At 42.7% G+C, this 1,153,433-nt stretch overlaps 2 protein-coding genes across 7 annotated transcripts in view; one reads left to right on the top strand and one right to left on the bottom strand.

Annotated features, from left to right (window-relative positions):
* Window positions 1-302,801: 302,801 nt before the first annotated feature.
* On the bottom strand, window positions 302,802-761,936 carry TDRD3 (tudor domain containing 3). Of its 2 annotated transcripts, none has more exons than XM_030200566.1 (14): window positions 761,738-761,936; window positions 625,059-625,143; window positions 614,593-614,658; window positions 542,498-542,658; window positions 533,848-533,989; window positions 492,114-492,185; window positions 472,724-472,873; window positions 464,620-464,757; window positions 434,579-434,735; window positions 422,227-422,352; window positions 374,137-374,987; window positions 357,220-357,345; window positions 324,263-324,397; window positions 302,802-303,031 (listed from the first exon to the last, which is right to left on the bottom strand). In XM_030200566.1, the coding sequence occupies exons 1-13, from the start codon at window positions 761,776-761,778 to the stop codon at window positions 324,281-324,283; spliced, it is 2,232 nt and encodes a 743-aa protein (XP_030056426.1). In that variant the 5' UTR covers window positions 761,779-761,936; the 3' UTR covers window positions 302,802-303,031; window positions 324,263-324,280. The 2 variants fall into 2 exon arrangements, with proteins under 2 accessions (XP_030056426.1, XP_030056425.1); XM_030200565.1 differs by lacking the exon at window positions 761,738-761,936 and adding an exon at window positions 750,688-750,782.
* Window positions 761,937-968,421: 206,485 nt separating this feature from the next.
* Window positions 968,422-1,153,433, top strand: part of DIAPH3 (diaphanous related formin 3) — a 494,215-nt gene continuing 309,203 nt past the window's right edge. For 4 of the 5 annotated variants that reach the window (XM_030200564.1, XM_030200562.1, XM_030200559.1 and 1 more), the window contains exons 1-17: window positions 968,422-968,655; window positions 976,954-976,986; window positions 1,013,095-1,013,274; window positions 1,023,136-1,023,240; window positions 1,034,517-1,034,647; window positions 1,056,042-1,056,116; window positions 1,056,208-1,056,277; window positions 1,063,243-1,063,379; window positions 1,063,945-1,064,050; window positions 1,076,474-1,076,584; window positions 1,096,522-1,096,640; window positions 1,096,888-1,097,004; window positions 1,099,589-1,099,707; window positions 1,099,832-1,099,896; window positions 1,107,959-1,108,063; window positions 1,110,162-1,110,440; window positions 1,116,785-1,116,899. In XM_030200564.1, coding sequence (XP_030056424.1) covers window positions 968,509-968,655; window positions 976,954-976,986; window positions 1,013,095-1,013,274; window positions 1,023,136-1,023,240; window positions 1,034,517-1,034,647; window positions 1,056,042-1,056,116; window positions 1,056,208-1,056,277; window positions 1,063,243-1,063,379; window positions 1,063,945-1,064,050; window positions 1,076,474-1,076,584; window positions 1,096,522-1,096,640; window positions 1,096,888-1,097,004; window positions 1,099,589-1,099,707; window positions 1,099,832-1,099,896; window positions 1,107,959-1,108,063; window positions 1,110,162-1,110,440; window positions 1,116,785-1,116,899 — 2,014 coding nt within the window. In that variant the 5' untranslated portion in view covers window positions 968,422-968,508. The remainder of the gene's footprint in view (window positions 968,656-976,953; window positions 976,987-1,013,094; window positions 1,013,275-1,023,135; window positions 1,023,241-1,034,516; window positions 1,034,648-1,056,041; window positions 1,056,117-1,056,207; window positions 1,056,278-1,063,242; window positions 1,063,380-1,063,944; window positions 1,064,051-1,076,473; window positions 1,076,585-1,096,521; window positions 1,096,641-1,096,887; window positions 1,097,005-1,099,588; window positions 1,099,708-1,099,831; window positions 1,099,897-1,107,958; window positions 1,108,064-1,110,161; window positions 1,110,441-1,116,784; window positions 1,116,900-1,153,433) is intronic. The other variant, XM_030200561.1, reaches the window with a different exon arrangement.

Genomic DNA, 1,153,433 nt, shown 5'->3' with positions numbered 1-1,153,433 from the left:
GTATATTTTATGCTTTTATTTTGGGTTTGCTGTTTAGAGTGATTCATTTGCTGATGCAAATTTTCTGTGGTAAAAATTTTCCTCTTGTTTTCTTAATTTGGAAAAATTGACTATGAATTGCAAGATGACTTATTGGAAGTAGATGCACAGTAAACAAGGGAAAAGATTTTTCCTACAGGACAATGTTTTAAACAAAATCAAACTATTTTCGTATACTGAGGTTGAATGACTAAAGATGCCACATTAAAACAGCTGATTATTGCTTTTTGTAGGAACTTCATTAAATTTCTTTTTATTGGGACCTTTTTTCAATTTAATAATGCAGCATACTTATTCTTCCACATTTTTCAACTGAATAGAAATCACTTCTTGTCTTTCTTCTCTTTGGCGCCCATTATGCCTAAGAAATTATTGATTTGGACTTTGATTGGCAGAACTGATGAAATGTTCCTAGGGTCATTACATTATGAATAGAATGCAAACTGTGTTTCATTCCCTTGGTTAGCATAATGTAGATTTTTTATATTGTTCTTCGATAGAGAATTTACTTACAATGTGACTTGTCACCAAATATCAGTAATTATCATTAATGTTTATTGTTTAGTGATTGACAAAGTGTTTTATGTTTTGTTCATCAATTAAGCTTTCATTATTTAGCAGATTTAGTAACTACTGAGTGATCTCTCCATTCAAGTAGAAACAATGCACAATAAAGAAATAAGGGTTCATTTTACTATTGTTATCTAAAAATGTCTTTCAGTTTCCCCAGCTATAAATGAAGTGGTCACCACTTTTTTTTTCCTTGTAGAAGGGAAAGTTTCATTTATAAGCCATCTGTGCTTCCTGCAAAAATGAATGAAAGGAGATCCTATCATCTAACTAATTTAGAAGATTATGAGTCAGTCATTACTAGGCCTTGGGGACCTCTAATCTCCATGCATACCAATTTGGATACCCTTAATGAATATGCATGAGAGAGATTTGCATACAGTTGAAGCTGTTTGCAAGCAAATCTCTCTCATGCATATTCATTAGGGATATCCAAATAATATAAGCGGATTTGTAGCCATAAGGCCAGAGGCTGCTTAGCCTAAGCCATAGTTGCTCACTACAAAAAGACCTTATCATAGAAGAGACCTTGATTTTCTCCCATGTTATATCTGTGTAGAAAAACCCAGTATGAACTGTAGAGTAGGAGTTCTCAGCCCAGTCCTCAGGACACACCAAGCCAGTCGGGTTTTCACATTGAGTACGTCACCGGTTTTCTGGGGAGTTGTTGTTGCATTGCAGAGTTGTTCTTCACTTGTAAAGAAATGGCATTCTACACTACCAAGGATTTTCACATCTCATTTAAGAAAAGCCTTTTTTTTCACCTCAGTGTAACAGGCTTGTTTGACCCCTGAGGCAGGCTTTTGTGCACATTTTGATATCCTCCTTGGATTTGCCTCACTCTTTTTTTCTGCAGGTTTTCAGGTTACTCACAATGAATATGCATGAGATAAATTTGCATGTGCTGCCTCCATTGTATGCAAATCTATCTTATGCATATATTCACTGTGGATATCTCGAAAATCGAATTGTCATGGTGTGTCCCGAGGACTTGCTGTAGAGAAAGGCCTCACTAATTGCCCACTCCTATTCTGATTGACATCCTAAATAAAGATGATATTTCAAATTAAATAATTAGGGGGAAAAAACGGTGCATTGATACTGCAGCAAAAGTTACTGTAGATGCTATAATTTAAATTAATTGAAAGCAAGCATCTGGCTAGCAATTTTTTGTGTGATCATGTAATATTGAGGCAAGTAGATTTGTGCAGGAAAAAAATGTTCTATTTCCCCATTTCACTCTTGTTTTGTTTCCAATTTTTGATGTTTTGTTTTAAAATGTTTCCCTTATGGGTTTAACTATCATCAATAGTGTACAGTAGTTTTCATTAACGTATACTATTTCTCATAGCATGCACTAAGCTTCAATAGGTGTGTGTCAATATTTGATTACTTGACTTTTAGAGGTAGTACCCACAGGACTACCACTAGGAGTTGAAGGTGCCATTTTGAACTCAGCCACTTATCTGGCTAGAAGCAACTGGGGAACATTACTAACCACCTGCTGAACACTAGAGAAAGCCCTATAGAAGCCTGGGGAGGGGATTGTGGGATCGAGGAGAGGGAGGAACTGTATTAATGGCCTATTATGAGTTGGAGAGGTCAGATTGAAGCAGGTTCAAGGGAAGAGATTTCCAGGAACTGTGGATGGCAGGGACTGTATGGCTCGCCTGTTGCATTAGCAGATTGTAGCAGGTTTTTCCTCATACCCTTCATGAGGGTCTCCAGGAGCGCAGGCCATGCATTAATGGCCTGATGCTCCAAGGGAGGAAAGATAATGTCTGCTCAAAGCTAGCATTCTCTTTCTATAGATAACACAGTGTGGTAAGTTAAATATAAGCTGCATTATTCAATTTGGATAATAACTGCTATTTTGTTTGTGTTGCACTGCCAAATTCGCATTAACCTCCTAATTCTATAAAAATTGTGCACGCAATTTAATTAGATAGCTAATTAGTGCCAACAATTGGCTTTTTAACAAGCAATTATTGGCACCAATTAGATTTCATTGGCATTTACATGCACAAATTTAGGCACAGGATCCACATCTAAAATGTACATATGATCTGAAAAAGGGGGCATGGAAATAGGAGAGGCATGGATGGAATGGGGCATTTCTAAAATGAATGTGGGCTGTTATAGAATAATACGGTTATGTGCCAGTGGCCTTTTGGTTAGAGCACACATCTTGACATCCAGAGGTGGCTGGTTCAAATCCCACTGCTGTTACTTGTGATCTTGGGCAAGTCACTTAACCCTCCATTGTCTCAGCTACAAACCTACATTGTGAGCTCTCCAACGACAGAGAAATACCCAGTGTACCTGAATGTAACTCACCTTGAGCTACTACAGAAAAGGTGTGAGCAAAATCCAAATAAATAAAAATAATTTAGACACATACAGTTGCCCTACATTTCAGTTGGTGCAAATGGCTGAGCCTAAATTAGGCATGATTCCCAGGTGTAAGCGCTATTCTAGAAACCATGCTTAACTTAAAGCATGGCTTAGAGAACAGTGCTTTTTTGGTGCCAATTTTTTTGGCATCATATAAAGAATGTAGCCCTTAGAGCATGCTTTTGCTAATTAATGTGCGATATTTGAGAAAAAAAAACATGCATTATCCCCTTAACATAAGTTTATTTTCCTTATGGGGTATTAATCAGGCTGCATTAGTTTCTTCCACTTATATGCACATGCAAATTTCTCATTCAGTTCTTAAACATTTGGTATGTAGTCAATTATAACTTTCATACCAGTTCAGAAAATATTCAGAAAGTAGGCTGCCATTCTCTTAAAAACCAGAGGCTTCACCAAGTTTGCCCAGTGATTAAATACTAAACAATGGCAGGAGCTTTCAGGTGGATTTCTTTTCTTCTTTCCAAACCCCTCACAGTTTAGAGCTCTTATTCACCGAAAATGTAAAAGATCGTTACTGATTTTCATTTGGATTAATTTTTAAATTTAGCCTTTCAGTGCATATTCCCATTCATACCTTGACCAAAACATTTATTGTGGTTTGCTCAGTAATTAAAATTATTCACACCTTCTTAGTCAATCTTACTGTTAGCTCATTTTCCCACCTGGGACCAAATTTTCCGTTCAGCATCAACAACGGCTTCTGATGCTGGTTAGCGTGAATCCTGCTTATTTCTTTAAGGTCTTGAAGTTGTTTATTTGTTTATTTTTGTTTTATTTTATTTTAGTTGGATATATATATATATATATATATATATATATATATATATATATATATATATATATATATATAACCCACTTACATTTTAACACAGCTGTAACCCATTTAATTCTCCAACTGGGGCAAGCTATCCCTTTAAGCTGCCCTTGTATGAGATTCTCCTGCTGCTCTGGCCTATGGAGCAGGGGATTTTTTTTTTGGGGGGGGGGGGAGACACTGGGAAAGCCTTTTCCCCCATACTCTTTTTATATTAAGCACTTGTCCCAGCTGCTACACTCAGCCCCTTTCCAGAGTCCCTTGTCTGCACTGCTCCTGACTCTGCTGTTTCATTTGTAGCCTAATCTCTGACAGCCACCCAATGTTCCCAAACACTCCAAACATGCAGGTACTGTGCCTTATCTTCTGTGACTGGACATAATAATCATTCTACAACCCAAATGCTCCCAGGTTCACAATTGCTAGCCCTATCCCATGTCTGTTCTTTCCCTAAAAATGTGGCTCTCTCTTAAACCACAAGCAACATTCCACACTATGGTCACACAGCAAAGAAAGCATCTCCCCAAGCTTCTCTTCAGGGACTCTTTTTCTGGTAAGAAAAAGCCTCAATTTTTATTTGTTTGACCTTTACGTTAATTAATTTCTGTAGTTCTTTCATGTTGAAATTGTAATGTATATAGCGTAGGCATGTGAAACAAACACCTACTTTAATGCATTTTAAATTGTATTTTTTAGACAGCAGAATGTGAAAAAAATGCAAAGGTGTGAAGACTGTTACAAGACACCATATACAGTGCAAGAAATCAGCCTACAGGCTGCTGCTGATTATCTAAAATATCTGAGATTTCGTAAGTTGAAAATTAAGAGAGTGGAGTTGAAACTAAGAACCATCAACACTGCAATAAAATATAAGCGGCTATTATTATCTAAAATTAGAAACAGTCATCCTGAAGTCCAGGGGATCTAGATTAGAAAAAGAGACTCATTATTTTCTAAGCTCTCCCTCCCTTGAGTATCACAACAGCAATCACACTTTGAAAGTACTTTCAGGTCTCCGGGAAAAAAAAAAACCTGTCTATGACTGTCAACCTAACAAATCACATTAAATAACAGTAAATGTGGATATTCAATTCAACTTCATAGCATGGAACAACAGTGTATCTTCTAACTTATAAAAACTAACCATCATTTTTGATACTAGGATCTCTAGGAGTTGATATTGAAAACTGCACCCCGCTGCATAAAATTAAGTGGCTAATTTCTGCTGGATGTTCAGCAATGCTAAACCAAAACAGGTAAGTTATCCATTTAAAGGAGGGCTATGAGTTTGCAGTTACTATGTGTTAACATGGTAACTGCAAAACCTCTGTGTTAACAGTTAGATGAATTCTCTCCATTTGTAGAAGGGCTAGCATGTAGTTAATGCAAACAAGCTGCTACTGAGTATTAATTGCATTGTATGATGCAGTTAGCTACATCTCTTGAGCGGGCCAGCGTTAAAGGGTGACAAACAGGGCAACTGCCCAGAGCCCCCAAACCTTCCTCAAGCTAAAAGAGACATAAGTTGAAGGTCCAAGAAAACAAAAAGGCAGACGATTCTCAAAATCCAGCCTATTTTAAATAATGTGATGAGTAAATTATTTTTCTCAGCATTGCCACTGGAGATTCGCATCTTTTTTCTATTCCGACATAAGTTGAAGGCCAAGGTTTAGGCCCCTTCCTTGGTTTCTGCCCTGGGCCCCTGAAAGTCTAACACCAGCCCTGCCTCTTGCAGTGGCATTAACTGCTCTATTCCTCCCTGTTTACAAAGCTGCATTAGCAGCTGCCACGTGGCAATGCCGACACTGCCCATTCAAAGTGAAAGGGCTGTGTTGGCAGTACTGCACTGCCAGCCGCTAGCATGGCTTTATAAACAGGGTCCTATATTAGCTGCTGCACTAACCGTTAATGCCTGGTAACAACCTGTGAGTTAACTATAAGGCATGTCCCTCATCCACTCCTCAAACCAAAAATGGTATTTTTCTCATTAGCTGTTGAATGCATGAATTAGAGCCCTGTTTACTAAGCCGTGCTGTAAGCACGCAAACGTTTTAGCATGCGCTAAAAATTTGCACATGCTAACACTAGAGACACCCACGGTGCCTCTATCATTAGCAAATCTAAGAAAACAGGAGGAACCTCCACGGAGAATCAAAGCAAAACAGCAAAAGTAGAAGCTGACAAATGTGCAAACCAATAGGGAGATAAGATCAAGAAACAGTTTATTCAGAATATTCATATCAAGGACCCGACACGGTCCGTGTTTCGGCGCCAAAGCACCTGCCTCAGGGGTCACAAACAACTTTCTCTGAGAAGAAGCTGATTGGCTTGAATAAATCCTTTATGTATACACGTGGTTATAAAAACAAGTTAATCCACAGAGACAACATAGAAACAGCCAACCGATCAGCAAGCAACACCTGTTGCTTGCTGATTGGTTGGCTGTTTCTTTGTTCTCTCTGTGAATTAACTTGTTTTTATAACCACGTGTATACATAAAGGATTTATTCAAGCCAATCAGCCTCTATCATTAGTGCATGCTAACTTTTAGTGCTCTCTAAAAAGTTAGCGTGACTACAGCGCAGCTTAGTAAACAAGGTCCTTAGTTTGCTCTAGAAATTAATGCTAATGCATATTAGTAAATAGGCCCCATTATACATTATATTGTGCATACCGTAAGTCTATGAACGTTTCCACAAAATTTAAATTTAGGTACTTTTTAACTTGCACTAGATGAATTTCAGATATGTTCGTATGTGCTTCTGTATGTGATTTCGATTCAGCTCTATGAGAGTATTTTTTTCCCCCACAAAGAAATAGATGTAAGAGCAAATGTTCACTTTGCCTTAGAAAAGTTTAGCCAAAGCATAAATAGATAAATAAATCCCAACCTACTGTATATGTGTTGTAAAACCAATATATACAAATATTCAATCGAAGGAATATCTGTACATGTATGTGAAGCATATTTTCCTATTCCCAATACAATGTAACACATAAGCAAGCATGTAAAAATTTCAATATCTTCATAACTAACTGCTTAATTTATTTGACTCTTTGGGTCCTGTTTACTAAGGTTCGCTAGCATTTTTAACACGCACTAAACACTAGGGACACCTATATATTTCTATGGGTGTCTCTAGCATTAGCGCATGCTAAAAATGCTAACATGCCTATAGCATGGCTTAGTAAACAGGGTCCTTTGTTTAAAAATACTCAGGGGCCCTTTTCCTAAGGCATGCCCAAAAATGGCGCGTGCTATGGAAGTGCGCAGGTCCATTTTTCAGTGCGCCTGGAAAAATGGTCTTTTTTTGTGGCCAAAAATGGACATGCGGCAAATTAAACCCAGCACACATCCATTTTCAGCCTGAGACCTTACCGTCACCCATTGAGTTAGCGGTAAGGTCTCAAGTGCTAACTGGGTGGTAATCATCAGCGCGCGTAAACTGCCAGTTACCGCTGGGTAAGTACTATGCAGTAGAAAACAGAAAATATTTTCCATCGTGTGTTTTGGACACGCATCAAAAATTGAATTACCGCCCAGGGCATGCGGTAGCTGGGCGGCAGTTCCAATTTGATGCTCGTTGGATGCACATAGGCGCCTATGCACCTTAGTAAAAGGGCCCCTCAGTGTGCTATGAAATGACAAATAATTATACTGGGACTTATACTACTACTACTTATCATTTCTATAGCGCTACAAGGCATACGCAGCACTGTACACCATACACAAAAGACAGTCCCTGCTCAAAGAGCTTACAATCTAGATAAGACAGGTAAACAGATAGAACAATTAAGGATAAGGAATAAAGAGGTGAGGATAAAGGACAGGGCAAGTGAGTTAGGAGTCAAATGCAGTGGTAAAGAGGTGGGTTTTGAGTTTGGACTTGAAAACAGCCAAAGACGGGGCTAGACGTACAGACTTGGGAAGTCTATTCCAGGCGTGAGGTACAGGAAGATAAAAGGAACGGAGTCTGGAATTAGCAGTAGAGGAGAAAGGGACAGATAAGAGAGATTTATCTACAGAACGGAGTACTCGAGGGGGGACGTAGGGGGAGACAAGAGTGGAGAGGTACTGGGGAGCAGCAGAGTGAATGCACTTATAGGTCAATAGGAGAAGTTTGAATTGAATACGGAAACGGATAGGGAGCCAGTGAAGTGACTTAAGGAGAGGGCTAATGTGGGCATAGTGACTTTATCTTGGATATCCTATTGTCAATGATCTAATCATTGCAACACTGAAAAAGTATTTTAATATATTTACAAACCATAAATAGCACTTATCTTGTGCACCATAGCAATCCACTCCAAACAGAAAGGACCTCCATCATTATTTAAAAGAACTATATACATGAAAACGTTTAGAAATGACATACATCTAAAGCAAAGCAGCTTAACAGAAATCCACAAAGCAGACTTTCACAGCTAAATGAGATACCATAAAACAAAAATAAACGATAGTCACAGCTCCCTGGTCATGAAACAGTAGATCATATTTTAAAAGTAACAGCAAAACTCTGAAAGAAAAACTGATCCTAAAAAACTTAGGGGCTCTTTTACAGGGCAGCGGTAAGCCCAGAAATGGATTTACCACATGCTAATCTGGAATGATGCCTATGGGCCTTTATAAAATAAATTCCCAGATTAAGCTCCAATAGCACAGAAATGCTAATTAGAGAATGACGCGGGGACAAAGTTTGTCCCCAATCCCGTCCCCGCTACCTCTGTCCCCGTCCCGTCCCCGTGAACTCTGTCCCCGCCCACAGAAGCCTCAGTTGATTTTATATTTAAATCTTTTTATTACAGTATAAAAATGAACAAATAACATTCTGTAGTCATTTATAAAGCAAAAATAGAAGATATACCCCCCATCTTCCCTCCCTCCCTCCTCCCCTTTCACAAACATCCCCTCCCCTACATCATATGTTCCAAAATCATAGCCATTATGTATCAAGCAGGCATCCATATTCCATATACACACACTTCAAAACTTAGCAAGCAAACAAACCAACTTCTACAGAGACAGTCTCAGACTCAAAGTATATCCAAAACTTTTTTTTCACATTTCCATCTTCCAAAATTCTTGACAGCAAATATACAGATCAGTGAGAGAGAGGGACCCAAAGCAGTCCAAAACAAGTACAATCAGAAACAACACAGTTTATTCCTAACTGTTTAACCACACTTAGGATTTACCTTTGGGTTTAAAAAGCAAAACCATGTGCAAGTAAGGACTGAATAAACAAATTAAAACAAAATTTAAAGCAAATGCCCTTAATATGTAATACTGGACTGGTAGGCACAATAATGAAACAGTGATGGAATATTCATTCACATGAGCACTAATTTTTCTAATCATTCATCTACAACTGCAAATACATTTAATTCTTTTCACTTCCATCCAGTAATTAGGATGGTGTTATGAATGCACTGCAACTGATGGAAGCGGTAGAATCTTTGACCTTGGAGATCTATAAAATCAAATCATATGACCATCTTAGGTACAGTGAATCCTGCTTGGAAGTTAGTCATACAATATTTATAAATTCACAGCTACATGTATGTCCTACTATAGGAAATCATGTAATGGTCCTTGTTTTCCTATTGGGCTTCTCATAGTGATGGAAGACATCGGCGCTCAGAGAGGGATTTGGGATGGAGATGCCAAAGTTGTTCAACAATGCTTGGCGGACATTTTTACCAGTGTGTACATGACCTATAATAGCTTTATATGCTTGTGAAACGTATACTTTTAGTTTACTGCTAATGCTGATTCTCTTCATACAAATTTAGGAAAATTAATATTTTGTCATGTTTCTTCTGACACCAAGAGGGGCATAATCGAAGGGGACACCCAAGTTTTGCTGAGGACGTCCTCGCAAAACGTCCCGGTGAAGGGGTGGGGAAACCTGTATTATTGAAACAAGATGGCCTCTGTTTTAATTTAGGGTTCAGAGACCCCTAGGTTCTGTCTGGTATGGAGCTCAGCTGTCCAGTGGCAGAGAGAAGGCTGGATTGACCTCAAATCTAACTCCATCTCTAAATAGAATAATTCACTAGTACGGGGGTAATCAAGAGGTTGTGAAGTTCTAAAAGGAATTGCCACTGAGAGAAACATCAGGTCTAAGGGACCCGCACTGGCAAGGAAAAGATACCAGCCTTATGACAAACTGGATTTAGGCTACAGGTTATACAATGCAGCAAAAGAGAGCCTGATAGAGCAGAAGCACTTATACTTACAGCATTTGATCATTAAGTGAAGCCCACAGAACATCATTTGAGATGAGGAGTTTATTTGCCAAGATACAAGTCAAATCAGTGATTGACAACAGGCATGTACAATCAATTAGTTATAGGAATATAATAATCCAGCTGCAAACAGGTGTTAATTAGTTCCTAATCTTTTATAATTTCTTTTACCAATTAAAGGTTTTACAAGGGAAAGCAATTAGGTAATTTGTCAATTCTGCTGGTCACATTAGTTTCCCTTGGAGAGAGAGAGTGCCAACCCTTCTCTCTAGCTTAAACCAGGAAATACCCTGATTTTTATAGGTGCCCTCAGGATATGGATAATATGACAGTAGATATACCTGATTGGATCTATGCTAATGTCATGGTTACCACCGATTGGCTCATGCTAATGAGTAGCTTTTATCTTGCTAACATGGTTTTGTCTTTAGCTCGCTTGACCACAAATCTTAAGCAAGACCCTGCATCTAGCTATACCTTTCTTTTCTCACAACGTTGCTGACCACAATGTCACTCTGTCCTTTAGACCCCCCAACCTTGTGTTTCCTGTTGTTCTCTGCAGTGCTCCAACACTGGGAGTTCAAGCAAGAGCCACACAGGCCTGTAAGCTTTTCCCTCATTTTAGAGCCTGAACCAAAGTCTAGGCAGGGGACCAAGGCTCATAGCTGTAGCATTTTTATACACCTCCCATCTTTCGTTTTGATAATACAGTTGAGGACGCTCAAATCTTGAAACTTAGGTCGTCCTTAGAGATGGTCGTCCCTAAATTTTGTCATTTCTGATTTTCGGCGATAATGAAAACCAAGGATGCCCATCTCAGAAACAACCAAATGCAAGCCCTTTGGTTGTGGGAGGAGCCAGCATTCATAGTGCACTGGTAACCTTGACATGCCAGGTCACCAACCGGGCACCCTAGGGGGCACTGCAGTGGACTTGATAAATTGCTCCCAGGTACATAGCTCCCTTACCTTGGTTGCTCTGCCCCCCCAACCCCCCCCCCAAAAAAAAACCCACTACCCACAACTGTACACCACTACCATAGCCCTTATGGGTGAAGGGGGGCACCTACATGTGGATACAGTGGGTTTCTGATGGGTTTCCTGTTTCCTCCACAAATGTAACAGGTAGGGGGGGATGGGCCTGGATCTGCCTGCCTGAAGTGCATTGCATCCACTAAAACTGCTCCAGGGACCTGCATACTGCTGTGATGGACCTGAGTATGACATTTGAGGCTGGCATACAGGCTGGCACAAAATATTTTGAAAGATATTTTTTGAGGGTGGGGGGGGTTAGTGACCACTAGGGGAGTAAGGGGAGGTCATCCCCAATTCTCTCTGGTGGTCATCTGGTCAGTTTGGGCACCTTTTTGTGCCTTGGTCATAAGAAAAACAGGACCAGGTAAAGTCGTCCAAATGCTCGTCAGGGACTCCCTTTTTTTTCCATTATGGGTCGAGGACGCCCATGTGTTAGGCATGCCCAATTCCCGCCTTTGCTATGCCTCCGACACCCCCCCGGGAACTTTGGTCATCCCCACGACGGAAAGCAGTTGGGGTCGCCCAAAATCGGCTTTCGATTATACTGATTTGGACGACCCTGTGAGAAGGACGCCCATCTTCTGAATTGTGTCGGAAGATGGGCGTCCTTCTCTTTTGAAAATAAGCCTGCTAGTCATTTGAAATCTTTGTTTTAACAAGATTAGCCACATTCAATGAAAGACACCTTTTTCCACTAAATAAATGTACTCTTAGAAAGTTCCTAATTATGTTTAGTCAATAAACTGTAACATCTAACAATTAAGTAACAGACTTTTTGTAATTCACTACTGCCCAACTAATTTAAAAATTCAGATTAAGTATGTCTTGTAAATATTCAATTTTAGTTCTACAGGGATTCTGATTAACACAAACTGCATGCTTACGGTGTACAGAAGACCCAAATTTATTTTGGCAGATTTAACAATTAATAGAATATTGGTGTACTTCTTTCCCTGGGGGAACCCCGATAATTGCACAGTGAGATTTATTTTGTTTGTGTATATATATATATTTTTTTTGGCAGGTGGATACCTCAGCTACAAATGGTTCCTTTGAGTTTAAGTGGAAGAAATATTAGAAAATGAAGAAAATAGTTTGCATGAAACTTGACACTGTGTGTGATTTTATTTTTCTTTAATGCAGGCCAGCTGCACCAAAATGCAGTACATCAAGGGAGGGCTTAAAACACAGAGCAGACATTGCAATAAGCAGCTTACCGGTCTTCACAAAGGCCACCCGTGAGTGTGAGAATACTGAAACTTTGTCCGATCTCTAGCTCCAGGGCTCACGCATGCTAGCTGTAGCCTCCGAGCCGAAGCTCCGAATCACTCGACTCCGACTCCTTGCAGTTGCTGGGCCACCGGCTGAGTAACTCCTTTGCCAATGGGAATGAAAGAGGAAGACTCAAGAGAGGTCAATCGGGAGTCCTCTCTTAGTGGTGACATCGTGTGTGGTGGGTGGGGAGGAGACTACGTTGAGGAAGGACGGCATGCGTCACGTGTGACTGCATGCTTGCACGCTATAGTACATTGCTGCAGCCTGGGAGGAGCGAGCAGCCGACTAGCAACAAGTAGAGCAGAATGGACATTAAAAAATAGGCGTCCATTTTACCATGGGTCCAGGGGTTGTTACTGCTCCTGCGGGATTGGAAAATAACCTCTGTTTGCATCTACAGTAAAACTTGACTTTTTTTTCCATTCCCGTAGTTTTGCCTCAAATTACCACGGTTTACCCACTCCCGTGTCATTCTCTAATGCTAGTGAACAAATTTACACCTGCTCCAAAAAAGCTGTAAATGTGTGTATCTACTTTATGTATGTATGTGTGTATTTTATAACTCTGCCTTTGCCCCACCCAAACTACACCCCTGGGAATGGCTACTAGTAGAGCACATAAAGGTAACCTCACACTTTCCATGTGGGTATTTTTTACAAGCATATGCTGTTACACAATTTTGTAAAACTTCTAGAGATATTTCCATGAGCATAGTGTAATTCTTGAGTTCAGCACAAGAACATGCTGAACGTACTGAAATGCACCTGAGAGTACAGGAAGACTCAATAATAACATAGTCAGAGAGCTGTAATTTAGAAAGGAAAGTGAAATTCCTCACTGAATGCCAGGAGGATTCAGAAAATGTTAACCAATGCAACAATTTATAAGCACTTAGATTGCATATGCATAAATTTAAGCCTGTTCCTGAGATAATGAAAATGTCTGCTTCAGTCTAGCTGTGATTTCTGTCACTTATCCCTAGTATCTTATGTAACTCCCCTGAAAATGTCCCTGCCTCAGGGCAATGGGAGAAAGGATTTTCAGGGTGGTCACTAAACTAAGGAGGGCTGGGCTTGCCAGCCTGGTGTGTGGTTTTGCAAAGGGCCAGCTCATTTGGGCAGGGCCAGGAAGTGATAAAAGGGACTGGGTCTGTGGAATCAAGGTCTTTGGTATCTCACTCCCACTGAGACACTAGTACTTAAGGGGAACTCCTGGGAACAAGAGGGAGGACTTATGGATCATTCAGTAGATCAAGCCCCTGCTACAGAGCAGAGGGTGTCTGCAGGGAGTTCCTGACTTGGGAACAAGATGGAATGCCTGGGGAAAAAGACACCCTGGGTAAGAGAAGTGAGAGCAACAGTGCCTCACTTCTGGCAGGACATTCATGGGTTTCAGAGGGGAATCCTGAACCAGGATGGTACAGAAGTAAAAGAGATACCATGTTGCTGATGTACAATGACTGTTCGTATTAATTTTGGCAATGAAAGGAGACTCTGTCTGAATCTGATCTGGAACAGTTTTATGCCCTGACTATACATATCAATTTGCGTTCTGAACTGTTTTCAAGTTGCTGTTCAGTAAAACCCAGTTTGAAGTTTGATCCAATGACTTCTGGTTGTTCTTTTGAATGAGAGTGGACTTGAGAGTACCCAGAAAAAGATTACCCTTCAGCCTACTGGGATTTAGCCTGGCCCCAGCCTGTGTCCAGCTCACTTAAAATCCCCCATCTCTTTTATGGCCCCTGGTCCCAGGTACCTGGCCCAGGGAGCTTAGCTGGCAGCCCTGACTGAGGGATGAGCCAGGGGTTATACTTATAACGATTTATTTATTTATTTATTTGTAGCATTTGTATCCCATATTTTCCCACCTATTTGCAGGCTCAATGTGGCTTACATAGTTCCGTAATGGCGTTCGCCAGTTCCAGTATGAGCAAATACAAGGTGTTATTATGGTAGAATAGGGTTATGAATGGTAGGTATATAGGGGATTTAAGGAGGAAGCGGGAGTTGAGATATGTCCATAACGATCTTTGGTTTTGTTGTGTTGCGGGTAGTCAGTCTTTTATGTTGGGTCCGTGGGGTATGCCTTCTTGAATAGGTTTGTTTTAAGTTCTTTCCGAAAATGTAGGTGGTCGTAAGTTGTTTTTACTATTTTTGGCAATGCGTTCCATAGTTGTGCGCTTAAGTATGAGAAACTGGATGCATACGTTGATTTGTACTTGAGACCTTTACTGCTTGGGTAGTGAAGATTTACGTATGTTCGTGCTGATCTCGTTGCGTTTCTGGTTGGCAGGTCTATGAGGTCTGTCATGTATCCCGGGGCTTTGCCGTAGATGATTTTGTGAACCAGGGTGCATATTTTGAAAGCAATACGTTCTTTGATTGTGAGTCAGTGCAGTTTTTCTCTGAGGGGTTTAGCGCTTTCATAAAGTGTTTTTCCAAATATAAGCCTGGCTGCTGTGTTCTGAGCAGTCTGGAGTTTCTTTATAATTTGTTCTTTGCAACCCACATAGATTCCATTGCAGTAGTCAGCATGGCTTAGTACCATTGATTGGATCAAGTTGGGGAATGTTTCCCTCAGAAAGAATGGTTTCACACGTTTTAGTTTCCACATTGAATGAAACATTTTCTTTATGGTAGACTTTGCTTGATTCTCTAGTAAGAGGTTCCGGTCGATTGTTACTCCAAACATTTTCAGACTGTCTGCAATGGGAAGGGTTTGGCCTGGAGAGTTTATGTTTCTGGGTTTATATGTGTTGTATTGGGATGAGATGATGAGGCAGTGTGTTTTTTCTGTGTTAAGCCCCCTCCCTGCCCATCTTCAAGTCTCTGCTTAAAGCCCACCTCTTCAATGCTGCCTTCGGCACCTAACTCTTACCTTCAGGATATCCAGACTGCCCCAATTTGACTGCCCCTATCGAATTGACTACTCACTTGTCCTTTAGATTGTAAGCTCTTTGAGCAGGGCCTGTCCTTTTATGTTAAATTGTACAGCGCTGCGTAACCCTAGCAGTGCTTTAGAAATGTTAAGTAGTAGTAGTAGTAGTAGTGTTAAGTTTTAATTAGAATGCGTTTGCCCATGAGTCCATGATGTTAAAACCGAGCTTGATTTCATTGGTGATTTCTGCTAGGTCATGTTTGAAGGGGATATTTATTGAGTGGATAAGGACTTGGCTAGTGGGGTCATCATGAGGTTGAAAACGATTGGTGATAATGGTGATCCTTGCGGTACTCCGCAGTCTGGTTTCCAAGGTGGTGATATGTTTGTGTTAGCTTTCACTTGATATGTTCTTGTGGTTAAGAAACCCTTGATCCATTTGAGTATAGTTCCACTAAATCCGAAGTAATCTAGGAGTCTTAGTAATATATTGTGATTGACCATGTCGAATGCACTGGACATGTCAAATTGTAGGAGAAGTATACATTTCCCTTTTGCTATTTCATGCTTGAATTTAGTTAGGAGAGTAAGTAACACTGTTTCGGTGCTGGGTAGGGGGCGGAATCCTGATTGTGATTCATGTAGTATTGTGAATTTATCTATGTAATCATTAAGTTGTTTAGTTACCAAGCCTTCCATTAATTTGACTGCCAGTGGGATAGATGCTACTGGATGGTAGTTGGTAATGTCGTTTTTTTCTTGGTGTCCTTTGGTATTGGGGTAAGTAGAATGTTGCCTTTTTCTTTTGGGAAGGTACCTTGTTGAAGCATGAAGTTTAGGTGGGATGTGAGGTCTGTTATGAAGCGGTGGGGAGCAGATTTTATTAGGTAGCTGGGGCAGGTGTCCAATTGACAGTGACTATTGGAGTATCTCTTAAGTGCCTGGTGACTGTATTGGCGGTGAGGGGAGCAAAATTTGTCCAAGTTTGGTCTGCTGGGTGTTCCCCCGGGGATGGGTCCAGTTCCTTGATGAAGTTATCGATGTCCGTGTTGTCCTGTGGTGCGTTTTACATAGGTTTGAAATTTTTTCGTTGAAGTATTTAGCAAGGTTGTCTGCAGATGGGATGTTAGTATTGGTTGTGGTGATCGGCATTGTGTTTAGTAATTTGTTCATGAGCTGGTATAATTTCTTTGTGTCTTTGTAATCTGGACCTATTTTAGTTTTGTAGTATGATCTTTTGGTCCATCTTATTGCAGATTTATAATTCCTTTGTGATTGTTTCCATGCATTGAGTGTAAATTCATCTTTTATTTTTTTCCATGCGCGTTCTAATTTTCTGGATTGTGTTTTTAAATTTTTTAATTCTTCTTTGAACCATGGTATCGAGTTGTGTCTGTGTGAGGTTCTTGTTCGTAGGGGTGCTATTTCTTCTAATATGTATTTGCATCATTTGTCCCATTCTGAGAGGTAGTGTATGGAGTCTGTTTGTGTTGTCCAATCATTATTATATGTCATGATTGTGGTCGTGACCCCTCTCAGACTCACCTTATTTCTGGCGGTCAGCTTCCAAGCTGGCTTCTGTCTGTTGTTCCTGAGTTAGCTCTGTCTCTGTGTGCTGGCTGCTTCCAGCATGGCTGTAATTGCTCCACTATACTGCACCTGTGTGTGTTTAGCCTCTCTGTGCTTCAGTATGCTTTCTGCATGCGTCCTGTAGTTGTGACATCATCAGTCAGGGCCTTGATAAGGAAGTGGTGTTCTTCCATTCAGGGCTTTGCATTGCCAAGGGTCATCAGGTTAGTCGGTGTGCTGTTGCACGGTTTACCTAGCCTTGTTCTGTGGGCTCTTGCGCTTCTGCTTTGTCTTGCTCTTGTCTGTGGGCTTCCAGTTCTTCTGTTTGCCTTGTTCACTGTTGGTGGTCCCTGTTTGTGGCAGCTTGTCAGCCTTCAGTCTTGGTTCTGTTCTGTTGCCTGTGTGTGGAGCAGTGGCGTAGCCAAGGGTGGGCCCGGATGGGCCCAGGCCCACCCACTTTGGGCTCAGGCCCAACCTGTAGCAGCACACCTATGATGTGGCTGGTAGGGATTCCCAAGCCCCAACAGCTGAAAACTCCCAACATCTGTCCCTTCTGCGCACATTTTCATATGCAGCAAGCAGCGACTGATACATACTGCTCACTCCGGCCCCACAGCCTTATTCCCGCCTATGCGGAAACAGGAAGTTGCATCAGTGGGAAGGCTGTGGGGCCATAAGATCAGCCCGCAAATTTCTTAATCTGCACTTCCCCAGCTGTAAAGGACTAAAATACAAGCTGATACATGCCACTACCTTCTCTTGCATGAGTATGCAGTTGTGGAATGCATTACCTACAGCCTTGAAAACTATCAACGAAATCACTAACTTTCGCAAATCTCTGAAGACACATCTCTTCAACAAGGCCTACAAAGAGAATCCATAGCCTTACAAAACTACATCACCAACCCACCCAGTTATGAAAGTCCACCTTCTATACTAACCTGCCTAACACATTCCTTCTCTCTTCCCTTACTTAATCTTGATACACTACTAATTGTATCTGATATCCTGTATTGACTATGTCATAACAAACTCTGTAAGCCACATTGAGCCTGCAAATAGGTGGGAAAATGTGGGATACAAATGCAAATAAATAAAATAGATAAAAACTTGAGCAGTGTGTATTAGTTGCTGCTCGCTGCCCACCCAAAAAGGTATGTGGGAAAGGGGAGATGTTTGAGAGAATATATGGTATGCAGGCGAGAGAAGGAGAGACCAAATCACCTGTGGGACATTGTGTGGTTCTTCTGCCCACCCATCTTGGGCCCAGGTCCACCCAAAATTGGGTGTCTGGCTATGCCCCTGGTGTGGAGCTCTGGTCTGTCATTCTGAGTGTCTGCAGTAACCAGCATTGTCCCTAATTAGCTCTCTGCTGTGCAGGTGGTCTGCTCCTGTTCTACCCTGTCTGCGTTCAGCTTTCTTCCCTCTGTTTGGGACCCCTGCATCTTCCAAGCTCGTATGTATATCCTAACCCCTGCTTCTGCCAAGCTTGTATGTATCTCTTGAACCCCTGCTTCTGCCAAGCTTGTGTAAATATCCTAAACCCCTGCTTCTGCCTAGCTTGTGCGTATATCCTGAACCCTGCTTCTGCCAAGCTTGCGTGTATATCCTGAACCTTGCTTCTGCCTAGCGTGTGTGTATATCCTGGACCCTGCTTCGGCCCAGCTTGTGTGTATATCTTGAACCCTGCTTCTGCCAAGCTTGTATGTACGCCCTGTCTGCCTAGTCTGTCTGTGAATCCTGATCCCATCCAGCTCCATCCTGTAAGTCCTGCAGTTTGCCCGCACCCAGGGGTTCAACCTCTTGGGAACGGCGGTCAGCGCAGGTGAAACCCGGAGCTGCTCCAGTCCTGTTTGCCTCCTGTTATCCCAGTCCTGTGGTTCCAGCATTTGTCTGCCTATAGCCGCAGTTCCAGTCCTATCATTCTGGCCAAGTCCATTCCAGATTCCAGCTCCAGCCTCGCTTGTTTGCCCAGTCCTAGCTAGGGGTCTTGCCTGCCGCTCCTCGGCAGTGGTCCAAGGGCTCACGTTCTAGTGACTGTTTGTTTTGAACCTGAGATTGTAACAATATATATCTGTTTCCAGAATGTTTCCACGTCTATTTGGCCTCTTGTGGTGTAAGATGTGTGTTCTTGTATGTGGAGAGAACCTCTTTTCCGCTATTTTAGGGATAGGTTGAGTTTGTAATGGTCATCCAAGGTGTTTCTGACCATTCAGTTTCTGTTATTGTTAGGTTCTGGTCTGTGGATAATGTATATGAGATGAGGTTGAGTGTGTGCCCTTTCGCGTGGGTTGGTTGCATATGTGGCCATTTAAGATCACATAAATGAAGAAAGTCCTTGCATTCTCATGCATTGATGGAGTTTGTGTCTTCAAGGTGAAGATTGATGTCCCCTAGTACTAGTGCATTGGAATTGGGTATGCAGGTGTTTGAAATGAAGTCCATGAAGTTTGACTGGCTTACATTCCACTTACATGGTGGTCTGTAAAACAGAACACAATTTAGGTGGTTGAGCAGGGTTTTGTGTTGGATTCTGATCGAAGCAATTTCGAGTTGGGTTGTTATGGATTCGCCTGTGGTTTCGATGATGAAATGGGATCGGTATATAAGTGCTATGCCTCCACCTCTCTTTTCTTTTCTGGTCCAGTGAGTGATTTTATAATCTGGAGGACATAGGTTTAGGATGATTGGGTCCTCTTGATTATGGATCCAGGTTTCAGTGATGAAGAGTAGGTCAAGTTTTGCTCACATGATCCAATCTGTTATTGTTGTTGTTTTGTTTACTACGTATCTGGCATTAATGTAGCCTACTTGGATAGTTTGGTGTGGGTCTTCCTTGTTCGGGGTAATGTAATTACTCCTATCATGGCCATTAGGTAGAGTCCTGTGAACAAATCTATATAAAAGTTCACAGACACCAGCAGATCTTACAAATTTCTATTCCTAGTGCAGGAAAAAAAACCTGTCTTCTCCTGAAATGCCACATATGTCATCAGATTCAGCGAGTGCATCAGGATACTTTCCTAATACAGGTGGCCAATGGAATGTATTTACTTATTTTAATTTTGCTCATAACTTTTTTAGTAATAGCTCAAGATGAGTTATATTCAGGTACACTGAGCATTTCTCTGTTGCTGAAGGGGTCACAACCTAACTTTGTACCTGAGAGAATTGAGCGTCTTGCCCATGATCACAAGGAGCAGCAGCAGTGGGATTTGAACCAGCCACCTATGAATATCAAGGCCAGTGTTCTAACCATTAGGCTACTTCTCCAGTTATTATAGGAGTATGTGTCTCTTCTGTTCTCTTTACTCAAGGCTTCTTAAAGAAACTCCTAGTATATACTATAAGGCTGTCATTTTGCTTTTTATCTAATTTCTCTCCAGGGATATTTTTTGTAAACCTAGATCTTTCAATCATGTCTTTATCTGGGATTTTATAATCCTCCTTAATGCTACAAAGATGACAAAACCTCAGGAGCTAATCAATGAGTAAAATATTAAAATTGCTAGTATGAAACTTATCATAAGAAAGCAAAGAGTACCTATCCAATTCCTAAAGTTACTAGTCAAAGGTCTATCATCTTGAACAAAAAGTTACATGAGAAAGCGTCTTCTAAATCTGATGTAACTGTACTTTTTCCTTAACTAGTGAAGCCATTATATAAAATCTGTAAATGTGATTAAACTCTTTTTCCACAACAAAATGTACACCATTAAGCCACTGCACAAAATAGTTACATTTAACTTTGTAATGCTCACTTGCAGTTACTGTCCCTAATTTCCAACTATTATTTTTTGTACAGGAATTTTCTACAATCCTGGTAAGGAACTGTAAGTAGGACAAGCACACAGCCCGCACACTGTTAAGTAAATGCAATTCTTTGATGGTCAGGAGTTGACTCATTATTCGCTGTTAATTCTTTAGCAAGATTCACTTCAAATTCTTGTTTAACCTACCTTATTAAAGGTTTCAATTTAGCTTGTGCAACTTTCTATTTTCATCATTTAGGCCTGACTTCTTCTTTTAAAGTGATTTCTTCTTTGTCTCTAATAGCCTTCTTTACTCTGCTATTAAACCGTAATGGCTTATTTTGTGGTCGCTTTGTGTCTTTCTTTGATTAATGATATACATTTGGTTTAAGTCTCCAGCATGAGATTTTAAAGAGATTCCCTGCTGCCTGAGAATATTTTACCCTTGTGGATGTACCTTTTTATTTCTTTCTAGCTATTTTTTGTGAAGTTCACCTTTTAAAAGTTAGATATTTTTTGTAGAACTTTTTTGTTTTGAATAATGTTTTACATAAGTTTCAAAAGAAGCACAACTCACTCAACAGGGAAGAACAGTCTGTCAAAAGCAAGAAAAAAGGCAAAAATCTAAATAAAAAGAAACAAGTTGAAAGGCACACTAACAGTGTAACACAATGGCATAGTTCCCTTTCCTCTATTCACAAATTCAGGCTTGTATGTGGGAAGAGACAGAATAAAGAGTGTCTCCACAGGAGTTTTAAGGACTGTGGGGTTAGGCATTGGGAACTGCATAGGGTGCATATATGTAAGCACTGTGGTGTATATCTGTCTATATGGAGATCATTTCTGTGGTGGTGTTGGTATGTGATGTAAGAGGCAATTAGGGGTATGTGTGTTTCTCCCTCCTACATTCACTTCTCACCCTTCCTTTGTCCCTTTCACAACCAATCATCTTTTCTTCTCCTTCTCCCTTCCTCTTCCCCTTCACTTGCTATCTTCTTCCCTTCTCCTTGAAGCCAATCCCTCTTTCCTCCCATCTCTTCCTTGCCCTCATAACCACTCACCCTTTGTTCCACTTTTTCTAAAACTGCTCTTTGAAGCTCCTTATTGCACAGACCAGTGGTTTATCCCCCAACTAGCGAAACAATGAGTATTCTACTTTCAAGAAAGTATGACAGTGACAAGTATGAAACCAATGCTACAATCCTAAGCACCTTACTGGGCAGACTAAATGGGCCATTTCCATCTTTATGTGTCATGACGGCTATATTAGGAAATTCAAATACATGATAAAATATTACCTTCACTGTCAATAATACTGTCCTGGTTTCAGGAAAGGAAATAAATATTTGTATCCAACCCAGAATAATAAGCAGCATAAACTGAAAAAAATTTAAGACAGACTCAGGTATACCACTTTTGCAACTATTGAAAAGATCCAGATCTCAAAAAATGGAGAGAACAGAGTAACATCCTTTGTAGAAATATGCTAAGGTGAGAGAATGCAAACCTTGTTTTAGTAGATCCAGTGTATTACTTCTTTCACATCTATGCTTCTATGTAATCTCATCTTCAAGCAAACTGAAAGTTATATAAATCCAAAACTTCTCTTTCTTCTGTCTTATTGGACAAAGAAGCAAACTGAAACAATGTTTCAAAAATAACCAACTACAGCAGCCCTACTAGTAGCAGTGCATCTAAGAGACTGAAATTATCTCCAAACATATCATATCATATCAATGAGCTTCATTCCTATCATGGTATATATTAGGGGTGCACCCATCAGGCCCACCGAGAGGGGGACAAGATTCCCCAGGCCCAAGCTCCAAGAAGGATCCAGCACCAAAAGGTTCTACACCCTTGGTCTGTCTCTCTTCTCCTCCTGTGTGTCGGGACCTGAGTGATTCCGTTAATGCAATAACCTGGGTCCTAGCATACAGAAGCAGGGCAGAGACAGACTGAGGGAGGAGCAGACACAAGAAGGTAAGGGGGCAGCAGTAGCCTAAGTGGGGGGATTGGCAGTGGCAGCTCGAGTGGGAGGGTAGCAGCTGCGGCAGCCCTGCACTGGGCCCAGCTCGGTCTCCCAGTGGCCCTGGCGCCCGTCCAAAAAACTGTTTGGTTCATGCTTATCTAAAATAATTTTTTTTCTGCGTTGTTCAGTTCGTACTTAATATTCGGTAGTATGGAAGTTTAGCACCATCTCAATTTCATTTCTGCACATTTAGACTCCTGAAGCAGGCATCTTGTATGCCAAAACACAGTGCTGTGTCGAGTCTTAATATTTATGTTTATGGAATAAATCTCACTTGTTGAACCAGTGGTTTGTCCAACCCTACTTAAAAAGCTTCCGCTACAAGGTCTATGATCTCTGAAGACACAAATCTAAAAAGCAAATTTTCCTTTAAAAAAAATAACAATCCTCCAACCTCTTTTTCAATTCCTACACACCTATCCTGATAGACAACATTGCCTCAGCACCACTACATCATACTTCAACAATCAAGATTCAGTCACACATAACACATCAAACCTTTCCACACAAAACAGATCATAAACCACCGGCACATTATACCTAATAGACCTTGCTTTTATCATCCCTACTGTCCTCAACCCATCCTACTGCTGAACCCTTCCACACTTCAACCTGCCTCAATGCCCCAGTCACCCCAGGCACCAAATGCCGACAACTTGGAAACGCAAACAAATCCCCGTACCGCCCCCTCCTCATCACAACCTTCATCTAAGTCATTCACCATACACTCCCAAAATTCCTTACACACCCCCAACACCCACCCCCAAGTCCACCCAATGGTGCATCCTATGGGGCGCCTTAGTTGTGCTTCTTTGTCAATGCAGCAAAGGAGGCACTTGCTTCTCTAGAGCTGGTCTTCTCCTTTTCACCCTGTGACTAAGATTGACATCACCCAAAGGGCATGGCTAGCAGGAATCCCAGAACATACACGGCAGAAGATCTTGTGCTCCACAGAGGGGGTCCCCACAAGCTGACACAAGAGTGGCCAGTCACAGCAGCACAGCACTCCTCACTCTGTTGCTGGTCTGCTCCTCTTCATCCTGCAGGTAAGAGTGATGTCACCCAAAGGGTAGAGTTAGCAGGAGCCCAGAAAAGACAAAGCAGAAAATCTTATACTCCACAGTGGGGGCCCCCACCAGCTGACCTGAGGGCTTTGTCTAGCACATGTCAGAAAGTCACAGCAGCACAGATTTCTCACTATGGCACCAGTCTGCTCCTCCTCACCTAGTGCCTAAGAGTGACATCACCCAAAGAGTGAGGCTAGCAGGAGTCCCGGAAGAGACATGCTAGAAAATCTTACACTGCATGAAGGTGGTGCCAAAGGCTGACCTGGGGGTCTTGTCCAGCACACAGGTTGGGCAGACACAGCAGCACAAGCTGGCTGTTACTTCACAATGTACCTGCTGATAGAAGGGGGTCTACATCACTGTTAACTGAAAAATAATTAGAAAAATTGTTGAGTAGTAAAGGGAGAAAGTTTAGCTTATCCCAGAAATTAACTTCTCAAAATGTGGTATGTATTTTTAGGGTTTTTATGTAATATATCATCAAAAATAATACACATATACATATTCATCAGATGCTATGGCATGATTTCATCTCTCTCTATTATTTATATGTGGCCACATGCTAATTTCCCAATTAGCATGTAGTCATAACATCAACATTCACATCACGCCATGCTCCAAATAGCAGTCACACAAATAAATTAATAAAACACCTGTTTGGCATAAAATGGGTTGCAGCTTTATTAACAACTTTGCATAATTAACAAATATATTAATTTAAACTCATAAGTTACCAGAAAACCCAAATCCTAGAGAAGCCTTTCTATTCTTTTCAAAAATGAAGCCAGTCGGTGCTGAACTGGCTTCAGAAAGCACTTAGCCTTACTCCCATCCAATCCCAAAAGTCTGTGGTAACGTAGGACTTGGCAAAATAATTGTGGCGGTGATACACACAATGTAGCAAGTCCATTATTTTTGTTCATTTTCCCACTTTACAAAATGCCTCCCCAACAGTTTCACCAACCCCTAAAACTTCGCCACAAGCAGCAACAACCTAGCTTGTCACTGCTCCCACTTCCCACAAACTGAGGCCCAATTGGCCATCCAATGTGGCCTCCAAAATATCCTAAATACTGCTAATGAAAATATTCTGCCCAATTTCAGACAAGTGGACTCCATCTGACAGATACAGGCCAGGATACTCAGCAGAAATCAGTTTGTGGGTAAGAACTAAACCAACAACAAAATGTGTTTTCTCAGAATTCACACATTTTCAAAGGTGTACAATTGCTTCCATAAGTGGCAGGTGCAGGCAGACCTGAGCTGTGTTGGGGACAGATCCTATAATTGGCTGCGGGGTAACCTCAGGTGGGTAGCTAGGTGTTTCGTGACAGACATTGTCCTTTCTTTTTGGTGGCAGCGCGGTGGGATTGTTGGGCTCAGTGTGTGGAATGAGGGTCACCATCCACTGAGTGGTTCAGAGTCTTTTTTATCTGTAACCTCCAGACACAGAGCACAGTGAACAAGTGCAGCAATAATAGGGTCCCTTTCCTATTAAGTTATTTTTGATAGTGTTAGAAGATTAGCAGTGTGCTGATGGTGACTGGCAGTTGCCAACAGACACTGGAGTTCCTGACCTAACATAAGAGCAAACGGAGGGCCTCAGCGAGGAGGAGATGCAGGTCCGGCTTGCGCAGAGCTCTTCTGAGGGGAAACCAGACTCCTTGTTTGCCAACGACCTGTATGTTTGCAGGGCAGGGTGCCACACCAGCTGAAATCCAGCAAATCTATATGATAGAACAACAGCGGCTAGACCAGCTGTGGCGTGAGGAATGGGAAGAGCGATGGCAGCGGGAGCAGCGAGATTGTGAATTCCAGTTGCAGAAAATTAAGTTGGAGATGGAAATGGCTCACATCCAAAGCTCCAGCCCAACCTCTACGCCAAGGCTTGAGGCAGGATCCACAACCCAGATCAGGCCCAACTTGTTTTCGCAGTTTGATGATACCACAGGTGACATAGATGGATATCTAACTGCCTTTGAAAAAATTTGCCACCTCAATAAGATTCCTCAGGCTGGGTACGTTATCTGGGAGGAAAGTTCACGGATAGAGCACTCAAAGCGTTCCAAGGACTGTCCATTGAGATGTGCTTCCAGTTTGAGGAGGTGCACAAAGCTTTGTTGAACCATTATGCCACTACCCCCAAGACCTACAGACTAAAATTCCAGACTTTGCAAAATGGGGCAGATGATACAGCGAGTTTGTGATTCAGCTATGATACCAGCATCAGTGGTGGCTCAGTGGAGCTGAAGTTAAAACCCTGAAGAACTGCCAAAACCTGATGCTCCTGGAGCAGTTTCTTCAGCATTGTTGTCCGGAGGTGAGGGAACATGTTCAAGATCTCCAGCCCTGTACTCCAGAGAAAGCAGTGGTTAACCGTCCCTGGGCTCAGCAGTGCTCTACTTGGTACAAAAACTCACAAGTCTGACACCGACCTTATTCTGTTACTTGTGTGCAGAAATTTGCATGCTATTTGGAAATTAGGGCATACAACTTTCTAGAACTAAGGTGTCTGTAATACATATTAAAAATGTTAGTGCATGCAAAATCAATTTAACGTATGTTTCTATACAAATTAATTGTATTAGTTTAATTATATGAAAATTCTAATCCACCTACAACTAGGTGGAATACAAGAAAAAACATATATAATCAAAAAATCACAAACAAAAGTCAATGATCATGCCTAGTCCATCACAGAGGTATCAACACATGCCTTCATATTCTGTTCTAAACTGTTGCACAGTCTCAGATAGCCAGGTAGTGTGTTCCAAATATGTGGTTCAGCAATTGAAAAAGAAGCTGCACACATTACAGCATACCTCACCATGCTCAGTTTATCATTTGCAAGTAACATAGATTTTTCTGAGTGCAAGGCCCTCTGAGGGTGATATACAGTGGTGACCTGCTTAAAATACCATGGAATAGACATTGAGTACAGCACATGATGAATAAATCATGCCATCTTATACTGCACTCGTAAGGCAATTGGTAGCTAGTAAAGTACTGGCAACTCATGCTCAAACTGTGGCACACCTGCCAATAACCTGGCTGCTGCATTCTGGATAGTCTACAATGCCTGCATCCTGGATTTACTTATTCCCAAGTACATTACAAAAATCTATCCAAGAGATCACTAGACTTTGGACCTCTGACCTAAAATCAGTTCTCAATAGCACTGGTCTAAGCCTAGTGAATAGACGTAATTGAAAAAACGCAGACTTAACCGCATCCAAAATTTGATCTTGTACTGATAGCTGTGAACACCTGTACGATTTATTTCTGTATGTTAAAAAGTTCAAAAAGTACATTCTTCTAAAAAAAAAAACACAACTACAATTAAAATGTATGAAATGAACTGAAACAATGCTTGAAAATAGAGGGAAAAAAGCCACACATCAAAAATGATGCAAAATGTTTTGGTCTGTATGTATCCCTAGTCAGCACAGCAAAAAGAAATAGATAGCCAGCCTCAGCCCCACACAGAGGAAACAGATATTCTTCCAAAACATTGTGCTCAATAAAAAGGAAGTTGACCTGATACTGCCCTGTTTCTACCCTGGAGCCTGATACATAAAAGTGGAGTGGATACTGGAAGCAGAGAGGAATAAAATAGGATGTCGATATGTAGGGGAGGAAGGGAAAAACTACGGGTTTACAACTGTAATGTGTGTGTGGTGGGGTCTATAGGTATGTTGTGAGAAGCCATACTATAGCTGCTATTATATATTTCAAATTGTATCGACAATTTGCCACAACAGAATGTGAAAAAACACTGGAAAGATGCACATGTTGCGTGTAATCAATGCATTGCAGAACTAAAAACAAGGGTGAAATACTGTCTGGGTCATATCCTTATACACTGTTTATTGAACCAGTCTTCATTTTCTTTCACTCGTATTTTCTTGTTCTGTTGCTTTGCACTTGTTAAGGATTGTTTGATTTCATTGTACTGCTGTGCTGTCCTTATCGGTGATCATGGTACCTGGCGCTTTTTCCTGCTCTGCTTCCAAGATATCAGGAAATTAAATGTAGAGAGGAGAGAAACAAAAAAATAACAAAAACAAAAGGAGATAGACTGGACTGATTATGTGACAGAGCATCCAATCATGCTGTCACATTCCTCCCATCCAGCAGAACTTGAGAAGTAAGGTCATGGGATATATAAGCCTGTTTCAGTCTCATTAAATCAATAAATAAAAAGAATCCGTTATACAGCTGTCAGTACTTGCAGTATAGTTTTGCATTGGTAACTTGGATTTCTGATGACAATAATAAGCCAATATAATTGTATCAGAAGTCTTCAGTACAATTAGACTCACATGGTACTTTGCAGCAACCAATAATCTGCCTACAATCACTTGCCGCTTCCCACTGTCATACAAGCCCCTGAGCTAGACAAAGGTTTGATCTGACCCAGTTTGGGCTTTTTGTTCTTGTTAATGGGTACTATAATCAAAGCACTTCACTAGAATGCCTGATTGAAGGGCAGTTAGTTGGGTGCTATTTCATAAAGATGCATAGGTACCCATGTTCAATATGAAATGCTCCAACAATGAACATTTACTGCTTGTATATACTGCAGTTTTATGAAGGTTTACTTAACACAAATTAGTTGGAAAGGACCTCAGTATAGTTATTAGGCGGCCAAGTGATTCAATACCGCATATGACATTCCCAATGTCATCACCGGCCCTTGAATAGTTTATGCTTTATCTCTAAATATTTAAGCACAAGTATTTCATCAGTGGGAATTTCAAACTTATTGAATTTTTATAATAATGTGTTACTTAGCTTATAATAAGCAAGGTCGGCTTTGGAGGGTTCTTCAATCTGACATGTCACATATTTCGTCGTAAAGCGGCTTTTTCAGGGACAACCCACCTAAACAAGATAGATATTATGTCAGACTTCAGCAATTAATAGAAATCCAAAAATCAAGAGTAAAATTTATCGTAACTCACCAATTTTAAATGCCAGCATAAGCAGCAGAATTTGCCCTACCTTGCATGCAAAGACATTTATATCTGTTCTCAAGGTGTAAATGTCTGTGCCCAGATTATTTAAGATTGTATATAAATTGACATATTTTATAATCTGCACAAATGCTTATAAACGCCAGCTAAGTTCTGTCCAAACTCTGCCCCTATAGGTACCTACTGGCAAAGTATGCTCCATCATGTCATTGTGTGTACTTTTATGCTATTAGGTATGTTATGAGGCCACATACCTGTAGTGAAAAGTGCTTAGGAAATAACAGACAACTGCAGAACCTAGTAATACTCTGCCAGAGACAGAAATTCACCCAGCATAGCAATTCTCTGGATTTGTGCGTCTAAGGAATGGTATGACAGAACACCAAACAGGTTTCATTTCACACTGGGAGTACCCAATGAAGAAATATGCCAAAGTGGAAACATATTCTTGTTTTTATTTATTGTTATTATTATTATTATTATTAATATTAATAAAAACCCACACAAAATAAATACTGCTAGGATTACACCAAAGATCTGAATAAGAATTACACAATTACACAAAAATAAATATCTGCATATAGATAGATAGATAGATAGATAGATAGATAGATAGATAGATAGATAGATAGATAGATAGATAGATATTCTGTTACAGTACTAAGAATTATAGCTGAGAAAAGAATACTATAAGCCAAATATATTTGACTAATATTCCATGCCCATGAGAACTAACATATCCTTTGGCAGACTAGAAATAGTAACTGTCTCCAAACTACAGGAGTGAACCTTGATTTTTCACCATCACAAGCCACCTGCTCAGCAGGGTCTCTGGGTCTTTAGATGAAAGATAAAATTCTTCCCTTTGGCTCAAGCTGTGTCCACAGCAAACCATCCAGTACATATTAAAAGAGAGGTTTTTCTACTAAAGATTAGCTCAAGTTATCTGCAGCAGGGCCCATAGGAATAAAGTGTAACCAGCTGCAGATAACTCGAGCTAACCCTTTAGTAAAAGACCCCCCTAGTTAGCATAGAGATAAGTTACAAATCCAGCCAGCACAGGTAGCAGGTCTCTCGCACAAGGTTAGAAGCCGTAATTCTCAGCTTATACTTCTCTGCAATGTTGTTGTACAGAAAGGCTCAGTACTTAGAAGGCACAGAGAGAGACAGTCTCTCTCTCTTCAGAGCTATCAGCTGTGTGTCTGCTCTGGTGCTATGCCAAAATTCTTCTCCTTTGTTCTTCACCAAGTCTAATACCAGACATCTGTCCACTGTCCTCAGGTGACTGTTTTGGCCCAATCAGATCGCACATTCTTCCTGTTCAGAGTGTGCTTTGTGCCTGCTTTGATGTAGGCACAAAATATGGTGGGATTTTCAAAGGGAAACTCATTTGAAAACAAGTTTGCCAGGGCCAGATTAACAGTATATTGGGCCCTAGGCAAACATATATGTGGGCCCTCTATCATGGAACCCTCCCCACATTTACTTTTTTTTCTCACCACCACCAACATCCTCCCACCCTCCTCCAACCACTTCTATATTTCATCTCTCCAGAAGTAGTAGGGAAATGTGTAGAGCCTAGCTGTGCATATGATGTGAGTAATAGTTTGTGAGTGCTTTGAATGGAGTGACTTAATGGTTAGAGCTAGATAGGTGCCAAGATACCAAGTACCTGGAAGGAAATTCTGTCCCAATCCTGGATTTCTGACAATCCTATCCTGGTACATGATTTCTATTTGACAGCATCAGGGACTACAAATAACCAGGGGTTAATTTCTAAAGTAGGGGAAGGCAACCGCATTCCTTGAGGGCCACAGCCCAGTCAGGATTTCAAAATTTCCACAATGACTATGCATGAGATTGATTTGCATATACTGTTTCCATTATTTGCAAATAGATGTATGCATATTCATTGTGAAAATCTTTAAAATTTGATGGTTTGTGGTCTGTGAGGGAGTATACAGGAAACTACCGCTCCCCTTTAATGGCACTCCCTCACAGTTTTAGAGCCATCTTATTATTAATGAATTTATTATTGAAAATAAAATAATGAATATACATTACAGTATCACTACAAAAGAAATGGACCATTAACAATCTACAACTAGATTAATTGTTATCTCTCTCCATAGTCCCCTTCACCTCAACAAATAAACTAAAGCAATATTTAAGATATAACAATATCATGTCCTGAGGTCTTGACTCTGATGACCCATGACCAACAAGATCCAACTCTTAACTCCCAACTAACCTACCCACCCCCCTGTACCCAGAAGGATTAAAGGGGTACTCTAGAAGTACCCTGACATTTGTTCAAAACTTGACTGTATGCTTTTAGAGAAATTGATTGTAGGTATGGTTCCCAAATCAATAAAAAACGTTATTACCTCTTTGGATGGCACCTGGCCCCACAGGAGTCCCACAACATCAGGATATGGAATTTATTTCTTCAGTACCAAAAGGTTAGAGACTGGTCTTGCATCCAATACATTTCTTTCCCACAATGTAAGCTTTCCCCAGTAAAGATCTTTCCCCGTTATCCCTTGCTCCATTTAGTGTAGACCTATTAAATATAATCCCCTCAGCTGCCAAGTGCAAAGAATGCCCCCATAGGATGCTGCAAAAAGGTGAGAAGAGCAACCCAAAGGGGCTGCATCCACTTACACTACCACAAACTATAGAAGAGGGTGTTGTCATTTTTACACTTTATGCAATGAGGGGTGTCAGTACATCCAGCGTGAAAAACCTGCTTCTGTAAAAAATAGACCCTATGGACCACCTGAAATTGACACCCCTGCAGTTCTGCATTTTGAACTAACTCAGGTATTGATTTAAGCATATCCTGACAGAGTCATTCTCAATGGCCTACCCATATCTTTATTCCATGTGTCCAACAGCATAGTATACAGTTTTGAAGGCTGATGTTTACATAATGCCTTCTGAAACCAAGAGATAAATATTTGACCCACTGCATCACCTTCAAAAAATCCCCATAGCCAGCTGCCAAAATGTAAAGTTAAACTTTGTGAATTTATGTTTAAATCTATTTTATTAACAGTAGCCGTAGATAACAGACAACTTTGTGAATTTAAAAAAGCCAAGTAATGGGATATTTGTATGTATGGATATCTATCTACAGAACCAAATGAAACCCATTGTTGTAATTCAGCAAAAGATAAGATAGAACCATCTTCCCACATCAAATGCTCTAATAACACAATACCTTGAGCGGTCCAGTGCCAAAACACCACATTATCCAGGCCAGGCTGAAATTCAGCACTCCCCACTATAGGTAATAATGCACTGCTATTCGGGTCTTGATTCCAAAATCTAAGCAATTCTCTATACCACAAGGGTCACAACAATGAACTGTGTTTAAATTTGGAGGGGATCTGAGAATTTGAGCATGTAATAAATAAACAAGATGCCAAGGCTTAAAATAGTGAGGTGGTGTAGTAAGCAAGCTTGATTATAAAGCTTTTGTACACCTAACCAATCTTAAAACTTTCTGCAATGCCTTAATATCCTTTCCAAGAAGATGTAGGGGGAGAGATTGATGTACATGTAGCCAACAGGGGAAAATAACCTTACGAAATAACTGTAGCCTTCCTATCAATGAAAGAGGCAAGTGAGCCCATTGTTCTAATTGTAATTTTGCATACTGAAGGAGTTTGCCTACATTCAGACTGTATACATGAGAAGGATCCATAGATAACTGCACTCCCAGGTATCAAAAATAACCTTGTGCCCATTAACCCCCAGATTCTATATAGCATGCAGAAATCCAGGTGTATTCCATATAATGAGCACAACCTAATTGATTAACAAGCCAATCAGTGCCACTAATTGGAAGTTAGCAAGCAATTAGCAATATTAATTGGCATTACCTGGAAGTTATATGCAGTACCCACTAAGCGTATTCTATAATGCAGTCCATGTAAATGGGACTGCGCACATTCTGAACAATATGAACTGGGAGTGACGTTGCCATTCCTGCATTCTACGTGCATGGTTATAGAATTTGCTGCTCCATGTGGAAATTTGGACGCAGGGATTTACACCAAGTTCTCCTTAGAATAAATGGCCGCAACTATAGGAACGGTGTGCATCCTAATCATAGCACCTTGGAATTAGACCTTTTTTTGGAATAGAATACCTTGCTTATGGACTAATCTGTTTCAGTAGCTTGGACTCCTACCATATGAAACTTTGGGCCCAACCTGCTTTTTACTGCTTCAGAACTAGCCTACACACACATTTGTCTCAATGGGAAGAGCTGGCTGTTCCACTTAATTATTATTTATTTATTATTTATTGCATTTGTATCCCACATTTTCCCACCTTTTTGTGGGCTCAGTGTGGCTTACAATATGATATAAATGATGGAAATACAGTTTGTTATAACTTGGTTATGGGTTACACTGTGCAGAGTTATGCGAGACAATCAAAGTAACGTTAAGGAATATAACAATGGAACACAAACATTGAAACATTGGAAGGAGACAATGGGAAGCTTAAACGGCCATATTAAGGCATGAATGGAACACAAACATTGAAATATTGGAAGGAGACAATTTGGGAGGGAGGGGCCCAGTTACAGCTGGCCATACAATCCCTACTGTAATGAGAGCTGTCTCCTCACTAACACGCTGTCTCCTCATTAACACTGCCCTCTGATGTTGCAGACTGGGGTCCAAGTCCCACTGTAGTAGCTGAGCAGCAGACACATGTTAACCAAGTCAGCTGGCTCATGTCATGTAGATAGTTTGCTTGGGAGAACAGACCCCACAGGGGTTGACCTACAGTGAGCTGGACCCACACACCCCAAAACCATACAAACACAAGACTTCAGTATGGCACGCCAAACCACAGATGGCTCTCTTAGTGACCTCTCACAGGATGGCTCCCACATCCAGGAGACACAGAAACCAGTCTGGGATTTCAAAACCACACTACTCTATGGGAACATATACCATTGAGACACTAGGGTAGCACCTGAGGCTTCACTGCACTGCAGTAGGCGGACCCACTTTCCCCCAGCTTCTATCGAGTAACTTCCTGTTTTGGTAGGTGGTGAAGGATGGGAAAAGAAGAAGAGTTGCTGTTGGTGGCATGTGACAGATGCCTAACAGATTTGATTAGAATATAAAAAACTAAGACTAAAAAAGAATTATTTTTCCAGCCCATTAGATATTGGCAGTCTATCCTTCTGACCTGAACATGCTGATTTCCCAAACCATCCTCAGATGACAGAAAGAGTAGGTTACATAGTAGATGAGGTTTGTCATGCTAAAAAAAAAAAAGAGTAGTGATGCTCCTGGGCCATTTCCTTGCATACCCTGTATCACGTGGTTCTGTAACAGTACTCCTGGGAGACTCTGAGCCCATTGCTACACACCCTCTCGCAGGATCTGCAAATGTACCCATTCCCAGGAGGTGGGTCAGTTTGTGCCTGAGCTACAAATGTATGAAATAGAGACATTGGTTACAAATCAGGTTCTCCATCACCTGCACAGCTGAGGTGGCCATTGAAGTTTATGAGTTGAGCATGGAGGTTTTGAACCAACCTTTGCCTATTGATTAGACATTTGCACCTAGTGACTGCACACCAAAATAAGCAAGAAGTAGAGAGGGTCATTGAATGCTACAGTGTAACTTACCTGCCTCAACACATAGCTCAGCACACACCCCCTGGAGGAGCTCTTGGTTGTGCTGTCACAGGTAGCAGCCCCTCTTCTAAAGGTCATCCATCTGGATGGAGACAAGAGTTGGGGTAGAACAAGAGAGGGAAAGGGAGGTTGAGTGGCATGTACCTGGCAGATTTTGTTTAACATGACACGCCTGTTCCTGTCTCCACCTCCATCTCACAGTGTAGTATGCTTTGTCAGTATCTGTATGTATGTGTCATTACTTGCATAGAGAGACTGTCTTTGTATAGTATATAACACTAATTTGTGATTCTGTGGAATGGCGTACAGGAGTACATTTATTTAGCAGCTTTTCTCACTGTGAGAGGGTTTGCTGCTCAAAGAAGGAGGTGGTGGCATGGTTAGAATACTTACCTTGTCCTTCCTGGGGTGGCGAGATCAAATCCCATCATTGGTGTCTAAATACCAACACCCTCCAATCTGCATTTAATTAGCTCATCCCTCCTCATGAATATGCATAAATTGGATGGGTGCCCAATTTAACGCACACAACTCGCTGCGCCTTATATAGAATCTGTGGGATAGTTCTTATGTTTACTTTGAGCTCACTTTTCCCTTGTCCCTTCTCCTGATAAGAGGCTTCTGGCCAGTTAAATCACTTGTACAGGGCTATCCACTGATATTCAGTGGCATTTAACTGGTAAGTGCCACTGAATATCAGCACTAATCACTAATGTTGTAGCTAGATATTTTGTGAATTTTCTGGAAGCGGAGCCAGCACTCATGCAGGTAAATGCTGATATTCAGCACTTAACCACCTTGGTTAAGCAGACAAATCAGACAACATAAAATTCAGTCCTATCTTTATCACTTAGGTAGTTAAATGTTGAATACCACACTTATATGGATAAGGGAAAGCTGACTACACAACAAAATGGCCTGGTATTGAATATCTCTGCATAACATCAGTGATGGCTACAAAAAATGCTGATCGCCTCTGGCTTAATATTTACCCCAATATTGCTCTATGTCCATTCATCATTTGCTTCCATACATTAATTTCTGTTTCTCATACCTTTCTCCTGTCCCACCATGCCCATGGACTTGCTATCATAACCTTTTCTATGGCTTCTTTCTACTAGCTAAACGTTTACCTCAAATGCCCCTAATTACTTGATTGATTAAAACATGAAGACCAAATTACTGTGGCTGAAGAGAACCTACACAATTTTCTTATCCTTACACTTCTGCTCACATTAATCAATGTTTATGCTAATTTTGTTCTGGTTTCATTAATTGCTTCATTAGGTAACATCCTTACTACTAATTTGATAAGAAATTTTTTCCAATTTAGGGAAAATGTTTAGAAAAATAGAATACATAATTCTATATATTAAAAAGTGCTAAATAGTATCTGAAAAAAGCAGTGTGCAAAAGGTTTAGATGCATTAAAAAGTGATGCTAAATAGAATAGCAGTGGTCCTGATCACAGTTGCCACACTGGACATGGATCACACGCAGGAACCAATATGTGTGATAACCAACAGTGGCACCTCCAAACAGAGTCCACCATGGAACCACCACCAACTGGACACTGGACATTAAAGAACTAGAGAAGCCACATTGCCACTCTGTTGAGCCTGTCTCACGCAACAAACTACATCAAGGTAATAAGCCATCCTTCCCCACTGAACCAGGGGCCCTCCCCCATCAGCTCAACTACAAGAGGCTCACCAGCGTATAAACCACCTGACATAAGAACTAATAGCTTCCCTGGGAGCGCAATTCAAGAAGACTAAGCCCAGCACTGGATTGACGGCATTCATCACCCCAGAATGCTCTAACCAGGGTGAGGCAATCAACCCCTATCATCAACCACTGCTGCTTCCAACACACAACATCATTCCCTCAAAGAACTCCCTGCTGCATCCGATAGTGACACCGAGTGGAGGAGCATACCCGAATTCACCGACTGATACTATCAGACTTGTGAGTTCTTGTACCAAGTAGAGTGCTGCTGAACCTGGTACTCGGGCCAGGTTCTGCTTGGCGGCTGGACAACCCCAGGTTTCACCTGCGCTGACCACCGTTCCCCAGAAATTGAGGCCCTAGGTGCGGGCGGCCTGCAGGACTTACGGGCCGGAGCTGGAAGCTGGGTGATGAATGTATCGGCCAGGCAGGCAGAAGGTCAAGAGAGTAATCCAGGTTCAGGCGAAAGTCAGTAGGCAGGCGGCAGGCAAGAGAGTCATCCAGGTACAGGCGAAAGTCAGTAGGCAGGCGGCAGGCAAGAGAGTAATACAGATGCAGGCGAAAGTCAGTAGGCAGGTGGCAGGCAAGAGAATAATCCAGATGCAGGCGAAAGTCAGTAACGAGGGACCAGTAGATAAGAAGCAAACTACAGAGTTAGAAACACCTACCAAAGTAGAAGCCGAAGCATGGAGTCCAGAAAGAGCTCAGCTGATAACGTGCTGGCGTCTGACATCAGCAGGGAGAAGGAGCACAGCCATAGGAGAAGAGTAGGGGAAGGAGGAACTAGAAGACCAATAGAAGAGAAGCAAGGAAAGCCAGGCAGAGAAAGAGCAGACCCAGATGGGTGGAAGTAAACAATAAAGGAGCCTGGAAGCCAGGCAGGGAGAGAGCAGAAACAGGTGCATAGAAACAAAGCAATTAAGGAGCCTGCAACCACCACTCTTTGAACAAACCCAGAGATGACTACACACACATGACTCAGGCAGTACCATTCAAGTGTGCGTGTCAATGGGACCCCGTGCAGCCCAAGGGCGTCACTTGCGTTGAGGTAGGGGACATGACAGATACCACGGCAGAGAACCAGCACCAATCTTCAAAATCATAACAGTGGCTGTAACCTTGCAGAGCAGAAACCAAAATGCCACAGACTAGGAAGTGCCACCCAACCAAGACCAATGATCTCACTAGCAGGAAGACACCAGCCACTCCAGCACACCTGAGGAAAGAAGGAGCACCCACCAAAGTCAACCTCAAAAAACTGTGTGCCCACCTCCAAGCCCAACACCTACACAACCACACACAGACTCAAAAGAAGTCCTATTTAAAACTCACACACACAGAAAAGCTGAAAAGAAGGTGCACCCAAATCTCACACACACACACACACTGCAAAACAACAACAACAACCTGAGAGCACAGAAACTTCCCCTGCACTTCAGCAGATAAGATGTACATCACAAGAACACTAACAGGGCGAGCTAGCAACCCTTATGCTAATAATCTCCTCAGATGCCATAACTGAAATTAACAACTACAATATACAGGAAGAGCCTCCCTCCTCCCAGGCAGAACCCAAACATTAGGACAGGGCATACCAAAAAATTGAAACTACCCAATTAAAATCCAATCACAATGTAGGGTCAAAAAAGAAAACAACAAAAGCAGAAAGCCAAATAAACATCAACTAACAAAATCTACCACCATAACACTAACGGAGGATGACTACCTACCAATAACCAGTGAAATATGTCAATGCCAGATCAGTAATTAACAAAACAAAAACAATAAAGGACTAGATAACCGATGAGGACCTCGATCTGGTCTTTATCAATGAAACGTGGCTCCACGGCAAAGAAGACCCTACTATCCTGGACCTATGTCCTCTGGGATATAAAATCATCCACTGGACCAGAAATGGGAACAGAAGAGAAGGAATTGCATTGATATACAGTATAGTCGAAGCCTTGACAGAATCAATATCACAACTGGAAATCACCTCATTCAAAATCAAGGATCAAACTCTACAGCCAACTGAGCTATATTCTATTTTATAGAACCCCTGGAAACTGGAAATCATCTCAAACTTCATGGACTTCATCTCAGACCCCAATACCTTGTTAATAAGATATATTAACCTATACCTAGATGACCAGAATTCAAATAGCACCAAATAACGTGATGAAGTCCTTCAACCATGGGACTTTAAGCAACCACCAGCAACTACTATCCATGTCAAAGACCACACCATAGACCTACTAGCATTCAGATTCTCACAGGACAACAACTTCAGAATACATGGCCTGAGATGGACATAAATTCCTTGGTCTGATCACTTCAAATTAAACATGACCCTCTACTGGATACCATATAAATCACTGGGAAAGACTGATGCATTCAAATTCTGGATGGCCATATACGAAAATCACTGGTCACCAATGACTAACATGGAAGAATTCCTGAGTGGGAAGAAAAAAGCACCAACATACTGGATAAAATAGCCCCTCTGAAGATAAAAATCAGGCAAAGACACAAAGCAATACCATGGTGTGATGAAGAACTAAAAGAGGCCAAAACTCACTGCAGAAGACTTGAACGAGCATAGATGAAAAACAAAAATGATACAAACAAAAATGTGTGGAGGGCAACACAAAACACATGCAAAATCAAAATTAGACAGACTAAAATGAAATACTATAAAGAGCATACAGGCACAAACTACACAGACACAAAGAAACTATATAAACTCATAAATAACCTAACAAATACGAAACCAGTGACAACAGCAAATGAAGATCCCCCATCAGCAAATTAACTCACTAAATCCTTTGAAGATAAAATCATTAACATCAGGAAAAACCTTACACAAACAGACACAAACTTCAAATCCCTCATAGATGAACTTGACCACCCCCTGAAGAAGCGGACAGGATGTGGATCACCTTCACACAACCCACTAAAGAGACAATAACACAAGCACTAAGAAAATTCTCCTCCACCCATTATATACTAGAAGCCTGTCCCAATCACCTACTAAAAGCAGCCCCGGACTGATTCATAGATCAACTTACCTCACATCTGAACTTCATGTTTCAGGAAGGCCACTTCCTACAGGATAAAGACAATACACTACTCATTCCTATCCCAAAGGACACAAAAAAAAACATCAATGACACATCGAACTACAGATCAGTAGCATCCTTACCTTTAATGACAAAAAATACTGGAAGGGATAGCGGCCAACCAACTAATGGAATACATCAATAAATTCTCCATATTTTTATTATTTTGACTTATGAAAGCCACTTGTCCCTAAAACATGCTCAAAATAGAATAATCCATTTGTACAAAAGAGATGAGATGAAGATGTGATTCCTTGTGCCCCAATGAAAGGAGAGTTTAATTCCAATCTTTATAACACCAGGCTTCCCAAGGTAGATTACAACAACAATTAAAATGAACCCATCAGTAAACAGGATATCCTCACTGAAATTTGGCAATGTATTACTGTATTGTGTATATATAGAGTAGAAAAATGAGCAAAAACTACAGCCTTTATTAGTGCTGTTTCACCAGCTACAATAATTTTTGAAGCTGTTTTAGTGGTATTCTGTTTTGATTTCATGATATTTATATCTATATATGGAATGTTTTCAAATAAATTAAAATTCTGTCAAATAAGATTAAAAAATCTTTTGTCCTCCACTTTGAATGCATGACGTTAAACATATACATATTAACGTCATGGGGGCCTTTTAGGCCCCCATGCACATAATGTAGAAAAACACACTTAAATAACTTTCACAAGTTTATTTCAAAATTGCTCAATAAAATATGAATAGTGGACAACATTTTAATTATAATTTTTCACAGAAAACACCAAAAAATCTTTTTTTTCCCAAATTTCACGCAAAGACATGAAAACACACAAAAATGCATAGAAATCTATAGCAAACTAGCTGCAGCTACATTTTTATTCTAACTTTCTTTTCTATTATATTAGTCTTCCAAACAATTCTGACATGTTATTTTTTCAGAAGAGTGTTCTTTGCAAACAGTTTCCTTACAAGTGGAACAATATCGCTCAGTTTTCCTCTCTATGTTTCTTGGACACATGAAACAACGCTTTCGTTTTCTTTCTCCTGGCTCTGGAGTAATCTGAAACTGTACGCCACACCGTTTCATTGCTTCTTTAGTTTTCTTTGGCAAGCATTTCAAGTCGCTTCACTCTATCATGTGAGGTATTACAAGTTCATGACAAAGGTCCTTCAAGAATAAGCATCTCCTGTCCTTCCTCTGTGCATGAAATTCAGGATGAGTTTCTGTATAAATAATGAATGAATTTAGGGCTGCTACATCAAGCATATTTGAAAATAGTACTACAGGCCATCGTTTTGTTTGCCTCTTACACGAATATTCTCCCACCATCTCATCCATTTTATCTACACCTCCTTTTGTTGCATTGTAATGCAGGATGATTTCTGGTTTCAATTTTTGGTTATTGCTGTCAACACTGCAATCGTGATGCATGGTACTGAGTAAAATTACAGATTTCTCCTTCTTTGCCTTGTAAGATACCAAAGTCGCTTTGTTATTGAATCCAAAGACACTCTCATAAAGTGCTCGCTGACGATTGTGTTTGAGTGCTGCTGGAATTTCTCGTCTGTTTTGCTTTATAGTACCAACAAGTGTAATAGCTTTTGCAAGCAGAAAATTGCCTAGTTCAACATTGGTGAAATAATTGTCCATGGTGATGTTTCTACCTGAACTGAATATTGGAACAGCAACAGTTTTGACTATTTCAGACCCCAGATCCTTCTGTACTGGTGCACCAACCTCTCTGCCACAGTAGATTACGCCATTTATGCCATAATAATTTGCAGAATCACACATCCAGAAGATTTTTATACCGTACTTGGCTGGCTTGCTGGGCATGTATTGTATGAATTTGCAGCGTCCTCTGAACGGTACAAGTTGCTCATCTACAGTAACATTAGTACTAGGATTGTAAAGTTTTGTGCAATTTTTGATAAATATGTTCCAGATATAACTGATAGGGGCTAATTTGTCTGTTTCAAACCTCGCTGCACGAGTTCGCTTATCATCAAAGCGAATGATCCTTCTAATTTCCTCATATCTGCCCACTGACATTGTCGCCTTATAGTGTGGATCAGAAAGTGGGTCCAGAAATAATTCTCGTATTGGGACATCATACGATTTTTGACTCCCTGCCAGCAGGAAAAGTCCAATATATGCATAAAGTTCCTCTTTTGAGATATTTTTCCAGGACTTATTTTTTGCTGAAGCGATACGTCTTCCTTCTAGGTTTGAACATAATAGGACCTCTTCTGCAATATTGTCAGAAAAATAAGTACAGAATACATCTTTAGGGGTAAAGTAACTGGGACTTCCCACAGCTCCTTGAGCCTGTCTCACAATATTGTGTATTGGAGTACGTCCGACTAATGTAGGATTACTGTCCCAAAAAACATTCGTTTTGGATGTTCTACTTATCACTTCTTGAGGATCCACTAGATTCACTTCTTCATCATCAGAAGAATCACTGGATGAGGATGTTTGATTAGCTGGTGGCAGATATTCTTCATCAGACAAAGATAGTTCACTTTCATCATCGCTTTGAAACATAATCGCTTCAATCTCTTGGTCAGTCAGACACTTGGAGGAAGACTGTGCCATTGCTGACTAGATGTTAGAAAATGAAACAGATTTCCTCTCAACAGCTTATCTTATCACAGGTCCTTCAGCAATTAGCTCACAGTGTATACTGTCCTCAGTGTTCAGAGGACCTGAGGTGATGTCATGGCCTTATCACTCCCTCCAAAAATCACATGACATCCTCACATGTTATTATCCACACCCTGGCCCCTCCACCAGCATTACTGAGTACAAATAAAGTAACTTGAGACACAAACACTTCTGAGAACATGATAAAAACAGCGGGGGCCTAAAAGGCCCCCAATTCGTACAGATGTAGTTTTCACCAAACAAGCATTGTTACACCATAATGCCTATGAAAAAAAATTATATGAACAACTGGATATTATCAACAATGACATACTTGAGTAATACCTTGAGTTTCAAAATTCTAACTAAAGTAATTTTGCAGATAATAGCAAAAATGTAAGCATGCGTTCTAGGGTTAAGGCACTGCCTACCCAACTGGAACCACTTTTGACTTTTCACAAATGGACCACGCATAGGCAATCCATTATTTCTAATAATCTTTTACTATTGCTTTCAATAGCATTTGCTGTTGTTTTGGGTTGTCTTGTGACTCCACCTAATGAGTGAAGCTCATAGCCTAGAACTGAATATGTGGCTGTATTGATGGTGCCAACATGAGCGCTTTGGTTTCCTAGACCATGGGATGGTTTTCCTAGAGCTACTGAGCAGAGATGGTGTCCATCTATCAAAGAAGGGATGAAGTGTCTTCCGTAACAGAGTGGCTAATGTACTAAAGAGGGCTCTAAACTAAATTTGTTGGGGATGGGTGAAATGCAGGGTGCTTGGGGAAAGGAAGAAGAGATATGGGTCTTCTTGGAAAAAGAAGATGGAACCTCTCTGCACATGGGGGTGCCATCTACACACCTCCAACACAAGCAGAGAAGCTGGACAAAGAACTGGCCATAGATATCCAAAGCATGGGAATGAAAGGAGAGGTAATGTTGCTGGGAGATCTCATCTTGTCAAGTGTGGATTGGCATGTCCCTTCTGCTGAATCAGAAAAAAGTAGAGAGATTGTGTATGCCTTTCAAAGTGTGAATGCTAATTGGCTCGTTATTCAATTAAGTTGTGCACACAAATTTGGAGCGCAACTCAAAGCATCATATAGTGTTAATGAAATAGAGAAGGACACAAAAAGAACACAGAAAAAGAATACCAGCTAAAACTCAAAGGGTGAAATACGGCTGGCAAAAGCAGATGAAAAGAGGTGACAAGACCTTTTTCTTATATTATTGAAAAGAGGAAGGTTAGAAATGGAATTGTAAGACAGAAAGATGCTAAAAACAGTTATGTGAAGAGTGATGAGGATAAAACGGACATGCTAAACAAAATACTTCTGTTCTGTTTTCACGGAAGAAATGCTGTAGAAGGTCCTTGGTCAGCTGACAAAGGTATATATGGAAATGAAGTGGACATTGCACTATTCATGGAAGAAAATGTTTGAACAACTAAAAGTAGACAAAGCCATTGGACTGGATGAGATCCATCCCAGGGAGCACAGAGGGGTTCTGGCAGGTCCTCTTAGAGATTTCTATAATAATTCCTTGGAGAAAGGAGAGCTTCCATGGGATTGGAAAAGAGCAGATGTGGCCCCTCTTCACAAAAATGGTGACAGAGAAGAAGTGAGAAACTACAGGCCAGTAAACCTGTAGTTTAATGGAGGCACTGCTAAAAGAAGGGACATTGAACTTCCTGGAATCCAATGGATTGCAAGATCCTAGGCAACATGGTTTAAAATCATACCAGACAAATCTGATTGATGTGTTTTACTGTGTGACCAGAGAATTGTATTGAGGACTCATGCTAGATGTGGAGGGGCATTTTCAATATGAAATCTAAGTCGGAATTTGGACATTTTGTATTAAACATGTCAAATCCAAATAGTAAATGTAACCATTTTCAAAAAAGCAAAACATCTATCTTTTTTTTAATACCATTTGTAACAAGGTTTTGTGCTCTTGTGTGCTTATCTTTTGAGGCCATTTTAAAAAAATGCATGGGTAAAAAACAGAGAAAATCAAGCCATTGGGATGTAGGAAGGGCCAGAATTTTTAGCAGACTGTTCCCCCAGACATCCCAGGAGTGCAATGAGGCACCCAAGGGGGCACTTCTGTGGACTTCATATAAATGTTCCAAGGTACACATCTCACCATAGCTCCCCTATCTTGTCTGCTGAACCCTCTAAAACCCACACAAAACTCACTACCCCCCAACTGTAAACTACTACTACGTTAGCTCTTATGGGTGAAGGGGGCACCTATATGTGGGTACAGTGGGTTTCTGGTGCCACCTCAAGTGTGGCATGTAGAGGGAGGTTTGGGCCTGAGTCCACCTGTCTACAGTGCCGTTCACTCACCACTACATTACTTCAGGGACCTGCATGTTGCTCTAATGGACCTGATAACAACATCTGAGACTGTCATAGAGGTTGGTCAGTACTATTTTCATTCACATTTTTTAGGGGTGAGAGGGGGTTAGTGACCACTTGGGAAGTAAGGAGGGGGTCATCCATGAATCCCTTCAGTGGTCACCTGGAGGGGCATAATCGAACATCGCCGGCCAAATAGATCGCCGGCGATCTATGTTGGCGGCGGCGCTACAGCTGGCCGGAACTGTATTATTGAAAAAGATGGCCGGCCATCTTTTTTTTCGATAATACGGTTTAGCCCAGCCAAATGCCTTGGAATTCGCCGGGTTTGAGATGGCCAGTTTGTTTTTCAGCGATAATGGAAAAAAATGCCGGCCATCTCCAACCCAGCGAAATCCAAGGCATTTGGTCATGGGAGGAGCCAACATTTGTAGCGCACTGGTCCCCCTGACATGCCATGACACCAGCTGGGCACCCTAGGGGTCAGTGCAGTGGACTTCAGAAAAACCTCCCACATGCATAGCTCCCTTACTTTGGGTGCTGAGCCCCCCAACCCCCCCCCCCCCAAAACCCACTACACACAAATGTACAACACTACCAAAGCTCTTAGGGGTGAAGGGGGCAACTACATGTGGGTACAGTGGGTTTTGGAGGGCTTCCATTACCAGCACAAGTGTTACAGGTAAGGGGGGATGGGCCTGGGTCCGTCTGCCTTAAGTGCACTGCGGTACTTACTAAAAGTGCTCCAGGGACCTGCATACACGCAGGCCTCTAGGACTTGTTGCTGCTGTATAACCTTGGCACACCAGTTGACACCTGAAGACTAATCCCCTTAACGATACCTGGACCTTGTTTTAACTTAACTCCTCACAATGTAACCATAATTGTGTTGTAACAAATTGTACTTCCATCATTACAATGTATTGTAAGCCACACTGAGCCCGCAAATAGGTGGGAAAATGTGGGATACAAATGCAATAAAATAAAATAAAATAAATAATCTCTTTGAAAAAGTCCTATATTGGAATAAGCATGTTTACTCACAGTTAACTGCAGATCAGAGGTTGTGCCCCACTGGCAAAGAGTCTCCCTGGTACTGAGATTAGCAGTAGGTCAGAGCTGGCAGAATGGTGTACAATGCCCTCTTTCAGCACCATTCAAGGTAATAACGTTCTCTAACGTGGGTGACACATGAAAGGGATCTAAAACTGGCTTACAAAAATGGCCACTACTTCATGGACTACCGGAAACAAAACAGGGCACACTCTGACCCAGTTAGCAGGGTGGGAAAGCACCATGGGAGTAGAGCCCAGTACCCTACACCCACCACAATGCATTGCTGATGTGGCTCTGCAGGGCACCTAACAAAAACGGTGTCACACTCACCCGAGAGCCACATCGCAACCACGGAAAGGCTGTCGGAGGATACAACACATTCTGCTGTCATGGAGGTGGGTACGGCATTTGAGGCTCGCATACAGGCTGGCAAAAAAGGTTTTTAGTTTTATTTTTTTAGTATGGGAGAGGGTTGGTGACCACTGGGGGAGTATGGGGAGGTCATCCCCCATTCCCTCCAGTGGTCATCTGGTCATTTGAGGCACCTTTTTGAGGCTTGGTCGTGAACATAAAAGGACCAAGTAAACCCGGCGATATACTGCTTATCGCCGTTTTTTTTTTCCATTATCGCCGAAAGCCAGCCATCTGGTAGCCACGCCCATGCCTGCCCATGTCCCGCCTTCGCTTCACAGCTGACACGCCCCTTTGAATTTTGGCCGGCGATGTGACGGGAAAGCGGCGATGTCGCCAAAAAAGTGGCTTTCGATTATACCGATTTGGCCGCTTTTCCGAGATCACCGGCCATCTCCCGATTTATGTCAGAAAATGGCCGGCGATCACTTTTGAAAATGAGCTGGCTGGTCATTTAGGGCACCTTTTTTTGTCTTATTCATTACATAAACAGGTCTAGACCAAAATGTTGAAGTTCTCACCATAGACGTTTTGGGTTTCTTCCATTATGGCTGTAAAATGTCCAAGTGTTAAGTATGCCCTAAGACCACCCTAACACCACCTTCAAAATGTGCCTGACATGTCCCCTTTATGAGCCCAATAGTATACTTGGATTTCATCAAAGCCTTTGACGTAGTGCCTCATAGATGGCTCATAAATAAACTGAGCAGGCTGAAGTTAGGACTTAAAGTGGTGAACTGGATTAGAAACTGGTTGACTGACAGAGGACAGAGAGTGTAAGTAAATGGGATTCACTTGCAGGAAAGAAAGGTGAGAAGTGGAGTTCCTCAAGATTCAATGCCGGGGCTGATTTTATTCAGTATATTTGTGAGTGACACTGCCAAAGGATTAGAAAAAAAGTTTGTGTTTTTGCAGATGACAAAGATTTGCAACAGAATGGACACCCCAGAGGGAGTGGACAATATGAGAAATGATCTACAAAAATTAGAAGAATGGTCTAATGGTTGACAGTTAAATTTTAAGCCAAAGAATTAAATTTTAATGCAAAGAATCTGGCCCTAACATGTGGGAAAGTCCCATATTAAAATGAGCTAAGGCCACATTCTAGCATGGTTTAGTAAAAGGGCCCTATTGTATAACCCAAAGTAGAGAATGACATGGTTACCATTACTGCAAAAATACCGTGGTAAACCATGGTACCAGAAATACTCTAAAAACAAATTACCACAGATGTGGGAACAAAACCTTTTTTTTCCCCCAGGGGAATGGTAAAAAGCCTTTTTCCAGTGGTAAAAAAAATTTCCTCTACTCCCCACGTGTGCCAGTCAGGATTGGAGTCACTTAAACTTTCCTGCAGTCAGCCAGCAGCATCAGCAATTCACACAGGCCAGCTCCATGGCCTTCCTCCTCTCAAGTACTGCCCTCTCTACTGCAACTTCCTGCTTAGTGTCAAACAGGAAGTTGCAGTAGAGAGGGTGGTACTTGGCAGCAGGAAGACCACTGAGCCAGCATTGGTGAATCGCTGCTGGTTGGCCACAGGAAAGCATGAGTGACATTGGGGGGGGGGGGGGCGCGAGAGAAGTGCTGACTGGAGCAGTAAAGAGGACAGCACTTGGCAGGAATCACTGCCGACTGGCTGCAGGAAAGTGTGAGGGACACCGGAAGGGGAGGGCATGGCATGATTAGGGGTGAGAGAAGTGCTGGCTGGAGCAGTAGAGAGGGTGGCATTTGGAAGGAGGAAAGCCACAGAGCCAGCCTTGGTGAATCACTGCCAACTGGCTGCAGGAAAGTGTGTGTGACACTGGGTGGGGGGGCACAGAAGGAACAGGAGCGGGAGAAAAGTGCTGGCTGGAGCCACATGCAGATGTCAGCTGTTGAGTTCAGAATGTTTGTTTTCAATTAAGAAAATTGCAAATATAGGAAGAGCTGATGTGTTTGGTTGATGCTGCCAAGAGGGGAATCTATCAAAACATAGCACTAAATCTTCAATTTGCTCAAAACCCACACCATTCCCATTTGATGTAATCTCTATACCATTAAAATTGGTATCAATACTTGACCAGGGAAGGAGAAAGTAATGATAACATCTCTTTGGGCCCATAGAGAAGGATAGTTGGATGGCTTGATGCACATCGAAGCATTTTCCAATTATGATCCAAGTATATGCTAAGATGCATAGATACATTTTCTTAATGAGAAAAAAAATTGCATTACACATTTCAGGGTAATATGGGGACAGAGGTAAAATATCCAGGGGTCTCATTGAATCATTTGACTAAACTGGGAACACATTTCATTTGCAATGATGCTGCAAAGTTCATGTGCACTTTGTTCTTGTAGAGATGGTAGCTCATTTTCAGAAGAAAACTACTCATGTTCTCCATGGTTTGCCTCTCCAGTTTTTGTGGAGCCCTTTGACTAAGCCGCGTAAGTGTCTATGCATGCCAAAATTGAGTTACTGCCCAGCTACCCCGTGGCTTATGCAGTAATTTCATTTTTAGCACGCGTCTGATAAGCGCAACTGAAAAATAATTTTTATTTTCGGATGCACACATCAGATGTGCACCAAGTGGCATTTGACACGCGTAGGTCATTACCGCCCGGTTACCGCGTGAGACTTTACTGCTAGGTCAATGGCTGATGGTAAGGTCACAGACCCAAAATGGACGTGCACCAATTTTGATTTGCCACATATCCATTTTCAGCAAAAATGTTAAAAAAGGCCTTTTTTACAGGCGCACTGAAAAATAGATCGGCGAACACCCAAAACCCATGCCTACACTACCGCAAGCCATTTTTCAGCTCACCTTTGTAAAAGGACCCCACAAAGACCAGACAACAAAAGGTAGAGAAAATAATTGTATTTTCTGTGATTAGAGTATGTCAAATTTGAAATGTACATCTTGCCAGAGCTACTGTTGACATGGCCGGGGCCTAGGGCAGAAATTTGGGAGGGGACCCCAAAGCCCACTACCAAGCTATATTTTCTTCATCTTTCATCAGGTTTGGGACTATGTCTGGTCAGGGGCCAATGGCAGTTACCCTAATTGCATTCCCCTAACACCATCACTGACATCTTTATAGTTTGCACAGTACAGGACTAAATGCATCTCTTTCTATATCTCTGGCATTATACTAAATAACTGTTTGAGGCTTGTGCAGATGGAGGTCAGAGCTCACGGGATGGGGTAGACACAGAGCTTGCGGGTATGGGGTGGGGACAAATTTTGTCCCTGTGTCATTCTCTAACCCATAGTCCACTGGCTCATGTTGTGGTCCAAGAGGATACATAAAGAATTTGTAAATTCAATAAAAGGTGCTCTAATGGGCAGGGGAAGGCACATGTCCTGACTATCTGATCATAGAAAAAAAACTCCACATGGCTCAACAATTTACAGTCCAGGTCAAGGGATTTCTTTTTAAAAGCATCTTTATTAGATGTAGCCCCCAAAATAAGGTATTTAAAATACAGCAGTGAAAAATAAAAGAATGATCAGCAAAATAATTGGTACTGTTCAAACAAGGCAGCTGAAAACAGAATGGCACATTTAGTAGCAAGTTTCTTTGCAAATCAATCTGCTAGTACAGTAACTCTTCCTCTGTAGTGTAGGTCTCATATTAAGTCCCTTCTTCTGGGAAGTGGATGGAATTATTAAAATTGTATTTTATAGTTTTATTGTACCAGGTCTTGAACATCTTGGTAAGGCATGTAATCAAATTAAGTAAATGAAATGAAATGATGCTCAGTCAGCATCACTCTTTTCTTAGTCCCTCGGTAGGCACCCATTCTTCACTCTGAAAAATACACTTCAAATGGAATATATGTTTTTCAAAATATGACAAAACCTCCAAGTTAAGTATCCAATGTACTGGACTCTGTAGACAAATTTAAAAATGATTCTCACAACGAGTATCTTTGGGGAAGGTACAAAACAGGACAAAGACGAAAATCCATTCAAAAGTTCATGGCATTTCTTTCTGTGGGCTGATGCAGAAAGCATCCGTGGGTTGTAGTGTGTGGTTCATAATTGGTAAACACATGTTAGCCACTAAACAACACATCAACAGATAATGCATGGTAGCATTCAGAGCAATTTATGTGAAACTAAATATTAAGCAGGCTATTAGTTATTCCATTCTGATGCAAAAAAACTTTTTAAGCAAGCACAATTTGAGAAAATTACTGCCACTTTGAGGCTATGTAGAGGGGTCAGTTCACTCTCTGCATTGGGACAGAAAAGCTAATAAACTTCTCCCTGGGCCTCAGACCCCTGATCCCCTCACCCCAGATGACCTGCGATGCTCCTGCATTGGCCTCTAAGGCAGTAGCACCCTCAAGCTCAAGAGTGAAGGAAGAATGCTTTAAGATAATAGGAGAGGAGATCCAAGTCTAGGTGAGAGGGAAGGAGAAGAATTCCCTCTCTTGTACCCCTCCCCCACCTTGTTCCAATCTCCTCACATACACATTCATGCTATGAGAACCACAGGACACAATACTGGCAAACATTTGAAATGGGAAATCGGACCTGGAACAGCAGAAAAGGAAGATAGGAGGATACAGCCAAGGCATCATCCTTCTCTTCCTTCTCTTCTTCCCCCTCTTCCCTTGCCAACCAGTGAATTGGAGCAGGGGACAAAGTGCATACCTAGCTGTGCCCATACCCAGGTGGCTGTCCGACTGCTCTCATATAGATCTTTACTGGTCTCCCTTCTGAGAGAAAGGATGGATTTTGTGACCTTTGTTGGAGGGAGTTCTGGAATTCTGAACTCCTGCTCTGAATTTCCCAGCAATGTAATCTTTGCTCTAAAAGCCATAGGCGTAGTATAAAATGAGTCCTCCTTTTCTGATGTTCTTAATATGCTAGATTTTATTGTACATTCTTTCTCCCTTTGTAATTACTGTCTAGCAATTTTTTTTTCTCTTTCCTTCCAGGAACAGCTAAACTGCAGCAAATTACTCCGTTGTGGCAAAGGGAACTGCCAGCTTACTCTCAGCTTTTATAATCAGGGTCATCAGATTTGAAGACCTGCCTGCAGCTGGCACTAACATTCTGGTCTTAATATAAAAGTGATGTGACATTCAATCCCTATTCACTGCCTAATGAATACCACCTGAATATGTAACCTGGACTTATTGAACTATTAGCATAAGATTCAAATACTGCACACTAAAACATCTCATTACCCTGAAAATTGAGAAAATCTTACTTTGCAAAGTTACTGTAATATCAACGATTTTTACTACAATAGAGTAATTGCTACGTTTTGGTGTTTTAGCACATTATTTTGGATGATAAGTCTTTATTAAATGTGGTGATAGTTTTATTGCATGAACAGACCACACAGGTTAATGGTATTCACCCCCAGTCATTTGCAGGACACAGACGTATTTAAGGAATACACATGAGATACAGTTGCATACAATGAACGTAATAAGTGTGCAACTCTGTCATGTGTGTATTCAGTAGGGGCATCCTGTAAACACAATGGACTGAATTCAGTAAATAAACGCTCACCTAAATATGGGCAATGAAAAAATAGATACAGAGTGCAATTCTATAAAGAGATCTCTGAATTGAGTGTTGTATATAGAACAACGCTTAGGGACTTATTCTATAAAGTTTATGCTCCTAAACTTATACTTCTAAATTGCAAGCATAATCTATGTTCCTACACATATTTAGGAGCATAAAGTATGTTCCTAAATTTATTAGCATAAATTTAGGAGGATACATTATGCTCATAAATTTAGGAGTGTACATTTTAGGAGCGTAAATTTAGGACCTTATTCTATAAAGGTTATGCTTCTAAAATTTATGCTCTTTAATTTATGCTCCCAATTTAGGAGCATAATCTATTTTGTAACAGAGTATGCTCCTAATTTAGGAGAATAAATTTAGGAGCATAACCTTTATAGAATAAGGCCCTTAGCACCCATTCCTGCACCCAAATTTGGGCACCAATCTGGACATATTAATGTGGCAAGCAATCCAATGACCTCCTCGGGTTTTGCCTTCTTATAACATCATTGGCTAGATTCTATATATCAGGCCAAAAAAATGATGCTGAAAAAAGCGCTATTCTGTAAGCTGCACTTAAAGTTAAGTGTGGTTTATAGAATAGCACGTATGCCTGGGAATCTTGCCTAACTTTAGGTATGCAAAAAATAAACAGGAAATGGCTACGCTCTGTCTTATAAATCTTTGTAAAAATATACAACGTATGAAAGGCAAAGCAATTTACTACAACAGAGATACATTTATTATTGAAGACGTCTCATACTGTCACAAAGACATATTTATGTCATACTTCTTTCAAGCTTGTACGATTGTGACTTTGTATAATCATAGACCACCTCCAGCCAGCCAGTAGTCCACACTATCTGCCAATAGTGAAAACATCGGTGTCCATATAACCGAGTGCTTACTGTGATATATATATTTTTTTTAATTTTATGTGCACTACTGTTCAAAAATTAAAGCACTGTTGGAATAAATTTAATTATGATGCAAAAAATCAACTTATCTTAATGTCTCTGGAAGTTGCAAGCCATATTCTAATCTTCTTAGGCCTCATGCATTTCAAGAGTTCAGCTTATCAGACATTAATTAAGTCTCCGATATCGTTGTCAGCCTGACAGGACCCTGTTTCGCGGTCAACTGCTTTCTCAAGGGCATATATTTCAACAGCATCAGATACCGATACAAAGCCAACTGAAACATTATACAAATATACCTGTCTACATTAAGTGTGTATCCTCGTTATTCTATAGCAAAGCATGTTAATTTTATTAACAACCCCGTTTTGCCCATGAACCACTCATTTCTGCATTCCCGTTTTCAGATTGTATGTAACTTTTAAGTGTGGATCCCACCCTTAAATGCCAATTAAATCTAATTAGTACTAATTGTTTGTTAAAAAGCCAATTATTGGTGCTAATTAGCTTGTTATTCAATTGACTTGCATGCACAAATTTGTGCACATAATTTTTGGCAGTTTTTATAGAATTAGGGGGCATACGGCTATTAGATATATAAACCTAGCTGCCCTAGTTGATGAAACTCTACAAAATATTTTATTTATTTATTAGGCTTTATTTACCACCTTACTGATTTATTCTTACTGTACTCTCAAGGCAGTATACAGCAAGAATAAATCAAACATGAGCAATAGACAGTTACAGCAGTTAAAATATTCAAATAACAATACAAAGTATGGCATAGAGGGGCATAATCGAACGGAAATGCCCATCTCCATGGGCGTCCATCTCCGAGAACGGGTACGTGAAGGGGTGGGACAGACCGTATTTTCGAAAAAAATGGGCGCCCATTGTACCCGGCAAATGCATCGGATTTGTGCGTTTTTCAGCGATAATGGAAACCGAAGGCACTCAGCTCAAAAACGAACAAATCCAAGGCATTGGGTCGTGGGTGGGGCCAGAATTCGTAGTGCACTGGTCCCCCTCACATGCCAGGACACCAACCGGGCATCCTAGGGGGCACTTGTAACAATTTTAAAAAAATTAAATAGCTCCCAAGTCCATAGCTCCCATCCCTTGGGTGCTGAGCCCCTCAAATCCCCCCAAAACCCACTGCTCACAACTCTACACCATTACCATAGCACTTAGGGATGAAGGGGGGCACCTACATGTGGGTACAGTGGGTTTTGGGGGCAGTTTGGAGGGCTCCCATTTACCACCACAAGTGTAACAGGTAGGGGGGATGGGCCTGGGTCCACCTGGGTGAAGTCCACTGCACCCACTAACAACTGCTCCAGGGACCTGCATACTGCTGTGATGGAGCTGGTTATGACATTTGAGGCTGGCATACAGGCTGGAAAAAAACATTGTTAAAGTTGTTTTATTTATGCTGGGAGGGGGTTAGTGACCACTGGGGGAGTCAGGGGTGATCATCCCCAATTCCCTCCGGTGGTCATGTGGTCATTTAGGGCACTTTTTTGGGACTTGTTCGTGAAAAAAAAGGGTCCAATAAAAGTGACCCAAATTTGCGCTAAAAACGCCTTTCTTTTTTCGATTATTGGCCGAAGGCGCCCATCTCTCCTCGGCCAATAAACACGCCCCAGTCCCGCCTTCACCACGCCTCCGACACGCCCCCGTCAACTTTGTCCATTTCCGCGACAGATTGCTGTTGAAGACGCCCAAAATCGGCTTTCAATTATACTGATTTGGGCGCCTTTGCGAGATGGGCACCTATCTCCCGATTTGGGTCGAAATCTGGGCGCCCATCACTTTCGAAAATAAGGTTGATAGTAACATAGTAGATGACAGCAGAAAAAGACCTGCATGGTCCATCCAGTCTGCCCAACAAGATAAACTCATATGTGCTACTTTTTGTGTATACCCTACCTTGATTTGTAGCTGTCATTTTCAGGGCACAGACTGTAGAAGTCTGCCCAGCACTAGCCCCGCCTCCCAACCACCGGCTCCACCACCCATTATTATTGTGTTCTCTAGTTTGTTTGCGTCCCTAATTTCCTTTAGCATTTCTGCATCCGTCTGTTTATCCTGGCCAGGTGGACGGTAGTACACTCCTATCACTATCCTTTTCCCCTTTACACATGGAATTTCAATCCACAGTGATTCCAAGAAGTGTTTTGTTTCCTGCAGAATTTTCAATCTATTTGATTCAAGGCTCTCGTTAATATACAATGCTACCCCTCCACCAATTTGATCCACCCTATCACTATGATATACTTTGTACCCAGGTATGAAAGTATCCCATTGGTTAGCCTCCTTCCACCAGGTCTCAGAGATGCCTATTATATCTAATTTTTCATTTAGTGCAATATATTCTAACTCTCCCATCTTATTTATTAGGCTCCTGGCATTCATGGCATTCACATATAGACATTTCAAAGCATGTTTATTGTTCCTATTTACATCATGCTTAGTACTTGACAGTATTAATTTGCAATCTTTTGTCTGATTTTTATTTTTATTTAAGTACACCTGATCTACTTCAGTCACTTTTGCAACCTCACTATCAGGATACCATATCTTCCCTGTTTTGGTGATATCTTTGAAAGATACCTTATCTCGAACCATGTGCTTTTGAGCGACTGTCGGCCTTCCCCCATTTCTAGTTTAAAAGCTGCTCTATCTCCTTTTTAAATGCCGATGCCAGTAGCCTGGTCCCACCCTGGTTAAGGTGGAGCCCATCCTTTCGGAATAGGCTCCCCCTTCCTCAGAATGTTGCCCAGTTCCTAACAAATCTAAAACTCTCCTCCCTGCACCATTGTCTCATCCATTGCCTGAGACTCCAGAGCTCTGCCTGTCTCTTGGGCCCTGTGCGTGGAATGGGTAGCATTTCAGAAAGTGCAACCCTAGAGGATCTGGATTTGAGCTTTCTACCTAAGAGCCTAAATTTGGCTTCCAGAACCTCTCTCCCACATTTTCTTATGTCATTGGTATCCACATGTACCAAGACAGCCGGCTCCTCCCAAGCACTATCAAAAATCCTATCTAGGTCATGAGGTCCGCCACCTTCGTACCAGGCAGGCAAGTCACCAGGCAATCCTCACATCCACCAGCCACCCAGCTATCTATGTGCCTAATGATCGAATCACCAACTACAACAGCTGTCCTAACCTTTCCCTCCCAGTCAGCACTTGGAGACATATCCTCGGTGCGAGAGGATAGTACATCCCCTGGTGGGCAGGTCCTGGATACCGGAGTACTTCCTACTTCACCAAGGTAATGCTCTCCTTCTAGGAGACCTCCCTCCTCCAAGGTAGCACAGGGGCTACCAAACTGGAGGTGGGACTTCTCTACAACATCCCTGTAGGTCTCCTCTATGTACCTCTCTGTCTCTCTCAGCTCCACCAAGTCTGCTACTCTAGCCTCAAGAGAACGAACACGTTCTCTGAGAGCTAGGAGCTCTTTGCATCGGGCACACACATATGACATCTCACCAACTGGGAGATAATCATACATGTGACATTCAATGCAAAAGACTGGATAGCACCCTTCTCGCTGCTGAACTGCTGACTCCATCTTAGCATTTTTGAGTTTTTCAATAATTTAAAACTTGCAACAGTATTAAGGATATTACCATAATATAAAAATGTCTTTTAGTTTATATAGTATATTGTAAGATTTATTTAGTGTTTCCTTCTTAGATGGTAATGAAATGTATTTAAAACTGTAAGAACACTCCTTGCTTGTTACCCTAATTACAATAACTGACTATAAATGAAGAGTTGTCCTAGGGGTGGGTAGACTAAACTAGATCCTGCAGTGCCTGCTAGATTCTATCTGTTAATGCTGTGGTACAAAGTTTTTAAAACTAAGTGGAAAAGACTATGGAGATTAGCTGATAAAATTCCTTTTTATATTTTTATTTTACCTAACACTAGCCTACAATTCCTCCTTTAAACCCCAATCTTTAAGTTCCCAAAGCACAAAGCAAAATAGCGTTCACTTACCAGAGAAATGTCCTCTTCTCTCGGAACTTCTCAGTAAGTAAAGCACTTGCTGTGCGGCCATTTTGGGGGAGAGCCCTTACTGCCACCCACTGAGGTGGCGGTAAGGGCTCCTGTGCTAACCCAGCAGTACCCAGGCAGTACACGGCACAGCCCGATCACCGACAGGTACACTCTGCCACTATAGAGGAGTGCCGGGCTACTGCAACAGCCCAGCGGTACTTCCCGTATAGCAAGTGTTAAGCCCCCATTGGACTTACTGCCACTTAGTAAAGGAGCCCATAGATAGGAAACAGAGTAAGAGGAGTTAGAAAATAAGGTGACTATTTTAAAGTCTACCTCTGGATAATATTCCTTTTTTTTTATAGTCAGTGCTGAAACTTTTCATGGACTACATCCATAAAATATAGCATTCTCTATAATTTGAAGTTAGCATTCTCTCAGGACTCTGAGCAGCTATAAATACCCATGAGGCAAACATTCTAATTTATTTCACAATTGGGACCAAACTTGTTATGAGATTTCTGAGATTGAAATAGGTCCTTAAACAAAGAAAAGAAGGAAATTACAAAGCCCCTTCAGAAAGAATGAAAATGAACTTTTAAAATGCATATAACTGTACTGGTTTGAATGAAACACTAGTTATTTCACATTTTAGGACAGCCTTTGACAAATTTGAATATAATAAAGCATGAGAGTATGAATAAAATTAATATAGAACTTTGATCACAGAAGACAAGAAATCTGTTTCCGTCTATATTTATTAAATTCTGTTAGCATTTGTATTGTGAATTTTTACCACAAGATGATTTTTGCAAAATATTAGAAGTGTGAGTTGACATATTGACTTTTTGGGAATAGGAATATAGCTTATGATTTTTCAGTGGTAATTCAAACTTGAGTTGCATTTAGGCACAAAAGATATTTCACTGTCCCTGGAACTCTTATAATCTAAGTTTGCAGCTGAGATGAAAGTTGAAGCGTCTTGCCCTAGGTTACCAGGACAGTGAGTGAAAGAAGCAGGATTTAAATCCTGACTTCCATGGCTATTGGCCTGCTCCTCTATTAGGCTACTTCCTCCACAGAAAATATATGTATTTTTCCTGAAACAATGGTAAGCTACTGTTAAGTCAAATTAGTATTATGAAAACTTAAATATGTAAAAAAAAAAGTATGAGTAAACATTTTCTATAACACAAGTATGCTCATACTATTACATAGTAACATAATAACATAGTAGATGACGGCAGAAAAAGACCTGCACGGTCCATCCAGTCTGCCCAAGATAAACTCATGTGTATACCTTACCTTGATTTGTACCTGTCTTTCTCAGGGCACAGACCGTTTTTCCTGCCTCCCAACCACCTGTCCCGCCTTCCATCACCGGCTCTGGCACAGACCGTATAAGTCTGCCCTCCCCTATCGTCGCCTCCCAACCACCAACCCATCTTCCCCCCACCTGCTCTGCCACCCAATTGTAGCTAAGCTTCTGATAAACACACAAGAATAAGATAAATTAAAATGAAACTAATATCATATAAATAACATAATATTTGTGTATGAGCTCTTTTACTAAGCCATGCTAATAAATGGGCTTAGCACTCCCTTACAAAGATCTTTTATGCGCATTAAGAGGGACATATGGTGCCTAAAAAAAAAATCAGAACGTAAATCAGTGCCAACTAAGCACATTATATAAGCGGTGCCTAGATTTAGGCACAGTATATAGAATATGTTTAGTAGATATCTCAGCGCCTAAAACTACACGCCTCCATTTATACCAATGACAATGTGGCATAAATCCCAGCTCGTAGATCTAGGCGCACTGGGCCATAATCTATAACTATGCATGTATATTTTGGAACACCCACAATATACCCATAACCATGCCCCATTTTGCCTGCATGCATTAGAATTTAGGTATACCGCATTATAGAATGTGCTTAGCGAGTTGTGTGCATAAATTCTAATTATTGCCAATTAGTGCTCATTATTGCATAAGAGCTATTATCAATCTGATTAACTTGTTAAGCCAATTAAGTTATGCTTGCTGTTATAGAATATGCTTGGATTTCAGCCTGGATCTCTAGGTGGGCTACATAGAATGCGAGGGTACGTTCATTTCATGTGTGGCAGTGAAAAAACCTTTACTGCATTTGTTTCATTTATGGCTGTGTGCTGCATTTTGATTAAAATTTTAATCAAAATTAAATTGCACGATTAAAGGTATGTTGTTTTTTTTTCTTCTCCACTGCAGCTCCTTGTGACTCTGGACAAGTCACTTAACCCTCCATTGCCCAGAGGAGAAAATAAATAAATAACATACCTTTAGTAAAGCAATTACACATTTAAATCAAAATGCAACCCTAAATAAATGAAAGAATAAAAAGTAATGAAAAGATAAGAGATACAAAATGCAAATTGACAAATTAAAAAATCAAAACAGCATTCAGAATAGCTATAAACAGCCTTTATACATACATATATATATACAGTGGGGGAAATAAGTATTTGATCCCTTGCTGATTTTGTAAGTTTGCCCACTGACAAAGACATGAGCAGCCCATAATTGAAGGGTAGGTTATTGGTAACAGTGAGAGATAGCACATCACAAATTAAATCCGGAAAATCACATTGTGGAAAGTATATGAATTTATTTGCATTCTGCAGAGGGAAATAAGTATTTAATCCCTCTGGCAAACAAGACCTAATACTTGGTGGCAAAACCCTTGTTGGCAAGCACAGCGGTCAGACGTCTTCTGTAGTTGATGATGAGGTTTGCACACATGTGAGGAGGAATTTTGGTCCACTCCTCTTTGCAGATCATCTCTAAATCATTAAGAGTTCTGGGCTGTCGCTTGGCAACTCGCAGCTTCAGCTCCCTCCATAAGTTTTCAATGGGATTAAGGTCTGGTGACTGGCTAGGCCACTCCATGACCCTAATGTGCTTCTTCCTGAGCCACTCCTTTGTTGCCTTGGCTGTATGTTTTGGGTCATTATCGTGCTGGAAGACCCAGCCACGACCCATTTTTAAGGCCCTGGCGGAGGGAAGGAGGTTGTCACTCAGAATTGTACGGTACATGGCCCCATCCATTCTCCCATTGATGCGGTGAAGTAGTCCTGTGCCCTTAGCAGAGAAACACCCCCAAAACATAACATTTCCACCTCCATGCTTGACAGTGGGGACGGTGTTCTTTGGGTCATAGGCAGCATTTCTCTTCCTCCAAACACGGCGAGTTGAGTTCATGCCAAAGAGCTCAATTTTTGTCTCATCTGACCACAGCACCTTCTCCCAATCACTCTCGGCATCATCCAGGTGTTCACTGGCAAACTTCAGACGGGCCGTCACATGTGCCTTCCGGAGCAGGGGGACCTTGCGGGCACTGCAGGATTGCAATCCGTTATGTCGTAATGTGTTACCAATGGTTTTCGTGGTGACAGTGGTCCCAGCTGCCTTGAGATCATTGACAAGTTCCCCCCTTGTAGTTGTAGGCTGATTTCTAACCTTCCTCATGATCAAGGATACCCCACGAGGTGAGATTTTGCGTGGAGCCCCAGATCTTTGTCGATTGACAGTCATTTTGTACTTCTTCCATTTTCTTACTATGGCACCAACAGTTGTCTCCTTCTCGCCCAGCGTCTTACTGATGGTTTTGTAGCCCATTCCAGCCTTGTGCAGGTGTATGATCTTGTCCCTGACATCCTTAGACAGCTCCTTGCTCTTGGCCATTTTGTAGAGGTTAGAGTCTGACTGATTCACTGAGTCTGTGGACAGGTGTCTTTCATACAGGTGACCATTGCCGACAGCTGTCTGTCATGCAGGTAACGAGTTGATTTGGAGCATCTACCTGGTCTGTAGGGGCCAGATCTCTTACTGGTTGGTGGGGGATCAAATACTTATTTCCCTCTGCAGAATGCAAATAAATTCATATACTTTCCACAATGTGATTTTACGGATTTAATTTGTGATGTGCTATCTCTCACTGTTACCAATAACCTACCCTTCAATTATGGGCTGCTCATGTCTTTGTCAGTGGGCAAACTTACAAAATCAGCAAGGGATCAAATACTTATTTCCCCCACTGTATATATATATATATTGTTTTTTTTGAAATATTAAAAATCAATGCAAAACAACACAAAATAGAATAAATGATCATTCTAATAATAAATCAATCAATCAAGAAAATACAATTGTAAACAGCCATGTCCTGCATGCTTAGGTACTTAAGTCTGGAAGAGAGATAGGTTCCTCAGGGACCCTTTTTGCTAAGCCTACTGCGCACCAAAGGCACTGCCATGGGATGCTCTGAGGCATCCCTTGGTAGTGTGCCGATCTGTGCATGCTAATTCCATGCTAAAAAATGTGGGATGCAAGTCTATATGCAGCGAGTTTCACAAGCACATTGGCACGTGCTGCCTGATTAGCGAAGGGTTTGTGCGGGAGCCCTTACCTAGTAAATAGGTGGTGGTAAGGGCTTCCGCACTAATGGCAATGCGAATATTAGGAAATTAGCGGGTGGTCATTACAGAAAATGGGTGTCTCTAGCATTAGCATGTGCTAAAAATGCTAGCTCACTTTAGTAAGTAGGGCCATCCCTCTATGTTTAATCCTGATTTATTAGTATTTTTACCTGTAGTTAAATATATTATTGGATATCAAATATAGAAAGTTTAGTTAATAGTTTATTTGGAAAGTTCATTTTTATAATATTGGTTGTTATTTAAGTGGGTATATTATTAGATAAATCAGTGCTTTTGAACTTACAGGTTTTAAACATGAGAACTTAGGGCATTCTTTACTAGTCTCATATGTGGGGTAGTAATCAGTTGTAGCATGTGGTGCTATTTATCTTTTGATCTTAGGGATGCTGGATCATGTCCTGATCTTTATTTTGTTTTTATTTTATTATTATATCTTTTTAAATAGCTTTGGAGTAGGCAAATTACCGCCAGGCGCATGCACTACCCTGGCAGTAGTGCGATTTGACACACACTACCCACGCATGACTTAAAGGGCCCCTAAATAAGGCTTTCTGACATGCCTCCCCACCCTAATCCTCCGATACTTATTGAAGTATTACTGGTAGAAATTGAGGTGATCTGCAATAGATCTTGTCCCCATAGCTCCTTTTTCACAAATAGTGCTGAATAGTATTCATGCTGTAGTACTGCTAGGGGTCTAGCTTCCAAATAGAAGAATGGAGTTGGAGAAGAGGTAGAGGTGGGACTTCTATATTGGCAGAGGTCTCACAGGAACACCCACATTTGTTTTAAGTGATCAGAGTGGGTGAGCTATATTTTGTACTTGGCTTGGCCCATCTGACAGCATCCCTGGGAACATCTGCTCATACATTAGTAGGCCAAAGTTCAGCTTGAAAAATTTAGTGCAAGCCATGACAAGTGTATCTGTGCAAACCAGAACCATGACAACATGTGGTAAGTTATAATGCAATAACTGCAATGCACAGTACATGCCTATTCCATGCCTCTAATCTGCCCATTTCCTACCAGATGACAAGGTATGTAGTTAGCACGTGAATCACATGCAGTCATACAGGTGCTATCATAATCCATGCACTAACAGCTAGCATATGCTAATTGATGTACTAACTGCTTAGCGCGCATTAGTAAAAGGGCCTCGTCACCAATTGTTGCATTTCAGTTTTGTTATTTGAGTATACACTGTATTCCTGAATATAATATTTTTCCACTGAAAGGTTATTGAAAAATCTTGTTTAAATGCCTGCAAGAGTGATAAAACAAAATATGCAAAACTTCAAGAGGGATATACTTTCTATAGCCACTATAGAGGTACCTGTCAAAAACCAACTTAATTTCATTTCCAATTGAGTAAACAAACATATTTGAGGACAACATACCTTGGCTTAATATCCTGAAACAAGGAAAATGGTAAGAAACTCTTAAATCTTGAAAACGTAAATGCTAGACCTTAATATCCTCAATTAAAGATGTAGAGGTCAGCTACCACACCTGAATAGATATATTTCCAACTGTATACAGGGCAAAAATATCATAGATTATGCCACAAATAGATCTATACAGAGAAGTAAGTAAGTCTCTGATTATCAGACCCATGGCCAAATAGTCCTATATTATTAATTTAGATTTTGTACACACCTTTTTCAGTAGTAGCTCAAGGTAAGTTACATTCAGGTACACTGGGTATTTCTCTATGCCTGGAAGGCTCGCAATCTAAGTTTGGACCTGAGGCAATGGAGGTTTATGTGACTTGCCCAAGATCACAAGGGGCAGCAGTGGGATTTGAACTGGCCACTTCTGAATGTTAAGACTGGTGCTCTAACCACTTGTCCACTCAATCAATAGATCAAAGCAAATTCCATTACTGTATTCACAAACTTTTCTCAAGTACATTTGGATTCAACAAAGTACATTAAAAATAGCAAAAAGCTTAGAAAACCCAGCTATACAGCACCACATCAATATGTTTCTGATGAGAAGCCACAGTCAGTACCCACAGGACACTGACCAAGTAGTAATAGATATAAATGTAATTTTTCACAGAGCTGTAGCGGAATTGCTAAGCACAAAATAGGTTTTAAATAATCTGATCAAAGAAAACACATCTACAGCATACCTGTTTGATAAGGGAAGTAAACATTTAAGATAAAGATGAGAAAATTCTCTAACCTGAAGCAGAGGGGGTTCCTCAGAGATGACCAAAATAGCACTTACTTTCATAATTTTACAGCAAACAGCTATGAAATGGAAAAAGAAAGCTGAATATATGAATAAAACATTTCTAAAATTGAGAAAGTCAGAAATAATAATTCATTTTGGGATGTATAGAAGGAGCCTTAACCCCCAACATAGGAGCTAGATTTACTAAGGGGGGGGGGATTCATCAAGCAGCAATAGGGCTATAACGTATGTTAATGAGCCCTAACACCGCTTGACTTAAAATACCCACCACCCACATCACAATGCACCCCCTATTGACTGTATCTAAGGCAGCGTGTCCCCACCACCCTACCCTTGGTATGCCACAGGGTTCACCACAAATGTTTTGCAGGTTTCTGCTCTTTAAATATGGAGAGGGGTTACTTTCCCACTTCAACAAGAAGTGAAATAACGGGCAGCTGTCCTTGGAAGGCGATTTTATAACAGGATTGCATGGGTAAACGCCTATATAGGCACTATTTTATAAAGACAGGTAGATATATACAGTACTTGCCCTTGAAAAATATTAGCGTATTTGGCATAAAATATGCCTGGAATGTAAGAGTGATCAATTAATCGGCTCCAGAGCTGGTGTACATGAAAATACATACTTTATGAATATATGTACACAGATTAAGGGAAGGACAAAAGATCTGTTGCCTCAGACCAAAAGTCCATCCAGCCCACTAAGTCCCATATCCTGTTTCCAACAGTGGCCACAAAGTAGCAAGATTCCATGCTACTACTACTACTATTTAGCATTTCTATAGTGCTACAAGGCGTACGCAGTGCTGCACAAACATAGAAGAAAGACAGTCCCTGCTCAAAGAGCTTACAATCTAATAGACAAAAAATAAAGTAACCAAATCAAATCAATTAATGTGTACAGGAAGGAGGAGAGGAGGGTAGGTGGAGGCGAGTGGTTACAAGTGGTTACGAGTCAAAAGCAATATGGGCTACATATATGCATAAATGACCTCTTATAAAGGCATACAAATACATGCCATGACATGATGGTCCAATTTAATCAGTATCGTTTCAACCATGCTACTTGTCCCCATGGATAAGGTAGTGGATTTCCCCAGGACTAGCTTAATAATGTTTTATTGACTTTTCTTCCAAGAGTTAAACCTTTTTGTTATTATTTTTTATCAAGTTCACAAAAACACAGACAAGTAACTGCTTGTACAGAAAAGCCAAGCAAACAGTTGGTAAGAAAAATAAAAAGTAAAAGTAAAATAATATCCTGAAGAAGAAAAACAATGTAATTCTATACAAACCTAAGCACACTAATTGCTTTTACCATGCCCTCCAGTATTTCATCATTTATGAGTGTATTTGTGAATTGTTCCAGTACTCTGCTGAAGCTCTGCCTCTATACATGCCCACTGGCAAAGTATGTGCTACCATCATGTCATTATCAATACCCAACTCCAATCAATCCTACCAATGTCTTTTATATAACACATTAAGGGTTCTGAGTATTGGATCCATCAGATAATCATGTTTCCACCATTCAGGCTATATACTTAAGCCAGGTATTTCTTTAGAGTGGGCATGTACATGTATTCGTCATTGATCCATGTTTTTCAACATTTTAACTTTCAACTTTCAACTGCAATCTTCAATATTCAATCTTATAACATCTTATGTACTTAGCTTAAAAGAGCTTTCACTGTTCTTTTTTCTTTGTCTATTTTCTTTTATGAATCCTTAATTAAAGATGTCTCCGAGATGAATGATTACTTGTGAAAACAAGAATTCATAAAAGAAAATAGAAAAAAGAAAAAAGAACACTGAAAGCTCTTTTAAGCTAAGTACGTAAGATGTTATAAGATTGAATATTGAAGATTGCAGTTGAAAGTTAAAATGTTGAAAAACATGGATCAATGACGAATACATGCCCACTATAAAGAAATACCTGGCTTAAGTATATAGCCTGAATGGTGGAGACATGATTATCTGATGGATCCAATACTCAGAACCCTTAATGTGTTATATAAAGGACTTTGGTAGGATTGATTGGAGTTGGGTATTGATAAGGATTAGTTAATGATAACCCCCTCCATTAAGGTTGAAACGATACTGATTAAATTGGACCATCATGTCATGGCATGTATTTTTATGCCTTTATAAGAGGTCATTTATGCATATATGTAGCCCATATATACAGGAACAACTTTATAAGATTGTCTGCTTGAAGTTTATAGAGGCCCCCAAAGGCCAACTGTGCAGTCCCAATTCATGGACTTTTTCATGACCACCAACTTTGTACGTAGCAATCTCCCCTTTAAAGCTTATCTCCAAGAAAATGGATATGAAATATAATGTCCACCTGGCTTCAATAAAGTAAGATCATCCTGAGGGTTGTGCGGGCAATGCAGCTATACAGGGTACAAGGGAGAAGCATTGTCACATTGAGAGCACTAGGAAGCATGTCTCACAGGATGTGATTACATATCAGAATGATCTTGTCCAGCTTTCTCATTCTTCTATCATCATCGAGGCAGCCATAAAGACAGCTAAGAAGTGCAAGAGGTCTTCAATACACCTCCTGGTAAAGATTTATGCCTTTTGGACTATTTAGGCAGCAAGGTGTTCCAGAGGGTGGTGCTACCTGCCTGCTTTGCAGCTCATCAATGTTACATGGTGCAGTATATGTATAGAAAATATATGCATACAAAAAAAGTCTCCCAGTTTGAGCTTAGGAATAGGTCAAGGTCTGGAATAGAGATCCGGGGATTGGGGCAGTTTAAGTGAGGGCATCGCACAGTTATTTACGAGTTCATGGAACCAATGTCCTTGCCCCTTCCCTCCTCCCCCGTCATACACCACACCGCACTCCAAAGAATCTGTTTAATCTAAATTCAACTTTACTGAAAATTTCTGCAAGGGCAGGCAAAAGCAGTATTAGATTTCATCTGCACAGTAGCTTCTTTTCAGTATTTACACATTTACAAATACTCCTGTCCATTTACTCATCCCAGTGGCTGGTAATAATCCAAGGCTGTTAATGTACTCCTCTGATTTCTGCTTCTCTTAGGCACAGACCCTTCAGGCTGTCCTACTTCCAGCAATACACTTCTATAGCTCTACCCTGGCCTTGAACAGGCTACCCCTGTCCATATTCCTGCTTCAGGCTGGGTTCGCCTTATCCACCCTCAGCTCTGATACCTTCCCAGTTGCCACTTGACGGGGCAGCAACCACTCCTTAGCCTGAGTTTATCTAGCCACTTTGGGATTCTCCTCTATTCAAGGGTACCTACGGGGGTACAGGCAACCATTTTTACCCCTGATGAAGCCTATTGGAGAAATGTGGCCACATCAGGATTTGTTTGAATAAAGACTCTTTTGGACTTCACTGCGTCTGCTTTGGTGTTGCTCTCATCAGCATTGAATATTCAGGTTTGTGTGGCTGGCTCTCTCTTATGTGGTAAAGTGTGATATGCAGCATTTACCCCCAGATTCTATATAGTGCGACTTAAGCTGCACAGACAAATCCAGTCATATTCTGGATTTCAATGTGCAACTTAATTAGCTTAACAAGTCAATCAGTGCTGATAAATTGCAATTAACAAGCAATTATTGACACAAATTGGTATTAATTAGAATTTAAATGCATAACTGTCTAAGAGTATTCTATAAAGTGATGCAAGTATATTCTAAGATGCGGATCTGAAAGGGGGTGTAGCCATGGGAGGGGTATGGGTGAGTCATGGGCATTCCTTGAATTTACACAGTGTTATAGAATATGCATGCTCCGAGTGGAGGAGTGGCCTAGTGGTTAGGGTGGTGGACTTTGGTCCTGAGGAACTGAGTTTGATTCTCACTTCAGGCACAGGCAGCTCCTTGTGACTCTGGGCAAGTCACTTAACCCTCGATTGCCCCAGGTACAAATAAGTACCTGTATACAATATGTAAGCTGTATTGAGCCTGTCATGAGTGGGAAAGCGCAGGGTACAAATGTAACAAAAATAAATAGATTAGGCATCGGCATTTACACCAGGTTTTCATTGGTATAAAAAGTTATGATTATATATAGTCACACAAAACAGGGCACTAGGCATATTCTATTAACTATGCCTAGATTTAGAAATATTCTATAAACCACACCTAGCAGTAGGTATAGTTTATAGAATATGGCTAGGTGTCTTTTTTCGGTGTTGATTTTTTTTCAGCATGATATATAAAATCTAGCCCTTAATGCCTAAGTAAAACTGGATAAAAACATTACTGAGTATAATGTAGACCAATTTGTCTGCTTAACTTAGGTGATTAAGAACTGAATGTAGGCACTTAACTGCTTAAGTGATGACTCCGCCCCCAGACTGTCCACAAAATTTCTGTTTTTCAATTCAGTGGTTAGTGCTAATATATAGCAGAATTAACCAGTTAAGTGCCACTGAATACCAGCAGATAGCCCCACACATGCGAATTAAGCAGCCAGGACCTTGCCTGCTTAAATCACTTTGAATATCCACCTGAATATGTATAAACTCCTTTGTTGGGATTTTCTGTTGTATTGTGCTATACTATGTTATATTTAACCTTCACTAAAAAGACCTCATACTATCATGTGGAGAAGTGGCCTAGTCGTTAGAGCACAGGTCTTGGCATATAGAGGTATCCCGTTCAATTCCCACTGCTGCTCCTTGTGATCTTGGGCAAGTCACATAAACCTCCATTGCCTCAGATACAAACTAAGGGGGTCTTTTACAAAGACATGTTAGCGTTTTTAGCATGAGCTAATGATAAGCATGTTATAAACACTAGAGACACCCATATGAATATATGGGTGTCTCTAGCATTTACAGCATGCTTATTTTTAGCACCTTTGTAAAAGACCCCCTTCGATTGTGTGCCCTCCAAGGACAGGGAAACACCTAGTGTACCTGAATGTAACTCACCTTGAGCTACTACCGAAAAAAGTGTGAGTAAAATCCAAATAAAAATCCACACTGAGCCTGCAAATAGGTGGGAAAACGTGGGATACAAATGCAGCAAATAATAAAAAATAAATAATAATAAATACATTTTAAAAAATAATGATCTATCCAAAGAACTGGCTGAGCAACATTCCTTCCTAGCAGTAACCCACCTCTAAGAAATTCCTGAATCAAAACCAGATCTAGCATATGCTTCTTATTATGGGTCAGCCCTGGCACCAAATTGACTAAATTTAAAAAGAATGCAAAACTCAAAAAAAAAAAAAACATAAACCAAACCCCTCCACATTCTCCCAATAATTGAAATCCCCAACATGTTTCTATCAGGATTTTCCATAAATATTCAAAACAACATGTCTCTCAAAAGTCCTTTTTAAACTGAGATTGTTGTCTATTGTAGAGTTAGTTTCAAATTCTTAAGCTTTATTTATAAAATGAGGCAAGGCTTGGGACCAGCATACATGGTGAAATGGTGAAAATGTTAGAATTTATAGAGTCAAAGAGATCCTTACCTTCACTGCAGAATCATGGAATGGCTTAACCTAGTGCTTGAAAACTTACAAACATAACAGCCCCATAGATAAGCTATTTAGATTCCAAGTAGCTTTGTTCTGAAATGATCTTCGGTATGAGAGACAGCATATGAATTTCAGATACTTTTTCAAAATGTTCTTACTTCAGAAATGTGTATGTCTGTCTCTGCTTTCAGCATGTTTGGTTTGCTATTCTGCTGAAGTTCTTCTGGGGCTCTTGAAGATTATGTATATTATGCTATTCCTGTAGGTTAGCTGATTTTTGTACTGATTGATTATTGTATTTAAGTCATTTACTAATGTTATCTTTAAGCTGGCTGTACTATTTAGCTAATTATTGTAATCCGCTCTGAACCCGTGTTGGTACTGGCAGACTAGAAATGTTTAATTAATTTAAATTATACTGTGGAATCCCTCAAGGAGCAATTCATATTGTCAGTCTTATTCAGTATTTTCTAGGCCCCTTTATCAATATTCAGTTGTGGGGTTTTAGTGCACACAGTACATATATGCAGACAATATTCAGCTGCTGGGAGCAGTTGACCCTTTAGATAGGAAATCTATCTTTGTTAAATGATTGCCTGCAAGATGTTCTGGTGTGGTTGGCTAGTCATAAACTGAAATTGAATCCAGACAAGTATGTAGCTGACTGGCTCAGCCATAAATATTCAGTACCATCAATGAGCCCAGTGATATGTGGTCAGCCTTTACCTTTAAAGAACCAGGTAACATTACTGGAAATTAATTTTGATTCCCAGCTAAGGTTTAAATATCATATAGCTTATCTGGTTAAAAAAGTCTTCTTTTGTTTTTGTTTTCCTGTCTACGATTTGCTGTCTCAGACCCTTCTTAGAGTTAAAAGATGTGTTTATGATGCCATTACTGAAAACTCATCACTGGTTACTAGTTCTCTGGCATCTCTTACTTATATTTATCTACATTCCATTGAACAAACAGCTTTTTGTTACACTCCCCCACCCCCACCCCCACCCATGATGCTTAAGTTAGAAACAGATAATAACTGATTTAAGGTCCGAGCTAACACCTGTTTATTTTTTCCACAGGCATTTGGCTAGCTGTTTGGCAGTGTGAGAGAGGGTTGAGAGTAAGCCTCCAAATAACACAGCCGGACAAGGTTGTGGAATTAATGTAAATGCTTTATTCTCAAATCTGATACTTGTTACTTCACAGGGTCAGGAACAAAAAGGTAAAGTCTCTTTAATTCAGAGGGAAAAGTCTTGACATGGGCTTGTGGCTGACAAGGCCCAAACACTGCCACTCCCCAAACACAGTCTGTAAGGTTTCTCTCTCACCCTCTGTCTCTGTGCCAGCCAGGCCTCAGAACCGGGTCTACAAGTATCCAAATGAAAAGGCTGGCTTACCTCAGTCAGATCATAGTAGCTAAACATACATAGTGAAGGTTTATGCTGGAGATTCACTTCTTCCTCCCTGGGCCTGGCTGTGCCCTGAGCTTTATGCTTCCTAGTTCTTCTCTTCCAGGCTCCACCTCTCCCATGTCACTTCCTCCTTGGGAGGGACTATGGATATTAAGGCACCCTTTGCACTGTGAGGGAGTATCCAACAAGGGCAGTGGTAGCACCTTATAGACTCCCTCATAGGCAGATAAATTGAGGATTGAGCAGTCAAGGGTCTCCTTTTACAAAGCAGCGCTACGGATTAGCAGTGTGCTGAATGTGATGAAGCCCATTCAATTCCCTTGGGCTTCTTCACATTCAGCACACTCTAATTGGTAGTGCCACTTTGTAAAAGGAGCCAAGGCAGATGACGTTTAATGTGAGCAAGTGCAAGGTGATGCATGTGGGAAAAAAGAACCCGAATTATAGCTACGTCATGCAAGGTTCCACGTTAGGAGTTACGGACCAAGAAAGGGATCTGGGTGTCGTCGTCAATAATACACTGAAACCTTCTGCTCAGTGTGCTGCTGCGGCTAGGAAAGCGAATAGAATGTTGGGTATTATTAGGAAAGGTATGGAAAACAGGTGTGAGGATGTTATAATGCAGTTGTATCACTCCATGGTGCGACCGCACCTTGAGTATTGTGTTCAATTCTGGTCGCCGCATCTCAAGAAAGATATAGTAGAATTGGAAAAGGTGCAGAGGAGGGCGACTAAAATGATAGCGGGGATGGGACGACTTCCCTATGAAGAAAGATTAAGGAAGCTAGGGCTATTCAGCTTGGAGAAGAGACGGCTGAGGGGAGACAAGATAGAGGTATATAAAATAATGAGTGGAGTGGAACAGGTGGATGTGAAGCGTCTGTTCACGCTTTCCAAAAATACTAGGACTAGGGGGCATGCGATGAAACTACAGTGTAGTAAATTTAAAACAAATTGGAGAAACTTTTTCTTCACCCAACGTATAATTAAACTCTGGAATTCGTTGCCGGAGAAAGTGGTGAAGGCGGTTAGCTTAGCAGAGTTTAAAAAGGGGTTGGACGGTTTCCTAAAGGACAAGTCCATAAACCGCTACTAAATGGACTTGGGAAAAATCCACAATTCCAGGAATAACATGTATAGAGTGTTTGTATGTTTGGGAAGCTTGCCAGGTGCCCTTGGCCTGGATTGGCCGCTGTCGTGGACAGGATGCTGGGCTCGATGGACCCTTGGTCTTTTCCCAGTATGGCATTACTTATGTACTTATGATATCTATTAATACTTTCTAAATTGTTCCTTGAGTTTTGATTATAAATTGATTTCATTGATTTTTATGTTTGTATTAGCATCGTACATCACTTTGGCACTGAGCTGAAGGGCAATACAAGATGTTTAATAACCTAAAGTAAACTAAATCACAAGTTTCAGTGGAACCAGCATGCCCAGCCTTTTTCCACTATTCATCCTTCAGTTGAGCTCTGAACTATGATATAGCGATGGGCAAATGTAACCAATCTGACAGTAGGTGTCCCCTTTGCTCCACTGAAAATTAATGAAAATTACTCTGTCCTTACAGTAGATGCTTCCAGCACTGGGCAGGGAGCTCACTTCCACTCCCACTTTACCCAAAGAATATGATCAAAGTCAAAAAGGCTTTCTCATATCAATCACCTGGTAATTCAAACTATATTTTCTACCTTTCCAGTTTTTGTCCATCTTTTACAGTACAGTTCAGTTTTCATTCAAATAGACAATCAAGTGTTATGTTCTATATCAACAAATAGGGAAAGACAGGATCCCTCTGCCTCTGCCAGGAAGCAGCAAAGGTTTGGAATTTTGTCATTGCCAATCATAATCAAATACAAATTGATTATCTCCCCAGAGTTCAAAGATAGCGAACAGACTCAGCAGAGTTCATCAACTACACAGATGGTCCCTAGATTGAAGAACCCTATATAGCATCATTTAGGCTAGGACAGTCCCTCAAACTGACCTCTTTGCCAGCAATGAAAATGCAAAGCTGCCACTCTATTGTTCCATACTCCCATCCTCTGGTCAATTGGGATTCCCTACTATTTTCCTGGACTTGACCTTTATTTTACACTTATTCCTCCATCCCACTCATAGTAAAGACCCTGCACAAATTCCAAGAGAGATCAGTGCCCTCATCAGAACTAGCTCCCTTTTCTTAAAAAAAAAAAAAAAGTTTATAGTTTTATTGCAGTGCAGGGTTCAAATGTTTCCATCATTCATCGCTAAGCACCAGGACTGCTTGCTTTAACCGAATCTCAAATCGCTAGCCTCACAGCATAGAAATTAAGCAGCATTTAGTACTCACTGTAGGACAACCAATGTATATTTAATTAATCCTACTTAGTAGCAGTTCTCAATGTATTTGTTGTGACACACATGTGTCTCAAAGCACAGGGAGGTGTGTCATTGGCCCACCATGATACCTAGCTTAGTCTGCCATCTCCACTATTCCATGCTGATAAAACAAGATACTGAATTTCTTCCTCCTGTGTTTCCCATTTGGAAAACAGATAACAGCCTGGGTGGAATGTGGAAAAACTCAGCCTCCACTCCCCCCTCCCCAAAACCTGGAAGTGACCTTGCAACATGGGGACAACATGGCCACTGCTTGCTCTGGGATTGGTAGCATGGAATGTTGCTATTAATTGGGTTTCTGCTAGGTACTTGTAGTCTGGATTGGCCACTGTTAGAAGCAGGATACTGGGCTAGATGGACCATTGTTCTTACCCAGTATGGCTATTCTTATGTATTGATAGGCTGGGCAAAAAGAAAGAACTCAGCTTCCAACCCCTTAAGCCTGGAAGTGACCTTGTCACATGTACATCCCCTGTGGATCCTCTCTTCTCCCACCAGGAACTCACACGGGGAATACCAATTTTCGATCATCCCCCACACATGAAGAGAAAGGTTTGGTTAGAAATGCTTGGCTCACCATCCCTGAGGAAAGCGACCAGAGTGAACAGAGATTCTTAAGCTACCAGTAATCTAGTACTGCAGATTTTTCCCAGCTCTGGTTTCCTTCATGTTATCCCTACCCCACCACCAAGGAAGAAGAGGACAGCTGGAGACATATTTCTATTCAGATCCCTAGAAACCACCCCTAAAGAGCTAGAGTAAGTGGCATGGGTCCATTCCACCCCTAAGGAAAATCAGCCATGCAGATCCAGTTGCTTGAGAAGGCAGACAACAGCAGGAACAGCAAACAGGAACAAATCATTCACTCCTACCCTTGAGGAGGCAGTCAGTAACCAATAGTATGGGTCCTTTGTCCCCTCTAAAGCTCAGAGCAGTCAGTGGCATGGCCCTCCATCCCTAGGGAAGGAGAAGACCGCTGAAGATATGAGTCCATTCAGACCTCCACCCCTAAGGAGGCAGGGCAAAAGAGGTGCAGGAGAGTGGCCTAATTCTTGTTCTAAGGAGATATCCCTGCTGCTATTTACACTGTGTGCTACTGGCCATGACAGAGGGTATGTAAAGCTGGATTCTTCCTTTTGTGTGTGTGTCTGTATGTGTCATGACAAATGGTATGTAAAGCTGGATTCTTCTTTGTGTGTGTGTGTGTGCATGTGCATGTGTTTGCCTATATGTATAACCTTTCAGTGAAATGTGTGTGTGAGATAGAAGGTGCATGAAAATGGCTGGCTTTGGTTTTTATTAAATGTTTCAAAAAGGGCAGAGTAAGAGAAGAGAATGTGAAGGGGAGTGAAAGGAAAAATTCCAGTACTTAGGGGGTCTTTTACAAAGGCGCGCTAGCATTTTTAGTGTGTACTAAACGCTTGAAAAACCCATATATTGAGCTGGAGGTCCTCAGGGGGATGGGAGGGGGGATAAGAGATGCTCCAGTCCACAACTGACAGCTATGTTGGCCACCACAAGCTCTAGCAGTAGTCATGTGGTACGTACCACAAGACGACCACTAGAGGTCACAGCAGCCATTTTCAAGGAGGTACCATAAGGGGCAGGAATGAGTGGGGTTCAGTCCTGCCCTAAGGACCAATAGACCACCAGGGACAGTACGTAGGCATGAAGGGGTCATCTGGAGCTCAGGGGGAAGGTCAGGATATGGGATTGGAGAGGGGGGATAAGAGATTCTCCAGCCTACAACTGACAGCTATGTTGGTGCTGGCTAATATTCAGTACTGGCAATTGCATGCCTAAGTGACCACAATTAGGACTGATTTCATGCACTGGCTTTTTATTCAGTGGCACTGAATATTGCCTGTACCGACACAGCTGCCAGTTACTCCCTGACTTTGCCCTCAGAACGCCCCTCTCTGACCTACTTTAAAAAATGGCTGGTCAGAGCCAATATTCAACAGCACTGCCCAGTTAAGTGCCACTGAATATCGGCAACCAGCCCACACATCACAATTTAAGCGGGCAGGAGTCTCTCCTGCCCACTTAAATCATTTTGAATATTGACTGAAGTATCTCCATGCACCATACCCCATTCCTCTACCCCTCCATACATACATTCCTGTCCCAGACACCTACCCCTACACACACACTGTGAGCCAGATACCCCGCAATTCCTCATATAATGTGATCGTTGACCAGAGCTCCTAAAAGAGATCTCACCTACTCCCTGATTGTTCCTTGGGGGGAGGCACCATCTCATCCCTCTCCTCTATACAATGATCTTAAGAGTCTTTATTCAGTATAGGTGTCATGAGATTTCACAATGATTTGTCAAATCTATTAAGCTACACTACAGATATGAAAATATACTATGTAAATAACAAGTTAAAATATCTCTTTTAAGCACTGGCACAGCAAATTTAAAATAAATCTAAATCTCATTCTTCAGGATGTTGTAGGGATTGCACTGTGTATATTTAACTAGTGAAAAAGATATGACTAATAAATCAAATTGTGCAAAGCAATTTATTTGTTATATGACCCTGTCTTTCTGCTAGATCACATTTGCTTTCTTATCACCTAGTAGAACAAGGAGGCCTATGTTAACACAAAAGATAGACTGTACTATATGTTGCCAACTGGCTGGTTTATGGCCAGCTGACCACTTTTGCAAAAAGGAGGCTGGCAGGACAGAGAGCCAGATAATGAATGTGACAGTTCTCTGCTGACTACCAGCCATTCCCACGATTCACTATCACCCTGCCTGGACATGGCAGAATGGAAGGGTGAGTAGGAACCTACACTATGGTGGAAGATAATGGGAGGGCTGAATAAAAAAACAGAGAAGGTAGGTGCTGGAAATGGGGTGAGGGTAGGTATAAGGACACAGAGAACAGATGTTGAACATGGAAGAATAAGGACACAGAAGGGAGATGGACACAGGGAAAGATGAGACAGGGGTACAAAGAGGAGATGCTGGGCAAGGGAGGATAGTGATGAAGGGGAGATGCTAGGCATGGGAGGATACAGGCACAGAGGGAACATGGTGAACACGAAAGGATAAGGAGGTACAGGATGGAGTACAGAGAGGGAGGGAGACACTGGATAGGGTTGAGCACTAGATGGGACAGAGGGAAAAAGATGCTGGACATGGGGGAGAGAGGAGTTGAATTATTAAAAGACTAGGAAATAAAAGCCTAAGGAGGGAGTGGGAGGGGTGGGGTGAGGGAAAGAATAGAAATAGAAAGTTGTAGGTAGATGCAAAAAAGGGAAACTAAGGAGTGGTTGCTAATAAGAGATGTGAGCTCTGAATGGAGAAGCATACAAATAAAAGGAAAAAAAAACCTGAAAGGCAGAGATCGATGTAAGTGAGGAAGTGAAGACATGAGGAGAGTGAACAAATGGCAAATGGATAGTAGACTCGAGAAAGAAAGTTAAGAAAAGGCAGAGGAAAGCAGAAATATACCTTTTGTAAGATGGTGATAAAACTTGATTTAGAGAAGATATCAGAATCCTGGCTGCTAAAATACCTTATGGTCTGAAAAAAAGGAGGGACCGTACAGTATTTTTGCAGCCAGGATTCTGATATCTTCTCTAAGTCAAGTTTCGTCACCATCTTACAAAACGTATATTCTATGTAGAATATATGTGTACTGACTACAACATTTAAGTACTTTCATCCATACTTACACTTAATGAGTTTTTAAAAAATAATAAATCAGGTTAATAAGTAACAGGAGAACTCATTATGTATATTTTTATTTAGGTTTTATAAAATACATGTTTTCGATTAGAGAAGCATTCTACATTTGAGTTATTAAATTGTATTTCTAATATATACCATATATAGTAAGGACCCAATATTCAAAAAGGTTTCTGGGCAGGAGAGGTTAAACCATGCTGAACAAGCTGGGAGGAGATGGCTTGGAGGCCTGGGCCCCCCCAAAGTTTGTTGGTTTGGCTGGTGGGGGTGTCCCCAAGCCCCACAAGCAGAAGCTTTACTCCAGCACTCTTCGCCACTGCTCTGCCTGCCCTGCTTCCTCCCCCCATGTGCCTGATTCAGTGATACTTAACCATACAGTACTTTTAAATATCTCCTTCCACTGTTGCTGCACCATCCAATTAGTGCCGGTGTAATCCGTGCGTGGTGATATTTAGTTTGCTAAGTAAGTGGATAAAGTTAGGACAGCAAAAAGATTTATCTAGGTTAACAAATACCTTGTGCTGTCTCTGTCCTCAGTTCTTCTCCTCCTCTCCCAGACAGGATTCTATTGATTCTATTTATTTTAAAATGTATACCTCGCCTACAAACTAAGTGGCTTACAAAATAACTCATAGTAATATTATAGCTCTCATCCAGTGCCCCCATTTATAGTTAGTCTTCCCTCTCTCCTTGTTCCATTGCCAGCACCTCTCTTTCCTTCTTTGATCCACTCATAGGCCCACTGCTCCACCTCTTCCTTCCCCTTCTCATCTATCTATCTATCTATATGTCATTGTCTCAATCTCTTTTCTAGTGCTTCTATCAGCACTACTCTCATCTCACTCCTCCAAGTGGCTAAAGAAACATTCCTTTGTACACAAGCCCTGGTACCACAATGGCCTCTGTCTTCTTAAATGGCAATCCCACCATACAGAAAGAGTCTGGCGGAAACATAGAATGCTACAAACATAAACCAACTACATGACTAGTTACACTCTGTATTGCTGAAGCATCAACCTAGCCAAATGTACTTATTATACCTCGGCAATCAGATCAGCCATTAATAAACCAAAAAAAGCTTTTTTTCTATCGTCTCTGACCTGACATCCTCATGTATTAATTCTTCAGCACTCAGTGACCCTTTGGTTGAAAACCTTGCACATTTTTTTGTCTATAAAGCCACCTCCCGACACCTATCCTTCACATCCCTTCCCCCATTTCAAATGCCAGCCCCTACCACTGAAAGCTGATCCAGCAGATCCATCTTTGACATTGACATATTCATGGGATACTTTTGCTATTCCTACACTCTCCATCTTTACCAAATCATCAATTCAGCCCGATCAACTACATGTGCCTAAGGACCAATAGACCACCAGGGACAGTACGTAGGCATGAAGGGGTCATCTGGAGCTCAGGGGGAAGGTCAGGATATGGGATTGGAGAGGGGGGATAAGAGATTCTCCAGCCTACAACTGACAGCTATGTTGGTGCTGGCTAATATTCAGTACTGGCAATTGCATGCCTAAGTGACCACAATTAGGACTGCTTTTCATGCACTGGCTTTTTATTCAGTGGCACTGAATATTGCCTGTACCGACACAGCTGCCAGTTACTCCCTGACTTTGCCCTCAGAACGCCCCTCTCTGACCTACTTTAAAAAATGGCTGGTCAGAGCCAATATTCAACAGCACTGCCCAGTTAAGTGCCACTGAATATCGGCAACCAGCCCACACATCACAATTTAAGCGGGCAGGAGTCTCTCCTGCCCACTTAAATCATTTTGAATATTGACTGAAGTATCTCCATGCACCATACCCCATTCCTCTACCCCTCCATACATACATTCCTGTCCCAGACACCTACCCCTACACACACACTGTGAGCCAGATACCCCGCAATTCCTCATATAATGTGATCGTTGACCAGAGCTCCTAAAAGAGATCTCACCTACTCCCTGATTGTTCCTTGGGGGGAGGCACCATCTCATCCCTCTCCTCTATACAATGATCTTAAGAGTCTTTATTCAGTATAGGTGTCATGAGATTTCACAATGATTTGTCAAATCTATTAAGCTACACTACAGATATGAAAATATACTATGTAAATAACAAGTTAAAATATCTCTTTTAAGCACTGGCACAGCAAATTTAAAATAAATCTAAATCTCATTCTTCAGGATGTTGTAGGGATTGCACTGTGTATATTTAACTAGTGAAAAAGATATGACTAATAAATCAAATTGTGCAAAGCAATTTATTTGTTATATGACCCTGTCTTTCTGCTAGATCACATTTGCTTTCTTATCACCTAGTAGAACAAGGAGGCCTATGTTAACACAAAAGATAGACTGTACTATATGTTGCCAACTGGCTGGTTTATGGCCAGCTGACCACTTTTGCAAAAAGGAGGCTGGCAGGACAGAGAGCCAGATAATGAATGTGACAGTTCTCTGCTGACTACCAGCCATTCCCACGATTCACTATCACCCTGCCTGGACATGGCAGAATGGAAGGGTGAGTAGGAACCTACACTATGGTGGAAGATAATGGGAGGGCTGAATAAAAAAACAGAGAAGGTAGGTGCTGGAAATGGGGTGAGGGTAGGTATAAGGACACAGAGAACAGATGTTGAACATGGAAGAATAAGGACACAGAAGGGAGATGGACACAGGGAAAGATGAGACAGGGGTACAAAGAGGAGATGCTGGGCAAGGGAGGATAGTGATGAAGGGGAGATGCTAGGCATGGGAGGATACAGGCACAGAGGGAACATGGTGAACACGAAAGGATAAGGAGGTACAGGATGGAGTACAGAGAGGGAGGGAGACACTGGATAGGGTTGAGCACTAGATGGGACAGAGGGAAAAAGATGCTGGACATGGGGGGAGAGAGGAGTTGAATTATTAAAAGACTAGGAAATAAAAGCCTAAGGAGGGAGTGGGAGGGGTGGGGTGAGGGAAAGAATAGAAATAGAAAGTTGTAGGTAGATGCAAAAAAGGGAAACTAAGGAGTGGTTGCTAATAAAGAGATGTGAGCTCTGAATGGAGAAGCATACAAATAAAAGGAAAAAAAAACCTGAAAGGCAGAGATCGATGTAAGTGAGGAAGTGAAGACATGAGGAGAGTGAACAAATGGCAAATGGATAGTAGACTCGAGAAAGAAAGTTAAGAAAAGGCAGAGGAAAGCAGAAATATACCTTTTGTAAGATGGTGATAAAACTTGATTTAGAGAAGATATCAGAATCCTGGCTGCTAAAATACCTTATGGTCTGAAAAAAAGGAGGGACCGTACAGTATTTTTGCAGCCAGGATTCTGATATCTTCTCTAAGTCAAGTTTCGTCACCATCTTACAAAACGTATATTCTATGTAGAATATATGTGTACTGACTACAACATTTAAGTACTTTCATCCATACTTACACTTAATGAGTTTTTAAAAAATAATAAATCAGGTTAATAAGTAACAGGAGAACTCATTATGTATATTTTTATTTAGGTTTTATAAAATACATGTTTTCGATTAGAGAAGCATTCTACATTTGAGTTATTAAATTGTATTTCTAATATATACCATATATAGTAAGGACCCAATATTCAAAAAGGTTTCTGGGCAGGAGAGGTTAAACCATGCTGAACAAGCTGGGAGGAGATGGCTTGGAGGCCTGGGCCCCCCCAAAGTTTGTTGGTTTGGCTGGTGGGGGTGTCCCCAAGCCCCACAAGCAGAAGCTTTACTCCAGCACTCTTCGCCACTGCTCTGCCTGCCCTGCTTCCTCCCCCCATGTGCCTGATTCAGTGATACTTAACCATACAGTACTTTTAAATATCTCCTTCCACTGTTGCTGCACCATCCAATTAGTGCCGGTGTAATCCGTGCGTGGTGATATTTAGTTTGCTAAGTAAGTGGATAAAGTTAGGACAGCAAAAAGATTTATCTAGGTTAACAAATACCTTGTGCTGTCTCTGTCCTCAGTTCTTCTCCTCCTCTCCCAGACAGGATTCTATTGATTCTATTTATTTTAAAATGTATACCTCGCCTACAAACTAAGTGGCTTACAAAATAACTCATAGTAATATTATAGCTCTCATCCAGTGCCCCCATTTATAGTTAGTCTTCCCTCTCTCCTTGTTCCATTGCCAGCACCTCTCTTTCCTTCTTTGATCCACTCATAGGCCCACTGCTCCACCTCTTCCTTCCCCTTCTCATCTATCTATCTATCTATATGTCATTGTCTCAATCTCTTTTCTAGTGCTTCTATCAGCACTACTCTCATCTCACTCCTCCAAGTGGCTAAAGAAACATTCCTTTGTACACAAGCCCTGGTACCACAATGGCCTCTGTCTTCTTAAATGGCAATCCCACCATACAGAAAGAGTCTGGCGGAAACATAGAATGCTACAAACATAAACCAACTACATGACTAGTTACACTCTGTATTGCTGAAGCATCAACCTAGCCAAATGTACTTATTATACCTCGGCAATCAGATCAGCCATTAATAAACCAAAAAAAAGCTTTTTTTCTATCGTCTCTGACCTGACATCCTCATGTATTAATTCTTCAGCACTCAGTGACCCTTTGGTTGAAAACCTTGCACATTTTTTTGTCTATAAAGCCACCTCCCGACACCTATCCTTCACATCCCTTCCCCCATTTCAAATGCCAGCCCCTACCACTGAAAGCTGATCCAGCAGATCCATCTTTGACATTGACATATTCATGGGATACTTTTGCTATTCCTACACTCTCCATCTTTACCAAATCATCAATTCAGCCCGATCAACTACATGTGCCCTAAATATGATCACTAGCAATACATCATCTGCATAATAAAAGGCTTGGATGCCTAAGTCTTGAATAAAGGTTGTCCGTGGGCTGATGAAAATATTGAACAAGAGAATTGCCAAGACTGAATCTTATGGGACACCACAGTTCAAAAAGTGAGCAGTGGATTGAGATGTTGAGATGAATATGGTAAATTTTCTGTTTTGCACAAAAGAGAGGAATCAAAAAAGGACTGTACCACAGGATGCCAGATGATGCAGTAGGAGGGAGTGATCGACCAAGTTGAAGGGTGCTGACAGATCAAGGGAAACAAGCAAAATCTTTCCATTGTCAAGAGTGCACTAAAGGTCACTTACGACAGCGGTTATGGATGGAACCCTGTTTCTAGGGTGAAGGACATTAGTGTGGGCTACATGATCAAGTAACTGCTGAAGCATAATTTTCTCAGTTAATTTAGAAATAAAGCTGAGATTAGAGACAGGTCTATAATTTGATGCAGTTAAAGGATCAAGAGTTTATTTTTTCAAAATATGGAGACAAGTGCCTCTTTCCATTCATGGGGGAAAATCCCAGAGGCGAGGCTGTTTTTGATCATTGAGTAAGCTAAAGACAAAAGCCCATAGTGTGTGTGAGAGCCAAGAGGTAGTGATCATATTTAGGGCACATGTAGTTGGTTGAGCTGAATTGATGATTTGGTAAAGATGGAGAGTGTAGGAATAGCAAAAGTACCCCATGAATATGTCAATGTCAAAGATGGATCTGCTGGATCAGCTTTCAGTGGTAGGGGCTGGCATTTGAAATGGGAGAAGGGATGGGAAGGATAGGTGTTGGGAGGTGGCTTTATAGACAAAAAATTGTGCAAGGTTTTCAACCAAAGGGTCACTGAGTGCTGAAAAATTAACACATGAGGATGTCAGGTCAGAAACGATAGAAAAAAAGCTTTTTTGGTTTATTAATGGCTGATCTGATTGCCGAGGTATAATAAGTACATTTGGCTAGGTTGATGCTTCAGCAATACAGAGTGTAACTAGTCATGAAGTTGGTTTATGTTTGTAGCATTCTATGTTTCCGCCAGGCTCTTTCTGTATGGTGGGATTGTCAATTAAGAAGACAGAGGCCATTGTGGTACCAGGGCTTGTGTACAAAGGAATGTTTCTTTAGCCACTTGGAGGAGTGAGATGAGAGTAGTGCTGATAGAAGCACTAGAAAAGAGATTGAGACAATGACATATAGATAGATAGATAGATGAGAAGGGGAAGGAAGAGGTGGAGCAGTGGGCCTATGAGTGGATCAAAGAAGGAAAGAGAGGTGCTGGCAATGGAACAAGGAGAGAGGGAAGACTAACTATAAATGGGGGCACTGGATGAGAGCTATAATATTACTATGAGGTTATTTTGTAAGCCACTTAGTTTTTAGGTGAGGTATACATTTTAATATAAATAGAATCAATAGAATCCTGTCTGGGTGAGGAGGAGAAGAACTGAGGACAGAGACAGCACAAGGTATTTGTTAACCTAGATGAATCTTTTGCTGTCCTAACTTTATCCACTTACTTAGCAAACTAAATATCACCGCGCACGGATTACACCGGCACTAATTGGATGGTGCAGCAACAGTGGAAGGAGATATTTAAAAGTACTGTATGGTTAAGTATCACTGAATCAGGCACATGGGGGGAGGAAGCAGGGCAGGCAGAGCAGTGGCGAAGAGTGCTGGAGTAAAGCTTCTGCTTGTGGGGCTTGGGGACACCCCCACCAGCCAAACCAACAAACTTTGGGGGGGGCCCAGGCCTCCAAGCCATCTCCTCCCAGCTTGTTCAGCATGGTTTAACCTCTCCTTGGGTGTCTTTGTTTCTCCTCACCCCTTTTGTGTATCAGCTCCCTTCCAGCTCTGGTCTTTACTTTCCCAGCTACCACAGGATAATCTTTAGCAGCATCCCTTACTACAGCTGTTGTTTCTGTGGGGTTGCACCTTTTCCAGTCACTGCATATGTGACATAAGAAAGCAAAACTGGTCCTTGACCACTGTTCAAATTGCTACTTGCATCTGACTAGCTGGTATATCATGTGTTTCAGTTGCTGATGTATTGGTCTAAGGCTCCCACCCCTCTATTTATTGGCTGAATCAAACTTGTCAGTCACTCAACCACTATCATTCAACCCCATAGGCCCAAAATAGCAGACTGTCGTTTTCCAAAATGTCTTTCTGAGATTTACCTACTAATCATGAAAAAATAATATACAGTTTGTTGTACCCTTGGCATACAGTATACAATGGTATACAATGACAGAGCAGAAAGGGAAATAACTGGAAACCAGCAAGCTAGGGAAGGAATCCAATTACGCTCATCAAACTTTGAAATGTATCTTGTTTTATAGCAGCCTTCATTCACAATGGTCATGGTAGTAAGGAAGATGAAGGGTCACTCTTTATGATCTCTAATAAAGTAAAATACTATAAACAAATAAATTCCAGGGATGTGGAAATGTTTATTGGCCTGCAGAGACTGCAACAGTGTAGTTAAGTTATTGGAGTAATTTGGGTGTCACAAAGGATGACTGAAAAGATCAATGTACGCTGTTAAAGCATTAATTATATTGATGTCTAGAACACTATGTAAATGTATCAGAATTCTTTCCTAAAACCAAGAAAATATCAGTACATAGAAACTTTAAATTGGGAGATTTAAAAAAATGCTCAAGTTTATCAGACACCATGGTGAAAATGATACAAGATTGCTTAGCAAGTGGGAAAATGCAGCAGGAATTGAGCTGAATAAAAGATTATGTCCTTTCTACTCAAAACCTCTTGCGCAGGGCGCAAGTCTGAGAGATAATAAAATGGCAAACTACACGTTTATACCTGGGTTTGAAAAAAATCAAGGGTTGATTGAAAATATTGACAATCAGCATGTGGATACTTCTGAAATTGCCAGCAGCTGCGCACATTTAAAGGCATATGGGGGGGGGGGGGGGGGGAATTCTATTAATGGCACCTAAAAGATCGGTGCTGAAAATAAAAGTGTGTAGCGTTAGTCTATAAACCATGCCTAAAGTTAGGAGCGGTTTAAAGATTAGTGCTTAAGCCCAGGGATCATGCCTATATTTAGGCACAGAGGCCCCTTATTCTATAATTACATGCATAAATAAAAGTTATGCCCCTGATCCACCCCTATTCACCCATGGCCCTCCCATTTCTGCACCCCCTTTTCTGACTCGTGCATTTGTTAATTGATTCTAATTAGTGCAATAATTGCTTATTAAAAAGTCAATTATTGGTGGAAATTAGCTCATTCAATTAAAATATGTGCACAATTTGAGGGCATGCACATTTTTTAGTGCTTTTTATAGAATTAGGGGTTATGCATTCTATTTTACAATCGGCTTATAAAAATCAAGTTTATATGCCATATTTATTGTAAAATAAGCATTATTTTTAGACTTTTTGAGCCATGGCATTCATTTCTGAGCCAATAGGTACACACCATCAATTTAGCAACAGTTAATCATATTCTGCACATATGTGGACTGTTGAACACCATGCTGGCTGTTAGCATGAATCTACTTAGGAAGGCACACAAGTCCAGTATTTGTTCAGAGATGTGGCTTCACTAGTTATTGGAAGAGGCCTCAAGGGGTATATATGCATATTTTCTAAGAATGGTCTTTATGTTTGTCTTCTCTGTGTTCTTCAAATCCCAACAACAGCAGAGAATCTATGAAAATACATCTAATAACAGTGCTTGAAAATTGGCCTGTGTCTGCATCCTGTTTGTCTAGTTTATGGAGAAAAGGGGCATTGGAAGGGTTGGAGGTAAAGCTAATTATTTTGGAGTCTGTCTCCCCCCCCCCCCCCCCCCCCCCCCGTCCCCCGTCCCCGTCCCCAATATTCAAAACTATTTAACTGTCCAGGAATAGCTCCTGGCTTATTAAATGTATACTCATTGTTTCTTAGAAAATGTAGGTGCAACCATTTACACCAGCTCTATGGCTGCAATAAGTGATCAAGCTCAAATTATATGTAAATATATTTACAGCTATGCTAGCATTCTAAAAAAATAAATAGCACTTCTTTATAGAATTGTCCTCATGAAGGGTAATTCTATAATCTAGATGCTAACATTTAGGTGCCTTGCTCACAGCATCCTGCCCACAGGTTAGGTGACCATCTTAGTAGTCAATTTTTGTGTAATGTATGGGGTGTATATAGTGTGCAATAGAAAAGCTATAGGCACAGAATCATGCTGCATGCAATGAAGACCAGGATAGATATTGTGATAGTTACCATCACAGGGCTGAGGTTTGCACAATTACCAGAGCACTATAGTGGGGCCACAAAGCTATCACCAGAGGTCAAGCAGGTACCATGTGCATTGCCTCCAAGGATCCCCAGTTAGTGGTACAACAAGTGACTTGTCATATGCAGGGTCTCATAGCTATCCAATTATCTGGCCAGCAATGGAGTTGCACCATCATCCAGACCCTTATCCTTTACTCTTTATGGTTAGGGGTGCAGCATGCAAAGGCTCTGGACATATGTGGCTCAGGCCTAAGGGCCTTTAATGCTACTGCTAACACACTTGTCTATACTGAGTCCTTCCCTCCAGGCCAGTTAACATATCATAAGATGATTGTAAATGACAATATATGAGACTCTCAGAACCATGGTAGTGGAAAAAGAATACCTATGCAGAGATATATGGAAAGAACTCTATAGCTGCCCATGTAGCACAAAAATCATTTCACCATTTATGGCACAAGGTGGAAGGCCTAGTCCTAGTCATTGATATATGAGACCAATCATCTGCATATGATCTAGTTATGTAGGATGAACCCAAGAAAGAGGCAAGTGGGCAGGTAGAATAGGGATTGGAGAAGAGAAGAATGTAAGAATTATTTTCTGTTGGCCTCTGTTTTCTGAAATGTGTCCAGGTAGCTCACACCTTGCAGGGCCTACTACTACTACTATTTATCATTTCTATAGCACTATAAGACATACACAGCGCTGTACACCATACACAAAAAAGACAGTCCCTGCTCAAAGAGCTTACAATCTAGATAAGACAGGTAAACAGACAGAACAATTAAGGGTAAGGGGATAAATAGGTGAGGATAAAGGACAGGGCAAGTGAGTAGCGGTTAGGAGTCAAAAGCAGTGGTAAAGAGGCCTCCTCATCAATGGTCTGTAGGACCTGTCTCTCATATTACATAAGTGGGATACAGGTTGGAATCTGCCACTTGTCTTCCTCTTAGCATTACTTTTAATGCTAAGTAATGCTAAGCAAAGTATTGATCTATAGGCAAAACTAGCTACAGTATATTGATTTTGTATGCACTATACAAGTGGAAAGGGTACCTTGTGTCATGGTAGCTGATATCAGGGTTTTCTAAAACTCTGTCCCACAAAGTATACAAATCCAAGTTTTATTGCTTTAGATCTGACAAGCAAGGAAACAGAACAATTATTATAAAAATAAAGGCTATTTATTTACAAGGTAACTCAGGAAAGTAAAAATAATGCAGAGTAAATGCACACAACCTAGGATCAGGCCCTAAAACAGGCCTCCTGTTATTACCCTTTAGCAATAATAGAGCTGGCATAGAACCTGGATGTAGTTGAGTGTAGCCAATGATGTCACCACAGGACACCAGACAAGTAATTAGGTTCAGGAGAGCCCCCAGCAGATCCCAGCAGTGCCCCACCTGAAATGATGATTATTCAAATCATATGGTAACAGCAGCCAACACTCCTTGGTTTCCAGGGCTTCTTTACACAGAGGAATTGTACTTGAAGATAAGCAAGCTCATCCCTATGTTCTAGACCTTCTGAGCCTATAAACAAGGATATCCAGGGCTTTTTTTGAGGGGGTACTTGGGGGTACTGAGTACTGGCACCTTTTCCATTGTCTGCTAAAGTTGGCCCATGGTCCCCAAGTTTTAATGAAAGAGCTCATGCTCTACACACAAATTTTGCCTTGTTTTAGATTCTGTGACTGGTTGCAGGGGGCCTGGCTATTATGGGGTGGGTCCCTCAGTGATCACCCCACCCCTGAAGGGTGGCCTGGCATTTGAGTACCGGCACCTTTTTTGCTAGAAAACATGCACTGAGGATATCCATCATTAAGGATAAAATTCCAAGAACCAAGACTCCAAACAGTCTAGTGACATTGGTGCTTTGACCTTGCTCTGTCTAGACTCTGAAGGGCTGGGTTGGCCTGGCCCAAGTTCTCGGTATAGTACAAGAGGGTCAGGTTGCAATCTTAGAAAAAGCAGCTCTCTTTGGAACAGTAGACTGTTTGTTTAGTTTTTGTTTTGTTTTGTTTTTTCACTTTATTATATAAAAAGCAAACATATTACTATCAATCTAGCCAACGTCATGGGAATATAGGAGATATTATTGAAGTTAACAAAAAAAAAAAGAAAAAATGGCATGATTGGTACAGGCATAATAAAAATAATTAGAATCATTTATCTATCTTCAAAAGCTAAAAATAAAGAAGAAATCAATTACAGTCCAATACCTCCCTGACAGGAAAGTCTCTAACTGAAAGGATCCAGGAACCCATAATGATTACTTTCATAATCAACTAGGCATTTGTAAGGAAATTTAAGAAAGTAGCACCAACTGCCAGAACCTTAGACCTAAATTGCAAAAAGGCTTTTCTATGAAACTGTGTAGATCAGGAAACATCAGGAATAAGGAAAAGAAATTGTCAACTTTTGTTCTTCAGATTGTAAAGTAACAAGCAAAGTTGCTCCCTTATTGATAACATCTTGTGGAAATTCCAGAAATTGAGATAAACCCAAACTATCAGGGGAATTAATCACATCATTACCTCCCTCTTCTTTAATCTTTTTAACACCCCTAGGGATATAATACAAATTAGTCACAACAAAAGAATCATAATTGCGGAGCTGAATAGTATCTCTTAAGTGTGATTTAAACAACTCTCTCGAGGACAAGCAATGTGCAACAGGAAAATTCAGTAAACACAAATTACATACCCTAGCAGAGCTCTCGATAGCTTCCATCTGCATATGTATTAATAAATTGTCTTTAGTAACTGCTGTCATAGCAGCCTGTACTGATTATAGCTGAGAATCTGTCTTAGACACATGTTGTTCCACTGATTTTACCTTGTTATCTTGTTCAGAGAGCTTCTGAGAGGTTTCCTCAGAGAATTTGGATAACTTACTTCTCATGCAAATCCTTTTCTATCCTAAAAACTGCAACTCCAATATTCTTTAAGGAAACATCTTCTAACTTATCAGATGTAGAAGAAGCAGACAAGAATCTGGAAAATTTATAGGCACTGGTAATGTGTCCTTAGACCCATATCACAAGAAAAGTTGCCTCCAGGGAAGCTTGACTTCCAACAAAGAAAGGTAGATGCAACTCTTGAATAGTTACAGGTTGAGGACATGGAGTTCAACCACCCAACGATAAGGAGACTGGGAAGGATAATATACCCATTGTCCCAATGATAGAGGCACCTATTGTAATCTGGAGATGTTGATCCATCAAGCCTTTCACCTTCACAGGTGTGGATTTCACTGATTTAAGGCCCTTACATTTCTACATAGATACAGTAACAATTCAACAAATCTCCCACTCCTTGCTCCTCAGTAAGCTCTGAAGGGACTCCAAAGGGGTGTGGCCAACCACTTCAGGCACACACCCACAACCACATTCCATAGTACAGCATGGATCTTATGCAGCTCCCGTAGGGCCTCTGCTGATGTCACAGGAAAGAGCTCTGTCCACAGATATGCCTGACCACCACTGCGCAGAAAGTCCAACAACTCTCAGATATTCCAGGGTATCCGTGATAGAGCCTGGATCTTATGCAGCTCCCATGGGGCCTCTGGTAACATCACAGGAAAGAGCTCTAGCCACAGCTGTGCCTGATCACTACTGCACAGAGCCTCTAACAAGTTTCAGGTATTGCCAGAATAGTACACCTTAACAAAATTGGGACACATTTCATGCTGAGACTGAAGCACTGTCCATAGTAATAATGTTATACCAAGTTCTCACCATAGTTATATAAACAGGGGCTTGATTGCCTTTTTAGAGCCTCAGTGTCTTTGTTGTTATGGAAGATAGAGTTGACCCGGTAGAAGAACTTAACATGCATCTTGTGCTTGGTGTAAGCACTTATGCGCTAATCTAGGTCAAATAAAGTCCTCAGGTGCTTGAGCACTTTTCACACTAGAGGGCAATAGAAACTGGGGGTTTTGGTTTTGACTGAAACTGAATCTATAGCAAAATCTGCCACTCGGTTTCATCTAAAACCAAAACTGAAAATGTCATGCCTCACCCTCACTGGGTTCTCCCAGGCTGCCCCCTCCCCAGTACAGAGCAGGCTGCCCCCCCCTATGGTACCCTATTCCCCATCAAAGACCTGGCCACCCCCTGGCTGTCAGCCCTCTGACCACCCATAAGCCCTCCTCAGGCCTACTTTAAGAAGCCCTGGTGGTCTAGTGACATCTTCAAGGCTGGAGCAATTCCCTATTGCTTCTGCCTGTGCTTAATATGCAGTCAAAATGGCTGCTGCAACTTTCTATAGCAACCTCATAAGACTGCCACTGGAGGTTGTGGCAGCCATTTTGAGATTGGAACTGGCAATTTGGAGTACCCTTCATTGGTCCCATCTCTGTATAGTGCACCAGTTTCAGTAGCTGATTCCGTTCAATATCTAAGAGTAATTATAGACTATTATCTTTTACTACTCGTTTCTCTTCAGTAATCAAAAAGAAATTTTTCATTATGCGACAGCTTTACTCTGTTAGGGGCCCTTTTACTAAAGCTTAGTGTGCAATAATGGACATTAGCACACATGCACTAAATGCTGCATATCCTGTTTTATACCTATGGGCCACATAGCACTTAGTGCACGCTAATGTCTGTTAGTGCACGCTAAGCTTTAGTAAAAGGGACCCTTAGATATTATTTTGACAGCACTTCCTTCCATATGTTGATTCAGTATTGACTTATCTCAAGACTTGGCTACTGCAGGAATAGTGATATATCCAAAACAGAATTCACTTTAAGATTCTGGTGCTTGCTCATAAGGCACTTCACACAAAACTAACCCATTTGGAGAAACAGCCCCCGACATGAATTCCTTGGCATAATGCAAATTCTATGGTGAGCATTAGCAGTAAATATGAGAGACCTAGATCATATTCCATATACCCTGGCCTAGGGGTAAGGCTCATTCCTGTCACAGTATGCACAAAGCTAACTCATTTGGAGAAATTACCTCAAAACTCCTCTGTATTTATCTTCTATGATTACTTAGTCTATTCAAACCAACTAGGCTACTTTGTTCTTCATATGAACTCTGTCTTATCCTTCTATTGCCATCAGTGGCTAGAAATGCTATTACTAGGTCCTGTGCTGCCTTCTTTCTCGCTCCTTCACTGTGGAATGTTTTTCCTGAATCCCTTCGAGCTGATCCTTAGCACAAAAAATTTAGGGCATCCCTGAAAACCTACTTTTATATGCTGGCTTTCGGTTTACAGAGTACCTAAGCTACAGGATTTGAGACTGCTGCACAAAGATGGAATGTATGACTGTATTTTATTTTGGTATCTATCATTATGAGATGTATGTTTATCTGATTGGTCTGTGTGTCATCACTGTGATGAGTATATGAGTTGATTGTTTATTTAACTAAGCTGGATGCTATACTGAGATGATTGTTTTAAATCTTTACCTATTTTAAAAACTTGTATTTGCAAACCGCTCTGACACATTTATTGAGAGCTATATATCAAACCTGAATAAACCATAAAACCTAAATATTGCATTTTCACATGTAGGTTGCAACCAGGCTGGGGATATATGTATATCTGGATTTTGCCACTGCTTACATGCCTTTTCCTCCTCCGTGTTTCACAGGCTTTTTACATATGGAAATCTCCTTATTTTGGAACATTTCCACAGGTATTTTTTTTCATGTATTCCTAGAGGCAGGGATTTCTCAACTTTGTATTGCACCTACCCCTAGATACCTCCTCTTCAAAAATGATGGCCCCTATCTACACATGAGCATTTCTACATTTATTTTCCTATATACATGAACTATAATGGACTTGAATAGCTATTAAGCTATATTCTTGATATTATTCTTAAAAAAAAATTTTAAAACAAGCTTTAAAAGCCTTTTTTTCAATAAAATAGATAAATAAGTATCATAAAGTCCACCATAAACATAAAATCCTTTGAGAAGAGTAAGGGGCCCTTTTCTAAAGTGTGTTAGGTTTTGCAGTTACCACACGTTTAATGTAATAATTACCACTTACTGCAGCATACCACATCATACTGCAGGGCACTGCATTACATGCAGGTGCTATGAAAGCAATCACTGTACCTTCCCCTGCATGCAATGTGGTACAGGGCCGGCTGGATATAAAGTGTTCTGGCACGGCTGCTGCTCTCTCTTTCAGCATCCTCCCCAAATTCGCCCATCACTGTCCAAGGCCATAATAGCACCAGATTCCCCCATTGCACCTTCGATCTCCTTCAGCATGTTCCCTTTCCCTCCAGTTGTCTTCAGCAGGTGCCCCCAGCAGCCCAGCTCGCTGACACACAAACTTCTTCTTCGACTATAAACCCCCCACCCCCACCCTCCGTCAATCCTCTTCTACTCCCCACACAGTGACTTAACCTGGGGGTCCTCATTGGTGGTCAGTGGTCCCCCAGGTAGCAGTGATCCCTAGGGATTACCCTTCCATACGAAGGAGATTCTCCCTTATATGGAAGGGTGGCCCCTAGCAGTAGTACTGCAGGATCACCATTAGGGGTCATCAGCACCAGTTTGGATTCCAGCATTTAATGGCCATACACTAATGTTGAACACTCACAATTTCCCTATAGAGCTACAAGAGCTACAAAATAGAAACTTCACTTAACAAGCTCCCGTTCAAACTGTATAAACTCTGGACTTCAGAATTGCAGATAAGTTCCTAACGAACTTGAGATTATATATTTAAAGAAGTGGAGATTCACGAGTTTAAGGTGCCTTCATTAACGGCTAAACCCTTTAGCAAACTCCTCATCATAGGCCCCTCTACCCTAACCGAAACCAACCACAGTGTATAAAAAACTCCCAAGATGGGAGAAATATACTGTAGCAAAAAAAAAACGGAGGGTGTAGAGATCCCAAAATTTACATCAAATATTGCAAAAATGTTGCCATTAACACACAGCCATTAACAAAAATTAGTGCATGAGCCCTTACCATAACCCATTTTATAAGCTGTAAAGGCTCACGTGCTAGTCTCACGCTAATCACCACACAGTAATAGGGCTGCACTGATTCGTGCTGTCATGCCCACTCTCCACCACCCCCCTCCATTCCCAGACATGCTGCTTCTAAGAAAAAATCAGGAATATTTTTTAGTGTGTGGTTTACATGCACACATTGGGATTATACCGCAGGATACCTCAGTGCGATCTGCGGTAAGCCCTTTTACGCTGTAGTAAGCACATGCTAGCGCTTACTGCAGCTTAGTAAAAGGACCCCAAAGTGGGCCACATTTAATAGTCATAAAAAGTAAATTAGCATATATGCAAGCATTATCAGTTTAAGAAATTATTAAAAACATAACATTTTGTGGCGAATAGTAGAACAGCAACAGCCTAAGCTGTTAAGTTTGTACTCTTATGTAATTCTCTGTAAGCCACATTGCGCCTGCATGTGTGGGAAAATGTGGGATATAAGTAACAAATAAATAAATAAATAATTGGCCTGTGTTGTAATGATAATTTTGTAGATGTTTTTTTTTTTTTGCTTTTATTTTGTTTGTTTTTTGTAACCCCCTTAGGGCTTCTTTCCTTTTGCTTTGTGAGTCCTCGCTTCTGGAATGCTATACCATCTACATTAAAGGAGACTACCGATCACAGACTGTTCAAGAAATCCCTTAAGACTTATCTATGTGCAAAATCATACTCTTCTGTTATTTAACTTCCTGCTGGCCCTTGTTTGCACCTCCTGTTGTTTGCGCCCTTCCCTAGCTGTCCCTTAATCTCTGACCCGACCTTGAATCTGTATGATGTTCTTTTCATAAATGTTGTTAGCCACATAGAGCCCGCCATGGTGGGAATCTTTGGGATATAAATGTTCTAAATATATAATGAGTAAAAGGCTTTTTTTTCTTTTAAGAGAAACGTCCCTGCAGTAAGTGAAGAACTACTTGCATGTGGGGATCACTTACGCCACTTATTTAGTAGGCGGTATTGGCTCCCGCGCAAACTCGGTGGTAACCAGGCAACACACGGGGATGCCCAATTACCGCTGGGTAAGCATCTGGTGCACAAAATAAAAATGCATTTTCTATCACTGGAGTTGGCACGCGGTAGAGGCTGGGACTACCGCCGGGATCCTGAGGTAGCCCAGTGGAAGGCCTGATTTTCTGCATGCCAACTCGGCAATAGCCCTACTGCTCTTTAGTAAAAGACTGTAAGCAGGCTATACATTTTTAAAATAGATAAATTGGTAACTATATCATGAAACCACATGAAACCACCATATTATGATGCAATGAACTGTTCCTTTGAATATTAAAAAGTGGTTTTATTGATTCTAAGAAATGGAGAGGGTAAAAATGTGACACTTCATGCAATAGCAATCTCCAGAACACCTTTGAAAACCACTTACTAAAATATGAAGTAAGATCTTTCCCCAGCTTGTGTAGGCAACCAGGACCTAGGTAATGAGATATGGCCTCGGATCATAATTCTGTGTCCTGATTGAGCTGAATTGATGATGTCTGACACTGTGCGTGCAGACAGAAATCTTATGTTATCCCCTCTCTCCTTGGCATAAAAGATATTAAGAAGAATTTGGATTTATGAGGCCTTTGTGAGATAAGAGAGTGACCTTGGCCCAAAAAGTGTATGGCTCCTTAATTAACGATATGTTTATTTGATATGCTGAATTATTTTTTAGGTAATGAGGAGGTGTGGTTTTAATAGATTAATATCCAGTTGCAAGAATGTTCAAATATTATAATAGCAAACTGACACTCAAACTTTAAAACCACAAAACATTAGTTTCATTATAACTTTATTACTTAAATAACTGTGGCCCTTTTATTACATAGTTGATGGTAAGGACTAAATTCCATAAATGGCACCTAAAAAATCAGCGCTTGGCACTATCCTATAAGCGACGCTTAAAGTTAGGCATATGTCAGTTAGGAACCTACCATGGCGGGCTCTATGTGGCTAACATTTATGCAAAATACTACATCAGAAATGCACAAAATGAAATGCATTTCTGTATCTATTTCTCTTCATGCAGAGTTAGTTCCTGGGGGTTTTGGTCCAATTTTTGTCTGACTATTTTTATTTTTAATTTGTCGTGCCTTGTTCTGTATTTACCTCCTTGTGTACTAAGCCACGTGGCAATGCCGACACAAAGTGAATGGGCTTTGTTAACATTAGCGCACCGCAGCTACTAACGTGGCTTAGTAAACAGGGGGAGGGTTAGTGATGGGATGTCTATATTTTGCTTATCTGACTGTAGTGTGACATTCTGCTAGAGTTACTTGCATTGAAAAGTCTGATTTCTTGGGTTTTCCAATTCAGATTTCATCACACATCTCAATTTGAAAACTTTTGGTGTCACTTATTTTGTGTGTAGTGAAGCTGTATCCATGTTCTGTGTATATGTGACTGAGGTGAGGTATTCCAAAGTATCACGAGCTGCCACAAGAGGTTGCAGCAGACATTTTTCAAGTGCAGACACAAGGGGCAGGAGCAAAGGGGCTTCACTCCTGCCCCCAATGATTCCACTAGGACCACTAGGGAGACAGATGGCCTGAGGGAGCCTACTTAGACCTTGGAAAGGTTAGAGGATGGGGGTCTAGTTCAGGAGAAGGTGTGGTGGTCTGATGCTTCTTCGGGAGGAGGGGTGGAGGGAGACAATTTCAGAAGCTGGGAGGGGGATCAGAAGGGCTTTTAAGGGCAAAAATAGTTATGCGGGTCCTGGCCAATATCCAGTGCTGGGGGCCTACATGGCTAAGTGGGTGAAGTTAGGTCAACTTTTGAGCTGTCCTAAATTCACCTGCTTAGCTATGTGGGTGTCATTACTGAATACTGCCAGCACCCACATAACCCCTAGCTCCTACCCCATTACAATTATAGAGCCCCCTCAGGAACTACCACCCCACCACTCCAAAATGGCAACATATCATTACTGAAATGCTCCTTCCTTCACCAACAGGAGGGACAGCAAATCATTTTGTAACAGCCCGGCCAACTGAAGCACTTTACTGTGTATCAAGCATAGCACAACTTGATATGTACAGAAGCAATACTAGGCAACATCACTGGCAAACTGGCAGCTGAACTAGGAGGAGGGTTATATAGTCTGTGCTGAAAATTGATCTGATTGTTTTCAAAAAGTGCCACATTGAAATGAGTGCATGGCCCAAAGTGGAATGGTCTGACTGCCATTTCATAGCACATGTTCACACTGTGCAACACATATAGGCCAAATGCTTGTCAGCAAGTCAAGCAATATGGGGGTTATTTTACAATGGTGTGGTAGCACTTTTAGTGCACGCTAAACACTAAAGACACCCATAGGAATACAAGCGCATCTCTATCATTTAGTGCACGCTTATTTTTAGAGCACACTAAAAATGCTAGAGTGCCTTTGTAAAAGGACCCCTTGGTTAGCTTAATATCCCATGATGCTTTGTAATACATTCTTGAGTTGTCAGCAAGTCAAGCAATATAGGGGGTAATTTATAAAGGCGCGGTAGTGTTTTTAGTGCACGCTAATGACTAGCATATGCTAAACGCTAAAGACATGCATAGGAATATATGAGCATCTGTATCATTTAGCGCACACTTATTTTTTGTGCACACTAAAAATGCAAGCGTCTCTTTGTAAAATGACCCCTTGGTTAGCTTAATATCCCATGATGCTTTGTTATCCTCTCTGTTGGACAATATGGGGCTGAGTTGGAAAATAATAATGAGTAATGGATAAGTGAGCTGAGGCCATTTTTTCCCCAATAGGGACTTTTTTTTCTTCTTGATGATGTACTTGCAAATAGATAATACAATGTCAATATGAAAGGCTTATCTTTCATTTCTTTCTTCACTCCAAAGTGTATTCACATTAAAATCAGAGCATTTGTCAACAAACAAAGCATACTGTGTCAACTGATAAAGTCATCATTTTTGGCAAGACATACAAGCATATCTGAAGAAAAATATTTGTGTAATACTGAATGTGTAATGTGTTACAATGATTGTCACTAACATATGTCTCCTTGAATAAAGAATGATAGTGAATGTCCCATTTAAAAAAAACTTCAAATAAATTCCCTCACACTAAATGAGAGATTTGTTGCAAATCTTAGCTATTTTTAAAACAACACTTTTTAAACATCATGCATGCTATAAACCGTTGCATATCATTATATTCACTAATGCTTTGGTAGGCTAATGAGCACTCTATTAACATTTCCAAGGTGTTAGGATCTCCCTTAGTACGGATGTGATTAATCCCCCATTTCGTAGCTTCATTCCGTGCCTCCTAGTCCCAGTATTTTTAGAAAAAGTAAACAAGTCTACCCGTTTCACTCATTATTTTATAGATCTCTATCATATCTCTCTTCAGCAGTCTTTTCTCCAAGCTTAAGAGCCCTAACCACTTTAGCCTTTCCTCATAGAGAAGTTGTCCCATCCCCTTTATCATTTTTCTCACTCTTCTCTGTACCTTATTTGAGATGCGGTGACCAGAATTGCACACACTATTAGAGGTGCGGTTGTACCATGGAGCGATACAAAGGCATTATAACGTTTTTCATTCTTTTCCTAATAATACCTAACATTCTATTTGCTAGCTGCCACCACACACTGAGCGGAGGGTTTCAACGTATCATCGAAGATGACATCTAGATACCTTTCCTGGCCGGTGACTCCTAATGTGGAACCTTGCATCACATAATTATAGATTGGGTTCCTCTTTCCCACATGCATCACTTTGCACTTCCTCACATTAAATGTTATCTGCCATTTGGATGCCCAGTCTTCCAGTCTCATAAGGTCCTCTTATAATTGTTCACAATCCTCTTGCGATTTAATAACTTTGTGTCATCAGCAAATATAATTACCTCACTAGTTACTCCCATCTCTAGAACATTTATAAATATGTTAAAAAGCAGCGGTCCCAGCACAGACCCCTAGGGAACCCCACTATCCACCCTTCTACATAGAGAGTAGGGTTAAATGGTCAGTATTCTCAGTTTTCTATCTTTTAACCAGTTTTTAATCCACAATAGGATACTACTTCCTATCCCATGACTCTCCAATTTCTTCTGGAGTCTTTCAAGTGGTACTTTGTCAAATGCCTTTTGAAAATCCAGATACACAATTATCGACTGTCTCACCTTTATCCACATGTGTCGCGTCTCTCGCGCTTGCCGCGCTCTCGGGGACCTTGGCATACTTTCAGGCTTCTTCCCCGGGAGCACGGGGTTGTGAGTCCATAGGCCACTACCGTGGAGCGGCAGTGGCAGGCAAGATCACCTTCCAGGTAGAGATGAAACAAGACTGGACCGGAACCCCGGACTGGAGTTCTACACCGGAACACTCGGAACTGGAACGCACCGGACGGGTGCGCAATGGAGTGGGGCCCGCTGGACTGGACACACTGGAGTGGCCCCACTGGACTGGAACACACTGGAGCGGAACCCGCGGAACTGGAACACCCTGGACCTAGGCTTCACCTACACTTGACTGCCTTTCCCCGAGGGTTGAGCCCTCAGGTTCTGGCAGCCGGTAGGACTTACAGGAACAGCAGGAATGAAGATCCAGGAGTGCCCCCTGGCACCTAGGCGAAGGCAAGGCAGACAAGCAGGGACTGTCCGGGTTCTGGCAGTCAGCAGGATTCAACACAATGACTAGTAAACTGTACCCAGGCTAATAGGAACGCTATACCCAGGCAAACCAGTCATACACAGGAACATACACAGAGCAAACTCAGGAGACTTGGAAGGCTATACACCAGCTAACAACTAAGCTGTGCCCAAGCTAACAAGTCATGCACTGGAAACAAACGCAGAACACTAGCAAAGCTTTACACAGGCTACAAGCCACACGGTGCCTAAGCTGGCTAGTCAAGTAATAGGAACAAACCCAGAGAACTAGCAAAGCTATACACAGGCTACAAGCCAGACGTTGCCTAAGCTGGCTAGTCTATCACTAGGAACCAACCCAGAGAACTAGCAGAGCTATGCACAGGCTACAAGCCAGACGGTGCCTAAGCTGGCTAGTCTACACCAGGAACAAACACAGAGAACTAGCAGAGCTATGCACAGGCTACAAGCCAGACGGTGCCTAAGCTGGCTAGTCTGCACTAGGAACAAACACAGAGAACTAGCAGAGCTATGCACAGGCTACAAGCCAGACGGTGCCTAAGCTGGCTAGTCTACACTAGGAACAATCACAGTCTTGGGATAGTGGCTAGCAAGGGCGGCTAGTCTAACACTAGGAACAAATACAGACTCGGGATAGTGGCTAGCAAGGGCGGCTAGTCTAATACTAGGAACAAACACAGAGAACTAGCAGAGCTATGCACAGGCTACAAGCCAGACTGAGCCTAAGCTGGCTAGTCTACACTAGGAACAATCACAGTCTTGGGATAGTGGCTAGCAAGGGCGGCTAGTCTAACATTAGGAACAAACACAGTCTTGGGATAGTGGCTAGCAAGGGCAGCTAGTCTAACACTAGGAACAATCACAATCTTGGGATAGTGGCTAGCAAGGGCGGCTAGTCTAACACTAGGAACAAATACAGACTCGGGATAGTGGCTAGCAAGGGCGGCTAGTCTAATACTAGGAACAAACACAGAGAACTAGCAGAGCTATGCACAGGCTACAAGCCAGACGGTGCCTAAGCTGGCTAGTCTACACTAGGAACAATCACAGTCTTGGGATAGTGGCTAGCAAGGGCGGCTAGTCTAACACTAGGAACAAACACAGTCTTGGGATAGTGGCTAGCAAGGGCGGCTAGTCTAACACTAGGAACAAACACAGTCTTGGGATAGTGGCTAGCAAGGGCGGCTAGTCTAACACTAGGAACAAACACAGTCTTGGGATAGTGGCTAGCAAGGGCGGCTAGTCTAACACTAGGAACAAACACAGTCTTGGGATAGTGGCTAGCAAGGGCGGCTAGTCTAACACTAGGAACAAACACAGAGAACTAGCAGAGCTATGCACAGGCTACAAGCCAGACGGTGCCGAAGCTAACTAGTCATGCACTGGAAACAAACACAGAGAACTAGCAGAGCTATGCACAGGCTACAAGCCACATGGTGCCTAAGCTAGCTAGTCTAAACAAACATAGAACACTAGCAAAGCTATACACAGGCTACAAGCCAGACGGTGCCTAAGCTAGCTAGTCCAAACAAACATAGAACACTAGCAAAGCTATACACAGGCTACAAGCCAGACGGTGCCTAAGCTAACTAGTCATGCACTGGAAACAACATAGAGAACTAGCAGAGCTATGCACAGGCAACAAGCCAGACGGTGCCTAAGCTAGCTAGTCAAACATAGAAACTCACACAGAGCAAACACTGAAACTGTGTACAGAGCACTCTATACACCAGGACCTTTAGATGAGATGCAAAGGCCAGGACTGTAGTCTCTAAGTGATTAATAAAGCCCCTTCAACACCAGAGCCACAGCTGCAGCAATCACCTTGCAACCAAACAGAGGCTTGACACACAGAGCAGTCAGCCCATAGGAAGGAACAGCGGGGGCCATCTTGGATACTGGCAAAGAGGAGGAGGTGGCAGCCATCTTGGAAGAGGCAAAGCCCACACAGGTGAGGTTCAGTAGGGCAATCAGCACACAGAGCCAGAGAGAACCTAAGACAGACACAGACACAGAGACAAGCAGAAGCCAGCACCAACACTGACTCCCAGAAACAGGGTAAGTCTGAGGGTTGTCACGACCACGGACGGGGCAGTATCCCCTCCTCAAGACCCCCCTCTCGGTCTCCCGGAGGCGGTCCGGTATCCAGGGGTAACTATGGTGAAACTTCCTGATAGGTCACAAAAGCCAGACATAAATCACTGGGCTGGAAGTCACAAAGAAGTTCAAAACTGGCAGACAAAAGTAGAACTTGTGACCAGGAAGCTCCTTCGAGTCACCACGGGGCAACCTCAGGAACATGGATGCATCAAGAGGAACACAATTCAAAAGTAACCCTCCCCTGAGGGAACCCACAATGTCCTGAACCTCTTGGCAAATCCATGAAATGACAGGAACAGGGCTGGAGTCACTACCCCAGCTGACATCAGAAGCTGGGCTGAGGCTCGAAGTGGCATTCCCATCTTGACAGGAGCTAGAAGTCTGAACAGAAATGGATCTGGAACTAGCCCCCGGGTTGGCATCCAACACGGAGCCGGGATAGGAACCCGGACTGGCCTCAACCCCTTGACTGGAACTGGATTCAGGAGCCTGACTGGCACGGGCGCTCAGCAGAAGGTCAGCCTCCTGACGAACACTGGAACTTAGGACGACCTCAACATCTTGGTCGGACCTGGAACTGGGAAGAGATTCAGCTGCAAGGCTGGACGCACCCCTCTGACCAGACTAGGACATCTCTCTAGCCTTAGCTTCAGGAGTATTCCCCAGGGCAGGATCAGAACAAAGTTTATCACGGTGCCCTTGGAACGTCATCTCATCCTCAAAAGCAGACTCAATATCTCGGCTGGCCTCTGCACTCGGTGCAGACTCAGCATCTTGCCTGGAACTACAACTCGATCCAGACTCAGCATCTTGACTGGAACTACAACTCGGTCCAGACTCAGCATCTTGACTGGACTTGCAACTCGATCCAGACTCAGCATCTTGACTGGACTTGCAACTCGATCCAGACTCAGCATCTTGACTGGAACTGCAACTCGGTCCAGACTCAGCATCTTGACTGGACTTGCAACTCGATCCAGACTCAGCATTTTGACTGGAACTGCAACTCGATCCAGACTCAGCATCTTGACTGGACTTGCAACTCGATCCAGACTCAGCATCTTGACTGGAACTACAACTCGATCCAGACTCAGCCTCTTGACTGGACTTGCAACTCGATCCAGACTCAGCATCTTGACTGGAACTGCAACTCGATCCAGACTCAGCATCTTGACTGGAATCGCAACTCGGGATGCCCTCTGCCTCCTGGCAGGGACGGAACTTTAACTGAGGCTTGGCAGAACACACCCTTTGGACAGGGATCGGAGGCTCGAGCGGAAGCGCCACTCGAACTGGCCTTCGTAGCTTGATTGGAGGTACCCTCCAGACTGGAAGCGGAGGTGCCACCTGAACCACCCTGTGGACTGGCACCGGAGGCTTGGTTAGAAGCCCCCCTCGAACTGGACTCAGTGGCTTGACTGGACGGGTCACTTGAACAAGAACCGGAGACTTGACCCGAAGCGCCACTTGCACAGGAATCTGAGGCTCCATCGAAGGCTTCCCTCGGACTGGACTCGGAGACTTCAAAGGGCGTGCCATTTGAACGAGGACCGGAGGCTCGACCTGGAGCGCCACTTGCATAGGAATCCGAGGCTCCATCGAACGCCTTCCTCGGACTGGCCTCGGAGACTTAAGCTTCCTCGTTACTTGGACTGGAATTGGAGGTTCAGTATGAAGCATCCCCTGGACTGGACTCAGTGGCTTAGGAGGCAGCGCTACTTGAACTGGGGTCAGAGGCTTGATCCGACGCCTCACTAGGCCCGTCTTCACAGACATGGTCAGGACCGTCCCTCGGCCCGAACTCAGCGGCTTAGCTGGAGGTTCCACTGGACTCCCTCCTCGAACTGGACTCGACACAGGTGGACTGGGGTCGTAAAGAAGAGCTAACCCACCATAGGACGACCGACTGCTCAGCTGAGGTGGCTCGAGCGGAGGAAGTCCCCGGCGTCTTCTTTCGATTTCAGCCTCCGGAGTATCCCGCAGAGCTGGGTTTTCCAGAAGTCTGAGGTGGTACTCGCAGAGCGTGATAGCCGAATCCATGTCAGAAACTGGGTTATAGTGGACCAGACTCCAGTAGACACGCTTTCTTTCCGCTGCTGCTTCAGGAGTAGCCTTAAAGGCTGGATTCGACAGAAGTTCCTCTCGGTACTCCCACAGCCTTAAATAGGGATCCAAAAAAGAAACTAGGCTGTCCTTGGAATAAAAAAAAAAATCAGAAGTTCCCCTCGGATTGTCCATAGGGCACGAACTTATGGGCATGAAGCCCACCTGGACCGATGATCTCGCCGAACTCATGGCCTTTGCATCCTGTCTCGTCTCTCGCGCTTGCCGCGCTCTCGGGGACCTTGGCATACTTTCAGGCTTCTTCCCCGGGAGCACGGGGTTGTGAGTCCATAGGCCACTACCGTGGAGCGGCAGTGGCAGGCAAGATCACCTTCCAGGTAGAGATGAAACAAGACTGGACCGGAACCCCGGACTGGAGTTCTACACCGGAACACTCGGAACTGGAACGCACCGGACGGGTGCGCACTGGAGTGGGGCCCGCTGGACTGGACACACTGGAGTGGCCCCACTGGACTGGAACATACAGGAGTGAAACCCGCTGGGCTGGAACACACTGGAGCGGAACCCGCGGAACTGGAACACCCTGGACCTAGGCTTCACCTACACTTGACTGCCTTTCCCCGAGGGTTGAGCCCTCAGGTTCTGGCAGCCGGTAGGACTTACAGGAACAGCAGGAATGAAGATCCAGGAGTGCCCCCTGGCACCTAGGCGAAGGCAAGGCAGACAAGCAGGGACTGTCCGGGTTCTGGCAGTCAGCAGGATTCAACACAATGACTAGTAAACTGTACCCAGGCTAATAGGAACGCTATACCCAGGCAAACCAGTCATACACAGGAACATACACAGAGCAAACTCAGGAGACTTGGAAGGCTATACACCAGCTAACAACTAAGCTGTGCCCAAGCTAACAAGTCATGCACTGGAAACAAACGCAGAACACTAGCAAAGCTTTACACAGGCTACAAGCCACACGGTGCCTAAGCTGGCTAGTCAAGTAATAGGAACAAACCCAGAGAACTAGCAAAGCTATACACAGGCTACAAGCCAGACGGTGCCTAAGCTGGCTAGTCTATCACTAGGAACCAACACAGAGAACTAGCAGAGCTATGCACAGGCTACAAGCCAGACGGTGCCTAAGCTGGCTAGTCTACACTAGGAACAATCACAGTCTTGGGATAGTGGCTAGCAAGGGCGGCTAGTCTAACACTAGGAACAAATACAGACTCGGGATAGTGGCTAGCAAGGGCGGCTAGTCTAATACTAGGAACAAACACAGAGAACTAGCAGAGCTATGCACAGGCTACAAGCCAGACGGTGCCTAAGCTGGCTAGTCTACACTAGGAACAATCACAGTCTTGGGATAGTGGCTAGCAAGGGCGGCTAGTCTAACACTAGGAATAAACACAGTCTTGGGATAGTGGCTAGCAAGGGCGGCTAGTCTAACACTAGGAACAAACACAGTCTTGGGATAGTGGCTAGCAAGGGCGGCTAGTCTAACACTAGGAACAAACACAGAGAACTAGCAGAGCTATGCACAGGCTACAAGCCACATGGTGCCTAAGCTAGCTAGTCTAAACAAACATAGAACACTAGCAAAGCTATACACAGGCTACAAGCCAGACGGTGCCTAAGCTAGCTAGTCCAAACAAACATAGAACACTAGCAAAGCTATACACAGGCTACAAGCCAGACGGTGCCTAAGCTAACTAGTCATGCACTGGAAACAAACGCACAACACTAGCAAAGCTTTACACAGGCTACAAGCCACACGGTGCCTAAGCTGGCTAGTCAAGTAATAGGAACAAACCCAGAGAACTAGCAGAGCTATGCACAGGCTACAAGCCAGACGGTGCCTAAGCTGGCTAGTCTACACCAGGAACAAACACAGAGAACTAGCAGAGCTATGCACAGGCTACAAGCCAGACGGTGCCTAAGCTGGCTAGTCTGCACTAGGAACAAACACAGAGAACTAGCAGAGCTATGCACAGGCTACAAGCCAGACGGTGCCTAAGCTGGCTAGTGTACACTAGGAACAATCACAGTCTTGGGATAGTGGCTAGCAAGGGCGGCTAGTCTAACACTAGGAACAAATACAGACTCGGGATAGTGGCTAGCAAGGGCGGCTAGTCTAACACTAGGAACAAATACAGACTCGGGATAGTGGCTAGCAAGGGCGGCTAGTCTAATACTAGGAACAAACACAGAGAACTAGCAGAGCTATGCACAGGCTACAAGCCAGACGGTGCCTAAGCTGGCTAGTCTACACTAGGAACAATCACAGTCTTGGGATAGTGGCTAGCAAGGGCGGCTAGTCTAACACTAGGAACAAACACAGTCTTGGGATAGTGGCTAGCAAGGGCGGCTAGTCTAACACTAGGAACAAATACAGACTCGGGATAGTGGCTAGCAAGGGCGGCTAGTCTAATACTAGGAACAAACACAGAGAACTAGCAGAGCTATGCACAGGCTACAAGCCAGACGGTGCCTAAGCTGGCTAGTCTACACTAGGAACAATCACAGTCATGGGATAGTGGCTAGCAAGGGCGGCTAGTCTAACACTAGGAACAAACACAGTCTTGGGATAGTGGCTAGCAAGGGCGGCTAGTCTCACACTAGGAACAAACACAGTCTTGGGATAGTGGCTAGCAAGGGCGGCTAGTCTAACACTAGGAACAAACACAGAGAACTAGCAGAGCTATGCACAGGCTACAAGCCAGACGGTGCCTAAGCTAACTAGTCATGCACTGGAAACAAACACAGAGAACTAGCAGAGCTATGCACAGGCTGCAAGCCACACGGTGCCTAAGCTAGCTAGTCTAAACAAACATAGAACACTAGCAAAGCTATACACAGGCTACAAGCCAGACGGTGCCTAAGCTAGCTAGTCCAAACAAACATAGAACACTAGCAAAGCTATACACAGGCTACAAGCCAGACGGTGCCTAAGCTAACTAGTCATGCACTGGAAACAACACAGAGAACTAGCAGAGCTATGCACAGGCAACAAGCCAGACGGTGCCTAAGCTAGCTAGTCAAACATAGAAACTCACACAGAGCAAACACTGAAACTGTGTACAGAGCACTCTATACACCAGGACCTTTAGATGAGATGCAAAGGCCAGGACTGTAGTCTCTAAGTGATTAATAAAGCCCCTTCAACACCAGAGCCACAGCTGCAGCAATCACCCTGCAAGCAAACAGAGGCTTGACACACAGAGCAGTCAGCCCATAGGAAGGAACAGCGGGGGCCATCTTGGATACTGGCAAAGAGGAGGAGGCGGCAGCCATCTTGGAAGAGGCAAAGCCCACACAGGTGAGGTTCAGTAGGGCAATCAGCACACAGAGCCAGAGAGAACCTAAGACAGACACAGACACAGAGACAAGCAGAAGCCAGCACCAACACTGACTCCCAGAAACAGGGTAAGTCTGAGGGTTGTCACGACCACGGATGGGGCAACATGTTTGTTCACCCCTTCAAAGAAATGTAGTAGATTGGTGAGGCAAGATTTCCTTTCACTAAATCCATGTTGGCTTTGTCTCATTAATCCATGCTTTTGAATATGCTCTGTAATTTTTTCTCATAATAGTCGCTACCATTTTGCCCAGCACCGACATTAGACTCACCAGTCTATAATTTCCTGGATCACCTCTGGAACCTCTTTTAAAAATCGGCGTTACATTGTCCACCCTACAATCTTCCGGTACCATGCTTGATTTTAAAGATTTATTACATATTACTAACAATAGTTCTGCAAGTTCATTTTTCAATTCTATCAGTACTCTCAGATGAATACCATCTGGTCCAGGCAATTTGCTACTCAAATTGTCAAATTGCGCCATTACATCCTCCATGTTTATAGACAATTCAGTCAGTTTCTCTGACTCGTCAACTTTCAATACCATTTCTAGCCGGTATCTCTCCCAAATATTCCTCAGTGAAGATCGAAACAAAAAATTCATTTAATCTCTCTGCTATGGCTTTGTCTTCCCTGAGTGCCTCATTTACCCCTCGGTCATCTAGCGGTCTAACTGATTCTTTTGCCAGATTCTTGCTTTTAATATACCTCAAAAAGTGTTTACTATTGGGCTCATTTTCGAAAAAGAAGGATGCCCATCTTTCAACACAAATCGGAAGATGGACGTCCTTCTCCGAGGGTCATCCAAATCGGTATAATCGAAAGCCGATTTTGGACATCCCCAACCGCCTTCTGTCGCAGGGACAGACAAAGTTCAAGGGGGTGTATTGGAGGCGTAGTGAAGGCAGAACTTGGGTATGCCTTACACTAGGACGTCCTCAACCCATAATCAAAAGAAATAAGGATGTCCCTGATGAACACTTGGACGACTTTACCTGGTCATGTTTTTCTTATGACCAAGGCACAAAAAGGTGCCTGAAATGACCAGATGACCACCAAAGAGAATCGGGGATGACCTCTCCTTACTCCCACAGTGCTCACTAACCCCTCCCACCCTCAAAAAACATCTTTCAAAATATTGATTGCCAGCCTCAGATGTCATACACAGTTCCATCACAGCAGTATGCAGGTCCCTGGAGCAGTTTTAGTGGGTGCAGTGCACTTCAGGCAGGCGGACCAAGACCCAACCTCCCCAACCTGTTACACTTGTGGTGGTAAATGTGAGCCCTTCAAAACCCACCACAAACCCACTGTACCCACATCTAGGTGCCCCCCTTCACCCCTTAGGGCTATGGTAGTAGTGTACAGTTGTGGGTAGTGGGTTTTGGGGGGGTTGGGAGGCTCAGCACACAAGGTACCTGGGAGCAATTTATGAAGTCCACTGCAGTGCCCCCTAGGGTGCCCGGTTGGTGTCCTGGCATGTCAGGGGGACCAGTACACTACAAATGCTAGCTCCTCCCTTGACCAAAGGGCTTTCATTTGGTCATTTCTGAGATGGACGTCCTTGGTTTCCATTATCGCCAAAAATCAGAAACGACCAAGTCTGGGGATGACCATCTCTAAGGATGACCAAATTTCAGGATTTGGGCGTCCCTGACCGTATTATCGAAATGAAAGATGGACGTCCATCTTGTTTCAAAAATACAGGTTTCCCCAACCCTGGATGGGGACATTTTGCGAGAGAGTCCTCATCAAAACTTGGACATCCCTTTCGAAAATGCCCCTCCACGTGTTTTTGCCTCTGCACCAGATCATATGCTCTGCTAAGAACTAGGTCTAGAATATTTCCTCCTCTTGTTGGCTCCTGTACCAGCTGCTCCGTAATGCAGTCCTTGATTTCGTCAAGGAATTTTACCTCCCTAGCATGCCCTGTTGTTACATTTACCCAATCAATATTGGGGCAATTGAAACCACCCATTATTAATGTGTTCCCCAGTTTGTTAGCCTCCTTAATTTCTTTTAACAATTCTACATCTCTCTGCTCATCCTGGCCAGGTGGAAGGTAGTACACTCCTATCACTATCCTTTTCCCCTTTACATATGGAATTTCAATCCATAAGGATTCCAAGATGCTCTTTACGTCCTGCAGAATTTTTAATCTATTTGATTCAAGGCCCTCCTTAACATACAATGCTACCCCTCCATCAATTTGATCCACCCTATCACTATGATATAATTTGTACCCTATTATGACAGTATATCACTGGTTATCCTCCTTCTATCAGTTCTCAGAGATGCCTATTATATCTAATGTTTCATTTAGTGCAATATATTCTAACTCTCCCATCTTATTTCTTAGGCTTCTGGCATTTGCATATAGACATTTCAAACTATGGTTGTTGTTCCTATTTACATCTTGCTCAGCAGTTGACAGTGATAATTTGCAATCTTTTGTCTGCTTTGTATTTAAATACACCCAGGAGCTCATTTTCAAAGCACTTAGATTTACAAAGCTCCACAGATTACTATATATGTAACTTCGTAAGTCTAAGTGCTTTGAAAATACACCTACTGGACTACTATGGTCTCTATTTCAACCTCGCTATCAGGATACCCTATCTTCCCTGTCCATGCCTATCCCAGAGAATATTGTCCCAAAGGCTGTGCTTCTCAGTTTTATAGGACAAGACACTCCTGTTTGACCTCTCTCCAAGTTGACCTTTGTTTTGGCTCACCCTGGTCTTGGGATGGGCACACCCTGGCTCCGATCCATGCTCCCAAGCTGGGTCTCTCCACTGCCCACCCTTAGCTCTCCTCTGTCATGGCTGTGGTTTTGCTGAACAATTTACTTATACAGGGGATCTAATCATTGATAACAGAGTACTAAACTAAACACAATACTCTAACAAATGTACTCCACTCTTTGTTCAAAAAATATTTTTGTGTGACCAATATAAAACAGTTGGCAAGGGCAAAATATGCAGTACAGCACGCCTTCACTCTTACAGTTAGTAATTGATCGTAACTGTAAGAGTGAAGGTGTGGTGTAAGCAGCCACTATATGTATTACAATATGGAATTTTTTGAAGGATACAATTGATATGTGTATAGATGCTGGTTGTAGCTGTGAAAGAACTGCTATGTACTTCTTCTTACAGGATTTGAGAAATAGTTCCTCCTGAAGAAGGAAATCCCGAAATGCAGTCACGCATTGAGGAACGGTATTATTTCAACTGACCAGATTGGTTTGGCGGTTTTGTCGAGATCCTGTTCCCGTAAAGATCACCAGTTGCACATGCGACTGAAACATGGACAATTAATAACAGTCGCGGTTGGCTTATTACATCCGGTAACGGCAAGAGACTTTTGAAGTTTGACTTATTTTTATTTACCAGTGCAAGTCAACGTTGCCTTACATTGAAGGAAAGCGGGATTTACCCGTTTTGATTATGATCTATCTAAGGACATGAAAGACAATTGACATGATCTTAAGACAAGCACTTGGTGAAGAATGTATGAATGTTAAGCTGCTGAAATGTTATGTGATTTGGGGAAAATGTGGTGTTAACAAAACCTGATGTGGGTTTAAGTATGTAGCATGAAGATGGTTTGATAATTAAATAGATTAAATCGATAAAAATATATTTTTTGAACAAAGAGTGGAGTACCTTTGTTAGAGTATTGTGGTTTTGCTGAGCCATAACTCCTCTTTACAGTCAAAGGTTTATATCTCTTAAATGGGATACCCTTTACTTCTCCAGGTCAGTGGCAGGCAACCAAAGACCCCTCTAAAGGCAATCACTTAACTTTATCTACTTCTAAACTCTTCACCCCTTGTGCACGTTCTTTCTACATTTTATTTCAAGCTACTCCCCTTGGACTGGGCTTTCCCCACCCGGGGATCTCCCAGTCACTCCCTACAGGAACCCACTCTGCTTGTAATCCCCAATATAACAGGGGATTACACAGACATAACCAGTATATTATTGAACCAGTTGACACAAGAGATTTAAAAAAATGCCTACCTTCATCTTCTATACCCTCACCCCCTGTATATAAAAACCCCTCCCTTCTCTGAAACAACTCCATAATATGGCAATATAACCTTGCATAACATGTGAAACCCCATTTTACATAGAATGTAGAAATTGGAAGTGAGGTGTCTACAGTAGGTCAGGATACACTCAGTTCTGGTAGTATTTTACAAAAGAATCTGCTGATGCAGAGTCTTTTCTGCAATACAGTAATGCACATGTATCTGTTGACATGTCCATTGAGAACAGCCATTTTACAAAGATACACACTGGAAAAAATGAACAGGGACAGAGAAAAGGGGTTGTGTACAGGCTGATACACCACATGGGGAGCAGAGGAGGTGATTGGAATGTGAGAACTGCCAGACAGAGCACCATTATGACATCATCAAGGGCTGCCGGCTACTTAAGAGAGCAGGGACAAAGCCCAAATGGGCATGACCAAAATATGCCAGGTATCTTTATAGCCCCTTCAGAGCATCTTTGGAGGAATGGGTCTGAAACTATGATTTGGCTGGTGAGTTTGTGACATGAGGAAGAGGAAAAGCAGAAGTAAATATCCAACAGCCTCTACTCCTGTTTTGAGGGCTCTAATGGATAAGCATTTAACATTGTTGCAGCCACAAGTAGAATCTCTCGTCTGTCAAATCTCCCCATTTACTTAGGGAGTTTCCCTTAGTTTGGACAGCAGTTCTCCTCGTCCACCATTGCCAATATTTTCTGATTTTCCTGGCTTCAGGACCACTCTACCTTTATTGGAAGATAGTGAACTAGTGCCAAAGCTGTTTCCAGTAGTGCCCAAAAATACTAAATTGCCTGCAATTGTGAATTTTCCTGTTTTGTCTGAGTCATTGCAAATGGAGGGTGCCTCAGTTTCTGAAATGTATTTAATTGTATTTTGCTCAAACCTTTTTTAGTAGTAGGTCAAGGTGAGCTACATTCAGGTACGCTGGGAATTTCTCTGTCCCTGGAGGGGCTCACAATCTAATTTTGTACCTGATGCAATGGAGGGTTAAGTGACTTGCCCAAGATCACAAGCAGTAGCAACAGGATTTAAACCAGCCACCTCTGGATATCAAGACTGGTGCTCTAACCACTAGGCCACTCCTCCAGTTGCTAGGTGCATTAATGGATTGGGTTGTTAAGTTGTTAAGGGGAATAAAAACGGCAAGAACAAATCAAGATCATATTTGCATATATAGTATTGCATCATACCTTATGCTATGAGTTGATAGGAACTGAACGACCAGATATAAACAAGTTATTTATATTGTTAGAGAACTTAACTAACAGACATGGGTTAGATTATATCTCTTCTAATTTCCACATGGAAATCAAAGTGTATTCTATAAAGTATGCTTTAATTTAGGCGTACATTATAGAATACACCAAGTGCTGCTCCATGTGACTAAATTTAGTCGCAATTACGCCAACTAAACCCTGATGTAAATCACAACGTTTAAATTAGGCGCAAAGCAGGTGTATTCTATAACCTTCATAGATTTTAGAAACACCTATGACCTGTCCTTTCCACTCCCATAACCACGCCCACTTCTAAACTATGCAACTTAGAATTTACACAATACGCTTAGCGAGTTGTGCATGTAACTCTTAATTAATGCCAATTGATGCTAATTGCTTGCTAACATCCAATTAACAGAGCTGATTAGCTAGTTAAGCAATTTAATTACATAACACGCATTGTTATATAATACATTTCAATTTCTGTGTGGAAATTAAGGCGCCATATATAGATTCCCAGGGATGATGTAGTAAATATTAACAATGGTGAAGATTCATCAGCAGTGTCTGTGTTGGCTTCCTATTTTGAAGACAAAAATGTGTGATAAGGAATCAACTTCTTACAGGACCAGCCTAGTAACCAGTTGAGAGTATTCTGAACTTTATTTATTCCTGCAGACAGAGTGTTTATTTGTTTTGAGGCAATTGATTCTACTAAGACAAGTGTTGGAGTATATACATAATCTATATAGTGGGGTGAGTTACCTAGGTTGGTCAGTTGAGAGTCAAAAATTAGTTAGGTACTCAAAGGAATAATTACTTCAAGCAAGTATTCTTATCTTAAAGAGGAAAAAGGCCTCGAGAAACCTCTTGACAGCTACACAAGTCAAACTGGGGTTGGACTGCCTCATCATCGGTCCCGAAAAAACCTCTATGCACAGACTTTATTGGCTAAAGAATATTAGAACAGAACTTAGCTCAAGAACGGGTCAGTCTCTGGGTACATATACGGAAGGCTCTTCCCCCAGTCAAGGAGAAAGGCATCTGAGGCTAGTCTGCTGTGTGATCCCAGTCTGGAACAGCACTAAGGGACTTTGTGGTTTAGGTAAGTAACAAAGAGGTCCACTGAGAGAGTGCCCCACTCAAGGATCACCCAGGCTGCGCCTATATTCAATGGCCACTTGTGTGGTTACATCACCCGACTCAGTCTGTCTGCCAGACACTGCAGTCACCAGTTAGGTAAGTGCACTTCTTAAAACCACTGGGAGGATATGTTAGGATAAATAGCTGAGGCAAAATCAAACTCTATTTTGGGAAAAGGTTTCTCGACCAGGACTCCTAAGGCCATGGAAAAAATAAAGAATACTTACAAAGTGCTGAAAACCTGACACTACAGGGGAAGCAGGCACTGGCATTGCATGAACTTATATGAAATGAAATTTTAAAAAATGAAATTTGAAGGTGAAGGCAGCCAAGGAATGAGATGTAAGCTGTGGGGAGATCCTAATAAATTCAACCTCACTGATCTGTGGAAAAAAAACTGGCTTGCTTCTGTGCGATGGCAGTGAGCAGGAAAGCATACACATGTATAGTGCACCACCCTCAAAGGCTTTGAGAAACTGCTGGATCAGCAGTTCCCACGCAGGACTCCATCGGATGAGGTCATGCATCAGAGTAGATTTTTCATCCTGCTCGTCTTCAGAGAAAATAGAATAATGATGCCACACTAACTGCCTACGCTAGCTTTTGTATTGATCCTAGAGAAAGAGAGAGAGTAATAGAGGGAAGGGAAGGTAAATGGGACTTGATATACCGCTTTCTGAGGTTTTTGCAACTACATTCAAAGCAGTTTACATATATTCAGGTACTTATTTTGTACCAGGAGCAATGGAGGGTTAAGTGACTTACCCAGAGTCACAAGGAGCTGCAGTGGGAATCGAACTCAGTTCCCCAGGATCAAAGTCCACTGCACTAACCACTAGAAGAAGAGAGCAAAGAAAGGCAAAAGAAAGCAAAAGAGGTGTCACTGCCATCAACTCATGTTCTCCCACCTGGGCACCTCTCCAATTAGGAGGCATTTATTCCTTAGACTTAGGGCTGGGACTAGAAGGAGCAAAGAGGAGATGATGTGAGCTAATAGGAAAGATAGTAGTTAGCCAAGTTGTGGAGGATTAGCTGTTTTACTTTAATGTTTTGCTGGCATTGGTAATCCTAGAAAGAGTTATTTAACAGCCATGTTGTGTCTGAAACTCACATCAATTTGACTACGAAAAATAAAATATTCACACATAGAAGATTTAATATTGAGTTTTTCATACGACACTGGGCATTTTTGAGACATAGCTTACTTTAAGGATACTCATTCTACTTTCTCTCATTCACGATTTCTTTTTTTTTTTAATCCATGTTAATGCTGCCAGGTTTACTGATGATCTGAGGTGCTTATATGCTAAAACCAGGCTATTTGTATCCTGTCATATCAATTTGTGTGAGGTTAAGCACTTCATGATTTTTTTTTCTTTGTGCAGTTCAGATTTATGTGCTGCAAAACAGAAATGTCACCTCAGGCTTAAGTCCATGTTATTTGTCCACTCCTAGCTGTTTAAATCACGACTTTCTCATTATCAGCAGTGTCTTTATGCTAGTGTTATGAAATATTACTGCAGAATGCTTGCCAGTCATGAAAACAGCCCTGCAAAGACTACATTCTGTGGTCAGCAGAGAAATTGATCACCAAGCTGAGGCCAACTGTCACTTTGCCACAAGCTTCACACTACCAAAATGTCAGCACTCTTGCAGTTCTTCAATAAGTGGTTATATAACGTTGCTTGAAATTCAGAAAGAGTAGAAGTCTTACTTTCTAACGTCTATCCACTGCAGTCTTCTCTTCCCTAACATTGGTGCTGTTGCTGCCACCTTGCTTTACGCTGCCTCAAATCTCAATATTGTTGCCCCAGCACCCCCTAAAGTACAAGTCCTTCCCCATACTGAAGCTGCTGCTACTGGGCTTTGTTTATTGTGAATTCCCCCACCCCTATGCCAAATGTAACTGTTTACTTGTAATGAACTGTATGAACACAGTTACTGACAGCCCTGCAGTGATCACAGCTTAATGAGCCATGCAGCAGAGGCAGTGACAATGGCAATGGCAGGACATTATTTATTTGTGTAGGGCAGCTGAAAATCTTGTAGTATAGGTGCCTGCATAGATTCACAGACACATGCCAGGGAATTATGGATACACACAAACACAGCGAAGAGGCCTCAAAAGGATGGATATACAACAGGCTCATCCTGTGAGGTTTGACAACGCAAAGAAATAAGTTCTATCTGAGTTCACATCAGATGCTGTTCTAGTGTCTCGATAGAATAAACAGCCCAAAACTCATGGGCAGAAACTTCGTCTGATACGTTCAACATAGCTCAATGCTGAATTCACATGTTAGCGAAAACTAGCCTTGTCTTCTGGCTGTTCATACTATTTGAGCTGACTAGTCTAGAACAGCATCTGATGCGAGCTCAGAAAGAAAAAAAAAAAAGACCTCAAGTCAAAAAAAAAAAGCATGACCTTCAAAACATGAAATAGCCAGTTCTATATTCATTCATCGGTCAAAAAAATTCCACTCAAATATTTCCTTCATATCAAAATATCCCAAACAGTGACTACAATAGTTTCATATTATAATAAATAGAGCTGGCTATTTCATGTTTTGAAGGCCATGCTTTTTTTGACTGAGGTCTTGTTTCTCCATTTTTTTTAAAGTATAGGCAGTTGTTTTGGCTTTTATTGCTCAACAGTGTCTATCAAACCATAACATTTGTATCATCAAACACATGTTCAGAATACAGCTCTTTAGTAGTAAACCACCAGCTTTATTATACTGTGAATCCTTAACACAGTCTTAACTTCAGCAAACCCAGTTAACTCAGCAGTACTCCTGCCCCGGATTTTCTAAGCTCTATCCAGGCTTCTTTTCTGGTATCCTCATAAACAGCACTCTGTCTCACAGCTCTGCACAGCACTCCATGCACTGCCTTCACATCATGCAAATCTCTCACATGAATGCTCATTGTGGGTATCCTGAAAACCTGACTGGCCGGGGGTGCCTCCAGGATCAAGTTTGGGAACCACTGGACTAGCGTATGGCTCAAAAAACTGGTTGACTCTATAAGGTCACTGCCTCTGTCATTTTCCTTACAATCTAAGGGGCCCTTTTACTAAGGCGCAGTGGGCCTAACACAGGCCTACCATGCACTAAAAAGGGACTACTGCAGTTCATGCTGAGGCATCCCACGCTAGTTTCCCGCTCAGTGCACTCTAATCCCGTGCTGAAAAATATTTTTTATTTTTCAGTGTGAGAGGCATGCCCATGGGCAGAGAGTAGGCGTGCCTGTGCTAATTGGGTAGTGCAAGCACTTTACTGCACACTACCCAATTACCGCGGGACTGCCTCCTAAATTGGTGATGGTAAGGAATGCTGCGGTAATGGCCATGTACTAATGGGGAAATTAGCACATGGCCACTTCAGTAAAATATAACATGGTGGCCATTTTAGTATGGCTTGGTAAAAGGACCCCTAAGTAGATAACAGACAATGGGAGCTAAAGTGACTAGCCCAAGTTACAAAGTGTGCAAATGACAGAAGGAATTGAATGCTGGCTTCAGTGGCGTTCCTAGGGTGGCTGATACCCGGGGCGGATCGCCAATGCGCCCCCCCGGGGTGCAGCGCGACCCCCCCAGGTGCATTTTTACCTGCTGGGGGGGGGGGGTGCCACGCGCCTGTCGGCTTCGCTCGTTCCCTGCTCCCTCTGCCCCGGAACAGGAAGTAACCCATTTCGGGGCAGAGGGAGCAGGAAACGAGCGTTGCCGACAGATGTGCGGCACCCCCCCAGCGGCGTGCACCCGGGGGGGACCGCACCCACCACCCCCCCCCCCTTGGTACGCCACTGGCTGGCTTCCCTGGTTAGCAGCCCATTGCATTACCCACTAAGCCACTTCTTTTCCTGTAATTTGGCTACTCTAAAATGAAAAGCTGTTTGCAGGGCTCGAGGGCATGAGTTCAGAAACCCTGGGTTGGATAGCTAGAGAAATGTGTGTACTGGTTATCATAGAAAGATTTAAAGTATATGCTGGGGGGGGGGGGGGGTTGTATATTTTCAGGCTGCTTTTTCTGTGCTATCTAGTAATAAATGTCCTTTTGTAGGGCTTTTTTGTGATTCTCTATCCCCAGAAGATCTAGTTTTCATAGTATCTACAATGAATATGTATCAGAGAAACTGGTATGTAGAGAGTCTAAGAAGCAAATATATTACATGCTCACAATATCCAAAATGAATGCACATCAGACTGATTGGGAGGGGGTGTCAAAGTTGGCAAGGACGTGGTTGTGAATCACTGCTTTATCCCTTTGTTTATTACAATTATAATTAAAAATCATCATTCACAGACTCATATTTTGCAGTTCTGCACCCTTCCAGCTGGCCTTTGCCTAATTAACCTTGTTTGACGTTTTTATTATGCATGTTTTTATTTTTGATCCATTGTGGACAGCCACTATTCGAACAGCAGACTATGAATGTTTTGAAATTAATAAATAAAAATGTTTAAAATGACTATTCTTGGACTTTTCTCCTGCCCTGTAACTGCCCCAGGACTGTTTTTCAAAGGCCAGGATTTGGTTGATATACGTTCTCATTTTAATTTTTTTATTTCTCTTGTTCCTGTCCCTTATTGCCATTAGACTGCAAAGTTCCCCTCTCATTCCCTGTATCATTTCCTATTACATGATTCCACAGACAGATGTTAAATTACCTTGAATAGCTTTAGATATCATTGCTATGCAGATGACACGCAGATTTATTGTCCTCACCATAACTGGTTGACAAATCCTATTTCAATTCGGCAATAGGTGCATGCAAATGAGCCGGCCTCGGTGTTTTGAAAACAAAGTTATTACAGGGTAGCACTTAGCACTCCATTTACCTTGAAAATGTCATGGTACCCCATTTGTTTTGTTTTTGTTTTTCTCTTTTTGTGCTATTCAGCAGAACGTATAAAATTAAGGACTCCAATTACTCATGCCTTTGGATCAACATATTAAGCGAATGTGACTAGCGTCTTTATTGAATTTACAGACCTCCTTTGAAATGTTCAATTTTTCTAGATAAGCTCTGCACTGGTTCTAGTAATAAGTCTCTTCCCTTACTTATTAATGAGATTTAAATGGCATATGGCTGTTCACCTTAACTCTGTTTAATAGTTTATAGAAGCACAAAACACTCTGATACTCAGACAAGTTCTAAACTTCTAACATTTTTTCAGTCTCTTTCACACAAGTCCCTAGTAGATCACAAAGATTTATTTTAACATGGATTTAACTTAGGAGTCGATGGAGATCTGAGACAAAATTCAAGGCTCTTAAGCTACAAGGATAAGAACATATCACTGAAGTATATCGAATTTTGGATGTCAAGCCAGTATATAAGATCCTCATCCCAATATCATGGATCACTCCCAGGAGGTGTATAATTGTCTACATCTATAAGCTATATTTCTTCTATGTTCTGGTCGACTTATCACATTACAATTTACTCTGCAATGTTTTCGGCATGACCTTTAAAAAGCCCTCCATTGCAATGAGATAATTTGCTTAACCCATGATGATACTGTATAATTTTCAAACTATGTTAGATATTCTGGGACTTGTATTACCTGTTCTAATATCATTCCTATCTTAAAGTCACAGCTATCCATAGTCTCTATTTCCAGTTTTATCCTATAAAATTTAGAGGTATGCCATTTGCATTATTAGTACCATTGCTCACAAATAGGTACACTGTAACATTTGAAAAGAAGACCATTCTATGCTACATATTGATAGAGCTACCTATGTACATTGTGCACTGAATTCCCATCAGTGTCTGTTGGTCTAATGAGAAAATGCAACACAGAAGAGCCAGTTTGAGTAGGATAGCAGAACAGGAGCAACAGAACTACATTTTAGCTGTAGAGGCCAACAAATCAATCTTTGGCTCAGCTCCCAAGTTCTTAAGTTACTAATGCTATGTTGGGCAAAAATTGGTGGGACCATGACCCCAGTGCCTCACCCCATTCTGTTGTGTATGCAGGAGAACCAGTGAATGAAGACTATTGATGAGAGGAAAAACCTATACCTGGCGAGTCACTCCTGCATTTCTAATCTCTTCTCGGTCCCCTCCCCCTCATCCTCTGATCCTTACTCTCCTGATATCCAGGTCTCAATCTAATCCTTTCTACCATGATCCTTGGGCTTTGCTACCTTGCCCTAACTGGTGGGAGAATGGAGATGCCTCATGACCCTGGTTTCCACTATTGTAAGTAAGTAAGAAGGGTGTGTCCTACGTACAAGGTGATCCCCCAGAAAACACACATCATACATATTCTTATCAAAGGGAGCAGATTCTCTCCAGAAGGTTGGGGGAAAGGATTTTCCTTCAAGCAATAAGTCAGACAGATATGGGATGTTCCAACTCCCTTTACTGTAAATATGTGCAAAACAATAATCCCTCTCATTCTATAACTGGGCACCAAAAATGCACACATATGTTATAGAATAATAGCAATTTACATGGTCAGAGGTGCCAATAATTGGCAGTTTTTGGCACCGCTGACCCATTCTATGAAAAGCCCAAGTAGTAGGGAAGAGATGTAGGCCAAACAATAAAAGACAAAAAAATCCAGAGATTGATTGCAGTAGATTTATTAAATATCAAAATATAAGTAGACTCAACACAGAATCGTGTTTCAGCAATTTAATTATAAAATATTTATACATATATAAAATGTCTGTATAACACAAAAAATGAGTGGAGGAGTGGCCTAGTGGTTAGAGCACCGGTCTTGCAATCCAGAGGTGGTCGGTTCAAATCCCACTGCTGCTCCTTGTGATCTTGGGCAAGTCACTTAACCCTCCATTGCCTCAAGTACAAACTTAGATTATGAGCTCTCCTGGGACAGAGAAATATCCAGACTACCTGAATGTAACTCACCTTGAGCTACTACTGAAAAAGGCATGAGCAAAATCTAAATAAATAAATTGTGATAAGTTAGAAAAGCCAAAGGGCACATTAGATGTGAAGCAACAATCCACAACAGTGTAGGCACTTCCTGTGATTTGAAATGCATACACTGTTGTGGATTGTTCTGGCTACTTAAGTCCCCACTCCAACTAATAGGCATCCCTTGTGTCACCCACCCTACATCACCTAACAGGGCTCTTTAAGTTGCCCACAAAGAGGGAATAGAGCAGGGAAGAGTCCAGACTTATTGCAGTCAGTGTTTGATAGTTTCACATGCTTGTCTATCAATTTGTCTAGAAGGCTGAGAATTTCATGGTAGTATAGGAAGAGAGGGAGGTACGCTTGGTTACAGTACCTGACTGATTTTTCTGCTTGCTTCCTTTGCTTCAAGTAACATAAGTCACAAGTGTACTAGATTGCTGCTTGAACCTGTGGTGTGTGATGGATGACAGATTGGCACACCTCCTGCTGCTGCTGTCACCTTCTGTAGTTCACTTCTGTGTTCTACTCCATTGGAAGTGCATTTCCCCATTATCAAATATTGAGTAAAGTGGTTGCTAAACATGTCCTTGGGAACCCCAGTTAGTCAGAATTTCAGGAGTGGAGGAGTGGCCTAGTGGTTAGGGTGGTGGACATTGGTCCTGGGGAACTTAGGAACTGAGTTTGATTCCCGGCACAGGCGGCTCCTTGTGACTCTGGGCAAGTCACTTAACCCTCCATTGCCTGCCGCATTGAGCCTGCCATGAGTGGGAAACCGCAGGGTACAAATGTAAAAAAAAAATATTGAAGTTATTATTTAGATTTGTTTGCAAATGCAACTCGTGGCTATTCATATTGGACATCCTGCCAACCCAACTGGCTGAGTATCTCCTAGAAATTACTCTATATACACACAGAGCTAGAAAGGATCACAGTACTTGTTCAAACCAAATCAACAATATCAAATCCTTTAGTTTTTTCTCAGCGTGATGGTGCAACAAAAATGGAGGAAAAGCCTCAAAAGGTATTGGGATCACTCCATTGTCAACAGCTTCCAAGCTTAGGGAGCCCCCTCACTCATCATTGTCATAAAAACCTCCAGCTATTCTTCTGATTACTTTTAACAGAACTAGCCAGACTTTTATTATTTTTCAATAAATCTGAACTTCTCTCTGCAGTTGCACAGTCTTGTTTAATTATCTCCTAGGACAGGTCTAAGAACCATTGGGTAAGTAGAATATCAATTTTAATTTTCAGGTAGGACAAATAGTTGTACATTTGTTTACTTGTGTAAATTTCAAGGATCAGGCCAGGGGGGGAGATGGAGATCTCTGCTGGCTGAGAAACATAACTGCTAGTAAACATCTCTGATGGGTTTTAAAGAGTTGTCAGAACTCCCTGCCTCACTTGTCAGCACTGTACTTTACTGGCAGAATGCTAGAGTTTAAGGAATGTAGTGGTGCTCCCTTGAACCTTTATTCTGTATATATGAAAATGCTCATAAGAGACCAGTCTAATAAAAGTAGATATAGGTTCGCCTTATGCAGAGAAGTCCTTTTTTCAGTTCAATCATAATCACTGTGTACCTTCCACTTCGCTAGGGAGTAATTCCCTATGGGGGAAAACAGTAGCACTATTCTAGCCCTCCAATGTTCAAAAAGTGAACATAAGAGTAGCCATACTGGGTCAGACCAATGGTTCATCTAGCCCACTATCCTGTTTCCAACAGTGGCCAACCCAGGTCACAAGTATATGGCAGAAACCCAAATCGTGGCAACATTCCATGCTACAAAACCCAGGGCAAGCAGTTGCTTCCCCATGTCTGTCTCAATAACAGACTATGAACGTTTCCTCCAGGAACTTGCCCAAACATTTTTTAAACTCAGGTATGCTAACCGCAGTTACCACATCCTCCAGCAAAGAGTTCCAGAGCTTAACTATTCATTGAGTGAAAAAATATCTCCTCCTATTTGTTTCCTTAAGTGACCCCTAGTCTTTGTACTTTTGGAACAAGTAAAAATTTTATTTATTTCTACTAGTTCTACACCACTCAGGATTTTGTAGACCTCAAATCATATCTTTCTTCATCCATCTGTTTTCCAAACTGAAGAGCCCTAACCTCTTTAGCCTTTCCTCATATGAGAGGAGTTCCAGTTCCTTTATCATTTTGATTGCTCTTCTTTGAACTTTTTCTAAATCCACTATATCTTTTTTAAGATACAGTGACCAGAACTGAATGCAATACTCAAGATACGGTCACACCATGGAACGAACAGTACAGAGGCCAGTTAAAGTTTTGAATATCAGGGGAAAGATGTTCAAGTGGATTAAAGAAGGATATCTCATTAGGAAGTCAAAATCAATATGCTGAAGTAGGGATGTGTATTTATTAGTGTTCTAAACCCCCCAGGGTCTCTCACATGTGCTAAGGCACTCTAGTGCCTCTTGTTTTGTCCTCACTAGCACTTGGCTTCTTGAGTAGGATTCAGACAGTTCTCATTTACAGCATCCTGTAATCCCAGCCTCAATATTTAGACTCCCCTTTCAACTCAGGGTGACTGGTCCTTCATTCCCCTCAATCTGGAAATTCTTTCTCACTGCATCCCCTGGTAACTGGTCACCCTTTTGGTACTCCAGCTGAGTCCCTGGGACACCCTCCTTAAGAATATAACCAGGGTTTCCTCTGCTTCCAGAAATATGCAAATTAGTCAAGTAAATGGAAATACAATTTATTAGTACTTGGTGCCAGTCTTGTGGGTGAACAACTTCTTTCCAGCTTATTATTCAATTGGTTTCTTCTCTACTGACCCCACTCTCTTGGGGAACCTGGGTCTCAGTGTAAAACAGCCACCGCCCCTGGATAGGACTTTCTTTACTCTCTGTAACTCTACAGTCCTATCCTCCACCCCACGGCTGTTAGTCTATTTCAAATAATCCCCAATGCCATTAACAACAAGTCCACAGTCAGGTAAGTACCTTCTGGGTTTTTGAGGGAACCTTCCCTCAGCTTCCATGGGTTCTCCTCCAGCCAGTCTCTCCCTTCACCTTCTCCTTCTTACTTCAGGCTCCATTCATTCCAGGTCTCCTCCTCCAACTGGCTTCAGGTCCCCCCCCCCCCCCCCATCTCCTGTCCTCCAGCTCCTCAGGAGGTACTGTTTATATAGAGCTGCTAATAGCCCACCACACCCCTTCAGGGCCCCTCCTCCTAGTCCTAGAGTCCAGAGCCTTCTGTGTGCCCTCTTCTGTTAACAGGGAACCCCTGCAACAGATACTCCCTGGTCCTCATGTTCAGGCCTTAGCTGGAGCTCCCTTTACTGGCCACTTCAGGTCATTACTTTGATGTCCCATTTGGAGCTCCCTCTAGGGACCATATCATGGCATTTCCCATGCTTTCTGTAGGAAAGCGCCCTCTGGCAGCCTCCTCAGGGTAGGGCAGTCCAGTGTTTATCACAGTGTGTATTCAGTTTGTTAGCATGCTTTAATTTAAAAAAAATTACTGCACACAAAATCAACTTTATGTACATAAAATCAAATAACATCCATGAAAAGAATTCTAATTTACATTAATTTTATTATATCCAGAATCTTCAGGGGAAAATCCAAAAATGACCCCAAAATGGAAATTATTTTCCCTTACACATCAAACAAAACTGAAGGGTTTTTTTTAATGAATTTTGTTAAAGTTTGAACCAAATGTCAGAGAGACTAGAAACAGGTAGAAGGGTACTGGAGAGGAAAGAACACACAAGGAGGGAAGATTGGGTGACAGACGGAGGAAAGAAAGCCATAAAACAATGTGCAGGTGCAAGGGAGAAGGAAAAGGAGGAATGGGAAAAAGGATAGGTTAAGGAGAGAGGATAAAGGCAGAAGAGTCAACAAGAAGAAAAGAGATGAAAAATTCACTGCTGAAAGTCTCATAAGCACTGTTCCCTCTAAGCTCAGCGGGATTCCTCCACCTAGAGCCTTGCCAGTGGGTGGTGCTATATCACTATCACATTTTTAATACGAGGGACAGACAAGCTCTGCAGGACATCAGGGAACTTGCCTGCCCCTTGTAAATGGAAAGGCTCACCCCTAAAGGGGAGCCGATTACAACCGGGCTGAAGGCTCAGGAAGAATCTGGGGGGGGGGGGGAGAGGGAGGGAGGAGTGGGAGTGGATAGGAAGGATAAGAGATTGAAGGGTGATGGGTAAAGGGGCGGGTAGGGAGGAGGGGTGAAGAAGGGCTGTGAAGGGAAACACAGCGCCATTTGGATTTCAGCAAGCAGAGGGAGCAGTGTTGACCCGCCCTCCCGCCCATGAGGTACGGGGGAAGGGTCGTTGTCGCAGCAAGGCATAAGCTATGGAACTTAGGTAACATTAGCGATGAGTACACAGCACCTCAGCGGATAATATGGCAAAGTGAGTTACTATGTATATGTTAATGACCTGTTGAAAGTTACAATACTGAGCGAAATGTTATGCCTGCATGCGGGCAGGATTACAGAACAAGATGGACACGGCTAGTCTCCTGGCTTGGACGGCCAGGGGGCCAATAGCTTTGGTTAAAGTGGTAAATGCATCCTTGTACGGGATGCATTTGATTGGACAGCGTGCTATAGCAGACAGCACTGAGGAGGAACAGGGTGCTTGGACGGCACAGCCTGTAGTAATATAAGCAAGAAGGGCTGTGTACTCGGAGGGAGATGTTTATCAATGATGTTTATCAATGATGTTTACCAATGATTGTTTATGTGAAGGTTTACGGTAAATAAAATTTTGGGACCTGGCTGCGGCCTAAATAAATCCACATTCGTTAAAGAAATTGGCTTCTGGTGGTGTTTTAACAGAAAGGGGTGACTGAGTGAATGCCGAATGCCCGTGTTGTTGAAAACATAATATTGAAGCACCAACCCCCATGAGCAGCAATGGAAGACTCTTGCTCAGAGGGAACAGGCATGAAAAATCTAAATAAAATAAATATGAGAGAGAGAGAGAGAGAGAGGGGAAAGAGATACAACAGCAGAGCAGAAGATAAATCCAGAGGTTGGAAGATAAAACCAGAGATTGGAAAATTATTTTTATCATCAATATTAACTAATTAAAATCAAATATCCTGAGAACTAATCAAAGTGCTGTACCTCTGTGCATGTCCAAGATAGAGATAACATACAAGCTATAAAAGGCTGAATTTGATTGGTTGGTGTGTTATTTCCTTCCTTCTTTCTTTCTTTCTTTTTTTTTTTCTTATTGCATTTCTTTTCTGTACAGAGCAGATTATTAATCATTTGAATACAGCACCGATATACTATGGCTTAAAAAAAGAAAGAAAAGAAAACCGCAAAGTATATTCTTTTTAGACATAAGGTAATAATATCTTTTGGGATTTTTTTTTAAGCCTGATGCTCAAAACTGCTGAGCTTCTGAATTTGTTCTCCTATGTTATGCTCCTAAATTTGTGTCCTGTTTTCAACCATTTTTGTAAGCGATGTTAATGAAGGGCTATCTGGTAAGGTTTGCCTCTTTGCAGATGATACCAAAATCTGCAATAAGGCAGACACCACTGATGGTATGGATAACATGAGGAAGAACTTAGTGAAACTAGAGGAATGGTCTGGAATTTGGCAGCTTAGGTTTAATGCTTAAAAAATGCATTTGGGCTGCAAACATCTAAGGGAATGCCAGCTGAATATTACTACTTCTACTACTATTTAGCATTTCTATAGCGCTACAAGGCATACGCAGCACTGCACAAACATAGAAGAAAGACAGTCCCTGCTCAAAGAGCTTACAATCTAATAGACAAAAAATAAATAAAGTAAGCAAATCAAATCAATTAATGTGAACGGGAAGGAAGAGAGGAAGGTAGGTGGAGGCCAGTGGTTACAAGTGGTTACGAGTCAAAAGCAATGTTAAAGAGGTGGGCTTTCAGTCTAGATTTAAAGGTGGCCAAGGATGGGCAAGACGTATGGGCTCAGGAAGTTTATTCCAGGCGTAGGGTGCAGCGAGACAGAAGGCGCGAAGTCTGGAGTTGGCAGTAGTGGAGAAGGGAACAGATAAGAAGGATTTATCCATGGAGCGGAGTGCACGGGAAGGGGTGTAGGGAAGGACGAGTGTGGGGAGCAGCAGAGTGAGTACATTTATAGGTTAGTAGAAGAAGTTTGAACAGGATGCGAAAACAGATAGGGAGCCAGTGAAGGGTCTTGAGGAGAGGGGTAGTATATATCAGGCCCCGTAAGTATAAAGTTATGCACTCAGCCCTAATAAATTTTTTAAAAGGCCAATTTATAAGCATAACTCTCAATGGTACTATTTAATTAATCAATGTTAAGCACCTAACATGGAGTTTATCGTGTGAAAGAAAATAGTGCAGACCTGCACTATTGTCTCCCACATTAAAAAGGCAGTCACTGCAGTAAAATCCCCATGTAAGCTGCTTAATGGAGGAGAGGATGGGATCTGGGCATGACATGGGGGGTATAGATATGTCTGATTGTGACATTACTGTGCGCTAGCTGTCAGGAAAGCCAATAGCACAATTGAACTTACCACCACCTCAACAGGAAATGGTAAGGTCAGCTGTGCTACTGGCATTTCAGTTCTTAACCTAAGGTCTGTGGCAGCACTGCAACCTACACCACCTATCCTTTTCCTCAGTCCCCAACACCCCAAACAGCAACCGATCCCTCTCTCCAACAGTTCACAACTGCCCAAACAGCAACTGATACCCTCCGACTCATTCCGTTTGAAGATTACACTCCTGCATTTAACCCCCCCCCCCCCCCCCCCCCAGATTGCAGCCTCATATTCTAAGGCCTTTCTCCTGGGTCATACCTGTTGATGTCGTTGGTGGTACAGTGTTCCCAGGCAGCAACGCTCCCTCTCTGCTGCCACCCAGGTCAGTGTTGTCTTCCAAAATGGTGCCTTTGACACCTAGTGGTAGTCTTTTGAGACTACCACTAGAAGGCATCCTTCCATATAAGGAGTTTTGTGCCTTATATGGAAGGATGCCCCCCTAGCGGTAGACTTCCAAGACAACCAATAGGGAGCAGAGGTGCCATATAGAAGGATGACGCTGATCAGGGTGGCAGTAGAGGGGGAACATTTCTGCCTGGCAACACTGTACCACCAAGGATTTCAACAGATATGACTCAGGAGGGGATGGGATGGGACTATGGGAGGGTTGCTATCTGGGGTGGGGCTCAGTTATAGCTAAGGGGGTTTAAATGCAAGAGGAAGAGCTTCAAGGGAAGGAAGTGGGAAAGACTGTGGTAGTACTTAGTTGTCAGGATGTATGTGAATGGGGCTTCTGGGCATTTGGATTGACAGTATGTCTGTAGAATATGCTCAAGTGTCATTTGGGTAACCAGGATGTATGTGGAAAGGGCTCCAGTGCTGAAGAGCTGGGGGTGTGGGAGGGGCTCCGGTGACATTTGGGGAGTCCGGGGTGTGGGTGTATGTGCTACCATGGCAGCTCTGACACTTCTTTATTTACGCTGGGTCTACTGCATGTTACCTGTAGTGGCAGATAGTGGGGGAGAAATAGCACTCTGCCACTGCAGGTAATGCAGTGCCATACACGTGGTTACTCTTTGCCGTGTTTGGTAAATCCAGGGTAGGCCCTCCGCATTTACCACAAAGGCTTTGCACTTATTCTACATTAATTTGGGTATTAACAGTGCAAAATTTACTACACTTTTGTAAAAGGGCCCCACAGTTAGAAGCATACATCCTTTGAATATCAGGCCCTTTATTTCTGAGAGAGGGGTATGGGGGAAAGAAGACAAGATGCTGCTTTTCTAAACACCATGAAAACATATACCAGCCAGCAATAGCCCTACAGTAAAATCAGCATCATAACAACAGTTTCTATCAATTGCATTGCAACAGTTTCCAATCACAGAGTTATTGTGGACCAATACTGCTACAACAGTGACCAGTCACTGTGCTACAATGCCCCCATCACCACTTCAATAGCTTGCAAACACATTTATATACACCAATACACCTGCAGTAGTGACTATTGATCCCATGTAACGGTGCTATATTGATCCCATTACCATTGCAGGAAAGGGAGAAAAAGAGGAGTGCACCCTCTGCAATAATGTAGAGCAACAAACAGGTGCAGAGGTGGTCCAAGGAAGGAGAATCAGCCAGAGTAGCCCCACACCCAAATTTATTGAAAAGAGACTTGACTTGGCCGAGTTTCGGCTACAGCCTGCATCAGGGGTCATCGGGTCCTCAAAAGCCAATAAATGAATAGCTATGCAGCAATAATCACTCCTAAAAGGACTTTCCATACAGACAGCAACTTTCTTTTGTCCAGCTGACTGGTCCCATTACCACTGCAACGGTTTCCAATCACAGTGTTTCCATGCACCAGCATGGAAACACTGCTGAAACAGTGACCAGTTGCTGTTCCACATTATCACTGCACCAGCTTCCTACCACAGCATATCTAATCAATATGCTACAGTAGTACAGTGTCACCATTATAAGTGCAACAGATTCCAATCACAGCACTATTGCAAAGCAACGTTGCTACAGCCATGACCAATCACCTTGCTACACTGACCCCATTACCATCGCAACATCTTCCAACCATAACATTTCTATACATCAACACTGCTGTAACCATGACCAATAACTCTTGTACAGTACCCCCATTATTATTGCAACAGTTTCCAACCATAGTGTTTCCATACACATATACTGCTACAAAAGTGGCCAGTGTGCTACAGTGCCTTCATTATCATCCCAACAATTTTAACTACTGTGTGTTTCCATATATCATTGCTCCATTTCCTTCAGATTGTTAAGTGTTGGTATACAAAGCTATTATTAACCCTTAAATAGAGCACTATATTATGTTGATGCCAGCACATCTAAAAGTGCACTTCATGCATAGTATACAGATCTGTTTGTGTATAACAGGATTTACACCACATAATACAATGCAGATGCCTTAAAATTTTACTTACCTTTTAGTGAGTAATTAAATTGGTGCATCTACGATGAAACTATTCTACATATATGTGCTAACAGTTGTTTGTTCAATTTAAGGAATGGGGTGAAATTGAAAACTAGCTTTATATATGATAAGCTGATTAAATTAGCATTTAAGCCCTCATAGAAATTCTAGCAAAATATGTTTAAAACTTTTTTCTTTTTTGTTCAGGTGACAAATTATATCTGAGTAGATTCCCCCTGACCTTCCATTTTATAAATGGACCCTTTGAGGTAAATTTGCCATTAACTGAGAGAATGAAGCCATTTGGGTTTAGGTAAAACCTTTTCAACCGTAGGAAATAAGCCTTCATACTATTTTCTGCCCTCACGCACCAGTTCACCAAAAATGTCTTGTTCCTCAGCAACAAAACATCTTGTTCTTCAGTCCCATTCCCTAAGGCAAAGACAAGAAAAGCTAGTTATTGAGACTATGGGATTGGGTGTCATTGTACCAGAAGAGCTGATGAAATGCTGCTTTATAAAGAGAGAGATTTCAGGCTACATGAAACATTTCTTCTATTACCAAAGCTTATCAGGTTCCACAGGCTTTAAGAATGCCACTTGGGAAAGTCCTTTTAGACAGAAGGGGCATTAATCAAATATTCTTTAAAAAAAATAAATAATAAAGCTTGCATGAATTGGAACATCCAACCAAATAAAGTGCAACATAAAACAATGCAGGAAATCAATTACCCCATTTCTGAAGGACAGACCTCCACAACATGGGTTACACAACACCAGTATACAGTACATCAGCTGAATGTTGGTAAATTAAAGGACTTAATTAACAAAAGATGCAGAATTGTGGGGAGGGGGAAGGGAAAGTGTGATGGGGCAAGACCAGGGTAAAAAGTGAATTCACTTCATTTCCTTTTGAACATAATCTTCATCCTTCACTCCAACTCTGCTGGACCTTCCAGGCATAATTATCCTTCCCTCTGTGTCCACTTCACTCCACATCCCGGGACAACCATTTTCCTGCTCTCACCTCTAGTTAAGAGATAAAACCTACCCTTTCCCTTACCTCTTTCTCCCAGTACAAACAACAGCAACTGCATAAGCTTAGAGTCCACCCCCATTTTTCCGTCTGGGATCTACTGAACAGGCAGGGGGGAAAGAGCAGCAGAACACTCAGGAAAGAGTAAGAGGGTGAAAAAAAAAAGTGGTCAGGCTGAACATAAGGCGCAGAAAGCATACAGGGGCAGAGCAGGCAGCATATTCTTACCCAAATGACTGTAATTAAATTCTCAAACTAGCTGTCTGATCCTGAACCTGCTGACTGTTATCCCTTTAGACCATTTCTCCCAATCTCCTTATGTATCTCCCTATATTTCCCTACCATTCCTCCTATTCCTCACCTTCATTATCATTCTTCCTACTCCATACCATTTCCCTCTACCTTTCCTTACCATCCTTCCTACTCCTTAGCCTTCCCTATCTCCTGTCCGATTATTATACCATCTTTGCTTGCATTTATATCAAACCCTACAACTACTCGTTTACTACAATTAGTAATAATCTTTTCATGACTTTGTAATTGTATTTACTATGTAAGCCGCATTGAGCCTGCAACATGTGGGAAAGTGCGGGGTACAAATGTAATAAATAAATAAATATGGTATGTCAGAAAGATTTTGGGCAACTATGTGTGTGTACATGGTAAATGGGGGTTTGGAATGCAGCACAGAGATGCCAGAAAGCATTCCACATGTGCTGGAAGACATGCGCTGAAACACCTGCAGCAGTGTTTTTAATATACTATTTTATAGATGAGTGTGTATGAGAGAGTGTTAATGTGTGCAACAGGGAAACTGTTTTAACTTTTGAGCATTGCATTTAGAGGTGGAATAAATTATACTTCAGGGCTGCATTGTTTGAATGGAGCACGAGACTACTCATGTATGCTTCGTGGCTGCTTGCACAAAAAGGCTGTGATGTCTTATTTCAACCTAAAACCTGCTAGAAATAGTGAAATTAAGCTAATATTTGATTGAGAAGAGTGTGAAAAGTGTTTTGGAGCACTTTTTCATGATTTTTCCTGAAACAGGCTGAGAGTGAATGCATCTGGAGAGAAAGTCTGACTGAGCAGAACTATTTAAAAATAGAGGTGTTGATTTCCCCTGTAGAAGCCAAGTAAGTTATTTTTGGACAGCTTCTATGCTGTTCTTGGATTTTGGAAGAGCATTTTAGGTGTTTTAAAATGGACAGAGTTCTATATGAGTGATAGGAACAGAGCTTTCAATTACATGAGACTGGTTTTAAATATCTCAAAGCAGAATTTAATTGGAAATTAAGACACATTTTGGGGCTGGTTTGGAAGGCAGCACTGAATAGACACCAGAAGCCTATGAATAGAAGCACTTCTACCGAGAGTCGGTCTGAGCTTTGTGTGTAATCAAGGTATTTGTTAAAAATAAGCATTTATATTTGTATAAAATCTCCTAAGAGACTGTAATAGAAGCTGCATGGTGCAACCAGGAGTACCCTGGAACTTGGTTATATTGCTTGTACACTGCTTTGGCCAGTTCATAGAACTAGGGAAATGGTGTATGAAGGTTTTAAATAAATAAGATGACTTCCACAAGTAAATATGATGTGCCTATGTATGCTGACACCATGACTAGGGCAATAGAACTATGTACAGCAATATGGTCAAAATAGGTTAATATGATTAACAGCTTAATATTTAGGGTTGTTTAGGTCTGAGCACACTGGAGATTGTGTGTTCAAGCCCAAGAAGAAAGGCCTTCCTCCAGCCTTTAAACTCCTAAAGACCTTGTAGAGGTCTAGTAACAGGGCCGGTCTTAGGCCGAGGCGGCCGCATAGGGCCTCGCGCTTAAGGGTGCCCCGCGCGGCCGCCTCGACTCCGCCTCCTCCATCCTGCTAGATGAGGCTGCTCTCTCTTTGCCTCCTGGCTCCTGCCTCCGGCGCTCCCAGTGCCACGAGTCCCATGACACACTGTCACCCCGTGCCGTCCTGACTACTGATGCGGCGCATGGCCCGCCTACCCCCGTGACGCGTGGCCCATCCACCCCTGCGATGCGCAGCCCGCCACAACACAACTTCCTTCCTCAAGGGCAGGCTGCATTGTAATGCAGGGCACTTTAGGAACACCACTCTCCTTCCATTGCATGCATGATGCATCACAGATTCACAGGCATCTGTTTCCAATGGTCAGTACTTGGGCACACCCACAGCCTGGTTCTGCTGGTCTAGTGGACTAAAGGGAAAATAGCAGCAGCAGCTGGTAAGTCCTAATTTCTCTGTGAGAAGGAAGAGAGAGAGATAGGGGAAACAGAGGGAAGAAAACAAGAGAGACCTGCTGGAGCAAAGGGGAGGTGGAAGATGTGGAGAAATGCTGGTCTGGGTGGATTGGTGGAGAGACGACACAGACTGGATCAGGAGGAGAGATGCTGGACTATGAGTGAGGGAGGGAGAGAGGCTGGACCAAAGGTGGGGGTACAGAGGGTAGAGAAGAGAGAAAAGCTGGACATGGAAAGGAACAGGAACATAGACAGGAAATGCAGACCATGGAAGGGAGCATAGGGCAAGCGGAGAGATGCTGACTATAGAGGGAGGGTAAAGACTGAGACACTGGTGGACAGGGTGAATAAAGAAAGAGAGAGACAGGGGAGAGACCGAAGGATAAAGAGAGAGAGAAAATGCTGAATGGAAGGGGGAGGGAGTGGGAGATGTTGGATGGAGGGAAGAAAGAGAGAAACACTGGATGAAAGATCATGTGATAGAGGGGAGAGAGGCCGAGGGACATGCTGGTTGAAAGGGGGAGACAAAGAGGACATGCTGGATGGAAGAGGGAGAGAGGGGGCATGCTGGATGGAAGATGGGAGAGGTGGGAAAAGCTGGATGTAAGTAGAGATAGAGAAGGGGGAAAAGCTGAATGGAGGAGAGAGAGGGGACATGCTGGATGGAAGGGGAGGAGTGGGGACATGCTAGATAGAAGGGGGAGACAGAGAAAGGTAGACACGGAAGGGAGAGAGAGAGGAGACACATTGGTTGGAATGGGAGAGTGGGGGGGGCACTGGATGAATGGGGAGGGGGGATACGCTAGATGGAAGGGGGAAAGAAGAAGTGCCTTATTTCCATTTTTTTTTTTGCTTTATTTTTATTTGTTAATTTTTAATGTGATTGGAATATGTCATATTTTAAAATTTACATCTGCTATCTTTACATTTTGGCATATTCTTAAAATCATATTAGTGTATTTTTTAAGAATATGGGTTCAAGAAAATTTAAAAACTTTACATATGACTGTATCTGAGGTATGCCTAGTTATATTGCTGTAAATTAATCCAGAAGCATTTTTGTCTACATATTTCTATTTTTAGTTCATGGTTACTTATTCTATACCTGGTAAGGGTCTATCCGTGTTCTGTATGTGTGAAAGACCAGGTATTCTGTTAACACTGAATGTCTATGTAGGGCTGATCTGTTCTAATCTGGCTTGTTTAGTTTTCCAATATTAATATTGCATTGTTTACGCTGCTGCCCTTGCTGTGTGATTCCTGGAAGTTAGTGCTATTATGGTATTGTAGAATTGTTCTTTAGGTCCTAAGGACATTTTTTGTGTTTTATATCACTTTATATTATGTGTGGTACTAGTCTTTGGGATGTGATGTTAGATCACGCCTTTCTCAGCAGTAGCTCAAGGCGAGTTACATTCAGATACAAAAGTCAATTCTTCCTTCATGGAAGCTTCGCGGCAGCAGGGGGAGCTGATTTCAAAGCAGCACACCCAGGAGCAGGAGGACTAGATTTAGGACAGTCAGTCTATCTCCAATATAGCTGATTTATGGAAAAATTTGCTACTATAAATGTGTTGTGGTTTTGGCTTTAATGGAAACCTATGCACTTACATCTTTTTTGGCTACTTGGGGATCTCAGTGTTGCCTCTCTGGTTTGATGGGTTACAGAGTAATAGGGGGAATTTGAAAGTACTGGATCTTTTCTTAATTAATATTTTTCCTTTATTCTCCTTTGTTATAAGAATTGGAACTACTAATTGTAGTGGACTTGAACTGAATAATTTCGGGGGGGGGGGGGGGTCATGATAGCATTGTGCTTATTTCAATCAGTTTTTCTGTACAAGTTTAGCTTCATTTGTCTTTATTTGAAATTTCATAAATAAAAACGTTTCTAAAAATTGAATAATCTTATCAATGGGGTGGGGCTAGGGCAGGGGCGGGGCTAGGATGAGGCCCCACCAAATTGGTCTGCATAGGGCCCCGCACTTGCTAAGACCAGCCCTGTCTAGTAAAATATCTGGAGAAGAGGATTGCAGAAACCTCTAGAAAGAAAAAAGTTGAGCATGGTCAGTATATTTCATAGTCAAAATAAGTAGCTTGGGCATAACAGGGTTATGTGCAGATAACACTCCACTTATAAGTACAAGCATTACCATACTGGGACAGACTGAATGTCCATCAAGCCCAGTATCCTGTTTCCAACAGTGGCCAATCCTGGGATCTTGGCAGGTACTTGTGACCTGAACAGTAAAATAGATTTTATGCTGCATATCCTAGAATATGCAGTGGATTTTCCCAAGTCCATTTTATTAATGGCTTATGGACTTTTCTTTTAGGAAATTATCCAAACCTTTTTTAAACTCTGCTAAGCTAACTGCTTTTACCACATTATTTGGCAATAAATTCCAGAGTTTAATTACTTGTTGAGAGAAGAAATATTTTCTATGATTTGTTTTAAATTTACTACTTAGCTTCTTTGTGTGTCCCCTAGACCTATTATTTTTGGAAATAGTAAACAAGTGATTCACATCTAGTCCACTCAGTAATGACTTTGCTTTAGCTAAATGTGGTGAGTGAAGTGTGTTGGTGGAGCACAGGTTAGGTTGCGGCATATATAGGAGTGTGGGAGCACAGAGGATTCTAGGAAAAGGTAGGTAGGAATTGTGTGCTCAAGTGTATTTTTGAGGTGCGGATGCATAACTTAGTGAGTAGGGGGAGTGTGAGCATGAGAAGGACTGAGTGATTGTGGGGGTAGTACATTATTAAGTTCAATATATATGTGAATGGGAGTGGGTGGGGAGTATGCATATGTGTGCATGTGAATGTGTAGGGGCTGTGTGGAATGTCTCTGTTGTTAAATTAGTGAATAAATGAGTAGATGGTATATGAGTATCTTGGAATCTAGCGACTAAGTGGGTGAGTGGAGTGGAGTGTGGTGCATGTATATGTGTGTGTATGACTTACTGACCCACTGTCTCTCACCATGGTACTATAAGCTGCCAGAGAACGGTTAAATCTGTCCCCTCCAGCCCCACCTTAGCAGCACCATATGGGAGATATGAGTGGAGAGGAAGGAAATAATTTCCTGAGTCCCAGGGCTCTGTAGTATGTTGCATTATGGTAAAGCTTCCTGTACATTTTTTATATCCATTGAGTCTCCATGCCTCTCCCCTTCCCAGGCTTAACTTATGCTGCCTCTTTCACCATGAGTCAAACAGCTGATTGTCAAATTCCCTGCCCAAGGGATTCCCAGATTTGGACAAGGTGCTGCTGCTGCTCCTCTGTTTGGGCCTCCTTCTCTCTCTCTCTCTCTCTCTCTCTCTCTCTCTCTTTGTCTCTCTTACTAGTTTGAAGGCACGTATTGGGGGGGGGGGTAGTCATTGAGGAGGAGGAGCACAGGGAGACCAACAAGAAATCACTGCTGCCACCTAAACTGGGGAGGAAGTGAAGCAAGTTTCTGCAGTTACTGCTTCCCCTACCTCCTAAACCTCTTGGTGCCCTTACTACAATTCCTATGGCACCTTCTCTTTGCTGGAATTGCTGGTCTCTATTTTTCAGCTGGAAGGGAGCAGGCATCCCACTGGTACTTCACTTCCACTGGCATGGGTCCAGTCCCTCTTTTTCAGATGTCAGAGATACTAAACACCACCAGCATTTCATATCCTCGTGTTCATGCTTTTTTGTGAAACCTACCTAAAAGAGGAAAAAGACAAAGAAGCTGCCTGTGTATTTACAGGTTCAGGTTTCAGGTTTATTGCATTTGATTAACCGCACAAAGAAAAAAATAATTCCACATCAACAGCGAGGAACGTCAACAACAAAATAAGAAAGAAAAGAAAAAATGCTGTTGAAGTGACTTTTGATATGATGACACATTTGCCTGTACAACATTGTGTGTTGTTTGGCTTGAACCATATTTGTTTGTTTTCGTTAGGCTATGAAATAGTGTTTACACAGATTCTCTGACTTCTGAAGCAGACATACTTTTGCCAAAGCACTGGACTGAGTCGAGTCCATTGTATCTAGGTTTTCAATAAATATTTTTGACTACAATCTATCTCGGGAGTTTTGCGTGTTTTTGTTGTCCTATGTCCTTTCCCTACTACTTTGGACATTTTTACTTACATAACATAACATAAAGGCTTTTATCCTGCTAATACCTTACAGTTCTAAGTGGATAATAAAGCATGTCTCCAGACACCAGCTCACATCCCACATTAGCCAACCCTATTGAACAAGCGAACAGTATTGGTTATCTTAGAGTTTTGCATTAAAAACTTCATGAAAAAAGTATTCTTTAAGTGATTTCTTGAAAGAAATCAAAGAATGTTCCAAACACAAGAGGCTGGTTCCAGAGAGTAGAATCCATCACATTGAAGAAGGATTTGAGCTCTGGTTTCCCTGATTCAGGGCCTGCTGCTCAAACTTCTAGGCTACTCCTCTACTCTTTTGCAATGGCTTGTCCTGCAAAACAGGCTGAATAATTTTTTTTCAGACCATTACAATTTTTTGGTCAAATATGTTGGAACACCTGTGCATATGACAGATGTTTAGTACTTTTACACTTCTGGCCTTACCAAGGTCAAAATGAATGAAAACTCAGCCCTAAGAATGTGTTTCTAATATACCTTGTTGTGCTATATAAATGCTTAACAAGAGTAATAGTTTGATGCATGTAATTGATATTTTGAGTGGCTTACCTTTCACAAGCCTCTACTAAAAAATGTATTATGGCTTAATGTATTTCTGGGAAGGTATTCAGTGAGAGAAGACCATGTGAATAGGGGTTGGTAGGAGCCTTTCATAAGTTTTCCAAATTAATCTATTAAGCCACTCTGTACTTTAATGATATTAAAAAAAACCATTAGCCATTCACTCCTGCCCCACCCCACCCTACCCTACCTCACTCATAGTCCAGTATGTCTTCTTCCATATCTCCACTCTGATGTCCAGCTTCTCTTTCCCTCCACCTCAATTATCCAACATATCTCACCTCCCTCCTCCAAGGTATCCAGTATTTCTCTCTTTTCCTCCTTGCCTCCATGTGCTTAGTATCTTTCTGCATTCTCTCCCTCACCCCCTCCAGTGTCCACCACCTTCTTCTCATCCTGCCACCACTGTTACTGCAGCTACCAGAGCCAGGTGGGAAACCTACCCTGCAGCCACAGACCTTTCAGCATCCACGTTCACAAGCATTAGGGCTGGCTGCATCCACGCCATCTGATGTCACGCCACTGATAGCAGCTTTAAATGGATGCCATTGCCAGCTATGCAAGTGCTACATTGCCACCCAAACGTCTGCTGCCCTAGGTGGATACCTAATCTGCCTGGTGGTGGGTCAGCCCTGGAAGGGGGCAGTGAGCATTTAGTACAGCAATTGCATCAAATCACAAGTAAAAATACCTGCAGTGGCTACCATGTTAATCTTACAGTATATTATTGCTAATACATTTCTTCATGTTTGCAGCTGTCCATATAATGTTGTTCATTGTACATAGTAGCCAACAAGCAGCATCAGCAAAGAACTTACAAAAGCTGCTTGTGAAAAGAAGAACTCCTTTTCACAAGCAGCTTTTGTATGCTTGCATGTATGCACACAGCATGTGGCAAGGCTATACATGAAAGATTTTTTTGCAGCCTCTGAAATACCTTTGCTAGATTAAATTGTTGAATTTGTTTCATGAAGCAAAATGAACTCTTGTTTCTAAAGCTTTGACCAATCGACAAAGGAAAAATAAAAGCAGATGGATATAAGAGAGAGCTAGATTCTGTATAACTTGTTCTCATTTGTTTCATTTATCTGTATTCTCTGAGCAGATGATACCCTGCAGTCTGGACTGCTGTGTACATTAAAAAGGAAGCAAATTGACAAGTGGGCTAAAACTTCTTTTACAATATATCATACTTTTTAGTGTGTCTAGTAAAATGTCTACTTCCTCCGTTTTGTGTACTTTGAAAATAATCCTCCATATTATACACTAGGTTAATTCATAATCATGAGACATTAATTGTCAGTAGACATTTCACTAGACACTTCAATTTTCAATTTACCTGGTGGAATGTCTTTGAAAATAGCCCAAAATTAGCAAAAGAGAGTAGGGGTGCACCAATGGTTTCTGGCACCCAAACAAAAAAAAGGAGGATAGTAGAAGAGAAAAATACAAAAGTATTAGCAGCCAGTTTATGTCTATTTTTATATACTAACAACAAATGTCCACACAATAATTCAACAAAAGGCTCGTAAATACAGCTGTATTAAAAGATTCAGAAAGAGGTGTACTTATCTCCACAGATGGACTCAAAGCGTGCTTATATGCACAAGGTAATTATGGACTGTCTTGAAATCATCCTTCTCCACTTGATGAGACATAAATGTGGTGGGATTCAGTAGCATAAACACTTCTGTGCTCAAAAAAGGAAATTCCTATGAGAATGTGACAAGTCAGGAGAGTAAGAATGTGTGCGTGTGTGTGTATATATATATATTAGATTCTATAGGTACATTTTGATTTTCCCCTTGCTCAGCCACCCATAGGAATATGAGTGTCTCTATCATTAGTGCACGCTGAAAAGCGTGTGTGCCTACTGTGCAGCTTAGTAAACAAGGGTATAAGTAATCCTATGAAAGAATACAGGAAGTTCATTCCCAGTAGGGATGAGATGCTACCCCATCCGCACCCAGTCTGGCATCTCCCCTCTTCCTTTTCAACCCTCTTCCCCACGTTTAACTTACTTTTCCAAAAGCGGCAGTGGCAGTGATTTCCCATAGGCTGCCCTGCCGCTTTGCTACTGGCACCAACCTCTTCATTCTACTGCATCCCACCTCTGAGGAAATGGGAAGTTTATGACAAGAGGTGGTCCGCAGTAGGGAGAAGAGGCAGGTGCTGGCGGCAGGGTAGCCTATGAGAATTACTACCACTGCTGCTGCCAATGTTACCTTTTGGAAATTAAAAAAAAATAAGATAAACATGGGGAAGAGGGTTGAAGAGGGAAGGTGAGAGTGCCACCCAAGGCCCCCGTCTCAGTTGGCTCAATGATAGTGCCTCCACTGGGACCCATTACTCTAAACATAGATCTCCTATTGGCCTCCAGTTTGATACGATGGAAAGAAAGAACTTCCAATAAAGCCTGACTACAAGTCATGAGGATTGTGGTATTGCCCCTAAAAAAGTATGCTTGGCTCATTGAAATGTTTAGCCAAATTGGAGGTGGATACGCTAATCTGACGGATTCTATCATTACTTGCTGATTCTGCTGACCTGTAGAATATAAGATAGAAGCGTGAAGAAGCTGAGCATATTAAGTATTACTGATAGTTCCCTTCAATTCTTATAATTGTGTATAGTGCCTATTTGCTGTTGTCATAGAAATATATATGGACATCTCTAACATTTAGAGCATGCTTATTTTTAGTGTGTGTTAAAAACTCTAGCGCTTTTTTCTAAAAGGATCCCTCAGTGTCTAAAATGACTCCTAAATTGTGCATCTTGTGTACTCTCAATTTTCATATCATCAACCAGAAAATAAGAAGGAATATCTGTTCCAACATGATTGGACTATAGTAAGACCTGAGTTTTTAGCATATTAAGCTTCAGATGACTACCTCTTAACCACTGATTTTTATCATGTTCAGATATAAATGCATGTACTCAAATGTCATACTAACAGGATTCTCTAATCTCAATAGAAACTGAATGTCATTGGCAAATTCTGAAAGAAACATCTAAGCTTCTCAACAACTTGCACAATAGTAACAAAAAAACATTCATTGCAGACAGTGTGGAACCCTGAGGTACTCCAATATTACATTCAAAATACTCAGATCGATATTGACCTACATTCACATAAAACTTTCTGTCTGTTAAAAATGACCAAAACCATTTTAAGGCTGCTCCAGTAACAAAATTGTATGACTAACAGTGTTGAATGCAGCTGAGATGTCTAAACTCACAAGAAAAAAAATGGTCACCATGATCAAACCCATCTGTCATGAAGTGTACAAAAACCAAACTGGTTTATGTCCAAAATATCTTCAGTTTTTAAAAAGTCTACTAACTTGTCATAGCAAAAAAAAAAGAAAGTTAGAGAAGCAGCTGTTTTTAAAGATTTGTGAACAGAACCTTCAAAGATTTATTGACTACATTAACAACATTAACAAATTTCACAACAACATCTTCACTGCTTTCAAAACTAAAGGAGAACAGTGATCAAATATGAATTACTCAACTAGGAGAGAACAAAGAACATTTACTGAGTAGAAACAGATTGAAAACTACTCAACTGGGACTCTATAGTTAAAGCAGAGGTAGCTTTCCTAGTGTACTCTGATCAAATTGCGTGACAATCCAGCTCATTTTCGAAAGTGATCGCTGGCGATCTTCCGACACAAATTGGGAGATCGCCGGCGATCTCCTGATCCCGGCCAAATCGGTATTATCGAAAGCCGATTTTGGCCGGCCTCAACTGCTTTTTTGTCGTAGTGCTGGCCAACCTTCAAGGGGGCATGTTGGTAGGGTAGTGAAAGCGGGGCAGGGGCATGGGTACGAGATGGCCAGTTTCGCCTTATAATGGAAAAAAGTGGCCGGTTCGAACAAGCATTTCGCCAGCTGGACTTGGTCCATTTATTTTTAGGACCAAGTCTCAAAAAAGTGCCCCAATTGACCAGATGACCACCGGAGGGAAGCAGGGATCACCTCCCCTTACTCCCCCAGTGGTCACCAACCCCCTCCCACCCCAAAAAAAAAACATTTTTTTGCCAGCCTGCATGCCAGCCTGAAATGTCATACCCAGCTCCTTGACAGCAGTATGCAGGTCCTTGGAGCAGTATTTAGTGGGTGCAGTGCACTTCAGGCAGGTGGACCCAGGCCCATCCCCCCCCCCCCCCCCCATCTGTTACAGCCATCTCATGTAAACCCGGCAATCCTTCTCTAAACCCGGCGATCGATTTAGCCGGCTCCAACCATATTTTGAAAATATGGTTTGCTCCGCCCCTTTGCGGAGCCGGCCCCGAAGATGGCCAGCCATCAATTTCACCGGCACCGTTCGATTATGCCCCTTTATACGAGCTACTTTTTTCTGAAAAACCTAAAGCAAAGTCTTGACTACTTAAAGAAGAGTCATACAGGGGCCTTTTTACAAAGGTGCATAAGGGCCTACATGTATCCAGTGTGTGCCAAATCGGCATTACTGCCCGGCTACCGCATGCCCTGGGCGATTAATTCTGAATTTGGCATGTGCCAAAAACACGTGGTAGAAAATATTTTCTATTTTCTACCATGTGGCACTTACCTGGCTGTAAACAGCAGTGGGCGTGGGCTGCATGCCTACCGCTCGGGTAGCATGTGAGACCTTACCGCTAAGTCAATGGGTGGTGGTAAGGACTCAGGCTGAAAATGGATGCATGCTGGTTTTTATTTTGCTGCACATCCATTTTCCAGCCCCTTAAAAAAAGGCCCTTTTTTCAGGACGTGGTAAAAACTGGCCCGGTGCACTCCTAAAAGACGCACTCGCGCTGCTGCAGGCCACCTTTTACTGCAGCTTAGTGCATTAAGGGTCCTTTTACAAAGTGCCAGTAAGTCCAACGCAGGCTTACCACTCACTGAAAAAGAAGTACGTATGGGCTACCGCAGCAGCCTGGCAGTAGTTCCCACCCTCAGCATGCTACCTTATCCGGCGCTACAAACAGCGGTAATCGGGCAGAGCCACACTGCCTGGTTACCACAGGGTTAGCGCAGGAGCCCTTACCATCACCTTAATAGGTGGTGGTAAGGGCTCCCTCCCAAAATGGCTGCGCGGCAAATGTTTCACGTGCCCCACAGCCATTTCCTCAAAAAAAAAGAAAGACCTACCTCTTACCCTCTGCAGTAAAAGGAGGCCTTGCTGCGTGTCAAAAACACACACCAGCACAGGTTCCATTTTGCTATAGGAGCAACAATTTCAAGAGAAATATAAAGAGCAGAATTCTACAAATCAACAGTTTGAGATACATTGCAATGATCAAAGAATTACAGCTGAGAGTTTTAAAGTTGAAGCTTTCATAATGCTTTCTACATGTAGATGCAACTCTACAAGAAGGAATTTTCATCAACCAAACAATTCCTTATGGAAAAATATGCTACATAATGATCAGACCAAGGTATATCTACTATATGATTAGGTATTCATCGATCGAAAATCATCTACCTTAAGCAAATCAAACTGAAAACACTATATACAATATCAAGTAGATATTGTATAGCTGCCTTAGGTTTTCATTTTGTTTCACTTTGTAAACAAAATAATGTACATTCAGTTTGTTTCTTTAACACAACATAATTTAGTCAACTTGGCATCAAATTTTAATGGATTTGATTCTTTGTTATAGTCAATTGATCAAACAACATTAATACAGTGCTCTATTATCACTCACAGTTATGACTGCTGTCTATTCTTATACTGACAAACAACAAAACGTTTGATTTTTATACCAAAAATTATATAAATAGGAATATTTTAAAGTGACACATACTTTTCATGTGGGAATGCAATATGAAATAACCACCAAATTCTAAACTTCCAGGTGAGGTTTATTAAAAAGATGGCTGAAACTAAATATTTAGCCCAAAACAAATAAAAGGGCCCTGTTACTAAACTATTCTAAAAAGTGGCCTGGGTTTCCCGCCTTTTTAACCTGCGGTAAGCATGGGCTACTGCTTATCTCAGCTTAGTAAAAGGACCCCAAAGACTATAGCTCAAAGTAGCCCAAAATAATATTATTAATCAAGAACCCAGTATGGCAAGTTGAAAACTGCTTGGTCACAAACTCTTGTCCATGACTGCACATGCCAGATATGCGCTTATATGCTATTCTGGAAATATACAAATATAGGGGATACTATAGGTTGGCATACATAATGGGCAAACTCTAGACAGAATGTGAGTATGGTGTGCATTTATGCACATGTGGTAAATTGTATAAAGGGTGCCTAAAAAATCGGTGCCAAAAAAACCCCGCTCAAGCGGTTTTCCATAAGCCATGCCTCAAGACAGTTTATAGAATACATGCTGAAGTGGAAAGTCACACATAAATTTAGGCACAGCCATTTCTACCAACAAAAATGTGGTGAAAAAGCCTGTGCCTACATTTTCACGCAGAACATCTTTATTGTAATTGCATGTGTAATTTGAAGCCACCCATTCCACCACAAAATGCCCATGGCCCTCCCATTTCCACACTCTTTTATTTAGTGTGCATAAAGTTTAGACATAGATCCTGCACTTAACTTTACATGCGTTGGACCCAAATAAAACTAATTAGTGCCAATAATAGCTTGTTAAAATGTGAAATATTGGCACTAATTAGCTTGGTGTTCAATTAAATTGCATGCACAAATAGAGAACGTACCTACATTTGTGCACACAATTTTTGCACTTATGTTTACTAAGCGGTGCTATGGGCGCATTAGCATTTTTAATGCACGTAAATGGTTTACACGTGTTAAACACTAATGAATAGAAATGTATAGGTGTATTAGCGTTTAACGTACCTTAAATTTACAGGCGTGTTAAAAATGCTAATGCACCTTCGTAAACATACCCCTTGGTGACCTTTACAGAATCAGGGGGATAATTTATAGATTAGTTTTAGATATACATGTAACTTTTATAGTATAGCACTCTGAGTTACTGTTAAGACATGTTGTGTACCGTTAACTCCAGTTACTAATAACTAGATCTCATTACATAAAATAGCACATCTTAACAGTAACCTACATTAATAAATATGCCCTAAATTACACATGTATCATTAGTACTTAGGTGCACATACATAAGCCAGCTCTATGACTGGCACAAATATCCGATTATGCTAGTATTCTATAAAGAAAAGTAGGCAGCTATTTTCTTTTCTTTTTTTTTTTTTTTGTTACATTTGTACCCCGCACTTTTCCCAGTCATGGCAGGCTCAATGCGGCAGGCAATGGAGGGTTAAGTGACTTGCCCAGAGTCACAAGGAGCTGCCTGTGCCGGGAATCGAACTCATGGAATATACACTTGTATATAGGTGCAGAGTTATAGAATTATCCCCATAGTCTTAGCTTAAGGGCAAAAAAAATGTAGTTTAAGATGAGCCAAAATCTTAAATAGGAAGGAAACAAATTAGGGATCTAAAGTAATGTAATTCTGATTTTTATGGCACAGTAATAATTGCAAATGGAGGAGAGAAGATACATCGTTTCAGCTTCTTTGGGAACTTCAATGGGTTATCAATAGTGGTTTAAATTTATCTGGCAGCAGATCGATGCATTTTATGAAAGATGGATTGTTCATCACTTCTCACAAAGTATCTTTACATAAATATTAAAAATGCAAGAAGAGTGAGGACTAGAGGTACCTCTTATGCTTTCATGCAGTTGAGATGAGGTTATCCTATGGTTTAACTTCATCTGTGGTCAGCTTATTATTTAAAAATCACTGCATCTATTTATTATAAAAATAGATTTTAGGAAATCTTTATCCTTTTATGAATTGTACAGCATGTGACCACCCCTGGAAGAACACTTACACAGTTTTACTTTGCACACAAAATATAACCATATAAAACACAGAATATGAGAACAATTAAGGGTTATAAGACCCATCAGGTCTGTCCAATATCAGCAAATATGATGTAGTTGTGAGGTCACATGTGCCTTTTGCAGGGCATTTCTTCTTTTCTCTGTGTTTGATACCATTATGCCTTTGGTGTGGAAGACTAGCCTAATGATTAGTGCACTTGCCTGAGATAGCTCCTTGTGACCCTGGCCAAATCATTTAACCCAACTCCAAAATAAAAAAAAATAAATAAATAAAACACATAGTGGCCCACTAAGGACAGAAAAGGTACCTATATATTATATGTAAACTGCTTTGTCTGATAACAGAAAGGTGGTATATCAGACCCCCTCCCTATATCAGCTGAGATTTTAAATCATTTAGGGCCCTGTTTACTAAGCCACACTAGAGGCATGCTAGCATTTTTAGTATGCGCTAAGCATTAGCACGTGCTAAGCAATAGCACACGCTAGCCATGTAGATGCCAATAATATGGGCGTCTACACGGTTAGCGCATGCTAATTTTTAGCATGCGCTAAAAACACTAGTGACCCTTAGTAAACAGGGCCCTTATTTTGGCAGTACGTATTTTGGGGGGGGGATTTGGGCTTCACTATTGATGTGGGCTTGTTTCTATTGTTCATGTCCCTTGTCTGTGGTCAGTTGCATGTGTGATAAAAAAAAAAAAACAATTCTGACAAATTCATCATTGTAATTGTCATCACCCTCTCCTTCAGAGCCCAGGTGCAGGCCTAGTGAACCTACAGTTCTATGAGACTTGATGTAGATGCACTTACTGCCTTTGGGAAGGAGGCTCTATCATTGAATCTGTGCTGCAGCCTGTGCCATGCCCTCTTCAGTCCAAGTAGCTGCGATGGTACCCCTCCACCCTGAACAATTTGGTGACCTGGGGGATTGTGAGTTCAGCCAGGATAAGGGTGTCCTTTGCTGAGAAATTTGGCTGCCTGCTCATAGTTGCCATTTTTCACAGTGTCCCTGCACGCATGATATCTTCACGCACAATGCGCTCATGTCAGTGCCAGTGAGACAGAATTCCTAGATGTAATAAACGACTGTTTCTTCGAGCAACAGGTCCAGGAACTTACAAGAGGGGGAGCCATATTAGATCTAGCCCTTGGTGGAGTATATGGCATGGAGCGAGAGGTAACGGTGTTGGGTCTGCTGGGAATCAATGTTCATAACATAATCAAGTTTCACCTACTATCTGGAATAAAAGCCACAAAGGAAATCTACTGTAGCAGCATTTAATTTTCAAAAGGGTGACTATGATAAAATGAGGAAAATGGTTAAAAGGATTGGCTGCAAAGGTTAGGGCTTTAAATCAGGTATGGACCTTGTTTAAAAATACCATCTTGGAAGGCTGAAAGTATGAGCGCAGATGTATCAGCGTGGGAAATGGGTGACAAGCCTTACTTAGGTGCAGATTATTATGCATGAATTCTATAAAGTAAGTATATTTCACTAGAAACACTGTGTTCACTCTTACATACTCCAAAAAGTTATATATGAAAAATAGGAATGAAAAGCCTCAGACTTCTGACGGGCACATTTATCATTTTCTACCCGTTCATTTATCCATCACAGGCACTCAAATTTTATTTTTTATGTTAATATTTCTTTATTAATTTCAATTTTAAACAAAGATAAACCTCTTTGAATAGATACATCCAATTCAAACAACGGAAATAAAAGGAAATAATCTATACATCAATCTTATATTGAAAATGGATTTTATATATAGTCCACTAGAATGGTATAAGGAGATCAAGGTGGATTGAAAAACCAAAGGAAGTTGGCTTAACCAAAGTAATTAAAGGAAGACAAGCATTAGTTTCTAAATTTTAAGTTTTTTCAGGACTCATGGTTTGGAGTGGAATCTGGTTCCTCTTCATATCAAGGAAGGACCGCAATTGGTCAGGTTCGAAGAATATATATTTTTTCTCCTTGAATATCAGCATACATTTGCATGGGAATCGTAGCTGGAAGACCGCCCCTATATTAAGGGACTCTTGTCTCATATCCAAAAATCTTTTTTTCTTCTCTGTTGTGTCCATCGTGCAATGTCTGGAAATATAGAGACTTTACTTCCTTTAAAGTCTGGATGAATATCTTTAAAATAAAGTCTCATTAAAGATTCTTTATCTTGCAAAAAGACGAAAGTAACAATTAAGGTTGCTCTAGTCTCTGTATTATCCATCGACTGCTCTAGAAAGTTTAAGTCCAAAATTTCAGATGGATTAATCTGTTTAAGAGTGTCTTGTTTTGGGGAGGTCTTCATTTCCAGGTAATATATTTTTTGAATTGGGGGTAATGATTGATCAGTGTATTTATATACCTCTTTTAAGAACTTCACAAACATATCCTTAGGAGTGACAAATTTGGATCTTGGAAAATTTAATAATCTTAAATTCAGGTTTCTTGACAAATTTTCAAGGTTCTCAAGCTTCCTATGAGTTAGAATTCGATCCCCTGAAATTAATGCTTGTTGTTGAGACATTTTCCCCATTTGTCCTTCCAAGTCAGTTTGTTTTTTCAATAACCCCTCAGTCTGGGATTTTAATGAGTTTATCTGTGCGGAATTATTCAAGGAGACAGTAATAAATGAGGTACAGACCTTGTGAAGTGATTCCAGGGCCGTCCAAATCGTCTCCAGCGATACCTCCTGGGGTTTAATCAGAGGCTGCATTGCCAGAACACAAGAAGTTACTTCTTCTTGTGTAGTTGTTATCGGCGAGTCCTCTAGGATTTCCCCCGGGGATATTCCGGTCGTACGCTGGTCTCCTTTTGCCAGCCCCAAGTTTACATCGGGCATCGCTGCTGCAGCCGGAGTGCGCCACTCCTTCGAATCTGCGCTTCTATCCGCAATCGGCACAGCTCTTCCGGGTGCATGCGGTGGCGTCAGGGTCAACGGTCCCAGCGGGCTGAGCGAGAAATCGCTCTCCAGAGCGGGGCTCTTCCCAGCCCCGCTAATGGAAACGTCCGCGTTCGGAGTAGAAACCCAAGATGCAGGCAAAGACTGCTGTCCAGGCAAGGAAGTGCCCTGCTTCGGGAGGAGTGATCCCTTCGGCTTGCCCTTCCTTTTCGGCATTTTTCATCGAAGAAAAGGTAAATTGTAAAGGGTTATCAGGAGCGTCTTAATCATGCATCTTGCTTGGTCGCCATCTTGATCTCTCAAAACTCTCAAATTTTATTTTTAATTAGCATGTTCAAAAAACTTTCAGTTAAATTGTACTTAGCTTCTCAGTTTAGTCCACACCCTTTATAGAATGTTTGTTTGTATAGATATCGGCATTCACACCTGGGTGCTCTCCACCTGTTCAAGCACTATTTACTGTATCTGGCCCTATATGGCCAATAATCTTAGTATGGCACAGGAATCAATTCTCAAGACCTTCCTTTTGGGCTAAAAAAAAAACATAAGACGTAAGAAGTCAGTAGCTGTGGCAGCACAGATAAATAAGTACATAAATGTTGCCATACTGGGACAGACCGGAGGTCCATCAAGTCCACTATCCTGTTTCCAACAGTGGCCAATCCAGGTCACAAGGACCTGGCAAGATCAAAAAACATTACAATACATTGTATGCTGCTTATCCCAGAAATAAGCAGTGGATGTTCCCAAGTCCAATTTAATAATGGCTTATGGACTTTTCTTTTAGGAAGCTATCCAAACCTTTTTTTTAACCCCCGCTAAGCTAACTGCTTTTACCATGTTCTCTGGCAACAAATTACAAATTTAATTACACGTTGAGTGAAGAAATATTTTTTCCAATTTGTTTTAAATGTACTACTTTGTAGCTTCATAGCATATACCCTAGTCCTAGTATTTTTGGAAAGAGTAAACAAGCAATTTCCGTCTACCAATTCCACTCCACTCATTATTTTATATACCTCTATCATATCTCCCTTCAGCTGTCTTTTCTCCAAGCTGAAGAGCCCAAGCCATTTCAGCCTTCCCTCATAGGTAAGTCGGCCCATCGCCTTTATTATTTTCGTCTCTCTTCTCTGTACCTTTTCTAATTCCACTATATTTTATTTGAGATGTGGGGACCAGAATTGCACACAGTATTCAAGGGTTTCAAAGTATCATCAACGATAACTCCTAGATCCTTTTCCTGGTCAGTGACTCCTACCGTGTTCTAGACTAGAGAAAGACATTTGTCCCTGCTCTGTCCCCACAGGCCCTGTCTCCGTCCCATCCCCAGAGGTTCTGTCCCCATCTCCACCCCATCCCCATGGGCTCTGTCCTCATCTGCAGAAGCCTCGAACAATTATGATTTTATATTTAAATCTTTTTATTAAAGTATAAAAAGGAACAACATGCTGTGCAACTATTGTGTATAAATTACAAATAGAAAACGATAATAACAGTGAGCAGCTATAATAACCCTCACCACCAACCCTCTACCCCTCGAACCCCAACAATAGCTGATTTCTACTACCCCAAGGAATCCTAATCCACCCTGTTAAAATATCCAGGGGTACAAAATACAAACTGTTCTGTATGTCCTAGAGGGGGAGAAATATACCCTATGTAGCACTGTTATCATTTTTTTAAATCTGTGGATGAATAAGAAGTCATCAACAATCTCAGGATTCAGTCTAGCTCTCTTCTTCAACAGTCCTTCCTGCAATAGAAGATGTCTTCTTAGAAAATATTTTGGTAGCAGAATGTACAGGATCCCCCCCATGCCAGTTTTGCTAGTTGTGGCTAGCATATTTGCTTGTTTTTCCAAAAACTCAAAAATATTGTTGTCTGCATCACTCAAACATAAATAACAATCCAGTTCATTAATAGGCTTCAAAGTAGAAAATGACACGGTCAAAATTTGTCCCCGTCCCCGTGGGTTTTGTCCCCGCCCCATCCCAGTGGGATCTGTCCCCGTCCCCATCCCCGCGGTTACTGCAGGTCCCCATCCCCGTGTCATTCTCTAGTCTAGATTTGCTGCTTACTTCAGAGAGAAGGCAATAGTAAACAGAAGATTCTATGGCAGGGAAAATCCTTCCCAACATATCCTACTAATATGGTGTTAGTCAATAATAACTTTACTGGAGGGATCTGTGATGGTGTATAGCTTGTCAAATACTCTGCTGTCTCCTCTGGGAGTCCCTTGACTGTCACTATATGAGGAGCTCCACAGAACAAGGATAGAATTGAGGATTTTCACTTTTAATTCTCTCTGCTCCAAAACAAATAGTACACTACTGCTTCACAAAGAAAACAGAACAGCTTAACATAAACGTCTCTTTCTTGCCATATATGTTGCTTCACAAATGAATATAATAGATTTAACCCCCTGTGGCACAATTCCTGTCAGGGTAACAGAACTTTGGCTACACTATAGAGAAGCCACAGGAGGCAGAGAAATGAGAAACCAGCAGACCTTACCCTCTGGTTGCTAAGAATGTAAATTAGCCATGAGTAGGCTCCATTTGTTCAGCAAGGGATGTGCACTTGTTGATCAAAAAATACAAGGAGAACAGCAGAAACTAATCATAGACAGCACTTTGGAATCCTAGGATATATCCTCTGGAACTCTGCAAATCTGGCTTTGCTTTTGCATTGCTTCTGCCTCCCAAACAATTGCCTCTTTTCTCCTCATGTTTCTAAGCCTCCTGTTTCTTGTCTCTTGGATTCCTTCCTGGTTCCAGCTTCCCAGATTCATACCTACCTCCTGCCTCTTATGCTGTAGTCCAGCTTTAGCCTTCTGGATGCCTAACCAGCCTACTGCTTCCTGACTTCCATTCAGAGATGTCACAATTAAGCCAGGACTAGATTTAAAAGCTGGGCACCTATAAGTACCAGAAGGGCCACCCCAACATCACCAAAATGTATCAAATGATTGGGAGGGTTTAGTTCCTGTAAAAATCATTGACAAACATGTGATCATGAAAAGGAAGTCTCCTCTCCTCCCACCAGATCTCAATGGCATTGGGTAGCTACTGACTCCAATACCCATCTTTAGATCTTCCCCTTTTCTCTTGACTCCAGGTCTACTAGTATCTCCACAGTCGTCTTAAACTGCTGGCTGTCCTACCCCTCCTCCTTATCGGTTTCTTTTTACCACAGAAATTTGTGCAAGGGCAGGGCTTCTGCAGGGATTGAAACCATGTACTGCCTCTGAGGTTCCATGCTGTGCTCTCTAAGTTGTTGCTGCAACTGCTGCTGCTGCTCTTCCTGCAATTGGACAACAATGAAGACCATGCTGGTACCAGCAAGCCTATATAAAGGCATAGTGGTGGCAACGTACAGTGGTGGAAATAAGTATTTGATCCCTTGCTGATTTTGTAAGTTTGCCCACTGACAAAGACATGAGCAGCCCATAATTGAAGGGTAGGTTATTGGTAACAGTGAGAGATAGCACATCACAAATTAAATCCGGAAAATCACATTGTGGAAAGTATATGAATTTATTTGCATTCTGCAGAGGGAAATAAGTATTTAATCCCTCTGGCAAACAAGACCTAATACTTGGTGGCAAAACCCTTGTTGGCAAGCACAGCGGTCAGACGTCTTCTGTAGTTGATGATGAGGTTTGCACACATGTCAGGAGGAATTTTGGTCCACTCCTCTTTGCAGATCATCTCTAAATCATTAAGAGTTCTGGGCTGTCGCTTGGCAACTCGCAGCTTCAGCTCCCTCCATAAGTTTTCAATGGGATTAAGGTCTGGTGACTGGCTAGGCCACTCCATGACCCTAATGTGCTTCTTCCTGAGCCACTCCTTTGTTGCCTTGGCTGTATGTTTTGGGTCATTGTCGTGCTGGAAGACCCAGCCACGACCCATTTTTAAGGCCCTGGCGGAGGGAAGGAGGTTGTCACTCAGAATTGTACGGTACATGGCCCCATCCATTCTCCCATTGATGCGGTGAAGTAGTCCTGTGCCCTTAGCAGAGAAACACCCCCAAAACATAACATTTCCACCTCCATGCTTGACAGTGGGGACGGTGTTCTTTGGGTCATAGGCAGCATTTCTCTTCCTCCAAACACGGCGAGTTGAGTTCATGCCAAAGAGCTCAATTTTTGTCTCATCTGACCACAGCACCTTCTCCCAATCACTCTCGGCATCATCCAGGTGTTCACTAGCAAACTTCAGACGGGCCGTCACATGTGCCTTCCGGAGCAGGGGGACCTTGCGGGCACTGCAGGATTGCAATCCGTTATGTCGTAATGTGTTACCAATGGTTTTCGTGGTGACAGTGGTCCCAGCTGCCTTGAGATCATTGACAAGTTCCCCCCTTGTAGTTGTAGGCTGATTTCTAACCTTCCTCATGATCAAGGATACCCCACGAGGTGAGATTTTGCGTGGAGCCCCAGATCTTTGTCGATTGACAGTCATTTTGTACTTCTTCCATTTTCTTACTATGGCACCAACAGTTGTCTCCTTCTCGCCCAGCGTCTTACTGATGGTTTTGTAGCCCATTCCAGCCTTGTGCAGGTGTATGATCTTGTCCCTGACATCCTTAGACAGCTCCTTGCTCTTGGCCATTTTGTAGAGGTTAGAGTCTGACTGATTCACTGAGTCTGTGGACAGGTGTCTTTCATACAGGTGACCATTGCTGACAGCTGTCTGTCATGCAGGTAACGAGTTGATTTGGAGCATCTACCTGGTCTGTAGGGGCCAGATCTCTTACTGGTTGGTGGGGGATCAAATACTTATTTCCCTCTGCAGAATGCAAATAAATTCATATACTTTCCACAATGTGATTTTCCGGATTTAATTTGTGATGTGCTATCTCTCACTGTTACCAATAACCTACCCTTCAATTATGGGCTGCTTATGTCTTTGTCAGTGGGCAAACTTACAAAATCAGCAAGGGATCAAATACTTATTTCCACCACTGTAGTAACACCTATTAGATTTTGGCACAGGAAGCCATTGTCACATTAACTATACCTAAAAATGGTCCTGAATTTAGGCAGATATGGTAACACTTTACCACTTGCCAGTTCCCATATACCCAACTATTCCCTGATGGTTTTTTTCCATGGTGCACTGTCATGCTGCTAAAATCCCAAGCAGTTGAATTTCCACCCCTCTTACAGAGATATTTCTTACCAGCACGATAGCTCTAGGGTTCTTCTGACTCAGTTTGAGTGTGCATCACCTCTCTGGCTGTTTCAGGGACTCAGCTCCTGAGAGCTAGTGAAAAATGAATTGAAGGAAGCAGACACTTCCTTCCTCAGGTCAGAACAGAATGAGCAGATAGGACACTGCCTAATGGTTAGAGCAGTGGGCTAAAAATCTGGGGAACTGGGTTCATTTTCCACTATGGTTCCTTGTGACTCTGCGCAAGTCACTTAACTCTCCATTGCCCCAAGTACAAAAAATTAGATTGTGAGCCAAGTAGGTACAGAGAAAGTACCTTCATATAATAAATATAAACCACAGGGGGTACTCGGAGGGTACTGAGTACTGGCATCTTTTCTATTGCCTGCTAAAACTGGCCCATGTTCACCAAGATTAATCAAAAAGGCCAGGCTCTGCATACTTGTTCTGCCTTTTCATGGGTTCTATAGCTGATTGCAGAGGTCTGGCTATTGTGAGGCAAGTCCCTCGGTGATCACCCACCCCTGAAGGATGGCCTGGCAATTGAGTACCAGCACCTTTTTTGCTAGGAAAAATGCACTGCACAGAGGTCACACTAACTGGCCTATAGTTCCCAGCTTCATTCAACTGTTGAAAGGAAGAACCACTCCTGACTCTAAATAAACATTGAAAAGTTCAAACAGTGGGCCTGAATTTCCCTAAATTCCTTCAGTATTCTTGGATTATCCCACATGGCCCTACTACTTTCTTGCAGATTGAAGATATAAAGATCCAATTTTATTCACCACATAAAAGCATAAAACACATAGGACTTCCTTTGCAAAGCCAGGCTAGTGATTCCCATGTGGCAAATAAGAGGAAGCCCATAGGAATTGAATGGGCTATTTCTCATTTACCATGCAGGAATTGCTAGTGAAGCTTTGTAAAAGAAGCCTATATTTACATAAAAGCCCAACAAAACTGTGTTTCACTCTCTCAAGGATAGAAGCATAAAACACATACCCCCCCTATTTACAAAGCCACTCAGCAATACCAACACAGCCCTTTCAAATTGAATGGGCTGTGTTGTCATTACCACACCGGCAGCCACTAGCATGGCTTTGTAAACAGGGGGAATAGGTACATAAAAGACCAACACAGCTGCATCAGGGCTAATAAAAACTGTTTAAAATACATTTAAAAACATGTTAGTATAAATAATAAATAAAATCCAATTAAATAAATAATGCCCAAATTATAAAACCATAGACTTTCAGCCAAAAAAATAAACTTGTTATCAAAATCAAAATATCAAATAGAAAAACATATTAAAAACATTCATAAAGGAGGTGAAATAAAACACTCGTGTACCCAAAAGGTGTAATCCAATTGTGTCCCTATTTGTTAAAGGCTAAATACAATTAAAAATTATTATTAAGAGCTTAATAATCTCTTGTAAAACAGTCCTCCATAAAAAGCAATAGGATTGTTTTACAAGAGATTATAAAACTCCTAATAATAATTTTTCTTTTTCTTTTTTAGTCTTTAACCTATAAGTTTTGTATCTGATATTGTGATTTTGATAACAAGCTTATTAATGTGTTTGACTGAAAGTCTGTGGTTTTACAATTTGGTTATTTATTTAATTGGATTGTATTTAATAACGTTTTTTATTAGCCCCTGATGCAGCCCTTGAGAGGGCAAACCATGGTCTTGTCAGGCTTGTAAGTATCTATGGGCTCCTTTTACAAAGCCACACTAGCAATTCTCATGCGGCAAATGTGATGAAGTCCATTCAGTTCCTGTGGGTTTCATCACATTTGCAGCGCCAGAATTGCTAGCTTGGCTATGTAAAAGGAGCTCTACATGTTTTAAGTATGTGGTGAATAAAATAGGATCTTGTTATCTTACGCAACAGATGTTGGAGCTTGCAGATCACCTGCCCGTTTGCTTTCTTAGCCCACTGTTTTCTCTATTTTTAGATTAGCTAGCTACTCCTGACACAGTCATCTGAAAATTGTTCAAGGTCTACCTCTCTTCCATGCTTATTTGTGTTCGACTTCTATAGTCCAACTCCTGGGCCACCCTCAGTGAAAAGCAATTAGAAATATTTATTAATCAATTCTGCTTTTCTCTCATTTGCCTCTACATATTCTTCCCCTTAACCTTTGAGCCTCACAGTGCCACTTCTGCACTTCCTCTTACCACTAACATAGCTTTTAAAAGTCTTCTTCACCCATTTTACTTTATTAGCTATGTTCTCTTCCATTTGGCACCTTTGTTTTCCTACTTTCCTAGCATATTTTTGACTGCTTTTCTATTTCTGCAGACTTTTGCAGCTTATGAACATTATTTATTTAAAAATTTATATTCTGCACTATCACCAATGTTCCAGGCGGATTGCATACACAATAACCCAAATGTATTACATAGACATAACAAAACTTATTCTAACATATAAATCATTTATACCACACCTTCCTACCTTACCTTAGATCTCCTTCCATTAAAACTGTTTATATGCCTGCATAAATAGAAATGTTTTAAAAGCTTTTTTAAAATCGTCTAAGTCCAGGATCTCTCTCAGTTTTAAAGGCAACTTATTCCAGGCTTGTGGACCAGCAGTATAAAAAATGGAGCTTTGAAACTCCTCCATTTTCACAATATGGCATATTGGTATTTCCAGTAAAGATTTATTCATGGACCTCAAAGATCATGTAGGTTGATAAAATACTAAGTTTAGTAGCTAAACCATTTCTCTCTTACCTTTTTGGCCACCACTTTTGAAAAACCATAACAGCCTATTTTTTTCTGTTACTTTTATTTCCTTTTTAATCTGGGGTCCTTTTACAAAGGCACGTTAGTGTTTTAGCACGTGCTAATGATTAGTGCACGTTAAATGCTAGAGACTCCCATAGGAATATATGGGCATCTCATTTAGCGTGTGCTTATTTTTAGTGCGTGCTAAAAATGCTAGTGCACCTTTGTAAAAGGACCCCATAACACAATGCAACAATAATTTTGCTACTGAGAGAAAAACATGTGATTTATACTAAATTGAACCTGCCGATTCCAATTATGAACTCCGAATTTGCCTGACATGTCTAGATTTTAAGTTATACATGCTAAGCCTATTCACTTATAATATTAATGCTTGGGATGCATTTGTGCTAGTAGTGCAGAACTTCCTTGGGAACAGACGAGCTGAAAACTATGCTGAACTAGTAGACAACATGCTTAAAACATATGAACAACTTGGCTGCCAAATGTCATTGAAAATGCATTTCTTACATTCCCATCTTGATCTTTTCCCACCCAATTTGGGACACGTAAGTGACGAACATGGAGAGAAGTTCCATAAGGACATTTCTACAATGGAGAACAGATATCAAGGCCGCTGGAATCCCAACATAATGGGGAACTACTACTGGTTTTTCAATGGGAAAATATGACTGGTCACAAACGCAAAAGTAGATGCCTGAAGCACTTTTAACAATACTGGGCCTTGCTGAAGTAAGACTTTTAAACTGGAATACGAGACTTTTTTGAAATTTTGTTATTCCATTACATTTTCATATACTGTTTACTATGAAAACTTTGATGTAGATCAGGTAATTGTTGGGGTAAAACTCGTTCTGTAAAAAATTATTCAATGCTTTCCAAGTGCTTAATTCATTTGGGCAAACGTACGCATAACAAAATTTCCTGACGTGTTACAACAATTCTGACTTCGGATTTGGAATACGCACACTGAATTTAGTATAGGACAAATGGTTTTTGCCCAGTAGAACACAAAAAAATTTTTTTTGTTGTGCTGTGTAATGAATAGGTTTGTTGCATTAACATTATCTCCTTTCAGTTTCCTAACGCTTTTTCACTCCCCCTAAATGCTCCCATCTAACTAACCATGTCTTGAGGCATTCTCCCATCTTGATGATATTAGTTTTCCTGAAGTCTAGGACCCTCACTTTTGAATGAACCATCACCTGCTGCACCCTAATACTGAATCATACCATTTGGTGATAACTGGATCTTAGATGATCACTCAATATGACATCACAAACATTCTCTTCATTTATAAACACCCCTCTCAGATGCTGGAACAGTTCTCTCTGTAAAGAATCCCTGATCTTCTTACTTATAGATGATACTGCTGCCAGGATGTCCTAATCAACATCCAGAAAATCAAAATCCCCTGTAAATAGTACTTCCCTGTTCATAGCAATTTTCTGAAGGGTCCTTTTACTAAGCTGCTTGGGCGCGTACATGCATCTACAAATTTAAGCACCTCACTTGTTCCAATTTCCAAATCATTTATAAATAAATTAAATAGCAGTGGTCTCAGTACAGATTCCTGCGGCACTCCACTAATCACCCTCCTCCATTGAGAAAAATGGTCATTTAACACTACCCTTTGTTTGCACGCGTCAGTTTTGAACTACCGCCCAGCTACCATATGGCCCTGGTGATAATCTCATTTTCTATGCACCCTGGAAAATTTCTGGTGCGCAGTGCAAACTGGACAGTAATCAGCATTGTACACATGCTGACGATTACTCGTGTGAGACTTTACCACTAGGTCAATGGGTGGCGGTAACGTCTCAGGCCCAAAATGGACACACGCCAATTTTCATTTTGCCGCACATCTATTTTGGCTTAAAAAAAAGACTTTTTTGCAGGTGCGCTGAAAAATGGACCTACGTGTGTCCGATACATATGTCTACACCAGCGCATGCCACTTTTCAGCCACCTTAGTAAAAGGACCCCTGAATCTATATAAATATCTATCTAGTTCTGTTGAATTAATATTAACTTTTATAAAATGCCACTTCTCCCTTTCTTCCTGCCATGTCCTTCCTGAATAAATTATAATCCAGACTAACTACATCTAAGTCATGGTTCTCCATGTACACTGACCCTAAATCCAAGTCAACCTCCTCAAATATAGCCTCTAAATCTGGAGCTTTATTTCCTATACAATGGACATTAGTATATACAGCTTTATAGATGTTGCCTTTTTTTCTTTTATATTGTAGTATTTGATGTTTTACTTATCTGGGAGCTGCTTTACTTACTTGTGAACTTTGTTTAGTCATCCTCAATGATGCTAGTTTAAAACCTTCTTCAGTAGGCTACCCTCTTCTTTAATAGATGGATACTGTCTCTGCTCAGTAGCCATAGAAAATCATCCTATAGGCCACCTACCTCCTCCTCTCACCTACCAACACCCATCCTGTTAGAATATCAATGAAATGCTTTGATGTCCCCATGCATACCCCCACCCTAATACTGAATCATACCATTTGCCTTTCTATTTCTACAGACTTTTGCAGCTTATGACTGTCAAAGTAATGCTTTGATGTTTCTCTTATATATACTATCTGCTACCACATTTGCTCATTTCCGATCTGATGAAGAAGGGCAACCTTCGAAAGCTAATCAAGAAATGTATTAAGTTATGTCCAATAAAAAAGGTATCATCTTATTTTCTTTTCCATGTTTTATTTTGTTTGATTTCTATTGATAATCCTATAGGCCAAGAAATTTTCAGAGGGAAAATGTAGCAATAGCTTTCTATATCACTTGTGATAGACAAGCATGTTAATTGCAGAAAGTATAATAATGGCCCAGAACAAAGAAACCAAGGAGTCATCTTGCAGTTTCCTTGGCAAAGACCTCTGGTGACTCCTGCATGGTATATAATCAACTTTGCAGAATCTAATATTGTATATCTAAGAGCTTCCTGGAGGGTAAGAGCTAAGTTCTCAGTATTATTTGTGGAACAGTCTGTAAAACCTTGCCTCCAATTTGCATATAATCTCTGAATTTTCCTAGCAAATCCTTCTCAGTTTCAGACCTTATTTGCATGTTCATATTTTTTTCCATTTTAAGGTTGTTTTCCAATTTCTTTTGAGATATGTGCTGCATAAATCTTCTCTGAAGGGTTCATTGTGTTTCAAGTTAGAGAACTTTTCCCTTTCATTTTAAATATTTACATCCTTATCAAGTCTGGCTATTTTAGATGTATCTCAAAGTCTGATTTGATAGTTAATGATTCCCTTGCTACTCTGTGGAAAATTCCATTTATATCTATTACTGCTTGGTCAGTACCATGAGGGGAATCAATGTAGTTCTTATTCAGAAAGGTAAAAATCCCTTAGACAGTACTGAGACCTCATGCTGGGATAATTGGTAGTTGATAGGTTTATTATCTCACAGGGGAAAATATATAATCCCTTACAGAGTCAATTTCCCCTCTGCTCTGGTGAATAGATGCAGATAGAAACTGTGTGAAAAAAAGTTCTGTAAATATTTTGGACAAATAACTATTCAGTATTTTTCAAAAGAAATTGAAGCAAGTATGAGGAAGAGCCACCAAAAACCACAGAATTTAAACTCTTCATTCCAGTCCTAAACTGGTCAGCCACAAACTAATATGGCATTTATTTACCTCCCAACCCACCCCCATCCTGAATATATTGACTCCTGTCTAGACTATGAGTTAGTGCAAATTTCATCCTTTTTTTTCCACTTAGCAGATTGTGGATTAAGGGTGAGAAAAGGTATGGGAAACAGAAGTAAGATGTGTGGGATGCATGAAAAGGGATTGAGAAAAAATGTTTAAGAGGATGTGAGAAAGTGGATTGGCTTGGAGGGAGGATGAAAGAAAAAAATCACCTAGATGATGAGAGAAGAGCTAGAAGGAGTGAGGTAGGGCTGTAGAGGGGATTCTAACTTATTACACCTCCTGTGTATTATCTGACCTCTTTCTTTGCCATCAGAGTAGAATGTGACACAGGTACCATTATAACCACATATGGTTATACTTACTTGGGTTTACTCTATTTTTACCTGCATGACAGGTAACTGAGGGGCCCTTTTACAAAGGAGCACCAAAAAGAGGCCTGTGGTAATGTGGGCACACAGGACCATTTCACCAGCACATCTGGAAAAACATTTGGGGGGGGATGGGGAAATGGACGTACAGTAAAATGAAAACCAGTGTGCGTCTATTTATGGCATGAGCCCTTAACGTCACCCATTGACTTAGTGGTTAGCACTCACACATTACCCACATGGTAACCATCTAGTGCGTGCTAATTGCCGATTACCAGCAAGAATGCCCCCATGGTAGAAAATAGAAAATTATTTTCTACCATGTGTTTTCAGTGCACACCAAACTCAGAATTACCGCCAGGAACATGCGCTAGCCGGGTGGTAATGCTGATTTGATGTACACTGCACATGCATTGGCCCTTACGTACCTTTGTAAAAGGACCCCTAAGGTAGGGCTGTAGGCTTGAGAAATGGAATCTACTGGAGGGTAGGATAAAGAGGACAGTTGAGGATATGTTAAAGAAGAGCTGAAGGGTGTGATGTGTATCTAGTAGATGGAGGTCAAGAATGAGGGGACTAAGATCGAGGGGAGGTGAAAAAAAGAACCAGCACTACATGGTCAGACAACAAATGTTAGGTTTCCAGACCCAAAAGGGATCAAATATAGATCAATTTGGGTGTAGATGATGAGATATCAAGGAGCAAAAATTTGGAATTCCCTTCCAGAAAATAAGTGCTATTGGATTATTAAAAAAGAAATAGAAAATAACATATGTTTCAGTTATCTTCTGGCTAAGTGTTATGATTTTTTAAATGATTTGTAAACCAGATATACCTGGGAATTTAGCTTATTGTTATAAAAAGAAATTGAAGCTGAATGTTTAAAACACCACTATCTCACTCAAAATACATTCAAATAAAGGATACACTAATAGGAGGCAGGACAAAAATCATATCTCACCTCAACGGCTCGACCATCTCTTTCCTAATCTCTTTAGCCTATCCTCATATTAGAGGACTTCAATCTGCTTTATCATTTTGGCCACTCTTCTTTGAACCTTTTCTAATTCTACTATATATTTTTTGAGATATGGCAACCAGAATTGAATGCAATACTCAAGGTGAGGACACACTATGGAGCGATACACAGGCATTACAGTATTCTTGATCTTATATACCATCCCTTTCCTAATAATTCCTAGCGTCCTGTCTGCTTTTTTGGCCGCTGCTGCACATTGGGCAGAAGATTTCATATTGTTTACAGAGGTGTGGTAGCCATGTTAGTCCACTTTTAAAGGTAATCAATAGAAATAAAACAAAATAAAACATTTTCTTTTCCATGTTTTATTTTGTTTTATTTATATTGTTTACAAAAACACCTAGATCTTTTTCTTGGGTGCTGACTCCCAAGGTGGACCCTAACATCAAGTAACTATGATTTGGATTATCCTTCCCAATGTGCATCATTTTGCATTTGTATTTGTCCACATTTTGCATTTGTCCACATTAAATTTTATCTGCCATTTGGATGCCCAGTCTTCCAGTTTCCTAAGGTCTTCCTGCAATTTTTCACAGTCTGTATGTGTTTTAACAACTTTGAAGAGTTTCGTGTCATCTACAAATTTAAGCAGCTCACTTGTTCCAATTTCCAAATCATTTATAAATAAATAGCACTAGTCTCAGTACAGATCCCTGCGGCACTCCACTAATCACCCTCCTCCATTGAGAAAAATGGTCATTTAACACTACCCTTTGTTTTGTGTCCAATAACCAATTCCTAATCCACAGGACATTGCTTCCTATCCCATGACTTTTCTCAGGAGTCTCTTATGAGGAACTTTGTAAAATGTTTGTGAAAATCCAGATACACTACATCACCTGGCTCACTTTTATCCACATATTTAAGTCTTCAAAGAAATGAAGCAAATTGGTGAGGCAAGACTTCCCTTGGCTGAACCCGTGCTGACCTTGTCCCATTAAACCATGTTTGTCTATGAGTTCCTTAATTTTATTCTTTATAATAGTTTCAATGCTTTACATGTAGAAAAGGCTTTATAAAATTATCCCTTAGTGTTCCTGATGCAATAGGAATCGAAGGGGCCCTTTTGCTAATCCATGCTAGAATCCATCCTTAGCCCATATTAAAGCAGTACTTTTCTGCACACTAAGGCCAGATTCAGTGCAGCATAATTGCATGCTTTTTAAACATATTTTTCCAGTCATGAGCCATTAGTGCACGGTACTAATAAATACTTAACTCAGAAGACCTTACTGCTTCCTATAATGCTTTTCCACCCATAACATGCCCATCCAAAAAAAAAAAAAAAAAAAGAACATGTGATTAGCGCATGCTGACAAGCAATTTACAGCAAAATGTAAGCCTTTTTTCTGTGTTAAGCATATGTTAGCGCTTAATGCAGTTTAGTAAAAAGGCTAAGGTGATAATACATATTGGTGAATAAAGTCATTATTGTTAATATTTTTACTGTAAATTCCTTAGTCTGATTGATTTTGCTTAGGTGCTATAGAAGGAATTCTAAATAAATTTGAACCTCAGTTTTCCTAGTTCTCAGACCCATGTTCTAACTGCATTTAACTGCATACACTTTTTGGCGTTGGGGTTGGAGTGAAAGCTTTAACTTAGTTTACATATTTTTTGAGTGGTTGGTCTTTAAAGTAGTGAATGGGAATCAGCAATCTAGTATTTATTTTTTGAACAATGTAGCACCACAGGAATCCCCTTTGCTCCTGATTCTTATTTCAGTCCTTTGGCAAATCAAATGTGGTTACTTGGATATAAACTCTGTTTTTATGTCAATGCTGAAACAGATGCTGGAGGAATGTTTAATACACCTGGAACCATGACTGAGATTAAATATGTTAAATGTGGAAAAAACAGGAATTCTTTGGGTAACTTCTAGGCCAGTGGAAATGCAATGGTGCTGGGGACTCCTATTCTTATTCTGAATGAGGTAAAAAGTCTATGAATTTTGTTGGATTCCTGATTAACTTTGGAGGCCCAGACTGGAGATGAGGTCAAAATAGTCATGATTTAAACCACGGAGGGTATGGCAATTGTACTATTTTTTTTTAAGAGCTCAGGATTCTCACCAGTGATCCAGGTGATGGCTTTAATGTTTCTTGGATCACCAAAACAAAAATTACCAAAATATGGCAGCAAAGATGATCAGAAGTGATAGCATGATCCCTTTCTTGCAAGTGTTGCACTAGCTCCAGATAGAGTCAAGGATCAGGTTCAAGATTATTTGCTTGGTTTTTGAGTAGCTCATAATATTTGACCAGAATATTTAAAAGAAAAGTGTATGTTATGTAGTTCATTATTATCAATCAAGAGTACCAAAAGTTATGCATTTAGGAGGCAGTGAGCTGAGCATTTTAAAGAGAGGAATAGGATTACTGAATATTCAAAAAAGAGATGAGCAGATACATTTATTTGTTTGTTTGTTTGTGACATTTATATCCCACATTATCCCAAACAAGTTTTAGTTCAATGTGGTTTACTATAAACAGTGTAGGATACATAACAAAGAATATTCGCCTCTGCCCTGCCCTCCCATCTGTGTCCCACGATTCTCCCCTCGCCTCCCATCCCCTCCATGTCCAGCGATTCTCCTCTGCCCTGCCCTCCCATCTGTGTCCCGCGATTCTCCCCTCGCCTCCCATCCCCTCCATGTCCAGCGATTCTCCTCTGCCGTGCTCTTCCATCCGTGTTCCATGATTCTCTCCTCTCCTCCCATCCCATCCATGTCCATTGATTCTCCTCTGCCCTGCCCTCCCCTCCCCGCGATGTCCCGCGATTCTGTCCTCCCCTTCATATCCTGCAATTGTCCTGTGCCCTGCCCTGCCCTCCCATCCATGTCACGCGATTCTGCCCTCCCCAGCAATTCTCTTCTGTCCTGCCCTCCCATCCAGCATTCCCTGCAGGCAGGTTGGGCTCGCGTCCCCTCCCCTCCAGTGTTTGTAACATCCTGATGTCAGCTCACCTCCAGCGTTCCCTTCCCTCTCACTGTTCCGCACTCCTCTGATGTCATTTCATCTTTACATGAGGGCAGGACAGTGAGAGGGAAGGGAATGCTGGAGGCTTGCTGACATCAGGATGTTATGAACCCAGACAGACAGACAGCCATAGAACGTTGACGGTACAAATTATTATATTAGATAGGAAGCACTGAAAACAGAGACTTTTTGAGATAAATGTCTCCACCAATAAAAAATACAAAACGCAAAATGTACAATTGGTGGTACTGGGCTCCGCATCGAGAAAATGTCTGCGTTAATGGCGACATGCTCCCTTCACATGGCAAATGTGCACATACAGTGGTGGAAATAAGTATTTGATCCCTTGCTGATTTTGTAAGTTTGCCCACTGACAAAGACATGAGCAGCCCATAATTGAAGGGTAGGTTATTGGTAACAGTGAGAGATAGCACATCACAAATTAAATCCGGAAAATCACATTGTGGAAAGTATATGAATTTATTTGCATTCTGCAGAGGGAAATAAGTATTTGATCCCCCACCAACCAGTAAGAGATCTGGCCCCTACAGACCAGGTAGATGCTCCAAATCAACTCGTTACCTGCATGACAGACAGCTGTCGGCAATGGTCACCTGTATGAAAGACACCTGTCCACAGACTCAGTGAATCAGTCAGACTCTAACCTCTACAAAATGGCCAAGAGCAAGGAGCTGTCTAAGGATGTCAGGGACAAGATCATACACCTGCACAAGGCTGGAATGGGCTACAAAACCATCAGTAAGACGCTGGGCGAGAAGGAGACAACTGTTGGTGCCATAGTAAGAAAATGGAAGAAGTACAAAATGACTGTCAATCGACAAAGATCTGGGGCTCCACGCAAAATCTCACCTCGTGGGGTATCCTTGATCATGAGGAAGGTTAGAAATCAGCCTACAACTACAAGGGGGGAACTTGTCAATGATCTCAAGGCAGCTGGGACCACTGTCACCACGAAAACCATTGGTAACACATTACGACATAACGGATTGCAATCCTGCAGTGCCCGCAAGGTCCCCCTGCTCCGGAAGGCACATGTGACGGCCCGTCTGAAGTTTGCCAGTGAACACCTGGATGATGCCGAGAGTGATTGGGAGAAGGTGCTGTGGTCAGATGAGACAAAAATTAAGCTCTTTGGCATGAACTCAACTCGCCGTGTTTGGAGGAAGAGAAATGCTGCCTATGACCCAAAGAACACCGTCCCCACTGTCAAGCATGGAGGTGGAAATGTTATGTTTTGGGGGTGTTTCTCTGCTAAGGGCACAGGACTACTTCACCGCATCAATGGGAGAATGGATGGGGCCATGTACCGTACAATTCTGAGTGACAACCTCCTTCCCTCCGCCAGGGCCTTAAAAATGGGTCGTGGCTGGGTCTTCCAGCACGACAATGACCCAAAACATACAGCCAAGGCAACAAAGAAGTGGCTCAGGAAGAAGCACATTAGGGTCATGGAGTGGCCTAGCCAGTCACCAGACCTTAATCCCATTGAAAACTTATGGAGGGAGCTGAAGCTGCGAGTTGCCAAGCGACAGCCCAGAACTCTTAATGATTTAGAGATGATCTGCAAAGAGGAGTGGACCAAAATTCCTCCTGACATGTGTGCAAACCTCATCATCAACTACAGAAGACGTCTGACCGCTGTGCTTGCCAACAAGGGTTTTGCCACCAAGTATTAGGTCTTGTTTGCCAGAGGGATTAAATACTTATTTCCCTCTGCAGAATGCAAATAAATTCATATACTTTCCACAATGTGATTTTCCGGATTTAATTTGTGATGTGCTATCTCTCACTGTTACCAATAACCTACCCTTCAATTATGGGCTGCTCATGTCTTTGTCAGTGGGCAAACTTACAAAATCAGCAAGGGATCAAATACTTATTTCCACCACTGTATACCCCCTGCATGTGGAGGAATGTTTCTCAGTATGCCTGGTCATGTCTCTGCGCAGGAAACCTAATTTGTCGGTGCCAAAAACAGGACTCCTGGTCCTCCTGGTCCTCAGGCACAGGAGAGAAATTTTCAAGTGCTACCACCACCTACCACCCCACAATGTCTTCCTGAGGCCATGGAGATCCATTAGAGACAGCCTGGAAAGATGAGTGTGAAGCAGTGCCTTCCCAGGATCACAGCACCACTCACTCATGTGCAAGCACTATACAAGGCAGGGTCCAACAGTGAGGTCCTTTTGTTGTTGCAATGCATGTTATTGAAAGTTTCATAAGAATGAATAAAACAGCATACATCATATGAGAAAAACTCCAAAAATAGCCAGCTAAAACATACACTCATTAACCAATAGCAGACTTAAAGCCCCACAGCTGCATTCTGTACTAACTGTAATAGACTAAGGGTAGATCTGGGTGGCATTTCAATAATCAGTTTTTGATAAAAAAAAAATAAGCTTTGTAATATCGTTCTAAAATCATCAATTGGTATCATCATCTTTAATCTGGTTAATAAACATAGGGCTCCTTTTACTAAATGGTGGTAAGCCCAATGTGGGTATTTCCACCCCTAAAGTGCCATCATTTCCGGTGTACAAATTTATATTTGTAGCATCGGAGTGTACCCAGGGGTAATCGGGCAGTGCTGCATGCTGCCTAGTTACTATCGAGTTAATGTGTGAGCCCTTACCACCCCCAGACAAATGACTGCACGGCAAGTGCTTTACTTGCCGCATAGCCATTTCCTGCAGGAAGTCGAGACTTCCCTTTTACCTGCTGCGGTAAAAGGGGGTCTCGGCACACATGCAAAACATGCGCCGATACCAGCACCGGCCCCCTTTTGCCTCAGCTTGGTAAAAGGGGCCCATAGTCTTACAAACAGTCCCTCAACATGGTTTAATGTGTATCTTCATAGACAACCCTGATTCAATTATAGCTCCAAGACTAGGCTTTGTTATAGAAAGTTTTGGAAATTGACCTAGGGGTCCTTTTACTAAGCTGCAGTAGCGGTGGGGGTCATTTTTCCCACCAGTAAGGTAGCTCTTACCGCATGGCCATGCGGCGGGGAGCACTTACCACCACCCATTGAGGCGATGCCCAATTTACCGCTGGGTTAGTAGCATGCCCTTAAGCTGTAACTACCGCCAGTGGTCACATTGGGCCGGAGGTAGTTCCGGGATAGCGTGCGGTAAACCTGCACTGGGATTACCGCCACTTTGTAAAAAAGGCCCCTTAATTTGGGTGTTCTATGATGAAGGGTGTGAATTTATGAAATCAAGACTTTTTAGTTTCTTGTTCTCACTTTCTGAATATTTCTAGAATTGTTCTTCACATTGAAAATGTAGTGTATATTATGTAGATCAATAAAACAAACTCCTGCTTTAATGCATTTTGAATTTTATTTTTTTAGACTTCTAAATGTGAAAAATGTACAAGGCACTAAATATGTTTTAGCATGCAGCACCATTAGTATCATTATTATCTTGAAAGCATTATTTCTAACTCCATCAGTATCAACTATGAGATTATACAATGCATTGCCACTCTTCCTTATCAGATTCTATCATCATTTGTAGGATGAGAGAGGAGTGAGATTGACCACTAAGATTAAAGTTTACCAAGCGATAAGTACTGTCCATACTGATGGGCAGTTGTGACTCGGGTAGTTTTCTGTAGACACCTCAAACAAGTAATTCCTCCAGCACTCCCTGAGATTCATCTACACTATAAAATGGCAAGACAGGATCAATAGCAGAGAAGTCCTGGAAAGCTGCCAAATTTCTAGTGTGACAGGAATGATGGTAACAGCTTAGTTTCAGTGAGCAGATCCTATCGTAGAATTCCCCAATTTATGCCCTATGGACAACTGAAAAATGGGCACAGATCAGAAGGGAGATCATGCCTCAAGCACAACCTTAAAATCTGCAAGGTACACCTCAACAGTTGAGAGGACATGGCCTTGAATAGGGTCAGAGGGAGATAACTTTATCACATGGAGGGGCATAATCGAACGGGGCGCCCATGTTTTCCTGAGGGCGTCCTCGCAGGACGTCCTCGTGAAGGGCCGGGGAAACCCATATTATTGAAACAAGATGGGTGGCCATCTTTAGTTTCAATAATACGGTCGGGACGCCCAAAACTCAAGATTTAGGTCGACCTTAGAGATGCTCGTCCTTAGAGATGGCCGTCCCCGGTTTTCAGCGATAATGGAAACCAAGGACGCCCATCTCAGAAATGACCAAATCCAAGCCATTTGTTTGTGAGAGGAGCCCCCCTCACATGCCAGGACACCAACCATGCACCCTAGGGGGCACTGCAGTGGACTTCACAAATTGCTCCCAGGTGCATAGCTCCCTTACCTTAGGTGCTGAGCCCCCCAACCCCTTCCCAAAACCCACTACCCACAACTGTACAACACTACCATAGCCCTAAGGGGTGAAGGGGGGCACCTACATGTGGGTACAGTGGGTTTGTGGTGGGTTTTGAAGGGCTCATACTTACCACCACAAGTGTAACAGGTGGGGGGGATAGGACTGGGTCCGCCTGCCTGAAGTGCACTGCACCCACTAAAACTGCTCCAGGGATCTACATACTGCTGTCAGGGAGCTGGGTATGACATTTGAGGCTGGCATAGAGGCTGGCAAAAAATATTTTAAACATTTTTTAAAGGTGGGAGGGGGTTAGTGACCACTGGGGGAGTAAGAGGAGGTGATTCCCGATCCCCTCTGGTGATCATCTGGTCAGTTCGGGCACCTTTTGAGGCTTGGTCGCAAGAAAAAATGGACCAAGTAAAGTCGGCCAAGGGCTTGTCAGGGACGTCCTTCTTTTTTCCATTAACAGCCGAGGACTCCCATGTGTTAAGCACGCCACAGTCCCACCTTTGCTATGCTTCTGATACGCCCCCGTGAAATTTGGTCGTTCCCACGACGGAAAGCAGTTGAGGACGCCCAAAATCGGCTTTCGATTATGCCAATTTGGGCGTCCCTAGGAGAAGGATGCCCATCTCCCGATTTGTGTCGAAAGATGGGCGCCCTTCTCTTTCGAAAATAAGCCTGATAGCTGGCCAAGTACAAAAGGAAAAGAATGAGAGAAGAAAAGTCAACTGCAAGTTTTTTTTTCACCTGCATGACTTACTTGAAGTGACATGAGACCAATCTTAGACCCACAATAGATTAAAAAAAGCTTAAAGCGGAATTGATGAAACTCGCACTTCATCATTATTCTAGACTATCATGTATGCCCTATGTTTTACTGAGAACCAATATAGAGCTTATAAATGTAAAGTTATGTGCTTAAAGTATCAATAGCTGGTGATCATTATTATCATCGTGCAGGACGTCAGACTCAGAGAACAGCTTTGTTCTCTGAGTCTGACGTCCTGCACGATGATGATAAAGACGTCAGACTCAGAGAACGGAACAGCTTTGTTCTGTTCTCTGAGTCTGACGTCCTGCATGTACAACGTGCAGGACGTCAGCATGCAACAGAACAAAGACTTTTTTGACTGCAGGACGAAGAGGACGTTGGCTGGCGGGGATTGGGGTCCCCCGCCAGCAAAACCGAAGGTAAGCGACGGCGGGGGAGGGTTCGCGGGGGGGGGGGGTCGGGAGGGGGGTCCAGGAGGAAATCTATGGGGGCCCAGGCCCCCTCTCAGGCCCCATGTAGCTAGGCCACTGGCTGACACAGCCCATTCAAAGTGAACGAGCTGTATTGGCATTAGTGCAAGGCAGCTACTAGTTCGGCTTAGTAAATAGGGGGATAAGTGACCAAAATGTACCCTAAATGACTAAATCATTACTGGAGGGATTAAGGCATAACCCCCTTGCTCCCCCCTGTGGTCAATGACCCCCATCCGAGCCCCCTATGATGTGACAGTGACAATACATACCAGGCTCTATGACCGCTTCAAATATGATAGCCAGTTCGATTGGAGCAGTAAGCAGGTCTCAGCACTAGCCTAATGGTCAGTCCAGTGGACTGTAGAGAATGGGACCTAGGCTAATATCCAACTCTAACTGATACACTTGTGGTGGAAAATGTGAGCCCTCCAAAAAACACTAAATACCTATGGTACCTATATAGGTGACACTTGCAGATATAAGGGCTGTTGTAGTGGTGTACAGTAGATTTTTGGTGGGTTTGGAGGGCTCACATAAAATATAAAGAGGTAATAGTGAAATGTGTACCTGGGACCTTTAATGTGAAGTCCACTACAGTGCCCCCTAGGGTACTCCACTGCTCTGCTAGGATGTCTGTGTAGCCAGTCTACTAAGAATGCTGGCCCTATACATCCCAATGGCTTGTTTTTGTGTGTTTTTCCTTTGGGCTTTTATTTTTTATGGTCCAAAAAGATAGACACACAGCACAAAAATGTCTAGCAAATTACCATTTCAAAACAAAAAAGTTGGACATTTTTCTGGTTCGAAAATGGCCATGTTTGTGACTGCATTTTTGGACATTTTTCATAAAATGTCCAAAATCAGACTTTAGATGTCATATCGAAAATGCCCCTCTGAAATAAATGATAGTGATGGTGGTCACTGTTGTACACATTTATAAGCGCTACTGCTTCTACAGATGGCAGAGATGCATATACAGCAACAAAGAAGTGAGGCAAAAAAGCAAGGACTTGCAAAGTTAAAAGTATCTAGGACCTTTAATGTAGTCACAGATTCAACCCATCTAGTTCCCGACATTGCTGTGTTATGGCATGTGAGCCTGCCTCAGGATCAGCAAATCTTATAAAAACAAAAATAGATATCCATAAATAAAAGTAAATATATAGCACCCAAAAAGTACAAGAATATATATTTCAATGGAACAATGCTTGTAAAAATATATAAATGCACTAGGTAATGATAAAAGATTGAAATGTATATAAAATACAAAGTGGCGTGACAAACAGGAAATTGTTATAAAACAATATTCAAGATGAGAAACCAAAGAATAAAAATATTGTTACAAAAGAAATTCAAACATTCCAAAACAGTATGGATGAAAATATAAATGCAAATATAGTGCAGAAATAGGATGTAAAAATGGTAATGAGAGTAGAATTATTGGAAAACAATTAATAATGATTATGTAGTTAAGTACCTGCAAGCATATGTCGATGGGAATACTGATAGTATCAAAGTTCAATAAAAGTCTGAATTTCACTGCAGCTTAATAACTTCCCTCCTCAGTCTGGCAATGACTTAAATAGTATGGTGTTTAAAATTTTAAGACTGGTGGTGTGTTCATCTTAATATTGAATGATATTATAAAGCAGATTAAGGTGCTCATTTTCAAGGCACATAGACTTACAAATGGATCCTCCACATCCATTTACATATTCTCCTATAACCTTTTAATCTTTTTTTTAAATTAGCTTCTCTTTGGTGAATCTCTTCATAAAGGAAGAAAAAAGAAAGAACGAAAAAGATTCCTTACTATTCATTAAACCTTGTGAGATATTCAAAGAGGAAATGCTTTCTTAAAGATTTTTTAGAGTTTCTATTTTTTACAATTACGTTTTTGTTTGAGATTTTGTGAAAGGCATTTATTTCAGTAACAAAGTCTGGTGATAACTGTATTACTTAAGATGTAGAACTTGGGTGTTCTGACCCATTATTTAGTAACATGTACAACATTTTGAACCATCCCAACACCCCCTGCCATGGCTGCACCTTCTTTTGAGATATGCACTATATGATGTAGGCACCAATGTTATAGAATGGCATGCAGCCAGATCTTAATCAGTGGCAATTAACATCAATACTTGGTTGTTAACCAGTGGTGTAGCAAGGGGGGGCGGGAGGGGCGGTCCGCCCCGGGTGTCAGCTCGGGGGGGGGGTGCTCCCTGCCAGCTCCCCCCCTCGGCGAATCGACAACCCCCCCCCGACCAGCTCCCGCACCCTACCTTTAAAAAGAATATCGGGAGGCGAGGCGCAGCGCCTCACGCCTGCCCTGCACGTAAAAGAAATGTGGACCGTCGGGTCTTCCCTCGCTCTGTCTGTCCCGCCCTTGCGGAAATAGGAAGTTGCATCAGCGGAGGGCGGGACAGATAGAGCAAGGGAAGACCCGATGGTCCACATTTCTTTTACGTGCAGGGCAGGCGCGAGGCGCTGCGCCTCGCCTCCCGATATTCTTTTTAAAGGTAGGGTGCAGGAGCTGGTCAGGGGGGAGGGGGTGTCATCGTGCTGCACCTGGGGGGGGTGCAACGGCAAACCGCTCCGCCCCGGGTGGCAGCCCCCCCCTGCTACGCCACTGTTGTTAACTAATTACTGATGGTTAAAAGCTTGGAAGCCAAGTAAGTTGCATATGCATCTCAGAAGCGCGCCCAAATTTGGATGCCCAAATCGATTCTATATATGGTGCCTGAAAAATCCATGTGGAAACATTTCTGCCTAAGCATATTCTATAAACAGTACCTAGATTTAGATGCGGTATTTAGAATATGGTGTAAATACTGGTGCATAGATTTAGCCACAGGGAGCCATATGCTATAAGAATGCATGTACATTTTGGAATGCTCACAATATGGTATTGGCACACTCACGAAGGAAATATCTGGATTTATAGAGGGGATTCTGAAACCTTTCATACACAAGACAAACAGCTTCATACAAGACACCACAGACTTTCTGAATAAATTAAAAAATATCAAGCAGTTGCCACCAGGTACCCTTCTGGTCACAGTGGATGTAGAATCACTATACAGCAACATTCCCCATGCAGATGGCATAGCTGCATGTGAGACACTCCTTATAACATCCACTCTGGACCATCAATACTTACCGGAAACTACTACAAAATTAATAAAATGTATTCTAACTCACAACTATTTCCATTTTAACAATGATATCTATCTACAAATCATGGGCAAGAGGACAGCACCCCAATATGCTAACCTCTTTATGGCTGAACTGGAAGAGACATTTTTGAATACAAATCAGACTAAACCCCTAAAATACTACCGGTATATTGATGACATTTTTGTGATTTGGGCTGAGGGGGAAGAAACTCTAAAACAATTTTACAGTTTTTTCAATACATACCATCCTACAATCAAATTCAAAATTGACTACTCCCCAGAAAAAGTCAATTTCTTGGACACCACAGTTTCAATCAGCAATTGCTATATATAAACATCTATATACAAGAAACCTACAGACAAATGCAGTTACCTCCACAACTCCAACTTCCACCCTTCACATACAAAAAATCCATTATTCATAGCCAAGCCACAAGATATCACAGGGGACAGAGATAAACACCTCAAAATTCTGACTGAATCCTTCAAACAAAAAGGCTACAACCCCAAAATAATCGCTAAGTATGTTGCCTCCGCCCTTAAAACATCCAGGGAGAATCTGCTACAGTACAAGGAAAAGAAAGTCACAGACAGAATTCCCCTTGTAGTGACATACAACCCAGAACTAAAAAAAAATGAGAAAAATCATAAAAGATCTACAGCCACTACTCCAGGAGGATGAACTACTGAAAGAGATATTCCCTCCCCCACCAGTTCTGGCCTTCTGACAGTGACCCAACTTAAAATACAAACTAAAGAGAAGCAAGCTCCCAATAGAAATGCAAAAAGAAGAGAGTAGCATACATCTTGCAATATATCCAGCTGCAAACTATGCCAAAACATTTCACAGGATCTCACAGTCATTCACAGAGGAAAAATATTCAACATGAATCCTTCACATACTTATCTTCCAATGTAGTATATGTCATTCAATGTAAAAAGTGTGATGAGAAACAAGCCAGATGCTGAAGAAGAGATTTAGTTTACGTGGAGGGGCATAATCTATCTCCATGGGCGTTTATCTCCAAGAACGGGTCCGTGAAGGGGCGGACCGAACCGTATTTTCGTAAAAAATAGACGTCCATGTTTTATTCGACAATTTGTGAGCTGGGCGTTTTTGTTTTTCAGCAATAATGGAAAATGAAAGCGCCCAGCTCAAAAACGAATAAACCCAAGGCATTTGTTCGTGGGAGGGGCCAGGATTCATAGTGCACTGGTCCCCCTCACATGCCAGGACACCAACCGGGCGCCCTAGGGGGCACTTTTACAAAAAAAAAAAAAAAAAGTAAAAGAGCTCCCAGGTGCATAGCACCCTTCCCTTGTGTGTTGAGCCCCTCAAATCCCCCTCAAAACCCACTGCCCACAAGTCTACACCATTATTATAGCCCTAAGGGGTGAAGGGGGGCACCTACATGTGGGTACAGTGGATTGGGGGGGTTGGACGACTAATAAGCATTAAGCAACACAATTGTAACAGGTAGGGGGGGATGGGCCTGGGTCTACCTGCCTGAAGTCCACTGCACCCCCTAAAAACTGCTCCAGGGACCTGCATACTGCTGCCAGGGAGGTGGGTATGACATTCGATGGTGAAAATAAAAAGTTGTGAAACATCATTTTTTTGTGATGGGAGGGGGTTAGTGACCACTGGGGGAGTCAGGGGAGGTCATCCCCGATTCCCTCCGATGGTCATCTGGTCATTTAGAGCACTTTTTTGGGACCTGTTCATGTGAAAAAAGGGTCCAACAAAAGTGTCCTAAATGTTCGCTAAAAACGCCTTTATTTTTTCGATTATCGCCCTAACGCGTACATCTCTCCTAGGCCGATAACCACGCCCCAGTTCCACCTTTGCCACACCTCTGACACGCCCCCATCAACTTTGTCCGCATCCACGACGGACTGCAGTTGAAAACGTCCAAAATCGGCTTTTGATTATACCGATTTATTCGTTTTTGTGAGATAAACGTCTATCTCCCGATTTGGGTCGAAATCTAGGCGTTTTTCTCTTTCGATTATAAGGTGGATAGACATCATATCAAAAATGCTTTTACAAAACCAGAACACTGTATCAATGATTTTATGATGAAAATACTAAAAGGAAACTTTAAGACAATCCAGGAACGTAAGACCTTTGAAGTCAGAATGATCAAATATTTTGACACCCACCAGACAGGACTTAACAAAGATAAATTTTTAAAAGGCATGTTACACTCCAAGTATTTGACACAATACATGCATTAACCCCCAGATTCTTTTTAGAGTGCCTAAAGTTTGGTGCCAAAATCGGCGCGGATTCTGTAACAATGCATGTAATTTAACAAGCTAATGAGCGCTGATAACAGCACTTAACAAGCAATAATGAACATTAATTGGCACTATTAGAATTGAGATGCAAACTCACTAAGCGTATTTTGTAACGATGTGTGCCAAACTTCTAATGTGTGCAGACAAAAAGGGGAATGGGAAATGGGCATTTCGCAGGCATTCAAATTTTATGTGCCTAGTTATAGAATAAAGCCCAGTGCACCTAAATCTACATGCTGGGATTTATACTACATTTTTGTTGGTGTAAATGGATATGCATAGATTTAGGCACTGAAATATCAACTAAGCGCATTCTATAATCAGCGCCTAAATCTAAGCACCGATTATAGAATGCACTTAGGGCCCTGTTTACTAAGCAGCGTTATAGGTGCATTAACATTTTTAAGCATGGTTAACCATATGCATGCCTACAATATCCCTATAGGCGCCTACATAGTTAGCATGCGCACTAAGTGTAGGCGAACTAAAAACACTAACGCACCTTAGTAAACAGGGCCCTTAGTCGGAACTGATTTTTTAAGTGCCATATATAGAATCTCCCCCTAAATGTCTCATAAAATTGCTCTCTAAATGAAACCTCAAAGTACAGAGGGTGAACCAAGTAGATATTTCTAACTGTAAAGTTTGTTTTTTTTCTTCTCTATAAATATGTCCCATCTGTTTAACTTCTAAACAACTTGTGGGAGTCCTTCAAAAGTCTCTGATTTAATTTCCACAACTTGTTTTGTTTGCTTATCCTGCATGGTCTTGTGTAGTTAGTAATGAATTTTTCTCTGGATGAACTTTTACATTCAGCCTCTACAATTTGATCTGACAAAAGCTTAAGAGCTTCCTAAACCTGTATCTGGAAAGGATTATCATAAAGAGCACACAGACCTTAAAATTTCTACAAATGGTATGCAAATTTGGGAGCGTGGGCAATTTGATAATGAACCAATTATGAAAAATTGGGTGCTAATAATTACCAGCACTAATTGGCATCAACTGAAATTTACATGTGCATTTTTAGTCACAGGGATCCACATATAAATTTTACGTACAGCTCCAAAAAGGGGATGCAGCGATGTGAGGGTCATGGTTAAATCAGGGAGGATCAGGGGTGTTCCTACAATTTATGTGTGCTGTCATAAATAAGGGGGATCTGTGCCTAATTTAGATACAAGGATTTACACCTAGGTTTACTTGGTGTAAATCCTGACATCTAAAGTTTGGCACCAATCCCAGTGGTAAATGTATTCTATAAACGGTGCCTAACTTTCAGTGTCATTTATAGAATAGCGCTTAGCACAGTGGTTCCCAAACCTGGTCCTGAAGGCACCCCAACCAGTCAGATTTTCAAGATGTCCATAATGAATATTCATGAGAGAGATTTGCATGCACTGCCTCTACTGCATGCAAATCTCTCTCATGGATATTCATTGTAGACATCCTGAAATCCTAACTGGCTGCGGTGCCTCCAGGACCAGGTTTGGGAACCACTGTCTTAGCACGTTATTTTTTTCAGTGCTATTTATAGAATTTGGTCGAGACCATCTGAAGCATTCTGCTCGAAAGTGTTTTTACACTTGTGCTAGAGAATAAAGATGAAATGACAGCACCTTGCAGAATAAACCAGAGAGATGACACACTAATCATGTTTTTTTTTAATTTTCTATTTGTGTTTGTATGGTCTCTTTGTTTTCTCCAAATTACTTTTCTACTAATTTACATATATATGTTTATAAATGCCCTGTCGACCAAAAAATGGCCTGCACTGGTATAGGCATGTGTACTGAACGCAAGCAGGTCCATTTTTCTGGATATCTGCAAAAAAGACATTTTTTTTGGCCGGAAATGGATGTGCGAAAAAATGAAAACCATCACACATCCATTTAGGGCCTGAGACCTTACCGCCACCCATTCACTTAGCGGTAAGGTCTTACGCATTAACCGGGTGGTAATCATCAGTGCGCATACACTGCCGATTACCACCCGGTTAGTGCCACACGATAGAGAATAGAAATTATTTTGTGCCGCGCATTTTGGATGTGCGTCAAAATTAGAATTACCACTTGAGCTGGGTGGTAGTTATAATTTGACATGCATTGTACACGCGTAGGCGCCTATGCACCTTAGTAAAAATGGCCCCTAAGTGCCCACAGTTAGGCACATCTTATGTGTGTATTTGCTGGAAAAATTTGCACGTACATATGTATCGTTCTATAAGGGCATTCAAAACTGCTGTAGCGCACAACTGCAAGGGGGCATAAACGTGATCAATTTGTGTATCACAGTGCCACACCGGCGACAGATGTCTTTTGAAATATTGAGCCATTTTCCCCATTGTTTTTTGTTATATAAGTACATAAGTACATAAGTAATGCCATACTGGGAAAAGACCAAGGGTCCATCGAGCCCAGCATCCTGTCCACGACAGCGGCCAATCCAGGCCAAGGGCACCTGCCAAGCTTATACAAAAGTGGCAAAAATTCCAGCCAATGTTCATATATTGGTGCAATATTTAATGGGTAAAAAGGAGAAAAAGCCCTCAGAAACCTTTGGTGAAATACCAGCGGTTTAGTGCGAGGTTATACAAAGTTATTTATGATATAACTCACGCAACAGTTCTATCATAGGGCAAAAAACTCCAATTCCCAGACCTTTACTTGAGTCTCAAAAATTTACAATATTCTTCCCAGACTGTTATACGAGTCTCAGGGTTCTAACACACAATGCAAGCAACTTTAAAGCGGTCTTTTTTGTGCGCTGTGCGCTAAACAACACTCAAAATGAAATTGCACTTAGCTTGTGGTTTCTGAGGGCTTTTTCTCCTTTTTACCCATTAAATATTGCACCAATATATGAACATTGGCTGGAATTTTTGCCACTTTTGTATTAGGTTACTTTTTTCACTCCAGCCACGCTGCATTTGTTATATGTGATTCACCTGCCAAGCTTCCCAAACGTACAAACATTCTATACATGTTATTCCTGGAATTTTGGAGTTTTCCAAGTCCGTTTAGTAGCGGTTTATGGACTTGTCCTTTAGGAAATCGTCCAACCCCTTTTTAAACTCTGCTAAGCTAACCGCCTTCACCACTTTCTCCGGCAACGAATTCCAGAGTTTAATTACACGTTGGGTGAAGAAAAATTTTCTCCGATTTGTTTTAAATTTACTACACTGTAGTTTCATCGCATGCCCCCTAGTCCTAGTATTTTTGGAAAGCGTGAACAGCCGCTTCACATCCACCTGTTCCACTCCACATATTCACAAGTAGACAACATACTGTCTGTGGACTCCTGACAAAGGCACTTAATGCTGAAACACAGCCTTGTCAAGTCCATTGCTATTTGTTTGTCAAGACTTGTGTGGCTTCAACCATCTGCTTCTTGTGTATTGTTCTACAATAATGTATAATCAGTGCTGGATCACCCAGTTCATCCTTTCTGTTTATGTGAGCAGAGCTAGGGGTAATGGATGCAGTTCCCAGTTACAAACATTGTAACTTTCACACCCTTTAGCGCATTTACACGCTAGCAGTTACATCAGGTCTATGGAAAGATTGCAACCTCACACAGGGTCTAAGTAATCCATCTAACAGCATTGTTTTCAGCAGTTATGCAGTATGTTAACAATTATGACATATATACTGGTATTCTAATCATTCACAGTGGCGTACCAAGGGGGGGGCGGTCCGCCCCAAGTGCATGCTGATGGGGGGGTGCAGCGCCTGTTGGCTCCGAGTCCGCTCATTCCCTCCCTGCTGTTCCCTCTGCGCGGAGCAGGTTACTTCCTGTTCCGGGGCAGAGGGAGCAGCAGGGAGGGAACGAGCGGACTCGGAGCTAACAGGCACGCAGCACCCCCCCCCCCCCCAGCAGGTAAAAATGCACCCGGGGGTAGTTTCACCGGGGGGGGGGCGCATCGGCGATCTGCCCCAGGTGTCAGCCAGGCTAGGAATGCCACTGATCATTCATGAACATATTTGGTAAATAAATATTAGCACCCCCCCTCAGGCCTACCATGCAGTCATTGTGGTCTAGTGGCAAGCTGGGCAGGATCGATCTCCACACACTCATGCCCATGCCATCTGTGTAGCAAAAATGGCTGCCGTAACTTCCAGGACTGAAGAAAATGTCCTTGCATAGAATTAATACAGAATTGCATTGCAAGGAATTAGGGCTATACCTGAAGTATAAGTAGTCTGCCTTATTCTGTGTGGCCTTTTTGTTGCTCAACTGCGTTTATTTGTGTTGATTTTGTAGAAATTAAATAGAACAGACATGATCCCTTTGATTATATTGCTAATACAGTGCAAGAGTCTATTTTTTATTAAGAGATTTAATCCTCCTTCTTTGATGATAGTCAATACAACATCAGTCCCTAGTGAGGTTAAATGACAGAACATTAACCTCTCCTCCCTTACTTGGTAGATTTTCAATCTCAACTAAAAGATCAAGGAGGGACTTAGGTCTCAGATTGTATCCTTGACAACATTATGATCTTACAGACAACCAAACAGCAACAGCGATCCAAGGAACAACAAACACAGCAGGAGTTTATACAAAGGTTAGCTTTAATGGAAACAGAACCCAACCTGGCCAAGTTTCGGAAAAAAACTTTGTCAGGGGTCACGTGGGCTTCCACAATACATTCACAGATTCAAAGCAATACCTGTGTTTAAAATAAAAAAGAGGTCCAATGTCAAAAGTAAAAGAATGCAGCCAACAACATCTACATAAAGAAAGCTCTGATCCAATTCCAAACGTCAGTAACCACCAAGTTTCCAGCCCAAATTCAAAAAAGACAGACAGAACAACATTGGACATTTTAACATTATACCTCATTTTTCTTTTAAACTCGGGTATTGCAGGACATACTTTGAATCTGAGAATATATTGTGGAAACCTATCCAGCTCATTTTCGAAAGTGATCGCCGGCCATCTTCCGACACAATCGGGAGATGGCCGGCACCGTTCGATTATGCCCCTCCATGTGAACCCTGATGAAGGTTTGGGTCCTGTTTCCATTAAAGTTGACATTTGAATAAACTCTTGCTGTGTTTGTCCTTCCTTGGATCGCTGCTGCAGTTTGGTTTCTATGTTCTGCTTGTGCAGTAGACTGTCTCCTGTTTGTTTCTGCAACACTATAATCTTAACCAAAAGGCTGCTTTTCCTGTAAATCCAAGGATGCCTCATCGTTCTTGCATATCTGAACTAGGGAAACTAGTACATAATCTATTGGTTTAACCATTAGGCCATCCCTCTTTCTATGGTGGACTTCACACCAGGAAAATTGAGAAACAGTAATAGTAGCTAAATTTTTAGGACAGAAATAAATGTTTCAATAATATGAGATTGGGTGCCAGTGGCAAAACTGTAGTCTGGTTAATTCCATCAATAACAAAACATGTCACTTTTAACATTTCAGTACTAGTAGCATAAAAGCCTCATCTGCATGGGCTCAGATAAATCAAAGCAAATTGCAGGTTGACAATTACTCGCTATATTTAATTAGAAACATTCTGTGATGCAAAGTTCACCTAATCTGCTGGATCTTTAATGATTGCCTACTCCAGTATGCAGCAACAATAGGGAATCAGCTCTTATACAATGTGTATTAATGAGGAGACTAATATGTTATTCAATTGCACCGCTATTGGCAAACAAAGAATATGCTGGCTTAATTGTACCGATCATTACAAACTCTATGGGATGGTCTCCCTCTTCTATGAATTCTCAGCAGCACGGTGTAATATACCAGTGCACTAATCTCTTAAGGTAACCATTTATGCAACTTTAATCAGTTTGCATTGACAGAAAGTCAAAGGCTTTTACTTTGACTGTATTACTGGCTCATTTACTGACTTGATTTTTATTTTCAATCGCTTTCTGTCTTTCTTTAGCCTGAACAAAGCTGAGTGTACACTAAGCTCTAGCTACACAATAGGAATTAAAGACACTGCTTGGAAGAACAAGGTATCTCTTTGAGTCATCAGGAAACAGAAGCCTATCCAGACACATTCAACATCCCGTGATGAAATGACAGACTAACAAAAGGGCTGCCTCCTTTGAACAAACCCCAACATATTTTGAGAGCTTTAGCCTTTAATATAGTGTATGTCAGTCACATAGTATTCAATAAGAACTGACTTGCAGAACAAATTATATCAGCATTTTGAAAGATTTCTTTAATTTCGCAGAGCTCCATATACTTTCTATTGTACCTCAATGAGCTTTGCAAACTTTACCCTGCCAAGTTAGGCTCTGTCAGTGCCAAACCTGTATATACTATTTTGATATGATGTTATGTTTCTGCATGAGCTACGTTTCTCTGCTTTTGACTTTATTTTACATCAGCGCTGGTGTAAATGCATTAGCCATGCTGGGCAATGCTTCAATCTTGCACCCCCCCCCCCCCCCCCCCCCCCCCCCCCCACACACACACACACACATTGATTTACAGGCTCCTGGGCACCTCATAACATTCTTATTTATTAAACTCAACAATCTTGATTCCCCAATATTATCCCTCCTACAATAATTCAGTTAAAACACATATTTGGGCATCATACTTTTAATATTAAACAGGTAATAGGATGATGGTTCCCTGAAGATACGTATGTCAGTCAGGATCTATTTTGCTTTGACTGCAGCTGCTCACTTGAGGTCCTCCCCAGTCTCAATAGTCATGACCTCCAATTACAGTGGAGGTCAGAGAGCTAATTGGACTGAATGTCACATTCAGATTGCTTGCTACCATTATGCATATTGTCAACTGTTCCCCGTGTAACCAAAAGCAATACCTTGCCGTGAACAATTCTGACCCCACCTCCTGTGACATCAGCAGAGAATGGCTTATAAAGTCAGGCTCAGTGCTGGAGAAAGGCTGCCTACTTCCTACCATCAAGGATGCTGTTATCTGTTCCCCTACTGACCCAGTATTTCCTTACTGTAAGCCCTGGAACATCTCTGGCTCCACCTCCTGTGACATCATCAGAGGACAGCTGAAAAAGTCAGTTCAATTCCAGAGGGAAGCTACCTGCCTGCTACCATCAGGGACACTATCAACTGCTTCCCTTCCAACCCAACATTATCTTGCTGCAAGCCCCAAAACATCTCTGGCCCCATCTTCTGTGATATCAGCAGATAACAGCTGAAACTTGGGTTCAGAGGCACAGCAGACCAGTGCAGCATTATGCCGACAAAGAAGCATGACTAAAGAGCTCCTTAGCATGCTCCTTTAGAAGGACACTCTGTTGCTCACTGTTTTGAGGTATGGCTAATTGTCTTCAATTTGTTGATTATGGATATTAGAACTTTTTAGTAGTTTTTGGTGAATGATGTTATGAGGATCTTACATCAAAAACTTGGAGGCATAAAACCTCTAACAGATCTGCATCTATGAGAGTGGAGATTCAACAAGTTGTAGATGCCACCTTCATTTTTTCTCATGTTTCACTGATATTGAACAATGTTAGTTTTAAATTATTCAGACATGCTATATATCACTGAGTCTTTGGCAGATGAAATTGATAGGATGGTGGTTAACCTTTTTGATGCTGCTTTTAACTCCTAACCCTTATTCACTTGTTCAGAACCCTTATTTTATCATCCTCACTTTAATATTCCCTTATCTCTTGTTTGTCCTGTTTGTCTGTCCTAATTAGATTGTAAGCTCTGTCGAGCAGGGACTGTCTCTTCATGTTCAAGTGTACAGCGCTGCGTACATCTAGTAGCGCTTTAGAAATGATAAGTAGTAGTAGTTAATCAGTGTTTTCCAGCAGGTTATGTTTGGGAGATGCAGGCACAGGAGGGTAGGGAGTGGGGTTTGTTACTATAAGGAGTAGCTTGAAGATACATTAAAAAAACAATCTTGGACATGTTTAATTTTGAAGTTCTATTTGTATGTACCTCAACATTAACAATCTGCTTAGTTTACTGCTCTCCAAGGTGCTTATTTAATAGTTGGTCTTCAGTTTTTGAATGCTTGTCATCTCTCGATGTGGATTCTTCAAGCACAATAGTGTTGGGGGACTTTAACCTCCATGTTAATTCTGAGTGTTTGACTTAAGTAGAAAATCTTTTTCCCCCTAGCTATAATGTTTGCAAGTGGTTACACAAAATTGTTCAAAGTTCAGCCCACTCATGTAGATAGATCCATTTTAGATCTTATATATCTTGGTGAGTCCATCATGAAAGACCATCATATGGTTTAAATAACCCCTTTCCATTATTGTTTACATCTGGAATGTTCTTTAAAGGGTGAATGAACCCTTATCCAGGAGTTGGCCCAGCTAAGATGGGATTCAGCAGGGGTTTAATTGACTGAAAAAACTACAGTATATTTGGGTACCAAAGAACAGGACTTTGGACATTTCTAACTTGAGCATTTGAATAAGTGGAATGAGACCTTAATTGATGTCATGAATAGGAAGAAATGCAACAGATCTACTAATTTACTTTGGTTTAATCAGGACAGGAACTACAAGGGAGTAGAGAAGAGAGCACTATTGCACAGAAAGGAAGTGGAAAAAAGTTACAAGTGAGGATAATTTGTGGAGTATAATTTGGTTCTAGCAAATTATAACATGATGATGGAAGAAGAAAGGACTCAGTGCTATAAGACAAAGATTTCATCAGCTTTTTCTCTGCTTTGTCAATTATTTACAACATTAAATCCTTAGTCCGTAATAGAGTGGAATTTGAGGAACCTTTTCCGTTTGATGAGTTTGCTAATACATTTTACAGAAAAACACAGGTAATAAATTCTCAGTTTTTGCAGTTTCCTAATCTGGATGTTGGTTCAAATGATCTAGTCAGACCTTTTAAACCAAATTTTCATTGGCTATGGAAGATTACATCATGCAAACCCTTGATAAAATTAGTACAAAACTAGCCCCCTGAAGCATTGCCCTCTATCAGCCTGAAGATATTAAAAAGCTTGATTTGTTTGTTTCTTGCCCAATTGACCAATATTTGTCTGACCCATTCCCAAAACAGTTTAAGATGGTCTCAGTTCATCCTTTATAAAAGAAAGAATCATTGGACCCATCTAATATTTTTAAATGTTGTGTGGTTTCTTCATTGTCCTTTTTAGCACAGTTGTTGGAGAAAGTGGTTTTAAATTAACTTTTAAATTTTATTGATTTTCATAACTGTCTTGATCCTTATCAATATGGCTTTCAAATAGCAAACAATATTAAGACGTCTGCATTCAAGTATGGACCAGACAAGACCAGACCGGGGTTTGATCATGGGCAGAGTTTTACTTTGGTTTTACCTGACATTTCTGCTGATTTTGATACAATAAATCATGACATTTTATTGACACAATTATCAACTACAGATGTTGTAATTAATGTTTTTAACTTGCTTTCTTCTTGCTTGAAGAGAAGGAGCCAAACGTCGGGGGGGGGGGGGGTTGGGGGGGTGAAATTTTCTAATAGTTGTACACTTCTATTTCGGCTCCCGTATGGCTTGGCACATTCTGGCATGTATTCTAATATCTATTTGGCTCGTCTCTCTAGGTTGTTCTTTTTTATTCTATATTTATCATTTTAACAATATAGGTTTCAGGACCATCTTGAATCAGAAAAGATAATATTGTTATAGAATTTAAACAAATAGGAAATTATCACAATATCAACATTCCAAAAAGGAGAAAAGGGGCTCAAAAAAATCTGTGAGCTGGAGATCTCACAGAGAGTAATGCAATCTCACATAAAAGAAGGAGAAAAATGGGAACATCTTAACATGGAAGTTATACCATCAAAATGAAGCACATTCAAGGGTCCCTTTACCAAGCTGCAGGAAAAAGGATCCTGCACTAGTGGCGGGGGCATTTTTCCTGCATACCAGGGCCCTTTATACCACAGTAGGTAAAAAGCCCCCAGACAAACATGGTCATGTGGTAAGAGAACTCCCATTAAGGTGGCAATAAGGGTTCCCACAGTTACCCAGAAGTAACCAGGCAGTGCGCAGCAATGCCTAATTACCTCCGGGTTACCAATGTGCAAGCCATTTCCTGGGACTTTCTTTTTCCTCCAGACATGGTGCACATTCAGAGTAGAACTACTGTCAGCAGCCACGTTGGGCCTGTTGTAGTCCCAATTTAGCATGCGGTAAGCCCGCATTGGGCTTACCAGCCCTTTGTAAAAGACCCCCCTTAGTTAACTAATTGGAGTAACAGCAACCACAAAGCCTGAGGAAGTCATCCTGCCTTCTATGAAACTCCTTAACTGTTTAAGGTCAAAGAACACATAATTGTTACCTTCAAACGTAATACAACGTTTCAAGGAAACTGCAAGAAAAAAGTAGCCCCCACAGCCAACACCTGTGGGCACAATATTCATTGTCACATAAAGCATCGTGAAAATGGAAACAAAGTCTCAATACCAATTGCAATCAAGCTCAGGATGAACATAGCTATCAAAGTTGCAAGGTAGAGGGCCTCCAGTTGGGAATTTTCTGGAAAGTTGGTCAACTCCAAACAACCTGCTGACACTTCTGCTGCCTGATTCCCAGATTTTATATAATAAACTCTTGAAAGTGGAAGCATTGCTTGCTGAGAAATTTACAAAAATTCTCATAGGTGTTACAAGAAATTCTACCCACTTCTCCAGCAATTAATATGTTGGAAGAAATGAGTTATTTTGGGGAAAATAGCTCGAGAGCAACTCGCTGTATTTATAAGTTTTAGGATATTAATTTCTCCACCAATCACCAAAGGTGATAATTGCAATAAATTAAATAGATTAAGTATATATAGCTTCAATATACTCAGAACACAAAGAGACCGTATTTTTAGATTCAAAAAAAAAGATTGATTTAATATACAATTTCACACGAGAGGTAGGTTTTTAAGAGGAATCTTTACAGGTAATCTGTGCATAAAATAGAACAAAGTAGCAGCTAGATCAACTTACAAGTCCTTGTTACAAGCATGCTGTGGTCCAGCTGATTGATGAGCACATGTTGAGGACAGGAGGCATCAGCAGACCCCAAAGAGAGCAGCAGTTTCCAAGAGAGGCAGGTTTCCAGAGGAGGCAGGTCCCAAGAGGAGCAGGTTCCAAGAGAGCGAGCTGGGCTGTTTCCAGGCCTTTTATAATGTTAGCAGAGAAGCATGGTGTGTGCATGTCTTGGATATTTTGCAAGGCATTATGGTTAATGTAGTCTCATGTCTGCACACGACCCCTGAGTCCTGGTCCCATGTCTTATGACATCACGAGACTTACAGTCTGGAGTTTGCTGGCAAATGTCTTTTGATGTCCTGTTCAGTCTCTGGGGCAGATACACATTACAAGTCCTTCCTTTCTGCACATGTCTGGAAGCTGATGGGAGGGGCAGGTATACCTTTGACAAGCAAATGTCCTGTTTATGGTTCCTCTGAGTATTCAGGTGTCCACCTTAGTCCATCTTTTGTTAGGTGGGAGGGCAGAGGAAGCTCTTTTGTGTTTGTTAAGTGTTTGTAGTTAACTTATTCCTGCTCTCAGAAGCTCCCAGAAAAAGGAATGGAGAGAGAGAGGCTTGAAATAAAACTATTCTCTCTGCTGCTGTGTCAAATATATATTTTTAAAAGATACACAAATATATTGCTGTATATATATCCAGCAAATATGCTACATATTTCAGTAATAAACTGATACCGTTACATTCCCTCTCTTGGCTCCGAGTGAAAATAAATTTTTAATATATTGGAATGAGGAGCCATAAAATGAACTATAAAAGCTAAAATAAAAAAACAACAACTCTAATCTAGTACAGTAGCATAATAGCAAAGGTACTGAACTGTTTACATGGGCATGTGTACTGGAAGAGGTGAATCTTTTAATAATGGACATTGAACAGACTGGGCCGTGCAGGTATTTTCCTGCCGTCATCTACTATGTCACATCACTATGAATCTTGGAATATGTCCTTAGCTGGAATATGACTGTTATAAGCAAAAGACTCATCATTATTACTTTTGTTTACTCATGACTTACATTTAGGTAGCTAGGGTTAAGTTTTCTGTGGTCAGTTTCATTAGGCTTCCGTTCAGTCAGGTGGCAGAGTATGGCTTTGCTCTGGTTTAAAATAGGATTGCAAGTACACCTTATATGACTTCAGCCACACAAGCGTCATTTTGCTCTATTTCCAGAGACCACCTCTGTTTGTGTCACCTGCTCAGGGGCATAGGCTGCTCCCAAGTTTATGCCACAGGATATCTTACCCAGTATGCTAGCCAAAATCAATAGCATGAGAGTGCGCAATTGACCAATTTACCACCGCAATGGGGTGGAACAATCTATTCAGTCATATTTTCAGCGTTTGACATTCCAAGGAAAAATATTCTATGAATGTTTCCTAACACTGTGAATGTTTCCCTATATTCTCTATTTCAGAGGCTAACTGAGGTATTCACAGCAGTGATCTAATACATAAGCAAGAGTGTAAATGTGGAGCTATTATACTACTGTTTCATTAGAAACAAGAAAGACATATGTATGCAATTATAATAATTTACACACAAAACAATTATTCCTATCAATCCTATGCAATAATATTTACTTAATCATTGACCAAATTAAAAAAAAAAACAGAGTCATGGTATAGTGCCATGAACTACCTTTCAGAGAGAAACCTTTTATTTTTCAGAGAGAAACCTTTTATGGGTAATGAGTGTGGTAAAAGGTTACCATATTTATCTGCTTTAGCAGTGTTTAATGTTGCACTTTAATAGACAATACTCATGTGTTTAATGTTGTAAAGAATTTAGAAAAGATATGTTAATTTTGCTTTGCACACAGCCAATATTTCATTCCAGAGAGAGCATTTTGTGCGTACTGGCTGTAATGCAGAATAAACTAAAAAGGTCAGAAACATTCCCTGTACTGATTGTACCTAATAGATCATGTAAAGAGAAACCTCCGCTCATATTTTCAAATATATACATGTGAATATATAACCTTAGATAGCAATTAGTAGAACTTATTATACGTGAGCCATAGCTTGAATGATTCTTTTCTATAGCTTGCCTGCCAGTGAAAATGGTCTCTCTTTTTTTTTTTTTTTTTTTTTTTTTCTTGGGCAAGGACATGGTACAATGTGAACTAATGGAAGGACTGTTAGTAGGGAGGGTCTATGAATGTCTGTTTATAGTTCTCTGTGTACCCCATAACATAAAACAAACATATAAACATGGAGACCACATGACAAACAAACAAAGAGCTCTATTAGGCCTTTAGGTCTCTGATCGTCCATTCCAGATCCAGGGTTGAGCTTAACCTGTAAGTAGAAAACAAGAAGACAGAAGCAACGTACGCGGCATCCATCTTGGATTGCCAAAGCAGTTTCATTCTTTTAGAATCATTTCTTATGCATACAATAAGCAAAAATTAGCAAATATTAATAGTAATTAGAAAGGCGCACTATCTCATAAGTAGAACAGGCATCGAGATAGCCATGTATGCATTAATTCCTAGCACCATAAAATCTTAGATTTAATCTTAGATTTACACTCGAACTCTGAAAAAGACAGAAAAACACATTATACATTAATTTAGCAGGTCACATGGCTCTCCGGTTCTGGTGGGGGGGGATCCCTCTCTTGTTCACAGTTCCTTCCCATAATCTTATATCATTGTATGCGAGCAGCAGCGTGCAGTGCAGACAGGCTTTACTTTCTTAAGCTTTAGTTTCTTTTCTATAAAAATAAGCATATCTTGTTAATTCACATTAAAGCACAATATTAAGTTTCAGCTCCAGCGGGAGTTACCTATTATAAGGAGGCATTTTTAAAACTTCTTACCCAGTATTTTAGTTTCAACTCCAGTGGGAGTCACTCATCAGAAAAAAGACATTTCTAAATCCTTAAACAATATTATATCAAAAACAAATTACAACAGAAGCTATCACAGAGAGACATTTTAAATCTGACTTATTGCAAAGAGACATTACTAAATCTTAAATGTTCAAAAGAACAATAGAAGCTACATTTTTAATTAAAAGAACAATAGAAGCTACATTTTTAAATTCTTATCAGTGTTACAAAGGGCCATTGCAAAAACTTTTTCTATTTTCCGGTCCAACATATTTTTTTTTTTTTTTAAATTAGCACCTGGATTTCCCTGCCATCTGCAGAGTGGGTCATGCTGTGGAGAAGTCCAGTCCAGGCTGGATGCGTCTCCTCATGTTTCTAGGAATTAAATTGCAGGAAGGGCTGACAGAATGTCAGTTTCTGGTCCAGCAGGACTTGCAGTTATAAGTTTCTGTTTATCTGGTGGCAAATTTCTCTTGTTATTGTTAGCTATCTGCAATATCTGCAAGGCTACATGAGAGTTTAAAATGTCACATGCTTGCTGGCGGTTTTCAGTAGCTACATACTGAGGAGCTGATTTCTTTATTAGAGGTTCCCTTCTATGGGAGCTTAGATCAGAATGCAGCCCAGTGTGCTGAGGAGCTGAATCATGAGCAGTTAAATTAAACTGCAGAACAGGTTGTGCATATATGTGCTGAAGTTTTGGATGCTGTGAGGGGGTCTGAGAACTAATGGTTCTAGTTAAACCTCCTGCTACAGGTGTGGACTGTGATACTGTTACCACAGCTGAAACATGCATGGCTGTAGCTGTATTTGGGTCTGGAGGAGCACATGGGAGACCCGTAAAGGCTGACCCCTGCAAATGTGAATCCTGTACATGATCAATGTTCTCATCTATATGTGGCGTCTGCAGTGTTAATTCCCTGATTAAATGCTTCAAGTCTGGAACCTTGCTGGCTTGTATTTCTAAGGCTGAAATTTGGGTCTGCATCTGATTTTCTTGGGCTACCTGCTGTTGGACTTGCTGTTTAAGAGAATCTACTTGATAACTTAAGCAACTAGTCATTGTGATTAAAAAATCCTTTTCTGTGTTTACCTGCATGCATTCTCTCTCTTTGGCCAGTAACTTCTCATTCAATTCTGCATGTTCTTTTAAGGCTTTCTTACACATGGTCCACATTAACCAAGTGCATGCAGAAACTCTCTTGCTCCCTTCTTTAATTGAATATAAATCAATATCAGAGGGGGTGGAAATATCATCAGTTACATTACGGGTCCAAGGATTAGGGCCAGAGGATTCTATGCATTGCTTAGGCAAAGTGGGGTTATCTATGTCCTTCTCAAAAGAAACTGCAAAGTTGGTTTTTATTTTATGCCAGAGCATGCCTAAAGATTTGATTATGAGATACATAAAGTACATGAGTGCATAAGTACCTAAATAAGACCAAACATCCATCCAGCACAGCATTCTGAATACCTGAAAACCTTATCAATTTATCAATCGGAAATTTAATTAATGAAACATGATACTCAGTTCTCTATAAAGCAGCAAAATACAAAAATATAATTTAAGAACACTGCTATTTCATTCTATAAGCACAGAATACCTGCCCCCGTTCTGCACCAATTAATATGTTACAAGAAATTCTACCCACTTCTCCAGCAATTAATATGTTGGAAGAAATGAGTTATTTTGGGGAAAATAGCTCGAGAGCAACTCGCTGTATTTATAAGTTTTAGGATATTAATTTCTCCACCAATCACCAAAGGTGATAATTGCAATAAATTAAATAGATTAAGTATATATAGCTTCAATATACTCAGAACACAAAGAGACCGTATTTTTAGATTAAAAAAAAAAGATTGATTTAATATACAATTTCACACGAGAGGTAGGTTTTTAAGAGGAATCTTTACAGGTAATCTGTGCATAAAATAGAACAAAGTAGCAGCTAGATCAACTTACAAGTCCTTGTTACAAGCATGCTGTGGTCCAGCTGATTGATGAGCACATGTTGAGGACAGGAGGCATCAGCAGACCCCAAAGAGAGCAGCAGTTTCCAAGAGAGGCAGGTTTCCAGAGGAGGCAGGTCCCAAGAGGAGCAGGTTCCAAGAGAGCGAGCTGGGCTGTTTCCAGGCCTTTTATAATGTTAGCAGAGAAGCATGGTGTGTGCATGTCTTGGATATTTTGCAAGGCATTATGGTTAATGTAGTCTCATGTCTGCACACGACCCCTGAGTCCTGGTCCCATGTCTTATGACATCACGAGACTTACAGTCTGGAGTTTGCTGGCAAATGTCTTTTGATGTCCTGTTCAGTCTCTGGGGCAGATACACATTACAAGTCCTTCCTTTCTGCACATGTCTGGAAGCTGATGGGAGGGGCAGGTATACCTTTGACAAGCAAATGTCCTGTTTATGGTTCCTCTGAGTATTCAGGTGTCCACCTTAGTCCATCTTTTGTTAGGTGGGAGGGCAGAGGAAGCTCTTTTGTGTTTGTTAAGTGTTTGTAGTTAACTTATTCCTGCTCTCAGAAGCTCCCAGAAAAAGGAATGGAGAGAGAGAGGCTTGAAATAAAACTATTCTCTCTGCTGCTGTGTCAAATATATATTTTTAAAAGATACACAAATATATTGCTGTATATATATCCAGCAAATATGCTACATATTTCAGTAATAAACTGATACCGTTACATAGGTATTTCTTGACCATTTTGATGAAAGAGATCAAAAGCGAATTGAGACAACCCAGGACTCTCAGATTCAAAAGTCTCAGTTGATTTTCTATTGCCTACAACTTATTTATGTACAAGTGCTTTATTCTTAATAAAAGCTTTCTGATGCAATTGGAGTTCACTACCCTGCTGTTCAGTTTTCACCAAATGTGTATCCACCCTGCCCAATCCCTCCATTGGAATGTATGGGATAACTGCATTCATAGTAGACTGGCCTAGAGTCCTAGATACATGTCTCTCTGTTATCCAACTATACACTACTACAATAGCCATTTTGACTGCATATGTCACTTATATGTGCATACAGTAGGTTTTTGGTGGGTTTGGAGGGCTCACACTTTCCACTACAAGTGTAACAGAGTGGGATATGGGCCTGGGTTCCCTTCTCTACAGTGCACTGCACTGACCACTAGGCTACTCCAGGGACCTGCTTGCTGCTCTAATAGACCTGGCCATAACATCTGAAGCTGTTATAAATGCTGGTATATACTGTTTCTCTCACATCTTTAGGAGTGGGGTGGGGGTGGGAGGGAGTTAGTGACCACTGGGGGAGTAAGGGGAGTCACCACGTAATCCCTCCAGCAGTCATTTAGGGCACATTTTTGTGACTTAGTCGTGATTGAAACAGGTCTAGTCCAAAATGTATAACTTTTAGCCCTAGACATTTTTGCTATTTCCATTATGGCAGAAAAATGTCCAAGTTCGGGAATGCCCAAATCCCACCCGACACCCCCCCCCCCCCCCCCCTGGATGTGCTGCATACAAACTGCATAGAAAAATATCATAAAATGGGTTTCAAGAATGGCTATTTGGATGTTTTGGCCAAGAAAACATTCATCTGCTGCTTTCTGCTGCTTTTTGGGCAATTTTCTGTTCGAAAATGAGCCCCTGAAGGTGCTAACAATGATTCCACCTATGCAAAACTAGGAATCGGGTATGCTGGCCCTTCTGACCGAATAGATGGCCTTTGGCACTTACAAAAAATATATTGTGTTTCAGGAAACAGCTGAAAAAATTTGAAGGGGGGCAGCTTTTGGCGGTGCTATTTAGAAATTGGCTGTGGAAGAATTGGTAACTTTTGGGGAGAATGGAAGACATAGACGCTCTGAAGGCAGCCATTGTTTGTATAATGAATATTCTTGTGTTATCTTATGTATGTTTTTATGATATCTTGGTTTTATTTGTTTAAAGTGTTATTAAATAGGTATGCTTTGTGATTGGAATTGAGGATAGGTGGGTTATAAGTATTTTAAGTAAAATAAATACATATAAAATTGGTTACTTGCTACTCACTCAATCCACCTCTTGTCACCCTAGTGAGACAGACTTCACAATAAGCCTTCCCTCACACAAATAAATCTAGATGTGCTAACAGAGGAGCAGAGACACACTGTTGTATTATAGCACAAGGGCACACTTTCTAACAGGATTTTTTTTTTCCTGTTCAGAATCACATTAACTTAAAACATTCCTTGTAGCTCCTCATAATTTTTGATTGTTTTTATTGTAAATTAAATGTGTTCTCATGCTAACTATAAATTAGGGGCTGCTATTTATTATAAGGTCAGGATTTGTTAAATTCATCTGCAAATGGAAGAAATAAATAATTGTGATGACAGAATCTGCTTGCACCAAAGCACTGTATTGTCAAAGGCTTTATCTCATCAAGACCTCAATGGCATTCTCCAGGGTATCTTAAATAGTGTGTGTTTTCCATTATAACAATAAGAAAGAAATTAATGCAAGAGTAAAGCAATTGTATCATAATTTTTAGGGTCTATAGGGGTCTGTTGGAATAGCCTGAAATCAGATAATATCTGAGGTCGTGACAGAAAAATTTAAAAAGAACAATCAGAAAGCATAATTAAATCAGTTGCATCATTAAAATGTATGTTTTTTTCTTGGTATTGAAGGTGCTATTTTCCAGAGTTTCTCTTTATAGGTTTTTAAACATAAATATTTATCAATTGCAGAAATATAAAATCAGTGGATTTTTAGTACCTGTCTACCCTGTAACTCAACTACACAAGTGGTTTCCCTTCGAACATTCACGTCAGGTTCAAAGTACCCTGGATTTTGCACCTACTTTTTCTGCTGGCAAAAATTTGCTGTAAAACAAAATGCATAGATTTGAAAGTCAAGTCTACATGCATTTATTCCTTATCTTGCCCTTTCCTTGCCTACAGGAACATCTTTCAATTTGCCCAGTGCCTACTTTCAACCAAGCAAAGGAGGGCAATTTTCAGACAGGCCAATTTCCCTATGTCAGTGGCTTTACAAATTGCTCTCCGCCTGGCATTGTTCACTGTAGTTAATAGATGCTTCCCTGCCTCATTCCCTGTTCATAAAATATCATAACTGGTAGCTAGACTTGTCTTAACATGAACTTTCTAGGAATAAATCATTGGGAAAAAAATGAACACTGCAGATCTATCTTCAATCATTTTTAGAATGTCAAACCTCGTATAAACACAAACTATCATTATAGCATCTGGCATATAGTAACAGTAATGTCCTTACCCATATACTAATCAAAATTCTACCTGTACAAACTTAGGGGATCTTTTACCGAGGTGCACTAGCATTTTTTAACTCATGCTACAAATCAGTGGGCGCTAATTGCTGAGACGCCACTTGGTGTCTCAGCATTTAACACCAGCTGATTTGTAGCACGAGCTAAAAATGCTAGCACACCTTGGTAAATGACCCCTTTATTGCTTAAAGACTAGGACCCTGTTTACTAATGTGCTCTAGCATTTTTAGCGCATGCTAACCATGTAGACGCCCATAAGAATATTATGGACATGTACACGGTTAGTGTGCGCTAATGATTAGCACGCAGTAAAGACGCTAATGTGCCTCTAGTGTGGCTTAGTAAACAGAGCAGTAAGAGGGGTAGTTACTTTGCTGGGGCAAAATATTGCATTTTACCACAGCTTAATTTACTGCTGGAGTCACTAACCTGAAGTAACTTAAGTGGTAAATCAACCACATCATGCTGTGTAATTCCTGGAGAAATAATGCCAGTTTTGACCTAGTGTTATTTTTCTTCCCCAGAAGTATCAGAGTGTTAGTGCATAGCCCGATGCTCTGAGGCAGCTAACTAAAGTGACAGGAGCACAAAAATCCTCTCTCTCATTCCCCAAAAGCCTCCACCTGGCATATCCTCTTATATTCCAATCACCACCAACACACACACACCAGCACAATCCCCAGTTGCTCCTGCCTCTTAGACTGTTATCTCACAATACTACCACTGCCAATTAAGAAGGGCATGCCGGTGGTAATCAAGCAGTGCCGCACGCTGCCCAGTTACCACCGGGTTAGTGCGGGAGCCCTTACTGCCACCTCAATGGGTGACAGTAAGGGCTCCTCCTCAAATAGCCATGCAACAAGTGCTTCACTTGCTGCACAGCCATTTCTTTAAAAAAGAAAGACCTACCTTTTACCTGCTGCAGTAAAAGGGGGCCTCGGCGTGCATCAAAGACATGTGCCAACACCAATGCAGGCCCCCTTTTGCCAAGCTTGATAAAAGGGGCCCCTTGACACTTGACAAATGAGATGTGCTGCAGTAACATAGCAAGTGATGGCAGATAAAGACCTGCAACCTTGGCAATAAATACTTTTGACAACCAGCATATACCATATTGCAATAACAGAGATGTGCCAAAAGTAAGAACTGCAGAATTATCTGGAATACTTCAGGTAAAATTAGAGCATATTTTCCCCGAGTCTTTTACTTGAGCTTCAAAAGTAAGATGATCATCAAACATAATACCAAATATTCTAAGTTCCTTCTTCAAGAGATAAGTTGTACCATTTACAGTAAAATCTTTAAGTGGTAAATGATTATGAGGCTCATTTTCAAAACAGGAACGTGCCAAATGGACATTTTTCTTTGCAAGGGGGTATGTTGGGTGTGTGTTGGGATGGAATTTAGGTGTTCCTACAACTTGAAAGTTTTTCTGCCATAACAGAACAGAGCAAAAATATCCAGGGCTAAAAGATGGATGCTTTGGTCTGGGCCTGTTTCAATCACGACTAAGTTATAAAAAGGTGCCCTAAATGACCAGATGACCCCACCTTACTTCTCTAGTGGTCACCGATACCCTCCCACCCACCCCCAGGGTGTGAAAGAAACAGTATTTACCAGCATATCTGACAGCTTCGGATGTTATGGCCAGTCCTATTAGAGCAGCAAACAGGTCTCTGGAGTAGCCTTACGGTCAATGTAGTGTACTGTAGAGAAAGGGACCCAGGCCCTATAGCACTCTAACTGGTTCACTTGTGGTGAAAAATGTGAGCTGTCTAAAACCCACCAAAAACCTACTGTACCCACATATAGGTGACACCTGCAGCCATAAGGACTATTGTAGTTTTATAGAGTTGGGTACAGTAGGTTTCTGCATTTTTGCCTTAGAGTTTTTTTTTATTGGTCACAAAAGAAAGACACCGAGCACAAACCCCCAGATTCCATATAGTGTGCCTAGAGATCCACACCGAAATCCAAGTGGATTCTATAACAATGCACGTAACTTAACAAGCTTAACAAGCTAATGAGCACTGATAACAGCACTTAACAAGCAATAATGTGCACTAATTGGCACCGATTAGAATTTACACACACAACTCGCTAAGCATATTCTGTAATGAAGTGTGCCAAACTTCTAACAAGCGCAGGTAAAAAGGGGTATGGTTATGGGTAGGGAAATGTGTGTTTTGTTGGTGTTTTGAATTATATGCACGTAGTTATAGAATATGGCCCAGTGCGCATAAATCTATGCACCGGGATTTACACCACATTTTCATTGGTAAATAGATCCACATAGTTTTTGTGATATCAACTAAGTGTATTCTATAATCGGTACCTAAATCTAGGTTTCAATTATAGAAAACACTTAGTCGACACTGATTTCAGTGCTGTTTTTTAGGTGCCATTTATAGAATCTCATCCAAAGCGCCTGAAAATATCTAAGAAATGGCCATTTTCGAAACCAAAAGATAAGATGTTTTTCAGGTTCAAAAATGGCCATGTTCGCTATTTAATTTTTGGATGTTTTCAGCAAAATATCGAAAATGTCCCTTTAGAACTACTACACAATACTAAAAATTTAGTTTGTCTCCCTGTTGAGTTTCTGTTTAAACAATGAAGCCCAATATTCCATGTCCAAACCACACTTAATATCTGACAAACTATCTTCAATATCCCTTGTAAGAGGTATGTACATTGAAATATCGTCTACAAAATCAAAAGGACAAAAGCCCAATTTAGTCAATATAAAACCTAAGGGAGCCAGTAAATTATTAAACAGAATTGGCAAGAGACTAGGAATTGAAATTCATCTGATTCATTCTAACCCTAAATGACCTGTTCATCAACCTTGAAACCAATGCAACACTGCATCTGCATCTCCAATCCCAAAATAACAAAGTAGGTATATTAGAATATTATAATCAACCAAATCAGATCATTATTTTTTGAATTGGCCAGTTGAATATTCTGTATTCCCTTGTCCTCTTTCTACCTATGCTCATTCCTACCCACATTATCTTACTTTGTTTGGGGAATCATCATGCATGTGTGTTTGTTATATGTTTCTTACATATTGTGTGCATACACAGCGTATGTCATATACATACACAATCAGCGGCATAATCGAAAGAGAAGGATGCCTATCTTCTGACGCAAATTGGGAGATGGGCATCCTTCTCTCAGGGCCACCCAAATCGGCATGATCGAAAGCCGATTTTGGGCACCCTCAACTGCTTTCCATCGCGGTGACGACCAAAGTTCATGGGGCATATCAGCAGTGTACTGAAGGCGGGATGGGGGCATGGTTAAGAGATGGGCATCCTTGTCCGATAATGGAAAAAAGAAGGGCGTCCCTGACGAGCATTTGGCCGACTTTACTTTGTCCAATTTGTTTCACGACCAAGCTTCGAAAAGGTGCCCAAACTGACCAGATGACCGCCGGAGGGAATCGGGGATGACCTCCCCTTACTCCTCCAATGGTCACCAACCCCCTCCCACCCTAAAAAAAAATGTTTTAACATTTTTTGCCAGCCTCTATGCCAGCCTCAAATGTCATACCCAGCTCCATCACAGCAGCATGCAGGTCCCTGGAGCAGTTTTTAGTGGGTGCAGTGCACTTCAGGCAGGCGGACCCAGGCCCATCCCCCCTACCTGTTACACTTGTGGTGGTAAATGTGAGCCCTCCAAAACCCATCCGAAACCCACTGTACCCACATGTAGGTGCCCCCCTTCACCCCTTAGGGCTAAGGTAGTGGTGTACAGTTGTGGGGAGTGGGTTTTGGGGGGGGTTGGGGGGGGGGCTCAGCACCAAAGGTAAGGGAGATATGCACCTGGGAGCAATTTGTGAAGTCCACTGCAGTGCTCCATAGGGTGCCCGGTTGGTGTTCTGGCATGTCAGGGGACTAGTGCACTACGAATGCTGGCTCCTCCCATGACCAAAGGGCTTGCATTTGGTCATTTTTGAGATGGGCGTCCTCAGTTTCCATTATCAGCGAAAACCAGGGTCGTCCATCTCTAAGGTCGACCATCTCAACATTTAGGTCGACCATCTCTAAGGGCGACCTAAATGTTGAGATTTGAGCGTCCCCGACCGTATTATCGAAACAAAAGATGGATGCCCATCTTGTTTCGATAATATGGGATGCCCTGCCCTTTTGCGGGGACATCCTCAGAGATGGGCGTCCCCATTTGAAAATGCCCCTTCATGTTTCCTCTTTTCTTACACACACAGCATTCCATACACACACACACACACATAAAACATCCATCTATTCATACAGACCCAGGCTAACCAATTAGTTTAACACTACCAAAACCATCCAACAAAAATGTGGGAAGTTTAATTACAACAGCATATTTTGAATGATAGCTCAAAAGCTGCTTCTTTGCTCAAGAAAGAGCGACTCAAGCTCTATAGCATGTTTGTACGTTCTTATATTTCATTAAAGATGAATTTCCTCAGATTGAAAGTCTTTTCTTCTGTGTTATGAACAATTTCACGAGATTAAGAAACTAGAAGCTTCAGCAGTTGCTGAGAAACTTAAGTAGATTTGTGAAGGAAACACCCAGCTTAAAATAGGAAGGTTTAACGTTTTTCCTATTTAACTACAGGCCTCTGTTCTAAACAATTGTGCTTGTTCAAACTGGCATGGTCCTGGGTGGAGTACAGGAAATACCTTTATCATGCCTTTCATTGTTAGTATAATGCAGTCTTAGGAAAAGTTGCGTCTGTAATAGCACACTTTGTACAGGACCTACTCCTCTTCAGTAATGATAGTTCATTACTACATATCAACTGTCTAATCATTCATTTTCATTGTGGTTTTTTTTTGTCATGCTTTTATGCAATAGTTCACATATCAAGTACTTTTAAAGGAGCAGCACCATTTATGCTCTTCAGAACACCAGCTTGCAGGTTTCTTGGATCTGGTGCTGCTACTTTTTCTCTCATGTTTATAGTTATGGTTATGTTTGTTCATGAATTTGATATATTGCTCAGCAGAATCTGATCAGAGCAGTTTACAATAATAAAAAACAATTTGTTAAAAGCAATGGAAAAAAACATCATTTCATTACAGAAAAGAATTTACACACATACCCTAAGGGAAAAAGAAGAGAAAGGGACAGGCAAAACTAGATAAGGCCATTTCCTATCTCACAGGCTCAATAATGCAAGGATACCGAAAAGCCATAGTCATATTGTAATTAGATCATAAGCTGATTAAAAAAATATATGTTTTAAGATGAGACATATTTTGGGAAAGACAGTTCAGCTCTGATACATTTTGGCAGATCATTCTACCATTCAGGAGCTAAAAATAGGAAAGCTGAGAACCTAGTACTGTCATAAAGTGCTAATCTAGGAGATGGAAGAACAAAACGATGCCCGTCTGATGAACAAAGTGCTCAAGATGGAGTATAAGGAATAATCATATTAGACAGATAAGAAGGAACTCCAATATCATAGGCCTTGAAAGCTAAGCACAATATTTTAAACTGAACACAAAATTTGACTGGTAATCAATGTACTGAGCATAGTAAAGGTGTAGCATGATCATATCATTTCACATGATGCAAGAACCAAACAGTTGTATTTTATATTGTCTGCAATCAATGCAATTGGTGACTAGTTATCCCTGCATAAACTGAATTGTAATAGTCTAAGTGTGATATTATAAATGCATTGCAGAAAATCCTAAAAAGGTCCCAAAATAACAAAGATGGTGTAATGTCAAAAAATCCAACTGCAGGACACAGAAAATTTGTAATGCAAAAGTAAGAAATGAGTTAAATATTACCCCCAAGTATCTGAAAGACTGAACAGGCTTAATATCCATGCCAAACAGATGAGGAACCAGAGTTGGAAGAGAAAAGTACGCTGGGAGCCAACAAGTAGTTTTTTTCTGGATTAAGTACTAATTTATGAGATTGCAACCACTGAGTTAATGCTGAGATCTCCTTTCTTGGTTTTTTTTTCATATTCCATACATTATTACATTTTACATAATACTAAGATAAGAAGTCTGTACCTTCAGTTCTATTTTTTAAACTAAACAAAACAAAAACAAGAGACATCGATCTGCCCACTCAAATAAAAGTATAGAAAAACACAAAGCAGATCTAGTGAATTAAAAAGAGAAGTGGTTTATTAAAAACAGTTACCCAACGTGGCCACGTTTCACCCTCAGGCTGCATCAGGGGTAAAAACTATAAAATAAAAACATACATAATGAATCTCCATATTAAGAAAAATAAAATCAAATAAAAACATAAATCAAAAGAACATAATATATATAGACTAAAAACATAAAGTAATAACATGATATATGTAAATAAAAACATTTTACTCACATACAGAAGGCAGGTATATTCACGTGTGATAATGTGTATGTGGAGGAAAGGAAGATAAAGCAGTTCATTTAAAAATATAACTGCCATAGAGATGTAATGTGATTCTGGTGCATAGTATAAAAAGAGATAAGTTGTAACAATATATTATAAAGCAAAACAAAAAAGTACCAGGGGCCTTCAAAAAGAGGGGAAAAATAAAACCTTTGGTCACGTAATCAGTCACCAAAGGTAGTTCGCTCACGAGAGTATCTCTTGGCTTGATCTTATGCGAAGGGACAGCAAGATAGTGAAGTATATTGCTTCCAGCACATGCTCTGTATTATAAAATACAGCTGTACTTACTCTGCTAGACTTCTTGACCCCTGACGCAGGCGCTGGGCACTGAAACACGGACCATGTCGGGCCCATTCAAAGATTGTCTTATCTAAACACATGATTAAAGGTTTTATTTTTCCCCTCTTCTTGAAGGCCCCTGGTACTTTTTTGTTTTGCTTTTTGGACTTTTGTTTGTACTTTGCTTCCTCTCTTTGCTACAATATATTATAAATACATACCTAAAAGGGGTCAAAATATCACATACCTAAAAGTCCTGCATATCACAAAAAATGTTCCAAAAGCAACAAAACTGCTTGGAACATTTACATACTCAATGCATTTCTCTCACCAGCTTGCTCGGCTGCTGCCTGCGACCGACAGTGTTTCAGCATACTTTTTGATTGGTTGCTTTTTTAAAACACCCCTTTAGGTTCAAAGTTTATCTGATAGCTAAAACTTTACTAGTGGACAATTAAACACAAAAAACACAAACATTTTAAGCAGCACAATAATAAATGAAAAACAATCTATAGTCTAAAAAAATATATATCCTAAAAATATATATATATAAAGATCTTTCAAAAAAATCTTTTTAAAAAAATGTTACAAAAAGGACACTCAAACAAATAAACCAAATTCTCATTAATTTATGAAATCCACAAAGCATGTTAAATTTCAAGCTGGAATCGCTACAATTTGATGTGTATTATATCATAAAATCTTTCATACATGCTACATACAAACATGCTATAGAGCTTGAGTCTCTCTTTCTTGAGCAAAGAATCAGCTTTTGAGCTATCATTCAAAATATACTGTTGTAATTAAAGAAATCTAGTTTTAATGCATTCCAGTTGCCATACTTTGAAGCGTTCTAATAGCATCATTCCAACGCGTGGCTCTTTAAATAAATAGGTATGATGCAGCAGGGTTAAAGGTGGACTACCTAATAAAACAAACATAAAGATCCAAATGAAAACTAACATCTTAATACCTATGCAAATAAAAACTTAATAGTCTCAAAATCAATAATACAAAATGTCCAAATGAAAAGTGCCCGCAAGAGAGACGCTAAAAGAGCAACAACAAAACAAAACCTAATCAGATTCATAAAATATTACAAATGGTGAACTGGAATTGCTAAAGCAAAATACATCAAATGCAAAAAATCTCTTATAGAATCACAATCCAGCTTATTTTTGAAAGAGAAAGACACCCATATTTCGACCCAAATCGGGAGATGAGCGCCTTTCTCCCGTGGGCGCCCAAATCGGTATAATCGAAAGCCGATTTTGGGCGTCTCTAACTGCAATCTGTCGCGGGAATGGACAAAGTTGTCGGGGGCATGTCGGAGGCATGGTGAAGGCGGGACTGGGGCGTGTTTATCGGCCGAGGAGAGATGGGCGTGCTCGGCTGATAATGGAAAAAAGAAGGGCGGCAGAAGCGGGAATTTGGCTCACTTTTTCTGGACCCTTTTTTTTTCACAAACAAGTCCCCCCAAAAGTGCCCCAACTGCCCAGAAGACCACCAGAGGAAATCGGGGATGACCTCCCCTGACTCCCCCAGTGGTCACTAACCCCCTCCCACCCAAAAAAAAGAACTTTAAAACCTTTTTTTCCAGCCTGTATGCCAGCCTCAAATGTCATACCCAGCTCCATCACAGCAGTATGCAGGTCCCTGGAGCAGTTGTTAGTGGGTGCAGTGGACTTCAGCCAGGTGGACCCAGGCCCATCCCCCCTACCTGTTACACTTGTGCTGGTAAATGGAAGCGCTCCAAACCGCCCCCAAAACCCACTGTACCCACATCTAGGTGCCCCCCTTCAGCCATAAGTGCTATGGTAATGGTGTAGATTTGTGGGCAGTGGGTTTTGGGGGGGGGATTTGGGGGCTCAGCACCCAAGGGAAGGGAGCTATGGACTTGGAAGGTATTTAAATTTTTTTTTATTTGTTACAAGTGCCCCCTAGGGTGCCCGGTTGGTGTCCTGGCATGTGAGGGGGACCAGTGCACTATGAATCCTGGCGCCTCCCACGACCAAATGCCTTGAATTTGTTTGTTTTTGAGCTGGGCGCCTTCGGTTTCCATTATCGCTGAAAAACAATACCGCCCAGCTCAAATCCACACAAATCCGATGCATTTGCCCGGCACAAACCGTATTTATCGAAAAAAAGATGGCCACCCGTCTTTTTCGAAAATACGGTCTGTCCCGCCCCTTCACGTACCCGTTCTCAGAGATAGATGCCCATGGAGATGGGCGTTCACGTTCGATTATGCCCCTCAATGTCTACTTAAATAATATAAGATAATATGAATTCAATGCACTCCTGTCGCTATACTCTAATGTACTCCAAACAGCATCCTACTGCTAAGTGGCTCGGTGCATAATGGAAAAAAAATATGCCAACTAGGTGGCAAGTGAACTACATATATAACCTAAATACAAAGGGCTAGTTAAAACCAAGCATAGCAGAAAAATGCATCATTGAAACATATCTGTACAAATACTGTATATATCATTAAAAAACAGAATAATCACTTTCTTGGTTAAGACCATAAGGTTTTACTGTCTTGAACTTAAAATAAATCTTTGTTCAGCCTGCAATATTAATCTATTAACATCTCCTCCTCTCCAATGTGAATCAATTTTTAATAGCACTATAAATCTTAATTGCTCAAATTTATGTTGCAGTTCATACATATGTTCCGCTAATGGTTTATCTAATGCTTTTCTTTTAATAGCACGTTTCTGCTCTATAACACATCTACTGAATGCTCTTATGGTTTTACCAATATATATGAGCCCTCATGGACACAATACTGCTTATATTACTTGTGAAGTTTTACAATTAGAATTGTTTTAACTGATACCTTTCTCCTCCTACATCCCAATGGCGTTTGTGCATTTTGCACTTGGACATTTTTTGTTTGAAAATGGACCAAAAAACAAAATGTCCAAATCACAAAACCTTGTACTTTCGAAAACAAAAGATAGACGTTTATCTTTTTTGAAAATGACTTTCTTTCCTATTCAGATTTTGGATGGTTTTTGCAAAACGTCCAAAGTTGGACTTAGACATCATATCGAAAATGCCCCTCTATGGCAATTATCATAATGCAAAAGTTTAATCCTATCCATTGGTTTGTGATATAATGTAGTGACAAACTTTCCAAACATATATTGGATCCTGATATCCAAAAAAGATAATTCTTTCTTATTAAAATTCATCTGAAATTTCAGATTCACATTTCTTGTGTTTAACCATTTATAAAAGTCCATCAGCTAGGTCTCACTACCTACCCATATCATCAATATGTCATCAATAAATCTACGTCATTATACTATGTTTTTCTTAAAGAGATTACTTTTTTAAAACATGCCAAAAATAAGTCAGCCAAAGATGGTGCTAAAGTTGCACCCATGGCTGTACCTTTCACTTGTTTTTAATAAGTACCTTCAAAAACAAAGAAGTTCTCTTTCAACATTATAGTGATGTCGTGCCGGGCAAAATAGTGGAAACTATAATAAAGAATAAAATTACAGAGCACATACAAACATGTTTTAATGGGACAGATTCAGCATGAGTTCAGCCAAGGGAAGTCTTGCATCACCAATTAGAAGGCGTGAATAAACATGTGGATAAAGGTGAGCTGGTTGATGTGGAGGAGCATAATCGAAAGGGGTGCCCAAGTTTTCCTGAAGACGTCCTCGCAGGACATCCCGGCGAAGGGGCGGGGAAACCCGTATTATCGAAACAAGATGGGCGTCCATCTTTCACTTCGATAATATGGTTGGAGATGCCCAAATCGTGAAATTTAGGTTGACCTTAGAGATTTTTGCCGATAATGGAAACCGAGAACGACCATCTCAGAAAACACCAAATGCAAGCCATTTGGTCATGGGAGGAGCCAGCATTCAAAGTTCACTGGTCCCCCTGACATGCCAGGACACCAACCGGGCACCCTAGGGTGCACTGCAGTAAACTTTAGAAATTGCTCTCAGGAGCATAGCTCCCTTACCTTGTGTTCTGAGCTCCCCCCCAAATCCCCCCAAAACCCACTCCCCACAACTGTACATCACTACCATAGCCCTTATGGGTGAAGGGGGGCACCTACAAGTGGGTACAGTGGGTTTCTAGTGGGTTTTGAAGGGCTCACATTTACCACCACAAGTGTAACAGGTAGGGGGAGATAGACCTGGGTTCGCCTGCCTGAAGTGCACTGCACCCACTAAAACTGCTCCAGGGACCTGCATACTGCTGTCATGGAACTGGGTATGATATTTGAGGCTGGCATAGAGGCTGGAAAAAATATTTTTAAAATTTTGTTTGAGGGTGGGAGGGAGTTAGTGACCACTGTGGGAGTAAGGGGAGGTCATCCCCAATTCCATCTGGTGGTCATCTGGTCATTTAGGGTACATTTTTGTGGCTTGGTTGTAAGAAAAAAAGGACCAGGTAAAGTCGTCCAAGTGTTCGTCAGGGACGCCCTTCTTTTTTCCATTATCGGTCGAGGACGCCCATGTGTTAGGCATGCCCCAGTCCCGCCTTCGCTACGCCTCCGACACGCCCCCATGAACTTTGGTTGTCCCGCGACAGAAAGCAGTTGAGGACGCCCAAAATCAGCTTTCCGTTGTGCCGATTTGGGCGACCCTGTGAGAAGGATGCCCATCTTCCAATTTGTGTCAAAAGATGGGCGCCCTTCTCTTTCGAAAATAAGCCTGATAGTGCATTTAGATTTTCAGAAAGCTTTTGATAAAGTTCCTCATGAGAGACTCCTGAGAAAATTAAAGAGTAATGGGATAGGAGGCAAGGTTCTGGTGTGGATTAGGAATTGGTTATTGGACAGAAAATAGAGGGTAGGGTTAAATGGTCATTTCTCTCAATGGAGCGGGGTGCACAGTGGAGTGTCACACGAATCTATATTAGGACCAGTGCTATTTAACGTTTTTATAAATGATATGGAAATCAGAACAATAAGTGAGGTGATTAAATTTGCAGATGATACAAAACTATTCAAGGTTGTTAAAATATGTGCGGACTGTGAAATATTGCAGGAAGACCTTAGGGAAGACTGGATATCCAATGGCAGATGAAATTTAATTTAGACAAATGCAAGTTGATGCACATTGGAAAGAATAATCCAAATCATAGTTACCTGATGCTAGGGTCCACCTTGGGGAGGGGGAGTCAACACTCAAGAAAAATATCTAGGTGTTGTTGTAGTAATATGCTGAAATCTTCTGCTCAGTATGCGGCAGTGGCCAAAAAATCAAACAGGATGCTAGGAATTATTAGGAAAGGGGATGGTGAATAAGACCGGAAACACTATAATGCCTTGGTATTGCTCCATGCACCTTGAGTATTGCATTCAGTTCTGGTTGCTGTATCTCAAAAAAGATATAGCAGAACTAGAAAAGGTTCAAAGAAGAGCGACCAAAATGATAAAAGGGATGGAACTCCTCTCGTATGAGGAAAGGTTAAAGAGGTTAGGCCTCTTTAGCTTGGAAAAGATACAAATGAGGGGAGATATGATTGAGGTCTACAAAATCCTGAGTGGTGAAGAATGAGTAGAAGTAAATCAATTTTTTACTCATTACAAAAGTACAAAGACTAGGGGACATTCGAAGAGTTACATGAAAATACTTTTAAAACCAATAGGAGGAAATATTTTTTTACTCAACAAATAGTTAAGCTCTGGAACTCATTGCCGGAGCATGTAGTAACAGCAGTTAGCATATCTGGGTTTTAAAAAAGTTTGGAATAATTCCTGGAGGAAAAGTCCATAGTCTGCTATTGAGACAGACATTGGAAGCTACTGGTTGCCTCGGGATTGGTAGCATGGAATGTTGCTGCTAATTGGGTTTCTGCCAGGTACTTGTGACCTGGCTTGGTCACTGTTTAGAAAACAGGATACTGGGCTAGATGAACTATTGGTCTATCCCAGTATGGCTACTCTTATGCTGTAATGAATTTAGTAGGTATCCTTCTAAATACAGTCCTACTAGCTAATGCTTCTCTGACCACAAGTAATGCTTCATCTTGGGTAATATTTGTATAGAGGGACTCCACATCAAATGTACCCAGAATGCTATTATCATTATCTACAATCTGTAGCTGGTATAATATATTAATAACACGAGTGGAGTCCCTAATACAGGAAGGAATAGAAAGAATTAAAGGTCTGAAAACTGCATCTGCAAACTTAGACAGTGATTCTAAAAGCGAACCAATGCCATATATAATTGCTCTTCCTGAGGGTTTACTCAAGGACTTATGAATTTTAGGAAGTACATAAATAATTGGTGTATGAGGATGTTCTACCTTTAAAAAATCACCTTTTTAGATGTCAGATAACCAGCTTGCAAACTAATCGATACAAGGGTATCTATTCTAGTTTTCAAGGTGTGTGTAGGATCCTTCAATAGTGGTTTATAAAAACTTTTATCATCTGTCTCCTAATTTCTTTTTACATACCGATCTTTGTCCCTCACAACCACCGCTCCCCCTCTATTAGCTTGCGTAATTACAATATTAGTATCCTTCCTCAATGTTTCAATTGCTTTCTTCTCTTCTTTTATGATGATATAGAATGGATTTACAAAAGTACATAAGTAATGCCACACTGGGAAAAGACCAAGGGTCCATCAAGCCCTGCATCCTATCCACGACAACGGCCAATCCAGGCCAAGGGCACCTGGTGAGCTTCCCAAACGTACAGACATTCTATACATGTTATTCCTGGAATTGTGGATTTTTCCCAAGTCCATTTAGTAGTGGTTTATGGACTGTTCTTACTTTCCAAGATTTCTACATCCTTCAAAACCATTTTTTTTGAAAGTTTGTATCATTGGGTTTACTTGGGTGGGTGGCATCCAAACACTATCCTTTCTAACAACAGAATCACTCCTTATGGGCATATGTACATTTGAAAAGAAATCCAAATTATGTCACAGTATATTGCGCTTAATACACAAATCATTCCAAGTATTAAGTAATTACACTGTGGCATTGGGACAAAGGACATACTCTTGTTTAAAAAAGAAAGTTCATATTGATTTAATTCCCTTTTAGAGAGATTAACAATATTATTTTGTAAACAAAATGTATCCCTTTTGCATTCTACTTCCAATAATCTTCTATTGGTTTTGTTTGTCAATTCATAGTTTGTCTGTTTATAGAGCTCCCCCTTCATCTCCTTCCTCTCCCCTGTCCAGTGTAATAGGATAACTGCCCCCTCTGTTCTCGCTGAGGTTTTGGTAAATCCATAATTTTACCTTTTTTTCCCCAGATCTTTCCTAGCTGAAAAACCTGTTCAGACAAATTAGGTCTCAGGAGTATAGTATATAGGGGTGCTGATGTTTCAAATACTTTCTCATTATCACTCCTCATCTTCTTAGATCTCCACTGAGTAGTAGGACTTTTTTGTTCTATATTAGCTCTTTCTTCAGATCTATCATTTTTCTCATTCCTATCTCTGAATTCATATCTTGGTCTATTATTCTTCTTCTGGTGCCATGAATATACATTACCATATTTATAATCTAATTCATCCCTTTTATACTTACCATTATTTTATATCTTTCTTAAATCTCTCTAACTTTAAATTAAAATCCTCAGAGATCTTTAAAACACATATCATTCTCTTTGAGAAAAAACAGCTCTTTATCAAGATTTTCTCTTAATTTTTCTGTCTTCTTAGCAGCTGTTTGAATTATCAGGATCACAGGACCATCAAATTCAAGGAGCACTTGTTCAGAATCGCCTCCCATTTGAGTAGAAATTCCACATCTTCATTATACATCTTTCATTCTTTGTTAACTCTCAATCCTCTTAGGATCAATTTATTGTGGCAATACTCTAATAGTACTGATGAGTGAAGTTTAGAATGGACCAATCTTTTATTCGTTTAATAGCCTCCTCCCAATGGTCCATTTGATTGATTTTGTTTGAATTTTTATCAAAAAACGGCTCCTTTGGTAAAAGTTCTTTGTAACTATGCATCAGTAAAACTAAGAAGATTACACCAAGAAGAATAAGAGATCTTGCCTCACAGATAGTCAAACAAAACAAAATACAAACAAGAGGCACCAATCTGCCCACTCAAATAAAAGTATAGAAAAACACAAGGCAGATCTAGTGAATTAAAAAGAGAAGTCGTTTATTAAAACAGTTACCCAATGTGGCCACATTTCTCCCTCAGGCTGCATCAGGGGTAAAAACTACAAAATAAAAACATACACAATGAATCTCCTTCTTAAGAAAAATATAATCAAATAAAAACATGAATCAAAAGAACATAATATATATAGATTAAAAAACATAAAGTAAAAACATGATATATATAAATAAGAACACTTTGCTGAGTACTCACATACAGAAGGCAGGTATATTCAGTGTGATAGCTTGTATGGCTGTTATATTATTTAATGAACTGCATGAAGCACTGATATTTGCATTAATTTGTAAGCTTTATCTTCCTTTTCTCCACATACACATTATGACAAAGGGGGCAATGCAGAAAGCCTCGCAGTAGAGCCAACTCAACATGCTGACTCTACCAAGGAATTAGCAATCTGAAAATACTACCACATACAATCAACAATGAGCATGCAAATTACTGCCACATTAGAACAGCAGCAGTAACCCATAACTCATTGCTAAATGTTACCTTTCCTGTAAGTGTCCGAGAGGTAATTGGCTCTGGCATTGAGAAGAAGGGTGACGTTTAAAAAATGAAAAACCCACAGAACTGTAGGCAAAAATAGAATGCCAGATTTGCCTCTAGCCATTTCCCTGACAAACTATCCCTGACCCTACATGCCTTCCAACCCCCTAAAAAGTATACCTGATGTCCAACAGCACCCAACCCCCTCCAATATGACTGACCCATTTCTTGTCCCACCCTGGCCCCTGAAAAATATCCTTAGCATCTAGTGACACCCCTCTCTCCCACCCCCACCCTCTACCTGGCCTGACTAAACAAAAAGCAATTGTTTTGAATTGGGGACACTCCCAATTCCCTGACCTCTCACCCTGACCTACTCACCTAGACCTTTACATGATGCAGGAGTAATGCTCACTCACTCCTGGCTCCTTTCACCATCATCTTCAAAATGGCTATGTCAGGCCCCGCACCGTGTATCATGGGATGCACCGGATGGGGTCAGTCTGCTTTATAAGGGACAAATTCCCTTATGCAGTATAAGAATGTTGTTGTCCATTACCCCCCTCTGTTCTTTGGCAAATATCAGTACAATGTTGCATGAATGTGTGTCTAGAACCATATGTTTTGTTTTGTTTTTTGTGTCAGTAAAAATCTTTAAATTGCAGTGAGATAGAATGTAGTTTGTGAGAGAAGGCAGCATGGAATGGGTAATCCAGGAAGGAACCAACATACCCTGTCCCAGAAGACCACTGTCATCTTGTCATTCCCACCCATCTGTGACAACCCTGTACTGTAGAATGTACAATGATTGAACCACAAACCACACAATCTTTTAGAGAATAATTATATAAGCCATTTCTGCAGGTATGACATTGTTTTATGACCAAAATTAGGAGTTAAATTGCCAAGGTATGTACATTATATAAATATATATTTTAAAAATGTTGTGATGTGCTCAGCACTCATATGTGACTTAAATAATGTGAAAAACACATCTGCTTGTCACTGTCATCTATCATCGCATATCATAGGTCCTGTTTGAAATGTCCAAAAAGATGTACACATAGAACAAACTTCACAAAATATCAGCAAATTAAGCAATAGGAGGACTTATCTTTTAAATAGCTCTTCCATCAAATCAATGACGACAAATTCAGGACACCACTTGCCAAAAAAGCAAAGCACTTGTTCCCAACTCAGATCCAAGTTTCACCACAACAAAGTAGCTTCTTCAGGGGTTAACTATACAAAAAAATAAAAATATCCACAACTTAATATCTTATATCTAGGCTTCAAAAGGAGGCTCAGGTCTTCCCTTCCCCTGGGCGCTATCTTGAAATGATAGGCACAAAAGCCTATAAGTCATATGAATGAATTTAAAAGAAATCATGTTGGATAAGATATTAAAGATGGAAAGCCCATATGTAGGTGGCAGGCAAAGAGGGGGAGAGCAAAAACAGTAGTGTGAGAGAAGGGAAGAATAAGGAGTAAAATCTAGTTGTGAGGACTAAACACAATAACTGGGCCTCGCTAGAGAGCTGGTAAAGAGAGGGAAGTACAAATATGACAAATAATGGTAACTTAGCACTCTGGGATTAGATCACAAACTTCCCACTCTTGCAATCCAAATTCAGAACAGTCCAAATTATAAACACTGAGAGGAAGGTCACAAGGTTTAGGTATTAGAAAATTAGAAAAACTGTTTTATTAAAGATAAATGTAAATGTAATCAGAGACTCTACACTAATGCAGAAATATCCCAAATAATGGTAAAGTCAGGGGTGTAGCCAGATTTTGGGTGGGCCTAGGCAAGAAGTGGGTGGGCACCAAATGTTCTCTCCCCCACCCCCACGCCAAAAAAATATCTCAGATGGTGGGAAAATGCTTCTCTCCAGTCTCCACCTTGGTACTCTGCAGCAGGCATGCGCTAAAAACTGAGCATGCGAAGGTGCCAGTATTGTGGAGAGCAGCATTTTCATTACCATGTGCTACTGTTGGATGGGCCTGAACCCTAAGTGGGTGTGCCCTGGCCCACCCAGGCCCACCTGTGGCTACGCCACTGGGTAAAGTATTGAGTTTTAAGTACCTGCCAAGGTGAAATAAAGAGAATGCATCCCGCGGGAGGTGGTGGAGATGAAAACGGTAACGGAATTCAAACATGCGTGGGATATGCATAAAGGAATCCTGTGCAGTAGGAATGGATCCTCAGAAGCTTAGCCAAAATTGGGTGGCGGAGCAGGTGGGGGAAGAGAGGTTGGTGGTTGGGAGGCGAGGATAGTGGAGGGCAGACTTATACGGTCTGTGCCAGTGCCAGTGATGGAAGGCGGGACTGGTGGTTGGGAGGCGGGAAATACTGCTGGGCAGACTTGTACGGTCTGTGCCCTGAAAAAGGCAGGTACAAATCAAGGTAAGGTATACACATATGAGTTTATCTTGTTGGGCAGACTGGATGGACCATGCAGGTCTTTTTCTGCCGTCATCTACTATGTTACTATGTTACTATGTTACCCTAGTTCTAAAGTTATAGGACAACTGACACCCCAAGCACTAAGAAGAAACCAGTTCAACCTGATAGATGACAACACTCTCACCCAATTATGAACACTAGATCCAGGAGTAGTCAGGGAGCAGTTGTAGACAGAGGCAACACAGCTGAGTTGCTGAGTGTGTTTCTTCTTTCAGGAAGGCAGTGGCAGGAAACCCAGGCAGGTCATCAGATCATACAGATGGTAGCTCTACCCAAGCAGGTGAGCTTGCAGACAGGGATGCCAGTATCTTTTAACAAGCCTTCATCATGTGGTCAGCTTGGGCTAGCTGATAGAATCTCTCACATGAACTGCCCATGATAGCAGCCAACTAGCTATTAACTTATAGAAGGGGGACTTATACCCTTTCCTCTGGTTTTGGTTTTGGTGCTATACTGACTAGAATAACAAAGTCTGAGATTTTCCAGTGTTGTGGCTTTGGCCAAGGACCCAGTTCTTGACACCTTAGATGTTTTCTTCTTGTCCATGAAGGTCCCCAGCACAGTTGTTTTGCCTCTGATAGCCTTGATGTGTCAACAGTGTACTTGAGGCCTATTACAGGAATAAGCCTCTGCATGAAAACTGACATGGCCAAAGTCTGTAGAAAATCAGGTTCACAATACAAAATAATGCTTGATTGCAGTGCTACATGCTTTGTCCCTACAGACTAGAGACGCAGAGAAGAGGGAAATGAAGGAAAAAGATGAAAGGGAACAATGAAATATCAGATAGATACAGAGAGGAAACAAATATAGGAGAAGAAAGAAGATGTGAAAATGAGACCTTGGAAAAGACTTAGATGAAGATCAACACAGTGAAAGAGGAAAGGAGAGGCAATAAAATGCTCAAACAAAGAAGGTAGAATATGTTCTTTTCACTTGAGTGACTGGAATATGTCAGCCTTTGAAATGTGCAAACCTGATAACTTCATTTTCTTTCACAGGATAGAAGAAGATACATTTTTTTCTTCAATTTTGTACTGCTTGCAGAGCTTGACTTCTCAGGATTCCTATTTGAAGTATTCTGCTAGTGTCTTGTTTCTAGGTATGGATCTGCAGCAGTCTGACATGTTCTGTATTTCCCTAAAGGTGCTGCCTTTTACAGGTAGGGTTATTGCTATGCGAGTGCTGGAGGTTGTGCTATTTTATAGGTTTTTATACATATCCTGCCTTTACTCAAGGCAGGGCACAATAAAAACATGCATAATTAAAAATGCATGCCATATGCAAAATAAAACACATATGTACAGCCAGAAGCCCCAACAAAAATGGTCCAAATAGAGCCAATGACAGGTTTTCTATAGGTCTGGAATGATTCTTTTTTTTTTCAGGGTTTGTGTTACTTACAAAGTATTTGCTAATGAAACGCTTGTGTTACTGTTACTGTGGTAACTCTACTACTACTTATCATTTCTATAGCGCTACAAGGCATATGCAGCGCTGTACACCATACACAAAAAGACAGTCCCTGCTCAAAGAGCTTACAATCTAGATAACTCCAGCATTTGTACACTATGGACTAGATTCAGTGAATGGTGCCCAAATTTAGGCGCTGAAAAAAATCCGTGCAGACTCTAAGTTGCATGCCATTTATAGAATAGTGCTTACTACCAGGAACTGCACACAACTTTGGGCGTGAGGATTTCCATCAGCTAAAACCTGGTGTAAATCCTGGCATGTAAGTTAGGTATGGCTTCCACGAATTCTATAATACTGCACGCATCTTTATTGAATGACCCTACCCGCCCTTGTCCCTCCCATGGCCTTGCCCCCTTTTCAGTTGCACACTAAGGGGCCCTTTTATTAAGCCGCTTAAGCACCTACGTGTACCCAATGTGCACCAATTCTGCGTTACCACCCATCTACCACATGGTTCTTGCGGTAATTTCATTTTTGGCACGTGTCCGCTATGTACGTCTGAACAATATTTTTTATTTTCTGGCGCACGTCAGCTACACGCACCAAGTGGCATTACCACCTGATTACCATGTGAGACTTTACCACTAGGTCAATGGCTGGTGGTAAGATCTCAGACCCAAAATGGACGCGTGGCAATTTTCATTTTGCCGCATGTCCATTTTTGGCAAAAATTTTAAAAAGGCCTTTTTTACAGCTGCTTCTTTAAAGCTATGTAATTTTTCCAAAATTCGATATTTGAAAAATAACAAAATGAAAGAGTGAAAATAGATAAGTAAATAAAGTATATAAAGATAATAATTATAATTAAAAGGATGGCGGCAGGTTTTTTTGACTTATGATGAATCAACCAACAGCTATTAGTAGCATTGTCAAAACTGAAGTCTTTCCTCCACCTTTTAATCAACTGAGTCATCATACATTGGTACATGTAGAAAGCAAACTTATTTTGCTTTTCTGGAGTTATATCTTATTGGTTTGCAAGCCTCTTAATATAAAGCTATCTGGATAGCAATGATTTGCTGCCATTTTCCAGTGAGATATTTGATCAATATTCAGCCAGCGGCAGTCATTGTTTGATGTATACTAGGTGGTTATGGTAATGAAATAAGGCTTTTGGATCCAAGATGGCCGATTGAACAGGTCGCAAGTCTTACCGCTCTCTCTGTGAATCCGCGATGCCAAAACGCAGAGGGAAATCGGCGGCCATTGCTCCCCCAGACCGACGAACCTCAGCGATATGTGGCCCAATAGATTCCTTTTTGCGGGGACTTCAGGTGTCCGAGAGTGGATCGGTGAGCGGCGGAATGGTGGTGTCCAGGGGGAACGGAGGACCTGTGACGCTGCCCTCGCTGGATGTAACACTCAGCCCCGATCAGCGAGCTCCTCCCCCGCAACCCCAGAGCGTTTGTTCTCTAGTGTTGGCGTCATCCCCGAGGCAGCTGGAAAATAGTACCACGGGAGAGACGATGGGAGCTGGAAATCTTGGCCTGGAGAGCAGAGGAGCTGAGAGTGGGGTTTCCCCTCAGCCTACCCTGGTGATTTCAACTCAGATTGCGGGAGGCACGATGGCTGATGTAAGATCAGAAAGGGAAATTGTTTCTACCGAATACACACCAAGCCAAGGTACTTTTAAATTTCTTGAGGAGAAACCTGCAGAGATTACCTTATAATAGCTAATTTGGGCAAAGCTTTATGTCCACAAATTAAGGATATTGAGACTCGAGTTATAAAACTGGAAGAAACTGTTACAGCAGTTGAAGCTGATAAGAAAGAAATATTGATTAAGACTAAATCTCTAACTGAACAAGTAGAGAAAGTACAAGAAGTACAAATAAACACGATAAAAGATCTCACTAGTATGAGAAGAAAAATTGAAAATTTAGAGAATGCTCAAAGGTCTAATAATTTGAGATTTTTGAATTTCCCGAGGACGGTGACAACTATTCCAAGGGAAATGCTACATAGATACCTCAAAGAAATACTGGGATTTACAGATAATAACATTCCTCCTATAGAGCAAGTTTATTACTTACCTATAAAAATTTCTGAAACCTCAGTACAACAAACTGATCAACCTTTGGACGTCTCAGCTATATTAGAAGCTTCAACAACAGACTTAACAACATCAGCAACTCTGTTAGTAACATTGGCATTATCGTTAGATAAAGCCTTGATTATGAAAAAGTTTTTTAGAAATAGAGAGAAAACTTTCTTGGGTTTCAATGTCCGTATATTTCCTGATGTGTCTAGAGACACTCAAAAAAAACGATGACAATTTCTCTTGTTAAAGCCAGGTGTTCTCCAGTTAGGAGCTACATTTCTTTTACGTTATCCTTGCAAGTGTATAATTTGTTATCAGTCGGTTAAGTATGTTTTTTTTTTAATCTAAACAGCTTTCTGAATTTATCTCAGCTAGAAGGTCTTAGAGGTTAAGCATTGAATTTGTAAATGGATACCAAAGCGACCTGTCTTAATTTCTTATTGTAATAATTGGTAAAATCTCCGCATTGTTAATCTTGGATCTATATGGTGGACTAGAGTGTACTTTGTTAAATATTTTGCTTTCTTTATTTAAAAATGTTTTATTTCAAACAAATGTACCTTTACTGTTTCAAGTGTAATACTTGTTTAAAAGTTGAAACTAATAAATATAAAATAAAATAAAAAAAAAAGAAAATAAGGCTTTTGGAACCTAACTGACTTTGCTGAAGTGCTGTCTTTTTAAGCCATATATTTGCTGCATATATCTGCCTTAGAGAAGGCCTCCCAACTGGTACAGAAAAATACATGTTTGTCATCTTCTTATCAGTCCATGAAAAACACTACATCTCTACTTTCCCATCCTAGCTAGATGTCTGTTCTAACCACATTTTTTGTAATATGTTTCTGTGTTTTCTGATTGCTTAGCAACCACTACTTCTTAGGTACAGAAAATATAATTCTTACTGTATAGTTTCACTGTTTAGGACTTTTGTTTAGAACATCCTTGGGGACATTTTGCTGATACATTCTGTTGGAACTTTGCTCTGGAAATTTCTTTAGGACATCTTGTGTGTTGACGCTGGTGCCAAGACCTGTGCAGGGCCTTGTGACTTCAGAGCTGATGTTTGTGGCCTTCCTGTGCCCTAATAGTCCACAGGGCTGGGTAGAAAAAGTCCCTACTGTTCTATACTAGATATGCTTGCTGTAATTATCTTCTAAATTGTGCTGATTGACCTCTGAAGAATAACAGTTGTGCCAGATCTCAGTGATTCCTGATTTATCACCTCTGGATAATAAAGAGCTAAGTATATAATTAGATCTATAACAGGCTGTCTGAGGAAAATTTATTTGCTTCTTGTAAAGATGAGTGGGCAAAGCATTCCATAAACTGGGGGTCAAGTATGACCAGGCTTTACAATGTGTAATTTCAAAATGAATCTTGGTAGGTGGAGGCACATGGAGGAAATGGCTTGCAACATAGGCAAAGGATAATAGAAAATGAGCAAGTCATAAAGATAATTAGACAGACCAGTATAAAGGGCCTTATCAGCAAAGACAAATAATTTAAACTTAATTTTGATGGCTATTGGAAACCAATTAAACTAATTAGTAATGGGAGACATGATCGTGTCTATGGACTTGAAAAAACATTCTGAGTGCTACATTTTCAATTAACTGAGTTGCTTTAAAAAAGAAATGTGTAAGCCATTAGAAAGAGCACAATAGTAGTCCAGTCTGTTTAGTCAAAAGAGCATAGGACACCAGCTTCAGATCTTGCACATTTAATAATCCGATGGACCGTACAGGTCTTTATCTGCCGTCATTTACTATGTTACCATGTTTATTTTATTTATTTTATTTATTACATTTGTACCCCGCGCTTTCCCACACATGGCAGGCTCAATGCGGCTTACATAGTAACAATATAAAGAATTACAAAGTCGCGAGAAGAATATACAGTTTGTAGTAAATGCAATATTAATGGGGTTAACGGATAAGTAAATTAAACATAGGACGCATTGGGTGCAGAAGGAAATGAGTGTTGGGAGGTAGGCGTAGGAAGATGGAGAGGAATGGATATGGGGTAGCAATAAGGATAATGGAGTGGCGGAGTGGCCTAGTGGCTAGGGTGGCGGACCCCGGTCCCGGGGAACCGAGGAACCGAGCCCAACCCCCACCCCAGGCACAGGTAAGTCACGTTAGTGATTTAAAAGGGAGTTGATTATCAAATAGGCTCAGTTCTGGCACAAATCCTTTTTAATCTTTTCCTTGCACCTCTCTTGACATTCCTAGAGACTTTGCACTTCACTCCTTATGCCTATGCCGATGATATCCAGATGTTCACGAAATTGACAGAGTGAAAAGCTGCCCAAAAAAGACTACCGAGACTCCAAAGCGAATGAAGAAAAAATTCCTTCTTGGAAGCTAGAAAGTAAAATTTTACTCTGCAAAATAGAGCAAGGTAATGGCCGAAGGCCCAAGAACATCCAGAGAAAACAGAAAGTGGGACGCTTGTAGAGAAGACAAAAACAGTCTGCGCCAACTTGACTAAACAAAGAGAGAAAAAATAGAAACATGCTATGAAATCTAATGAGATCACACGAGAGCTCAAAAGAGAGCTCAAATGAGAGACCTGGCTACATGCACCCCATAACCTAGGGTGTGCCCGAAATGCACCACCCATTGCTTGACCTGACAACTCTGCCAATAAGACTGTCTGTAATGAACCAGACATCTATGGAAAGGATGAAATGACGAGACGTAGTTTCATGAGCGCCGCTGCTACTACGACCATAACTTAAGAAAAAAGTGCGCGGAGCCGACGCGAGACCGAAGAGCAGGGCAAGAAAACTGGTAATGAGGACCTTATCATCCTCGTATCACGGACATTACTCCTCCTATACTGAGATGTACTAAGATGTACTGACCCACATCCATAAGAAATGAATGTGGTACTTGCAACCTGGATTGACCACAACTGAGAACAGGATGCTGGGCTTAATGGACTCTTAGACTTTCCCCGTATGACCATACTCATATACTAATAGCAAAAATGCACAGGAAGTGAAAGAATCCCCTTCCAATTGAAAGGAAGGTCTGGAATGAGGACATATAGAATGAAAATGAAAGGATCACCATATGTTGAGCTTGGACTGAGACACACTGGCCTTTAATTTTACCGGATCTCCCCAAACCTCGTATCATGTCACTGAGATGTACAGAGATGAACAGATGCACACTCACAAGATATGAATGTGGTATTTGCAATCAACATCCAGATCTTCGGGGTATTAGGGTTAGGGTTGGGGGGATGGAACATTGTATTGCACTGTTTGCAGATGATGTTCTACTTAATGTGGTGGATCCAGAGCAGACGCTACCTACGGAGTTAGAGATCCTTAGAGAATTTGAAAGATATGCTGGTTTAAAGGTTAATATGGATAAAAGTGAGCTATTGGGGATTTCTCTAACCCACATGGAAGATAGTAGATTGAGAGCACTGTTTGCTTTCAAATGGGCCAAGAATCATATTCGATATTTGGGGATTCAGATTCCCAGGGATCTGAGAAGGGTGTATAGTTTAAATTATGGGAGGATCGTGGACCAAATTCGGGTGGAGTTATCCCGATGGAAGAGGTTGTGGCTTTCCTGGTGGGGGCGCGTGGCAGTGGTGAAGATGAATGTGCTACCTAGATTGTTATTTCTGTTTCAGTCACTGCCAGTGGCGGTTCCGAGGCGGACACTTAAACAACTGCAGGGTTTTCTGTCACAGTTTATTTGGGAGGGCAGACATCCCCATTTGGCAGGACGTGTATTGTAGGGGGCTACTGAGAGGGAAGGGGGGGGGTAGAGCGGTGCCCAATATTGAGTGGTATTATTTTGCTACCCAACTGTGGATGATTATAGACTGGAAGAGGGGAAAAACAAAGCCAGCTAGTCAGGTGGAGCAATCGTATAGCCTTCATAGGCCAATGAGTTCCTACTTGTGGACTACTGAAGGAGTGGGAGTGATTTTGGCTGGGATACAAAATCCGTTTGTGAGGCATCTGGTGGAACTGTGGGGAGAAGTGTGGAGAAAATGGGGCCAGACTGATAGGGTATCTACATTCGCGTTTTTGGGATGGGAGCCAAAATTTGGGGCTGGGAGAGAAAATGCCATATTTGTGTGGTGGGAACAAATGGGTAAATTGAATTTCTGAGCTGTGTTGCAGGGGGGTAGGATGAAGAGTTTTGATACGCTGTGCTCCATGTATGGCCTGCCCGGGGGAGATATTATTTTCCTATTTACATATTCAACACTTTGTGGGGACACTGGGTTGGAGAGGGGAGAACCCTTAAGAGATGGAAAGTCTGGAAAACCTGTGGCTTTTATTGAGGAGGGTACCCAGACCTATATCAGTGATACATAAATTTTTTCGGGGATGGGATCCCAGACCATTTAGCTTTCAAGGGGCTTGGGAAGCAGATTTAAATTGCAGTTTTTCCGATCAGGAGTGGGAAGCTACTTGTGGGGAGGTTCAGAAAGCTTCATTGTGTGTTTTGGTGCAGGAAAATGCATATAACATTCTCACTAGATGGTATTACACACCGGCAAGGCTGCAGCGGATGTAACTGGGTACTTCAAGTCTATGCTGGAGGTGTAACTCTCAATTGGGATCATTTTTACATATATGGTGGACATGCCCCAGGGTGGTGCCCTTTTGGCAGGCTGTTATGAAGACGTTGGTAAATTTGATTGGATCATCTTTGGTGTGCAGTCCTTTGGTGTGCCTTTTGGGCTTACATAATGAGAGGGATTTTTGGGAGGAGCGTAAATGGCTGTGAGGGGGTTGGCAGCAGCTAAGTGCCTCATAGCACAGCATTGGAAGAGGGCGGACTCCCCAACATTGGGTGATTGGAAGTGCAAATTGGGTTAGTTAATACAAATGGAGCGCCTAACAGCATACCGCTGGGAGAGGGTACTGCGACACAAAGGCAGATGGGCTCGATTACAACAGAGATTGGCATGCATTTAGGATGGTGGAATATTATAGGAGGTGGGTGGGTTTGGGGGGAGTGGGAAGTGAAATGGCCACACAGATATCCCTGCAGATCAGAGGGGCAGCCTAGTGGTCAGTGCAGTGGGCTTTAAACAATGGCACCCAGATATAATTCCCACCATAACTCCCTTATTTTCTATTGTGAGTCCTCTAGGAACAGAATAAAACCTAACTTTACGCTATTACAATAGCTTTCCAACCTGCAGATATCTCCTATATTTAGGTACAGTAGGTAATTTGGTAGGTTTGGAGTACCCATAATTTCCACCACAAATGTACTAAGTAGAGTGGGATTTGGACCTGGATCCACTGCAATAACCATTAGGCTATTCCTGGGAGCTGCTTGCTGCTCTGTTGGGTATACCCTTAATACCTGATGCTGTCAAAGTGCCTGATATTTCCTTTTAGTTTCAATTCTTATGGGGGTGAGAGGGGGACAGCAACCACTAGGGTATTAAGGAGGGTTCAAGTCTTAATCCATCCAGTGGTCAGCTGATCAATCAGAGCAACCTTTTGTTACTTGGACGTGATTGAAATAGCTGTAGATACAAACATCCTTCTTTTCTTAATTGAACGTGTCTTCCTATTCCATTATCTATTTTAAAAAAACACCCTAATTTTGGGACCACCCAATCCCACCCAAAACATGCCTCCAACATCTCCCTTTCTCTTTGGATGAACTCAGTGGAAAATGTCTGCCTTTTCGAAAATTGTGATTTAGATGTTTTCTGCATATGGACCTTTTTTGGCCATTTGGAGACATCTATCTGCTTCGAAAACAAGCTGCTATGTATTGTGAAGTAGTATTTAGTAAGTATATTTTCTTTGATTGCTTTTTTTAATAGCAAGCAATTTTCAGACATTACCTTAGTAGAATCCTCAAAATTTAAGAACATAACAGAAGAACATAAGAATAGCAATTCTGGGTCATCCTGCTTCCAACAGTGGCCAATCCACTGAAATAAATTGTTAGCCTGAGATGAGGTCACACACTTAATTCTTCTGGTTCTTTGTCATTTGACTTAATCTAAGTTTTTTTTTAATGTTTGATATGGATCCCTTCATAAATACTGTATAGTAGAGTTGAATGGGGGTTATATGTGATTTTCTTTAAAGATTTATATTTTTCTTTTACTCTGTTTATTAAGATTTTAAAATGTATAAGGTCAGCACAAAATACAATAAAAGAATTCCAATTATCCATAGATCAAGGCTAACAATGAAAAAGGAATTTACATCCAAAAGTCCACATTTTGAAGAAAGAGGGAATAACATAAAATGAAATCTGATAAACAAAGGAAAAAGGAAAAACAATCCACATTCCTGAGGCAATTTCTATAATTGCCCCATCATTCCTCATTATTTCTTCTGACACTCTAAGAATTGTCTAATCGCAATGGGTCAAAGAACACAAATCTCCTACCTTGAGAGGACAGCAAACACCTGCAGGGGAGCTGCAAAAAAAAAAAGGAAATGGTTTCCCACGTTCTGCATAGAATATGAAAAACCCAGAAAAATGTGTATCCATTGACCACAAAACAACACTTCTTTAAATCTGAAATAAGCTTCAAAGAGAAGGTTTTTATCTTTGTCTGAGAAGGAAGTAGCATGAAATAAAGGTGAGCTGGCTGATATGGAGGAACATTTTTGAAAGGGTAGCCAAGCCAGAATAGTGATGTCCAAGTCAGAATGTCCCAAATGCATGAGATGACTGGCCATATGATGGAAATGTCCAGCATGAACATCCAGTTTACAAACGTCCAAATTATGAACAGGAAAAGCAAACCAAGGGAGATGGACATCTGTATAGCAGTATTCTTTGAAAATGGCCACACAGATGTCCTTGTAGAGCAGAGGGGCAACCTAATGGTTTTTGAAAATCCAAACACACTATGGTGATTATTTTCAAAAGGCCAAAATGGATGTCCATGTGAATGAAATGTCCAAGTACTAATTTAGCAAAGGCAGAAAAGGAATGTCCAAATGGCAAGGGGAATGTTGTGGACATGTTTTAGATGGGACTAGGGAGGGCCTGAAATCTGGATATCTAAAGCTAATTACTGAAAATAAGACGTCCTTATTTAGACCTGCTTCAGGCATGTCCAGGTTACAAAAAGGTGCCCTGATTAAGCGGCTGTCCACTGGAGAGATTAAGGCTGTCCCCCCCCTCCCTCACCCCTGAAAGTGAAACCCCAGGGGAAACTGGGCTCTATAACAGCTTCAGGAAGTATAGGCATTCTTAACAAAGCAAAAGCAAGCATGAGGAGTAGTCCAGTGGTAAATGCAGTGGACCGTTCACTAGGGGACACAGGCTCAAATCCCATTTTACCTCTTTTATTTTGTAATTGTGAGCCCTCCAGGAACAGCAACATACCTACTCTACTTGAATGTACTCCGTATCCTTTAGGCTTGCTGATGGCTTATATATTTAGGTACAGTAGATATATTTCTATTTCTGGAGGGCTCACAATTACAAAAAAAAGTGAGATAGGATTTGAACATGGGTCCCTTGGTTTATAGTTCACTGCATTAACCATTAGACTACTCCACAGATTTGCTTCCTGTTTTGTTAAAAATACCTATAATACCTGAAGCTATCATAGAGCCTGGAATCCCTTTGGATTTCACTTTCAGAGGTGAGGGAGAGCGAACAGCAGCCACTGGGGGATTAAGGAGGTGTCATGCCTTAATCCCACTAGTGGACAGCTGTTCAATCAAGGCACATTTTTGTACCCTGGATGTGTATCAAATGGCCTAAATAAGGACATATTTCTTTTTCGACATGAGCATTTCTTTCCCTTTGGTAATCATTTTTGGATGTCCAGAATTCATGCCCTCCCTAATTCAGCTAAAAAACACGCCCACAACATGCCCCCTTTGCTATTTGGACATGGCTTTTCTGCCTTTGCTAAACTGGTACTTGGACATTTCAATCACATGGGCATCCATTGTGGCCATTTGAAAATAAGCGCCATAATGTATCTGGATTTTCAAAATGCATTTGATAACATACCTTATGAATGACTCCTGAAGTAAAATAAAATCATGGAATAGGAGGCAATAACCTATTGTGAATTCAGAACTTGTTAAAACAGAGAAAACAGACAGTATTCTCAATGGAGAATGGTGAATAGTGGGGATCCCCAGGAATCTATAATGGTACCACTGCTTTTTAACATATGTGTATATGAACTGTAAACAGGTATGAGTGAGGTGATCAAATTTGCTGATGACACAAAGAGGGGCATAATCGAAAGGGATGTCCAAGTTTTTCTGAGGACATCCTCGCAAGATGTCCGGCGAAGGGGCGGGGAAACCCGTATTATTTTGATAATATGGTCGGGGACGCCCAAATCTTGACATTTAGGTCGTCCCTAGAGATGATCATCCTTAGACTTGGTCATTTCTGATTTTCGGCGATAATGGAAATTAAGGATGCCTATCTCAGAAATGACCAAATGCAAGCCCTTTGGTCGTGGGAGAAGCCAGCATTCATAATGCACTGGTCCCTCTGACATGCCAGGACACCAACCGGGCACCCTAGGGGGCACTGCAATAGACTTCATAAAAAGCTCCCAGGTACATAGTTCCCTTATCTTGTGTGCTGAGCCCCCCAAAAACCCACTACCCACAACTGTACACCACTACCATAGCCCTTACGGGTGAAGGGGGACACCTAGATGAGGGTACAGTGGGTTTCGGATGGGTTTTGGAGGGCTCACATTTACCACCACAAACTTAACAGGTAGGGGGAGATGGGCCTGGGTCTGCCTGCCTGAAGTGCACTGCACCCACTAAAACTGCTCCAGGAACCTGCATATTGCTGCGATGGACCTGAGTATGACATTTGAGGCTGGCATAGAGGCTGGCACAAAATATTTTTAAAGTTCTTTTTTGAGGGTGGGAGGGGGTTAGTGACCACTGGGGGAGTAAGGGGAGGCCATCCTCGATTCCCTCTGGTGATCATCTGGTCAGTTCGGGCACCTTTTTGTGCCTTGGCCATAAGAAAAACTGGACCAGGTAAAGTTGTCCAAATGCTCGTCAGGGATGCCCTTTTTTTCATTATGGGTTGAGGACGCCCAAGTCCCGCCTTCATTACACCTCTGACACGCCCCCTGGGAACTATGGTCGTCCCCGCGATGAAAAGCAGTTGGGGACACCCAAAATCAGTTTTCGATTATACCGATTTGTAAGACCCTGTGAGAAGGACGCCCATCTTCCGATTTGTGTCAAAAGATGGGCGTCCTTCTCTTTCGCAAATAATCCTGAAAGTCATTCAAAGTTGTTACATCACAAGAGGATTATGAGAACTTGCAAGAAGACCTTACAAAACTGCAAGACCGGGCATTCAAATGGCAGACAAAATTTAATGTGAGCAAGTGCAATGTGATGCACATAGGGAAAAGCAACCCAAATAAAGTTCCACATTAAGAGCTACCACCCAGGTAAAGGATCTAGGTATCATCCTTGATGATATGTTGAATTTTCTCTTCAGTATTTAGTGTCAGCCAAGAAAACAAATAGAATATGAGGAATTATTAAGGAATGGATAATAAAACAGAATATCCTAAAGCCTTTATGTCACTCCAGGGTGTGACCACACCTTGAATAGTATGTATAATTCTGGCCACTGCATCTCAAAGAAAATATAGCTGAATTAGAAAAGGAGCAAAGAAGGGCAACCAAAATGATAAATGAGATTGAATGACTTCCTGAAGGGGAAAGAATAAAGATGTTAGGGCTCTTCAGCTTACAGAGGAGATAGATGAGGGGGGACATGATAAAGATCTATAAAATAATGACGAGTGGAATAGGTATACATTACTTGCTTCTTTACTCTTTCCAAAAATACAAGGACTAGGGCGCAGACAAAGTTACTAAGTAGTACATTTAGGACAAATTTGAGAAAATATTTCTTCACTCAATACATAATTAGCTTTGGAATTCATTGCCAGAAAATATGGTAAAAGCCAATAGCATAGCAGGGTTTTTAAAAAATCTTTGGACACATTCCTGGAAAAAATGCCCATAAACCATTAAGATGAACTTAGGAGCATCCACTGTTTATTTCTAGGATAAAAGGCATGGGATCTATGACTCTTTTGTGATTCCGTTAGACAATTATGACCTGGATTGGTCACTGTTAGAAACAGAATACTGGGCTTGATGGACCTTCGGTTTGTCCTCACTGCAATGCTTTTGTATTTATGTACTTAAATAATATCTTGGAAATATTCTGAGAAAGTGGTCAGATCAGATCAGTGCTATCTTCAGTATCAATCTGTCCTCTACTATCCAGATTACTCTTCCCAGCAGAAAACACAATCATATAAAACATTTTTAAAAAGAAATGGAATCTGGGTCAGATATCTGTAATACCTCCTTAAAGTGCTTCTTCAATAGTACATCTGGTGAAATCAAGTAAATCTGAGCAAAATTAAGAAACCTAAGATTATTTGTATAAAATAAATTATCAAACATTTCCAATTCATGGGATACTAAGACAGCCGCAATGTTAAGGGTAGCTACTTTCTGGTCTTCCCTGGCCCCAGCAGTCCTCTCAGGGCTCAACAGATATTTTGACTCCCTCACTGATTTATTTTTTTTATTTATTGAGGTTTTACTATGCTACCATTAACAAACAAAATCAGATAATGGAAAGAACTATAATTCAGGATAGAAAAGGAACCACTCATTCAAAGGAAATAGACAAGAGTTTTAGAACGCTTAGGAGTGGGTGGGGTAGAAATTTAGGAAAGGCAGTGAGAAAACCAAAACCTAGGTAAGATCTAACCTGCAGTACACGTTGGTCTTGTAGAGGGAGGGTGCAGAGCAAACACTGATATCACTTTGGATCAGCCACCGATCCCCAATGTTAAGGGTGGCTCTTTTTTTGACTTCTCTGACTCCAGCAATCCTCACAGGGTTCAACAGATATTTTGACTCCCTCTTCTTTTACTCTATGAATTCCACAGTACATTGGTGTACAAGTGTTTGTACTTGATATTTTATTTGGACACTATAAATATAAATTACAAAAGAAACATTGGAACTAAGGTTCATACACAAAAAAAAACCCAATAAATTACACAAAACACTACTTCGCATGACACAGTCACAGCAGTCAATCTACATTCCTGAGAAACTGACCAGAACAAAGAGGATTTGTTGAATGAAGAATGTACTTTGTACTTTCATGCAATCAGTACCTGATATCTCCAATGACTTGTTTTAGGGAGCCAGATAATAGTATTAGCAATTTGATGTAAGGCTTAGATTCCAAGTTTTACCCTATTTCATTATTGAAGTTTTTGCCAAGATACAAAGTAGCATTGATCCGCTCCAGATGCAGACTGCTTTTCACATGGGGAATGCTATTCCATTATAAGTAGATATATACAAAATAGAAGTTGCATGTGTTCTGACTTTACCTTTTATATTACCCAACAATGTTTCCCAGTTGAAACATGTAATATTGGAAAATTGGTACAATAAGCTTTTTTTGTGTGTCATCACACCTGATATCTAATACCCGATATAGGGATGTGTCAAAAATAAAATGATATCCATTGGTTATGCCCTGTTAAACCCTTTTAAAAGGCATTACTGAAACTATTTTGTGATCTGTAAGCTAGGAATGTAAACGAGAAAAGTAAAGCTACCATGACTAAGTATGATCATTTTTCTGTGACAAAGGTTACTGTTGTAAATAATGTTTGGTTTGAATAAAATTATTGTTTTCATGAACAAACATGATATCTCCAACAGAGCTCTTTCGCACAGTAATGTGTGCTTACTTACTGTCCCAAAGAACTCCATTGTCAGTGTAGGTAGAGTATTACTATTTATTTTGAATCAGATCCTTTTCCTATAAAGACTGAGATGTTAGAAATATTCCATGAATGTGAGATCAACTTCAACCAAGCACTGAGTTACCTATTGGCCTGCAAAGCTCTCTCATAGTTGAATTGTCTGTTGACCAAGAGAATACAACATTACAAACATCAGTTGAAGGAAATTTCAATTCTATAAAAATACTTGAAAATAGATTTCTATCAAATCTTCTCCAACATTAGATATAAAGAGAGATATATTCAAAAAAAGGAGGAAAAAAGACCTTAAATGTCCCAACTTTGGTATGTTATATTCAATCTTTATGCTGCCGTAAAATGGACTCCATTTTTTCTCATTGGTCTTAAAAACTCCTCTTTATTTTACATCACCATTGTGCACTTTTTTCAAACTCCAAAATGCATCAAAAGCATAAATATATTCATAAAAAAGCACTTAGCACTGATTCCACTCCTGGGACCTCTGTTTCACTTGTTTACAAGCTTCATCAGTGGAATAAGTCTCAGTGCTACAGTCTTACTTCAACAATAGTAGTGCTGAGCTTCAAAATATGGCATTCTATGCGTATAAGATGCTGAAATTATTCCTTACAGTGGCATAAAAATTGAATATAAAATGCCAAAGTTGGGACATTTGAGGTCTTTTTTCCTCCTTTTTTGAATATATCTCTCTCTATATAATGTTGGAGAAGATTTGATAGAAACCTATTTTAAAGTATGTTTATCGAACTGAAAATTCCTTCAGCTGATGTTTCGAATTTTATCATTTGTTCTTTTGCTGAAGTTCATCCAATATAATATTTTTAACAAGAGTATATGCAAATTGTGATCTATTATTTTGATTCTCATGGTGATGACATTTTGCAGATTGATTATGTTTTCACCCATGTCATTTCTTTCTGTTCTCTCAATGAAAACAGGTCAGAAATGTTTTCTACCACAGTAAGCAGATTTAGATTCTGTTTTCATATCCTCCCAAAACATCTTCCCCAATTACTATGCATTTGCAAGATTTTGTGGAGTTCCAAGTAATGTTATCAAGTTCTGATCAATTGAACCACATTGTAAATATTCAAGTAAACTGTGCCTTGTTTGACTAAGCAATGTTAGGATATTACTTGTACAACATTTAAGTGTTACATTTAATTATAACGTGAGCTGCAATATGTAATTTGCTTTATTTTCTTCTTGATCTACCAATAAGAACTGTGACGAAAACAGCAAGAACCTACCTAATCCTTCACTACCCTGATTGCAAAGGTATAAAATTCAAATCTTCTCATGCAGCCAGTCTCTCGTTTATAGGCACACAACTTTGGAACTCACTACCCAAAGACCTGAAACTCACAGAAAACAACCTACAATTCAGAAAAAAAACCTGAAAACACATCTTTTCAAGAAGTCTTTCCCCTATGGAACTGCCTAATCCCACACCACCATACATCACGAAAAGTTCACAAATAAAAAACAATAATATTAACCTCTCTCACAATATGCTAATATATCAACCTAAGCATTTATTGTACTTCTGTATTATGTACTAGACCTCTACAAATCTAAATGTTGTAACCACCTTTTTAGTAATATGTAAGCCACATTGAACCTGCCATACAGTGGGAAAATGTGGGATGCAAATGCAATAAATAAATAAATAAATAAATAGATAGATAGATATATTTTTCGTGTAGTTTTCTTGATTTATTTCATGTGTAAGCATTGAAAATTACATTAGAAAGGGGTTTCCTGTGGCATTTGCACTAACACATATTACATTTTAAGGGCAATTCTTTAACTATGTAACTGCATTTGTGTACCTATTACATAAATGCAAGTAAAATAACACCTACGTGTATAATTGCCCTAAGCGCTATTTTATATGAGTGCATGTAAGTGCTGTAGCTTATAAACAAGGGGACATATATGTAGGAGGACCATGGGCTGGACATGGACATGTCTACCACTTACACACATAACTTAAAGAATACTGTAACATATATAAATGAAGTTTTGAATTGCATTTGCACTTTGAAAATACAGGAATGTTTTTGCTGATTATTGAGTACTTGAAGAGCACAGTGTAATATTGAAAACTAATGGAACCATGCCCACTTCCTCAACAATGAAATGGGCCCTAGGAAGGCTGTCATGTAAGGTTTTTTTTCCCTCTACCCTGCCCTCCCCTCCATGTCCAGCGATTCTTCCCTCCCCTCACCTCCATGTCCAGCGATTCTCCTCTTCCCTACCCTCCCATCCATGTCCTGCGATTATCTCCTCTACTGTCCTCCCATCCATGTCCATCAATTCTCCTCTGCTCTGCCCTCCCCTCGATGTCCCGCGATTCTCTCCTCCCATCGATTTGTACCTGAACGTTCTCTGGCTGGCGCTGGATTCCGTTCGTAACATCCCTCCTGATGTCAGCTCGCCTCCAGCGTTCCCTTCCCTCTCACTGTTCTGCCTTCTGACATCATTACGTCTTGACGCGAGGGCAGGACAGTGAGGGGGAATAGAACGCTGGAGGCTGGCTGATGTCAGGAGATGTTATGAACCCAGGCAGCCAGACATGGAACTTTGGAGGTGCAAATTATTATATAGGATGATTCTAAGGCTTTTTCTTCCAAACAAGAATATATATAGAAGAACTCTTTATAATTATTGTTCTTCTGACACCATATTTAATGGACTTCATTTTGATTGTTATTTATAACAATGCTCCATTCCTCAATAGTATCAGATTGTAGTCTTTCTATTTAATCTTTACTGTTATGTTATTTAGATTAAAGTGGTGTTCCCTTGCAACTCATCCTATCATAAAAGGGGGGGAAAGTAGGAAAATAAATCCTAGTCTATCTTTTATTGAACTGTATAAACCAAAAACCATGGAGTATGAAACAAACATTTCTGGCCTTCTTATGACTGCTCACTTTTCGAAAAGTATATGTCTGAAGTTCACAAACATAGTCCCACCTATATAAAGGAAATTATCTCTAGGATAATCAGCAAAATAACATATATATCAAAAAACAAAGGAAAAAGCCTCACAGAGCTCCAGGACAAGGCTGACTTATAGAACTATAATAATCATAACTGATCTGCTCATCATTAATGGCAAAAAACCTTCCATAAGTCAAAAAAACAAACTTCAAATGTCCAGCCACAAAAATACTGAACTTAAATACTGTCCAAAATCACCAATATAAATTTCAAATTTGAAGATAAACAAACACACATCTTTGGGGTCGTTTTACGAAGCTACAGCAAAATGGGGCCTAAGCTGGCATTGATGCATGTTTTTCATGCGCGCCAAGGTCCCCTTATACCGCAGCAGGTAAAAGGCAGGAATTTTCAAAAAAGGGATGTGTGGCACGTGAAGCATGTTGGGCTTACCACTGCTTTGTAAAAGGGCCCCTTAATATGTGCTTGACATGTGATCAATAAGCCAGATTCTCATCGTCCTCAGGACCAGCAATGGCCAGTATTTCACATGGTAACTTTTCCACAATGTTGCTTCAGGGTCCATAAATCTGGGGCTTATTAAAGTTATTTATTCCTCCTCCCAAGTTATTTACCCCGTGCAGGAGAACCTGAGCAGCTGGATCCTAGAAGCCAGAAAGGAGCACATGGACTGGGAGCTCACAGTTTGTTGGATCCTCAGCAGCAGTTGGTGTTGATACATTTTTACTCTCCATGTTTGATACTTTAATAAAGGCCTTGGAGGTTAGAGTTATAGGATTTTTTATTATCTTTCTAGAAGCTGCTGTAGCATTCAGTTCTGTAAATCATACCATCCGCCTTCATAGACTACAGTTAGCGGGTGTCATTAATGTGGTGCTCCAATGGTTTATCTCTTATTTGACAAACACTAAGCATAGAGTGTAAGTGGATAGAAAAAGCTCTACGTGACACCCATTGGTTAGAGGTGCAGGGATCAGCACTGTCAGCCTTATTGTTTAATCTTTATAGATGTCCACTGTGTGAGGCAATTCAGGCTCATGATATCTACTTTCATGTTTATGTAGATGATGTGGAGCAGTGTTTCCCCAAGTCAGTCCTGGAATACCCTCTTGCCAGTCAGGTTTTCAGGATATCCAAAATGAATATGCATGAAAGAAATTAGTATACAATAGAGATAGTGTATACAAATAAATCTCCATTATATACAAATTTCTTTCATGCATATTCATTGTAGATGTCCTGAAAACCTGACTGGTAAGGGGGTACTCCCGGAACAACCTGAGAAATGCTGATGTAAAGTAACCTATGTAACATTGTAAGTCTATGTGCATTGAAAATGAGGGGGATCTGGTGCAGATAAGTGTTGTTTTCTTGTTTAAATATTTTATTGATTTTACAAAAGAGAGAATAACAACATGTGACAACAAGAAACAACGTTAAACAATTAGATACTATAGCAACATGCAAACAGTCAGGTACAGAACTGCTCTGAGTGATAAGTGTTGTTTTTGCCTACAATATATTTATTGCACTATTGAGCTAATGTTTATTATGTGGAGGTTTTTCCTGACCAAAGATTACATTCTACTCATAGACACAGTTTGATTGAGTCCTCACAAGCATATTGGAGATTTGAAACACTGCTTGGGTGTCTGAGGTCTTTGCCTCCACAGTGAATTATTGTTGACAGTTTTCCACAATTTTGTTGGATTTCTTTGAAAATGAGCACCATAATGTTATATACCCTATCTATTTTGAAACAAGGGGTCCAGAACTCAAGGGTGCTCTTATGTCTTCATAAGTTGATGAGTTGTTTAGGAACCCAATGGTTTCTTTTTAAATTCTAATAAAACTAGAGCATTGTCTGTTACAAATTACAAAGTCTTTATTTTTTTTTAAAGAATTTGTTTACAACATTTATTACCAACAGTAATACACATTGACAATAAGGTGATATCAATTCAAAAGGAAATTGTTTATCTAGGTTTATTAGATCGTCATTTAAATATGCCCCCTATATCAATAAGACAATGCATGCTGCATTCTATAAACCATGTGTGTTGCGCTGGTTGCATCTTGTTTTAAGGGAAGGAGACTTTCGTACTGTATTTCAAGTGGTACTAATGCTGTATGGATTACTGTAAAATAATCTTATATGGTCTGCCTGAATCTACCTTGAAATCATTTCTTTGTACCTGCTTCATGCAATCTCACAAATTATCTATTCCACACTGTTATTATTGGGAGGCCAGAATCAGCCCACTCAGGTGAGGGCTTTTTCTTGTTTTGGGCCTACCCTGTGAAATGCTTTACCCAATAGCATTAGAGAGATTCAGGACCTCCTATCAACCTAAGACCTATTTAAGTTGGAATTCAGTAAGCCATGATACTAGCAATTAGAGTATAATGGCCTAGATTCTATATATAGCACATGTTGTGTTGCTACTATTTTGGAAGTGGGCACTCCTGTACTTGATGCACCAGAGACTAGAGCATTACTTTCAGATGCTGTAGAACACTGAGAAGTTAATATTTGCACTTTACAGGGACTCCTGAAGCAGGCCTATGTGGTCGAAACACGACTTGTGTCGAGTCCATTGCATACTTTGAATAAAACTTCTGATGTGAACTCTTTGAATCCGTTGGACATTTTGTTTTAATTTTTCTTTGGTGTCAACTTCGCTGTATTTGCCTGCTTGTAAAGTTAGGCACCAACAGTTTGCCAGGTCAGTGGCATTTGTAACTGATGGCACCTAAGTATGCCCTGAAGGGCACATAACTTATAGTATTCTATACGTTAGGCATATATCTCAAAGATATACACCCATGACCCGCCCATACTCTGCCATGTTTATACCCCCTCACATTTACAAACTAAAGGCCTGATTCTATAATAGCACCCATAAATGATAGACATACCCCCTCATCACACTCGTTTTTCAAATGTGCAACTTACAAATTTTGTGCAGAATGTTTTGAAATATACATAGAAGGATGTGTGCCTAAATTCTAATTAGTGCAAATAATTGCTTGTTTGTGGTCAATTATCAGATTAACCAATTAATCTGTGCGCATAAACTGGCAGTATGCACAGATTTGCATGCGCATCTTTGGACGCCATATATAGAATTTGGTGGTAAGCAATTTTGGCATATAGGTTATAGAGTAGGTGATGATCTTTAAATGTGGAACACGCAGACATTCATTATGGCATGCAGCTCATTAGATAGTGCAGTCTATAAGGAAGGTGCATAGACTGAAAATGCTCCGCTTTGAGTTGATTAGTTTCTATCTGTGCTTAAAGAAGGAATGACATGGGTATTTAGCAAGCGTCTCATTGGTCGATCAGACATATGAACCTGTAAAAGTGTAGACATGTAGTCGAAGGAGAAATTATGTGAAATTTTATATTTACTCAGCCTCTATAGGAAGTCAGTGAAATTGCATTAACATAGGGGATACAAGGACATATCTTGTGTGCCTTAAAAATAATCTCTCTGCTGTGTTCTGCACCATTTGTAATACAATCCCCAACAGATCTCTTACTGATCTCTGCCTTAGAATAGTTTCATCCAATGAACTTCCATGTTTTTCCTTTCTGTCTGAAGCCATCATCTCCATCTGTAATCCTTTCGCAACCTGGTGTTATTTGTGCTGCCTTCAACAGGGGAGTTTATAAATCTCATGATTAAAGCCAATACAATTCTTTGGTATTCTCTAAGCCATCTGCTGACTCCTCTTTTCTGCCTGAATTCCAGCAAAAGTGAGCTGGTATTTCAATATTAGCTAAAGCTGCCATCAATTAGAGTTAATTATCTGTTCTCAAACCTCATCATGATTAGTAGGTCACAAAACAACAGGCTGTGAAATTTAAATTTCATCCTCTCCACTTCAGCAGCACATACAAATTGAAGGCAGAGCTCATCTCCAGGAAGCCCATCGCAGGTCTGGAATTTTTAAAATGTAGTCTGAGGCTCCAACTGAAAAGTGCAAAGAGGTATTGATATAAAGTCATATTAAAAGGGAGGGGGAAATGGAGCTTTCCAATTACACTGTCACCTTTCACTGCGGCTCTCTAGCACTCTAGTGCTAGCCTACTATATTAATTTTACTAGTAAAACAGGCCCGTTTCTGACCCAAATGAAACGGGCGCTAGCAAGGTTTTCCTCAGAGTGTGTATGTTTGAGAGAGTATGTGTGAGATTGACTGTGTGTGAGAGAGAGTGAATGTGCAAGTGTGTGTGTGTGACAGAGAGAGAGTGAGACTGCTGGGTGCGAGTGTGTCTCCTCTATCACCCCTCCAGCCACCCAGCAATTCTCCTCTCTCCCCTGCCCCCCCCAACCACCCAGCGATTCTCCTGTGTCCCCTGCCTCCCTCCAGCAACCCAGCGATTCTCCTCTGCCCCCCCAGCCACACAGCGATTGTCCTATCTCCCCTGCCCCCCCTCCAGCCTCTCCTCCAATTTAATCAGCATATATTAAATTCCCCCCATGTGCTACAGAAAAGCACTGAGCACATCCTATATAATAAAACGCACCTCCAACGTTCTGAAGCCGTAGTTCCGGAACGTTGCAGGAATGCTTCAAGGCTTGAAGGCTTCACTTTCTCAGCTTGAGAACGTTGGAGGTGCATTTTATTATATAGGATAGTGTTAACATTCAATAAGAAAATAAAAAATTAAGGGCCCTGTTTAGTAAGCCGCGCTGTAGACGCACTAACATTTTTAGCGTGTGCTAAAAATCAGCACGCACTAACACTAGACACACCTATAGGAATATATGGGTGTCTCTAGTGTTAGCATGCGCTAATTTTAAATGTGCTAAAAAAGCTAGCACACCATAGTAAACAGGGCCCTAAGTCCCTCTTGTCCTAGAAGAAACTAATACTGGACCCATTTTACCAATAATACGTTTCCATTTTGTAGTGATGCTCTGTCCTTTTAAATGGATCCACAACATAAGCTGTTTCATTTTGTATCATTTACATCTAAAACAAAATTTGTTGATTTTGTTTCCATTCCTACTGAAAGCATGAAGGGGTGTTGATGAGGAGAAGACAGGATCTTTAGGCAGGAACCTTCAAGCTGCCAATCCTCTTGCAACGAGGTTCTCTTGTAATCTGAAATTCAAATAGGGGTGTGCAGCCCAAAAATAGTCCTTTCATTTAGTTTTCCATGTCATCAACAGGAATTTTCATTTTGTTTAGGTTTTTTATTTCATTTTGTTGTTTTGTTTCAAGGTAATATAATATTGGAAGCAGCATGCACTCTTCAGGAAAGAAAGTGCATTCTTTACAAGTAGTGCACCCTCTTTCTAAAGAGTGCACACTCTTTTGAAATAGTAAGCACTCTTTGAAAAAATCAGACATTTTTTTCTTCTTTAAAACAGTATGAAACTACTTATTCATCCCATATCAATTCATTTTGCATAAGTTTGTTCACAAGGTAGATTCCCCTCTCTACTTGACTAGCCTATCATTCTCTCCTGATGCCATCTCATGATGGTAGTAATTAATAGGTCAAAAGATTGTTGATTAATACCGGAAATGGTTTTCAAGTGTGATAATGCGGAGGGACTTAAAGAAATCTCGTTGAACCATGAAGATGTACTGAGCCAAATTGACAGAGGGGCATAATCAGCCCAAGTTGTCATTAGGGCGTCCTCACAGGACGACCCCGTAAAGGGGCAGGGCAACCCGTATTATCGAAACAAGATTGGCATCCAACTTTCGTTTCGATAATATGGTCGGGGATGCCCAAATCATGAAATTTAGGTCGACCTTAGAGATGGTCATCCTTAGGTCGTTTTTGATATGGTCGTCCCCGATTTTCAGCAATAATGGAAACCGAGGATGCCCATCTCAAAAACGACCACATCCAAGCTATTTGGTCATGGGAGGAGCCAGCATTCGTAGTGCACTGGTCCCCCTGACATGCCAGGACACCAACCGGGCACCCTAGGGGTCACTGCAGCAGACTTCACAAATTGCTCCCAGGTGCATAGCTCCCTTACCTTCGGTGCTGAGCCCCCCAAACCTCCTCCAAAACCCACTCCCCACAACTGTACATCACTACCATAGCCCTAAGGGGTGAAGAGGGGCACCTACATGTGAGTACAGTGGATTTTGGGGGGGTTTGGAGGGCTCAACATTTACCACAAGTGTAACAGGTAGGGGGGATGGGCCTGGATCCGCCTGCCTGAAGTGCACTGCACCCACTAAAAATTGCTCCAGGGACCTGCATACTGCTGTGATGAAGCTGGGTATGACATTTAAGGCTGGCATAGAGGCTGGAAAAAAATGGGAGGAGGTTGGTGACCACTGGGAGAGTAAGGGGAGGTCATCCCCGATTCCCTCTGGTGGTCATCTGGTCAGTTCGGGCACCTTTTGAGGCTTGGTCATGAAAAAAATGGCCCAAGTAAAGTCGGCCAAATGCTCATCAGGTATGCCCTTCTTTTTTCCATTATCAGCCGAGGACACCCATCTCTAAAGCACACCCCAGTCCCGCCTTCGGTATGGTGCCAACACACCCCCATGAATTTTGGTCATCCCCGCGATGGAAAGCAGTTGAGGATGCCCAAAATCGGCTTTCCATTATGCCAATTTGTGCGACCCTGAGAGAAGGACACCCATCTCCCAATTTGTGTCGGAAGATGGGCGTCCTTCTCTTTTGAATATTCACCTGAAAGAGTAATAAATCACCCGGACTGGATGGCATTCATCCAAAGGTACTCAAAGAACTTAAGCATGAAATTGCTGATCTGCTATTAGTAATATGTAACCTGTCATTAAAATCGTCCATAGTACCTGAAGATTGGAGGGTGGCCAATGTAACGCTGATTTTTAAAAAGGGTTTTAGGGGTGATCCAGGAAATTACAGACCAGTAAGCCTGACATCAGTGCCGGGCAAAATAGTGGAAACTATTATAAAGAATGAAATTACAGAATACATAGACAAACATGGTTTAATAGGAAAGAGTCAGCAAGGGTTCAGCCAAGGGAAGTCTTGCCTCACCAATTTGCTCCATTTCTTTGAAGGCGTGAATGAACATGCCGATAATTTATTTTATTAATATATTTATACCCTACATTATCCCCACAAACATGCAGGCTCAATGTGGCTTACATAAACCAGAGTGAGAGAGAGGACTCCGGGTGATATCAGATACAAATGAGAATAGTAGAGTAGAAGGGCAAGAAAGAAAGAATACTTTACATATAACAGTACATAAGAATAGGGTTAATTAGGATCCAAGTCTGCAAGTGGCAGAGGCTATAGTTCTACATTGTTCCCGGAGAAAATGCTTTGGTAAACAGGTGCATTTTTAATGCCTGATAATGATGAGCCGGTTGATGTAGTGTATCTAGATTTTCAGAAAGCTTTTGATAAAGTTCCTGAGAGTCTACTGAGAAAATTAAAGAGTCATGGGACAGGAGACAAGATTCTGTTGTGGATTAGTAATTGGTTATTGGACAGAAAACAGAGGGTAGGGTTAAATGGTCATTTCTATCAATGGAGGAGGGTGAACAGTGGAGTGTTACAGGGATCTGTACTGGGACCGGTGCTATTTAACATATTTATAAATGATATGGAAATCAGAATGACAAGTGAGGTGATTAAACTTGCAGATGATACAAAAATATTCAAGGTTGTTAAAACTAGTGCAGACTGTGAAATATTGCAGGAAAACCTTAGGAAATTGGAAGACTGGGCATCCAAATGGGAGATGAAATTTAATGTGGACAAGTGCAAGGTGATGCACATTGGAAAGAATAATCCGAATCATAGTTACCTGATGCTAGGGTCCACTCAAGAAAAAGATCTGGGTGTCATTGTAGATAATACACTGAAATCTTCTGTTCAGTGTTTGGCAGTGGCCAAAAAAACAAACAGGATGCTAGGAATTATAAGGAAAGGGATGGTGAATAAGACCAAAAATATTATAATGCCTTTGTGTTGCTCCATGCACCTTGAGTATTGCATTCAGTTCTTGTCACCGTATCTCAAAAAGGATATAGCGGAATTAGAAAAGGTTCAAAGAAGAGAGACCAAAACATCCAAAGTCAGAAGTAGATGTCATATCGAAAATGCCCATCCACATAATTTTGTAAGTCTAAGTGGTTTGAAAATAAGCCTCCAAGTCTCCCAATATAATATGAATACATTTTTAAATCTTCTCATCCTGTCATAAACAGATTAAGCATTCCTCACCCCCTCACCCACTGTGATGATCACCTTCATCACCCCCTGACTTACTCCTTCCAGCCAGCATGAAGTCATCACTCTACAGCACTTCTCATCTGCTGCTGCCACCTTTGTCAGCTTTCCTCTGCATTTGGAACTGTGTGTGTGATGATGCCAGATCTCACAAAACTGTGGACTCCATGTGATGTTGACAGGACAGAAAAGCCAACAGAGGAGGCAAGAATCACTGCTTATTGGCTCCTCCAACTGGCTGAAGAAGAATGTGCAGGGAGTGGGAATGACAGACCAAAAGATTTCTGCAGGTGACAGCAATTCTGTCCACCCTTCTCTTCTTTCTTCTGGATAGCAGTTGACTTACTAAAGTACAAATCATGCGTACCTGAACATAAAGGTTGGGAACCAATGAATTAGCACTTCTGACAGTGCTCTCCTAAACATTTAGTTTAGCATGTACTTAGTTTGCCTATGTCTTGATTCACTCTGAGAAGAATGAGACTGGATATCTTAAGGGAAATGTGACAGTGTTATGGCACTATTCATATTCACATCATCAGTTCAACCCCAGCTCAAATCAGTAGTACTTAAATAGATGTCCTCCATGAAATGAGTTTGCATTCTCAAGTTCTGTTCTCGGTGGACAGCTGTGCACATCATTAAAAATATTATCACAAGTTGACACTAATTGATATTTTAATTGGCAATAACAGTAGAAAGACCAACGATTATGCAGACATGATAGCTGAATTATCCTCTCAGTCACAGAGGTGCTTCCTCCTGAACAGGGCTCAGCCTTGGCAGGGCAACAAGGGGAAGCCTACAGCCTATGGTATTGCTGCCCATGCTATACCTGTTTTGAGGATAAACAAAGAATTTAGGTTTGCAGTGCTGTCAATCTTGTACCTTTCAAGAATTAACTGCTACTGCATAGATGCTAACTGTTTCCACAGTGGTCTAGCAGAGAATGGGTGGAGGATATGGATAGCATACTGCAGTTCGTGTAGGTTCAATTAGTACCTCCTCAATAGGAGGCGCTATGTGCGTCTGTGCTAATTATGACCAGAGTTAAGGTGTGCTAATGAACATTTCTGTGTGGGAACTGCAGGGGACATGCTGAGTACGTCCCCAACAGATGTCATGCTGCCTTTGCTCTTACAGCGCATTCTTCTATTAAGACACAGTGAGAGCAAAACTTACTGCATTTTAGTCAAAGTTCCTCTAACTTCACTAAAATAATTTCTCATAAACAAACAAAAAAAAATCAGATTATACCTGCATAAAACACTTCTTCACAGCCATCCTTGAACTCACCCGGTGTCAAACTTGCCATTTAATGCTGTGGTAGTAATGTTCGGAAGTCTATAGTCTTTCTGTCATACTAAATGCAAAATTGGATGACTGCTGATAACTAAAGAGTCTTTTGTTCTCCAAATGATTGTTTATTAACACCAATAAAGTACAACTTAACATACAAACAAATTTATTAATGAAACAGCTGATAATAATTTGCTGAGATTCCAGTATTATACAATGGTGTGAATTTTCAAAATAGCCTATGTAAACATCAAGTCACACTGAAACTGAAAAAGTGATTGTGGGTTGTTACTTCTCTATAGTCATCCATACAGTCTACAAAATCTGTTCATACTTCTCTTCCCTCCCCCCACCATTCTTAATAACTTTAACCCGAACAAAAAAGCAACACTGGGCCTTCAAGACTGAGACAACAGGAGTATTTTATTGACAAGTGACCTGACATGGGCCGTGTTTCGGCGTAAAACAACGCCTGCCTCAAGGGTCAGGGTATAGTTGTAATTAGTATAAAAAGTATATTTCCAATATCTCCAATAGTAGATGGAGAAAATCTTTGCAACAAGCTCTTCTGTCGAAATGGACAGACACGATGTAGAGCATCTGTCCATTTCGACAGACGAGCTTGTTGCAAAGATTTTCTCCGTCTACTATTGGAGATATTGGAAATATACTTTTTATACTAATTACATCTATACCCTGACCCCTGAGGCAGGCGTTGTTTTACGCCGAAACACGGCCCGTGTCGGGTCACTTGTCAATAAAATACTCCTGTTGTCTCAGCCTTGAAGGCCCAGTGTTGCTTTTTTGTTTGTGTACTTCTTATGTATGCTGTTTACCCTCTCTGTTCGGTTAATAATTTTATCCCCCCACAATCCTAATAACCCACAATCCCAGGGTGTTCTAATGTTCAAACTACAAAGGCTATTACACATTTAACAAGGCACTACGGGGCCCTTTTACAAAGGCACATAAGGACCTATGCGCATACAGTTTGTGCAAAATTGGCATTATTGCCCAGCTAACGCCTGCCGTGGGCAGTAATTCCAAATTTGGCACATGCTGAAAACACGTGGTAGAAAATATTTTCTACCACAGAGTGCCTATCCAGCAGCAAACAGCTGTTGTGTGCGCTGCATGCTTACCGCCCAGGTAGCGCATGAGATCTTACCGTTAGATCAGTGGGTGGCAGTAATGTCTCAGGTCGAAAATGGACGCGCACTGGTATCAATTTTAGTGCACGTCATTTTTTTGGCCCCTTAAAAAAAGGCCCTTTTTCCTAGATGTGGTAAAAAATGGCCCTGCATGTGCCCAAAAGACGCGCTTACACTACCGCAGGCCACTTTTTATCATGGCTTAGTAAAAGGGCCGCTACATGCCCTATGAGAGAGTGCTTCCTAAACAGCGGACCAGGCAATTTGAAACAATTTCCATAGTTTTAGAGTTGCTTGCTTATTTATTTATTCATGATATTTATACCCCGCATTAGCCCGAAATAGACGCAACGTGGCTTACAAACAAATAATACAGTGAATAAAACATAACAATGCACAGAATATAACAGAAATTAAAATAAGTTCAAGAAGTAAATTAATACATGTGCAGTAAGTAACCACGGATTTAGACTATTGGGCGTATTATGGGCGGGATCTGGGTGTTCCTAACACTTGAACATTTTTCAGGCATAATGGAACAAAACAAAACTGTCCAGGACTAAAGCTAAGATGTTTTGAGCTAGACGTGTTGTTATAACAAACAAGGCACAAAAAGGTGCCCTAAATGACCAGATGATCACTGGATAGAATCAGGGGTGACCCCCAATACCCCCCCCAGTGGTCACCGACCCCTTCCCACCCCCACAAATGTGAATACAAATATAATTTAGCAGCTTCTATGACAGCCTTAGATGTTAGAGCCAGGTCTATTAGAGCAGCATGCAGGTCCCTGGAGCAGTGTAGTGGTCAGCGCAGTGCACTGCACCACGGCGTGGGGGACTCTGGTCCCTATCTCCCTTCTTCCTGTCATATTTGTGGGGGATACTGTGAGCTCTCCAAAACTCATCAGAAACCCACTATACCCACAAATAGGTGCCCCCTTTACCTATAAGGGCTATTGCAGTGATGCACAGTTGTGGGGAGTGGGTTTTGGGGGGGCTCAGCAGACATGATAAGGGAGCAACGGTGAGATGTGTACCTGGGAGCATGCTTTTGAAGTCCACTAGGGTGCCCCATTTATCTCCTGGGATGTCTGGAAGACCAGTCTACTAAAAATGCTGGCCCCTCCTACATCCCAATGGCTTGATTTTCTACGTTTTTCACTTGGATGTTTTTTTTTTGTTGTTTTTAATGAACCAAAAAACAAAATGTCCAAAGCACAAAACCTTGTTAGAAACAGTATTTTTGAAAACAAAAAGGTAGACGTTTTTCTTTTTTGAAAATGAACGTCTTTCCTATTCAAATTTTGGATGTTTTTTTGCAAACCAGCTAAAGTCAGACTTAGACGTCATATCGAAAATGCCCCTCCACATTTCCTATTCGGATTTGGGATGTTTAGCGTAAAACGTCCAAAGTCCAACTTAGACATCATATTGAAAATGACCCTCAATATGGAATATCCAGGTAAAGAGCCTCCTAATTTAAGTCAAACCTTTTCCCTGCTACTTTCAGTCGGGCAGAAACCATGTCATGGCTGCTATTCACTTTTAATAAGAACAGCTCTTGAAATAGGAAAGCTGTTTATTAATGATTTTGCCAAAAAGAGTTCTTTTCTTGATGCCTGAAATTAAAAGTACATCAACAAGCTCAAAACAGCTTTGGAAAATGTAAATATTGCAGGAAAATATGTAAATAAATTAACAGATTGTGACTGGTGTTATATTTATCTTATATTCCACATCCTTCTTTCTCCTCCACACCACCCCCTTCTGTCAAAAGCAAATTAGTTTTTGAAATGTTTACATTTTTATAGTTAAGATGTGTTAATATTTAAGCAAAATAAGGTGCAATAAAATGCAATAATCAAGTGTTCCCATAAATCATTCTAATTAGATTTAAATTACCACAGTTTTCAAAACATCCGGCCTGATTTTAAAAGTAAGTTATGCATTCAACAGCAAATGATGAACTCATAAAATACTTATCTGGATATTTTTTTTTAATTGTCCAGATACAATCTGACCATTTAAATCACTGAATGGCCAACTTATATCCAGATAATAAGGAGCCAGGTTTGAGGAGGATGTATGCATGTGGAGATTTTATATATGTCACTATAACATATAAGAGTACCCAAAAAATTATGACACACAGATATGGCCTGTATTTTATAAATCAATCCACTAAAACCTCCACCAAATAATTACTTGATATTGATTGGTTCCTGAGACAGTGAAACAAATGTTCACACTTAACATTAGCATAACATCAGATTCAGAAACAAGACATTCTTTAGATATGTGAGTGATAGGAGAAAGTGCAAAGAGGCATTGCGAGACTCAAAGGTGAAGGGGAGCAATACATAGAAGCTGATAAGAATAAAGCGGAATTGCTCAAAAAATATTTCTGTTCTGTGTTCACAGATGAAGGTCAAGTAGAAGAACTTCAGAAGACAAATGCAAATAAGAATGGATGAGTGGTAGATCCTGACCAAATTCCAGAAGACTGTTCATGAGGAGCTAGCTAAACTAAAGGCAGACAAAGTGATGGGAGCAGATGGGACACATTTTGAAGAATAGTGCTTTTTCAGCACCATATATAGAATTTACCCTTAAATGTGCCTGTTACGGTGAAACATACAGTCTAGTTCAAAATTTACATTGCAGGCAGCAGTCTTCTTCAACCTTTCTGTGCTCCTGGCAGCGGTAGCGATGTATACACGCTGCCTTCGGTCTGCCCCGGAAGCCTTCTCTTCAAGTTCCTGTTCCCACCTATGCGGGAACAGGAACTTGAAGAGAAGGTTTCGGGGCAGAGCCGAAGGCAGCGTGTACGTCGCTACCGCTGCCAGGAACACAGAAAAGCTAAAGAAGAGTGCTGCCTGCGCCGGAGGGAGGGAGGAAGAGAGGGGGTAGAGTAGACAGACACGCGCTCGTCTCCGTCCGCTTCGCTTCCCCGCCCTCTCTGCGTCCCGCCTTCCTCTGATGTCATTTCCTTTCGGGCGGGACACAGACAGAGAGGGCAGGGAAGCGAAGTGGACAGAGAGACGAGCATGCCTGCTTGTTTTTTTTTTTTACTACTGGTGCCAGTCATCACGTCGTCGTTGTTTGGAGGGGCATTGCCCCCCCTCGCCCCCCAGTCTACGCCCATGATGGTGAGCCCTTCAAAACCCACCAAAAAACCTACTGTACCCACTACAATAGCCCTTATGGATGCCGGTGTCACCTATATGTGGGTATAGTAGATTTTTGGTGAGTTTTGGAGGGCTCACACTTTCCACCACAAGCAGATATGGGCCTGAGTCCACTTCTCTACAGTGCACTGCACTGACCACTAGGCTACTCCAGGGATCTGTTAGCTGCTCTAATAGGACTGGCCATAACATCTGAAACTGTCATTGAGGTTGATATGTACTGTTTCTTTTACATCTCTGGGGGCTAGGAGGGGGGTCAGTGACCACTGGGGGAGTAAGGGGGGACATGTCTTAATCCCTCCAGTGGTCATCTGGTCACTTAGAGCATTTTTTTGTGACTTAGCCATGATTGAACCAAGTCCAGACCAAATCATCTAACGTTTAGCCCTGGACGTTTTTGCTTTGTTCCATTATGGCAGAAAAAAAGTTCATGTTCTGGGAATGCCCAAATCCTGCACCCAACACATCCCCTTCTGATTTGGATACAGTGCAGATGAATAGAAAAACATCTTTAAAATGGGGTTTGAAAATAGCGATTTGGTTGTTTTGGCAGAAAAAAAAGTTCATCTGCCATTTTGGGGACTTTATTCTGTTTCAAACATGAGCCCCTTAACCATGAAACTTGCCAGCAGGGTGCCTAAGCACTAGTCTGTAAGGTTGCACGTAAGTGGCATAGAGGAGCATTTTTGAAAAAGAAAAAAAAACATCCAAGACAGAATTGGGATGTTTTGCTCATTATGTAAAAATAAATAAATAAATACATTTTAAAAATCCATCTTAGAGCCACTTTTGAATAGGAAAAACGCCTGGATTTCCCTTTTGAAAAGGGCTCAAAGATAGACATTTTTCCACAGAAAACATCTAAAACAAAGAGCCATTTTCCAAAGTGACATGTTCAACTTATGAATGCCAAAAAAAAACCAGGCACTAGAACATATGTCTAGCATCATTTTGATAGAAATAGCCATACAAACATCCCTGTAGATCAGAGGGGCAACCTAGTGGGCAGTGCAGTACATTTTAGCATTGGCACCCAGATACAATTCCCAACATAGTTCCTTTATTTTGTATTGTGAGCCCTCCAGGAACAGAATAAAACCTACTATATCTAACTTTACACCAATACAATAGTCTTCCACCCTGCTAGTGTCTCCTATATTTAGTTACAGTAGGTACTTTGGTGGGTTTGGAGGGCTCACAATTTCCACCACAAGTACTAGGTCGAGTGAGATTTGGGCCTGGATCCCCTTGTTCACAGTCTACTGCACTGATCACTAGGCTACTCCTGGGAGTTGCTTGCTGCACTGTTGGGAATGCCCATATAATCCCCCATTATAATGGGGATTACTGAACTATTCACACATCTCTCCTTAGATTCACTGTGGAGGAGGGAAGTGAGTTGGAAAAGGAGAGTGAGAGGCCCAGCCTCAAATGGGAGTGTTCATGGGAAAGTGCTGAGGGAAATGTTTCTGGTTAGTGAATGACATAATGGGAGGAGTTTGGAGTTAATAAATATTGTTGTTGGAGATAGCATGAGGTCTTTGGTTGCCTCTACCCCCTTGTAGAGAAGGAGGTGTCCTGGATGAGTTCAAGAAACTAAGGCTGAATTAAGTGGATGTTTCTGCCAATATAAGCATTGACTATGAAGTGGAGGAGTACTCCAGGTGGGAAACAAGGGAACCTAGCCTGGGAGCAAGAACAGGAAAGAGCCTGTTCGGAGCCCAAGGTAGTAGCACTGAGATGTACACCTTAGGGGAGAGAGTGGACATTCAAGGAGGTCTGATCCACAGTGGAGATCGCTTGTTGCACCAGTCCTGCAGATACAGCCTTAGGGTGTTCACCCAAAAAGGATGGGTAATGGACAGGAGGAACTGTAAATATATACATATTATAGGATTTACAAAAATGGACTAGAAAATTTGCACCATATCCCTGAGCTTGGCTTCTGATTTATTTATACAAGACACCTTGTTGGATTTAATTGATTTGTTTAACTCTAAAAGGATTGTTTGCCTCCAGAATATAACATCAGTCTGGATGAACTGCCTGCTGCAGAAAGTTTGAGTGAAGTCCCTGTTTGTATTCATTAAAAACCTGGACTGGAGTCTTTTCTTTGATTGCGAGTGAAAGTTATTTACTCCGGACTAACAAAGAAAAGGTAAAGAATAAAGAAAGCCCAGCTTAACACCCTACTGCCTAGCAGAGTAAGTCCAGCCCTGGCCTACGCACAGTTCAGTGAGTAAATAAACTAAGAACTTTATTTTATGTCCCTGGTCTCAGGTGCTGACCCAAGAGGAGCTAGCTGGCACACAGACTGTTTGTGGTGAGACCAGGGTTACACAAATGGCACCCATAACATGGGGTGATGGGTTTTAAGCTGGAGAGACCATTTTGACCAAAGACTGTGACTTTGCAAAAAAATGTTCCCAGTACCGGAGGAGTGCAAATCTGGTGCAAACATCTGCCAGGACAGTACCACAAAGACACTATCTGAACTGTGAGTACCTGGGAAAGTGGCAGGAAGGATCTACTGTATTTATTGATTTAACTTTTTTATTTGAAATATTTTTTCTGTTCCTTTATTACACATATCATATATAAATGTACTTTTTATAGACTCCTGATGCAGGCCTGACGGCCGAAACACGACGTGTCGAGTCTTCTAACCTTTAATAAAGCCTTTTTTAAGAACATCTTCCAGTTTCTGGTCTCCTTGGTCGTACTCCCACTTTTTTATACAGGAAGGATCTACAAGACATATGTAAACCCCATGGTGGTAAAGCAAGGTATTACACTTTAAGAAAACGATGTTAAAATAAGTCACAGTGGTTTCCCCAAATAATCTCACCCCAAACCAGAGAATTTAATATTAAATATGTTTATTTAATAAATTTAATAGAGACATAGTTAAGCAAAAGAATTACCAGTTTACACAATAATAATGATCAATATCCACACTCACAAGTAGTTTTGTCTCCGTATTATTTGTAGGGAACAGAGGAAAAGACTTCAGATACCCGGAAACCACTTTTTGTATTTTCAATAGTGGGCCGAGCTGCTTAGCACTTACTCGTGAAATAGATTTTTTTCTTTTGTAAGAAAGAGAAGAAACAATCTATTTCACAAGTAAGTGCTAAGCAGCGCGGTCCACTATTGAAAATACAAAAAGTGGTTACCGGGTATCTGAAGTCTTTTCCTCTGTTCCCTACAAATAATACGGAGACAAAACTACTTGTGAGTGTGGATATTGATTTATATTCATTAAGCGAGTACCAGGTTGTGTCTGAATTAGAACAATAATAATGATAAAATGTTACAATTAGAACATTTCCCTCTTTCAGAAAAACTGCATTGCTTCTGCCAATTTGGATTCAGTTTAAAAGGCAAATACTCAGATAAGTATTAACACAAAGCATTTTCACCTTTTAATTTAAATATTCAAGTAAACTAACTCAGTTAAATGCTAGACACTTTTCTTTTTCTTCCCTTTCAGGTTTTACACCACAGATATCCCTAAGGATTCCGCATCAGATAAGTTTCTCTTCACTGTTTATCTTATCTGTACATCTACCTCTCCCTCCTTTATCTCTGTGTTTCTTTAAGTTTTTCTTTTCGAGTACATACTTTTGTATAATAGTTCAGTCACTTAGCTTTTTTTTCTCTTCCCAGGACTTTCTTGTATCGTTGGGCGCCTGCACTCTTCTCAAACCACGAGATCTTCTGGCAGCAGACCTATTAACCTAACTGTACAAAATCAAATAAAGGAAAACCCTAGCTCCTTAATCTTTTTAGTCAAGGTCCCAGTCTGGGAATTTTCTGAAGAAACTATAGTGTGCTTGCTAACTAAATTAAATTAAATTTTAATTAAGTTCCCTGTCTACAATCTGCCTTAGCTTTTAAACTTTTCCTTAAGCTAATGAAGAGCATAAGATTTATTCCTGACAGTGCAGTCATCTCATCAGTGCAGCCTTTCCAATTCTGACACTCAGAATTACCTTAGAGCTTCCATTCACTCATTCAGCCAGCTTCCTTTTCATTTGCTTATCCGTTTAAATTACTCTGCAGTCACTCAACATGCAGCTTTCAGCTTAACTCATACAAACTCTCAGTCCAGAAACATTTCTCCACAGCCATTTAGTTATAGAGATCACACTCAGACACCTTTATGATCTCTACCCAAAGCATTTTGTTACCCCACTCTGTTTCAGAGTGTGTCCAGCTCTACAGTACCTGATATTAGTAGTCATGCCTAATTCCTCGAGCAGCATCTCTAAAAAGTGGGGCATCCACGTCCTCCTAATTCAAAGTTAGGAAGAAGACAAGGAAACTAAATTCAGGATTTTCCCAGAAAATAAGGCCCAGAACCAATTAATTGTATATAAAGGTTTACTGCAAACTTAGACGTGGTTTGTATTCAGAAACATTTTTCCTAAGAAAAACTAAACAACATTTTAACCCAAGATAGTCTTTAGCTATGTGTGAGTTCATCTAAATTTGTTTTACAACTTTTCTTTTCCAACTTTATAATTCTACTAACTTTGAGAAGTACAAGAACCTTGCAGCAAGTACAATGTGGATTATCAGATAAGTATTAAGCTTCTGTTTTTCTCTACTTTAAGCATAAACTCCTTGTAAAATTTCAAACTTCTCATTTAACATAAGAATTGATTCTTTGTGTTGTTTTTTTTCCCTCTCTTTCAGGAACTGTGTCTCACCCAAAACCCAACTCAGGAAAATATGTTTTCCCCTGATAACATCCCTTTAGTGCAGGTGTAGTCCTGATGCCATTTCACTTTGCTGTAGAACTCTCTTGTTATCTGAACACTTTGGCCTTTCTTGTGTGGGGGTCCATGGACAGCAGTGATGATCTCTGATGATCTTCTTCTGTAAGCCAGGGGCGTAGCCACGGGTGGGCCTGGGTGGGCCCAGGCCCACCCACTTAACCCCAAGGCCCACCCAGGAATGGTGCACCCCGAGTCGAGCCGGACTTAGGGCGGTGCAGGTGACAGGGCCCCGCGTGGTGCTCCTCCTTCCCTCCCTCGGCCCGACCGGCAGCCCTCCTCCGCTCCTCCTCCATTCCGTTCCCCCCCTCCACGCAAGAGCGTTGAACCTGTCCTTTTTTCTTTTCAGTAGCAGCGAGCGACGTGAAGACACTACTTCAAGTTCTCGGCGGCCTTTCCTCTTCACACAGTGTCCATCCCGCCTTTATGATGACGTATTTCCTGTTTCCGCGAAGGCGGGTCGGACACTGTGTGAAGACAGGAAAGGGAGAACTTGAAGCTGGCGAACTTGCAGTGCCTTCACGTCGCTCGCTGCTACTGAAAGAAAAAGGACAGGTTCAACACACTCGTGTGCACGCAGGGGGGGGTGAATGGAGAGGACTCGGGCTGTTGGGGAGGTGAGGGAGGGCAGGGAGAATCGCTGACCATGGATGGGAGGGGAGGGGGGAATGGAGAGGACTCGGAGGGCTGTTGGGGAGCTGAGGGAGGGCAGGGAGAATCGCTGACCATGGATGGGAGGGGAGGGGGGAACAGAGAGGACTCGGAGGGCTGTTGGGGAGGTGAGGGAGGGCAGGTAGAATCACTGACCATGGAGGGGAGGGGGGAATGGAGAGGACTTGGAGGGCTGTTGGGGAGCTGAGGGAGGGCAGGGAGAATCGCTGACCATGGATGGGAGGGGAGGGGGGAACGGAGAGGACTCGGAGGGCTGTTGGGGAGCTGAGGGAGGGCAGGGAGAATCGCTGACCATGGATGGGAGGGGAGGGGGGAACGGAGAGGACTCGGAGGGCTGTTGGGGAGCTGAGGGAGGGCAGGGAGAATCACTGGCCATGGAGGGGAGGGGGAACGGAGAGGACTCGAAGGGCTGTTGGGGAGCTGAGGGAGGGCAGGGAGAATCACTGGCCATGGAGGGGAGGGGGAACGGAGAGGACTCGAAGGGCTGTTGGGGAGCTGAGGGAGGGCAGGGAGAATCACTGGCCATGGATGGGAGGGGAGGGGGAACGGAGAGGACTCGGAGGGCTGTTGGGGAGCTGAGGGAGGGCAGGGAGAATCGCTGGCCATCACGGCAGGGGGAGGGAGAGGGAGAGAACAGATCGCTGGACATGAAGAAGAGGGCGGGGTGGGGAGAGAACAGATCGCTGGAGGGGAGGGGAGACAGGAAATTGCTGGACATCAGGACATGGATGGATGGATGGAGGGGAAAGAGGAAATTGCTGGACATGGATGAGGAGAGGGGAGGGCAGGGGGAGAGAACATAAGGACACAGGAGGATGGTGGACATGGTGAGTGAAAAAATATCAAATAGAAAGAAGACACTGCATAAAACAGAAGACACTGGGACCAAAGCGAATAGAAAAACTAAATGATCAGACAACAAAGGTAGAAAACATTTTTTAATTCAGAATTTATTAATTGGAATATGTCAGCTTTTGGAAATGTGCATCTGTGATATTTTGTATGTAAGTTTCAATTTTTCTAGTATTGCTGCATGCTGAGTCTGACTTCTTGAGGTAACTTTCCAGTTCAGAAATTTGACTTCATATTACTACTACTACTACTATTTAACATTTCTAGAGCGCTACACTGTTGTGTCATGTGTTTTTCATGTGTGATCAAGGTGCAGTATTCTGCTAGCGTGTAGTATTTGCAGCCTTTTTTGTTTTGTTTTGTTTTTTGTTTCACTAGGTTGTGTACTGGTGTTTTAGAGCCCAGTGTAATTGTAGTGCTGCCTTTCCACGCATAAGGTTGTAGCTCATCCTGTCCTTGGAATTAGTGCTGTTATGGTTTGGTAAGGTTATGAGTGTGTTTTTGCACAAGTTTGTGTATAGTGTTTTGCAGTGGAGAGATTGTGTGTTGGCCTTACTGAGGTGGCACCAAAACATCAGAAATGGTGTAGAGCCTAAATCATGACACACTACCTCTTGAAGGATCTATATATGGTCGTTAATAAAAGGAGCTCATTGTGAACACTATCCACCCTAAAAAGGTGTTTAGTGGCTCTACATGAGAATTGTGATATGATCCCTTGTTTCATATTGTTGATGGTCTGCATTTTCCATATCGGTATATTGGTGAATTAGGGTCTGCCCAGTGTAATATTTATGATACAGTAAGGTTCTGAGTGTGTTTTTGCACAAATTTGTGCATAGTGTTTTGCAGTTGAGCGATTGTGGTTAGTATATGCTTTCAGCAACCACTTTATTCTTTGACATATGACACATATCTAATATCTAAAATTCTTTGACATTTGATACATATCTAATATCTAAATTTAATTAAAGGTATTAATTGTCAATGGGGTGGAGCTAGGGAGAGGTGCCAGACCGGGGACTGGAGGCGGGGAAGAGAGAAAAGTGGTGGACCGATTGGTATTAATTGCCTTCGGAGAAAGTCTTCAGCTAACAGAGCTTGAGGATCCTCATTAGCTAAAGTATTTATATTTTCAGGTTGAGGTATGGTGGGGCAGAGATAATTTTGTGCCCACCCACTTTAGGCTCAGGCCCACCCAAAATTGGCTGTCTGGCTACGCCACTGCTGTAAGCTATTAAACTAGCTTTACTCAAAATAAAAAGAGGCAAAACCCTCTCTTCTTACCCTATTCCAAAAGCTTTAATCTGGGGTTTATTGTTTTATACTGTGGACTTGCTAACTAGAGTAAATAAAAGAAATAATTGTATGCTCTATCATCCAAAGCCCTATACTGTACTTAAAATTGAATCCCTACAGAAATGAAGAGCTTAGTTGTTCTTAATGTCACACACACTGGCAGCTGCTCTCATGCTCACGTTTAAAAAAACACAGTGGCCTTGGCTAACTCACTCATACACTTCTGTGCTCACTCAGTTCCCAACTCAGAACTACTTCAGGCATCTGTAAAGAAATAACAAATTCTCATTTGCTTTGACCACACTCTAACTTGCTCAAACATAAATTCACCCAGTATTGGACCAGAAACTTCCCTGAAATTAGTATTATTCACATTCAGGACATTCACAATGTCTCACAAACTATTTTAACATGATTTTTCTCACAGGGTTTCCTTTTACACACTTGTGCAGCCAGCCCAGCACAGCACGTCTGCATCTCTCATGCGCAGATGATCAAAAGCCCTGCACTGTTCCAAACAGCACTCTAAAAATAGCACTGGAACAGTGTGGGTCTTTACCGCACCTATGATCAGACATAATTGCATGTAAATTTAAGCACACAATTCTCTCTGATCATGGGGTAGAAGTGTGAGAGGATTGTGCCTGACCATGCACTCAGGCACAATCCTCCCACACTTGTTTGACAGGTCTGGGCTGTCAAAAGCCCAGACCTGTCAAACACAGGGGCTAGAGGTCCATGGGACCACCAGACGCCAACTACCCCCACCCTGAGCCAGGCGAAATGGGGGCTGGAGGTCCAGCAGAACCTCCAGTCTCCCGACACCCCCGACACAGATCTGGTGGGTCTCCAGCCCCCTAACCCCCCCCCCCCAAATCCCTCGGATGTCCCTGGTAGCCCAGTGGGCCGCGGGTCAATCACCCCCTACCTTAAGTTGGAGGGGGGAGGTGGCCTCTCTCCTCTTCCATCGGCGCCGCCTGCAAAATGGCGGTGACCAGCCCTGCCCAGTGCTTCCTGGGATGCGCTGGGTGGGGTTTCACACCATAGAAGAGAGGGAGATGGTGGGATTGACCTGTGGCCCACCGGGCCACCAGGGATATCCGAGGGATGTTGGGGGGGTTAGAGAGACTGGAGACCCACTGGATCTCCAGCCCCCCTGAACCTGGGTCGGGGGGACTGGAGGTCCGCCAGACCTCCACCACCCTGTTGCTGGGGGGGTCGGGTCGGGGTTCCTGTGGGGGGGCTGCTGTATTTGGGGGGAATGGGGGCCTGCTAGTATGCAAATGAATGCTGGACAGGCCTCACCATTCCTCCCCAATGGTCTGCAAACCCTAATGCCAGCTCCGAGCTGGCATAGGGTTTGCCGCGGACAGCGAGTCAATCTTTGGCGCGCTGGTCACTGATCATTGGGGATGAATAGGTTTAGCCATGTTTTGCATGCATTTGCATGCTAGTTGAATTCAGAGCCTGTGAGCACATTGTTTCATGCACTCGGGGGCTCTGATCATGGGGTGGTAGCAAGCGTAGGTGCTAGTATGGTGCTAACAGACTCTAACGCCTGCGTTTCCTTTTGATCATCGGCCCATCAGCTACCTCTGCTCTTCTGAGCAACAGTCAGTGGAGCTGTTTCCTAGGAAATGCTGCCTCTGCTGGGTCACCTGACTGGACTCAGCCAATCACATAGCCTGCACAAAATCTTCTGTTTTTTTTGTTTTTTTTTGGGGGGGGGGGAATCTTTTTGAACTGACCCAAACTCCACTTTGGTTTTAATTTTTTCCATAGGTAATAATTTTTCTCAAATAAAACAGTTTAAAATTCAACAAGATTCCTAGATGTCCCTCAGAAAAATTAATATAACACCCCAGTCACTACCTCCGATGATGAATTTTCAAAAGAACCCACCATAGGCCTTACAAGCACTACCCTGGGGTTTAATCCCTTAAATGATTTTTTAACTAATTTTCACCCCCCTAGCACACCTTAGAAAGTTCTCAAGGTCCCATAAATACAAAAAAAAAACATTTAAATAAAATTAACTCCTCACACCCCAGGAACGTATGTAGAAAAAGACAATTTAAAAAAAAATAAAATTTCCAATTTCCTCAGGTCACCAGACTCCTTACCTTGATCCCCATGGCCTCCTCACCTGGCGACCACCCTTCTTACAAGTCCTGATGGACCCCTTGCGGTAGTGGTGTAAAATTGCAAAAGACTCGGTTCTCTGGTCAGGCAAGGCTCAAATTCTAGGCCCTGGCTTCAGTTTGGAACTAGCACTGGTCCTGGGACTCTTTTGCACAGGCACAAAAAATGCACATGCACAGAACCCTGGGCTAGGCCTCAGCCGGCCATTTTATTCAGTATGCCTGGCTGGGACCCCTCATTCCAAGCTGGGACAGCGCTCTACAAGACACAGAAAATGTGTCTCTTCACTGGACCCCTCCAGAATTAGCACAGACTCCCAGTGGCGCACAGCACTGACCACCAATGAAGGAAACAGAGCCAGGAATGGCCCAAAGGACCCCCTTCCCATGTATTTAAAAAAATGTAACCCAATCACCAGCAGTTTCAACTTTCCTTATAAGCAATCTCTTTAACATCTCACTCAACCACTTCCAGTCACTTTCTCAAACACACAAACCACTTTTTTAAATCTATTTGCTGAAACACAGCTAAATAGGTCTATTCTCTATCAGTTCTTCAGCTCCTCTCAAAACTGCCACCCAAGCTGTTTCCCTAATAACAGTGACTCAGATGATGTCACTACTCCTGTGCTCATGCATTCCTTCACTGATATCCACAACACTCCACAGCCTCTGTACTACACTTATGTATATATTTATTTTATTAGGATTCATTTACCGCATTTTTGAAGGAATTCACTCAAGGTGGTGTACAGTAAGAATAAATCAAACATGAGCAATAGTCAATTACAGCAGTAAAAATATTCAAAGAACAATAACCAAACATGGCCACTGCTCCCACGCTTACAGCGAGGGGATAGAGGCAAGCACGACAAATCATAAACCATTTAATGGAATACTGTGAGGTAGTTTATATTGGACAGTTACCTTGAGTGATATCAGCCGTGTTGCTGAGGGCAAAGATTGAGCACAAGGACCTAGGGTGGCACATGTGGAGATAAAGACTGGAGAGGAGCATATGAACTGTATAGAGGTGTTGGCGATTTTGAGAGGCAAGAGCTATTATTGAGCTATCAGTGAAGACTGGAGTGAACGTGGGGTGAATCATCTGCCAGGGATTCATGTATTGTGGCATGCCGATCCTGGTGCACCTGTGCTGTCAGGCTTGCAGCACAGGTTTCTACCAGAGAAGAAGCATATGGAGAGTCAGTCATCAGCACCCTGCTAACCCCTCACCACCACCATCCAGTAGCAGTGTGGGCAGCATGGTGAATTTGAGCAGAGGATGCAACAATACCGGTGGTGGATGGTGGAACAGGAGATTGAGACCCAGCGGAGGGGATACCAATGGGTTGCCTTTTCCCAGTCCTGTGCCAGAGAAATTGAGAGTAAACCTGCAAAGATCGAGGTTTGAGTCATCAAACACTTACCGGGGGGAGCCAAGGTGTATTGCGATGGGTTTTGGAAGACATGACCACAGGGTTGTTAAGCCCCACAACACTATTGGAGTACCTGTGCTTGTTGACAGGGATATTGGACACTGAGACCCCTGCTGAGTTGGCTACGGAATAGGTGGTGAGGAGTGTCGAGGTGGACCAACTTCTTTGAGCTGCAGGAGTGGACCTGAATGGAGTGGAGAATTTTGGGGGTGAACTGGATTGAACCTAGGAGAGCTGATGGGGAAAAACTCCTGAAGCTCAGCCAAGCAGACCAGCACCTGAAATGGGTGGTCTAGGACATGTGACACTTCATATACCCATACGTATCTCTAGCAGTGATGAGCATTGTGGAAGTGCAGTGGAAGACCTGGGTCAGGGAGGCCATCTTTAACAGAATGCACCTTGACCCCACCTATCCAGTACATGGCCTGGAGGACCCGATGGTCCAGTACCACATAGACTCTCAAGAGACTGGATGATTGGGAGATCTATTCATATTCACTATGTAGAGGTGATAGACTCCTATCATAGTAGCAAGCATTATAGCATAACCAGTACACTGTCGGGTGGGGCCATGGCTCACAAACCAGACACAAAATGGTACGGCTGAGAGACAAGGATAACTGGATAGACCCAGGGTCTGTGGTTTAAGTTAACTGTGAACTCAATCATAAATGGCTGTGCATTTTGTTTGTTAAGCATTTGATGAACAGGATGTGGTATGGAAGAAGATGGTGAGTGTTTGGAGAGAAGGGAAAGACTGGTGATCATGTTCAGCGATTATGAAAATAATGACCTTGAGTTTACTTGTTGCTAAAGGAAAAGTTAATATGTTGAAAGAAAAACTATTTTGAATAAAAATGGTTATTTGATTACCAAGGGGTAAGGGGAAATTTGAAGAATTTTTAAAAAGTGGGAAAAATGTATGGAGTGCTGAGCAGGTTGCCATCTTTATTAAAGCCAAGGTGTCCTGACTCATATCTAAAGTAAATTGTGAGTATAAAGAAACAAAAGTTTAAGCAAGCTGCCACCCTCACAATTACCTGGATGTCCTGACTTAAATGAAACAATATGATAAAATGGGACTTGGAGTTTGAGAATGTATATGGTGAATGATATTTTGTTGGAAAAAGTAAGAAGGAACATATGAATGGTTGGGAAAATTATGGATTTCATAATGTAAATTCATGGTAAACTGACAAACATATGAATAAGTATTTGCAAGTAACCAGTAAAGGTACTGAACAAAAGTGAATTAAAAAATGATGATAATTGTGTTTGATCAATAACTGTTGATGTTATTGTAACACGTGGAGGGGCATAATTGAACGCGAACACCTATCTCTATGTCCGAAAACGGGTACATGAAGAGGCGGGACAGACAGTATTTTCAAAAAAATGGACGTTTTTCAGCTGGGCATTTGTTTTTTTTAGCGATAATGGTAATGGGAGGGGCCAGGATTCGTAGTACACTCGCCCCCCTGACATGCCAGGACACCAACTGGGCACCCTAGAGGTCAGTGCAGTGGACTTCAGACAATGCTCCCACATGCATAGCTCCCTTACCACGGGTGCTGAGCACCCAACCCCCTCCCCCAAAACCCACTACCCACAAATGTACAACACTACCATAGCTCTTAGGGGTGAAGGGGGCACCTACATGTGGGTAAAGTGGGTTTTGGAGGCCTCCCTTTACCAGCACAAGTGTTACAGGTAGGTGGGGATGGGCCTGGGTCCACCTGGCTGAAGTGCACTGCGGTACCCACTAAAAGTGCTCCAGGCCTCTAGGACTTGTTGCTGCTATATAACATTGGCACACCAGTTGACACCTGAAGACTAATCTCTACGAAAACGTCCTTTATTGGAATAAGCACGCTTACTCACAGTTAACTGCAGATCAGAGGTTGTGCCACACTGGCAACGAGTCTCCCTAGTACTGAGATGAGCAGTAGGTCAGTGCTGGCAGAATGCTGTACAATGCCCTCTTTCAGCCACATTCAAGGTAAGAACTAAGTTCTGTAATGTGGCTAACACGTGAAAGGGATCTAAAACTGGCTTACAAAAATGGCCACTACCTCATGGACTACCGGAAACAAAACAGGGCACAGCCTGACCCAGTAAGCAGGGCGAAAAGCACCATGGGAGTAGAGCCTACCAACTACCAACATCGTGAGCATTTGCCACAAGCTAGAGGAATCACGGAGCCCAATACCCTACACCCACATAACAGAAAAGGTGTCACACTCACCCGAGAGCCACATCAGAACCAGGGAAAGGCTGTCACAGGATAGAACACATTCTGCTGTCATGGAGGTGGGTACGGCATTTGAGGCTGGCATAGAGGCTGGAAAAAAAGTTTGTAAAGTGTTTTTTTTGGGGGGGGAGGGGGTTAGTAACCACTGGGGGAGTCCGGGGAGGTCATCCCCGATTCCCTCCAGTGGTCATCTGGGCAGTTGGGGCACTTTTTGGGGACTTGTTCGTGAAAAAAAATGGTCCAAAAAAGTGACCCAAAATCGCGGTAAAAATGCCTTTTTTTTCAATTATCAGCTAAAGGCGCCCAGCTAAATTGTCCCTGGCTCTGCCTCATGATAGAGTAACTATGTCCTTGGTTGCCTGAGTTCTGAGGTACCTGTAACCCCCTGCCAGATGACCCATTGAATTTAAGGGGGTGGGGTCCTGTAGTGCTGTGACCAGCAGATTGAAGCCATAGAAAGGAGCTGTTACATTGCATCAGCCATTTGAGGAGCCAGAAACTTGGCGGATCGGGGAGCTCAGCTGTAACCAGGGCTTGGGTGGATTGTTGCCTATCCCCTGGCTGAGGCGAGGCCTTCAGGGTGGCAGCCTGAAGGAAGACAGTTATAAAGAGTCTAGCCCGGATAAGATAAGATCAGAAACAGAAAACATTGTCTTCCGGAAAGTGGCAAGTGGTACCAATTGAAGGGAGGGCACAACAAGATGTTGGTTCGATGAACGTAATGTCGGACAGGGAGTATATGGTGAGAGATAGTGCAGCAGAATGGGGGATTGGCCAGAGATGTGAGTTTTGTGAATTAAAATCAAACTTTTATTGTGAATGCATATACTGTATGAACAGGAAGCTAATGTTCCTGCTTCAGAAAGGAGGTCATGTGGTTTTACTTCCGGCTACCAGAGATTAGCTTTACTGCTGTATTCTGCACTATTTGAAGGCAACACAAGTCTAAGTCACAGTCCATTCAACAAAGCATTAGAATAATTGATGATAGAGAGAACTAATGCATGTGTCAAAATGCAAAGGGCATTGATCTCCATGAAAGGACAGAGTGACCTAACATTGACATTCACACTTCAGGCAGCCCTTAACACATACTTAAAATTTTTTAAATAATTCAAACAACAATTTCTTTTTTGGAATAAAATTTGGCTGCAGCTTTATTTTCAAATATTAATAAATTCATTTACTTAACATCAACTTAGTAACATATAATTTTCCACCAGGTTAACTTCATGCGGTTAATAATGTTAAGCCCTTCGGTAACGAACTGGCTCACTTTCTTCCCCCCTTACCCCCTTTCCCCCAGGTGACTTACGGTACCATCAAGCCACCTCTTACTCATGGCGGTTCCGCCCACGAGTTCATTTCCATTTCATATATTTCATACAATTCCTTTAACCGCTTCTGGTGCCTCTTAAACCCCTCATCCAGGCACCCCTTTCCATTTAAAAGCTGCTACCATTTACCCCCAAATCCTCCACTTTCCTTAACCATCTCAAAATTTTGTCCCCACCACACACCCCCCCCCCTCCACCAAGGGCGGGCTGGGATGGGTCTTTCACTCCCTCCTATTCACCCTAACCCTCTCCTACCTAACTAAAAACTAATTCTGAGCGCCCAAATCTTCCCTATCCTAGCATTTCCCTTCCAGCCAATCCTATCCCTTAATTCCTACCCAATCCCCTTTCTCCCTTTCCTGTTGCTAACCTAAACACTAAATACTTCCAAACTAACTCCCTCCTGCAACTCCCCCCCCCCCTTTCCTTTCTTCTTCTGGCTGCCTGGCTTCAGTCAATGTTAACACCCTCACAGCTTAACTGTGAGGGCTTCCTTATCTGATTCAGCCTATAGAAACATTTGGAGATCACAGAACAGATATGAGCTGAGAAAGTAAGGCTTACATCAACTGTTACCCCAAGATCTTGAGAGAATCAGAAATAGAAATAGAACAACCAAGAAGACATATGGTATTCATCTTCATAGAGCAAGGGTCATGAGAAAGTGTTTTTTTTGGAAAGATTCAGTTTCATTTGATTAGATTTGATCCAATATAGGATCTGCTGCAATTTGGATATCATGACAAATCGTGCTGACAAGTCAGCAGGATCAAAGGGTGCAAAAATCTGAATGTCATCAGCATAGAGGAAAGGTGTAAACCCCAAGTCAGAAATAAGTGATGCCAAAGAGGCCATGAATATGTTAAAAAGCAACGGAGCCAATAAAGACTCCTGTGGAATCCCACAAGGTATAGAATAAGGTTCAGATAAAATATCACGCCAGATGACACAATAGGAATGGTCCTTCAAGTAGGATTGAAAACAGTGCCACGCAGTTCCAGTAACACTGAGGAGCTGTAGTCTCTGTAGAAGTATGGCATGATCCACAAGATCAAACACTGAGGGTCTCATTGCATGGTGGTGTCGGGGCACATAAATGGTGGTGCCTTGTTATAGACTTGCCTCCTTGAAATCAATAGTTCCTACCTTGAGAGGACACAAATTAAATCTTTCACCTGAGTACTTTAAAAGGGCTAAAGAACATCAACAGAGATCAAAAGAACAGAATGACTGTGGTAAGGTTGTTGTTGTTGTTTGTTTTTGTTGCTTGACATGGAAACAGAGACTAAGAGCTGAAATGAATTGATTTGAAACTGTTGTACCAGCAGCCCTTTTGGTGGGTTATTATGAAACTGTTGGGACTGCTGGGAAAGACAACCCCTTTTTGTGAACTGTGACTTCAGGCTTACTGGCAAATCATCAGGCTGAAGCCTTACAGGGATTAAGGATTGTTTGTGCTACTTTGAGAGCTGTACTCTCATGTGACGGTGCCATCAGGAAGCTGCTTGGAAGTAACAGTTGGGCATATGAAAAGCCCTGCAGAGTGGCCCTGCAGAGTGGAAGCTGCAGTACCAAGTTTGACCATCAGGAGGTGCCTTGTGACAGCATATACAATTACCTACTAATTCAACCACTACTGCAATAGAACCAAGCAAGCTTTAACAACCTTCATCTGAAGTTCCTGATCCAGAAAGTAGTATTTTTCCAGAGATACACTATTAGTCAATCAAGATTTCCAACACTAGTATGTTACCATACTTACACACATTTATTTGATTTACTGCTGTTTGATACCATACCTAGTCTATCCACTGTATCCATGTCAATTTACCTCTACTAAATCAATACACAATTTCTGTTCCTTCAAAAATGATGAACAGTTAATTACTTAAAAAGCCCACAGGAAAATAAATAGCTTTCAACTATTATAATTTTGGCATTATGAAGTTTACAGTCTCTGCTGGAATGCTGGATGCAGGAAGAAAGATGTCTCTGAAATGAATACAAGGTTGTAATTCACTTGACAACTCTGTTGACACCATAAACTGCAAAAGAGCATTTCGAGATATTTCTGAATTGTGGTACTATTAAATTCAATTACACATTTACTGCAGATTCATTTATGGTACTTATGTCCATAACTTTACAAAACTGACTTTTTAAGTGAAACTTTCACCTACCTTCTGCTCCTGGTCTTCACAGCTGACTCTCCAGACCAATGGGTCAGCTAAAGTCTAATACAGGCAGGAGCCATAGCAGCTGGTATTTAGAATCCCCACTGGTTACCCATCTGAATTTTGTAATATAAAGTTGGCAGCTACAACGCCTTGGGCTGCTCTCTCTTTCCCAACAACACAGGCTACACTGTACACCATGCTGTTAAAAGTTTGACACTCTGGTCCAGACTATAGAGGAAGAGGAAGCAGCATGAGACACCATGACAATTCTGTGACTGCAAACACAGCTCCTTCTTGGTTCGCAGGGAAGAGGAAGAGAGGTTGGCTCAATTCCAGTGACAGCAGCAGCCAGATGACATCACTGGATTACCACAAGCAATCTTAGGGAGCATGTATACTGTGTAGTGCATTCCTGCATTTAATTTAGAGCTTCTACTTTTTGGTTAGAACCAGAAAACCCAATTTCCCCATCAAAGATGTTTTAACAGGTTTTTGCACACACTATGTATACTGCTCAGGGTTTTAATGGACCTGAAAGGAACCACAATAACTCCGCTTGGCTCTTCAACCAGGCCTTTAATGGAAGAAGTAACTAACTTGTTAGTCTCACTCACACACACAAGGAGTGACATGGGCTGCACATACTGCAGCAGGACATGTTTATCCACTCCTACCCTGAGATAATATTTAACCATCTCTCTGACCTCATGTGCAAATTTCTTTAAATCAATCACCTTTCTTTCTAACTCTTCCTACTTTTTTACCTATCTATATGTTCCATCTTTGCTTTACCCTTCACTATCAATTATAATGTTCTATTACATATTGTGTTGACATTGTAAGTAGTATACTATCAGGGGCATTTTCGAAAGAGAAGGGCGCCCATCTTCCGACACAAATCGGTAATTGAAAGACGATTTTGGGCGTCCTGAACTGCAGTCCGTCGTGAGGATGACCAAAGTTCACGGGGGCATGTCGGGGGCATAGTGAAGGCGGGACTGAGGCGTGCTTAAAAGATGGGCATCCTCGGCCGATAATGGAAAAAAGAAGGGCGTCCTTGACGAACATTTAGTCGACTTTACTTGGTCTATTTTTTTTCACGACCAAGCCTCAAAAAGGTGCCCAAACTGACCAGATGACCACCGGAGGGAATCGGGGATGACCTCCCCTTACTCCCCCAGTGGTCACCAACCCCCTCCCACCCTAAAAAGAAAAATTGTAAAATATTTTTTGCCAGCCTCTATGCCAGCCTCAAATGTTCATACCCAGCTCCATGACAGCAGTATGTAGGTCCCTGGAGCAGTTTTAGTGGGTACTGCAGTGCACTTCAGGCAGGCGGACCCAGGCCCATCTCCTCCTACCTGTTACACTTGTGCTGGTAAATGTGAGCCCTTCAAAACCCACCCGAAACCCACTGTACCCACATGTAGGTGCCCCCCTTCACCCCTTAGGGCTATGGTAGTGGTGTACAGTTGTGGGGAGTGGGTTTTTTGGGGGGTTGGGGGGCTCAGCACCGAAGGTAAGAGAGCTATGCACCTGGGAGCAATTTGTGAAGTCCACTGCAGTGCCCACTAGGGTGCCTGGTTGATGTCCTGGCATGTGAGGAGGACCAGTGCACTATGAATGCTGGCTCCTCCCACGACCAAATGCCTTGGATTTAGTTGTTTTTGAAATGGGCTTCCTCGGTTTCTATTATCATCGAAAACCGGGGACGACCATCTTTAAGGTCGACCATCTCAACATTTAGGTCATAAGTACATAAGTAATGCCATACTGGGAAAAGACCAAGGGTCCATCGAGCCCAGCATCCTGTCCACGACAGCAGCCAGTCCAGGCCAAGGGCACCTGGCAAGCTTCCCAAACGTACAAACATTCTATACATGTTATTCCTGGAATTTTGGAGTTTTCCAAGTCCGTTTAGTAGCGGTTTATGGACTTGTCCTTTAGGAAACCGTCCAACCCCTTTTTAAACTCTGCTAAGCTAACCGCCTTCACCACTTTCTCCGGCAACGAATTCCAGAGTTTAATTACATGTTGGGTAGACCTAAGTGTTTAGATTTGGGTGTCCACGACCGTATTATCGAAACGAAAGATGGACACCCATCTTGTTTCCATAATACGGGTTTCCCTGCCCCTTTGCCAGAACATCCTTAGAGATGGTCGTCCCCATGTTACTATGTGTTAAATTTTGTGTTAACACCTAATGTGGAATGGGATGGGAATGGGTGAGTACTGCACCTTATATTGACTGAATGTTAAATAGTTAACACAAAGGTTTTGAGACTAATACATGTTAACTGCAAAATCTTACCACAGTTTGGTAAATAGAGGCCTATGTAGCAATTTAGGGCCCCTTTTACCAAGCTGCGGCAAAAGGGGGCCTGCACTGGCACCAGCGTGTGTTTTTCACATACGCCGAGGCCTCCTTTAAACGCAGCAGGTAAAAGAGAAGTCTCGCTTTCCTGCAGGAAATGGCTATGAGTAAATAAAGCACTTGCCGAGCGTCCATTTCCGGGAGGAAGCCCTTACCGCCACCCATTGAGGTGGCGGTAAAGGCCTTCCACACTAACTCAGCGGTAACCGGGCAGCATGTGGCACTACCCAATTACTGCCAGGTACACTCTGATGGCAGGCTAGGGTAGCCTGGCGGTACTTCATGTTTAGCAAGTGGTAAACCCACATTGAGCTTACCACCGGTTAGTGAAAGGGGCCCTTAATGAGATGTATGTTTAACACCAGGGGTTTTCAACCTTGGGACACACCTAGCCAGTCAGGTTTGTATACAATGGAGGTAAGATATGCAAATCTATCTCATGCATATTCATTGTGAGTATCCTGAAAACCTGACTGGTTAGGTGTGTCCCGAGAACTGGGTTGAGAACCACTGGTTTAAACGAATGGTTTTATTATTGATGCCTACTTTGTTTTGTTTTCCCTAAAAACTGCCCCAGAAATATAATAAAAACAAAAATGTAAAGAGTTTCTTTCTCTCTTGAAGTTATGTCATTTTTATATGTTAAATTCCTTAACATACCTAAAGAAATGTTACTTCTCAATTGTGATATTATTTGCCTGAATCTGTTTTAAATAAAACTAATGTGGTGGGGGGAGAGGTGGGGGGGGGGGGCAAAAATCTGGTATGAAATAAAGAATCCTGTTGTGAATCCCTCAGGGGTAAAAGTATCTTATTTAATGTATAATTCAGAAGAGATGGTTCAGTTTCCATGAACCTCAGCTACTTTCTTAGTTGAGTTTGCTTTTAAGCTGGATCAAGATCTTGTTTTGATGACTGATTTCCTATCTAAAATGTTCCTAGATAAGGTGTGAGTCACTGAAGCTAGAATATTTTTTTTAGAAATGTCAAATAATTTTCTATATATATAGAAGCTCAATTTTTGTTAATTTTTTTTTCTGGCAATTGATTACAAAAAATAAAGATCACTTTATTTTTTGTCATCCTAATCAGCCATATTTTTTTTAATGAGTGGATGACAGGAATTATAAGAATTTGCTTCTTAGAATATTCCATCTCATTCCTAGAAGGTTTATTTGATTCTGTCAGAGCAGTAGTGTCTTGTACTGTAACTTACAATTAAATATGAATGAATGGTTAATTTCTGTTTCATTCTTGGCTCAGTAGCTGTATTCAATCATTGTCTTTAATGCAGCACTTTAGATTTCTGATCTGCTCCTTACTATAAAAAGGAAGTAATTTTTAATGTATGTGTATACTTTTCTTTTTGTTCTGCTATAACTGTGTGGTGTATTTCTTTTTTGGATCAGTACAGATAATGTTATTGGTCCTTGTTATATTACAGACAAATTGAAAAGTAAACAGAAACAATAACTGGAAGATGTTATTTACTGAGTCAATCAATCTCTGAGTAGTGCACATAAGAATGACATTTTCATGTCTCAAATACTAACATGTAGTATTTATGTAGTCTAAAGAAGGTGATAAGGAAGATTTTTAATGCCATAAGATGCTAAGAAAATTGACCCCCCCTCCCCCCGCAAGCTTATTGAATGTCAGCAGTTCCCTGAAAAGTAGACAATGATACTCACCTGAGCAATTACTTCTTTAAAAAAAAGTGGAAAAATAGGTTATCATTGAGTTTGCACCTTAAATGTAATAATCACAAGGTATAAATGCCCAGTTTTTTCCATTTAGACAGAAATAGATGTTTTAATGCCAATGGGACGTCACACCAATGTTGTTTTGACTGGGTAAAAGAACAGGTTTCAACACCATCCTTCTCCCCCCAAAAAATGTGATAGCATTTTTAAAAAGCCATTCTTCAAATCAACTTGAACATTGCAAAATGTCTCATGTGCTTCAGATATGCTGTTGTTGTTCTTCTACCACCTTCACAATGCACTGATCTCTAGGTGGATTGTAATAGCCTGGTGACAAACACCTTGCTACGTCTTCACACACTGTTACAGCTCTATTAAATGGGGCATAGCACAGAATAAAGTTTGACTTCCTGATCAAAAACTTCTGAAATAAAGGTGCTTGCTTCTATTATTCATGAAGTATACATGAATTTTGCTCTCTCTAAGTTGTCAAACCTAAGTGATAACAAGGAAACAGATTGTACAGGAGATACAGATTACTTTGAAGTAGAAATTGCTTAGAATATATAAAACTCCCTCACTCATAGCTCTCTCACCACAGGAAGTCCAGTAATTCTCATGCAGCTCTGAACAATAAAGCAAAAACAGATTTTTAAAAAAAAAACTAGTAGAAGCCATCTTCTATTTTCATGTATTTTGTCGTAAATGTCTTTTCCTGGTCAGGTGAGAAAAGGACGGCAGTGAGAATGAGTCTGGTGAGTATTATTTTGTCAGATGGAACAGGTTGGAAAGGGATATCAAATGGCAAAATCTGCCGTTATTTGTGTAATGCAGAAAGCACTGCAGCTAGTGGGTTTCTTGGACACTCTTAGCAACCAATCTCATTAGAGGTGCTCTACAATTTTTACATTTAAAGAACATGCATTAGATCCTATCCTATCACAAATCAGCCACATATCAAATATCAGAAGAGCAATAAGGTAAGCAGGATAGTAGTAGTAGTAGTAGTATTACTAGTATTATCAGTGAAGGAATTCCTATTAATACCTATTTGTCTGATATGAATTAACAACTGTTTCCTCCAGATAGTCTGCATGTTGGTTTTCACTAAGTGTTAATTTAAGCACAACCATTAATTAATTTATCATATATCCATGTCTGAAAATGTATTAGATGGACTTTTCCATGCTCGCTAATTCCTACACATTTTATTTACCTGGGTAACTTTAGCTATTAATAATCATAAAGGGGTTAATATTCAATGGAATCATACCTGGATTGTTAATGCAATTGTCTAGGTAATATAAATCAGTGCTTCCTATCTCCAAGAGCTAGTTCTGACTTACATTTACCAGATGACTGAATTTGGATTGTCACAGTGACTAATTACCTCAGTCAGAGTTATTTGGAAGAAGAGAGGTCACTCCACGGAAAGAAACTAACCTCGTCCCAGCTTCTCAAAGAGACTGAGAGAAAATGAAAATGTGAAAATACTAACAAAACTCTCCTAAAGAGAATAGATGTTATATTAAAATATATGCTTGGAAATGATTGTTGTTAAAATTTCTACAATAAAAGAAATAGGTTATAATTGATGTTCAATAAATACATTTTAGTAATATAAATTAGAATAGTTTAAAACAAAAGTATTTTTTGTTCAGCAATTTTTATTGACTTTCAGTGAAAAAAAAATACAGTGAGTGTAATAACAAGGATACCACATAAGAGGCTACTACACATGTAATAGCCAGTTATTAACAATATAATATACTAGAAATATAACAGGAAAACATTAAGAGAAAATTTCTTGAATGCAATTATTACTACAATCACTTAATATTATCATGAGTGAGAGTACAGTATTATTATTAAAATAAGATAGTTCCATGAAGCTAAGTTATAGTATTCCTTCAGGAGAGTCCATGCATTGGTATAAGATCATCACTACTCTTTCTCTTTTTCCCTTCTTTGCTTTTACCCTTTCTCTCCCTTTCTTCTAAGAAATTGATTGTTTGTTTGCTGACTTGATGTATGTTTTTACAGACTGTTGTAAGCCACATTGAGCCTGCCCATGGGTGGGAAATTGTGGGATATAAATGCTATAAATAAATAAATAAGATCCAATAGATTTAGGGGCCCTTTTACCAACTGGTAGAATGTCTATCACCAGGGTACCACACAGCAAATCGACCTTACTGCCAGGCTCTCCCAGGAACCTGGCAGTACTTCAAATTCCACCACGCACCATTTCCAGCACTAGAAAATAGCTTTTATTTTCTAGCATTGGTGGGCGGGGAGAAAGTGTGTCCGTTGATATTCAGGCAGCACTGCATGCTGCCCAATTACCGCTGGGTTACTTCCGGAGCTCTCACCGCCTCCTAAATTGGAGGCAGAAAGGGCTCCAGCAGTAAATGGCCGTGCACCAAAATTTTTAAATAGCACACAGCCAATTACTGCCTCTATTGGGAAATGGCTCTTTACCTGCTATGGTAAAAGGTGGCTTCCATGCACAGCAATCCCACGCAGCAAAACCACCGCGGGCCACATTTTGCCACTGCTTCATAAAAGGGCCCCTTAGTTTTTTCAGCAGCAACCCTCTCAAACTTGGCAATTAGACAGATGTTATTCCACCATACATTGTACTCTACACTAGAAAGATCTTTCCAGGAGTGTAAAATATTTTCGACAGCCAAGATGAGTATATGAAAGTTTTGCTGCATAGTCAGTGACAGTAGACCTTAATCCTATATGTCCAGCTATGAGGATTTTAAACATTAAAGGTTCTTATGTACCAATGATTGAGCAAATAGTTCTCCATACTTTATCCCAGTAACATTTTAAATGATCATGAAAAGTTCATATGAGATAGAGTGACTATTTCACTTTTACAGGACCAGCACATGGAGGAGTTAGTTACGCCAACTTTAAATAATTTGTAAGGAGTCCATAATGATATGTGCATTAAGAAGTACATTGATTGCAAAATAATTGTCGGACGCACCAATTTAAAAGTATTTGACCAGATGCAATCCCATATTTCTGGGTGGGATGAAGTTCCCATATCATTCTTCCAGATAGATTCTGTGCCCAAGAATCTCCCAGATTTTTCTAGTTGGATAAATTTATACCATTTGGATGCTATTCCTTTTCCAGAAGATAGCAAGTTGCACAATTTCAATACATCTAGGGTTAGTAGCATGGAATCAAGGTTTGGGAAAGCAGATTTTAAGCAATGGTGGAGTTGGTTCTATTTAAGTGTTGTTTTGGTGGAATTTTATATTTTTTGCTAATAGCAGAAAATTCCATCCAATATGACTTGTCTACCAGATGTTTTAATTATCAAATACCCTTCTCTTGCCATACTTTCCAAGGTAAGAACATAAGAATGTAAGCATTGCCATACTGGGACATTCCGAAGGTCCATCAAGCCCAGTATCATATGTCCAACAGTGGCCAATCCAGGTCACAAGTACCTGGCAAGATCCCAGAATAGTAAAATGGCCTAGTGGTTAGGATGGCGGACTTTGGTCCTGAGGAACTGAGTTCAATTCCGACTTCAGACTCTGGGCAAGTCACTTAACTCTCCATTGCCCCAGGTACAAATAAGTACCTGTATACAATATGTAAGCCGCATTGAGCCTGCCATGAGTGGGAAAGTGTGGGGTACAAATGTAACAAAAATAACAAAATGTTGCTTAACCTAGAATATGCAGTGGATTCTCCCAAGTCCATCTTAATAATGGCTTATGGACTTTTCTTTTAGGAAATTATCCAACCCTTTTTTAAACCCTGTTAAGCTAAATGCTTTCTCTGGCAATGAATTCCAGAGTTTAATTACTTATTGAGTGAAGAAATATTTTTTCAGATTCATTTTAAATTTACTACTTAGTAGCTTCTTTGCATGCTCCCTCATCCTAGTATTTTTGGAAAGAGTAAACAAGCAATTCACTTCTACCTGTTCCACTTCACTCAGTATTTTATGAATCTGTATCATATCTCCCCTCGGCCATTTCTTCTCCAAGCTGAAGAGCCCTAGCCACTTTAGCTTTTCCTCATAGGAGGAGTAGCCTAGTGGTTAGTGCAGTGGACTTTGACCCTGGGGAACTGAGTTCAATTCCCACTGCAAATCCTTGTGACTCTGGGCAAGTCACTTGACCCTCCATTACCATAGTACAAAATAAGTACCTAAATATATGTAAACCACTTTGAATGTAGTTGCAAAAACCTCAGAAAGGCAGTATATCAAGTCCCATTTCCCTTTCCCCCTTTATCATTTTCATGATTACAAAATTACAGAGCATATTCAAAAGCATGGATTAATGAGTGAAAGTCAACATGGATTTAGTGAAGGGAAATCTTGCCTCACCAATCTACCACATTTCTTTGAAGGGGTGAACAAACATGTGGATAAAGGTGAGCTGGTTGATATTGTGTATCTGGATTGTCAGAAGATATTTGACAAAGTACCTCATGAAAGATTCCAGAGGAAATTGGAGAGTCTTGGGATAGGAGGTAATGTTCTATTGTGGATTAAAAACTGGTTAAAAGATAGAAAACAGAGAGTAGGGTTAAATGGTCAGTATTCTCAATGGAGAAGGGTAGTTAGTGGAGTTCCCCAGGGGTCTGTACTGGGGCCGCTGCTTTTTAACATATTTATTTATAATGACCTAGAGATGGGAGTAACTAGTGAAATAATTAAATTTATTGATGACACAAAGTTATTCAAAGTCGTTAAATCGCAGGAGGATTGTGAAAAATTACAAGAGGACCTTATGAGACTGGGAGACTGGGCATCTAAATGGCAGATGACATTTAATGTGAGCAAGTGCAAAGTGATGCATGTGGGAAAGAGGAACCCGAATTATAGCTATGTCATGCAAGGTTCCACATTAGGAGTTACAGACCAAGAAAGGGATCTAGGTGTCGTCGTTGGTGATACATTGAAACCTTCTGCTCAGTGTGCTGCGGCGGCTAAAAAAGCAAATAGAATGTTATGTATTATTAGGAAAGGCATGGAAAATAAAAATGAGGGTGTTATAATGCCTTTGTATTGCACCATGGTGCGACCGCACCTCGAATATTGTGTTCAATTCTAGTCGCCGTAATTCAAAAAAGATATAGTGGAATTAGAAAAGGTGCAGAGAAGGGTGACGAAAATGATAAAGGGGATGGGACTAGGGGGCATGCGATGAAGCTGCAATGTAGTAAATTTAAAATGAATCAGAGAAAAGTTTCTTCAATCAGTGTGTAATTAAACTCAGGAATTCGTTGCCAGAGAATGTGGTAAAGGCGGTTAGCTTAGTGGAGTTTAAAAAAAGGTTTGGACGGCTTCCTAAAGAAAAAGTCCAAAGACCATTATTAAATGGAGGAAAATCCATTATTTCTGGGATAAGCAGTGTAGAATGTTTGTACTTTTTTTGGATCTTGCCAGGTATTTGTGACCTGGATTTGCCACTGTTGGAAACAGGATGCTGGGCTTGATGGACCTTTGGTCTTTCCCAATATGGCAATACTTATGTACTTATGTCCTTCTGTCTAATTCCACTATATCATTTTTGAGATGTGGTGACCAGAATTGCACACAGTATTCGAGGTACGGTCGCAGCAGTGAATGATACAAAGGCATCATAATGTCCTCAGTTTTGTTTTCCATTCCTTTCTTAATAATTCCTAACATTCTATTTACTTTCTTACTCACCGCTGCACATTGAGCAGAGGGTTTCAATGTATCATCAACGATAACACCTAGATCCTTTTCCGGAGTGCTGACTCCTAATGTGGAACCTTAAATTTTATTTTCTTAATTGGTTTGGTACTACTTGACATTTCTAGAGCGCTACTAGGGTTACGCAGCGATGTACAGTTTAACAAAAAGGACAGTCCCTGCTCAAAGGAGCTTACAATCTAAAGGACGAAATGACAAGTTGGTGCAGTCTAGATTTCTTGAATAGAGGTAGAGTGGTTAGGTGCCAAAGGCGACATTGAAGAGGTAGGCTTTGAGCAAGGATTTGAAGATGGGCAGGGAGGGGGCCTGGCGTATGGGCTCAGGAAGTTTATTCCAAGCATGGGGTGAGGCGAGGCAGAAAGGGCGGAGCCTGGAGTTGGCGGTGGTAGAGAAGGGTACTGAAAGGAGGGATTTGTCTTGAGAGTGGAGGAACGTAAGGGGAGATGAGGCTAGAGAGGTAAGGAGGGGCTGCAGATCGAGTGCATTTGTAGGTTAGTAGGAGAAGCTTGAACTGTATGTGGTACCTGATCGGAAGCCAGTGAAGTGATTTGAGGAGAGGGGTGATGTGAGTATATCGGTTCAGGCGGAAGATAAGACGTGCAGCAGAGTTCTGAACGGACTGAAGGGGAGATAGGTGGCAAAGTGGGAGGCCAGTGAGGAGTAGGTTGCAGTAGTCAAGGCGAGAGGTAATGAGTGAGTGGATGAGAGTTCGGATGGTGTGCTCAGAGAGGAAAGGGCAAATTTTGCTAATGTTGTAGAGGAAGAAGCGACAGGTCTTGGCTATCTGCTGGATATGCGCAGAGAAGGAGAGGGAGGAGTCGAAGATGACTCCGAGGTTGCGGGCAGATGAGACAGGGACAATGAGGGTGTTGTCAACTGAGATAGAGAGTGGAGGAAGAGGAGAAGTGGGTTTGGGTGGGAAGACAATAAGCTCGGTCTTGGCCATGTTCAGCTTCAGGTGGCAGTTGGACATCCAGGCAGCAATGTCGGACAAGCAGGCCGATACTTTGGGTTTCCGCAGTGATGTCTGGTGTGGAGAAATAAAGCTGGGTGTTGTCAGGATAGAGATGATACTGGAAACCATGAGATGAGATCAAGGAGCCCAGGGAAGAGGTGTAGATTGAAAAAAGAAGGGGTCTAAGGACAGATCCTTGAGGAATGGGGGTGGAGGAAGAGCCATGAGAATGTACTCTGAAGGTACGGTGGGAGAGACAAGAGGACAAGAGAGACAAGAGGAGAACCAGGAGAGGACAGAGCCCTGGAACCCATATGAGGACAGTGTGGCAAGAAGTAAATTGTGATTGACAATGTCAAAAGTGGCAGATAGGTGGAGGAGGATGAGGATTTGGATTTGGCAAGGAACAGGTCATTGCAGACTTTAGATAGTGCTGTTTCTGTCGAGTGTAGGGGGCGAAAGCCGGATTGAAGCAGATCGAGGATGGCATGAGAGGAGAGAAAATCAAGGCAACGGCTGTGAACGGCGCGTTCAAGTATCTTGGAGAGGAAGGGTAGGCGAGAAATGGGGTGGTAGTTGGAGGGACAGGTAGGTTCAAGTGATGGTTTTTTTGAGCAGAGGTGTGACTACAGCATGCTTGAAGGTGTCAGGGACAGTTGCAGTGGAGAGAGTGAGGTTGAGGATATGACAGATGGGGGATGACAGTAGGAGAGATGGTGTTAAGTAAGTTGGTAGGGATGGGGTCTGAGGAACAGGTGGTGCATTTCGAGGAGGAAAGAAGGTGGGCGGTTTCCTCTTCGGTGATATCAGGAAAAGAGGAGAAGGAGGCAAGGGTTGGTTGGTTGAGGGAGTGGGCTATAGGGTGAAGAGGAGGAGATGGTTTGGTGGTGAATTCAAGGTTGATCTTTTGCACCTTGTCGCGGAAATAGTGAGCCAGTGATTGAGGAGAGAGTGGGGGGGGGGGGGGGGGGGTGGGAACAGAGGGCACTTTGAGGAGGGAGTTAAGGGTGGCGAAGAGACGACGAGGGTTAGAGCTGAGGGAGTTAGTCAATTGGGTGTAATAGACCTGTTTGGTAAGCATTTATTTTCCGCACAATAGAGGCATAATCTGATATTGAGATCTCACATATCAGAGAACAATGCATATTTGAACAATGAACTGCTCATAAGAAAATAGTCAATTCTTGAGTATGACTGGTGAGTTGGCCAGAAAAAAAGTGTACTCATGATCATTATAATGAGGTGATCTCCATGGGTCAACAAGATTGGACTAAGAAATGATGACCTGTAATATATACCACAAATTAGTTTTCCTGTAGCAAACATTGGAACATCTATCTATATCAGGATTCGAATCGCGTTAAAATCACCAAATTATGCAGAATGTGTCAACATCAGAAGCCAAAAGATTAGCAATATCATGAAAAAAAACTGAGGGCAATCCTGGTTAGGTGCATACATATTTATTAAATTCAAGATTTGCTGATTTATTCTCAAAGTGACTTTAACCCATCTGCCATGTGAGTCATTTGAATGTGATATTAAGTTAATTTCATATCTTTTTTTATTATAACCAGTACACCATTTCTTTTCCCATCAACAGGGGAAAAATGGGAGGAAAGGAACAATTGGTTCTTAATTTAGCAGCTTCAGTGGCATTTAGATGAGTTTCCTGCAAAAATATTATATCAAGGGAATATTTTTTAAGTAAGAGAATATCTTTTTCCTTTTGATCTGATTATAGTGAAAGCTATGGAAATGAGAAAGTAGCATCATTAAAGTCAACACAAATATACTATACATATGAGGTTGTATATTGCAGAAATCACTGTATTTCTTATGTAGTCTTAGTATAATTGGTAACTTATCGGGCTGCTGTGCTCAATAGAATTTATTCAATGCTTGTTAGCCAGCTAATGTGATTTTACTCTATGTGTTACACAAACGAATTTAGTGTGGTGAAAGAGGAAAAGACCTCAGAAGCTCAGCCTGTGGAGTTTATGTTATACCACAGTAGCTGGGCGAACCTCCTCATAGGTCTAAAAAACCTCCTATTGATTCTTCTATTTTTTGTTACAAATTTCTCATACTGTTGTCATTCGACATGAAAAGGCACTTATCTGAAATCGTCTCTGTTTATGAGGTGAGCTCAACAGAGCGCTTCCATTTCACTTTTTGCTTCGTCGGGAGCTACACCTGTGGCTGCTTTTTTCCAGAAAGACCTTTGTGCGAATGCCTTTGTTCTCATTTATCAGCATTTGGGCAGATAAAATAATCCAAATCTAGCGTTGACTACCTTAAATTTAGGCCTGTAAGCTAATAATTGTTTTCTAAGATGAGCTGTGTTTTTATTAAGATCCGAAATACATTGTAGTGTATGACCTTAAAATTTTATAGGTGCTCAACTTCTTGCTTTTTGCGTTATTTCTATCACTTGCATGTACCTGAGGACCCTTAACATAACATACATAGTAACATAGTAGATGATGGCAGAAAAAGACCTGCACGGTCCAGCCAGTCTGCCCAACAAGATAACTCATATGTGCTAATTTTGTGTATACCCTACTTTGATTTGTACCTGTGTTCTTCAGGGCACAGACCGTATAAGTCTGCCCAGCACTATCCCCGCCTCCGAACCACCAGCCCCACCTCCCAACTACCGACTCTGGCACAGACCGTATAAGTCTGCCCAGCACTATCCCCGCCTCCCAACCACCAGCCCCGCCTTCCCGATCTTGACTAAAGATCCATTCCTTCTGCACAGGATTCCTTTATGCTTATCCCATGCATGTTTGAATTCCGTTACCGTTTTCATTTCCACCACCTCCCGCGGGAGAGCATTGCAAGCATCCACTACTCTCTCCGTGAAAAAATACTTCCTAACATTTTTCTTGAGTCTGCCCCCCTTCAATCTCATTTCATGTCCTCTCGTTCTACCACCTTCCCATCTCCGGAAAAGGTTCATTTGCGGATTAATACCTTTCAAATATTTGAACGTCTGAATCATATCACCCCTGCTTCTCCTTTCCTCCAGAGTATACATGTTTAGTTCAGAATATAGGTCTTAGATATCTGTCATTCTGATGGTGCATGGTGAGAATTCTGTGCACCCTTTCTAATTCAAATTCTTTGGCAAAATTTATATCCAGCATGGAGGGGATGAGGGTTTCCAGAAATATAATGATATTTTGCCCCTCTCGACCCTCAGGCAAATTCTATATATGGGCGACTCTAGTGCTCAGCACATGCTAATTTTAGCACAGGCTAGCACACCTTAGTAGTAAGAACCAAAGTCATAAAAAGATGCCCTAGATGACCACTAGAGAGATTAAGGCATGACTTCCCCTCCATACTCCCCCAGTGTGACACACCCCATCCCCCCCCCCCCCCCCAAGATGTGAAACAAACAGTACATACCAGCCTCTATGACAGCCTTGGATGCTATAGCCAGTCCTATTAGAGCAGCAAGCAGGACCCTGGTGTTGCCTAGTTGTCAGTGCAGTGCACTATGTAGAAGGAACCCAGGCCCATAATCTACTCTAGCTGTTACACTTGTGGTAGAAAGTGTCCGTCCTCCCCCCAAAACACATGAAAAACTTACTGTACTCACATATAGGTGCAGCCATAAGTGCTACTGTAGTAGTGTATAGTTGGTTACCATAGGATTTTGGTGGGTTTTGGGGTGCTCACCATACAATATAAGGGAGCAATGGTGAGATGTGTACCCGGGACCTTTTATGTGAAGTCCACTGCAGTGACCCCTAGGATGCCCCACTGCTCTGCTTGGATGTCTGTGTGGCAAGTCTACTAAGAATGCTGGCTCCTCCTACATCCTGGGATTGGCTTGATTTTGTGTGTTTTTCACTTGGAGGGGTTTTTTTAATGGTCCAAAAAGATAAATGCACCAAGTACAGCAATGTCTAGAAAAAGGCCATTTTTCAAAACAAAAAGATAAACATTTTCAAATATCATTATAGTTGCCACTTGGACGTTAGACATTTTGAGGGAGATTCTATATATGGGGCCTAAAAAATCGATGCGGAAATCAGTGCTGAGTAAGCGTATTCTATGTAGGCACCGCTTATAGAATATGCTTAGTTGATATCTTAGTGCCTAAAACTACACACATCCATTTACACCAACAAAATTGTAGCATAAATCCCAGCGCATAGATTTATGCACACTGGGTCATACTCTATAACTACACATGTACATTTTTGAATGCCCACAAAACACCCATTTCCCACCCATAACCATGCCCCTTTTTGCCTGCATGCGTTAGAAGTTTGGCGCATTTCGTTACAGAATATGCTTAGCGAGTTATGTATGTAAATTCTAATTAGTGCCAATTAGTGCTCATTATTACTGCGGTTATCAGCATTCATTAGCTTGTAAGCTTAAATTACATGAGTTGTTATAGAATCCACTTGGATTTTGGTGCATATCTCTAGGCGCGCTATATAGAATCTGGAGGCTTAAGCAAAATGTCCAAAGTAAGATTTAAACTTCATATGAAAAATTCCCTCCATGTGTTCTTAGGCTCTTATACCTAAAATACTGTTTCTCTAAATTAGTTAAAATAAATGATAATCCTTTCATTCCTTTTTTCAAGAAGTCTATGTCTAACTGAACTTTTCTTCCCTAACTGAACTAGGTCTTTTTGGTGGCTTCTTCCTTACAGCAGCACACAGGAATCCACAACTCGGGCATTCGGTACAAACTCAGACGTATCAACCCCCGCCCCCTTCAATACCATACTACCAGCCGTATCTAGCCCTCCCTGTACACTTCTGTCTTCGCTGGCCTTCAGCCCGGTTGTGGTCGGCCCCCCTTTAATGGGTGTGCCTGGTTTTAGCTCATGGTAGAAATCAGCTGGCGGTAAACGCCGAGACGCCCATTATATTCCTATGATTTTTGCCTCAAGCTCAAAATGCTACCGCGGCTTAGTAAAAGTCCCCCTATGTAAAGAAAAACCCTAACACAGACTTGCAGTGTGAACCAGGTGCACACAACTAGTCACATTAAGGCCATAAATCTTGCCACAATAAGCCTAGCTTTTAGCTGGGCTTATTTTACCACCCAGGATCATCATGCCACAACAACACAGCCCAAATCCCCCCCCCCCCCCCAGCTCCAGACCCCCTCCCCACCACCAAAAAGCCCCAGACCCCTGAAAGGACTGGCGGGGCTGGTGTTTGGGTGGTGGGGCTAGTTCTGGGCAAGATTTCTACGGTCTATGTCCTGAAAATGGCAGATACAAATCAACATAAGGTATACACAAGAAGTAGCACATATGAGTTTATCTTGTTGGGCAGACTAGATGGACCGTGCAGGTCTTTTTCTGCCGTCATCTACTATGTTACTGTCCAGCTTATAATCGAAAGAGAAAAACGCCTATATTTCAACCCGAATCGGGAGATGGGCGTTTTTCTCGCAAAGGCACCCAAATCGGTATAATCGAAAGCCGATTTTGGGCGTTTCCAACTGCACTCCGTCGCGGAAACGAATAAAGTTGATGGAGGCGTTTCGGAGGCAGGACTGGGGCATGGTTATCAGCCGAGGAGAGATGGGCGTCTGTAGCTGATAATCAAAAAAAAGGCGTTTTTACTGTGATTTTGGGTCACTTTTTTTGGACCCTTTTTTCACGAACAAGTCCCAAAAAAGTGCCCCAACTGCCCAGATGACCACTGGAGGTAATCGGGGATGACGTCCCCGGACTCCCCCAGTAGTCACTAACCCCCTCCCACAAAAAAAAACCCCACTTTAAAAACTTTTTCCCAGCCTGTATGCCAGCCTCAAATGCCGTACCCACCTCCATGACAGCAGAATGTGTTTGAGCCTCTCACAGCCTTTCCCTGGGTCAGATGTGGCTCTCGGGTGCACTACAGGGTCACATCAGCATTGCATTGTGGTGGGTGTAGGGTATTGGGCTCCGTGATTTCATTAGCTTGTGTTACAGTCTCACGATGTTGGTAGTTGGTAGGCTCTTCTCCCATGGTGCTTTTCCCCCTGCCTAGTGGGTCAGAGTGTGCCCTGTTGTGTTTCCTGTAGTAGTCCATGCGGTAGTGGCCATTTTTGTAAGCCAGTTTTAGTTCCCTTTCCTGTTAGCCACGTTAGAGAACTTAGTTCTTACCTTGAATGTGGCTGAAAGAGGGCATTGTACAGCATTCTGCCAGCTCTGACCTACTGCTCATCTCAGTACCAGGGAGACTCGTTGCCAGTGGGGCACAACCTCTGATCTGCAGTTAACTGTGAGTAAACGTGCTTATTCCAATAAAGGACGTTTTCGGAGAGATTAGTCTTCAGGTGTCAACTGGTGTGCCAATGTTATACAGCAGCAACAAGTCCTAGAGGCCTGCGTGTATGCAGGTCCCTGGAGCACTTTTAGTGGGTACCGCAGTGCACTTCAGCCAGGTGGACCCAGGCCCATCCCCCCCTACCTGTAACAATTGTGCTGGTAAATGGAAGGCCTGCAAAACCCACTGTACCCACATGTAGGTGCCCCCTTCACCCCTAAGAGCTGTGGTAGTGTTGTACATTTGTGGGTAGTGGGTTTTGGGGGAGGGGGGTTGGGAGCTCAGCACCCGTGGTAAGGGAGCTATGCATGTGGGAGCTTTTTCTGAAGTCCACCGCACTGACCTAGGGTGCCCAGTTGGTGTCCTGGCATATCAGGGGGGCCAGTATACTACGAATCCTGGCCCCTCCCACGACCAAATGGCTCGGATTAGGACGTTTTTGAGCTGGGTGTTTTTAGTTTCCATTATCGCTAAAAAAAAACAAACGCCCAGCTCAAAAACGTCCATTTTTTCGAAAATACGGTTCGGCCCGCCCCTTCACGGACCCGTTCTCGGAGATAAACGCCCATGGAGATAGGCATTTGCGTTCGATTATGCCCCTCCACGTATATTATTGGTGTTTCAGAGGGTCTTTAGTCAGGACTGATACTCAGTTGGCTCCTGCCCACTCGAACACCATCATCAAAATGGCACAACTATCACTATGGATCTTGTTTCCATATGAGGAGAGATGACCAGTAGCAGTAGGCATGTGAGACTACTGCTAGGGATGCTATTTTGATGGCAGAGCCAGACTGGCTGTTGCTTCTGCATGAAGACTGCCTGAACCACCAATAATGTATATACCTACATACCCTCTCGAGGGTCTGGGGCAATTTGGAGTGTGGGAGGCCTGGAGCCTTTTAGGGAGGTCTAGAGCCAGGAGGGGGGTCTGGAGATTTTGGGAGGGTGGGGCTCAAGCCTGAGGGGCTGCTCTGCTAGCCCAGGAGCATCAGGCCACAGCTTTTCAGCCCAATGCTCCCGGGTCACTGGAATAATGTTGCTTGAGAGGTGGCTCACAAGAAATGTTATTCTTTTACCACAGGATTCAGCAACCTTCGGAACCGAGATTCTGCTTGTTGCTGAATCCTGTAGTATTATCAAGGTGTGGTAAAAGATCATCTTATACTGCACCTTGAGAACTTCCCCCCTAAGTCCACTAACTGATAACTGCCAAGATAAAGTTAGCACAGCGAAAGTACTGTCCTAACTCTGTCCAGTTATTTATTCTGATACTGGGCTGAATATGTCCAGTACCTGGATAAGTACTGGTGGCCAGGTTATACCTAAATCTGTAGCACTGGCCAGTATCTCAATACTGGCACTGTGCATGAAGTATTTGCAGAGGCAAGCATTTAAAATAACACCGACTGCGTGGGCTGAAAATTGAGATGGAAATTATTTTGTTGTTGAACCTAATCGGCCTAGGAAATTTAGTTACCTAATATAAAACAGATTTTGTCTTCTTAGGGCTAGACCCAAACTCTCAAGTATAGGGTAATCTTGAACACTAATTTAGCAGGTGTCATGATACTCCTCCAAATTAGTTTTGTGAACTTTCTATGCAAGAAAAGCTGTCAGTAATGGCAATTTTCTTTTATTATTGGAGCTGGTCAGGTTAGATGATTTGGGGACCCTAAGGTACAGCAGATGTTGTTTTAATAAGCTCTGTTCCAGGCTGCCCAGGCACAAGGAGTTCAGATCTTGCAGCTGCAAGTCTGCCAAGATGGAGAGGCAATCTGTACACACATAGAGCAGGATCTGGACTCCTGCCACTACTGACAGATGTCTACTTATTCTTCCCCATCACTCACTCACACACACACACGGTATAGAACAGCTTGGATTTGACTCTCTCTAGAATCTGACAAGGAGATGCTTAGTTTTTCATTCTAGAAGTAAAGTAGCCCATGTACAGAATAACTCACATCTTTTGATATTTGTTTTACATTTGACCTGAAAATGGGATAGATTTGGAAGCACCTTTTGTTCTTTCTGGTGTTGCTCCTTTAAGCATTGGAAAGGGGGATGGAGTTTTGATGTTTAGTAATTACTTTGAGTTTATTTTTAACATGAAAATATTTGGTCATTGTGTATTGTGCAAAGATGTTGGAATTTGTTCATGACTTGTAAGGACTTTTGTTCTTTCTGGTGTTGGACTTTTAAGCATCATAATGTTACAAAACCAAAAATTACCTCCAAGCAGAGTCTTACCATAAAACATTATGAGCATCATCAATAACAAACGCATATAACAGCTGCTATCCATTAATTAATTATTTATTAATTTCTACATTTTTGTACCACTTAAATCAAAGTGGTTCACACAAAACAAAGCATAAAATACATATATCAACAGAACATTAAATAACTCTCTTAAATGTTGCCATATAAAGTGCTAATTCGTACAAACATTACATACCTAGCACAAAAAACTACACCCACTGTATCATTTCCTGCTTACACAAAGGCTTCCACAAATAGATACGTTTCTAGATTACCCTTATACTCTCCTTGTCAGAGTGCCCTACAGATCCTGTCTCCACTTAAATGAACTTTGTATACTTTTTAAAACCCTCTTCACCTTTGGAATGAGTTTCCTCTCACTGGCAACTGCATCTTATTTCATTTTAATTTAACATGGACATTTATATTCAGCTTTACTCAAAGGGTTAAAGACGGATTACATAAATAAAATAATCAGCATTCCCAAAAAATTATGGAAGACATATCACATACAAAAGTCTTCTAAGTCAGCAATAACATGTAAAAACCTCTCTCATTTCTAGAAATATTCTTGGAAGAGCTACGTTTAAAGCTTCCATCTAAAGTGGCGATATGACATGGAGGCCTATGTATTGAAGTGCACATTTATTTTGAAAATATAGAATATGTGTGAAAAAAATGCCTAAAATTCTAGCATGTCAATGTTTTGTGTGGGGGGCGTGCTAGAGTTTTTGGCACACGCTAAAAATAAGTATGTGCTAAACTCTAGAGATACCCATATATTCCTATGGGTGTAACTAGTGTTTAGTGCATGCTAATCATTAGTGCGCACTAAAAATGCTAGTGTGTCTTTATAAAAGACCCCCTTAGTGATTAAGGGGTCCTTTTACTATGTTAGGCGCTGATGCATACCTGACACAGCTAAATTGTTCTAAAGCAGGATTTGCCATCTGCATGCGCTAAATGCATGGCATTTATTTTTTGCTATTTTGGGGGTAAGGGTGGGGAAGTTATGGAAGCAGTAAGCATGAGCACCCACTAACTGGTTACTGCAGGGTTAACACAGGAGCCTTTAGCACCTCCTAAATAGTTAGCGGCCATTTTACAGAGTGGCAGTAAGCCCAATGCGGGCTTACCGCTCACACTTCCATGACTACTGCTGGCCCAATGCAGCCGCCTGTGGTTGTTCTGAGTCAAGCATGTGCCATTTCTAGGGGGAAAAAACCCTGGAAATGGTTAGCATGGCAGTAACCCAGTAATCAGGTATCACCGCATGCTGCCCAATTATCACTGGGTTACTGCGGGAGCCCTTACCGCCATCTCAATGGGTGGTGGTAAGGGCTCCCTGTCACATGGCCATGTGGTAAGAGTTATCTCACCATGTGGCCATTTTTTTTTGGGGGGGGGGGGGCTTTTACTGGTTGTGGAAAAAAGGGCACTTTAGCACAGGAAAAATGACCCCTACCGCTACCACAGGGCCCTTTTTTCCACAGCTTACTAAAAGGATCCTTTAATTTTTATTTTAATGGCTGAATGCTAATGCACATGGCCAGAAATGAGACAAATAAAAAAAGGCAAATTCACGGCCATGTAAGAAATAAGCTTAGCATGTGGGAAAGACCCATGTAAGGGTGCACTAAACCTATTTCGTAGCGCATATTAATAAAAGAGCTGCTAACTTTGTAAAGCATCTTATGTTAAAATTTCCCATGCATATAACCTTACTGTGGCTAGTTGCATACTGTTGAAGTATTATTTGCTTTATTTTGAATAACAGATCCTGTATGTTGGACCAAAGAGTGCTCCTTTTTCTAACTTTACTGGAAATGGGGGATGGAGTTTGGATGTTGAGTATTGCTGTGGGTTTATTTTTAATACGGAAATGTTTGGTCAGTGTATTGTGCAAAGACGTTGGAATTTGTTCACGTCTAGTAATGCCTAGTGCTTACTTATGTTGCACATATTGACCAATAAAAAGATTTAACAAAAACAAAATTCAAGCGCAGAGGCCAATTTACTAACCCATGGTAAAATAGCGCTTTGTAATGCTAGTCTACTGTGAGAGCCTTTGTTGAAATATTAACAAAAAGAACCAGAAATTCTTTTGCTTACTGGCACACTTTCCTGAAACACCCTCTATTTCTTCAGGTCTTTAGGTTCCCTTTGGACTGCTACTGGGTTCTCTGAATCCCTAAGGACTCTTGTGGGCTCATTTTCCAAAGAGAAGGGAGCCCATCTTTGGACACAAATCGGGAGATTGGCGTCCTTCTCCCAGGGTCACCCAAATCGACATAATCAAAATCTGATTTGGGGTGCCCTCAACTGCTTTCTGTCGCGGGGACGACCAAAGTTCACGGGGGCGTGTCAGAAGCATAGAGAAGGCGGGACTGGGGCGTGCCTAACAGATGGGCATCCTCAAATGATAATGGAAGAAAGAAGGGCGTCCCTGACAAACACTTGGGTGACTTTACTTGGTCCATTTTTTCTTACGACCAAGCCTCAAAAAGGTGCCCGAACTGACCAGATGACCACCGGAGGGAATCAGGGATGACCTCCCCTGACTCCCCCAGTGGTCACTAACCTCCTCCCACCCTAATCTCTCTCTCTCTCTCTCTCTCTCTCTCTCTCTCTCTCTCTCTCTCTCTCTCTCTCTATATATATATATATATATATATATATATATATATATATTTACCAGCCTCAAATATCAAACCCAGCTCCATGACAGCAGTATGCACGTCCCTGGAGCAGTTTTAGTGGGTACTGCAGTGCACTTCAGGCAGGCGGACCCAGGCACATCCCCCCCCCCCCCCAATTTGTGGTGGTAAATGTGAGCCCTCCAAAACCCACCACAAACTCACTATAACCACATCTAGGTACCCCCCTTCATCCCTAAGGGCTATGGTAGTGGTGTACAGATGTGGGGAGTGGGTTTTGGGGGGCTCAGCACTAAGGGAGCTATGCACCTGGGATCTTTTTCTGAAGTCCACTGCAGTGCCCCCTGACATGTCAAGGGGCATGTCCTGGCATGTCAGGGGGACCAGTGCACTACAAATGCTGGCTCCTCCCATGACAAAAGGGCTTGGATTTGGTCATTTCTGAGATGGGCGTCCTCGGGTTCCATTATCACCGAAAATCAAGGACGACCATCTCTAGTGATGACCATCTCTAAGGTCAACCAAAATGTGGAGATTTGGGCGTCCCCGACCGTATTATCGAAACAAAAGATGGCCGCCCATCTTGTTTCGATAATACGGGTTTCCCCGCCCCTTCGCGGGGATGTCCTGTGAGGATGCCCTCAGGAAAACTTGGGCACCACGCTCGATTATGCCCCTCCACGTGTACCTGTTTCTACAAATGGGACTTGCAAAGTGAAAAGGTACCAAAAGCAGGGTATGTGATTTTATTTATACCACAAGATACAGGAATATCAACTGCATAATCATGCAAAATTTCAGCCTCAGATATGGACTAATTACATTTTTTTAAAAATCAATAAAACAGTAGTTAACACCAGAAATCACATACCTCACTTTAGGTGCCTGCAATTTTTAGGCTGTAGAATATGAAGAACATTAAAGTTGTGGAAAAAATGTGAATAGTCCTATTCTGCTGATCCTATAGTACACAAAACTCTCAAAAATGAATGTTGCCCATCTAAACTTTTATAGCCTTTGTCTCTGTTATTTGTAACCCCACGTTTGGTAACTTTTTGATCAGCAGGTCACAAATATTTGAATCTCTGTTTACATCTCCCATCTTCATTCATAGGCCATAGTGCTTGATGAGCTATTCTCTTCTTTCCACATGGCTGGCACCTCTGGGAGACACCTGACACATCTCATACTCCTGCAAAGATCTTCAATTCATTACTAGGACTCAGATCAAGGTCCTCTTTTCCCTTGAAATACAAACTCAGAGTGAGAGGTTTATTCCCTTAGAATGGGAATGCTCTTCACTCCACTGCTGGAATCCTCAGGAGTAATACGTATTGAGAAATGGCAGAAGCATCACCACATGGACTGTATTGTGTGGCTTTCTGCACCTACTGTAGGAACACAGAAGCAGGAAGCAGGCTTTGTCCTTCTCAGGGATTGGAAACTGAAATTCTCCCAGTTTCTGAAGAACTAACCTGAATTTTCTTTGGGGTCTCTGAGACCATTACTAGAGGGAGAGTGCCATAGCAAATGGTTCAGTCTACTCCCTACTCTGATGGCCACAATATTCTCTCCACTAGGAGGAGCACAGGCCCCTTTCCCCCAGATTCTATATAGTGTGCCTAGAGATCTGTGCCGAAATTGCCATGGATTCTATAACAACGCACGTAACCTAACAAGCTAATGAGTGCTGATAATAGCACTTAACAAGCAATAATGAGCATTAATTGGCACTGATTAGAATTTAGGCGCACAACTCGCTAAGCGTATTCTGTAATGATATGCACTGAACTTCTAACATGTGCAGGCAAAAAGGGGCATGGTTACGGGTGGGGAAATGGGCATTTCATGGGTATTCCAAAATTTACGCACCTAGTTATAGAATATGGCCCAGTGTGCCTAAATCTATGCGCAGGGATTTACACCAAGTGTTCACTGGTGTAAATGGATGTGCATAGATTTAGGTGCTGAAATATGAAGTAAGCATATTCTATAATCAGCGCCTAAATCTAGGCCCCAATTATAGAATGCACCGATTTTTTTAGGCGCCATATATAGAATCTCTTCCTTTACGTATACAATTTTAATTCATCTCACCAGAAGGCAATTTGAATTACAATTGATGTATCTGTTTCTGTTAATGAAGTCAGAGACTGAAGTCTATTTGTCAACTGAATTTACTTAACAGTAACATAATAAAGTGTAATCTCAAAGAAAACAGCTCACGCATTTATCACATTGACAGGTATGGTTACAAGCAAAGCTCAAAGAGTGAAGTTGACTTATGTTCAGCAAGAATATTTTATAGGACAACACATAATTTTGTCTTGGTAATATAATAGACATTTCTTGGTCCTTGCATTCACTTGGTGTCCTTTTATTCTATATTATTTTATTCTATATTCTATGGTACACCTCTCACATTTTCTTCATACACTTTTTTTACTGCACCTCATATGACTCTCACATTCTTTGAAAAGAACCATCAGCTATGTTCCAACAAATATCAAGAGAAGCATCAACAAACTCAATCAAACTCTTTCTCTATATATTTCATTTTATATTTCATACTTTCAATAAAATTATATTATGGACCATCATAATCAGGAGATCACAGCAGACACAAGTTTTTAATTGTGACATACTGTAATTTAATTGTTGGTTCAGATTTCTATAAAACACATCAATCAGTCCACTCTTCACTTAAATATTTTCATAGTCGAATTCACGTTACAAAAATAATTGAAAATTTGATCAGTTCTTCATATTTCAATCATCCTCACTGGAAATAATTAAATAATACCTTATCTGAAATACAGAGTACACCGAAAGTTACTCCAACTTGTTCAAGCTTCCTTCTCATACCTCATGTTTCACTGCTTTGGGGCCCTGCTTTTCTAAGCCACGTTATAGGTGCGTTAGCATTTTTAATGCGTGTTAACCATGTACAGTGGTGGAAATAAGTATTTGATCCCTTGCTGATTTTGTAAGTTTGCCCACTGTCAAAGACATGAGCAGCCCATAATTGAAGGGTAGGTTATTGGTAACAGTGAGAGATAGCACATCACAAATTAAATCCGGAAAATCACATTGTGGAAAGTATATGAATTTATTTGCATTCTGCAGAGGGAAATAAGTATTTAATCCCTCTGGCAAACAAGACCTAATACTTGGTGGCAAAACCCTTGTTGGCAAGCACAGCGGTCAGACGTCTTCTGTAGTTGATGATGAGGTTTGCACACATGTCAGGAGGAATTTTGGTCCACTCCTCTTTGCAGATCATCTCTAAATCATTAAGAGTTCTGGGCTGTCGCTTGGCAACTCGCAGCTTCAGCTCCCTCCATAAGTTTTCAATGGGATTAAGGTCTGGTGACTGGCTAGGCCACTCCATGACCCTAATGTGCTTCTTCCTGAGCCACTCCTTTGTTGCCTTGGCTGTATGTTTTGGGTCATTGTCGTGCTGGAAGACCCAGCCATGACCCATTTTTAAGGCCCTGGCGGAGGGAAGGAGGTTGTCACTCAGAATTGTATGGTACATGGCCCCATCCATTCTCCCATTGATGCGGTGAAGTAGTCCTGTGCCCTTAGCAGAGAAACACCCCCAAAACATAACATTTCCACCTCCATGCTTGACAGTGGGGACGGTGTTCTTTGGGTCATAGGCAGCATTTCTCTTCCTCCAAACACGGCGAGTTGAGTTCATGCCAAAGAGCAGGATTGCAATCCGTTATGTCGTAATGTGTTACCAATGGTTTTCGTGGTGACAGTGGTCCCAGCTGCCTTGAGATCATTGACAAGTTCCCCCCTTGTAGTTGTAGGCTGATTTCTAACCTTCCTCATGATCAAGGATACCCCACGAGGTGAGATTTTGCGTGGAGCCCCAGATCTTTGTCGATTGACAGTCATTTTGTACTTCTTCCATTTTCTTACTATGGCACCAACAGTTGTCTCCTTCTCGCCCAGCGTCTTACTGATGGTTTTGTAGCCCATTCCAGCCTTGTGCAGGTGTATGATCTTGTCCCTGACATCCTTAGACAGCTCCTTGCTCTTGGCCATTTTGTAGAGGTTAGAGTCTGACTGATTCACTGAGTCTGTGGACAGGTGTCTTTCATACAGGTGACCATTGCCGACAGCTGTCTGTCATGCAGGTAACGAGTTGATTTGGAGCATCTACCTGGTCTGTAGGGGCCAGATCTCTTACTGGTTGGTGGGGGATCAAATACTTATTTCCCTCTGCAGAATGCAAATAAATTCATATACTTTCCACAATGTGATTTTCCGGATTTAATTTGTGATGTGCTATCTCTCACTGTTACCAATAACCTACCCTTCAATTATGGGCTGCTCATGTCTTTGTCAGTGGGCAAACTTACAAAATCAGCAAGGGATCAAATACTTATTTCCACCACTGTACATGCATTAACTGTGTACGCACCTACAATATCCCTATAGGCACCTACACAGTTAGCGCATGTGCTAATTGTAGGTGCGTTAAAAACACTTACGTGCCTTGGTAAACAGGGCCCTTAGTGAGCACTGCAGTTACTTTTTCATGTACTCTGGGTAGTGGCTTCAGCATCTATTTAAACCTGTTCATATGCTCACATTCAACAAGTTACATTTGAAGAGGCCAATGATAAATCATCAATTCAAACCAGTGGCGTAGCCAAGGGTGGGCTTGGGTGGGCCCAGGCCCACCCACTTTGAGCTCAGGCCCACCAGTAGCAGCACACCTATGATGTGGCCGGCAGAGATTCCCACGCTGAAAACTCCCAACAACTGTCCCTCCTGCATACCTTATAAATAGCAGATCTTCGCCTGCAGGAAGCAGCGACTGATACATACATTTTACACCGGCCCCACAGACTTCCCTCTGACGTATTCCCGCCTATGCGGAAACAGGAAGCTGCATCAGTGGGAAGGATGTGGGGCCTACATGAGTAGTGTGTATTAGTTGCTCCTCACTAGCGGTGAAAATCTGAAATTTAAAAGGTGTGCAGGAGAGGATGGATATTTGAGAGACCATATGGCATGCAGGCGAGAGGAGAGACCAAATCACCTACGGGATGGGGTGGGGTTCTTCTGCCCATCCCATCTTGGGCCCAGGCCCACCCAAAATTGGGTGTCTGGCTACGCCCCTGATTCAAACTAATGCCCTACTGGATGTGCCATACCCAACAGTAAAGATTCAAAACTGTTAAAGTAAGGTTCGTAGTCACCAGCTTGTCAGTTAGCTTCAATATAGTAAACAACTCACCATTTAGGATGTTTTATTGTTCCTCTCACAGAAACAGAATAATGCTTTTTAAAGAAACAGTTTACCTTTATTCAAACTGTGAATCATAATTCTTTTCAAACAAAACGTGAATTTCTTAAAATTTAGTAGAAAAATGCTGATTTGTAAGTCCTTTTCAAGGAATACAGCAGATCATGTAGACTTAATTTGACATGGATTCCTCCTGGACCTATAGGTCCCATCATTTACATCCATCATAAATGTTTCATAGACTATAATGAGAGGTTAGAGAACTTTTGTTATAGCCTGTTTAAAGAAATTAATAAAGCTATGAGAACATTACTGGGGAAGAGAGAAAAAGGGGTTCTTTTACTAAGTGGTGGTAGGCACTAAAGCATGCCTCCTGGGTGCCAAAATGCACTATTGCGGGGCACGCTCAGATTCCTGGTGGTAGTTCAATCATCTGTGCATGCTTCCCTAGCACTAAAAATACTGTGTATTTTTTAGAAAGGTGGGGGGTGTTTGGGGTACAGAGTAGGCGTGCCCAAAGCTAATCGGTTAGCAAAGTTACATTGCTGCAGACCAACCGATTAGCACATAGTTAGTGCGTGAGCCCCTTGCGCCTACTAAAAAGGTGTTGGTATGGGCTCACACGCTAATGGCCACATGTTAATTGGGATATTTAAATCTAGACTTTAAACCTTTAAATCTAGACTGAAAGCCCACCTCTTTAACATTGCTTTTGACTCGTAACCACTTGTAACCACTCGCCTCCACCTACCCTCCTCTCTTCCTTCCCGTTCACATTAATTGATTTAATTTGCTTACTTTATTTATTTTTTGTCTATTAGATTGTAAGCTCTTTGAGCAGGGACTGTCTTTCTTCTATGTTTGTGCAGCGCTGCGTACGCCTTGTAGCGCTATAGAAATGCTAAATAGTAGTAGTAGTAGTAATATTAGCATCTGGACATTAATGAAAAAAATGGAAATGCAGTCATTTTCCAGCTACACTAGAAGTGGCCTTAGTGCACGGGGGAAACCCATGTATTAATCATATGCATGGCCCCTTTTTAGCACATGTAGGGGCCATTTTAGTAAGGTGTGCCAAAAATGAGCTACACTAGTGTAGGCACATGTTTTGGGCACACACAGATCCATCTTTCAGCGTGCCTGTAAAAAGGGCCTTTTTAAAATTTTTTGCCAAAAATGGAATTGCAGCAAAATAAAAATTGGCACGTGTCCATTTTGGATCTGAGACCTTACCACCAGCCATTGACTTAGTGGTAAGGTCTCACGCATTAACCATGTGGTAATCATCTATGCACATACAATAACAATTACCATCCCATTTCTGCCATGCGCCAGAAAATAAAATTTATTTTCCCGGATGCTTAGCGACGCGCATGAAAAATGAAATTACCACAAGCGCCATTTGGTAGCCGGGTGGTGACTCAAAACTGATGCGCATTGGGTGCACGTAGGCACCTATGCAGCTTAGTAAAAGGACCCCTCAATAATCAAACCAGTAGATAAGGGTGGGGGTATTATTATTTTGTGACTATAGTGCAGAGATAAAAAGATGATTGGAAGACCCTACTATGAAACTTTTAAAAAAAGATAGATTTTCATGTTGATAATGGTTTTAGAGGAGGGTTCATTATTCAACATGAAAGATAATTTTTTAAAGTGAAGTACTGTTATTTCCACCATCTATAAACTAAATTCACAAGTCACTCACTGTATCCCTTGGGACACCCACAGTCTTGGGAATTGGAGCAGTATTCAAATTCTCTAAGGGGATAAGGTGCGCTAGCATTTTTAGTTTGCACTAAAAATCAGTTGGTAGTAGATGCTGAGATGCCCGTAGGAATACAGGGCTAGATTCTATACATTGTGCCTAAAAAATCAGCATTGAAATGAAAAAAGCCTAAGTGTATTCTATAAAGTACACCTTAATTTAAGCATACGTTATTTAATAAGCCTAAATTTCCACGTTTATAGGATATACTGAGCACCTACTGATGTGACTAAATTTAGTTATGGCCATTTACGCCACATTTTACTTGGTGTAAATGCCGATGCCTAAATTATGCACGGACCAGGTGTGTTCCATAACAACGCACATAGATTTTAGAAATGCCCCTGACCCACCCATTCCATGCCCACGGCCACACCCCCTTTTCAACTATGCTACTTAGAAGTTAAGTGCCTCATGTAATTGCTTGTTAACTGACAATTACCAGTGCTAACTGGCTTGTTAACTAAGTTGTGCATACAAATACAGAAAACAACTGTATTTGTGCACGCAACTTAAGCCACTGATCTTTAGCATGAGTTAAAAACCCTAGCATGCCTTAATAAAAGACCCCCTAAATTTGTGGACATAATTCATAGATCCTTCATTCCTGATATTTCATTCTATGTAAGAGATTCCTCTCATGTAATTAATCTTTTCAGCTGTTTGAACTGCTAGCATTAGTACCAAAGGCTACTGCTAGGAGTCAGTGGCGTCATTTTGAAGAAGGCAGCCACTGGGGCAGGACTAAGTGGGGATTACCCCCATGACCCTCGGGGTGAGTCAGGGTTCTGGGGAAGAATGTGGGGTAGATGTGTGGGGGGGGTAGAAAGGAGGAGGAGAAGGGGTGAAATGTCAGGGTCTTTGGGCATCAAGCCCACTAGACTACCAGGGATTTGCAGTCCCCTAGGGAGGGGATTCCAGAGAACCACAGACTCCTTGCATGCCATGAGGGGTTGGGACATGTGGAGGAAGTGTAGGGGGTAGTCCTAAGGTGATCACGCTCTCTCCAGGTTGGGCTCTGCCTGAAACACAGTGTGCAGCGGGGTGAGAACAGAGACATGCAGTAGACACAGGGTAGTCCCAAGCAGCCTCTGCATTCTTGCTAGTCTGTTGCAACTACCTCTGCCTGATTGGATAAATATAAAATAAGATAATCTAGGCTAGTCATGTCAGTGGCTGGGGAATGTGGTGCCCTTTACCATTGGTGCCCTGAGCCAGTGCATAACCAGGGATGAAGGGTAAAGGCTAAGGGAGAGGTGTGAGCGAGAGAGACAAAGAGACTGGGTGAAGGTTGGAGGGGATATGAGCAAGAGAGAGAGAGAGAGAGAGAAACTAGGTATAGGCTAAGGGAGAGGGATAAGCAAGAGAGAGAGAGAGAGAGAGAGAGAGACAATGGGTAAAGACTGAGAGGCACGAGAGAGAAACTGAATGAAGGCTGGGGCAGTATGAGCCTCCGACTGGGTGAAGACAGGGGGGGGGGGGGGGGGAAGAAGTGAGCAACAGAGGGAATAGGTGAAGGTGGGAAGCAGCCAGGTATGAGTAACTGAAAGACTAGGTTAAGGCTGGTAGCATGGACTATGAGCAAGAGAGAGAGAGTGGGTGAAGACTGGGGAATGGGTGTATGAGAATAAGAGTGAGAGAGAGACTGTAAGGACTGCTGGCTTCTTTTGCATTAAGGAATTGATTTACTAAAGTTTCTTTGCTCACAGACACAGAATAGAAAAAGAACCTTAATAAATCAGTTTGAAGAGCTACTGCTGATCTGGGAGGGGGTTCCTGACTCTTCCTTTCTTTCCCCCCCCCCCAAAAAAAAAAAATTCAGGTGGACAATGTCGGAGGGGTGGGCAAGGAGAAGCTAGAGAGGTCTCAGCTGCTGGCTTCTAATTTTTTGGCTGGCTCCTAGATGTAATGACAAATTGCTGAAGCCCAATTTTGGATTTAGAATCTTTGGGCCCTGTTTACTAAGCCACGCTGTAGGCGCGCTAGTGTTTTTACCGCATGCTAAAAATTAGCGCACGCTAATGCTAAACGCCCATATATTCCTATGGGTGGCTCTAGTGTTAACGCGTGCTAATTTTTAGCACACGCTAAAAATGCTAGTGTATCTTAGTAAACAGGGCCCTTAATGTGTTTGTTTTATGTTGAGAAGGTCTTCATGTTAAAATGTAGTTATTACAGTCAATTTAGGGGGTCTTTTACAAAGGCGCATTAGCATTTTTATCACTTTTATCACATGTGCTAAATGCTAAGATGCCATAGGAATATACTGGATGTCTTAGTGTTTAGCACTAAAAATGATAATGTGCCTTTGTAAAAGGGGTCCTTCTTGAGGGAAAGAGTTATTTTTATTAACTTTTTTCTTGTGCAATTTAGTTAAAAAATATATGAAGGGCTATGAGAGGTGATGGTGTGTAAAATTTGCTTAATTGTTTTCAGGGAAGGATGTAGAGACATAAACAGATTATTGGTTTTTATATATGTGCAGGTCAGTTGATATATATATCTTATATAATAAAACTCACCCTCAACATTCTGAAGACACTGACGTCACTTCTGTCACTTCCGTCACTTCCTTCAAGACGGGTTCGAAGGGTTTGTGGTGGTGAAGCCACCGAAATCGCCAAGTCTTGGGGCCCCGCCCTCACGTCAAACGTGATGACGTTGAGGGATGAGCAATGGCGTCACACACCGAGGGCAGAGCAATGGCGTACGGTGCGGAGCAATGGCGTCAGAAAGACGAAGGGGTCGGTAGGTAGGTAGGGAGGGAGGGAGAAGGGGTGGGGGTTGGGGAGGAAAACCTTGCTAGCGCCCGTTTCATTTGCTTCAGAAACGGGCCTCTTTTACTAGTATATATATATTTTTTAAATTTCTGGTCTTGGCTGGATGAATTAGATTTCAGTTTTCTGGGTTCACAAAAGACCCTTGATTTCTTAGTGAGTTGTTGATTAATCATTTTGGTAAATTTTTAAGATTTCTCACATTAAAAAAAGAATTAACATAAGTAATAGATTTTTTTAAAGTAGATAGACTTTTACTGACTGCAACAGCATATTTCCTAATATTGGCAGGATGAATTAGATTTGGTAGTTTCATAAAAGGCTCAATATCTTTGAGGTTTAACTGTTAAGGTTGTGTGATTCCTGATGCTGGTGGTAGCCAAATATGGCCATGTCAAAAGGGTATTTTCATTATGTACAGTCTGTGCATTTAAAAAAAATGAATGGAGACTGATTTTTAAGACTTCTTTTGTTAATGTTTTTTATCCCTTATCTTAGCATCCCTGCTTGTTTTTTGGGGGGGCTTTATAAAATTATTTATTTATGTTTGGTACCTTGTTATGAAATTACCCACCCAGCTGCAAAGTTTGCAGGAAAAATTTTCAAAGTGAATCTACATGTGTATTTTCATGTTTAAAAATTGCTTAAGCAAGAAGTGTTCACTTTTTACAATTTGTGCAATGCTCATGGACTTGATAATATAAAACAAGAAGGGGAGAAGTTATCAATGTGGGCTATTTTACTGTTAACCCCAGTTATTAGGTCTCATTACATAAAATGGGGACCTGTGTTAAAATAGCACGAGTTAGTAGTAAAATAACATGTCATAACAGTAGACAATGTTAATAACTTTCCCTCTAAGGGGCCCTTTTACTAAGCAGCGGTAAAAAAGGCTGAAAAAAAGAGATGGCCATGTGATAAGATTGCTCTTACTGTGTAGCCATGCAGGGGGGGGGGGCACTTACTGCCACCTCAGGGCTCCCGCAGTAACCGGGTAGTGTGTGGTGCTGTCCGATTACCACCGGGTAACCCCCTGCAAAAATATTTTTTTAATATTTCCACTAATGCCAGAAATGCTGCACACTGGGGGTGGAACTACCACCAGCGCCCTCATTGGGCCAGCAGTAGCTCCAGATTGGCGTGTGGTGGGTTTATCGCCGCTTAGTAAAAGGGCCCCCACAAAGGGTATAACTTACCCCCACCCTGAAATGGAGGAGTAAGGCAGTGAGATGAGAACAGGGAAGTGAGGATTCCAATCCCACTGCTGCTCCTTATGATCTTGGGCAAGTCACTTTACCTTCCATTGCCTCTAAGTCTGAGCCTTTGAAGGAAGAGAAATAGCTACTGCATCTGAATTTAACTCACTTTGAGTTACTATTGAAGAGGTGTGAGACCTCCAGAATGCCATTGCTGATTAAGAGTAAAAGTATGTACATTGTGGAACAATTTGTTCACTTTTACCCACAAATTAGGTGGGCGAATTTAAAATAGCCTTTGCCTGAGTAAATAGTTTTGAAAATTGTCATTTTTATAACCACGTAGGCTGAGAAGAATGAAAGGAACTGAACTCAGGTCTCCAGTATGGCAATACATAGCCATTAGGCTGGTCTATATCCAATAGATGAATTTATTAAGCCACATTATTAAACAGCTGATTTTAATATGGCCATTTATCCCCTGCAAAACACTACATTAAGCCCCATTGTACTAAAGGACTGTAAGTGCAGTTTTTCCAGAGATAGCACTGATGCATTACTGCCACCAGTAAGACCTGCCCCTATGGGACAAGACAAGCAGTGGAAGTAGCCTAGTGGCTACAGCAATGGTCTGAGAACTGGGGAAGCCAAGGTTCAAATCCCACTTCTGCCACTGATACTCCTTGTGACCTCAGGCAAGTCCTTTATCTCCCATTGTCTCAGATACCACTTACACTGTAAGCTCCTTGAGGCAAGAACATATTGTCCCTGAATTTTTATCACTATTGTAAGCACTGCACACATCCAAGAATGCTAAAACAATAAAAAGTATCATTATTAGAGCCAATTCTCCCTCACCAGTTCTTCCACCTTCCCTCACAACTCATTGGGTCTCTTTTGCTCCCTATACCCTGTCCACAGTGGCCAAGCTTCTGATGAGATCAGGCATAAGTACAAGATCCTCCTACCTGCTGGTTCTGAAAACATGAGGGCTCTGTGGCTCATGCAAGATGCATTGCCCTTGCTGGCCACAATCCTCAGACAATGTCCGAACGAGAAAAGATATAGCTTTTCTCCCCTCCCATGGCGAAAAATAGAAACTCCCTCTGCTTACTTCACCCTTCTCCCCCAAATGTCCAGGACCAAATGTACATGTGGTGCAAAGGCTGTCATGCTCCTGGCTGTCTTTGGCCATTGTGAATTGGATATGTGGAGGACTTTTATCCATGAATGTGTAGGTAGGGTTACCATATGTCCAGATTTACCTGGACATGTCCTCTTTATGAGGACATGTCCGGGCAACCTGGCGGGCTTTGCCAATCTGCCCGTTTGTCCGGATTTCTGGACAAACGGGCAGGCTGGTGGGCGGGCCTTCCTATAAAAATCCAAACAAACGGGCAGATTGCTAGCCTCCCCTGTCCTTAGTTACTACTGCCCTGGTGGTCTAGTGACCTCTTCCGCCTTCAGGGCAGGAAAGAGCCCCCTCTTTCCTGCCCAGAGCTCTGCCATGCATGCATCCTTCCTGTTGGTGATCTTGGCACCGATTCAAAATGGCCGCCGAGGGTTGAAGTGACCTTGCGAGACTTCAACTCTTGGCGGCCATTTTGAATCAGCACTGAGATCACCAACAGAAAGAATGCATGCAGGGCAGTGCTCCGGGCAGGAAAGAGGGGGGCTCTTTCCTGCCCCAAAGAGGTCACTAGACCACCAGGGCAGTAGTAAGGTAAAGGGAGGGGGGTGACGGGGTGTGTGACAGGGGGGAGGGGAAATGTGACAGGGGGTGGAGTGAGAAAGTGAAAGGGGCGGGGCATGTGTCATCCTTTTTGGGGGACAAAATATGGTAACCCTATGTGTAGGGGGAAGGTAGGTAACTCGAGGAGGGGTTTCAGTGGGTTGAAGGTGGTTATATTGCATTGTTTGTATACTGACTTCCTTAGTTGGTATAAGACCTGTAGCTGTACTCAGGAGCACAGAATAGGTATCCTTCCTCATTTTGCATCTGCTGCTGGTGCTGGTGGTGGGGCAGTGTTGCAGCTGGTAACAAGGCCACTCCTTAGTGTAAATGAAGTTCCTTTATTGCCAGCCTGTTAAACCAATTTCCATTAATCCATTTTAAATAATAATGAGTGTCTTTGTGCAGATTTGCATGCTATGTAACTCATTGACATTTCTATCGCATCATCCTGAACTAACCCTGTATTGATAACATGGACTAATGCAAGAATGCATTGAGATTCATAACGCATTAACACTGCATAAGGTTTATCATATGTTAGTAAATCAATCCCTAAGAAATGATAAGGAGACACCCTTGAAGCCTCAATTAGATTTGAAATGTTTAAGTATTTTACCTTTTTATAAAACCTAGTTTACATACCAATATTTAAAAACTTTCCAAGGTGTTTCAGTAAAATGTAATGCCACCAAATTTATTCTGAAGTTGTTAGTGTAGTCTCCTCTGAAACTTACATTTAGAATACCCTCCAAGCTAATTAATGCTTTCTGAAATAAATCTTTATCATCAAAAGATGCAGCCACGTTAATATAAGATTTATTACAACCTAAAGAAGATACAAGATATGTTGATTACATTAGAAGATAATTCTGTGACAGGATCAAAGGACAATTTAAGGCCATTAGTACGGTCACTCTTTCTTAAGCAACTGTCAGACCCTTTAGGAAATGTGATAGATATAATAAGGCAGAAATTTATGGGTATAGAAGTGATCAAATATGATTTAGGAGAACATAGATATGAAATACTGTATTAGAATCACTGCGCTCAGATGGTATAAATGAGCTATTCCTCCACTGTGATTTTATTTGCTATACTTACTGGAATTTACTTATTCCTAATAATCATTTATATCACTGAGATTTGTAGAAAATATATGTGCCATTTGATTAGGTCCTTTTCCTTCAATCTAAAGGAGTGTCATAGAGAAACAACCATCTTGCTTTCCTATAGTCAGCCAGTTGGGTCTTCAGGATATCCAGAATGAATATACATGAGATAGATTTGCATACACTGCATATTCATTGTGGATTTCTTGAAAACCTGCATTAAGAAGCACTGCTGAAGTCACCAAACAAAAACATTTTAAACATTGTGTGTGGCAGTGGAAGGGTGTGTGCTGTTCCTGAGGTGATAATTAAAATTTGAATATGGTGAGTTGAGATTCTATCCAATCTTGTAGACCAGTGGTTCTCAACCTTTTTTCAGTCAGGACATACCTGACAATGCTGGCATACGTGACACACTTCATGCATGACATTCAAGGACCACTGGCCTTGTACAGTATGGCAGTTCATATGAATTAAATGTAAACATGGTCTGCATCCACAAGAACCACCCCCCCCCCCCCCCCCCAGCAGATGTAGATCATAACTAGCACATTTTCTCATGCCATCTCAATAATAGCAATATGGAGCTCTCCAATACCAGGCACCTTGTGAAGTAATACAAAACCTGAAAAAATCCTAACTCAGCATACTTTAAACAGACCTACTATACAACAACAACAACATTAATTCCTATGATTCAAATAGCATCAACCCTTTCAATGAATGGGCAGAACTACAAATATTACAACACAGAAACTACGTGCAAACAGAACGCCACAACTTGGTCACACACAAAACAGAGACAGTAACTCACCAAATACAGAACAAGGGATCACAAATTAGAAACAGAAATAAAAAGACAAAAATTTGTACTGGGAACCCCAAGAAGTCAAACTAAGCAGGTACCACAACAAATAAAACAGAAATGCATTTCCAACAAAATGCAAAAACATTCATGATACACATTTCCCAAAGCTAACATATTCCACCTAATAAATTCAAAATAAAACACTTTTTTTCCTACTTCTGATGTCTGGGCTTTTTATTTTTTCAAGCATGTCGGTCCCAGTTTGTATTTTCTGCTTTCTTGTCTTGTGCTCTCTTTCTGGGGGATGCTGTCCATTTCACCTTTCTCCACTTTCCTCTTACCGTCTTCCATTCCCTCAATAGATCCATTTCTGATTTATTTCCTCTCTTTTCTATCTACCCACTCAAATTTTACCCTCTCACTCTTCAGTCTTCCACTTATATTTCACTTGCCATCCTCCCACCCTCTAGCTCTTCTCTCTGCTTCCTTTCATTTTCTTTCACTCACTCCCCATTACTACACTTCTACCTTCTGTACTTACCATCCTCCTCTCTCATCTCTTTGAGAATTTCCATGGTCTCTCCCACATAGTTCCTTGTAGCCCAGCATCTCCTCTCTTTCTCCACCAACGCTTGTAGCCCAGCATCTCCCTGTCCCCCACCCCTACTACTCTCTCTCCTCCACCCCTATGGACCAGCATTTCCCTTTCTTCTCTCCCAACTTCTCCACCCCTATGGTCCAGCATTTCCCTATCCCCTCTCCCTTCTCCTCCACCCTACAGCATTTCCCTGTCCCCTTCTCCACGCTATAATGTTTCCTTGTCTCTTCCTCCACCCCTGTAGTCCACCAGCTCCCTGTCCTTTCTCCTCCACTCCTATGGTCCAGCAATTGCCTATTCATTTATTTGAACGTATTTGATAGACCACTATGGCATACACATAGGCATAAAGCCTCTCCCTTCCCCTCCACACCTATGGTCCAGCATTTCGCTGTCCCTTCTCCTCCACCACCCTATGGTCCAGTGTTTTCCTGTACCCTCCCTTCCTCTCCACTCCTATGGTCCAGGAGCTCCCTGTCCTTTCTCCCCTTCCCTTCACCCTGAGGTTCAGCAATTCCATGACCCTTTCTCTCCCCTTCCCACTCAATGTTCAATATGGCAGCAGTTTGGAGGGGACAGCAGCCATAGGAAACCCAGCTTGGCAGCAGGAGATCTGGCTACACAAATCCTGATGCCCCGGTCCTTTCCAGGTTGTGTAGATGGCAAACCATACATTGGAAGTGAAAGCCATATCAGTGTTACATTAAACCAAAAATTCCAACTTCAATATATTTTTTGGACAACATTGCCGAAGGGTTAGAAGAAAAGGTTTGCCTTTTTGGGGACAACACAAAGAAATCCAATAGAATGGGCACCATGGAGAAAGTAGAAGACATGAGAAGAGATATACAAAAATCAGAAGAATGGTCTAAGGCTTGGCAGTTAAAATGTAATGCAAAGAAGTAGAGTGATGCACTTGGGAGTGTAGAAATCCAAAGGAGATGAATGAAATAGGGGTGAGAGATAAACACAGCTCAGGAGAGATGCCTTGATGATCTCAAGGTGGCAAAACAATGCACGTCCATTTTCAGAAAACTTTTTTAAAAAAGGTATTTTTTACAGGTGCGCTGAAAAAATGATTCTGCACATGCCCAAAACACACATCTACACTACCGCAGGACATTTTTCAGCACGCCTTTGTAAAAGGGCCCTCTAGTTAGTGTCTCAAGGCAAATTAAAATGAACGTTCAAAAGCACTGATTATGACAAACATTATATCAAAATCATAATGATTCAGGGGATTTTTAAAATTTTTTTTTACAGATGTCTTTAGCATACATTACTATTTCTTACTATATGAATACCGGAAATAGCTATTGTTTGATGAATAACATCTGCACCTGTTCTTCCTGCAATATCTTAGGGGCAATTTCTCTTTTAACATACTAAGTCAGACTGATCCAAAGACCCAAAAAGAGCTGGTGTTGAAGACCCAGGTTCCACTCCAGTACACAGCTCCCGCTTCTTGAGCAGGCAGGATAGAAACAGCATAAGTCACCAAAAGAAACAGCTCCAAAACATACTGCAGTATTCAAACACCAATGCATCACTGAAATGTGGCAGAAAATAGCCTTATATTATTCATGAAACTGCCATAGCAGATGAGTCTCTTAAGGGGCATTATAATTCAACATTGATACATTTTAAAATTAAAAGTCAGACATGGCCCCTATTTGAATGCCTTCCAGAACCTATGTCATGGATTTCAGCAAATGTTGGTGCTCATTTTCATAGTACATTGACTTACAAAGTTACATAGAGGGGCATTTTCGATTGTGCATCTAAGTTAGGCTTTGGAGGTTTGCGCTAAATGTACCAAACCCAAATAGGACATATAACCATTTTCAAAAAATGAAGTCTTTTTTCCCCCAGAAAATACTGTTTCAAACAAAGTTTTGTGCTTTGTGCATTTATCTTTTTAGGCCATTAAAAAAAAAAAAAAACACAAGTTAAAAATGCACAAAATCAAGCCATTGGGATATAGGAGGGGCCAGCATTTTTAGCAGACTGGTCCCCCAGACATCCCAGGACAGCAATGGGGCACCCTAGAGGGCAGTGCTGTACACTTCATATAAATGCTCCCAGGTACACATCTCAACACTGCGCCATAATCTTGTCTACTGAGCCCTCCAAAACCCTCTACCCCCAAAGGTACACCACTACAATAGCCCTTATGGGTGAAGGGGGCACCGATATATGTGTACAGTGGATTTCTGGTGAGTTTTGAAGGGCTCACAGTTTCCAAAGTGTAACAGGTAGGAAGTATGGGCCTGGATCTACCTGTCTACAGTGCACTGCACCCACTACTACACTACTCCTGGGACCTTAATGCTGCTCTAATGAACTTAGCTATAACATCTGAGGCTGTCATAGAGACTAGTGCGTTTTTTTTGGGGGGGGGGGGTAGGAGGGGTCAGTGACCACTGGGGGAGTAAGGCAGGGTCATCCCTGAATCCCTCCAATGGTCATCTGTACATTTAGGGCACCTTTTTGAGCCTTATTCGTTAGAAAAAGAGGTCTAGATCAAAACGTTGAAGTTTTCACCCTAGACATTTTGGTTTTATTCCATTACGGGCTGTAAAATGCCCAAGTGTTAGGCACGCCCTAATCCCACCTTCAAAATGTCCCAGCACAGCCCCTTGTAATTTGGATGCACTGCAGACAACATGCATAGACAGACGTCTGCAAAGCAGGTTTCAAAAATACAAATTTGGACATTTTGAGAAGAAATCCATGCAAATGTTGCTTTATGACACCTTTTGGATGCTTTCCTTTTTCAAAAATGAGCCCCATAGTAACCTATGAAACTTTGTAAGTCTATGTGCTTTGAAAATAAGCCTCTTTATGTCATAAATAATGCATTAGTAGCATTTCATTCATCATGGATACCAGTCATTTTAAAGGTGCATGATTCAATTAAAGGATTGAGGTGGCTGAATCTACCTCATAAGTACATAAGTATTGCCATACTAGGAAAGACCAAAGGTCCATCAAGCCCAGCATCCTGTTTCCAACAGTGGCCAATCCAGGTCACAATATACCTGGCAAGATCCCAAAAAAGTACAAAACATTTTATACTGCTTATCCCAGAAATAGTGGATTTTAACCAAGTCCATTCAATAACGGTCTATGGACTTTACCTTTAGGAAGCCGTCCAAACGTTTTTTAAACTCCGCTAAGCTAACTGCCTTTACCACATACTCTGGCAACAAATTCCAGAGTTTAATTATACGTTGAGTGAAGACAAATGTTCTCTGATTCGTTTTAAATTTACTACATTGTAGCTTCATCGCATGCCTAGTCCTAGTATTTTTGGAAAGCGTAAACAGACGCTTCACATCTACCCGTTCAACTCCACTCATTATTTTATAGACCTCTATCATATCTCCCCTCAGCCACCTTTTCTCCAAGCTGAAGAGCCCTAGCTGCTTTAGCTTTTCCTCATAAAGAAATCGTCCCATCCCCTTTATCATTTTCGTCGTCCTTCTCTGCACCTTTTCTAATTCCACTATATCTTTTTTGAGATGCGGTGACCAGAATTGAACACAATATTCGAGGTGCGGTCGCACCATGGAGCGATACAAAGGCATTATAACATCCTCATTTTTGTTTTCCATTCCTTTCCTAATAATACCTAACATTCTATTTGCTTTCTTAGCCACAGCAGCACACTGAGCAGAAGATTTCAACGTATCATCAACGACGACATCTAGATCCTTTTCTTTTTAAAGTTTTAAAGTGATGCACACATGAAAATATGAGCTTTATATTTCTTATACCATCCTTTTAATGCTATGCAATTGTACACAAAAACATTTATAGAGAGCACCTGCCCAGGTCCAAAATGGTAGCTCGGACCCTAGTGGCACTCATGCAGTACAACTGCTAGGGTTCAAGCTTCCAGATTGGAGTGCATGCCTTTACATAGCAGCTTGACCCCCTGCAGAAGTACCACAAGACTACCATTATAGTTTAGAGTCACTATTTTGGACTTGGGCAGCCAATGAGGCGGGAGTGACTGGGGACCACTCTTCTTCTCCACTAGACATCAAGAAAGTATGTGCATTTCTAGATGTTGCAAAAGAAAAAGAGTACACATATAAATGATTCTTAAATGTTTGTAACTATAAAGTTAGAGATGGGAGGATTTTTAAAATATTTTTTTACCATGACCAAACTAGTGTACTTTAAAAAAAATAAAACTAGGAAAGAAACTTCAGAATAAAGTACCAAGTTATCACTTTCATTATTCTTTTTTATGTAGCAGAACTGAACAGTGGTGAAATTTATTGGTGGTTTTAGTGCTTTATACCCAAGATACATAAAAATTTAATGCCTAAATTTTTATTTTTTTGAATGATGGAATATCATGACCTTGTCTCTTATTCCAACTTTTACTTGTGGACCTAATTTTTTTTCAGCCACATGGCATATGGTGGTTATTTCTCCCTTTCGAGATGAACTACTTCATCGATAATAAGGCAAAAGGTAAATGTGTATGTATTTTGCATGCAAATCTGATCCATTAAGAAAAAATACATGTCTGTGAAATATTAGGAAACTGTAATAGCATATGTTGTATATAATCAAGACGGTCTTCTATGGTTGACCACTTTTCTGGTAATTAGTATACAGCTGTATTGCTATCAGCTTAGAATAATTCTGTGTGACTGAAGTTGCACTGGTGTACATAGATAACTACGCACAATTGCTCAACTGCCGAAAATTGAATTTCATGCTCAAAGTTAACCTTTTTTCTTATGAAATACATCCACCAAATCTCCTACTCTTTCTGCTGCTGTTTATTTGTATCATTCTTATAGGTTTTACTGCTAAAGTGTTATATCGAACATTATGCATACATATCCGAGCTGCATTAGTAAGCAATAATTCAGTGATTATATAGAAAGACACAGGATAGCACAAGAAACAAGAGAAGGAATAAAGTCAAGTGGATGATAGAAAGCAGAAGTAGAATACAAATGGAAGGGCATGAAAAATATTTAAGAACTGAAAATCATTGGTGTTAAGTAACTAAAAGAAAAATGATGCTCCAAAGAGAAAACTATCAGGCTTATTTTCGAAAGAGAATTGTTCATCACAAATCGGGAGATGGGCGTCCTTCTCACAAGGTCACCCAAATTGCATAATCAAAAGCTGATTTTGGGCGACCTCAACTGCTTTCCGTCGTGGGGATGACCAAAGTTCATGGGGGCGTGTCAGAAGCGTAGCAAAGGCGGGACTGAGGCGTGCTTAACACATGGGCATCCTTGGACGATAATGGGAAAAAAGAAGGGCGTCCCTGACGAACACTTGGCCGACTTTACTTGGTCCATTTTTTCTTGCGACCAACCCTCAAAAAGGTGCCCAAACTGACCAGATGATCACCGAAGGGAATCGGGGATGATCTCCCCTTACTTCCCCCAGTGGTCACTAACCCGCTCCCACCCTTAAAAAAAACTTAAAAAATATTTTTTGCCAGCCTCAAATGTCATACCCAGACAGCAGTATGCAGGTCCATGGAGCAGTTTTAGTGGGTACTACAGTGCACTTCAGGCAGGCGGACCCAGGCCCATCCCCCCCCCCACCTGTTACACTTGTGGTGATGTGAGCCCTTCAAAATCTACCAGAAACCCACTGTACCCACATGTAGGTGTCCCTTTCACCCCTTAGGGCTATGGTAGTGTTGTACAGTTATGGGGAGCGGGTTTTGGGGGGGGGGGTCAACACACAAGGTAAGGGAGCTATGCACCTGGGAGCAATTTCTGAAGTCCACTGCAGTGCCCCCAGGGTGCCCTGTTGGTGTCCTGGCATGTGAGGGGGACCAGTGCACTACGAATGCTGGCTCCTCCCATGACCAAATGGCTTGGATTTGGTAGTTTCTGAGATTGGCGTCCTTAGTTTACATTATCGCCGAAAACCGGGGCCGACCATCTCTAAGGTCGACCTAAATGTTAAGATTTGGGCGTCCATGACCGTATTATTGAAACGAAAGATGGACGCCCATCTTGTTTCAATAATACGGGTTTCCCTGCCCCTTCCCGAGGACATCCTGCAAGGACGCCCTCAGGAAAACTTGGGTGCCCCGTTCGATTATGCTCCTCTATATATGGTATCATTTATATTGTACAATACTTATCATATTTCTGTTACATGATGTTCTATTTTGTTGTTAAATGTGTATATTTCTGATATTATTAGGTTTTGGTTTGTCATTTCCAGGTTTACCTCTTTGATTGTATTTATGCATATGTTTGGTCATTTTACTATTGTTAAACTGTTAACAAAATTGTAAGTTCTATGTTAAATTGTACCTGCTGTACACTGCCTTGGTTGAATCTCTTCATAAAAGTGGTTAGTACATCCCAATAAATAAATAGATAAAATAAATCCCAATAAATATATATATTTTTAATGACCAAAATACCATACAAAAATCAATAATGTATAGGAATTGGTTCTACAGAATTTTATTTACTCTAAAATCAATATCAGACAAAACCCAAATGGCAATAATCAGAACAAAAAAATCAGGTCAGAAAAAATAAGGGTGCATTATGGTTTTATTGACATCAAAAACAAGTTGCCCTTTTCATAAGCAACATGAATTAATAAGAAATTTTATATAATTGGTATATTCTTTCAGACCCACCCTGGTTTTCTTCACAACCACAGCTACAAATGTTGTTTTACAATCTTTGGAAACAGTCATAAGTCCTTTAAGGAAACACAAGCAGAATTGCTTTCCTATGAATCTTTTTCACCCCAGGCAATATCTATAGGAAAAACATAAGAAACAAACCCTGCATTAAAAATGTTTATCGCAGATATAATGAGAAGAAAATGAGCAATCAGAAATGAATATCAGATAATAAACAGCCATTAACTTCAAATAAGTTTTGTTTGGGTAAGAAATATCCTGTTCTATGATTTTCTTTTTAAATGGATCAAAACAAATATGTACAGTATATCCTGAGATGCTTAACTGCCTCCATCTGTGCCCTCAGTTCCTGCTTCACTACCACAGTTCCCAGACTGCTTGTCTCTAGCTCAGGAGCTGCTCCTAGTGTTTAGCCAATGATAACCCTGTGACACACTGTTCATTCTGTTACCCAGTACTTGGGAAGCGCCCAGCCAATCAGGTTTCAGGATACCCACAATGAATGTGCATGAGATAGGTTTGCATGAAGATTTATCTCATGCATACTCATTGTGCATATCCTGGAAACCTGAGTGGCTGGCTATGTCCCTAAGACTGGGCTGAGAACCCCTGCTATAGATAAATATTTTTCTCCAGTTTTTAATGCATAATTGTTATTTACCTGCAGTTTATATTACAGATTCAAAATAAGAAAACAATGACTATAGCCAGCTCAAAAGCTTGGATACTCATTTAGCCAGTACTCTGGGAATGAATTTTGCCATACTGAAAAGAAATTTCTGACGACCTATGAAAAATAGTAGTTGAAGTTCAAAGATGACAAGTCAGAGAAACTGAATGAAATCTCTATAAACCTGAAGGATGTAATAGCGCAATTTCACAAACTGAAGAGTAACAAATCGCCTGGACCAGATGCAATTCAAGTACTGATAGAATTGAAAAATGAACTAGCAGAATTATTGTTAGTAATATGTAATTTATCTTTACAATCAAGCACGGTACCAGAAGATTTCAGAGGTGATCCGGGAAATTATAGACTGGTGAGCCTGACGTCAGTGCAAGGCAAAATGGCAGAGTCTATTATAAAGAACAAAATTACCGAGCATATTCAAAAGCATGAGACAAAGCCAACATGGATTTAGTGAAGGGAAATCTTGCCTCACTAATCTATTACATTTCTTTGAAGGGGTGAACAAACACGTGGATAAAGGTGAGCCAGTCGATATTGTGTATCTGGATTTTCAAAAGGCATCTGACAAAGGACCTCATGAAAGACTCCAGAGGAAATTGGAGAGTCATGGGATAGGAGGTAGTGTTCTATTGTGGATTAAAACTGGTTAAAAGATAGAAAACAGAGAGTAGGATTAAATGGTCAGTATTCTCAATGGAGAAGGGTACATAGTGGGGTTCCCCAGGGGTCTGTACTGGGACCACTGCTTTTTAACATATTTATAATGATCTACAGATGGGAGTAACTAGTGAGGTAATTAAATTTGCTGACAACACAAAGTTATTCAAAGTTGTTAAATCGCCAGAGGATTGTGAAAAAATACAAGAGGACCTTACGAGACTGGGAGACTGGGCATCCAAATGGCAGATAGCATTTAATGTGAGCAAGTGCAAAGTGATCCATGTGGGAAAGAGGAGCCCGAACTATAGCTATGTAATGAAAGGTTCCACATTAGGAGTCACTGACCAGGAAAGGGATCTAGGCATCATCATTGATGATATGTTAAAACCCTCTGCTCAGTGTGCATCGGCTGCTAAGAAAGCAAATAGAAAATTGAGTATTATTAGGAAAGGAATGGAAAGCAAAAATGAGTATATTATAATGCCTTTGTATCGCTCCATGGTACGACCGCACCTCAAATATTGTGTTCAATTCTGGTCACCGCATCTTAAAAAAGATATAGTAGAATTAGAAAAGGTATAGAGAAGGGCAACGAAAATGATAAAGGGGATGGGACGACTTCCCTATGAGGAAAGGCTGAAATGGCTAGGGCTCTTCAGCTTGGAGAAGACAACTGAGAAGGGATATGATAGAGGTCTATAAAATAATAGACTGGAACGGGTAGACGTGAATCGCTGGTTTACTCTTTCCAAAAATACTAGGACTAGGAGGCACGTAATGAAGCTATAAAGTAGTAAATTTAAAACGAAATGGAGAAAATATTTCTTCACTTAACGTGTAATTAAACTCTGGAATTCGTTGCCAGAGAATGTAGTAAAAGCAGTTAGCTTAGTAGGGTTTAAAAAAGGTTTGGCTAGCTTCCTAAAAGAAAAGTCCATAAGCCATTATTAAAATGGACTTGGAGAATATCCACTGCTTATTTCTAGGATAAGCAGCATAAAATGTACTGTACAGTTTTGGGATCTTGCCAGGTACTTGTAACCTGGATTGACCACTGTTGGAAACAGGATGCTGGGCTTGATGGGCCTTCAGTCTGTCCCAGTATGGCAATACTTATGTACTTATGATTCAGAGAATGTCTCAAAAAAGAGTATGGCTACTATGACAATTATTGTGAATGGTTATACGGTGCATAATCATGATGAAAAATAATCAAATATGACTACTATACTGAATATGTGTATGATGTAATGTGGGGAAGAGCATAATTAGTCCATGGAATGATAATATCTATTCTCTAGGATTGCCAGTTATCACAAAAACTGTTAATCCTTCAATTTCACAGTATACAATTCAAACTACATTATTGGATCTTGTACTGGGAACTTATGCCAATTACCAGAGGCACAAATCTGAACTAAAAAAAAATTACTCAAATTTGCTGAAATGTTACAAAACCCAGTAATTAAATTTTACCCTCAAGCTTATAGTGTTCAAAATTTATTTCCCAACTTTCAGGTAATATATTTTGCACAAGACACACAAAATATTTTAAGAATTATTTTAGTCAATGTCTCACAATTGTGCATCTAAGGTTCCTATACTTGATGTATAATTAAGAAAAATGCAAAAATGATGACAAATAAAAGTCACTCTGTCTATAGTAATTCTCCTTTTTATTATAGAAAATATCACAGTCTGCAAAACTCTGTGTATTGTGATACTAATAAAACATTTTAAAAAACAATAGATTTCTCAGAGACTATAAAATTAATTGTTCTGCTGAGCAAATACAATAATCACCAAGTGAATGCAATATGATTATGTGAATGTCAAGAAAATAGCTTCTCACACATCTGTTATACACCAGATGAACCCCTTGGAGCAGTTAAACAGTTTATGAAGTATGTGTATGTGTGTGTGTATATATATATATATATATATATATATATATATATATACACACACATATAAAAAGAGATAGATATAGATATATATAATATAAATTCAGGAGTGCCAATGGCAAAGCTTTGATCATGATAAATATGTAACATGTGAGTTATCTAACAATCATTTTATGCTGGTTATTTTAGACTGGTATTGTATTTTAGTCATTCTATAGTATTTGGACAACTTGTCATATTGGGCAAAGAGAAAGATAAAGAACATGTTGTGAATTGTATGTGAGGAATCCCAAGAGGACACGAACTTGATCTTATCACATCACCCTGTATTTGTTCACACCGGAGCCTGCAAAGGCCTCTCCGGTACTATGTAAGCCACATTGAGCCTAAAAATAGGTGTGAAAATGTGGGATAGAAATGTAACAAATAAATAAAAATAAAATAATTATACTGATCATTGCTTTCTTGTTAACACTTAGTAGGAGAATTGTTTCTGTAGTCTCTACCCATACTATTGTTTGAATTTTCAAATATGTTGCAACAGATTGTAGCTATAATCATCTAAGTTTTATGGAGGATGAAGTCATAACAATTGCCATACTGGGTCAGACCAAGGAATGAATTGTATATACGGCACCGAAAAAAGCACTATTCTATAAATTGTACTAAAAGTTAGGTGTGGTTTATGTTTATGCCCGGTACTCATGTCTAACTTTAGGCGCAGCCATTTGCACATCTATGTGCCTAAATTGGGCATGTATCCATTATTCTGTAACAACACAAGTAAATGTTAGGAATGTCCCCATTCGATCCACAACCCTCCCAATTCTGTGCCTCTTTTATTACGAATAAAATTCCAATTAAATTTAATTAGTTCCAATAATTGCTTGTTAAAAAGTAAATTATTGGAACTAATTAGCTCATAAGTATTTTATTTGTATTTAGTTAAGTTTCTTATATATTACATATATGGCTGAAAGCTATTGAAGTGGTATTTATTTAGATATCTGCCAGGATCCCCAAAATTAGTAAGATTCCATGATACCTACTCCTAACATTGGTTTATGAATTTTTCTTCCTTTTGTAAACCCAGCTATACTAGCTGCTTTTACTAAATCCTCTGGCAAGAGTTTCAGTGCTTAACTATGCACTGAGTGAAAAAGTATTTTCTTCAATTTTTTTAAACCGAACCACTTAGGGCCCTGTTTACTACGGATATGTGCCGTACTGAGTAAGAACCAGTATTGGGTAGCATCTTAGCTTCAACTAAGATAGTTCCAGAGAGCTGTGAGCATTCCAGCTTCATTGCTGATGGCCTTCCATAATAAACACAAACTGAAGACACAGTGGAGCAGGTAGCCTATCTACACGGCCTCGTTCAGGAGCCAGCTGGGAAATTTCAGCTTGGAGTCCGAGAGAGAAAGGAGAGACATGCTGGGAGCCAAAGGAATTTTTCATGCATCCTACAAGGTGAGGTCAGTTATCCTTCCTATAGTCAGGTGGAGATGGAAAGCACTGCCATGGTCCAAGTGAGTCAGAACCTTTGGCATGTGGTCTTATGTCAGTACTGGTAGTTGTTTCACAGGAATAATTATTAGTTACACTGATATTGTTAACTCATTGTTCTACCATGTACCGATAAGTCTTGCTGCTTTATTGCTTTGTCATACTAATATATATATCTATCCATCCTTATATATATATATATATATATATATATAAATTATATTATATATATACATTTTTATTACCAATATAATATATATTATATTATATATATAATTTTTTTATTACCAATAAATTGTAATATATTTCCAAAGTGTGGCATTCTTCTTTCATATTGCCATTCTTTGTTTTGGGATCACTTAAGAGCAAAATCATACTCCAAACAGATGAGACAAGCCACAAACTTTAACTAAAGTAATTATGAGCTAATTAGCTTATAATCACCTTATTAGTCATACAGGATGTCCAGTCTGCTTGTCTTCCAAGGTCATCCTGTAATTTCTCCCAATTCATATGTTATTTAACAACTTTGAATAATTTTGTATCATCTTCAGATTTGATCATCTCATTCATCATTCCTATTTCCAGATCATTTATCACACCGTGGCACTAATTTTCGATGCATATGGATGTCTCAAAAGGGCAAAATGGACATCCATGTGCTTGAAACGCCCAAATCCCAATTTTGCAAAAGCAGAATATGGATGTCCAATACTGCAGTATGTCCAAATAGCAAGTAGGCGTGCTTTGTGTGTGTTTTTGGGCAGGCTTGAAATCTGGATGTCTAACAGTGAATACCGAAGGGGAAGAAGCGTCAATGTCTAAAAGAAGGACATCCTTATTTAGACCTGTTTCAGGAACATCCAGGTTACAGAAGAGTGCTCTGATTGAGCAGTTGTCTACTGCAGGGATTAAGGCATGACATCTCCAGAAGTCGACAGAAACTGGTGGTTTTGGTTTTCAACTAAAACCTAATCAGCAGCCAAAATTCACGGCTCAGGTTCGGGCAGAACTGAAATTGGCCCACACTGTCTCAGAGGAAGATATACCCCCCCCCCCCCCCACACCCATCTGCCTGCTGCAGAAAAAAATCCCTTTAAGCCCCCATGCCCCCACCCCATAGGCCCTCCCCAGTCCTACCTTAACAAGCCCTAGTGGTCTAGTGGCCTCTTTGGGGCAGGAACAAAGGTCACTCATTCCTGTCTGGTGCTGCTGCACAATGGAAATGGCCACTGAGATTGCCACAGTAAATCCTGACAGACATTTTGAGATTGCTGTTGCTTATGCCTGTGCCAATCTCAAAACAGCTGCTGGTACCTCCGGTGGCAGTCTTGTGAGGCTGCCATGGGAATTCTCAGCAGCCATTTCCACTGAGCAGTAGCGGCGGCACCAGAAGAGGCCACTAGACCACCAGGGCTTGTTAAGGTAGGACAGCAGAGGGCCTATGGGGAGACAAAGCCTCTGTTGGGGGTGGGGGGGTGCAATGGCCTGGAGGGACTCCTTTTCTGCAATGGGAGGGGATGCGTCTTCTGCCATCAGGCAGCCTGGGGGGAGGGGGGAGAGTTTCACTTTCTGCTGAAAATACACTGGCATTGTCAGCAGAAACCTAAACCCTAATTTTTGGCCAATTTTAGTGCTGAATCCGAAATTGAAATTTGATCAGCCTCTAGACACCTCCTTAATCCCCCAGTGGTTGCTGCTCCCTCCCTTTCCCCTGAAAGTGAAACTGAAAGAAGATACCAGGCTCTACAAGAGGTTCGGGCATTATAAGCATTCTTAGAAGAGCAGGAAGTAGGTCTGAGGAATAGCATAGTTGTTAGTTCGGTAGACTGTAATCCAAGGGACTAGAGTTCAAATCTCACTTGAACTCCTTTTTTTTTTAAATTATAAACCCTCATGAAACAGAAAAATACCTACTGTATCTAAATATATAAGACACATGCAAGCTTGAAAACTATCAAAGTGGTGTACATTCAGGTAAAGTAGGTATTTTCCTGGAAGTATACAATTGCAAAAACAGAGTTAAAATGGGAACTACTAGGCTGACCCTCTTCTCTGCATGGATGTCTGTGTGGCCATTTTCTAAGAATGCTGCTAAACAGATGTCCATGTCCCTAATTTTTCTCCATTCAAAATTTGGACATTTCAGTTTCTAAAATGGATGTTCATGCTGGATGTTTCCAGCACATGGAAATCCATGTCATGTATTTTCAAACAGGCTGTATCCTGTTTAAAAATACATTTAAGATGGACATCTGTTTTGGATGTTCCAACTTGGACATCCTTTTGAAAATGCTCCTCTTTGGCTCCTTGTAATCTTCTTGGGCAAGCCATTTTCTTTTCTTTTTTTTGTGTAAATTATTCTACATATTTAGCAAAATCAGTTTAGACAATAGTGTAGCCTTTTAAGTCTTTGTTAGGGGTTTTATAAAAATAGTGCTTTAGAGTATAGTTTTGTATTTTAGGTTGCATTTTACAGCTTGGTATAATATCAGGTTAGAGCATAGATACCAGTTGAGGGAAGTCTCCTTTCAGTGTTTAATTCCCTCGCTCACTCCCACTCCATCTCCCACCCACTACAAGGCTAATCTTTGCTCTCCAGCCAAATAGGATGTAGACATTGTAGACTGAAGTAGATTTTTTTCTTCTTTTGCAACAAGTGCTGTGTCTGATTTATCAAATTCTAAGAACCTAAAAACATAAGTGTTGCCATCCTGGGATTGACCGGAGGTCCATCAAGCCCAGAATCTTATTTTCACAGTGGACAATCCAGGTCACAAGTACCTGGCAAGATCCCAAAACAGTACTTTTTATGCTGCTTATCCTAGAAATATTCGTCAAAAAATATATATATGGCTTATATCTACTCCTTCACAGTTCTAACGACAAAAAGATATATAGGAGGATATTATATACACCACTTATATCTTATAGGTGAGGTGGAGTCTCATATTATTGCACACGGCTGCTGCTCACTTCACTCCCGTGGTGAATCCTTGCTCGTGTGTCTCATTCCAATCATCGACTCCTACCCCCTCCTTCCTATGCTAATCTTCATTACAATACGTTTATCATATGTATTGCACTCATAAAATTCATCATGTAAATATGCTGGTAAGACACTTAGCTTCACTTGGCTTGGTGAACTAATGCGCTCCTTGAAGAGCTAGGATGAGACATAAAACAGGTGGACGATGTGAGAGTCCCCTTTGATGAAGCGTTGCAAAACAGGCACCTGTCAGGGGTATACAGGCACACCAGTTATAAAGGAGCGCATTAGTTCACCAAGCCAAGTGAAGCTAAGTGTCTTACCAGCATATTTACATGATGAATTTTATGAGTGCAATACATATGATAAACGTATTGTAATGAAGATTAGCATAGGAAGGAGGGGGTAGGAGTCGATGATTGGAATGAGACACACGAGCAAGGATTCACCACGGGAGTGAAGTGAGCAGCAGCAGCCGTGTGCAATAATATGAGACTCCACCTCACCTATAAGATATAAGTGGTGTAGTATATAATATCCTCCTATATATCTTTTTATCCTAGAAATAAGCAGTATTTTCCCCAAGTTCATCTTAATAATGGCTTATGGACTTTTCTTCTAGGAAGTTATTCAAACCTTTTTAAACCCCTCTAAGCTAACCTCTTTTACCACTCTGGCAATGAATTTTAGTGTTTAATTACATATTGAGTGAAGAAATATTTTCAATGATTTGATTTAAATTTAGTACTTTGTAGCTTCATTGCATGCCCCCTAGTCCTAGTATTTTTGGAAAGAGTAAACAAGTGATTCACGTCTACTGGTTCTACTCCACTCATTATTTTATAGACCTCTATCATATCTCCCCTCAGCCGCCATTTCTCCAAGCTGAAGAGCCCTAGATGCTTTAGTCTTTCCTTATAAGGAAGTCATCCCATCCCCTTTATCATTTTTGTCACCCTTCTCTATACTTTTTCTATTCCATTATATCTTTTTTGAGATGTGGTGACCAAAACTGCACATCGTATTCAGGGTGTGGCCACACTATGGATCAATACAAAGGCAATATAGTGTACTCATGTTGGTTTTACATTTCTTTCCTAATAATACCTAACATTCAATTTGCTTTCTCAGCTGCCACTGCACACTGAGCAGTAGGTTTCAACATATCATCAATGATGATATCTAGATCCCTTTCCTGGTCAGTGACTCCTAATGTGGAACCTTGCATCATGTAGCTATAGTTTGGGTTCCTCTTTCCCAGATACATTATTTTGCACTTACTCACATTAAATGTCATCTGCCATTTGGATGCCCACTCTCCCAGTCTCATAAGGTCCTCTTGTAATTTTTCACAATCCTCTCACGATTTAACAACTTTGAATAACTTTGTGTCATCAGCAAATTTAATTACCTCACCAGTTAATCCCATCTCTAGATCATTTATAATTATGATAAAAAGCAGCGGTCCCAGCACAGACCCCTGGGGAACCCCACTATGTACCCTTCTCCATTGAGAATACTGACCATTTAACCCTACTCTCTGTTTTGTATCTTTTAACCAGTTTTTAATCCACAATAGGACACTACCTCCAACCCCTTGACACTCCAATTTCCTCTGGAGTCTTTCGTAAGGTACTTTGTCAATTGCCTATTATTCACACCTTCAAAGAAATGTAGTATACTGGTGAGGCAACATTTCCCTTCACTAAATCCATGTTGGCTTTGTCTCATTAATCCATGCTTATGAATATGCTCTGTCATTTTGTTTTTATAATAGTCTATATCATTTTGCTGGGAAAACTGTTGCCATATTTTTTTTTCTTATCTTAGTAGAGAGGACTTTGTTCAAGTTTGTATTTAAGGAGCTTCTTAACATGTTTGTTCTAGGATTTCTTTTCTACCTCCATTTCAAAAGAAGAAGTGACCTAAATAATCTCCTTTGAAATCCCCACTCTTTTGAGGGTTAGTACTTACACAAAAGAAGACAGCTGCTACTTTTAGTCTACAGGACAGCTGAGGAAAAGTTAAGGAATTTGGTAGGGCTTTTTTCTGTTTTCTATTTTCTTTCTACAGGTGCAAATATTGTGTCACCAAAGCTGTTGTCCCAGTTACAGCTTCTGTCTCTGTGCAGACAGAAAATGTGATCCCAGGAAAAGGGGCTTGTTCCACATACAAGATCTCTTCAGCTTGAATCTATCATGAAAGAACTGAGGAAGGAGATGGCAAGGTTGAGAAGCATCCGAGAAAATGAGAAATGTATTGATGAAATGCTTCATGAAGTATCAAAGATTTCCAGTAGCAGGGGAGAAGAAGCTGTGCTGAAAGAGGACAAAAGGATTCAGATCACAAGACCCTGCAGGATTGATACCATGACTACACCTGGCCTCAAACTGAAGAACCAATATTCAGCCCTGAAAGTGGAGGAGGTGAGAGCATCCAGAGGGAGGAGGAAATGGAGCTCAAAATTCCCAAAGTTGCTGGATCAGTGACCACTAACAGGCGAAAGGAAGTGGTGGTTGGCGATTCTCTTCTGAGGGGTACAGAGGCATCTATCTGGAGACCAGACATGATGTCCTGGGAGGTGTGTTATCTGCCAGGTGCCAAAATTTAAGATGTTAAAGACAGCTTGCTGAGGCTCATCAGGCCTAATGACTATTATCCAATACTACTCATCCATGTTGGCACAAATGATACTGCTAGGTACCCCTGAAAAGTATCAAAAGTGACTTCATGGCTCTGGGAGAGAGGGTGAAGCAGACAGGTGCACAGGTGGTGTTCTTGACAATCCTCCCCATTAAGGGTAAAGGCCAAGGTACAGAAGCTCGCATCCTGCAGATGAATATGTGGCTGTGCAGATTGTATTGTCAAGAGCATTTTGGCTTCCTGGAACATGGTATGTTTTTCCAAGGGCTGCTGAGCAGAGCTTGTGTCCACTATCAAAGAAGGGACAAACAGTTTTCAGTAGCAGACTGGTTAACCTACTGAAGAGGGCTTTAAACTAGAATTGTTGGGGCAGGGTAATCAAAGACCCCAGGTAAGTACAAGACCTTAAGGAAAGTGAAGCATTAAATACCTCTACACAAATAGGAAAAAGATGCAACTTCTGGAAAGCAGTATATACTGTCTGAAGTATGGGAAATAAGGTTTTCGATCTTGAGGCTGTGATGGAAGAGGCTGATTTGGATTTAGTGGCAATTATCACAGAGACTCACATCTGGGATATAGTTATATCGGGCTATAGTTTGTTCTGGAAAGACAGGGTACGGAGAAAAGGGAGAGGGAGTAGCATTATCTGCCAGGTTCTATATATTGCGCCTAGCATTCTGCACCTAAATCTAACCATATTCCATAAAAATAAACCAATCAGCACTGTTAACAGCACTTAACAAGCACTTAACCAACTACTGGATCTTAACTGTCCAAATATGCAAACAACCCACGTCAAAGGACACATACTTGACATCACATACATACTGTCCTCTGACTTAAACCTCTTACTAATACAGTGGTGGAAATAAGTATTTGATCCCTTGCTGATTTTGTAAGTTTGCCCACTGACAAAGACATGAGCAGCCCATAATTGAAGGGTAGGTTATTGGTAACAGTGAGAGATAGCACATCACAAATTAAATCCGGAAAATCACATTGTGAAAAGTATATGAATTTATTTGCATTCTGCAGAGGGAAATAAGTATTTGATCCCCCACCAACCAGTAAGAGATCTGGCCCCTACAGACCAGGTAGATGCTCCAAATCAACTCGTTACCTGCATGACAGACAGCTGTCGGCAATGGTCACCTGTATGAAAGACACCTGTCCACAGACTCAGTGAATCAGTCAGACTCTAACCTCTACAAAATGGCCAAGAGCAAGGAGCTGTCTAAGGATGTCAGGGACAAGATCATACACCTGCACAAGGCTGGAATGGGCTACAAAACCATCAGTAAGACGCTGGGCGAGAAGGAGACAACTGTTGGTGCCATAGTAAGAAAATGGAAGAAGTACAAAATGACTGTCAATCGACAAAGATCTGGGGCTCCACGCAAAATCTCACCTCGTGGGGTATCCTTGATCATGAGGAAGGTTAGAAATCAGCCTACAACTACAAGGGGGGAACTTGTCAATGATCTCAAGGCAGCTGGGACCACTGTCACCACGAAAACCATTGGTAACACATTACGACATAACGGATTGCAATCCTGCAGTGCCCGCAAGGTCCCCCTGCTCCGGAAGGCACATGTGACGGCCCGTCTGAAGTTTGCCAGAGAACACCTGGATGATGCCGAGAGTGATTGGGAGAAGGTGCTGTGGTCAGATGAGACAAAAATTGAGCTCTTTGGCATGAACTCAACTCGCCGTGTTTGGAGGAAGAGAAATGCTGCCTATGACCCAAAGAACACCGTCCCCACTGTCAAGCATGGAGGTGGAAATGTTATGTTTTGGGGGTGTTTCTCTGCTAAGGGCACAGGACTACTTCACCGCATCAATGGGAGAATGGATGGGGCCATGTACCGTACAATTCTGAGTGACAACCTCCTTCCCTCCGCCAGGGCCTTAAAAATGGGTCGTGGCTGGGTCTTCCAGCACGACAATGACCCAAAACATACAGCCAAGGCAACAAAGGAGTGGCTCAGGAAGAAGCACATTAGGGTCATGGAGTGGCCTAGCCAGTCACCAGACCTTAATCCCATTGAAAACTTATGGAGGGAGCTGAAGCTGCGAGTTGCCAAGCGACAGCCCAGAACTCTTAATGATTTAGAGATGATCTGCAAAGAGGAGTGGACCAAAATTCCTCCTGACATGTGTGCAAACCTCATCATCAACTACAGAAGACGTCTGACCGCTGTGCTTGCCAACAAGGGTTTTGCCACCAAGTATTAGGTCTTGTTTGCCAGAGGGATTAAATACTTATTTCCCTCTGCAGAATGCAAATAAATTCATATACTTTCCATAATGTGATTTTCCGGATTTAATTTGTGATGTGCTATCTCTCACTGTTACCAATAACCTACCCTTCAATTATGGGCTGCTCATGTCTTTGTCAGTGGGCAAACTTACAAAATCAGCAAGGGATCAAATACTTATTTCCACCACTGTAGATACAAAATGGACAGACATACCATGGTCAGACCACTACAAAATAAAGCTAACCCTACAATGGCAAAAAAAAAGCCCCACACCATAATCACGAACACTCAACCTATACCACGAGAGGCCAAATTGACCCTGTAACATTTTGAAAACAAATCTATAAGAACGAATGGACAGCACAAACAGACTCGAAACACTATCTCCTAGAATTGGAAAACAGATGCAGAAGTGTACTAGATAACATAGCACCACTACAAACTAGAACCTCACGAAGACACAACTCATTACCATGGTTCAACTAAGAACTAAAAAAACTAAAAACACAAGTTAGGAGGCTTGAACGGGCATGAAATAAAAAGAAAGATGATTATACATTCAACGCATGGAAACTAACACAAAGAAAATACAAATATGCAATTAGACAAACCGAAAGATCATACTACAAAACTAAAATAGGGCCAGACTACAAAGACACGCATAAACTCTTCCAACTCGTGAACAAATTACTAGATACCACACCGGTTACTACAACCAACACAGACACCCCATCAGCAGACAACCTTGCTAAATACTTCAATGAGAAAATCATAAAGTTATGACTCACAATACCACTCAATACCACCGATCATGAACAATTCATTGATTGTCTGGACCCAACCCCCGATGTATATCCAATAGACCGAATTTGGACAAACTTCACCATACTTACCGACGATACCATTTGCCAAGCAATCAACAGGTTCGCCAAGTCCCACTGCAAACTAGACATATGTCCCAATAACCTAATAAAATCTGCCCCTCAACGATTCATAACAGACCTCACGATGCCCCTGAACTATATGTTACAACATGGACTCTTCCCAAAGAATACAGGAAACATTCTACTAACTCCAATATCAAAGGATTCAAAGAAAAAAACAAGTGACATAACCAACTACCGCCCAGTAGCATCTATACCCCTGGCAACCACACTAATGGAAAGTATGGTAACTAAACAGCTTACCGACTACTTAAACAAATTCTCAATACTACACGATTCTCAATCAGGAGTTCGATCCAACCACAGCACCGAAACAGTACTGGTCACTCTTCTAACCAAATTCAAACAAGCAATTGCAGCTGGCAACAGCATACATGTCCTACAATTTGACATGTCCAGCGCGTTCGACATGGTAAGCCATAAAATACTGTTAGACATCCTAGAATACTTCGGGATTGGAGGAAACGTTTTTAGCTGGTTCAAAGGCTTCCTAACCACAAGAACATACCAAGTGATATCTAATTCGAATACATCAGCACCATGGAAACCAGAATGCAGAGTACAACAGGGATCACCACTCTCACATTTGGTCTACAATTCCATTGTCTATTGAGGTCCATATATATTTTTGTTGTGTTTTCAGGTCAGCAGTTTATGTTTTGGCATCTCTGATCCAGCTGTTTTTTTCAGATTAAAGAGGTCTTCTCTATAGGTGAGTCAAATGTTTCTTAAAAATTTTTTTACTATATAAAATTTTTTTTTATTATATAAGAAATATTCTTATTAAAAAGCCTTTTTCAATTACTATATATAATTTTTTTTATGTATTACATATTTACGTCCTATTTTGTTTTTTTTTCAGTCCATAGGTAGGACTTTTCGTATTTGTCCTTACATTTGATAACGAAGGACTATCGTATAGGTGGGTGCCTTTGTCTATGGTGGATTATACATGTTTTATTATTTATTATATATGAATCTTTTTTAGATATGATCTTTTGCATATAAGTCACTATAATTGAGTTATCTTATATATGAGTCATTATGATTTAGACATATTTTTTCATATATATGAGTCATTATATTATTTTATTATATTATTTATATTTATCAGTCATGTCATTATAGATCTCATTATAGGGCATAGCTGTTCTGTACGTTTTGCCAACTAGTGGTAGATGGGACTCTGGTGTATTTTAACTTATTTTATCTATATTTTTAAATTATTAATAAGTTCCTTTATGTATAATATGGATATATACTGTATGTCATGTATATATGTGGTTTGATAATATAACATATATATGTTGTTTTATTATTTTTATTATTTTCTTATAGCCCCTGAAGCAGCCCTGTTGGGCGAAACACGGCCTGTGTCGGGCTGTTTGTGTGTATACATATTGTGCAATTTGTTTTCCAATAATAAATTTCTTTTTTTGCTTGTTAACGATCTGCTCTGTTCATTTTCCATCTTGGAGTTTGCAGACCGTCTGCCTTCGTGCTTTCTTGAACAAATCATTATCCAACCAAGGCCTCAACCCATACATCTACACAGATGATGTCACGATCTACATGCCGTTCAAAAAAGATCTAAAAGAAATCACTAATGAAATTAATGACAGCCTCGAAATCATGACCTCATGGGCGGACGCATTTCAATTAAAACTTAACGCAGAAAAAACACAATGCCTCATCCTCTCATCACAACACAACACAAGCAAACCCACCACTATAAACACCCCAAAATATACCCTTCCTGTTTCAGATAGCCTGAAAATACTCAGAGTTACAATTGACCGAAATCTCATACTAGAAAGCCATGCAAAACATACAACAAAGAAAATGTTCCAAGCAATGTGGAAACTCAAAAGAGTAAAACCTTTCTTCCCAAGGGAAATATTTCACAACCTGGTACAATCAATGGTGCTTAGTCACCTAGATTACTGCAATTCACTCTATGCCGGATGTAAAGAACAAATCATCAAGAAGCTCCAAACAGCCCAAAACACGGCAGCCAGACTCATATTTGAAAAAACGAAATTGTCAGGTTCTCAGGTTCAGAGCCTGCGGGGCTGGGCTCTGGATCAAACGTGAGCCCTTGGGCTGCTGACGAGGAGCGACAGCAGCAGGCAAAACCCACCACCCAACACTGGGCATGCACACCGACACCGGCAGGGACTGCAGGCAACGCCCAGCGAGCCGGAACACACGGACTGGAACACTGGACTGGAATTCCCTGGACTGGAGGACACAGGACTGGAACCCCGGTCCGGAACACTGGACTGGAATCCCCCGGACTGGAACACTGGACTGGAATCCCCTGGACTGGAGGACACAGGACTGGAACACTGGACTGGAATCCCCTGGACTGGAGGACACAGAACTGGACACAGGACTGGAATTCCCCAGACTGGAGGACACAGGACTGGAATACTGGACTGGAGCACACCGGACTGGTCCACACAGCTTCACCTGCACTTAGCTACTAAGCCCCCCAGGACTTGAGCTCCTGGGTTCGAGTAGCCGGCAGGACTTACTGGACGACACAGGGACCAGGACTAGAACAAGCTGTAACTGAAGTGCGCATAACTCCTAAACTGACCAAAAGTGTTCCTAAGCCCGGCACCAACAGAAAAGCTCTTAAGCCCTCCACAACAGCAGTGCTCCTAACAGAAACTAACAGGGGTGCCCCTATGCCCTACACTAACAGAAGTGCAGGGAAGCCACAAGGGAAAAGGAAGGGAAGACAAACGCCAGCCCTAACACTGGTGCTTCCTAAGCACCAAGCTGCAGCAGCTAAACACGTGTTCTCACCCCGGTGCTTCCTAAGCACCAAGCTACAGCAGCTAAACACAGGTCACGTGGAAAAGCGGGGAAGACACAAGGAAACAAGCAGGAAAGCCAAATACCCAAACAACAAAAGGTGCTTCCTAAGCACTTACTAACAAGTGTGCTCCCAGCACCAAACTCCAGCACTGCACTAACAGCAGTGCTACTCACCGTAACAAAAGGGAAAGTAGGGGAGCCAAAGGGAAAAACAGGGAAGTCAAACACACAAGTCACAAGTGCACACTGCACTAAACTAACCTGGACCTAAAGCAAGGAGCCAGAAGCAAACACCACCGTTGCAAAGGCTCTGAAGGATAGCACACTACTTCCTTATCAAGGCCCTCCCTGATGATGCCACACTCCCTAGCCCCAGGCAGAACACATTGAAACCCCGAGAGGCCCAACCCACATCAATGCAGCACCAAGAAGCTCTTGAAGCCAGTACACCCAGGGAGAGGTAGAGCAACTCAGTCCACACCCACAGCTGCAGTGAAGTGAGACAATTAACCCCATGCTGGCAGCAGCCGGCACAGGGAGAGAGAGAGCTAGCTCAAACAGGACAGAAAAACGGAACAGAAGCCAGCTAAAAAGCTGACCCCCAGGCAAAAGGTAAGTTTGAGAGGGGTTCTGACCACGATCATAACAGAAATACAAAAGTGCCAAACCCCTAAGAGAAAAATTACACTGGCTCCCACTAAAAGAACGTATTACATTCAAAATCTGCACTCTGGTTCATAAAATCATTTATGGAGAGGCCCCAGTCTACACGTTAGACCTCACAGACTTACCACCCAGGAACACTAAAAGATCAGCTTGCACATTCCTGAATCTCCACTATCCTAGCTGCAAAGGGCTAAAATATAAATTAACATATGCATCCAGCTTCCCCTACATAAGCACACAGCTATGGAATGCATTACCACTTGCTGTGAGAAAAATCCGCGACCTAACTTTCGGAGATCACTGAAGACCAGCCTGTTCAAAAAGGCATACCACAGCGATACAGCCTAACTACCAGACAACGAAACTTAAGCCTGAACTAGATAAAACCCAACTCTCTATACTTGACTACCAAAGTCTACTCTATCATGAATGAACTTTAACACAATACCACTCTATCTCTATTCCGAATATGAACTCTTTATACTTGACTGTTTAATCTACTATGCCAATCATGATCTCTAATGTAATACCATTTGCATCTCTCGCTCCGGAAATGGCAATCACCATGGCGGAACAATGTAAGCCACATTGAGCCTGCAAATAGGTGGGAAAATGTGTGATACAAATGCAACAAATAAATAAAATAAAATAATAAATAATGAGCACTATATGGGAGGATGAGGGGGCTGGACAGAAAAGAGATAGGTGCTGGCTGGACCCATGGGAGGAGAAAGAGAGGCTGGAGGGAAAGGAGACAGGTGCTGACTTGACCCATGGGAGGAGAAAGAGAGGCTGGAGGGAAAGGAAAGAATTGCTGGCTGGACCCATGAGAGGAAGAGGGGGCTGGAAGGAAAGGGGCGAGGTGCTGGCTGGCCCCATGGGAGGAAGAGAAGGAGGGGCTGGAGGGAAAGGAGAAAGATGTTGGTTGGACCCATGAGGAGAGGAAAAGAAGGGGGCTGGAGGAAAAGGAGAGATGTGCTGGCTGGACCCATGGGAGGAGGGGGGCTAGAGGGAAGGGAAATAGATGCCAGACCAAGAGGATGAAGGAAGATGGAGTCAAATTCTGAAACCACAGTGGGTAGGAGAAATGGAAAGAAGGCAGGCAGGTGAGCCAGATTCTGGAATGGGTGGGAGAAGAGAGGGAGAGAAGCTGGGATACGTTGGAGAGATGAGAGACGTATTGGAGAGAAAGAGCGAGGAGAAGCTGGACACAGGGAGGCAACAGAAACAAAGGAGAAAAAATAAAATAAAAAAAAAAGAAACAAAGGAGAAATTATGAGCATGGGGGGGGGGGGGGGGGCACAGGGACAGGGACGCAGAGGGGAGATGCTGCTTGGGGATGGTATATAGACACAGAGGAGCAATGCCAGACACAGAATGAAGATGTTCAACACAGGGGGAAAGGATATGGAAATAGAGAGGTGATGATGAATGCGGGAATATGAGCACAAGGGAGATACTGGACAGGGAAGTATAGGGACACAGATTGGAGATGCTGAACATGGGGGATGATAGGGACACAGAAATGGAAAATGAATGGTGGACATGGAGAAAGAAGAGATGTCAAATGGACAGGAGAACCTGGTGAGTGAATGAACAGAAGACAGAGGGAAACAGAAACCAGAGCCCAACAAAATGTAGAAAAAATAATTTTATTTCCTATTTTGTGATTAGTGTGTGTCAGATTTGAAATGTTCAACTTGCCAGAGCTAGTGTTAGACATTGCTGGGGCCCAGGGCAGAAATTTGGGATGGGACCCCAAAAAACCATTACCAGGCTGCACTTTCTTCAGATTTCATTATGCTTGGGCTCTCTCTGGTCAGGGGCCAAGGGCAGTTACCCTAATCACACTTCCATAACAACAACAACCCTGGCATGTGCCATCTTTATATTTTGCACAGTACAAGAGTCAATGCATCTCTGTCTATATCTCTGGTGCTGTACTACATAACTGTTTGAGGCTTATGCAGATGGGGTCAGAACTCACATGGACAGAACTCATAGAGATAGGGCGGGGACCGAGATAAAGCTCGTGGAGATGGGGACAAACTTTGTCTAGTGTCATTCTCTAGTACAGATTATTTCAGTCTTTTATCTCTGCCTACTGTTATCTTGAAGGTACCTGGTTACTTTTGCCTTTATTGCAACCTATCTGGTACCCTATCTTCTTCAAAGATACCTCACTCTGATCCATGTGTTCCTGAGTGACTGTAGGCTTTCCCCCAGCTTCTAGTTTAAAAGCTGCTTTGTCTCCTTCTTAAATGTTATTGCAAACAGCCTGGTTCAACCCTGGTTCAACTTGGCAAACCTTTCCCTATAAGGTTTGTCAAGTTCCTAACAAATCTAAATCCCTCTTTCCTGTACCATTTTCTCATCCACACATTGAGATTCCAGAGCTCTGCTTGCCTTTGGGTACTGTGCATAGAACATGGAGCATGGAACAGTTTTGAGAATGTTACTTTGAAGGTTCTGGATTTCAATTTTATACCTAAGAATCTAAATTTCCCTTCCACAACCTTCATCAATGTTGTACCAATTCATCTGAAGAACAACAGAAACGCCACTGAAAGGCAAATGAAAATTTCATGCACAGGTCATTATTCACTGTTCAACTCATGTTGATAGAGGCAAAAAAATAAAAAATAAAAAAACCTTTCCTTTAATGAAAACTTGTGATAAATCTTTATTTCGTTTAAAATGTGAAAAGATCTCAATTTCAGACTTGTGCTCTGTTAATATAAATCTCATTGTTAATCAACTGTTACCCAATATTCTACCCAGAAATCTGTTTCGAATATATGATCATCTGGGTCCAACCTAAGGGATACAGTGTTCATGTAGAACAGCAATTGCTGTAACAGAAAATATCCAAGCATAGTTTTGCCAGCTTGCTCGCTAGTATAAGCAAACAGTAACACATCAGGGCCCTTTTACAAAGCAGCGACAAGCACTAATGTGTGATTACCGAACGATAAAAAGGAACTACCATGGGATGCACTCAGGCTAAAAGTGGCCTCAGTGTGTGGGGAACCCAAGTGCTAAAAATAGCACAGGCCACATTTTAGTGCTGCTTAGTAAAATGACCCCATAGTTTAGTACAAAGCTATAGATCATTTTCTTCATACAGTTTCACGATCTGTCATATTCTGATCTTATACTGCATAAGAGGAATAAAAAAAATGTACAGCATGATCAATACTAATGTTGACTGAAAGTCCTTAAGAGTACATTTAAGCAGTGAATGAGTAAATGATTTAATAAAAAGCAAGAATAATATCCAATAAACACTTTATAGAGTTTAGGAGGTGCTTTTAGAAAGGCTATGCAGCATTCACATCTGTAAACAGCAGATACGTTTGAATATATATATATATATATATATATATATATATATATATATATATAAAAAGTGATCTTAGACAAACTGTGACTTACTGTATGTGCTCATATCTGCAATACATACAATTTTGAAGGGCTCATTACTGGGAGTGGCTTGTGTGGGCCTGAAAAGTATACATTTCCCATTTTGCATGGCAATATACACATACTTTAAAACATTTGCCCATCCACACGCATCTCAGCTGCTTAGGGTTTGGAGGACTGTGTGAGGGGACAATCGTGATTAACTGTCTGGTGTTTTAAAACAACCTCAACATGCCAAAATTAGTTGTGGGACTTGGCTTTTTAATTGGCTTCCCTTGGACATCTAGTTTGGTGAAATCGGCTACTTTTATGTTCAATGTCCTGAATGATGCAGCATTTGTTTTTAGAATGGCTGTTCCTGCTTTTTGGTGTCACAAAATACATAATAGTATTTTTTGTAGTCATGACTGACAGAGGCAGAGGGCACCTTATAGACTGACCAATTTATTGACAAAATGGACTCTGGCCTCAAAAACTTGATGAGGTGGACTCTGGTCCTCAAAAGCTAATAAAAATCAATAAATTGGTTAATCTATAAGGTACCATTTGCCTCTGTCAATTTGTTACACCAGACTAACATGGCTACCCCTTTAAAACTCTGCAGCCAGAAAGCAGATCATGTGATCCATCACAGATCTATGTATATTTTTAGCAACTGGCACTGTAGCCTACCCTATACATTTATAAGCTTACTCTTGCCACTTTTTGTATTAGAAAATTCTCATAGAGAAAGAAACCTGGGCTTTAAGACTGTGAAAATATATTGCACCATGTAGTTATATTTATTATTGGTTTGTGTTCAATAAAGGATGACAGCACTACAAATTTACCCTTCTTCCCCTTCCTTATCAATCTCTTGCTCTTGGGGGTTGATAAAATTGTTGAGTAGGTCTTGTAGATCGCCTTGCATGCCCATCACCTCCTTTACGGAACTCTAAAGAATCTTCGTACGTTTCATCTTCATCCTGTATATAAAATTGCAAGGTTTTAAAATAAAAGCGGTTATATAACTGTAGCTATAAGAATGACAGTACACCAGGGAATCAAATCAAATGGACTAGGGTATACCTATTTATACTTGGTCCAAAATTCCTACTTTTATGCTTCTAAGATAGCCTCTTAAATTGCCCTATTTTCAGCCAATCTTTGGAGCGTAACTTTTCAGCTAAAAATTCAATTTCATTTAGGAGCTTAAAAGTTATGGTCATAAATTTAGATCTGCCATTTGTTTGCCTAGATTTAAGAGCCTAATACTGAAAATCAGTTCTAAGCTCCTAACTTCTTTTCCCTGCCCTAAATTTGCCTCTGTTGCCACCCACATTTTATGCTCCTAAATTTAAGAGTTTAGTGAAATTTTGAGTAAAAATTTATATACTCAGCCCTAGTAAATTGGAGGCCAATCTGAGCATAGCTGTTAAAATTAGGAGCATAAATCCTTTGACTATCAGGCCCACTATTTTGTAATATGTAATTGTGACACAGCAGAACAGGTTGAATGAGTATGGCTTATTTAGCTTGGAATGGAGAAGACAGAGGTCATTTCATATTAGTCTTCAAATGCAAAGAATGGGTTGTAATAGGGAAGGTGTTCAGTTGTTCATCATGATTACTGAGGATGGGCCAAGTGGTAATAGATTTAATTTGCAGTGAAGATGATTTTGCTTAGATAGTAGAAGAACTTCCTAATCGTAAAGGCTGTCAAGCATTGGAACAACGGATAGAAGGAGGTAGAAGAATCATTGGCATTGATGGTTTTTATGAGCAGGGATGATACAGATACAAAAGATTCTGCTTGATGGTAGGGTATCAGCTAGATGTCTTTATAGCTCTCTTTCTGTGATTTTTATGTTCTCTATGTAATCTAGCATACATATTTGCATAAAATACTTTCTGGGTGAAGACTTACACCTTGTCTCCAATAAATCCTGTAATGATGTACCTCACTGAAACAATCATATAACTTGTTACTCAAGCTCCACAGTACCAGTCAATTAGGTTTCGAAGACATCCAGACATAGATGAAAAACAAAATCTGTATACAATGGAAGCAAAGCAAGCAAATCTCTCCCATACATATTCACTGCAGATATCCTGAAACTCAAACAAGTTTGGAGTCTCCTAGGAAAGGTTTGGGAATCGAATGTTACAAAATATAAAATGCGGTTCCTGATAGAAAAAGGCTGGACAAGCCTGATCTGAGTATCAAATTATATTAAATGGTGAGACAAACTATAATAGGATTTATTGGAAACGGCTTTAAAAAAAAGGTTTGGATAGCTTCCTAAAATAAAAGTCCATAAGCCTTTATTAAAATGACTTGGGGAAAATCCACTCATTTCTATGATAAGCAGCATAAAATGTATTGTAGTGTTACGGGATCTTGCCAGGTACTTGTGACCTGGATTGGTCACTGTTGGAAACAGGATGCTGGGCTTGATGGACCTTCAGTTTGTCCCAGTATGGTAATATTTATGTATTTATGTAAGGTGGAACTCTTCACCCAGAGAGTGCTTTACAAGTTTGAGAACTACTGCTCTAGAAGACACCTACAGAGAAAACATATAGAGATTCTTCAGTATAATTCAATACCCTCTTTTTATCATTACTGGTATCACCTTTACTTTGCACGTGCCAAGCCCTTTTGCTGGCCATTAAGGCCCATGCTTTAAGAATAGTGGAAAGTGGAAGCAGTAGAGTTAATGTGATTTTATTTCAAATAATTCAATATGTTCCAGTAAAGTGTTCGCTATTTTTACTTAAATTTCCCATCTCTAGTTCTGCATAATATGCAAACTAAAATTTTTATATAGCACATTAAGACACTGCCCTTGTAGTCCTTCAGTGTTCCAAATTAGAATGAAGAAATTGTAACCAAAAAAGAAACGAAAACCCTTTTATGTATTGAGAGATCTATATTTTGACTGTTTTAAAATACATTATTGTATTAAACCAACATGCAAGATATGTTTAGTTAAAATTTTACAAAGCACAGAAAAAAATTCATAAAGTATAGTAGCTACTAAATTTAATTTAATCTAAGTGGGCATTTATATTCTGCTTAACCCAATATAACCCAATTCTCATGCTAAAATTGAAACAATGACAAAAAATGCCTTCACTAAAACCGCAATTAAAATTAAGCAAAATGTGCACTGGACCAAGACAATTTAAAAATCTGTGATTCCATCCCCACTCACTTTGGAAAGATATATGCTGAACAGAATGAGGACAATGGCGAGCCCTATAGCACACCTCATTTCATTTTTCTGGGGTTTGAATGGTCTTCATGATCTATATTAACGCAGGCAGTGAACCACTGCAAGACTATTCCAGTTAAAACTGAACGAAGCAATGCTATAACTGATTTTATTTATCACATTTGTACCCACATTTTCCCACCTATTTGCAGGCTCAATGTGGCTTACATCAAACCGTAGAGGCAATCGCCAATCCGGTAAATATACAAATACAATATAGTGTAGTGATCAGGGAGCATCAAAAGAACAGGGTATACAGGGAAAAAGGAGGGAAGGTTAAGAATATCCAAAATGGTCCATTAATTTGCTGTGTTGCAGGATGTAGGGACGTATGTTGAATCCTTGGGATAGGCCTTTCCGAATAAGCTGGTCTTGAGTGATTTCCTGAAATTAAGATGATTGTGAATAGTTTTTACAGCTTTTGGAAGTGCATTCCATAGTTGAATACTAATAAAGGAGAAGGTGGAAGCATAAGTGGATTTATATTTGAGGCCATTGCAGCTAGGGTAATGAAGGTTTAAGTATGAACGGGATGATCTGGATGTATTCCTGGAAGGTAGGTTAATTAAGTTGGACATGTATCCTGGGGCTTCTCCGTAAAGAATTTTGTGGACTAGGGTAAAGAATTTGAAGGTGATTCGCTCCTTAACTGGAAGCCAATGCAGTTTCTCTCAAAGAGGTTTAGCACTATCGAATTTGGATTTACCATAAATTAATCTGGCTGCTGTGTTTTGGGCGGTCTGAAGTTTCTTTGTAAATTGTTCTTTACAACCTGCGTAAATTCTATTGCAGTAGTCTAAGTGGCTTAATACCATTGATTGTATTAGATTACGAAATACTTCTCTCGGGAAGAAAGGTTTAATTCGTTTAAGTTTCCACAACAAGAAGAACATTTTCTTTGTAGTGGAATTTATTTGGCTTTCAAGTGATAGATTGCGATCAATTGTTACACCAAGTATTTTTAGGCTCTCTGAGATTGGAAGGGTAAGATCTGGGGTGATTAAAGTTAAAGATTTGGACTTATTGTGTTGAAAGGATAAGGCAGTGCGTTTTCTCAGTATTCAGTTTCAGTTGAAAAGAGTTTGCCCATAAGTTCATGGTGTTCAGACCAAGATTAATTTCATTGGTGATTTCAGACAGATCATGTCTGAAGGGAATATAAATTGTGACATCATCAGCATAAATGAACGGGTTAAGGCCTAGATTAGATAAGGACTTGACCAAAGGAATCAACATTATGTTTAGAGTGTTGGGGATAGTGGTGAGCCTTGAGGGACTCCACAATCTGCTTTCCACGATGGTGATAAGGTTAAATTAGATTTTACTTGATAAGTTCTGGAGGTTAGAAAACCCAATGTTAGGCACCAAAAAAATATGTATGTAGTGCTCTTATTCTATCAATAACATCCCTGCGCGTATGAATCACTTCAATCACAATTTTAAACTTTAAAAACTTATCTTTATCCTGCACAGGTCTGAAAACAGTTGTTTGAGTTTATAAAGATAAGTTTTTAAAGTTTATATGAATTATAGTATACAAGCAAAGTTTGTGAAATTAGAAATTAAAGAGTTATAATAAATGGAAGCCAATGACGATGCAGGCAAGTCACAGGATGTAATCCTGTGTGAAACGAGTTGCTGCTGAGGCTCCCTATTTAATTGGATTTGCCTACTCCTTAAAAGTGTGATTGAAGTGACTCATAAGCGCTGGGTTGTTATTGAATGATGTTTTACCCCCACTGTGCATATACTATTGTTGGGACTATTTAACAGTGCTCTTATTCTATAACATCAAGTATGCACATACTTTCTGTTACACAATACTAGCATAAGCCGGCATCAATGTGGGCTACTTTTAGGCCCACCCATTTACACCAGGTCAATGTCTTAGGGGGTCTTTTGCTAAGGTGCGTTAAACGCTGAAATGCCCATTATATTTCTATGGGCGCCTTGGCATTTAGCACCAGCTGATTTTTAGTGTGAGCTAAAAATGTTAGCGTACCTTAGTAAAAGACACCCTAAGTGCCTAGTGTTCTATAAATTTAAGTGTGCATATGGAGCTTAAATTTAAGTGCCCTGTTGTAGAATCAGGGAATATTGCCTAACTTAATCAGCATTAATGAATGATGAAGTCAAAGACGGCAGAGAGGTCCAATTGCATTATAAGGGAATATCTTCTTTTAGTGCGGTAACCTTCATTTCATACTGATTGAATTAATAGAAAGTCTTCTTTTTCATGCCAAAGTGTTCCTCTTGTTCTTTTACTTTGTCTGTGACACAATTCTAAATCCAGTAAGCTGAGCAGACTCCATGCTTCTAAGTTTGGTTTGATAAATAGCATTCCTACATTATCTTTTTGTACAATTCTATATTTCAAGTAAAATTGCTTATTAACAACCTGGCTTAAGAAATAAAAAGCATACAATGAATAAGCAGAAATGTAACAAAAAGGCCCTATTCATAAAAGCATTTCATTAACTTTGTGGGGAAACGTAGACAGCAATGCCAGTAAATTAAAAAATTAATAATTGTTCTAATCACAATCTTTCATATATTAAATGCTGTCAAATGATTTTTGCAGAGGTTAATGAAGGAACTGAACCAAGAACACCATAAGTGGAAGAGTAGCCTAATGGTTAGGGCAGTAGCCTGAAAACCAGGGGAACTACGTTTGATCCCCAGTTCAGCTTCTTGTGACTCTGGGCAAGTCTCTTAACCCTTTATTGCCCCAGGTACAAAATAAGTACCCATATATATGTAAACCACTTTGACTGTAACCACAGAAAGGTGATATATCAAATCCTATACCCTCTCCTTTTAGTAATGAAACTCAATTATTTTAATCCTATCCTCTACCACTAACAATATGTGTGACCTCTTGCAAACCATATTACTTACTTTGATGATAAGTATATGAAAGCATTTATAATAGAGTTTAAGTTTTTGAATGAGGGGACTGTGAGGTACTATTCTTTGTAACTTTGTAAACAGCAGAATGCACTACTAGCACTAGAAAATGAACAACAGGAATGTGTTAATACAGTTAATCCAAGAGAGTTACAGCAAAAACCCCTAAAGGTACCTCTTTACCTAATAAAACAGTTCTGTACAAGATTTGTGCTATTCATTAAATCAGAGGATGTAAAGCTGCACTTTAAAAAGGAATAATGTTTAAAATGCACTGCAGTACTCACTAACATAAGGAACAGAGCATCTGGAAATTCAATTTAACAAAATTCAATACCAAATAGGTAAATTCATGGAATGGATTAATTTACTACTACTTATCCTTTCTATAGCAGAAATGATAAGTAGTAGTAGTTTCATATCACTTAAAAGCTAGCTTTACACCTCGACTAAAATTGTCTTAGGCACATGTCAAACTATTAAACTTTCATGGCAATATTGTTTTGTTAAGATCCATGTATTTCTCTCTCATTATGTTTAAAGATATGCTTTTTTTTGAAAGTTAGTGAACATATAAAGCTAGAAATCCAAATTACTAAAATATTGGTAGCAGGGTGCCATGATGTACCTTCCTGTGGGGTGCAGGAGAAACTTTCAGGGTTCCTGAGGGGGAGGTCTATTCTGAGACAAGAACTGAATAGAAGTAGATTCTCAAGAATTGGAGGAAAGTAGAAAACAGGAGTGTAGGAAGGGGCTCATTGTATTCCTCCTCCAGAAAGGGTCCAATACGGAAGAAAATCTAATGGGAAGAGAGAGTGTGTGTGTGTGTGTGTGGGGGGGGGGGGGGGGGGGGGGGGTCCAGAGCTATCCAAGATGCCCAAGTACTGCTTCCTCCTCCCTTCAATAATTCAGCACAGCTGCACTTAGTACTGTCTGCCTGAGAGAGCTAAACAGACAAAACTATCACAATCTTTATCCTGTTATCTGGCTGAATGCAGCTGCTAACTGGATAACTTCAGCCTCTTCACAAGCTCTGCCCATGGTCTCCCCTGTGAGAAACAAAGTGCCTATATTATATGATTTAATAAAGGATGGTGGGTATGATCTTATTTGTATTACTGAGTCAAAGTTAATGGCTGAAGATATTGTGATTTTAAATCAAATTTGCTCTCCTGGTTTTAATGTTATATCTCTATCTCATACTGATAAGAAAGGTGGAAGGGTGTTAGTTATATATATATAGATTTGTATATAAAGAAGTAATGACCATTTCAGGAATTGATCTCCTTGTCTTGTCCTCTTCAAAAATGTATGTAGTGTTATGCTATTGTGCACGGGGGCGGGGGATGAGTCATGACTATTAATCTTCATTTTGAATTGGTGAGTGACTTAAATGTAGATCTAGTAAATACTGTTATTTTGGGTGATTTTAATCTTGATATCAATGAGATAGCTACTGATAAAAAGGTTGCTGATTATGTTCCATGGTCTGACCACATTTTGATCAGTTTTACTATAAATTTTAGTTTGAAACAAGCAAATTTGATTTCTCATAAAATTTATGAGATGTGATCCTTATGAGCTCACAGTATTAAAGTCAGTAGTTGGTCCAAAATTTTTGCAACTGTGAAACATTTGATAACTCCTGAAGTGAGTGTAAGAAATACAGATGTATTAATTTCAAGCCAACAAATTGCAGAGGATTTTCAAACTAAGGTTTTTAACATTATGAAGTCTTTTGATTTTGGCCAGATAGTGAATTTGACAGACTCAGACTGACACATTGAAGAGATTTGGAATTGTTTATTCTTGTGAATGTGGAGCAACTAAAGTTTGGAATGCATAAATTCAGATCAGGTTCTATGTTTGATCCCTGTCATGTATCTTTATTAAGGCCTTGCAAGATGTGGCACTTAATTTTGCTACTTATTTAAGGGCCCTTTTATTAAGACGCATAGGCGCCTATACATGTACAATGCATGTCAAATTAGAACTACAGCCTGGCTACCGTGTGCCCCAGGAGGTAATTCTAATTTTGACGTGTGTCCAAAACGCACGGCAGAAAATAATTTATATTTTCTACTACTTACAATGCATGTCAAATGAGAACTACAGCCCGGCTACTGTGTGCCCCAGGTGGTAAATCTAATTTTGACGTGCTTCCAAAATGCGCAGAACATTTTCTACCATGTGGCACTAACCGGGCGTTAATCGCCAGTGTACACATGCTGACAATTACCGCCCCATTAACAATGGGTGGCAGTAAGGTGGCAAAATAAAAATCAGCGCACATCCATTTTGGATCTGGGACCTTACTGCCACCCAGTGACGATTAGCACTTAGGCAATGGGTAGCATTAAGGTATGAGGCCTAAAATGGACATGCGCTGATTTTTATTTTGCTGCATGTCCATTTTTGGTAAAAAAAGGCCTTTTTTGCAGGCACACTGAAAAATGGACCTGAACACAACAGGCCATTTTTCAACACGCCTTAGTAAAAAGACCCCTTAGTTAACAGATCTTTGACAGAGAGTAAGTTACCAGATTCTTTAAGCTGCCTCTGTTAGATCACTATTAAAGAATGAAAAACTGGATGTTTCTAAGGCTGAGAACTTTAGACCCATTTCTTCCCTTACCTTTTTAGCGAAGGTGGTTGGAAAGGTTGTTTTCTCTCAACTGATAGATTTTTTTGAATGAACATCAAATTCTTGTTCAATATCAATTTGGTTTTAGGTGTGAGCATGATTACTTTTGCTTTCATTGACAGATGTTATCAGGGCAGGTTTTGATAAAGGTGTATCCTTTCTATTAGTTTCACAGGATATTTCTGCTGCATTATCAGCCATGTGCTACAGTTACAACATTTACGTTTAAACAGAATTGCTGGTGTTGTTGGAGATTGGTTCCAATCTTTGGTACATGTAAATATTGTGTGGTACAAAAGGAAAGATTTTATATCACCAATTTAACAGATATTCCTCAAGCTCCACTCGCTCAGCAATCTTATTTAATATTTTTCTGTTACCTTTATGTACTCTACTGAAGGGATTAGGGCTTCATTATAGGATTTATGCAGAAGAAATATCCAATTTTTCTCTAAAATTCAGGGTTCTGTTACAGATAGTATTCAGTTAGCATGCCTGTACTTGAGAACGATATAACAGTGGATGGGAGCAAATTTTCTTAGTTTGAATATGTCTAAGACTCAGGGTATATTAATGTCTAGTTTTCCTTTAATGGATGGCTCCTGATTTTTTCTGTATTGATGGGGTTGAAATAGTGTTCAGTAAAGAAATTTGTTCTTTAGGTGTCAATATGAAGAAGCAGGTAGCCAAAGTGATTAGTACAGCATTCTCTAACCTTAAGTTTGTTAGCAGACTGAAAGACTATTTGTTTTCTGAAAAATTTTGATTGCTTATTCAAAGCATAATCATGCCTCATTTTGACCACTGTAATGCTTTGTTGGTAGGTTTGCCAAAATATGACTCTCGTTCATTGTAAATTGTGCAAAATGCTGAAGCTCAAGTTATTTTAGGTTTGAGGCATTTTGATCACATTACCTCAGCAATATTTCATTTGCATTGCCTTTCAGTTGATTTTAGAATACAGTATAAAATTTTGATTTTGGTTTTCAAAGTAATGGTGAATAAAATTCCCCTCGTAATTGTCTCGTCTACATTTGCATCAACCATCAAGGTCACCGAGATCTGCTTCTCTTAACATGAATATAGAAATTTTATCTTTTATATTGTAGGACCAAATTTGTGAAATATATTACCCCCAAAAGATCAGAACATTGAATAATTTGAATGATTTTAAAAAGGCCTGGCTGTTTCAGCAAGCATTCAAAATTTCTTAGGATAGTGATATCAATATAACAATTGCTTTATGATATCGCACTGTGACATATTTTACTTTCTATGAGCTTGTTTTATGTTACTGTATGTGATTTTTGAAGTTGTATGTTTGTCCTTATTGGTATATGAAGAAAAGTGTTAATGTAGGTATTTTTGTACTCCAACCAAAATTGTAGATGATGCAGATTAGAAATTTTTAAATAAATCAATACCAAGGCTTTCAGTGCCATTGAATATACCTGTCACTGACACATATTCAGAGTAGATCATATTCCTTTTCCTTCTATGTACTAATTATTGTTGGTTTATAACCTATTTTTATTTCAAATTATAATTCTAAACCACATAAATATTGAATCTGATGAGCGGTATATCAAATAATAAATTTGAAATACACTCAATTTTAGACTTCTACCATTTATTTAAGCTAGATATACTACCTTTTTTGTAAAAACAAGTCAAGGTGGTTTACAGATTAAGGAGACCTTTTACCAAACTGCAGTAAAAAGTGGTCTTAGCGTGTCCTGATGAGGGTCATTCCCACATGCTAAGGCTACTTTTACCACCAGGGTAAAATGGCCAATTTTTCTGTTTTCCCATTAATGGCCATGTTCTAATTTTCCCATTAGTGTGTGGCCACTAGCACGTGAGCTCCTACTGCCACCCATTATGTAGGCAGTAAAGGATCATGTGCTAATTGATTGGCACAATGCAATGTACCTGCACTAACTGATTAGTACAGAACACATCCACTCTCCACCCCAGACCTGCCCCAGTGGTAAAAAAAATAAAGTTTTTAGCATGTGGGTACCACGCACACATGCAAAATTTACTTTGAGATGCCCGAGTGTGTCCCGCAGTAAGCCCTGTTTTGTTGAAGTAAGCACGTGTTAGTAGTTACCACAGCTTAGTAAAAGGACCTCTAAAAAATTCAGATAAAAGAAGACCTCCATTATATTACAGGAAAGACACAAGCATACCAACGCATAATCCATACAAGCGCTGACATTAAGACACAGTATTTGCTCCAACTAAGAAAGATATTTCTTTATCTTTTGTCATGTTTTATCCCCCATCTGAAATCACAGAGGCCCTCCAAAAGCAGCACATAATACAATATAGTCATTGCCTTTGAGTAATAACTCATTATAGATACGAAATCTCTCTCGGCCTTACCCAGGCTTAACACTTCATGCCCATAGCATTCTGCTCCCTTTGGTTTAATCCCTTCCCCAGGCTTGATTAGTACTCTATCTAAGGTCAATCCCCTAGCTTACCTGCTTCCAATTCCTACTAGCCAGTTCTTTCTCCCTATGCATCCCCCCTCCCTTCACCAATTCATTTTCATCTGTTTCTTTGGTGGATCTCTCAGGAAAACTAGATACCCACTGCAAGCTGAATAAAAGAATATGGTTTGAAACTGAATCCCTTGAAGATGACTGCCATTTTATTCCCCTAGAACTTACACTGCCCCCCCCCCCCCCCCAGTCCATTTATACCTAAGATCAGCTTGGTGGTAATGCATGAGGGTAATCTGAGTAAAAGAAAGTGAATATGATAGGGTTTGATTGTTCTGTTGTGTGCTTTTTTCTTTACCTATCCTATAACTTATTGTGCTCTTTTCTATTTTTGTAAATTTTATTGTGAACCACTCTTATCTTTGTTGAATTGAGTGGTATATCAAACTATTCCCCTTGACGATACCTTCGATATTGGTCTTACGTTTGATTTATATCTCTTTTCTACTGTAAAAAAAATTGTTCCTCACATTAATACAATTGTGTGCTGTAAAACCCCATTTGAATCAGGATGAATTACATCTATTGCTACACTCAATTGTTTTATCTCGACTTGATTATTGTAACTCTTTTTTACATGGATTAAAACCTCAACTCAAGAGACTTCAGACCATTCAAAATACATCAGTAAAACTCATTTTTGTTGCTAAGAAATTCGACAGATTCACTCTATCTTTGTTTTCTAGATGTTGGCTGTCAATTTTATTTTATTATGTGTTGCATTTGTATTCCACATTTTCCCACCTATTTGCAGGCTCAATGTGGCTTACATAGTACCGTTAGGCATTTGCCCAGTCGGTTGATAACAAATACAAAGTTGTATAGTGATCGAATGAGGTATATGTGGGGGTCCGAAGGGATGACGGTTGTGTGTTGTTCAGTACGATCATTAGTCATGTTGTGCTTTGGGTGAGGAGTTTACGTAGGGTCGTTGGGGTAGGCCTTTTTGAAGAGGTTGGTTTTTAGTAATTTCCTGAAGTTCAGGTGGTCATGGATTGTTTTCACAGCTTTTGGGAGGCCATTCCATAGTTGTGCGCTTATGTAGAAGAAGCCGGATGCGTAGGTTGTTTTGTATTTCAGTCCTTTGCAATTTGTGTAGTGTAGGTTTAGGTATGATCTTGCAGACCCGACTCTATTTCTTGTTGGTAGATCTATGAGGTCTGTCACGTATCCTGGGACTATGCCATATATGATTTTGTGGACTAGAGTGCAAATTTTGAAGATGATCCGTTCTTTGATTGGGAGCCAGTGCAGTTTTTCTCGAAGGGGTTTGGCACTTTTGAAGCGTGTTTTGCTGAATATCAGCCTGGCTGCTGTATTTTGGGTGATCTGGAGTTTTTTTGTTAGTTGCTCTTTGTATCCCGCGTAGATACTGTTACAGTAATCTGCATGACTTAGGACCATTGATTGTATTAGGTTTCAAAAGGTTTCCCTAGGGAAGAAAGGTTTTAGTCGTTTGAGTTTCCACATTGCATAGAACATTTTCTTTATTACAGAGTTTACTTGGCTCTCAAAAGTGAGGTTGCGGTCGAGTGTGACGCCAAGTATTTTTTGTCTGAAGTGGGGAGGGTGTGTCCTGGGGTAGTTATAGTTGTGGGTTTGTATTTGTTATGTTGAGAAGTGAGGATGAGGCAGTGTGTTTTTTCAGTGTTCAGTTTCAGTTGGAATGAGTTTGTCCAGGAGTCCATAATGTTCAGGCCATCGTTGATTTCATTGGTTATTTCTTTCAGGTCATGTCTGAAGGGGATGTATATTGTAGCATCATCTGTGTAAATGAATGGGTTGAGGCCTCGATTGGATAGGGATTGTGCCAGTGGAATCATCATCATGTTGAAGAGTGTTGGTGATAGTGGTGATCCTTGAGGTACAATGGGGAGCCGGTTGATATTGTATATCTGGATTTTCAGAAGGCGTTTGACAAAGTGCCGCACGAAAGACTCCTGAAGAAATTGCAGAGTCATGGAATCGGAGGTAGGGTATTATTATGGATTAAGAACTGGTTGAAAGATAGGAAGCAGAGAGTAGGATTGCGTGGCCAGTATTCTCAGTGGAGGAGGGTAGTTAGTGGGGTCCCGCAGGGGTCTGTGCTGGGTCCGTTGCTTTTTAATGTATTTATAAATGACCTAGAGATGGGAATAACTAGTGAGGTAATTAAATTCGCCGATGACACAAAATTATTCAGGGTCGTCAAGTCGCAGGAGGAATGTGAACGATTACAGGAGGACCTTGCGAGACTGGGAGAATGGGCGTGCAAGTGGCAGATGAAGTTCAATGTTGACAAGTGCAAAGTGATGCATGTGGGTAAGAAGAACCCGAATTATAGCTACGTCTTGCAAGGTTCCGCGTTAGGAGTTACGGATCAAGAAAGGGATCTGGGTGTCGTCGTCGATGATACGCTGAAACCTTCTGCTCAGTGTGCTGCTGCGGCTAGGAAAGCGAATAGAATGTTGGGTGTTATTAGGAAGGGTATGGAGTCCAGGTGTGCGGATGTTATAATGCCGTTGTATCGCTCCATGGTGCGACCGCACCTGGAGTATTGTGTTCAGTACTGGTCTCCGTATCTCAAAAAAGATATAGTAGAATTGGAAAAGGTACAGCGAAGGGCGACGAAAATGATAGTGGGGATGGGACGACTTTCCTATGAAGAGAGGCTGAGAAGGCTAGGGCTTTTCAGCTTGGAGAAGAGACGGCTGAGGGGAGATATGATAGAAGTGTATAAAATAATGAGTGGAATGGATCGGGTGGATGTGAAGCGACTGTTCACGCTATCCAAAAATACTAGGACTAGAGGGCATGAGTTGAAGCTACAGTGTGGTAAATTTAAAACGAATCGGAGAAAATTTTTCTTCACCCAACGTGTAATTAGACTCTGGAATTCGTTGCCGGAGAACGTGGTACGGGCGGTTAACTTGACGGAGTTTAAAAAGGGGTTAGATAGATTCCTAAAGGACAAGTCCATAGACCGCTATTAAATGGACTTGGAAAAATTCCGCATTTTTAGGTATAACTTGTCTGGAATGTTTTTACGTTTGGGGAGCGTGCCAGGTGCCCTTGACCTGGATTGGCCACTGTCGGTGACAGGATGCTGGGCTAGATGGACCTTTGGTCTTTCCCAGTATGGCACTACTTATGTACTTATGTACTTATGTACTCCACATGCTGCTTTCCATGGTGGTGATATGTTTGAGTTTGATTTTACTTGATAAGTTCTGGTGGTTACAAAACCTTTAATCCAATTAAGTACGCTTCCTTAAATCCCAAAGTGGCTGAGTAGTCTTAGTAGTATATTATGGTTTACCATGTCGAATGCGCTCGACATGTCAAACTGGAGGAGGAGTATGCTTTTACCTATGGCTATCTCCTGCTTGAATTTGGCCAAGAGGGTGACTAGTACAGTCTCGGTGCTATGGTACTATAATTTCTTACCACATCCCTTTCAGAACCCTTACCACAGCTTGCTAGGTCTATTATTCTGGCTTACCCCATTTTCTTTATAGCTTCCTACTTCTCTACAAATCCTCTCATTCTCTCAGATCATCTCAGCACAGTCTTCTGGTCATTATCCCACTTTCATTTAGATTTAGACTATGCTTGTCAATTGTGTTTTAGCGTTGTGGCTCTCACTTTATGGAATAGCTTATCAATTCGCATGCGCACTGAAACTTCCTCAAAAAATTCAAAAAAAATTCTGAAAACTTGCTATGTTACTCTCACCTTTCCTTCTGATATCTTACCATAAACTATGTAATTCCACTTAACAGATCATCATACTTTACCCAATTTCATTTTGCTGCATTCGTCATTGACCCAAGTTGTGTTTCCTTCTTGCCTTTTCCTTTGTTGTTTCTGTCTTGTTAGTGGTCTTAACACCTCTCCCATTTTATGTCTCTTAGGTAAGAGCTAAACATAGTCTCTGTAAGTTTAGATTATGCTTTTATTAAATTTTAACCTAGGTCTCCTAATGTGATTACCTAATTATAATTCCCCCCTCATATTATTTTACTATGCACCACTTAGATAACTGACTCTCTAGGCATTTTATCAAATAATGATGAACTATGAACTATTTAACCCCCTCTAAATTTCTCTCTCTGCCCCTTCTCAGGTTCAGACTCCCTCCAACCTAGATTTCTCTTCTCCTTTCCCCCATCCTCAAGAATGTACAGCAAGAATAAGTCAAACATAAGGAACATACAACTACAGCAGTAAAAATATTCAAATAGCAATAGGGGCTGAATATCAGTACCTATACATCTAATCACAGTGAAGAACTGGGGAGGCAATCAAAACTAGGAAGCAACCAAAAGAAAAAGATTGCCTCCCCAGTTCTTCACTGTGATTAGATGTATAGGTACTGATATTCAGCCCCTATTGCTATTTGAATATTTTTACTGCTGTAGTTGTATGTTCCTTATGTTTGACTTATTCTTGCTGTACACCCCCTTGAGTGAATTCCTTCAAAAAGGTGGTAAATAAATCCAAAGATATGTATGTATGTGTGTGTGTATATATATATATATATATATATATATATATATATATATATATATATATATATATATATATATATATATATATATATATATATATATCAAGGGAAATTCACATCTACAAGAGGATCTGCCAAATGTAAGGACTCTTACATAACAATTGCAGCACTGCATGTGTTAAGTCCCTCCATATGAAAAGAAGGCAACAGTTTTAGAAAGCTGCATATGGGGAAAACATACACAAAATTCCTCTCTCACACATATATGCATGGGAGCAACTTTCTAAAATCACTTCTACCTTTGTAAAGGGCCCAGGATCCCAGCATCAGTGCCCCTACCAAAGCATCCATCCTTCAATCTGCAGCATGCTCCTTCCATAGCCAAACCACTCCATGAAGCAAACCCTCTCATGAAATACCCCTTCTGATTCAGCAACCCCCCTCCCCCCCCAAGTAGCAATAACTCCCAAATTGCAAAAACCACAGCACCCCCTGGAAGTATCCTCTTGGCCTACACACGCAATCTCCCGCTGTGCATGATGACCTTACTGGGAGTCCCTAAGGTCCAGTATGTGTGTGTGTGTGTGGGGGGGGGCTATGCTCACTTACTCACACCTTGATGATCCAAATCGCAAAACGAATGCCAAGAATTCATGCACAGAAGCAATAGCCTCTTTAAACAATCAAAAAAAATGCCAACTTCCTTACCCAAAGATCTCTGGTTATCTGTGTCCACCTCTGGTAAAATGACTTTCATTAATCTCCTACTGAAGGCACCAGAGAGCAGACCCAGAAACCTTCATTGTGAATGCTTGGTAGGACTCGACGTTCCTGCAGAGAAATCACAGCCTCTTCTATGCCTACCTGGAAAGAACTGATCTCTGAAATTAACTCTACTGCACTAAGTAGCACTCACTCTTCCCAGTCTATATCTCCTGGTCTCCCTAAAGCATCTTTTGTATGAAAACCCTCCAAAAGAAAATTTGGGACGATCTTCTGGAAGCTTAGGAACTTTGGACTCAAAAAGATATTACTCCAATTTTTCTAAATCTTCACCATAAACCTCCTTTAAAAGGTAATTTATTGAGAAGTAACATAGTAGATGATGGAAGATACAGACCTGTACGGTCCCGTCCAGTCTGCCCAACAAAATAAACTCATATATGATGCAATATTACATATGTAACAGTATACTTGATCTGTCTCTGCCATTTTTGGGGAACAGACCATAGAAGACTGACCAGAACTGGCCTTATTCCCCAACTACTGGAGCTGTTGTCAAAGCCCCACTCTAGCCTATCTAGATCTGTCCAGCCATGATCAGTGCACAGACCATAGAAGTCTGTCTGGCACTGGTCTTATTCCCCAACTACTGAAGTTGCTGTCAAAGCCCTACTCCAGGTCACCCAGATCTGACTAGGCATGATCAGGCCACAGACCATAGTAGTTTGCCCAGCACTGGCCTTATTACCCATTAATGGAGTTGCCATCTAAGCACCGCTAAATTTTTTTTTATTCCATTCTCTTTCCATACAGGATTCCTTTATGTCTATCCCATACATTTTTGAATTTCATTACCGTTTTTGTTTCCACCATTTCCCACGGGAGGGCATTCCAGGTGTCTACCACTTTCTCTACAAAAAAGTACTGCCTGATGTTATTCCTAAGTCAGTCCTCCTGCAGTAACTTCTGTCAACCAATTTCTGAGAGAATATGCCAAGAAGCTACAAAGAGAGCCACATTTTGTTGCTGAAGCTCTGATTAATACATATCCAAGCAACATTGCCTCCACAGACTTGCAAGGCTAATGCAGAAACTTCAAATGCTTCCTTCAAAAGGGACTGTTTCTCGTCATTGGTCAAACATTTATCTTTTTTTTATAAAAGTTGTTTTTAAATTTTTAACTTTTTGAATGAAAAAGAAAATTCCTTTGTACTTAGCTTTGTATCAATTAAAGCTTCAAGTCTTTAAGACTTCTACCACTCATCATCATCATCATCAAGGGCTCCACATTACAAACATTACAATTGTTTTTCTAGGGGCATTCAGCCTTGATAAAGCCTGGTTGGCGAAACACGTGTCGGTGTGGAGCCCTTGATGATGATGATGAGTGGTAGAAGTCTTAAAGACTTGAAGCTTTAATTGATACAAAGCTAAGTACAAAGGAATTTTCTTTTTCATTCAAAAAGTTAAACATTTAAAAACAACTTTTATAAAAAAAAAGATAAATGTTTGACCAATGACGAGAGGCACACAAGTTTGATTTCTGGATGTTTAATAACATCAAAGTGGAAGTTTACATCAACAATACCTCTGAGGTCTATTATAAGAAGGACTATACATGAGAAATAATATACAGTGTTATTAGCTTGATACTGATTAGTGAATCGTGAGAGTGCTGTATATATAAATATTAGAGCGGGCAATTTTTGACATCCTTCAAAAGGGACGCCATCTTGCAGACCTGGGGATCTTTTAATGCTGCAATCCTCTTAACTGCGATAGTAGTCATCTTTGTAACTGCCAAAACTACCACATCTACCTTAGGCAGCTTAGGTCTAGCAGTAGACCACTTAATATAAAAACTGGCATCTGGAACTTCCCATTCCACATAAATGATATCTATCACTGAAGAATAGGGGACATCTTGGAAGGATTCCTGATGCCGACCAAAATGGAGCCCTAGGAACCATAACTACAAATGGGCCTATCCATCCTAATCTTAAGAGTGCACAAAACCTGGGAAATTAAAGCAACCAAGGTCTCCTTACCAAAAATATTGACCATAGAAGGATCCTCTACTGGTAGAACTCCATCTCCCTCATAGAGGATGTTTTCCTCTAGCTCAAACTGCTGCTCTGCCAAATTTAAATCTAGATCTGCCTCCGTTCCAGAGACTACAGGAAGCAGATCATCCTGATCTTTTACCCTTTCCAACCTAGGCAGCTTAACAACTATATTAGGAGAAGAAGCCGGGACATTAGGTAAAGAAAAAGAAGTAGAGGGTAAACCTCTGCCCATACAAAAGGCTCTGTGTAACAAGACAATAAATTCAGGAAAGAATTTTAGAGCAAAACCTGTGACTTATCCACAATAGAAGGATCTATTGCTGCCAGTGGGGAGGGAGACAACTGAGGAAGCTTGTCTCTGGCAGCAAGAGCCATGGGTGCAGCAAACATGTCAGCAGTCCCTGCCAAACTGGATCTGCTGCTGCTTCAGCCAAACTAACTGCTGGCTGTTCTTGGCCAGAGGAACCAGTGCTGCTCATCCAATTGTTCTTCGAAACCAAGAGAAAAGGTAACCACTGCTTTCCCCTCACACTGTCACCCTTTTTCTACCACTGCGGTAACTGACTTCCTCGCTCAACAAACAGATTAGTGCTTGTTTTTATCCTGTAGTGCTGCCATAGTGAAAACATACCAGCAACCCTGCAGAGAGGCTAGTCTGACAAAGAAAACCAACAGAGTAGAAACAAAAGCCTTTTTTTTCCAGTTAAGCCACAGTAGGTAAATAAATACCAAAGAAGTACTGACATAGGCAACTGCTAGTGAAACTGTCTGTTCAGCAATATTCATGTTTGGGCAGTCAAGGTGACTGCCCACCCCCAAGAAAAGTTTCAAGGCATGAGAAAAGCCTAACCCCTTAAGAAAAGGATTGGTCAAAGAGGTGAGGAGGGATTCCCAAGTGTAAAACTCTTTAAATCTTTTTCTTTTAAAGCCAGAACATCCCCCCCCCCCCCCACACACACATACACACACACTGCTGCCCCCTTTTTTTGTTGCTATTATGACTGACCAAGGAAATGGAAATAAAGTCCTACTGGACCACCAGAGGTTGCAAAGGAAGCCTACCACCTGCTGGATACTGAGAACTACTGACTGGCAAGGGAGATGCACAGGGTTCTTAAGTGATGACATCACAGCTCAGTAGCTCTCAGTCTCTACCTCCTGGCAGGACAGAACAAACCCAAGCATCTGGACTGGTCTAGTGGGTTGATAAGGAAGATAGAACATAGTCCAAAAACTAGCCGAGGACTGTAATTCTACAGAATCTCATTTATTACTATATGACTCCAAACAGGCACTTAGATCGTGCTTCAAATCAATCTGTAAACTTTAAAAGGTAGATTAACAGTAGCTATGTGACTTATTTTATAAAGAAATGGATCCATTAATGTCATCAGGTGTATGCATAACATTACTGTGAAAACTATCTCCATCAGTTCTTAATCTAATGAGGATGTATAATTTTGAAGATCATTACAAATATATTACTCCATCATTTGCAAAATTAAAATCACAAAACATTGCTTTATTATACAAAAAACAACTGGAAATGTATGCATATCTAATATTCAGATATCATAGTAAGAAGTGTTCCCAATGCTTATGTTAATAAGATTTCATTAAAGGTGGTGCATGAACGGATAATGACATAGCAAAAAAACTTTTAAAGAAAAAAAATCACACAAAGTGTATGTTCCAAAGCTATCAAAGAATGAACAAATATAGGCAAATCAGGAAGATCTGAAACACTGTTTCTAATATTAACATCTCTAATTCAGCAGGACAGGAAATTGCTTACCTATGGTTAAAATTTTCCGTTCCCTGCAGATCCATACATTTTGATCACTTGTTTTAGTTCTGAGAATTCAGGAAACATCCAACATTTTCTGGACCCTTCTTATATGATGATGTTGGTTTACAGGCCTTCAGAAGTATCTGTGGTGCATCATGGCCTTCAAAGCACTAGTCCTTTTTTGTTTAGCCATAGAAAACTAATGATTCAAATTACACTTCTAATGAAGGTGCACTGCAGGTAGCTGTACAGATTTAAGGTGATTAAATCCAAGTGCCCAGAGTACTATATATGCTGTAAATCATTTGAAACAAAAAAAAAAGAAAGAAAGAAAGAAGAAGAAATCCAAAAACCCCATAGAGAACTCAACATCACTCTTTCAAGGAAAAATAAACCAGAGCTAAATGTAATAATAAAAAAGAATATCATTAACTATTCATAAACAATCAATATAAACTCCAACCCTTCTGCCCTTCACATTGGAAACATTTCAATTAAAGTATGTTTTTTATTTTTATAGATGTGGCAACCCAGAAAAAGAATGATATATTTATGTAAAACAAAGAGAACGCTAAATTGCATTTTGAAGCAGCCAAAACAAGAGGAGGAGGAGGAAGAAAAGAAGATCGCCACCCTAAACAACTGCCACCCTTGCCATTGTGGTACAGAGAAACAAAACACATATCTCTTTGTTAAAATGCTCACAGGATCTTGAGTCTCAAAGAAGATATGATAGAGGTCTATAAAATCTTGAGTGAAGTGGAACAAACATACAGGGAATGGTTGCTTACCCTTTCAAACACTAGGAACAACTGGAAGAAGTATTTTTAACCTAAAACAAAATGAAGATGTTGAGGGCTTCTTTTACAAAGCCGCATTAGAGATTCCCATGAGGCAAATGAGAGGAAGCCCGTAAGAATTGAATGGGCTTCCTCTCATTTGCCGTACCAAGAATTGGTAGCGCGGCTTTGTAAAAGAGGCCCTGAATGTGTTGCTGGAACATGTGATGAAACCAACATAGCTGGATTTAAAAAGGTTTTAGATAAATTCTTGAAGGAAAGGTCAACAACTACTATTAGCCAGACAGAATTAGAAAAGCCACTGCTAATCCATAGGTATAAGTCAGGAGTTCTCGTCTCAGGTTTTCAAGCTATCCACAATGAATATGCATGAGAAAAATTTGCATCTGCTGCCTCCATTGAATGCAAATCTATATCATGCATATTCATTTTGGGTATCCTGAAAACTGGACAGGCTGGGTGTGTCCCAAGGACTAGGTTGAGAACCCCTGGTATAAGTAACAAAGAATACATTGATTCTTTGGGATCCTGCAAGGTACTTTGAAACTGGGATTAGCCACTTTTGGAAACAATACACTGGATTTGTTGAGCAGCAATCCCTTGTGTAGGTCTTACCCAGTATGGCATGAATTATGTTCCTACGACAAAGGTAACATATTTTAGAATTGGCAGATGCACAAAGCTTATGTCTATTTTTGCAGTTATTCAATGTAACATGCTGTGGGTGATAGAATGCCTTCTATTTTGTTATCTACAGCTGGAGAACATCTGAGAATCCTGAGTGGAGCCATCTAAAGGTCCCCCCCCCCCCTAATAAAATGAGGTAAAATATCTTGCTCTCTCCTCAGATGGCAAAAGAACTAAGGGGCCAATTTACTGAGCCGTATTAGGCACTAACATGCACCTGATGCAGCTTAAAATGGCATACTATTGGATGTGTTTCAGGCGACCTACGGTAAGTGCCATATCTGCGTGCGCTAACCACACTCTAAAAATATATATATATTTTGGAGAGGGCATATCTGGGGAACAGAGTGGGTGTTCTTTACAACATTAGCATGTGCTAACTGGTTAAGAGCACAGATACCACATGAGCTCTTACTGCCTACAAAATGGGTGGTGGTAAATGCTCACACAGTACTTTTTTTTTTAATGGCAACATTACCGCATGGCCATTAATACAAAAAATATAAAAGGCCATTTTTACAGCTACGGTAAAAATGACACCCCACAGGAAAACCCCGCATAAGGCTAAGGCCACTTTTTACTACAGCTTAGTAAAAGTGCCCCTTAGACACCACCCTGAAAGTGAGGGCCCAGTAATGATAGCCGGGACACAGTCTGAAAAAAGAGATTGTCAAAAAAACCACCACAATTTCTCCACAACAAGTTATTATCCAATATTTTAATATTTTGCCAAATAAAGCAATAATTCACTAAAGGAATATCAAGTGTGTTGAAAATATAGTACAGTATTTTTAACAAGAGAGGTATCCCCATATCTTTAATTTGAAACATTCCAATATAGCAAAAAATTCTTACTGAACATGTGTATGTTCTTTTCTGATTAGTCTTTGCCACGGACTGAAATTCCAGTGATAAATAAAACCCACCAATAAAGACTTCTGCCAAAAGATGTACATTTGTCATCCATACCAGAAAAGCTCTCTTGAACCACAGTACATGTGACAATGATGTAAATAAAAAGAGATTTCTACAAAAAGTAAGCTTGATTGTTTAATTGCTTTTCCATAATGTATTTCAAACCTTCACCTAAACATCAATTTAAGTGCCAAATGATCGGCGAAAAGCTGCAAAAAACATTGGATGCTTCAGCAAAGTTGTGTATTCCCCTATGTGGTGTAATGCAACAATATAAATAATTTTGACTTTGTGACGATACTCCTATTTGTGAAGGTATGAAATGTGTTTGCTAAGATCACTTACACACAATGCAGATGAATGCAACTTTCTTTTCCTAATGAGTTTGGAATAATGGCCAGTAACCAATAAGACAATAATGCATAGAACATGGAGTTTATGGGAGTATTTAATGGCGTGCAAAGGGAAAGCAAATATTTTTAACGCATCCTATAAAAAATCATTAAGAAAGTAATGGATCTCAAAATACCTTGATAGAAAATAAAAGATATTAAGGAAAACACAGTTCTCCTGTAAATGTCTCACCCAGTGAGTTTAGAAACTTGTTTCAAACCAGATTTAGACTAAAATATACATTGCCTTCTTTCTGAAATCAGTTCAAAACACATACTGAAAATATTTTGAGAAACTTAAAAAGCTAAAACATATGTGGTATATATCACATGAAATATCAGAGTATTCGACCCATATAGATAGTATATATTGACCATAAAGTTATATATTATTGGTTTTGCAGTAAATACTACATTACTGAACATTCATATCATGCCATATAAATTTTTCAAGAACATAATAAGGTTCACATGGACCTATGAGAACTCCATAATCCATTAAAATACATTTTTGGCAATATTATTTAAAAAACAAAACAAAAACAAGGAATAAAAGGGCTTCAGCATTGCATTGCCACTAGGCACTTTTGACTACACACTTTCCAGAGAGCAGCACATGCTGATACGGTGGCAATTCTGGATCTGTTGATTATATTAATCTTAAAACCATGTGGTACAACACAAATGTGTTCTCATTAGGTATAATTCAGGAATCCATGAGAATGTTTCTTTTTTTTATCCCCTTCTGGAAGCAAACTAATTTATTCAAGTGGTGTGTTAGAGCTCAATGTAATAAGGCAAAACAACTGTTAGTGCACTTCTTTTTGCAAATACTACATTTCTAAATTTTGTACTAAGCAGATCAATCAAGATAGAATCTGTGGCAATAGTTAGAAAATGCTACAGAACATTTTTAAAATTTATGTAATGATTTTGTGAAATTTGTGTACATCTGTATATCTTTTTGCATTACACGCAAATAAGGAATATTTACAGACACTCAACCAGTTAAATACTAGATTTAGATGAATATTCTGTGGCAGTGATATGCAGCTAAAGATAATTGAATAAAATTATCCAGTTATGTTTAGCCGAATTGGGCCTTATTCTATAAAGATTATGTTCCTAAATTTACACTACTAAATTTATGCTCCTAAATTTAGGAACATAATATATTCTCCTAAATTACGAGCATTAATTTTAGGAGAGTAAATTTAGAAGCATAAACTTTACAGAATAAGGCCCATTAGGGGCTGAATATTCACCTTTATGTGTCACAGAATAGTATAACTGATTTTGTAAATTGCTTTCGAAGAGAGGAAGCATGTGCCAATCAATACAGATTAAAGATAAATACGGGGAAATAAATGTTATGATTAGCGTCACCTTCTAGGGACTTGCCGTGTAGGTCCCTTACTATCCCAAATAAGAAATATATGTTGAAATCCTCTTTATGAGTCCATTATTACAGAGCTTTCATTGGCTCCCAATTCAAGCCCACTGCCAGTTTAAGATGTGTTCACTGGTTCATAGGAATCTTAAAGTTCGGTTCCTCTAGACTGGCTTTACGTTCAAGGGGAAAATTATACTCTGCAATTCCCTACTTTTAAAAATTTTAAATACAAGCCAATACACACAATTAGTTTTGCTTATCAAGCAGAAGTTTATCGGAACTACCTTACTTCACAAATTAGATCAGAACCATGTTATTTAAAATTTAGAAAATTGGTTAATGCATTTTCATTTCAGAAATTATTGTCTTAATTGCTTTATTATATAATTGTAGTGATTTAATTGAAACAGTGATTTATTGAAATATCTCTGGTAAGAACCAGTACTCTTCTTTTTGTAATCCTCACTGAGCCAGGTTGTAGTGGGATATAAGTTTGATTGCAATTGTAATTTATGTGTATATTTTCAAGAAACACTTTCCAATATGGGAAAATATTTTCAGTTTAAAAAATGATTATGAGTTGTTAGTGGAGATTTTAAATTCTTATGGAATTGGAGATAATAAAACGGGTGGCTGGTTCAAAGGCTTTCCCCCAGATTCTATATAGTGTGCCTAGAGATTCGCACTGAAATTCAAGTAGATTCTATAACAATATGCGCAATTTAACAAGCTAATGAGCGCTGATAACAGCACTTAACAAGCAATGAGCACTAACTGGCACTAATTAAAAGTTATGCGCACAACTTGCTAAGCGCATTTTGTAATGAGCTGTGCCTAACTTCTAACATGCGCAGGTTATAGATGGGAAAATGGGAATTTTGTGGGCACTCCAAAACTTACACACATAGTTATAGAATATGGCCCAGTACACCTAAATCTACATGCAGGGATTTACGCCACATTTTCACAGGTGTAAATGGATGTGCATAGTTTTAAAAACTGAGATTTAAACTAAGTGTATTCTATAATTGGCGCCTAAATCTAGGCACCGATTATAGAATACGCTTAGTCGGCACTGATTTCAGAACCACTTTTTTAGGCGCCATATATATAGAATATCCTCTTTTATGCTTAATGGAACCTAGAGTCAAAATGGAAGGTAATCTTTCTACTTCTTGGAGGGTTGAATGTGGAGTACCACAAGGCTAACCAATTTCTCCTACATTATTAAGGGCTCCTTTTAGTAAGGTGTGCTAATTGATTTAGCACTTGCTAAATACTAAGATGCCCATAGGAAAATAACGGGTGTCTTATCTTTTAGCAACACGCTAAATCTGTTAGTGCACCTTAGTAAAAGGAATCAATGTTTTCATGGCTTCAATAGGCTTAGAACTGTCTCCTTCAGATTTTTGTTCTTTTATTTATGCAGATGGTATTTTACCATATTTTTAACCTTTAATAAATGATTTAGAGGTCCTTTTACTAAGGTGTGCTAATAGATTTAGCATGCACTAAATAAGATGACCATTATATTCCTGTGGGCATCTTATCATTTAGCATGTGCTAGTCATTAGCGTGTGCTAAATCTGTTAGTGCACCTTAATAGGACTCATTAGTGACGATTTTGCCTAGCATTAAAACTAGTTTGCAGTTAGTGGAAAACTGGGCATCTGCTTATCATCCTAAACAGAGAAAAAAACAACATTTTTAGTACTAGGAATTTTTTTTAAATTTTACACCAAAAATCAGAATTGGTGCTTGAGGGAATCATGTATATTCTGGAGTTTCAGCTTAAAAGTTTCGATCTCAGGATCTGCCTGATTGGTATTTTGCAAAAGGTTGAAAACTTTCCTCTTTGAGAGGTTTCTACTCATTGATGGAGTGTATTAGATTGTAACTGGCCATCGATGGTTTATTATTTGGTTCTTATTTGAGCTACTCTGCTCTTACTGATAATTTTGTAAACCTTCCCTGTTTCATTTATTGTAAGCCACATTGAACTTGTGTGTACGGCATAATATGGGGTTTAAATGTCAAAGTAAATACATTTTTGACAACCTTTTGACTTCTGAACCACAGGTACAAGCTGTAACTAAGAAAGTCTTTGAGATGTTAAGGAAACTAAGGTAGAGGTTATTTTGAATCTGATCAGTTTAGTTTAGTGGGGCAAACTATTATCACATCTGGATTATTGCAACATAATTTATGTGGTTTGCAAAGAAACTTCATGTACAATGTTGCAAACTTTATAAAATACAGAGGCTTGACTATTGTTTAGGGCATACAAATTTGCTACAATAAGACCATTGCTCATCAAACTACGGTGGTATCCTGCTACAGCACAGGCTATTTTCAAATTATCTGGGGTTTTTTTTTTTAATATTGCATGACCAGGCTCCAGGATACATATATAAACTCATTGATTTTCCACCTAGGCATTGTGAATGCACCTCTAGATACTTAAAAATTCATTTACCAAATTATGTTTCAACTTTTTTTTATTGAGATCAAAAATTCTCAGAATTACAATCTTCAGCAAGTATATACTGTCATATCTTCAAATTATACAACAACTCAACGTCCAGATCCATTCTCATATTTTAGCCTTCTTAACTTTCTCTATATCCCCCCCTCCCCTCACCCCCACTTATATACCTCATATAGATTCTCTACAAAAACATCAAAACATTTACCCCCTATATTCATAGTCATTTACCAAATTTAAAAAAAAAAGTAGTGTACAAATCTGTGTTTTCCTTGTTTGCATAGAAGTTCTGTCTTGTTAGCTTTTTTTGATTCCTTAGCTATATCTTTTCTCCCATGTGTCTGTCGTAGCCATTTCCTGCTATTTGAGGCCACCTCCCTAGTCAGCCAACTCCCCAACTACGTAGCATGCAGGTAAGACAACTCATCTGTTCCATTCATTTGTTCATCACCTTCTCAGATTTCTTTTACACTCCCTTTAAAAATAGGTCTCCATAATACACATTCGGCCTTACTTGACATTACCACATATATACATTGTAGCCTCAATCAAAACAGTTCAGTTATACTATTATCACTTGACCTCTCATCGGCTTTCGATGTGGTTGATCATGCTTTACCTTTGGACAGAATTTAACAAATAGGTATTCAAGATTTAGCATTCACCTGATTCCATTCATATCTCTCTGACCTTTTCCTATATAATAAAACTCACCTCCAACGTTCTAATGCTTGGGACCGTGGCTCCCTCAGCAGGTGGTCTACTAGGCAGCATCGAACTCAATGACGTCAACAAACACAGCTGAAGGCAGGAACTGGCTGCTGGCACGTGCAAAAAAAAAGAAAAAAAAAGGCACCAGACCCACAGTAACAAAAAAAAAAAAAGAAACCCAAAAGGGTGAAGAGAGAGCCTCCGGGCAACTCAGCAGGGGCTGAATCGCTGAATCGCCCTCCAGTCCTGCACTAACCAAAAAAAAAAAAAAAAAAAAAGTGAACACACAGGCTCCGGGCACCTCAGCAAGCAGCAGGAAGCTGAACAGCCCTCTGGACCCTCACTAACAAAAACAAAGGTGAAGACACAGCCTCCAGTGTATCAGCAGGGGTCCACTATAACGCAAGCTGCTTGAAGCCTAGCAGATGGACCAACTTTCCTAACAGCAGGTACACTTATGGGAGAGAAAGGGCAGGAAAAAAAAAGAGCACAATCACGAGATTAAAAAAAAAAAAGAAAAGGAACTGCACCTCAGACAGAAGGAAGGGGTCATACACACACACACACAACACACAGTCTTTCACTCTTTGTGTGACACACACTCTCAAACACACACACTCTCTGTCTGACACACACACACATGTTCTCTCTCACATGCAGGGGGGGGGGGGGAGGAAAAGAGAGGGGCCTGGAACTTCAAGGGGAGACAGACAAAAACACATGGAGAGGGGGGAGAGAACAGAATGAGAGGGAAAGGGGAGAGGACAAATGTTACACATGGATGGATGGAGGGCATGGACAAAAGAGCACAATCGCAGGATTAAAACAAGGAGAAGTTACTGAAAATACAAACACATGGGGGGGAGGGGACGACCCTGCAACACGGACAGAAGGATGGGGTCATGCACACACACAAATACACACACACAGAGACAGACACACTCTCACACACACACACACACACTCACACTCAGACTCACTGCTCGCCCCTGTGGTCCCAGAACTTCAAACACACAAGGTGGGGGTAACTGCACATCTGACAGAATGAGGGGGTCATGCACACACGCAGACACATACTCTGGCACACTGTAGCTCTGTGTCACACACACACACACACACACACACACTCTTTTCCACTCTCTGTGTCTCACTGTGACACACACTCAAACACACACACTTTACTAACAACTCTACAGATACCAAAAAAAAAAAAAAAACCATTGCTAGCGCCCGTTTCCTTACAAACAGAAACGGGCCTTTTTTACTAGTTTATATATAATTCACTTCCAAAACACAGTATCAGCACAATTCTCATTGACCTCTGGAGTCCCACAGGGAACAATTTTGTCACCTACGTTGTTTAACATTTTCCTAGCTCCTCTTCTTATACTTGCTCGATTTTAGGCTTTACTACCTATGTCTATGCAGATGATATCCAGCTACTACATATTGCAGATTATACCAATGATCATATGATTCAGCATGTTAACCATAACCTGATACAGATAACTGACTGGCTTCAACATAACAAATCGATGCTTAACCCAAGTAAGTCTAGTTGTGTTCCTTTTTCAAACTGTCCAAATGCATGTCTATCCTGGCGTATTCTTCTCGGGGCAACCGTTATTCCTCAATCACCAAATACAAAAATATTAGGCATTATTCTAGATGATTCACCCTCCTTAAGGCCACAAATTACTACTGTAATTTGACATTGTTTCTACAGACTTCAGGAAATCCCCTCAATTTGCCCTTTCATAGACTCACCCACAATAAATATACTTACCCACTCTTTTGTCATTAACAAACTTAACTACTGTAACTCTCTCCACATAGGTCTCAAAATATCTGATATTAGGTTCTACAACTAGTCTAGAATACCGCTATCAAACTCATTACTGGAAAAAAGAAATATGAAAGCGGCCCATTGGCTCCCCCTGCCCCATCATATTATCTACAAGATTCTACTCTTCGTCTATAAAATTCATCTGTTAACCCCATACTCAAATACAAGAACATTGCGATTATCGTTCCAAAATCTACTGGTAATATCATCTTTTTAGGAAATCATTCATCAACACACTAGGAAAGCAATTTTCTCTGTTCAGGGTCCTGAACGCTGGAATAAGTTACTGCAGTCACTTTGGCATCAGGCATCTCTCCAAAACTTTAAAAAACAAATGAAAACATTTCTTTTCTCTGTTCATACTCCTAATTTCACCACTGCAATCCATAGAGATGGAGCAATTTGGACCCAACAGATCAGTTATAGCTTTCCTTTCCCTTTCTCTTCTACCCTACCTCTCCTTTCCCATACTTTACTATTTTCTGCCTTCTATTTATTTTTTAGATTTTAAATTCCCTAGACATGCTTTTGATGAGCGGCATAGCAAATCCTGAATTAAACTTGAAACTTGAAATATTCAAAAACTGGATGTTCAATGACCAAATCTCTGGTCATTAACTCATATTTGTCATTAAGCAGGCCCAGCATTCTTGACTTACTCTTTCTGGCTTTTGAAGACTGTACTAGGAGATGCCCTGTCTTATTAGACTCTTCATAATACCTTGATCTTTGAGCAATATTAACATAATCTGCCTGTTTGCTCAGCAATTGATTATATTTATAATGCAGTTTTTGGAACTGAAGTAATTGAGAATTATCTTTACTCCAGAACTTTAAGCTTGCTTTCTAAGGCTGTAAGCTCTGCAGCATCGCTTTTGTGAAGGCATATAGAGTAGGCCCTTATCACTCTCTACAGGGTGGCCCCAAAAACATCCCACTAGGTTGACAATGAAGTATCCTTGGATTTGTTGTGTGCAAAATAAACCTCAATTTCAGACTGAAGCAACTGACTAAAATCATCAAGCATTAGCAAACTCATATTAATACACCCTTGAAGTGGGCTCAAGTACATGAGTGTAGATTCCAATATCAAAGTAAGAAGGGCATAGTAATGGAGACTACTTCAGCCTGCTATATGGAAAGCAAAAGTAATTTTGAAATGAGAAAACAATTTATTCTCAAATATAAACTATGGGGCAACGAATAGAAAATAAACTCCTTATTTGTGGTATTATCAAGCCTCCAGACATCCACTAGTTCCAGTTCCTGAATTACAGAATGTAACACTTTTCTGTTCTCTTCGCTCATAATTTGACTTTGCCTCTTTATGCAGCTTGGTTCATGCCTTTATCATTTCCAAAGTTGACTACAGCTACAGTAACTCTATCCTTGCTGAACTTCAGCATTATTAATTAAAAAGACTCAGAACACGTCACAATTCAGCTGCTCATTTTCTCTGTACGGCCAAGCGCTCAGATCATGTTGCCCCCTTGTTTCTTCGACTTCACTCGCTTGATTCTCACTGCTTAGTCAATCCTGCACCAAAATCTACACATTTGGAATCTACTCAACACTCTACTTTGGAATGATCTATCCCCTTCTATTCACTCAGAATCATCTCTTAATAAAGTTAAGATTCTAATAAAAACACACTGCTTCTCTATTGCCTTTGGCACCAACTCTCAGTGAAATTTTATTTCTTGACTACGGTTTCCAATATAGTGGTTATTATTTAATATGGTATATATCATTCAATGTAAAAAGTGTGATGAAGGGTGCTATACTGGAAAAACAAGCCAGATGCTAAGAAGAGATTTAATTTACATAGACATCATATGAAAAATGCCAGTGCCAACCAGGATGTCACCTCTGTGGGACAGCACTTTACAAAACCAAAACACTGTATCAATGATTTTATGGTTCAAATACTAAAAGGAAACCTTAAGACAATACAGGAACGTAAGACCTTTGAAGTCAGAACGATTAAATATTTTGACACCCACCAGACAGGACTTAACAAAGATCTGGGTTTTCTAGCCTATTATAAACCATAAATTTCTACTGCTTTGTCACCCTCTTATACCCATGCATATCTCCCTGTCCCTTATACACCCAAGCTCTCCCTGTCTCTCACTTAACCTACCCCACCTTCTTCCTGTGAGACTGTCATTGGAATGCTTTGATGTTTCACTTATATATAGTGTTATTTATCAACATTTGCTTATTTCTGATCTGATGAAGGACTACCTTTGAAACCTAATCATAAAATGTATTAAGTTACTCCAATAAAAAAGGTATCATCTTATTTTCTTTTTTATGTTTTTATTGCTAATGATTACCTTTAAAAGTAAACTAACACAGCTACCACACCTCCCTAGTTACTGATACATTCTCTGAAAGTGCTGAAAGTTTCAGGGAACCTAGGGGGCTGATTTCAAAGCACTTAGACTTCTAAGTTCCATAGGTTACTCATGTAACTTTGTAAGACTAAGTTCTTCGAAAATACGCCTCCTTGTGTCTTTAGCCCATATGAGATATTAATTGATAAATATCTTGTCCAGAGGGTGCTATTGTGTCTCTCACCTAACCCACCCCACCTTCTTACTGTGAGACTCTCATTGGAATGCTTTGATGATTCACTTATATATACTGTTATTTATCAACATTTGCTTATTTCTGATCTGATGAAGAAGGGCTACCTTCGGAAGCTAATCATAAAACGTATTAAGTTAGTCCAATAAAAAGGGTATCATCTTATTTTCTTTTCTATGTTTTATTTTATTGCTATTGATTATTAGTAACTAGGATATCTATCATGGGTTATTGCTTATGAAACTGACAAGGAAGAGTGCTTCCTGACAGAAGAGCTGAGGCCTAAAATGAAGTAGACAGAATAAGCAGAAGAAATTCTAATACAATTATACCATCACTTATGATTAGTAATATATTAACAACTTAACTATTTGTTTTATAAAGCTGTTAATTAGAAAACTCAAAAATATTGTAAGCATCAAGCAATAAGTGTATCAATTTATACAGTAAAAACAAATATTAAACTAGTAATTGTGGATGCTATAAAAATACTAAAAATTCAGATGGCTTGTACGTTTGGGCATAATTTACTCACAGCTTAATGTAATTTAGGTCTAGAGAAATTACAAGACAGAATACTTTATATATATATATTTACTATTTTTGTTACATTTGTACCCCGCGCTCAATGCGGTGGGCAATGGAGGGTTAAGTGACTTGCCCAGAGTCACAAGGAGCTGCCTGTGCCGGGAATTGAACTCAGTTCCTCAGGACCAAAGTCCACCACCCTAACCATTAGGCTACTCCTCCACTCATATATATACATACACACACACACTCTTCCTGATTCCATTAATCACATAATGAATTGGGCTGAAAGACCCAAGGTTTTTGCATGAATCCAATCTTTTATGCCGTCATTCAGAAAATTCATTTACTGCTTCATCACTGTTCCATTCAACTCATCAACTCTGTAGTACATATTATTATTACTGGCACAAATAAATAAATACACTTTCAACAAATTAAAAAAGTGAGTTTTTATCAGTGTTGCCTAGTTTACAAGTGTACAGAAAGTGGAGGTACTATTGTTGTAGTACTGATGGTTCTATTAACAATACTGTGTAGTTTCAGAGGTCCAAGCTCTGATTCTGAAGAACACTCATCAACAATCAACCCATCAACATCTACCCTGAAAGACATCTTAAGTCTTTTTCACCTTCTGTGCTTTATGTACATAAAAGAAGACACACCATACATGAATGTAATTAGACTTTGCTGTATGTTTAATATAATTAAATATATGAAGTTCAAGGTACTGTTACCCATACTGGGAAGAAACATCACATGCATAAAATGTTTACTTTGCATTTACAAATCATTTTTCATGTAACATGTAAATAAAAATGTCCATTTTCCAAAACATAAATTTTGCTTTATTATACATCTAAATACACCAAAGAATTCATGTTTATTTCAGCTATGTTTAGCAGGATAATTAATTAATTTATGAATAATGAACTAATAATTAACCTGATGTACCTTCCCACTCAGCACTGTAGCACCAAAACTGTTTTCCAGGAATTATAGCTACAGATTTGATATGAATCATATCTTTGGATGCATTTTTTGATCACATACCCATGCCTCTGCTTGAATAGGCCTGATGTTGCTTAACAGAACCTCTTCATAGTTTCCGTAGTCACTGAATTTAACAACTGCAGTTGTCCCTGAAGAATGAAGCGCTTCAATTTCAGCTCTGTAAAACTTAAAAAGAAATTAAACATAAGGATACAAAATACTGATTTAATGATTATTAAGTATTATTATTACTGTTGTTCCCCGTGCCCACAGTCATATCTAAAATCAGCTGGGTACTTCTGGCTTTCCTGGGATTTTCTTTTCTTTCAGGAACAGATAGGGGTGTTTCTTGTCTTGATGATACTCTGTATTTCATCTGGTGGAGGGCTATAAGACTCCAGACCCTCCATGGTGGGTGTTTTGGTTATGTATGAGTATTGTGGGATCTTGCAGGATTGCGGTTATTCTGGCATCTGGTTGAGTCTTACTTTTGGTTTAGTATTTGTGTTTTGTTCTACACTCTGCTACTTTTACGACAAAGGGTAGGAATGGGGGGTGGAGGGTTTTCACTTAATGTAAAAGGCCCGATGATGAGATGCTTTATGTTCCTATTTTCAATTGTGAATAATTTTCTCTGTTTTTGCTTATTGCTTTTAATGCCTAGATCTCCAGTTGGTTGTTTGCATTGTTATCAATAAAAATTGTTTAAAGTAAGAATTATTATTGCTGTTTTGCTGTTTTCAAATGGGACAACATTTTTTCCAAGTTTCAAGAAGGGATGATTGAAAGCAGAAATAAGAAATGTATATAGTTAATACATGTTATTTAAAAAAAAACCCACAAAAAATTAGTGCTCTTGATGATTGTTTTTAAAATTCTTTTTCCACTCCTTTTTAAAATTTCAAAAATTAATGTCACCAACTGCCCCTCTGCTATTTTTATCAAGCTGACTGGCATGGCCAAAATCCATTTGTTATTAACTCAGATTTAAAAATTCTTCCATAGTTTAAAATCATCTCTATATCTTGCTTTCTGCAACCACCATTACCTACTGTAGCTATCCCATATCCATTTGACTTACTCAATAAAAAACACAACGTGAGAATGCTTGTCCAAGTTCAGACTTTGTCATCAGTTCTTCTACACATTTAGCCAGTTCTTTCTCAGTTAAAATCAATGTCTTCCACGCTACCATCCCATCTTGCATCAGCCCTCATATACTCTTACATACAAAGGATCATGACGCATCTCACATGTATCACTCTTATCTGAAAACCAGTCTTTCAGAAACACTTTGCTAACATTTCAAAGTACAGTTGCAGACTCCCTCATTGTTTTACGTGTTGCAGGCACCAGATTTGGGCTGTAGACATCAGGGAGGCTAGTAATAAGCAGAGAAAGAATTGTTTCTCAACAGTAGCAGGTCTTTTTGAGGCATCGGGATTGATAAAGCACAGAAATGGGTGATGCCATCGCATGTCACTGGGATGAACAGCTCTCCCAGAGTTCAGAACTTTCTGCTCGAGAAAGAATATAACTGTCAGAAATGTAGAAGGGATCAATCCTGTTGTCTACAGGTAAGAAACAATGCTTTCTCCGTCAGTAAGCAGGATTCAGTCAGACACACAAATAGAAACATAGAAACATGACAGCAGATAAGAGCCAAGTGGCCCATCCAGTCAGCCCATCCTCAGTAACTAGTGACTCTACCTTTCCTAAGGCATCCCACATGACTGTCCTATGCTTTCTTAAATTCTGACACAGTAAAATCTCCTTAATGGATTATTGAAAATGAATATAAATGGTAACATCATCAGTATATAGAAACATAGAAATAATCCCAAGTTTAGTGCTGCTTGTGTCATTGCCCCTTGCTGGGGAACAGCCAAATTGTGAGAAAGATGAGAGCTGCAAAGTCAGAAAGACAGGGTGACCAACACTTCTTGACCAAACGCACAGTCTCTGTTCACTGCTTGTGTAAATTAAAAGCATAAGGCAAAAGAATAAGAAGCAAGGACCAAATTACTTCTTTGCCTATCTGGTGAAGCAAACTTCAAGCAAGCCTCTGTAGTTACAGGTGCTGATTTGATTTACTGATTTGAAATACTGGTACCACTAGGTACCAAAACGGTTCACAATACATCAGTTATATTGAAAAAAAAAAGTGACAGGTGTGCCTGTTGAGAAAGTTCACCTCCAAATTCAAGGACCCAGCAGTGTGAGCTGCTGACAAGCAGAGATGATTTTTCTCCACTCAACTCATCAAGGAGGCCACCTCCACCACCATCAGATGGCTGCAGGTCCTGCCTTGCTTATTAATATAAGCCACAGCCATTATATTGCCAGAGGAAATTCAGACCGGGACCCACACCAGAAAGGGAATAAAGTCATGTAAGGCATTCTGCACTGCCTTGAGCTCCAAGCAATTTAATGCCCACTGAGACTCCTGTTCTGTCCAAGTGCTCTGTGTCAGATGTAATGAGCTTCCTAATCCAACTTTCTAGCATCCACTGTCACCACTTCCTATTGTATTATTGGAAAGGGAGCACCGATGTTCAAATTCCCTGATGACAACCACCACTGCATACTTTGTCTGGCAACCAGCTTTCAAGGAAAATGAAGGTCATACTTCTGCAACACTGGAGACCAGAGGTTAAGAAGAGCCTCCTGTAATGGCCGCAAATGAGCCTTGTCCATTTATATGGGTATATGGAAGTGTGTCTCCTTGAGACTGAGGATGGTGAAAAATTATCCTGCTTGAACTAAGGCTGGATGTGCCCTGAGGACTGGGTTGAAAACGTCTGCTCTACACGGTTCACAAATAAGCAGCTGAATGACTGCAGTTTAGCACAATAGAATAGAAACTTATTCAACAGACCAAACTATGCATTATAAAAATATTTTGAAAACAAACTAGATTTAACAGTTTACAAAAATGCATGTAGTTTCACACTGAATATGAAAATGCAATTCTAGAGACTAGGAATTACTGTTGTAATAAGTTTTTTATGTGATGAAGCCAAATGGATCAAATAACATTTTTAGGATCTCAATTTTAATAATATGAGTTGGGCAGTTCGATACCAACATACATCTCATCTTCAACACTGGAGACATATAAGGAGGATAATTTCCGAACAAAAGCTTAAAGGCTAAACATAGAATATCTGGATATTCAGCACTAGTATCTTAGTACAGCTCAGTGTTTAAAAAATATGCTAACCTCTGTGGCTTAAATATTGCCCCCTTAGTTTCTAGAAACTACCCCTTAGTAGTAGGGAAAATAAGTAAAGGACACAGAGGGAAGATACTAGGGGAAAACTGGCAGGGAATTTGATCACCCTAGTATCAGTTTACACACTGAGCATAATCCAGGTAAATTTATAATGAGATTTTGGTAAGGCATTTTTTCCCCTTTGCTGAGGCTTCAATTATTGTGGGCATAGATTTTAACTTGGCAAGATTAGCCTGACTTTGGAGCATCTTGAGAAGCAAGCTAATTTGTTTCATAATATATTGCAGACTGTGGGCTGTATGATTCTTTCAGGCATTTCCATACATGAGATACTGTAAATAATATTTCTTTCTCTCTGCTGCACAGAATTCATATGCCATATTAGACTACCTTTTGTTGATAACCCTAGGCTTTCCCGATTAACAAGGGCATCCAATAGTAACATACTATAGACGGATCACATGCCTATTTTACTAAGATATAACTTGGGCCCAAGATTGGGATCTATAGGAGGTACAGAATGAACAGTTCACTTAATAGAGATATGAATTTCTGTGACTTTAAAGATTTAGATTTAGCTCCATGGAAGCTATGTTCAAACTCTACTGCCGCTCTTTGTCATCTTGGACAAGTCATTTAATCTTCCATTGTTCTGGTTACAAATTTAAGGTTTTGTGCTCTTGGGATTCAGCAAAAACCCCTACTATATCTGATCTCCTACTGAAAATGATGAAAGCTAAATCCAAATCTAAATTCCAACTCTATTTAAAGTAATATAGATGACTACAACAATGGGGGAGTTTCCATAGTTACACTTTAGGATGCAGCTAACACAGTTACATGGCTCAAGGATTGCTGTGCCGAGCTATGCCAAAATGAAACAATGGCATGAATTTGATAATTCAGCAAGGAAATTTTGGTTTACCTTGAAAAATAGCATCAATGATACTGTTCGAAAAGGACATGCTGTAAATAAGAAAGACACTCAAGGCCATCCTCTTGGGAAAAGTATGTTAAATAATTAAAATAAAATGGTGATACTATTAAAAGGAGGAATAAAGCAGGTAAACCTTTAGCTCATAAATTAAAGGTTGTATTGGCCAATAATTTAGATAGTGTACTGAGAACCTCTGATGGCTCTATTACCTAGGATGGCAAGAAAATCTGTGATACGTTTTGCAAACTTCTGCAAATCAAATAAACAATTTGTTAATAAGCTTGAAATGTCATGGTTGCTTGATGCAATTATTACAATGTTAGATGATAAAATTGCCAAACAAGAAGTGGATAATGCCATTAAATCTCTTAAAGTAGATAAAAGCCCAGGAACAGATGGTCTCTAATTATTATTTTATAAAACATGTGCCCTACTACTGTACTTAATAGCAATACTAAAAATATCATGGGGGGTACCAAACTCATGCTCACTGAGCGAGCGTACCTTAATCATGTAAAATGCAGCTCTTACAGATCCATTTCCCCTTTGTACTATAATATTAAGCTTATAGCAAAAATATTAGCAGGTAGGGTGGAACACTTGGAAAAATTAATTCTTACCTGATAATTTTCTTTCCATTAGTCCCACAGATCAATCCAGAGACTTGTGGGTTGTGTCTCTCTACCAGCAGGTGGAGATAGAGAGAACCTCCGAGGTTTGCTATATGTGGAGCTGTGCAGCCAGCTGAACCTCAGTATGAACAATACCAAAGCAGTGAAATGGAAAAAATTGAGAACTCTCCTGACATTGTCAGACCAACTGACCAACATACTTCCACCACTTCTATATTTATTTATTTTATTTTTTAATCAAATGAAGGAACATTCAGAACAACGGAACCTGAAAAAGATTAATCAATCGCAACAAAACCTCAGACAGTAAACCCGGGGGGGGGGGGGGGGGGGGGTGCCTCTGGATTGATCTGTTGGGACTAATGGAAAGAAAATTATCAGGTGCTTTGAGAACTAGATTAAGGTTCCAGGATGGCAGAACTGGCACGTGAAGAGGGTGCAAATGATTTACGTCCCTCAAGAAATGAACCACATAAAAATATGTTAGTGATAAGAGGAAGTGCAAAAGTGGCACTGTGAGACTCAAAGGTGAAAGGGAGAATAAGTAGAAGCTGATAAAGATAAGGTGGAATTGCTTAACAAATATTTCTGTTTTATTCATAGCTGAAGGGCTGGGAGCAGAACCACAAAAGACAAACACAAATAAGAATGGAGAGGTGGTAGTCCCTGAACAATTTTCAGAGGGCTCTGTTCATGATGAACTGGCAAAGCCAAAGGTGGACAAAGCAATGGGGCCGGATGGCATACATCCAAGTGTACTGAAGGAACTTAAAGAAGTTCTAGTGGCTCTGCTGGCTGATCTTTTCAATGCTTCTCTAGAGTTGGGAGGGGTCCCAGGGGGCTGGAGAACAGCAGATGGGTCCTTCTCCACAAAAGCAGAAGGAAGAGGTTGGAAGCTACAGGCGGTAAGTATAACTTCTCTGGATTACAGGACTCGAGGCAACATAGTTTCACTAGGAGAAGGTCTTGTCAGACAAACCTGATTAATTTATTTGACTGGATGACCACAGAGTTGGCTCAAGGGACAGAACTTGATGTAGAGTATTTAGATTTTAGCAAAGCCTTTGACACGAATCCGCAGTGTGGTTCTAAAATGACTGACTGGGTTAGGAACTGGTTGAGTGGAAGGTGACAGAGGGAAGCACGAAAAGGATGTTACCAGTGATGTACCGAAAGTTTCAGTTCTTGGGCCGGTTCTTTTTAACATTTTTGTAAGTGATATTGCTAAAGGGCTGTCTGGTAAGGTCTGCCTCTTTGTGGATGATACCAAAATCTGCAATAGGGTAGACATCCTTGATGGTGTGCATAACATGAGGAAAGACTTAGTGAAGCTAGAAGAATGGTCTGGAATTTGGCAGCTTAGATTTAATTGTAAAAAAAAATGCAAAGTCATGCATTTGGGATGCAAAACCCTGATGGCAAGTGTCACATAATACCTAAGCGCTACCCCTAGCACTGCCCAGACCTGGTCGCACCTGCGAATGTGTTCCTATACTGGTATATCGCCCACCCACTGACTGGGTCTTGCTTGTCTCTGGCAAATCTCCCACCCGCAAGTTATTGCACAGTGGTTTCCAAGGACACTGGGACCATAATCCCAGGGTTCCCACAGTTCCTTAAAAAAAACTCACAGGCAAACTACCAGGATACTTAGTCCGGGAAAACAGAGCTAATAAACTATGCTGAGTCCGTGCTGTGGGCTGAGTCTACACCTAGTACTGAGGCCAGCCGTGATGCTGTGTCCACTCCGAGTTGCAGCAGTGGCAGCCAAGATGCGGAGTCCGGATCGAGTTGCAGCAGTGGCAGCCAAGATGCTGAGTCTGGATCGAGTTGCAGTTCCAGTCAAGATGCTGAGTCTGGATCGAGTTGTAGTTCCAGTCAAGATGCTGAGTCTGGAGTGAGTTGCAGCATTGGCAGTCAAGATGCTGAGTCTGGATTGAGTTGCAGTTCCAGTCAAGGTGCTGAGTCTAGATTGAGTTGCAGTTCCAGTCAAGGTGCTGAGTCTGGATCGAGTTGCAGTTCCAGTCAAGATGCTGAGTCTGGATCGAGTTGTAGCTCCAGTCAAGAAGCTGAGTCTGGATCGAGTTGCAGTTCCAGTCAAGATGCTGAGTCTGGATCGAGTTGCAGTTCCAGTCAAGATGCTGAGTCTGGATCGAGTTGCAGTTCCAGTCAAGTTGCTGAGTCTGGATCGAGTTGCAGTTCCAGCTGGGATGCTGAGTCTACACCGAGTAATGAGTCCATAATGAGTGCTGAGTCTGCACTGAGTACAGAGTCCAGCCAAGACAATGAGTCCACGATGAGTGCTGAATCTACACCGAGTGCAGAGCCCAGCCAAGATGACGAGTCCATGATGAGTGCTGAGTCTACACCGAGTGCAGAGCCCAGCCAAGATGACGAGTCTACACCGAGTGCAGAGTCCAGCCGAGATGCTGAATCAGAATTGAGTTTCAGCTCTGGTCAAGATGTTGAGTCCGGGGAGAGTTGCAGTCCTGGCCAAGATGCTGAGTCCGGTGAGAGTTACAGTCCTGGCCAAGATGTTGAGTCCGGTGAGAGTTGCTGTCCCGGTCAAGATGCTGAGTCCGGGTCAAGTTGGAGTTCCAGTCCCAGAAGATGCTGAGTCCGGGTCAAGTTGGAGTTCCAGTCCCAGGCAAGATGCTGAGTCCGGGTCAAGGTGGAGTTCCAGTCCCAGGCAAGATGCTGAGTCCGGGTCAAGTGGCAGTTCCGGCCAAGATGCTGAGTCCGGAACGAGTTTCAGTGCCAGCCGAGATGCTAAGTCTACGCTGAGTACCGAGTCCAGCCAAGAGGCAAGGTCTAGTCTGAAGTCCTCTTCGAGTTCCTATCCGGCTTCAGATTCCAGGATGGGTGTGGGCTCTAGCCCAGTTCTGGCTGCTACAGTGGAGTGCCAGGAAGTCAAGGAAGTTGTGGGCTCCTTCAGGAGAGGGTTCCTATTGAATTGGACTCCACTTGTTGCATCCAAGACTCTGATCCTGCCTAGCAGCCATTCTAAAGAGCCTCGTGGCAGCCAAAGCCATTCTGGTTTCCTAGTTCCAGATGTACTTGTCACGTCCTGCCCAGCCGCCCAGATTTATGTTGTGAAACCCATTGGGAGATTTTGCCACAGCTATCCATGGAGACCTAAATTGTCTTTTGAGACCTGGAGCTCCCGTGGGGACACGGGAGCCTTGAGGGGGAGGTGCTGTTATGATTGGGGTCAGAACCCCTCTCAAACTTACCTCTTTCCTGGGGGTCAGCTTCTTAGCTGGCTTCTGTTTCTTTTGTCTGGCCTGTCTGAGCTGGCTCTGTCTCTCTGTGCTGGCAGCTTCCAGCAGCATGGGGTTAATTATTTCTCTTTACTACAGCTGTGTGGGTGGACTGAGTTAGCTCTACCTCTCTTTGGGTGTATTGGCTTCAAGTGCTTCACGGTGTTGCATTGGTGTGGGTTGGGCCTCTCTGGGTCAGTGTGCTCTTGCCTGGGGCTAGGGAGTGTGACATCATCAGGGAGGGCCTTGATAAGGAAGTGGTGTTGTTTCCTTCAGGGCCTTGGCAACAGTGGTGTTTGCTTTAGGTAGGGTGGTGCAGTGTGCACTTCTGACTTTGTGTCTAGTTTCCCTGCTTGCTTTTGCTAAGGTCCAGGTTAGTGTTAGTGCAGTGTGCACTGGTGTTTGTGTGTTTAGCTTTCCTGCTTTTCCCTCTTGGTTTTGGAAGCATTGTTGCTGATAGAAGTACTTCAGGGTTTGGTGTTGTTAGGAACACTGCAGAGTTTGCTGTTAGAAATACTTCTGGTGTTTGTGCTATTAGGAGCATTGCAGTCTTTGCTGTTGGTGTTTGGTGATTTAGAATTACTTTTGGCTTATGTGTTAGCTTCCCTGCTTTTTCCTTGTGCCTCCCCTGTCTTCCCTTTTAGTGCTAGGAGCTCTTCTGGTTGCTTGCCAGAGTAGTGCTTAGGAAGCACCTTGTTAGTTGTATCTAGCTTGCTAGTGCTTAGGTAGCTTGTTAGTTTTCTGTTTAGCTTATTAGTGTAGAGCTCTGCTTGTAGCTTGGTGCTTAGTAGCACCTGTGTTAGCTTTGTGTTTAGTTCCCTGCTCTGTTAGTTTAGGGCTTAGGAAGTCCCTTTCTTGAGCAGGGCTTAGGAGCTCCTGTTTAGTATAGGGCTTAGGAAGTCCTTTTGTCAGTTTAATGTTAGGAACACTCCTGCTGGTTTAGGGCTTGGGAGCACGTAGATCAGTTGGTTTAGGAGTACTTCTGTTTCCAGTCCTGGTCCCTGTGTCATCCGGTATCCAGTAAGTCCTGCCAGCTACTCGAACCAGGAGCTCAACTCCTGGGGGGCTTAGTAGCTAAGTGCAGGTGAAGCTGTGTGGACAAGTCCGGTGTGCTCCAGTCCAGTGTTCCAGTCCTGTGTCCTCCAGTCCGGGGGATTCCAGTCCATGTGTTCCGGCTCGCTGGGCGGTGCCTGCAGTCCCTGCCGGTGCCGGTGTGCTTGCCCAGCGTTGGTTGGTGGGTTTTGCCTGCTGCTGTCGCTCCTCGTCAGCAGCCCAAGGGCTCACGTTTGCTCCAGAGCCCGGCCCCGCGGGCTCTGAACCTGAGAACCTGACAATATGCTTTTGTTTTGTGAGTCTAAAAATGTATTGCAGCAAATGTGGTTGTTCTAACCTGTTTATGATAAGACGATTCTTCTCTCTTATAGGGGGCTTGATGGTGTTGTCTTTATAATTAGTCTTCCTGTATTTTTGTTAATGTGAACACCATATCTTGTATTTTCATTATGTTTAGAAAATATTAATAAACTTTCAGCATAAACAAAGGAGGAGTGGGACTTGGGTGTGATCATATGTGATGATATAAACGTGTTCAAACAGGTATAAAAGCTACAAGGATGCTTGGGTGCATAGGGAGAGCAATGGTCAGTAGAAAAAAGGAGGTGATGATATCCCTGTGTAAGACTCTCGAGGGAACTCATTAAAAATATAGTGTAGAATTCTGAAGACCACATCTTCAAAATGATATAAACAGCATGGAGTTGGTCCAGAGAGTGGCTACTAAAATGGTCCATGCAATGAACTGCTTTTCAAGGCAACCAATATGGGAGAGTGAAGTAAAATATGCCCTAATTTAAATGGAGCTGAGTCCCATTGCTTCTAATATGATGCACAAACCAGCCTTGAACCTGTGACCTTCAGGTTGAAAGCCAGCCACCTTCCAGAATATTTTGCTGTAAATACTGCACCTGGAGAAAATGCCACCATGGCAGCACTGAGGTTACATGATTACCATGGAGCCCAGTGCACTAGCCTCAGAAAATAACTCAATATGTAACATTTCTCACAGAAACATGAAGCCAACAGTACTAAGCCTGACTCTAAACTAAACTTCTTTGTAAAGATGCTGAAAAAAGGAATACCTCTACTGCCAATATAAATAGAGTTCTGGTAACAAAAAAAAAAGTTCCACAAAAGAAGTGAAGGAAAATTTCAGGGTGATATATATATATATATATATATATATATATATATATATATACTTTTTTTAAGTAACTGCCCTCTGTGAAAAACTGAGGGGACTGAAAGCTCTCTAAATGAAAGGTATACAAGAATATGGGAAAACTAAATAGGCCCTTTCAGAGGACCTAACACACATGGAGGGGGATAATCGAAAGGGGGCGCACATCTCTAAGGGCGCCCATCTCTAAGGAGAACCCCGTAAAGGGGCGGGGCAACCCATATTATTGAAACAAGATGTACGTCCATCTTTTGTTTCGATAATACGATCGGGGACGACCATCTCTAAGGTCTACCTAAATTTCATGATTTGGGCATCCCCGGTTTTCGGCGATAATGGAAAGTGAGGACGCCCATCTCAGAAACGACCAAATCTAAGCCATTTGGTCGTGGGAGGAGCCAGCATTTGTAGTGCATTGGACCCACTAACTGAACGTAAAAAGACCTTCCCTTACCGATCCAGAAAGGAACAGGCATGCATGAAGGAAATTGCATGCAAATGAGCTGCTCGCTGTTAGCTCATTTGCACACGATTTCCTTCCTAAGGAGGGGAAGCGACAGCAGTTGAGGACGTCCTTCCCTGCAACGGCAGTTGAGGATGTCCAAAATGTGGATGTTTCTGTGAGAAGGACATCCATGCCTTTACTGTGCCTCCGATACCCTATTTATTTATTTGGATTTTGGATCACAAGTAGCAGCAGTGAGATTTGAACCGGCCACCTCTAGACTGCAAGACCAGTGCTCTAACCACTAGGCCACTCTGCCACTCCTCCACTCCCTTGAAATTTGGCCTTCCCTGTGGGGGGCAGTTGAGGACATCCAAAATGTTTGAAAGAAGGAAGTCCACGCCTTCGTTATTCCTCCGCTGACACACACATACCTCCCCCCCCCAGGGACCTGCATACTGTCCCCCCCACACGGATGGCCAAATTTCAAGGGAGTGGAGTGGAGTGGCTGAGTGGTTAGAGCACTGGTCTTGCAATCCAGAGGTGGCCGGTTCAAATCCCACTGCTGCTACTTGTGATCCAAAATCCAAATAAATAAATAAAGAGGGTGTCGGAGGCATAGCAAAGGCATGGATGTCCTTCTCACAGAAACATCCACATTTTGGACGTCCTCAACTGCCGTCGCAGGGAAGGCCACCCATAACTGTCGTCGCAGGTAAGGACGTCCTCAACTGCCGTCACAGGAACGGAGGCATAGCAAAGGACATACTCTAAAAAAAAAAAAAAAAAAAAAAGACAAAAGTTTTTGAAGTTGTTTTTTGGGGTGGGAGGTGCTTAGTAACCACTGGGGAAGTCAGGCGAGGTCATCTGGTCAGTTCGGGCACCTTTTTGATGCTTGGTCATGAAAAAAAATGGACCAAGTAAAGTCGGCCAAATGCTTGTCAGGAACGCCCTTCTTTTTTCCATTATCGGCCGAGGACGCCCATCTGTTAACCATGCCCCTGTCCCGCCTTCGGTACACTGCCGACACGCCCCCTTGAACTTTGGTCGTCCCTGCGACAGAAAGCAGTTGAGGACGCCCAAAATCGGCTTTCGATTATGCTGATTTGGGCAACCTTAGGAGAAAGACGCCCATCTCCTGATTTGTGTCAGAAGATGGGCGCCGTTCTCCTTCGAAAATAAGCAAGATGGTGCACTTTCCTGATGCTGTTCACTGGCTCCCACACTAGGAACAGCATTTAACCAACTCTGGAACTATAAGTAAAATCTTAACTCACCACAGACAGCCTGGCCTTTTGGTGACTCTTACCACCAACGAATCCACTTTAGGCAAACATAGCTTTTCCAGCTCAGGCATGGAAATGGGGTAAAGACATGGCATAGCTGCTGCCACTTGGGCAATGTCTGGGGTGACTCACTGAGCAGAAATGACTTCCTGCATGGCCTCATGCACTGGAAAAAGATTGAATCAGTATTCTAGTGCTTGCCATTTTAGGATTAGCAGATGCAGGTGTAGCAGGATCAGAAGAAAAAATATAAGAACCTGGAGAGCCTTAGTTATAAAGAAAGGCAACTCTTCTTTATACTGTGGTGGGATCATGAGAGTCCTCTGTAAACAGCTCCCCCTCCTCTAATTTCTCATGTACCTGTGCAGAAAGGGACTGCCCTGAAATGTTTCCCTCAGAATGAGAGGGAGACAGGGGAGCAATAGACATAAGTACATAAGTAATGCCATACTGGGAAAAGACCAAGGGTCCATCAAGCCCAGCATCTTGTCCACGACAGCGGCCAATCCAGGCCAAGGGCACCTGGCAAGCTTCCCAAACGTACAAACATTCTATACATGTTATTCCTGGAATTTTGGATTTTTCCAAGTCCGTTTAGTAGCGGTTTATGGACTTGTCCTTTAGGAAACCGTCCAACCCCTTTTTAAACTCTGCTAAGCTAACCGCCTTCACCACATTTTCCGGCAATGAATTCCAGAGTTTAATTACACGTTGGGTGAAGAAAACTTTTCTCCGATTTGTTTTAAATTTACTACACTGTAGTTTAATCGCATGCCCCCTAGTCCTAGTATTTTTGGAAAGCGTGAACAGACGCTTCACATCCACCTGTTCCACTCCACTCATTATTTTATATACCTCTATCATGTCTCCCCTCAGCCGTCTCTTCTCCAAGCTGAATAGCCCTAGCCTCCTTAGTCTTTCTTCATAGGGAAGTCGTCCCATCCCCGCTATCATTTTAGTCGCCCTTCGCTGCACCTTTTCCAATTCTACTATATCTTTCTTGAGATGCGGCGACCAGAATTGAACACAATACCATGGAGCGATACAAAGGCATTATAACATCCTCACACCTGTTTTCCATACCTTTCCTAATAATACCCAACATTCTATTCGCTTTCCTTGCCGCAGCAGCACACTGAGCAGAAGGTTTCAGTGTGTTATTGACGACGACACCCAGATCCCTTTCTTGGTCCGTAACTCCTAACGTGGAACCTTGCATGACGTAGCTATAATTCGGTTTCTTTTTTCCCACATGCATCACCTTGCACTTGCTCACATTAAACGTCATCTGCCATTTAGCCGCCCAGTCTCCCAGTCTCGTAAGGTCCTCTTGTAATTTTTCACAATCCTGTCGCGAGTTAACGACTTTGAATAACTTTGTGTCATCAGCAAATTTAATTACCATGCTAGTTACTCCCATCTCTAAATCATTTATAAATATATTAAAAAGCAGCGGTCCTAGCACAGACCCCTGAGGAACCCCACTAACTACCCTTCTCCATTGTGAATACTGCCCATTTAACCCCACAGTACTTCTGAGCTGGAGTGCAAACATCTCCTCTTTGGGGCAGTGTCCACCAGTGGAGAATGAGGCAGGGAACCAGCCAGAAATCTCCAGATGAGCTAAAAACGAATTATCAGTTCCCCTACCATACTTCTGCAACATACAGGCATTATGGAGCAGCAGAATGAAATTAAGGGGGGGGGGGGGAGCTCAAAAAACCCCAGCCCCAGAGAACCCCCCCCCCTCCCAGAGTGGCTGACATGTGTAAGGACTTCTGAAGCAGTGCTGGGTAAAGGAACCACCAGCAGTGCTGCTCCTGAATCGAGCTGCTGTATAAAAGGCTCCCAGATCACTTTCAGCCCCATGAGGATAATCAGCCCGCATCTCTCCTGCATGGGAAACAAATGTGGCCTCCCCGAACACAGCCCCTTCTGCAGGAGGAAAGCCTACACAGCCACCCAGACAATGCCCCAGTGCTGCTCTCCGCTTCCCACAGTGGGAGCAGCTTTTAACAACTTCAGCAGCCATTGCAAAGGAAACAAAAGTAAAACCACAACTGACCCAAAGGTGAAAGAAAATGTAAAGATACACTCACCCTGGGAGAGCCAGTCGTTGGGAGTCCTGACTGTTGAACTCAGTGCTGCTGGAAGCACACTCACATCCTCTCCATTACTAAGCCCTTTATACCGGCCAAAACCAGTATCTCTCCTGCAGCCAAGGCTGTGAGCTTTAAATAATTATTTTCAGTGAGGAAGGAGAATGGAGGAAGGGCTGGAGAGGGGAGAAGGGTGGAGGAAGGACCTGGTATGACCAGGTGTACCCCCTAAAGACGGTACCGCTCAGCCATGCATCCCAATGCTCTACTGAACTGAGAGACCCGGAACAGGAGCCACCATCAGATGAGATCAGGAGCTTATGAGAGACCATCCAACCACCTGCTGGAGATAGAGAATACTGACTGACCAAGGAGCATCCCATCCTATAAGACAGTTCAGTTTAGCACTCTCTATCTCCACCTGCTGGTAGATGAACACAATCCATAAGTCTCTGGATTCATCTACTGCTGACACTAAGGAAATGGTGTTAGTACATGGGAAAGAACCGACTAAGGGTACACTAAAACCATTTTTTGATGCACCTTAGTAAAAGGATCCCTTAAAAAATGTTCAAACATTTTATGAGGGGTGTGTCAGGAGCGGAGAGTGGGCTTTTCAACACTAACCAGTTAGCACATCTACATTACTGTGCACTAACTGGTTAGCACACGGATACCTCAGGAGCTCTTAATGTATACAAAATGGGTGGCAGTAAGTGCTCACATGGTAACATAAAAAATTTGCCAAGCTAACAGCAACATTAGTGCATGGCCATTAATGCAAAAAAAAAAAAAAAAGGTCATTTTTATGGCCACAGTAAAAATGGTCTTTGTGTGTGGGAAAGACCCAAGTAAGGGCATGCTAAGGCCTATTTTTACCGCACCTTAGTAAAAGGACACCTAAATTAATATAATTCATATGCATATTTACCTTCCAAACTGGTTATTATCTTGTATCCAGTTGTGTTATGAGCAAATTGGTACTCCTCTAGCCAGTAAAGTCAGGCCGTTAAAAATCTGAATTACTGTTACTACCATGACTCTCTTGAAATCTACTTCCTTTGATAACAGTCTTACTTACACAATGGAGTACAGAAATTGAAAATGGAGAACTCAAAAATGTAAAAACTGTTTATCAGTTATCATTCATATTGCTTCCTATTAGTTTAGTTTTCTTGATTAATCATCCTTAATCAATTACACGTGAACAAAGTAACAAAGGTTGTTTGATAAAGTTTAATTGATCAATATAGAATTTTTATCACGTAAGCTTTTGTACCACACAGAGGGCAATTTTCGATATGACGTCTAAGTCTGACTTTGGATGTTTTGCACAAAACATCCAAAATCTGAATAGGAAAGGTGGTCATTTTCGAAAAAAGAAAAACGTATATCTTTTGTTTCAAAAACACCATTTCGAAAAAGGTTTTGTGCTTTGTATGTTTATTGTTTTTTTGGACCATTTTCGAAAAAGAAAACCCCAATCCAAATGAAAGAGAGAATCAAGCCATTGGGATGTAGGAGGCGGAAGCATTTTTACTAGACTGGTCCCGCAGACATCCCAGGAGAGCAATGACGCACCCTAGGGGGAATTGCAATGGACATCAAATAAATGCTCCCAGGTACACTTCTCACCATTGCTCCCTTACCTCATCTGCTGAGCCCCCTCAAAACCCACTACCTCCAACTGTACACCACTACAATAGCCCTCATGGGTGAAGGGGGCACCTATATGAGGGTACAGTCAGTTTCTACTTCAGGGATCCGAATGTTGCTGTAACAGGCCCGAGTAAAACATCTGAGGCTGTCATAGAGGCTGGGAAGTAATGTTTTTAATCACTTTCTTGGGGGGTGAGAGGGGATCCCTGACCACTGGGGGAGTGAGGGAAGGTCATCACCTTTTTGTGCCTTACATAGTAATATAGTAGATGACGGCAGAAAAAGACCTGCACGGTCCATCCAGTCTGCCCAATAAGATAAACTCATATGTGCTACTTTTTGTGTATACCTTACCTTGATTTGTACCTGTCCTTTTCAGGGCACAGACCGTGTAAGTCTGCCCAGCACTATCCCCGCCTCCCAACCACCAGCCCCGCCTTCTGCCACCGGCTCTGGCACAGACCGTATAAGTCTGCCCAGCACTATCCCTGCCTCCCACCACCGGCTCTGGCACAGACCGTATAAGTCTGCCCAGCACCATCCCAGCGTAGGCCCCGCCTCCCTCCACTGGCTCTGCCACCCAATCTCGGCTAAGCTCCTTAGGATCCATTCCTTCTGAATAGGATTCCTTTATGTTTATCCCACGCATGTTTGAATTCCGTTACCGTTTTCATTTCCACCACCTCCCGCGGGAGGGCATTCCAAGCATCCACTACTCTCTCTCTGTGAAAAATACTTCCTGACATTTTTCTTGAGTCTGCCCCCTTTCAATCTCATTTCATGCCTTATTTGTTATAAAAACAGGTCTAACTCAAAATGACTTGGTTTTAGTACTGGACAGTTTTATTTTGTTCCATTATGGCTGAAAAACGCCCAAATCATGCCCTTAACATACCCACAACATGCCCCCTTCACATTTGGACGCAGTGCAGATAATCAGAATACAAAAATGTCTGAAAAATAGGTTTTGAAAATACTGATTTGGGCATTTTTGTGAAAACAAAAACGTCCAAATGCTGCTTTATGCCTCTTTTTAGATGTTTTTTTCTCTTTTGAAAATGAGCCCTATAGTCTTCTGTACACTTATCTGAATACAGAACCAATATATCAACAAAATTTATTTTGCTACATATGCCATTGCCATATCTAAGCTGAACAAAAATAATATTCTTTTTGATTATATCCTACCTTGTTGTCTTCCCAATAGAGCGCTAAACATTCATCTCCTGGTCGCCAGCCAATTCCAGATTCTAAAGGATAAGCTGCTTGTAATATTTTTTCTGGTTTTATTGGTCCAGATCTTCTTTTAGGTCCACTGTTATATGAAAATATTTTGCTTCGATCATCAACTAATGAAATCACATGAGATCCTGTTGATTTAATAGGGCCAACTCTTCTTCCTTTCTGCTCTGTCTCTCCATTTTGAAAATCATTTCCCATATGAGTTCTAAGAGGATTCTGGTATTCTGTATTTATGTTAAAATGTTTCTCAATTTTTAAACCTCCAAAGTCTTCACTGCTCATTGTTCGTGATTTCCTGTCATAAACATCAAAATTGTATCTTTGGTTTTCTTTTTTCCCTCGCTTCTGATTAGCAACATCAGTGATATCTTGATTCAAAGAATTCTCTTTTGCATCAATGAATGTAGCACCTTTTCCATGCCTGCTTTGCAGAGTATTTTCCTTCTTTTTAAAGGAGCTATCGTTCTGTTGCATATTGGTTGGATAAGCAAAATCTCTGAGTCGGTCATTTCTTGGGAAAGGCCTATCACACTTAGTTCTATCCTCAGTCCACTGCTCAGGTCCTACAGAGCTTTGTCTATCAGGACCTTTACTTCTTATTGAACTACTGCTTTCCATAATTTGCCTAGATACTTGAATATCCCTCTGGAAGCGAGGCGGCTTCTCATTTCTTTGCTGTCTTATATCGTTGCGAGGAGGATGTCTTGTTTGATTAAAATCTTTCATACCATTTTGATCTGTATTAAGCATTCTATGCTGTTGACCTTGTTGGGATGACTGGGACTGTGATTTGTTTTCTAAAGAAAAAATTGGTATCAAGTTAGTTACATGCGGTATGTCACAAGCTATTTACTTCTTATGTAACATGTATCACTCTAGACATTGAAGACTGATCAGTTTATGTACTTAATTTATTACGAAAACAGTTATACTGTGCTAATACAGCAATGCACTAATCCTAAAATTGACACAAAAATGCAGATTGCAATAATTTGTTGTAACCAAATATTGTCTATTCAAGAAATTTAGGAACATCTAGTAAACCTCCTACAGGCTGGATACTTGCTACCATGTACATTCAAATGCTCCCTTCCTATTTCAACTTGCTATCAGTCTTGCTGACTTGCATAAATCTGTCCTCTGGAAAAGAAAATCAGGATCTTATTAGAAAGTATCAAATTTGAACAAGGACATAAACATGTTGTTCACCCAAAACTACTCTCTCTGACAGGATGCACTTCTCAGTTCACCTATGTGTGGACCCATAAAAAAAGCTGCCTAGACAGAATCCTTTCGTCATCCTGACATAGTCTCCAAATTTGTGTTCATAGAGCACTAAACAGAAAAATTCTTGCTGGCGAGGGGAGACGAGGGAGACGGACAGATACATAGACATAATATTCCCATAAGCCTTTTTTCCCTTCAGAAAGTAGCTAACAACAAAAGTTAAACTTTTATAAAATGTAACTATTTTTTCTGATACTGGAGTTCAGGTAATTTCTTGCCATGAGAGTGATACAGTTCCTTCCCTATGTGAACTCATATAAAAAGTTTTAAAAAGAAAACAGCACATGCAGCCCTGTTCCAGTACAAAACAAACAAAATAATTAAAAAACAAAACAAAAACACATAGGTACATTTTACTGTTCAGCACCATGGTCTAGAGAACTTCTAAGATGGACAAATCAAAATAGTTCTATCACTAAAAAGAGAAAGAACACTTCTCTTCTCAATGCAGGAGTCAGGTAGATAATGTGACTAACATAGGAATAACTACACAGATGTCAGCAGACGGGAACCATTTGGTCTACCCACTCTGCCTATCTGTATCTACCTACTGTGCTAATGCAAGTAGTACTTGATTTGTAAATTGTCTCCCTCCAACATTCACGTTAACTGTGTCTATCCCATACATGCTTAAGTTCTGTCCCTGTTTACACTGCTACAACTTTTTCAGGCAGCCAGTCTTCAAGTTTCCCACCCTTCAGCTTCATAAGATGAGACCTTATGTTCATTCGAAGGAAAATGCTCTCATCTGGTACTTCACCAAAACTTATTAGATATCTGAATGACTGCATTACGGTCCTCCCATTTCCCTTCTTACTTCTACAGAGTACAGATTTAGCATCTTCAGTCTTCTATGTGTGGTTCTACAGTGTTAACTATGCACCATTTTGGTGACAGACTTTTGAGCTGCCTCTACTTTTTTAAAGTCCTTTTGTAGATGTGGTCTCCAGAACTGAACACAGTATGTATGCAGAGTTGACAATCTGGAAAAAATAGGTTGAATTAATGAATCAGAAAAACTTTTTCAAAACTAGTGGTCTGAAATGTGTGTGTGTGTGTGTATGTATCTATTTATATACATACCGTACAAACAGATTGTATATCAAACCCTCAAGCCACTAGTTCTGACAAAGATTTCCTGGTTCTTTAATACAACCTATACTTTCAGAAAGACAACTCAAAGTTAGACAAATTAAAACGGTCAAGTAATTACTAGAGAAGAGGAAAACATAAATACTACCAAAAAAGTAAGGATAGGGAACAAGCTAAATAAGTTAGTGTTTTTGAACATTTTTTATGTAATGCTACAAATGCAAAGGAAATAAATTTTAAACGCACAATAATGTGAAAATATTCATCAGAACTGACTGCATAACACTGTGTGTTCATGAAGAGGATGAAGTATCAATACAAATTCTGGCTTAAATCTTTTCAGTGACTTGTGATGTAAATAGGAAAAGAAGGTTGCCTACCTCTATCTAGTGCCCTCTGAACATAATAGTTCACCAATGGCACAGATGGTGATCTACTATGAAAGAAGAAGTCAAAAGTAGGAGAACAAGATCCTCACGGAAAAAATACAATGGGAAAACAGTGAAATCAATTACAAAAACAAAGCATCTAAAAGATATAAAAATATAACCTCAATTTATTCATAAAATCACAAATTGAATGACAGTCCAAATATTTGTCAGGCAAAAATAAAACGAAGTAATGGAAGGAGCAAGACTCAACACAGCAGTATTTCGACAGGAGCACCTGCATCAGGAGTCAAATATTCTTAAAGTGTAAATAAAAACAATATGTGTATAAATAAAATGTACATATATAGGGACAATTCTATAAATCGTGCCTTAAAAATCAGCGCTGAAAAACCACGCAGTGTGATTTTATGAATTACACCTAAAGTTAGGAGTAGTTTATAGAATATTTTGTCTCTGTATCAAGTTTCTTGAAAGCTTTGTTTCTGTGTGTCTTGCTTTTGAACCTTGTTCCTGAAAGCCTGGCTCTATAGCCAAACTCTACTCTTGGTCTCTGTTACAGTTTGACTCTACTTCTAGCTCCTGCTTTAGTCCAGCACTGCTCCTTACACTTGCTATAGTCTACCCCTACTCTTGACTCTTGCTACAGTTAAGCTCTGTTTCTGCTTTCAGTTAAAGCCAAAGCTCTGTTTCTGCGTTCAGTTAAAGCCAAAGCTCTGTTCCTGCTTTCTGCTAAAGCTAAAGCTAATTTTTTGCTAAAGCCCAAGCTCTCTTTCTGCTTTCTGTTAAAGCCAAGCTTGCCAGGTGCCCTTGGCCTGGATTGGCCGCTGTCGTGGAGAGGATGCTGGGCTCGATGGACCCTTGGTCTTTTCCCAGTGTGGCATTACTTATGTTCCTGCTTTCTGCTAAAGCCAAGCTTTCTTCCTGCTTTATGCTACAGCCAAGTTCTGTTCCTGAATCCTGTTCCAGTTGCCAAGCCAAGTCCGTCCCTGAATCCTGTTCCAGCTACCAAGCCAAGTCCGTCAATGAATCCTGTTCCAGCTACCAAGCCAAGTCTGTTCCTGAATCCTGTCTCAGCTGTCAAGCCAAGTCGGTTCCTGAATCCTGTTCCAGTTGCCAAGCCAAGTCCGTTCCTGAATCCTGTCTTAGCTGTCAAGCCAAGTCTGTTCCTGAATCCTGTCCCAGCTGTCAAGCCAAGTTCGTTCCTGAATCCTGTTCCAGTTGCCAAGCCAAGTCCGTTCCTGAATCCTGTTCCAGTTGCCAAGCCAAGTCCGTTCCTGAATCCTGTTCCAGTTGCCAAGTCTGTCCCTGAATCCTGTTCCAGCTGCCAAGCCAAGTCAGTTCCTAAATTCTGTTCCAGTTGCCAAGTCCGTTCCTGAATCCTGTCCCAGCTGCCAAGCCAAGTCCATTCCTGAATCCTGTTCCAATTGTCAAGCCAAGTCTGTTTCTGAATCCTGTTCCAGTTGTCAAGCCAAGTTCATTCCTGAATCCTGGTCCAGTTGCCAATTCTGTTCCTGAATCCTGTTCCCAAGCCATGTGTTCCTGAATCCCGTTCCTGCCTTCTTTATAGTTTGCTTCTTTGTTCTTGCTGCCTCGCTCCTGCCCTGTTTTGCCTGTCTAGTTGTGCTTAGCCTTGTCTTGTCTCTTCCAGTCCAGTCCTGTCTAGATCCAGTCCTTGCCCAGTCCTAGACTGCCCTTTTCTGGACCCAGTTTTATCTTAGTTCCATGCCTTGCCTGGTTCTGCTTTGCCTTGAATTGCCTGGGTCCCAGTCCCAGTTTTAATCTAGTTTCGAGTCTTCCTGTCCTCTCTGGGTTCCAGTTCTGCCACTTTGCCTTGCTTTCCTTGCCTCACCTGGATCCTGTCCTTGTCTTCTCCATTGTGCCTTGTTACCTCTGTTCTGTCTTGGTTTATTCTAGTCCAGTCAGTTCTGATTCCTGCCTGTGCCAGCCCAGGTGACTTGTTTGCCAAAGCTCCAGCTTTGGTCCAAGAGCTCACCTTACCTGAAAAGGTGACAGATTGCAAAGGTCCATGTGGCTGTGACACAACCAATGTTTATAACTATATGCACACATATGTGAAAACTCACTGTGTAATATAGATACTAGCAAATTATGACTTAAAAATCTCTCTATATAAAAGGCAACACCAACGTTCTATGAAGCCTCCAGACGGAAGTGTGAAGGGGGAGAGATATCCGGTTTCCCCATGAGTATCTGCCCCGCCCTCTCTGTAACACAAACAGTCAGTGAAGGAAAACAGCAGAGCACGAAATCAAATTGCTGGCTCTGTAACAGTGAAGGACTCAGAGGGGGGAGGGGAGAGAGGGCAGGGACACACACACTCCCACATGCACACAGAAGAAAACATTGCTAGCCCCCGTTTCATTTGCATCAGAAACGGGGCTTTTTTACTAGTAAGGTTATAAACAAAGAAACCAAGGTCGAATAACAAAGGATGTAGATACTGGCAAATTGTGACTTGAAACTGAAATTATGAACACAAAAACAAAGATTAAATAGCAGTGAATAATGTAAATCGATCATGGGCGTAGCTACCATAGAGCAAGCCTGGTAAAATGCCCAGGGCCACTCATTGGTAGGGGCCGCCTGCACTGCCACTCCTTATATTCTTCCCGGCCCGCTGATCAGGCATACTGTCCCTTCCCTGCCACTCTTGCAGGTCCAGTATTCTTCCCTCTACCTCTCCCCCCCCCCCCCCCCCCATGGCCCTGCAAATTTACAGTCAGAACTCTTCACAGTGATGTAGATTTAGACATGATGTTTCTGATTGGCAGATCCTGCAGTTTTTCTTCTTTCACAAGAGAGGCAGGGATGGGAAAGTGTGTGCTGGACCCATGGGGGGGGGGGGGGGGGGGGGAGTGAACGCAATGTCGGACCCACAGGATGGGGTGTGTGAGAGTGAGACATCCCAGACTCATGGGGGGGGGGTGAAGAAGAAAGGAGGAGATATGCTAGACTCCATGGACAAAGGGGGAGTGATAGGAAGAGATGGAAAGAGATGCTGGATTAGTGGAGAGCAGAGGGAAAAGATACAGAGAACATGGGGTGGGTGGAAATGGAGGGACATATACTGGCTCCAAGTTGGGTAGTGCAGGAGGAAGGGCAAAGAGAGGTGACCAGCTTGATAAGGGGAGAGACAGAGTCACAGAAGAAAGGCAGAGCATGGAGGGAATATAGAGGACAGGGACACTGAGTGTTGATGCAAGACACAGGAGGAGGGATAGGGACACAGAGGACAGATGCTGTACACGGTGGGGGAGGGTAGAGACAAGGACACAGAGAGAAGAGGCAGGATAGGATACATAAGGGATGCAGAAAGAAGATGGATATGGAGAGAGAAGAAATGTCAAATCAACAAGAGACCCTGGAAAAAGATGAAAAATAGAGAAAAGCAAGAAAGAGACACTTGGACCAAAACAAATTAAAAAATAAAATCATCAATCAAGGTGGAAATTGTTTTTTATTATGACTGTATTAATTAGAATATGTCAACTTTCGGAAATCTGTATCTTTGATATCTTGCATTTCAGTTTCTATTTCTCTAGTATGGCTGTACATGTAGATCCTGACTTCTAGAGGTTTCCATTTTATTCTGTCAGTATTAATTAAAATGTGTCAACTTTGGGAAATCTGTATCTATGATATCTTGCATTTCAATTTCTGTTTCTCTAGTACTGCTGTACAGGTAGAGTCTGACTTCTTGATGTTTCCATTTCTGTTACTGTCACATTTGTTGAGGGTCTGTCTTTGTTTTGTTCGTGTGGCCAAGGTGTCACCATTCTGCTCGCATGTAATTTCTGTGAGGTATTCTGCTAGTGTTTAGTTTGTGTGGGGATCTGTAGCAGTCTGATTTGTTCTGTTTTTCCAGCAGGAAGCATATTGGTATTACAGAATGCTGCCTTTTTACGGGTACGGTTGTTGCTATTTGATTCGTGGACATGTGCTACTTTATTATGACAGGTTTTCTACAGAAGTCTGGAATGTGTTTTTGGAAGCATTTGGCTACTGGAGCTCTACAAGGGTTCTTCCCTCATCCTCCAGTCCCCAGTATCTTCAGAAAGATTGGGGGGGGGATATCTTGTCTGCCACCAAAATGAATATTGACTTTAAAACAGAATCTTGCCTTGAATAATGTATATAATAAAAAAGAGAATTTACCTTAAACCAATGTTTGGTATGTGTGTTGATTTGTATATCACATATGATATACAGAGTTTCTAAATATACAATTACTTGCACTATATTTAAGGACACTTGAGAAACATCTGGTACAAAGTTTTTAAAAATTATACAAATATATATACCCAACTGCTTATGAAGGTGCACATCAATATATAAAATCTGACTTAAACAGAGTAAATTGAGGTTATATTTATATATCTTTTAGACTTTTTGTTTTTTGTGATTGACCTCTCTGCTTTCCCTCTAAACTACTATGAAACATTGTTTTAAAGCATTCCAGTAAACACAAACAATTCTCTGGGCTTCTTTGCCCTTATACAGAAATATGGCCCTCTAGCAGTAATAACACAAGACTACCAATAGGGGTCATTGGTGATATTTTGCACCTGGCAGTGGCAAAGGCAGGAGCGACTGAGGATAGTGCCTGCCTACTTCTAGGTGGTGACACTGAATTGAAAGCAGGGGTCCTCAAGACAGACACCTTAAGTTAACAATGCACAGCCCCTTCAAGAAGCAGCCTGAGAGCACTGGGCTGCAGTTTTGCCTGAATCAGCACAGAGGACCTGTGAAGGCAGTGATAGAATACTTGTAGGGCACAAAAGATTGCCCTGAGTTCTAAGTGATTGATGTAAACAGTTGTCTAATATCTTTACCAGATTCTGCTGTAATGTTGATTGCTGAGATGAGGTCCCCATCTTCAGTTCAAATAATTAATAGTCAGAACTAACTGCAAAGGGGTCACCCACTGCTAGGTGAGGACTGTGCGTTCACTGTTTTAACATATGGTGGAGCTGGGAAGGCAGGTACAGCATTGTAAGAGAAAGATTGGGAGCAATGCTACCACTGATTCCTGAGATCCCACTGATGATATTGCATTTTTAGATGAGCTGAGTGTATGACCTGAGCAGCCACATCCATTGTACACTTAGGTATTTACTTTGGACACCAACTATATGGTATGAACGTAAACAATGAGCATCTGGATTCTGTCCTATGAAAGAAATATTCTGGATCCTATTAAGAAAATAATGTTGGTTAGATAGTGTGGACTTCTGAAAGTTGATAAGTAATTTCAGAGACTTGAAGCAGGACTTTTATTTTTTGTTACATTTGTACCCCGCGCTTTCCCACTCATGGCAGGCTCAATACGGCTTACATGTTGTATACAAGTACTTATTTGTACCTGGGGCAATGGAGGGTTAAGTGACTTGCCCAGAGTCACAAGGAGCTGCCTGTGCCTGAAGTGGGAATCGAACTCAGTTCCTCAGTTCCCCAGGACCAAAGTCCACCACCCTAACCACTAGGCCACTCCTCCAGAAAATTAAGAATTAAGGCCTGGAAGTTTGACTGAGCGACTAGAGGCCAGTTGTTCAGGTACAGAAACACTAAATGGACTTGTTTTGGGGGTGGAATTGCACACAGCAATATCCCACTGTTTTTAGGGTGGTATATCAAATAAGATTGGTGCCAATGCACTTTCACCTTCAACAGATAAATGAGAGTTATACATGTACAGTGCACTTTATAAAACTCTTTATATTCCTGTATATCTTTAATTTTCTGATAATTTAGGTTTGCTATGACAAAGGCTGAGAAAACAAGCAATACAGACTTTTCAATTCCTTTTCTTTTCCATCCAATATTTTATTAAAATATACAGAAAGTATAAAGCTTCACAAAAACAAAGTGAAATGACAACAGAAATTAAACCCCTTCCAGTCCCGTTGAAATCCACACTGTTAAGCTACATAATCATCCAGCTTTCACCAGCTATTACGTTTTTAAAATTGTAGCTGTTGCCAGATGGCCACTTCCTCATAACGTTGAAAGAGACACAATTATGCATATTTTCAAAGCAATTAGCCTTCCAAAGTTCCATAGAAACCTATGGAACTTTGGAAGGCTAAGTGCTTTGAAAATATGCCTCAATGTGTTCCACCACTCACCCATATCTGGGGTGATCGACCATTTCCAATTATTTATCACAATCAACTGCCACTGACAGCGTAAAATCCTATAAATATGCATCCTCTTCAGACAGCCTGGTCTCCTTAATCAATGATTTCCAAATTAAATTGAAGGTTAGGGACCTGATTTTGAGATTTAGGCTCATAAACTTGAGAGCTATGCACATAAGTTGAAAAAGCACAAGAAAAAACAAAAACATATTTTTGGAAATTAGTGTTTTGGAAATTTTCTGTATTCAAGGCAAAGTCAGTCTTGAAAAGGGGGTGGGAGGAGCAGCAATATCAAGGAACCCTTGGCAAAGCTGACTGATGAGTCCAAGTACATCTAAAGTCATCCCTGGTTCCTGAGATCCTATCATTCTAAACCTGGGCTCAAGTCAACTAAATGAAGAATTTGAAGTGTTTTACTGAGAGTGCAATACAAAAATAATACATTGACAACACAATCTGATATTTCTACTCTATAGACCCATGCTATAAAATACTGAATAGTCTTAGCATATTACACTTAAACCAAACAGAACAGATCAGTATGAGGCTTATACATCAACTATAAACCTGGCTTGCATCTGATCTAATTGTATATAGTATCAACTCCGCTTTCTCAATAACCTTTAAATACAACTGAAGTAGAATTATCCCCAGAAATGTTTTGAGGGCCAGTAATCATTTAGCTTTTACGTCTTTTCAGATACAAACTGTACAGCTTTAACTGATGTTCTTCCTCTGCTGATAGCTGTTTTTATAGTGACCACAATCACATCATGTTCTTGTTCATTTTAAAACAACTGTACAGGCAGACTTATTTTTTTTTTTTTAGTTATTTCTTGATTCAACTAAAAACAAAAGGAAATTAAACTCCGTTATCCTATTTCCATTAATCTTATTACCTGCTGAGAGACTATAAATTCATGACTTCACACCAACAATCAGACACAGAGTAAAACAGTACAGTTACAGAGACATCGTTCAACCTCATTATGCCATTCTTCTCCTTCTCCATATTTTCTGCTATTGCTGGTTTGTAACAGATATCAAAAGCAGAGGGGCAGGATCGGTGAGAAGTTGTATAATTGGCTCTTGCCATGTCTGAAACAGATCTGAGCTCCCAATTCCTAACAGAAACCTGAAGATGGACATTCAGGAGCTTATGACAGAATGATATGATCTTTAATAAAAAGAGTGTAGGCTCTCGGGGAGGGGATAGGCAAAGTCACTCTGATGCAGGTGAGACTGAAAACTCAGGGGGTGAAGTGCTGGTTCTTGGTGCTCTCTGATAACTAAGGTACCATCCTCACTTCCACAGTTAATAAAACCCAGAAACAGGTGGATTACAGTGGGTTCAGACAGAGTAAGATCTGTGATATCATACATGATGTTCCTACAAAATATCTTTGCTCACTTGTAAACATACTGTATTGTGCTTCAGAAATGAACTATGAATTGGTGTCAGAGATAAAGGCGGCATCCAATTCACACAAAATGCCTAACCCACAGTCTAGGTAGCAAAAGAGAGGGTCAAGAAGTACAATGAGCAAAGACAACTAAAAAAATGCACAAAAATGCCTTCAGGAATGGAACAATCAAGGGATCTTTAATCAAAGACAGTCTAAAAATCTCACAATAGAAAATTCCTACTGCTAAGAGACTCCACCATCAGAAGCATTAATACGGGAACATAGGTTGAAGGGCAAAGAAAAGGCTGAATGCCTTCATCTACAAGGAATACAAACCAAATACTAAGTGCAATCAGAAAAGAGAGTAAAGATTCATAAATAATCCATCTGGAAACAAATGACCTGGCTAGAAACAATACCTTCACAGTCAAGAAAAATTATCCAGACTGGGTAGGGTAAGCCCCTAGTAAAGATGATAGAGGGTAAAACTATAAAGCAGGCAGTAACATTTATGCGCCAAGTACATACATGAATGTTTAGAATACCAGCATATACACATGTAAATACAAAAAGTCCACTTAAGTGCCAACCTATAACTATGCACACATCTTACATGAATAACTAGCAATAAGCCATGACCAGTTATACCAGCTCTTGGCTGGCTTAAGTACTCGCATCTAACCACATACAAGTGTGTATATACCCAGTTATGCTAAGGAAAGTAGGTGCCTACTTTCCCTTATAAATTATACATCAACTATAAACCTGATGCTATCAGGCATCAATACACTAGCAAAGAAAAATGCTCTGATTCCAGCACAAAACACAAGAATATACTTGGAAACCTGTAGAACTGAGGGACTAGCTGAAAAATCATTGCAAAATGATGCCAAGTTATTAAATGTTACACACTAGTATTCAAAAATCATGCATTGCTTAAAAAGTTTTACAGTTGACCGCTTTTTACAAATTATAAAAATGTTTGAAACTGTATGAATTCTACGAAACATTCAATGAAAAATGTGTAATTTTCAAGTATATTCTGTGACTTCTTTTCAAAATCAACCTAAAGGTTTAGTGTTTCATTTGCATCCCACAAAAGTGTTTATCATTTGAAAGCATCTGTAAAGCATGGGTATCAAGCGATAAAGTGAAGGTTGTGTAGTTATCATATTGCATGGATTTGAATTGGATTTATTAATTTTATATACCACTTAAATACCTTCATATCAAAGTAGTTTACAATTACAATTTCAATGCACAATATTGCAAATACAATTTCAATATACAATATTACAGACATACAAATCCACTATAATAAAATCTCCAACACATCAATTAAAAGACATCAATTAAAATACTGTTGAACACCCAAGTTTTAAATTTTTTTCAAAAAGCAAAGTATGAAAAAACTTTACAACATTCTTAAGGCAAAGAGTTCCAAAGATGGGGTTCAGCATATGAAAACTCTTTCTGGTCATTGTAAGCCTAATAACATCAAGACCTGGAAGCTGAAAAAAAGGCTCTTCTGCGAAAAGTGTAATTCTCACTGAGAAATATATTTTGACAACTTGTCAGAGAGATAGACTAGAAGTTCCAAGTTATATGACTTGTAAACCAAACACAGCATCTTGAAAGTAAGTGGAGGAGTAGCCTAGTAGTTACTGCAGTGTGTGAAAACCTGGGTAACCGTGTTCAATTCCTACTGCAGCTCCTTATAACTCTGGGCAACTCATTTAACCTTCCATTGTCCCAGGTACAATACCTAGATTGTGAGCCCACTAGGGACAGAGAAAGTATCTGCATATAATAAACATAAACCGCTTTAATTGTACCACAGAAAGGCGGTATATTCAATCCTATTACCCTTACCCTTAATAAGTGTTGCCACCGGCAACCAGTGTAGTCGATACAGCACTGATATAATTTGATCAGGTCTCTTAGACCCAGTAATCAGACGACCAGTGATATTTTGCACCAGTTGAAAATGTGGGAGGAAACCAAGACGATTAAGGTGAAAATATAATATGGACAACATTTTGACTGTTTAGTATTAAAAAACTCAGCAAAAAGTGAGCTCAAAAAGGTATTGAACTATCTTAGAATTTGGAGACTGTCTTTATGGGGATACTAGTAAAGAAGGCCCGTTTCTCAGAGCAATGAAATGGGCACTAGCTTGTTTTGGGGGGGAGGGGGTGACTCACATACGGAGAGCAGGAGCATGGCCATCAAAATGGATTTCTTCTGTCAGCGCTATTCGTGTTGTCGGTGCAGCAGTGTAAGTGAGCGGTTATGTCTTCATTGGTACTGGCGCTCTGTTTTGTCCAGTGTCAGTGCTCTGCCCTCGTCGTCATCACGTAGAGACGCGTGGGCGGGGCACACACAGATGGAGAAAGCGGCTGTCTGGACGCCTCAACTTCCCGTGGAGAAAGTGATCTCGACGCTTCAACTTCCGATGGTGGCTTCATTTAGAACGTTGGGGTTGTGAATTATATACTGTAGATAGATATAGGAAAGGCTAGATCTCCCCAGAAGAATTGATTATAGGTTGATTGGTAGTGTGTTAGTTAGGTTGTCAGTTGTCTGCCCTTAGTGATTGTTTACAAATGGGTTAAATAGGTAACAGTTAAAAGATGAGAAACTTGGGTACAAAGAGAAACCATGCTGGAAATGTAGAAGGAATTAAAAAAGAAATCTCACTTGGAAAGTTGAGGTTCGCTGAACTTAATAAACCAGTTTGTGTAACTTTTGTGAGAGGAAGAAGTTGCAGAATATACTTGAAAACTGCATATTTTTCATTGAATGTTTTGTAGAATTCATACAATGTCAGACAAACATTTTTTTTTAATTTGTAAAAAGCGGTTAACTTTAAAATTGTTTAGGCAATGCATTATTTTAAAAAAATATATAGGGCCTTTACTAAGGTGCGCTAGCGATTTTAGCATACACCGTGTAGACGCCAATAGAAATATTATGGGCATCTACCCTGTTAGAGCACGCTAATGTTTAGCGTGCACTACAAATGCTGAATCAGACCCAGGTAGCTGGGCTTGTGGACACTGGCTATAGCACAACCTTATTACAACCAGAGCTGGTGCTGGAAGATGCTAGTCTACCAGGGTGCATTGCAGATCTAGTGTTAGCCAATGGATCAAGAGAGACTGTATCCATTGCTTGAGTAATCCTGGATTAGGGTACCAAGCCTGGATACAGAAGTAGGCATAATGAAAAACATGCCGGTACCAACGCTGTGTGGGACCGGCATGGGTCCAATGAAAATTACCCTTCATAGAAGAGCCAGCATTTCCGCTCTGGTGACCCGTAGTCAGGCCCATGCAGCCCAACAAGCAGAAGCAGCAGAGATCACCTCTCTAGTTCCAGATCCTGACACAGACTAGGTGGGATCAGCTGACCAAGCGACAGGAGGTGACGTTCTAGTGCTTCCAGCAGCACCAGTTTGTGAGGTGACTGGGGCAGTGAGTATGAAACAGCTGACCTAACTGACACAGCTATTGATCAGACTGATGATTCTGATTTGTCACACTTCCAGATACAGACACTGACATAGGACAGAAACATGCTTTTCAGGAAGCACAGCGCTCTGACCCTTATAGTGCACAGGGCATACAGCGAACAACTCCTACAGATTGACAATGATATTCCACTAGCAGGACATCAGGGGGTGACATGCACACGCACTACAGTGACCCAGAACTTCTACTGGCTGGGAGTATCTTGAGTCATAGCTGACTATTGTCGCACCTGTGATACGTTCCAAAGAGTGGGTAAGGCCCAAGATTACCCCCGAGCTCCCTGAAACCTGTACCCATTATCAGTGAGCCCTTTGAGAGAACAGCTGTGGATATAGTGGGGCCTCTAGCTGTCCCTAGTCGGACTAGAAAAAAGATATATATTGACAGTGGTGGACTTTGCTACCAGATATCCTAAAGCGTAGACCCTCCCACCCTGCCCCTCTACCCACCCACCCCTAGAGTGACACTTCTTATATAGCCTCCCTAACACCTCAATTTATTCACTACCGACCTCACCTAATTACAGCTGTTTGCTAATTGTTGAATATTTTTATTCAGATCTCATAGTAGCTATCTTATATTATAATTAGCGTAATTATCAATAGACAGTCTTGCTAATTATCATCCTCATTCCCTAACACTAGTAAATCCTCTCTCCATCAAAATGAATCTCCTTAACTTTATCACCATTCTCTCACTTGCTCTTATCCTTGCAACCTCCAAAGCCCTCCCACCTGATCTTAGATTCATACCAATTCTCCATCACCATAAAAGACCAATCAAACTAATCACATCCCCTCGTAATATTCACAACCACTACTTACTACTACTTAGCATTTCTATAGCGCTGCCAGGGTTACGCAGCGCTGTACAAGTTTAACATGGGGAAGGACCGTCCCTGCTCAAAAGAGCTTACAATCTAAAGGAAATCTTACAACCACAGAAATCTATTTCAACCTCACCAACTAACATTGGTAGAAGATAGTTTAACTAAGCCCATATCACCAAAAATGTCTAAAGCAATTAACAACAAAGCACAAACTACAAGACAAATTATAAATATCCCCTTATCACCCCACAACACCAAGTCTCATCTTACCCTATGTCTCGGCTACATCAATGCCAGGTCCATTGTCAATAAAACTGAAATCATCACAGATTGGATTGAATCGGACAACCTTGACTTGCTTTTTATAACAGAAACCTGGATCCGAGACTTGAAAGACCCTATCATACTGGATCTTTGCCCTCCTGGCTATAAAATCTTACACTGGCCTAGGAAAGAGAAAATGGGAGGAGGAATCGCCTTAATCTTCAGATCAAACTTCTTCGCTGAAACAGTATCAGAAAGCATTACCCCGCAGTTGGAAATTGCTTCAATCAAATTACACAGCCCTTCGCTATGCAATAACTTAACTTGTATTCTATTTTATAGACCCCCACGCAATTGGAATCACAGCCATACCACCTTTACTCACTTTATTACTAACACATGCATTAATAACCCCAATGTAATAATTTTAGGAGATCTAAACTTACATCTAGATGACTCCAAATCTGTCCACACCCACGAATGCATAGATCTTCTCCATCTATGTGACCTCATCCTCCCTCCACCTCTACACACTCATATCAAGGGTCACTCACTTGATATTATCTCTTATAAATTTCCCGCTGACTATAATTTCATTATATCTGATATTGAGTGGTCTCCTACTCCTTGGTCCGATCACTACAAAGCATCCCTCACCATACAATGGTGCCAAAAAGGTCAATCCAAACCTCATGACCCTAAAACATTCCTCACCAGAGGTCGAATTGATAGCGAAAGATTCTGGAAATGCATCTATGCAAACAATTGGTCTAAGCAACCAAATTCTGATCTCGTCCTCACTTTATGGGATAACAGATGCAAGATGGTTCTTGATGAAATAGCACCACTACGCTCCAAGACTCCTCGTAAACACAAATCATCACCTTGGTTTAACGATTCTCTGAAAGACCTAAAATCTCTAACCAGGAAACTTGAAAAAGCTTGGAGAAAGACTAAAAATAGCCTTACCTTTAACTCATGGAAGCAATCTCAAAGAACCTATAAATATGCCATTAAACGTGCCAAAAAAGACTATTACACACAAAAAATTACTACATTTGGCACTGATATTAAAAAACAATTCCAACTTATAAAAAATCTTTTAAACACAGATCCAGTGACAACCTCACCATCAAACCGTCCTTCGGCTGACCAATTAGCAAAATACTTTAGTGACAAAATCACTAATCTTCGCAAATCAATTTCTCAAGGCAACATCACTGCAGACTCATTTCTTGATGAACTTCATCCCAGTATAGATGAAATACCAGCTGATCGATTTTGGTCTAACTTCACCCCCCTGACCACCAAAGAAGTCACCAAAACCATCTCCATACTCTCCAAGACACAATGCCATCTAGACCCATGTCCAAATTACCTTTTAAGAGATGCCCCAACATGCTTCATCTTGGATCTCACCTCTCACATAAACTTCCTGCTTCAACGAGGTTCCTTCCCTACCAATCATGGTAATATTTTATTAACACCTATACCAAAAAATCCAAAGAAATCTTCAAACGACGTTACCAACTACCGTCCAATTGCCTCCATTCCTCTAATCACTAAACTAATGGAGAATAGAGTGACCTCACAACTAAATGAATATATTCAGAAATTTTCTATCCTTCACAAGTCACAATCAGGCTTCTGATCTGCCCACAGCACAGAAACGGCCCTCCTTACTCTAATAACTAAATTCAAACAGGAAATCGCAACTGGAAAGAAAATCCGCCTTTTGCAATTTGATTTGTCAAGTGCTTTTGACATGGTAGATCATAACATTCTTGCTAAACTTTTGGACAAACTTGGAATTGGAGGTAATATTATCAATTGGTTAAGAGACTTCATCACAACCAGGTCTTATCAAGTTAAAGGAACCACAAATATATCATCCCCATGGTCGTCTGAATGCGGAGTAGCACAGGGATCTCCTCTCTCCCCAATACTCTTCAATATCATGATGATCCCCTTGGCCAGATTATTAGCCAAACGTGGCCTTAATCCCTTTATATATGCTGATGATGTCACCATTTTTATTCCCTTTAAATCAAATTTATCTGAAATCGCTGATAAAATCACTACTGGTATGTCCACCTTGATCTCATGGGCCAATGCCTTTAAGATGAAATTAAATAAAGAAAAAACTCAATGCCTAGTCCTCTCGTCTCAATACTCCCCATCTCTCCCAGCCATCCTCCATACCCCAGATGTAATCATCCCCATCTCCAGTAGTTTAAAGATCCTTGGAATTACAATAGATAGTCATCTATCTTTCGATAACCACGCTAAGCTGATCACGAAGAAAATGTTTAATATGATGTGGATCCTGAAGCGAGTGAAATCCTATCTTCCATTGAACACTTTCTGGAACCTGGTTCAATCCACAGTCATCACTCAGGTTGATTATTGCAACAGTGTTTTCCTTGGATGTAAATCCCAAGTCCTGAAAAGTCTCCAGACTACCCAGAACACGGCAGCCAGACTTATATTTGGAAAGTCAAGATTTGAAAGCGCCTCACCCCTTCGAGAAAGGCTTCACTGGCTCCCCATCAAAGAGAGAATATACTTCAAGGTCCATACAATGATCCATAAGATCATATCAGGAGAATCCCCCAGTTATATGAACAACCTGATTGACCTCCCAATTAGAAATAGAACAATGTCATCGTGAACATACATCAATCTACACCTCCCAAACTGCAAAGGTGTCAAAGTACAAAACATACTATGCATCCAGTTTCTCCTTTCTGGGTAGTCAACTTTGGAATGCTCTCCCAAGACCCATCCGAGCTATTAATAACTATTTACCGTTCAGGAAAATGTTAAAGTCCCATTTTTTCAAGCAAGTTTACCCTAATGGACCAGCTTAATTCCACCAGATCACCTACGATACTCCTGCTAAGATGTTGACACTTACTCTGACCCCAATGTTATACTCAATCCCTCATCTTCTTCCCTCCATCCTTTACCATTTCCTTCCCTTTCTCCTATCATATCCTTGTCTACCTTCCCTATTCTAGTTCATTACGTTTTTTTCACATGTACTTTGTAATGCCTTTCATAATATACAGTGGTGGAAATAAGTATTTGATCCCTTGCTGATTTTGTAAGTTTGCCCACTGACAAAGACATGAGCAGCCCATAATTGAAGGGTAGGTTATTGGTAACAGTGAGAGATAGCACATCACAAATTAAATCCGGAAAATCACATTGTGGAAAGTATATGAATTTATTTGCATTCTGCAGAGGGAAATAAGTATTTGATCCCCCACCAACCAGTAAGAGATCTGGCCCCTACAGACCAGGTAGATGCTCCAAATCAACTCGTTACCTGCATGACAGACAGCTGTCGGCAATGGTCACCTGTATGAAAGACACCTGTCCACAGACTCAGTGAATCAGTCAGACTCTAACCTCTACAAAATGGCCAAGAGCAAGGAGCTGTCTAAGGATGTCAGGGACAAGATCATACACCTGCACAAGGCTGGAATGGGCTACAAAACCATCAGTAAGACGCTGGGCGAGAAGGAGACAACTGTTGGTGCCATAGTAAGAAAATGGAAGAAGTACAAAATGACTGTCAATCGACAAAGATCTGGGGCTCCACGCAAAATCTCACCTCGTGGGGTATCCTTGATCATGAGGAAGGTTAGAAATCAGCCTACAACTACAAGGGGGGAACTTGTCAATGATCTCAAGGCAGCTGGGACCACTGTCACCACGAAAACCATTGGTAACACATTACGACATAACGGATTGCAATCCTGCAGTGCCCGCAAGGTCCCCCTGCTCCGGAAGGCACGTGACGGCCCGTCTGAAGTTTGCCAGTGAACACCTGGATGATGCCGAGAGTGATTGGGAGAAGGTGCTGTGGTCAGATGAGACAAAAATTGAGCTCTTTGGCATGAACTCAACTCGCCGTGTTTGGAGGAAGAGAAATGCTGCCTATGACCCAAAGAACACCGTCCCCACTGTCAAGCATGGAGGTGGAAATGTTATGTTTTGGGGGTGTTTCTCTGCTAAGGGCACAGGACTACTTCACCGCATCAATGGGAGAATGGATGGGGCCATGTACCGTACAATTCTGAGTGACAACCTCCTTCCCTCCGCCAGGGCCTTAAAAATGGGTCGTGGCTGGGTCTTCCAGCACGACAATGACCAAAACATACAGCCAAGGCAACAAAGGAGTGGCTCAGGAAGAAGCACATTAGGGTCATGGAGTGGCCTAGCCAGTCACCAGACCTTAATCCCATTGAAAACTTATGGAGGGAGCTGAAGCTGCGAGTTGCCAAGCGACAGCCCAGAACTCTTAATGATTTAGAGATGATCTGCAAAGAGGAGTGGACCAAAATTCCTCCTGACATGTGTGCAAACCTCATCATCAACTACAGAAGACGTCTGACCGCTGTGCTTGCCAACAAGGGTTTTGCCACCAAGTATTAGGTCTTGTTTGCCAGAGGGATTAAATACTTATTTCCCTCTGCAGAATGCAAATAAATTCATATACTTTCCACAATGTGATTTTCCGGATTTAATTTGTGATGTGCTATCTCTCACTGTTACCAATAACCTACCCTTCAATTATGGGCTGCTCATGTCTTTGTCAGTGGGCAAACTTACAAAATCAGCAAGGGATCAAATACTTATTTCCACCACTGTAAGTAGTTATGATCATCACAATTTATAATACTGTTCCTATATTTCCTTGTTTTTATTGTATTCTTTACCATGTAAGATGCTTTCTTTTACTGTGTAAGCCGCACTGGACCTGCTATATGTGGGATAGAGCGGGGTACAAATGTAATTAAATAAATAAAGCGGTAGCCTTATCCTCCATAGAAACAGAGAAAAATTCCACTGCCCTGCTAGAAATATTTTCCCGGGTAAGATATCCACAAGAAATACTCTTAGACCAAGGGACACAGCTTAAATCTGAGTTGATTCAGAATCCGTGGGCACACTACAGAGTGAAATCTGTACATACCACACCATATCACCCTGAAACTAATGGGTTGGTGGAGAGATTTAATGCGACATTAAAGCATATGCTACAGAATTTTGTGGAATCTGAACACCACGACTGAGAAAAATACTTGCCCTGCCTACTGTTTGCACACAGAGAAGAATCTCAGGAGTATACAGGGTTCTTCCTATTTGAGCTGCTTTATGGCTGGAGAGTGAGAAGGCCCCTTGACCTAATAAGAGAACATTGGGAGGGGAAAGTTGACAGCTTTGACACCCCTGCATCTGAATATGTAGTTAATATGCAGCACAGATTAGAATAACTTGTGGGCTTTGTCAGAGATAACTTGCAGGCAGCCCAGACTAAGCAAAAGACCTGGTATGATTGTAAGGCCCGAAACAGAGAGTTTTATAATGGCCAGCAGATGCTTGTTTTAGTCCCAGTACATCAGAATAAACTTCAGGCTAATTGGGCGGTACCTTACAAGGTCATAAGGCGCCTGAATGACTGAAAATATGTTATATCTATGGACTTTCAAGACAAAGCAGTATACCTTCATGTATACATGTTAAAGGCCTATGGAAACCACACAGCTATGGTGCTAGTTGTGTGCATACTACCAGAAAAGTGTCAGGATAGTGAGCCCATACCTAACCGTACAGACTGTTGGGAAACCTTCAGTCAAATGGTAGACCTAGAACCATGTATAAAAAAAGATACATTTTACATGCTCTAAGTATGAGAAAGATTTCAGTATGAAGAAAGAGCTAATGCAGCACCTGAAAAATAAAGAAACTGAAATATGTGCAGGTATAGACTATGGGAAAAGCTGTATTTCTCTTATTTGGACAACAGGTGGTGTTTCTTTGCTGTAAAGCTGCTACAGAGAAAATGAATGTTCTTTCTTTAGTTTTAGCACACAAACAGGAAGCAAGAAGCAGTATATGTTTGAAATGTTATTGTCCTGGGCTCTGATTGGCCCAGGAGCTCATTTTCATTTCAGGAATACCAGCTTTTGCTCCACTCTTAGCCAGGAAGGAGAGATAGATCTCTTTGTTAAGGACCTGTAAACAGTTACATTTGATAACTTGTGAGCAGATACATGTCCTGATCTTCCCAGGTGCTGTTTAGACAGTGTACAAATGTATGGTTAGTTTTCTAATTGATCCATTTTTCAGTTACTTGTTAGTTTGCTGATTGCACATTTTCTGTCCACTGTTCAATATTTTTATGAGAACAAACATAAGTTTGCCCTGTTTGTCTAGACTCATGAAGAATCCTGGTAGTTTGTGTGTTGGGTCTTGTGAGTACACTGGGACTATGGCTACAGTAACCTAGAAATCACTGGGGATAATTTGAGAGTGGGAGACTTGCCCAAAGGTGGTTGTGATCCAGTCAGTGGCAGGAGGGTGCTAGTGTAGAGTACGAGTGGCAGGCGCAGGTGGACCTGAGCTGTGCTGGGGATAGACCTTCTAAGTGGCCACTGGATAACACCAGCTGGGTGGCTAGGTGTTTCTTGACAGCTTGTTATTCAATTAAATTATGGCCCTAAATCAACTTGTGGTGTATCACTGTAAGTCATGTTATGGTATTTCCACAATAATGGGATGTAAAACATGCTATGTAAGTGGTGAAAATATTGCTGCAGTAAATTTTGTCAGGCTGTAATAAGGCCCTTTAAGTTGCATTAAGGTGTAAATAATGTGACTTGGAGGAGGGGGGAATTCATCAAGGTATGGTAAAAGGGCTACCTGAACATTACTGATGGTCCGGGAGGGTATCCTGGGTGTCTTCTAGAGGTTTCCAGACAAAAGTGATACCCAGTCCCACCCCACATTCAAAATGAATATATGGAACTATGACCGCAAGCAGTAGTTGTGCAAGACTACTGCTAGGGGTGCCATTTTGGATGCGGTGCTGGACTGGGCAGCCTAAAGATTCTCAGAAGGCCTTTGGAAGATGACTCCCCCCTCCCCCCAAGACCACTAATAATCTTTGGGTATCCCTTTCAGGGGAGACAAGGGCTACCTTAAAGGTGCAGGGATGGGTGACATACCTGTGGGTATGGGCAGGGCTTGCATCGGGGGGCGGGGGACTTAAGCCAGGCCAGGATGCCAGGGGATCCCTATGTTATTCTAATGAACACATTATAAGCCTTCTTTAAAACAAAACACTATTTTAGTATTTAGAAATTCACAGTTAACAGCACTAGCAACTCGTTTATTAAAAATAAAGCACATCAAAACAGAACTACATGGCAACACAGTTTTAGAATATTGCAGACAACATTACATCTTATATACAGTGGGGGAAATAAGTATTTGATCCCTTGCTGATTTTGTAAGTTTGCCCACTGACAAAGACATGAGCAGCCCATAATTGAAGGGTAGGTTATTGGTAACAGTGAGAGATAGCACATCACAAATTAAATCTGGAAAATCACATTGTGGAAAGTATATGAATTTATTTGCATTCTGCAGAGGGAAATAAGTATTTGATCCCCCACCAACCAGTAAGAGATCTGGCCCCTACAGACCAGGTAGATGCTCCAAATCAACTCGTTACCTGCATGACAGACAGCTGTCGGCAATGGTCACCTGTATGAAAGACACCTGTCCACAGACTCAGTGAATCAGTCAGACTCTAACCTCTACAAAATGGCCAAGAGCAAGGAGCTGTCTAAGGATGTCAGGGACAAGATCATACACCTGCACAAGGCTGGAATGGGCTACAAAACCATCAGTAAGACGCTGGGCGAGAAGGAGACAACTGTTGGTGCCATAGTAAGAAAATGGAAGAAGTACAAAATGACTGTCAATCGACAAAGATCTGGGGCTCCACGCAAAATCTCACCTCGTGGGGTATCCTTGATCATGAGGAAGGTTAGAAATCAGCCTACAACTACAAGGGGGGAACTTGTCAATGATCTCAAGGCAGCTGGGACCACTGTCACCACGAAAACCATTGGTAACACATTACGACATAACGGATTGCAATCCTGCAGTGCCCGCAAGGTCCCCCTGCTCCGGAAGGCACATGTGACGGCCCGTCTGAAGTTTGCCAGTGAACACCTGGATGATGCCGAGAGTGATTGGGAGAAGGTGCTGTGGTCAGATGAGACAAAAATTGAGCTCTTTGGCATGAACTCAACTCGCCGTGTTTGGAGGAAGAGAAATGCTGCCTATGACCCAAAGAACACCGTCCCCACTGTCAAGCATGGAGGTGGAAATGTTATGTTTTGGGGGTGTTTCTCTGCTAAGGGCACAGGACTACTTCACCGCATCAATGGGAGAATGGATGGGGCCATGTACCGTACAATTCTGAGTGACAACCTCCTTCCCTCCGCCAGGGCCTTAAAAATGGGTCGTGGCTGGGTCTTCCAGCACGACAATGACCCAAAACATACAGCCAAGGCAACAAAGGAGTGGCTCAGGAAGAAGCACATTAGGGTCATGGAGTGGCTTAGCCAGTCACCAGACCTTAATCCCATTGAAAACTTATGGAGGGAGCTGAAGCTGCGAGTTGCCAAGCGACAGCCCAGAACTCTTAATGATTTAGAGATGATCTGCAAAGAGGAGTGGACCAAAATTCCTCCTGACATGTGTGCAAACCTCATCATCAACTACAGAAGACGTCTGACCGCTGTGCTTGCCAACAAGGGTTTTGCCACCAAGTATTAGGTCTTGTTTGCCAGAGGGATCAAATACTTATTTCCCTCTGCAGAATGCAAATAAATTCATATACTTTCCATAATGTGATTTTCCGGATTTAATTTGTGATGTGCTATCTCTCACTGTTACCAATAACCTACCCTTCAATTATGGGCTGCTCATGTCTTTGTCAGTGGGCAAACTTACAAAATCAGCAAGGGATCAAATACTTATTTCCCCCACTGTAGCTTTAGAACTGAAAAGGCATCATACTAATATACAGTTTAACATTTAATAGTTGGAGAGCTGGTGATCAGTTCTGAACAAAGGTCTCTTGGGCCTTTTGATCTTCACAATTAATGAGGATCAAATTAACCACAATATATGACTGGAATTAGATAAAGTCTTAAGTCACAACCTTTGAATTTCAGCAAGCAATTCACTGACCAGTGACTCATGCAATGTGCACCACTTACGTAGACAAAAATAATCATAGCATACTGAATGAATAAACTCAGATCCAAAAGATTCATTTAAATTCATTTATTACTCAAGTGCACAGACCTTCAAAAAATATAATTACACAAGTAACTCTTCTCTTAACGCTTAGCTGACACAAGGAACTTCTTTTGTAAAGAAGAGTTTCTGTATCAATAATGAAAGTTTCAGCGCAAAAAGGATTGCATCTAATAATATTTTTTAATGTCTCTAGACTTGAGTGATGAATGAATATAAATGAGTCTTTTGGGGTTTGCACCAATTTCTTAATTATATCTAATTGCCACACATGGCATAACAATCAGTGATCAATAGGTATGAGCATACTTGACTAATAGAGAAATATGAACTCATATAGTAGGGATTCCTTCATATTTTCAATTTTTTAAAAAACTTTTATGGTATTTGTCTTTGAAAAATATTGCTGGTTACAGAGACTCCAGTTAAAATAAAAAGATTAAAGACCGATTCATTTAAAATCACTAAGAAAAAAGTTATATAGAGAACATATGTGCTGGCCAAAACTGGGGGGGGGGGGGGGGGGGATTTTATATATATATATATATATATATATATATATATATATATATATATATATATATATATATATATATTATTATTATTTTACAGTTTAAAAGTTTTCTTGGCTCATTCAGTTATTTAATTTAAAGTGGATTTGAATTTTATTTTATAACTTGGATGTTATATTCTACTTTACCAAAACAAATCTCGGTTTGATGCAATTTAGTCAATATGTTTCAAGGGAATGTTTACTTAGGCCCGTTAGCATTTTTAACATGCCTTTAAAGTTAAAGCATGTTAAACGCTAATGTGCCAATATATTTCTATAGGTGCATTAGCTTTTGACACACGTTAGCATTTAATGCATGTTAAAAATGCTAACGCGCCTACAGTGCACCTTTGGAAACACGGGCATCAGTTTTTTAACCTTTTTTTAATTTGCTTATTTGCTTTTCTGATCTCCCTTCTCCCAATTTAGTTTCTTCCTCCCCATGACTCTGCCCAGTTCCTCTTTCATTGGCTCCTTACCCATCTGTTCCTCTGCTCTTATCCTGCTGACTCTAGCCAGCTTATTTTCTCTTGTCCTGGGATTTGCCTAGGGCCACAGTGATAGCAGCAAAGACTTCTCTTGTCTGCAATAGCAGCAAAGACTTCTCTTGTCTGCAGCATGACACCAAGGAGCTGTTCCAGGCTGTCATGACCGTCACTTTTCTTTGGATATAACAATGGAGAACTGGCTCAGGGCACAGTAAAAATGGCTCTCTTTTTGCAACCCAACAGCAGAAGACTGCCTTAGACACAGTAGCAGCAGTTTCTCCTCAGTGACAGATGGCTGCCCTAGGCTTCACTAATGTCTCTTCAGAGACTCATTTTGAATATGCGATCTAGGTAAATGTATGGATCAATGAACATTCTATCATACAAAACTTTCTATATATTTGCTTTCTTATTGCTGCTTATCAATTATTTGTGAATACATTTTTACATTAATACTGGGTGCACATTGTCAGCCTTATTATAATAGATGTCTATTTGATTCTCATACCACCTATTGTCTGACCGCGCCACTGCTCCATTGCAGAAACTAAACAATCCTTGTACTTCAGAAAACAATGAACTATATTAAGTAGTTTAAAAGTTTAAAAATAGTCTCCAAGGTGCCACAGAGGCGTATTTTCAAAGTTTTGAAAATGAGCCCCATAGTCTATCTCACAAAAAATTCTACATGCTAAAATCACAGCAATTATTGACATTGATTTTCTGCAAAAATGTTTAACAGCATTCATAATTGTAGCCCAACAACAAGCATTTGCATTCACTCTAGAAATTAAAGGTCAGCATGATTTCCATTTCTTTGTGTATCCCTCATTTACTAACTTTTAGCCCACAATGATAAGCTACAGAAAAAGGTGAACTTTGGAACTTATTGGCTGGTGCTATCTCCTGACTTACCGCCAGCTCTCCGTTAATCCGCGTTGGAAATGCCGAAGAGACGAGGCTGCCCAGCCTCCACTGTCCCTCAGCGGCAAATCTCCTCTTCACAATCTGGATCCATTCAGACTTTTTTTCAGAGAGAAGGGGTTCCGAACTTGTCGAGTGGAAGTCCGCTGGTCTGCTCAGAGGACGATGGAAACCCCGGAGCGCTCCCTGGACTAGAGCTTTTGCTCAGCACCGACACCAGAGCTCCTCCCCCACAGCCAGGTAGAGATAAGCTCAGCGTTGTTGGTATCCTTGACCCCGATCTCAGGAAGAGAGGAGGGAGAAGAGAGATGGGAGGAAATTCAATTGCCCGAAACAACCCAGGAAAACGCTGAGCCAGAAACCTCGATGGAGGGAGTGATAACAGCTATATCTGAGGTAGTGAGGGAGCCTAAAGCTGCAGGATTGGATTTGACGACATCTGCTGGAAACTCTGAGGTAAAAATTACTCAATTTCCTTCAACTGCGAATAAACCTGAAGAAGTAACCCTGGAAAGTTTGTGGACTTTAATAATGGACTTAGGCAAAGCACTTAGTCCACAAACACAAAAAATGTCACAAGAACTATCTTCCTTAGAAGGAAAAATTAAAGAAACTGATTTGAAAGTGGAAACTTTGACAACAGAATAAAATATTTGAGAAAGATATTCAGCAAATAAAATGTTGTCAAGAAAATATAATAAAAGACATATTTAAGGAGGAAAACCGAATCCTTTGAGAACTTTTCGAGGAGTAATAATCTCCGGTTTCTTAATTTCCCTAAGCAAGTAACAGTTTCCCCCCGAGATATGTTAAGAAAATATATTAAAGGAATCTTAGGAGTGGTTGAAGAGAATATTTCACCATTTTCTCAAATTTATTACTTACCTACTAAACCAGAAGTGAGTCAACAAGATCAAGGCAACTAAAAATTAGACGTCTCAGCGTTATTAGAGTCCTTAGACATTGATTTGGTGGTGGCGTCAACATTGATTGCCACAGTTGCCCTGACTCCAGATAAGAACTGGCTTATGAAGTTATTTTTTAAGAATAGAAATAAGACTTTTTTGGGCCTAAAGATCCAAATTTTTCCCAATCTCTCTAAGGAAACTCAGAAGAGACGGCAACAGTGTCTATTGATAAAGCCAAGAGTTCTTCAATTGGGGGCTACTTTTTTTTTTTTTTAAGATATCCCTGTAAATGTGTAATTAAATACCAGTCAATTAAATATGTGTTTTATGAACCGTCCTAACTAACAGCTTTTTTTTAATTATTATTTATTTATATTTTGCAAAAATATTCAAGACATACAATCTTTTCAAAACACACCAATAAGTGAAATATGAGAAAGAAAATTTATAACAAGGAAAAACTAAATTACAATTGGTGATTTTAGCCCACATTATGGGGATCCAAGATTCAAAGTTAAACCAAAGGGACTTGGCATAATAGGAAACAATTTCTGATAACATCTCAGGCTCTACATTATCTATTTTCTGCTAAGACGTATGGACTTATCTAGCTGCCTTCTGGGCTTTAAGAAAATCATTCAGTTGTTTATCATCATAGAAAATATATTTCCGATCTTTAAACATTACTAAGCATTTACATGGAAAACGAAGCTGAAAACGTGCCTGTAAAGAAAGCACTTCCGTTTTCATTTCGAGAAATTTCTTTCTACGTTGTTGAGTCCATTTCGATATGTCAGGAAATATAGAAATTTTACCACCAAGAAAATCTACATTTGCTTTCTGAAAATAATTCTTTAACAGCATTTCTTTGTCTTGCAAGAAGACAAATGTCACAAGTAATGTTGATCTCAGTTTTATCTCTTCCCTGGATTGCTCCAGGAAAGCCGTTAAATCTAACGTGGGCGTTTCTCCTTTCGATTGAGGCTCTTGTAAAATTTCTGTAGTATTTTTCACCAGTAAGTAAAATACTTTTTGTAATGGAGGTAACATCTTTTCGGAGTATTTTAATTGTTCCTTCAAAAGTCTGAAAAACATCTCTTTCGGTGAGATCATGGCACACACCGGAAAATTGAGTAACCGTAAGTTCAAATTTCTCAAGTTATTCTCTAAATTCTCAATTTTTCTAGAGATCAACAATTTTTCAGCCACCAATTGCGATTGAGTAGCTTGTATTTTAGAAATGTTCTGTTCGTTATTCAGTTGTTTAGCGGAAAAAAGTTCCATTTTGCTTTTCATGTCTTTAATCTGAGAAGAATTGTTCAATGATACTGTAATAAAGGATGTACAAACCTTATGAAGGTTTTCTAGAGCAGTCCATATCGCCTCCAGCGATATTTCGGCCGGTCGTTTCAGGGGCTGAAGCGCTTCCGCGCAAAGCAGAGATTCCGCTTGCTGGTCGGCGTCAGTCTCTGGGGCTCGCATTAGCTGGCTCTCCTCCCAATTCTCTCCCATAGCTGCTGTTTCCATCGGAGCCTGCCTCCCCTTCAGGGGCGCTACACTTCCAGCCTCTGGAAACAATGCTCCGGTAGCTTGTGGGATTGGTGGGGTAGCAGGACCCAGCGGACTGAGCGAAAGATCGCTCTCCAAGCCAGTATTGTCCCTCGTACTGGCAGCGGATACGCCCGCAGGTGTAGACGCCAAGAAAGCTGAGATAGATGTTTGCCTCGGTCCTGGGGTCTCTGTCCGAGGGAGAGGAGGTCCCTTCGGTTTCCCCTTTCGCTTAGGCATGCTCTCTCAGAATTATGGGTAAAAAAAAAGAAGATAACGCTGAAATTTGAAAATAGCTCTGTGGAGCAAAAAATCTCTGCTTCCTGTCTATTCGGCCACCTTGGATAACTAACTAACAGCTTTTTTAACAGCAAAAAAAGCATTGGGAGATCTCAATGTTTAGCTCTACTATTATTTGTTAATCGGCTCCTTTAGGTATGTCAAGAGAAGCAAATTCCTGTAATGTATATTACTTTATCATTTATTTCCATCTTGTAACATCTTGGATCATTTAATGTGGACTTGAGGAATGTCTGGTTAAGAAAATGAAAGGTTATTTTTGTCTTTTTTTCCTTTGAAATAGTATCGAACTAGACTATACTTTTCTGTACAAGTTTTATGCTTGGTTTATATATGAAAACCTGATAAAAAAAGGAACTTTTTAAAGTATATTTTAAAACTAGGAGGTAGTGCTAGTTAGATAAGATGCTGTTGAAATCTTAATAGCTACTTATCAAAACTAACAAAGTAAATGTAGAAAAAATTAGCTGGGCTAAAAACTTTAATAGTAGTCCGCATTGGCTACACTTTCTTTTAGCTAAGAAACTAAATGGAAACGAGGCAGGCATGCATTCTGACTGTTTTTACCTTAAGAGTATATTTGTTTTGTTTATGTGTTTTTAAGCATATGATTTCATGGCTGTTCTGATGCACTCCACTTAGGATAAAAAAAAATGGAAAGACGGGGAAGTGCATATTATATATCTACATAGATATAAGTGTAGATACATACATATATAAGATACAGATATAAATATATCCATACACACACACACACACACACATATATATATATATATATATATATATATATGCACTTTGCTAGCTAACACATACACATGAGGAGAATCAATAAATAAGGTGAATTTAAGTATATCATCAATACAATTCACTTATTGACTTCTTCCCTTCATATCCAACTGCTGAAGGGGAGGACCCAAGATGGTTGACGCATAGCACCATGTTCCAACATGATGCAGCAACTTAAAAAAAAAAATTAACTCTTAGGGGCCCTTTTACTAAGGTGCACTGAAAAATGGGCTGCACTAGTGTAGGTGTATGTTTTGGGCACACACAGATCCATTTTTCAGCGTACCTGTAAAAATGGCCTTTTTATTTTTGCTGAAAATGGATGTGCGGCAAAAGAAAATTTGACGTGCTTCCATTTTGGGTCTGAGACCTTACCAACAGCCATTGACTTAGTGGTAGGTCTCACGCGGTAACCATGTGGTAATCATCTACGCACGTAGAATGACAATTACCACCCACTTTTTGCTGCATGCCAGAAAATGAAATTACCACAAGGGTCACATGGTAGCCGCGTGGTAAGTCAAAACTGATGCATGTTGAGCGCGTGTAGGCGCCTACGCGGCTTAGTAAAAGGGCCCCCAAATTTACATTATGGGCAAAAAACACTAAAGACAACAATAAAAGGTAGCAGTGCCCGTGACGACAGCTTTAACCAGGTTGTTAGGCAACTGTGTTCATCGCTCCAAGGCAACAATCTCTATGTACTTTTCTTCCAGAACTTGTCCAATCCTTTTTTAAACCCAGATACGTTAACCACTGTTACTACATCCTCCAGCAAAGAGTTCCTGAGCTTAACTATTCTTTGAACGAAAAAATATTTCCTCCTATTTGGTTTAAAAGTATTTCCATGTAACTTCCTCAAGTGTTCCCTAGTCTTTGTACTTTTGAAATGAGTAAAAATTGATTTACTTCTACTCGTTCTACACCACACAGTATTTTGTAGACCTCAATCATAACTCCTCTCATTCGTCTTTTTTCCATGCTGAAGATCCCTTAGCCTTTCCTCATAAGAGAGGAGTTCCATCCCTTTTTATCATTTTGGTCACTCTTCTTTGAACCTTTTCTAATTCCGCTATATCTTTTTTTGAGATACGGCGACCAGAACTGAACGCAATACCAGAACCTCGCACAGAAGAAACTCAATACCATGGTTCAATGAAGAACTGAAAAAACTCAAAACACAAGTCAGGAAACTAGAACGTGCATGGAACAAAAAGAAAGATGATCCCACTCTTGACGCTTGGAAACAACTCAGAAGGAAATATAAATATTCCATAAGACAAACCAAAAGACAATACTACAAAACCGAAATTGGACCAAACTACAAAGACACGCACAAACTCTTCCAACTCGTGAACAAACTATTGGATACCACTCCAGTTACCAACAACAGTAAAGACACACCAGGAGTTGACGACTTGGCGAAGTATTTCAAGGAGAAAATTATACAATTACGACTCAAAATACTTACCAGCCCCATCGAATACACCACACTCCTAGACTGCCTAGACCCAGAGTTTACCCAGCAGACAGAATCTGGACTGAATTCACTATACTACCGGAAGATCTTATCTCACAAACACTTAAAAAATTCGCTAAATCTCATTGCAAATTAGATATTTGCCCAAACAGCCTCATGAAGTTGGCCCCACAACAATTCATAAAGGACCTAACAAACCACGTGAACTTCATGTTACAAAATGGACTCTTCCCAAGGGAGAAAGGTAACATCTTACTTACCCCCATACCCAAGGATGCAAAGAAAAATGCCAGTGAATTAACGAACTACAGACCAGTAGCTTCCATTCCCTTAATCACTAAAATAACAGAAGGTATGGTGACCAAACAACTCACTGAATATCTAAACAAATTCTCAATATTACACGACTCCCAGTCAGGATTTCGCTCTAAACACAGTACTGAAACCGTACTAGTTACGCTGACGACCAAGTTCAAACAACTGATAGCAAACGGAAACAACATACTACTGTTACAATTCGACATGTCGAGCGCATTCGACATGGTTGACCATGGAATCTTATTACACATCCTTGAATACTTTGGAATCGGAGGTAAAGTCCTCAAGTGGTTTAAGGGGTTCCTAACCACACGCTCATACCAAGTAACTTCAAATTCGACCACTTCAGCCACATGAACGCCTGTATGTGGAGTTCCACAGAAATCCACCCTCTCACCGACCATTTTTAACCTAATGATGATACCCTTAGCCAAACTATTATCGAATCAGAACTTAAATCCATCATATACGCTGACGACGTAACGATCTTCATCCCATTCAAACAAGATCTAAATGAAATCTCCAACGAAATCAAGCAAAGCCTACATATCATGAATTCCTGGGCAGATGCATTTCAGTTGAAACTCACTGCAGAAAAAACCCAATGCCTAGTACTCACCTCACAATACAATAAGAACAAATTTACCACCATCAACACACCTAAACTAAATCTACCAGTCTCGGACACCCTAAAAATTCTTGGAGTCACTATTGATCGACACCTGACACTTGAGAACCATGCGAAAAACATAACTAAAAAGATGTTTCACTCAATGTGGAAATTAAAAAGAATCAAACCATACTTTCCAAGAACTGTCTTCCGCAATCTGGTACAATCACTAGTACTCAGTCATCTGGACTACTGTAATTCACTTTACACTGGTTGCAAAGAACAAATACTTAAAAAACTCCAGACTGCCCAGAACACGGCAGCCAGACTAATATTTAGCAAACCAAAATACGAAAGCGCGAAACCTCTTCGTGAAAAACTACACTGGCTCCCACTTAAAGAACGGATCACATTCAAGCTTTGCACCCTAGTCCATAAAATCATCCATGGTGACGCCCCAGCTTACATGTCGGACCTAATAGACCTACCACCCAGGAACGCAAAGAAATCTTCCCGCACATTCCTCAATCTTCATCCTCCTAAGTGCAAAGGTCTGAAATACAAACAAATGCACTCATCTACCTTCTCCTACATGAGTATGCAGTTCTGGAACGCGTTGCCACGTCACCTGAAAACGGTCTACGAATTGACCAACTTCCGTAAATCATTAAAAACTTATCTCTTTGACAAGATATATCATAATGATCAACACATGTAACTGTACATCTTATAATGCCTTTTGCTCTTACACTATCATGTATTTCATCTTCATGTAACCCGAAACACTCTGTAAAACCAAATGTATACTCTCTTATTTCAGTATCCATGACAAATTGTAAGCCACATTGAGCCTGCAAAGAGGTGGGATAATGTGGGATACAAATGTAACAAATAAATAAATAAATAAAGGTGAGGTCACACCACGGAGCGATACAGAGACATTATAGTATTTTTGGTTTTATTCAACATCCCTTTCCTAATAATTCCTAGCATCCTGTTTGCTTTGGCTAACACCACATATTGAGGAAGATTTCAGCATATTATCTATGACGACACCTAGAACTTTTTCTTGGTTGCTGACCCCCAAGGTGGCCCCCAGCATCAGGTAACTATGATTTGGATTATTCTTTCCATTGTGCATCACCTTGCATTTGTCTACATTAAATTTCATCTGCTATTTGGATGCCCAGTCTTCCAATTTCCGAAGATCTTCCACTCATGTTTTAACAACCTTGAAAAGTTTTGTATCATCTGCAAATTTGATTACCTCACTCATCGTTCCAACTTCCATATTATTTATAAATTGTTAAAATAGCACTGGGCCCAGTACTGATCCCTGCGGCACTCCAATGTTCACCTTCCTCCATTGAAAGAAATGACCATTTAACCCTACCCTATGTTTTCTGTTAAATAACCAATTCCTAATCCACACAAGAATATTGCCTCCTATCCCATAACTCTTTAATTTTCTCAGGAGTCTCTCATGAGGAACTTTATCACAATCCAGATACACTACATCAATCGGATCACCTTTATCCATATCTTCAAAGAAATGAAGCAAATTGGTGTGTCACGGCCTCAGGGCCTTAGCAAACTGTCACGGTTACGACCTCAGGGGCCTTTGCAAACTGTCAGGGATTCAGGGACATGTGAGCTCTCGGGCTGCTGCAGATGAATGGCAGCAGCAGGCAAACCTTAAAACCAGGACTGGACTACACAGGCAGGACTGGAACAGACTAGAAATGCAATAAGCACACTGGCAGAAATACAGAACACAGGAACTGAGCTTGGCTAGGCAGGATGACTAGGCAGGAACAGGGTACACAGGAGCAGAGCTTGACTAGGCAGGAACAGGGTACACAGGAGCAGAGCTAAGTAAAGCTAGAAGAAAGACAAACAGGCCGCAAGGCCAAACTGGAACCCATGCACACCAGAGCCCTCTCATACAGGTCGCAAGGCCAAACTGGAACCCAAGCACCACAGCAGACAGCAACAGAGAAGGCAGATTCACACAGGCAGAGGCAGACTAGACAGAACTCAAGGCGAGGTAGACTAGGCAGAACACTAGGCTGGGCCATATGGCCACTAAGGTAAGAGAAGCCACACAAAGAAGCAACTCGAGGCTGTGCCACACAACCACTCAAAATGTAGAGGGAAGAAACACAGAGGAGCAAGGCTGTGCCACGCAACCACTTAGATTCAAACTACAGATCAAACAGGCAATAATCACGACAGAAGTGCTAACCCTAGCCCCCAGATAAACAGTTAATAATCAAGACAAAAGTGCTAACTCTAGCACACAGGCAAACAGATAAGAACAAGACAGAAGTGCTACATATGCACATTGATAAACCTGGAGAGCGTTGGCACAGTAAAGGCCCTGAATGAATGTCCTCAACTTCCTTCACTGATAATGTCATACTACAGGGAAGAGGCTTGAAACACACAGAATACCAGAGTGAGGCTTGAAACACACAGAATACCAGAGTGAGGCTTGAAACACAGAAGTGGTAGCAGAGGCAACAATGCAAGGGAAAAACAGACTGGAGACACCTCTGAAGCTGACCACCGGAAGACAAGGTGAGTACGAAAGTGGAGTCACGACCACAATCGTGACACAGTGAGACAAGACTTCTCTTGGCTGAACCCATGCTGACCCATTAAACCATGTTTGTTAATGTGTTCCGTAATTTTATTCTTTATGATAGTTTCCACAATTTTTCCCAGCACTGATGTCAGGCTTACTGGTCTATAATTTCCCGGATCACCCCTGGAACTCTTTTTTCATACAACGTTTAATTATCTTAAGCTATGTTTATGTTACTGACATTTTAGTGTTAATACCTTGCATTTCTTCCACATTAAAAACATTTGAGGTAAAATACAGTAAATTCATTCAAACAATACAATTAACAATGTGTCAGAAACTGAATTTTGCAGTTGCTATACACGCTCAAAGTTTGCACCCCCAGCTTTAACACAGGTCTTCAGTTGATTTGGGAATTTCTTTAGCAGCCTTGTCTCATTTTATCCACTACCAACACCCTGTCCGTGATTGCCATTCAAATCCAAAATGCTTTTAATTATCATATTATCAAATACAAATTATTCAAATGCAAATTATTGTTTACAAAAGTCTGTCACTGTGACATCATTAATAGTAAGCTGGTACCATGTTTTTGTGGGTTTTTTTTTCTCAAAATAATGGTGCAAATATTTATTTTACAGTGCAAATATTTTTGAATGCACAAAAATTACTGGATAGTCAAGCTAAAAAGTCTAACTTTACTGTGTTTAAAGATAATCTCATTCCACTCAGCACAGCACATAAAGGTATATAGTAACAACAAATAAAGCTGTAAAACTGCATGTTAATACTCCAAGCAGTTGATGAGAAAACAGCAAAAAAACTCTAGGGGGTTACTTTTTGTTTTTTTTGCCTCACCCTGTACATATACTTCCATTATCAGAAGGTTTTTCTTCAGATGTATCTCAAGTTCTTTCCTAAAATGGTGACATTTTTTCATCTAAATGAAGAAATAGTGCTCCCTACCTTCTATCTGGAGTCTCTTATCCAACCATCACAAGAAGGGCCTCTGTAATCTAAATAGGCTCTTGTATGCTACTTGCAAAGAAGTGGATGAAGAATAAAGTGAACTCAACTTTTCATCTCATTAAATCCAAATAGACTTGGTATACCAGTTTGAAAAGAACATAAGCAAATTGGTTGTTTCTTCAACACAAGTCTGCTATGAATAAGCAGGTGCTCCTTGTCACGAAACAGCTAGCCACCTGCCTGGGGTTACCCCACGGCCACTTAGAGGATCTATCCCCAGCACAGCTCAGGTCCGCCTGCACCTGCCGCTTGCGCTTTACACCAGCACCCTCCTCCCACCAACTGTGTCACAACCGCCTCTGGGCGAGTATCCTGCTCTGAAATTAACCCCAGTGATTTCTAGGTTACTGGAGCCACGCTCACAGTGGTCCCACAGTTCCCAGAAAGCACTCACAGACCCAACACACAAACCATCAGCATTCTTTATCAGTCCAGACAAAAAGAGGCCCCAGTGTGGCCCCAGTAACCTAGAAATCACTGGGGATAATTTGAGAGCGGGAGACTCGCCCAGAGGCAGTTGTGACACAGTTGGTGGGAGGAAGGTGCTAGGGTACAGCATGAGCGGCACATGCAGGCGGATCTGAGTTGTGCTGGGGACAGACCTCTAAGTGGCCACTGGGTAACCCCAGATCGGTGTGGCAAGGAATTTTGTGACAAATACCTAATCAATTTTTGTCAAGATTAGCATCCTAGAATTTGCAGGTTCACAGAAAAAAGTCAGTTTGAAATGAGCTAGCTTAAGTCAATGCTATTGCTGGCATCCTATCAGCATTAGTGACAGAAACTGAATTGAGAACAGGTTTGCATTGTTAACCTTTAAGAAGCAAATCAAGAAGATGAATTGAAAAGTACAAGGTAACATTAAAAATGTTAATAGTTCTAAATTACTGTAAAACCGTTAAAACAACTAAATGCTCTCTGCCTAAATGTCTTCAGCTTCTTTGGTAAAAATATATTTAATTTCTTCCAAAACAATTGGACAGATTCACTGCAGAGATTCCAGTAAAACCATTATTTACCTCTATGAAGCTAATGTAAGGTAATTTAAAACACAGAGACACGAAGAATTTTGACTTCCCTACATTCCTAATATAAGGGCCCTAAGCTGCATAAGGGCTTATGAGCATACAGTGCGCGTCAAATCGGCACTACTGCCCCGCTAGCATGTTAGCCAGGCAATAATTCTGAATTTCCTATTTTCTACTGCAGGCCACTTACCTAGCGGCAAACAGCAGTTGATGTGCGCTGAATGCTTACCGCTCAGGTAGCGCGCGAGACCTTACCACTAGGTCAGTGGGTGGAGGTAAGGCCTCAGGCCAAAAATGGACGAACACTGGTTTCAATTTTAGTGCACGTCCATTTTCAGGTCCCTTAAAAAAAGGCCCTTTTTCCTAGATGCAGTAAAAAAAAAAATGGCACAGATTGCCCAAAAGACGTGCTCACAATACCGCAGGCAACTTTTTACCATGGCTTAGTAAAAGGACACAAACAACAAAAGCAACACTGGGCCTTCAAGACTGGGACACTTAAAATTCTTTATTGATGACCCGACACGAGCCGTGTTTCGGCACCAAACAGGGGTCAATAGGGGTACTTGAAGTCAGTTCAGTGCCCCAGCTTGTAAATAAAAAATCGCCGTTCGCCGCAGTTGCAGAGACGCAGCTCTGTGAAGAGCTGTCTCGTATGCTTAAAAGCGAAAGTGACCCCTTTTTGACCCCTGAGGCAGGCACTGTTTGGTGCCGAAACACGGCCCGTGTCGGGTCATCAATAAAAAATTTTAAGTGTCCCAGTCTTGAAGGCCCAGTGTTGCTTTTGTTGTTTGTATACTTGTTGTGTATGCTGTATTACCCTCTCTATCTGTGCTATACTTAGTAAAAGGACCCCATAATTTACATAAGTACATAAGTAGTGCCATACTGGGAAAGACCAAAGGTCCATCTAGCCCAGCATCCTGTCACCGACAGTGGCCAATCCAGGTCAAGGGCACCTGGCACGCTCCCCAAACGTAAAAACATTCCAGACAAGTTATACCTAAAAATGCGGAATTTTTCCAAGTCCATTTAATAGCGGTCTATGGACTTGTCCTTTAGGAATCTATCTAACCCCTTTTTAAACTCCGTCAAGCTAACCGCCCGTACCACGTTCTCCGGCAACGAATTCCAGAGTCTAATTACACGTTGGGTGAAGAAAAAGTTTCTCCAATTCGTTTTAAATTTACCACACAATTTTAGCTAAAACTTTTCAACATTTGGCAGTTAAGCGTTTTATTCTCAGCATAAATCATCAACTTTTCATGCATCAGTAATTTATTAAACTGGACATCCATTATGACAGCAATACTCATTATAGCTCACAAGTTTTAAACTTCTGCAAACAAAACCACTTTTCCCTGTTCTGACCTTTGCCCAACATATGCTACTTAGATCCCAAAACTGAAGGGACTGACAAGAAAAGCACAGAAAACTAAAGCTGTCAATCTCAACCACTTAAATATGAATTTTAACAATCACAATTCCATAACTTATTTACTTATTCATTCATTCCAAATTACATATCATCTCTCTTAAACAACCTGTCATGTATCATGGACATTTGTAATACTTTATTCCATACACTCTAAACATTATGATCATATTTACGAGTTCATTCTGAAAAATAAGTCCCAGTGCATTATTACATGTACAAATATGATTAAACATCACTAAAAATAAAGAAACATTTAACTTAACTTAGGGGCCTTTATACTATAGCTTAGTGTGAACTAACAGACATTATCATGTGCTAACCCCCATATTCTATATAGGGCGCATTAAGTTCTGCACACTAATTTGGCCGCCGTCCAAATTGTGTGCATAACTTAATTAACAAGCCAATCAGTGCTGATAATTGGTAGTTAACAACCAATTAGTAGCATTAATTGGCTTTACTTAGAATTTATACATACAACTTTCTAGGCATATTCTATAATGCAGTACACATAAAGTCTAATGTGCAAAATCAAAAAGGGGGCATGACCATGGGGATGAAATGGGCGGGTTGGGGGCATTTCATAAAACTATGTGCACTATTATAGAATGCACCCAATTTGTGCCCAACTTAAGCACAGATATTTAGGCTTGGTTTTAAGTGGCCTAAATGGGTGCACCTATATTTTAGGTGCAAGAACAGAACTTGAGCGTATTCTATAAACTGTGCCTAACTTTAAGCATAGTTTTCAGACTCATTCTAACCGCATGGTTTTAAGGCGCCATATATGGAATTTTCCCCTAAGTGCTTCATGGCCCATAGATATAAATAGGAATAAGACATAGCATTTAACACATGCTGTTCGTTAGTGCACACTAAACTTTTGTAAAAGGGTCCTTTAATATCCTGAGAAATTTGTCTCCTCATAAATGTATGATTCATAAATAAATGTATTCCCTAAAAAAGTACTTCTCCTAAATTTATTTATGAACATACAAGTTTATGTGGTAACAAATTTATCATTATCAATCTAAGTAGCATATCTTATTTTTTAGTAGAGCTTAATAACACTTGTACTAGTAATGTTTCACTGGGATTTATTTTTCTCAAAAGACTTAGACCTATGTTTATAATGTATGGAGTATATGGAAAAAGGCAATTCCATCCTTCCATGATATATAGCAGTCCATTTTTAAAGAAATTTTGGTTACTGAAATTCATGATTAAAGTCATTAGGATTCACTGCTTTTTTGTAGAAGGAATGTAGTCACAGCCAAACGTGCACAAGTTTAATACTAAACACTCATAGTCTGAGCTATATAATGCTTCAACAAATGCTTACTCCCATATAAATCAAACTTTATTAGTAAGTCTTTGGAAAGAATTATATAATGTTTTGCACGTTCTAAATCTAACAGCTTGTATGTTTGCGTTACATGAAGTCTATTCTAGAACTTTTGCTTTATCCCTAACAAGTAGTAAAAGTGCTCATTATAGAAAGCAATGTTTCTTCCCTTCATCTTCACTGCACTCCCTTAGTACCTTAAAATGTATTATATACAGATAAAATTGAACAGTTTGAAAGTTTGAATTAAAGTATAATACATAAAAAAAATTTTGAACAATGACGAAACTGGTGCGTCATGAGCTTATATTGCTCATGTGAAACAAGTCATCACTGAGGTCTTTCAACTGATTGACTGCAGTAAGTGAGATTATAATTGTGGCTGCATTTTTGACAGAAATACGATAACAGTGCTGAGCTTTATATTGAGTCAATGAATAAATATTCACACATGTTCAAGTAGTTGCTCTGCAGTGTTCCACTGAATTATTTTCTCTGTCAATGACTGAATCAGGATTGGCTTTTACCAAGTCTCTTAATTAAGCCCAGAAACCTGCTAATATATATGCACTTAGCCACCTAGACAACAATGGTTTCAAAGGTGGATGACATTCTAATCCCTCTAAAAACAAGTCTATTAATGTACATAAGTACATAAGTATTGCCATACTGGAAAAGACCAAAGGTCCATCAAGCCCAGCATCCTGTTTCCAACAGTGGCCAATCCAGGTCACAAATACCTGGCAAGATCCCAAAAAAGTACAAAACATTTTATACTGCTTATCCCAGAAATAGTGGATTTTCCCCAAGTCCATTTAATAATGGTCTATGGACTTTTCCTTTAGGAAGCCGTCCAAACCTTTTTTAAACTCCGCTAAGCTAACCACCTTTACCACATTCTTTGGCAACAAATTCCAGAGTTTAATTACACATTGAGTGAAGAAACATTTTATCTGATTTGTTTTAAATTTACTACATTGTAGCTTCATCGCATGCCCCCTAGTCCTAGTATTTTTGGAAAGCATAACCAGACGCTTCACATGTATGGTATTTAAGATCCATTGAAACTTACACTTTCAACATTAACTTAAATGATTATCACAAAATTAATTGTGGCAAAAAGGTTTGATTTATGTGAAAAGATATGATGAATAAAATATAGTAAAACCATTCTCTTCTAATGAAAGTTAAACATGGAACTTAAGGGCTTCTTTTACTAAGCCGTGTAAGCAATTCCCACGTGGCAAATAAGAGGAAGAACACAGGAAATGAACGGGCTTCCTCTCAGTTGCCAGGCCGGGAATTGCTTGTGCGGCTTAGTAAGAGGACCTTAACAAGAAACTTGGAAAATTTCCAATTTTCCTAGAAGTTATATCAATAAACAGTACCACCAAGAAGATAAAATAAGTTGAAAAGTGCACACTTAGAATGAAACAAAATGGCACATTTCCTCTTCCTCCATTTGCAAATTCATGCGCGACTGTTTGGGGACTCCTAGTGAAAAGACATGGTAAAGTCTGTCGCATTTGGGTGATAAGGTTGTATGATGCATGTGTGTATTTGTCTTTGTGCCTATGGGTATAGAAAGACAGACAGACAGAGAGACAAATGGATGAAGCATCCCCAATAGACACTACTGTATGGGCAAAACATGCCTAAAAAAATAATTACACATTTGCTAAAATGTTTTAAACAAAAACAAGTAGCAACATCTAAATCAATGCTTAAATCTTTCTGGGGAAAAAAAACCCCTCAGCCATAGCCAGATCTCTTATAAAGAGAGTCAGCTGTTAAGGCTTGCATTTCATACTAAATTGCATTTTTGTAGATAATCCAACATTTATGCTTTTGCAACAGCTCAAGCAAATAGTAACATAGTAGATGACAGCAGATAAAAACCTGTATGGTCCATCCAGTCTGCCCAAAAATATAAAATCATAGCATTAGGTATGATGCGATACTACATATGCATACAATTAAAAAAGGGGAACATTCAAATAGAGGTCGGGACTGCAGCATAAGCACAAAGCCACTCACAAAAAAACAAAGGAAGAGGGATCCAAGATGGCCGCTTAGAGAGCTGTTGTACCAGACGTGCTCAACTTGCTCTTTCAGAACGCTGCGAGAGGGCTTTGATTCCCTATCACTATGGGGAAAAGGAGAGGGAAAACTCGGGTTAATCCCTCAACTCCGAGTGGAACCCACCTTCTATAGCAGCCGATGCTTGAGCAATTTGGTGTGGTCTCTGGCCCGAGTCAAACATCTTCCCCTGCTATCGGAGCCGGAACTAATGAGCTGGCCGACAGTGTAGACGGGGTTTCTTTCAGCCCTGTCATAGTGCTGGGCAGACTTATACGGTCTGTGCCAGAGCCGGTGGTGGGAGGCGGGGATAGTGCTGGGCAGACTTATACGGTCTGTGCCAGAGCCGGTGGTGGGCGACAGGGATAGTGCTGGGCAGACTTATACGGTCTGTGGCAGAGCCAGTGGTGGGAGGCGGGGATAGTGCTGGGCAGACTTATACGGTCTGTGCCAGAGCCGGTGGTGGGAGGCGGGGATAGTGCTGGGCAGACTTATACGGTCTGTGCCAGAGCCGGTGGTTGGGAGGCAGGGATAGTGCTGGGCAGACTTATACGGTCTGTGCCCTGAAGAGCATAGGTACAAATCAAAGTAGGGTATACACAAAAAGTAGCACACATGAGTTGTCTTGTTGGGCAGACTGGATGGACCGTGCAGGTCTTTTTCTGCCGTCATCTACTATGTCATGCACACGGCTCCCCCGCAACCAAGAGGGTTGGATGCTGGAGAAAGTACTGTGTCACAGTTTCCCACAGAGGAGCTGAGAGAGCAGGGAGGGAGCCTCTCTTCAGCAGTGTTAACATCGAGGGCTGAACCGGTGGAAGAGCAGACTGTGAGTACACTGAGGCAAATTGCTAATGCCCCCCCTCTGGCTTTTCAAGCGGAATGTGTTAAAAAACCTGCCTTGGTGACATTAGAGTCACTTTGGGATCAAACTGCTGCTTTGCATTCCTCTTTACAACAACAAACAATAAAGAACTCAGCTGAAATTAAGTTGTTATCTCAAGTTGCCCTCCAGCAAGCACAGACAACTAATCAACATACTTCTAAAATAGAACAATTGGGAGAGAAAATGCGATCTTTGGAAGTTATCAGTCAAACCTCAATTAGGGATAAAAATTATATGTTATGACGTTTAGAATATCTTGAAAATAAATCAAGAAAACTTAATTTGAGATTCACGAACTTTCCAAGATCTCCTTAATTTCCCCGATTGATATGGTGAAAAAATATCTGACTGAGGTATTAGGAATGCCAAGTGATTCCTTACCTCCTATTGTTCGGGTACAATATCTATAAAATAAATCAAATTCAGAGACTCTCCAACTGAACAGAGGAGAAGCGATGAACTTGACATCATTTCTTGAATCATCTTTGGAAGTAATTTCTCAGAGGTTGACTGCTTTGGTTGTTTTTGCTTTAGAAATGGACCGCGACGCAGTCATAAGACTTACATTTAGACATTTAGAATCTACTTTTTTGGATCTAAAATAAGAATATTCCCTGATATGGCTAGAGAGACCCAAAAAAGACGTAGTGCTTTTTTAGCACTACGTCAGAGGACTCTGGCACTTGGAGCAAATTATATGTTAAAATTTCCTTGTATATGCAGAGTATTATATCAAGCCAAATTATTTCAGTTTTTTGATCCTAAACAGTTAGAGGAGTTTTTAGTTTCAAAAGAGGATGTGAATGTAGTAGTAGGATTACCAGACCATACTGCATGATATGCTTAGGGAAGGTTTACTTGGTAACAACAACCCCACTGTAAAAACTTTGTCCTTTTTTTTTTTTTCCTGTTCTCTTCTTGGATCCTATTACTTTATATTTCTGGTCGAAAGTAGAGTGTAAACATTTCAATTGTAATAGATATTAGAGATATTGTAAATTTTCTCATATTATAATCTTCTCTTGTGAGTTGTTAAATTTGGATGAAAACTATAAATAAAATATTAAAAAAAAACAAAGGAAACAATAAAAAAAAAAAAGCCTAAAAACTGGAGAAAAACACAAGGGAGGGAAAACAGGAGAAATAAATTATAAAAGAACATGATTACCACAAGGGAAGGCACTCGCGATAGCGGAAAAATGTTTTGAAAAGAGCAGTTTGAGAAGACTAAGCGAAAGAGTTCTTTCATCTCTGTGGAAAAAAAGAGACTGAAGGACCCAAGCTCGAGTGGGAAGGCACCAGCATATGCGTGGTGGGATGCTAGAATTTTCTCTAGTGCTAGTGATTCAGGTCTACACCAAGGTTCCATTGGATGACGTCACCCTCATGTGAGAATAACGTGGCCTGCTTGTCCTTGGACCAAGACCTGTACACCCAGTCTGCCAACAAGATAAACTCATAGCATAAAGTATGATGTAATACTACATATGCATACTTGATCTTGATTTGTCCTTGCTAATTTCAGGGCACAGACTGTAGAAATCTGCCTGGTACTTGCCTTGTTCCCCAACTACTTAAGCTGTCATTGAAGCCCCACTCCAGCCCATCCAAATCTGTCCAGCCAAGATCACAGCACAGATCTTGTCTAGTCATTTACACTTTTCAAAAAACTACAGTTTTTGTAGAAATCAGCCTATAAATAATCAAGCTTTTAAGTTTTGTACTTGTACAAAGTTAATTAAGCCACCAGTCTATCCATATTTCACTGATTGTAGTATTGTCTTAGGGATACTGCATCTGAGGTAAAAGATCCGTATGCTCTATATAATTAACTGCAGAGAAACTGCCTATCTAGACTTCAAAGAGTAAATCCACACAGGTCTGGGGGCAGTTAAAAATAAAAATCACCTACTTCAGTTGCTGGTTTCCAGACATAATTATCTCAGGTAAACGACTGGGACATTTAGGTAACTGAGAGGTGTAGTTTCAAAGCATTTAGACTTACAAAATCCCATAGTAAGCTATGGAACCTTGTAAGTCTAATTGTTTTGAAAATTAGCCCCAGAGTAAATGTGTCTAAATATAACACCAACTGTCAAAATGTCACATCTACATAGTAGAAATGGTCAATTCTGAAGAAAACAGGCACAGCTTTATCTCGCTCTCTTTCCAGTGTCTCTAGCCAAGATCCAAGGCTTTCTCCTCTTCTCATATACACCTTTCAAGGGCCACAATTCTTTCTTATGTCTCAATAAACATCTTGATCATTGAGTTGAGGCAGCTTGGGCAAAGAAGTCATATTAATTTGGTGTTTAACTTTTCAGTCCTGCAAGTGATGGAAGAATGCCATCTGGTTTAGATTACTTAGAAGTCTAGCTTTTGCTAGACTAAAGGTTAGAAAGGTCAGAGAGAAGTAATTATTTACCACATCTGGATACCATTATAAGCAAGGCATATTGCAGGCAATTAAAAGGATTAGATTGAACGTTGTTTAGAAGGAGATAGAATAAATAATTCTAGATGATTTAGAATTTGTCTTATAAGGAATTCTGATTTCTGCTTATTTTAGAATATGTTTTATTCTGTGTAATTAATAAGTTCTATTTCTATGTAGAATATCCTTTTTAATTCAGTGTTACATCTTTGACTGACTTTTCAAGTGAAGCTTTGTCTGCAGTTTAAAGAGGTCATCATCTGGTTTGAATTATCTACAGTCCTAGCTAGTTCTGTGTAGGAAGCTAATAGGTGAAAGAGGTCAGGGAAAGTCTTGATTAATTATAGCTAAGTTAGGACTGGTATTCTGAAAGTAATAAATATATGTGTGCCATTAAGCAAGACTGGCCCCTTGGCCCTTGACCCCTTAATGAATGCCAGAGTCCAGTTAGCAGTTAGTATGAAGTTAGCTGGGAACCTAAGAATTTAATAATAGTAAAATGTAAGAGATAGGTGCCACATTGTCTAGTGTGAGAGGCCCCAGGTCATAGGTCAGTTTAGGAAATATCTCAAACCTATGTAACTGATATTTTGGAGTAAATGTATAGAGATAATTAGTTCAAGGCAGGGTAATCAATCTATTCTTTACCATCTGGTGAGAAAGGGGGGCTAGAGAGGTGTAGGACCCTATATAACTGGGAGCAGAAGCAGCTTACGTTAGAAGAGAAGAAGAGAAGGAGCTGAGACAGAAGCCACAAGACACAGAGAGCTGAGAAAGAGAAGAAGAGACCTAGTGCTGATGTCCTACTTTGTTTGCTGGCAAATAAAGAAGACTTCTCTCATTCTGGTGTGTGGTGTTTGACTCCTGAAGTACCACAGATTCTGCTAACAATAGTGGTAATTCCTGCAACAGAGTCACTACTTGGAGTGAGACCGAAAGAGAGACCAACTGTCAGAAAGATAAACCTGCAGGTAAGTTTTATTAGCATATGTATAGCACTGAATAAATTTATTAACACTATAAAAATTTGAATCAGTAGTAATGGCAGCATCTAGTTCTGAACTGACCAAAAGAATTCTCACAAAGCTTTGCAAAACAATAAACCTACTTCCTCTTGAAAAAGCAGACTGAACTGAAAATAAAGTAATGGATGCAACTATATACCACATCCTGAAACACTTTACTTGAACTCTGTCTTCTGAATTTGGTCTATTTCAACCTGCTGGAGAGGATGGCACAAGACACAGTCTGGGCCATTATATAGTACATATTCAGAAAACAAAATTATTCTACAGAATTAATTCTGTATCCTGCTATATTCTATTGCCTAAAAACTGCAGATTGTGCTGTATTTTTGCTGGGTTCCTTTTCTTTTTCTCTGAAACTGTAATTCCTGTGTTTGGGGGGGCTGGGCAGCCTGGAAGAAGTTCTATGGGGCTGGGTTTAGTTCCTGTGACAAGTGTACTGAGTAAGGGTACCTTAACAGATAGGATTCCAGCAGGGATCTGAGCACCAGGTGGGAGGAGGGGCTAATTGTATGCAGTCAGGTAGTTTAAAGACTACATAAAGAGGAGAAAGGGGGAATGGTGCCTGACCTGTGGGCTGAGCAGAGGATTTCTGAGCTGCTTTGGTTTGTTGGCAGAAGCTGCCAGTGATCTAAAATCTTTTCTATTCTAATCTATAATTTCACCCATCTAAACTTACACAAAAAAGGAAAAAACATAAACGCTGTGGTTTTACTAGGGTGTGTCCTCTTTAAACCTGTCATTCTATTGCCTAAAAACTGCAGATTGTGCTGTATTTTTGCTGGGTTCTTTTTCTCTGAAACTGTAATTCCTGTGTTTGGGGAGGCTGGGCTGCCTGGAAGGAGTTCTCTAGGGCTGGGTTTAGTTCTGTGACAAGTGTACTGAGTAAGTACCTTAACAGATAGGATTCTAGCAGGGAGGGGAAAAGGTGGCAAAAAGTATTAGAAAGAATTGGGACATCATTCAATCTCATGACTTGTTTAGGAATTCAGGCTTGCGGGTAGCCTTTTCGAGGGATCGCAACCTTAAGGAAATACTGTGTCCAGCAGATGTGGTCAAACGATTTCCCCAAGTGAATGGGGAACACAGGCAATGTAGGTCATGTTCTTTTTGTAATATAATGTCTATATGCACCGAAATTGTCAATCCGGTTGATTGGAAGTCCTATAAGTTGAGACATCAGACTACACGTAGATCTGACCATGTAGTATATATTCTCCAGTGTCCCATGTATGGAAATATATGTGGGGAAAACAGAAAGGAGACTGAACACACGTTTGAGCGAGCATAAGTCATGCGTCTCTAATTTAAAGATAGGGGCCCCCTTGGTATCCCACTGTAGAGAATTACAGCATGGTTTCGACACATTCAAGTGTTGGGTGATTGACAGCGTGACTGACCACATATGAGGAGGAGACCGGAGTAAAAGGTTACTGCAAGAGGAACAACGTTGGATCTACCGCTTACACTCTCTAGAACCGGTTGGACTGAACTCCACGCTACATTGGTCTGCCTTTTTATGATCCTTTTATGATCTTTTTATGATCTCATTTTGCACATCCTGTTTTATGATCTTATTTTGCACAGGCTTGATTATATTTTATTTTTTATCCACGAGGTTCATTTTGCAAAGTTTTGACAAATGTCATTGAACGTTCATGTTTGGCAGTGATTGACTGAGCAACAATCAGCTGAGAACTACGTGGCAACTCGTGATTCGACATGGACGGTTTATAACCAGCCGTCTATCCTGCTATGAAGTTTGCCAGTTTGAAGGCAGTGGGAAGTTAACCCTCCAGCGTTCTGGTGTTAGCAGCAATTTCACTGTGACTGTTGTTTTATATTTTTTTCAATTTCTGCAGTTCGTGGCCATTTTACATCATCATTTGTTTTATGTGTCTCCAGAATTATGATGGTCTGTGGTGTGGTTCCCTGAAGAAATGGAGTCAAACGGGACATTTGGGACTGCACTTTTGTTCTCTTTGGAAGCAGAGATGTACCACCCTTCACATGAACTGGACAGCGTGCTGAAGATAAGTGATTAATTAATTTTTTTGTTACTAGCACGCTGTGGTTTGGTTGATTGAGATTTATTGAGAAAAGATTAAGAAAACCAAATAATTTTTTTGCACATTTCAAAAGACAAATATATAGTGATTTTGATAGGCATAACATACCTTCTACTGAAAAAGTGCTCATCTTGGATTCTAAAAAGTCAAACAATGTGCTAGGAGCAGAGGGCCTGGCATTTCCTAGTTCTTCTTCATCTTCAGTTCTTAGTCTGCCTCGGCCTCTTCCTTTCCCTGTCAAAGTCAAACAGAAATTATTCAGATCCAAACTTTATTTCAGTTATATGCATGTTGCACAAAACTGAAATATTTCATTTCCTTAAAAAGAAAAATAAATATGACAATCCTAGATGATCTTTGAAGCTTTAGTTTGCCAAGCTTGAATACCAATAAATAACAGGCTTTTCCAGGTTCTGATGTTAGATTTTGTCAGAGTTGGACAATGAGAAGAATAAAGGGGGAAAAAAGAATAGGCCAAAAGGGAGAAATGGCTCTATCAACTACAGAGTGCTAAATACATTTCTCTCCTCTCCATAATGATATATCGACGTTACTTCTTTGTAATAGGTGATCTTTAAGGACAGTAGGATAACAGCCTCTGTATATCATCATCAGTTTTTACATACTCAAATTGTGCATGTTATCCCATTTCATTATCATTGTGAATGGCACTCTTTGCTCTATACACTAGTCATGGGAGTCTTATGGCAAAGAACCAGTTCCTAGGGATGATGGGTAAGAATGTGTGAATCATTATCCTGCTGTCTCAGCTACACCCATTATAGGTAGGTATGCAACATGCGATCATATATTATTATTTAAATGGGAGGTAATAAAAATAGGCTATAAGGATAATGGAGTTGGGCTCTATTCCCCAAAGGAGGACAAACTGTTTAACCTGCTGACAAACTGGGAGTCAGTGCTCAAACAATAATGGAATGAAAATGTAGGCAGCTTTATAAAAATTCTATAGAACCTAATCTTAAATAGCCACCAACACTATCAGTTCTAACACTATGAGTCTTACAGTACACTTTCAGAGTGAAGCTTGCCTTAGCACAGCAAAAGAAAATTCAATTAGCAGTCATGTTTGTATACTGCCTTAGTAGTGAGTACAAAAGTGAGGTGGATCCAAAGAGGATATCAAAGAATCTTTATTATAAACAAACTGAAAAACGACCCAACACGCCCATGTTTCGGCACAAAAGGCCTGCCTCAGGGGTCCGGTAAATCTCTAACATTATGGCAAAACATCTAACAAGAGTATTGTCAACATCCATATCGTTGAATCCACAACTGATACACAAAAGTTGAGCAGTAAAAATCTTCCAACCAGCTTGTGTACATGATGCAAAAAATACAAATACATCTTGTATACTGCCCTAGACACATTCTAATTCATAGTAGTTCAAAACAGCATGTGTTTGGCCATGCTATTTCAGGCTGAGTTGAGTCAAAGGAATCAAAAATCTGAGAGGAAGTTCAATGGGCTTTTGTCCTTTCCAAATAGAAAGCTAAGGGTCTTTGGTAATACAAACTGCAAAGCTTTGACCACCTCTTTTGACATATAACCTTAGAAAATATCTTTAAAGAATGACTGATTGGTTAAAATGGAACTCTGATATTACCTATGATGTTAACTTAGGACATGTATGTAGAACTACCCTATTATGATGAAATGAGTATAACATGGATAAGCTCAATGACTGGGGGCTGAAAAGGCTACCACCAAAATTGACCTCACAGGACATATACTTCGGGACAGCCATTTTTGACTCCTTCACTCGAAGGATATAGTGAAGATACATACCTGTAGCAGGTATTCTCCAAGGACAGCAGGCTGATTGTTCTTACGATTGGGAAACCGGCAAAACTTTGCAAGCAAAATAAAAATCTTTAGAGAACGCTCTGGCACGCGGGCAGAGTGCAACGCGCCTGCGCAAACAGCTTCCCGCCCGCGGCACGAGTGTTTAATCCCCAGTTTAATAAAAAGCAACCAGAGAACTAGAACAACTCCAAAGGGGAGGTGGGTGGGTTTGTGAGAACAATCAGCCTGCTGTCCTCAGAGAATACCTGCCACAGGTACGTATCTTCACGTTCTCCGAGGACAAGCAGGCTGCTTGTTCTCACGATTGGGGTATCCCTAGCACCCAGGCTCACTCAAAACAATGAATATTGGTCAATTGGGCCTCGCAATGGCGAGGACATAACAGAGATTGACCTGAAAAGAAACACAACTAAGTGAGAGTGCAGCCTGGAACTGAACAGAAATGGGCCTAGGAGGGTGGAGTTGGATTCTAAACACCGAACAGATTCTGCAGCACCAACTGCCCAAACCGACTGTCACGTCGGGTATCCTACTGAAGATAGTAGTGAGATGTGAATGTATGGAATGATAACCATGTTGCAGCCTTGCAAATTTCTTCAATAGAAGCTGACTTCAAGTGAGTTACTGACGCAGCCATGGCTCTGACATTATGAGCCCTGACATGGCCCTCTAGAGTCAGCCCAGCTTGGGCATAAGTAAAGGATATGCAATCCGCTATCCAATTAGAGATCGTGCGTTTTCCAATGGCGACTCCCCTCCTGTTGGGATCAAAAGAAACAAACAAGTGAGCAGACTGTCTGTAGGGCTTTGTCCGCTCCACATAAAAGGCCAATGCTCTCTTACAGCCCAAGGTGTGCAACTTGTCTTCACCACGGTGGGTATGAGGACAGGGAAAGAATGTTGGAAATACAATTGACTGGTTCAGATGGAACTCAAACACCACCTTCGGCAAGAACCTAGGGTGAGTGCGGAGGACTACTCTGTTATAATGAAACTTGACATAAGGTGCATGCACTACCAGGGCTTGGAGCTCACTGAAGTAACAGCCACCAAGAAAATGACCTTCCAGGTCAAGTACCTCAGATGGCAGGAATTCAGTGGCTCGAAAGGAGGTTTCATCAGCTGGGTGAGAATGACCTTGAGATCCCATGACACTGGTGGAGGTTTGATAGGGGGCTTTGAAAAAAGCAAACCTATCAAGAAGTGAACAACTAAAGGCTGTCCAGAGATAGGCTTACCCTCTACACGTTGATAAGCACTAATTGCACTAAGGTGAACTGATAAGTGTAGAAGGTATTCAAGCAGGGTCTGTGTAGGATAAGAAAAAGGATCTAGGGCCTTGCTGTCACACCAGATGGCAAACCTCCTCCATTTGAAAGAATAACACTTTTTTGTGGAATCTTTTCTGGAAGCAAGCAAGACCCGGGAGACACCCTCTGAAAGACCCAAGGAGGCAACTTCTAAGCACTCAACATCCAGGCCGTGAAAGCCAGAGACTGGAGGTTGGGATGTAGAAGCGACCCCTCGTTCTGGGTGATGAGGGTCGGAACACACTCCAATTTCCACGGATCTTTGGAGGAAAACTCCAGAAGAAGATGAAACCAGATCTGTCGAGGCCAGAAGGGAGCAACCAGGATCATAGTTCCGCGGTCTTTCTTGAGTTTCAGCAAAGCCTTCCCTTCTAGAGGCATGGGAGGATACGCATACAGAACACCTGTCCCCCAATGCAGGAGAAAGGCATCTGATGCTAGTCTGTCATGGGCCTGAAGTCTGGAACAGAGTTGAGGGACTTTGTGATTGATTTGAGTGGCAAAAAGATCCACCGAGGGGGTGCCCCATGCTCGGAAGATCTTGTGGACAAGGCCCATGTTGAGCGACCACTCCTGAGGTAGCATGATCCTGCTCAACCTGTCGGCCAGACTTGTTTATGCCTGCCAAATATGTGGCTTGGAGAAACATGCCATGACGACACGCCCAAAGCCACATCCGGACAGCTTCCTGACACAGAGGGCGAGATCCGGTGCCCCCTTGCTTGTTGGTGTAATACATAGCAACCTGATTGTCTGTCTGAACCAAAATGATTTGGTTGGACAGCCGATCTCTGAAAGCCTTGAGAGCGTTCCAGATCGCTCGTAATTCCAGGAGGTTGATCTGAAGACCTTTTTCCTGAAAGGACCAAGCTCCTTGAGTGTGAAGTCCATCTACATGAGCTTCCCACCCCAGGAGGGATGCATCCGTCATCAGCACTTTTTGTGACTGAGGAATTTGGAATGGACGTCCCAAAGTCAAATTGGATCAAATGGTCCACCACAGAAGGGAACTTCAAAAGTCAGTGGAGAGATGCATCACATCCTCTAGATCCCCTGTGGTCTGGCAGCACTGGGAAGCTAGAGTCCATTGAGCTGATCTCATATGTAGGCGTGCCATGGGAGTTACATGAACTGTGGAAGCCATGTGTCCTAAGAGTCTCAACATCTGCCGAGCTATGATCTGTTGAGACGCTCGGGCCATAGACACTAGGGCCAGGAGATTGTCTGCCCTTGCCTGGGGAAGATAAGCTCGAGACGTCCATGTATCCACAAGAGCTCCAATGAACTCTAATTTTTGAACCGGGACAAGATGGGATAATTGATCACGAACCCCAGAAGCTCTAGCACTCGAATAGTCATCCGCATGGACTGTAGAGCACCTGCCTCCGAGGTGCTCTTCACCAGCCAATCATCGAGATAAGGGAACACATGCACTCCCAGTCTGTGTAGCAATGCTGCGACAACAGCCATGCACATTGTAAACACCCTGGGCGCAGACGCGAGGCCAAAGGGCAGTACACACTACTGAAAGTGCTGAGTTCCCAACCGAAATCGAAAATACTTCCTGTGAGCTGGGAGTATCAAGATGTGGGTATAGGCATCCTTTAAGTCCAGAGAGCATAGCCGATTGTTTTTCTGAATCATGGGAAGAAGGGTGCCGAGGGAAACCATCCTGAACTTTTCTCAGACAAGGAATTTGTTCAGGGCCCTTAGGTCTAGGATGGGACGCATCCCCTCTGTTTTCTTTTGCACAAGGAAGTACCTGCAATAGAATCCCAGCCCTTCTTCCCCTGGTGGAACATGTTCGACCGCACTGGCCTTTAGAAAGGCGGAGAGTTCCTCTGCAAGTACCTGCTTGTGCTGGGAGCTGAAGGACTGAGCTCCCGGTGGACAATTTGGAGGCATGGATTCCAGATTGAGAGGTATCCTAATCGGACTATTTGAAGAACCCACCTGTTGGAGGTTATAAGAGCAATAATTCACTCAAGCTTGCTTAAATAACTGAAAATCAAAAACACAGCCTTGCACCAGCTGTGTATTACTACTACTATTTAGCTGTGTATAATTTATATAGAGGGGCATAATTGAACGAAAACGTCTATCTCCGTGGGCGTTTATCTCCGAGAATGGGTCCGTGAAGGGGCGGACCGAACCGTATTTTTGAAAAAAATAGACGTCCATGTTTTATTCGACAATTTGTGAGCTGGGCGTTTTTGTTTTTCAGCGATAATGGAAAATGAAAGCGCCCAGCTCAAAAACGAATAAATCCAAGGCATTTGTTCGTGGGAGGGGCCAGGATTCGTAGTGCACTCTCCCCCCTCACATGCCAGGACATCAACCGGGCACCCTAGGGGGCACTTTTACAAAAACAAAAAAAAAGGTAAAAGAGCTCCCAGGTGCATAGCACCCTTCCCTTGTGTGTTGAGCCCCCCAAATCCCCCTCAAAACCCACTGCTCACAAGTCTACACCATTACTATAGCCCTAAGGGGTGAAGGGGGGCACCTACATGTGGGTACAGTGGGTTTGGGGGGTTGGACGACTAAAAAGCATTAAGCAGCACAATTGTAACAGGTAGGGGAGGGATGGGCCTGGGTCCACCTGCCTGAAGTCCACTGCACCCCCTAATAACTGCTCCAGTGACCTGCATACTGCTGTCAGGGAGGTGGGTATGACATTTGAGGGTGAAAATAAACAGTTGTGAAACGGCATATTTTGTGGTGGGAGGGGGTTTTTGTGACCACTGGGGGAGTCAGGGGAGGTCATCCCCGATTCCCTCCAGTGGTTATCTGGTCATTTAGGGCACTTTTTGGGGCCTTATTCGTGGAAAAACAGGGTCCAGGAAAAGTGCCCTAACTTCTCGCTAAAAATGCATATTTGTTTCCCATTATCGGCGAAAGGCGCCCATCTCTGATCGGCCGATAACCACGCCCCAGTTCCGCCTTCACCACGCCTTCGACACGCCCCCGTCAACTTTGTACGCTTCCGCGATGGAGTGCAGTTGAAAACGTCCAAGTTCGGCTTTCCATTATACCGCGTTATTCGTTTTTGGGAGATGAACGCCTATCTCCCGATTTAGGTCGCAATATAGGCGTTTTTGTCTTTCGATTATAAGCTGGATAGTCACTCACACTGATAAACTACTTAACATCCACTCTTGATGGAGAAAAAACACCTCAGTCCAGCCACTCAACCAGCCTGAACAAGCAGACTATAAGGTATGAGCTCGGCTTCCATCATTTGGCTTAGGAAAAAAACTCCATCGCTTAACATACCAGCATCAATATCTATCATCCAAAATACTTTGCAAGGTATATAAATCACAACTCTTGTCCAAACAGTGTGTGTGTCTCAACTTACTCAGATCAATTATTTCATTGATATAATCAATTTCATATACAAAATGTCCATTTGTTTTCAGCCCCGGTGTACCCTCCAGATAACGCTTAGCTTTAAATCCAATTGCTATGGTGCTCTGTTCCTATCGGTACCACCAGCTGTGCAACCCTTCAGATAACACTTAGCTTTTTTTCTCCATCAAGAGTGGATGTTAAGTAGTTTGTTATCAGTGTGAGTGACTATATAAATTATACACAGCTGGTGCAAAGCTGTGTTTTTGATTTTCAGGAGGTTATAAGAGGCCACCTTTAGTGAAAAAATATTAACCTCCCTCCAACCAGTAAGTCGTCCGGAATGGACACTTGCACTGCGGCTATGCTGCAATGGAGCCAGTCAAAAGCTCGTCCCTTGCTTTTGCTGGGGAGCCGCATGGGCCTTAGGCGCACGCTGTTGACGAGAACGAGCACGCTGGGACTGAGCCTGGGTAGGCTGCCGAGAAGCAGGAGTGTACCTACGCCTATTATAGGAATAGGAAGCACTCCTCCTCCCTCCAAAAAGCCTCCTAGATGAGGAGGTGGTAGCAGAAGACACCCAGCGGGAGAGAGAATCCATAGCATCATGGTGTTTTTTGATCTGATCGACCATATCCTCTACTTTTTCACCAAAAAGGTTATCCCCCCGGCAAGGAACATCCGCCATTCGCTGCTGGATCTTATGATCCAAATCAGAGACACGCAGCCATGAGAGTCTGCGCATCACTATACCTTGAGCAGCTATTCTGGATGTCACATCAAAAGTGTCGTAAGTACCCCTGGTCAGGAATTTTCGACACGCCTTCTGCTGCCTGACCACCTGGTGAAAAGGTTCGGCGAGCTCCCGAGGAAGTGCTTCGACCAAACTGGACAGTTGCCTCACCAAGTTCTGCAAGTGGATGCTCGTATAGAGCTGGTATGCCTATATCTTGGCTGCAAGCATAGCGTCGTGATATATCTTTCTCCCAAAAGAATCCAAGGTCCTAGACTCTCTGCCTGGGAGCACCGAGGCATAGTCCCTAGTACTCTTGGCTCTCTTGAGAGCAGAATCCACCACCATAGAATCGTGAGGTAGCTGAGAGTTCACCATCACCGGCTCTCCATGGACTCTGTACTGGGACTCAGCTTTTTTGGGGACTACTGGATTAGAGAGAGGGAACGACCAGTTTCGCATAAGAACTTCCCTGAGTGTGTTATGCAAGGGAGCCGTTGCAACCTCTGTAGGTGGAGAAGGATAATCCAAGACCTCGAGCATCTCAGCCCTGGGCTCATCCACAACCTCCATAGGGAAGGGAACATCCTTAGACATTTCCCAAACAAAGGAGGAAAAAGAAAGACTCTCAGGTGGAGACATCCTTCTCTCAATGGGCAGAGTAGGATCAGAGGGGACCCCATAAGACTCTTCTTCAGAAAAGTATCTGGGATCTTCCTCTTCCTCCCACAAATGCTCATCCTCAGTATTGGACAAAAGCTCTCTAAGAGCAGCCCAAACCCGAGCCTGTCTCGACGTCGAGGAATGATGACCTCAAGGGGAATGTCGAGAAGTCGACCCCTGCCTGGACTGCGGTGAAGCTTCCTCCGCCGACGTTGAAGGAGAGTCGACCCGGGTGGCAGCCGACGCCACAAGCGGCACCGAGGTCGGAGACCTCACCACAGGCGAAGGACCAGATGCCGCTTCAACAGTTGGTGCAGAAGGCACAAGCACCCCTGGCACCAAAGTAGACTGGCACAGCAATCCTTCCAGAAGCTCTGGAAGAAGGGTCCTGATGTCCTCGTCGAGAGCCGCCATCAGAAAAGGCTGCAGGGCTGGTGTAGGGGACGGTGGCAGAATCTGTGGGTGCTCGAGAGCCGGTACCAGGCTGCCAGAAGACCGCCGCATTGGCACCTACTGTATAGAGAGTGAGTGGTCCTCTCGGCGCCGACGCTTCTCGGGTGCCAAATCCCTCGGCTCCCCGGAACTTGGTACCACGCATGGAAGGAGATCGATGACAGTGCTTCTTAGCCTTCGCTCGACGCCCGTCATCGAGACTCTTCGGTACCAAAGAGGACGTGGAATCCTCAAGCCTCCTCGGGGACAGGTCTGACGAAGGTTGGTCCTGGGGGGCCTGCATAGCAGTAGGCCTCGAGACAGGTGGAGACCCACTCGATGCCTCGCTGTTCCCAGCGCGATATAGTCGTTCGTCAGCTATTACTTGTGCTCTCGAAGTCGATGCTTCCCTTGACGTCGACGCCGCCGACCTCGGTACCGAAGCCGATGCCTACGTCGAAGGCCCGGACCAATCAGCAAAACGCTTTTCCCGTTGAGCCTCCCGAGATACTTGGGTCCGTTTTTTCATTAAAGGGCACAGCACACAAGAAGCTGGAAGATGATCGGGCCCAAGGCACCGAGTACAACGCTTGAAGCTGCTGGGTGTCCTTGATAACATGGACGGAAAAACGGCAGCTGCGAAATTAAAAGATGTGATTGTGCCAATTAAAAAGGCACAAAAACAGGGAAAAAGAAAACCCAACCGCGCGGGGCTGCGACGAAAAGAAAGAAAACTTATACTCAGTGAAAAAAACTAAGAAAATAAGGGACTAATAACTTGTTTTTTTAATTTTGTGAAACTAAATAAAATAAAAAAAGAAAGAAGATAAAGAAGCGGTAACGATAAGGTCTCCTAGGCCTTGAAGGTAACACAGCGAAAAAAACTCCGTGTCACATTAGTCGCAGAAAAACAGAAACTGAGGATTACACACGCTCTTGCCGCGGGCGAGAAACTGTTCGCGCAAGCGCGGTGCGCTCTGCCCGCGCGCCAGAGTGTTCTCTAAAGATTTTTATTTTGCTTGCAAAATTTTGCCTGTTTCCCGGGCCGCCGCAAACGTCGACCCAATTGTGAGAACAAGCAGCCTGCTTGTCCTCGGAGAAATATATATATAGAGAGAGTTTTACCTTCTACATTAGAGGTTCTTAAACCTGTTCTGGGGGAACCTCAGTCAGTCAGGTTTCCAGGATATCCAGAATGAATACGTATCAGATTGATTTGCATACCAAGAACACAGTATATGCAAGTGATCTCATGAATATTCATTATCAATATCCAGAAAATCTGAGTGGCTGAGGTTCCCTCATAACAGGTTTGATAATCAATACATAATAGTGATAAGCACCAACTGCACTGAGGTGAACCTTAACAGAGTTCACATTTAGACTAGATTCTGAAAGATACAGAAGGTACTCAAACAATTTGGACTAGATTCTATATACAGTGTCTCAAAAATCGGTGTCGAAACTATTTCGGCCTAGGCGTATTCTGAAAACTGCGCCTAGAATAATGACAGATGATTTTAGATCTGTTGCTCAGGTCATCTTGCTACACAGCTGGATTACTATAATTCACTTTATTTTGGTGTTTCAGAAAAGCAGTTAAAACGTCTGCAGTTAATGCAAAATACAGTTATTAGATTGATCAGTGGGCTTGGACATTTTGATAGCATGTCTCCTATTTATCGAGATATTCATTGGCTAGCAGTAACTAAAGAGCATTGATTTTAAGATTTTCTGTTTGATTTTTAAGTCAATTTCTAGACTGCATTCTGAGGTTATAACTGACTTACTGACTTTTATTGCATACTTGCGCCATCTTGCTGGGTTTTTTTTTGTTTGTTTTTAGGGAGGGTTCAAAGAATCTGACAGATGGGCAAAGCTACTCAGGTACCTGAGGAGGCCAACATAGGAGATGTGGGCTCAACTCTAACTTAAATGCTCAAATGAAATGGCTTTAGCCATTACCTGGACAAAAAAGAAGATGTCATACACTGGAGGGGATCTATTTCCTCACCCATAAAAGTGAAATATCTGAAGGGACGTCTGCTGCAGACTCCTGTTCAGAGAATTTTGCAAACCTGTGCCTTTATAAAATACTAGCATAAGCAGTAGTAGTCTTGCCTACCTTACAGGTGTGGACAATTACTGTAAATGTCTACCTCAAGATTATCATGTGCATGCGTAGCTCAGCATATTTTATAATCTACACGCATACTTGCAAACTGGGCCTCTGTGAATGCCTAATGGCAAAGTACATACCATTATATCATGATGCATACTTCTATGCTAGTTGGTATTTTAAGAGAGGTCACAAATGTGTGAAAATCAATTTATAAAATTACCTCCTATGTGACTGCAGTAAGCAGATTTCTTGAAGCTGCTGGCACTCTTATGTGACATGGGAAAAACGGATGAAGCACAATCAAATGCCTCAATTTTGAACACAAAAGATCCCAAGCAACATCACTTCAAGCAGAGATGCTCAGGGCACCAAAATACAAATAAATAAAAACCTAACTAGAGACAGAAAAAGAGAAGTAAGAAAGATAAGACTGACAAACATGTTGCACAAAGCAACTGAAATAAAGTAAATGTATTGGCTGGTATCATACATGAAAAAGAATTGGGGGAGGGTATACATGAAAAAGAATTGAGGGGAGGGTATACACATAAAGCAGTGTTAAAATGGAAAATACTGCACATGCTCAATTCAAGCATTAAAGAAGCTTCAAGAAAACACTATATCCTAGGTTGTCACTGATGACGTTTCCCAAGCTCAAGAACTGTTATCCTACATGTCCTCTGAGAATAATCTTAATATATGAGAATAATTTGGTTTTAACAACAACAAAAAATATTCACCATATACAGGCAGAATAGATATAAAAATATATCTTTAAAAGCAATAGCTTAAAAAACAACTGTCAGGGGGAAAAAAAACCAATGCTGCAACATCATACAGCTAAAAAGTAAAAAAAAGACAATAAAATTGTCACTATTTTGTGCTAAAGGTTAAATCTTGAAGTTACTGGATCCATCATAAGTAACTGTATTCTTCACGTAGTCATACAAAATTGATTTTAATTTAGGAGACCACAATCTCACTTTGGACTGCCTTTGAATTTCTACTTGTGGATTACAAAAGTCCAGCCAAGATTTTAACATGATTTATGTAACATCAAATTAGATGAGAATAGTCTTCAAGTGCACCCACCTATTAAACTAGCTCATCACTTAACACCATCAACAAGACCTTTTTATTACAAACATGCATAATTGCCTTACAGAAATAGGCCCTTTTAAAGGTTAGAACACCAGCCAAAAAGCAGTATAAATATATTAATTAGATGTGGAGTTTCTGTGAGGTGCAAAGTCTGACTTGCATTCACAATTTATTCACATAAAAGATCAATTTTGTTTCAGTTCAAGGAAGTCATGCATAAGTAACCAAAATCCAGTTTGCAAGATCACCAGATACAGTATCAACTCTGCCATTAACCATCCAAAGTATGGCACTACAAACATTCTAGAACATTTCTTGGATGCTGGTGTCATTCACCCTTTACCATTTTCATTCAAAGTGTACTCAATTATGATAATGTCAACTGAAAATGTTCCTTATTATGTGTTAATCTAATATTATTACTTGTAAAGCCAATGAATATGTAATTTTAAATGTATATTATGCCTTTGGCAATCAATTACTTTATCACAATACTATACTGCATCCTTGCGAACCCCATAACTCTCCTTCTATTAAATTATATCTTCCCCATACATAGTTGCATCAAAGCAAATTATGAACATGTGAATTAAAATATCAACTAAGAATACATTACATTAAATACAAGATTACAAAATCTAAGCAATTTGTACTAGCTCATTAACATAATTATGTAATGGCTCCTGAATTACTTCAACAAACAGTAATATAAACTTACATCCGGCTGAAAAGTGAAGAGACTATCAACTTAGCAATGAAAGAATAAAAATCTATTGTTTATAATTATGAAAAAGTATAAACATCCATTTCCAGTACTGCTACATTTTCAGCACCAACTACACATATTCAAAATTATGTAAACCACATGCAATTGTTCACAATGAAAACTAGTCCAGCTCCATATATAAATGCATAATTTTTACCTCTTGGAAGTGGACCCTGCAAAGGCTTTTGTTTATTGCCAGTAAGGAGAAAATTTAGTGCAGATTCTAAGTTGTTTCCATAATCCATGAGCGCCTGCCTTGCTGCATCTTTACTGAAACCCATTTCGATTATGTGTTTCAAAGCCTTTTCATCAACCTGCAATAGAAGACAAATCCATCTGTAACCACAAGCTGCACTGTAGTTTTAAGAGCCAATAAAATGCAACTTTTCAAAAATGAACATTAATAATTAACTGTCATTTGTATTGAACAGTGATGAATCATTTGGAAAACCTATTCTTGAACTAAACTCAAATTTTCTCACTAGAGATAAATTAGTTTACATGAATCTCATACAATTCAGGATGCTTTGGATATGTTTGAGTCAAACTGGTTGGGATCAGAAAATGAAGATGACTCAAAGGAGGCTACTAAAAATGATACAAAGCCTGCAACTCAAATTCTACAACTGAAGATTTAAAGATGCTCTAAAACCAGCCACCAGTTCTCATCCTTAACAATAACCATGACTCCCTCCTCTCTGCAGCAATCCCCTGCTCAAGCTGAAAGACCTAATAGAGGAATCTAATTGCGGTCTTCTAGATGGCAATCTGCCTAGAACTGTGAATGGTCAGGCTACCAATGCAGTTATGCTGTTTGTAACATGGACAGTAAGGGCAAAGTAAAGCCAGGCAGCAATCTCCAAAGCAGTTATATGGCACCAGTGACCAGAATTCCAGCACTTAGCTGGAAGAAAAAGGAGAAAATCAAGGTACTTACCTATATAGCAAGTGTTCTTTGTGGAGAACAGGAAACTTGGTCACACGTGAGTGATATAATCTGATAGAGCTCACACAGAGAAGCCTCTCTAGTTCAGATATTTCTATAAGTCATTAAGAAGCACTACCATGCATCAGTGCAGTTTTCTGCTTATCTCGCAGCAGAACTCTTGTTTTTAATACAGCATAGACTAGAAGACAATTAGTTCACAGGAAACACCTGTTAAAGGTTAAGTAGCTTTTGTTTTTTCCAAGGAAAAGCAGGACAGTAACTCCTCACAAATGGGACTCCCTAGCTACAAGTGCTAAAACATATACGCACTAAGAAATGTTCTGCGTGGCAATAAGCCTTTTCAGTTTTAATGAGTTGTTTTCAGAAGGCAGCCTGGAAATGAAGAACTATGGACCTAGGAGGAATGAAGTTGGATTATAACCCCCAAAGTGAATCTGGAGGAACAAATTGGGAATCCCTTTCTATGCAATGATGAGAAGTGAATGTATGGACTATAGTCCAAGTTGCAGATCTACAAATTTCCTCCACCGAGGTTGACTTCAAATAGGCTACTGACACAGAAAAAGCTTGGATATTATGAGAATTGAGCAGACCCTAAAGATTCAGACCTGCTTGAGCATACATGAAGGAGATGTAGTCTGCTAACTAATTGGACAAACTGTGCATGGCAATTGCGGGACAGGAATTTATTGGTGCTTGCTCCACCTAGAAGGCTAAAATCTACTACTACTACTACTACTACTACTTAACATTTCTAAAGCGCTACTAGGGTTACGCAGCGCTGTACAATTTAACATAGAGGGACAGTCCCTGCTCAAGGAGCTTACAATCTAAAAGACAAGTGAACAGTCAGTCCGAAAGGGGCTGTCAAATTAGGGCAGTCTGGATTACTGAACGGTAAGAGTTAGGTGCCGAACGCAGCATTGAAGAGGTGGGCTTTAAGCAAAGACTTGAAGATGGGCAGGGAGGGGGCTTGGCGTAAGGGCTCAGGAAGGTTATTCCAAGCATGAGGTGAGGCGAGGCAGAATGGGTGGAGCCCGGAGTTGGCGGTGGTGGAGAAGGGTACTGAGAGGAGGGATTTGTCCTGTGAACGGAGGTTTCGGGTGGGAACGTAAGGGGAGATGAGGGTAGAAAGGTAGTGAGGGGCAGCAGACTGAGTGCATTTGTAGGTAAGAAGGAGAAGCTTGAATTGAATGTGGTATCTGATTGGAAGCCAGTGAAGTGACCTGAGGAGAGGGGTGATATGAGTATATCGGCTCTGGCGGAATATAAGATGTGCAGCAGAGTTCTGAACAGATTGAAGGGGGGATAGATGGCTAAGTGGGAGGCCGATGAGGAGTAAGTTGCAATAGTCAAGGCGAGAGGTAATGAGAGTGTGGACGAGAGTTTGGGTGGTGTGTTCAGAGAGGAAAGGGCGAATTTTGCTGATGTTAAAGAGGAAGAAGCGACAGGTCTTGGCTATCTGCTGGATATGCGCAGAGAAGGAGAGGGAGGAGTCAAAGATGACTCCGAGGTTGCGGGCAGATGAGACGGGGAGGATGAGGGTGTTATCAACTGAGATAGAAAGTGGAGGAAGAGGAGAAGTGGGTTTTGGTGGAAAGACGATGAGCTCGGTCTTGGACATGTTCAGTTTCAGGTGGCGGTTGGACATCCAGGCAGCAATGTTGGATAAGCAGGCTGATACCTTTGCCTGGGTCTCAGCGGTGATGTCTGGTGCGGAGAGATACAGCTGGGTGTCATCAGCATAGAGATGATACTGGAAACCATGAGATGAGATCAGGGAGCCCAGGGAAGAGGTGTAGATTGAGAAGAGAAGGGGTCCAAGAACAGATCCCTGGGGAACGCCACAGATAGCGGGATGGGGGTGGAGGAAGATCCATGAGACTGAACTCTGAAGGTGCAGTGGGAGAGACAGAAGGAGAACCAGGAGAGGACAGGGCCCTGGAACCCAAATGAGGACAGTTTGGCAAGAAGTAAGTCATGATTGACCGTGTCAAAAGCGGCGGATAGATCGAGGAGGATGAGGATGGAGTAGTGGCCTCTGGATTTGGCAAGGAACAGGTCATTACAGACTTTAGAGAGTGCTGTTTCTGTTGAGTGTAGAGGGCAAAAACCGAATTGAAGTGGATCGAGGATGGCATGAGAGGAGAGAAAATCAAGGCAGCGGCTGTGAACAGCACGCTCAAGTATTTTGGAGAGGAAGGGTAGGAGGGAGATGGGGCGGTAGTTGGAGGGACAGGTAGGGTCAAGTGATGGTTTTTTTGAGGAGAGGTGTGACTACGGTGTGCTTGAAGGTGTCAGGGACAGTTGCAGTGGAGAGAGAGAGGTTGAGGATATGACAGATGGAGGGGGTGACAGTATGAGAGATGATGTTAAGTAAGTTGGTGGGGATGGGATCAGAAGAGCAGTTGGTGCATTTCGAGGAGGAAAGAAGGCGAGCAGTTTCCTCCTCGGTGATGTCAGGAAAGGAGGAGAAAGAGGCCTGGGTTTGTTGGTTGAGGGAGAGGGTTGACGGGTGAAGAGGAGGAGATGGCTTGGTAGTGAACTCAAGGTTGATCTTTTGCACCTTGTCGCGGAAGTAATCAGCCAGTGATTAAGGAGAGAGCGAGGGGGGGGGGGGGTAGGAGCGGAGGGCACTTTGAGGAGGGAGTTAAGGGTGGCGAAGAGATGACGGGGGTTGGAGCTGAGAGAATTGGTGAATGGGTGTAATAGTCCTGTTTGGCAAGGAATAGGGAGGAGTGGAAGGAGGATAGCATGAATTTGTAGTGAAGGAAGTCTGAATGGGTGTGGGATTTCCTCCAGAGGAGTTCAGCAGATCGGGCGCAGGAGCGAAGATAACGGATGCAAGGGGTCAGCCAAGGCTGGGGATTAGTACGCTTTGTGGGACGAGAGGTGGATGGTGCGAGGGTGTCCAGAGCAGAGGAGAGAATGGCATTGTAGGCAGAGGCAGCCTTGTTGACAGACTCGGAGGACATGACGGAGGGGAGGAGATTAGAAATACTAGAGGATAGGGTGGGAGTGTCAATAGCCTGGAGATTCCTGGAGGTAGTGGTTAACGTTGGACGGGGCTGAGGGGGGGGGGGTGAAGAAGAGTGAAGGTGATTAGGTGATGATCGGAGAGAGGAAGAGCTGAGGCGTGGAAATTGGAGGGAGAGCCGGAAGAGGAGAGGACGAGGTCAAGACAATGGCTGTCTCGGTGAGTAGGGATGGTGGAGATTAGCTGGAGGTTGAAGGAGGATGTTAGAGTGAGGAACTGAGAAGCGTGAGGGTCGGATTGGTCATCAACGTGTATGTTAAAGTCTCCGAGAATGAGGGACGGAGATGAGGGTTCAAGAAAGATGGAAAGCCAGGCATCGAAGTCGATGAGGAAGGAAGAGAGGGATTTATTAGGGGGGCAGTAAATGACTGCCACTCTGAGTGGCAATAGGCAGAATAGCCGGATGGAGTGTGCTTCAAAGGATGAGAAGCAGTGAGACTGCGGTAGGAGGAGGGGTTGGAAACTACAGGAGGGCGAGAGTAGTAGCCCGACGCCTCCACCGCAGCCAGCTGTGCGGGGAGTGTGGGAGAAGAGATAACCTCCATGACAAAGGGCCGCGACTGAGGCAGAGTCGTCAGGGGAGAGCCAGTTTTCAGTTAGGGCGAGCAGTTGAAGGGAACGAGAGATGAAGAGATCGTGGGTGAAGGGCGGTTTGTTGTAGACCGAGTGGGCATTCCACAAGGCACATGAGAAGGGGAGGGAAGAGGGGGGGAGGAGGGGAATAGAAACGAGATTGGAGACATCACGGAATCGTTTGCATGGATAGGAGGATGACAGGTGAGGGGGGCCTGGATTAGGATTAATGTCTCCCGCAGATAGCAGGAGGAGGAGCAAGAAAGTGCGGAGGAGGTTGGGGGAGGTCCGGCGACGAAGACGGGGTGCACTTAGGAGGAATGGTGATGGGTTAATGGCAGGAAGGAAGTGTTGAAGGTTAAGAGCTAGGAAGGAGGAGGGGGGCAAGAGAGATGGTGAGGTGGTGAGGGATGGGGGTGAATAGGGTATTGCCATAGTGAGTAGGACAGGAGGGGACATGGGTGGGCAATGAGTTCCTGCGGTAGACAGCGGTGGGGGGAGGGGAAAAAGATTAGGAAGGGACAGGGCAAGGAAAATAATGTGGACAGGGGCCATAAGTAGTGATTGTGGTGTAACTGGTGTATGTGTAGTGACTGAGTGAGAAGCAGATAGATAGAGCGGAAAAGCTGGATTGGAGGCTTGGAATTGGTGGAATTGATGGACTTGGGAGCAGGTAAGTCAATGGCTGACAAGTTAGCAAGCAGGCAAGTAAGGCAAAAATTTCTTCAGGTATATAAGTGAAAGGAGAATGACTAAAAAGGGAATTGTGAGACTAAAAGATACTGCGAACCGCTATGTGGATAATGATGAAGAAAAAGCAAATTTGCTAAATAGATACTTTTGTTCTGTTTTCACAGAAGAAAATCCTGGAGAAGGACCGCGATGGACTGCAAAAAGTATAAATGAGATTGAAGTGGATAGAGCACCGTTCACGGAAGAGAGTGTGTATGAACAGCTTGAAAAGCTAAAGGTGGATAAAGCCATGGGACCGGATGGGATCCACCCCAGGATATTGAGGGAGCTCAGAGAGGTTCTGGCGGGTCCTCTTAAAGATTTGTTTAACATATCCTTGCAGACGGGAGAGGTTACGAAGGATTGGAGAACGGCGGAGGTGGTCCCTCTTCACAAGAGTGGTGATAGGGAAGAAGCTGGAAACTACAGGCCGGTAAGCCTCACTTCAATTATTGGAAAAATAATGGAAGCGATGCTGAAGGAAAGGATAGTGAATTTCCTGGAAGCCAATAAGTTGCAAGATCCGAGACAACATGGTTTTACTAAAGGGAAATCGTGCCAAACGAATCTCATTGAGTTCTTTGATTGGGTGACAGGAGAATTAAATCAGGGACGAGCTATGGACGTAATCTACTTAGATTTCAGCAAAGCTTTTGACACGATTCCCCACAGGAGGCTCTTAAATAAACTGGAAGGGCTGAAGATAGGACCTGAAGTGGTGAACTGGATTAGGAACTGGTTGACGGACAGAAGCCAGAGGGTGGTGGTGAATGGAATTCGCTCGGAGGAGGGAAAGGTGAGTAGTGGTGTGCCTCAGGGATCGGTGCTGGGACCGATTCTGTTCAATATATTTGTGAGTGACATTGCCGAAGGGTTAGAAGGTAAAGTTTGCCTATTTGCGGATGATACTAAGATCTGCAACAGAGTGGACACCCGGGAGGGAGTGGAAAACATGAAAAAGGATCTGAGGAAGCTAGAAGAATGGTCTAAGGTTTGGCAATTAAAATTCAATGCAAAGAAATGCAAAGTGATGCACTTAGGGAATAAAAACCCTTGGGAGATGTATGTGTTAGGCGGGGAGAATCTGATAGGTACGGACGGGGAGAGGGATCTTGGGGTGATAGTATCTGAGGATCTGAAGGCGACGAAACAGTGTGACAAGGCGGTGGCCGTAGCTAGAAGGTTGTTAGGCTGTATAGAGAGAGGTGTGACCAGCAGAAGAAAGGAGGTGTTGATGCCCCTGTATAAGTCGTTGGTGAGGCCCCACCTAGAGTATTGTGTTCAGTTTTGGAGGCCGTACCTTGCGAAGGATGTAAAAAGAATTGAAGCGGTGCAAAGAAAAGCTACGAGAATGGTAAGGGATTTGCGTTACAAGACGTATGAGGAGAGACTTGATGACCTGAACATGTATACTCTGGAAGAAAGGAGAAACAGGGGTGATATGATACAGACGTTCAAATATTTGAAAAGTATTAAACCGCAAACGAACCTTTTCCGGAGGTGCGAAGGCAGTAGAACGAGAGGACATGAAATGAGATTGAAGGGGGGCAGACTCAAGAAAAATGTCAGGAAGTATTTTTTCACGGAGAGAGTAGTGGATGCTTGGAATGCCCTCCCGCGGGAGGTGGTGGAAATGAAAACGGTAACAGAATTCAAACACGCGTGGGATAAACATAAAGGAATCCTATTCAGAAGGAATGGATCCTAAGGAGCTTAGTTGAGATTGGGTGGCAGAGCCAGCCGGTGGTGGGAGGCGAGGATAGTGCGGGGCAGACTCATACGGTCTGTGCCCTGAAGAGGACAGGTACAAATCAAAGTAGGGTATACACAAAAAGTAGCACATATGAGTTTGTCTTGTTGGGCAGACTGGATGGACCATGCGGGTCTTTTTCTGCCGTCATTTACTATGTTACTACGTTACTATGCAATGGCTGCCAAGCTAGCAGGCGGGCTGGAACAAGCTGGTGCAGATGGACAGGAACGAGCAGGGAGAAGCAGGGAGAAGCTGGGGAGCAGGTAAGTCAATGGCTGACAAGTTAGCAGGCAGGCAAGTAAGTCCATGGCTGACAAGCTAGCAGGCGGGCTGGAGCATACTGGACTGGACTGGAGCAAGCAGGGAGAAGCTGGAGCAAGCAGGCTGGAGCAGATGGACAGGAACAAGCTGGTGCAGATGGACAGGATCGAGCAGGGAGAAGCTGGCGCAAGCAGGCTGGAGCAGATGTACTGGAGCAAGCAGGCTGGAGCAGGTGTACTGGAGCAGGCAGGCTGGAGCAGGTGTACTGGAGCAGGCAGGCTGAAGCAGATGGACTGGAACAAGCAGGGAGAAGCTGGTTCAGGTGGACTGGAGCACGCTGGAACAGATGTACTGGAGCAAGCAGGCTGGAGCAGGTGTACTGGAGCAAGCAGGCTGGAGCAGATGGACTGGAACAAGTAGGGAGAAGCTGGAACAGGTGGACTGGAACACTGGAGCAAGCAGGGGAAGCTGGATCGGCGGACTGGAACAAGCTGGGATCATGCAGACTGGAACGAGCTCGGATCAGGCAGATCAGGCGGACTGGAACACACTAGAGCATCTGGACTGGAACAAGCAGGCTGGAGCAGATGGACTGGAACAGGTAAGGGGGAATCTGGATCGCAGGACTGGAACAAGCTGGGATCAGGCGGACTGGAACAGGCTGGGATCAGGCGGACTGAACAGGCTGGGATCAGGCGGACTAGAACAGGCTGGGATCAGGCGGACTGGAACGAGCTGGGATCAGGCGGACTGAAATGAGCTCGGATCAGGCAGGTTGGAACGAGCTCGGATCAGGCAGGCTAGAACGAGCTCGGATCAGGCGGACTGGAACAGCTGGGATCGGGCAGACTGGAACAAGCTCGGATCAGGCGGACTGGAGCACGCTAGAGCAACTGGACTGGAACAAGCAGGCTGGAGCAGATGAACTGGACAAGCAGGAGGGAAGCTGGCTCGGTGGACTGGAACAAGCTGGGATCAGGCGGACCTCTAGACAGCAGTCATCCATAAACAAGCATGTAAGCCACAGTGTGTAGCAGGATCTATTCTGCAAACTAAGGTACACAAAACACATTCATCTTTCTGGACGTGTGGCCGAGGTAAGATTTTTTTTGAAAGATAATTGACTAGTCAAGGTGGAATATGACATCACTTTAGGAAGGAACTTTGGATGAGTACACATAACCAACATATTAATAAAAAACATATAGTATGGATCTGTCACTAGAGAGTTATGCTGCCTAACTCTGCACAATGAAGTTACTGCCATGAAAAATAAGACTTTCCCTGTCAGGTATTTCATGTCACAGGAGTCCAGCAACTCAGCTGAAGTCCAATGACATAGCAGATGGCTTTATGAGAGGCTTCACCAGTAACAAGACCTGCATAATGTTAATTAAAGGCAGTAAAGAAGATGTATCTACATCACTACAGTGAGCACTAATAGTGTTGGCTTTAAAAACTTAACTAGATAGAGATAGAGAAGGCACTCATTTATGTGGGACAAGAAAAGTGATTTACGGTCTCTCAGTCATATAATATATCTCTCCCAATTCAAACAATATAAATGCCTACTGGAATCTCTGCTGGCATTTAAGATCCTATCAAGCAGGTTCAAAGTGGCTAAGGTCACGATGTGATGCACAGGGACCAGATGCTGGGATGCAACAATATTCTCTATGCCTGTGTGATCAGTGTTAGGCAATGCCCCAACTTGACAGGTCTTCCCTTGGAAAGTTCCAGAATAAGGGGGAACCACACTTGCCTTGACCAGTAGGGAAGTATGAAAATCATGGTTCCCTGATTCTGTCTGAGATGCAAAAGAGTAATCAATATCACCTGGATCAGAGGATTTCCAGAGGAAAAGCATTTGAGGTTAGCTTGTCATGTGGCCCAGTCATGGAACAGTCAAGGTACTTTCCTGATCTGAGGAAATGTGAAGAGATCCACAATAGGGTGTGCCCCACTCACACCCTATGGTGGATCTCACTACTCAGCTACTTCTCAGTTCAAGGACCACATGTGGTTGGAGCACTCGACTTAGTTTCTCTGCCAGGACACCGTCTTTCCCTTCCCTGGCATTTAAGTAACCTTTAGAATTATGCTGTAAGAGATGGCCCTGTTACACATTCTGACATTAAGCAAATGGTGTGGTAGCCGTGTGTGATAAACAGAGGACATGCCCTACCCTGAGGAGGCCACCAGAGGGCATTCTCATGGTGAAAAGCCTATAAATCCCAGGAACTGGTCACTAGAGGCAGCTGGCCCGCTCATAGTGAAGACTATAGATCCCATTAACTGGTCACTAGAGGGAGCTCCAATGAGGATGATAGGGTCACTAGGGAGAGCTCCAATGCGGCCACAGTGCAATGACTAGAAGCGATCACTATAGGGAGCTCCAGCAAAGGCCAGGAGCATAGGGCTGGGGAGGACCCAGAACAGTGGATTCCCTTTAAGAAGGAAGCACCCTGGAAAAGGTACTGGACCCTTCCGGAACCAGAAGGGGTGGTGAGCTATTAGCAACCCCATAAAGAGCACCTTCCAGGGAAAGGAAAGGGGAGACCTCCAAGGAGCATGAGAAGGAAGGACGTTTAAGCGAAACGGTGGATCAAGTTGGGCCTGGAAACTCCAGGGGCCTGGTTCCCAAAGGAGAAGGATCGCTATAAGACAGAAGAAGAAAAGGTGCCAGGAGGTTGTGACACAAGTATACGGAAACTGTAACCGGTTACCAAGGGAACCTCACAAGGAAGGGGTCAAGAACAGGAGAGCAGTCAAAGGTATACCAGGGGAAACGTGCTGACAAATAGACTGGTCACAATCTGGTCCAAGGAGAACCAGCGAACTCATAGTAAAGCCTCAGTGGAATGAAAAAAGGTCATCAGTATCCTGAAAGAGTCTCCAGGGAGAACTGGGTTCAACTGCATTTGCCTGTAAGACAGCTCCTTGATGAGCATTTCCTGATGCTAGGCACTTGACTATGATACTCTCGATGGGCAATTTGGTATTTTGAATAGATGCAAAAAATATCCTGGTCAAATGATTATTACAATCCACTGATCAGATGCTATAAGGGACCAGAAATTTCCAAAACATCTCCCCTTCCCTCCTACAAAAAGGCTGTCTGGCACAAACACTGGAACACTTTTTAAATTCTTAGGTAAGCAATCAAAATCCCATCCCCGGTTTTGGGCCTTGTCTGAGACAGGCAGCAGGGTGGAGGATACCTTTAGAAGTAATAGGCCCTTTGTCCCACCCCCCAAAAAAACAAAAACCTTCCTAGAAGAGTGGGACTGCAGAGAGTCTTAATGATACTACTTGACTGCTTGATGAGGGTAGCAACCTTTTGAACCTGATCTCCAAAGAGATTCTCTCCACAGCACAACAGAGCACATCAGCAAGCTTCTCCTGCACAACATATCTGAGGTCTGGAGACTTGCAAGTGTTTGGACAGCAATACTCATCACAGAAGCTCTCAATCCTGTATCAAAGAAAAATATGGCAGTTTGCTGAGGCCATATATTGTCCATACTCTTTCCCTTTGCTCACTAGTGAACAGAATTGCTCAGCCTTCTCCCAAGAGTGTGCGTGTCTGCAAATTTCCCAACAATGTGAATATTTCCCAAGTATATAACCAAGAAAAGCACATAAGCAGCTTTGAAAAAAGTGGGCCTACAATCCTGAAACACTTTTCTTTCAAAAGACTCATGTCCAAGCTTTTGGCCCTTTTGAGTGCAGATATGACCACCACAGAACGAGGAAGCTGTTCTCTCCCAAATCCAGGTGGTTTTTGAACTGTATACATAGAGTCAACCTTCTTGTTAATAAGAGGTACAAAGAAGGGGGGAGGAAGGGAAGACAGCCCATATTCTCATTTGCATGTCCTTACAGATTCTATAAACACTGTCACATTTTCCTTGGGTTGGTTAAGGGTGCCCGATGTTTCTGCCCTGGATTCCTCTTCCATTTCTAACTTAAAATGAAAGGCATTAGTCACTTCCCATACAAAATGAATAAGAATTCCTCTACTCGGGACCTTCTCCTCTCATGTGGTGGTGATGGGTCCAATGGTAAGCCACATTTATTTATTGCATTTGTATCCCACATTTTCCCACCTCTTTGCAGGCTCAATGTGGCTTACAAGGTGTCATTATTGGTGGATAGTAGATTAGGAGATAACAGTTAGTGTTAAATAAGGAATAGCATAATCGAAATTTAACAAGAAAGTATAAGTAGAAAACAGTACTGCTAATAGGTAAGCTGGGGGTGCTATAGAAGATAACATAACTGAAATTCAAACAAGCACATATAAGCAAAAACATTGTTGATAGTAAGGTTGTGATATATTACATTTATAGTTGCTGCTCTATTGGTATGCCTTGTTGAATAGGTGGGTCTTCAGGGATTTGTGAAAGTTTGTTAGTTCATAAGCAGTTTTTAAGCTGCGCGGCAATGCGTTCCATAACTGTGTGCTCAGGTAATAGAAGTTTGACGCATGCGTTAGTTTGTATTTTAGGCCTTTACAACTGGGGAAGTGAAGATCAAGGAATGTGCAGGATGACCTTTTAGCGTTCCTGGGTGGCAGGTCTACCAGATCTGACACGTAGGCTGGAGCATTTCCGTGGATGATTTTATGAACTAGAGAACATACCTTGAATGTGATGCGTTCTTTAAATGGAAGCCAGTGTAATTTCTCCCTCAGGGGCTTAGCACTTTCATATTTTGTTTTTCCGTATATGAGTCTAGCTGCCGTGTTCTGGGCGGTTTGCAGTCTCTTGATGATTTGCTCTTTACAGGCAGCATAGAGTGCATTGCAGTAATCTAAGTAACTAAGCACTATTGATTGTACCAGGTTACGAAAGATGGTCCTTGGGAAGAAAGGTCTTATCCTTTTTAGTTTCCACATTGAATAGAACATCTTTTTAGTTGTATTTTTCACATGACTTTCAAGTGTAAGATATTGATCGATGGTAACTCCAAGAATTTTCAGTGTGTCCGCTACGGGAAGGGATAATTTTGGTGTGTTTATGGTGGTGAATTTGCTCGTGTTGTGAGGTGAGTATAAGGCATTGCGTTTTTTCTGAGTTAAGTTTCAGCTGAAATGCATCCGCCCATGAATGCATGATATGGAAATCTTGATTGATGTCGTTGGTAATTTGCATCAAATCTTGTTTAAACGGGATGTAGATCGTTACGTCATCTGCGTATATGTATGGATTGAAGTTTTGATTGGATAATAGTTTGGCCAAGGGTGTCATCATTAGGTTGAAGAGAGTCAGCGAGAGGGGGGATCCTTAGGGAACTCCACATTCAGGTATCCATGTGTCTGAGGTGGTCGAGTTAGAAATCACTTGGTAAGATCATGTGGTTAGGAAGCCTTTGAACCACTTGAGGACGTTGCCTCCAATTCCGAAGTATTCAAGGATGTGTAGTAATATTCCATGATCAACCATAGCAAAAGCGCTGGACATATCGAATTGTAGAAGAAGTATGTTGTAACCAGTTGCGATCAATTGTTTAAATTTAGTCATGAGAGTAACTAATACTGTTTCAGTGCTGTGGTTAGAGCGGAATCCTGATTGGGAGTTCTGCAGTATGGAGAATTTATTTAAGTAGTCGGTGAGTTGGTTGGTCACCATTCCTTCCGCTAATTTGGTTATCAGAGGAATAGATGCTACTGGGCGATAGTTGGTTAAGTCGCTTGTGCTTTTTTTTGCATCTGTGGGTATAGGGGTGAGTAAAATATTTCCTTTATCCTTTGGGAAAAGTCCGTTTTGTAGCATATAATTCAGGTGCTCAGTGAGGTCTGCTATGAATTGTTGGGGGGCAGACTTTATTAGGTTGTTAGGACATAAGTCTAATTTGCAGTGAGACTTGGCGAACCTTTTGAGCTTTTGGGAGATGATGTCCTCTGACAGTGTCTCAAAGTTGGTCCAGGTTCTGTCTGCTGGGTATTCACCAGGGTTTGGGTCTACACAATCACTTCAGAGAATACTTATGGCTCATTAACCTGACTCTAAAAAAAAGTCTAGGGTTTTGCCTTTTCCTACTATTGACGTCAGCATGAGGCCATTGAGACACCATGGATCTCTGTTGCCTCAGTCAAGCTTTGTCTCCCAAAATCTATCTTGGCATCAACACTGACAAATATGAAGGAACAGCATTGTGTTAAGCAAAAAAGCCCTCCATCTACTCACTGAATCTCTTCATACGCTGCTCCTTGAAAGCTAACTTCAACAAAAGCATAAGGAGTATAAAAAAACTAGCCATGTCCTCCTAAGTTGTGGTGTGTTGGATGCTAGGTCTTGATTGTGTGAATCACCCCCCTCTGATACAGAGGAAAATAAGCAGTACTCGTGTCAGGGGTGCTTTGAGGACAGCAGTGAACTCAGTGCCTCAGATTAGGCATGATGTCAATGCACCCCAGACTCCATCAGACAATCAACATCATGAGCCCAGAATGTCAACGAAGTCATGATTGAATCCCTACTTTTCTTGGGCAGGACAGAAGATGGCTTCTATTGATGTCGGCATTCTCACTGCAGATGCATCCCCCAATGTTTGAAACTGCTCCAAGACTCATGGAGACTGATGCTTCCAATATCAGTTTGGTGGAGTGGACTTACTGGAGCCAAAATTTGATTTCCAATGATTTTCATGCCCATGATAGCTTAAACAGCTATGAACATAATTACAGTAAGAAGGGTCATAATTGGGCTTCAGGCATTAGGAGCCCATTAAGTGTTTCCATGATGGATATGGTCCTGTTGTACTGAGTGCACTTCTTAAAGCCTCTGGGGGGCTCTCTTTTGGAGCATATCATTCGGAAAAACAGTTGAAACAAAATGAAATGACTTGACTCTGAAAGGTCTATGGCCAAGGAGCTCAAAGTCTCCCACTGAGGCCTACTGTGGGCTGAAATTAAACATAAAGAAAACTTACCTCAATCACTATGAGACATCATCATGGCATGACAGCAACAGTACAATCAGAAACTTACAAAATAAGCCATTTTTAAAGAGCTCCAGTGACTTGCAACCAACCAGCTCCATGTAAAGATGAAGATTGAGGGGGTCCAGAGCAACAGAAGTGCAACATGGCATACTTGCTTGGTGAGGCGGCTCAAAAGCTTTTAGTTACGGGTAAGCTGGAATAGTTTCTGTACAGGCTCTATTGGTCATGTCACCCCATGTTATGAGGACTTGCTGTCCTGCATGTCCTCGAAGAATAGGTTTTAATCTTCCCCCACTCATATCTCCTGGAGAAAGAAAAGGCTGAGTCAGATGTGGTCCGGTTTTCACAGTGCTCTTTAAAAATAGAAGCTGCCTCCTTGACTTTTTCTACAAAAAGATTCTCTCCACAACAAAGCACATCATTGAGCTTTTATCCGAGATTGGAAACTCATGGCAATAAGATTCTGTGCAAAACCTAGGGCAGAAACTATCAATGCCACCGTAAAAACATCACAGATTGCTTTGACCATAGGCTTTCTACAGTCTTTCCTCTTGTCCGCTAGTGTCTGGAGTTGCACAGTCTATCATAAGGAAAAAGATGTCTGCAAATTCCTCAAATCTTGTGCACAGTATTTTGCATGTAGTGGCTCATGAAAGTCAACAAAGCTATATATGGAAATAAGTATAGTATTATGAAAATCTTCCTCTCAAAAGCATTCAAGTTCTGGACCTCTCTCCCTGGAGGAATAAAGAAATAAACTCAGTTCATTCAAGAGAGGATTTGACCATGACAAAATGGTGAGGAAACTTTGCTTCTTGAACTCACTCAGAAATATATTCAGGCAGATCTGATCGTTTGATACACTTCAAATGTTATTTGTAAATCTACATTCATATACAAATAGTCAGTATTCTATTGTGTCTTCAATGTTTCAAATATTTGGAGTTTTTGAAAATTATCATAAATATGAAGCAAACCGGAACATTTTGAGAAAAAAAATCAGATTCAAACCAACTTAAAACTATTATCAGCATAAAGTTAACGCCAAAATGTGTGCATCAGAACCTGATACAAACCAAGGGCTGATAGAAGACATACTCACTTCTGGCTCTTAGTGTTTTGTGAAATGCTTCTAGTGAATGTACCACATATTTGTGAGGTAATATGGAAGGTTTTATTCTCACCTGGCAGTTTCTTCTGTTCTTTTAAAACTAGTTTATACTGACATTATGGTGCCACCAATCTTTACTTATAACTACTCAGGACTTTTCACCAATTTTAATTTCCTTTCCTTTTTTTTATTCATGCAATTTAAACCAATTATAACCAAGTAAAAATATATATATTTGTAAAGTGATCAATAATTAAAAATTAGAAGAAAATATAGAAAAAAAGCAAAATTTTTGATTACTTATTCATTCACATCAAACATATAAATGGCGAGTGGCGTACTCACTCGCAAATGCGCAGTAGAGAGCATGTCCTCAACATTCCGCGCTTGCGTTAAAGCTCCCCTCGCGTTGCGTTAGCATAACAAACGACAAAAAGCAAAATGATGCTGGGCGGAGCCGCAAAGACAAGCACAGGAATGATATCCAATGAACAGTAGTGCGACGTCAATGGGCGGAGCCGCGGCGACGAATTGAACGAAAACCAATGTGCAGAGGCTCAACGATTGTGGGCGGAGCAACTGCGGCGACATGCACAACGAAAACCAATCTGCAGAGGCGCAACGAACGTGGGCGGAGCAACTACGGCGACTTGCAGTCACTTAACCAATGGGCAGAAGCTCAAACATCAGGGGAGGAGCCAAGACACAAAAACCAATGGGCAGAAGCTCAACGATTGTGGGCGGAGCAACTGCGGCGACGTCAGAAAACATAACCAATGGCCAGAAGCGCAAAAAACATCTGGGGATCAGCCAATGCGGAGACTTGGGCGACGAGACACTTAGGAAGGAGAGAAGACAACCAACACAGGAACGGCGAGCGCGAGACAGCAGAAGGGGCGGAACAAGAACATGATTCCTAGAGGGAGGGGGGGGGCGACGGGAGCTCAGCTGGTCTGCCTGCTGCGTTTTGATGTAAGTTCAATAGCGACGACAGTGCCCGGGCGGGGTTGAGGGGGGGCGGCGGCGACTCCGGGTGGGGGGAGTGGTAGCAGTGACCTCGGGGGGGGGGGGGGGGGCTTGCAGCGGCGAGGGGAGGGAGCCTTGGAAAAAAACCCCTACTAGCCCGTTTTAGGGCTCAATGGCTAGTCTACAAATAAGAGACCCAAGATTACAAATTGGAAGGTATTAAAGAATAACCAAAACAACAGAACGACTATTTCCAGGAACTAGTTCTAACAGTGAAGAACAGAAAATATATTTCTATCTTGCTAGACTAGACATTCTTGGGAGTTCCATTCACTTTAGGGAGGGATCCCACAGTGAGTTGCTTAGTGGCCAGAAAAGTAGTTACGTAAGATGGATTAAAAAAAAAAAAACAACAACAACAACACATACTTCAAGGCTCGATACATAATGATACATTTGGATGGATATCTGAGGAAGAAAGTAGTTCCCAACTGATTTATCCCAGGTATCATAAGTAAAAATTGTTTCCTACATCTTTGAGTTTCTCTAGACACATTTCAAAAAAACTCTGATCTTGAAACCATAAAAGATCTTATCTCTATTCCTAAAGAATAGCCTCATAAGCCTTTGCTTATCTGAAGCAAAAGCTAAAGTGGAGGCAGTTGGAGATTTACTATCTGAAGTCTTTAACAAAGCATAGATGTCCCACTGATCCATTGGTTCATTCAGAGCTTGTTGCTTTTCTTCTGACTGGACACAGATACAAAATAAACTGGAGTAAACAGTGAAATACTTCCCTCAGGGACGTTCAATATGTCTATAAGGTATTTATTTAATATATCCCCTGAGGGAGGTGAAGAAAGTTCAAGAAATGTAAATTGTTACTTCTAGAAAAGTTCTTCAAAATTCATATCTTACTCTTAATTTTGAAAGATCTTTAATAATTTTATTACATACCTGCTTGAGATTTCAACATTTCTTTTTCAACTTCTCAACCCAGTTAGCCAAACGTTTTAATTCTAAAGAATTCTTATCCAATTTTTGCTCCAGCTTTAAGCTTTGATTTGTAGAATAATAGCTTTCCCCAGTTCAGTAATCAGTTTGCCCGATAACATCTAGGGTGATTTCAGTGGGTTTAGCTAAAACTAATTATAAATTAACACCCATCTATTATATTCCTCTTATGTTCATGAGGATTTCAAAGCAAATTATATTCAAAGAACTAGGGTATAAAATGTAGGAATATACAATAAAATTGTCACACAAATTATCATAAAATATAATTGTTCCATTATAGTTAGAAGAAGATATTAGCCTTTTATCTTTTAGAGATGACAACCTCACCAAAACAGCTTAGTTTTTACAGTTTTTCTAAAGAAAGCTTAGTTAGTCTCAGAACTTACTTTTACTGGTAACAAATTCCATATTTTAGCTGCCTGATAAGGAAAGAATGAGGTAAGATATTTAGTAGACCTAATGCCTGTGAAATCTTGAAAAATCAACTTTGACTGATTATGTATCAAATATTTTCTAGAAGCATGGGTGTAGTAAACCAAATCATTAATATAAGATGATGTCATCCCTTGAATGATCTTATATGTCATACAATAGAGTTTTAATAAAACTCTGGCATTCTTAAGTAACCAGAGTGAAAGAATGCATAATGGAGTCACCCTATCATACCTATTAAGCAGATTAATCGTAAGGCAGTATTTTGCACCATTTCTAGTCTATTCTGTAAGTAAGTATATTGAACATCTCTAGTAAGCAAAGTTACAATAATCAAGTTTTAAAAGTATCACGGTTTGCACTAACAATCTAAACCTATCTTGTTAAAGTAATTCTGGATTTGCTTTAACTTATGTAATGTCCAGAGAAAAATGTTTTTATCAGAAAGAATTCCTGGGGTTCCACAATTAATTTGCAATCGAGTGTTATTCCAAGTATTTTCCAAGTTGTTTCAAATTTTAAAATTATAGTCAATTTCAATACAATTTTCCTTATTACCTTCCTTTTTGACCCTATTAACAGGAATTTGGTCTTTTCCTCGTTTAACCAAGTGACTATTAGACATCAAACCATTAATTATGGAGAAACATAGGTGAATCTTAGCTTTAGCCTCATTGCTTATACAGGAACAGAGCAGTATTAGAATGGAAATATTGTTGGTGTAGATAAAAATTTTGAAGCCTGCAGACTCAAGCAGATCACCCAACAAAAACATTAAGACATTAAACAAGATGAGTGACAATGGGGAATCTTGTGGTACATCACAGATGGCATGCCAATTTCGTGAAAACATTCCATTCATTTGAATCAAATGTTTGCTCACCCACACCCTTACTAGCCATCACATCTCCAGATTAGATCTACTGCTTCCATCTGCAAACTGGAACTCTCAGAACATGAGTTCTGTACTATGTTGCCCATGAAATATTGCTTCCCCATCCCCTCTCACTCAGCAGTATCTCCAGCAACATTTGGTTGGGGAACCACCCAAACTGCAGAATTGCAGTTGAGGAGGTGGAGCTCTAGCTTAGGGGCTCAAACTGACTTCTAGACCAAAAGAAGTGGCAACCCCCCACTGTCCCCCAGCACTACAAGCTAGCTCACTCCCAACGATGTATTCTTTGCTTTGAGCTTCTCCAGAAATGTGATGATAGGGATTGATGTAGGGGCTCGACTTTACTGAGGAGGACAAGCAGAAGCCTTCTCCCTATGCTTCACCATTGTTTTAAGGCAAAGAGAGAAATCAGCATGTCAAGTACATGTGGCCAACTTAGATCTTAAACTTCTTCCTAACTACCTAGTACATTTCAGCAACACAAAATGGCTCCTTCCAGAATCTAGTATAGTTGCTCCTTAAGTCTGACTTTTGGGGAAATGGAAAGACACCCTAGGAGCCTCTTGATCCTCTACTGCTGGCCTCTCTTGTGACTGTGAAACCCAATAGAGGCAAGCCCTGAAGACAGAGCTGTGGAGGAGTAGTCTAGTCAATACAGCACTAGGATGACAACCAGGAAAGCCCTATTCAAATCCCATTGCTGCTCGTGACCTTGAATAAGTCATTTAACTCTCCATTGCCTCAGGTACAAACGTAGGGCCCAGTTAATTAAGCTGCGCTACAGGCACGTTAGCATTTTTAGAAAGTGCTCACCATTTGCACACACTGTGTAGGTGCCCACAATATTACATAAGTACTGCCATACTAGGACAAACCAAAGGACCATCAAGCCCAGCATCCTATTTCCAACAGGATGCTAATCCAGGTAACAAACACCTGAGAAAATCCCGAAAAAGTTCAATACATTTTATGCTGTTTATCCCAGAAATAGCAGTGGATTTTCCCCAAGTCAATTTAATAATGGTTTATGGACTTTTCCTTTAGGAAGCTGCCCAGACCTTTTTTAAACCCCACTAAGCTAACTGCCTTTACCACATTCTCTGGCAACGAATTCCAGAGTTTAATTACACGTTGAGTGAAGAAAAAGTTTCTCTGATTCGTATTAAATTTACTGCTTTGTTGTTTCATCACATGCCCCCTGGTCCTAATATTTTTGGAAAGAGTAAACAAACGATTCACGTCTACCCATTCTACTCTACTCATTACTCTATAGACCCCTATCATATCTCCCCTCAGCCATCTTTTCTCCAAGCTGAAGAGCCCTAAATGCGTCAGCCTTTCCTCATAGGGAAGTCATCCCATCCCCTTTATCATTTTTGTCGCCCTTCTCTGTAACTTTTCTAATTCCACCATATCTTTTTTGAGATGCGGCGACAAGAATTGAACACAATATTCGAGATGCGGTCACACCATGGTCCGATACAAAGGAATTATAATGTCCTCACTTTTGTTTTCCATTCCTTTCCTAATAATACCTAACATTCTATTTGCCTTCTTAGCAGCCACTGCACACTGAGCAGAGGGTTTCAATGTATCATCAACGACGATGCTGAGATCCCTTTCTTGGTCAGTGATTCCTAACGTGGAACTTTGCATTACATAGCTATAGTTCGGGTTCCTCTTTCCCAAATAAATAACTTTGCACTTGTTCACATTAAACGTCATCTACCATTTAGAAGCCCAGTCTCATAAGGTCCTCTTGTAATTTTTCACAATCCTCTCGCAATTTAACAACGTTGAATAACTTTGTGTCATCAGCAAATTTAATTACCTCACTAGTTACTCCCATGTCTAGATCATTTATAAATATGTTAAAAAGCAGCGGTCCCAGCACAGACCCCTGGGGAACCCCACTATCTACCCTTCTCCATTGAGAATACTGACCATTTAACCCTACTCTCTGTTTTCTATCCTTTAACCAGTTTTTAATCCACAATAGGACACTACTTCCTATCCCATGACCCTCCAATTTCTTCTGGAGTCTTTCATGAGGTACTTTGTCAAATGCCTTTTGAAAATTCTGATAAACAATGAGGGGCACAATCGAAAGGGGCGCCCAAGTTTTCCTGAGGACATCCTTGCAGAACGTCCCAACGAAGGGGTGGGGAAACCTGTATTATCAAAACAAGATGGGCGTCCATCTTTCGTTTCGATAATAAGGTCAGGGCCGCCCAAATCTTAACATTTAGGTCGTCCTTAGAGATGGTCGAACTTAGACTTGGTCGTTTCTGATTTTCGGTGATAATGGAAACTAAGGACGCCCATCTCAGAAACGACCAAATACAAACCCTTTGGTCATGGGAGGAGCCAGCATTCGTAGTGCACTGGTCCCCCTCACATGCCAGGACACCAACCAGGAACCCTAGGGGGCACTGCAGTGGACTTCAGAAAAAGCTCCCAGGTACATAGCTCCCTTACCTTGTGTGCTGAGCTCCCCAACCCCCCCCCCCCCCAAAAAAAAACACACTCCCCACAACTGTATACCACTACCACAGCCCTTTTGGGTGAAGGTGAGCACTTAGATGTGGGTACAGTGGGTTTTGAAGGGCTCACATTTACCACCACAAGTGTAACAGGCAGGGGGGGATGAGCCTGGGTCCGCCTGCCTGAAGTGAACTGCACCCATGGAGCTGGGTATGATATTTGAAGCTGGCATAGAGGCTGGCAAAAAAATATTGAAAAAAATTTTTTTTGAGGGTGGGAGGGGGTTAGTGACCACTCGGGGAGTAAGAGGAGGTCATCCCCGATTCCCTCCTGTGGTCATCTGGTCAGTTCGAGCACCTTTTGTGGCTTGGTCGTAAGAAAAAAAGGACCAGGTAAAGTCGCCCAAGTGTTCGTCAGGGACGCCCTTTTTTTTCCATTATGGTCGAGGTCGCCAATGTGTTAGGCACATCCAAGTCCCCGCCTTTGCTACACCTCCGACACGCCCCCGGGAACTTTGGTCGTCCCCACAACGGAAAGCAGTTGGGGATGCCCAAAATCGGCTTTCCATTTACCGATTTGGAGGACCCTATGAGAAGGACGCCCATCTTGCGATTTGTGTCGAAAGATGGGCATCCTTCTCTTTCAAAAATAAGCCTGAATATCAACCAGCTTGCCTTTATCCACATGTTTGTTCACCCTTTAAAGAAATGTAACAGATTGGTGAGGCAAGATTTTCCTTTACTAAATCCATGTTGGCTTTGTCTCATTAATATATGCTTTTGAATATTCCCTGTAATTTTGTTCTTTATTATAGTCTCTACCATTTTTCCTGGCACCGTCAGGCTCACCAGTCTATAATTTCCCGGATCCCCTCTGGAACTTTTTTAAAATATCGGCGTTACATGGGCTACCCTCCAATCTTCCGGCACCAAACTTGATTTTAAAGATAAATTACATATATTTTTCAATTCTATCAGTACTCAGGGATGAAAACCATCCAGTCCAGGAGATTTGCTACTCTTCAATTTGTCAAATTGCTCCATTACATCCTCTAGGTTTACAGAGATTTCATTCAGTTTCTACAACTCGTCAGCTTTGAATACCATTTCTGACACTGGTATCTCTCTAACGAAGCCAACACCCACAGACGGTGATCTCTCCACAGGAGAACGGAAAATCAAATGTACAACCAGTGGATCCAAAAAAGTCCTCTCACAAATGGTGTTTCCCAAACAAGGTCTTTATTAAAACAAATAAAATGACCCGACACGAGTCGTGTTTCAGCCACAAGGGCCTGCCTCAGGGGTCTATAGACCTTTTGTGCAAAACGAATGATAAAACAAATGACTCACGGTCAATTTGTATAAAATGGCATCTTTCCCCTCCCCCTTCATGAAAAAAGTGCAGTTTGAAAATGCAAGATGGCGGCTGGGCAGTGATGGGAGGACGGCTCCGAGCACTTGCATTTCCAAACTGTACTCCTTTCGTGAGAGGACTTTTTTGGATCCACTGGTTGTACATTTGACTGGTATCTCTCTCAAATCTTCCTCGGTGAAAACCGAAGCAAAGAATTCATTTAATCTCTCTGCTATGGCTTTGTCTTCCTTGATTGCCCCTTTTACTCATCGGTCATCTATTGTCCATCCGATTCTTTTGCCAGCTTCTTAATTTTAATATAGCTTCTACCATTGAGAGCTCCCCTCAAGGGATTCAATAAGCAAGGATTCCCTAGATACACTGCGAATGCCACCACATTCTGACAGTCCCACAGACCCCACCAACTGGGATTCCAAGAACTATAGGGTCTCAAATCTTGACCACATGGACTGCTTAAGCTCCTCTGAATCTCTGTGTGCACTGTGTCTGGCTGTGATACCTGAGCCCCGTTTAGTAAGCAGGCTCTATATAAAAGCAACATAAAGTCATGGGGGAAAGGATCCCCCTGCTCCTAAGGACTCAAAACTTTCCTTCCTGGGGCTCTCCCCACCCCCACCCCGAGGCACCAGATCCATGTGAGTTCCCTCTGCTTGACAAAAGCAGAAATAGGTTCAAGCAGCTGAAGCAGATACAATGGGTGCTATTTCCACATTGTCCCCATGAGGAACATAGTGTCACGTCTGTGGCCGTGACCACCCTCAGACTTACCTTGTTCCTGGGGGTCAGCTTCCTAGCTGGCTCCTATTTCTTCTGTCTGTCCTTTCTGAGCTAGCTCTCTCTCTCTCTCTGTGTGTGCTGGCTGCTTCCAGCATGACTCTAATTGCTTCACTACACTACACCTGGGTGTGGGAAGCCTCTCTGTGTTTTACTGTGCTTTCTGCCTGCTCTGTGGTTTGTGCCTGAACAGCCTCCGTAGTTACTTAGAGATTGCTGCAGCTGTGTCGCTGGTGTTGAAGGGCTTTATTAATCACTTAGAGACTGCAGCCTTTGCCTTTGCATTGCCAATGCCTCCGCAGTGCCTTAGGTCCCGAGGTTAGTGTGCTGTTTGCACAGTTAGCTTTCCTTGTCTTTTCTTGTGGGTTTCCAGCCCTTCTGCTTTGCGAGTTACTATCACCTGTGGGCCTTGCCTTCTGGCCCTTCTGTGTTTATTGCTCTGTGGGCTTTCTGGTCCTTCTGTGTTTATTGCTCTGTGGGCCTTCTGGCCCTTCTGTGTTTATTGCTCTATGGGCTTTCAGCCTTTCTGTGTTTATTATTCTCTGTGGGCTTCTAGCCTTTCTGTTATCCCTGTGCAGTGGTGCTGCCCCCTGTCTGAGGTTAGTCAGCGGTTGATGCTGCAGCCATTTCTCTCCTTTCTATCTGTTAGCTACTGTAGCTCCAGTCTAACCCTTCCTCTGGCAAACGTAGCTGTCATTCCCATTCTCTTGAGCTTAGCTTGTATGTAGCTCCTGTGTCCTCTTCCCTGCCTGTCTGCCTTGCTGCCTTGCTTTAGCCTAGGTACCTGGAGCACCGCTGGATCCTGACTCCGGTTGTTCCTGTTGCTGGTTCCAGTTCTGGTTTTCCTGTAAGCCCTACCGGCTGCTCAAACCTGAGGGCTCAACCCTCGGGGAAAGGCAGCTAAGTGTAGGTGAAGCCTACGCCAGTGTGTTCCGGTCCGGTGCATTCCAGTCCCGAGTGTTCCAGTGCAGGACTCCAGTCCGGGGTTCCAGTCCAGCCTTGTCTCTTCTCTGCTCTGAAGGTGATCTTGCCTGCCACTGCCGCTCCTCGGCCGTGGTCCAAGGACTCACGTACCCAGGGTTCCCGGGGAAGAAGCCTGACAGAATGCCAAGGTCCTCGAGAACACGACACATAGTCAACAATAGATCTCAAACAGAGGTCCCTTCTAGGGCTATGGTGCACTCTGAATCCTTCATTCTGCCTCTCACTGGGTTCCCACATGGTCAGAACACTCCACTGTCCCACCATGGGCAGAGCAGCACTGATTCTAGTTTCTCCAGAGGTTGCTGCAGGAGGAACAGTATTTGGCACGATCTACAAGGAGCTCCATGCACTGCTCAATTACCTCTGAAAAAACACAATGCTACCCAGGCAAGCTCTTCTGTGCTGCTCCTGATATATACTGGCCTCTCTGTTTTCCAGCTTCTGCTCAAGTTGCCTTAAGATGCCAGACTTAAAGTGACCCCCCTCCCCTACAACATCAGTAAACATACCATTCCCAGCAAATCACTTTTCTCCTTCTGTTAAAGAGTGCAGTTCTATACTCCACTGGACTTGTCCCTCTTTCCCCATTTTTTTGTTTTGTTCAATGAGAGAGGAAGGAAGAAAGGGAGGAGGGTGGGAGCAGTGACCAAAAGGCCTACTGACCATACCAGGGGAAGAGGGGAGACAGCAAGAGACTCTGACTCCTCCAAGTATCTCCCCTTGTGGCTTTTTTTTTTTAAATCCTGGACTCCTGCCCTTCCTCCTTGCTCAACTGGTCACTAGTTCTTCAACAAGCCCAGTTTCAAACCACACTAGACCAAACCATCTACAAAATGGACTAGATTCCATATATGGCATCTTAAAAATCATTGCGGAATAAATTTTCACCTAAGCATATTCTATAAGCAGTGCCTAGATTTAGGTCTGGTATATAGAACGTGCTTAGTTGATATCCCAGCTCTTAAAACTACATGCATCCATTTACACCAAGGGAAACAAGGCGTAAATACCAGCGCATACATTTAGGTGCAGAGGAGTATATTCTACAACAGTGCATGTAAATTTTGAGAAGTCCATGACACACCTATTTCTCTGCCTATAACCACGCCCCTTTTTGACTCTGTGTATGAGAATTTAGGTGTTCTGCATTACAGAATACGCTTAGCGAGTTACGCATGTACATTCTAATTATTGCCAATTAGTGCTCATTATTGTTGGTTAAGTGCTGTTAAAAATGTTGATTGGCTTCTTCAGTCAATTAAGTTACACACGATGTTATAGAATACACTTGGATTTCTGCACAGAACGCTACACGCTATATGTAGAATCCGGCAGAATTTATTATTTATTTGTGACATTTATATCCCACATTATCCCAAACAAGTTTGAGTTCAATGTGGCTTACAATAAACAGTATAAGATGCATAAGAGAAAATAACGCATAAGAAAGTAATTTATTGTAAGAATCCAATTTTACAATACAGTATCATAAACATACTGAGATACCTATGGATGTTAAACATTTAGAAAATCTATTATGAATGAGAAATTGTACATGAAGCAAACAGAAGGTTAATGGTACAATAGAATAATAACCAATTCAAGTAATAATTAGTTGTTTTGATATATTGTTGTTCTTTGTGATGGTATGTTTGACTAGGAATGATTTGAAGATTTTGCGGAATCCAGTATATTCCTTTATATTTCTTATTTTGGGTGGTAAGGAGTTCCACCATTTGGTTTCTGTCATGATTGTGACTATTTTCTTGGCTTGTGCTCCTCTCGCCCTCTGGTGGCCAGAACCGGTGGCTGCCATAGACTTTCCAGACTCTCTTTTCGGTCCGGTCCAGATATTGTAGCCCTCCAGTCTTGCTTGGAAGTTTGGCAGCTAGCTTCAACCTTAGCTGCCTTATTAGCCACCTGGAAACTTTCTGCTTGGCCTTTGCAACGCCAAAAGTCCAGGTTGGTGTTTGTGCTTAGTGCACTTCTGCCTTGTTTTGCTTAGCCTTGTTCTTAGTTAGTGTCCCTAGTCTGTATTCCTTGCCTGTTTGAGTCTCCTGAATCCTGTCTTGAATCCAGTCCTGATTGCTCCTTCCTTGTCTGCTTTTGGCTTCCTTTCCCTTCTGGTTGAGAACCTTGTTTTTGCTTCCTGCCTGTTTGAGACCCTGTACCTTGAACCCTGTTCTAGCCAAGCTTGTGTTTGTTTCCTGCCTGTTTATGACTCTATCCCTTGAACCCTATTCTAGCCAAGCTTGTATTTGTTTCCTGCCTGCTTGAGACCCTGTCCCTTGAACCCTGTTCTAGCCAGGCTTGTGTTTGTTTCCTGCCTGTTTGAGACCCTGTACCTTGAACCCTGTTCTAGACCAGCTTGTGTTTGTTCCCTGCCTGTTTGAGACCCTGTTTCCTGTACCCTGTCTAGTCAAGTTTGTCTTGATCCACTCCGTCCAGTAAGTCCTGTCGGCTGCCTGCACCTAGGGGCTCAACCCCTAGGGAACGGCGGTCAAGCGCAGGTGAAGTATTGTCCAGTCAAGCTAGTTCCTGTATCCTGTCCAGTCCTAGTTGGTGGGTTTTTGCCTGCTGCTGCTGCTCCCCGTCAGCAGCCCAAGGGCTCACGATTCCAGACTTATCCTTGAGAACCTGACAGTTTCTAGGTAAGTGAAGTCTGAGGAGTGGACAATTTTGCAGATCACTTTTTTTTGCAGTTTGTGAGGTGTAGTCTGAATATGTCCTTTACCATCTGCTGGAGACAGGAAAAACTGGTGAGTTTGGACAGAGCTTGCAAATGATTAGTGTCTGTATCCATTTACTGATTCATGGCACAACCCAGTCATTCTCGACTGGTCTGTTGAGGATGTTAAGAAAAGGGGAGTTACAAGGTGAGAGTTATTGTGACCTAGAATGAGAGCTATTGAGATTGCTCCATTAAACATATAATAAATTGGTCAAACATTTTCAACAGCATCATGTAAACATATTTATATTTAAGCTATCTAGTTGACACTTTAACTGTAAATCATAAAAATGTTTGGAAACAAAACGAGTCATTTTTATGTAAAAATATTCATTTTACCATGAAAAGATTATGCATAAATACTAACTGTAAAGGAATACCTTTATCATGGACCATGAAGGCAAGTCCAAATATAGTAACATTTACACTTATATTGTGGCTTCAGCATGGAAAGGTGAAATATATGCCCAAAAACCAATAAGCTGTTGCAATGATAAACAGATTACTGCTTAAATATCGCTGCTTAGAGGATAGAAACCATTCAAATCAAAGCCAAATAAGATGACCTTACCATATCGTATTATTGCTCCAACTCTGCAAACTACTTTCCTTTCAGTAAGATGTTACACGTGTCTAAAGAGTTTTGTCAGAATTATTTTCTGGCACTCAGTAATGTCAATTCCTTTAGTAAAGTTCAGAATATTACACCTCCAGTAACATGTCATGATGCCATAACAGGCTATTATCACAGTTTTGAAGTTCATTCACTTGTAGTTAAACAGTTTCCTAACCAGTAAAATATACAACTCTCAGTCGTCAAGTAGAAAACTTACAGATATAAAACAATATGGGGCCCTTTTACTAAAGCTTAGCAGATGTTAGCATGCATTAAGTGCCACATGGGCCATAGGTATAAAATAAGGGTGCACAAGCATTTAGGGCATGCTAAGCTTTACTAAAAGGGCCCCTACATTTGCTATAGTGTTTACTAATTGACATACAAACTAGGTCTAGAGTAAATGAGTAAAGGATTCCAAATTGTTGTAAGCCACATTGAGCCTGCCCGTGGGTGGGAAATTGTGGGATATAAATGCTATAAACAAACAAATAAATAAATAAATAAATAAATAAATAAATACATAAATAAATAAATAAATATAAATCCTATTACAGTAAAGCATAAACAACAAAAATACAAGTTACAGAGGAGAAATTGATTCAAGCTCCAAAGATCTAAATATGCTTTTTACCAACATGTGTGACCGCTGAGCGAAAATGTACAAATAACAGAAATAAAAGCTACAAAAGTTTGGAGGGGTAAAATTCATTTCTGAAATTTGATCACAGTCTATACAAAACGTGTTTTTCTAAAAAATATACTTTCTTGATAAACAGCTCTCATTTTTTAAAAACCTAATTAAAAACCTACACTGAAATTTTGCATTCTTATGAAATTGATATCCCTCTACCTTGAGGTATAAATAAGTCACATACCCCACTTTTGGTAACTTCACTCAGTGGGTCACATATTATTCTGCAAGCCAAAATTCATCAATGAATTGAAAGTACATTATCCAGCTCATTTTCGAAAGTGATCGCCGGCCATCTTCCGACACAAATTGGAAGATGGCCGGCGATCTACTGAATCCGGCCAAATCGGTATAATCGAAAGCCGATTTTGGCTGGCTTCAAATGCTTTCCGTCGCGGAGCCGGCAAAATTTCAAGGAGGCGTGTCGGTAGGGTAGTGAAGGTGGGACGGGGGCGTGCTCACGCGATGGCCGGCTTCGCCCGATAATGGAAAAATAAAAGCCAGGCTTGACGAGCATTTCGCCGGCTTTACTTGGTCCCTTTTTTTCCACAATCAAACTTCAAAAAGGAGCCCCAACAAAAAAAAAAAAATCCAAGTGCTCGTCAGGGATGTCCTAAATCAAAACTATTTTTGCTCAACTTTTTCAGAAGTACCAGTGGGATTTGAACTGGCCACCTCTGGATTACAAGACCAGTGCTCTAACCACTTGGCCATAGCTCCACTTACTTGGATGTCCCTCCCTTTTGATTATGCTCCTTCAAGTCCCTCTCAGCCAATCAAAGACAGGGGTCTCTCTCAGCCAATCACAAACAGCGAAATGCGCTGTGATTGACTGAGAGAGACCCCTGTCTGTGATTTGCCAACTAACAGATATGTGTAAAGCATAGGTGTGTTGGTATTTATACTTTAATGACATCCTAACTCATTTTCCATTCCAGCTCTAGAAGTGCTTATTTCATTTGAACACAGTGGAATACTGATAAAACAAGTCCAAGAAACAGCAAGCTATTATGCATAGCTCCTTGGCATTATTGTTCCTTCACTAGTTTTTAGCTTAAGAAAAAGGTGATGATAGTATAGATCAGACTCCCACAAGAGGTGGTAGGGGCAACAATGTATCTCAATTCTGGAAGTGATGTTATGTGCAAAGAAAAACAAATGAGAACAGAGATCAAGCCAGTTTTGTGAATTGTACTACATAGGTAGCACGTACAAACTATCTATCTTTACAGTCTCTTTGTGCCATACGATTGCATGTTGATGTTAAGCTATGATCGAATTCCTCTGCTTAAGAGAACAGTCCTAGTCTCCCAGTGGAGTCAATAAGAATAAACCTCTTATAATTATAACTTAGATAAAGAAAATGAGACTTGGGTATTATATGAATCAAAAGTTGAAGCCAGCCTGTTGGCCTTAGAGCAGCATGCTCTGAAGCAGGGATGGGCAACCATGGTCCTCAAGGGCCACAACCCAGTTGGGTTTTAAAGATTTACACAATGAATATGAGAGAAATTGATTTGTATGTACTGCTTCCATTGTATGCAAATAGATTTCATGAATAATCATTATGGAAATCTTGAAAACAAGATTGGATTGTGACTCTTGACGACCATGGTTGCCCATCCCTGCTTCAGAGCATGCTGCTCTAAGGCCAACAGGCTGGCTTCAACTTTTAATTCATATAATACCCAAGTCTCATTTTCTTTATCCAAGTTATAATTATAAGAGGGTTTTTTTTCACCAAAGATGCCTCATAAAAACAAAACAGGAAAGCTCTGGGATAGAAAAAGGAAACATACTGCTCAGCTCACCAGGTGTACAAGTTGAGCTATGAATATTTATTTATTCAGCTGCAGAGCCTTACCAGTTCACGATATACCCCTTCTGATTTCCCTTCAGGTTTGATTATCTTCTCTTTTTGGAACACTTCTCTGCTCCGGTTTCCCCCAGCACTTGTATTTAGATTGCTTCCAGCATTACCACCTCCTCCAAATGTCTTGGTCTACCAACAAGGTAAAAATATCATCATCTTACAACCACTTCATAAATACCAAACCACTTGCTATCAAATTACTGAAGACATGATGCGATAAATTTACAGAAGTTGTATTTGTTCTGCTAGTGCTGCATGCAAAAACAATTGTTTTATTAGTTTTTAGGCTGCTGTTTATGTGCTGCTGTACCCTACAGTTAGCATTTAACTGTAAGGTGGAAAATAACTGTAAATATTTTAGGTTCATCCAATTGGTCCCTCTTTTTAGTTACAATCATTAACTTCCCTGGGTAACTTACCTCTATGAGAGTTACCAACTGTGGTTTAGAACCTAATCCCTTCTGCATGGATCAAATTGTCAAATCTTGGCCTCCTTTCCTTCTACTGTCCTTCTTCAATTATAGTCTTACCTTAGGCCTTGTTCCATCACGATGGTAGACTGCCATTGTGAGACCTATTCTAAAGAAGCCAATATTAGATCCCTCCCTCCCCATAATAACCATCCAGTGTCCAATCTATGCTATTTATCAAAGGTGATTGAAAAAACGGTATTTACCCAACTCTCCCAATTCACGGAAAAAGTTCTAGTTCTACATCCCCGCCAATCTGGCTTTAGGTTGTAATATAGCACAGCCATCATCAGTAAGGTCCATTCCCATCTTAACAAGGATCGAATAACCTTAGCAATTTCCCTTGACTTATCTGCGGCCTTCAACTAATCTCTCCAACTGACTCATCTTCAGAATCTTGGTCTATCAGGTATGGTTAACAACCGGCTCCCAAAATTTGATCACAGTAAACTCCTGGAGTTGGTGTCCCCTGTGGCTTAGGCATCTTCTCTCCCCCACCCTCCTCTCTGCACTCGCTCTCTTTGTTCTTCTCTCCTCCCCCACTTACCTCTTCTTGTTCTGCCAGAGCCACAATTAATTATTTTAAAACAGTACTGGCACTCATCAACAGGAACAGGCTGCTTTAGCCAATCCTAGAAGCCTTCTTGCTGCCCTCGGGGATGGAACAGGCTGAAGGAAGGACCCTGAGATTGGGTGAAGCAATCTGCTCTTGCTGATGTATGCCAGCACTGCTTAAAAAGGATTAATCGCGGCAGAAGAGACAAGGAGGTGTGGGTGAGCTGCTCTATCCACGTTGTGGTTCATTATTGTTGGTAGCATGTGTGTAGTTTGGGGGTGCCTCCTTCATTTTCCCCTTCCCCACGTACCCAGGCATATATTCCATTTCTGTTTTGTCTCTTCTGGCTCCCCCACCTCCCATGACCTGTTTCCCTTCCTCCCCCTCTTCAAACCCGTGGCAACTTCCCGCAGCAGTTCTGAAGCCTAGAAAGAAAAAGAGCTGCCAGTACAGAGCCCCATGCTGAAAGACCCACAGCCAGGCTCTGTCGGCCCGGAACCTTCTACTGTGACACACTTCTTGCTGCTGTGGGAGAGGTTTTGGCAGAGCCTGGCTGTGGGTCTTTCAGCAGCTCTGTACCAGCAGCTCTTTCTTTTTAGTGCTCAGGACTGCTGCGGGAAGGAGCAGTAGGTTTGAAAAGTGGAGCGGGCCAGGTTGCGGGTTAGAAGCAGGAAGCATGGGGCCGGGGGCTGGCCAAGGGAGGTGAGGGAGCACAGGGAGGTTAGACTAAAAACAGAAGACATATGAGCTGCTCTATCTACGTTGTCGCTCTTTACTGCTGGTAGCATTTTTTATTTCCCTTATATATCTAAACATGCCGGCTTCTGCAGCATACGGAAGTACACAGAGGAAGTATTGGTTTCATCATTTAGAGTAGTAATTCTAAATTTTAAATCATTGTGTCATTTGGAGGGGCTGGTTATAGGGACTACCAATATTTGTGCAGAGGTGTTTTCACCTCATAAAGGGCCACCAAAACAGACATGTTACGAGAATCAGGTGATTAACAATCAGACATTATTTATAAGTACAATTTAAAAAAAATAAATTAGGTTGAAACCTGGAAGCATTTAACATCTTTTTTTTTTTCCTGTGCCTACATCAAAAGAAAAAGACGGCATGTGGAAACCTTGCTCCTTTTGTTCTATGGAATGCAATGGTATATTATAAACATGCAGTTGCCTATTTTTATTACTACTATTTCACAGACAGTTATCGAATAATGAGGGAAAGGCTTCCTTCATGCAGAAGTTCTGTCCAGAGTCAGTCTAAATGTGCCAATTTTGTCTAGTTCAGCATACTATTGGTCTCCAAATTCATACAAAGTTAATTATGTTCAATGGAAAATAAATTTGTTGGCTCAGGCTGTTCGCTATGGGCTTCTTTTACAAAGCTGTGCGGCAAATGAGAGAAAGCCCATAGGAACTGAATGGGCTTCCTCTCATTTGCCACATCGAGAATTGGTAGTTCAGCTTTGTAAAAGAGGCCATAAGTTAATATTCTATCATTGTTTCATTATTGCTACCAATAATTACATATTAAGGGAATTTTCTTTAAACTTTGTTTTCATTCGTTTACCAAGTCCTTACATGCACATGGTTTTGCTTTTTAAACCCAAAGGTGAATCCTATGAATGGTTGAATAATTACGTATAAACTGTGTTTCTGTCTTTACTTGTTTTGTACTGCTTTGGGTCCTGCTGATCTGTACATCTGCTGTCTAGAATTTTGGAAGATTTTGGATGTACTCTGTAGAAGTTGTTGTTTACTTTTGCAATAAGAGTATGGATGCCCAAAAGAAAAAACCTCACTCATTGGCCATCAATCTCCAAAATAGCGGTGGTAAATCTCCAGCTTTGAGATGGGCCATCCTTAGCATCTCTTAACTTCTTTACCTTTGCTGGCTGCTTATTTCTAGCTCTCAGTAGCATACCAGGACTTCTCGAGCAAGTATGCATTAGAATTCTTAGCATGCTGCTCAGAGCCAGAAACAACCAGCAGGGAGTGGCAGTAGTCCATTTATTTGGCTGGTGGGGTTCGGCACCTCTGCCAGCAAAGGTATGCCTAGCGTGCCAGCATGAGGGAGGGAGGGAGGAGAGAGGAATTTGTTGCCACCCTACCCCAGCCCAGCCCCCCCCCCCCAAAAAAAATTGCAAGGTTGGCTATGCCCAGAGAGAGAGCCTGTTATAAAAAAATTTCCAGCACACCACTGGGTATAGGGTTAAACTGATTTCACTCTTTTTTATCTGATCGAACTTTCAAAGTTCATAGCTCTTCTGGACAGTCTGTAAGTAAACCACTTAATTGCAGTGTCCCATAGGGTTCCATTTTGTCCAAAATATTACTGAATCTTTTTCTGTCCCTTTTTGCAACACTCATTCAAGAATCAGGGATCTCTCTTCACTTTTATGCAGATGACATTTTGCTCCTTCATCATACTGATAGATTACCCAGATATTAAATCATTATGTGGTTACTTTCTATAGCAAAATGGCTCACTGATCAGTGTCTTATTCTGAACCGAGACAAAACTGTTGTCTGTTGGCTCTACGGTTACCATGACTGTCCAAGTTCTGACTAATATTAGGTACTACTACAACCCCTGTTCAAAGTTTCCATTATCTTGGTATTATTTTCGATTCCTAGCTCTCATTTGCTCTGAATAGCTCTTCAGTTTGTAAATCTAGCTTTTTCATTCTGTGACAATTAAGGTCCAACCGTTCTCTCTTTGATCACAAGACATTTCATTAATTTATTCTATCTCTGGTTATCATGGGGACTGACTACTGTAATATTGTCTATTTGGGAACCACTATGTTAGTTCTTTAAAAACTGCAAATGGTTCAACACACAGCTATTCGTCTCCCCTATAATTTACGTAACAAAATCCATGTTACATCTGTTCTAAAGCAACACCACTGGCTTCCTGTCGAATACAGAGTAAAGTTTAAGGCTTTACTATTAGCTTTTAGGGTCTTTCAAAAGGATGTTCCTACTTATGTCTCCTGTCTCACCATTCCGTAGACACCGACCCAGGTATTTAGATCTATAAATCATCATCATATGGTCCTACCCAGACCTCGAGTGGCCCAGTTAGAGAGTAGTAGGCATTCTGCATTTTATTATATGGCTCTGGCCTTATAGAGAAGAATTATCTTTAAAACACTCTAAGCTGGCAGTTAAATCCTGGCTTTTCCACAAGGCCTGTAGCTTGTGCATCAGGTTGTGTTTTGGTTGTTCTGGTCATGTACCCTAAAACTAGTTTGTCCTCTTGTATTGGTATGATTGTGTGCTTTTTACTATTCTATCGATTTGTAGTTCCTTTCTTTTTATACTTTAGTTTGTAAACTGCTTTGTCCTACTTAGTCAGTTTGAGGTATAATAAGTCAACAATAAACAAACAAAAACATAAAATAAACCAGCATCTAACCATTAGTGTTGCACTATGTCCGGGCTACAAATTAAACAGCAAAACAAGTGTGTAAGTTTCATGTTTATGGGTTACTCTGGAGCAAATCATAAAAACTTTAAAAATGTATACGAGGAAACATAACCTGTAAACTTCCAGAGCAATTCTATACTGTACAAACAAATAAAATGAAGCAAAGCAGTCTGGGTACTGAAAGAAATTGAAATTTTACAGTATTTATCTTCCCTTTTAAAGCTCTATTAGCTAAATATCAAATCAGTATTATGAAGTCTTGGAAATCCAATTAGAATAATAAAACTGCAGACACATTCCTTAGAGAGCCTAGATCTACCAACTCCTATTTTAGATAATCTTTCTGGAAAAATAAAAAAGGAGCACTCTGCTGGTCAAGCAAACTAAGCAAAGCTGGCAAAGGTGTGGGGAATGATCAGTGGTGTGCTGGAGCCGGCTCGCACCGGCTCGCAAGAGCCGGCTGTTAAATTTTTAAAGCTCTTGCGAGCCAGTTGTTCTTTTTTTTTTTTTTTTAATTCTTTATTTATAATTTTCTAATTTTACAATCACATAACATGACTGCAAAAGCAGTAACTGAATTTTACAAAAAACTGAAAAAGGGATATAAATCTAGGAGGTATAACCTCCTCTAGGTAAATACTTTCATTTATTTAGTCCACTATTTAAGTGAGGCAAAACACAATGCAAAAATTCAAAATAAGAAATACTATAAACATAAGAGCAGGGGAACTACTAAGCCCACAATTGAATTTAACAGCATTAGCCTACAGGATTGTTCTGATTAGAACGATTCTCTTCCTCTTTAAAGGCAATAAAACTTTGCATTTTCTTTGGATCGGTAAACATATAGTTAACAGAGTTAAGAGAAAGAAAGCATCTGCAGGGAAATTTCAATAGGAATGTTCCTTTCAAAGTAAGAGTCCTCTGCTTTAAACCCAAAAACTCACGCCTTCGTTTCAAAGTCTCTCTGTTTAAGTCTGGAAACATTTGTATTCTGGAACCAAGGAATAATGCCTTCATATGTTTAAAGTATAAACGGAAGATGTTATATCTATCAGATTCAAACACAAATGAAACCAAAAGAGTGGTGCGCTCAGTAATTACTTCAAGGGAACTTTCAAGAAATTCAGTTAGATTCAATCCCTGTTGCTGTTGTGTTGAAGTTCCTTTTCCTGTAATATATTGAGCCCGGGTGATTGGAGGATATGCTTCTTTTGGAATAGCCAGAATTTCATTGAAGTATTTCTTTAACATATCGAGAGCTGATATAATCGGAGATTTCGGGAAATTAAGCAGTCTTAGGTTTAATTTTCTGGCATGCGAGCCAGTTGTTCTGGCAGGCAAGCTGGCTCCTAGGGGCAGCGCAACCCGGCAGTAAGTGAGGTAAGCATGGCAGGAGGGCGCCACAAGCCATGCTTACCTCATCTCCCGCCACTCTGGGGGGGGGGGGGGGGGGTTTAAATCTTTGGTTTACCTCCGTCGCAGCAGCCGCAGTGAAAGCCCATTTACTTTTATATTAAAATGGAACAGAAAAATTCTGAAGTAATACAGTCATTTGTCCAGTAGCAGTTGCATGATGGAGGGGACTTAATTTAAGATCAATCATAGTCACAGTTATTTATCCATTTGTACAGCAGTCTTACCTAAAACATTCTCTTACAGTAGTATAAAAGAATTATTATTCTTTATAAAGCTGCCCAACTTTTAAAAATATCACAGTTTCTAAAAAGTTGTAAAATTAGTACTTAATCATGTGCCTTGGTCTTCTTCTAATCTAGTTCTCATGAGTCTGAACACCAAATAAATGTTACCAGGTAGACATAAGCATGAGCATAAGATGAAAAGGGAGAGCAAAACTGAGCATAAGATGAAAAGGGAGAGCAAAACTACAAGAACAACCTTTTTTCTTAAGCATTACATTTGAACTGAAAGTTTTATAAATGAGTTCATTTCTGTAAGAATAATAATCACAGTTTTTCTTTGGCTATATTTCTACACAAGGCAAACAATTTGTCATGAGTAATAAGAACTGCTTGTTTATGTGGGGGGGGGGGGGGGTAGGTTTGCTTTTCTGAAGTAGGCTGTGAAAACTAAGACTGTTTAGCTACTTTGCATACTGTTTTAGATTCTTTAATTTGTCATATCTCAATGTGTGTTATGTATTTATTTTTTCATTACTTTTTATTATTTAATTTCTTTAGGGCTGCATTTCGATTAGTAGTTAAAGGTATGTTTTTTTCCCCTTCTACTGTGGTTTCTTGGACTAGGTGATGGGAGAGTTAAGTGACTTCTCCAGAATCACAAGCAGCTGCAGTGGGGGGGGGGGGGGGGGGGGGGGGGGGGGGAGGAGGAGGAGGAGGGGATAACATACCTTTTATCATGCGATTAATTACTGCCATGAACCAACAGGCAGAATGTCCAACCTACTTTGGAATTTGTATATGGTACTGGGATTGCCATCCTTATTCAGACAAAAATAAACTGTAGTGGATTTTCAATGTATGGTTTTGAACGGAACTCAGTTTACTATGAGGCATATTTTCAAAGCACTTTGGGAGGCTAAGTTCCATAGGTTTCTATGGAACTTTGGGAGGCTAAGTGCTTTGAAAATATGCCTCTTTACCATCAAAACTATGGTACCCTCAACAAAATAGGAGCCCCTGATAACATAATGGGACAATAATAGGTTTCAGCTGATTTAACATCACCACGTTTAGTAGTACTCTCTGATGCTCTCCCAGATATGAACAGGCCTGGCCCAGGCCTGTATGACTTCTGAGACAGCAAAGAATCAAAATTCAGTGTGGTACTGGGCTGTGGCAATGAATGTCAAAGACACAGTATAGGTGACACACCCAAGTTTCAAGAAAGTAAAGCTGAAAATATAACTAACAACCATCACTGATACACCCCAGCCATAGGGGTAACCTTCCATCGTGTCTAGGCTCACAGAGGTAACACTTACCATTACTAAAGTCTACCTAAGATTTATTGTAAACCAGGAGGCATAATTATGGGTGGGGCTGAGCTGACCTGAGCCTGTTCTCTTTCAGCTCAAGTTTATTTGAAGGTGGCGTGCATGATCACTGTAGCTGGCATAGCCCACCAAGCCCCTCCAGGCTTAAGACATCTTTCACCACAACAGCTGCCCTCCCAGCCACCAATGCCAGCATCTCAAGCATGCTCAGTTCATGGCAAAAACCAGGCATATGTGGGGTACTGACATCAGTGGCTGAGAATGCAGCCACTGACCGTCACAATGTTCCAGCAGTCAGGATGTCTTCAGCTGAAAAGGCTTGGGGTTCCCCACCAGCCAAGGTATTAATTTGTTTTGTTTGGCAGGGGAAGGGAAGGAAGAGGGGGCAGGGGCAGAGAAGAAATGCACATGCCTACCCATTCCACACAGGGGCTCACCCAGAAATTGGCTTCTGGCTATGTCACTGTTGTTAACACAATGCTGCTTAGGGCTTGTGGAAAAAAAGAGGAATCCTCAACAGTGGACAGAAGATGATGTTTCTTCCTCTGACCTGTTGACAGTTACAAGTCATCTGATTTGGAATATTAAGAAAAAATAAAATATACATTTGGATTAAATGCAAAATAATTCATATAACAAAATACAATTTACCTCTTTACTTTTTGCTACTTCCGCAATAGCTGCAGTTCTCTGTTTTTCAAATTCATCATTCTCTCCTACAGATTTGGTAGTATTCGGAGTTTGTAGTGTTTTTCTACGATCTAGCTCTCTGCTGTCCACTTGCATATTGGACACACATCTCTGATAAAGTAAGAAAGATTTATCAATAACTTTAAGAGAGATTTAAAGCTTTGGCAAGCACATGTGCTTCTAAGATCAAACCTCAACCAACCACTGTCCTAGCCAGTGCATATTTTAAAAAAGAGGCTTGGGTTCAACTTTTACATGATTGCTAACAATGTTGAAGCTCTGAGGATAAAACACACTGTTTTCTATACCCCCTGTGGAAAGTACTACACATTCCTATATAACATGTTGGACTGTTTTGAAGAAATTCAGAGCTCTGTTTACTAAGCTGCGCTGTAGGCGAGCTAGCAATTTTAATGCGCGCTAATGCTGGAGACACCCATATATTCCTATGGGTGTCTCTAGTGTTAGCGTGAGCTAAAAACACTAGTGCACCTTAGTAAACAGGGCCCTCGGTCTTTTACATTAAGATAAATAAATCCTTCCCATAAAACATACAGACATCAAAGTTCTTATGCAGAAGCAACAATAGTCCCTACAAAAACAGTACAATAATTCTTCATTTTAAGGCATCTTGAATTAGCTCAAATTTGTTTCTTTGACATGAAAATGATTAGTGAAATGCAATGTGATACAGTGCCTTGCTAAAGTCTTCACACCTTTGCACACTTTACACATTCTATTGTCTAAAAAATACAGATCAAAATCCATTAAAGGGTGTGATTGCATAAAGGTTTTTATGGGTGTAAAAGCAGTTTTACATGCGTATTATATATATATGTATAAGTACATGCAGTAACATGACAACATGCCATGTGTCGATGTTTCCAGAAGCACCATAAGAACAGAGTTGCAGTGCAGACATATATTTTATAAAATACAAGAGCAGACATGTAGATTACATACACACCTGCTTTGGAAGTGTAAGCATTGTGAGCTTCAAGGTGTGGAAATTAAAAGGCAACAAGCAGGACACAGCTATCAAGTCCTGCTTGGTGCTGAGAATACATTCCACATAGCACCTTTTCCTCTCCCCCTCCTGATCCCCATCCTTGAGTCTTAATAGTAACATAGTAGATGACGGCAGAAAAAGACCTGCACGGTCCATCCAGTATGCCCAAGAAATGTGGCACTTTTTTGTGTATACCTTACCTTGATTTGTACCTTATCACCAGTGAGAAGGGGAAAGCAAGCAGTGACATAATTCATTGTGAGTACTGACAGAAGCAGTGGAGGAGCTCTGGCAGTCAAGGTAAATAACTGGGCTGTCTGCAATGCACAGCTTTCAGTTTTCTCCTGCATGTTGGGGGGAGCTGAAGCTGGAAATGGGAAGATATGCTCAGCTCAAGAATCACAGGGGAAATGATAGAGGGAGGAGTCTGTATGGATGTGAGAACTGGATGGTAGGGAATGTCAAGCAGTCCAAGGGAAAAGGAAGTGGAGAGAGCAGGATTATCTGCAGGGTGAAGGGCAAGGTAACCAACCTAAAAGATCTCTTTCTCTCTCTCCTTCACCCCTGTCAAAAAAAAAATCACTCACTAGAATCTCTACCTCCTGCTATTCCTACTTCACACAGTTATCAATGCACAGCGAGGAGAAGGAAAGTGGCTACTCATCAGACCAGGTCTCCTTCTCTGCTGCCCTGGACCTTTCTGCTAATTTGAACAGTAAGGGCCATTGTATGGCCACATGGCTCAAATTAACACTGACATTGAGCAGACAGATCCAGTGCAATGTAGCCCCTGGATGCATCACGTGAGACAGGGTGCCATTTTTCAAGATGGTGGCACGGGATGCAGGCGCAAGTGGGTGTCTCACTCCTGCCTCCCATGTTAAGGTACGGAGGGTGGGCTAGGGAGGGCCTGAGGAAGGGGTTGGGGTAGGAGTGTGCCACTAGACAATAGGGATTTATTTTTTTTCTCAAGGAATGGAAGGTTGGGTAGGAGTCAATAAACTACCAGGGAAAATGTTTGAAACTTTGGGGGAGGGGAGCCACTAGACTACTAGGGAAATGTTTTGAACTGTGGGTGGAAGGGTTCACATCATCACGGAATGGGGAGGGGGCTACTAAACTAGCATTTCCCAATCACCATGCCACAAAACTGTTTTACCAGTGCACCTTCTCCACTGCCCTCCTGCTCCCACTGCTATTGTTGTTGCTTCCAAAGACCAACAATACAAAGAACCAATCCCTAAATTCAAATAATAGTGAGAGACATTTACAATATACCATATTTGGTAGGAGAGAATATTCAGTATATCCACTGCCCCTTTGTGAGCATGACTTTTGAATTAACCATTGTTTAACGGCTTCTCCTACATGCTCCATGGCTGGTTCTGGAAAGCAGCAGCCACTGGGGTTTTGGGGGAGTGTGGTGGGAAGGAGAGGAGAGAAACACACTGTTTGGAAAGGAGGGGAGAAAGAGTGTATGTATGGCTGGAGGGCGGAGAGAAAAAGATGATGATAGAAGGGGACAGAGAAAACGGAGATACTGGATGGAAAGGGGGAGGGAGGGAAAGAGAGAGAGAGGAAAAATGCTGGATGGAAGGGGGAGAGGCAAAGATGGAAAGGGGAGGGGAAATAGGGAAGATGCTGGATAGAGGTAGAGACAAAGAGACGGAAAGGGGGAGAGGGATAGAGATGCTGGATGGAAGGGGGAGAGTGAGAGAGGAAGCTGCTGGATGGAAGGGGGAGAGTGAGAGAGGAAGATGCTGGATGGAAGGGGGGTGAGAGAGGAAGATGCTGGATGGAAGGGGGAGAGTGAGAGAGGGAAATGCTGAATGGAAGGGGGGAGAGAGGGGGAGATGGTGGATTGAAGGGGGAGAAAGCAGGAGAGATGCTAGATGGAAGAAGAAAAAGAGAGAGATATGCTGGATGGAAGAGGAGAAACAGAGAGGAGAGATGCTGGATGGAAGGGGAAGAGAGGGGGAGATGCTGGATGGGAGGAAAGATGGAGGGAAAGATGCTGGATGGGAGGAGAGAGGGAGGGGAAAGATGCTGGGATGGGAGGAGAAAGCGGAGAGAAGAGATGCTGATGGGAGGAGAGAGAAAGAGGGGGAGATGCTGGATGGGAGGAGAGAGAGAGGGGGGAGATGCTGGATGGGAGGAGAGAGAGAGAGGGGGAGAGGGGGGGAGATGCTAGATGGGAGGAGAGAGAGGGGGAAATGGTGGGATGGGAGGAGAGAGGGGGGGAGACGCTGTATGGAAGGGAAGAGAGATAAAGGGGGAGATGCTGGATGGAAAAGAGGATAAAAGGAGGAGATGCTGATGGAAGGGGAGGAGATAGAAGCAAGATGCTGGATAAAAGGGAAGAGAGAGAGGAGGATATGCTGGATGGAAGGGAGAAAAAGAGAGAGGGGGATATTCTGGATGAAAGGGAGGAAGGAAAGAGAAAGGATGAGATGATCATGGACGGGGAAGAGATAGAGGGGGAGATCTGGATGGCAGGGAGGATGAGAGAGGCGGAGTTGCTGGATGGAAGAGGGGGAGATGATGGAAAGGAGGAGAGAGGAGCTTATGGAAGGAAGAGGAGAGAGAGAAGGAGATGCTGATAGAAGGGGAGGAGATAGATGGAGAGATGCCAGATGGCAGGGAGGAGAGAAAGAGAGGGAGAGATGCTGGATAGAAGGAAGGAAAGAGAGAGAAAGGGAGATATTGGATGGAAGGGAGGAGAGAGAGGGGGAGATGCTGGATGGGAGGAGATAGAGGGGTATGCTAGATGGAAGGGAGGAGACAGGGGGGGGGATTATTGATGGAAGAGAGGAGAGGGGAGGTGATTGATGGACGGGAGGAGAGGGGGCGATGATTGATGGAAGGGAGGAGAGGGGGAGATGATGGATGGAAGGAAGGATGAGAGGGAAGAGGAGATGCTGATGGAAGGGGAGGAGATAAGGGGGGAGATGCAGATGGAAGAGGGAGGAGATAGGGGGAGATACTGGAATGAGGGAGGATGAGAGAGGAGGAAATGCTGATGGAAGGGGAGGAGATACAGGGGGATGCTGGATGCAAGGAGAAGAGAGAGGGGAGATGCTGGATGGAAGGGAGAAAGGGAGGAGGCACATATTGGATGGAAGGGGGAGAGGGGAACATGCTGGATGGAAGGGGGGAGAGGACAGAGTTAGTGAAAGACAGTAAGAATGAATGAAGAGAGGGAAAAATTAATAAAAGAATTCTGAAGGGAACAAAACAACATTGGAGATGAATGTAGTGGAGGTGAAAAAGACAAGAGGAGAGAGAAAAATGACAAATGGACATGAAACCCTGACAAGAAACTTAAGAGAAGTTAGAGTAAAGCAGAAAGCAGAGACTGGGAACAACACAAATAGAAAGGCCAGACAACAAAAGGTAGAAAAAAAGAATTTTATTTTAAATTTAGATAAAGCAGTGTAGTAGCCATATTATCCTATTCAAAAAATAAAAATAAAACAAAAAATGGAAAATAAGGTGATACCTTTTTATTGGACTAACTTAACAGATTTTTTTTTTATTAGCTTTCAGAGGTCAAAACCTCCTTTCACAGGTCAGAGAGCATACTGTCCTGATCTGAGTAAGATATTTTGGGCTCTGAAGCTAATTGAAAAAAGTATTACATTAGTCCAATAAAAAGCAATCACCCAATTTTCCATTTTTTGCTTTATATTTATTTGTTAATTATAATGCGATTGGAGTATGTCAGTTTTAGAAACTTTACACCTGCTATCTTTATATTTCGCCCAATACAGGGTCCATGTGTCACTGTTTTCTCTTTCTCCAGTGTTGCATTGTATGCAGAGACTGGCTTCTTGGGGGTTCAGTTTAATTTCAGGCTTTCTTAAGAGCATGGGTTGAAGAAAATGCAATTTTAATACTTTAAATTTGAGTATTTATATTGTAGGCATGCCTATTTATATTGTGTAATCCACCTTGACCCTAAGTATGTGTAGATGTTGGCAACTCAGGGATGCCGCACACTGCAGAGGTGAAAAGTAGCATTTTCGGAACAATCAGGGGGGGTGTCTTCAACTGGTAGGGCTTGGGACCCCAGCACCACAGGTATTTTATTTTTTAAGCTGAAACAGCCCGGGGGGGGGGGGGGGGGGGAGGACCCAAAATCTGCTGTTTTTTGTTTCCACCTCCCTGGTTCACAAAGAGTTTACCAGCCAATTTGATGATCCATGTGGGCAAAATGTTTGGGAAACGCTGCACTAGACCACCAGGTGAAGGTTAATTTCAAAGAAGAAGGGGGGATGCAAATTCTGATACTATTTTTTAAAAAATGTCACCCTTCCTATCAGCATGTGAGCCAATTACTGCTCACTACTCACAAACTAGCAGGAAGGGTAACATTTAGAAATAAGCTGTGGTCTACTGCCATGATTTTAACATGGCAGTAATTTGCATGCTCACTGCTTTACAGCATGCCACGTTATTTTATCATCATTAATTTCAAGATAGAGCTGCAGCTGTACCACAAGGCTTTCTGCACTGGCCCCTGAGAGAGAGGATGGAGAAGAAAGGGAGAGACAAAGAGCTTGTGGAAAGAATACTGGAGGCATTGCTAGGAGTTGAAGAACTGGGGGGAGGGGCAAGAAGGGCTGAGGTTCTTGCTAGACAGTGAGGATAGAGAACAGGGGAACAGAAAGGGAAAGAAAGCAGAAAGTGGGGAGGGTAAGGGGAAAGAAATAGAAGGTAGAGAGAGAAAGCTGAGAGTTGAACCTGCTGAGAGGAAGGGAGATTAAGCATAAGGAAGAGGACAGAGAGCGCTGAAAAGGGTTCAGCCTAAGGAGAGAGAAATTTGGATGATGTCAGGCATAGGATTGGAAGGCTTCAGGCCTTCTGATGGGAAAATTCAGAGTAAAAAAAAAATTACAAATAAGGCATGCAAAGTGTTTGCAAAAACATTAAAATACAGTGTACAGAGTTGATCAAAACAATTGTGCAGAATTTTAATTTTTCTTGCGTAGCTCTCCCCCCAGGAGTAACATTTTTGCTAAAATCAGTCTGGCTGATATTCAAAACTATTTAACTTACCAGTAACAGCTCCTGGCCACTATATAGTGGCTTACCCCAGATTCTATATAGCGCGCCTAGAGATCCGCGCCAAAATCCAAGAATATCCTATAACAACATGCGCAATTTAATTGGCTTAACAAGCTAATTAACGTTGATAATAGCACTTAACAAGCAATAATGAGCACTAATTGGAAATACTTAGAATTTACATGTACAACTCGTTAAGCATGTTCTGTAACATAGTGCACCTAACTTAAAATGCTCTCAGGCAAAAAGGGCCGTGGTTATGGCTGGAGAAATGGGTGATTTGTGGGCATCCAGAAATTTATGCACATAGTTATACAATATGGCCCTGTGTGCCTAAATCTACACACTGAGATTTACACCACGCCTTCATTAATGTAAATGCAAGTGCGTAGTTTTAGGCGCTGAGATATTGACTAAGAATATTCTATATACTACGCCTAAATCTAGAATGCACTTAGTCGGCAATATTTTCTGGTGAATTTTTTAGGCGCAATATATAGAATCTCCCCCTTAGCGCCCAATCACGGATATTCAGCGGGAAGATAACCGGTTATCTCTTGCTGAATATCCGTAGTTAGCAGCTAGCCACTACTCAGCACCAAACTGGCTGTGTTTAACAGTTAAAATAGGCAACATAAAATAGCAGGCACATCTTTAACCACTAGGCACTTAACTGGTTAGTGCTGAATATCAGCTTAACCGGTAAAGTTGCTATGCTCAAAATGAAACCAGATATTGAATGCCAGTCACCAGAAACAGCACTGAATATCCAGGCTTAATGCTGGCGACGGACAATAAAAGCGCTGCCTGCTGCCAGCTGCCAGCTGAATATTGTGCCTACCTGCCGAACTTCGAATATTGTTTTCAATTCTAGTCACCGCATCTCAAAAAACATATAGTGGGATTAGAAAAGGTACACAGAAGGGCGATGAATATGATAGAGGGGATGGGACGACTTCCCTATGAGGAAAGGCTGAAGCATCTAGGGCTCTTCAGCTTGGAGAAGAGACGGCTGAGGGGAGATATGATAGAGGTCTATAAAATAATGAGTGGAGTGGAGTGGAAAGGTAGACGTGAATCGTTTGTTTACTCTTTACAAAAATACTAGGTCTAGGGGGCATGCGATGAAGCTACAAAGTAGTAAATTTAATACGAATCAGAGAAAATATTTCTTCACTCAACAAGTAATTAAACTCTTGAATTCGTTGCCAGAGAATGTGGTAACGGCGGTTAGCTTAGCGGGGTTTAAAAAGGGTCTGGACGGTTTCCTAAAGGAAAAGTCCATAGACCATTGTTAGATTGACTTGGGGAAATCCACTGCTTATTTCTGGGATAAGCAGCATAAAATGGATTGAGCTTTTTGGAATCTTTCTAGGTATTTGTGACCTGGATTGGCCACTGTTGGAAACAGATGCTGGCTTGATGGACCTTTGGTCTGTCCCAGTGTGGCAATACTTATGTACTTATGAATATCGGGGGAAGTGAGTCTTGGGCTTGAAAAGGTTTGGAAATACTGCTTTAATATCCTGGAATGAAAAAAATTACCAAAATGCACAATATTTTATTGTCATGCAGAGTTCAATACAGCAAATTGTGGGGTCCTTTTACTAAGCTGCAGTAAAAAGTGGCTTTTTCCTGCAAGCTACGGCCATTTTACCTCAACCAGAAAATGACTAATTTTCCATTTTCCCTATTAACAGCCATGTGCTGATGTTGCCCTTAGTGTGTAGTCATTTTAAAAAAATTGCATGTGAGCACTTATCGATACCTATTGAAGGCGGCAAGGGCTCATGCATTAATCCTGCACTAAGCAGTTAACCTGCAGTAATGTAGCTGTGCTAATTAGCACAGAAACACCCATTCTCCACCACAGACATGCCCCATCCAGGAAAAATTAAAAATATTTAGTGTGTGGTTTGCACATGCAGATTAGGAACTCACCACAGGATGCCCGAGTATATTCCACAGTAAGCCCTTTTAAGTTGCGGTAAACACGAGCTAGCACTTATTGCAGCTTAGTAAAATGATCCATGTGTTTTCTTTTTATCTGCACAATTCTAGTCAAGATTAAATACATTAAGTATTTTTCAGTATTATTTCTTAAGGGCCCTTTTACCAAAAGGGCAGGAGGGCTACCGCCAGCTTGGCATGCAACAAATTAGCCCTACCGTCAGGCTCACCCAGGAGCCTGGCGGCAGTTCCGGTTTTGCTGCGCATCATTTTTGGCACTAGAAAATACCTATGTATTTTCTAGCACTGTGGAGAGGGTGCCCGGTGGTAATCGGGCAGTAAATGTGCTGCAATTTTTTAAATTACCGCATAGCAATTTATTGGACTTTTTAAAAAAATGCCTTTTTTTATATATATATATAAAATCCTATGTGCTGATGCCACCACGGGCCACCTTTTATCGCCATTGGGTAAAAAGGCCCCTTAACAGGTTGTAAATCAATTTTATCCTAGTTTCCAAAACACAGTTTTACCCAAGATGGGGTACAACAAGTAACACAATCATAAAGTGGAGGAGTGGCCTAGTGGTTAGGGTGATGGACTTTGGTCCTGGGGAACTGAGGAACTGAGTTCAATTCCCAGCACAGGCAGCTCCTTGTGACTCTGGGCAAGTCACTTAACCCTCCATTGCCCGCCGCATTGAGCCTGCCATGAGTGGGAAAGCGCGGGGTACAAATGTAACAAAAAAAAAATAAATAATGCATTTAAATATAATTTAATATCAAATCTTTGTTCCACTTTTTGAAGTAAAATACTTCAAAGCAGATTACAAATAAAAATATCCTATATAATAAAACGCACCTCCAACATTCTGTGCATGGCTGAGGCATTCCTGCTCTCTGTATCCATCTCCTGAATTGACATCATGTACTTCCGGGTTCGTCACAAGCAGAAGTGACCAACCACACGAGGTTTCTCGGCTTCAGAATGTTGGAGGTGCATTCTATTAAATAGGATTGATCAGTTCCTTGAAGCACAGCCAGAGCTCAGCGTCCTGCACAGTAACGCTCAGACACCAGAGAGAGAGGGGGGGCCTGACACCAGAGAGAGGGAGGGGGGGCCTGACACCAGAGAGGGGGCACTCTCTCTCTCTCACACACACTCGCAAATTCACTCTCTCTCACACACACAGTCACTCTCACATACACTCTCTCAAACATACACACTCCATGGAAAACCTTGCAAGCGCCCGTTTCATTTGTGTCAGAAACGGGCCTTTTTTTACTAGTAAATATATAATACAAAAAAAAATTATTGTACATTGATAGCTTGTGAACCCCATAACCCTCTATCCTATTAAAAAAAACCTTTTCCATTCAGCATAAATAGCTGTGTAAAAACAAATTACAGATATATCATACAGTAGAGATTTATCAATCCCTAAAAGCAAAACCTATGCCTTAAAAAAATAAATACAAAATATAAAATTATCAAACAAATCTAGAAAAACCCAGTGAATGATACATTAAAAGTATCAAGGAACAAGATGGCGATCAGACAGGAAGTGGATCTCTGAGCTCCCGATCTCTGCTAAAGTCGGCGATGAAGTGAACTTTCTACCCGATAACATCATGGGGAAAAGAAAGGAGAAAGCGGCGAAACCAACCTCCTCTGGTCCTGTTAATTCCACTCCCCGCCAGCAGACGCTTGAGAACTGTGGAATTCAGAGACTGGAGTTGCAGGCGCCCACAATGGTCAGTCTCGATGTTTCTTCGTCGAACTACAGCATAAGTTCGCCTTCATTCACTGCCCCTCCTCGACCCGGAACTTCTTTTGCAGTCGGAGAACAGCTAGAAGAGCGGACCGAAGTGCCTAGCTCCCAAGCTATGTCAGGAGGTCCCGCTGCAAGTGTGCCTCTAGAAGTGACTTCCATCGTGAAGGATGGGGGAAACCCCATCTCTCCTAAGGCTTCGAGGGACGTATCCGGAGAAGTTCGGGGAGTAGTTAAACCAGCAGTGATAACCTTAGAGAATCTCTGGGACGTCATGCAGAGCATGAACAAGAACCTGATCCAGGTAATTGATATTTTAAGAGAAGATTTATCATCAGTTAAATCTATGCAAGTCCTGACAGCTTCTCAAGCTCAAAAAAATAAGGAGAATATTGAAACTTTGGACGGGTATTTGAAATCTCTACAAAATCTTACGAGTTTAATAATTAAAGATAAAGAGACTCTGGTAAAAAGAGTTGAGTATCTTGATAATCAGACCAGGAAGAACAACCTGAGATTTCTCAATTTTCCTAAAGCACCTTTAATACCACCTATAGATATGCTTAAGAAATATTTTGAAGAAATCTTGAAAATTCCTAAAGAAAGTTTCTCTCCTGTCGTTAAGACTCAATATATATTTGGGAAATCTTCTAAACCAGAACGTTTACCTGAATTGAATGTAACAGCTTTTCTAGAAGACTCTCTTGAGACAATTACACAAAGATTGACTTTATTAGTTACTTTTGCTTTTGAAGTTGACAGGAATAATATATTCCGCTTTTATTTCAAGAATATGCAAGCCAATTTTGGGGGGGATAAAATTCAGATTTACCCAGATCTTAATAGAGATACGCAACGGAGAAGGCGAGAGTTTTTGGCTCTTAAACCAAGGACCCTCGCCTTAGGAGGGACTTACATCTTGAAGTATCCATGTAGATGCCTGGTAATAATTAGTAATGTTACTTATGTTTTTCTTGACCCCCCCCCCCCCAAAATGGCTGAATTTATAATCGCTAAGGAAAAGGGAATTGTTCAGCCCTGAATGGCCCCAATGGCATGCTGGTTGTACCATCCAGTGGACGTCTAATGCTCATCTCTCTGAGTGATTGTAAGAAGGAAATATATATTTTTTCCTTGTTTTTCCTTAAGGTTTTGTTTTCTTATATCTTGCTCCTCCAAATTATGGTGGTCAATATGTATATGTTTTTGTTTCCTGTTTATTAATCCTAATAATGGAGAGATTTATCTCTGTTTGTAATAATATCTCTAATCCTGCATTTATATAAATATGAATGTAATTTGTTGAAAAGCATAAATTAAAAAAAAAAAAAGTAATTATAGCACTTTTTCTTTAGATTCTATACATGGCGTCTCAATTTCCGTGCAGAAATCGAAGCATATTCTCAATCTGCATAACTCTGGTATTGGCACTTGTCGCCATTAGATCCATCACGGGCTTGCCCCATTTGGCACAGATCTGCAGGAAAACTTCGTCTGCCAGATTCCATTCTGCTGGATCGATCTGATGCCTGCTCAGATAATCGGCCTGCACATTGCTCTGACCTGCAATATGAGCTGCCGACAGACACTGAAGATGCAGCTCGGCCCAGTGGCAAATCAGTTCGGCCTGCGCGGCTAGTGCTCTGCACCTTGTTCCGCCTTGTCGATTTATATAGGCCACCGTTGTCGTGTTGTCCGACATCACTCTGACAGCCAATCCTTCCAGGGTCACTTGAAAGGCCAGAAGCGCCTGAAACACCGCTTTCAACTCTAGGCGGTTGATGGACCACTCCGACTCCTCGGGTGTCCATAGACCCTGGGCATGCTTCCCCTTGCAGTGTGCGCCCCAGCCCTTCAGGCTGGCATCTGTTACCACCAGGCACCAAACGGGGAGCGTCAGCGGCATTCCTCGCCGCAGCATGCTGTCCGAGAGCCACCACTCCATGCTGAGTCGGGCCGCAGGGAGCCAAGTAAGTCTGCATTGGTAATCCTGAGAAATAGGAGACCATCTCCGGAGTAGGGAATACTGCAGAGGTCTCAGGTGCGCTCTCGCCCAGGGTACCACTTCCATCGTGGCAGTCATCGATCCCAGCAGCTGGACAATGTCCCAAGCTCGCGGGCGGGGCATCCTCAGGAGCAGACGGACCTGATTCTCAAGCTTGCACCGCCTTAGCTCGGGTAGGAACACATAGCCCGAGACTGTGTCGAACCTGGCCCCCAAAAACTCTAGAGATTGTGAAGGGGACAGGTGACTTTTGGCCATATTGACGACCCAGCCTAGAGATTGCAGTACTGAGACCACTGTGGCTGTAGCTTGTAAGCTCTCTGTTGCAGAGTCTGCTCTGATGAGCCAGTCGTCTAGGTACGGGTGAACCCTGATACCTTCTCGCCTGAGAAAAGCAGCTACTAACACCATTACCTTCGAAAAGGTTCGGGGAGCTGTGGCGAGGCCAAAAGGCAAGGCCCTGAACTGGAAATGTTTTCCCAACACCGCAAACCTCAGAAACGTCTGGTGCGGGGGCCAAATCGGTATGTGCAAGTAAGCTTCTTTCAGGTCTAGAGACGTGAGAAACTCTCCTGGCTGTACCGCCGCAATGACGGAGCGCAGGGATTCCATGTGGAAATGCCGCACTCTCAGGGACTTGTTCACTTCTTTTAAGTCCAGAATAGGGCAAAAGGACCCACCTTTTCGCGGCACCACAAAGTAGATGGAGTATCGGCCGCAGCCTTGCTCGGCGGGAGGCACCGGGGTCACTGCCCCTAACTGAATCAGACCTTGTAAAGTCTCCTCCACCGCCGCCCGTTTGATGGCAGAACCGCATCGGGACTCCACAAACACGTCTCTTACTGGGGCGGTGAATTCTATTCTGTATCCATCTCTGATCAGGTCCAGAACCCACTGATCTGAGGAAATCTTGGCCCACTCCTCGACAAAGAGGGAAAGCCGTCCTCCGATGACAGGCATCGAGGAGAGGACCGGCGCACCATCATTGAGAGGGTCGCCCCTGAACTCCTGGTCTTGAGCCACCGGCTGCGGAACGCTTGTCCGAGCGAAAGGAGTTCCTCTGCTGACCACGGGCATGTGAAGTGAACCCAGCAGAACGCCCCGGGCGGTACCTTCTAGCTTCACGGAAGCGAGGTCTGTACGAGGAGTGGACCGCCTGGCCCTTAGAGGAAGGCCTCTGCCTATCTTCGGGCAAGCGCTGGGGTTTTGGATCACCCAGGCCTTTCACAATTTTCTCCAACTCCTCACCAAATAGGAGAAGTCCTTGAAAAGGCAACTTCACCAACCTTTGCTTAGAGGCCATGTCCGCTGCCCAGTGTCGTAGCCACAGACGACGGCGAGCCGCCACTGCTACTGCCATTTGTTTAGCCGAAGCTCTGACAAGGTCATAAAGGGCATCAGCCAGAAAGGACAAGGCCACCTCCATCCGCGGAGCCACATCCAAGAAGGGCTCCGCTCCATCTCCGGGCTGAGCCACTGCCTGTTGCAGCCAAGCTAGGCAGGCTCTAACAGCATAACAGCTGCATGCAGACGCCCGAACAGTGAGACCTGCAATTTCAATGGACCGTTTCAATACTGTTTCCAGCCTACGGTCTTGAACATCCTTCAGGGCAACACCTCCTTCAACAGGGAGGGTAGTTCTCTTTGTCACCGCAGTGACTAGGGCATCCACTGTAGGCATTTGAAAACGAGCCATATGTCCCTCACGCAGAGGGTATAACTGCCCCATAGCCCTGGAAACTCTCAAAGGTCCCTCGGGGTCAGCCCACTGAGCCGAAACAAGCTCTAGGATGGAGTCATGCAAAGGGAAGGCCCGAGCAGCTTTCTTGGTACTAGCCATCCTGGGATTACCCGAGGAGGCCATGCCACTGTCAGGATCTTCAATCGAGAGGGCCTGCAGGGTATCTGAAATAAGCGCTGGCAGCTCATCACGGTGGAAAATCCTCACCGCGGAGGGATCATCCAGATCCTGTGGTAAATCCGCACCTGACTCTGGTTCCTCAGACCAAGAACGTCTGTCAGAGTTCTCCGAATCCTCACACCCCGACCACGGGGGGGAAAAAGGTGCACCACAATCTGAAGGGGAATTAACCCTTCTGCGCTTATCTTTAGGCCAAGCATCCGGGAAAAAAACCTCACTGGGCAGTCCCAGGCCAGAATCCATCGGAGGGGCAATCAGAGGAGCCTCAGGCGACCCTTGAGGAAGGGCTCTTTTCATCATGTATGCTTTATGCAGCAAAAGCACAAAATCCGGGGAGAAAATCTCACCCTGGGCACCCAAATCCTGTCCGATGCTAGCCACTCCTGAAATAACCTCATCTCGAGGTGCCCCACCCGGCTCAGGTGTCTCCGTGTCCACGGAGGCCGCGCCATGTGGTGTAAGCAAAATGGCGCCCGCTGCCAGCTCAAAGCAGGAAGAAACATCGCTCGCCATGCTCGGGCCGGCTCCTACGCCAGTACAGCACGATTTACAGAGCCCTGCTGCTGATTTGCGCTTGCCACAAGTGGAACAGCGCTTTACATTGTCCGCAGCCGTCGCCGAAAAACGGCGGTAAAATCCAAGATGGCGGTTTTGTGCCAAAATCGCCCCGATCGCGGGCCCACCCCGGAGGAGTTGGAAAACACTCTTACCTCAAAGGATCTAGTGTACAACTACGATCCTGCTGAAAATCAGGTCAAAAACCTCTGTTCCAGCGTCTCTGCGTTTAAAAACGCGACACAACTTTTTTTTTTTTTTTTTAAAGCTGTGAGGAAAGCAGAGGTATTGAAGACTCCGGAGGCTCAGATGAGTGGGAAAGGCAGGGAAAGGGCGAACCTATATGCCTGCATCCACTGTTGGTGGGTAAGGACAGGGAAAGCAAGGCAATATGTCCACATCCACAGAGGTATGGGTAAGGCAGGGAAAGGGCTAACCTATGTGCCTTTAAAGTGAGGCTGCTATAGCCTCCAACACCCCGGTTAACAACTGGCAAGCCAGGAACCACCTCCCGGCAGATTTTTCTGGAGCTCGAACAAGCTGCAGCCACCCTGCTAGGGGAGATAGAGAATACTGAAGAGGCAGTGGAGCTAGCTGGCCAAGAGGGCACGGTGAAAGTTTGAGTGCTCTCTATCTCCCCTGCTGGTTGATGGACATAACCCATACGTAATGGCTTCATCTGCTTGATGACAAGGAAATCTGGGTTTCAGGCCATCCTTGGGGCACACCCAGTCAATCAGATTTTCAATATATCCATAACGAATACACATAAGATATACATGCACTCCCTCCGTTGTATGACTACTAACAATTTGGACAAAAGATTTCAGCAGGTTCACAAAGTCATAGACTAACAATAAAGATGTATTCCATATAGCCATCAGATCTGATATGATTCTAACATTTCATTTCTGAAACTAATCTGGCTGATATTGAAACAGTGGAGGTCAGCGTTTTTTTAAACGCTGTTGCCAGCTAGATTAGCCCCCAATATTCAGTGCTGGGCCATGTCCAGGCACTGGCGCTGAATACTGATGTCTAAATGTCATGGGAAAGGCCACTGGAAACTATGCAGGTCCCAGCTGATATTCAACTGGGGCCCGCATAAGACAGATATGCGGCCCTGACAGAATATTGGCCAGACCCACATAACTAATGTTGGCCCTGAAAGCCCCAAGATCCCCTTTCCAGGCCTCCCAAAGAACCCCTCCCCAAGTCCATGATACCTAAAAGCCCTGCCCCTCTCCCCAAAACAAGGCCCCACTACTCCAACTAACCCGAGATCTAGGTAGCCCCTCCTCCCCACCACCAGGCCTACCTGAAGTCACTGGTGGTCCATTCAGGGCAGGAGTGAAGCCCCTTTCTCATGCCTCTTGCAGTGGGCCTTTGCAAATGGCTGCCATGATCTCTCATAGCAGCTTGAGGTACTACACAAAGTAGCTTTTGAGCTGTCCTAAATTAATCCACTTAGCTATGGTGGTGTTGGCACTCACATAACTCTGGGTTCCTCCCTAACCTGTCCATTTTTTTTGTGGTGGCAGTCAGAGGCGATATTCAGAAGCACTGCCCACTTTAGGGCCACTGAATATCAGTGGGTAGTGTGAAGGGGAGGATAAGGGTTTTGAACAGATGGAAGTGGAGGGGGGAGAAGGAAGGAGGCTCAAGAGCCGAGGGAGACAGAGCAGAGCCTTACCTTTAATCATTCCTCAGGGAGAGAGAGAGAGAGAAGGGAAAAGGTAGTGCCCCCTAGAAAATGGAGGTGGGAGAAGGACTACATTTCCCAGCATCCCTGGGGAAAACCCTGGTATAGGAATTATTGGCCCCAGCATTCCCCGGGAGAAGGCTCTGATAAGGCAAGGGAGGGGCACCTGTAACATAATCAAGTAAGAGAGGAACAGCCACCCAGAGTGGAGGAGAATGAGCCCATGGACTGGCAAGCTGCTGGAGAGAAGGAGCAGGAGGCAGGCTCTGAGGAACCCATGGACCTTTCTGCCTGGGCTCATGCCTTGAAAGCTAAACTGAAAAACCAGGTGAACTCTTGGTGTCACAGCTGGGCTGAAAGTGGAAAGGGGAAAGGTCATGCAGGAGGAGGGTCAGTGAAGTAATAGAGTGACCCAGAAAGGGGGGGATCTTTTCCTCTCTCCCCAAAAGAGTTCAGGCTGTGTTCCTTGAAGAGACTGTGTGTCTGAACTGAGTGCTAAGGCACTAAGCACTGTGGATTTTGAATTGTTGGGAAAACAAACCTTCTTTTGTGTGGGGGAGGGGAAAGTAAGCTACAGTGGGGGGTTTTTTCCTTTTTGTGGGCTGAGGCCCACAGAACTGTGTGTGTTGAACTGTTTGCAGAAACCCTGTGGGGGTGGACAAGATACAGGGATTCTTTTTGGGGTGTGAAGTTGGACTACAGAGGAACCTATCTGGGGGGACTGTTAATTTGGGCTCCAACTGATTTGTGCAGCAGCTGGAAGGGGACGTGTTTGTGTTTCTGCTGTACCTGGGCCCTGAGAGAAAAACAGGAGCAACTGTTTTAAAGGGCTGCAGGATTCCTTGTGAAAGTTACTGGACTGTGAATCCCTGACAATAAAGGAGCTTGGTGACTTTTACCTTTTTGGAGTTTATTTTCTTTGAGCCCTGTCCTGTGGACTGCGGTGAGCCGGGAGGCTGAGTGGCCAGGGTGGAGGCAAGATCCCGAAGACCCTCGGGCAGAGGGAAGGATCTTTCACAGTAGGCAGTAACAGTATTTAAGTGGGCAGTGAATATCAGCTGGTATGCCTTTACATGGGACCAAGGCAACTTTCCGGAAAATGCAAAACAAAATTTTCCCCAGTCAAAAACAGAAACTGATAAGGACTGGTTTAGTCAAGGGCTTTTCCTGGACTTTGCTAGGTCATTGCAAAAGCTAGAGAGGTTCAAAATTAGTGAAATTTGATTGTGAAGGGTAATCCAGTGTCACTGGGTGCTAGATCTAGGCAGGGAATATTTCAGAAGAAACTGATATACTAAGTAGAAACAATTTACATTTGCTACAAATAAAAGTCGAGGAAAATTCTATAGCTATGGAATCATGTTAAATTAGTGAGCAAGCAGAGTTGAGAAAACTACAGAGAAACAAAAGGCATCAGACTCTACAATGTTTCCACAGTTTTCCTTTACTTGACATACTGTCCGTGTTTTAGTCAATCAGATTAAGTGGCTAGCTAGGAAATACAAACTATTTTCTTCCGGAACATACACTTTTGATAATCTTAAATAGAAAGAGAACTCTTGTACTAGGCAGAAATGTATGCTAACAGCATCTACTTAACAAAAGGAGTATCAATCTTATACACTCTACAGACAATACAAGCTAATATTAGCACGCATGATAATTGCATTTTCCCTTCATGATCCTTCTGACTAAATGCAGCAATCTTCTTGACAGCAGCTGAGTTGAAGGAACAAGTAAAAAGGGAAATAACACGACCTACAGTATGGATTTTATAGAAGACCAAAGATCAAATCTACTCTATTAGTTTTTCTTAAGCGGCAAATTCACAGTGATAAAAATTGAGTCTAGAAGGGAAACAGTTGGATTCTATCCCCCTAGAAACCCTGAACAAGTTTACTGTCATGTGAGAAGTCAGTGTCTAAACAATGGCTGGAACAATGTATGGACAGAAGCCCACATCACAGCTTGGGAAATCTCATTAACAGAAAATTGTCTTACACATGCAGAAACTACAAACACAGTTGTGACATTGGGCATAAAGGAAGAATATGCAATCTAATTAGAACTGGTATATCTGATTATAGAAATCCAGGTCTGTTTGGGTTAAATTAAAGAGCTAAGTGATCCTCATAGGCCTCTACAGTGAATAAGCAGGAGACTTCCAAAGTATGCAAATGTATTTCATGTATATCTATTGTGGGTATCCTGAAAACCCAGTTGACTGTGGGGTCACCAGGACAAGTCTATTCTAAGGACTTTTATTGTGGTGAAGTGTTTCCTTACTTTTACTATAACACAATTGTTATCTCCTAATATTTTGCTTACAAAATACTTCAAAGAGGTTCTGAATATCTCCAATGTATATGGCACTGGTATCTCAGAATGTAGAAGGCAATAGTTCTCTTGGGCTTGTCTCCTTAAGCAGAGGGCCTGGGAAGAAATATTGTGAGGACAACCAAGTAAGAGGAAGTCTAACATCAACTTAGGCAGGAAACTGAAATGTGTATGTCTCCATTTCGTTACAATGCAATTTAGAATAATGCCTATTAGCCACTACAATAATCCCTACCTATGCCAGTTCAAAGTCAATCTCATGTGATTGCCACTGGAAGTCGCTGCAGCCATTTTGACTGCAGAGACAACATGGGAAGAAGCAAATGGGGATCGCTCTTGCCCTGATTCGCCACTAGACCACCAGGGAGGTACGGTAGGCCTGGGAGAGGGCTTCTTCTGTTTTGAGGGGAGGGAAGTAGGAAGTTGGTGCTCTTTTGGTTCGAAGAGGGGTGGTGGAGTTACACCATGAGGGAGGGAGAGATATGCCAAACACCAAGCGGGAGTGGGGAAGGAGAGGAAAGCTGAACTATAAACCCTTGGCTTATATTTGTGTTAACATTTTTCCCCTAAAAAAAGTGAGGATACGTTCTCAGTTTATATTCAAATTGAATTATAATCGAGTTTATACAGTAACAGCTTATGCCTAAATTAGGGAACAAAGTGGAGCTTAAATGACCCTATTAGCATTTATCAGCAGGAAATAATAATATAAAAACATTTTTTTAAAAATTACCATCCCTGCATTTCACTACACATTTGCAGGGATATTTCAAAAGTCACTCCAATCTGCAACACTAGCATGTAGTATCAGAAATGTTTTTCTCTTTTTCTGAGTGGCATGTACCACATCTGGGAAGATAAAAATTTTTAAACCACAAAAAACAGCCTTAAAAAGAAAAAAAACATCTCAATATACAGCTGCAGTCTGTATTCAGAGATAATGGGACTATTAAAGCAGGACTAGCTTGCTGTTCTATTGATTGATTTTCACTGTATAATGTTACATAGTAACCAGCTAAAAAGATTTACGTTACCTGCCCAAAAGGTACAAATGGAGGAGGTCCACCTTCTGTTCCAATATTGCTTCTATTATGTTTTGATAAACTCTATATAAAAAAAACACACACACACAAAAAAAACACAAATATTAGTCCAAGGGCATAATCAGTTTGCTATTCTTGTTACATTCTATAACAAATATATCTATCTCTAAATCTGATTTGAAATATAGTATTTATTTCATTTGAAAGGGGCTCATTTTCAACGCAGAAAAACATCCAAAAAGTAGCATAAAGTGGCATTTTTTTTTTGTTCATTGTCCAAATTGCTATTTACAAAACCCATTTTTAAAATGAGGTGCATCCAAATCACAAGGTGATGTGCTGGTGGCAGGATTTGAGCATTCTCAAAACTTGAATATTTTTCTGCCATAATGGAACAATGTAAAAACGTCCATGGCTAAAAGTTAGACTTTTTGATCTAGATCTGTTTCAATCACGACTAAGTCACAAAATGGTGTTCTAAATGACCAAATTACTGTTGGAGGCATTAAAGCATGACCCCTTTACTCCCCCAGTAAACACTGACCCCTTCCCACCCCCCAAAGATATGAATGAAACAGTACATGCCAGCCTCTATGACAGCTTCAGATGTTATGGCCAGTCCTATTAGAGCAACAAGCAGTTCCCTGGAGTAGCCTAGGTTCGTGCAGTGCAGTGCAGAGAAGAGGACCCAGGCCCATATCCCACTCTAACTAGTACACTTGTGGTGGAAAGTGTGAGCCCTTCAAAACCCACCAAAAACCTACTGAACTCACATTTAGGTGACACCTCCACACATAAGGGCTATTTTAGTGGTGCATAGTTGGGTACAGTTGGTTTTTGGTGGACTCACCATACAATAGACAGGAGTAAGGGTGAGATGTGCATCTGGGTCCTTTTATGTGACTTCCACTGCAGTGCCATGTAGGTGCCCTACTGCTCTGCTGGGATGTCTATGTGACCAGTCTAATAAAAATGTTCCCCCACCCCCACCCTAATGGCTTGTTTTTGTGTATTTCTCCCTTGGAGCTTTTTTTTTTTTTTTTTCCAGAAATCGTCCAAAAAGATAAACACACTGAACACAAAAACATCTAGTGAATGGCTACTTTCAAAACAAAAGTTGGACATTTTTCTGGTTTGAAAATGACCACGTTTGCTACTGGATTTTTAAAAAGGTTTCTGCAAAACTTCCAAAATCGGATTTACATGTCATAATGAAAATGCCCCTCCACATGTCATTTCATAACTAGGTCAAGTAAAACATTTAAAATGTGACTTCTTTTCAAACAAATGATGCTGCAACCAGCATGCAACAACTGTACTCAGAGTGCAACACTGAATGGAAGCCAACTCCCCTAACTACTTGAAAATATAAGACGAGAGACACAGTATAGAAAGTGTGACAGAGGAAATATACCACCCTCTGCTGCAAGTTTCATAAAACCATGCACTAGTGCTAGTCTTCTGGATGTCTATATTTGGGACTACTCCAACTGAATTTAAGTTATGGTGCTTATCATTTAAAACCTTGCATGATTATTGTCCTTCATATTTTGTCAACCTTCCTCACACCTCAGATTCAATAAAGAGGTTAAAGTTTCTTTCAATATACGTTGTGAAAACCAGTATGCAAACTAGTATAGTGGAACCACTTCACAAAGTACTCTTGTTTTGGTGGGAAACAGAAAAGAAATGCCATAAAGTGCCTCAAAATTCACGAAGCAAAGCGCTTCTCTGGACCGACATTTTCACGTCAGTCCAGAGAAGTGCTTTATCTTGAGAATTGTGAGGCACTTTTTGGCAGTTTTTCTCTTTCCCGCTAAAACAAGAATACTTCGTGAAGTGGTTCCACTATACCAGGTTACATACTGGTTTACACAATTTATATTAAAAGCAACATTGACCTCTTTATTTAGATATCTTTGAGAGACTCCTGAGGCAGGCCAATTGGCCAAAACCCGGCCATGTCAAGTCTATAAAGTTGTCCACTAACTTTTAGAAACTAAGCATTGTTAAGATATTTCTTTGAGTGATCTTCGCTGTTTCCTGTGTGGCTTTCGAATGTGCGAGGATTTGTGTTCTTCTGTGTGTACATCGACTTCAGATTCAATCTCATTCATCTTGTTCAGTTTATAAAAATCAAGTTCTGCTTCCTTCTGCCTTAAATATCTTGAACAGTAATAAAAGTTCTGAGAGAAGAGGCCATTTCTCTGGTAAGAGAACATTATTTTGCTCTGTGCTTTGGGAACTTAAAGATTGGGGTTTAAAGGAGGAATTGAAGGTTACTGACAGGCAGAATAAAAAAAAAATAACAACCAGTCTCCATGCCCGTGCCCCCTTAGTTTTAAAACTTGAACTTTGTACCACAGAATTAACAGATAGCCTCTAACAAGCACAGCAAGACCTAGTTCAGTATTAGGGAAATTTAAAAAAGAGAGAGAGAGAGAGAGAGAGAGAAGCAAGCATTATTAACTAGTTTCCATAGTGTACAACCCTTTTCCCATAATTTTAAACTGGAACCTTTTTAGTTTTAAAGCTGAAATTTTATCTAGAGGTAGAAACTTAACAGCCAAAGAACTTTAAAAAGGATAGAAAAAGGAAAGTAGCAAGGCTCAGATTCTGTCCTGACAGTTATTTTCTGATCTTTGGCTGCTGGAGAAATAGCACTGCTACTGACCTGAATTAGGTGTTAATTAAGGTGTGAGGAAGTAGAATATTTGCAAAGGTTACTGAGGGAACTGATTATTTTTATTTATTTTTATTTTTGTTACATTTGTACCCCGCGCTTTCCAACTCATGGCAGGCTCAATGCGGCTTACATGGGGCAATGGAGGGTTAAGTGACTTGCCCAGAGTCACAAGGAGCTGCCTGTGCCTGAAGTGGGAATCAAACTCAGTTCCTCAGTTCCCCAGGACCAAAGTCCACCACCCTAACCACTAGGCCACTCCTCCACAAGTGGAGTTAGCTTCAAAGGGTTTGTTTGACGCAGTCCTAATTAGATTGTAAACTCTGTCGAGCAGGGACTCTCTCTTCATGTCCAGTGTACACCACTGCGTACGTCTTGTAGTGCTATAGAAGTAGTAGTAGCACCAGTAGTAGTAGACAGGTCAATGAGTAGTTAGAATAATGGAAAGCATAGCTTCAATGGTTCGGGGTAAATACCCAAATAAACAAATCGCCTTGGTTCAATGAAGAGCTTTTAAATTCTAAGAGAACATGCAGAAAGCTTGAAAGAGCTTGGAACAAAAAACAAACAGCAGAAAATAAGTGGGATTTGAGAAATGCTGTAAATGAATATAAAACTAAGATTAAACGGGCAAAATTATCATACTATAACATCACATATTAGACAGGTTAGTTTAGAAGCTACAAAATTATACAAACATGTGGATAAATTATATAATAATTTATCTAATCCTTTTCAATTCAATTCAGATCTTATATACCGCTAATATCCCCTGTGCAGGGTTCAGTCCAGTTTACAACATAAGTGGGACATAGGTTGGATACAATATTATAGGCAGAACATTGTCAACCAGTCTTATATAACACTAGAGCATGTGTGAGTAGTAAAAGTGTTTTGTTTTAAACTGGTCACAGTTAAGGAAATCTCTACTACAGCTGAGGAATTGGCCCAATTTTTTACGAGAAAAATTGTTTAAAAAAATTAGAGAGTCCTTAATCTCACTTAAGCCTGAATGGTTAGATCTTGACTGCTATTTATAAAATAACTAGTAAAAAAGGCCCGTTTCTGACACAAATGAAATGGGCGCTAGCAGGGTTTTCCTCGGAGTGTGCATGTTTGAGAGAGTGTATATGAGAGTGACTGTGTGTGAGAGAGTGAATGTGCGAGTGTGTGTGTGTGAGAATGAGAGTGGGTGCGAGTGTGTCTGTAAGACACAGTGTGAGAGAGAGTATGTTTCACACAGATACAGTGTGTACGAGAGAGAGAGTGTGTGAAACACAGACTCTCTGTGAGACTGAGTGTATGAGACCAAGAGAGTGTGAGTGACTGTGTGACACATAGAGAGTGAATGTGATACAGTGCGAGACATAGAGTGTGTGAGAGTGAGAGAGAGAAAGACATTGACTGCGAGAGAGAGAGAGAGAGAGAGAGAGAGAGTGTGTGACAGATGCCCCCCTCCCTCCCTCTTTCTGGTGTCAGGCCCCTCCTCTCTCTCTCTCTAGTGTCTGAGCGTTACTGTGCAGGACGCTGAGCTCTGGCTGTGCTTCAAGGAACTAACCAATCCTATTTAATAGAATGCAACTCCAACATTCTGAAGCCGAGAAACCTTGTATGGTTGGTCACTTCTGCTTGTGACGAACCCGGAAGTACGTGATATCAATTCAGGAGATGGATACAGAGAGCAGGAATGCCTCAGCCATGCAGTCAGCTTCAGAATGTTGGAGGTGCGTTTTATTATATAGGATGACTCAAGTACTGCTACTGTTAGATTATGGATGCAGTTTACACCTCTCTGGTCAATATAATATATATAGAAGTTACTGATTTTGAAATAGCGAGCGATGCTCAAAGGAAATCACATGCAAATGAGATTCATGTAAATTCAGCAAGCAGCTCGGTAGGGAAAGCAACTAATATATGCGCTTTTTAAGTGTCCATGTTCTATGCACGCACAGTAATCCCACTGCTGAACTCTCTCCTTTTCCCTGCAGTGCTTTGACGCTGGCTTCCATCTTCCTCCTGAACTTTCCTCCTACAGCTTACCTGCATTATGGGCTTTCCTCCAGCCAATTGGTTGTCTGCTTGTTTCTCTGCCTCTCCCCCCCCCCCCCCCCCCCCAGCTGATTGGCTGTCTACTTGTTTCTCCGTACCCCCAGCTGACATTTATAGGGGCTTTCCCCAGCTGATGGGCTGTCTGCTTGTTTCTGGCCCCTAAGTTGTTCTCTGCTCTCCCACACTGATTGGCTACTGAAAAAAAAATATCTTCCTTATTGAAAGCCCCCCTCCAGATCACATCACAGAGGCTTTCCCCAGCCAATTGGCTGTCTGCTTGTTTCTCTGTTCCTCTAAGCTGTTCTCTCTCTCTGACAAGTTTTGCTATTGAACAATACAAGCAGAGCATTCCTCCCAGAACTCACTCTCACACAACGATAGCTCCAAACATGCTGGAAAATTATGCATGTTAAAGGCAAGCGCTCTTTTCTGTGCATTGCACGTAAACGTCTGTGCATCATGAAGCCAAGCCGAACCCCTTTGTGCATTAGACGCTAAATATTGTTTGCTTTAGACTGGCTCTAACTGGTCTAAGGCAAATATTGCAAGCATGGTAAGCGTTGTGCATCAGGCCCTAAGTGTGGGACAAATATTACAGAATCCAGTGCAACAGTATTTAAATTAAAATTCAACAGAGAAAAAAAAACTTTTTTTGATTCAAAGTAGTTTATACAACCCACTATCCACCAAAGATGGTGTTAATTAATTAAATTGCTGTAGTGGAAGTGAATTTTAAAGATTATTTTTCAACTCTGCCTTGACCGACAAGTGTACTCGGGGTCTGTATTTTTGATTAGAAGTAATTCTGTTTAAAAATGATTAACTTTGATTGTTTGACAATAAGTTGGAATGTAGAAGATACGACACAGCTCTAATTAAGTTGGTATGTGAAGGGAGAAGTGGAGCCTGTTTCCAGTTCAGACTGGTCACCTGGACTGAGAAACATGTGACCACATTCCCATAGTATGGCTTGAACAGAGAAATTCTCAAGCATTCTTTAATTTTCCTTAGCTCTGAACATGAGTTCTAAGCCTAATAAAAAAAGGGGGGCCTTTTACAGTGAAGCTGGAAGCTCATCTATGGGTGGACACATTGCATAGAACAGAACCAGACTCCCAGTCAAACTCCGGCTTCGCTGAAAAAGGCGCTTCTCTCCGCTAATGTAAAGAGCCTGGATGTAGAGATTAAAGACCAGTGATGGACGTATGTATATTATATTCCTGGTCTAGAAACTCCAAGCATTGCTTGGATGTAGGGACCAGTGATGTAATGATTGTTTATATATAAATCATTGTGTATCTTAGATCTTAGAACCTCTAATAAAAGTCTCATTTACCTAATACAAATCCAAAAGAATCCACAGTAATTACTGAGTAGTCTGTGTCAGTGAAGCAGGCTGTAAAACCAGGGCAGAACAATTGTGCACACAAATCCAAAATACGACTAGATTTGCGTGCACAACTTAAGTCACATTATATAGAATCCAGGGGACAGTGTATAAAACTGTGTTTGTAGTAGTCCAAAGGAGAACAGAACACACGTCTTAGTATGATAAATAGGCTTTATTTGTGCCACTCAGTAAAAAAGCCCCGAGATGGCCACATTTTGCTTCACTAGAGGCTGTGTCAGGGGCTAAGGCAGCTATTGTGATCCCAAAAGGCACAAACATGCAATAGAGCTAAAATTTAATGAAGGCAGCAACAGTCAGCCTTGCAGTTTGCAGGGCACATAGAAACACAGCAACCATCTCCCTTATTCAAGAATGCAAGCTGCAAGGCTGACTGTTGCTGCTTTCATGACACTGACAAGGGACTGTTGGCAACCTGAATGTATGTATAGTTTACTTTATCTTATATCTGTTCATGAAATATTATATTTATTTGTAGCATTTGTATCCCACATTTTCCCACCTATTTGCAGGCTCAATCTGGCTTACATTTGCCGTAGTGGCGCTTGCCATTTCCGGTCTACAGAGTTGCACATGGTTTTACATTCAAGTGCGTACATACATGGGAGAAGAATACATTGTGATCTTGCGTATTCCAGTCAGTCTCTGTTCTTGGTACAGATTACATATTTTATATAACTGGTTTATATATAGATATAGATATATTACTTGGGCATTTCCTATTTGCTCTTTTGCAATTGTGTCTGTCTCTGCAGTTAAGCTAGCCTCTCCTATCTGTTTATGTTTCTTTTAAATAAGAGAAATTTTGTTCATTGTACCAGGATTCTTTTTACTGCTCGTCTAATACAAATGGATGACCTCATACCATCAGATCCCTATGAAAGTTTTTATTTTATGTCAAAATCTTTAGAGCAAATGAAGAACAATTGCTTCAGAACATAGTAGTGCTCCAGGTGAATTTTCTATGTTTAAGTTACTATGAGGTGTATTTTCAAAGCACTTAGACTTACAAAATTACACAGTAACCTATGGAACTTTGTAAATCTAAGTGCTTTGAAAATGAGCCTGTTTACAAACTGTGTTATTTTACATTTGAATAGGCCATTAGATAAATGACTGATCAGCAAAGACTGGATAAATGACAGCTTTCTATTAGGTAGGAGGATAGCAGCTTAGAGGTGAGATCTTTTTCTTAAGATTCTGTAGAGTAAGTTTGGGCTGTGCATTCCATTAATTTGCCTGGCATTCTATCTAAAACAAATACTACCAGAAGGAATACAACACTTTATCTGAATATAAAGCACTGGGGCACAGGCCCACTCATTCTGGGCTCACGCCTACTCAGTAGTGGCACACCTGTGATGTAGCTGGCAGGGATCCCGAAGTCTCACCAGCTGAAAACTCCCTGCATCTCTCCCTCCTGTGTACCTTTTAAACACCAGTTCTTCACCCGCAGCAAGTAGAGACTGATACACAATACTTGCACCAGACCCACAGCCTTCCCTTTGGGACAAATTCCTGTTTCCATATAGGTGGGAGTAGGTCAGAGTCATTGCTGTGGGGATGGTGCAAGTAGTGTGTATCAGTTGCTGATTGCTGCCAGGCGATGTTTAAGGTTCAAGACTCTGTTTATTTGATTGACCACTCAAAGCAAAGCCATCAAATATGCAGGGGGTGGGGGAAATTGAGAGACCAGATCACCTGCAGGGGAGCGGGTTTATTGTATCCACCTGCCTTGGGCTCAGACCCATACAAAATTGGGTATCTGGCTATGCCACTGGTATAAAGAACTAAGTCACACTTGGCAAATTTTGTTGAAATGTAAATATAAATTCATTTAGGAGTATGCCTTTCTTAAAAATCAGCATGTAACACACATTTTCCACTGACAAGGTGAACTGAGTCAGGATTTCAAATAGGTGACATCCCTACATGTTGCTGGGAAGGAATAGCTCTCTCAGAGCTCATAACAAAGTTTGGAGCATGAGCAGCCTTTCCTATGAACAGTGGTCTCCATAGCCATCTGAGTTCTGTTTTTTCCACTCTGAAGAAAGGACGTGAAAACAGAAACTCTCCTGACAACTGAGAAGTTTCTTGACTTGCTCTCTCCTGATAAACAGGTTCTTCGTGTTGCAGAAGTCCAGGTTCCATCCCTGCCCTCAGTGTGGAAGAAAGACCTTCTGATGAAATCCTAAGAGCATCTTTCCCCCTTCACCTTGCAATCTGATAAACACTGCTGCTACAGCCACAACTGGGGCTTCCTTTTTGTTTGCACCACTCAGCTCTCAATGAGTTTAACAGGCATGATGCAGGAACTCTCACATTGGTCTCATGAAACTCATGAATCAGCTGACGAATGTGCTATGAATGTTTCCTCCCTCCCCTTCTTCCTAAGATCCTCTCTCTATCCCCCATCTCCTTTATTTTCTTCCCTTAATTTTCTCCATCCTGTCCAAAGTTGTAGTTCCTTTCTACTAAATTTATAATTGGTGTAAAACGTTCTGATGGGGTTTCCTAGATGCAGTATATCAAATGTGAATAAACCTTGAAATTCTGTGATTAGTACCATGCGACACAAATTCTTTGAGAGCCTGTGGTGTTGAGAAGAAAGACTGTGGTGGTAGTGGCTGCAGCAGGAAGAAAAACATTATAACAATGAAAATCCAAACACCACAGGAAAAATATTTGTTGCCATGGCAACCTGGTGCCAAGGATTTGTCAAACCTTTTTTCCTTAAAAAGCACATAATTAAAAAATAACTTGAAAGTCAGAAAAAGGGAAACCTTTAATAAAAACTGACCACGTTCACTTTTTGTTCGTTTCCTCCTGCTTCTTTGAACTTCCAGTTCAATCAATGCCCGTCTCTACAGGGTTCAGGCTCATAAGCCTTTATTTGCATGGAAGTCCCCATCCAATAAGCCTTTATTTGCATGGGATTCCCCATTCCTAACACACCCATTTTTTATCTGCCTCCCAACTCAGCACAGCTGTCTCTGTAACAGTCCTCACTCAAGGTCCAAAACTATACAGCTCACTAGAATACCAAATGTTGAATATAGGTTTTGGCCATTAGGTGTCACCAGTGAGTGATAGACTATACTACTTTTCTTACAGTTCGTTTTCATTGTTAGACACCATGAGAAACGGGGCACAGGGAAAGCAAGAGAAAATAATTTTTGAAAAAACTTACAGAACAGTTAAATTGTCCATAGAAATAAATGGGACACTGCAGGGAACAGCTGATTTAACTAGAGTTACTGCATGGGGCAGAAGTAGGTATATTAGAATTTCAGGTTCCAGGAACAGCAAAATGAACCATATTTATTTAGGTAGTTCTGTCATCAGTAGAATTAACATGGGCTCAGTTGGGAGCATTAATGGAACTTTGTAGTGGCCCCTTCTTCTTACATAACAATGATCTACTTTTTGATTACAGACCTCTCATAAGAAATTCAAATCAGCTTTAAAACTTTCGTTAATTGTGCTTTCCCATTTTGATTCACTTTGTATGGTCTTTTCCCCCATGGCTACCCAGTGGCTGGATATGGGTTGCCCTGAGCAAGTGAGCCAAGAAACATATTTGCGGCAATAACCTTAACCCCCCTCCCCCAACTCCTTTGTTGCATCTTCTGTACCCTCCCTCTACCTGTTGTCATTTCTCTCCCCTATAAGCTTGTAAGTTTCTCAATTTCATTTTGTCATGCTTCTGTATGCTCTAATAGACAGCTCCATAATATACAGTTTGGCTGTGTGTCTTTCTCTTCTGCCTATGTGATGGTGGCTGCCCTCTTTATTAGGTCTGTGGCCTTCATTTGTCTACTGTTTATATTAGGTCTGCATTTCAATTAAAAATGTCAACTGTGATTAATTGTACAATTAAAAATGGGGCATAGCCAGCAGTCCATTGAGGGGGCACAGGGATGGGACTTGGGGGAGCACACATTTTCTCCCCCTCCATTAGGTGTCATAGCTTTACTGGTGGGGATGCCATAGTCCCATCAGTTGAAAAAATCCATTGCCAAAGCAGTCTCCTTCTTCCTTGTACTGCCTCAGAAGCGAGGAAGTCAGCGGGGTGCTTCCACCTGCCACTCCCCGAGCATGCTCAGTTCACATGAACTTGGCTGGAGGCATGTCACTGACTTCCTCATTCCTGACACACTATGAGGAGGAAGGGGGTGACTCAGGCAGTGGATTTCTTTGGCTAGTGGGGCTTCAGCTACCCAATCACCCCACCCCAGATCCATTACCTCTTTTCCCTCCCTCTTTCTCTCCCTCTGAGTCCAACATCTCTCCCTCTTTCTTCTCCCACCACTGCCCTCCCTCGGGTTCATTATCTCTTTCTCCTCCCTTTCTCCCAACCACCCCCCCAACAATTCTCCTTTTTTCTTCCTTTGTCCACACTCTCCATCCTTCCCTCCACCCTCTCCACCCCAGGTCCATTACCTTTCTCTCTCCCCTCCCTCCCTCTGAGCCCAACATCTCTCCCTCTCTCCATTGCCCTGTCTCCAACCTTCTCTCTCTCAATTCGGCATCTCTCCCTATTTCTCCCTTCCCCTCTGCATAATTCACCATCTCTTCCTCCCATTTTAGCTATGTCCTCAGTTCGCTCTCAATTCCATCCCACACCCCCCGCCTTCCCTTGCCCCAAGGTCTGGCATCTCTCCCTCCCCTGAGGCTCTCTCAAGCTCCTTCCTCCCCACAACTCTATCAAGCCCCCCTCCCACTTGTATATAAGTATTGCCATACTGGGAAAGACCAAAGGCCCATCGAGCCCAGCATCCTGTTTCCAACAGTGGCCAATCCAGGTCACAAATACCCAGCAAGATCCCAAAAAAGTACAAAACATTTTATACTGCTTATCCCAGAAATAGTGGATTTTCTCCAAATCCATTTAATAACGGTCTATGGACTTTTCCTTTAGGAAGCCGTCCAAACCTTTTTAAAACGCCGCTAAGCTAACCGCCTTTACCACATTCTCTGGCAACGAATTCCAGGGTTTAATTACACATTGAGTGAAGAAATATTTTCTCCGATTCGTTTTAAATTTATTACATTTTAGCTTCCTCACATGCCCCCTAGTCCTAGTATTTTTGAAAAGCATGAACAGATGCTTCACATCTACCCATTCAACTCCACTCATTATTTTACAGACCTCTAACATATCTCCCCTCAGCCGCCTTTTCTCCAAGCTGAAGAGCCCTAACCGCTTTAGCCTTTCCTCATAGGGAAGTCGTCCCATCCCCTTTATCATTTTCGTCGCCCTTCTCTGCACCTTTTCTAATTCCACTATATCTTTTTTGAGATGCGGCGACCAGAATTGAACACAATATTCGTGGTGCGGTCGCACCAAGGAGCAATACAAAGGCATTATAGCATCCTCATTTTTGTTTTCCATTCCTTTCCTAATAATACCTATCATTCTATTTGCTTTCTTAGCTGCAGCAGCACACTGAGCAGAAGGTTTCAACATATCATCGACGACGACACCTAGATCCCTTTCTTGATCCGTGACTCCTAACATGGAACCTTGCATGACATAGTTATAATTCGGGTTCCTCTTTCCCACATGCATCACTTTGCACTTGCTCACATCAAACGTCATCTGCCATTTAGACGCCCAGTCTCGTAAGGTCCGCTTGTAATTTTTCACAATCCTCCCACGATTTAACGACTTTGAATAACTTTGTGTCATCAGCAAATTTAATTACCTCACTAGTTACTCCCATCTCTAGGTCATTTATAAATATGTTAAAAAGCAGCGGTCCCAGCACAAAGCCCTGGGGAACCCCACTAACTACCCTTCTCCATTGAGAATACTGACCATTTAACCCTACTCTCTGTTTTGTATCTTTTAACCAGTTTTTAATCCACAATAGAACACTACCTCCTACCCCATGACTCTCCAATTTCCTCTGGAGTCTTTCATGAGGTACTTTGTCAAACGCCTTCTGAAAATCCAGATACACAATATCAACCGGCTCACCTTTATCCACATGTTTGTTCACCCCTTCAAAGAAATGTAGTAGATTGGTGAGGCAAGATTTCCCTTCACTAAATCCATGTTGACTTTGTCTCATTAATTCATGCTTTTGAATATGCTCTGTAATTTTGTTCTTAATAATAGTCTCTACCATTTTGCCCAGCACCGATGTCAGATTCACGGGTCTATAATTTCCCGGATCTGCTCTGGAACCTTTTTTAAAGGTACCTGCCTGCAGTTTGCTCTCCCCCCCCCCCCCCCCCCCCCCGCACCACAAAATACAAACACGTCTTCGGCCTCTCTCCTATCCCCTCTTGGATCTGAATGCAGGTCTCCTTCCCTCCTGGACCTGACCGTAGGTCTCCCCACCACCCGCACACCCCTCCCCCTGCAGTACCTTTTGAAACAGGAACTCTTCAGCCCTGAAGGACAGTGTCAGCCATACTGAAAGGTTGCTTGCAGCCTGCCCGGGCCTTCCCACTGACACAAATTCCTGTTTAAATTTTTGTGAAAATATATCTTACAAAAATTGATTTTTAAGTAGAACTAGTGCCTAGCTAGCCCAAGTCTAATCATGGTACATTTTAGATAGAAAACTTTCTTTCTGTAGAAATGAGAAGCAACAGTGTCTCCTAATCAATGATAAGAATCTGGGTGGTGACATCAGCATGTTTCAGTTAAGACATCTACACCTTTTACATTCTTGAGATAAGGAGTTAAATACTTATGATGTGTTTTGCCTATAAAAATCTGTGCTTTTATGCCTGTAAGTTGGAGAGTATCCGAATGCAGAGGGCAACTCTGCATTATGATCTTCTCCCATTGCTAACAATTATCATTATACACTGTGGTGAATAAAGCACTCTCTTACTAATGGCTTGTTTGACTGTTTGCTTTCTTTACAGTCAGATCAACAACCTTTTGTTTCACTATGTGTCTGTCTCTAACTGGCCTTTATAGGGTTCACTGATCCAGGAATCTTAAAAAGATTTGATTGTGTTAATTTTGACAAAGTGTCAACAAGCTCTTTCCAATTTGTGTTCTATACCTATTGAGTCTCAGATTCAGAGATGGAACTTGGCCCTTGACAATACCCTAGATAAGGTGGTTCCATCTAGGTGTTGTGTTTATTCAGTGTGGTAACATCATCCTTTGTTCCATAATGAGCTTCAGCTCCTTAAGAATCAAGCACAGAAGGCAGACCAGATATGGATGAAGTTAAGTGTCATCTACCTCCTGCATTATAGAGAGTGGATTCACTCATATTTGGCTGCAGTCAGAGTTTGCTTAAACACATTTTACTGAGAATGCATTAAGACCAGTTCAATTTCCTCTAAAGAACACCTAATTCTGGGAAGTCGATCACTATTCTGTAACATGCAGTTACAGCTGAGGTGCTGGCTGACTTTTTTTCCCTCCAAAGTGAGAGCTTTGTGGGATTCTTCTCAGCTGCCCATAGCCTCTTATGCTCTCTCAGGGTTCCTTGAAGTGGATACTAGCCCTGTTACCTCCTTGCCAACAGTGGTCAAAACTGTATTTCTATCTCTTGATTTTGCTAACCTATTCACCTGGCCTACATTTAGGCCCATTTTAACCTTTCAGTGGGATAAAAATATTAATTTTACCAATTTCACTATATACTACTACTACTACTATTTAGCATTTATATCTACTACTACTACTATTAAACATTTCTATAGCGCTACTAGACTTACGCAGCGCTGTACAAATTAACATGAAAAGACAGTCCCTGCTCAACAGAGCTTACAATCTAAATTGGACAGACGAACAGACAGCTAGATCCTATTCACTCTAAGCTGAATAAAGACCCTTCTCTGGGACTTCATCCAGCACTGCTGACTATGATTAACACTAGTTTCCACATGTGAGTACTACTTTCAGAATTTAAAAATACAGTCATTTGTCCTATGTTGAAGAAAAAAAATGTTAGACCCTTCCTCCATACCTAATTATCCCCCAGTTTCCACTATTTTCCTGATCTCTAAACTTACAGAAACAGTAGTATTCATCCAAATGAAGAGATGCCCTGCATCCTTGTCAGTCTTGATTTAGAGAAAAACATAGCACAGATACTAGACTAGTTGTCTTAGTCAGTGAAATTAGGGAATTCTTCAATGGCAGCAGGACTGCATAGATTGTCTTGTTAGATCTTTCATCAGCTTTTTATTTGGTTAATCACCAACTTCTTTTGTGCCATTTTGCAGAACTAGGCCTGAGGGGTACTGTGCTGTCCTGGTTCAAATCATTTTTGAATGACTGAACACTCTTGAGCTCATGGTTCTCATCAGATACCCCTTTCTTAACCACTTACATGTGGGGTTCCTCAATGGTCTGTTCTCTTGTCCAGTCTTTTAAATCTGTACTTACATCCTTAGCCAATTTGATTCAGTCAATGGGGCTTAGTGGCTACTAATTTGCAGATAATCTTCAGTTGGTAGCTTGTCCAGATCCAAGCTCTTTACATCAGACCTCTTGATTCACTGTCTATCCGTGGCTGATATATGGTTAGGCAAATTCATACCTTACGTTGAACCATGGCTAGATGGCAGGCTATGTGGATTACATGTCGAGTACCACCCACCACTACCCCATTGCTGTGTGGCCAACAATGTGCTGGTCCAGCCCCACTAAATTTTGAGTTGGCACCAGGATAAGCATTTGACCTTTACTGCTCAGGTTTCATCTGTCTCACGGGCTCATTCTTCCACTATCCATCATATCAGAACTGTTAGATCATTTTTGGATAAAGATGCTCTCGTTACTCTCTTCTATGCCTTGGTCATCAATAAACTTCATTAATGTAATGCCCTTTATGAACAGGTTGAGCTACAATAACGACAAGACTAAAGCTGGTGCAGAAAATGGACTGATACTCATCAGATTTGATCACATCTTATATCCCTGTCAGACAACTTTCCCAAGATGAAAATCTACTTGTGGTTCCAGCTCTAGCCCAACTTCAACTGGAAAGTACTCATCAATCAACATTTTACTGTCTGATCCCTTTATTGCAGAACAGTTTGCCTCAGCACATTCACCTGTCATCTTCACTGGCTAAGTTTAAAACAGCATTAAAGATGCAAGATGTACTTCTATGCCCTGGCATTTGAAAGTTAAGGATGCTGGAATGGGGAGGGGGGGGGGGGGGTTGGAGGGCACATCAGGAGGATGTTGCCTGCTTTTTTTTCTCTTACTCTTCCTTTTTAGCTGAACCTCTTGCCATGTTATTGTAATCCTCTTTTGATTTCTGAATTAAAGATTGAATTGTAAATTGCTTTGATGTTCTTCAAAGGGTGGTACAAAAAACCAAACATACTGTAAACTGCTCAATTACCATTTCATACACTTTTTATCCCAAAACAAGTGAAATTAAAAAGAAAATGTTTTAAAAACTATAACAAATCCCTGTGGTAAGAAATGGGCAACTGACTCAGACTGGGCACTGTCAGCAAAATGCTGGGCTAACTAAACTAACCCAAAATGACATTTCTTACATTCTTATATTTTGTAGAAAACAGTTAAAACTGCTGCCTTCAGTGGTGAAAGAACTGTAAGAACTGAGGCAGAGGGAAGGCACTAATGGGGGTAGGAGGAGTTGACTGCTCCAAATATAATGGTTATAATGACAAGAATGCAGATTACACTGAATATAAACTGTTAAATCAGCATCTGCTTTTAAAGTTATTAAAACTTGTTCAGTTTTAAGATGCTCAACTACCAGAGAACCTAGGAAAAGCTATCTTTTGTAAGCCTTCTTGGTGCAGAGCTTGATGAAACATTTCACATTGTGTGTTTCCCTATGAAAACTTATTTGTTTGCACTTATACAGTGGTGGAAATAAGTATTTGATCCCTTGCTGATTTTGTAAGTTTGCCCACTGACAAAGACATGAGCAGCCCATAATTGAAGGGTAGGTTATTGGTAACAGTGAGAGATAGCACATCACAAATTAAATCCGGAAAATCACATTGTGGAAAGTATATGAATTTATTTGCATTCTGCAGAGGGAAATAAGTATTTGATCCCCCACCAACCAGTAAGAGATCTGGCCCCTACAGACCAGGTAGATGCTCCAAATCAACTCGTTACCTGCATGACAGACAGCTGTCGGCAATGGTCACCTGTATGAAAGACACCTGTCCACAGACTCAGTGAATCAGTCAGACTCTAACCTCTACAAATGGCCAAGAGCAAGGAGCTGTCTAAGGATGTCAGGGACAAGATCATACACCTGCACAAGGCTGGAATGGGCTACAAAACCATCAGTAAGACGCTGGGCGAGAAGGAGACAACTGTTGGTGCCATAGTAAGAAAATGGAAGAAGTACAAAATGACTGTCAATCGACAAAGATCTGGGGCTCCACGCAAAATCTCACCTCGTGGGGTATCCTTGATCATGAGGAAGGTTAGAAATCAGCCTACCAACTACAAGGGGGAACTTGTCAATGATTCTCAAGGCAGCTGGGACCACTGTCACCACGAAAAACCATTGGTAACACATTACGACATAACGGATTGCAATCCTGCAGTGCCCGCAAGGTCCCCCTGCTCCGGAAGGCACATGTGACGGCCCGTCTGAAGTTTGCCAGTGGAACACCTGGATGATGCCGAGAGTGATTGGGAGATAGGTGCTGTGGTCAGATGAGACAAAAATTGAGCTCTTTGGCATGAACTCAACTCGCCGTGTTTGGAGGAGAGAAATGCTGCCTATGACCCAAACGAACACCGTCCCCACTGTCAAGCATGGAGGTGGAAATGTTATGTTTTGGGGGTGTTTCTCTGCTAAGGGCACAGGACTACTTCACCGCATCAATGGGAGAATGGATGGGGCCATGTACCGTACAATTCTGAGTGACAACCTCCTTCCTCCGCCGGGCCTTAAAAATGGGTCGTGGCTGGGTCTTCCAGCACGACAATGACCCAAAACATACAGCCAAGGGAACAAAGGAGTGGCTCAGGAAGAAGCACATTAGGGTCATGGAGTGGCCTAGCCAGTCACCAGACCTTAATCCCAATGAAAACTTATGGAGGGAGCTGAAGCTGCGAGTTGCCAAGCGAAGCCCAGAACTCTTAATGATTTAGAGATGATCTGCAAAGAGGAGTGGACCAAAATTCCTCCTGACATGTGTGCAAACCTCATCATCATCAACTACAGAAGACGTCTGACCGCTGTGCTTGCCAACAAGGGTTTTGCCACCAAGTATTAGGTCTTGTTTGCCAGAGGGATTAAATACTTATTTCCCTCTGCAGAATGCAAATAAATTCATATACTTTCCACAATGTGATTTTCCGGATTTAATTTGTGATGTGCTATCTCTCACTGTTACCAATAACCTACCCTTCAATTATGGGCTGCTCATGTCTTTGTCAGTGGGCAAACTTACAAAATCAGCAAGGGATCAAATACTTATTTCCACCACTGTATATGGAAAACCACTACTATAAAGTTGCATGCCCAGTATTTTCCTCCTGCTGTGCCAGCTTGACAGCATTCCTTTTAATAATCGCAAGAAAGTTCTCCGCTACTCTGATTTTAAATCTCATCTCACGTGTCTGTATGGTGGGAATTCAATGTATAATTACACTAATTGGCAACATGATACAATTCTATGCAAAATTCACTCTAGGAAATCTTGTTGTCCTGTTTGGCATGTTGGTTGCCCAGATGTTGATTTGCCTTTGTCAGTTTGATGAAAAATGTCTATACTCTTGCCTTTTTGAAATAGTTTCTTGATTTTCCTGTACGCTTTAGTCCCTGTATTAAAACTGTCACTTCTTCACAATGTATTATCAAATATTATTGGGATTATAGATAATGTCTACAAGAAAAAGGAACTTTCAGAAACAAACTGTTGTATTTGTTCTGTAAAAATTGCCTGTTTCTTTTTTTTTTTTTTTCAAAACAATTTATTTGAAGAAATTGTAAAAAATATTTTCCTGATTAACAATTTAATCCTCATCTTCTTCCTCCTCTTCATCCTGGTTAATCTGGAAGTATCTTAACTTATAACTTTCCTTGCTATTGCCTGTTTCTAATGACATCAGTTACATTTATATTCTATTTTGGGAAGTAAACAAGCAATTTTGTCAGTTTTAAGTTCCCAGTATCTTCCCCAATTATCTAGCATTCTGGCCAGATCCTGATTCTGTATTAAGATCTGTGGCTTCTAATGTCTCCTTGAGTCATTGTGATGAGTTTTATTGGATCAACCAAAAAAAAATGTATATAAGCTTTTAAAGACCCCTTCTATAGGCAGTCTCTCCACTGATTTCTCTCTGTTTTTTTGGTGGGGGAGGGGTTGTGGCAACCAAATAGCCTTCTCCCTATATGGTCCTTAATATTGGAATGTTCATTTATCCCAAACTTCTATCCAGTTATTGTGGAAAGTCCACCAAAACACTAACTACATGTCAAGGACTGGCTTGAAAGAGCCTGCAGAGACACCACATGTTTGGTTACAAGTGTGTGTGTGTGTGTGGTGTGGTGTGTCTCAGAACTCCACTCACAGATCACTAGTTGCAATACTATCAATTAGGCAGATCATCAATTTTTATCAATTGTTTTAAGTTTGTTTTAGTTCCATTTTTTAATTACCTTTAGACAAATATAGAGGCCCTTCAATAAAATGCAATATAGATTTGAGGTTACCACATATTTAATGCAAAACTTCATGTGCGTTAACTGCAAAGACTCTGTGGTAAATGCAGGAGGCAGAGGCTTACTGAACTACATGTAGTGGAAGATAGCTTATAGGCCCCACTATACCTACCCCTGCATTTAACACAGTGCAGGGTCAGCTGTAAATAAATAAAAGTTTGTTCTGGTGTGGAGGTGCTCCTCCCCTTCTGTGTCCCTCCCCTAGATCCCCTAGTTACAGATACTACTCCCCAACAGCACCCGATCCCTACCTCATCCTCTCTATTCAAATACCCCTTGCACCTCCCGACACCAGTCTATCTGTATCCCCGCCTATCTCTACCCCACAACTTCTAAATCACCATAGCCTCCTTCCCCCCCCCCCCCAGATGACACCTAACCTCCCAGTGACCATGCTCCTACGGCCTTTCAATAAGCCCTGCCCATGGCCTGCGAAACACTTCCCCCAATGGAGCTTATCTGGGGATCAGCAATGGTGATTCAGTAATCCCAGGCAGTAGGGATCCTCCTCTGCTGCCACCTGGGGGGGTTCCGGGAGTCAGGTAGACTGTGGGGCAGGGTATGCTGGCAGGGAGTAGTGGTATAATGATCAGGGGGTCAGCTGTCATTAAGGGGTCGAGTTAGTTGACTGTGAGGTCAGCTGTCAGTTGGTGGAGGGGGGGGGATCAGAAGAACGTGACACCATGTGCTCTGTGTCAGCATAAACCACTTCCTCTTGAGATGGCAATAAGTTCAGCTATCCAATCAACAAACATGATAGAACATGGTAGTGGCCACACCTCAGCCCACCTATGTCCTACTCATCTCTCACCCACCACCATGTTAGTCAGCAAATGCAATATTTCTACTGAAAAGGCTGGCTATCTAGCACGAGCAGTAGTAGCGTAGGTTAGTGCTACTGTCTACCATATAGTAAACACCAATTTAGCAACTTAATGCAGCTTTGTAATGGGGACCCATAGTATTATTTGTTTTTATTTATTTAGTAGGCATTTAGTTATTTAGTAGGCAGCTCTTGGTGAGTTTTTTTTTTTTGTTTAAAAAATTGGGAAGACACTCTAGAAATAGTTTTAAATATCTAATCAAACACCCCTAACAAGTCAATGACTGGAATCTTATTTTACTCTGACCATTTGCTTGATGGTTTGGGGGGTGTTTGATGTATATATTTTAATTTATCTAACATCCTTACAGAAATTAGTGCCATCCATTAACAAACAACAGGACAAGTAGCTGTTTAGTATTATTCTTATTTACATTGAGAGCAGATCAGCGCCTGGTACATTGCCACTGCTGTCATCTTGTTCTACATCTCTTGTAACTACCAAAACCTCCATGACACACCATAAAATGTTTGCAATGTACAGGTTTCAGAAACTTAATTTCTTACATAATCTCAAAGTCCACATACTGGAAATCATTTTTAGCAGGTTAAATAAAACAGAGCTGTCAGGTTATTCAGTTCCAGGAAGGCAACTTTTAGTCAGTCCTGATTCTGGACTTGCATCCCTAATACTATATATTGAAATTAGCATTGCAGCTCCCATAGTGCATGAGGATAAGCTTCTCATAAATTCAGGACTGGCCTAAAATCTCCTTCCAGAAACTGGGTAATTTGGCAGTTCTTTTAAAATGTGAAACAACCTATGAAGACTCCAATTTTCTCCAGGACTAAAATTAAATTAGGTCTTACCAGCTAATTTTCTTTCCTTGAGTCACCCTAGATGAGCCCAGATACTTGAGTTTGCACCATCCTACCAGCAGCTGAAGGCTGAGAAACCAATGAGTTGTGATGGCATAGCTTAAGAACCCTGTGCAGCAGCTTGGCCAGCCAGTATTTGATTAACAAAGCAGTGGACAAGTATATAAACGATTCCCCCTTCTCTCTCTCCCACAAAGAAATTAAAAAAAAAAAAAAAACTTTCAAAAGACAAGCATGAATCCTGAATAGTATAAACATCAGACAATATGCAGTATCCAGAAAAAAAAAACGACAAAAAAATGTATTACTACTAAACATTAACCACGGATGGATTCTGGGGTGGTTGGAGGGACACATGGAAAGAAAATTAGCAGGTAAGACCTAATTTAACCTTCCTTATTGCCCCATTGCCCCACCAGACCAGTCCACACACTTGGGACATACCAAAACAGTATATTATATAGGGTGAGATCTCACAATCCCTGCCTTCAAAACCTTGGACCCAAGGTCTGCATCATCTTTTGCCTGCAAACCCAATTTATATTGGTGCACACAGGAATGCATGGAAGCCCATGTTGCCACTTTATAAATTTTATGATGTAAAATTAAAGAATGTTCTGCCCAAGAAGTGGAGTGACCTCTAGTAGAGTGAGTTTTAAAACTGAAGGTACTGGATGGCCACAGAGAACATAAGCTGACACAATTGTTTCCTTAATCCAGCAGCTACTATGGCTTTGGACATTGGAGGTACCCATAAGGAGAAACCAAACAAAAACAAACAACATGTTTTCCCTATTTCATCCATTCTCTTAAAATCCACATCCAGTTTTGGAAGACTACAGACTTTTGTTTGTTTTTCTCTTTTTTAACAATAGGCAAATAGATGGACTAGTTTAAATGAAGAATATAAACCACTTTAGGAACTGGTCAAATAACTACTTTTTCATGGGGGGTGGGGGAACAAGAAATGTTCCTTACAGGACAAGATTTACAACTGTGAAATGCGTTAAGCAGTGCAAATGGCAAGAAGAAACAGTTTTAAGAATCCTTCATGGATACGAACTTAGAGGTTCAAAGGGTGCCAGAACAAGGGCAAGAACAAGACTAGGTTCAAATTCCAAAGAGGGAAGACTGGATGGGGAGGAAGATTAACCAATTTTACTGTCTTGCCCCCATCTGCTACATCCTGGTGGGAGGATAAACTCCTACCGTGCACTAGTCCTCTGAAACAAGCTAAATGCCGCCACTGTACCTTCAAAGGAGCAAGGGCTAATCTTTTATCCATTCCATCTGGCAAGAAATCCAAGATAGTAGAGAATCCACAAATGTGGAGAACTCAACAAAATCCCACGAATAGTCACAATACAACAAAACAGTGGGTAAAAAACCAGGAGTTCCAGAGTTAAGATGAACCAAACTTTATTAATCAGTGTCGAGTCAATATACTGATTAATAAAGTTTAGTTCATCTTCACTCTGGAACTCCTGGTTTTTTACCCACTGTTTTATTAAGAAATCCAAGATGTCAGAAAGACCCTTTTCTGCACAGCAACCTTCATAGAGCCTCCATATTCTAACAAATGCCAAAGTAATATACTTCTTTTTGGAAGATAAAAGGGGTGAGACCACTCTTCCTGCGTAACCTTTCTTCCTTATTCACACCCTCCCATAAGACAAAATGGAAATGCATCCTGCATGCTGACTGGACCCTGTACCAAGAAAGGAGTCTTGATGGAGAATAGCGGAGGCTCCTCCACCTTCATTCTTAACAGATCTCCTTAACAAGGTCTCCTGGGCCCAGTTCAGAGTCACGAGAACTACCAGTCCTGCATGTGCCTGTATCCACTGTAATATGCTGCTTATCAAGGGCCATGGGGGAAAGACATAGAACAGAGTTGAATCAAAGGATCGATCCCTACCATCCTTGAATCCTGTGACTGAAGAAGGCTGGTACCTTTGCAATCTGAGATTTTGCCATCAGATTTAGGACCATTGGACCCCAGCAATGTACTAATTAGGAATAGGCCTCCTCTGTGAGACTCCATTTTCCCAGATTCACTGCATTTCTGTTAAGGAAGTTTGCCTGCACATTTTGGATTCCTTTTACATGAGCCACAGAAATGTCTTCCAGATTCTTTTTTGCTCACTCCATCAACAGTATCAACTCTTCTGCGACTCAGTGACTTCTTGTTCCTCCCTGTTTGTTTACATATGCCACTGCCATCAAACTGTCTGACAGAACTCTGACTGCTCTATAATATACTAGATGATGGAACTCCGAAAGCTAGCTGACATCACCAGGCAACTGAGCAACCAAAGGGCTTCCTCCTATGACCAGCAACCTTAAGTCCACCTATTGCTGCAATGCAACCCCCCTTTAACTAGTGAGGCTTGCATCTGTTTTTACTGGAATCCAGTCCAGCATCACCAGACTCTTTCCTTTCAACCACTAATCAAGACTTTCCTTGGTTTTCTGAGTCAAGCGTAATACTTGGTCTTAACCCTGCAACTGAAGAGAACACAGAGATAGAAGATATATTTGCAAGGGGCGCATGCACATCCTAGCTAATGGCACTAAATCAAGGGTCACCGCCATCTATCCCAAGACCTATAGGCAGTACCACATGGTCAGTTTGTGGAGCTGAGTCAGATTTCTTATCTGTGACTAACTTCCACATGCTTTCAAGAGGAAGAAACACTTGCCTAAGGTGGTGTCAAACTTGGGTCCCAAATATTACAGAGTCTGAGAAAGGCAAATGTTGTTATTTGAAAGTTCATTACCTAGCCAAAGTGATGCAGAAAGCAGTTACTAATTCACTCTCTTCTCAGGACTGCATATGTATTAACCAATCATCCAAATAAGCATGAACTACATTTTTTTAAACATCCAGGGAACTGTGGCAAAGCCAAACAGAAGACTGCAAAATTGGAAAAGTTGACCTAATCCTGCAACTCTGAGATATCACGGATGAGATACTCCATTTCAGATGTGAATATAGGCTTCTGTCAGATATAAGTATGAAACTCCCCTTTTTGAACCACTACAATCATTGACTTCAAGGTATCCATACAAAAACCTGGTACTTGTAAAAATCTGTGAATGTTTTGAGAGCTAGAACAGTGTAAAAAGTTTCCTCCTTCTTTAGAACTACAAACTAAATTAAATAGCATCCAGGCCTTTCCTCCTGAGGCAACACCAGAACTACAATTTGTAAGTGAATAAGTTTTGTTAGGGTCTGCTTGACTGCCACTATATTTAGATAACAACATGAGGATTAAAGAAATGCTTTGGGAAGAGGACGAGCAAATTACAGTGTATATCCACTGTGAATCAACTGTAATACCTAGATATCTGCAGTTATTCGGGTCCACCTCTGATAGAACGATGCCAGTCGCCCCCCCCCCCCCCCCCCCCCCCCCCACACACACACACACACACAGCAGGTATAAGAGAAGGCCTAGACCTTTATTGTGTACCTTTAGAATTTCCTTCTGTGAATGCAGGGAACCCTCTGCCGCATCTGTGGGAACCTCAAAAGGCCTGCCTTCTGAAGGGAAATTTTGCCTTCTAAGTAGAATTTACTCTGCTCGGTCTATATCTTCTAGCCTCTGTAAAGCATCCTCTGCCATAAAACCCTCTAGCTATGAATGATGTAGACTGTTCTTTCAATAACCTAGGCACCTTGGACTCAGAGAGAATTTACCAACTTCTCTAAATCCTCACCAAACAGTAAAATTCTTTTAAAAGGCAACTTACTAAATCTAGCCTTAGATGCAACATTCAATGACCAATTCCTTAGCCACAAACCATAGCGAACCGCAACCAGAAGTGCCATATTCATGGCAAAGGCCCTAATTATGCCATACAAAGTGCCTGCAGAATAGGAAGTGCCCAAATCCAAAAGGGCTGGAGATGGAAGATTCCCAGGCAAGGTATGTTATGAATTTTGTACCAGCTGCTCAGTTCACCTGAAACAAGAACAAGCTACATAACCACCACATACTACTGCCTCTAACCCCTTCAGCAGACATGCTTCAACAAAGATTCCATTCCACAATCCTGAGGGTCCTTCAATGCAAAACCATTTTTCATTGGTATTGTAGTCTTCTTTATCACAGCTGAAACCGCTGCATTAACCCAAGATAGCTTAAACCAGTGATTCACAAACCTGGTCCTGGAGGCACCCCAGTCAGTCAGGCTTTCAGGATACCCACAATGAATATTCATGACACAGATTTGCATGTACTACCTCAACTACATGCAAATCTATCTTATGAATATTCATTGTGGGTATCCTAAAAACCTGACTGGCTGGGGTGCCTCCAGGACCAGGTTTGGGAACCACTGCCTTAAACCAATCTGCAGGTTTGGAGCCACTATATAAAATCAAAACAGATTACTTTACCCTAAAATTCTCATCAGCAATTTCCCATTCAGAAGTAATATCATCCACTACTTGAAAAATACAGAAAGCTTTAGATGACTTTCAGATCTCTACCAGCAATAGTTTCTGAAAAGAGGAAGGACTGAAGAGCACTTCACTGAATTCTTAAGAGTAGACAAAATCTACACAATTAAGGTTGGTAATTCCTTCTTAGGAAAACTGTGAACTACCAAAGCACCCTCCCCTGGAAGAACCGCCTGACTCTCAGACAAAAGCTCTCCTTCCAAACCTTCTAACTGCTCCTCTGCAGACATATCCTGAACCTCTCACCACAGAATACTGACCAAAATTTCTCAAACTGTGGTCCAAATCTAACCTAGGATGTTTTGCAGGGTCCACCACAAAAAGCTCCAGAGCTATAGTAAATTCCAAGGTAGGGGGTGGGGCGCATTCCTTTCCCAATACACAAAGCTTTATGTAACAAAAGAAGACTTATTTGACACCCCTGGGGCTGAACAATACAACCGGACAAAGAGCAGCTGAGGCAGAGCATTTCTACCTGACCCCAGGACTCACAGCAAACAGCTTGAAAGTGGGCTCTGCTGAAAATGGCTCATCTGCCCTGGGCAAACCAACTGCAACTGGCATAGTGAGGGTGGGTGAGCCACACTGCACAGACAATGGTTCCTTCCAGAAACATTAGATGCGGCATCAGCCACACAAGAAGCACATTTTCCTGCCAAAAGGTTTGCCTTACATGTTCCACACACATAGCACTTCTTTCCTTTTTCTTTTTCCTGCAATGCCACCATTAAGGCTTATAAACAACAAAACTCCTAACAGAGCAAATAATTCACAAGCGATCACATCACAACTCATTCATTTCTCAGTCTCCAGCTCCTGCTAGGATGGCACAAACCCAAGCATCTAGACTGGTCTTGTAGAAAGAAAAGAAACAAGGCTAATTAAAACCCTGCACTGCTTCTTTGTGACTAATTTATTTTCTGTTTGTCCAAGTTCTCTGATTCCCAGGTCATCAATGGCGTAAATGTTTTCAAATTAATACTAATAATTTTGCCTTTTTGAAGAAACCAGTTTGATCTCAACCTTCACAGTACACTAAACCCTAATGCAGGCTTAGCATGCCAAGATAGGCTTACTGCAAAAGAATCCTGAAGTAATTTCCCTGTCTGCACGTGCTAATTGAGAACTATTTTATTTTTTTGAATTATTTTTGGAGGGGGCATGGCATGGGCAGGGAATGGGTGTACAAGCGCTAATCAGTTAGAACGTTCACATAAACATGCACTAACTAGTTAACGTAGAATACTTAGCACCTCCTAAACAGGAGTTGGTAATTGCCCCCACATCATCTGCAGTTGCCACACACTAATGACATTAGCACATGACCTGCAAATCAAAAATTAAAAAGTCCCTATTTTTCAGCCACAGTAAAATTGGCTCAGTGCATGGGAAATTCCTGCGTTAGGACGCTCTAAGCCTTTTTTTTTTTTACCACAGCTTAGTAAAAGAACACCTAAATAAATCCCGCATTAGGACACGCTAAGCCCCCTTTTTTTTTTTTTTTTTACTACAGCTTAGTAAAAGCACCCCTAAATATTTTGCTTCATTGCCTATCATATGTTCACAACTGAACACTTTATTAGAAATCTTTGCATTTTGAAATAGCAACATTTAAATAATTAACTGTATCTTGCAGCAGACTTGAAAACATCAACTTAAAATTGCCGATCTTTGGGCTTTTAAACTGAAGCATCTAAATCTCATTCTAAAAAACCCAATTCTCCTTGCCATTAACTTCACTTTCATAGCCAAGTCTTTCACAGAATCCTGATTACTCTAACTTGGCAGCAGTACTACTTATCATTTTCAAACAAATTACAGTCCAGTTTCCCCATTTAGTGATGAAATTCAAATGCTTATAAACAGACTCTGTTAATCAGAAATCCCCCCACCTCTATTATTGAATTTACAACTATTCATGCCATTTGGCAATCAAAAAGGAAACAGGTTAGTATTATTATTATTTATTTCCACTTAGTATACTGCCTTTGCTAACTGGAAGACCAAGGCGGTTCACATTCTAAAAATTACAAAACAAAAAACAACTGAAAATGGTTGAGAAAATGGCCATAAGGATTACCTACAAGTATTTTTACAAAACCTATTATATAGTAATCTCACTTTCAATGATTGTATGGGCATTGCAAAATCGGACTCAAGAAGCACCTCTTCTTTTGCTAAAACAGACTTATTAAAAAAAAACTATCCTATATAATAAAACGCACCTCCAACATTCTGAAGCTGACTGCAAGGATGAGGCATTCCTGCTCTCTGTATCCATCTCCTGAATTGACATCACATACTTCAGGGTTCGTCACAAGCAAAAGTGACCAACCACACGAGGTTTCTCGGCTTCAGAATGTTGGAGGTGCATTCTATTAAATAGGATTGGTCAGTTCCTTGAAGCACAGCCAGAGCTCAGCGTCCTGCACAGTAACGCTCAGACACCAGAGAGAGAGGGGGGGGCCTGACACCAGCGAGGGGGGGGGGGAGGTATCTCTGTCACACACACTCTCTCTCACAGTCAATGTCTTTTTCTCTCTCACTCTCACACACTGTCTCTTACACACTCTATGTCTCACACTGTATTACATTCACTCTCTGTGTCACACAGTCACTCATACACTCTCTTGGTCTCATACACTCAGTCTCACAGTCTGTGTCTCACACACACTGTATCTGTGTGAAACACACTCTCTCTCCCACACTGTGTCTCACATACGCACTTGCACACACTCTCTCTCTCTCGCACCCAGACTCACTCTCTCTCACACACACACACTCGCACATTCACTCTCTATCTCACACACAGTCACTCTCACATACACTCTCTCAAACATACACACTCCGAGGAAAACCTTGCTAGCGCCCGTTTCATGTGTGTCAGAAACGGGCCTTTTTTACTAGTACAGTTATAAAAGGTGGTGAATCCAGCATTCCTTTTCTGGCTGCACAATGGATATGTTTTGGTTATTGTTTTACCTCAGTTTTTTGCACCACTTTTTATAGCGTTACAAATTTTAAATTATTATTTTACTTTTCGAAAACATTTAAAACAGTTTTATTTATTAAATAAGTTTAAGGGATGTCTTCTTGATTTATAGAGTGATTATTAGCAGTTTTTTTCTTTGATTATTGGATGGAATATTAAAAGTTATTTGATGATCTTATTATAAATATTATTTACTAGCAGTGTTCTAGTCATCCATTTTTATTGTAATCCACTTAGAACTCATTCTGGCTTTAGCGGAATATAAATTATAATGCTATGTTATGTTAACAATAAAGCTGATTATTATTGTATCTAGAAACCTTTCAAAAAGGATAAAGAATGTTTGGAATCATTTTTCTTAAATACTGTATCCCGATAAATATGCATATGTAAACATGTGTAAAAGAATGTAATTACTTTTATCAGGTTACAAAAGGACATAGAAATAAGTAGAAAGACTCGTAAAAAAAACCCACAGAAAACAAGTACATAAAGGGAAAAGAAGGAAGGATTCAGAGAAGCCAGTGGAGACGAAAAACAGTTTCTAGACTGAAATGTTATTGTTTAGCTTTTGGCACACAGAAACAGGCAGTATGATTTGATTTACTAGTTAATCTGAGGTGCCAAGCATAGTCAACATCAAATATCTGAACACATAAAGGGGAATTCCATAAACTATACGCTAACATTAAAATTCATATGCCCACTGTGTGTGTACATATTTAAAATACTAGCATATACAAGTATAGGTGTGTACTTAGAGTACATAAGTATTGCCATAGTGGGAAAGATCAAAGGTCCATCAAGCCCAGCATCCTGTTTCCAACAGTGGCCAATCCAGGTCACAAATACCTGGAAGATCCCAAAAAAGTACAAATCATTTTATACTGCTTATCCCAGAAATAGTGGATTTTCCCCAAGTCTATTTAATAATGGTCTATGGACTTTTCCTTTAGGAAGCCATCCAAACCTTTTTTTAATCTCCACTAACCGCCTTTACCACATTCTCTGGCAACGAATTCCAGAGTTTAATTACACGTTGAGTGAAGAAAATTTTTCTCAAATTCATTTTAAATATACTACATTGCAGCTTCATCGCATGCCCCCTAGTCCTAGTATTTTTGGAAAGCGTAAACAGACGCTTCACATCTACCTGTTCAACTCCACTCATTATTTTAAAGACCTTTATCATATCTCCCCTCAGCTGCCTTTTCTCCAAGCTCAAGAGCCCTAGCCGCTTTAGCCTTTCCTCATAGGGAAGTCGTCCCATCCCCTTTATCATTTTCGTCGCCCTTCTATGCACCTTTTCTAATTCCACTGTATCTTTTTTGAGATGTGGCGACCAGAATTGAACACAATATTCGAGGTGTGGTCGCACCATGGAGCAATACAAAGGCATTATAACATCCTCATTTTTGTTTTCCATTCCTATCCTAATAATACCTAACATTCTATTTGCTTTCTTAGCCGCAGCAGCACATTGAGCAGTATCATCAACGACGACACCTAGATCCCTTTCTTGTTCCATGATTCCTAACGTGGAACCTTGCATGACGTAGCTATAATTCGGGTTCCTCTTTCCCACATGCATCACTTTGCACTTGCTCACATTAAATGTCATCTGCCATTTAGACGCCCAGTCTCCCAGACTCGTAAAAACTCTTGTAAGTTTTCACAATCCTCCCGCGATTTAATGACTTTGAATAACTTTGTGTCATCAGCAAATTTAATTACCTCACTAGTTACTCCCATCTCTAGGTCAGTTATAAATATGTTAAAAAGCAGCGGTCCCAGCACAGACCCCTAGGGAACCCCACTAACTACCCTTCTCCATTGAGAATACTGACCATTTAACCCTACTCTCTGTTTTCTATCTTTTAACCAGTTTTTAATCCACAATAGGACACTACCTCCTATCCCATGACTCTCCAATTTCCTCTGGAGTCTTTCATGAGGTACTTCGCCAAACTCCTTCTGAAAATCCAGATACACAATATCAACCAGCTCACCTTTATCCACGTTTGTTCGCCCCTTCAAAGAAATGTAGTAGATTGGTGAGGCAAGGTTTCCCTTCACTAAATCCATGTTGACTTTGTCTCATTAATCCATGCTTTTGAATATGCTCTGTAATTTTGTTCTTAATAATAGTCTCTACCATTTTGCCCGGCACCGACGTCAGACTCACCAGTCTGTAATTTCCCGGATCTTGTCTGGAACCTTTTTTAAAAATCGGTGTTACATTGGCCACCCTCCAATCTTCCGATACCACGCTCGATTTTAAGGATAAATTACATATTACTAACGATAGCTCCGCAAGCTCATTTTTCAGTTCTATCATTACTCTGGGATGAATACCATCCGGTCCAGGAGATTTGCTATTCTTCAGTTTGTAAAATTGTAAAACTGCCCCATTATATCCTGCAGGTTTACAGAGAATTCATTACATTTCTCTGACTCGTCAGCTCCGAATACCATTTCTGGCACCGGTATCCCACCCAAATCTTCCTCGGTGAAGACCGAAGCAAAGAATTCATTTAATCTCTCCGCTACGGCTTTGTCGGCCCTGATCGCCCCTTTTACTCCTCGGTCATCTAGCGGTCCAACCAATTTTTTTGCCTGCTTCCTGCTTTTAATATACCTAGAAAAAACTTTTACTATGTGTTTTTGCCTCCAACGCAATCTTTTTTCGAAGTCCCTCTTAGCCTTCCTTATCAGCGCTTTGCATTTGACTTGACATTCCTTATGCTGTTTCTTACTATTTTCAGTCGGTTCCTTCTTCCATTTTCTGGAGGATTTTCTTTTAGCTCTAATAGCTTCCTTCACCTCACTTTTTAACCACGCCGGCTGTCGTTCGGTCTTCCGTCCTCCTTTTTTAATATGCGGAATATATTTGGCCTGGGCTTCCAGGATGGTGTTTTTGAACAGCATCCACGCCTGATGTAAATTTTTGACCCTCGCAGTCACTCCTCTAAGTTTTTTTTTCACTGTTCTTCTCATTTTATCATAGCCCCCTTTTTTAAAGTTAAACGCTAACGTATTTGATTTCCTATGTATACTTACTTCAAAGCTAATATCAAATCCGATCATATTAAGCGGCCCCAGCACCATTACCTCCCGCACTTCAACATGTATATACCAGTACACCACCTAAGCTATATTTTGTAAATGTACAACTACCTTGTATAGCATAGATTTGCAAGGAGGTGCACACATGAGCATTGCAGAACATAGGTGGGATTCCCACTTATGTAGCTTACAGAATGCTGCAAATTACATGCATTCCTGCCACATTTAGGTGCCCACACTTATGCTAGCTCTATGTATTTGTTAACCATGGATGCCTAAATGTTCGGAGTGCCAGTAGCAGGTTACATTAGTATTCTATAATGGAACCTAGGTGCTAAAGTTCTGTTATACAATAGGCTCCTACGGTGTGACTTTGGGGTGACTACTGTAAATTGAGGCATCTAGTTATAGAATTGTCCCTTATGTACTATACCTGTTTATTTCAATAAATTATAATTATTCACAAAAACAAAATGGAGCTAAAAATTTAAGCTCCTCATGAAGAAACAAGCGATTAAAAATACATACAATAGTTATACACCATCCAATAGTTATACAACGAAAATACTAAGACCATCAATCGAAGCATGGATAACCATTCACTGAGATCAAGCTGGATAATCAAGGCTGGATAAAAGAATAGGCAAACTAGGCACATGCCTAGGGCCGGTTAAGTTCAGGGGGCCTGGTGCAATCCCTCAATCCATTCCTGTTTTTAAAAAAGATCCCCTCACCCCCTCACCCATGGGTCCTGGTATCTATTCCCCTACTCACACCCCTGGTCCTGGCATCTCTTCCTCTCTTGCCTCCTCCCATGGTGGTCCTGGTATCTCATGAAAACAAAAGAATAGCCATATTGGTCCATCTAGCCCAGTATCCTGCTTCCAACAGTGGTCAATCCAGGTCACAAGTACCTGGCAAAAACACAATTAGTAGCACCATTCCATGCTACCAATCCCAGGGCAAGCAGTGGCTTCCCCCATGTCCATATAAATAACAGACTATGGATTTTTCCTCAAGGAACTTGTCCAAACCTTTTTTAAAGCTAGAAACACTAACCACCATTACCACATCCTCTACCAACAAGTTCCAGAGCCTACTATACACTTTGAGTGAAAAAATATTTCCCCCTATTGTTTTAAAAGTAGTTCCATGCAATTTCATTGAATGTCCCCTGGTCTTTGTACTTTTTGAATGAGTAAAAATTGATTTTATTTCCACCCGCGTGGATTTTGCAGACCTCAATCATATCCCCCCTCAGCCATCTCTTTTCCAAGCTGAAGAGCCCTAACCTCTTTCCTCATATGGTAGCAGTTTTATCCCCTCTATCATTTTGGTCACTATTCTTTGAACCTTTCCTCCTCTCAGTCCTCTCCCCTGGGTAGTCCTTTACACTTGCTTTGCCTCTGCAGTCAGCAGCACTACTACATACACGCTGCCTCTAGCCAGCCTGAGGCCTTCCCTCTGATGAAACTTCCTGTTTTCAGTAGAGCAGCATGCATAAGAGAGAAAGCCCTGGAGTGACTAAAGGCAGTGTGTATGTAATGCTTTGCCAGCTCCAAAGGCAAGTTTAAAGGAGAACCTATAAAACAGGAAGCGATACCAGGATGGGGAGGGGGCAAGAGATGCTGGAACCTGTGGGGGGGAAGGAGGAGAGATGGAAGAGAGAGTGAGGGATTCATGCTAGACTCCTAGGGAAGGGGAACAAGAGGGTAGGAAGAGAGAGGGACACATACTGGATCCCTAAGGAGGTGGCAGAGGGAAGGGAAGAAAGAGGGTTGAGAAGCTGAACCCTGTGGGGTGCAGGAAGGAAGAGAGAGAGAGGGAGAAGGATAGATCTTAATATTCTTTGTTTGATTTTTAAATCAATATTTGGGTTGAATTCTAAGAGCTCAAGTGAGTCTTGGGAACTCTGAAATTAGGTTTTTCTTCTTTAAAAACTATTTGATTTAAATCTATTTTTGAGGCTTCTATTCTGTTTACTGGGGCCAGAATATGGAACAAATTACCTTTGAAACTGAAGCTTGCACCTTCTTATTTTTCTTTTAGAAAAGTGTTAAAAATGTATTTGAACAACAATTTTATTTCATTATAATGTTATTTTGTTAGATTGTTATTTCCTCATTATAGGAGTCTCTTCTATTAATGTAAACCACTTTGAATCCATTTTGGAATAATAGCGATGTAGAAAATTCTGATAGTATAGTTATAGTATATAAGAAAGAGAAATGGAGAGACACTTGTCCCTGGGGGGGAGCATGTAGAAGGAAGGAAAGAGTATGGGGGGGTAAAGCTGGAAATGGGGGGGGTGATAAGGACACAGAGGTGATGCTGGACACATGGGGGATAGGGACATAGAGGGGTGATGCTGGACACGTGGGGGGGAGGAGGAATAGGGACATAGAGGGGTGGTGCTTGGACACTGATGACAGATGCCAAAAAGGGTCAGCGAGAGAGGAGATGATGGACAGAGTGGATAGGGACACAGGGAAAAATGGATGATGGATGTGGAGAGAGAAAAAATGCCTGATGGACAGGGAGACCCCGGCAAAAGAATTAAAAGAAGACAGAGAAAAGGAGGAACCAGAGGCTGGGACAAACAAAATAAAAAATAAATAAATAAAATAACCACACAACAAAGGCAAGAAAAAGAATTGTATTTTCTAAGGATTAGATTATGTCAGTTTTTGGAATGTACATCTACCAGCGCTGGTGTTAAAATATGGCTGGGGCCTGCAAGAAAACCTCATTCAGTGGCCTTCAATCTCACTCATTGTGGTGGTAAATCTTATTCTTTGGATGGGTCACCCTTGGCATCTGCAACAGCTACCTTTCTTATTGCCTGATGCAACAGCTTCAGCAGAACCCACCTTGTGTAGGATAAGTTATGTGCACATAATGTCTTCACAATGTAGATATGCTGACAGCCAGACCCAGCAATGTGACCTCTCCAACATGAGTACATTGATGAGGCCACATTGATGAGGATAATAAACTATGCCAACAGGAATATACCCCAGAGAGTTCTGAAAAACCTTATCAGGCAGGCATAGGTATTCCCACCTAGCAACCATCAAGTAAGAATATGCTCAGCTCTTTTCTGTGTGCAGCAGCATTTGGATCAGTTTTTGTCCTGCTTTTCCTTAGATAATTTTCCTTTCCACCTGACTTCCAGTCGGTCTCTTTATACTTTCTTTGATAATATCCTTAGTTAGCCTTTGAAATCTTTTACAAGCTCCCTTTTTTTCCCCTCATGCTTTTTTTTTTCAATTCAGTGCAGCCTCAGTTGGCCCTCTTTTTTCTGACACTTCAGCCTTTGATGTTGCATTGGTTGGTTGATTTCCTGATGACAACAAAGGCAACCAGCAGCTTCAAGTGCAGCCCTCAATAAGACTTCAAGATGTCCTAGTCAGCCATCACAGGGCTTGCATGCAATGCCTGGAGCTAGTGAATGCTGTCCCTGTTTGTAGTATCTGCTCAAATGTGTCATCCAAGGTCATCACCTTCCAAACACTTTCCACAAAGTCTGGTGCAACTCCATCAGAACCAATGGCATCAACATAAAAGGACTATGGAGCTGCACTGACTGCTAGCAATTCAGCAGCGTCAAGGGCACTTTCGTCAATCTCAGTACCAACATCAGGGCATAGGCTGAAGAGTAAGGAGCATTCCCAATCGTGCTGCTCAGTATAAAAGACGCACTGTTCCAAATCAGGTTCAAATCCAAGCAGATACAATAATAAACACAGAGTTAAAGGGTCCAAACATCAGTTTATCCTTTGTTGTAAGAATCCAACAATAGCCTGCTGCATCTCCCAGACAGAGATCACCTACAAAACACTCCAGTGGTCAGAACTATTTCCATCCATACTTTCCTCTGGTAAGGACAAGACTTCTCTTGTTGATGCCACTCTGGTGTTAGCTTCCACAGTGTTTGAGATGAAGTAGGATAAGAGGACTTGCAAGGTCCTCACTAAGCATCTCAGCTAATTCAGATGCAAGCACAAAGCATCTCAGCAACAGTTATGGTGCCAAGTGAACTGATCTTGGGAGCCTATGTCCTGGCATTTTGAAGTTCAATTCCAAACATCGACTAAAATACCATATGCACTGTTGGAGCAGTGTTAGCTTATGAAAGGGGAGAATCTTCATTTCTTGAGCCTCAATTAAGACCTTATACACCCAGAGTCATATAGAAAGCTGAGACTATGGCCTCCTCAGAATACTATCCCGCTGTGATTTTCAGCACCATCCAGTTCGCACTCCCAAATCCAAATCGCTCTCGTAGTAACACAGTCCTCTGTGAGCTGTACTGTAAGAGGACTGTGTTACTACGAGAGCGATTTGGATTTGGGAGTGCGAACTGGATGGTGCTGAAAATCACAGCGGGTTAGTACCGCATAGCTGGTGACTGTCACTACTCGAGGGCAGCAGAAACGGGGTATATGGAGCGAAAGGAGCTAATAGAAAATGATGGGTGAGAATAAAACCTTGACTTAATGGGCATTTACAACTTGAACTCTGTACGATCGCTATATCTACAATTTGACCCCTGAGGCAGGCGCCTTTTTGGCGCCGAAACACGGCCCGTGTCGGGTCTTTGGCTAATAAAGTACTCCTGTTGTCCTATTCTTGAAGGCCCAGTGTTGCTTTTTTCTTTTGGTTTCTCTGATTGTATACTGTATTACCCTCTCTGTCTGTACTATACTACTCCTCAGAATACAGACATAATTCTACAGTCTGACAATTCTTGTCATCTTATATAAACATCTAAAAAATGTAGTTCTGAATAAGAATACTCTCTTTACCTTGCCTCAGATCCCTCTCTTCCTTAACAGTAAGTTCCCACCAGAGGACATTTCATGTTCCACTTTCAAGCTATGAATGGCTGATACCATTCCCTTTCCTTTGGAGGTAGAGGATGAGCACAAAACTCCATTAGCTTCTTTTTGATGCCCTTAAAGAGTCAGTGGCAATGTTCATCCACTGGCTCTGACTGGAGGTACAAAAGAGAATGCACAAAATCCCATTTTCTATATTTACTATTGGAAAGAAGATAAACATCAAATAACATGTTCAGAAAGCTTCAGAATCCATCAAGGTTCAATTGATGCATAAGGGGGAAAGGAGGGGAGGGCAGGATTAATAATAAGGGAAAGAAAATGAGGAAATATGATGGACGAGGAAGAATGAGAAAAGAGAGCATAAATATGATGTATGGAAAGGAGGATGAAAGAAAACATGTTATGAGAGGAGGAAGAGAGGAGATCTGAGCAGATGAGAGAGAATGAAAATAAACAGATCATTGGAAAACAAGAGGGAATGCTATGAGGGACAGAGAAGTAGAGACTAATGGAAAAGAAAACCTACTTAAGGAATGACTAACTGGCAGCAGATGAAGAGATAAAATCTTTAGGGAGAGACAAGAAACGTAGAAATACAGATGAGTGGGTATGGCAATGGGAATAAAATGGGGAAAATGGAAATGTTAAATACAAAAAGGAAAGATTGGGCTGGCACAGTGATTCAGGATCTAGGTATTGCACTGCCATGTAGAAAACCTGGATTCAATTCAGGATTATGTTACCCAGGAAGGTCTAGGGATAAAGCATAGGTAATATTCACAGCCAATGAGGGAAGGAATCTCAGCCAACACTTAAATGAGACACCTAATGGATAGACTTGGGGTCCATGTTAGCAGGAGTCTGGAGGAAGTCTCAGTTTGTGGACCCTGGCCAACACTGTTGCTGTGATAGATGGGCCAAGTTAGAAGGCGGCTAGTAAAATAGGGGAGAAAAACTGCAGTTGGTTGTGAACAAAGGACCACACTGTAGCCCAACAGAGGCCACCTCTGACATAGTCAAAAACCAAAAGGCACAAGAGTACACTGCCAGGTCAAAGAAGAAAATAATGTGGACAGATAACAAAAGGGATAATCCAGATACATACAAAAATGATTTGTTTTATAAATGAAAACTTTCACACATTAAATACTGCAAGGAAGTAAATACAGAACCTGATTTGTAACTTGCCCTGAGCTCAGATTTGAACAGGTGACTGAATTAAAAATCCAAAACCAATATAAAATGTGTGTTCATTTATGCAAATATGCCTCTAAAATGCTGCAGAATTTCCTAAATGGATGTACTCAGGAGGAGCCACAGGAAGTCAGGGGCCTTTGCCATCACTGTATCCAGGGTTACTAGAAAGATAGATACTACTCTTCTCTATTAAAACAATATGAACATCAATACAATTGTTGCAGCAGCCATTTCACACACAGAAAAGTTATGACAAGCTTTTCAGAGAGGGGGCACAGAAGGGCACACATTTCTTTATTACAACAAAACCCATCAAGGAAATCAAACTCATATTAGTATTAGTGGGCAATCCAGCTTCAGTTATTGAAATGCTGGCTCAACCAGAGTGTGAGCATAATTTGAGTACCAAAGTCTGCACTAAGCCTCAGTTCATCAAACATATTATTGTTACAGCATGAATGTGCTCAGATAATGACTTCTGTGAACAGTGGTTAACAGTTGGAAGATAATAAATAAAATGCCAAAAAGAACATCAAGAACACTAGACAGAAGTACCAAATGTTCTGTTCTGCATTAGACCTTTATCAGTTAGAGAACAGTAATAAGATGGCAACACATTCTGCATTCTATAATATACAGATGATAACTACATTTTAGTTAGAACATCAGATGTAATTTGGTTTAAGTGTTTTGAATGCATAAATCTGACATTATGGGGCTCATTTTCGAAGCATTTAGACACACAAAGTACCATAGGTTACTCTGGTACTTTGTATGTCTAAGTGCTTTGAAAATGTGCTCCTGTATCAATACAAACACACATACATATATGCATGATATGAGAAAAATATATTTAGGAAGATTGGAAATAAAATTATAAATTATACATGTTCTACAAGACAAAACAAGTGATTTTGACCCAGCAACTCAAAGACAGTGGGCCCTATATTAGGAACACTATCTTTTAAAGGGGTCAGTTATCTATAAATGATCTTACCCAACTCCCTTTCCCCAATAACCCCCTCCACCATCAAATGGACTACTTCCCATCTATATCCCCTCATACCCCAACCCCAAATTCTCACCCCCTCACCTACTAGGGGGTCTCACTGGTGTCTAGCAAGGGAAAGAGAAGAATGCCACAGTTGCTCCTGCCTTTTAGGCTGCCAGTTTCAAAAAGACATCTAACCCCCCACACCACTCCTAGCAGTAGTGTCAAATTAATACCCTAAAGGTCAAGCTGCCAAATAAAAATATGAGGACATGATAGTCATTGTGAGGACAATTTCATAAGCAACTTGATCATGTAGAACAGCATTTTACACTGTATGATCAAGTAGGCACTTACATAATTGCCCCAGTGTTAACATGCATCAAAGTAGGCACTAAGAAAATATAATGCCTACTTTGATGTAATAACTATAAGCATTCCCAGGGGTGGAGAATAGGCAGAATATGAGTGGAATTGGCATTTATATGTGTCTCTTATAAATAAAAGCGTAAGTGACAAGCACATATGCACCCAAATTTAATCCATAACTTTGAGAAGGTTTAACTTTGTGTGTCAACCTTTACAGATACCAGTTTTATAAAGGCGTATGTTGCCTTTACAAAACAGGTGTAAATTATGCACCAATGTGCTTTTACAATCTAGGTGCCCTGTTGCAAAATAACCTCTCCCCACCCCCACAAAAAAAATCAGCTTTCAAGATATCCTATATAATAAAAAGCACCTCCAACGTTCTGAAGCTGGCTGCGTGGACAAAAACCTTGAAGCGTTCGTGCTCCTGCACTCATCTCCTGACATGATGACGTCTCCCACTCCCGGAAGCGTCACGAACCAATGTGCCCAATCACAAAATAGCAGCGCTGCAGCGCCAGTCAACAACAACAGACTAAAAAAAAAAAAAAAAACCTGCCAAACCCGTGCAAACTTCTTCAATCGACGAACAAAACACAGCGCTCAAAAAAAACAGACGTGAAGACCCCCCCCCCCCCCCGCACAACTGCCTCGCAAAAATAGTTGACTGCCAAAAAAAAAAAAGGCTTGAGACGAGACTGCCTGACGGCTGAGACGCGCTGAACAGCCTCCCTACACAGTTACCGCTGTGCTGGCCAATTCGCGCTGAAATACAGAACGGTAAGGAGGGGACCATCGCTAACTTCACTGTTCCCTGTCTTCAAGTCAGACCGAAGAGGGAGGGAGGGAGGGGGCGGGGCCTGCACCTCAGAAGGAAGGAGAGCAAGTTACCGCTGTGCTGGCGAATTCACTCTGAAATACGGAATGGTAAGGAGGGAGGGGACCATCGCTAACTTCACTGTTCCCTGTCTTCAAGTCGGACCGAAGAGCAAGGGGGTGGGGCCTGCACCTCAGACGGAAGGAGAGCAAGGGAAGGAGGGGGTCATGGAACTCAGTTCCACACACACACTCTCTGTATCTCTCTGTCACACACACAGTCTCTCTCAGACACACACACTCTTTCACTCCCTCTGTCTCACTCTCACACACTCTCTCTCTCTTGGACACACACACACTCTCACACACACATACACTCTGTCTCAATGACCGCCCCTGTGGTCCTGCCCACACACTCTCTCACATCAGATGGAAGGAGAGGAAGGGAAGGAGGGGTCATGGAACTTAGAGCCACACAAACACTCTCTGTCACACTGTATCTCTCTGTCACACACACACAGTTTTTCATTCTCTGTGGCCCACTCTCACACACACTCTCTCTCAGACACACACAGTCTGTATGTCTCTCTCTCTCTGGGGTCTGGAACTCCAAACAAAAGGGGGACTTCACCTCGCACAGAAGGGAGGGGGGGCTGCACCTCAGACGGTAGAGGGGGGCCTGCCTGCACTTCATCCGGAAGGGGAGGAAGGGAAGGAGAGGGTCATGGAAGCTGGACCCACACACACTCTGTCACACTGTACCTCTCTGTCACACACACACACTCATACACAAACAGGACGGTTGGTGAACATAGGGTGAGAGCACAAACACACAGACAAATACATTGGGTCAATTAAACTTAAAAAAAAAAAAAAACAGGAAAAACAGAACGGTTGGTGGACATGGGGAGGGGGTTGCTGCACATGGGGGTACGACAGGGCAACACATTAAATACAATTAACAGGGGAAAAAATGCCATACTCATGAACAATCTTCCACATTAAACACCTTTCACAATTACTCCATCTCATTATAGCACTTTACTATGAACTGTTTGGTAACAACAATTAACATATGAATATAACCTTGCTAGCGCCCATTTCATTTCTAACAGAAACGGGCCTTTTTTTACTAGTTGTAAATAAAATAAAATTATAATTTTACTGGGTATAGTGACAAGCTTAATCTTTTATGCAGCATACATAATTTGTTCCACCACTTACTTTATTTATGTAAAACCATTCAGTACTCACTGTTCCAGGGTTCACAGTAAGTTACTACAAACATTCATAATCATTTAGGTAAACATATAGAAAACAACATAAAATCAACTAACATCAAGATAACCAGAATCAAATAAAACTGTGAAACCCCATCCTAAGCCATAACTAAACATCAAAATACATCTTTCAAGGCTTGTTCGAAATAAAATGCTTAAATTGGTTTCCAAATACCACACATGAGAGATGGTAAGCAAAGTTGACAGAGGTAAGGAGTTCCATGAAAACGGTCCAACACATAAAATATGTTTTCACATTCTTAGCCCAACACAAGGAACAGACTGTCAAATGACCCTGTGTTTATGACCACAAGCACCTGCCTGTCTAGTACCATGAGACCGCTTCACCTACCTGCAAAGGCATGCCCAAACATACATTTATTTATTTACAAAGTTTATACTCTGCATTATCTCACAATTCTAAGCCATTTACAAAATATAAATACATAATAATAAATGCTAGACAAACATTAAAAACAGAAAAGACAAATGATCCTGATAGCTTTAAATTTTGTTTATACAACAATGAGCAACCATTGCTGTCAAAAACAGCATTTATTTCACTTCTAACAATTAAAAAAATTACTTATAGTTAAGCAATAGACTAAAAAATATTTTTTTTATTGTTTTTACATAATTGAGTCAAAAGGTTCTAAAAGCAAAATAAATATGAACTGTACCTAGAGTATAATCGAAGCCTGGTACAAATGAAATGAGAACATGAAAATGTAAATTTGTCAGTATTTATTTTCATTATCAGTTTACACATGAAATGAAGCAGGAATACTGTAAACATTGGGCAGTGTGACTGGTGTGTTCTCAGTAAATTATTTAAATTTAAAAATGTGATGAATTTGGACTTAACTGAGACAGCACTAGGGCAGTAGGTTCTGCACAATTCTATCAGTGTTAACAAGTGTTAAAATTCTAAAGGACAAACCACAAAAATGTTATTCCTAATATAAATGTTTTTCTATAGTAAGGCTTGTAGAACATTCTGCCTGCGGTGCAGAACAGCACATTGATTTGCTTCTGGTAACACTGGCCTTTAAGAGCAAATAGGAAAATGAAGTTTTAGCAAACCATACACAGTTTCAGCTTGTCACATTTTATTCATATTGTGTGCGCCAAGGTCAATTTCATATGGCAAAAATCATCATGTGGAAACTATCAGAGCAGGGAAGAAAGGTTACCTCACCCTTTGCAACGCCCATTTTTCTATCAGGTGCTCCACTTCACCTCCAAGTACTACAGTGTTGGTATCATCTAGAAGCAAGAATCCATTTTTTACTTCAACAGTTTGTATTAACTTTATTTTTGTGCCAGGTGGAGTGTTCAAGCTATAGGAAAAGAAAGAGACGGAATATTAAAATGCTAGCTCTGCTTAAGATATTACTGAAGTTCAGGTTTCTTAAAATTACTGAGAAATCAAGCTCCAGAATCAAACAGCCTATCTCCTTCATTGGAATGCCAACCTTGGAAATTCTATCAGGGAGTGTAAAGGATGTGAGCAGAAAGATTCCATCAACAGCGCTGGAGCAATAAGCAAAAGCAGCCAACATGTAGAACACAAGAACAGAAGTAGCAGTGGTACACAAAGTCTGGATGGATTTTCTTAGATGAGAATACTTGGCAGGCTTCTTAACCAAAAGGTCAGATAACAAACAAGACAAAAGGAATCTGGATATGGATAGCTCTCTCTGTTCTACTTTGGGAGAAAGCTGTTAAGAACATTCTCAAGGTGACTGAACTCATACAGTATCACAATAGTGCTCCAAAAATCAACAAGAGAATGCATCAGTATTACATTCCTGCCCCCCTCCCTCCAGCCTTCTCATCATGTCTCACATTCTCAGCCCTCACTCTCTCATCAATCTTACTCCTATCTTTCTCCACCTCTGGTCATACTAATTTCTGCATTGGAAGAGGGTGGGGAAATGAAGGAAAACTCTAGAAGAGAACATTTTTAGTAGAGGATCATCTCAGACCACATCTTGCAGAGTACAATGCAGAGAGCTCAGAAGAATCTGGTTGCCTGAAGTTAAAGACTGCTATTGTTTTATCGATTTTTATGTCAGAGGTACAGTAGGTGGGCAAAATCCCAGAAGTTGTATATAACTAAATGTTCCTTGGCTGGGCTTAACCTGACCAGACCCCTGGTACACCTGGGTTCTCAGGAATGATGGCAGTTGGGTATTTTTAGCCAAATCTTGGTGTTAAAGTTTGGTAGTTTCTGATTTAATTTTTAAGGTTTTTTTTTTTGCTTGCATAAAGGAATACGGGAGGTTTGAGTGAGGCTGACTGATAATAAGGGGACTTTATAAAGTGGGCACGGTTAAGGGATGTCATTTTGCTCCTTTGGCTTTTTTTAGCATCCGCTCTCCCACACTCTGGAGTTTTTGGAGATCTTTATAATGGTGTCATTACTGTTGTTATGGGTGTCACAGCTGAGTTGTCCAAGCCAATTGTTCAACTCCACTCTATTCCATTATGTGGTCTGACTGTTTTTGTGGTCGAGAGTTATCCCCCAGATTCTATATAGCACGACTTAAGTTGCGCGTGCAAATCCAGTCATATTCTGGATTTGCACATATAACGTAATTGCTTAACAAGCCAATCAGTGCCAATAATTGCCACTTAATTAGTGACACTAATTGGCATTAATTACAATTTATGCACAGAACTGTCTAAGCGTATTCTATAATGTGATGCCTGTAAATTCTAAGTCGCATAGTTGAAAAGGGATGTGGCCATGGGCGGGGGCATTTCTAAAATCTATGCGCGTTGTTATAGAATACACCCAGTCTGCACGTAATTTAGGTGTCAACATTTACATCAAGTTTTGCTTGGCATAACTGCCTGCGACTAAATTTAGTTGCGTGGACAGGCGCGCAACATATTCTATAAACTGCGCGGAAATTTAGGCTTATTTTATAAAGTACTTCTAAATTTAGGCATACTTTATAGAATACACCTAGGCGTGTTTCGTTTCGGTGCCAATTTTTTAAGCATGATATATAAAATCTAGTCCTATATGGGTAAGAAAGAGTCGGAACAAATGAATACATATAAATGAACTCTGTAGACGATATTCAAGTATTGACAAGAAACAGAGTTGTTTATTTCAACATAACAGATTTCAAGAACAAGATAAAAAAAGGAACACTGAAACAATTTGCCACTAGCATTACTTGGTTAATTAATACCCATTATTAGTAACTAGGAGACAGCATTAAATAAGATGTGTTAAATGTGTTAATGCACAATAGTAACTCTATGCAGGATTTTTACCACCCTATTTCTAGTCTAAATTTTATATTTCTACCCTGTTTTCCTTCTGTATAAATCACGCTTCCATACCAAACTCTGCAACAAAAAGCATAAAAAATTCAACTTCACAAACATACATGTTGATCAGAAACTGTGGTGTGAAAAGGAAAGAGTGAATTTGACTACTTTTTTAAATAACCTAGTTAAGATTCCACAACAGAGTATTAAATGACAGCACATTTATAGAGAGGGATGAGACAGCTGACAGAAAACCACAACTATTCATCTATTTTATTATGATCTAAATGCAGGCTGATATGCAATTACATACACCTGAGCTTTTATAACAATGTTTGAGCTGCTCTATTATTCTATCTAAGGTCAATATACAAAACATTAGCAATTTTCTCACATTCATAGTTGCGAGCTGGTTTGACAGGAACAAATACACTGCTCGGAAGAGTGCTGCAAACAACTTGAAGAGCCTCTTTCTAATTGTTAGGTTTTTCAAAGCCATTTAAGCAAACTACATTAATATCCTAAACTCAACAGAAAGACTACAACAAAACAAGTGAAGCTCTTTGAGCAGAGTACTTGCTTGTACATTAAGGAGGAAGATTCAATGAGTCCATTTGAGTGTTTCTGCAACCTGGGCTGCCCCTATTCTCTGGGGATGGCACTGCACCTGACTACGAGGAACTTATTTTAATATATTTTGCTTTGAATGGTGACTAGTGATATAAAAACACATCATATACCCAAGCAACACAATTACATATAACCACCCAGGTAGAAATACCGCCTTAAACATGACAAGTTGCATTCCTGACCTATTACATTTTTTTATTGTTTTGTGTCAGCCATGCTTTGTTCCACTTTCTTAATGTAAATTAATCTGCACTAATTTATTTTGCACATAGTGAAGACTTTAAAAAAAAACAATGTGGAAAGGCCAGAACCTGTCTCAGCTGATTAGATGCCACACAACCCAAGGTTAGACTTTCAAATTCACAGAATATGACAAAGATAGAGAGAAAAGCTAAAGTTATGGCATACCAGATAGAGAAAAATGTTTCTGAAAACTTAGGAACCAGACAAAAGAGTTTTGAAACCAGGAATATAAGTTACTTACTCACAGCATGTGTGTTCTCCATACACAGCAGGATAGAAATAATCACAACAAGGGTGACATCACCAACTGTGACCATAATGGTAGGTAAGGAAAACGTGTATCCTGGTGTCCATGGAGAACACCTGCTTCATGTCAAATAACTTGGTTTACTCCAATGGTGTAACTACATGGGGTCTTGGGGACCTGGGCCCCTCCCCCTAGTTTGGGCTCAGGCCCCTTTCACAACCAGAGTATCCGTTGAATGGTTGGCGGGGATGCTCGATCTTCGCCAGTCAATGAGATCCGCTGCCTGCTACAACCCCTCAGCAGCGAAGAATTTGGTGGCCTCCTTTCCAGCCACCAGCAACGGTACTCCTCCTGTGTTCTCAGTTCATACGTAAAGAGTGCTCGTATCGGTGGCTGGAAAGGAGGCCACCAAATTCTTAGCTGCTCAGGCAGTGGATCTCATCGGTTGATGGGGATTGGGCATCCTGGCCACCAAAGATAAAATTATTAATACAGCAGGAGAGGAGGAAGTAAAGAGAAAATTCTGGACCCGCGGGAGGGGCTGAAGCTGAAGCGAACAGACAGATGTGCTGGAGCTGGCGAGAAGGGACAGAGGTGCTGGAGACCCATGGGGGAGGCAAGCAAGGGACAGAGGTGCTGTAGTCCCATGGGAGGGCTGAAGGGAGGGAAGGAAGAGAGGTGTTGAAGGGATGGAATGGAGAAAGGTGCTGGATCCATGAGGAGCTGTGGAGGGAAGGGAGAGAGGTGCTGGACCTGCGTGGAGGAGGGCACAGAAGGGAAGGGAAAGAGAGATACTGAACTAAGGGGGTGAAGAAAAAGAAAGAGGAATACTGAACACAGTGTAGGGGCAGAGGAAAGAAGAGAGACACATTGGTATGGGGAAGGAAGAGAGGGGACACAAAGGTGAGATGCTGCATATAAACATAAAAAGGCAGCTATTTTTTTCAGCGAATGGATCAGAAACTTGGAATAAATTTCTACAATTTTTACACAACAGTACAACAATTTAAGAGTGATTTTAAAACATTCCTTTTTATGGATGAATACAATTGAACGCAAGACATTATGTTTCTGAACGCTGTCTTCCGAAACCAAGTCTGGATAACGGCTCACTCCTTCCTAATGTTTTTTCCCTTACTGTCCTAATAATATTGTAGTTCCATCCACTTCCCTCATGATATCAGTCTAGTCTTTCCCTTTTCTAATCTATTTTACTTTTTGTTAGAATGGAAGCCACCTAGATGTTTACACGAAGGACGGTGTAGCAACCCTTCTAATAAACTTGAAACTATATGGACACAAGAGGGGCAATGGCGGACATGGGAGGGGGTATATGGACACAGAGGAAAGATGCTAGATATGGGGGAGAATAGGAACATAGAAAGAAGATGCTGGATTTGGGGGGCATAGGGACAGAGAGGAGTGATCCTGGACACAGGGGGAGAAGATAGGGACATAGAGTGGTGATGATAAATGCGGGGAAATGGACACAGGGAAGATGCTGAACAGAGAAGTATAGGAGGATACAGAGAAGGGAGATGCTGAACATGGGGAAAGATAGTTGCACAGAGATGGAAGATGGATGGTGAGCATGGGGAAAGAAGAAATGGGCAGGAGACCCTAGTGAGTGAGTTCAGAAGACAGAGGGAAACCAAAACCAGAGCCTGGGACTAACATGATTTGAAAAATAGAATGATCAGAGAACAAAAGGTAGAAAAAATATTTTTTATTTTGTAATTAGAATATGTCAGATTTGAAATGTATATCCTACCAGAGCTGGTGTTAGATGTGGTTGAGGCCCAAGGCAGAAATTTTGGAGAGGACCCAAAGCCCACTTCCAGGCCATGCCTTCTTCAGCTTCTAGCAAGCTTAGGAGGCTCTAGATGCATTCCCCTAACACTGTCCCTGGCATGTGTGATCTTTATATTTTGCATGGTATAGGAGGAAATGCGTCTCTTTCTATTTCTTTGATGTGGCTTCTTGGGATTTTGGTTTAATATGTTTATCATTTTTAGTCAGCAATTATGAATTTGGCGTGTGTGTGAGACTGAGGTATTCCGTTAGCATGATTTTTCTATGTAGCATTCTGTAGTTAATTTGGCTTGTTAAGTTTTCCTGACAGTGGAGGGAATATTTGTGAAGGGAGAGGGGAGAGGTGATTTGTTGATCCTTGTTAAGTAATTGTGATCGATAAAACCACAGTTGTACAGAATATTGTTTCTTTTTAAACTTTAATAAAATGATTTAAATATAAAATCATAACTGTTCGAGGCTTGTGCAGATGGGATCAGACAGTACTCACAGGGACTGTAACAAACTTTGTCCCTGTGTCATTCTCTATAGTATCCAGGATAGCACATTTCAGAAGTGCTATGGTAGTGCTACAGTAGTCCAATTGGATGAGATTTCACTTTACAGATTAGAAATATCAATTTGCTTGTAAAAGAATTGGATACAGGATGCTAATCAATTCACCAAAGTATGCTTAGGTACTGGAATATCAACTATATTGGGGTTCAAGAAGATAATCAGCTGTGCTAATTTTCTGAAGGATTCAGTATTTTTTCAATTTTATTTTAATTGAATATTCTAACACAGAGTAAAGAAACAGAACAATCTCACACATCTTTCTAAAAAATATTAGATTATTATCAAAAGACCTATAAATAAAATCCACATAACTTAGAAGCGACTGACATCAAAAGAAAAAAAACACAGGAAATTAGAGGAATATAACTTTATCAATTACCTGTAAACTTATAAGGGCCCCAAAAATCAATACACACCCAGTAAAAATAACAAAAAAACAGAAATATCAAGTTAATTTATCAAATAAATATTTTAAGCTGAGTTGGATGAGAAAAAATGTATATCCTGATACTCGGAGGACAGAAAGTTAAGTAGTGTAGCACCTCAAGGATCAGTAATGTGAATGATACATATTTGTGAGTGACACTGCTGAAACGTTAGAAGGAAAGGTTTGCCTTTTTATGGATGACACCAAGATAAGAGTCGACTCCCCAGATGGAGTCAACAACATGAGAAGAGATCTACAATATTTAGAAGAATGGTTGAATGTTTGGCAGTTAACAATTAATGCAAAAAATTGCAAATTGATGCACTTTGGTGTACAAATTCAAAAGAGCAGTATGCACTAGGGGGTGAGAAACTGACACTCAAGGATCATGAGAGAGACATTGGGATGATAGTGTCTGAGAATCCCAAGGTGGCGATACAATGTGACAAGACAGTAGCTATTGCCCAAAGTATGTAGGGTGCATAGAGAGAAGAGTAATCTATGGAAAGGAGGTGTTGATTTCCCTGTACACATTGTTGATGAGGCCCCACTTCGAGTATTCTGTCCAGCTGTGGAGGCTGTATCTCCTCAAGGACATAAACAGACTTGAGACAGTTCAGACGAAGGCAAAAAAAATGGTACAGGGCTTGTGCCATAAGACATATGAGAAGAAACTGGAGGACTTGAATATGTATATGCCAGAGAAAAGGAGAGAGAGAGAGAGGATATACGATACAGGCATTTAAGTACTTGAAATGTATTAATATACAAACAAACCTCTTCCAGAGACGCAGGGTCAGTAGAACTAGTGGACATAAATTGAGGTTGCAGAGAGGTAGACTGAGTATGTCAGTCTAGAATCACAAATCTCAAGAACCTTTGATAAGGAAGTCAAAATGGAATATGAAATGTAGGCCTCTTTGAGATACAGGAATAGTGAGAAAGTCACCATGGGAAACTGCTGCTATGATCAACCATAAGGTTTTCATCCTGAAGTGAATTACCCAACAGAGTACAATTCACCCATTTAAGGTCCAAGATAGGTCAGAAGAGTCATTCCTTCTTAGGTACTACCAAATAGATTGAATAGCTTCATATGCCTAACTCAGTCTTGGGAACAGGACTCAAGGCACCTAGGTGTAAGAGGTTTGGTAAAGGTAGATTTTTGGCAGAGCCGTGACACAGAGACTCCAAGTAAATGCTACTGGTTTTCTTTCTATTTTAGTCTGGAATTTAACTGTCCTGTCAGTTTTTGAGTGGGGTTCCCTTTCCACTCTGCTTCTAACCTATTTGGTAAAAAAATTTTAAAATTTCTTTTTAGATTTTAATTTTGTGTGTAAACCACTTTGCTATACTTTGTATTAAGTGGCGAATAAACCGTTAGCAAAAGGATGGCTTCTTAAGAAATATGATATAGACATTTAAGGTTCTAAAGTACAAGAGGTCCTCTGAGGTCCTAGAGTACAAAAGGTATCTGCAGTGGTTGTCTGACATGCAAAAGGACCTCCATCAACTGAGGAATGATAGGCCTCCTTCAGTAGGCTCCTGACTTCACAATATCCTGCTAGACTGAAAAAGCACTGAAATATACAGCCAACAAAGATGATACAGGTAGTGCAATATGGCATCAGGAGGACATCAGATGGGGTTATGGCCATTTGTGAAACATCAGATGGAGAATGTCTTCGATTTGAAGACACAAGTATGCCAGGTGGATAGTTTCCATGTGGCAACCAAAATAATTTGAATGGGTGGCAGAAGGCCCAGGAGTGGAAATTTAGCATTGCTCAATTTCCACACTGTCAGAGCTAGGGACCTGAGGTTTGGATGAAGAAGAAAACCTTTCCTTTGTATGACCAGTACTGAAAATATGCAGGGCCTGCCTTGATGAACAGCTGTGAGTCTTCTGAGAAGAGGGAACCAGTTCTGATATAATCTATAGAACGTTGAAACTAATTATGCTGGGCCTCTATGATCTTTGATATGGGATGTATAGGGGAGATAAACACGGAGGATGGGTTAAGTCCACCGCATGGTGAAAATATCCCTTGCCAACTGATCCGAAGATGGGCAAACTGAGCAATAAGGAGGGAGTTTACACTCTCACCTGAAAGATGAGAATGCAAACTCTGCTTGGATTGTGGTTTAAAGACCACTCAGGAGGTTGAAGGACTTGCTGAGCCTGTCAGCTAACTAGTTTTGAACATCAGGGAGACAAGCAGCTTGACTCTGTATGCAATTGGCAATCACAAAGACCCAAATTCTCGCTGCTTCCCAGTGTGGGTGAAGGAATCTCATTTCACCATGCTTGTTAACAGAAAGCATGGCAACTTGGTTGTCTGTGATATACCACGTTTCCGTGGTTACAGTCAAAGCAATTTACATATTATGTATAGATATTTATTTTGTACCTGGGGCAATGGAGGGTTAAGTGACTTGCCCAGAGTCAAAAGTAGATGGTGGGAACTGAACCCAGTTCACTGGTTCTCAGGCCACTGCACTAACCACTCCTATCAGGCAACAACTACAGTATCTAATTCTGTACACCTACTCAATCTTTGAAGCAATTCCTTAATAGGAAAAAGCAAATAGCATAATAAAGAGAGCATAAACAAAACAATATATTTCATGTATAGCACTCACCTTATTTGCGATAAATAATTAAATTCTATTGCTGTGCAGTTCGTGTGGCCATCAGTCATTTGTAAACGCAACATTCGGGGAGCAGCCTGAGACTCTTCATTATCCTTTGGTGCAGAAACATTGCGGATTTTTTGAATCTGCAGAACACATGGGCCTTCAAGCTTTTAAGACAAAAGCAAAGACAAAATGCCAGTGAATAACAGCAAGTAGCACTTCTCATTATATAAGATTTCATCAGGGCTATTTATGGAACTAGCATATGGTCTAACATAAAAAGCAAAGTTGCTTATCAGTAACAGGTATTCTCTGAGGACAGAAAGATAAAGCAAAACCTGTAGCTGGTGTTTTCTAAGGACATCCAACAGTGTGGATGCTGAGAAGCTAGTAAGGTAGAAAGTTCTAGCAGTGTCCTACCATGCATGCGCTGGTGCTTTCCCGACGCACTAGTGTGGATCCTCCAGTCAGGTGAAAAAGCAAAAAGCCTATAACTAAACACAACTCCTAGGGGAGGTGGGAGGGTATGTGAGAATTGCCTGCTGTCCTCAGAGAACACCAGCTACAGGTAAGTATCATTGTTTCTCCGTGGACAAGCAGACCTTCATATTCTCACATCTGGGAATCCCTAGCTACCAAGCTCACTGAAAAAAAAAAAAGACAGCTAGGATAATTGAGTCTCAAAACATCAAGACTAAAAGTTCAATCAACTTTAAACTATATACATACTAGCTGTATAGTTGTAGCCTGGAACAGAATAAAACAGGGCCTAGGAGAGTGGAGTTGGATTCTAGACACCGAACAAATTCTGCAGCGCTCCCTGTCCAAATCCACTGTCATGTCAAACGTCCTGATCCAAACAGTAGTGGAAAGTGAATGTGTGGACTGAAGACTACATTGCAGCCTTGCAAATCTCCTCTATGAAGGCTGATCTCAAGTTGGCTACCAACGCAGCCATGCTTCTGACATTGTGAGCCGTGACATAACCCTCAAGAGTCAGTCTAGCCTGGGCATAAGCAAAGGAGATGCAATCTGTTATCCAATTTGAAAGTATGCATTTGCCGATGGCCACCCCAAACCTATTAGGGTCAAAAGAAATGAAAAGCTGGGTGGACTGTCTATGGGCTTGAGTCCACTCCAAATGGAAGGCTAAGGCTCGCTTGCAGTTTAAGTATGCAGTACACTTTCAACAGGATGGGCATGAGGTCTCAGGAAAAATGTTGGTAGAACAACTGACTGGTTAAGATGGAATTCCAATACTACCTTAGGAAGAAACTTAAAGTAAGCATAATAACATAGTAGATGATGGCAGAAAAAGACCAGCATGGTCCATCCAGTCTGCCCAACAAGATAAACTCATATGTGTTACTTTTTGTGTATACCTTACTTTGATTTGTATCTGCCATCGTCAAGGCACAGACCGTATAAGTCTGCCCAGCACTAGCCCCGCCTCCCAACCACCAGCCCCGCCTCCCCCCACCGGCTCTGCCACCCAATCTCGGCTAAGCTTCTGAGGATCCCTTCCTTCTGAACAGGATTCCTTTATGTTTATCCCATGCATGTTTGAATTCCGCTACCGTTTTCATCTCCACCACCTCCTGCAGGAGAGCATTCCAATTATCCACCACTCTCTCCGTGAAAAAATACTTCCTGGCATGGAGAACTATTCTGTTGTGATGAAATTTAGTATATGGTGGGTGAGCTACCAGGGCCTGGAGCTCACTGACCCTGCGAGCTGACATGACCACCACCAGAAACATAACTTTCCAGGTCAAAAACTTCAGATGATAGGAATTCAGAGGCTCAAAAGGAGCTTTCATCAGCTGGGTGAGGACTATATTCAGATCCCATCACAGAGTGAAAGGTTTGGTGGGGGGCTTTGTCAGCAACAAACCTCTCCTGAAACAAACAAGTAAAGGCTGTACTGAGTTGGACTTCTACACAGTGATAAGCACCAATTGCACTGAGATGAACCCTTACAGAGCTGGTTTTCAAACCAGAAGCAGAGAAGTACACAAGCAGTTTTTGTGTTGGGCAAGAGAAAGGATCTAAGGCCTTGCCCTCACATCAAATGGCAAACCTCTTCCACTTAAAAGAGTAACACCTCTTAGTGGAATCTTTCCTGGAAGCCAGCAAGATACACCCTCAGGCAATCCTAGGTATTCGAGTTCTACGCTTTCAACATCCAAGCCATGAGAGTCCAGGGGCTGGAGGTTGGGATGCAGAAGGGTTGAACCCTCATTCTGCGTGATAAGGGTCAGAAAACAGTCCAATCTCCACAGCTCTTTGAAGGACAACTTCAGAAGAAGAAGAAACCAGTTCCGCTGTAGCCAGTTACCATACAGGTCCAGAAAAAAGAGGACAGATTGAGCCAGTCCGGATTTTACTTCCATTGCTCTCAATGCTTGAGTTTCAGCAAAATCTTCTCTGTGAGAGGTATGGGAGGATATTCATACAGAAAACCCTCCCCTCCAATGTAGCAGAAAGATATCGTACACAAGTCTGCTGTGTGACCCAAGCCTATAGCAGAACTGAGGGACTTTGTTGTTACGCTGAGTGGTAAAAAGAAACACCAAGGGGGTGCCCCACTCTCAGAAGATTTTCTGGGCTACGCTCATGTTAAAAGACCACACATGTGGTTGCAGTATCTTGCTCAATCTCTCTGCCAGGCAGTTGTTCTTGCCGGGTAGGTAAGTGGCATTATGGTCCAACCCATGAAGTAGGGCCCACTGCTTCCTAACACAAGGGGTTGGATTCCATACCCCCTGCTTGTTGACACAGAACATCACAACCTGTTATCTGTCTGAATAAGAACAATCTGGTTATGAAGTCAATCTCTGAAAGCCTATAGAGCATTCCAAATAGCCCTGAGCTCAAGGAGATTGATGTGGGACTGAACCTCCTAAGCATACCACCAGCTCAGAGTGTGAAGCCCATCTACATGAGCTCCCCTGCCTAGGTCGGATGCATCCACTGTCAACACCTTCTGAGGTAGTGGAATTTGGAATGGAAGGCCGACAGTTAAATTGGACTGAACTGTCGACCAGAGAAGGGAGTGGGCCAGTTCTGGTGGTATGCAAATGACATCCATTAGGTTCCCTGTCGTCTGAGACCACTGGGAAGCTAAGGTCCACTGGGTCGCTCTCAAGTGAAGTCATGCCACAGGAGTGACATGCATGGTGGAGGACATATAGCCCATCAGTCTCAACATTTCCCAAGCTAAAACCTGCTGGCTGCTACGAACCTGCAAGGAGTTACAAAGATATTTGCTCTCGCTTGAGGATTGAAGGCCCAAGCCTGCGCTGTATCTAGAAGGGCTCCAAATATGTACTCCAATTGATGAACTGGGTGTAGATGGGACTTGGGGTATTTGATGACAAACCCCCATAGCTCTAACATCGGAACAGTCTTCCACATCGACTCCTTGGCTCCTTCCTGAGATGTACTCTTGACCAGCCAATCATCCAGTCAGGGAAACGCATACATTCCCAGTCTGCAACTACCACCAGACACTTTGTGAAAATTCTGGATGCAGACACCAGGCCAAAAGGCAGAATGCAATACTAATAGTGGCATTTCCCCACTCAAAATCTGAGATACTTCCTGTGATTTGGAAGTATCAAAATGTAGATAGAGGCATCCTTCAAGTCCAGAGATCATAGTCAGCCATTTTCCTGAATTAAAGGAAGACGGGTGCCCAGAGTGCCTTTTCCTTTGACTAGGAATTTGTTCAAGTCCCTTAGGTCTCGGATGAGCCAGTATCCCCCCCCCTTTTTTTTTGGGGGGGGGGGCACAAGGAAGTACCTGGAATACAATCCCTTCCCTTTTCCCCCTGGTGGTATGGGTTCTACCACTCAGGCCTGTAGGGCAGAGAGTTCCTCTGCAAGTACCTCCTTGTGCTGACAGCTGATGAAAGATGCCCTCGGTGGGTAATTTGGAGGTCTCTGATGGCAATTTCGTGCGTACCTGAGACAAATTATTTGAAGAATCCATAAGTTTTTAAGTATTGCTATACTGGCACAGACTGCAGGTCCATTTTGTTTCCAACAGTGGCCAATCCAGGTCACAAGTACCTGGCAAGATCTCAAAATAGTACAATACATTTTATGCAGCTTATCCCAGAAATAAGTAGTGGATTTTCCCCCAAGTCATTTTAATAATGGCTTATGGACTTTTCTTTTTTTTTTTTTTTTTTTATTTGTTTATTATTATTTCAATAAATCACAAGTAAATTACTTGACAGAAAAAAAGCAGCTAAAGAATACTAATTTACAGAAAATTCCTCACAAATAAAATTAAGAAAAAACATCTCCTTTTTAGATGCTTTAAAGTCCACAAATGGTGAGTCCAAGTTATCAATAACTGGAGATATAAGGAAAAGAAATTCAACATTTCAAATATATTAGAACCAAAAACAAGATATCAGCATTACAGGCTTGGTATTCACTTATAGAGCTCTCTTAGATGTTAAGAAGGAACATAATTGGGAAGGGTCAAAATATACATATTTGACATTCTGATAATTAACCAAACATTTACATGGATATTTTAAATAAAACGTTGCTCCTAATTGGAGCGTCTCCTGTTTCAACTGCAAGAACTTTTGCCTACGCTTCTGCGTGTCCCTCGACAAGTCAGGAAATATCCGAGTTTGTAATCCTCTAAAGGTTTTCTCTTTCTTTAGGAAAAATTTCTTTAATATCCATGACTTGTCTGAGGTCAACGCAACCGTGGCAAGTAAAGTTGAAGCAGTGGGTTGTTCACTATCTGAGCTTTCTATCAATACAGAGACATCTATTGCCTGATTATTTAAATATTGTTCATCTTTTTTTACCCGGGATATAAAAAACCTGGGAGATAGGGAGAAATTGATCTTCACTAATTTCAAGAACTTCTTTAAAGTAATTTCTTAGCATTTCCCTCGGAGAAACCAGAGGTTGCAAGGGAAAATTTATAAACCGCAAATTATTATTTTTAAGACAATTTTCAAGAAACTCCGATTTTCTCCTTAGGTTTACCAAGTCTTTAACAGTTATTGTTTGCACAGTTTGTATCTGTTGTATTTCTTTTTCAAAGTTTTCAGTTTGTGAAGCCACAGAATTAAGTTTAATTTCTACTTCCTTCAGTTTCCCATCCAATAAGGCAATTTCTTCTGACATCTTTTTCGTCTGAGGGCATAAAGCCTTACCAAGTTCCACAATTAGATGCCAAAGATTGTCTAAAGTTACTTCGGTAGGTTTTTTAAAAGGAAATATCTCTTCTGTCTCAATGTGTATCAGACTTACATTCCCCGTTGTTCCTACCGTCTCCTCAGTAGATCTTCTTTCTATGGGAGCAGCTAAGGTGGGGGTTAACAAACCTCCCAAACCTTCCGACGAGGATAGAATTGCCTCCCGTTCCCCTCCGCTACCTGACTCTCCGGTCTTCGCAGTCGAGTACGGCTTCATCGGAGAGCTGCTTCCAATTGGTTGAGGAGGCGGGTCTCTGCCGTCCGGGCTCAAAGAAACTTCCAGCACTGCGTTCACTCCACTTTCTCCAGCTAGTGGGTGAGCAAACGGGCCGCCCGTCGACGGCAAAACCAAGCCTGCGGCTCTCTGCAAGAAGGGCTCAATCGAGCCTAGAGAAGGTAAATTCCTCGGCTGCTGGGAGGCAGTCGCCGCAGCCCTTCCCCTCCTCTTCGGCATATCAGCGATATTGTTCAGGTAAGAGAGAGACGAAAAACGCGTCCGTCTTATTCGGCAGCCATCTTGGACTCATGGACTTTTCTTTTAGGAAATTATCCAGACCTTTTTTAAACCCTGCTAATTGCTTTTACTACATTCTCTGACAACGAATTACAGAGTTTAATTACATGTTGAGTGAAGAAATATTATCTCCGATTCATTTTAAATTTACTACTTTGAAGTTTCATTGCGTGCCCCCTAGTCCTAGTATTTTGGAAAGAGTAAACAAGCAATTCACGTCTACCCATTCCATTCTACTCATTATTTTATAGACCTTTATTATATCTTCCCTTGGCCATCTTTTCTCCAAGCTGAAGAGCCCTAGCTTCTTTAGCCTTTCCCCATAGTTAAGTCCTCCCATCCCCTTTATCATTTTTGTCGCCCTTCTCTGTACCTTTTCTAATTCCACTACATCTTTTTGAGATACGGTGACCAGAATTGCACTCAATATTCAAGGTGTGGTCGCACCATAGTGCGACACAAAGGCAATATAACTCTTCCTCATTTTTGTTTTCCACTCCTTTCCTAGTAATACCTAACATTCTATTTGCTTTCTTAGCGACTACTATCTATCAGAAGTGATAAGGGGCCATCTGTGTTGGTAAAAATTGAGCGGCTATGCTCTGCTAGAGCCAGTCTAAAGCCCATGCCCTGCTTTGACTGGGGAGCCAGCTGGTACTTCTGAGAACAGGGTTGGCAAGGCCTGGGATACTGCATCTGAGTCACCTAAGTGGAACGAGCGAGAAGTGGGAACCTATGCCTTTGAGAGTAGTAGGAACACCGCCTAGACCCGGTCGAAAATCTTCTAGCTGAAGAAAATGCAGATGGAGTATGTCGAGGGAGAATGTGGATCATATCTGTAAGTTTTTAAATGAGGTCAGCGACCTCCTCTACAAAAATGTTGTCCCTTCAGCACGGCATGTCTGACAACCTCTCCTGAACAGCTGGTTCAAAGTCATAGATAATCAGCCATGAGAGTCTGTGCATCCCCATACCCATGCCAGAGAGTTTGGTTGTGACATCAAAAGTATCATAGGCATCCCTGGCCAGTTAACGCCTACACTCCACCTGCTTGTTGGCCAGCTGGCAAGGCTCTGCGGCCTGCTCCAAAGGGAGAGAGTCTGCCAGTGTACTGTTCACCAGAGACTCCAAAGTAAAGGCTCATGTAGAGCTGGTAGGACTGGATACGGAAGTGAGCATCGAGGCTGAAAAGTCTTCCTCCCAAACAAATCCAAAGTCCTAGGCTCTCGTCTCAGGGGTGCCGAAACAGAAGACTGAGAACTCTTGCCCCATTTAAGAGAGGATGTGACCACCATGGAGTTGTGTGGCAATTGTGCCTTCTCGAATCCAGGAGTCTTCAGGATTCGATACTGCGTATTCACCTTCTTAGGTGTGACCTGCACTGTGAGGGGAGACTCCCAGTTCTTCAACAGTACATCCTTAAGCATAGGGTGCAATGGTACAGTAACCCCTTCCTTGGGAAGAGACTTATAGCCCAGAACAGACAATATCTCTGCTCTGGATTCCTCCTCTGTCTCCAACTTAAATGGGATGGCCGCTGCAATCTCTCTCACAAAACTGGTGAAAGAAAGAAAGAACATCTGGTGGAAATTTTCATCTCTATTGAGGAGAGGGATCAGATTGAATTCCATACGACTCATCCTCCGAGAAGTAATATGGATTCTCATTTGACTCCCATGAGTAGCCCAATCAGACTCTTCAACATACCGAGGTGCAGGTGAATGAGTCTGTACTGGTCTTGGCCTAATGGAACAATGTCCACGCTCTGAGAAACTTCGAGGTGCAGCCTCCCCGATGTTTAAGGAGGTACTGCCTGCCCAGACATTGAAGCTGACACGCGGTGAGGCACCGACAATCTGGGCACCAGCTCCGACAGACCTTGGAGGGGGCCTGGGGCAGTTCAGGCAGTGGCAAAAGTGCCCTTGATGACAAAGTAGGAGCCCCCTGCAGCAACTACCCCAGTTCCTCTTGAAACATGCTGAGGAACTGCTCAACAAAGATGGGCATCGACAAAGGCAAGGTAGCCAGAGTAGAGGCAGCCTGAGAAGATGTTGGTGCCAAACCAGTGGCGGGCACTGGGCCGCTCAGCGACTTGTGCATCGGCACCTCTTCCAAGAAGGGGGATCGTTCCTCCTGGCACCGACACTTCTTGGGTATCAGAGGTGCTCCCTACACCGTGCATCAAGGGAGATCGCTGCTTATGCTTCTTGGGCTTTCTCCCGATGCATACAGCCTCGATCCCCTGGTGCTGATGAAGATGACGCCGAATCCATGAAAAACCTTGATGTTGGGTTCAATGCTGACTGATCCCGGGGCATACTAATAGCGCCCAGTGCCAAGGCAGGTGGAGACTCATTTGATGCCGGTGCACTCCCTGTGGACACCGAAGTCGGAGCAACCATGGAGGTTGAAGCCTGTGCTGAAGTTGATGGTCCAGCCTTCAAAGAGCCAAAAAGATGCTCCATTTGAGTGAATTGCACCCGCTTAGTTCTCACCTGCATTTATAAACAGAGATCACAAACAGAGGGTTCATGATCTGGCCCAAGGCACCCGATGCACCAATTGTGTGGGTCCATGACAGAAATCACGCATCTACACGGCACACCTCTTGAAGCCACTGACGGGGGGGGGGGTCTTCTAAGACACTGAAAAAAGAATCTCAGCCAAATTAAACTCCTCAATCTTGAACTGAGTAAAAAAGGGAAGTTTCAAATTGAGAACAGGGGCTGCAGCCTAATCGCGCAGCCGTACGTGAAAATAAAGGAAACTTAACTGAGCAGAAAAACTAAAAAAAAATAATAGAAGGAATGGGCAAAAAAACAAAATTGAAGAATAATAATAACATTAAGATGGAAATACCCACACAGGAAGGCACTCACAAGGAAAAAGAAAAAGAGAACAGCGTGAGGGAGAGAACACACAAACATGTCCTCTCAGTTCCATGGAAAAACTAAGACTGGAGGACCTGTGCTCACGTCGGGCTGGAAGATGCCAGCGCATGCGCAGTGGGTCACTGCTAGAACTTTCTACCTTACTAGCTAGTAAGCGTCCACTCTGGGCTTCGTCAGATGACATCACCCAGATGTGAGAATAAGGAGGCCTGTTTGTCCTCGGAAAACAGTCTTCGCACATAGGTGACATCACTCAATAGTTATATGGGGCCACCACAGTTCCGTATAAGGTCTTATTATTAGAACCAAACATCTAGGAGAACTGAGATGGGTTCTGTGAGGATGTGATATCCTGCAGTTCTCGGAAAACATCTGTTACGCGCATGCAACTTTGCTTTCTATGAGGACATGCAAGAGATCATTGACCTCACACATGGCAGTCCCTAACTGTAATAGAAAACGGGGAAAAGCAGAAAAACAAAGTAAAAAGTCAACAATAATGGTTCTGATGGCAAAAACATTTGTAGTAAAATAAACTTAACAGAGTTTCTTTCTTCATCTCATCTAAATGTAACCAAGCTTCTCCATCTCTTAAGCTTAACCAAGGGAGAGTAGGTAATGTGCTCATGGCTGAAAATATTTTACAAGCCAAAAATAATAACCTTTTGGAAGATGAGGGAAACAAATAACAAAAATAACTTTACCAGGGTCTAACATCAAAGGATATCTGTGCCCACAGCTGAGCATGGAGCAAAGACTCAACTATCATAATGAGAGAAACATGTTCAAAGAATGGCCTTTTTAACAATGAAAACTGATGAAGTCATGTACAGGCGGCGTACGTACGTACTGCCATACTGGGACAGACTGAAGGTCCATCAACCCCAGCATCCTTTTTCCAACAGTGGCTAATCCAGGTTACAAGTACCTGGCAAGATCCTAAAACAGTACATTTTATGCTGCTTACTCTAGAAATAAGCAGTGGATTTTCTCCAACTCCATTTTAATAGTGGCTTATGGACTTTTCTTTCAGGAAGCCATCCAACCTTTTTTTTTTAAACCCTGCTAAGCTAACTGCTTTTACTATATTCTTTGGCAATGAATTTCACAGTTTAATTGCATGATGAGTGAAGAAATGTTTTCTCTGATTTGTTTTAAATTTACTAAGGGAATAAAGAGAAAGAAGAGAGAGAGAGAGGGGACAGCATGAACGATCTAGTTTAGTATTAAGGGGGGAATAAAAAGAGAGTGTGAGAGAGAGAAAAGCAACCATTATTAACTAGTTGCCATAGTGTACAACCCTTTTCCCATAGTTTTAAACTGAAATTTTCTCTAGAAACAGGCATTTTTCCCATAGTTTTAAACTGAAACCTTTTCTAGAGGTAGAAACTTAACAGTCAAAAAACTTTAAAAGGATAGACGGAAGGCGCAAATCTTGTTCTAAAAGACAGATATTTTCTGTTCTTTGGTTACTGGAGAGATAGCATGGCCAGTGACCTCAATTAGGTGTTAATTAAGTTGTAAGAAAGTAGAATATTTGCATAGGTTGCTAATGGCAACCTGATTACTGAGTTAGCTTGAAAGAGGCTGTTTTGAAAAAGTCCCCTTAGATTCAAAACTATATAAAGAGGAAAAGTCCCACTGAACTTTCTTTTTGAGAAGTTCTGAGAAAAGAGGCTATTTCTCTGGTAAGTGAACACTATTTTGCTTTGTGCGTTGGGAACTTAAAGATTGGGCTTTAAAGGAGGAATTGTAGGTTAGTGATAGGCAGAATAAAAATATAAAAGAGCAAATTTTATCAACTAATCTCCATAGTCTATTTCCCCTTAGTTTTAAATCTTGAACTTTGTACCACAGCATTAACAGATAGCTTCTAGCAAGCACTGCAGGATCTAGTAGTAAATTTAAAACGAATCAGAAAAATTTTTCTTCACTGAACGTGTAATTAAACTCTGGAATTTGTTGCCAGAGAATGTGGCAACAGAAGTTAGCTTTGCAAAGTTTAAAAAAAGGTTTGGATGGCTTCCTAAAAGAAAAGTCAACAAACCATTATTAAACTGGACTTGGGGAAAATCCACTATTTCTGGGATAAGCAGCAAAAAATGTTTTGTACTTTTTTGGGATCTTGCCAGGTATTCGTGACGTGGATTGGCCACTGTTGGAAACAGGATGCTGGGCTTGATGGACCTTTGGTCTGTCCCAGTATGGCAATACTTATGTACTACTTTGTAGCTTCATTGAGTGCCCCCTACTTCTAGTATTTTTGTAAAGAATAAATAGGTGATTCACATCTATCCGTTCCGCTCCACTCATTATTTTATAGACCTCTATCATATCTTCCATCAGCTGTCTTTTCTCCAAACTGGAGAACCCTAGCCACTTTAGCCTTTCCTCATAGGGAAGTCAACCCATCCCCTTTATCATTTTTGTCGACCATTTCTGTGCCTTTTCTAATTCCACTATATCATTTTTGAGATGCAGTGACCAGAATTCCACATAATATTCTACATGCGGTTGCACCATGGAGTGATAGAAAGGCATTATAACATCCTCATTTTTGTTTTCCATTTCTTCTAACATTCTATTTGCTTTCTTAGCTGCCGACACAAACTGAGCAGAGGGTTTCAATGTATCAATGATGCTGCCTAGATCCCTTTCCTGGTCGGTGACTCCTAATGTGGTACCTTGCATCACATAGCTATATTTTGGGCTCCTCTTTCCCACACACATCACTTTCCACTTGCTCACATTAAATATCATCTGCCATTTGAATGCTTAGTCTTCCACTCCCAGTCTCGTAAGGACTTCTTGTAATTTTTCACAATCCTCTTGCAATTTAAGAACTTTGAATAACTTTGTATCAGCAAATTTAATTACCTCACTAGTTATTCCCATCTACAGATCATTTATAAATATGTTAAAAAGCAGCGGTCCCAGCTGCACAGACCCCTAGGGAACCTCACTATCTACTCTTCTCCATTGAGAATACGAACCATTTAACCCTACTCTCTGTTTTCTATCTTTTAACCAGCTTTTAATTCACAATAGAACACTACCTCCTATCCCATGACTCTCCAATTTCCTCTGGAGTATTTCATGAGGTACTTTATCAAATGCCTTTTGAAAATCCAGATACACAATATTGACCGGTTAACCTTTAACCACGTTTGTTCACCCCTTCAAAGTACTACTACTACTACTACTAATTAGCATTTCTACAGCGCTGTACAAACATAGAAGAAAGAGAGTCCCTGCTTAAAGAGCTTACAATCTAATAGACAATCATTTGGTGGCCAATGATGAAGAGTCAATCATAATCTATTTAGCTCTATAGGATTTGCTATATCCTGGAGCTCTTTGAGGCTTTTTTCCTTCCTAGTCCAAAGTGAGTTTGTGATGACTACTGCTTTATGCTAGGTATATTCTTTTGCTTTTTTGATTGTAGAAAAATTATTTTGGATATTTTTTTTAACAAACCAACCCAACTGTAATTCTTTCCTGAAGGTAAAGGAATCTCTATAGCTTCATCTAGTGCACCTCGGATTATAGATTACAGGCCTTGAAATATTAACAGCGACAGGTTCCACTCCTTTTTTTTTTTTTTTTTTTTTACTGTTTCCTATATATTCCAGCTTCCTATAGATATTATCCTTGGTCTCCCCCCCCTTCCCTGGACCAACACCTCCTTTATTCCTTTTTCTTTTGTGTACAATAATATGTAAGTTGTTTCCTTAATAGCTACTCCACTAATGTGTTAATTATCTTACTGCTTCTAAATTTCTGTTCAAAGTTTATTCTTTGATTTGTTACAAATGCAAACAAATAAAAGAGAGACCACAAACATCTAAACATCATTTTAAGCTGTGTACTATTCTAAAAGGCAGAACCTCTGCATAAAGCAACAATCCAAATCAGCATTGAGGCATTTTTAAATGATATGCAAATGTGACAGCAGTATGAAAGAACCTTGGGTTTGTCACTGTTTTAATGTGATTGAAAAACATAAAATATTAGTCTTCATATTCTGATGCCTAAAAACTTGTACCTTTTTGTGAAGTGAAACTGAGTATGGAGGCCTCATCTACTTTTCTAAAACATGTAATTCTACTGTTCAAGGAATAGACAACTGAAGGTATATAACTGTTACACTCTGTTCCACTCCTCCAGAGGTGCAGCCTGCTTGTGCAGGGTATGGACATTCGAGGATGCGGCGGCCATCTTGGATGTGGTATCACCTTGGAGATGGGCATCTCAGGTTGTGGCAGCCATCTTGGAGATGGGCAGCTTCAGGAAGGAAGCCATATTTGGGCGTAGGGCATCTCTTCTGATGGAGGCAGCCATCTTGGATCAGCTGCCCATGTTTGAACCTAATTCCTACACTATTTAAAGCCCTGCCTCCAGTCCTTCCTTGCTTCGGCTTCTAGTGCTTAGAGGTCGTGGTCTATGTCTGTGTTCTACAGCCAGCTATCTTTGTTTCTGTGATTCCTGTGTACCAGACCCTGGATTGTAGCCTGACTACGTGCTGTGTTGCTGCCTGCCTAGACCTCGGACTGTTTCTCTGACTATTCACTGCGCTGCTGATTCCTTGGCTCCTGGACGGTGTCTGCTCTCCCTGCCTGTTGGGTCAGTGGCCGTGCAACCCCGTCGGTTCCGGAAGTCCTGGAGGCCGCCTGCACCTGGGTGCTCAACTCTCAGGGAATGGCGGTCGCTTCCCAGGTGAAGCTAGGGGTTGTCTGGCTGCCTGACCGAGTGCGGTGTCACTCCATCTTCGCCGTGCTCAGTCGGGGCACAAGGGCTCACATTCCCAGACATAACAATAACTGGATATTCAAACATGGTACTTAGGTTTTAAACAATGTGACTAGGCAAAGAATTTGCTCCAATTAGATTCTGTATGTGAATTCAGCTTTTTACCAATGTGTTTTAGTCTTCCATTATTGCTCCACTCCTCACTCACACACACTCCTCTCTCTGTCTCTCACATACATACATACACAAGTGTACAATCAGCAGTAATTCAATAGTTTAACTTGACAAACATGTCGTTTTTGAATCAAGTTATATATGCATGAGCAGGAATGTGAGGATTTAAACATGTACTTCCAAATTTAACAAGACTACACTGGCTATTAGAATTAACAGCTAGCCCATTAACAAGACTAGATTACATTCATGAAAAGGTCTACTATAATACACATTTCTGTCACTTCTATATTACCTCCTGTAGCACATTCAGGGCACTCTTGTGCAGGTTTGTGAATGGCTTTGAGAACACCTGAAGAAAGATTACCCTAATGGGAACCTCACCAGTGACATTTGCTCATTTTGTGACTTTTCTTGGCACTACAATCAATCAGGTATTTCTTTAGAAATTTTTATAAGTTATCCATCCTAGCAGTATAAAATTTGTTTCATATAGAGGCACTGGGACAAAAGTACAAGTGAAAATTTGGCTTAACTTGTTTTTCATGAGCCTATTTCATGGTTTATTAACTACACTATGTCAGATTTTATTAACCTTTTCAAGCTGTATGGAATCCACATTCCCAAGTCATTACTGCAAAATACCATTTGGGTTTATTTTGCATAATATACTATCCACAGACAAGACTGAAGACAGAAAGGTGCAATGGCAAGTTATTGGCCTCTAAAAAAGATCACAGAGATTATGAAACTTTTCCTGCAGTCATATTTCCCTTCAAATATATACGCATACATATACAACACACACACACACACACACAATTCTTATGTATATTATGTATACTAGAAAGAACAGAAATTAATGAAGCACACAACAAAATAGGATGGTACTGCAAATCTTCCAGAGAGAACTGTTCGGTAAAGCAACAAAAAATAGTCATAAAATAACTCCAACCAGTGTTCAGAAACATCCCTAGGGGCTATTTTGATCAGAAAGTTAACTACTCACATTTCATTCACAGTGTGCAAAGTCTAAAAGCCCAAAGCAATGCATGAGTAAATTGATTTCTTTTTTCAGTCCCGTTGTAGCACAAGTCATGAGAAGAGCAGAAAAGGCAAATAAGCACCACATAAGGTTAGAACCTGTGGTTTAGCATTATCACTGCTCAAGGTAGAAAAACAGAATGGATTTCAAATTATCTGATCAGCATGAGTTAAATACTCATATTTGCCATAAAGATGACATGAGCACTACTCCAACCACTCATTTGCCCCACACGTCTGCAATTCTGCTTCACTTTTGAAATGGAAGCTGTATATATGTAAAATGAAATGGTTCCTCAGTAAAGCTGTACCTAGGTGTAGATAGTTAAGTTTACTAGAGGGCTCAAGGGATTTGTCATAGCATTATACATCATTTTACCTGTAGGTTCACCAGCTCAGACCCATATAAAATGAGTAGCTGACCCCAGTCAATTTTCAGGGGCTACAGCAGAAGGGTATGTTCTTTGTTCCAACCATAAATACAAATCTTTTAAAAACAGGGTTGCGTTATATAGGTTCATTAGACAATTATGCTTGAAGTTGTTTTTTCAGGACCAATCTACTTTGCAATCTAATGTTACTAGCCCAGGGAGCTCTGTTTTGATTTGGGTCAACGTGGACCCCATTGATCCCATGTTGAGGACGAATCCAGTGCTTAAGAGCACTTTGAGAGTCCTAACTTCTGAGTGGGCCTCTGATTGGCTAACTGCACTGTTCTTTGCCCTTACATCAATTTGCAACTCACTTCAGAACTAGAGAAGACCTTAATCCATATGAAATCATTACTGAATGTCCAGTGACAGTTCTTTATACCATATGGTAACCACCAGATCCCCAATTATTACACAGTGATATCTTAACCTATTATAAACATTTACATTCAGTACATATCAATAACTGCAACCAGGAGATTGGGTTTACATCAAGAACCACTGGCCTGCTACAACACTCTCCCCAAAGTTCAAAGGTCCCTATCAATTGCTGCTCGTTGGATACACTGAGTGCAAGCTTCTAGGGCTGCCATAGTGGATTCAACTTACGCATTGCCAGAAAGCACCTATCCACTTGCCTACATCAGAGTATTCCCTGACTAAGTCGGTCTCCATTGAAGAGATTTGCAAGGCTGCAACGTGGTCATCAGTCCACACATTCACATCTCACTACTGCCTTCAGCAAGATACCCGACGCAACAGTCGGTTTGGGCAGGTGGTGCTGCAGAATCTGTTCGGGGTTTAGAATCCAACTCCACCCCTCTAGACCCATTTTGATTCTGTTCCAGGCTGCACTCTCAGTTAGTTGATTTTGGTTTCAGGTCAATCTATGTTATGTCCTTGCCGTTGCGAGGCCCAATTGACCAATGTTCATTGTTTTGAGTGAGCCTGGTTGCTAGGGATACCACACATGTGAGAGCAAGCAGCCTACTTGTCCTCGGAGAAACCAAAGATACTGTAGCAGGTATTCTCTGAGAACAGCATGCTGATTGCTCTCACAAACCTGCCCTCCTCCCCTTTGGAGTTGTTGTTGTTCTTGTTTTTATGCTTTTTGATTAAACTAAAGAGGCACACTCACGCGGCGGGCGGGAAGTCGTTCACGTTGCTTGCACGACGGAACTCTCTGGAAAGACTTATTATTTTGCTTGCAAACTTTTTCCCGATTCCTGGGCCGCCGCAGACGTTTAACAAGATAAACTCATTTTACATAGTTATGCGATACTTTATATGTATACCCAAGTTTGATTTGTCCTTGCCATTCTCAGGGCACAGACCATAGAAGTCTGCCCAGCACGGTTCTTATACTAAAAGTTCTGAAGCTAATGTCTAAGCCCCTTAAAATTTACACTCCAGTCCATCCATATCTATTCAGACACGATCAGGGCATAGGCTGTAGAAGTCTGCCCTGCACTGGTTTTGATTCCAAATTACCGGTGTTGCCACCCAATCTCTGCTAAGATTCCGTGGATCCATTCCTTCTAAACAGGATTCCTTTGTGTTTATCCCATGCATGCTTGAATTCCATTACCGTTTTCATCTCCACCACCTCCTGCGCGAGGGCATTCCATGTATCAATACCCTTTCCATGAAAAAATACTTCCTGACATCTTATGCTTCTATGGCCCCTGTATCCTTTGCTTAATCTCCTATATATTTACCTTTAGGCTGGTTCATCCTCTGTGGGAAAATAGCTTTCTCTTATGTTCCTGAAGTGCCTCAGGAGGTCCCTGTACAGTGGTAAGACTTACCACTGATTGATTCCTGAGGTGGACCTCTTCTGGTGATGCTCATAACCAATCCCCCTAGATCACTTACTGCCCAGTTTTCTTCAGACTGTCAATCTGAAGTGCATTTGTTTTCTGAAGCTGAACCTCCTGCACTAGCTACTTCCTTAGTTAGTGTGCCTGGATTAGCACTTCATGTACGCACTGAACTCATAAATCTCGCTTGTGACCTAGCCAAGACTAAATCTCACCTCTTCCTTTATTGATGCCTTGACTCAGGAGACCTATACTCTAAGGAAAACAGTAATTCTAAACTGCTTGGTCATTGATTATTTGCTCCTTAGGGTCAATCATGGGTGTGATGAGTTTGAGGGGATGTGTTTGTTTGAATTTAACCAATAATAGTGTTCTGATTGCCCAACAACTTAAAGATCTACAGTACAAAACCTATTTTCTAGTATTCAGCACTCTACCGCAGAGACTAGTTTGCTGTCAATTTCTGATTGGTTTACTAGCTAGCTAGCTGCCTAATATTGCCTGGCTTCATAGCCTCCTTTTTGTTATAGGATTCATTGTTTACTGATCGTTTTGTGCTGTTTTCTGCCTACTCTATTTGGTGGCTAGGTAAGAATATGTTTTCTAGCCCTCCTGCTGTTCATAATGTTATCATGCTGCAAACTGTATCTGATGATGTTACTTGCTTCTCTATTTCAGCAACTGCCTTTCTCTCCTTGTGGGGGTGATTCTGGACAGAATCAAAGGGGGGGCCTGCCACAAGGGCCATGGAGGGGACTCATGTTAACTGGAGAGTAGGGGGTCTAGCAGCAGATAAAGGAAAAACGGAAAATCCGTGTCAGTCATATAATGAAGGAGAATTGGTAAGTTTAAGTTTCTCTGAGACTGAAAACAGTAGCCTTGAAAAATATGAACCATTAATATGGCTGAATATTTGGCTGAGGATAGCTATCTGTTGAACCAAATGTACTAGTACAGGCCTTAAGTAAGACATGAAAGAAACTAAGCAAAGTGCCTGAAGCGTAGAAAAAGAAGGATGTGCGTGGGCCAAAATGATATCGTGTACCTAGTGATGGAACACACAGGGCCTGAGAAAGGGAGAAGTGTGTTCCCTGCCAACTATCTTATCATGCCAAAGAATGAATATGTATTCTGAAATTCGCTAATAAAAGCAGCTCAGCTGAAAGAGGTATTTAGAGTCTTGTCTACCAAAGCTGCTGAGTTTGCAGTTGCAGGACAGTCTTTCCTAAAACTAGCTTTAGCTATATCTGTAACCTTAGTTGGTTTTAACAGCCACCAATAAGGGCCCACTTATCCCAGAAGAGAAACAAGCTTGCTTCCTGCCGGCATCGACAAGGAGCCTGGCACACCTTCACTGGGTAGAATGGGGGAGGGGCAGCTCTGTTACAGGCACCAAAAGGGCTGGCTCTGCTGGGGCCTTGAAAAGGACCCTGTTTGAAGGACCTGTTCTGACTGTTCCCCTGAGTCATAGAGCGGCAGGCAGGCCAATAATACGCTGACCTTCTAGCACGCCGCTTGGAAGCAGAGAAATGCTGAGACCCTTTCTGCTGCAGCTCAGTGAGCCAGAGAGGCCATGCCTCCCCGATATCCTTAACCAGCTTCTTCAGGTCCTCTCCACAGAGCAATCAACCCCCTATAGGGCAGTTGACTCAACAGCTTTTTGAAACCACATCCATCATCCAGTAGCGAAGCCAAAATCATCAGCATCCAACCACTGAAGCAGCCACTGAGCAGTAAACTAAGCAGACCAGATTATAATCTCATTAACCCACATAATTTCTAACCTTGTTCATCACTAAATGCATACAATTTACCACAGACTCTCTACTACTACTACTACTATTTAGCATTTCTATAGCGCTACAAGGCGTACGCAGCGCTGCACAAACATAGAAGAAAGACAGTCCCTGCTCAAAGAGCTTTCAATCTAATAGACAAAAAATAAAGTAAGCAAATCAAATCAATTAATGTGTACAGGAAGGAGGAGAGGAGAGTAGGTGGAGGCGAGTGGTTACAAGTGGTTACGAGTCAAAAGCAATGTTAAAGAGGTGGGCTTTCAGTCTAGATTTAAAGGTGGCCAAGGATGGGGCAAGACGTAGGGGCTCAGGAAGTTTATTCCAGGCGAAGGGGGCAGCGAGACAGAAGGCGCGAAGTCTGGAGTTGGCAGTAGTGGAGAAGGGAACAGATAAGAAGGATTTATCCATGGAGCAGAGTGCATGGGAAGGGGTGTAGGGAAGGACGAGTGTGGAGAGATACTGGGGAGCAGCAGAGTGAGTACATTTATAGGTTAGTAGAAGAAGTTTGAACAGGATGTGAAAACGGATAGGGAGCCAGTGAAGCGACTTGAGGAGAGGGGTAGTATGAGTAAAACAACCCTGGCGGAAGACAAGACGGGCAGCAGAGTTTTGAACCGATTGGAGAGGGGAGAGGTGACTAAGTGGGAGGCCAGCAAGAAGCAGATTGCAGTAGTCTAAACAAGAGGTGACAAGGGTGTGGATGAGGGTTTTGGTAGAGTGCTCGGAAAGAAAGGGGCGGATTTTACGGATGTTGTAAAGAAAGAAACGACAGGTCTTGGCGATCTGCTGGATATGAGCAGAGAAGAGTCAAAGATGACCCCAAGGTTTCGAGCTGAGGAGACAGGGAGAATGAGAGAGCCATCAACAGAAATAGAAAACGGGGGGAGTGGGGAGGTGGGTTTGGGGGGAAAAATGAGAAGCTCGGTTTTGGTCATGTTTATTTTCAGGTGGCGTTGAGACATCCAGACAGCAATATCAGACAAGCACGCTGAAACTTTGGTTTGGATGCAAGGTGAGATATCAGGGGTAGAAAGGTAGATTTGGGAGTCATCAGCATAGAGATGGTAGGAAAAGCCATGGGATGAGATTAATGAACCAAGGGAAGAAGTGTAGATAGAAAAGAGGAGGGGACCAAGAACAGAACCCTGAGGTACGCCGACAGGCAGAGGGATAGAAGTAGAAGAGGATCCACCAGAGTGAACACTGAAGGTGCGGAGGGAAAGGTAGGAAGAGAACCAGGAAAGGACAGAGCCCTGGAATCCAAGTGAGGACAGGGTATCCTGTCAAAAGCAGCGGAAAGATCAAGAAGAATGAGGATGGAATAGAGACCTCTGGATTTAGCCAGTAATAGGTCTTTGGAGACTTTAGTAAGCTCAGTTTTGGTTGAGTGGCGAGGGTGAAAATCAGATTGTAGTGGGTCAAGAATAGCATGTGAGGAGAGAAAATCAAGGCAGCGGTGGTGAACAGCACGCTCAAGTAATTTGGAGAGAAAAGGGAGGAGGGAGATGGGTCGGTAATTAGAGGGACAAGTAGGGTCGAGTGAAGGCTTCTTAAGGAGAGGTGTGACCACAGCATGTTTAAAGGCAGTAGGGACAGTTGCAGTGGAAAGTGAGAGGTTGAGAATGTGACAGATAAAAGGAATAAGAGCAGGTGAGATGGCATTAAGAAGGTGGGTGGGAATGGGATCAGAGGAACATGTGGTACATTTGAGGAAGAAAGGAGAAGTGTAGTTTCCTCTATAGTAACTTCAGGAAAGGAGGAAAAGGAATGAGGGGAAGGAGAGAGAGGGGAATGGACTAGTGGAGGGAGAGGTGGCGAGGTAGAGAATTCAAGGTTTATCTTTTGAACCTTGTCGTGAAAGAATTCAGCAAGGGTCTGAGGAGATAATGAAGGGGGAGTTGGGGGAGGGGGCACCTTGAGGAGAAAGTTCAATGTGGTGAAGAGAAGTCGAGGGTTAGAGCCAAGAGAGTTGGTCAGTTGGATATAATAATCCTGTTTGGCGCGTAAAAGAGCAGATTGGAAGGAGGTCAGCATGAACTTAAAGTGTAAGAAATCAGCAAGGGCCCGAGATTTCCGCCAGAGGCGTTCGGCGGAGCGGGTACAGGAACGTAGGTAGCGGATATTAGAAGTCAGCCAAGGTTGGGGTTTTGTACGCCTTATAGGGCGGGTCATCAAAGGTGCAAGAGTGTCTAAGGCAGAGGATAGAGTATTGTTGTAAGAAGAAACAGCCTCATTGACAGACGTGGATGGTGCCACAGTAGAGAGGAGGTTTGAAACATGGGAGGATAGAGATGAAGGGTCAATATCGTGAAGATTCCTAGATAAATTAGATAAGATAGGACGGGACTGGGAGGGAGGAGATTTAAGTGTGAAAGTTATAAGATGGTGATCAGAGAGGGGAAGATCAGAGGCAAGGAAACTAGAGGGTGAACAGTTGGAGGAGAAGATGAGATGAAGACAGTGACCATTTTGATGAGTGGGGGAGGTGGAGCATAGTTGGAGATTAAAGGAGGATGTTAAAGCGAGTAACTTGGAAATATAAGAGTTGGAAGGATCATTAGCAGGAATATTAAAGTCACCAAGGATGAGAGAGGGGAGGAAGGATCATGGAAGAAGGCAAGCCAGGCATCAAAGTCACTGAGAAAGGATGAAAGGGACTTATCAGGGGGACGATAAATGACCGCTATTCGAAGAGGCAGAGGAGAGAAAAGGCAGATAGAGTGGACTTCAAAGAAGGAAAAACAGTGAGATTGAGGTGGAAGAAGGGGTTGAAATCTGGAGGAGGGAGAGAGAAGTAGTCCAATACCGCCCCCGCGACCAGCAGGGCGAGGAGTATGTGAAAAAAGATAACCGCCATGGCAGAGGGCTGCGACTGAAGCAGAGTCATCAGGGCAGAGCCAGGTTTCTGTTATGGCGAGCAGATGGAGGTGACGCGAGATAAAGAGGACTTGGATATAGGGGAGTTTGTTACAGATAGAGCGGGCATTCCACAGGGCGCAAGAGAAGGGCAGAGAAGAGGAGGAGAGTAGAGGAATAGAGATGAGGTTAGAGAGGTCACGGTGAGATCTGTAGAGCTGGGATAATAGTTGGTGAGGAGGGCCAGGATTGAGATTGATGTCACTGGCTGAGAGTAAGAGAAGGAGTAAAAGAGAGCGGAGGAGAGTAGGAGAGGTGTGGCCACGAAGGCGTCAGGTATTTAGGTGGAATGGGGAAGGCAAAATGGAGGGAAGAAAGAGACGGAGATTAAAAGCCAAGAGGGAGGAAGAGGGTAGGAGAGAAGGTGAGGTGATGAAGTCGATGGATGGGCAGTGAGTTCCTGTAGCGGAGAGAGGTAGGGGGTGAGGGAAAAGATTAGGCAGGGACAGGGCTAGGAAGAGAATGTGAATAGGGGTCATAAACGACTGAGGTACTTTAGCAACTGGGAAGAAGATTAGATGTAAAGAGAAAAATGCCCTGAGTGGATCGGAGTGGACCTGGGTGTCACCCCGGAGAAGGCTGTAAGGATATGCAGATGAGCTGCAAGTCCTCCACAGCACCCGAAAGGCAGCTGGTGGTACAGCTGGGCACCTCTCAGCTGAGGAAAGGCTTACCAGGGGTTAGGCCAAAGCCAGCATTCTTCCCCCTGAGGCAACCCTGAATTGTAACCTTGTTCGATACATTATATAACCAACTAACCAACAAATCATGTAAATTTCATTGATCCTTCCAAGGATCTAACATGGTTCAATACTAATTGCGAGGAATTTACTTCAGACTCACACTGTCTTTCATGAATTGTAACTGTTTCCCCAATGAATAAGCAAGCCACATTGAACCTACCAAAAGGTGGGAAAATGTGGGATACAAATGCAATAAATAAATAAATATAAACACAGAATGTTCACCAAAAAGGCTGTCCCAACTTCAGATCAGTCAACTCTGGGGGCTGCTGCAACCACCACAGCATGGCCCTTGCCACATAACTGTCAAAAATGGTAGCCTAAATACTGGATGTCCCCACAGAAAAGGCCAGGCGGAGCTGCTGCTCCATCATTCTGTCATGGCGCTCTGTCAGAGCCGAGCCCCTACGGACCAACACAGCCATCGCCTGATAGCCATGACCAGAGCGCCCACCATAGGAAAGGACCAATACATTTCAACCTCTTTTGTAGCAAAGGTATAAAGGTGAACCAGAGCCCTGACATCTCTAAGAGGACCATCAGGATGTTCCCACTCCGCTATCGTATAGCAGAGACATGGAACAAAGTACAAGCAAAAGTCCAAACAAATAAACAGCGCCAAGGGCCTTAAAAAGAGGGACACAGTTCTTTAATTATAAACCTCTGTAAAACAGTCTTGTACATGGCCCTGGCACGGGCTGTGTTTCGGTGCTCCGCGCCTGCATCAGGGGTCATAATGAAGGCGGGGAAAAATTTTTAGAGTAATTCAGCACAGATGATAGTTGTTACGTATGTCTGCAATATGTATTCCTCTGCACATATTGGAGAATAGCACTCATATAATGAAAAGCTAACGCTCTCCTTTGATATTGGTGTCAGGTCTTTTTCAAAGACTGTTTTACAAAGGTTTATAATTAAAGAACTGTGTCCCTCTTTTTAAGTTCTCACTCCACTATCATCATGCGGATAAGAGCCTAGTGAAGAGGAAAATGCTTATGCAGTCCAGTGAGCCCCTCTAGCATAAGATACCCCTCAACCGTAATCCAGGACAAAATTTCATCCTGCTTGTCTGACATTGCTGCTTGGATGTCTCAACGCCATCTGAAGCTAAACATGACTAAAACTGAACTTCTCATTTTCCCCCTAAACCCACCCCCCTTCTTCCCCCATTCTCTATCTCTGTTAATGGCTCTCACATCCTCCCTGTCTCCTTGGCTCGTAACCTTGGAATCATCTTTGATTCCTCTCTCTTCTTCTCTGGGCATATTCAACAGATCGCCAAAACCTGTCGTTTCTTTATCTACAACATTAGCAAAATTCGCCCCTTCCTTTCTAAACATGCTACCAGAACCCTTATCCAAACCCTTGTCACCTCTCGCTTGGATTATTGCAATTTGCTTCTCACTGGTCTTCCACTCAGCCATCTCTCTCCTCTCCAGTCTGTCCAAAATTCTGCAGCATGACTTATTTTCCACCAAAATCGTTATACCCACACTAGCCCACTCCTCAAGTCACTTCACTGGCTCCCTGTCCACTTCCGCATTCAGTTCAAACTTTTCTTACTGACCTTTAAATGCATCCATTCTGCAGCCCCCCATTACCTCTCCACTCTCATCTCTCCCTACATTCCTCCCCGTGAACTCCGCTCACTGGACAAGTCTCTCTTGTCGTCCCCCTTCTCCTCCACTGCTAACTCCAGACTTTGTTCCTTTTCCCTCGCGGCACCTTATGCCTGGAATAGACTTCCTGAGCCTGTACGTCTAGCTCCATCTCTACCTGTTTTCAAATCTATGCTGAAAACCCACCTTTTCACCACTGCTTTTAGCTCCTAGCTACTACTCAATTGCCCTCCCCTTGGTTCCTTCTCACCCAGTACTTCCCTTGCCCTTAATTGTCTGTCTGTATTTTTTAGATTGTAAGCTCTTTTGAGCAGGGACTGTCTCTGTGTCAGTTGTTCAGCGCTGTGTGCGTCTGGTAGCGCTATACAAATGCTAATAATAATAATAACAGGGTCCGCAGCCAGAGTCTGAAACATAGAAAAGGCCTTAGTAACCTTGTCAATAAGATGGGGCAGCTCCTCTCACCAAAAGACACAGATCATATGGGACCACACGCTTCATCAGCTTCTTGAGATGGGGGATCCTCAACCTCCAAGTCCTCAGTGGACAGAGACTCAGAGAAGGTCTTGCAGTCCTTCCCCCCCCCCCCCCCCCCGAAAGAGAATAAGTGCCTCTGGTACCCTCCCCTCTGTCCTACACCACTTAGAATCCAAACTGTGGCACCTAGGAGCCCCACCAAAGCAGTAGGAGATGAAATCCCCAAGGGAGACAAAATGGCCGATGTTCCCAGGAAGGAAGGGTTAGGATGGCTGTTGTAGTTGGTGATTTAATTACTAAGCATGTATATAGCTGGGTGGCTGGTTGTCATAAAGATCAACTGGTCACTTGCCTGCCTGGTACGAAGGAGTGGACCTCACGCATCACCTAGAAAGGACTTTAGATAGTGCTGGGGAGGAGTTGGCTGTCTTGGTACATGTGGGTACCAATGACATAGGAAAATGTGGAAGAGTGGTTCTGGAAGCCAAATTTAGGCTCTTAGGTAGAATGTTCCAATCTAGAACCTCTAGAGCCCATATGCCAAGCCCCCTCCCTGCCCATCTTCAAATCCTTGCTCAAAGCCCACCTCTTCAATGTCGCCTTCGGCACCTAACCATTATACCTCTATTCAGGAAATCTCGACTGCCCCAATTTGATTGTCTGCACATTTTGTCCATTAGATTGTAAGCTCCTTTGAGCAGGGACTGTCCTTCTTTGTTAAAATGTACAGTGCTGCGTAACCCTAGTAGCATTTTGAAATTTTAAGTAGTAGTAAGTAGTAGTAGGGTAGCATTTTCAGAAGTGCTCCTCATTCCATGCGCAGGGCCCAATAGACAGGCAGAGCCTCATCCACAAGTCTCAATTCGTGGATGAGGCGATGGTGCAGAGAGGAGGGTTTTAGATTTGTTAGGAACTGGGCAACTTTCTGGGGAAGGGGGAGTCTATTCTGAAAGGATGGGCTCTACCTTAACCAGGGTGGGACCAGGCTGCTGGCATCGGCATTTAAAAAGGAGATAGAGCAGTTTGTTTCAAAGATTCTTTCAAACAGTAAAGACAGGGTATCCCGATAGCGAGGTTGCAATAAAGACCATAGTACACCAAAGCAGACAAAGTTTGCAAATGATCACTGTCAACTGCTGAGCATGATGTAAATAGGAACAACAAACATAGTTTGAAATATCTATATGTGAATGCCAGAAGCCTAAGAAATAAGATGGGAGCGAGAGAATACATTGCACTTAATGAAAAATTAGATATAAAAGGTGTCTCCGAGACCTGGTGGAAGGCGGACAACCAGTGGGACACTGTCATACCGGGGTACAAATTATATCATAGTGATAGGATCGAATTGGTGGAGAGGTAGCATTGTAAGTTAAGAATGGCCTTGAATTAAACAGACTGAAAATTCTGCAGGACACAAAACACATCTTGGAATCCCTATGGATTGAAATTCCATGTGTAAAGGGGAAAAGGATAGTGATAGCAGTGTACTACCGTCCACCTGGCCAGGATGAACAGACAGATGTAGAAATGTTATCAGAAATTAGGGAGGCTAATAAACTGGAGAGCACAATAATAATGGGTGATTTCAATTACCTCAATATTGACTGGGTAAATGTGACGACAGGATATGCTAGGGAGGTAAAATTTCTTGACGAAATCCAGGACTGCTTTATGGAGCAGCTGGTACCGGAGTCAACAAGAGGAGCAAAAATTCTAGACCTGGTGCAGGAGGTAATGGTGCTGAGGCTGCTTGATAACAGTGATCATATGAACAGATTTGATATCGGCTCTGGAGTAAGTACATACGGGAATTCCTACACGTAAACATTTAACTTTCAAAAAGGAGACTATGATAAAATGAGAAGAATGGTGAAAACTTAGAGCAGCAGCTGTGAAGGTCAAAAATTTAGGCATGGATGCTGTTAAAAATATACCATCCTGGAAGCCTAGGCCATTTACATTCCGTGTATTAAAAAAAGGAGGTAGGAAGGCCAAACGACAGCCGGCATGGTTAAAAAGTGAGGTGAAGGAAGCTATTAGAGCTAAAAGAAAATCCTTGTATATCACAGAGGCCATGGCAAGGTGCACAACCTCCATATTTCTAGCTTTTTATTTTAACATACCTATTTTGCTTTTCTTGAGCTGGGAGCAGACTTAAGAGATGCAAGAGAGCTATAATGTGCTTTTTCTGAAAACCACCATTCTAAGGTTGTGGTTTGACATTTGGCCTATGCTAACTTGTGATAAGTTGATGGTCAGCAACTAAGACAGAGACTCCTATGACTAAGGACATCTGCTGTATCCAGGAGAAGTAAGTTAGTGTGGGTAAAATTGTAGCCATAGCACGAGGGTGGGGGTAGTAACAGGGTAACTTTACCCATTATCTAATGAAAACTTATGCTTATGTGCATGACAGGCCCTGTCAATATAATGAAGGAATAAATGATAGAATTTGATGAAACGTGTTAGAACATGATTCATCATAACAGGAAACAGAATATTCTGAAAGATGCATATTCATTAGGTAGGAAGGGTAATTATAATTAAGATAATGAAGAAAGGAAGAAAAAGTATTTAACAGGAAACAAAACTGAGGATGGCGAGCCTCAGTGTGTCCACTAGCAGGTGGACATATTGACAGCTCCCAGGGAAAAAATGTTTTTATTTGCTACATATTATATTGTATTGGGAGTTTATTTGTTACTATTTCCATAATTACTGATTGGCTTCTTTGACAATTTGAATAGACAAAATATTTATTATGTCTAATACTTATTTAGTAGCCAGAGCTTTTCTTGCCTGGAATTCTGCCTGACGGGCATGGGTCCACCCTCCAGGAGACCTCCAGAAGGTTACTTCTGTCTCAGAGGCAAGACAGAAAGTAGACATCCTTCAGAAAATGGTAGAAGGATCTGACTGAAAATAATAAGAAACAGCATAAGGAATGGCAAATGAAATGCAAAGCGCTGATAATGAAGGCAAAGAGGGACTTTGAAAAAAAGACTGCATTGGAGGCAAAAACACATAGTAAAAACTTTTTAAAAGTATATTAATAGCAAGAAGCCAGCAAAAGAATCAGTTCAACCGCTAGATGACCGATAAAAGGGGAACTCAGGGAAGACAAAGCCCTAACGGACAGATTAAATTAATTCTTTGCTTTGGTCTTCACCAAGGAAGATTTGGGAGAGATACCAGTGACAGAAATGGTATTCAAAGCTGAACAGTCAGAGAAACTAAATGAAACCGCTACAAACTTGGAAGATGTAATGGCACAATTGGACAAACTGAAGCAGTAGCAACTGGATGGGACTGGATGGTATTCATTCGAGAGTACTGATATATTTGAAAAAGGAACTTGCAGAACTATTGTTAGTAATATGTAATTTATCTTTAAAATCAAGCATGGTACTGGAGAATTGGAGGGTGACCAACGTAACACTGAGTCTTAAAAAAGGTTTCAGAGGTGATCCGGGAAATTATAGACTGGTGAGCCTGATGTCGGTGCCAGGCAAAATGGTAGAGACTATCATAAAGAACAAAATTACAGAGCATATTCAAAAGCATGGATTAATGAGACAAAGCCAACACAGATTTAGTGAAGGGAAATCTTGTCTCACCAATCTACTACACTTCTTTGAAAGGGTGAACAAACATGTGGATAAAGGTAAGCCAGTCGATATTGTGTATCTGGATTTTCAAAAGGCATTTGACAAAGTACCTCATGAAAGACTCCAGAGGAAACTGGAGAGTCATGGGATAGGAGGTAGTGTTCTACTGTGGATTAACTTGCTGGTTCCTGCACAAAGAGCAGTGTTTTCCAGATGGCAATCCTGGCCATGAGACAGGCAGGCATGGGCCTGACGTGCTGCCTGAACCTGCCTCAGTCCAGAGATCTGGCTCCTGCACCGTCCCTGGCCAGTGGTAGTTCCCACCCCAGTACACGTCATTTCCAGCACTACAATAATAAATATTTTTTATTCTTGTAGTACCGGTGGTTAACCAGCGGTAATCAGGCAGTGCCGCTCACTGCTTGGCTACTGTTAGGTTAGCGATGGAGCCCTTACCGCCACCTCAAAAATATTCTAATATAATATTTCCTTGGTTGAAGTTTTACTTTTTCCTATTTGCTTGTAAATTTCAAAAATAAAATTGTAAAAAAATAAAAATAAAACATTGCCTTGCTAATTAATACATGAAATTGGCCATTACAGCTACTTTCATTTTTAAAAGAAAGAAGATGGATTTCTGCTACTAACAACAACAAAGAACTGCATCTTTCTAGAGCAAAAATATATAGTAGTTCCCCTCATGTACATGTCAACAGATAAAACCAATGCCCCTGAAGAGAACAGTGCCTTGGATGACTGAACATAATAATCGAAGAACAGGGCTGGTAACAAACAGTAAAAAGAACCTCTGGATTCCATGAAAAAGAATAAGCTGTGTGTGAGCTGGCCAAATCAGCCAAATAGCATCAACTTATACGACAGGTCAGTGATCAGAACTGAAGTTATTAGACGCATATTCAATGGACAGGAAAACTAGTGTGGTATAGAGAAAAGGGTTAAAATAAAAAAAAGTCTAGAATGCTGGTAATAACAAATATTGTAAAGCAGCTGTCAATACATGGGTCGATATTTTTAAAAAGACTTACCTCTGGAAATATTTTTGTGACCCACAGTTCCTGCCTGCTCCTTTAGGCTTCCAATTAAATGAGTAGCTCTTCCTGGGAAATTGTACCTTGACCTTTCATTCACAAGTACCCATTCTTTACTTTCTTCCTCTGTCTAGCTCAGCATTGTGGTCATCATTCCTGACTCAAGACCAAATGCCACAGCTGCTTCCAGAACCCCATTAACGTGTACCTCAAGTCCTGTCACTTCATATCACCATGGAAAATGTGTAAAATTCTTAAGCAGTGTTGCCAGATATGCAAATTCATTGTGGTTTGTAAAATTTGTCATTTAAAAAAGATTTTACATAAGAAGGAAAAAAATTAAAAATGTCTATAAGAGGGTAATTATTTAACAGTGTGATTAAGCTTTGAAGGCACATAAATTTGTATTTACTTTATAAAGGTCACTTATGCACCTGTGTGCCTTTACAAAACTGTCTCCTCTAAAGCTCCTACACAGTTATGACTGATCTGAGGTGTAATGTTTCCACCTACGTTTGCAAGGATATGCACATAATTTTATAAAATTTATTTTCTCAGATATGCATATATTTTTGGGCTTGCTCCCAATGCAGGCATGTTTCATGCCAAAACATCAAAATGGCGGACATTTGTTTTAAACAAGATGAAAGTGTGTTCAGCTGAAGAAGATACAGAGAGATACATTTTGAGATAAGCTCTGTGCAATAGTGTTTTTAGAAGACTGTGTCTAAAGCACAAGTGATACACTAAGGGCCATGTTTACTAAGCCATGCTGTAGGCGCGCTAGCATTTTTAGTGCGCATTAATGCTAGGGACACCCATATATTCCTATGGGGTGTGTCTAGCATTAGCGCATGCTAAAAACACTAGGGCACTTAGTAAACAGGGCCCTTTACATTGGCTTGTCTAAACCTATAGTTCAATTGATGAATTGTTTGCTAAAATACTAATTGTTTGTTGTTATATCATAAACTGAGGTTTATTATTTTAGTTTTATGGGGGGGGTTAGGTTTTAACAAAAGAACAGCAACAAATTCCTGTAAGTAAACTATTGTGGGGCCACCACAAAAAAAAGAGAAAATAACTTCAAAATAATCCTCTAACAACCTATCCTAAGTCCTCTATTATTAGGATCCAAAGAGCTTGAAAACAATTAACCAAAAAAAGGGAAAAAAAAGGAACACAGGGAGGAAAATGCAAAACCTTTCTATCGTGGGTGAGAATCCCTTTCACATGTGTCACTGGCTGTGCTGCCTTGCCCACCTCCACAGTCTTGTTACTCAAAAATAATACCAACTACGATGGTTCATAAAATATTTTGCTTCAAATGTTATTGTACATGGAAATTTAAGTCAACGAAATGCCCCTATATCCACCAGTCTGAAAGGAAGGAGCAAAAACTGCTTCTGTTGTCTCTGAGTGGCTTTTGCAACATCAGGAAGCATTCTTACATTCAAAGAGAGAAAGGGCGAATTTTTATGTCTAAAATATAGCGTCAAAAGCCAGTCCCTGTCAGGATCCAATGCATCACCATAAACATTGAAGGGGTAACTAACTCTTCTTTAAAGAGTTCCAAAAATCCTAAGTCCAAACTATCTTGCAAAATTGTTGTCAACATATCTTGACCATTGGAATCAGTTCTTTTCTTAAATGGTGGAAGATAAAATAGACTGAGAAGGAACTTGTAAATACTACTGCACAAATCTCTTAAACCAGTGGTTCCCAAACCTGGTCCTGGAGACACCACAGCCAGTCAGGTTTTCAGGATATCCACAATGAATATTTATGAGAAAGATTTGCAAGCAGTGGAGGCAATGTGTGAAAATCTCTCTCATGAATATTCATTGCAAACATCCTGAAAACCTGACTGGATGGGTTGCCTCCAGGACCAGGTTTGGGAACCACTGTCTTAAACATATGCAAGGGTTGAAACACCAGGGTTTTTTTTAGGAAAATGAATCGGATACAAATTCCTACATCTGACAGTATTTTCCAGATTTTCACATTTAATAAGCAAATTATTTACTTTATTTAGATTTTGCTCACACCTTTTTCAGTAGTAGCTCAATTAGTATTACCCTTTGCAACAGCAGAGTAAAGAATCAGTTCTAGTGAACTCTTCCTCCAATTTCTCAATTCTGTTGCTAATACCAGCTAAATGAGTTTCTAAAAAAGAAAATGGACTTGAAATGTATGTGATTGTAAGATCACTGCTGTCAGATCTGTGACAGCCACTACAACACTAGCTTTGTTAGGCAGATGTTAAACAGCAGGGTAGCTTGTTTTTTTGTATCTTCTGTAATTATTTTTTTTAAAAAAAGCTTAAAAATTAAAAGTCTTCCCATCCAGTTATCAACAGTAACAGAAACTCACAATACTGCAAAACTTCAATCCATAGTTTACTGAAAAATAACAAGAGGAAAGCTGAACACTTTATCTCAGGGCACCTGAATTAAACAGAGCAAACAGGTGCCTACTTAGGGAATATTCAACAAAGACACTGGCCTTCTGCAAACACCAGAAATCACACCTATATTGCAGGCACAAAAACGTATATCTGCTCTTTGAGTGTTAAGTGTCTGCACTTGGATTCTGCAAGTACTTGCACAGAATAGCGTATTTTATAATCTATGCATATTTATTTATTTGTTACATTTGTATCCCACATTTTCCCACCTATTTGCAAGCTCAGTGTGGCTTACATAGCACCGTGGGGCGAAAGCCTTCTCAGGTGAACAAACAAATATAGAGTGATGTTATTATACTTGTAAGATCTACCAGCTACCATCAAAATATGCACCATCATGTCATGGCACATACTTTTATGCCAGTCAATATTTCATTTGCGGGTATAAATCAGCATTCTACATGTGAAAACGGTTTATAACATTTCCTTCTATGTGTCAAAGAGTGCATCCCCCATCTTCTATTCAAAGACACAGGCATGTTAGCATGGAGAACTCAGTGAAGGGGAGCTATGGAAACATGGGGTTTGGTAGGGTTGCAGGAGCTGTGTGGGTGATGGTGGGAGTAAGGGGTATATGTGCTGACAGGAGGTGTATGTAAAAAGAGTATATCCATGTGGAGGTTTGAGGGGTGTTTGTGATTGCATAACTCAGTGATTTTCAAACTGGGTTCCTCAATCACACTTACATAAACTGAGGGTTTTTCTGTGTATGGGAAAATATTTTAGGGATTCTGCCATAATACGAAGTTTGGGTATCTTTGGCATACGTATAGGCTCTTCCCCCCCTTCCCAATTCTGCATCATACAACACTAAACTGAACTGTATAATAAAGTGGTTGAAGACGCCATCCCTTTTTGACTTTCCAAATCAATCTGCACAGTATCTAAACAAACACACAGTTTACAAAAGTAATTCACTTTCTTGCTCATTCTTTGTGTAAATCACAGAGCACACTCTTCAACAGTGATTGCTCCAAATCTGAAACTCTGTATATTTTGGTGCACGATCCTCTGCAGAAACAACTGAGAGACTACTAGATTGGCCGTTTCCACAGATACCAACATGCTGCAGTCTCCTTACTCTATAAAACTACACAGTTTCTTACTCCACCAACAGCATACACAATCTTTCACCTATGAGTGCCTGGAATAAACCAAGTAGTTTAATCACAGTGCATTACAAAGACTCTGAGAAGTAAAACACAACAAAAAATTACAGATAAATATGATCATTCATAAAAGAATATTAATCTTATTACAAAGGTGCAAAAGCATGAATTATTTATCACTGCAACCATTATTTCTAATGGGGCCATTTCACTAATAACATGCATTCAACCAAGCCTTTAATGGAAAAAGTAACTAACTTGTTAGTCTCACTCACACATAAAAGGATTGACTCGGGCTGCACATACTGCAGCAGGACATGTTTACCCACTCCTACCCTAGCTGAGATAATATTTAACCATCTCTCTGACCTCATGTGCAAATTTCTTCAAATCAGTCACCTTACTTTCTAATTCTTCCTACTTTCTTACTCATCTATATGTTACAACTTTGCCTTACCCCTCACTACCAATTATACTGTTCTAGTACATATTGTGTTGTCATTGCAAGCAGTATACCATGCCATACTTTGTATTGTTGTTCGAATATTTTTACTGCTCTAATTGCCTACTGCTCATGTTTGATCTATTCTTACTGTACTCCGCCTTGAGTGAATTCCTTTAAAAAGGCGGTAAATAAATCCTAATAAATTAATAAAATAAATTTTCTACGTTAATACAGCAGCACACCTTTGTGAACAGGGCTGTCTATCCGGATCATATTAAATATCTGAAGGTACCGCATTCAACTATATGCCATGGCAAATTAGCCAAGGACAAAAATACAATTAAATGCCATCCATGGAGTGGAGTAGCCGCCTAATGGTTAGTGCACTGGGTTATGGACCTGGGGAACCGGGTTGAATTCCTGCTGCTGACTGTCAGCAGTGGGTTGAGATCCTGAGGAACCAGGTTCAATTCCCTCTGCAGCTCCATGCAACCCTGGCCTTCTGCACTGCCCCAGGTACAATCTAAAACTTAGATTGTGAGCCCTTTATGAACAGTGCAAAGTACCTGTAACAGAAACTGTAAACTGCATAGTCACCTCAGAAATCACCTGTGGTATATCAAGTGCTGAAAATAAATAAATAAAATAAAATCCATCCTATTATGGAGTTCCATACCTGAAATAACTTGACTTGAGCTACAACTGAAGGTGTGAGCAAATATCTACTGAGTATATTTAATCGGCATGCTTCAGAGACAGAAAACTCATACCATGCAGTGTCACTTTCTTACAGCAATTCCCAAAGCGTACATTATCTGTACAAGGTAACAGCATCCGTGTATACTTTTGGACCTCTATTTTATTTTTGGTGTGTGTGTGTGAGAAAAGAGAGAATATTACTTCTATCTTTAATTTTAAGCTAATGTGGCCATCCTGTGGCAGATAGTGGAAATGCAGTCTAGATCAGATCAAAGTAAACAAGAAATTCATACTGGAATATTGGGCCTTCAACAATAGCAAGACCCATACACAGAATTACAGAAAGACAGCTGATACGAACTACAAGCCCAATATAGTCTACCTTTTCCTAATACAATATCAGATTTGTGCTTTGCCAAGTTTTTCTTAAATTCAGTGTATTCACTACCTATTCTGAGAATATTTTCTTATAATACACCAGAATCTAATCTCTGATACCTTACTCTAGAAAGACAGCATCTCTCTCCTTCTTTCTGCAAGATGAATGAGGATCATATTTTGGACGGTTCAACATGGCCGCCAGTGGTAGTCCCGCACGAGCACGCTCCATTTCTGGGGGTAAAAGAAAACCCCCAGAAATGGCTTGCATGGTGAAAATCCAGCGGTAATCGGGCATTGCCGTCCGCTGCCCAGTTACCACTGGGTTAGCGCAGGAGCCCTTATCAACACCTCAATGGGTGGCGATAAGAGCTCCCATGCGGCAAGAGCTCTCTTACCATATGGCCATGTGTGCTGGGGGCTATTTTACCCACTGCAATAAAAGGGGCCCTGGCATGTGGAAAAAACAGCTCCCGCTGGTCGTGCATGGCCCTTTTTCCCGCAGCTTGGAAAAAGGACCCCTAAGTGTTTTCATTTTTACTGCTATTGAAGACCGACACAGTATTCTGGTTACAGATTAATACCTCCTTTAGATGCTTGGTAATACTATAAAAAATAGGCTCTATGTAAAAGAGTTAAATTTCCCAAATACTGCACGATTCTATATATCACACGTTAACTTTCGCACGGAAATCGAAGCATATCTTGTAACAATGTGCATAACTTAATTGGTTGAGTAGCTAATCAGCGTTATCAATTGGATGCTAACAAGCAATTATCAGCACTAACTGGCATTAAGATTTATGTGCAGAACTCGCTAAGCATATTCTGTAATGTAGTGTGTATAAATTCTAAGTTGAAAAGGTGTGCATTGTTATAAAATACACCCGCTCTGCGCCTTATTTAGGCATCGGGAGTTATGCCAAGTAAAATGTGGAATAAATGACTGCAGTTAAATTTAGTCGTGTGTACAGGCTTTTGATGTACTACATGGAAATTTAAGCCTATTCTATAAAATTTAGGGGTATTTAGAGAATACATGTAGGCGTATTTTTTCCACATGGAATTTTCAGGCACCAAATATACATAATCTAGCCCATAATGTTTGTAATTTATAGTAATGTAATGTTAGTTCTTATTGTTAGTTGATTATATATGTTCTTTGTACTTCGCTCAGAATTGTAGACAGTGTGGATTAAAACATTTTTACTAAATAGATAAGTGAATGCTACATACCTGTAGAAGGTATTCTCCGAGAACAGCAGGCTGATTGTTCTCACTGATGGGTGACGTCCACGGCAGCCCCTCCAATCGGAAACTTCACTAGCAAAGGCCTTTGCTAGTCCTCGCGCGCCCATGCGCACCGCGCATGAGCGGCCGTCTTCCCGCCCGAACCGGCTCGTGTTCGTCAGTCCCATATGTAGCAAGACAAAGACAAGGGAAGACACAACTCCAAAGGGGAGGCGGGCGGGTTTGTGAGAACAATCAGCCTGCTGTCCTCGGAGAATACCTTCTACAGGTATGTAGCATTCGCTTTCTCCGAGGACAAGCAGGCTGCTTGTTCTCACTGATGGGGTATCCCTAGCCCCCAGGCTCACTCAAAACAACAAACATGGTCAATTGGGCCTCGCAACGGCGAGGACATAACTGAGATTGACCTAACAATTATCCAACTAACTGAGAGTGTAGCCTGAAACAGAATAAACATGGGCCTAGGGGGGTGGAGTTGGATTCTAAACCCCGAACAGATTCTGAAGCACTGACTGCCCGAACCGATTGTCGCGTCGGGTATCCTGCTGCAGGCAGTAATGAGATGTGAATGTGTGGACAGATGACCACGTCGCAGCTTTGCAAATCTCTTCAATAGTGGCTGACTTCAAGTGGGCCACTGACGCAGCTATGGCTCTGACATTGTGAGCCGTGACATGACCCTCAAGAGCCAGCCCAGCCTGGGCGTAAGTGAAGGAAATGCAATCTGCTAGCCAATTGGATATGGTGCGTTTCCCCACAGCCACTCCCCTCCTGTTGGGATCAAAAGAAACAAACAATTGGGCTGTGTCCGCTCCAGATAGAAGGCCAATGCTCTCTTGCAGTCCAATGTGTGCAGCTGATGTTCAGCAGGGCAGGAATGAGGACGGGGAAAGAATGTTGGCAACACAATTGACTGGTTCAGATGGAACTCCGACACTACCTTCGGCAAGAACTTAGGGTGAGTGCGGAGGACTACTCTGTTATGATGAAATTTGGTGTAAGGGGCCTGGGCTACCAGGGCCTGAAGCTCACTGACTCTACGAGCTGAAGTAACTGCCACCAAGAAAATGACCTCCCAGGTCAAGTACTTCAGATGGCAGGAGTTCAGTGGCTCAAAAGGAGGTTTCATCAGCTGGGTGAGAACGACATTGAGATCCCATGACACTGTAGGAGGTTTGACGGGGGGCTTTGACAAAAGCAAACCTCTCATGAAGCGAACAACTAAAGGCTGTCCTGAGATCGGCTTACCTTCCACACGGTAATGGTATGCACTGATTGCACTAAGGTGAACCTTTACAGAGTTGGTCATGAGACCAGACTCAGACAAGTGCAGAAGGTAGTCAAGCAGGGTCTGTGTAGGACAAGAGCGAGGATCTAGGGCCTTGCTGTCACACCAGACGGCAAACCTCCTCCATAAAAAGAAGTAACTCCTCTTAGTGGAATCTTTCCTGGAAGCAAGCAAGATGCGGGAGACACCCTCTGACAGACCCAAAGAGGCAAAGTCTACGCTCTCAACATCCAGGTCGTGAGAGCCAGAGACCGGAGGTTGGGATGCAGAAGCGCCTCTTCGTCCTGTGTGATGAGGGTCGGAAAACACTCCAATCTCCACGGTTCTTCGGAGGACAACTCCAGAAGAAGAGGGAACCAGATCTGACGCGGCCAAAAGGGAGCAATCAGAATCATAGTGCCTTGGTCTTGCTTGAGTTTCAACAAAGACTTCCCCACCAGATAAGCATACAGCAGACCTTCCCCCCAGTCCAGGAGGAAGGCATCCGATGCCAGTCTGCCGGGGGCCTGAAGTCTGGAACAGTACTGAGGGACTTTGTGGTTGGCTCGAGATGCAAAGAGATCTACCAGGGGGGTGCCCCACACCTGGAAGATCTGGCGCACTACTCGGGAGTTGAGAGAACACTCGTGAGGTTGCATAATCCTGCTCAACCTGTCGGCCAGACTGTTGTTTACGCCTGCCAGATATGTGGCTTGGAGCAACATGCCGAGACGGCGAGCCCAGAGCCACATGCTGATGGCTTCCTGACACAGGGGGCGAGATCCGGTGCCCCCCTGCTTGTTGATGTAATACATGGCAACCTGGTTGTCTGTCTGAATTTGGATAATTTGGTGGGACAGCCAATCTCTGAAAGCCTTCAGAGCGTTCCAGACCGCTCGTAACTCCAGGAGATTGAACTGCAGATCGCGTTCCTGGAGGGACCAGCTCCCTTGGGTGTGAAGCCCATCGACATGAGCTCCCCACCCCAGGAGAGACGCATCCGTAGTCAGCACTTTTTGTGGCTGAGGAATTTGGAAAGGACGTCCCAGAGTCAAATTGGGCCAAATCGTCCACCAATACAGGGATTTGAGAAAACTCGTGGACAGGTGGATCACGTCTTCTAGATCCCCAGCAGCCTGAAACCACTGGGAAGCTAGGGTCCATTGAGCAGATCGCATGTGAAGGCGGGCCATGGGAGTCACATAAACTGTGGAGGCCATGTGGCCCAACAATCTCAACATCTGCCGAGCTGTGATCTGCTGGGACGCTCGCACCCGAGAGATGAGGGACAACAAGTTGTTGGCCCTCGTCTCTGGGAGATAGGCACGAGCCGTCCGAGAGTCCAGCAGAGCTCCTATGAATTCAAGTACTGGAAGAAGATGGGACTTTGGATAATTTATCACAAACCCCAGTAGCTCCAGGAGGCGATTAGTCATCTGCATGGACTGTAGAGCTCCTGCCTCGGATGTGTTCTTAACCAGCCAATCGTCGAGATAGGTGAACACGTGTACTCCCAGGCTGCGAAGCGCCGCTGCTACTACAGCCAGGCACTTCATGAACACTCTGGGCGCAGAGGCGAGCCCAAAGGGTAGCACACAGTACTGGAAGTGACGTGTGCCCAGCTGAAATCGCAGATACTGTCTGTGAGCTGGCAGTATCGGGATGTGCGTGTAGGCATCCTTCAAGTCCAGAGAGCATAGCCAGTCGTTTTCCTGAATCATGGGAAGAAGGGTGCCCAGGGAAAGCATCCTGAACTTTTCCTTGACCAGATATTTATTCAGGGCCCTTAGGTCTAGGATGGGACGCATCCCCCCTGTTTTCTTTTCCACAAGGAAGTACCTGGAATAGAATCCCAGCCCTTCTTGCCCGGATGGCACGGGCTCGACCGCATTGGCGCTGAGAAGGGCGGAGAGTTCCTCTGCAAGGTCGGAGGCACGCAGCCATGAGAGCCTGCGCATCACCACACCTTGAGCAGCGGCCCTGGACGCAACATCAAAGGTGTCATACACCCCTCTGGCCAGGAATTTTCTGCACGCCTTCAGCTGCCTGACCACCTCCTGAAAAGGCTTGGCTTGCTCAGGGGGGAGCGCATCAACCAAGCCCGCCAACTGCCGCACATTGTTCCGCATGTGTATGCTCGTGTAGAGCTGGTAAGACTGAATTTTGGCCATGAGCATAGAGGAATGGTAGGCCTTCCTCACAAAGGAGTCTAAGGTTCTAGAGTCCTTGCCCGGGGGCGCCGAAGCATGCTCCCTAGAACTCTTAGCCTTCTTTAGGGCCAGATCCACAACTCCAGATTCATGAGGCAACTGAGTGCGCATCAGCTCTGGGTCCCCATGGATCCGGTACTGGGACTCGATCTTCTTGGGAATGTGGGGATTAGTTAAAGGCTTGGTCCAGTTCGCCAGCAATGTCTTTTTTAGGACATGGTGCATGGGTACAGTGGACGCTTCCTTAGGTGGAGAAGGATAGTCCAGGAGCTCAAACATTTCAGCCCTGGGCTCGTCCTCCACAACCACCGGGAAGGGGATGGCCGTAGACATCTCCCGGACAAAGGAAGCAAAAGACAGACTCTCGGGAGGAGAAAGCTGTCTCTCAGGAGAGGGAGTGGGATCAGAAGGAAGACCCTCAGACTCCTCGTCAGAGAAATATCTGGGGTCTTCTTCCTCTTCCCACGAGGCCTCACCCTCGGTGTCAGACACAAGTTCACGGACCTGTGTCTGCAACCGTGCCCGACTCGACTCTGTGGAGCCACGTCCACGATGGGGGCGTCGAGAGGTAGACTCCCTCGCCCGCATCGGCGAAGCTCCCTCCGCCGACGTAGTCGGGGAGCCTTCCTGGGAGGCGACGGCAGCCGGTACCGCACGCGGCACCGACGCCGGAGACCTCACCTCGGGCGATGGGCCAGCCGGCGCCACGCTCGACGGTACCGGTGGCGCAAGCACCGCCGGTACCGGAGGGGTAGGGCGCAACAGCTCTCCCAGAATCTCTGGGAGAACGGCCCGGAGGCTCTCGTTCAGAGCGGCTGCAGAGAAAGGCATGGAGGTCGATGCAGGCGTCGACGTCAGAACCTGTTCCGGGCGTGGAGGCTGTTCCGGGCTGTCCAGAGTGGAGCGCATCGACACCTCCTGAACAGAGGGTGAGCGGTCCTCTCGGTGCCGATGCCTGCTGGGTGCCGACTCCCTCGGCGACCCAGAGCTCTCGGTGCCGACCCGGGAAGGAGACCGATGACGATGCTTCTTCGATTTCTTAGAACGAAGCATGTCACCGGAGCTTCCCGGCACCGACGAGGAGGACGTAGAATCCAGTCGTCGCTTCCTCGGGGCCGAGGCCGAAGGGGGTCGGTCTCGGGGGGGCTGTACCACAGGAGCCCTCAGGGTAGGGGGAGACCCACCCGAAGGCTCACCGCCACCAGCAGGGGAATGGACAGCCCTCACCTGCACTCCAGACGAAGCACCACCGTCCGACGACATCAGCAGACGAGGTCCCGGTACCACCGACGTCGATGCAGAGGGCCGATGCCTCGATGCACTGGCGGCCGAGGATGAAGCTCTGGACGCTGAAGACGTCGATGCACTCGATACCCCCGGTGCCGATGCCGACGAAGAGCCCGAGAACAAAATGTTCCACTGGGCCAATCTCGCTACCTGAGTCCGCTTTTGCAAAAGGGAACACAGACTACAGGCCTGCGGGCGGTGCCCAGCCCCCAAGCACTGAAGACACGACGCGTGCCTGTCAGTGAGCGAGATGACCCGGGCGCACTGGGTGCACTTCTTGAAGCCGCTGGTAGACTTCGATGTCATGGGCGGAAAAATCACGCTGGCGAGATCAAAAGTCGAAATGGCGGAAAAGGCACCGAAAAAACAAGGGAAAGAAAACTTCGACCCGAGGCCTAAAAGCGGCCTACCCCGACGACGAAAGAAAACTTACCGGGGCGAAAGCTGAAAATAGCGGGGGAAGAAAAGACCAAGAGTCTTTTCCCACACAGAATGGATAATAATTTTTCTCTCTCGAAAACACACGACGAACACGCGAGGTCGACTTTGCGGGGCCCGACACGGCGAAAACACGACCGTACCGAGCGCGGACAAAAGAAGACTGACGAACACGAGCCGGTTCGGGCGGGAAGACGGCCGCGCATGCGCGGTGCGCATGGACGTGCGAGGACTAGCAAAGGCCTTTGCTAGTGAAGTTTCCGATTGGAGGGGCTGCCGTGGACATCACCCATCAGTGAGAACAAGCAGCCTGCTTGTCCTCGGAGAATGCCTTTGTATCGCTCCATGGTGCGACTGCAACTCGAATACTATGTGCAATTCTGGTCACTGCATCTAGAAAAGTACAGAGAAGGCGACAAAAATAATAAAGGGGATGGGACAACTTACCTATCAGGAAAGGCTAAAGCGGCTAGGGCTCTTCAGCTTGGAGAAGAGATGGTTGAGGGGAGATATGACAGAGGTCTATAAAATAAAAAGTGGAATGGAATGGGTAGATGTGAATCGCTTGTTTACTCTTTCCAAAAAAATAGGATTAGGGGGCACGCAATGACGCTATTAAGTAGTACATTTAAAACAAATTGGAGAAAATGAAGGTTTGGGGGCATTTTTGGAGGGAGGGAGTCTCATTGTTGTATATAAGCTAAAATGCTGACACTGTTATATCATTGTCTTGTTTTACCTTTTCATCAAATAAAAAATTATTTTCTTAACCCATTAGTGCCCAATATTCCCATAATAAGCCATATGGGAACATTGGGCACTAATGGGTTAAAGTTAAAAAAATAAAATAAAAGATGGACTTGGGGAAAATCACCTGCTTATTTCTAGGATACTGGCAAACACCGAAGCCTGACTTCCAGGAACTAGCTGCCATAATAGTCAAATTACTGGCAAACACCGCAGCTAAACTCTACTTGTATCTTTGATAACAATCTAATAAGTACAAAAAAGTAGAGTGTTATGGGAGAATTACTGAGGTGGAGTTTTCAGGCATAGTCTCATATTTAGTCCCAGCTGGTCTTGAACTGATTTGCTGCTAACGTTCCAATCATAGACTCATGCCCTCCCTCCAACCTTTTCACTCCATTAACAGCACTACTGGCTTTTTACTTTTTTTCTTTATTTGTACATTTTTATATTATACTATATATAATATATTATTATTATATATTGTACTTATTTCTAGGATAAGCAGCATAAAGTCTATTTTAATATTTTGGAATCTTGCCATGTACTTGTAACCTGGATTGGCCACTATTGGAAACAGGATACTTGGCTTGATGGACTTTTGGTCTGTCTCAGTATGGCAACACTTATGTTCTTATGTTATGTTCTTATCAACGTGGCACTAAAATTTGTCCTGAGCAACTAAATAACTGTTCTACTGCTGCAATGCTGGTAAGTGCAACACTGAATATGATAAAAGCTTTTGCCCCTTTTAGAAATGCATGGAAGCTGTTTGTGAAAGTGTTTGAACATTCCAGGTAATACTCAAAGTCTTCCTTTGTTCCAGATTCGGCTTCTGGAAAGTTGTTCTTTGCAGTGGACAGAAAACAAAGAAGTCCGCACCTCCACTAGCAGTCTTTTTCTTGCAGGCTGACTGTAACTCCTGCACAAATAAAAGCTGAACTACACCACTAGCTCTGACTTTAGTCTCTGTTGCAGCCACAGCATGAATGAGCAACTGCATCTTCTCATACCGTTTTTGTTCTGGTAGATACTGTATCTCAACTTGAACTTCAGAACAAGCACTGTTGCAATATGGTAGCCATCATCTTCAAATATTGGACCAAACCTTGAAGCAATTTCTTTTGTCAGAGCTGTGATTAGTGGCTATATTATCTTATCCAAGTTGATATCAGCCAATCCCTGTAATTTTGACTGAATTCCCATTATCATGGGGATTACATGTCCAATATAGCAGTCATTTTCAGCTTCCTAAATATCAGTTGTGGCTGACTATAGCTTCATGACGCTGATGTAGTTCCTCAGAAACACCATCTCAGTAATAGTCAACAGTTCTAGTCCTAATTTTTTGTTGACGCTCTCATGTCTCAGTGGAGGAGTGGCCTAGTGGTTAGGGTGGTGGACTTTGGTCCTGGGGAACTGAGGAACTGAGTTTGATTCCCACTTCAGGCACAGGCAGCTCCTTGTGACTCTGGGCAAGTCACTTAACCCTTCATTGCCCCATGTAAGCCGCATTGAGCCTGCCATGAGTGGGAAAGCGCGGGGTTCAAATGCAACAAAAATAAAATAAAAATGTCTTCTCCACTTCAATTGTAACTAGTCAACTGATGGCTATGCAAACTGAAACCCACCTTGTGCAGGTTGGATTGAGGAATGTAAAACCAGCCACCTCTTCACCAACATCTGCATTTTGGTACTCCGATTGCTGCATTGCTAAGAACCTGTACTTTCCCTATGGCCCTGTCAAATATTTGACTGCAGCACAAATTTTTTTGTGCTTCACAGCTGTCAACAGCTGCTACAAGATTGAGTGTGTGATTGGAATCTCTCTTGTGCTTGTGAAACCAGTTGTAATCAATGTAATCAGCGCATGATTCCTCTTAGACTGCATCAAACAGAGATCCAACATCAGCAGCTTCTACCACCTCTGACTCGGAAAGTGACTGGTTGCTGGAATCTGTTGAGCATGAACTGCCATTCTCTTCATCATCACCAGCACAAATATCATTCAGAAAATGCAAGGCTTTTGTAATATTTGCTGCGTTGGCAGTAAAGCAGCAGATGATCTCAGTTTCTATGTGGAATTCTGCAAACAGTGCAGCCATCATTTGAGTAGTTCGTTTAAGCTTTGTGTTAGATTGCATCTACTTGCAAGTTGGAACAACAGACATGCACTGCTGGCAAAACTTTCTGAAGCCTCTTCATTCAACTGTTGCAAGTGGCACCATATCTTCTGCAATAATCAACAAGACTTCATGATCAAACTGTTTCTGTGACATAGTTCCTTGACTGGGCAGAGAGCTGTTGAGCGGAACTTGGATAAATACTTTCATTGGTGGCTCTGACTGATATCCAGCAATCAGCAAGGGTGGAAGTGGGAACGTTCAGAGTGACCAAGACAAGCAGCTGAATAAGAGCATTCAAAAGTTTATTGCCAAAGTTAACTGACCCAAAGAGACCCAACACAGGGTCATAGAAGTGTAAATCAATCAGCTTCACAGAATCATAAAACGTGGAAGGCTTTTTAGCCGAAACACAGCCCATGTTCGGTCTCTTTGGTGGAATGGTGTTGCTTGAAAGCATGTAGATAGCTCTGCTGCTCATGTTCCAGACTTCATGTATCATGCCCTAACTATATGAGAAATAAGAAACATTTGGATAAGTTGAGTATATGTTCATGAAAGATGCTGTATTTTTTCATGACTGCACGATAACCTGACTTAAGGGAGTTTCTAAGTTTGCTGGTGAGTATCTCTTCCTTGGTTTATCATTGACAATTACAATCCATACAGGTAAAAGCAATAGTGAAAGCAATACTTTGGTTTATTTCATCTTTATGAAACAAGATTAAAGCTTGTTTTTTGTAACAGAAAACCCATATAAAGATAAATTCTGGCAGTTAAAAGATAGCTGGAGGATCACACCAGGTTTACCAAATCTAACAGTTTTGTATTTCATTTTATTGCATTTTTAAGAGTAGTACCTAAAAAAAAGATATCATAACACTGTTTTAGATAGTAAAAAAATCAATCTTGTCTGCTCAGATCAGATTACATAAGATAATATAAATTATAGGAAGAAATTTCACAAAGGTATATATACTCTTCACTCAAGTACTACAGATCGAAATGTCCAACATTTTTGCCTGAACATGGACTTTAATCCCTTTAACCAGATAATTAACAGAACACTCCAGTGGCTCAGTGATAAAGTCCCTGGTTCAATCAGACATTCTTTACACAGCAGAGACCAGGGATGCTGTAGGGGCAGTAGTTAAAGCATTTCAGGAAGGGCATGGCTCATAGTCATAGTGACTTGGCTTGGCCACTGTTTGGAAAACAGGATACTGGGCTAGATGGACCACTGGTCTGACCCAGTATGGCTACTCTTATGTTCATTAAAAATGATACCTGGTGGCTGAATTTAGATACCATAATACCAGTTTTTGAAGGAGCCCTACTGCATGACTCAGGCCTTAATATTAGTAAGTTTATGATTATTTAAGTGCTTACTATACCACCTTTCATTTGTAAAGTAACAAGGTGGCTTCCAATCAATATCCGAAGATAAAGAAAAAAATGAAAATCATGTCACGACAGGAAAGAGGTTTTCAGCAGATGGTACTTGTCCTAAATGTATACAAGAAACGGCTAATATGAGCTACATGTTTTGGGCATGTCCTAAGATTGGGACATTTTGGTCCCTGTTATGTGAGCACATATCACAACTCTGGCAATGTTAGGTTATCACCTGAAATTTTATTTGACAAACCTTCGGTTATACTTCCATTACCTAAGAGAGCTCAAGGTTTTTTGAAAGGGCTGAATGGCCCACCTGGCTAACACAGAAAGCTCTTTCTCTTCTTTAGTGAAGAATATTGATAATAACATTACTTACATATGAAAAAATGGAGGTCATGGGCATAAATACAAGTAAAGGGATGAAACTTCAGCAGATCTGGGAACCCTTTCATAACTTTTTATCTCATCTGGCTCATATCAGGATGCTCAACATATAATTAACTATGCTCTGTTTTTAAGATAGTAGCAACTTAGCAGAGGATAGGGTGGAAGTGGGTTGAAAGGGAGTTACTGTACCCAGTAATAAACATGATATATGTAAAGTTATATTTTCAGGTACTGTTAGACTTATGGATGCATATATGGAAGTAGTTAACTCACTCTGAAGTATGGTAACTGGATATGCTTGATTCAGCATTGTTGTTTATGTGTTGCAAGGGTGTTTAATAATTCAATATACTAAGGTAACTAAATAGCACAAAAGAAAATTTATTTATTTTATATAATTTCTACCCCACAATTTCCCACCACTGGCAGGCTCAATGTGGCTTACAACATTTAGTTAACAAACAGGAAAGTACAATGAAAGGAAAGTATGTGGGGCGGAAAGGTTCAGGGTTAAGAGAAAGTAGTTGTCCACAGGGATCTTTAGGGTAAGCTTGCCCAAATAAGTAGGTCTTGAGAGACTTTCTGAAAGTCAAATGATCTTGAACCATTTTTACAGATTTAGGTAATATATTCCACAAACGAGTGCCGATATAGGAAAAGGTGGACACCTATGTGGTTTTATACTTATATATTAAAGTCGATGATGAATATAATAATAGATTTTTACATTTTTAAGAAAGTGTTCAGTTCACACATCAGTCATAATAAAAGTGACTGGCTAAGCAGAGAACCATCATTGCACTTCAGCGTTCTCAAATTGTAGTGTATCCAGAAAGGCACTGTCATATATCATGGATCTACTTAACTTAAAAGGTCAGTGTTACAAAGAGAGTAATTTCAAGGCAAGAAAACATTTATATCAATCATTAGATGATACTAGAAAGGTGTTTAATAAAACAACAAAAATTTCAACATGCAGTTTCTTACTGTGGAATGGTCCAAACAATAATGCAAAATAAAATTACAAAATGAGAACTAAGATGGTACTATACAGTTTCCAGTGAAGCAGACTTCAGGAGAGATACAGTAGTTGCAGTGGTGGATTTGATCTGATTAGACTTCACTTTAATAGAGGAATACCCATTTGTACATAACAGAACTAGATGCAGGACACTAGCCGGTTTGCTGAACTTCATTCAGGGCCTGGAATTCCAGTTCTACTGGGGTCAAAAGAGACAAAGAACTGTACAGACCTATGATGGATTCAGTTCTTTTGAGGTAGTGGAGAGTCCTTTTACAGTCCAGAGTGTAGAGGGCTTTCTCATGGATTCTTATGAGGCTTTGGACAGAACACAGAAAGCTCTATTTCTGGATTCATATGGAAATGAGTTATCATCTTGGGTAAAATCTTCGGGTAAGTCTGGAGGACTACTTTGCTACGATGAATCTGAGTATGCAGTTCACAGATTACCAGGGATTAAGTTCACTTACCCTTCTAGCTAAAGTAACAGTTACTAGAAAAAGAACTTTCCAGGTGACATGCTTAAGTGAAGCATTCTATTAGCTCAGTGGCTTCATAAGGGGTATTAAGACACTACTGAAGTCCCATAGTACAAGGAGCTCCTGCAATGGTGATTTCACATGGGAGAAGCTTTTTCAGAAAACAAGAATTAAGCTAAGCCACTGGGAAGCTGGAAGAATAGCAACTCAGCATTACATGTGGTGAAAAGTACTCTGGTGGAGGATATTTGGAGCCCTAGATGATAAAGGCTACATTACATTACACACCATCCTTATATTTCACAAAAGCCTATGCAGTTCCATGCAAAGCACAAAAGAAAGAAAACAGAAACATAATTCAGGAAGTACAATAAAAAGAAAACAAAAGCTTAACTCACATATTTGTTAAATAGGAAAGCTTTCAGCTGTTTTCTAAACTTTAAATATTCCCTAAAAGCAGGAACAAGTCCAGGGAGAGAATTTCAAATCAAGGCTGCTTGATGGGACAGTGATGAATTCAAATGTCTAACAATTTTAACCATTTAACTGATGGAAACTTTAAAACAAGTGGAGGAGTAGCCTAGTGGCTAGTGCAATGGACTTTGATCTTGGGGAACTGAGCTCGATTCCCACTGCAGCTCCTTGTGACTCTGGGCAAGTCACTTAACCCTCCATTGCCCATGGTACAAAATAAGTACCTGAATATATGTAAACCGCTTTGAATGTAGTTGCAAAAACCTCAGAAAGGTGGTTTATCAAGTCCCAATTCCCTTCCCCCTAATTAATCATCTATCTAATAAGGAGAAATAGACAGTTAAATAAGAAGGCATACCTCCACTAATGGAGCGAAAAACAGCAGAACACAACTTAAAATGAGATCTTGCCTTCATAGGTAGCCAGTAAAGCTTACGAAAATAAGTTGAAATATGATCATTTTCAACAAAAAAATAATTCATACAGCAAGATTTTGAATAGTTTACAACTTTCTCAACACTTCACACATGCAGCCAACACAGACAAGATTACAATAAACTAACTTAGATAACAATAAGGCTTGCACTATTAATCTAAAACAAGATGTTTCAAAATTCCTATAAATAGCTCTTAATTTTCTTAACAAACCAAATGAGCTTTTGCTTTATCATTGTTAACTCACTGTCTACCTCTACTCCAAGTAAGAAAATCACGAACTCAGTCTTAAAGTTATTCTGCCCTATAGAAAGACTCTCTTAACCTAGTGTTTAGGTGGGTCTATCCATAAAAATGTTATTTTATCTGGATTCAGTTTTAAAAGCAAATGACATTATCCACTGTTCAACAATATTAAGACAATTCCCTATTCCACTTATCATCTCATCATATCCCATAGATGATAGTATCAAAATAGTAATATCATCTGCATATATCTCTCTATATAAAAGGCACCACCAACGTTCTATGAAGCCTCCAGCCGGAAGTGTGAAGGGGGAGAGATATCCGGTTTCCCCATGAGTGTCTGCCCCGCCCTCTCTGTAACACAAACAGTCAGTGAAGGAAAACACAGCAAAGCACGAAATCAAATCGCTTTCTCTGTAACAGTGAAGGACTCAGAGGGGGGAGGGGAGAGAGGGCAGAGGGCAGGGACACACACACTCCCACATGCACACAGAAGAAAACCTTGCTAGCCCCCGTTTCATTTGCATCAGAAACGGGGCTTTTTTACTAGTAAACGTATAAACCTCCAACTTATCAAGTGCCCCACCCAGAAGCTGCAACAACAAATTAAATAGAACAGGGGAAAGAAGAGAGCCATGTACTCCACAAAAGTTAACCCAGATCTCTGACAAGGCCCCCCACTTTTTCACCCTATAACTGTGGCTTATGAGGAAACTCCTAAGCCAATCTAACACCTTCTCCAGAATATCACACTTATCAAACATAAATAATAAAATCTCATGGTCTACTAAATTAAAGGCAAATTTGACTTTGATAAGTCAAATTGAATAACAACAGGTTTGCTCCCTCGGCTCAACAATTGCTTTCCCTGGCCATTAAAGCCCCCAACACAGTTTCTGTGCTGTACCCCTTATGAAAACCTGATAGGGATGGGTGTAATAAATCATACTTATCTATATATGACACCAGCTGATTCATAACCCAACCCTCCATTAATTTTATTAACAATGGTATTGATGCAATCAGCCTATAGTTTGCTACTTCTTGTATGTCACCTTTGACATTTTTGGGTATTGGTGTCAAAATACCTCCTCCATGTTCAGGAAAAATACCCTTCAGCAGATGGTAATTTAGTCAATTTGTAATAGAAACCACAAATTTAGGAGAAGTAGCGCTATAGAAATGATTTATAGTAGTAGCACATCTCATCAGCCACACTGGACAGGCATCCAAACTACAAGTAGATATTGCATAACTTTTTAACAATCACCTAAATTCATTCATATCAATTAACTCAAATCTATTCCAAATTCTATCCACTGCAAAATTAGAATCATTTTCTAAAATCGGTAATACCGTAGATGAACTCTGAGCTCTCAACATTTCAACCTTACATCTAAAAAATAGGGCCAACTTGTCTGCAGATGGAGACTGCCCACAGCCTTCTTCAATCAAATGGTAACTTTGGTCAACTTACTTACCAGAACATCTTCACATCTAATTTATCTTCCCCAATTAATTCAGAGTAATACTTCTTTCTTTTCAGAGATTGTATACTTATATTTACAAATCATCTGTCTTCAACTTCTCTTATTATCCTCTGTTGGATTTTTCTTCCTTAATCTCTCTAGTCTTCTACAATTCCTTTTCAGTAAGATTAATTCCTCATCAAACCATTTTGCAGACTCTTCTAACAATCTTCATCTTCCAGGGAGCAATATCGTTCAACACATTCTCACTACAATTTTATTTATTTATTTGAAACACTTGTACCCCACATTTTCCCACCTATTTGCAGGCTCAATGTGGCTTACATAGTACCATAGAGGCGATTGCCAATATCGGTATGAACAAATACAAAGTGAAGTTGTGATAGAGTAAAGTTCATGCATGACAGTCAGATTTAGGAATCATAAGGAGGAAGAGGTAATTTATGTCCAATTGAGTTTTGGTTTTGTTGTGTTGCAGAGTTGAGGCATTTAAGTTGGGTAGTTCGGGTATGCCTTTTTTGAACAGTAAGTTTTTAGTAGTTTCCAGAAGTTTATGTGGTCATATGTTGTTTTCACAGCATTTGGTAGTGCGTTCCATAATTGTGTGCTTATATAGGAGAAGCCGGATGCATAGGTTGATTTGTCTTTGAGTCCTTTGCAGCTTGGGTAGTGGAGATTTAGGTATGTTCGTGTTGATCTTCTTGTATTTCTCACTGAGAGGTCTATGAGGTCCTACATGTATCCCGGGGCTTCAGCATTGATGATTTTGTGAATGAGGGCGCAGATTTTGAATGCAATACGTTCTTTGATTGGGAGCCAGTAAAGTTTTTCTCGTAGAGGTTTTGAGTTTTCGAATCTTGATTTTCCATATATGAGTCTGGCTGCTGTGTTTTGGGCAGTTTGAAGTTTCTTTATGATGTGTTCCATACACTCAAAAAATGTCCATGTTAAAGTTTTTTAACTGAAGAAATCTATCTACTTTAGTCCAATATTCAGTCTGATCGATCTTCCTCTAGTTTTAAACATAGCACTACTTATATCATTATACTTCCTATTACCAACCTCCTTCCATCGAATAATAAATCTATTATCAGTCCAAAGAACCGAATAGCTTGAACTGAACAGAAAGTTACAGTCCTGAAAGTTAATAAATGCTAAAAAAAATGATTAGTTACTTCAAAAGTGTGTGTCAATGTTCTGGATTTTCTGCCATACTGCAAGCTGGGTTTAAACCACTGACTTTGGCAACACAAGTAAATAAATTAAAAAAAAAAATAGATAGATAGACAAACTTGTTTAAAGGGGAAAAAAAGAGAAAATAATTAAGGTGAGGTCTGACGAAAGTCACTGGCAAAAAATGTAACTAGAAGAGAATGGAAAAAAAACTGAGGAGCTGTGAAAAATACTACTGGGTATGGGAAGGGCTGCTTGTGCACAGCACTTTGCACTAAGATCTGAGCTCTGGGCACATTGTACTGTCCCAGGAACACGTAATGTCGTCACCCACTTGTGTGCATGACCCAAGTCCTGCTTGTTGAAGAATATGACAAAAACTGCTAACAATGAAGTAAAGAACTTGAACTTCACTCACATCTTCCATTTCAAACATCTAAAAGCTTTCTTCACACCAATCATGAAAAGTCTAAGGCTGGGAACTTTGAGCAGAATCTTTTGCTTAAGGTAGAACTAGATCACAGCAAAGACAGTCTGTTTACAAATATAAGTGTTCCAGAAGAAGAAGCACTTTGCCAAAACAAAAGACTGCTTAAGTAAAACAAAACATATAAAAGTGTGCCCAGCTCCATCCAGGGGCTACAAAACTGTCTGATTTGTTTGGATATCCTTAATGAACATATAAAAGATAGATCTGCATGCAAATGAGGCTGTGTGTATGAAAATCTATTTAACAGATATCTATAAGGGTATCCTGAAAACCAGACTGATTTGTGGCCCTGGAAGTTCAGAGATGAGACACTCAGGCTGGTATGCCAGAGACACTAACAAATGAAGCCTTTATTTCTCGAACTTGCCTTGTAAACAGAAATGAAAAGAACTCAGAGTAATCAAATGTAATACAGATACAAACAGAAAATAATCTGTTCCACCACAGTGTGTCACCCTTACTCCATACACTGTTCAATCAGATAGTGATTCACCTAAGCTTTAGCAAAACGTTTCTTTTAATAGGATACCTAGTGCTCCCTTATTAATTTTATTTAAAATATTTATATTCCGCTTAGTCCACAGTTCTTAGTGGATTACAACAACATACATAATCAAAATAATCAAACATAATGTAATAAAAAATACAAAATAAAACATTCACAAATCATATAAAATCCATATTATGTCACAAATAACAATTGAGAGCTAGTCCCAGCCTTTATTCAACTCTTATGAAAATGCCTTCTTAAATAAGTAAGCTTTAAACTGCTTCCTAAATGAAAAGAAAAGAATCAATTTTCTGTAAGTCTACAGGCAATGAGTTCCATAGAGTGGGAATTATTACTTGAGATATAGAAAGCCAAGTAAATGGGCATAAGATCTCTCTATATAAAAGGCAACACCAACGTTCTATGAAGCCTCCAGCCGGAAGTGTGAAGGGGGAGAGATATCCGGTTTCCCCATGAGTGTCTGCCCCGCCCTCTCTGTAACACAAACAGTCAGTGAAGGAAAACACAGCAAAGCAGTGAAGGACTCAAGAGGGGGGAGGGGAGAGAGGGCAGAGGGCAGGGACACACACACTCCCACATGCACACAGAAGAAAACCTTGCTAGCCCCCGTTTCATTTGCATCAGAAACGGGGCTTTTTTACTAGTTTTATAATATAAAATGAGTTATATTTCAGTTTGGAGGACCCATATTATTATTATTATCTGTTACATTTGTATTCCACATTTTCCCACCTATTTGTAGGCTCAATGTGGCTTACATAGTACCAAAGAGGCCTTTGCAGACTCCGGTGTGAACAAACACAAAGTGATGTTGTGGTAAGATAAAGTTCATGTGGCACAGCCACATTACGGAATCGTAGAATGGAAGAGTTGTATTATGTCCATTACGTGCTTTAGTCTGGTTGTGTTGCAGAGATCAGGCATTTAAGCTGGATCGGTAGGGTATGCCTTTTTAAACAGGTTAATTTTTAGTGATTTCCGGAAGTTTAGGTGGTCGTACGTCGCTTTCAAGGCTTTTGGTAATGCATTCCACAGTTGTGTGCCTATATAGAAAAAACTGGATGTGTAAGTGTATTTGTACTTAAGTCCTTTGCAGCTTGAGTAGTGCAGATTTAAATAAGTTTGTGTTGATTCGGATATTTTTGAACTAATATATTATATAGAATTTATCTGTTTTGGAGTTGTTTTTATGTTGCATACTATAATCCACACTCATCCAATTATGGAAACTGCAGAGCAGAATCATAAATAAATAGATGTACAGTAAATATTTAAAAAAAACAGCTATCTGAATTGTATGTAAGAAATCTCTTAAAATCTGGATACTGCAATCAACTAATTCATGAACAATGAATCACATCTATTGAACTAAGAAATGAACAATACCCCTTCCACATAATCATATTACTTCAAACTGTACGAATTTTACCACTCCAGTTATATTTAAGTGTACTTCTACCCTTATCCTACTCTGTATTGCTCACTAGAAGCTGTAGTCCCATCCCCAGAGACTTATCAGCCTCATTGAGATTACTTCTCTCTATATGCTACTATATATTCGTCCCAGAGTTGAATTCTCTTTTCCAAAACCTTATCAGCTTCCTTGCACCTACTGTTACTCTATTTTCCACTCTGTATATATTCCCGGAGTTGGTACTCTTCTCTCCGGAACCTGTAAGCCATATTGAGCCTACTGCTATGCGGGAAAATGTGGGATACAAATGTAATAAATAAATTAAATAAACTTCACAACCAGAAAGGATACCCAGCAACTATATTCTGACCGATCATTAAATATGAAATTTTGATGATAACAGAATTCATGTTTATACAGTAAACGTTAACACAGACCTCAACAAATTTTCTTAGAATCTAGAAACTAGATTTATGAATGACTGGCATATCTATTTACTTATTAATCACCCATTCCCAGTGTGGTCAAGACAATGCAGAGCAATCTAGTTATTACAGTGGTAGTCTCTCTGTCTCCCACGGATCCTACAGCTGCAATCACTCAACTGCCCATATACCCACCCCAGCAGCCATGGCCTCCATCACCTATGCCCCATTCCAGCACCCAAAGCCTCAGCCTCTTTCCATTATTCTTATACCAACCCCATGATTCACAGCCTCTTTCCATTGCCAATGCATCCACTTTTGCATCCACAGCCACAGACTCTCTCCATCACCCACATGTCCACCTTAGCAAACATGGCCTCTCAATATGACCTGTCTCCCTCCATTGCCTGTGCATCTACCCAGCAATCTCAGCTACAGTCTCACTCTTATTGCCCATACAACACCAACTACCACATCATCAGCCGCAGCCACACATCCTAGTAGCAGTCTCGTCTCTCACCATTCACCCTAGCAGTTTTCTCTCTAAAATTTTCTCCTCTGTACCCCTCCTCAGCAGTAGGTCTCTCAAGCTCTCTTCTGTTCCTCCTCCTGTCTCAACAATAGCCTCTCTCAGGATCTCCACTCTCCTCTCTTACCCCCTCCCCCCCAAGCCATTTCCATCAATGCTGGCCTGCAAATCCAATCCAAAGGGCAGTAGACTATTTTCTTTGGGCCCTGCATGGGCTGTCTCACTTTGCTGCAACAATGCAGCAATATGATGAAAACACTCATCTCCTCGCCCTGTGCAGACTGATGATTCAGGGTCACCCTTCATGCAGAACCAGCCAGTAACACAGCACACAGTGCAGGATAGGAAAGTAAATCTGCTGTGGCTGCTCTTAGATACAGGCCCGACACAGCAGGCCCGACACAGCAGCTTGGCATGTAAAACTCAGGTGTCAGGTCCTATTTTCTCATCTCCATGGCAACCTGGCAGCAAGAGTCTGTAGAGCCCTGCTTCAATGATTTAAAAAGAAAAATTAAAATATACAGAGCAAAACACTATGGCTATTCCTTATATCACTTCCTTCCTACCTAGTTCTCTCTAGGATACAGTTTATTGGGTAAAACAAATCCTAGTCTGTGGAAATGATTTTGAATTTGGAAACCTTAGGTTTTTCTTCGTACTGAATGCTTCATTACAGACATTTGCCAATATTGACTTTTGAATGACTGTTCTGTGAGTAATGAAGGAGCAACAGAAAGCATGGAAGTCAAGTGGAGGTGGTGCATGCAAATATCTCTCATGAATATTCATTGTGGATATCCTGAAAAACTGACTGGCTGGGTGGGGTGCCTCCAGGACCAGGTTTGGTATATTAATGTAACTCATGGCATAAATCTGTTAGGTAGTAAACTGTCATAAACTGCACTACTCTGTAGTAATGACTTGAACCAATTGGCTTGAACCTATGAAAGACAGAAACTGTGCTCCATCAAAATGTACTTTCAATGCATTATAATCCTTTCAATGACCCAACACACACAACAGAGATTCCAAAATCCAACAATTTTTCCTGGTTAGATATTAAAGAATCCCCTTTGATCTTAGAGCAGAGGTTCTCAAACCAATCCTGAAAACACTCCCAGTCAGGTTTTCAGACTATCCTCAATGAATATGCTTGAAATAGATATGCATGCAATGCTTCCATCATATACAAATCTCTCATACATATATATTCATAGTGGACGAACTAAAAACCATACTTACTGGATTTGACCAATGGATGAGTGTCTATTTTAGATATTTATTTTAGAGTCACATCACACACAAAGGAGAGTATGTCTGAAATTATCCCTAATATATCAGCATATGCAGGTTCAGCTTTATTACAGAAAAAAACAACATGAAAGTAGCCAAAATTCCAGCTGGCACAGCTTTCATAGTTTTCAATAACTCGGCTATACAATTTTTCAAAGGGGTCCACAGAGTCTGTTGCATAAGAAAAAAGAAAACAAAACTAGTAACTGGGACATCAGCCTGCACATCTCACTTAAAAGTAGCCAGAAAAATAACCGAGTGCAACAATCCAAATTTTTCAATTAGCTGTTCAAAGAACAGCAACTTACTGTATTTGAATATGTAACTTTTACTTTATTCACTTGATATACCTCCCATCGTGCAAACATTTCAACAGTTTACAAAAAAAAGTGATGAAAACACATAAACAGATCTAATTTAATGAAACATTAATAAAATAACACTCCCCCCCCCCCAATATTGCCCAAATAGCAAGGTCTTCAATCGCTTTCAGAAACACAAATAGCCGTTCACTGAGTAAATCTCTCTTATCTGCACCCTTCTCCTCCACTGCTAACTCCAGACTCCGTTCCTTTTATCTTGCTGCACCATATGCCTGGAATAGACTTCCTGAGCTAGTATGTCAAGCTCCATCTCTGGCCATCTTCAAATCTAAGCTAAAAACCCACCTTTTGATGCTGCTTTTAACTCCTAACCCTTATTCACTTTGTTCAGAACCCTTATTTTATCATCCTCGCTTTAATATTCCCTTATCTCTTGTTTGTTTGTTTGTACTGTCTGTCTGTCCTAATTAGATTGTAAGCTCTGTCGAGCAGGGACTGTCTCTTCATGTTCAAGTAAGTGTACAGCGCTGCATATATCTAGTAGTGCTTTAGAAATGATAAGTAGTAGTAGTAGTAAATAGCCCATTTCCCCTCAATAACAAAAGCAATGAATTCCAAAGACTTTAGTCCATATTTCCTTAGACTGCCTTACAGGTCAATTAACAACACTGTAAATTCTAAACTTAGCATTAGACCAGACAAACATACCATCTTAGCCCATTGTGCTTTAATAATCTTATCTAACTTTAATCATTATGGCATGAAGAAATTATCAAATGTTGTTTCTGCTCAGACCATAAGAATGCTTATAGAAGGGATTTTACACTTACATAAATGTGTAGACCCTTTGCGGGGAAAAAACATAGGTTAGGTGGTCTGAGCAGAAGGGTGATTCTCCTACAAAGTTGCAACCAACTGGCGGCAAATTTTCATAAATATTCATACATTTGCATATTAAATTTCATATTTTGCTTTTTTCTGTTTATCCTGTTAGCTTATTTAGTCTATTTTTTCGGGGGGGGGGGGGTTATCTTTATGATTGGTGTTAGGGAGGATGCAATAAGAAATCTGGAAAATGGAGGAAGGGAGATCTCAGAGGGGTGAAATGGAAAAGGGATGGAAGGTGATGGAGTGAGGGGAGGGAAAAGGAAGAAGGAATCCTGGATTGAGGACAATCATCTGGCATCAGGAGAAGGTTAAGATAATGGACACATTCCACAATCCCTCCAATCCTTTCACACACCCCACAATCACTGAATCTCTCTTGTCTTTTCTCATAGTACAAGGCCTTGAGCATGCACAAATGCTCAAGGACCTCTACTGGCTCAGTTTGCGTGGGTGGGGGAGGGGCAGAGTGGAGGACTGCAATGATAGTTAACCGTGGAGAAAAGAAATGGTGGTCATCGCAAGAGAGAAAATAAATTGTGCCTCCACAAATAGCCCACCCTATACTCCAGAAAGCCCAATGTTTCTAATAATACCCCAAGCATTTAGTAGAAACAACACAGTATTTGCCACTTTAGATAAGATTTTTTTTAATGACAATTACAAATATGAAAGATGCATGAATGGACAGTAACTAAGGATGAACCTTTGATAGCTGCAGCTATTCAGTGATTCAATACCCCCCCCCCCCTTTTTTTTTTGGCTATGATATTCCAATATATACACACTTAGTACAACCACAAAAACAAAAGCATGGGTTAAATTACCTGCACTCTTTGACAGTCACAACCCGAACAATCTTGCTGGGCAGACTCAATGGACCATACAGCGAAGATACTTACCTGTAGCAGGTATTCTCCAAGGACAGCAGGCTGATTGTTCTCACAAGTGGGTCGACATCCGCATTGGCCCAGGAATCGGCATTTTGCAAGCAAAATAAAAACAAAGTTTTGCCAGAGTCTTCTGGCGCGCATGCTTCTTGATCTGGTCAACTACATCCTCTACTTTCTTACCAAAAAGGTTATCCCCCGGCATGGAACATCCGCAAGCCGCTGCTGGACCGAATGATCCACGTCAGAGACACGTAGCCATGAGAGTCTGCACATCACTATACCTTGAGCAGCGATCCTGGATGCTACATCAAAAGTGTCGTACGTACCCCTGGACAGGAATTTTCGACACACCTTCTGCTGCCTGACCACCTGGCGAAAAGGCTTGGCCTGCTCCGGAGGGAGTGCATCAACCAAGCTGGACAATTGCCTGAGTTCCGCAAGTGGACACTCGTGAAGAGCTGGTATGTCTGGATCTTGGCGGCGAGCATAGCGGCCTGATACGTCTTCCTCCCAAAAGAGTCCAAGGTCCTAGATTCTCTGCCTGGGGGCGCCGAGGCATAGTCCCTAGTGCTCTTGGCTCTTTTGAGGGCGGAGTCCACCACCATGGAATTGTGAGGTAGCTGAGACTTCTCAATCCAGGTTCACCGTGGATCTGAGGGATCTGATATTGGGATTCAGCTTTTTTCGGGATCACAGGATTAGACAGTCGGAACAACCAGTTTCGCATAAGGACTTCCTTCAGTATGTTATGCAAAGGAGCCGTTACAGCCTCTCTAGGCAGAGAAGGATAGTCCAGGACCTCGAGCATCTCAGCCCTGGGCTCATCCTCAACCTCCATAGGGAAGGGAATAGCTGCAACCATTTCCCTGACAAAGGAGGTAAAGGATAGACTCTGCGGTGGAGAAAGTCTCCTTTCTGGTGGAGGGGAAGGTTCAGAGGGAATCCCATAGGACTCGTCAGAAGAAAAGTACCTGGGATCTTCCTCTTCCTTAGATACTGTCAAACTAATTTCCACTGGATGAAAAAGTTTGAAATATTCAACAATAGTACCATTCTATAATTAAGAAGGAAAAAAGGCCTCACAGAGCTCCTAGATTATGATCATCTATCGGAGCTTAAACAGATCTGTACAGGTCCTCTGTTCATCATTGGCCAAAAACTTTCTATAGTGTGTGGTATTTTGGATGTCCTTCACACAATTATACAAGTGTAGAACGCAGTGCTTAATCTTCCTCTTCCTCCCATGAATGCTCATCTTCAGTATCAGACAATTTCCAAGCCAGAAGGGCTTGAGTTTGGGTTTTGAAATAGAGCAAAGATCCCTGGTTTTGTGTAATTAAGACTCAAGAAAACTACTGATGCTGCTGAAAAAAGGGGGCAGAAGAATATGAGGTACAAAGGAGAGAACAAAAAGCAAAGAAAACTTACTAAAATAGCAAAAAAAAAAAAAAACATAACTAAGGAATCATAGTCAGGAAAAAGAAAATTAGTTTTCTTAACCACTAGAAAAACAACTGTGGAGCACAACGTTCACCTAATCCAGCACAAAAAGCCACAATGGAGGTTGCTTTATTAGAGAATCTGCATGGAAGGCAGTAAGGGATAGATTCAATAAATGGCACCTAAAGTTAAGCACTGGCATTGATCCACGCTAAGCTAGTATTCTATAAAAGAGTGCTCTGAGCAGATCGACCTTTACAGAATACTAGCTTAGCATGCATTTGGTGCCTAACTTTGGGCAGTTAGGCACCCAAATGCAGGTATTCTATAACAATGCACCTAATTTCTGGGAATGCCCCTAACCCGTCCATGCCCCTCCCATGGTCACTGCCCCATTTGGAGTTCCGTATTATAAAATTTAGACATGCATGCTATAGAATAGGGAATAGGCAGGTCTGTGCATAAAGCAAATGCTACATACCTGTAGAAGGTATTCTCCAAGGACAGTAGGCTGATTGTTCTCACTGATGGGTGACGTCCACGGCAGCCCCTCCAATCGGAACACTTTACTAGCAAAAGCCTTTGCTAGTCCTCGCGCACCGCGCATGCGCGGCCGTCTTCCCGCCCGAAACGGCTCGTGTTCGCCAGTCCCATATGTAGCAAGACAAAGACAAGGGAAGACACAACTCCAAAGGGGAGGCGGGCGGGTTTGTGAGAATAATCAGCCTGCTGTCCTCGGAGAATACCTTCTACAGGTATGTAGCACTCGCTTTCTCCGAGGACAAGCAGGCTGCTTCTTCTAACTGATGGGGTATCCCTAGCCCCCAGGCTCACTCAAAACAACAAACATGGTCAATTGGGACTCGCAACGGCGAGGACATAACTGAGATTGACCTAACAATTTATCTAACTAACTGAGAGTGTAGCCTGAAACAGAATAAACATGGGCCTAGGGGGGTGGAGTTGGATTCTAAACCCCGAACAGATTCTGAAGCACTGACTGCCCGAACCGACTGTCGCGTCGGGTATCCTGCTGCAGGCAGTAATGAGATGTGAATGTGTTGACAGATGACCACGTCGCAGCTTTGCAAATCTCTTCAATAGTGGCTGACTTCAAGTGGGCCACTGACGCTGCCATGGCTCTAACATTATGAGCCATGACATGACCCTCAAGAGCCAGCCCGGCCTGGGCGTAAGTGAAGGAAATGCAATCTGCTAGCCAATTGGATATGGTGCGTTTCCCCACAGCCACTCCCCTCCTGTTGGGATTAAAAGAAACAAACAATTGGGCGAACTGTCTGTTGGGCTGTGTCCGCTCCAGATAGAAGGCCAATGCTCCTTTGCAGTCCAATGTGTGCAGCTGACGTTCAGCAGGGCAGGAATGAGGACAGGGAAAAAATGTTGGCAAGACAACTGACTGGTTCAGATGGAACTCCGACACAACCTTTGGCAAGAACTTAGGGTGAGTGCGGAGGACTACTCTGTTATGATGAAATTTGGTGTAAGGGGCCTGGGCTACCAGGGCCTGAAGCTCACTGACTCTACGAGCTGAAGTAACTGCCACCAAGAAAATGACCTTCCAGGTCAAGTACCTCAGGTGGCAGGAGTTCAGTGGCTCAAAAGGAGGTTTCATCAGCTGGGTGAGAACGACATTGAGATCCCATGACACTGTAGGAGGTTTGACGGGGGGCTTTGACAAAAGCAAACCTCTCATGAAGCGAACAACTAAAGGCTGTCCTGAGATCGGCTTACCTTCCACACGGTAATGGTATGCACAGATTGCGCTAAGGTGAACCCTTACAGAGTTGGTCTTGAGACCAGACTCAGACAAGTGCAGAAGGTATTCAAGCAGGGTCTGTGTAGGACAAGAGCGAGGATCTAGGGCCTTGCTGTCACACCAGATGGCAAACCTCTTCCACAGAAAGAAGTAACTCCTCTTAGTGGAATCTTTCCTGGAAGCAAGCAAGATGCGGGAGACACCCTCCGACAGACCCAAAGAGGCAAAGTCTACGCTCTCAACATCCAGGCCATGAGAGCCAGAGACCGGAGGTTGGGATGCAGAAGCGCCTCTTCATCCTGTGTGATGAGGGTTGGAAAATACTCCAATCTCCACGGTTCTTCTGAGGACAATTCCAGAAGAAGAGGGAACCAGATCTGACACGGCCAAAAGGGAGCAATCAGAATCATGGTGCCTCGGTCTTGCTTGAGTTTCAACAAAGTCTTCCCCACCAGAGGTATGGGAGGATAAGCATACAGCAGACCTTCCCCCCAGTCCAGGAGGAAGGTGTCCGATGCCAGTCTGCCGTTGGCCTGAAGCCTGGAACAGAACTGAGGGACCTTGTGGTTGGCTCGAGATGCAAAGAGATCTACCAAGGGGGTGCCCCACACCTGGAAGATCTGGCGCACTACTCGGGAGTTGAGCGACCACTCGTGAGGTTGCATGATCCTGCTCAACCTGTCGGCCAGACTGTTGTTTACGCCTGCCAGATATGTGGCTTGGAGCACCATGCCGTGACGGCGAGCCCAGAGCCACATGCTGATGGCTTTCTGACACAGGGGGCGAGATCCGGTGCCCCCATGCTTGTTGATGTAATACATGGCAACCTGGTTGTCTGTCTGAATTTGGATAATTTGGTGGGACAGCCGATCTCTGAAAGCCTTCAGAGCGTTCCAGACCGCTCGTAACTCCAGGAGATTGATCTGCAGATCGCGTTCCTGGAGGGACCAGCTTCCTTGGGTGTGAAGCCCATCGACATGAGCACCCCACCCTAGGAGAGACGCATCCGTAGTCTGCACTTTTTGCGGCTGAGGAATTTGGAAAGGACGTCCCAGAGTCAAATTGGACCAAATCGTCCACCAATACAGGGATTTGAGAAAACTCGTGGATCACGTCTTCTAGATCCCCAGCAGCCTGAAACCACTGGGAAGCTAGGGTCCATTGAGCAGATCACATGTGAAGGCGGGCCATGGGAGTCACATGAACTGTGGAGGCCATGTGGCCCAGCAATCTCAACATCTGCCGAGCTGTGATCTGCTGGGACACTCGCACCCGCGAAACGAGGGACAACAAGTTGTTGGCTCTCGTCTCTGGGAGATAGGCACGAGCTGTCCGAGAATCCAGCAGAGCTCCTATGAATTCGAGTCTCTGTACTGGGAGAAGATGGGACTTTGGATAATTTATCACAAACCCCAGTAGCTCCAGGAGGCGATTAGTCATCTGCATGGACTGTAGAGCTCCTGCCTCGGATGTGTTCTTCACCAGCCAATCGTCGAGATAAGGGAACACGTGTACTCCCAGCCTGCGAAGCGCCGCTGCTACCACAGCCAAGCACTTCGAGAACACTCTGGACACAGAGGCGAGCCCAAAGGGTAGCACACAGTACTGGAAGTGACGTGTGCCCAGCTGAAATTGCAGATACTGTCTGTGAGCTGGCAGTATCGGGATGTGCGTGTAGGCGTCCTTCAAGTCCAGAGAGCATAGCCAGTCGTTTTCCTGAATCATGGGAAGGAGGGTGCCCAGGGAAAGCATCCTGAACTTTTCCTTGACCAGATATTTGTTCAGGGCCCTTAGGTCTAGGATGGGACGCATCCCCCCTGTTTTCTTTTCCACAAGGAAGTACCTAGAATAGAATCCCAGCCCTTCTTGCCCGGATGGTACGGGCTCAACCGCATTGGCACTGAGAAGGGCGGAGAGTTCCTCTGCAAGTACCTGCTTGTGCTGGAAGCTGTAGGACTGAGCTCCCGGTGGGCAATTTGGAGGTTTGGAAACCAAATTGAGGGTGTATCCTTGCCGGACTATTTGGAGAACCCACTGGTCGGAGGTTATGAGAGGCCGGCACTGACACATTGATGTCGGCTATGCTCTGCTGGAGCCAGTCAAAAGCTCGTCCCTTGCTTTTGCTGGGGAGCCGAGGGGCCTTGCTGAGGCGCACGCTGCTGACGAGAGCGAGCGCGCTGGGGCTTAGCCTGGGCCGCAGGCTGTCGAGAAGGAGGATTGTACCTACGCTTACCAGAAGAGTAGGGAACAGTCTTCCTTCCCCCATAAAAACGTCTACCTGTGGAGGTAGAAGCTGAAGGCTGCCGGAGGGAGAACTTGTCGAAAGCGGTATCCCGCTGCTGGAGCTGCTCTACCACCTGTTCAATTTTCTATCCAAAAATATTGTCCGCTCGGCAGGGCGAGTCCGCAATCCGCTGCTGGATCCTATTCTCCAGGTCGGAGGCACGCAGCCATGAGAGTCTGCGCATCACCACACCTTGAGCAGCGGCCCTGGACGCAACATCAAAGGTATCATATACCCCTCTGGCCAGGAATTTTCTGCACGCCTTCAGCTGCCTGACCACCTCCTGAAATGGCTTGGCTTGCTCAGGAGGGAGCTTGTCCACCAAGCCCGCCAACTGCCGCACATTGTTCCGCATGTGTATGCTCGTGTAGAGCTGGTAAGACTGGATTTTGGCCACGAGCATAGAAGAATGGTAGGCCTTCCTCCCAAATGAGTCTAAGGTTCTAGAGTCCTTGCCCGGGGGCACCGAAGCATGCTCCCTAGAACTCTTAGCCTTCTTTAGGGCCAAATCCACAACTCCAAAGTCGTGAGGCAACTGAGTGCGCATCAGCTCTGGGTCCCCATGGATCCGGTACTGGGACTCGATCTTCTTGGGAATGTGGGGATTACTTAGAGGCTTGGTCCAGTTCGCCAGCAATGTCTTTTTTAGGACAAGGCACCAAAAAAGAGGGAGAGAAAAAAAAACTTGAACCGAGGCCTCAAAAGGGCCTACCCCGAAACAAAAGTAAACTTAGCGGGGCAAAAACTGGAAATACGGGAAGGGGAAAAAAGACCGAAAATGTCTTTTCTCAAAAATCCCTTTTTTTTTTTAACCAGAAGCTAAAAGACGCGCTAGGGTCAACTTAAGGGGCGCGAACGGCGCAAACACGACCGTCCCGAGCGCGGACAAAAGAAGACTGGTGAACACGAGCCGGTTCGGGCGGGAAGACGGCCGCGTACGAGGACTCGCAAAGGCCTTTGCTAGTAAAGTGTTCCGATTGGAGGGGCTGCCGTGGACGTCACCCATCAGTGAGAACAAGCAGCCTGCTTGTCCTTGGAGAACTCCCAATTACTGCCAATTAAGTGCTTCTTAATGCAAATAACTGTTATCACCTAATTGGCTAATCACTTCACACAAACAACTGCTATCAATACCCAAGACTGTGTCGCATTTTTACTAAGCCACAGTAGCCTGGCGATAGTCTTGTTTAGGCATGCAATGCACGTGCATAGCGCCTAAAGCTCCTTTGCAAAAGGACCCCTGTGTGCCCAACTTTGGACAACCTATACAGAATTCGGCAATTAATATGTTTAAAAAAAAAAAAGCTTGCCTGTTGGCTCAGTGACAATTGTTGTGCCCTACCATGTGAAGACCTGGCTTTGATTCCCAGGCTGGGCTTCAGTATCCATATAGGAAAGGGAACCTCTGTCAGTATTCAACAGTGACATGAAAGAGATAATTTTATAAGTGACTTAAGCTAGTAAACAGTGATTTATATGCCCAAGCAGGTACTTATGAAGTTTCCCTTAGCTAGAAATCATAGCATTTACTTTGATATGATATATCACATAGGAGTTCCTGAAGACAGAGAATTGGAAGAGTGGGGGTAAAATGGGCACTTATGCATTTACCTTATAAAATATATGCAGAGTTTCGTTCTTGCCAGCGTATACATACATATACAAAGTTACTCTTCCCTTGGAGTAGATGTAACTTTGTGCTACAGATCTTTTGTGGAGTGTATTCCTGCTGTCTCACCTTTGCTGGTCAGAAATGTGGTAATCCTTTTAACATCTTTTGCTGCTCTAATATGGATTCTACAGCCTGTGGCCTGAATACATCAGAAACCAGCTTTCCACAATGGAATACTACTGCTTGGCATAGCTGTGATGACTTCTTCCAATGATACATTGTTTCTCTGAGGACAAGCAGGCTGCTTGTTCTCACATGTGGGTCGGTGTCCACGGCGGCCCAGGAATGGAGATTTTTTTTCTAGTAAAATCTAAAGAGCTTTGCGACAGCCAGCAAAGCGCGGGACGGACGCACTGCGCATGAGCGGCCATCTTCCCGCCCCCGCACATCCGTTCCCGCCTCAGTTTTTTCTTTTTCGCAGTGGAGAGTGGCTGCTTGTCGGTCTCTCTCCCTTAGGATCCAGGAAAAACTTAGGTGCCCTTTTCGCTTGCTGTTTGCCGCTTTTTTCTTGTTTCCCGTCGCCTTTTTCTTGTTTTTTCTTTTCTAGTAAAAAATAAAAAAAAAAACAAATCCTTTTTTTTTCCTTAGTTTTTGTCCTTAATAAGTTTCCTTTCGGTTCCATTGCGGCCTTTTGGGCCACCCGTCCATGGTTCCCTTTTTTTGTGCCCTGAGTTGGCACAATCAAGCCGTTTGATTTCGCCGCCACGATTTTTCCGCTGATGTCATCAAAGCCTTCCAGCGGCTTCAAGAAGTGTGCTCAGTGCCAGCGGTCGATCTCGGGCACTGACCCGCACTCCTGGTGCATTCAGTGCCTTAGGCCCGACCATCGCCCAGACGCTTGCAAGTTGTGTCTTAGCTTGAAAAAGCAGACACAGGCGTCAAGAAGAGCTCTTCGGGACCGCCTTTTCGGAGCTCTGACTCATTCCTTGGCGTCGACATCGGTACCAAGGTCAGCAGCGTCGATATCAGCACCGGGGATGGCATCGACATCGGGAGCGCAGGTAATGGCTGTCCGAACTTCCCCTGTAGCTGGAAGTAGTGAGCCGTCAAGTGGGTCTCCACCTGTCTCGAAGGCTCCTGCTGTGCAGGCCCAACAGGACCGACCGATGTCGGACCCGACCCAGAGGAGCCGTGTGGATTCCACGTCCTCCTCGTCGGTACCGAGCAGTACCGGTGACGTGCTTTGAGCAAAGGCGAAGAAGCATCAGCATCGGTCTCCCTCGAGGCACGGTACCGGGAGCTCTGGGGCATCAAGGGATTCGGCACCCGAAAAGCGCCAACGCCGGGAAGAGCGCTCACCCTCCATACAAGAGGTGTAGGTGCGTCGATCTTCGGACAGCCCAGTACCACCTCCCAGGCCTTCACAGATTCTGACTTCGACTCCGGTACCGGCCCCACAGCCTTCCTCTACAGCGACTCTGGAGGAGAGCATTCGAGCCATTCTTCCTGGTCTCCTGGAAGGGCTGCTGTATCAGTCTGCTCCGGTACCGGGGGTGCTTGTGCCCTCAGTACCATCGATGGAAGCGGCAGCTGGCTCAGTGCCTGTGGTGAGGTCCCCGATGCCGATACCGCTTGCGGCATCGGCCTCGGCCGCCACCCAGGTTGACTCCCCGTTGATGGAGACAGCTTCATCGCCGCCGGCATGGGAGTCGACCTCGCGACATCGAGGACATGGTTCCTCGGCGTCAAGACGGGCCCCGTTTCAGAATGTAGTTCGTGAACTCTTCTCCGATACCGAGGAGGATGCCTCCTGGGATGAAGGGGAAGACCCCAGATATTTCTCTTCCAAGGAGTCTTGTGGTCTTCCTTCTGATCCCACTCCTTCCCCTGAGAGGAAGCTTTCTCCACCGGAGAGTCTGTCCTTCTCCTCCTTTGTCCGTGAAATGTCTGTGGGCATTCCCTTCCCTGTGGTAAATGAGGATTAGCCCAGGACTGAGATGCTCGAGGTCCTGGACTATCCTTCGCCACCTAAGGAGTCATCCATTGCCCCTCTGCATAACGTCCTTAAAGAGAAATTGCTGAGGAATTGGATGAAACTATTATCTAATCCCACCATCCCTAAGAAAGCGGAGTCCCAATATCGGATCCATGGAGAATCTGAGTTGATGAGGTCGCAGTTACCTCACGACTCTGCAGTTGTGGATTCCACTCTCAAGAGAGCCAGAAGTACTTGAGATTTCGCCTTGGCGACCCCGGGGCGAGAGACTAGGCTTTAGACTCTTGGGAGGAAGGCCTACCAGTCCTCTATGCTCGGGTCCAAAATTCAGTCCTACCAGCTCTACACGAGCATTCACATGCGGAACAATGTTAAGCAACTGGCAGACTTGGTGGATAAGCTCCCTCCGGAGCACACCAGGCCTTTTCAGGAGGTGGTCAGGCAGCTGAAGGCGTGTCGTAAATTCCTGTCCAGGGGTGCTTATGACACTTTTGATGTTGCATCCAGATCCGCTGCTCAAGGTATAGTGATGCGCAGACTCTCATGGCTGCGTGCCTCTGACCTGGACAATCGGACCCAGCAGCGGCTTGCGGATGTCCCTTGCCAGGGGGATAATATTTTTGGTGAGAAGGTCGAGCAAGTGGTAGAGCAGCTCCACCAGCGGGAAACCACCCTCGACAAACTCTCCCACCGGGCGCCTTCAGCATCTACCTCAACAGGGAGACGATTTTTCAGGGGAAGGAGGAATGCTCTCTATACTTACAGTAAGCGTAGGTACAATCCACCTTCCCGACAGCCTTCTCAGGCTCAGCCTCAGTGCGCTCGTTCGCATCAACAGCTTGCGCCCAGACAGGCCCCTGCAGCTCCCCAGCAAAAGCAAGGGATGGGCTTTTGACTGGCTCCAGCTGAGCATAGCCGCCATAAACGTTCCTGTGCCGGACGATCTACCTGTCGAAGGGAGGTTAAAATTTTTTCACCAAAGGTGGCCTCTCATAACCTCCAACTGGTGGGTTCTTCAAATAGTCCGGTTGGGGTACTCCCTCAATTTGATCTCCAGATCTCCAAATTGTCCACCGGGAGCTCAGTCTTTCAGCTTCCAGTACAGGCAGGTACTTGCAGAAGAACTCTCCACCCTTCTCAGCGCCAATGCGGTCGAGCCTGTTTCACCAAGGCAAGAAGGGCTGGGATTCTATTCCAGGTACTTCCTTGTGCAAAAGAAAACAGGGGGGATACGTCCCATCCTAGACCTAAGGGCCCTGAACAAATATCTGGTCAGAGAAAAATTCAGGATGGTTTCCCTGGGCACCCTTTTTCCCATGATTCAGAAAAACAATTGGCTATGCTCTCTGGACTTAAAGGATGCTTGTACTCACATTCCGATACTTCCAGCTCACAGGAAGTATCTGCGATTCCGTCTGGGAACACAGCACTTTCAGTATTGTGTTCTGCCCTTTGGGCTCGCCTCCACGCCCAGGGTGTTTACAAAATGCCTAGCGGTGGTTGCAGTGTCACTACGCAGACTGGGAGTGCATGCGTTCCCTTATCTCGACGATTGGCTGGTGAAGAACACCTCAGAAGCAGGAGCTCTACAGTCCATGCAAATAACTATTCGACTCTTGGAGCTACTAGGGTTTGTCATCAATTACCCAAAGTCCCACCTTCTTCCAGTTCAACAGCTAGAATTCATAGGAGCTCTGCTGGACTCTCAGACAGCTCGGGCGTATCATCCCGAGACGAGAGCAGACAACCTTCTGTCTCTCATTTCCATGGCCAGGGCATCTCAGCAGATCACGGCTCGGCAGATGTTGAGACTTCTAGGCCACATGGCCTCCAAGGTTCATGTTACACCCATGGCATGCCTGCACATGAGATCTGCTCAATGGACCCTAGCTTCCCAGTGGTATCAAGCTGCGGGGAATCTAGAGGATGTGATCCAGCTGTCCACCAATTTTCACAATTCCCTTCAGTGGTGGACAATTCGATCCAATTTGACTCTGGGACGTCCCTGCCAAATTCCTCAGCCTCAAAAACTGCTGACCACGGATGCATCTCTCCTGGGGTGGAGAGTGCATGTAGGTGGGCTCCACACTCAGGGAGTATGGTCCCTCCAGGAGTCAGTCTTCAGATCAATGTCCTGGAGCTGCGAGCGATCTGGAACGCTCTGAAGGCTTTCAGAGATTGGCTGTCCAATCAAATTATTCAAATTCAGACAGACAACCAGGTGCCATGTATTACGTCAACAAGCAGGGGGGCACCGGATCTTGCCCCCTGTGTTGGGAGGCCTTCCAGATGTGGCTTTGGGTTCGCTGTCACGGCATGTTTCTCCAGGCCACGTATCTGGCAGGCATAAACAACAGTCTGGCCGACAGATTGAGCAGGATAATGCAACCTCACGAGTGGTCACTCAACTGCAGAGTTGTTCACAAGATCTTCCAAGAGTGGGGCGCACCCTCGGTGGATCTTTTTGCCACTCAGCTCAATCACAAGGTCCCTCAGTTCTGTTCCAGACTTCAGGTCCACGACAGACTAGCGTCAGATGCCTTTCTCCTTCACTGGGGGAAGGGCCTGTTGTACGCATATCCTCCCATACCTCTCGTGGGGAAGATTTTGCTGAAACTCAAGCAAGACCGCGGAACCATGATTCTGATTGCACCCTTTTGGCCGCGTCAGATTTGGTTCCCTCTTCTTCTGGAGTTGTCCTCTGAAGAACCGTGGAGATTGGAGTGTTTTCCAACTCTCATCACTCAGAATGAGGGTGCGCTTCTGCATCCCGAACTCCAGTCTCTGGCTCTCACGGCCTGGATGTTGAGAGCGTAGACTTTGCTTCCTTGGGTCTTTCTGAGGGTGTCTCCCGAGTCTTGCTTGCTTCCAGGAAAGATTCCACAAAGAAGTGTTACTCTTTTAAGTGGAGGAGGTTTGCTGTCCGGTGTGACAGGAAGGTCCTAGATCCTCGCTCTTGTCCTACACAGACCCTGCATGAAGCCTGTCAGCACCTGTCTACACCTGTCAGCATCTGCTCTCAAGACCAACTCCGAAAGAGTTCATCTTAGTGCAATTAGTGTTTTTCATTATCGTGTAGAGGGTAAGCCTATCTCTGTACAGTCTTTAGTTGTTCGCTTTTGTCAAAGCCCCCTGTCAAACCTCCACCAGTATCATAGGATCTCAACGTCGTTCTCACCCAGCTAATGAAGCCTCCTTTTCAGCCACTGAATTACTCCCATCTGAAGTATTTGGCCTGGAAGGTCATTTTCTTGGTGGCGGTTACTTCAGCTCGTAGAGTCAGTGAGCTTCAAGTCTTGGTAGCCCATGCTCCCTATACTATATTTCATCATAAAAGAGTAGTCCTCCGCACTCACCCTAAGGTCTTACTGAAAGTGGTGTCAGAGTTCCATCTAAACCAGTCAATTGTCTTGCCAAAAATTTTTCCCCATCCTCATACCCGCCCTGCTGAACGTCAGTTCCATACATTGGACTGCAAGAGAGCATTGGCCTTCTATGTGGAGCGGACAAGCCCCTTCAGACAGTCCACCCAAATGTTTGTTTCTTTTGATCCCAACAGGAAGGGAGTTGCTGTCGGGAAACGCACCATTTCAAATTGGCTAGCAGATTGCATTTCCTTCACATGCCCAAGCTGGGCTGACTCTTGAGGTTCATGTCACAGCTCATAGTGTTAGAGCCATGGCAGTGTCTGTGGCTCACTTGAAGTCAGCCACTATTGAAGAGATTGCAAGGCTGCGACATGGTCATCTGTCCACACATTCACATCTCATTACTGCCTTCAGCAGGACTCCCGACGCGACAGTCGGTTCGGGCAGTCGGTGTTGCAGAATCTGTTTGGGGTCTAGAATCCAACTCCACCCCCCTAGGCCCATTTTTGTTCTGTTCCAGGCTGCACTCTCAGTTAGCTGTTTCTTCGTAGGTCAATCTCTGTTATGTCCTCACCGTTGTGAGGCCCAATTGACCTTTCTTTGTTGCTTTGAGTGAGCCTGGGGGTCTAGGGATACCCCACATGTGAGAACAAGCAGTCTGCTTGTCCTCGGAGAAAGCGAAGTTACTTATCTGTAGCAGGTATTCTCCGAGGACAGCAGGCTGATTGTTCTTGGCAACCCGCCCACCTCCCCTCTGGAGTTGTTTTATTCTTTATTTGCTTTTAATATAACTGAGGCGGGAACGGACGCACGTGGGCGGGAAGATGGCCGCACATGTGCAGTGCGTCTGTCCCGCGCTTTGCTGGCTATCGCAAAGCTCTTTAGATTTTACTAGAAAAAATCTCCATTCCTGGGGCCGCCGTGGACGCCAACCCACATATGAGAACAATCAGCCTGCTGTCCTCGGAGAATACCTGCTACAGGTTAGTAACTTCGCTTTACTGCAATCTAGCCTCCAGTTATGTCCTGGGAAGCGTGGAGGAGTGTACCTCACAGAGAGAGTCTCTGGGAGTATTTGTGAACCAAGAGGGAGTTTGCTACCACACTTGTGATTGATAAGAGTTTCTTTGCTGCAATCACAAGGCCTCTCATTATCATCACCATGAATTCTGCTGGCCAGAAGTACACAGTTTGTGATTGGTCCATATGTGTCACCTGGACTGAGAGGGATGCCAATGTTGCACAGAAGAGAAAGAAAGAAGATCAGAAGAAAAGATTTGCCTAGAGTATAATCTCTCTCGGAGGAACTAGAGAGACTGATTTTTCCCAGACACCTGTGAACTGAATTCTGTGCTGAGCACTGCACAAAAGTTCAAAAGCTAAGAAGGTTAGTTTAGCTGCAGCTTTGGCTTTCCATGAACTGCACAGAGCAAAACTTTGGATTTTATTCCTGAGCAAATTCGCAGATACTCTGCTAGAGTCTCAATAGAGGAATCCAATTCTTTACTACACTGGAAGTCTAGAACTTACAGACTGCAGAGGGTGAGAGAAGTAGGATTATCCCTCCTACAGTTCAGGGTAGTTAGTCTTGTTTGCTTGTGATGGACTAGTTTGTCCCAGGTTGTGGTCTTTGGCTTTATTCTGCTGCAATATGATCTTCTCAGGATATATTATAGTTGTGTAGTCACTCATACATATTTTGTTATATATATAGTAGTGTGAACATTAGGGTAGTTAAATACTTATATTTTAAACTTCTTTAACGCCTGTCCAGTGATATAAAAATGTGCTTAAGGTAATACATATTTCCTTTTACAATTTCCTTTTCATCTGTTTCTGCTCTTATTGTACTTTTCTTTGATTAAAACCACTACTACATGTATCACAATTTCAATTGGACAATGTAGCAGTAGATGATACATAAATCAGAACAGCTGGTTCCCTCTCTACCCACACACACAAACTTTCCTCCCTGTAACTGAATCCTTTAAGTACCATTAATAAAATGCTACTGTACACCTCCCATGGGGTACATCAAAAACCAGGAGATAAAAAGGCAAATAATCAGATAAACTGGAAGCTCAGGACAAAATGTCAAAAGCAATCATGTGCGTAATTCACATGCAATAAAGAACTTTCCAAAATAATGATATTTATTTTCTTATGAACTCTAGATTCCACAGAAAAATGTCAAGTATATGTCTATAACACCGTCGATCTAGGTATTCTAAGTAACACAAAAGCGTCATTTACAGTTCATTGTTTTCTGTTACCTTTTCCACTTTTCCACCATTGATGTCATTTGGGAGGAACTTCTTGCCAATGGCTCTTATATCTGTCTGAAATTAAAATAAATTACAAAACAACATTTTTACAATGGATTTAAAATTTTATCTTATTTTACAAATAGCTCTAGGAGAAAATAAGCAGCAAATTAAATCAGCTGGCAAACTGCATTCTAACAACAGAAAAAGCATGGGAATTTATACTTAGCAAGCAGAGATGGTTGTGATAGAAATCTCACTACCACATGTACACGATAATTCCTCTGCACTGTATATTTGACATAATTTGCTACTGCTCAGTGCCACAAATATGCAAAAGAAAATTGCTTTATGCCACAGAAGGGGCTTAAGCTTGTGCTGGGGGGGGGGGGGGGGGGAATGTAACTCACCAACACAACAAAAGCTATAAGACCTGTTCACTAAAATGTGGTAAGCAGTTACCATATGAATTAGTATGAACTAACTCTGAGCATGAGGCCATGACACTAACCATGTACTAATTCATGGGGTAAATATACAAACAAACCTATGTGAGAAGTGAAGTTCAAACAATATACCTAAATAATTCACTTCATTAAAAGTGGTTCATGAAGTATCCAAATGGGTCTAAATGGTGCCCCTGTATTGTGTACAATTCTGAAGATCGTATCTTCAAAAAGATACAAATAGGGTAGAGTAGGTCGAGAGGGTGGTTAGTAAATTTGGTCAGTGATCTTAGTCATAAAGTGTATGGGAACAGACAGATATGGGGAGTGATATGATAGAGACATTTAAAAATGTATGTAGCATAAATGCACAAGAGGTAAGTCTCTTCCAATTGAAAGGAAGCTCTGGAATGAGGGGGCATAGTTTGAAGGTGAAAGGGGAAAGACTCAGAAGTAACCTGAGGAAATACTTCTTCACGAAGAGGATAGTGAATTCATGGAATGGCCTCCCGGTGGATATGGTGGAGACAAAAACAGTATCTGAATTCAAGAGAGCTTGGGACAAGTACATAGAATATCAGACAAGCAGATGATCAAAAGCCCCGCGCTTCTCCAAACAGCACTCTAAAAATAGCACTGGAACAGCGTGGGGCACTATTGGACCTATGATCAGAGATAATGACATGCAAATTTAAGCACGCAATTATCTCTGATCATGGAGTAAAAGTGCGGAAGGATTGTGCCTGAGCACAACACAACACAGGGGCTGGAGATCCATGGGACCCACCAGACCCCAATTCCCCTGGCCCCAAGAAAGGCAAAACGGAGGCCGGAGGTCCAGCGGACCCCCCCCCCCCCCCCCCCCGACAAAGGTTCAGGGAGGGCTGGAGATCCGGTGGGTCTCCAGCCTCCTTCTAACCGCCCCCCCCCCCCCCACCAGCATTTCTAAAAAGTCCATAGTGGCCCAGGATACACTGGGCAGGGCTGGGCGCTGCCATTTTTCAGGTGGTGTCAAAGGAAGTGGAGGGAGGCAGGCTACCTCCCTCCTCCAACTCAAGGTAGGGGTGGGGAGATTGACAACGGCCCAATGGACCAACAGGGTCCCTTTGATAATGCTGGGGGGGGGGGGGCTGGAAACCCACTGGATCTCCAGCCCTCCCTGAACTGTGTTGGGATGTATCCCTGTATCCTGGGATGCACTGGGCAGGGCTGGGCACTGCCATTTTGCAGGCAGTGACGAAGGAAGAGGAGGGAGGCAGGCTACCTCCCTCCTCCAACTCAAGGTAGGGGGATTGAAAGCGGCCCACTGGACCACCAGGGACTTCTTGCTAATGCTGGGGGGGGGGTGTTGGGGGGCAGGAGACCCACCGAATCTCCAGCCCTCTCTGAAACTGTGTCGAGGGGGGGGTCGGAGGGACCGGAGGTCCGCTGGGTGTGTGTGTGGGGGGGGGGGTGGTCATCGGTTCCTGGGGGTTGCTTCATTGGTGGGAATGGGGGCCTGCTAGCATGCAAATGCATGCTGAACAGAGCTCACCATTCCTCCCCAATGGTCTGCAAAACCTAACGCCATCTCGGAGCTGGCGTAGGGTTTGCCACAGCCAGCAAGCCAATCTTTGAGTTGCTGATCATTGGGGATAAATACTTTTAGCATGCATTTGCATGTTGTTTGCGCTAAGAGCTCTGTTTTGCATGCATTTGTATGCAAGTTGCATTCAGAGCCCCTGAGCGCATTGTTTCACACGCTCGGAGACTCTGTTCATGGGGTGGTAGCAAACGCAGGCGCTAAGAGCCTCTAGCGCAGGCATTTGCTTCTGATCATTTGTATGTAAGGGATTGATAGGGAGAATAGAAAGCATGGATGGGCAGACTGGATAGGCCATATGGTCTTTATCTGCCTACATTTTTCTATGTTTTACAAGCAAAGAATGACTACTACAAAATTGCATGGAGATACAAACAAGTAAAAGGTAGATGCACCAAATGATAGCACCTACTTTTACATGAACTCCAAGCAGGTATTCCAGCAATCATAGTTTAAGAACAGTGGCAGTTTCGCCATGTACGTATATACATAAACTACATGTACACAGACATATTTGAACCTGCTTCAGAGAGGTATAAATCTGTGCATGAGAATAGTTCTCAGGCCTATTTTATGCTGCCTTTAAAAAACAGGTAATTGTTTTCTTAATCTTGTCATTCATGTTATGATACTACTCCCCAAATCAACCTCTTAAAAAAAAAACTGAAATAGTAAAGGAAAGTTGATTTTAAAGATTTTCATCATATGACATACGCACATAATTTTATTTTTATGCAATGTATTACTCATAACTGATGCCAGACAGGCTGCACTGGAAACTCAAGTCTACCATTTTTTCAGATATAAATTACAGGAAGAAAGCAGCACTACTCCCCTGCTAGTATGTCTCAGCCCTGCTGTGGAAGGATCAACTCTATGCGCGAGAGAGTAATTCAGTAACTTGGAGGGGGCATAATCGAACGGAGCCGACCATCTATAAGGGCAGCCATCTCTAACGCCGGCCCCGTCAAGCGGCGTACCCGACTGTATTATCGGAACAAGATGGCCGGCCATGTTTCGTTTCGATAATACGGTCGGGGCCGGCCAAATCTCAACATTTGGCCTGCCCTTACAGATCGCCGGCGTTAGAGATGGCCGCCATTGGTTTTTGCCGATAATGGAAACTAATGGCAGCCATCTCAAACCCGGCCAAATCCAAGGCATTTGGTCGTGGGAGGAGCCAGCATTTGTAATGCAGTGGTCCCCCTGACATGCCAGGACACCAACCGGGCACCCTAGGGGGCACTGCAGTGGATTTCACAACTTGATCCCAGGTACACAGCTCCCTTACCTTGTGTGCTGAGCACCCCAAAACCCACTCCCCACAACTGTACACCACTACCATAGCCCTTACGGGTGAAGGGGGGCACCTAGATGTGGGTCCAGTGGGTTTGTGGTGGGTCTTGGAGGGCTCCCGTTTACCACTACAAGTGTAACAGGTGGGGGGAGATGGGCCTGGGTCCACCTGCCTGAAGTGCACTGCAGTACCCACTAAAAACTGCTCCAGGGACCTGCATAGTGCTGTGATGGAGCATGGTATGACAGTTGAGGCTGGCATAGAGGATGGCAAAAAAATGTTTTTTGTTTTTTGGGTGGGAGGGGGTTGGTGACCACTGGGGGAGTAAGGGGAGGTGATCCCCGATTCCCTCCAGTGGTCATCTGGTCATTTAGGGCACATTTTTGAGGCTTGGTCGTGAACAAAAAAGGACCAAGTAAAGTCGGCCAAATGCTCGTCAGAGCCGGCCTTCTTTTTTCCATTATCGGCCGAGGCCAGCCATCTCTTAACCACACCCCCGCCCCACCTTCGGTACACCTCCGACACACCCCCTTTAACTTTGGCCGGCCCTGCGACGGAAAGCAGTTGAAGCCGGCCAAAATTGGTTTTCGATTATACCGATTTGGCCAGGTTTAGGAGATTGCCGGCCATCTCCCGATTTGTGTCAGAAAATGGCCGCCCTTCTCCTTCGAAAATAAGCAGGATAGTAACATAGTAGATGACAGCAGATAAAGACTAGTACGGTCCATCCAGTCTGCCCAACAAGATAAACTCATATGTGCTATTTTATATGTATACCTGACCTTGATTTATCCTTCCCATTTTCGGGACATAGACCGTAGAAGTCTGCCCAACACTTGCCCCACCTCCCAACCACCGGTGCTGCCACCCAATCTCCGCTAAGCATCTGAGGATTCATTCCTTCTGAACAAGATTCCTTTATGTTTATCCCACACATTTTTGAATTCTGTTACAGTTTTCATCTCCACCACCTCCCACGGGAAGGTATTCCAAGTATCCACCACTCTCTCCGTGAAAAAATACTTCCTGACATTTTTCTTGAGTCTGGCCACCTTCAACCTCATTTCATGTCCTCTAGTTCTACTGCCTTCCCATCTCTGGAAAAGATTTGTTTGCGGATTAATACCTTTCAAATATCTGAATGTCTGTATCATATCACCCGTTTCTCCTTTCCTCCAGGGTATACATGTTCAAAATAGTATGCATGTATGTGCAACCTGTGGCCTCTGCTGAAATTACCAGCAACTGTACCAATTAGTGCCAAACTGTAATAATAGTTTTAGGCACAGGAATATAGATTACTAGTGTATAATAATATTAGAAAATGATGCTTACTAAGCAACATTGTATTTATAATATACTTTACAAATATGCAAAATTCACAAATCCAGACTACAGAATGTGGTATATTTTGCACTGTGAAATGTGCTATTGTAAAATTAGCAAACATTATTTAATCAGTACAAAAGCTGACTCTTCTACAATTTAAAACAGATGTAGCAAGACATTCAAACATGCTAGATAATTAAATAAATAAAAATGAAGAGCACCTGACTCTATACTGTTGTCAAAATGCAATCGAAAAGTTACATAAGTTTCTATTCACAAAGGGAAAATTAGGTTCTTACCGTGATAATTTTCTTTCCTTTAGTCATAGCAGATGCAGCCTTTACAGATGGGTTGTGTCCATCAACCAGCAGAGGGAGATAGAGAGCACACTTTTTCAGTGCCTCATACCAGCTTGCTCCACTGCCTCTCTTCAGTATTTGAAGCTTCCAAAGCAGTATGGCAAACCGCAATGGGAATAACATGAGCTTTCCTCACAGCGAACGATGGCCCTACAACAAAGGGCATTAACTCAGAATGGTGGGAATGAAACATCCTCCCGGAGGGCATAAACTCGTCCTCCACTGAGACATAACTGGAGGGAATAAACTCGTCCTCCCGAAGGGAATAAACTCATCCTCCAAAACATGAAACTGGAGGGAATTAAGTTATCCTCCTTTAATTGAACAAGAATCTTGAAGACCGTTTTCCGACTTTCTCCCAAGGACAGAATTTCCAGGAAACACGAACAGAACCTGAAATAGATTTACAGCAGATAGCATCAGACAGGGAGGGATCATGGCTGCATCTGCTATGACTAAAGGAAAGAAAATTATCACGGTAAGAAACTAATTTTCCCTTCCTTGTCATCAAGCAGATGCAGCCATTACAGATGGGATGTATCAAAGCAATCCCTAGATAGGGTGGGAACAAGCCACACCACGCGCCAGCACTTGCACTCCAAAATGTGCGTCCCTCCTGGCAGCCACATCCAGCCTGTAATGTCGGGCAAAAGAGCTTAGAAGCCCATGTTGCTGCACTACAAATCTCTTGAACAGAGAGTGCTCCAGTTTCAGCCCGAGAAGAGGAAATTCCTCTAGTGGAATGCGCCTTAAAGGCATCAGGCGGAGGCCGGCCGGCAAGCAAATAACCTGAAAAGATAGATTCTTTGAGCCAGCGAGCAATAGTGGCTTTAGACGCTGGAGACCCTCTGCGAGGACCTGATAGCAAAACAAACAAATGATCAGAGGTCCTGAAAGAGTTAGTAACTCGCAGATACTGCAGCAGAGTCCTGCGCACGTCCAACAGGTGTAATTGCCCAAAAGATTCTGGAAACTCCTCCTTGACAAAGGAGGGCAAGAAAATAGGTTGGTTTAGGTGAAACGCTGAAACCACCTTAGGCAAGAAGGAAGGCCTGGCCCGAACCGTGAACCCGGACTCTGAAAACTGCAGAAAAGGGTCTCTACAGGACAGCGCCTGGAGCTCTGACACCCGTCTCGCCAAAGTAATGGCCACTAAAAAGATGGCCTTCAGTGGCATTCCTCGCCGCAGCATGCTGTCTGAGAGCCACCACTCCATACTGAGTCGGGCCGCAGGGAGCCAAGAGAGTCTGCATTGATAATCCTGAGATACTGGAGACCATCTTTGGAGTAGAGCATACTGTAGAGGTCTCAGGTGCGCTCTCGCCCAGGGCACCAGTTCCATGGTGGCCGTCATCGATCCAAGCAGCTGGACAATGTCCCAAGCTCGCGGGCGGGGCATCCTCAGGAGCAAACGGACCTGATTCTGAAGCTTGCACCGCCTTTGCTCGGGTAGGTACACATACCCCGAGGCTGTGTCGAACCTGGCCCCCAAATATTCTAGAGACTGCAAGGGGGTCAGGTGACTTTTGGCCAAATTGACGACCCAGCCCAGAGATTGAAGTACTGAGACCACTCTGCCTGACTCTCTGCAGCAGAGTTTGCTCGAATGAGCCAGTCGTCCAGGTACGGGTGAACCCGAATACCCTCTCGCCTTAGAAAAGCAGCTACTACCACCATAACCTTCGAAAAGGTGCGGCGAGCTGTGGCAAGGCCAAAAGGCAAGGCCCGGAACTGGAAATGCTTTCCCATTACCGCAAACCTCAGAAACTTCTGGTGCGGGGGCCAAATTGGTATGTGCAAGTAAGCTTCTTTCAGGTCCAGAGACGTGAGAAACTCTCCTGGCTGTACCGCCGCAATGACAGAGCGCAGGGTTTCCATGTGAAAAAGCCGCACTCTCAGGGACTTGTTAAATTTAGAGATGGGAGTAACTAGCGAGGTAATTAAATTTGCTGATGACACAAAGTTATTCAAAGTCGTTAAATCGCGACAGGATTGTGAAAAATTACAAGAGGACCTTACGAGACTGGGAGACTGGGCGGCTAAATGGCAGATGATGTTTAATGTGAGCAAGTGCAAGGTGATGCATGTGGGAAAAAAGAACCCAAATTATAGCTACGTCATGCAAGGTTCCACGTTAGAAGTTACGGACCAAGAAAGGGATCTGGGTGTCGTCGTCGATAACACACTGAAACCTTCTGCTCAGTGTGCTGCTGCGGCTAAGAAAGCGAATAGAATGTTGGGTATTATCAGGAAAGGTATGGAAAACAGGTGTGAGGATGTTATAATGCCGTTGTATCGCTCCATGGTGCGACCGCACCTTGAGTATTGTGTTCAATTCTGGTCGCCGCATCTCAAGAAAGATATAGTAGAATTGGAAAAGGTGCAGCGAAGGGTGACTAAAATGATAGCGGGGATGGGACGACTTCCCTATGAAGAAAGACTAAGGAGGCTAGGGCTATACAGCTTGGAGAAGAGACGGCTGAGGGGAGACATGATAGAGGTATATAAAATAATGAGTGGAGTGGAACAGGTGGATGTGAAGCGTCTGTTCACGCTTTCCAAAAATACTAGGACTAGGGGGCATGCGATGAAACTACAGTGTAGTAAATTTAAAACAAATCGGAGAAAATTTTTCTTCACCCAACGTGTAATTAAACTCTGGAATTCGTTGCCGGAGAAAGTGGTGAAGGCGGTTAGCTTAGCAGAGTTTAAAAAGGGGTTGGACGGTTTCCTAAAGGACAAGTCCATAAACCGCTACTAAACGGACTTGGAAAACTCCAAAATTCCAGGAATAACATGTATAGAATGTTTGTACGTTTGGGAAGCTTGCCAGGTGCCCTTGGCCTGGATTGGCCGCTGTCGTGGACAGGATGCTGGGCTCGATGGACCCTTGGTCTTTTCCCAGTATGGCATTACTTATGTACTTATGTACTTAATTCTTTTAAATCCAGAATAGGGTGAAAAGACCCTCCTTTTCGCGGCACCACAAAGTAGATGGAGTAGCGGCCGCAGCCGTGTTCGGCGGGAGGTACCGGGGACACGGCCCCTATCTGAATCAGACCTTGCAAAGTCTCCTCTACCGCCGCCCGTTTGGCGGCAGAACCGCATCGGAACTCCACAAACACGTCTCTTACAGGGGCGTTGAATTCTATTCTGAAACCGTCTCTGATCAGGTCCAAGACCCACTGATCTGAGGAAATGTTGGTCCACTCCTCCGATGACAGGACTCGAGGAGAGGGCCGGCGCACCATCATTGAGAGGGTCGCCCCTGAACTCCAGGCCTTGAGCCAGTGGCTGTGGAACGTTTGTCCGAGCGAAAGGAGTTCCTCTGCTGAAAACGGGAACGAGAAGTGAACCCAGCAGAACGCCCCGGGCGGTACCTTCAAGCTTCATGGAAGCGAGGTCTGTAAGAGGAGTGGACCGCCGCACCCTTAGAGGAAGGCCAAGGCCTATCTTCGGGCAAGCGCTGGGGTTTAGCCTCACCCAGGCCCTTCACAATTTTCACCAACTCCTCACCAAACAGGAGAAGGCCTTGAAAGGGCAACTTCACCAACCTTTGCTTAGAGGCCATGTCCGCTGCCCAATGCCATAGCCAAATGCCATGTGTTTAGCCGAAGCTCTGACAATATCATAAAGGGCGTCAGCAAGAAAGGACAAGGCCGACTCCATCCGCGGAGCCACATCTGAAAAGGGCTCCGCTCCATCACCGGCCTGTTCCACTGCCTGTTGCAACCAAGCCAGGCAGGCTCTAGCAGCATAACAAGTGCATGCAGACGCCCGAATAGTGAGACCTTGCAATTTCCATTGACCGTTTAAGTGCTGATTCCAGTCTACGGTCTTGAATATCCTTCAAGGCAACACCTCCTTCAACAGGGAGGGTAGTTCTCTTTGTCACAGCTGTGACTAGGGCATCCACTTTAGGCATAGCAAAGCGAGCCATATGCTCCTCACTCAGAGGGTATAATTACCCCATAGCCCTGGAAACTTTCAAAGGTCCCTCGGGGTCAGCCCATTGAGCCGAAATAAGCTCTTGGATGGAGTCATGCAAAGGAAAGGCTCGAGCAGGCTTTTTGGTACTAGCCATTCTAGGATTCACAGAGGAGGCTGTGCCACTGGCAGGGTCCTCAATAGAGAGAGCCTGCAGGGCATCATAAATAAGCGCTGGCAGCTTATCACGGTGGAAAATCCTACCGCGGAGGGATCATCAAGATCCTGAGTCACTTCTGCACCAGACTCTGGCTCCTCAGACCATGAAGGCCTGCCAGAGTCCTCCGAATCCTCGCAGCCCAACCACGGGGGGAAAAAGGAGGTGCAGCACTCTCTGAAGGGGAATGAGCCCCTCTGCGCTTCATATTCTTCCAATTATCAGGGAATAACGCCTCAGAGGGCATACCCAGGCTAGAATCCACCGGGGGGGCATTAGAAGAGGCCCCTGCAGGGCTTTGTGGGAGAGCTCTTTTAAGCATGTATGCTTTATGCATTAATAAGACAAAATCAGGGGAGAAAAACTCACCCTGGGCACCCGGATCTCTGCCGGGGCTAGTAGCTCTCATATCAGCCTCACTCCAAAGCCTCCCCCCGGGCTCAGGACTCTCCGTCTCAGCGGAGGTCGCGCCATGTGGTAAATTCAAAATGGCGTCCGCTGCCAGCTCAGAGCGCGAAGAATCGTCCCTCGCCATGCTCGGGCCGGCTCTAACGTCTGTACAGCACGATTTACAGAGCCCCGCTGCTGATCTGCACTTGCCACACTTGGAACAGCGCTTTACTGTCTCCGCAGCCATCGCCGAAAACGGCAGTAAAATTCAAAATGGTGGTTCGCACCAAATCGCCCCTATCGCAGGCCCACCCCGGAGGAGTCAGAAAACACTCTTACCTCACTGGACCGAGTATCACAGCTCCGGTCCCACAGAAAAAGGCAAGGAAAAACCTCTATTCTTTTTTTTTTTTTTTTTTTTAACGTTGTGAGGAAAGCAGAGGTAAATAGAACTCCGGAGGCTCAGGTGAGTGGGAAAGGCAGGGAAAGGGCGAACCTATGTGCCTGCATCCACTGTTGGTGGGGAAGGACAGGGAAAGCTAAGCAATGTGTCCACATCCACGGAGGTATGGGTAAGGCAGGGAAAGGGCGAACCTATGTGCCTTTAAAGTGAAGCTGCTGTAGCCTCCAACACCCCTGCTAACAACTGGCAAAAGCACAGGAGCAACTTCCAGGCAGATTTTAGATGGAGCTCGGAGAAGCTGCAGCCACTCTGCTAGGGGAGATAGAGAATACTGAAGAGAGGCAGTGGAGCAAGCTGGTATGAGGCACTGAAAAAGTGTGCTCTCTATCTCCCTCTGCTGGTTGATGGACACAACCCATCTGTAATGGCTGCATCTGCTTGATGACAAGGAACAGCTATTTTCAGGCAGAAAAAAAACTTATGAGAAGCAAATATTTCACAGAAAATTTCACAATTATAACGTACATTGAGGGCAATCGGGATAATGTTACTTAGAGTGACTTTGTCAGAAGAATTTCTGCAAGCTTCAATTCCTTCATCTGAAAGATACCTGTTAAAAGAAAATGAATGGTTTTATTTTATACAGAGAATTTATTTTAATAACCTTTAGACAATTCCTTTAATCTTTCTGTGGTGTTACTAAATCATTCAGGTGAAGCTCTGAAGGTCTTTAGCTTAACCAATGTAAGGCTACCTAATTTCTAATTTGGTTCTCCGTCCTCCTTACAATTACGTATAGAGGTCTATCATCCTGACTGGTAAAGCAGAGCACATAGCATTAATTTTCTCAGAAAATAAACACTTTTGCTCCACACCCTGGAGCTGATACAGAAAGCCTTGCAGTAGAGCCAGCTCAGCACAGGACTCAACTACAAAAAATATAAGCAATAAGCATGCAAATTACTGCCATGTTAAGCGAATGCTACATACCTGTAGAAGGTATTCTCCGAGGACAGCAGGCTGATTGTTCTCACTGATGGGTGACGTCCACGGCAGCCCCTCCAATCGGAATCTTCACTAGCAAAGTCCTTTGCTAGTCCTCGCGCGCCCGCGCGCACCGCGCATGCGCGGCCGTCTTCCCGCCCGAAACCGGCTCGAGCCGGCCAGTCCAGTATGTAGCAAGACAATACAAGGGAAGACACAACTCCAAAGGGGAGGCGGGCGGGTTTGTGAGAACAATAAGCCTGCTGTCCTCGGAGAATACCTTCTACAGGTATGTAGCATTCGCTTTCTCCGAGGACAAGCAGGCTGCTTGTTCTCACTGATGGGGTATCCCTAGCCCCCAGGCTCACTCAAAACAACAACCATGGTCAATTGGGCCTCGCAACGGCGAGGACATAACTGAGATTGACCTAAAAAATTTACCAACTAACTGAGAGTGCAGCCTGGAACAGAACAAACAGGGCCCTCGGGGGGTGGAGTTGGATCCTAAAGCCCAAACAGGTTCTGAAGAACTGACTGCCCGAACCGACTGTCGCGTCGGGTATCCTGCTGCAGGCAGTAATGAGATGTGAATGTGTGGACAGATGACCACGTCGCAGCTTTGTAAATTTCTTCAATAGAGGCTGACTTCAAGTGGGCTACCGACGCAGCCATGGCTCTAACATTATGAGCCGTGACATGACCCTCAAGAGCCAGCCCCGCCTGGGCGTAAGTGAAGGAAATGCAATCTGCTAGCCAATTGGATATGGTGCGTTTCCCCACAGCCACTCCCCTCCTATTGGGATCAAAAGAAACAAACAATTGGGCGGACTGTCTGTTGGGCTGTGTCCGCTCCAAATAGAAGGCCAATGCTCTCTTGCAGTCCAATGTGTGCAGCTGACGTTCAGCAGGGCAGGAATGAGGACGGGGAAAGAATGTTGGCAAGACAATTGACTGGTTCAGATGGAACTCCGACACGACCTTTGGCAAGAACTTAGGGTGAGTGCGGAGGACTACTCTGTTATGATGAAATTTGGTGTAAGGGGCCTGGGCTACCAGGGCCTGAAGCTCACTGACTCTACGAGCTGAAGTAACTGCCACCAAGAAAATGACCTTCCAGGTCAAGTACTTCAGATAGCAGGAATTCAGTGGCTCAAAAGGAGGTTTCATCAGCTGGGTGAGAACGACATTGAGATCCCATGACACTGTAGGAGGCTTGACAGGGGGCTTTGACAAAAGCAAACCTCTCATGAAGCGAACAACTAAAGGCTGTCCTGAGATCGGCTTACCTTCCACACGGTAATGGTATGCACTGATTGCACTAAGGTGAACCCTTACAGAGTTGGTCTTGAGACCAGACTCAGACAAGTGCAGAAGGTATTCAAGCAGGGTCTGTGTAGGACAAGAGCGAGGATCTAGGGCCTTGCTGTCACACCAGACGGCAAACCTCCTCCATAAAAAGAAGTAACTCCTCTTAGTAGACTCTTTCCTGGAAGCAAGCAAGATGCGGGAGACACCCTCTGACAGACCCAAAGAGGCAAAGTCTACGCTCTCAACATCCAGGCCGTGAGAGCCAGGGACCGGAGGCTGGGATGCAGAAGAGCCCCTTCGTCCTGCGTGATGAGGGTCGGAAAACACTCCAATCTCCACGGTTCTCCGGAGGATAACTCCAGAAGAAGAGGGAACCAGATCTGACGCGGCCAAAAAGGAGCAATCAGAATCATGGTGCCTCGGTCTTGCTTGAGTTTCAACAAAGTCTTCCCTACCAGAGGAATGGGAGGATAAGCATACAGCAGGCCCTCCCCCCAATCCAGGAGGAAGGCATCCGATGCCAGTCTGCCGGGGACCTGAAGCCTGGAACAGAACTGAGGGACTTTGTGGATCGCTCGAGATGCGAAGAGATCCACCAAGGGGGTGCCCCACGCTTGGAAGATCTGGCGCACCACTCGGGAGTTTAGCGACCACTCGTGAGGTTGCATAATCCTGCTCAGTCTGTCGGCCAGACTATTGTTTACGCCTGCCAGATATGTGGCTTGGAGCCCCATGCCGTGACGGCGAGCCCAGAGCCACATGCTGACGGCTTCCTGACACAGGGGGCGAGATCCGGTGCCCCCCTGCTTGTTGACATAGTACATGGCAACCTGGTTGTCTGTCTGAATTTGGATAATTTGGTGGGACAGCCGATCTCTGAAAGCCTTCAGAGCGTTCCAGATCGCTCGCAACTCCAGGAGATTGATCTGTAGACCACGTTCCTGGAGGGACCAGCTTCCTTGGGTGTGAAGCCCATCGACATGAGCTCCCCATCCCAGGAGAGACGCATCCGTGGTCAGCACTTTTTGTGGCTGAGGAATTTGGAAAGGACGTCCCAGAGTCAAATTGGACCAATTCGTCCACCAATACAGGGATTCGAGAAAACTCGTGGACAGGTGGATCACGTCTTCTAGATCCCCAGCAGCCTGAAACCACTGAGAAGCTAGGGTCCATTGAGCAGATCTCATGTGAAGGCGGGCCATGGGAGTCACATGAACTGTGGAGGCCATGTGGCCCAGCAATCTCAACATCTGCCGAGCTGTGATCTGCTGGGACGTTCGCACCCGCGAGATGAGGTACAACAAGTTGTTGGCTCTCGTCTCTGGGAGATAGGCGCGAGCCGTCCGAGAATCCAGCAGAGCTCCTATGAATTCGAGTCTCTGTGCTGGGAGAAGATGGGACTTTGGGTAATTTATCACAAACCCCAGTAGCTCCAGGAGGCGAATAGTCATCTGCATGGACTGCAGGGCTCCTGCCTCGGACATGTTCTTCACCAGCCAATCGTCGAGATATGGGAAGACGTGCACCCCCAGCCTGCGAAGTGCTGCTGCTACTACAGCTACTACTACTTTGTGAACACCCTGGGCGCAGAGGCGAGCCCAAAGGGTAGCACACAGTACTGGAAGTGACGTGTGCCCAGCTGAAATCGCAGATACTGTCTGTGAGCTGGCAGTATCGGGATGTGTGTGTAGGCATCCTTCAAGTCCAGAGAGCATAGCCAATCGTTTTCCTGAATCATGGGAAGTAGGGTGCCCAGGGAAAGCATCCTGAACTTTTCTTTTACGAGATATTTGTTCAGGGCCCTTAGGTCAAGGATGGGACGCATCCCCCCTGTTTTCTTTTCTACAAGGAAGTACCTGGAATAGAATCCCAGCCCTTCTTGCCCGGATGGCACGGGCTCGACCGCATTGGCGCTGAGAAGGGCGGAGAGTTCCTCTGCAAGTACCTGCTTGTGCTGGAAGCTGTAAGACTGAGCTCCCGGTGGACAATTTGGAGGTTTTGAGGCCAAATTGAGGGTGTATCCTTGCCGGACTATTTGCAGAACCCACAGATCGGAGGTTATGAGAGGCCATCTTTGGTGAAAAGCTTTCAACCTCCCTCCGACCGGCAGGTCGCCCGGCACGGACACTTGGATGTCGGCTATGCTCTGCTGGAGCCAGTCAAAAGCTCGCCCCTTGCTTTTGCTGGGGAGCCGCGGGGCCTTGCTGAGGCGCACGCTGCTGACGAGAGCGAGCGCGCTGGGGCTTAGCCTGGGCCGCAGGCTGTCGAGAAGGGGGATTGTACCTACGCTTGCCAGAAGAGTAGGGAACAGACCTCCTTCCCCCAAAAGGTAGAGGCTGAAGGCTGCCGGAGGGAGAACTTGTCGAATGCGGTGTCCCGCTGGTGGAGATGCTCTACCACCTGCTCGACCTTCTCTCCAAAAATATTGTCCGCACGGCAAGGCGAGTCCGCAATCCGCTGCTGGAGTCTATTCTCCAGGTCGGAGGCACGCAGCCATGAGAGCCTGCGCATCACCACACCTTGAGCAGCGGCCCTGAACGCAACATCAAAGGTGTCATACACCCCTCTGGCCAGGAATTTTCTGCACGCCTTCAGCTGCCTGACCACCTCCTGAAAAGGCTTGGCTTGCTCAGGGGGGAGCGCATCAACCAAGCCCGCCAACTGCCGCACATTGTTCCGCATGTGTATGCTCGTGTAGAGCTGGTAAGACTGGATTTTGGCCACGAGCATAGAGGAATGGTAGGCCTTCCTCCCAAAGGAGTCTAAGGTTCTAGAGTCTTTGCCCGGGGGCGCCGAAGCATGCTCCCTAAAACTCTTAGCCTTCTTTAGGGCCAGATCCACAACTCCAGAGTCGTGAGGCAACTGGGTGCGCATCAGCTCTGGGTCCCCATGGATCCAGTACTGGGACTCGATCTTCTTGGGAATGTGGGGATTACTTAATGGCTTGGTCCAGTTCGCAAGCAATGTCTTTTTCAGGACATGGTGCAAGGGAACAGTGGACGCTTCCTTAGGTGGAGAAGGATAGTCCAGGAGCTCAAACATTTCAGCCCTGGGCTCGTCCTCCACAACCACCGGGAAGGGGATGGCCGTAGACATCTCCCGGAAAAAGGAAGCGAAAGACAGACTCTCAGGAGGAGAAAGCTGTCTTTCAGGGGAGGGAGTGGGATCAGAAGGAAGACCCTCAGACTCCTCGTCAGAGAAATATCTGGGGTCTTCTTCTTCTTCCCACGAGGCCTCACCTTCGATGTCAGACACAAGTTCACGAACCTGTGTCTGCAACCTCGCCCGGCTCGACTCAGTGGAGCCACGTCCACGATGGGGGCGTCGAGAGGTAGACTCCCTTGCCCGCATCGGCGAAGCTCTCTCCGCCGACGTAGTCGGGGTGCCTTCCTGGGAGGTGGCCGCAGTCGGCACCGCACGCGGTACCGACGTCGGGGACCTCACCCCGGGCGATGGGCCAGCCGGCGCCACGCTCGACGGTACCGGAGGCGCAAGCACCGCCGGTACCGGAGGGGTAGGGCGCAACAGCTCTCCCAGAATCTCTGGGAGAATGGCCCGGAGGCTCTCGTTCAGAGCGGCTGCAGAGAAAGGCATGGAGGCCGATGCAGGCGTCGACGTCAGAACCTGTTCCGGGCGTGGAGGCTGTTCCGGGCTGTCCAGAGTGGAGCGCATCGACACCTCCTGAACAGAGGGTGAGCGGTCCTCTCGGTGCCGATGCCTGCTGGGTGCCGACTCCCTCGGCGACCCAGAGCTCTCGGTGCCGACGCGGGGAGGAGACCGGTGTCGATGCTTCTTCGACTTCTTCCGAAGCATGTCACCGGAGCTCCCCGGCACCGACGAGGAGGACGTAGAATCCATCCGTCGCTTCCTCGGGGCCGAGGTTGAAGCAGGTCGATCCCGGGGGGGCTGTACCGCAGGAGCCCTCAGGGTAGGGGGAGACCCACCCGAAGGCTCACCGCCACCAGCAGGGGAATGGACAGCCCTCACCTGCACTCCTGACGATGCACCACCGTCCGACGACATCAGCAGACGAGGTCCCGGTACCACCGACGCCGATGCAGCTATCCGATGTCTCGGCGCCGATGCAGAGGGCCGATGCCTCGATGCACTCGATGCACTGGCGGCCGAGGATGAAGGTCTGGACGCTGACGACGTCGATGCACTCGATGACCTTGGTGTCGATGCCGACGAAGAGCCCGAGAACAAAACGTTCCACTGGGCCAATCTCGCTACCTGAGTCCGCCTTTGTAACAGGGAACACAGACTACAGTTCTGAGGACGGTGCTCGGCCCCCAGACACTGAAGACACGACGAGTGCCTATCAGTGAGCGAGATTACCCGGGCGCACTGGGTGCACTTCTTGAAGCCGCTGGAAGGCTTCGATGTCATGGGCGGAAAAATCACGCCGGCGAAATCAAAATCCGAAATGGCGAATTTGAGCACCAAAAAGTTTTAGGGAGAAAATCTCGACCGAGGCCGAAAGAGGCCTACCCCGACGACGAAAGAAAACTTACCGGGGCAAAGACTGAAAAATACGGGAAGGGACAAACGAAGCCCGGGGGGCTTCCGGAGCACTTCCCAACAATTTTTTAAAGATTTTCTGAAGAAAACACACGTCAACGAAAAAAGGACGCGCGAGGTCGACTTTCCGGGGCTCGACACGGCGAAAACACGACCGCACCGAGTGCGGACAAAAGAAGACTGGCCGGCTCGAGACGGTTTCGGGCGGGAAGACGGCCGCGCGGGCGCGCGAGGACTAGCAAAGGACTTTGCTAGTGAAGATTCCGATTGGAGGGGCTGCCGTGGACGTCACCCATCAGTGAGAACAAGCAGCCTGCTTGTCCTCGGAGAAAAAATGCAGCACTAATCCACAGTTCATTGTTAAACGTCACTTTTCTTATATGTGCCCGAGCGATAATTGGCTCAAGCACTGGCAGGAAGATTAACTTTTACATTTAAAAAAAAGCTGAAGCATCTTGTATTGTCTTCCCCTCCCAAAAAAAAAACTAATGTCCTGACAAGCTGACCCCCAATTCAGTGGCATCATTTTTAAAATTGTAGTGCCCAGGTTTGCATGGTGTGCCCTGGGATGCATCAGACAAGGTCAGTCTGTCATATAAGAGAAAATTTTTTAAAGATGACGACACTGGAGGCAGTAGTGAAGGGGCATCACTCCTGCCTCATTTAAGGTATGGGATCAGAAGCCTAGGTGAGGGGTTGGGGAGTCCTCACTACAAACCACAGACTTTTTCTGTCAAGTCAATGTTTTTTGGGGATGAGGAGGGGGGGGGGGGGGGATCTGCCATGTGGGGTTTTGGGTGCCACTAGACACCATGGACTTTTTTGATAAGTCTGGTCATGTTACATCAGGTCAAGTCATGGGGGGGGAGGTGGTGGTGGAAGGGAAGAGTGCCACTAGATAACAGGGAATAAGGGTATTTTTAGTCACAGGAGAGAAGGGAGATCATGTCGGGGGGGGCGGTAACTAGACACCAGGGATTTTTTTAAGTAGTGGATAGGTAAAATCAGGTCAGAGTTTCTTTAATCACATAACTTGGACAACAATTTTCAAAAGATGACCCGACACGGGCCGTGTTTCGGTGCACAGTGTCTTCGTCAGGGAGGGGCACTAAGAGAGGGTGGTCATGTTGGGTCAGGTCTAGTAGGGACAGGGAAGGTGCCAGTGCACAAAGTTAACAGGTCAGGTCAAGCTATGCTGCCCTGGACCTACAAACAATTCTGGTGGTAACCATGCATTAGAGGCCTTTGTTTCCTTTTCTGTATTACTGCAGCACATTTAATGGCCTCGTGCATTAATTTGAATGCAATGTGTGGCTATGTATGCCACATGAGTTAAAACCACGGTCATCTCCATTACACTAACATGTGCATATACCCTAGGGCAACCACAGGGCTAAGCTCACGGTAGCTTTGTGCGTCTGCTGTCTGTGAGCTAGAGACAACAGTGTTAAACACAAATGGTTTCTTTCCCACAGAGCTCAGTTATAACTCCCTATAACATATCTGCATTATACTGGCCCAGCAGCACGGAATAAGCTCATTGCCTTATGTGCCACCATGACCACTCAATGCATTTACATTAAACGAGACTTAAAACAATTTCCTTATACATCTGTCAGTAAACAACGTAAGTCCAAATAGCCAAAGAAAACACTATGAGCCTTCAAACTCAGGACAAAGCTTCTTTAATCACATAACTTGAACAATCTTCCAAAGATGACCCAACATGAGCAGTGTTTCGGCGCACATCAGGGGTCGTAAAAGTTGTAATGTCAAAAAGTGAAGTAGCAAACGTAAAGGAGGGTGGGTTCGATTCCAACTGTGGTTAACACGCATTTAGTATGGGGGGGGGGGGGGGGGATTTTGAGAAGAAAAGTGAGTATGGGGGGATGGGAGGGGTGAGGGGGATTGTCTCAAAGAACCATGGGGCAATCCCAAGTCATGCAAGAGCTTGATGTGGATGGGGGGTTGGGGAGGGGGTAATGTAGAATGATAACGCAAAGCTCATTTGGGAAACTGATAACGCTATCAGGCCCACTGTAAATAGATTTGAGGCAGAGGAGTTCGTATTGCTGTTCAGGATGTTCAGGATGTGTTTTTTCAGTATCTGTTTGCCCCTGTGTGGGCTTGAAGTGGATGGTTGTTTACTTTGTGTAAGTTGGCTGTTATATAATTGTGCTAATAAAAAAATTTTAAGAGAAAAAAAAAGTGAAGTAGTGAGATTTGCTCCTTTGCACAAGTGTTAGAGAGAAAAACTGTCCCTTGATGCTTTAGTCACAGTGAGACTGCTTTTCTCTCTAACACTTGTGCAAAGGAGCAAGTCTCGCTACTGCATTTTTTGGCATTACAACTTTTACGACCCCTGACGAAGACACTGTGCACCGAAACACGGCCCGTGTCGGGTCATCTTTGAAAAATAGTTGTCCAAGTTATGTGATTAAAGAAACTCTGACCTGATTTTGAAGGCTCATAGTGCTTTCTTTGGCTAAGATTAGTAGTAGTATTTGGACTTTGTTCTGTACTTTGAACCCTCTCTGTGCTGTGCTGAGTAAACAACTTAAGATCAACCAGGATGGAACACATGTGCAGGAACTTGCCTTTATGTTATTTTCAGCTAAACAAACATAAGCCAGAAGCATGAATGGACAAACTTTGTCATAAACAGATCTGATCTCTCAACCTTTGGACAACAAGTGGGTAATTTGTCTTTTGTGTATGTATATGGCCACATATATGTGTAAAGGCCATTTATAAAATGCCTACTGGCTGAAATGTATGCACCTTGTCAAGAAGGTGCATAACCTGCCAGTAGGCTTAAGCGGAGCCACAATCTAGGTGACGTGTGGATAAAGTTCACAATTATATACACTGATTATAAAATACTTTAATCAACGTGCACACTGCAAATTCTCAAGCAGGCGTTAAGTGCCTGTGCCTGTATTCAAGGCATGATTTCTGCCACGTACACTAATATTTTATAAAGGCACATAAACACCTAAATGTGTATAAAATAGTCCTTCAATAAGCATCTACTTGAGCTCTTAACCTAGGCATCCTGTTACAAAATCACCTTCTACCTGTTTAACATAAAGAAATTATGACATGATACAGCAGTAAATACAAATCATCATAAGCATTTTCAAGGAATTCATACTCTACACTGGAAAATAAACACAATAGGCAGGATAATGTATCACCAGCATATTTAAAAATAAAATCTATTTTCAGGTTAAGAAAAACAAAGAGGCATATTTTCAAAGCACTTTGGGAGGCTAAGTTCCATAGGTTTCTATGGAACTTTGGGAGGCTAAGTGCTTTGAAAATGAGCCTCAAAGTGTGCCAGTATAATGCTACAGCACAATGGAATCTGTGCTCTCCTCCAAGGTACTCAACATACTGGGTCAAAGTGTTTTAAGTGGAGGAATGGCCTAGTGGTTAGGGTGGTGGACTTTGGTCCTGGGGAACTGAGGAACAGAGTTCGATTTCCAGCACAGGCAGCTCCTTGTGACTTTGGGCAAGTCACTTAACCCTCCATTGCCTGCCGCATTGAGCCTGCCATGAGTGGGAAAGCGCGGGGTACAAATGTAACAAAAATAAAATAATAATATGCTCATGTGTTTCTCATCTAATGTTTTTTAATACTGCAGTAAATGGGAACAGAACTTTATTTCATCCAATACAAATACAAACTTATATTTAACCACCACTTTGAAGCTAAATACTTATCTTGTTAACTGAAACTAAACTTAGAATGTGGAATTTGCTATTCATTTTAACAAAGCTGCTGCACATGGGTAACAACAAACAATAAAATAATACTGTTAGTGTACTCAGATACACAGAAATAAAGGTATCAGTGCAAAATCTGTATAAACATCTCAATATGATTAAAGTTCATCTCCATAGTTAATAAGGTAGAACATCAGAAAGGTATCACTTAGAAATGAAGATCAATAAAAAAACATTTCTACCTGACCAACATTTTTCACCAGCCTTTATGGAGAATTATTGGCTCGTACAGATTAAAAGGCTCTATTTACTAAGCTGTGTAACCTGCGATATTCGTGAAAACATGGATTCAATGCAAAAATACACACCCACTCAAAATTAATAATGAGCTGTGAAGCATGGAAAAGCATGCAAAGCAGCTCATTATGCAAAATGAATAACACAGCTTGTGTTAAAGTTTGCAAGCTGCTATATTCATCAAACATTAATTTTGTGGGCTAATGTTCCCTAGTAGCGCTCTAGAAATGTTAAGTAGTAGTAGTAGTGGATGCTCTCCAAGGGACAACTGAATGTTTAAATATAACCCCACAATTACCACCCCAGATCCTTTTAAAAAAAAAAAATAATAAAGGTTTTCCTCCAAGCACCTCAATCTACTATGAAATTGAGAAACACCACCTCCCCCAGGAACCTACCAGGATATTTGTGGGAGGCAGCAGGGAACAGAAGAATCCCTGGTCACTTTTGCTCTGATGACTCCGTCTGTAAAAATAGCATCTGCCGACCTCTAATGGTGATCTTTTACTATCACTAAGGGTAAGGCAGCCTAAAAGACTACTAGTAGGGCCTTTCGGGTGCCATTTTTGCACAGGGAGCTGCAGGACAGGAGAAAACAGGGATTGCTCCAGCCTCCCACTACACATTACAATGGATCAAGAATGGGAGGGGGTATGAGCGTGGAATATTTTACTACAGTGATCAGAGATCGAGAAAGGCTATTTTTAAACATTCAGCGATCCATTTAAAAGATAACAAACCAGAGCTGAGGGTCTTTGTGTTCCTGTAGTCAGGAACATGTGATATTTGAGGCTACAGCACTGCAAAACAATTTTACAATAGCATTCACCAACTACTGCGGGTTAGTGAATCACTTGGCAAATTTTCCTGTGACAAAATGTTACACAACCATGCTATTTTACTGTGGGTTACTAAACAGGTGCCTATGTGTTTAACTACAGCTTCCATATTTATCTCCAAATAAAACTGGGTGGGGGGAAAGAGGGAGGAAGGGAATATTGTTTTCAAAAATGCAAAACTGATTTGTAAAAGGAGTGATATTCTACTATAAGCACTAGATGAAGGAGGCTGAGTACAAAATACAATAACAAAACTCTCACCTATAACTAGTGCACACCAAACAGCACAACAAAAAAAGAATTTTCGTGTGCTACTGGGCAAAAACCATTTGTCCTATACTAAATTCAGTGTGCGTATTCCAAATCCGAAGTCAGAATTGTTGTAACACATCAGGAAATTTTGTTATGCATAAGTTTGCCCAAATGAATTAAGCACTTAATTCATTTGGGCAAACTTGGAAAGCATTGAATATTTTTTTACAGAACGAGTTTTACTCCAACAATTACCTTATCTACATCAAAGTTTTCATAGTAAACAGTATATGAAAATGTAATAGAATAACAAATTTTCAAAAAAGTCTCGTATTCCAGTTTAAAAGTCTTACTTCAGCAAGGCCCAGTACTGTTAAAAGTGCTTCAGGCATCTGCTTTGCGTTTGTGACCGGTCATATTTTCCAGTTGCAAAAACCAGCAGTAGTCCCCCATCATGTTGGGATTCCAGCGGCCTTGATATCTGTTCTCCATTGTAGAAATGTCTTTATGGAACCTCTCTCCATGTTCGTCACTTATGTGTCTCAAATTGGGTGTGAAAAAGTCGAGATGGGAATGTAAGAAATGCATTTTCAATGACATTCGGCAGCCAAGTTGTTCATATGCTTTAAGCATGTTGTCTACTAGTTCAGCATAGTTTTCAGCTCATCTGTTCCCAAGGAAGTTCTGCACTACTAGCACAAATGCATCCCAAGCTGCAAGTTCCAGAGGGCTGAGTTTTGTTCTGAATGTGTCATCATGCATTAGTTTGTTGATTTCGGGGCCAATAAAAATTCCGGCCTTTATTTTAGCCTCAGTTTTCCCTTATATTATCATCCCCACCTTAATAATTCCATTTTCCTCTTATTTGTTCTGTTTGTCTGTCCTAATTAGATTGTAAGCTCTGTCGAGCAGGGACTGTCTCTTCATGTTCAAGTGTACAGCGCTGCGTATATCTAGTAGCACTATAGAAATGATAAGTAGTAGTAGTACTTTTCAGTGTGCTAAACATCTCCTTCAAATACTGGAAACCATTTCCGTCACGACCAAGTGCAATTACAAAATTTTTTATTAAACCAAGTTTAATGTGAAGTGGTGGAAGATAAACTTGAAGTGGATCGACCAGTGATTTGTGTTGTACATTGTACCGACCAACTGTGTGCTCGACTCTGAGAAGCCACTGTCTCATTTTGTAATGATTTTTGTCACCACAACTGTTCCATAGACACAAGAAACACATATGCTTCGTGTACCCTAACTGTAGGCCAAGCAGCAGTGCTACCACTTTCAGGTCAGCACAAATATTCCATTTATGTTCAGAGTATTTGATCATTTTCAAAATTAACTCCATAGAAGCATGGGTCTCTTTCATTCCAACCCCATGAGCCAATGCAACAGATGGTTTTTTGTTATCATTGTGCAACAAGACAGCTTTCAAACTCGTTTTGCTAGAGTCTATGAATAGCCTCCATTTATTGGGAACATGTGTACCATCTAACTCCATCATAAGACCATTTACATCAGTACAGAAATAGACATCGCTTTCCATTGCATAGTATCCAGCTAACTTGGTGTTTCGATGACGTAAGTGTGAAGTTGTGGTGCTTCATTATAGCAAATTCCATTCTCAAAGTCTAGAACAGATCTCTTTCCAGATCATCTAAATCTGATTGGCTCAGCAAGTGCGGCTGACCAGTTGTTCTGGATCAGGAAATACATCATGCCAATCAACATCTTCTTCATCAGGATCAGAAGCATCAGTTTCAATTGCCGTTCCTGCTGTGGGAGGGGCAGTCACTGGATTCTCTACATCGTGTGGTACTGGTTTAAGAGCAGACTCACAGTCAGGATACACAGTTTGTGACTTGTTTCTCTTTGAATATCTGGCGATTTTAGTCATGCAAAAATAACAGTCTGAATGGTGATTTTTCTGCTCACGCCAAACTATCAGCACTGCAAAAGCCATCCCTTTCCTTTTACCATTCAACCACTGCGTTAGCCCAGAGTAACACAAAGTGCAACAAACATGAGGTGCCCAGCTTTTATCTTGATCTCCAATTTGACAGTCAAAGTAATACTTGTAAGCAAGGCACACTCGCTCTGTCAGATTCTTGCGCTGATCATAAGTAGTGTATTTGCCACATATGTAGCAGAAATAGTCCGGATCGTTAACACATTTGCGTCTATCCATCTTGCCTTATATACTTACTACTGACATCAGCCAATACACCTGTCTGAGCGCGTCCGGACAGGTCCAGGCATGTCTATTGGAATATTTCCAATATATAATGCATTAATATTATAAATGTATAACTTAAAATCTAGACATTTCAGGCAAATTCGGAGTTCACATTTGGAATCGGCAGGTTCAATTTAGTATAAATCACATGTTTTTCTCTCAGTAGCAAAATCATTGTTGCGTTAGGATGTAACACACAAGGAGGATAAAGCCTCAAAGAACCACAAATCCTGCTTCACATTTCTTGGACTTCTCAGCGGCTACAGTCTTATCATAGGCATAAAAAACCTCCAGTGTGCAAATTCTTCTATTTGATTACTTAAAGTGCTCTAAAATGCTTCAAAATGCTTGCTGATAATTTAAAAATACAAACTTGAACTAGTCAGCACTTAACTTTCGCTCACATTTAACAGCCCACTGCTCACTGCGCAGCAACAGTTAAGACTGAGATGAGGAGCACGCCACTGACACTGTAAGTCCTCGATGCAGAAGTGGAAACGCTGGCCATCGTCGGATGGTAGCGATGGCTGCAACAGAATGGGCTGTTAAAAGTGACTGAAAGTGACTAGTTCAAGTTTATTTCTTTAAATTATTAGCAAGCATTTTAAAGCACTTTAGAGCACTTTAAGCACAAGTAATCAAATAGAAGAATTTGCACAAGTGAGGTTTTTTATGCCTATAATAAGACTGTAGACACTGAAAGTCCAAGAAACGTGAAGTTCTCTGAAACGTAACCCTGCATGTACTCTCTCCCTCCCTAGCTGGTTGCAGCCCTTTTTGATAATAGGTAAAACTACCTCCATTGTGACCAAAACAGATCACAATACATTGGGTTGTGGGCAGGCTAATTTGCTTTTCTTTAGTCCCTCCAGGAAAGACAGAAAGGAATACAGAAAGATTCTGTGCTCCGCTGGGTCTTACAGCCGCTCATATTCCAAGTGAAACAATCGTGCTGGCAAATGACCGATGCCACTGAGACATGACATAAAATAACTCAGTGTATACTGCCACATGCTTTTTTTTTTTTAGGTTAATAGAAACAAATGCTCCCCCAAAGAGTAACTCGTAAGAACCGCCAACTATATTCAATCTCCCTAGGGAGGGAGCTAGGCCGGTCCGAAGGGATTAAAGGAAACCAAATTAGCAGGTAAGACCTAATTTCTCCTTCTTTAGCTTTCCTCCAGAACGGCCAGACTCTAACAGCCCCATCGAAAACACCTGTCAACCAAGAACCACATCCTAATGTGCTTGGACATCCACTCTGTAATGTCTGACAAAAGAAAGCAAAGAGGAACAGGTAGCCGCTCTGCAAATATCCACCGGAGAAACCAAAGAAGCCTCCGCCCACAAAGCTGTCTGTCCTCTTGTAGAATGAGCACGAACTCCATCTGGAACTGTTCTGCCTTTCAGAACGTATGCCAAAGCAAATGGTTTCTTTAATCTATCTATCTAGGATAGCCTTAGATGCCGCCAAACGTTTATGACCACCCCCAAGCAAAACAAAAAGACGGTCCGACCAGCAACACTCCTCCGTTCACCACACATATTCCTTCAAACTCACCTGACATTCAACTTATGTAATGACTTCTGTTCCTCCGAACCCCTGGAAGCTCCCAGAGCTGGAAGAATCAGAGACTGCTAACATGAAAGGCTGTCAACACCTTTGGAAGAAACAAAAGAACTGTCCTCAAAACCACACGATCTGCCAAAAACTCCAAAAAGGGAGCTCAACACGACAAAGCTTGCAACTACGACACATGCCTCATGAACGAAATAGCTACTAAGAAAATCGCCTTCAGTGTAACATCCTTAATGGAAATCGTGACCAGAGGCTCAAAGATCAGACTAATAAGCACCGAAAGCACCAGATTCAGATCCCAAGAAGGGAACGAAGGACGTCTAGGAGGGGACAAGACATTTACTCCTCTCAGACACCGAACCACATCCAGATGACCACTCAAGGGCTTGCCCTTTATTTGCCCCCGAAAGGATGCCAAAGGCTTCAGCTGAACCTTAAGCAATGCCAAAGCCAGAACCTTGTTGAGACCATCTTGCAAGAAATCTAGGATCTGCGGCATGGAAGCCTGCAACGGAGAGACACTCCGCTCTTCACACTAGGCTTCAAAAATTCTCCAAACACAGACAAGTCAATGAAGTAGATCAACGACAAGAACTCAGCATGGTACCAATCATTCCCATGGCATATCCACATTTGTGCAGCCTAGCCCTCTCAAGAGCCAAGCCGTAGGACAAAATCAAGCCGGACGGCATGATCACTGGTCCCCGAGACAGGAGACCGACTGACCAAGTCCGCAAGCCACCAGAAGACACCTGAGATCTGCATACCACAGACATCTTGGCCAATCCAGAGCCACTAAAATCACCAGACCCACGTGTCTTTCTATCCTTTGAATGATGCGCTCCAACAGAGGCCGGGGGGAAACATGTATAGAAGGCCGGCCACTGGTGGAGCAGAGCATCTAGGTACAAGTTCCTTTCTGCAACTGAAGAACGAGGCACCTTGACATTCTGCTCCACTGCCATCAAGTTCATCAAGGGCCAACCCCATCTGTGGACTATTGCTTCGAACACCTCCAAGCCTAGAGACCACTAGGATCTGCTGACTGAAAAAAAATCCAAATGCATATTGAGTACCCCCACTACATAAGAGGCTGACAGAGCTGCTAGGTGCCTCTGAACCCATGACAGCAACACAGCTGTCTCCCTGCACCAGCTTGAGACTCCTCGTATCTGCTTGCCGATTGATATATGCTACCGCCATGGCATTGTCCAACAAGACCCGCTGTCAGGACCTCAAGGCAGAACCGGAATACGTGAGCCCTTGGGCCACTGCCGAGGAGCAGCAGGCAACACCACCCTGGAACTGGATACACAGAAGTGCGGGACTGGAACTCTGGACTGGAGTAGTACTGAGGCAGGCAACTAGAACAGGCAGAACAGGAACAACTTCACCTGCGCTTGACCACCGTTCCTCCGGAGTTGAGCTCTGGAGTGCGGGTCTGGGAAACACGAGAGAGGCTAGGCACAGAACTAAACTAGACTAGGATTGAAAGCTGCTACGCAGCCACTAGCAAGAAACACAAAACAGACTAAGCAGACAGGGCTTACACAAAGGCTAGCCGGAAACAGGGGCTTGGATATACAGTCAAGCTTGGTAGAAACTGGGTTCAGGATATACGGGGCTCGGGATAGACATGCAAGCTTGGCAGAGGCGGGGTTCAGGATATACATTCAGGAGACACACCCTAGCTAGGCAGAAGCAGGATTCAGGATATACTACTACTACTTAACATTTCTAGAGCGCTACTAGGGTTACGCAGCGCTGTACAGATTAACATAAATTGACATAGATATACACTCAGGATATGCAGGATTCAGGATATACACACTAGCTAGGCAGAAGCAGGATTCAGGATATACACTGAGGATATGCAGGACTCAGGATATACACACTAGCTACGCAGAAGCAGGATTCAGGATATACACTCAGGATAAACACACTAGCTAGGCAGCAACAGGTTAAGGCAACAGACAGGAGAAAAAACCGGGATATTACCAGAATCTTTGGGCAGGCTGCAAACAGAGAGAATAAACCAGGAACTAGCAGAGTCTTTGGGCAGGCTGCAAACAGAGAGAACCCAGGAGCTAACAGAGTCTTAGGGCAGGCAGCAGACAATAGAATAAACCAGGGATTGCAAAGTCTTGGGGCTGGCAGCAGACAAAGGAATAAGCCAGGGATAACAAAGTCAAGGCTGTAGCTTCAGCAGCTCCCAACACAGACAGGGAGTACACAAAGGCTGAAGCTTCAGACTCCGAACACAGAGCAAGGCAACAGAAGGACTAGAAGTCCACAGACAACGAGGAGAAGGGGCAGGAACCCACACAGAAGGACTAGCAGTCCACAGACACAAAGAACAGAATGGCCAGAGCCCACATGGAAAGACAGGCTTGTAGCAGCGCAACAGCACACTCACTAACCTGACGACCTTTTGGCATAACACACACACTTACTATGCAAAGGCCCTGAATGCAAGCACAGCACTTCCTTATGAAGGCTCTCACTGATGATGTCACCTACTACAGGCCAGCAGCAGGGAACACATTCACACCAAGGAGAGGCTTGGAACACATAGGAAGAACAGGCAGGAGCCATCTTGAAAGCTGCCACAAAACAAGCGGGAGCCATCTTACATGCTGGCTCCTCAGAGAGGCATAGCCCACACAGGTGAGGTCTAGTGAAGCAATCGGCACACAGAGACAGAGACAAGACTAACACAGAAACAGACAGAAGCCAGCATAGATGCTGACCTCCAGAAATAAGGTAAGTCTGAGGGCAGTCACGACCACAGACGTGACACCCGCCACCGCATTTCCCTTGAGAAGGCTCTGAAATGTGATCAATGCAAAATGAATCACCCTGGTCTCCAACAAACTGATTGAGCAAGTCATCTCTTCTACTGACCACAAACCTTGCACCAGTTGTTCTATGCAGAGAGCCCTAAGCCCCTAAGACTGGCATCCATGGTCACCTCCATCCACTGGGGCGTATCTAATAGCAGGCACAACATCAAATTACACCCAACTGACTAATTCCCTCAGCTCTAACCCACGTCGTCTCTTCGCCACCCTCAACTCCCTCCTCAAAGTGCCCTCCGCTCCCACCCCCCCTCACTCTCTCCTCAATCTCTGGCCGACTACTTCCGTGACAAGGTCCAGAAGATCAACCTTGAATTCACCACCAAACCTTCTCCTCCTCTTCATCCTATAACCCACTCTCTCAACCAACCTACCCAGGCCTCCTTCTCCTCTTGTCCTGCTATCACCGAAGAGGAAACCGCCCATCTCCTCTCCATCTCGAAATCCACCACCTGTTCCTCAGACCCCATCCCCACCAACCTACTTATCACCATCACTCCTACTATTACCCCCACCATCTGTCATATCCTCAACCTCTCTCTCTCCACTGCAACTGTCCCGGACACCTTCAAGCATGCTGTGGTCACACCACTCCTCAAAAAACCATCACTTGACCCTACCTGTCCCTCCAACTACTGCCCCATTTCCCTCCTACCCTTCCTCTCCAAGATACTTGAACGCGCCATCCACAGCCGCTGCATTGATTTTCTCTCCACTCATGCCATCCTCAATCCGCTTCAATCCGGCTTTCGCCCCCTACACTCGACAGAAACGGCACTATCTAAGGTCTGCAATGACCTGTTCCTCGCCAAATCCAAAGGTCACTACTCCATCCTCATCCTCCTCGACCTATCCGCCGCTTTTGACACTGTGAATCACAACCTACTTCTTGACACACTGTCCTCCTTTGGGTTCCAGGGCTCTGTCCTCTCCTGGTTCTCCTCTTATCTCTCCCATCGTACCTTCAGAGTACACTCTCATGGTTCGTCCTCCTCCCCTATCCCGCTCTCTGTTGGAGTTCCTCAGGGATCTGTCCTTGGGCCCCTTCTTTTTTCAATCTACACCTCTTCCTTAGGCTCCCTGATCTCTTCTCATGGTTTCCACTATCATCTTTATGCTGACGACACCCAGCTTTATCTCTCCACACCAGAAATCACTGCGGAAACCCAGGCCAAGGTATCGGCCTGCTTATCCGACATTGCTGCCTGGATGTCCAACCGCCACCTGAAACTGAACATGGCCAAGACTGAACTTATTGTTTTCCCACCCAAACCCACTTCTCCTCTCCCTTCACTCTCTATCTCAGTTGATAACACCCTCATCGTCCCCGTCTCATCTGCCCACAACCTAGGTGTCATCTTCGACTCCTCCCTCTCCTTCTCTGCGCATATCCAGCAGATAGCCAAGACCTGTCGCTTCTTCCTCTATAACATTAGCAAAATTCGCCCCTTCCTCTCCGAGCACACCACCCGAACTCTCATCCACTCTCTCATTACCTCTCGCCTTGACTACTGCAACCTACTCCTCACCAGCCTCCCACTTAGCCATCTATCCCCCCTTCAGTCCATTCAGAACTCTGCCGCACGTCTTATCTTCCGCCTTAACCGATATACTCATATCACCCCTCTCCTCAAGTCACTTCACTGGCTTCCAATCAGATACCGAATACAGTTCAAGCTTCTCCTACTCACCTACAAATGCACTCGATCTGCAGCCCCTCCTTACCTCTCTACCCTCATCTCCTCTTACGTCCCTACCCGTAACCTCCGCTCTCAAGACAAATCCCTCCTTTCAGTACCCATCACCGCCAACTCTAGGCTTCGCCCCTTCTGCCTCGCCTCTCCCCATGCTTGGTACAAACTCCCCGAGCCCATACGCCGGGCCCCCTCCCTACCCATCTTCAAATCATTGCTCAAAGCTCACCTCTTCAATGTCGCCTTCGGCACCTAATCACTACATCTCTTCTCAGGAAATCTCATATACCCCAACTTGACATTTCGTCCTTTAGATTGTAAGCTCTTCTGAGCAGGGACCGTCCTTATTCGTTAATTTGTACAGCGCTGCGTAACCCTAGTAGCGCTCTAGAATGTTAAGTAGTGGTAGTAGTAAATTAGACTACCGAAGCCACCAGCGGAGATCCTGATGCACATTACTGGCAATGGTAACCTGACTCCCAGAGAATCCGTTTGAGGTGACCATCTGGAAAGCAGAACCCACTGAGGACTCTGCATGTGAACCTTGGCCCACTGAACTGCTCTATGGACGCTGCCATCGAGCCGAGTAACTGAAGATAATTCTGAGCACACAGTGCTCCCTGACTCGGACCTGCTGCTGCAGCTTGAGAATGTGCAACTGTGGAAGAAAGACTCATCCCTGAAGGGTGTCGAAGGTAACCTCTAGATAGGCCAGGGTCTGTGTCGGCACTAAGCGGCTCTTGAAAGGATTGATCACCAAACCTAAAGACTCCAAGAATTGCACCACCTGTGATGTTACCTGACAACTCTCCTAATACAATTTTACCTGAATCAGTCAATTGTTTAGGTAAAGATGCACCAGAATACTCTGCTTACGAAGAGCTGCCACCACCACAACCATAACCTTGGCAAACATTCTCTGAGCCATCACTAGGCGAAATAAAATCATGCAAAATTGAAAGTGTTGACCCAACACTGCAAAGCAGAGAAATTGCTGATGCGCCTGCCGAATAGGAATGTGCAAATAGGCCTCCATCAGGTCGAGAGCCGTGAGGAATTCTCCCGAACAAACGGCGACAATCACTAACTTTAAAGTTTCCATGGGAAAGGGAGAAACCCACAGGGTCCTGCTGACCATCTTTAGATCTAAAATGGGATGGTAAGAATCTTCCTTCTTCGGAACCACAAAGTAGTTGGAATATCTGCTTGTACCTCGCTTGAGAACCAGGGCTGGGCATACTGCCCCCAAAGCAACTAAGCAGACCAGAGTTTCCCTGATCGTCTGTGCCTTCACTCGAGACCGACAAGAGGATTCTCAGAAAGCATCTGGTAGAGTGTAAAGGAATTCAAGAGCATAACCGTCTTGAATAATTTTGAGAACCCACTGATCCAAAGTAATTTGGGCCCACTTCCAGCCAAACTCTTTCAACCGACCTTCAATGGCTACTAGAGGATGGACCTGTACACCTTCATTGAGCTGAACGGCTGGGAGCCTGGGTGGAGAAGGCGCCATTCCCTGCCTCCTCACCATCCCCCATAAAAGGGCTGCATCCATTGGAAATAACCGGATCGTCGGAAAGAGGTTACTCTGCCAGGCTGAAAGTGCCTGACCTCCTGACCCCGAATTCTGGAGGTAGTATACCCAAGACCCACTTACCGTGGCCAGTCATCTGGAAGCACCTTAGTATCTCCTAAACTCTTGATCAATTTATCCAACTCCTCCACAAACAAGAGAGATCCATGAAAGGGAAACTTACTCAGCTTGGACTTCGAGGCCGCATCCATCAACCAACCCCAAAGTCAAAGGGTCCTGTGAGTCGCTATTCACTAAGGCCACTGACATAGCAGATGCCCAAAGCAAGTCAAAGTGTGTCAAACAGGAAGGCCGCGCCCATCTCTATCTTAGCCAGCTCCTGATCAACCAAGGAAAAATCATCAGCCTCTCTATCTAAAACTCACTCAGACCACTTGAAGCATGTCTGTGCCACCAGCGCCCTGGAGATGGCCGCCTGAACTGCTAAGGCCGAAACATGAAAGGAATGCTTTAAGAGCACCTCCAGGCGACAGTCCTGCGGGTCCTTAAGGGCTGTACTGCCATCCACCGGCACCGTATTCTTCTTAGTCACTGCTGAGAATACCACATCCAAAACCGGAGCCCTAAGCCAGTCCTCTTCCGGCTCCTGCATTGGATAAAGCAGGACCATGGAATGGGCCAATCTGAAAGGGGCATCTGGAACATCCCCTGCTCCTGCACAATATCTTGTATATCCTGATCCATACGGAAAGACCGACCAGCCTTAAGACTCCCTTCACCAAGGGATCCACCGTGCGCTGAACTGTTGTCTCCTGTACCTCTTCAAAATTCAATATAGAGGGCACAAAGGCAATTAACTCCTGCAAGTCTTCCTTATGGAAGACCCTGGCCATGGAAGGATTCTCCACCAGAGGTAACTCCTCAGGGGTAGGAAAAACTGCCTCGCAATCCTCTGCTTCCATTTCCAGGTCATCTAAATCGGCTACAGACTCTGATTCCACATTCAGGGCTAAGGTCTGATCTTTCCAGGTCACCCTTGGTCTATTTTGGGCAGTACACTGGAGAAACATCCGAAGGCAGAGGTTGCTGAGGAGAAGATTGTTTAAGCAAAAAGGTCTGGTGCATCACTAATACCAACTCCGGAAAGATCCCCCCCCCCCAGAGGCCCTCCCTGCACTCCCGCAGAGTCACCCGCAGCAGAAACCCGTCGAGAAGCCTGTGCACCCAACTGTCTCGCTTCAGCCTGCATCTCCAAGCCTGCATCACAAGCCAAATGTGTGGTCCTGATCCGTCAACTCTACTAGGGAAACAGCCAAGCTAAAGAAGAACAGTCAGAATAATTCAGTGGTGTTGCATTGGTGGGTTTTTTTTATGTGGTTGTTCCCCAGGCACTTCAGCACCCTTCCCACGAAGGGGTGAAAGTCAGCCTAGTAATTACTGCCCCTGGAGCACTCAGCCCAGGGCAGGCTCAGGGAGATATCAGGGAGGAGGGACCTGGGCACCAGAGTATACACATTTGATGCAAAAGAAAATCCCCACGGGCTTCATCCTCCACCAGCAATAAACCCCTAGCAGTGCACAGAGCAGAAAAAACAAGAAACCTTTTTTTTTTTTTTTTTTTAAAGAAGAGAAATATAAGAAAGAATGAGACTGAGAATACCAAGATTGCCTAGGGCTGAGTTATGCTCTTATTGGCTCTCAAGAAACTCTGTTCTTAGTCTCCACCTGATGGAAGGCATGCACAACCCATCAGTTCTGCTAGGCCGGTCCAGAGGGACGCTAAAGAACAGTTGTTTTACTTCAGTCAACCACAAGACACCTTTCTTTCACGAAAGAACAATCATCAATGAAACTATGTGTTCTGACTGGCAGTGGTTATTTTGGTTTAATTCCTGCTCTGCAGAAAAAAAAAAAAGGAGATCATTGATGCTTGGTTTAATTAATCTGTAATTCTTTTGCTAGAAAACTGGTGTCAGGTCAGTGATAAAAACAACTTGGCTTGTACTGATTTCAAGGAGAGTATGGAAAAGACATTCCACAATACCTCATGACCTAAATGAGAAGAAGTCCCTAGACAGACACTATCTAAAGAAAGGAGAAAGAAGCTGAGCACTCAAGCAAGTAATAGTTCCTCTAACAGAGTTCACAACTACTTAGAATCTCTATAGAACACACTCCAAATCATAGTATTTTGCAAAGGGATATGTAAGACCTTTGTGCAAGGTATTACCTGCAAAGCTAAGGGGACACCTCAAGAAGCTGAAGTGTGGAAAGACTACTTGCAGCAGTGTCAGGAGAAAGCCATTTGCTGTGAGGTCCTAGGGGATCACTCATTCACTGTCTTCACATAAAATACTCTACACACCAAGGCCTCGGTGCAATAGTCCATGTATTAGAACACTGCACTGAGCTTCAGCGCAGAGTTTTAACACACACATTGAAAAATATTTTACTAATGGCATGAAAATTACCACTGAATCCACTTGAAAAAGGATCAAATCTATTATGCAGGGATCATCAACAGAACTTTAAATCAAACAAAATCCCAGCATCTAAATACTTATCACCAGTTCCAATATCTCTTACCCTCCTGTTTACTAAGTTGTGCTAGCAGCTGCTTTGCAGAATTCCTGACACTGCCATTCAAAGTGAACAGGCTGTGTCGGCATTAATGTGCGGCTTAGTAAATGGGGGGGGGGGGGGGGGTTAGTAATAAAATAATATCACAAAAAAATTTGGGGGGAATCTCAGAACTATGGCTAGTCAAACGCATACCAATCATTTCCAAAATGCATTGTTGCCCATTCCTGTGGTTCAGTTTTTTTCTTTCTCAAATAATTTGCTGCTCAGCTTCTCATATAACTTTTATGTAACTTTTGTAGAAAACAATTAAAGTACTTAACTTTTAAATATTATCAGTCACCAATACAATTCGGACCCTCTGTGAACACGGCCATGTTTCGTTCACCTCATCACAGTAGAGGTCCATCTCATAATGTTGTACCCTCGCTTCCCACAGTGGAAGTGACAGTTCAGCATTGTGAAATGGATTTCTACCCTGATGAGGTGAACAAAACTTGGCCACGTCGGCAGAAGGTCCGAGTTGCATCAGTGACTGACAATATTTAAAAGTTAAGTACTTTAAGGTTTCTTAACAAAAGTTGCATAAAAGTTATATGAGAAACTGAGAAGTAAATAATTGGAAAAAGAAAAAAACTGAACCACTGAGGAATGGGCAGCAATGCATTTTGGAAATACTTGGTATGCGTTTGACTAGCCATAGTTCTGAGGTTCCAAAAAAAACTTTTTTGTGATTATGTCTTATTACTAAGTAGTTAAGTATATTGGAACTGATGACAGACAATAAGTATTTAGATGCTAGGATTTTGTTTGATTTAATGAAAATTATCACAGTATCCAGCGCCTTCCTTCTCTAACCACTTGGAAAACAGTGGCACCTGAACCCTAGCAGTGTGTGCTGATATACTGTTAAAGTTCATATGCCACCATTTTTCAAAATGGCACCTGTGAGAGGAAAACACCCCTGGACCTTAAGTATTATTGGTCTTGGGGTGGGGAGAGAATTCAGATCACTAGTAATCTGGTTGAGGGCCTCCCTAACCCGGGATGCTTGGGCCAGGATTGCTGGACCAGATAGCCCCAGGGGAGTGGCTACTAGTCTCCATTGTGGTCACAAGTTCTCTGAGTGCAGCACTTCACCTCAGATGACACCTCTGCTCCTGCATACATTCTTTGCATCAGTCCTAAGCTCAAGTAAAATTCATGTGCTAAAGGGAAAGTAAAAACTGCACTGAAATAAAGCACTTTTTTATTTTTGTTTAAACATCGCAAGCAATTCCCAGTTCAGGAAGCTGGCATGTGATTTACGCGCTGACCATGCTACCCTTTAGCTTGATAGTTTTACTGTCGATCTTACTGTGTTAAAACAGGACTAAGGTTGACGTGGGAAAACCAAAAGTAAACTGATGTACTAAATGATAGAGCAGCTTACTGCTTCAGGCCCTGAGACTTATTTCAAACTAGAAAATAAATCTTTAATGAAGTCTAAAAACACAGTCAAGAGAAGAAAATTATCAAAAGCTTCCTGAGTAGTTATAGGAATGCTAGGATTCCCTAGGACTTCCCTTGCAGGCCACTGTCCTTGTAGTGCCCCCTTGTGATGAGGCCTAAATAGCCCTGTAACTGTGTACAAATCAAGCAAGGTCTTTTGGTTCTGCACATGTTCAGATAAATAGGGACTCTAAGATCTCTTTTATCAAAGATCATGATTTAACCTTATGTGGAACTTGCTCTTGATAAGAGAACAAGACAAAACCCACGTCATGCATGTTAATGAATTGTACACTATATAGGACCCTTGTCCTTACAGTAAGGCAACAGCTTCAAGCAGCCAAGAGAAATGTCTCTTGCAGATCTGCTTTGTTTATCTAAATAAAGGTGATCAAAATGATTCTTCAGATCCTCAAATACATGGATAAACTGAATCAGGTCTCCTTTTTTCAAGGATGTAAGACAAATACCTCTAAAACTCACTATTGAGTCTATCCTAAAACTCTATCAGCCTCTTTCTAAACAGTGGATGTGAGCACCTCACTTCCACAGTAGAACAAGAAGCAATGTCACTCAAAATTATATCATGCAAGAGAGGAAGTGACATCACAGCACCGAATAGCTGCCTAGCTCCATTGCTCTCAGCTTTGCCTCACTAACACTACCATTATCCTGTTCCATCCTGTTTTCTTTGCTTACCTTGTGAGTGGTGTACTGGAGAAACTGTCTGGTCATGATTAAGGTACCTCTCCACTAGAAAAGATGGTGAACACTTGTCAGGACATGCATCTAGCAACAGTTCCTGGCGCCATGTGTCTCCGGCCCTCCTTTCTCCTTTGGACTCTTGACTCTGCACCTTCTTTGGCCGACTCCCACTAAATTCTGGCCAAACAGGGAATGTACCAGGAGCTCCGTAAACCTCTCTCAGAGATCCAGGCCAAAATTAAATCTTCTAAGGTGGAGATACTTGAGTGGATGGATTCTCTCAGTTAAGACCTCCACAAGTTGGGCGGCCACATGAAAGTGGAGTTGAAGATGGATGAGAACGCGGACCTGATCACATCTAACACCTCTCGCATTCAGCAGCTGACAACACAACATGATGATCATCTTTATAAACTCGATGACTTAGAGCACCGAGGGTGCCAAAAAAAACCTCCAGTCCACAGAGTTCTGGTGGGAGGGCAGATGGAGGACGTTCCAGCAATTGGTCACGCTCTCTGCTCTTGATTGTTGTTGGGACTTGATACTGATCCTGCACCTCTGGATCTGGAAAGAGCGCTTCGCTCACCCATGGATAATCGTCCTCGAGATATCATTGCTCATTTTGCTAAATTCATGGATAAAGAGCATCTCCAAACTGGAAAGGCAGACCCCGAATTTGGATTACAAAGACTCCAGGGTTCCTATACTTCAGGATCTTTCCCAGTATACATTGACTCAATGGAGGCTTAACAAGCTAAAATAGGGATGGTAATCCACTAGGTGGATGAACAGCGAAATCCCACGATCATGAACGAAACCCTTAGGGAAGAACAGAGACTAATTTTTGAGTTCCAAACATTGGCATCTGCAGGTCTCAATAGTGATATAAACTTCAGTGTTTTTTATGATGCTTGTTGATAAATATTACATATAATTTTTTATATATTTATTTTTCTAGATATTTTTTATAATACTTTTTGATAGATATATCTTTCATACCTTTACATGTAACATAGATTTTTTTTACATTTGGACATATGCAGAGTGTTCCTTTGCTTCAATCGGGCTACTTGTTTTTTCATGATTAATAAACATATCGTGTACAGCTTCACAGTCAGCACAGTATATATGTTTTTTACAGTTTGACATATGATACTTCGTTTCTCCACATTCTGGTCTTTTTATATATACATATGTATCCTTTCTTCCAGACCACCTTTATACAGTGACTCTACACCCGCACCTACACTACAAAGGTTTGGTGTAACCTCCAACAGATAGTTGTTTCTGAACAGTTTGAGGTATAGACGCCCGTTTTAGTTATAGGAGTTTTTTTTAGCAAAATCCAACTTCCTCGTTTACCTGTGTCATGATACCCTACTTCCTAGTCTATTTGTGATAGTCTTGCATTTAAGCCTTTGTATGTCTCTCTTGCTGTGTCTGTGGTTTCTTGCACAATATGTTTTTATTGACCCTTAGTTTGTATAGCGAATGATACATACCTGTAGCAGATGTTCTCCGAGGACAGCAGGCTGATTGTTCTCACGACTGGGTTGACGTCCACGGCAGCCCCCACCAACCGGAACAAAAACTTCGCGGGCAATCCCGCACGCAGGGCACGCCCACCGCGCATGCGCGGCCGTCTTCCCGCCGGTGCGCGACCGTTCCCGCTCAGTTGAATGACAAGCAAAGGAATGAGGAAAACGCAACTCCAAAGGGGAGGAGGGAGGGTAGGTGAGAACAATCAGCCTGCTGTCCTCGGAGAACACCTGCTACAGGTATGTATCATTCGCTTTCTCCGAGGACAAGCAGGCTGCTTGTTCTCACGACTGGGGTATCCCTAGCTCTCAGGCTCACTCAAAACAAGAACCAGGTCAATTGAACCTCGCAACGGCGAGGGCATAACAGAAATTGACCTACAAAGAATAACTAACTGAGAGTGCAGCCTGAACAGAACAAATTGGGTCCTGCAGGGTGGAGTTGGATTCAAACCCCAAACAGATTCTGCAGCACCGACTGCCCGAACCGACTGTCGCGTTGGGTATCCTGCTGGAGGCAGTAATGTGATGTGAATGTGTGGACAGATGACCACGTCGCAGCCTTGCAAATCTCTTCAATAGTGGCTGACTTCAAGTGGGCCACTGACGCTGCCATGGCTCTAACACTATGAGCCGTGACATGACCCTCAAGAGCCAGCCCAGCCTGGGCGTAAGTGAAGGAAATGCAATCTGCTAGCCAATTGGAGATGGTGCGTTTCCCGACAGCGACCCCCTTTCCTATTGGGGTCGAAAAAAATAAACAATTGGGCGGACTGTCTGTGGGGCTGTGTCCGCTCCAGATAGAAGGCCAACGCTCGCTTGCAGTCCAATGTGTGCAACTGACGTTCAGCAGGGCGGGTATGTGGTCTGGGAAAGAATGTTGGCAAGACAATTGACTTGTTAAGATGGAACTCCGACACCACCTTTGGCAGGAACTTAGGGGTGAGTGTGGAGTACTACTCTGTTGTGATGAAATTTGGTATAAGGAGCAGGAGCTACCAGGGCCTGCAGCTCACTGACTCTACGAGCTGAAGTAACTGCTACCAAGAAAATGACCTTCCAGGTCAAGTACTTCAGATGGCATGAATTCAGTGCCTCAAAAGGAGGTTTCATCAGCTGGGTGAGGACGACGTTGAGATCCCATGACACTGCAGGAGGCTTGACAGGGGGCCTTGACAAAAGCAAGCCTCTCATGAATCGAACGACTAAAGGCTCTCCAGAGATGGCTTTACCCTCTACACGATAATGGTAAGCACTAATCGCACTAAGGTGATTCCTTACTGAGTTGGTCTTGAGACCAGACTCTGATAAGTGCAGAAGGTATTCAAGCAGGTTCTGTGCAGGACAAGAACGAGGTTCTAGGGCCTTGCTCTCACACCAGACGACAAACCTCCTCCACTTGAAAAAGTAACTCTTTTTAGTGGAATCCTTTCTAGAGGCAAGCAAGACCCGGGAGACACCCTCAGACCCAACGAAGCAAAATCTACGCCTTCAACATCCAGGCCGCAAGAGCCAGAGGTTTGGGTGCAGAAGCGCTCCATTGTTCTGTGAAATGAGAGTAGGAAAACACGGTTCTTCGGAGGACAACTCCAGAAGTAGAGGGAACCAGATCTGACGGGGCCAAAAAGGCGCTATCAGAATCATGGTGCCGTGGTCTTGCTTGAGCTTCAGTAAGGTCTTCCCCACCAAAGGCATGGGAGGATAAGCATACAGGAGGCCGGTCCCCCAATGGAGGAGAAAGGCATCCGACGCCAGTCTGCCGTGTGCCTGTAGTCTGGAACAGAACAGAGGCAGCTTGTGGTTGGTCTGAGAGGCGAAAAGGTCCACCGAGGGAGTGCCCCACTCTCGGAAGACCTTGAGGCATATTTTCAAAGCACTTTGGGAGGCTAAGTTCCATAGGTTTCTATGGAACTTTGGGAGGCTAAGTGCTTTGAAAATGAGCCTGCTTGCGTACCACTCTGGAATGGAGCGACCAGTCGTGCGGTTGCATGACTCTGCTCAGTCTGTCGGCCAGACTGTTGTTTACGCCTGCCAAGTATGTGGCTTGGAGAAACATGCCGAACTGGCAGGCCCAACGCCACATCCCGACGGCTTCCTGACACAGGGGGCGAGATCCGGTGCCCCCCTGCTTGTTGATGTAATACATTGCAACCTGATTGTCTGTCCAAATTTGGATGATTTGGTAGGACAGCCAATCTCTGAAGGCCTTCAGTGCGTTCCAGACCGCTCGGAGCTCCAGGAGATTGATCTGAAGATCTTGTTCATGGAGGGACCACAGCCCCTGGGTGTGGAGCCCATCGACATGAGCTCCTCACCCCAGGCGAGATGCATCCGTCGTCAGCACCTTCGTGGGCTGCGGAATTTGGAATGGACGTCCCAGAGACAAATTGGTCCGAATGGTCCACCAGTGCAGCAAATTGCGGCAACTGGGGGACAGGCGACATCTTCTAGATTCCCGGTAGCTTGACACCACTGGGAAGCTAGGGTCCATTGGGCAGGTCTCATGTGAAGGCGAGCCATGGGAGTCACATGAACCGTGGAGGCCATATGACCCAGGAGTCTCAACATCTGCAGAGCTGTGACCTGCTGAGACGCTCTGGTCTGGGAAGCGAGGGACAGGAGATTCTGCGCCCTTGCTTCGGGAAGAAAGGCCTGAGCCGTCTGTGAATTCAGCAGAGCTCCTATGAATTCCAGAGATTGGACTGGCTGGAGATGGGACTTTGGGTAATTTATCACAAACCCCAGCAGCTCCAGGAGGTGAATAGTGCACTGCATGGACCGGAGAGCTCCTGCCTCCGAGGTGTTCTTGACCAGCCAATCGTCGAGATACGGGAACACGTGCACTCCCAGCTTGCGTAGGTATGCCGCAACCACCACGAGACACTTCGTGAACACCCATGGGGCAGAGGCGAGCCCAAAGGGCAGCACACAATACTGAAAGTGCCGTATCCCCAGACAGAATCTGAGATACTGTCTGTGAGCTGGCACTATCGGGATGTGGGTGTAAGCGTCCTTTAAATCCAGGGAACATAGCCAATCGTCTTTCTGAATCATTGGTAGAAGGGTGTCCAAGGAAAGCATCCTGAACTTCTCTTTGACCAGGTATTTGTTCAGGCCTCTCAGGTCTAGGATGGGGCGCATCCCCCCTGTTTTCTTTTCCACAAGGAAGTACCTGGAATAGAATTCCTGCCCTTCCTGCCCGGGTGGCACGGGCTCGACCGCATTGGCGCTGAGAAGGGCGGAGAGTTCCTTTGCAAGTACCTGCTTGTGATGGGATCTGAAGGACTGGGCTCCCGGTGGGCAATTTGGTGGAGTGGAGGCCAAATTCAGGGTGTATCCGCACCGCACTATTTGGAGAACCCACTGGTCGGAGGTTATCAGAGGCCACCTTTGGTGGAAAACTTTCAACCTCCCTCCGACCGGCAGGTCGTCCGGTACGGACACTTTGATGGCGGCTATGTTCCCATGGATCCAGTCAAAAGCCCGTCCCCGGCTTTTGCTGTGGAGGCGCAGGGGGCTGCTTAGGCGCATGCTGTTGACGGGAATGAGCGGGCTGGGACTGTCCCTGTGCCTGAGGAGGCCTTCGGGCCGGCTGGGTGTACCTACGCTTGTTGTAGGCGTAGGGCGCAGCCTGCCTGGCCCGGGAAAAATGTCCACCTGCTGAGGTGGATGCTGAAGGTGCCCGGTGGGAGAGCTTGTCGAGGGCGGTTTCCCGCTGGTGTAGTTGGTCCACCAACTGCTCGACCTTCTCGTCGAAAATATTATCCCCCCGGCAAGGGACATCGGCCAGACGTTGCTAGCTGCGGTTGTCCAGGTCAGAGGCACGCAGCCATGAGAGTCTGCGCATCACTATACCTTGGGCCGCAGCTCGGGATGCCACATCACAGGTGTCATAGATACCCCTGGACTGGAATTTTCTGCACGCCTTCAGTTGCCTGACCACCTCCTGAACGGACCTGGACTGCTCCGGAGGGAGCTTGTCGACCAGGACCGCCAGTTGATTCACATTGTTCCGCATGTGGATGCTCGTGTAGAGCTGGTACGACTGAATGCGGGTCACGAGCATGGAAGATTGGTAGGCCTTCCTCCCAAACGAGTCCAGAGTGCGAGGCTCCCGCCCCGGGGGCGCCGAGGCGGTATCCCTCGAACTCCGTGCTCTCTTGAGAGCAGAATCCACGACCGCCGAGTCATGAGGCAATTGGGGCCACATCAACTCTGGGTCAGAGTGGATCCTGTATTGGGACTCCGCTTTCTTGGGGATGGTGGGGTTAGATAAGGGCTTCAGCCAGTTCCGAAGCAGTGTCTCTTTGATGACATTGTGCAACGGCACCGTGGAAGACTCTCTAGGTGGTGATGGATAGTCAAGGACCTCGAGCATCTCAGCCCTCGGCTCATCCACAGAGACCACGGGGAAGGGAATGCAAATAGACATGTCCCTGACGAAGGAGGCGAAGGAGAGGCTCTCAGGAGGCGAGAGCTTCCTCTCCGGTGAAGGAGTGGGGTCGGAGGGAAGGCCCTCAGACTCCTCTGAGGAGAAATATCTGGGGTCCTCCTCCTCCCCCCACGAGGCCTCTTCCTCGGTGTCGGACATGAGCTCTTGCAGCTCTGACCTGAACCGGGCCCGTCTCGACTGCGAGGAACCATGTCCTCGATGGTGGCGTCGATGGGGATTCCACCTGCGTGGCGGTCGACACAGGTGCCGCAAGCAGCGTCGCTGTCGAAGGCCTCGGCATCGGGCTGGAGCACGCCGGCGCCTCCATCAACGGCACCGGGGGCGCAAGCACCCCCGGTGCCGGCAAAGCCTGGCGCATCAGCCCTTCCAAAATCCCTGGAAGGATGGCTCGGAGGCACTCGTCAAGGCCCGCTGTCGGGAAAGGCAGGGGGGGCCGGTGTGGGTGTCGGTGCCGGAAGCTGCTCGGGTCCAGGAGACAGTACCGAAGCACCCATGGGCTGACGCAGCGACACCTCTTCGACCGATGGGGAACGCTCCTCTCGGCACTGCCGCTTCCTCGGCGTCGAGTCATCTCTGGAGGCGCCAGAGCTGGTGGTCCCATGCGCCGTGGGCGACCGATGACGGTGCTTTCTGGCTTTCTTTCGGTGCCCGTCATCGGTGCTGGGTGGTAGAGATGAAGAGGAGGGAGAACCCCCCCGGCCTCGAGGAATCGGGTCTGACAGGGTTCGGTCCCGATGGCCCTGGGTAGATGGAGTGGACAGGGCCGATAGCCCGTGCGGCCGCTCACCCCCACCGTCAGACAGGCGGGCCAACGGTACCTGTACTCCTGGGGTCGGTGCCATCGTCGGTGCCGATTTCGTCGACATCGGTACCGGTACCGAAGATGGGGCCGTCGACACCGATGCCGTCGACATCGAGGGGCCGACGCAAGTTCCAAAAAGACGGTCCCGAAGAACTTGCCTCGCCACCTGTGTCCACTTCCGCAAGCCGAGACACAAGGTGCACGTCTTGGTATTATGCTCCGGCCCAAGGCACTGGAGGCTCCAAACGTGGGTATCGGTTTGCAAGATCTGCCGGCCGCACCGACCACACTTCTTGAATCCGCTCGGGACCTTCGAGGACATCGACGGAAAAATTGCGTCGGCGAAATCAAAGTCATCTATGGTGGCGGTGAAAAGCACACCCAAAAATAAACGACCGCGCGGCCACAAGGCCGCAACGAGGCACCCCCGCGGCTAAAGACGACGAGGGGACAACCTTTTTTTTTTTTTTTTTTGAGGAAAAAGAAGCACGAACACGTATAAAAGAAAGAGAGAACTCAGAGAAAAAACTCGCGGCTAGGCCGCGATCCGGTTTCCGGGGCTGACAGAGAGAGAGACGATAACACGTCTCTCTCCAGCGCGGAATTGAAAAAAAACTGAGCAGGAACGGTCGCGCAAGGGCGGAAAGACGGCCGCGCATGCGCGGTGGGCGTGCCCTGTGTGCAGGACCGCCCGCAAAGTTTTTGTTCCGGTTGGTGGGGGCTGCCGTGGACGTCAACCCAGTCGTGAGAACAAGCAGCCTGCTTGTCCTCGGAGAAATATCAGTACATTATCTAATAATGAGTTTTCTGTCTCCTCTAATACAATAAAAGCTTATGGTACATCCGTTTATAATTGTTTTGATAAACCTATGCATCTCTAGTTTATAATAACAATTGCTAAATTTAGGGATGCCATAGTTCTTCTTCTGGCTATTTTATATGAATTAATGTTTCACTGCATATGATTTATTTCTTCACCATTAGATATGTTATATGTGTTTTAAACTTTGCCAGTTCAGTTTACTCTTCATGATTTACAATTTTATTATGCTGCCTTTTTACCACTATATATTATTTGATATTTCTACATTAGTCATATTATATGATATCTGTTTTATAAGTTGTCTATGTGGTTTATACTTTGATATATATATTTTTTTAATGGTTTCTCGGTTCTGCTGTATTGTGACATCTTTACATTTGTAAAATAAATTTTTACTTTTTTAAATAAAATTGTATTTTACATGTGTGACTTTTTATTATTATTTATTTTTTGAACTTATATACTATTTTATATGTTTCTAGACTCCTGAGGCAGGCTTGTGGCTGAAACATAGATCTGTGTCGAGTCCTTAATAAACTGTTACTTGTCCGACACAGTTGTCTCAGTCTCTGGAGTTATTGGTCCAGTTCCCACTTTTTCTTTGGCTTATGAAGCTGGCACTTGAATATTCTGATAAAGAAAAAGATTGCTTATCACTGGAGATTTCCTTCTCAGGGGGAGGAATGCTGGCTTCGGCCTAACCCCTGGTAAGCCTTTCCTCAGCTGAGAGGTGCCCAGCTCTACCACCGGCTGCCTTTCAGGTGCTGTGGAGGACTTGCAGCTCATCTGCATATCCTTACAGCCTTCTCCGGGGTGACACCCAGGTCCATTACGATCCACCCAGGGCCTCCGCTCTAGGTGCCCAGCACTCCCACCAGGTGCTGTGGAGGACTTGCAGGCCTTCTGCATTTTCTCACAGCTGTATCCGGGGTGACTCCAGGTCCACCCCGAGCTTCCCAGGGCCCTCACTCCAAGTGCACAGAGTCTCCAGGTGCTTTTTGGCTAGGATTCCTTTAAACACTATCACTCCCTATGCCTTAGCTGCTGCCTGCTGTCCCTGTCCTAGCCTTCCTGCCTTCCTCCTCTACTCCTATCACCTTAGCCACTTCACATCTACTCGCATCCACCTTAGCCCCTATATATTGCCCCTATACACATTCTCTTCATCGCCCTGTCCCTTCCTAACCTCTTCCCCCCTCCCCATTCCACTGTCTACCTCAGGAACTCACTGCCCACCCTTGTCCCCTCCCGTCCTGCTCATTACTCCCCTACCCTACCTCCCCCCACCCCCTCCCCAGCTCTCCTGCCCCCCTCGTCATTCCTAGCTCTCAACCTTCTACACTTCCTCCCCACCATTAACCCATCCCCATTCCTCTTTAACACATCCCGTCTTCGTCATCTTCGTCGACCCTCCTCCCCCACCCTCCTCCACACTCTCTTACTGCTTCTCCTACTTTCCGCAGGTGACATCAATCCCAATCCAGGTCCCCCCCCACCTCTCCTCTCCATATCCACGTAACCGATCCCAGAATGCCTCCAATCTCATCTCTATTCCCCTTCTCCCCCCCCCCCCCCCTGCTTCCCTCCCATTCTCGTGTGCCCTATGGAATGCCCACTCAGTATGCAACAAACTCTCCTTCACCCACGATTTGTTCATCTCCCGTTCCCTTCAACTGCTCGCTTTAACTGAAACTTGGATAACCCCTAACGACACTGCCTCAATCGCAGCCCTATGCCATGGAGGATATCTTTTCTCCCACACTCCCTGCCCAGACGCACGCGGTGGAGGTGTTGGGTTTCTTCTCTCACCCTCTTGTAGTTTCCAACCCCTCCCCCTGCCAGTCTCACTGCTTCTCATCCTTCGAAACTCATGCCATCCGGCTATTCTACCTGACACCACTCAGAGTTGCAGTCATCTACCGCCCCCCTGATAAGCCCCTCTCTTCCTTCCTTACTGACTTCGACGCTTGGCTCACCGTCTTTCTTGATCCCTCATCTCCATCCTTCATTCTTGGTGATTTTAATATTCACGTTGACGACCCATCCAACTCCTACGCTTCTAAATTCCTCACTCTGACATCCTCCTTTAACCTCCAACTATGCTCTACCACCCCTACTCACCGTAATGGCCATTGTCTCGACCTCGTTCTCTTCTCTTCCTGCTCACCTTCCAATTTCTGCACCTCAGTCCTTCCTATCTCAGATCATCACCTAATCACCCTCACTCTTCATCACCCTCCCCCTCAACCTCGCCCAACTATAGCCACTGCCTTCAGGAATCTCCAGGCCGTCGACCCCCCTACCCTATCCTCTCACATCTCCAATCTCTTCCCTTCCATCTCGTCTTCCGAATCTGTCGACACGGCTGTCTCTGCCTACAATGAAATTCTCTCCACTGCTCTGGATACCCTAGCACCATCTGTCTCTCGACCCACTAAACGCACTAATCCTCAGCCCTGGTTAACCCCTTGCATCCGTTACCTTCGCTCCTGCACCCGATCTGCTGAACGACTCTGGAGGAAATCTCGCACCCTGTCAGACTTCACCCATTACAAATTCATGCTATCCTCCTTCCAGTCCTCCCTATTCCTTGCCAAACAGGAATATTATTCTCAATTAACTAATTCTCTTGGCTCCAACCCTCGTCACCTCTTCGCCACCCTCAACTCCCTACTTAAAGTGCCCTCCGCTCCCACTCCCCCCCCCCCCCCCCTCACTCTCTCCTCAAGCACTAGCTGACTACTTCTGCGATAAGGTGCAGAAGATAAACCTTGAACTCACTTCCAAGCCTTCTCCTCCCTGTGACTTCTTAACCCACTCCCCCAACCAACCTAGCCTGGCCTCCTCCTCCTTCTCATCCTTCCCTGAGATCACCAAAGAGGAAACTGCTCGCCTTCTCTCTTCCTCTAAGTGCACCACCTGTTCCTCTGATCCCATTCCCACCAATCTGCTTAACAACATCTCTCCTACAGTCAACCCCTCAATCTGTCACATCCTCAACCTCTCTCTCTCCACTGCTACTGTCCCTGACACCTTCAAGCACGCTGTAGTCACACCACTTCTCAAAAAACCATCACTAGACCCCACCTGTCCCTCCAACTACCGTCCCATCTCTCTTCTACCCTTCCCCTCCAAATTACTTGAACGCGCTGTCCACAGCCGCTGCCTTGATTTCCTCTCCTCTCAGGCCGTCCTCGATCCGCTCCAATCCGGCTTTCGCCCACTACACTCAACAGAAACAGCACTCTCTAAAGTCTGTAATGACTTGTTCCTTGCCAAATCCTAAGGTCACTATTCCATCCTCATCCTCCTCGACCTATCTGCCGCCTTTGACACCGTCAATCATAATTTATTTCTTGACACACTGTCCTCATTTGGGTTCCAGGGCTCCGTCCTCTCCTGGTTCTCTTTGTATCTTTCCCAACGCACCTTCAGAGTATATTCTAATGGCTCTTCTTCCACCCCCATCCCGCTCTCTGTTGGGGTTCCTCAAGGTTCTGTCCTCGGACCGCTTCTTTTCTCGATCTACACCTCTTCCCTGGGCTCGCTGATCTCATCACATGGTTTCCAGTACCATCTCTATGCTGATGACACCCAGCTTTATCTCTCCACTCCCGACATCACGGTCGAAACCCAGGCCAAAGTTTCGACCTGCCTTTCAGACATCGCTGCCTGGATGTCCAACCGGCATCTGAAACTGAACATGGCAAAGACTGAGCTCCTTGTCTTTCCACCCAAACCCTCTTCTCCTCTTCCCCCACTTTCCATCTCTGTTGACAACGCCCTCATCCTCTTCTCCTCTTCCCCCACTTTCCGTCTCTGTTGACAACGCCCTCATCCTCCCCGTCGCTTCAGCCCGCAATCTCGGAGTCATCTTCGACTCCTCCCTCTCCTTCTCTGCCCATATCCAGCAGACAGCTAAGACCTGTCGCTTCTTCCTCTATAATATTAGCAAAATTCGCCCATTCCTCTCTGAACAGACCACCCGAACCCTCGTCCACTCGCTCGTCACCTCTCGTCTTGACTATTGCAACCTTCTTCTCACTGGCCTCCCGCTTAACCATTTATTCCCCCTTCAATCTGTCCAAAATTCTGCCGCACGTCTTATCTACCGTGTGAACCGATACTCTCATATCACCCCTCTCCTCAAGTCACTTCACTGGCTCCCGATCCGCTACCGTATACAGTTCAAGCTTCTCCTTTTAACCTTCAAATGCACTCAATCTGCAGCCCCCCAGTACCTCTCTACACTCCTTTCCCCATATGTTCCCACCCGTAACCTCCGCTCTCAGGACAAATCACTCCTATCTGTACCCTTCTCTACCACCGCTAACTCCAGACTCCGCCCCTTCTGCCTCGCATCACCATATGCCTGGAACAGCCTTCCCGAGCCCATACGTCATGCGCCCTCCCTGCCCATGTTCAAGTCCTTACTCAAAGCCCATCTCTTCTCCCTTGCTTTTGGCGCATAACCACCTTCCCCACTCATGATACCTACACTGACTACATAGTTTGTAACCTTTAGATTGTAAGCTCTTTTGAGCAGAGACAGTCCTTCCCCATGTTAAACTTGTACAGCGCTGCGTAACCCTGGCAGCGCTATAGAAATGCTAAGTAGTAGTAGTAGTGTTTCACTCTGCATTGCAAACGTCACCATGTTAAGTCTCTTGTTGCAATCTGGAAGTTACTTCATGAAGTTGAACTTTCTGCCACTGCCTCACTTCCTACCATGATGGCACCTGTTACTAGTGCCACATTCCAGAGCTATGGCCCCTGTGTGACTGCTTTGTTCTTCAGTTTTGTTTTGTTTTCAAGTGGACTTTCTTACTGTTCATGGATGGGGAGGGCCTTTTCAGTGCTTGATTTTCCAGATTAATGAGTTTTTTTTTTATGGCTAGCAATTGTGTGTATGTGAGTCTGTTGCATCTGGTTGCAGCTGTGGGTAGAGTGGCGGGTGAGCGGGATTTCTTTATTCGCTTGTATCATTTTGTAGTGGGTATCATTTTGTATTGGGTGTGGGGATGGGCAACTGGTGCTGGGTCTGTTTGGTGTGGTGAGTTAAGTTCTCTATTTCCCACTCAAAGGCCTTTCAGGTCTTCTGTTTGGTATCTGATGTGTGTTCAGGGGGAAGGCAGGCTGGGGTGGGTTTGGGGAGGGGTTTCAGTATGGGTTTGATTGCAATGGATGTTTGTTTTCATGTATGTCCAGGATTGGGTTGCTGTTGGAGGTGTTTTGTTATATGCTTTTGTTCATCTTTACACATGTCTGCTGATTTAAAAGTGTTATCATATAATGCGAAAGAGTTAAATTTGCCTCAGAATTGTCAAAAATTGTTTAAAGAGTTACTTTATTGGAAGACTCAGGTGGTATTTTTGCAATAAACTCGTGTTCAACATCCTCATGAAAGGTTTCTCTCTCATCCCTATGCTTACTATGCCTCTGCAGTTGATGCATCCTTGCTATCCCTATTGCTTATTATGCCTCGGTGGTTGATGCCTCTAAAAAACGTGGAGTGGCTATTTTGCTGCATTCTTCTCTACAGCTACAGGTTGTTAAGACCAAGCGGAATCCAGAGGGGCGTTTTTTGTTTTTGCACCTCTTTTTAGATCAACATGAAGTCACGATAACCTCGGTTTTCATGCCTAATGATCATCAGTATTCTTTTTATCTTAAGCTCCAGAATGCCCTGTCTTCCTTCCTTCAGGGTAAACTTATCTTAGGGGGCAATTTTAATGCTACCTTTAACCCTTCCCTGGACCGTTCTAGTGCTGCTATAGGACTGGATTTTTGGCTCTCATCTGCTTTGGCTTCCTTTTCTTAGGCACTGAGCCTTAGTGATATTTGGCGCATTTCACATCCTAAGATTCAGGACTACTCTTACTATTCTCCTACTCATGACTCTTATTCCAATATAAACTATGTTCTCCTCAATACTCGGTTGGCCAAGGGGATGCCATCTTCTGGTAATGGGAATATCACTTTCTCAGATCATGCTCCTATATGGGCTATTGTCCCTTTTCTTCAGGAGGAAGATAAAGACCACAGATACACCTTAAATAACCTCTTACTGCAAGATGCTGAGATTCTTGGGAAATGCAGATCTCTCTTAAAGGATTACTTAGATGTGAACCTTCACTCCAGGCCTTTGTTAGGTATCATCTGGGATGCCTTGAATGTGGTATCCTGGAGTTATTTTCTTCAGCAGGTCAGTAAACATGCTCACATCTGAGGATTCGGCTGGCTCGGTGTCTTGACAATATCAAGCATTTGGAAGCAGCTGGACAATATTTACTCTGAGCAGTTGTGGCTTGTCCAATCTCAGGAAAAGATGGTTCACTTTAGCTCTGAAGTTTCATCAGTTGAGTAACAACCGCACTATTCTTTGCTTAAGTGATGGACAAGGTAATTTTTTGACCCTGTCATCATCAATTTATCAGCATTTAAAGGATTATTAGCAATCTCTCTATTCTTGTGAGGACAGTCTCAGTTCCAACACTATTGACACATTTGAATTGGATTGGATTTATTACTTATAACATGCCTTTGTCCAGGACGGCGAACAATAATACGTCTCTTGAATAAACTAAAGAGCAGAACCATCAGGTACATAATATGCTAGGCAAGGCAGACGTGCTTTCAGTTGTCGCTTAAATGTTTGTACGTCACTCGTTTTTTTAATCCACTAGGCAGCTTATTCCACTCCACCGGTCCAGTCACTGAGAAAGTCCCTTTTCTGATAATATCCAAGCATACTGGAGTTAAAGCAAGCATTACAAGGTCTCCAAATATTAATGATCATAATTGATGCAACGGAACATACCTTTATACTATTTGTTTCAGATATATAGAAGATTCCTGATACAAAACATTATGTAATAGTAAAAGTAGTTTATATGTCACTTGAACAGCAACTGGCAACCACTTCAATCTTTTCAAATAAGCAGTAATGTGCTGAAACCTTGGCAGGTCGAGTACATAAGTACACAAGTAATACCATACTAGGAAAAGACCAAAGGTCCATCGAGCCCAGCATCCTGTCCCCAACAGCGACCAATCCAGGTCAAGGGCATCTGGCAAGCTACCCAAACGTACAAACATTTTATACAAGTTATTCCCGAAATTGTGGATTTTTCCCAAGTCCATTTAGTAGTGGAAACCGTCCAACCCCTTTTTAAACTCTGCCAAGCTAACCGCCTTCACTACGTTCTCCGGCAACGAATTCCAGAGTTTAATTACGCGTTGGGTGAAGAAAAATGTTCTCCTATTTGTTTTAAATGTACTACACTGTAGTTTCATTGCATGCCCCCTAGTCCTAGTATTTTTGGAAAGCGTGAACAGACGCTTCACATCCACCTGTTCCACTCCACTCATTATTTTATATACCTCTATCATGTCTCCCCTCAGCCGTCTCTTCTCCAAGCTGAAAAGCTATAGCCTCCTTGTCTTTCTTCATAGGAAAGTCGCCCCATCCCCGCTATCATTTTTGTCGCCCTTCGCTGCACCTTTTTCAGTTCTACTGGTCGGCGACCAGAATTGAACACAATACTCAAGGTGCGGTCGCACCATGGAGCGATACAACAGCATTATAACATCCTCACATCTGTTCTCCATACCTTTCCTAATAATATCCAACATTCTATTCGCTTTCCTAGCCGCAGCAGCACACTGAGCAGAAGGTTTCAGTGTATTATCAACAACGACACCCAGATCCCTTTCTTGGTCCATAACTCCTAACGTGGAACCTTGCATGACGTAGCTATAATTCGGGTTATTTTTTTCCCACATGCATCACCTTGCACTTCTTCACATTAAACGTCATCTGCCATTTAGCCGCCCAGTCTCCCAGTCTCGTAAGATCCTTCTGTAATTTTTCACAATCCTCTCGCAAGTTAACGACTTTGAATAACTTTGTGTCATCAGCAAATTTAATTACCTCGCTGGTTACTCCCATCTCTAAATCATTTATAAATATATTAAAAAGCAGCGGTCCTAGCACTGACCCCTGAGGAACCCCACTAACTACCCTTCTCCATTGTGAATACTGCCCATTTAACCCCACTCTCTGTTTCCTATCCTTCAAGCAAACTGCTAAGTTCTGAACCATCTGAATAGATTTAATACGCACGGCGAATAGGCCCAGGTAGGCTATATTACAGTAACCAGTACCACTCGAGACCATAGCTTCAAAAACTCTTTCAAGGTCCATTTTCAACAACAATCTCTTCAATTTACTCAATAAATGAAGTTTGAAATAAAAATTGTGGACCAGTTGCTGGACCCGGAGCTTGAAAGAGAATTCAGAATCAAACAATACCCTAAACTGAGTGCACACTTTCATAGACACTCCCAATAAAAAAAAACAGTTTCAGGAAAAGCAGATATGAAATTTCTACTAACAAGGTAATTCTGTTTTGCTAATATTTAGCTTTAATAGATTCATCACTAACCACTCAAGTACAGCACCAAAAACAGTTTGCAGTTTACGTATCACTTCAAAAACAAAACCTGCCACAGGAAAGAAAACTGTATATCGTCAGCATAAATGCGGTAAGACACTTCCAAAGAACAAAACAGTTGACACAGTGGAGCTAAACAAATGTTAAGTAATACAGCTGATAATGTGAAGCCCTGTGGATCTCCCATATACAGGGGGCATAACATCAAAATCTCATTTTTAAGACATACTACCTGTTGCCTGTAACATAGGAAAGATTTAAACCATGCTAGAACATTGTTTTCAATGGCACAGGCACTCAAACGTCTCAACAAAATATCATGGTCTAACATATCAAATGCAGCATATATATCTAAGAATGCAAAGATATAACTTTGCTGCTTGTCAAGACCTAATCTAACCTCATCAATTATAGCTGCTGCAAGAAGTTCGGTGCTATGTGCTCTTCTAAAACCATATTGATTTTCATCCAACACTGATTTTTTTGACAAAAAATTATCCAGTTGCTCATAAACAGCCTGCTCTAAAGCTTTAGTAATCATAGGCAAAGATGAAATAGTTAGCCAAAATATTACACCCTATCTTTTTATCCTTTATCACTGGTTTCACTGTTGCGATCTTTAATTCTTTAGAAACAAATTCATAATATGGGTTAAACAAGTTAACATACCACTCCCTAAAGCTTTTATCAAAACAGGTGAACAAGCATCTCCTACTGCACCAGTTGGTTGACATTAGTGCAAGTACGTTTTAACCTGTATAGCTGGTAACTGAAAATCCACCCCAACATTCTCCAACCACAACCAGATCTTGCTCTTGACTCACATTACTGGGAAATGAATCAACTATCTGTATTTTTTGCACAAACTAATCCAAATGCACATCAGGTGAAAAAGGTCATTGCAACCATTACAATCTTCTGTCATCAGTTAAAGATCGTACTACAGAAAACAATTCTTTTGGGTGATTCAAAGATTCCACAATCCACTGCTGAAAATGTTATTTCCTCACATTAGAAACAGTCATGGTAAATTTATATAACGTCAACAAATACGAATCTTTCACATCCGGATCTCTAGTTGTACACCATTTACTCTCTATACACCTATGCTCTTGTTGTACAGCCCTCAACCTTTGAGGTATCCAAGAAGCAAAGTTCTTTCCATCTAACTTCACAGTTACATTCCAATATTGTACAATTTAATCTTTCCCTAAATTTGAGACTTCTTCTTAGGACAAATTCCAAACCTCCCATAGGGAAGCTGGCTCAATCCATGGTCTGATAAACTTTGCATATGAACAGACTTTCTGAGCTAAAACCAAAGAGTGATCAGACCATGGAACTGGAATAACCAAAATCTTAATGCCATCAGCCCATCGTGTTGGTAAAAAGGCCAGATGAACATATGACTTGCTTGATGTGTGGCTTGATCAACAATCTGTTTAAAAGATAATGAAACAAAAGAATCATTCAACTCATTAGAGGTATCTGTCCATGGAGCTACTGGAATATTAAATCATCCAACACTACCAAATTAGACAACTCTACGGGGAGGGATATCAAAAGTGCTATTTGTGAGGAACAGTCTTGATTACAATATCGTGGGGTCAAAACACTAAACAACATGAACAATCTTTCCCTTTTGTCAATAAAACAACAGCACCATCACAATCCTTATTAAAAATCTTTACCAACCCAAGATATAATTAAAAAAAAAAAAAACACCTCTCTTACCATCCCCGTATCCCCATGCCCATTTAAAGCCTGAAGGGCAACACAGATTAGCTAAAAATATATCTGAAGAGTACATCCAAGATTCAATTACCCCCAAAATAGCTAAGTTATGTTGATAAATTAGTTCTTGAACCAAATCTACTTTATTGTTTAGCAATCTAGCATTAATCATACCAAGACATAATATATCAATTGACAATATAACCTGCTCTTCTTGTGGTGGTATAGATTTCATTAACCTTTCTTTACTTTTCCACTGTCCCCTCCACCTATGGTTCAGTGGCCCATACCCACCCATCCCTTGAATCACTGAGATTTTGCATATATTTTAACAGATTAAATTTGAATACGATGAAAAGAAGCATACAAGCTTTCCAACCTAGTTGAGGTCCCCCAAAAGCCTGCCCACAGTTCGCCCTAAGGAGCACCTTTGTCAGAGCGACTGTGTCAGCACGACGCCTCCAGCACCTGGCTCTAATTGTTCACCCCATGCTCCCAATTATGTCACTGGGAGGCAGAGCTAGCTGTGCCCCTCGAGAGTCAGCTGGGTGATGGAAAACACAATGCTGCGAAACCTCTCCTGAGGCTGAAAACGCTGATGGAAACCACTGAAAAGCCTGAAGCACGCACACAGCAACACAGGAAGATGCTTCCCTCTGGCATCTAGCTCTCGTTTTTCACCCCATGCTCCCAATGGCATCACCAGAGGCAGAGCTAGCTATGTCCCTCAAGAGTCAGCCAGATGATAGCAAACACAATGCTGGGAAACCTCTCCTGAAGCTGAAAATGGTGATGGAAACCGCTGAAAAGCCTGAAGCACGCACACAGCAACACAGGAAGATGTTTCCCTCTGGTGTCTGGCTCTCGTTCTTCACCCCATGCTCCTGATGACATCACTGGGAGGCGGAATTAGCTGTGTCCTTCAACAGTCAGCCGGGTGATAGCTAACACAAATGCTGATGAAAACACTTATGGAAACTGCTGAAAATTCTGAAGCATGCACACATCATCCAGTGACTCCTCAGGAAGTCCAACTAGCAATCAAAGAGTTTCCCACGGGTAAATCTCCTGGTCTTGATGGGTTGCCAAATGACTTTTATGAGTGTTTTGCAGTTGAATTGGCGCCTCTCCTTGCTGACCTTCTTAATGCTCTACGCACAGAGGAGGCCTTACCCCTTTCTATGACAGAGACTTGGATTGCGGTCATGCCGAAAACTGACAAAGACCATACAAAGTGTGCATCTTATCACCCTATTTCCATGCTGAATATGGACGTCAAGTTATTGGCTAAAGCTCTGGCCAACCGTCTTTCGGGCATTTTTTTAGGCTTTGTTGCTCGCCATCAAGCTCTGGACTATGTTAGGTGAATTGTGGACTTACTTTACTTTTCTAAAATGCGAACATATTCCAATGTGCCTTCTCGGCCTGGACGCGAAGAAGAGTTTTAGGTTGGGTACGTAGTTTTGGGTTGGATCCAGGCATTTTATTCTTCTCCCAAGGTTTGTGTCCTTAATAATGGTGGGAACTTGCTATGTTCTCTTTAACTTGGGGTACTCAACAGGGGTGCCATCTTTCTCCTATGCTCTTTGGTATGGTGGTGGAGCTTTTTGTGGTTGCAGTTCATTCGGACCCTGACATCTCTGACATATCTGTAGGTGACTGGGAATATCAGCTGGCTCTATTTGTGGACAATGTCCTCTTTTCTTTGACTTGTCCCCTCATTTCCTTTCCCAAACTTTTGCAAGCTACTATAAGTTACTCAGCAGTTTCTGGATTTAAGATCGATATGGGCAAATTTGAAGCCTTAAATGTCACCTTACCCCAGGGGCTTTTGGATTCTTTGCAGTCCTCCTTATCATTTCGCCGAGTTTCACGAGGCCTTTGGTATTTGGGCATACTTTTGACCCCTTCTTATGCTAATCTGTTTTCAGCTAACTATCCAGATTTGGTTGTCTCTACCATCACTTAGGACGATGGAATAGGCTTGAGTTGTCTTGGTTCAGCCGTATAGCTACTGTTAAAATGAACATTCTGCCTTACTTGCTATATCTGTTCCAATTTCTTCTCATTCGCTCATCTTGGGGATTTTTGTCTAATTTGCAAGACCATTTGCTCAGCTTCATTTGGAGCAATAAGAGGCCACGTCTTCCCTGATCTTTTTTACACTGCAACTAAGAGGAAGGGAGGTTTGGGAGTTCCCAACATTTTCTGGTATTACAGGGCTGCCCAGGCATATGCAGATTTGAAATGGTGTCAAGCACTTCCCCACAAGTTGGGAGTTCATTTCGAACAGTCCTTTGTCGGCTCATGCCTTTTGGGATCCCTCATGCGGCTTCCCTGTATATACCATCACCTTGGTGGAAAACTTTGTCCTTCTAATGCCATTACTTTTTATTACTGGGATAGTATGTTTTCTTCTCAGGACTGGATTTTGTCCCTTCTCACGCCCATAGCTTTTAACCATGTGTTTCCTCTGGGGTTTGTCCCTCGCCATTTATTAGATGGTTTTCTCTTGGATTAAAGAGTTGGGGTCTGTTGCTTGATGAGATTTTACTTTCTTTTTCCTCCTTAACTAAGGCTTATCCAAGTCTGCTCCAAGGTTGGTTTGCTTACATCCCGGTATTCCATTTTCTTTCCTCAGCCTCTATATATTCACGGGTGCTCCAGTAAGATTCCTTTTTCGAAGATTTATGTGATAACTGCCAGAGAACCCAGGCCTTGATTACCTGTCTTTATAAGTATTTATGTTCTTTTACTCCTCCTTATACTTTACACCATCTTAACTGGCAACGTGAGCTGGGGATGGCTCTAGAGCAGTGATGGCGAACCTATGGCACGTGTGCCAGAGAGGGCACGCAGAGCCCTCTCACTTGGCACACGCGCCGTCGCTGGTCCGCCCACGCTCCCTCCCTCCGAACACCAGTTCGCCACCTCCCGCCCTCCCTCCAACCCAACAAGCATCAGGCCACCCGCCTGTCCTCCCTCCCAGCACCAGGAACCCCCCTCCTCCTGTGAAATTTAAAAAGCGTACTGTCCTCGGGGTTAAAGCAGCGTGCAGCGGCAGCGAAGCGCATGTTCTTCGATTGGCGCGCCTTCGGCCTTCCCTTCTCAAGCTCTGGTCCCGCCCCTCATAGGTGGGACCAGAGCTTGAGAAACAGAAAAGAAGGCCAAAGGCGTGCCAAGCGAAGAACACGCGCTTCGCTGCCGCTGCCTTAACCCCAAGGACGGTACGCTTTTTAAATTTCACAGGAGGGGAGTTCCTGGTGCTGGGAGGGAGGGAGGACAAGCGGGCGGCCTGATGCTTGTTGGGTTGGAGGGAGGGCGGGAGGCAGGCCTGGTGCTGGGTGGGTGGGAGGGAGGCTTGGTGCTGTGTGCTGCTGGGTGGGAGGGAGGCCTGATGTTGGGTGCTGGGTGGGAGGCCGGCAGGCCTAGTGCTGGGTGTGAGGGAGGCCTGCTACTGGGTGCTGCTGCTGGGTGGGAGGGAGGCCTGATGTTGGGTGCTGGGTGGGAGGCCGGCAGGCCTAGTGCTGGGTGGGTGGGAGGGAGGGAGGCTGGGTGCTGCTGGGTGCTGGGAGGAAGGGCTGCCTGGTGCTGGGAGGGAGGGCGGCAGGCCTGGTGCTGGGTGGTGCTGGGTGGGAGGGAGGCCTGCTACTGGGTGTTGCTGCTGGGTGGGTGGGAGGCCTGATGTTGGGTGCTGGGTGGATGGGAGGGAGGGAGGCTGGGTGCTGTGAGGGAGGGCGGCAGGCCTGGAGCTAGGTGGTGCTGGGTGGGAGGGCAGCAGGCCTGGTGCTGGGAGGGAGGGCAGGGGGGAGAGGAGGGTGGCTGGACATGGGTGGCTGGAGGGAAGAGGAGGGTGGCTAAACATGGGTGGCTGGAGGGGAGAGGAGGGTTGCTGGACATGGATGGAGGGCAAGAAATGAAGAAAGGAGGAAAGTAAAGAAATAAATGGAAAGGAAGCCCTGGAAACTGAGTTAAGAGAACAGATAGCAGCAAAATCAGAGACTGGACCAATATGGATAGAAAAACAAAATCACCAGACAATAAAGGTAGAAAACAATCATTTTATTTTCATTTTAGTGTTTGGAATATGTCCAATTTGAGAATTTACATCTGCTGTCTTATTTTGCACTGGGTATACTGGAGCTGTAACAGCTTACAGAAATGATTTATAATGAAAAAAAATCATGTTATTTTTTCCTCCTATACTAGTATAATATTTTCAATGATGTCTGTTTATATGCGCCATGGCTGGTGTAGGGGTGTGTGGCTATCATAGGGGTGGAGTCATATGTGGTAACCCCGCCTATAATGAGTACCGGCACTTTGCGATAAATAATTCGATTTTGGGTTGCTGTTGGGCACTCGGTCTCTGAAAGGTTCGCCATCACTGCTCTAGAGGATGATGAATGGCATTTCCTAGAAAAAGCACTGTTGAAGGTTTCTATTTCTGTGCCATTCAAAGAGAATGCAGTAAAAGTGGCTTACCACTGGTATCTTCTTACGCCAACCCACCTTCAACATATCTACCCATTTTCCTATATTGTGGCCTTTTAACAAATGTGTCCAATTGTTTGTTTGTTTGTTTGTTTGTTTTTTTCCTCTAGGTTCTTTTATATTTCCTTGCTTGTAGGTATAGATGTTTTTCTTTTGTTGTTTCTTATGTATTACAAAAGAAATTATGTTTCTTTAACAAGTATCCACTTATATAACTGTAAAATGTAATAAAAAAAAAATAAGGGGAGGGAAGGAATATAAAATAATGTTTATAGCCACAACACTGTTACTTTAAGATTCACTGTCAGGCTGGAGTGCACATATATACATACTGGAACTTATACTTAAATAAAAAATGTTTTAAGAAGTTACTTTGGGCTTCTTTTACAAAGCTGTGCTACCGATTCTCAGTGTGGCAAATGAGAAGAAGCCCATTCAATTCCTATGGGCTTCCCCTCATTTGCCACCCAGGAATCGCTAGAACAGCTTTGTAAAAGAAGCTCTTCATGAGGTTTTCTTACAGATATAGATTAATAAGGTGTTATGATCTATCAGGCAACAGACACAAAAGTGTCTCATGACTTAAAATATTCAGCATGGTTTCACAGTGGCAAAAGGAGAAAACAAGCTCTCTGGGTGCACACCAATCCCCAAGTTAATTACAAATATTATATGATCTAAAACTTATTTTCTATAGTATAGAGCACTATTTTTCAACATTATCTACGCCATGAAGAGGTAATAAATCATAAGACTAAATGTCATACACCCAAAATACTATTACTTCCCATTTCTACAGTGTAACTGGATGAATGCAGTGCAGTATAGACACAGTGACAAACCATGTTCTGGGGTGCTTACGGTCTAGTAAAGGCAACAGGAAATACAAATAAAAGCCTTCATAAACAGAACTATGAGGTTTTTTTTATTTTTTAAAGGAGAGGTTGTCCTTGTTTGTGTCAAGCATACATTGCTTAATGTGATGTGCTCAAGCCTTGCTAGAACTGGTTAACAAGACTGAGTGATGTGTAATATGTTCCAGTGCATCTCACTGTGGGCAAGAACAAACTGTTCATGCTGTTACACTGTCTATTCTTTCTTACTTTATTGTTTGTCTTCCTAACGTAGTGTTCTTCATTGCAAGGCCCGGGGACCATCAACGACTCCACTGACCTCAGATGTGGCTCCCTTGTTCAATTTTCTCAACAGAAACTTACCCCCACCTCGTCCAGAGGTTTGCTGTTGGCACCATCTCTAAAATAGCTGATATTTTTTTTCAGGACTGTGCAACTTTCAGTAAGTTCAAGTTATACAGTTTATGTACTCCCATGCTATTCCTGTGAGTCTGTGCAATGAAGAAGTTTGGACACCACATGGATCAAGGTCACTCTAAGCCACATGATAATGGAAGAAAACAGGAAGCTGTCCCAGAGGCAGTGCCTGCAGCACAACTGAAAAAGGTCAGGGAATATTAACAAACCTAGAGGAGACCAACTTGGTGGGACTGGGGACAGGTTTAGTGTAGCTGACTGGGATTAGAGGCACGTGTAGGTTAATACTGATCGGGACAGACTTGGGGGAGAGTGTGTATTGGGGAAAGAGGGTTTTAGGGGAAATGTGGTTTGAAGGAGAAAAGATGGGGAGAGGGAGTACAGGGAATCAAACTTCATTTTATTTACACATATTGCTCAGAGTATGCCTGGGCAACTAGACTATATTAATGGAGAGGGACTTCCCCTTTATCTAGTGCTGATCCTGGCTTTCATGTTAAATTCATTTCAATGTGACCCTTGCTTCAAAAATAGTGAAGAACACTGCCTCAATGATTGTCTTCAGTTGTTACCACAGTTTCATACCTATTCTGTCGTCTAGGTACGGGTGAACCCGGATACCTTCTCGCCAGAGAAAAGCAGCTACTACCACCATTACCTTGGAAAAGGTTCGGGGAGCTGTGGCGAGGCCAAAAGGCAAGGCCCGAAACTGGAAATGTTTTCCCATCACCGCAAACCGCAGAAACATCTGGTGCGGGGGCCGAATTGGAATGTGCAAGTAAGCTTCTTTCAGGTCCAGAGATGTGAGAAACTCTCCTGGCTGTACCGCCGCAATGACGGAGCGCAGGGTTTCCATGTGAAAATACCGCACTCTTAGGGGCTTGTTTAATTCTTGTAAGACCAGAATAGGGTGAAAAGACCCACCTTTTCGCAGCACCACAAAGTAAATGGAGTAGCGGCCGCAGCCGAAATTGGCAGGAGGCACCGGGGGGAAACCGCCCCAATGGGAATCAAGCCTTGTAAGGTCTCCTCTACCGTCGCCCGTTTGGCGGCAGAACCGCATTGGGACTCCACAAACACGTCTCTTATCGGGGCATCGAATTCTATTCAGTATCCTTCTCTGATCAGGTCCAAGACCCACTGATCTGAGGTAATCTTGGCCCACTCCTCGAGAAAGAGGGAAAGACGTACTCCTATTACAGGAATCGAGGAGGGGGCCGGCGCACCCTCATTGAGAGGGTCGCCCTTGAACTCCAGGTCTTGAGCCTGCTGCTGTGGAACGTTTGTCTGCAAGAAAGGAGTTCCTCTGCTGAAAACCGGCCATGAGCAGTGGACCCAGCAGAATGCCCCGGGCGGTACCTTCTAGCTTCACGGAAGCGAGGTCTATAAGAGGAGTCAACCGCCTGACCCTTGAAGGGAGGCCGCGGCCTATCCTCGGGTAAGCGCTGGGGTTTAGCATCTCCCAGGCCTTTCACAATTTTCTCCAACTCCTCACCCAACAGGAGAAGGCCTTGAAAGGGCAACTTCACCAACCTTTGCTTAGAGGCCATGTCCGCCGCCCAATGCCATAGCCACAGAAGACGGCAAGCTGCCACTGCTACAGCCATCTGTTTAGCCGAAGCTCTGACAATATCATAAAGGGCGTCAGCCAAAAAGGACAAGGCCGACTCCATTCGCGGAGCCACTTCAGACAAGGGCTCCGCTCCATCACCGGGCTGTTCCACTGCCTGTTGCAACCATGCCAGGCAGGCTCCAGCAGCATAACAACTGCATACAGACGCCCGAAGAGTAAGACCAGCAATTTCAAAGGACCATTTAAGTGCTGATTCCAGTCTACGGTCTTGCATGTCCTTCAGGGCAACACCTCCTTCAACCGGGAGGGTAGTTCTCTTTGTCACAGCTGTGACTAGGGCATCCACCTTAGGCATTGCAAAGCGAGCCAAATGCTCCTCACTCAGAGGGTATAATTGCCCCATAGCCCTGGAAACTTTCAAAGGTCCTTCGGGGTCAGCCCATTGAGCTGAAATAAGCTCTTGGATGGAGTCATGCAAAGGAAAGGCTCGAGCAGGCTTTTTGGTACTTGCCATCCTCGGATTTCCAGAGGAGGCCACGCCACTCCCAGGATCTTCAATAGAGAGGACCTGTAAGACAATCTGAAATAAGTGCTGGCAGCTCCTCGCGGTGGAAAATCCTCACGCGGACGGATCATCTGGATTCAGTGGCCCTTCTGCACCTTCCTCTGGCCACGAGGGCCTGCCAGACCCCTCAGAGTCACCACATTCCGACCACGGGAGGGGGAAAAGGGGGGTGCGCCACTCTCTGAAGGGGAATTTACCCTTCTGCGCTTCTCTTGCGGCCAGCTATCAGGGAAAAATGCCTCAGAGGGCAATCCCAGGCCTGCATCCACCGGAGGGGCAGTAAGGGGGGCCGTAGAAAACCCCTGTGGCTGAGCTCTTTTAAGCATATATGCATTATGAAGCAATAATACAAAGTCAGGGGAGAAAAACTCGCCCTGGGCACCCGATTCCAGTCCGGGGCTAGTAGCTCTTTGGCCAGCCTCAATTCGAGGGCCCCCTCCGGTCTCCAGACCCTCCGCCTCAGCGGGGATCACGCCATGTGGTGCTTTCAAAATGGCGCCCGCTGCCAGCTCCACCGAGCGGGAAGAATCATCGCTCGCCATGCTCGGGCCGGCTCTTACGCCTGAACAGCACGTTCTACAGAGCCCCACTGCTGATCTGCGCCTGCCACACTTGGAACAGCACTTAACACTCTCTGCAGCCATCGCCGAAAAATGGCAGAAAATTCAAAATGGCGGCTTCATGCCGAAAACATCCCGATCGCGGGCCCTCCCCAGAGGAGTCAGAAAACACTCTTACCTCACTGGACCGAGTATACAAGCTCCAGTCACGCTGTAGAAACTGAAGAAAACCTCTTGCTTTTTTTTTTTTTAAACGCTGTGAGGAAAGCAGAGAAAACAGCAAAAGAGGCAATCAAATCAACTCCGGAGGTACAGAACAGTGGAAAAGGCAGGGAAAGGCGAGCCAATGTGCCTGCATCCACCAAGTATAGAGTGGGAAAGAGCAGGGAAAAGTGAAACTAATGTGCTCACATCCACTGGGGGGATGGGTAAGGCAGGGAAAGGGCTAACCTATGTGCCTTTAAAGTGAAGCTGCTATAGCCTCTAACACCCCAGCTAACAACTGGCAAGCCAGGAGCCACCCCCAGGCAGATTTTTTAAGGAGCTTGATCAAGCTGCAACCACCCTGCTTGGGGAGATAGAGACTACTGAAGAGGCAGTGGAGCTAGCTGACCATGTGGCACTGTGAAATTTGAGTGCTCTCTATCTCCCCCTGCTGGTTGATGGACACAACCCATACGTAATGGCTTCATCTGCTTGATGACAAGGAACGGGTGTTTTAGCATTCAGCGTGTGCTTAAGATGGTAGCGTGCCTTTGTAAAAGGGGCCCTTAGTGACTAACCCCCCCCCCCCCCCTTTTACAAAGCTGCACTAGTGAATGGGCTGTGTCGGCATTGCCGTGCGGCAGCCGCTAGCACAGCTTTGTAAAAAGGGAGTTTAAATTAGAAAGAAACTCTGAGTTAACAGGTGGAAATTCCGATCAAGTGATATCGACATAATTTTAACTTGGCTCAATATTGAATAAGTCAACAGATTGAATATGTGAGTTGGCAACAATCAATTGAGATCTGATTGTTGAAACTTTACTCTCAAAATATTCAGCATGTTCACTAGCAGTTGGACAAAAACATTCTTTGGCAGAGGATCAGAGAATAAAAATATATATTTCTGGACTCTCATTGCTTGGATAAGTAAAAATGGCTTCAGATCTGTTAGGAAATGGATAACATTATGGGGCACAGGGTGCCTATTCCAAAGGATGAGCTTTACTTTAAGGGTGGAACCTAGTTACTACTACTACTTATCATTTCTATAGCACTACTAGACTTACGCAGCGCTGTACACTTGAACATGAAGAGACAGTCCCTGCTCGACAGAGCTTAGTTGCTAATATTAACATTTAAAAAGGAAACAGCAGTTTTTAAACTAGAACATAGCGAAAGCTAACAGTCATTCAGCAGTGTATGGTTTGAAACAAGGTATCTTTGTAGGATACTAACAAAATGGGGAAGTAGGAGAATCCTGATAGACAGGTTGCAATAAAGATAATAATAGCTCGGATGTCCATAAGTAAAGGACAGAGTTGAAAGATTCCAAATTATCCCTCTCCCCTAATAGGTAGATTGTGAACAACAACCAAAAAACATTCTCCGAGAAGTCTGTATATGCAAATCCTAGAATTCTGAAAAATAGGATGGAAAAGTTAGAATATATACAGTGGTGGAAATAAGTATTTGATCCCTTGCTGATTTTGTAAGTTTGCCCACTGACAAAGACATGAGCAGCCCATAATTGAAGGGTAGGTTATTGGTAACAGAGAGAGATAGCACATCACAAATTAAATCCGGAAAATCACATTGTGGAAAGTATATGAATTTATTTGCATTCTGCAGAGGGAAATAAGTATTTAATCCCTCTGGCAAACAAGACCTAATACTTGGTGGCAAAACCCTTGTTGGCAAGCACAGCGGTCAGACGTCTTCTGTAGTTGATGATGAGGTTTGCACACATGTCAGGAGGAATTTTGGTCCACTCCTCTTTGCAGATCATCTCTAAATCATTAAGAGTTCTGGGCTGTCGCTTGGCAACTCGCAGCTTCAGCTCCCTCCATAAGTTTTCAATGGGATTAAGGTCTGGTGACTGGCTAGACCACTCCATGACCCTAATGTGCTTCTTCCTGAGCCACTCCTTTGTTGCCTTGGCTGTATGTTTTGGGTCATTGTCGTGCTGGAAGACCCAGCCACGACCCATTTTTAAGGCCCTGGCGGAGGGAAGGAGGTTGTCACTCAGAATTGTACGGTACATGGCCCCATCCATTCTCCCATTGATGCGGTGTAGTCGTCCTGTGCCCTTAGCAGAGAAACACCCCCAAAACATAACATTTCCACCACCATGCTTGACAGTGGGGACGGTGTTCTTTGGGTCATAGGCAGCATTTCTCTTCCTCCAAACACGGCGAGTTGAGTTCATGCCAAAGAGCTCAATTTTTGTCTCATCTGACCACAGCACCTTCTCCCAATCACTCTCGGCATCATCCAGGTGTTCACTGGCAAACTTCAGACGGGCCGTCACATGTGCCTTCCGGAGCAGGGGGACCTTGCGGGCACTGCAGGATTGCAATCCGTTATGTCGTAATGTGTTACCAATGGTTTTCGTGGTGACAGTGGTCCCAGCTGCCTTGAGATCATTGACAAGTTCCCCCCTTGTAGTTGTAGGCTGATTTCTAACCTTCCTCATGATCAAGGATACCCCACGAGGTGAGATTTTGCGTGGAGCCCCAGATCTTTGTCGATTGACAGTCATTTTGTACTTCTTCCATTTTCTTACTATGGCACCAACAGTTGTCTCCTTCTCGCCCAGCGTCTTACTGATGGTTTTGTAGCCCATTCCAGCCTTGTACAGGTGTATGATCTTGTCCCTGACATCCTTAGACAGCTCCTTGCTCTTGGCCATTTTGTAGAGGTTAGAGTCTGACTGATTCACTGAGTCTGTGGACAGGTGTCTTTCATACAGGTGACCATTGCCGACAGCTGTCTGTCATGCAGGTAACGAGTTGATTTGGAGCATCTACCTGGTCTGTAGGGGCCAGATCTCTTACTGGTTGGTGGGGGATCAAATACTTATTTCCCTCTGCAGAATGCAAATAAATTCATATACTTTCCACAATGTGATTTTCCGGATTTAATTTGTGATGTGCTATCTCTCACTGTTACCAATAACCTACCCTTCAATTATGGGCTGCTCATGTCTTTGTCTGTGGGCAAACTTACAAAATCAGCAAGGGATCAAATACTTATTTCCACCACTGTATCACCGAATGAAGAGGTAGATATTATAGGCATCTCTGAGACCTAGTAGATAGAATGGATCAAATTTGTGGAAGGTGTTGCTGTACGTTAATTATGGCACTGAATCAAATAGGATAAACAAAATGCAATGCAGAATCTGTATGGACAGAAATTACACGAGTGCTGGGGAAGAGAATAATTGTATAGATATACCATTTATTTGGCCAGAATGGACAGATGATGAAATGCTAACAGAAATTAGGAAAGCAAACAAATTTGGCAACAGAAGACTGGGTGATTCAATTTCTCCAGTATTGACTAGCTAAACATCACATAAATAGTTGCTAGAGACACAAAATTCCTAGATGCAGTGAATGAATGCTTAATGGAAGAGCCGATCCAGAAACTATTTTAGACCTAATGCAGGATTTGGTTTGAGTAGTGGGGTTGCTTGGCAACAGCAGTTATAATGCAATCAAATTTGACCTAACAACTGGAGGGAAGACATTAAAGTAAACTGTCATGCTAGCATTTAACGTAACAACAGCAGGCTATGATAAAATGAGAAATGTAATTACAGAAAAACTAAAAGGAACAGCTGCAAAGGTTAACAAGCCTGAATACTGTTTAAAAATATCACCTTGGAAGCCCACATCTTATGCATTCCACAGGTTAAAAAAAGGGTGGGGGGAGGTAAGTCAAATGACTAACAGCATGGTTAAAAGGATCCTAATAAAGAAAATAGAAAAATAAATATAAGCACAAACAATGATAAAGCAGGAGAAAAACAGAACGTGAAAATAAGTATGCTGTCATATCAAAAACTCTTAATAACTTTTTCAGAGACATTTAAAGTAAGGCACTTGTGACACAATCAGATGGAACATTAGATGACTGAGGGGTGATGGGGGCACTCAGGGATGACAAGGCCCTCACAGAAACAAAATGAATTTCTTGCGTTGGTCTCTACTTAGGAGAACATAAGAGACACCCATGCCAGAAATGGAATTTAATGGTTATGATTAGGAAGAACTGAAACAAATCTCAGTGAACCTAGAAGATGAAATATGGCAAAGTGGCAAACTAAGTAGTACCTAATCACCTGAACCCAATAGTATTTACCCTAGAGTACTGAAAAAACAAACGTCAGACCTACTGCTGGTAATTTGTAACCTATCATTAAAATCACCTCTGATATCTGAAAATTGGAGTGTGGCCAATGTAATGTCCATTTTTAAAAAGGATAAACCAGACATTAGTGCCATGGAAACTAGCAGAAACTACAATAAAGAGCAAAATTATTGAACTCTTAAACAGACCTGGATCAATGGGACGGAATCAACATGGATTTAGTCATCCATTTAGACGTCTTGGCTCATCAATTTTATACACCTTTATCTTGAAAGCATAATAAATATGTGGATAAAGGTATGCCAGTTAACAGAATGTATTTGGATTTTCAGAAGCTGATTGACGAAGTCCCTCATAAGAGACTCCTGAGGAAATTTAAAAGCCATGGGATAGGAAGCAATGTGCTTTTCTGGATTAGGAATTGGTTGAAAGATAAAAAAATAAAAAGTAAGGCTAAATGGTTAGTTTTCTCAATGGAGAATGATAAATAGTGAGATGTCCCCAAGGATCTGTACTGAGACTGATGCTTTTAAACATATTTATAAAATGTGAAAATAGGAATGAGTGATTTAGAGGCCCTTTTTACAAAGCCGTGGGAGGGCTAACGCATACGTAGAATATGCCAAATCGGCACTACCGCTGGAGTAGCACGTGCGCCTGGCGGTAATTCCAAGTTTTGCATGTGCCAAATCCCACGGTAGAAAACATTTTTCCATTTTCTACCCAGCAGTAATCGACAGCACAGCCACATTGGTATGCGCTGCAAGGTTACCGCACAGGTAGCGCATGAGCCCTTACCACTAGGTCAATGGCTGGTGGTAAGGGCTCAGGCCGTAAATAGTAGTGCGCTAGTTTTAATTTTTGCACACGCCCATTTCCCAGTCCATTAAAAAAAATGGCCTTTTTCTCAGCCATGGTAAAAAGTTGCCCAGCATGTGCCAAAAAGACTCATCCACACTATCACAGGCCACTTTTTTACCACACCTTTGTAAAAGGACCCCTAAATGTGTTGATAACACAAAATTATTCAAAGTTATTACACCACAACTGAATTGTGACAAATTGCAGGAGGACCTTTTGAGACTGGGCATCCAAATGGCAAATGAAATTTGAAATGGTCCAGTGGAACATATGCACAATGGAACAATAATCCAAACTGTAGCTACATGATAAAAGATTTCATATTAGGAGTCACCACCCAGGAAAAGAGATCTAAGCATCATCACAGACAACACGTTCAGCTCCTCTGCTCATTTAGCTTTTCTACAAATTGCTACTTAATTATACATTTATAATTTCAAAAAATAAAAAAAATAAAAAATTATAGTTGTAAAAAGCCATGGAAAAGATTACCAATTTATATTATATAATAATAACACTAAGCAATAGCCAATTACATACACATTCACTAAACATCTTAAATAATTCCCTCTTGAACATTACTCTGCTATAGTCAGAAACAATAAGTAAAAAATGAGAAAAAGAAATCAGAACACATCTCTTCTGACAAGTATCAAGGGAAAGGGATGATAAAACAGCTAGTACTTTCTAATCAGGTCTCCTGTGCCATCTCTAAGTACAAAGGACCCCAGAATAGGTCTCTGAAAAAGAAAAGTACCTTAGGATCTGAAGGCGATGAAACAGTGTGACAAGGCGGTGGCTGTAGCCAGAAGGATGAAAGGTTGTATAGAGGAAGGTGTAACCAGCAGAAAAAAGAAGGTATTAATGCCCCCCATAGAAGTCGTTGGTGAGGCCTGACCTGGAGTATTGGTGTTCAGTTTTGGAGGCTGTATCTTGCTAAAGATGTAAGAAGACTTGAAGCGGTCCAAAGGAAGGTGACAAAAATGATATGGGGATTGCGCCAAAAGAGATGAGAAGAAAATGGAAGGCCTGAATATGTATACCCAGGAGAGAAGGGACTGGGGAGGTATGACACGGACGTTTAAATACTTGAAAGGTATTAATATAGAAACAGATATTTTCCAAAGAAGGGAAACTGGTTTGGAGGAGTGGCCTAGTGGTGAGAGCACCGGTCTTGAATTCCAGAGGTGGCTAGTTCAAATCCCACTGCTGTTCCTTGTGATCTTGGGCAAGTCACTTAACTCTCCATTGCCTCAGGTGCAAACTTAGATTGTGAGCCCTCCTGGGACAGAGAAATATCCAGTGTACCTGAATGTAACTCACCTTGAGCTACTACTGAAAAAGGTGTGAGCAAAATCCAAATACCTTAAGAAGCCATGGTAGGCTAGTGGCTTCTTCAGGGGGCAGGAATGCTGCCCCATGCTGCTGCTTCAGAAGCAATGACTACTTAACTTCCTGCCAGTCTCATGAGATTGCTGCGAAAGGTCCCAGCAGTAATTTAGCGATTGGAACTAGCACGGACAGGAGACTTGCCTGGAGACAGCTATAGCTTAAAGCCATTGATTGGCTGAAGGCTCAAGCATGACGTTCAAAGAGGAAGTTTAACTGAAACAATTTGATGAGTGAAATTCTGATTGTTTTATTTTTTTAAAAAAAAAAAGCCCACATTCTCCTGTTTGTGTTTTGTGAAAATATATGTTGCTTTAGTGAATTTGCCAAAGTTTAGAGTGGGAAACAAATATATGAAGCTCACATATTGAAATCTGATGATTTAGCTGTTTCCTTTTGGCATCAAGTCTGTTCTGACAGTGAAGGAAGGAAGGAAGGAAGGAAGGAAGGAAGGAAGGAAGGAAGGAAGGAAGGAAGGAAGGAAGGAAGGAAGGAAGGAAGGAAGGAAGGAAGGAAGGAAGGAAGGAAAGAAAGAAAGAAAGAAAGAAAGAAAGAAAGAAAGAAAGAAAGAAAGAAAGAAAGAAAGAAAGAAAGCGCAATGTTGGATCTGGGGGACAGGGAAAGAGAAGGACTGATATGGAAGCCAGCCTCAATTTATACACTGGTCACAGCATTTTGGGCCATTTTTATCCCTAAAACTTCCCACAACTTATACAAGAGTAAATTCTGTGGCATAATTTCTGCTATCATGCTGCAAATTCACATTAATTTCCATACAAAGGAGAAAGATGTGGCTCAAAGAAATTCACTGCCATTGTTCCTTTCCTCCTAATGCCAAGTCCTTACCAGCAATTAGAAAAGAAAAGAGAACAGTGTGGGTCACTACCACTACTTCGGCTAACCTCCAGTCTCTGTAATGATCCCTCCAAGTATAAAGAACTCTGTAGAAAAGGTCAAATTTTATACCCTTTTTGCTCACAGGGAATCAAGGACCTCACTTGAACCCTTTTATATTGCACAATTTCTGCAATTATATAACAATTGGCTATATTTGATACTAAATATGATTATGTCAGTGCAGCATTAGGACTATAACAGAGCTATAATACCAAATATGAAAAATTTATGATAAAAAGCTAAATCAGATTTTTTTACAAGAATATATGAATAACTTAAATTCAATCAACAGAGATAGTCTTACAGTTCAGATTGTGAATACCAGACTGAACAGTAGCCCTTTAGAAAAAACCTCTCAGAATTACAGGGAAATAAAGGTGTTACTAGGTCATTGTAATTTTGTGCCAAAAAATGCATAACTTTCCTTCTTTCAATAGTACTGTAACCATTGGACTGGACACATTACTCTAAAAATGAATCCTGATAGTCCTCAATATGCCAATACCAAAAAAAGCAGCAGTCCATACACCAAGACAAAAATCTAAGGGTGCAGTTTACTAAGCCGTGATAAAGGCACGCTAGCGTTTTTAGCATACACTATGCATTAGCGCACGCTAAACGTGTAGCTGCTCATAAAATTCCTATAGACATCTACACGGTTAGCGCGCGCTACTTTTTAGCACACGCTATAAACTCTAGCGCACCTTAGTAAACAGGGCCTTAAGTACTGTAGCTATGCAGCATGCACACAGCTCTGAAATGTGACAATCACATTTCCTGGAAATAAAATGTTTATTCTGACAGCCATTTTAAAAAGATGGATCACAACCATAAGAGTTGCATATTATTTAAAAGTGACTGGAAGTGTAAGCACTTAGTATCAAACTGAATCAATCACAAACTATATTTAGAATAAGATTTATTTTGTTCAGCAATAAGCTCTCTTTAGATTGATCTAGATTGTTAATGGTCTTTTTTTATAATGATATTGTAATATATATTCATTGTTTTATTTTCAATAAAAAGATTCTTTAATAATAAAAATGCATTGCATTCTCAAATTTTCTGTTTTTATGGCTCACATGCAAACATAAATATTAAGACTTCTGCTACCCCATAACTTTACAACTGTCTTTTGCTCTACATCAATCTTTCCAGTTTATATACTAGGCTTATGAAAGCTGAAGACAAAATATAAGTTATCATGCATGAAAAATTCTATATTTTAATAAAAATGCGGCATACATTCAAACAAATGCTGTTTATGCTCTCTAAATTATGAAAAATACATATTCTAGGAGGGCAATAATAAAGCAGTTAGGAAAGGTTAATTCTGAATTCTGATGCTTATCTTTCCAGTTTTTTCCTGACAGCTTCCTTGTGATATTAGCCAGCACATTTCATTTTACATATAATATACAGAATATTCCTTGCAAAGGCCTTCCATCCTTGTACATTTTCTTATCTTGATGTTTAAAAAAATACATTTCAAATTACATTAAAAGTAAGATTTACCTCACTAATCTATTTCATATAGCCTACACTTTCAACAAGAATTATAGAAATATTCAAAAGAATAATAAATCAAAAATTCTTGACTACATTAAGTCTTCACACCCCTGGAGATGTCTTTAGCCATGTGCTGTTTAGGATAACTGTCTACTTTGTACAGCAGAATTGTGCAATTTTTGTTCAGTCTTGGCAGAACAGCTTCTTTCAAGTTGTCTGATGATTATCTGTAGATTGTCATGGTCTTCAAGTCTTGCCACAAACTGTGTTTTGGATTAAGGTCTGGGATTTGATGAGGCCACAAGAGGATGCTCATCTTCTTCTTGATGAGTTGCTCTGTGGTTGCTTAACATTTCTGTCTTGTTGAAAGGTGAATCTCCCCAATCCCAGATGTATGGCAGACTGGAACAAGTTTTTTTTTTTTTTTTTAGGAAATGCCTATATTTTACACTACGTTCATTTTTCACTTTATTTGATATAACACCTATCAGTATTTGAAGGTCTGCGCAGTTTACATTTCAATAAATAATTTATACATCAAGAGAAAACAACCAGACAATGTAAAGAAACTAGGAAGGCCTAGGTTACATAATAGAAGTACTATAATAATTCAGTTAACATAAGAAATGTTACAAATAAAATAACTGGATATAAAAACAAGAACTAAAACAGTAAAAGAAATGGAAGGATGGATGTGTGCAGGACCAAACAGTTCAAGGAGTGAACACTGCTGCCAAGGGGGCCACAAAGCCAGCATATTAAAGTGTTAATAGTTAGATTCAAAGGCCAAGAGAAAATAGTAAGACTTCAGGGTCTTCTTAAATTCCTTTAACAATGGCTCTGTATGAATGTCAAATGCTAAACTATTCCAAAGGATAGGGGCAACTATGCTGAAACAAGATTGACAAGTGCAATCAAACTGAATAGTTAAATGAGATGGGACAGTGAGCAAATTCTGTTGAGATGAACAAAGAGCACAAGAAGGTATATAAGGAATTAGTGAATTAAAAAGGAAAAGTGGTGAACCTAAACAAAGTGTTTGATAAGCAAGTGTCAAGAGTCTTAAAAAATATATGAAATGAAATCAGGGGCCAGTCTTCCTTCTCCAGTAAGGAAGTAACTCTATACAACTGCTTCACTCCAAAAATGAATTTAACCGTGGTATTCTGAACTGTAAAAATGTCTAATATGCCAAGTTCCATTATAAAGTGAGTTACAGTAATCCAACTGAAACAGGAAAAGTGTTTGTACAAGGACACTAGTCAACTATTAGTCCAAACATGAATGGACTGCCATCCATCTTTGCCTCAGTCTTCAACAAACTCCCTGTCCCTGTTGTTGCAAGCATCCTCACAACATAATGCTGTCAGTATCATGATTTACAGAAGAGATGGTGTTAGAAGGGTGGAGTGTATGTTTCTTTTAAGCTACACAAGTTGCTTAGCATTAAGACCAAGTTCCACTTTTGTCTCATACCACAAAGCCTTTTCCCACATGTAGACAATGTCTCCTAAGTTAATGTTTCTCAAGTTTCTCACTACCCTTTTTGTAAAGAAATATTTTCTTATATATTTCTGAGTCTGCCTCCATTCACCTTCATCCTATGATCCCTTGTTCCAGAACCTGCTTTCCATTGAAGAAGGCCCAACTCTTGGAAGTACTTAAATGTCTTCTTTAAGTCTGTTTCTATATGTTTTATGATGACAATTATTTACCATTTTAGTAACAGTTCTCTGGCCACACACTATTCAGTTTATATCTTTTTGAAGGTGCAGCCTTAAGTATTACACACAGTACTCCTCCTTTTCTATTAGTCACCCCTTCCCATGCTGCACCCAAGCACCCTTCTGACTCTTCCTATTATTTAATCCACCTATATTACCACTTGAATATCATTAGATGCTATCACCCCCAGGTCCCATTCTTATATACATACAATTTCACATTCTGTTCTGTTCCCTTGAGTTTTTGTAGTCCAAATGCATAAACCAACATTTTTTTTTTTTTCAGTAAGTCTTAAATGACAACTCTATACCATTCCTCAAGATCTGCTAGATCTTGTGTCATATATTCCATACCTTCCAGCTATTGCAGATTTGGTATCCTCCACATAAAAGGCAAAACTTTCATGAGAGCCCCCCTCCACAATGCCAGCTACAAAAATACCAAGCAGAACCAAACCAAGAAACAATTTTTGCAGCACACCACTGTTAGCAGTCCTTTCCTAAGAATGAACTCCATTTACTATTATGTTTGTAGTTATCCAGTTTCTAACCCAGTCACTTTTAGGCCCTTACCTTGACACATACTTCCAGGGTAAAGTCTGACTGGGTGTAATAGAATGATATGATAATCTGCTATCCAATTTGACCACAGCTCAACAAATCCCAGGCACCAGTTGCCCAGAAATGGCACCTCGATGCCTGTGATTTCATTTCCCCGAATGTTGTTGTTTTAACTGCCTCACAAACTGCAGCTCCCATTTCTGCACCACAATTCTGCTCTTTGTAAGCAGAATTGGGCCATGTGGTGCAAGAAGTTTGGAAAACTCATGAGACTTGAAACCGCAAGTCCAAACTTCCTGCATGGTTCAAGCATAGACAGCCAAATCGCATAACAGACATGAGAGATGCACTATCTATGATGCAGTTCTGAAAACAGCAAGGTAAGTGGAACAGGTAGCATACTTCCAAGCACACTAGGTACCTTGGAGTAACAGGTATGAGAATGAGAGAGTGGCTTAAGACTAGGGGTATGAGAAAAACAGAATGGGTTATTTATAAAAGCCTTTAGAATGTTCCGAATTGCCCTTTGTCAGGGAAACTTATTTGATGAGGTTTTTCTTGAGCAAAGGACCTGTAGCGTAACTTCCCCATATATTGCCTTTCCAACCCAGGATGGTGGCATCAACAGTTTGGGCTAAAGACAGAGATCATGCTGAGGTTTGGCTGGGAAGAGGACTGGGGTAGCGGCATCAATATTTATTTATATTATATTTCTAGACTACATAATAAAACTGCTATAATTTTACTGAGTATAATCAGCATCACAAAGTATATAGTTTTTTGTTATTCTGTAGCCTGGGAGTATAAGCTGAATTCCTTTATTCCTTGAGGCAACAGTCTAAGTAGTGTTCTCAAAGAGGTAACTGACTGCTCCCCTTCCCCCATTCTCTGACCAGAACTTTGAAGCCCCCCCCCCCCCCCCCATGCTCCCTTACCAGAACTCAGAGGGGCCTTGGTTCATACAAGAGCCACAAATATGGCCCTGAATTAAAAACATAAGAAACATAAAATATATACATCAATGAGCCATAGATTCCTCATGTTTTAAGAATTTCTGCCATAATAATTCTTGGTTTTGTCTAAGTTAATCACTCAGTCACTTACAATGTTTGCTATACACTTGGCATGGTTTTTCATTCTGAGACATACACAGGCGACAAGGTGATTGAGCAGCTAACATTTAATCCATGTACAACATCTCAGTAGAGTTACACAGAGAACATATAATCTAGTCACATGCACAGTCAGATGGCAGTGAGAATGAGCCATGCTCAACCCTCAAGAATATCACAAACATGCTTACAAATCATGAGAGGTGGTTCTTGAGCTTTCAAGGTATATGGGTACTGCTGTGACAAACCAAGAGAAAATTGATCATGGGATAATGAGCTGCCATGTGCTCATAATTCCCTTGTTCTGACCATAGTGTAATGTTGTGTTGTTACATGTGGCTTTTCTCTGTAGTGCCCATATACCAAGGTGTGCAAAAGCAGCATTGATAGGAGAAAATGGATGATTATGATGTTCAGCCTTCTATAATCATCATGTCCGCAGATAAGGGGTGTGGAGTGCTTATTTGTGACGTTCAGATGGATGTGGCTGAAGCCCTTGGGCAACTAAGAGGGGCATAATCGAAAGTGGGTGCCCATCTCCGTGGGCAGCCATGCGAAGGGGTGGGTCAAACCGTATTTTCGAAAAAAGATGGGCGCCCATCTTTTTTCGATAATACGGGTTGTGCGTGGCAAATGCCTAGGATTTGGGCGTTTTTGAGCTGGATGCTATCGGTTTTCAGCAATAATGGAAATCGAAGGCGCCCAGCTCAAAAACGAACAAATTCAAGGCATTGGGTTGTGGGAGGGGCCAGGATTCGTAGTGCACTGGTCCCCCTCACATGCCAGGACTCTAACTGGGCACCCTAGGGGGCACTTTTACAAATTAAAAAAAAAAAATTAAAATAGCTCCCAGGTGCATATCACCCTTCCCTTGTGTGCTGAGCCCCCCCCAAATCCCCCCCAAAACCCACTGCCCACAAGTCTACACCATTACCATAGCCCTAAGGGGTGCAGGGAGGCACCTACATGTGGGTACAGTGGGCTTTGGGGGGTTTTGGAGGGCTCAACATTAACCAGCACAAGTGGAACAGGTAGGGGGGGGGATGGGCCTGGGTCTGCTTGCCTGACGTCCACTGTACCCACTAACAACTGCTCCAAGGACCTGCATACTGCTGTCAGGGAGCTGGGTATGACATTTGAGGCTCGCATACAGGCTGTCAAAAAAAGTTTTTAAAGTTCTTTTTTTGTGGTGACCACTGGGGGAGTCAGGGGAGGTCATCCCCGATTCCCTCCAGTGGTCATCTGGCCAGTTGGGGCACGTTTTTGGGACTTGGGTCGTGAAAAAAAAGGGTCCAGCAAAAGCGACCCAAATTCTCGCTTCTGCCGCCCTTTTTTTTTTTTTCGATTATCGGCTGAAGGCGCCCATCTCTCCTCAGCTGATAATCACGCCCCAGTCCCGCCTTCACCACGCCTCCGAATGCCCCATTCAACTCTGTTCATTCCCGCGATGGAGTACAGTTGAAGACACCCAAAATCGGCTTTTGATTATACCGATTTGGGCGCCTTTGCGAAATGGACGCCCATCTCCCGATTTGGGTCAAAATATGGGCGCCCATCACTTTCGAAAATAAGGCCGTAAGTGATTCTCTGTATTATTCAACTAAGAATTTGACAGAAAAAACTGAGTGTGCGCAGTTGAGGCATTAGAATGAACATTATAACAATGAAGGAATTTGAATTTTTATTGCAGAAGAACTCAGTCACTCTAGTCATCTATTTTGTGCCAAAGATCCATAAATCTTTAACAGCTACTCCGGTTTGTTCAATAGCTTCAGGCATCAGATCTATATTGGAGTCATTATCAACCCCAATTGATTCAAAATGCTGCAGCAAGACTAACAGAAAGTTGCAAACAATGTGACCATATCACACCATTTTTGCAAAAACTTCATTGGCTACCAGTACAATACAGAGCTAAATTTAAAACTCTATGTTTGATCTTCAAGGCCCTTAAAGAAAATGGCCCAGAGTACCTGAAGTATAGGATGATCCTCTACACACCTCCAAGGTCACTAGGGTCCTCTCAAGGACTATCACTAACCACACTCTCTCCAAAAGCCTTCTCTGGAGTAGTCCCCACACTCTGGAATGCACTGCCTGAAAGGCTCCGCTTAACACAATTACCTTACTTCAGGAAGCAGGTGAAACCTTGGCTCTTCAACCAGGCCTTTAAAGGAAGATGTAACTAACTTGTAAGTCTCACTCACACATACAAGGCGTGACTCAGGCTGCACATACTGCAGTAGGACATGTTTATCCACTCCTACTCTAGCTGTCTATTGCTCATGTTTGATTTATTCTTACTGTACACCGCCTTGAGTGAATTCCTTCAAAAAGGCGAAAATAAATACTAATACATAAAATATTTGAAATTATGTATGCCAAAAAGTAAAACCTATATAAAGGATACAAAAGAGATGATAAAACTTTTTAAGAACCTGTGATTAGGTTCCACTGGGTGTACTACAGGTATCTCAGGATATATCTTCTGTACACTAATGTGCCTCAAGTAAAAGTGCTAAATTTAATTTGGAAACATTTAAGTCAGCAATCTTTACATCTTTGCGGATCAACATATTACTTACCTCAGCTAAAAACAGCATTCTGGGAAAATTATTTTTAACAACCAGTTTTATCTTCAGGTGAAAGTAATGCCATAGGGGTTAAAATGGCCCAGTCTATAGCTTGTCTTTCCATCTTTGAAGAGAGGTTTCTTTATACATCAATGTATATGTCTGACATTTTCATTTGAAAGATCTATATTGATGACATCTTATGGTGTGATCCCAACTAATAATCATAGCCAGAGAGAAACATCAAGCACCACCAATACATGTTCACCGATATATAACAACACATAATACCAACACAACTTGTAGCACTGTCAGATAGATAGATAATCTGCTTTTCAACAAAGTTATTCAACAAAATTGTTTTATAAGAAAGAAACAAACAGTGTAATAAGCAGTATATTTTTTCAATGCGTACTCACCGGCACCATCTAATGCAGATTTGACTAACCTCGGTCCCTCAAGGGCAACAATCCAGTCAGATTTTCAGGATTTCCCCAATGAATATGCATGAGATCTATTTGCATGTACTGCCTCTATTATACCCCTGATCTAGTTCTTACTGCTGACAAACTAAGCCTTATTACTGAACAACAAATATGACTAAGGTGCTCAGAAATGTTTTTCAGCTGTTGGTTATGTGAAGATATGAGGTATTCCATCTTTTTTTTTATTAAAAGTTTGTTTTAAATGATTTAGTATAATAAAGGATTGTTTTATTGCAGTAATTTAAATGGAGGTAAGAAGACTGTTATGCCACCTAATGCTTTGAAGAATGGTATTTGCTGAACGGATTCCCTGAAGCAGCTTTACACAAAACGTAAGTCATATCGACACCGATTTGTATACGAGTTAAAGGACATCAAAATACCTTTCAGGTAAATGCACTATTTGAAACATTTTGATTTAGGATACAAACTTCTAACATATATTTTGACTTGTCCATTTGAAAAATTTTTGGACATACTCCCTTACAAGTGCCATGATTACATTATGTTGAGATCTGGTGCCTCTGGCACCTTTAACTATGAGCACATACATATATTATCTTTTTAAGATAATTGTTCATGCAAATAGGAGTTTATTTTGACTGAACACTGTAGGGCATCTTTTGTTGAATGTGATTTTTCTTTGGCATTCCAGCAAAAGGATCCCCCCTCCTTTTTATTTTTTCTACTGATGAAGAAAGGACAGATAGGGATGAGAAGGAGAATTACAGCAATAGTGGTAGTAGAAGGGAAGAATGATGGCCAAGGTGGGAAGGGTAGCTGTGATTAGGTGGGAGAGAAAACACAGCAATGGTTGACTTGATTACTGGCACAACACTATATTTAAAAACAAATGTTTGGCTTCACAAATATCTTTAAACAGTCTGGCACCTAAAACGAAGCAACAATATCTTGAAAGGGAAAGTAAAAGGTAAAAACAGCTACAGAAGGTATTCAGGGTTCAGAAGCAAAAAAACAGATGAGCCAAACAGCTCTCACACACACATGTACAAACAAACACAGATTACAACAACCATTTCTGCAGCTTCATCATATATAAACAAACTGGCATGTGCAAAAATCATGAAAGATGTTCTGTAGAACTGCCACTGGGTGTCCCTCTTAATACATGGGAAAACAGTACAGGGTCGTTGAATTTCATTTGAAGCTTTATTTATTAGGATTTATTTACTGCCTTTTGAAGGAATTCACTCAAGTTGGTGTACAGCAAGAATAAGTCAAACTTCAGCAGTAAAGCTCAAGTCTCAAAGGTTTAGCCTAAATAAAAGCAGTAGTTCGATAAGAGTAAAAATGTGTATGGTATGAATTTTAGTTTCTAGACATCAGGTTCTTAAAAACATACTTGAGTATTTAAGCAGAAAGCAATATGTTATGCACATTACTCACTGCATTTTCCATTACATAAGCTACTTACCTGTAACAAGTGGTCATTGTTACTGGATGGCACAGACAAAGAGCATTTCCACAGATGTCTGGAAAACCTAAAGGGCCACATAGGCCTCCTTAGTCATATATATTGTTTAACAGAGATGTAAGCTCTACAAAAAGAGGCAGGACTATGTGGATACCCTAAAATAATTTTTAAAAGTGGTGAATTTGTGTGTGAATTTATCCCTCTCCCCAAATACCAATGGGCCAGCCGCCCGTAATTTGTGGGTTATATGGAGGGAGAATTAAGTTGTCTCTTTCAAAAAGAGATGCTGGAAGACAGATCAAACAAACCTATAGATATGTCAAAAGTTAATATCTAAGCAATAATGAAATGTGGATTTGTAGGTAGCCTATCAAATCTCAAAGATCACCAATCTAAGCCAGGACACAGACAGCCATGGCTTCAACATTATGAGCTTAGACATGCTCTTCTAGAGTCAGGTGAAGCAATTTGCTACCTTGTTAAAGACATAATTCATTTGTTTAAAACAATTCAAGCTTATTGATGTACAAAAAGTGAGGCAGAAATTTCATTGAGCTTTGATTTATTCCAAGCAAAAGGCAATTGCTCTCTTGCAAGTGGACTATACAGGGCTTGTTTGTCTATGTACACATCTGCCTTGGAAAAGAATGTCTGACTGGTGAGATGGAAATCTAACATCATCCTGGGGAGGAACTTGCAATGGGTACACACAGAACCATCCATCACTACAGCCTCCCCACTAACTATGGGCTTAAGTGTCCATCACCAAAAATATGACCTCCAAGATCAGACAGTTAAAGCCATAGAAGGCCAGAGGCTCAACACAGTTTTCATCAGATGGTTAAGAACACTGAGGTCCAATGATATAATGGGATGCTTCATAAGAGGCTTAAGTTAAACCAAGCACCATATAAACCTGATTAACCCATTTTTGCTCACATTTTTATTTTCACACTAGACTTCTAAAACAATTTTGGAACACTACGCAAAAACAGGCTAACTAAGGTGTGTACAGATATAGGTTTCCTTCCATACAATGATGGTGTCAATTGTTTCAAAGCCATGGTTCTCAAGCCATTCTAAAGAATACACTCATCCTATTGGGTTTTAAGAATATCCATAACAAGCACACATGTGATATATTTGCATGTGCTGCCTCCAGTGTACCCACATCTATTTCGTGCATATTCATTATGGATAATCTGAAAACCTAAATGGATAGACTGGTCTTGAGAACCATGAATTCTGCACTGAATCAGAAACTTTTAAGGAGAATGATGTCCAGTCATCTGTCCATGAGATAAAGCTGGTGTAACTGAGATATGCAGCAAAAACAAAGATCCAAAATACACAAACAAGTCTACATCTGAATGGCTGAGGAGACTAACAAAATTAAAGTTTTGGACTGGCCTTGTCAAAGTACGGACTTCGACCGAATTGAGATGCTGTAGCAGCATGAAAAACTACAAATGTGTCTGAATTAATGCAGTTTTGCAAAAAAAAACAGTGGGCTAAAATTCCTCAACATTGATGTGAAAAACTGATATCAAGTTATAGAAAGCACTGGGGTGCTGCTAATGGAGGTGCAACAAGTTATTAAGTTTAGGTTTAGAGGGCAGTTACTTTTTCACATTGGTGCTATGGGTGTTGGATAGCTTTGTTCCTTAAATGAAGTAATCATTTATGTTATGTGTTTACTCAGGTTCCCTTCATCTAATACATTTTGTTTGAAGACTAGCAACCTTTAAGGATGACATATATGCAACAACAAGGGAATTCAGGAGAGGGAAGTAATATAGTTCACCGGCTTTTGTCAAAGCTATTCTGCATATTTTGACAGGTGGCCACACCCACTCCCAGCTGTGTCAGCTAATCAGAATTGAATATCCACACAAGCCACGCCCAAGCTCTGTCTACTCCCTTTCTCCTCTCGATAACATCACCTGATGTGCCAAAGGAGGTTTAACATGAGACGGTGGGAGCGTGCTTGGCCCATTATCTGGCCAGAAGCCAGTAGGCAGAGCTTGCCACCATATAAAGTAATGTATTTTGAGTGTGTCAAGGTAACGGTGGCTGCGTAGGAAAGCAACTAAACCTCCATGAGTGAAGACGGCTTCAGCCTTGTCATGTGACATCTCCTATCAAACCTCCTTGGATGTGCCCCCTAAAAACAGCCTTTTTTTTTGCCTTTCATCCTGGCCGCAGAAAGAGGGAGTGGTGGGGATAAGGAGAGGGCCGCGAGTCAGCCTGTTTGACCTCACACAGAAAAGAGGAGGGAGAGGCGAGTTAAAAGCAAGCAAGCTGCTGGTCTTGGTGTATGAGAGCTTGCTGTCTGATGAGCTGCATGGGGAGAGGAGAAGGAAAATGATTGTAAAACCAGTAAGTTTGTTTAAAATTCAACACTAACATCTCACACTAGTTCTTTTGAATATATAGATTTTAAACCCTAAAATCTAATTTTGTTTTTTCTTGCACCAGTCAAATCTCTTCTGGGAGAGGGTAGCTCAGAAACTGTGTGTGTGTGTGTGTGTGTGTGTGTGCGCGCGCTAAGATATGGGGAATTGGGAAGGGGGGGACTACATACTTCATCACTGAATTGATTTAGCAAAAGAGTTCTCAGCCTGCCATTCTTAAAAGCAGACAGACAGGTCTCTGTTTACCGTTAATAAATATACTTTAGGGCTTAAAACCATTAGAAATGTGGTTTAAACCGCATAGTATACTTTTGAAAGAAAAAGAAAAGAAACAGGTAGTCTGAGAGAAAAAAAAAAGTTTAAGGGCTATGAAAATTAAAAGGAACTCCAAAGCACATGCTCACTGCCTGTAGTGGCTGCGCAAACTGTGCACATTCCTCCTAGGCTGTAGGTGGCAGTGCTGGGGGCAACTGATATAACTTCCTGTCATGTGAGTCATCCAAGATGGCGATGAGTAGTATGAAACAGGAAGTGATGTAGGGGTGTCCAGTACCTGCCACCATCGGGCATACTTATGACAACTCTTCCTGTGATGTTAATGAAATGGGTGGGGTTTGGGGCAGGGCTATGCACATAAGGTGGCGTTATACAAACGGGTGGGACTATGGCATCACATCAGGTTTCAAGAGGGGTGGGGCATAATGCAGGCATGGCTTGGGCGGATCCTTGATTCTGTTCGGCTGGCACAACTGGAAGTGAATGTGGCCACCCGTCGCAAATTAACTTTAAAAAAAGGCTGGTGAACTATACTACTGAGGGGAACTTTTTCACATCACTGTATTTGAGAAAAATATTGTTCACCACTTCCATGTCCTGGAAGAATTCCCCAACTAAAGATAACAAGAAACAGCATAAGGAATGGCAAGTCATAATTCAAAGCACTGGTAAAAAAGCAAAGAGACTTTGAAAAGAAGATTGCCTTGGAGGAAAACTCATAATAAAAACTTTTTAGGTACATTACTACTACTACTACTTAACATTTCTAAAGCGCTACTAGGGTTACGCAGCGCTGTACAGTTTAATAAAGAAGGACAGTCCCTGCTCAAAAGAGCTTACTGGTAAAAGAATCAGTTGGGAAGATGGGGGAAATACTCATGCCAGAAATAATATTTAATGGTGATGAGTAGGAACACCTGAAAAATCTCCGTAAACATGGAAGATGCAATGGGACAATTTGACAAACTAAAGAGTAGCAAATCACCTAACCTGGCTGGTATATATCCCAGAGTACTGAAAGAACTAAAAAATGAACTTACAAGGCTATTACTAGTAATATATAATTTATCTTTAAAATCAAGCCTGGTATCAGAAGAATGGAGGGTGGTCAATGTAATGCCAATTTTTAAAAAGTTTTCTGGAGGTGATCTGGGAAATTATAGACCAGTGAGCCTGACCTCAGTGCAAGACAAAATGGTAGATACTATTATAAAGAACATAATTACTGGGCATATACGTAGGAATGGAATAATGGGACAAAGCCAACATGGATTAAGCCAAAGTAAATCTTGACTCACCAATCTGCTACATTTCTTTGAAGGGGTAAACAAACATATGGAGAAAGCTGAACTGGTTAATATTGTTTATCCGGATTTTCAGAAGGCATTTCACAAAGTACCTCATGAATTGCTGCTGAGGAAATAAGAAAGTCATGGGATAAAAGACAGTGTCCTACTGTGGATTATGAACTGGTTAAAAGACAGAAAATAGTAAGACCATAAGAATAGCTATATTGGGTGAGACCACTGGTCTATATAGCCTAGTATCCAACAGTGGCCAATCCAGGTCACAAGTACCTGGCAGAAACCCAACTGTAGCAACAGTAGGGTTGAATGGTCAATATTCTCAATGAAGAAGAGTAAATAGTGAGGCTCTCCAGGGGTATGTGCTGGGATCACTGCTTTTTAACATTTATAAATGATTTGGAAACCAGAAAAATAAGTGAGGATTAAATCTGCTGACGACACAAAGTTAATCAAATTTGTTAAATCACAAGAGGATTGTGAAAAATTGCAAGAGGACCTCAAAAGACTGGAAGACTGGGCATCCATGTCAGGTTCTCAGGTTCAGAGCCCGCGGGGCCGGGCTCTGGAGCAAACGTGAGCCCTTGGGCTGCTGCCGAGGAGCGACAGCAGCAGGCAAAACCCACCAACCAACACTGGGCAAGCACACCGGCAGGGACTGCCCAGCGAACTGGAACACATGGACTGGAGGACACAGGACTGGAACCCCCAGGACTGGAATCCCCCGGACTGGAGCACACCGGACTGGTCCACACAGCTTCACCTGCACTTAGCTACTAAGCCCCCCAGGAGTTGAGCTCCTGGGTTCGAGTAGCCGGCAGGACTTACTGGATACCAGATGACACAGGGACCAGGACTGGAAACAGAAGTACTCCTAAACCTAAACTGATCTACGTGCTCCCAAGCCCTAAACCAGCAGGAGTGTTCCTAACAGTAAACTGACAAAAGGACTTCCTAAGCCCTATACTAAACAGGAGCTCCTAAGCCCTGCTCAAGAAAGGGACTTCCTAAGCCCTAAACTAACAGAGCAGGGAACTAAACACAAAGCTAACACAGGTGCTACTAAGCACCAAGCTACAAGCAGAGCTCTACACTAACAAGCTAAACACAAAACTAACAAGCTACCTAAGCACTGCTCTAGCAAGCTAGAAACAAAACTAACAAGGTGCTTCCTAAGCACTACTCTGGCAAGCAACCAGAAAAGCTCCTAGCACTAAAAGGGAAGACAGGGGAGCCACAAGGAAAAAGCAGGGAAGCTAACACATAAGCCAAAAGTGATTCTAAATCACCAAACACCAACAGCAAAGACTGCAATGCTCCCAATAGCACAAACCCAGAAGTACTTCTAACAGCAAACTCTGCAGTGTTCCTAACAACACCAAACCCTGAAGTACTTCTATCAACAACAGAGCTTCCAAAGCCCTACACACAGCAATGCTTCCAAAACCATAAGGGAAAAGCAGGAAAGCTAAACACACAGTCACCAGTGCACACTGCACTAACACTAACCTGGCCCTTAGCAAAAGCAAGCAGGGAAACTAGACACAAAGTCAGAAGTGCACACTGCACCACCCTACCTAAAGCAAACACCACTGTTGCATAAGGCCCTGAAGGAAACAACACCACTTCCTTATCAAGGCCCTCCCTGATGATGTCACACTCCCTAGACCCAGGCAACAGCACACTGACCCAGAGAGCACACTGAAACCCATAGAGGCCCAACCCACACCAATGCAAAACCGTGAAGCACTTGAAGTCAGTACACCCAAAGAGAGGTAGAGCTAACTCAGTCCACCCACCCACCTGTAGTAAAGTAAAACAATTAACCCCATGCTGCTGGAAGCTGCCAGCACAGAGAGACAGAGCCAGCTCAGAAAGGACAGAGAAAAGAAACAGAAGCCAGCTAAGAAGCTGACCCCCAGGAAAGAGGTAAGTTTGAGAGGGGTTCTGACCCCAATCATAACAATCCAAATGACAGATGACATTCATTCAATACAATCAAGTGCAAGTGATGCACGTAGGGAAAAGGAACCCAAACTAGGAGTCACCGCACAGGAAAAGGATTTAGGTATCATTACTGATGATACACTGAAAATCTCTGCTCACTTTGCAGCAGCAGCTAAGAAGGCAAATAGAATGTTAGGAATTATAAGAAAAGGAATGGAAAACAAAAATCAGAATATTATAATGCCTTTGTGCTTTTATTAAAAAAGTTTAATGCTTTTAATGCACTCATTGTTTATATCTCAGTTTGACTATGCCAATGCAGTTTGGTTGGTCTTCCTCATAGCAGTTTAAAGAATGTAGCAATTAGGCTATTAGGGAATATGGGGAAGTTGGATCATGTTACTCTGCTTTATATTTACCATCATAGGTTGCCTGTTGAGTTTCGGATTAAATTTAAGATTTTACTCTTAATACATAAGGTATATTATAACAAATTCCTGTCACACTTGTGTCATTAGTTTGACCTTATATTCCTACACGGAATTTGCATTCTAACGATATGCTGTATCTGGAGGTTCTGGGTGTGAACGAGGCCCACCTCAGTACAACTAGGGGACGAGCATTCTTTCTATTCGTCCCAGAACTTTGGAATAGACTACACGGAGCTTTGAGGGGAGAGAAGGGTCTTATCTCGCTTTTGACGATTACTGAAAGACTATTTTCTTTTTTACTTTTCCATTCCCTGCGGTCCTGTTGGGGGGTTGGTAGATGATATACTTTGCTCTGTTTGAAGATTTTGAATATGTGTTTCTTGTTTTACCTTTCCTATTAATATTGTAGTTCCATTTCTATTGTTTTTATGTATTTTAATTTTTGAATTGTAAACAGCATTGATATTTTATTATGTATTGCAGTATAATAAATTTAACAAACTAACTGTATCGTTCCATGCTGCAACCGCACCTCAAATAGTATGTGCAGTTTTGGTTATTACATCTCAAAAAAGATGTAATGGAATTAGAAAAAGTACAGAGAAGGGCAACAAAAATGATAAAGGGAATGGGGCCGGCTTGCCTATAAGGAAAGGCTAAAGAGGCTAGGGCTCTTCAGCTTAATGAAGAAACGACTGAGAGGAGATATGATAGAGGTCTATAAAACATTGAGTGGAGTAAACTGGGTAAACTTGAAAGCGAATGCTACATACCTGTAGAAGGTATTCTCCGAGGACAGCAGGCTGATTGTTCTCACTGATGGGTGACGTCCACGGCAGCCCCTCCAATCGGAATCTTCCTAGCAAAGTCCTTTGCTAGCCCTCGCGCGCACCGCGCATGCGCGGCCGTCTTCCCGCCCGAAACCGGCTCGAGCCGGCCAGTCTCGTATTGTAGCAAAAGAGAAACAAGGGAAGACTCAACTCCAAAGGGGAGGCGGGCGGGTTTGTGAGAACAATCAGCCTGCTGTCCTTGGAGAATACCTTCTACAGGTATGTAGCATTCGCTTTCTCCGAGGACAAGCAGGCTGCTTGTTCTCACTGATGGGGTATCCCTAGCCCCCAGGCTCACTCAAAACAACAACCATGGTCAATTGGGCCTCGCAACGGCGAGGACATAACTGAGATTGACCTAAAAAATTTACCAACTAACTGAGAGTGCAGCCTGGAACAGAACAAACAGGGCCCTCGGGGGGTGGAGTTGGATCCTAAAGCCCAAACAGGTTCTGAAGAACTGACTGCCCGAACCGACTGTCGCGTCGGGTATCCTGCTGCACGCAGTAATGAGATGTGAATGTGTGGACAGATGACCACGTCGCAGCTTTGCAAATTTCTTCAATGGAGGCTGACTTCAAGTGGGCTACCGACGCAACCATGGCTCTAACATTATGAGCCGTGACATGACCCTCAAGAGCCAGCCCCGCCTGGGCGTAAGTGAAGGAAATGCAATCTGCTAGCCAATTGGATATGGTGCGTTTCCCTACAGCCACTCCCCTCCTATTGGGATCAAAAGAAACAAACAATTGGGCGGACTGTCTGTGGGGCTGTGTCCGCTCCAGGTAGAAGGCCAATGCTCTCTTGCAGTCCAATGTGTGCAGCTGACGTTCAGCAGGGCAGAAATGAGGACGGGGAAAGAATGTTGGCAAGACAATTGACTGGTTCAGATGGAACTCCGACACGACCTTTGGCAAGAACTTAGGGTGAGTGCGGAGGACTACTCTGTTATGATGAAATTTGGTGTAAGGGGCCTGGGCTACCAGGGCCTGAAGCTCACTGACTCTACGAGCTGAAGTAACTGCCACCAAGAAAATGACCTTCCAGGTCAAGTACTTCAGATGGCAGGAATTCAGTGGCTCAAAAGGAGGTTTCATCAGCTGGGTGAGAACGACATTGAGATCCCATGACACTGTAGGAGGCTTGACAGGGGGCTTTGACAAAAGCAAACCTCTAATGAAGCGAACAACTAAAGGCTGTCCTGAGATCGGCTTACCTTCCACATGGTAATGGTATGCACTGATTGCGCTAAGGTGAACTCTTACAGAGTTGGTCTTGAGACCAGACTCAGACAAGTGCAGAAGGTATTCAAGCAGGGTCTGTGTAGGACAAGTGCGAGGAGCTAGGGCCTTGCTGTCACACCAGACGGCAAACCTCCTCCACAGAAAGAAGTAACTCCTCTTAGTGGAATCTTTCCTGGAAGCAAGCAAGACGCGGGAGACACCCTCTGACAGACCCAAAGAGGCAAAGTCTACGCTATCAACATCCAGGCCGTGAGAGCCAGGGACCGGAGGCTGGGATGCAGAAGAGCCCCTTCGTCCTGCGTGATGAGGGTCGGAAAACACTCCAATCTCCACGGTTCTTCGGAGGATAACTCCAGAAGAAGAGGGAACCAGATCTGACGCGGCCAAAAAGGAGCAATCAGAATCATGGTGCCTCGGTCTTGCTTGAGTTTCAACAAAGTCTTCCCCACCAGAGGAATGGGAGGATAAGCATACAGCAGGCCCTCCCCCCAATCCAGGAGGAAGGCATCCGATGCCAGTCTGCCGGGGGCCTGAAGCCTGGAACAGAACTGAGGGACTTTGTGGTTCACTCGAGATGCGAAGAGATCCACCAAGGGGGTGCCCCACGCTTGGAAGATCTGGCGCACCACTCTGGAGTTGAGCGACCACTCGTGAGGTTGCATAATCCGGCTCAGTCTGTCGGCCAGACTGTTGTTTACGCCTGCCAGATATGTGGCTTGGAGCACCATGCCGAAACGGCGAGCCCAGAGCCACATGCTGACGGCTTCCTGACACAGGGGGCGAGATCCGGTGCCCCCCTGCTTGTTGACATAGTACATGGCAACCTGGTTGTCTGTCTGAATTTGGATAATTAGATGGGACAGCCGATCTCTGAAAGCCTTCAGAGCGTTCCAGATCGCTCGCAACTCCAGGAGATTGATCTGTAGACCACGTTCCTGGAGGGACCAGCTTCCTTGGGTGTGAAGCCCATCGACATGAGCTCCCCATCCCAGGAGAGACGCATCCGTTGTCAGCACTTTTTGTGGCTGAGGAATTTGGAAAGGACGTCCCAGAGTCAAATTGGACCAGATTGTCCACCAATACAGGGATTCGAGAAAACTCGTGGACAGGTGGATCACGTCTTCTAGACCCCCAGCAGCCTGATACCACTGGGAGGCTAGGGTCCATTGAGCAGATCTCATGTGAAGACGGGCCATGGGAGTCACATGAACTGTGGAGGCCATGTGGCCCAGCAATCTCAACATCTGCCGAGCTGTGATCTGCTGGGACGCTCGCACCCGAGAGACGAGGGACAACAAGTTGTTGGCCCTCGTCTCTGGGAGATAGGCGCGAGCCGTCCAAGAATCCAGCAGAGCTCCTATGAATTCGAGTTTCTGCACTGGGAGAAGATGGGACTTTGGATAATTTATCACAAACCCCAGTAGCTCCAGGAGGCAAATAGTCATCTGCATGGACTGCAGGGCTCCTGCCTCGGATGTGTTCTTCACCAGCCAATCGTCGAGATATGGGAACACGTGCACCCCCAGCCTGCGAAGTGCCGCTGCTACCACAGCTAGGCACTTTGTGAACACCCTGGGCGCAGAGGCGAGCCCAAAGGGTAGCACACAGTACTGGAAGTGGCGTGTGCCCAACTGAAATCGCAGATACTGTCTGTGAGCTGGCAGTATCGGGATGTGTGTGTAGGCATCCTTCAAGTCCAGAGAGCATAGCCAATCGTTTTGCTGAATCATGGGGAGAAGGGTGCCCAGGGAAAGCATCCTGAACTTTTCTTTTACGAGATATTTGTTCAGGGCCCTTAGGTCTAGGATGGGACGCATCCCCCCTGTTTTCTTTTCCACAAGGAAGTACCTGGAATAGTATCCCAGCCCTTCTTGCCCGGATGGCACAGGCTCGACCGCACTGGCGCTGAGAAGGGCGGAGAGTTCCTCTGCAAGTACCTGCTTGTGCTGGAAGCTGTAGGATTGAGCTCCCGGTGGACAATTTGGAGGTTTTGAGGCCAAATTGAGGGTGTATCCTTGCCGGACTATTTGCAGAACCCACTGATCGGAGGTTATGAGAGGCCACCTTTGGTGAAAAGCTTTCAACCTCCCCCCGACCGGCAGGTCGCCCGGCACTGACACTTGGATGTCGGCTATGCTCTGCTGGAGCCAGTCAAAAGCTCGCCCCTTGCTTTTGCTGGGGAGCCGCGGGGCCTTGCTGAGGCGCACGCTGCTGACGAGAGCGAGCGCGCTGGGGCTTAGCCTGGGCCGCAGGCTGTCGAGAAGGAGGGTTGTACCTACGCTTGCCAGAAGAGTAGGGAACAGTCCTCCTTCCCCCAAAAAATCTTCTACCTGTAGAGGTAGATGCTGAAGGCTGCCGGCGGGAGAACTTGTCGAATGCGGTATCCCGCTGGTGGAGATGCTCTACCACCTGCTCGACTTTCTCTCCAAAAATATTGTCCGCACGGCAAGGCGAGTCCGCAATCCGCTGCTGGAGTCTATTTTCCAGGTCGGAGGCATGCAGCCATGAGAGCCTGCGCATCACCACACCTTGAGCAGCGGCCCTGGACGCAACATCAAAGGTGTCATACACCCCTCTGGCCAGGAATTTTCTGCACGCCTTCAGCTGCCTGACCACCTCCTGAAAAGGCTTGGCTTGCTCAGGGGGAAGAGCATCAACCAAGCCCGCCAACTGCCGCACATTGTTCCGCATGTGTATGCTCGTGTAGAGCTGGTAAGACTGGATTTTGGCCACGAGCATAGAGGAATGGTAGGCCTTCCTCCCAAAGGAGTCTAAGGTTCTAGAGTCTTTGCCCGGGGGCGCCGAAGCATGCTCCCTAGAACTCTTAGCCTTCTTTAGGGCCAGATCCACAACTCCAGAGTCGTGAGGCAACTGAGTGCGCATCAGCTCTGGGTCCCCATGGATCCGGTACTGGGACTCGATCTTCTTGGGGATGTGGGGATTACTTAGTGGCTTGGTCCAGTTCGCAAGCAATGTCTTCTTCAGGACATGGTGCAAGGGAACAGTGGACGCTTCCTTAGGTGGAGAAGGATAGTCCAGGAGCTCAAACATTTCAGCCCTGGGCTCGTCCTCCACAACCACCGGGAAGGGGATGGCCGTAGACATCTCCCGGACAAAGGAAGCAAAAGACAGACTCTCGGGAGGAGAAAGCTGTCTTTCAGGAGAGGGAGTGGGATCGGAAGGAAGACCCTCAGACTCCTCGTCAGAGAAATATCTGGGGTCTTCTTCCTCTTCCCACGAGGCCTCACCCTCGGTGTCAGACACAAGTTCACGGACCTGTGTCTGCAACCTCGCCCGGCTCGACTCCGTGGAGCCACGTCCACGATGGGGGCGTCGAGAGGTAGACTCCCTTGCCCGCATCGGCGAAGCTCCCTCCGCCGACGTAGTCGGGGAGCCCTCCTGGGAGGTGGCCGCAGTCGGCACCGCACGCGGTACCGACGTCGGGGACCTCACCCCGGGCGATGGGCCAGCCGGCGCCACGCTCGACGGTACCGGAGGCGCAAGCACCGCCGGTACCAGAGGGGTAGGGCGCAACAGCTCTCCCAGAATCTCTGGGAGAACGGCCTGGAGGCTCTCGTTCAGAGCGGCTGCAGAGAAAGGCAGGGAGGTCGATGCAGGCGTCGACGTCAGAACCTGTTCCGGGCGTGGAGGCTGGTCCGGGCTGTCCAGAGTGGAGCGCATCGACACCTCCTGAACAGAGGGTGAGCGGTCCTCTCGGTGCCGATGCCTGCTGGGTGCCGACTCCCTCGGCGACCCAGAGCTCTCGGTGCCGACGCGGGGAGGAGACCGGTGTCGATGCTTCTTCGACTTCTTCCGAAGCATGTCACCGGAGCTCCCCGGCACCGACGAGGAGGACGTAGAATCCATCCGTCGCTTCCTCAGGGCCGAGGTCGAAGGAGGTCGATCCCGGGGGGGCTGTACCGCAGGAGCCCTCAGGGTAGGGGGAGACCCACCCGAAGGCTCACCGCCACCAGCAGGGGAATGGACAGCCCTCACCTGCACTCCACCCGATGCACCACCGTCCGACGACATCAGCAGACGAGGTCCCGGTACCACCGACGTCGATGCAGCTATCCGATGTCTCGGCGCCGATGCAGAGGGCCGATGCCTCGATGCACTCGATGCACTGGCGGCCAAGGATGAAGGTCTGGACGCTGATGACGTCGATGCACACGATGACCCCGGTGCCGATGCCGACGAAGAGCCCGAAAACAAAACGTTCCACTGGGCCAATCTCGCTACCTGAGCCCGCCTTTGTAACAGGGAACACAGACTACAGTTCTGAGGACGGTGCTCGGCCCCCAGACACTGAAGGCACGAAGAGTGCCTATCAGTGAGCGAGATTACCCGGGCGCACTGGGTGCACTTCTTGAAGCCGCTGGAAGGCTTCGATGTCATGGGCGGAAAAATCACGCCGGCGAAATCAAAATCCGAAATGACGAATTTGGAGCACCAAAAATTTAAGGGAGAAAAATCTCGACCGAGGCCGAAAAGAGGCCTACCCCGACGACGAAAGAAAACTTACCGGGGCAAAAACTGGAAACACGGGAAGGGGCAAACGAAACCCAAGGGGTTTTCCGGAGCACTTCCCGAACAAATTTAGAACTTTTCCGAAGAAAAAAAAAACACGTCTATTTAAAACGGACGCGTGAGGTCGACTCTCCGGGGCTCGACACGACAAAAACACAGCCGTACCGAGTGCGGACGAAAGAAGACTGGCCGGCTCGAGCCGGTTTCGGGCGGGAAGACGGCCGCGCATGCGCTGTGCGCGTGGGCGCGCGAGGGCTAGCAAAGGACTTTGCTAGGAAGATTCCGATTGGAGGGGCTGCCGTGGACGTCACCCATCAGTGAGAACAAGCAGCCTGCTTGTCCTCGGAGAATTGCTTGTTTACTCTTTACAAAAATATAAGGAGTAGGAAGAATGCAATGAAACTATTAAGTGGTATATTTAAAACAAATTGGAGTAGAAGTTTCTTCACCCAACATATAATTAAACTCTGGCATTCACTGCTGGCTAATATGGTAAAAGCAGTAAGAGCAGCAGGATTCAAAGAAGGTTTGGACAAGTTCCTAAAAGAAACATCCATAAGCCATTGCTTATTCCTGGGGTAAATAGCATAAAATGTATTACTTATGACCTGGATTAGCCGCTGTTGGAAACAGGATACTTATTTATTTATTTATTTATTTTATTGCGTTTGTATCCCACATTTTCCCACCTTTTTGCAGGCTCAATGTAGCTTACAATACATCTTGAAAAATAGAAGACATTAGAAAATAGACATTTAGTATTACAGAGGAATCTTGGGCAATATGATAATGAAAAAGCAAGATAATAATATAACAGCAATATGATAAAGCAAGATAATAGCATAACAAGCAGATATTATAAGACAGTTTAGAATATATGTGGAGGAATTGTGTGTGTTCACATTGGTTGATCTTTGTGGTATGCCTTGTTAAAGAGATGGGTCTTCAGCAGTTTGCGAAAGTTCATTAGTTCGTAGATCGTTTTTAGGTTGCGCGGCAATGCGTTCCATAGCTGTGTGCTCAAGTAGGTAAAGTTTGACGCATGCATTAGTTTGTATTTTAGACCTTTGCAGTTAGGGTAGTGCAGATTGAGGAATGTGCGGGATGATCTTTCGGCATTCCTGGGTGGTAAGTCTATCAGGTCTGACATGTAGGCTGGTGCATCTCCGTGAATGATTTTGTGGACTAAGGAGCATATTTTGAACGTGATGCTTTCTTTAATTGGGAGCCAGTGTAGTTTTTCTCGTAAGGGTTTAGCACTTTCATATTTTGTTTTACCGAATATGAGTCTCGCTGCTGTGTTCTGGGCTGTATGAAGTTTCTTAATTATTTGTTCTTTGCAGCCGGCGTAGAGTGCGTTAAAGTAATCTAAGTGACTGAGCACCATTGATTGTACCAGGTTACGGAAAACAGTTCTTTGAGTGGAACATCTTCTTGGTTGTGTTTTTTGCGTGCCTGTCGAGTGTTAGGTGTCGATCAATGGTAACTCCAAGAATTTTCAGGGTTTCTGAGATTGGAAGGTTCAGATTTGGTGTGTTGATGGCGGTGAATTCGTTCTTGTTATGTTGAGAGGTGAGTATTAGGCATTGGGTCTTTTCTGCATTAAGTTTCAGCCGAAATGCATCCGCCCATGAATGCATGGTCTGGAGGCTTTGGTTGATCTCATTGGAAATTTCCTTTAAATCATGTTTAAATGGGATGTAGATCGTTACGTCGTCTGCGTAAATGTATGGGTTAAGGTTTTGATTTGATAATAGTTTGGCTAAGGGTGTCATCATTAGGTTGAATAGAGTCGGCGAAAGGGGGGATCCCTGTGGGACTCCGCATTCAGGTATCCATGTGGCTGAGGTAGTCGAATTAGATGTTACTTGGTATGATCGTGTGGTTAGGAATCCCTTAAACCAAGTGAGAACGTTACCTCCATTTCCGAAGTACTCAAGGATATGTAGTAGTATTTCATGATCGACCATGTCGAATGCGCTTGATGTGTCAAATTGTAGAAGTAGTATGTTCTTTCAAGTTGCAATCATTTGTTTGAATTTGGTCATAAGGGTAACCAGTACTGTTTCAGTGCTGTGGTTAGACCGGAATCCTGACTGGGAGTCGTGGAGTATTGAGAATTTATTTAGATAATGTGAGTTGTCTGGACACTAACCCTTCCGTTAGTTTGGTTATTAAGGGGATGGATGCTACTGGCCTGTAGTTAGTTAGTTCATTGGCACTTTTCTTTGCGTCTTTGGGCTTGATGGACCTTAGGTCTGTCCCAGTATGGAAATGTTTATGCTCTGATGTCCTTAAAAAGCTCAGTTACAAAGCCTGACAGATCCTGAATGACTGAGGAGAACACAGAAGGGAAAAAATCTGTTGCCTGCTTGTTAAGACAATACAGTATATCACTATCAAATTGTCTAAACAAGTAAAGTTTTGCTGGCCTTCTGATCTCTAATAGCCAGTACAACATTCAAAATGGTCTTGGTGATGGAGTATGGAAATAAACAGAGCAGATCAGTGCTAGATACACACAAACTTTAACTGTAGAGTTGCAAACTAGCACAATGTCCAACACAGGCAGTGTTTCACCCAAAGGAGCTGCATCAGGGGCTACAAAGTAATAAATAAACAAAATTACAAATATAAGAACATACCAATTAAAAAATGTAAATTATACAGCATAAAGTTAAAAATATATAATTCTAAAATATATAAGATACCATCAGGCTTATTTTCAAAAGAGAAGGGCACCCATCTTCAGACACAAATCGGGAGATGAGCGTCCTTCTCTCAGGGTCGCCCAAATCAGCATAATCGAAAGCCGATTTTGGGATTCCCCAACTGCTTTCCATTGCGGGGACGACCAAAGTTCATGGGGGCGTGTCGGAGGCGTAGCAAAGGCGGGACTGGGGCATGCGTAACAGATGGGCGTCCTCGAGCGATAATGGAAAAAAGAAGGGCGTCCCTGACGAGCACTTGGCCAACTTTACCTGGTCCATTTTTTCTTACGACCAAGCCTCAAAAAGGTGCCCGAACTGACCAGATGACCACCGGAGGGAATCGGGGATGACCTCCCCTGACTCCCCCCAGTGGTGACTAATCCCCTCCCACCCTGAAAAAAACAACTTTAACAACTTTTTTTGCCAGCCTCAAATATCATACTCAGGTCCATCGCAGCAGTATGCAGGTCCCTGGGGGGGGGGGGGGGGGGGGGGGGGGGGGGGGGGGGGGGGGGGGGGGGGGGGGGGAGATGTGTGTGTGTCAGCAGAGGCATAGCGAAGGCGTGGATGTCCTTCGTTCAAACATTTTGGACGTCATGAACTGCCCCCCCCCCCCGCCCCACACAGGGACGGCCAAATTTCGAATGGAGTGGAGGAGTGGCCTAGTGGTTAGAGCACTGGTCTTGCAATCCAGAGGTAGCCGGTTCAAATCCCACTGCTGCTACTTGTGATCCAAAATCCAAATAAATAAATAAAGGGGGTGCCGGAGGCATAGCAAAGGCATGGATGTCCTTCTCACAGAAACATCCACATTTTGGACGTCCTCAACTGTCCGTCGCAGGGACGGAAGCATAGCAAAGGCGCAACACTTGGACATCCTTCACCCATACTCAAAAAAAAAAAAAAAAAGACGTCCCTGATGAGCACTTGGACGTTTTCACCTGGACTTGTGTTTTTCTAAGGTTGTAGATGGCTATTATACATGCAGCTTGTCTGCGCGTATGAAGCCGTCTTTGGCATGCGCAGAGCAGCCACGCATAACGCTTGGCTGCTCTGCACTGGCTTCCCCTCCTTAGGAAGGAAATCGTGTGCAAATGAGCTAACAGAGAGCAGCTCATTTGCATGCAATTTCCTTCATGCATGCTCATTCCTTTACAAACCGCTAAGGGATCGGTAAGGGAAGGGCTTTTTCCGTTTAGTTAGTGCATCAGTTAGTCCACTGCAGTGCCCCCTAGGGTGCCCGGTTGGTGTGCTGGCAAGTCAGGGGGACCAGTGCACTACAAATGCCGGCTCCTCCCATGACCAAATGAGTTGGATTTGGTTGTTTTAGAGATGGGCGTCCTCGGTTTCCATTATGACCGAAAACTCTAAGGTCGACCATCTCAACATTTATGTCAACCATCTCTAAGGTCGACCTAAATGTTGAGATTTGGGCGTCCCCGACCATATTATCGAAACGAAAGATGGACGCCCATCTTGTTTCGATAATATAGGTTTCCCCGCCTCTTCGCGGGGACGTCCTGCAAGGACGCCCTCAGGAAAACTTGGGAGCCACGTTTGATTATGCCCCTCCACGACATGTAAAATAAAATACTAAAACCAATAAGCATATGTACAAAATATACATGCATAGTAGCACTTTAGAAATAAGTAGTAGTAGTATATATAAATAAACAAATCAATCACATACATAACGTGAATACAAAGATATATAATAAATATATAAGCACATAAAAAGATCATATTGTCAGTAACAGACTATGGACTTTTCCTTCAGTAACTGCTATTACCATATCCTCCGGCAGCGAGTTCTAGAGCTTAACTACTCCTAGAGTAAAAAAATATTTCTTCCTATTTGTTTTTAAAGTATTTCCATGTAATTTCTTCAAGTGTCCCCTGGTCTTTGTTCTTTTTGAAAGAGTGAAAAATCAATTCACTTTTACCCATTCTACACCACTCAGGGTTTAACAGACTTCTATCATATCCCCCATCAGCTGTCTCTCCCAAACTGATGAGCCCTAACCTCTTTACCTTTCCTCATATAGGAGGGGTTCCATCCCCTTTATCATTCTGGTTGCTCTTCTTTGAACCTTTTCTAATTCTACTATATCTTTTTTCAGATATGGTGACCATAACTGAACGCAATACTCAAAGGCATTATAATATTCATGGTTTTATTTTGCATCCCTTTCCTAATAATTCTTAGCTTCCTGCTTGTTTTTTGGCCACCACCGCACACTGAGCAGATTTCAGCATATTGTCTACAATGATACCAAGATCTTTTTCTTGAGTGCTGACTCCTCTAAAGCCCTTGAGTGTGAGCTTCCCAACACAAATCTGAGGCATATACTCTCGGGACAATTTGGCATGAAGATATTTAAAAAGGCAACCCTTGGTCAAACTGGCATGAGTCAGCCATCAATATTGTGAATCTCTCTAAGATGACCCATGAACCAAATGCTTGTTTAAAATTTGGCTTTCTTAATGAGACTGCTATTATAGCAATAAGAGTCAATCTGTGCTGATGGTTTTAGTGAAGTAGACACCTGGCCACTGGAAACTGGACTAACAGAAACACCATGAGCTGAACTGATTGGGCCAAGAACCTGGGGAACTGGGTTCAATTCCCACTGCAGCTCCTTGTGAATCTGAACAAGTCACTTAACCCTCTATTACACCAGGTACAAAAACTTAGATTCTGAGCCCAGTAGGCTCAGAGAAAGTACCTGCATATAATAAAAAATGTAAACCACTTTGATTGTACCACAGAAAGGCGGTATATCAAATCCCATTTACCCTTTACCCTCTTCTCATTTCACTTAAACCATGGAACAAATATTAGGTTTCAAATAAACCCCTAGAGATGAAAGCTTCAATAAACATGTGCCAAGCCACTGAGCAATACCACAGGCAAGTTGAGTCTCTTCAGGAAAAGTCAAAGACAAAACAAATTCAAAACAGCCTCCCTAGACAGATTATAAACGTCTCTAAGAATTAAATATATGACAAATTCAAGGCATTACAATGGACCATCACATCAACAACCTTATATGGCATATATTTGTTTTCTTGCACCAGGACTGTAGAGTCAGTACACCAAACCTTCAACTCCGACTCCTACTATGTATAGTAAATCTAAGAGAAAACTGATTAATTACTAAAACATAGGCTATTCCTTTAATGTATAGAATTAGGACTAATAGATCACAAAATATATTTATCTGAAGTTTGAACAAAGAACCTGAACAAAAAAAAAATATTTAAGTATAAAGTGATAAATTTACCATATATTACAAAGTTGTAAATTATTTTGAAGCTGGATTCTGAGTCGGTACATTTTTACTGATTCCAACTCCACAACTCCAATTCCAAAACCCTGGCTTGCACAATCATTCATCCATGAAGTAAATGCTATGTAGGTTTGTATGAAAAACAATGTTCATTATATAGTCATAAAGAAGATGATCATATAATTCTAATAGAAAAATAGTATGACACAAAACTGTATTTCAAAAATGCTTTCTGCATCAGGGATCAAAATGAAACTTAGCCCATGATTTTTTCATGGACCAACTATATTTGTGGAACCTTGGCATCGAAAACCTAATATATGCCATATAATCTTGTTCATATGATAGTGCATCGTAACGCTTTAGGTGATTAGAATTTTATATGAAATTTCTTCAAGAATTAAACAATCAACAGAGGCTGTTTGGAATTTATATAATCTACTGAGAAAGTAATATAACACCATAGCTTTGCCCGGAAAGACCAGCAACACTGTCAGGAAAACTAGGATAACAGCAGTGTCATTTTTCCTTCTGTGGATTAACTAGGAACTACTGAAGAATATTTGCAGGAAAATAATAGGCTCTACCCACTGACCATCTCTGATATGAAGTGGGGGGAAATGTAGAGATTTTTTTAAAAATACGTTTCTTTTGTTAAATCTAATTATCTTCTAACGGATGCATTTTTTTGAGCATGGTGCCTGCAACTCTCTGTGCAGGTTGCACTCCTCTATGCCCTGTTTAAACTGTGACAGTCATTCAAGTTTTGCCTTAACTCTATCCTCTTTCTGTATAGGGATCCTTTGTGTTTATCCCACACACTTTTGAATTCTGTCATTGTTTTTATCCCCTTCAACATACAACAATTACCTCTCTCATACAGGCTGCAAAGTACTTAATATACTATACTTATCCTGTGGAGTGCAAAAATTAAAAATGTGAAAAAAAGGGAAAAGTCTCTGTGCCCCAACCTCCACCCTATATGTGTTCAATGGGTAAGGAGGAAATCAAGGGATCCACCTTTCTTCATTGGCATAAAACAACCCTTTATCGCTGTTATTTTTCACTAAGGACTCCACCTGTTTTTATCCCCACCAGCTCCACCAGGAGATTTCAGGTATCTACCATCCCATTTAAGTATTTCCTATGTTTCTCCTAAGTCTACCACCATGCAACCTCAATTCTGATAAGTCTGTATATCTCCCCTGTCCTTCTTTCATCTAGAGTACACATACTCACATCTTCAAGACTTACCTCATCCATCTTTTGGCCCAAACCCCATACCATTGTTGTCACTTTCCTCTGAACCATTTCAAGTCTTTTTATGTCCTTAGCAAAATACGTTCTCTAAAACTGAGTTCGCCAAATGGGGCTTTACTAACAACTTGCATATGAGCATTATCACCACCTTTCTTCTGCTGTTATGCTTCTCTCTGTGCATCCTAGCATCCTTCTGGCTTTGGTTACCACCTTGTCACACTGTTTTGCCACCTTGAGATTCTCAGAAACTAAATCACCCCAAGGTCTCACTCCTGGTCTGAGCATATACCGTATTTTTCGGACTATAAGACGCACTTTTTTCCCCCAAAATTTGGGAGGAAAATGGGGGGTGCGTCTTATAGTCCGAAGGTAGCGTTTTTGGACCTCCGTTCTGTACTTACAGGATTCCATGTTCCCTGGCGAGATTCTCGGCGGCCATTTTGAATCTCGCCGAGACCGTCAGAAAGCATTGAGAAGCACGGAGAGCAGCGCGATGGGCAGGAAAGAGGGGGCTCTTTCCTGCCCCGACGTCACTAGACCACCAGGGAACATGGAATCCTGTAAGTACAGAACGGAGGTCCAAAACCCGGACAAGACGCACCGGAGCACCTAGGTTTTAGAGGAGGGAAAGAGGAAATTTTTTTTTTTCTTATTTCCCTCCTCTAAAACCTAGGTGCGTCTTATGGTCCGGTGCGTCTTATGGTCCGAAAAATACGGTAAGCCTCTCACCCCCAACAGTAAAAAGAATACAACCTTCAACTCAGAGCTGCTATGTCTCACCCTTGCTATAGGAAGATATAAGGGAAAGGGGAAGGGGAAAGGGAAATGGGACTTGATATACCGCCTTTCTGAGTTTGTTGTTTTGGGGGGGGTTTTTTGCAACTACATTCAAAGCGGTTTACATATATTCAGGTACTTCTTTTGTACCAGGGGCAATGGAGGGTTAAGTGGCTTAAGAGTAAGATGCTCATTTAATATGTGGCATTATTATGTGTCAACAAGAGGTTTTTGGATGTGATAGTACTTTAACTGGGTATTAGCAAATAACTACCAACTCATTTCATATAAGCCATGTAATGAACTTTCAGATGGCAATTTAACTTCCAGTCATTGCCAACTGAGAAGCATTAGATTACTATTTCAGTAAACTACTATGCATATTTTCAAAGCACTTAGCCTTCCAAAGTTCCATAGGTTTCTATGGAACTTTGGAAGGCTAAATGCTTTGAAAATATGGTTACAAATCACCCAGTCTCTCATTTATCTTGGATTCAAATGTATAGGTCTCAGTTACTTCCCTATTAATATGCAGAACACAGTGATCAACATCGACCTATGTAAATAAGGCACCAGTAACAGTAATTTGGCTCTAGTTCAATAGCATTAAAAATACAGTGTTAAAGATTTATACTTTATTCCTAAACTGAGGCTATCACATTGACTAACAACTTATCAGAATTATTAGCAGTGTCAGCAGTTGCTCAAGTTGTGTTTCCACAAATAAACTTTTCTTCCACCTTCAAAAAGAAAAATTGATGCCACAGTATGTTAATTCAGACATAAAAATATGTTGGTTCTAAAAATGACTATGCCAGATGCAAAACATCCTAAACTGTCCTGTAGTCATATCTGCCTCCAAAGCATGATAAAATCTCTACATTCTAGTTAACCAGTTCAAGATATCCAAACTGACTTATTCATGTACTATAGTCAAAAGACACATTCAGTTATGAAATTTAATTTCTCTCAGTTCTCCCCAGTAACTATCTAAATTCATTCATATAAAATCAACTTCTGTTATCTTTGTAGCTAGAACAAAGAATAAATTGTACAAACTTCAATCAAGATTAAAACTTCAGTTTCAAGCAGTAGTACTAGCATCTGCTTGACTTTTGTTAGGTCTCCTTTCCTTGTCCTAATCTACACTTTTACCAGGGCCTGCAGGGAGATGGTCTAGATCTGTGCCATTCTGGGCCTGAGCCTCCCCCTTCTTTTGGAGGAACTGTTCCTATTTTTTCTCTGCCTTTGTGGGATGGGTGCAGTGGCGTACCTAGGGTAGTTGACACCCGGGGCCGGTCATTTTTTAACACCCCCCCCCCCCCAAAAAAAAAAAATCCAGTACTAGGCATGCCGAGAATACAAAACACTCAGGACCTTTAGAGCAATTCTACCATACCATAAGCAGTCATTTCTACGAGTCACACAAGGAAAAGGAAAACATCTTAAACACTACAGTGAGCACTAGAACATCAATTCACCTATTGTAAAACGAAACCAGACAGAATAGTACAGATCGTAGATCCTGCACAGTCAATGCCAACTGAAAGCTATGTCTTTATCACAAACACAGATACACCCTAATCCACTATAGGATAAGTAATCATAAACTTTCTATTTAGACAAAAATTAAACTGAACCCCCAATGCCAAACTCTGCATACAATGCAACACCACAGAAACAGAAACTGTCCCCTAGTACTGTGCAAAATATAAAGACAGCATATGTAAATTTGAAAAAAACTAACAAGTACCAATCACCACTTTACAAATTAACAAATAGAAATAAAACAAATATAGAAAGTAAAATAATACCATTTTATTGGACTAATACATTTAGCTTTCAGAGGCCAAAACCTCCGTCCTCGGGTCAGTACAGTATACTGCCGTTACAGTATCCTATCCTGACCTGAGGAAGGGGGTTTTGTTCTCCGAAAGTTAGTCAAAATGTATTAAAATTAGTCCAATAAAAAATTACCTTGTTTACATGTTCTATTATAAACATTTATTAACACAGCTACAATACTACTTTATCCTAAAGCAAAAAAACAAAAATATATATTTTATTTACAGTTTGTTGTCTCTGGTTTCTGCTTTCCTCATCTTCTTTTCACCATCTTCCTTCCATCCAGCATCTGTCTTCGTTCTCTGCCATCCAGTGTCAGCCCTCTCTGCTGTCCCCTCCATCCAATGTCTGCCCTCTCACCCTGCGCCTTCCATCCACATCTGCCCTCTATCTCTGCCCCTTCCATTCACTGTCTGCCCTTTCCCTTCCATCCACAGTCTGCCCTTTCTCTCTGCCCCTTCAATCCACCATTTGCCCTCCCTCTCCCATCCATCCAGGGTCTGCCCTCCCTCTCGCTCCCCCTTCCATCTAGGATCTGTCCCCTCTCTAACTGCCCTTTTTTCAGCCCCCAGTTCCAGTCCCCTTCTCCCCTCCCCATCTCCTGTCTGTGACCCCCACCCCAGTCCTCTTCTCCCTCTGAACACCCCCACCCCAGTCCCCTTCTCCCCTCCCCTTCTCCTGTCTGAGACCCCCACCCCAGTCCCCTTCTCCCCTCCCCTGTCTGAGACCCCCACCCCAGTCCCCTTCTCCCCTCCCCGTCTCCCATCTGAGATCCCCAACCCAGTGCCCTTCTCCCCCCTCCCCTGTCTGAGATCCCCATCCCAGTCCCCTTCTCCCCTCCCCTTTTCCCCTCTGAACCCCCCCCCAGTCCCCTTCTCCCCTCCCCTTCTACTACTACTAGCCCTTCTCCTGTCTGAGACCCCCACCCAGTCCCCTTCTCCCCTCCCCTGTCTGAGACCCCCACCCCAGTCCCCTTCTCCCCTCCCCGTCTCCCATCTGAGATCCCCAACCCAGTGCCCTTCTCCCCCCTCCCCTGTCTGAGATCCCCATCCCAGTCCCCTTCTCCCCTCCCCTTTTCCCCTCTGAACACCCCCCCAGTCCCCTTCTCCCCTCCCCTTCTACTACTACTAGCCCTTCTCCCATCTGAGACCACCACCCCAGTCCCCTTCTCCCCTCCCCTTTTCCCCTCTGAACACCCCCACCCCAGTCCCCTTCTCCCCTCCCTTCCTTCTCCCGTCTGAGATCCCCATTCCAGTCCCCTTCTCCCCTCCCCTTCTCCTGTCTGTGACCCCACCCCAGTCCTCTTCTCCCCCTGAACACCCCCACCCCCAGTCCCCTTCTCCCCTCCCCTTCTCCTGTCTGAGACCCCCACCCCAGTCCCCTTCTCCCCTCCCCCTCCCCTGTCTGAGACCCCCACCCCCAGTCCCCTTCTCCCCTCCCCTTTTCCCATCTGAACACCCCTACCCCAGTCCCCTTCTCCCCTCCCCTTCTCCCATCTGAGATCCCCACTCCAGTCCCCTTCTCCCCTCCCCCCTCCCGTCTGAGACCCCCACCCCAGTCCCCTTCTCCCCTCCCCTGTCTGAGATCCCCACCCCAGTTCCCTTCTCCCCTCCCCTTTTCCCCTCTGAACACCCCCACCCGAGTCCCTTTCGCCCATCTCCTTCCCCACCTCAGTCCCGTTCTCACTACTGTCTGAATCGGCGAAGCAGCATCGCAGGCAGCGCCTCGTCTGCCCTGCTTGTAAAAATAAAATCTCCTTCTCCTCGTCTTGACGTCGACTCGGGCCTTCCAATCAATCACTATGTCCTGCCCGCCCTCGCAGAATTTACCTTAGAGGAGGGCGGGACATAGTGATTGATTGGAAGGCCCGAGTCAACGTCAAGACGAGGAGAAGGAGATTTGATTTTTTCACAAGCAGGGCAGGCGAGGCGAGGCGCTACCTGCGACGCTGCTTCGCTGATTTTTGTTTAAAGGAGGCGGCGGGAGCGGAGCACCCCCCACCCACTGGCACCCGGGGCGGACCGCCCCCACCGCCCCCCCCTTGGTACGCCACTGGATGGGTGTATCCAAGTGCTTTCCAAATTGTGGCTTGGAACTACAAATGGGGTTACAAACCCACATTTGGGGTTCATGATCTAAAGACAGCGTCTCAATCCTTGGGGCTACATTAGGTTCTCAAACAAATTCTGTTTTCTCCAACAGATCCACCTGTTTCACTCTCATTTAAGGGAAAAAAGAAAAAATTACAATAAACAAGACTAGATTACGGAATTCCTATCCTTGCTGATTTCTCTCTCACTACAATTAAGCATCTTCAGCTCATTCAAAATACAGTCACCAAGATCCTTTGTAGAGTGCAAAAATTTGATCACATAACTTCTCTTCTAGTCAATCACCACTATGCCCCACTGCCTAAAGAATCTAATTTAAAATGTTGAAATTTGTTCTTATCTGATAAAATGAAGATACATACCTGTAGCAGGTATTCTCCGAGGGCAGCAGGCTCAATATTCTCACGTATGGGGTCGTCGTCCGCGACGGCCCAGGACTTCGGAACTTTGAAAACAAAAAGAACTCTCCAAAACGCGCCGTCGCACAGACCGAACGCACTGCGCATGTGCGAATGGCTTCCCGTCTGCGACGCGAGCATGCCCCAATCAGTTAGTAAAAAGCAAAGTTTAGAACTGTAACAACTCCAACGGGGCAGAAGGAGGGTTGTGAGAATATTGAGCCTGCTGTCCTCGGAGAATACCTGCTACAGGTATGTATCTTCATTTTCTCCAAGGACAAGCAGGTTCAATATTCTCTCGTATGGGGTATCCCTAGCCCCCGGGCTCACTCAAAACAAGAAACATTGCTCAATTGGGCCTCGCAATGGCGAGGACATAACAGAGATTGACCTGAAAATAAATTCAACTAGGTGAGAGTGCAGCCTGGAACAAAACAGAAATGGACCTAGGAGGGTGGAGTTGGATTCTAAACCCCGAACAGCTTCTGCAGCACCGACTGCCCAAACCGACTGTCGCGTCGGGTATCCTGCTGAAGGCAGTAGTAAGATGTGAATGTGTAGACTGATGACCACGTTGCAGCCTTGCAAATCTCTTCAATGTAGGGGAAAATTAGGTTCTTACCTTGGTAATTTTCTTTCCTTTAGTCACAGCAGATGAATCCATTAACTGATGGGTTGTATCCACCTACCAGCAGGTGGAGATAGAGAACACTGAAAAACCATAGTGCCTCTTGGACGGCTAGCCTCAACTGCCTTCAGTATTTGAGATTTCCAAAGCAGAGTGAACCATAAAGGTATAATAACATAAACTTTCCTCACAGCGAACCAACGCCCCAGAACAGGAGCAATAACCATACAAAGGAGGGATGAACTCAACCTCCTGTAGTAGAACATCATGTAGAAATTTTGAGAACTGGTATCCAACTTCTCCCAATGAGATCTATATCTGCATGAAAGATCTGAACAAAAAACAAGTCAGACAGGGAGGGATCATGGATTCATCTGCTGTGACTAAAGGAAAGAAAATTACCAAGGTAAGAACCTAATTTTCCCTTCCTTGTCATCAGCAGCAGATGAATCCATTAACTGATGGGATGTACAAAAGCAATCCCTACTTAGGGTGGAAACAGGCCACACCGCGAGCAAGCACTTGTGCTCCAAAAACAGCGTCCTGCTTCGCTGCAACATCCAACCTATAATGCCGGACAAATGAGAGCTGAGAAGCCCAAGTAGCCGCACTACAGATCTCTTGAAGAGAGAGTGCACCTGTTCAAGCCCACGAGGAAGAAATCGATCTCGTGGAATGCGCCTTAAACACTTCAGGCGGAGACCGACCTGAAAGCAGATACGCAGAAAAAATAACTTCCTTGAGCCAACGGGCTATAATGGCCTTAGACGCCGGACCTCCACGCCAAGGACCTGACAACAAGACAAAAAGGCAATCAGAAGTCCTGAAGTCATTTGACATCTATAGATACTGCAACAGCGCCCTGCGGACATCCAGAAGATGTAACTGCCCAAAGGAGTCCGGGAGCTCTTCCCTAGAAAAGGAAGGAAGAAAAATGGGCTGGTTCAGGTGAAACGCTGAAACCACCTTAGGCAGAAAGGAAGGCACTGTACGTACCGTTACTCCAGACTCCGAGAATTGCAGAAAAGGGTCCCGACAGGACAGCGCCTGCAGCTCAGACACGCGTCTAGCCGATGTCATGGCCACCAAAAAGACTGTCTTGAGAGCCACATCCTTCTCCGAAGCTCGCTTAACTGGCTCGAAGGGCGAACAATGAAGAGCCTTCAACACCAGCCCCAGGTTCCAGGCCGGACAGGGCAACCGGACGGGAGGACGGAGTCTAAGCACCCCTCTGAGAAATCGGGCAATGTCCGGATGAGCAGCAAGGGACAAGCCAGCGACTTTCCCTCGATAGCATAATGCTGCCACTTGCACCCGCAGGGAATTGTAAGCTAGGCCTTTTTGTAAGCCCTCCTGCAAAAAGTCCAGCACTGTCGAGACTGTAGCCCGCGTGGGTGTGATCGCCTTTGAAACACCCCACGCCTCAAATTTGCGCCAGATCCGAGCACAAGCTGCGGAGGTGGACCGCTTGCAGCCTGCAAGAGAGTGGAGATGACCTTGTTAGAGTAGCCCTTGTCTCTCAATTGCGCCCTCTCAATAGCCAGGCCGTAAGACCAAATCGGCAGGGATCCTCCATAGACACCAGACCCTGAACCAACAGGGGCAAATGCACTGGAGCGTCCACCAACATCCAGCGGAGATCCGCATACCCCGGACGCCTTGGCCAATCTGGAGTGATGAGAATCACCAGACCTCGGTGCTGTCGAATCTGCAGTAGGACTCACCCTATCGAGGGCCAAGGAGGGAACACATACAGGAGCTCCAAGGGCCAGGGTTGAGCCAGAGCATCCAACCCCGCCGAGTGAGGATCTCTCATTCTGCTGAAAAAGCAAGGTACTTTGGCGTTTGCACTTGACGCCATTAGATCTATTCCGGGAGTCCCCCATTTGGCACAAATCTGAAGAAAAACTTCAACTGTCAGTTCCCATTCCGCCGGGTCGATTTGATGCCTGCTGAGAAAATCAGCTTGCACGTTGCTCTGACCTGTTATGTGAGCTGCTGACAGAAGCTGCAGGTGGAGCTCGGCCCAGTGGCAAATTTGAGCGGCCTCCACAGCCAGGGCCCTGCACTGAGTGCCTCCCTGACGATTTATGTATGCCACCGCTGTTGTGTTGTCTGACAGAGCCCGGACAGCAAGCCCCATCAGAGTCTTTTGAAAGGCCATAAGAGCCTGGAATATCACTCTCAGTTCCAAGCAATTGATGGACCACCCCGCTTCCACGGATGTCCACAGACCCTGAGCATAGCTTCCCTGGCAATACGCTCCCCAGTCTAGAAGGCTGGCATCTGTTATCACAAGGCACCAAGAAGGAATCACAAGAGGCGATACCTGTGAGCTTCACGGAAGCGAGGTCTGGAAGAGGAGGGAAACACAGAACCTTTGGAAGAAGGCCTCGGCCTATCCTCAGGTAACCGCTGGGGTTTACAGTCCCCCAGGTCATTCACAATCTTCTACAATTCCTCTGAAAATAACAGGAGGCCCCGAAAGGGTAGCCTCACCAGCCTTTGCTTAGAAGCCATGCCAAAGAAGGTGGCGGGCAGAAACCGCCACAAACATCTGTTTAGCCGAAGCTCTGACCAGATCATAAAGGGTGTCAGCCAAAAATGACAAGGCCGACTCCATCCGCGGGGCAACCTCAGCAAGGGGCCCCGCACCATCGGCAGGCTGTTCCACCGCCTGCTGTAGCCAGGAAAGACATGCCTGGGCTCCTTAGGAACTGCAAATAGACGCCCTCAAGGCAAGGCCCTCAATTTCAAAGGACTGCTTCAACGCGGACTCCAGCCGCCGGTCCTGCATGTCTTTCAAAGCAACCCCTCCCTCTACTGGGAGAGTGGTCTTTTTTGTCACCGCCATGACCAATGCATCCACTTTAGGCATCCCCAAAGGGGCCAAGTGCTCCTCACGCAGAGGGTAAAGCTGACCCATAGCCCTGGCCTCTTTCAACGGCCTATCAGGGTCAGACCATTGAGCAGAAATAAGCTCTTGGATGGAGTCATACACCAGAAAGGCCCGAGTAGGCTTCTTAGTACTTGCCATCCTAAGATTAACAGAGGAGGCCTCGCCTTCAGCAAGATCATCAATCGAGAGGGCCTGCAAGGCATCAGAAATAAGAGCTGGCAGCTCGTCGCGATGGAAAACCTGGACCGCATTGGGATCATCCAAATCCAGTGGCAAACAGACACCCTCCTCTGGATCATCTGTCCCTGAGGGCCCGCCAGACCCCTCAGACTCTCCACAGCCCAACCACGGGGGGGGAAAAGGATATGCGCCACTTTCAGATGGGGAATTTACACGTCTATGTTTAGCGTGTTTCCAACGCTCGGGGGAGAAATAACATCTGAAGCCATCCCCGGGGCCTCAGCCCCCGGAGGGAAGCCAGGATGCAACGCAGTATCAGACACCTGCGGCAGAGCTTTTTTCAGCATGAATGCCTTATGCATTAAAAGCACAAACTCAGGGGAGAAAAACTCATCCTGGCCCTCCTCCTCTGAATTAGGAGAAATGGATGTGGAGGAGTGGCCTAGTGGTTAGGGTGGTGGACTTGGTCCTGGGGAACTGAGGAACTGAGTTCGATTCCCATTTCAGGCACAGGCAGCTCCTTGTGACTCTGGGCAAGTCACTTAACCCTCCATTGCCCCATGTAAGCCGCATTGAGCCTGCCATGAGTGGGAAAGCGCGGAGTACAAATGTAACAAAAATAAATAAAAATAAATGTAGGAGCTCCTCTGGCAGCCTCTAAACGAGGCATCCCCCTGCACTCAGACTCCTCCGCAACCGCGAGGGTTGAGACATATGGCGTTTCCAAAATGGCGCCCACTGCCAGCTCCATCGAGCGGGAAGAAACATTGCTCGCCATGCTCATACTACCGTGAGCGTCTAAGGAGCATGTTTTACACAGCCCCGCTGCTGATCTGCGTTTACCACAACGGGAGCAGCGCTTAACTCCCTCAGCAGCCATCGCCCAACTGGATGGAAATATAGTAATAAAATGGCGGCTTCACGCCAAAACTTACCCCATTCGGAACGATGTCCGCGGGACCACCCCGGAGGAGCTGGGCACCACTCTCACCTCAAAAGACCGAGTCAACGAGCTCCAGTCAAGCTGCACAGAACCAGAATCTCTGGAAAAAGCCTCAAAACAGCCAAGCAGTAAAAACGCACTCTTTTTTTTTTTTTTAACGCTGTGAGGAAAGTTGGAGGCAGGCAGCAACAGAGGGACTCCGGGAGGCGGGGGGAATGGGTAAGGCAGGGAAAGGGCGAACCTATGTGCCTTTAAAGTGGGCACCACCAGCCACAACACCCCTGCTCAACTGGCAAAGCACAGGAGCCACCCCAGACATTCTGAAATCCAGGAACTGATCAAGCTACGTTCACACCTACTGGGAGATAGAGAAATACTGAAGGCAGTTGGGGCTACCGTCCAAGAGGCACTATGGTTTTCAGTGTTCTCTATCTCCACCTGCTGGTAGGCGGATACAACCCATCAGTTAATGGATTCATCTGCTGCTGGTGACAAGGAAGCTGACTTTAAGTGAGCCACCGACGCAGCTATGGCTCTAACATTATGAGCAGTGACATGTCCCTCCAGAGTCAGCCCAGCTTGGGCGTAAGTGAAGGAAATGCAATCTGCTAGCCAATTAGAGATGGTGCGTTTTCCGATGGCAACTCCCATCTTTTTGGGATTAAAAGAAACAAAACAGCTGGGCAGACTGTCGATAGGGCTTTGTCCGCTCCACGTAAAAGGCCAATGCTCTCTTACAGTCCAAGGTGTGCAATTTGTCCTCACCAGGACGGGTATGTGGATGGGGAAAAAATGTTGGCAAGACAATTGACTGGTTCAGATGGAACTCTGAAACCATCTTTGGCAAGAACTTAGGGTGAGCGCGGAGGACTACCCTGTTGTGATGAAACTTAATATAAGGTGCATGCACTACCAGGGCTTGGAGCTCTCGGACTCTACGAGCTGAAGTAACAGCCACCAAGAAAATGACCTTCCAGGTCAAGTACTTCAGATGGCAGGAATTCAGTGGCTCAAAAGGAGCTTTCATCAGCTGGGTGAAAACAACGTTGAGAACCCATGACAGCGGTGGAGGTTTGACAGGGGGCTTAGACAAACGCAAATCTCTCATAAAACGAACAACTAAAGGCTGTCCAGCGATAGACTGACCCTCTACACGTTGATGATAAGCACTAATTGCACTAAGATGAACCCTTACGGAGTTGGTCTTGATACCAGACTCTGATAAGTGTAGAAGGTATTCAAGCAGGGTCCGTGTAGGACAAGAAAAAGGATCTAGGGCTCTGCTATCACACCAGACGGCAAACCTCCTCCATTTGAAAGAATAACACTTTTTTGTGGAATCTTTCCTGGAAGCAAGCAAGACTCGGGAGACACCTTCCGACAGGCCTAAAGAAGCAACTTCTAAGTTCTCAACATCCAGGCCGTGAGAGTCAGAGACTGAAAGTTGGGATGTAGAAGCGACCCCTCGTTCTGAGTGATGAGGGTCGGAAAACACTCCAATCTCCACGGTTCTTCAGAGGACAATTCCAGAAGAAGAGGGAACCAGATCTGACGGGGCCAAATAGGTGCAATCGAAATCATGGTTCCACGATCTTGCTTGAGTTTCAGCAGAGTTTTCCCTACTACAGGTATAGGAGGATATGCATACAGAAGGCCTGTCTCCCAATGTAGGAGAAAGGCATCTGACGCTAGTCTGTCGTGGGCCTGAAGTCTGGAACAGAACTGAAGCACCTTGTGATTGATTTGAGTGGCAAAAAGATCCACCGAGGGGGTGCCCCACGCTCGTAAGATCTTGCGGGCAACGTCCATGTTCAGTGACCACTTGCATTATGCTGCTCAGTCTGTCGGCCAGACTGTTGTTTACGCCTGGCAGATAAGTGGATTGGAGAAACATGCCGCAACGGCATACCCAAAGCCACATCTGGATGGCTTCCTGACACAGAGGGCGAGATCCGGTACCCCCCTGCTTGTTGCTGAAATACATCGCAACCTGATTGTCTGTCTGAATCACGATGATTTGGTTGGACAGATGATCTCTGAAAGTCTTCAGAGCGTTACAGATCGTTTGTAATTCCAGGAGGTTGATCTGAAGACCTGTTTCCTGGAAGGACCAGGCTCCTTGTGTGTGAAGCCCATCCACATGAGCTCCCAACCCTAGGAGGGATGCATCCGTCGTCAGCACTTTTTGTGGCTGATAAATTTGGAATGGCCGTCCCATGGTCAAACTGGACCAGACTGCCCACCACTGAAGAGAAGTCCGAAATTCGGTGGACAGTTGGATCACATCCTCCAGGTTCCCTGTAGCTTGACACCACTGGGAAGCTAGGGTCCATTGAGCTGATTTCATATGAAGACGTGCCATGGGTGTTACATATACTGTACAGGTCATATGCCCTAACAGTCTCAACATCTGCCGAGCCGTGATCTGCTGAGACTCTCGAACTATGGACACCAGGGACAGGAGGTTGTCTGCCCTTGTCTCGGGAAGATAAGCCCGTGCTGTCTTCGTGTCCAGCAATGTTTCAATGCACTCCAATTTTTGGGCAGGAGTGAGATGGAACTTGGAGTAATTTATTACAAACCCCAGTAGCTCTAGCACCTGAACAGTAACTCGCATGGATTCCAGAGCACCGCCCTCGGAGGTGATCTTTACCAGCCAATCGTCGAGATAAGGAAACACATGTACTCCCAGTCTGCGACTACCGCCAGACACTTTGTAAGCACTCTGGGTGCAGACACTAGGCCAAAAGGCAGCACACGGTACTGAAAGTGCTGTGTTCCCAGCCGAAACTGAAGATATTTCCTGTGAGCTGGAAGTATCGGAATGTGAGCGTAAGTCCAGAGAGCATAGCCAATCGTTCTCCTGAATCATGGGAAGAAGGATGCCTAGGGAAACCATCCTGAACTTTTCTCGGACTAGAAATTTGTTTAGGGCCCTTAGGTCTAGGATGGGACACAACCCCCCTTGTTTTCTATTGCACAAGGAAGTACCTGGAATAGAATCCCAGCTCTTCTTCCCCTGGTGGAACGGGTTTGACCGCATGGAGCTTTAGAAGGGTGGAGAGTTCCTCTGCAAGTACCTGCTTGTGCTGGGAGCTGTAAGACTGAGCTCCTGGTGGGCAATTTGGAGGTTTGGATTCCAGATTGAGAGTGTATCCTAACAGGACTATTTGAAGAACCCACCGGTCGGAGGTTACAAGAGGTCACCTTTGGTGAAAAAATATTAACCTCCCTCCAATCAGCAAGTCATCCGGCAATGACACTTTTACTAAGGCTATGCTTAGCTGGAGCCAGTCAAAAGCACATCCCTTGCTTTTGCTGGGGAGCAGCAGGGGCCTTAGGCGCACGCTGTTGATGAGAACGAGTGCGCTGGGACTGAGCCTGGGTAGGCTGCCGGGAAGCCGGAGTGTACCTACGCCTTGAATAGTAATAGGAAGCACTCCTCTTCCCCCCCCCAAAAACACCTCCTAGATGAGGAGGTTGTAGCAGAAGGCGCACGGTGGGAGAGAGAATCCATAGTATCATTATGCTTCTTGATCTGATGAACAAGATCCTCTACTTTCTCACCAAAAAGGTTGCCCGCCGGCAAGGTACAACCCGTCATCCGCTGCTGGACCAAATGATCCAGGTCAGAGACACGCAGCCATGAGAGTCTGCGCATCACTATACCTTGAGCAGCAATCCTGGATGCCACATCAAAAGAGTTGTTCCTGGCCAGGAATTTACGACACGCCTTCTGCTGCCTGACCACCTGGCGAAAAGGCTCGGCCTGCTCCGGAGGGACAGCATCGACCAAGCTAGACAGCTGCTACACTGAGTTCCGCAAGTGTACGCTCATGAAGAGCTGGTAGGACTGAATACGGGCAGGAAGCATAGCGGCCTGATACGTCTTCCTCCGAAAAGAATCCAAGGTCCTAGCTTCTCTGCCTGGGGGCGCCGAGGCATAGTCCCTAGTACTCTTGGCTCTTTTGAGGGCAGAGTCCACCACCATGGACTTGAGGGGTAGCTGAGACCTCATCAACCCAGGTTCACCGTGGATCCAATACTGGGAATCAGCTTTCTTCGGGACCATGGGACCAGACAAAGGGAACGACCAGTTCCGCATGAGGACTTCCTTCAGTACCTTATGTAGAGGAGCCATCACAGCCTCCTTAGGTGAAGAAGAATAGTCCAGGACCTTGAGTATCTCAACCCTGGGCTTATCCTCAACCTCCACAGGTAGCCATTTCCCGGACAAAAGATGTGAAAGACAGACTCTCAGGAGGAGACAGTCTTCTTTCAAGCGGAGGGGAAGGTTCAGAGGGAAACCCATAAGACTCATCGGAAGAAAAGTATCTGGGATCTCCCTCTGACTCCCATAAATGCTCCTCTTCAGTATCGGATAATACCTCTCTTAGGGAACTCCGAGACTGAGCCTGCCTCGACACCGAGGATAGACATCCTCGATGGCGATGTTGAGAGGCCGGCGCCCGCATGGACTGTGGCAAAACTTCCTCCACCAACATCGAAGGGGAGTCAACTTGGGTGGCAAGCGGCACTGAGGACGGAGAACTCACCACAAGCAAAGGGCCCGACGCCGCTGTAGCAGGCGGCATGGAAGGCGCAAGCACCCCTGACACCGAAGCAGACTTGCAGAAGCTCTGGAAGCAGGGCCCGGATGTGCTCATCGAGAGCCGCCATCGGAGAAGGCTAAGGGATTGGTGGAACAGCTGGTGGCAGAATCTACTGAGGCTCAGGTGCAGGTAACGGACTGCTAAGAGACCGTTGCATCGGAACCTCCTGTATAGAGGGGGAGTGGTCCTCTCGGCGCCAATGCTTCCCAGGTGCCGAATCCCTCATCGCCCCAGAGCTCCCAGCACCGTGTGTGGAAGGAGATTGATTACGGTGCTTCTTCGCCTTCACTCGATGCCTGTCATCGAGACTCCTCGGTACCGACGAGGAAAACGAGGAATCCTCACGTCTCCTCGGGGTCGGGTCCAACAATGGTCGGTCCCAGGGTCCTGCATAGGAGGCCTCGAGGCAGGTGGAGACCCACTCGATGCCTCACTGCTCCCGGTGCGAGTTGGTCTCTCAGCAGCTATTACCTCTGGTCCTGACGTCGATGCCTCCCTCGATGTCGACGACCTCGGTACCGATGTCGAAGGACCAGACCGAGCCATCTCGCTGGGCTTCTTGAGCCACCTGAGTCCATTTCTTCATATGAAGACACAGACCACAAGCAGCTGGGCTTTGGTCAGGCCCAAAGCACTGGCTACACCAGGAATGGGTATCGGTACCTGATATGGTCCAGTTGCACCAAGTACAACGTTTGAAGCCGCTGGGTGTCTTCGATGACATGAAAGGAAAAATGGCCTCAGCGAAATCAAAAGACGTGATTTTGCCAAAATGAAGGGGCACAAAAGGGAGAGAAAAAAGAAAACTTAGAAAATGGAAAAAACTAAGGAGACAAAATAAAAGGATAAACTCTTTTTTTTTTTTTTTTAAACGAACTAACGCTAATAAGTGAAAAACTCACGAAAAAAGAAGACTCGTTTCCCGGGCCTCAACGAAGAGCACAGAAGGAACCTGCCGCACCTTGTCGTGGAAAAAGAAAAACTGAGGTATGCGCGCACACGTGCACCAGAAGACTCTGGCAAAACTTTTTTTGGTTTTTGTACTGCAAAATGCTGATTCCCGGGCCGACGCAGACGTCGACCCACATGTGAGAATAAGCAGCCTGCTTGTCCTTGGAGAATACCCAGATTTCTTCTGAATATTGGCCCACAGCTCTCAGTAAACAAACAATGATGAAAATAATTACAAACACAAATCTCAAACCATATTCTCAAACAAATTCAGGCAGTAGGAACCAGAGTTAAATGAAAAATAATGTCTCCACCTCCATAACCTTTGTTTAAATTAAGGTATTGTACTAAATTTAAAATAATAATAATGCTTGATACTAGGTCTCTTATTACATGAATTTGCATGTAAATTGTTGACCTTTCCTGAATAAATCTGTTTTTCTTAAGAAACAATGAGGAGACAAGTCTTTCAGGGTCTCTTTTATCAAGCCACGCAGCAATGCTGACAGAGCCCATTTCAAAATGAAAGGCTTTGTCGGCATTACTGAATCAGGAACTGCTAGTGCGGTTTGATAAATGAGGCCCTTAGACAACTGGCTGTGACAGAGTAGAAAAATATGCCAGATGAGATGAGAAATATAAGTACATAAGTAATGCCACACTGGGAAAAGACCAAGGGTCCATCGAGCCCAGCATCCTGTCCACGACAGCAGCCAATCCAGGCCAAGGGCACCTGGCAAGCTTCCCAAACGTACAAACATTCTATACGTTATTCCCAGAATTGTGGATTTTTCCCAAGTCCATTTAGTAGTGGTTTATGGACTTGTCCTTTAGGAAACCATCTAACTCCTTTTTAAACTCTGCCAAGCTAACTGCCTTCACCACGTTCTCTGGCAACGAATTCCAAAGTTTAATTACGTGTTGGGTGAAGAAAATGTTTCTCCGATTTGTTTTAAATTTACTACACTGTAGTTTCATCGCATGCCCCCATGCTACCATACAACCTGTCCTACATCGTTCAGTTTCTCCTTCTTCAGCTGACTACACAGTTTCAAGGGCTTTGGGTCACTTAGTGGATTGTCTGGGGTTTTATGACATTTGGAGGTTTGGTCATCCCACTACTAGAGACTATATATTTTACTCTCACTCCCATGCTATTTTTATTCATGTTTATATTTTTCTGGATAAGACAATACCTGGTGTAGGTTGCTCTTCTTTTGTTCTTGTTCTACTATCTCTGATCATGCTCCTGTATGGGCTGTTATTCCATCATTATATGAGGAGGTCAGAGATAGAAGGTGGATGTTTAACAATGTTTTGTTACGAGATTCTGAGATTTGTACGAATTTCATCACTGTATTGATAGATTATTTTAATATTAATATGGACTCTGGTCCCTCTCTGGGTATTGTTCGGGATGCTTTTAAAGCTGTTTCCAGGGGTTACTTTCTCCAAAAGGAAAGCCAGCGCTCAGCGAGTTCATTTGGCTCAGTGTTTAGAGCAGCTGGGGCTTCTGGAGGCTCAGAACAAGGCCTCCGGCTCAGTGTCGGATCTTCAGAGACTTCAAGCTGTCAGGTTAGAGTTAGCAGCTATTCACGATGACCATTTGCAGTTTATTAATGCCCATCTGAAGCAATTCCACTATGAATGTAGTAATAAGCCCAATCGTCTCTTGGCCAGCAAGTTACGACAAGAAAGAGCTAATAGATACATTTTGCGAGTTCGGGACTCTGGAGGGGCATTCTCAACTAAATCCTCTCAGATTGTGGAGCATTTTTGCCATTTTTATCAGACTTTATATACAGCTGATGATACTATCCAATCGGAGGCTATGGATAACTACTTGAATGCACATGCATGCAAGGCTCAGGTAACTGTGAGGGAAGTTTTACAGTGATCAAAGATCTCCCTACCGGGAAAGCCCCTGGCTTGGATGGATTTACTAACAAGTTTTTTTAAGGCTTTTGCTGCATAATTGGCTCTTTTTTTTTTTTTTTTACCTTAATTAATTAATTTATTGCATTTGTATCCCACATTTTCCCACCTATTTGCAGGCTCAATGTGGCTTACAAAGTCTTGTTATGGTTTTGTCATTCTAGGATATTAGATATGATTAGTGATGTAACAATATTAAGTAGGGAAAGGAGAAAAGGTTTAGGTGGGTTGATAGAGAAGTTAGAGAATATTGGACTGTCGTAGCTGGCGAGTTGGCAAGTTGATTTAGTGAGGTTATGAGTTTTCTTTGTATGCCTTGTTGAAGAGATGTGTCTTCAGAGATTTTCAAAAGTTGGTTATTTCTTCGATGGTTTTCAAGGTATTAGGTAATTCATTCCACAACTGCGTGCTCATGTAAGAGAAGGTAGCTGCATGCATCTGCTTGTATTTTAGACCTTTGCAGCTGGAGAAGTGTAGATTCAGAAATTTGCACGATGATCTTTTGGCATTTCTGGGCGGTAAGTCCACAAGGTTTAGCATATAGGTTGGGGTGTCTGCGTGGATGATTTTGTGAACCATCGTGCAGACCTTGAACGTGATGCGTTCCTTAAGTGGGAGCCAATGAAGTTTCTCTCTTAGGGGTTTTGCACTTTCACATTTAGTTTTTCCAAATATGAGTCTGACGGCAGTGTTTTGGGCTGTTTGAAGTTTTTGGATGTTCTGTTCTTTGCCTCCAGCGTACAGTGCATTGCAGTAGTCCAGGTGACTCAGTACTATTGATTGTACCAGGGAATGGAAAACGTATCTCGGGAAGAAAGGTTTTACTCTTTTGAGTTTCCACATGGATTGGAACATCTTTTTTGTCGTGTTCTTCACGTGGGCATCGAGTGTGAGGTTTCGATCAATGGTAACTCCAAGAATTTTCAGATTTTGTGAGATGGGAAGGCAGCAGTATGGTGTGGTTATGGTGGTGAAGTTGCTTGTGTTATGTTGTGATGTGAGTACAAGACATTGTGTTTTTGCTGCATTGAGTTTTAGCTGGAATGCATCCGCCACAATAATTGTGTCCATGAAGGAGAGCCGCTGCCCCCATCTATGATGGAAGCTTGGCTAGCTGTTATTCAAAAGCCGGATAAGGATAAAGGAAATTGTACGTCATATCGTCCTATTTCTATTTTAAATACTGATGTAAAAATTTTGGCAAAAGTTTTGGTTGGGTAGCTTCAGGGGTTTTGTGGCACAGGGACAAGCAATGGACAACGTACGTAGAACAGTGGACTTGATTTATGTGTCTCAGGTTTCAGATCTCCTAGTGTGCCTACTCGGGCTGGATGCAGAAAAGGCATTTGATAGGATTCATTGGGATTGTCTTCACAAGGTTATGGTGAAACTTGGGGTTGAGCCCCTTTTCTGTTCTTGGATTGTGGCTTTTTACGCATCACCAACAGCTTGCGTTCGAGTCAACAGTGGGAATTCTACTCTATTTCCACTATCCCAGGGCACTCGTCAGGGGTGCACACTCTCTCCTCTCTTATTTGCTATGGTTATTGGACCCCTTGAAGTAGCTATCAGGACTAACTCAAACATTAGTGTTCATATGGGGGTTAAGGAATTCAAAATAACATTATTTGCAGATGATATTCTCTTGTCACTTACGCGACCTTTAACGTCTCTCCCTAATTTAATGAAAGAAATATGACAACCATTTCTGGTTTCAGAAAGGCTTTGTAATTTTATTTATTTCCTACAGGAAGGCTGGCTTATGTTTTCACTTATTTTAATTTGTGAGTTTTGTATTTTGTATTCATTTTTGTTTTATATTTGTAAACAATCCTGACTGGCTTTTGACAAGAAGGTATATAAAGTTTCTTAAATAAATTGATGTATTTACTTTTCTACATAGTCACCACCATTTGCCACACATTTCTACCAACATCGGGTAAGATTTGAAAGCCGTTGATAGAGAACTGCATATCCTGTCTCTTCAACCAGTTGCTCACAGTCCTTTTCACCTCTTCATTTGAGTTGAACAGATGCCCTGAAAGTATTCCTTCAATTCTGAAAAAATATGAAAATTGCACAATGCTAAGTCTGGGCTGTATGTCAGATAGGGTGAGACCCATATTTGCAACTGCCTCTATAGTGTTTTGTGCTGTGCGAGGCCAAGCGTTGTCATGTTGCAACAAAATTTCCTTCTTGTGTTTCCAAACTCTTCTCAATCATTATTCCAAAGTTTTCAGGGTTTCAGTGTAACACTTTGAGTGATCCTCCAATTGTCTTTTACGAGTTGTCTTTCTTATCCATTGATGTCAGGGGTCATCCACTTCATTTTTGATCACACAAATCAGCCATTCCTGGTCTACAATCTTTACTTTTTTTTTCGTCCAGCAACATACAGTACTCATCATAAACAACCTGCATATGGTAAATTTCAATTGGAGGGACTCCTTCAACAGTCAGAAATTCTATCACAGCATGTTGCTCAAATAGCATAAAGTAAGAAGTTGGATTCTTAACTATTGAGTTTTATTCTGTAGTATACTTGTCATGCATGTTTTCTTTTGAGGGTACGTCTGGATTTAGATTATTACCGCTGTTAATATAGAGTTTGGTTGGGAGGTACTTAGTCATTTGTATATTTTGTGCTTGGCTTCTAGATGATTATCATTGTAAATAAAAATATATATAAAATTGCAAAGAAAAGTGCTCTCTGCATGCTTCCATTTCATAATCAATACCAAAACAGTCTCTTCATATAGACACTTCTTGCCAACTGAGGTGAAGGGAGAGATTTCAAAGAACAAGTGAACACATGTAGAACATCACTGCTGCCATCTGTTGATGAATTATGGAGGTGGAGGCATTGCTTTACCATTTAACCCTCACACACATACAACAGAGTTAGCTGCTGTGAAGGGCACTTGTCAGGGAGCTGCTGTTTTGGTTTTGAGCACTAAGAAGCACCGTGCAGTGAAAAATACTTTTTTATTTGGATTTGGATTTTGCTTACACCTTTTTCAAATAGTAGCTCAAGGTGAGTTACATTCTGGTACACTAATAGGCATATTTTCAAAGCACTTTGAAAATACGCCTCAAAGTATACAAAGAAAATGAAACTAGTACATTCTTTGTAAAGCTGCAGATGCAAAGAGGTAGGCAGAGGAACTGTCTGGAAGGCAGAAAACACTTGAGTCTCATGGGTACCAGAGGAGAAAAGTGCAGCAAAGACTGGTCATCAGGCTGAGTGGAATACCGAGAGTGTTGAGTTTGGGAGGGGAAAGCATATTCCACTGGGCATCTACCAGGGAATCACTAGTTTCCTGTTAAAGGTTCATTTACTAACAGTTAACATAACGCTAGTAAATGAACCTCTAAACACATTTTATCTGTTACTAGTAAAACAGGCCCGCTTCTGACAGAAATGAAATGGGCGCTAGCAAGGTTTTTCTCGGAGTGTGTATGTTTGAGAGAGTGTGTGTGAGAGTAACTGTGTGTAAGTGTGTCTCCTCTGTCCCCTGTCCTCCCTCCAGCCACCCAGCGATTCTCCTCTCTCCCCTGCTCCCCCTCCAGCCACCCAGCGATTCTCCACTGACCTCTGCCCCCCCTGTAGCCACCCAGCAATTCTCCTCTCTCCCCTGCCCCCCTCCAGCCACCCAGCGAGTCTCCTCTGTCCCCTGCTCCCCCTCCAGCCACCCAGTGATTCTCCTCTCTCCCCTGCCCCCCTCCATCCACCCAGCGATTCTCTCTCCCCTGCACCCCTCCAGCCACCCAGCGATTCTCCTTTTTCCCTTGCCCCCCCTCCACCGATGCTCTTCTCTCCCCTGCCCCCCTTCAGCCACCCAGCGATTCTCCTCTCTCCCCTACCCCCCCCCTCCAGCCACCCAGCGATTCTCGTCTCTCCCTTGCCCCCTTCCAGCTACCCAGCAATTCTCTTCTCTCCCCTGCCCCCCCTCCAGCCACCCAGCGATTGTCCTATCTCCCCTGCCCCCCCCCCCAGCGATTCTATCTCCCCTGCCCCCCCAGCCACCCAGCGATTCTCCTATCTCCCCTGCCCCCCTCCAGCCACCCAGAGTCTCCTCGCTCCCCTGCCTCCCCTCCAGCCACCCATTGATTCTCCTGTCTCCCCTGGCCCCCCCCCCCCCAGCCACCCAGCGATTGTCCTATCTCCCCTGTCCCCCCTCCAGCCACCCAGAGTCTCCTCGCTCCCCTGCCTCCCCTCCAGCCACCCATTGATTCTCCTCGTTTCCCTGTTTACCTCCGTCGAAGCGGCCGCGTCTTTGAAAGCCCTGCCCGTCTGTAGCCTTCCCTTCGACTTCGTTCCCTCTTAGTCCCGCCTGCTGATGACATTTCCTCTTTCCGCAAGGGCAAGACTCTGAGCGAACGAACTGGAAGGGAAGGCTATAGACGTTGAGGTTGTGCCTCGTGCTGCTATCCTGTGGTTGGTCAGTGCTGTTTGTGACAAACCCGGAAGTACATGACATCAATTCAGGAGATGGATACAGCGTTAGAGGCAGCACGAACCCTTCAACCTTTCAATGCCATGGAGTCAGCTTCAGAACATTGGAGGTGCTTTTTATTATATAGGATATGCAACAAAAAAGCCTACTGGAAAAAAAAAAGTGTCACAATATTTTGGAAAAGAAATTCAGGCTACATTAACAAATGCTAATGTACATATCTTCCACTATCTTAGTCAATTTAAAATAAAGAATAGATTTTTCTTCAAGTACCTTGCTTTCTAGTCCTTTCTTAATATGTAGACTATAAAGTTTATGCTTCTGAACGTGTACAAGCCACTAATAAAACGTTGCAGTCTATTGATTTTTATAACCCCTAGCATAAACAGTTGGTGTGTACATGGTCTCAGCACAACTATGCTGATTAAAAAGCACACAGATTAACAGCTTAACAGTTCTATAAAAAGTTAGAAAGAAAATTAAACAAGCCTTACCACACAACTTAAACAGAAAATAAGCTGAAATTCTTTTCATATGAGCTTTACACTAATTTTACTAATACTTTTTGGGAAATCCATTACTATTTATTTATTTGTTGCATTTGTACCCCACATTTTCCCACCTATTTGCAGGCTCAATGTGGCTTACATAGTACCGTCAAAGGCGTTTGCCCAGTCAGTAGATAACAAATACAAAGTTGTATAGTGATCGTATGAGGTATAAGTGGAGGGTCGGAATGGATGAAGATTGTGTGATGTCCTGTTCGATCATAGTCATGCTGTGTTGGTAGGTGAAGAGGGTTACGTGGGGTCGTTGGGGTAGACCTTTTTGAAGAGGTAGGTTTTTAGTGATTTCCTCAAGTTCAAGTGGTTGTGGATTGTTTTCACAGTTTTCGGGCGCGCAATCCATAGTTATGCGCTTATGTAGGAGAAGTGAAGTACTATTCACTACTAAGTAAAAAGCTGTGGGAAGTTTTATTTTATTTTTTATTTATTTTTGTTACATTTGTACCCCGCGCTTTCCCACTCATGGCAGGCTCAATGCGGCTTACATGGGGCAATGGAGGGTTAAGTGACTTGCCCAGAGTCACAAGGAGCTGCCTGTGCCTGAAGTGGGAATCAAACTCAGTTCCTCAGGACCAAAGTCCACCACCCTAACCACTAGGCCACTCCTCCTCCACTGTTTTCTAAGGAAGTAATGTTGCTCACATTTTAAACAAAATGTGAGCAACATTACTTCCTTAGAAAACAAAAATGCTATGATTTGTATCTATACAATTCAGTTTTCTTTTATCTTCAACAACATCTACTATAATAAAACTCACCCTCAACGTTCTGAGGACACTGACGTCAGTGAAGCCAAGCCCTGACTTCCTTCAAAAAGGTTTGAAGGTTCATGGTGGTGAAGCCACCAAAATCGCTCTGGGCCCCGCCCTCGAGGGCGGAGCAATGGCAGAACAACGAACGGGTTGGCAGGGAGGGAGGCAGGGAGGCGGAGGGGGGTGGGACATCGCTCCGGGCCCCGCCCTCGCGTCAAACGTCATGACATTGGGGGCAGAGCAATGGCAGAACAACGAAGGGGTTGGCCAGGGAGGGAGGGGGTGTTGGCGACGAAAACCTTGCTAGCGCCGTTTCATTTGCTCTGAAACGGGCCTCTTTTACTAGTAAGTAATATAACCACAGTGAGAAGTCATTCTTGTTGTACAGGAACCTTCACTAATCCTATGAGGGTCACGCTTTGACAGCCAGTGGTTCATTCTCCAGCACCCACTAGCTTCTCTGCTTTCAACTCATTTTGGTTTATGCCTCTGTTGGCATAGTTAATAAACAAAGCTTTATACTGGCAACCAATTAAGTCACCATAATTTTCTGTACTACATTCAATTTATAGGAAAAATTTCTAAAGCTTAATTTGTTTGTTTGGGATGTTTTTAACATTAGACACAACATTAAATTTAGGCCATCATGGCAAGGCAACTAAGATAGAATTCTAGAGCTAGCTGGTAGCTCAGATGATGAATGCTGTTCCCTGTCATATGGAAGGTCACTGGTATGATCCCCATATTAGACCTTATGCTCCCCAAGTCAACTGGGATGAATTATGCTGTGCAGGCAGTAATTTACTGTAAAATAGAAGGAAAATTACCTAAAAAGTTGTTCATGAAGGCTCATTGTTCCAACTGAAACAGAATGGAGCAAGAGGAAACTAAGAAATTAAAACAACAACAATAAAGGATGGAAATTCAATAAATATCATGTTAGCAAGAAAACTAGGAAGTATGTGCAGTTCTAAGATGTTATGATGAAATTTAGTATGAAATGGAAAAGTTACTTGGGCTTGTATCACTAGAGATCTGTGGGTCAAAGTGACCAGCATCAAAAAAAAGTGATCTTCCAGGTCAGTTATATTACATTACCGTAAGTTTATATTCTGCTCACACCTATCAGAGGTTCGGAACAGATTACATTAACAAGAAAATCAGTCCAATCAAGCTTGGAGTTTACAAGTCCAAGAAGGATATAAGCGTGTTAATATAAAAGATTAAACTGATCAAAACTTAACACTATCCTGTACTTTCCTAGATGAATAACTGAAAAAGATCACAAAAATGTACATTATAAAAATAAACCTTCTTCGCCTAAGGGCTCAAAAGATATCAATACCCTCTTATTTTAGAAGGCTTCAGTATAATTAAACCAACTTTAACCTGAAATTACGTATTTTCTAAACAAATCTGCCTTAAGTAATTTACGAAAGGACATGTAGTGGGACAATGAAATGATAAATGCTGGTAAAGAATTCCAGGTTTTAGTTACTTGGTATGAGAATAAGCCTGAAAAGAACCTTTTAAAACGCATTCCTTTATATGAAGGGAAAGTAATCTCAAATGGTTATGAGTATCATATTTTGAAGTTAATATATTAATCATACAGCACATATAATCTGGCACCAAACTTAAGGATTTTAAAACAAAAAAAAGATTAAAAGTTATTTGGGCCTCCATTGGCAACCAATGGTACTTAAGATAATAAGGAGTAAGTAACTCTGTCAAACCTACCGAAACCACATATGAGACGGATGGCTATATTCTGAATTGTTCTTATCTTCTGAAGGATATTTTTTAACACAAACAAGGTACACAATACTGCAATAATCAAGTTTTGTCAAGATTAAAGACTGTACTAACAGCTGAAATTTCTCTTGTGTAAAAAGTTTCTGTATATGTTTTAAATTATTCATAAGCCAAAAACATTTTCTCACGATACTATTTACACAGGTCCCCATGACAAGTTATAATCCAAAATAATGCCCAATATTTTCAAAGACAATTCTAATCTAGTTACTTTTCGCCCACAAGAAACCTAAAGTACATTTCATCACTTGGGTCAATGCAACACTGCATGAATCTTACAACTAAATGTTATACAGAAAATGATTCTCCTTCTGCATAATGATGGTTGGTCCCAATGTACAAAGGTGCACTCTAACAGAGTTGGTTTTAAGCCAGTCTGAAATGTAGAGGGTATTCAAGTAGAAATTATGTCTTTCCTGATAATTTTCTTTTCTTTACTCGGCATCACTGTTTTGAACCAACGAGTGTTATCTCTTCCCACCAGCAGATGGAAGTAGCGAAAACTGAATCATACCAGCAACATCACCAGTTACAATCTGTGGTGCTCTCTGGAACAATCCAGTATATATCTGCCCAAGAAGCAGAAGGTCCCTTGTGTAATGCACCCAACCCCATCAACTACTGCAGCTGCAATGATAAGCACACGAGCAAACCACCAGAGACAGTGGCACTCGCTCCCCTACATATATCAGGGAATAGCCATGTCACGGAGATCTTGTATGGCTGCAAATTAGACTTCAATCACTTTCTTCTTCAATTACTTCTAATAAGACAGCGACAGCATACCCCAGAACCTTGGGCCGAGGTCTTCCAAGGGCGGGATTTCAGAACAATGACACTGACTAAAGAAAAGTATACAATATGTAAGCCGCACTGAGCCTGCCATGAGTGGGAAAGCGCAGGCTACAAATGTAACAAAAAAAAAATTATCAGGTAAAACATAATTTCTCCTTTCTTAGCATCAGCTTACACTGTTCTGAATCAGTGGAATGTACCAAAGCAGACATAATGGGTAGGGAAAGACAAGGCCCCCTGAATGACAATCTGCCAAATTCCAAACAGACCCTGGCAACAACATCCAACTTGTACTGCTTGGCAAAAGAGTGTCTCCGTCCTGCAAATCTCATTTGACAAAACAGCCCGGGCCTCTGCCCAGAATGTCAATTGAGCCCTGGTCGAGGGGGTCTTCAGTCCTTGAGGCATCAGACACCCCACACCGATATAGGCGGACTAGATAGCCGCCTGAATCCACCTCACAATGGATGCCATACAGGCTGCCTGACCCTTCCAAAAGCCATGAAAGAGCACAAAGAGGTGGTCAGAGAGATAAAAGTCATTCACCTCCTTCAGGTACCAGAGAAGTGCCCTCTAGACAACCAGTGTGGAGCCACCGGTCCGCAGGAGAAGAAACTCCCACCACAAAGGAGGGCAAACACACCTCCAGATTCACATGGAATGTTGACACCACCTTGGACAGAAAGAATGGGACCATATGCAAGGACACTGAATCCTCCACAAAGGACAGATATGGTTGCCAGCATGATAGAGCCTGAACTACTGAGACCCACCGAGCAGAGGTGATTGCTCCCAGAAATGATGAAGCGGAGAGCACAAGTGTGCTACTCCCTTCAAAAATCAAGCCACCTCCCTGTGCAAAGCTAGAGAGGTGCCTTTCACCTTCCCTCAAAAGCTGGCAAGTGCCACCACCTGGACCCTCAGGGAGCACAAAGTGAGCCACTGTCCAGGCCCTGCTTCAGGAACCCTAAGTTAAAGGAAACCTGAGCCTCCCAGAGGAATAGGGCCTGTTCCCTGCAACAGGTTTCAAAAACCCGCCAGACCCCGACATAAGCCAAGGACGTGGAGGTCTTCCTGGACCACAGCAGGGTCACTGTGGGGGGGAACCACGCTTCCCTAAACATCATCTTTCAATGGCCACACCATAAGCCAGAAGGGTTCCAAATCCTCCATGTCTACCGGTCCCTGGGCAGAGGAAGAGAGTCATCTACCAGCAAGTGCCAGAGATCCATGTTCCAAAGGTCTGCAGGACCAATCTGGCACCACCAGCAAGACCAAATGAGGATGACACACAATTCTGTGCAACACTCAGCCCGTCAGAGGCCACAGAGGGAACACAGAGCGGCTCCACTACCAGCCAAGCTACACCAGGGCATCTTTCCCCTGAGAAGCCATGTCCCTCCATCAACTGAAGAAGCACTCCGTCTTCGCATGGGCTCAAGAAGCCATGAAGTCAAACTGAGGAGGCCCCCAGCAGTCCACTATGAGTTGAAAGGCCTGTTGCCCCAGCTCCCACGCTCCCAGATCCCAACAGAGAATGATGGAGAAAGTCTGTTTGCACACTGTTCTTACGCTCAATATGGACCGCTGAAAGAGCCTGCAGATGTGCTTACACCCAGCAGCAAAGGCTCACCACCTCCAGGTACACAGCCTTATTCTGGGTCTCACCCTGCCTGTTGATGTACACCACCACGTTGCAGTGTCAGACATCACTCCAACTGTTTTCCCTACCAGGAGTGGTTGAAAGTCCAGCAGAGCCAAACGGACCGCCTGGGTCTCCAGGCAGTTGATGGATCAGGACACCTCCTGGCTTGATCAACTGCTCTGTGCTACAAACCCCAGACAGTGAGCTCCCCAGATGATGAGACTCACATCTGTGGTGATCAGCACCCACTGAGGAGGATCCAGAGGGACTCACCTCAACAGGTTCACCAGATTGTCCCACCAGACCAGACTGAACCTGGCCTGGGGCATGAGCAGTAGAGAAAGACTGAAGTTCTGAGGTGGAAACAGATGACCCTTGGGATAACTCACAACCCAGCCCAGGGACTACAGGAGGGAGATGATCTGATCTGTGGCCCTACTGGCCTCCGCTGCCAAGACCACCCGAATCAGCCAATTGAACCCCCTGGCACAAAAGATGCTCTGCTGCCACCATCACCATCTTGAAAAATGCACATGGCTGATGGCTCTATAGTCGTGCCAAAGGGAAAGGCCTGAAACTGAAAAAGCTTGCCCAGTACACAGAAACACAGATATCTCCTGGGATGATCCACAGTGGGGATACAGAGATAAGCCTCCATGAAGTCCAGGAAGTCAGGAACTCCTCCAGCTGCAGCGAAGCTATAACAGAGTGCAACACCGCCATACAAAAGTGTTGGACCCTGAGACAAGCACTGACCCCCCCTTTGAGGCCCAAGATGGGATAGGAGGAGATACCAGGGCCAGGAAACATATGGAGTACCGTCTCAGGCTGCACTACGTTGTAGGCACAGGCTCCACTACCCCAAGAGCACAAAGGTGCTGTAGGGTGGAAGCGACAGCCTGTTGCTTCAGAGCTAAGCTGCAGGGCGAGGCAATGACAGCGTTAAACACCAGAAAGGCTAACTCCAGAGAATACCCCCTGCCAACCACCTCCGAGATCCATTGATCCGATATGATATGTGCCCACTCATCCCAGAAGAGAGACAGTTTGCTTCCCACCAGTATCGACAAGGGCCCGGAGCACCCACACTGGGCAGAACCGTGGGGGGGGGGGGCTGCGGCTCCACTGAAGGTGCCATCAGAGCTGGCTCTTTTGGAGCCTCGAAAGGAACCCTGCTTGAAAGGCCTGCTCTGGTCACACTCCTGAGACACAGAGCAGCAAGTGGGCCAAAACCGCACTGACCCTGTAGCACGCCCCTTGGAAGCAGAGAAACACCGAGAGCCTTTTAGCCACAGCTCAGGAAACCGTAAAGGCCATGCCTCCCCCATATCCTCCAGGTCCTCTCCAAAGAGAAATTGCTTCCTAAAGGTAAGCCGCATCTGCTACCCAGTGGCGAAGCCACACCCACCGACGCTCAACCACCAAAGCGGCTACTGAGTTGGAAGCTAAATGAACTAGATCATACAGAACATCCACCAAAAAGGCTGCTCCCAAGTCCTCGCGGGCCACCTCTGGGGAACTCTGGGAGCTGAGGCAACCACTGAAGCATGGCCCTTGCCATATAACCACCACAAATGGAGGCCTGAATACTAGACATTCCCATAGAAAAGGCCAGGTAGAGCTACTGCTCCACCTTTTTGTCATGGAGCTCCTTCAGAGCCGATCCCCCCAGACTGGCATAGCAATTGCCTTAGTGACCGCTGTGACCAGAGCGTCCACTTTAGGAAAGGACCAATACTTTGCAACCTCCTACAGAGCGAAGGTTGAAAGGTGATTCAGAGCCCTGGCACCCCTAAGGGGACCATCTGGATTTTTCCACTCTGCTATCATCATGCGGATAAGCGCCTTGGATATTGGATCTATTAACTTGAGTTTTAGAGCAGTTTACAATTTTTACAAAATCATAATTACAAAATTTAAAATTAAAAACAAGATAAACCAAATTATGTAAACTTTAGCTAATCACATTACTAACAGTAACTAAAAATAAATATTACAGCAAGGTCCAAATGCATATGACAAATCCAAATACAGTTAAATAAAATCGGTTACAAAAAGCCAGGTCTTTAAAAGTTTACAAAACCCTAAATAACTGGTAGCAGGAAATTAATTCCATAATAAAAGTCCCAAGAAGCTAAAGGCTCTTTTCCTAGTAGAAATTAATTTAATCACTTGAAATGAAGGAAGCTGTAGTAAACAATCTCATTGAACTGAAATTTCTGAGTGCAAAAAAAAAAGCCTTAAAAAACAAACACAGAGTTTTGAAAGCACGTCTTCCGGAAACAGGCAACCAATGCAAGTCTTTAAGAATTGGCGTTATGTGATATGTACTTTTCTCACCAATTACTAAAAGCGCTGCAGTATTTTGCACAAGTTGATGACTCTTCAGACTGGTCAAAGTCAGGCCCTGAAACAAAGAATTGCAGTAATCAATTCTACTTGTAATTCTACTTGGGAGCAGCCTTTTTAGTGGATATTCTGTATGATCTAGTTCATTTAGCTTCCAACTCAGTAGCCGCTTTGGTGGTTGAGCGCACCTTGAGTATTGTGTTCAATTCTGGTCGCCGCATCTCAAGAAAGATATAGTAGAATTGGAAAAGGTGCAGAGAAGGGCGACTAAAATGATAGCGGGGATGGGACGACTTCCCTATGAAGAAAGATTAAGGAGGCTAGGGCTATTCAGCTTGGAAAAGATACGGCTGAGGGGAGACATGATAGAGGCATATAAAATAATGAGTGGAGTGGAACAGGTGGATGTGAAGCTTCTGTTCACGCTTTCCAAAAATACTAGGACTAGGGGGCATGCCATGAAACTACAGTGTAGTAAATTTAAAACAAATCGGAGAAAATGTTTCTTCACCCAACATATAATTAAACTCTGGAATTCGTTGCCAGAGAAAGTGGTGAAGGCGGTTAGCTTAGCAGAGTTTAAAAAGGGGTTGGACGGTTTCCTAAAGGACAAGTCCATAAACTGCTACTAAATGGACTTGGGAAAAATCCACAATTCCAGGAATAACATGTATAGAATGTTTGTACGTTTGGGAAGCTTGCCAGGTGCCCTTGGCCTGGATTGGCCGCTGTCGTGGACAGGATGCTGGGCTCGATGGACCCTTGGTCTTTTCCCAGTATGGCATTACTTATGTACTTATGTAAATGCATGAACTAGTTTTATCAAATTCGACTGAGTCAGAAGAGGTTTAATCTGTCGAATTTGCCTCAGTTAAAAATAACAAGCCTTGACAATCTGATTAATTTGTTTCTCAAATTTTGAAGCATTGTGACGAGGAAAGTGCTTAGGGAGCCCAGCAAGCCCCCTTCAGCAGTGGATCCTCCTCAACAGGTCCGCAGCTGAAGTACGAAGCATAGAAAGAGCCCAAGTAACCTCGATAATAAGACGATACAGCTCCTCTCGCTGAAAAAGACGATCACATGGGACCACTCTTCCTCAAATTCTCAAGATGGAAAAGCATTAGACTTAAGAGTCCCTGTGGACTGAGGGTCCAAGAAAGACTCAGAATCCTTCTCTGCCTCCTCCGAAGGACACGGCACCTCTGGCACACACCCCTCAGTCCTACTTCTCTTACAGCACAAACCGGGGCCCCCGTCTAACTTCAACTGCTATCAGAGCAACTGTAATAAGCTCTGGAGCCAAAAGGCCACAGGGGACCCCCCCCCACCCAAACAGACCCAAGTGGGATAGGGGAGATAGGCCCTCCTCCCAAGCCCTGAAGTGGAAGGGACAAGTTCCTGCTGCAGAGAAGCAATGACCGAAGGAGACAAAATGGCCACTGGGCCCGATGTCTCGGCGGGACGAAGTAGTTTCCAAAGTTGGAAACAGCCCATTGCATGTACAAACAGAACCAGCAGCCATACGGAGCCAGCAGTTCTTGCACATAGAGCAGCACTTCATAGAGGGCATCCCAGGCCAAAGAGAAGCGGGCATGACACACTGCCGAACCTGCCTCGGCCTGGGAATCTGGCTCTACAGCTCCATGTGACCGACTGGGCAAGTCACTTAACCCTCCGTTGCCCCATAAAACAGTAGTACAATGTACTACTTAGACTTTGAGCCCACTAGGGACAGACCCAGTACCTGTAAAATTAAACTGTAAACCACTTAGGTCTAAGCAGTCTATAAATACTTAAATGAATGAAATAGCAAGAATCCTATGTATGAATAGGCAACACTACAAATATTACACTGGGCCCCAATACACCTTTAGGCTCCTCCTACTTGTAAACCTGAACAAGTGGGACAGATACACAGCGACTTTCAGGGAATCTCCTTCCAACACATGGTTTAATGTAGACGAGGGCAGTGAGGGAGCAGAGTCACAGAAACAGGGAGAAATGCAGCATTGTGCTCCCTGCTGCTCTAGGTCCTCAGTTGCCAGGTCAGTCTGCTTCTGCCCGCAGCACACCGGTTGAAAAACACTGTTCTAATATATTGCAAACAGGTCTATCTCAAGAGTTCCAGGGAGCGTGTTTGGGGGAAGAGAGTACATGTGCCCTGCACTAATTGGCAAATTGCCATGCACTGTCAATAAGCAAGCTATTCATCATGGTCTGATCTAGTGACTACTTGTATCAGTCCAACTGGTGACTCAGCTTACCCTATCATAGTTTTTAGTTCTTGACACACACCAGAAAACTAGCCCTCAGGACCATCCCATACAAGATAGCGTAGTTTCATAATATAACACCAGAAAAGAGAGCCTGTTCCTCCCTGCTTTTTTTTTTTTTTAGGTAGAACATAGTTACCTGACTTGCAGTGCAGAGAAGGACAATTTGTCAGGCTACCTATTTCTGAAAAATCCATGAAATATAGTGCACTTAGCTTCAAAAGGCTGATATGAAGCATTTTCTCCTGGAGGGACCAGGCCCTGGGCGGGTGTTCCCCAGTTGGGTTTTATTGTTGTTTTTGTTCCTTATGACCTTTGGCTTTCAGGAAAGTAAAATATATACAATTACCAATTAAACTGATAAGACAACTGAGTGTTATGGATTTTGAAAGGTAAGCTCTTGGTCAGATTAATATAGAGCCACCAAAGCAATGAGTATGAATCTTTCAAGTGCAAACTGCAAAACATGTGTAGAGGGGATGTGCTACAGGCTACACACATGCTAACAATTACTTTTCTTAATATTTTTTGTTTATTAGCCCATTGCTGCTACTACTCAAATGTATATTGTACATTAGTCTTCAGATACATTGCAGGTATCATATGGTCTGTTTTTATCGATGGATGGCTTGATATTTATTTAAATAATTTGTACAAATGAAGTCTATACATTTTAAGTATGTCTTTTGACATAATATAAATGTATATCATGCATGATATGGTTTTAATTATGGATATCAATACTTTGTACATGGTATATTCATAGATGTGTTTGATAGTTAATTATTTAAATTTTTTTCATATATGTACACTGACAGGAAGGGTGAACGTTTTGCAATAAACTGCAGATTACTGCCATGTCTTTAATGCAACAGTAATTTGCATGCTCATTGATAACTGCATAGCCATGGCATTTTCTCTAGTCGGTAGAAGCTGTGCAGTGGACCCTCTGCAACATGTACAGTAGACATCTCATTCATGGGAAACAACCAAAGAGGAAAGCTTACTTCCCAGATTTAATAAATCCCCCCCCCCCCCCCATTCAAATATTTATCTAGTGAGAACACAGTAAGCTTGCTTGGGTAAGAAAAGAACATTAGAGAGTCACTGCATATTCACTGATAACACTAATTATATGCACTGTCACGTTAACCTTCAGCACTATTCAGCTAAATATATTTCCCAAATTCTAATACAGAAATGTTTTGATAACTCAGAGAGGAAAATCACTCTTATAAAAACAGCTATTGTTTGAGATGGAAAGGATGGATATTTAAGGATTGGATAAAATTTATCTAATTATTGTCTCAGAGCATAAATTATTGCTGTGACCTTACTGCAATGGCATGTGTGTCAATTCTTTTATTATAAGGTTAGAGATTAGTAAGCAAACAAGATACATTCCCATGTATCTGTAGAAATTAGTTATAAACATATTTATGATTATGCTTCCTATTCTATCAGGAACATATTATATCTGACATTTCTTAAATTATGAAAGAAAAAAAAGAGAATGATCTCCTTGTGACAGCAGAGAAACAGATGCAAGTTGTAAAACACTATCACAGGCAAAACACATCATACTAATTGGTAAACTGTATTAAGTTTAATGATAAGATGGAAAATCTTTACCTGGCCATTAACTATCATGTTTATTGCTCCATTTTATAAAAAAACAATAATTTGTGAAAAACCACAAAACAGCTTAAGGCCCAGAAACTGACAGTAATCAAAGGCTGCAGAGTTGTTAAAGGGGCCCTTTTACTAAACAGCAGCAAGCACTGTGTGTTTACCGCACGCTGAAAAGCACTACTGCGGAACACACTCAGGCTTCCCACGGTAGTTCTGGGATCAGCATATGCCAATAAATAAAAAATCTTTTAGTACAGGGGACGTTTGAGGGCGGATATTAGGTGTGCACTGCACTAATTGGCAAATCGCCGTGCACTGCTGTTTAGCCTAGTAAATATGGAAAAACAGACACTGTAGCCATTTTACTGCCATGCTAAAAGTGGTCATTGCTTGCCCTGGGATTGGTGACATGGAATGTTGCTACTATTTGGGTTTCTGCCAGGTACTTGTGACTTGGATTGGCCACTGTGGATACTGAGCTAAATGGACCATTGGTCTGACCCAGTATGGCTATTCTTATGTTCTTAAAAATAGCGCAGACCACTTTTCAGCACAGCTTAGTAAAAGGGCCCCAAATTTTCTTTTTCCCATGAAAACATTTACATAAGAGAATGCACAGCTCAAATTAGGAATGAGGTGTCAAGTCTAGTGCAAAATAATGGCATCAGTGAGATTTGTCCATTTAACAAAAACAAGTTATAAGAGGGTGAGGTGTGGGTAAGGTGTGAAATCCAATTTTACTTGAAACCATTTATCACTTCACTGTTGCTTTTTTTAATCTGTTACCCATATCAAATCAAATACGAAAAGAAATAACATAATTTTGATGTACTATTTCTATATTCAGCAAATGACTGTTTAGTAAAACAAATAATTTACCTGTATCGCAAGATGCTCAATTTATACCCAAGGTAGAATTTCCGAAGTACTAAAACAAGACTTCAGAGTAATTTACCAGTAGTACCTCGGAAGACTTACACACTCAAACTAACACAACAAGGCAGACATTTTAAAAACTGTATTTGTGGTGTGAAAGTGAATACAGTGGCACATGCACATTCATCTCATGAATATGTCAAAAGCACCATTCTAGAACCTGTGCAATTTGAACATTCATCCACAGTCAACATTCAAATGTCAATGTTCAAGAAAGAGGCATGTAGGAGTGTGCTATGGGCATGGCATGGATGGTGCGGTATCATCCAGTTGCAATTAAGTTTAGAGTGCTGACATCCAGGGCAGGAGATGGAATCATTGTCCTTTACAATAAAAGATGAGCAAATGCTGAATCTAGCTGTCTGCTTGGACTGCTAGCATATTGCCTAAGAGCAAATTGATCATCAGAATGCTGTCTCTGTCCACCTGGGTCTGCTGTTTACTAACCAATCCTGCCTTGCATTGTGTCCAAGCCCTCTCCTGAACCTCCCTCTGCGAGCCCCTTGAGTACACCTCTTACCTGCCACTCTTCCCAACCCTCCTCATCCATCCTCTACCCTCATCCCTGAGTCCACCCTGCCCCAGCTAGTATCTGTCAACCTGTGCCCTCCTGCCTAATAGATCCAGCCCCACCTCATCCCTGAGGGAGGGGAGTGCCTGATGCTGGTGGTGATGGAATTTAATTGGTGCTAGTAGTGAGATTAAAATGGTACTGGGAGACAGGAGGCACATCACACCTCAACACCTGGGCTATGCAGGTCCTACTGCATGAAGGACATGGGGATCAGAGAAGATTTTGAAAGAGGCATCCCTATCATAGGGTATATAGACCCAGGACCCAGTTCCTAGACCTGACTGAACAGTGCCTGACCAGGTACAACTTTGACAAGGCAGCCATCCACCATCTCAGCCAGATGATAGAGCCTCTCCTCTGAGCCAGCACACACAGGGAAAGCAGGATTTGTGCACTGCCCTTTGGGTGCTAATACGTATCGGCACCAGACCCATTAGGTACCCAAACAGGAAGTGTCAAAGTCCCCCGCTGTCTAGGCTGGCAGAAGCCCAGTGCTGTAGGCAGGAAGCATTACTGCGAGTTTTACTCCCCAAGCAATGCAAAAATGGTTTCAATGCTGATGTTAACTCACATGGAAGCCATTACCGCAGACCGCATTAACATGTAGTCTTGCAACAACAAAAAAAAAATTCTGAAGAGTATAGAACACAGGCATCGTAAAAGTGTTGGTTGAGAGGAGGTGGTGTCTAATAGAACCCCTTCTCTCACTCCAGCCCACCCTGAATTGCTTTATGCAGTGGCCCCAAACTATTAAAAAAAAAAAAGCTGCCTGCTAGTATATTGGCCCCCTCCCAACCCAACCCCCTTCCCCATTATTAAAAATAAACTTCCCCTGGTAGTCTAGTCCCTTGTATGGCAATTTTCCCTTTGTGCAGGTAGTCCCTCACATATTAAGGGCCATCAGTTAGACCTTTTGGCTTATAGATTCACCGATTCCGTAAATTTTGACATTTCTGAGCCGTCTTGGACCCCTACTCCGTGGTCTGATCACAGTAAGTTGATTCTATAACTCTACTGGAAAGAAACTGTCAGTGCTGGTAGGTCAGTGAATAAGTTGAATACCTTTGTCTCAAGAGGTAAAGGTTAATGCAACTGAATTCTGGTTCCATATTCCATATGATCAACTATTGTCAGCGTCTTCTTCTTTTGATTTCTTAGACACCAATTGTAGGAAAGTTTTGGACCTAACAGAGCCTGAAAAAATAAAATTGAGAGCTATTAAGAAACTATCCCCTTGGTTCATGGAAGAGCTACTGGAGGCAAAAAGTCATTGTAGACGGCATGAGAGAGCTTGGTCAAAGTCCAGAACTGCTGAAAATTGGTCTATCTGGAAAAAGCTTTGTCCAAGGACTAAAAATGTAAAGTCAAGATAGCCAAAACATCTTACTTTGCCAAGCAGATAGGTGGACCCTGATTAAGTATTAGGAGGCTTTATTCCTTGATCAATTCATTGTTAGATACTCAGACTGTATCAGCCATTAAAGAACCCATCCCGTCTGCTGTTCAACTTGCAAATTACTTTGCACAGAAAACTGATAAAATTCATGCTGAACTAAATTGACCTAACTGTATCTTGATTGATCATTCTAGTTTATCTATCAGTCCTATAAGGTGCTCTCCAGCAGACAGGGTGTGGTTCTCTTTTTCATTGCCAACATTAGATTCTGTTAAAGTTTTTCTTTCTAAATATTCATTTTCACACTGTTTATTGGATCCTTGCCCCAGCTATTTACGGAAAACTCTTCCAGGTTTATTTCTTTGTTGTCTCACGTGAAATCTTTCCTTTATGCTATCTGAAGATTTTTCCATATAGGTAAGGTCTGTATAATTCTTTCTTCTATCCCAAAGAACCCCTCGGCTAGGAATGAAGTCTCTAATTATAGACCAGTGGCTTCCATCCCATTGTTAGTAAAAGTGATGGAAGTTTTGGTGTGCTCTCAGCTCATGGAATTCCTTCACTCACATTCCATTCTACATAGCTCTCAATCTGGGTTCAGGCCTACATGTAGTACAAAAACTGTACTAACCACCCTGATAGCCAATTTCAGGAAAGAACTGAGCCTAGGTAGGAAAATTTTAATTTGTAGCTCGACATGTCTAGTACTTTTGATACAGTTGATCACTGCATTTTACTAAGCTTGATGAATCATTTTGGTATTTGCAGTACAGTCTTGCAGTGGTTCAGTGGATTTCTAAAATCTAGATACTATCAAGTAAAGCAGGCTGGTCTTTTGTCTCTGTCCTGGTCCTCAGTTTGTGGTGTTCCTCAGCCCCCCCCCCCCCCTTTCCCCTATGCTGTTCAATTTCATGATGGTTCCACTAGGTAGTTTACTGAAATAAAGAGGTTTAAAGGCCTTCATATATGCTGATGTCACCATTTACATTCCCTTTTTTGAGAATTTATCAGAGATCTTGCCTATCATTAAATGTGGTTTGAATTTGATGGAATCCTGGGCCGCTGAATTCAAACTTAAACTTAACAAACACAAAAACAAATTCAGAATTTCATGACAGATAATATAACTTGCCCGTTAGTTACTACTATGAAAATCCTGGGTATAACCATTGACCAGTATCAGTCCTTTGAACCTCAGGTGTCTAAGGTGGTTTCTTGTGTCAATACATTGTGAAGATTGAAGTAATTGCGCTCTTTCTTTTCAAACTCTGTCTTCGGTTCTTTGGTCCAAATATTAGTCCTTTCCAAATTTGATTATTGTAGTGCTGTTTACTCAGGTTTGAAGTGCTCCTTAGTCAGGAAATTACAATCAGCGCAGAATACCGCTGCCTGCCTTGTGTGTGGAGCTCCCCAGTATTCTAGGGCAACTCCTCTCCTGGCTACATTACATTGGCTTCCAATAAATTCTTGGATCACTTTTAAGCTTTGCATAGTTTTTTACCAAATTTTGTACGGCCTATTGCCTAGTTCATACAGAACGTGATAGACCTGCCTTCAAGAAACACTTTTCATCTGGGAATATCTCACATACTGCAGATTTTAACTACCAGGCTTCTAAGATATGGAACTCTTTGCTAAATACTTTGAGATATGTTACTATCTATTATTTCTTAAGTTGCTGAAGGCTTTTCTATTTGACCAATCCATCACCTGCATTACTGCTTGTTAGTTCCTGAGAATGTTAGGTATCTTGTTTTGGTTACTGTACAGAGGTGATTTTTTTTTTTTGGATCTCTATTTCTGGTGTATGCTTACATTACTTGGCATGGTACTATAGTAATTGTTTCCTGCTAGCCAAACTGAACCCAACTTGTTTGGGATAATGTGGGATATAAATGACTCAAATAAATAAATATGACCCTGCGTAGTGCATCCCAGGATGCACCATGTGGGACAGAGAGCTGCCATTTTCCAGATGATGGAGCTGGATTCGGAAGCAAATAGACATTGCTCCTGCCTAGTTTAAGGTATGGGTCCAGGGGCCTTGGCGGGGGTGCAGGGTGAAGGGGGGGTTCAACTTGACTATCAGAGATTTAAAAGGGAGAGAGGCAGGCTACTAAACTACCAGTGATTTTTTTTTTTAAGCAGACAGGTGGGTGGAGAGAGGGAGGAGGCCAGTAAACTACTAAGCATTTTTTTTTTTTTTGGGGGGGGGGGGGTAACTAGACTCCAGTTTTTTTCAGGGGAGTTGAGAACAGGTGTCAGATTGGAGGGAGGTCTGCAAGGGCATCTGGACTGGTGAAGCAATACAAATGCCGCAGCATGCTTGTGTGGATTTTTTTTAATGTCACCCTTCCTGCAGGGGCATAGCTAGGGCGGTGCAAGGGAAGCAGCCACGCTTCCAAATGGATTTTGAATGAAATAGTGCCTATGCAGACTGACCCATTAGCCTTGCACTTGTGCCTGTTTTCCTAAAGGTCTGCTACTCTTGACATCAAAACCTGGTAACGCTTCTATCTTCCTGTCAATGCCTGAGCCAATCACTGATCAGGCACTGACAGGAAAGGTGACATTTAGAAATGAGCTGTGGATTACTGCCAAATTTTAACATAACAATAATCTGCATGCCCATTGATTATAGCATGCAGCGGGAGGGGGAGGGGGGGTGTTAATTTTGCAGTAGAATGTGGGTTTTAGCACGAGACTTTCTGCATAGGCCCCAGGATTTTGTGGTTCTTAATGACCTCTTTCACCAGAAGCTCCACGTCCTCCTGGATGAAATTCATGTTGCCTGTCAGCAGTTCATTTCATGGTGCTATTCTACAGCTACCGCAATTCTGAATGCAGTCATTGTAAAATGACTGCATATGTTTATATAACCTTGATCTGAACTCTGGAATCTTTTGATGGATGTTATGAACTTTCTTCCAGTCAAACTGATTGACAGCTGGGCATGTTCACTAGCAATAAGATGTTTACCTAGGATATTTTGCAAGGTAGGTTTTAGACATTTATGACTTGAACGTCTTTACTTTTGAATTGATCCATTCTTTCCACATTCATTTTAACAGCCTTATGTGCCAGTAATGATCACATGCAGCACACTGTAGTCTCCACTAGCATGTTTTTGACATCCTAGAATGGACCCACTGCAATGTAGCAATCCACTAATACAGTTCAACCAGTTATATCATCAGTGCTACTGTAGGCAAAGGCCTTACACCCACAGGACCCTGGCCAAAATGACACCTGCCATCAGAGTTGGAAAAACATCACAATATAAGTAAACATATTATTCTCTTTAGACCACTAAACAGTGGGGGAGGGGGAGGAGTACACAATCAGGAGAAAAAAAGAAGACATATATATACAGTGCACTCCATTTAAGTGCACATCGGATAAGCGCATGCTCTGTTTAATTGCATGCCGTACTTCGGTCCCATTTTTGGCGTCATCAATTTCTATGGGGCCAAACTTCGGTTTAGCGCACCACTGATAAGTGCAAGATTCGCTTATATGCATGGTTTAAGACCACTCCTCTGCAGGAAAGACTCCGCATAAGCGCACGCACGGAATATGGAAGCCGATTGGCACGTGACAAAGGGGCGATAAATTTGAAATCTCGTTTGTTAACTGCCACAGGCAGAAGAAGTGTAAGAAAGTTGTTAGAGTGTACAATGGAGTCGGAGTTGTCGTCATCGCGCAACTGTAAGACTTTAACACTGGCTGAACGAATAGAAGTTCTGAAAAAATTAGAAAACAAAGTCAAGCATCTATTGCTAAAGAATATGGTGTCAATCCCAGTCAAATTTCAAGTATCTTGAAGCAGAAAGATCAGCTTCTGGAAGACAGGCAAAACAATACAAATCCACACAGCAAACGTAAATGGGCGGGAAAAGCTGAGGATGTAGAAGATGCTCTTCTTCGGTGGTTTTCTCGAGTCAGGAGCAGACAGTTTCCTGTCAGTGGTCCACTGCTTATGGGAAAAGCTAATCAGCTAGCTGAAAGTCTTGGACTAAATGAATTCAAAGCCACTGTTGGTAGGTTGGAAAGATGGAAGGAGAGGAACAACATAAAATTCAAGAAACAGCATGGTGAAAAACAAGACGCTGATAACTTTGGTGCTGAAAATTGGGTTGTTTCAGTTCTTCCTACCATCTTGAACAAGTTTGCACCTTGTGAAATTTTCAATGCTGACGAAAACAGTCTCTACTGGCGAGCGATTCTTGATGGAACACTTGCATTCAAACATGCCGAAACTACAGGAAGTAAAACGTCGAAGGACCAACTGACAATCCTCCTTTGCTGCAATATGGATGGGAGTGAGAAGTTGGAACCACTCATCATTGGAAAGAGCAAACAGCCCCGTTGCTTCAAGAATGTTAAGCGACTTCCGGTGTCATACGAAGCTAATGCAAATTCATGGATGACTGGGGAAATTTGGAAGCAGTGGCTAAAGAAGTTAGACACTAGAATGTGGGCACAAAAGCATCAGATTTTGTTGCTTTGTGATAATTGTGCTGCACACAGTGATGATGTCAGGCTGTCTAACGTCAAGGTGGTCTTCCTGCCACCAAACACTACCTCTCTGATCTAACCTATGGATGAGGGCATAATAGCCAATTTCAAAAAACATTATCGGGCTCTTGTGCTACATCATCTGATGAGCGTTATGGATGTGGAGAGGGACGAAACAGATGCAGCTGTTGCAAAAGCATCAGATGAACAGGCTATTGACATCCCAGATGCTGTTACTGAAGAGGAGTTTCATCACTAAGTAGCTGTTGATTACGATCTACAAACAGCTGATGACAGCACTGATGTCAAGATATGCGCCTACATGCAGGCAATGGCTGATGATGAAACAGATGATGAAATGAGCAGCGAGGTACAAGCTGATGAAATTCAACAACCTCCTGTCACTTTTGCAAGAGCGCTGGAGAGTCTTAACACCGTGCGGGCCTATCTGGAGGCCACTGGATGTCAGTGCTATGACAGTTTTTACCATCTGTCAGACGTAGTCTATGGAACTCACAGATACAATAGTGCACAGAGGACTATGACTGATTACTTCAAGTAAGCCTAACGTCAGTTAACAGAGATTGTATAACGTCAGTTAACGGAGACTGTATACTGTACGTATAATAAAGAGTACTGTACATATGTTTATCAGATGTCAAGCTTCTTTGGGTCACAACGGTTAAGTGCATGCTCCAGTTAACTGCATGTATTTCTTTGGTCCCAGAACCTTGCACTTAAGTGGATTGCACTGTATAGATATATATACACTAGTAAAAAAAAAGCCTGTTTCTCATTGAAATGAAACGGGCGCTAGCAAGGTAATCACATTCTGCCATTAATGTTTTTAAGGAAAGTTCCAGCATCCACCCTCTCGCCCTCCCAATTCCAGGATCTCCCCTCCCTCCTTCCCAATTCCAGGGTCCCCCCCTCTCTCCCTCCCAGTTACAGGGTTCCCCCTCCCTTCTTCCCAGTTCCAGGGTCCCCCCTCCCTTCTTCCCAGTTCCAGGGTCGTCATCCCTCCCTCCCTTCCTTCCAGTTCCAGGCCCCCTCCCTCTGAACTTTTAAAAGTCATCCTGACTTACCTCGTCGCGGTTACGGCAGCCAGCAGCAGCAGTAAAAAGCGTGCAGGCTCAGCACTTACTTCCGTTTTCCCTTCTCTGTCTCTCAGCTCTGGTCCCGCCCTCATTTCCTGTTTCCGCAAGGGCGGGACCAGAGCTGAGAGACAAGAGGAAAACTGAAGTGCCGAGCCTGCACGCTTTTTACCGCGCGAGGTAAGTCAGGATGACTTTTAAAATTCAGAGGGAGGGGGCCTGGAACTGGAAGGGAGGGAGAGACGATGACCCTGGAACTGGGAGGGAGGGAGGGGGACGCTGGAACTGGGAGGGAGGGGGGACGGACGACGACCCTGGAACTCGGAGGGACGGAGGGAACGTCCGGTGGGTGAATATTATATGCAGCCTTCCCGTCTCCTTCTGATGTTGCGTTTCTTTCCCTGGCAACTATACAGAGTTCCCTCGAGGGCGGGGCGATTACAAACCCTACAAACACTACATGGCTTCACTGCCACAGAGTCAGCTTCAGAACTTTGGAGGTGTGAATTATTATATTAGAAGATGTGCTTGGTTTGCTAATGAAAGGTGGTCTACCAAATTAATGAACATATGAACATAGCCTGCAGAAGTAACTTATCAAAAGTAAGAGACTGTCAATCTAAGTGGCAAAGGAAACTTATGTGGACAAGTGCAAAGTAATTCATAATGGGAGGAATAGCCTAAATTATAGCTACGATGCTAAGTTCCATATTATGAGTCACTACCCAGGAAAATTATTTAAGCATCATTTTGAACAATACCTTGAAACCTCCAGTTCAGTCTGCAGTGGTGGCCATAAAAGCAAACTGAATATAAGACATTATAAGAATATAAGTAGTGGATGCTTGGAATGCCCTCCCGCGGGAGGTGGTGGAAATGAAAACGGTAACGGAATTCAAACATGCATGGGATAAGCATAAAGGAATCCTGTGCCGAAGGAATGGATCCTCAGGAGCTTAGTCAAGATCGGGAGGCAGGGCTGCTGGTTGGGAGGCGGGGATAGGGCTGGGCAGACTTATACGGTCTGTACCAGAGCCGGTGATGGGAAGCGGGACTGGTGGTTGGGAGGCGGGGATAGTGCTGGACAGACTTGTACGGTCTGTGCCAGAGCCAGTGATTGGAAGGTGGGGCTGGTGGTTGGGAGGCGGGGATAGTGCGGGGCAGACTTATACAGTCTGTGCCCTGAAGAGCACAGGTACAAATCAAAGTAGGGTATACACAAAAAGCAGCAAATATGAGTTATCTTGTTGGGCAGACTGGATGGACTGTGCAGGTCTTTTTCTGCCGTCATCTACTATGTTACTATGTTACTATTAGGAAAGGAATGAAGAATAAATAAGTAGAATATCAAAGTATTTCTGTATCACACTGTGGTTCAACTGCACCTTGAGTACTGTGTGCAATTCTGGCTGTGCCCCATTTCAGAAAGATATAGAAGAACTAGAAAATGTAGAGAAATGTCTGAGGTAATGTTAGGCTTCTTTTGATATTTTCTTTTCTTCTTATGATTATTATGTTATTGGTTATAACTGGTAATTTGTAAAAAGCTTTCATTGTATTTCTTAAGTGACTTGAATTGTAATATTTGTTTAAATCTTAATTATTTGACAAAAAATGGACACCAGAATAATAAAGGGAATGGTACAGCTCCACTATGAGAAAAGGCTAAACAAGTTAGGACTCTCTGGTATGGAGAAGAGAAGGCCAAAGAGAGATATGATAGAGGTTTATAAATCAAAAGTGGAGTGCAGTGGGTTAATGTGAATTGATTTATGCTTTCAAGGATTACAGCAGTTGTTCCCAAACCTGTTCCTGGAGCCACCCCAGCCAGTCAAGTTATTGGGATATCCACAATGAATATTCATGAATACTCACTGTGGATATCCCAAAAACCTGACTGGCTGGGGTGCCTCCAGGATCAGGTTTGGGAACTACTAGACTAGAAGACGCTCCTATTATGTTACCAAGTAGCACATTTAAGACAAATCAGAGAAAATATTTTTTCACTCAACACACAGTCAAGCTCTAGAATTCATTGCCAGAGATGACTCATCTATGCCCCTCTAGTAGTTGTGCGCTATGGATTTCATGCGCCTAATTTGCAGAATCCCGACTACAGTTACGTGTGTAATTAGTACCAGTTTTAGCCAACTGATAGTTAATGCTAATTATTATATTAAGTTACACAAGTAACTGACTATTTTCTATAATTTGAACACAATTTTGTAAGCTAAGCGTAAAACGGAATGCAATTCAATAAAATTAGGGGCTATTGTGCACCTCAGATTATATCTCACAATATTAAGGTGGATTTGTAATTCTTGTCACTAAAATACTTGTCTTCAATAATAAGTGCTTTACATCTGGTTTATTTTCCATATTTTGCTTTTATTTAATCTATAAAGTTGCTTCTATCCCTTTTTTTTTTGGTTTGTTTGTTTTTCTGAACTGTAAGCGCTAAGTACCAAATGCTAGGTGCAAGACAAGTAGGCTCCTGAGATTTTTCCAGCCCTGAATGTTACTGTATGCAAATACGTTTAGCAGGCCTATATTGTCACAAGCTCCATACATCTTCATCTGTTCAAGGTAACATCCTTCACCAATAGATAGTACTATAACTTACTTTTAATAAAGAGCCAATTTAAATACTGTTGCACAAGAACAAACAAGGTGTTCAAACAACAAAGTACAGTAAAACAAAACCAAAAAGGCACAGAATAATATGACTATCTCAGCCCAGAAGAAAAAGACACTTTAGAAACAAAAGGGGTTAGGAAACAGGGCTTTCCTTAGCAACTGCAGGGCCCTGTTCAGCAAGTCTGGTGGGGCCCCTTGACTTAAGATTTCCAAAAAAGCCAACATCACGGTCCAGCATTTGCCCCTCCCTCTGAATCCCACCTGCATTCCAGCATCTCCCATTCTCTCTCTGACACTAACCCCTACCCCAACGTTGTACCGTAAACAATGTCTCTCCCTAAGGCTAAGGCTTACCAGCAGCAGCAACTCGCCTGTGCTGCCAAGGGCCAATCCCAGAACCTTCTCTCTGATGTAACTTCCTGTTTCTACAAGGGTGAGACACCTCAGAAGGAAGGGCCCCTCAGCATTACAGGTGAACCACTGCTGCCACTGGCGAGTTGTAGACTCAGTGAAAAACACCATTTAAGGTACAACATGTGGGAAAGGAAATGCTAGATAGCAGGGGGAAGGGTTTCAGAGAAAGGGGCAGACCCTTGACTGCAGGTGGAATGGATTGAGAGAGGGGTGAGGACTGGTGACAGAGATGCTGACAAAGTTAAGCATGAGGCCCTGTGCAGTTGCCCTGTTGCCCCTGCTTAAGGCTAAACCTGTATGAAAAATCAAAGAAGAAGAAAAAAAGTAGAGGAAACAGACTGAAAAGCAAAGTAGTACAGTGATGTGCATGGCTTTCAAGGACTGCACAAGGACTTTAGCCCAAGAGGAGACAGGAAACCATTGAAGAAATTAAAAAGTGGAAAGCAGCAAAAATCACATGCTTAAAAAACGCCACTACTAGTAGTAGGCTTCAGGGCTGACTAACCCAGAAAAATGAAGACCAGTAAGAAATCAGCAGTAATAAAAATAAATTGTATGGATATATTAAAGTTATATTAAATTATATATTTATAAATAAAATTCTCCTGCACGACTTATATTCCGCAAGTGTTGCTATGCTCATATTAGCCCTCTCCTCAAGTCGCTTCACTGACTCCCTATCCGTTTCAACATGCAGTTCAAACTCCTCTTATTGACTTACAAGTGCATTCACTCTGCAGCTCCTCAGTACCTCTCCACTGTCATCTCTCCCTACACTGCTCCCCAGGAACTCCATTCACTGGGTAAATCTCTCTTATCTGCATTCTTCTCCTCCACTCTAACTCCAGACTCCGTTCCTTTTATCTTGCTGCACCATATGCCTGGAACAGACTTCCTGAGCCAGTACCTCAAGCTCTATCTCTGGCCGTCTTCAAATGTAGGCTAAAAGCCCACCTTTTTGATGCTGCTTTTACCTCCTAACCCTTACTCACTTGTTCAGTACCCTTATTTTATCATCCCCACCTTAGTAATTCCCTTATCTCTTATTTATCCTGTTTGTCTGCACTAATTAGATTGTAAGCTCTGTCAAGCAGGGACGATCTCTTCATGTTCAAGCGTACAGCGCTGCGTACGTCTAGTAGTGCTACAGAAATGATAAGTAGTAGTAAAATGTGAGTTTTAACAATAGAGATAGATCAAAAGTTTACACACTACCCCTTCTGATTCATTTAAAAACAAATTGTTGAGAGAAAAAAAACCAGACACTATGATGCACCACAGAAGCACCATGTTACTATGTATCCAAACCTTTTCCTACAAAGAACATGTGAGACAGCATGCAATACAAAGTTTTCTTTCGCAAAGAACATAGTATTCTCTAGTTCCAATGAAACTGTAATGAGCATAGGAGCCAACTTTTCAAAATTATTGGGGGTGCTAAGCCCAATGGAAATAACCCCTCCCTGGACACATACATGGAATTTTCTAAATATTGGGTGTGCTCAAGCACCCACAGAGTCGGCTCCTATGGTAATGAGTGTTGTCCTTTAACGCAATAGCTGCGGGGTTCTTACCCCCATAATATATTACAGGTACAGTAACACTTCCTGAAGTATGTCCAAACCACTGTTGACATCTTGCAAGGCTAAGAAACATTGGGGCATCTAGCTTCAAAACGCATCTGGTGGGATCTGAAAACCTTTCGAGCAATGTGACATATGTTACGGATACTAAATCACTCAAACTTTTCTTTATGATAGTAGGGACACAGCTGTCACCTCACAGTGTTTTGGTGGTGTACAGGGAACTACAAGACTGCCCAGCCAGCACTGAGATCTCCTCTTAGAGGAGAGGTCGCCAGGGGATAGGAACAAAACAATGAACTATAATAAACCTGCAACTTTCTCGGGAACTCTGAAACTTCTCGGCGCTAGAGAAAAGAAGGGAAGGCGGGTGAGGCCTGCAGGCCTGTCCCGACTCGGAGAGCGCAGGCCCACACGGGGAAGGGGAGGAGGGAAAAAGAGAGAAGGAGAGAGATGAATCTGTCTCTTACCAGCCCTCCGCGGCCAGCGACGAACTTATGGGACCCGCCATATCTCCCTCTGACTGACAGGCGCGTAATCAACGGTGTGCCGTAGTCAGCGCAGCGCGCGGCTGCCCAGGGGCGGGGGGGTCGGAGGAGAGGGGGATAGGGGAGGGGGAGCCCAGACAGGGACAGGAAAAAGTCCGACCGGGACGGGCAGGCTCCAACTAACTCCGGCCGAAAAACAAAAGCCAAGCAACTCCGCGCGCACGCCGACCGTCGCACGATAGTGTCGTCAGCGCGTAGTAGGGCCGACGCCGCTGCAGGCTGCAGCCGCCATGGCTAGTTGCTGGTAAACGGGAGCTGGAGCTGAGAAGGGAGGTGTTAGATGTTCTCGAGACTGAGTGAGCGTTAGTGGGATCCTGCAGAGCTGTTTGTTTTGTTGGACTCTGCTCAATAGCAAAAAGTCGCGGTGGGAGGCAAGTCAGCAGCTAGAGTAGCCGGTTTATAGCATAAGCGCCTAAGGTGTCCCTGGGAAGAATATCGATTTGTACTGACAATGCATTATGAAAAGACCATCAGCCTGCTAACGGAGTTGACCTGCTCTACTTATTTTGCACCTTTGTGTTAATGGCATTTATAACATTTCAACCCCCGTCAACTCGTATGGTTGTATGTTTTGTTTTATTTATTTGTTACATTTGTATCTGACATTTTCCCACCTATTTGCAGGCTCAATGTGGCTTGCATAGTACCATAAAGGCGTTCACCAATTCCGATATGAACAAATACAGTAATGTGGTAGAATAAGGTTCGTATGTACAGACACATTAGGGAATCGTAGAGAGGAAGAGTTATTGTATGTCCATTACGAGCTTTGGTTTCGTTGTGTTGCAGGGTACAGGCATTTAAGTTGGGTAGGTAGGGTATGTCTTTTTTTAACAGGTTAGTTTTTAATGATTTCCGGAAGTTTAGGTGATCATAAGTTATTTTCACGACTTTTGGTAATGCATTCCATAGTTTTGTGCTTATGTAGGAAAGGCTGGATGCATAGGTTGATTTGTAATTGAGTACTTTGCAGCTTGGGTAGTGGAGATTTAGGTATGTTCGTGTTGTTCCTGTTGTGTTTCTGGTTGGTAGGTCTATGAGGTCTGTCATGTATCTCGGAGCTTCACCTTAGATAACTTTAAAAACCAGGGTACAGATTTTGAAAACAATACGTTCTTTGATTGGGAGCCAGTGCAATTTTTTGCGGAGGGGTTCGGCGCTTTCGAATTGCATTTTTCTAAATATAAGCCTGGCTGCCGTGTTTTGAACGGTCTGAAGTTTCTTTATAATTTGTTCTTTGCATCCTGCATAAATTCCATTGCAGTATTCTACATGGCTTAGTACCATTCATTGTATCAAGTTGCGAAATGTTTCCCTCGGGAAGAATGGTTTCACGCATTTGAGTGGAACATTTTCTTTGTTGTAGCTTTCACTTGGTTCTCTTAGTCGATTGTAACACAGAGAATTTTCAGGCTGTGTGATAGGGAGGGTATAATATGGGGTGTTTATGTTTGTGGGTTTGTTCGTATTGTATTAGGATGAGACTGTGTTTTTTCTGTGTTGAGTTTTAGTTGAAATACGTTTGCCCATGAGTCCATGATATTCAAGCTGAGCTTGATTTCGTTGGTGATTTCTGTCAGATCACGTTTGTAAGGAATGTATATTGTGACATCGTCTGCATGGATGAAAGGGTTAAGGCCTTGGTTGGATAAGGATTTGGCTAGTGGGGTCATCATTAGGTTGAAAAGGATCGGTGATAGTGGTGATCCTTGAGGTACTCGGGATTCTGCTTTCCACTGTGGTGATATGTTTGAGCTTGATTTCACTTGATATGTTCTAGTGGTTAGGAAACCCTTGATCCAACTAAGTATGTGTCCGCCAATCCCGAAGTAATCTAGGAGTCTTAGTAGTATTTTATGGTTTACCATGTCGAACGCACTGGACATGTCGAATTGGAGAAGTATGCTTTTGCCTGTTGCTATTTCCTGCTTGAATTTGGCTAGGATGGTAATTAGTACTGTTTCAGTGCTATGGAGTGATTTATTGAAGGGTGAAGGAAATCACAGGCCTATGTGCTATTTTAAATTGGACAGTCAGTCAGTGTACCATACAGAGAAATTTGGGGGCAGGGTAGTAGCAAGTATTCATTGTTTCACACTGAAGGCCATTGCAGGCAATGGCATACAGGAGAGGATCTATATAGAAATGAAATGAGATGGTCACGTAGAAGTTATTTAAATAACAGGGATGTGTCATGTAAAATACTTGGTACCCTATGCAAACTGTGTTTGTCCAGAATTTGTTTTTCTCAAAAGTATACGAAGATGTGAAGGGTCAAGTATTGACCTCAAGCTACCCCTTGACTGACTTTTCCAAACTATGCATAGGTAGTGGCTAGAGGGCATCACTCATTAGTGAGAAGCAGTTAGCAAGATTAATAAATATTACATGCATGCACTAATGAGCCATGTATATATTATCCTGGGTTGTATTTATGGAAATCACAGTATTGTAACACTGTGTAAGAGCTAGCACAAAGCTTGTAGTTCAGAGAATCTGATTGCTGAATCCCTGTCTCTCAGTACTAATACAATAAACACTTTCTTACAATGCTATGAGAACTGGTCATTTAATTTCTTTACCAGTATGGGTGGATTGGAATCGGAGACTTTGAATTGGACTGTTTCAAGTTGGTCAGGGATACCAGTTACCGCTAGGTAAGACATTTGTTCGTGCTGTATGTGGCTAGGGTTTCTCTCTGGTTCCTTCAGTGCCTCTTGATTTCTCACTTTTTTTTCCTTCTGCTAGTGCAAAGCCAATGTAGCATTATATAAACTTTGAAAGTGGTTTGTTTACATGAATAATTTGTCTAAATAATTCTGCTTGCACTTTCGTTGCTTCAGTTTCACAGTGGGGAATTTTTCTGATCTCAGTGTTTCACTCTCAGGGTTGTTTTGGGGGATATGTTTCTTTCCAGTTTGCAGGATCCTCCTCGCGCCCCCTCTGGAAGACGCTCCTCTTTCCTGGTTTGAGGGGCTCCCGGGTCTTTCCCATCAATGGATTATACACAATGGGGGCAATTTTATAACTGGGCGCCCCAAAGCCAAGCAATGAGTCAGTTTTATAAGGACAGCTAGGTTCCCAGGTTTCGCTATAGCATAGAAGTGGAACCCAGCATTGGCACAACTAACAATTATATACTTGCCATTACACTAGCCATAGACATGGCGCAACTGTGGTTGGGTTAATGCAACAAGGGTACATGTATCTTATAGTATTCTATAAGTTGCATTTATAAGTGAGCTCCACCCATGCCAATTCTGTGTGCTGCATATGTGACCACCCCTCTGCATTTAAGTACTTTGCCACTTGCATGTACCCTGACATAATAGTGGTTGATCATTTCGCTGCCACTTACGTTTGTAAGTGGCATGGTTATACAAGTACTTTTAGTTATAAAATTGCCATGAATACGGGTAATTGTAATTTTTTTTTAGTTCTGTAGTCAGTTGTAAGTGGATGATGAAAGAGAAAAGAAGTCCTCAAAATATTAGTTTTACGCCTGAGGGAATTCTGCACAACTGCCACCATTGGGTCTGTCGTCAGTCTCTCTCCCCTGTCCCTGCAGAAATTGCACAGTGGGAGGAGGAGAAAGTGAACAGCTGCACATCGGGTCACTTCCTCTGCTGACTTAGACCAACTGTTTAGATAAATTGTGGGGCTAAAGGGAGAGTGGCACAGTTCACCTAAACAGTCAAGGGTAAGCTGGCAGAGGAAGAGAGGAATTGTGTAAGTCCTGTTCCTGCTGGGAATCCTGAGTTACCTGCTAACTGCGAAATATGAAATTGCTACCACACCTCCTGTCTTAATTTTCCATCATGGCCATGCCTTGCTCATAACACATATGAATATTTCCTGTACCTATCAAATAATAAATAGCCCTATGTGTTGCCTGTACTACATTGAATATTCTGTGTGGAGAACACCAGTCGTACCAAAAATTCTGTAGGTGCATAATGACTGTTTCCAGTGTGTAGTTCATGCACCCATCTGAGAAAGGTCTCCACCTTGTAGAAATGCAAATCAGAGAGCCTAAGCCCTTCCTGATGATGATGCAAAACTAATTTGCTAAACCCAACCTTGGGCATTTGATGTATCCAGAAGAAAGGGCTAATAATGCTCCTATATCTTCTCTCTTCCTTTAGACCCGCCTACAGCAGTATCATCTGCAAGGGGTCTAAAAGTTTTGATAAGCTAACCATTTTGATTAACATTAAGCATCCAAATAGTGATATGAGGGAGGTCTTTCTATTTCTGGCACAATTGTTGAAATGTCGCCACCCTATCTTTTGCAGCATATCTAATTACTGTTGGTACTGAAATAAACTCCTAGGTATTTTAGGTAATTAAGCCTTTATCTGCCTACACCAGCAGAAAATCCCGCCTTTGCCTATGTGTGCATGGTCTAGACACCAGCAAGTCTACAATTTCCAGCAATTTATCTTTAAGCCTGCAAAGGACTCAAGTCCCTCTAGCCAAACTTATCGTATTTGTTAAACTCCCATTGATTAGTATCTGTCTTTTGAATTCTTATACAAAATTTTCACCCAGTGTAGAAAATTGCTGCTGAATCCAAATTTTCCCAGTAGCAGAAAGGACAGTCCTATAGAACTTTATCAAATTCCTTTTTGGAATCCAGACTTGCTATGATAGCATCTCCTGGTGCCCCAAGATTCTCTTGCAGCACCAGTAAGATCTTTAAGATGCTAGCTGAAGCAAACCTGCCCAGCACTAAGCCTACGTGGTCCTCATGTACTAATTGAGGCCCCACTTGGAGAACTGTGTCCAGTTTTGCAGGCTGTACCTCTTCAAGGACATAAAAAGACGAGGTGTTTCAGAGGGAGGCGACAAAAATGGTACAGGATTTGTGCAATAAGACATATGAAAAGAGACTGGAGGACTTAATATGTATACACTAGAGGAAAGCAGGGCACTGAATATCTCTACAGGAAGGCTTCTGGTGGGATTGGGAGACCCCAACTGGCCCAGGTATTTGGGGTTGTTGTGGGGGGGGGACTATGGCAGGGAAGCATTTTAATAGGAAAAAAAGGTGCTAGCAGTCTGCATGGGTTCCAATCTTCCCCCCTCCCCAATTTTAAAAAGAAAAATTTCCCATGGCTGTGAAGTAGCTCTTCTCCCATAACTAGCTTCCACCAGACTTTTTCCTTTATGTGGATGTACTGCACCGGAGGCCACAGCAAGTGAGTATCACTCTTGCCTTTTCAGGTATAGGGGGCAGGTGGCCCAGTAGAAACATTAAAAAAAAATTTTTAATTGGGGGGTGGGGAGATGGACATAACTCTAACTCTCTACCCTCCTAGACCAATGCGCCTAACACAGATTAGTAAAAGGACCCCTAAATTATGAAAACTGCAGGTGTAAGGATTCAGCAGACTGGCTTGGACTGTGTATGAACAGTATTTAAAACTTATTTTCACTGCTTGGTAATTTGAGGTAAAGTAACATGGTATGTTTGGTTTAATTAAAAAGTTAGTTTACAAGGAAATTTTTAAGGCGGAAAAGCTGTAAATTTTCATATTGTACTCCAAAGTATTTTTTTAAGTTTGCTAATAAAAACGTGTGACAAACTCATTATGTTCTAGTCAAATTAATTTTCTTAATGAGACTATAACATTCTAAAAATGTAATATAAATTCTGGTTTGGCTAACACGGCCCAAAACTTGTCACTTAAGAAGCAGTGTCATCATTTGATTACAAAATACAACTCTGTAGTAATATTAATACCTTGAAAGTTATTCAAACACTTGAAGCAAAAGAGAATGCTGCTTTTGCAGTCAGAGTCTGATCTGGATATAGCTTCAGGAACATTTGGATAAAGGTGAGCCGGTTGATGTGGTGTAGCTTGATTTTCAGAAAGCTTTTGACAAAGTTCCTCATCAGAGACTCCTGAGAAAATTAGAGTTATGGGATAGGAGGCAATGTTCTGTTGTGCATTAGGAATTGGTTATTGGACAGAAAATAGAGGGTTGGGTTAAATGGCCATTTCTCTCAATGGAGGAGGGTGGATAGTGGAGTGCCACAGGGATCTGTACTGGAACTGGTGCTACTGTATTTAACACATTTATAAATGATCTGGAAATCAGAACAAGTGAGGTGATTAAATTTGCAGGTGACAAAACTATTCAAGGTTGTTAAAACACATGTGGGGTCAGAAGGCAACTGCCTGAACAAATGGAGTTTGTTCTGGAAGGGGGGAACAGTTACCAGTGAAGGAGAGTATGGGGAATTTCTTCTGTATAACCCATGTCCTCAGTTTTAGCCATGTGGAGGGTGCAGAGACTGTTATTGAGCAGTTCTAGCTTGAAGCAGTGATCAAGTTGGGAAAATTACCTGGTCAATGACAGATTCACTAACAGCATGGCTCTAAGCTATGTCCTAGAAGCACTGGTTCAAGCCTATAAGAAACATATGAACTGTCATGGACTCAAAGTACAAGTTTAGTTCTGGAAGAAAACAACCTTTCCTGTGCAGTTTTGCATGAATCATTTTGACAAAGCTGATGGAAAGCAGTGAGTGAAATGCTTAATAATGAACTTGCTGTGGGAACTGTTTTGGGTTTGTTTTTCCTTTTGAGACCTAAGCCACATGTTATAAGGATTTGTGCTGTGTTTTGATTTTGAGACTTAACTCTGCTTCCTTAGCGTCCCTCCGGACCGGCCCAGGATTGGACTGATGGGTTGTGCACGCCTACCAGCAGGTGGAGACTGAGAAAAAAACTCTGACTCTAGAGAGCCAATGAGAGCCCTGGTCCTGTGACCCTAGCCTCAGTATTTTCTCAGTCTCCCAGCAGGTAGGACGTGAGCCTATTAGTCTCTCTTTTTGGTATTTGTAGATATTTTCTTTATTGGTTCTTCTGTGCCCAGGAATTTTATTGAGGTCATTCCTGATACTAAGTGCCTTAGTGTTCAGCCTCTGGGGTGTTAAACTCGGGTGCCCCGAGTCCCTCCCCCCTATTTCCTCCCCATCTCCCTTCTGGTGTATCCTCTAACGGCATTATTAATAATTAAGGGAAGGGCTACCCTTTCATTGTAAAGGAGTATTGCCTTTGGGAGAGGCAGCCAGTGTTTTAAAAAAAAAAAAAAGAACTGAACAGCTGAGTTATCTGTTCCCCGCTGACTTAACGAGCAGGCAGCTCTGTCAGGCAGCTCTGGTTTCAACTTTGTGTGGGGTTTTCAGCACCTGTTTAAAAAAAAAAAAAAAAAAAGAAAAAGAGCTACGAGATAGGGGAAGCGAACCAAGGCAAGCCAGTACCCTTTTATTGCTCCTGTCAGCCCTCGGGGTTCTTTTAGCCACATGTTATAAGGATTTGTGCTGTGTTTTGATTTTGAGACTTAACTCTGCTTATTGAATTTGATTCTTTTTGCTGAATAAAAGCCTTTTATGTTTTCTTTCGAACCTGGTTGCTTTGTGAATGCCTGAGCTGGAGATTTGGAAATCCTGGACCGTGGTTTGATCTGGATTTGTGGATTTTTCCTGGTTTCCTCAAATCTTTGTGTTTTCCCGTGGGGCGTTCGAGTTCTCCGCTTTAGGTGGATTCTCTCCGATGAGGCCTAGTGTTGTCATATTGCAACAAAATTTCCTTCTTGTCCTTCCAAAATCTTCTCAATCATTCTTTAAAAGTTTTCAGGGTTGCAATGTAATGCCTTGAGTGACCTTACAATTGTCCTTTATGAGTTTGTCAATCTTTCTTTTGTGAGACTCATCCATTGCCATCATGGTCGTCCACTTCATTTTTGATCACAAAAATCAGTTCTTCCTGTTCTACAATCTTTACATTTTAGGCACAGCAATGCACAGTACTCACATCAAAACAGTCATCACCATAAACAATCTGCACGTGGCAGTGAATTTCAATTGGAGGGACTCATTCAACAGTCAGAAATTCTATCCTAGCACGTTTCTTAAATCTAACTGAGTGCTCACTGCGTGCTTCCATTTCCATTTCACATGCAATAGCAAAACAGCTTTTCACACAGACATTTCTCGCCAATTGAAGTGAAGAAGAGATTTCAAAGAACAAGTGAATATGTGGAGCGTGTCATTACTGGTGAACTCTGGAGACATTACTTTTCACTTAACCCACAACATTACAATTTTTTTTTAATTCCATTTTTATAGAAACCAGGCAGAGCACGTAGGGACCCTTTTACAAAGCAGTGGTAAGCCCAATGCGGGCTTATCACTCTCTCTTCTGGGACTATCACCAGCCCAACGTGTGCGCCATATCTGGAAGGGTAAAACCTCTGAAATGGCTTGTGCGGCGGTAAGCCGGCTGTGATTGGGCAGCACCGTAAGCCTCCGGGTTACCGCCATGTTAACATGAGAACCCTTATCGCCACCTCAGTGGGTGGCGGTAAGGGCTCCCCGCTATCTGGCCACACGGTAAGGGTACTCTTACCATGTGGCCATGTGTGTCTGGGGGCTTTTTATCTGCTGTGGTAAAAACAGCACCTGCCACTAGCGCAGGGCCCTTTTTCCCAAAGCTTGGTAAAAGGACCCCTTAATGTAAAGCCAGAAAAAGTACTTCCATTTTCAATGTGTTCCTCTCAGTTGGAGATGTGAGCAGCTATAGGAAGTATCAGAATAGACTCAGCTAGAGGTTCCAAAAAGATTTAGGTTACTAGACTGAGTTTTTTGTGTGCCTTGAGGGTTAGTCGCTTCCAGAAGGTGCATTCCACTTAACAGCTTCAGATATCCAGATTCCAAGTGTATCCCCAGCAAACAGTAAAGAAAAATAGATTAATTTATACTGGTTGGGGGGGGAGTGTGTGTCATTTTTCCCTTGGGGCCTTCAGTGAAGGAATCTGAGGAGGGGGATTTTTCTGAAAAGTTGAAAGCACATCTGCTGCAAAGTATTTTGGTTAAGAAGTGGAGGTTTTGAACCTGTGTGGAGTTTTATCTATTTCTGAGTATCTTTAAGGGAAATGAAAAGGAGTCTGGTGTTCAGCCCAGGACCTGTGGTAAGAGGTGGCCTAGTCAGTGAAGAAGATGACACACTGAAGATCTCCAGATTACAAAAGGAGTATAAATAGTCATCTGCTTGTTTAAAGTGTGTTTTGAAATGGGATTTTGAGTTAAAGGAACTGACCTGTGCTATTTTTCCTTTTATGAACCTGCAGAATTTGATTTTGTATTTCATGTGTACACTTTTACATTTTAGAGATTTAACCAAGTAAAGTTGATTTTTTTTTTTTTTTTAAATAAAAGAAAAAGCACACAGCCTTTGGACCTTTGGAGAGAGGTAGAAGAAAGGGTGTGTGTGTGTGTGTGTATATATATACAGTGGTGGAAATAAGTATTTGATCCCTTGCTGATTTTGTAAGTTTGCCCACTGACAAAGACATGAGCAGCCCATAATTGAAGGGTAGGTTATTGGTAACAGTGAGAGATAGCACATCACAAATTAAATCCGGAAAATCACATTGTGGAAAGTATATGAATTTATTTGCATTCTGCAGAGGGAAATAAGTATTTGATCCCCCACCAACCAGTAAGAGATCTGGCCCCTACAGACCAGGTAGATGCTCCAAATCAACTCGTTACCTGCATGACAGACAGCTGTCGGCAATGGTCACCTGTATGAAAGACACCTGTCCACAGACTCAGTGAATCAGTCAGACTCTAACCTCTACAAAATGGCCAAGAGCAAGGAGCTGTCTAAGGATGTCAGGGACAAGATCATACACCTGCACAAGGCTGGAATGGGCTACAAAACCATCAGTAAGACGCTGGGCGAGAAGGAGACAACTGTTGGTGCCATAGTAAGAAAATGGAAGAAGTACAAAATGACTGTCAATCGACAAAGATCTGGGGCTCCACGCAAAATCTCACCTCGTGGGGTATCCTTGATCATGAGGAAGGTTAGAAATCAGCCTACAACTACAAGGGGGGAACTTGTCAATGATCTCAAGGCAGCTGGGACCACTGTCACCACGAAAACCATTGGTAACACATTACGACATAACGGATTGCAATCCTGCAGTGCCCGCAAGGTCCCCCTGCTCCGGAAGGCACATGTGACGGCCCGTCTGAAGTTTGCCAGTGAACACCTGGATGATGCCGAGAGTGATTGGGAGAAGGTGCTGTGGTCAGATGAGACAAAAATTGAGCTCTTTGGCATGAACTCAACTCGCCGTGTTTGGAAGAAGAGAAATGCTGCCTATGACCCAAAGAACACCGTCCCCACTGTCAAGCATGGAGGTGGAAATGTTATGTTTTGGGGGTGTTTCTCTGCTAAGGGCACAGGACTACTTCACCGCATCAATGGGAGAATGGATGGGGCCATGTACCGTACAATTCTGAATGACAACCTCCTTCCCTCCGCCAGGGCCTTAAAAATGGGTCGTGGCTGGGTCTTCCAGCACGACAATGACCCAAAACATACAGCCAAGGCAACAAAGGAGTGGCTCAGGAAGAAGCACATTAGGGTCATGGAGTGGCCTAGCCAGTCACCAGACCTTAATCCCATTGAAAACTTATGGAGGGAGCTGAAGCTGCGAGTTGCCAAGCGACAGCCCAGAACTCTTAATGATTTAGAGATGATCTGCAAAGAGGAGTGGACCAAAATTCCTCCTGACATGTGTGCAAACCTCATCATCAACTACAGAAGACGTCTGACCGCTGTGCTTGCCAACAAGGGTTTTGCCACCAAGTATTAGGTCTTGTTTGCCAGAGGGATTAAATACTTATTTCCCTCTGCAGAATGCAAATAAATTCATATACTTTCCACAATGTGATTTTCCGGATTTAATTTGTGATGTGCTATCTCTCACTGTTACCAATAACCTACCCTTCAATTATGGGCTGCTCATGTCTTTGTCAGTGGGCAAACTTACAAAATCAGCAAGGGATCAAATACTTATTTCCACCACTGTATATAGATATACACCCTGTTTACTAAGGTGCACTAGCGTTCTTAGCATGTGCTAACTGTGTAGACACCCATAGGAATATTATGAGCATCTACATGGTTAGTGCATGCTAATGCTTAGCGTGCATGAAAAATGCTAGTGCGCCTCTAGCACGGCTTAGTAAACAGGTCCCATAATTTTATTTATTTGTCAAGAACAAAACACTTATCTCTTTGGAAAATCTTTGAAAAAATAATTTTGTTTTTTAATTTTTGGGAATGTGATTTAATACTTTGATGCTTACATCCTAGTTATTAAGGAGTCTTTTTACTAAACTGTGCTAAAAAATGGACTTAGTGTGCCCTTAAATGGGCCTTTCCTTTGTGCTAAGCCCATTTCTAGAGTGACCTTCAAACGGGGGGTTTTATTTTTCAATTTGTTTCATTAATGGCCATGCTCTATTGTTAGCATTAGCATGTGGCCGTTTAAAAAAAATTAGCCTAGGAGCACTTACGGCCTTCTATTGAGGTGGCATTAAGGGCTCCTGTTTTATGGATGCACAAACCAGTTAGCATGGTGGTAATGTGCATGTGCTAACTGATTAGTGCATTTGCCACAATAATAACAACAATATGGTTAGCATGCACTGTTGGCAAAAATAATATGGAATGCTTTAGCGCATCCCATGTTACTCCTTTTTTGCTGCATTAGACATGTAAAATGTATTATTTTCCTGCATTATGTTCTGAAGTGTATTTCTCCTATTTGGCCAGCAAGTGGTTTTTCTTTGCTGTAAAGCTGTTACAGAGAAACAAATGTTCGTTTCTTTAGTTTTAGCACACAAACAGGAAGCAAGAAGCAGTATATTTCTGAAATTTTCATGTTCTGGGTTCTGATTAGCCCAGGAGCTCATTTTCATTTGGAGAATACTGGCTTTTGCTCCAATCTTAACCAGGAAGAAGAGAGAGACAGATCTCCTTGCTAAGGCCCTGTAAACAGTTATATTTGATAACTTATGAGCAGCTGTATGTCCTGATCTTCCAAGGTACTTTTTAGAAAGTAAACAAATGTTTAGTTAGTATTACAATTGATCCATAAGTTACCTATTATTGTTTGCTGATTGTACATTTTTGGTACAATTTTTAAGACACTAAACAATTTAGTTTAGTGCCTCTTTGTCTGGACTGATAAAGAATCCTGGTGGTTTTTGTGTTGGGTTTATGAGTGCTTTCTGGAAACTTTGGGACCACTGGGAGTGTGGTCTCCAGTAACTCACTGGGGATAATTTTAGAGCAGGAGACTCGCCCAGAGGCGGTTGTGACCCAGTCATGGGAGGAGGGTGCTAGTGTAGAGTACGAGTGGCAGGTGCAGGCAGACCTGAGCTGTTCTGAGGATAGACCCTCGTAAGTGGCCTCGGGGTAACCCTGGGTGGGTGGTTAGGCGTTTTGTGACAAGCATAGAGGATCTCATTTATTTGGATTTAGTACATGCCTTTTCAGTAGTATCTCAAGGTAAGAACCTACAATCTTTATTTATTTGGATTTAGTGTACACCTTTTCAGTAATATCTCAAGGTAAGAGCCTACAATCTATGTTTCTACCTGAGGCAATGGAGGGTTAAGTGATTTGCCCAAGATCACAAGGAGCATATATGGTATTTTTGAACCCTGGTGTCCCTGGTTCTCAGGCTGCTGCTTTAACCACTAGGCTACTCCTCCACTTCGAGAGAGAAGGGGTTTTAGAACCATGCAGATGGACAACTTGGATAGGTCATCTCTATTTTTTTCTTGCTGTCATGTTCTATGTCTGTGTACATTTCCCCTCCTCCCATACACATATATGTACACCCAACATCCCAAGCCCTTGTCACTTTTACACACATCCTTCCACATATGCACAATGGTCTACTCAGCTAGCCACAATCACCATTCACCACACACATACAAATTGCTTCTATAAACATTGAACTTGAAATCCCTTAGCTTATGACTGGTTGGAGATGACCATGTTGCCAGTACACTGCTGTAGGTGCTATAGGGTCCTTGGGGTTCCACATATATGGTGGGGAAAGTGGGGAATCTACATAGAAATATAGTCTGACCATCTGTAAATCAATGTTGGCATGCATTCACAAAGTCATGCCTCTACTTTCCTTACCTCTATAACCTTTCCAACACAGCCGATGATAGAAAGGATAAAAAGGTACTATAGCACTGCACTGAGCCAAGGGAACCAACTTATAAAGGAGCTTGTCAACAAACCACCAATAAGTCTTCCGCCATCTCTGGCTTATGCAGCTTTTGTAGAGTGTCAAATACTCATTTTTAGTACTTGGCAATCATTGCTTCTTTAGTTGGCACTACTGAATTGGGCACAGCCTTAGCTGTATCATTAAAACGGATATCCAGTTGGAACAGATGGAATTATGTAGCCTGGGAACACCAGATCTAATCTCCACTCACAATCTGTTTTTGCTGGCAGAAACACATGGTGTTTTTTCTCACCTTCTGCCCTGTGTTGAATGTTTGCCTCAAAAATACTGTTAACAGGTGAGAGACCTGCCCCTTTTTTTTCCTCTGCAGCTCATCTTATGGCAGCTATACCTCTCGTGAATATGTCTGGTAGTTATTCAATTGTTTTGCTTCAATTTATACCTGCATTGTTGATAACCCACAGAGAACTGGTTTGGCAATTTTATTCCTCAGGACAAAATAGAAATTTATCATAAAAATAGCCCAGTATCCTATTTCCAACAGTGGCCAATGCAGGTCACAATTACCTGGCAGAAACTCAAATTGCAGAAACATCCCAGGGCAAGCAGTGGATTCCCCATGATCAGTTTAGAAAATATCATGTATAGTCAGTATGCCACCTGAGGCTTATACGGCTATGTTCTGTAAACTGAATTCCCTGATATGTAAACAACAATAATTAAACACTACTATTTTAGTTCAAACACAGGATAAACTGAAGAATTTCTGTAATAGAGAAGAACATTTTCCTTTTTCACAAAAATAAAACGATCATCATTCCTGAGTGTGGGTGGTATGGAAGGGATATGACTGTGGTATAGAGGAGCTGTAGATGAAGGGAGGAGGTAGAGTACATTGGTAGGGTGCCCAATTGGTGTCCTGGCATGTCAGGGGGACCAGTGCACTAGAAATGCTGGCTCCTCCCATGACCAAAGGGCTTGCATTTGGTCGTTTCTGAGATGTGGCGTCCTTGGTTTCCATTATTGCTGAAAATCAGAAATGAGCAAGTCTAAGGACGACCATCTCTAAGATTTGGGTGTCCCCGACTGTATTATCGAAGCGAAAGATGAACGTCCATCTTGTTTCGATAATACGGGTTTCACCGCCCCTCCATCAGGACGTTTTGCGAGGACGTCCCTTTCGATAGTACCCCTCAATGTGATACCTGCAAGCAAGCCTTCTCCGGAGTAGCCCCCACACTCTGGAATGCACTACCTGAAAGGCTGCGCTTAACACAAGACTATCTCTGCTTCAGGAAGCAGGTGAAAGCTTGGCTCTTCAACCAGGCCTTTACTGGAAGAAGTAACTAACTCTTTAGTCTCACTCGCACACAAAGAGTTACTCAGGCTGCATATACTGCAGAAGGACATGTTTATCCACTCCTACCCTAGCTGAGAAAATATTTAACCATTTCTCTGACCTCATCTACAACTTTCTTTAAATCAAGCACCTTACTTTCTAACTCTTCCTACTTTCTTACCCTTCTATATGTTACATCTTTGCTTTACCCTTCGCTATCAATTATAATGTTCTATTACGTATTGTGTTGACATTGTAAATAGTATACCATGCTGTACTTTGTATTGTTTTTGAATATTTGTACTGCTGTAATTGCCTATTGCTCATGTTTGATCTATTCATACTGTACACTGCCTTGAGTGAATTCCTTCAAAAAGGCGGTAAATAAATAATAAAAAATAAATACATTTATCCAGTCCCAGTCTTGATCTGGAAAACAATACATTTGGTATGTACTTAGTTCCTGTTCCATGGGGAAAACATTAGATAGTCTTCTATATAAGACATGTGAGCCAGGGGTTACATTTTGGTACTTAAAGGACAAATGTATTAAATTAACAAGATGTTTGCTTCATCTGTACAGGCTATTAACTTAAAAAATTAGGTGAGTGTGTTTTTTTGGTTAGTACGATTTCATTTAGAGTATGGTATAAAAGTGTTAGAGCCTAGATCTAAAACATGTCACTGGTGTGACTTGAATGGAAAGCAGGCAAGAGGAAGGATCACATATACAATAGAATATTCATCATTACAATAAGATCATTGGGTGGGGGGTAGAATCTTCTTCCATTCACAAACCAGCAGTGTTCTATTCATATGGTCATTGAGTGGAGGAGTGGCCTAGTGGTTAGAGCACCAGTCTTGCAATCCAGAGATGGCCAGTTCAAATCCCACTACTGCTTCTTATGATCTTGGGCAAGCCACTTGACCCTCCATTGCCTAAGGTACAAACTTAGATTGTGAGCCCTCCTGGGGCAGAGAAATATCCAGTGTACCTGAATGTAACTCACCTTGAGCTACTACTGAAAAAGGTGTGAGCAAAATCTAAATAAATTAGGTGTTTAACTATAATTTTAATTTATTAAGGTGATTATATATACTGTGATAGGGAAAGAGAACTACCCCAGAGTTCTCTCTCCCAGAATAACTTGCTCTAAAAGAGAGACTCCCAAGCCAGCATATGCTAAACCAAAAACAGAGAAAGAAAAGCCTTCCTTCTTGGGTTGGTAGAAGGGAGAGTCTTAAACCCCTTTCAAGCCATGAAGAAAACATTAGCTGAAGTACACCTGAGGGAGAGAGACCAGTGAATTCCCATGGCAACCCAGGTAATACTGTCTTTGCCCCTGAACAACTGACTGCTTCTAGGGAGTTCCAGGAAATTCCCCTGAGCTCTCATATGGAGATGCCACTACAGAGGAGGAAAGGGAGTGGCTCCCTACCTTGCAACAGGTTCCTGAGCAGGAGACAGAGTGTTTTGAAGAAATCGACATGTTCTAGGCAAGGTATTTACTTGGAGGCCCGTGCTCAGAAGTAAACACCGGCGCTAGAGGCTATTAGCACAGGATTAACACCTACATTTACCAGTGCACAATGCTCAAAAAAAGGCCTTACCATGGTAACAGCAAGCTCACCAGACAATGCCAATTGCATGCAAATGTAGGCAAACAAGGCCATTTCATATCCTTCCCCCAATGTTGAGACGACAACACAACCAACAAGCGTGCCCATAATGCTGAAAACCTAACACCAGCTCAGAGCTGGGTTTTTAAAGAGAGGATTGTGCCCCATTTCATGTTAAAAAAAAAAATGTTCCCTCTAATCAACTCCTTCCTGATTGGTTTGAACTGTTTGCTTTCAGGTCCCTCCTGCTTCCTCATACAGTACGGCACCGCTCAGTCTTGTAAATAAAGCTGCTACAGATTTGAACCAAATCAAGAAGACAGGTGCGATCAAGGAGGTTTAATAAACAGGAGTGGAAGTGAGCCTATCTAGTCCATTCTAAGCAAGGAAGCCAATTAGGACAGTCTAAGTTTCTCCTTGCCAGCACAGCCGTCATCCATGTTCACTCAAAACAAAGCAAGCAAGCCTATGAGCTGCATCCACATTGTCATTTTTTTTATATTGTTAGTCCATCTGTAACAAGTCTAAAGCTGTTTCAATTGGATAGGCAGTATCTTAAAAGGTGGAGGACAACATTTTGTTTTTTACTTATTGGACAGCTTTTTAATTTATTTGAAAGCTTCCCATATTTAGACATAAATATCAGGAAATAGCAATTGAATATCACTAAAACAGCTTTAAAAATTATTATAGCTGATAGAAACAGCAAATTTAAACTCTATATTTTATTTTGTGCTCATTTTTCTACACTAAACTAAATAAATACGCTGTATACAATACAGATGGCCACATTTCAGTGAGGATATCCTGTTTCCTGATGGATTCATCTTAAATGTTGTTGTAATCTGCCATGGGAAGCCTGGTGTTATAAAGATGATGGAATATATTGAAATTAAATGGAAGTAGAATTAAACTCTCTTTTCATTGGGGCTCATTGAATCACATCTTCCCTAATGCAGTCCATGGGTTTTCTTATATTTTGTTCTTGTGATGGCTTATAGTGTGCCAAAACTGGAAATACAGTGAGACAGAATAATAGAATTCAGTAACATCCAAAACTTATTTTTTATGTTTTAATCATCTTTATTAAAAGCAAAACATGTTGGTTGATAAGTTTCATACAGAACAAGAAAAAAGAGTAAACTATCCAGCATGGCACAATAAAAACTTTTACAGAGAACATACCCCAAGAACCCTTCCCCTCCCTACTCCCCTCCCTCCTTATAAGCCCACCTGACTGTTTCCTCCACCAAAATAACACAACAGATGTACAGATCAGTAGGACTCAAAGCATTTCATAACAAGCACTGCCTCCACTGTATGCAAATCAATATCCTGACAAACCTGACTGCCTTGGGTAACTCCAGGACCAGGTTATCCTAACTACCATAAGAGGCAGATGGTTGTATAATTAACATTATAATTTTATTTGTATTTGGGTAATAACTGAGAAAATGCTATTAAAAATTATATTACAAAGTATGAAGTTGACATGGTTAACTTCTGCTGTATATCAACCAGTAGTAAATAATAGTAATAAGCAATATTAAGTGCATTTTTATAATATATCACTGCATTCTTCAAAACAGAAGAAGCAAGTTCCCACAAACCATCTTTCTCTATTGATCTAGGCACAAGAAAAAAAAAACCTTTCAAATACTCCCTGGTTTCAACCTAATACAAGTTAAATGTGGGATATGAATGTCATAAATAAATAAATAGAAACTCTGAATGTTGAGCACCTGATTCTCATAACATGATGTCTGTTTTAGTCAGTGCTTTTTTTTGCCGGTAGACACCGGTACGGCATACCGGCACCTTTTTTTTTTTAGGTCCGGCAGCTCCCCAACGTTTCTGCCCCCTTTAAGTATTTACCAAAATCGCAGCGGTGAACTGGCGGGCGGCGCTAGTAAAAGCAGCTGCAGGCAGGCTTGACTCCGTCCTTCGCTTCCCTGCCCTCTCTGCGTCCCGTCTTCCTCTTATGTCATTTCCTTTCCACGAGGGCGGGCGGGATGCTGAGAGGGCAGGGAAGCGAAGGACAGAGTCGAGCCTGCCTGCAGCTGCCTTTACTAGCGCCGCCCGCCAGTTCACTGCTGCAACTTCGGTAGAGAGTGGAGTGGAAGTGGGACATGGGAGATGGGAGGGCAGGGGAGAGAGGGGAATCGCTGGACATAGGAGAGGAGAGGGCAGGGGAGAGAGAGGAGAATCGCTGGATATGGGAGAGGGGAGGGCAAGGGAGAGAGCAGAATCACTGGACATAGGAGAGGGAAGGGCAGGGGAGAGAGTAGAATCACTGGACATGGGAGAGGGGAGGGCAGGGGAGAGCGCAGAATTGCTGGACATGGGAGAGGGTAGGGCAAGGGAGAGAGGAGAATTGCTGGACATGGGAGAGGGGAGGGCAAGGGAGAGAGGAGAATCGCTGGAAGGATGGGAGGGGAGGGCAGGGAAGAGAGAATTGCTGGATATGGAGGGGAGGGGAGAGAGGAGAATCGCTGGTCATGGATGGCAGGGAGGATAGGGGGCAGAGAAGAATCACTGGACAGGGGGCAAAGAAGAATCACTGGACATGGATGGCAGGGGAGGACAGGGGGCAGAGAAGAATCGCTGGACATGGATGGCTGGGGAGGACAGGGGGCAGAGAAGAATCACTGGACATGGATGGCAGGGAAGGACAGGGGGCAGAGAAGAATCACTGGACATGGATGGCAGGGGAGGAGAGGGGGCAGAGAAGAATCACTGGACATGGATGGGAGAGGAGGACAGGGAAGAGAGGAGAATCGTTGGACATGGATGAGAGGGAAGGGAGGGGGAGAGAGGAGACATGCTGGACATGGATGGAGGGGAAGGAAGAAAGGAAGGAGATGTACATGGATGGGAGGGCAGGGAAGAGGAGAAATGCTGGAAATGGATGGAGAGGAGAGCAGGAGATAAGAGGAGAATTGCTGGACATGGATGGAGGGGAGGAGAGAGGAGAAGTGCTGGACATAGATGGAGGGGAGGAAAGAAAAAAGAAGAAGATGCACAGGGATGGAGATGAGGGAAAGGGAAGAGAGGAGAAAAACTGCACATGGATGGAGAAAATAGGCAAAAACTGGATCCACGTTATACCTCCTCCAGTCAATTCCATGGAGGAGGACCCAGCTTTTACTTATGGATGTATGGCAAGAAATGAAGAAGAAAGAAGGAAAGCAAAGAAATAAATGGAAATGAAGCTCTGGAAACGGAGTTAAGGGAACAGATAGAGAGCAGCAGAATCAGAGACTGGGACCAATATGGATAGAAAAACAAAGTCTCCAGACAACAAAGGTAGAAAAATTCATTTTATTTTCATTTTAGTGTTTGAAATATGCCTAATTTGAGAATTTACATCTGCTGTCTTATTTTGCATTGGGTATACTGGAGCTGTAACAGCTTACAGAAATTATTTATAATGAAAAAAAATCACGTTATTTTTTCTCCTATACTAGTATAATATTTTCAATGATGTCTGTTTATATGTGCCATAGCTGGTATAAGGGGTGTGGCTGATGTGGGTGTGGCTATCATAGGGGTGGAGCCATATGTGGTGACCCCCGCCCATAATGAGTACCGACACCTTTTTTTCTACAAAAAAAGCACTGGTTTTAGTGGCCCATTACCAGGAGAAAAAAAAAATCCCTGTACAAACAACAACACGTGCTAGGGTGTCCCTGTAACCAGACCCTCCAACTGACCACTGATTAAGATTTATAACAAATTACTACTTTACGTATGAAAAGTTATTCTGTTATTATACTTCCTCTTTGTATATCCATATGCTGCACAAGCTGACATGTTTCAAAATATAAGTGAGATTAAATAAAAATGCTACCAACAATAAAGAACAACAAGGTAAACACAGCAGCTCAAAGGTTTACTTGCTTTGTTTTGAGTGAATGGGGACGAGAGCTGCGCTGGGAAGGGGAAACTTAGACTGACCTAATTGGTTTCAGCATTCTGACGTCACTTAATCTCCTGCCTATTAAACCTCCTTGGGCGTGACTTTCTTGCAGAGGACACTTCTGACTATTTTTTTAGACTTTTCCTTACCTGTGTCTACTGTAGATATCATTTAAAATCTACTAGCACCTCTTCCTCCTCCTTCTCTCTTCCCCAGAGCGGGATTAAGGCATAGGCAAACTAGGCACGTGCCCCAGGTTCAAAATTTAGGAGGGCCCTATCAGTTGTACTTAGGATTCAGGAGGCTAGGATTACCAACTGTCTGGATTTTTTCAGAATTTGTACAGTACCTGTTTCAAAGCCAAAAGGACGGCTAAGTGTGTGGATATTTTTCAGAGATTAGCCCATGACAGCTCTCCAATGCTCCCCCTTTTCCAATGCAGAGGCTGTGATAGAATCCAGCCAATGGGAAGGTTCTAGTAGGGCATAGCCAGACTTCAGCGGTAGGGGGGTCCAGAGCCGAGGTGAGAGAGCACATTTTAGCCATATCGACCCCCCCCCCCACTGCCATTGCCGACACCTCAAAAAACTCTGACACCCCCCCCCCCCCGCCGCCGACTCTCTCTACCCCCCACCTGCCATCGCCGTTGCCTACCTTTGCTGGCGGGGGACCCCAACCCCTGCCAGCCGAAGTCTTCTTCCTCCGTTTGGTTTCTCAGTCTGACATCCTGCACGTACAACGTGCAGGACATCAGACTCACAGAACAGAAAGAAGCCTTGCAGCCCTGCAAGCTTCATTCTGTTTCTGTGAGTCTGACATCCTGCACGTTGTATGTGCAGGACATCAGACTGAGAAAGCAAACGAAGGAAGAAGACTTCGGCTGGCAGGGTTTGGGGTCCCCCGCCAGCAAAGGTAGGCAACAGCGATGGCAGGTGGGGGGTAGAGAGAGACTTCGGCGGCGGGGGTTGGGGTCCCCCGCCAGCAAAGGTAGCAGGCGGCGGGTTGGCGGTGGGAGGGGGGTTGAGAGGGTCACCGGCAGGGGGGTCCAGGGCCAAATCTACAGGGGCCCAGGCCCCTGTGGCCCCATAGCAGCTACACCCCTGGTCACAGAAAGGGAGGGGCTGAGCTCTGATTCTCACTGAGAGAATCAGTGAGTTTTGCCATGTTGGCAGGAATACCTCCAAATTGGGCAGTTTCTCACAACCACCCATGGAATTTCTGAGAAAGCTGCAGGTTGCAGGTTTTTGGGCACTGTTTACTGCCTCCACGGTTGCAGGTTAAGAAGTGCCACTAGACTCCGTGCAGCAGTCCCTGACTCCCTGCCCTGAGCTCCCCTCGCTCCTATTGGCCCAAATTGGACTAATAGGAGGGCGAGGGAGGAGGGATCCATGAAATTTGAGATCATCTGGCACCATTTGCTGCTGTACACTAGTGTACTTCTGCTCTGCGTGCCTTTTCTCTCACTTTCACGACTCGTCAGTGCCAGTGGTGGTTAGGTGGTCTCTGTGCCCCCCGCCCATGGCTCATCCATGTGGCCTGTGTCTTAGCTGTGCCCCAGCAGCGATGCGGAGACAGATGCCAGACGGTGTGGCTCTGGTGGCGGGTCCCCTCCTGATCTCTCACAGCAGGAGAGAGGGACCCGCGGCCGCTACCAGAGAGGACGGAGCCGGAGGAGCCACAGAAGAAAGCGTTAGTCTGGGACAGAGGGAGGGGAAGGGAGCCAGAGTGGAGTTGTGCTATGAGATGCTGCTACCTCATTGAGCTTTATTGTCTGTAGCATTTTTATCTCTTTGAAAATAGAAGCGAGATAAAAATGCTGCGTATGGATGTACACAGAGAAAGTATAACTTTTTATAGGTAGAGTAGTAATTTGTTATAAATCGTAATCAGTGTGTCATTTGGAGGGGCTGGTTATAGGGACACCCTAGCATGTGTTATATTCATGCAGAGATTTTTTTCTCCTACTAAAGGGCCACTAAACAGACATCATGTTATGAGAATCAGGTGCTCAACGTTCAGAGTTTCTATCTATTTATTTACTTATTTACAGCATTTATATCCCACATTAAATGTGATTTAGGTTGAAATCTGTGAGAAGTAAATCTTTTTTTCTGTGCCTAGATCAAAGAGACAAATGGTTTGTGGTGGGAAATTTCTCCTTTTCTTTTGTGGATGGATGGATGGATTATGAATTTGTGCTAATTATAATTATGCTGCAGATTATGGTGCTGATTGCTAATGCTGATTGTGATTCTGATGATTATGATTATGCTGCTGCTGATTATGATTAACTCATTAATATTCATATTGACCTTATTAATATTTATATTAAGATTGTGCTATTTTGGGGTGACTTTTGGGCTGCTTTTGCGCTGGAAAAATGTTTGCCATCTGGCAACACTGATTCAGGGGAAGGGGGTGGGGGAATATTGTTGCAAAGGAGAGGAAAGTGTGAAGGATCTGCTGTCTGCTGAGGAAAAGAACAGGCAGCAAATGCCAAAATTTTATATAATAGTGAGCACTGAGTAGACCTGGTGGGAGGTGGGAGTACTGCCTGAATGAGCACATGAGCAGCAGGACAGCACTAGAAAAGAGAGCTGGAAAGTGCATGTCATGTACATAAGAACATAACATATTGGGATAGACCAAAGGTCCATCAAGCCCAGTATCCTGTTTCCAACAATGGCCAATACAGGTCACAAGTACCTGGCAAGATCCCAAAACAGTACAATACATTTTATGCTGCTTAGTCTAGAAATCATCAGTGGATTTTTCCCCAAGTCCATCTTAATAATGGCTTACGGACTTTTCTTTCAGAAAGATATCCAAATCTTTTTAAACCCCACTAAACTAACAGCTTTTACCATATTCTCTGGCACAAATTCCAGAGTTTAATTACATGATGCGTGAAGAAATATTTTCTTCAATTTGTTTTAAATTTACTACTTTGTAGCAACATTGCTATACCTCTATCATATATCCCCTAAGCCATCTTTTCTCTAAGCTAAAGAACGCTAGCCTCTCTAGCCTTTCCTCATAGAAAAGTCATCCCATCCCCTTTATCATTTTCATCGCCGTTCTATGTATCTTTTCTAATTCCATTATGTCTTTTTTTAGATGCGGTGACCAGAATTGCATACAGTATGCAAGGTGTGGTCGCACCATAGAGCGATACAAGGGCATTATAACATCCTCATTATTGTTTTCCATTCCTTTCCTAATAATACCTAACATTCTATTTCCTTTCTTTGCCGCCAAATACTGAGCAGAGGGTTTCAACATGTCATCAGCATTAACACCTAGATCCTTTTCCTGGTTGGTGGCTCCTAATGTGGAACCTTGCATCACGTAGCTATAGTTCGGGTTCCTCTATCCCACATGCATCACTTTGCACTTGCTCACATTAAATGTCATCTGCCACTTAGATCTCCAGTCTCCCAAGGTCCTCTTGCAAGTTTTCACAATCCTCTTGCGATTTAACAACTTTGAATAACTTTGTGTCATCAGCAAATTTAATTACTTCACTAGTTATTCCCATATCTAGATCATTTATAAATATGTTAAAAGCAGCAGTCCCAGTACAGACCCCTGTGGAACCTCACTATCTACCCTTCTCCATTGAGAATACTGACTGACCATTTCACCCTACTCTCTTGTTTTCTGTTTTTAATCCACAATCGAATACTATCTCCTATCCCATGACTTTTCCATTTCCTCTGGAGTCTTTCATGAGGTACTCTGTTAAATGCCTTTTGAAAATCCAGATATACACAATATCAACTGGCTCACCTTTATCCACATGTTTGTTCACCCCTTCAAAAATGTGTATGTAGTAGATTGGTGAGGCAAGATTTCCCTACACTAAATCCATGTTGGCTTTGTCTCATTAATCCATGCTTATGCATATGCTCTGTAATTTTGTTCTTTATAATAGTCTCTACCATTTTGCCCAGCACTGATGTCAGGCTCACCAGTCTATAATTTCCTGGATCACCTCTGGAACCCTTTTTAAAAATTGGCATTACACTGGCCACTGTCCAATCTTCTGGTATCTTGCTTGTTTTTTAAGATAAATTACATATTACTAGCAATAGTTCTGCAAGTTCATTTTTCACTGTGGATGCTTCTGTCTATCTGGTAAGGATAGTCTCATAGAAATTAAGCTTCCCTTTGAAAATCTGGGCTGGAATGGGGAAGTTCACTGGTACAAATGTACTTGTGCACATACTAAGTGAAGAGAAGTTTTCAACCCAGGAAATTTATCCTGTTAACTATTAATTTACTCGGGCAAATTCCTTTGAACTCTGTCCTAATACTGCCTCCACTCTGCCTATATTCTTTCAGAAACTACTATATTTTATTTTGCTTTTTCCATCTGTGAACCTTTTTTCACAGCTGTGAACTTTTTTTCACATGTCAAACGTTGTAAATGGACCCATTGCCCTTAAATCTCACTCTTTCAGCCAGTTCTTCCTTGGAATCTCTGGTTTGTATCAGAGGCAATAGAAAGTGAATATGACTTGCCCAGCTTCCTTGGTTCTGAGCCCACGGCTGCAGAGCTGCCAAGTTACCCAGCTCCAGTCCAAGAAAGAGACCTTTTGGCTAGTCCTGTTTTTGAACTTATATCCCAAGTCAGTGTTCTTCAACAGAAGTCAGCACTTCGGATCCCATAATGTACCAGGATAGGGTTGCAGAAATCCAGGACTGCCTCAGAATTTCCCTCCTGGAACCAGGTAACTTGGCAGCTCTCCTTCTCTACCCATTAAGCCTCTCTATTCAAAGCATATGCTTGCATAGTCTCTATACTATGCTCAACTACTACTGCTATCATACAGATAGGCTTTGCACTTTTCCCTGCTACTTCTGGAGAGATGAAATGATAGTGGGGGATGGAGTCCCTGGTAGGAAGGCCCATAAATATACAGTTTAGGAAATAGTGTTAATCTAGCCCTGTGCTTCCCCCCTCTGACATTCTGAGCAGCTAAAACATCCTTGCTGCTCCTTTGCTTCCTGCCCCTGCCTGATCTGTGGATTTTCTCCATTGTGCCCATGCCCAGGCAAGCGTTCCTAGGGGGGCTGACACCTGGGGTGGATCGCCGATGCGCCCCGCCCCTGGGTGCAGCGCGACCCCCCCTGGGTGAAAGGACACCCCCCCTGGCGAGAGACCCCCCCAGGGTGCACACCGCTGGGAGGGGTGCCGCGCGCCTGTCCGCTTCATTTGTTTCCATGCTCCCTCTGCCCCGGAACAGGAAGTAACCTGTTCTGGGGCAGAGGGAGCACAGAATGAATGTAGCGAACAGGTGCGTGACACCCCCCCCCCCCCCAGCAGTGTGCACCCGGGGCAGACCACCCCCACCGCCTCCCCCCCCCTTGGTACGCCACTGCTCCCACGAACTCCCTAATGCTCAAGGCTAAGAACACACCTCTATTGGCATCTCATTAGTGTTGAGCATTTGGGAGCTGTTCTATAGTGCCGTTCTGGTTCTATTTCTCCAGTGCTGTTCAGTTCAGCGCCTGAGTTTTGAGCTTGATTGATAGATTGTAGAGTGTTGTTAATTTCCTTTAGTCCTCACTGGGGAGGTATTTTTTCTTTTTGTCAGAGTCTGTGAATGTGCCTCATAGGAGGGAAGGGTGAGGTTCAGCTCTACCTAGCAGCTTCCAGCCTTGTCCCTGGGGGAAGAGACCTTAACACTGTTACAGAGTTCTAAAAGGGAAATATGAATATGTTGATAAGAAAAGTTTGCTGAGATTTAAAGTCTTTTGGACAAACAGCAGTATGCTAATATACAGAAAAAAAGGAAAGACTCTGGCTTGAACTATAAGTAGGGTAAGTCCAGAAGGACTGTCTCAGAGAGTTAAAAGTCAGAGCAGGTTTTTTTTTTCTGTAGCTGGACTTTGGCTGTTGGTATTTAGATAAAGCAGTCCTGCTTTGTACTTTGAGGAAGAAAGGGGCACTAATAAGAACTGAGATAGATACAGCTAAACATTAAACCAACCACAGCAATGGTAAAGCTTTTTTTGTTGTTGTTTTTGCTTTTGTGGATTTTTTTTTTTGAGCAATTGAGTTTGGACTCCCAAAGACTGACACATACTGAGAATAGCTTTGGTTTAATTATTTTTTTGGTTAAAACTGCAAAGACTGCTGATAGGGAAGGAGGCTAGGGAGTAATTCCTTGCAGAAAACTGAAGGAATATTGAGGAATCAGAAGTAAGCTGGAACTCTGTTTCTTTCAAAAACTTTTACAAATCTGAAGATCTCTTTACAAAGATGAAGATCTCTTCTTGTGCTTTGCTGCAAGCTCTTGGGGAAGCACACATTTTGTTTTAAACAAATTACTCAGAAGTGTAGTGAGCACAATCTAATATTTATTTATTTATTTATTATTTATTTATTAGGATTTATTTATCGCCTTTTTGAAGGAATTCACTCAAGGTGGTGTACATTAAGAATAGATCAAACATGAGCAATAGACAATTACAGCAGTAAAGATATTCAGAAAGCAATACGAAGTATGGCATGGTATACTACTTACAATGTCAACACAATATGTAATAGAACATTATAATTGTTAGTGAAGGGTAAAGCAAAGATGTAACATATAGATAGGTAAGAAAGTAGGAAGAGGTAGAAAGTAAGGTGATTTATTTAAAGAAAGTTGCACATGAGGTCAGAGAAATGGTTAAATATTATCTCAGCTAGGGTAGGAGTGGATAAACATGTCCTGCTGCAGTATTTGCAGCCTGAGTTACTCCTTGTGTGTGTGAGTGAGACTAATAAGTTAGTTACTTCTTCCATTAAAGGCCTGGTTGAAGAGACAAGCTTTCACCTGCTTCCTGAAGTAGAGATAGTCTTATGTTAAGCACAGCCTTTCAGGCAGTGCATTCCAGAGTATAGGGGCTACTCCGGAGAAGGCTCGCTTACGGGTATCACATAGTGTAATGTCTTTTGGAGAGGGTGTGGTTAGTGAAAGTCTTTGGGAGGATCTTAGTGTCCTTGGCGGTGTGTGGAGGATCATCCTATTTTTCAGGTACTCAGGGCCATTTCCTTTCAGAGCCTTGAAGACCAGACATAGAGTTTTAAATTTAGCCCTGTATTGTACTGATAGCTAATGAAGGTTTTGCAAAAATGGTGTGGTCATGTCGCTTGCAACCTTCTGTGAATCTTGCTGCTGCATTCTGAATCAACTGGAGCTGGTGCACACACACACACACACACACCAGGACCTACCCCTTTATGCTCCAGGTTCAAAATTGCACCAGCTCACCCATAGCACTAGGGGCCAAGGTGCCAAAGAAAGGCAAAAAAGCCCTTATTTGCTAGGGGTAAACTAGTGTATTTTGAACCCAGAGCACAATAGGCCAGGAGCAACAGAAAATTACTTCTGCCCCAATCACTAGACACCAGGGAACCCCGTGGTAGGTACTGTGGGTCTTTGCTGGGATTAGAGGGGATGAGGGGTGCATGCAAGTGTACAATTATTTATGTACCAGCCTCTTTAAAGTGTTTCCAAGAGCATCGGGCCATGCGTTACATCTCCCTTAGAGAAGAATAGCACAGCTTGTGAGGTTGATCATAAGTTGATTTATTCATTTACGGTGGGAGTTGTTAACCTGTGGTAATGACTCCGTAAACTAAGCAGCTTAGTAACTATCCTCCTTAGGGCCATCCACTAAGCTGTATTAATGCAGCATTTAGGGCCCCATTTACTAAGCTGCGCTAGAGGTATGTTAGTGCTTTTAGCGCGTGCTAACCATTAGTGCACGCTAACCATGTAGGTGCCCACAATATTCCTGTGGGCGCCTACACAGTTAGCATGCGCTAATTTTGTGCAGACGCTAAAAACGCTAGCACACCTTAGTAAACAGGGCCCTTAGTGTTTACTAACATTTAACAAAGCCTTTTAGCATGTGCTCATTTCTGGGTTAACAGCTAACATAGAAAGGTGGCAGGGACTGCATCTAATGGTTAATATGGATGTAGATACCATTCTATAAATATTCATGAATTAGATAATGATTTTTTTTTTTTTTACACAGCCTGCAAAAGCCATTTCACGTGCATTTCTGCATCACCTTCATGGTGAGCTGCTTTGCATGGTCTTGCATTGCAGCAAGCCATTAACATTGCATTTGAATAAAATCCCTAGGCAATGTGTTTCAATCTTTAAGTGTTTCACATCGATTCTATGGGGATGATATGCAATTATTTTTTCTCAATAATATCTAGGGAAGTAGGATTCAGTAGTCAATTAAAAGATTGTATGGAGGCAGTGATGAAATGGATGTTTACACATGGATTGGTCTGTCACGAAATGCCTAGCCACCTGCCTGAGGTTACCCTGTGGCTACTTAGAGGCTCTATACCCAGCACAGCTCAGGCCCGCCTACACCTGCTGCTTGTGCTCTTCACTAGCACCCTCCTTCCACTGATTGGGTCACAACCACCTCTGAGCAAGTCTCCTGCTCTCAAATTATCTCCAGTGATTTCTAGGTTACTAGGGCCACATTTCCAGTGGTCCCACAGTTCCTAGAAAGCACTCACAGATCCAACTCACAAACCACCAGGAATCTTTATCAGTCCAGACAGGAAGAACGAACAATCAAATGTGTTTATTCTCAGAACTTGGAATAGTGGGCAAAAAATGTGCATTTAGCAAACAAAAACACGTAACTGAAAAATGGATCAACTAGAAAACTAATTAAACATTTGCATACTTCCTAGAAAGTACCTGGGGAGATCAGGGCTTATGTCTGTTCACAGAACTTCAGCAAAGAGATCTCTATCTCCTCCTGGGCTGAAACTAAACTCGACACTCATTCAGTTCTCTGTAACAGCTTTACAGCAAAAAAACAAAAACAAAAAAACACCACCTGCTGGCCAAATAGGAGAAATATACTTCAGAACTTAATCAATGCCGAAAAATATCCAATACATTTTACAGGCTTAAAACACACTGTTTCTTCACAGTAGTCAATTAAGTGATTGTATAGAGGAAGTGAAGAAATGGATGTTTACACATGGATTTGTCTTGAATGTTGCAAAAACAGAAGTTATGATTGTGGGTAAGGAGGAATTGTTTGACTGGCCAACTACTGTATGTCTGGGGGATATGTGTGTACCAGTAAGGAAGGAGATGAGATTGCTAGGGATTACCTTGGACAGTAAATTGACAATGAGATCACAGGTTGCAAATGTAGTTCAGGTGGCATTTAAACATTTGCACCTATGCTTTCTGTTTATGATTTCCGATGTGTTGTTCAAAGTATGATTCTGGTGCGTTTGGATTACTGTAATGCCCTGTACATTGGTATGTTGTAGGAGTATTTGCTGTGATCTCACCCACCCTGTGTGCAAATGAGAGCACCTTGTCAGCCAACATGGACGCTGCAACCTTTCACCTATATGTCTGACTACCAACTGTGCAGAAGTCAGCATTTCAGCTTGTAATAGATTTACTGAAGCCTGCACCACCTCCAAGGTCACTCTGTATCGGGGGAGAATGCATGTCCCTGAGGGAGAGAGAGAGAGAGAGCGTACGAGATAAGACGGACAAAGGAAGCTTCATACAGATGCTGGGAGTACATGGTGGGATTATTTCTGATTGGCTCCCAGAAAACTGATTGGTCTGAGAAGCGGGAACAGAAACAGGTTAGTTGCTGAAGAACCGAACAGAAGAAAAGAAGAGGAGAACACTTGCATTTCTGCAAGCACCTGATTTACCTGAGAGACTTACTGATAATACCTGGCAAAGCTTTTCCCCAGATTACAGCTGTCTACAGGATCTATACTGAGTCTGTATCATCTGTGGCTGATCAAGACAAGTGCATCACCTGAGCTTGTGGGACCTCGCTGAGACATTCGGCTGAGGTATCGGAAGGAATCTGATCTGGTGACCGGGACGGTGAGATCATATTTTACTTCCTTCAGGCTGGGTTAGATAATTAGTCTGTGCTCGGACCCATCAGATGTGTGACGTCAGGATTTATGATCTCTAGTTGCTGTTAGCCTAGTATAAGATTTGTGTGGTAATCATTAGGATCTCGGTATTGTGTTTATCTGTCATTACAGATTTTAGCCCATAGGATAATCGTAGTTATTCTCTATATTTTGGTATCATTGTACATGCAATCAGGAATTGCTGATGCTATAAGCTGATAAGAGTTTTCTATATTTTTGTATATAACGCTGTATAAATAAACTAATATATTCCATTGGTCTGTCCGTTATTTTCCATGCAGCTAAGGTTGGGCAGAGGCCACGCCCCCTAGACATAAGCGAGTACATATGTAGGAATTGGCCTCTTACAAAATATATCTATAACCACCTACAATGTCATCTTTGAATGTCAGGGTGGTTCAAAATGCAGCAGTGAGAACAATAATGGGGGTGGCAAAGTTTTCTCCTGTAATGCCAATGCTTTTAAAAAACTACATTGACTGCCTGTTTTTCAAAGGATCCAATTTGAAGTTTTGACAGTTATACATCAGGCTTTGTTTGCATTTGCTCCATTCTATCTGAAACATATGTTGACTGTTTACCATCCAAGATACGAATTGCAGTTAGAGGCTGCTACAAGACTTTCAACTGGTGTGTCAGTATGCAGAAACATGAGCTATTGCCTTTGTTCCTGCAGGAATAACACTGTGAACTGCATTGCCAGGTCAGCTTTGGCATTGTATCAGTGTAACACAGTTTAGGAAATTGTTGAAAACAAATTTGTTTGTCTCAGCGTTTTTTTAAATTTGAAGATCGAATTGTTATTATATTCTGTTTTACGTTTTGTGATATGAATAATGTGAATGTTTTTTGCAAACCACCTAGTTATAGAAATTTTTAAAATAAATAAATAAATATGCATAGTAAAGAACACATGAAATTATAGTGTTCCTGAATGTGCAACACTCTGAAAATGTTCCTTTGTGCATTAATGGGAGAATTCTATATATGGCACCCACAGTTGTGTGCTGAAATTTGGGCATGCGTCCAAGTTGCACATGCAACTTAATTGATCAATGAGCCCTTCACTTGCAATAATTGGGTGCTAACAACCAATTGATGTAGTTAATTGGCATCAATTAGAGTTTGCACTTGCAACTTGCGCCTAACTATCCTAGTGTATATCTGAAAAGGGGGCATGGTCAGGAGCATGTCAGGGGTGTTCCGAACGTTGCATGCAGATTTGCAGAATTTGTTCTAAGCACACTTAACCTGGACACTGGCATTTTCACCTGGTTTCAGCAGGCATAAGTCGTGCATCCAAAAGTTAGGCATGGGATCTGCACCTAAGTGCTATTTTACATAAGATGTGCACCCGCTCTTTCTAGAATAGCGCTTAACTCCAAATTTTTGTATTTGCATTTAAAAATAATTAACAAGCATAAACACCTGATAAGCAAAACTCATATTAGCAATATGCAAAGAGGAAAAAAGAGGTAGATGAAAAATTATTCTCTTACCATACAAGCAGAATATAATATACCCCCCACCCCCATTTACTAAGCCATGCTAGCGGCTGCCATGTGCTAATGCCAACACAGCCCGTTCACTGTGAATGGGCTACGTCGGCATTGCCACGCAGTAGCCACTAGCGTGGCTTAGTAAAAAGGGGGATAGTGTCTATCAGACCACAAAATTTATTGGCCAGCCAAGAATATGAGGAAAAAACTTTGAAGCCTAGGGTCAATTAAAGGGGAAAAAAGTAATAATTCAATAACCTACTGAAGTAGCCAATAACTTATTTACAAGCCAGTAGTCTGAGCTTTGCCACCCGAGACAGGGGAAGGCTCCAGCTTGCTTGCTGCTAAGAAAAGTTTTAGATGCTCAGGGTCAAAAAATACGTATTTTTTTTTTAGAGGAATGAGTTACACAACATTTGCAAGGAAAATGCAATAGGAACTTAGCCCCAAGTCAACAACCTGGGAGCACAACAGAAGAAATTTCTTCCTGCGTTCCTGTGTAGCCTTAGCTAAATCAAGAAAAATCATAATTTTTTGACCCATAAAGAGCTTTTGCCTGTGGCGAAAATAAAGTTTCATGACATGATCTCTATCTTGAGGAAATATAAAAGTTACAATAAGAGTTTCCAAAAACTCCATCAAATTTAGACTGTCCTGGGATATGTCTTGCATTTCAAAAACCAGAAAAAACATTAACATTTGCCAGCTTAATACTTAGTGGAATATAATACAACTTAGACACTGGTAGAATAACCTCTTTGGGAATTAATAAAGTCTCATCAAAATAATTCTTCAGTAACTGTAAAGCAGAAGAAATTGAATGTTTAGGAAAATTGAGGAAATGCAGATTCTCCTTTTCGCAAAATACAAGCATATGTACGTCTGTGCGCACAAGCACATACATGGCAATATTCTACCTAAGTACTATTCAGTAAACATACACTATTTTGCATAGCGCATATTTGCAGTGGGGGGCGTACTCATGGGCAGAGCATAGGCAGAACACAGGCAGGGCTCCCATTGCAGTGTTCTCCCAAATAATAATGCACCCTGTCAGTTATATAGCATGTGAAGACTATTTGCAGAGATTTCCATGCATTGGTACATAGATCTCAATATGCCATCTACATAATCCACTAAAGAAGGTTTTAAGTTTAATTCTGCCAGAATGAACAGACGATGTCAATAAATGACTAGTATAACTTGGGTAATAGGCAAAAGAAAGACAAATAAGATGATCCTCTTATTAATGGTCTAACAGGGCAGTTCTGTAAAGATGCTAACAATTATGTGCATACGTAAATGTTTAGAACACTAGCACATACTTTATTTATTTGTTTGTTTGTTTGTTTGTTTGTTTGTAACTTGATATACCACCTTTAACTGACAAGCAGATCAAGGAGGTTAACAATAAAATAAAAAGAATAGGAACTACAATGTTTTGACAGGAAAGATAAGCAAACATACAAGCGAAATCAAGCATTCCAATAAAAAAAAGACATAGGTCTTCCCTCTCTCAGGTACTGGCCACCCCAAGGAGCCATCTCAATCAGCCAGTATAAGCCTGCATAAATAACCAAGCCTTCAACAGAGCCATGATCAAATTTTCTTAAGTAGCACAGTAGGTGAACACTGTATTCTGAAGTGTAATACTATCTATTCCTAGATAGATAGTATTACAATAATCTAGGCAGGTCAAAAAAAGAGAGATAGTATAAGTGAGTGAAATGTATCATGGTCAGTGAATGAACTGATCTGAGCCAGGGGCGTAGCCAGACACTCAATATTTGGTGGGCCTGGGCCCAAGATAGGTGGGCAGAAGAATTCTACCCTGTCCCACAAGTGATTTGGTCTCTCCCTCTGTTGCCTGCATGCCATGTGGTCTCTCTAACATCCCCCTCCCCACATACCTTTTAAATAGTCGATTTTCACTGGCAGCAAGCAGCAACTAATGCACACTGCTCATATTAGCCTCACAGCCTTCCCTCTAATACAACTTCCTGTTTCCGCATAGGCGGAAATACATCAGAGGGAAGGCTGTGGAGCCGGTGCGAACAGTATGCATCAGCTGCTGCTCGCTGTAGGTGAAGATCTGCTATTTACAAGGAATGCAGGAGGTACTGTTGTTGAGAGTTTTCGGCTGGTGGGGCTTGGGGATCCCTGCCAGCCACATCACAGATGTGCTGCTACTGGGTGAGCCTGAGCCCAAAGTGGGTGGGCCTGGGCCCACCCGGGCCCGTCCTTGGCTATGCCACTGATCTGAGTTGGCAAAGAAGAAAGAACTGGGATTTGCATATGGCAAAAACCTGTGATTCAAAAGAGAGACTACAATCCAGAAGAACTCCTAAGTACTGAAAGCTAGGAACCAGAGAAATTGGAGTACCAAACAACAGAAGCGGAGCAGTTGGGGCAGTTTGATGACCAGTCAGCCTACAGGCCACCGTCTTGACAATATTCCACCTGAGCACATATTTACAAAACAGCGCTTATCTTGCATACTGTGTATTTACAACAGGGTACACACGAGTGGAGAACGAGCAAGGCTCCCACTTATGTGCGCAGCTTAAAGAATACTGTAAGTTACAAATGTTGCTGCTGTATTTAGGCTCCAGCTCTATGGCTGATTTTAAGTATGGGTGCCTAAATGTTGCCGGGTTACGACTGTATTTTCTAACAGAAGCTAGACTCCTACCACATGTCCTTGAGGTGCCTAAATGGAGACGAACAGTTATAGAATTGTCTCCTTTGACAGTTTGTCCCATTTCGTACTGTATAATAGGTGCTAAAGGCTGAATTTGGTTTTGCAGGCTTTCAGGAAGCAGCTTAAGACTTTTGTTTTGACCTCGTTGAATTATTTGTGTTATTTTGTAGGGATATATAGCCATTTGAAATGATGTGGAAACTGCCAATGATAGTTCCCATGTTTCTTGTCAATCAATGAACGCATGATTAGCACATGAACCCTTTCTGCCTACTACATAGGTGTCAGTAAGGGCTCTCACGCTAATTAGGAAATTAGCACTTGGCCATTAGTGTGAAAAATAGAAATGGGGCTACTTTTAGCACAGCTGTAAACAGAAAACCCATGCACTAATCATACTGCAGGTCACCTTTTAGCACAGCTTAGTCAAAGGGTCCCTAAGGGGGTCTTTTAAAAAGGTGCGGTAGCATTTTTAGCACGTGCTACTGAATAACGTGCATTAAACACTAGAGATGTCCATAGGAATATATCGGTGTCTCTTGCATTTAGCACACACTTATTTTTAGCGTGCCTTTGTAAAAGACCCCCTAAGTTTGCTAAGTTTTTCTTTAGAAACTTTGACAGGTTCACTAAATTATTTTTGTTAAACTCCAGGCCAACTCAAGGTGATATGCAGATACTGTCATCAGTCATCTGATGCTCTCAATTATTTCCATAGAAAAATTGATGGGTATTAAATATAAATAGCTTCAGTTCTCCATGGTCCACAGATTCTATTATTCCTCAGCCTTTATTAGCAAATTGCACAAAAATATATTTCATCTTCCTATTGCAAGTAAAGTTATTTTTGGATGTAACCAAAGGTTTTCCTTCTAGACACATACAAAATACAGCTGATTTATGAACAGCCCAAAGGTCTGACTTGTATCAAAAAAAGATTGTATAAATATGGATTTATTTGAGAACATTCCCGCTGAACAAAGTTTGTTGGTGGCTGTGAAAATCACTGTTTTAACGGAAATTATATCCAGATGCTCTGACATAATTTTGTGGTGGAATCTTTATTATATTCTATAAATCTATCAAAGCACTGGAATATGTAATAGAGAGAATTTCCAAAAAGTAATATGGTTTGCTTTATTAACAGTACCTGATTTTGTGCAGCATGCTTAAGTACCACTGTAAATGCAGATATTGGAAGACATCGGCTATTACTTATGTTATCACATTTCACCCCCATGCAAAAATCTATAAGCATCATGTGGTTACCATTTCTGTGCTAGTGAGAACTATTAGATGTTGTTTACCAAGTAGGTAGGACTTTATCCTATCATTTGGAGAGCCGCAAACCTGTCACGTTTTCATGATATCTCTCATGTGAATGGGCATGAGATATATTTGCATACAGCAGTAGTGTGCATATGGATCTCGTATGCATATTGGTTGCTTACCAGGAAATTAATATGCACACAAAAGCTTTAATGCAAAAGTTCTTTAGCTTGCACAAAAAATAGTGTGCTATCTACCAAGAGGGGAATGGAGAAGTTGCTTAGCGCTTAGAGATGCGGGCTGTAACCCAAGAAAGACAAGGTTTAAAACAAGGCGTATCTGACCTTCAGCGGTAGGGGGGCCAGAGCCGAGGTGAGGGGGCACATTTTAGCCCCCCTCCCGGCCCCGCTGCCACCCCCCAGCCGCCCCCGCAGCCGCCATCATCATCGCGACCCCCCCCCCCCCGCCGCCGCCGCCCCTCTCGACCCCCCCCCGCCCGCCCGCTCGCCGTCACCGTCGCCTACCTGGGCTGGCGGAACCCCATCCTCCGCCAGCCGAAGTCTTCTTCCTTCCTTTCAGGTTTCTGAGTCTGACGTCCTGCCAGACTCAGAAACCTGAAAGGAAGGAAGAAGACTTCGGCTGGCGGGGGATGGGGTCCCCGCCAGCCCAGGTAGGCGACGGCGAGCGAGCGGGCGAGGGGGTCGACGGTAGGAGTGTCCAGGGCCAAATCTACGGGGGCCCTGGCCCCTGTGGCCACATAGCAGCGACACCCCTGGGTTAAAATATTGCTTCTTCTACTGATGCTAACTGTGGTGTTAGGGAAAGACTTTGCTCTCCTGCTTCTCCGATCAGTGCTGACAACCAAAATAGACCGGGGGAGAGAAATTTCTAAATGCCTAATGCCAGTACTGAAGAGTGCCAGAGGGTCTATAGCACAGACTATATTTGGGATCGCTTGACATGGAGTCAGAGGAGCCGGAAAACAACGTGCCCGTACGTGGGCGAACAGGACAAGCTGCGGCCCAGCTGGAAGGATTACCCGTGACCCAGCCAGCAGCAAACAGCGACCAAGGAAGGGGGAGGAGTACTCCTTCCCTGCCTAGGAATCGCTGGAGACTGGCTGCTAAACTAACGAAACAACTGCACACCGACCATCATTCGAAAGGCATCCACTCTTTCTTCAACAGAAATGCAAACTAATAATACAAAACAAACAAAGAATACATGGTTTCTCAGGCGGCTGCAGGTAACTCCCCACCCCCTTCCTCTTCCCCTTTTGCCAAAGTGGCCAAGGACGTGCCCAATCATCCCCAGCCTCAGGCAAGCTGTCTCCCACCTTGGGGATTCCCCGAGCACCCGGAAAAAGACGGCGCTGATTCCTGCAGCGCATAAATGTTCCAGCATTCCCCTGCAGCCGGCCTGAAATGGACCAAACATACCGGATCACCCCCCGATGGCCTGAGACCGTGCTCTTCTCCCTTCCGCCAACTTAAAACAACCATCCTCGTCCTCAGGCAAGCCGTCACCCACCTCCAGGATGCCCAGAACCCCAGCCCAATGGAAAAAGATGGCGCTGCTTCCAACAGCACATTTCTCTTCCAGCATTCCCCTACAGCAGCCCTGAAATGGCCAAAAAATACCGACAGACAAAGAACGTGCTCCTCTACCTTCCACCCATCTAAAACAACACTGCTGCCTCAGCACAACACAAAAAAAAAACATGGAAAAAAAAAACAACACTCAACAAAGGCTGACCCCCCTACAACCACATTTACATTTCACCAACAGAAAGACCCCCTCCCCAAACCTCCTTGACAGACAAAACCACACACACACAATACAACAGAAACACACCCTCAAAGCCACACACCAATCCAACCCACTTTGCCAGCACAGCACAGCACATCCCCCAACCCCCAAGCAAAAAACAAAACACAACAAAAAAAGACACACATCAATAACCTGCACACACACCGCACCCTCACACACTCACACACACACACACACACACACACATACACACACACACAAAATAACTCTGTGACACATACACACACACACACAAAAAAAACCACATGCTAGCGCCCGTTTCATTGGTTTCGGAAACGGGCCTTTTTTACTAGTATATAATAATTCTCACCTCCAACGTTCTGACTTGCTGCCTGGGACCGTGGCTCATTCCAAGTTGGTCTGCTAGGCTCCGTAGATCAGGCTGACATCACCGTAGCCATTATGATGTCAATTTCAGAACCCGGGGGGAAAAAACATGCCTCACAGCTGGTCCATGTCCAGAGGAGGGTCGCTGGACATGGGTGGCTGGAGGGGGGCAGGGGAGAGAGGAGGGTCACTGGACATGGGTGGCTGGAGGGGGGCAGGGGAGAGAGGATGGTCGCTGGACATGGGTGGCTGGAGGGGGGCAGGGGAGAGAGGAGGTTCACTGGGCATGGGTGACTGCAGTGGGCGCAGAGGGAGAGGAGGGTCGCTGGACATGGGTGGCTGCAGGGGAGCCGAGGAAAACCTTGCTACCGCCCGTTTCATTTGTGTCAGAAACGGGCCTTTTTTTACTAGTATTTATATATATATATATATACATATTTTTTCACAGAGTCAGAGCCATTAAGAAATTGTCAGACCTTGCTCTATTTCACACATTCCTGCTGTTTTTTATGCAGTTCTAAAAATCTATATAACGCTCAGTGGATATTGGGGTACATAGAGGTTATGATTTTTTTTTTCTGTTAGCATTTTTGCTAATAGGATTCGCACATTTCTGTGGTTTCTTTTTTGTATGGGTACAAAAAAACTGCATTGCCCATTAAGGGCCAGATTCTATATAAGGTACCTAAAAAATCCATGCGGTAAACATTTCCACCTAAGCATATTCTGTAAGCAGCGCCTAGATTTATGTGCAGTATATAGAATACGCTTAGTTGATATCCCAGTGCCTAAAACTATGCGCATCCATTTACACCAACAAAAATGTGGTGTAAATCCCCGCGCATAGATTTATATGCACTAGGACATATTCTATAAAAATGCACGTAAATTTTGGAACACCCATAAAACACCCATTTCCCTGCCCTTAGCCACACCCTTGTTGAACTGCATGGATTAGAATTTAGGCACAGTTCATTACAGAATACACTTAGTGAGTTGGAGGCATAGCCAGACCTCGGCGGAAGGAGGGTCCAGAGCCCAAGTGGGGCGGCACTCTTTAGCTGCCTCCCCCCGCCGCCGTCCTCCCTGCCACTTTGGACCACCCCTACCGCTGCTGCAACCCTCCCCCATCGCCGCCGCTGCCACCAGGTACCTTGTTTGTTGGCGGGGTCCCCAACCCCCACCAGCTGAAGAGTATTCTTCAGCATTGGTCGACTCTGGCGCCTTCGCTGTGTGATGATCTGTTTTGAACTCCTGACGTCCTGCGCCGTGCACGTCCTGTATGTAGCCCCATGCAGGACGTGCATGCAGGACGTAAGGTATCAGAAACAGATCATCACACAGCGAAGGCACCGGAGTCAACCAGCGCTGAAGAAGACTCTTCGGCTGGTGGGGGTTGGAGACCCCCTGCCAGCAAACAAGGTACCTGGCGGTGGCGGCGGCAGGGGGAGTCAGCAGCTGGGGAAGTCAAATGTAGAGGGGGCCAGGGCTTAATCTGTGGGGGCCCATGCCCTTGTGGCCCCATGTAGCTATGCCCCTGGTGAGTTGAACATGTAAATTCTATTTAGTGCTCATTATTGCTTGTTAAGTGCTGTTATCAATGCTGATTAGCTTCTTAAGCCAATTAAGTTACACACATTGTTATAGAATATGCCTGGATTTCAGCGCAGATCTCTAGGCATGCTACATAGAATCCAGCAGTAAGTGGCTTTTAAGTATACATGCTAAAATGTTTAACAAGTGCATTCAAAAAATAATTTAATGTGCTTTCATACATAGGACCCACTATGAGCACTGCTTTTAAACAATAAAGTGTGACTCCCATCCTTCCTTTCAGGCTGTGTTCCTCCTGAAGGTGAGAGCAGCTCTACAATATTGTTAATCTGTGATGTTTCAGGGTATGAGAGTCTCTTTATTTATCCTCAAACAAAGATCAAAATCATCCCTCTAGCAGTGCAGTATTTTTTTATGTATTTATTGGGATTTATTAACCGCCTTTATGAAGAGATTCACCCAAGATAGTTTATTTTTGTCCTAAAGCACTGAGCCAGCCCCTATACAAAAAGGAAACAGTACATTTTATTCCTCCATATTTTTTTAACTACTACACAAAATTAAATTTCAGTGCTGCAAATGCTAGGTAAAATAGCTCCAGTATATGAACAGGTAAGGTGATGTACAGCACACAAATGAGTGCAAAATGAAGATCCACTGAGAATTATATCAGTACAGAATAATAGTCAGTCCTCATTTACGATAATAGCAACGTCTGTCCTTTCTAAGTAACACCGTACTCCTTCTCCTCAGTTTCACTCAGCTTTATTACATAGGGCAAGCAGCCAACAGGAATCTCTTTTCACAAAGGGCACATTCCATCAGCAAGACCATTTTTATTGCTTCATGCTACTGAGCTATGTTTTACTTCTATTATTTCTCATGCCAAACCTTTCCAGGTTTTCAGCTAATAAGGAGAATATAGCCTAAATGACTCTGAATGGGAACCTGCCATGTGACTGCCACGTTTTTCATGCATAGAACTGAAAAACTGGCATACTAGGCAGTTTTCAAATGAAAACAAGCAGAAAAATCGAGGTCTGAGAAAAGCAAAAGGACTGAATTGATGTAATGACCTTGGGGGTTCTTTTACCAAGCTGTGGGGAAAAGGGCCCTGTGCTAATGGTGGGTGCCCTTTTACCTGCATGCTAGGGCCCTTTTTACCGCAGCGGGTAAAAAAACCCCAGCACACATGGCCATGCGGTAAGAGAACTCTTACCGCATGGCCATGTGGCAGGGAGCCCTTACCACCACCCACTGAGGTGGAAATAAGGGCTCCCACATTAACCCAGCGGTAACTGGGCAGCGAGTGATGGGTTATTGCCATGCAAGCCATTTCTGGGAGTTTTCTTTTTTCCTCGGAAATGGCATGCGCTCAGGGCGGGATTTGTAGTCCCGGAAGAGAGAGCAGTACGTCCATATTGGGCTTACTGCCGCTCTGTAAAAGGGCCCCTTAGTTTGGAAACAGAAGTAAAAATAAATAGAGGATGCATATATTGAGGGGCTAGCTCATTTAAAATCTTAAACAGAATGCAGTTCAATTTAAAGATCACTCTTGCCTCCATCAGAAGCCAATGGAGATAAATATAATAGTGGGAAATATGTTCTGATTTTGAAAGTGAAAACTTTTATCTGACTCCTATATTTTGAATTGTTTGGAGTTTTGTAAGAAGGCCCTTAGAACAATTCAAATAAATCAAGTTACAATAATCAAGTTGAAATAAAAGGATGAGCTGGACTAAGAGTCTGAAATGTACAGTGACAACTTACTTTTGAATTCTACGCAAAATCGCTTACTACTAGAATTAATTTGTATGTACAGAGATAGGGACCGATCAATCACTATTCCTAAAATCCTAATTGAAGATGAAAGAGCATATTTAAAATTATTTGACACTTGGGGCACAGAACTCAATCCCTCTCAAATTTCACCATAGATTTTTACAAGACTCGACAGAGGACATAGACTTTCTCACTAGGGCACAATGCTAGGCCAAAGATCTAACGCCAGAGGTAACAGGAGAGGTCTTGTGCAAATTTTTGACTTCACTACAAAGAACGTCCATCTTCACTCGTTACTGGGAAATGCAATATAAATTTACCCTCAGACTGTACATCTCACCAGCACGAGCCTTTATGTTAAATTTCTTTATTAAATTTTCAAGTTTACAAGATAAACACTTATAAATCGGTAACCCAGCAGTATAATTACAGAGATTGCATTATTCCTAATATACAAAAAGAAAATATTCCCAACTTCACTTAATTCGCATTCTCAAGAAGTATTTTAAAACAATAAGAAAATATAAATTGCTTTCTTAGACCACAATCGTGAGTGGGGGAAGGAGAAAACTATTTAAGGAGAAATAAGGCATTGTTACAAATGTAAATGGCCTGGCTCAAAAAAACCCCCTATTTATTATACTATTACTTAATACACCACAAATTCTATCTGGTCAATTTCTTGCTATCTATAAATGCTTTAAGCTGGTCTGGCTCAAAAAAGATGTATTTATTTCCCAGATATTTAATACAGCATTTGCATGGATAAGATAACATAAATGTAGCGCCCATTGTTTTAATCTCCTCTCTATAAACTAGAAAAGCTTTCCTACGATCTTGTGTAGACCTTATCACATCTGGAAAAATCCAGATTTTTTGTCCGCAAAAAGTTCTATTTGAATTCTTAAAATAGAGTCTAAGTAGCGCCTTCGCATCTTGCTCGAAGACGAATGATACCAAAAGCGTCCTTCGGGTAGGCACTTCTGATAAAGACTCTTCCAGGAAGGCTGATATGTCTTGCAAATTCAATTCAGAAGGCTGATTATTTACTGTTGGATTCACCTTGGGTTGTTTGGATTCAGGCAAATAATAAATGTTATTAATCGGTGGAATGGCAGATTGAGGATAAGCAAGAACTTCTAGGAGGTATTTTTTTAGGAAATCAATCGGAGCAATTCCACTTGTAACAGGAAAATTCAATATCCGTAGATTTAAACGTCTATTATAATTCTCAAGGTGTTCCAACTTTAAAGAAACCTTCAGCTTATCTTTTACCAAAGTGTCTATTACTACATTAAGGGAGGAGATTGTAGCTTTCTGAATAGATAGTTCAACTTTTACATTTTCAAGGTTTAATGTTAAAAAATCAAATTTTTTTACCAACAAAGCCGTATCCTGGGATGTTTTTGTCACCGCAACCGTTAATTGTTGTATAGCTGACCAGATAGATTGTAGAGTCACCGCCTGGGGAGTTGCTAACTCCCTGTTCTTATCATCTGCTTCCCGCAGCAAAACGCCACTGTCTGAAGGCCTCTGGTCTCCGACTTCCGGTTCCATCGTACCTTTCACGCCTGGCTGAAGAATAGCAGGACAAGGCGGTGGATTAAGCTCCGGTGGGGATAATGATGTCTCGATCCCTAGTGGAGACGTCGCTCCTTCGACCTGTCCAAACACGGGATCCCTCTCACCGGTATTCACTGGGGTACTAGAGACATATCGTAGAAGCGTTTGCTGACCGGGGGTAGGTGTTCGGGCCGGCAGTGGTAGACCCTTTACTACCCCCTTTCTCTTTGTATGCGGCATTTGTTAAGCTTGGTAAATCTAGAAGTAAACAGGAGAACTTCAGCTTATGCAACCGCGAAGTCTCAGCGTCGAGCCGCCATCTTGACTCCTCCCCCCCAGCACGAGCCTTTAAAGTTGGCTTTATACATTATATCCCGCTAACAGTCGGTGTACCCCAAGGATCTGTCCTAGGACCTCTCCTCTTCTCCATCTATACCTCTTCCCTTGGTGCTCTGATCTCATCCCATGGCTTTCAATACCACTTTTACGCTGATGATACCCAGATCTACCTCTCCGCACCGGATATCTCAGCTGAAATCCAGACCAAAGTATCGGCCTGCCTGTCTGACATCACTGCCTGGATGTCTCACCGCCACCTGAAACTAAACATGACCAAAACCGAGCTTCTCCTCTTTCCCCCTAAACTTGCCTCTCCTCTCCCCCCGTTCTCTATTTTGGTAGATAACACTCTCATCCTCCCTGTCCCGTCTGCGCGCAACCTTGGAGTCATCTTTGACTCCGCTCTCTCCTTCTCTGCTCATATTCAGCAGATTGCCAAAACCTGTCGTTTCTTTCTCTATAATATTAACAAAATTCGCCCTTTCCTCTCCGAGGACGTTACCAAAACCCTTACCCACACCCTTATCACCTCTCGCCTAGACTACTGCAATTTGCTTCTCGCTGGTCTCCCGCTCAGCCATCTATCTCCTCTTCAATCTGTCCAAAACTCTGCTGCACGTCTTATATTCCGCCAGAGTCGCTATACTCACGTTAGCCCTCTCCTCAAGTCGCTTCACTGGCTCCCTATCCGCTTCCGCATACGGTTCAAACTTCTGCTTTTGACCTACAAGTGCATCCACTCCGCAGCTCCTCAGTACCTTTCCGCTCTCATCTCTCCCTACACTCCTCCCCGTGAACTCTGTTCGCTGGGTAAATGTCTCCTGTCGTCCCCCTTCTCCCCCACTGCTAACTCCCGGCTCCATTCCTTCTATCTCGCTGCTCCCTATGCCTGGAATAGACTCCCTGAGCCAGTACGTCAGGCTCAGTCTCTGGCTGTCTTCAAGTCTAGGCTTAAAGCCCACCTCTTTGCTACTGCTTTCGACTCCTAACCATGATTCTCTTACTCAACACCCTCAATTATCACCCCTACCACTGCAATTTCCCCACCCCTAGCTGTCTGTTCGTCTGTCCAATTTAGATTGTAAGCTCTGTTGAGCAGGGACTGTCTTTTTCATGTTAATTTGTACAGCGCTGCGTAAGTCTAGTAGCGCTATAGAAATGTTTAATAGTAGTAGTAGTAGTAGCTTTGGTACCTCAGCTGCATGCCCGTGGTGTAACCATGCCTCAGCCACACTAGGACATATGTTTTGGTTCTGCCAACATGTAAGCCAGTTTTGGGCTCAAGTTCTAGGAGAGACACGGTGGTACTGGGGCTGCACAATCCAGAGACAACCGCTGATGCTCTTTGGGGAGTACAAATCTAAAAGACCGGCCCCGTCTGGCTTCCGAGCATTTCTACAGAGAGCCATGCTGATGGGGCAGAGAACCGTATTGTTGCATTGGTGAGAGAGTAAAGCACCATCTGTGGGAGCTTGGAGAATACAAATGATCGAAATATTGAAGCTTGAAAGACATGGGATCTCGGATATGTCCTCTAGGGAAGGTGAACAACTACAAAAAACGTGGGCAAACTTTTGGGACACACTGCAACCCGCAGCTAGGAGCAGAATTCTAAACTAGGTGGTCACTGGATATTGACACTGTTTAAGCCCATAACTCGGAATTCCTGTGCAGGGAGGGAGAGAGGGGAAGGGGAAGGGAGAGAAAGGAGGGAGAGAGGGGAAGGGGAAGGGAGAGAAAGGGGGGAGAGGTTCGGGAAAGGGGAGGGAAGGGGAAGAGCAGGGGAGAGAGGGGGTTGATTAAATGAACACTCATGTTAGAAAATGTTGATGCTGTTTTTGTATTTTGCTGGTTGATCTCTTGAATAAAGAAGATTTAAACACAAATTATTTAGAATAAGAAAAGCATAGAAAGTTGGAACTCCATTTTTGCTAATTAGCATAAATTTTGTTTTATTATTGTTTAATTTCAATCAGCATTGTACCATCCAATCATGGATTAATTGCATTCCTGTGTATATAGTCTCTCTTATTTTATCAAATGTCACCAGGACACAGAACTGTAATGTCATCTGCATACTTAAAAGTTAAGAGCCCCACTTTCTGTAGAATAAATCCTAAGGAGAAAATAATCAAATTTAAAAAAGGATAGGGGAGAGTGGTGACCCTTGAGGGACACCTGTGGAATATCCCAACCTTCAGATATCACATTATTCAACTTAACTTTATACATTCTAGATAGAAAACCATGGAACCAAAACTTTACTAGAGATACCTATTTCATCCAATATGCTCAAAAGAATCCTATGATCCACTAGGTCAAACACCAATGATAAATAAAATTGCATAATTATAACTTCTTCACCCTTGCTTACGATAGATCTAGTAGTATGTAAAATAGAACCAACCACTGTCTTCATACTAAAATTAGTACAGAAACCCGATTGAGAGCTATGAAAAAATATTGAAACGGTCCAGATAAAATGTCAACTGAACTGCAACCACTCCCTCCATGATTTTGACAAACAAAGGGATGAACCCAGCAGGTCTATAATTCAATAATGATTTCAAAGATTCATTAGAGTCTTTAATAATTAGGTGTCAGAACTATCTCTCTTATCGACAGTGGAAATACACCTTCATCTAGAGAGGAATTAACCCAAACCAGTAATGCAATTTTAAATTCAACTGGGGCGCATTTAATCAAATAAACCAGACATCTAATATACAAAATGGTGCATATTTTATTTTAAAAAAGAATTACATTCTGACCATTTGACCAGACTACAGTCAGATCAACTCCTGTCAGCTACTGATGAATATAATGAGGATGGGATATTACAGGGAATAATATAATCTTCTTTGAGAGAAAACCCACTTAAAATACCCAGAGTGATCACAGTTTTTAGAATAAAGTGTATACAACTTCAGTCTGTTGGTATTGGGTATCTAAAATTTAAACCTCTACAAAAGAGATGAAGATGTGATTCCATGTGCCCCAATAAAAGTTTAATTTTATTTCCATTTAATTTCAATATATTCCATCATAATAACACCAGGTGTCACAAGGCAGATTACAACAGTTAAGATGAACCCATCAGGAAACAGGATAGCCTCACTGAGAACTAGCCATGTATTACTGTATTATATAAAAAAGTGTAGAAAAATGAGCACAAAATACAGAGGGTTTATTATTGCTATTTGTACCAAATACAGGGGCTCTTTTACTAAGGTGTGCACAAAAGTGGCCTGCGCTGGTGTAGGCATGTGTTTTAGACGTGCACTGGTCCATTTCCTGAGCGTGCCTGCAAAACTGGAGATTTTAATGTGCCAGAAAATGGATGTGCGGCAAAATGAAAAACAGCGCACGTCCATTTTAGGCCTGAGACCTTAACAGCACTCATTGACTTAGCGGTAAGGTCGATTACCGCCAGGTAAGGGCCCCGAGGTAGAAAACAGAAAATGTTTTCTATTGCATGTTTTGGGTACATGCCAAAAATGGAATTACCGCCCGGGGCACATAATAGCTGGGTGGTAGTGCCAATTTGACGTGCATAGGATGCACGTAGGTGCCTACGTGCCTTTGTAAAAGGGTCTCAATAATTTTTAATGCTGTTTTAGTGATTTTCAATTTTATTTCATGATATATATCTATATATGGGAAGCTTTCAAATAAATATAAAATCTGTCAAATAAAAAAAGCACACATAGGCAGTCATCAGCGTTTGCTATTGTTTTTAAATAGAAATATCCTTTTTGTCATCATAAGCAAAATAAAGGCATATATTGCAGCACTGAATCCACAATACAGCATTGCAAATAAAGCAAGCTCTAGAGCACTGACAAATACATTTTGAATATAAACCTCATCCCCCTTCACAGACCCCTCAAAAACTCCCCAACCCCCCCCCCCAAACTCCCCCGATGTAAATCTAGGAGGTTTAATAAAACAATATAAACCTCACAAGTTTGCTATTGTTTTCAATAGCAATTGCTAGTGTGTTGTTCTGCCAGCATGGCAGTAAGCTCCACCCACTGCCTTCAGCCCATGGGCCAAATGGGGTCATGCCATCTCCTGTCATTAAATCCTCCTTGATTATCAGAACCTTCTCTCCTAACATGATAAGGCCCTCCCAACTTCCACAGCACCTTATAAACTCCAAGGTCCAGAGCTTTTCTATACTGGAGCTTTCTATAGACTAGCTGGAGCTTTTCCTGACAGGTGCAGAATGTACAGAGTTCAGCAAGGGGCCACAATTAGAATGGATCTCAGGAACATTGCTGGAATAAAATCAGAGCTGTCAAGTTACCCATTCCAGGAGGGAGACGTTTTGGCCAGTCCTGGATTTCTGCCAATCTCATCCTGGTGCATTATGGGACCTGCAGCACTGATTTCAATGGATAGAATCATGGACTACAAGTCCCACACTGCTTTGGGATATAAGTTTAAAACCAGGACTTGACAAAAAGTCTCCCTCCTGGAATGGGTAACTTGGCAGCTCTGTAAAATACCTCTCTCTTATCGGTTAGCTGGCTTCTCCCTAGTACACAACTATATAGTTGAAGGAACTTATAACAAATATTTTTATATCATATATCAAAGCAAAAATGTTATTACTTCCCAATAAAAGGAAGAAAAAGACCTCAGAAGACACTGCCCAGACACCACTTATGGAGCTTAGTGACAGGCATAATGGACTTAAGTTCAAATCATTGGTCATAAAAAAAAACCCCTCTCCTTATATTGAATTTTTGTTTATTTTTATTAATGTTGTCCACACTGTAACCATATAATTCACCAGGTTACAGTATGCATGACATTAATGAAAATAAACAAAAATCCAATATGAGGTTTTCTTTTATGACCGATGATTTGAACTTGAGTCCATTATGCCTGACATTAAGCTCCATAAGTGGTTTCTGGGCAGTGACTTCTGAGGTCTTTTTCCTCCTATTATTGGGAAGTAATAACATTATTTTGCTTTGATATGATGTAAGATTATTTGTTATAAGTTCCTTCAGCTATATAGTTGTGTGGTCTCAGTGGATTTTGCTGTAGGTTTTTCTCCACTTTTTTTTCTTTTCTCCCTACTACAGCCAGAAGTGAGGGCACTGACACTAACATGAACTTTAGGGAACAGCAGTGAGAAATTCAGGCAGATTTAACCTGCTGAGTCATAATGATATATGCACTTTAGCGTATCAGACTCTATGTGACTTGGGCCGTCCTTTACTTTCCACTTTTTGTAGTTATAATCCTAGCTATCAAGTGAAAATTTAATTTGAAGTAAGGCCCCAATGTTCGTTTGTTATCCTTTAAACCTAAAAAGGTTTGTTCTCGTCAGAATCCAGTTTCCAGTCTCTGCTCTATAATTAAAATGCACTGAACAATCTTTTGTATCTGGAAAAAGGTTCCACTACCTCTACATTCTTTCTTTCTTTAAATAATGAATTTTCATCAGAATTAAGTGGGGTCACTAAAGCATTGTATACTAAGATGCTTACAATTGGTTGCAAACAAAACATCTATAATCCAGTTTATGAACGAGCCTCTATTGCTACTAGTCTCATGGATACTAATAACATGTTGAGGATTATAGATGATACTTCTTATGACATACATATTCTTGAACAGCAATGTGTTGATGACGTGATTTCTTTTTTGTTATTATTGTTCAAATATATTAGAGTTTAGAAATGCAATCCCAAAAATAAATAAAAAGAGAAAAAGTGTAGTATTTAAGTCCCCATCCCAGGGAACAGAAGCTCTATCATAAAGAAAAGAGTAATATCTCAAAGCATAACTGTAGCGATGAATTATAAAACAGAAAGCATCAAATGGTTCATGCATGCAGGGTGGTTTCACTATTGGGAGAGAGTGAACATTCTTTCTAAAATACTGCACCCTATTTTCAGAGAGTGCACACTAGTATTGATGAACAACAAAACATAAAGGGTGGTGTTTTTTCTAATATAATCTAATTCATTCATTTATATTCTGTCAAATAGTCTCAATAGGTTCAAAAGTTGCAGTTCCAGAATTTGAGAGTAAAAGAATGAGCCAGACTATACCCAAGCGGTTAGACACCAATGGCACTTGCAAAAGCAAGGATTCAGGGAATTTGGGCAAGTGACAGATCTGAAAAGCTGGCTTGCTATAGTGAGAAGGTTTGGGGACTGTTTTCACCCCATTTGGTCTTTAAGAGAAGGAGTGAGGAAAGTCTCAGGATGCTTACTGAACACATAGACAAACATGGTTTAATGGGACACAGTCAGCTTGGATTCAGCCAAGGGAAGTCTTGCATTACCAATTTGCTTAACTTCTTTGAACACACGAATAAACGTGTGGATAAAGGTGAGCCAGTTGATTGTAGTATATCTAGATTTTCAGAAAGCATTTGACAAAGTCCCTCATGACAAAATTAAAACTCATTTGATAGGAGGAAATTTTCTTTTGTGGTTTAGGAAAACAGAGGGTACAGAGTTAAGTGGCCAATTCTTTCAGTGGAGGAGGGTGAACAGTGGAGTGCCTCAGGGATCTGTACTGGGACCAGTGCTATTTAACATATTTATTAATGATCTGGAAATGGGAATGACAAGTAAGGTGATTAAACTTGCAGACAACACAAAACTATTCAATGGTATTAAAATGTAAGCGGATTGTAAAAAATTGCAGGAAGAACTTAGGAAGCTGGGCATCCAAATGGCAGATTAGATTTAATGTGGAGAAGTACAAAAGTGATGCACTTTGGGAAGAATAATCCAAAACCTAGTTCTTTTATGCTAGGTTCCACCTTGGGATTCAGAACCCAAGAAAAGATCTAGGTGTCATCATGGACAATACACTGAATGATAGGAATTATTAGGAAAGAGAGAGAGAATGACAAAGAATATTAGAATACTTCTGTATCTCTCCATGGTGCAATTACATTTTGAGTATTGTGTGCAAATCTGGTCACCGTATCTTAAAGATTTAGCAGAATTAGAAAAGGTTCAAAGAAGAGCCACCAAAATGATTAAGGGGTTGAAAAATTCTCTCGTATGAGGGAAGGCTTGAGAGGTTAGGACTCTTCAGCTTGGAAAAGAGATGGCTGAGGAGGGAATACTGAGTGGTATAGAACAGGTAATCGTAAATCAATTTTTTAGTCTTAAAAAAGTACAGCGACTAGGGTACACTCAAGGAAGTTACATGGTACTACTTTTAAAATGTACAGGAGGAAATATTTTTTCGCTCAACAAATAGTTAAGCTTGTTGCCAGAGAATGTGTTAACAGTGGCTAGTATATTTTTGGTTTAAAAAAAAAGGTTTGGACAAGTTCCTAGAGGAAAAATCCATAGTTTACTATTGAGATAGACATGAGGAAAGCCACTGCTTGTCCCTGGGATCAATAGCAGGAATCTTGCTACTATTTGGGATTCTGTCAGGTAGTTTGAATTGGTCACTGTTGGAAGCAGGATGCTGGGCTAGATGGACCATAGCTGTGGCCCACAATGGCTATTTTTATGTTCTTATGTAAGCCCACATTCCCATAGTGATCAGAAGTTGAACTCCAGTGTGTATCTGGCTAAGAGTGGGATATCTGATATAATCTTCTACCTCACAGGACTAGCACTGAAAAACCCCAAAACTTGCTATGCAGTACTAAAAAATGTTACTGTTTGAGCTGCATGCTTTTGCAGCTTTAATTCCTACAGGGAAGCACAAGAAAACTGAACAACAACTTAATGCATAATGCACTCCTGAACACCTTTTATTTCCCTGACATATTAGAGCCATTATCAAAACCTTGACCTCTATAGTCATTAAGAGGAATGTTATGACATTTCAGGTTAACAATTAGCATTTCAACTAACCCACCAACATTTTTCAAATCAAAGTTGATAAACTAAAAAAAACTCTCTTTAATGTTAAATATACTAGTTTTTGTATTGTGAACTTCAAGGCAGAATATCAACCCATGTTGTTCTTGATGACAGATATCTGTAGTAGCATCACATAGCAAATTAATAAATGACCTTTTCCCACTTTATGATGATGGGCTTTTGTACACTTTTACAAGATAATTCTAAATTCTGACTCTCCAGCGTGGCATAACAAGCATGACCTTGTATTGTCTTGCCATCTGAATTTGGTCACATGGTCATCGGTAATGCTGTCATAATAGGCTCTGACCTTAAGAGTTCTAACAGATCTGCTATTGTATGAATCATCTTTCAAATATTTATCTCCTTGGAATGATAAAATTCTTGAAGGAAGATAAAAGATAAAATCCAATAGTCTTTCCAATGCTTCTTTCCATCTCTTTGCTTCTGTTAAATTTGTTTTTGAAGTTTACTGTCCACTTGAAAGTGACTGCTGTAGTTCCTTCTACTGGCAGAAGCATGTTGTATGCAGTGGTGTGCTGGTAAATGTTTAACAACAGGCTCTCTCCCCGGTCCACCTGTGCGCCCCCCCCCCCCCCCCGTCCACCTCTGCGCCCCTCGTCCACCTCTGTGCCCCCCCTCAAAATTGCAGAGCTGGCTATAGCCGGGGAGAGAGCCTGGGGGGGGGGGGGGCAATGCATTACTCTCTCCAGGGAAAAAAATTAAATGATCCCAGGTTCCAATCTAATTAATGTTTAATGTGGAATAAAATGCCATAAAAAAGTAAATAAATATAAAATTTTAACGTTCAGCACCTGATTCTCAAAGTGGACATATTCCAAACACTATAATGAAAATAAAATGATTTTTTTCTACCTTTGTTGTCTGGTGACTTTGTTTTTCTGATCATGATGGCCCAGTATCTGATTCTGCTGCTATCTGTCCTCTTAACTCTGTTTCCAGGGCTTCCTTTCCATTTATTTCTTTACTTTCCTCCTTTCTTCTTCATTTCTTGCTCTACATCTGTAAGTAAAAGCTGGGTCCTCCGCAGACTTGACTGTCCAGTGGATCCAGCTTCTGCCTATTTTCTCCATCCATATGCAGTTTTTCTCCCCTCTTCCTTTTCCCTCATCTCATCTCCTTCCTCTCTCTTCCCTCCCCTCCATCCATGTCCAGCATTTCTCCTCTCTCCCCTCCATTCATGTTCATCTCACTTCCTCTCTCTTCCCTCCCCTCCATCCATGCCCAGAATTTCTTCTCTCCCCTCTTCCATGTGCATCTCCTTCCTGTCTTCCCTTCCCTCCCCTCCATCCATGTCACCTCCATCCATGTCCAACAATTCTCCTCTCTCCCTGCCCGCCCCTCCATCCATCCATGTCCAGCAATCCTCCTCTCTCCACTGCCCTCCCCGCCATCCACCCATGTCCAGCAACCCTCCTCTCTCCCCTGCCCTCCCCTCCATCCACCCGTGTCTAGCAACTCTCCTCTCCCCTCCATCCACCTATGTCCAGCAACTCTCCTCTCCCCTGCCCTCCCATCCACCCACCCATGTCCAGCAACTCTCCTCTCCCTTGCCCTCCATCCAGCCATCTATATCCAGCAATTCTTTTCTCTCCCCTGCCCCCCTCCATCCATCCATACCCAGCAATTTTCTTCTCTCCCCTGCCCCCCTCCATCCATTCATCCATACCCAACAAATTTTCTTCTCTCTCCTGCCCCCTCCATCCATCCATACCCAGCAATTCTCTTCTCTCCCCTGCCCCTCCATTCATTCATACCCAGCAATTCTCTTCTCTCCCCTGCTCCCTCCGTCAATCCATACCCAACGATTCTCCTCTCTCCCCTGCCCTCCCCTCCCGCTCCCATCCATGTCCAGTGATTCTCCTTCGCCCCCATCCTCCCCTCCCATTCATATCCACCTGCCCGCCCTCTTCTCCCCCAACATCCCCCTTTTTCTTCCTGCCACCCTGCGTGGTTTAAATCTCTTTTATTACCTATGTCGAAGCGGCCACGTCACTGAAAGCCCTGCCTGTCTCTAGCCTTCCTTTCATGAGTTCATTCCCTCAGAGTCCCGCCCTCATGGAAAGAGGAAATGATGTCAGAAGGCAGGACTCTGAGGGAACAAACTCACGAAGGGAAGGCTAGAGAAGGGCAGGGCTTTCAATGATGCGGCCACTTCAACGGAGGTAATAAAAAAAGATTTAAACCCCCCCAGGGCGGCGCAGGGCGGGTGCAGGCAAACGTGGGCTGTGGGAGGTGAGGTAAGCGAGGTAGCATGGCTTTTGGCGCCCTCCTGCCATGCTTACCTTGTTTACCAGAGCTGGCTCGCTGTGCAGAACAACCGGCTCGCAAGATCTTAAAAAATGTAACAACCGGCTCTTACGAGCTGGCTCTAGCACATCACTGGTTGTATGCTTCATGAAGTCTGTTTTCATAGAGGAATGAGCATCTCTAGTCAGAAAGCAAAGGCACCTAAATAAATATTTTCTCAGGGGCCCTGTTACTAAGCCGCATAGGCACCTACATGTGCCCAACGCATGCCAATTTGGAAATACCGCCCGGCTACCACGTGACCTGGGTAGTAATTTCATTTTTTTTATGGGCACTCACTAAGCACACCAGAAACTTTCCAGCGCACGGCGCTAACCGGGTGGTAATTGGCATTGTACATGCACTGACGATTACCACCTGGTTAACACATGAGACCTTACTGCTAAGTCAGTGGGTGGCAGTAAGGTCTCAGGCCCAAAATGGACACGCACCAATTTTCATTTTGCCACATGTCCATTTTCGGCGAAGAATTGCTGCACATCCATTTTTTACCAAAAATGAACCTGTGCACATCCAATACATGTGTCTACACCAGCGCAGGCGAGTTTTCAGTGCACCTTAGTAAAAGGACCCCTAAGTGTAGGCATGTGAAATTTAATGCGAATCCTTAAAATGAGGCTCATAAAGTCAGGCTTGCTATGAGGTTGCTTAAGTTAAAATGCCTAAATTAGGCACACACATAAGACATCAATAGTAAGAGAAGTGGTCTAATGGCTAGTGTAGTATGCTAAGGCCTAGCAATGCCAGAGTCCAATTCCTACTTTCTCCCACGGCACAGAAAAAACATGCGCTTAGTGTGATTCTATAAACTACGCCTAAAGTTAGATGTAGCATTCTTGTGACTAAAATTTAGGCGCACCCATTTAGGCCACCTAAAACCAAGCCTAAATACCCGCAGCTAAGAGGCACAGATTGGGTGTATTCCATAATAGTGCGCATAGTTTTTTAAAATGCCCACAACCCGCCCATTTCACGCCCATGACCATGCCCTCTTTTCGTCCACATGCATTAGAATTTACGGGGCACCACATTATAGAATACACCTAGAAAGTTGTGCACATAAGTTCTAATTAAAGCCAATTACTGCTGCTAATTGATTACAGTAAGTACCAATTATCAGCACTGATTGGCTTGTTAATAATTAAATTGTACATGTAATTTGGCCAAACAGCCAAATTAGTGCACACAACTTAAGGTACCATTTATAGAATTTGATGGTAATTCTCAATGTGTAAAGTATATGCGCTAAGTGCGATTTCTGTAATTGCAATTACACCCTTAATTGCTGCTATACAAGAATAATAGAATAAGTCTGCAGTTACGTGCTTACCTTCAGGTGTGAGCACTTATGCTAGCTCATTGGTTGGTGTAAATGCTCATATCTAAATGCTGTCAGAAAGCACTCCACTGACTCATCCATGCCCCTCTCATGTCTACACCCCCTAAGTTGTGAAATGAATTACATGCTAAGGTTATAGAACACCAATTAACTCCAATTATAACCATTTATTGGTTGTTAATGACTAGTTAGCACCAAATTTCACAATTACGTTATGTGCATAACTGCCACTTTTATAACCTGCATGTGCAATTTGGGGCAGTCCAAGACAATCTGCCACCTGAGGCGAGGAATGAGCTGCCTCTGCCCCCCCCCCCCTTTAGGTGAGGAATGAACTGCCGCCACAGAATGAACTGCCACCCCGCCACACCCCGCCTCCCTCCACCACGAGGCAAGGAATGAGCTACCGCCATTGCCACCCCCCCCCCCCCCACCCCCGCCATCATCTGCCATCTCCCTCCTTCCTTCTCCAGCCCTCTTCCACCAATTTACCTTTTTTTCACATTTTTCCAAAGGCGGCAGTAATGATTTGCAGAAGCTGCCCTGCCCCCAGTCCTGGCCCCTTCTCTCTACTGCGGCCCACCTCTCTGACGTAACTTCCTGTTTCCTTGGAGGTGGGCCACAGTAGACAGAAGGGGCTGGGACCAGCAGCAGGGCAGTCTCTGGGAATTGCTGCTGTCGCCTTTGGAAAAAACAGATTGAAAAGGTGAATTGGTGGAAAGGGGTTGGGAAGTAAGGGCAGAAGGCGATGCCACCTCAGAATTAGGGGGTTAATGACCTTGGGTAAGTCACTTTGGTGCTCATTTTCAAAGCACATAGATTTACAAAGTTTCATAGTAACCCATGTAACTTTATATGCTTTGAAAATGAGCCTCCACATCTCCATTGCCTCAGGTGCCCACTTTTGACTATAAGCAATACTTAGCACTGTGTACATCCAGCTGTACTATTAAAATTATATTACTGTTGAGTGCCTAACTTCATTCCCCTACCATGGTTCTATGCCAGTGTTTCCAAACCTGTTCCTGGAGGTACTCCAATTAGACTGACAAATCTACATTGGAGGCTCAGATTCAAGCATTGCAGGCTTCACTGGCACAGAAAAAAGTCTCTCTCAGTTCTGTGTCCATGCAGATCTCTAACTTACAGGCAGCACTGGATGCACAGACATGAGAAACTACCAGGTTTCACTTCCTTTCAGAGGAACTGAAACTAAAGTCTGAGGCTGACATCCAGGCTTTGAATCAGGATTTATGCTTGGCCATTTGAGAGCATAAAGGCATTAGCAATTATATGAGTGTTTATACATGAATGGAAGTATTCTATTAATGTAACATGCCAATGGCCCTTATGTTGGCATTATAGAATGATGGAGTGTGTGTGTATGTATATATATATATATATATATATATATATAGACTCAGTTCAACACTCTAGTTACTCCTTTTCAGCTCTTGCGCCCGCTCCCCTGAGGAGAAAATCACCGTAGTTGCCAGAACTTCCCACAGTGACACAATTCATTCAAAACCAAAAAGGAAAAAAGAAAAACAAAATCCCACAAAACACTCTCTTATCGTCAGCAGCATAGGAGCCGACTCTGTGGGTGCTGTGGGTACTTGAACACCCCCAATATTGAGAAAATTCCATGTATGTGTCCAGGGAGGGGTTATTTCCACTAGGCTTAGCACCCCCAATAATTTTGAAAAGTTGGCTCCTATGGTCAGCAGCTATTTATTTATGCAGTACTCAGTTCAGTCATTATACCACTAGGGTGTCCCTTTCACCCTCAACCCCTTCTCTCTTTCTCCTCACTTCCCTAGGAGTCTTTCAATGGAGATTACCTTTAAAATGATTACCTTTAAAAGTGGACTAACATGGCTACCACACCTCTCTAATGGAGAAACAAAAATTCAATGTCTTTTCCTTATCGCTCTTGTTCAAACACCAAACATTAAAGGCAGAAGGTTCAACAAAAATACAGTCTTGGTTTTTCTGGTTCTTATCAAGGCTGTGCAGCCCTCCTTCCTCCCAGTGTTTGTAAGCACACTGGATCCACCCACAGCTGCAGTTGACTCTTTCAGCTGAAATCTTCTAGCTGGGTTTTCTTTACAAAAAAAAAAAAAAAAATAGCAAGATAATGCTCACACACTTAACTCCATAAGTTCAATGGGACTGAGGTCTTCTGCTCCTTGAGGAGTCCTTTTACTAATGTGCGCTGAAAAATGGCCTGCGCTGGTGTAGATGTGTGTATTGGATGTGCACAGGTCCATTTTCAGCACACCTGAAAAAAATGCCTTATTTTTTTGCTGAAAATGGAAGTGTGGCAAAATAAAAATCAGCGCGCATCCATTTTGGGCCACCCATTGACTTAGTGGTTAGCGTTAGCCAGGCAGTAATTGTCAGTGCGCATGCACTGCTGGTTAGTGTCTGGTTAGCGCCACACGGTAGAAAATAAAAAAATATTTTCTGCCGTGCATATCGGACGTGTGTAAAAAATGGAATTACTGCCTGAGGGACATGGTAGCCAGGTGGTAGTTCCAAATTGACACGCTTTGGATGCACATAAGCGCCTACACGCCTTAGTAAAAAGCCCCCTCAGTCTCCTGGCAGTTCATTTATTTAGATTTTGCTCACACCTTTTTCAGTAGTAGCTCAAGGTGAGTTACACTCAGGTACCCTGGATATTTCTCTGTCCCAGGAGGGCTCACAATCTAAGTTTGTACCTGAGGCAATGGAGGGTTAAGTGTCTTGCCCAAGATCACAAGGAGCAGCAGTGGGATTTGAACTGGCCACCTCTGGATTGCATTAGGCCACTCCTCCACTCATCTCCTCCATTTCCATCTCTACTGAGCTTTTGTCTGGTTTAAAAGGGGTTTGTTCAAAGTCCATGAGCTCAAGATCCTTCCCTTCCTGTCTCAACTTCCTCTCTTCTACTTCTGCCCCTCTGCTGGGCTGAGGGGCATACCTCCATCTCCCAAGATCCTCTTTCCCTTGAGGGCTCTCCCTATGCTGAGGTCTATTCTCCCCTCCCCCTTTCTTCTTTCTATTGCTAAGCTTAGGGGTCTTCCAATCCAGGGATACCTTTGCTATTCTTCCCCACGCCATATTTAGAACCAACTCCCAATCAGCCTTCTAGCTGATTGGGAGTCTGCAATAAACTAAATAGTGCTAATATTTGCAGGTTTATACATATATGTATATTTATAAGTATAATTCATATTTATAAATTCAGCAGTGCTAGCTATATGTATAGACTAGACATTTTGAACAATTCCCAAGATGTTGTACTGAAATTGACTGGTTAAATATTAAAACCTTTGCAAAAACTGCCAATGTGAACAAAAATGCACAAAATAGTCACAAGTGCACCAAAATACCAAAATCTGTGCATTCTTCATGCACTTGAATTGTGATGCAATATCATGTGAACTAGATAAGGTAGAATCAAGCACAAAAGCATCTTTACAAACCAGCTTTGCTAAAAAAATATATATATATACACGTCACTTCATTCTGAATGAGAATGATATTGCTTCACAGCAGTTCAGCAGCTGAGGTATAATATCCTATTTTGGATGGGCACCATAGCCAAATTTCTGGCAAATGTTTTCTATGGAGCTTATTTTCATTCATAGCAAACTTGAAACAGGCTTTACTAATCATCAGAAAAAGCCACTAGTTAGTTCACTGGCTCCTTAGTATCTGGAACCAGACGAGAGAATTTTGGGCTTCAAAGAAGGCAGGATACTTCTGCCCTTCTTTGGCTACTAGATCTTGCTTATGTCACAGCCACAAAACATAGGTCAGGCCCAGCCCCATTTACCAATCAGACTTGTTCTTTCCCATGGCTGCTCTCTCAGTTTTCATCTCTGTCTGATGGGGCTAGATAAGCTTACCTCAGGCTCCAAATCAATGGTGTAGCCAGAATACAATTTCTGGGTAGACCCCGGGGTGAGATGGGTGGGCCCTGGGGTTTAATGGCTGGGAACATGCCTTTTCTCTCCACCCTTGCCCAACAAACATAAAAATTAATACCTTGGCTAGTGAGGATTCCCAAGATCCACCAGCTGAAGACCTCCTCTGCCAGAACCCCTAGGCCATCTGAATGCTATAGCAGTTAACAGCTACTCTCCAAGTCCCAGCCGCTGACACTAGCACTCTACATATGCTCAATTATCATGCATGAACTGAGCATGTGCAAGAAATAAACATGCTTGGAGGGGGAGGGGTCCAGCATCGGCGGCTGGGAGCATGGCCACCAGCTGCCATAGTATTCAGACAGCCTGATGGTTCCAGCAGAGATGGTCTTTTTTCTTTCTTTATTAGGATGTATTTACTGCCTTTTTTAAAGAATTCACTCAAGGCATTGTACAGTAGGAATAAATCAAACATAAGCAATAGACAATTACAGCAGTAAAAACATTCAAATAAGTATGGCATAGAATACTACTTACAATGTCAATGTCAAATAGACAGCGTTGCAAAGATGGAACATATAGATAGATAAGAGAGTAAGTCTTCAGCTAGCAGGGTTTGGGGATGTGTGCCTTCTGAGTGGGCCTGAGCCCAATATGGATGGACCTCTGCCCACCAGGTCACTGCTCCAGATGATTAAAAAATAACTTCCCAATATCAGTAGCCTGAGTCAGGAATATCTTGTATTGTAAAGTGAATTTACTGCAGCCACTGTTATCTATAGCCTGAACCACTCAGTCTATTTATTTCAGTGAGATAAACGGTACAGTTTTGAGGTCTACTTGATGTATTTGCTTCTCAAAAACTTTAAAGATGTTATTTTAGAATAGTATCACTCCTGAATTACCTATTTTCTTTCATGCAATTCTATTTTTTCTGATTAAAAATCTATTCTAAGGAAATATATTACTTAAATATAGCTTTGATATGATAAAATTCTACAGCACGTCTCTGCTTTTGGTAAGATTCATATCTGTGATCTAACCAAAGACAATATTTTCCATTCTTATCAGAGAATAATTTAGTTAAAACTTTGCATAACGGTTATTTATTCATTCAGTCAGAGCTGAATACTTTAGCAATTACAGTCAAGGAAAAATAAAATATATTAATAATGCAAAAGTTATATATCTCTTTAGCACTGTGTTGCACTGAAATCGATTTGTCATAGCTACAGCATTTGATGTTGTCTTTGCTGCTTTAATACTCCTGGGCCCGATATTCAAAGGAAATTATACATTCACTGGCAGCAGGTGAACATGTAATTTTCTTATCTTTGTATTTTCATATGCTTCATGGATAGTGTCGGCCAAAAATCCTTCTAGCTAGCCAAACGCTATCAGGACAGGAAGGAGTAGAGTGAAGGCTGAGAAAATTATCTGGATCATGGCATTTTTCAGCTGCTATCCAGATTACCTATTGGTTTCATTTAGGCCTGCTAAATAACAGGCCTAACGATAAGGACTGTGGTAGCAACAACAACCATAAAACTCTTGTATATTCAGTACTGCTCATTATAGATGTAGAGCAGTGGTCTCCAACCTTTTTCATGTAGAGGGCCATAAAGTGGGCACGAGAAGGCTTACACACGTAATTTTAAATATTAATTTTGATTATACCAGGACTTTTGTGTTGCCCAAATCTTATTATACCAATGTACTAACTGGGAATAGAAAATATTTTTATTTATGATCCTCTGGATCTTTTCAAGTGGAATGCACTAGATCCAGCTTTTACCTGTTTCCCAGGCATCTCCACCCTCTTCTTTCTTCAAGTTTTCCTGAATACAAGGCCTGCAACACATTCTCCAAACCACATCCCTCATCTACATATTCTTACCAATGTGCAACTCCCAAAGCTAAATGCAGCACTTTAGATGGAATCTCACTAGCAACTCCAACAAGCACAATATTGACTTCTTCTTGGCTGCTAGTGGAGACGAGGGTGGTTAATATCGAAGGCCTAAAAATTGAATTGGCTGACCTGAAGGATGCAGCACCGTCAGGAGACAGGTAGAGAAAAGACCCCGCAAAGGTCTGCTAGGTAGTGTGTGTGCCTCATATTGACACAAATGCATGAATGCTTGTGTGCACGCGTGTCAATGTGACCATGCATGACACACAGGCACGTATGACACATGTGACCCGCTGGAACTTCACGGGGCCTTTTCTCTAACTGCTTCCCAACAATGCTGCATCCTTCAGGTCAGCCAATTCAATTTTTCTGTCTTAGTTATGAGGCTGCAAAAACAGACTGCCAGGACTGTGTATTGGAGACCACTGATGCAGTAGTAGTTCTCAAATGAAACTTGTCGGAACTGAAAACCCTGCTAAATGTGTTGGAAGGAGCCACGGCACTAGGATTAGTGTAGCCACATCTCATCTGCTGGGCCGTTTCCTGCTGCCTGCTCTCTCCTCTCCCAGCCACTGCCTGGGGTGCTGAGGCTGCACCTTTTTTTGGGGGGGGGGGGGGAGGAGAGACATGACACTTAGCTGCTGGACTATGAAGAGGATAGAGGGAACATTGGAGCTGCTAGACTATAAGGGTTTGGGGGAGAGGGGACACAGAGTTCCTGGATCATAAGGGGGGAAGGGGAGTTGCTGGGCCATGGAGGGGGAGGGGGACAGGGGGCTGAGAAAGAGGGGACACAGAATTGCTGGATCCTAAGGGGATGGGGGCATAGGAGCTAACTTTTCAAAATGATTGGGGGGTGCTTAATTTTTTTTTTTTACAGGTGGTGCATTTGTCCCCCTCCCCTCTCCCCCTCCCTCTCCTCAGAGTTCCAGGCCCCCCTCTCCTCAGATTTCCAGGCCCCCTCCCTCTCCTCAGAGTTCCAATCCCCTCAATCCCTCCCTCCCTCCGAGTTCCAGACCCCCCTCCCTCTGACACAAGTTCCAGCCCCTCCCTCCCCCCTCCGACACGAGTTCCAGCTCGACCTCTTCTCCCACTCCTACAACAGTCCTTTGCCTGCCCCTCGCCTTCCTGCATGCCGCCCATAACTTAAAAGTCATCTTATCAGGGTCCCGGCGGCAGCAGTAGTGAAAGGCGACCACGAGCAGGCTCGGCAAGTTGGCGCTAAGATCAGCCTGCCTTCCCTTCTCGTTGCTCTCCGCTTTGCTGCGCCCTACGCCTGGAATAGACTTCCTGAGCCCCTACGTCTTGCCCCATCCTTGACCATCTTTAAATCTAGATTGAAAGCCCACCTCTTTAACATTGCTTTTGACTCGTAATCACTTGTATCCACTCGCCTCCACCTACCCTCCTCTCCTCTTTCCTCTACACATTAATTGGTTTGTTTGCTTTATTTTTTGTCTACTAGATTGTAAGCTCTTTGAGCAGGGACTGTCTTTCTTCTATATTTGTGCAGCGCTGCGTACGCTTTGTAGCGCTATAGAAATGCTAAATAGTAGTAGTAGTAGTAGTCCCGCCCTCATTTCCTGTTTCCGCAAGGGTGACCAGAGGCAGAGCTGAGAGCAACGAGAAGGGAAGGCAGGCTGAATTGCTGACTCGCGAGCCTGCTCGTGCTCGCCTTTCACTCCTGCTGCCGCCGGGACCCCGTTAAGGTGACTTTTAAGTTATGGGCGGCATACAGGAAGGTGAGGGGCAGGCGAAGGACTGTTGTGGGAGTGGGAGAAGAGGTCGGGCAGCGGAGTGGCTCCTGGGGAACTTCCGGTTCCAGCGGGGAAATATTGGGGGTGCTCAAGCACCCACAGCACCCATGGAGTCAGCACCAATGGATGGGGGAGTTGCTGGAATATAGGTGTGGTGGGGGAGGGGGACATGGAGCTACTGGACTATAGGGATGTGAGGGAGGGAGGAAGGGAAGTGGAGGGGGGATATAAAGCTGTAGAACCATAAGGGAGAAAGGACTGGGAGTTGCTGGCACATATTGCGGGTGGGGGAGGGGACAAAAACTACTGGATCAGGGGTTGGAGGAGAGAGGGGACACAGAGCTGCTGCACCATAAGGTATAGGGGACACAGAGCTGCTGGAATAGAGTAATGGGGGAGAGAGAGGGGGGACATGAAGCTGCTGGACTATAGGAGTGGTAGAGAGGTAGAGAGGGGGCAATGAAGCTGAAGGACCCTAAGGGAGAAGGGATAGGGCTTTTCTGGATCATAGGGGTAGGGGTAGGAGTAGGGGACATGAGGCTACTGGACTATAGGGGTGAGGGAAGAGAGGGCACACAAAACTGGTGGATCATGGGTTGGAGGAGAGAGGAGACAGCTGCTGCACCATAAGGTATAGGGGACAGAGAGCTGCTGGACTTTAGAGGTAGTGGTGAGTTGGAGAGGTGACACAGTTGCTGGAGTAAAGGGTGGGGAGAGAGGGCACATGAAGCTGCTGGACCATAGGGGTGCACAGAGACAGGTTGATGCTGGATAATAGAGGTGGAAGGGAAGGGAGAAGGGGCAGATAAATGCTGGACTATAATGGTGGAGGGGAAGGGAGAAGAGACAGAAAAATACTGGACTATAAGGGTGGAGGGGAAGTGAAGAGGTGGAAGAAGGCAGGTGAAAACTGGAGAAAGGACAAATGGACACTACATGCTGAAAAAGAGAAGAAATGAGGAAAGCAGAAAAGAGAAACTGTACCACCATGCTTGGAAAAATAAAATGACCAGATAGCAAAAGTAGAAAAAAGTACTTTATTTTGAATTTAAGTGGAATACAGTGAAACACCACTTGTATGTGCAATGGCAACATGCTTCCCAATGACGCCATGTTTCTATGCAGGACATGTCTGTACGCGGTACAACATAGTACTATAGTCCTTGATGCCTAGTTTTTGAGGTTGTTTTTTTTTTTATCAGCAACTTAACAAGCAGTATTATTGCAGTTCTACAAACTGTGTGGCTTTATGTATCCAGGTCACAGGTCAAAAGACCTATTCACCTAAGAAATGTGTCATTAATGACAAATGATGTTGGATTGTCAAAAGCAGCTAAGCCTGACTGTCGCACATAAAAATGAAGAAACAAGGTCTAATACCACAAAATTACAGTGTTGATGCTGAATTGTTGTGTGAGGCTGCCATCTCTTGGAAAAGACTGGTAAAGTTCTGTACCAAGGTGGTGACATGGCTATAGTAGTCCTCTTGGTTATCCTTGGCCCCTGACATAGCCCTTGCGTGTGGAAAACACAGCCAATGTCACGCTTCTTTGATTTTAATTTTAGACTTCACAAGAATAAAGTGGTTTGAGAGATATTCTTCTATTGTGATGATCTGCTCCTTTACACTGCCATTTTGAATCTTGTGCATCGCTTGCCTTGCTGCTTACTTCAACTGAAGATGGACCAGGACCATATAATTCTGAGAGCAGACAAGAGTGGTGCTATAGTAGTTCAGTCTCGGCAACAATATTCAAGAGCAGTTTTGCGACATCTATCTGAGATAACTTGTTATAAACAACTGATGAAAGATCAGTTGCTGGAGTCAAAAAATATGATTGCAAAGTTTGTGGATCCAGCATATAAAAGAGGTATGCTAACCCTGAAAGATGTTATATTTTTAAAGGAAGTGTACCCTGCGACACCTCGTATTTATTTTTTGCCTATAATCCATAAGGATTTATCAAATTCGCTGGGTCGTCCTATTGTTTGTACTACAAATTCTGTTTTGGAACCTTTGTCCATTTAAGAACAGTGGATCTATTGATTGAAGACAGTGATACTGCACAGACTGAACAAGGAAGTAGAATGGATGATGCTGGTCTAACCAGGGTTTATGATTAGGTTGAGAAGAGGTAGGGGAGTGACAATATAACTCAAGAAAAAAATGCCACAGCCATATTGAAGAGAGTCACATGAGTGCTGTGAAAAGTTCAACAAAATGGTATGTGGATTAGGGGCTCTTTTAAACATTATGATTTGTTTTATAAGAATATAGATCTGAATGTGGATTTTATCACCTTAGGAGATATTCCCATGATGCAGCATAATGTGAAACATGAATTCATATCGGAAGGCAACATCTCCCTTAATGTGTATTTTTAAAGACTTTTGCTGAAGATAAGTGGTTGAAGATTTCTTTTGAATATTTTTTTTATCAATGTAAACTTTTTTGGAGGACTGTAAGATATATATGCTTCACAAATTGGAGATTTGAAATTTACAATTAAATCTAAAAGTAAAATTTAAAAAATTGGGAGGAATATCAATGAAAATTTTTGATGACAGTTATGGGTGACTCATTCTCAATGCAATGTTTTGCTTCTACAAATTCACCTCTGAAGGTCCACAATATATATTTGACATAATTGTAAAGGTATATTTTGTGCAAATAAAATTTTACTGTGATACTAAGGTTTAGTTCACTCTAGTCCCTAAAAGAGAAATAATCCATTTGGGGGAAAAGATACTAAGCTGCATTAACATATTGTATTGTACTTCAGCTCAACTTCCTGCAGAGGTCAGTAACCTGCAGTAACTCAGTACCACAGGCTAATAACTCCCACTATAAATTAATAATATAGCTTGCACTGAACTTTGCAGTCTGCATTATCTGTAAAGCTGGAATTATTTTTCTTCCCTGGAAACATCGGACAAGTCACATGTGGCTCAATTCTCCAGGGGGACATCTTAAAGGGGCTTAAAGATGGGGTGTGGTATCTTTGTTATGCCCTCAACAATTACTATACAACCTTTACACTTACTGTGTATTAATGACTATTCACAATCAGTCCAGATACACTTATGACTATTCACAATTAGTCCTGATGCACTTACCGTGTCCTCTTTAGGAGGTGGTAAGAGCATCCATGCTAAATGCAGAACCGACGGCACTCAGTAAATCATGTGCAGTAACTGCAATGTACAGTTAACTGCAATTCTCCACCCATAACCTGCCCAGCTCCCACCTCATAACATGGCATGCAGTTACGGCCACTTTTACTTGATGGTGGTAAGCCCAACACGAGCTTACCACTCGCTAAATAGGAAGTACCGTCAGGCTACCAGAGCAGCCCGGCAGTACTTCCCACCCCTAGTGCGCTGTCATATTTGGCACTACATAAATAGTGCTGGAGTGTACCCAGAGGTAATCGGGTAGTGCCACACGCTGCCCGGTTACCACCGGGTTAGCGCAGGAGCCCCTAACACCTCCTCAATGGGTGACAGTAAGGGCTTCTCCCAAAATGGCCATGCGGCAAGTGCTTTACTTGCCACGCAGCCATTTCCTGCAGTAAAGAGAGACTTAACACACACACACTCTCTCTCTCTCTCTCTCTCTCTCTCTCACACACACACACTCTCTATCTCTCTATGTCTCACACACACTCTGTCTGTCACACACACACTCTATCTACTACTACTACTACTACTACTCATTTCTATCTCTCTGTCACACGCACTGTAACCAGGTGCCTCTAGGTGCAGCCACGGATAGAACAATCTCCTCCAGCCACAGGCTCCCGGTACAATGAAGAAATAGATGTCCACCAGTACTTCAATCTTAAGGACTTTTATTCCCTGCAGGTTTCTAGTACACAGTTCCAACAGCAGCCTTCACCTTCAATCTTAAGCACATATAAGCCACCTGAAAGTGTGTGGCAAATAGTCCCCTTTAAGCAGCAGGCTATCAGCACATACCAGGATTCAATACAGGCTTACAGTCAGCTCCAGTCTGGGCTCTTTATCCAGTGCACAATAAACAGTAGTTCAATTCCCAAGACAAACAGTTCTTTCAGTTCATCATCACAGTTCAGTCACCAAGCAGCAGTTTCTACCTACTATCCTCTTTACCTTCAGGAGAGTTCAATACTTTAGGGACTTCCTCTACCCAAGGGTTCCCCCCTGCATCAGCTTCACTGGCAAATTCAATACTTTTGGGACTTCCTCTCACCCAAGGGATTTGAGCCTGCTTCAGTACTTTAGGGACCTCCCTGCCCAAGGGTTTTCAGCCTGCAACTGCTTCTCTCCTTTTGCTTCTCTCTCCTGAACTGAACTGCTGGGACTCCTTCCCACCTGCCTAATCCATCCCTGGCTTCAGCTACCACAACCAATCATTCTCCTTCCATTAGCTTCCCCACACCCATACTGTCACGTTCTCAAAGCAGGAACTAGGTTTGTGAACCCTTGGGCCACTGTCGAGGAGCGGCAGCGGCAGGCAAATCACCCAAGCAGAAAGCAGTGCTGAACACAACAGGCAGGAACCACAGAATATAACTAGAAGAGGCTTTAATAGTAGACAGTAAACATTATCCAGTAGCACAGCAAGGTCAAAGGGGCCGGCAGCAAACACGGGTAATCCATAAACTAACCAGAGTCTATAGGCAGGCGGAAAGCAAAGTCCAGGTCCAGATCCAGGCCAAGGGTCACAGGCACAGGAAGCAAGCAAAGTCAAAGTCCAGGAACAGGCAGGGTCCAACACAAAGGAAACTTTCAGAGGAACTCCAACAAACCACCAGGAACTCATGGATGACCTTTGATACCAAGGCAAGCAAGGCTCACAGAAGCTAATAAGCCCCTCAGCAGCTGACCCACAGCTGCAGTAAATCACCAGCCAAGTAAGGGTGCTGTTCCAGAACAACCCAGCAGAGCAAGGCTGGCAACCTGGAAAATCCGGACCGGACTCACTGAAGTCTGGAACATGGAAGACAGCAGAAAACAGTCCATAGCAGCCACCAGTTCTGGCCACCAGAGGGCAAGGGGAGCACCCACATGGAAAGCAGTCACAAACGTGACACATACCAGCTGAGTTAAGCATTAGACTAATGAGACCAATGATGAGCTCCTGCACACAGGGTTTCCTAACTCTCTTTCTGCCTAGTGGCAGCCACTCTACACAACCTGCCAGCTTACACCCATGTCTTTCCCGATTGCAGCTAAAAGTCCAGTCCGGGTTCTTCATCTCCCCCTCTGGCTCCTTGCCTGCAATGCCTTCTGGGACTTGTATTTCAGACTGAAACTGCCTTAACCTAACTATCCTGGATGTGACTTTATCACAACACACTCTCTCTCTCTCTCTCTCTCGCTCTCTCTCTCTCTCACACACACACACACTCACACACACATTTACAATTTCTGCGTACTCTTTATCTTTAAAAAAATACTATAAATAAAAATCACAAAAAAAAAAAAAAGATTAAAACAAAAAAAAAAAACATAGATAAAACAATCCGTATCTCATACCCCTGGAGCATATTACTCATTATACACCCTTCCCAATTATTACTTATCATGACAGAACATTTCTCCTAATGGTTCTGTTAAAAACATAATCGCCATTACATGATAACCTTGCTAGCTCCCGTTTCATTTGTATGAGAAACAGGTCTTTTTTTACTAGGGCCTCGGCGTGCGGTAAAGTACACGTTGATGCCAATGCAGGCCCCCTTTTGGTAAAAGGGGCCCTTAATGCACAATTTATTGCTTATCATTATGCTAATGTGGTAACCGCTACCGCGTTCATGCACTAACAATTAACATGCACTAATTCACATATTAATTTCTTAACACATTTTAGTAAAAGGGCCCCCATAAACTTTTGTTTTGGAAGGGGGCTAGGTGTCATAATAGGTCCCATTCACTAAGGGGCCCTTTTACTAAAGTTTAGCACACACTAATGGAGATTAGTGTGCGCTAAGTGCCACGTGGCCTATAGGTATAAAATAGGTCTCTCAGCATCGACATATTCTAATTCCATTAGTGCTTGTTAAGCTTTAGTAAAAGAGCCCCTATGTGTGGGAGCTCTAAAGTCCTAGATTTGGATCCCACAGACCATCTATTAGAATTCACTCATCCCACTGTAGACTATAGACTTGCGAGATCATTCGCCATACTCTCAGCAAAGCACAACAGATCCTCAGAATTACAAAATCAGGAATAGTTGTCCTAAGTTTCACTTTTAGTAAACCTACTAGGCTCTGTTCCAGTCTAAAGGAGGACACTCTGAAGGAGACATCATCTTCTTTCTGGTCTTATTATGAATTAGTTGGGTATATTCTACTCATTTAGGGGGTCTTTTACTAAGCCGTGATAGAGAGTTTAGCTTGCGGTAGAAATCAGCTGGACGTAAACGCCAAGATGCCCATTATACATCACCTTCAGTGAATCTCTTCATAAAGGTGGTTAATAAATCCCAATAAATAAATTACATGAATATTCCTATGGGCATCTCGGCGTTGGCCGCCAGCTGATTTCTACCGCGAGCTAAAAATGCTACCGTTGCTTAGTAAAAGACCCCGTTATATTTTAATTTCCCAGGTTTGGCATGCAAAGTTAGACTTAGTTGTGATGCCTCAAAATGACAAAACACCAGTTCCATCCTGATAGATCTATAACTCCTGATTACTGACAGGATTCTTTTGGAACAATATCCTAAGTCACTGTCTCAGTCACACTGAACCATGATTGCACATCCACCAACATTTTTCTTTGTTTATTGTCACGGGTGAAGGGATAGGAAGAGAGTATAAACAACAAAAAAAGAAAATTGAGCAAAATATAAATAAACTGTTTTTGAACACTCTCAGAAAGAATTATAGTCTACCCATAAAGGAAGAAGAAAAATTGGCAGTAAAGAAATAGTATTCTTTTTACATTAGCAGTTTAAGGCCCAACTAAAAATCTGTTCTTGAAATGTAAATGGATTTATATTTAAATGTTACATTTTTCTTGTTTTTATGGAGCATTTTCCCAAGCCAAAAACCAGCACCAATTTATCACTAGCAAAACTATTAGAGTCCAGGTATAACTTGTTTCATTTTAACCATTCTTTGCAAATTCAATTTTCAAGGAGCTCTGTACTCTGACAGAGACCTAATTTTCAGAGTCTAAAATTGTTCATCACCAAGGACAGAAAGAAGTATATCCTTCAATTATCTGCAACTTTTATTACCATATGAGAGTGTTCAAAATATGTTTGCACCACAAACTTTTAATATTAAAAATTTGATTTAAATTCCTCAGAATGCAGTAGTGCATATGCTCACATGAAACTTTTTACTTTAAAAACAAAACCTGATCTTTTTATATATCCTGAAAAGATTATAAAAGCCATGTTAGCAGCCACACACTAAGTCCTAGGAAGGAAATTCATCTCCTTTTCACCATTCTCCAATTTGATATTTTTCTTCTCATTTGTTCATGGTAATGAGAAAGGCCAGGACCCAGACATCTCTGAGGTTGTCCCATGCCACAAGCCCTATGGATTAGTTTGCTTTGTCAGCAACATAGTGTAGAAATGTAGCCTTGAACCCCTAGTTATATTTTTGGGGGTTCACTGTGGTGCCATTAGAGAGATGACTGAAAGTCCAGATGGAGCCATGGTGAGCAGTCAAACCTAGTGAATCATAAGGGATGGCTGCTACTCAGTTGGGCACAAGAGTTTGGAGAGTGACCACAGTGAAATTCAAGGATCTTATACCTGTTAGTCAAGAATCCAGGTTAGTCCTCTCCACATCCCAAAAAAAATCAACCTAGAAGACATTTAGAAAGCTGTAATTTGTCTCAAGCTGTATTTTGGACATACCTACAGAGCTGAAGGAATGTATTCCTCAATGTAATGAGACTAACTGGTTGTAGTACCCAGTCTCCTCCTTACTCCCACTTTGTGATGAGGAACCACATCTGCCCATCTCCAGTCCACCTATATGTCTCCATAGCATAGGCATTCTATTATGAAATTACCTTTTTTGATCCCATCCATCTTTCTACATTTTTTGGAAAAAAAAGTCGGGGCTTTTAAAAGATCTTCCTTATCTTTTTCTTGCATCAGCAGATCTCTTTTGTTTAAACATAACTAAATGGGCTATAAGCCCCTAATGCAGTCCATTAGTTTTCTTACACTTTGTTTGTGATGACTTGGATGGAGGGGAGGGCAGGGGAGAGTGGAGAATTGCTGGATATGGATAGATGGAGGGGAGGGCAGGGGAGAGAAGAGATCGCTGGACAGGAAAGGAGGGGAAGGCAGGGGAGAGAGGAGAATTGCTGGACATGGATGGATGGAGGAGGGCAGGGGAGAGAGGAGAATTGCTGGGCATGGATGGATGGAGGAGGGCAGGGGAGAGAGGAGAATTGCTGGGCATGGATGGATGGAGGGGACAAGGAAGAGGGGAAATTTGCTGGAGATGGATGGAGGAGAGGGCAGGGGAGAATGGAGAGTTGCTGGACATGGATGGATGGATGGATGGATGGATGGAGGGGAAGGAAGTCAGGAAGGAGATGCACATGGATAGAGGGGAGGGAAGAGAGGAGAAATGCTGGACATGGATGGAGGGATAGGGAAGACAGAGGAAATAGATGCACATGGATGGAGGGGAGTGAGGAGAAATGCTGGAAATGGATGGAGGGGAAGTTGCTGAAATTAAGGGCTAGATTGGAAGGGAAGGGGGAAGGGAAATGGGACTTGATATACCGCCTTTCTGAGGTTTTTGCAACTACATTCAAAGCGGTTTACGTATATTCAGGTACTTATTTTGTACCAGGGGCAATGGAGGGTTAAGTGACTTGCCCAGAGTCAAAAGGAGCTGCAGTGGGAATCAAACTCAGTTCCCCAGGATCAAAGTCCACTACACTAACCACTAGGCTACTCCTCCACACTTTGAGGGCAGATGTTGAAACTGGAGAAAGGATAGGGACAGGGCTACAGATGGTAGACAGGACGCATAAGGACACAGAAGAATGGTGGACATGGTGAGAGAAAAAATATCAAATGGAAAGAAGACACTGCATAAAACAGAAGACACTGGGAGTCTGGGACCAAAGCTAATAGAAAAACTAAATGCTCAGACAGCAAAGGTAGAAAACATTTTTTTATTCTGAATTTATTAATTGGAATATGTTAGCTTTTGGAAATGTGCATCTGTGATATTTTGCATGCAAGTTTCAATTTTTCTAGTATTGCTGCATGCTGAGTCTGACTTCTTGAGGTAACTTTCCAGTTCAGTATTTTGCCTTCATATCTGTTGTGTCATGTGTTTTTCATGTGTGATCAAGATGCAGTATTCTGCTAGCGTGTAGTATTTGCAGCCCTTTTTGTTTTGTTTTTGTTTCACTAGGTTGTGTACTGGTGTTTTAGAGCCTGGTGTAATTATAGTGCTGCCTTTCCACGCATAAAGGTGTAGCTCGTCCTGTCCTTGGAATTAGTGCTGTTATGGTTTGGTAAGGTTATGAGTGTGTTTTTCCACAAGTTTGTGTATAGTGTTTTGCAGTGGAGCGATTGTGTGTTGGCCTTACTGAGGTGGCACCAAAACATCAAAAAGGGTGTAGAGCCTAAATCAAGACACTCTACCTCTTGAAGGATCTACATATGGTCGTTAGTAAAAGGAGCTCATTGTGAACACTATCCACCCTAAAAGGGTGTTGCCACGTTTTCAAGGTAGAAACTAGGTTTGTGAGCCCTTGGGCCACTGCAGTGGAACAGCAGTGGCAGGCAAAACCACCCCACACCAGAGACAAGGCAGAACTCTGACAGAAACAGCTAGACTTCACCTGCGCTTAACCGCCCTTCTCCAGGAGTTGAGCCCCTGGGTGCAGGCGGCCGGCAGGACTTACCGGACAGGGCAGGAACTGAATACCAACTAGGCTAAACAGAGACTGAGGGTCAGAGGGGAAAGGAATATACATGGGCAGCAAGGCAGGAAACTGGGCTAGGACTCACAGACAGACAATACTACACAAAGCAGGAAATGGACAAGCTAAGGGACAGGAACTGAAAGCTGACAAGCATCCACTGAAACAGGGTACAAACACTGATAGAAAAGAGTCAGGACTGAAAGCTGCCATGCAGCCACTAAGAAAGAGACACAGACAGACCAGAAACAAGACTAGGAAAATAAGCAATAAACCTAAGCTAAACTACACACAGACTAACTAGAACTGGACAAGAAACTCAAACAAGAAACCAGACTAGGCAGAAGTGCAACAAAGCACCAACAAACCAGGGACCTTAGACGATGGAAAGGCAAACACAGAAGTTTCCAGGTGTTTAATAAAGCCCATAAGCTGCTGAAGTTCAGCTGCAGGAATCACAAGGCAGCTACGGGTGCTGTTCAGGCACAAACAAGAGAAGCAAGTCTGGCAGCCCGGAAGATCCGGACCGGACTGAGCTAAAGTCTGGAATGGGTGACAGATCATAGCAGCCACCAGTTCTGGCCACCAGAGGGCGAGGCGAGCACAGACAAGGAAACGGTGACAGGTGTTTTGTGGCTCTACATGAGAATTGTGATATTATGATCCCGTTTCATATTGTTGACGGTTTGCATTTTCCGTATGGGTGGTATATTGGTGTGTTAGGGTCTGCCCAGTGTAATATTTATGGTACAGTAAGGTTTTGAGTGTGTTTTTGCACAAAGTTGTGCATAGTGTTTTGCAGTTGAGCGATTGTGGTTAGTATATGCTTTGAGCAACCACTTTATTCTTTGACATATGATACATATCTAATATCTAAATTTTATTTTATTTATTTTTTGCATTTGTACCCCACATTTTCCCACCTATTTGCATGCTCAAGGTATTAATTGTGACTATTTTATTTTTACTTTTTTTTCTGTGTGTTGTCAGACAATTATGGATGTAAGCTCCGCCCCTGGTCCCACCCCTAACCCCACCCCCTTAGCCTCCCCAAACAGTTGGGCCACCGACTGCCTATGTGGGTGAGACTCAAGTCAGTTTCCTGGTCTGATCATTTTTATCCTTTTTGATTTTAGTCGGGCATCTTCCTCTTCAGGACAGGCTTCTTCTTCACAGGGCAGGCACTCACAATGGCTGACACTCAGAGTAGGCTTCTCTCATGGGTTTGGGGCTCCAATCATGCAGCTTCCCCCTCAGTTTTGCTTTCCGATCTGGTTCTCTTACATGTCACACAGGACCACTGCTCTTTGTGGCCCGGTGCTGTTCCCAGCACAGATCTGCACTAGACCCAACCCAGTGCAGCTTCCTAATACAGTCCTGCTCTCTGACCAGTGCACACCAACCCTCTTCTCTCTTGCTGCTCACACTGCCAAGGGTGGCCTCAGCTGTTGTTGCTTCTCTTCCCAGCCTGCTCCCCTGCTGCCAGCAGCTTTCTCCCTCAGCCTAGGCTTGCTTCCTCTGCCCTCCTGCCTAGGCTTGCCTGGAACTCTTCTTTGCCTGCACCCGCCCAGGCTTTGGGGGTTGCTTCATTCCTTCACTCTTCTGATTTGAGTGATTTTTTTTGTGGGGGGGGGGGGGGGTCCCACCTTTTTCCTCTCCTGATTGGCTCTTTGCTGCCCCTCAAGCTGTCATTGGCCCAGCACCTGCAGCCCTCTTCTGGGTGTCACAGCTGTCCTCTAGACCTGCCTCCTGCCTTGTCCGCATCATCAGAGAGTGTCGCGGGTCACCCTGCCTCCAGTCTGCCTATCTGTTCCCTTTCCAGTTGCCTGGAGTGTAGTTGCAAGTTGCTGTCCATGGCACTTCCGGTTTCTGTGGGAGTTACTGGCCTGCCTCCCTCTCCTCACTGCTGCCTTCTCCCAGACCTTGCAGCCTGAATAATGAGGCTCCACGCTTCATTCTCCCTGTTTCCAACTCACTTTTTAGTCTTCTGTGCAATTCTCTGCATCTGTACTGAAAAGCTATAGCTTCATTATCATGGATTTAAACGTGTTGTGCATTGGTGTCTATGCAAAGCTTGGTGCACAATTGCCTAATGCGCATACTCCATTTCTGCATTGTGCGCCCACAAAACTATACAATAAAGCAGAGCTAACCAGTGCACAAAAGAATGTGATTTATGTAACTCCAGGGGCAGACTGAGAGTGCTCTTGGCCCCTGGGCACTGAGGGTGGTCTGGGTCCCCTGCCTAGGGTTACCATATTTTGTCCCCCAAAAAGGACACATGCCCCACCCCCTTTCATGCCCCACCCCACCCCCTGTCACATTTTCCCCTCCCCCCTGTCACACACCCCGTCACTCCCCCTCCCCATCACCCCCCTCCCCTTACCATACTACTGCCCTGGTGGTCTATTGACCTCTTCGGGGCAGGAAAGAGCCCCCTCTTTCCTGCCCTGAGCGCTGCCCTGCATGCATCCTTCCTGTTCATGATCTCGGCGCCGATTCAAAATGGCCGTCGAGAGTTGAAGTCTCGTGAAGTCACTTCAACTCTCGGCAGCCATTTTGAATCGGCGCCGAGATCACGAACAGGAAGGATGCATGCAGGGCAGCACTCTGGGCAGGAAAGAGGGGGCTCTTTTCTGCCCCGAAGGCGGAAGAGGTCACTAGACCACCAGGGCTGTAGTAAGTAAGGGGAGGGGAGGCTAGTAATCTGCCCGTTTGTCTTGATTTCTGGACAAATGGGCAGGCTGGCCCACCAGCCTGCCCATTTGTCCAGAAATCCGGACAAATAGGCAGATTGGCAAAACCCGCCCAGTTGCCCGGACATGTCCTCAAAAAGAGGACATGTCCGGGTAAATCCGGACATATGGTAACCCTACCCCTGCCTAGCCACTGCCCGATACCCCCTACCACCACGCTCCTACCCACCTACAGTCGCAGCTGATGCCCCCACTGCCCCGGTCCTACCTGAAGGGCCCTGGTGGACTAGTGGTCTCTGCAGGGGGGGGAGCACGTTCTTTCCTGCCCACTGCGCTGCTACTAGTCCCCCACCTGCCGGTGCTGTCGTGTTTTCAAAATGGCGGCCAAGACTTCCTGCAGTACTCTCATGGGTCTTGACAGTCTTGTGAGACTTTCGCAGGGAGTCTCGGCCACCATTTTTAAAGTACGGTGGTGCCAGGCAGGAGGAATAGCAGCAGCACAATGGGCAGGAAAGAACATGTTCCCACCTGCAGAGGCCACTAGATCACCAGCGGCATGCCTTTAAAAGGTAGGACTGGAAAGGACTGGAGAGGGCTGTAGTGTGCGGTGGGCATCCGGACAGAGCCTCTGTGCCCTCAAGCACTGCCCGGTTGCCCGAGTGGTCAGTCCGCCCCTGTGTAATTCAATGCCTCTAATTTATCATAATAAGAGGAGTTTCGATTTTTTAGAACACAATCGTTATATTAAGAGAATGAAAAATTAGAAGTTGTACTTGTTGCACTCTGTCTAAAAGAAAGGCATTGTTTTATAAATCTTTGTTCTTTTGTTTTACAAGTACTTTTGTAGTCACGACAAGAGGAATAAAGGTAACATCCTTTTAAGGGATGAGCATAATTATATTTTTACTTTAAACATTGCACCTCCAAATGGCTTGAAACAGGATCTTAGTTTCTCCATTTTTTAAGCCTAGTGATTGTTCTTCTACAGGTAACTTTTAGAGGTCTTTTAAACTTTTTTCCTCTTTTCTCCGTTTGTCTGTTTTTATCATACTTTGGGCCCTGTTTACTAAGACACACTAGCGTTTTAGCACGCGCCTATTAGCATGTGCTAAACGCTAGAGACACCCATAAATTCCTATGGGTGTCTTTAGCATTTAGCCTGCACTAATGTTTAGCACATGCTAAATACACTAGCGCGCCCTTAGCGCAGCTTAGTAAACAGGGCTCTTTATTTTTTCTGCTACTTTTTATAATTGTTTCTGTATATATCCCCATTTTTATTTTATGTTTAAATCATTTTTATTAGGAAATAATGTACAGAGTCACATGTCTCAAAAGTCCTTAACAACATTTCTAAACGAGATCATGCATATCTAGCAATAAACTTTAGCAAAATTTTTAGAAACATTTTCCCCATTCCCCCGTTTACCCCTATTTCACATTAACAACCCTTATCCTAATTCACAATCCTAGGAACCTAACATCTATGTCTCCATCCCCTATCCCTCCCTTGTTCCCTCTTCTCTCCCCTCTTTCCCCCTACCCTCCAACCCCTAAAAGATACATATGAAAGGCAGTCAGCTCATAGAGTGGAAGGCGACACTAAATGTTTTCATGCTCTGGTTAACCCATTTTTATTTTAAAAAAGGCATTTAAAAATTATTTTTGACTGTTTGATTATTATGGTTTCTTTCAATCTGTTTTGTGGCCTTTGTAGAGGTTTCATAGTATTTTTAAGAACATATTTAAGGGGGCCTTTTACTAAGCTACATTAGGTGCTAATACGTGCCTAACACCAGAAAATTGGCCTAATGGAGAATGCACTAAAGCATTCGGCATGACTTTTCCCACCTGTGCACACTGAGGCCCCGAAGCTCAGAAGCATATCCGGGTGCTAGAGGCCATTAGCACCGAACTACTGCCCACATTTGCTAGCATAGAATTGTGAGAGCCGATGAGCGCATGAACCTACAAGCTCACTGGTTCACAGCGCAATGAGCATGCATCATCATCCAGGGGCATATCTGGGATTCGGCATTAGGGGGGGCCAGAGCCAGAGTGGGGGGTACATTATAGCCCCCCCCACCGCCGCCATCGCCAACCCCCTGCCGCCGACACCACCACCCCCCTACCGCTGCCAACATGTGCAGGACGACATACAACGTGCAGCGACGTCAGACAGACTCCGAAACTGGATTCCGGAGAGTTTCAACAGCAGCACGGAGGAGTGGGAGCGAGGACGAACAACTTAAAAGACCTCAGCTCAACGAATATTTTTAAAGGAAGCGGACCTCGGCTGGCGGGGGTTGGGGTCCCCCGCCAGCAAAGGTAGGTGTTGGCGGTGGTAGGGGGTCCAGGGTGAAATCTGCGGGGGCCCAGGCCCCTGTGGCCCCACGCAGATACGCCCCTGTCATCATCATCATCATCATTTATTTATTTACTATACTGTTACTTATTGATATAGCAAAACAGAACAGTTTACATAAAAGAAATAAAACATATAAAACACATATAATAACATCTAAGAAATCCAGTACTTGACAGGAATGCACAGCAAACCAACCATAAAAGATCATAACTAATCAATAACAATTACAAACAATCTTAAAATATATAATAAAATGTAGTTTAGTATCCGGTTTATTTATATGTAACCCTATGGGTTAAATTTTAAAAGATTACCTGGCTCCTTCTAGATCTGGTGTAGAGACAGTGAGCAGCAGTGCAGTGAAACTGAGTGGTCTGTGTGCATGTGATGAGTGTTCCGCATGCTGATGGAACTTTCAGGAGAGTGACAAACAGCTCAGGCTGGCAGTTGGGAGAGAGCGGTATTGGTGAGAACATGTTACTAGGGAAAGACTGGAAGAAAGTTGATGCTGGAGATCATCACCTGAAAGAAAAGGCGCCCACCATTCAAGAGAGCCAGAGAGAGAAAACAGAGCAGATAAGTGACTGAAACTATTTTAAAAAGTGCACATAAGAGAAAATAGTAAAGGAAGCCTGAACAATAAGTGAGAGATAACTAAAAGAAAAAAAAGAGTAGAGGAAAACTTACATGTTGAGATCCTTGAAGGTCTCTGGGAGTCTGAAAGACAGGAGAAAAGAAAGTTTAAAGAATCTAGTGTTTTGTAAAATTGAATGTGCTTAAATGATTTATGTAACTAATATTTATACTTATCTGAAAATGCTCCCAATATTTCTAAACTGATTGCAAGTTGGTAAAATTTCATTAGCATTTAAATATAATTCAACTAATAAAAAAAATATTTTCTTTTTATTGTTAAACTCCCTGGTTGGTGTTGAGTCATTTCGGGGAAACACTGTGACATATTTGGTACCATCATTGTAATACCTTGCTCTGCCACCAGGGGGGTTACAATTGGTGTCACGGACAGGATAAATCACCCCACTTAACACCCTGGGGGTGGCCTTGCCTGTAAATTTAAAGTGTATTGTGGAATGTGTATCAGTGGGTTCTTTCTGGCTAATTTTTAGGTCCCCCGAGGGTCTGAGTTCACTCCCAGCCACAGAATGGAGAAACAGAGAAGATTTTGGGATCGAGGAGCAGATTATAATAGAGAAGATTACTGGGAAGAAGAAGAATACTGCAGAAAAAATGCAGGTTGGCATCATGGACAGTGGTGTGAGAATGCTGGGAGGTTCTCATTTCAAGAGGACCGGAGGCCTCTCATATGTTACAAGTGTGGTCAAGCAGGTCATGTCTGGCGACACTGCCGAGCTGAGTGGGCAGTGGAAGACCTCCATCATGAGAGGATGCCAAGGACCATGGCAACCAGAAGCAGGGACCGGAGGCCTCCCATATGTCACAAGTGTGGTCAAGCAGGTCATGTCTGGCGACACTGCCAAGCTGAGTGAGCAGTGGAAGACCTCCATCATGACAGGATGCAGAGGTCCATGGCAACCAGAAGCAGCAACCTAGGCCTGTGGGAATATGAGACAAGCCCTGAAGTTGAAAGGGTCCGGCAACCCAGGTCTAGTCCAACACAGTGGTACCAGGTCTATCAGACCACTGAGGTCCTGACCCTCTCGTCTGAGGAGTTGGTTCTGATGGAGGAGAAATTACATAAGATTGAGAGGGTGTTTGAAAAGTTGGTTGAGGAAGAAAGAAGGAAAAAGGAGGAAGTTGTGGAAAATTTGGGTGTTCAGCAGGACGTGGAGTCACAGGTTCTTGTGTTTGAAGAAGAGCGGCCAGTGGCAGAGGGGAGTGGAAATGAAGAAGCCTCAGTTCCTGAGTTGGTGGAATCACTTCCTAAATCAATATTGTTCTCTCACCCTGAAGAAGTTGAGCTGCCAGAAGGAGAAGTGGTAAATGAGGATCCTCCGGTGATACAACCACACAGGGAACCTGTGCAAGAGGAAGAGCTCCAGGTGGAGAATTCTCTAGAGGAGGAGATGTTGGAGCAGCAGGAAATTTTGCAACCCCTTGTGAAAAACAGAAATCTCCAGGCAGATGTTGATGATGTAAAGAAAACAAATCCTGAGAGCAACAGTCCTGAAAATTTAATATGGTCGGAAATAAATGAATCAGCAAATTCAGAAGAGATTAAATGGACAGTCTGTTCAGTAAGAAAAGAAATGGTACTGAAGAAAACGTTACCAGAATCTGAAAATAAATACAAGAATAAATTGAGGAAAATTGTGATCCAGAAAGACACTAAAGAAATAAAGCAAAGAGAAGTAAGGGGCCAGAATAAATGGACAGAGATGCAGCTAGAGTCTGTTGTGTGGCAAGAACTGCAGCTGTTTTCCTGGCCTGGAAGACGAAAAGGTACAGATGAAGAATTGGACTTCAGTCAGAGAGATCCAGCCACAGAGTGTAAGGCGGAGAAGCATGAAAGAAGACACAGGGAAAGAAAGACCTATGATTTCAAGAAGAGGAAAAAGAAGAGACATTTTGTGACTGAGAGGTGACTCTGACCTGAGGGGAGGACTGGGGGTTACCCAGAAACAACCTTGTCAGTTTAGCTAGAGACTGTGCAAACATGAGGAAACATGTAATTACTTATTGTGCTTGTGGTAAAAGAAAAGTATATTGAACCATATTCACCACATAAAAAAATTGTGGAAAAAAGACTGAAGTTAAAAAGGGTGGCATGTAAAATTAAATGTATATGTGGGTAAAGTGCATGGAAATTATAATGTTGGGAATAGATGAATATGTATTCATTAGACAAATGTAGATGGAATGGTGTGTTTGGATATATGGATTGTCTAAGGGGGTGTTGGTTTTGGGGTGGTGTTTGAAAAAAAAAGTTTATTATATAATTTTTTTTTTTTTTGCCAGCCCGAATGTAACCCTATGGGTTAAATTTTAAAAGATTACCTGGCTCCTTCTAGATCTGGTGTAGAGACAGTGAGCAGCAGTGCAGTGAAACTGAGTGGTCTGTGTGCATGTGATGAGTGTTCCGCATGCTGATGGAACTTTCAGGAGAGTGACAAACAGCTCAGGCTGGCAGTTGGGAGAGAGCGGTATTGGTGAGAACATGTTACTAGGGAAAGACTGGAAGAAAGTTGATGCTGGAGATCATCACCTGAAAGAAAAGGCGCCCACCATTCAAGAGAGCCAGAGAGAGAAAACAAAGAGAGCAGATAAGTGACTGAAACTATTTTAAAAAGTGCACATAAGAGAAAATAGTAAACGAAACCTGAACAATAAGTGAGAGATAACTAAAAGAAGAAAAAAAAGAGTAGAGGAAAACTTACATGTTGGGATCCTTGGGGGTCTCCAGGGGTCTGAGGGACAGGAGAGGGGAGACTTTGAAGAGTCTGGTGTTTTGTGGAATTGAATGTACTTAAATGATTTATGTAACTAATATTTATACTTATCTGAAATGCTCTCAATGTTTCTAGAGACTAAACTGATTTGTGTTGCTAACCTGTAATTGGAATGCATATGTTAAATTTGCAAGTTGATAAAATTTCATTAGCATTTAAATATAATTCAACTAATAAAAAAAATATTTTCTTTTTATTGTTGAACTCCCTGGTTGGTGTTGAGTCATTTCAGGGAAACACTGTGACATATTTGGTACCATCATTTAATACCTTGCTCTGCCACCAGGGGGTTTATATACAGTGGGGGAAATAAGTATTTGATCCCTTGCTGATTTTGTAAGTTTGCCCACTGACAAAGACATGAGCAGCCCATAATTGAAGGGTAGGTTATTGGTAACAGTGAGAGATAGCACATCACAAATTAAATCCGGAAAATCACATTGTGGAAAGTATATGAATTTATTTGCATTCTGCAGAGGGAAATAAGTATTTGATCCCCCACCAACCAGTAAGAGATCTGGCCCCTACAGACCAGGTAGATGCTCCAAATCAACTCGTTACCTGCATGACAGACAGCTGTCGGCAATGGTCACCTGTATGAAAGACACCTGTCCACAGACTCAGTGAATCAGTCAGACTCTAACCTCTACAAAATGGCCAAGAGCAAGGAGCTGTCTAAGGATGTCAGGGACAAGATCATTCACCTGCACAAGGCTGGAATGGGCTACAAAACCATCAGTAAGACGCTGGGCGAGAAGGAGACAACTGTTGGTGCCATAGTAAGAAAATGGAAGAAGTACAAAATGACTGTCAATCGACAAAGATCTGGGGCTCCACGCAAAATCTCACCTCGTGGGGTATCCTTGATCATGAGGAAGGTTAGAAATCAGCCTACAACTACAAGGGGGGAACTTGTCAATGATCTCAAGGCAGCTGGGACCACTGTCACCACGAAAACCATTGGTAACACATTACGACATAACGGATTGCAATCCTGCAGTGCCCGCAAGGTCCCCCTGCTCCGGAAGGCACATGTGACGGCCCGTCTGAAGTTTGCCAGTGAACACCTGGATGATGCCGAGAGTGATTGGGAGAAGGTGCTGTGGTCAGATGAGACAAAAATTGAGCTCTTTGGCATGAACTCAACTCGCCGTGTTTGGAGGAAGAGAAATGCTGCCTATGACCCAAAGAACACCGTCCCCACTGTCAAGCATGGAGGTGGAAATGTTATGTTTTGGGGGTGTTTCTCTGCTAAGGGCACAGGACTACTTCACCGCATCAATGGGAGAATGGATGGGGCCATGTACCGTACAATTCTGAGTGACAACCTCCTTCCCTCCGCCAGGGCCTTAAAAATGGGGCGTGGCTGGGTCTTCCAGCACGACAATGACCCAAAACATACAGCCAAGGCAACAAAGGAGTGGCTCAGGAAGAAGCACATTAGGGTCATGGAGTGCCTAGCCAGTCACCAGACCTTATCCCATTGAAAACTTATGGAGGGAGCTGAAGCTGCGAGTTGCCAAGCGACAGCCCAGAACTCTTAATGATTTAGAGATGATCTGCAAAGAGGAGTGGACCGAAATTCCTCCTGACATGTGTGCAAACCTCATCATCAACTACAGAAGACGTCTGACCGCTGTGCTTGCCAACAAGGGTTTTGCCACCAAGTATTAGGTCTTGTTTGCCAGAGGGATTAAATACTTATTTCCCTCTGCAGAATGCAAATAAATTCATATACTTTCCACAATGTGATTTTCCGGATTTAATTTGTGATGTGCTATCTCTCACTGTTACCAATAACCTACCCTTCAATTATGGGCTGCTCATGTCTTTGTCAGTGGGTAAACTTACAAAATCAGCAAGGGATCAAATACTTATTTCCCCCACTGTATATATATATATTTTATACTTTTCTTTATCCTGCATCATTGTCATATGCATTTTGAAAGAGAGATGTCTTTAACCTTTTGCGAAAACCGGTATATGTATCCTCTAATCTTAATAATTTCGGGAGACCGTTCCAAAGTGATGGCCCTAAAAAAATAAAGCTGACTTTCGTGTAGATTCCCATCTAGCAAATGCATGCTGATGAGGCCATTTCCTATTCCTCCCCGATGCTCAGCGGACAGCATGCCAAACAAGGGCACTCTGCCCACTGTAAACCTTGTGCCAGCTCGGAGCTGGCGTTAGGGTGTCTGGGGTACCCAACTGGATCACCACAGCAATAGCAACAGCGAGGAAGAGGCGAGTTGGGATACGCCTGCAAATACTTAGCTGGACGCTGAGCTGCTTTCCCAGGTTCTGCCAGTATTATGGTATTTCCTGCTGTTCGGGGTTTTTTCCCCCCTTTGTGTCATTCTTTTGGATATTTGGCTTCTCTGAAGAGTCAGATCAAAAAGGCAGCCATGTGCCCTAAACTCGCATGGGGCCATCCAGTAGCGTAGCCAGAGGTGGACTGGGTGGGCACAGGCCTCGCATTTCCTCCCCACCCACTACCATCCTCCCCACCCACCTGCGCCGCATTTCCTCTCCATCCGCCCGCCGCCGCCGCATTTCCTCTCCACCCGCTACTCCCCCCCCCGCGATAGCCCCCTGCACATGGTCAGTTCTGGTCATTTTTACTGACCTGAAGTGCCGTTCTCCCTCCAGCACTGGCGATTCCCATAGCCAGCCTTCTGCCAGCGCACGTCGTCGGAGCCTCTTTCAGGCGCGTCCCGCCTACTCTGCAACTTCCTGTTTTCCAAAGGTGGGACGCAGGAAGTTGCAGAGTAGGCAGGACGTGCCTGAGAAGAGGCCCCGACGACGCGCGCTGGCAGAAGGTTGGCTATGGGCATCGCCGGTGCTGGAGGGAGAACGGCGCTTCAGGGCAGTAAAAGTGAGCAGACCATGCGGACGGGGAGAGCAGGCAGAAGAGGCTGGGCGGGCCTGAAACAAAAGTGACTGGGCCTGGGCCCGGCCGGGCCCACCCGTGGCTACGCCCCTGGGGCAATCAGGTCAGTTTTTAGGATCCATTTGCTTCTGTGGAGACTGCAGAACTGATCTTGCTGCAGAAATTCCTGCAGAAATCATGTGTGTTCGGTAGCACAAACATGATTTCTTCTCTTTTGGGAGGAAATGAAAGGTGCAGTTCAACTTTCTATTGAAAACTGATCCTGCAGGTTTCTTGGTAACTTTCAGTTCTGTTTAGAAACTCGAAGCAAAATACTGTCTACAGTTCTGTGCAGAGTCACATTGAGCTCATGTTGGCCTGCTGAAAAACTGTCTGATTCGTATAACAGAGAGTGCCACTAACCAAAATGCATGTTTAAGAGAAAAGATGTAGCAGGATCAGTACACAGGGTAATGCATGACATTTTCGGATAGCTACACAAAATAAAACAACTTTTTTGTCATGTAGCATTTGCAGACGTTTGGCGTTCAGGGCATGCGCTGAAGAGCTGTGCTTAATGCACAACTGTTTTGCTCATTCACCAAACTGTCCTCCTGACAAACTCCCTAATGCTCAACGCTATGAGCGTGCCTATATTTGCATCTCATTAGCATCAAGCATTACGGAGTTGTTCTGCGCTGATCTGGCGGTATTTCTCTGGCGCTGTTCAGTATAGCGCCAGAGTTTTGAGCATCTGCCTCTAAGAGCATGATATTTTTTTTTCCATTTTTTGGGAGGAGGCATGTCATGGCAGAGAATGGGCATGGATGCACTAATCAGCTAGCATGCTGACATTACTGCTGCACTAACTGATTAGCACAGGAGAAGTCTCCAAGGGATTCCCCTCCACAGGAGCTGCATGGCTTATTCCTTCACAGTTGGCTATCCCTCCCTAACTCAGATGATGCCTGATCCAAATTCTACCCTAATAATTCAGAGCCTCCTGAAGCTACATTTGTCTTCGCTAACAACCAAACCCCACAATTCTCCAAAACAGACTGGACCATACAGGGAGGCTCCCCAGACATGGAAAGGTAAGTCTGGAGTTTCACCTTCCTCTTACCAGCAAAATCTCTCATGACTCCATCTTGGTCCCCTCATCGTGGTATCATAGAAAACCATAATTCTGATAGCCCCTACTGGCTGAGGTGGATGTGGCCTCCTTTCCTTCTTATGGAAAGTTCCAGAAGTTTTAGCAAGCTTAGGTATTCCCCAATACAGTTCATGCAGGCTCAAGGAACTTTGTTGCGTACCAACATTATCACTCACCCTCACAGTTTTGATCTTGAGCTGGACCTGCCTGACAGCATATCACAGGTAATTCTGGCTTCCAGAAGAAAATGCACTAAAACATGTTATGGGTTTAAGTGGAAGAGGTTTGCCATCTGTTGCAACAGAAAGGCCCTATATTACTTGAGTACCTCCTATGTGTTTGAGTCAGGTTTAAAAAATCAACTTCATTTGGGTCTACCAGAGTGCAACTGGCACATGTTACCACCATCTCTATACAGCCTCTAGTTTGCTTTAGCGGGGCTTGCTTCTATTGAAGTCTCTTACTGAATCAGCCACTGTGTCTTGGAACCTCCATATTGTTTCAGCCCAGCTGATGAAATTTCTGTTTGAGGTAAAGACAGATTATTTTTATAAAATTAAGACATTGCCAAGAGAGATAACAATAATAGGGATATGTTTGTTTCCTCTCCAGCAACTAAGCAGCAGATTAGTTTTTCAATTTTGAATCTTTAGAGGTCAATACTAAAATGTACTTAAGTGGTTAGTGGTGTTATGGTATCAGTTTAATTGTCAGGATTATTGAAATACTAGGAAAAAATGCCCGTTTCTGAGCGGAATGAAACGGGCGCTAGCAAGGGGCCCCCTCCCTCCATCCCTCGAAGCTACTTGGCTTGTTCGCTGTGGGCCGTTTCGGCCCTGGAGTGTCAATAGCTCCGCCCTCGACGTCATGACGTTTTGACGCGAGGGCGGAGCTATTGACACTCCAGGGCACACCGGATATCTCTGGCGCCTCAACTTCCGTGGAGGCTTCAGAACGTTGGGGTTGCCTTTTATATATATAGATATGTAGCATAATTATTGATTATGCTGAATCAGATATACCAATACAGCTTTAAAAACGTATTGAAACTGCAACAATGAAACTGGCTTTCATGTCAAGCCCCTCTTTCCCCTCCCTTTTCCTGGGAACTTCTTATAGCAGGACTAGTCAATTATAAACACTTAACAGAGACAAAAGGGCACTGCTCCAAAGAGAGATAAAACTTCCTTCTCCTCCCACCTAACAAGCACTGATAACAAAACCATGACTAGGTGGATACTTGAAGGCTCATCAAGACTTCTGCAGAAATTAAACACAACTGCAGACAGAGGGTCTGGAGAAGTGTAAATCCAGATACTGAAAACAAAGGACTCAGAGGAAAACCATAAACAAAACATTTGCCTGCCATCAGATGTATACCTGCCCCGTCCCATCAGCTATCAGACAAGAAGACGCCAGGACACATGCAGAAAGGAAAGACTTATAATGTGATCATGTGAACAGACTACATTAACCATAATGCCTTGGCATTATCCAGTGCAAACCAGGAAGCAAGTGCTGAGGTTCATGTGATCATATCCTTCTGCAACTTGCAATGTATAAAAGACAGAAGCTGTTCCACACACAGATCTCTTGGGACCTGCTGCTCTTTGGGATCTGCTGCTCTGTGGACCTGCAGCTCATCTCCCTGCTATGAGGACCTCTCCTGTAACCATGCGGCTCATCAGTCAGCTCCTATAACAAAGACTTTTCTGTAAGTTAAAAACCTATGATTTAAACCTGTTGCCTGACTTTAAGCACAGATTCTTTGTAAGATCTCTTAAAAGAACTACCTCTTGCAATATTATTTACATGATTTGTATATTAAATAAACATTTTCTGAAGCTAAATAGATGGTCTTTTGTGTCCTGGGTACATGCTTTTAAATCTTGCAGCGCAGGATACTGCACTTCAACAGAGATAATATTTAATTCATTGCAATTGTGAATCTTGTTGCCTTAAAGGGTAACTGGTGGAGAATTATTCAATATATATCTTAAAACTTATAAATATTAGCGAGTGCTGTACAGCAATATCCCCAAGTTATAAATTAATTCTTGTTACAGTGGCAGCAACTTTCTTGTTCCTCCCCCCTTCTTGGTCTGCCTGAGCAAGCCAGAAACCCAGCAGACCTACTGAGGACTTGCTCAGGCTGAGCAGGAAGGGGGGGGGGGAGGGACAAGAAAGTTGCAGCCACCACCTACTTAAGTACATTTTAGTATCAACCTCTAAAGATTCAAAAGTCAAAAACTAATCTGCATATATGGCTAAAAAAAATGATTGTATATTACTACAAAATTAAAAATAATCACTTAAGTGGCCTGAGTAGCAGGAAGTCAGTGGCATGCTCCAGCCACCAGTGACAGTACTTCTGCACATGCTCAGTTATTGCATTGAAGTAAGCATGTGCAGAAGTACCAGCGTCAGAAGCTGGAGCACCCTGCTGGCTTCCTCGCTGCTTTGGCAGTATGGGAGGGGCGCTGACAGAGAATCTCTTCAGTTGGCGGAGCCATACCAACCCCACCAGGAAAGGTACAATTCAGCCAGGGATGGAGGGAAGAATTGAGAGGAAATGCTTAGTCCATCCCTGGGCCTCCCCAAAACTAGAGTTCAGGCAATGGCTCTGGTTATGAACATGTAGCAAAGAAAGTGACAAGCACTGAGTCACCACGCCATTTGAACTGAAAAGAGAACTGACAGAAATTCTAATGCTTTTTGCTATTTTCTGTGGGAAAAGAGTGATGCTCCTTTTTAATTTCTGGAGTTGAGACACTCCTGTCCTGTTGAATTGTCGTATAAGAGTCATCAGTCATCTCTGTGGTATTTCAGGAGTTTGTCCAAGATACAAACACATATACTGCCAGTACAGAGAACCTAGCAATTGCAGGACAATCGGCCATCCATTGCAAATCTCCCATGATCTATATATCCCAAGAATTAATTTTATACAGCTGAAAAGGAGAAGGCTGCAGAATATTTATGAATCACAGATTTTAATATTGATGAGGTACATGGTACATGAAGGATAGTTTTGCAAAGGTAGCCAAAAATCATGCCTTTGAAATGGCTCCTGACCGCTTTTTGCATCTACAACACCTAATAAGTCAAATTTAATATTCAGTATGCCTGGCTACATTTCTGAGGAAAAAAATGGAATGTGAATGATGCCAAAACCTTTGATTTAGAAACATTCTAGGAAGCAATGAGTTATTTCTCTGTTATTTGTAAGAGTGAGTTATGTGATATGTTCTCTTGCAAATGACTGATCTAGTAATACTCCAGACTCCATTTTAATTACTTCATGAAAATGCTGAAACAATAATTAAAATAATTACTAGCTTGTACTTTACAAAGTTCTGTTACTTTTTTGATGTGAGCTGTATATGAGTGGGAGAGCTTTAAATGTTTAGAAACAAACAGAAAATGACTCTGAGGACAATGCACTAACCTCTTGATTTTCACACATTTTTTGGCTATTTTCATATAAAAGTATGCTACAGATGCAAATTGTTTTTTAATTACTGTAAATTGCTTTTATGCCAGTTTGTGTAAGACAATATAACATGCCAATCAATAAATCAAATCAAAATGAGCTCTGTAGCAAACTTTGAATTGAAATTTTGCTATGGGGAGCCAGTCAAAAACATAGCTACATCTTCTTGAAGTGTAGTTAGATTTTTGTGAAATTTGACTTGTGATGACATCCATGGAAGTCAGTTTTCACAAAATTCTTAAAATAGCTGCTTTGGTAACTAACCAATGAAGTGTGCTTATTAATGTGTCCAAGGCTTAGCCATGAAATCCTATATAGTACAGAGTACAGGTAACAGGAGCATAGCTATGGGAGAACCATGCCCCCACATAGTCAGTGGTGGTAGCACAGGACAATGAAAGGAGAACTGGAAGTGATGTCAGCATCTGCACTGCCTTGCATCTATATACGTAAACCTTAGGTCCCACTGAACATCTGTTCTGGCTATGGCATTGACAGGTAATCTGGTCTTAAGTCTTTATAGACTGATCAAAGGCATACACTAAATATGGAGTATTCGTCTGACCGAACTGCTCACTGGACCTCCCAGATCTTTATGCACTTGGCTCATGTAGTTGTCACTGGTGGTGGATCTTGGTGTGGAATTTCAGGACAAGTAGTGGACCCTAGTGCTTCTATGGAACCACTGTGCTTCTTGGCTTAGTCCTCTGAACTGTGAGATCTCAAATTCTGCAGCCTCTCTTCTGTACAGATGTTGGGCCTGACTTTCACTCATGCTCTGGGCTGCTAAGTTCCAGTGGATGGATTCTGGGGTTCTATTCCACCTCCCACATATGTGTCAGGAGGCACATGCTTACAAACCAATTATCAACACTAATTGGGCATAATTGGAATTTACACGCACTTCTTCTTAGGCATACTCTAAAAAGTGGCACATGTAAATTCCCCAAGGGGGTGCAGTCATGGGAGGAGTGTGGGCATGCTGGGGCCATCAATCACATCTATATGCATGGTTACACAATTTGGGGACGTGCACCTAAATTTAGACATGGTCATTTACATTAGCTTTTCACTGGCATAATTGGCTGCGCCTAAATCTAACAAAAACAAAAACCCCTGGGGAGAGATAAAAGTGTACAAAATCACAAAAAAGAATCAATTCCACTACAAAAAAATATGTTATAAGGTTTCAAGGGACCTGTACTTAGGCTGGAATCCACAGCTGAGCTTAATCTCAGTGAGGAAAGCCAAAATATTTGGCTCACTTAAAAAGCTCTATACATCATTAATACTCCTATTTATTCCCCTCCTATAACTTTATTTATTTTTTATATATCATACAGTGATTGTAAGAAACTAAACAGGTCCATGAGGAATCTAATAAGCATAATAACACGATGTCCGTCGACTGAAAAAATATTAATTTTTTCAAAGTAGCAATCATCAAATATCCAAAATAAAAAGCACCAGTATTTCCAAAAGGCAGTCAGAAGTGTAATTAATCTCAATGCTTGGTGCGTGATACTTTGTTGCTATTTCATAAACTGCTCCAAGACGTCCAAGATTTATTGATATTTAAGTACAGGTCCCTTGGAACCTTATAACATATTTTTTGTAGTGGGATTGATTATTTTTTTGTGATTTTGCACCTAAATCTAGGCATGTCCACCAAGCCTAGGCACTATTCTATAAACCACATCTGAATGTAGACATGGCTTATAGGCTACTGATAGGTGCGTAAATCTGACACACCTAGATTGTAGTTGCCATATATAGAATCTAGCCCAATATGTGTACATTATAATTGATAAGGGAGCAGTTACCCTTATGCAGTACCTGCAATAAATTACTAAAATGCACTGGAGGTACATGGCAAACTTAGGAAAAGGGAATGGGACTTGATATACAGCCTGCGGTTTTCTTTTTTTTTTTTTGCAACTATATCCAAAGTGGTTTACATAGCATATACAGGTACTTATTCATACCTGGGGCAATGGAGGGTTATAAGTCACAAGAAGCCACAGTGGGAATTGAACCCAGTTCCCCAGGATCAAGGTCTCCTCCCTTTTAGTAAGCAGCACTAGTAAAAAGGTTTAGTGCGTTCTTACACTGCCATTTCTTGCACACTAAGCTCATTTCTAGTGTGTTTGTCAAAAAGGGCTTTTTTCTATTTGTTGTACTTCTGGCCATGTGCTAATAGAGTGGAACAGTCAGTGTTTCTTTCCTGGGGTCAGCTTTTTCCCTGTGCCAGGCAGTTGAATATCAGAGTAGAAAGATCAGAGGTCATTATTATGGACTGGCTATGGGAGGCAATTTGTTCTGTGGACTCTTCTTATGAAGAGAATCTCTACATTATTACTCAGTTTTCCACTCTGGCTCCAGCTCAGAGTCAACAAGGGGTTCAGCTGGATAAACTAGAGATTCGGATTGGAACGATGAAGAAGTTTAATGTGCCTTGTTAATGAGACTCATTAAAAATACTTGGAAAATCAGTTTCAAAGAAATAATTTGATATTGCTAAATTTTCCCAAGTCTGCTTTAATATCAGCAATAGATTTGGTTACGAGTTACTTTATAGAGAAAGGAAGGGAAAGAGAATGAGATTTGATATACCACCTTTCTATGGTTACAATCAAAGCAGTTTACATATTATATACAGATACTTATTTGTACTTGGGGCAATGGAGGGATAAGTGACTTGCCCAGCTATCATTGCCAATGATGTATTTATTTAGTGGAGCTCAGCCTGGACCTTCTGTTAGACTGCTACAGAGTGACTCCTTGGATTTGACAAATTTTTTTCTTGAGAATTCTTTTGAGTTAGTGACCACAATGAACCTACTCACTTTTGTGTTAGAACATGACTGGAATATAATATTAAAACTTTACTTTACACATATGAATGATATGTTTATGGGAGTTTCAATATCAATTTTTCCTGATTTTGTCCAGACAGACCCAACTCAGAAGGAAGGGATTTTTGGCTTTAAAACATAGAGTCCTGGCTCTGGGAGGGAGATTTGAACTTAAATTTCCTTGTAATTGCAGTGGACAAAATTTTCTTTTCTTTGCTCCTAAACAGCTTCAAGAATTTTTAAAAATTAGAGAAGGTCCATCAGATAATGTTAATTCCTCCTATGGTTAATCCTTAACTGCCTTTCTGTGATCAAGGACATGCTGCTCTCTGTGCATGTAGGACTAGATTCTATAAATGGTGCTGAAAAGTTTAAGCATTATTCTATAAAGGATCCACGTTTTTAGAAGAGGGCTAAATGCATAAACACCACCTAACATTAGGCAACGGCAATTATGTAAATACCAGCGCCAAAGTTAGGCACCGATCGAGTCTATTCTGAGAAATGTGCATAAATTCTGGGAACTCCCCTGTCCATGCCCCCTTGAAATTATGCACCATAGGAGTTCTGCACACAGTGTTACACAATACGATGTGAGTGTAACTCCCATTTAACACTAATAATTGGTTGTTATTAGTCAATTATTGGTGCTGATTGGCTCATTAAGCAATTGTGTGTGCAAATTGGCTGTGCGTGCTGATTTGCATGCACAACTTTAGTTGCCATATAGAGAATCTTGGGAATAGTGCCTAAAGCCTCTTCCCCCATTCCATCCTCAAGCCACACGATGCCATCGCTTGGGGCCAGGCCAGCAGACTTCAGGATCAGAGGGAATAGGAAGCAGTCAGGCAGTAGTCAGCAATCATGGCAGGTGAGTCAGTGGCAGGCTCCTCTAGTTGGTCACAGCATCTGTCTCTCCAGTATCATACTGCCTATTAAGCCTCCATGTCATCCAGTGACATCACCATGGGGGCAGGGCCAGTACATGTCAATCTGCGAGGTCTTCCTTCCAATGCTAGTTTTAGGTTTTCCTGCTAATAATGATGCTGCTTTGCTGCTTTACCCTTTTCCCAAAGCTTTGGAGTTTTCATACCAATGTTGATGCTGCTTGATCTCTCTCCTGGCCATTGTGCTAATGTGCTTTTTCTTTGTGACTGGTAAATGGTAGGTCCTTTGTGACAAGTGAAGAGTAAAGGTGAACCTTTACAATACATTTCAATGCTTCTGTCAAAGTAGGTGCCCAAAGTCCTTTCACGTGATCTTTCTGGAAGTACAACAAAAAGTGGGCTCTTGCCATCAAATTCACCAGGGTAAGCCTGTCTTTTCGAGACACTTGATCCTCTTTCATGCACCCTTCTATTAGACCCAATTCCCTACAAGACTGCAACCCAAACTTAACCCTTTTGGCGCTTCTTTGCCCAATGCCGAGCCGAGAAGGTTTTGGATTTTTATACCGTTGTTGATGCCACGTTACCTCTGTCCAAGTGCTTTGTGATCTTATCTATGTTGATGCCAGTTTGCCCCTTCCATGATGGTTTGGAGTCTTCAGGGCTCTAGTAGGGCCCTTTACCCATGTTTTGGTGCTGTGAAGTCTTCATGCCAGTCTTGAAATCTTTGAGAACTATTCCCTCTGTAGTAGATGCCTGCCACCAAATTCTAAACAAGTTTCATTAAATTGGCTGGAAACCTCCACTGTTAGTGTACAACATTGCTTGCCCTGTTGACTTTAATGGATCTTAATGACATGAAAGAAACAGATTTCAGAATGCAAAAACAGACCACAGGGGTGATTGATCCAACAATAAACCAAACCAAAAGTTTTTCCAGTGCACATCCCTAGCAGATAAAGACCAAAATGAACCAACTAATCTGCCCTGATAGATAACATTGTAACAGCCATTCATGCAGGTTAACCCCATGCATTCTTTAAGTGATGTAACTACTGTTCCATGCAGGTTAACCAACATCGGGGCAATAGTCAACTGCAGTGTTCAGCTTTATTTTAAACATGGGCTATGGCAGTCAAAACATATCTGGATATTCAATGTTACAATCTGAATACTGCCCAGCATCCAGACCTAGCCAGATAGTGGTGATATTCAATCTGCTATCTGGATAACAGTCAAGTTTGTATTCCCACTATTAATCCTGGAGGTGTGAAGCGGTCCATGGGTCCCACCAAAGCTATAGCAGGCACAGCAGGGTAGAGGCATTTCTTATCACTCCTTTTAGGCATAGAAATGGAAGAAAAACCTGTTCTCAACGCCCAGAATAAAGGTAGGAGAGGAGCTACTTCACAGCACTTCCTTAATGCCACCCCACCATCTTGCTCCCCAAGTGCTCTAGCCAATTTTAGGAATTTATTTTATATTCTGTTGAGTTGGTGTGCTGCATACATATCTAGTAGTGTTATAGAAACGACAAATCATAGTAGTAATTGCTTAATATTATTTTTGATATGGCCCTTTTTAATACGATGTTGTGCAAGGTGGTATATAAAGCAAATACATTTCGTATTTATCTCTTTTTTGATGGGAGAGGGATAATAAAAAAATAACAGACACATGGAACTAAATTCTATATATAGCACCAAAAACTGATCCCCACAAAAAGCACTAAGCACTATTCTATAAACAGCACTCAGGTACCTTTTATAGAATAGAGCTTATACAGGGATCTGCTGAATGCTGGTGTAAATCCTTGTGCTTAAATTAGGTGTGGATCCCCCTTATTCTATAAAAATGCACATAAATTAAAGGAACACCCCTAATCCACCCCTGACCCTCCTATGGCCATGCCCCCTTTTTGGATTCACATGTAAAATTCATATGCAGATCCTGGCATCTAACTTTGCATGAATAAATCCAAATTAATTCTAATTAGCACCAATAATTGATAGGGCCCAGTTATCGGTACACAATTATTTGCACTATATATAGAATTCAGAGGATGGCAATGTAGTGAACTGGATATGAGAAGCACTATGGGAACAGGTGAGCCAAGGGAACCAGAGAGAGATGGTGTCAAAGGAGGAGGTGAGCTACAAGGACCAAAGCGTGAGGTTCCAGTAGAAGCACAGGAGGGGAGGGGAGGGGAGGGAGAAAAAGAGAGAGAAAAAGTTCGGGGGGGGGGGGGGATTCCTTATATAGTGTTGTTCAAAGTACTAGGTCAACATACTTAAGTAAAAATAAAGGAGAAATTAGACCTTTTTTCAAGTAGAGAAAGAGAAAGAGAGAGACTAATGGGCTCACCTTCTACCGCCTGTTGGAGACTGAGAAAATACTGAGGCTAGGGTCACATGGCCAGGGCTCTTATTGGCTCTCTAGAGTCAGAAGTTTCTTAGTCACCACCTGCTGGAAGGCGTGCACAACCCATCAGTCCAACCCTGGGCCAGTCCAGAGGGACGCTAAGGAATGTATATTTTAATTTGTGTGTGAACTGCTCTATGCCTATGTGTAGGCTCAAGCGGTATAGCAAATGTGTCCAATAAATAAATAATTTATAAAGATTTGCTTGCTGTGATCAGGTATTTTTTTCATAATTAATAACATAGATTTTCACATTAAAAAATGTATTAGCCTTTGGCCCCAATCACAGTGCAAAACCTTCATCAAAAGAACAATGAAGAAAGTTCCATTAGATTGTCCCTCTTAAAATATGCTTTCTCCTCACAGTTATCTTGTACAAAATCAAACCTAATACATTTTGACATTTGCATCCAAACACAGAGAAAACATAAACTGACTGATTTAGTAAGTGCAGCCTCAAAAACATAAAAGGGAATATGAACTGTTAAAATGTAATTGTATTGTTTTACAAAGACCAAAGAAGAGCATGAACATATATTATAAGCGCAATTCATCAAAAGTAGTAGACACTTCAATCTCATTCAGAACGCAAAGGTTTATAGAGTTCTAGGAAGTAGGCAATTTAAACTTTCCATGGCACAAGGTCATCTAAAAATGAATTCAGGCAGATGCCCCATTTTATTCTCCCTCCTTTCATCCAACAGAATACATCAAATGCAGATTAATATCAATCAGTTCTGTGACAGATTTGACTTTCAATTCAGCTTTTTAATAATGGGGGTCCATGAACTCTCCAGCACACCTTTTAAACCATACAAGAGTACATCCCTTAAGTTGATTCAACTAGTTAGGAAGGTTTTTCTATCCTTTTCTTTAGTTGCAATAATACACTACATCACTCTTGTTGTTATGAATTGTTCAGTAGTGATACTATAATATCCAGGACCCAGACTTACCCAAGCGTCAGCACATTTATTCAAAGGAATGCAGAGCATTAAGATATTTCATAAGTCTGTAGAAATGACAAAATATCTTTTGATCTGCAAAAAAGACATGCACTAAGACAGCCAGCATAGCCACAGGTGGGCCTGGGTGGGCCTTAGGGCTCAGGCCCACCCAACAGTAGCACATGTTTAGCGGTAGCTGGTAGGGATCCCAAGTTCCGCCAGCTGAAGACACCCCCTGATAGTAATTAAAACGCTGCTCTCCACGATACTGGCACCTGTGCATGCTCAGTTTTCAGTGCATGCCTACTGCAGACTGCCAAGGTGGAAAGAAGCATTTTCCCGCCAGCTCAGATATTTTTCTGGTGGGGGTTGGGAAGAACACTTGGTGCCCACCCATTTCTTGCCTAGGCCCACCCAAAATCTGTTGTCTGGCTACGCCCCTGAGCTCCTCCCCAGCACTATCTAAAATCTGTGTCATTGATCTTTACCTTACAGTTGTCTCCCATTTTTCTGCCTTTATCCAGTATGTCATTCCCTCTTACTATCCAGTCTTCAACATATCTCTTTTTACTGTATCTATGTACAGTTTTCTACCTCTTTCCTGCACCCTGGCCCTCCCATTCCTCTTGTTATTCCCCAGGCTCTCACTAAGTCTCCCCTCTCTCCCCCCTTCCATCCAGCATCCCTTCTCCTCCCCTTCCTCCCTGTTCCATCTACATTGTGCTTCTGTCTCCCTAGTCCTCCTTGGACCTAGTTCTCCCATCTATCTCCCAATCTGTATCCAGCATCTCCTATTGGTCCTGCCTCTCAGAAACAGGAAGTCTACATGGGAGGAGGCAGCAATGATGGTGCCAGCAGCAGCATTGATGTAAAGAGCAGCTCTACACCTTTACATTGGTTTTATTTTTACATTGCAGGTCCAGTGGGCGGGTGAGGGGGAGGGGAATGAAGATGGTAAATCATGGTGCCTGTATACCTTTTAGTTCAGACTCTGAATCTGACTGGCAGGCATTTTGACTCGGAGTTGGGAGGAGGAAAGATAGCAGTTCTCCCCAAGCCTGTTATATGGGGTGTCTATGAATAAACTATACGGAATTGTGCCAAAAAAACAAAACAAAATAATGCACCAAAAATACCACATATTAAACAGAATATTATTGTGCATATACTTTAACCAGGGCTTTTTTTGAGGAGGAACTTGGGGGTACTGAGTACCGGAACCTTTTCCATTGTGTGCTGAAATTGGCCCATGGTTCCCAAGTTTTAATGAAAGAGCTCAGGCTCTACACACTGATTTTGCCTTGTCATAGATTCTGTGACTGGTTGCAGGGGGCCTGGCTATTGTGGGGCAAGTCCCTCAGTGATCACCTCATCCCTGAAGGGTGGCCTGACATTTGAGTACCGGCACCTTTTTTGCTAGAAGAAACACACTGACTTTAACACTTGATTTCCAGTCAGCTCTAGCCCTGCTATGTCTGAAATCTTCTTGTTGGCTATGTGAACAATGGTATTCAGCAACACTAACAGAAACTCTGTTGTTACTGACAGTCATAAAATGATTTGCCCAGATTATATGGTACATGCTTTGCATGGTGCACTTAGGCACACCCAAGTATGCCTGCCATTGACCTGGCATGCACAGTCACGCTTAAATTTAAGCACAACAATTCAAGTTTATGCCAATATTCTATAATGGCATCTTGGTGCACTAACCTAGCATAATTGGTCTTGCCTAAATTTTGGTGTGCCAATTCAGTTTTGCGTTAATATTCTATAACAGCATCTTGGCACACAGATGCTGTTATAGCAGGGGCGTAGCCAGACCTTGCCAGGAGGGGGGGGCAGAGCCGGAGGTGGGGGGGCACTGTTACGCCGCCTCCCCTCCCCCCACTCGATCACGCCGACACTCTTAAACCCCCTCCCTTTACCAACCCTCCCCCGCCGTCACCGCCCGCCCCCCGCCCCATGAAGTACCTTGTTTGCTGGCGGGGATCCCCAAACCCCGCCAGCCAAGAGCGTTCTTCAGCGCCGGAGTTAGTAGACTCCGGCGCCTTCATTCAAGGAAGTTCGTCTGAAGGATCAGCTGGTTTTGACGCATTTACGTCCTGCCCGGGGCTACATGCACGGTGCAGGACGTAAGGTGTCAAAAGCAGCTGATCCTTCAGACGAACTTCCTTCAATGAAGGCGCCGGAGTCTACTAACGCCGGCGCTGAAGAACACTCTTGGCTGGCGGGGTTTGGGGATCCCCGCCAGCAAACAAGGTACTTCATGGGGTGGGCGGCGATGACGGGAGAGGGTTGGTAGCGGGAGGGGGGGGTCGTCGGCAGGGGGCCAGGGGCAAATCTGGGGGGGCCAGGCCCCCTCAGGCCCCACGTAGCTACGCCACTGTGTTATAGAATTGGCGTTCAATATGATGCATCAATGCACCTAAATGGAGGCAACAAATTATAAAATTGCCCCCTTAGATGTTAACCCTCCAGGGACAGGAAAATACCTACTGTATCTGAATGTAATTCTCCTTGAGCTACTACTGAGAAAGTGTGAGCTACATCCAAATCCAAAATATGGTAGTAGGCCTAAAGGCAATTCTGTAACTTGTCACCTCCATTTATGTGCCACATACATGTGTCGGAGGCACCAAAATCGGCAGTTACACACCTAAGCACACTAGCAGGCTTATTTTCGAAAGGAGAAGGGCGCCCATCTCCCAAGGGTGCCCAAATTGGTATAATCGAAAGCCGATTTTGGGCGCTTTCAACTGCACTCCATCACGGAGATGAACAAAGTTCACGGGGGCGTGTCAGCACAGTAGCGAAGGCGGGACAGGGGCGGGCATGGGAGTGGTTAACAGATGGGCGGCTTCAGGCCATAATGGAAAAAAGAAGGGCGCCCGTAGCGAGAATTTAGGTCGCTTTTTTTAGACCCTTTTTTTTTAGGTCCAAGTCCTAAAAAGGTGCCCGAACTGCCCAGATGACCACCGGAGAGAATCAGGGATGACCTCCCCTGACTCCCCCAGTGGTCACTAACTCCCTCCCACCAAAAAAGTACTTTAAACACTTTTTTTCCAGCCTTTAAGCCAGCCTCAAATGTCATACCCAGCTCCATGACAGCAGTATGCAGGTCCCTGGAGCAGTTTTTAGTGGGTGCAGTGCACTTCAGGCAGGTGGACCCAGGCCCATCCCCCCCCACCTGTTACACTTGTGGTGATAAATGTGAGCCCTCCAACCCCCTCCCCCCATACCCACATGTAGGTGCCCCCCTTCACCCATAAGGGCTATGGTAATGGTGTAGAGTTGTGCGTAGTGGGTTTGGGGGGGGATTTGGGGGACTCAGCACCCAAGGTAAGGGAGCTATGCACCTGGGAGGTATTTTAATGTTTTTTTTAAATTTTTTAAAGTGTCCCCTAGGGTGCCCGGTTGGTGTCCTGGCATGGCCCCTCCCACGACCAAATGCCTTGGAGTTGTTCGTTTTTGAGATGGCCGCCTTCGGTTTCCATTATCACTGAAAACCGATTCTGACCATCTCAAACCTGACCATCTCTGACATTTGGCCGGGCCCAACCGTATTATCGAAAGAAAAGATGGCCGCCCATCTTTTTCGATAATATGGTTTGGACCGCCCCTTCTCGTAGCCGTTCCCAGAGATGGGCACCCTTAGAGATGGGCGGCCCTTTCGATTATGCTCCTCTAGTTGCTTTTATATAAGGTCGTGCCTAAGTGCTATAGGGCTAGATTCTATATATGGCGCCTAGAAAATCCATGCAGAAAACATTTCCACCTAAGTGTATTCTATAAGCGGCGCCTTCATTTTGGTGCGGTATATAGAATACACTTAGTTGACATCCTAGTGCATAAAACTATTGCCTCCATTTACATCAATGAAATCATGACATAAATCCCGGCACATAAATTTAGGCTCATAGGGCCATGTTCTATAACAATGTATGTAAATTTTGAAATGCCCATTTCCCCGCCTATAACCAAGTCCCTTTTTGGCGCAGTGTGTTACAGAATATACAGACAAGCCTTATTTCAGTGAGAAAAGCCGCAAATATGGCTCACTTAAAGAGCTCTATACATCATTAAGACTCCTGCCAGTATTCCTTTCCCTTTGCTCTGTATGTTTAAATCTTACAAAATAGAAATTTTATGATGAAGTATATAGAAGACTAACAGGTCCACAGCTATCCAAAAAGCGCTATAGTACAAAATCTAACTACTGAAAAAATCCCTCCAAATAAGTCCATAGCATCATAAACTACGGTCAGCACCAGAAATTCAAAAAAGCAGAAAAAGACAGTGAAAAACTTATCTCAATCTGCCATGACTTTCATATGTTTTTCATAAACTGCTCACAAGTCGTCCCATAGTGCACCTTTGCTGTATTTTTTATAGCTAGCTTAACTCATGGCATTTTTATATGTACAGCCCCTTTAAAACCCAGTAGTCATAATTGCCACTCTCAATGGGCCTGCTCAGGTTTTGGCTGCACATCTGCCTCTTCCCCTTTCATCAGGAGAACTCTAGCAACTCTTTCAATAGAGCTATGACTTGAATGCAGGCCCCATTCCCTCAACAGCTCAGTGCCACCATTTCTGGGTCCAGCCTGTATTCCCCTCCACAATGACAGGCTGTGAACCACTGTTGCAGTGCAGCCCCTTGAAGCACTGCATGTCTTACAAGAAGCCTTCCTCTATCTGTGCCGGACATTCAGCTCTACAACACTGATCCTCCTGGCCCTCCACAGCTCTGTAGTATACAAAAGCAAGAATATTCAGCTACAAGAAGGGTAGAGGAAGCAAATTTTATTGAGACCCAAAATGGACCCTGTTTCAGCTTGATGCCTATGTAAAGGGTCTGTAAAAAAAAGAAAAAAGACACATAACCAATAAAAATACTTAAATATGAACTAAACATCATCAGGAGCAAATAAATATGTTCACAAATATATAAAAATATTCATAAAAATAAAGACAATAAATTAATTTTAAAAATTGATGAAAGTGAAGTAATTTAATTTGTGGTATAGTACAAAACTGACTTAGTTTAACAAATACCATTCAACCACAGAAGACTCCATTTCACTGCTCTCTAGGTCAACTCAATTAAAATGCCAATACGGTAGTAATTTGCATGTTCATCGCTTACTACATGCCACGTTCTTTTACTAGCGGTAATTTATTGGTAGAGCCGCTGTACCACAAGGCTTGCTGCATCAGCCCCTCAGTTTCTCTTCTTCAGCTTCATCCCCATCCAGCTTTACTTATTCTTTACAGTGCTTTACATTAATCAGTCTCACTCATCCCTTCCTTTGTGCTTCACTATTCATTCTTCCTTCAGTTGTTTTAGCTGCTTTTGTGTCTTTGAAGTATTTGCATTTGTTACTAAGAAACTGAACTATCCCTAGTCCATGCGCTGTGGGAGCTTGCATTTGAATTTTGAAAACTTGTGGCGAAGAAAACCTGCATGCCTGTGTCTGTTCAATTTATTTAAAATGAATCCTGCTTGAAAGCATGGCAAAAAAAAAGAGGTTTAAATATACTGTAGCTCAGAACTTGACAATCGTCCTTTCCTAGTGTTCTCTCCCTTCTCCCAAACAAGACACATCAAACAGTGTATACCATGAGGCCCACTGAAGCACCAGCCCTCTAATTCTGGAAAGCTGTGCACCAAATTCTGTGACTAGTGTGCAAATTTACATGCACAAGTTATAGAACAAGTTCAGTTGCATGCATTAATTTAATAATGAGCTCATAATTGTTAATGAGCAACAATAGGATCTCATTGGCCTTAATTGGCACCAATTGGTACCAATTAGTAGTTATGTGCACAACTGCCCTTAGTCACTATTCTATAAATTGTGTGCTCAAATTCCAGAGCGTACAACTTCAAGGGAGCTACAGACCTGGGAGGGGAAATAAGCAGGTTAAGGGCTTGTCAGACAGTTATATGCATGAGTTATAGAATTCTAGCATTTACTCCCAGATTCTATATATCGCATCTGGAAATCTGTGCCAAAATCCAGGCATATTCTATAACAATGCACGTTACTTAATTGGCTTAAGCTAATCAGCATTGATAACAGCACTTAAGCAATAGTGAGCACTAATTGGCAATAATGTATGCACACAACTCGCTAAGCGTATTCTGTAACGCAATGCACCTAACTTCTAATGCATGCAGGCAAAATGGATGTGGTTAAGGGCATTTCATGGGCATTCTGAAATTTACGCACGTTGTAATAGAATATGGCCATCTGCGCCTAAATCTACATGCCAGGCTTTACATCACATTTTCATTTGTGTAAATGGATGTGCCTAGCGTAGTTTGACACTGGGATATCAACTAAGCGTATTCTATATAATGTGCCTAAATCTAGGTGCCCTTACAGAATACAATTAGGCGGAAATGTTTTCCGTGCCGATTTTTTACACACTTTACATAGAATATGGTCCTTTGTGCCTAATTACCTACAGTTACAATTACTTCACAAAACCAATTGGCTTCCACTTCCAAAAAGTATCAAACTTGAACACAATAGATCAAAAGCAGTTTTATGTACCACTCCAGACTGCTCATTCAATGAGCGGGGAAAGGTCTCATAATGTCAGCTCGCTTTGTCCTGAATTTTTCTTTTTTGTTCATGGACATTCAAAGCATTCATGACTGTATATAATCACTGACAAACCCCCCAACTACCTTTAGTTCAAAATGAGGTGGTACACTGTAGACTTATTTTCTTTTGTTTTATAATTTTTCTTAGTTTTATAGTATTATATACGTCTTTCTTCACTCTAATACTTTTTAGTACTTAGAGACGCAGTCCTATGCTTTAAAGCACTCATGTGCTGAAGGACAATCACTCATCTGCATATTTTATATCTTCTCCGGACCCCGACAGGTCCCTGTTTCGCCTGGGCTTCGTCTAGGGATCAGGATTTTGTTGCAGATCTGATTAAAAAACACAGAATTAGTACTTCAGCATTTTTCCCGGTATCATATAAAGCTGCTGCTAATAACTCTGGCACTTACTTTTGTCCTTCTCACTCTGAATGCAGACCATAACGGTTAAACATGGCGATCACACTTTTTAAAGGCTCTGTTACCAGATGTACACAGGGGGGCCACCAGATACCATCTCTCTTAAATTTAACACCCCCAGTGTAAATGCATATTTAATCCTTCCGGTTCCAGAGATTTAAGGGCACAGTGAAATAGAAGTGACACCTTTGCCAATGGTCTCCCCTTGTAATTTTAATGATTTGAACTATAGACTTGGAAATGGATAGAGATTACTAACTCATTTTGTATTACACATAAGCCATCAAATGGCTTTCAGATGGTAATGAGTTTATTACGACCAACCTGAGCAAGATCTGAATTACTGATCTTGAGGTGAATGCTCTATAACCTTGTGCTAGTCCCCTCGGTCATCAAGTACCCTACCTAATGAAGATTCTAAAGACAAAAAGATCGCCCTTTGCAGAATTTTCTTTTTCTAATGTGTTAAGTCAATATGGTTAAAATTAGCAGACTTTTATAAAGCAAGATGTCAGTGAAAGAGGCCTTTCCCCTTAAGTGCCAAGAGAGGTCACCATAATTTAATAGTTGCTTAATATTAAGGTTATCAGGCAGTTTTAATTAAACAGTCAAAACTCTTGTTAATTGAATCATAAATGTTGGGCTCAGTTTAGCAATCAAGCCTGTTATAGTTCAGGAACAGACTGACATTGCTGGTTTTTATAGGGTCTCTGCATCTCATAAATTACTTGGAAATTAAACACACAGTTGTTATAAACTGGTTGAGCTGACTGAAGGAAAATGCATGGATAGAACAACCAGCAGGCTCAAAATAATGGCATAGTAAGCAATTGTTCTGGAGACAATTTAGCACAGTAACAGGCAGTCTCTGCTTTTTCTCTTCTAATTTTCTTCAGAGGGGATCCAACCGACTTGGGAAATTACATTGTGGTTCTGAGGGATCGTGAAATATATTAGAGTTGACATATCATAATGTCATTATATAGGGGGACAATGAAACTCACTGCCCCTTTAAAGAGTATTACATCTGATTTATTTTTCTTTAGCTTGCACTTTTTCAGTGGCAGTTCAAAGCATGTTAGGTTTAGGTACTGTAGGTGTTTTCCTGTCTGCTGAGGACTCACAATCTGTTTGTACCTGTGGCAATGGAGGGTTAACTGGCGCATCTAAAGGTTACATGGAATGCCAGTGGAATTCAAACTTTGGTATCTCTCATGGACTGTTCTGACCCCATTTGCATGGACGCAGGGGATTGGATTATGCCCTTGAACTACAAATCCGTGTAGTTCCTTGTAATAGGCTCTTTCACAGCACATGTCCAGTTCCTTGTGTCTTCTGGAACTCTTTCTATTGGCTTGCCTTGCTCTCTAAGATTGCTGGGCAGGTTGCCTCCCCTCCCCCCCCCACCTTTTCTCTCTCCTCTATGAACTGAACAGGGCCGTGCCTAGGGTCTCTGGCGCCCCCCTGCAGCCTATCAGTTGGCGCCCCCCTGCAGACTATCAGTTGGCGGCGGCGGCGCCCCCCCCCCCCCTTGAAAATGATCGCTCACCACTTGCCACACTGACAGGAATTGTCAGCAATATTCTTAGAAACAAATTGCTATACATTGCAAAATAAGATAGCAGATGTAAATTCTCAAAGTGGACATATTCCAAACACTAAAATAAAAATAAAAAGATTTTTTTTCTACCTTTGTTGTCTGGTGACTTTCTTTTTCTGATCATGCTGGCCCAGTATCTGATTCTGCTGCTATCTGTCCTCTTAACTCCGTTTCCAGGGCTTCCTTTCCATTTATTTCTTTCCTTTCCTCCTTTCTTCTTCATTTCTGGTCCTCAGCTTCTGCCTATTTTCTTCATCCATGTGCAGTTTTTCTCCTCTCTTCCTTTTCCCTCATTTCATCTCCTTCATCTCTCTTCCCTCCCCTCTATGTCCAGCAATTTCTCCTCTCTCCCTGAGCCCTGCCCTCCCAATCCATGCCCATCCATGCTCCTCTGTCCCCTGCCCCCTCCATTCATCCTTTTCCAGCAATTCCCCTCTCTCCCTGAGCCCTGCCCTCCCAATCCATGCCCATCCATGCTCCTCTGTCCCCTGCCCCCTCCATTCATCCCTTTCCAGCAATTCCCCTCTCTCCCTGAGCCCTGCCCTCCCAATCCATGCCCAACCATGCTCCTCTGTCACCTGCCCCCTCCATTCATCCCTATCCAGCAATTCCCCTCTCTCCCTGAGCCCTGCCCTGCAATCCATATCCATTCATGCCCATCTGTCCCCTCCATTCATCCCTATCCAGCAATTCCCCTCTCCCTGCCCTCCCAATCCATGCTCATCCATGCTCCTCTGTCCCCTCCATTCATCCCTTTCCAGCAATTCCCCTCTCTCCCTGAGCCCTGCCCTCCCAATCCATGCCCATCCATGCTCCTCTGTCACCTGCCCCATCCATTCATCCCTATCCAGCAATTCCCCTCTCTCCCTGAGCCCTGCCCTGCAATCCATATCCATCCATGCCCATCTGTCCCCTCCATTCATCCCTATCTAGCAATTCCCCTCTCTCCCTGAGCCCTGCCCTCCCAATCCATGCCCATCCATGCTCCTCTGTCCCCTGCCCCCTCCATTCATCCCTTTCCAGCAATTCCCCTTTCTCCCTGAGCCCTGCCCTCCCAATCCATGCCCATCCATGCTCCTCTGTCCCCTGCCCCCTCCATTCATCCTTTTCCAGCAATTCCCCTCTCTCCCTTCCATGACCCCCCCTCGCATCCATGCTCCTCTCTCTCCCATGTCCCAGCCTGGCCCGCCCTCTTCTCCCCCCCCCTTCGCATCCATGCCCCCCCTTCGCATCCTTGCTGTCGTTTCTCCCCTGCCCTCCCGCTCCCATTGTTCAACTGCCCACCCTCTTCTCTTCCCCCAACATCCCTTTTCTTTTTTTTTTTCTTTTTAAATTTACCTCCGTGGCGGCGGTTCCGGCAGCGCAGCGTCAGGGAAAGAGGCGGCGCTCCCGACGTCTAGCCTTCCCTTCGCTGTGTTCCGCCTTCTTCTGACGTCATCCTTGACGGAACACAGCGAACGGAAGGCTAGAGACGTCGGGAGCGCAGCCTCCTTCCCTGACGCTGTGCTGCCGGAACCGCCACCACGGAGGTAAATTTAAAAAGAAAAAAAAAGAAAAGGGATGTTGGGGGAGGGCGAGCGAGGTGAGCATGGTGCAGCGGCGCCCCCCAGAGGGAAGCGCCCCCCTGCCATGCTTACCTCACTTACCGGGTTAGCACGGCCCTGGAACTGAAACTACTTATGCTGGATTTTGCTGTATGATCTTTTCAAGCTACTGTGACTCTATCAAGATTTCACCAGTGTAAAAATATATACAGCATTATTATTCAGTGTGCAATCTCCCAGCCTCTTTTGCTTGAGAGAGAGAGATTACTTGTGGAGAACAGACTCCCAGTTTGCAAGGCAAAAACTCTTGTCTAGCACATCTAAACTGTAAGTTATTTTTCTTTGTTTGATTACTGCGTTAAAGATTTTGGTTCAAGAGTTCTGAGTCTTCTCATAGTGATGTTCTATATTCTGGTTTAAACTGCATGCCAATCACCCAGTGAGACGGCAGAACATAGGCAGCTGTTGTAACCAACAGGCTACTCCTCCACTGCCTTAAAATGTCTGAGTTCTAAGCAAACTTTGACAGCTGCATAGATTCATATATATAAAAAAAAGGGGGGGGGGGAGATTTTGGGCCAACTTGATGGTTCAGTGGCAAACAGTGTACGCTACTATAATGAAGACCATGTTTGTGCAGGCAAAGGGTAAATTCAAATCAACAGGGCAGGGGCAACTGGAATCATCCCTGCTTTTTCGACCAAGGCTCCTCAGGATAAAGGGGTGGAGCTGTGGTTTAACTAGCTGCCAGCAGAGAGATATTTCTGAAAGTGTGGTACTTAAAACTTCATGCTGGGTAGGGGGGAGGAGGGTTCTGTGATTTAGCAGTGGGCAGTAGGTGTCTAATTTGGGCCTTTAGACCTATTTATTTATTCCTGGTAGTGGTTTGCACTTGAGCCTATAAATGCTCATAATGAGAGCTGGGGCATAGCCAGACATCCAATTTTGGGTGGGCCTGGGCCTAAGATGGGTGGGCAGAAGAACTCCACCCTGTCCCACAAGTGATTTGGTCTCTCCCTCTCTCGCCTGCATGCCATATGGTCTCTCAAACATCCCCCCTTCCCCCGCATACCTTTTAAGTAGCAGATTTTCACCAGCAGCGAGCAGTAACTAATACACACAGCTCATGTTGGTCCCACAGCTTTCCTTGTGATGCAACTTCCTGTTTCCGCATAGGCGGGAATACATCAGAGGGAAGGCTGTGGGGTTGGTGCGAACAGTATGTATGAGTCGCTGCTTGCTGCAGGTGAAGATCTGCTATTTACAAGGTATGCAGGAGGGGCAGTTGTTGGGAGTTCTTGACTGGTGGGGCTTGGGGATCCCTGCCAGCCACATCATAGGTGTGCTGCAACTGGGTGGGCCTGGGCCCACCCGGGCCCACCCTTGGCTACGCCACTGAATGAGAGTTGAGTACACCTCTTCAGGGTTTTTTTTAAACTCCCAAAGCATAATGCAGATCAAGACATTGATCACAATCTGTGCAAAGCCACTGCAATGGTAATGAACTGTATTAAAATTGATTTATTGGCACGAGAGAGCACATACAATTTACTGACAGCATGCAATAATTTTATCATGTGTTAACGGTTAATTTCTGTGTTTTAAAGCATGATAAATCACTAGCGCTGCTTAGTAAATAGGTTTCTGAGACTGTGGTAACTGAATTGGAAATTCACTCTTCATGGCTTTCTAATCTTTGTACAAAGAGCTACGATAATGGTTTGAATATGTGCTGTGAGCATAAAGAAGTTCAAGCAAAAATCTTTCTAGAGTGTTTTCACATCATGTGGGCGTTGTAGCTGAAATTTCTGCTGGAATTCTACTCTGCACATTGAAGAGGCACAAAGTTGGTATAGCTTTGAGCACTGAAAAGTGGGTAAAGTACTGTTTGCCTCAGCTGGAGAGTGAAGGGATGTTGCAGTTTTCTTTAGCGTACTGGTTAGTGCAGTGGGCTTTGATCCTGGTGAACTGGATTTGATTCCCACTGCAGCTCCTTGTGAATCTGGGCGAGTCACTTAACCAGGGGTGTGCTGGTAAATTTTTAACAACAGGCTCTTTCTCCGGACGTAGCCAGCTCTGCAGTTGGAAGGGCCAGGGGTGGCCGGGGTGGGGGAGCAACACTTGCATCTCTCTCCTCCCTCCCTTCGTGTGGGCACGCTAGGCATACCTTTGCTGGCAGCCAATAAATGGACTGCCACCACTCCCAAGGTCTTGCTCTGAGCAGCATGCTGGAACTTCTCTCACATGCTCGAGAAGTCCCAGCCTGCTGCCCAGAGCTCAGCATCCCCACCAGCAAAGTAAAAGATAATTCAGCAGGGGGCCCAAGCCCACATTTTGGGAGCCAGTTGTTAAAGTAGCCATGGAGGGCCCTACTTTAACAACCGGCTCCCAAAATTCTTAAAAACTTAACAACCGGCTCTTGTGAGCCTGTGAGAGCCTGCTCCAGCACACCACTGCACTTAACCTTCCATTGGCTCAGGTAAGAACATAAGAATTGCCATACTGGGACACACTGAAGGTCCATCAAGCCCAGTATCTTGTTTCCAACAGTAGCCAATTCAGGTCACAAGTACCTGGCAAGATCCCAGAACAGCAAAATAGATTTTATACTTCTTATTGTAGAATATGCAGTGGATTTACCCAAGCCCATCCTAATAATAGCTTATGGACTTTTCTTTTAGGAAACTATTGAAAATAAGTGCCTGTACATAATGTGTAAACCGCTTTGAATGAAACCACAGAAGTGGTATACCAAGTTCCATTCCCTCCCTTTCCCATAAAGTACATCAAATCATTAAAAAAACAAACCAAAAATGATAATTTATTGTAAAATTCACAGTGCATGGATAATACATAATAGCTATAGTAATGCCTCTAACACACCTATGAACATACCTCTTTCACTGCACTGGTAGACCATTGTTCCCAATTGTTGGGTATGTTCATGAATTTTGCAGGGGATTACAGTCTAGTATTTGATGCCTTGATAAAATGTCTGGCTCTGCATAAGGGGAAATTGGAAGGAACAAAGTGCTGTCCTATCTCTGAAACACATTAGGCTTTGTAGATGCTTGGAGAGTATTGCATCCTGATAAATTGGATTATACATACATATATATATACATGTAATCCTATCATTATCCATTGTTCTTCCACTATTCCATTGATATGTTCCATTGTCCTATTCCCCTTGCGATACAAAGACTGTTTTCACTTTACTCCTCACAATGTAACCATAATCGAGTTGTAACAAATTATACTTCCATCAATACAATGTATTGTAAGCCACACTGAACCCGCAAATAGGTGGGAAAATGTGGGATACAAATGCAATAAATAAATAAATAAATATATGGGTCTATGTTCCACATTCTAGCTGCAAGGCAAACATTTGATAGAGTTGCTGAAGCAACAATTGGACCTCTTAAAAGTTCAGACCATACCCCCATGTGGATGGAGTTGGAAGGATTAATTCAAGACCTGAGGTGGGAGGAGGTCAGTACTGGTGATTCCCATCTTATTGTCAGATTTAAACCACAGTTGGTCCCTGAAATCACATTCCAATACCAAGGCTGGGTATGCAATTTGCACCATGCCAAGAAAGAAGAGACATGTTCCTTATTGGTTACCAAGACACTAGCTTTGCAGATTAATTCTCATTACAGTTGCTTTACTGTATATTATCCAGATTATTCCAATCTACCAGGAAGACATCTGTCTCTGTACAGCTGGACCTAGACACATTAGCCAGTGGTGATCCTAGGTCAGCTGCCACCTGGGGCAGATCGCAGCTACGCACCCCCCCCCCAGGTGCAGCGGCGTCCGTCCCCCGGGCGCAATGACACCCCCTCCCCGATCCAATGACACCCCCCTCCCCGGCGCATCAAGCCCCCCCCCCCAGGTTCATTCTTGGCTGCTGGAGGGTGCAGAGAGCAGCCGCGCGCCTGTCGGCTCCACTGGCTCCCTGCTCCCTCTGCCCCAGAACAGGAAGTAACCTGTTCCGGGGCAGAGGGAGCAGGGAACCAGCTGAGCTGACAGGCGCCCGGCTGCTCTCTGCGCCCTCCAGCAGCATGCACCCGGGGCGGACCGCCCCACCCTTGCTACGCCACTGACATTAGCACGTTTGCATGCCCCCTCTCCCCCATGGTCCCTACCATGATTCCCCCTCCTCTCTCCAAACCACTGTGATCCCCGTCCTTTTTATTTTTTAATTTATAACATTTATACATTCCAACCAAGCAAAACACTTGTGAAGAAATAATCATTTTGAAGAAAAAGAAAATAGTTATCTCCATTTTAAACAAAATATTACCAAACTAAAGTCCACAAATGAGAGGGGCTCCAAGTTCAAAGATAAAAGGAAATTATAATATTAGTAAATGAAAAATAGCTGCTGAAAGTGAACTTTAAAGGGAGGAAAACATGCATAACAGTGTCCTAGGCTATAGGTACGGAGCAAAAGCCCTAGTGCCCCCTCCATTACCACCATAAGGCCACATTCTATATATAGCACCTAAAAAATCCACAAGGAACTAAGCGTATTCTATAAGATTTAGGTGCAGTTTATAGAATACATTTGGTCGATACTGTAGCGCCTAAATCTATGTGTGCCCATTTACGCCAATAAAAACATCCATGTGCGTAGACAGAAACTGTATCCTCTTCCTCTGAGTTTCTTTAGATATATCAGGGAACATAGCTAACTTATAGTTAAGAAATATTTTCTCACGATTTCTAAGAAACAGACGCAATATCCAATTCTTATCTGACGATAATGCAATGCAGGGCCACTGGGGGGGGGGTGGGGCAGGGGGCAAGATTCCATGAGCCTGACCTCCAAGGGGGGGGGGGGGGGGCCCGGCGCCATCAAGGCTTCTGGAGGCAGGCAGAAGGTTCTGCTCCCTTGGTCTGTCACTCTCCTGCCCTTGTGTGTCGGGACCCAGGTGATTGCATTAACACAATAACACAGGTCCCGGCACATAGGAGCAGGAGAGTGACAGACTGAGGGAGAAGCAGATACAGGAACATAAGGGGGCAGGGTCACTAAGAGGCAGCCCTGTCCTGGGCCCGGCTCTGCCTCTTAGTGACCCTGATGCAAAAGATACTAATAATGTTGTAAGTTGAGATAAATCAGAGTCGGAAGCCTCTAATAAAGAAGAAATATCTAGAGGCTCCATATTTTCCATTGCTTGAATTGGTTCTAATTGAGATCTCCCAGTCGTTTTTCAATTTTTCTCCCTTTCTCTCAACCCAATTCCTCCATCTCACCCCCTTGATAGTAGTAGGAGAGCTGAGCTGCATTATAGCTAGTTTTATCTTTTACTGTTGGTTCACACTTACATTTCAGCCATTTCTTCTCTCCCAGAGAGGCTTTGCACTCTGAATGGCTGTTCTTTCACCCACCCCTAGCTATGGCTTTTGGTCTCCCAAGCTGGGCCAGACAGCTCTGGCTTTGCTGTGTTCTGGATTCACCCTTCAATGATATAATTTCTAGGCCCAAAATGTTTTACCTAGATACTCCTACTGTCACGATGGTGACTATTTTCCTTGGCTGTGCTCACCTCGCCCTCTGGTGGCCAGTACCAGTGGCTGCCATAGACTATCTTGCTGTCTCCCTACACATTCCAGACTTTCATTCCAGTCCGGTCTAGATATTCTAGCCCTCCAGACTTGGTTGGAAGTTTGGCAGCTAGCCTCACCCTTAGCTGCCTTGAGATTCCTGCAGTGAGCCTCAGCTGCTGATTGCCTTTATTAGGCACCTGGCCCTTTCAACAGGGCCTTTGCATTGCCAAGGGTCTCGAGGTAACCGGTGTGCAGTTGCACTCTTGTCTTGTTCCGTGCTTATTTCTTGGTGCATGTGTGTACTTTAGCCTTTGTTTTCTCTGTTTGTTTGTCTGCTAGGTTCTGCTTTCAGTCTAGCTTTATTGCTTGTATGTATGTCTTTCTTAGTGGCTGCTTGGCAGCTTTCAGTCATTGCTCTAGTTCTTGTCTGTGTAGCCTAGCTTTGTGTCCTGTCTAGTCTGTCTTGTTTGGTTCCCTGTTCACCTTGGGCTTCTGCCCTACCCTGGTTAGTCAAGCTTGTCTTAGTCCTTTACCCTGTATAGTATCCATTCTTCCTCTGTTTGTGGCTGGTTGTCTTCAGCTTCAGTTCCCCTCCTGCTTGTGTCTGCCCTGCTTGCTTTCAGTTTCCTTCCAGCCAAGCCTGTTTGGAAATCCTGAATCCTGATTCCTATCTTGAACCCTGTTTTGGCCAAGCTTGTTTAAGAATCTTTTCTAGTGTGAGTTTCTTGGTGTTCCAGCCTGCTTGCTCCAGTACCAGTTTTCCTCTAACTCCTGCCAGCTGCCTGCACCCAGGGGCTCAACCCCTGGGGAATGGCAGTCAAGTGTAGGTGAAGCCTAGTTCCAGTCCAGTGTGATCCAGTCCGTGTGTTCCGGCTTGCTTACCTGTGTCTGCAGTCCCTGCCTTGCTGGTGTGCTTCCCCAGTGCTGGTTGGGAGGTTTGGCCTGCCGCTGCTGCTCCTCTGCAGTGGTCCAAGGGTTCACAAATCCAGGTTTAGCCTTGAGAGTCCTGACACCTACACAATTCCTCCTCACCCACCCATACTATCAATACTACCTAGTTGTGGTTAATGGCTCAGGTGCCCTGTTCTTGCTGATTGTCTTGGTTTGCCATTGAACGCCAGCCTTACTGCAGAGGCCCACTTTGAGCACAGGAACTGGTTCAAGGATGCAATGATGTCAGCACCCAGCCATTGTGGGTCAATATTTTAAGGATGTGTCCAGCTAACTTTGAGGAATGATAAGGTTGAAGCCAGGCTGCTATACAGAAATCTAATGTTTTTGTAAGGTCAATAAAATATGCAACTAATTTTCCTGAGAGAATGTTTTTTTAAAGATAGCCAGACAAAACACATGATTTAAATTCCCCCAACCCAGCTTCTTCCTGCCTAATTTCTATGTGTGCAGCTTAAAAAAGCGATGTCCTACCAAGTAGAATAGAGATAGAAAGAACTATTTGATTAAAGGAAAACCTGGCAACACATCACTAATTGTGTATGAATCAATATTCTTGTCAGTTTTCTGTGGGCACAACCCAGTCCACCGCCACTGGAGATGACCCTCCTCTGAGGCAGCCTAAATTTCTGATAGTTCTCCTGTCTTCTCTCCAAGGAAGGACACTTGGAACAAAATGGAGTAAGCATGTATTTATTCAACATAAAATTAAGCTGCAGAGTTTGTTGCCAGAAGGTGTAGTTGATGTAGCTAGCATAGCTGTAATTAAAAAGAGTTTGTAGAAAAGTTCCAGGAAGAGAAGTCCATAAGCCATTGCTGTAACTATGTAAGCTTGAGAAAGCCACTGTTTACCAGTGAACATGAGCAAGAAAGATTGGATCTACTCCTTGGGATCCTGCCAAGAACTTGTGACCTAGATTGGTCACTGTCAGATACAGGATGTTGGGCTTTGTTCTAACCAGTATTGCACATTTGCAGGGGGATTCTATAAAGTATGTACCAACACTTACATTCTGATTGTATATGTAACTCATTAGAACAATTGGCATATATACACATATGTGAACACATACGCATATAAATGCAAATATTTCACCAAAGCACTATTCTGTAAATGTACATGTGTTTTACAGGTATGTGTACATAGAGAGAGTCTGGGCACAGCATGGGTAGCACTCACACTTATGCATGTAACTTATAGAATACTATCAGTTAGGCACATATCTCCGGCTCTGTAGCTGGAAGTGCATGCCCCAAACTTTTACGTGCATATTTTTACTGTTATGTATATTCTATAGAGGAAATAAGGGCTCACATATAGAATGGGCTCCTATCAGGCACCCCCTGGGGAGCCAAAACATTTGATCATCTTACCCCACTGCTTAAAATGGCACACTGGCTACCCCTCTCCCACATGATCACATACTGAAACTTACCGCTAGTGTTCCTGTTCAAGATCCATCACTCAGGTTTCCCACTCTTTCACACCTCTTTAATCCCTTACTCCACAACTCATGTACTCAGATCTTCTCAAAAATATCAAGCTGGTGATCCCTTCAGGCAGATCAGATAGGAGACCACTGAACATTCCATCTTCTCTGTTACTGGCCCCAGCTCATGGAATGCATTACCTCCACACCCACGTCTGGAACCCCCCCCCCCCCATGAAGTTTAAAACCGGACTACAACCCCCCCCCCCCTTTTTTTTTTTAAATGAAGCCTTCACCTAGTATGGCTCTATCCAATTTCTAACACCAGATATTCTACAGGTATTTTGTTAGTGCTGCACTGCCCTGGAACTGCAATACACAACTCCTTATATCTATCCCCTATGCTTTGCTATGGGCTTTACTATTGATGACTAGTTCCTGCTTTCAACCTCTCTTATTTCTTTTACTAAGTTCCTACACTCTACTCTATCATTTTGTAAATTTTGTAAATCACCCAAATGGTACCTCAGTGGGCGAGAAAACAAATACTTAATAAACTTGAAACTATTTATAGGTGCCCAGTTATAGAATTGCTTCCTTTATGTTCCAAGAAGGAACCCAATTTCCAAAAGTGCCCACATCAGATCACAAATGGTGTCTCTAAGTTGGCAAAGAAGCCTAGAGTTAGCCACAGTCTAAGCCACAGTCTCTTGAGAAAAGAAGAACTGACCTTAGTTCTATTTTTAAAGGATAAGGCACTTACAACTTGAATTTAATCTATCTACTTAGGATCCCAGCAAGCACTTAAAAAAATGACAACAGCCCCCGCAGTTTAATTGAAAATCACATGAGACAGAGAAACATGTGAGGACAGCTGATATACAGTGACATACAATCTCGTATGTATTCAAATGGGAAAGGATGGGGGTAAATGATGTTATCACTAAAATGAGAATGGAATGATTTTGAAAGAGAGGGATCTAAGAACAAGATACATATATTTGTGCTGAAAAACATACACCGAGATATCAACGAAGGCAGGAAAATAACATAAAACATATTAATGATGGAATCAGTTTAGATAAAATAACATTTTAAAAATGCTTTGTATCTTCGAATCTGTGAGGCACTGAACTCACTTTGGGAATTCATCTGCCTGTAGTTTTCAGGCAAGTCATTCCTCAAATAAACAAGTGCCATTTCTATAAAACTATAGGCAGAAAGGATCCTGCATAGCTGCTAACTATAACAACTTATTCTAGAACCTGTTGATTTCTGAACAGTCATTTGTTTTTGCTTTCTATATTTTTAAGACAAAAAGATAAAAACTGCACTTTTTTAATAGAATATACCTTGATGATTTTGTGATGGTGATATCAGTGAAATATATGGTGAAAAAGTGTCCAAACTGATTCCCAAATTGAATATGTTGCCCACAGCTAAAAGCAAGTTCAAAAGGTCTGCAAATGATGGGGAATTACTTCAGTTCTAGCCTTGGAAAGAACGCCACCTAAGCAATAAAGGTTGCAAACTACATTCTGAATTGCCTTGTGATTGAGGGTTCTGCCACTAGGAGTCAGGTGGCCAAATAAATATCAAAGATTACCACTAAGGGCCTGTTGGCTGCCTTTTTTTGAAAAGGGATTCACTGGGGAGGAGTGTCCACACTTCATTCCTGCACCCCACCAAACCCTACAGATACTTTGCTAAGTGCCAGGGAGGGTAGAAGGATTGATGAGCAGAGCAGGGAGTGGTGAATCCATGGTAAATGTTTCTGCAGTAAAATGTGCATAGGATCATAAGTAAGTAATGCCACTTTGGGAAAAGACCAAAGGTCCATCGAGCCCAGCATCCTGCCCATGACAGCGGCCAATCCAGGCCAAGGGCACCTGGCGAGCTTCCCAAACAAACAAACATTCTATACATGTTGTTCCTGGAATTGTGGATTTTTCCCAAGTCCATTTAGTAGTGGTTTATGGACTTGTCCTTTAGGAAACCGTCTAACCCCTTTTTAAACTCTGCTAAGCTAACCGCCTTCACCACGTTCTCCAGCAACGAATTCCAGAGTTTAATTACGCGTTGGGTAAAGAAAACTTTTCTGATTTGTTTTAAATTTACTACACTGTAGTTTCATCGCATGCCCCCTAGTCCTAGTATTTCTGGAAAGCGTGAACAGACGCTTCATATCCACCTGTTCCACTCCACTCAATATTTTATATACCTCTATCATGTCTCCCCTCAGCCGTCTCTTCTCCAAGCTGAAAAGCCCTAGCCTCCTTAGTCTTTCTTCATAGGGAAGTCGTCCCATCCCTGCTATCATTTTAGTTGCCCTTCGCTGCACCTTTTCCAATTCTACTATATCTTTCTTGAGATGCGGTGACCAGAACTGAACACAGTACTCAAGGTGCGGTCGCACCATGGAGCGATACAACGGCATTATAACATCCTCACACCTGTTTTCCATACCTTTCCTAATAATACCCAACATTCTATTCGCTTTCCCAGCCGCAGCAGCACACTGAGCAGAAGGTTTCAGTGTATTATCGACGAAGACACCCAGATCCCTTTCTTGGTCCGTAACTCCTAACGTGGAACCTTGCATGACGTAGCTATAATTCGGGTTCTTTTTTCCCACATGAATCACCTTGCACTTGCTCACATTAAACATCATCTGCCATTTAGCCGCCCAGTCTCCCAGTCTCGTAAGGTCCTTCTGTAATTTTTCACAATCCTGTCGCGAGGTAACGACTTTGAATAACTTTGTGTCATCAACAAATTTAATTACCTCGCTAGTTACTCCCATCTCTAAATCATTTATAAATATGTTAAAAAGCAGCGGTCCTAGCACAGACCCCTGAGGAACCCCACTAACTACCCTCTCCGTTGTGAATACTGCCCATTTAACCCCACTCTCTGTTTCCTATCCTTCAACCAGTTTTTAATCCACAATAGGACATTTCCTCCTATCCCATGACCCTTCAATTTCCTCTGTAGCCTTTCATGAGGTACCTCGTCAAACGCCTTTTGAAAATCCAGATACACAATATCAACCATCTCCCCTCTGTCCACATGTTTGTTTACTCCTTCAAAGAATTGAAGTAAATTGGTCAGGCAAGATTTCCCCACACAAAAGCCGTGCTGACTTGGTCTCAGTAATCCATGTCCTTGGATGTGCTCTGTAATTTTGTTTTTGATAATAGTCTCTACCATTTTCCCTGGCACAGACATCAGACTCCCCGTTCCTGGAACCTTTTTTAAAAATCGGCGTTACATTAGCCACCCTCCAATCTTCCGGTACCACGCTCAATTTTAAGGATAAATTACATATCACTAACAGTAGCTCCGCAAGCTCATTTTTCAGTTCTATCAGTACTCTAGAAGCACTTTCCCCCCCCCCCCCCCCCTGTTAGTAAACAGGCATCACAGACAAAGCACAATGGATCTATACATTTTACAAATGTAAAACATTTTACAATAAAACTTTTCTTTGAATCACAAACACTTAGAAGATAAAGAAAAATCTGAAATTTTCTTTAACATCACCAAACTTAGTGTCACTTTTACTAAGCGACAGTAATAACCACCATGGGCTTACTGTGTGCCAATCTGAAGCTACTGCTGGCCCAACGCGGGTGCCGATGGTGGCTCCAACCCCAACACGTGGCATTTTCGGTGCTAGCAGAAATATTCAAAAATATTTCCACAGGGGGTTACCTGGCGGTAATCTAGCAGCACCACATTCTACCTAGTTACCACCCCCTCAGTGGGTGGCGGTAAGTGCTCCCCCCTCCCCCAATTAGCCAGTCGTCCAGGTAAGGGTGCACTCGCACACTCACTACCATCACTTTGGAGAATATCTGACACAGCACCGTGTTACTGCTAAGTGCCTGCTTCAGGGGTCTCAGTAGACTGGATGGAGATGTACTTTAAAATCTAGTAAAAATGAGTTGAAGTATGTGTGCTTCAAATTTTTAAACACTTGCTGTCTTTAAAAAGACGGGAAATGTAAATAAGGAACGAACGCACTATTGGCAATCACTGCAACAGCTGAAAAACGTTGTCATACCAGGTAACACAGTGCCATGCATCAACAGTCTGCCCTGTGCAGTAAATGTTCATTTTTGCATTTAACATGCAGCAAGTGTAAAACGCTGCACTTTAGTAAAAAGGCATTTTCATGTATTTATGTTTCTTTATTGTGTAGTTCCTTTCTTGCTAGTAAATGTTATAAATATTGATTTGAAATGGATTAAAACAAAACTATAATACAGTACAACTCAGTGTTATTCAAAGCAAAGTTTCACTTACAGATGCCTGTCTCTTAACTAGAACATGACAGTGGTCTCTAGCTCATGCTTAAAGCTCATAGTTTTAAAGCCAAGAGGATTTTCAGTTCTCTGTGGTAACAAGTAAAATGATAAGACAAAATATCCTGCACAGATGTTCCTGCTTTTAAATTTTTCCTCAGCCCTTCTAGTCTTCCTAGTCATAGCTGGTGCTCTATCAATTCTGATAGGTGTTATTTTCTGAGGAGTTACATCAAGGCTTCTAAACTTCCATCAGAATAGTTTTTTCTATGTCCTTTCCTTTCTTGTTCCATGCCCCAAAGATCGCTTGTCACTTATAGTTCAAAAGAAGTAACTTTGACAAGTACTGCAAACTTTGAAATATCACAGATGTCAAAACGTTCATCCTTGATGAGGTTAATGAATTTAGTTGTAACCAGCTTACACTTCTAAGTTATTTTCTGTGCATTTCCAGGGATGTGACATTTTTCAAACCAAAGTAGACAAGGGAAGGTTTATTTTCAGCTCATTTTTTTATTTCCTTTGTTCTGCAAGTTAAAGCAAGGCTGTATGAAACCATGTAAACAAGGGCTGCTAAAAGAAACTGTGATGTAAATTACAATTCAAGAAAGGCACACACACACACAAAAAAAAGAATACTGTTCATTATAAAAACACTGTATCAAGAGAATGATAAGGGTCATACTCTAATGAAAAAAAGTCAGATAATTCAGAAATAAGGGTGCTGGTCCCCTTAGGAAGTACAGTGCAATCCGCTTAAGTGCAAGGGTCTGGGACCAAAGAAATACATGCAGTTAACCGGAGCGTGCACTTAACCGTTGTGACCCAAAAAGCTTGACATCTGATAAACATATGTACAGTACTGTTTATTATATGTACAGTATATAGTCTTCGTTAACTGACGTTATACAGTCTACGTTAACTGACGTTAGGCTTACTTGAAGTAATCAGTCATAGTCCTCTGTACACTCTTGTGTCTGTGAGTTCCATAGACTATGTCTGCCAGACGGTAAAAACTGTCTTAGCACTGACATCCAGTGGCCTCCAGATAGGCCCGCATGGTGTTGAGACTCTCCAGCGCTCCTTCAAAAGTGACAGGAGGTTGTTGAATTTCGTCAGCATGTGCCTCGCTGCTCATTTCATCATCTGTTTTATCATCAGCCACTGCCTGCATGTAGGCGCATATCTGGACATCAGTGCTGTCATCAGCTGTTTGTAGATCGTAATCAACTGTTACGTAGTGATGAAACTCCTCTTCAGTAACACCGGCTGGGATGTCAATAGCCTGTTCATTGGACGCGTTTGCAACAGCTGCATCTGTTTCGTCCCTCTCCACATCCCTAACAAAGCTTGCCCGCATGTAGCAGTTCACAATGGTTGCCTGTTTAACATGATTCCAAGCTTCTTTCTGCATATGTAGAGAATCCAACAGTGATAGATTACGAGCCAGTTCAACAGCACATTTATCCTTGCCAGTCTGGTCATCCATAACGCTCATCAGACGACGTAGCACAAGAGCCCGATAATGTTGTTTGAAATTGGCTATTATGCCCTGATCCATAGGTTGGATCAGAGAGGTAGTGTTTAGTGGCAGGAAGACCACCTTGACGTTAGACAGCCTGACATCATCACTGTGTGCAGCACAATTATCACAAAGCAACAAAATCTGACGCTTTTGTGCCCACATTCTAGTGTCTAACCTCTTTAGCCACAGCTTCCAAATTTCCCCAGTCATCCATGAATTTGCATTAGCCTCGTATGACACAGGAAGTTGCTTAACATTCTTGAAGCAACGGGGCTGTTTGCTCTTTCCAATGACAAGTGGTTCCAACTTCAGTCCCATCCATATTGCAGCAAAGGAGGCTCATGTCGCGCTTCTCACCTGCGCGTCCTGCCCGCTCATCACACCGCTCCTCATGGCTGGGTCGCTCCCTGGCCTCGCCTCCATGAGAGGGAGCGGCAGCCGTGCACACTACCCTGACCAGCAGGACAGCATCGGCGCGGGGCTCCTTGCCCCTATGTGGTCATCCCTGCAGTTGGAGCACCGGCCATCTTGGCAGCATCGGTGCTCCTGGAGTAGCTATTCTCTTCTGGGCACCGAGCCCGGGAACTCAGGCCCTGCCTCCTACGCCCGGATTGGCTTTCCCTGTCTAGACTCTGCCTCCTGCTGCTGATCAACCTATCGGGCTCTCCCTGGCCAGCTGACTTCAGTCTCCCTGCCCTTGCCAGCTGTAGCTTGTCTCTCTAAGGGAGGGGGCTATATTAAAAGCAAGCCTTCCCACTTGCTTTGCTTCGGCTTCTACTTAGATAGAGTGGCTGGTGCTTTGTCGTGTTTGTATCTTCTTCTGCTTGTTGCCTGACCTGATTTGACCTCGGCTGGACCTGACTACTGCTTTTGCTTGCTGCCTGCCTTGAACCTTTGCCTGGAACTGGACTGTGTCTTTTGTTTGCCGCCTGCCTTGAACCCAGGGCCGTGCCTAGGGTCTCTGGTGCCCCCCTGCAGACTATCAGTTGGCGCCCCCCCCCCCCCTCCATCTAGCAGAGCAGGAACAGAAGGGAGCAGGCAAGTAAGCCGGACCTCAGGAAAAAATAGCACTGTATGTATCCCTCATTGATAAGTCTCTGACTCTAAAGTTTAGCAATTTCATTAAAGCAAAATGTATTTTCATAACACTTCACAGATTTCCAACTCAAAATAGGAATGCTAATTCAAAATGTGAGCAAAGTCCTCTTAGTTTCCAAAGATTCTTTTTCTAATCTCCTTTGCACCAAAGGATATAATTCAGATCAAACATTTGTCTCTGATCAACTATCTCAGATCAAATATTTATTTCAGATCAAATATTAAGGTTTCCTTGCTTACAGTCACTTAAATCTACCTAGCCTTTATATAGCTTATAGGATTTAAACACTCTTAAACTGAAATTCACCCTTTTCTATTCTTCATAAACTTCAAGTAATCCTGAAATATTCAGATCCTTTTTCACTAGAGAAACCTCAATCTCCTCCAACCTCTTTTCATTCATATTTTCTCATTGACCACATAATCTGGCAGTCTTTTATAATTTCAGTCAACACACACAGGAACTCACAGCTGCATGTCTCTCTTGGCCAAACCGACGGTCAGTTGCTGTCTCACTCTGTTCCCTTCCGGGCAGATTTCTATTAGAAGCTGATCATCCAATCAGAGAGCTCTATTTGAATGCAGCTTAACATACAGACACTGTAATGGGAATTTTTAGTGAAAAACACTAGATAAACCCTTCGTTTTTGGACCAAACTTCACACTTTTGATCAGAGCCATGCCCTAACATTAAGGCTGTAAACACTTCCATCATTTTTTATTCATAAATATGCAAATGAAAACCTCCCAAAAACGGACTAATTTGCATATGATTTAAACAAATCTGAGCATATGACAACCAAGTACAGACTCCCAGCACCTGAATTCTGCAATTAGATTTAATACAAATACTTTTAAAACTTATTTTAGCACTTTTAAAATTTCAGGTTCTCTTTAATTTGAATGCTGTTCAAGCTCTGAAGCTCACCCTGAGTGAGGAGTTAGCCGCAAACCACAGCATATATAGCAATTTGGTTGCATTATTTCAAATAACTTGAAGAGCCTGCCTGCCTGGGTGAATACTGCTGTGTTGCTATCACTTCCGGTTTACCATGAAAAGGAGGGCAGGGGCGATCTCAACTTCAGGTAAAAGATTTTGCAAGTGAGTGGAAGGCAGGGACCACAGGGCAGCAGCGCCCCTCGAAGGCAGGCGCCCCCCTGCCTTGCTTACCCCGCTTACTGCATTGGCACGGCCCTGCTTGAACCTTTGCCTGGAACTGGACTGTGTCTTTTGCTTGCCGCCTGCCTTGAACCTTTGCCTGAAACTAGACTGTGTCTTTTGCTTGCCGCCTGCCTTGAACCTCTGCCTGGAACTGGACTGTGTCTTTTGCTTGCCGCCTGCCTTGAACCTTTGCCTAAAACTGGACTGTATCTTTTGCCTGCTGCCTGTCCCAGTGATCTGGCCTGGATTGGACCGCTGGTGAGCCTGCTTCCTATCCTGAGTTCAGAATGGACCTCCGCCGAAGTTCCTTGCCCTGCTTCCTCAAGTAAGACCAGGATTGTTCGGCCACTGAACGCTGTTTGGCACAGGGGCTCACATTCTTATTGTTGCTGAGCTTGACAGATCGTCAGTTGGTCCTTCGACGTTTTACTTCCTGTAGTTTCGGCTTGTTTGAATACAAGTGTTCCATCAGGAATCGCTCACCAGTACAGACCGTTTTCGTCAGCATTGAAAATGTCACAAGGTGCAAACTCATTCAAGATGGAAGGAAGAACTGAAACGACCCAATTTTCAGGACCAAAGTCATCACCGTCTTGTTTTTCACCATGCTGTTTCTTGAATTTTAGGTTGTTCCTCTCCTTCCATCTTTCCAACCATCCAACAGTGGCTTTGAATTCAGTTAGTCCAAGACTTTCAGGTAGCTGATTAGCTTTCTCCATAAGCAGTGGACCACTGACAGGAAACTGTCTGCTCCTGACTTGAGAAAACCACCGAAGAAGAGCATCTTCTACCACCTCAGCTTTTCCCGCCCGTTTTCGTTTCCGGTGTGGATTTGTACTGTTTTGCCAGTCTTCCAGAAGCTGGTCTTTCTGCTTCAAGATATGTGTAATTTGACTGGGATTGACACCATATTCTTTAGCAATAGATGCTTGACTTTGTTTGTTTTCTAATTTTTTAAGAACTTCTATTAGTTCAGCCAGTGTTAAAGTCTTACAGTTGTGCGACGACAACTCCAGTGTACACTCTAACAACATTCTTTCGCTTATTCTGCCTGTAGCAGTTAACCAACGAGATTTCAAATTTACCACCCCTTTGTCACGCGCCAATCGGCTTCCATATTCTGCACGTGCGCTTATGCGGAGTCTTTTCTGCAGAGGAGCGGTCTTAAACCATGCATATAAGCGAATCTTGCACTTATCAGTGGTGTGCTAAACCGAAGTTTGTCCCCATAGAAATTGATGGCGTCAAAAACGGGACAGAAGTACGGCATGCAGTTAAACAGAGTACGCGCTTATCCTACGTGCACTTAAATTGAGTGCACTGTAATTCTATAGGGAGCTATCTACAGTTAGGCAGCATATATACATGTAAATGACAGTATTTCAAGTCATTTATGCACATATATGAACACACATGCATATAAATAGTAATCTGACTTCATGCTATTCTGTAAGTACATGCATCTTTTCGATAGGGCATACTTTGCAAGTGTGTGTTGTCAAAGGGATCGGTTTTGGTGCTATCAATCTTCTTATTCCCCTGACATAAGTCTGCAGAACGATTCCTTCTCAGAAGAATAACAAAGAGTTTATTAACGTTTCCTTAGCAGAACACAGCCTGAGCTTCCACCAGTGAGGTAACCTTACAGAATTACAGGCAGAATTTTACCATGGATCAATTAGCTAGCAGGCTTTTGGGCAATATATACATTAGGCATTTCTGAAGGCCTAGCCTACTGCAAATCAGCCTCCAGGCGTTACTTCCACCCACCAACTTTATGGGGGTAATTCTCCTTCAACACATTTCTCTTTCCGCCTTCAACTAAGGCCTTGCTCTGGAGCATAAAGTACTCAGTTTAACAGCCTCCACCCCTTGGACAGGACAATACTTCACTGACCTTATGGTCCTGTCCTCCACCCCTGGCTGTTAGTATCAGTTTTTAACATACAGAAAATGCAAAGTCCATAAATATCAGTCCTGAAGATAGGTACCCTCTGGTCTCTCTTTTCAAGTTCTCCAGGTCTGGCTTTTCCAGTATTAGGCAGCGACTCCTTTCTTCTCAGGGCCTCCTATTCTCTTCTCTTTTCTTCCTGCCCTTGCTGGATCCATAGTCAAACATGACTGCTACAGGAGGTCACAGCAGACATTTTGAGATTGGAATCGGCATGGGCAAGAGCGTTTGGGGATTTCTTCTGCCCAGACCAGTTCCAATCTCAAAATAGCTGCCATGACCTCCTGCAACAGCCATTTTGATTGCAGAGACAGGTGAGGGAAGGAGTGACTCAGGACCGCTCCTGCTCCAAAGACGCCATTAGACCACCAGGGCTTCAAAGGTAGGCCCAGGGAGGGCCTACGGGTGGTGGGAGAGCAGAGTTTGTGGTCAGGGGATGGGCAGCCCGGGAGGGGCGGGGTGACTATTTCAGTTTTAGCTTTGGCTGAAACCAAGCAGTGAATTTCAGCTGCAGATTCGGTTTTGGCCTAATCCAAAAGCTCTGGTTGCGGTTGTCCTCTACTAAAGCATGCCCTACTGCGTTGCCTACATCTTGGTGCCAAGTTATAGAATTGCCCCCTTAAGGGTAATTCTCAAAAGGTTTCCTAAAGTTAGGCTTTGGAATGATGTGCACTAAGCATGCTTTCTATAATAGCATTTATGTGCATAAGTGCCTTTATAAAATACTAGCATAAGTCCACAGTTAGGTGCCTAATTTTAGGTGTGAGCACTTACACTAGCTCAGGGGTTCTCAAACCAGTCCTCGAGACACACCTAGCCAGTCAGGGTTTCAAGATACTCACTATGAATATGTGAGATAAATTTCCATACAATGGAGGTAGAGCATGCAAATATCCCATGCATATTCATTGTGAGTATCCTGAAAACATGACTGGATAGGTGTGTCTCAAGGATTGGGTGGAGAACCCCTGCACTAGCTCAATGGCTGGGGTAAATGCTTGTAGGCAGGTGCTTAACTATTACTATTCTACAGCCTGGATCATAAGTGATAGGCTCAGCCATGTCCTGCCCATGCTCCTCGCAGGTCCATCTATGCACATACTTTTAGCTACTGGGCAACATTCCTTAGAAAACTGTCTCATATTGCTTTTGTCCTATTCTTTTAGACACACCAAAGAAAAACAAATGTTTTTGCTGTTTTGTTTTTCATTTGCAAAGCAATATTACACTTAGATCTTCCTAGATTCGTACCCCAAATGGACCCTCTGAAAAATCTCAATCTTTGGCCAGAATTTGGAGAAAATTCCCCAGAGTGACATCAAAAGATATTCCTGTGGGTTTTCCAAGCCATAACATAAAGGCACAAGCCAATTACCTTCTGTCATGTTACCAAATCATCAGGGATATTGCTGATATCAAAATGATATAAAAGGGTACCTGCTGTGGCAAGAGATAAGCTACTTATCTACTATCATTGACCTACTTCTTCACCTGATCTGATCATTATTAGAACACTTCAGAGCTACAGGACACCAGCAACAACTGAAGTTCAAGTTCAAGCACTGCAGTGACAAGACAAAAACCTGCTGTTCCAGTTCTCCTCAAGAAGGAAGAGACTTACATCATCTACTCAGGTTGTATAAGTCAAGATCTGTAATCACTATCCAACTGGGGAACAAACAGTTGGCATTGTGGTCACAGGTAGTGTATATTTATTCCAATTGATATCTGCTGAGTGTTCGTTTTAGCATTTAAGCAACTTGTAGTCTATCTAATCTTTTATCCTGTCGCATTCTTAACACTTAGACTACTACTACTTATTTCTGTTACCATTTTAGTTTATATTCTATCCTTGTAAATAATTTATTTTGCTATTTATATTAGTTGTGTGTCCTTGCAGTTTATCAGTATGTACGCAGAGGGATAGAACTTGGTCAGCAATATATAAGATGGGTTTTATTCTAGAGAGCAAAACAGTTATTTTGTACACATCTCCCTCCTACTCTGCACAGCAAGGGTCAGTGTGATTGCTGGTATTACCCTTCCAGCAGGAAGAGGAGATTAAAAACTCAGAAGCAAAAATTGACTCTGTCCAGCTGATATTTAAAACTATTTAACCAGGCAGGAACAGCTCCTTGCCGGTTAAATAGCCTAGTGCCAGCTAAGCGCTAATATTCAACACGAGATAGCTGGCCATATCAGCTGAAAATTACTGCTTAGCAGCTAGCCCAGTCACCAGCTATGTCACACGACATAGCCAGTTAGCGCCAATATTCACTGGCTGACCGGCTAAATTTAGCAGCCAGATAGACCCACATAAATAGCAGGTCTATCTTTGGCTGCTATAACTTAGAGAGCACTGGCTACGTTTTTAGTGACAAAAAAAAAAAAATGGAAATTCAAAGCTGTTTGCCAGATACAGTCCCAGCATTTAATTTCCAGGTTTCCGCTGACCGCAAGAGTTAGCCAGGCTCCTTCCTGCAGTCTGAATATCAGCCCCTTTGTCTATAAATCATAATCTCAGATATTTACCTAGGTTCATGTGTCTTTTGGAAACAGAGTATGATTCAACAGTTATGACCTTATTGCTCTTCGAGGCTTGATTACTGTAATGTGGCTTATGTTGATCTGCTAAAAGGGAGCCGACAGTCTATCCAGTCGATACAGAATATGGCAGCTCATATTGTTGGGGGCATTAGAAGGCTTTCAGGCTCATTTTCAAAAGAGAAGGACACCCATCTTTCGACACAAATTGGAAGATGGGCATCCTTCTCACAGGGTCGTCCAAATCGGTATAATCGAAAGCCGATTTTGGACGTCCCCAACTGCTTTCCGTCACAGGGACAGCCAAAGTTCAAGGGGGCATATCGGAGGTGTAGCGAAGGTGGGACTTGGGTGTGCCTCGACCCATAATGGGAAAAAAAAGGGCATCCCTGATGAGCACTTAGACGACTTTACCTGGTCCTGTTTTTTCTTACAACCAAGGCACAAAAGGTGGCCAAAATTACCAGATGACCACTGGCGAAAATTGGGGATGACCTCCCCTTACTCCCACAGTGGTCACTAACCCCCTCCCACCCTCATAAATATCTTTCAAAATATTTTTTTCCAGCCTGAAATGTCATAGTCAGGTCCATGACAGCAGTTTGCAGCTCCCTGGAATAGTTTTAGTGGGTGCAGTATACTTCAGGCAGGCGGACCCAGGCCCATCCTCCCTCCCTACCTGTTATGTTTATGGAGGAAACAGTGAGCCCTCTAAAACCCACTATACCCACATCTAGGTGCCCCCCTTCACCCATAAGGGCTATGATAGTGGTGTACAGTTGTGGGTAGTGGGTTTTAGGGGGGTTTGGGGGGCTCAGCAGACAAGGAAAGGGAGCTATGTTCCTGGGAGCATTTTATGAAGTCCACTGCAATGCTCCCTAGGGTGCCCGGCTGGTGTCCTGGCATGTCAGGGGGACCAGTGCACTAGAAATGCTAGCTCCTCCCATGACCAGAGGGCATTTCTGAGATGGGCATCCTTGGTTTCCATTATCTCCGAAAATCAGAAACGACCAAGTCTAGGGACGACCATTTCTAAGGACAACCCTAATTTGGGCAAACCCCTACCGTATTATCGAAACGAAAGATGAACGTCGATCTTGTTTCGATAATACGGGTTTCCCCGCCCCTCCACTGGGACGTTTTGTGAGGACATCCTCAACAAAACTTGGGCGTCCCTTTCGATTATGTCCCTCCACGTCATATGTCCCTAATGTTGAATGAAGGCTTTACATCAATTGCTTGCATACAGTAGGGTAAAATTTAAGTTATTGGTCTTGATCTGTAAAGTGCCAAATGAGACAGCTCCAAAGTATTTGCATAAGAGGATAGGATATTATATTCTAGAGTAACTATTTAATTCAACCAATCAAGGATTGCTACCTGTTCCATGGTTAGGGTTGGCTCGTCAGTTATGCGAGGAAAAGAGCCTTTTCCACTGTAGCACCTGTTTGCTGGAAAGTCCTTCCAAGTGAGATTCAGGGGTTTTTTTTTTTAATTATTTGAGGGTCATAAAAGCTTATCTGCTGTTTGGAAGGTTGGAGGAGTGAGTGGTAGGTTCATGGTTAAGTTAGTGGAGTAGGAGGTTAAGGCTTCAAAGATGAGGGTGGGAGGGAAAAGGGAATGATTTTATGGTATGTGTTATAGATATCTGGGTAATGTTTTGTTTTATTGTTTTATGAATTTTTTTTAAATCACGTCAGGTCTGGGAGATAGTGACAATATATGTCTAAATGAATAAGTAAATTAGCAGTATTCTTTACTGAGATAAAGTCTTTGCTGATTTCTTGGGGATTTAGAAACAATTCTCCAAAACTGGAGACATCAGGTAAGTGTAGAGTTTCATTGTGCACCTTAATGATGTGAAGCAATTGGTAAGCAGGCTGACAGGTCCTGTTGAAAGCTGAGTGTGATGCTACCTTCTGTGTGGCTCAGATAACCAAGATCAAAGTTTTCAACTGCAAAGTGAATCAGTGTGGGATTTTTTAAAAAAATTCCTTTTCATCTCTCAAAATCTGTTTCTAGTGATTGAAGGTATTCTTTTTTTTTTTAAATAACTTCTCCTTACAGAGCTGCATTTTTAGTTTTTTTTGTTTTTCTAATTTCTGTGGCATATTGGTATGTATATGTGTTGCACCTCAGTTTTGAAGTGGTCCAGTATGTCCAAAGATCTTTTGAGGACGACAGAGAATAAATTGTCTATAATTTAATAGTTTTTTTATTAGCTGTATTTGTGGCCTCTTTAGGCCCACTGTGCATGGACGATATTATTATTATGTGCTTTAGTTTTGATTTTTCGTCTTCCTCTAAAGCTCTTCTTCAGAGCACAATGACAAAACCCTAAAATAGGGTAGGCTAGAAAGGTTTCAAAATTGTCAAAATTTTTAAAATTGAGCAGTACTTTCTTTTGTATACAAGGAAAGACCTATTTCATATATACTTCATAACGCATTGTATTGTTTGAAAATCTTAATTTTAAATGACAGAAAAATATACAAAGTACTTTTCCAAATAATCCCTGGTTTGGTGAAGATAGTTTGAGAATCTTAGTATGTTTTAATGCTCTGAGTTGTATGAACTCTTCAGAAATCTCATTGGCAGGTTGCTTCAAACGTTTTTTAGGTAACGGGACATGTTCCAGTGGGCCCTGGCTGCCCTGCCCACGGTCATTTTTTCCTATTGATTGCTGGACTTTGCACTTTCCTATTTGTGCTGCTGTTGATTCTTGCAAAGGTTTTGTCAGCAGGTGTCCTCAGCTGCTATATAGACAAAAGCAAGACCCCAGACTTTGCTGCCATTCTGCAGCTGACATGGAGTCACAACAGACACCCACAGCTTTCCCCAACCCTGCCCACTGCCAATGTTTCTTCTCCACTGCATATTTCCTACTGCCAGTGATTTTGTTCTGAGTGTCTCCTGCCGTCAATGATTCCCACCATCATCTATCATTGAGCTAAAATATCCCAGTCTAAAATCCAGTGTTTTCACAGTGTTATAATTTCATACTTGACACATAGGTTTTTCTTCTGCCAGCTGCAGTCTGTCCTTCCTCATTGAAATACCAGTTGCAGGTTTTCTGTAGTTCAGTCACTTGTGACATCATTTCATTGGCAAGCTCCTTCAAGAGCCCAATACAATAAATATTTGCCAAATTTTGTCAGGTTTTAGTGAAAAATTATGAGCTTTCAAGGGGACACAATAAAATTTAAAAAGGTGAATTCTGTCACTCATCTTTTGTGACAAAAAGTTTCTATTTCTGGCTAATATTTTATTTGTATATGATTCTATTTTTAGCTACCGTATATCTAGGGGTACAATATATGGTTTCCTTTACACATCACTATATATCTTGTGATAATCTGTATAACATATGTACTTTTTAAGAATTAAATATTAGAACATAGTAACATGGGGCCTCCGAATAGTGGTTGTAGAGGTTATGCCTTTGTATTGGGAACATCTGGGTGTCAGGCATACATGGTCTGGCTTTATGACAGTAGAAGGTGTAGTCTCATGTGTATATCGTTAACCATGTCCCTTTTAACATTGTTTTATTTAAAGGTTGGTTTGTACTTTCGTGATTTTTATTTTATTTTTGTAGCTAGTCCACGTATATTTACCTCTTTGAACAATCTCTTAACCAAGAAAACGGTACATAAACATATTAAATATAACCCACATACCCACCCTTCTTAGGTGTATGGACAAATTTGTATGAAAAAAACCCCATATTAAATATAACCCACATACCCACCCTTCTTAGGTGTATGGGCAAATTTGTATGAAAAAAAAACACCAACTCTTACCATTGTAAGGAGATACAGAATGTTCCAAAACCTCTGTTCACCCCATGCCACTAACACTCCAGGCTCCATATCCCCTATCCAGTACCACAGCACAAAAACACAGAGCAAACAATAAAATAAAATGTCTAACTTTACTGATTAATACACAAGCAGAAAAATATTTACAGGGGATATGCTCAGAAGATAGTTTTCAGACCAGTCCTCAGGATACACCTAATGAGTCAGGTTTTCAGGATATTCACATTGAATATCTATGAGATAATGCCTAGGTGTGTCCTAAGGACTGGGCTGGGAACCACTGTCTCAGAATAAGGTAATTCATTTAATATAATATAGACAGAAAGCAGTAACATAAAAGGAATGCAGAAAGCAGAATAGAAATGCTCAAGGTCCATTTTTGTACTCGAAGGGATGAGAAACCCAAAAATGTGAAATAAGTCCTACCTTCGAGCCCAGTTTCTTTGGGGCCACACAGGGTACAGCTTGGAAATAGAAGTATAGAATAAGCATTGTATGAAAATACTTTCAGAGTCAGTTGCTGAAGCTTTGATGTAGTGTACATCAGGAAAAGCTGAGCTGCAAGGTAAGTCATCCACAAGATTAATACTGGTCAAGGTAAAGGTAGTCTCGTGTACACAAGCTGCAACTGGGTTATAGGGGATGCCACTTGTGTGATGGCTTTTTGGCAGAGGTGGTTTGCCATTGCCTTCCTTATTAGATATTGAAAATATCATAGAACTTAAGAGACCCATTTACTAAGCTGGGGTAGGTGCTAATGCACACCTAATGAGCTTAAAATGGCGTACTGGAGGATGTGTCCAAGTGTACTGCAACAACTGCCAAATTAGCATACGCTAAAGAACATTCCTATTTTTTTGGAGGTGCGCTGAACAGTTAGTGCATCCACATTAGTGAGAACTAATTGGTTAGCGCTTCATTACCATGTGAGCTTTTACCGCCTACAAAATAGGTGGTAGTAAGTGCATGCGCATGGCCATTAATACAAAAAAAAAAATAAATCAGGCATTTTCCCCCAGAGGCTATATAGCGTGCCTAGAGATCTGCGCCAAAATCCAAGAGGATTCTATAACAGCGCATGTAACTTAATTGATTTAACAAGCTAATTAGCATTGATAACAGCACTTAACAAGCAATAATAAGCAGCGATTGGCAATAATTAGAGTTTACGTGCACACCTTGCTAAGCGTATTCTGTAATGCAATGCGCCTAAATTCTAATGCACACACAAAGGGGCATTTCATGGGCATTCTGAAATTTACACACGCAATTATAGAATATGGCCCTTTGCACTTAAATCTACACTCTGAGATTTATGCCATGTTTTCGTTGGTGTACATGGGGGCACGTAGACTTAGGTGCTACAATTGCTGACAAACCAGCTTATAATCGAACGAGAAAAACGCCCAAGTTCCGACCTAAATCGGGAGATGGACGTTTATCTCACAAAAACGAATAAAGCGGTATAATCGAAAGCCGATTTTTGGGCGTTTTCAACTGCACTCCGTCGCGGACGCGGACAAAGTTTATGGGGGCGTGTCAGAGGTGTGGCGAAGGCGGAACTGGGGCGTGGTTATCTGCCGAACAGAGATGGGCGCATTTCACAGATAATGGGACAAAAGTATGCGTTTTTAGCTAGAATTTAGGGCACTTTTCCTGGACCCTGTTTTTTCACGAATAAGGCCCCAAAAAGTGCCCTAAATGACCAGATGACCACTGGAGGGAATCGGGGATGACCTCCCCTGACTCCCCCAGTGGTCATAAACCCCCTCCCACCTCAAAAAATGATGTTTCACAACTTTTTATTTTGACCCTCAAATGTCATACCCACCTCCCTGGCAGCAGTATGTAGGTCCCTGGAGCAGTTGTTAGGGGGTGCAGTGGACTTCAGGCAGGTGGACCCAGGCCCATCCCCCCCCTACCTGTTACAATTGTGCTGCTTAATGCTTAGTCGTCCAACCCCCCCCGAACCCACTGTACCCACATGTAGGTGCCCCCTTCACTCCTTAGGGCTATAGTAATGGTGTAGACTTGTGGGCAGTGGGTTTTGAGGGGGATTTGGGGGGCTCTACACACAAGGGAAGGGTGCTATGCACCTGGGAGCTCTTTTACCTTTTGTTCTGTTTTTGTAAAAGTGCCCCCTAGGGTGCCTGGTTGGTGTCCTGGCATGTTAGGGGGACCAGTGCACTACGACTCCTGGCCCCTCCCACGAACAAATGCCTTGGATTATTCGTTTTTGAGCTGGGCGATTTCATTGTCCATTATCGCTGAAAAGCAAAAACGCCCAGCTCATAACTTGGCGAATAAAACATGGACGTCTAATTTTTTCGAAAATACGCTTGGGTCCGCCCCTTCACGGACCCGTTCTCGGAGATAAACGCCCATGGAGATAGGCGTTTCTGTTCGATTATGCCCCTCTAAGTGTACTTTATGTACTGTGCCTAAATACTGTGTGCAGATTATAGAATACACTTAGGCAGAAATGTTTTCCATGCAGATTTTTTTAGGTGCCTGTTCTGCTATGGATTTACAGCCTGTTTCACTAACACAGACTACTCAGTAATTACTGTGGATTCTTTTGGATTCGTATTAGCTAAATGAGACTTATTAGAGGTGCTAAAATCTACAATGATTAAGATATATAACTGAAAAGAAACAATAAACGACAATATCTATCTATAGTTAAACAATACCTATAAACAATCATTACATCACTGGTCCCTACATCCAAGCAATGCTAGGAGTTCCTAGACCAGGAAAAGAAGCAATAAAATAATCACTGGTCCTTACATCATCCGCGCTCTTATCAGCAGGGGTGGAGGCAGGAGTTTCTTTGACCAGGAAACATGGGTCTCTGCACAGTATGTACATTACTCACAGATGAGCTCCCTATTTCACTGAAAGAAACTCCCCTTTTTATTAGGCTTAGAACTCATGTTCAGAGCTAAGGAAAATTACAGAATGCTTGAGAATCTCTCTGATTAGGTAAACAAGCCATATTACGGGAATGTGGTCACATGTTTCACAGTCCAGGTGGCCAGTCTGAACTGGAAACAGGATCCACCTCCCCCTTCATATACCAAATTAATTAGAGCCTGTGTCTTATCTTCTACATTCCAACTTATTTTCACACAATCAAAGTTAAACAATCATTTTTAAACAGAATTACTTCTAATCACAAATACAGACCCCGAGTGCACTTGTTGGTCAAGACAGTTAGAGTTGAAAAACAATCTCTAAAATTATTTTTATTACAGCACCTTATATAGAATTTCTCCCCCCCCCCCCCCCTTTATGGCAGCAGTAAATATGGCCTTTTAATGCATGAGAGAAACCTGTGCAAGGAAGTGCTAAGGCCACCTTTTGCCTCATTTAGGATCCCTAAAGTTTCAAATACAACAAATCAATGTGAACAAGTGCAAGGTGAGCATATGGGAAAAAAGAACCCGAATTATAGCTACGTCATGCAAGGTTCCACGTTAGGAGTTACGGACCAAGAAAGGGATCTGGGTGTCGTCATTGATAATACACTGAAACCTTCTGCTCAGTGTGCTGCTGTGTCTAGGAAAGCAAATAGAATGTTGGGTATTATTAGGAAAGGTATGGAGAACAGATGTGAGGATGTTGTAATGCCGTTGTATCGCTCCATGGTGCGACCGCACCTTGAGTATTGTGTTCAATTCTGGTCACCGCATCTCAAGAAAGATATAGTAGAACTGGAAAAGGTGCAGCGGCGTCAAAAATGATAGCGGGGATGGGACGACTTCTCTATGAAGAAAGACTAAGGAGGCTAGGGCTTTTCAGCTTGGAGAAGAGACAGCTGAGGGGAGACATGTTAGAGGTATATAAAATAATGAGTGGAGTGGAACAGGTGGATGTGAAGCATCTGTTCAAGCTTTCCAAAAATACTAGGACTAGGAGGCATGCGATGAAACTACAGTGTAGTAAATTTAAAAGAAATAGGAGAAAATATTTCTTTCACCCAACACAGAATTAAACTCTGGAATTCGTTGCCGGAAAACGTAGTGAAGGCGGTTAAACTCTGGAATTCGTTGCCGGAGAACGTAGTGAAGGCGGTTAGCTTGGCAGAGTTTAAAAAGGGGTTGGACGGTTTCCTAAAGGACAAGTCCATAGACCGCTACTAAATGGACTTGGGGAAAAATCAACAATTTCGGGAATAACTTGTATAAAATGTTTGTACGTTTGGGTAGCTTGCCAGGTGCCCTTGACCTGGATTGGCTGCTTTTGGGGACAGGATGCTGGGCTTGATGGACCTGTGGTCTTTTCCCAGTATGGCATTACTTATGTACTTACTCATGTAAATCAAAATATAGCCCTTCACTGTTATTTGCGTCAAAAATAAAATTCAAATAACTTATTTCTGAAGCTTTTTCCTTCCACAAAAGAGTTTTTTTTTCTATAAATAATAGTGAAGGGTTATATTTTGATTTGTTGCCATTGCCTTCCCCAATCATTTTTACCCCCTCTCCCTCTCCTTGTTTCCCAGCTAAGGTTGGGTACTCATTTAGGGACCCTTTAACTAAAGAGTTGCCGTGTGGCAACATGGAACTACTGCTGGCCCAACATAGGTGCCCTGGCATCAATGGCGTAGCTAGGGGGAGGGGCACAGGGGGAGCGGTCGCTCCCCAAACAGGTTTTTAGAACAAAATGGTGCCTATGCGCCTCTCCTGCCCACTCTTCCAGTCCGCGTGGTCACTTTACTGCCCTGAAGTGCCATTCTCCCTCCTGCACCGGCGATTCCCATAGTCAGCCTTCTACAAGCGTCGGGGCCTCTCCTCAGGTGCATCCCGCCTACTCTAATACAACTTCCTGTTTTCCGCAGAGGGGGACAGCAGGCAGGAGAGGCGCATATGCACTATTTTTTCTAAAACCTCGGGGGGGGGGGGGAATGGTGAAGTCCAGTGTAAGCAAGGAAGCCCATTTGGTTAATCTGTTTCCACTCCCCCCCCCCCCCCCCCGTCCTCGTCCTCCTCCGCACAGCCGTCATTTCAGGTCACTCAAAACAAACTTAAAAGGTGGAGGAGAAAAGAAATAACAATTGAATATCACGAAAACAGCTTCAAAAATTAATTGTAGCTGGTAAAAACTGCAATTCTAAACTCTAGTTTGTGCTCATTTTTCTTCACTGTTCTTATATATAGATGTCCAGATTTCAGTGAGGCTATCCTGTTTCCTGATGGGTTCATCTTAACTGTGGTTGTAATCTGCCTTCGGAAGCCTGGTGTTATAAAGATGATAGCATATACTGAAATTAAACGGAAGTAGAATTAAACTCTCCTTTTATTGGGGCACATGGAATCACATCTTCATCTGTTTAGTAGATGTTTACCTTTTAGATATACAAAGGGATTATTCTGTGCTGAACATGTTTCAGGGGCAAGTAGTTTTATAAGTCAAAATAAAAATAAATATTTTGTTTCATGCAGATCTCTTTTGCTTAAACATAAATGGGCTATACGCCCCTAATTCAGTCCACTGGTTTTCTTATATTTTGTTCTTGTGATGATTTATATTGTGCCAAAACTGAAAACTCTTACCTCTATCTGGTCGATAATAAAAGGAACACTATCTGCCCTAAAAAGTTGTTTTGTGGCTCTACATAAGGAGTTGTAATATTGAATAAATAAGTGTATGTTTGTGCCCCTAGTCATGCAGCCTACGTTTATATAATCCTTTCAAGAAATCCAGTTAACTGTTTAACATTAGTGGAACATAGCCACAGAGGCATGGTATGGTTGCATTTTTAATAAGGAATACTAGGGCCCAGCTAAGAAACAGGTTATTTTGAGTTAGTCTTCACTGGACCAAACTTGCTTTCCTTGGGCCATCACTATCCAGCAGGATAGGCAGTGTCTTAAAATGTGGAGGCTAAAGGATTTTTTTTTAACAATAAAGAGTGACAACGTGGATGCAGCAGCTCATAGGTTTGTTTGCTTTGTTTTGAGAGTACAGCAATGACAGCTGCCTGGGGAAGGGGAAAGTGAGATTGGCCTAATTGGTTTCAACATTTTGATGTCACTTGTTTTCCTCTCTAGTAAACCTCCTTGGAGCTGCCAGAGGATGGACCGAAGGAGCAGGCCAGGGAGATATGTGGCCCCAAGGAGGATGGGGAGTGCTTAAAGAGACAGGGAAGAAGGTTAACATGGGGAGAGAGAAGGGTAAATGCTGGACAGGGAGAGGAGAGTGACATTGGAATAAAAAGAGGCAGTGCTGGAAAATGAAGAAATGGGGACACAGGGGCACAACTGAAAAGGAGGGGGAACATAGGGCCTCTACTGAAAAAGAGGGGGATAGGGACACAGAGGGGCACTACTGAAAAGGGGAGGAGGAGATAGAGACACAGAGGGGCACCACTGGAAGGGAGAATGGAGATATGGGGACAATGGTGAAAAAGGGGTGAGATGGAGACAAAGAGGTAATGCTGGAAAAGGGAGAAGATGGTAACACAGGGGTAGTGCTGGAAAATGGGGGAAGATGGGTACACAGGGCAATGCTATAAAAGGGGACACCAGGACGGCAGATGCTAGGAAAGGGGGAGGAGACCAGGTAGGCTTGTGCTGACAAAGGGGGGGGGGGGGGAGATGGGGACACAGAAATGGCAGATGCTGAACTTGGGGATAGGATAGGGACAAGGGATACAGAAGGGAGATGCTGGACAGGACAAATAGTGGTGCAGAGGAAAGAAGGATGGTGCACTTGAAGACAGAAGAAATGTCAGATGGGCAAAAGACCCTGTAAAGGCAGAAGAAACAGAGAAAAACAGAAAAGAGACAGCAGGACCAAAGCCAATGAGAAAATAAATTGTTCAAACAACAGTACAGGGGTCCGAATGCATTTTCTTAAGTCATTTTGGATGTACTGCAGTACAGATTTTAATGGGTAGAATCAGGGACTGCAAATCCCCTATAAATTTGGGATGTGAGTTCACCTCAATGGGTGGCAGTAAGTGCTCCCCCCGAAATGGCTGCGTGGCAAGTGCGAACTTACTGCACAGCCATTTCATTTGTGGTTATTTTCATCTACTGCAGTAAAAATGGCTGCTGCTGCTGCTAGCACAGGGTCCATTTTACTGTAGTTTAGTGAAAGGTACTCCTTACTGACCAAAGTGGACGAATGACTGCCTCATAGAAATTCCAGTATGGGATTGTAAATCAGGCTGTGGTACAGTAGGCAAGTGGCCTACCTATTGCACCACAAGGCCTTATAGATAAATGCTAACTCTTGTTTTAAAACTCTCTGCAGGACAAATATGTCCCAAAATACTCTTCTATGTGAGATATTATCGTGTACGAAGGCGGAGAGATAAGCCTCAGGTCCAAGATTTTCTCTCTCAGCATTAAGGGTAGCAGTGTGTTCTGTTTGAATAAATTACTATCCTATCCTGTGCTTTGGACACTTGTTTTCTTTTCCTGCTGAAGGCAGGGTACCTATTGATCAATCTGAATGTGAAGCCCAGGCTGGAAGACTATCACTTTCCTACTGTGATGCTGCAACTCAGGCTCCTCTTCAGATCCTCTGACATTTGGCAAGACAGCACCACAGGGTACGGATTCTGTTCTGTTACACAGCATGTGAGCTCCTCATGTGCTTTTCTGCAGCTTACACACACATTAACTTTCACAACCAGGTTGTTGCTGTGAGTACTGGTGTTAAAAATAAAAGTTTCTATTTTATTAAACCACCACGTCTCCTCTGTGAGTGAATGGCAGATGCTCATGACACAAAGATGTCCATGGCAACTGGAAACCATTCCAAAGAGTGACACTTACTGTCCCAAAGAGTAAGATTCTTCAAAGCAAAGTTGCCAATTCCGCGGTTCAGCCACAGAATTGGGCGAGTTCCACGCGACCACTGTGGTTTTCTTTGAAAGCCATGGGTTGTGGGATATTGGGTGGCTTTTTGCCGCCGCAGCCGTGGGTTGGCTGTTTTTTTCCCACGGACCAATAGAAGTACCGTAGAGGCGAGCTGCAGATTTCTTTTAAATGTCTGAGCACGCCTGCGTGGCGGTGGGAAGCCTTTCAGAGTCTCACACAGTCACTCTCTACCTCTTCAGTCTGCCATGTGCGGTGACTTCAGTAAGTTCTTTTCTTTCTTTATTTGTTACATTTGTATCCCACACTTTCCCACCTATTTGCAGGCTCAATGTGGCTTACATAGTACCATAAAGGCGTTCGCCAACTCCGGTAGAGAAACAAATACAAAGTGATGTTGTGGTCGAATAAGGTTCATGTGTTACAGACACACTGGGGAATCATAGAGAGGAAGAGTTATGTAGTGTCCGTTATGAGCATTGGTTTCGTTGTGTTTCAGGATTCAGGCATTTAAGTTGGGTCGGTAGGGTATGCCTTTTTGAACAGGTTGGTTTTTAGTGATTTCTGGAAGTTTAGGTGGTCGTACGTTGTTTTCACGGCTTTTGGTAGTGCGTTCCACAGTTGTGTGCTTATGTAGGAGAAGCTGGATGCATAAGTTGATTTGTATTTGAATCCTTTGCAGCTTGGGTAATGGAGATTTAAGTATGTTCGTGTTGATCCGATTGTGTTTCTGGTTGGTAGGTCTATGAGGTCTGTCATGTATCCCAGGGCTTTGCCATAGATAATTCTATGAGTCAGGGTACAGATTTTGAAAGCAATACGTTCTTTGATTGGGAGCTAGTGCAGTTTTTCTCGGAGGGGTTTGGCACTTTCAAATTGCATTTTACCAAATATAAGCCTGGCTGCCGTGTTTTGAGCGGTCTGAAGTTTCTTTATGATTTGTTCTTTGCATCCTGCATAAATTCCATTGCAGTAGTCTATATGGCTTAGTACCATTGATTGTATCAAGTTGCGAAATGTTTCCCTCGGGAAGAATGGTTTCACGCGTTTGAGTTTCCACATTGAGTGGAACATTTTCTTAGCTGTAGATTTCACTTGGCTCTCAAGTGTAAGGGTATGGTCGATTGTAACGCTGAGGATTTTCAGGCTGTCTGAGATAGGGAGGGTGTAATCTGGGGTGTTTATATTTGCGGGTTTGTTCGTATTGTGTTGGGGTGAGAGGATGAGACAGTGTGTTTTTTCTGTATTGAGTTTTAGTTGAAATGCATTTGCCCATGAGTCCATAATGTTCAAGCTCAGCTTGATTTCATTGGTGATTTGTCAAATCATGTTTGTAAGGAATGTATATTCTGACATCATCTGCATAGATGAATGGGTTGAGGCCTTGGTTGGATAAGAACTTGGTTAGTGGGGTCATCATTAGGTTGAAAAGGATCGGTAATAGTGGTGATCCTTGAGGTACTCCGCAGTCTGCTTTCCACGGTGATGATATGTTTGAATTTCTTCATGGGAGGGGGGGTCATTTATGATTGTGGTTACTTTATTAATATTTATTTATAATTTAATATATCAATATTTATGTTGACCTCGTTAACATTTATATTTACCTTGTTAATATTTATATTAATATTGGGCTGATTTGGGGCTGGAAAAAGTTTTTCCATTTGACAACACTGCTTCAGAGGGTGTATCTGGTATATAAATGATGGCTTCTGCTGAAAACAGAAATGTCCAAAAATCCATAGGGCTTTCTTCAAGAGTACACGACTTAGGAAAAGAGTTGTATGTAACTAAACTGTGAATTGAGTTTCTGGTTAGATGCAATTTACTGTCTAGGTCACTGTGGTTTAAAGACACCTATTATTACCATAGCAAACACTGTGAGAAAAAAAGACCTTGGTTCATTTTACTCAAATACCTCTAAAGTAAAAAAAAAAATCACCTTGAGTTACAGCTTAAGCACATATCAATCATCAGTCAAAAAATCTCCACTTAAACCAGTCAAAAAAAGTTGTGGTGTAGTAGCGAGGGCGGGCCTGAAGTCTTAAACACAACTACAGAGAGGTTTAAAAGCAACTTTATTTAAGAACAGAAAAATAGGTGACCTATTCCTTTCATAGGTCAGGAGAAAATAAACACACCAAACAAAAAAAAAGTAGTTCTTTTGTTCAAAAAGTACTCTCCCATGGTCAGCTCCTGTAGGGCTATAGCATGCTCTAATATGTTTTTCACAAGGCAGCACAAACAGCTTGCTTCTGGCCTGGAGTCCCAGAGTTACAGTTCTGTCTTTCAAAATGCAGCACAATTGGCCAGGCTTGTACTTCAGGTCAAAGGTACAATTTCAGCAGGATTACAAGATAAACTTGGCCTACCTGAGTACAGCTTCTGCAGCTTACGCTTCTGCAATGGAGGAATAGGGTGAAGGGCTCCCATTTTCTTCTCTCCTCTCTTCTGGGCCTTCTGTGCTGAGTGTTTTTATCCTGCCTTGAGGCCTCTCCCTGCTCTGTTCTTGCTGAGTCATATCTTCCTTGATCTATGTCCCACCTTTTTAGGTGACTCTGTGACTATGAGGGAGTGCTGTAAAAGGGAAAAGGTAATTTCCTATAGACTCCCTCAAATATGGGTACTCAAAAATGGGGTTCCTTCCAAAAATTACAAAAACTGTTAAAGATCTACAATAGAGCCCAATTATAAAACCACAGAGACCAAAAACAGTCAATAGAAAATAGCAAGGGTGGCTCAAAATAATCTGCTACTTGATCTGAGGAATGACATTTTCCTCCTTCCATTTTATTCCTATGGGTCCTGCTGCAGAGAACTCAAGCTAAGCTTTAGTAAAAGACCCCCTCAGTATCCAAAACAAGAAGGAGTAAAGATACTATTACAGCACCATTACTGAGGAACACAGAGTATGCTACAGGGGCGGGACCCAGCATTTAAAACTCTTTGATGTCCTAATACCCTGAAGCACCTTATTGTAAAATTGCTGGCCATTGTTGGTTGTGGGACAATCTGGGAACCTTTAAAGATTAATTTCCCTTACATTCTTGTGTGCTGTCTTTTGCTGTTCCATAATTTTATTCTTTTTTTTTTTAATTTGTATGAAATCTTTATTAAATTTTTGGCAGAACAACATCACAAAATACAGCAAACCAGAACATGTATGCAACAAAGTTGCTAGCAAACAACACCAAAACATCCAGCGTTGCAAGATCCCAACAATATGAGGCAATAGCATTTCTTGGTATTCAAAAAGAAAATTGTGACTTCAAAATATTTTAAGAGTTTTCTTATACCAATCCTCCCTTATCCATCCCCCACCCCCTCAACATCACCTTATGTCACAATTCACTCCACCAACCCCCCCCCCCCCCCCACCCGCAAGTTAAAACTACTGCACAAGGTCCAAGCAGTAATTTTATTCTTTATAATAGTTTTCACTGTTTTATCTGGCACTAAGGTCAGGCTTACCGGTCTGTAATATCCTGGTTCACCCCTGGAACCCCATTTAGAAAATCGGTGTTACGTTGGCTACCCTCCAATCTTCAGGTACTACAGATGATTTTAATGACAGGTTACAGATCACTGACCTTGAACAAATATTTTGTTAGCATGAGTTTTTAAATAGCAATATGTAGTTGTCTAATTTGTTTATTTTATAGCAATAGGTGCATTGATATTCTAAGGCCCTGTAATGGAGATTTTGTTATCTGTTCTCTTTTTTTTGGGCAGTAGAATATAATAGGCCATTGATAACAAATTGGGACTCTATTTGGAGTTGGAAACTGGTTCTGATTTAATCAGGCCAGTGTGCACTCTTGGAGCTTTGAGGCCAATATTGATTTAAAAGACATTGTTTTACACTAAGGCCCCATGCAGTCTGTGCCACTCACAGTTTTGAGGAAACTATTTTTCAGTAGTTATTGTGTTATGTTTGCTCTCCCTTTATAGTGTTAATATTTATGATACTGCATTTTCCTAGGTAGGGCCCTTGTGGGAGTTCTGGAGCTGAATGACTTTTACTTTAACATATCACTTGAAAAGCCAAAACTTCCCACAGAACTTGAGAATCTCCTCTTAGCAAACAAACCGTGGATATGCAAAAACAATGCTTATAGTCATATTTTACATTTGTAAAAAAAAAAAAAAAAATGGAGGAAAAGACCTCAAAAGGTCTTAGTGCTGCAATGAGGATTTCACTGAAACATTTCTAGCACTTCATGGACCAAATTATGCCACCTGAGGCAGCCACCTCGTTCCTTTCTATGAAGAACCTGCCTGTAAGAAATAGGACTGTGAATTTTGTCACCGAAGTGCAAGTTGGCTCAGGATGGTGCATCAGTCCTGTCTGCTCTACAGTAGGTGACATTTCTTGCCAACTCTGATGATGCAAGAAGACATAAACAGATGAACTCTTAAAGGGTTAATTCTATAAAGCAGGTGCTATCAATTACATACCAGTTTCATGTGTACAAAATCAAAATGCTAGCATATATACACGTGTATGTATATGCCAGATATGTGCCTAAGCACTGCTCTCTTAAGTAGTGTGTATTTTTCAGGTGGGCATACACATAGGCTGTATCTGGGCACAGCATGAGCAGGACTCATAGGCGGTCGGTGGCCCAACTGTTTGGGGAGGCTAAAGGGGGCGGGGTTAGGGGTGGGGCCAGGGGTGGGGCTTAAATCCATAATTGTCTGATAACACACAGAAAAAATAAATAAAAATAAAAGTCACAATTAATACCTTTTATTAAATTTAGATATTAGATATGTATCATATGTCAAAGAATAAAGTGGTTGCTCAAAGCATATTCTAACCACAATCGCTCAAATACAAAACACTATGCACAACTTTGTGCAAAAACACACTCAGAACCTTACTGTACCATAAATATTACACTGGGCAGAACCTAATACACCAATATACCACTCATACGGAAAATGCAGACCATCAACAATATGAAACAAGGATCATAATATCACAATTCTCATGTAGAGCCACAAAACATCCTAATTCATGTTTAATGTGGGATAAAATGCCATACATAAGTAAATAAATATAAACATTTAATGTTGAGCACCTGATTCTCAAAGTGGACATATTCCAAACACTATAATGAAAATAAATTATCTTTTCTACCTTTGTTGTCTGGTGACTTTGTTTTTCTGATCATGCTGGCCCAGTATCTGATTCTGCTGCTATCTGTCCTCTTAACTCCGTTTCCAGGGCTTCCTTTCCATTTATTTCTTTACTTTCTGCCTTTCTTCTTCATTTCTTATCCTTGCTCCCCTGCCCCCTTCCAGCCATCCATACCACCCACCCATTGATTCTCTCCTCTCCTCTCTGTTCCCAGGCAGATTTTCTAACAGGAACTGCTCATCCAATCAGAGAGCTCTATTTGAATGCAGATTAGCATACAGACACTCTAATGGGAATTTTTAGTCAAAAACTCTAGCTAAACCCTTCGTTTTTGGATCAAAGTTCACATTTTTGATCAGAGCCATGCCCTAACATTAAGGCTGTAAACATTTCCAACAATTTTTACCCATAAATATGCAAATGAGAACCTCCCAAACACAGACTAATTTGCATATGGCTTGAGCAAATTTGAGTACATAGCATACTAATCCCACTTCCTAGCACCTAAATTCTGCAATTAGATTTAATGCAAATACTTTAAAAACTTATTTTTAGCACTTTTAAAATTTCAGGGGTCAGTGCAAGTCTCTTTGGTGTGAACTGCTCATGTGCAGGAATTCATGATCCTAGTTAAATATCTCCCTGGCAACCCAGGACACCTCCAGCCAACCCCCCTGCTCTGCTCTCCCAGCAGTAAGATAATCAAATTACAACTGGTTATACACAAGGCTAGAGACGTCTTTCACTGCAGCTGCTGCAGCTATTTAAACCCCCAGAGCAGCAGGACTCACAGGAGAACTACTACTAATACTATTTAGCATTTCTATAGAAACAGCTGATCCATCCTGCTGTGGCTGGGGAGGCATAGCCTCCCCAAGCCTCTTACACCGGGCGCCTATGGCAGGACTCATACTTACAGAATACTGTAAATTATGCACATAGGCACATTCACATACTATGTGCTCACCTAAGTGCATACACACATATCTAGCCTCTTAAATTCCTGGGGTTTTTTTCAGTGTTTTCAACAAAAGCACATTACTGACACCAGATGAGAAATCAGCACACTTAAAACATTATTCACAGGCTCTTAGATGCTGCAACCATTTTGAGAGAATTAGAGACAGCAAGTTAAGGCCACTCACATAAATACTTTCATCTATTTATGGCCATTCTGCATTAATCAATCAGGAGTCCTTTTACAAAGGTGCGCTAGCCTATGGGTGTCTCTAGCGATTAACGCGCTACAAACGCTATTGCATCTTTGTAAAAGACCACCCTCAGTGGGTTCTCTTCCTCATGCATGCATACTATTTTAAACAACCTACAAAATTTCCCTTTTTGCTTTTGGAAAACCTCTGTCCATTCAATATGTATTAATTACATTTCCATTGCAGCATCTTATAATCCTAACTGTAGAAAATGATTATAAATTCATTCTCTCCTTAATGAGTTTCAGTTCATGCCCCCTCAGTTTAGCATACTTAGCATACTTTGAACAACAGTGTGTAAACCAAATCCTTCTAGAGCTCTTTCAAATACTAGTACACTCATCATATCCCCCTTGGGCATCATATTAATATGCATGGTAAACAGTTCCTGTCTTTCCAATTTCTCAAGATAGTGTGTATATTTTAATCCTCTAATAAGCTTAGTAGCCCTCCTTTAATCCCTTTGGATTATCTCAAAACCTTTGTGCTAATACGGTAACCTATACACTAAGCACTGTATTTTAAGTGTGGCTGTAACAAAGCCTAGTGCTTTGGTAATATTATCTCCTCCTTGATACTCCTGGCTCTTATTATTCACGTTGGACCTCTCAATGTTTTTCCAGCTTCCTACTGACTTTGAAGTGTCTTTATAAATTTGTTGTCAATAATTACCCCTAAATTCTTTGCTGAGTCACAAGCTCCAATTTAGTTGTCTCCTGGTTATTAAAGCTCATTTCTTTTATTGTGCCCCGAGAGAGAATTGCTTTACAAATCTTCTGTAGTTGAAGCATATTTATTCATCCATCTATCAGCACAGTCGATAGTTTATCTAAATTCTTCTGTGATTATGTAATCCAATGTTGGAGTGTTTACAGCTCCACTGCTTTTAGCATTATTAGTAAAAATTATTTCCATTTGCTGACCCTATGTGTTTATAAAATGCAGAGGTTCCGATGCATCTCCCTGGGGCACCATGCCTTCCATATTACATCAATCTAAGGTTCAGCCAATTATTACTACTCTTTGACTGCACTGTCACCAAAGAGCCAATTAATTTGCAAATGTTTTCTCCCTGTCCAGTGTGTTTTATTATGTCAAAGGCTTCGACAGAGTCCAGGTCCAGGGCTCTGTCCTAAAAAATATTCCAATGTGTCAGTGCTATTGTAAGACACAATAGAATTTCAGTAATGTTGTCTGAAGTGTTTGACTTAATGTGTCATACAGCATAATGCATCTGCCATATCTATTAACAAAGAACCAAGTTTCTGTGAAAACTGTGATGACATGGCTGTACATTGGTTACATACTATTTAATAGATAATTACTTATGGGCTGAGGCCAGAGCAGGTTTTCATACAAAAATCCTGATTTAGATGCCTATTTTAAGAGAGCCATTTATGTTTTAGATCTTGCTTATTAAGTTCTGATTTTACAAAGCCTGCAACAGTTGTGGGACAGTGTCAAATTTCAGATCTTGAGTATTCTGATGGTTGCCTATTAATACTTCTATCATGTTTTCTATGACTCTTTCCTATTTGATTTGGGGTTCCTTTGTTATGTGTTTTTCAAAAATTATAATATTTGCTACTTATTACAAGTACACACTTGTGAAAGAAACGCAGACAAAAATAGTTAAATATAGGAATAATCGTTCAAAGGAAACAAATATATTAACTCTTCCTTAGACCACCATCATTGAGGGGAAGAGAAGCAAAGTATACAAGGAAGTAAAAAGGAACGTAATCTTTCTTATGTTTTATATTTGAATTGATTTTCTAAGTCGTTTTGCTGTGCTCCCACAATTGCCAGTATATTAAGTTGAATAAACCCTAACCATAAACAATAAAACTAAAGAATGTGCAGACAGCAAGAGGGGTGTGGTCTGGGCTTGTTTTGGGCAGGACTACAGCAGGCCTAAAAAATGAATGTTTATTCCCCATTTCAGAAGGGGAACAATGTCTTAACAGATCTACACTGGGATTTACACCTTCGACCCAGGACGTCTAGGTTTCAGAAAAGTGTTCCTATAGAGCAGTGCTGTATTGGAGAGATTAGGGGAGGTCACCCTCCTAACCCCCAGTTCTTGATATGCCCTCTGAAAGCTAAACTTCAGGAAAAATCAGCATTTACGTTGCTAAAATTGCAAACATTTATGTGCTCGTTTTGACCCACTTGTATTTTAGACATGTGCAGAGATCAAATAGTTTGTTTATCCTCAAAAATGCATGTGGAGTGACCATGTATAGAATTTGCCCATCATTTTAGAAAGGCAGATGCATACATCCCATCTATAATTGATATATCTCCTCTCCCAGGTATATATATTTAGGTGGCAACAAAGGTAGATGATAGAAATGTAAGATCAAGTACCAGCTAAGTGTGGGGGAAGGAGCAATTTTAGAAAGCACAAACATACACACGATCTGATTCCTTCCTGCCAAAATCCTCCACTGATGTCAACCCCTTCCTCAACTCTGACCCCTCCCTGCTGAGGAAACCCCTCAGGGGAACCTTTCTGACACTGGTCCCCCTACCACATGGTGGGCAATGACCTACCATGTGTTAGCCACCCCCCCCCCCCCAAAAAAAAACCCCCAATACATATCCAAAAGTTAAAAGAGGGTAAAAAAAAGCTTTTAAAATGCTCATTTCAAATTTAAAAAAAAATAATAAAAAAGCAGAATCTGAAAGAGCAAGATTTCCTTAACAAAAAAGTCCACTTTAAAACAAACAAAAAAATGCAATTAAAAACAACAAACAAAGATGACTGCCAGCTGCCCTCTTTTAACTTTTGGATGTGTATTGTTTGAGTTAATAAAGTTTCATTGTGGCTAACAATAAGTCATGTGGACCAGTCAGAACTTAAACCCAGGGTCCTCACGCAGCCTACAGCATATGAGCAAAGATCCACTGAATGCTCTGGTAAGGCTTTCATTTTCTTTTTGACTTGCAGCATTGGATTCAATTTTTACCACATATATTTATTTTTTTCAGTTTTCCCTGGGTATTGATAGTTTCCTAACCCAGGTTTCCTACCTTGAGGAACGCGACAGAATTACTCCTCAAGGGTATGTAATAACACCATGACTGGATCTCCAAACACTTTTTTATGTATTGAATTGTTTGTATATTTATGTTTTTATATATTTGTTGATTTGATTAAGCAATTATATTCAATTATTTTTGTATTTATATAATTATTTATTAGGATTGCCAAATATGAATATTAATTTATGTATTTTAATTTATGTGTTTATATCTTTAGATTTATTAGTATTGTATTGGCCCTGAAGCAGCCATGCTGGGAGAAACACAGTCATGTAGGGCAGCCTTTTACCTGCATTTTACAATAAAGGTTGCCATTCATCTTCTACCATATCTGCTTTTGCATCTTCCCCTCTCGTCCCCCTCCCCTTTGGTCTAGGTCTAGGTCTCTCTCTCTCTCTCTCTCTCTCTCTCCCCTCTGCTTACCCCCCTCAAGTCTGGTATCTGTCCCTCTCTCCCTTCCTCCTTTGTTCCAAGTCTCTCTCTTTTTCCTCTGCACCCACCCCTCAGTCCAACATCTGCCTCCTCTCTTCCCCCTCCTCCAAGCCAGCTGGCATCCCCCTCTGCCGACATGCATTAGCTACATTCCAGTCAGATCCTCTCCTATCTGCTGGCCCACATACCCTGACTTATCCCAGAGGTACCAGCAGTGATGGGCACAGGAGTGATCCCTACTCACTCCTGCCCCAATGGCTACCTTATTCAAAATGGTGCTGCTGATCTTCAGCAGTAGTCTCATGGTACTACCTCTAGGGGTTGAACCTGCCATATAAGAGAAATAACCACATACCACCCCAACAAGAAGTCCTGCATCAGAGTGGGGAGGGATGCAGCAGCACTCGAACATGAGGCTGTGGTTAAAGACCTCACATTAGCACTGAATCCATTTGTTCCTTCAGCACTGCAGGCCAAGAAGGAGGAAAGAAAGAGGGGAGAAGCTGTTGGTAGACATGGAGGATAGGGAAGGTGAGATGCTGGCCATATGAAGAGAGGTAGGGAGAGGAAATAGAGATGCAGGACTATGTGGGATTATTGGAAGGAGGAGTACAAATGCAGGACTATGGGGGGAGCATAAGAAGGAGAAGGGAAGATGCTGGACTATGGGTGGGATGTTGGAGGGCTAGGGGAAATGCTGGACTATGGGATGAGAAATTGGAGGGCTGGAGGGAGGTGCTGGACTATGGGGTCTAGGGAAGAGAAGAAAAGGAGAGATGCTAGACTATGGGCGAGAGAGGTGAGGCCTTGAGCCACCCCTGGATTGGGGCAAGATGACTGGGCACAGGGTTGAAGGTTTGCCTAAGTCATTAGATACTCTTGGGCTGGTCCCAGAAACTCAGAACTTATAACCCAAACCTTTCCAGACCTAGACAGCACTACCCACCAAAACTCAAGTAAAAACAACCATACCTATGAACACCAACACTACAAATATTTCAACAGCTCCTAGAGAACACTAATACATAACATTACATTATCCAGTTTTCTGCCCACACCATAATTAGTTCAAGGTGGATTACATAATAAAAACTAGAAATGATAATTTTAGGAATTACAAAAACAGATTAAAACAAATTAATCAAATGATACAAATGTAAATATCATACCAGTAAAATTAAACCAGAGAAATAAAATATAGATTTGATTATGTGGATAATACATATTTCTTAAACGATATAGTCCTAATAAAAGTATGGAAGCATCATAGTTAACCATCTCAGATACATATGAATGTATTTTATTCCACAACTATGCTGCTTGATAAGAAAAATTAGTGGAAAAAGATGTGTTAACCATTCAAATATTCTAATTCTGAAAATATGAGGGGAAGTTTTCATAAACTGAGTTGGACAAGCATCTAGTTGACAGTGGAGCTCATTTTCAAAAGAGAAACATGTCTAAAAAGTGGCATAAAGCAGTATTTGGACATTTTGCTTTCTAAAACCTTCAACTTGCTATTTTTGAAACCTATTTTGCAGACATTTATCTATGCAATTCGTCTGCAGTGTGTCCAAATCACAAGTGGGCATGTTGGGGGTGGGATTAGGGCATTAATAACACTTGGACATTTTTCTACAATAATGTATCACAATCAAAATGTTCAGGACTAAATTAAGATGTTATGAGCTAGACCTGTTTTAATAATGACTAAGCCACAAAAAAGTGCTCTAAATGACCAGATGACCATTGGAGGAATGTAGGAATGAGACCCCCTTACACCCCCAGTGGTCATTGACCCATCCCACCTCCCAAAGATGTGAAAGAAACAGTACATACCAGGCAGTTTGACAGCTTCAGATGTTATAGCCAGTCCTAATAGAGCAGCAAGCCGGTCGTTGGAATAGCCTAGTAGTCAGTGCAGTGCACTGTGGAGAAGGGGACCCAAGCCCATAATCAAGTCTAACTGTTATACTTGTGGTAGAAAGTGTCATCCCCCCAAACCCACCAAAAACCTACTGTACCCACATACAGGTGACACCTGCAGCCATAAGGGCTATTGGAGTGGTATTCAGATGGGTACAGTAGGTTTTTGGTGGGTTTTGGAGGGCTCACCGTACAATTTAAGGAGGTAACGGTGAGATGTGTACCTGGGACCTTTCATGTGAAGTCCATTTCAGTGCCCCCTAGGATGACACACTGTTCTGCTGGGATCTCGTATAGCCAGTCTACTAAGAAAGTTGGCCCCCTCCCCCATATATCCCAATGGCTTGTTTTTGTGCATTTTTCCTTTGGACTTTTCTGAGAATGTACTAACCACAAAAATATCTAACAAATGGCCATTTTTGAAACATTTTGGTTCCTTTTCTTTGAATCTTTTCTAATTCTGCCATATCTTTTTTGCGATACGGTGACCAGAATTCAACACAATACTCAAGGTGAGGTAACGCCATGGAATAATACAGAGGCATTATAATATTCTTGGTCTTATTTTGCATCCCTTTCCTAATAATTCCTAGCATCCTGTTCACTTTTTTGGCTACTACCGCACACTGGGCCGAAGATTTCAGTGTATTGTCTACAATGACAGCTCGATCTTTTTCTTGAGTGCTGACTGCTATGGTGGACCTTAGCATCAGGTAACTATAATTTGGGTTGTTCTTCCCAATGTGCATCACTTTTCGTTTTTCCACCTTAAATTTCATCTGCCATTTGGATGCCCAGTCTTCTAGTTTCATTAAGGTCTTCCCGCAATTTTTCACAATTTTATGGACTAGTTTTAGGTTGACTTTTTCTTCCTACCTGTAAATGGAACAGGACCCCTGACCTAAAAGCTTTAATAAATGTTCTTTTCCTTTACCTGCAACAGCTGTGTGGGTCTGTCTTACCAGGGTTCTGGACTCACTATCATTCACAATACCACACTTACCTATTCAACCCACATATCTGTCAGATTGGCATGTCTGGTTTTCTGCATCTTTAATGGCTCTTCTCCAGAATATCTAGTTAACATTTTCTTTCCCCAATGGTAACCACATCTCTCACGCAGGTGGTTCTTTTTAAATGTATTGTCCCTCTTTCCAACATGTTCATTATAAAATTTACTATTGCATTCTATTTGTTATCAGTTGATACAGTTTTGGAACTCTTTACCTAGAGACTTGAAAATTGTGCATTCTTATTATTTGATTCAGAAAACTTTAAAGACATATTTAAGCAATATCTTTATTTAAATTTTCATTGTTACATTATTATTCAGAGATTATTTTATGTGGTTTGTTATCCACTTTGAAACCTAATTGGGAGTTGTCATGATTAAAATATCGCATTACATTACTTACTATTTCAGGTTCATCCTTTCTGCCACTGGCCTACTTCTCTTCCTCTGCAATCCACTCCCATACTCTCATCCCCTAACCACTCTCCCTTCCAAGTGCTCACTCTCCTACTCACCCTTTCCCTTCACACTCACTTACATGATCTCTCTCCTAACTCACACCTCATTCTTTCTCTTTTTCCATACAACCCCCCATTCTCAATTCTAGTCACCGTATCTCAAAAAAGATATAGCGGAATTAGAAAAGGTTCAAAGAAGAGCAACAAAAATGATAAAGGGGATGGTACTCTTTTCATATGACGAAAGGCTAAAGAGATTAGGGCTCTTTAGCTTGGAAAAGAGACAGCTGAGGGGGGATATGATTGAGGTCTACAAAATCCTGAGTAGTGTAGAACAGGTAAAAGTGATTTTTCACTCTTTCAAAAGGTAAAAAGACCAGGGGACACTCAATGAAATTACATGGAAATACTTTTTAAAAACAAATAGGAGGAAATATTTTTTCACTCAAAGAATAGTTAAGCTCTGGAACTCACTGCTGGAGGATGTGGTAACAGCAGTTAGCATATCTGGGTTTAAAAAAGGTTTGGACAAGTTTCTAGAGGAAACATCATAAGTACATAAGCACATAAGTATTGCCATACTGGGACAGACTGAGGGTTCATCAAGCCCAGCATCCTGTTTCCAACAGTGGTTAATCCAGGTTACAAGTACCTGGCAAGATCCCAAAACAGTACAATACATTTTATGCTGCTTATTCTAGAAATAAGCAGTGGATTTTTCCCAAGTCCATTTAAATAATGGTCTATGGACTTTTCCTTTAGGATGTATTGTAAGCCACATTGAGCCTGCAAAGAGGTGGGAAAATGTGGGATACAAATGCAATAAAGAAAGAAAGGAAGCCGTCCAAACCTTTTTTGAAACCCCGCTAAGCTAACCGATTTTTCTACATTCTCTGGCAACGAATTCTAGACTTTAATTACATGTCGAGTGAAGAAATATTTTCTCCAATTCATTTTAAATTTACTAATTTCTAGCTCATTGCGTGCCCCCTAGTCCTAGTATTTTTGGAAAGAGTAAACAAGCGATTCACGTGTACCCGTTCCACTCCACTCATTATTTTATAGACCTCTATCATATCTCCCCTCAGCCATCTATGTCCATAGTCTGTTATTGAGATGGACATGGAGGAAGTCACTGCTTGCCATGGAATTCGTAGCATGGAATGTTATCACTATTCAGGTTTCTGCCAGGTACTTGTGATCTGAATTAGCTACTGCTGGAAGCAGGATACTGGGCTAGATAGACCATGGATCTGATCCAGTACAACTATTCTTATGTTCTTATGTGCTCCCCAGTCACCCTTATACTCTCTTCCCTCTTACTGACCCATCCACCTCTTCTCTCCACTTGATTTGTAGTCCCCATGCTGTCCCCCCCCCAAACTTATTCCCATTCTCTTCCTTTAATTTACTCCAATGTTCTTCCCTCCCACTTACTCCCAGGCTCAAAACTGCACAGTAGACAGTACTACTACTACTAATCATTTCTATAGCAATACTAGACATATGCAGCGCTGTACACATTATATGCAGGTACATTCTCTGTCCCTATAGGGTTCACAATCTAAGTTTTTGTACCTGGGGCAATGGAGGGTTAAGTGACTTGCCCAAGGTCACAAGGAACTGCAGTGGGAATTGACAGTGTAGTTGTCTGCCGCACAAACATTTGCATGTTGGCTCACCATAACTACAGCCTAGATGAGCCTGTGAATTTCAACCACAACTGCACAATCAGCTCTTGGTCCTCAGCCGACAAAAAGGAGCAGCACGGCAGGTGGTAAACAGCTCCCTCTGGTGCAGAAATGAGATTTGTGGCACTGTTTCAGAGATTTTATGGCATAAGCCCCATGTGCCCAGTCTGATGTCCCTAGAAAACGCTCTGATACTGTGTCTGAAGTGTCTCCTTGACTATTTAGTAGTATGCCTTGGGCTCTGACTTAGAGAAATCCTATAGCCTGTCAGAGAATCCAAGCCAGGATTTGAAGTTGTCTGTGAAAGTTGTCCAGGAATTGAGTGAGCCCCCTATCTAAGGCAGTGCTTCTCAACTCTCTCCAATATATAAGATCGGTTTGTACCATTAAATACAAATTTATCTCATGCATATTCATTATAGAAGTCCTTAAAATCCATCTGGCAAGGTATGCTTCAAGGGAATACATAAGAAAATGTCACTATGAACACTGAGTGGATAGAGAGGTAGAAAAGAGAAATTAAAGAGAGAGATAAATTTTAGAAGCAGATGTTGGGAAGAAGTGTAGATGGCGAAGAGCTGAGGAAAGACACAACATGGGAAGAACACCCTAGAAAAGTAGATAGGAGAAGAATGACGAAATGAAAGTGGGAGTGAGACTAAGACCAATGCAGTTGAATTTATTTGTTACCTGATAAGCCATTCTATATAGCTTGATCACATTTGTAAGCACAGTGGTCCCTATCATGCTGAGCAAAAAGCACAGTACACTATGATACCTGGACTGCAGGAACCAAGGCAGCACAGTTTCACTAAAGGCAGGTCTTGTCAGATTTCTTTGACTGGGTGACCAAACAGGTTGACATGGGACGGGTGCTAGATATGATGTAGTTGGATTTTAGCAAAGCCTTTGACACGGTTCCGCACAGGCGAATGATAAATAAACTGAGTGCCCTCGGTATGAGCACTAAAGTGACTGGGCTAAAAACTGATTAAGTAGAAGGAGACAGAGGGTAGTGATAAATGGAGTTTGCTCTGAGGAAAAGGATGCTATCAGTGGTGTATCGCAGAGAACAGTCCTTGGGCCGGCTGTTTTTAACATCTTTATGAGTGATATTGTGGAAGGACTGTCTGGTAAGGTTTGTCTCTTTGCGGCTGATACCAAACTCTCTAATAGGGTGGACTCCCTGGAGAGTGTGGATAGCATGCGGAGGGCTCTGGTGAAGCTTGAAGAATGGTCCAGTAATTGGCAACTAAGATTTAATGCTAAAAAATGCAGTGTAATGCACTTGGATTACAGAAAACCAAGGGAACGGTATAGTATAGGGGGTGAAGTACTTCTGTGTACGAAAGAAGAGTGGGTCTTGGGGGTGATTGTATCTGATGATCTTAAGGTAGCCGAACAGGTAGAAAAAGCAATGCTCAAAGCGAGAAAGATGCTCGGTTGTATGGGGAGAGGAATGGCCAGCAGGAAAAAAGAGGTGCTAGTGCCCTTGTACAAGTCTCTGGTGAGGCCCCATTTAGAATACTGTCAAGCTCATTTTCAAAGCACTTAGCCTCCCAAAGTTCCATAGAAACCTATGGAACTTAGAGGCATATTTTCAAAGCACTTAGCCTTCCAAAGTTCCATAGAAACCTATGGAACTTTGGAAGGCTAAGTGCTTTGAAAATATGCCTCTTAGCCTCCCAAAGTGCTTTGAAAATATGCCTCAGAGTGCACTTCTGGAGACCGCACCTACAAAAAGATATAAACAGGATGAAGTCAGTCCAGAGGGTGGCTACAAAATTAGTTAGTGGCCTCTGTCATAAAGCATATAGGGACATGTTCATGGGTGTAGACTGGGGGGGGGGGGCGAGGGGGGCATTGCCCCCCCAAACGAAAAAACTGACATCACGATGACTTACAACTTTCTCGCCCGAAGTCGCAGAAAAAGCACCAACAAACAGTGAACTAGCTAGCAACAGTAAAAGCACCAACAAACAGGCAGGCTCGACTCCGTCCTTTGCTTCCCTGCCCTCTCTGCGTCCCGCCTTCCTCTGATGTAATTTCATTTCGGGCGGGTGGGACACTGAGAGGACAGGGAAGCGAAGGACGGAGTCGAGCCTGCCTGTTTGTTGGTGCTTTTACTGTTGCTAGCTAGTTCGCCGCTGCAAGCCTGTCCCGAAGACGGTACGTGAGTTGAAGTGACTGAGTCTGAGGCCCTGAGCCTATAGTCCTGAGACAGTAAGGATGAAGAAGAAGACGTCATTATTTGGTACCGTCTCATTTTTTTCCACTCCCCCGCACAGATGTCGCCATTCACTCAAAACACAGCAAGCAAACCTGTGAGTTGCTGCTGCTGCTGCTGCTGCTGCCTGCATCCACATTGTCGTTCTTTATTGGTCCATCTTTACTATGTCTACTACTTACAAGTGTTAGAGATCTGGCCATCTTGTAAGGCACTGCCTACCCAACAAAAACAGTGTTAGAGATCTGGCCATCTGAACGGATCCAAGATGGCGCTGGATTGAAACTGTTACTCCAGACGCGTCTCCGCGACTCACCTCAGTTTGAGCTGAGAAAGGCAGCCGGATTCTCTTAGTTATGGGGAAACGGCGTGGCAAAGTGAGGGAGGCTCCTGTTACCCCTGCTGGTGCCGTCTTATCGAGGCAGATGACTTTGGGAAGCTGCGGCGTATCGCTGGGACCCCGGGCTACATCTTCTCCTGCTACCCGACCGGTTTTTAGTAACTCGGCCAGCAGTGTAGACGGGGCTTCCTTGAGCCCCGACGTCCGCGCAGCGCCACCACAACCAGGAAGTGCCCGAGAGGCTAGTGATTCGAGAGCCCCGGAGCCCGAAGTGGAAGGGACCCTCGAAGAAAGGAGCCCAGCCGAACGTGAAGGAAGTGAAGGAAACCTGATAGGACAGGGGTTTAAAAACTTTTCTTTAGCAATGAAAGAGAATTTACAACGGATTTCCAACACTCCCCTTCCTGAGTTTAATATCGTAGCGGTGAAACCAGCTGTAGTGACTGTTGAATCACTATGGGATCTAACTTTCTCAATGCATTCTTCTCTTCAGTTAGTAATGAAAAAAAACACTATGGAGATTAAGATATTGTCGGAAGCCCTGTCAGCTCAGGAGCAAATTAACGCCCAACAGTTGTCTGAACTAAAAGTATTTGATAGTAAAATTAAATCTGGAGAACTTGAATAAAGTCACAATTAAGGACAGTAATTTCGTTAAAAGGAAATTGGAATATATTGAAAATCAGCAGAGGAGACTTAATTTGAGGCTTGTCAATTTCCCCAGATCTCCTGTTATTTCTGCGGTTGAAATGGTTAAAAGATATTTGAGAGAGGTTCTGGGGATGCCGGGCGAAGCTCTACCACCCATTACAAGAGTGATATATCTTCAGACTTCAATACCATCTAAAGCTAGAGGAGAACAGGCGGCTGTGGATGGAGGACTGAACCTAACATCCTTTCTGGAATCCTCTCTAGAAGTTGTTACACAAAGGACAACAGCAGTGGTGACTTTTGCACTTGAGATAGATAGGGAGATGGTGTTAAAGTTATTCTTTAAACATATGGGAGGAGGTCACGTGATGCTAGGCTAAGGGGAGGACGCCGCACGCTAGAGCTCCGCGGGCCCTCGTAAACATCTGCCCTTAGCGACATCAAAAGCAGCTGTAAAACCCTCAAAAAACGCAGATTGTGCAGTGGGAACCTCACAGCAGTGCAAATTAGCGGCGATCTCGGTTTCAACCGCGATGACATCGAAAGCGAACAAGAAAGACGGGACGAGGAGCCGCGTGGGAGAGAGTAAAATGGCGGACGCGGCCTCCTCGGGAGACTCGGTGGGATCAGTCTGGGCGGCGGAGATCGCAGCAGAAGTCTCGAGTCATCTAGAAGCGTCCGTCAACAGAAAACTACAAAGGATCTCGGACCAAATAGAAAAGATGGACGGGAAACTGGAAGGATTAAAAACAGACATGGCGGGTTTCCAACAGCGCCTGTCAGACATTGAAGATCAATCAACACAGCAAGCAACAGCCCAAAGCGCAATACAAAAAAAGCTGGAAAGACTGGAGGCAAAAATTGAGGACCTAGAGAATAGGTCCAGACGCAACAACCTAAGGCTGGTGGGACTACCAGAATCCCTGAGAGAGGTGGATCTTCGGGGGTTCTTGGAAAAATGGCTGCCTCAGGTACTTGCCCTGAATCAATTGGAGAACTGTTTCAAGATCGAAAGAGCACATCGCCTGGGGCAGCGAAGACAAGGGGAAGAGAGACCACGAATAGTGATCTGCAGAGTACTGAATTATGAACATAAGCAGGAAATCTTGCGTGCCTGGAGACAGAAGGGAAAGATTCAATACGAAGAATCAACTGTCTTATGCTTCCAGGACTTTTCAGCAGAGGTGTCAGCCCAGCGCAGAAGGTTTTCAGAGATCTGCAAGCAACTATATGAGAAAAAAGCACGTTTTGCGCTGTTATTTCCCGCCAAACTGAGAGTCCAAAATGAAGGGAAATTACATGTTTTCACATCCCCAGAAGAGGCGAAGGAGTTTATAAAGCGGTTGCCATTTAACGCAGAGGAGAGCAGCGCATCTATGGACTCCAGAAGTAGTCCGGGACACTGATTGGGAAGAGGGACAGAGAGATTGACCTGGACTACACGAAAAGAAGAAGATGGCCGAGACACAAACAAGCAGTAACAATGAATAATATAAATGTAAATGAATGACATGATCTAGAATGAGGAAAGTGAGATAGTGTGTCACCCATTGCTGAGAGAAGAAGATGTGAGTAATGTAGGGGCAATATAAATTAATATGATACAAGATGTCGCGGGGTGAGGGGAGGGGGCGGATACGTGACCGGTTCTCAAGAGGACCAAATTACGCATTTGGAAGGTGGGGAGGGGGGGGATTGGGGGGGGGGAATGGGAGGGGGGGGGGGATTCAGCAGAAGAGGGTAGGGGGGATTTGCATGTCTGTTTTTTCCTTTTTCTCCTTTTCTTTTTTTTCTTTTTCTTTACTTCCCTTTTCTTTATTATTTGTTCAGAGCAGACTAGTGTGGCAGCGGTGTGGAGCATTCTCAGTTGGAATTGGTGGGAGGTCGCACCCAGGGGCTGGGGGGTGTGACCTTTATTAAAATGTTAAAATCAAGTACAATTGGGAAGCTTGAGAGCTGATGAGGTATGGTTAAAATAATATCATGGAATGTGGGGTGGATTTCTTCACCCATCAAACGTACCAAAGTCTTACAAGCCATGAAGCGACATAAAGCGGATATAGTGTTTTTACAAGAAACACATCTGACGACATCGGAACATGATAAGTTTCAAAAAGGCTGGATAGAACAAGTAGTGGGTGCCCCGGCGGTAGGTAAGAAAGGGGGAGTACTTATAATGTTCTGTAAGGGCCTGCAATTTCAGATCAAAAGGGTAAAACGGAGCCCCGAGGGAAGATTTGTGCTGGCAGAAGTGGAAATGGGGAATGTCACAAATATTTTTTGCAATGTTTATGCACCTAATGTTTGGGACAAAAAATTTTACAAAACTCTTCTAGAGCTGCTGAGTCCCTATCAGGGGAAAAATGTTATACTGGGTGGAGATTTTAACTTAGTATATGATACTCAGATGGATAAAACGGGCACACAGACGCCGAATCTGGGTCATGCTGCAGGGGGTTTGCCTTTTCTCTGCAAGACACTAGACCTGATCGATACGTGGAGGGTTTTACAACCCACCCAGAAGGATTACACGCATGTGTCTAGAGCACACCTCACACAGTCACGCATTGATTACCTGTTCATCTCCAGAGCCCTTTTTTCTAAAGTATCAGAGGCAGAGATAGGTCCGTGTGAAATATCAGATCATTCGCTAATTTGGTTGCAGATGCAAGGATTAGGGGAAGGGGGGAGTAGGGGAGGCTGGAGATTCCCATTAGATTTGTTCTGGGACCCTAAGTTTAAGGAGTACTTAGACGGGAAGTGGAGGGATTTCGCAGACCACAACAAGGAACATCAACACCAACCACGTTTATACTGGGAAACCTCCAAAGCAGTAATGCGAGGTGAGATCATAGCTTATAGAGCCAGGGTTAAAAAGATGAGAGATAAAGAGATTTTCAGATTGGAAAAAGAAATTTGCCAACAAAGGGTACAATGTGGGGTAAAAATGACTCCGGATGGGAAAGGGGCTCTTTTAGCTACCCAGCAGGCTTTAAATGAACTGCTTCATCAGAGGGCAAGGAAATCGCATATGTATTATAAATATCAATATTTTATCCATGGGAATAAGGCAGGAGCGTTGATGGGTAGACTGTTAAGAAGAGAAGGGGGTAATAAGAGCATTTTGGAAATAAAAGAAGAGGGAGGTCGACATCTTAGGACAGCCAAAGATATATCAGAGCGCTTTAAAAGATACTATGAACGTTTATACCGGGAACCCACGGATATAGTGCCAGACAGTATGCTTTACTTACAAAATCATACCCTACCCCGAATATCAGATTCACAAAAGGCACACTTAAATGGCCCAATTACAGAAGGTGAAGTGATGTTGGCACTCCAACAAAGTAAGACGCAAAATGCACCAGGGCCCGATGGTTTCACCATGGCTTACTTTAAGATAGTTCAGGAGCGAGTGACCCTTCCCCTGTTAAATTTATATAATGAGATGGCCAATACAGGAGAGATGTCGGACTCTATGAACATAGCGAAGGTGATAGTGTTAAAAAAACCAGGAAAGGATAGATTAGAAGTAGGGTCATACAGACCCATATCATTGTTAAATTGCGACGTTAAGATCTATGCGAAGATTCTGGCGAATAGACTGTCTAGAGTGTTACCAGACTTGATTGCCTCCCCACAAGTGGGATTTGTGAAAGGGAGATCAGTGGGAAGGAATGTTAGGGCACTTTTGGCGTCCCTTGAAATTGTAGAGGCCGAGAAAAGGCCTTCCCTGTTGGTCAGTTTTGACGCAGAGAAGGCCTTTGATCATGTAGTTTGGAACTTTATGTTCCAGGTGATGGAAAGAGTTGGTATAGAAGGCACATTTCGGAGGGCAGTGGGGGCGCTTTATCATAACCCCAGGGCGTTTTTATGGGTGAATGGGGAGCAGTCAGCCTTGTTTAAAATCAGGAGGGGCACGAGACAGGGATGCCCATTGTCTCCTCTACTTTTTGTCCTCGCACTGGACCCTTTGATTAGGGAGATTGAGTCCCATCCTGAGGTGGAAGGGGTGACCTGGGGTGCTTCTTCATTCAAGGTCTCTGCATTCGCAGATGATATATTAGTCCACATCACACAACCAGGAAGCTCATTGAGAGCCCTACTGGAACTGTTCCAGGAGTATGGGGATTTTGCGGGTCTCCGGATTAACTACTCTAAATCCTTAGCACTAACAGCACATGCAAGTGTAAAGAGGGAGTGGGAGTCGGGGTTCCCGCTCAAATGGGCGACGGGTTTCCTCCCATATTTAGGGGTGAGAGTTGCAATGAGCACGGCCCAATTATACCAACTGAATTACACTAATTTATTAGATAAGATGAAGGGCAGGCTGGGTCAATGGGGGACACTGCCGCTTACTTTACACGGGAGAGTTCACCTGTTTCGTATGGTGGAATTTCCCAAGTGGCTGTATACATTTCAGGTGTTGCCTTTGCGACTCAGACACAAGGATCTCCGCCAGCTATATAGACATCTGCGGAAATTCGTGTGGAGAAATGCGAAGCCCAAGGTAACACTGCAATGTCTCTTCGGACCATGGAAGGAGGGGGGCTTGGGGCTTCCGAATATACGAAGATACAACCAAGCATGTTTGTTGAGACATCTAGGAGATTGGATGTTGGGGAGGCAAGATTATACTCCACGTGATATGGAATTTGATTTTTTTAAGCCAGCACACCCATATTTTTTGTTACATTGTGCCAAAAGAGAAATACCAGAACAGGTGCGCAATAGCGTACTACTAGGCCCCTTGAGAGAGGTGTGGAGAGACCTCAATGGGATGTGGGGACTGGGAGCAGATACCTCTGATTTACTTCCACTACAGGGAAATGCACAGTTCACACCAGGTTCTGACAGTCCAACATTTCGTAGATGGGCAGAGATGGGGATTACAAGACTTGAACATGTGTTGGATTCTGGAGGAAGGATTTTACCTCTGGGAGCACTGGGGGTGGGTATTAGTCCGACTCACATATTTGCACACCATCAGCTGACACACTATGTTAGATCATTGGATTCAAATAAGCTGGAGGGAGGTCACAGGCGTAAATTGAGAGCTTTCTTCCGGGTAATTCCCGGAGACAGATTGTCCATTTCTGGACTACAGAAAGCTCTGGGAGAGATGGAGAGTAGCAAAGACATGGGACAACTTGGTCAAAGATGGGCGATGGATTTGGAGCAGCCACAGTTGCAGTTGGATTTTCGGAAACTGATATCTCGCATACCACAGATCTCTGTAAACGCAGGATTGCGGGAATGCCAGTATAGAATAATTGTTAGAGCATATATGGCAAAGAATCAAGTGTTTAAAATAGGAGGTGTTGAGGACCCGTTATGTTCCAAGTGCAAGCAGGGAGAAGGCTCGTTCTTTCATTCTATTTGGAAATGCAGCATGATCCAGATTTTTTGGAAACAGATATTCATTTATCTGGAATCCCTGGTGATGCACAAGATCCCATTTTCACCCCTAGGAATAATCTTGGATAAATATGAAGTATTCACAGTCTGTGGCAGAGGGGCTCAGCAGCTCATACGTAAGGCCAGCATAGTGGGAAAAAAACTTATTATGGGCGCATGGAAGAGTGAGAAACCTCCAGAATACTGGCATTGGAGGAATAAGTTTCATGAGATCATGGTCATGGAACGTAGGGGGGTGGGATCCTTCCCCAAGAGACGAAAAGCATTTCTGGATGTTTGGGAACCATACATACAGTCGTTGTCACCTAAAGCTCGGAGTTTAATAATAAATAGGCTCTGAACGCATTGTTCCCCTTTTTTTTTTTTTTCTCTTCTCTATTCTTCTCTCTTCTTTCTATTACATTTTCCTTTCGCAAGCTAGAGGGTTCCAGTCTGAGGACGGGGACCATGGATTAACAGGAAGCGGAAGATGGTAGTAGGGTGAGGTCACATTGGCTTTACGGTCAGGGTGATGTGCCGTCAGAGCCAGGGTACATCGCTATGGTGACAATTAGGGAGCCCGTTATATGGGAGGCCCCTTTGAAGGTTACTCCCAACATTTACAATGTAAGCTCCTCCTGCTCAATAGTAGACTATCAAGCTACAGCGTAGCTTGGGAGGGTCAGCGAGAGGGCGCAAGGATTCATTTGCAGAGTTGGAACGTACTGTTGTAACCAATAAAAAGGATAATTGGGAAAGGGAGGGTGGAGTAAGGGAAGGACTATAAAGAAGGCCAAATGGCAGCAAGGGCTGCAATTCATAGATGTGGACATGTTATTTTATTGAGTTGTCTGTGGATACTGCAGTATCAAGGGATTTTACGCGACACATAAGTATTATGGCCTAAAGGAAGGCTTAAAGAACAGCTTACAACAAGACAAGGGGATGGGAGGGAGGGAGGGGGAGGGGGGGAGGGGGGGGGAAATTCAAATTCACGATGACAAAGTGAAGCAGCACATTGTATGGTTTGACGAGTTGTTTATACATGTTGATTCTGAATAGAACTGTTTCATTTCTGTATTTTGTTGTTCATCAATAAAAATGATTTAACTAAACATATGGACTCGATGTTTTTTGGAGCCAAAATTAGAATTTTTCCAGACTTAGCTAAAGAAACTCAAGCCAGGCGCAGAGCCTTTTTGGCCCTGCGTCAAAGAGTATTAAATTTAGGGGCAACATTTACTCTTAAATTTCCTTGTATTTGTCGTTTTATTTATTTACAAAATAATTACCAATTTTCTGATCCAAAACAACTCGAGGACTTTATTAGTGCTAGAGAAGCTGAGAATGTTATTGTTAAAATTTAGATTTCCATGCGGACACTGTATGGTAGATTGAGAAAGTACCCGGAGCATGTAACAATTTTGTTATTATTTTCCTTTATGTATTATAGTATATCTTGGATCCATTTAAGTATTTCCAATATAGTGGTCGATGTATAAGTTAAAAATGTTCTTATTATTGAGACAAGTAGTTGTCTCAATGATGTGATTAGTTCCTTTACTCTCTTTTTTTTTCTTTGTTACTGAATGCTTCTTGAGAAGATATGTAATTTTGAAACTATAAATAAATAAATAAATAAAATAAAAAAAAAAGAGATCTGGCCATCTGAATTGATTTATTTTCTCTTGGAGAAAATAAATCAATTCAGATGGCCAGATCTCTAACACTGTTTTGTTGGGTAGGCAGTGCCTTACAAGATGGAGGGAGTGCTGGGTAAGGAGGAAAGAAGGGAGGGAGGGAGAAAGAGCTGGCTTGATATCTCATACAGTACATATTCATTACTGTTAGTCCCAAAAAGAGCCAGCTCTTTCATATATATATATATATATATATATATATATATATATATATGCAAATGAATATGTTATATGCTCCGCCCCATCCTTTGCCCCCCCCCCCCCCCCCCCCCCCCCCCCCCCCCCCCCAATGAAACAGTCAAACTACGTCCATGGACATGCTGATAGACTTCAACATGTTTACTCTGGAAGAAAGGCCGGAGAGAGGAGATATAATAGAAACATTTAAATACCTCTGTGGCATTAATGTACAGGAGGTGAGCCTTTTTCGAATGAATGAGAGGGCACAGGATGAAGTTAAGAGGTTATAGGCATAGGAGGAATCTAAGAAAATACTCTTTCATGGAAAGGGTGGTGGACATGTGGAATGGCCTCCCGGTGGAGGTCGTGGAGACAAGGATTGTATCTGAATTTAGGAAAGCATGGGGCAGGCACATGGGATCTCTTAGGGAAATGAGTTAGAGGTTACTGAGGATGGGCAGACGGCATGGGCCATTTGGCCCTTATCTGCTGTCATGTTTCTATGTTACGATTTATTTTCATCAGTAATCTGGTGCTGTTCTGTTGGGATTTTGACTCTTCCATTCAGTGCTATTTTGTAAACAAGAATCTTCTTTTTGATGAGATAACCCAAGAGGCATCTGTAGGTATGTGGCATTTAGAAATACTTATTTTTTCCTTAGAAAAGTACTTTGGCATGCTTGTCCTACTGCTGATACAGACAAGACATACAAAGCAATATTCTGATAAGCAAAAGGCACCAACATAATAAGACAAATCGGGAATAGAAATTTACATGCAGCAGATGAAGCACTTCAAAACCATCTCTAATACTTGAAACTATTAGGCATTTCCTTTTTGATGAACAAAAGTACATGAGATAATCCATCCCAATGCACTTTTGGATTAAGACTTTGATCTGAAAAATTGAGAGAAGTGATTGCAGTATTATTAATGATAAAAGCAGAAAGGAAAATGATGCACTTGAACAAGATACACATTTAGAGTGATCAAACGCTGCTGCATAATAAACAACATAATTATAAACTACACAGCATTCAAAGAGTTTCAGAAGTAATTACTGTTCTCAGGGGGACTACATCTAGATAAGCTCTGCAAATGTTCCAGTTTCATCATATGGTATTTTCTACCTTTTATATGAGTGACATATAGATTTAATAAGTAAAACCATCCTATACCATAGTGGTAATGTGAAAGAAGGAACTGTTTATGACTTTTACTATTTTTAGGTAGTATTATAACTCAGCAGATGATTTTTTCAGTTAGTTGCAGCTCTTATTATTCATTTGATTCAAGCCCCAGGATTAAAGGCAAATGTGATCACAGGCCTTTTCTGGTTTTTTTAACAACTGAACAATATTCATACTGTCGATTTCCCATGTAACTTTGCTAAAGGGATTGAGCCACCTTCTCATTCCCAGAGCAGTCTTATATTCTGAATGTTCAGTCTGTATGAATAAAAGTTGAATAACTTCCTGTCTGTACTTCAGTGATATCAAAGTTTATAATAAGGGTAAAGGTCATCCGAACTCCCTTACCTATAGCATAGAAAAATATTCAGCGTTGTTTTAAGTGCATCCAAGTTAACCATTGTTACCTGTGCCTGCAGAAACAGCTTATGGCAGAGCTCTGCTGGCAGCCTAAATCCGTATTTGCAAAATTACCCAGTTTCAAAGTAGCAGCCTTCTTTGCAGCATGTCTAAGTTGGAAATTTCACTCCTAATTATCTCAGATGTACAGATTCCTCCTTCTTCTATTTTCACTTCAGGAGATGTCACTGCACTGAAAAAACTGAACTGTGCACTAGTCGTGCCTCAGCATGCATCAATATTTTTCTGTGGTCTCCTAAGACATGTATCTATTAAATATACACTTCTATCTCCTTTTCCCAGGCACTAATGTAAGACGGTACCCTTGGAGTGGCTTTGTATATCGAAAAATCACTGCTACCCGAATAACTTCAGTTCTGAGGTTCTCAACCCAGTCCTTGGGACACACCAGGCCAGTCAGGTTTTCAGGATATCCACAATGAATATTCATGATATACATTTGCATGCACTGCCCCCTACTATATGCAAATGTATCTCATGCATATTCATTGTATACTATATTATGGGATTTTAACATTTTAAATATGAATTTCTTTTTAAATACCCAAGAAAACAAGTCCATATATAAACACTACTTCCTAGGATGATACAAAATATATTATAAAATTTGTGAAGGTGTTCAGAAACACAATGTGACCAAAGTGAAAAATCCACATAAATAGCCACCTTTTTCTATTATCATGCTTCCTCATTAATTTAAGGCATAAATTGTTAAAGCCCTACAAAACAGAAAGCTAAAGTCCAAAGTCATCAAAATCACACGTGGTGCTTAAAATCGCCCACAAAACTTAAAAAGGATTTGTATATCCATAACAAATGACTTCTCTTTGCTGCTGAATGTTAGAGTCTGAGATGATAGGTCCAGTTTAACAAATTCTATTTTCTCCCCAACTTGGATCCAGGTGTCACAATTATGTTTATCAGGGGGTACAAGCAAAATTACTCATCAGGCTTCAATAGAGTGAGGGTATCAGCCCTAAGATGGCTACAAGAGAGACTAATGCCAACATCAGTACTTTTAAATAAGTCACATGATCAGTGTTATCAATGGGGTATGGCTGAGCCCTGTGGTCTCAACAAAGAAATTGATTGGACACTGATCATGTGACTTATTTAAAAGTACTGGTGTTGGCAGTAGTCTCTCTCAGCTGGACTGTTAGGTGATTGAAGGATAAATTTAGGGCCCCTTTTTACAAAAGCACACTAGCATTTTTAGCACGCGCTAAAAATAAGCATGTGCTAAACAATAGAGATACCCATATATTCCTACGGGCACCTCTGGTATTTAGCACACACTAATGATTAGCAAAAGGCCCCCTTAATTCTTTGCTAGAGTCTTTACTGAACAGGGAGATAGTGATACTCAGGTCAGAAGCATCTTTTGATGGTAATGGCTTAAAGGAACTGAAGCACGTCACAGTGAACCTAGAAGATGTAATGAAGTAAATGGACAAACCAGAGTAACAAGTCTCCAGGATCATATGGCATACACCCTAGAGTTCTGAAGGAATTCATGAATGAAATTGTAGATGTATTACTTGGTAGAGACCTTGGCAATCTGGGCGTAGTGGTATCTATAGAGAATTACACAAAGCCTTACCAGTGACACTATAAGTTGACTTTGCAGTGATATCACTAGTTGCTGGGAAAGGGTCATGACTTTCTTGACCTTTTCAACCTTTAACTGTTTCTAGAAAGGAGGAGTGTTCCCTGTGTCCAGTATTCCAATCAGGGGAGGAGATTAGTGTCGGAGGGAACTGTTCAAGAGTATAAAACTTTGTATGTCTTCAGTTTGCCTCCTGGCTGCTGTCCATACATGTGAAGAGAAAGTCCTCCAGCCTAAAGCCCTAATCATTTAAGTCCATACAGTTCTAGTGCTAGAGACATCCGGTTGTCCTAATCAGGACGCTCTAAAATGTCTAGGAAAAGATTGAGAGCGTTGGTAAGCATGCAGGATCACTTCATGCTAACTCGTGACTACTGCCGGCCCAACGCAGTCACTGGCAGTAGTTCTAGCTCGAGCACACGCCATTTCCAGTGCACAGAAAAAAAATGTATTTTTATAGTGTGGCGCTAACATGGCGATAATTAGGCATTGCTGTGCACTGCCCAGTTACTGCTGGGTTACCATAGGAGCCCTTACTGCCAACTCAATGGGTGGCGGTAAGTACTTTCCGCCGCATGGCCAAGCAGTAAGAGTTATCTTGCTACATGGCCAGTTACTAAACTGTAGAAAAAAGGGCCCACCGCTACCGCAGGGCCCTTTTTCCTGCAGTTTAGTAAAAGAATCCCTCAGTATAAGAAGCTGCTTAAGCTCTGCTTTGTACCTGGGCCAGCATGAACACAGAACCTGCTGCAATTTGGCTTATTGTGTAATTCCAGCTGTGTGCCCAGGACCTTCCATACTTACACTTAAGGTCCTGAAACATCCAGAGGCTGATGGAAATATAGGCACCACAAAGAGCAACCAGCCTCCAGGGAATATCACCTCCATCCGGGACCAGCTTGTCATCCATCTTACTTCACAGTTTCAGGAACTCTCAGACTTCCAAAGACTATAAATGCCAATGATCTTTGATACCTACCTGATACTAAGTGATACACTGTTTGAAAGAGAGTTACATTTAGAATATTCACAGATTCTCATAAAGAATAATATATAACAGAGGGAAAAAAAAGATACTTTGTAGTTTGCCTACTACCTCTGTCACATAACTGCCTTCTGTTGTCTGACAGTCTAATAAACAAGGTGGTTCAGAACACATCTACTGGAGTGGTTTGACTTTTCACTGTGTGAATACAGCAGTATGTGTGGTAATTGCCTCTGGCCCACTGGTGCATGCCAGTTCCAGAGGCTACTACTACTTACAGTGGGGGAAATAAGTATTTGATCCCTTGCTGATTTTGTAAGTTTGCCCACTGACAAAGACATGAGCAGCCCATAATTGAAGGGTAGGTTATTGGTAACAGTGAGAGATAGCACATCACAAATTAAATCCGGAAAATCACATTGTGGAAAGTATATGAATTTATTTGCATTCTGCAGAGGGAAATAAGTATTTGATCCCCCACCAACCAGTAAGAGATCTGGCCCCTACAGACCAGGTAGATGCTCCAAATCAACTCGTTACCTGCATGACAGACAGCTGTCGGCAATGGTCACCTGTATGAAAGACACCTGTCCACAGACTCAGTGAATCAGTCAGACTCTAACCTCTACAAAATGGCCAAGAGCAAGGAGCTGTCTAAGGATGTCAGGGACAAGATCATACACCTGCACAAGGCTGGAATGGGCTACAAAACCATCAGTAAGACGCTGGGCGAGAAGGAGACAACTGTTGGTGCCATAGTAAGAAAATGGAAGAAGTACAAAATGACTGTCAATCGACAAAGATCTGGGGCTCCACGCAAAATCTCACCTCGTGGGGTATCCTTGATCATGAGGAAGGTTAGAAATCAGCCTACAACTACAAGGGGGGAACTTGTCAATGATCTCAAGGCAGCTGGGACCACTGTCACCACGAAAACCATTGGTAACACATTACGACATAACGGATTGCAATCCTGCAGTGCCCGCAAGGTCCCCCTGCTCCGGAAGGCACATGTGACGGCCCGTCTGAAGTTTGCCAGTGAACACCTGGATGATGCCGAGAGTGATTGGGAGAAGGTGCTGTGGTCAGATGAGACAAAAATTGAGCTCTTTGGCATGAACTCAACTCGCCGTGTTTGGAGGAAGAGAAATGCTGCCTATGACCCAAAGAACACCGTCCCCACTGTCAAGCATGGAGGTGGAAATGTTATGTTTTGGGGGTGTTTCTCTGCTAAGGGCACAGGACTACTTCACCGCATCAATGGGAGAATGGATGGGGCCATGTACCGTACAATTCTGAGTGACAACCTCCTTCCCTCCGCCAGGGCCTTAAAAATGGGTCGTGGCTGGGTCTTCCAGCACGACAATGACCCAAAACATACAGCCAAGGCAACAAAGGAGTGGCTCAGGAAGAAGCACATTAGGGTCATGGAGTGGCCTAGCCAGTCACCAGACCTTAATCCCATTGAAAACTTATGGAGGGAGCTGAAGCTGCGAGTTGCCAAGCGACAGCCCAGAACTCTTAATGATTTAGAGATGATCTGCAAAGAGGAGTGGACCAAAATTCCTCCTGACATGTGTGCAAACCTCATCATCAACTACAGAAGACGTCTGACCGCTGTGCTTGCCAACAAGGGTTTTGCCACCAAGTATTAGGTCTTGTTTGCCAGAGGGATTAAATACTTATTTCCCTCTGCAGAATGCAAATAAATTCATATACTTTCCACAATGTGATTTTCCGGATTTAATTTGTGATGTGCTATCTCTCACTGTTACCAATAACCTACCCTTCAATTATGGGCTGCTCATGTCTTTGTCAGTGGGCAAACTTACAAAATCAGCAAGGGATCAAATACTTATTTCCCCCACTGTATCATTTCTATAGCGCTACTAGACGTACGCGGTGCTGTCTAGTACTAGTAGCGCTATAGAACATGAAGAGATGGTCCCTGCTGGACAGAGCTTACAATCTAATTAGGACAGACAAACAGGACAAACAAGAGATAAGGGAATATTAAAGTGAGGATGATAAAGTAAGGGTTCTGAACAAGTGAACAAGAGTTAGGAGTTAAAAGCAGCATCAAAAAGGTGGGCTTTTAGCTTAGATTTGAAGACGGCCAGAGATGGGGCTTGACGTACCAGGTCAGGAAGTCTATTCCAGGCATATGGTGCAGTCCTGGTCCCAAACCAAAAAATGACTGTTTATGTGCATGGATTTCTCTGATCTTGGGCACATATTAGGCAGCTACCTAGTCATGTACAACCCAGGTTACAGCTGTATTGTAGTGGTGCTGAAAAATAAATGTGCATGAATAAAGATTCTATTCAGTCCAGCCCTGTGATCACTCAGTTTGTTTAAAGGTATATTAACCCCAAATACCCTTATTTATTACTTTTTACCTCCCAAAAAATGTGCTTATTCATCTGAAAATGAATGCACATCACTGATCCTGCAGCGTCCCAAAATATTCTCCTTTAGCATTTAAAAAATGGCACCAAATCAAAGTTATTCCTATCTCCCTCTGTGCTGCCCTAAAAAAAGGATAGTGTCCTTTACTGAACATCCTTTTCCCTGCTTCCTGTTCAAAAGAAGGAGAGCATCCAGTTTTGGACAGTGGCTCCCCTTTATAGGGCAGCAAGCAGACAGGGAGGGGTTCCCCCTTGTAGGGCCATCTTTCAATTATACAGAGCAAAGGTGAATTAAAGTCCTTTAATGGCGTACACCACTAGAACACCACCAGAGAATCACTCCATCAGTTATCTCAGATGTGCAGAATTCACTCTTAAGACAATCTGTTGGCCTTGATCCTCACTGACATGGTGAGAAATCCTCCTACAAAGAAATGCACAGACTTACTTTTTTTTAAAGGCTTTAATATAACTGCTTTTAAAGCATTTGAGGCATCCTGATTTTCAGTGTCCAGAGAGCAACATAATGGTATGGGCAAGTTGTTCTATATTGCTAAAAGACTGGAGCTGTGAGACTCCACTCCCCCCCTCCCCCCCCATGCCAAAAGTTCCAACCACATGTGCAGTACATTCCAGCAAATGTACTGTTTCACCATGGAATTCTAGAACTCCACTCAACCACAGGTTCTTTTTATTTATTTATTTTTTTTCAAACACTGTAAAGCTGAATAAAGGAGTAATAAAATACACCTTACTGTAGCCAAAGGAGGAGGAGGGAGGTACTGGAGAAGGAAGGGAAGAGTCTCAGTGGACTCTGAATAAACCCCAGAAACAGCATCCAAGCTGGCTCCTTCATGCTTGCTCAGTTTTCAGTGTCTAAGACATCCTGTCCAACTGCACCTCAATCCTAGTAAAATCCCGGCCAGGGGATAGGGGGAGATACAGGAAGGGAGTTGGCGGTCCAATAAACCACCAAAGCTGTCTCCTCTTACACCAGCCCTTTTCCTTCATGAATACAGGGAAAAAAGAGGGCTGGGGGGTTGGAGTGGGGAACTCAGAGACCACAGAGTTACATCCCTGCTCCAGACAAACTTCTTCAAATCCTTAATATGCTTAAACCTTTTAGAACAGTACCCCCTGTGCTCAACAAACCCAGCTGCCAAACGGGCTCAGAGCTGTCTCTGTAAACAGACCAGGTGGAGAAAAACTACCAAACACCCTATGGTTGTGTTGGTGGAGGTGTACATTGTACTTATGAAGGCCTGAACCAAGCAGTTTCAGTGCTGCTAAGTATCTAATATCTAAGAATTAATGTACAGATGATGAGAGGTGGAAATTTCTCTTTTTTCTGTAAATTACAATGATATTAAGCAGGCCAGGTGGAGCAAGTACCCCCCCCCCCCCCCCCCACCTCTTTCCCCCACCTTCCTCTGACCAAGCAAGTGAAAGACAATGAGCTCCTGCCATTTGTTGTCCATTTGCTGTTCACATGAATGTGTGTATTAGCCTTTGAGAGACTTTTAGGATGCAGATCAAAGGAAGTTCCCGGTGTAGGGGGCAGGGTTGACAGAGGAGAGAGAGATAGAAATCCTGTAATAGGGACTGGATAAGAAAATATTATTGCAGAAGGGGGAGAATCTCTCCCTTTGAATATGGCCAAGAGACAGAATTCTTCCCCATGAAGTAAGGCTACTATCCAGGACAGAATTACCCTTTTACAACCACAATCAGGTAACACCTTATTTCCTTCTCTGCCTAGAACAATTCAAACACTATCTCCCTGGTCCCTGGAGTCAAAAGCAATAGTTCTATTGACAAGAGAAACCTAACACCTCTATAGCAACTGGAAGCAGTAAACTTTTGTCTCCTCTTTTAGAATAGGGGAGATATTAAATTAAAGGTTTGAGAAATGTATGTCCAAAACATTTGGACAACAGACCAAATGCATCTTCAAAAGGAAATATAAACAGATGCTGTGTATTTTATTGATACTAGAGATCCTGACTGACTGTAAGGTGCTAACTAAGGGGGTGTGACAACCCCTCCCCTTGTGCTCCCTTTTTGTCTTCTAAGGGAAAAGAAACTCTATATATTATGTCTTTGCCAGATAAGAAGTTGGTCAGTGTCTAGTGCACTCTGCCCCATGCCAGGGGATGAAGAGCCTGACCTGATCATTTCCATTGTCCTTTCATGTTTTCTCTCCTCTTTTCTATACTAGACTATACTTGAATATTTTCTTATTTTTTTATCCTAATCTCTGGATAATTAAATAAACCTGTGTTAACCCCAGGAAGCGCTTCCTTGGTCTCTTTTTGTCTTTGTTGCAGTCTAAATAGTGCTACCAGTTGTCTGGTTCTTTTAAGGTACCGGGGTCGAGGGGATTGCATTTGTGTGAGTAGTGCCCAGCCGTGATTAGAGACTCTGGAGGCGTGGCACAAAAAAGCACAAACAAAGTGGTGTTTCTGCTCCGGTTGAACCTGAGTGGACTTCGACCGCCCTGCGGCACTGGACCAGAGTCAGCCGTCTGCTAACAAGTGCACGTGTGGCAATGGCTAATATCCAGTGAGTGGGCCTCGACAAGCGACCGACCAAAGGAAAAGTGTTTGGACCTTAAAGAACGTATTCGTCCGGCGAGGCGCAACCGGATAGGCGATAGGCGAACGGTGAGAAGACAGCGTGGTAAGTACGTCATCATTTTGTGGGGATTGTTTTTTGTATTCTTTGTGCTCTCTCTCTCTCTCTCTCTCTCTCTTCATTCTAAGGCTAGATTAGAATCTGTTTAGTTGTAGTTATGCAGACTGCATTGGAGCAGGTCTCCACGGCAGTGCCGGCCTACAGAAACGAAATTTTAAAGTACCACCAGAAATGGGTTAATGGAACTAAAAATCCGAGCATCATGTGGCCTCAGTCAGGAAGTTTTGACAAAGAGATTTTAAAAGCTTTAAGGTTGTGGATAGAATGTACTAAGACAAAAAAATATAGCAGGGAGAGACATTTAAATTTGTGGAGACTATGGGATAATATGGCAAACAGTGGTTATGATCAGGCAGCCCAAAACCCTCCACCCTATGCGGCAGTCTCCAAGCAGTGTATGGTAGGGAAAGGGTCTGCAACACAGCTCATAAAGGGAAAATCACACTGAATTTCTCTGTCTCCATCTACTGGACATAATCCACTGGTTTTGGACTGGCCTGGTATAGATGCTAAGGAATAGGCAGTTATTTAGGGGGGTAGTTCTCAAGCTGCATTAAGGGGCAAAAACATGGTTAATGCCCTAACACATGTTAAAAAGGGCTCTAATGCTGGCTGTGGTGCCCTAACACAGTGTTATTTAAGTCATCCTAAGTTACATAGTAATGAAATGCATGTAAAGCAGCTCATTACTATGTAAATACTACAGCAAAAAACACACAACACCAGTATATGTTTTAAATAATTTTGTCCAAACTTGAATGTGTTTAAATCTCAAGTTTTTGTGAAGTGATGCAGTCGATTCCCCTGATGTAGCAAAGGCAAAGCAGGGCCTCTGTCGGGAATTTCTGATTGTTTTCTGTGAGCTTGTTTAAGTTTGACGCCTGAAGATTGCTGACTGCCAATGTTACCTGTTTTCATCTTTGAAGAGAACATGATATTTCAGAGAGTACTCCCGGTACAGCTTTTTGAAGCAAGCTAAATTTTGGGCCTTGTATATTTAAAAAAAAGTTTAAATGAGTAAAAAAAAAAACATTAAAAAAAGTATAACAGTGGTATTAATAGATGTTGAATTTTGAAATACAGGGAGTACTTGTTTTTTGGAGTGATGTGTTCCCAAGGCTATCTGTAATTATACACTTGTGATCCTGTTACCTGGGGCTAACAGGTCTTTTCTCCAAAATTATATCAAGTTTTCCATGATTTTTTGAATGTGTTGCTGGTTTTTAACATAATTTTGTTAAAATTTTATTTAGCAATCTACACAAATTTCTTTCAATAATCCAGTAAGTACAAGTATGAAGAAACTGTCCTCACCCAAATCACATGTAACTTATTAATTAAAGATAACTGACTACAAGCCATTGAATGACTGTCCAGAAAACACTGATGTACACCTTTGTGTTATATGGTTGTAATTATAGCTGGCTTCGTCCTCTTATGTGTAACACGGCCATATTATCAACACAATAATTCTCCCGTTATTATTTGAATATGAACAACCAATGGCGAAGTTAGTTCTGATATTCTACATGTGATTTGGGCGAGGATAGTTTCTTCATACTTGCACTTATTGGGTTATTTTAAGAAGTTTGTGTAGCTTTTTAAAAATAAAATGTAACAAAATTATTTAACACTTACACTGGTGTTGTATATTATTTGCTCAGGTTATTTGTGATATCCCCCTTCTCACTCAGGGTGACCTAGTTCTCAATATGCAAATCATATGCAGATTAGTGTGGTAGCCCTTCTCACTCAGGGTGACCTGGTTTCCACTCAGCACATTAAGCAGGTCTCACCAACTGCATATTTCTCAGGCAACTCTTTATTCCAGCCCCTGGGCACACTTCTTCTACCTTAACACTTTATGCTTTCATAGATCTTCACCTTGAGCCTCCCCACACAGATACATGGGCTCAGTACTATACCAATACTTTGGGGACTCTCAACCCCAGGCTTTGCAGCCTGCTTCTCTCAGAACTTTGGACACACAGTCCCTCTTTGAACACACAGTTCTAGACACCCAGTCTTTCTTCTTGGACACACAGTCCCTCTTTGAACACACAGTTCTAGACACACAGTCAAACTCTAATGCTTTAGGGACTTCTTACCCCAGGACTTTCAGCCTGCTGATCTCCTTTGGACACCCAATCCACCCCCAAGTCCATAAGGTTAGCCAGTATCTTTCAGGGGCTCTTTCTTCTTCTGCTGCTAGCTCACTTCCCTTCCTTTCACAACTCAGGTGGGGTATAAAGTGGTTAATTAGCTACCCAGGACCCAGCCCATAACCACCTGCACCTGTGGACCTCCCAGGGCTCTCCCCGGTCCTAGCGACCTCCACCTTCTTCTAGCGCCCTCTAGTGGCCTACCCCGTATAGGACAGCCTCATACCTTCTCACATATTGCATCTGGTATGCTGAATTTGAGCTATCCCAGTTCATTTATGGTCTATGTAAATACTGGAGAAAATAGAGGCTGGGCAAAAAGATGATCCACCACAGGAGATGTAGCTTAAATCACACTTTATTCACACACAGTACTAGTAGAAGGGCCTGACATGGTCTGTGTTTTGGCAGAACAACCCGCCTGCCTCAAGGGTCACAACTGAACTCTAACAACAAAAAATACTAAACAAAATACTAAACAAAACAAGTGAAACTAAACCTAACAACAAATTAAAAAACTAGACATAAAAAACTTAAACAAAATTTAAGCAGAATACTATTGCTGGACTAGCTAAAAGTCTTACTGGGAGAAGTTGATTTGGCATCATCTGCAGAAAAAGATGGCTGCAGACTGTTCTTATTCCCTACACCCTTTTCTTAGTCACACCCAGCTTCCCTCTCTTTTCCCTGTAATCCCTGATGGAATTTGTTTCCTGCTGCTACTCAACTCTTAGCTGTAAGTGAGCAGGGGGAGGAGGGAAGCTGAGAAGTAAAGGCAAATGAAGAATGGAACAGCCACGGGCACTTCGCCATGTTAGGAGTGGAGCCAGGGCCGTGCCGATGCGGTAAGCGAGGTAAGCGCCGCAGGGGGGCGCCCACCTCTGGAGGGCGCCGCCGCGGTGCTTACCCTCGCCCCGCGCCCGCAAAGGCCTTTAAATATTTTACCTGGGTCGCAGCAGCGTCAGTGAAAGCGCTGCCGACCAGCAAGGGCGGGGCGGTGGGGGCGGTCCGCCCCGAGTGTCATAAAAAAGGGGGGTGCCGCCGCTCCCACTGCTCTTCTTCCTGGCAGCCCCTCCCCCGCACCAGCCCTTTAAAAATAAATTGCCGACGCGAATAGCGAGCGCAGCACCTCGTGTGCAAGTAAAAGAAGCGGATCCGATCATCTCATTGGGCCTTCCCTCACTGTCCCGCCCTCCTCTGACGCAACTTCCTATTTCCTCTAGGGCGGGACAGTGAAGGAAGGCCCAATGAGATGATCGGATCCGCTTCTTTTACTTGCACACGAGGTGCTGCGCTCCCTATCGCGTCGGCAATTTATTTTTAAAGACCGGGTGGCAGGGAGAAGACGAGGCAGGGTGAGGGTGGGGGACAGATGGGGTGAAGGTGGGGGGGACTCGGATAGCAGAAGGGACTGGGTGGGAGACAGATGGGGTGAGGGGGACTCGGATGGGCAGAAGGGACTGGGTGGGAGACAGATGGGGTGAGGGTGGGGGGCACTTGGATAGCAGAAGGGACTGGGTGGGAGCCAGATGGGGTGAGGGGGACTCGGATGGGCAGAAGGGACTGGGTGGGAGACAGATGGGGTGAGGGTGGGGGGCACTTGGATAGCAGAAGGGACTGGGTGGGAGAAAGATGGGGTGAGGGGGACTCGGATGGGCAGAAGGGACTGGGTGGGAGACAGATGGGGTGAGAGTGAGGGGCACTTGGATAGCAGAAGGGACTGGGTGGGAGCCAGATGGGGTGAGGGGGACTCGGATGGGCAGAAGGGACTGGGTGGGACACAGATGGGGTGAGGGTGGGGGGCACTTGGATAGCAGAAGGGACTGGGTGGGAGACAGATGGGGTGAGGGGGACTCGGATGGGCAGAAGGGACTGGGTGGGAGACAGATGGGGTGAGAGTGAGGGGCACTTGGATAGCAGAAGGGACTGGGTGGGAGCCAGATGGGGTGAGGGGGACTCGGATGGGCAGAAGGGACTGGGTGGGAGACAGATGGGGTGAGAGTGAGGGGCACTTGGATAGCAGAAGGGACTGGGTGGGAGCCAGATGGGGTGAGGGGGACTCGGATGGGCAGAAGGGACTGGGTGGGAGACAGATGGGGTGAGGGTGGGGGGCACTTGGATAGCAGAAGGGACTAGGTGGGAGACAGATGGGGTGAGGGGGACTCGGATGGGCAGAAGGGACTGGGTGGGAGACAGATGGGGTGAGGGTGGGGGCACTTGGATAGCAGAAGGGACTGGGTGGGAGACAGATGGGGTGAGGGGGACTCGGATGGGCAGAAGGGACTGGGTGGAAGACAGATGGGGTGAGGGTGGGGGCACTTGGATAGCAGAAGGGACTGGGTGGGACACAGATGGGGTGAGGGGGACTCGGATGGGCAGAAGGGACTGGGTGGGAGACAGATGGGAGAAGGGGCATGGATCTGGAACTGGGGTCTGAAAAGTGAGCAGGAGGGAGAATGGGGTCATGCCTGGGGCAGAGGTGGATGGGAGAATCAATGGATCTGGAACTAGGGGCAGCCGCAGGTGGGAACTGGGAGCCGAAAAGAGGGGGCATTGAGAGAGGGGGGATAGATCCTGGATGGAATGGGGAGTGAGAGGGAGGGCAGACCCTGAATGGATGGGAGGGGGAAAGAGAGAGGGCAAATGGTGAATCGAAGGAGCAGAGAGAAAGGGCAGACAGTGGATAGAAGGGAGTGAAAGAGCAGACAGTGGATGGAAGGGGCAGAGATAGAGGGCAAATGCTGGAGGGAAAGGAGAGAGAGAGGGCAGATGGTGGATGGAAGGGGGAGAGAGAGATGGCAGACTGGGGCAGATGGTGGATGGAAGGCACATTAGAGAGGGCAGACACTGGATGGCAGAGAGAGAGCGAAGACAGATGCTGGATGGAAGGAAGGGTGAAAAGAAGATGAGGAAAGCAGAAACCAAAGACAACAAACTGTAAATATATATTTTTATTATTTTGCTTTAGGATATAGTATTGTAGCTGTGTTAATAAATGTTTATAAATAGAACATGTAAATAAGGTAATCTTTTTATTGGACTAATTTTAATACATTTTGACTTAACTTTCAGAGAACAAAACCCCCTTCCTCAGATCAGGATAGGATACTGTAAGAGCACTATACTGTATTGACCTGAGGAAGGAGATTTTGGCCTCTGGAAGTTAAATGTATTAGTCCAATAAAATGGTATTATTTTATTTTCTGTATTTGTTTTATTTCTATTTGTTAATTTGTAAAGTGGTGATTGGTATTTGTTAGTTTTTTCAAATTTACATCTGCTGTCTTTATATTTTGCACAGTACTAGGAGACATTTTCTGTTTCAGTGGCGTTGCATTGTATGCAGAGTCTGGCATTGGGGGTTCAGTTTAATTTTTGTCTAAATAGAAAGTTTATGATTACTTATTCAATAGTGGATTAGGGTGTATCTGTGTTTGTGAAAAAGACATGGCTTTCAGTTGGCATTGACTGTGCAGGATCGACGATCTGTACTATTCTGTCTGGTTTCGTTTTACAATAGGTGAATTGATGTTCTAGTGCTCACTGTAGTGCTTAAGATGCTTTCCTTTTCCTTGTGTGACTCATAGAAACGACTGCTTATGGTATGGTAAAATTGCTCTATAGGTCGTGTTTTGTATTCTCGGTATGCCTAGTACTGGATTTGGGGGGGGGGAGGGTGTTAAAAAAATGACCGGCCCTGGGTGTCAACTACCCTAGCTACGCCACTGCTGCCGACGTCTCCCTTCCCTTGCACTCGTTGGTTCCCTCAGTGTCCCGCCTTCTTCTGACGTCAGAAGAAGGCGGACACTGAGGGAACCAAGAGCGCAAAGGGAAGGGAGATGTCGGCAGCGCTCCGCTTTCACTGACGCTGCTGCGACCAGAAGTAAAAGATTTAAAGGCCCCAGGGCGCGGAGGGAAGGGCAGAGAGGCATGGATGGGAGGGCAGAGAGGCATCGATGGGAGGGCAGGGCCCAGGGAGAGGACAAATTGCTGGAAGGGGAGGGGAGAGAGGATTGCTGGCTATGGATGGAGGAGGGAAGGGCAGAGAGGGACAAGGATGGACATGGGGGCCCAGGGAGAGGACAAATTGCTGGAAATGGAGGGGAGGGGAGAGAGGAGGATTGCTGGCTATGGATGGAGGAGGGAAGGGCAGAGAGGGACAAGAATGGACATGGATGGGAGGGCAGGACCCAGGGAGAGAGGAGAAATTGCTGGAAATGGATATAGAGCAAGAAATGAAGAAGAAAGGAGAAAAGTAAAGAAATAAATGGAAAGGAAGCCCTGGAAATGGAGTTAAGAGGACAGATAGCAGCAGAATCAGATACTGGACCAGCATGATTGAAAAAAGAAAGTCACCAGACAACAAGGTAGAAAAAAAATCATTTTATTTTCATTTTAGCATTTGGAATATGTCCACTTTGAGAATTTACATCTGCTATCTTATTTTGCAATGTATACCAATTTGTTTCTAAGAATATTGCTGACAATTCCTTTCAGTGTGGCAAGTGGTGAGCGATCATTTTCATGGGGGGGGGGGGCGTGATCATTTTCACGGGGGGGGGGGGGCGCCAATTGATAGTCTGCAGGGGGGCGCCAGAGACCCTAGGCACGGCCCTGAGTGGAGGAATAGCCTGAGAATCAAGGAAGCCAGCATTCAAATCCTGCTGGCAGTTCTTGTGATCTTGGGCAAGTCACTTCGCTCTCCGTTTCCTCAAGCTCAAGCTTGGGGCTAGACTTACTCGGTTATTTACCATTGGCCAATATATGCAATGACATTTATTTAATAATGATGTATATTTACCAGGGGCATAGCTATCACTGAGTGAGCCTGGTGAAAAGCCGAGAGATGCCTACTTCTGGACCCACAGAAATTCATATTTTTGTCCCCCAAATATCTGAGGCAACAGTGCTGAAAGGAGGTAAGAGCACCACACATTGCATTTGCCTCCAAACCAGGCGGGAAGCAGGTGAAAGTGCTTAATTGCTTCAGCTCAGGCTGCCTGCTTGCCCTAAGGCAGGGGTAGGCAACTCCGGTCCTCGAGAGCCGCAGGCAGGTCAGGTTTTCAGGATATTCACAATGAATATGCAGGAGATAGATTTGCATACCATGGAGGCAGTGCTTGCAAATCTATCTCCTGCATATTCATTGTGGATATCCTGAAAACCTGACCTGCCTGCGGCTTTCGAGGACCGGAGTTGCCTACCCCTGCCCTAAGGAAACCCTTAAACCAATTTAATACATTTTCTGTAATTCCAATATTATAAATTATAGCAACTGTCAAATGCACTCGAGGAAAGTCAAGTTACATAGCCAAACCCTTTTTTCCTTCACTCAACAGAATATTCATCTCAAATATTAATGCCCATAATAGTGTCTCATTACTAAAATTCATCCAAAACCCCAATTGAGAGAAGAGTAATATGTTAAATAATTTACCAATTGAATGGTAACTAAGGCTAACATGGTAGTACCATTAAGTAAATCTAGACCTTAGTGTAAGCCCTCTCAGGCCCCGATGCTCAGAAGCAGATGCAGGTGTTAGAGGTCATTAGCACCGGACTAGCACCTGTATTAGTGAGAATAGAATACTCAGATGCTGTAGCTCAGGAAACAAGAGTGCCACAAATTAGTGCAAATAGCATGTTAATGTAGTCAAATGGATGTTAATGAGGTAATTTCCTATTCCTTTCCAATGCTCAGAGAACAACACACAAAACAAAGCCATCCTTACTGCTGAAAAAAATAACGCCAACTCAGAGCAGGCGTTACAGTGTTTGAAGAGAGGATTTCTCAGGATTCTCTCTAAAAACTACCAGTTTTTCTTTAATTTCAAAGCAGAAGGAAGCCCGTGCAAGCCCCTAAGCACCAGTAGTGAAAAACAGGGCTGGTCCAACCCGGTAAGTAGGGTAAGCACTGCAGGGGGTGGCGCCTGCCTTTAAGGGCACCGCTTTGCAAGCAAGCTCTGCTGAGGCTTTTGTTTCTCAGTATCTAATCTCTGCAGCTCATCTCAGTCTGGCTCCAAAGCGTCCCTTCCCCTCCCCCCTCCCAAGCAGAGAAATATCCTCCTTGTGTTTGTCAGAGGATGTCACTGGCTCCGAAATAACTTGTGGGAGCTCAGCTAACCTCTGCCCCCTGCCCCCCCTCCCCTGGTGACAAGCGGCTTCAGGGCAAGAAGGAAAGCCTGAGGAGGCTCCAGCACAGGCACTCACTATGCCTGGCTGAGCTCAGGAGCTAAGCAGCAGCATAGTATTCTCTGCAGCCACCCCTTCAACACATTGGAATTGAGAGTGAAACCAGGAGCTGGAATCCAGCCCAGAGAGGGCTCAGAGACAGCACAGCAGAGCCTGGACCCTTGTTTTGTCCGAGACTGCTGTTTAGTACTGCACCTGACCCACCCTTTTCCACCCCCACCCCCACTCCCCCAACACAGCAACTCACAGGACAGGAGGGCTAGATGCCTGCTTTCAATTCCTAACCATCACCAATCTCCTATCTCTCATTCCCACTTCAGTAACTCCTGTTAGTCTGTCCAACTCAGATTGTAGAACATGTTAGTTTATGCTGATTAAGAGGAAGATGCACTAAAGTCGTCGGTAATTCCCATTCCCTACCGATTCCATAGCGAATCGGTAGGGAACGGGAATTCACTAAGGAAAGGGAATGCAAATGAGCTACTCGTTGTAGCTCCGTTGCATTCACTATTACCTTGGTAGCCAGTCGGAGAATCGGGACGTCCCATTCAGTTATGCTCCTCTTCTTGGGTCTCTTTAGCCAATCAGAGCGCATCTAGCTTGCTGGTGTCAGCTACACACACTCTGATTGGCTGAAGAGACCTGGAAGAGGAGCATAATGGAAAGGGACGTCCCGAACTCCGGATTGACTCGAGTCGCAGGTCCCCGATTCCCTAATCCCTTCTCCTCGCTGCTACAGAAGGTGAGCAGCGCAGGGGAGACAAAACTAAAAAAAAAACAACAAAAAATGGCGAAAAGACATCCCTCACAAGCGCAGGCAGAGTACGTCCATAAAGGACGCCCCTCATGTGCGCTCGCTGCTTTTTTTCATCCTTTTTAAATTTTTTTGGGGCTCTTTTCCTTTCCGATTCCCTCACAGGAGCCCTAACGAGAGGTACAGACCTCACATTAGGGTTTCCACGGTAAGGGAATCGGAAAAACAGTAGTGCATCTCATTATAATGAGCTGCAACAGTACTGCAGCTCATTATAATAGCCTTTGGATAATTTGCATTCCGTTTTCGTTGCCTGCTACCGTGACAGGAAAAATGCCCTTGGTACATGCCCCGGTAAACTACTTGCGTTTTAAACTGCCGGGAACCAGTTTAAATCGCAAGTTGTGGGCTGTTTTGTGCATCTGGCTCTAAGTCTGCCCTAGCTAGATCCTAAGCTGTGCTGGATGGGAAGGCTATTGTGCTGCATGCAGAGTCTAACTTCTTAGGATTTCAGGTTAATTTTTGAAGAATTTGAAGAGGGGCTATCTCTGTTCTAAATGTGTGACTGCAAGGCCAAGTGTCTGAATAGGGATCTGTTTGTTAGATTCTGAAATTTTGATAACACATTGTTTTTCAGAGTTGGCAAGACTGTCTGTTCTCCTAATTCCTGGTCTGTGTGCTAAGTTATTTTTTCTTCTATACTGGTGTAATATTTTCAATGATGCCATGGCTGGTAAAGGGGGTGTGTCTACTGTGGGGGCGGAGCCATAGTGATCCCGCCCCTGGATGGGTAGGGGCGCCGACTAATAGACTGCAGGAGGGCGCTAGAAACCCTAGGGCCGGCCCTGGTGAAAAACAAATGTGCACGAGTCCGAGCAAACCTGAAAGTGAAAGCACGCATTGGAACCTGTTTCCTGCATTTAAATATAAGCCTTCCAAGTAAAAAAAAAAAAAAAAAGCGTATATTGAAAGAGCAGAAAGCAGACGTCAAATGTGTGCTTCACGTTCAGGTTTGCCTGGCACGTGCGCACAGGAGCTGGGCTTACCGCAAAACTCTTCTGCACATGTGCAAAGCATGTCCCCCTTCCTTGCTTTCACTTTAACAGCTCACATATGATTTGTATACCATTTCCTTTGAGCGTTGGCAAGCTAACTTTCTGCACTGTTGGCTTAATGCAGGAGTTCTGAGCATCGGGGCATCAGGACAGAAAAATACCTACCATAGCTGAATGTAGCTGGCCTTGAGCTACCACTGAAAAGACATGAGCTAAATACATAATAAGGTTAGAGTTGGCACTCAGCAAGGGGCCTTTCATTCACCAATGCTTTGAGTTGTAGATCACACAGTCTGTATAATAGTTGCTAGTATCTGAAGAAATGTGGCTGAGATATCAAAAACAGACCTAATTAAAATATACAGAAGAAAGGAATCTGATGTCTGACTGCTCCACTAACTCCCTGACATGCTTCTTGAGTTCTAGCTATTGCTCAAATTCATTGTTTGCTAGTGCTGAAGAAGTTAATTAATTCTCCAAAATTTTCTCCCACAAAACACAAAGTATGTCATGGATTACATTAATTATTTCAGAAGATGGAAGAATTTAACCTTGTATTTAGTATCTGACCCAGTAAATTACATCATGTCTTGTTTCTATGTGATACAGTATTTGGGAACTCTTGTCTACTGACCCAATCCACTACTTTCCTCAACAGTGCAATTACATGGTTCATACTCATTTACAGAGTTACCTTTTTAGTTTAAATAGTACTACCATCTGCATACAAAGGCAGATTAACTTTCTAATCAAAACATTCTGGGTAATCATTAAGCATGACATTAACCGTGTTAGGCTAATTACATTCCTCTGCAGATTTACTTTCAGAACATACTGTAAAAAGCTGCTGAAAATCCTTCCACCAGTACTTGGTGCTTAAATCTCTCATGACAGCTACCACATAAAAGACTACTAATTTTAGCATCACTCCAGAATTAGTTATTTATGGTAGAGAATATTTATTTAATCTAGTACTTGGGGAGGGGACAGAAAATATGGTTCTTGTCTTCCATGATATAAATTATTTTTTTCTTCAGGTATACAATAAATTGTCTTGATGAATTTAGGGGAAAATTTTGAAATGCAAGCATATTTTCAAAGAGAAACTCCTCTCTTTGAAAATGCAGGGGCTGGCCAAGCTATGGGGACAATAGTACTCAAAGATTTGCACCTGCTTTGTACAAAGACCACCTAGACAATAATACCTAAGGACAAATACCAAAGGCCACAGCTTAGACCACACATAAGGATTTCAAGATGAAATACCTGCATTTTGTTGGGCAGCTCCTCCTTCCTTTGCTCTGGACCTGCCCTTTTTTGGCATTAATATAAGTACTTAAACCATGCTTTGAAAATATGCTTTCAGGGCTAGGGCTCTTCAGCTTATAGAAAAGATGGATGAGGGGAGATATGATAGAAGTCTTTAAAATAATGAATGGAGTGGAAAAGGTAGACATGAATCACTTGTTTACTCTTTCCAAAAATACTAGGACTAGGGGGCACTCAATGAAGCTACAAAGTAGTAAATTTAAAACAAATCAGAGAAAATATTTCTTCACTCAATGTGTAATTGGATTCTGGAATTCATTGCCGGAGAATGTGATAAAAGCAGTTAGCTCAGCAGATTTTAAAAAGGGTTGGATAACTTCCTAAAAGAAAAGTCCATAAGCCATTATTAAAATGGTCCTTTCTTTTAGGAAGTTATCCAAAACTTTTTAAAATCCCGCAGAGCTAACTGCTTTTACCACATTCTCTGGTAATGAATTTCAGAATCCAATTACATGTTGAGTGAAGATATTCTTCCCTTCAAAACAAAGCAAATAGGGGCATGCTTACTTATGTGTGCTAAGCAGATTGCATGTGAATTAGTGCATGCTGTTAGTGCATGGTAACTGTCACTGCTGGCATGTCAACTCATATTAATTCATGTGCTAACTGAATAGTATGTTGTGGGAGTAGGAAAAGGGCACACACTATACATTGCAGTTAGTGCACAGTACTTTAGAACAGCAGTAAGTGCACCCATGTGCAAAAATCCAAACAAATATATATTATGAGGCTCATTTTTGAAACAGAAAAAATAAATAAAAAATGGCCTACATACTAAAGGATGCACAATGAGACAACAATGAGACTAGTAGGCGTGTAAATTCTATTACCCATTACATTATGAATATTCTGAAAACCTGGCCTATTAGTGGCCCTCAAAGACTGGGACTAAATACTAAGGCTATAGAAGAAACAAAATGACACAATCCACCAACGGACCTATATAGGCAATAATGAGTGCATTTCATTTACCTGAAGGAAAAAAACAAAGTCTCACCATATAGCTTGGTACAGCCCCAGTCTTCATAAAGAGGGTAAATTAGCCACCTAACTCCATGTCATAAGAGCAATCTAATCCAGTCCTATAAACTTGTAGTTTTGATTTTCTTGGGAAGTTCAGTGAGACAATCAGAACTAAAAAGTAAAAACCAGAATTGATTTCATCTGTTTCCTACATCACAGAGACAAGAGGCAACCATAGCAAAAGGGGAGGGCAGTCTTTGGCCCCTCATTTTATCTGAGTAATTGCTTAATTACTTAGGTGAAGTCGGTCTTTTAAACTTGGAATAGAAGAATGAACCATTGAAAAGAAGATTTTAGTGTAGGCTATTAGTCTTTAACAGTTATCCTTCCAGTTATTTTCAGCATCTATAAAATAGAGTATCCCAGATGTTCATTGTGTGTGCTTCAGTAGCTATTTATATAGTGTTCAAAGTGTATAAATGTGTGAGATACCTATGTGGTCAAACAGCAGAAGACATCTGTAGATTCTGTCAGGACCACAGAAAGGGGAGAAACAAAATCCTCGGGCACTGCCTCCAGCAACCTCCCCCCCCCCCAGTCCTTTACCTGCTGCAGCAAGGATCAGGTGAGAATGGAGGCTTCAGGTAGCAGGCAGAAGGCTGGCTCAGTCTCCTGCTCCTGTGCTAGGTTATTGTGTTAATTCTGCTCTGCTGGCCATGGGTCCTTTCTGCAACATCCCACCTTCTGTTTCTGCATAGGCGGGACATGGCAGGAAGAAGGACCCATGGCTGACAGAGAGAATTAATGTGTTAACCCGGCACAGGAGCAGGAGGCCAAGCCAGCCTTCTGCCTGCCACCAGAAGCCTCTCTTCATGCTCAGGAGAGGAACAGGGGGCTCGGTACAGGACAGGAGCAAAAATGGTGTGGTGGCGGGCCCTTAAGATTTTTTGCCCTGGGCTTGGCTTTATCTCTCGGTGGCGCTCAATTCTGTAAGAAACAGATATAAACAGTCACTCATCTCGCAGCTGTCTGCAAAGTGCTCATGGCAAATCATTTTTATATAGAAAGGCACAATAAGGTATCATATCGTGTTCATTGGAAACTGTAAGTGTACTGGAAAAGCAATGGGATCATGACCCTAAGAGAATAGTGGAAAACAAAGAGGTTATGATCACCTGGGACATCTCCATGCTGACTGATAAAAAGCTGGATGCCAGAAAACCAGATATGGTGGTAAAAGAGAAAAACAGCAGAATGACATTGATTAGAGGTATCGGTCCCAATCAATTACTTGGTGAATCATGCAAAGATCCTCAAGTGTCAAAGAAATGTAGTCCAAGACCAGGAAAATGTGACAGAAAGGTACAGAAACATCTCCCATCATTTTGGATTCCACAGGCTTAATCAAAAAGAATTTCTAAGTGCACCTGGATAAATTGCCTATACATGTTGTATCTTGAACTCCAGAAACAAGCTCTCCTTGCCACGATGCAAGTACTATGGAGAGCATTAGCAGTAAATTTGAGATTCTGAGATCATTCTCCATGTGACCTGGCTTAGCAGTGAGATTCATTCCTATCAAGGTATGTGCAAAACTAACCCATTTGGAGAAATTGCCCCCAGGAGACATTTTGGGTCAGGGCAAGAAATACTGGAATAAAAAAAAAGTATCTGTTATAGTCATCTTTTTCTGGTATTTATTTATATCATATGAAATATGTGAACCACATTTTCAGAAGTGACCTCAATAGAGAGTTTGCATACAATACCAACTATACCCTCCTCGCTGTGAATGTAAATTATTCTGCAAGATTCCCAGCTTTAGTCTGGCTAGTGGCAGCTGTGCAGCTCCAGTCAAGTACAAATATTGCAGTACTAAAAATATCACCATCATACTTACTCTGGGGGGTCAACATGATTCAGTACAGATGGTCATGTGGTTGCCAGATTTCTTTTCCAGTAGCATCTGTTCTTGAATACATGGTCCCCTTAATGACATTGTACTGACTGTTGCAGGAATGAGCATATTATTCCTCAGATATGAGAGTTAAGCAAGAAATGTGGCAGAGTTGCCAAGTTACCCAGTTCTAGGAGTGAGACTTTTTGGTCAGTCCTGGTTTTAAACTTACATTGCAAAGCAATGTGGCATTTGCAGTCCTTGATCAATGAAATCAATGCTGCAGGTCCCAGAATACATAATGAAGAGGCTGTCAAAAATCTAGGATTATTCTAAATTCTCATTAATGGAATTGGGTAATTTGGCAGCTCTGGTAAAAATTTAATGTAAATTTGAGTGAATTTCATTTTAAACTGAACACTACAAGAAAACACTAATAAATTGTGGATAATCTACATAATACCCATATATTAAATATTTACTCCTATTTCATACCTGTGGAAATTTTAAACTAATATATTCAGTAATTGCAGATTACAGGCTAAGAAATGTATTCATTTTATTTTATTGTATTTGATTATTAATATACTGCCTTTCTGTGATACAAGCTAAGAGGTTTACATATTGGACAAGTTCCTGGATGAAAAGTCCATAGTCTGTTATTGAGGTGGACATGGGAAGTCACTGCTTGGAGCATGGAATGTTGCTACTAATTGGGCTTCTGCCAGGCACTTGTGACCTGGATTGGCCACTGATGGAAGCAGGATAAACTGGGCAAGATGGACCACTGGTCTGACCCAGTATGGCTATTCTTACGTTCTTATTCAGGTACTTTCTCTGTCCCTAGTGGGCTCACAATCTACTTTTTTTGTACCTGGGGAAATGGAAGGTAAGATGAGTTGTCCAGGGTCGCAAGGAGTTACAGAGGGAATTGAATTCAGTTCCCTGGGTTCTCAGCCCACTGTACTAACCATTAAGCTTCTCCTGCATATATTTACAACTCGCTGAACTATGATAGCGGTTTTTATAATTGAATATTCTTTCCTCCTTACCACTCTATTGGTTAAAATGTATTGTGTCTGTCAAAACTATGATTTCTTTTTGAAAGCAGTTTAAAACCCTTCAGATTACATGTAGAAGGATTACGACTAGAGCATTTTATTACCCAAATGATAGATAAAAAGTAAGATTATTCAGGTGGCTGGAAACATAAAGAAATTGTATCTTAAAACTGTAAAGCTGTTTGTGTATTTATGCTGTAACTGTGTGTTATCACTAGATGGAGACACAGCATCGAGCATAGTAGCAGAAAAGACTTTCTGCTTAATTTGTAGTTCTTAAATGACAAGCATACAAAATGTGAAGGGATGATAAATTAAAAAAGTGTACATGGCTCCACTTAGGCTACAAATAAAGATGCCCTTTTACTAAACCACAGTGAAATTTTCAGTTACCGTGGCTTAACATGGGACTTTACTACACAGCAGCTACAAATTTTATGTAGTACCTATTGGGGGTGTCCCTAATATTTTCCATTGCAGGCCATGCATTAACATTGCCTGGTGGAACAGTCGGCCCACATCTTTTTATGTAAGAGGACAAAGGGCAGAGCATGGAGAAAAAAAAGCATTTGATAACCCCCATGCTTGGATGGAATAGGAAGGTGGGGCAGTTGAAGACTTGGATAATTGTCAATTTCGGACAAGTGTTTTAACATCAGTCTCAGTTAAGTGAAAAGATGGCATTGTACAGAGCAGAAGTTTTCAACTCAGTCTTTGGGGCACACCCAACCAGTCGGGGTTTTCAGACTATCCCCAAATGAGGATGTATTAGAATTTCGAATTTGAATTGAAAGGCTGCATTGTCTGAAGATGAGCCCGGGAGAAGAAGGGAACTGCCCTCCACTATGTATGTGAAAGGATAGAAGACTGCCAAATGGGAATATCCTGAAAACCCCAATTGGTTGGGTGTGCCCCTAAGACTAGGTTGAAAATCTCTGTTACAAAGACTTCTACGGACTTACACATTTATAATGTTCAAGTTCAGGAAAGAAATCTGAAAATTAGCAACTACCGGGTATTGTTATTTTGTGATTCTGAGGCTATCCCACCCTGTAATTAGGAATAGGTGTAGGCAGCAGTGTACCTACCATATAGGGCACCTGGGATGGAGCACCCCCCCCCCCCCAGGCAGCACCCCCCCCTCCTCCAAGCAAGAGGGCGCATGGAGCAGGCACGCGCTGTCGGCTCTGCCGGTCTCCTGCCCTGGAAAATTAAGTTGACATCTGAGGGGGCAGGGGACCGGCAGAGCCGACAGCACATCCCTGCTCTGTGCACCCATTCACTACCGGCACCCGGGGCAGACCGCCCTGCTCTAGGTACGCTAGAGGTTATAGGGATGGATATAATAGCATGTTGTTCTATATGTTCACTTCATATAACATTGTATGATTAAACTATGCTGCAGCCTAATAGTTGGGCAGACTCGATGGACCATACAGGTCATCTTCTGTCAATGGAGAGTCTTGAAAGAACAAATAAAAGACTGTAAATGTTTGATGCTGTTTTTGCTTCCTGCCTCTGTTTGTAGTTTTGCTATTGTTATATCTTTTGTCCCTTTTGCTTTTTTGGTTCTGGCCTGGACTGAGTTATTTTGTGTCAGTGGAGTATGAAGAGCGTGGATTATTTTTGTCAGTGGCCCTCCAGTGGATGCTGGTCCTGACCTGGACCTACCAACAAAACTATTATATTTAAATGCCATGCCTAATACTGATCTGGGCAGGAAGGGGTTAGTGGCTGTTTGTAGGAGAAAGCCAGCAGTGTTTATTGTTTGAAATACAGAGTACTGATAGACAACTGTCTGTATCTGTGAGGTTGAACAGCCACCTGCATCATTCATGTTAGCACAGAGTGCCTGACAGAAACTGTGCCTTTGTCTGCAACATTTAACAAACAGAACAGTTCATGACAACACAGAGGGACTGATAGGAATTGAGTATGTGTTTACTGAGGTTTGCAGCCAATTGAACTGATTAAAATAATAGAGAGCAACTGTGGTGAAACAGAGGATTTTTAAGCCTATGAATTGAAGCTGTTGTAGGGAAGGGCTGTTTTCTTTTCAGTTTAAGCCCTGTGGAAAGGCAACCTGCAGTGCCTTTGGCCAGATACTTTCAAAGTTGGTGCTCTGGGCTCTGATTGGCCCTGGAGTTCAAATACAGCCAGGAGGTAGTGGATTTTCCCCAGTCTGAGATAGGAAGTGTAGAGGGTAAACATCTCTGCCCTGACACCCTGTTTAAGACCTGTGAGAGGTTATTTTCCTGAAACTCCCCAGGTGCTACTCAGGTAGTAACAAAGTGTTTAGATAGTTTTTATATTGATCCTTATTCAGTTACCTGTTACTGCTTGTTGTTTTCCCATCTTTTTTATATCATTCACTGTTCTATTCTTCTGATTATAAACCCATTAGTTTATTAGCTCTGATGTCCTGGACTAAGAATCTGGGTGGTGTGTGGTGTGGGTGTTTGCTAGTAAATGTGGGACCCCTGGGGTTGTGGCCCCAGTGTACTTAGAAACCACGAGGGAGATAACTTGCGGGTGGGGGACTTGCCCACAGGCAAGTAGAACCCAGCAGGTGGGTGGAAGGGTAAGCCAGTGTAGAGCAAGTGCCCAGGTGCAGGCAGGCCTGAACAGTGCTGGGAACAGACCCTCTAGGTGGCTGCAGGATTAACCCTAGGTGGGTGCTAGGCATTCCATGACAGCAGCTATAGAGGGATGTCTGTTTATTCACAAGGCTGGAATACGTATTTGAAACACAGATTTAGGACAGCCATAGGGCACATGGAAGTTCTGCAACTTTATAGGAAAGAGCAATGAAAATAAAAAAATCTCACAGTCCGAGCTTACCCTTGCGAATTAGCCATCAGCTAGAGCAATGGTTCTTGAATCTGTTCTGGGGGCCACCAAATCTCTCATGCTTATTCATTCAAGATCTCCTGAAAACCAGACTGGCTGGTGGCCCCCCAGGACAGGTTTGAGATCTACTGATCTACAGTGACCTACACTGATCTAGATAGAAAAATCTTACAGTGTCTCAGAATACAGCTTATGTACCTACCCTGAAAAGTCTTTTTTTTATATAGGTTCAGGATATTGTTACAGGTCTCTCTCTCTCTCTCTCTCTCTCTCTCTCTCTCTCTCTCTCTCTCTCTCAATAAAATGAAATGACCCAGTACTATGGTGCCCCAGTTTTGAATAGGATTGCCCTATTAGAGCATGGGATATTACAATAGAAAAACCCAATTATAAACAGGGACAACTAAGTATCAATAATGTGTATAATTTTAGGACTTCAATACTTCTAGTAATATTTGTTTTTACAGCACTACTGGACGTACATAGCGCTATTCATCAGTGATAAAAAAAAATAATAAGTATCCAGGTACAAGATTTATTAATTGCCTTTATAAAAAGATTCACACAAGGTGGTGTAAAACGGTATAGTTTAATACAGTTAGCTTACATTGAGGGGCATAATCGAACGGGGATGACCATCTCTAAGGGTGCCCATCTCTAAGGACGTCCCAGTTAAGGGGTGGGGAAACCCGTATTATCAAAACATGATGGGCATCCATCTTTCGCTTCAATAATACAGTCGGGGATGCCCAAATCTCAACATTTAGGTCGACCTTAGAGATGGTCATCCCCGGTTTTGGCGATAATGGAAACCGAGGACGCCCATCTCAAAAACGACCAAATCCAAGTCATTTGGTCATGGGAGGAGCCAGCATTCGTAGTGCACTGGTCTCCCTCACATGCCAGGACATCAACCGGGCATCCTAAGGAGCACTGCAGTGGACTAACTGATGCACTAACTGATTGGAAAAAGGCATGCAGTGGTCACCTCCCACCCTGAAAAAAACAACTTTAAAAACTTGTCTTTTTTTTTTTTAGAGTATGGGTGAATGACCTCCTTCACTATGCCTCTGTCCCTGCGACTGCAGTTGAGGACATCCTTCGCTATTTATTTATTTAGATTTTGCTCACACCTTTTTCAGTAGTAGCTCAAGGTGAGTTACATTCAAGTACACTGGATATTTCTTTGCCTCCATCCCTGCAACGGCAGTTGAAGACGTTCTTATAAGTACATAAGCAATGCCACACTGGGAAAAGACCAAGGGTCCATTGAGCCCAGCATCCTGTCCACGACAGCAGCCAATCCAGGTCAAGGGCACCTGGCAAGCTTCCCAAACGTACAAACATTCTATACATGTTATTCCTGGAATTGTGGATTTTTCCCAAGTCCACTTGGTAGTGGTTTATGGACTTGTCCTTTAGGAAACTGTCTAACCCCTTTTTAAACTCTGCTAAGCTAACTGCCTTCACCATGTTCTCTGGCAATGAATTCCAGAGTTTAATATGCCTCTGTCCATGTGACGGCAGTTGAAGACGTCCAAAATGTGGATGTTTGTGAGAAGGACATCCATGCCTACTATGTCTCTGACACCCCCTTTATTTATTTGGATTACAAGTAGCAGTAGAGGGATTTGAACCGGCCACCTCTGGATTATAAGACCAGTATTCTAACCACTAGACCACTCCTCCACTCCACTCAACTCCTTTGAAATTTCACTATCCCTGTGGGGTGGGGTGGGGGTGGGGGGCAGTTCATGACGTCCAAAATGCTTGAAAGAAGGACGTCCATGCCCACGTTATGCTTCCACTGACGCACACATACTCCCCCCCCCCCCCCATACACACACAGGAATGGCCAAATTTCAAGGGAATGGAGTGGAGGAGTGGCCAAGTGGTTAGAGCACTGCTCTTGTAATCCAGAGGTGGCCGGTTGAAATCCCACTGCTGCTACTTGTGATCCAAAATCCAAATAAATAAACAGGGTGTCAGAGGCATACCAGGCATGGATGTCCTTCTCACAGAGGACGTCCTCAACTGCCATTGCAGGGATGGAGGCATAGAAATATCCAGTGTACTTGAATGTAACTCACCTTGAGCTACTACTGAAGAAGGTGTGAGCAAAATCTAAATAAATATATAGCAAAGGACATCCTCAACTGCAGTCGCAGGGACAGAGGCATAGCAAAGGAGGTCCTTCACCCATACTCTAAAAAAAAAAAAAAGACAAAAGTTGTTTTTTTTCAGGGTGGGGGTGGTTAGTGACCACTGGGGGAGTCAGGGGAGGTCATCCCCGATTCCCTCCAGTGGTCATCTGGTCATTTAAGGCACATTTTTGTGGCTTGGTCGTAAAAAAAAAAAAGGACCAAGTAAAGTCAGCCAAGTGTTCGTCAGGGACACCCTTTTTTTTCATTATCGCTTGAGGACGCCCCTCTGTTAGGCACGCACCAGTCCCACCTTCGCTACACCTCCAATACACCCCGGGAACTTTGGTCATTCCCGTGACGGGAAGCAGTTGGGGACGCCCAAAATCGGCTTTCGATTATGCCGATTTGGGTGGCCCTGAGAGAAGGACGCCCATCTCCCGATTTGTGTCGGAAGATGGGCGTCCTTCCCTTTCGCAAATAGGTTAGATTGTATAAATAAGTTAGATTGTATAAATAGTATAAGTAATAGCAAAATGTCAGCATAATACACAATTGGAACACTGAGGAGAATCTGGAAATAGGAAAATTAAATCATAGCATCAGAAATTACAAGGATCCTTTCAGGACACCTACTAGTCTAGTATGCTTCTGCATTCAGGACCATACTAGCTCAGATAGTATACACTTCCTCTCTTTTTCTGGTTACAGCACCCCCTTCTGGGATGGTGGCAGTGGTAGAGCCTGCCCTTGTATAAGTCAGAGACCCTTAGAGCAGAGCTTCCCAAACTGTGGGTCGGGACCATATTTGGTATCACAACCTCACTGGACTCCAATGTTTCCTTAGTGCAAGAGTTCTCTAACTGTATTCCTTCCCATGGAGGGTAGTGCTTCTATACTGCATTTTCAATCACTAGGGATAGGCAGGTTCCCTGGAGTTCTGCACAGCTTGTCTGTTCCTTACTATTGAAAATGTGATGTTGAAACAGAGCTCTGCACTGGTAGGCATGTAGGTAGAGGACTCCTGCAGAGCTTAGAGGGAACATTGGTGAGTTCTCCATAGGTGCATCATTACTCTGCACCTCCAAGGGGGTCACACAGTTTTATTTGGCTGTAATCATGAGGTCATAGCCACAAAAAAGATTGGGAAATACTGCCCTAGAGAGTGCATGGCAGATTATTGTTGTGGATAATTTTCTGATAAAAGCAGTGGGCCAAGTTGAGTTTCTGTCTTGTGTGAAACCTCCTTTGACTTTTGAGTTTGTGTCTATTTTGAAGCGAATGTGAAGGACAGAGATTTTACCCATACCTCTGTCTGCAGCTTGATGCTCAAGTTGAAGGAACAAGTAGCAAGAAGCCCCACTCAGGAGCTGAACTACCGAAGGAAGTACTGTGTATAAGATTATTCCTAATGGGAAGTATCTGTGTGGAAGTGAATCCCAGACAGGACAGACTATGTTTTTTTATTCAGAAGGAAATAGGTTTGCCCTGATGCACTGGAAAAACCCTTTACCCAAAAGACTGATAATTATTGAAAGGGATCGCAAACACATTTTAAGGAAGAATGTGGAGCACTACCATTTCATTTAGTACTGTAAAACCTCAAAAGAACATCCAATTCAGAATTGGGACATCCCGCTCATAATGTCCAAAAAACCCAATCCAGCTCACAGCCATTTTTGAACAGGAAAAACATCGAGGTTTCCTGTTCAAAAATATGTGAGAACATCCAAAATGAACAGCCATTTTCCAAATTAAAATGTCCAAATTATGAACAACAAAAATCCAGGGACAAGGATGTCTGTCTGGCAGCATTTGTATGAAAATGGCCACATAGATGTCCCTGCAGAGCAGAGCGGCAGCCTAGTAGTCAATGCAGTGGACTTTAATCCAGGGCACCCAGGTTCATATTCCAATGCTCTGTTATTTTAAATGCCCTCCAGAGACAGGGAAATACCTACCGTACCTGAATGTGAATCACATCAATAGCCCTCAGGTTTCCAGGTGTCTTTAATATTTAGGTACAGGAGGTATTTCTCTGGTAGTAGAGGGCTCACATTATAAAGAAAAAAAAAGAGAGCTGAAATGGGATTTGAACCTAGGTCCCCTGGTTTACAATCCACTGCACTAGCTACTAGGCTAACCTTCAGACCTGCTTGCTGCTCTATTCAGAATGTCCATAATACTGTACCTGATGTTATCAGGGAGCCTAGATTCTCTTTCCGGTGTCACTTTCAGGGATGGAAGGGGACCGTAACCACTGGGGGATTCATGAGGGGTCATGCCTTAATCCCTCCAGTGGTCAGCTGCCCAATCAGAGCACCTTTTTGTACCCTGGAAGTGACTGAAGCAGGTCTAAATAAAAACATCCTTCTTTTAGATTTGGCCATTTCTTCCCATTCAATTCTCACTGTTGGAGGTCCTAATTTTGGGCTTCTTTAGTCCCATCCAAAACATGCCCACAACACGCTCCCTTGCTATTTGAATGCACTAAAGTGTAGGACATCAACATTCTGCCATTCCAAAATCACAATTTGGATGTTTTTGGCAGATGGATGTTTTTGGGGCATTTTGAGACATGATAAGTATAGGTCATGCCCTGACATGACTTGACTGCCAGAGGGAGCTCTCCCAGGGAAAGGCCCATGTAATGACATGAAGAAGGATGCTAGAGAGCGCTTGGAGGCTGAAGGGATATGCTTAGCCAGAAAAAGGCCACTAAAAGGTGCTCTAATATTGAAGAGGCTTGTGTTATCCTGTAGAGGCCACTAGATGGAGCCCTGCCTCACTGACAACCCAGACTCAGATGGCTGGGGCGGGGGGGGGGGGGGGGATATACCCTTTAGTTGAGAACAGTCTGTGGCAGTGGGAAGGAAGACGTTCCCTTTAAGAAATAAGCAAAATAGAGAAAATTCTGGATCCTTCTAGAATCAAGAGGAGGGGCCCAGAAGGGGATGGGAGAAGCTATTGGCATCCCTATAAAAAGGCACTTCCCAGAATGAGGCCATGAAGAAGAAAGGATGCAGAGTGACCAGAGAGATGGGCTATAATGAGCTGGAAACCCCGAGTTACAGATCCCAAAAGAAGATCCAGAAAGACCTGAGGCAAGTACTTACCTAAATGCCATGATATTATGAAGGATAAAAACTATAGTATGGACCCTGAAATCACCCTGAGTTAGAGGGGGCCCGGTAGGCAAGACCCTGAGAGTATGTGACCTTACTAAAGCATCTGTCTCTCAGGAATTCTTATAGAAAAAGTTTTCTAGATAGCTTTGTAAGTGTCCTGATTGAGTCCTAGGGCTCTAACTAAGGGCTGTGGTCCCTGAGGTGGGGAAGGCCACATCACAACCTGATGTCGGAACTGGGCTCTAAAGATCCAACACACTGAAGACTGGTTATAGTCAAGACTATAGAGAGCTAGGGAACACACACCAGGCATCAGCTATCTGAAAAAGATGTCAGAATCCCAACAGGGTGCCTAGAGAGGAGATTGGGTGAAGTGGGTCGTTGGCCACAAGGGGATCAATACAATCTGATTTGAAAATGAATGCCAAAGACTACCCCACAGCAATTATTTTTTTGTATTATAGTATGAGAGTTGGAGTACCTCATATCTGTCTCCAAGTGACTGTTTGTTTGGAAGGACCACTATGCCAGTGCCTTGAAGGAAAATCCCACCCACCCCCTCAAGAGAACCTTAGATAAGAGTGTGCAAGCACTGATCAAAAAGGGAAGAGGACTGAGAAGAAATAAATCATCTGTGAGGGTCCTGGAATGTGAATCCATCGATTGGACTCCTTCCCCTCCCCCCCCCCCCCCCCCCCATATATATAACTGGGACTTCCCACTTACACAATAATATGGTACAGGGCAAGCAATGTACACACTAAATTATATGTCCCTTCTCAAAAGGACCTACAGTGTAAGGGCAAGAGTAATTCATTTGATATATATCCTTTCTGAGGTACAACCTGTCAAGCCTCTTAAGACTTGTTAACTGTAAAGTCTCAATATCTTGAAGTATAACCTTGGCACACCAGAACACACCTTAAGTCTCTTTCTTTTCTGAAGTTTCTTTTATTAAATACATACAGATAATTTACTCACAGTCAGATGTTCAGAAGTGTTGCCCCAGGGCACAGAGACTCCGTAATTCTGAGAGCTGTATCAGTGGTTGGAGGTATAAATCTGAGGAGAGGCAGCTTTATTGCAGAGGTGAGAAAATAGTTGAACAGGTAGAAGTAGCTCAGAGCTGGGTGACTGGAGAGTGCAATATCTCACTAGGAAGATATATTCAAGGTAAAAAAAAACAAGTTCATTCTAAGGAGTGAAGCAGGACAAGTGCTGTCTGAAGCAAGATGTGGAATGCTATGGTGAGGGAGAGGCTAAGAAGGGCTCACACAGGCCCAGGGAGGAGGGGATAAATAGACCAATGGGGACAAAGCCTGCCATTGGGTAGCAAGAGGTGGTCCTAAAGGACAGCCCTTGATTGGAGGCAAAGGTCATACCTGGCTGACCTCTCAGGACAGAGATAGTAAGAATGACCAGGAAATGATTGCAGGTAGACAAAGGAGCCAAGCTTGGCTGAGAAAGAGAAGAGGTCTAGGCAGCAGCACAAACCAATAGTAACAATTCTTATACAAACAAGCAACTGTGGCTGCATTGCCTGTGAACTACATTACACACAATGCATTGCTCACGTATCTTTGCAGTGGGAACTGCAGCAATGAAGATCCTTAGAAGGGAGAATGACAGTAAAGGCATTAAACACATTTTAGGGTCACATTATAAACCAGTGCAAGGCTGTCAGAGAACAGAACACAACCAAAGCGGTTCACATATTATATATAGGTACTTTCTCTGTTCTTGTGCCTGGGACAATGGAGGGTTAAGTAACTTGCCCAGAGTCACCAGGAGCTGCAGTTGAAATCAAATCTGGTTCCTAGCCCACTGCACTAACCATTAGGCTACTCCTCTGATTCGAAGTTCCTTCTTTTTGCAGTTTCCCTGTAAATGTTTGATAAATAAAGATAATTATTTGCAGGCTCAATGTGGCTTACATGGTACTGGAGAGGCGTTCGCTGACTCCGGTATGAACAAATACAAAGTGATGTTGTGGTAAGATAAGGTTCATGTGGAACAGACACATTTGGGAATCGTAGAGCGGAAGAGTTGTGTTATGACCACTACGTACTTTGGTTTCATTGTGTTGCAGAGTTCAGGCATTTAAGTAGGATCGGTAGGGTATGCCTTTTTAAATAGGTTGGTTTTTAATAATTTTCGGACGTTTAAGTGGTCATAATGCCATAAGTGGGTACCTGAGGCAAAGGGAAATAAAGTGGAATGTCCAAGGTTAGAAGGAATGTGAATGGCTCTAAAAAGAATTTTTGAACCCCATTTCCCCTGCTTTCCAACTCACTGCTCTAACCACTAGATTACTTCCTCTCCCATATTGTTATTTGGAGTTACAGGGCCGCCGAGAGACTAGGCCATCCCCGGGGCAAGGCTGCCCCGCCTCCGCCCCCCCCCCCGCCGCACCCCATCGCTCCCCCCGCTGCTGCAGTCCGCGGTCTCACCTGCCTGCCTCCACGGCTTCGGGCCCCCTTCATTCAAAGCGGCAGTCGCAGATGAGTTACATTCAGGCACAGCAGGTATTTTGCTGTCCCTGGGGGGCTCACAATCTTAAATTGGTACCTTAAACAATGGAGAGTTAGGTGTCTTACCCAGAATAACAAAGGCTAGACAGATGTCTATTCTGCCTCTACAGTTTTGAGTGCATGTTTTGCATTTGTTTTTTATACTGTAGCTCTAAATGTGAGCAAAAGAAAATCCTTCAGAAAATGGAAGAAGGAACCAACTGAAAATAATAAGAAACAGCATAAGGAATGTTGAGTCAAATGCAAAGCGCTGATAAGGAAGGCTAAGAGGGACTTTGAAAAAAAGATTGCATTGGAGGCAAAAACACATAGTAAAAATGTTGTTAGGTATATTACAAGCAAGAAGCCGGCAAAAGAATTGATTGGACCGTTAGATGACCGAGGGGTAAAAGGAACAATCAGGGAAGACAAAACCACAGTGGAGAGATTAAATGAATTCTTTGCTTTGGTCTTCACCAAGGAAGATTTGGGAGAGATACCGGTGCCAGAAATGGTTTTCGAAGCTGATGAGTCAGAGAAACTGAATGAAATCTCTATAAACCTAGAGGATGTAATGGGGCGATTGGACAAATTGAAGAGTAGCATATCTGCTGGACCAGATGGTATTCATCCCAGAATACTGATAGAATTGAAAAATGACCTTGCGGAACTATTGTTAGTAATAAGTAATTTATCTTTAAAATCCAGTGTGGTACCGGAAGATTGAAGGGTAGCCCATGTAACGCAGATATTTAAAGAAGGTTCCAGAGGGCATCTGGGAAATTATAGACCGGTGAGCCTGTTGTCGGTGCCAGGCAAAATGGTAGAGACTATTATAAAGAACAAAATTACAGAGCATATTCAAAAGCTTGGATTTAGTGAAGGGAAATCTTACCTCATCAATCTATTACATTTGTTTGAAGGGGTGAACAAACATGTGGATAAAGGGGAGCCGGTTGATATTGTGTATCTGGATTTTCAGAAGGCGTTTGACAAAGTACCTCATGAAAGGCTCCAGAAGAAATTGGAGAGTCATGGTATAGGAGGCAGTGTCCTATTGTGGATTAAAAACTGTTTCAAGGATAGAAAACAGAGAGTAGGGTTAAATGGTCAGTATTCTCAATGTAGAAGAGTAGATAGTCAGAGGCGTGGCCAGGTTTTGACATCAGGGGGAGCAGACTTTTATAAAATAGGCGCCGTTTGGTGTCAGCTAGACAGCAGTGCCTGTGTTGTGCTCAGGTGCAGTGGCTGTGGTAGGCAATGATTAATACAGGCTGTCTCTTTTGCGTCCTGCCTACAAGGAAGTTACATCAGGAGACAGGACATAGAAGAGATCCCTGGACTGGTCAGAGCAGGCAACCTGTCTTCTTAACTACAAGTAAAAATATTAAAATTGTGACCATCACCTCAGGAACAGCACATACACTTCTTCCAGTGATGGACACTTTATTTAAACCAGATGGGCTTTTGTTTGTGTGGTGACCCTACAGGATGTGGAGACCACTAGTCCTGAGCATTTTTATTTTGTGTGACAAGTGCCACCAAAGGTGGCCCCTACCCCACAGCCTACTTTCAAATAGGACCAGACAAATAGGATTCAAAACTCTGCAAAATGACACCCAAAACCTATGCTGAAAACTTACAACACCATAATAGCCCTAACCCACCTATGAAAAGACGGTGCTACAAATATTACACTGGGCCCTAGAGAGGTTTCCCTAGGTGGTCCTGGATTACCCCCTTGCCATTCAGGTTTTCAGGCTATCCACAATGAATTTGCATGTAATGGAGGCAGTATATGCAAATCAATTTCATGCTTATTTATTGTGGATATCTTGAAAACCTGACTGGCAATGGGGTACTCCAGGTCCAATTTGGGAAGCAGAGCCCTAGAACACCAAACTTACCACACCATAACAGCCCTAACCCACCTATGAAAAGACAGTGCTATATATATTATACTGGACTCTAGAGCACCAATATACCTACTGTTGGGAAACTGGAACAAGCTGCACTGTTACACATTCCTACATAGACACTACATGAAAGCAGAATCCTTCATCTCAGTTGCATATGCAGACAAGTCCATAAACCACTACTAAACGGACTTGGAAAAATCCAAAATTCCAGGAATAACATGTATAGAATGTTTGTACGTTTGGGAAGCTTGCCAGGTGCCCTTGGCCTGGATTGGCCGCTGTCGTGGACAGGATGCTGGGCTCGATGGACCCTTGGTCTTTTCCCAGTATGGCATTACTTATGTACTTATGTAACATGGACAGACCCTCATCTAATACAGAATATGGAGCCACAACAAAAAAACATACAAACAGAAGTTGAAGAGACCCCCTCCTCTCTGCCCAAGAAAGCCAGACTCAGTGAAATACTGGTAAAAGAGAAACAGAATGCACTTTCTCCTCTACTTTGCAAAATAAAAATAGAAAAAAAGAAAAAAATGTACATTTTACAAAGCAGGTACATCTCAGTCCTTACAAAGTATTACATAAAAATATTTTTTTTCTTTTCTACCTTTGTTGTCTGGGAATTTAATTTTCTAATTGGGCTGGTCCCAATCTTTTTTTTTTTCCATGTTCCATGAGTCAGTCTTCCAAATTCTTTTCCATGTTGGCCTTTCCACTTCTCTCTCCTCTTATTTATTTATTTATTAGGATTTATTTATCACCATTTGTCTTCTTCCTTTCCTTCTCTACATCTCTCTCTGGCATTGATCTTTCATTTTATGTCCCCACTATCAAATAGCTGTGTACCTCTGAATTTTTCTTCCTGAACTGCTGACTTAGAACATAATTGTAGCCATACTGGGTCAGATCAATGGTCCATGTAGCCCAGTATCCTGTTTCCAACAGTGGCCAAGACAGATCACAAGTACCTGCAGAAACCCAAATTGTGTCAACACTCCATATTATAAATCCCAGGGCAAGCAGTTGCTTCCCATGTCTGTTTCAATAGCAGACTATGGACTTTCCCTGCAGGAACTTGTCCAAACCTTTTTTAAACCTAGAACGCTAACCGCTGTTACCACATCCTCCAGCATAGAGTTCCAGAGCTGGTATTATAAAGATGGAATATACTGAATTTAAATGGAAGTAAAATTAAATTAAACTCTTTCATTGGGACATATGGAATCACATCTTCACTTCATCTGTTTTGTAGAAGTTTTTACATTGTAGATACTCAAATAGATTATTCTATTTTGAGAAAATTTTCAGGGACAAGTGTTTTTATAAGTCAAAATAAAAATAAATATTTTATTTCATGCAGATTTCTTCTGTTTAAACATAATAGGCTATAAGTCCCCAATGCAGTCCATTGGTTTTCTTATATTTTGTTTCTGTGATGACATATACTGTGCCAAAAATGAAAACTCTTCTCTCTATCTGGTCAATAATAAAAGGAATTGATTGTGAATACTATCAACCCTAAAAGGTTGTTTTGTGGCTGTACATGAGGAATTGTGGCGTTGAATAAATAAGTGTGTTTGTATCCCTAGTCATGCATCCAAAGTTTATATAATCTTTTCAAGAAAGTCAGTTGTTTAACTTATTAGTGGAACATAACCACAGAGGCATGGTATGGTCCATTTTCAATATGGTAATACTAGGGCCCAGCTAAGGAACAGGTTATTTTGAGCTAGTCTTCACTGGATCAAACTTGCTTTCCTTGTGCCATCACCATAGAATTTAGTTATATCATGGAAACAAGTACATAGACATGTCTGAAACATTTAACAAAGTTGAAATTAGAATATATACTAACTGGGATTTAAAACTTTAGTGATGCCGCTTGTCCTGAAATCACTATAAGTATAGACAATTATTCAAATATTATCACATGCACACACCAGAACAGGCATATCTATACACACATAGAACTCTTTTTGTCACTTTTTTTTTATTCTTTAATCAAAAAAAAAAGTCTGAGAAAAATCTCCTTGTACTGTGCAACTTCTACAGAGTACATCCAAAACTTTTTATTTTCTCATTTCCATCTTCTGAAATTCTAGACATAAGATGTACAGATCAGCAGGGCCCAAAGCAGTTCAAAACAAGTAAAGTCAGAAACAACAGTTTATACCTAATTGTTCAACCGCCCTTAGGATTAATTCACCTTTGCATGTAAGGACTAAATAAATTAAAACAAAATTTAAAGCAAATGCCCTTAATATGTAATACTTAGTAGCAATAATGAAACAATGATGAAATATTCAGTAGTAAGCAGCCTGAGCCAACAGATTTATTTTCCACTAAATATAATTAACTTCGTATTAACTTGGCGGCTAATAGTGTGCTGAACATGACAATGTTAGCACATTTAGACTGACTGGCCAGAACTTCTCCATTAATGACACCCTCCCCTCATTATTCAATACCTCTCCGTGAAATAGTAGTAATAAAAAAGGCAAGTGCATTTTTATAATATACCATAATATATATATATTTATATTGTTTCAAGCAAGTTCCAGTAATTGATATAATATACCACTGCAATCCACAAACAAAAGGAGCAAGTTCCCACATGCCATAATCTTTTGATGTAGGCACAGGAAAAAAAGATATTAAATGCTCCCAGATTTCAACCTAATTAATGTTTTTTTTAAATTATACTAAATAGTAAGTCTGATTGTTAAGCAACTGAAAACATCTCTACATTAATACAGGGAGTCCCTACAGCCAGCCCCTCCAAATGACACGATGTAGAAGAAAGCAGTACTCTAACCCATGGAACCAAATTTCCTGTGTATACACATCCCTATGCTGCACAAGCCAGCATGCTTTAAAATATAAGAAAAGAAGATCAAATAAAAATGCTACCAACAATTAAAATCAATGACGGTGATTACAGCAGCTCCTCATAGATTTGCTTGCTTTGAGTTAACGGCTGCAGTACAGGCAAAAGGTAAAAGATGGCTACAGCGGTGGCTTGACTTTCAATGTTTTGAGTTCAACGGTCGACCTTCTTGTTCACGTCGTTGCCTCCCCAACTTGGCTGCAACAAAAATGAAGCCGCATGCGGGGCCATAGCCCTATGTGCGCCACTTGTGCATCTGCCGGTTTCCTTCCTCCGCGTGATTCCTCCCAAACAGGAAGTAACATCTTTGGTGGGATGGGCATGGACTCGGAGGGAAATTGGCAGAGAGGCAGCGCGGCGCTTCACAAGGTGGGTGGAGGATTGCATCATGGCAGTGCAAGCAGTCTTCACTAATTCTGACCCCTATCTCTCAATCAACACTGTAGGCAAGGAGTTCCTCTCGATGCGAAGGCGGGGTTTTGACCGCGTGTATGTCACCCAGTCAGTGAGAGGCAGGGAAAGGATACTCGCAGTTCCTCCAGGCTGCTGCACAGGGTTGCCAGGTGGAAAATATTTTTCCAGCCTAAAGGAGCCCAAAATCCAGCCCAAAACCCGCCCAAACTCAAACCCCGCCCCTGACACCCCCGCCCCCACGTCATCACCCCCGCCCCCGCCGTCATCAACCCCGCCGTCATCGGCCCCGCCTTCCCTGTCACTAACCCCGCCTCCCACGTCTCTAACCCCGCCTCCCATGTCTCTAACCCCGCCTCCCACGTCACTAACCCCGCCTCCCACGTCACTAACCCCACCTCCCACGTCACTAACCCCGCCCACCGCGGCCGAAAAAGCCACCTAAAAAAACCGCCCGAAGCACAAAAACCAGCCCAAAAAACCGCAACCCGCCGCGGGCAAAAATTTCCCGTGGCGGGTCGCGGAAAACCGCCCAATTGGGCGGTAAAACCGCCCACCTGGCAACACTGCTGCTGCAGACTCAAAAGGCAGCACAGCAACAGGGAGGAAAAGTTAAAGAGTGGAGGAGTGGCCTAGTGGTTAGGGTGGTGGACTTTGGTCCTGGGGAACTGAGGAACTGAGTTCGATTCCTGGCACAGGCAGCTCCTTGTGACTCTGGGCAAGTCACTTAACCCTCCATTGCCCCATGTAAGCCACATTGAGCCTGCCATGAGTGGGATAGCGCGGGGTACAAATGTAACAAAAAAAAAAAAAGCAGGTGCATAGGTGCCATTTTTTCTAAAAGATTGTTTAGGGGAGCGACCGCTCCCCCTGCGCCCCACCTAGCTAGTATGGGATTTGCGTTTCAAGACGTATGAGGAGAGACTTGCTGAACTAAACATGTATACTCTGGAGGAAAGGAGAAACAGGGGTGATATGATACAGACGTTCAAATATTTGAAAGGTATTAATCCGCAAACGAACCTTTTCCGGAGATGGGAAGGTGGTAGAACGAGAGGACATGAAATGAGATTGAAGGGGGGCAGACTCAAGAAAAATGTCAGGAAGTATTTTTTCATGGAGAGAGTAGTGGATGCTTGGAATGCCCTCCCGCGGGAGGTGGTGGAAATGAAAACAGTAACGGAATTCAAACATGCGTGGGATAAGCATAAAGGAATCCTGTGCCGAAGGAATGGATCCTCAGGAGCTTAGTCAAGATTGGGAGGTGGGGCTGGTGGTTGGGAGGCAGGGATAGTGCTGGACAGACTTGTACGGTCTGTGCCAGAGCCGGTGGTGGGCAGCGGGACTGGTGGTTGGGAGGCGGGGATAGTGCTGGACAGACTTGTACAGTCTGTGCCAGAGCCGGTGGTTGGGAGGCAGGGCTGATGGTTGGGAGGTTAGGATAGTGCTGGGCAGACTTATACGGTCTGTGCCAGAGCCGGTGGTTGGGAGGAGGGGCAGGTGGTTGGGAGGCGGGGATAGTGCTGGGCAGACTTATACGGTCTGTGCCCTGAAGAGCACAGGTACAAATCAAAGTAGGGTATACACAAAAAGCAGCAAATATGAGTTATCTTGTTGGGCAGACTGGATGGACCATGCAGGTCTTTTTCTGCCATCATCTACTATGTTACTATATTAGCTACACCACTGTAGATAGTGGGGTTCTTCAGGGGTCTGTGCTGGGACCGCTGCTTTTTAACATATTTATAAATGATCTAGAGATGGGAGTAACTAGTGAGGTAATAAAATTTGCTGATGATACAAAGTTATTCAAAGTGGTTAACTCATGAGAGGATTGTGAAAAATTACAAGAGGACCTTACGAGACTGGGAGACTGGGCGTCTAAATGGCAGATGATGTTTAATGTGAGCAAGTGCAAAGTGATGTATGTGGGAAAGAGAAACCTGAACTATCGCTACATAATGCAAGATTCCACGTTAGGAATCACCGACCAAGAAAGGGATCTCGGCGTCGTTGTTGCTGATACGTTGAAATCCTCTGCTCAGTGTGCTGTGGTGGCTAAGAAAACAAATAGAATGTTAGGTAATATTAGGAAAGGAATGGAAAACAAAAGTGAGGACATTATAATGCCTTTGTATCGGTCCATGGTGCGACCGCACCTCGAATATTATGTTCAATTCTGGTCGCCGAATCTCAAAAAAGATATAGTGGAATTAGAAAAGGTGCAGAGAAGGGCAACGAAAATGATAAAGGGGATGAGATGACTTCCCTATGAGGGAAGGCTGAAGTGTCTAGGGCTCTTCAGCTTGGAGAACAGACGGCTGAGGGGAGGTATGATAGAAGTCTATAAAATAATGAGTGGAGTTGAACGGGTAAGCGTGAATGGTTTGTTTACTGTTTCCAAAAATACTAGGACTGGGGAGAATTCGATGAAGCTACAAAGTAGCAAACTTAATACGAATCGGACAAAATTTTTCTTCACTCAATGTATAATTAAACTCTGGAATTCGTTGCCAGAGAATGTGGTAAAAGCAGTTAGCTTAGCGGATTTTAAAAAGGGTCTTGCGGCTTCCTAAAGGAAAAGTCCACAGACCATTATTAAATTGAATTGGGGAAAATCCACTGCTTATTTCTGGGATAAGCAGCAGAAAATGTATTGAGTTTTCTGGGATCTTGCCAGGTATTTGTGACCCAGATTGGCCATTGTTAGATGCTGGGCTTGATGGACCTTTGATCTGTCCCAGTGTGGCAGTACTTATGTACCAGCTGCAATAATGTTTGAAGCTGTTTTACTGATATTCAATTGTTATTTCTTTTCTTCTCCACCTTTTAAGACACTGCTTATCCAACTGAAACAGTTTTAGGTTTGTTACAGATGGACCAACAATAAAGAACGACAACGTGGATGTAGCAGCTCATAGGTTTACTTGCTTTGTTTTGAGTGTAGGGCAATGACGGCTGCGCGGGGGAGTGGAAACAGAGATTAACCAAATTGTCTTCCTTGCTTACAGTGGACTAGATAGGCTCACTTCTACTCCTGTCTATTAAACCTCCTTGGAACCAACACTCATAAGAATTTGTGATACATTTCAACTAGTTCCCTTTTGTACCGGCCACGGCACTGCCTCATCTACTGACCAATCCCAGGGCAGCGTGATGGAAATTTAAAAAAGAGGTTTGGAATGCAAACTGTTTGGAACTTGCGTTCCACGTACAGTTTCTGGAGGAGGCTTGTTTCTCCCCATTGGTCTAGGGTTACGACGTTGGGCGTGGCCAGTGTGGCGGGAACATTTGGATATTGGTGGTTTTTGAAGCTGTCAGGGAGGAGGGTACACAGGGTGTTTCGGGTAGAGTATCGGGTGCTGCTGGTTCGTGGCTGGATTAAGTCGGCGCTCCCAACAAGGTCCCCCCTCACGGGGGAAGATGGAGTCGCGTCGTCCCTCCCGAGACCTTTCGCCTGCTCCCGGTAGAGAGAATAAGTTGAGCCGCAAACGCGCCCATGCTGGAGGGCAGTCCGCGAGCGCATCCTCCGGCGGAGGCGATGAAGCCGAGAAGAAGGTTTCTAAGTTTGTGAGTATTCTGATCGTGGTCACTTTCCCTGATTTAGGCGTAGGTTTCCCGGTTCCCTGTTATGCCGTTTCTTCACGGCGCTGGCACCGTCTTTCCTTGCACTTTATTCTCTTAGCGGGACGGCAGATAACCTGGCAGCGACTAAAATCAACTTGTTCATCGCTTGATCTTTTCAATAACTAATGCATTTGTGTGTTTATAATACATGTGTCTCGCCACAGGTACGGGTGGGAGCAAACTGTAATTGAGAGGAGAGCTCAGTTTCTAAGTCTGTCTGGCTTGGCAACTTGAACGCCCATGAAAGGAATGTGCGGGACAGTGTTGCCAGGTGGAAAATTTTTTTCCTACCCAATCCAGCACAAAAACCGCCCAAAACCCGCCCAAACTCAAACCCCGCCCCTGACACCCCACCCCTGCGTCATCACCCCCGCCTCCCCCGTCATCGGCCCCGCCTCCCACGTCATCGCCCCCGCCTCCTACGTCACTAACCCCGCCCAAAAACGTCACTAACCCCGCCCCCGCGGCCGAAAAAGCCGCCCAAAAAACCGCCCTGAAGCCCAAAAAGCAGCCCAAAAAACCGCAACCCGCCACGGGCAAAAATTTCCCGTGGCGGGTCGCGGAAAACCGCCCAATTGGGCGGTAAAACCGCCCACCTGGCAACACTGGTGCGGGAATGATTTGTTTTACTTTGTACATGGGCCTAGTTTGTTTTATTTTTTTTTTTTTGGGGGGGGGGGGGGCGGCAAAGGATGGGGCAGGGATATTAACATATTCATTTGCATCTCTCTCTGTATATCTATATATAGTTATTCCCCCCAAAAGCCAGCTCTTTCTCCCATCCTTCTTTCCTCCTTACCCAGCACTCCCTCTTCCTCTCCAGTAGTATTTTCCCACTCCCTTTCCCATACCACGCCAGTGTTGACCATAGAAATGCATAGGCTCTATATGTAGATCCTTGAAGAGGTAGTGTGTCATGATAAATGGCTTTGAGAAAAGGCAAGGACTAGGAAAACAGGATGCAGATGTTCTGCTCATATCAAGATATCCAAAACTTAAGGATGCATGACTGACATGGCACACACAAAAAATACACACATCATCAGATTCTTCATATATCATAGATGAAGAAATAAAAGCTAACTGCCATCAAACAATTAAGGACATAAGCATTGCCAAACTGGAGGTCCCTCAAGCCCAGTATTCTGTTTCCAACAGTGGTCAATCCATGTCCAAGTATCTGGCTAGATCCTAAGTAAAACAGATTATATGTTGCTCATCCTAGACATAAGCAGTGTATTTTCCTATGTCCATCTTAATAGCTTATGGACTTTTAGGAAATTGGCCAAACCATTTTTAAATTTTACCAAGTTTAACTTGAATTCCAGAGTTTAATTACATGTTGAGTGAAGAAATATTTTCTCATGATTTTTGTTTTCAATTTACTACTTAGTAGATTCATTGCATACCCCCTAGTCCTTGTATTTTTGGAAACAGTAAACAGGCGATTCAGTGTTTTATATCCACTGGTGTTTTTTCTGTTCCTCCCTTTTTAAAAAAATCACTTCAATTCTGTAGCAAGTAATTACCACTGGTGAGGATGGTGTATCCTTTTGTTTTCAGAAAGAGCAAGGTTTTTTTTTTTTGTTACATTTGTACCCCGCGCTTTCCCACTCATGGCAGGCTCAATGCGGCTTACATGGGGCAATGGAGGGTTAAGTGACTTGCCCAGAGTCATTGCTTACCTGTAACAGGTATTTCCTTAGCGTCCCTCCAGACTGGCCCAGGATTGGACTGATGGGTTGTGCACTCCTTCCAGCAGATGGGACTGAGAGCTTCTGACTCTAGAGAGCCAATAAGAGCCCTGGCCAAGTGACCTTAGATTCTGTAATCTCAGTCTCCAGCAGGTGGAAGGAGGTCAGCTCTTTAGTCTCTCTTGGTTCTCTTTACATAGTTTAAAAAAAAACCCCAAACGTTTATGGGGCAGGATGCAGCGGCCTTGGTACGTTCTGTAGGCTCTCAGGAAGGTGGTTTTACCCCTGAGTTTGTCCTGCAGATGTACCAGGCGTTTTTGATGAAAAAGGCAGGAGCTGGGCCCAGTACTTCGGAGGGGCTCCCTTCCTAGTCAGTTGGCCCCCTCCAAAAGGGCTAGGGTCTCCTGGAAGGCGGAGGAAGACCTGGTATTGGATACAGAGGTAGATATGCCCCTTTTGGAGGAAGAGGAGAGGCTGTCAGAGGGACATTGGGAGGACTCTGTCCCTTCAGAGTCCGGGGGTAACCTCTTTCCTCTGGGGGAAGATCCATCGGTACTCTGTATCTTTCATAAGGATGATTTACAAGAGCTCATTTCTTTGGTAGCCTCCACCCTCCATTTTGAGGAGGAGCAGCACTTAGTCCCTGAGGTCCGTAAGATGGATTTGTTGGTTAAAGGTGTCAGATCTGCGGGGCGGACTTTTACTATGCATCAGGACATTCGGGACTATATTCAGAGTCAATGGGATATTCCAGACTCTGCCTTTCGTCCTTCCAGGGCCATGTCTCGTCTTAACCCAGTACCGGATGTGGACAAATACCTCTTAAAGGTTCCGGTTGTGGACGCGGTTGTCTCGGCAGTGACCAACCGCAATACGGTTCCAGTGGATGGCGGCACGGCACTGAAAGACGTCCAGGACTGGCAGCTGGATGCTGTCCTCTGGCAAAGTTTTGATGTTATTTCTTTGGCTGTGTAGGCTGCCATCTGCGGCTCACTGGTTGCCAGGGCATGTTTTCGCTGGGCAGAAAGAGTACTAGACAGAACTTCAGATGATTTGCCCACTCTCGACACTGAGGTCGTCAAGAGTGAGATGGGTTCGGCCTTTCTGGTGGACACCTTTTATGATTTATTGTGGGCCTCCTCAAAGTTGTTGGCTTTGGGGGTGGTAGCTCGCCGCTCTCTGTGGTTGCAGGGATGGTCGGCGGATGCAGCTTCCAAATCTAAGTTGAGTAAGTTCCCTTTCAGGGGTTCCTTCCTGTTTGGGGAAGAATTGGATAAGTTGGTGCGTAGTTTAGGGGATACCAAGATCCTTCGTCTTCCAGAGGATAGGCCTTGATTTTCTGGGCGGGGTTTTTTGTTTGGTCGGGGCCGTATGTGGGACTTCTGCAGGTTCTGTCCTGGACTGGGGAACCAGACCCAGAGGTCCAGGTTTTTCCAAAGGAATCAGTCCTTTCAAGGCTCCCGTGATTCCGGATCCTCTTTTCAGTCCTCTGCCCGTCCTTCCCAATGAAGGTGTGTGGGTTCCTCCTCTGGTTCCAGTGGGAGCTCGGTTGTCGCAGTTTTTCCAGAGGTGGGCCCAGATTACTGGGTCTTGGAGGTTATTCGTGACGGGTATGCCTTAGAATTCGCCAGTCCTCTCACGGACGCCTTTTTGGAGTCTCCCTGCCGGTCCCGCCTCAAAGCGTGGGCGGTTCGGGACACTCTTCAGAGGCTTTTGCATCTTCAGGCTATTTGTCCAGTTCCCCTGCAGAGTGCGGGCTAGGTCGATATTCAATTTTGTGGTTCCGAAGAAAGAGGGTTCCTTTCGTCCAATTTTAGATCTCAAGGCAGTCAATAAGGCCCTCAATGTCTCCAGTTTTCGAATGGAAACTCTACCGTCTGTCATAGTTGTACGACGGTCGGGAGAGTTCCTTACAGCTTTGGACCTGACAGAGGCTTATCTGCACATCCAGATCCGGGTCGCCTATCAGAGGTTTCTGAGATTTGCGGTTCAAAATCAGCATTTTCAGTTTCGGGTGCTGCCCTTTGGTCTGGCTATGGCTCCTTGCATTTTCACCAAGGTTATGTTGGTAGTAGCGGTGCTCAGAAAGGAAGATATTTTGGTCCATCCGTACTTAGACTGGCAAATCAGGGCAAAGTTCTATCGCGAAAGTCTGCAGGTCACGAATTGGGTGGTGTGTTTTTGCAGTCCCTCGGTTGGGTAGTCAATGCGTCCAAGAGCCAGTTGGTACCCTCGCATTACCTGGAGTACTTAGGGGTCGCTTTTGACACCGCACAAGGTCGGATTTTTCTTCCTCAGGGCAGAATTCTAAAGTTGCTGGATCAGATTCAGCATTTGCTTCGCTCTCTCATATCCTGTTCTCAGGACTATCTGCAGGTTCTAGGTTACATGACTGTGACGATAGAGGTAGTTCCGTGGGCCAGAGCTCATATGAGACCTCTCCAAGCTTCTTTGCTTTCAAGGTGGTCTCCTCAAACAGACTCTCCTCTGGTGCGCTTGTCCTTGTGTTCTCTGGAGCGCAGAAGCCTTCATTGGTTGCTTGGACGGGCAATCTCACCAGTGGTTAGTGGTCACGACGGATGCCATTCTCAAGGGCTGGGGAGCCCATTGCTTGGGGAGGGTTGCCCAGGGCCTCTGGTCGACTGGAGTCTTCCCTCTCGATCAGTTTGTTGGAGACCAGGGCGATTTGCCTGACTCTAGAAGCATTTCTGCCGTGGTTAGTTGGCGGGGTGGTTCAAGTTCTCTCGGACAACGCTACCACGATAGCCCATGTCAACCGTCAGGGGAGAACGAAAAGTCACCTGTTGCAACTTGAGGCTCATGTCCTGGGCGGAGTGTCACCTCACCGCCATTTCAGCCTCGCATGTAGCGGGAGTAGAGAACGTCCAGGCGGATTTTCTAAGTCGACACACCCTCGCTCCGGGAGAATGGTCTCTAGGTCCGCAGGCGTATCGGTTGATCGTAGCTCAGTGGGGAACTCCTCAGATGGATCTGTTTGCCTTCAGTCTCAATGCAAAGGTATTCCAATTTTTCAGCCATCGAAAAGGTTTAAAGGCGGAAGGGATAGATGCCCTCCTACAGCAGTGGCCTGCCGGTCTCCTCTACGCGTTTCTCCCGTGGCCTCTGGTGGGGCGTCTTCTTCAAAGAGTCGAAGCACACAGAGGACTGGTGATTCTTGTTGCTCCAGATTGGCCTCAGAGGCCATGGTACACAGATCTTCAGCGGCTTCGGGTCGCCCCTCTTCTTCGTCTCCTGGTTCTGAGCGACCGTCTGGTTCAAGGGCCTGTTCCTCATCCAGATCTGGCTCAATTTTGTCTTACGGCCTGGCTCTTGAACGGGGTCGTTTAAGAAAAAGAGGTTACTCGCCTTCAGTGATCACTACCATGTTACAGTCTCGTCGTCGGTTTACGTCTCTGAATTATGTGCGCACTTGGTGGATTTTCAAGGACTGGTGTGCAGGCTGTGGTGTTTCTCCGTTCCGGGCCTCCTTGGGGGAAATTTTGGATTTTCTGCAGCTTGGTTTTGAGAAAGGTCTAGCTCTTGCTTCTCTTAAAGTGTAGGTGGTGGCACTATCCTGCTTCCAAGGTCGGATTCAAGGTAAATCGCTGGCGAGTCACCCAGATGTGTTGTGTTTCTTGAAGGGTGTTGGTCTTCTTCGTCCACCGACTTGAACAGTTTTCCCTGCTTGGGATCTCAACTTGGTACTGTCTGCCCTCACGAGATTTCCCTTTGAGCCGTTATCTTCTTGTTTGCTTAAGGATTTAACTCTTAAGGCAGTGTTTTTGGTGGCCATTGCTTCAGCTTGGCGAGTCTCTGAGCTACAAGCTCTTTCCTGCCGGTCTACTTTTTTTGGAATTTTCCAGGGACTGTGTGGAGTTGCGTTCGGTTCCTTCATTTCTACCCAAAGTGGTATTGAGGTTTCATCTTTATCAATTGGTCATCTTACCGGTGCTGGGGTCTTCAAGTTCGGAGGAACAGAAGAAATTACGCACTTTAGACATTAAGAGACTCCTTAAGTACTATCTTAAGGTTACTGAGGAATTCCGGCACACGAATCGTCTGTTTGTGCTGCTCGGTGGTCCACGTAATGGCTTGGTGGCTTCGAAACCCACTATTTCTAGATAGCTTAAGGAGATGATAGCTTCCGCTTATCTCCTTGCTGGGAAATTGATTCTGAAAGGAGTTAAAGCCCACTCCACTAGGGGGCAAGCGGCTTCTTGAGCGAAACGATTTTTGGTGCCACCTATGGACATTTGTAAGGCAGCAACTTGGGCCTCCCTGCATTCTTTTTCCAAGCACTACAGACTGGATGTGCAGCGTCGGCAGGAAGCAGCTTTTGCTACGCGGGCCCTAACGGCGGGCTTGCTAGGGTCCCTCCCTTAAGGGTACTACTTTATTTCCCATCAGTCCAATCCTGGGCCAGTCCAGAGGGACGCTAAGGAAGGAGATATTAGATCTTACCTGCTAATTTGCTTTCCTTTAGTCCCTCCGGACTGGCCCAGGTCCCTCCCGTAATTGTTTCAGTGTAGTTTCTTGTATATAGGTTGTAGTTCTCTTTTGAGGACAGAGTTGTTTTCCGCATTGTTAATTCTAAAATGAATTGGTAATTTCCTTTCTCTCTAGGGGATGTTCTGTGTGCAATGTTCCCCTTTGTCATACCACTTCTCCGGGGGAGTTGGGTGTGAGCAGATGACATGCGGCATCGTCGGGTCGTCTAAGCATATTTCTCTGAGTGAGTACTATAGTGGCTGCTTAGTTCCCAGGGAGCACAGAGGGTAGTTCTATCTCTCCTTTTTTCTGCTTTGTTAGTCAATTACTGAATCTAAGGTCACTTGGCCAGGGTTCTTATTGGCTCTCTAGAGTCAGAGGTTCTCAGTCTCCACCTGCTGGAAGGAGTGCATAACCCATTAGTCCAATCCTGGGCCGATACGGAGGGACTAAAGGAAAGCAAATTAGCAGGTAAAGTCTAATTTCTCCTTAACGAGAACAGCAGTATATTAGTAACATAGTAGATGACGGCAGAAAAAGACCTGCATGGTCCATCCAGTCTGCCCAACAAGATAAACTCATATGTGTATACCTTACCTTGATTTGTACCTGCCTTTTTCAGGGTACAAGTCTGCCCAGCAGTATTTCCCGCCTCCCAACCACCAGTCCCGCCTCCCATCACCGGCTCTGGCACAGACCGTATAAGTCTGCCCTCCACTATCCTCGCCTCCCAACCACCAACCTCTCTTCCCCCACCTGCTCCGGCACCCAATTTTGGCTAAGCTTCTGAGGATCCATTCCTACTGCACAGGATTCCTTTATGCATATCCCACACATGTTTGAATTCCGTTACCGTTTTCATCTCCACCACCTCCCGCGGGAGGGCATTCCAAGCATCCACCACCCTCTCCGTGAAAAAATACTTCCTGACATCTTTTTTGAGTCTGCCCCCCTTCAATCTCATTTCATGTCCTCTCGTTCTACCGCCTTCCCATCTCCGGAAAAGATTTTTTTGCGGATTAATACCTTTCAAGTATTTGAACGTCTGTATCATATCACCCCTGTTCCTCCTTTCCTCCAGGGTATACATGTTCAGGTCAGCAAGTCTTTGCTCATACGTCTTGGAACGCAAATCCCATACCATTCTCGTAGCTTTTCTTTGCACCGCTTCCGTTTTTTTAACATCCTTCGCAAGGTACGGCCTCCAAAACTGAACACAATACTCCAGGTGGGGCCTCACCAACGACTTGTACAGGGGCATCAACACTTCCTTTCTTCTGCTGATCACACCTCTCTATACAGCCTAGCAACCTTCTCGCTTCGGCCACCGCCTTGTCACACTGTTTCGTCGCCTTCAGATCCTCGGATACTATCACCCCAAGATCCCTCTCCCCCTCAGTACCTATCAGACTCTCACCGCCTAACACATAAGTCTCTCGTGGGTTTCTACTCCCTAAATGCATCACTTTGCATTTCTTCGCATTGAATTTTAATTGCCAAACCTTAGACCATTCTTCTAGCTTCCTCAGATCCCTTTTCATGCTTTCCACTCCCTCCCGAGTGTCCACTCTGTTGGAAATCTTAGTATCATCCGCAAATAGGCAAACTTTACCTTCTAACCCTTCGGCAATGTCACTCACAAATATATTGAACAGAATCGGCCCCAGCACCGATCCCTGAGGCACTCCACTACTCACCTTTCCCTCCTCCGAGCGAACCCACCTGCTTCTAAAAACAGCTATGTATGAAACTGAGTTGATATGCAGGATGACCTTGGTGCAGGAAGACCCAAACCTGTGATGTGCTGCTCTAGGAAACCCTGAGTGGCTTTTCTATTTTGTTTTTGTTTTGCTTTTTCTGGCTTGGGCTCTGTCAGATGACATCACACATATGAGTACTAATATATCTTGTGCTTGAGGTATACATAAGTTAAGCAACTTGACTTTTATTTTTGCATATCTGTTTTCTAAAACAGTTCAGGTTTGTACAGAATAAAATGTTAATTTTTGTATTTGCAAATTTTGTGCTTGATAGGTATATTTCTTTTCTTATTCTACAGCATTTAAACTTTAGGACTCTGACAGATGATGTGGTAAGGTTACTTACAATTTGTCTTCTGTAATGCTTGTGACTAACAATGCATGAACATCTTTTATATACAGGAAATTGCTTTCTAACTTCTGTTTGATGAAATAAAGCTTTTGAAATATAATTGGAATTGTATTTTTATTTGATCTTTATATTTAATTGCATGCAGTATTGCTTATGCTGTGTATGGCTTTTATGTGCAGCTTGCATGGCAAGTGCTTTAAACATTGCTTAAGGTTAAATTTTTACTTTACTGAACTTCAATTTTAAACATGTATTACATTGTCATTAATTTGTGTATCTTACTATTTTGAAGAGCAAGTCTGTAGTGGTGAGAGTTTGCAAAACCTGTAGGATGGGTTACAAATTATACTAAAATATGAGATCCTAATCTAAACCTTGATTAAGAGGAGGATACCCCACTGAATAAATAACTTGGACAAAGACATATATTTTGATGATTTAACAATAAATATCCTTGTGTGGAAAAAGTATATGAACTCAAATATCAGTAACGTCTACAAAATGTTTCCTGTATCTGAGTCTCTCATCCCTCATGAGGAATCTTGGCCAATTCATCTGCACTGAGCTTTTACAACTCTGTGACATGAGAAGGTTTCCTTGACTGAACTGTTCACTTCAGGTCTTGCCATTACATTTCAATAGGGTTTAGGTTGGGACATCAATTCAAAACATGAAATTCCTCCTCTAAAGCCATTCATAAGTATTGCCACACTGGGACAGACCAAAGGTCCATCAAGCCCAGCATCCTGTTTCCAACAGTGGCCAATCCAGGTCACAAATACCTGGCAAGATCCCCAAAAAGTTCAATACATTTTATGCTGCTTATAAGCAGTGGATTTTCCCCTTTCCCCAAGTCAACTTCATAATGGTCTATGGACTTTTCCTTTAGGAAGCCGTCAAGACCTTTTTTTAAACCCTCTAAGCTAACCGCCTTTACCACATTCTCTGGCAACGAATTCCAGAGTTTAATTATACGCTGAGTGAAGAAAACTTTTCTCAGATTTGTATTAAATTTACTACTTTGTAGCTTCATCGCATGCCCCCTAGTCCCCAGTATTTTTGGAAAGCGTAAACAGACGCTTCATGTCTACCCATTCCACTTCACTCCACTCATTATTTTATAGACCTTTATCATATCTCCCCTCAACTGCCTTTTCTCTAAGCTGAAGAGCCCTAGATGCTTCAGCCTTTCCTCATAGAGAAGTTGTCCCATCCCCGTTATAATTTTCGTCGCCCTTCTCTGCATTTTTCTAGTTCCACTATATGTTTTTTGAGATTCAGCGACCAGAATTGAACACGGTATTCAATGTGAGGTCGCACCATGGATCGATACAAAGGTATTATATTGTCCTCACTTTTGTTTTCCATTCCTTTCCTAATAACACCTAACATTCTATTTGCTTTCTTAGCAGCCGCAGCACACTGAGCAGAGGTTTTCAATGTATCATCAACAACGATGCTGAGATCCCTTTCTTGGTCGGTGACTCCTAACATGGAACCTTGCATTACGTAGCTATAGTTCAGGTTCCTCTTTCCCACATGCATCACTTTGCACTTGCTCACATTAAACATCATCTGCCTTTTAATGCCCAGTCTTGTAAGGTGATATTCTGTAGTGATATCATTGAATGTTTATGATGGTTTTGCGGTATGATATGTTTTGGCTTGGCTTCAGCTCTTGGATGCATGGACTTCTCTTCTTGACTATTTTTACATAAAGCTGAATTCCTGCTCTATCAGTAGTGGCAGGTCCTGATGCAACAGACAGTTCCACACCATGCTACTTCCACTGCGATGCTTGACAGGATGTGGATCTTGTTTTGGAAGGCAGTGTTTGATTGATTTTTTACCAAACAAAACTGCTGCTCTGACCAAAAAGTTTTTTTTTTTTTTTTTACTCCATCTGTCCAGAGAATATTATTCCAGAAGTTTTGTGGGTCATCAAGGTGTTCCTTGAACTTGAGTTGGGCAACAATGTTCTTTCCTTTTTCAACCTGTTTGACAAATCCAGACCAAAGGGTTATTCCACTTTACCAGCAGATGGAGGCAGAGAAAACTGAACTCTTCCGTGGCATCGCTAATATAAGGAGTGGTGCAGCCTAGAACCTGGTGGTATTTCTCTTCCTCCACAGATGGTGTAGGTTGGACTGGTGTAGAAGAAGTGCTGTGAGGGGACTTATAGAGCAGGACAGAGCTTTACTGGTAATTTATTTGATGGGAAATTGCTATTAAATTTGGAGAAAGGTAGACTTGGAGGGGCATAATTGAACGGGGCGGCCAAGTTTTCCTGAGGGCATCCTTGCAGGGCGTCCCCGCGAAGGGGCGGGGAAACCCGTATTATCGAAACAAGATGGGCGTCCATCTTTCGTTTTGATAATACGGTTGGGGACGCCCAAATCTCAACATTTAGGTCGACCTTAGAGATGGTTGGCATAAATATTGAGATGGTCGACCTTAGAGATGGTCGTCCCTGGTTTTCAGCCATAATGGAAACTGAGGACGCCCATCTCAAAAATGACCAAATCCAACTCATTTGGTCGTGGGAGGAGCCAGCATTCATAGTGCACTGGTTCCCCTGACATGCCAGGACACCAGCTGAGCACCCTAGGGGGCACTGCAGTGGACTAACTGATGCACTAACTGAACGGAAAAAGCCCTTCCCTTACCGATCCCTTAGCGATTTGGAAAGGAATGAGCATGCATGAAGGAAATCACATGCCAATGAGCTGCTCACTGTTAACTCATTTGCACACGATTTCCTTCCTAAGGAAGGGAAGCCAATGCAGAGCAGCCAAGCATTTATGTGTGGTTGCTCTGCGCATGCCAAAGACAGCTTCATACATGCAGAAAAGCTGCGTGTTTAAATGCTGTCTACAACCTTAGAAAAATACAAGTCCAGGTGAAAACGTCCAAGTGCTCGTTAGGGATGTCTTTTTTTTTTTTAGGGTATGGGTGAAGGACGTCCTTTACTATGCCTCCGTCCCTGCGATAGTAGTTGAGGACGTCCAAAATGTGGAAGTTTCTGTGAGAAAGACGTCCATGCCTGGATGTTTCTGTGAGAAGGATGTCCATGCCTTTGCTGTGCCTCCGACACCCCCTTTATTTATTTGGATTTTGTATCACAAGTAGCAGCAGTGGGATTTGAATTGGCCACCTCTGGATTGCAAGACCAGTGCTCTAACCACTAGGTCACTCCTCCACTCCACTTTCTTGAAATTTGGCCGTCCCTGTGGGGGGGGGGGGGGCAGTTCAGGACGTCCATTCCTTCGCTATGCCTCTGCTGACACACACACCTCCTCCCCCAGCGACCTGCATACTGCTACGATGGACCTGAGTATATTTGAGGCTGGCAAAAAAAGTTTTTACAGTTGTTTATTTTAGGGTGGGAGGGGGTTAGTCACCACTGGGGAGTCAGGGGAGGTCATCCCCGATTTCCTTCCGGTGGTCATCTGGTCAGTTCGGGCGCCTTTTTGAGGCTTGATCGTAAGAAAAAATGGACCAAGTAAAGTTGGCCAAGTGCTCGTCAGGGACGCCCTTCTTTTTTCCATTATCGCTCGAGGACGCCCATCTGTTATGCACACCCCAGTCCCACCTTCGCTACGCCTCCGACACGCCCCGGGAACTTTGGTCGTCCCCGCAACGGGAAGCAGTTGGGGGACGCCCAAAATCGGCTTACGATTATGCCGATTTGGGCGACCCTGAGAGAAGGACGCCCATCTCCCGATTTGTGTCGAAAGATGGGCGGCCTTCTCTTTCAAAAATAAGCCAGTTGGTGTTAAATAATCTCCATCTTTTATTTTTAAATTACTCTGTTTTTTTAAGCAAAGGCAGTTTAAAGAATAGGGTTTTTTTTTGGTTTGTTTTAGCATTTAAAGTCTCTAACCATTTCATGGGCTAGTAGTTAAGGGATTATTCTAGCATTTACCATTGCATCAGTGAAGAGAAGAGCTGATGGTCACAGGAAACCTCAGTTTAGAGTTTAATTCCCTCCTGCCCTCCCCTGGCCTAATCTCTGTTTTGTAGGCCCTTGAACTAATTGGAAGGCTAGAAAGTTAGGACATCTGTATCAGATAGTAATTTAGCTCTTAGAAATAGTCTACTTAGGATTTTAAAGGGGGAACCTACAAATAACAATACTAATTACATAATGTTAGTTAGCAGTTATAGACCGCATGTACCCAAATTTAGTTCAGTGCATCTAACAAATACAATGATCCTAGAGCATATATAATCCCCTGGATTCTGTATAGCGTGATTTAAGTTGAGTTTAAATCAAGTGATATTCTGGATTTGCATGCGCAGCTTAATTCGTTAACAAGCCATTTGGCACCAATAACTGCCAATTAGCAAGCAATTATTTACACTAATTGGCTTTAATTAGAATTTACGCACACAACTAAGCGTATTCTGTAATGTGATGCGTGTCAATTTTAAGACCCATAGTTGAAAAGGGGCCGTGTCATTGGTGTTTCTAAAATCTGTGCACGTTGTTATAAAATACACCCAGCCTGGGCCTAATTTAGGCGTTCTCATTTACAAGTTTTACTTGGCATAACTGCCCCGACTAAAGTTCTCTGCACGAATGGGTGCTCAGCACATTCTATAAACTGCACGGAATTTATGTGTATTCTGAAAAGTACAGTTAGGTGTATCCTTTTTTTTTTTTTTTTTTTTAAATAGAATCTAGCCCAGTATATGCTACAAACTTATAAAATGACCAAGCTATTAACAGCTATTAGCAGATCAACCCACTAAGCTCATCACACATGGTTTTTTTGACACACGGTTTTAGGGTTGTTTCATTCATATAATTAGACTCATAATGTTCTTTGGCAGCATGTGTCACCGTTCTGCTATGGAACAGTTGAGAATTTTGTCTTATAAATTGTGCAATACACAGTGTAAATTAAGGTTCACACTCACTAATTGGTCGTATTCAATAACATTCACATAACCGTTAGAATTACAAAAATCTTTTAATTTTATTTATATAAATCTAATTTTATTGTTCTGTCTTGTTAACTCATAGTCATAAAATTTTTTTATCAGACACAAACACTACCATTCTCTCTAATTCACACATACAACATTTCAACAAATAATCAACAAATTATAAACTGATACAAGTATACTAAGACTGGTACTAAATAAGGAGTAACGCATCAAAACAGAGTTAACAAATGCTGATTAATCACACTCAACAAATGAGTCCTTTCCACGTAGCAAATCTCGTCCAAGTTGTGTACTGGATTCCACTCACAAAGGGCTTCAATACGAATGTTCTATATTGAAGTTGGATATCCTTTAAATCATCAATATTAAATGGACGACTATCTTCAACCCATGTATAAGGGCTCAACAGCTCCAAATTAGTACTACAGTCAACTGTTAGTTGATAATCTTCCTCATGAGATTATATCACAATAAGTAGTCGATACACCACAGAACCTGGACCCGACATGATCATGTTTCGCTACAAACTAGCGTCTTCAGGGGTCTTGTGCTCTAAACGAAATAACAATGAGTTATACTGTCCACCCTATCAACGTCACTCAACCAAGTACAAAAAATAAACAAAAAACATTCTCAACCAAACTTACCAGTTCTTCAAGGTGGTTGGGCACTCGACTCCAGTGATGTGCAGGTGAAGATGCCCTTAAGGACGCTCACCCATGCGCAGAACTGGCTATGGGATCCCAGGGGTTTAAATACCCATCTAGATATTCAACCACTCGATTTCTTTATTAAGACCACCTGGGGCCACCGTATTCCAATAGAATATGAAACGTTGTTCCCTCCTTAATAGTAATGAAGGGATGTTACCACCCCTATCCGATTTAATAGTATCCAAAACAACAAAGCACAAATCCTGCACAGCATGTTTCAACTCAAGCCAGTGAGACACTATAGGGGCTTCCAAACGGGCTGTACGTATATTACTCAAATGCTGAGCAATCCTCAACTTAATCTTGCGTGTGGTCAACCCGATGTACCAAAGTCCACACGGGCAAGTCACCCCATAAACACAATTCTCCGTGTCAGTCAGTACAACATTGTAAACAATAAAGTTTTGTAGAATGAGGAATATTAATTTCTTTCACCTCCATAACATACTGGCAATATACACAATGGTTACATCTACGATGCCCACATTCCAACGCCGGAGTCATATTATTCTAAGTTCATACCTCTAGAAAATGCAAAGCGGGGGGTGTCTTTAAACACCGAATGAATTCCTAATAAGGGCCAATGACGTTGTATGATCTGAATAATTTTATCAAAAGATCTCGTGTAAGGTAACACACGTCAAGGGTGTTCCTTTATAGTCTTTATTTTTCTGATCCCCCCTTTTTACAGATGGACCACGCATAGAGACAGTCCGTTATTCGTAATAAATTTTTGCTATTGTTTTGGGTGAGAGTGGCTGCAACGCCGGCAAGCTCCACCTACTGGCTTCAACCCTTACAATGGGCTAGATAGGCTCAACCAAGGAGGGTTGTTAAACCTGGGCTCACCATGTCCCCTGCTGTTCTGAATCTAACCCTCCTTATTGCTTACCCCCGAGTTGCAGCCCACGTCCAGTGCAAGCAGTGGCGGGGCTCGCAGACAACTTGATGTTGGTGCCGGGAAAAGGCTTCGGAGCAGCGCATGTGGCAACAAAAAATCCTGTCTTCATGATTCGGCCTCTTTTCTCGGCACAGTACAGGCTGGTGTTGAAGGAAGAAAGCAGCGGGAGCGCGGTTGTTGTTATAATAGTATCCGCGGCTGGCTGGCTGTTTTTTCTTTACATTTCTCTTTTTCTGTTCCTCCTCCCTGCCGACGTTTTCCTGTGCATCCATTGGTTGTGTGTCATAATGGGTTCAGTGATGTCAGCGATCTACGGAGCCTAGCAGACCAACTCCATTGATGAGGCAGCAAGATTAGAACGCTGGAGGTGAGAATTATTATATAGGATATGTGTATATATATATGTATATATATATATATATATATATATATATAATATGCAGTGCACGTCGGATAAGCGCATGCTCTGTTTAACTGCATGTTGTACTTCGGTCCCGTTTTTGGCACCATCAATTTCTATGGGGACAAATTTCGGTTTAGCGCACCACTGATAAGTACAAGATTTGCTTATATGCATGGCTCAAGACTGCTTCTCTGCAGGAAAGACTCCGCATAAGCGTGCGCATGGAATATGGAAGCCGATTGGTGCGTGACAACCAACGAGATTTCAAATTTACTGTTGTTAGGGCGTACACCGGGGTTGTCGTCGCGGCGGAACAGTAAGACTGGCTGAACGAATAGAAGTTCTTAAAAAATTAGAAAACAAAACAAAGTCAAGCATCTATTGCTAAAGAATATGGTGTCAATCTCAGCCAAATTTCACGTGTCTTGAAGCAGAAAGACCAGCTTCTGGAAGACTGGCAAAACAATACAAATCCACAACAGAAACAAAAATGGGCGGGAAAAGCTGAGGTAGAAGAAGATGCTCTTCTTCGGTGGTTTTCTCGAGTCAGGACTGTCAGGATTGCAGGAGGTCAAAATTATTGCTGGACATACTTATATTAATATGAAATCAGTTTGACAATATTAAACCACCTTCTGACCTCTGATAAACTCTCCCCCCTCTCCTGCAGGAACCATTGAGGATGAAATGGGCCAAATGGTGCTCAGAGAGGCCTGATAGCCCTTTGGTTTCTCAATTACTCTTGATTAACATACCTTTTGTTCCATCTGGGAGCAGGGCTTCAGAGCAACCAAAGCTAGACAGTGTGGCTCCAGGACAACCTGTCAATGTTGTCACCTTTCCTGACTTCAGAAAGTATCTGGAGTTCTGTAAAGGAAATAACTGGGAAAGAGAAGTTTTTGATCTCTCTCTGCTCCTCCTGTTCCCTCTCAGTTCTTATTAGGTATAAAGCAGACTAGGGCTCTCCGGCTCTCTCTGTCTTTCTCTGTGCAGCAGAGCACAGAGCTCAGCTTGGGGTCTACTGCCCCCCCTTTCTCTGTCCCCGGGCACTTCTCTGTGTCCAGGGCACTAGGTCTCCCTCTTTCTTTCTCCCTGCAGCAGAGGGCACGGGACTCTGCTGGGCTGTCTTTGTTGTTTCTTCTTTCTCTGCACACCTCCATCTTTAGCCACCAGAGCACCTGGCTCTGCTCCCCCCCTTCTCAGACAGCCCTAGTCCAAGGTTTCTTTCTTCCTTAGAACAAACACCCTATCCTTTCTTTCTCCCTCCCTCTAAATACACACCCCAAGACAGCTTGTACCCTTTTTCCTGTACTAAGTGCTGTGAGCCAATACATATATGCAAATATAATATACTTTATATATCCAAATCTGTGTGGATTGCGTATTCTTTGGGAACCCACTGCCTCTGTGAAGTGGACTCCGGGACCACCCTAGACAACGATAGCTGACATCTTGGGGGCTCGTCCGGGATTAGCTGACAAGGACAGTTTCCTTTCAGTGGTCCATTGCTTATGGAGAAAGCTAACCAGCTAGCAGAAAGTCTTGGACTAACTGAATTCAAATGTCCCGTCTGTGGCCGTGCCAACCCTCAGACTTACCCTGTTTCTGGGAGTCAGTGTCTGTGCTGGCTTCTGCTTGTCTCTGTGTCTGTGTCTGTCTTAGGTTCTCTCTGGCTCTGTGTGCTGATTGCCTTACTGAACCTCACCTGTGTGGGCTTTGCCTCTTCCAAGATGGCTGCCGCCTCCTCCTCTTTGCCAGTATCCAAGATGGCTCCCGCTGTTCCTTCCTATGGGCTGACTGCTCTGAGTGTCAAGCCTCTGTTTGGTCACAAGGTGATTGCTGCAGCTGTGGCTCTGGTGTTGATGGGCTTTATTAGTCACTTGGAGACTACAGTCCTGGCCTTTGCATCTCATCTAAAGGTCCTGGTGTATAGAGTGCTCTGTACACAGTTTCAGTGTTTGCTCTGTGTGAGTTTCTATGTTTGTTTAGACTAGCTAGCTTAGGCACCGTGTGGCTTGTAGCCTGTGTATAGCTTTGCTAGTGCTCTGTGTTTGTGTAGACTAGCTAGCTTAGGCACCGTGTGGCTTGTAGCCTGTGTATAGCTTTGCTAGTGTTCTGTGTTTGTGTAGACTAGCTAGCTTAGGCACCGTGTGGCTTGTAGCCTGTGCATAGCTCTGCTAGTTCTCTGTGTTTGTTTCCAGTGCATGACTAGCTAGCTTAGGCACCGTGTGGCTTGTAGCCTGTGCATAGCTCTGCTAGTTCTCTGTGTTTGTTTCCAGTGCATGACTAGTCAGCTTAGGCACCGTCTGGCTTGTAGCCTGTGCATAGCTCTGCTAGTTCTCTGCGTTGGTTTCCAGTGCATGACTAGTCAGCTTAGGCACCGTCTGGCTTGTAGCCTGTGCATAGCTCTGCTAGTTCTCTGCGTTGGTTTCCAGTGCATGACTAGTCAGCTTAGGCACCGTCTGGCTTGTAGCCTGTGCATAGCTCTGCTAGTTCTCTGCGTTGGTTCCTAGTGTTAGACTAGCCGCCCTTGCTAGCCACTATCCCAAGACTGTGTTTGTTCCTAGTGTTAGACTAGCCGCCCTTGCTAGCCACTATCCCACGACTGTGTTTGTTCCTAGTGTTAGACTAGCCGCCCTTGCTAGCCACTCCTAGTGTAGACTAGCCAGCTTAGGCACCGTCTGGCTTGTAGCCTGTGCATAGCTCTGCTAGTTCTCTGTGTTTGTTCCTAGTGTTAGACTAGCCGCCCTTGCTAGCCACTATCCCAAGACTGTGATTGTTCCTAGTGTAGACTAGCCAGCTTAGGCACCGTCTGGCTTGTAGCCTGTGCATAGCTCTGCTAGTTCTCTGTGTTTGTTCCTAGTGCAGACTAGCCAGCTTAGGCACCGTCTGGCTTGTAGCCTGTGCATAGCTTTGCTAGTTCCCTGGGTTTGTTCCTAATACTTGACTAGCCAGCTTAGGCACCATGTGGCTTGTAGCCTGTGTAAAGCTTTGCTAGTGTCTGTGTTGTTTCCAGTGCATGACTTGTTAGCTTGGGCATAGCTTAGTTGTTAGCTGGTGTATAGCCTTCCAAGTCTCCTGAGTTTGCTCTGTGTATGTTCCTGTGTATGACTGGTTTACCTAGGTATAGCGTTCCTATTAGCCTGGGTACAGTTTACTAGTCATTGTGTTGATTCTTGCCGACTGCCAGAGCCCGGACAGTCCCTGCTTGTCTGCCTTGCCTTCGCCTAGGTGCCAGGGGGCACTCCTGGATCTTCATTCCTGCTGTTCCTGTAAGTCCTACCGGCTGCCAGAACCTTAGGGCTCAACCCTCGGGGAAAGGCAGTCAAGTGTAGGTGAAGCCTAGGTCCAGGGTGTTCCAGTTCCGCGGGTTCCGCTCCAGTGTGTTCCAGTCCAGCGGGTTTCACTCCTGTATGTTCCAGTCCAGTGGGGCCACTCCAGTGTGTCCAGTCCAGCGGGCCCCACTCCAGTGCGTTCCAGTTCCGAGTGTTCCGGTGTGGCACTCCAGTCCGGAGTTCCGGTCCAGTCTTGTTTCCTCTCTACCTGGAAGGTGATTTTGCCTGCCACTGCCGCTCCACAGTAGTGGCCTATGGACTCACAAACTTCGCGCTCCTGGGGAAGAAGCCTGAAGGTATGCCAAGGTCCTCGAGAGCGCGGCAAGCGCGAGAGACGCGACATCAAAGCCACCGTTGGAAGGTTGGAAAGATAGAAGGAGAGGAACAACATAAAATTCAAGAAACAGCATAGTGAAAAACAAGTTGCTGATGACTTTGTTGCTGAAAATTGGGTTGTTTCAGTTCTTCCTACCATCTTGAACGAGTTTGCACCTCGTGACATTTTCAATTCTGACGAAAATGGTCTCTACTGGAGAGCGATTCCTGATGGAACACTTGCATTCAAACATGCTGAAACTACTGGAGGTAAAACACCGAAGGACGAACTGACAATCCTCCTTTGCTGCAATATGGATGGGAGTGAGAAGTTGGAACCCCTGTCATTGGAAAGAGCAAACAGCCCCCTTGCTTAAAGAAAGTTAAGCGACTTCCTGTGTCATACGAGGCTAACGCAAATTCATGGATGACTGGGGAAATTTGAAAGCAGTGGCTAAAGAAGTTAGACACTAGAATGCGGGCACAAAAGCGTCAGATTTTGCTGCTTTCTGATAATTGTGCTGCACACAGGGATGATGTCAGGCTTTCTAATGTCAAGGTGGTCTTCCTGCCACCAAACACTACCTGTGTGATCCAACCTATGGATCAGGGCTTAATAGCCAATTTCAAACAACATTATTGGGCTTTTGTGCTATGTCGTCTGATGCGCGTTATGGATAACCAGACTGTAACGGATAAACGTGCTATTGAACTGGCTTGTAATCTATCACTGTTGGATTCCCTACATAGGCAGAAAGAAGCCTGGAATCATGTTGCACAGGCAACCATTTTGAACTGCTACAAGCAGGCAAGCTTTAAGGATGTGGAGAGGGACAAAACAGATGCAGCTGTTGCAAATGCGTCAGATGAAGAGGTTATTCACATCCCAGCCTGTGTTACTGAAGAGGAGTTCCATCGCTATGTAGCTGTTGATTACGATCTACAAATAGCTGAAGACATCACTGATGTCGAGATATGCACCTATACGCAGGCAACAGCGTCTGATGATGGAACAGATGAAGAAATGAGCAGCGAGGCACATGCTGACAAAATTCAACAACCTCCTCCTGTCACTTTTGCAAGAGTGCTAGAGTCTCAACACCGTGCGGGCCTATCTGGAGGCCACTGGATGTCAGTGCTATGACAGTTTTTACTGTCTGGCAGACGGTCTATGGAACTCACAGACCCAAGAGTGTACAGAGGACTATGACTGATTACTACAAGCAAGCCTAATGCTAGTTAACTGAGACTGTATACTGTACGTTTCTCCGAGGACAAGCAGGCTGATTGTTCTCACTGATGGGTGACATCCACGGCAGCCCCTCCAATCGGAATCTTCACTAGCAAAGTCCTTTGCTAGCCCTCGCGCGCCGATGCGCACCGCGCATGCGCGGCCGTCTTCCCGCCCGAAACCGGCTTGAGCCGGCCAGTCTTCTTTTCTCCGCGCTCGGGACGGTTGTGTTTCCGTTTCGTGCCCCGAAAAAGTCGACCTCGCGCGTCGTTTTCGACTCGTTTCGCTTCAAAAGTGTTGGAAAAAACCTCTTTTGGCTTTTTCCCTTCCTCTAGTTCGAGTTTTTCACCCCGGTAAGTTTTCTTTCGTCGTCGGGGTAGGCCTTACTTAGGCCCCGGTCGAAATTTACTTCCCGCTTTTTTCTGCTGGTGCCAAATTTCGCCATTTCGTCTTTCGATCTCGCCGGCGTGATTTTTCCGCCCATGACATCGAAGCCTTCCAGCGGCTTCAAGAAGTGCACCCAGTGCGCCCGGGTAATCTTGCTCACTGACAGGCACGCTTTGTGTCTTCAGTATCTGGGGGCCGAGCACCGCCCTCAGGCCTGTAGTCTGTGTTCCCTTTTACAGAAGCGGACTCAGGTAGCGAGGTTGGCCCAGTGGAACTTTTTGTTCTCGGGCTCTTCGTTGGCATCGGCACCGGGGGTATCGAGTGCATCGACGTCTGCAGAGTCCAGACCTTCATCCTCGGCGGCCAGTGCATCGAGGCATCGACCCTCTGCATCGGCGCCGAGACATCGGGTGACTGCATCGACGTCGGTGGTACCGGGACCTCGTCTGCTGATGTCGTCGGACGGTGGTGCTTCGTCTGGAGTGCAGGTGAGGGCTGTCCACTCCCCTGCTGGTGGCGGTGAGCCTTCGGGTGGGTCTCCCCCTACCCTGAGGGCTCCTGCGGTACAGCCCCCCCGAGATCGACCCTCTTCGATCTCGGCCCCGAGGAAGAGACGGCTGGATTCTACGTCCTCCTCGTCGGTGCCGGGAAGCGCCGGTGACGTGCTTCGCAAAAAATCTAAAAAGCATCGACACCGGTCCCCTTCCCGTGTTGGCACCGAGAGCTCTGGGTCGCCGAGGGAATCGGCACCCAGCAGGCATCGGCACCGAGAGGACCGCTCACCCTCTGTTCAAGAGGTGTCGATGCGCTCCACTCTGGACAGCCCAGAACAGCCTCCACGCCCGGAACAGGTTCTGACGTCGACGCCTGCATCGACTTCCATGCCTTTTTCTGCAGCCGCTCTGAACGAGAGCCTCCGGGCCGTTCTTCCAGAGATTCTGGGAGAGCTGTTGCGCCCTACCCCTCCGGTACCGGCGGTGCTTGCGCCTCCGGTACCGTCGAGCGTGGCGCCGGCTGGTCCATCGCCCGAGGTGAGGTCACCGTCGCCTCCCAGGAGGGCTCCCCGACTACCTCGGCGGAGGGAGCTTCGCCGATGCGGGCGAGGGAGTCTACCTCTCGACGCCCCCATCGTGGACGTGGCTCCACGGAGTCGAGTCGGGCGCGGTTGCAGACACAGGTTCGTGAACTTGTGTCTGACACCGAGGGTGAGGCCTCGTGGGAGGAAGAGGAAGACATCAGGTATTTCTCTGACGAGGAGTCTGAAGGTCTTCCCTCTGATCCCACTCCCTCTCCTGAAAGGCAGCTTTCTCCTCCTGAGAGTCTGTCTTTCGCTTCCTTTGTCCGGGAGATGTCTATGGCCATCCCCTTCCCGGTGGTTGTGGAGGACGAGCCCAGGGCTGAAATGTTTGAGCTCCTGGACTATCCTTCTCCACCTAAGGAAGCGTCCACAGTACCCATGCACCATGTCCTTAAGAAGACATTGCTGGCGAACTGGACAAAACCTCTAACTAATCCCCACATTCCCAAGAAGATCGAGTCCCAGTACCGGATCCATGCGCACCCAGTTGCCTCATGACTCTGGAGTTGTGGATTTGGCCCTAAAGAAGGCTAAGAGTTCTAGGGAGCATGCTTCGGCACCCCCGGGCAAAGACTTTAGAACCTTAGACTCCTTTGGGAGGAAGGCCTACCATTCTTCTATGCTCGTGGCCAAGATTCAGTCCTACCAGCTCTACACGAGCATACATATGCGGAACAATGTGCGGCAGTTGGCGGGCTTGGTGGATGCGCTCCCCCCTGAGCAAGCCAAGCCTTTTCAGGAGGTGGTCAGGCAGCTGAAGGCGTGCAGAAAATTCCTGGCCAGAGGGGTGTATGACACCTTTGATGTTGCGTCCAGGGCCGCTGCTCAAGGTGTGGTGATGCGCAGGCTCTCATGGCTGCGAGCCTCCGACCTGGAGAACAGACTCCAGCAGCGGATTGCGGACTCGCCTTGCCGTGCGGACAATATTTTTGGAGAGAAGGTCGAACAGGTGGTAGAGCATCTCCACCAGCGGGATACCGCATTCGACAAGTTCTCCCGCCGGCAGCCTTCAGCATCTACCTCTACAGGTAGAAGATTTTTCGGGGGAAGGAAGACTGGTCCCTACTCTTCTGGCAAGCTTAGGTACAATCCTCCATCTCGACAGCCTGTGGCCCAGGCTAAGCCCCAGCGCGCTCGCTCTCGTCAGCAGCGTGCGACTCAGCAAGGCCCCTCGGCTCCCCAGCAAAAGCAAGGGACGGGCTTTTGACTGGCTCCAGCAGAGCATAGCCGACATCCAAGTGTCAGTGCCGGGCGACCTGCCAGTCGGGGGGAGGTTGAAAGCTTTTCACCAAAGGTGGCCTCTCATAACCTCCGATCAGTGGGTTCTGCAAATAGTCCGGCAAGGATACACCCTCAATTTGGCCTCCAAACCTCCAAATTGTCCACCGGGAGCTCAGTCTTACAGCTTCCAGCACAAGCATGTACTTGCAGAGGAACTCTCCGCCCTTCTCAGCGCCAATGCGGTCGAGCCCGTGCCATCCGGGCAGGAAGGGCTGGGATTCTATTCCAGGTACTTCCTTGTGGAAAAGAAAACAGGGGGGATGCGTCCCATCCTAGACCTAAGGGCCCTGAACAAATATCTCGTAAAAGAAAAGTTCAGGATGCTTTCCCTGGGCACCCTTCTTCCCATGATTCAGGAAAACGATTGGCTATGCTCTCTGGACTTGAAGGACGCCTATACGCACATCCCGATACTGCCAGCTCACAGACAGTATCTGCGATTTCAGCTGGGCACACGTCACTTCCAGTACTGTGTGCTACCCTTTGGGCTCGCCTCTGCGCCCAGGGTGTTCACAAAGTGCCTGGCTGTAGTAGCAGCAGCACTTCGCAGACTGGGGGTACACGTGTTCCCATATCTCGACGATTGGCTGGTGAAGAACACATCCGAGGCAGGAGCCCTGCAGTCCATGCAGATGACTATTCGCCTCCTGGAGCTACTGGGGTTTGTGATAAATTACCCAAAGTCCCATCTTCTCCCAGTGCAGAAACTCGAGTTCATAGGAGCTCTGCTGGATTCTCAGACAGCTCGTGCCTACCTCCCAGAGGCGAGGGCCAGCAACTTGTTGTCCCTCGTCTCGCGGGTACGAGCGTCACAGCAGATCACAGCTCGGCAGATGTTGAGATTGCTGGGCCACATGGCCTCCACAGTTCATGTGACTCCCATGGCCCGCCTTCACATGAGATCTGCTCAATGGACCCTAGCTTCCCAGTGGTTTCAGGCTGCTGGGGATCTAGAAGACGTGATCCACCTGTCCACGAGTTTTCTCAAATCCCTGTATTGGTGGACGATTTGGTCCAATTTGACTCTGGGACGTCCTTTCCAAATTCCTCAGCCACAAAAAGTGCTGACCACGGATGCGTCTCTCCTGGGCTGGGGAGCTCATGTCGATGGGCTTCACACCCAAGGAAGCTGGTCCCTCCAGGAACGCGATCTGCAGATCAATCTTCTGGAGCTGCGAGCGATCTGGAACGCTCTGAAGGCTTTCAGAGATCGGCTGTTCCACCAAATTATCCAAATTCAGACGGACAACCAGGTTGCCATGTATTACATCAACAAGCAGGGGGGCACCGGATCTCGCCCCCTGTGTCAGGAAGCCGTCAGCATGTGGCTCTGGGCTCGCCGTCACGGCATGGTGCTCCAAGCCACATACCTGGCAGGCGTAAACAACAGTCCGGCCGACAGGTTGAGCAGGATTATGCAACCCCACGAGTGGTCGCTCAATTCTCGTGTAGTGCGACAGATCTTCCAGGTGTGGGGCACCCCCTTGGTGGATCTCTTCGCATCTCGAGCCAACCACAAAGTCCCTCAGTTCTGTTCCAGGCTTCAGGCCCACGGCAGACTGGCATCGGATGCCTTCCTCCTGGACTGGGGGGAGGGTCTGCTGTATGCTTATCCTCCCATACCTCTGGTGGGGAAGACTTTGTTGAAACTCAAGCAAGACCGAGGCACCATGATTCTGATTGCTCCTTTTTGGCCGCGTCAGATCTGGTTCCCTCTTCTTCTGGAGTTGTCCTCCGAAGAACCGTGGAGATTGGAGTGTTTTCCGACCCTCATCACACAGGACGAAGGGGCGCTTCTGCATCCCAGCCTCCGGTCCCTGGCTCTCACGGCCTGGATGTTGAGAGCGTAGATTTTGCCTCTTTGGGTCTGTCAGAGGGTGTCTCCCGTATCTTGCTTGCTTCCAGGAAAGATTCCACTAAGAGGAGTTATTTCTTTCTGTGGAGGAGGTTTGCCGTCTGGTGTGACAGCAAGGCCCTAGATCCTCGCTCTTGTCCTACACAGACCCTGCTTGAATACCTTCTGCACTTGTCTGAGTCGGGTCTTAAGACCAACTCTGTAAGGGTTCACCTTAGTGCAATCAGTGCATACCATTACCGTGTGGAAGGTAAGCCGATCTCAGGACAGCCTTTAGTTGTTCGCTTCATGAGAGGTTTGCTTTTGTCAAAGCCCCCTGTCAAGCCTCCTACAGTATCATGGGATCTCAATGTCGTTCTCACCCAGCTGATGAAACCTCCTTTTGAGCCACTGAACTCCTGCCATCTGAAGTACTTGACCTGGAAGGTCATTTTCTTGGTGGCAGTTACTTCAGCTCGTAGAGTCAGTGAGCTTCAGGCCCTGGTAGCCCAGGCCCCTTACACCAAATTTCATCATAACAGAGTAGTCCTCCGCACTCACCCTAAGTTTCTGCCAAAGGTTGTGTCGGAGTTCCATCTAAACCAGTCAATTGTCTTCCCAACATTCTTTCCCCGTCCTCATTCCTGCCCTGCTGAACGTCAGCTGCACACATTGGACTGCAAGAGAGCATTGGCCTTCTATTTGGAGTGGACACAGCCCAACAGACAGTCCGCCCAATTGTTTGTTTCTTTTGATCCCAATAGGAGGGGAGTGGCTGTAGGAAAACGCACCATATCCAATTGGCTAGCAGATTGCATTTCCTTCACTTACGCCCAGGCTGGGCTGGCTCTTGAGGGTCATGTCACGGCTCATAATGTTAGAGCCATGGCAGCGTCGGTAGCCCACTTGAAGTCAGCCACTATTGAAGAGATTTGCAAAGCTGCGACGTGGTCTTCTGTCCACACATTCACATCCCATTACTGCCTGCAGCAGGATACCCGACGCGATAGTCGGTTCGGGCAGTCAGTTCTTCAGAACCTGTTTGGGCTTTAGGATCCAACTCCACCCCCCGAGGGCCCTGTTTGTTCTGTTCCAGGCTGCACTCTCAGTTAGTTGGTAAATTTTTCAGGTCAATCTCAGTTATGTCCTCGCTGTTGCGAGGCCCAATTGACCATGTTTGTTGTTTTGAGTGAGCCTGGGGGCTAGGGATACCCCATCAGTGAGAACAAGCAGCCTGCTTGTCCTCGGAGAAAGCGAATGCTACATACCTGTAGAGGGTATTCTCCGAGGACAGCAGGCTGATTGTTCTCACAAAACCCGCCCGCCTCCCCTTTGGAGTTGTGTCTTCCCTGGTCTTTGTCTTGCTACATATGAGACTGGCCGGCTCAAGCCGGTTTCGGGCGGGAAGACGGCCGCGCATGCGCGGTGCGCATCGGCGCGCGAGGGCTAGCAAAGGACTTTGCTAGTGAAGATTCCGATTGGAGGGGCTGCCGTGGACGTCACCCATCAGTGAGAACAATCAGCCTGCTGTCCTCGGAGAATACCCTTTACAGGTATGTAGCATTCGCTATAATAATACAGTACTGTACATAATGTTTATCAGATGTGAAGCTTTTGGGTCACAACGGTTAAGTGCACGCTCTGGTTAACTGCATGCATTTCTTTGGTCCCAGACCCTTGCACTTAAGCGGATTGCATTGTATTTGTGTATGTATGTGTGTGTATATATATATATGTGTGTGTGTGTGTGTGTATATATGTATATATATATACTAGTAAAAAAGGCCCGTTTCCGAAACAAATGAAACGGGCGCTAGCCAGGTTTTCCTCGTAGTGTGTATGTTTGAGTGAGTGTGTGTGTGAGAGTGACTGTGTGAGAGAGAGAGAGAGAGAGAGTGACTGTGTGATTGTGTTTCAGAGAGAGATTGTGTCTGTGTGGTTGTGTATCTGTGAGTGAGTGTGTGTGTGTGTCTCAGAATGACTGTGTGCGAGTGCGTATGTGAGACCCAGTGAGTGTGAGAGAGTGAGTGTGTTCCCCCCTCTTATGATAGCTAAAGTAGCATCCCTTCCCTTACAGGCGAGGGCAGGGCAAACACTCATGGGCAAACTTTGATCTACACCACCACAGATTTAGAATGTTGGGACTTATGGAGGCTTCATTAGAATGTTGGAGGTGTGTTTTATATAGATACTAGTAAGAAATGCCCGTTTCTGGCAAAAATGAAACGGGTGCTAGCAGGGTAATCCCCCCCCCCCCCCCCATCCGTCCTCCCTCCCTCCCTCCCGAGTTCCAGACACCGCCTCCGTTCCGAGTTGCACACCTCTCCTCTTCGTCCCTTCGTCCCTCAGTGACGTGGTTGCGAGGGCCGCCCCGCCCTCAACGTTATCGCGTTTTGATGCGAGGGCCGCCCCGCCCTCAACATCATCGCGTTTTGACGCGAGGGCGGAGCTACAGTGACTGGAGCCTGCAGGCCAAACCGGATATCTCGGGCGCCTCAAGTTTCCAGCTTGAGGCTTCAAAGTGCCTTTTATATATATATATATATATATATATATATATAATGTATATATATATATAATGTATATATAATAATATGTGTGTGTGTATATATACATACACAGTGCAATCCGCTTAAGTGCAAGGGTCTGGGACCAAAGAAATTCAAGCAGTTAACCAGAGCGTGTGTGTGTGTACCCTGTTTCCACGAAAGTAAGACATCCCCCAAAAATAAGACCTGAATTGGTAGATATAAGGCCTCCCCCGAAAGTAAGACCTAGCAAATTTTTGTTTGAAAGCAGGGCCGCCAAGAGCTGAACAAGGCCGCCCCCCCACCCGAGGTCGCTGGGCCCCCCCTCCACCCACCCTCCGTCGCTCCCGGAACTAACCTTAAACGCCTCCTTTCACCTTAACAGCAAGCAGCAGCAGGGCAGACCTCTCCTTCCTTCCGTGCCCCACCCTCGCGGACATTACGTCAGGCGAGGGCGGGACATGGAAGGAAGAAGTGGCCTGCCCTGCTGCTGCTTGCTGCGAAGGTGAAAGGAGGCGTTTAAGGTTAGTTCCGGGAGCGACGGAGGGCGGGCGAGCCAACCCCGATCCAACCCCGATGTTTCCCCGAAAAATAAGACAGCCCCTGAAAATAAGACCTAGTGCATTTTGGGGGGCAAAAATTAATATAAGACAGTGTCTTATTTTCGGGGAAACACGGTATGTGTGTATGTATGTATGTATATATATATATATATATATATATATAATTTTTTTTTTTTTTTTTTGGGGGGGGGGGGAAATTAAGCTTAGCTGCTTTTGCAGACAATTTTCTTGTCTATGTTTCATGTCCCCAACCTTAAGTAATCCTGGTGGAAAGCTGGGGACTTACAGTGGTGGAAATAAGTATTTGATCCCTTGCTGATTTTGTAAGTTTGCCCACTGACAAAGACATGAGCAGCCCATAATTGAAGGGTAGGTTATTGGTAACTGTGAGAGATAGCACATCACAAATTAAATCCGGAAAATCACATTGTGGAAAGTATATGAATTTATTTGCATTCTGCAGAGGGAAATAAGTATTTAATCCCTCTGGCAAACAAGACCTAATACTTGGTGGCAAAACCCTTGTTGGCAAGCACAGCGGTCAGACGTCTTCTGTAGTTGATGATGAGGTTTGCACACATGTCAGGAGGAATTTTGGTCCACTCCTCTTTGCAGATCATCTCTAAATCATTAAGAGTTCTGGGCTGTCGCTTGGCAACTCGCAGCTTCAGCTCCCTCCATAAGTTTTCAATGGGATTAAGGTCTGGTGACTGGCTAGGCCACTCCATGACCCTAATGTGCTTCTTCCTGAGCCACTCCTTTGTTGCCTTGGCTGTATGTTTTGGGTCATTGTCGTGCTGGAAGACCCAGCCACGACCCATTTTTAAGGCCCTGGCGAAGGGAAGGAGGTTGTCACTCAGAATTGTACGGTACATGGCCCCATCCATTCTCCCATTGATGCGGTGAAGTAGTCCTGTGCCCTTAGCAGAGAAACACCCCCAAAACATAACATTTCCACCTCCATGCTTGACAGTGGGGACGGTGTTCTTTGGGTCATAGGCAGCATTTCTCTTCCTCCAAACACGGCGAGTTGAGTTCATGCCAAAGAGCTCAATTTTTGTCTCATCTGACCACAGCACCTTCTCCCAATCACTCTCGGCATCATCCAGGTGTTCACTGGCAAACTTCAGACGGGCCGTCACATGTGCCTTCCGGAGCAGGGGGACCTTGCGGGCACTGCAGGATTGCAATCCGTTATGTCGTAATGTGTTACCAATGGTTTTCGTGGTGACAGTGGTCCCAGCTGCCTTGAGATCATTGACAAGTTCCCCCCTTGTAGTTGTAGGCTGATTTCTAACCTTCCTCATGATCAAGGATACCCCACGAGGTGAGATTTTGCGTGGAGCCCCAGATCTTTGTCGATTGACAGTCATTTTGTACTTCTTCCATTTTCTTACTATGGCACCAACAGTTGTCTCCTTCTCGCCCAGCGTCTTACTGATGGTTTTGTAGCCCATTCCAGCCTTGTGCAGGTGTATGATCTTGTCCCTGACATCCTTAGACAGCTCCTTGCTCTTGGCCATTTTGTAGAGGTTAGAGTCTGACTGATTCACTGAGTCTGTGGACAGGTGTCTTTCATACTGGTGACCATTGCCGACAGCTGTCTGTCATGCAGGTAACGAGTTGATTTGGAGCATCTACCTGGTCTGTAGGGGCCAGATCTCTTACTGGTTGGTGGGGGATCAAATACTTATTTCCCTCTGCAGAATGCAAATAAATTCATATACTTTCCACAATGTGATTTTCCGGATTTAATTTGTGATGTGCTATCTCTCACTGTTACCAATAACCTACCCTTCAATTATGGGCTGCTCATGTCTTTGTCAGTGGGCAAACTTACAAAATCAGCAAGGGATCAAATACTTATTTCCACCACTGTATCAGGTTTTAAGCTTAAGTTTAGTAAGTCTGAGGCATTGGCGTTGGACCCCCGACTCTGTGACAATTGGCCTGGAGAATTCCCTTTATTGTTGGCAGGGGACTCCTTACATATTTAGGATTTTTACTGCCAATGAACTCAAACTATATATATAGGGTAAATATTACCAAATTAATTGCAGACAATAGAAAGCAATTATAGCAATCTGCCATTGTCTTTCATGGGTAGGATTAGTCTTTTCCATATGGCTCTTGATGGCTCTGTGTTACAGATATGATGTTCCTTTTGAGTCTTAAGAATGATTGGCATCAGCTGAAGAGGATGGTGGCAAAGTTGCTTTGGGGTAGAGGGGAGGAGAGCAAAATTTAAAATGTCAAAAGCTTTTATAGGCCCTTGGAAATATGGGGGCTACAGCTTCCCTGACCTATTAATATGAGGCCTGATTGTTAAGACACTACTGTGCTGGATTATTCCCGCTTGCTTGCTTTGTGGCATAACGACCTGCAAGTTTCACTTACCATCTTACAACTTAAGGCACACATACTTCCTATTCGCTGTTCGTCTCTGTTTGCAGTACAATGAGAGCTTCATTATAAATTTGCTTTGCGTTTATATATAGCACCTCGTTGAGCTTTCCATATGGGACTCTCTCCATGGGGATCTTATCCGAAGTGTGGAACCGAGGGAGTAACGTTGGGACATATGTTTTGGTCATGTCGTGCTATTGTACGTTTTTGGAAAGAGGTGCTATTAAGTTTCTAAACTATGACAAGTTGAATGGCATTATGACTCTGCACTTCCGTTTGGCCATCCTAAGCTGGGCCCTCCAGCTCCATAGGGATTCATAGCGTTTGTGTCTAAAGCCCCTATAATTTCCTATCATGTTATCCTAGCTGAGTGGTTAACTGATAAATATCCTTTGGTTCAGCACTGGCGGTTACACATGATTTCGTTCATGCGTATGGAGTGGATGGGTATTTGAGACTTTACCTCTGTCGCCGGAGAGCAATTTCAACAGTGTTGCAGCCTGTTTTGGAACACATTAACACCCATTGCCCAGAGCCAGCTGTTAAATTTGTAGAACTGTGTTGGATAACTGTTGGCGGACTTATGAGTTGCCCCTATTCGGATGATTTATGGGTGGGAAGGGAGGGTAGTTTTGGTTTTGTTAGTTGATGCAGCGATGATGTTTCATTTATCCGAGATTTGCTTGTGTTTAATAATAAGGATTGAAACATAAAACACTACTGTGATCTTCTGATAGTGAGTTACGTACACCAGTCTCTTTTTTATAAGAGAGCTTTATTGAGATCATGGCATTTGAACTATCTTTAGGCAAAGGCTGACGTTCTTTCTCTCACCTACAGATAGAGCTCACTATTACAATCTGTAGAGAGACTGTGGTGCTTTTAATTAATAACTGGGAGCCCTTTTATAGTTGTAGTGAGCTGCTTCCCATTTTGAGAAATGGAAATTTCTAGCTGGGGGTGGGACTCCAGGTTCTTTGTTTGATGTGCTGGGCTAGGTAATACTAAGGTGGAACATCTTAGGGTGGGTGTCTTCCATGTCATGTAAGGACTTTCAACATAAAGTGCTGACAGAGAGGATTATTTTGCATACCTACAACTGATACGTTGTTGCATTGTTAGACACTGAACCCCTATGGGCTTGGATTGGATGCTGTTTGAGCTTTTAGGGGTTGAAACGTCAGATTGGGGTTCAATCTCATAGCATTGTAACTCTTCTTACTCTTTACTCTCCAACGATTACACAGACTTGGGAATAAATTCTAGAAATGATGCCCAATGAAAATTAGCTCTAAGGGCTATTCTATAAACAGTGCTCAGATTTGGGAACCATTTATAGAATAGCATTTGGCACCAGGATCTATGCTGAATTTTGGTCACGAGGATTTACACCAACTGAACCTTGGTATAAGTTCTTATGCCTAAATTAGACGGAGATCTCCCTTGTGTAATACTGCATGGAAATTCTAGGAACACCCTTGATCTCCAATGCCTCTCCCATGGCCGCTCCGCTCCCCCTTTTCTGATCCACACATAAATTTTACATGCGGATCCCAGCACTTAAAGGTGTGCATACCAATTGGCTTGTAAATTAGGTGTGGCATATGTAGAATTAGGGTGTTATTGAGCTGGTGAAAACTGGACTTAGGTTTAGAGGTTCATTCTCTTAATGTTAGATTTCTTATGCAGATAACCAGGTGGTTCACAGCAAAGAATTGCAAAAATGCCAGTTTATAACACACAGGGCCTTATTTTTCTCAAATGTAAGCGTTTAGTGTGGCTCACTTTAATATTCCCTTATCTCTTGTTTGTCCTGTTTCTGTCCAAATTAGATTGTAAGCTCTGTCGAGCAGGGACTGTCTCTTTATGTTCAAGTGTACAGCGCTGCGTACGTCTAGTAGCCCTATAGAAATGATTAGTAGTAGTAGTAGTAGTGGTGGTATACAGGCAACACCCTTGTGTATTATGTGTCATGGATAATGCTTCTTGTCATGCTTTATGGTGATGCTTAGAAATACAGGTTTTTGTTTGGTTCAATACCTTTTAATTTTGGGGAAAATTGTTGGGGAAAAGCTAACTCCAATTGTGGTCCTTTTGGTTAACGTGGGGGCCCTTGAAATATCAGGGCATGTACTCATGTTTTGCAACAAAGGTTTAATAGCAGGGCTAAAGCATATTCTAAGTCCTTGGCTGGGAGAATTTACGCCCCTTCTCACATTTTGGTATTGGTGGAATATATCTGTTGTTGCTGTGGGAACTGCAACATGCTAAGTTAACATTTAAGAGACACAAGACCTTTTTTGCAAATCTGGGGGGACCTATCTTCAAGAGCTTCCTATGAGAGCCTGGATTCTTAAATTGAATAAACTTGGAGAAGTTGAGCACCCAGTATGACCTATTCTATTTTGATGTTGTATGCATTGATACGGGCATGAGGGGGAATAGGTCCTCTTAGTTTTAGGCTTCAGATGGCTATAAGAACCAAGCCCACTGGGGATAGGGTGTTTAGTCTAGATTCACTTGGACCAATGGAAGGTGCTATGAAATCTTGACCAGTAAGACGGGGAGAGACGAGTGGAAAGGTGGCAACATTCTGTTGGTAATGGGGGGAGGGATGGGTAATGATGATTATTCATTGCTATGGTTTCATATATAAGTTCTGTTTCCTTGTCATCAAGCAGATGCAGCCATTACAGATGGGTTGTGTCCATCAACCAGCAGAGGGAGATAGAGAGCACATTTTTTTCAGTGCCTCATACCAGCTTGCTCCACTGCCTCTCTTCAGTATTCTCTATCTCCCCTAGCAGAGTGGTTGCAGCTTCTTCGAGCTCCATCTAAAATCTGCCTGGAGGTTGCTCCTGTGCTTTTGCCAGTTGTTAGCAGGGGTGTTGGAGGCTATAGCAGCTTCACTTTAAAGGCACATAGGTTCGCCCTTTCCCTGCCTTACCCATACCTCCGTGGATGTGGACATATTGCTTAGCTTTCCCTGTCCTTCCCCACCAACAGTGGATGCAGGCACATAGGTTCGCCCTTTCCCTGCCTTTCCCACTCACCTGAGCCTCCGGAGTTCTATTTACCTCTGCTTTCCTCACAGCGTTAAAAAAAAAAAAAAACGCGCTTAGACGCTGGAACAGAGGTTTTTGCTTGCCTTTTTTCTGTGGGACCGGAGCTGTGATACTCGGTCCAGTGAGGTAAGAATGTTTTCTGACTCCTCCGGGGTTGGCCCGCGATCGGGGCGATTTTGGCGCGAACCGCCATTTTGAATTTTACCGCCGTTTTCGGCGATGGCTGCGGAGACAGTAAAGCGCTGTTCCAAGCGTGGCAAGCGCAGATCAGCAGCGGGGCTCTGTAAATCATGCTGTACAGACGTTAGAGCCGGCCTGAGCATGGCGAGCGACGATTCTTCGCGCTCTGAGCTGGCAGCAGGCGCCATTTTGAATTTACCACATGGCGCGACCTCCGCTGAGACTGAGAGTCCCGAGCCCGGGGGGAGGCCTCGGAGTGAGGCTGATATGGGAGCTTCTAGCCCCGGCAGAGATCCGGGTGCCCAGGGTGAGTTTTTCTCCCCTGATTTTGTCTTATTAATGCATAAAGCATACATGCTTAAAAGAGCTTTCCCACAAAGCCCGGCATGGGCCTCTTCTAATGCCCCCCCGGTGGATTCTAGCCTGGGTATGCCCTCTGAGGCGTTATTCCCTGATAATTGGCAGAATATGAAGCGCAGAAGTGCTCATTCCCCTTCAGAGAGTGCTGCACCTCCATTCCCCCCCCCCCCCCCCCCCCCCCGTGGTCGGGCTGCGAGGATTCGGAGGACTCTGGCAGGCCTTCATGGGTCTGAGGAGCCAGAGTCTGGTGCAGAAGTGACTCAGGATCTGGACGATCCCTCCGCGGTGAGGATTTTCCACCGTGATGAGCTGCCAGCGCTTATTTCTGATGCCCTGCAGGCTCTCTCTATTGAGGACTCTGCCAGTGGCACAGCCTCCTCTGTGAATCCTAGGATGGCTAGTACCAAAAAGCCTGCTCGAGCCTTTCCTTTGCATGACTCCATCCAAGAGCTTATTTCAGCTCAATGGGCTGACCCTGAGGGACCTTTGAAAGTTTCCAGGGCTATGGGGCAATTATACCCTCTGAGTGAGGAGCATATGGCTCGCTTTGCTATGCCTAAAGTGGATGCCCTAGTCACAGCTGTGACAAAGCGAACTACCCTCCCTGTTGAAGGAGGTGTTGCCTTGAAGGATATTCAAGACCGTAGACTGGAATCAGCACTTAAACGGTCATTTGAAATTGCAGGTCTCACTATTCGGGCGTCTGCATGCAGTTGTTTTGCTGCTAGAGCCTGCCTGGCTTGGTTGCAACAGGCAGTGGAACAGCCCGGTGATGGAGCGGAGCCCTTTTCAGATGTGGCTCCGTGGGTGGAGTCGGCCTTGTCCTTTCTTGCTGACGCCCTTTATGATATTGTCAGAGCTTCGACTAAACACATGGCAGTAGCAGTGGCGGCTCGCCGTCTTCTTTGGCTACGGCATTGGGCGGCGGACATGGCCTCTAAGCAAAGGTTGGTGAAGTTGCCCTTTCAAGGCCTTCTCCTGTTTGGTGAGGAGTTGGAGAAAATTGTGAAGGGCCTGGGTGAGGCTAAACCCCAGCGCTTGCCCGAAGATAGGCCTCGGCCTTCCTCTAAGGGTGCGGCGGTCCACTCCTCTTACAGACCTCGCTTCCGTGAAGCTTGAAGGTACCGCCCGGGGCGTTCTGCTGGGTTCACTTCTCGTGTCCGTTTTCAGCAGAGGAACTCCTTTTGCTCGGATAAACGTTCCACAGCCACTGGCTCAAGGCCTGGAGTTCAGGGGCGACCCTCTCAATGAGGGTGCCCCGGCCCTCTCCTCGAGTCCTGTCATCGGAGGACGTCTTTCCCTCTTTGCCGAGGAGTGGGCCAACATTTCCTCAGATCAGTGGGTCTTGGACCTGAACAGAGACGGTTACAGAATAGAATTCAACGCCCCTGTAAGAGACGTGTTTGTGGAGTCCCGATGCGGTTCTGCTGCCAAACGGGCGGCGGTAGAGGAGACTTTACAAGGGCTGATTCAGATAGGGGCCGTGTCCCCGGTACCTCCTGCCGAACACGGATGCGGCCGCTACTCCATCTACTTTGTGGTGCCGCGAAAAGGAGTGTCTTTTCGCCCTATTCTGAACTTAAAAGAATTAAACAAGTCCCTGAGAGTGCGGCATTTTCACATGGAAACCCTGCGCTCCGTCATTGCGGCGATACAGCCAGGAGAGTTTCTCACGTCTCTGGACCTGAAAGAAGCTTACTTGCACATTCCAATTTGGCCCCCGCACCAGAAGTTTCTGAGGTTTGCGGTGATGGGAAAGCATTTCCAGTTCCGCCCCTTGCCTTTTGGCCTCGCCACAGTTCCCCGCACCTTTTCGAAGGTTATGGTGGTAGTAGCTGCCTTTCTAAGGCGAGAGGGTATTCGGGTTCACCCGTACCTGGACGACTGGCTCATTCGAGCAAACTCTGCTGCAGAGAGTCAGCATGTAACAGCCAGAGTGGTCTCAGTACTTCAATCTCTGGGTTGGGTCGTCAATTTGGCCAAAAGTCACCTGACCCCCTCGCAGTCTCTAGAATATTTGGGGGCCAGGTTCGACACAGCCTCGGGCTACGTGTACCTACCCGAGCAAAGGTGGTGCAAGCTTCAGAATCAGGTCCGTCTGCTCCTGAGGATGCCCCGCCCGCAAGCTTAGGACATTGTCCAGCTGCTTGGATCGATGACGGCCACTATGGAACTGGTGCCCTGGGCGAGAGCGCACCTGAGACCTCTACAGTGTGCTCTACTCCAAAGATGGTCTCCAGTATCTCAGGATTACCAATGCAGACTCTCTTGGCTCCCTGCGGCTTGACTCAGCATGGAGTGGTGGCTCTCAGACCGCATGCTGCGGCGAGGAATGCCGCTGGCGCTCCCCGATTAGTGCCTAGTGGTGACAGATGCCAGTCTGAAAGGCTGGGGCGCATATTGCAAGGGGAAGCATGCCTAGGGTCTATGGACACCCGAGGAGTCGGAGTGGTCCATCAACCGCCTAGAGTTGAAAGCGGTGTTTCAGGCGCTTCTGGCCTTTCAAGTGACCCTGGAAGGATTGGCTGTCAGAGTGATGTCGGACAACACGACAGCAGTGGCCTACATAAATCGACAAGGCGGCACTCAGTGCAGAGCTCTAGCCGCGCAGGCCGAACAAATTTGCCACTGGGCCGAGCTGCATCTACAGTTTCTGTCGGCAGCTCACATTGCAGGTCAGAGCAACGTGCAAGCCGATTATCTAAGCAGGCATCAGATCGATCCAGCGGAGTGGGAACTTGCAGACGAAGTGTTCCTGCAGATATGTGCCAAGTGGGGCAAGTCCGTGATGGATCTAATGGTGACAAGCACCAATGCCAAAGTCCCGTGCTTCTTCAGCAGACGGAGAGATCCTAGCGCGGCGGGGTTGGATGCCTTGGCTCAACCCTGGCCTCCGGGCCTACTGTATGTGTTCCCTCCGTGGCCCTTGATAGGGCGAGTGCTCTTGCGGATTCGGCTGCATCCAGGAGAAGTGGTTCTCGTCGCCCCGGATTGGCCCAGGAGGCCTTGGTATGCGGACCTCCGACAGATGCTTGTAGAGGATCCCCTTCAGTTACCTCTGGTTCCCAACCTGTTGTCACAGGGTCCGGTGACCATGGAGGACACCGGCCGATTTGGTCTTATGGCCTGGCGATTGAGAGGGCACAATTGAGAGGCAGAGGCTATTCCAATAAAGTAATTACCACTCTCCTGCAAGCCTGCAAGCGTTCCACTTCCGTGGCTTATTCCAGGATTTGGCGCCAGTTTGAAGTCTGGTGTGCTTCCAGAGAGATCACACCGCTGCGGGCTCCTGTCTTGCCGATTCTGGACTTTTTGCAGGATGGTGTACAAAAAGGCTTGGCCTATAATTTCCTGCGGTTGCAAGTGGTAGCATTGGCCTCCCTGCGTGGCAAGGTTGAAGGCGTGTCTTTAGCTGCTCATCCGGATGTGGCACGGTTTTTTAGAGGGGTGCTTCGGCTCCGTCCTCCCGTGCATGCACCTTGTCCAGCTTGGAACCTGGGGCTAGTGCTGAAGGCCCTTCAGGGTGCTCCTTTTGAACCGCTTCGGCGTGCTTCAGAGAAAGATTTGACACTGAAGGCCGTCTTGTTAGTGGCCATTACTTCGGCGAGACGGGTGTCAGAGCTCCAGGCGCTGTCCTGTAGAGACCCTTTTCTGCAGTTTTCAGAGTCCGGGGTCACGGTTCGGACTGTGCCTTCCTTCTTGCCTAAGGTAGTTTCAGCGTTTCACCTAAACCAACCTATTTTCTTGCCCTCCTTTGTCGAGGAGGAGTTTCCAGAATCTTTTGGGCAATTGCACTTGTTGGACATGAGCAGGACTCTGCTGCAGTATCTGCGAGTTACTAACTCTTTCAGGACCCCTGATCATCTGTTTGTTTTGCTATCAGGTCCTCGCAGAGGGTCTCCAGCGTCTAAAGCCACTATTGCCCGCTGGCTTAAAGAATCTATCTTTTCAGCTTATTTGCTTGCTGGCCGGCCTCCGCCTGATGCCTTTAAGGCGCATTCCACTAGAGGAATTTCCTCTTCTTGGGCAGAAACTGGAGCACTCTCTCTTCAAGAGATATGTAGTGCAGCAACATGGGCTTCTAAGCTCTCTTTTGCCTGACATTACAGGCTGGATGTGGCTGCCAGGAGGGACGCACATTTTGGAGCGCAAGTGCTGGCGCGTGGTGTGGCTTGTTCCCACCCTATCTAGGGATTGCTTTGATACATCCCATCTGTAATGGCTGCATCTGCTTGATGACAAGGAAGGGAAAATTAGGTTCTTACTGTGATAATTTTCTTTCCTTTAGTCATAGCAGATGCAGCCATGATCCCTCCCTGTCTGATGCTATCTGCTGTAAATCTATTTCAGGTTCTGTTCGTGTTTCCTGGAGATTCCGTCCTTGGGAGAAAGTTGGAAAACAGTCTTCAGGATTCTTGTTCAATTAAAGGAGGATGACTTAATTCCCTCCAGTTTCATCCTTTGGAGGATGAGTTTATTCCCTCCAGTTATGTCTCAGTGGAGGATGAGTTTATGCCTTCCGGGAGGATGTTTCATTCCCTCCATTCTGAGTTAATGCCCTTTGTTGTAGGGCCATCGTTCGCTGTGAGGAAAGCTCATGTTATTCCCATTGCGGTTTGCCATACTGCTTTGGAAGCTTCAAATACTGAAGAGAGGCAGTGGAGCAAGCTGGTATGAGGCACTGAAAAAAGTGTGCTCTCTATCTCCCTCTGCTGGTTGATGGACACAACCCATCTGTAATGGCTGCATCTGCTTTGACTAAAGGAAAGAAAATTATCACGGTAAGAACCTAATTTTCCCTTACTCAGGTTTAAAGTACTCTGTAGTCAAGAAACTTCAATTGGTGCAGAACACCACTGCCTGTTTTTTTGTAGAGTTTTCCATTATACTAAGGCAACTCCTCCTAGCTAAATTACATTGGCTTCCAATAAATTCTTGGATTACCTTTAAACTTTTTGTACTTGTTTATCAAATTTTTTATGGTTTATTATCTTGTTACATGCAAAACCTGATAACGAGAACTACCTTTATGACATGCTTTTCCTATAAGTTATAAAAAGCTTCATTATAAATCTATTTGTTATGCAGTCTTTACCTATCATGGTACGAAGGTATAGAATTCTCTGCCTAATCCGTTAAGATACGTTACCTCTTATTTCGTATTTATTTAGTAAATCCCTTACTCACTCTTGTAATTGTTAGCTCTTGGTCATGCTTGGAACCCTGCTCTTGTTATTCAATAGTAGTGAAGTTTGTGAAATGTATTATTATTACTAAGTATGCTAATACTAATTGTATTGTACTTTTTGTAAATTTATTTATTTTGGTTCTTATTTCCCACATAATCTGAATTCTAATTATTCGGTTCTATGTGGCTACAAAAGTTAAGAAAAAGCAGATACAAATATTGATGTAGAGATTGACCTGTTAAAGCAACTTAATTGGAGTTCACAGGCTTTTACAGAAATACTAGGAATTGATGGATAAAATACTTATTTCAGGAGTTTTTCAAAGAGAAACTTTTTTTTTCCCAGAAATTTTCAGAGTATTAAATAGTTAAAATTTGTTTAATTTCAACTGGTACATCATTCCACCATTTAGTGCCTATGGCCCCCCTTTTATCAAGCAGTGCCGATTCAAAGAGAATGGGCTTTCCTGGTATTACTGCACAGGCAACTGTTAGCGCAGCTTGATAAAAAGGGGGGGCCTATACGAGAGAAATCTTTGCGTAATATAGACTTGAAATTGATGTTTTTATAGTTAGGATAATGAAGTATTTTATTTTCTGGATGCATTTTGAGCTGGTAAATCAATTAAATCCAGCAGATATTCAGGTGTCAAACCATATATTATTGAAGTATAAGGTATTTTCTGGATGCATTTCAAGCTAAATCCAACATTTATGTTCAGGTGCCAAACCATATATTATTTTGTAAATGAATGTCCAGGTTTTGAAGATTAGCTTTGATTGGAAGCCAGTGTAGTTCGGAAAGTAAGGGAGAAGTTGTCGAATTTTGAAGCAGTCAACACAAGTCTCGTGGCTGTGTTTAAGGAGCATTTTTTTGATTAAAGATTCTTTATTCCCTAGGTAATATGCATTACAGTAGTCCAGTTGTTATAGGACCAATGCTTGCACAATTGTTCGGAAGGAATTAGATGGGGAAAAGGATCTAATTCTTTTTAACTTCCATAATGATCTGAAGGTCTTGAATACCACGGTGTTAACTTGGTCTTCTCTTGTTAATTGTTAACAAGAGAAGACCAAGTTAACACCGTGGTATTCAAGACCTTCAGATCATTATGGAAGTTGATCTATAACGATTATTACTTGGTTAATGGTTATTGTTGTTAGTCACATTGAACCCAAACTTGTTAAAGAAAATAAATAAATAGACTTAACTGATAGATGGTATGCCTCACTGAACCATGTAGAGCTGACGAGTAACAATCCAAGCAGAGAGCATAATGTCCGGAAGACTTTCCAAAATGATCTAACATACAGGAGTCTTGTTCTTGGAGTGTTAGCAGAAAGTTTACCCCCCCCCTCCCTTTTTTTTTTCTTTTTTGCTTTTCTCATATGTGCTTGAACTGCAACTGAAGACTGATACTGAATCTTATTTAAGCCTGGAGTTACTTGGATTTTGCATTTTATGTCCAAGTTTATCCATGTGCTGGATAAACTTTATAAGAGCTTTTTCCTCCTCTGTGGGATCCTCTTCCACGTGTTCTCTCCCTTTGAGATTCTTTCCCCATAATATTTTCTTTCTTTGGTCACGTTCAAGGTTGGTGCTTTCTCTCATTACCTCCTCTTGTACTTCTACCCAAGCTTTTTGATTTTTCTTGGTGTTTTGCAGTCAAGTAGAAGGGTAGGAAAAACCTCTAATTTTCACATGCACTTCACAATGGACAATAACTTAAAACTCAAAGGAGGCTTCTTCACGCAACAAAGAATAAAAGTCTAAGGCAGAGCACAGTAGACATGCATCTTGCCCTTAGAGAATCCATGTAAAATCCATTCCACACCCTAGGGATTTAAAGGGAATAATACCTTTAAGTTTTAAGTTAACTCTGTATTAGCTAAACAAGGCCCAAGTTGCATGGTACATTATTTATATAGAAAACAAAGTAAAAGTACCTTACCAATGGTCAGACTACCTCTTCGGAATGGAGAAGTATCCCAAGGGTTACTGCAGTGGTAAATCAGTTAACACTCCATTGCCCCAAGTACAAAGTAGGTACCTGTATATAATATGTAACCACCGAAAGGTGTTGTATCAAATCCCATCTCATTCCCTCTCTGCAAAACTCCAGGAAGCACCTCTTTGACCCTAGAAATGTATTCTTCCCAAATCACTCCTAGTGCCCAATGTAATTTGGTGCTCTCCCCAGTCCTTAAGTTAAATATTATGAACAAAATACAAGTTAGTTTTCTAGAACTTTCATAAAGAGTTAAGAAAAGTAAGTCATAAAAGGGGTTCATATCTTTCCCAGTGTTAAGATAGAACTCTTAGTTTTCACTCAAAGCTTTTCCATCATGTAAATAGAATGCAGTTCAGCTATCCAGTCTTCTAAGCCATGGACAATGTGATTTGAGTTGCACTAAGAAGTAGCAGTCCACACCTTGAATTTAATTGGCTGTGATTCCATTCCTTGTATGTTCTGAAGAAGTTTCTACTTCTGTGTCATTACTATAAGCTTATTTGTAGTTTTCATTTGGTATGTGCGTAGAAAGGTACTTTGGTTCATTGGAGGCCTATGTATAAAAAAAACGATAGTTCTTCGCAAAAGTGGTGAAGTTGCTCATATTGACCAATCATTTCATCTTTTAATCTCTGTGAATATGAAACAAAGATTCTGATCACTATGAACTTTTTCTCATGTTGTATAAATAGGCCCCACCTATAAACCTCATTGTTCATTTTTACTAGTCAAGTTTATATGAAAGTAAAATGTAACAGATCATTCTAACTTGCCTTGTTCTGTATGCCAGTTGCAATGATCTGTATTTGTTATGTACATTGCCAAGTTGCTTAGCTGTTTAATTATAAAATATCCATTAAAATATATCTGCAGATCGGAGATCAGTGGTACTCTGTTGAAATTTGTTTGACTAAGGGAGTACTTGGCTTCAAGCTGAGAAACGCTGACCTAAGCAAAATCTTGATCTGCTATTTCAATTTTCAACTCCTATACTGGTCTAGGTTGAAAGAGTTATAGGATTGACATGATACCACCTTTAAGGTGTAATACCTTTACTTTCTAGGTGTTTGTTTTAAAAGTAAAGGGTTCTAATCCAGAAAACTGCTGCCTGTCCTGTTGGTTTTGTAGTAATACTTCCCTTTCTTTTTTTTTTCTTGTAAGACAGCTCTTAGCTAAGAGTTCTTATGAGACTGATTATCCTATATGTCGATGGAAGAAAAAGTGAGTTGCTTATCTGGACAGTGGGATAATAAACCACACCTACCCTTTGTCCTCTTCTTTCAAGTTAATTTTTCAACTTGAATATAAGACTGAGGAGTTTGTAGTAGGATTTGTGTTGGAATACCAACATGTTGAAAAAATCCAAATAGGCTTTTCTGGGCTGAAGATTTTGCCTTATTGATGCTATTGGATGATGTCACCTTGCTTATGTGACTGATATGGGGAAGACCACTTAAAATTGTTTTCTATCATCTTTATCAATATCTCTGTCAAGCAGTTAGTATAGTTGTAAATATTTTGGATAATGCATTTATATTATTTATTGGGATTTATTAACTGCCTTTATGAAGAGATTCTCCCAAGGCGGTGTACAGTAGGTACATTTTAACATAAGACTTATAATTTTGATAAAAGCAGTAAAATAACCAAGAATAGACTTAAATGAGGTAAACTTGAAAACAGTAAATTGAAACCTAATTATAGAACTACCATGAAACAGTATCAAAAATATAAACAGCACTGGAATTTAAATACCAGAGATATAATACAATGTTAGCATAATACTAATGATACATGTAATAAGTATGCATTAGAAATTCAACTAACATAGATATGTTAAAGATTTTCTACAATACGGCTTACCATATAGCTGAGGGACCAAGAGCAGGTATATGATGGGAACAAGATACATGGTATAGAGTCAGTTGGGCATAATTTGATGGTTAGATAAACTCAAGGCAAGTTCGTTGTATAGTTAAGCAAGAGATAAGGAATTGATCTAAGTTAGTGTGTGTAGCAAGCTAGTCCAGGTGCAGAATGAGTGTATAGTCAGTCACCATATGTATTAAAGGCTTGGGAGAAGAACCAGACTTTCACCTGTTTCCCTAAGTAGAGGTACTCTCGAGTTATACATAGCCCTTCTGCTAGTAAATTCCAGAGCATGGGGGCTACTCCTGAGAATGCTTACTGGCAGGTGTCACATAGTACAATTTCTTTTGACGAAGGTACTGATAATAATGATCTTTGAGAGGACCTTAGAGATCTTAAGTGTGTAAAGGGCTGATTTATTATTTATTTATGGCATTTCGAACTCAGGTTCAATGTGGAATATAATATAAACATAACATGTAGTTACATTTAAAGAATACATCATAAAAATATTATATAAGAAATGATAGGGGCAAATTCAGTGGGATGTCAGGAAGAAGTGAAATATAAGGAACTAAATAACATTCAGCACTGAGTTCTAACATTGTTGAAGATTGAGATAAAAAAGTAAGTTTTCAATAAATTACAAAATAACCCATAATCACTAGTATATCTAATTTGTTTAGGAAGAGAATTCTAGACTTTGGTGCATTGATAAGAAAAGTTAGCATTATGTATTGTTTTGTAAGATGCAACTGGGGAAGTGTAAAATGAGATGACACTGAAGCATTGCGTGGAGGTAAATCAATGAGTTCAGTCATATAGGATAGTGACATACCAAATAAAATTTGATGGACCAATGCATGTAGCTTGAATTAAATTCTGCTCTTCATAGGTAACCAGTGTAAATTATGAAGGAGTGGGATAGCTATTAGTAATTTTTTAAGAAGGCCGCATTTCCAGCATAGATGGAATTACAATAGTCGATTTTTGTTAAAACAAGAGATTGGATTAAGGTACGGAAGACTGGTCTTATAATCGCAATCTCTTTAGTTTCCAAAACATATGGAAGGAACTAGAGACAACATTTGAGACTTGACTTTCTAAGGATAAAAACTGATCAATTGTAACCCTTAAGATTTTCATTGATGATACAAGAGGATAGATTATATTATCAATTGTAAAATCTTTGAGAATTGTCGGGTAATAAGGACTTTAAGTACTCTGGCCCATTTTGTCTGAGGACCTTGAAAATAGGTTTATATATTTTATGTCACATTGAAGTTTTCTATAAGGAAATCTATAATGTACACCTTTGCAGAATAGTTTAGCTGTAATGTGTGTCGTATGCAAACTAAATGTTGGGGGTGTTAATTTTGAAGTGATGTATGCTCATTTATAAAAATATGTGGGTAACAGTTGTTCAGTATATAGCTGTTTCTTGCTCACCTGGCTTAATACATATATATTTTTTTCTAATGTGCAGCTGGATAGATTTGCCAGTATAAGGATGCCAGGTAACAGAAAAGAGAGGCCCCATCTGCTGGTGAAGAACTTTCATCCCTCTTCTGCCGTTGTGCCACCTTCAATTTCTCTGGATGTTGACTTTTATCCCTCCAAACAGTTGTCAGAGGAGGAAATTTTAGCACTTTTTGAAAAGATGATGGTAGGTATCCTTTGATACTATTGATATTTACTGTTTGCAGGTATGTGGATATGTTAGCTAACATTTTTGAAACGTACTAGAATTGTCTATGGAAGCCTTCATTTCACAAATTGTAATAGTGTTCATAAATCAACATAGGACAAGCTATTGCATAGCTGATAATGTCAATGTAAATTAAAACTTAACACCGAAAAAACAAAGTCTGTGTATTGACAGTAAACCACTCTATTCCATCTATATTGCCCACTCAGAGAATAAGTTGTCTCTGGTAATAAAGATCTTGGGCATCTTAATTGGCAGTTCAATTTCTATGGAAGCTCAAATTGCCTCTGTTATAAAGAAACTAGTAAATAAGGCCCGTTTCTGACACAAATGAAACGGGCGCTAGCAAGGTTTTCCTGGGAGTGTGTATGTTTGAGAGAGTGTGTATGAGAGTGACTGTGTGAGAGAGAGAGTGAATGTGTGAGTGTGAGTGAGTCTGGGTGCGAGTGTGTCTGTGAGTCAGAGTGTGTGTGAGAATGAGTGTGTGCGAGTGCGTATGCGAGACAGTGACTGTGAGAGAGTGTGTTTCACACAGATACACTGAGTGTGAGAGAGAGTGTGTGTGAGAGATACACAGACTCTGTATGAGACTGAGTGTGTGACACATAGAGAGTGAATGTGACATAGTGTGAGAGAGAGAAAGACATTGACTATGAGAGAGTGTGTGTGTGACAGAGATACCTCCCCCCATGTGGTCTCAGGACCCCCTGCCTCTCCCCCCCATGTGGTCTCACGACTCCCTGCCTCTCCCTCCTCCCCCCCCGTGGTCTCAGGACTCCCTGCCAGCGTTGCCAGGTCTTGGGCGGCTTTCCGCGACCCGTTACAGGCAATTTTTGCCAGCTGTGGGAAATTGGGCGGCTTTTAAAAAGTCGCGTTGCGGATTGGGCGGTTTTCTGGGGCTTCTATTGGTCCAATTTGGTCCAATAGAAGCCCCGCAGAGGCTGGGTTAACGATGTTGGGGGCGGGGTTAGTGACGGCGGCTATGTCGGGGGCGGGGTTAAATATGTCGGGGGTGGGGTTGATGACATTGGGGGTGGGGTTTACATGTGGGCGAGTAAAACTTTTTTCAACCTGGAAACCTTGCTCCCTGCCTCCCTCCCCCCCCCCCCCCCCCCCGTGTGGCTGGCAGCACCGTGCGAGTGTGTGTGTGTGTGACAGAGAGTGAGACTGGGTGCGAGTGTGTCTGTGGGAGAGAGTGTGTATGATTGTCCTCTCTCCCCTGGCCCCCCCTTCAGCCATCCAATGATAAGTTCCTCATACCTTTGCCAATCTTTGAAGAAATCTGTACTATAATAAAAAGCACCTGCAACGTTCTCAAGCTGACTCCGTGGCTTCACTGAAGGGTTCGTTGACTCCTGGTGTCTGATTACCTGCCCTCGACGTCATTACGTTTTGACGCGAGGGCGGGGCCTGCCCTCAACGTCATCATGTATAGACGCGAGGGAGGGGCAGAGAGAGAGATGTCTACACTGTTACGAACCCTTGAGTGAAGCCACGGAGCTTCAGAACGTTGGAGGTGCTTTTTATTATAGTAGATCTTTCTAATGAGGAAGTTGTGCTATATATGGAATTATTTTGAAACTTCCCAGTTTAGGCTTCTAGTTTGGGCACCTATGCTCTCACAGCTAGATTATTATAATCTTGCCTATTTAGACTGCACTAAATGTCAACTAAAATGTTTGCAGACTGCAGATTACTGCAGTGCGACTGATTTTTGGCTTGACCAAATATATCTCCTCTTTTTATGTAAAACTTCACGGGCTGCCTGTTGAAGCCAGAGTCCTTTTTAAACTGATTTGTTTTTATTTAAGGTACTATATGGCTTAGCCCCTAATATTCTCACTTCCAATTTGCTGTCCCTAGAAGAGCTAGAAGATCTAATTGTTCATATCTATTTTATTTTCATTCCTCTAGAGGAAGGAGAAGATTATGAATGTTTGAAATGACATTGGCATATTTAGCTGCCAAACACCGGAAGGATTTTGTTGAGATATGTATGACCTCCCATTCGTACCTGTCATTTAGGAAGAAGCTTGAGACTCTATTTTTCCAAAAATTCATTCTACAAAATTAGTTTCTAATGTAAGATGAAATTTCATTTTTTTGGCTTCCCAGATGATTGTTCTGGCTCTTGAACTTTGTTACCCAACTGCAAGGTGTAAGTGGGCTATTGTAAGTGGGCTATTAGACTAGATGTTTGTTATGCCCTCAGCTACAGTTCCATTTGTTTGAGGAATTTAGAACTTGGCAGTGTTATTGCTAGTATGGGACAAAGCATCTCAGGCATGACTTATTTGTAGTTTAGATTACTGCAATGGATTTTTTGCTGGCTCACCTAAAAAATCCTATTAAGAGTTTGTAGCAAAATGTGGTTGTCCTCTAGATAGCAGGTTGTGTAATAAGTGTCAGTGTTAACTATTTTAGAGCATCTCCATTGATTGACTGCTAATTAACTTTAGGACATGCTTTAAGCCCTTTTGGCTTTTAATGCTCTGAATGGTATTGGGACTGAATTGTATTGGAACTGGCTATCTTATGACATGTTTGACTTAATAGTATCCATATGGAGGTTGTAGTAAACTTTTTCTATTAACAGAGATTTGCTTAAAGAGCACCACATCTGGCTTTTAGCTATGTTTCACAAGTGTGGAATAGGCTGCCAGTAATACAGTGTTTTCAAAATAATAACCATCTAGTGATATAAGTAAAAATTTTTATTTGAGGAAGTTTTCAGAGGATGCCATTACTGACTCTCAATTAATTTGTAGGAGAAAATGAAAAATTAACATTTAGGAATATTTTTGGGATAAATGCAGATGTGTAAATGTGGAATTGGGTGTTTTATGCAAGATTCTGATTTTAGGAAAGTTTATTGTTCTGGGGGAACTAGGTTTTTTTAGTTTCTTTTTTTGTTGTTTGCTTGTGTTTTTATTGTGTTGTATATATTTAACTCCTCTGGAGAACTTTGTTCAGGGGCTATTCCACAGTAGGGAGAGAAATTTGACTCTGATGTTCACATAGCTCTCCATTTCCTTAAGCTATTCATCTTGGTTCTGTTTTTTTTTACCCAGTTTTGTTTCTGCACATATTGGCTAGTTATTGAGATTTTTAGACAGTTTCTCTGTTTAGGCTTTTTCTGGAACACCAACATTGGAGAGTATTGGAATTCATATAACTGTTCCTTGTCATCAAGCAGATGATCCCATTACGAGTGGGTTGTGTCCATCAACCAGCAGGGGGAGATAGCACTGAAAAACCATAGTGCCTCATGGCCAGCTAGCTCCATCTGCCTCTTCAGTATTCTCTATCTCCCCAGCAGGGTGGTTGCAGCTTGTTCAAACTCCTTCAGAAAATCTGCCTGGGGTGGCTCCTGTGCTTTTGCCAGTTGTAGCAGGGGTGTTGTGGCTGACGGTGCCCACTTTAAAGGCAAATAGGTTAGCCCTTTCCCTGCCTTACCCGGCCCCCGATGTGGAAGTAGACAAATAGGCAAGCCCTGTCCCTGTCTTTGCCCACGCTGTGGATGCAGGCACATAGGCTCACACTTTCCCTGGCATTCCCACACTACTGATCCTTCGGAGTTGGAAATTTGCCTCTTTCGCTGTTGCCTCAAACTTTCCTCACAGCATAAAAAAAAAAAAAAAGTCGCATCACGCTTTGGTGCTGCGATCCCAGAAAAGAGGTTTTCTTCTGATTGTGCAGAGTGACCGGAGCTCGGAGACTCGGTCTGGTGAGGTAAGAGCATTTTGTAGCTCCTCTGGGAGGGACGATTTTGGCGCAAATCCGCCATTTTGAATTTCCGCCGTTTTTGGCGATGGCTGCTGAGAAAGTAAAGCACTGTTCCGTTTGTGGCAAGTGCAAATCTGCAGCGGGGCTTTGTAAGGCATGCTTTTCAGACTGTTGAGCCGGCCCCAGCATGGCGTGGAGCTGGCAGCGGGCGCCATTTTGGAACAGCATGGTGCGACCCCTGCTGAGGCGGAGGGGTTTGAGCCTGGAGGGACGCCTCGTGTAGAGGCTAATAAAAGAGCTGTTTCCCTTGGACTGGAACCGGGAGGCCAGGGTGAGCCATTTTCCCCAGAATTTGTTTTATTGCTGCATAATACATACATGTTAAAAAAGCTCTTCCGCAGGGGTCCTCTGCGGCCCTGCTTTCTGTATCCCCTCTAGTGGAGTCTGGCCTTGGATTACCGTCAGGTGCGTTTTCCCCTGACAGATGGCCGCAAGACAAGAGCAGAAGGGTGGATTCCCCTTCAGAGAGTGGCGCACCCCCTTTACCCCCCCCCCCCCCCCCCCCCCCCCCCCCCCCCCCCCGTGGTCGGGATGTGAAGACACTGAGGGGTCTGGCAGGCCTTTGTGGTCTGGAGAGCAGGATTGCCACCGGATCCAGATGATCCTTCTGCGTTGAGGATTTTCCACCGCGATGACCTGCCAGCGCTTATTACTGATGCCTTGCAGGTCCTCTCTATAGAAGACCCTGGGAGTACTGAGACCTCCTCCGGTAATCCGAGGATGGCAAGTACTAAGAAGCCTGCTCGAGCCTTTCCTTTGCATCACTCCATCCAAGAGCTTATCACGGCTCAATGGGCTGACCCCGAGGGGCCTTTGAAAGTGGCCAGGGCTATGGGGCAATTATACCCTCTAAGTGAGGAGCATTTGGCGCGCCTAGCAGTGCCTAAAGTGGATGCCCTAGTCTCGGCTGTGACAAAGAAAACTACCTTCCCAGTGGAAGGAGGAGTTGCCCTGAAGGACATGCAGCACCATCGCCTGGAGGCAGCTATGAAACGGTCCTTTGAAATTTCAGGCCTATCCTTATGGGCGTCTGCTTGCAGCTGCTACGCTGCCCGAGCCTGCCTCGCTTGGTTACAACAGGCAGTGGAACAGCCCGGAGATGGAGCGGAGCCCCTTACGGAGGTGGCACCGTGGATGGAGTCGGCCTTGTCATTTTTGGCTGACGCCCTTTATGATCTGGTCAGAGCTTCGGCTAAACAGATGGGTGTAGCGGTGGCGACTCGCCATCTTCTGTGGCTACGGCATTGGGCAGCTGACATGGCCTCTAAGCAAAGGTTGGTGAAGTTGCCCTTTCAAGGCCCCCTCCTGTTTGGTGAGGAGTTGGAGAAAATGTTGAAAGGCCTGGGGGATGCCAAACCCCAGCGCTTACCCGAGGATAGGCCGCGGCCTTCTTCCAAGGGTCAGGCGGTTCCCTCCTCTTACAGACCTCGCTTCCGTGAAGCTAGACGTACCGCCCGCGGCGTTCTGCTGGGTTCACTTTGCGTGCCCGTTTTCAGCAGAGGAACTCCTTTCGCTCGGACAAACGTTCCGCAGCAGTAGGCTCAAGACCTGGAGTTCAAGGGCGACCCTCTCAATGATGGTGCGCTGGCCCCCTCCTCGATTCCTGTGATAGGAGGACGACTTTCCCTCTTTCTCGAGGAGTGGGCCAAGATTACCTCAGATCAGTGGGTCTTGGACCTGATCAGAGAAGGCTACAGAATAGAATTCAATGCCCCAATAAGAGATGTGTTTGTGGAGTCCCGATGCGGTTCTGCTGCCAAACGGGCGGCGGTAGAGGAGACCTTGCAAGGCTTGCTTCACATTGGGGCGGTTTCCCCCGTGCCTCCTGCTGAATGCGGCTCTGGCCGTTACTACATTTACTTCATGGTGCCGCGAAAAGGAGGATCTTTTCGGCCTATCCTAGACTTAAAACAAGTCAACAAGTCTCTGAACGTTCGGCATTTTCACATGGAAACCCTGCGCTCCGTCATAGCGGTGGTACAGCCAGGAGAGTTTCTCATGTCTCTGAACCTGAAAGAAGCTTACTTGCACATACCAATTTGGCCCCTGCACCAGAGGTTTCTGCGTTTTGCGATGATGGGAAAAAATTTCCAGTTTCGGGCCTTGCCTTTTGGCCTCGCCACAGCTCCCCGAACCTTTTCCAAAGTAATGGTGGTAGTAGCTGCTTTTCTCAGGCGAGAGGGTATCCGGGTTCACCCGTACCTAGACGACTGGCTCATCAGAGCAGACTCTGCAAAAGAGAGTCATCCGGTTACAGCCAGAGTGGTCTCAGTACTGCAGTCTCTGGGCTGGGTCGTCAATATAGCCAAAGGTCACCTGACCCCCCTCTCAATCTCTAGAATATTTGGAGGTCTGGTTCGACACAGCCTCGGGGATGGTCTTCCTACCTGAACAAAGGCAGTGCAAGCTTCAGAACCAGGTCCGTCTGCTCCTGAGGATGCCTTGCCTGCGAGCTTGGGACATTGTCCAGCTGTTGGGGTGAATGACTGCCACTTTGGAAGTGGTGCCATGGGCGAGAGCTCATCTGAGACGTCTGCAGTGTTCTCTGCTTCAACGATGGTCTCCAATATCTCAGGATTATCAATGCAGACTCGCGTAGCTCCCTGCGGCCCGGTTCAGTATGGAGTGGTGGCTCTCAGACAGCATGCTACGGCGAGGAATGCCGCTAGTGCTCCCTGATTGGTGCCTGGTGGTAACAGATGCCAGCCTGAAGGGCTGGGGTGCACATTGCCGGGGAAGGCATGCCCAGGGTCTTTGGACACTCGAGGATTCGGAGTGGTCCATCAATCGCTTGGAGTTGAAAGCGATTTTCCAGGCGCTTCTGGCCTTTCAATTGACCCTGGAAGGATTGGCTATCAGTTCTGTCGGGCACCACAACAGCAGTGGCCTACATAAATTGCCAAGGAGGCATTCAGTGCATAACACTAGCAGCGCAGGCCGCACAGATTTGCCACTGGGCTGAGCTTAATTTGCAGTTTCTGTCAGCAGCTCATATTGCAGGTCAGAGCAACGTGCAAGCCGATTATCTGAGCAGGAATCAGATCGACCCAGCGGAGTGGGAACTTGCAGACGAAGTATTCCTGCAGAGTTGTGCCAAATGGGGAAAGCCCGTAATGGATCTTATGGCGTCAAGCACAAATGCCAAAGTCCCATGCTTCAACAACAGACAGAGAGATCCTCGCTCGGCAGGGTTGGATGCCTTGGCTCAACCCTGGCCTCAGGGCCTCCTGTATGTGTTCCCTCCGTGGGCCTTGATAGGGCGAGTACTCCTGCGGATTCGGCTCCATCAAGGAGAGGTGGTTCTCATTGCCCCGGATTGGCCCTGGAGGCTGTGGTATGCGGACCTCCGGCGGATGCTGGTAGAGGATCCCCTGCCGTTACCTCTGGTACCGAACCTGTTGTCACAGTGACCAGTGACCATGGATGACGCCTGCCGCTTTGGTCTTACGGCATGGCTATTGAGAGCGCGCAATTGAGAGACAAGGGATATTCCAGTAAAGTCATTCCCACTCTCCTACAGGCCTGCAAGCATTCCACTTCACGATTTGGCACCAATTTGAGGCTTGGTGTGCTGCTAAAGCGATTACATCCATGCGGGCCTCTGTTTCGCCGATACTTGACTTTTTGCAGGATGGATTACAAAAAGGCTTGGCCTATAATTCCCTGCGTGTTCAAGTGGCAGCCTTAGTATGTTTTTGAGGGAAGGTCGCTGGCCTCTCTCTGGCTGCTTGCCCTGATGTGCATGGTTTCTTAGAGGGGTGCTTCGGCTCCGTCCTCCCGTGCGGGCTCCGTGTCCGGCCTGGAACCTGTGGTTAGTTTTAAAGGCCCTTCAGTGTTCGCCCTTCGAACCGCTCAGGTGAACTTCGGAGAAGGATGTGACCTTAAAGACGGTCTTTTTGGTGGCCTTGACATTGGTGAGACAGGTGTCTGAGCTCCAGGCTCTGTCCTGTCGAGACCCATTTCTGCAATTCTGAGAGTCCGGAGTAATGGTATGTACGGTGCCTTCCTTCATGCCTAAGGTGGTTTCAGCGTTTCACCTGAACCAGCCTATTTTCCTGCCCTCCTTTTCTAAAGAGGAGTTTCCAGAAGCCTATGGGCAGTTGCACCTTCTGGATGTGCGAAGGGCTCTGTTGCAATATCTGCGCATGTCAAATGCCTTCAGGACCTCTGACCATCTTTTTGTTCTTTTGTCAGGTCCGCGCAGAGGGTCTCCAGCGTCTATGGCCACTATAGCCCGTTGGCTCAAAGAAGCTATCTGTTCAGCATATCTGATATCTTGGCGACCTCCGCCTGAAGCCTTTAAGGCACATTCCACAAGAGCGATTTCCTCTTCTTGGGCTGAAACTGGAGCACTATCTCTTCAAGAGATACGTAGTGCAGCTACTTGGGCTTCTAAGCTCTCATTTGCCCGGCATTACAGGCTGGATGTGGCTGCCAGGAGAGACGCGCATTTTGGAGCACAAGTGCTGGTGCATGGTGTGGCTTGTTCCCACCCTATCTAGGGATTGCTTTGATACATCTCACTCGTAATGGATTCATCTGCTTGATGACAAGGAAGGGAAAATTAGGTTCTTACCTTGGTAATTTTTAGTCATAGCAGATGAATCCATGAGCCGCCCCTCAGTGGTTCATTATGTGATTTATGTTACTTTTATGTTCAGTTTTTCCTGTAGATATGTTCCCTCATTGGGAGAAGTTGGAAAACAGTCTTCAGGATTTCTGTTCAGTTACAGGAGGATGAGTCCATTCCCTCATTTTTTATAGCTCCAGTTTTGGGGCGTTCATCCGCTGTGAGGAAAGTTCATGTTATTATGCTTTGCAATGTAACACTGCTTTGGAAGCTTCAAATACTGAAGAGGCAGATGGAGCTAGCTGGCCAAGAGGCACTATGGTTTTTCAGTGCTCTCTATCTCCCCCTGCTGGTTGATGGACACAACCCACTTGTAATGGATTCATCTGCTATGACTAAAGGAAAGAAAATTACCAAGGTAAGAACCTAATTTTCCCACTCACTAGTGTCACAATTTCTCCGGTTGAATTAATGAGCTTGGCATTAAGGTGTTGGAGAGCTTCCCATATGCTTTCTAGTGTAACCATCTCCGGTTTTGTTAGAAAAGCTTGTGGCTGTGTTTGGGGAACAACTCATCCCAAACTTTCGCTGGCTCGACTTCCCTCAGCGCCTCCTTCGTGGGTTTCCCCTCCTTCGACTTCCGTAAGGGGGGTTCCCCCCTGTGAGAAAGTGGCAGTGGGCGGAGGCGGTGGATTGAGTTCCAGGGGTGAGAGAGTGACATTCAGCCCCTGATCTCTGAAGTCTCCTCCCTCCGGGATAGATGGGTTCCTCCCGGAATTTGTGTCTGGTGTTTTCACAAAAAACTGCTCGATGGATGATTGCGACGGAGAGGAGGTCCTGGGCGCAGAGGCTACACCCCTGACTGAACCTTTTCGCTTGGTATGTGGCATTGTGGAATCAAATATATTTCGCTTCTCCTCGAGCTAAGTTAAGCGTGGAAACTTTGTGCCGCCATCTTTAGACTCCTCAAGACCTAATTTTACCTTAATCTCTCAGGATGGGGATTTCCCAGGTGATTATAACCCCTTCATTTCCACACTTGTCCTTGGGTCGTGATCCCAATGCTTTTCTGGTATAGTGATATTGCAGTGTGCACACCTGTAAGTGGCAGGACTATAGGTATACAACCACTTCCACTTTCACAAGAACTGATTCCTTCTTGAGCTGTACACTGGGACACTGAGCTGACCGCTGCTTGCGGGGAAGAGCCATGCATGTTCAGAAAGTCTACACTAGTTCTGAGCTCTGGGAAAGCTATTTAGTCCTGGTGCCATCGGATGATCTCTGGTCACCTGATCAGTTTTGTTCTCTACAGAGATCACTTATTAGAGGTGAGAAACGATGAACTTCCACTGTAATAATTTTTAACAAAGGATCACCTTATAATCTGGGTGATTGGTAGGTGCTCTATAATAAGATGGCTGTTAATCCATTAATCAGACTTTGTTTTAAATTTTTTGTAGGAAGACATGAATCTAAATGAAGATAGGAAAGCACCTTTACGAGGAAAAGACTTCATCATCAAAAAAGAAATGGTCATGCAATATATTAGTTCTGCTTCCAAGGCTGTAAGTAAACCTTCTAGATTATTTATTTAGTTTTAGCTAGAGAATGACATGGGGATGGGGACCCATGGTAATTGTGGGAACGGGGACAGTGCCTGCAGGGATGGGGTGGGTACAAGGCCCAAGTTTGTCCCTGTGTCATTTTCTACTTCAAAGCCTGTTAATGAACTGGACTGTTATGTTTCAGTGGTTTCAGATGACAATATTTTGATTTTTTTTTTCTTTTTTTGGAAAAACAAGCAAACATTCTGGTCACAACTAGCAAAATTTGCATGAGGGATCCTGTGCATGCCTGCTAGCAACACATCTTCTATTGCAGGAAGGACTGTGGAAGACAGGAGAGCAAGACTGAATCCAGCAGTTGTTGATGACTTACCCATCCACAGATTAAAAAATCATAACAGTGCTTTATAAAGCATATTTCTTCCCTTTTAGGGCATACAGAGCGTGTTGTATTTTATACCCCTGAATATTTTAACAGGGTGGATTAGGATTCCTTGGGGAGCAGAAGTCCGCTATTGGGGTTGGAAGGGTAGAGGGTGGTGAGGTGTTAGAGTTGCTTGTTGTTATTGCTTTCTATTTCTGATTTATAAACAGTTTCACAGCATATTGTTCCCTTTATATATAAAATCATAAGTGTTCGAGGTGTCTGCAGATGAGGACAGAGCCCACAGGGATGGGATAGGGACAGAACCTGTGGAGACAGAGACAGAACCCGTGAGGAGGGGGCGTGGACGGAGACCGAACCCATGGGGACAGGGACAAACTTCATCCTCGTATCATTCTCTAGCTTTAGCTCACACCTTTTTCAGTAGTAGCTGAAGGTGTTACATTCAGGTAAGCTAGGTATTTCCCTGTTTCTGGAGTGCTTACAATCTGTTCATATCTGAGGCAATAGAGGATTAAGGGGGCAAACCTAAAAAAAGTGATAAGTTAGGCACCCCAAATAAAGGCACTAAGCTAGTATTCTGTAATGACAAATTTGCATGCCTAATCTGTTAAAGTATTAGTGTAAGTCAGCAATTAGGTGCCTAAATTTAGGCGTCATCACTTAAGTTTACTCTATGACAGGTGTAAAGTGGCACACTTGAATGCAGCAGTTAGGTGCCTAATTAACAATATTCAGTAAAGTGCTCACTTAAATAGTTGGTACTCCCATGACCTGCCTGTGGCCCACCCATATGAACACCACATTTTCAGTTATGCACTTAGCTGATCTATAACTTGGCATGTCTTAAGTGTACTTGGTTGCCTAACTGCCATTTTACTCCTGTTTTTTGGCACTTAATTTCAATTTGACTGCCAAATGATAGGCACCTAATTGGTGCCTAACTTTTTTGGCATACTTTATAGAGTTAGGGACTATGGGACTTGCCCAAGATGACAAAGAGCAGCTGCGGGGTTTCAACTGGGCTTTGCTGGTTGTCAGCTTTAACAACTAGGTCACTGCTCAAACGTCACTTTAATAAGTAACTAATATCATAATTGTTGACAGGTATCTGCATTTGAAACTATACTGGTTCAATGACATTCTGAAAATAATAAGATAGGGGGACGATTAGAAACTTAAATGGCCATTACAGCTTATACAAACTGTTCACCTTTTTAATCATCATTTCCCCACATTGTGCACTCAAAGCATACAATATATTTAAAAAAAATTGTTTTCTAATACTAATTCCTTGTCACTTGCAGCAGATGAATCCAGGAACTAGTGGGTTAAGTCCGCCTACCAGCAGGTGGAGATAGAGAGAGATAAACTAAAGGCAGTGATGCCAGACGACCAGCTCCTTCCTCAGTCAGTATGTCTCTATCTCAGCAGGTGATGGACGGCTTTTTCTCCAGCTCCTGGGCCGGTGGCCAGTTTGAGCCGGGGGTGGCGGACTGGTGGTGTGCCCTTTGGCAGCATACGCAGTTGCTGGGTCCCTGCTGCACCTCAAATTCCCTCTGAACAGGCTTTTGCTGTTCCTTTCTTTCCCTGTTTGTTTCTGCCTCCTCACTAAAAAAAAAAAAAAAAAAAAAACCCCAAAAAACCAGAGAACAAGGTTTCTGAGAAGGATCTAACACTTGACAGTGTTTTTGGTGGCCATTGCTTTGGCTAGGAGGATTTCTGAAATTCAGGCTTTGTCTTCCAGAGATCCTTTTTTGCAGTTTTCTGAAGCAGGAGTGTCTATCCGGACGGTGCCGTCGTTTCTACCTAAAGTGGTTTCGGCTTTCCATGTCAATCGGGCGGTTTATTTTCCGTCTTTTCGAGGAGAGGATTCTCTGGGGGAGTTTGCCTCGCTACGTTTCCTGGACGTGCGGAGAGCCTTTTTTCGGTACTTGCAGATCTCTGAGTTTGGACTCTCGGATCATCTCTTTGTGCTCTTGTCAGGATCAAAAAGAGGTGAGGCGGCTTCTAAGGCTTCCATTGCTCGCTGGGTTAGGGAAGCCATTGGAGTGGCATATCTGCTACAAGGGTGGGCGTCTCCAGTGGCCCTGAAGGCGCATTCTACTCGGGCACAGGCAGCTTCTTGGGGGGAGGCGGAGGCCTTATCTCTGGAAGAGATTTGTTGGGCGGCTACTTGGGTGTCCCGTCATACTTTTGCGAAGCATTACAGGCTAGAAGTGTCTGCTCGGGAGGATGCGTGTTTTGGGGCGGGAGTGTTGACACGGGGAGCATCGGCTTCCCACCCTACTTAAGGAATGCTTTGGTACATCCTACTAGTTCCTGGATTCATCTGCTGCAAGTGACAAGGAAGGTAAACTTATGTCTTACGTGATAATTTTCTTTCCTTTAACGCAGCAGATGAATCCAGGATCCCTCCCTAGTTCAGCTGACGGTTTTTTCATTTTCTGCGCAGTGTCGCTATTTTTTCCTTCCGGGTTCTCTTTTGCAGAGTTCAGACAGATATGGGAACACGGAAAGGATTCCGATTTCTAGATCAAGTTGCAGTTATTTCAAAGTTCTTATTTGGTTCTCTGTTTTTCATAGTGAGGATGGTTTCTGGTTGTTGTTGGTTTCATATTTTTGGCCTTGGCAAATGCTTACGAATGGCATACTAACTGAGGAAGGAGATGGCCCTCTGGCATCACTGCCTTTAGTTTGTTTATCTCTATCTCCACCTGCTGGTAGGCGAACTTAACCCACTAGTTCCTGGATTCATCTGCTTCATTAAAGTAAAGAAAATTATCAGGTAAGACATAATTTTACCTTATCACTAAAATAGTGAGGCACTATTCCATGGTATTTCAAAATTCACAGCTATAGTGGCATCTGAAAACATTTACTTATCTTACACAGTCCAAGCTGTTTATATCTGCAGACCCAACTCTGTGCTGAATTCTGTAAAGTTCTGCATCAGGGCTTGAGCAAATGCAGTCCTTAGTTGAGCCATCAAAGAAAAGCAATACTCAATTACCTTGTTCAAACCAAAACTTTATAAATAGCAAAATACTGTATGAACTCACAAAACATATTTAAAAAATATTAAAGTAATGAATTTATTTTCTTCTTTTTCAAAATATTTTTGAAAAATTTTGTTTACAAATTGGAACCAAACACCAATAATGTAATACACGTGTAAATCTATATATATAAAAAACAAAGCTCAAAATAGTAACATGTTACTTGAATGATTTTTGCATGTGGGGATAGTTAATTGGGTTCTTTTGGTTCTATGGAGATGAGTTAGATGAGGATATTCTTATTCATGGGTTATGTTATTTGACAGAACTTGGAGCAGGAAGTGCTTCACGGTATTCTACCAGAAGCTTTTGGAAGATGCCTTCTATGCATTTGTGCGTCTTCTGCCCATCATCGTTGTCGCGTTGGACCAGCTGAGTCCCGTTGTTTTCCTGTGGAGCAGTGTGAATACGTTTTTTTTGTTCACGCCCACATCAAACGGCATCAAAATGGCTTGTTGTATATTTTTATTTGCGTCACGAAAAAAGCAAAAGGAGAAACTCCAGTCCTTACGAACACACAAACGCCAGCAAAAATGAGTAGCTGAGTGATGATAGAAATCCCGTTTATTTTTCCAACTTGCTATAGGTGTACAATCAAAGTACTGGACACGGCCATGTTTCGGCATGCATGCCTTCGTCATGAGCCCTTATCATACACAGTACATAATGAGGTTTAATTTCAAAGCACTTAGACTTACAAAGTTCCATAGTGACCTGTGGAACTTTGTTCTAAGTGCTTTAAAAATGAGCCCCAATATGTAGCAGTCACAACTTAGGCAAATGTAAATCACGTGAACATGAAGTATACAGAGCAAACAAAGGCGAACAAACTGACTAGCAACATTTGCATGCGAAACGCTCCAGTCAGTTAACCTGTGTTTGCTCTGTTCAGTTTGGGTTGACGTGATTTACATTTTCCCACTTTGTGATTGCTATATTGTGTACTGTGTATGTTAAGGGCTCCTAATGAATGCACGTTTGCCAAAACACAGCCGTGTTGAGTCCTTAGATTGTACACCTATAGCAAGTAGGAAAAATAAACAGGATTTCTATCATCACTCAGCTTTGGCTTCCTCATTTTTTGTTTCTTCACTCTTTTTTGCTGATGTTTCTTTACTTGCTAAACTGTTTAAATCTCCTTTTTATTTGTCTCAGATTTTTTTTTGGCACTTAGTCTCAGTTCAATGGAGGATGGCATGCTTTATTCTATGTCACTGATATGGCCCCGATAACTTCGAAGGACATGACCAACCATGCTGAATTCCAGCATTCAGTGATGGCAGTTCTTGAGGAGAAGTACAATCTTGCTAAGTATTCAAAGAAAAAAATTATAAACCTACACAACACACTAACTAAAGACAACACTGACATCGAAAACTTTCTTAAGGAGTTGGACCCAACCAATGGAGAATACCCTGCCGACTGCATATGGCTTAAGTTCGCCCTCCTTACCAACGACACAGTAGCACAGGCGCTCAGAAGGTTCTCCAGCACTCACTGCAAGCTAGATACCTGCCCCAACTACCTACTGAAATCCGCCCCTACCCGATTCATAACAGATCTCACATACCATCTAAACTATATGCTGCAGCAAGGTTTCTTCCCAAAAGAAAAAGGCAATATCCTACTCACCCCGATACCAAAAGACACCAAGGAAAAAGCAAATGAAATCACAAACTACCGACCAGTAGCATCCATCCCGTTGTCAGTCAAACTGATGGAAAGCATGGTAACAAAACAACTTACAGAATATATAAACAAATTCTCAATACTACACGAGTCTCAGGTTTCCATCCTCTACACAGCACAGAAACAGTATTTTCTTTTTTACTTGTTACTATGTAAGCCGCATTGAGCCTGCCATGTGTGGGAAAGTGCGGGGTACAAATGTAATAAATAAATTACTCACTCTAGTAACCAAGTTCAAGCAGAAAATAGCTAGAGGAAACAACATCCTCCTCCAATTTGACATGTCTAGCGCATTCGACATGGTAAACCACAATATCTTAATAAGACTACTCGAGGAATTCGGAATCGGCGGCAACATACTCAACTGGATCAAGGGTTTCCTAACTACAAGAACATACCAAGTAAAATCAAAAGCAAACATATCATTACCTTGGAAAGCAGATTGCGGAGTACCACAAGGCTCACCATTATCGCCGATCCTTTTCAACCTAATGATGACTCCGCTAGCTAAGAGCTTGTCCAACCAAGGCCTTAACCCTTTCATCTATGCAGACGATGTGACCATATACATCCCTTATAGAACTAACCGACAGAAATCACTACCGCACAAAACAAGGCAGCAAGACTCATCTACGGAAAACCGAAATTTGAAAGCGTGAAAATCCCTCTGCAAAAAACTCCACTGGCTTCCAATCAAAGAACGCATAGCCTTCAAAATCTGTACAATGACTCACAAAATTATCTACGGTGATGGACCGGGATAGACTGACTTAATCGACCTACCAATCAGAAATACCTCTAAATCAACATGCTTGTACTTAAATCTACACTACCCATGATGCAATGGACTCAATGGCGTACCTCGGGGTTCTGTTCTTGGTCCCCTCCTCTTTTCTATCTACACTTCTTCCCTTGGTTCATTAATCTCATCCCATGGCTTTTCCTACCATCTCTATGCTGATGACTCCCAAATCTACCTTTCTACCCCTGATATCTCACCTTGCATCCAAACCAAAGTTTCAGCGTGCTTGTCTGACATTGCTGTCTGGATGTCTCAACGCCACCTGAAATTAAATATGACCAAAACCGAGCTTCTCATTTTCCCCCCCAAACCCACCTCCCCGCTCCCCCCGTTTTCTATTTCTGTTGATGGCTCTCTCATTCTCCCTGTCTCCTCAGCTCGAAACCTTGGGGTCATCTTTGACTCTTCTCTCTCCTTCTTTGCTCATATCCAGCAAATTGCTAAGACCTGTCGTTTCTTTCTTTACAACATCCGTAAAATCTGCCCCTTTCTTTCCGAGCACTCTACCAAAACCCTCATCCACACCCTTGTCACCTACTGCAATCTGCTTCTTGCTGGCCTCCCACTTAGTCACCTCTCCCCCCTCCAGTCGGTTCAAAACTCTGCTGCCCGTCTCGTCTTCCGCCAGGGTCGCTTTACTCATACTACTCCTCTCCTCAAGACCCTTCACTGGCTCCCTATCCGTTTTTGCATCCTGTTTAAACTTCTACTAACCTATAAATGTACTCTCTCTGCTGCTCCCCAGTATCTCTCCACACTCGTCCTTCCCTACACCCCTTCCCGTGCACTCCGCTTCATGGATAAATCCTTCTTATCTGTTCCCTTCTCCACTACTGCCAACTCCAGACTTCACGCCTTCTGTCTCGCTGCACCCTATGCCTGGAATAAACTTCCTGAGCCCCTACGTCTTGCCCCATCCTTGGCCACCTTTAAATCTAGACTGAAAACCCACCTCTTTAACATTGCTTTTGACTTGTAACCACTCGCCTCCACCTACCCTCCTCTCTTCCTTCCCGTTCACATTAATTGATTTGATTTGCTTACTTTATTTATTTTTTGTCTATTAGATTGTAAGCTCTTTGAGCAGGGACTGTCTTTCTTCTATGTTTGTGCAGCGCTGTGTACGCCTTGTAGCGCTATAGAAATGCTAAATAATAGTAGTAGTAGTAGTAGTAAGCTCCTTAGGATCCATTCCTTCTGAACAGGATTCCTTTATGTTTATCCCACGCATGTTTGAATTCCGTTACCGTTTTCATTTCCACCACCTCCTGCGGGAGGGCATTCCAAGCATCCACTACTCTCTCTGTGAAAAAATACTTCCTGACATTTTTCTTGAGTCTGCCCCCCTTCAATCTCATTTCATGTCCTCTCGTTCTACCGCCTTCGCATCTCCGGAAAAGGTTCGTTTACGGATTAATACTTTTCAAATATTTGAACATCTGTATCATATCACCCCTGTTTCTCCTTTCCTCCAGAGTATACATGTTCAGGTCAGCAAGTCTCTCATACGTCTTGTAACGCAAATCCCATTCCATTCTCTTAACTTTTCTTTGCACCGCTTCAATTCATTTTACATTCTTAGCAAGATACGGCCTCCAGAACTGAACACAATACTCTAGGTGGGGCCTCACCAACGATTTATACAGGGGCATCAACACCCCCTTTCTTCTGCTGGTCACACCTCTCTCTATACAGCCTAACAACCTTCTCGCTATGGCCATCGCCTTATCACACTGTTTTGTCGCATTCAAATCCTCAGATACTATCACCTCAAGATCCCTCTCCCCGTCCGTACTTATCAGACTCTTCCCGCCTAACACATATGTCTCCCGTGGATTTCTATTCCCTAAGTGCATCACTTTGCATTTCTTTGCATTGAATTTTAATTGCCAAACCTTAGACCATTCTTCTAGTTTCCGTGGGTCCTTTTTCATGTTTTCCACTCCCTCCGGGGTGTAAACTCTGTTACAGATCTTAGTATCATCTGCAAATAGGTAAACTTTACCTTTTAACCCTTCCTAACCCTAAGGGTCGGTTGCTACAGCAACACAAGTGGCCCCTGGATAAAACGTGGCTCAGATGATATGTTAAATATAGTGCTCCTTCAATTGACCTGTTCACTGGTTCTCAGAACAAGATACCTCTGTTCTGTTCCAGGATAGGGTTATATGGCAAACCAGCTATAGATGTTTTCCTCCTTTGTTGGGAGGAGGGTCTGCTGTACACACATTCTGTATGACCCTTATAGCAAAAACTCTCCTAAAACTCAGGACCAAGGAACCCTGATTCTTATAGCCCTATTGCAAGACAGTGCAGTTGAGCTCATTCCACAGGGGAAAAAGGGAAGGAATATTCCAAAGTACTTCTGGTCCCAAAGAAAACAGGGTGATTTTGTCCCATCCTAGACCTGTGGACTCTGAACAAGTATTTATCAAACTATTTGGGTGCTGGAGTTAGCTAGGGTTTGTTATCAACTACTCCAAGTACCATCTAGTACCAGTGCAACAATTTGGAGTTCATAGGAGCCCTGCTAGACATGTGGAGAATCTAGTAGCCATGGTGTAGCAAATTCACCAGAGGCAGCAGGTTACAGCTCAGCAGATGTTGAGATTGTTAGAGCCATCAGTTCCACTCTCTTTCAAGAAGTCTTTGTCTTGCTGGTTAATTCAAAGCAATTTGGCCAAGGGACTACCATTCCAAATTTCTCTTTTCCCACAAGACATTGACACCAGATGAATCCAACCTGGGCTGGGGAGCTCAAGTAGATGGGCTTCACACCCAGGGTCGGTGATCTCTCCAGGAGAATCAGCTACATATCAGGCTCTTAGAGGAATGTTCTAAAAGTTTTCAGAGATTGGCTTATGCATCAAATGCATCCTCATTCAAATAGAATCAAGTTGCAATGTACTATATCAGCAACTTGGGAGGCATGAGGTCATACCTCCTGTGTCATGAAGCTGCTGGGATGTGGGGTTGGGCATCTAGCAGTGGCCAGTCACTTAACTGGCAGGGAAGAGCAACAGTTGAGCTAACGGACTGAGCTGGATAATGCAACCACATGAGTGATCTCTCAGCATGAGTGTAGCCTAGGAGATCTTTTGAGAGTGGGGCACCCCCCCTTGATAGATCTCGCCACTTCACTGGTGCTCCCTCAGTACTGTTCCAGATTGGGATCACACGTCAGGCTAGCCTTGGATGCCTTTCTTCTCCATTGGAAGAAGACTTCTATATGTGTAGCTTCCCATACCTCTTGTAGGGAAAACGCTACTAAAACTCAAGCAGTACTAGGAAGTCATGATCAATATTCCTTAGTAGCTGAGAAACATTGGGTTCTCTCTACTTCTGGAGTTAGCCTCTTGAGACCTGTGTTGACTAGAGTACTTTCCGAATTTTCTCACTCAGAAGAAGGGGTCCTTTTGGCATTCTAGCTTTCAGTCCTTAGCCCTCATGACATGGATATTGAGGGGCTAGAAGGTGACTCTTTTCAACTGCATAAGTGTGTGTCTTGTGTTCTGCTTGCTTCCAGAAAAGATACCACTACAATGTCATATAATTTTAAGTGGCGGAGGTTTGCTATATGGCTTGAATACTATCTGCACCTTTCTGAGATTGGCCTTAAAACCAACTCTACACTTAACGTGTAGAGGATAAGTTCATCTCTGTGTAGCCTTTAGTTGTTTGCTTTATGAGGGACTTGCTGTTACTGAAGCCCCTTGTGAAGTCTCATACAGTGTCATGGGATCTCAGTGTTGTTCTCACCTAACTGATGGAAGCTCTTTTTGAACTGCTTGATAATTGCCATCTGAAGTACCAGATCTGGAAGGTCTTGTGGCAGTTACTTCAGCTCCAGGCAACTAATAGCTGATCCACCTTACAGAAGATTTCATCATAACAGAGTAGTTCTTTGCACACATCTTAAGTTCCTTCCTAAGGTGGTGGTGGAGTTCCATCTTAACTGGATTGCAAGAGAGTCTTTGCCTTCTATCTTGAGCAGTCTAAAGCCCATAGATGGTCCACCTAGTTGGATAGAGGCATACATTGGTAAATTCACATTATCCAGTTGGCTAGCAGACTGCATCTCCTTTGTTTACACCCAGGCTGGGTTGACTCTGGGCTGAATTGGTAGCCCACCTGAGATCAGCCTCCATTGAGGAGATCTGTAAAGCTGCAATGCGAGCATCAGTTTACATATTCACATCTCACTACTGTCTACATGTCCAATTTGGTCAGACGTTACTTGAGAATTTATTTGGTGTCTAGAATCCAGCCCTCCCCGGCCTATTTTTTTTTTTCTTTTCCAGGCTGTCCTAATAGTAGTAATATATATACAAAATAAAAAAAAAAACTTGAAATGTTTTGTTTACCCTTGCCTGTTGCAAGCCTTTTATTTTTTGTCTCCTTTATTTTGGACAGCTTGGTAGTCAGGGATTCCCACATGTGAGATATTAGGTCCTGCTTGTTCTCGGAGAAAGCAAAGTTACTCGCCTGTAGCAAGTGTTCTTTCTGAGGATAGCAGGACATATGTTCTCACATATCCGTCCACCTCCCTTCGGAGATGAATGCTATCCGCTATTGTAATAGACTGCTCTGGTCCTGTGTGGCAATGGTGGGAAGGAAGGCACATGCATGCATGATGGATGCTTCTAAATGCTGTGATAAAAAGAATTCTGGGAAGTGTCTCCACATCAAGCTTTGTTTGTGACATTGCCCACACGTGAGAATATATGTCTTGCTGTCCTTAGAGAACATCTGCTACAGGTGGTTAACTTTGCTTCTCTGTTTCTTTGTGGTGGTACCATTTAGGGAAAGAATCTTGGAGTCACTGTAGACAATAGAAATTCTCAGCTTGATGTGTGATGATGGGTCATTAAAACAAATATAATGTTAAGAATTATTTGGAAAATAAAAATAAAGTGAAATATTATAATGCCTTCACATAGTTATATGGTGTGATTGCACTTTGAATATTGTGTGCACTTCTGGTTGCCTGGGAGTGGACAGTAAGCAATAGATGTACTGTTGGGATCTTAAGGTTTTTCCAGTGTCCTGGTTTGGCTGCTATTGGAGACTGGATGCTAGATACGATGGACCATTGGTCTAGACTTACATAGCATATCATGAATATATTGGTATTTAGGAGAATTATATGTAATTGATGAAATCATATGCTAGAAAATGTTAATCTACACAGTCACTATGTTAGGATTTTCCAGAATTAGAAATACTAAAAATCAATTTTCTTAATTGTGAGGCTTGATTATTGTTGTCTGCTCCTTGCTATGATTATTTTTCTAACTAGCTGGGATAATGTATAGACGTGTGATTTTTCTATTTGATTCAGGGTAGCCTGAAGAGTAGCAGACAGATCTCGCCTCAGGAGTTTATCCATGAACTAAAGTCAGGAGCTGCAGATGAACGACTTATCACATACTTGCAGTCACTTCGTGTATCATTGACCAGCAACACGGTCAGGTATTTGCTCGAACAGAAAATTGTAATGAAAATTTTACAGTCTAGGGTTTGTTTTGGCTAGGATCAGCCTAACCCCTGTTAAGCCTTTCCTTGGCTGAGAGGTGCCCAGCTCTACCACCGGCTGCCTTTCAGGTGCTGTGGAGGACTTGAAGCTCATCTGCATATCCTTTACAGTCTTCTCCGGGGTGACTCCCAGGTCCACTCCGATCCAATCAGGGCCTCCGCTCTAGGTGCCCAGGGGCATTTTCTCTATACATTTATTTTTCTCCCAGTTACTACTTATGGCTCCAGTACACTTTTTTTCTTCTTGGTACTGTCCCTTCCTAATCTGTTTCTCCATCTGAAACCACTGTACACTGCAGGAACACATTGTCCACCTTCTGTATTCATCATCTCACCATCTCTTTTCTCCTTTTTCTTTTTCTCAGCTCTCAACCTTCAACATTTCCTTCCTTCCATTCATCCATCTCCTTTCTATCTGAGTACATCTCGCCTTTGTCGCTGTCGTCATACCTCTCCTACTCTTCTCCGTACTCTCTTGCTCTTTCTTCTGCTCTCCTCTGGGGACATTAATCCCAATCCTGGTCCTCCACATCAGCTCTCATCCTATTTGTGCAGGTCACACCATGATATCTCCAATCTAATTTCTGTTCCTCTCCTTCCCCCCTTCCCTGCCTTTCTCTTGCGCTCTGTGGAATGCCCGCTCTGTAACAAACTTTCCTACATCCATGACCTCTTTATTTCTCATACTCTCCACCCTAACTGAAACTTGGCTTTACCCTGAAGACTCTGCTTCAGTCGTGTGCCATGGAGGTTATCTTTTCTCCCATATTCCTCGCCTGGTTGGCCGCGGAGATGGTGTCGGGCTACTACTTTCACCCTCTTGTAGATTTCAACCTTTTCTTCCATCTCACTCTCACTGTTTTTCTTCCTTCGAAGTCCACTCCATCCATCTATTTGCTCCTCTGCCTCTCCGAGTAGCAGTTATTTATCGACCCCCAGATAAGTCCCTTTTTTCCTTTCTCACTGGCTTTGATGCTTGGCTTTCCTTCTTTCTTGAACCTTCATCTCCTTCCCTCATTCTTGGGGATTTTAGCATTCATGCTAATAATCCCTCTGACTCTTATGCTTCTCAGTTTCTTGCCTTAACATCCTCTTTCAATCTTCAACTGTGCTCCACTGCCACCACTGCCACCACTCACCAGAAAGACCACTGTCTTGATCTTATCCTCTTCTCAAACTGCTCACTCTCCAGTTTCTGTGCCTCAACTCTGACCATCATCTGATAACTTTCACACTTAAACACCCTCCTCCCCAGTCCCGTCCAATCTTAACCAATACATTTAGGAATCTTTAGGCTATTGACCCTTCTACTCTGTCCTCCAGTGTTTCAAATCTCTTCTCTACCACTATGTTATCCAAGTCTGTCAATGAGGCTGTCTCTTCCTATAATACTATTTTCTCCTCTGCTCTGGATACTCTCGCTCCTCCCATTCCCCGTTCTGTAAAATGTACCAAACCCCAGCCTTGGCTGACCTCTCGAATCCGTTACCTACGTTCCTGTGCCCGCTTTGCTGAATGCCTTTGGCTGAAGTCCTGTGCCCTTGCTGACTTCATACATTTCAAATTCTTGCTGACCTCCTTCCAGTTTGCCCTTTTACTTGCCAAACAGGACTGTTACATCTAGTTGACACATTCTCTTGGATCAAACCCTCGACGTCTCTTTGCCACACTGAACTCTCTCCTCAAAGTGCTTTCACCTCCAACTCCCCCTTCACTTTCCCCCCAGGCTACTACTACTACTATTTAGCATTTCTATAGCGCTACAAGGCGTATGCAGCACTGCACAAACATAGAAGAAAGACAGTCCTTGCTCAAAGAGCTTACAATCTAATAGACAAAAAAATAAAGTAATCAAATCAATTAATGTGTACAGGAAGGAGGAGGGTAGGTGGAGGCGAGTGGTTACGAGTCAAAAGCAATGTTAAAGAGGTGGGCTTTCAGTCTAGATTTAAAGGTGGCCAAGGATGGGGCAAGACGTAGGGGCTCAGGAAGTTTATTCCAGGCGTAGGGTGCAGCGAGACAGAAGGCGCGAAGTCTGGAGTTGGCAGTAGTGGAGAAGGGAACAGATAAGAAGGATTTATCCATGGAGCGGAGTGCACGGGAAGGGGTGTAGGGAAGGACGAGTGTGGAGAGATACTGGGGAGCAGCAGAGTGAGTACATTTATAGGTTAGTAGAAGAAGTTTGAACAGGATGCGAAAACGGATAGGGAGCCAGTGAAGCGACTTGAGGAGAGGGGTAGTATGAGTAGAACGACCCTGGCGGAAGACGAGACGGGCAGCAGAGTTTTGAACCGATTGGAGAGGGGAGAGGTGAGTAAGTGGGAGGCCAGCAAGAAGCAGATTGCAGTAGTCTAAACGAGAGGTGACAAGGATGTGGATGAGGGTTTTGGTAGAGTGCTCGGCTGAGTACTTTCATGATAAGGTTCACAAGATTAAACTTGAATTCTCAACCAGGTCACCTCCACCCCTCCTTCCCTTAGTTCATTCTCTCAACCCTCCAACCCCTGCCTCCTTTTCTTCCTTTTCTGAAATCACTGAAGAGGAAACTACACATCTTCTTTCCTCTTTGAAACTAACTACCTGTGCCTCCGATCCTATTCCCACCCATCTACTTAACACTATCTCTCCTACTGTCATCCCTTTTATCTATCATATCCTCAATCTTTCACTTTCCACTGCGACTGTTCCTGATCCCTTCAAACATGCCATAGTCACACCACACCTTAAAAAACCTTCATTGGACCCTACCTGTCCTTCCAACTATCGCCCCATCTCCCCTTTCCTATCCAAGATACTTGATTGTGCTGTTCACCGCCATTGCCTTGACTTTCTTTCATCTCAAGCTATTCTTGATCCACTTCAATCTGGCTTTCGCCCCCTTCATTCAACTGAAACATCGCTTGCTAAAGTCTCCAATGATCTGTTCCTGGCCAGATCCAAAGGTCTGTATCCTCATCCTTCTCGATCTCTCTGCTGCTTTTGACACTGTTGATCACAGCCTACTCCTTGTTACGCTGTCCTCACTTGGGTTTCAGGGCTCTGTTCTTTCCTGGTTTTCTTCTTATCTCTCCCAGCGTACCTTTAGTGTGTACTCTAGTGGATCCTCCTCTACTTCTATCCCACTGTCAGTTGGTGTACCTCAGGGATCTGTCCTGGGACCTCTTCTTTTCTCCATCTATACTTCTTCCCTTGGCACTCTGATCGCATCCCATGGTTTTCAGTATCATCTTTACGCTGATGACTCCCAGATCTACCTCTCCACATCAGAAATCTCAGCTGAAATCCAGGCCAAAGTATCAGCCTGCCTGTCTGACATTGCTGCCTGGATGTCTCAGCGCCATCTGAACTAAACATGACCAAGACTGAGCTTATCTTTCCCCCTAAACCAACCGCTCCTCCCCCCCCCCCCATTCTCTATTTCTGTGAATAACACTCTCATCCTTCCTGTCTCATCAGCCCGTAACCTTGGGGGTCATCTTTGACTCCTCCCTCTCTGCACATATTCAACAGACTGCTAAAACCTGTCGTTTCTTTATAATATCATCAAAATTCGGCCTTTCCTTTCTGAGCACACTACCAGAACCCTCATCCACACTCTTATCACCTCTTGCTTAGACTATTGCAACTTGCTTCTCACAGGTCTCCCACTTAGCCATCTCTCTCCTCTTCAATCTGTTCAAAATTCTGCTGCACGACTAATATTCTGCCAGTGTCGTTATGCTCATATTAGCCCTCTCCTCAAGTCACTTCACTGGCTTCCTATCCGTTTCCGCATACAGTTGAAACTCCTCTTATTGACCTATAAGCGCATTCACTCTGCAGCTCCTCAGTATCTCTCCACTCTCATCTCTCCCTGCATTCCTCCCCGAGAACTCTGTTCACTGGATAAATCTCTCTTATCTGCACCCTTCTCCTCCACTGCTAACTCCAGACTCTGTTCCTTTTATCTTGCACCATATGCCTAGAATAGACTTCCTGAGCCGATACGTCAAGCTCCATCTCTGGCCGTCTTCAAATCTAAGCTAAAAGCCCACCTTTTTGATGCTGCTTTTAACTCCTAACCCTTATTCACTTGTTCAGAACCCTTATTGTATCATCCTCACTTTAATATTCCCTTATCTCTTGTTTGTCCTGCTTCTGTCCTAATTAGATTGTAAGCTCTGCCGAGCAGGGACTGTCTCTTCATGTTCAAGTGTACAGCGCTGCATAAGTCTAGTAGCGCTATAGAAATGATAAATAGTAGTAGTAGTTTTGTTTTTGTACAGTATAGGGTTTGTTTTGTTTTTATAATAGCATATAAGTAAACATACAATGAATATATAATGGCTCACATAAGTGGGTCAATTGAGATCAATTTGAAAAAGGTAATGGGTAAAACATTGCATAAAGCTTCATCTCTGTTTACTGTTGAGTCATATTTCAAGCACTGAGTCTCCCCCAGAGATAGACAATGTATAGCAAAGCAGAGCCTGCCTTATTTTGAAGCCAAATGTGGAATTGAAGAGAAGTGAATAGTTCCAAATTCTGTAGATGCGAAGAATGCATATGAGCCTGCAAAAAGGTGGGATAATGTGGGATACAAATGCAATAAATAAACTGTGCTCTTTCGTGTGCCAGCTTTGTTTGAGTTTTGCTTTTGAGATGTCTCTTGCTTTATTTTATGCCTATGATACATGACTTTTGGGGTATTAAAAATTAATTGGTTTTTTCTGATTTTTTTTAAATTGTTATTTCTGATCTGCTAATTGTTTCATTTATAAGGTGGTGGCATGTTTAAATTTTATTCCTGCTTGTATTTGTGTTTAATTCTATGTTTTTCTGTGTTAATTGCTGTAATAGGCAAAGGCTGCTATGTACTGTTTCAGCCAAAATCTAAGGGGCCCTTTCACTAAGGTGCGCCTAAAAATGGGCTGTGCTAATGTAGACGTGTTTTGGGCGCGCACAGATCCATTTTCAGCGCGCCTGTAAAAAAAAAAAAAAAAAAAAACCTTTTAAAACATTTTTGCCGAAAATGGGCGTGCGGCAAAATAAAAATTGGCACGCATCCATTTTGGGTCTGAGACCTTACCGCCAGCCATTGAGTTAGTGGTATGGTCTCATGCGGTGATCGTCTACACATGTACAATGACAATTACCGCCCAGTTTCTGCTGTGCGCCAAAAAGAAAAATTATTTTCCAGTGTGCGTAGTGGATGCGTGTCAAAAATGAAATTACCATAAGGGCCACACAGTAGCCGGGTGGTAACTCAAAATTGACGCTCGTTGGGTGTGCATAGGCACTTATGTGACTTAGTAAAAGGGCCCCTAAGTAAAATAGCAACAAGTTAGCAATTTACTTTATGTAGCATGTGTGGGCTAGTTCTCAGGTCATTCTGCTCTTGGAATGTCTAGGCTGGGTGATGAACCAGGAATAGTCACCTATCTCCCTCCCAGACCTTGGATTACTGGGGTGTTTGCTTCAGTATGGTGCTGGGAGCAGTCTTTCTTATCAAAGAGCGCATGGTCAAGCTACAGGCCCAGAAGTGCAATCTGTGCAGCCTGGAGGTCTCCCGGACCTGGGACTGCCTTCAGCTTTTAGACTTCATGGCAGCCACACTGGAAGTGGTGCTCAGGGCTCGAGTTCATATGTGCCTCCTTCAGACAACCCTCTTATCTTCATGGGCTTCAGTCTGCCAGGATTTTGACAATCATCTACCACTCTCAGAGTCTGGACTGGTGGGGCAATCCCAGACATCTCCTGCTAGGATCTGTCTGATTGCATAGTTGTGACCATCAATGCGAATATCTTTGGTTGGAACTCATTTCTTGGACTGAATGGCAGAGGGATGATGGTTCCCCCCCCCCCCCCCCCCCCCCTTAGAGGCCATCAAATGAAAAAGGAACATAGTCATCCATAGAACTAGAAAAAAATATCTGTCTTAGATTTAAATGAATCTTGTTAGAACCAGGAATTTAAGGTTCTGAAACATAAAGATAGAAAAGCAAGAGAATCTGATATTGTTTTTTTTTTTCAATAGGAAAAAAAACTCTGTATGACATCATCGTAAAGTTGGTAATTTACTTCCAATCAACCTAAGACTCTACAGATAGGTGCCATTGAAATATTAAAAAGAACAGCAGATAATGATGAGCCTTGTGAATGTATTTCCAGTTTGGTCAGTGCCACTGCAGACCTGGAATCGTTGCTCAGATAGAAAAGATTTGAACCAACTCTAAACCATGCCAGAAATTCTGAGAGCAGTCAAATGTAATAAAAGTTCATGATTCAAAGTATCAATTGCTACAGCGATGTTGAGTGACCAACAGATAATCCATGCCTTTATCTCTCTTAAAAAAAAAAAAAAAAAATTTTTACCATCAAATTTATACAAGCAAAACACTTGTTTAAGGAAATACAGAGCAGGAATAAACACTAAGAAAAAAAAAGATGATGTAAAATAACACTTCCTTATACTCGAGAAATAATAAACTCTTACATCAGACCACAAACTAGTGGGGGACTAGTATTATAAGTATTATATGGGAGCAAAATTTCAGCAAAAAACTAAAGAAGAAAGACAATCACATGTTTAGACCCTGCTAACCTACTAAACTGCATCAGGCATTGCTAACAGAAGTTACAGAAAGTCTTTCTAAGTCCAAGAATGCTATTAACTGGTCAGGTACAAAGAAAATATATTTCACACCTAGATATCTAACTACACACTTGCAAGGATAACTCAATAAAAAAGAAGCTCCCAGTTTTTTAACTTGTCTGAAAGACAGGAAAGGTCATCTCCTTTCTTGAGTTACTTTTGTTAAATCTAGATAGCGCCACACTTTCTGACCCTGAACTAAGTCATTTGATCTTTTAAAATTCCTTGACTAAGCAGAGCTTCAATAACCAGAAAATAGTCATCATAGTGCAGACCTGGTAAACAATAAAATAATAAAACATTTTGAAGTCAAAAATAACACTTCATAATTTTATTAAAATTTTAAAATTTCAAACATGACATAAAACCTAACTCTTCCTTAGAGAGAAACAATAGATCACCCCCACGTCTAACAATTCATGGTTTAGAAAAGGAGTATCTAGAAGGGCTATTTGATGAAGCACCACAATAGGGATCACTTAGCCAGGACTCTGTAATGCAAATGAAATTATACTGACAATTATTAAGTCAAATATCATAGACAACTTGTTTCTAACAGATCTAGCATTCAAAAGAATAAAAGAAAAACAATGTATAGGAGAAGTATCTATACGTGAAATTCTACAAAATGCACGTTTACACATGTTTTAGGGTAATAAAACTTGCCATAGTGGCCATCTTCCAATAACTACTGAAATATTATGAGATTCCATTATATTGTAAAAAATAAAATGCAAAAATACAGTAACTCAGATTTTCCCACTAAGTCCACCCTAAATCTGAACCCCCCAAGTCCACCCTAAATCAGAATTTCCTGCCTAAGTCCACACTAAAGAGCACATAAAGGAGCTCCTTTGTCAGCACCACAAGGAGGTACGCACTTCTCTGGCGTGTTGCGCCTCTGGTGCCAAAATTCCTCTTTCAGTCTTGCATTCCTGAATGACGTCACCCAAGGGGTATAGCTAGCTGTAGTCTGTGAGCAGTAGCAGAGTGATGGTATAGCATTAGAGGAGTCCCGATAAAGTGAAGGATCAACTGATAAGGGGTTGGAGGGGCTATAAGACATGATATAACATAGCAGATATATAGCAGCAAGGCTCAGATGGAAACAGCACAGGTCACAAGCAAGCTGCGGCACTAAACTTTTTTTCAACATCGTGCTCTGAGTGATGTCACTCAAGGAACATGGCTAGCTGTTCCATTTGGTCCATCAAACACCCAGAGACCCAGACAGTGAAGTTGGCACTGGTGGAGTTCCTCCCACTGATAACAGGAAAGAGCAGTCTGTGATAATTTTACAAAGCTGACCTACATCAGCAGGCAGGGAGTTACCAGGAGTCAGGTGGTGACCCTGGAAACTGTAGCCTGTTGTTGCTGGGCAGAAGCAAATCTGCTGGATGCTTTTGATGGTCCATGTAGCCAGCAAGTACAACGTTCAGGCAGATCTATGCAGGATCCAGGGGAAAGCAAGCTGGGACCAGTGGCCTTTTAGCTCGTCCTGGACTGGTGTGGACATCTGGTCAGGCTGGGTACTGTGCAGGATAGCTTAGCATCCCTTTCTGGTGGCCCCAGATTGACGAAGGAAACTTTGGTACAGGTTTGATTCATCTGTTGGATGATCCATTTCCCCTTCTTTGAGGTCATAGCTTGCTCAAGCAGGGTCCAGTAGAAATGGAGGACCTGGATTCCTTCCGATTTATGGTTTGGCCTTTGTGAAATGGCAGTTAGCAAGGAAAATTTTTTTGCCTGCAGTGATTTCCACCTTACTTTGAAGCTTGCAAGTCTTCCACTTCCCTGGCTTAAATCTAGGTTTGGAAGGCCTGTGAGAGCTGGTGCAGTCACCATTTCCTTTCTCTTTGGAAGGCACAGATTTCTGAGGTCCTCAGGTTTTTGCAGCAGGGGTTTGATTAGGGGCTGGTGCTGAACTCACTCAGGGTTAGGCTGGTGTCCCTCTCCTGTTTCCGGGGTAAAATCCTGGGACTTTCCTATCCACTCATAGGAATATTTCTCAGGCTTTGAAGGAGGTCGCTCAATTGCTGCCTCCTGTCCACTGCTGAATATCCTCTTGGGAGCTCCATTTGAGTCCCTGAGGTCAGCTTCGATCAAGGACTTTGTTGAAAACTGTTTTCCTAGTGTACTACTACTACTATTTAGCATTTCTATAGCGCTACAAGGCGTACGCAGCGCTGCACAGACATAGAAGAAAGACAGTCCCTGCTCAAAGAGCAGTGGTTTGAGCCTCTCCGCTGCCTGTTTCCCCTATTGTGGGTCCAATGGATCACCATGTGAGGAGTCTGGGGGCTGGAGAAGTTGGGAGCGGACCCAGTGGAGACGCCTTGAGAGAGGAGGCGTCGTCATCTCCTGGGCTTGAGACGACGCTGAGCCCCAACGACATAACTCCTCCCCCGCAACCACAAGGTTCAAGTTCTCCCCTCTGAGTTGATGGTGCCTTCTTTGAGAAGTATGCAAGGCACCATTTTATGTGAAGCTCAATTACATCAGGGGGAGATTGGAGGAGACTGACTGGAAGCGTACTCCCGGGAAAACAAACTTGCTGCGAGTGAGACAGGGATCGAAGTGCTCCTGAGCTTGAAAATGACAAGTGATACTTCACAATCTACGCTGGTATCTTTTCCTGATTTTTTTTTTTTTTAAAGTAAGAAGACTACAGTGATAACTTAGACTCTTTATGGTCTTTAATTTCTGATCTAGGTAAGACTTTTCTTACACAAACTGCTGCTTTCACACAGAAGCTCTCTTATGTAGAACAGAGAGTGGGAAAAGTTGAAACAGAGGTGAAGGAATTGCACCCTCGACTGGATCAAATTGACAAGGATTTTTCTATTATTCAAAATGCACAGATCTCATTAGTTAGACTTGTCTGCTTTGAGAAATAAGTCTGAAACTTTTGAAAATTTTGTAAGGAGCAATAATCTTCGCTTTTTAAACTTTCCAAGGGTAACTATGGTTAGGCCCTTGGAAGTGCTGAAGCATTACATGAAGGAAATTTTGGGAATTCCTGAAGATAAATTTCCTCCTTTTACACAAGCTTACTATCTACCGAGAAAAGCAGTGGAACAGCAGCAAAATTCTTTGGATGTTTCCGCTTTATTGGACACCTCAGACTCAGAATCGGCCACCGTAGCGACTTTGGTTGCCTCGGTGGCACTATCCCCTAATAAAAGTTAATTTGAATGTTTTTTAAAAACAGAAATTGTTTCTAGGCTTTAAGATCAGCACACACATTTTTGAACCTCCACTACCCTAGTTGCAAAGGACTTAAATATAAATCAATATATGCATCTAGCTTCTCCTACGTCAGCTCGCAACTACCAAAGGCCTTAAAAACAATGCACGACTTACCAGCCTTCCGGAAGTTACTAAAGATCAACCTGTTCAAGAAGACCGTATATTGAGCCATCACAAATGACCTAACATCAAAACTTAATCAGATGATACTGTATTCTCTACACCTGATTGCATCAATCAATTTGCCACCAATGAACATTAACACGTTACCCCCTTATCTCTTATACCTGTAATGAACTGCTTATCCAATCTTAAGTTTATAATTTACTTTTTACATTTATGAATTTTATTGTATCATTACTTTGTATTTCTCACTCCGGAAATGGTGATCGCCATTACGGAATAATGTAAGCCACATTGAGCCTGCAAAAAGGTGGGATAATGTGGGAGACAAATGTAACAAATAATATTAATAATAATTATTATTATTTCCTGATATATCAAGAGATACTCAAAGTAGACGTAAACAGTTCTTATTATTGAAACCTGGAGTCTGGGGTGGAACTTTTTTCTTAAGATATCCATGTGAATGTATTAGATATAATGCTGTTAAATGTTTTCTTTGAATCTTCTCACTTGTCAGCTTTTATAGCAACTAAAAGAGTTTCAGGAGATTAAGTAAAGCTCTGTATATAATTAATCTCTAGCTCATATTCCTCAGGTATAATATTGCCTTTAATTTTTCCTTAATTTCTCCTTTTTTTTATTAGTCTTGGATCCTAATATTGTGGACTCGAGTGTTTATTATATTTTCTTTAAAAATGTTTCTTTATGAGAGGTTATAATTTTCTTGAATAACACTTTTCTGTAAGAGTGAAATTGCTTGGATTTAATTTGTATATAAATAATATAAAAAAAAGACATACAGCGAAGGCTTTTTGCTTTCTTACTCTTAAGATTTTAATTATTTATATAATCTACACTTTCAGTGTGAAAGAACATGTAGATCAGTAAAACAATTTTATTTCGAATTATTATTATTATTTTTTTTTTAGAGAATCTGCATGTGAAAAATAGACAAGAGTTTGAAGGCTTAAACAATGTACTGTAGCTTTAGAAAATATAAGCTAGGCTAACATGGTTTGAAAGGCAGAATTCATAGAGAAAGGGATGACTGAAATGTTTTCTATTTCTGACTGGCTCTGAAAGCCGTATATGCATTTTCAGTCATACTGCCACTTTGTTTTTCTGAATCTTATTAAAGTGAGGCCCTCAAAAATGTGCATTTCTTTATTTTGCAATGCTAGGTTCCCTCTTGCACTGGAGAATTAGTGAAAAAAGTTATGGTACCACACTTTCTTCCATTTACTATGGAAAATGGGTAAATGTGACTGTTTATACTCAAGATATTGTGTTGATGTTGAGCAGCTTCTGAGAAATGGAAAATGCTCATTTTTATCTTAGCAATATCCTCCCATGCCCAGTAAACTAGAAAAGAAAACCAGTACAAATTGCAAGTTAAGATATGTTATGTACATTTTTATTGTGCCATTGAATTGAAAAAAACAGCACCTAATTTTGTTGGCTGGTTTTTATCTTGAATAAATAGTAACTGTTCCTTGACTGATAGCCTCAAGGAGCTGAAATAAATTAGGTGGGGTAAATTTGAAATTTTATGCATTTTTCAAGCACCCTTGGAGAAGTTTATTCAGTGGGACATAAAAAAAAAAAACAAATGAGCGTAAACTCTATTTAAGTAACAAGCCTTTTTCAAGCAAATTGAATTGGTATGAAATCCTTTTTGGTACACCTTAAAATTTATACTGACAAATATGCTCAGTTTTTATTATGAAATGCTCTGAAGCATAGATCTTAATAGTAAAAATGTGTGATGAAAAGCAGTGTGGCCTTGATTTACTATCTGTTTTCACAAATTGTTTCTCATTTTAAACAAAACTTTCTATTTCAAAGTTTGTGAATGTTTACCTTTTTATTTTTATTTTCTTTTACCTATTCCCCCTTGTAGTGGATGTGGTATAAATGAATTTCAAAAAACTTTTGATATTGGCTCCCAATTTGTCTTTATATAGGCTAAGAACAAATTTAGATGCCTGTTACTAGGACAGGAGAGTTGAGGACCTGTAGTCTCATATCCATAGTGGTGGTGAAACAAAGATGGAACTGATTTGGATAAGAAGTAATATCCTACACATGGTCAAAGACCTATATGAAGCAGTTGTAACAGGCAAGCCTAACCTGTGGAGGCTGTTTCAAAACATATCCACATACTGGAGATATGAACTTAATACAAAAATATAGAAATACATGTGTATCGGTAAAAGGAGTTTGCCAAAAAGTGTATATACATATATACTTGCCTGTGTGAAAATTATGGGAAATCAAATGACATGTCAGAAAAAGTGTGCATTCACATAATGTTGCCCAGAATTAAAACAGAAGCAAGGAAAAAAAATATATCTGTCTCAAAAATGTGCGGAGATGAACAGAGTGGAAAACAAAGGGGAGGGGAGGTGGCTCCTAGAACCTTTTCTAAGGTTATGGTGATGATGATGACCGTGCATCTCCACAAGGAAGAGATCTGGGCTTACTTGTCTTTGGATGATTAGCTGATTTCATGCCATCTTAGAAGTTGTTTTACAGGCAATGATGTCTAGTGTGATCCAACTGTTTGAACAGCTAGGTTGGGAGGTGAACTATGTCAAAGTTAATTTGTCCCTTTATAGGAGCTAGAGTACCTCGAGTTTCATTTAGATACCAGACTGGGTGCTGGCTGTCTTAACCTAGAAAGGATAAACAAACTTTGAGCTCAGAGGAGAGAGCTTTGTGAGAGGAAGTCTCAAGCCTTCAGAGCCCATCTTAAGTTGCTTGGCACAGTGGTAGCAATGCTGGAGTTAGTTTTGTGGGAAGGGGGGGGTCACATGAGCTTACTTCAGGTGGGCCTCTTTTAGTGGCCTCTAAAATCCCAGGAGTTCAAGGTTTACCTTCTGCTCTTGGCCTTCAGGAAGCAGCTGAATTGGTATAGATCCCTTTTCATCTTTTGAAGGGAGTCCCCCTAGACTGATGCATGTCTAGAGGGCTGGGAAGCCCATTTCCTGTGAAGGATTATACAAGGGTGATGTTTGCATCTTCAGGAAGCAGCTGGATTGGTATAGATCCCTTTTCATCTTTTGAAGGGAGTCCCCTAGGCTGATTCAAGTCTAGGGAGCTGGGAATCCCATTGTCTGTGAAGGATCACATAGGGGTGATGGTTGGATCTAGAGGTGTTTTGGCCTATTAATTGCTTGGAAGCAAGGGTGATCTACTTGACTCTAGAGCAGTTCTTCCTGGCTGTGTAGGGAAAATTAGTTAAAGTGATATCTGACAATGCAACTTCAACTCCGTCGGGTATTGGTTTTGCCTCACACATTGTGGTAGTGAAGAACACTTGAGTGGACTTTCTAAAACAGTTGCTGGATCAGGGTAATGGGTTCTGAGCAGCACTTTCAGCTATTGGTGCATTGCTGGGGGATCTTCACTCTTTAATAGTGATGCAGCAGAATGGTAATTAATGTTACCTCTTTTTTCAGTCACAAGGAGGAGGGGGGAGCAGCTAGGGTGTAGTATAGTCCTGGCCCAGATAAGAGCCCTCTGTATATACTTTGTTGTGGACACCAGCTGAGTTCCTCAAATAGTTGTGAGGCACCCATTTCTAGTTGTCCTGGTGGTTCCAGACTGACCTCACTATCACTGGTTATGCAGATCTGATTTAAAAAAAAAATATTTTTAGCAGACTCCCTGGGGTGTGTTTATGATGAAAGATCTGGATTGCTTATGGCCTGGCCTTAGAAGCGTCATTTGAGGTAGAAGGTTTACTTGGTGTCGGTCATAGTTATCCCCATAGTTCTTCTTCCTTGGCATCTATCCAAATGTGGCAGGTGTTTGAGCACTGGTGCTTGGTATGTGATTTTGTTGCCCTGGCATGCAGATTTCTTCCATCTTAGCATTTCTGCAAAGGGGGGGGGGGGGGGGGGGGCGCTAGATCAAGATTTGGCTGTTAACTCCTTTAAGGTTCAAATGGCAGCCTTATACTCTTTCTTCTGAGGTAAGGTGAAGGATGTTTTCTTATTGGTGCCAATGGATGTTGTGTGGCTCTTTTGAGGAGTCAAGCTTATTAATCTGCTGCTGCTGGCCATGTTACCTCTTGATCTTAATTTGTACTCAGTGCCTTGAGTAAGCTTCTGTTTCAACCATTACAGCAATCCTATTTGAAGAATCTTTTTAAAAGCCATTTTTCTTGTAGATATTTGCTCTGCCAGGTGTGTCTCGGAGTTGCAGGCCCTTTTGTGCAGGGATCCCTATTTATCCATTGCTCCCAGCTTGGTTTCCATTTGTACAGGACTGTCCTTCTTGCCTAAGGTTGTCTCTTCCTTATATGTAAATCAGGTAATTTCTCTCCTAACATATTTGAAGTAGGGTTGGCACAAGCATTCAATAAGTCAGATGTCCACAGAGTGCTTTTACATTATCTGGAGATGACGACAACCTTACAGAAATCTAATCAGATCTTTGTTTATGGGCTGCGCAAATGGGAGGCAGCCTCCAAGTCCTCTTTAGCACACTGGGTTGAGGAGGTGAAAGAGCTTCAAGCTTATTAAACTATAGATCCCAGGTGACATCCTGGATAGAAGTCTGGAGTGGGTCCAGAAGCAGTTTGGCTATTGCTGCATTGCTTTGTGAGGTACCATAAGATTTATGCTTGGTCTAGAAGTGATAGTGCCTTTGACAGGTCAGTATTGGAGGGGGCCTTGCCTTCCTCTAGCTTTGAGAGATAGAGCTTTTGTATATCCTTTTGCCTGATAATTTCCTTTCCTTGATTACTGCTAGACCAGTTGAGGACCTAGCCAGGAACAGTTGAGGACCTAGCCAGGAAGATTGTTTTTTTTTTTTTTTTTTGGGGGGGGGGGGGGGGAATCACTTATGGTTTCTGCCTATTCTTGTTGTATTTTCTGTTCCCAGTATTTCTGGTTTATAAGTTACTGAATCTGCAGAGGGTTCTTTTTAAGGTTCTTGATCATTGTTTATAGTTTTTATTGGGTAAATGTTGGCTTTGGCATTGCTGACAAGTTTTAGGCTGCCTCACTCCTTATGTTGGTAATGTCACTGGAACAGTTCAGATTCTCTGTTTCCATTTCTTGGTAGGGGGTCATTTCCTGTTGGTCTCAACTGGACTGGTCTAGCAGGAATCAAGGATAAGAAATTCAGTTCTAATTTGACCTTGTATTGTAATCAACTATACTATGTTTTGGAATGTTGCATAACAAAAGAATCAAATCAAGCCAAAACAAGCACTTGACCCACAATAAAAATGATGGGGAATCATGACTTCTCCAGTCTTTCACTCCCATGCCACCTCTTCAGGGAGTAGAAACCAATCAGTAAGAAAATGCATAATTAGGTTATAAAACTTATCCACTTCTTTCCTAGTAACAAGCCATCTAAAATGGCTTATAACAGTTATAAGTACCATGCTGGGTGAGGCTAAATCTATGAAGTTCAGCATTATGGTAATTGAGGGCAAGGTTTTATTGAAAAGGTTTCTGAGGTTGTCCTGACTTTAGAAAGGAAGCCATCAAAATATTTTGATTTGTGTAAATGGAGTGAGTTTGCTTTTAATTTCTCTTATGTGATAGAAAAACTTCCAGGTCAATATTCAAAGAGATTTAACTGGCCAGAAACAGCTCCTGTCACTAATTTTTGGTGACACTTAACCAGTTAGTTTCGAACTGCAAGCTGGCTATTTTGGTAGCGTTTGGTAGCAGAGTTGGGACTTGGCTGGTAAAGTACTGATATTTGACACTTAATCGACCAGGTTAACCATATAAATGATTCCACATAAAAGGCTCTCCAAAGGAGTGAAGGAGTGGCCCAATGGTTAGCACAGCAGGTTGTGGACCAACTGAGTTCAACTCCCGCTGCTGCTGCCTGATGTTCAGCAGTGGGTTGAGATCCTGGGGAACTAAGTTCAATTCCCTCTGCAGCTCTGTGTAACCCTGGGTTGCCCAAGGTACAACAGTAGTCTAAGGTACTTTTCCTACCTCTCCCTCCGCACCTTTAGTGTTCATTCTGGTGGATCCTCTTCTACTTCTATCCCTCTGCCTGTTGGCGTACCTCAGGGTTCTGTTCTTGGTCCCCTCCTCTTTTCTATCTACACTTCTTCCCTTGGTTCATTAATCTCATCCCATGGCTTTTCCTACCATCTCTATGCTGATGACTCCCAAATCTACCTTTCTACCCCTGATATCTCACCTTACATCCAAAACAAAGTTTCAGCGTGCTTGTCTGACATTGCTGTCTGGATGTCTCAACGCCACCTGAAATTAAATATGACCAAAACTGAGCTTCTCATTTTCCCCCCCAAACCCACCTCCCCGATTCCCCCGTTTTCTATTTCTGTTGATGGCTCTCTCATTCTCCCTGTCTCCTCAGCTCGAAACCTTGGGGTTATCTTTGACTCTTCTCTCTTCTTCTTTGCTCATATCCAGCAGATCGCCAGGACCTGTCATTTCTTTCTTTACAACATCCATAAAATCCGCCCCTTTCTTTCTGAGCACTCTACCAAAACCCTCATCCACACCCTTGTCACCTCTCGTTTAGACTTCTGCAATCTGCTTCTTGCTGGCCTCCCACTTAGTCACCTCTCCCCTCTCCAATCGGTTCGAAACTCTGCTGCTCGTCTTGTCTTCCGCCAGGGTCGCTTTACTCGTACTACCCCTCTCCTCAAGTCGCTTCACTGGCTCCCTATTCGTTTTTGCATCCTGTTCAGACTTCTTCTACTAACCTATAAATGTACTCTCTCTGCTGCTCCCCAGTATCTCTCCCTACACCTTCCCGTGCACTCCGTTCCCTGGATAAATCCTTCTTATCTGTTCCCTTCTCCGCTACTGCCAACTCCAGACTTCGCTCCTTCTGTCTTGCTGCGTCCTATGCCTGGAATAGACTTCCTGAGCCCCTACATCTTGCCCCATCCTTGACCTTCTTTAAATCTAGATTGAAAGCCCACCTCTTCAGCATTGCTTTTGACTCGTAACCACTTGTATCCACTCGCCTCCACCTACCCTCCTCTCCTCTTTCCTCTACACATTAATTGATTTGTTTGCTTTATTTTTTGTCTACTAGATTGTAAGCTCTTTGAGCAGGGACTGTCTTTCTTCTATGTTTGTGCAGCGCTGTGTACGTTTTGTAGCACTATAGAAATGCTAAATAGTAGTAGTATTTAGATTGTGAACACGCTAGGGGCAGACCCAGTACTTGTAAAATGAAACTAAGCGGTATATAAATACTTGAATGAAATTTATGTGGTAACCAACCCAAAGCCGGTTAAGTGCTGAAAGTCAGACTAAACGTCTTGTTAGCCAGCTCCCCAAAAATCATTGAATACACCTAGTGCCAACAGCTGAATATCAATCCCTTCGTGAATATTCTCTATAGTACTTAGAAAAGTGTGAGATTTTTTTGAATGGTTTGTATTTTAGAGCAATTTATACTCTGCATGATTAGATTATAATATAAAATTGAGAGACTGAGAAAACTCTGTACAAAAAGGGTATAGTGGCATTTATTTGTATTATTTGTGTATTGGAGATCCATTGTATGCAAATCTTTCTCATGCATATTTATTGTGATAATGTTGAAAACCCAATTGGCTAGATACAGTGGGGGAAATAAGTATTTGATCCCTTGCTGATTTTGTAAGTTTGTCCACTGACAAAGACATGAGCAGCCCATAATTGAAGGGTAGGTTATTGGTAACAGTGAGAGATAGCACATCACAAATTAAATCCGGAAAATCACATTGTGGAAAGTATATGAATTTATTTGCATTCTGCAGAGGGAAATAAGTATTTAATCCCTCTGGCAAACAAGACCTAATACTTGGTGGCAAAACCCTTGTTAGCAAGCACAGCGGTCAGACGTCTTCTGTAGTTGATGATGAGGTTTGCACACATGTCAGGAGGAATTTTGGTCCACTCCTCTTTGCAGATCATCTCTAAATCATTAAGAGTTCTGGGCTGTCGCTTGGCAACTCGCATCTTCAGCTCCCTCCATAAGTTTTCAATGGGATTAAGGTCTGGTGACTGGCTAGGCTACTCCATGACCCTAATGTGCTTCTTCCTGAGCCACTCCTTTGTTGCCTTGGCTGTATGTTTTGGGTCATTGTCGTGCTGGAAGACCCAGCCACGACCCATTTTTAAGGCCCTGGCGGAGGGAAGGAGGTTGTCACTCAGAATTGTACGGTACATGGCCCCATCCATTCTCCCATTGATGCGGTGAAGTAGTCCTGTGCCCTTAGCAGAGAAACACCCCCAAAACATAACATTTCCACCTCCATGCTTGACAGTGGGGACGGTGTTCTTTGGGTCATAGGCAGCATTTCTCTTCCTCCAAACACGGCGAGTTGAGTTCATGCCAAAGAGCTCAATTTTTGTCTCATCTGACCACAGCACCTTCTCCCAATCACTCTCGGCATCATCCAGGTGTTCACTGGCAAACTTCAGACGGGCCGTCACATGTGCCTTCCGGAGCAGGGGGACCTTGCGGGCACTGCAGGATTGCAATCCGTTATGTCGTAATGTGTTACCAATGGTTTTCGTGGTGACAGTGGTCCCAGCTGCCTTGAGATCATTGACAAGTTCCCCCCTTGTAGTTGTAGGCTGATTTCTAACCTTCCTCATGATCAAGGATACCCCACGAGGTGAGATTTTGCGTGGAGCCCCAGATCTTTGTCGATTGACAGTCATTTTGTACTTCTTCCATTTTCTTACTATGGCACCAACAGTTGTCTCCTTCTCGCCCAGCGTCTTACTGATGGTTTTGTAGCCCATTCCAGCCTTGTACAGGTGTATGATCTTGTCCCTGACATCCTTAGACAGCTCCTTGCTCTTGGCCATTTTGTAGAGGTTAGAGTCTGACTGATTCACTGAGTCTGTGGACAGGTGTCTTTCATACAGGTGACCATTGCCGACAGCTGTCTGTCATGCAGGTAACGAGTTGATTTGGAGCATCTACCTGGTCTGTAGGGGCCAGATCTCTTACTGGTTGGTGGGGGATCAAATACTTATTTCCCTCTGCAGAATGCAAATAAATTCATATACTTTCCACAATGTGATTTTCCGGATTTAATTTGTGATGTGCTATCTCTCACTGTTACCAATAACCTACCCTTCAATTATGGGCTGCTCATGTCTTTGTCAGTGGGCAAACTTACAAAATCAGCAAGGGATCAAATACTTATTTCCCCCACTGTATGTCTTTGGTAGAGGGTTGTGAAACACAGCTGTAGTTTATTCATCTGATCCTAATATGCTCATTGGGTGTTGCCACTAGGTGTTAATGGTGAAACAAGCAAGACAAACCTCCCTTGCGGTGCAATGAAAGCTTCCTTCCCTGTTTTCTAAGCTCAGTTTTTGTAGTGCTTGCATACCTCATATTATTAATGCAGTGTTTAAACTGACCAAAACTGCTTTTAACAGTTTTGGCTGCATCTGAAACTGCAGCCAAAACTTACTGCCTGGTTTCAGCCAAAGTGAAAGCTGAAACTGAAAACTCAAGTTTGGTTGTGTGAATGTGAACCAATGAGGCCCACTGGGGATTGTCGGACCTTGCAGTTGGCAGCACTCTGCTAAACCCATTGGAGTTTACCCTTCAACATAGGCTGACAACTGGGAGAGCCATTTTAACAAGGACTTATCAACAAATCTGGTATGTTTAGGTTCCCAAGTTAATGCAGATGTAGCTAAATATCTTCTGAGACAGGAACTTTGTGAGAACGTGTTAAAAAAAAAAATTCCAGCTTTTTTTGCTTACCCAAACTGTGCACAAGGAACAAGAGAAAATAGCATTAAGATGTTTCCCATTTTGTATTTAGTTATAAAACTGATTAAAGACAAGCATGATATAGATTTTTACTAAAATAGGGGAAAGGAGTCCAGACACTGGTCTGAATTGTGGACATTATACAAGCCTGATGGCACAATTCAAAATAAAAATACCCATTGATTTTACTAAATGCGAGAACTACATGCTCTGAAAATTTACAATCGAGCAATACATTTCTTCTGAAATTATTTTCTAATATATAAACTTAATTTCATGGTAATAATTCCTTACTAATACTATAAATCGGCCAGTATTTGTGCTTGAAAACAATCACTGCAGGTTCCTTTCTCATAGAATCTAGCTTCTGTGTATGCCACAAGTTTGATTAAAATGCTGTCTCTTTATCATACCCAACAGAGCCTGGAAATTCTTTAGAATCACCCAAATAGTATCCAACCCAGAAAATGTATACATATGTATGTGTATATACATAATATAATAGTTTAAATAATGCAAGCAAAATACCACCGCACATGTGGACTTCAGCTAATGAAAACAAATTAAAAGCTGCAGTGCTTTTACAAGGGCTGACTTTGTCGCATTTGGAGTGACAGCTGATCTCATATTGCCACAGAGAGACTAATTCCTAAGGGGTTTATCATCCCAAATTTACAGATTTAAATTCATGCTAAACTTTTGTATCAAGCATTTATTTGGAATACTCTGTTTACCGTATAAACTACTATGCAAGATCATAACTTGCATAGTAGAAGATTAAAAGATGTTACCAGAACTCCAGTTTATCAAAATAGAAAAGAATAGATATTAGATAATAGTTTTGTACACTTGCCGCCCTTTAAAACTATTAAAGGCCTTTACAAACAAATTTTTATGGCCTCTTTTAATAAAAAATGGAAGTAAAACAAAAAAGATAATTTGAAGTAAACTTTTTTAAAAAAAATTTTTGGTTCACTTTTTTAACTCGCAATCACATTATACAAAAAGAATGCAAAGAATAACCCCTTCCCCCCAGACTACCTTAAAGTCCCTGGTGGTCTAGTGGTGTAGTCAGGGCAGGAGTGATCTGCACTGATTTTACATATGTGGGCTTTACTCTCAAAATAACTACCTTGACCTCTTGAGGCAGTCTTGCAAGATTGCCACTAGAGGTCATGGCAGCTGTTTTGAGAGCAGAGCCAGCATGGGCAGAAATGACTGGGGATCATTTCTGTCTTGAGTACACACCCCCTAGATTGCCAGGGACTTTGAGATTCACCCATGTGGAGAGGAGGGGGGAGGTAAAGAGACATACAGGACAAAGCACACATTTTCAGTTTCCACTGAAAATTCATGGTCACTTTTGGCTGAAACCAAAACCACATCAGTAGCCTTTCAGCTGAAATTGAAACTGGGCAGAAAACAAAATTGGTCGGCCTCTAATTCAGTGGTACTTCATAGAGGAACATTTTTCAAATATATATATTTTTTAAACTTAAGCTAATATTTAGGTACTATTAAATTTTCTGTATTTTGATGTCTGTATTAATTACCAATCACATTAATTTCTTTTAGTTGGGTTGAAAGCTTTGGGCACGAAGGATTGGGATTGTTGCTGGATATCTTGGAAAGACTGCTAAATGGCAAACAGTAAGTGCATCTTATAAGTAATATTCAATAGCAAATACCTGCTGCATTTCTCCGCTATTAGTTATTCATTTATAATCATCTTTTAATACAGTCAAGAAAAAATAGAAAAGAAGATTCAGCATAAAGTTGTGCAGTGTTTGAAGGCTTTTATGAACAACAAGGTATGTTATACTTGCTAATTGCCAATTTTGTTGTCCTTTATTTGTTCTTCACTATGATTTTTTGAAGTATGTTGTTTTGACTTCAAATTTTAGTAGATTAATTGATGAAAAAAACCAGAGTAGTGACTTAGAGCAATTAATGGGCCGATGATCAGAAGCAAACACGTTTGCTACCGCCCCATGATCAGAGCCCCCGAGCGCGTGAAACAATGTGATTGTGGGCTCTGAACACAGCTAGCATGCAAATCAGGGCTAAACCTATTCATCCCCAATGATCAGCGACCAGCGCACTGAAGATTGGGTCTCCGGCCTTGGCAAACCCTAGGCCAGCTCAGAGCTGGCATTAGGGCTTGCAGACCATTGGGGAGGAATGGTAAGCCCTGACCAGGTAGGGGGGTGGGGAAAAGCTGCTAGACCACCAGTTGGGGGGGAGGGGATTCACCTGTGGCGCACTGGGCCACCAGGGACATCCAAGGGATGTTTGGGGGGGGGGGCTGGAAACCCACTGGATCTCCATTCCCCCCTGAATCTATGTCGGGGGGGGGGGGGGGGGGTTGGGTTCGGAGGTTCGCTGGACCTCCAGCCCCCTGTTGCTGTGGGGAGGGGGTATCGGGTCGGGGGCAGACCTCCAGCCCCCGTTTTGCTTGGTTCAGGCGGGGGTAGTTGGGATCTGGTGGGCCAATGGATCTCCAGCCCCTGTGTTTGACAGATCTGGGCTTTTGACAGCTCAGACCTGTCAAAGAAGTGCGGGAGGACTTCTACCCCGTGATCAGAGAGAATTGTGTTCTTAAATTTGCACACAATTATCTCTGATCATAGATCCTGTAAAGCCCCGTTCTGTTCCAGCGCTATTTTTAGAGCGCTGTTTGGAACAGCACGGGGCTTTTGATCATCTGCTCAGAATCAACCTATTGGTAAACTAAGGGCCTGGTGTAATAAACTCTGGGGTCCTTTTACTAAGAGTGCACCTACAAAAAAAAAAAAAAAAGAAAATTGCAGTGCGTCCATTTTGGGTCTGAGACCTTACCGCCAGTCATTGACTTAGCGCTAAAGTCTCACGTGGTAACCAGGTGGTAATGATCTACGCATGTCAAATGCCACATATCGGACACATGCCAAAAATGAAATTACCACAAAAGCTACACGGTAGCCTGGCGGTAACTCCATTTTGGCATGTGTTGAGCACGTGTAGACGCTTACACGGCTTAGTAAAAGGGCCCCTGTGTTAACCTTGGCACAATGACTTATTTCTGGTTAAGTGCTGAGTGATGTTTTTTTTTTTTTTTTTTTTTTTTTAAAGTTTTGTGTTAATTTGACTGTAGCAAGGATTGTAATGCCGCAAAATCAGTACTAAACTGAGTAAACCCACTGTATAGAATTGGATGGAAATTTAAAAAATTGAGCCTGTAGGGACCCCCAGGCTCCCCAACATGGAGATCCCTGGAGGGAGGGATTCTCGTTAGGGTTCCAGGGTATCCTGAGTCAAGGGACCCTGGCTCGGGGATGTGTGGGTCCAAGCGCAGAGAATTCCTTGTACCTGAGAGCCTGAGCTCAAGACAGATCTTGGACATTAAAATGGAAGTTCTCAAAATATGGGCTATGGGTTTTATGTTTTGGAAAAGTCTATTTTATGGATTTTTCATGTTATGGTTCTGATTTCATATATTTTTTAAATGTCATATGCCTTCAAGTTATACCAAATAGCAAAAATGCAGTTTTCAATTAAAAGATTAAAAGATGTTAGTTTAATATGTATTCTTTTCTATTTTAATAGACAATAGTTCTGTAACCTAGCCACCCCTTAAAACTTTATAGTATGCCTATAACTATTAAAGGCCTTTCCAAATAGGTTTTTAAGACCTGCTTTACATTTTTGAAAATATTAATACAAAAATGAAAGTAAAATAAAAAATTATTTGAAGTAAACTTCTTTTCTTATGATTTAATCTTTTTCATTTTTGGTTCACAATATTTTACTCTGCTGCCTTATGGCTATGATAAGCTTACTACATTAGAATTAAGAGTGAAAAAAACAAAATACTAGCACAGATATTTTAGACGGGGGAGGGGGGGGGGGTGGAGGAGGACCGGGACCAAAGTTAAAAATGTAACACAGTTTTTAAAAGTAGTTTTATTGCCTTGGCCGTAATGTTAGATCACCAATGTCCTGCACAGAGGCATTATAACCAGAAGAAAAAAGGATGTAATGCCTCTCTCTGTACATTCCATTCTCCGAGAACAAGCAGGCTTATAATTCTCACTAGTGGGTGACGCTGACCCGTGTCACTCGATCTGGGATTTATAAAAGTATAAACAGAGCTTTGTGGAGTGCAAGACGTGCTCCACTGTGTATGTGCGAGTACCTTCCTTCCTGCTATGCGAACAATTTCTCCTCAGTTCTTTTTCTGCAGCGGTGAGGAGAGGGTGGTTTTTTTGTTGTTGTTGTTTTTGCCATCTCCTCACATAGCTCGGTCCTAAAGAGCTTTATTTGGCGCCTTTAGGTGATTTTTTAATACATTTTTTCTCCCAATATTGTGTTCCTGTTGTGGAGCCTCCTCTCTTTGTTTTCCCTTAAGTTTTTAATTCTTTTTCTCTGGGTTTAAGTTTCCTTTGTTTTTCGTCATCATCAGGCTGCTTTAGGCCTTGACTTTGGCTGGGAACTTTCCTTTTCTTTTTTGTCCAGTATTTGGTGCACGCTTCGGGCCAAGGCTAAGAAGCATAGTCATATGATGTGGATACTGAAAAGAGTGAAGCCATACCTTCCACAGAAAACTTTCCGCAATCTAGTACAACCCACAAGAGAGTTGCACGGGGACAGAAATCTTACCCATCCCCACCCATCCCCGCAAAACTTTAACCCATCCCAACCCATCCCCGCAAGAATTTAACCCATCCCCGTAAGAATTTAATGGTACATAAAAGAAAATTCCAGTCAGCTCCCTCAGTCTCTCTCTGGATTTGAGCCACAGCACTGTAGGCAAGGACGGAACGGAAGTTGGAACACTCTGGTGCGCATGTGTAAGACTTGTCTCCGATTCACTTGCATTGTGTGCTGAGAGGTCGCCACATGCACGCGCCAGTAGGTCAGGTGACATCTGATTCTCGTACCTGTGTCAGAGCTGAGGTCTGTGCACCAGCCTGGTAGCAAAGAGGATTAATAGTAACATAGTAAGTGACAGCAAATGGACCTGAACGGTCCATCCACTCTGCCAATAGTCACACTCATGATCAATTCATCATTAAATCAACGAGTGTGATATTATATACCTGATTATGGTCTTTCTTTCGTGTTTCTGGAACAAAGACCACAGAAGTCTATCTGGCCCTATCCTTATGTTCCAACTACTGGAGTTGCCGTTGAAGCCCACTCCAGTCTATTCGTCTTCTCATTTGTGGGACACAGACCGTAAAAGTCTGTCCAGCACTGTCCTCATGTTCCAGCCACTGAAGTTGCTGTCTAAGCCCTTTCCAGCCCATCCTAAACCAGATTGCCATGTATGAGACACAGACCATAAAAGTCTGCCAGGTATCAGCCCTAGTTCATCACAGCCAGAGTCGCCATCTAAGCGTCACTTGACACATCCACACACATGCAGCCATTTAAGGTTAGGTTTTATATAACTTCCATTTTCTAATTAGAGATCCTCTGTGTTCATCCCACGTCTTTTTGAATTCCGCCATCATTTGTGACTCTACCACCTCCTTAATGGAAGACTTTCCACATTTGTGCTGTTAAAGCAAGGAAGAAGAAGAGGAGGAGAAGGCAGCACTCAAAGAAATTGGTATTCGGTAGATGAGAGGCTGGTGCAGGTGCAGCTTACACTTCTACGATAAGACCGCATAACTGCTTCCATCCCCGCGGGAGCCTCGCAGGAACTGCCTCCGTCCCTGCGGGAATCCCGCGGGTTCCACAGGATTCCTGCAAACCCCATTCCCGTGCAGCTCTCTAGTGCTCACCCATGCCGACTACTGCAACAGCATCTTCATCTGATGCCAAGCCCAAATCATGAAAAAACTCCAAACAGCCCAAAACACAGCAGCTAGACTCATTTTTGGCAAATCAAGATTCAAAAGCGCAACACCACTTCGTGAAAAACTTCACTGGCTCCCATTCAAGGAACGAATACACTTCAAAGCCCACACAATGATCCACAAGATCCTCAATGGCGAATCCCTAAGCTACATGTCCAACCTGATTGAACTTCCAACCAGAAACTGGACCAGTACTTCTAGAACATATCTCAATCTTCATCTCCCTAACTGCAAAGGCCTTAAATACAAAACCTACTACGCATCCAACTTCTCTGTAATTGGCAGCCAACTCTGGAACGTCATACCTCAACACATCCGCCCTTCCGAAAATTGCTGAAGACTTACCTCTTCAAACAAGCCTACAACCCGTCCTAACTCTCAAACACAACTCCACTCCACTATATCACCCACACTACAATCCCTTAACACATCTTTTACCACTGTCCCACTCAATTTAATTATCCCACTCTATGAAATTATGCTGTCCCTGCGACACTTTGATCTATACTTTGTATCATTTCTGTGACACATCGTACCATACTGAACCTAATCTAAGTAATTATGTCATCTCTTTGATACATTGGTTCCATCCCTGTATTCTCTGTGATACTTTGTATTATACTATGTAAGCCGTATTGAACCTGATATTGTGCATGAAAGAACGGGGTATAAATGCCACAAATAAATAAATAAAAATTGGTCGCCCTCGACACATGGTGCTGGGAGCTCTGGGACGTCGAAGGATTCGGCACCAGAGAAGCGTTGGCACCGGGAGGACCGCTCCCCGTCCATACAGGAGGTGCCAATGTGGAGTCCTCTGTCTGTCCTGGTCATACCCAAGAAGATCAACACCCAGTATTGGATCCACAGCGCACCTGGTTTTGATAAGCCTCAGTTACTTCACAATTACACGGTGGTGGAATCCACTCTCAAAAGGACCAGGAGTTCCGTTCTCTGTCAACCCAGAATAGTATAGAGGTGCCTTTTGTTATTTTAGCCACTAGCACTTTAAAATTCCAGAAGATTTTCCTTGTTGTGAGGGGTTCCTTACTAGAGGTTAGAATCCTGCTAAGTTGGTTGTTTCATTAGTGGTATAGGTCTTCCTGATTACAGCCCTCAATGATTCATAGCTTACTGAGCTCATGGTTTGGAGCTTGAAAGAACCTTTTCTTTTTCAGCTAAAATGTCAAGAAATATGTGAGAAGATGCAGCTCTTTTTTTTACCCTACTCTTTTTTTTTTTTTTTTTTTCCCCCAGCCTGAAACACAGGTGTCCTACATTTATTGGTCAAGGGGAGAAATTTTCCTTCCTAGGAAATGACATTTCTGAAACATACACTTTCCAACATATAAAGTGCACTCCAGTTAAGTGCAAGGGCTCTGGACTGAAGTTTCATTTGCACATAATCCGAGCATACACATAACCAAAGTGACCATGTTAAAAGCTCACAGTTTATTCAGCTTTTGAGCATTTTAGGTGCACAGTTGTAAAAACCGCTGCTACAGCCACTGAATTGCATGGGCGAGGAAGAAAATGGTGGGCATCCTCCCTCCTTTACACCCAGCCATGTGATTCATGCAGCTGTGCATCACTAGCTGTGAGTCAATGAAGGAGAGAGAGGAGAGAGGCAGGATGGACCCCTTTGCCTCATTGGCTCCCAGCTTCATGATATACAACTGCTATGCTGCATGGCAGTTGTATATCATGAAGCTGGGAGCCAGTGTAGTTGGAGGGGCTCTCCTGCCTCTCTCCTCTCCCTCCTTCATTGCCTCACAGCTTGTGATACACAGCTGCATGGCTCACTTGGCATTAGAACTTCACAGGGCTGGGAGTGAATGAGGGAGGGTGCGCCTAAATGGAGTGATGTCAAAAAGAGCTGATTGAGGCATTGCATTTAACTGGAGTATGTGATTATCACTGGTGTTCCAAACCAGAGTAAGTTTATATTAGAATGAATGGGAAAAATTTATATGTTAAGTTTCCATTGCAGATAAGCGGACTGTGTGCTTATCCAACATTCACTTAAGTGGAGTGCATTGTATATAACATTCTCTTCAAGCTTTAGAATTGTGGTTTTAAAAAAATACTTATTCAGGAATCGTTTTTCCTAATCTCTATGCACATTTGTAAGCGCTATATTTAACTATACCAGTTTCTGTCCTGCAGAAGCTAGAACTGATTCTTCCACTGAAAGTCATTCGGACATTTTTGGAGAATTTACCCCTGATGTGTAATTCTTTCCAACATTAGTTTGAAAAGTGAGAGAAGGTAGGATTCTTTTTTAGGAAGTTAAGGAAAGACAGCCAAAATGTGCTCTAGTAGTAAATTAGAAATTTTCTTCCTATTTGGTGTTTTAGGGCAGCGGTTCCCAGTTCAAGGGTCATCTAAGTTGGGTTTTCAGGATATCCACAATGAATATGCTTGAGAGAGATTTGCATACAAAGAAGGCATGGTATGCAAATCTATCTCATTCATATGCATTGTGGATATCCTGAAAACCCAACTTTCTGGGTGTTGCCCCAAGGATTGGTTGAAAATCACTGTTTGAGGATATACTTGGACTTTTAAGACTTCTTGTTTTATCATCTTTATCATCAACTTTATTTGGTATGCTACAGAAAGTAGGAAAACAAAATCTAAGCTATTTAATATAAATTTAACCAAAAAGGGAATAGATCTTGGACATTGAGGAAGACACAGGGTGGCCTAGATTACAATCGTAAAATAAAATCTTAGTTAATATAAAAAATGAAATAGAGTTAGAGATATTAGGACAGAAGGTAGTAAAAAACGATGAGGCTAGCTGTGTTCAATGAGCCTGAGCAGGGACTAATACGTTTTATTTGAAATTACGTCAATTCATACTTGTAAAATGTACATAAATTAAAATTTTGTTTTTGCAATATGTCTTTTTTCCTTTTTTTTGAATGTAGTATGGCTTGGAAAGGATCATGGGAGAAGTAAGAAGTCTTTCATTACTAGCCAAAGCTATTGACCCCAGACAACCTAACATGATGACTGATATTGTGAAACTTCTTTCTGCCATATGCATTGTGGGAGATGAGAACATGTAAGTGATTTTATCATTTCTTAAAGTGTTCTTTTAAATAGACTAATTTTACTCAATTGCTTTTTTTCTTTTTTTTTTTTTTGTTATGCAGAAGTAATTTTAAATCAAAATTCTTAGTATGAGTAACTAAATTAGTATGCAATTTAATATATGCAGGAACTTAATGCATTCTGTTTCAGTTATATTTTTTCAGTTCATTTTTATAAATAAAATAAAATAGAATTGAATTGAATTTCCTAGGAAGTATGTTGTAATCATATATTAAGTTGTTAACCACCGAAGAGGGAGCACCGTTGGTTCTAGGATAGAAATACAGTATTGAAATGCTATATTATGTTTCTTGCTTTTGATGTAGAGGTAAACTGATATTTATTTTGTGTAGGTATTCTGAAATGTCACCACAACAAATGAAAGAATAAATAATAATGGTATCCCCGATTTAAGGTGATAATTTTGGATTAGATTGGAATGGATCAGATTATTGATTTTTATTTTGTTACTTGCTCTTTACTTGATAGAAAAAAGTTAAACATTTTTGCCTATTAACTTTTCTAATTTCTTGTAGTCTTGAAAATATTTTGGAAGCTATAACCACATCAGCAGAAGAAAGAAATCTTGAAAGATTCTTTCCAATTGTTGAAGGTCTCTATGATAATTCTGTGCAGTTGCAGGTTTGTTGCTGAAAGAAAATCTCTTAAGTATTTAAATTGGTATGTTCAGTTTTGTGAAATTATTGGAGTAGTATTTGTAGATGGGAGAGGGTAAGGTATGAGGTTTTTTTTAAAAACAAAAATGGCCCCTACATTAAGTTTAGACTTAATGTATAGGCCCTTCTACTAAAGCTTAGTGTGTGCTAATGGATATTACCATGCACTGCCGCATGGCCCTTAAGTATAAAATAGTGGACATAGATTATGTACATGCTATTGTCCATTAACATGCGCAAAGCTTTGGTAAAAGAGCCCTTTCATTATATTTTAATATTTTACATAAGTACATAAATATTTCCATACTGGGACACACCAAAGATCCATCAAGCCCAGCATCCTGTTTCCAATAGTGGCCAATCCAGGTCACAAATACCTGGCAAGATCCCAAAAAAGTACAAAACATTTTATACTGTTTATCCCAGAACTAGTGGATTTTCCACAAGTCCAATTTAATAATGGAGATGGGCTTTTCCTTTAGGAAGCCGTCAAAAACCTTTTTTTAAACTCCGGTAAGCTAACCGCATTTACCACATTCTCTGTTGTTGCAGGAATTACCACTATTGTTAGCAGAATCTGTGGTACTTCAGGAGTCAAACACCACACACCAGAATGAGAGAGAAATCTTCTTTATTTGCCAGCAAACAAAGTAGGACATCAGCTCTAGCTTTCTCTTCTTCTCTTTCTCAGCTCTCTGGATCCTGCGTCTCCTGTCTGTCCTCTAACGTCTCAGCTCCTTCTCTTCTGTCTGTTGTCTCTCTCTTCTAACGTAAGCTGCCTCTGCTCTCAGTTATATAGGGTCCTACACCTCTCTAGCCCCCCTTTCTCACCAGATGGTAAAGAATAGATTGATTACCCTGTCTTGAACTAATTATCTCTATACATTTATTCAAAAATATCAGTTACATAGGTTTCAGATATTTCCTAAACTGACCTATGACCTGGGGCCTCTCACGCTAGACAATGTGGCACCTATCTCCTGTATTTTATTATTATATTCTTATATTCCCAGTCATATGGGTTCATTGAGGGGCTAAGGGGCCAGTCTTGCTTAATGGCACACAGGCATAGTTTGTTATTACTTTCAGGACCAGTCCTACACTTAGCTATTCATCAAGGAGAAGAGAGTTGACTTGTCCTGACCTCTTTCACCTATTAGTTTCATACACAAAACTAGCTAGGACTGTGGATAATTCAAACCAGATGATGACCTCTTAAACCGCAGACAATCTCACTTGAAAAGTCAGCCACTGATGTAACACTGAATTGAAAAGATATTCTACATAGAAATAGAACTTATTAATTAAACAGAATAAAACATATTTTAAAATAAGCAGAAATCAGAATTCCTTATAAGACAAAATCTAACTCATCTAGAATATCTAAACTATCTTCTTCTAGACAGCATTAGCCTAATCCTTTAATCTGCCTGCAAAACTGTCCAGTATGCCTTGCTTATAATGGCCTCCAGATGTGGTAAAATAATATCTATGGACAATCCATCACTCAAAACAGGACAAAGAAAGTTTCATTTCTCACTGACCTTTCTAACCTCTAGTCTAGCAAAAGCTAGACTTCTGAGTAAATTAAACCCAGATGGCATTCTTCCACTTTACAGGACTGAAAAGTTAAACACCAAATTAATATGATTTCTTTGCCCAAGCTGCCTCACTGTCAATGAATTCCAGAGTTTAATTACACGTTGAAGGATAGGAAACAGAGAGTGGGGTTAAATGGGCAGTATTCACAATGGAGAAGGGTAGTTAGCGGGGTTCCTCAGGGGTCCGTGCTAGGACCGCTGCTTTTTAATATATTTATAAATGATATAGAGATGGGAGTAACTAGCGAGGTAATTAAATTTGCTGATGACACAAAGTTATTCAAAGTCATTAAATCACGACAGGATTGTGAAAAATTACAAGAGGACCTTACGAGACTGGGAGACTGGGCGGCTAAATGGCAGATGATGTTTAATGTGAGCAAGTGCAAGGTGATGCATGTGGGAAAAAAGAACCCGAATTATAGCTACGTCATGCAAGGTTCCACGTTAGGAGTTACGGACCAAGAAAGGGATCTGGGTGTCGTCGTCGATAACACGCTGAAACCTTCTGCTCAGTGTGCTGCTGCGGCTAAGAAAGCGAATAGAATGTTGGGTATTATTAGGAAAGGTATGGAAAACAGGTGTGAGGATGTTATAATGCCGTTGTATCGCTCCATGGTGTGACCGCACCTTGAGTATTGTGTTCAATTCTGGTCGCCGCATCTCGAGAAAGATATAGTAGAATTGGAAAAGGTGCAGCGAAGGGCGACTAAAATGATAGCGGGGATGGGACGACTTCCCTATGAAGAAAGACTAAGGGGGCTAGGGCTATACAGCTTGGAGAAGAGACGGCTGAGGGGAGACATGATAGAGGTATATAAAATAATGAGTGGAGTGGAACAGGTGGATGTGAAGCTTCTGTTCACGCTTTCCAAAAATACTAGGACTAGGGGGCATGCGATGAAACTACAGTGTAGTCAATTTAAAACAAATCGGAGAAAATTTTTCTTCACCCAACGTGTAATTAAACTCTGGAATTCGTTGCCGGAGAAAGTGGTGAAGGCGGTTAGCTTAGCAGAGTTTAAAAAGGGGTTGGACGGTTTCCTAAAGGACAAGTCCATAAACCGCTACTAAACGGACTTGGAAAAATCCAAAATTCCAGGAATAACATGTATAGAATGTTTGTACGTTTGGGAAGCTTGCCAGGTGCCCTTGGCCTGGATTGGCCGCTGTCGTGGACAGGATGCTGGGCTCGATGGACCCTTGGTCTTTTCCCAGTATGGCATTACTTATGTACTTATGTTGAGTGAAGAAACATTTTCTCTGATATGTTTTAAATTTACTACTTTGTAGCTTCGTCACATGCCCCCTAGTTCTAGTATTTTTGAAAAGCGTAAACAGACGCTTCAAGTCTACCCGTTCAACTCCACTACAACAAATCTAACCACCGAAGGAACAGACAACTAATAAAAATAAACACATCGAACCCTCCCACAGAACCACACCGCTTAATCCAACTAGGATACATCAACGCAAGATCAGCAGTAAGCAACTCAGTAGATATACTAGACTGGATTACCACAGATAATTTAGACCTTCTTTTCATCACAGAAACCTGGTTCCACAGCCCTACAGACCCCGCCATATTAGAGACATGCCCACCAGAATACAAAATCACCCACTGGACAAGAAAAGGAAAAAGAGGGGGCGGAATAGCCATAATTTACAAACCCGAATTCACCATCACAACCACGGGCGAATCCACTTCTCCACAACTCGAAATTGCCTCGACAAGAATCAGTCACCCAAACCTACTAGGACACCTCAACGCAATCCTATTTTACAGACCACTAGGAAAATGGCAAGACTCCCAAATGCAACTTATGGACTTCATCTCAAACACATGTGTCTCTGCCTCAAACATCCTCATCATAGGAGATATCAACCTACACCTTGAAGACGACACCTCTACAGGCACACGAGAATGCAAAGAATTCTTAAAACTCTGGGATCTGCACGCACCTAACACGCAAACAACACACACAAAAGGACATACACTAGACATTACACACACATTCGATCCAGACTTAAATATACTACTTACTGACACAAGATGGACACCTACACTATGGTCAGACCACCATAAAGCATATGTCTCCCTCAACTGGCGAAGAACACACATAAACACAATCAACAAACATGAACGAACAACATACACCATGAGAGGCAAAATAGACCCCACAACATTCTGGCAACAAATCTACCAGAACGAATGGTTAACAAATGCTGACACCATCCAATTCCTCCAAGAATGGGACGATATATGCACAACAGCATTAGACAAAATCGCCCCAATCCAAACCAGAACATCACATAGGAAAAAATCAAACCCATGGTTCACCGAAGAGCTGAAAAACTTAAAACACAAGTCAGGAAACTAGAACGTGCATGGAACAAAAAGAAAGATGAACAAACACTAAATGCCTGGAAACTACTTAGGAGGAAATACAAATATACCATAAAACAGACTAAAAGACTACATTACAAAAAATGATAGGACCCAACTATAAAGACACACACAAACTCTTCTACCTTGTGAATAAATTGCTAGACACCTCACCAGCTACAAACAACAGCAAAGACATACCAGATGTCGACAACCTTGCGAAACACTTTAAGGAGAAAATTATACAACTACGACTTAAAATACCCGCCAGCGCTATTGAATACGCCACACTTCTAGACTGTCTAGACCCAGAAGACAGAATTTACCCAGCAGACAGAACCTGAACCGAATTCGAATTATTATCAGAAGACCTCATCTCTGAAACACTTAAACGATTTGCTAAATCCTACTGCAAACTAGACAAATGCCCAAACAACCTCATGAAATCAGCTCCTCGGCAATTTGTAATAGACCTAATGAACCATGTAAACTTCAAGCTACAAAACGGACTCTTCCCAAAGGAAAAATCTTACTCACCCCAATACCCAAAGATACAAAGAAAAGTGGAAGCGAAATAACCAATTACAGACCAGTAGCATCCATACCACTAATAACCAAAATAACCAAAGGGATGGGAACAAAACAACTTACAAACTATTTAAACAAGTTCTCAATACTACATGATGCCCAATCAGGATTCCGATCGAACCACAGCACAGAAACAGTACTAATTACCCTAATGACTAAATTCAAACAAATAATCGCAACCAGCAACAACATACTTCTCCTACAATTCGACGTCAAGTGCCTTTGATATGGTCGACCACGGAATTCTATTGCACATACTTGAATACTTTGGCATCGGAGGAAATGTCCTAAACTGGTTCAAGGGGTTCCTAACCCTGCGTTCATATCAAGTCACATCAAACTCAAATACGTCCGATTCATGGATACCTGAATGTGGAGTACCTTCAAGGATCACCCCTCTCACCAACCATTTTCAACATAATTATGATCCCACTGGCAAAACTCCTATCAAATCATAACCTCAACCCATATATATACGCCGACGATGTAACAATATACATACCTTTCAAACAAGATATCAAAGAAATATCCAACAAAATTAACCAAAGTCTACACATCATGAACACCTGGGCAGATGCATTTCGACTGAAACTAAACGCGGAAAAAAACTCAATGCCTAATACCTCCCAATACAACACGAATGAATTTACCACCTTAAACACACCAAAACTAAACCTTCCAATCTCAGAAACTTTAAAAATCCTTGGAGTCACTATTGATCGCCACCTAACACTCGAAACCCATGCAAACAACACAACCAAAAAGATGTTCTACTGCATGTGGAAACTGAAAAGAATAAGACCATTCTTCCCAAGATCCGTCTTTCGCATCCTAGTGCAATCCCTCGTAATCAGCCATCTGGATTACTGCAATTCACTATACGCAGGTTGTAAAGAGCAAATACTGAGGAGACTTCAAACAGCCCAGAACACAGCAGCCAGACTCATCTTCGGAAAACCGAAATACGAAAGTGCAAAACCCTTACGAGAGAAGCTACACTGGCTCCCACTCAAGGAACGCATTACTTTTAAAGTATGCACATTAGTCCACAAAATAATCCACGGTGAAGCTCCAGCCTACATGTCTGACTTAATAGACCTACCACCCAGGAACGCTAAAAGATCATCTCGAACTCTCCTTAACCTCCACTTCCCTAATTGCAAAGTCATAAAATACAAGGCGCTGCACGCATCAACCTTTTCTTACATAAGCACGCAATTCTGGAATATACTACCGCGCAACTTGAAAACAATCCACGAACTAACCAACTTCCGCAAATTACTAAAGACTCATCTCTTTGATAAAACTTACTGTAAGGATCAATACATATGAAGTCCACACTTACTGTTCCAGAAATACACCAATACATTCTTTTTTGAACTCTCATCTCCCGTAATTTTATCACACTAAAACCTTCACTCACAAAAAATGTTATACTGAATGTTCATTTGCTAAGGTTCTATTACCCTATTAATTTCCCGTTCTCTTTCCATTGTTCCATTGTTCTTTTCCTTGTCCTATTCCCCAACAATACATCGACTCTGTCTTCGCTTAAATTCTCACAATGTAATCCATAACTGAATTGTAACAAATTGTATTTCCATTATTTACAATGTATTGTAAGCCACACTGAACCCGCAAATAGGTGGGAAAATGTGGGATACAAATGCAATAAATAAATATAGACCACTATCATATCTCACCTCAGCCGCCTTTTCTCCAAGCTGAAGAGCCCTAGCCGCTTTAGCCTTTCCTCATAGGGAAGTCGTCTCTTTTCCTTTATCATTATTGTTGCCCTTCTCTGCACCTTTTCTAATTCCACTATCTTTTTTGAGATGTGGCAACCAGATTTAAACACAATATTCGAGGTGAGGTCGCACCATGGACCGATACAAAGGCATTATAACGTCCTCACTTTTGTTTTCCATTCCTTTCCTAATAATATCTTAGCAGCAGCAGCACACTGAGCAGAAGGTTTCAACGTATCATACAACGACAACACCTAGATCCCTTTCTTGGTCAGTGACTCCTAACATGGAACCTTGCATGTCGTAGCTATATTTTGGGTTCCTCTTTCCCACATGTATCACTTTGCACTTGCTCACATTAAATATCATCTGTCATTTAGACGCCCAGTCTCACAGTCTTGTAAGGTCCTCTTGTAATTTTTCACAATCCTCCTGCGATTTAACGACTTTGAATAACTTTGTGTCATCAGCTAATTTAATTACCTCACTAGTGAGTCCTATCTCTAGGTCATTTATAAATATGCTAAAAAGCAGTGGTCCCAGCACAGACCCTTGGGGAACCCCAATAACTACCCTTCCACTTTGAGAATACTGACCATTTAACCCTACTCTCTGTTTTTTATCTTTTAACCAGTTTTTAATCCATAATAGGACAGTACCTCCTATCCCATGACTCTCCAATTTCCTCTGGAGTCTTTCATGAGGTACTTTGTCAAACGCCTTCTGAAAATCCAGATACACAATATCAACTGGCTCACCTTTATCCATATGTTTGTTCACCCCTTCAAAGAAATGTAGTAGATTGGTGAGGTAAGATTTCCATTCACTAAATCCATGTTTGCTTTGTCTCAATCCATGCTTGTGAATATACTCCGTAATTTTGTTTTTTATAATAGTCGCTACCGTTTTGCCTGGCACCGACGTCAGACTTACCAGTCTATAATTTCCTGGATCTCCTCTGGAACCTTTTTTAAAAATTGGTGTTACATTGACCACCCTCCAATCTTCTGGTACCTCGCTTGATTTTAAGGATAAGTAAACCTGGAGGACGTAATGGGGCAGTTCGGCAAACTGAAGAGTAGCAAATCTCCTGGACCGGATGGTATTCATCCTAGAGTACTGATAGAACTGAAAATGAGCTTGCGGAGCTACTGCTAGTGATATGCAACTTATCCTTAAAATCGAGCGTGGTACCAGAAGATTGGAGGGTGGCCAGTGTAACGCCCATTTTTAAAAAAGGCTCCAGGGGAGATCCGGGAAATTATAGACCGGTGAGTCTGACGTCGGTGCCGGGGAAAATGGTAGAGGCTATTATTAAAAACAAAATTACAGAGCACATCTAAGGACATGGATTATTGAGACCGAGTCAGCACGGCTTTTGTGTGGGGAAATCTTGCCTGACCAATTTACTTCAATTCTTTGAAGGAGTAAACAAACATGTGGACAAAGAGGAGCTGGTTGATAATGTGTATCTGGATTTTCAAAAGGCGTTTGACAAGGTACCTCATGAAAGGCTACAGAGGAAATCGGAGGGTCATGGGATAGGAGGAAATGTCCTATTGTGGATTAAAAACTGGTTGAAGGATAGGAAACAGAGAGTGGGGTTAAATGGGCAGTATTCACAATGGAGAAGGGTAGTTAGTGGGGTTCCTCAGGGGTCTGTGCTAGGACCGCTGCTTTTTAATATATTTATAAATGATTTAGAGATGGGAGTAACTAGCGAGGTAATTAAATTTGCTGATGACACAAAGTTATTCAAAGTCGTTAACTCGCGACAGGATTGTGAAAAATTACAAGAGGACCTTACGAGACTGGGAGACTGGGCGGCTAAATGGCAGATGACATTTAATGTGAGCAAGTGCAAGGTGATGCATGTAGGAAAAAAGAACCCGAATTATAGCTACATCATGCAAGGTTCCACGTTAGGAGTTACGGACCAAGAAAGGGATCTGGGTGTCGTCGTCGATAATACACTGAAACCTTCTGCTCAGTGTGCTGCTGCGGCTAGGAAAGCGAATAGAATGTTGGGTATTATTAGGAAAGGTATGGAAAACAGGTGTGAGGATGTTATAATGCCGTTGTATCGCTCCATGGTGCGACCGCACCTTGAGTATTGTGTTCAATTCTGGTCGCCGCATCTCAAGAAAGATATAGTAGAATTGGAAAAGGTGCAGCGAAGGGCGACTAAAATGATAGCGGGGATGGGACGACTTCCCTATGAAGAAAGACTAAGGAGGCTAGGGCTATTCAGCTTGGAGAAGAGACGGCTGAGGGGAGACATGATAGAGGTATATAAAATAATGAGTGGAGTGGAACAGGTGGATGTGAAGTGTCTGTTCACGCTTTCCAAAAATACTAGGACTAGGGGGCATGCGATGAAACTACAGTGTAGTAAATTTAAAACAAATCGGAGAAAAGTTTTCTTCATCCAACGTGTAATTAAACTCTGGAATTCATTGCCGGAAAATGTGGTGAAGGCGGTTAGCTTAGCAGAGTTTAAAAAGGGGTTGGACGGTTTCCTAAAGGACAAGTCCATAAACCGCTACTAAACGGACTTGGAAAAATCCAAAATCCCAGGAATAACATGTATAGAATGTTTGTACGTTTGGGAAGCTTGCAAGGTGCCCTTGGCCTGGATTGGCCGCTGTCGTGGACAAGATGCTGGGCTCGATGGACCCTTGGTCTCTTCCCAATATGGCATTACTTATGTACTAACAATAGCTCCGCAAGTTCATTTTTCAGTTCTATCAGTGCTGTGGGATGAATACCACCTGGTCCAGGAGATTTGCTACTTTTTTTTTTTTTTTTTTTTTGTAGAACTGCCCCATTACATCCTCCAGGTTTATAGAGAATTCTTTCAGTTTCTCCGACTCGTCAGCTTCGAATACCATTTCTGGCACCGGTATCTCTCCCAAATCTTCCTCAGTGAAGACTGAAGCAAAGAATTCATTTTATTTCTCCGCTATGGCTTTGTCTTCCCTGATCGCCCCTTTTACCCCTCGGTCATCTAGCAGTCAAACCGATTCTTTTGCCGGCTTCCTACTTTTAATGTACCTAAACATTTTTTTACTATGTGTTTTTACCTCCAACGCAATCTTTTTTTCGAAGTTCCTCTTGGCTTTCCTTATCAGTGCTTTGCATTTTACTTGACATTCCTTATGCTGTTCCTTATTATTTTCAGTCGGTTCCTTTTTCCATTTTCTGAAGGATTTTCTTTTAACTCTAATAGCTTCCTTCACCTCACTTTTTAACCATGTTGGCTGTTGTTAGGTCTTCCGTCCTCCTTTTTTAATATGCGAAATATATTTGTCCTGGGCTTCCAAGATGGTGTTTTGAACAGCATCCATGCCTGATGTAAATTTTTGACCCATAAAATAAATTTATATGGTTTCTACACAGAAACAGGTTATTGAATACAATAGCCAGCAAACAAAAAAGAAAAAAGTTTATCAAGCAATTAACCAAAATACACAATAAATGAAGCCCACCTTGAGAGAGAAAAGCAATAAATAACACCATATAATGAAGCTCTATATACTAACCCCATCAAAGGACACTACCTAATTCTAATCCTACCTCCCTGTCAAGCCATGTTTTTCTATCTATTGATAGCTGATCTAACACTTATATGTCTTAATAGATTGACCCTAGCTGTATCTGAAAAAATTGTGAACTTTTACAAAAATGTAAATCAATATAATTCTCAAACAAAGGAGAAAAGTGTCTTCCAAACTGATATGAATTATAATGTTTTTATATATTCTTCTTTGGACATTGAGACAGGACTTAACAAGGATCTGGGTTTTCTAGCCCATTAATAACCATAAAATTGTATTTCTCTGTTTATCACCCTCCTCTCACCTACCCATACCCATCCTGTTAGAATATCAATGAAATGCTTTGATGTCCCCATGCATACCTCCTACCCACCCCCACCCTGTCAGACTGTCAAAGTAATGCTTGGAAGTTTCACTTATATATATATATATATATATATATATATATATATATATATACTATCTGCTACCACATTTGGTTATTTCCGATCTGATGAAGAAGGGCAACCTTCGAAAGCTAATCAAGAAATGTATTAAGTTATGTCCAATAAAAAAGATATCATCTTTATTTTCTTTTCCATGTTTTATTTTGTTTGATCTCTATTGGACACTTTTAGAAATTGGGAATGTAGGATATATGTGTATCAAAGAATGGTTAGGGCGAAGCCCAGTAGGGTCACTCCATGGTATTGGGTGCCCTAGTTGAATCTTCAGCCTTGTGCGACCAGTCTCCCCCCCCCCCCCCCCCTCCCACTTAGTTTTCAGGTTCTCTGTTTGCCTCTGCCTGAGGAAATGGTAGAATAAGGACTGCAGTTACAAATCCAAATTGTACCTACAGTATGTTATTTATATTCATTAGGGATATTCTGAAAATCTGACCTGCTTACAACCTTCAACAACTGCCTGAGGTAGAAAAGCTGTCCAGCTGACAGCAATCCCATATAGACTGTACAAGCAATGCCATGCTGTGGACAACTACTCTTGTTCTATCAGAGATTTTTCATTGTTTTCCAAGTTTTGTCGTGATTTAAACAGTTCCATATAACTTCCATGTTATAACAATGTTTGGCATATGAAATTGCATTTAGACATTTTATTTATTTGTGATTTTCTATACTATTTAATCTGACTTTAGAGACAGCTTCTTAGAGGAGCCCATGGTTTTAAAATTAGAACAATCAGAAGAAGAAAGCCTTTACTAAGCCACGTAAGGCTCTACGCGTGCCCAGCAGGCGCCAAAATGAGCTTACTGCCCGACAACCGTTTGCCTCTTGTGGTTATTTCATTTTTGGCACGCATCCACTATGCGCATCTGGAAAATATTTTTTATTTTTGGACACACGTAATGGACACGTGCCAAGTGGCATCTGATGCACCTAGGTCGTTACTGCGCAGTTTTCTTAGCCCTAGGTCTATGGCTTGCAGTAAGGTCAGACACCCAAATTGTTCACACGGCAGTTTTGATTTTGTTGCACGTCCATTTTCAGGGGGGGGAGGTATGTGTGCTGAAAAATATTTCTGCGTGCGCCTAAAACCCGCAAAACTCTCTAAGCATATTCTGTAACGATGTGCGCCAAACTTGTAACACGCAGACAAAAAGGGGCCTGGTTATGGTGGGAAAATGGGCGTTTTTGTGGGTGTTCTGAAATTTATGTGCCTAGTTATAGAATATGGCCCAGTATGTCTAAATCTACACCCTGGGATTTGGTGTAAATGGATGCACATAGATTTAGGCGCTGAAATATCAACTAAGTGTATCTATAATCAGTGCTTAAATCTAGGCACCGATTAGCTGATTTTTTTTTTTTAAGGCCCCTTGCTGTGTGAGCCCATACCACCACCTATTTAGTGGGCAGTTAAGGCTTGCGTGACAACTTGGTGGTAACTGGGCAGTGAGCGCCAGTGTGGCTGCGTTGTCGATTACCGCTGGGAACATCTTGCTATACAGGAAGTACCGCCGGGCTACCTCAGCAGCCTGGCAGTACTTTTCACTCCTAGTGTGCATTTCTGGTGCTACAAAATGTATTTATTTTTGTATCACTGGAGTGTACCTGGCAGTAATCGAGCAGTACCGTGCTCTGCCCGGTTAACGTGGGAGTCCTTACTGCCACCCATTCCTCCCCCCCCCCCCCCCCCAAACGGCCGCACAGCAAGTGCTTTACTTGCAGCACAGCCATTTCCTGTAGGAAAGCAAAACTTCCCTTTTACCAGCTGCGTTAAAAGCTGACATGAGCAGCTTGGTAAAAGGGGCCCTGACTGTGGAAAAGGCACTTTTACACACCGAAGACACTCTTATCCCCTTGTGCAGTTGCTACTTGTTGCCATGTATCTTGGGTAAAGTTCAGCTTGTCTACAGGGTTTTACACATACTTTTCTCCTTTGTCACTATTTTGAACCACATAGGAACCAATAGATATGGAAAAATTTCAGTCATGCCCTTTCAACAGTGAAATATATTGAAAAGGAAAAAATACTGAAGTTTAATTTTCTGAATGTTTTCTATTATAGGTGTCTTGTATGCAGCTCATCAATGCTCTTGTTACATCTCCTGATGATTTGGATTTCAGGCTTCACATAAGAAATGAATTTATGCGTTGTGGACTGAAAGAGATATTGCCAGTACGTGCCCTGTAGTCACTCTGTAAATTAATATTTAAATTGGACTACCTGGGAAAGAATGCAAGTTTTTATATAATGCCTACTAACACAATTTATTACTGCTATATTTGAGGGGGATTTCATATTTTGATAAATGAAAAATGAAATGCATAACAGTGGTTTTAAAGTTTCTGAGATTATAACTTTTTGATAAGAAAACGGATACCATTCTTTTGGAATGAAATTGTTTTGATAAAAATGGTTTTATTGCTGTTGTAGAAATCTTATTAAAAACATCTGGAAGGCATCCATTATGTGAAAAAATAGTTCCTAAAGGGTAATTTTGAAACTAGTTCCCCTATGATTTTATTGAAATCAGAAATGTTGAATACTTGGTGACCATTTAGCCTTTATTTCATTCTTAAACCCCTGGATCCTATGTAGTGCAACCAAAGTTGCTCGTTCAAATACAGTTGTATTCTGTATTTGTGCACATAACCTAATTAGTTAACAAGTCAATCAGCACTTATTGACATTAGTTTGCAATAATTTGAATTTACGCGCACAACTGTCTAAGCATGTTCTATAACGTGATGTTCCTAATTTCTAAGTCATAGTTGAAAAGGGGCGTGTCTGTGGGTGTGAAATAAGTGGGTCATGTGTGTTTCTAAAATCTATGCTCATTCTTATAGAATACACTTGGTCTGCATGTAATTTAGGCATTCGCATTTACACCATTTAAAACAAGGTTTAAATGGCTGTGATTAAATTTAGTAGTGTCAACAGGCGCTCAGTGTAAAACTGTGTGAGAAATGGGATAGGATTTGATATACCACCTTTCTGCACTTACAATCAAAGTGGTGCAATAGAGGGATAAGTGACTTGCTCAGTGTCACAAGGAGCTGCAGAGGGAATCAAACCAGGTGCCCCTGGTTCACAGTCCTACTGCACTAACCATTTAAGCTACTCCTCCACCCAAAGAATGAGTTGCTGTACTGAGTAATACAAAGGATCCATTTAGCCCAGTATCCTGCTTCCAGCAGTGCCCAGTCTAGGCCACAACTACCTGGCAAGGTTCCATGCTATTAACCTCAGGGATAAGCAGTGGCTTTCCCCAGGTCTGTAACAGGCTATGACTTTTCCTTCAGGAAATTCTCCAAACATTTTTTTAAACCCACCTACATTAACTGCCTTTACCACTTGCTCCAGCATAAGTTCTAGAGCTTAAGTATTTGTTGAGTGAAAAATTATTTCTCCTATTTGTTTTAAATATGCTACTAGATGACTTCAAATCTTTCTTTGTTGAAACAGTAAACATTTGGTTTATGCTTACTCATTCCACTTCATTCAAGATTTTATAGACTAGCTTATCTCCCCTCAGATATCTCTTCTCCAAGCTGAAGAACCCTAACCTCTTCAGCCTTATGACTCCTACAGTGTTTTGCTAGAATGAATGTGAAAATTTTACATTGTAAACCATTATTTCTCCGAGGACAAGCAGGCTGCTTGTTCTCACATGTGGGTCGACGTCTTGCATTGGCCCAGGAATTGGCATTTTGCAAGCAAAATAAAACAAAGTTTTGCCAGTCTTCTGGTGCGTGCGCGGACTGATTTCCCACCCGCCGCGTGAGCATGTCTCATTAGTTTTCTTTTCCCCGCGTTGAGGTGGTTTTTTTTTTCTGCGCTCCTCTCAGGCCCAGGAAAGTCTTTGAGTTTCGTATTTTTCTTCTAATTTTTCTTTATTTTATTATCATCGTGTTTAAAAAAACAAAAAAAAGATCCCATAGTTCTGTTTAGTTTTCATCTCTTTTTAAAGTTTTCTTTCTTTTTCGAAGCGGCCGTTTTTAGGCCACACGCTCGGGTTATTCCCTTCTTTTTGTGCCTTTTTTTCTTTATCAGGCACAATCGCGTCCTTTAATTTCGCCGAAGCCGTTTTTCCTTCCATGTCATTGAAGACACCCTGTGGCTTCAAACGTACTCGGTGCAACCGGACCATCTCAGGTACCGATACCCACGTCTGGTGTATCCAGTGCCCATAGCCCAGCCGCTTGTAGTCTGCATCTTTGTATGAAGAAACGGACCCAAGCGTCTTGAGAAGCCCAATGGAGAAAAGCTTTTTGGGGATTAGTCCGGTCCTTCGGCATCGACATCAGTACCGAGGTCGGCGTCGACCTCGAGGGAAGAATCGACGACAGGAGCGAAGGTAATGGCTGCTGAAAGACCAAGTCGCGCTGGGAGCAGTGAGGCATCGAGTGGGTCTCCACCTGCCTCGAGGCCTCCTGTTATGCAGGCCCCCCAGGACCGAACTTCGTTGGACCTGGCCCCGAGGAGACGTGAGGATTCCACATCCTCATCAGTACCGAGGAGTCGTGCTCCTTTGACACATGGCGCTGGGAGCTCCGGGGTGTCGAGGGAGTCGGCACCCGAGAAGCGTCGGCGCTGAGAGGATCGTGCCCCCTCTATTCAGGAGGTGCCGATGCGTCGGTCTTTTGGCAGCCTGGTACCTGCTCCCGAGCCTCAACAGATTTTGCCACCGGCTCCTTTACCGACTCCACAGCCTTGTCCGACGGTGGCTCTCAATGAGCGCATCAGAGCCCTGCTTCCAGAGGTTCTGGAAGGATTGCTGCAACAGTCTGCTTCGGTGTCGGGGGTGCTTGCGCCTTCCGTACCGTACCGTCTGCTGCAGCGGCATCTGGCCCTTCGCCTGTGGTGAGGTCCCCAACCTCGGTGCCGCCTGCGACATCAACTGCCATCCAGGTTGACTCCCCTTCGACATCGGTGGAGGAAGCTTCACCGCAATCCAGGTGTGCGTCAACTTCTCGACAGTGCCATCGAGGACATTGTTCCTCTGCGTCGAGGCAGGCTCAGTTTCGGACTGCTCTGAGGGATGTCTTGTTCGATACTGAAGATGAGCATTCGTGGGAGGAAGAGGAAGATCCCAGGTACTTTTTTTCTGGTGAGTCCTATCGGATTCCCTCTGAACCTTCTCCTCCACCAGAAAGGAGACTTTCTCCACCAAGGAGCCTATCCTTTACCTCTTTGTCAGGGAAATAGCTACGGCTGTTTCCTTTCCTATGGAGGTTGAGGATGAGCCCAGGGCTGAGATGCTCGAGGATTTGCCAATGTTTCATTATATTTCAAATTTAAAAAGTGAGCTAGCTTCACTGGGACTTTTTTTGTAAAGTTTCCCATCTTCTGCATAAGCATAAATGAAATTTGAATTCTTCAAGGACAAACAGGATATGGAAATCCCGACACATGTGTTATGTCTTCTGATAGAGCCCAAGTGCCAATTGAAATACAATTTATTTTATCCAGAGGTTTAATATAATAGAACAGACTCGACACAGAGCTGTGTTTCGGCAGTAAATGCCTGCTTCAGGAGTCATAATCTCTGTAAGCGTACAGAAAAAAAACAAATATAAACCAATTCAAAAATAATACTAAGCCATAAACATGAGTAAATTTAATTAACCTCCAAAATCTTAGGGCTGCAAGTAAATGTAAACCTATAGACATTAAAATCTATTTCAAAAAGTAATTACATATAAATAAGTACAGATGTATAAACAAAAATACAAATATTAAATATATGCAAATGTGAGAAAATAGTAAAAGGATACTCTGAAAGCTGTGAACAAGCTTACAAACATAGAAATGGATGTTGTATAAAAAAATTTCACTAAAGGTATACAAATACCTTTCAGATGTTTTGACTCCCTATGTTCCAAGTCGGACCCTTAGGTCCGCATCACAGGGTTTACTGGTGGTCACTTTTTGGGAGATAGTTTTGCAGTCTCTTAGAGGAAGGCTGTTTATGGATGCCAGACCTAAGCAAGAGGCAAACATTCCATATTTAAAAGGACAGCTGAAAGCTTTTTTTTGTTTAGAGACATTTGTCCATTAAATCTGACTGGTTTATATCCCTTATGTTGCTGTCCATGGGATCATCTGCAGAATCAGAATCTCTAGAATCTACTCTGTACATATGTATATAAGGCGGTTTGCTGTGCTGGTTTTCTCTTTTCTTTTTTTCTTTCCTTTTATTATTGGCGTTCTTTTCCAGTTGTTACATTTTTAAAAATAATATTGTAAACTGCCTAGAATTTTGCCTGAGTGACATATCAAATTTTAATAAACTTGGAAACTTTAAGCTTGTAAATAAATGCACACTTGTAGTTCAACAGAGATGAATGAATACTATCAAAAAATTTTAAAAACCAACCAAACACATACAATGGTATATTTAGTAAGAAGAGTTACAGTAGATAGAACTGTGATATTTATTGAAACATAATTTAGGCATCTGCATTTATACCAAGTAAAAACATTTCTTGGATAAGTGGCATAAATCTAAAGTATTTAAAATCGCTTCTTATTCTTAAAAGGACTTGGTCGATGAACTAATCAGTTATATCCAAAATATAAATGGAATATAGAGCACTATCTGAAACCCCAAAATAAATATATAAACCATAACATTAAATTAGGTAGTATCTTATATTTACCTCCTTATCAAGAGACAAACACATTGTCATCTCTGTAAATTTCTATTAGGGCAGTACTCATGAAAACTGTCTTTCAGGTACTTGGGGGACATTACAAAGAACCTTAAACTGTGTTCTATTCTTAAAAGACAGCCAACGTAGCTGTCTTAAAATTGAGGGAATATGTGGTATTTGGGCCACACCTGTAACCAGCCAGGCTGCTGCATTTTGGACAAACTGCAATGCTCTCACCTTGGTCTTCACTATTCCAAGATACAGAACGTTGCAGTAATTGAAACGGGAGAACACCATACTCTGAATCAACCCATGAAAATAATATGGTGGTAGCCTATATAAGTCGAAACTGCACAAAACAAGTCTGAATAACATTGGTTCTTCATTGATATTTCAGAATCTAGGAAAACGCCTAATAACTTTATAACATACTTAACGGGCAATTTAACCTCATGAAGGTTCAGAAATAAAGTCCAGCACTCTTGCATTGTTTTCCCTACTATAGTCACCTCAGATTTCCCAGCATTCAACAAACCATGCTGACACATTCATGCAATAATAATATAACTGCAGTTGAAATAGGGAAAAAGAATGTATATCATCTGTACACAGATGGTAGCCAATTCCTAATCCTTGAAAGACTTTTGCTAAAGAGGACATATATATATTAAATAATAATGTTGAAAGAGCAACCCCTGAGGCACACCTCTATTCAAAGATATCGCTCGAGAAACTTGTCCCCCACTCTGTGCACTTCGCCCCTTCAAATACGATGAGAACCAGTCGAGCACCAGTCCACCCATTCCTAAACTTTGTTTCTCCGAGGACAAGCAGGCTGCTTGTTCTCACTGATGGGTGACGTCCACGGCAGCCCCTCCAATCGGAACTTCTCTAGCAAAGGCCTTTGCTAGTCCTCGCGCGCCCATGCGCAGCCGTCTTCCCGCCCGAACCGGCTCGTGTTCGTCAGTCTTCTTTTGTCAGCGCTCGGTACGGTCGTGTTTTGCACCGTTCGCGCCCCTTAAGTTGACCCTTACGCGTCTTTTTGACTTTTCGCTAAAAAAAAAAGAGGGATTCCGGAGAAGGGCCTTTTGGTCTTTTTCCCTTCCCCCTATTTCTAGTTTTTGGCCCCGTTAAGTTTTCTTTCGTTTTCGGGGTAGGCCCCTTTGAGGCCTCGGGTCGAGTTTTTTTTCTCCCCATCTTTTTGGTGCCTTACCGCAATTACGAGTTTTGATTTCGCTGGCGTGATTTTTCCGCCCATGTCATCGAAGTCTCCCAGCGGCTTCAAGAAATGCACCCAGTGTGCCCGGGTAATCTCGCTCACTGATAGGCACGCGTCGTGTCTTCAGTGTCTGGGGGCTGGGCACTGCTCGCAGGCCTGTAGTCTTTCCACCCTTTTACAGAAAAGGACTCAGGTAGCGAGATTGGCCCAGTGGAACGTTTTGTTCTCGTGCTCTTCATTGACATCGGCACCGGGAGTATCGAGTGCGTCGACGTCGACAGTGTGAAGACCTCCGCCCTCGGCGGTATCGATTGCATCGAGGCATCGACCCTCTGCATCATCGGGGCCGAGGCATCGGAAGGCTGTGTCGGCGTCGGTGGTACCGGGACCTCCGCTTTTGCTGATGTCGTCGGACGGTGGTGCTTCGTCTGGAGTGCAGGTGAGGGCTGTCCATTCCCCTGCTGGTGGCGGTGAGCCTTCGGGTGGGTCTCCCCCTACCCTGAGGGCTCCTGCGGTACAGCCCCCCCGAGACCGACCTTCTTCGGCCTCGGCCCCGAGGAAGCGACGGTTGGATTCTACGTCCTCCTCGTCGGTACCGGGAAGCTCCGGTGACATGCTTCGTTTGGAAAAGTCAAAGAAGCATCGACACCGGTCTCCTTCCCGCGTCGGTACCGAGAGCTCTGGGTCGCCGAGGGAGTCGGCACCCAGCAGGCATCGGCAAAGGGAGGACCGCTCACCTTCTGTTCAGGAGGTGTCGATGCGCTCCACCTTGGACAGCCCGGAACAGCCTCCACGCTCGGAACAGACTCTGACTTCGACTCCTGCATCGGCTTCCATGTCTTTCTCCACAGCCGCCCTGCACGAGAGTCTCCGGGCCGTTCTCCCAGAGATCCTGGGAGAGCTGTTGCGCCCTTCCCCTCCGGTACCGGGGGTGCTTGCGCCACCGGTACCGTCGAGCGAGGCGCCGGCTGGCCCCTTGCCCGGGGTGAGGTCTCCGACATCGGTGCCGCTTGCGGTACCGACTGTGGTCGCCTCCCAGGAAGGCTCCCCGTCGGCGGAGGGAGCTTCGCCGGTGCGGGCGAGGGAGTCTACCTCTCGACGCTCCCACCGTGGCCGTGGTTCCACGGAGTCGAGCCGGGCACGGCTTCAGACACAGGTTCGTGAACTTGTCTGATACCGATGGTGAGGCCTCGTGGGAGGAGGAGGAGGACATCAAATATTTCTCTGACGAGGAGTCTGATGGCCTTCCTTCGGATCCCACTCCCTCCCCTGAAAGGCAGCTTTCTCCTCCCGAGAGTCTGTCTTTTGCGGCCTTTGTCCGGGAGATGTCTACGGCCATCCCCTTCCCGGTGGTTGTGGAGGACGAGCCCAGGGCTGAAATGTTTGAGCTCCTGGACTTTCCTTCTCCACCTAAGGAAGCGTCCACAGTACCCATGCATCATGTCCTAAAACAGACATTGCTGGCGAACTGGACCAAGCCATTAAGTAATCCCCACATTCCCAAGAAGATCGAGTCCCAGTACCGGATCCATGGGGACCCAGAGCTGATGCGCACTCAGTTGCCTCACGACTCTGGAGTTGTGGATTTGGCCCTAAAGAAGGCTAAGAGTTCTAGGGAGCATGCTTCGGCGCCCCCGGGCAAAGACTCTAGAACCTTAGACTCCTTTGGGAGGAAGGCCTACCATTCCTCTATGCTCGTGGCCAAAATTCAGTCTTACCAGCTCTACACGAGCATACACATGTGGAACAATGTGCGGCAGTTGGCGGGCTTGGTGGACAAGCTCCCTCCTGAGCAAGCCAAGCCATTTCAGGAGGTGGTCAGGCAGCTGAAGGCGTGCAGAAAATTCCTGGCCAGAGGGGTGTATGACACCTTTGATGTTGCGTCCAGGGCCGCTGCTCAAGATGTGGTGATGCGCAGACTCTCATGGCTGCGTGCCTCCGACCTGGAGAATAGGATCCAGCAGTGGATTGCGGACTCGCCTTGCCGTGCGGATAATATTTTTGGAGAGAAGGTCGAACAGGTGGTAGAACAGCTCCACCAGCGGGATACCGCTTTCGACAAGTTCTCCCGCCGGCAGCCTTCAGCTTCTACCTCCACAGGTAGACGTTTTTATGGGGGAAGGAAGACTGTTCCCTACTCTTCTGGTAAGCGTAGGTACAGTCCTCCTTCTCGACAGCCTGCGGCCCAGGCTAAGCCCCAGTGCGCTCGCTCTCGTCAGCAGCGTGCGCCTCAGCAAGGCCCCTCGGCTCCCCAGCAAAAGCAAGGGACGAGCTTTTGACTGGCTCCAGCAGAGCATAGCCGACATCCAAGTGTCAGTGCTGGGCGACCTACCGGTCGGGGGGAGGTTGAAAGCTTTTCACCAAAGGTGGCCTCTCATAACCTCCGATCAGTGGGTTCTTCAAATAGTCCGGCAAGGATACACCCTCAATTTGGCCTCAAAACCTCCAAATTGACCACCGGGAGCTCAGTCTTACAGCTTCCAACACAAGCAGGTACTTGCAGAGGAACTCTCCGCCCTTCTCAGCGCCAATGCGGTCGAGCCCATGCCATCCGGGCAAGAAGGGCTGGGATTCTATTCCAGGTACTTCCTTGTGGAAAAGAAAACAGGGGGGATGAGTCCCATCCTAGACCTAAGGGCCCTGAACAAATATCTGGTCAAGGAAAAGTTCAGGATGCTTTCCCTGGGCACCCTTCTCCCCATGATTCAGGAAAACAATTGGCTATGCTCTCTGGACTTGAAGGACGCCTACACTCACATCCCGATACTGCCAGCTCACAGACAGTATCTGCGATTTCAGCTGGGCACACGTCACTTCCAGTACTGTGTGCTACCCTTTGGGCTCGCCTCTGCGCCCAGAGTGTTCACGAAGTGCTTGGCTGTAGTAGCAGCGGCACTTCGCAGGCTTGGGGGTACACGTGTTCCCATATCTCGACGATTGGCTGGTGAAGAACACATCCGAGGCAGGAGCTCTACAGTCCATGCAGATGACTATTCGCCTCCTGGAGCTACTGGGATTTGTGATAAATTATCCAAAGTCCCATCTTCTCCCAGTACAGAGACTCGAATTCATAGGAGCTCTGCTGGATTCTCGGACGGCTCGTGCCTATCTCACAGAGGCGAGAGCCAACAACTTGTTGTCCCTCGTCTCGCGGGTGCGAGCGTCCCAGCAGATCACAGCTCGGCAGATGTTGAGATTGTTGGGCCACATGGTCTCCACAGTTCATGTGACTCCCATGGCCCGCCTTCACATGAGATCTGCTCAATGGACCCTATCTTCCCAGTGGTTTCAGGCTGCTGGGGATCTAGAAGACGTGATCCACCTGTCCACGAGTTTTCTCAAATCCCTGTATTGGTGGACGATTTGGTCCAATTTGGTCCAAATTCCTCAGCCACAAAAAGTGCTGACTACGGATGCGTCTCTCCTGGGGTGGGGAGCTCATGATGATGGGCTTCACACCCAGGGAAGCTGGTCCCTCCAGGAACGCGATCTGCAGATCAATCTCCTGGAGTTACGAGCGGTCTGGAACGCTCTGAAGGCTTTCAGAGATCAGCTGTCCCACCAAATTATCCAAATTGACAGCAACCAGGTTGCCATGTATTACATCAACAAACAGGGGGGCACCGGATCTCGCCCCCTGTGTCAGGAAGCCGTCAGCATGTGGCTCTGGGCTCGCCGTCACGGCATGGTGCTCCAAGCCACATATCTGGCAGGCGTAAACAACAGTCTGGCCGACAGGTTGAGCAGTATTCTGCAACCTCACGAGTGGTCGCTCAATTCCCGTGTAGTGCGCCAGATCTTCCAGGTGTGGGGCACCCCCTTGGTAGATCTCTTCGCATCTCCAGCCAACCACAAAGTCCCTCAGTTCTGTTCCAGGCTTCAGGCCCACGGCAGACTGGCATCGGATGCCTTCCTTCTGGACTGGGGGGAGGGTCTGCTGTATGCTTATCCTCCCATACCTCTGGTGGGAAAGACTTTGTTGAAACTCAAGCAAGACCGAGGCACCATGATTCTGATTGCTCCTTTTTGGCCGCGTCAGATCTGGTTCCCTCTTCTTCTGGAGTTGTCCTCCGAAGAACCGTGGAGATTGGAGTGTTTTCCGACCCTCATCAAACAGGACGAAGGGGCGCTTCTGCATCCCAACCTCCAGTCTCTGGCTCTCATGGCCTGGATGTTGAGAGCGTAGACTTTGCCTCTTTAGGTCTGTCAGAGGGTGTCTCCCGCATCTTGCTTGCTTCCAGGAAAGATTCCACTAAGAGGAGTTACTTCTTTCTATGGAGGAGGTTTGCCGTCTGATGTGACAGCAAGGCCCTAGATCCTCGCTCTTGTCCTACACAGACCCTGCTTGAATACCTTCTGCACTTGTCTGAGTCTGGTCTCAAGACCAACTCTGTAAGGGTTCACCTTAGTGCAATCAGTGCATACCATTACCGTGTGGAAGGAAAGCCGATCTCAGGACTGCCTTTAGTTGTTCGCTTCATGAGAGGTTTGCTTTTGTCAAAGCCCCCTGTCAAACCTCCTACAGTGTCATGGGATCTCAATGTCGTTCTCACCCAGCTGATGAAACCTCCTTTTGAGTCACTGAACTCCTGCCATCTGAAGTACTTGACCTGGAAGGTCATTTTCTTGGTGGCAGTTACTTCAGCTCGTAGAGTCAGTGAGCTTCAGGCCCTGGTAGCCCAGGCCCCTTACACCAAATTTCATCACAACAGAGTAGTCCTCCGCACTCACCCTAAGTTCTTGCCAAAGGTTGTGTCGGAGTTCCATCTGAACCAGTCAATTGTCTTGGCAACATTCTTTCCCCGTCCACATTCCTGCCCTGCTGAACGTCAGCTGCACACATTGGACTGCAAGAGAGCATTGGCCTTCTATCTGGAGCGGACACAGCCCAACAGACAGTCCGCCCAATTGTTTGTTTCTTTTGATCCCAACAGGAGGGGAGTGGCTGTGGGGAAACGCACCATATCCAATTGGCTAGCAGATTGCATTTCCTTCACTTACGCCCAGGCTGGGCTGGCTCTTGAGGGTCATGTCACGGCTCATAATGTTAGAGCCATGGCAGCGTCGGTAGCCCACTTGAAGTCAGCCACTATTGAAGAGATTTGCAAAGCTGCGACGTGGTCATCTGTCCACACATTCACATCTCATTACTGCCTGCAGCAGGATACCCGACGTGACAGTCGGTTCGGGCAGTCAGTGCTTCAGAATCTGTTCGGGGTTTAGGATCCAACTCCACCCCCCTAGGCCCATGTTTTATTCTGTTCCAGGCTACACTCTCAGTTAGTTGGAAAAATTGTTAGGTCAATCTCAGTTATGTCCTCGCCGTTGCAAGGCCCAATTGACCATGTTTGTTGTTTTGAGTGAGCCTGGGGGCTAGGGATACCCCATCAGTGAGAACAAGCAGCCTGCTTGTCCTCGGAGAAAGCGAATGCTACATACCTGTAGAAGGTATTCTCCGAGGACAGCAGGCTGATTGTTCTCACAAACCCGCCCGCCTCCCCTTTGGAGTTGTGTCTTCCCTTGTTTTGTCTTGCTACATATGGGCGCGCGAGGACTAGCAAAGGCCTTTGCTAGAGAAGTTCCGATTGGAGGGGCTGCCGTGAACGTCACCCATCAGTGAGAACAATCAGCCTGCTGTCCTCGGAGAATACCTTCTACAGGTATGTAGCATTCACTATATCTTATAGGTGTTTTTAGTGAAATTTTCTTTTTATACAACATCCATCATATGTTTGCATGCTTCTTCACATCTTTCAGATTATCTTTTTACCATTGTTTTGCATTTGTACATATTTGTTCTTTTATTGAAGTCACAAAAACAAGATACTTGGATTAAGTTAGCCATACAATACAAAAACTAAGCAGAAAAATCATCCACAACCAGATAACTTCCAAATTCACCCCTCCCCCCACTCCCAATCCAAGAAGTTACCGACCAACTGAGTCATCTGCATGGTTCCTTCACAGTGACCCAAACCCTAAGACAGCTGAAATGCTCTTACACCGCCTATCCACCCTTCCCCCCACTCCCCCAAGAATGATATACTTTGGTTTACAAATTCAGTAAGGAACTATGGGCACGATGTGGTAATGCGTCCCAAAACAAGAACCATGTCTGCTGAAAATGTTGCCAGGTGCTTGATGAACCCTGCTTGGCATCCAAGCATTCCATTTTCAAGAGATAAGTTCATTTTTCCAAAACGTCAATGATGGTACCTCCTGCTGGTGCCAGTGCAGCAAAATACATTTCCGGGCCACAAGGCCTTATGCAGCAATAAATTTGGCCTCTTACACATTCCTAAGTTAGAAAATAGTAAATTCCTCACATTCAAGTGACATTTATGACCGATGTGTCCAAATTGATACCTGGCAGGACCTCAAGTTTCCATGCTGTTTAGAAATGGATTTTCTTCAAGTCCACCATAATAATTTTTGGACTTTTCTTTCAGAAACTTGTCAATCTTTTAAAAACTGTACTATGAGTTCGAGCTTGATTATACATTGATTGAAGAAATATTTGTTTCCAGTTTGTTTCAACTGTGCTACTTAGTAACTTCATTGCATGGCCCCTAGTCCTTGTACTTTTGGAAAGAATAAACGTCTACCTGTTCCACACTATCTCATTTATTCAAGTTTTAATTTTAGTGGAATTTGATATACTGCCCGTATATCCCTTTCTCCGAGGACAAGCAGGCTGCTTGTTCTCACGACTGGGTGACGTCCGCGTCAGCCCCCATCAACCGGAAGAAGCTTCGCGGGCGGTCCGCACGCAGGGCACGCCCACCGCGCGTGCGCGACCGTTCCCGCCAGTTCATTTTTTTCCGCGACTGGAGAGAGTCGTGCCTTCGCCGCTCTCTCTGTTTCAGCCCCGGAAAAGCCGTCGCGTTTACGCGAACTTCTTTATTTTAGTTTATTTAGTTGCCACGCGCTCCACTTTTTCTTCTTTTAAAAGAAAAAAAAAAAAAGGAGCACGCGCTCCCATTTTCCCTCGTTTCTAGCGGGGGCGTCGCGTTGCGGCCTAGTGGCCGCATGGTCGATTTCCTTTTTCGAGGTGTGATTACCGCCACCATCGACGACTTTAACTTCGCCGACGCAATTTTTCCGTCGATGTCCTCGAAGGTCCCGAGTGGATTTAAAAAGTGTGGTTGGTGCGGCCGGCCGATCTCGCAGACCGACACCCACGCTTGGTGCCTCCAGTGCCTCGGGCCGGAGCACAATATCAAGTCGTGTTCTCTGTGTCTCGGTCTCCGGAAACGGACTCAGGTTGCGAGGCAAGTTCTTCGGGACCGTCTTTTTGGAACTTGCGCCGGCCCCTCGACCTCGACGGCATCGGTATCGACGGCCGGTTCTTCGGTACCGGTATCGATGCCCGAGAAATCGGCACCGATGGCATCGACCCCAGGAGCACAGGTCCCGTCGGCCCGCCGGTCCTCCTGTGAAGGTAGGGGTGAGAGGCCGCGTGGGCAATCGGCCCCGGTCACTCCCTCGGCCCATGGCCCTCGGGACTGAACCCTGTTGGACCCGGTTCCTCGTGACCGAGGGGGATCGACCTCCTCCTCCTCTGCGCCACCTGGCGCCGATGATGGGCATCGGAAAAAATCAAAAAAGCACCGTCATCGGTCGCCCTCGATGCACCAGGGTTCCGGTGCCGGCAAGGAGTCGACGCCGAAGCGTCCTCGTCGAGAGGAGAGATCCCCTTCGGTTGTGGAGGTACCGCCGCGTCAGGGTCCCAGCACTTCGGTGCCGTCTTCTGGACCCGAGCAGCTTCTGGCACCGACACCTCTACCGGCCCCACCGTCTTTCCCGGCAGCGGGCCTGGACGAGTGCCTCCGAGCCATCCTTCCGGGGATCCTGGAAGTGCTGATGCGCCAGGCTGTGCCGGTGCCGGGGGTGCTTGCGCCCTCGGCGCCGTTGACTGTGGCGCCGGCGAGCTCTAGCCCGGTGCCGAGGCCGTCGACACCGCCGCCGCTTGCGGCGCCGGTCTCGACCGCCACGCAGGTGGAGTCCCCGTCGACGTCGATGGAGGGAGCTTCGTCCCCGCCGGCGCGGGAGTCCACCGCTCGACGACACCGAGGCCTCGGTGCCTCGATGTCGAGCCGGGCCCGGTTAAGGACTCAGCTACATGAGCTTATGTCCGATACCGAGGAAGAGGCCTCGTGGGGGGAAGAGGAGGACCCCAGATATTTCTCCTCAGAGGAGTCTGCGGGCCTCCCCTCTGACCCCACGCCTTCACCGGAGAGGAAACCTTCACCCCTGGAGAGCCTCTCTTTTGCCTCTTTTGTCAGGGATATGTCTATCTGCATTCCCTTCCCCGTGGTCTCTGTGGATGAGCCGAGGGCTGAGATGCTCGAGGTCCTCGACTATCCATCACCACCTAGAGAGTCCTCCACGGTGCGGTTGCACAATGTCCTCAAAGAGACACTGTTTCGGAACTGGATGAGACCGCTATCTAATTCCATCATCCCCAAGAAAGCGGAATCCCAGTACAGAATCCACTCTGACCCAGAGTTAATGCGGCCCCAATTGCCCCATGACTCGGCGGTCGTGGATTCTGCTCTCAAGAGGGCACGGAGTTCGAGGGATACCGCTTCGGCGCCCCTGGGGCGGGAGTCTCGCACTCTGGACTCGTTTGGGAGGAAGGCCTACCAATCCTCCATGCTCGTGACCCGCATCCAGTCATACCAGCTCTATACGAGCATCCACATGCGGAACAATGTGAAGCAACTGGCGGACCTGGTCGATAAGCTCCCGCCGGAGCAGTCCAGGCCTTATCAGGAGGTGGTCAGGCAGCTGAAGGCGTGCAGAAAGTTCCTGTCCAGGGGTATCTATGACACCTGTGACGTGGCATCTCGTGCTGCGGCCCAAGGTATAGTGATGCGCAGGCTCTCATGGCTGCGTGCCTCTGACCTGGACAACCGCACCCAGCAGAGACTGGCCGACGTCCCTTGCCGGGGGGATAATATTTTTGGTGAGAAGGTCGAGCAGCTGGTGGACCAACTGCATCAGCGGGAAACCGCCCTCGACAAGCTCTCCCACCGGGCGCCTTCAGCATCCACCTCAGCAGGTGGACGTTTTTCCCGGGCCCGGCAGGCTGTACCCCATTCTTTTGCAAAGCGTAGGTACACCCAGCCGGCCCGAAGGCCTCGTCAGGCACAGGGACAGCCCCAGCGTGCTCGTTCTCGTCAACAGCGTGCGCCCAAGCAGCCCCCTGCGCCTCCACAGCAAAAGCCGGGGATGGGCTTTTGACTGGATCCACGGGAACATAGCCGCCCTCAAAGTGTCCGTACCGGACGATCTGCCGGTCGGGGGGAGGTTAAAATTTTTTCACCAAATAGTGCGGTGCGGATACGCCCTGAATTTGGCCTCCCTGCCACCAAATTGTCCTCCGGGAGCTCAATCCTTCAGCTCCCATCACAAGCAGGTACTTGCAGAGGAACTCTCCGCCCTTCTCAGCGCCAATGCGGTCGAGCCCGTACCACCCGGGCAGGAAGGGCAGGGATTCTATTCCAGGTACTTCCTTGTGGAAAAGAAAACAGGGGGGATGCGTCCCATCCTAGACCTGAGAGGCCTGAGCAAATTCCTGGTCAAAGAAAAGTTCAGGATGCTTTCCTTGGGCACCCTTCTGCCAATGATTCAGAAAAACAATTGGCTATGTTCCCTGGATTTAAAGGACACATACACTCACATCCCGATACTGCCAGCTCACAGACAGTATCTCAGATTCCGCCTGGGAGCACGGCACTTTCAGTATTGTGTGCTGCCCTTTGGGCTCGCCTCTGCCCCACGAGTGTTTACAAAGTGCCTCGTGGTGGTGGCGGCGTATCTATGCAAGCTGGGAAAGCACGTGTTCCCATATCTCGACGATTGGCTGGTCAAGAACACCTCGGAGGCAGGAGCCCTCCGGTCCATGCAGTGCACTATTCAACTCCTGGAGCTGCTGGGGTTTGTGATAAATTACCCAAAGTCCCATCTCCAGCCAACCCAGTCTCTGGAATTCATAGGAGCTCTGCTGAATACCCAGACGGCTCAGGCCTTCCTTGCCGAAGCGAGGGCCCACAACCTCCTGTCCCTGGCTTCGCAGAACAGAGCGTCTCAGCAGGTCACAGCTCGGCAGATGTTGAGACTTCTGGGTCATATGGCCTCCACAGTTCATGTGACTCCCATGGCTCGTCTTCACATGAGATCTGCTCAATGGACCCTAGCTTCCCAGTGGTTCCAAGCCACCGGGAATCTAGAAGATGTCATCCGCCTCTCCACCAGTTGCCGCACTTCACTGCTCTGGTGGACCATTCGGACCAATTTGACCCTGGGACGTCCATTCCAAATTCCGCAGCCCACGAAAGTGCTGACGACGGATGCATCTCGCCTGGGGTGGGGAGCTCATGTCGATGGGCTCCACACCCAGGGTCTGTGGTCCCTCCAGGAAAAGGATCTGCAGATCAACCTCCTGGAGCTCCGAGCGATCTGGAACGCACTGAAGGCTTTCAGAGATCGGCTGTCCTGCCAAATTATCCAAATTCGGACAGACAATCAGGTTGCAATGTATTACACCAACAAGCAGGGGGGCACCGGATCTCGCCCTTTGTGTCAGGAAGCCGTCGGCATGTGGAGTTGGGCCCGCCGGTTCGGCATGCTTCTCCAAGCCACATACCTGGCAGGCGTAAACAACAGTCTGGCCGACAGACTGAGCAGAGTCATGCAACCGCACGAGTGGTCGCTTCATTCCAGAGTGGTACGCAAGATCTTCCGAGAGTGGGGCACCCCCTCGGTGGACCTTTTCGCCTCTCAGACCAACCACAAGCTGCCTCTGTTCTGTTCCAGACTACAGGCACACGGCAGGCTAGCGTCAGATGCCTTTCTCCTCCATTGGGGAACCGGCCTCCTGTATGCTTATCCTCCCATACCTTTGGTGGGGAAGACCTTACTGAAGCTCAAGCAAGACCACGGCACCATGATTCTGATAGCGCCCTTTTGGCCCCGTCAGATCTGGTTCCCTCTTCTTCTGGAGTTGTCCTCAGAAGAACCGTGGAGATTGGAGTGTTTTCCGACTCTCATTTCGCAGAACGACGGAGCGTTGCTGCACCCCAACCTTCAGTCCCTGGCTTTCACGGCCTGGATGTTGAGGGCGTAGACTTCACTGCGTTGGGTCTGTCTGAGGGTGTCTCCCGTGTCTTACTTGCCTCTAGGAAGGATTCCACTAAAAAGAGTTACTTTTTCAAGTGGAGGAGGTTTGTCGTTTGGTGTGAGAGCAAGGCCCTAGAACCTCGTTCTTGCCCTGCACAGAACCTGCTTGAATACCTTCTGCACTTGTCAGAGTCTGGCCTCAAGACCAACTCAGTAAGGAATCACCTTGGTGCGATTAGTGCTTACCATTATCGTGTGGAAGGTAAAGCCATCTCTGGAGAGCTTTTAGTCGTTCGATTCATGAGAGGCTTGCTTTTGTCAAAGCCCCCTATCAAGCCTCCTACAGTGTCATGGGATCTCAACGTCGTCCTCACCCAGCTGATGAAACCTCCTTTTGAGCCACTGAATACCTGCCATCTGAAGTACTTGACCTGGAAGGTCATTTTCTTGGTGGCAGTTACTTCAGCTCGTAGGGTCAGTGAGCTTCAAGCCCTGGTAGCTCATGCTCCATATACCAAATTTCATCACAACAGAGTAGTGCTCCGCACCCACCCAAAGTTCCTGCCGAAGGTGGTGTCGGAGTTCCATCTTAACCAGTCAATTGTCTTGCCAACATTCTTTCCCAGGACGCATACCCGCCCTGCTGAACGTCAGTTGCACACATTGGACTGCAAGAGAGCATTGGCCTTCTACTTGGAGCGGACACAGCCCCACAGACAGTCCGCCCAATTGTTTGTTTCTTTCGACCCTAACAGGCTAGGGGTCGCTGTCGGGAAACGCACCATCTCCAATTGGCTAGCAGATTGCATTTCCTTCACTTACGCCCAGGCTGGGCTGGCTCTTGAGGGTCATGTCACGGCTCATAGTGTTCGAGCCATGGCAGCGTCAGTGGCCCACTTGAAGTCAGCCACTATTGAAGAGATTTGCAAGGCTGCGACGTGGTCATCTGTCCACACATTCACATCACATTACTGCCTCCAGCAGGATACCCGACGCGACAGTCGGTTCGGGCAGTCGGTGCTGCAGAATCTGTTTGGGGTGTAAATCCAACTCCACCCTCCAGGACCCGAATTTATTCTGGTCAGGCTGCACTCTCAGTTAGTTGTTCTTCGTAGGTCAATTTCTGTTATACCCTCGCCGTTGCGAGGTTCAATTGACCTGGGTTCTTGTTTTGAGTGAGCTTGAGAGCTAGGGATACCCCAGTCGTGAGAACAAGCAGCCTGCTTGTCCTCGGAGAAAGTGAATGATACATACCTGTAGCAGGTGTTCTCCGAGGACAGCAGGCTGATTGTTCTCACCTACCCTCCCTCCTCCCCTTTGGAGTTGCGTTTTCATCTTTTTGCTTGTCATTCAACTGGCGGGAGCGGTCGCGCACGGGCGGGAAGACGGCCGCGCACGCACGGTGGGCGTGCCCTGCGTGCGGACCGCCCGCGAAGCTTCTTCCGGTTGATGGGGGCTGACGCAGACGTCACCCAGTCGTGAGAACAATCAGCCTGCTGTCCTCGGAGAACACCTGCTACAGGTATGTATCATTCACTTGATATACTTCCCCCCAGCTATCTCTTTAAGTTGAAGAGCCCTAACCTCTTTAGTCTTTCCTTTTAGGGACATTGTTCCATCCCCTTATTTTAGCTGCCTTTCTGTGTACCTCCTCTAATTCTATCTTTGTTTGATGCAATGATCTGAATTGCATGTAGTATTTGAGGTGCAGTGGCATCAAGCAGTGATTATAGAGGCGTTATGATATTCTCTATTTGTTCTCCATTCCTCTCCTAATAATGACTGACATTCTGTTTGTTTTCATAATTGGCAGATTGTGGTGGTTTCAGTAGCCCACTTGAGATTGGCCTCTATATAAGAGATTTGTAGATATGTAGCATGGACTTCTGTCCACACATTCACCTTCCACCATTGCCTAGAACACAACTCCTGATAGGCTTGACTGGGCACTTTTCCAGGATTTATTAGAAGCTAACTCCCCCCGCCCCCCCCCCCCCCCCCCCCCCCCAAGTTCATTTCTTTCATTCTCAGGCAGCGTATTAAAAAAAAGAAAACCCCAAACAAAAAAACAAACATAATACTGGTTGCCACTAAAATGTTTGTTGTCTGCCCATTGCAATGTCAGTAGTTGTATTCTTCCCCCCCCCCCTTTTTTTTGTTGAACACAGCCTATAGGTAGGATGCCTTTTGTAGCTAGGAAGACTTATATGTGTGAATTTCCATATCCTTTTTATCCTTGGGGAAAAAACAGCTACTTTCCAGGTGTATAGGATAGCATGATCTAAATCCTCCCACCCTCCCACCTCCCCAAGGAGTTGTGTTCTAATTAGCTTGTAAGAACTGTGTCCAATGTGGCAGCAGCAGGCTGGAATAGTCAAGTGTGCTGCTAGACTGTCTCAAAACCCTCTCCTCTTCAGTGCTGGGAAAAATTCCCATGTGATATTCAGTTGGATGACATAACTCATTGATATCCTGCTGTCCTTGGTGATCACCTGGTAACGTGTAGTTAACTTCGTTTTTGATCTTTTAAAGTTAAAAACAAGTGCTTTTAATATCTCATAAAAATTGCCACCATAGTACATGGGCATGTTTTCTTTTCCCAATATTTAAGGAAGTCTGACTCAGTTTTTTTGTGATTTGAGGATATGCTTGTTTTTCCAGTTAATGTGTCATGAAATTTAGTGGAAAATGTTTGGTTTCACTCCAAGATTGCAATTATTTGTATGTTGCTTTTATGGTTAGCTTTGTGAAATTAAAAAAAAAAAAGTGCGTACCATTGCATATGGATTACGTTATGGTTGCATACTGTTCAGTTTAGTATATTGATTTTATCCACTTGGAAAATCAGTGGAGTTGTCAAAATTATCTAAAATTCATGGGCATGGGATGAATTGTATAAGGAATGAACTATTTGATTTGTAGACCACAGAGCTTTAGTTATGGCTTCAAAACACAAATAAAATGAGTAGAGCTATTTGGCCTTTTCTTTGTATTGATTAAAGCAATATCTGAAGATAACGTGTTACAGCTAATGACATACAAAATATATGGATATGACTTGAATTGGGCAAAGTATAATATATAGTTACAGTACATGTAACTTTCTATTACAGCAACTGAAATGCTTAAAAAATGATGCGTTGGATATCCAGCTCAGGGTGTTTGATGAGCACAAGGAAGGAGACATGATTGAGTTTTCACATCGTTTAGAAGATATCAGATCAGAAGTTGAATATCCTTTCATGCAGAGAAATAATCATGTTTGAGTATAGTTGTAATCTAATTTTTTTGCGTTGTAGTCAAATCAAGTGTGAATTTTTGAAATTCCAAATATATTTGAAAACTTACTAAAAGTTAATTCTTAAAGCACATTGCTTTAAAAAAAAAAAAGTCTTACCAAAGCATTAGCTTAACAAAAAAAAATCTTCTAGAAGCTGTAATATACTTAGTTCTTTTTTTGCACTCCTTAACATACCCACTGATGCAAATGATGTGTTTAATATGGTGTGGAACATAGTTAAGGACACTGGTGCAGAGGGATATTTTCTTTCCATCCTGCAACATCTTTTGCTCATCAGAAATGATTATTTTGTACGGTAAGTTAAATTATAGAAATTCATTCTTTCTTTATCAGTGTATTTGGGCTACAAGTAAGAAAAAAATAAGCTATTCAACAGATAAGAATATTTCTGGAAATGTTACGACACTTTCTTTTGATGAATAGAATTTTCCTTCAGATCCCAAGACCTTCCGTTTGCATGACACTGTGTGGAAGCAGTTGCACTCTCTTCTCAATAACTCAAATGAGGGTAGGTCTAGACCAGTCTTTTGCTCTGAACATATGACTCTTAGAACTGAGGCAGCAGCAGAGCTGTAGGCACTACAAAGCCCAGTCTTCGTAATGTAAGATGAGTAACCTTGTAAAAGACAGAAGTGTCATAGTGCACCTTGAAAGTATTGTTGCAAAACAAGACAATAGCATTTTTTCACATTCTCCATTTTCTCATAGACTACCTTGGAACAATAAAAATTTGTTTCAAAGGGAAGAACTTTTCTCATCACAGTTGAACTACATGTAAAGCACACATTGATATTTGCATGATTGAAAGATATTACAAGCAACATGAAGACAGATTAATTGCAAACACATCCCCGAAACAAGTTGTTCTACCAAAGCTGAGAAGGAAAACCTGGTTGTGCATACAGTCTCAATTATTTGGAAAAATGATTTCTAACTCATGGAATCATTGAAAGGATTACAATACTTTTCAATACTTTTTCTTGGTGGACAGTAACCAATATGGAAGAGTATGGTGTCAGCAAAGTAACACTGCTTCAACATGTCCTCAAACAATTTTGACTCCCAAGCATTCTTATTGAACGCATACAAGTTCTCCATAATTAGTTGTATGAGTTTAAAGTCGTTGGCACAGGAAAAAAGTGAGCTTATGAATTTAGTGCTCATTAAAAAAACCTAAGATTTCTTCTTTTTAGGGAAAATGTTGTTTATGGTGTCTGTGCTGTGAAAGAGGTTTTAGTTTTAATGAATTTTGTGAAAAACATATTTGAATAGGTGCAGCGGTGTTGTATGATGAAGGATTACATCCAAGGAAAGGTCATGCTCCTTGGGCCTCTGAGGGCTGGCCACGTTGGATGAATTTAATGATCCTATTAAGGGACCCTGCATTTTTCTGAGCCTGTTAGGCTGTGGCTTTTGCTTATGTCCACTATGCCTGTTTGGCCACTGTCCCATGTTTGGCACCACTGGTGTCTGAGACAGCTAGGAAATCTTGTCCCTTGCTCTACATGTTATTTGTCTTGTAATTCTACAATACAGGCTCTCTTTTTTGCACTGTTTTCTCTGGGAACTGAAATCTGGTTCTGCATATTCTTTAAAGTCTAAAATATGTTTGCAAACCTATAATCTACATTTTTTTAATAGTAAAACTTTAAGACAATACTTGCTCTGGTTCTCAGATGGTTAGATTACTGCAATTTTATTTTGGCAGGTCTGCTTCATGACACCTTAAGTCCTGTTCAGCTGCTCCAGAATACAGCATTGGAAATGATCTATAGTTCAGACATTTATGACTATTTAACCCCTTTTTTGATTGAGCAACGCTGGCTATCCATCTCTAGCAGGATTTATTTTAAAAACCTTCTTATACACAAAGCTTATTGCAGGGGTCTACCTCCCTACCTTGAAAAAAATGCTTATTCTATATCAGCCAGCTAGGACTGTCCATCTGTGACGGGATCAGCTACTCAGATATTCTGCATTCAGACCCATCTCTTTAGACATGATTTTTTATTAGTCTTTTTTTTTTCTTTCTTCTACCTACTGTATCACTATCTTGAATGTTCTTTTCTCCTTATTTATTTTTTTGTTTTACTAACTTAGGGCCATGTTTATTAAGGGGTGCTATAGGCGTTCCAGTGTTTTTAGCGCACTAATGCTAGAGATACCTATGTGAATATATGGGTGTATCTAGCATTAGTGTGCAGTAAAATTACTAGCACACCTTAGTAAACAGGGCCCTTATTTACATGATATTGTCTTCAGGAGAATTATTGTTATACATCCTTCCTATTGATTCAGGATTGTCTTGTCCTGACATATATGGTGTTGTATTGTTTGGTCAGCTATGATGTATTTACATTGCCTTGATACTCTTGATACTAAATTAAATAAACGTTACAGATTTTTGATAAATTACCTGTCTCCTTGCTGGCATGTAAAACATGCACAAGTAAGAGATTCAGGGGCCCTTTACTAAGCCGCGTAGGTGCCTACGCGCGCCAATTCAGAACTACCCCTGGCTACTGCGTGGCCCAGGCACTAATTAAATTTTTTACATATGCTGGAACATTTCTGGCGCACGGCGTTAACCGGGCAGCTGACGATTACTGCCTGGTTAACTCGTGAGGCCTTACCGCTAAGTCAATGGGTGGCAATAGGTCTCAGGCAGAAAATGGACGCGTGCCAATTTTCATTTTGCTGCACATCCATTGTCAGCCAAAAAAAGGCTCTTTTTGCAGGTGCATTGAAAAATGAACCTGCTCTTGTCCAATACATGTGTTGCACCAGCGCAGGCCACTTTTCAGTGCACCTTAGTAAAAGGACCCCTCTGTGGGCAGATTTGTTGGTGTATACTGTGACTATTTTTCCTTCTTCTTTAGACCACAGTATTTCAAAATAATTGAAGAGTGTGTCTCCCAAATAGTCTTACACCGAAGTGGAACAGACCCAGATTTCACATATCGTAAACGATTAGATGTTGATTTCTGTCATCTTTTGGGTGAGTGCATGAATTCTAAACTGTTCTACTGATTAAAAAACAAACAAACAAAAAAAAACTAAGCATATGCAGTCTCTCTAATTGGATGTATAAGATTAAATATATTATCTGCCTATTTTTGTAGATGTTTGCATCAGCAAGGCAAGAACAGAAGAATATGAACGAACAGCTTTAGAACTGGCCAGGAAAGTAAGTTACATTTGTTTGCAGTACTGAAGCACTGTGTGTGTGTGGTTGTATGTGTGTAACCATCGTACCATTCAACATGCATTATTTATTTTAGTATTAAAATATGTATCCTGCTGAGTAAACATTTGAAATTTAACTACATAATATTTCATTGTGTTTCTGAGATGAAAAAGTTGTCCTTGGATTTTCAGGATGTAGCTATATACCATAACATTTTTCACCAGCCTTGCCTCTCGGTTCCAGCCACATTAACATTATGCTCACCTTACCACACTTTCTCTGTCACTTAAAGATAAATTGCATAAAAGCTACCATGTACACAGTAAAATTAAATAGTTTAAACACTGCAGGGAGGGGCAATGCACAAAGCATTGCTGTAGCTTAACCCAGTTTTACTGCGGGTTTTTTCGGAGCAATACTCAAATAGTTTCAGCACAGGTATTAACTCCTGCGAAAACCATTACTGCAGAATCCATTAACATGTATTTACATGCATGTTAATGTGGGGGCGGAGCCTGTAGGGGTGTAGATTGGCTGCCTGAACTTGCTGCTTTCCCTACCCACGTCGTATTTATGCTAAATGGCACTTCGATTTTTCCTAATTTTTTTTGGTATCTTTTAAGTAAGAGATACACAGTACAATATCTGCTGGCAAGCAAAATAAAATCAGGATGGCTTTTGGAGCCCATGGAAGTGGGAAGCGGCCAAAACAAGATCTCCCCACTCCATTAAAGATGACGCCGAGGGAGCTACAGGAGATTGTCGACCCAAAAATGATGGAACTGGAAACTGTCAAATCCATGATACAAGATAGCTCCGAGTATAGCAGCTTTTCAAGAGGTGGCGAACATGGCAGTACAACTTACTGCGAGTGTGGAGAGATCTTCTAAAGTAGAGGTGTGCTTGAAGGTGATGTGCAACAATGATGGGCGGATCATGAGGCCCTTGTAACGGGGTGGGGAGGAAGGGACCGTGCTGTGTACCTGATATTGCGCATGGTTGTATAGTAGAGAAGCCAAATAGGGCTGTGCTTGCCTGTTGGTCTGGAGCTTGTTATATGGCTGTCAGTTTTCTGATTTGAGAGTGGGTCAGCGGTAAAGCAAATATTGGACTGAGCTGGAATCTTTCTTTCTTTGGCTGTTGTGGCTAATTTGAAACTTTATTCGCTGAATGTTAATGGCCTTAACAACCCTATAAAACGCAAGAAAGTACTTAATTACCTCAAGAAACAAAATGTTGGTTTGTGTCTTTTACAAGAAACATATTTGGACCCCTGCAAATCTCGTAAATTGCAAGGTTGGTGGTTTCAGACCTGTTGCTTTGGGGCAGCTGTGTCTAAAAAAGGTGGGGTGGCAATATTGGTTAACCGCAGTGCTGTCCTCTTGGTGGATGACCATATTTAAATCTAGATTGAAAGCCCACCTCTAACATTGCTTTTGACTCGTAACCATTTGTATCCACTCGCCTCCACCTACCCTTCTCTCCTCTTTCTTCTACACATTAATTGATTTGTTTGCCTTATTTTTTGTCTACTAGATTGTAAGCTCTTTGAGCAGGGACTGTCTCTTCTATGTTTGTGCAGCGCTGCGTACACTTTGTAGCGCTATAGAAATGCTAAATAGTAGTAGTAGGATCAAAAAACTGACATGAATGGCAGAAGGCTGTATGTAAAGCTTAAAAAGGGACAATCCTCTGTTGCTGCTGTTACTATTTTTCTGCCTACGCTTTTTTTTATTCCTTGCAAACTTTGCTACTAGAAATTAGGAATCTTCGAGTAATTTTGGCTGGGGATTTCAACCAAATGATAGACCCTATTTTAGATAGGCACCCTTGTTTGCATTCACATACAGTTTTGCCTTCTCTGAGAAGCCTCCTTGATGAAGGGGGATTGGTGGACATATGGCGTCTTCATCCTCATGGGAAAGAGTACACATTTATCTCCTAAGTTCATCAATCCCATTTGCAAATTATTTTTGATATCTGAAGGATTTGGTTACTCAGGTGCTTGATTCTGCTATTGATTCTGATTTTATAACCTATATGTCATGTTTGAGGACTATTTTGAATTTAATAAGCTTGAAGACACTTCCCCTATCACTTGGTGGGATGCCTATAAGGCCACAATCAGAGGGGCTATTTTGAGTTACTCTGCTAAATTACATAAGGAATGTAAGTTAGAGCTCACTGCTCTTGAAACTTCTATAGCTACTTTAGAGAAACAGCTGCTCGAAAAATGGACCCAGGTCAGCATTATGTAAGGTGAAATGTCAGTACAATTTTCTTTTAAGTCAACAAGCTTGAGGTGAGCTTTTTGTGCAACAGACCTCTTACTATAGTGTTAATAATAAGGCAGGGGAAGTACTTTCTTCTTATTTAAAAGGCAGGAAAAGTAGAGAAAGGATTGCTGCAATTTGGGACCCACAAGGTCAGCTACCTAGTGATCTCGGGGCCATTTATGATCAACTGTACAGCTTGCAAAGACCAGCTACTATGAGACCTTTGTGAGGACTTTTTGATTAATATACAGCATCCAACTTGAGGATGATAGGCAGATTTTAGATCTGTAGCTTGAGGCAGATGAGATTCTGGAGGCATTAAAAATTCTTCAGAATAGAAAAACTCCAGGTATGGATGGGCTTACCGTGGAGTTATATAAAACTTATCACGATATCTTAGTGTCTCAGCTTCTTGGGGTGTAACTGCACATGACTGAACAGACAGCTATCACCAGTACTATGGTTGAAGCACTAACTGTGTTGCCAAAGCTGGATGGAGATCCATTAGATATAGCTAATTACCGTCCCTTGTCCCTTATCCCTTATCAATGTGGATGGGAAAATATATGCCAAGGTATTAGTGGTGCTGTTGTCTAAATGTTTACACCATCTAATACACATGGATCAATCGGGGGTTTTTTCTGCTAGGCATTCAGTGAATAACACTAGGCTTTGTATGCAGCTCATGCATATAGCGAATTCAGTGGTTGAGCTGGCCTTCTCTGTATTGTTGGATGCCGAGAAGACCTTTGACTGGTCTTATGAATTGGAACTATATGTTACACATCCTGGAATGGTTTGGTATTGAACCTAATTTTTCTGGTATGGTGCAGGATCTATATCATAGTCCCAGGGCACGATTATGTGTAAATAATTCTTTAGCTGATCCTTTTTGCCTTCAATGGGGTACTCGTCAAGGTTGGCTGTCGTTACCATTGCTATTTGATCTTGCCTTGGAGCCACTGTTGACTATTTGGCAACATTCTAGCATTGCAGGTATACAAGCGGGTACTCGTGAATACAAGTTGTCTGCTTATGCAGACAATGTTTTGCTGTATTTAATTAAGTCCACTCAAACTATACCAGCTTTATTGGAGCTTATTAATTCATTTGGAGTTTTTTTCTGGATAAAAGATTGGATGAAATCCAAACTGTTGCCACTTAATGTGAATTGTACTAAAGATCATCTGGAAGGCTATCCTTTTAAGTGGCAACAGACAGATATTATATACCTTGGTGTTTGGCTTAGGCATGCTTTGACTGATACTTTAGAGGCTAATGTTTCTGCTTTGCTAACAAAAGTGAAATCCTTGTGTGAGGGGTGAGCCCCTAGATGGTTGTCTTGGTGGGGACGCATTGAGACTGTTAAAATGTCTATTGCACCTGTTATTTTTTACTATTTGAGTATGATACCTATATTATTTTCTCACTCATTGTACAAATCCCTTGAGAGGCTTTTTGCTCACTACCTTTGGCGTGGAAAACAGCCTAGAATTGCAATGAGGAAACTTCAGCTTCCCAAGGACCAAGGTGGAGTAAACTTTCCTCATTTCTACAATTACCATTGGGCATACCTTTTAAGCCAAGGGGGATTTGTGGTAATTGTCCTTGCCTGATCACTGCCCTGCATGGTATTTTATTGAAGTGGGATTTAGTAGTACCACACTGGTTACAGGATTTTTTGGGAGCCACTTTGCCATCTGTCCATCGGTCCAATAGAATTTTGTTCTCTATTCAGCTGGCTTTGTAACAATTGGATACCAGATTGCAAGTGCCGTTTGCTGAGACTACTAGCTGGCCACTTTTAGAACAATGCTTCTTTGTGTATTGATGGTAAACGTATCATCTGGTGGTTATGGATGGATTAAGGTATTTATACTGTGGAAGATGTTGATCTGGATGCCTTTTCTTCTTGCTCTCAACTGAGATACAAATTTGGGTTACCATTTCATCAGAGTTATCAATGGGCTCAGCTTCAACATGCACTGCACAGGGATTACTGTGAGTCAGCTGCAGCCAATACCTAGTATTTATGACCTTGTTGCTCCCATACATAGTGTGGGCCATGAAGCTTCGAGATGGTACAAGTTGATAATGCCTCTTGTTTTAAAGTCTACTTCGTCTCAAAGTTTGTGATCTGTGGTCTTGTGAGATTCACTAGTCTATTTCCTCTGCTCATTGGTCTTGATTTTGGTTCAAACGTTTACAGTACTGTGCATCTGTGCGCCAGTCCCTATACTTTGTGGCTTGGAGAGTGCTCTGGACTTGCAAGTAAGCTATATAAAATTGATACTAAGCTTTCACCTCTTTGCTGGGCATGTGGACCAGGACACTGGCACACTGGATCATCTCCTGTTTGATTGCCCTTTGGTGCACCAGTTTTGGGTTGGTTTTGGCAGCTGATCCAACATGTCATGCAGATTACTCTACTATTATCATATGCTGGAGTACTTCTTTATCTATTTGAGGACTCTGTTGATCTCATGGCAGACCAGGTCACACTTCTTTCTGTTTTAACTGCTAAAGAGTTTCATCATATCGTTCATAATTGGAGAACACCGGATCAGCTTAATGTCCATCTGTGGTGGAATACGGTGTGTTTATTTTGCCAATATGAAGGAAATATGGCTGAAAAGCAGCATAGACTTGGGCGTTTTTTGCAAGTATGGGTGCCAGTCTGACACTATGCACAGTTTTGAATTTGCTTCATTGGTTTAACACTTTATACTCTGTATACCTTAATTTTTAATAGACTTGACTACACTGTTCATCTACTGTTGTATAATGCATGCTTATATTTGATTTGATGTTTGTGGGGGGAGGGGTGGGGAGGTTTTTTTTTTTTTGTCGCACATTTTCAGTACCTTTACTGTTGAGTGAATACTGTTGTGCTCTTTTATTGTATGTATGCAACAAATGCAGAGAACTTAATAAAATGCATGTTAATGCAGTCATTTGGAATTTCCAGCCATGCTCAACAACAGCAACAAAAAAGTTTCTCACACATGTGCATGGGAATCTTTTCACTAGGTCTGGGGAAGCATAGAAGGGTTGGTTGAGAGGCGCAAGTGTCTAACGGCACCCTTGCTATCCCTCCAACCCAATCACCTTGCCATGGAGCAATCCCTAGCAGCCTCCTTCCTCTCCCTGACCTTGAATACCCCACCCTATCACCAGCTTAAATATTCTTCCTCCTCCCCCCAGTCTAGTGGAGCCCCCACCCCTGATTATGTTCAACTTGGTCTCTATCCTGAGCTTTCTCCCCCTTCCCTTAATATTAAAAAGAAAAAATGCCTGGTGGTCTAGTGGCCCTTGCCTACCCACCCCAACACATAAATTCCCTGGTAGTTTAGTAGCCCCTTCTTCCCCAAATCCAAAATAAAACCCCCTGGTAGTCTAGTGCGAGCCCCCCCCCCCCACCCATCCCTTATTCTTACCCTGGGAGCTCAAGCCTAGCCCCATGACACCGTACCTTGAATGAGACAGAAATGACACCCACTCACTCCTGGTTCCAGGTGCCATCATGCAGATGATGGCGCCTGAAGGCAAGAGTGAGTGGGTGGATGTTACTTCTGCCTTGTTCGTGATACAGGGTCAGGGAGACTAGGCTTGGGTCATTTGGTTGTGGGGGTTACCCCTAGACTATCAGGGATTTTTTTGTGAAGGAGGGGACTACTATAATACCAAGGAATTTGTGTATGGGGTGGAGGGAGGGGGGGCCACTAGACCATTTTTGTTTTTAAATATTAGAGGAAGGGGGGGTTGGGTCGGGTCAGGATAGAGGCGCTGGATCACCAGGGCACTTTTTTCTTTGATATTAAGAGGAAGGGATCGGGTTTGTGGGGGCAGGGTGGGTGCCACTAGATGCACAGGATAGGTTTTTGGGGGAGTGGGAAGAGGTTTTGGGTTGGGTAATGCTTGGGGCACAGATGAGGAGCTGATGCATCCCCCTGGCACTGACAGGAAAGTTGCCATTTAGTTATGAGCCTGTGGGATTACAGCACAGCAGTGATTTGCATGCTCGTTAGTTTGAGCATGCTGTGGCATTTTTGTGGCATTAATTTCAGCGTAGAGTAAAGACTCTATTGTGAGGCTTTATGCATCGGCCCCAGAGTTGGGGTTTAACCATGAGTAGGTAACTTCATACTCAGGTCCGTGACAGCAGTATGCAGGTTCCTGGAGCAGTTTTAGTGGGTGCAGTGCACTTAGGCGGACCCAGGCCCATACGCCCCTACCTGTTACATTTGTGGAGGAAACAGCGAGCCCTCCAAAACCCACCAGAAACCACTGTACCCACATCTAGGTGCCCCCCTTCACCTGTAAAGGCTATGGTAGTGGTGTGCAGTTGTAGGTAAGTGGGCTTTGGGGGGCTCAGCACACAAGATAAGGGAGCTATATATCTGGGAGCAATTTATGAAGTCCACTGCAGTGCCCCCTAGGGTGCCCAGTTGGTGTTCTGGTATGTCACGGGGACCAGTGCACTACAAATGCTGGCTCCTCCCACGACCAAATGGCTTGCATTTGGTCGTTTCTGACATGGATGTCTTTGGTTTCGAAAATCGCTGAAAATCAGAAACGACCATGTCTAGGGACGGCAAAATTTAAGGATTTGGACGTCCCTGACGGTATTTTCGAAATGAAAGATGGATGTCTATCTTGTTTCGAAAATATGGGTTCCCCTCCCCTAGGTTTTGCCGTTTTGCAAGGACGTCCAAATTGCAACTTGGACGTCCCTTTCGAAAATGACCCTCCATGTGTGCTGCTTAATGAACAGAATTCCAGTCTTATGCCAACACAAATATGCCCTTCATAAGAACACAAATAGGCATGGCAAGAACAAACATTTTTGCTCAGAGACAAAGCAACCCCCATCTTTTCGGTTTCACTCTTAAGCCAATCTTGCTTGGCATAAGAAGTTGATTTACTTGCTGGAGTCAGAAGAACTGCCAGATACATGAAACTGCAAGAGTCCCTAGTTAATAATGTTAACAGGATCTTATTTTAATTTTTCAGGAGAAACATTCATTTCTCATGGAGAAGGACATTTGCTTTGTATTGAGGATATAATAACAAAATCCCAGAGGCTTATTTGTAGACAGTTAATGCAGGAGAGTTTGGAGGAATGGCGTCCTTAGCATATGTATTCTGGTTGGATTTTGTTCAGGACATAACATAGCAACTTTACTTTTTGTCAGTTGAACACCATTTACCAAATCTATATATATATAAAAGGCACCACCAACGTTCTATGAAGCCTCCAGCCGGAAGTGTGAAGCGCCAGAGATATCCGGTTTCCCCATGAGTGAAAGAAAACAGCACAGCACGAAATCTCTGTAACAGTGAAGGACTCAGAGGGGGGAGGGGAGAGAGATGCCCTCACTCTCTCTGTAACACAAACACAGAACAGCTGGAAACTTAACACTGAAGGACTGGACTCAGAGGGGGAAGGGAGAGAGGGCAGAGGGCAGGGACACACACTCCCACATGCACACTCTGAAGAAAACCTTGCTAGCCCCCGTTTCATTTGCATCAGAAACGGGGCTTTTTTACTAGTGTTTTAATAAAATTAAAATTTTGAGAAACAAGATTGTTGTAGGATTTGCATTTCTTTTTTCATGTTTGGTGTCTGTATCCTGAGTGCCCTAATGCTTTTCCCAACTGATAACCCCAGGAACTGCAGCAAGCTAGCCAGTAATCCTTTAGCACTTAGATGTGCCCCTTCACGGTTGCTGAAGAGGACAACTGTGCTACAATTACACAATGATTACAAAGTTTTCCTTTTACAGTTTGAAGAAGAATTTACACTCCGCCAAGAAGCCCAAGCCCAACTACAGAGTAAAGAAGAAAAAATCAATAAACTTGAAGCAGAATTACAAGCTTTTAAATATCAGGTAATAGACATTAGTAAATGAGTTTTATTGAATACCAGAGCATCATTGGTGAAATGCATTTCACTTAATACCTTTTTACAAGGCTGAAATTTGTCATTTTTAAACACTTTCATAACGGTGTTTACTATTAGTTTTTTTATGTCTGGGTAGCTAGTGGTTAGTGCAGTGGACTTTGATCCTGGGGAACTGAGTTCGATTCCCACTGCAGCTCCTTGTGACTCTGGGCAAGTCACTTTAACCCTCCATTTCCCCTGGTACAAAATAAGTACCTGAATATATGTAAACCGCTTTGAATGTAGTTGCAAAATCCTCAGAAAGGCGGTATATCAAGTCCCATTTCCCTTCTCCCCCTTTCCCTAATTGATCATATTTTGTCTTCAGGCATTTGTTAATTAAACTTCAACCTTACATTTCATTTGGGTTTCACACCCAGTGGCATGTAGTTCACAACTAATTAACAACAAAGGGTGAGAAGTCTTGGTTTAAGACTGACATACATTAGTGATCTTTATTTTGATAGAGCAATTTATTGCTTATTCAGCTTATTTTGCTGAGCCATCAGCTCTGTCTATCCTGCAGTGAAAGATAGCTACTTTCTCAGTGGTTCTTAAACCTCTCCTTGGGAGAGTTCCATAGTCTCAATGAGTATATTTTTGGATAATTTTTCAATTTCGAAAAATAGTTTAAAGCATGGCAAAGAACAATTCCAGATCTGGAATCAAGTAACTTTTATATAAAACTGTTTAATTTCACATATGCCATTTATATATTAAAATACAGTTCTATACCATATCGTGTGTACACTTTGTTAATTGAAAAGAATTAATAAAGTACTTTTTTAACATTAAAATTTTTTTTCTTTATAGTTCTGTATCCAAATTGGTTTACCTAGGCCAGCACATATGTTACTGCTGGGGGGTGGGGGAGGGTATAGTCAGTTTGTACCATCACTTTGGCTGGCAATGGTGGTGGTTGCTGCAGCAGTAGCTGTTTTTTCTTTTGAGAATGCTAATTTGAAACAGTAACTTTTGGGTGTTTTTGTGAATCCATACATTATGTACTTAATAAGGTCTATGTATTATGTCAGAGATTCCCAGATCTATCCTGTGGCAGCCCCAGCCAGCTGGCTTTTCAGGCTGTCCACAGTCAATATTCATAAGATACGTTTGCATGCACTGCAAATTTCTCTGATGCATATTGATTGTGGATATCCTGAAAACCCGACTTGCTGGCGGTCCCCCAAGAGAAGTTTGGAGACCCTTGCATTAAGTTTTTCTTCTGCCCTTACCCAATGTTTGACAGATTTAGAACATAAGGGTCCCCTTTACTAAGGCGCACTAGCGGATTTAGCGTGCGCTAAAATGCCCATAGGAATATAATGGATGTCTTATTGTTTAGCGCACCCTAATTTATAGCACGTGCTAAATCCTCTAGCCATCTTAGAAAAAGGGGCCCTTTATGATATTTTTATACATACGGCATTTTATGTTTACAAATACTTATGTTTAGAATTAACATGAGTTTTATTTATAATTTTGCTATTTTGGGGGCCCTTTTACTAAGCTGCGTAAGCATCTATACGCGTCCAACGCATGCCAAAATGGAGTTACCACCCGGCTACTGCTTGGCTCTTGTGCTAATTTTATTTTTGGCACGCAGCCAAAACATAATTATTTTTGGATGCGCGCATCTAATTTGCGCCAAGTGACATTTGATGCACGTAGGTCATCACCACCCAGTTACCATGCGAGACTTTACCGCTAGGCCAATGACTGGCGGTAAGGTCACAGACCCAAAATGGACGCACGGCAATTTTGATTTTGCTGCACATCCATTTTTGTCAAAAATTTTGAAAAGGCTTTTTTTTACAGCGTGCTGAAAAATGGATTGGCGTGCACCCAAAACTCCTGCCTACATTATTGCAAGCCATTTTTCAGCGCTGCTTAGTAAAAGGACCCTTGGTTTTTAATATGTTGTCTAATAACATAGAATGTATTGATTTGATGTCTTACTTACCTTACTAGCATTTGTTTAACACAGATAATAAACACCTAGTCGAGATCTTTACAATTTGTGCGTATTTTTTTTTCCTTTTCAGTATGGGTCTGCAATAGTGGGATCAGATGTTAAATTACAGGTGCCCCCAGCACCTTCTAGTGTACCACCATCAGACACTGGATGTGCTTCCCTGATTCCCCCACCGCCACCACCGCCACCTCCTCCACCTCCACCTCCTTTGGTGGGTGCACCACCGGCTCCTCCACCTGGTTTTGTTGGAGGTCATTGGTCTCCCCCTTCACACACACTTCCATTTGGTTTGAAGCCTAAAAAGGAGTTCAAACCTGAAGTAACTATGAAGAGATTCAACTGGTTAAAGGTGAGATTTTTTTTTTTGTGTGCTATATATATTTTTTTTTTAAGAAAATCGGAGTGTATGGTTTTAACATTACATAAAACAAAATCTTATAGTCAGTTATTTATCTTTTGGTTTTATACGGATTATAAAAGATAAACCTGGAAATAACCAGAGATTAACAATGTTATATTATGACAAAAAATAAAATTCCCTTTAAAATTAACAAAGTCAATGACCAGGAAATAAGCGACTGATAATCGTTAATCTACAGAATTTAACACAAATTTCTAAACAGGTATGTCTTAATCATGCACCTAAAATGCCTGTAATCTAAAGCAGAATGTATAAAATTCAAAATAGTTTTATCTAGTCTTGCCACTTGGAAAGCTAAGAGATTCTCCAATAACTTGAGCCTCTTTCTGCCCTTTAAAAAGGGATAACTAAATAAATTGCAAGCTATTGTGTCTCTCACTGAAGTTGAAAAGACAAAATGATTAGCAAAATGTAGGGGGGCTAGACCAAATAAGATTCTAGCATATATTGGTAACCAGTGAACCTGCATATATATTGGAGAAATACTATCGGAATTTTTAAAAGAGTAAATCGTAAGGCCATATTTTGAATAGTCCAATTTTGTTAACAATTGCTTGGAATAGCCAAAATAAATAACATTATAGTAATCCAAAAGGTTAGTATTGATGCTTGTATAATTAAGTGAAATTCATCTTATTCAAAGTATTTACATACTCTGAAGTTTGTTCACGGTAAAAAGAAAAAAGCTTGTTGGATTAATATATTGACCTTTGTAATGTACATTTGGAATCCAAATGACTCCTAAAATTGTAACAGACGTTAAAAATATTATTTGTCAGTTTTCAGCCACCACACTTGTCTCTGTGTTGCTCAAAGCATTGTTAATAAGTAAAAACTTCTCTGGGGACAAGCAGGATGCTTGTTCTCACATGTGGGTCATCGGTCTGGGAATCGGTATTTTGCAAAAGCAAATAATAAACTTTTACCAGAGTCTTCTGACACACGTGCTGCACGCACTGCGCATGCCCGTCTCCTCAGTTTCCTTTTTTTTGCGACAAGGTGCGGCAGGTTTTTTCTGTGCTCCTTGTTGAGGCCTGGGAAAGAGTCTTCTATTTTCGCGAGTTTAGTCGCCTTTTTTTCTTGTTTTGTATAAAAAAAAATATATATAGTGTTTAATTCTTAGTTCACTTTTTGTCATGACTTTTTAAGTTTTCTTTGTTTTCTATGCTGCCGGCCTTATTCCCTTTTTGTGTGCCCTTCTTTTTTGGCACAATCGCGTCTTTTGATTTCACCGAGGCCGTTTTTCCTTCCATGTCATCGAGGACACCCAGCAGCTTCAAACATTGTACTCCGCAAACGGACCATCTCAGGTACCGATACCCATTCCTGATTCCCAATATCGGATCCACGGTGAACCTGGATTGATGAGATCTCAGTTACCCCACAATTCCATGGTGGTGGACTCCGCCCTCAAAAGAGCAAAGAGTACTAGAGACTATGCCTCGGCGCCCCCAGGCAGAGAAGCCAAGGACATTGGATCTTTTGGGAGGAAGATGTATCAGGACCCTATGCTCACTGTCCAAATCCAGTCTTATCAGTTCTTCACAAACATCCACTTGCGGAACAAGGTGAGGCAACTGTCTAGCTTGGTTGACGCCCTCCCTCCGGACTAGGCCGAGCCTTTTTGCCAGGTGGTCAGGCAGAAGAAGACGTGTCGTAAATTCCTGGCCAGGGGCACTCACGACTCTTTTGATGTGGCATCCAAAATCACTGCTCAAGGTATAGTGATGCGCAGACTCTCATGGCTGCGTGCCTGACCTGGATCATTTGGTCCAGCTGCGGATAGCGGATTTACCTTGCCAGGGGGACAAACTTTTTGGTGAAAAAAGTAGAGGATCTTGTTGACCAGATCAAGAAGCATAATGTTGGTATGGATTCTCTCTCCCGCCTGGCGTCTTCTACTACCTCCTCAACTTGGAGGTATTTTGGAGGAAGCGGAGTGCTCCCTATTCCTATGCTAGGTGTAGGTACACTCCTGCTTCTCGATAGCCTACCCAGGCTCAGCCCCAGCATGCTCATTCTCGTTAACACTGTACACCTAAGGCCCCTGCTGCTCCCCAGAAAAAGCAAGGGATGAGCTTTTGAATGGCTCCAATTCAGTGTCCGCACTGGACGACTTGCCGGGGGGGGGGGGGGGGGTTAATGTTTTTTTCACCAAAGGGTGGCCTCTTGTTACCTCTGCCCGGTGGGTTTTTCAAATAGTCCGGTTAGGATTCCCCCTCAATCTGGAATCCAAACCTCCAAATTGCCCACCAGGAGCTCATTCTTACAGCTCCCAGCACAAGCAGGTACTTGTAGAGGAACTCTCCGCCCTTCTGAAGGCCTATGCAGTCGAACCCTTTCCACCAGGGGAAGAAGGGCTGGGATTCTATTCCAGGTACTTCCTTGTGCAAAAGAAAACAGGGGGGATGCGTCCCATCCTAGACCTAAGGGCCCTGAACAAATTCCTAATCCGGGGAAGAAGGGCTGGGATTCTATTCCAGGTACTTCCTTGTGCAAAAGAAAACAGGGGGGAGGCGTCCCATCCTAGACCTAATGGGCCTGAACAAATTCCTAGTCCGAGAAAAGTTCAGGATGGTTTCCCTGGGCATCCTTCTTCCCATGATTCAGGAGAACGATTGGCTATGCTCTCTGGATTTAAAGGATGCTTACACACACATCTCAATATTTCAGCTCACAGAAAGTATCTTCAGTTTCGGCTGGGAACACAGCACTTTCAGTACCATGTACTACCCTTTGGTCTGGCGTCTGCACCCAGAGTCTTTACAAAGTGTTTAGCAGTAGTCCCAGCATCGCTACACAGACTGGGAGTGCATATGTTTCCTTATCTCGATGATTGGCTGGTGAAGAGCACCTCGGGCGAAGGTGCTCTGGAGTCTATGCGAATGACTATTCAGGTGCTAGAGGGTTAGTCATAAATTACTCCAAGTCCCATCTCACTCCTGTCTAAAAATTGGGATTCATTGGAGCACTGCTGGACATGAAGACAGCTCGGACTTATCTTCCCGAGACAAGGGTAGACAATCTTCTGTCCCTGGTGTCCACAGTTCGAGCGTCTCAGCAGATCATGGCTCGGCAGATGTTGAGACTTCTGGGACACATGGGGGCTCATTTTCAAAGCAATTAGACTTGCAAAGTTCCATAGTAACCTATGGAACTTTGTAAGGCTAAGTGCTTTGAAAATACACCTCATGGCCTCCATAGTACATGTAACTCTTACTGTACATCTACATATGAGATCAGCTCAATGGACCCTCGCTTCCCAGTGGTATCAGGCTACGGGGAATCTGGAGGATGTGATTCAACTGTCCGCCGAATTTCGAAAGTCTCTTCAGTGGTGGGCAATCCGGTCCAATTTGACCATGGGACGACCATTCCAAATTCCTCAGCCACAAAAAGTGCTGACGAAGGATGCATCCCTTATAGGTTGGGGAGCTCATGTAGATGGGCTACACATTCAAGGAGCCTGGTCCTTCCGGGAAACAGGTGTTCAGATCAACCTCCTGGAATTACAAGCAATCTGGAACACTCTAAAGGCTTTCAGAGATCGGCTGTGCAACCAAATCATCTTGATCCAAACAGACAATCAGGTTGCAATGTATTACACCAACAAGCAGGAGGGTACCGGATCTCACCCTCTGTGTCAGGAAGCTGTTCAGATGTGGCTTTGGGCACACCGACAGGGCATGTTTCTTCAAGCCACTTATCTAGCAGGTGTAAACAACAGTCTGGCCGACAGGGTGAGCAAGTTAATGCAACCTCACGAGTGGTCACCGGACATGGGCATAGCCCGCAAGATTTTCTGAGCATGGGGCACCCCGTTGGTTGATCTTTTTGCCACTCAGATCAATCACAAGGTCCCTCAGTTCTGTTCCAGGCTTCAGGCCCACGACAAACTAGCGTCAGATGCCTTTCTCCTACATTAGGGAACAGGCCTTCTGTATGCGTATTCTCCCATACATCTAGTAGGGAAGACTTTGCTGAAACTCAAGCAACCGCAGAGCCATGATCCTGATAGCACCCTTCTGGCCGCATCAGATTTGGTTCTCTCTTCTTCTGGAGTTGTCCTCCGAAAAACCGTGGAGGTTGGAGTGTTTTCCAACTCTCATCACTCAGAACAAGGAGTTGCTTCTACATCCCAGCCTCTGACTCTCACGGCCTGGATGTTGAGACCTTAGAGTTCGCCTCCTTGGGTCTTTCAGAGGGTGTCTCCCGAGTCTTGTTTGCTTCCAGGAAAGATTCCACAAAGAGGTGTTACTCTTTCAAATGCAGGAGGTTTTCCGTCTGGCGTGACAGCAAGGGCCTAGATCCTTTCTCTTGTCCTACACAGACCCTGCTTGAATACCTTCTACACTTGTGAGAGTCTGGTCTCAAGACCAATTCCATAAGGGTTCATCTCAGTGCAATTAGTGCTTATCACCGTGTAGAGAGTAAGCCTATCTCTGGACAGCCTTTAGTTGTTCGCTTCATGAGAGGTTTGCTTTTGTCAAAGCCCCCTGTCAAACCTCCACCAGTGTCATGGGATCTCAACGTCATTTTTATCCAGCTGATGAAAGCTCCTTTTGAGCAACTGAATACCTGCCATCTGAAGACCTGGAAGGTCATTTTGTTGGTGACTGTTACTTCAGCTTGTAGGGTCAGTGAGCTTCAGGCCTTGGTAGTGGATGCACTTTATACTAAGTTTCATCGCAACAGAGTAGTCCTCTGCATGCACCCTAAGTTCCTGCCGAAGGTGGTGTCGGAGTTCCATCTGAACCAGTCAATTGTCTTGCCAACGTTTTTTCCCTGACCTCATGCCCACCCTGTTGAAAGCTGCTTGCACACCTTGGACTGCAAGAGAGCATTGGCCTTCTACTTGGAGCGGACGAAGCCCTTCAGACAGTCTGCCCAGTTGTTTTCTTTCGATCCTAACAGGAGGAGAGTCTCCATCGGAAATCGCACAATCTCTAATTAACTTGCAGATTGCATTTCCTTCACTTATGCCCAAGTTGGGCTGACTCTGGAGGGCCATGTCATGGCTCATAATGTTAGAACCATGGCTGCGTCAGTGGCTCACTTAAAGTCAACCTCCATTGAAGAGTTTTGCAAGGCTGCAACGTGGTCATCAGTCCACACATTCACATCTCACTACTGCCTTCAGCAGGATACCCGACACGACAGTCTGTCTGGGCAGTCAGTGCTGCAGAATCTGTTTGGGGTTTAGAATCCAACTCCACCCTCCTAGACCCATTTTTGTTCTGTTCCAGGCTGCACTCTCAGCTAGCTGTATATAGTTTCAGGTTAACCTATGTTATGTCCTTGCCTTTGCGAGGCCCAATTGACCAATTTTCTTTGTTTTGAGTGAGCCTGGTTGCTAGGGAATACTCCACATGTGAGAACAAGCAGCCTGCTTGTCCTCAGATAAAATCGAAGGTACTTACCGGTAGCAAGTATTCTCAGAGAACAACAGGCTGATTGTTGCTCCCCTTTGGATTTGTTATTTCATATGCTTTTTGATTTAACTTAGGAGATGCACTTGCGCGGTGTGAGGGAAGTCAGTCCGCGCATGCGCGGTGCATGCAGAATGCACGCCATAAAACTCTGGCAAAAGATTTATTTTTTGCTTTTGCAAAATGCCGATTCCCGGGCCGATGCGGATGTCGACCCACATGTGAGAACAATCAGCCTGCTGTCTTCGGAGAATACCTGCTATAGGTAAGTATCTTCGATTTATTGCTATTCAATTTTAATTTATGAAACATCCAATTTTCCAATAAAATAATAGCCATCTGGATTACTATAATTTTTGATGATACAACTGAATGTATAGGAATTGGAGCTGTGATATCATCTGTATAGATGTAACTACAACTTACTATTACCTGATAGATACATATATGATTGTGTGACTTAACACAATATCTATATTTGATTTTTTTTTTTAATCTCAAAGTTATATACCGGTTGTTAGAAGAAACTAGTTATTGCAAGAATTGGTTAGTCTTTCTGCATACTTCTCTTTGACAATGAAACTTTTATAAGCAGTATTGAAAGAACTTAGATTTTAATATAAAAATGGTAAAGATTATTAGAACATAAGCAAAAATGCAAATAGAATTATGCCAAATGCTGTCTGGCTCAAACGGGGTAAAGTATGCTTATGTTTTGAAGTTATACAGATCTAAATCCCATCCAAAACAGGAGAATGCTGTTAGAGGTAAACTTTGCACATTAATGTTAAATTTGTTTTGTTATATTTTAAAGTAAATCTTTATGGGCTTTTCAATTTGAAGATTAGACCACATGAAATGTCTGAACATTGTTTCTGGATAATAGCAAATGAGAACAAATATGAAGACATTGACTTGCTTTATCAACTTCAGCATATCTTTTCCTGTCAGAAGAAAAGTAAGTGTGTTCTTTTATTATAATACTGAATGTTGGTTCTCATTGTTTTATATATACCATCATTGCCACTTTATATAAATATGATTACAAGAATAGCCTTTCCCATGCATTTAAAACATAATTCCTTTTCCATACATAAAGTATATGAAATAGGCATTGAATTACCAATCAAAAAAAGTTGGCTTATATATTCTCAAGGCTCCTAGCTAATGCCTGGTACATTTTGGTAAAGATGGTAGAATAGAGATTTGGAGTGACTGAGAGATTTCTAATTGTAGAACTGAGGTAGTAAACTTGAGTATTTATGTGATATTAAAGAGCACATTTTGGAAGAATTTTTTAAATTAAAATTTTCAATCTTTGTAGACCTAAATGGATTTAAGAAAATGAATATTCTATACCAAGAAGAAAAAAAATATCCATACATAGAATTTGTAGATATATGAAATTTCAGTATAAATTAGTTTATTCAAAGCTTTGATATGCTTCCTTTCAACCTGGCAAGGGTGAACAAGGTATTTTTCAAATAATAAACATAACTATAACAAAACATATGCAACGTACAAAAAAAGTATTAAAGTAGAAATAAGTGTTGAAAATGGACAGTTGAAAGAGAGAATATAAGAGAAAAGGAAAGACAGCTTATTGGGAGGAGTGAAACTTTGGCATTTCACAACTAACTTGGTTCTTTAAGGTATGAAGGGAGTGAATTCACTTAATGGACCATACTATGAGAAAACATTGCATCTTGTAATATCTAAACAGTGACTGAACACATTCTCAGATATTGCCAGTGGGTATTTTGAGATGAAGACTTAAATATTAAATCAGAAAGATACAATTGCATACCTGTCCTCAGTGGATAATGAATTAAGAACTAAAATTGTAAACTGTATCCAGAAGACTACTGGGAGCCAATGAAAGTGCTGGAGGACAGGAGTAATATGATCAAATTACTAGTATTTGAAAGAAGTCTACATGCAGCATTCTGAACCATTTGCAGTTTGCAAATAGAGGATTAGTTTAATTAAGAATTTAGTCATGCTTAAAATGAATGGAAAAAGTAAGATTCTCAAGTTTCTCAATCTAAAGAATGGCCTTATCAAGCGTATCTGTCATAGTGCAAAATAAGAAAATATAAAAATAGATATGATTTGAAATTCAGAAGTCAAATAGGAATCCAATTTACAACCGTGAATAGTAATAGATTCAAACAAAGTGACTGGCTGTCTAGAAGTATATCAAAGAGGCAAACGATCTGCCCTCAAATAATATAGAAAACAAGCAAAGCAAATTGAGATAATACCAAGAGAAATGGTTTAACAGTTACCCAATGTGGCCATGTTTCACCCACAGTCTGCGTCAGGGGTAAAACCAAAATAAGGGGCCCTTTTACTAAGCTGCCTGAGGGAACACAGACTCTCAGTTTGCATAGCAACGCTGCAACTACAGCTAGACATTTAGTAAATACATTGGGAACTGACGTGAGGCCAAAAGTCAACATACGGTACTGATGTGGTGTGTTCCTAGCTGAAACCGAAGATACTTCCAGTGAGCTGGAAGTGTTGGAATGTGAGTATATGCATCCTTTAAGTCCAGAGAGCATAGCCAATCATTTTCCTGAATCATGAGGAGAAGGATGCCTAGGGAAACCATCCCGAACTTTTCTTTGATCAGGAATTTGTTCAGGGTCCTTAGGTCTAGGATGGGATGCATCCCTCCTGTTTTCTTTTGCACGAGGAAGTACCTGGAAAAGAATTCCTACCCTTCCTCCCCTGGTGGAACAGGTTTGAGCACATGGGCCAGTAGAAGGGCAGAGAGTTTCTCTGCAAGTACCGCCTCATGCTGAGAGCTGAAGTAATGAGCTCTTGGTGGGCAATTTATTTATTTATTGCATTTGTATCCCACATTTTTCCACCTATTTACAGGCTCAATGTGGCTTACAAAAACCTGTTATGGCATCGCCATTCCAGGGTAGCAGATACAATTGGTGTTACAACAAGGTCAGGGATGAGAAAAAAGATTTGAAGGTTTTCAAAGCAAATTTAGTGCATAGTCGAGATAGACTATTTGGAGAACCCACCCATCAGAGGTTATAAGGGGCCACCTTTTGTGGAAAACCTTCAGCTTCCTCTCCCTCCCTCCGACCGGCAGGTCATCCAGTATGGACACGGACAGCGGCTATGCTCTATTGGAGCCAGTCAAAAGCTCGCCCCTTGCTTAGACTGGGGAGCAGCAGGGGCCTTAGGCACACGCTATTGACGAGAATGAGCCCGCTGGGGTTGAGCCTGAGCAGGCTGTCAAGAGGAAGTGTGTAGGTTTTTTTTGTTTGTTTTTTTTTTAACTGAGGCAAGTCTGGTGATTAGAAGTGAAAGTATGAGAGAGTGGAAAAAATCAGGAGTAAGGTATCATCTGACAGAGCATAATTGTGTTTGAGGATAATGAAACCAGTCTTACAAACATTCGATATATGGAAGGAAAAAGAAAGGTAGGAGTCAAGAAGAGTAACTCCTAAATAATGGAAGGACTCTACAGGGTGGATATTCTAAAAGATACAGAGGTAAATTGGGAACAGGAAGGATCATCTGTGAACCAGCAAGCTACTGTTTTTTGTTGTTGAGAACCAATGTATGATCCACAAGTTGCTTAGCGACTTCATCAAGACAGTTATTTAAAGGGCTGATGGAAGGAGAGAAAAGATTAGTTGGGAAAAAGTAATAGAATGTCATCCGTGTAAAAATAAGTAGGGATGCCTGATGATTGTATGACAGTAGCAAGGGGACTAAGAAAGTGTTTGAAAAGAAGAGAAGATAAAATAGACCTCTAGGGAACACCACAAGTCAAAGAGCTAGAAAAGGTTGTTGAAGAGCTAGTAACAACCTTGTAGGAGCAGTTTGAAAGGAAAGACTTAAACCAGGACAAAATAGTGCCCTTAATACCAAGTGAAGACGAGAGAATAAAAAGGAGTGATCAAGTAGATCAAATGCAGCTGAGAGATCAATTGATAACTCCTTAGACAATGTTGTGCTTATCCAGATGGATGTGGTTTTCACTTAGGAGGCCTACTAAAACGGTCTCAGTGGGTCCTGAAACCAGAATGTCTTGGATGTAATGCAAGAGATTTTTCTGCAAATGAGGAGGCTTGTAGGAAGATTACTTAGAAGTGCTTGCAGCTTTATCACAGCAGGCTGAACATTTAAGGAGGATTGGGTCACTGTCACCTTTACAGAGCCCAAAGGGAGTGGAGCTTCCTAGTCAGGATATAGCCTTCAGATGGATGGGCCAGTACTCACATGGGGGCAACAGGAAGCTTGCTTGTTTCAGAGTGGGTATAACTTACTAATACATGACATTTTTATATTAGGTTGCCCTGATAATGTTTTGACAGTCACTGGATGTGATCTTTCAAAAAAGGTTCCTCAAAATGTTTAACATTATGTATTACTGTAATTAAGACAGCAGTTCTAATAGTGTGGAAGTGAATATGCCTGAAAATTGTCAAAACTGGCAAGGATGCATCACGGCTTGTAGATTACCCACCTTGCCACAGTACTAAATGGAGCAGAAGAGAAATGGCAGCTAGCATTACTAGCCCAAGTAATCATATGTTCTGCCCCCGCAGCAGTGTTGCCACTCTTCACCGGAGGATGTTTCTTGTTATAACAGAAGTATTATATGTGGGGAGAAGTTGTTACTGGGAATCCTGCTTTGTCTCCATGCTATCTCTGCCTGAAAAGTCACATGGCAACAAGTAGGAGAAGGTAGGATACTGGGCAAAGATGGGGGCAAGTTATGAAATACAAGGAGCCTAAAAGTAGAAAATAGAATTTGAAGGTGAAAAAGGGAAACCAGTACAGAAGATGGATGGCTGAGAAATTGGGGGTGGGGGTGGAAGGTAGATTAGAGCAGTATGGAGAAAGGTGAAATGGTGTGAAATGCTCGTAGTCTAAGCAATAAAGTACATGACCTTCAAACCCTGATGTTGGAGGCAGACTTAGACGTTGTTGCAATCACGGAGACGTGTCTCAATGGTTCCCATGAATGGGATGCAAACATACCAGGCTATAATTTATTTAGGAAGGATAGAGAGGGTCGAAAAGGTGGAGGAGTAGCTCTGTAAGTAAAGAATGATATCATGGCGACTGAAATGACAGGGACCTGGGGAAAAGAAGACGCGATATGGATCACCTTAAAAAGAGAGGATAGAACCTCTGTCCACATGGGTGTTGTCTACAGACCCCCGACACAATTAGAGGAACTAGATAAAGATCTGATAGCAGATATTCAAAAATTAGGAAAGAAAAAAGAGGTTCTATTGATGGGAGATTTCAATCTGCCAGATGTAGATTGGAAGGTTCCATCTGCCAAATCGGAAAGAAGTAGAGAGATCGTGGATGCTTTCCAAAGTGCTCTGCTCAGACAAATTGTGACAGAACCCACGAGGGAGGGAGCGACGCTGGATCTGGTGCTCACAAATGGGGATAGTGTGTCAAATGTCCGAGTGGGTGCACACCTGGGAAGCAGTGACCATCAAACGGTTTGGTTTGATATGATGGCTGAAGTGGAGGGCGGCCACTCTAAACTCAAAGTCCTGGATTTCAAGCGTGCTGACTTTAGTAAAATGGGGGAATACCTGAGGAAGGAGCTGATGGGCTGGGAGGACGTACAAGAAGTGGAAGGACAGTGGTCCATGCTGAAAGAAGTAATAAATAGGGCCACAGACCTTTATGTAAGGAGAGTAAATAAAAGCAAGAGAAAAAGGAAACCGATATGGTTCTCCAAGAAAGTGGCTGAGAAAATAAAGGCTAAAGAGTTAGCGTTCCAGAAATATAGAAAATCTCAAGAAGAGGAACACGGGGAGGAATACCGGGTGAAACTGAAAGAAGCCAAGAGAGAGATACGTCTGGCGAAGGCGCAAGCAGAAGAACAAATGGCTAGAAATGTAAGGAGGGGAGACAAAAATTTCTTCAGGTATATTAGTGAAAGGAGAATGACTAAAAAGGGAATTGTGAGACTAAAAGATACAGCGAAACACTATGTAGATAATGATGAAGAAAAAGCTAATTTGCTAAATAGATACTTTTGTTCTGTTTTCACTGAAGAAAATCCTGGAGAAGGACCGAGAGGGACTGGCAAAAGTACACCTGAGAATGGAGTGGATAGAGCACCGTTCACGGAAGAGTGTGTTTATCAACAACTTGGAAAGCTAAAGGTGGACAAAGCCATGGGACCGGACGGGATCCACCCCAAAATATTGAGGGAGCTCAGAGAGGTTCTGGCGAGTCCTCTTAAAGATTTGTTTAATAAATCCTTGGAGACGGGAGAGGTTCCGAGGGATTGGAGAACGGCGGATGTGGTCCCTCTTCACAAAAGTGGTGATAGGGAAGAAGCTGGAAACTACAGGCTGGTAAGCCTCACTTCAGTTATTGGAAAAGTAATGGAAGCGATGCTGAAGGAAAGGATAGTGAATTTCCTGGAAGCCAATAAGTTGCAAGATCCGAGACAACATGGTTTTTACCAGAGGGAAATTGTGCCAAACGAATCTCATTGAATTCTTTGATTGGGTAACTGGAGAATTAAATCATCGACATGCTATAGACGTAATCTACTTAGATTTTAGCAAAGCTTTTGACACGGTTCCCCACAGGAGGCTCTTAAATAAACTCGATGGGCTGAAGATAGGTCCCGAAGTGGTGAACTGGATTAGGAACTGGTTGACGGACAGACGACAGAGGGTGGTGGTAAATGGAGTTCGCTCGGAGGAGGGAAAGGTGAGTAGTGGAGTGCCTCAGGGATCGGTGCTGGGGCCGATTCTGTTCAGTATATTTGTGAATGACATTGCCGTAGGGTTAGAAGGTAAAGTTTGCCTATTTGCGGATGATACTAAGATTTGCAACAGAGTGGACACCCGGGAGGGAGTGGAAAGCATGAAAAGGATCTGAGGAAGCTAGAAGAATGGTCTAAGGTTTGGCAATTAAAATTCAATGCGAAGAAATGCAAAGTGATGCACTTAGGGAGTAGAAACCCAAGAGAGACTTGTGTTAGGTGGTGAGAGTCTGATAGGTACTGAGGGGGAGAGGGCTCTTGGGGTGATAGTATCCGAGGATCTGAAGGCGACGAAACAGTGTGACAAGGCGGTGGCTGTAGCGAGAAGGTTGCTAGGCTGTATAGAGAGAGGTGTGATCAGCAGAAGAAAGGAAGTGTTGATGCCCCTGTAGCAGTCGTTGGTGAGGCCCCACCTGGAGTATTGTGTTCAGTTTTGGAGGCCGTACCTTGCGAAGGATGTTAAAGAAATGGAAGCGGTGCAAAGAAAAGCTACGGGAATGGTACAGGATTTGCGTTCCAAGACGTATGAAGCGAGACTTGCTGACCTGAACATGTATACCCTGGAGGAAAGGAGGAACAGGGGTGATATGATACAGACGTTCAAATATTTGAAAGGTATTAATCCGCAAACAAATCTTTTCCGGGGATGGGAAGATGGTAGAACGAGAGGACATGAAATGAGGTTGAAGGGGGGCAGCCTCAGGAAAGATGTTAGGAAGTATTTTTTCACAGAAATGACCTCCCGCGGGAGGTGGTGAAGATGAAAACGGTAACGGAATTCAAACATGTGTGAGATATGCATAAAGGAATCCTGTGCAGAAGGAATGGATCCTCAGAAGTTTAGCCGAAATTGGGTGGCAGAGCAGGTGGGGGGAAGAGGGGTTGGTGGTTGGGAGGCGAGGATAGTGGAGGGCAGACTTATACGGTCCGTGCCAGAGCCGGTGATGGGAGGCGGGACTGGTGGTTGGGAGGCGGGAAGTACTGCTGCACAGACTTGTATGGTCTGTGCCCTGAATAAGGCAGGTACAAATCAAGGTAAGGTTTACACTTATGTTTGTCTTGTTGGGCAGACTGGATGGACCGTGCAGGACTTTTTCTGCCGTCATCTACTATGTTACTATGTAAAGAGAAGTGGCCTATTCACTTGAGAAAAGCTACTTGGAATGAGATGAATAAACGAGGGGGGAAGTGGACTTTGATATTTTGAATAGGTCTTGAAGGCTATGCTGTGAAATGGAGGGAAAATGAAAGTAGTGGGAAATGATTGGTAACTTTGATGGTGGTAAGGGGTGAAAAGATGGTGTAGGAAAGGGGAGAGGAGCAGATTCTCAGCGTCTGATATGACTTGAAAATTAGACAATTAACCAGGAAGAGGGTGAGAGAAGCCTGTCTTTGAGGTTTGGAGCAGGCACCAAGGTGCCTGTTGTCTTAAACTTTGAAAAATGAGAATGTGAATGCTCTTAATGGGAAGAGAAATCACATTTTTTGGCATATCAAAAATAAGTGAAATACAGAAGGGTATGCAGTACTTCAAAACCAGAGCAATTTAGAACAAATTTTATACAGGTACTATGGTTCTTTCCTTAGAGTCTTGAAGTAAGATTTGAAGAAACTAGTTGCATGATAAAATTGCAACACTAAATAAAGATCTGACTTAAACTGGTTAGTTTTAAGGCAGATGGAATGACTATAATGTTAAATGGAAAGTTGTGGTGCCTGAAGAATATGGAACATAAGGAGTATAGTCTTAAAATGTTAAAAAAAATACATCTTAAAGCTAGTGTAGATTTTTATGGATGGGGCAAGCAGCCTTCTAGACTTGCTCCAGATGAAATTTGTGACTTCAGAAGCAGTATAAAATAGCTTAAATTAAAAACTTTAATGAGTGTATTAGTAGAAAGCAGTTCAGGACATGGTGATCATTAGTAATATTGATGAGAGACAAACTGGATGTGAAATGACAACACTGGATCAAGGGTAACACTACACATATAGAGGTGATGAATTTTTTTGGTAGGCAGACTGACGACAACATGTAATGATAAATGTTACTTGAAGGGGGACATCAGTCTTATATTTTTAGTTTTAAGGAATTAAAATGAAGCTGTGATGACTTTATACAAGATAAGTTGATAATGTGGGAAATTAAGAGTAACTGAAAGAACGAAGAGTGCAATAGGTATTAAAATATCTGAAATGAAAGGTTAAAATGAGTTGTTTAAGGTGAAGAGGGTAGCAGAACACGTACTATTGCTACAATAAACTAATATTTAATCTGTTAGAATATGGAATTATATTTTCATACATGCAGCAAGCTAGTTTGATCTACAAAATAGCCATTTCTAAGATATGTATTATTTCAGTGGGGCACTTCAGAAATTAACTTTTTTTGTAACATACATAGTGAACCTCATTTCAAAGATTACATGGATTTTAAAGTTTCAAGATACAGATGGAAATTTTCTAGTGATGTTTTTTTATGGGTCTTTATCGTAAAGCTAGTAGAATGGTTGACACAATTAGTGATATATTAAACAGGAACTTAAAAGTGAAATGTCCTTTTTATCACCATTTGCTTAAGATTGCGAATGACAGCAGTGGTTAATATTAATATTTTGTTGACAGACTGACACCTATTTCTGTTGCATTTTTACTCTGTTTTCCAGCATCCTCTAAAATTAACTGACAGATGTTTCCAATCTGGTTTAAAATGGCTAGGTTATTAACATGATTTTGATAATACCAATTGCTAAACGCAGAACATACAATCTTTGTGTTTTAAAGAAGATATGTCTTTGATCTTATTTCTCCTGTTTTCTTAGAAACCTATCAAACTGCAAAATATAACAGATTCACTTTCAGTGAGATTAACGCTTGTCATACAAGTCTATGTCAAGGATGCAATATAATTCATTTGTTGATATTGTTGTACGGCCTTTCTGAAATATGCTGTGTCAAGTCAGTGTAGCATAGCTGGGTTTAAAAGGAGTTTATTGGTTTGTGGAGTAAAGGTCCATAAACTATTAGGTTGATTTGGTAAAGCCACTTCTTATCCTTGGAAGTAAGTAACAAGAAATGCAGCTGCTATTTTGGCGTTTCCTAGTATCCAGGGCTGGTCACTGTCAGGATTCTGGACTTGTTGGATCTGAACCAGCACGACACTTTTTTTTTTTTTTCTGATGTATTTGAAACGTTAATAAATGGGTTTTTAAGTATAATAAACTATTGTTTATTTTAAGCTTGGCCTTTTGACTCCAAATTAATTTATACAGCTCTAGTTTGAGTCCTTTGTATTAGACCCTTTTACATATCATTTCCTCCTACTGGCCATTCTATATAAGCTGAGGTGCTTTCAGGCTTTGAATCCAGTGTTTGCCTGGTGATTTTACATAAAAGGACAATTATTTTGCTTTGCAGGAGAACGTTTTTTTCTTTCTAGAATTTTTACTTGTTCTTGTATGTGTTAACAAGATTATCATCTTACTCCTTTTATTTAATCTTTGATACATGCATTTAAAAAAATTTTAAAATCAAATTTCATCAATTACATCAAGGGAAAAGGAAATCCAGCAAATTAAATACAGCGGTAACCAGAGCATTATACATATTCAAATACCAAAAGAAATAAAAATACATCCTTGGCCACAAGAAAAAGGATGGGAGCCAATGAAAGCCTAGGAAGCAGGCAGGAGAAAAAAAAAGAACGTTAACCCCCCCCCCCCCCCCCCCCCCACACACACACACACATCAACTAGGAGATCCCCACTACATCAAATACAGGGATCAAAGTCTTCTTTCAATATAATTATTATCCCCATAATAGGCCCCAATCTCTCTGTCTCCAGAAAAGAAAACTGTCTAAGAAGACATATTCTGTATTTTGAAATTTAAGCATACACTTGTAAGGAAATTGGAAGGGTGATTTTTTTTTTCTCCTTCAGTGGAAAAGATTCTTTACACATGGTGATGAATGTTTTTCCTCTGCTCCTGCATACCTTTGCAGAACTCAGGAAATATCCAAATGCTTTGACCAAGAAGCACCTGTCTTCTACATTCCTACACCAGATTAGCAAAGGTTTCAAAACCACACTGCCAGGCATAAGTAAGCCGCCTCTGACCGTACCCAATCGTTGCAAGCAATAACCACTGAGGTCAGTTGGTCAATGGGAGTGCTGAGATTCTTGCCAGGATTTGGCTACAGTAACTTGATCTTCATGTCCATTTTCAAGAAAACATCAAGCTTAGTCCTGGAAGGGTTACTTCCAACTCCTGGTACCGTGAGCCCATTAGCTCCAGATTACACAGCACTGGCAGGTACCAAATGCTCTGCTGTGGAAGCTTGATAGGGAATACCCACTAAGGCCTTGAGGGGGAACCCATCAAAGCTTTTCCTTGCATTTCAGCATAAGAACAAAGTAATTAATGAGGAAAATTGATAAGAAAACCAAAGTACCAACAAAACGAAGCGTCAGCCAGACACTCCTCTTGTGCCATCATCTTAGCTTTCCTGATTTCTATCTGTAAATGTAGAGAGGTGTGGTAGCCATGTTAGTCCACTTTTAAAGGTAATCAGTAGAAATGGACATAACTTAATACATTCCTTGATTAGCTTTTGAAGGTTGCCCTTCTTTGTCAGATCGGAAATAAGCAAATGTTGGTAGATGACAGTATATATAAGTGAAACATCAAAGCATTTCAGTGACAGTCTAACAGGATGGGGGTGGGTAGGTGAGAGACAGGGAGATATGCATGGAGACACATACAAAAAGTTCCATTATTTACAGCCAAGCCACAAGATACCACCGTATCTGCTCTGACCCAGGGGACAGAAACAGACACCTTGAAATCCTGACTGCATCCTTCGAACAGAAAGGCTACAACCCCAACATAATCTCTAAGAATATTGCCTCCTCCCTCAAAACACCCATGGGAAATCTGCTACAGTACAAAGAAAAAAAAAAAGCCACAGACAGAATCCCCCTTATAGTGACATACAACCCAGAGCTGGAAAAATTAAGAAAAATCATAAAAGATCTGCAGCCTCTACTCCAGGAGGATGAATTACTGAAAGAGATATTCCCATCCCCACTAGTGCTGGCCTTCCGACAGCCACCCAACTTAAAACACAAGCAAATTAGAAGTAAGCTCCCAACACAGACTCAAAAAGAGAAGAATGTCACACATCCTTGCAATATATCCAGCTGCAAACTATGACAAAATATTTCACAGGACCCCACAGTCATTCACAAAGGAAAAATATTCAACATTAAGGAATCTTTCACGTGCTCATCTTCCAATGTGGTATATATCGTTCAGTGTAAAAAATGCAAAGAAGGCTGCTACATTGGAGAAGCAAGTCAGATACTAAAGAAGAGATTTAATTTACATAGAGGCATATTTTCAAAGCACTTAGCCTTCCAAAGGTCCATAGAAACCTATGGAACTTTGGAAGGCTAAGTGCTTTGAAAATATGCTTCATAGTCACCATATGAAAAATGCTAGTACCAATAAAGATGTCACGCCTGTGGGGCAGCACTTTACAAAACCAGAACACTGTACCAGTGATTTCATGGTAAGAATCATGAAAGGGAACTTTAAAACAATACAGGAACTTAAGACCTTTGAAGTCAGAATGATTAAATATTTTGACACCCACCAGACAGGATTTAACAAAGATCTGGGTTTCTAGCCCATTATAAACCATAAAATTGTATTGCTTTGACACCCTCCTATCTCCATGCATATTTCCCTGTCTCTCACTTACCCACCCCCATCCTGTTAGACTGTCACTGAAATGCTTTGATGTTTCACTTATATATACTGTCATCTACCAATATTTGCTTATTTCCAATCTGACGAAGGGCAGCCTTTGAAAGCTAATCAAGAAATGTATTAAGTTGTTTTTTTTTTATTTAAGAAAAGACGTTATAGAACTTGGTGGTATATTTTTCCTAGCTTACCCATGTAAGTGTTTGATCCGATTTGGAGGAACTAAATATATATTTTATACTCCTGACCAACTAAAAGCTTTCATAGATATGAAAAGGCTTAAATAATATTAGATATAAAAGATAGAGGAATATTATATGGCCTTGAATTTGTAATATGTTCTTCGAAAAACTATATTTTTCTTTGATGTTAATACACTCCCCACAATTAGTGGTCTAAGGAAGCCAATTTAAATTATGAGTATGTGATAGTAATTTTCTTTTTCGTTGAGAATTTCCTGGCTGTATTTCATAGAACAAGTGTTGTACTTGTGAAATTGTAAAAATTTAATAAAAAAAGAAAAGAAATGTATTAAGTTATGTCCAATAAAAAACGTATCATCTTAATTTCATGTTTTATTTTGTTTTATTTCTATTAATTATCTCTAAATGCAAATCATTTTTTTTCCTGCTTATGCTGTACAGCTGGTTATTCTCATAGTTTATTTAGGAGACATTGTGGGCATTAAATGATTTGAAGGAAATTTGGTTATGGTTGGCTGGCCATAAGTTGTTTAAATCCCAAAACCCCATATGTTTTTTTGCATAAGTACCCCTCCATCACCATAGCATGGGTGGTGGGTTGGGCCCATTGTTACATCCATCCTAAAACATTCATAGTTTGGATATTTGCTGCTGATGTTGGCAGAAACCAGAGCTCAAATAGATGGCACTAATTATGCTTAAAAAAAGAAAAAAAAATCACTTTTTTCTAGAATGTAAATCAGCATTGTAGAATGTACTCTGAATGCTCTTGATCTTGATCTGCTCAGTGCAATTTTACTTGTTCTTGGTTGAGTCAGCAAAGATGATCAGATTAAATGTTTTATATTTGAGCTGTTAATGATTTTTGTAATCTTCTTAGAGCTGATTGGGCGGGATATAAAAGTTTTAAATATAAGCTTATGTGCATGTGAAACCTCACAGATATATCGGGTTCCTCAGCGCTGCTGCTTCTGCTGGGGGAGGTGGGTTATGAAACTGTAAAGGGAGCCTGTCCCAAGCTTTCATGCGTTTTTCACAAAATATTCTTTGAGTTAAACTGCTACCCTTGTATATTTTTCAGTTGAATAGGTTTGAGGCACCCTTTGCTGATCTTGCAAAGCTGATTGACTTCCCCATGTACTTTTGAGAAGCTGTTTGAGCCATTAGGTGTATATGATCATCTAAGTTATTCAGTGCCACTGCCAGAGGTGTGTGGTGACATTTACAACAGGCAGCCCCTGCATTGTACTACCTACCATCATACCTTACACTCTAGCAAGAACACACAGGAGCTTGGTGGGCCCGACATAACAGTTTCCACTACTAGCCAATGATTGATGCATCAGGTTCATTTGACAAAATGTTGAAGTAAATTGTCCTGCATTTTCTGAGGCTTTTTTCGCTCCCTTTTCTTGAGTTTATTGAATGCAGTCTTGCAAATAATTGTAGCTAAACACGACACTAGTGAAGTGTTCTTTTTTTCGTTATTTTTTCTTTTTAATTTTGGTTTCATAACTTCACTCATAATATAGTTTGTGGCACCTCATGTATAAAGCAGGTTAGACCAAATTTTGTTAACTTGCTGGTAAGGAGCCTCAAGTATTCCAGTCTACCCATAATCCTCTTTTCTTCCCTCTCGTGCACCTTCCTTCGCTGTCTATTCCTTTTCAGGGTCTTCCGAAGGCAATTAAGGCAGGTGGATCTCAGTAGTCTAGAATGTTTCCAAAATAATGTTGGTGGTAACTGGGAGTACCTTGTTTGCTGCTGTTCAGTGTGGGAAATACAAGGTAGGAGAGGGGCCTGTTAGAAACCCTAGCAGCACAGGCAGCCCTAGCGGCAACTCATTAGTATTCAGTAATGCAAAATCCTTCTTTTAACATCAAGCACACTAAGGCTTTACACATTTTGGATTATTTGGTGCTAAAATCATTGTTGATAGTTGTGTTAAAAACTGGTGCGTTAACTTGCATTAATGAGCAATTCTAATATGCTTAGTAAACAAGCTTCTTGGTGTGTTTATTTATTAAAAATGTATATACCCCCAATCTCAATGTTCTTAGCAACTTACTAAAGAAACATTGAGACATTACAATAAAATGACAGCACAATAAATAAATTAAAAAAAAACCCATACAGCAGTGACCATAAAATTCTTCAACTAAAATAACATGGCATACAGTTCAACAATTTGCTCTTAATGCTCTGCAGAAGCTTGAGAATAAAGGAACACTTTAAATTTCCTTTTCAACTGTTTATAGTACTTTGTCAACTTGTCATAATCTTGGTCCAAAGATGAGAATTCTTATCAACTGAAAGGGAGGGAATGCTTCTCAAATCTACGCTCTGAGATTGAAGAGCCTTCAAATGTTAGTTCTTGCAGTGACAAAGGTAAGTTTAAAAGTGGTAACTTTATAAAACAATGGTACGTCCCTTAAACTGAACTTGCTCTTGCTTAGTCAACCAAAGTAGGTGCATTAAACGGGGGATATATGGTCCTAAGTGATAATCTAATATTCTGTACCAATTGAAGACCTTTAAGAACACCATGCAAACCAGCAAACAAGGAATTGCCATAATCCATGGATGATAGTACTAAATCATGCAAAACTGCACAAACATTTTCAGTAAGGTATAATTTCAATTTCTGGAACAAGCATAGGTTGTTAAAATCTCCTTTCACTTTCTGTTTAACTTGATTATGGAACATCAACCCCTCATCTAATATTTCTAAGTACTTCACCTCTTTCTTTATCTCAATACGTTCTTTTCTAACACAGTGTCAAAGGACACCGGATCTAGAAAGTATCAACACCTGTGTTTTAGCATAGTTTTTTTCACACAGCTAGAACAGAGATGTATTTGCTCAATTGCCAGCTTTAAACCCAAACCAAGGCCTTTTAGTCATACTGGACTAAATTCTTTAAATGGCACCTAAAAAATTGCCAAAAAAATCTATCAGCGCTATTCTATAAATGCTGCTTAAAGTTAGGTGCCATTTATAGAATAGCGCTTAGCACCGGGAACCACAACTACATTTAGGCGCAGCCATTTACACCAACAAAAATCTTGGTGTAAATCCCTGTGCGTAAATAAGGCTTGGATCTCCTTTATTCTGTAACAACTTGAATAAATTAAAGGTGCCTACGATATCCCTATGACCCTCCCTTTTTGGACCCACAGGTAAATTTTAATTAAGACCAATTAACACCAATAATTGTTAAAATCTTAGTTATCAGCTCTAATTGGCTTGTTCAATTAAATTGCATATGCAAATTTGCATGCACTGTTTTTATGACTTTTATAGCATTCTGGGGACTATGTATATCATATGTATATTCTATCTCCATGGACCGTTTTGGACTCTTTTTTTTTTTCCCTTCTCTTTATCTCTTTTTACCCTGCCCCTTCTCTCTCATCTAATTTATTTGTATTTGAATTACCACTGGTCTGGCAATAGCCTTATCAGTATATTGTAAGCCACTTTGAGCCTGCACACATGTGAGAAAAGGTGGGGTATAAATGTGCTAAATAAATAATGTCTTCAGTATAGCCACAAAATTTGTTCCTACTTGATAAATTTTTCCCTCTGCTTCTTTAATTTCTACTTTCTGTTGTGTTTGCTTTGTGATTAGCTGGTTTAGGTACTGTAAATATACTTCCTCGTTATGGTTATATATCTTTACTTTGAACAACTACTGAAAAAGCTGGAAGTTCAATTCAAATAAATCGGTATGTTTTACTTTTAATGGAATGGGAATCCTTTGGTTTATTAGAGGGTTCTGTAAAATACAAAGTGTATAAAACCGTACAACGGTATACTTTACGACTAGTTCACATCTTAACATGCATAGAGACATTGTTCATTTCCATTCTGGGTGCTCCATTTGACTTTGACATGTAATTTCTTTCAAAGATGCTCAGTAATGGAACTGTTGCACAGCACTGAAAAGAGATTGTAATGTAGACAGTGTTGAAATTTTCCTTATTCTCCTAGTAGATTGTAAATTGGATGATCTTAAAAGGCATAGCTCAACTTCCTTCTAGTTTATATGAGATGGCACAACATCAAAAAAGTATTGCATCTGAGTTGGTATTGAGCCTCTGAATGTTTTATCAGGTCTGTTCAGAACTATAAAACTGTAATGCGTAGACAGTATAATGCAGTAAGTAAAGTTTTTAAAATAGTACTTCTGATGAAATTATTATTTTTTTTCTTTTCAAAGTCCTGGAGTACTGGAAATATGACCTTGTAAACTAATTATGCATTGATGTATTCTGCAATCAGTGAGAGAGTTCACCTCTGTACCTGTCCACTTATTGTCTTGAACAATTATCAAAAAGTTATTCTAGTATGAGCCACTACATGTTAGACAGTGAGATGAAAAATAATAATATGGGTCCATAAATATTGCTTGATGAAGATTAAGTAGGAATATTATGCTTGCTTGAATTCCATGGTAAGTATTTTCATACTGAGGCAAATACTGATTGACATTTCTTGATTTAATTCTGAAAGATGTTGATTGAAATGACTTTCTGCATTCTAGTTGAATTGGACAATATTATAGCATACTACTGTTGCTCTTAGAGTATTTTAAATTTTTTTTTTTTTTTTTTTACTATTGGGTCAGTTTTTATTTTTTATATAGTGCCTTATTATTCTTCACACTCCTATGTGCGTGTATATATGTGTATATATATGTATATGTGTATATATATGTGTGTGTATAATATATGTGTACTAGCCGTTGAGCCCGTTAAAACGGGCTAGTATGGGGTTTTGGCAAGGCCCCCTCCCCTCGTCACTGCCCCCCCCCCCCCGGAGTCGCCGCCACCACCCCTGCACCTGGCCCTCTCTTCAGTATTGAACTTACATCGATGAAACGCAGGCAGCACACAGATCGGCTGAGCTCCCGTCGGCCTTCCTTCGCTGCCTGTGTCCTGCCCTCGTGTGACGTAATGTCGGCGAGGGCGGGACACAGGCAGGGAAGAAAGGGCGACGGGAGCTCAGCTGTTCTGCGTGCTGCGTTTCACCAATGTAAGTTCAATACCGAAGAGAGTGCTCGGGCCGGGGGGGGGGGGGGAGCGGTAGCGACGTCGGCGGTTTTGCGCAGTTTCCCTCTCTGTCCCGCCCCCGTCATCACGTATTGACGCGGGGGCGGGACAGAGAGGGAAGTCTCTACTGCGCATTTGTGAGTGAGTACGGTCACTCGCCATTTATATGTTTGATATAGATACATATATCCCTAGGATATCCTGAAAACCCTGACTGGCAGGGTGTGCCCCGATTGCTGGGTTGAAAACACTTGATCTAAAGAATACAGTTCTAAATTCATAAAAATAGCATTTTTTTTCACTGGTCTACATTACAATGTACATTTTTAATGTTAAAGTAAAAAAAAGTTATAGCAAAAAAACTTATTTGCTAAAAAATGCCTATGAGTGTTAACACCCTGCAAAAAACTAACAGCATTAAATAAATAATATTTCAATTGCCTCAGGAGGCACTATAAAGTAACCATCCTGAAATGGGCTTCTATCACAGGTTCAAAACAAAGGAGTGGAAGCAGAACCAAATGACCAGCACAGCCAGAGAGGAAGAGTGTCCAAAATGTTTGTTTATTAGTACAAGGGACCCTACATGGGCCATGTTTCGGCAACAAGCCTTCCTTAGGGGTCCAACGCTTTTAAGGTTGAACAGCAATGCAGAAAGCATAAAGCCCATAGAAAAGCACAACCATAGTGCTCTGTTTTCAGAAAGATGAGCAGTCTTCGAAGCAGTTGGCATTTCTAGAAAAAAAACACCAGAAAACACTGTCTAAAAGAAGAGAGAGAAAACTATGTTCCCCAAAATACCCAAACAGCCAACTATATACTAATACAGGTGAACTAACATTCCAAAAGGCACAACCTACATACCAGTGCCAGAATGGTATTCAATACTGATGAGTCAGAGAAACTGAATCAAATCTCTGTAAACCTGGAAGATGTAATGAGGCAGTTTGACAAATTGAAGAGTAGCAAATCATCTGGTCTGGATGGTATACATCCCAGAGTATTGATGTAACCGAAATATGAACTTGCAGAACTAGTGTTAGTAATTTGTAATTTATCTTTAGAAATTAAACAAAATAAAATATGGACAAGAAAATAAGATGATACCTTTTTTATTGGACATAACTTAATACATTTCTTGATTAGCTTTCGAAGGTTGCCCTTCTTCGTCAGATCGGAAATAAGCAAATATGGTAGCAGATAGTATATATAAGGGAAACATCAAAGCATTACTTTGACAGACTGACAGAGTGGGAGGATGGGGGTATGCATGGGGACATCAAAGCCTTTCATTGATATTCTAACAGGATGGGTGTTGGTAGGTGAGAGGAGGGTGATAAACAGAGAAATACAACTTTATGGTTTATAATGGGCTAGAAAACCCAGATCCTTATTAAGTCCTGTCTGTTGGGTGTCCAAATATTCAATCATTCTTACTTCAAAGGTCTTATGTTCCTGTATTGTTTTAAAATTACCTTTCAGTATTCTTACTGTGAAATCACTGGTGCAGTGTTCTGCTCTTGTAAAGTGTTGGCCCACAGGGGTGGGGGCTTGACTGGCACCGGCTATTTTATGTGATGTCTGTGCAGATTGAATCTTGTCTTAAGCATCTGGCCTGTTTCTCCAATATATAGCATCCTTCGTTACATTTTTTACACTGAATGATATATACCACATTGGAAGATGAGCATGTAAAAGATTCCTTTATGTTGAATATTTTTCCCTTGTGAATGACTGTAGGGTCCTGTGAAATGTTTTGGCATAGCTTGCAGCTGGATATGTTACAGGGAAACGTGCCCTTTTCTTTTTCAGTCTGTGTTGGGAGTTTACTTCTGATCAGCTTGTGTTTTAAGTTTGGTGGCTGTCGGAAGGCCAGCACTAGTGGGGATGGGAATATCTCTTTCAGTAATTCATCTTGCTGGAGTAGGGGCTGTAGGTCTCTTACGATTTTCCTCAGTTTCTCCAGCTCTGGGTTGTATGTCACTACAAGGGGAATTCTGTCTGTGGCTTTTTTTTCTTTGTACTGTAGCAGATTTTCCCTGGGTGTTTTGAGGGAGGAGGCAATATTCTTGGAGATTATTTTGGGGTTGTAGCCTTTCTGTTTGAAGGATGTAGTCAGGGTTTCAAGGTGTCTGTCTCTATCCTCTGGGTCTGAGCATATACGGTGGTATCTTGTGGCTTGGCTGTAAATAATGGATATTTTTGTATGTGAAGGGTGGAAGCTGGAGTTGTGGAGGTAGCTGCATCTGTCTGTGGGTTTCTTGTATATAGATGTTTGTATACAGCCATCACTGATTGAGACACTGGTGTCCAAAAATTGACTTTTTCTGGGGAGTAGTCAATTTTGAATCTGATTGTAGGATGGTATGTGTTGAAGGAATAGTAAAATTGTTTGAGTTTCTTCCCCCTCAGTCCAAATCATAAAAATGTCATCGATGTACCAGTAGTATTTTAGAGGTTTGGTCTGGTATGTATTCAGAAATGTCTCTTCCAGCTCAGCCATAAAGAGGTTGGCATATTGGGGTGCTGTCCTGGTGCCCATTGCAGTGCCCATTATTTGTAGATAGATATCATTGTTAAAGCGGAAGTAGTTGTGAGTTAAAATAAATTTGATTAATTTTGTAACAGTTTCTGGTGAGTATTGATGGTCCAGTGTGGATCTTTTTAGGAGTCTCCCACATGCAGCTATGCCATCCGCATGTGGAATGATGCTCTATAGTGATTCTACATCCATCGTGACCAGAAGGGTGTTTGGTGGTAATTGCTTGATATTTTTCAATTTATTCAGAAAGTCTGTGGTGTCTTGTAGGAAGCTGTTACTACAGTTCAGGTCCCAAAATCCCCCAGCAAACGCTCAGCTCCTCAAGACCTCAGGTCTTCTATTAGGGTATTAGCTTTCCCTTCCCCCTCCTTCAGAAGGGTTTAGTAAGAGTTCAGCACATTTCCAGTATAGCATAACAGTTCAGAACAAATCTTCATGGACAGTCTTTGAACATCAAACCAATACCACAAATCAAACAAAATAGCTCCAACAGGAAATTATTGGTGCTAAATTGGTATAACAGAGAAAAGCCCTCAGAAGCCGCTGGTAAAATACCAACGGTTTTGTGCGTGGTTATATATTGCTCGAATTGTTACTCACGCAGCGTTTCTATCACTGGGCAAAAAACTCTGTAAACCTCAGGCTGTATTTTTTATTCTTTAAGCCTCAAACGAAAAAATATTCACTGGCATCAATAAATTTGAATGAACAGGCACAACTCATGACCTGAATCAATTCAGCATAGAGGAAGAAGAAAGCACTTAGCTTGCATTGAGTTCAAGCACTCTTCATTGTCCGTTCTACGGAGATCACCGTTTCACCTAAGACCACGGCTTCATCAGGAACGGAGTGCTCAAATATGTGCTGAAATCTAAAACAGAAAATAAGGTGTGAATCTGCTGTCACAAAGCAAATATTTGTGAAAATACAACACAAAAAGGTCACACCACGGACAGACATACTGAGTTGAAGGCGTAAATTTTTCAAAATGGCGCCTCAGCGTTCACGTACAAACAGCTGATAGAAATACTGACGTGAACGTGACGTGTTAAATGCTAGTAAAAATTGAGTCAATCAATTGAACTTTTCAGCCCATTGGGCTCCAAAGTGTCCCATTCAAAAATCCACCTAGCCTCCCTCCTTGCTAGTTTAAGCTTACGGTTACCGTCCCTGTGAGACGGTTCTATCCAATCAATAACAGTGCATTGTAAATCTTCAAATTTGTGTTTGTGTTCAATACAATGTCCAACAATGGGTTCCTTAATTGCTGACCTCCTAAGGTTCGATCTGTGTTCGAGTATCCTAATCTTTAATGGTCTTGTAGTCATCCCTATGTATTTTTTGTTACAAGGGCATGTCAAACAATACACTACATGGTCAGAAAGACAGTTGGTAAAATGTTTCAATTTATGTATTTCTTTAGTCTTGGGATTTATGATTTGTTTAGTTTGTATAGTGATACTGCAGATTTGACAGTGGCCACATTTGAAATGCCCACAGATTCTAGTTGAATGTCTGTTGGTTAATGGTCTAATATCGGCTGGGCTAACAATTTCTTTGATGTTTCTAGTCCTGGAGAAGGCAACCCGTAAATCAATATTTTCAAAAGTGTGTGTTGTCTTCATGATTTCCATCTTTTTTTTTTTATCATGGTTGCAAGATGTTCACTGTGTTCGCTGTGTTGCATAACCATGGTAAATTTGTTGTCTTCTTCTTGGTATTTTAAATTTTTGGAAAGGAGCAAACTTCTGCTGTTGTATTTAGCCCTCCGATATGCTTTCTTTAAAGTAGACCTGGTGTAACCTCTGTCAAGTAAATTGGACATAAAGTTGTCAGCTTGAGCCTTGAAAGTAGGGAGATCAGAACAGATGCGCCTTATCCTGAGCATTTGCGAAAAGGGAAGACTTTCTTTTAGATGTCTGGGGTGACAACTGGAACTGTGTAGGAACGTATTCCTGTCTGTATCTTTTTTATATACTTTTGTGGCAAACCCATCTGGTGTAATATTCACTTCTACATCTAAATAATGGATGCATTCAGATGAATGATGTTCAGTGAACTGAATGTGCTGGTTGCAGCTGTTATGCCAAACCATGAATCTGTGAAGATCCACATCTGAGCCTGCCCATATCATAAAGATATCATCGATGTATCTCCACCACTCTACGATGGCTTCATGGAAAGGAGATTGCGCGATCCATGTTGATTCAAACTGCGACATTTATAGATTGGTGATGGATGGGGCGAATGTCGCCCCCATCGCCACACCACTTGTCTGCAAATATAGTTTGTCCAAAAACATAAAATTATTTTCTTTCATCGCGATTCTGGCAAGTGTTAGAAGGAATTCTGTGGGTATATGATGCGGTCTTGTTCTGTTGTCAAGTATCAATTTAATGTTGTTTAAAGCTTCGTCCTGAGGGATGGACGTGTATAACGAACACACGTCCAAAGTGACCATCAAGACATTCCTGCAGTCAAAATTTATTTCTTGAATTTTCTGAAGGAAATGAGTAGTGTCTCTGATGTAAGATGGATATTTGGACACTTCCGGTCGTAAAAATGTGTCAATGAAGGTAGATAGCGGTTCTAAAACGGAATTTCTCCCAGAGAGGATCGGTCTCCCTGTTGGATTAATAAGGCTTTTATGTACTTTTAAAGTACATAACTGGGATAGTTGGTGAACCACAGCATAAAAAGTTTTTCTTTGAAGGTAATGAATCCTTCGTCCAAAGCTTTGGTGGTAACTCTATTAATAAGAGATTTAAGCCTATTGGTTGGATTGAGCATTAATCTTTTATACGATTTGTTATCAATCAATTGTCTTAATGCCTCATTGACATAGTCACTGCGATCTTGAACTACAATCCCACAGCCCTTGTCTGCTTTATTAATAATAATACCGTCATCGTCTCTCAGTGTTTTAAGCGCTTGCATTTCTTCTTTCGTGATGTTGAACTTTTTGAAATGTAGGAAACTCCTATTATTTTTGTATTTTTCCAAGTCATTAAGGATCATGGTTTTAAAAGTATGTAGTGCTGGAATTTGCAAAACCGGGGGTCTCCAAATACTTTTAGGTTTAATGATAGTTCTGTCATGTATTGCTTTGTGACTGTCAAAAAATAATTTGATCTCTAGCTTTCTAATGAATTTTTCCAAATCAACATGAAATTGAAAATCGTCAAAGTGTGTTGAAAGAAAAGCCCTTTAATAGTACAGATTCTTCTTCAAAAGTCAATGACCTACTTGATAAATTGATCATAACAGAATTCACTTCTGAGACCGCGTTCATGGCTTGTTCCGTTGCCCTATGTTCCCTCTTCTGTTGACTTTTCCTTGTCGATTCCCTAAAAAAGCTTTGGTATTAGCTTACATTTTTTGCTCCAACTACACTGCATCTTGTTCCTGTTATTATCTGATACAATACCACAAATCATCTGCCTTTTCCCGGCACAGAGGGAACCCTCTAAGGAGCAGGGTTGGCAGTTTCTCCCACCTCTCAGCACCACGCCAGGTGTGGCCTCCTCCACTGCCTTCAAGTGCTGGGCAGGGCAACCTTTGAATTCTCCCACTCCATGGTAGCTGGCTCCTCTCCCTTAGGCAGCTCTAGTGGCAGACTACTTGCTTTCTCCACATACTCCATGGAATCTCTCTCTCCATTCATCTCCCCTCTCTCCTGGTGACTGAGAGCCTCCAGGAAATCTGCTTTCCTCTTCTCACAGCTGGGGGGAATTATATACTGATGGTGAAGCCAGGGAAACTGAGCTTCATCCTTCCCTCGCCCTCTAGTGGGGAAGGGAGTAACAGGCTCACCCTGCTTCGAGCCATTGCTCCCCCTGCTGGGGCTGGGAATCCATTCCATTTTTTTAGGACTACTCTCTTCTCTCATTCTTGCAGGGACTTCTGGAACCCGTAGTTCTGGGCTCAACTGCTTCACTGGGGAATCTCTGGGGCTTGCCTTGTCACACTGTGTTCTTTTTTTTTTTCTAGAAACGCCAGCTGAAGCTTGTGATAGAAGCCCATTTCAGGATGGTTACTTTATAGTGCCTCCTGGGGCAGTTGAGGTTTTATTTATTTAATGCTGTTAATTTTTTGCAGAGTGCTAACATTCATAGGCATTTCTTAGCAAATAATTTTTTAGATATTTTTTTTCCCCCAGAAATTCAACAAAGGTCATGTCGCCTCTTCTATTTATAAGATTCTACTCTCTCATCATTATAAACATTGCCATTCACTTAGAGAAGTATGGGAGAAGGATGTTGGTCAAGTTCTTCCACAACCTACACATTCACACATGTGGAGGTCCTTGATTTTTTTTTATATTTAGTGTTTGAATTTTGGTATCCTTTTTATGTTCTTTAAGAGTAAAATTATTGAAATACTCAAAAAGTAATGAAAAAAAAGAAACCCAGATGTCTTTGTGCAAGTTGTCTTATCTTTTGTCATAGCAAATCCAAATTAACTCCAGTTCCAAAAATTGCCTTTGTCAATAAATTATATAGGATCAGAAAAAAATCTGAGAAACTGTTTATGGCTTAAATTAGAGCTGCTAAAAATGAAGCAAATAGAAGGGGGGTGTGGTAGAAGAATTAAATATTTAGAAACTAAGTAAATAGAGGGAGGCGGTGAATAAACTGAACAATTTGTTTTTTTAGCAGGGGGCAAAGGAGGAGTACTGCAGCATTTTTTCTGCAGATAGCTGCATGGCTTTTGCTTCCTTGTTTATTTCAACAGGAAGAGGTAGTGAGGGATGAAGAAGAAAGAGGGCCAGCTTGGAAATAACTTCTTGGTAGTCACAACATCGGAAATGGTAGATATAATACAGGGGCTTTGGACAAATTCTAGCCCCTCTAACCACACTGTGTTAGTTTAATAAAGTAGTTAACGTTGCAAATTGGTCAAGTCCCTTTCACTTAAAACAAATTCATCACTGCCAGAGGGAGGCTTTCCAGCATTATATAATGTCATGGTTAAATCAATCTTGGAAGTTAAGGATGTCAGTAATTAACCATTCTGTTGTCTCTATTCATAGGTTACATAATTGAAAAGGTGGTATATTGTCTGTTGACAGCCTAACCTACATATTCATGGGGCAATGTATGACCACCAGACAGACTTTCATAAGGGACAGAGAACAGAGCCAATCCTCATAGCCTTAGTGGATGATTTGCAATTGTATATAGATAAATGAGTGGATTGCTTACTGATTTCCCTGGACTTAATAAAATATCATGACCTCAACAAACAGCAATTTTTATGGCCATTGGAAGATGTTGGTGCAGGGGATACATTTGTGAGCTGATGTTGCCTTTTTTTTTTTAATTAGTTGGTCTTAAATAGTAATGTCTGGGTTGCAGTAGTTAGCTGGTTTTTCTCAGGGTTCAAGTCTCCCATCACATTTTGCAGTTACTTTTTCTCCTACGTTTGTGATATGTAGTTATCTTTGCCTTCTCTTCTTAAGAACAATAGTGCCATGTAGGGTAAGTCCAGTCTATTAAACCTAGAATCCTGTTTCTGATAGTAGCTACTTCAGGTATCTTGGAAGTACTCAACAGATCTAGTCCATTGTTATCCCTAAATCTACCTGGTTAAAGATTGAACTATCCTTCAGAAATATGTCCAAATCCTTTTTAAAAACTCAGCTATTAGCTGACTACATTCTCTGGCAAACACAATTGTGTTAGTGGTTAATGTCATGGTGTGTTCTCTAGTTCTAGTACTTTTGGAAAGAGAAAATATCCATTCCCTATTTACTTGTTCCACACTGCTCATGATTTTATAAACATCCATTGTACTTTCAATCTTCTTTTAACTGAAGAACTCTAACTTGTTTAACCTTTTCTTTATAATAGTGGCCAAGAGCAACTCCCCTAAGCCCTAATTAACAGGGTCTTTTATAATTCTCTGTATAGTAGGGAAACATCTGTTAGTGTTGGAGTTGCAGACATTACATAATTTTAGATACAGACTAAACTAGGAGCAGGAATGCCAGAAATTTCCCTTTTCAAAAACAGAAACCATTTTGATGCCCTTCTTATATAAACAATATTGTGGAAAAGCTGTTGGAGAAAAGCTTGCTTCTGTGTAGATAGTAGAGACTCTGGAAGGGTATGTATGACAGGAGGAGAGGGATTGTATAAAGCTTGAGGAATGGTCCACTTTGACAGCTATGATTTAATACTAAAAGCGGGATCGTGCATTTGGTCTCTAAAATTCCAGTGGAGAGGTTTACAGTATAAGAAATGACATTCTGTGTGCAAGAGTGGGATTTGATGGTGATCATATCTAAGGTAGCCAATAAACATCCTCCTTTATAGGTGCACAGGGAGAGAAATGACCATCAGGAAAAAAAAGTAATACTGCCTCTGCTTGTCTTCAGTGAGATCTTGTTTTGGAGTACTGTGTGCAATTGTGGAATCTGAATGTTCAAAGTAAATAAATGAAGCATATGGAGTTGGCCCAGAAGGCAGCTACAAAAATGGTTAATGGCCTTCATCATAAAACATAGGGCAACAGACTTTAAGTTCCAAATAGGTATACTTTGGAGTGATGGAACAAGGGATTTATGACATTTAAATAACTCAAGGTATAAATGTACAGGAGGCAGGCCTCTTTCAGTTGAAAGGAAATGAGAGATCTTAAGATGAGGGTGAAATAGGAAGAGTCAGGAGTAATCTAAGCATTTTTATTTTCGGAAAGGATAGTGGATATTGAAACAGCCTCTTGGGGGAAGTGGTAGACAAGTTATTCAGAGACCCCCTTTTCTTAAAGAACTGTTTAATGAGAAATTAAAATACTATATAAGATACCATAAATACGTAGAGTCAGCAGTTCTACTTTCATAAAGTACTTCCAAACACTAAAACATTAAAAAGGGGATAGAAGCAAGTGGGAATTGAAAAATGGTCTATAACTAGCTATGCATTATAATTATTGCAGACAAAAGACCATTCCCATCCACAAAAAAACTCGCTACAGGAAGACCCTCTCATACCAAATTAAAAAGATTACCCAGTTTTCTAATAAGAAATGCAAGGAGTGCAACCAAAATGCTTTCAATCAGCCAGAATCAGTGTTAACTTATTTTGCGACAGCGCTGCTGCATTCTGAAACTGGTGTTTTTCTGCTGCCATGATTATCAGCGGAATCATGGTGTATTACACTGTTTTTGTGGTTTATTTTAATTTTTTTAAGAAACCTGCTAAAAGTAAAAGGTCCCCCTTTTTTCTTTATAAAAGAAATACCACTTATTCCATATACAAAGAAAAGAAAAATAACTAAAATAAAAAAAATGATTAAAAAAAGGAAAAAAACATGGGTTTGGGATGTCCAAAGGAGATAAATGTTAATATTTGTTATAAATAAAAGCATATATGCATATATGATACAGGGGAAGATCAACAAGCTAAAACTAAAGAAAACTTTATAAAAAAAATAGTAAACACAAACTAAGGGGTCCTTTTACTAAGGTGTGCTAACAGATATAGGGACCCTTTTACAAAGGCGCAGTAGGGGTACTGCGCTCTAAATAGGCTTTACTGCCAAGGTAGCACAGGAGTCTAGCGGTAGTTCCGAAGCTGGCAAGTTCATTTTCCCATGGTAGAAAATAAATTTCTACTACGGGGTGGGGGTGGGGTGTTCCCAGCGGTAATTGGCCGCACGCTGCCCGATTACAGTGGGGTTAGCGCATGAGCCCTTACTGCCAAGTAAATAGGAGGTGGCAGGGGCTCACATGATAAATGGCCAAGCTCAAATTTTGGATTTAGCGCCTGGCCATTATTGCCATAATTAGAAATTTGGCTTTTTGGCAGGCATTCTAAGAGGTGGCCTGAGTGTATGGGAAAATCACCTTCTAAAAGTAGCACAGGCCAGTTTTTAGCATGCCTTTGTAAAAGGGCCCTGTAGTGCTCGCTAACTATTAGCTCATGTTAAATAGGATTCCCATAGGAATATAATGGGCTTCTTAGCGCACACTAAATCCATTAGTTTACCTTAGTAAAAGGACCCCTTAGGCAAAAGAATTTAAGACCCTCTATCCAATTTCATACTCACCTCTTAATGTTCTACAGCTGTAACAATAAGGTTAAATTATGACAAAAGAATATTATACTCTAAACCAAGCTAGTTAAATTTTGCTTTTTTAAATTTACTTATAAAGAAAAATACTGGAAAATTACAAAAAAGGATAAATAAGTACACTTTTGTAAGAATATATATTTTAAAAAAAAACCAATATAGGAAATGAGTGGGGGAGGACACAGTATTTATGGACCCTGAGGAAAGTCCATAATTCTAAAAACAAAACAAAAAAAAACCACAGGGAAATTCTTAATATCTGATCTGGAGAATTAACAAAAGCTGCAAAATTACTTTCCCGCATCTGGTGAAGGCACTTTAGTTTGAATGTCTTCCTTGGCTTACATCTTACATATGCCGTACCTTGATTTCCCATGATGCAAGATGCCATTTTTCATTTTATTAGATTTATATCCCACAAACCTCCAGATAGGAAATCTAGTTATATGTGGCTTACAAAAGCTATAATAACAACTACATACCATTAGAGTAAAATAAAATTACATAATGCTGAAGTGCCCTGACTATGTAACAGTCCTAAAAAGAGAACATGAAGCAACTTTGTCAACTCATGAACAGTGATAGATGGTTCTGAAGCAAGAGAGTTTTTAGTTTTCTTAGGTAATCAATAGAAATAAAACAAAATAAAACCTGGAAAAGAAAATAAGATGATGCCTTTTTTATTGGACATAATACATTTCTTGATTAGCTTTCGAAGGTTGCCCTTGGTCAGATCGGAAATAAGCAAATGTTGGTAGATGACAGTATATATAAGTGAAAAATAAAACAAAAAGTACCAGGGGCCTTAAAAAAAAAAAGGGTTAACACCTTTAATCATATATTTTGTTGAAAACAATCCTTGAATGGACCTGACATGGTCCGTGTTTTGACGCGCAGCGCCTGCGTTAGGGGTCTTTGCACACGATTAAACGGAGAGAAACTCTCATAAACAAACTCATTGACTTGCGATATCAGTGAAGTAAAAAGGGTGGATAGGTGAGAGAAAGAGGGACAGGGAGATATGAATGGAGACAGGAGGGTGACAAAGCAGTACAATTTTATGGTTTATAATGGGCTAGAAAACCCAGATCTTTAAGTCCTGTTTGCTGGATGTCAAAATATTTAATCATTCTGACTTCAAAGGTCTTACATTCCTGTATTGTTTTAAAGTTTCCTTTTAAGATTCTTACCATGAAGTTACTGGTGCAGTGTTCTGGTTTTGTAAAGTGCTGCCCTTAGAAATCTCTCATAAGAACTCACAGCGAATGTTCTTAGCTATGGCATTCCACCATTTAGTCACATTGTATTGAAAGCCAGCAGCATGCATTGGCTTGTATGCCAGTCCTTTACAACCGGGCCAATGGAGGATAAGATAATGCTGCGCCTGCTCAAAGGCGTTACGCATAGGTAGCTCAATCAAGGACAGCTTGCAGCTCTGAAACAGTCCATAAAGAATATGATAAACACAATCCTGGCTCGGACTGGCAACCAATGCAAAGGTTGTAACAGAGGGGTATCATGATCAACAAGATGTACTTTTATTACCGAAGAAGACCACCTTCCATATTTTCTTACTTCACTTTAGTATTTTACAGCCCAAGCCAATCATCTTTTCCTTAGTTTGAGTTTCAATAGTAGTTTCTTCCTGGCCTTACACACTCACACCAAATTCTAACTTGCACTCTCAACCAAATTCTAGACGTCATCTTGCAGTTCATGAATTCACTGTAACCAAGCCGTGCATTTGTTCTGCCTTTCTTCTGAAGCGATGTAAGCTCCTATTCATGAGAGATGTCCTCCTCAAAATCTGATCCTGCCTGACAGTCACTTCCTTGGTTACCCACATCAGTATCAGTCCTTTGTATCTACAGTCTCCATCTTCTGTAGTATGCAAATCACGCTACTCTGCACCTTGCTCTTGATGCAGTTCTTCTGTTGAGTAGGCCTCTTTATGAAGAATGATAATCTTAACTTAGTTCTCCTGTAACAAGTACGTTAATTTGTTTTTCACAGCCTTTGGTATGCTGACCATACAGTTTGAAATGTACTTGCGTGATATCACAGGGAATGTATAATTCCCCTGTCAAGTTAGTCTAAATGTGATTGGCTATTATTATTACTTCTGATACACTAAGTGCTGATTGGCTGATTTTGATGCTTATATTTGATATCCCATGTTTGCCATTAACATCATGTACTTGATGTATGTCTATGCGAACAGTGCAAGATATTGACTTAAAATGAATACAAATTGAGCTTATATGAGTACAGGATGATGACTGCAACAAAATGATGTAAATACAAAAACAAAAGCACACGTTGACCTCCAGAAACAGGAGAATGAAGAGTTCTTTATTGGAAAGACCCAACACGGGGAGTGTTTCGGCGACCAAGCGCCTGCATCAGAGGTCACTGAAATTGCAAAACTCTTAAAGATAAGAAATCTTCTGTATAATCAGTAGAATGACACACAATGTCCTGTGCTGAACCGATGCCGCTATTGTCACGTTTTCAAAAGCAGGAACTCGGATCGTGAGCCCTTGGGCCACTGCCGAGGAGCGGCAGTGGCAGGCAAAACCACCCCACACCAGGAACAGTTAGACTTCACCTGCACTTAGCTACCCTTCCCCAGCAGTTGAGTCCCTGGGTGTAGATGGCCGGCAGGACTTGCCGGACAGGGCCGGAACAGGATACCAGCAGGATACACACAGGGGAGGCTAGGCAGAATACTAGACTAAGACTCTCAGACAAGGGACTGAACTGAAAGCTGCAAGCAGCCACTGAAACAGGGAACAAACACTGATAGATAAGGGACAGGACTAAAAGCTGCCAGGCAGCCACTGAACAAGAAACACAGGCAACCAAGAACTAGACAAAGACATACAAACAAGAAACAAGACTGGGAAACAAACAATACAGTAAACAAGCAATACAGAACACAAAGCTACACAAAGACTAAACTAGAATCAGGCAAGAATACAGACTATAAACTGGACTAGGCAGAAGTGCACCAGCACCCCAACATACCAGGGCCTTAGGCGATGCAAATGCAAAGCAGAGAGTTTCCAAATGGGTAATAAGCCCAGCAGCAGCTGACATTCAGCTGCAGCAATCACCAGGCAGCTATGGGTGCTGTGCAGGCTCAAACAAGCCAAGCAAGTCTGGCAGGCCGGAAGATCTGGACTGGACTGGGCTGAAGTCTGGAACGGGGAACAGCACACAGACAATCCAATGCAGCCAGCACACAGAGACAGAACTAACTCAGGAAGAACAGACAGGAGCCAGCTCAGAAGCTGACCGCCGGAAATAAGGTGAGTCTGAGAGGGGGTCATAGCCACAGATGTGACAGCTATCAGTGAAAAACCGCCAAAATTGTTTTGGCGGATTTTCACCGATAGTGCTGTCAGTTCATCTCAGGACATTTTGTCATTCAGTTGAATATACAGAAGACTTAACTTTATCATTTAAGAGTTCTGCAGTTTCAGTAACCTATGATGCAGGCGCTTGGTCGCTGAAACACGGTCCATGTCGGGTATTTCCAATAAAGAACTCTTCATTGTCCTGTTTCTGGAGGTCAGTGTGTGCTTTTGTTTTTATATTTACCTTTTGGTGTGCTCTTTTACCTTCTTTCGCTTGACAAGAAAATGATGTAAAACATCTAGCACACTGCAATTTTTTTGGGATACATCCTACTTTCATTTATATAAGCAAGTAGTTTTATTCTTACTCAGCTTTTAGTTATATATTAATGACTCATCACCTAATAAATTTAACTGGATTACTATCCAGGCAAAAGCACAATACTTTTAGTTCTATTTTACACAGAGATCAATTAAAACCAAGTAATATATCTATCACACCACTCTGTTCCTCATGCTCATCAGGGAAGCCCAGATTACCATATCCCTCCTATTTTAAAGATGGGATGGATTAAAAAATGCTTGGCCCATTCAGAGAAGCAGTCTCCTTTCCAATCTTAATTCATGATCTAAATCTAGATTTTTTTGTGTCACCAAGACATGTAGAAAAGGAAGAAGATGCCTGTCTCTCAAGCCTGTCCATTGGTGAAGAACCAATCTTCCAATCAGCTTTGACAATCTACAGTGGTATGCATCACCTGCATAAATTATCACTTTTTGGTGTAATTTATCATTTATTTTTAAAGCAGGGGTGTCCAACCTTGGCTCTCACCAAGTCAGGTTATCAGGATTTCCACAATGAATATATAGGAGATTTATTTGCATATAATGGATGCAGTTTATGCAAATAGATCTCATGCATAATTGTTGGGGAAACCTTGAAAACCGAACAGGATTGCAGCCCTCAAGGACTGAGGTTGGACATCCCTGTTCTATAACTTGAGGAAATATATGCTAGATCAGTGGTTCCAAAACCTGGTCCTGGAGGTACCCCAGCCAGTCAGGTTTTCAGGATGTCCACAATGAATATTCATGAGAGAGATTTGCATGCATTGCCTCCACTGCATACAAATCTATCTAATGAATATTCATTGTGGATATACTGAAAACCTGACTGGCTGGGGTGCCTCCAAGACTAGGTTTGGGAACCACTGATCTAGCATATATTTCCTCAAGTTGTGGAAATCCTGATAACCTGACTTGGTGAGAGCCAAGATTGGACACCCCTGCTTTAAAAATAAATGATAAATTACACCAAAAAGTGATAATTTATGCAGGTGATGCATACCACTGTAGATTGTCAAAGCTGATTGGAAGATTGGTTCTTCACCAATGGACAGGCTTGAGAGACAGGCATCTTCTTCCTTTTCTACATGTCTTGGTGACACAAAAAAATCTAGATTTAGATCATGAATTAAGATTGGAAAGGAGACTGCTTCTCTGAATGGGCCAAGCATTTTTTAATCCATCCCATCTTTAAAATAGGAGGGATATGGTAATCTGGGCTTCCCTGATGAGCATGAGGAACAGAGTGGTGTGATAGATATATTACTTGGTTTTAATTGATCTCTGTGTAAAATAGAACTAAAAATATTGTGCTTTTGCCTGGATAGTAATCCAGTTAAATTTATTAGGTGATGAGTCATTAATATATAACTAAAAGCTGAGTAAGAATAAAACAACTTGCTTATATAAATGAAAGTAGGATGTATCCCAAAAAAATTGCAGTATATAAGTTAAAAATATTCATTAAATCTTTTTTGAAAGCCACCTCTGCATCTAACAATATTACAACAGGAGAAGACAGAGCTTTGACCGTATCAGTTAGTTTTATGTTGTCTATTTATATGTGTTTATTATATTTTGATTTCCCACCTTATCAAAAAAGCATGGGGTTACGAAACTATAAATTCTACCCAACAAAACAATTAGGCCCTCTGAAAACATGTCCCTAGCAATTCCTGATACAGGCAAAGCAGTGTGGTTGCTAGAGAGGTAGTAATTTTTGAAACAATTCAGTAGTTAACTCGTCACCGGAGTTTGAATCACAGAAGCCATTTCTTGGATGTTAGTTTCCTACACCCCTCCCTGGGAACACCATTCATTGGTTAAATCTCTTATCTTTACCCTTTTCCTCCACTGCCAACTCCAGACTCTGTTCCTTTTCTTTTGCTGCATTGTATGCCTGGAATAAACTTCCTGAATTAGTACATAAAGCTCAGTCTCTGGCTGTATTCAAATCTAGGCTAAAAGCCCTCCTTTTTGATGCTGCTTTTAATTCCTAACTCCTGGTCACCCGTTCAGTAACCATGTTTGTTTTAATCATTTCCACAATAACTAATTCCTTAGTCCCTTATTTCATTAGAATTGCTAGTAAGCTCTGAGCTGGGAGTGTCTCATATGTGTTTAATGTATAGCACTGCCTACGTCTAGTTGTGCTATAGAAATAGTGTTGTCTGATTTGTATTGTTACATTTTACTTTGTATGTACCTTTGTTCCCTGCTTAGAATATTTTAGATATAGCAGGTTAGAAATAGCTTTATTATTAGTAGTAGTAGTTTTAAAGTTTGCTATATAACCTGCAAGAAAAGTACCTAGATTTGGTTGATAAAACCCTCATATTTACAAAGGTCAGAATAATAATTAAATTTGATTATATCTATTTTATTGTAAGAGAACTCCTTTGGGAATGACATGAATCCTTTTCTCCTTACATAGTCTTCAAATAATGAGCTATCTACAATTTTTATTGGCTTTGGTATGGTAGTCTGCATTGTTTACGAAGGTAGACCTTCCTTCTATCAGACTAACAATAGAATTAGTGGAATTCAAGTTTTGGTGTCTGTCATGGATAAATCATCCTTGCTATGAGCATGTGTTTGTTTCTGATTTAGATACTGGCCTCCAAAGCTTTCAAAGACATATGTTGTTTTTCCATTTTGCATGCAGAATAAGTTACAACACCTTGTAAAAATGTTTACACTTTTGTATGTTTTCACATTCTGCTATCCAAAACATACAGTTCAAATGCAATTAACATAGTAGTTGATTTCATGTATCTACACAACATACCCTTTACTTAAAACCTGAAAGAATTATCATAGCAATATTCAGTATTAAGAGTAAGAAAACAAGGTCTTGACTCCATAAGTTTTCGCATCTCTTGTCTCAATACTTGGGTGGAAGCCTCCTGTGCTGCAATAACAGCCACTTACCCATGATTTATTTAGGGTAAGTGTCTACCAACTTTCCAAATTTGGGTGGTCTAGGTTTTACTCATTTCTCTTGGCACAATAGCTCAACGTCTTTAAAGTAGGCTGAGAATCATCTTTGGAACTGCCATCTTTAAGACTAGAAGAACAAAGAACCCTCGCATATATATATTATAACAACAAAGAATAAAATAAATAGATCAAATCTATAAGAATGATGACAGTGTTAAGAAACTATGTATAAAACAAAAATTTTGTATAAAACAAAAATTTCCTCCAATAATGTAAATCGTATTAGAAACTGTAATAGTGCTATATCAAATGTAAAAACGACCTATGTATGACATTTACATATGGTATAAGAACTAGTAAAAAATGAATTTTATAATAACATGAGGCATCAAATCACCATATACCTAAAAGTTTTAAGTATAAACATTATAATCATAAAAGAAACTCTGGGACTTACAAAGATTGTAAAAAATATAATAACAGGAAACCACAACAATAGAAGTGAAAATGTACATAAAACCATGGAAGGCATGTGGCTGAATGAGGCCATGCACATCTAAAGTGGAATAAAGTTAAGCTGTGTGAACCACATTTGAATAGCATGTGTCTGCAGAGCAATGAACCTATAGGATAGAGTAAATTACAAATTGGCTGTATACACCATATTGAATGGTAAACATAAAAAAAGGGGATCACAATTTTGCATCAATAGGTAAAATGATATAATTGTGGAGGTTAGAAATACTCTGTAAAATTGTCTGTCTGTACCTGTAAAGTGCAAATATAATCTTCACAGCGCCCTACAGCTTCTGAAAATAATGGCCTAGGAGAAATGAGGAGGAGGAAGGGATGAAAAACTGGAAACAGAAAAATAACGGCACATAAAAATAACAAAAATGCAAAAAGAAAAAAGTTAAGACCAAACCGTGCAAAAAACCCCAAAACTATAGACCGATGGAGGCACAAAATCAAATGTACAAACTGACAGGCAGTTGGTAGCTGCTGCACTGAACCAAAAAGGGAAGGAAAATAAAAAAGATGGTGGCTGTCCCGCCAAATGAAGACCAAAAAAAGTTGAAAACTGTATCGTCAAACTGGTACAAAAGAAAATGCAAAAAAATTAAAGGGAATGGATAACCAGGCTAGTGCAGGCTTTAGTGCTGATAAAATAAATATACGGGAAAAAGGAAGAGAGATCTGGAAACAAAAAGACTTTGAAAAAAAATGTAAACCAAAAGACTTTGAAAAAGAAAAAAAAAATTTCCTAAAGAGAGGATATAAGAAAAATAAGGTAAATATCTGCCTGGAATGTTTAGAATGCAAGATGAACAAATGCGGGAAAACACTCCTCTTATAGTCTAAAAAAAAATAAACATATAACATATCAAAATCAGGGATACTTAATGAAAACCCAAACTGGGACCTAGACTGCAGTCGGGACAGAGGTGCTGTACATAAAACAGCGGCACTACATCAAGGTTGTAAACCATCAGGAAGTTGGCAGCTGTATATAGCCGCACTGGACCTGCTGTATGTGGGAAAGAGCGGGGTACAAATGTAATAAATAATAATATATTAAAGAAGCTTAACAGCAGAAGATTGGTGGCTGCTGCACTGACTCGAAGAGGGGAAAAGATCATGACACTCCCACTAAAAATAAAAAACCAAAGCGTGGGGGGTGACTACCTCGCCGAAGTAGAGATACAGAAATCGAAGAAAAGGTATACAGAGAAAATGAAGAAGAATAATGCAGGGAATGGGTGAGAACTGCCTCAGTAGTGAAAGCCAACCAAATAAAAGCTGTGATAATGAAATAAAACCACGGGAAAAGAGACAAAACTAAAAAAAAAAAAAAATAAGACTATCATGTTTGGACATGAAAATGGTAACGGAATTCAAACATGCGTGGGATAGGCTTAAAGGAATCCTGTGCAGAAGGAATGGATCCACAGAAGCTTAGCTGAAATTGGGTGGCGGGGGGAAGAGGGGTTGGTGGTTGAGAGGCTAGGATAGGGGAGGGCAGACCTATACGGGGTCTGTGCCAGAGCTGGTGGTGGGGAGGCGGGAAATACTGCTGGACAGACTTATACGATCTGTGCCCTGAAAAAAACAGGTACAAATCAAGGTAAGGTATACACATATGAGTTTATTGTGGGCAGACTAGATGGACCGTGCAGGTCTTTTTCTGCCGTCATCTACTATGTTACTATGTAAAAGAGCTATCTAGTGCGGCTTACCTAGTCAATGGTGTGCCAAGTACAGGAGTACCAACTTCATAGTAGAAGCAGCGATACAGCAAAATGTTGTGTGGGTGAAGAGATGTTAGATATAACGTCATACTAATGTATGCTAATATAAGATGATGTAAGACTGGGCCTGAATCCAATAGAAAATCTGTGGTAGCTTGAAGAAACTCTTC

The sequence above is a fragment of the Microcaecilia unicolor genome, chromosome 4, assembly GCF_901765095.1.
Source record: "Microcaecilia unicolor chromosome 4, aMicUni1.1, whole genome shotgun sequence".
Classification (NCBI taxonomy): Eukaryota; Metazoa; Chordata; class Amphibia; order Gymnophiona; family Siphonopidae; genus Microcaecilia; species Microcaecilia unicolor.
This window is presented reverse-complemented; position numbering and strand designations above follow the sequence as displayed.

Bases quoted from the DNA above. Each gene is read 5' to 3' on its own strand.
- TDRD3 (XM_030200565.1), bottom strand. From the start codon at position 750,734: ATGGAACCAGAATTCAGTTGCATTAACCTTTACCTCTTGAGACAAAG. The intron at 434,736-464,619 runs GTAAGGCTCTGC...CTTCTATTGCAG, and splicing joins AAGGGGTATATCGTGAACTG to GTTGATGAAAAGGCTTTGAA. The intron at 324,398-357,219 runs GTATGTGATCAA...TTTTATATACAG, and splicing joins CTATTCAAGCAGAGGCATGG to GATGAAGATGAAACGTACGA.